The sequence below is a fragment of the Phyllobates terribilis genome, unplaced genomic scaffold, assembly GCF_046119375.1.
Source record: "Phyllobates terribilis strain yellow unplaced genomic scaffold, ASM4611937v1 Scaffold_4__5_contigs__length_816908805, whole genome shotgun sequence".
Classification (NCBI taxonomy): domain Eukaryota; kingdom Metazoa; phylum Chordata; class Amphibia; order Anura; family Dendrobatidae; genus Phyllobates; species Phyllobates terribilis.
The window spans coordinates 360,635,747-361,789,179 of record NW_027362764.1 but is presented as its reverse complement, the minus strand read 5'-3'; the positions used below and the strand labels follow the sequence as shown (position 1 = coordinate 361,789,179).

Sequence of the window (1,153,433 nt, the reverse complement as noted above, 5' to 3'; positions counted from 1 at the left end):
ATTGCTTGAGTATTGTGTCCAGCTGTTAGCCTAGTTTCAGTCTCCAGCTCCTGCTCTTACACAGACTGTTCTCATTCATCTACGGATTGTTTGCTATATCTCCTTTGCTTTATTCAAGAACTTCTACTACCATTTGTTGTTCCTGCTCATGCTCCTTCACCCACTGGTTTCCAGCAGTACTACACCAGTATCGTAACAGAATACTCAAACCTTCATCATGGATGCTGCCGAGGGAAATTTGGTGGTTTGTTAAATAAGATGAACTGTTTGCATATCTGCTTAGATGTTGGTAAGCAAGCAATAAAAACAAAATGCACTGTTTTTGAAACTCAGACATCTCATAACGTTCATATTTTTGGACAAGTTACATAGTATCTACAGAATATTGTGCAATATCTAAGTAATAAGATTGCACTGCAGTCTGAACAGATCCTTCAATTACAAAATCAACATATTTCTCCAGCCCCTCCACTTACCCTTACACTCCCACATTTCAGGTTTCTTGGAGACCGTGACAAATTTTGTGGATTCATCAACCAGTGCAGATTATACTTTGGTGCACACCCTGCTTACTTCCGTACTGACAGATCAAAAGTATAGAAAGGGGCTGGAGGCAGGGCAACCTAGAAGGAAGCCCCACATGACCGGGATGAGCCAGCAGGGTGTAATTTGAATCCCAATAATTGGGATTGGGTAGAGGTCATGAAGGGCGGGCATTGGGATGGGGGTGGAGATGGGGGAAGAGAGGTATAAGAAGGAAAAGTGCGGGAAACGGTTAGTCCAGAGGAGAAGAGCATAGGAAAAAGTAACAGAGGAACATTTATAAAAAAAAAAAAAAAAAAAATCTTACCTTAATTCCAAATCGTTTGGGACGCTTCTCTGGCTGTCATGGAGTCTGTGGAGTCCCTTGTCGCTAGGTTGAGGGAGGCAGCAAGATCCAGGCGAGGAGGATGGCTCGAGGCCCAGCTGTCCGGTCTGCTGGGGAATGCAGGCGAAGAAGAATCCACGTCGGGATCAGGAAGAACCCCCAGGAGGACGCGGCCACCCGAGAGGCTCTCCCCGGAGATGGTGGGTACGGGCAGCAGGCGCAGGCTGCGGAGCCCCTCAGGGGACCCTGCGTCTGGTGACCATGCTGGCGGAACCCCCCGCCAGCGTGCACGCCACGGCAGGACTCCGCCCAGCCGGCCTGCTGGCTCCCCAAGTGTCGGGTTGCAGGCCAGGAAGATGGTGCCCCGCTCCGTTGTGGCCCATGCTGCAGACGCGTCATCCAGGGGGCGGGGCCTCACCGGAAGGGCGGCCCACGTCACTTCCGCCCCAGGAAACAGACGGCAGCAACGACAGGCCTATCAGCGGCGGGCGCGCGGACACGCCCCCCGCTCCAAGATCCCGCGGCAACGTTCGGAGCGGGAAATTCAAAAGTCGGAGCACCAGCGCTACTGCAGAGGCGGATAACGGAGGGAACACTAGCGCGGCAGGCACACCTGGTGAGGTACCTGTCGGGGTGCCTGCCAGACAGACCAGCAGGGGAAGGATGCAGCAGAGGCGCACGGGCAGGCAGCAATTCCAGGACCTCCTGCCTGGCCCAAGTTACACCAGGCAGAGGGATGAGGCGGCAGGCAGCAGCATGGGGTTGCCTGGCAGTTTTTCGCTGTCTGACACGGATCGGGCCAGGGAGTCCGGATCTGTCAATCAAGGCCGTACACGGATGGCGGTGAGGACCGGAGCAGAGATGAGTGGAGGACGAGCGGCTGGGACATCAACTCGGGCTCGGGTCCCCCCTGGTGACGTGGAGGCCAGGGGCGCGGGCCCTGAGCGCATGGAGGCGGGCGGATTGGACTTCGGTGGAGATCAAGGCGAAGCAAGGAATCGTCAGGACTCGGGGCGTACGGCTGGCGGGGACACAGCACCCGTGCAGCTCGGTGAGTATGCATCTATGTATGGTTTGTCGCCCGCAGGGTCTTTAGCGGACGGGGTTGGGGATAGGCAGTTGGCGGGCCCCAGCGGGGAAAATGTTAGAGGAGGTAGTGGGTCGGATGTATGCGGGATTAGGGATATGTTGGTTAACATGTCGTGCATTCTGGCCAGATTAGAAGGCGGTGGGGCTAATCAAGTGGGGTCGTCACCAGCGGGGGCTTGGGTACATAGTCAAGTGGCGCTGTCACAGGAGGGGAGCGAATCGGCCCGGTCAGCGGCGGTGGCAGCCGGGATACCGTCTGGGGTGTCAGTGTGTGTACAGACGGAAAAGGAGAAAGGGGATACCGTAAAACTGGATGATAGGGCGAAAGGGGAAGTATATGTGTGTTTTGAGGGGCCGTTAGGGGCGCATTTAAAAAAAGAGGTTAAGGAAAAAATTTGGCGGGATGAGTATGTGGAAATTTTTTCCCTTCTTCCATTGGAAAAGTTTAACCTGGATAAGGGAAAAAAGGACGACAGTAAGAAAGAGGAGGAAGAAAAGCGCAGGTGGAGGTTGATTCCACAGACGTTTGTTAACTGGTTACAAGCTTTTGCAATAATGGCTAGCGTTATTGGGGAAAAGGCTCCTGATAATTGCTCGGGGCTGTTTTGCTACTTGGACGCCATTGGGGAGGCTCATAGGACTTATGGGGGTCAGGCATGGTTACGGTATGACGAGCAATTTCGTCAGAGGAAAGCAGTTCGCCCAGAGATTAGATGGGATCAAAAGGACATTGGATTGTGGCTGAAGGTTATGGCCCCAGTGAGGTATGGGCAGTCCTTTCACGGGAGCAACAGTGGCGGGAACCAATCAGCAGGACATGGGGGAAACAGTCAGGGGGCACAAAGCAATAAGAAAGAAGCGGGAACTTGCTGGCAATTCAACGATGGCCATTGCAAATATGGGAGCTCCTGTAAATTTAAACATGTGTGCTCCCATTGTAGTGGAGGGTCACACGGAGCAACAAAATGTTTTAAAAAGGGTAAGGGAAAGCCGACAGTGGGTACCGGTCAAGGGGGTGACTCCAGTGAGGGTGCACGCGATGGCCCCCTTTCTAAGTAGGTATCCGGATCAGTTGAAGGCTAAGGTTATTTCGGACGGTTTTTTGGAAGGTTTTAGAATACCTCTTCCTGAGCATGAGGTCCCCGTTTCAGTAAAAAATTTGTTGTCTGCCTCCCTTCATCCTGATGTGGTCAGTGTGAAATTGACTAAGGAAGTGGAGTTGGGCAGGATGGCGGGACCATTTCAGGACTTACCTAGTAGCAAAGTGATTATCTCGCCACTGGGGGTTGTGCCCAAAAAAGAGAGGAATAAGTTTCGGTTAATTCAGCATTTGTCGTACCCCAAGGGGCTCTCGGTGAACGATGGCATTGCACAAGAATTGTGTTCAGTTGAATATACTTCATTTGATGCTGCGGTGCAATGGGTACGGCGATATGGGTCAGGATCGTTGCTAGCAAAAACGGATATCGAGTCGGCTTTTAGGTTGCTGCCAGTTCACCCGGATAGTATCCCGTTGTTAGGTTGTTTTTGGAATGGGGCATATTACGTGGATAGGTGTTTGCCAATGGGTTGTGCAATTTCGTGTTCTTTGTTTGAAACGTTTAGTACATTTTTGGAATGGGTTGTGAAGGACCTGGCATCAGTTAAGTCAGTCATTCATTATTTGGATGATTTCTTGTTTATAGGCCCTCCGCAATCGTTGTTGTGTAGGAATTTATTAGGTACTATGGTGTGGGTGGCAGAGCATTTTGGCGTACCATTGGCTGAAGAAAAGACAGACGGCCCTTGCACAACCATAAGTTTTTTGGGCATTGTAATTGATACAGAAAGGATGGAGTGTCGGTTACCGGAGGACAAATTGATTTTGCTCAAGCAGGAGGTTGATAGAGTCGGGAGGCTGCGCAAGGTGACCCTGAGGGAGTTGCAATCGCTGTTAGGGCGACTGAATTTTGCATGCAGGATTATGCCAATGGGCAGAATATTTTGTCGCAGGTTGTCAGGCGCGACAGCGGGAGTGCGGGCCCCCCATCATTTTATTCGGCTAAATAGGGAACACAAGGAGGATCTAAAGGTTTGGAAGCTGTTTTTGGAAAGTTATAACGGCAGGTCATTAATCCAGCAGGAGTTCTTAAGCAGCTTTGATTGTGAGATATTTACGGATGCGGCAGGAGGTGCTGGTTATGGGGCCTATTGGAAAGGGAGGTGGAGTGTTGGAGTATGGCCGGGCGAGTGGACGGAGAAGGGTCTCACGAAGAATTTGGCTTTTTTGGAATTGTTTCCCATCGTTGTTGCGGTTACTATTTGGGGTGAGTGTTTTGCCAACAGGAGAATTCGGTTTCATTGCGACAACATGGGAGTGGTGTCTGTCATCAACAGCTTGTCTGCCTCATCCCCGCCTGTGATTAGGCTGCTGAGGGAACTAGTTCTTTGTTGCCTTAACTTGAACGCTTGGATTACAGCGGTACATGTTCCAGGTGTGCAAAATACCATAGCAGATGCCTTGTCTCGTTTTCAGTGGGACCGTTTTCGGGCGCTAGCACCAGAGGCCGAGGACGCGGGACAGGAATGCCCTTCGCATTTGTGGCAGCTGGTTATGGAAGAGCAGGACGTTTAATACAGGAGTCCATTACAAGGCAGACTTGGGCATCATACGAGGCATCATGGCGAGTATGGCAAAGCTGGATTTTGCAGTGGGGTGGCGTGGAGAGTGAGGGAGATAGAGAGATGGCGGTGTTGTTTCTTGTGGGAAAGGCAGCGGAGAGCGGATGGTCCGTTTCAAAAGTTAGTAAATTTGTTGCAGGATTGGCATTCGGTTTTAGATTACAGGGGTTAAGAGATGTTACAAAATCGTTTTTAGTGAAATAAGCAATTAAGGGCTTTAGGAGGGGAAGTAAAGTGTTAGATAAACGAAGACCGGTGACTTTTAGTATTTTAGAGCAGTTGGGTTTTGCGTTGGATAAGATCTGTTGTTTGGTTTTTGAAGCCACACTGTTTAGGTTGGCTTTTTCATGGGCGTTTTTCGGCGCACTAAGATTAGGTGAGTTGGTGGCACCAAGTAGGAATAAGGCTGGGGGTTTGTTTGCCGAGGACGTGAGCGGTTGGGACAGGTGCATTGAATTCTGGATCAGGAGGGGGAAGACGGATCAATTGGGAAGAGGCAAGCGAGTGGTATTGGGGGAAGTTGATGGATCGTTTGTGTCCTAGGAGATGTTTAATGGCTTATTGGCAAGTCTGGTCGGGACATAAGGGCACATTATTGTGTCATAAAAATGGTGAGTTTTTGTCTCGTTTTCAATTTATTGCAGTGTTTAAGAAAGGGATCATAGAATTGGGCCTTAGCCCTGAGGTTTACGGGTCGCATTCGTTCAGAATCGGTGCGGCGTCAGAAGTGGACGGTTTGGGTTTAAGCAAGGAGGTGATAAAGCGCATCGGGAGGTGGAGTTCAGATCGTTATCTGTCCTATGTACGGCATTAGGTGTGCAGGCTTATGTTTTATCTGGTCGGAAGTGAATACAATTCTTGGTTGTCTTTTTGCAGGTGGCGTCCCGTTATTAGTCTGGATTCTCGGACACTCTTTCGTTCATTGGGGGGTGCTGCGGGCGGACGTGAGGCCGAACGGTAGGCAATTGGGTTTTAGCAGGGAGCAAGCGGTGGTTCGGTGGCTGGGTTTTCGAGGGATGGTATGGAGAAGGATGCTGTCTGAATTCCATAAGGCGGCTCGTTTGGACCGGGCGCAGGATATTTTGGTAGTGCATTTGGGGGGGAATGATTTGGGGTCTCGGCCGGTTAGGGAATTGATGAGGGATATTCGGATTGATTTTTTAAGGTTGTGGACATCTTTTCCGGGGGTGTTAACGGTTTGGTCTGACATTGTACCGAGAAAAAAATGGAGGGAGGCTAGATCAGTGAAGGGCATTAACAGGGCACGAGTTAAGTTAAATAGGGCCATAGCAGCGTTTGTCGGTAGGAACGGGGGAATAAGTGTTCGGCATTTTGATCTTGAGGCAGGGGTTGGAGAATTTTGGGCAAAGGATGGCGTACATCTGAACGATGTTGGAATTGATTTGTGGACATTGGCTATACAGGAGGGGATTGAGAGGGCCATGGCGGTGTTGGGGCGCTCACAAGCCTGAGGTGGTCAGGGCTGTTCGTTTGTGGCGGGGGGTGGGGTTCTTGGAGTTGGCTCAGAAGTGTCGGTGGAAAATTATTTGAATTTTACAGGCAGTGGTTTGATTAAGCGGGGTGATCTGACATCTGGTTTTTGGGGCTCTGGACGGGGATTTACCCTGGGAGATTTTGGTGCCCTCGAGCTGGTGATGGACGGCTGAGGGTAACACGGTGGTTCGACTTCGGTTTAGTTTTGCCAGATCAATTTTTAACTCCAAGAACCCTCCCTTCTTATTTATTTCATAATAATGTATATATGTTAATGTTGTTTGTTAATAAAATGGCCGCTGTGGCCAAATTTATCCAAAGAAAATTGCAGGTGCAGTGTTTTTATTTGTTAAAGTATGTAAGTGTGGTAAGATGGGGGTGGAGGCATATGAACAGTGGAACCCGGATTGGCCGTATACGGTCATGTGTATGATTATTTTACTGACACATAAAGCATTAGCTTGGGCCAGCCCCCGTATTGAAACTCATGATCGACTTAATGATCTGGAGGCTTCCCTAGCAGCCATGAGCCAAGTGTTTGACCCTAATTGTTGTGCAACAGCTTCAGCTACACTGATGCCACTATGTCAGGGTAAGTGCTCTGTTGCAGAGTACACCACAGAATTCAGTTGGTGGGTGATTGATACCGAATGGAATAATGCTGCAAAATTATCTTTTTTTAAAAATGGACTTTCCAGTGCACTCAAAGATGAGCTAGCCCAGGCCGATACTCCCATAAATTTTGATGACTTCATTCACCATTGTATTCGTATAGACAACTGATTATCAGAGAGAAGATTGGAAAAGTGGAATTCAGACTGGTCCCTTAACAGCAACCATTATCCACCTGCTTCAATCACCAGTCCCAGAGACTTTGAGGTAAAGAGTCCTCACATATCTGAAGTTGAATCCATGCAGGTCGACAGCCTGTTAAAATGTGTAAGTGCTGAGAGAAAAGAACGGAGACTTTTGGAAAATCAGTGCTTTCATTGTGGCAAGACTGACCACTTTCTCATCAATTATCCTGATCGATTACATAAAACAGTGACAGTGGTATTGGATCCTAACTTTTCCGATGAAGCATCAGTCTTGTCTGAACCAGCGCCTCCACAGTGAATGCTTTCATCCATTCAATTTCTTCTATTGCACCCAACATTAAAAAAGAAAACAAGGACTCTCATTGCTTCCTTTCTATCAAGTTTCAAGTTGATTCTCAATGGATTTCCACATCTGCCATGGTTGATTCAGGAACAAATGGAAATTTTATGGACATCTCTTTTGCAAAGGAACATGGGGCAAAAATTCAAAACAGACTTTCATGTATCATAATGGAATCTGTTGACGGATCTCCACTAAATTCGGGACCAGTGAATCAAGAGACTGAACCCCTAGAGATAGTTATGGAACCTAATCACCATGAAGTCTTATCCATCTTACTACTCTCATCTCCACATTTTCCAATAATCCTGGGGTTGCCATGGCTACAGACTCAAAATCCCACTATCAATTGGGAAACCAAAGAAGCGTCTTTTCCATCTATTGTTCACTCCTCCAAAGCTTCACCAAATGAAGAGTTTGTAGAGGAGCCTGAACAATTTCCTAAACTACTGTCTATATATAAGGAATTTGATGTATGTGACAAGAAAAATGCCGACAAACTCCCTCGTCATCGGCCATATGATTGCCCAATTGATCTATTGCCTGGAGCAGTGATACCCTTTGGAAGCATTTACCCACTGGCCGAGCAGTAATTAAAAACACTCAAGGAATACATCAATGAAAATTTAGCTAAAGGGTTTATTGATCCATCTTCAGGTGAACCTATATTTTTTGTTAAAAAGAAAGACGGCTAATTGAGACCCTGCATTGATTACAAAGAACTGAATAAAATTACTGTGAAGAATCGTTACCCTCTGCCTTTTGATCCCTAAATTACTGGACAGAGTTTGTCATGCAAAGTTATTCACAAAACTGGATCTTCAAGGGGCATACAACTTGGTACGTGTTAGACCAGGTCATGAATAGAAAACGGCATTCACATTATGGACAATGAGTACTTAGTCATGTAGTTTGGACTGTGCAATGCTCCTGCAACCTTTCAGCATTGTGTTAATAACATTTTCAAACACTTGCTTGATCAATGTATAGTCATCTTTCTGGATGATATTCTAATCTTTTCTAATTCTGCAGAAGAGCATCAGAATCATGTAAAAACTGTGCTAGAGCATCTAAGAACCCACCATATTATTATTAAGCTGGGAAAATGTGAGTTCCATCAAACAGAGATCCAGTTCTTGGGCTATCTAATCTCTACTCAAGGATTAAAAATGGACTCTAGCAAAATTCAAGCTATCACTGAGTGGCCAATGCCAAAAAACATGAAAAAATCCAACAATTTGTGGACTTTGCTAATTTTTACAGACGTTTCATAAAGAATTTTTCAGGTATAATCCCCGATTAACAAAGAAAGGCATATTGTTTGTTTGGTCTCCTCAAGCACATGATGCTTTTTTTTTGCCCAGAGACTAAGTTTACCACAGTTCCTATACTAATTCATCCCAATCCTGAACACACCTTTATTTTAGAAGTGGATGCTTCAGACGATGCAGTAGGGACCATTCTATCACAGAGAACAGGAACAAAAGATTTGCTACATCCTTATGCCTATTTCTTCAGAAGTTTTACCGTGTCAGAAGAATTATGATGTGGGGAACAAAGAGCTCTTAGCTATCGTTGCTGTTATCAAGGTATGGAGACATCATCTAGAAGGAGCAGCTCAACAAATTGTTGTTCTAACTGACCATTGTAACCTTGAATTTATCAGGTCTGCCAAATGTTTGTCCCCCTGCCAAGCTCGATGGAGTCTATTTCTTAACCAATTCAACTTTATCTCTTACAGACTAGGCTTCCATAACGGTAAGGTTGATGTTTATCTAGGATCTTTTCCATAGATCCTTCTATAGCAGCACCACCAACAACTATTCTGCCTGAGTCCAACTTCCTAGGGGTGATCCATAACAAAGACTTCATGGAAAATATACGGGAAGCATTCAAGACAGACCCAATTCTTCTGCGTCCACCAGATGAAATAACTATTACCTATCAAAATAAAGTATGGAGTCATAATCATTGCTTCTATGTTCCAGAAACTGTGAGACTTAGACGTATTAAAACTAATCCATGACTCTAAGTTAGCAGGACACAAAGGAATTCAAAAAACACAAGAATTTCTATCTCGTTTCTTTTCATACAACAATTCTCAAAATACTTCGACCAAGCAAACACCATTCTTCGCAAATTCTGTGTACCATCCAGGTATCCTTCCTAATTTTCCAAGAGAAACGCCTATCCCTGCTGTCACTGACAAAATACAATCCCTGCAACAGAATCTGGAAATACTAAAAGACACTTTGAGAATTGCCCAGAAGAAATAAAAGGAAGCAGCAGATAAATCTCGCAGACCTTCTCCAAGCTTCCAAGTGGATGATGAAGTATGACTTTCCACCAAGAAGTTGAAACTCCATATACCCTTAGCAAAACTTGGTCAAAAATTTATTGGTGCTTTTAAAATAATTGGACAAGTTATCTCAGTAACTTTTCGCCTTCAACTTCCCAAAACAATGAAGATACATCCAGTGTTCCATATCTTCCTACTAACGCCATTTGTTCCAAATCCTTATCCTGGTCGTCTACATACTCCTGATTAGTGTTGAGCGAACATGCTCGACACTGCTCGGTACTCGCCCGAGCATCACGCTACTCGGGATGTTCGGCGAGCACCGAGCATTTCCGGGATACTCGGGCGGGAGCTCGGGTCTCCGCCCTGCATGTTTGGCGCTCTTTACAGAGCCAATGAACATGCAGGGATTGCCAGCCAGTCACTGTAATGCCACAGCCATGTTGTTTGTGGGCATTACAGTGATTGGCTGGCCGCACAGCGTCACCTCGAGTATTTAAAACCGGGCGCCGCCATCTTGGACACAGTCGCTCTGGATCAGACAGTGTAGGGACAGCGCTGCTGATTTAGGGAGAGATATATCCTGCAAAATAGTTAGTGTAGGGTCTGTAAAGGCTGCCAGATCAAACAAACAGTCCTTCTCAGGACTAATATCCATCCCAGGTATATCAGGCAGGCATGAAGGCTGTATAGGAGACGCAGTGGTTATACCAGCAAACGCTGCATTACAGTCCTGTGTGCTGCTCCTGTTGCTGAAATTGCTGGACTTAGCTCCAGGTCCCGGGGGCCAGGAAAAATCCTTTTTTTTAATCTAAATCCTCTTTTTTTTTTCCTCCTTCACAATGTACAAATACCCATCTTATTAATCTTTTGGTGCCCCCCCAAAAAAAAAAAAAGTGTGCCTCTGATTTTTCAGACACAAATATATCTGTTGAAAATAGTCTGATGTAGGCCAGAGAAATAGAAGTGTGGTTTTGCAGTTCTATGGGCCATTTGTATCTAAAAAAAACAGTTTGAGTGTGTCGCTCACTGTTCAGCCGCAAATATATATATTTAAAAAAGTCTGGTATACACCAGTAAATTATTACTGTGGTTTTGATGTTCCACGGTAAAACATCTCTATTATCCTGTTTTTGGCATTTTTTGCTGTATAAAAATAATAATAGTGTCTCCCTGATTTTTCAGACACAAATATATCTGTTGAAAATAGTCTGGTGTAGGCCAGAGAGACAGAAGTGTGCTTTTGCTGTTCCACGGTAAAAAATCTCTATTATCCTGCTTTTTGCATTTTTTGCTGTAAAACAAAAAAAATAATAGTGTCTCCCTGATTGTTCAGACACAAATATATCTGTTGAAAATAGTCTGATGTAGGCCAGAGAAATAGAAGTGTGGTTTTGCAGTTCTATGGGCCATTTGTATCTAAAAAAAACAGTTTGAGTGTGTCGCTCACTGTTCAGCCGCAAATATATATATATTTTAAAAAGCCTGGTATACACCAGTAAATTATAACTGTGGTTTTGCTGTTCCACGGTAAAAAATCTCTATTATCCTGCTTTTGGCATTTTTTGCCGTAAAAAATAAATAGTGTCTCCTGATTGTTCAGACACAAATATATCTGTTGAAAATAGTCTGGTGTAGGCCCGAGAAATACAAGTGTGGTTTTGCAGTTCCACGGTTCAAACCTCTGTATTATCCACTTTTGGGCCATTTGTATATAAAAAAAACAGTTTGAGTGTGTCGCTCACTGTTCAGCCGCAAATATCTCTATTTAAAAAAGTGTGGTATACCCCAGTAAACAATAACTGTGGTTTTCCTCTTCCACGGTTCTAATCTACTCTTTATTACCCTTTTTCCATTGATAGTGCAAGTGTAAGCTATTTTACTTCATTTACAATGGGCAAGGCGTGAGGCAAGGGACATGGAAGTGGACGTTCTGGTGATGGTTCGTGCAGAGGACGGAGCCGTGGCCAAGGTGAAAATGTGCCACAACCAACAGCCACATCTTCTCGCTCCCACTTCTTGACCGAATTACTAGGGAAGCACAGAACAACACCAGTATTGAGAACTGATCAGTGTGAACAGGTTATTAATTGGATAGCAGACAATACTTCCAGTTACCTGGGCACCACCACCTCCGGTCTGTCTTCCACACGGTCAATTCTTAGTAGCCGTGAGTCTCTACTGCATACTCCTCCTCACCCTGATGCTCCTTCCTCCCACCATGCCGAGTGTCATCAGACAGCAACTGATCCCACACTTGGACACTCTGAAGAGCTGTTCACTGGTCCATTTCCATATTTGGGCCCCTCGCCTGATACGCTTGAAGTGGTGGAAGAGGAGATCCCATGTTGCGATGCCCAAATATTTGAACAGCCACGGCCACAGGAAGTCGACGTTGGCAATCTGTCACAAGAGGTGGACGATGACGAGACACAATTGCCAGGAAGTGAGGAGGAGGATCGTGGTGCGCAAGTGGAAGAGGAGGAGATGGTGGATGATCTAGTAATTGACCCAACGTGGAAGAAGGACATGCAGAGTGAGGCCAGCAGCACACAGGGGGATGGAGGCAGAGTACCCCAACAGGCAGGAAGAAGCAGTTTGGTGGCCGCAGACAGAAGGCGGGCAACCGTTCCCCGTAAAACCAACACGAGGGACGTTGCCAGTACAAGCGGTAGGTCTTCCAGAGTCTGGAATTTTTTTAAAGACTCTGCTGATAACCCCAAAAAGGCCATATGTTCCACCTGCCATGCCAGCATCAGCAGGGGTGACAAAACTACCAGCCTGACCACCACCAGCATGATCAGGCACATAGCAGCAAAGCACCCGACTTTGTGGGGCAAAACCCAGGGTCCATGGCCAGTGTCAGCGGGTGTCACCACTGCTTCTTGCACTGTTGTGTGTGCAATAGAACCCCCTGTTGTGTGTACAAGGCAATCCCCTGTCCATACTGCATGTAAAGATGCCCCCTCCTCTCAGTCTTCACTTGTTATGGCAGTTTCTCAAGAAACAGCATCAACGTCCACGTCCCACCACAGCGTTCAATTGTCCATATCCCAGACCTTTGAACGAAAGCGGAAATTCGCAGCTAACGCCCCACAGGCCACAGTCCTAAATTCGCACATTTCACGACTGCTTGCATTGGAAATGCTGCCTTTTAGGCTGGTGGAGACGGAATCCTTCCGCAATCTTATGGCGGTGGCCGTCCCTCGGTACTCGGTCCCCAGCCGACACTATTTTGCCCGGTGTGCCATCCCCGCACTAAACAAGCACGTGTCCCAAAGCATCTGCCGTGCCCTCAACAACGCAGTTACTGGGAGAGTCCACCTGACAACGGACACGTGGACAAGTGCTTGTGGCCAGGGATGGTACATCTCTCTGACGGCACACTGGGTAAACATAGTGGAAGCCGGGACCCAGTCGGATCTTGGGACGGAACACATCCTCCCCACACCGAGGATTGGGGGCCCTATGTCAGTCAGAGTTGCCCCCACAGTGTACAGCTCCTGCGCATCATCCTCCTCCTCATGCTCAGCCTCCATCTCAGATATCACCACATCAGTTACAAGCTGGAAGCATTGCAGTACTGCCTCCGCCAAGCGGCAACAGGCTGTGATGAAACTCATAAGCTTAGGTGATAAACCTCACACTGCTTGTGAGTTGTGGACAGCTGTGAAAGAGCAGGCAGATCTGTGGCTGAGACCGCTGAACCTACATCCCGGCATGGTCGTGTGTGACAATGGCCGTAACCTGGTGGCGGCTCTGAGGCGAGGTGAGATCACACACGTACCATGCCTGGCTGATGTGCTTAACCTCGTGGTTCAGCGGTTTCTTAAATCGTACCCCGAGTTGCCAGATCTGCTCGTGAAAGTACGCCGCCTGTCAGCTCATTTTCGCAAGTCGGCTACAGCTTCCGCCGCCCTTGCTGTGTTGCAGCAGCATTTGCAGCTTCCGGCACACCGACTGGTGTGTGATGTCCCCACACGTTGGAACTCTACCCTCCACATGTTGCAAAGGATTTGTGAGCAGAAGAGAGCAGTTGTGGAGTACCAGCTGCAACAAGGCCGTCGATATTCAGGTCAGACTCCACACATAAGACCTCAGGAGTGGACCTGGATGTCTGACATATGTACCATCCTGACAAACTTTGAGGAGGCCACCAAGATGGTGAGTGGCGATGACGCCATCATTAGTGTCAGAATCCCACTTGTCTGTCTTTTGCAACGCTCTCTGCAGAGAATTAAAGAGGAGGCATTGCAGCCAGAGTATGTCATACCGTCGGTTCAGCGTGGGTGGCCTGAGGACAGGGGGGAGGAGGAAGAGGAGGAGGAGGAGAGCATGGTCAGTCGTCATCTTGGTGAGGACACGGAAATCTTGCCCGTTACCACTCTGGCACGCATGGCTGACTTTATGTTACGCTGCCTTAACCGTGACCCTCGCGTTGTCAAAATGTTGGGTGACAGTCATTACTGGTTGGTGACACTTGTAGACCCCCGCTACAAGGAGAACTTTCACTCTCTTATTCCTGAGGTGGAGAGGTCTACAAAAATGGGGCAATACCAGAAGGCCCTTGCTGCAGAACTCTTAAAAAAATTCCCATCTGAACACGCTAGCGGCAGAGGTTACAGTTCGTTGCCCAACCAAGGCGTACAGGCGAGAGAGATGCAACTCCAATCCAGCAGAGGCAGGGGAACACTGTCAACGTTCTGGGACAGTTTTCTGACACCCGCCCAGCTTACAGGCCCTGAGGCGCGGGGTACTCTCACAAGGAGTGGAAAGTTTCAAAAGATGGTGAGGGAGTACCTTGCCGATCGTACCAGCGTCCTCCGTGATTCCTCTGTGCCTTTTAATTATTGGGTATCCAAGCTGGACACTTGGAATGAACTCGCTCTGTACGCCTTGGAGGTCCTGGCCTGCCCTGCCGCTAGCGTGTTATCGGAGCGTGTTTTTAGTGCCGCTGGGGGAATTATAACTGATAAGCGCACTCGCCTGTCAACTGACAATGCTGACAAGCTGACCCTTATCAAAATGAACAAGGGCTGGATTGGGCCAGACTTCTCATCACCACCAAATGACAGCAGAGTAACATAAAGTTAAATCCACTGTGTTATTTCGGGAGGTGTATTCACATGCACCGCTTCACACCCACACATGGGTATACGCTTCCTCGTTTCGGCTGTTTAATCTTGTTCTCCTTATCCTCAGCCTCCACCACCACTATACCACCAGGGTGCCAGCATTGCAAGTTCCTCCGTCCTAATTTTTGGCAGCTGTTGCTGGGAAAGCATAAGCAAATACCATGGGACACCCACTCCCCAATAATGGGACTTATGTTTGTAATATGCTGTACTGCATGGCTCTTGTAAGGGGCATTGCAAGTTGCTCCGTCCTAATTTTTGGCAGCTTTTGCTTGCAAGGCATCAGCAAATACTATGGGACACCCACTCCCCAATAATGGGACTTATGTTTGTAATATGCTGTACTGAATGGCTCTTGTAAGGGGCATTGCAAGTTGCTCCATCCTAATTTTTGGCTGCTTTTGCTGGGAAAGCATAAGGAAATACTATGGGAGACCCACTCCTCAATAATGGGACTTATGTTTGTAATATGCTGTACTGCATGGCTCTTGTAAGGGGCATTGCAAGTTGCTCCGTCCTAATTTTTGGCAGCTTTTGCTTGCAAGGCATAAGCAAATACTATGGGACACCCACTTCCCAATAATGGGACTTATGTTTGTAATATGCTGTACTGCATGTGACGCGCCCCCTGGGCCGTGTGTACACGTGTGTGGGATACCCGTTGCCGGGTCTCTGGGGTCTGTAGTCTCCGTGGCGGTGACCCGGTCCTGTGGCTCAGGCTGGTCAAACCAGTGGCAGTCTTTCTTAGGTTTTGAGGTTAATTGTCCGACTGCGCCACCCGTCGATTGCAGTCAGGGAGTACCACCGCTGCGAGGCAGACCGCTGAGGCTGGTGTTGTGTGCTCAGCATAGAATGGGATAACTCCCCTCGGGAGGAGTATAGCCTCAGGGCAGTGAGTGTGGATGATCGGGGTGATGGTGCACGAGCGCAGCAGGAACGACTCAGAAACTTGCAGTGCAGTTCAGGGTCTTTACTGATGATTATAAGGTAGACCCTCCTGGGAGCACTGGCTAGCATAAGAGGCCTGGTCAGTCTGTGAGCAAGCAGGAGTTCCCCTGGCCAGGTGGAGTTGTAGGCCTCCCCGTCTGTCTGCACTCTTCCTGGCTACCTTGCTGTAAGCGGGTAGAAGTAGCCCACGTCCCTGAGTGTACCGTGTAGTGCTCACCCGTATGGCTGGTGACTTGGGGCCTTCTGTTAGCCTCCGCTCCACGACGGCGGTGCTGGTCCCTTGCTTGTGACTGAGCCTCCGGGCTTCTATGGCCAGAGGACCTGAAATCCCCTGCCAGCTGGTTTCTGCTGCTGGATATATAAGTCCTCACAGCTTCGGACTCCTGTGTCCGGTTCCTATTGTCTTCTGCCAGGGCGAGCTCTGCTCAGCTTCCAGCCCCTGGTCTTTAGCTCCTAGCTCCTACAGAGCTCCTTGCTGTTACTTTCCCTTGCTCTCACTCTGACTGTTCTCTGACTCACTCAACCCCGCCCCAGATCCAGTTTATAAGGGCAGAATTCTCCCCTCCCAGGACTGGGGCAGGAGGATGCTGCATGTTTAAGGGATCCTGACCAGGAAACCTCCCACTTGCTCTCCGACGTAATATCTCTATTACTGTGGTGACCAGACCCCTGGGGTACCACACATGGCTCTTGTAAGGGGCATTGCAGTTCCTCATAATTTTTGGAAAGCCTTCCATTCACTGCTTAGGCCAACAGTGCACAGGAGTCCCAGTTGCTATAAATCGAAAAAAAGGTTTAGTTAACGCCCTTTGACCTCCATGTCATTTCCAAGGGGCATTGGAGTGGCTCGAAATTTTTGGTAGGCATTGCACTCACTGTATGCCCTATATCTGTGTAGCCGAACCGCTCCTTTTGTTACAGAAACATATCCTACAAGACATATCTGGTTGACTGGCCTGATATTGATGTGAATGGTCCCTGTTCCTCCTGCTCTTTCTCCTTTGCCACCACCTCATCCATCATTTATCACCTGAAGCTTTCTTTTAACGGGAGTCATAGAACTGGGATAGTAGCAGGAAAACATCCAGCAATCCTCGGAGGAGGTAGGATATGCGCCAAAACGTGGACCACCTCAGGCCTAGCCGCTACTACATACATGCGCTTGCATTCCAAGAAAACAAAGCAGATGCTAACTTCTATCATCATCATCATGCTCCTCACCTAGGCACTCTCAACTCCCCTGATGGAGAAGCCAGGGCCCACCGGAGGAGTCTGGTTCTCTGGTGGGCTCGTCCAATGCTGCCCTAAAGCAGGCCAGGCTAAGAAAAGTGTGGGGGAAGGTGACAGGAGAAATCAGGGCGGCTGGGGACCGAGTATGGACACCTGGCCGCCACCTGGCGGCTGGGGACCGAGCGTGGACACCCGGCCGCCGGGCGGCTGGGGACAGAGTATGGATACCTCGCTGCCGAAGCCGCCATGAGGTAGTGGCCAGCTTCGGCCTCCTCCAAACTAAAAGGCCCCATTTCAAGTGAAAACTAGCAGTATGGTATTGCAGCCTGCGGGTGGGTGGGTGGTTGGCTGCATATTTTCACTTGCATTGAAGGAATGGGGGATGTACAATTGAACACTGCCCTGGGACAAGGACTTGCACGGGTATAGTTGCAAGTCTGCATCTTCTGATGCGGCAAGGATCACTTCTGATGGGCACACTTTTAGACAGTGACCTGGGGGTCAGAGATGCTTCCAGGGGTCTTCCCCATGCTGATCCCTTGTCTTTTCAGCACTGTATGCATGTGTCACACAGCACATGGCCAGATAAGGTTGTAAAATGTTAAAATGACATTTCCCGGTAAACGCATTTGTCACGGTTGAAAGCAATACAAAAGTGCAAAAACGCATGAAAAATGCTACTTGTGAACATAGCCCAAGGTGTGGAGGAGTATTTTTGTTTTTGGTTATTTATTTTACCTTATACACAAGTTTTTACCCTGGAAAGGAAATTCCTTAACATATTTCACAGGAAAACCGTTTCAGTTTCGCTTTTGAACGTTTTATTGTGAGCCCGCAAAAGTAGCTTAATACCTCTGACCATGTTGTTGACAGCAGTGACCTGGGGGTCAGAAATGCTTCCAGGGGCGATCCCCATGCTGCCCCCATGTCTTTTGAGCACTGTCACTATCGTTTTGGGCACTTTTTAGGCTTTCTACAGACTGCCGGGGGTGCTGCCGCAAAAATGCTTGGGTCTCTCATAGACTAACATTGGGCTCGTTGCTCGGGTCGAGCACCCGAGTATCACGGTAAGCTCGGCCCGAGCTTCGAGCACCCGAGCATTTTAGTGATTGCTCAACACTATCAGTCGTCATCTTGGTGAGGACACGGAAGTCTTGCCCGTTACCAGTCTGGCACCCATGGCTGACTATGTTACGCTGCCTTAACCGTGACCCTCGCATTGTGAAAATGTTGGGTGACAGTCATTACTGGTTGATGACACTTTTAGATCCCCTCTACAAGGAGAACTTTCACTCTCTTATTCCTGAGTTGGAGAGGTCTACAAAAATGGGGCAGTACCAGAAGGCCCTTGCTGCAGAACTATTAAAAAAATTCCCATCTGAACACGGTAGCGGCAGAGGTCACAGTTCGCTGCCCAACTAAGGCATACAGGCGAGAGAGACGCAACTCCAATCCAGCAGAGGCAGGGGAACACTGTCAATGTTCTAGGACAGTTTTCTGAGACCTGCCCAGCTTAAAGGCCCTGAGGCGCAGGGTACTCTCACAAGGAGTGGAAAGTTTCAAAAGATGGTGAGGGAGTACGAGCGTCCTCCGTGATTCCTCTGTGCCTTTTAATTATTGGGTATCCAAGCTGGACACTTGGAATTAACTCACTCTGTATGCCTTGGAGGTCCTGGCCTGCCCTGCCGCTAGCATGTTATCGGAGCGTGTTTTTAGTGCCGCTGGGGGAATTATAACTGATAAGCGCACTCGCCTGTCAACTGACAATGCTGACAAGCTGACCCTTATCAAAATGAACAAGGGCTGGATTGGGCCAGACTTCTCATCACCACCAAATGACAGCAGAGTAACATAAAGTCAAATCCACCTTGTTATTTCGGGAGGTGTATTCCCATGCATCGCTTCACACCCACACATGGGTATACGCTTCCTCATTTCGGCTGTTTTTTGCTCTTCTCCTTATCCTCAGCCTCCACGACCACTATACCACCAGGGTGACCGTGGTCCATGTTGCCAGCATTGCAAGTTCCTCTGTCCTAATTTTTGGCAGCTTTTGCTTGGAAGGCATAGGCAAAGACTATGGGAGACCCACTCCCCAATAATGGGAATAATGTTTTTAATATGCTGTACTGCATGGCTCTTGTAAGGGGCATTAAAATCGTCTTGTTAAGCTACTGTGACCTCCACGTCTCTTCCAAGGGTCGTTAATATTGTCTTTTTATTCCACTGCGACCTCCACCACTCTTCCAAGGGGCATTAAAAGCGTCTTGTTAAGCTACTGCGACCTCCACATCTCTTCCAAGGGGCATTAAAACTGTCTTGTTAAACCACTCTGAACTCCACGTCTCTTCTAAGTGGCATTAAAACCGTCTTGTTAAACCACTCTGAACTCCACAGCTCTTCCAAGGGGCATTGACATGTTGTTTTTAATTACCTCTAACCTCCACGACTCTTGCAACGGGCATTGCATTTCCTCCTAATTTTTGTCAGCTTTTGCTTTTCAATGCATAGGCGAACACTAAGGGAGACCCACTCCCCAATAATGGGTAGAAGGTTTTTAATACACTGTAATCCACGTCTGTTTCAAGGGGCATTGCAGTGCCTAATAATTTTTGGAAAGCCTTCCATTCCCTGCTTAGGCCAACAGTGTACAGGAGACCCAGTTGCTATAAATGGAAAAAACAGTTTAGTTAAGGCCCTCTGACCTCCATGTCACTTCCAAGGGGCATTGGAGTGCCTCGAAATTTTTGGTAGGCATTGCATTCACTGTATGCCTTATAACTGTGTAGCTGAACCGCTCCTTTTGGTACAGAAACATATCCTACAAGATATGTGTGGTTGACTGGCCTGATATTGATGTGAATGGTCCCTGTTCCTCCTGCTCTTTCTCCTTTGCCACCACCTCATCCATCATTCATCACCTGAAGCTTTGTTTTAACGGGAGTCATAGAACTGGAATAGTAGCAGGAAAACATCCAGCAATCCTTGAAGGAGGTAGAATATGCGCCAAAACGCTGACCACCTCAGGCCTAGCTGCTACTACATACATTCGCTTGCATTCCAAGGAACAGAAAGCTAAGGAGGTGGATGGCCTCATGATCATGAATAATTTACTCGTTGTGTAGGAGGCCGACCACTGCTGCTGTCTACCTTCTGAACTTTGTGTTGAAGCCTGATTGACCCAGGACCCGCAATCCTCTATGTCTGGAGGACGTGTTGCATCCCAGTGTCCAACTGTGTCCCGGCTTCCACAATATTAACCCAGTGTGAAGGCGTCAGTGAGATGGACCATTCCTGGCCACATTCACTTGTCCACGTGTTTGTGGTTAGGCTGTCCTTCCCACTAAATGCACTGGGGAGGGCACAGGTAATGTTTTGGTATGCGCGCTTGTGTATAAGGCGCACCTGGACAAATAAGGGCGGCTGGGGACCTTTTATGGACACCCGGCCACCCCCACGCGGCTGGGGACTGTGTGTGGGCACCCGGCTGCGGGGCGGCTGGGGACCAAGCGTGGACACCCGGCCGCCGGGCGGCTGGGGACTGAGTATGAATACCAGGCTACCGACGCAGCCATGACGTGGTGGCCAGATTCCACCTCCACATGCCTAAAAGGCCCAATTTCAAGTGCAAGCAAGCTAGCAGTATGGTATTGCAGCCTGGGGGTGGGTGGGTGGCAGGCTGCATACTTGTGCTTGTATTGCAAGTTATGGGGGAGGTACAATTGAACACTGCCCTGGGACAAGGACTTGCACGGGGATAGTTGCAAGTCTGCATATTCTGATGCGGCAAGGATCACTTCTGATGGGCACACTTTTAGGCAGTGACCTGGGTGTCAGAGATGCTTCCAGGGGTCTTCCCCATGCAGTTCCCATGTCTTTTCAGCACTGTATGTGACGCGCCCCCTGGGCCATATTCTTTAGGGGGAATATCCGGAGCCGGATCAGATGGGGGTTGTAGTCTTCCGAGTGGCTGTGACCCGGTCCGTGCCCAGGGTGTCAAACTCAGTTGTATGTGGCAGTCCTACAGATGTTACTAAGTTCTTAATGTCGACTACGCCACCCGTTGTGTTGCGGTCACTGTGGCCGCCGCTGCAGCAGGGTCCGCTGAGGCTGGTGGTGTAGGTGCAGCTTTGGTGATATAACCCCCAACGGGTGGGGTATAGCCTCAGGGGGATCAGGTGCAGAGGATGGGGGTTGTGGTGATGCAGTGTAGACGGCAATCAGAGACAGAGTCGGGTTATGCAGTTTAGGATGTTTACTCACTGCTGATGTTCTGGTCACTCCAGCTTCGAGTGACCTCCCGAGCCGTGCTGCGTCCACCAGGTTCTGGATCCAGCCAACCCCCAAATAAGTCCGGAGCGTGACCCTGAGCTCTCCTTCTGTCCTTTCTCTGGCCGTCCCCACTATTGATCCACCCAGGTCCAGCTCCCTCGGGCCTTCTGTTGGGAGACCCTTGGCCTTGGGTTCCCTGACCCTTCACGTGGTATGCCTTCGTGGTGGATGTGGTGGGTGACCGTGGCAAACGCTGCCCACGGTCTCCGGTCTCTGGCTGGGGTGTGTTTTTGCCCCCACCAGCTTGGGTTCCGGTACCCTGTGCCGACTCTTCACCCGGGGATTTAGTTTGGGGTCTTAGAGTCCTTTTCTTCTGTTTCCCCCTCTGGGTCTCTCTTTCTCCTCTCTCACTCTGGGTCTCTCTTCTCCTCTGCTCGCTGACTTTCTCTCTGCAACTGACCCTGTTCTTAGTTGGTGCCCACCTTATATACACCCTCTATGTGTGAGCTCAGGTGACCAGCACCCAATGAGCTCCTATCTTTACCCAGGCTGCTCCCCCTATCTGCCCCTACACTACTTGGGATGTACCACCCCCCTCCCACTCCAGCCAGGAACAGACTCGGTCGTACCTGCACATTTCTAAGTGGGAGTACCGTCGGTCTGCTCCTCGGAAATGGGATGTGTGTAGTGCATGCAGCCTACCGAGCTCAGTTCCACACTCCTTCCTTACCCGGGAGTGGAATATCACACCTCTGGGTTGAGGTGCAATACCCCTGTAGCAGCCGAATCCTCAGGGTGCTACATTCCCCCCTGGTAAATCACAGCACGTCCTCGGGCTGTAAGACAAAAACATCACAAAACATACAAAATTTTTCATAAACATATAAAACATATAAAAACATTATATATATATAAAACATTCTCGTCGCCTCTGGCTCCTCCTCCGGTCACTGTGCAACGTGTGACCGGGTAAAGTGCGACAGTCTCTCTGGAAAACTGGTTTTCCTGTAAAACCGGTAGGGGGCACTTTAGGACGCGCAACTATATACAGGGATATGGCCGCTCTCAGTCCTCGGCCTGTGGGATTAAGGGTAAACGGGTGAACAGTTCACTCAGCTGGTCCCAACGGGGACTATATTTGCAATAACAGTTTCTTTGTACCCCGATCGGGTAACTATTTACAGCATCTGCTCCGCTGTACTCAACGACGTCTTCCTCCTGCTCTTTCTTTGGGGATCTTAGCTTCAGACCCGTCCGGATCCTCTTGCTCTTCCTCCTCACATCGCAGCTCCTCCTCTGTCAGGCGATGCACATGGAGGGCGTAGGGACCTTTGGCACACTTGTGCCGGGTGAAGGTGACCTCGTCCCCGATGTAAAGGTCACGACCTCTGTGCCCCTCCGGCAGATGGGACTCCACGTCTCTGCGCGTGACAAAGACGTCGCCAGGGGTGTTGTGGTCTCTGATGAAGCCCCACCCACGCTGCATGTTGAACTTGATTACAGTCCCGGTGGTGCGGGGACTGTGCGCTGCACGGGGGTCCCTCCTGGTTCGGCTCTTCTGCTCGGCGCTCCTTATTTGGGCCTGTTGTTCCCGGACCCGCCTCTCTCTCCGCTCCCTCGCAAACTCCTCGAGCTGCTGTCGGCAGCACTCAGCACGCTCCGCTGCAGCTGCCCTGGTTTCTTGAGTGAACCCCATTAGGTCTTCTCCGGTGGGGTCCCACTCAAATTGGGTCTCTTCAAGCGGGGGCGAGATCCTTATCACGGGCTTCGGAGCCGGAATCAGGGGTGCACACATGGCCCCAACCCTCCTCTGGTGCTCCAGTTCATAATATTTCTGGGGCCAGATGAAAGGCTGCCCGTCCGGCCACGTGTGCTGGGCAAACAAGTCCTCTCCCAGACGCGGCACCCTTGGTTTTACGGGTGCGGGCGCGGTGGTGGTGGCGCCCGGGTTGCCCAGGCCTTGCGGCCAGGCCTGGGGCACCTGGAAGGTGAAGGGCACCGTTAAGACGGCGGCGCCCTGGGCTACCTGGCCTTGCGGCCAGGCCGGAGGCTCCGCGGAGGTAGGGGGCGCTGTTGGTGATGCGACGCCCGGGAATTCTAGGCCCTGCGACCAGGCTGGGGTTGCTTCCTGTTTTGCCACGCTCGGGGTCGTTGCGCATGGCGTCACAGGGGTCGCGGCGGCGGCTTCCGGTTGGGGCCTAGTCTGCGTCGATGACATGGCGTTTTCGGGCACAGCAGGGGGACTTTCGGGCTCTGCGACGGGGAGCTGGGGCAGGTAAGCGGTGTTTCGGTTTGGGGTATAGACGTCCCCTTTACCTGCCTCCATGCGTTCGGCTCCCTTTTCGGCGCCGTCTCCGGCCTTGGGTCCTCCCGCGCCATCCTCAGAGGCGGTCTGTCTCCTCATCTTGGCTGGCGTGCTCCGGGTCTTGGTTTGCTGGGCCATCTCTCGGCTCCACTCCGCCAATGTCTCTCGCTGTACCCGGGCCATCCTCCGTGCGAGGCCCTCCAGAGCGGTCTGTGCACACTCCCGGTCTCGGGGGAGCTGTGCAAGGACCTCCACTAGGCCTAGTGGGGTCGTGGTTTCCAGCAGGCTCCTGACCAACGGGTCGGTGCTGCTCTGCTCTTCTTCCAGCAGGCTCCTGGCCAACGGGCCGGTGCTGCTCTGCTCTCTCGCCATCTCCGGGTAAGCTCCTCCGCTGCTCTTCTCCAGGCTTCTTGCCTCCGGGTGCGCTCGCTCTAGACTGCTCCAGGCGGCACCCATCTTCGTTCTTTTCTTTCGTCTCCTCCCCCTTCGAGGGCGGTCCCGGGGCCACTTGGTGACTGTCAGCTCCAGGGGCGGTTCTTTCACGCTGACAGACACCTCTAGCATCACAGTCTCTGTTGGTGGGGGCGGTTTCCACTTTTGGCGCCATTTTCGGTCCTGGCCCACGATGGGAGGTGGCCTCTCGCCACCCTCTGGCACGCCCATAATGGCGTCCGCTCTGGCAAGGCGGGAAATCCTTGGAAATGGCGGGAACCGCTTCCCAGTGGCGGGAAACTCTGCAGATGGCGGGAAAAAGCTGTTAATGGCGGACAACCGGCGGGAATCGACTGGTGATGGGGTCCGATGGCGGGGACCCTCCGGAACCGGCAGGAGACTTCTTTTTGAGGTAAACTTGCACTTTTCTTCAGGCACGCAGTACCCGGGTGTTGCGGGCACGTAATCCTGCCGACTACGCCAAAGTTGACGCGCCCCCTGGGCCATATTCTTTAGGGGGAATATCCGGAGCCGGATCAGATGGGGGTTGTAGTCTTCCGAGTGGCTGTGACCCGGTCCGTGCCCAGGGTGTCAAACTCAGTTGTATGTGGCAGTCCTACAGATGTTACTAAGTTCTTAATGTCGACTACGCCACCCGTTGTGTTGCGGTCACTGTGGCCGCCGCTGCAGCAGGGTCCGCTGAGGCTGGTGGTGTAGGTGCAGCTTTGGTGATATAACCCCCAACGGGTGGGGTATAGCCTCAGGGGGATCAGGTGCAGAGGATGGGGGTTGTGGTGATGCAGTGTAGACGGCAATCAGAGACAGAGTCGGGTTATGCAGTTTAGGATGTTTACTCACTGCTGATGTTCTGGTCACTCCAGCTTCGAGTGACCTCCCGAGCCGTGCTGCGTCCACCAGGTTCTGGATCCAGCCAACCCCCAAATAAGTCCGGAGCGTGACCCTGAGCTCTCCTTCTGTCCTTTCTCTGGCCGTCCCCACTATTGATCCACCCAGGTCCAGCTCCCTCGGGCCTTCTGTTGGGAGACCCTTGGCCTTGGGTTCCCTGACCCTTCACGTGGTATGCCTTCGTGGTGGATGTGGTGGGTGACCGTGGCAAACGCTGCCCACGGTCTCCGGTCTCTGGCTGGGGTGTGTTTTTGCCCCCACCAGCTTGGGTTCCGGTACCCTGTGCCGACTCTTCACCCGGGGATTTAGTTTGGGGTCTTAGAGTCCTTTTCTTCTGTTTCCCCCTCTGGGTCTCTCTTTCTCCTCTCTCACTCTGGGTCTCTCTTCTCCTCTGCTCGCTGACTTTCTCTCTGCAACTGACCCTGTTCTTAGTTGGTGCCCACCTTATATACACCCTCTATGTGTGAGCTCAGGTGACCAGCACCCAATGAGCTCCTATCTTTACCCAGGCTGCTCCCCCTATCTGCCCCTACACTACTTGGGATGTACCACCCCCCTCCCACTCCAGCCAGGAACAGACTCGGTCGTACCTGCACATTTCTAAGTGGGAGTACCGTCGGTCTGCTCCTCGGAAATGGGATGTGTGTAGTGCATGCAGCCTACCGAGCTCAGTTCCACACTCCTTCCTTACCCGGGAGTGGAATATCACACCTCTGGGTTGAGGTGCAATACCCCTGTAGCAGCCGAATCCTCAGGGTGCTACATATGCATGTGTCACACAGCACATGGCCAGATAAGGTTGTAAAATGTTAAAATGACATTTCCCGGTGAATGCATTTGTCACGGTTGAAAGCAATACAAACGTGCAAAAACGCATAAAAAATGCTACTTGTGAATATAGCCCAAGGTGTGGAGGAGTATTTTTGTTTTTGGTTATTTATTTTACCTTATACACAAGTCTTTACCCTGGAAAGGATGTTCCTTAACCCCTTTCCGACCTGGTCAGTAATAGTACGCACCAGGTCGGGAAGGCCGGTTCAGCGGGGGCTCCGGCGATGAGCCCGCACTGAAGCGAGCACATGTCAGCTGATTATTGGAATCGCAATCCACCCGCGGCTGTTAACATGTTAAATCTCTGACAGTGGCATTTAACTCGCGCTTCCGGGAGTCCTAAGCCCCGCCCATCAGTGACCCCGTCACGTGATCGCGGGTCACTAATGGGTGGGCATGACAACTCAGTGTCTGCAGCAGACGCCTGTGGTTGTCATGTCTCAATTGCTATGAGCGCTCATAGCTAGTGAGCATTTCTCCTGCATACAAGTGATCTGCGCATCGCTTGTATGCAGTAGAAGCAATCAGACAACTGCTGCTTCTAGTCTCTTCTGGAGACTATAGAAGCAAGCAGAAAGTGTAAAAAAAAAGTTTTTAAAAAAATAAAAAAAATAAAAAATATCTAAAAGTTTAAGTCACCCCCCTTTCGCCCCATTCAAAATAAAATATATATATAAAAAAAAACCACATACACATATTTGGTATCGCCGCGTTCAGAATCGCCCGATCTATCAATATAAAAGAAGAATTAATACAATCAGTAAACGGCGTAACGAGAAAAAAATTTTAAACGCCAGAATTAAGTTTTTTTGGTCGCTACAACTTTGCAATAAAATGCAATAACGGGCGATCAAAACATCGGATCTACCCCAAAGTGGTATCAATAAAAACGTCAGCCCGGCACGCAAAAAATAAGCCCCACCTGGCCCCAGATCCCGAAAAATGGAGAAGCTAAGGGTCTCGGAAAATGGCGTCATTTTTTTTTGTTTTTTTAGCAAGCTTTGGATTTTTTTTTCACCACTTAAATAAAAAGAACCTATACATGTTTGGTGTCTATGAACTCGTAACGACCTGGAAAATAATGATGGCAGGTCAGTTTTAGCAATCTGTGAACGTGGTAAAAAAAGGACCCAAAAAACAACTGTGGAATTGCATTTTTTTTGCAGTTTCACTGCACTTGGAATTTTTTTCCCTTTTTCCAGCACACGATATGGTAAAACCAGTGATGGTGTTTAAAAGTACAACTCATCCCGCAAAAAATAAGCCCTCACATGGCCATATTGAACGAAAATTAAAAAAGTTCTGGCTCTGGGAAGAAGGGGAGCAAAAAAGGAAAACACAAAAACAGAAAGACCCATGGTCGTTAAGGGGTTAACATATTTCACAGGAAAGCAATTTCACTTTTCTTTTTTGAACGTTTTATTGTGAGCCTGTAAAAGTGGCTTAATACCTCTGACCACGTTGTTGACAGCAGTGACCTGGGGGTCAGAAATGCTTCCAGGGGCGATCCCCATGCTGTTCCCATGTCATTTGAGCACTGTCACTATCGTTTTGGGCACTTTTTAGGCTTTCTACAGACTGCCGGGGGAGCCGCCGCAAAAATGTTCGGGTCTCCCATAGACTAACATTGGGCTCGTTGCTCGGTTCGAGCACCCGAGTATCACAGTGAGCTCGGCCCGAGCTTCGAGCACCCGAGCATTTTAGTGCTCGCTCAACACTACTCCTGATCCTATTGAAGTGGATGGTCAAGAACATTACACAGATGAAAAGGTCCTGGATTCCAGAATATTCAGAAACAAGTTACAGTACTTAATAAAGTGCCAAGGGTACGGCCCTGAAGATAATTCCTTGGAACCTGTAAAAAATATCAATGCTCCTTAACTGCTTAAAGAGTTTCACCAAAAATGCCCACATAAACTAAGCAAAGCATCGTCCGGAGGCCACTGTTGAAAGGGGGAGTAATGTCAGAACTCCTGTTGTTCGTCTACAGTTTGACCACTAGTGGCTGCTATTGTTGTTTTAATAATTGTGCTGCAATTCCACTCCTTACAACTGCAGGCTGCTGTTGTGTTCTGCAATTGCCCTTTACTAATATGGCAGATTCTGAACCTGTGGAATCCATCTTGTTTCCTGTTTTGGCCTACCTAAAGCCACATGGATCTCTCACTCATTGCTTGAGTATTGTGTCTAGCTGTTAGCCTAGTTTCAGTCTCCAGCTCCTGAACATTCTTACCCAGACTGTTCTCACTCTTCTACGTAGTGTTTCCTACAACTCCTTTGCTTTATCCAAGAACTGCTACTACCACTTGCTGTTCCTGCTTGTGCCCCTTCGGACACTGGTTTACAGCAGTACTACGCCAGTATCGTAATACACATATGTGGTCAAAAACTACTTTTGAGGCACAGTGCAAAGCTCAGAAGGTAAGAAGCACCATAATGGAAATCAGATTTTGCTGGACTGGTTTGAAGGGGCCATGTCACACTGGCAGAGCCCCTGAGGTGCCAGAACAGCAGACCCCCCATAAGAGATCCCATTTTACAAGCTACACCTCTCAATTCATTTAGGGGTACAGTGATCATATTGACAGCGCAGATGGGTCACAGAATTTTATACCATTACATTTACCACTAAAATTTAGTTTTAGCTCCAGATTTTACATGTTCACATGGGAAAATGGGTAAGAATGGCATCAAAATGTGTCCCACAATTTCTACTGAATGTAGAAATGCCCCACAGTACTGCTTAGCCACACAGCGAGACTCGGAAGGGACAGAGCACTATTTGACTCCTGGAGTGTAGATTTTTCTAGAATAATTTGCAGACTCCATATATAGAGCCCCTAAGAGATAGAAGAGCCGAATCTCCCCTCAAGTGACCCCATTATGGAAATTATACCCTTTGGGAATTTATCTACAGGTTTAGTGACGATTTTGACTTATGGCCTTTTTCCAGAAACAAGCAGAAGTGGATATTGCGGAGTGAAAATTGCAAACTGCCATTGTAGTGACTAGTACATCATATTGACCAGTACGTTTTGCCTAGCTCATGCTTCTAGAAACATGTTGAATTGAATACAAACACATAGGCCATGCACACGGTGAGCAAGTCTGTAGGACAGTGTTCACACCACCAAAAGACTGAAACACACAAGGACACAGTAAAACAAACATCTAAAATACTCTGTTGTAAAAAAGTAACAGTAAGCAGAAAGTGTAGTAAAAAGGTGATAAAAAACAGGGTATTTAGTTGACACGTTTTTTGCAAAAAATGCATACTAAACCGTTCTACCAACGTCAAGGTAACCCAGATCAGAGCAGTCCCTATCTGATGTATTTAAAAACTGATCATGTGTACGGTACCTATATGAGAAGATCTAACAGGTAATGTCCATGTGGACACGCTGCAGAGGATGGCATTTTATGTGCATGGCCACAAGGGAGGGGTGGAGACCTCCCTAATCTTGCAAAAGCAAGAAACTAATTAAATTGAATACAAACACATGGGCCATGCACACGGTGAACAAGTCTGTAGGACAATGTGCATGGCCCATGTGTCCTACAGACACATGTGTCTAGAGACATGTACCCGTAAATTAGGTGGGCTCTCATCACTACAGAATTGCCAAACATATGGACGCTAACTGCGGCTTAGGCACACTGAGGCTCAGAAGGGAGGGGTGTCATTTGGATTTGGGAGCACAGAATTCGCTGGATTTCTTTTGGGGGGGGTGAGGAGCCATTTTGCTTTTCCAGAGCCTTTGTGCTACCAGTAACATGGTAGTCCCTATATTTCCATTGAGAGATGATGGACCTGAGTGAGGACTTCCTTTCTTGTTGATTAATTTGAAGCTTTTGTTGGGAACATTTTACATAACATTTGGGATCACATTTATCCTGTGCTCTACGCTGAGCACTTGCATCGCTGTTTGCATCTAAATCTCTGAGTGACATGATTCAGATTAAACCCCCAATGTATCCATTCACTATGAGGCAGTATAAATATTATGGACTCCGTCTGACCTTTGTTCAGCGGTGTCCTTTTTTTTTTCAGAGGTGCACAAAACTCTCCGACAGCACTTTTATGCATGCCTAAAAATACGGACACTGCCGGATCACAGGCCAGATGGCGTCCACATTGCCTCCATCTGCTTCATTATAGGGAATCTTTCGCCGAGGGTTCTGGATGAATCACGTATTTCAGAGATTTACATGGAAATCCCGGTGCTAATGCTCAAAGCAGTGCAAAGGATAAACATGAGCTGAGCCTTACTGCAATCTTTGGGAGGCAGAATGAACAAATCAACAGCAAGTAAAGAATTGGTTTAATTATTTAATTTTTACGTTGTTTCTCGTGTGGTATAAGTGATTAGATTACTTTATTCTTTAGGTCAGTACGATTACAGTAATACCACATTTTATATACCGGATTTTTCAGACTATAAGACGCACTTTTTTCCTCCAAAAAATTTTGGAGGAGAATGGGGGGAGCGTCTTATAGTCCGAATGTTGGGGGGTGTATATTTATGTGTGGTGTGGGGTGAGCGGTATCGGTGGAGGAGCGGGGCACAGGAGGCAGCAGCCGCCCGCTGCAGCCTACACTGTCCCCGCTGCTAAAGAAAATGAATATTCACTGCTCCCCATGCCCATGGGGCGTGGGGTGCACTGAATATTCATGCTCCTTAATAGAGGTACACAGTGTAGCCACGCTGCAGCTCCTGCTGCTGCCGGATATCTCCTGTGCCCGCTCATTAAAGGTCATGAATACTCAACCTCTCTCCACGCCCATGGGCATGGGGTCAATATTCATGCCCTTTAATGAGCGGGCACAGGAGATAGCCGGCAGCAGCAGGAGCCGCAGTGTGCCTCCGCTGTGTGCCGGCTATGAAGGAGAGTGAAGTCACAGCTCCCCGCGTACACAGTCCTGGCGTGGGGAGCAGTGACTTCCGGCAGCTGATCTCTCCATGTGAGCCGTGCATGGCAGTGACGTCATGCGCGGCTCACATGGAGAGATCAATGCAGGCAGACAGGGCGTAGCGCTAGAGGAGAGAAGAAAGGTGAGTAGGAGTGTTTATTTTTTTTAATGTGCAGCATGATGGGGATTAGGGGGACCATGCATACCAGGACAGGGATTAGGGGTGCCATACATACCAGGATAGGGATTAGAGGTGCCATGCATACCAGGATAGGGATTAGGGGTGCCATGCATATCAAGATAGGGATGAGGGGTGCCATACATACTGGGATAGGGATGAGGGAAACCATGCATACTAGGACAGGGATGAGGGGTTCCATGCATATCAGGATAGGGATGAGGGGTGCCATGCATACCAGGATGGGGATTGCTGTGCCATGCATACCAGGATGGGGATTGCTGTGCCATGCATACCAGGATAGGAATTAGGGGTGCCATGCATACCAGGATAGGGATGAGGGGTGCCATGCATACCAGGGCAGGGATGAGGGGTGCCATGCCTACCAGGACAGGGATGAGGGGTGCCATGCATACCAGGATAGGGATGAGGGGTGCCATGCATACCAGGATAAGGATGAGGGGTGCCATGCATACCAGGATGAGGATGAGGGGTGCCATGCATACCAGGATGGGGATGGGGACCACATATAAAAGGAAGGGGGCGGGCATATATACCAGGATGGGGTTATTGTCAGAATTGGGGGAAATTACCCCTATACCAGTGTCAGCAGAAGACCCCCTCCCCCTTAAAAGTGCATCATGACCACATTTTTAGCTTACATTTTTTTTTTTTTTCCTCCTCTAAAACCTAAGTGCGTCTTATGGTTCGGTGCGTCTTATAGTCCGAAGAATACGGTAGTTTTTTTATGTTTTGTTTCTTTTACACAATAAAAACTATTTTATAGAAAAAATAATTACTTTTGCAGTTTATTCTGAGAGCTATAACTTTTTTACTTTTCCACTGATGGAGCTGTATGGCAGCTTGTTTTTTGCGGAAGATGATGACGTTTTCAGAGGTATCATGTTTATTTACATTCATCTTTTTGATTGCATTTTATCCCACTTTTTATTTAGCAGTATGTTGATAAAGCATCGTTATTTGCCTTGTTTTTTTTTTTTTTTTTTTTTTTTTACGGTGTTCACTAAAGGGGTTAAAACTAGTGGGACAGTTTTATAGGTCTGGTTGTTCCAGAAGTGGCGATACCAAATTTATACTTTTTTTGCTTATTTTTGGGTACAATATGTATATTTTTGCTATTTTTTTTTTACTTTGTCCCACTATGAGACTTTCACTTTTTTCAGCCTGATCACTTACAGTTATATGAAAAAGTTTGGGCACCCCTATTAATCTTAAGCTTATTGTTTTATAAAAATTGGTGTTTTTGCAACAGCTATTTCAGTTTGATATGTAATAACTGTTGGACACAGTAATGTTTCTGCCTTGAAATGAGGTTTATTGTACTAACAGAAAATGTGCAATCTGCATTCAAACAAAATTTGACAGGTGCATAAGTATGGGCACCCTTATCATTTTCTTGTTTTAAATACTCCTACCTACTTTTTACTGACTTACTAAAGCACTTTTTTTGGTTTTGTAACCTCATTGAGCTTTGAACTTCATAGCCAGGTGTATGCAATCATGAGAAAAGCTACTTAAAGTGGCCACTTGCAAGTTGTTCTCCTGTTTGAATCTCCTCTGAAGAGTGGCATCATGGGCTCCTCAAAACAACTGTCAAATGATCTGAAAACAAAGATTATTCAACATAGTTGTTCAGGGGAAGGATACAAAAAGCTGTCTCAGAGATTTAACCTGTCAGCTTCCACTGTGAGGAACATAGTAAGGAAATGTAAGAACACAGGGACAGTTCTTGTTAAGGCCAGAAGTGGCAGGCCAAGAAAAACATCAGAAAGGCAGAGAAGAAGAATGGTGAGATCAGTCAAGGACAATCCTCAGACTACCTCCAGAGAGCTGCAGCATCAACTTGCTGCAGATGGTGTCACTGTGCATCGGTCAACTATACAACGCACTTTGCACAAGGAGAAGCTGTATGGGAGAGTGATGCGAAAGAAGCCGTTTCTGCAAGCACGCCACAAACAGAGTCGGCTGAGGTATGCAAAAGCACATTTGGAGAAGCCAATTTCTTTTTGGAAGAAGGTCCTGTGGACTAATGAAACCAAGATTGAGTTGTTTGGTCATACAAAAAGGCGTTATGCATGGCGGCAAAAAAACACAGCATTCCAAGAAAAACACTTGCTACCCACAGTAAAATTTGGTGGAGGTTCCATCATGCTTTGGGGCTGTGTGGCCAATGCCGGCACCGGGAATCTTGTTAAAGTTGAGGGACGCATGGATTCCACTCAGTATCAGCAGATTCTTGACAATAATGTTCAAGAATCAGTGATAATGTTGAAGTTAAGCAGGGGATGGATCTTTCAGCAAGACAATGATCCAAAACACCGCTCCAAATCTACTCAGGCATTCATGAAGAGGAACAATTACAATGTTCTGGAATGGCCATCCCAGTCCCCAGACCTGAATATCATTGAACATCTGTGGGATCATTTGAAGAGGGCTGTCCATGCTCGGCGACCATCAAACTTAACTGGAATTGTTTTGTAAAGAGGAATGGTCAAAATACCTTCATCCAGGATCCAGGAACTCATTAAAAGCTACAGGAAGCGACTAGAGGCTGTTATTTTTGCAAAAGGAGGATCTACTAAATATTAACGTCACTTTTCTGGTGAGGTGCCCATACTTATGCACCTGTCAAATTTTGTTTGAATGCAGATTGCACATTTTCTGTTAGTACAATAAACCTAATTTCAAGGCAGAAACATTACTGTGTCCAACAGTTATTACATATATCAAACTGAAATAGCTGTTGCAAAAATACCAATTTTTCTAAAACAATAAGCTTAAGATTAATAGGGATGCCCAAACTTTTTCATATAACTGTATATAGTATAGAAATGCAGCAGCATTCCTATACTATACAAACTGTCAGCGCTGCACTAACAGGCAAAATTGCCAGATCATGCACTAATACATGTAAATGAGATCTCCTCTGAGGCATCTTTTTTCTAAGCTAAACAAGCCCAAGTGTTTGCCCATTCAGTCATGTAATCCAGATAATTTTGAAATATTGTAATGTCAAGGTCAGATTTTAATATCCTACATAGTTTGATGTCATCAGCAAAAATTTACACTTAACTCTTAATCCCATCCACCAGGTCATTAATAAAGAGGTTAAAAAAAATCGGTCCTAGCACAGATTCCAGCGATGCCCCACTGCTGACTATATCCCATTTAGAGAGCGTACCGTTTATGATGACTTGTTTCCTGATATTTAGCCAATTCTTTACCCATCTGCTTAGAGTTTCCCCCAGTCCTTGCTTCTGTAGCTTCTGTATAAGGCTGTTACGTGGTACAGTATAAGATGCCTTTGCAAAGTCCAGATAAATCACATCAGCCGCATTACCAACATCCAGATTTGCACTTCGCTCCCTATAGAAACTAAACATGTTGCTTAGACATGACTTATCCTTCATGAATCCATGCTGGTTGTCATTTATTATATTATTCTCTGCAAAATATCTCTGCAGGTCATCTCTTATAATGCCTTCATAAACTTTGCACACTACTGATGTCAGACTAGTGCCACCTTGCACAGTATCAGGACCCCCCCTCACTGAAAACAGTATCCTCAAAAATAAAATACATCACAGCAGTAATAATATCCTTTTAATTAGCCCCTACAGTAATAATGACCCACATCCTGCTTCCATGTCTCCATCCTGCCCCCATGTCTCCATAATTAGCCCCTACAGTAATAATGTCTCCATCCTGCCCCCATGTCTGCCCCCATTCTGCCTCCATGTCTCCACTTGTCTCCATCATGCCCCCATGTCCCCATTTGTCTCCATACTGCCCCATGTCTCCATTTGTCTCCATCCTGCCCCATGTCTCCATTTGTCTCCATCCTGCCCCCAATGTCTCCATCCTGCCCCCAATGTTTCCATTCTGCCCTCATTGTCTCCATCCAGCCCCCATGTCTCAATTTGTCTCCATTCTTCCCTTTGTCTCCATCCTGCCCCCATTGTCTCCATAATTAGCCCTTACAGTAATAATGTCCCACATCCTGCCCCCATTGTCTCCATCCTGCTCACATTGTCTCCATTTGTCTCCATCCTGGCCCCATTTCTCCATTTATCTCCATCCTGCCTCCATTGTCTCCATAATTAGCCCCTACAGTAATAATGTCTCACATCCTGCCCCAATGTCTCCATCCTGCCCTCATTGTCTCCATCCAGCCCCCATGTCTCTATTCTGCCCGCCATGTTTCTCCATCTTGCCCACCGTGTTTCTCCATTCTGCCCACCATGTTTCTCCATTCTGCCCACCATGTTTCTCCATTCTGCCTGCCATGTTTCTCCATTCTGCCTGCCATGTCTCTTCATTCTGCCTGCCATGTCTCTTCATTCTGCCCCCATAGTGCAACTTTACAAAAAAAGTAAAAAAAAAAAAGTTTCTCCTTACCTTGCAACGCTCCAACGACAACAGTCTCTCCCATCAACTGAAGTACGGTCGCAGGCACATGATAGTGACGTCATACGCCAGGGACATGTGCACTGACGTCAGCTGCCGGCCTGTGATTGGCTGGCAGCTGCTAACTATTGCTGTGCGGGAAGCATCTCGCACGGCAATAGATTTCAAGTGAACGTGCGTCCGAGGACGCATGTTCACAGTAACTGAACTGGCAGAATCCTGCCGCTGGGGGCCCGGTGAGCAGAGGAATGCCCGACTAGGCCCCCTCTGCTCACCGTGCCCCATACCCCAGTAAGGACAGTAATGCTCTGTTGACGGCCCTGCATAAGTGATAATTTTCTGCATTTATTTAGCATTTTTCTTAAAGGAGCTATTTTTTTAAAGGTTAAAGAAGGATCTTAACATTCCAGAAATTGCAATGCAACTGTTTACCTCACAAATAGTGTGATTTTTAACAACAGTTTTACATTTTTTTGTCCAGCCTGTACATGGCAAATATATACTGTATAGTGGCCTGTTGTAAGTGCAAGCGTTTGGGATGTGCACCTAGTTTTTCTTGTAATGTTCTTTTTAGTAAAGAGGGACATTTTTTTTTGAGTCATTGTAAAAAAAAGTAAAATGCATCCTTTTTTTTCAACTTATATTATTTGTCCATTTTACCAACTATAGATGAGTGAACATGTTCGGAAAATGCTCGCCAATTTCAAATTTAGCACGAATATTGCACATTCGGATTCGTGATCGGACATGCGAGCGTTTATACTTAAAATTGGCAAAAATCGGTAAAAGTGCGAGAAATTATTGCGCTTCCACTGCAGTATTTTTATCACGTTGGATAGGATAGTGGTGCTGTATGATTAGATGGGGGGACGTGTTTGATGAGGGGATGGAGTGGGTAGAGGTCAGAGTAGCTGCGTGCTGTTAATCTATTTTTTTTTCCTTAACTTAATGTGTGCAGATTCTAGCAAGCCAATCAGGGCGCAGGAACCATCAACAACGTCCAGACACAAGGGCTTGTGCCACTGGCTGCTGAAATCACATGTCCCTTTTCATATAAAGAGAGGAAATGTTGTTTTAGCGCCATTTTGTTAGTATAACAGCCAGGGCCGTATTTGGAGTTTCTGCTGCCCTAGGCACTGTCAGTGGTCGCCCCCCCCCAGTCACGCCCACCCTCACCCCCATCATGTCCCCCCCACGTCGTGGCCCCCTCGCATCCAATATCTTCCCCCCCTGTTGCGGCCGTTTCCCCAAGTTTCATGTAGCTTCTCCCCCCCCCCCATTCCATGTAGCACATATAAAAGGTTGGGGTGGGGGGGGGAGCGGCCCACACAGACCACAGGGCTGCAGCATTGCATATGGGGGTGGGGGGGTGGGAGCGGCCCACACAGACCACAGGGCTGCAGCATTGCATATGGGGGTGGGGGGGATGGGAGCGGCCCACACAGACCACAGGGATGCAGCATTGCATATGGGGGTGGGGGGGATGGGAGCGGCCCACACGGACCACAGGGCTGCATCATTGTATATGGAGGTGGGGGGGATGGGAGGGGCCCACACAGAACTGGGCTGCAGCAGGCACTGCAGCATTGCATATGGCCCATATGCAATGCTGCAGTGCCTGATGCAGCCCATGTCTGGGATTCAGACCCCACTGTGTCCCTCCCTGCTGCTGCCTGCCATTATGTCTGACCAGTGACAACAGTCACAGACTAGTCAGACTCCTCAGAGTCTGAGACTAGTCAGAGACTCAGACAGTCTGGGGTCTGTCAGGCTGGCACTGCTGCCCGCTGGCTGTACTGTCTGTGCACAGCACAGAACACAGTACCGGCGGCAGCTGCTGACTGCGCGTCTGCGCTTAAACTATGATCCCGCCGTCCGCCTCGCCGCCTGCCACCCGCCATCATCAATTATGCTGCAGAGCAGACTGTCTGCAGAAGCGGCAGTTCCTCAGCCAGCATCATGCACCGGCACCACAGCCCGGGTGGCAGTGTTGGCGAAATGGCACATCACAACAGGACACAATTACTGGCGCTGCCTGCTGAGATGAGCCGCCGCCAGCGATGTGCTGCCCGGGCCTCCGCGGGAACTTCAAGTGCCCGGGCTCCTCCTTCTTTCCAGATCGCAGCAGCAGATCAGACTAGAGAGGTGAGGTGGGTGGGCGTGACCGGAGGGCGAGAGGGCGCGATCAGGGGTGGATTAAGAGTAGCAAGGGCCCCGGGCAGTTTAGAAGGCGCGGCCCCCCCCACACACACCTGATGTATCACATGTCACATGATCCCCTGTGATAGATCATGTGATAGTTCACGTGAAATTAATTTGGCACAATATTAATTATAATCATTTTTTTTTAGGCTGTGTGCCCACTATGCGTTTTTTAAGCAATTCCGCTGCAGAAACGCTTAAAAAACGCTTGGTAGAAGGTCTGCCATGTTCCCCAATGATAATCCGCATGTGCTGTGCACATGCTGCGGAAATTTCCACTGCGGATTATCATTGTGGAAAAATCCACAGCACTACCAATTATTTTGCGGAAGCTCGACTTTTTCGCCGCCATTGACTTGCATTGGAACGCATGTAATCCGCATCACTGCATCTGTACATGCAGAATCCATGCGTTTCAATGTGCGGATGGTACCCGGGTTTGGAGAAGAGGAGACTCTCCTCCAGACCCGAGTACCATAGTACCTGTAAAAAAAAAGAATAAAATTAAAAAAAAATATCTTACTTACCTTCTGATGGCCCCCGGTGTCTTTATCCGATGCGTCCTGGCTTGCTGGCAGCTCATGATGGTCTGAAAAGGATCTGCCGTGACGTCATTTAGTCATGTGACGGGTCACGCGACCGCTGACGTTGGCAGGCCATCAGAAGGTAATTATATATTTATTTTTTACTTTTTACCATTCTTTTACCGTCACACTATATAAATCCATGCCGGTTGCATGGATTTATATAGTGTGATCAAGTTGTCAAGCACTTTCCAAGTGATGCTAAGATCGCTTGTCAACCCACATGCGGAATTGCAAGTGAAGAACGCTTCACATCCGCATGTCCCTGGCAGGAAAAACGCATGTAAAATCCGCATGTGTTTTTTCTGCCAGGGAGATGCAGAAACGCTCAAAAAAAATCCGAAGCATTTCTGCATCGTGGGCACATAGCCTTACATTAATTGTATGACTCAATATTGAGCAAACGTAGCCATCTATACACAGCGGGAGGCCACACAGCGCCATCTATACACAGCGGGAGGCCGCACGGAGCCATATATACACAGCAGGAGGCCGCACGGCGCCATCTACACACAGCAGGAGGCCACATGTAGCCATCTATACACAGCGGGAGGCTGCACGTAGCCATCTACATACAGTGGGAGGCCGCACGTAGCCATCTATACACAGCAGGAGGCCGCACGTAGCCATCTATACACAGCGGGAGGCCGCACGTAGCCATCTATACATAGCGCGAGGCCGCACGGCGCCATCTATACACAGTGGGAGGCGGCACGTAGCCATCTATACACAGCAGGAGGCCACACAGTGCCATCTATACACAGCAGGAGGCCGCACGGCACCATCTATACACAGCAGGAGGCCGCACGGCGCCATCTATACACAGCAGGAGGCCGCACGGCGCCATCTATACACAGCAGGAGGCCGCACGGCGCCATCTATACACAGCAGGAGGCCGCACGGCGCCATCTATACACAGCAGGAGGCCGCACGGCGCCATCTATACACAGCAGGAGGCCGCACGGCGCCATCTATACACAGCAGGAGGCCGCATGTCACCATCTATACACAGCAGGAGGCCGCACGGCGCCATCTATACAAAGCAGGAGGCCGCACGGCGCCCCCCCAGAGACAGCGAGAGGCCGCACGCAGTCATGCACACACAAACATATACAGACATATGCATACACGCATAAACACATTTGAAAAACAAAAATACATATAAACAGACATCACACAATGATATCTGCACACACACACACACACACACATACACACTCTCTCATACATACACACACTCTCTCATACACACACACACACACACAGACTCATCATCCCCCGGCTCGGCTCCAGTCCTCTCTGGTGGTAAGTATCAGTGCAGGGCACGCACCGCGTGACGTCACAGCTAGGAGACACGGCCGCGCACAGGGCCGTGTCTCCTAGCAGTGACACGGCCGGGTCAACACACAGGGAAGTTAACTGCTGCAGTGCTGGCCCGGCCGGAGAAGAAGCAGCAGCCGTGCGCCGCTGGTGGGGGAGCGGTCCGGGGGCCCCCCCGCCACTGTCTGCCAGTATGTGCCACAGCGAGGGGGGGCGAAGCCACCTGGCCTGCTCGGGGTACAAACCAAAAAAAAAAAAACACGCTCAGGCGCCGCCCTCCCCGAATTCCGGCGCCCTAGGCACGTGCCTACAAGTGCCTAAGGGCAAATACGGCCCTGATAACAGCACAGAGAGGATGCTCCTGACACTGGTTTCGATATTGAGAGATTTGCTTCTAAGTCAGATAGTTTAGATAGATAGGGTCCTGTGTGGCTGTGAAATCGACCTTCCAGCAGATCAATAGTTTTTGCTATTAGTATGGTCCAGACAGAGACAGCAGGCCACATTTCAGCATAGAACTCTATTGTGCGGGGTTTATACTGTGCTCCATACATAAGTACAGCTTTGAAACGCTAATGTCTTCTGTTACTAATGTGATACAGCAGCCCACATCTCAGCTTGAAATTTTTGGGGGCTGATATTGTTCTATATCCCGGGGTTCACATGATAACATCTAAATTGGTTATCTTACTACTGTGCTACATGAAGCAGACTACATTTCATTTTTTAACCCCTTAATGAGCACCGTAATGCATTTTCACAGCAGTCATTAAGGGTACTTATTCATCAGCGCAGTGAAAATGCGACTCTGCGGAATAAGAGTATAGCTCAGCCCGGCCCCAATTAACCCCTTAAATACCGCTGTCAATCGTGACAGCTGTATTTAAGTTGTTACAAGGGGGTCTTGCGACCCCCTTAGTAACCATCGGCCCCCGCGATTAGAATCGCGGGTCCTGATAGTTACCATGGTACCCTGAGATCATGTGATGATCCCAGGGTACGGTGGCATGTGTGAGCCAGCAATAATCTGCTTCTCAAAGGCAGAGTCAGTGAGTCAGACATGACTCACTGACAGGTCTCATACACTGCAGTACATGAGATCATACACTGCAGAGTATGAGATCAGCAGTAAAAGTGACAATCACACATGTCCCACAATGGGACTTAGAGAAAAAGTAAAAAAAAGTAAAATAAAATAACAAATCACTAAAATCCGCTTCACTGCTCAAAACGCAGCATTTGTGATAAAACAAAAATAAGCGAAAAAACGTACACATAATTGGTATCGCCCCGTCTGGAACGGCCGGCGCTATAAAGCTGTCTCTTTATTTAGTCCGTTTAGCGAACGCCATAAGAAATAAAAATAAAAAACATGCCGAAAATTACATTTTTTCATCATAGTACAAAAAAGTGAATAAAAGCAATCAAAAAGTCGCACGTAAAAAATAAAATATAAACAAAAACACCAAACCAGCCCGCAAAAAACAAGCCATAATATGGCTCATTCAGCAAAAAAATAAAAAAGTTACAGCTCTCAGAATGTGACAATGCAAAATCAAGTTCTTTTTTGTAAAACATTGTTTTTAGTGTGTAAAAATAGCAAAGCATAAAGAAAAATATAAATCTGGTATCGCTTATCAATTTTACCACACGGCGAACTGGCGCAAAAAATAAAAAATAAAAACAATAACTGAATTGCTGGTTTTTGTTCATTCTGTGGCAGAAAAATCGGAATAAATAGCGATCAAAAATTACTATGTGCCCCAAAATAGTACCAAAAAAATCTGCAACTAGTCCTGCAAAAAATAAGCCCAGCGCTGTTCACCAAAAAATAAAAAAATTACAGATCTCAGAATATGGCGACGGAAAGAACTAGTACTTTTTATTACAAAAAAAGCTTTTTTACTGTGTGACAGAAGCAAAACCTAAAAAACCCATATAAATCTGGTATCGCTGTAATTGCACCGACCTGAAGAATAAATCCGCCTCATCACTTATACCGCACGGTGAACCGCGAAAAAATAAAAATAAGAACTATTGCTACTACTGCTGTTTATTTCTTCATTCTGCCTCCAAAAAAATCGGAATAAGGCTCGGTTCACATTTATCCTGAGCTCTCCGCTGAGCAAATACGTTGGGGTTTCCATGTGAACCGAACCAAAAATTATGTACCCCAAAATGTTGCCACTAAAACCCCTAATTTATCCCACACAAAACCAGCCCCCTCTCAGGTTCTTCATCTGTCACTGGGACTATAGGGGGTCCCACATTACTGGAAGAACAAAGACTCTGGAAAAGTGACATGGCTCTTGCCCCCTCAAATAAAATCCAGAGAATTCTGCGCTCCCAAATCCAAATGCCCCCTCCTTCTGAGCCCCACTGTGCCTGAAACCGCAGTAAGCGGACACATATTTGCATTATTGTAGTGGGGGGAGCACTTAATTTACAGGGTGTGTGTTACTAGGAGAAGTGTATGTGGGCGCTACACTTTATGGGGGCACAATATATGGTCACTAAACTGGCATAAGAATAAAGCCTGGCATGGAAGTTACATAATAGTCACTGCAGCAGTAGATGAATTCACAGAGATGTACAATTTCTACAATGGGGTCACTTTTGGGGAGTTTCTGCTTTTCTGGTACCTTAGAGGCTCCGCAAATGTCACTCTCAAACTATTCTACCAAAATCTATGCTCCAAAATCCAAATAGTGCTCCTTCCTTCTCAGCCCTGACGTGTGGCCTAACAGTAATTTCTGATGACATATGGGGCATCATTGCGTTTGGGAGAAATAGCATAACAAATTATGGGGTCCGTTTTCTTCTATTATCCATAGCAAAAATTACAAATTCGGGGCTAAATCTACATTTTCATGAAAAAAATGAAAATTTTATCAAATTCTGTATAGTACCTTGGGGTTCAAAGTGCTCACTATACCTCTGGATAAAATTCTTGAGGGGTGTAGCTTCCAAAATGGGGCAAATTGTTAGGGTTTGCCACTGTTGAGGCATGTCAGGGACTCTCCAAATGCAACATGACACCCGCAGACCATTCCATCAAAGTCTGCGTTCCAAACATCACTCCTTCCTTTCCAAGCCCTGCCGTGCACCCAAACAATAGTTTTACCCTACATGCAGTACAGACCAAAAGTTTGGACACACCTTCACATTTAAAGACTTTGCTGTATTTTCATGACTATGAAAATTGTACATTCACACTGAAGTCATCAAAACTATGAATTAACACATGTGGAATTATATACTTAACAAAAAAGTGTGAAGCAACTGAAAATATGTCTTATATTCTAGGTTCTTCAATGTAGCCACCTTTTGCTTTGATGACTGTTTTGCACACTCTTGGCATTCTCTTGATGAGCTTCAAGTGGTAGTCACTGGAAATGGTCTTCCAACAATCTTGAAGGAGTTCCCAGAGATGCTTAGCACTTGTTGGCCCTTTTGCCTTCACTCTGCGGTCCAGCTCACCCCAAACCATCTCGATTGGGTTCAGGTCTGGTGACTGTGGAGGCCAGGTCATCTGGCTTAGCACCCCATCACTCTCCTTCTTGGTCAAAAAGCCTTTACACAGCCTGGAGGTGTGTTTGGGGTCCTTGACCTGTTGAAAAATAAATGATGGTCCAACTAATCGCAAACTGGATGGAATAGCATGCCGCTGCAAGATGCTGTGGTAGCCATGCTGGTTTAATATGCCGTCAATTTTGAATAAATCCCCAACAGTGTCACCAGCAAAGCACCCCCACACCATCACACCTCCTCCTCCATGCTTCACAGTGGGAACAGGCATGTACATTCCATCCATTCATCTTTTCTGCGTCGCACAAAGACACGGTGGTTGGAACCAAAGATCTCAAATTTGGACTCATCAGACTAAAGCACAGATTTCCACTGGTCTAATGTCAATTCCTGGTGATCTTTAGCCCAAACAAGTCTCTTCTGCTTGTTGTCTGTCATTAGCAGTGGTTTCCTAGAAGCTATTTTACCATGAAGGCTTGCTGCACAAAGTCTCCTCTTAACAGTTGTTGAAGAGATGCGTCTGCTGCTAGAACTCTGTGTGGCATTGACCTGGTCTAATCTGAGCTGCTGTTAACCTGCGATTTCTGAGGCTGGTGACTCGGATAAACTTATACTCAGAAGCAGAGGTGACTCTTGGACTTCCTTTCCTGGGGCGGTTCTCATGTGAGCCAGTTTCTTTGTAGCGCTTGATGGTTTTTGCAACTGCACTTGGGGATACTTTCAAAGTTTGCCCAATTTTTCGGACTGACTGACCTTCATTTCTTAAAGTAATGATGGCCACTCGTCTTTCTTCACTTACCTGCTTTTTTCTTGCCATAATACAAATTCTAACAGTCTATTCAGTAGGACCACCAGACTTCTGCACAACACAACTGATGGTCCCAACCCCATTTATAAGGCAAGAAATCCCACTTATTTAACCTGACAGGGCACACCTGTGAAGTGAAAACCATTTCCGGTGACTACCTCTTGAAGCTCATCAAGAGAATGCCAAGAGTGTGCAAAGCAGTCATCAAAGCAAAAGGTGGCTACTTTGAAGAACCTAGAATATAAGACATATTTTCAGTTGTTTCACACTTTTTTGTTAAGTATACAATTCCACATGTGTTAATTCATAGTTTTGATGCCTTCAGTGTGAATGTACAATTTTCATAGTCCTGAAAATACAGAAAAATCTTTAAATGAGAAGGTGTGTCCAAACTTTTGGTCTGTACTGTATAGGGCAGTGTTTCTCAACTCCAGTCCTCAGGACCCCCGGCAGGCCATGTTTTCAGGATTTCCTTAGTATTGCACAGGTGATGGAATAATTATCAAGGCATCAAAAATGGCCCAGGTTCTCTCACCTGTTCAATACTAAGGAGATTATGAAAACATGATCTGTTGTGGGGTCCTGAGGACTGGAGTTGAGAAACACTGATATAGGGTATGTCTGTACTCAGTAGTAGAGATGAGCGTTGTTCGACTCGAACTGTTCGCCAATCTCAAATTCGAGCTGTTTTGGGCGATGTTCGAGCCGTTCGGCGAACACGAACGATTTGAAAAAAATTCAGCTGTTCGAGGTTATGTTCGATAACTGTTCGTGCCCTAAAATCATAACTGGATTTTTTCTCAGTAATGCTGAAAATTAATGTTAATACGCAGTTTGAGTGTACAGCGGGGCGGGGGGAGGGGCAGTGGATGGATTTCTGAAGGAATAATGAAGATCTCCATTTTTTTTTCTCTTTCCCTCATTTACAGTGGGGAGGTGCAGTCTGTCAGCCTATCAGCAGCACACACACGGAGCGAAGTGCTTTTTTTCACACAAGCAAGGGCATGTGTCATTGGCAGTGTATGTCACATGTCCTTGCCCTATAAGACCCAGCCATTTTCCCCGTCGCCACCATTTTCTCACTGCTGCAGCTGCGTGTTAGACGGCACCGCTGTTGCTGTGTGCGCTATACCTTGTTAATTTCAAGCCAATTTTCGCACAAATCTACAGATAGCTTGGGAGTAGGGAAGAGTTGTGATTGCAGTCCTTTTAAGGACTAGGTTACAGCATTTCCTACGACTTTTATCAGGCAGGTCTGTGCTCTTAAATAGATAGGTTGGGAGTAAAGACTAATTGTAATTGCAGTCCTTTTCAGGACTAAGTTACATCAGTTCCTATCAGTTTTGCCAGGCAGGTCTGTGCCACTGCTGTGCAAGTTTTTTTCACAGCATTTGGCTGAATCTAGCAAAGCTAATCCTTTTTGGCCTATTGCAGAGTGTGTTAGTCAGTGGAGTAGCCTATCTGTGTTGCAAGCTACACCATCTGTGTATAGAATACCAATTTTTTTACTGCACCTAGTGAAGTAAAACCTTTTGGGCATAGGATCATTCTATTAGTCCATCTATACTGACCTCCATCAGGTTGCAAATTGAATATAATTTTTTGTCTGCATCTAGCTCTGAAAAAATATTTGGCCTTCTAGCAGTGTGTGGGACTTTCTCTATTAGTCCATCTATACTGACCTCCATCAGGTTGCAAACTAAAAATAATTTTTTTCTGCATCTAGCTTTAAAAAAAAATTTGGGCTTCTAGCAGTGTGTGGGACTTGGTCTATTAGTCCATCTATACTGACCTCCATCAGGTTGCAAATTCAATATAATTTTATTCTGCATCTAGCTCTGAAAAAATATTTGGGCTTCTAGCAGTGTGTGGGACTTGTTCTATTAGTCCATCTATACTGACCTCCATCAGGTTGCAAATTGAATATAATTTTTTTCTGCATCTAGCTCTGAAAAAAAATTTGGGCTTCTAGCAGTGTGTGGGACTTGGTCTATTAGTCCATCTATACTGACCTCCATCAGGTTGCAAATTGAATATAATTTTTTTCTGCATCTAGCTCTGAAAAAAAATTTGGGCTTCTAGCAGTGTGTGGGACTTGGTCTATTAGTCCATCTATACTGACCTCCACCAGGTTGAAAATTGAATATAATTTTTTTCTGCATCTAGCTCTGAAAAAATATTTGGGCTTCTAGCAGTGTGTGGAACTTGTTCTATTAGTCCATCTATACTGACCTCCATCAGGTTGCAAATTCAATATCATTTTTATCTGCATCTAACCCAGCCAATACTTTTGGCCTAATACCACAGTTTGGCCACTCAGCTCTGCTCGGTTCCCATCCATTGTTTTTTTGTGCAAACAACTCCAGAGTTGTGAATTAGTTAACCACCAAAATGAGTGGAAAAAGGCCTGCTGCTCTTGGAAAGGGGAATAGGCGTGTTGGGAAGGGGAAAAAAGGTTGTGTCCGTGGGGTAGGTGTTAAAGCAACAGTAACATCTGCAGAAGAAAGACCATCTTCCAGCCAAACTAAAATGTCTACTTCTTTTAGCGGACAATGCGATAAGATCCCTTTCTTACGGCCACGCCAATCGCTACAAATTCCAGATGAGGCACAAAAACAGCAGGTGTTTCAACGGATATCAAGTGCTCCTTTAAGTGGGCTCTCCTCCACATCAACTTCAACATCACAAATACTCCAGTCCTCAGAGGTGTTACCCCAATCGCACTTGCTTCCTCACAGCTCCCAAATCTCCAGCTGCCCATCTGAGTATGGGGTAGAACAGATGGTTGAGTCTGCAGAGCTGTTTACTCATACTATAGCCTGGGAATCAGAGGTCGGTTCCAGAGCTTCTGTGAATCCAGACGAGGAAATGATCTGCACTGATGCCCAGAATCTTTATGAGTCGGATCCAGGACCAGACGCTGAAGGTTCTGACCATAATGTAGACCCTCATTCCCAAACTGTAACTCCTGTTGGTGGAGACAATGAGGAAGACGATGATGAGACTCAAATACCTGATTGGAGCGACAACTGTAGTTTTTTGTCAGGGCTGGAACAGGTTGGCTCTGAGGACGACGGGTGTGATAACACACAGTGGTGATGATGATGAGGTTGGAGATCCCACTTACTGTCAACCCACAGTCAGCCAAGAGATGAGGTCAGCAGAGGAAGTGGAGGAGGATGCTAGTGACGATGAGGTCAGGTTGCGCCTTCCTGGACAGAGACGTAGTACTGGAAGCACGTCAACAACTGCATCCTCAAACACAACTCTGCCTCTGACCACAAGTCGTGGTGGCTCTTCAGGTCGCATGGGTGCTAAGCCTTGCATAGCCTGGGCATTTTTTCAGATCGATAAAGATGACCCAACTCGTGTTATCTGTAACATTTGTCAGCAAAAGCTAAGTAGAAGCCAAAAAATACATAGTTTGAGTACTTCATGCATGAACCGGCACATGGACATGAAGCATAAGTTGCAGTGGGAAGCTCACTGTGCTACAATGCTGCCTAGCCGGCCGGGCCAACCACCGTCTGCCACATCTTGTGCATCCACGGCCTCTTCATCCTCTGTGACTGGGGGGACAGCAGTCACACCTGTTTTGGGACGCAGACCTGCCACTTCTTTACCCGCAACAGCCAGCGTGATTGGCAGGTCATCATTTTCTTTGGAGGTGGTAACACCAGCTGGTGTTGAGCGCTGTCCGACATCGATAGCACCACCTTTGGATCAAGGCAACCTAACATGTCCGCCTGCATCTTCCTCACAGACCGGCAGTTTGCCGGGGACACCCTTATCAACCCCCTCTAAGCACAATAGCCAGCCCTCAGTCCCTCAGATGTGGACAAGTAAAAGACCATTTCCTCCTAGCCATGAGAAAGCTAAGAGGTTGAATTTCACCATCTGCAAGCTCTTCGCTGCAGAAATGCTGCCTTTCCGCCTGGTGGACACAGAGGATTTTCGAGACCTTATGTCCGTCGCAGTGCCCCAGTACCAGATGCCCAGTCGGCACTACTTCTCAAAGAAAGGTGTGCCTGTGCTCCACCAGCATGTCGCACACAACATCACCGCTTCTTTGAGAAACTGTGTGTGTGACAGGGTGCATTTCACCACAGACACTTGGACGAGTAGGCATGGACAGGGGCGTTACATGTCGCTGACTGGGCACTGGGTAACTATGGTGACAGCAGGACAAGGGGCTGCTGTCCAAGTCTTGCCGTCCCCACGAGTTGTGCGTCAATCCTCTTTATCTCAAAGTTCCTCCACTGCTTCTGACTCCTCAACCTCCTCTCGGTCCTCCACCTGCACCCAAAGCCTGTCTGGTCATGCCACAAGCTTTCTAACTGCGCAGAAGGGATCCTGCACACCTCCTTACTATGCTGGCAGTAGGGCTCAATGTCATCAGGCGGTTTTTACTTTGAAATGTCTGGGAAATGAGAGTCACACAGCTGAGGAGTTGTGGTCAGCTCTGGAGAACCAATTTCATGAATGGTTGTCTCCACTGGACCTGAAACCAGGGAAGGCCGTGTGCGACAATGCTGCAAACCTGGGTGCGGCCCTTCGCCGGGGCAATGTCACACATGTGCCTTGTATGGCTCACGTGTTGAACCTGGTTGTCCAGCAATTTTTAGCCCACTATCCCAGACTAGATGGCCTTTTGCAGAGAGCACGGTCGCTGTGTGCTCACTTCCGCCGTTCGCATCCCACAGCTCAGCGACTTACATCTCTACAGAAGTCGTTGGGCCTGCCACTTCACCGGCTAAAATGCGATGTGCCTACCCGGTGGAATTCAACTCTGCACATGTTGCAGCGACTGTGGCAGCACCGACAAGCCCTGGTGCAATACGTTCTGATGTATAGCCTGGGCCAACGAGATCCAGAGGTGGGGCAAATCACGCTGGAGGAGTGGTCTCAGATCAGGGACCTATGCACCCTTCTGCACAGTTTTGAAATGGCGACGAAGATGTTTAGTGCTGACGATGCCATTATCAGCATGATTATTCCGGTAATTTACATGCTGGAGCACATGTTAAACAGAATTCGGAGTCAGGTGGTGGCACAAGAGGAGGTGGAGGAAGTAGAGGAGGAGGAGTTGTATGCGGAAGGGCTAACATCTGCAAGGTCCAGACGGTCGGCAGCACCAAGGCAGCAGGCATGTGAGGGTGGGGGAGATGGTTTTACCAGGGCGCATGGTAGCAGCCAAACTAGTGAGGAAGGTGCAGGAGCCTAGGAAGAAGTGGAGGACGAACTGATGGAAGACTCATCAGATGAGGGAGACCTTGATCACATTTCTGTTGTGCGAGGTTGGGGGGAGAGGACAGAGGAAGGAAGCATGATTGTTACCTCGCCACCAACACAACAGGGACTTGGTGCTCCTGGATGCGCAAGACACATGAGTGCCTTCTTGCTGCACTACCTGCAACATGACCCTCGAATTGTGAGAATTAGAAATAATCCTGACTACTGGGTTGCCACACTGTTAGATCCCCGGTACAAAAGTAAATTTACAGAAATTATTCCTGCCATAGAAAGGGATGCACGCATGCAGGAGTATCAGCAGAGACTGTTGCAGAATTTTACATGTGCTTTTCCACAAAACACCAGTGGTGCACGTAGTGAATCTCACAGTTCCAACTTGCCAACCGTGGGACCGTCGAGTGTTCAGCACTCAAACCGTAACTGAAACACAGTATCTGCTGGTAACATCAATTTTGCGGAATCATTTCACCACTTTTTTAGCCCATCCTTTGCAAGGCCACAGGAGACAAGAAGTCTGACACATAGTCAACGCCTAGAGAAGATGGTACAGGAGTATCTCCAAGTAGACATTGAGGCCATGACTGTGTCACTGGACCCTTGCTCTTTTTGGGCTTCCAATCTGGATAAATGGCCGGAGCTAGCCACTTACGCCTTGGAGATCTTGTCATGCCCCGCAGCCAGCTTTCTGTCTGAACGTGTGTTCAGCGCTGCTGGTGGTGTGCTGACAGATAAGCGCACGCGGCTCTCCACTGATAATGTAGACAGACTCACGTTCATAAAGATGAACAAATCATGGATCCGAAACTACTTTTTTACCCCTGTGTCATCCTGGGGAGAGTAAAAGCTTGATGATTGGTTAAAATCACCTCACCAACCGTTTTAAGCTTTCAAATTACTAATCATGTTTATCTGTATCTTGGCTGGAAAATAATTTGGGCTTTGTAGCAGTGTGCAGTACTGATTCTATTAGGCCATCTATACTAAGCTCCACCAGATTTAAAATTAATAATAATTTTTAGCTGCATCTAGCCCGGAAAATAATTTTGGGGCTCCTAGATGAGCAAGACACATGAGTGCCTTCTTGCTGCACTACCTGCAACATGACCCTCAGATTGTCAGAATTCGAAGTAATCCTGACTACTGGGTTGCCACACTCTTAGATCCCCCACACTCTTCGATCAACCTTTTCATTTTAATAAAGAACAAAAAAATGGTCATTTTTTGAAATTATAAGCATTAGCAGCTTAGTAGAAACTGAAATCAAACCGTTTTCAACTCAAAACTTTATTCTAGGTGATGTTACATTTGCACATAGGACCCCTTGTTCGAAAGGAGCTTCTGAACTCTCTCATCCATTGAATTTGTCAGGTTTTGGATGGTTTCTGCTTCAATTGTTTTGTATGAGGACAGAATACCCTCCCAGAGCTGTTGCTTAGATGTGAACTGCCTCCCGCCATCATAGACACTCCTTTTGATGATGCTCCAGAGGTTCTGAATGGGGTAGAGGTCAGGGGAGCATGGGGGTCACACCATAAGTTTGTCCCCTTTTATGCCCATATCAGCCAGAGATGCAGATGTGTTATGTGCAGCATGAGACGGTGCATTATTATGTATGAAAATGATCTTGCTGTGGAATCACGGTTCTTCTTCTTGAACCATGGCAGTAAGTGCTGTTTGAGAAACTCCACATACATTATGGAGTTCATCTTTACCCCTTCAGGGATCCTAAAGGGGCCGTCAATCTCTCTCCCCATGATTCCAGCCCAAAACATTACTCCATCTCCTCCTTGTTGGCGCTGTAGCCGTGTTTGCGTGGGGTGTCCATTAACCAGCCATCCTCCACTCCATCCATCTGGACCATCGAGCGTTGCACGGCACTCATCCGTGAACAAAACAGTTTTGAAGTCAGTCTTCATGTATTGTTTGGCCCACTGGAGCCGTTTCTGCTTGTGTGCAGTGGATAGAGGAGGTCGACAGGATGGCTTACGCACAGCTGCAAACCTCTGAAGGACCCTGCATCTTGTTGTTCGGGGGACGTTGGAGGCACCAGCAGCTTAAAAAACTTGTCTGCTGCTATGACAAGGCTTTTTTGCCGCTGCTCTTTTAACCTGACGTAATTGCCTGTAGGAAAGAGTCCTCAATTTGCCCTTATCAGCACGCACACGTGTGTACTGTGAATCAGCTACATACTTCTTGATTGTGCGATGATCAGGATGAAGTGTCTTGGCAATGTTGATTGTAGTCATGCCTTGACCTAAACACTCCACAATTTGTTCCTTCTCAGCAGCCGACACATCTTTTTCTTTCCCATTTTGGCAGAAAATGTAGGCTGCTTAATAATGTGGGACAGCCTTCTTAAGTAGTCTTGTCTTTCATTGGACACACCTGCCAAACTAATTAGCACAGGTGTCTGCAATTGCTTACAGTGATATAAAGAGCCCTGACACACATCACCATCAATGAGTTTAACTGACAAACAAATTCTTCCCTTATCACTCCTAAACACTTTTTGCATAATAATTTGGAACACAGTGTACATGTGCTTTTCCACAAAACACCAGTGGTTCACGTAGTGAATCTTGCAGTTCTAACTTGCCAACCGTAGTCTGTATGGAGTTGTTCCATAAAGTGCCCAAAATTAAGATAACATAGACGGGAGAGATCTCTATGAATAGGAATTCCTAAGTATTTGATACCCTGTGAGGGCCAGGCAAGGGGAAAGTTGGACTGGATGGAATCCTGTATGGATTTGGGGAGGCAGACATCGGGGGCCTCAGACTTCGCTGCATTGATTTTAAAATTTGACCATGTAACAAAGTGATCTATTTCAGCCATAACAGCAGGGATGGATATATGTGTATGAGTGATATATACTAGGACATCATCAGCAAATAGAGAGCACTTGTACTCGGTGCCTCCCACCTCAATCCACCTAATATTGGGGTTATGGCGAATTGATGAGAGCAGGTGCTCCGTCACTAGGATGTATAAGAGAGGGGACAGAGGACATCCCTGCCTTGTCCCATTGGTGATTATGAAAGGTGATGAAAATGTTGTGACCCGCCCCCTGGGCCTTGGGACACCCGGAGCCGGACCCTTTTTGGATGCTGGTGGTTGTAGTCTCCGTGGCAGCGACCCGGTTCCGTGGCTCAGGGCGGTCAAACCAGTGGCGGAACTATTTATGTGGTTTTGATGTTTAAATGTCCGACTACGCCACCCGTGGATTGCGGTCAGAGTGAACTGCCGCTGCAGGGCAGACCACTGAGGTTGGTGTTGTGGGTGCAGCAGAGCGTAGTATAACTCCCCACGGGAGGAGTATAGCCTCAGGGCAGTGTACGCGGAGGATGGGGGTGATGGTGCAGGGCAGCAGCAGTAATGACACGGAGTCAGTGATGCAGTCCAGGGCCTTTACTCACAGTTCTTATTATCCAGACCACTTCTGCATGTAACGGCTGCCCACGTCGTACTGTGCTCACCAGGTGAGGGGCTCAGACAACTCCCAGATAACTTTGGAGCGCTTCACAGGACCCCCTTTGTGTGTTCTTTGTCTGGCCTTTCTGACCAACGCTTCTGTCCGGCTGCCTCGGGCCTCCTCTTGGTAAACTTGGCGCCAGTTTCCCTGACCCTATGTGGTTCCTTCCTAGCGGGTGTAGCGAGGGGCTGCGCCACATAAAATGTCACAGCTTCCGGTTTCTAGCTGAGGGTCGTTTCCCGCCTCCACTAGTTTCGGGGATCGGTCTCCCCCTTTGGCCTGACCCCTCCACGCAGGTGGATTCGGGTGTGCGGTGGCGACTCGGCCGTCCGCACCCCTGGGATCCCTTCATTCCTCGCTCCTGGAGCCTTCTCCGCTCCTCTTCCTTCCTTCTCCCTCTTCCAGGCCTGGGCCTCTGTTACTAGGCCCGCCTCCGGAGCAGAGGTCATGCAGAGCCCCTGCTCCCTGTCACTTCTGCTCAGACTTCTCTGCACTGAACTAAGATGGTGCCCACCTTTTATACTCCCTTCTCAATGCACACAGGAACTGCTTCCTCCCTGTTCCTGCACTACAGGGTTCCCCTTCCTCGGTGTTCCCTCCCCCCACTCCAGCCAGGGACAGGGACTGTAGTGCCCATCTCTGGGGCACATTGGTCGCCCTGCCCCACGGCAATGTGGTGTAATGCATGCAGGTGTCGGGGTCCTGATCCACACTCCATCGTTACCTGAGAGTGAGATATCACACCTCTGGGTGAGGTGCAATACCTCTGTAGCAACCGAGCCCTCGGGGTGCTACAGTTCCATTTATCTTCAGCCTAGGTGACGTATTGCGATACAGGGCCGTGATTTTGGCTATAAAAGGGTCCCCTAGACCCCTACCCCAAGCTTTTTAAGAGAATAATATATGGCGTGCCAGGAGACTCTATGGAATGCTTTCTCAGCATCCAACGAGAGTATTTAATTACAAATTTTTAACTGCATCTAGCCCAGGAAATACTTTGTGCCTAGTAGCAGTGTCTGCTAGTCAGCGGATTATCCCAGCTGTTAAGCAAGCTACACCACCTGTAGTTTTTACACTTAATTTTTTCAAAGGAAATGCTTCGGGACCCCGGGATACTCAGTGAAGGGCATCGGGAGGCACCCCAAGGCATAGGGGCTGGGACTGGCGGTAGGAGGCCTTGCGGTGGACCGCCGAGCTCGATCCTTATAAAAGCTTTTTAACTGCAGCAGCTTTAGTGGACGCTACTGGAGCTGGAATTACTCGGCTGCTGGCATGAGACTTGCCCTCCAATAGATCCTTGTAAAAGGATTTAAAGTGTATTCATTCAAATTAGAGAGACAATTTTAAATTAAAAAGCTTAGAGCTGCCTCCACCACAGGGGGGCTCGCTCGACCCACCAGCGGACAGGCACCAGTATTGGGAGAGGGGGGCTGGCCGTCAGGGTCCACCGCGGCTCTGGCACAAACCCGGCGACACGGAGGTGGCACAGGCAGTAACGGACTGGCCGTGTCGGCTTCGCACTTCTTTGCTTTTAGAAGGGCATGGCATGCCTATATCTGTGTCTCCCCCTCCTTTTACTCCTCTACCTCTTTTCTTTTCGCGTGACTATATGTACTTGTAACTTTTCCATGTGTTAGTTGTGTCTTCTGAGCAGTTTGTCAGGTTTTGGACACCTTTGAAGGTGTTTTCTATGTGTTTCTATGTGTTTTTGTTTGCCTGCCATTGGTTTTAATGGTGTTCGAAGGTGTTCGACGAACAGTTCGGTGAACACACGGGTGTAAAACGAACCGAACTGAACTCGAACACTACTGGAGTGGCTCAACACTACTCAGTAGCAATTGCACAACAACTCACTCGGCTGCTTTCAGAAGTAGACTCAGGAGACGGTTTCCTCTGCAGGTTTATTGTATCAGCATAAGCACTGCAGGTTCAGCAAAATAAATATGGCCTTTCCGACATCACGGCAAAATGAAAGATAAATGATAGCACAGTCCATGTGTTGGTGTGTGTGTTTCGCCCGCACAGGTTATAGTACAGCCTTCAGCTCCTCCTGGCTGAGGCTTTTCAGTCTGGAGACCTTGCCTCTCCAGACACACAACACAGAAAAAAAATAGTGACTGAACATTTAACCTAGCTCAGCCACACCCTGAGGGGGGAGAGGGTGAATGACTTCCCACCCATCTCTATGCCATTCACACAAAACCACACCCTTTTTAGGTGAATTAACCCCTGACATATATGCTGAAGAAAAGTTGTAGGTTCAGTTCACACAGGCTAGCCGCCATAGTGACACATACCTCCCCTCGCACATAACACCAGTGACTCTGTCACTATATATATATATATATATATATATATATATATATATATATATCTATATATATATATAGATATGTATATGTAGTTGAAACTAGAAGTTTACATACACTAAATAAAAGGACACATCCATGTTTTTCTCAATATCTGACATGAAATCAGAATAAATCTTTCCCATTTTAGGTCGATTAGGATTACCATAATTTTTTTATATTTGCCAAATGCCAGAATAATGAGAGGGAGAGAGTGTTTTAAGGCACGCCACCACATGGCTTGCCCAGTTAAAATGGGCAAGCCACGTGGTAAGGGACGGGGAAGTGGACGTGATGCTAATGGTGCACGCAGAGGCCGAGGTCATGGGCAAGATGAAACTGTGACTGCTGAGGGAGCACAACAAATACCCACATCATGTCGAACTACCTTCCTGTCCAAATTTCTAGGGGGCCGTGGAACACCACTCTTGAAGCCAGTGCAGTGTGAAAAGGTTATTGGTTGGATAGCAGATGCTACCAGTCAGTTTGCCACAACCCTGTCTTCCACATGGTCCAGTCTCAGTAGCCACGAGTCAGGACCACATATTTCTCATCCTGGTCCTCCTTCCTCCCACCATGCCGAATGCCCGGAGACAAGTGATCCCACATTTCGTCACTCCGAAGAGCTGTTCACTTTTCTATTTATAGTTTCGGACCTCTCGCCCAGCCCGCTTCAAGCGGGGCAAGAGGATATCGCATGTAGCGATGCCCAAATATTTGAGCAACCACGGTCACACGAAGGTGATGGTGGGAAAGTGCAATTACTGTCACAAGAGGTGGTGATGATGAGATACAATTGCTAGCAAGTCTGGAAGAGGCCCAGGGTCACATTTCTAACCTGCTTGCACTTGAAATGTTGCATTTTAGGTTTGTGGAGACTAAATCTTTCTGCAACCTCATGGTGGCGGCTGTCCCTCGGTACTCGGTCCCCAGCCACGACTATTTCTCATGGTGTGCCGTCCCCGCATTGCACAAGCACGTGTCCCAGAACATTACCCGTGCCCTCAACAATGCAGTTATTGGGAAGGTCCACCTAACCATGGACTAGTGTTGAGCGAGTATGTTCTATTAACCCTTTCGCTGAGTATGCTCGGGCCGAGCTCCGAGTATTTACAGCTAGTCGGTGGTATGGTTAAATCGCTCCCGTGTGCATGATTTACAACTGTTTGACAGTTTTATTACATGTGAGGAATGTCTATTTCTTACACATTCCTCACATGTAATAAAACTGTCAAACAGTTGCAAATCATGCACACGGGAGCGATTTAACCTTATCACTGAGCAGCTGTAAATACTCGAAGCTCTGCCCGAGCATACTCGGACAGAACATACTCGCTCAACACTACCATGGACACATGGACAAGTGCTCGTGGCCAGGGACGATACATCTCATTGACAGCACACTGGGTTAATATAGTGGAAGCCGGGACCCAGGGACGGAACATGTCCTCCCGACACCGAGGATTGTGGGCCCTGGGTCAATCTGGGTTGCCCCCATAATATACAGCTCTTGCACCTGCTCTTCAGCCTCCATCTCCGAAATGACCACATCAGTCGAAAGCTGGAAGCACTGCAGCACTGCCTCGGCCAAGCGGCAACAGACTGTGCTGAAGCTAATAAGCTTAAGGAAAAAATTTCACACTGCTGAAGAGTTGTTGACAATGGTAACAGAGCAGGCAGACCTGTGGCTGTCACCATTGAACCTACAGCCAGGCATGGTCGTATATGACAATAGCCGGAACCTGGTGGCGGCTCTGAAGCTAGGCAAGCGCACACGTACCATGCCTGGCTTATGTGCTCAACCTAGTTGTTAGGCAGTTTCTCAAAAGCTACCCGGATCTGCCTGATTTGCTTGTGAAAGTACACTGCGTATGTGCCCATTTTCAAAAGTCACCTACAGATTCCGCCGCCCTCGCCATGCTTCAGCAGCGTTTTCAGGTTCCAGTTCCCCGACTGGTGTGCGATGTCACCACACATTGGAAATCTACACTGCAGATGTTGGGAAGGATTTGTGAGCAGAAGAGGGCAGTTGTTGACTACCAGCATCAACAAGGTCATCGGTATTCAGTTCAGACTCCAAACACAAGACCTCAGGAGTAGACATGGATGCATATGTTGGGAAGGATTTGTGAGCAGTAGAGGGCAGTTGTTGAGTATCAGCTTCAACACGCCTGTCGGTATTCAGATCAGCCTCCACACACAAAAGCTGATGAGTAGGCATGGATGTCAGACATCTGTGCTGTCCTCCAAAACTTTGAGGATTTCACCAAGATGGTGAGCGGCAATGACGCCATAATTAGTGTCACCATCCCGCTTCTCTGTCTACTGAAATGCTCGCTGCTCACAAAGAGGAGGCATTGCAGGCAGAGCACGATGAGATGGAGCAAGGAACCATACAGGGTGATGCCACACAGCCCAGCCTCATCTCATCGCGCATTGGGTGATAATGAGGAGTAGGAACATGAGCTGTTTTCCTGCACTACAGATGGTACTAGCCACACAACAGACATACAGTCTGCTCATTGTGGATGGCCTGAGGAAAGGGGGGATGAGGAGGAGGAGAGCATGGTCACTTGTCCTCTTGGTTAGGACAGAGAAGACTTGGCTGTTGGCAGTCTGGCACACATGGCTGATTTTATGTTCCGCTGCCTTTTCTGCGACCCTCACGTTGTATGCAATTTGACCGACAGCAATTCCTAGTTTGTCACACTTCTAGACCCACGCTACAAGCAGAACTTTCTATCTCTCCTTCCCGTGGCGGAGAGGTCTAATAAAATGTTGCAGTACCAGAAGGCCTTTGTTGAAAAATTATTTTAAAAATTCCCATCTGAAAACGCTGGTGGCAGAGGTCACAGTTCCTTGGACAACAACATAGTACAGGCAAGGGAGACACAAATGTGATACAGCAGAGGCAGGGGAACACTGTCAAAGGTGTAGGACAGTTATCTCAGACTCTCCCAGCACCCAGGCCCTGATGCGCAGGATACTCTGACAAGGAGGGAAAAGTTTTGGAAGGTGCTGAAGGAGTACCTTGCCGACCGTACCAATGTCCTCCGTGATTCCCCTGTGCCCTATAATTATTGGGAATCCAAGCTGGACATGTGTCATGAACTGGCTCTTTATGCCTTGGAGGCCCTGGCCTGCCCTGCCACTAGCATTTTGTCAGAGCGGGTTTTTAGTTTCATATCAAAATGAACAAGGGCTGGATTGGACCAGACTTCTCAACACTACCGGATGATAGCAACAGAACATAAAGTCAAATCCAGTGTTTTTTTTGGGGGGTGGTCTATTCCCATATACGTCTTCACACCCAGACATAGGTATACGCTTCCTGATTTTGTCTATTTTCTGTTGTCCTCCTCCTTCTCCTTCTCCTCATCCTCCACTATCATATCATCAAGGTGACTGTGATGCAACACCCACATATTTTTTTTAAAGGGTGTTTATGATGCCCGTAGGTAATTTTTTTTTTAGAGGCCTACCTCTAACATTCTGTATGTTATAGTACAACAAAATAACAATGACAGATAGGATCTTGGATGTAATAGGGGGCATACCACTAAACATTATATAAACCAGAGAGACCATAGGTATTTTCAAAACCCTAAGATAACATAATTAAAACACCATATGTTGACTAAATGAGATAAATGCTTTATTTATGTATTTTTTAAGAAATAACACATAGCTATAAATAACATGTGTGAAAAGACATAACATGGGCATGTGAGGCAGCAGGGGGTAGATAGAGACACAGCTGGTAACAAATTCACATTGGACCTGTAATAGGTCACATAGTCCAACCCATATAATCCATTAATCACAGTCAATGTGTGCAGAAAAAGTTAAATAACATAAATCAAGTGACCTATAACAAGTCACAGTATAAACAACCAACAGAGGTTTTTTCAGCAACACATAAAAAGTACAAGCATCACATGGAAAGGGTTAAGTAAGACATACTTAGTGAAAGTAAACAAGAGACCAGCAGTGCCAGGGGAGGCCCCGACACGTGCTTCCGTACTTCCTCAGGGGTGGTGGTGGGGTGTGTGGGGATACAGGGTCTCTTATATACATGTGAGTCCCATGTGAAGCAATTACTTTTTCACAGGTGTGTCGCCATGAAGATCGTCGCGACTAGACAGCCTGACTTCTCGCAGCTGAGTTTTTGGTGCTTTGTGTTTTGGTAGTGAGGGAGTTAATTCTCTCCCTCTGTGCTTGACAAGGCTCAGCCTCGCCCAGCTGCAGTTAATGCTGCTGGATTGGGATTCCTTCAAATACCTGCTGGTCTGATAGGGAAGTTGTCGGTGAAAGCATTTCTTGCAGACCTTCAGAGCGGATCGTTGTTTGGTGGAGTTCGGAGCGAAGAGTATACGGTGTGGTTTCTTCCCTTCCTCCCTTTATCATTTATCTCCTAACCTGTTGTTGTTCCCTCTGTAATTGTGGTGTGAGTTTTTGTATGCAAGGTGGTTTTTGGTTTTCCCCTTGTACTGTCTCGTTTGTTTAGTACTGTGTTTGGGCATTTTCTATCCTGTTCCCCATTGTTGTGATCGGGGTCCTTCTCAGGACTAGATTACTGAGGTTCAGGGATATTCAGGAGTTTAGGGTTATGCTGGCGGCCTGGACCTCTGTACCATTAACAGTACCTCCAGCTTGAGGGATTAGTCAGGGCCCCCATTTAGGGTCAGCTCAGGCCCCTGACCTCCTGTACGTTGAGACAGCGTGACATACTTACTGACCAATAGCGGCGCATGTGGCCACATAACAGCAGACATTGGTGACAGCGGCGCGGTCTCAGGCGGCGTCCAAGAAGAGGGGAACTCCCCCACTGACGTCACATGTTCCGGGACGCCGCCCACCCGAGACTGCGTCGCGGCCACATGACTGCAGAATCCGGTGCATGCGCACAAGGTCGGACCACAGGAGTCGATAATGAGCATATAAGGAATAAATATGGAGCAGGACAGACTACTCAATAACGGAGAAAGAGATACATCATATCGGTGGAGTGACAAGTGTCACCCCATTCGCCCTGCACCAAAAGGTCATGCATATAATACATAGCAGATGATGTTGCAATAAATGTCCATACTAAATAGGTGTCCATGTCCACTGCTTATCCTTAAAGGGAAAGAGTTCTATTTAGATTCAACCAATTTGTCATCCAAAAACAATCAGGTTCTCTTCCAATGGTCAGATAGGGTTCCAGATATAGAGAGAGGCCGGGGGAGATAAAAGTGAGCTAAAAATAAAAACACACACTTACTAAAAGACAGACTGAAAAAAGAGTGATACATTGGGCAGAGATAAATTGATAAAAAAAAAAATAATTATTTTTTTTTTTCCTTTTCTTTTCCTTTTCTTCCCTTTCCCTTTTTAAAAAAAATAAAAAAAATATTAAAACAGTATATATAGGGGGTGGGGGGATTTATTGTTACCCCCCTCAAAGTACACCAGGGGGAGGCATCCAGGTAGGAGGACTTATAAAAATCATGTCAAAAACAGTCACAAGAGAAGTCAAAAAACATACTAAATCTAATGGGTGATTCCCATAGATAATAAAGTAGCCAAGAAAGCATGGGTCATGCCCGGAGGGTGGCCGCGTACCAAGGGGGAGGAGACATGGAGGGGACATACGACCACCAATAGCTAGAGAAAAGGTGAAAAACTCAATCGTTCGTTTAGGCCTGCTGGTGACATAGTTCCCAGTCTATAGATCCAATGGCATTCTAATTTGGCCAATGCCTTCTTTGCATCACCTCCTCTTAGGCCCAAATGGACCTGATCAATGCCGCAGATCTGTAGACACTTAGGGTAGCAATGATGATATTGCTTAAAATGTCTTGGCAGGGTCCGAAGTGATGATACATCCTCCACCTCCCCAGCCCCCAAAATATCCAAAACATGCTCCCTCACGCGTCTCCTCAATTCCCTAGATGTGAGCCCCACGTAGATGAGCCCACATCCGCAGGTGGCATGATAAATGACACCAATGCTGCTGCAGGAAATATATTACCTGATGTCAAAAACTCTCGTGCCATCTGCATTGGAAAATGTTTTAGTCCTGACTATGTTTCTGCAGGAGAGGCAAGAGCCACAGGGATAGCAGCCCCATTTAGGATTACTAACATTAAAGGGCAGGGCGCTCTGGCGTACATAATGACTATGCACCAGAGTATCCCTGAGACTCCTGCCCCTCCTTGCCATCATGAGAGGACGATCCGGCAAAAACTCCTGGAGACTTGGGTCAGTTTTTAAGATCCACCAGTGTCTATCAAGGATGCCCATTATAGCGTGCCACTGATTATTAAATGTAGATATGAACCTCACCACGGGTTGGCCGGTAGACCCCGAAGGCGGCTTAGGTGCAAGTAGCTCTAGTCTGGAGGCTCGCTTCGCCCTCTGATAGCCTCTCTTAATGCTACGATTACTGTAGCCTCTCGAGACAAATCTCTCCCGCATGTCCACCGCACACTCATTAAAATCCACATCATCAGAACAGATACGTCTAAGACGTAAAAACTGTCCTGTAGGTACTGCGTTAATTGTGGATCTTGTGTGCGCAGATGAAGCATGCAGGAGAGAGTTGACCGATGTCTCCTTCCTGAATATGGTCGTACCCACCCCACCAGCCTCATGAATTGAAATCCTGATATCCAGGAAATCAATACTCTTCAGATGATGTTTAAAGGTGAGGTTGATATTGTAATCATTCATATTCAGGGAGGAGATAAACCCCTCCAGCTCGGGGACCGATCCATCCCAAATTATAAGAATGTCATCAATGTAATGGAGCCAACACTGCGCATGGGCCGCGGCCGGAGCCCCGCCACCGAAAACCTCCCTCTCCCAGAATCCGAGGAAGAGGTTTGCGTACGATGGAGCACTGGCCGCGCCCATTGCAGTGCCCCTCCTCTGTAAGTAGAACCGGTCCCTGAACAGGAAGAAGTTGTGTTTGAGCACAAACTCTAATAGGGTAAGAATCAGAGAGCAGAGCGATGCCTCCAGGCTACTCATCTCCAAAAAGTACTTTACCGCCCTCAATCCATGATGGTATTCAATACTAGTGTAGAGGGCCTCCATGTCAATGGCAACCAGCGATACCCCACCCTCCAATGTGAGTCCATCCAGCAACCGCAGGACGTCCGAGGTGTCCCTGACATAGGAGGGCAGCATCTCAACAAGTGGATGCAAATAGTATTCAATAAATTTACATGTCATGTCGCACAGCCGGTGGAGTCAGTGGATTTTTGTGAATCTTTGGTAATAAATAGAAGGTGGGGATCACTGGGGCCTTGACAAGGAGGCCCTCCAACACCTTTTTTTGTAATGATACCCCTATCAAGGGCATCCTCAAGGACACAGGCAAGATCCATAGAGAACCGGGCCATGAGGTTGAAGTGGAGTCGTTCATAATATGATTTGTTGCTCAACAGGCGCATCACCTCCTTTTCATACATATCCAACGGCCAAATAACGACGTTTCCCCCCTTGTCGGCCGGTTTAATAACAACCCCCTTTAGATCCCTCAACTCACGAAGAGCCTCCCTTTGTTTAAAGGAGAGGTTAGATCTAGAGCTGCGGGTATTCAATTTTTCAAGGTCTCTAAGGACCAGTGTGTTAAAAATTTCAACTTGGGGACATAACGACAAGGGGGGAAACGTCATTGACCTCGGGCATACATCCTGCGGAAATTTACCTTTAGTAGTGGGATTCGACTCCTCCTTCAATTCCTCCAAGGTCAATAGTGCATCTGTCTCAATCTGGGAAGAAGACGTGGGGGTAGAGGCTGAGATAGTCGGGCATCTAGTATGCAGTTTATGTAGTATAAGTTTCCGAAGGAATAGGCTCAGATCCTTGGCTACAGTAAAAGAGTCAAAGTTAGAGCTGGGGACAAAGGTAAGGCCTAGTTTTAATACCTCAATCTGAGGTTTAGTCAAGGTCAAATTCGACAAATTTATTACCTCCAACTGATTCGACTTTTGTTTAGCTCGAGGCGATAATTGGCCTTTTTTAGGGATATCTCTGGGTCCCTGCTCTTAGTCGACCCAAGGGTCTATTTCCAACTTTTTTTTGTTGTTGTTTTTTATCGATTTATCTCTCCATCTCTGCCCCATATATCACTCTTTTTTCAGTCTGTCTTTTAATAAGTGTGTTTTTATTTTTATTTTCAGCTCACTTTTATCTCCCCCGGCCTCTCTCTATATCTGGAATCCTATGTGACCATTGGAAGAGAACCTGATTGTTTTTGGATGACAAATTGGTTGAATCTAAATAGAACTCTTTCCCTTGAAGGATAAGGAGCGGACATGGACACCTATTTAGTATGGACATTTATTGCAACATCATCTGCTATGTATTATATGCATGACCTTTTGGTGCAGGGCGAATGGGGTGACACTTGTCACTCCACCGATATGATGTATCTCTTTCTCCGTTATTGAGTAGTCTGTCCTGCTCCATATTTATTCCTTATATGCTCATTATCGACTCCTGTGGTCCGACCTTGTGCGCATGCATCGGATGCTGCGGTCATGTGGCCGCGACGAGGTCTCGGGTGGGCGGCGTCCCGGAACATGTGACGTCAATGGGGGAGTTCCCCTCTTCTTGGACGCCGCCTGAGACCGCGCCTCTGTCACCAATGTCTGCTGTTATGCGGCGACATGCGCCGCTATTGGTCAGTAAGTAATTGCTTCACATAGGATCCACATGTATATAAGAGGCCCTGTATCCACACACACCCCACCACGCCCCCTGAGGAAGTACGGAAGCACGTGTCGGGGCCTCCCCTGGCACTGCTGGTCACTTGTTTACTTTCACTAAGTATGTCTTATTTAACCCTTTCCATGTGATGCTTGTACTTTTTATGTGTTGCTGAAAAAACCTCTGTTGGTTGTTTATACTGTGACTTGTTATAGGTCACTTGATTTATGTTATTTAACTTTTTTCTGCACACATTGTCTGTGATTAATGGATTGTATGGGTTGGACTATGTGACCTATTATAGGTCCAATGTGAATTTGTTACCAGCTGTGTCTCTATTTACCCCCTGCTGCCTCACATGCCCATGTTATGTCTTTTCACACATGTTATTTATAGCTATGTGTTATTTCTTAAAAAATACATAAATAAAGCATTTATCTCTTTTAGTAAACATATGGTGTTTTAATTTTATGTTATCTTGGGGTTTTTAAAATACCTATGGTCTCTCTAGTTTATATTCTGTATGTTATACAGTATGTTCATGTATACCCCCCAAGGGGTAAATGTTTTTCAGCCCATGCACTTAGTGCATGAGCATTACCAGTATAGAAGACCCACTCCTTATTGGGAACAAATTTTTTAATGAGGACCTCCTCTACATCTCTTCAAGGGGGTATTGGAGTGCGTCCTAATTTTTGGCAGCTCTTGAACTTGCTGCATACGCAATAACAGTATAGGAGACCCATTCCTTTATAATGGGAACATATTTTTAATGAGGCCCTCCTCAATGTCTCTTCAAAAGGGTATTGTAATGCATCCTAATCTTTGGCAGCCCTTGCAGTCACTGCATACACAAAAGCAGTATAGGAGACCCACTCCTTAATAATAAGAACAACAATGCATAGCTGGCTGATGGCCCTCTAACAATAGTGAGGGGCGACTGCTGACCCTCTAACAATAGTAAGGGCTGCCTGATGGCCTTGTAAAAATAGGCTTTGTGACTTTCACAGTCCCTCTGTCATAAATTAAACAGGATGTGTCTGATCATGTCTCACACACCACATGGCCAGATAAGATAGTAAAATGTTAAAATTACATTTATCAGTGAATGTATTTTTCACCGTTGAAAGCAATGCAAAAACGCATCAAAAATGCTACTTGTGAACATAGGCCAAGTTGTGGAGGAGCCTTTTTTTTTTAATATTTATTTTGCCTTATGTGCAAGTCATTACCATGGAAATATTGTTCCTTAACATTTTTGTCCAGGAAAATCCATTTTGGTTTTGTTTATGTATGTTTTATCATTGGTCCGTAAAACTGGCATAATACTCTGACAACATTTTTAACAGTGAACTGGGAGTCAGATGCTTCCAGGGGTCTTCCCCATGCTGTTCCAATATCATTTTAGCACTGTTCCCATCGATTTGGCCAATTTTTAGGTCCCCTCCAGGGGGGCCGCCGCAATGCTTGAGTTTCCCATTGAATTACATTGGGCTTGTTGCTCGGGTCGAGCATCCGAGCATTACGATTTGCTCAACCCGAGAAATGAGCACCCAAGCATTTTAGTGCTCGCTCATCACTAGTGTTGATATTATTCTACATACATGGGTTCACATGATAAAATCTAAATTTGTTGTCTTTTTACCGTGATACATAAGACAGGCCATGTCTCAGATTCTAATTCTTTTGCGCTGAGATTCTGTTGTATCCAGGGTTCATCCATAGTAAAAAATCAATTTTTTTCTGTAACTAGCTTGCTGCATAAACTAGGCCACATTACAGCTTTTAATTCTTTGGTGCTGATATTCTGCTCCATACAGGGGTTAACATGATAAAATTTTAATTTGTTCTGTTACTACCGTGCTACAGAAATAAAGCCACGTTTCAGCTTTTAATTATTTTGTGCTAGTATTGTGCTACAGCCAGGAGTCCACATTTCATAATCTAAATTAGTTGTGCTAATAGCGTGGTCCTGAAACTATACCACATTTCAGCATTGGACATGGATTGGAGCAGCATTTCTAGCTTAAACTTTGATCAGTAACTGGTGGATGAGTGACAGGTGTAGGCCTGGTGCTCTGTGAGCTCTGCCAAATTCAGGTAACACACATGAAGGAGATCCAACTTGGAGACCAAACATTTCCAAGAAGTATGGGCAGATACCACTAAAGTGGCATCAATTTCTATTTATTTATTTTACTCTCTTATATAGCTCTAATAATTCCAGAGAGCTTTACAGACTTTATCATAGTAAAAATAGTACAATGGGGCTCTGATACCGCTTACACTACAGGCAACCCATCAGATCAGCAGACCCAACTTGGATTCTCCACATTTCAAAATATTTTAGTAACCTCAGCAGCACTAGCAGCAACAGGCACAGAAGTAACGACAAAGGTGTCACAGACTTCAATTACACAAGATGAATGCCGCACACTAAAAAGTATACCATCGCCTAGTCTTACAGGTCTGCGACTGGGGTGCAAAAGTCATTGGAGATCCATGACTTGTTCATCTTGATGAAAGTTAGGCAGTCTAAACTTTCAGGGGACAGCCGGATGCGCTTATCCATGAAGACAGCAGCAGCGCTGAAGAGGCCTTCTGAGAGAACGCTGGCTGCCGCCCATGACAAAACTTCTAAGGCGTGACAGGCGAGCTCAGGCCACTCTTCAATTTTTCAAGGACAATATTCAAAAGGGTCCAAACATCCCCCTGATGGCAGTGATTGAGCTAAAGATATTCCTTCACCATCTTCTCCAGTCGTTCACTAGGTGTCAGACTTGTACTCTGTTCTGCAGGTGCATGGTCTGGTCTAAAAAAAAGAGTGAAATGACTACCACAGCACTTTACAGACATTATGGGCACTGTCCCCATTGGGGTTCACAATCTAAATTTCCAATTAGTATGTCTTTGCAGTGTAGGAAGGAAAATGAGTACCCGGAGGAAACCCTCGCAAACACTGGGAGAACATGCAAACTCTTTGTTGATGTTGGCGGGCTTGGAATGCAGGATCCCAGCACTGCAAAGCTGATAATGTTTTTGCATAGATGACTCAACATTCCCGAGGTTGGAAGTCTATAACTACGATGCACACTGTGTGCCTCACTGCTGTATTGGGGAAAACCACTCTCAAGATTGTCTTCAAGCATGTTTTGATACTCCAGCATGGGCGCGTCCCTTTCCAGGGGAGGAAGCATTTGGCAAAATTTACTCTTGTACCGTGGATCAAACAGAGTGGCAGCCCAGTTGCCAGGACTATTTCTAATCCTAACAATACGGGCAACAATCATGTTGCAGATAGTGCTTCAAGAAGGCGATCATGGGTCGGTCTCTTTCATGAGGTCCAAGTCTATAGTGTGTTGGTGGCAGGATAATACTCAAGCTTGCTTGCTCCATCCCCTTCTGGCAACGACAGACAACATAGAGGGGATTATTATCCTCTAAATCTCCTAATTGTTGCACGTCAATCACCTCTTCCTCCTTGTCCTCCTTCATTTGTTCCTCGGCTCCTGCACCATTACTAACAGTTTGCCTGGTACCATGAGGCCCCCCTGATCACTGTAATCCACACTCCCATGGTAATGGCCCATGCGACGACAGTCCGGAACTTAGAGATATTGTTAGCCTTTCTGCATCCTCCTCTTCTTCCTCCTCCTCCCCTGGGACCACCACCTGTTCCCGCAGACTATTTAAAATGTGCTCCAGCATGTAGATGACCGGAATAGTGATGCTGATGACGGGATCATCAGCGCTAACCATCTTAGTAGTCATTTTGAAAATGTGCAGAAGGGTGCAGACGCCCTTCATCTGTGTCCACTCTGCAAGTGTGATTTGCACCACATCTGTATGGCATTGGGCTAGGCTATGCAAAATTATATACTGCGTTAGGGCTCGTCACTGCTGCCACAGTCACTGCAATATGTGCTGAGTTCAATTACACCATGGCGCAACATCACATGTCAACCGGTAGGCCGAAAAATCTCTATAGCAATGCAAGGCGATGACCCAAAGGTTGTGAATGGCGGAAATGAGCACACAGCGACCGCGGGTTCTGCAGCAGTGCATCCAGGCTGGGATAGTGGCTAACAAACTGCTGTACCCCCAGGTTGAGAATGTGAGCCATGAAAGATGTGTGTGTGAGGTTTCCCCAGCATAGGGCCACCACCAAGTCTGCACTGATATCATACACTGCCTTCCCTGGCTCCAGGTTCAGTGGAGACAGCCATTGCTCAATCTCGGCATGGATAACTGTCCATGACTCTTGGTTTGCATGGCTGCGATCTCCAAGGAATATTAATTTAAAAACTGCCTGATTGCAGAGAGTCCTGGCTGCACTGTACAAAGGTGGTGGGGATCCTCTCTGCACTGTTGGAACGCGTGTCTCGTTAAGGCAGAGGTTGATGGCACAGGTGGAGGAGGAAGAAGCAGTGAAGGAAGTGTTAGATACAAAGGTTTGTCCCACAAGCCCTGGGGATTCCAAGACTTGGTGTCTACTGATGACTTGGTGTCTAGTGGTTTAGTTCTCCATCCCCTGGTGTGTAATAGTTTAGTTCTCCAACCCCTGTTGTCTAATAGTTTAGTTATCCATGTTTTGGTGTGCAGTGGTATACTTCTCCATCCCATACGCCCTGCAAGCCTTGGGGATTCCAAGACTTGTGGAGCAGCCCATTCCCCACCTGCCCCCACAGCCACCAGAGTCACCCAGTGCCCAGTCAGCAAGATGTAACGTTCCTGGCATGTTTGCTTGTCCACGTGTCAGTGGTGAAATGCACCCTGTCAGACCTAGATTTTTTTCAAGGAATGGGTGATGTTGTCTGCAACATGCTGGTGTAGTGCAGGAACATCTTAGAGAAGTAATGGTGACTGGGTAACTGGTACTGGGGGACTGCGATGGCCATCAGCTTTCGGAAACTGTCTGTATCCACCAGGCGAAAAGGCAGCATTTCCGTGGCCAACAGATTGGAGATGGTGAAGTTCAAGCTCTTTGCATTGTCATGTGTAAGAGGAAACAATCTAATATGTGACCATATCTGTGGGATTGAGGGCTGGTTGCTGTGCTGAGAGAGGGTGGAGTAGGATGAACACGACAAGCTGCTGGACTCTGAGAGATGTGGAGGTGGAGATGTTATGGTGGATTGAGAAAGATGGGGTGTACTCGGTGTCTGAGATCGGTCAAAAACAGCAGGAATGTCCACTTCCATAACGGCTGATTGGCTCTCATTCACCCCGACTGTAGTGGGTAAACAAGTAGAGGTTCTGCGACCATAGACCTGTGAGATAACACTTGCCACAGTGATGGAGGAGGAAGAAGCAACAGATGTGACTGATGGGGTGGCCGGTGGTTGGAGCACAGCACATTTTGGCACAGGTAGATTCCTAGATTAACACATGTTGATTGCGGATGTGCCAGTTCATATAGTACTCAAATTATTGCAATTTTTATCTCTACTCTGTCATTTTTAACAAAGTAGGCAGATAACGTGAGTTGTGTTATCCTCTGTGGTCTCCAAAAAGACCCAGGCTAGGCAACCCTTGCCACCCATGTGAACTGAAGACACTTGAATGCTGCTTGCCACCACCAGAGTTGGGACTGAGGATGCAGTGTTTTTTATGGTTGCATCACTCCGTTTCTGTGCAGGAAGCCACAATGTAACCTCCTCGCCTTCCTCCTCCTCCTTTGCTTAGCTACTCAGCTGCATGCCTTTGGGTTCACACCAAGTGGGATCTACAACCTCATCGTCATCCTCTCTGTTCTCCCACTCCTCGCCCTGTGACACCCTCCTCCTTGTCCTGTCCTGACAGCATAGTACAGGCTGTGTGCACCTCAAGTATCTGAGTCTCAGCAGGATCACCTTCACCCCCAGGGTTTAGTGTTTGGTGGCGAGGGTTTGGATTCTGCTCGGACCCTACTTCTTCCAGTCCCTGATCAAGCTGAAAAAGTTTTTGTCCATCACTGCACATGCACATGCTTTCCTCCTCTTGAATCTGTGAATCTTTGGATCAGACCTCTGATGCCCATGGCAAAGAATGTGTGAATGCCCTCCCTTGATGCATCCTCCGTGTCTAGCTATCGCCCCATATCCTTTCTCCCCTATGCCTCAAAACTACTGGAACAACACATCCATTTTGAACTGTCCTCCTACCTCTTCTCCTGCTCTCCCTTTGACCACTTACAATCTGGCTCCCGACAGCACCATTCCACTGAAACTGCCCTGACTAAAGTCCCCAAACGACTTACTAACCTCCAAATCCGAGCGACACGAGTTTGTCCTCTTCCTCCTGGACCTGACATCTAATCTATCTGTCACCCCACTATCCCCTGGCTTCTCCACTCTGTCAATCCCTGTGCTGCCTCCCCGTTGCCCAGAGACTACAGCTGAAAACTCTAACTTTGGCATTCAAAACCATCCAAAAACTGTCTACTCCATACATCTGTGACCTCCAATCCTGACAAGATCTCCTTCTCTACTTCCCTCTTATCTCCTCTTCCCACAATCACATATAAGATTTGTCCTGTGCATCTCCCCTGCTCTGGAATGCTTTACCCCAAGACTTCAGACTCTCGCCTACCATGGATCCCTTCAAAAGTAACCTGAAGACCCACCTCTTCCGACAAGCGTACAACCTGCAGTAACCTTCACTCCACCATACTGCTGCATGATAAGCTCTACCCTCACCCACTGTATCCTCACCCATCCCTTGTAGATTGTTTGTGAGCCCTGGTGGGCAGGGTCCTCTCTCCTTTTGTACCAGTCGGTGACCCCTTTTCGCATGTAAAGCGCCATGGAATAAATGGCACTATAGCAATAAATAATAATAACTATACTATTGTACTGTGGGTTAATTGGGGCGTCTGCCCCTAATTTAAATATGTTTTGGCAGCTTTTGGGTCCCTTTGAAGTCATTGTGTATGCGTTTTTTTTTACCTCCTATTGATTGGAATTCGATTCGATATGAACTGTTTGACGAATTGTTTGGAGAACATCGGGAAGTTCGCCGATCTGAAATGAATCAAACCTTGAGAGGTTCGCTCAACTCTAATCTCAACAATGCTGAATGCTGTTGCTGCATGTGCTTTCTTGGGCACAAACATATGTGTACCTACCTAGCAATGTAGCTTTTTTGGTCCACGGCTGTTTTTTATCAATAGGGAACAATATAAAACAGAAAAAAAACAAAAAGAAAAGTGTACAAAATGCCAAAAAATTGAAGGTTTTGCAAAAATCGTTTTACTAGACCAATTTACCAACTACTGGTGCATCTCACTAAATGAGGATATCATCAAAAAGTTAATTTATTTCAGTTCTTTAATGCAAAAAGTGAAACTCACATATTATATATAGTCATTACAAAAAGAGTGATCTATTTTAAGTGTTTATTTCTGTTAATGTTGATGATTATGGCTTACTGCCAATGAAAACACAAAAGCCATTATCTCAGTAAATTAGAATACTTTATAACAGCTTGAAAAATGTTTTTATAATCTGACATGTTGGACTACTGAAATGTATGTTCAGTAAATGCACTCAATACTTGGTCGGGGCTCCTTTTGCATCAATTACTGCATTAATGCGGCGTGGCATGGAGGTGATCAACCTGTGGTACTGCTGAGGTGTTATGGAAGCCCAGGTTGCTTTTATAGCAGACTTCAGCTTGTCAGCATTATTGGGTCTGGTGTCTTTCATCTTCCTCTTGACAATACCCCATAGATTCTCTATGGGGTTAAGGCCAGGCGAGTTTGCTAACCAATCAAGCACAGTGGTACTGTTGTTTTTAAACCAGGTATTGGTACTTTTTGCGGTGTGGACAAGTGCCAAGTCCTGCTGGAGAATGAAATTTCCATCTCCAAAAAGCTTGTCGGCAGAGGGTAGCATGAAGTGCTCTAAAATTTCCTGGTAGACAGCTGCATGACTTTGGTCTTGATAAAACACAGTGGACCTTCACCAGCAGATGACATGACTCCCCAAACCATCACTGATTGTGGAAACTTCACACTAGACCTCAAGCAGCTTGGATTTTGTGCCTCTCCACTCTTCCTCCAGACTCTGGGACCTTGACTTCCAAATAAAAATTGGAACTCTGGGACCTTGTGGAGTGTGTCAATGACTGCCTTCTGGACTCAAGTCAGCAGTCTTCTCCATGATTGTGGAGCCTACTGAAACAGACTAAGGGACCTTTTTAAATGCTTAGGAAGCTTTTGCAGGTGTTTTTGTTAATTATTTTAATTTACTAAGATAATTACTTTTGTGCTTTCATTGGCTGTAAGCCATAATCATCAACATTAACAGAAATAAACACTTGAAATAGATCACTCTGTAATGACTCTATATAAAATGAGTTTCACTTTTTGTATTGAAGAACTGAAATAAATTAACTTTTTGATGATATTCTAATTTAGTGAGATGCACCTGTATATGTGACTCAAAAATTCTATGTGCAGTTGCTGCATGTTCCTTGCTTGGTGTGTACCTGCCTACCAACATTGCTTTTTAGTGTTACTTAATATTTGTTAAGGGAGGGAGAATTTAAACAAAGAAATAAATCTAAAAAACAATGCAAAAAAAGGTTTAACATTCCATAACTGTCTTATTAGTCCAATTTAACAACAGTGCTCATGCCATAATAATATTGCGGGCCATTGCTGCATCTCCCTTTCCATGCATTCATATACCAACCATCGTAACATTCTAGGCTACTGTTAGGCTACTGCTTTTTATCAGGGATAGAGAATTGTGAAAAGTATTGAGTAGAAAAATGCAATTTTAAAAAAATTATACACACCTTCAATTTTTTGCATACCTGTTTTATTACCTCAGTGTAATGTAATATTTATGCTCTAGCTACAGTGCCTCCTATATTATGTACATGCTTCAGTCCCAGTCTCTCCAATGTGATGTACAGTGGCTTGCGAAAGTATTCACCCCCTTGGCATTTTTCCTGTTTTGCTACATCACAACCTGGAATTTCACCGTTTTTTGTTGTTTTGAGGGTTTACATTAGTTGATATAAAGAACATGCCTACAACTGTGAATATTTGATTTTCTTTTTATTGTGAAGCAAACAACAAATAGGATAAAATAACTGAAAACTTTGTAGAGCCTCTTTCTGCAGCAATTACAGCTGCAAATCGCTTTGGATAAGTCTACATGAGCTTTCCGCATCTGGATATTGGGATTTTTGCCCATTCCTCAAGGCAAAACTGCTCCAGCTCCTTCAAGTTAGATGGTTTCCTCTGGTGAACAGCAATCTTCAAGTCTGATCACAGATTCTCTATTGGATTATAGTCTGGGCTTTGACTAGGCCACTCCAAAACTTTTACATGTTTCCTGTTAAACCACTCAAGTTGGGTCATTGTCTTGTTGGAAGGTGAACCTCCATCCCAGTCTCAAATCACAGACAAACTAAAACATGTTTTGCTCAATAATATCCCTGTATTTCGCAACATCCATCTTCCCCTAGACTTGGACAATTTTCCCTGTCCTTGCTCTGGAAAATTTATCCCCACAGCATCATGCTTCCACCACCAAGTTTCACTGTGGGGATGGTGTTCTTAGGGTGATGAGCTGTGTTGGTTTGGCACCAGACATAGCATTTACCTTGATGGACAAAAAATATGAATTTTGGTCTCATCTGACCACAGCACCTTTGTCCATAGATTTGGGGAGTCTTTTGGCAAACTCAAAATGAGCCTTGCAATTTTTGTGTGTAAGTAAAGGTTTTTTTCTACCCACTCTTCCATAAAGGCCACCTGTTTAGAGTATACGACTTATTGTGGACATATAGACTCTTTCAGGGTTACCTTTGGTCTCTGTGCCGCCTCTGTGATTAATGTCCTCCTTTCCCGGGCTGAGATTTTTGGTGGACAGCCCTCTCTTGACAGGTTTGTTGTGGTACCATGTTCTTTCCGTTTGATGATAATGGATTCGATGGTGCTCCAGGGGATCATCAGAGATTGCGATACTGTACAACAACTTTTGTCCTCGAGTTGTTTGGAGATCTTTTTGATCTTGGTGTTGTTTTGGTTAGTGGTGCCTCTTCCTTAATGGTGTAGTAGCTACTGTGTTAGTTTTTTTCATCAGTTCATGTAAAGAACATGAATACAACTGTGAACATTTGGTTTTCTTTTTATTGTGAAGCAAAAAAAAAATAGGAAAATATTACTGAAAACTGCAGTGTGCATAACTATTAACCCCCCTAATGTCAGTACTTTGTACAGCTTCCTTTTGCTGCAATTACAGCTGTAAGTCACTTTGGATAAGCTTCTTTGAGCTTTCCACATCTTGCCACTGGGATTTTTGTTCATTACTCAGGACAAAACTGCTCCCGCTCCATCAAGTTAGATGATTTCCTCTGGTGAACGGTAATAAAATAGGTAAAAAGCCAAGGCAGGTGAATATTTTCACAAGCCACTGTATCTATCTATCTACAGTAGAAAAAAACAGAAGCAGCACCAGCAATATAATTCAGGTGCCAAGCCTCCCAAGCAAGCACCAGGCATAATATACAGTACAGACCAAAAGTTTGGACACACCTTCTCATTTAAAGATTTTTCTGTATTTTCATGACTATGAAAATTGTCCATTCACACTGAAGGCATCAAAACTATGAATTAACACATGTGGAATTATATACTTAACAAAAAAGTGTGAAAAAACTGAAAATATGTCTTATATTCTAGGTTCTTCAAAGTAGCCACCTTTTGCTCTGATGACTGCTTTGCACACTCTTGGCATTCTCTTGATGACCTTCAAGAGGTAGTCACCGGAAATGGTTTTCACTTCACAGGTGTGCCCTGTCAGGTTTAATAAGTGGAATTTCTTGCCTTATAAATGGGGTTGGGACCATTAGTTGTGTTGTGCAGAAGTCTGGTGGATACACAGCTGATAGTCCTACTGAATAGACTGTTAGAATTTGTATTATGGCAAGAAAAAAGCAGCTAAGTAAAGAAAAACGAGTGGCCATCATTGCTTTAAGAAATGAAGGTCAGTCAGTGCGAAAAATTGGGCAAACTTAGAAAGTGTCCCCAAGTGCAGTTGCAAAAACCATCAAGCGCTACAAAGAAACTGGCTCACATGAGGACCGCCCCAGGAAAGACCAAGAGTCACCTCTGCTTCTGAGGATAAGTTTATCCGAGTCACCAGCCTCAAAAAGCGCAGGTTAACAGCAGCTCAGATTAGAGACCAGGTCAATGCCACACTGAGTTCTAGCAGCAGACACATCTCTTCAACAACTGTTAAGAGGAGACTTTGTGCAGCAGGCCTTCATGGTAAAATAGCTGCTGGGAAACCACTGCTAAGGACAGGCAACAAGCAGAAGAGACTTGTTTTGGCTAAAGAACACAAGGAATGGACATTAGACCAGTGGAAATCTGTGCTTTGGTCTAATGAGTCCAAATTTGTGATCTTTGGTTCCAACCACCATGTCTTTGTGCGATGCAGAAAAGGTGAACGGATGGACTCTACATGCCTGGTTCCCACCATGAAGCATGGAGGAGGAGGTGTGATGGTGTGGGCATGCTTTGCTGGTGACACTGTTGGGGATTTATTCAAAATTGAAGGCATACTGAACCAGCATGGCTACCACAGCATCTTGCAGCGGCATGCTATTCCATCCGGTTTGCGTTTAGTTGGACCATCATTTATTTTTCAACAGGACAATAACCCCAAACACACCTCCAGGCTGTGTAAGGGCTATTTGACCAAGAAGGAGAGTGATGGGGTGCTACGCCTGATGACCTGGCCTCCACAGTCACCAGACCTGAACCCAATCGAGATGGTTTGGGGTGAGCTGGACCGCAGAGTGAAGGCAAAAGGGCCAACAAGTGCTAAGCATCTCTTGGAACTCCTTCAAGATTGTTGGAAGACCATTTCCGGTGACTACCTCTTGAAGCTCATCAAGAGAATGCCAAGAGTGTGCAAAGCAGTCATCAAAGCAAAAGGTAGCTACTTTGAAGAACCTAGAATATAAGACATATTTTCAGTTGTTTCACACTTTTTTGTTAAGTATATAATTCCACATGTGTTAATTCATAGTTTTGATGCCTTCAGTGTGAATGTACAGTTTTCATAGTCATGAAAATACAGAAAAATCTTTAAATGAGAAGGTGTGTCCAAACGTTTGGTCTGCACTGTATATATCTATATATATAATCGTCTTATCCCGTCTGTCTGTCTGTCTATCTGTCTGTCTGTCCTGGAAATCCCGCGTCGCTCATTGGTCCGGCAGCGGCCAATCAGTGCCGCGGGATTTCTGAAAAAAGATGGCGGCCGTTAGCGGCTCATCTGCGGGACGGAGCTCAGCGGTGATGCAGCCGGGAGATGACCGGCTCGAGGCGCTCATCTCCCGGCCAGTAGCAGCGGAAGGACCTCGACCGCCGGACCCATCTGCGGGACGGAGATGCAGCCGAGAGATGAGCGGCGCGGAAGGACCGCCGGCGTCACTGACCTCCATGCGGAAGGGAGGACCGGGGAGCGGCGCTGCGGGTCGGGATACTTCTGCTGCGAGCACCCGCTCATGTCCCGGGTTCTCGCAGTGGAAGTACCCACACAGGCAGCGCCGCTCCCCGGTCCTCACCAAGACGATTCGATGATTGGTCGCGGTCTTCGGACCCGACCAATCACTGATCTTACCGCAAAAGTTAAACACCGCTGTGCTGATTGGTCGCGGATGCTGCCCGCGACCAATCACCGATTTGGGTGCCACATTTAAATATTGGCCGCGACCAATCACCGATCTTGGCTCCACATTTAAACACCGCTGTGCTGATTGGTCGCCGACGCCGGGCGCGACCAATCACCGATTTTGGCGTCACATTTAAATAGCGCCCGCGACCAATCAGCACAGCGGTGTTTAAATGTGGAGCCAAGATCGGTGATTGGTCGCGGACGATATTTAAATTTGGTGCCCAAATCAGTGATTGATCGCGGGCAGCGTCCGCGACCAATCAGCACATTAGTGTTTATCTTTTGCGGCAAGATCAGTGATTGGTCGCAGGCCAAGACCGCAACCAATCACCGATTTGTGCGGCACATTTAAATAGCGGCCGCGACCAATTGGATGTCAGCGCCGCTCCCCGGTCCTCCGTTCACACCCTAGCCGAATGGATGTCAGCGGCGCTACCTGTGCGGATACTTCCGCTGCGAGAACCAGGGACATGAGCGGGCACTCGCAGCAGAAGTATCCCGACCCGCAGCGCCGCTCCCCGGTCCTCCCTTGACACCCTAGCCGCTGATGTCCCCACAGTATCCGCATGGTGTTGCAAAGGTCCGGACACTTGTGTTGAAAATCGCTGATTGGTCGCTGGCGCTGCCTGCGACCAATCACCGATTTGGGCGCCAAATTTAAATATCGGCCGCGACCAATCACCGATCTTGGCTCCACATTTAAACACCGCTGTGCTGATTGGTCGCGGACGCTATTTAAATGTGGCGTCAAAATCAGTGATTGGTCGCGGCCGATATTTAAATTTGGCGCCAAAATTGGCGATTTTTAACACAAATGTCCGGACCTTTGTAACACCATGCGGATACTGTGGGGACATCAGCGGCTAGCGTGTCAAGGGAGGACCGGTGAGCGGCGCTGCGGGTCGGGATACTTCTGCTGCGAGCGCCCGCTCATGTCCCGGCTTCTCGCAGCGGAAGTATCCGCACAGGCAGCGGTGCTCCCCGGTCCTCACCAATACAATTTGCTGAATGGTCGCGCTCTCCGCCTGCGACCAATCAGTGATCTTGGCGCTAAAGTTAAACACCGCTCTGCTGATTGGTCGCGGCTGCTGCCCGCGACCAATCACCGATTTGGGTGCCACATTTAAATAGCGGCCGCGACCAATCACCGATCTTGCCGCCACATTTAAACACTGCTTTGCTGATTGGTCGCGGACGCCAGCCGCGACCAATCAGCGAGCTTGGCGCCAAATTTAAACAACGCTCTGCTGATTGGTCGCGGACTCCAGCCGCGACCAATCAGCGAGATTGGCGCCAAATTTAAACAGCGCTCTGCTGATTGGTGGCGGCTGGCAACCGCGACCAATCAGCGAGATTGCCGCAAAATTTAAACAACGCTTTGCTGATTGGTCGCGGACGGCAGCCGGGACCAATCAGCGAGATTGGCGCCAAATTTAAACAACGCTCTGCTGATTGGTTGCGGCCGCCAGCTGACCGCGACCAATCAGTGAGATTGGCGCCTAATTTAAACAGCGCTATGATCTCCCGACGGCAAGTGTGAACGGAGGACCGAGGAGCAGCGCCACCGGTCGGGATGCTTCTGCTACGAGCAGCCGCTCATCTCCCAGCTGCTTGCAGCGGAAGTACCCGCACAGGCAGCGCCGCTCCCCGGTGCTCACTAATACGACGCTGATTGGTTGCGGCCACCAGCCCCGACCAATCATCGATATGGGCGACAAATTTAAACCCCGCTCTGCTGATTGGTCGCGGTGGCCGGCCCCGACCAATCAGCGATTTTAGTGGCAAATTGAAACACCGCTCTGCTGATTGGTCGCTACCGCCAGCCGCGACCAATCAGCGATTTTGGCGCAAAATTTAAACAACGCTCTGCTGATTGGTCGCGGACGCCAGCAGCGACCAATCAGCGAGATTGGCGCCAAATTTAAACAACGCTCTGCTGATTGGTCGCGGACGGCAGACGCGACCAATCAGCAAGATTGGCGCCAAATTTAAACAATGCTCTGCTAATTGGTCGCGGTCGCCGGCCACGAACAATCAGCAATTTTGGTGCCAAATTTAAACAACGCTCTGCTGATTGGTCGCAACCACTGGCCGTGACCAATCAGCGATATTGGCGCCAAATTTAAACACCGCTTCGCTGATTGGTCGCGGTTACCGGTCACGAATAACCAGCATTATTGGCGACAAATTTAAACACCGCTCTGCTGATTGGTCGTGGCCGTGACCAATCACCATTATTGGCGCCAAATTTAAATACCGCTCTGCTGATTGGTCGCGACCGCCGGCCGCAAACAATCAGCATTATTGCCGCCAAATTTAAACCCCGCTCTGCTAATGGGTCGCGTTCGCTGGCCGCGACAAATCAGCGTTATTGGCGCCAAATTTAAACCCCGCTCTGCTGATTAGTCGCGACCGCCGGCCGTGACCAATCTGCGATATAGGCGCCAAATTTTAACACCACTTTGCTGATTGGTCGCGGTTGCCGGCCTCGACCAATCAGCGATTTTGGCGCCAAATGTAAACACCGCTCTGCTGCTTGCGCCCGGTCGGCCGCATACCTATTCTAGAATACCCGATGTGTTAGAATCGGGCCACCATCTAGTATATATATATATATATATATATATATATATATATATATATATACAGTTAGGTCCATATATATTTGGACAGACAACATTTTTCTAATTTTGGTTCTAGACATTACCACAATGAATTTTAAACAAAACAATTCAGATGCAGTTGAAGTTCAGACTTTCATCTTTCATTTGAGGGTATGCACATTAAAATTGGATGAAGGGTTTAGGAGTTTCAGCTCCTTAACATGTGCCACCCTGTTTTTGAAGGGACCAAAAGTAATTGGACAGATTAAATAATTGTAAATAAAATGTTCATTTCTAGTACTTGGCTGAAAACCCTTTGTTGGCAATGACTGCCTGAAGTTTTGAACTCATGGACATCACCAGACGCTGTGTTTCCTCCTTTTTGATGCTCTGCCAGGCCTTCACTGCCGTGGTTTTCGGTTGCTGTATGTTTGTGGGCCTTTCTGTCTAAAGTTTAGTCTTAACAAGTGAAATGCATGCTCAATTGGGTTGAGATCAGGTGACTGACTTGGCCATTCAAGAATATCCCACTTCTTTGCTTTAATAAACTCCTGGATTGCTTTGGATTTATGTTTTGGGTCATTGTCCATCTGTAGTATGAAACCAATCAGTTTGGCTGCATTTGGCTGGATCTGAGCACACAGTATGGCTCTGAATACATCAGAATTAATTCGGCTGCTTCTGTCCTGTGTCACATCATCAATAAACACTAGTGTCCCAGTGCCACTGGCAGCCATGCATGCCCAAGCCATCACACTGCCTCCGCCGTGTTTTACAGATGATGTGGTATGCTTTGGATCATGAGCTGTACCACGCCTTCGCCATACTTTTCTCTTTCCATCATTCTGGTAGAGGTTGATCTTGGTTTCATCTGTCCAAAGAATGTTCTTCCAGAAGTGTGCTGGCTTTTTTAGATGTTTTTTTAGCAAAGTCCAGTCTAGCCTTTTTATTCTTGATGCTTATGAGTGGCTTGCACCGTGCAGTGAACCCTCTGTATATACTTTCATGCAGTCTTCTCTTTATGGCAGATTTGGATATTGATACCCAAAGCATACTGCTAAAGAAACACTTGAGTGGTTTAAGGGGAAACGTGTAAATGTGTTGGAGTGGCCTAGTCAAACCCCAGACCTTAATCCAGTTGAGAATCTGTGGTCAGACTTGAAGATTGCTGTTCACCAGAGTAAATAATCTAAGTTGAAGGAGCGGGAGCAGTTTTGTCTTGAAGAATGGACAAAAATTCCAGTGACAAGACGTGGAAAGCTCATATACTTATCCAAAGCAGGTGTATTTGCCACAAAAGGAGGCTCTCCAGAGTACTAACTTTAGGGTGTTAATAGTTCTGCACACTGAAGTTTTCAGTTGTTTTGCCATATTTGTTTGCTTCACAATAAAATGAAATCCAAATGTTCACAGTTGTAGACATGTTCTTTCCATGAACTGATCCAAACCCTAAAAAAAATGTTAAATTCCAGGTTGTGAAGTAGCAAAACATGAAAAATGCCAATGGGGGTGAATACTTTCACAAGCCACTGTAAATGGTCACATAGTACTGTGCCTCTGCTATACAGTATATAGTGGCGTTCACCTGTCCCCATATACTGCACTGCTCCCTACTCCTACTTTATTCACTGCTCTGTACACATACTATACTGTTCTCAACATGCCATAAATGTACTATACTGATCTCTACAGTATATGTGCTTCATCTATCTCAATGGTCTCAATACCATTATCAGAATGAGCTGTTCTTGTGGACACCATGTGATGTTGGCTACATAGAATATGATTTAGAGTTTCCAGAAGCTAATTTTATATATATATAAGGATTAGCTTTATCTTTATTAGTTTTTTTTTTGCTTTTCTTTAAATTGAACCGGAGATGTAAAATAATGCTACAGTATCACCTGCAGATATGGGGTTAATCTGCAGGTTAATAGCATTCTGACACAGTGCAGTACCAGCACCGAGACCCACTGCTGGGAGGAAATTAACTTTATTCTTCTCAGCAGCATTCAGCTTCCAGCCATGGGGTTGACGGCGGCACGGTTTTCGTCACCACTCTCTGTATAGTGAGCAGCAGCTGTAATCGCACTCCTGGCTCTGACTGACAGCAGGATCAGTATTAGAGTCAGCTGTCAGTCAGTGCAGGAGTTCGAGTACAGCCACCACTCTCTATACACAGAGCGGTTACTGAAACCGTGCCAGTGCCACTTTTATGACTGGTGCCATATGATGTCAAAACGCTATTAACCTGCAGATTAAAACCGTATCTGCAAGTTAATAGCGTTATTTTACATTTCAAGTTCCCTTTAATATTCATATTTTATTTTGGAATGACATTTTGAGGTTTTGGAACCAATTACTAATTTTCCATAGTTACAATATTTTCAAGTTGCAACATTTTAACTGGAAAAAAAAATATTGAAGCTAGAGAGACAACATAAAATGACATGGAAACTTTTATTTTATGTAGTTAAATTCCCTGTTAGCATCTTTAGAGAGATTGCGTGCTATGAGAACCAGATGCTTTTATCTGCATTGTATTTTGAAATCGGTTGCATCCTGCATGGCAGTTGTTTCTGATATTGGACAGAGATCAAATTCCATTTGAGTTACATTGCAAAAATAATGATTTAAATGATCTAAAAGCAAAGATTATTTCTAATTTGTAATCATAGGACCTTTGTTTACATAAATCATCCAGCATAGATGGGGACATTTCATGTAAAGGATAGAAAAGTGAGGTATTAGGTGAAGGAAAAAAAGAAATAAAGATGATGGAGGCAATAATATAACTTATAACATAGTGACCAAGTTTTAGTGAATTTGCAGTGTTTTCTGTTTTTCAGTTCATATTCCACTTCTTGGAACGAGACGGAGGGCTTTTTCCAAGCTTTAGCAAATGTTTAGTTGCTAAAAAGAGAAAGGATAGAAATTTGAATTGAAAGGATGTAAATTTGGTTATTTTTGAAATGTAAAAGGGCTTCTGAAGAATTATTAGGGAGATGAATATAAAAAGAGAAAAAATTAGACATAAATTTGAGACCAGAATGGAGTCAACTTAGAGCAAGCCTATGAGGTGTGTAGCACTTCCTTCTTAAAAAAGAGGGGGCAATAGTGCAGGAATGTCCTAGTAATTTGGGTAGGTGCTATGATTCAATATGCCATGAAGAAACATAGGACAAAGCCCAATTCCACTACGCCACCTCCTTGGTCCAACCTAGATTCAGGCTTCCATTTTGTAAGAGTTATATAGAGTGTGAGAAGCATTGTTAGTAAGTTAGAAATAAATATGACTCATCACACCTTTTAAAAGAGTGGAGTTTGAACAAAACCAATTGAATCAGGCTAATTTGTACAATGGTCATATTGGAAATAGACAATCTCCAACCAGTGCTTCAATTATAAGTATCTACAGTGGCATGAAAAAGTTTGGGTACCCCTAGTCAAAATTACTGTTATTTTGAACAGTTAAGCAAGTTGAAGATGAAATTATTTCTAAGGGTATGTGCACACGATGCAGAAATGCTCAGGATTTTTTCCTGAGCGTTTCTGCATCTCTCTGGCAGGAAAAAACGCATGCGGATTGTACATGCGGTTTCCTGCCATGGACATGCGGAAATGAAGCGGTCTTCACTTTCATTTCCGCATGCGGGTTGACAAGCGCTTCCCAAGTGATTTTAGCATCACTTGGAAAGTGCTTGTCAACTTCACACTATATAAATCCATGCAACCGGCATGGATTTATATAGTGTGTGATGTCAAAAAATAAAAAATAAATCTATACGTTACCATCTGATGGCCCCCGGTGTCCTGCTTCATCGGTCCCGGCTGCCGGCAGTGAAGACTGTAGGACCTTCCGACGTCAGCGTCACGTGACCCGTCACATGACTCTGACGTCAGCGAAGGTCCTTCATTCAACCGCGAAGTGCGCGGGAAGCCGGCAGGACGCAGCGCGGGCCGTCAGAAGGTGAGAATAAATGTATTTTTTATTTTATTCTTTTTTTTTTAATGGTACCTGGGTCTGGATGAGAGTCCTCTCATCCACACCCGGGTACCATCCGCACATTAGACCGCACGGAATGCGCATCACCATATACAGTGATGCGGATTCCATGCGGTCTAATGCAAGTCAATGGCGGCAAAAGAGCAGCGTTTCCGCAAAATTAATTGACATGCTGCGGAAAAATCCGCATCATGGGCACAGCACATGCGGATTTCCATTGGGGAACATTGCTGCCCTTCTACCATGCGTTTTTCATGCGTTTCCGCGGCGTTTACGCAACTGCAAAAACGCCGCGGAAACGCATGAAAAATGCATCGTGTGAACTCAGCCTAAGAGGCCTGAAGTTAAAGATGACACATTTCCTTTGTATTTTAAGCAAAAAAAATATTGTCATCTTTTACATTTTAAAAATTACAAAAAGGAAAATGAGCGAGTGCAAAAGTGTAGGCAGGTGTCACTTCCCTCTGGAAGACCTGGAGTTAAAAGGTCACAACGAGTAATGAATCGCAGTTCCTCTTTAGAGACGGTGTGATTCATGCCCTATTTTAAATGGATTTCATTTCCATCAGTGTTGAAGGGGATAAGGACACTTTCCTTGCTGGTTGGGAACATTCAACTTTGTGCTCATAGCTGTTGCTGCTGCTAATCATCTCCACTTCTCACATATTTTAGCTCTGGGCATTTCTACTTTGCGGGTGAAAGATTTGTCTTCCTGTGCTAAGTTGTGTAGTTGGAGTAGTAGTTGTAGCGATCTGTAGTGTGCTGTAGTCTGTGAGTGTTTATCTCCTCGTCCTTATTCCTATTTTGGTTTATGTATTCCTACCTTTCCCCATCCTCCTCCCTATTTTTGATGAGTGTCTTTGTATGATAATGGTTTCGGTTATCCCTGTCTGTCTTTTTGTCTGGTTTCCCTTACATTTCTATCCCATACCTCATGGGGTGGGGGCGGGGACAGATTAGGGTGTAGCAGGAGCATAGTAACATCGGAGACCCAAGCCTCCCTACCATCAAGAATACCCCTGGGACAGGGATAGTTAGGGTCCCAGTTCCAGGGACAGTTTTAGGCCCCTCTCCCTTTCTTAAAGGGGTTTTCCCACAAAAGAAAGTTGATTTTAATCAATACAGTGTGCGCAGTCCTAATGCATCCCCAGCCTATTGTTGTGAGTCACTGGTTGCTTAAACCTCCTCCACCCAGTGGGAAGTGCCTGAGCAACACTTTCTTACAGTGTGTTCTGTGCAACTGTGAGTTGCCAGGTCCTGTCCTGAATCTTTCCTGTTTCTGCCACCCTGGAGGCTGAGTACCCAGGCCCGTTACCTGTATCTGTGACTTATTGTCTGTTTCTGCCACCCTGGGGGCTGAGTACCCAGGCCCGTTACCTGTATCTGTGACTTCTAGTCTATTTCCGGCACCCTAGGGGCTGAATGCCCAGGCTCGTTCCTGTATCTCGTTCCTGTGTCAGTTCCTGTCTGAACTTTGTCCTAGCCCGTTACCTGTTTGTCTCTATGTCCGATCCTTCCCTTTTCCTGCAGTGTCTGAACCAGTTCCTAACTCCTACTTGTTGTCTCTGTACTTCTGTTTGTGAGTTTTGTGTCCACTCGCTACTTCATAGCAAGTACCTTGTGGGTATCTGGTTCTGCTTGTCCCATTTTCCTGCCTCCATATCTATCTCCTATGTTCTGGCTATCTTACTGTGTTTCCCGATCCCTGTCTGTTCCATGTGAACAGAGCACTGTCCTGTCTGTCCACACCTGCGGCTCTGCTCTGCCCTGCTCCGCTTGCCCTCCGCACCTGCGGCTCTGCTTTGCTCTGCCCTGCTTTGCTTGCCCTCTGCACCTGTGGATCTACTCTGCTCCGCTTGCCCTCCGCACCTGCGGCTCTGCTCTGCTCCGCTTGCCCTCGACACCTGCGGCTCTGCTCTACCCGGCTCCCCTTGCCCTCCGCACCTGCGGCTCTGCTCTGCCCTGCTCCTCTTTCTCTCTGCACCTGCGGCTCTGCCCTGCTCCGCTTCCCCTCCACACCTGCAGCTCTGCTCTGCCCTGCTCCACTTGCACTCTGCACCTGCGGCTCTGCTCTACCCTGCTCCGCTTGCCCTCCGCACCTGCAGCTCTGCTCTGCCCTGCTTCGCTTGCCCTCCGCACCTGCGGCTCTGCTCTGCCCTGCTCCACTTCCCCTCCGCACCTGCGACTCTGTTCCTGTATCCCAGTCTGTACTGGTTCCTATCCAGCCTGTTTACCTACCTGCCAGTACCCGCCTGTCTGAATACCAGCCATGTTTGCCAGTACCCACCTGTCTGTATACCAGCCAAACCTGCCCGTTCCTGCATTCCCCGGTGTGGGTCAACAGCTGTGACCGGGGTCTGACCTGGAGTAGCACCTGGGCCACCTCCCACGTCACTCCTCGGACCACAGAGTCGATTTAGCCGCCGTGCATCCATGGTCGGATCTGGCAAGGTACCTAGTAACGCCCCTCCAGGCACTCCTCGGTTCGTGGCCCAGTGGGACCACTAACCACGCTCATGCCAAACAGTTCGGCCGTGAGCATAACACTTGTTATGGATCTTGTTGCAGTTATTGTGAAACAATTGCAGGGTCTGTCGCTCGAACTGTCAGACCTGCAATCTAGGGTTTCACAGCAGCAGACTGTTGGTCAGGTGGGTAGTCAGGCTGAACCGTAACCTAAAATGGCTCTCCCAGATAGGTTTTCTGGGAGACGGGATAAATTTGTTGTGTTGCATGAAGCCTGCAAACTTTATTTTAGGCTTTGTCCTCGTTCATCTGAGAGTGAGGAGCAACGGGTTGGGTTTGTTATTTCCCTCCTTCAAGGAGATCATCCATCCTGGACCTTTTCCCTTTCATCAGACTCGCTGTTCCTCCAGTCAGTTGATGGGTTTTTTGCAGCGCTAGGCCTTGTGTACGACAATCCGGATTGTGTCTCCTTTACTGAGTCCAAGCTATGTAAGCTCCAGCAGGGACACCGGCCAGCAGAGGAATTTTGCTCAGAATTCCGTAGATGGGCTACTGACACCCGGAGGATCAATCCTGCTCTTAGGAATCAGTTTTATCAGGGCCTGTCTGAAAGATTAAAGGACGCATTTGTGCTTTATGAAACTCCTGAGTCGTTGGAGGCCACCATGGCTCTGGTCATACGTATTGATAGACACCTCAGGGATAGACTTGTTTGATTCCACCCCCTATGGTACTCCCTAAAATCAAGGTTTTCGCTGTGTGCTCTGTAGAACCGATGTAGCTAGGAGGGGCCTCCCTCAGTGTGGGTCTCTTGCAGTTTGCCATAAAACGGGTTGTATTTTTCTGTGGTCAAAAGGGGCATTTCATTGAAATCTGTCCTTCTTTACCAAGGCACAAAAAGTCGTCTGAAAACTTCTAATTCTAGGTTGTGTGGAGGATAGCAACCTGGGTTATATACCTCCTCCGCATGTGTATCTCAGTATTCCTTACACGCGGAAGTGGTTATAGGTATGAAAACTGAGAAAATGTCTATCCTTTTGGATAGTGATGCGGGAGACAATATGGTGGATGCTCGGTTCGCACGGGACCTTGGTCTTTCCTGTAGTACGCTGGCGAAGTCCATCCCCATATTTGCGATTGACTCTACACCACTCGGCCAGGGAAAGTTTACGCAAGTAGTGCATATTCTGAACCTGCGCATAGGGGCTTTTCACCGGGAGCTCCTTTCTTGTTATATTTTGGAAGGTCTCCCTACTGCTATCATATTTTAATCCGGTTTTTGACTGGCAATCCAGAGAAATAGTCAGGTGGAGTGATTTCTGCAAAAATAATTGCTTGAGTACCATCATTTCTTATGTTTACACTATATCCATACTCTCTTTTGTGTGATTTTGTCGATGTGTTCTCAGAAAAGGGGTGCAAGGAACTGCCTCCCCACCATGTGTATGATTGTCCAGTTAACTTGCTCGCTGGAGTGAAATTACCCAAGACCAGATTATACTTTGTCTGGCCCTGAAAGACAGGCCATGAAAGATTACATCTCTGAGAGTCTTGCTAAGGGACATATTAGACCGTCCTCTTCACCCATAGCAGTGGGGTTTTTCTTTGTTAAAAAGAAAGATGGGGGCCTATGTTCCTGTTTAGATGTTTGTGAGTCTTACGATCTGAGACCCGTATACCCTCCCAATCATTCCCGACTTAGAGAACCATTTTGCCCCATCAATCTGATTAAATAAGCGGGACCCCAGGGGAGCCTATACTCTGATAGGATCAAGGAGTGGGATGAGTGGAAGATGGCTTTTAACACTCCTGAAGGGCATTATGAAAACTTTGTTATGCCCTTTGGGTTGACTAATGCCTCTGCTGTTTTCCAACATTTTGTTAACGACATTTTTCGTCATCTTGTGAGTAGATTTGTAGTGGTGTACCATGACAATATTTTAATATTCTCACCTGATCTCAAGTCACATCACGTACACGTCAGGCAAGTGTTACAGGTTTTGTAGGATAATAAACAGCACGCCAAATTAGAAAAATGTGTAATTGCTATAGTAGAGGTTCAGTTACTGGGTTTCCTAGTGTCTGCTGCATGTTTCCTGATGGATCCTGATAAGGTCCGTGCAGTTCTGGAATGGGATCTACCAGAAAATCTAAAAGTGTTGCAATGCTTTTTGGGGTTTGCTATCTATTATCGAAAGTTTAGCAAAAACTTCTCGTCGATTGTCAAACCCCTCATTGACATGACAAAAAAAGGTATGGGCTTCTTGAGATGGTCCAACTGCGCCCGTCAGGCATTTTCATATTTGAAAAAATGCTTTTCTACTGCTCCCGTACTTATCCAACCCGACGCTTCCCAACCATTTATTGTTGAGGTTGATGCATCTGAGGTGGAGTTCGGGGTAGTGTTGTCTCAACGGTCGTCCCCTGGTAAAGGCATCCTTGTGCCTTTTTCTCTAAAAAAATTATTGTTGGCCGAAAGGATCTATGATATAGGCAATAGAAAACTTTTTGCCATCAAGCTGGCTTTTGAGGAGCGGTGTCGCTTTTTGGAGGGGGCAGTTCATCCTGTCGCTGTCATTACTGATCATAAAAATCTGTTCTACCTCAAATCTGCTAAACGTGTTAATCCTAGACAAGCTAGATAGTCTTTGTTTTTTACCAGGTTTAATTTTATTGTCACGTACCATCCTGGGATTAAGAACGTCAAAGCTGATGCTTTATCTCAGAGTTTCCCTGGGGGTGGTAGTTTGGATGACTCTGTCCCTATTTTACAAGAAGGGGTGGTCCCCTCTGCCGTGTATTCTGAGCTGGAGGGAGAGGTTATTGAAGGCTCAGGGGGATGCTCTTGCTTGTCCTTCAGGGAATTATATGTACCATTGCATCTGCGTCTCAAAGTTTTAGGAGCACACGATAGCTCAGCTCTTGCTGGTCATCCAGTTAGTAAAGTAACCTTGGACCTCTTTTCTCATAATTTTTGATGGCAAAGGTTGCATCGGGATGTAGTCGACTTTGTGGCTTCCTGTAATGTCTGTGCGCATTCTAAGACCCCACTAATTTGTCCGTCTGGGGTTCTTCTAGCATTAACCATACCTGACCGTTCTTGGACATATTTATCCATGGATTTTATTACAGATCATTCTTCCTCATCTGGTAAGACTGTCATCTTAGTTGTGGTGGATAGGTTTAGTAAAAATGCGCACTTCATTGCTTTACCTGCTCTTCCTAACACTAAGACTCTGGCTCTGGTGTCTGTCACTGAGATCGTGATGCTTCACAGGGTTCCCTACGATGTGGTGTCAGATCGGGGGACCTAGTTTTTATCTAAGTTCTGGAAGGCAGTTTGTTCTCGTCTGGGGGTGCGTCTATCTTTTTCTTCGCTTTCCATTCTCAAATTAAGGCCACAGCCCCACTATCAGTATTTGGTCAGTATTTTTTCTCAGGAGTTGGAGCCAAAACCAGGTGAGGAACATTCAGAGAAAAGGTATAATAGAAAAAAGTGCACTAATTCTACATTTATCACCCACTCCTGGTTTTGGCTCCCACTCCTGAGAAAAAAATACTGACCAAATACTGATAGTGGGGCCGTGGCCTAATGGTCAGACTGAATGTCTAAACCAAAGTCTGGAGACATATCTCAGGTGTTTTGTGTCTGATAATCAGGGGGATTGGTCATCTTTTCTACCATTAGCTGAGTTTGCTTTAAAGAATCGTTGCAGTGAGTCCACTGGTAAGTCGCCATTTTTTGGTGCATATGGCTTCCATCCGCACTTCTTTACCTTAAGTAAAGAGAGGTCTTAAGAGGTTCCAGGGGAGGAACGATTCTCTTCATTACTCTCATCTATCTGGCAGAGGGATTAGAACAATTTAAAGATCATGGGGCACAGATACAAACGCATGGCTGATAAGAAACGGTTGTCAAGTCCGGACCTGGGTGTGAATGATTTAGTATGGCTGTCTACCAGAAATGTTAAACTGAAGGTTCCTTCCTGGAAGTTGGGTTCTAGGTTTATTGGTCCTTACAAGGTGGTCACCATAATTAACCCTGTGGCTTTTCATCTTGAGCTGCCTCTAACTCTCAAAATCCACAGCATTTTTCACAAGTCATTGCTCAAAAAATATGTAGCGCCTGCGGAGCCGTCAGCTTTGCCGCCACCGTTATTCTTGATAATAATTTGGAGTTTCAAGTGGCAAGAATTGTGGATTTTCGTATGGTTCACCATTTTTTACAATACTTGGTGCACTGGAAAGGGTATGGTCCTGAGGGAAGGATGTGGGTACCGGCATCAGAGGTTAATGCCAGTAAACTAATTAATTTGGTCCTTTCATGCGGCCCATCCGGATAAACCCAGTCCCAAGGGTCCAGTGGCCCCTTGTAGAAGGGGGGGTACTGTCTTGAGGGTGTCACATCCCCCTGGGAGACCTGGAGTTAGAAGGTCACAACGGGTAATGAATTGCAGGTTCTCTTTAGAGACGGTGTGATTTGTGTCCTATTTTAAATGGATTTCATTTCCATCAGTGCTGACTGGGAACATTCAGCTTTGTACTCACAGCTGTTGCTGCTGCTAATCATCTCCACTCCCTACATATACTAGCTCTGGGCATTTCTACCTTGCCGATGAAAGATTCTTCTTCCTGTGCTAAGTGCTAAGCTGTGTAATTGGAGTAGTAGTTGTAGCGATCTGTAGTGTGCTGTAGTATCTGAGTATTTATCTCCTCGTCTTTATTCCTATTTTGGCTTGTATATTCATACCTTTCCTTATCCCTATTTTTGATGAGTGTCTTTGTATGATAGTGGTTTCAGTTATCCATGTCTGTTTTTGCGTCTGTTTTCCTTACATTTCTGTCCCATACCTCATGGGGTGGGGGAGTGGACAGGTTAAGGTTTAGCAGGAGCATAGTAAGGTTGGAGACACAGGCCTCTCTACCATCAATAGTACCCCTGGGACAGGGATAGTAAATGGTCCCAGTTCCAGGGACAGTTTTAGGCCCCTCTCCCTTACTTAAGTCCGTCACAGTGTGACAGCAGCCTTGGAGATTTGTGTTCTCAGATAACTTTGACCAAGGTTTCTGACCTTAATTAACCTGTTAGGGTTATAGCTTGTTCACTATCATCATTAGGAAAGGCCATGTGATGCAAATTTCCCAGCTTTATAAAAACTCAGCCTCCTCTAACCTTGTGCCGAAAAACAGCAGCCATGGATTTTTCTAAGCAGCTGCCTAGCACTCTAAATATGAAAATGATGGAAGCCCACAAAGCAGGAGAAGCTTATAAGAAGACAGCAAAACTTTTTCAAGTTTCCCTTTCCTCAATTCGAAATGTAATCAAGAAATGGCAGTTAGCAGGAACAGTAGGGGTCAAGATAAGGTCTGGAAGACCAAGCAAAAATTCAGTGAGATGCTGAGGATTGCTAGAGAGGTAAATCAGAATCCTCGGCTTGACTACAAAAGACCTTCAGAAAGATTTAGCAGACTCTGGAGTTGTGGTACATTGTTCTACAGTTCGTAGACCTCTGCAAAAATATGACCTTCATGAAAGAGCCATCAGAAGATAACCTCTCCTGCATCCTCACTATAAAATTCAACGTCAGAAGTATGCAAAAGAACATCTAAACAAGCCTGTTGCATTTTGGAAACAAGTCCTTTGGACCGATAAAGTTAGAATAGAACTCTTTGGCCACAATGATTAAAGGTAGGTGTGGAGAAAAAAGGGCACAGAATTTAAGGAAAATAACATCTCGCCAACCGTTTGTTCTGATCTGCAACAAGAACTAAGGAAAGATAGGGGAAATCTGTCCCTACAGTAAGACTAAGCTGAATCCCTTCGATGTAGCGGGCTGCCTGTTCCTTGTGAACAGACCCGCCTTTGTCCTCGGCTAGTCTGAACAAAGACCTATAGAAATAAGGGAGGGGTCCCTAAAAGTACTAAGGACTGGGACAAAAATGGGACACCTCCTAAACAGAAATTGTTGTAGAACACAAAAGACAAACTGACAAAAAGTACTAGAGGTCCAAGAGGACCAAGCAAACTGACAGAGATAGGCACCGAAGCACCAGGCTAGCAAAACAATCAAACAACACTGAAGTCCAGCAAAGCCAGAAGGGCACAGCTGGAATATATAGGCAGATGGTCACGTGACCGCAAAACACAAGATAGAAAAAACTAACAGGAGGGTTCTAACAGTACCCCCTCTTTTATGAGGGTCCTCCGGATTCTCCAGGCCCAGGCCTATCAGGAAACCTCCTGTGGAAAACTTTAACAAGCCTAGGAGCAGAGACATCATCCATCTTTACCCAGGAGTTGTCTTCGGGACCGAAACCCTTCCAGGAGACAAGACACTGTAATCTCCCTCTATGCCATCTAGAATTCAAGATACGCGAAATTTCATATTCGTCGTCTTCCACCACAGGAGGAACTGTGACAGTGACGTCCCTATCAGATACGTCAGCCTTTTTCAACAAGGAAACATGAAACACAGGATTAATCTTCCAGGAAGTAGGGACATCCAACCTAACAGCAGACTGGTTAACAACCTGAAGCACTTTAAATGGACCCACAAACTTAGGACTCAGTTTTTTAGAGGGAATCCTCAACCGCAGGTTCTTCGAGGACAACCAAACCATGTCACCCACAGTAAACAAAACCTCTTTACGTTTCCTGTCAAAATACTTCTTGGACTTTTTGTTAGCCTCTTGAAGGTTACAACGTACATTAGTCCAAACTCTCTCCAAATCACCGGAAAAATTCTCCTCCTCCGGCACCGCCGACCCAAATTTGGAAAACGAACCAAAAGACAGATGTCTCCCAGTACAACAAAAAAAAGGAGAACACCCAGCAGAGGAGGATGTATGATTGTTAAGAGCAAATTCTGCGAGAGGCAGAAACTCCGACCACACCTCTTGATTGTCTGCCACAAAACAACGCAAAAACTGTTCAACATCCTGGTTCTTTCTTTCAGTCTGTCCATTAGACTCAAGATGATAACCAGACGAAAATGACAAATGGACTTCCATCCTGTCACAAAAAGCACGCCAAAAGCAAGCCACAAACTCAGGTCCTCTATCAGATACAATATCCGTGGGAACGCCATGGAGCTTGACAATCTCCTTAACAAACGCCTTAGCGAGTGTCTTGGCGCAGGGCAGCTTAATGAATGGAACCAAATGACACATCTTACTAAAACGGTCCACGACCACCCAGATGACAGTAAAACCCTCGTACACAGGAAGATCAGTAATAAAATCCATAGTGAGATGTGTCCAAGGCGCACTAGGAACCTCCAGAGGGCAAAGCAACCCCGCAGCAGGAGTATGTGAAGCCTTTGACCTAGCGCACACAGTACACTGACGCACCCACTTGATGACTTCCTTCTGCCATCCAGGCCACCAAAAACTGCGACTGATCAGTCTTAGTCTCCGAAATTCCTGGATGACCTGCCAACAGAGACTCATGACACTCCACAAACAAATCTCTCCTAAAGGCTCTAGGCACGAACAACCTCCCATGGGGAGTGTTAGATGGAGCACCATCTTGAGCTTTCAGATCCCATTCTCCAAAACGGAGTCCAAAGCCGCCACCACAACTCCTTTCTGTAAAATGCTCTCCTCCTCCTCGGCACCGACCGTAGGAGAGAAGCTGCGAGATAAAGCATCGGCTTTAACATTCTTAGTACCAGGGATATAGGTAACAGAAAAATGAAACCGAGAAAAAAAAAGTGCCCACCTAGCTTGACGGGCATTCAAGCGCTTGGCAGCATCCAGATAGATCAAATTCTTATGATCTGTGAAAACCTGAATAGGAAATCTAGTGGCTTACAAAAAATGACACCAATTTTCAAATGCGAGTTTAATAGCCAGCAACTCCCGATTTCCAACATCATAATTCAGTTCGGTTTCCGAAATTTTTTTCGAAAAGAAGGCACAAGGATGTACTCCACCCTTTTTCTCCTGAGACAAAACTGCTCTGACCCCCACCGATGAAGCATCGACCTCGACCAAAAAAGCTTGGTCTCATCAGGCTGCATGAGGATAGGGGCAGAACTGAACCTCTCTTTGAGATACTCAAACGCTTCAATGGCCTTAGTAGTCCACTAGGCCGTATTCGCACCTTTCCTGGTGAGATCGATTAGAGGTTTAACAATTACAGAAAAATTCTTAATGAATTTCCTGTAATAATTGGCAAAACCCAAAAATCTCTGTATAGATTTCAAACCAATAGGCCGAGGCCATTCCTGCACAGCCTGAACCTTCACAGGGTCCATCTCAAAGCCCTCGCTGGAGACAATGTAGCCCAATAAAAACTAATTTTCTGCACAGCGAACTCACATTTCTCCAGCTTAGCAAAGAGTGAATTATCACTCAATAACTGCAAAACTTCACGTACACTCCGCCAATGGGACTCCAGATCTGGTGAATAAATCAAAATATCATCCAAATACACAACCACATTCTTACCAATCAGAGGTCTCAGGATGTCATTAATAGTGTTGAGCCACCCCCGTGGTGTTCGGGTTCGGTTCGTCGAACACCCGTGTGTTCGCCGAACTGTTCGTCGAACACCTTCGAACACCGTTAAAACCAATGGCAGGCAAACAAAAACACATAGAAACACATAGAAAACACCTTCAAAGGTGTCCAAAAGCTGACAAACTGCTCAGAAGACATAACTAACACATGGAAAAGTGACAAGTACATATAGTCATGCGAAAAGAAAAGAGGTGGAGGAGTAAAAGGAGGGGGAGACACAGATATAGGCATGTCATGCCCTTCTAAAATCCAAAAAGTGAGAAGCCGACATGGCCAGTCTGTTCCTGCCCGTGCCACCTCCGTATCGCCGGGTTTGTGCCAGAGCCGCGGTGGACCCTGACGGCCAGCCCCCCTCTCCCAATACTGGTGCCTGTCCGCTGGTGGGTCGAGCGAGCCCCCCTGTGGTGGAGGCAGCTCTAAGCTTTTTAATTTAAATTGTCTCTCTAATTTGAATGAATACACTTTAAATCCTTTTACAAGGATCTATTGGAGGGCAAGTCTCATGCCAGCAGCCGCGTAATTCCAGCTCCAGTAGCGTCCACTAAAGCTGCTGCAGTTAAAAAGCTTTTATAAGGATCGAGCTCGGCTGTCCACCGCAAGGCATCCTACCGCCAGTCCCAGCCTCTATGCCTTGGGGTGCCTCCTGATGCTCTTCACTGAGTATCCCGTGGTCCTGAAGCATTTCCTTTGAAAAAATTAAGTGTCCAAACTACAGGTGGTGTAGCTTGCTTAACAGCCGGGATAATCCGCTGAGTAGAAGACACTGCTGCTAGGCACAAAGTATTTCCTGGGCTAGATGCAGTTAAAAATTTGTAATTAGATACTCTCGTTGGATGCTGAGAAAGCATTCCATAGAGTCTCCTGGCACGCCATATATTATTCTCTTAAAAAGCTTGGGGTAGGGGTCTAGGGGACCCTTTTATAGCCAAAATCACAGCCCTGTATCGCAATACGTCACCTAGGCTGAAGATAAATGGAACTGTAGCACCCTGAGGGCTCGGTTGCTATAGAGGTATTGCACCTCACTCAGAGGTGTGATATCTCACTCTCAGGTAAGGATGGAGTGTGGATCAGGAACGAGGAACGAAGGGATCCCAGGGGTGCGGACGGGCGATTCGCCACCGCACGCCCGAATCCACCTGCGTGGAGGGGTCAGTCCCTCCCTACACCCGCTAGGAAGGCACCACATAGGGTCAGGGAAACTGGCGCCAAGTTTACCAAGAGGAGGCCCGAGGCAGCCGGACAGAAGGGTTGGTAAGAAAGGCCAGACAAAGGACACACAAAGGGGGTCCTGTGAAGCGCTCCAAAGTTATCTGGGAGTTGTCTGAGCCCCTCACCTGGTGAGCACAGTACGACGTGGGCAGCCGTTACCTGCAGAAGTGGTCTGGATAATAAGAACTGTGAGTAAAAGCCCTGGACTGCATCACTGACTCCGTGTCGTTACTGCTGCTGCCCTGCACCATCAACCCCATCCTCCGCATGCACTGCCCTGAGGCAGCCTCAGCGGTCTGCCCTGCAGCGGCGGTTCACTCTGACCGCAATCCACGGGTGGCGTAGTCGGACATTTAAACATCAAAACCACATAAATAGTTCCGCCACTGGTTTGACCGTCCTGAGCCAAGGAACCGGGTCGCCGCCACGGAGACTAAAACCACCAGCATCCACCAAAAAGGGTCCGGCTCTGGGTGTCCCAAGGCCCAGGGGGCGCGTCAGAACATTTTCAAAACCTTTCATAATCACCAATGGGACAAGGCAGGGATGTCCTCTGTCCCCTCTCTTATATATCCTAGTGACGGAGCACCTGCTCTCATCAATTCGCCATAACCCCAATATTAGGTGGATTGAGGTGGGAGGCACCGAGTACAAGTGCTCTCTATTTGCTGATGATGTCCTAGTATATATCACTCAATCACATATATCCATCCCTGCTGTTATGGCTGAAATAGATCACTTTGTTACATGGTCAAATTTTAAAATCAATGCAGCGAAGTCTGAGGCCCTCGATGTCTCCCTCCCCAAATCCATACAGGATTCCATCCAGTCCAACTTTCCCTTTGCCTGGCCCTCACAGGGTATCAAATACTTAGGAATTCCTATTCATAGAGACCTCTCCCGTCTATGTTATCTTAATTTTGGGCCCTTTATTGAACAACTCCATACAGACCACGGTTGGCAAGTTAGAACTGTAAGATTCACTACGTGAACCACTGGTGTTTTGTGGAAAAGCACATGTACACTGTGTTCCAAATTATTATGCAAAAAGTGTTTAGGAGTGATAAGGGAAGAATTTGTTTGTTTGCCAGTTAAACTCATTGATGGTGATATGTGTCAGGGCTCTTTATATCACTGTAAGCAATTGCAGACACCTGTGCTAATTAGTTTGCAGGTGTGTCCAATGAAAGGCAAGACTACTTAAGAAGGCTGTCCCACATTATTAAGCAGCCTACATTTTCTGCCAAAATGGGAAAGAAAAAGGATGCGTCGGCTGCTGAGAAGCAACAAATTGTGGAGTGTTTAGGTCAAGGCATGACTACAATCAACATTGTGCGATGATCAGGATAAAGTGTCTTGGCAATCAAGAAGTATGTAGCGGATTCACAGTACACACGTGTGCGTGCTGATAAGGGCAAATTGAGGACTCTTTCCTACAGGCAATTACGTCAGATTAAAAGAGCAGTGGCAAAAAAGCCTTGTCATAGCAGCAGACAAGTTTTTGAAGCTTCTGGTGCCTCCAACATCCCCAGAACAACAAGATGCAGGGTCCTTCAGAGGTTTGCAGCTGTGCCTACGCCATCCTGTCGACCTCCTCTATCCACTTCACACAAGCAGAAACGGCTCCAGTGGGCCAAACATTACATGAAGACTGATTTCAAAACTGTTTTGTTCACGGATGAGAGCCGTGCAACGCTCGATGGTCCAGATGGATGGAGCAGAGGATGGCTGGTTGATGGACACCCCACACAAACACGGCTACAGCGCCAACAAGGAGGAGGTGGAGTAATGTTTTGGGCTGGAATCATGGGGAGAGAGATTGTTGGCCCCTTTAGGATCCCTGAAGGGGTAAAGATGAACTCCATAGTGTATGTGGAGTTTCTCAAACAGCACTTCCTGCCATGGTTCAAGAAGAAGAACCGTGTATTCCACAGCAAGATCATTTTTATGCATGATAATGCACCGTCTCATGCTGCACATAACACATCTGCATCTCTGGCTGATATGGGCATAAAAGGGGACAAACTTATGGTGTGACACCCATGCTCCCCTGACCTCTACCCCATTCAGAACCTCTGGAGCATCATCAAAAGGAGTGTCTATGATGGCGGGAGGCAGTTCACATCTAAGCAACAGCTCTGGGAGGGTATTCTGTCCTCATGCAAAACAATTGAAGCAGAAACCATCCAAAACCTGACAAATTCAATGGACGAGAGAGTTCAGAAGCTCCTTTCGAACAAGGGGTCCTATGTGCAAATGTAACATCACCTAGAATAAAGTTTTGATTTGAAAACTGTTTGATTTCAGTTTCTAATAACCTGCTAATGCTTATAATTTCGAAAATGACCATTTTTTTGATCTTTATTAAAATGAAAAGGTTGATCGAAGAGTGTGGGGGATCTAAGAGTGTGGCAACCCAGTAGTCAGGATTACTTCGAATTCTGACAATCTGATGGTCATGTTGCAGGTAGTGCAGCAAGAAGGCACTTATGTGTCTTGCGCATCTCAGAGCCCCAAAATTATTTTCCGGGTTAGATGCAGCTAAAAATTATTATTAATTTTAAATCTGATGGAGCTTAGTATAGATGGCCTAATAGAATCAGTACTGCACACTGCTACAAAGCCCAAATTATTTTCCAGCCAAGATACAGATAAACATGATTAGTAATTTTAAATCTGGTGGAGCTTAGTATAGATGGCCTAATAGAATCAGTACTGCACACTGCTACAAAGCCCAAATTATTTTTCAGCCAAGATACAGATAAACATGATTAGTAATTTTAAATTTGGTGGAGCTTAGTATAGATGGCCTATTAGAATTAGTGCTGCACACTTTTGCAAAGCCCAAATTATTTTCCAGCCAAGATACAGATAAACATGATTAGTAATTTGAAAGCTTAAAACGGTTGGTGAGGTGATATTAACCAATCATCAAGCTTTTACTCTCCCCAGGATGACACAGGGGTAGAAAAGTCGTTTCGGATCCATGATTTGTTCATCTTTATGAACGTGAGTCTGTCTACATTATCAGTGGAGAGCCGCGTGCGCTTATCTGCCAGCACACCACCAGCAGCGCTGAACACACGTTCAGACAGAACGCTGGCTGCGGTGCATGACAAGATCTCCAAGGCGTAAGTGGCTAGCTCCGGCCATTTATCCAGATTGGAAGCCCAAAAAGAGCAAGGGACCAGTGACACAGTCATGGCTTCAATGTTTACTTGGAGATACTCCTGTACCATCGTCTCTAGGCGTTGACTATGTGTCAGACTTCTTGTCTCCTGTGGCCTTGCAAAGGATGGGCTAAAAAAGTGGTGAAATGATTCCGCAAAATTGATGTTACCAGCAGATACTGTGTTTCTGTTACGGTTTGAGTGCTGAACACTCGACGGTCCCACGGTTGGCAAGTTGGAACTGTGAGATTCACTACGTGCACCACTGGTGTTTTGTGGAAAAGCACATGTAAGATTCTGCAAAAGTCTCTGCTGATACTCCTGCATGCGTGCATCCCTTTCTATGGCAAGAATAATTTCTGCAAATTTACTTTAGTACCGGGGATCTAACAGTGTGGCAACCCAGTAGTCAGGATTATTTCTAATTCTCACAATTCGAGGGTCATGTTGCAGGTAGTGCAGCAAGAAGGCACTCATGTGTCTTGCGCATCCAGGAGCACCAAGTACCTGTTGTGTTGGTGGCGAGGTAACAATCATGCTTCCTTCTTCTGTCCTCTCCCCCCCAACCTCGCACAACAGAAATGTGATCAAGGTCTCCCTCATCTGATGAGTCTTCCATCAGTTCGTCCTCCACTTCTTCCTGGGCTCCTGCACCTTCCTCACTAGTTTGGCTGCTACCATGCGCCCTGGTAAAACCATCTCCCCCACCCTCACATGCCTACCGCCTTGGTGCTGTCGACCGTCTGGACCTTGCAGATGTGAGCCCTTCCGCATACAACTCCTCCTCCTCTACTTCGTCCACCTCCTCTTGTGCCACCACCTGACTCCGAATTCTGTTTAACATGTGCTCCAGCATGTAAATCACCGGAATAGTCATGCTGATAATGGCATCGTCAGCACTAAACATCTTCGTCGCCATTTCAAAACTGTGCAGAAGGGTGCATAGGTCCCTGATCTGAGACCACTCCTCCAGCGTGATTTGCCCCACCTCTGGATCTCGTTGGCCCAGGCTATACGTCAGAACGTATTGCACCAGGGCTTGTCGGTGCTGCCACAGTCGCTGCAACATGTGCAGAGTTGAATTCCACCGGGTAGGCACATCGCATTTTAGCCAGTGAAGTGGCAGGCCCAACAACTTCTGTAGAGATGTAAGTCGCTGAGCTGTGGGATGTGAACGGCGGAAGTGAGCACACAGCGACCGTGCCCTCTGCAGAAGGCCATCTAGTCCAGGATAGTGGGCTAAAAATTGCTGGACAACCAGGTTCAACACGTGAGCCATACAAGGCACGTGTGTGACATTGCCCCGGCGAAGGGCCGCACCCAGGTTTGCAGCATTGTCGCACACGGCCTTCCCTGGTTTCAGGTCCAGTGGAGACAACCATTCATGAAATTGGTTCTCCAGAGCTGACCACAACTCCTCAGCTGTGTGACTCACATTTCCCAGACATTTCAAAGTAAAAACCGCCTGATGACGATGAGCCCTACTGCCAGCATAGTAAGGAGGTGTGTAGGATCCCTTCTGCTTTGGGTGCAGGTGGAGGACCGAGAGGAGGCAGAAGCAGTGGAGGAACTTTGAGATAAAGAGGATTGACGCACAACTCGTGGGGACGGCAAGACTTGGACAGCAGCCCCTTGTCCTGCTGTCACCTTAGTTACCCAGTGCCCAGTCAGCGACATGTAACGCCCCTGTCCATGCCTACTCGTCCAAGTGTCTGTGGTGAAATGCACCCTGTCACACACACAGTTTCTCAAAGAAGCGGTGATGTTGTGCGCGACATGCTGGTGGAGCACAGGCACACCTTTCTTTGAGAAGTAGTGCCGACTGGGCATCTGGTACTGGGGCACTGCGACGGACATAAGGTCTTGAAAATCCTCTGTGTCCACCAGGCGGAAAGGCAGCATTTCTGTAGCCAAGAGCTTGCAGATGGTGAAATTCAACCTCTTAGCTTTCTCATGGCTAGGAGGAAATGGTCTTTTACTTGTCCACATCTGAGGGACCGAGGACTGGCTATTGTGCTTAGACGGGGTTGATAAGGGTGTCCTCGGCAAACTGCCGGTCTGTGAGGAAGATGCAGGCGGACATGTTAGGTTCCCTTGATCCAAAGGTGGTGCTATCGATGTCGGACAGCGCTCAACACCAGCTGGTGTTACCACCTCCAAAGAAAATGATGACCTGCCAATCACGCTGGCTGTTGCAGGTAAAGAGGTGGCAGGTCTGCGTCCCTAAACAGGTGTGACTGCTGTCCCCCCAGTCACAGAGGATGAAGAGGCCGCGGATGCACAAGATATGGCAGACGGTGGTTGGCCCGGCCGGCTAGGCCGCATTGTAGCACAGTGAGCTTCCCACTGCAACTTATGCTTCATGTCCATGTGACGCTTCATGTTCATGTGCCGGTTCATGCATGAAGTACTCAAACTATGTATTTTTTGGCCTCTACTTAGCTTTTGCTGACAAATGTTGCAGATAACACGAGTTGGGTCATCTTTATCGATCTGAAAAAATGCCCAGGTTATGCAAGGCTTAGCACCCATGTGACCTGAAGAGCCACCGCGACTTGTGGTGAGAGGCAGAGTTGTGTTTGAGGATAGTAACATAGTAACATAGTTTGTAAAGCCGAATAAAGACTTGCGTCCATCAAGTTCGACCTGTTAGTTCTGTAATTGCTAAAGTTGATCCAGAGGAGGGCAAAAACCCCAAATGATTTAGCCAATCTTCACCTGAGGAAAAATTCCCTCCTGACTCTGAAACCAGCAGTCAGAATAAATCCCTGTATCAACCTACTATTATATTTTATTTTTAAGTATACACTGAAATCTGCCTGGTATCTAGAAATGCATTGAAGTGCGATTGGGGTGACACCTTTGACGACTGGAGTATTTGTGATGTTGAAGTTGATGTGGAGGAGAGCCCACTTAAAGGAGCACTTGATATCCGTTGAAGCACCTGCTGTTTTTGTGCCTCATCTGGAATTTATACCGATTGGCGTGGCCGTAAGAAAGGGATCTTATCACATTGTCCGCTAAAAGAAGTAGACATTTTAGTTTGGCTGGAAGATGGTCTTTCTTCTGCAGATGTTACTGTTGCTTTAACACCTACCCCACGGACACAACCTTTTTTCCCCTTCCCAACACGCCTATTCCCCTTTCCATCAGCAGCAGGCCTTTTTCCACTCATTTTGGTGGTTAACTAATTCACAACTCTGGAGTTGTTTGCACAAAAAAACAATGGATGGGAACCGAGCAGAGCTGAGTGGCCAAACTGTGGTATTAGGCCAAAACTATTGGCTGGGTTAGATGCAGAAAATAATTATATTCAATTTGCAACCTGATGGAGGTCAGTATAGATGGACTAATAGAACAAGTCCCACACACTGCTAGAAGCCCAAATATTTTTTCAGAGCTAGATGCAGAAAAAAATTATTTTTAATTTGCAACCTGATGGAGGTCAGTATAGATGGACTAATAGACCAAGTCCCACACACTGCTAGAAGCCCCCATATTTTTTCAGAGCTAGATGCAGAAAAAAATTATATTCAATTTGCAACCTGATGGAGGTCAGTATAGATGGACTAATAGACCAAGTCCCACACACTGCTAGAAGCCCAAATATTTTTTCAGAGCTAGATGCAGAAAATAATTATATTCAATTTGCAACCTGATGGAGGTCAGTATAGATGGACTAATAGAACAAGTCCCACACACTGCTAGAAGCCAAAATATTTTTTCAGAGCTAGATACAGAAAAAAATTATTTTTAATTTGCAACCCGATGGAGGTCAGTATAGATGGACTAATAGACCAAGTCCCACACACTGCTAGAAGCCCAAATATTTTTTCAGAGCTAGATGCAGAAAAAAATTATATTCAATTTGCAACCTGATGGAGGTCAGTATAGATGGACTAATAGAACAAGTCCCACACACTGCTAGAAGCCCAAATATTTTTTTCAGAGCTAGATGCAGAAAAAAATTATTTTTAATTTGCAACCCGATGGAGGTTAGTATAGATGGACTAATAGACCAAGTCCCACACACTGCGAGAAGCCCAAATATTTTTTCAGAGCTAGATGCAGAAAAAAAATATATTCAATTTGCAACCTGATGGAGGTCAGTATAGATGGACTAATAGAACAAGTCCCACACACTGCTAGAAGCCCAAATATTTTTTCAGAGCTAGATGCAGAAAAAAATTATATTCAATTTGCAACCTGATGGAGGTCAGTATAGATGGACTAAAAGAACAAGTCCCACACACTGCTAGAAGCCCAAATATTTTTTCAGAGCTAGATGAAGAAAAAAATTATTTTTAATTTGCAACCTGATGGAGGTCAGTATAGATGGACTAATAGAGCAAGTCCCACACACTGTTAGAAGCCCAAATATTTTTTTCAGAGCTAGATGCAGAAAAAAATTATATTCAATTTGCAACCTGATGGAGGTCAGTATAGATGGACTAATAGAACAAGTCCCACACACTGCTAGAAGCCCAAATATTTTTTCAGAGCTAGATGCAGAAAAAAATTATATTCAATTTGCAACCTGATGGAGGTCAGTATAGATGGACTAATAGAACAAGTCCCACACACTGCTAGAAGCCCAAATATTTTTTCAGAGCTAGATGCAGAAAAAAATTATATTCAATTTGCAACCTGATGGAGGTCAGTATAGATGGACTAATAGAATGATGTTATGCCCAAAAGGTTTTACTTCACTAGGTGCAGTAAAAAAATTGGTATTCTATACACAGGTGGTGTAGCTTGCAACACAGATAGGCTACTCCACTGACTAACACACTCTGCAATAGGCCAAAAAGGATTAGCTTTGCTAGATTTAGCCAAATGCTGTGAAAAAAACTTGCACAGCCCTGGCACAAACCTGCCTGGCAAAAACTGATAGGAACTGATGTAACTTAGTCCTGAAAAGGACTGCAATTACAATTAGTCTTTACTCCCAACCTATCTATTTAAGAGCACAGACCTGCCTGATAAAAGTCGTAGGAAATGCTGTAACCTAGTCCTTAAAAGGACTGCAATCACAACTATTCCCTACTCCCAAGCTATCTGTAGATTTGTGCGAAAATTGGCTTGAAATTAACAAGGTATAGCGCACACAGCAACAGCGGTGCCGTCTAACACGCAGCTGCAGCAGTGAGAAAATGGTGGGGACGGGGAAAATGGCTGGGTCTTATCGGGCAAGGACATGTGACATACAATGCCAATGACACATGCCCTTGCTTGTGTGAAAAAAAGCACTTCGCTCCGTGTGTGCGCTGCTGATAGGCTGACAGATTGCACCTCCCCACTGTAAATGAGGGAAAGAGAAAAAAAAATGGAGATCTTCATTATTCCTGCAGAGATCCATCCCCTGCCCCTCCCCCCGCCCCGCTGTACACTCAAACTGCGTATTAACATTAATTTTCATCATTACTGAGAAAAAATCCAGTTATGATTTTGGTGCACAAACAGTTATCGAACATAACCTCGAACAACCGAATATTTTTCAAATCGTTCGTGTTCGCAGAACGGCTCGAACACCGCCCAAAAAAGCTCGAATTTGAGATTGGCGAACAGTTCGAGTCGAACAACGCTCATCTCTAGTCATTAATAAGGTTCTGAAAAAATGCAGGTGCATTGGTAAGACCAAAAGGCATCACCAGATTCTCAAAATGACCTACCGGAGTATTAAAAGCAGTTTTCCATTCATCACCCTCCTTCACACGTAACAAATTGTATGCCCCCCGGAGATCAATTTTGGAAAACCACTTGACTCCCACTAACTGGTTAAACAAGTCAGGAATTAACGGTAATGGGTAGGAATTGCGTATGGTAATCTTATTAATTTCACGAAAATCCAGACATGGACGTAAACCGCCGTCCTTTTTTTTTAACAAAGAAGAATCCGACTGCCACAGGCGACTTAGAAGGTCTAATGTGACCAGCAGCCAGTCTAGTCTCTATGTTCTCCTCCAAAGCCTTTCTTTCAGGGATAGTCAGATTAAACAAGTGACTTTTGGGAATAGTAGCTCCAGGAACAAACTCAATAGCGCAATCATAATCCCTATGAGGAGGTAAAACTTGCGACTCCTCCTCCGAAAAAACCCTCCAAAAATCTTGAATAGGTACAGGTAATTCCCCTTTTTCCACAGCCGCAATGCGACCATTACAACATTTATCATAGCACTTGGGACTTCAAGACTTAATCACATTAGTAGACCAGTAGACCAAAGGATTGTGCAGTTTTAACCAAGGCAATCCTAGAACAACTGGAGAGGGCAAATTATCCAAAACGACCAAATCCAAAATTTCTTGGTGAACTCCATTGATAGTGAGGGAAAATGCAGCAGTCTTGTGAGTAATACATTTCAAAGGAGTGTTATCAATTGCAACCACAGAAATAGGTGATGACAAAGGTTTGGATTTCAATTTAAGTTTTTCCAAAAACCCTTTATCAATCACATTAAGTGTTGAACCACAATCCACAAATACCTGAAATTCAATCAAATCTCCCTGCAGAGTAGTACTCCCAGAAATAAATACTTCTGCAGAGCGTAAACAAGCTATATGGGCGTAACTGACCTTTTTTTTTTCTTTACTTAAACGATGCTCACAATACTTAATAAAATGATCAGCTTTATCACAATAAAGACATAAACCCTCGGCGAATCTCCGGTCTCTTTCCTGAGAGCAGAGTGACATTGCCCCCACCTCCATTGGTTCTCCGCTGTCAGAGCAGATTTTCTGGGAACTAGGACCTGACGTTACAGGAGTTTTTACATCATTCACCCTGGACCTCAGTCTCCTGTCCACACGAACAGCTAACTGCATAGCTTCCTGCAGAGTCTCAGGTGCAGGGAATGCAATTAGCAAATCCTTAACCCTTTCACTCAGACCAGCAAGAAATAAACATCTCAGCGCAGAATCATTCCATTTAACTAATGATGCCCATCTCCTGAAGTGTGTGCAATAATTTTCAACATCATCAGACCCCTGATTCAAACGTCTAAGTTCTGATTCAACAGATGAGATTCGATCAGGATCGTCATATAATAGCCCCATAGCAGAAAAAAAATCCTCAACAGAACTTAAACACGGATCATTAGGATGGAGAGAAAAAGTCCCACCCTGTGGTTCTTTGCGCAAAAGTGACATAATAAAACCAATGCGCTGTGATTCATTCCCAGAGGATCTTGGTCTCAAATGAAAATATAACAAACAAGCATTTTTAAAGGAAAAAAAATCTTGCTGTTTACCATAAAAAAACATCTGGCAGTCCTACCTTGGGTTCGACAAAATGCTTTCCAGGACAGCTACTCACGTGTTGCTAAAGCTCAGCCACCTCCAGAGACAATCCCTGCAGGCGTTGAGCCAACTCCTGGACGGAAACCATACTGATCCCCGAATTTCTTTCGTTTTTTTGGGCTGGACTTACTGTTATGATCTGCAACAAGAACTAAGGAAAGATAGGGGAAAGCTGTCCCTACAGTAAGACTAAGCTGAATCCCTATGATGTAGCGGGCTGCCTGTTCCTTGTGAACAGACCCGCCTTTGTCCTCAGCTAGTCTGAACAAAGACCTATAGAAATAAGGGAAACTAACAGGAGGGTTCTAACACCATTAGGCTTGGGGGTGGGTCAGTCATGCTTTGGGGTTGTCTTGCTGCCAATAGCACAGTTAATATTTCACAGGTAGAAAGAAGAATAGATTCAATGAAATTTCAACAAATTCTTGATGCAAACATAACACCATCTGTAAAAAAAAGCTGAAATTGAAAAGAGGATGGATAAAGCATATGGATAATGATCCTTAACACACATCAAAATCCACAAAAGGCGTAACCTGAAGGTTTTACAATGCCCCTCACAGTCCCCTGATCTGAACATTGAAAATCTGTCGCTAGGCCTCAAAGTAGCAGTGCATGCAAGACGACCCAGGAATCTCACAGAACAGGAAGAATTTTTCAAGGAAGAATGGATAAAAATCCCTCAAACAAGACTCTTGTCTGGCTACAAAAAGCGTTTACAAGCTGTGATATTGTGCAACAAAAAACAAAGAGTCTGCTCACCATTTAGGGTGTGGAGCACTCCAGCCTCACTCAGATCCAATCAGAGTAGCCATAGTCCATGAATAAAAATCATGGTCTGATCGACCTGAAGGCTGGTGGACGAATATATAGAGTATGCAATTAGCATGTGAAAAGAAATTTATAAAAACAAACACTTATAAATATAACATAAAATTGGACGTACTAAATATAAAATCTAAAATACGAACCATGATTAAGACTTAACGTCGAAACGCGTAGGTCCTGATCCTTGCAGTGCATAATATGTATAACCATAGTGGAGCATTATTTTAAATAGCTCAATAAAAGGTATATTTAATTTAAATATATTAGCATGATAAGCTGGATCATCATTCAATCCTTTTTTTATACAAGCTGTGATAATTTCAAAAGGGGGTGCTCCAAGGTACTAACCATGCAGGTTGCCCAAACTTTTGCTTCAGCCTATTTTTCTTTTGGTAGATTTTAAAATGTAAAAGATGATACTTATTTTTCCCTAAAATGCAAAGGAAATGTGTCATCTTTAACTTTAGGACTTTTAGAGATCATTTCATCTTCAACTTGCTTAACTATTCATAATAAGTCATTTTGACAAGGGGTGCCAAAACTTTTACATGCCACTGTATATATTTAGCTACTTGCAGGGTAATGCTTTGAAACAATATCTGCAAAGGGAATTACCAATGAAGAGGAAAAAGGAGGTTAAACATTGGTGAAACTTGTAAATCGCCACCAGTGGACAAAAACCCAGATGTAGCCATAAGATAAATAGTGGTAGATGAATAGAGATCATTTTATTGGAAAATTTAATGTGGTCCCAGATGGTTAGGGAATGTCATATAAGTGGACTAAAGGAGCGGGGATGATGGTCTGAAGGTATCCACAGAAAAGTGTCTATTGGGAGGGAGAAGCAATTGGGAATCTCCAGAATGACCCATAATGGAATGTCAGACTTTGCATGTAAAAGAGAGAGCTGGGCAATAACAATTGAATAATATTTTGAGATGCTGGGAATACCAAACCTGACCTATTTACTTTGAGTATACATAGCTTTCCTTGCTAAGTGAGGCTTAGATAAAGGCGAATATTCTCCTTTATACGATCTTTAAAATATAGTAAGGTATAGTGTGACAGGTTGGACCCTGAGCAAGTATAATATCTTTGGAAGGAGAGCCATCTTAATTGTTGCTATCTGCCATAGCCACGGTAATGGGACATTTTTCCATTTGGTTAAAAATGAGCTAAGAGCTATAATCAAGGGGGGGTATGTAACGAGGGGCAGGGTGGTAGTCAGTGGCGACGGATACTAGTTTTTCATCACACCGGCCTGCTACAGAAATATGGGGACTTCCATGTCCCTGGGTGTTTGTGGTGTGCTGTACTCTGTGGGAGTCTTTACTCAAACTCATTCTTTAATTAGGCAGATCCAGTTATTTTGGTCCTTTTAATGAGACGACACAGTTCCTAAAAACAAGAGTCCATTTTACTTTTACGCCTTTGGGAAACAGAGGATTGCAGGTACAGATGATTTTTCATACAAAGGCACTTAATGGTGTTCTGGACACAGACACAGTCCCCACACAATGAACTTCCACAGTGTGGCTCGGCCCTAAGGGAAACTATCTCTGGAACTTCGACGCAGGGAGCCCCTGCTTCACTCCACTGTTCTCACTGCCTGACTCTTTCAGGATCCACCTTTCTGATAAGGTTGTCCTTGCCCTGAGTCCCCAATACGCCTGCCCTTACAAGGGCAGTCCACAGCTTTCCCTGTTGGACATATTGTCCTACAGAGAGTACATCAATGGAAAAGTAGTGGACAACCTCTTTGAGAGGATAAAAACTTTGATGGGAGTACTTCTTCAAGGAGATCAGGCCTATGCCAACTTTGATTAACCTTTTATGAGGAGGAATGGAAAAAAAAAACAGTAATTCTGGGACTGTTTTTTTTTAGTTCTACATTTTAGACTATTTACATTGTTGCACAAATAAAGTAATAACATTATTCTGTGGGACAGATTGATAACAGCGCTAAAAAAAATTTTTATGTTTTGTTTTTTTACAATGAATATATACAGTTGAAACTAGAAGTTTACATACACTATATAAAAAGACACATATGCATGTTTTCTCAATATCTGACATGAAATCAGAATAAACTTTTTCCGTTTTAGGTCAATTAGGATTACTATAATTTTTAATATTTGAAAAATACCAGAATAATGAAAGAGAGAGAATGTTTGAAGGCATTTTTATTACTTACTGCAAAGGCAAAAGTTTACATACACTAAGATTACTATGCCGTTAAAAAGTTCTGGACTGCCCATATTATGATGTCATGTGTTTGGAAGCTTCTGATAGTTTTTTTGGCAACATCGGAGTTAATTAGGGACACACCTGTGGATTTATTTTAATGCACACCTGAAACACACTGCTTCTTTGTGTAGCATCATGGGAAAGTCCAAAGAAATCAGCCAAGATATCAGTAACAGAATTGTGGACTTGTACAAGTCTGGCTCATCCTTAGATATAATTTCAAGATACCGGAAGGTGCCTCGTTCATCTTTACAAACAATTATATGCAAGTAAAAACAAGATGGGAATGTCCAGCCACCATACCGCTCAGGAAGGAGACGGGTTCGTCCCAGAGATGAAAGTGCTTTGGTCTGACATGTGCATATCAACCCAAGGAGAATAACAAAAATCCTTGTGAAGATGATGGCGGAAGCTGGTAAGATTGTGTCAATATCCACAGTGAATCGAGTACTGTATCAAAAAGGCCACTCTGCCAGGAAGAAGCCATTACTCCAAAAGAAACATAAAAAAGCCAGATTAATGTTTGCAAATGCACACAGGAACAAATATCTTAATGTTTGGAGACATGTCCTGTGGTCTAATGAAACTAAAATTGAACTTTTTGAGCATAATGACCATCGTTACATTTGGAGGAAAAAGGGAGAAGCTTGGAAGCCTAAGAAAACCATCCCAACTGTGAAACACGGGGGTGGTAGTATCATGTTGTGGGGTTGTTTTGCTGCAGTAGGGACTGGTGCACTTCACAGAATAGATGGCATCATGAGAAAAGAAGATTGTGGCAATACTGAAGCAACATCTCAAGACATCAGCGAGGAAGTTAAAGCTTAGGTAGAAATGGGTCTTCCAAATGGACAATGACCCAAAGCATACTGCCAAAATGGTAACAAAGTGGCTTAAGGATAACAAAGTCAATGTTTTGGAGTGGCCATCACAAAGCCCTGATCTCAATCATATTGAAAATTTATGAGCAAAGCTGAAAAGGCAGGTGTGAGCAAGGGGACCTACAAACCTGGATCAGTTATACCAGTTTTGTCAGGAGGAATGGGCCCAAATTCCGACCAACTTTTGTGAGAAGCTTGTGGAAGGATACCTCAAACGTTTGACCCAAGTCATTCCGTTTAAGGGCAATGGTACCAAATACTAATGAAATGTATGTAAACTTTTGACTTAGCAGTAAGTAATAAAAATGCCTTAAAACATTCTCTCTCTCTCATTATTCTGGCATTTGGCAAATAGTAAAAATTATGGTAATCCTAGTTGACCTAAAACGGGAAAGGTTTATTCTGATTTCATATCAGATATTGAGAAAAACATGCATATGTGTCTTTTTATATAGTGTATGTAAACTTCTGGTTTCAACTGTAGTTTAAATAAATTTGGCTTATTTTGTGTGCCAATATTTGAACATGTTTTCAGAAATAGCGCTATATGAGGGCTTATTTTTTATGTACAGTAGTTTGCACAGGTATCATTTTGTACTACATATGAATTTTTTTTAACAAATTGTGTGCATTTTTTGAAAAGATAATAAACAAAAAGCAGCAATTTTGGATAAACAGTCAGTATAATTGACATGTTGACATCATTCTGTGGGTCGATACGATAATAGAAATACCAAATTTGTATAGTTTCTTACATTATACTAATTGTTCATGCTGTGAAGGGCTGATGGGCTGACATTGGGAGCTCTCTCAAACGTCATGGTTGCTATTGACCACAGCATCTAAGCTAAAGTATGCGCACATTACATCATTTTCAGGTGGACATGCCTAAAAATGAAATGTTTAAAAGAATAAACCTATGCACTTTAATGTAATCACTGTGCATTGGGGAGGTCTGTCCACTAGGGGAACCATTACAGATCATAGGAGTTTAGTTTACATACCATTCAGGGAAGTATATAGTTAACAATTCGTAACAGCTCACAAGTTAGGACGGGCTAGGTCTGTTAAGAGGAAAAAGTGATACTACTGGTGAGTAGTGTGTTCAATGGGCCGTTTGGGAGTCGGTGTGCAGAGAAAGTGGAGACAGGCACAGCGTGTGTGGAACTACAGGACTCAGCATGTAAGAGTCTGATTACAGAGGCAGCAGTAAAGAACAGACATTGGGGGACCCCTGCATCAAGAAAAAGCTTAGACATCCCGGAAAAGTAAGCTCCAGCGGAAAGGGGGACCTTAGGAAGAAGGTAGCGCCCTGCTGTGAGTACTAAAAACAGGAAGCATTGTCTCAATGAGAGGCCCTTGGGACTGTCTTAGCTAAAGGCTCTGGTATCGGGAACAGAAAGTAAGGCATAGACCTGAATAATTCTAAGAAAATGCAGGCAATTAGAACATCTCCCCATGTCCCTTGTGGTATTTGTTGCCGGAAACAAAATGCAGGCTATAATCCAGCCGGTGTATTGTGTGGAAGATGGAGAAAGATAATGTGCAACCTGTTATACCATTTGTAGCATCGGCATCTCTGCCTCCTGCCGGGCAGAGACGCCGTTCCGCTCACCGCCGCGATCCCGGTACGGCGTCTTCCTGCTCCCCTGCTGCTGCTGTGGCGCGCACCGCACGCAGCTTCCCGGGCGCTGTGCTTAGGGCACGCGCGCTCCCTCCCTCTTAAAGAGGCTGCGCGCGCTGTCCTAAAGAGTCCCCTGCCAATGGCCAGAGGACTTCTCCTATGCAAGGCACCTCCTCCAAAATGGAGGTGCCTGTGCAAGGTTGTTGTTTTGTGTGCTAACACTTTCCTCAGCCCTCAGGTCCCACTGCCTGTCAGTCCTGCCCACCAGTCTGTCTAACAGTCCAGCCCGCCAGTCTGTCTAACAGTCTGGCCCGCCAGTCTATCTAACAGTCTTGTCCTCCACCCTGCCTTCCTGGAGCACCTGCCAGTTACCTGCCGTGCCCGCCAGCCTGTCTACCTGGAGCACCTGCCAGTAACCTGCCGTGCCCGCCAGCTTGCCTACCTGGAGCACCTGTCTGGCTATCTGCTGTACCAGCCTGCTTATCTACCCGGACCACCCGTCAGCCTTCCTGCCGTGTTCATCCGCTGTACCGGTCAGCTCCTGTCATCTGACCCGTGGGAGTCACCTGCTCTCTCACAAGGTTGGTCCCAGAGTGGCACCTGGTTCACCTGCCCGGTCCCTCCCTGGTTCACGGAGTCGACTAAGCCGCCATGTGACCTAGGTCGGTTTGAGTAGGCACTTAGTTATGCCCCTCTGGTCCCTCCTTGCACCGAAGCACAGAGGTTCCACCACACGGACCCGTAACATCATTTACTAGTTTGGCTGAATATGAAATGGACATTGTTTTTAAGGACTGGTCTGGCTAATTGGCTACGGTTAATGGGAGCGGGATGGCACTTTGTGCAATGGAATCGACAAAAGAAGCTGCAGATCAAGATACAATGTCGCACCCACCCACCAACAACACAAAATTCTCTGTAGCTGACCCCGATGTGGAAATGTTGGACCACTCGCATGACTATCGCGGGGGCCAGTTTACAAGTGGCGTAATCATCAGGATTCAAACATTTTAAGCGAAGAAATCAGGGAACCTAATGCCTGTGAAGCAGACAAGATGGCAGACAAAGGCACAAGCCTTGCCCAGCCCACCTGTCACAGGTGTGTCAAGTGTGATTGACAGTCGCTCTGGATCCGGCTGTAGAAGGTCACTGCGCTTGGCATTGCAGACACCTTCTTGATCCTCTAATTTATGTAGTGTAGGGACACCCTTCTTCTTTTAGGACCCAGCAGTGACCTCCACCTTCTGCTACTGATTGACACACCCTTGCTAGGTAGTTAAAAACCTGCAGTTTCTCCAGAGACTCGCCGTTGATAATTCTATGTAGCTCTGTGCAGGCTTGGAGCACTATTAGTTGGCTAGTTTCTTCTTCGGTGCCCTTGGAGGACAGTTGGCATTATCTCTCCGGTGTTTTCTCAAGCTAAGTGTATCCCTTTTGTTTACCTTTTCTTTAGTTTGTAGTGGGGCCTGACTAGTGCTCAGCCCGTCCCCTCCCTATCTAGGGCCTAGCTCTAAGGACATTCAGGGATTAGGTTCCTGCTCGGTGATAGGTGTGGAACCTACATATGGACGATAGGGTGGAAAGGGTGATATTAGAGCTGCCTAGGGGTCTCCACTCCCCCTTTCCCCAGTTGTTGGGCTCCCTCCCCCTTCCCGTCTTTGTACACTTGAGCCTTCCATCACCATGCGTGACCCCAACGGACTGATGACATCGAGGAGGAAGTTTGCCAGAGCTAAGGTCCGATCTAGAAGAGGTGAAGCATTGAGGAAGGAAGGCGGCCGATCAGGTGAAGAATGCCGAATGAAGGAAGACAGCCCATCAGGTGAAGAACACAGAGTGAAGGAACACAGCCCATCAGATGAAGAACGCCAAGTGAAGGCAGATGGCCCATCGGGTGAGAAACGCCGAGTGAAAGGGGCGTTTCTGAAGGCAGAGTCACTGGGAGTGATGAAAAAAGTTGCGGTCGCGTCACTAGTACGACCTCCAGAAGAGCGGAGCAAGTCGGGCAGGAAGAGATCGGTGAGTAACAGGCCAGCTCCATTTTGCCCGCAGCTCAGAATTTGAGCAGACGTCCCAGATGGCAGAGCAGCGATGAGCCGAACGTGCAGCGGAATCAGTGTGACAGAAGAAATGTAGGAGGTTGGATTTGAGCGCCTACATCGGCATCGGCACCTCAATCAGTCAGCGGGATCCATGGGCCGGGAGCAGAAGGGAGAAACGCAACCGCATCGCTAGGAAGATGCATGGACTCAGACTCCCGTTCGGGCCAAGGAGAAGGAGCCCTCTGGCACAGAGACACCCTTTGTGGCCAGATCCGGTACTAATGTTTGCCTTTCAGGGAACATGTCAGCACTGGTGTTCGTGTCGGGGACAAGACTGCTTCAGGATGACTACAGGAGGTGGTGGTATCCTGAGCAGCCGTGGAGTTGAGACTGACCTCCATCTCCTGAATCCTGGGCAATCTGGAAAAAGAATGTGTGAAGAAAATGGACATTTCCAGTGCTGTCCTAGGTTTGTCCCTTAAAGCCGTGTTCGTAAGGCCTTATTGGCCTTGCCTCAATGAGCGGTCCCTGGGACTGTCTTAGTCAAAGGCTCCGGGTACCGGGACCCGAACATAACGCGTAGACCCGAATAACCCTACCCTAAGAAAATGCAGGCAATTTTGGTATTTGTTGCCAGAAACAAAACACTGTCTGTAATCCACGGGATGAAGCCGGTGTATTGCATGGAAAATAGAGGAGAATGTACAACCTGTTATCCACTGTTTACTAGTTTGCCCGAAAATAAAATGGACATTGTTTTTAAGGGCTGGTCTGGCTAATTGAAAACAACAGTTAATGGGGGCGGGAGAGCACTAAATGCAATGGAACTGACAAAGGAACCTGCAGATCAAGGTACAATGTCGCACACACCCATCAACAACACAAAATTCTCTGTAGCTGACCCAGACGTGGAAATGGTGGACCACTCACTCACATGACTATCGCCAGGGGCCAGTTTACATATATATTATTTTTGCAATGAGCGGTTAAGAGTACTTTACGTATAAGCTCGGTGGGAATTTTGTTTTGTCAACTTTATTTGTTACCTACAGGAATACATTTAGCAATATTATTAACCAATACAAACTTAAAATTCTTTACTTTAGGGTTAGCTCACCCTGCCATATAACATAGCCGAGTGTTATCTGATGTTTTATCGGATAGCACTCAGTCCAATGTTATACTATGATGCAATGCAGATCTATGATTATTTTCTTATGCTGATTCAGCATGATCGCAGCATGCTGCAAGTGCATCCAATAATAATTGGATTGTGCTCAACCATTCAAGTCTATGGATGCAAAACCAGGGGAGGAGTCCTGAGGAGATAATTTGCATATTCCCACTGCATTTTGGGGTAAGTGAAGAGTCTCCGCGAGCTCAAACAACACTGGATTTTGGCTGTTGGAGCTGAAAAGAGGACATCGGTAAACCAGGGGAGGAGTCCTGAGGAGATAATTTGCATATTCCCACTGCATTTTGGGGTAAGTGAAGAGTCTCCGTGAGCTCAAACAACACTGGATTTTGGCTGTTGGAGCTGAAAAGAGGACATCGGTAAACCGCGCGCCTGCTGGCGCGCTCATTTTGAAGCTTTTTTTTTAAGCTTTTTTCACTGTTTTCAGAACATTAACAGTAAGAACATGGAAGAGTCCAGGAGCCATTTGGTGAGCTGCATATCCTGCTACATGTTCACAGACTTGCCAGTGGAAAAGCCAAACTTCACATGCCAGAAATGCAAGCTTGTGTCCCTGTTGGAGGAAAAGTTGCGAAATCTAGAAGAGAGGTTAACTACCTTGAAAATCATTAAGGAAGGTGAAGAGTTCTTAGACAGAGCAGAATTATCTCTTCATGATTCAGAAAGAGAAGAAATTCGAACTGCACCTGACGAAACAGAGGAATGGAAGCATGTGACCCACAGAAGCAGGAGGATCGAGAGGCAGTCAGCACCCATACTGCTCAGGAACCAGTACCAGGCTCTCACGCAGGAGAACCATGAAGAAATACAGCAAAATAAGACTTTGCCAGCAATTAATAACCTTGTAAGCCCTCAGAATCCTCCTGGATGGAGAAAGAAGAATGTTGTGAAGAAAAAACGGAGAGTGGTGGTCATGGGGGATTCCCTGTTAAGAGGAACAGAGGCCGCTATCTGCAGACCAGACATAACCTCAAGAGAAATGTGCTGTCTTCCAGGAGCAAAAATTAAAGATGTGTCTGACAGGATATCAAGACTCTTCAGACCTACAGATCACTACCCATTCCTGCTAATACATGTGGGGACAAATGACACCGCAAGAAAGGACCTGGAAAACATCTGCAGTGACTTTGAAGACTTAGGCAAGAAAGTGAAAGAATTGGGAGCGCAGGTGGTCTTCTCATCCATCCTCCCAGTGGATGGCCATGGAACAATGAGGTGGAATAAGATTCTACAGGTGAACAACTGGCTACGTGGATGGTGTCGTCAACAAGGATTTGGATTTCTGGATCACGGAATGAATTACCTATATGATGGACTACATGCTAGAGATGGGGTGCACCTTACGAAGACTGGAAAACATGTATTTGGAAGTCGCCTTGCTACACTCATCAGGAGAGCTTTAAACTAGAACAATGTGGGAAGGGAAGCAAAAGGCCAGAAAAAGCCATACAACTGACAAATACTATTGAGATCTCTGCTACTGGAAGTGGAAAGGAAGAACAAAGACAAAACAATTTAAATAATAATAATATGGGAGGAAGAGAAACCAATCACAAACTAAAATGTTTTTATACAAATGCACAAAGCATGGGCAACAAACAAGGAGAATTGGAACTACTAATGCAGGAAAAGAAATATGATGTCATTGGAATCACTGAAACTTGGTGGGACGATACACATGATTGGAATAAAAGGCTAAAAGGCTACAACTTATTTGCAAGAAACAGACTTGATAAACGAGGAGGAGGTGTCGCATTGTATGTTAGAAAAGCGTATATCTGCACAGAGATTGAAGCTTCAGAGACTGGGAGTTCTGTGGAAACTGTTTGGGTAAGAATACAAGGAGAGAACAACGGAAAGGACACCATTGTAGGCATTTACTACAGGCCACCTGGGCAAGCTGAAGATATGGATGAACTCTTTATGTATCAAATGACTAAGTTCTCGAAAAAATATGACGTAGTGGTCATGGGAGATTTCAACTATCCAGACATTTGTTGGGAATCTCTCTCAAGTAAAACTAACAGGTCAAGGAAATTCTTATCCTCTCTTGCTGACAACTTTATCTTCCAAAAGGTAGGGGAGAAAACAAGGGGATCTGCTACTTTGGATCTAATCCTTATAAACAGGGAGGAAATGGTTGAGGAGCTAAAGGTGGCTGGGACCCTAGGAGGCAGCGATCATGCTATTATAGAATTTTGGATAACTAGAGGAGGAAGACATGTGAAGACTCAAACTTCAAGGTTAGATTTTAGAAAGGCAGATTTTAAGAGACTCAGAAAGAGAATAGGAGGGATCCAATGGCTGGATGTCCTTAAGGACAAAAATGTCCAGGAAGGATGGGAAATTTTTAAAAATGAGATTCTCAAAGCACAATTGTTAACAATCCCGAAAAGTAGGAAGAATGGGAAGCATTTAAGGAAACCAGGATGGATGAACACGGAACTTAAACACATGCTAAAAAGAAAGAAAGAAATGTTTATTAAATGGAAAGAGGGAGGCATATCTAAAGAAGATTATAATGCAGTCTGCAGATCCTGTAGGGCACGTATCAGGTTAGTTAAAGCTGACAATGAATTAAGGCTTGCAAGAGATGTCAAAAGCAATAAAAAAGGATTTTGGGGGTATGTCAAAAGTAAAAGAAAAGTCAAAGATGCTATAGGATTTTTACAGGATGAAAATGGAGAAATGGTAAGAGAGGATGTTGAGAAGGCCGAACTTTTTAATTCCTATTTTGCATCTGTTTTCTCTCAGAAAGAAAATGTAACATCAACTGATCTTCACTGTCCTTTTAAAGGAATAGAGGAATCCAAGTTATCTGTAAACAGAAAGATTGTGAGGGAATATTTAGCTAACATAAATGAGTTCAAGTCTCCAGGTCCAGATGAATTACACCCCAGAGTACTGAAGGAGATCGTAGAAGAAATTTTAGAACCACTCTCCATAATCTTTGAAAATTCTTGGAGAACAGGAGAAGTCCCAGAAGACTGGAGAAGAGCAAATGTTGTTCCTATCTTCAAAAAGGTGAAGAAGGTGGACCCAGGGAACTATAGGCCGGTGAGTCTGACTTCTATACCAGGAAAGATCTTTGAACAAATTATTAAACAACATGTATGTAAGTACATGGATAAGAATGAAGTGATTAACCAGAGTCAGCATGGGTTTGTAACTAACAAGTCATGTCAGACTAACCTAATTTCCTTCTATGACAGAATCACTGACTGGATGGATCAGGGAAATGCTGTAGATATAGTATATCTTGACTTCAGCAAAGCTTTTGACAAAGTATCTCACACCATCCTTATTGAAAAAATGACCAAGTATGCAATGGACCAGGCAACTGTTAGGTGGATTCATAACTGGCTTAGTGATCGGACTCAAAGGGTGGTTGTAAATGGCTTCACATCCAGCTGGATGAATGTCTCAAGTGGGGTACCACAGGGCTCCGTCCTGGGACCTGTATTGTTCAACATCTTTATCAATGATTTAGATGAAGGAATTGAGGGTAAACTGATTAAATTTGCTGATGACACAAAGCTAGGAGGGATAGCTAATACTAGAGAAGAGAGAGAGAGGATTCAAAAAGACCTAAATAAACTGGAGCAGTGGGCAGCAACAAACAGAATGGTTTTTAACAGGGAAAAATGCAAAGTTCTACATCTGGGCAATAAAAATGAAAAAAGCATATACAGAATGGGAGGAATAGAGCTAAGCAACAGTACATGTGAAAAAGACTTAGGCATACTAATAGATCATAGACTGAACATGAGTCAACAGTGTGATGCAGCAGCAAAAAAGGCAAATACAATTCTGGGATGTATTAACAGAAGCATACAGTCTAGATCACATGAAGTCATTATCGGTCTTTACTCCTCTTTGGTCAGACCTCATCTGGAATACTGTGTACAGTTTTGGGCACCACATTTTAAAAAAGACATAGACAAACTGGAGCAAGTTCAGAGAAGAGCGACCAGAATGGTGACCGGTCTGCAAATCATGTCCTATGAGGAACGGTTGCAGGATTTGGGAATGTTTAGCTTGCAAAAAAGAAGACTGAGAGGAGACTTAATAGCTGTCTACAAATATGTCAAGGGCTGTCACATTGTAGAAGGATCATCTTTATTCTCATTTGCACAAGGAAAGACTAGAAGCAATGGGATGAAACTAAATGGGAGGAGACACAGATTAGATATTAGAAAAAACTTTTTGACAGTTAGGGTGATTAATGAGTGGAACAGGCTGCCACGAGAGGTGGTGAGTTCCCCTTCAATGGACGTCTTCAAACAGAGGCTGGACAGACATCTGTCTGAGATGATTTAGTGAATCCTGCTTTGAGAAGGGGGTTGGACCAGATGACCCAGGAGGTCCCTTCCAACTCTACCATTCTATGATTCTATGTAAAACATTGGACTGCACTCATTGGCCTGATTGGCTCGCATGAGAGAATATACGGCAGTGTGAGCGTACCCTAAAATTGTAGTATTTGTAGCGCTAAGTGACAAGTCCTTAAATACAGTCCACAACTGCGGTTTCGTTTTTTCCTCCCTTCTTCTAATAACCATAACTTTTTTTTACAAAATGAAATCCTTTTCTTTCATATTTTATTTTATTTTTTTAAAACTCAGACATTTGTAAAAAAAAAAAAAAAATTAGCCTCTGTCACCATTTTTTTAGACATAAAAATGTATATTTTTTCAGCGTTATATGCCATCCAGACTTCAGAATAGAATAGGGCAGAGCAGGAACAGCAATTGACTGTTTAAAACCTGACTGTGCAAAGCTGAGTAGATAAAGGTGCACAGCCCGGGTGAGAGGCCACAACCCCAAATCCATCTCTAAAAAGTTTGGATTCTATCAATCCACAGTCAGACAAATTGTGTAAAAATAGAGGAAATTCAAAAACTATTATCGTCCCCAAGAGCGATTAACCAACAAACATCACTCCAAGAGTAAGGCATATAATAGTACGCAAGATCACAAAGCAACCCAAGGTAAAATCTAAGCAACTAAAAGAATCTTTCACATTAGCTAATGATAAAGGGAACATGTCACCTCAGAAAATAAGCTATTTGCCTGCATATGTAAGATAAATCTTCGGGTAAATAACGTTACAATAAACCTTACTGAAAGTGCAGTTACTGAGAGAGAATTAACTTATTTCATCTCTGGAGCAGCCTGCTTTCAGTCATAGGGGCATGCATAGCTTGGCTACAGTCACCGCTCACTATACTGTGATAGGCAGATGTAATTAAACCACAACACTTTAACAGATTGCCCCCAAGAGCCAGCTGTCAATCTAAGTGCCAAGGAGAGCTTACAGCCACCACTCATATAGTTAACGACTGTAATGACTCCATGCACAACCCCATGACTGAAAGTTAGTGGCTCCTGAGAAGAAATAAGATAATTTTCTACCAGTAGCTGCATTTTCAGTAAGGTGGTATTTTAATGCTATTTACCTGCAGATTAATCCTGCAAGTGCAGGTAAATAGCGTTTTCTGAGGTGAGAGATTCCCTTTAATACTCATGAGTCCACCATCCGGAGGACACTGAACAACAATGATGTACAAGGGCAGAATTGCAAGAAGTAAGTCACTGCTCTCCTGAACATTGCTGCTAATCTGCAGCTTACTAACAATCAGCTGGACAAGCCAGATGGCTATTGAAATAATGTTTTGTGGCTGGATGAGACCAAAACAGAGCTTTAGAGCTTAGAGCTAGTTTAAATGAGAAGCATTATATTTTGAGAAAGAAAAACACTGCATTACAGCATAAAAACCTAATACCATCTGTGAAATATAGTGGTAGTATCATGGTTGGGGCCTATTTTTCTGCATTTAGGCCATGATGTATTACTATTATTGTTGAGCGAGCACTAAAATGCTCGGGTGCTCGAAGCTCGGGCCAAGCTCACCGTGATACTCAGGTGCTCGACCCGAGTAACGAGCCCAATGTTAATCTATGGGAGACCCGAGCATTTTTGCGGCAGCACCCGTCTGTAGAAAGCCTAAAAAGTGGCCAAAACGATAGTGACAGTGATCAAATGACATGGGGACAGCATGGGGATCACCCCAGGAAGCATTTCTGACCCCCAGGTCACAGCTGTCAACAACGTGGTCAGAGGTATTAAGCCACTTTTATGGGCTCACAATAAAACATTCAAAAACGAAACTGAAATTGCTTTCCTGTGAAATATGTTAAGGAACATCATTTCCAGGGTAAAGACTTGTGTATAAGGTAAAATAAATAACCAAAAACAAAAATACTCCTCCACACCTTGGGCTATGTTCACAAGTAGCATTTTTATGCGTTTTTGCACTTTTGTATTGCTTTCAACCGTGACAAATGCATTCACCGGGAAATGTCATTTTAACATTTTACAACCTTATCTGGCCATGTGCTGTGTGACACATGCATACAGTGCTGAAAAGACATGGGAACAGCATGGGGAAGACCCCTGAAAGCATCTCTGACTCCCAGGTCACTGCCTAAAAGTGTGCCCATCAGTAGTGATTCTTGCCGCATCAGACTAGCAAGTCCTTGTCCCAGGGCAGTGCTCAATTGTACCTCCCCCATTCCTTGCAATGCAAGCACAAGTATGCAGCCTGTCACCCACCCACCCACCCCCAGGCTGCAATACTATACTGCTAGCTTGCTTGCACTTGAAATTGTGCCTTTTAGGCATGTGGAGGCAGAATCTGGCCACCACGTCATGGCTGCGTCGGCGGCCTGTTATCCATACTCAGTCCCCAGTCGCCCCTATTTGTCCGGTAATCTTCCCCACACTTTTCTTAGCCTGGCCTGCTTTAGGGCAGCATTGGCCGAGCCCACCAGAGAACCAGACTCCTCCGGTGAGCCCTGGCTTCTCCATCAGGGGAGTTGAGAGTGCCAAGGTGAGGAGCATGATGATGATGATAGAAGTTAGCATCTGCTTTGTTTTCTTGGAATGCAGGCGTAAGTGTGCAGCCTGCCACCCACCCACCCCAGGCTGCAATACCATACTGCTAGCTTGCTTGCACTTGAAATTGGGCCTTTTAGGCATGTGGAGGCGGATTAGGGTGATTAATGAGTGGAACAGGCTGCCACGAGAGGTGGTGAGTTCCCCTTCAATGGACGTCTTCAAACAGAGGCTGGACAGACATCTGTCTGAGATGATCTAGTGAATCCTGCTTTGAGCAGGGGGTTGGACCAGATGACCCAGGAGGTCCCTTCCAACTCTACCATTCTATGATTCTATGATTCTATGATTCTAATCTGGCCAACACGTCATGGCTGCGTCGGCGGCCTGGTATCTATACTCAGTCCCCAGCCGCCCGGCGGCCGGGTGTCCACGCTTGGTCCCCAGCCGCCAGGGGGTAGCCGGGTGTCCATACTCGGTCCCTAGCCGCCCCGCAGCCGGGTGTCCACACTCGGTCCCCAGCCTCCAGGGGGCCGGGTGTCCACGCTTGGTCCCCAGTCACCAGGGGGCGGCCAGGTGTCCATAAACGGTCCCCAGCCGCCCCTATATGAAGGACAGCCTAACAACAAACACGTGGACAAGTGAATGTGGCCAGGGATGGTCCATCTCACTGACGCCTTCACACTGGGTTAATATTGTGGAAGCCGGGACACAGTTGGACACTGGGATGCAACACGTCCTCCAGACATAGAGGATTGCGGGTCCTGGGTCAATCAGGCTTCAACACAAAGTTCAGAAGGTAGACACAACGAGTAAATTATTCATGATCATGAGACCATCCATGTCCTTAGCTTTCTGTTCCTTGGAATGCAAGCGCATGTATTTAGCAGCGGCTAGGCCTGAGGTGGTCAGCGTTTTGGCGCATATCCTACCTCCTCCGAGGATTGCTGGATGTTTTCCTGCTACTATCCCAGTTCTATGACTCCCATTAAAAAAAGCTTCAGGTGATGAATGATGGATGAGGTGGTGGCAAAGGAGAAAGAGCAGGAGGAACAGGGACCATTCACATCAATATCAGGCCAGTCAACCACACATGTCTTGTAGGATAGGTTTCTGTACCAAAAGGAGCTGTTCGGCTACACAGTTATAGGGCATACAGTGAGTGCAATGCCTACCAAAAATTTCGAGGCACTCCAATACCCCTTGGAAGTGACATGGAAGTCAGAGGGCCTTAAATAAACCATTTTTTCCATTTATAGCTACTGGGTCTCCTGTACACTGTTGGCCTAAGCAGTGAATGGAAGGCTTTCCAAAAAATATGAGGAACTGCAATGCCCCTTGAAACAGACGTGGATTACAGTGTACTAAAAACCTTCTACCCATTATTGGGGAGTGGGTCTCCCTTTGTTTTCGCCTATGCATTGAAAAGCAAAAGCTGACTAAAATTAGGCGGAAATGCAATGCCCATTGGAAGAGTCGTGGAGGTTATAGGTAATTAAAAACAACATTTCAATTCCCGTTGGAAGAGCTGTGGGGGAGGTCACAGTAGCTTAAAAAGATAGTTTTAATGCCCCTTGGAAGAGTGGTGGAGGTCGCAGTAGCTTAACAAGACGGTTTTAATGTCCCTTGGAAGAGTGGAGGAGGTCGCAGTAGCTTAACAAGACGGTTTTAATGCCCCTTGGAAAAGTGGTGGAGGTCGCAGTAGCTTAACAAGACGGTTTTAATGCCCCTTGGAAGAGCGGTGGAGGTCGCAGTAGCTTAACAAGACGGTTTTAATGTCCCTTGGAAGAGTGGAGGAGGTCGCAGTAGCTTAACAAGACGGTTTTAATGCCCCTTGGAAAAGTGGTGGAGGTCGCAGTAGCTTAACAAGACAGTTTTAATGCCCCTTGGAAAAGAGGTGGAGGTTGCAGTAGTTTAACAAGACGGTTTTAATGCCCCTTGGAAAAGTGGTGGAGGTCGCAGTGGAATAAAAAGACAATATCAATGCCCCTTGGAAGAGTGGTGGAGGTCGCAGTAGCTTAACAAGACAGTTTTAATGCCCCTTGGAAGAGCGGTGGAGGTCGCAGTAGCTTAACAAGATGGTTTTAATGCCCCTTGGAAAAGTGGTGGAGGTCACAGTAGCTTAACAAGACGGTTTTAATGCCCCTTGGAAGAGACGTGGAGTTCAGAGTAACTTAACAAGATGGTTTTTATGCCCCTTACAAGAGCCATGCAGTACAGCATATTAAAAACATTATTCCCATTATTGGGGAGTGGGTCTTCCATAGTCTTTGCCTATGCCTTCCAAACAAAAGCTGCCAAAAATTAGGACGGAGGAACTTGCAATGCTGGCAAACAAGAGCCATGCAGTACAGCATATTCAAAACATTATTCCCATTATTGGGGAGTGGGTCTCCCATAGTCTTTGCCTATGCCTTCCAAGCAAAAGCTGCCAAAAATTAGGATGGAGGAAGTTGCAATGCTGGCAACACAGACCATGGTCACCTTTGTGGTATAGTGGTGGTGGAGGCTGAGGATTAGGAGAAGAGCAAAATACAGCTGAAATGAGGAATCTTATACCCATGTGTGAGTGTGAAGCGGTGCATGGGAATACACCTCCCGAAATTGCACAGTGGATTTGACTTTGTTACTCTGCTGTCATTTGGTGGTGATGAGAAGTCTGGCCCAATCCAGCCCTTGTTCATTTTGATAAGGGTCAGCTTGTCAGCATTGTCAGTTGACAGGCGAGTGCGCTTATCAGTTATAATTCCCTCAGCGGCACTAAAAACACGTTCCGATAACAAGCTAGCGGCAAGGCAGGCCAGGACCTCCAAGGCGTACAGAGCGAGTTCATTCCTAGTGTCCAGCTTGGATACCCAATAATTAAAAGGCACAGAGGAATCACGGAGGACGCTGGTACGGTCAGCAAGGTACTCCCTCACCATCTTGTGAGAGTACACCGCGCCTCAGGGCCTGTAAGCTGGGTGGGTCTCAGTAAACTGTCCCAGAACGTTGACAGTGTTCCCCTGCCTCTGCTGGATTGGAGTTGCGTCTCTCTTGCCTGTACGCCTTGGTTGGGCAACGAACTGTGACCTCTGCCTCTAGCGTGTTCAGATGGGAATTTTTGTAACAGTTCTGCAGCAAGGGCCTTCTGGTACTGCCACATTTTTGTAGACCTCTCCACCTCAGGAATAAGAGAGTGAAAGTTCTCCTTGTAGCGGGGGTCTAAAAGTGTCACCAACCCGTAATGACTGTCACCCAACATTTTGACAATGGAAGGGTCACGGTTAAGGCAGCGTAACATAAAGTCAGCCATGCGTGCCAGACTGGTAAGGGGCAAGACTTCCGTATCCCCACCAAGATGACGACTGACCATGCTCTCCTCCTCCTCCGCTCCTTCCTCCTCTCCCCTGTCCTCAGGCCAACCACGCTGAAACGACGGTATGACAGTTGTACAGGTACTACCATCTACAGCGCATGATACCAGCTCCTGTTCTTCCTCATCCTCCTCCTCCTCTCCCTCATTGTCCCCCAATGCACGTTGGGATGAGATGAGGCTGGGCTGTGTGTAATCGCCCATTACGGCTTCTTGATCCATCTCATCATACTCTGGCTGCAATGCTTCCTCTTTAATTCTCTGCAGAGAGCGTTGCAAAAGACAGACAAGTGGGATGCTGACGCTAATGATGGCGTCATCGCTACTCACCATCTTGGTGGACAGATCCACTCCTGAGGTCTTATGTGTGGAGTCTGACCTGAATATCGACTGCCTTGTTGCAGCTGGTACTCCACAACTGCTCTCTTCTGATCACAAATCCTTTGCAACATGTGGAGGGTAAAGTTCCAACGTGTGGGGACATCACACACCAGTCTGTGTGCCGGAAGCTGCAAACGCTTCTGCAACACAGCAAGGGTGGCGGAAGCTGTAGCCGACTTCCGAATATGAGCTGACAGGCGGCGTACTTTGACGAGCAGATCTGGCAACTAGGGGTATGATTTAAGAAACCTCTGAACTATGAGGTTAAGCACATGAGCCAGGCATGGTACCTGTGTGATCTCGCCTCGCCTCAGAGCCACCACCAGGTTACGGCCATTGTCACACACGACCATGCCTGGATGTAGGTTCAGCGGTCTCAGCCACAGATCTGCCTGCTCTTTCACAGCTGTCCACAACTCAGAAGCAGTGTGAGGTTTATCACCTAAGCTTATGAGTTTCAGCACAGCCTGTTTCCGCTTGGCTGAGGCAGTACTGCAGTGCTTCCAGCTTGTAACTGATGTGGTGATATCTGAGATGGAAGCTGACCATGAGGAGGAGGAGGATGATGTGCAGGAGCTGTACATTGTGGGGGCAACTCTGACTGACATAGGGCCCGCAATCTTCGGTGTGGGGAGGTTGTGTTTCGTCCCAAGGTCCGACTGGGTCCCAGCTTCCACTATGTTTACCAAGTGTGCCGTTAGGGAGCTGTACCGTCCCTGGCCATAAGCACTTGTCCACGTGTCGGTTGTCAGGTGGACTGCGTTGTTAAGGGCACGGCAGATGTTTTGGGACACGTGCTTGTGTAGTGCAGGGATGGCACACCAGGCAAAATAGTGTCGGCAGGGGACCGAGTACCGAGGGACGGCCACCGCCATAAGGTTGCGGAAGGATTCCGACTCCACCAGCCTAAAAGGCAGCATTTCCAACGCAAGCAGTCGTGAAATGTGCGAATTTAGGACTGTGGCCTGTGGGGCGTTGGCTGCGAATTTGCGCTTTCATTCAAAGGTCTGGGATATGGACAATTGAACGCTGCGGTGGGACGTGGACGTTGATGCTGTTTCTTGAGAAACTGCCATAATAAGTGAAGACTGAGAGGAGGGGGCATCTTTGCATGCAGTATGGACAGGGGATTGCCTTGCACGCATAACAGGGGGTTCTCTTACACGCACAACAGCGGAAGAAGCAGTGGTGACACCCGCTGACACTGGTCCTGGATCCTGGGGTTCGCTCCACAAAGTCGGGTGCTTTGCTAACATGTGCCTGATCATGCTGGTGGTGGTCAGGCTGGTAGTTTTGTCACCCCTGCTGATGCTGGCATGGCAGGTGGTACAAATGACCTTTTTGGGGTTATCAGCAGAGTCTTTAAAAAAAATTCCAGACTCTGGAAGACCTACTGGTTGTACTGGCAACGTCCCTCGTGTTGGTGTTATGGGGAACTGTTGATGCCACCACACTGCTTCTTCCTGCCTGTTGGGGTACTCTGCCTCCCTCCCCCTGTGTGCTGCTGGCCTCGCTCTGCGTGTCGTCCTGCCACGTTGGGTCAGTTACTAGATCATCCACCACCTCCTCCTCTTCCACTTGCGCACCACGATCCTCCTCCTCACTTTGTGGCAATTGTGTCTCATCATCGTCCACCTCTTGTGACAAATTGCCAGCGTCGACTTCCTCTGGCCGTGGCTGTTCAAATATTTGGGCATCGCTACATGGGATCTCCTCTTCCACCACTTCAAGCGGAGCAGGCAAGGGGCACAAATATGGAAATGGACCAGTGAACAGCTCTTCAGAGTGTCCAACTGTGGGATCAGTTGCTGTCTGACGACACTCGGCATGGTGGGAGGAAGGAGCATCAGGGTGAGGAGGAGTATGTGGTCGAGACTCACTGCTACTAAAACTTGACCGAGTGGAAGACAGACCGGAGGTGGTGGTTCCCAGGTGACTGGAAATATTATCTGCTATCCAATTAATAACCTGTTCACACTGATCAGTTCGCAATACTGGTGTTGTAGTGTGCTTCCCTAGTAATTCGGTCGAAAAGTGGGAGCGAGAAGATGTGGCTGTTGGTTGTGGCACATTTTCACCTTGGCCACGGCCCCGTCCTCTACACGCACCATTACCAGAACGTCCAGTTCCATGTCCCTTGCCACACGCCTTGCCCATTGTAAATGAAGTAAAATAGCTTACACTTGCACTATCAATGGAAAAAGGGTAATAAAAAGGCAATTAGAACCGTGGAAGAGGAAAACCACAGTTCTATTTCTGTGGCCTAAACCAGAATATTTTAAACAGATATATTTGTGTCTGAACAGTCAGGGAGACACTATTACTGTTTTTTTTTATGTAAAAAAGGCCAAAAGCTGGATAATACTGAGATTTGAACCGTGGAACTGCGAAACCAAATTTCTAGTTATCTGGCTTACACCAGAATATTTTAAACAGATATATTTGTGTCTGAACTGTCAGGGAGACACTATTACTGTTTTTTTATGTAAAAAAGGCCAAAAGCTGCATAATACAGAGATTTGAACCGTGAACTGCAAAACCAAACTTCTAGTTATCTGGACTACACCAGAATATTTTAAATAGATATATTGGTGTCTGAACAGTCACAGACGCACTCATTTTTTTTTTTGGGGGGGGGGGGGGGAATACCAAAAGGTTAATAAGATGCGTATTTGTGCAGTCTGACTGAGGAAAAAAATTACAGGATTCAGATGAAAAAAAAAGGATTTTTCCTGGCCCCTGATACCGGGGGATAAGTCTAGAAATTTGACCAGCAGGAGCACACAGGACTGTAATGCACTTTTTGTTGGTATAACCACTGCATCTCCTATACAGCCTGCCTCCTGATATCTGGGATGGATATTAGTTCTGAGAAGGACTGTTTGTTTGATTTGGCAGCCTTTAGAGACCCTACAATAACTATTTTGCACTATATATCTCTCCCTAAGTCAGCAGCACTCTCCCTACACTGTCTGATCTCGGGCGACTGTGTCCAAGATGGCGGCGCCCGGTTTTAAATACTCGAGCTGATGCTGTGCGGCCAGCCAATCACTGTAATGCCCACAAACAACATGGCTGCGGCATTACAGTGACTGGCTGGCAATCCCTGCATGTTCATTGGCTCTGTAAAGAGCGCCAAACGTGCAGGGCGGAGACCCGAGCTCCCGCCCAAGTAACCCGGAAATGCTCGGTGCTCGCCGAACATCCCGAGTAGCGAGATGCTCGGGGAGTACCGAGCATTGTCGAGCATGCTCGCTCAACACTAATTACTTTCATTGATGTTAACAATGAGTTCCAAATTATACCAGCAAATCCTTAAGAATCTCAGGCCATCTGTCCATGAGCTAAATCTCAAGAGAATGTGGGTAAGACAGCAAGACCACGGCCCAAAGCACACAAGTCCTTCTACAAAAAAAATGGTTAAAGAAGAATAAAGTTGAAAGTATTGGAATGGCCAAGTCCAAGTCCTCATTAGAGATGGACAAACCCGAACAGTAAAGTTCGAGGTCTGTTCCGAACAACTACTGTTTGGGCACGGACCCCGAACACAGACTTCCTCAGGAAGTCCGTGATACTAGTGATGGGCGAGCACTAAAATGCTCGGGTGGTCGATGCTCGGGTAGAGCAAATTGGAATGCTCGGGTGCTCAACCCGAGCAACGAGCCCAATGTAAGTCTATGGGAAACTCGAGCATTTTTCAGGCAGCTCCCCCCGGCGGTTTGCAGAGGGTCTAAAAATTGCCCAAATCGATGGGAAAAGTGCTCAAATGACATGGGGACAGCATGGGGAAGACCCCTGGAAGCATTTCTGACTCCCAGGTCACTGCTGTCAACAACGCTGTCAGAAGTATTACGCCACTTTTACGGACTCACAATAAAACATACAAAAACTAAACCAAAATGGATTTTCCTGGGAAATATGTTAAGGAACATCCTTTCCAGGGTAATGACTTGTATATAAGGCAAAATAAATATATATGCTTTTTTGCACTTTTGCATTGCTTTCAACCAAGATAAATGCATTCACTGGTAAATGTCATTTTAACATTTTACAACCTTATCTGGCCATGTAGTGTGTGACACATCATCATACACATCCTGTTTCATTTATGATGGAGCGACTCACAAGTAGTGTTGAGCCACCCCCGTAGTGTTCGAGTTCGGTTCGGTTCGTCGAACACCCGTGTGTTCGCCGAACTGTTCGTCGAACTGTTCGTCGAACACCTTCGAACACCGTTAAAACCAATGGCAGGCAAACAAAAACACATAGAAACACATAGAAAACACCTTCAAAGGTGTCCAAAAGCTGACAAACTGCTCAGAAGACACAACTAACACATGGAAAAGTGACAAGTACATATAGTCATGCGAAAAGAAAAGAGGTGGAGGAGTAAAAGGAGGGGGAGACACAGATATAGGCATGTCATGCCCTTCTAAAATCCAAAAAGTGAGAAGCCGAGACGGCCAGTCCGCTCCTGCCCGTGCCACCTCCGTGTCGCCGGGTTTGTGCCAGAGCCGCGGTGAACCCTGACGGCCAGCCCCCCTCTCCCAATACTGGTGCCTGTCCGCTGGTGGGTCGAGAGAGCCCCCCTGTGGTGGAGGCAGCTCTAAGCTTTTTAATTTAAATTGTCCCTCTAATTTGAATGAATACACTTTAAATCCATTTACAAGGATCTATTGGAGGGCAAGTCTCATGCCAGCAGCTGCGTAATTCCAGCTCCAGTAGCGTCCACTAAAGCTGCTGCAGTTAAAAAGCTTTTATAAGGATCGAGCTCGGCTGTCCACCGCAAGGCATCCTAGTGCCAGTCCCAGCCCCTATGCCTTGGGGTGCCTCCTGATGCTCTTCACTAAGTATCCCGTGGTCCCGAAGCATTTCCTTTGAAAAAATTAAGTGTCTAAACTACAGGTGGTGTAGCTTGCTTAACAGCCGGGATAATCCGCTGACTAGCAGACACTGCTACTAGGCACAAAGTATTTCCTGGGCTAGATGCAGTTAAAAATTTGTAAGTAGATACTCTCGTTGGATGCTGAGAAAGCATTCCATAGAGTCTCCTGGCACGCCATATATGATTCTCTTAAAAAGCTTGGGGTAGGGGTCTAGGGGACCCTTTTATAGCCAAAATCACGGCCCTGTATCACAATACGTCACCTAGGCTGAAGATAAATGGAACTGTAGCACCGAGGGCTCGGTTGCTACAGACGTATTGCACCTCACCCAGAGGTGTGATATCTCACTCTCAGATAAGGATGGAGTGTGGATCAGGACCCGACACCTGCATGCATTACACCACATTGCCGTGGGGCAGGGCGACCAATATGCCCCTGAGATGGGCACGACAGTCCCTGTCCCTGGCTGGAGTGGGGGGAGGGAACACTGAGGAAGGGGAACCCTGCAGTGCAGGAGCAGGGAGGAAGCAGTTCCTGGGTGCATTGAGAAGGGAGTATAAAAGGTGGGCACCATCTTAGTTCAGTGCAGAGAAGTCTGAGCAGAAGTGGCAGGGAGCAGGGGCTCTGCATGAGCTCTGCTCCGGAGGCGGGCCTAGTAACAGAGGCCCAGGCCTGCAAGAGGGAGAAGGAAGGAAGAGGAGCGGAGAAGGCTCCAGGAACGAGGAATGAAGGGATCCCAGGGGTGCGGACGGGCGAGTCGCCACCGCACGCCCGAATCCACCTGCGTGGAGGGGTCAGGCCGAAGGGGGAGACCGGTCCCCGAACTAGTGGAGGCAGGAAACGACCCTCATCTAGAAACCGGAGGCTCTGACATTTTATGTGGCGCAGCCCCTTGCTCCACCCGCTAGGAAGGCACCACATAGGGTCAGGGAAACTGGCGCCAAGTTTACCAAGAGGAGGCCCGAGGCAGCCGGACAGAAGTGTTGGTAAGAAAGGCCAGACAAAGGACACACAAAGGGGGTCCTGTGAAGCGCTCCAAAGTTATCTGGGAGTTGTCTGAGCCCCTCACCTGGTGAGCACAGTACGACGTGGGCAGCCGTTACCTGCAGACGTGGTCTGGATAATAAGAACTGTGAGTAAAGGCCCTGAACTGCATCACTGACTCCGTGTCGTTACTGCTGCTGCCCTGCACCATCACCCCCATCCTCAGCATACACTGCCCTGAGGCTATACTCCTCCCGTGGGGAGTTATGCTACGCTCTGCTGCACCCACAACACCAGCCTTAGCGGTCTGCCCTGTAGCGGCGGTTCACTCTGACCGCAATCCACGGGTGGCGTAGTCGGACATTTAAACATCAAAACCACATAAATAGTTCCGCCACTGGTTTGACCGCCCTGAGCCACGGAACCGGATCGCCGCCACGAAGACTACAACCACCAGCATCCACCAAAAAGGGTCCGGCTCCGGGTGTCCCAAGGCCCAGGGGGTGCGTCAGAACATTTTCATCACCTTTCACAATCACCAATGGGACAAGGCAGGGATGTCCTCTGTCCCCTCTCTTATACATCCTAGTGACGGAGCACCTGCTCTCATCAATTCGCCATAACCCCAATATTAGGTGGATTGAGGTGGGAGGCACCGAGTACAAGTGCTCTCTATTTGCTGATGATGTCCTAGTATATATCACTCAATCACATATATCCATCCCTGCTGTTATGGCTGAAATAGATCACTTTGTTACATGGTAAAATTTTAAAATCAATGCAGCGAAGTCTGAGGCCCTCGATGTCTCCCTCCCTAAATCCATATAGGATTCCATCCAGTCCAACTTTCCCTTTGCCTGGCCCTCACAGGGTATCAAATACTTAGGAATTCCTATTCATAGAGACCTCTCCCATCTATGTTATCTTAATTTTGGGCCCTTTATTGAACAATTCCATACAGACCACGGTTGGCAAGTTAGAACTGTAAGATTCACTACGTGAACCACTGGTGTTTTGTGGAAAAGCACATGTACACCGCGTTCCAAATTATTATGCAAAAAGTGTTTAGGAGTGATAAGGGAAGAATTTGTTTGTTTGTCAGTTAAACTCATTGATGGTGATGTGTGTCAGGGCTCTTTATATCACTGTAAGCAATTGCAGACACCTGTGCTAATTAGTTTGGCAGGTGTGTCCAATGAAAGGCAAGACTACTTAAGAAGGCTCTCTCACATTATTAAGCAGCCTACATTTTCTGCCAAAATGGGAAAGAAAAAGGATGTGTCGGCTGCTGAGAAGCAACAAATTGTGGAGTGTTTAGGTCAAGGCATGACTACAATCAACATTGTGCGATGATCAGGATGAAGTGTCTTGGCAATCAAGAAGTATGTAGCTGATTCACAGTACACACGTGTGCGTGCTGATAAGGGCAAATTGAGGACTCTTTCCTACAGGCAATTACGTCAGGTTGAAAGAGCAGCGGCAAAAAAGCCTTGTCATAGCAGCAGACAAGTTTTTGAAGCTGCTTGTGCCTCCAACGTCCCCCGAACAACAAGATGCAGGGTCCTTCAGAGGTTTGCAGCTGTGCATACGCCATCCTGTCGACCTCCTCTATCCACTTCACACAAGCAGAAACGGCTCCAGTGGGCCAAACATTACATGAAGACTGATTTCAAAACTGTTTTGTTCACGGATGAGTGCCGTGCAGCGCTCGATGGTCCAGATGAATGGAGTGGAGGATGGCTGGTTGATGGACACCCCACGCAAACACGGCTACAGCGCCAACAAGGAGGAGGTGGAGTAATGTTTTGGGCTGGAATCATGGGGAGAGAGATTGTCGGCCCCTTTAGGATCCCTGAAGGCGCTAAAGATGAACTCCATAATGTATGTGGATTTTCTCAAACAGCACTTCCTGCCATGGTTCAAGAAGAAGAACCGTGTATTTCACAGCAAGATCATTTTTCTGCATGATAATGCACCATCTCATGCTGCACATAAAACATCTGCATCTCTGGCTGATATGGGCATAAAAGGGGACAAACTTATGGTGTGACCCCCATGCTCCCCTGACCTCTACCCCATTCAGAACCTTTGGAGCATCATTAAAAGGAGTGTCTATGATGGTGGGAGGCAGTTCACATCTAAGCAACAGCTCTGGGAGGGTATTCTGTCCTCATGCAAAACAATTGAAGCAGAAACCATCCAAAACCTGACAAATTCAATGGACGAGAGAGTTCAGAAGCTCCTTTCGAACAAGGGGTCCTATGTGAAAATGTAACATCACCTAGAATAAAGTTTTGAGTTGAAAACTGTTTGATTTCAGTTTCTAACAACCTGCTAATGCTTATAATTTCAAAAATGACCATTTTTTTGGTCTTTATTAAAATGAAAAGGTTGATCGAAAAGTTTGGGGGATCTAAGAGTGTGGCAACCCAGTAGTCATGATTACTTCGAATTCTGACAATATGAGGGTCATGCTGCAGGTAGTGCAGCAAGAAGGCACTTATGTGTCTTGCGCATCTCGGAGCCCCAAAATTATTTTCCGGGCTAGATGCAGCTAAAAATTATTTTTAATTTTAAATCTGGTGAAGCTTATTATAGATGGCCTAATAGGATCAGTGCTGCACACTGCTACAAAGCCCAAATTATTTTCCAGTCAAGATACAGATAAACATGATTAGTAATTTGAAAGCTTAAAACGTTTGGTAGGGTGATTTTAACCAATCATCAAGCTTTTACTCTCCCCAGGATGACACAGGGGTAGAAAAGTCGTTTCGGATCCATGATTTGTTCATCTTCATGAACGTGAGTCTGTCTACATTATCAGTGGAGAGCCGCGTGCGCTTATCTGTCAGCACACCACCAGCAGCGCTGAACACACGTTCAGACAGAACGCTGGCTGCGGGGCATGACAAGATCTCCAAGGCGTAAGTGGCTAGCTCCGGCCATTTATCCAGATTGGAAGCCCAAAAAGAGCAAGGGTCCAGTGACACAGTCGTGGCTTCAATGTTTACTTGGAGATACTCCTGTACCATCGTCTCTAGGCGTTGACTATGTGTCAGACTTCTTGTCTCCTGTGGCCTTGCAAAGGATGGGCTAAAAAAGTGGTGAAATGATTCCGCAAAATTGATGTTACCAGCAGATACTGTGGTTCTGTTACGGTTTGAGTGCTGAACACTTGACGGTCCCACGGTTGGCAAGTTGGAACTGTGAGATTCACTACGTGCACCACTGGTATTTTGTGGAAAAGCACATGTAAGATTCTGCAACAGTCTCTGCTGATACTCCTGCATGCGTGCATCCCTTTCTATGGCAGGAATAATTTCTGCAAATTTACTTTTGTACCGGGGATCTAACAGTGTGGCAACCCAGTAGTCAGGATTATTTCTAATTCTCACAATTCGAGGGTCATGTTGCAGGTAGTGCAGCAAGAAGGCACTCATGTGTGTTGCGCATCCAGGAGCACCAAGTCCCTGTTGTGTTGGTGGCGAGGTAACAATCATGCTTCCTTCCTCTGTCCTCTCCCCCCAACCTCGCACAACAGAAATGTGATCAAGGTCTCCCTCATCTGATGAGTCTTCCATCAGTTCGTCCTCCACTTCTTCCTGGGCTCCTGCACCTTCCTCACTAGTTTGGCTGCTATCATGCGCCCTGGTAAAATCATCTCCCCCACCCTCACATGCCTGCCGCCCTGGTGCTGCCGACCGTCTGGACCTTGCAGATGTTAGCCCTTCCGCATACAACTCCTCCTCCTCTACTTCCTCCACCTCCTCTTGTGCCACCACCTGACTCCGAATTCTGTTTAACATGTGCTCCAGCATGTAAATCACCGGAATAGTCATGCTGATAATGGCATCGTCAGCACTAAACATCTTCGTCGCCATTTCAAAACTGTGCAGAAGGGTGCATAGGTCCCTGATCTGAGACCACTCCTCCAGCGTGATTTGCCCCACCTCTGAATCTCGTTGGCCCAGGCTATACGTCAGAACGTATTGCACCAGGGCTTGTCGGTGCTGCCACAGTCGCTGCAACATGTGCAGAGTTGAATTCCACCGGGTAGGCACATCGCATTTTAGCCGGTGAAGTGGCAGGCCCAACGACTTCTGTAGAGATGTAAGTCGCTGAGCTGCGGGATGCGAACGGCGGAAGTGAGCACACAGCGACCGTGCCCTCTGCAGAAGGCCATCTAGTCTGGGATAGTGGGCTAAAAATTGCTGGACAACCAGGTTCAACACGTGAGCCATACAAGGCACGTGTGTGACATTGCCCCGGCGAAGGGCCACACCCAGGTTTGCAGCATTGTCGCACACGGCCTTCCCTGGTTTCAGGTCCAGTGGAGACAACCATTCATGAAATTGGTTCTCCAGAGCTGACCACAACTCCTCAGCTGTGTGACTCACATTTCCCAGACATTTCAATGTAAAAACCGCCTGATGACGTTGAGCCCTACTGCCAGCATAGTAAGGAGGTGTGCAGGATCCCTTCTGCGCAGTTAGAAAGCTTGTGGCATGACCAGACAGGCTTTGGGTGCAGGTGGAAGACCGAGAGGAGGTTGAGGAGGCAGAAGCAGTGGAGGAACTTTGACATAAAGAGGATTGACGCACAACTCGTGGGGACGGCAAGACTTGGACAGCAGCCCCTTGTCCTGCTGTCACCATAGTTACCCAGTGCCCAGTCAGCGACATGTAACGCCCCTGTCCATGCCTACTCGTCCAAGTGTCTGTGGTGAAATGCACCCTGTCACACACAGAGTTTCTCAAAGAAGCGGTGATGTTGTGTGCGACATGCTGGTGGAGCGCAGGCACACCTTTCTTTGAGAAGTAGTGCCGACTGGGCATCTGGTACTGGGGCACTGCGACGGACATAAGGTCTCGAAAATCCTCTGTGTCCACCAGGCGGAAAGGCAGCATTTCTGTAGCCAAGAGCTTGCAGATGGTGAAATTCAACCTCTTAGCTTTCTCATGGCTAGGAGGAAATGGTCTTTTACTTGTCCACATCTGAGGGACCGAGGGCTGGCTATTGTGCTTAGACGGGGTTGATAAGGGTGTCCCCGGCAAACTGCCGGTCTGTGAGGAAGATGCAGGCGGACATGTTAGGTTGCCTTGATCCAAAGGTGGTGCTATCGATGTCGGACAGCGCTCAAGACCAGCTGGTGTTACCACCTCCAAAGAAAATGATGACCTGCCAATCACGCTGGCTGTTGCGGGTAAAGAGGTGGCAGGTCTGTGCCCCAAAACAGGTGTGACTGCTGTCCCCCCAGTCACAGAGGATGAAGAGGCCGCGGATGCACAAGATATGGCAGACGGTGGTTGGCCCGGCCGGCTAGACCGCATTGTAGCACACTGAGCTTCCCACTGCAACTTATGCTTCATGTCCATGTGCCGGTTCATGCATGAAGTACTCAAACTATGTATTTTTTGGCCTCTACTTAGCTTTTGCTGACAAATGTTACAGATAACACGAGTTGGGTCATCTTTATCGATCTGAAAAAATGCCCAGGCTATGCAAGGCTTAGCACCCATGCGACCTGAAGAGCCACCACGACTTGTGGTGAGAGGCAGAGTTGTGTTTGAGGATGCAGTTGTTGACGTGCTTCCAGTACTACGTCTCTGTCCAGGAAGGCACAACCTGACCTCGTCGTCACTAGCATCTTCCTCCACCTCCTCTGCTGACCTCATCTCTTGGCTGACTGTGGGTTGACAGTAAGTGGGATCTCCGACCTCATTATCATCACCCTGTGCGTTATCACACCCGTCGTCCTCAGAGCCAACCTGTTCCTGCCCTGACAAAAAACTAAAGTTGTCGCTCCAATCAGGTATTTGAGTCTTATCATCGTCTTCCTCATTGTCTCCACCAACAGGAGTTACAGTTTGGGAATGAGGGTCTACATTATGGTCAGAACCTTCTGCGTCTGGTCCTGGATCCGACTCATAAAGATTCTGGGCATCAGTGCAGATCATTTCCTCGTCTGGATTCACAGAAGCGCTGGAGTCGACCTCTGATTCCCAGGCTATAGTATGAGTAAACAGCTCTGCAGACTCAACCATCTGTTCTACCTCATACTCAGACGGGCAGCTGGAGATTTGGGAGCTGTGAGGAAGCAAGTGCGATTTGGGTGACACCTTTGAGGACTGGAGTATTTGTGATGTTGAAGTTGATGTGGAGGAGAGCCCACTTAAAGGAGCACTTGATATCCGTTGAAGCACCTGCTGTTTTTGTGCCTCATCTGGAATTTGTAGCGATTGGCGTGGCCGTAAGAAAGGGATCTTATCACATTGTCCGCTAAAAGAAGTAGACATTTTAGTTTGGCTGGAAGATGGTCTTTCTTCTGCACCTACCCCACGGACACAACCTTTTTTCCCCTTCCCAACACGCCTATTCCCCTTTCCACCAGCAGCAGGCCTTTTTCCACTCATTTTGGTGGTTAACTAATTCACAACTCTGGAGTTGTTTGCACAAAAAAACAATGGATGGTAACCGAGCAGAGCTGAGTGGCCAAACTGTGGTATTAGGCCAAAACTATTGGCTGGGTTAGATGCAGAAAAAAATTATTTTTAATTTGCAACCTGATGGAGGTCAGTATAGATGGACTAATAGACCAAGTCCCACACACTGCTAGAAGCCCAAATATTTTTTCAGAGCTAGATGCAGAAAAAAATTATTTTTAATTTGCAACCTGATGGAGGTCAGTATAGATGGACTAATAGACCAAGTCCCACACACTGCTAGAAGCCCAAATATTTTTTCAGAGCTAGATGCAGAAAAAAATTATTTTTAATTTGCAACCTGATGGAGGTCAGTATAGATGGACTAATAGTCCAAGTGTTAGAACCTTGCTGTTAGGTTTTTTTTCCTTTGCTGGTCACATGACCTTGTTGGCCTATTTAATCCTGCTCCGCCCTTCTGGCTTTGCTGGACTACATTGTATATCTACTTTCTAGCTAGCCTGTGCTCTGTATCTAACTCTGTTAGTTTGCTTGGTCTACGGACCTCTATGTTCTATCTATTTTGTTTGTTCGTCTGTCTGCTACTATTTCTGTTAGGAGGTGTCCCATATTCCTCCCAGTCCTTAGTACTTGTAGGAATTCCCTCCCCACATCTATAGGTCTCCGTACAGACTAGATTAGGACTTTAGCAGGTCTGATCGCAGGATCAGGTTCCCTGTTACATCGTAGGGATTCAGCTGAGTCCTATAGTAGGGACAGATCTCCTCTCTTTCCTTAGCTTTGGTAGCAGAACATAACAGTAAGTCCAGCCTGCAAATTCTCTAAGGAAAGATTTTTTTTTTTTTGTTTTTTTTGTTCCATCATGGTGTCGGTTCAGGATTTGGCTAAACACCTGCAGGGACTCTCTCTGGAAGTGGCCGAGCTCCGTCAGCACGTGAGTAACTGTCCTGGAGCATATTTCTTGGAGCCTAAGGTATGTTTGCCGGATTTATTTTTTGGTGAACATCGAGAATTTTTTTCATTTAAAAATGCTTGCTTATTGTATTTTCGTTTGAGACCCAAGTCCTCTGGGGATGAATCCCAGCGCGTAGGGTTCATAATGTCACTTTTGCGCAAAGAGCCTCAGGAGTGGGCCTTTTCTTTGCAACCTAGTGATACATGCTTCAGATCAGTGGATAGTTTTTTTTCTGCTTTAGGACTATTATATGATGATCCTGACCGTGTGGCATCAGCTGAGACTGAGTTGAGACGTTTAAAACAAGGATCAGGTAATGTCGAAAAATATTGTACTCATTTTCGTCGTTGGTCCACTCAAACAGGGTGGAACGATTCTGCTCTGAAAAGTCTATTTCTTGCTGGGCTCAGTGAAAGGGTTAAAGACCTGCTAATTGCTTATCCTACACCTGAGGATTTGCAACAGGCTATGCAATTAGCTATACGGGTGGATAGAAGACTGCGTGCTAGGGTTAATGAGAGCAAATCCTCTGCTATGTCAGTTTCTGGTTATGATAATGTGTGTACTAACAGTGGTGAACCGATGGAGATTGGATCGGTGGCACCTCGCTCTCAAGAAAAAGACCGTCGTTTTTCGGAAGGCTTGTGTTTCTATTGCGGAAAATCTGGTCATTTGATTAAAGGCTGTGAGCTTCGTATGAAGAAAGAAAAAAAAATGGTCAGTCACGCCCGTATTGCCTGTTTAAATTCCAAGGGTATATTTTTAGCTGCTTCCACGATTGCTCAGGAAAAATTAATGGAATTTCGGGTGTTTGTTGATTGCGGGTCTACACTGAATGTAATTGATGGGGGATTCGTGGAAAAACTCAATTTAAAACCTGAACCTTTATCATCCCCCATTGCTGTGGTTTCTGTGGATGGCTCCCCTTTGAAGAATATTACTCTCAAGGTCAGTGAATTTCCTCTCACTATTAATGGTGTTCACCATGAGAAATTGGATTTGGTAGTGTTGAATAACTTGCCTTCTCCAGTAATATTGGGTTTGCCCTGGTTAAAATTTCACAATCCTGTACTGGATTGGTCTACCAGTGAAATTAAATCCTGGAGCCATAAATGTTATGACAAGTGTTGTAACGGGCGTATTGCAGCTTTGGATAGGGGAGAATTGCCTGTTCCTATTCAGGATTTTTGGAGAGTTTTTTCTGAGAAGGAATCGCAGGTTTTGCCTCCCCATAGAGACTATGATTGTTCTATTGAATTTGTCCCTGGAGCGACTCTTCCTAAAAGTCGTTTATTTAACCTTACTATTCCTGAGAGGAAGGCTTTGGAGGAATACATACAGACAAGTTTGGCCGCCGGTCACATTAGGCCCTCTAAGTCTCCTGTGGCGGTTGGATTTTTTTTTGTAAAAAAAAAGGACGGCGGTTTACGTCCTTGTCTGGATTTTCGTGAGATTAACAAAATTACGGTACGCAATCCTTACCCACTGCCATTGATTCCTGATCTGTTTAACCAGTTATTGGGGGCCAAGTGGTTCTCTAAAATTGACCTTAAGGGGGCATACAATCTGTTGCGCATGAAGGAGGGTGATGAATGGAAGACTGCTTTTAACACTCCTGTGGGTCATTTTGAGAATCTGGTTATGCCTTTTGGTCTTACTAATGCTCCTGCATTTTTTCAGAATCTGATTAATGACATCCTTAGACCTTTGATCGGTAAAAATGTGGTTGTGTATTTGGATGACATTTTGATTTATTCGCCAGATCTGGAGTCTCATTGGCGGAGCGTGCGTGAGGTATTACAGTTATTAATGGACAATTCGCTTTTTGCTAAGCTGGAGAAATGTGAGTTTGCTGTACAGAGAATTAGTTTTTTGGGCTACATTATCTCCAGCAAAGGTTTTGAGATGGATCCGGTTAAGGTTCAGGCTGTGCAGGAATGGCCTAGGCCTATTGGTTTGAAATCGATACAGAGGTTTTTGGGTTTCGCCAATTACTACAGAAAATTCATAAAAAATGTTTCTAGTATTGTCAAACTTCTGACTGATCTCACCAGGAAAGGTGCTGATGCGGTTCAGTGGTCTTCTGAGGCCATTGAAGCTTTTGTGTATCTCAAGGAGAGGTTCACCTCTGCTCCCATCCTTATGCAGCCTGATGTTACTAGGCCGTTTTTGGTTGAGGTTGATGCTTCCTCTGTGGGGGTTGGCGCAGTATTGTCTCAGGATAACGGGGATGGATTACATCCCTGTGCCTTTTTTTCAAAAAAATTTTCGGAGACTGAACTGAATTACGATATTGGTAATCGGGAATTATTGGCTATTAAACTCGCATTTGAACACTGGCGCCACTTCTTGGAAGGTGCGGAATTTCCCGTTCAGGTTCTTACCGATCATAAAAATCTGATATATCTTGATGCTGCCAAGCGCCTGAATGCCCGTCAGGCTAGGTGGGCACTGTTTTTCTCGCGGTTTAATTTCTCCGTTACTTACATCCCTGGTACTAAGAATGTTAAGGCGGATGCCTTGTCTCGCAGTTTTTCTCCCATAGTCGGTGCTGAGAAAGAGGAAAACATTTTACAAGAAGGTGTTGTGATAGCTGCTTTAGACTCCGTTTTGGAAGATGAGATTCTTAAAGCTCAGGAGAATGCCCCATCTAACACTCCTCATGGGAGGTTGTTTGTGCCTGGGACCTTTAGGAGAGATTTGTTTGTTGAGTGTCACGAATCTCAGTTGGCAGGTCATCCCGGAATCTCTGAGACCAAGAGACTGGTGGGTCGCAGTTTTTGGTGGCCTGGATGGCAGAAGGAAGTCATTAAGTGGGTGCGCCAATGTACTATATGTGCTAGATCTAAGTCCTCACATACTCCTGCTGCGGGGTTGCTTTGTCCTTTGGAGGTCCCCAGTGCTCCTTGGACACATTTGGCTATGGACTTTATAACTGACCTTCCCCCCTCTGAGGGTTTTACTGTCATCTGGGTGGTCGTGGACCGTTTTAGCAAGATGTGTCACTTGGTTCCCTTCGTCAAACTGCCCTGCGCTAAAACTCTCGCTAAGGCCTTTGTCAAGGAAATTGTCAGACTTCATGGCGTTCCTACTGACATTGTTTCTGATAGGGGTCCTCAGTTCGTGGCTCGTTTTTGGCGTGCCTTTTGTGACAGGTTGGGAATTCATTTGTCGTTTTCGTCCGGATATCATCCTGAATCTAATGGCCAGACAGAAAGGAAAAACCAGGATGTTGAGCAGTTCTTGCGTTGTTTTGTGGCAGACAATCAAGAGGGGTGGTCTGAGTTTCTGCCACTTGCCGAATTTGCTCTGAACAATCATACATCTTCTTCTGCTGGTTGTTCGCCTTTTTTTTGTTGTTCTGGGAGACATCCGTCGTTTGGGTCGTTCTCCAAGTTGGGATCTGCCGTGCCTGAGGAGGAGAATTTTTCCGGTGATTTGGAAAGAGTTTGGACGGATGTGCGTGGTAATCTTCAGGAGGCCAACAGAAAATCTAAAGACTTCTTTGATAGGAAACGACAGGAGGTTTTGTTCGCTGTTGGTGACATGGTTTGGTTGTCCTCTAGGAATCTGCGGTTGAGGATTCCTTCTAAGAAATTGGGTCCCAAGTTTGTAGGGCCCTTTAAGGTGCTTCAGGTTGTCAACCAATCTGCTGTTAGGTTGGAGGTTCCTACCTCCTGGAGAATTAATCCGGTCTTTCATGTCTCTCTGTTAAAAAAAGCTGTTGTGTCGGATGGTGACGCCTCTGCCTCTGTTCCTCCGGTGGTGGAGGACGGGGAATATGAAATTTCTCGCATCCTTGACTCTAGACGGTATAGAGGTAGTTTGCAGTATCTTGTGGCCTGGAAAGGTTTCGGACCCGAGGATAACTCTTGGGTGAGGTCAGATGATGTTTCCGCGTCCAGACTTATCAGAGCGTTTCACAGGAGATTTCCTGATAAGCCTGGTCCTAGGGGATCCGGAGGATCCTCTTAGAAGGGGGGGTACTGTTAGAACCTTGCTGTTAGGTTTTTTTTCCTTTGCTGGTCACATGACCTTGTTGGCCTATTTAATCCTGCTCCGCCCTTCTGGCTTTGCTGGACTTCATTGTATATCTACTTTCTAGCTAGCCTGTGCTCTGTATCTAACTCTGTTAGTTTGCTTGGTCTACGGACCTCTATGTTCTATCTATTTTGTTTGTTCGTCTGTCTGCTACTATTTCTGTTAGGAGGTGTCCCATATTCCTCCCAGTCCTTAGTACTTGTAGGGATTCCCTCCCCACATCTATAGGTCTCCGTACAGACTAGATTAGGACTTTAGCAGGTCTGATCGCAGGATCAGGTTCCCTGTTACATTGTAGGGATTCAGCTGAGTCCTATAGTAGGGACAGATCTCCTCTCTTTCCTTAGCTTTGGTAGCAGAACATAACACCAAGTCCCACACACCGCTAGAAGCCCAAATATTTTTTCAGAGCTAGATGCAGAAAAAAATTATATTCAATTTGCAACCTGCTGGACGTCAGTATAGAAGGACTAATAGAACAAGTCCCACACACTGCTAGAAGCCCAAATATTTTTTCAGAGCTAAATGAAGAAAAAAATTATTTTTAATTTGCAACCTGATGGAGGTCAGTATAGATGGACTAATAGACCAAGTCCCACACACTGCTAGAAGCCCAAATATTTTTTCAGAGCTAGATGCAGAAAAAAATTATTTTTAATTTGCAACCTGATGGAGGTCAGTATAGATGGACTAATAGACCAAGTCCCACACACCGCTAGAAGCCCAAATATTTTTTCAGAGCTAGATGCAGAAAATTTTTTTATTCAATTTGCAACCTGATGGAGGTCAGTATAGATGGACTAATAGACCAAGTCCCACACACTGCTAGAAGCCCAAATATTTTTTCAGAGCTAGATGCAGAAAAAAATTATTTTTAATTTGCAACCTGATGGAGGTCAGTATAGATGGACTAATAGACCAAGTCCCACACACTGCTAGAAGCCCAAATATTTTTTCAGAGCTAGATGCAGAAAAAAATTATTTTTAATTTGCAACCTGATGGAGGTCAGTATAGATGGACTAATAGAACAAGTCCCACACGCTGCTAGAAGCCCAAATATTTTTTCAGAGATAAATGAAGAAAAAAATTATTTTTAATTTGCAACCTGATGGAGGTCAGTACAGATGGACTAATAGACCAAGTCCCACACACTGCTAGAAGCCCAAATATTTTTTCAGAGCTAGATGCAGAAAAAAATTATTTTTAATTTGCAACCTGATGGAGGTCAGTATAGATGGACTAATAGACCAAGTCCCACACACCGCTAGAAGCCCAAATATTTTTTCAGAGCTAGATGCAGAAAAAAATTATATTCAATTTGCAACCTGCTGGAGGTCAGTATAGAAGGACTAATAGAACAAGTCCCACACACTGCTAGAAGCCCAAATATTTTTTCAGAGCTAAATGAAGAAAAAAATTATTTTTAATTTGCAACCTGATGGAGGTCAGTATAGATGGACTAATAGACCAAGTCCCACACACTGCTAGAAGCCCAAATATTTTTTCAGAGCTAGATGCAGAAAAAAATTATATTCAGTTTGCAACCTGATGGAGGTCAGTATAGATGGACTAATAGAATGATGCTATGCCCAAAAGATTTTACTTCACTAGGTGCAGTAAAAAAATTGGTATTCTATACACAGGTGGTATATCTTGCAACACATATAGGCTACTCCACTGACTAACACACTCTGCAATAGGCCAAAAAGGATTAGCTTTGCTAGATTCAGCCAAATGCTGTGAAAAAAACTTGCACAGCACTGGCACAGACCTGCCTGGCAAAAACTGATAGGAACTGATGTAACCTAGTCCTGAAAAGGACTCCAATTACAATTAGTCTTTACTCCCACAATCTATCTATTTAAGAGCACAGACCTGCCTGATAAAAGTCGTAGGAAATGCTGTAACCTAGTCCTTAAAAGGACTGCAATCACAACTATTCCCTACTCCCAAGCTATCTGTATATTTGTGCGAAAATTGGCTTGAAATTAACAAGGTATAGCGCACACAGCAACAGCGGTGCCGTCTAACACGCAGCTGCAGCAGTGAGAAAATGGTGGCGACGGGGAAAATGGCTTGGTCTTATAGGGCAAGGACATGTGACATACACTGCCAATCACACATGCCCTTGCTTGTGTGAAAAAAAGCAGTTCGCTCCGTGTGTGCGCTGCTGATAGGCTGACAGATTGCACCTCCCCACTGCAAATGCGGGAAAGAGAAAAAAAAATGGAGATCTTCATTGTTCCTGCAGAGATCCATCCCCTGCCCCTCCCCCCGCCCCGCTGTACACTCAAACTGCGTATTAACATTAATTTTCATCATTACTGAGAAAAAATCCAGTTATGATTTTGGTGCACGAACAGTTATCGAACATAACCTCGAACAGCCGAATTTTTCTCAAATTGTTCGTGTTCGCCGACCGGCTCGAACACCGCCCAAAACAGCTCGAATTTGAGATTGGCGAACAGTTCGAGTAGAACAACGCTCATCTCTACTCACAAGTCACAAAGCCTATTTTTATAGGGCCAGCATTTGGTCCTCGCTATTGTTAGAGAGCCATCAGCCAGCTATGCTTTGTTGTTCCCATTATTAACGAATGGGTCTCCTATACTGTTATAGCGTATGCAGTGACTGCAAGGGTTGCCAAAAATTTTGAGGCACTCCAATGCCCCTTGCAAGAGACGTAGAGGTCAGAAAACCTCCTAAAATCAAAGTTCCCATTATTAGGAAGCGGGTCTCCCATGGTGTTTGCCTATGCAGTGAAGTAACGGCTGCCAAAAATTTGGAGGAACTTCAATGCCTCTTGCAAGCGACGTAGAGGTCGAAGAGCCTCCTAAAAACAATATTCCCATTATTAGGAAGTGGGTCTCCCAGAGTGTTTGCCTATGCAGTGAATGCAAAAGCTGCCTAAAATTTGGAGGCATTCCAATGCCCCTTGCAAGACACGTAGAGGAGGTGACATGGTAGATATGGTCGTGAATGAGATGGTGATGGAGGATGAGGAGAAGGAGGAGGACAAGAGCAAATAGACAAAATCAGTAAGCATATATCCATGTGTAGGTGTGAAGAGGTGCATGGGAATACACCTTCCAAAAAAAGACACTGGATTTGAGTTTATGTTACGCTGCTATTGACGCGCCCCCTGGGCCATGTGTACACGTGTGTGGGATACCCGGAGCCGGGTCTCTTGGGGTTGTAGTCTCCGTGGCGACTGAAGACGGCGGGAAACGACTGAAGATGGCGGGAGACGACTGAAGATGGCGGGAAACTTCACTCAGGTAAGTGCAAAGTCTTTTTCAGGCACGCAATACCCGTTTGTGGCGGGTTGGTCACAATCCTGCCGACTACGCCAAAGTTGACGCGCCCCCTGGGCCATGTGTGCACGTGTGTGGGATACCCGGAGCCGGGTCTCTGGGGGTTGTAGTCTCCGTGGCGGCGACCCGGTCCTGTGGCTCAGGGTGGTCAAACCAGTGGCAGTCTTTTATAGGTTTTGGGTTAATTGTCCGACTACGCCACCCGTGGATTGCGGTCAGGGTGTACCGCCGCTGCGAGGCAGACCGCTGAGGCTGGTGTTGTATGCGCAGCAGAGAATGGGATGACTCCCCACGGGAGGAGTATAGCCTCAGGGCAGTGAGTGTGGATGATGGGAGTGATGGTGCACGAGCGCAGCAGGAACGACTCAGAGTCTTTGCAGTGCAGTTCAGGGTCTTTACTGATGATAATAAGGCAGACCCTCCCGGGAGTACTGGCTAGCATAAGAGGCCTGGTCAGTCTGTGAGCAGATAGGAGTTCCCCTGGCCAGGTGGAGTTGTAGGCCTCCTCGTCTGTTTGCACTCTTCCTGGCTACCTTGCTGTAAGCGAGTGGAAGTAGCCCACGACCCTGAGTGTACCGTGTAGTGCTCACCCGTATGGCTGGTGACTTGGGGCCTTCTGATAGCCTCCGCTCCTCGATGGCGGTGCTGGTCCCTTGCTCGTGACTGAGCCTCCGGGCTTCTATGGCCAGAGGACCTGAAATCCCCTGCCGGCTGGTTTCTGATGCTGGTCTTAAAGATCCTTGCAGCCTCGGACTCCGGTGTCCGGTTCTTAGATTCTTCTGCCAGGGCGAGCTCTGCTTAGCTCCAGCCCCTGGTCTTCAGCTCCTGCTCCTACAGAGCTCCTAGCTGTTACTTTCCCTGTGTCTGGAACTAACTCCAGGCTCTGACTGTCTAACCTAATCCCGCCCCAGACCCAGTTTATAAGGGCAGATTCCTCCCCTCCCAGGACTGGGCAGGAGGTGTTGCATGTTTAAGGGCTCCTGACCAGGAAACCTCCCACTTGCTCTCAGACGTAATATTTCTATTACTGTGGTAACCAGACCCCTGGGGTGCCACACTATCATTTTGTGGTGTTGAGAAATCTGGCCCAATCCAGCCCTTGTTCATTTTTATAAGAGTCAGCATTTTCAGTTGACAGGCGGATGTGCTTATCAGTTATAATTCCACTAGCAGCACTAAAAACCCGCTCTGACAAAACGCTAGCGGCAGGGCAGGCCAGGACCGCCAAGGCGTAGAGAGCCAGTTCATGCCACGTGTCCAGCTTGGATAGCCAATAATTATAAGGCACAGAGGAATCACAGAGGACATTGGTACAGTCAGCAAGGTACTCCCTCACCATCTTCCCAAACTTTGCACTGCTTGTGAGAGTACCCCACGACTCAGGGCCTGTAAGATGGGAGGGTCTGAGAAAACTGTCCCAGAACTTTGACAGTGTTCCCCTGTCTCTGCTGGATTGGACTTGTGTCTCTCTTGCCTGTACTCCTTGGTTGTCCAACAAACTGTGACCTCTGCCGCCAGCGTTTTCAGATAGGAATTTTTTTAATAATTCCACAACAAAGGCCTACTGTTACTGCCCCATTTTAGTAGACCTGTCCACCTTGGGAATAAGAGATATGAAGTTCTCCTTGTCGCGTGGGTCTAGAAGTGTCACCAACCAGTAATGACTGTCGCCCAAAATTTGGAGAACACGACGATCACGGGAAAGGCAGCGCAATATAAACTCAGCTGTGCGTACCAGACTGCTAACAGGCAAGACTGCCGTGTCCTCACGAAGAGGACGACTGACCATGCTCTTGTCCTCTTCCTCCCCCTCCCTGTCCTCAGGCCATCCATGCTGAACAGACAGTTGAGCAGGTAGTACCGTCTATAGCGCATAAAACTAGCTCCTCCTCATTGTCACCCAATCCATGGGATGAGATGAGGCTGAGCTGTGTGTAATCACCCTTTATGGTTCCTTTTGTTCCATCTCATTGTGCTCCGCCTGAAATGCATCCTCTTTGATTGTGAGCAGAGAGCATTTCAGAAGACAGAGAAGCGGGATGGTGACGCTAATTATGGAGTCATTGTCGCTCACCATGTTAGTGGAGTTTTCAAAGTTTTCAAAGATGGTACATATGTCTGACATCCATGTCCACTCCTGAGGTCTTATGTGTGGAGTCTGAACTGAATACCGATGGCCTTGTTGATGCTGGTACTCAACATCTGCCCTCTTGTGCTCACAAATCCTTCCCAACATCTGCAATGTAGAGTTCCAACGCGTGGGGACATCACACACCAGTTGGTGAGCCGGAAGCTGCAAACGCTGCCGAAACACGGCAAGGGCGGCGGAAGCTGTAGCTGACTTTCTAAAATGGGCACAAAGGCGGCGTACTTTGAGAAGCAGATCCGGCAGCTACGGGTAGGTTTTGAGAAACCGCTGAACCACGAGTGTAAGCACATGGGCCAGGCATGTTACGTGTGTGAGTTTGCCTCGCCTCAGAACCGCCACCAGGTTCCGGCCATTGTCACACACGACCATGCCTGGCTGTAGGTTCAGTGGTGTCAGCCACAGATCTGCATTCTCTTTCAGAGCTGTCCACAACTTCTCAGCATTGTGTGGTTTGTCACCTAAGCATATTAGCTTCAGCACAGCCTGTTGCTGCTTGGCCGAGGCAGTGCTGCAGTGCTTCCAGCTTGCTACTGATATGGTCATTTTGGAGATGGATGGTGAAGAGGAGGAGGTGCAGGAGCTGTAGAATGTTGAAAAAATCCTGATTGACCCAGGGCCCGCAATCCTTGGCGTTGGGAGGACGTGTTCCATCCCAAAGTCTGATTGGGTCCCTGCTTCCACTATGTTAACCCAGTGTGCCATCAGCGAGATGTACTGTCCCTGCCCACAGGCACTTGTCCACGTGTCCATGGTTAGGTGGACTTTCCCAGTAACTGCATTGTCGAGGGCACGGCTAATGCCGTGGAACACATGATCGTGTAATGTGGGGACGGCAGACCGGAAGAAATAGTGACGGCTGGGGACCGAGTACCGAGGGACGGCTGCAGTCATCAGGTTGCAGAAAGATTCTGTCTCCACGAGACTAAAAGGCAACATTTCTAGTCCAAGCAGCTGTGAAATGTGTGAATTTAGTAGTGTGGCCTGTGGGGCATTGGCTGTGTATTTGCGCTTGCGTTACAAGAACTGGGGTAAGGACAACTGAACGCTGCGCTGGGACAAGGACGTGGACGTGCTTGTTGAAGGTGCTAGTTGAGAGTGTGCATTGACAGGTGCAGGACTGGAGGCATCTTCACATGCGCCATGGACAGAGGATTGGCTTGCATGCACAACAGCGGAAGATGCAATTGTGCCACCCACAGACACTTTTCCTGGACCCTGGAGTTCGGCCCACTTAGTGAAGTGCTTTGATGCCATATGCCTGATCATGCTGGTAGTGGTCAGACAGGTAGTTTTGCTACCCCTGGTGATACTGGCCTGGCAGGTGGTGCAAATGGCCTTTTTTGGGTTATTGGCAGAGTCTTTAAAAACAACCGAACTCAGGAAGACAGTTGTACTTGCAACTTCCGCCGTGTTATTGTGACAGGGAACGGTTGTCTGCCTTCTGTCTGCGGCCACAACACTGCTTCTTCCTGCCTCTTGTGGTGCTACGCCTCCCTCCCCCTGTGTGCTGCTATCCTCGCTCTGTATGTCCCCCTGCCAGGGGTTGGGTCAGTTACTATATAATCCACCACCTCGTCTTCCACTTCCGCACCCTGCTCCTCCTCCTGACTTTCTGGCAATTGTGTCTCATCATTGTCCACCTCTTGTGACCCTTTCTCACCGTCGCCTTTGTTTGACCATGGCTGCTCAAATATTTGGGCATCGCTACATGCAATCTCCTCTTGCCCTGCTTTAAGTGGACCGTGCGAGAAGCCCGAATCTATAAATGGAAAAGTGAACAGCTCTTCGGAGTGTCCAAGTGTGGGATCAAGGTGAGGAATATGAGGTCCAGACTCACGGCTACTGAGACTTGACCATGTGGAAAATAGGGTGGTGGTGGCTAAGTGACTGGAAGAATTATCTGCTATCCAATGAATAATCTTTTCACACTGCTCTGTGTTCAATAGTGGTGTTCTGCGGTCCCCTATTAATTGGGACAGGAAGGTCGAGCGAGAAGATGTGGGTGTTTGTTGTGGCACAATTTCAGCTAGCCCACGGCCTCGTCCTCTGCATGCACCATCATCACCATCACGTCCACTTCCCTTGCCATGCGCCTTGCCCATTTTAAATGGAGGACAATATTTTCCACGTTCACTACAAATGGCTGAATTTAAACCCCAGTGATATGTGATACATGTGACGGACAAACCACAGTTTTAGATAGCTGGCCTGTAAGTAACTATTTTTAACAGCGAACTGGTGTCAAAAAATTGGCTAACACTCTGCAACAAAATTTCAATGGAGATCAGAAATGGCAGAATTTTCAGGGCACTTATATGTGACGGACAAACCACAGTTTTAAATAGACGGACTTTTAGCGCTGCAATATGGAAAGGGTCTGGCTGTATTCTGCAGTGCCAACAAGCAAATGGAGCAGAAAAATGGTGTTCTCTGGTTTGCTTTTTAAGCGAATAATAAGCATTTACATCCAAAAAAAATATTCCTGGCCCCTGATACCTGGGGCTATTTCTAGAAATATCTGTAAAAGCACCAGCAGCAGACAGAACTGGAATGGACCCTCTTGCTATATGCACTGCAGTCTGCCACATAAACTGCCTGCCTAGCACTGATATCTATGCAGCTGGATTAGTCCTCAGAAGGACTGTTAGTTGAGATGGATATGTGTATAATATATGGTGGTATACCTACACTAAGAAACATGCAAATCTCTCCCTAGGTCAGCAGCACCTCTCTCTACACTGCCTGATTCCGGAGTAGACTGTGACAAGTATGGCGGCACCAGGTCTGATATTGGCTGTCTGCACAGCGTCCTCAGGTCTATCACTGTAATGCCACAACCAGCATTGCTGTGGCATTACAGTGTGTGGCAGACAATCTCTGCATGTTCATTGGCTCTCTAAAGAGCGCCAAACATGCAGGGAGGAGACCCGAGCTCCCGCCGAGCAACCCCGGAAATACTCGGCAAGCGCCAAGCATCTCGAGCAGTGAGATGCTCAGGCGAGTACCGAGCAGAATCGAGCATGCTCGCTCATCACTACGTGTTGCTGTTTGGGTCCTGGTTCGGATGTTTCTCACGCTGTCATCTGCGTGACAGCGCAGGAAACGGGCTCTGATCAGCGATAACATTGTTACCGCCGGTCAGAGCGCTGCCGTGTCACGCTATCAGATGTCAGCGTGATCCCACAGCTGTGACTGTGACCTGCAGTAAAAAGCCAGTAAAGAGGGAGCACAGGTACCGCTGATGGGACATATAGTCTTTCACTAGTCGGCGCCTGTGCGTGAAGTTAAAAAAACCTAAATTAAAATTATTAAATAAATATTAAAATAAAAAACACTATATACTCACCTACACCTATTCCCCGATGTCTTTGTTCCCTGTAAAAAATAAAACACCATATACTCACCTTAACACCTAATTCCTGATACCCATGTCTCCTGTAATACAGAAAAAATAATAAAGCACCATACACTCCCCTATCTGCCGTAATCCACATAATCATGAATGTCCCACACAGATTTCATTAATACAACCCCTGGCAAAAATTATGGAATCACCGGGCTCGGAGGATGTTCATTCAGTTGTTTAATGTTGTTGAAAAAAAGCAGATCACAGACATGGCACAAAACTAAAGTCATTTCACATGGCAACTTTAGGGCTAGTGTTGAGCCACCCCCGTAGTGTTCGGGTTCGGTTCGGTTCGTCGAACACCGGGATGTTCGAGGAACTGTTCATCGAACTGTTCGTCGAACACCTTAGAACACCGTCGAACACCGTTAAAACCAAAGGCAGGCAAACAAAAACACATAGAAACACATAGAAAACACCTTCAAAGGTGTCCAAAAGCTGACAAACTGCTCAGAAGACGCTCTTTTTAAAAAAGCCGGCCGGCAATTCAGCAGCGGCATACACCGGCACCCGACAATTTAGACAAGAAGGAATAGAGCATCACACATAGATTAGATAGATAGAAACATGTCAGTCACATATATAAGAAGTACAGTGACAGTGTTGCTTACTGTACTTGTCATTTAGTGTAAAGGATTTATTATAAAAAATATTAGTGTTTTCATGCACCGTCTCTTTAAAAAAGCCGGCCGGCAATTCAGCAGCGGTACCCGACAATTTATAACAGAAAGAATAGAGCATCACACATAGATTAGATAGATAAAAACATGTCAGTCACATATATAAGAAGTACAGTGACAGTGTTGGTTACTGTACTTGTCATTTAGTGTTAAAATAAAGGATTTATTAAAAAAAAAATTGGCGTGGGGTTCCCCGTAATTTTAGTCTCTAGCGGAGGTTAAGCAGACGGCTGGGGCAGATGTTTGAAGCCTGGGAAGGGGATAATACCCATGGAGCTTCCCAGGCTACTAATATCAGCCCCCAGCTGAATACCTAGCCTTTACTAGCTAGTAAAATGGGGGACCCCCCCAAGAAAATGACGTGGGGTCCCCCCTATTTTAATAGCTAGCAAAGGCTAGGCAGACAGCTGGGGGCTGATATTAATAGCCCAGGAAGGGTGCCATGAATATTGGCCCCCTCCCAGGCTAGAAACACCAGACGTCAGACGTCCCAGAAATGGCGCATCCATAGGATGCGCCAATTCTGGCACTTAGCCTCGCTCTTCCCACTGCCCTGTAGCGGTGGCAGTGGGGTAATAGGGCTGGGGTTGATGTCACCTTATAATGCCAGCTGACATCAAGCCCAGGTTAGTAATGGAGAGGCGTCAATAAGACACCCCCATTACTAACCCCATAGTCAAAGTTAAAAAAAACAGAAACACCCAGAATAAAGTCCTTTAATTGAAATAAACACACAATTCTTTATTTTTCTGAATTAAACCATACTTACCATCACGCCCATTCCAGCTGAAGCCAACGATCTCCTGCAATAAAAGAAAAATAATAAAGCAACATCATCCTTACCTTTCCATGGTTCCCAGGACAGCTTCAGCTCTGCTACATCGAGATGACAGGCTGGACCGCAGCAGAACACTGCCATCCAGCCTGTCATCCCGCAGACACTGAGAAGCGCAGGCTTGCTTGCGCTCCTCAGTGTCAGGCTGTGATGGCATCCAGATAAGCTGAGGTCATGTCCAATGAACTCAGCTCACCTCATGCACGTCACTGACAGCGTGGGAAAATTCTCCTGCACTCAGCACTTCAGCGTGAGAGTTTTCCCACGCTGTCAGTGACGTGCATGAGGTGAGCTCATGTCCAATGAACTCAGCTCACCTCATGTACGTCACTGACAGCGTGGGAGCCCTTTTTTTCTTAATTATTTCATGAATTTCATGAAATTATTAAAAAAAAAGAAAAACGTGGGGCTTCGCCCTATTTTTGTGTCCAGCCAGGTACAACTAGGCAGCTGGGGGCTGGAATCCGCAGCGCAGGGAGGCCCAAGCTTTCTGCCCCCCCGCTGCAAATTGCAGTCCGCAGCCACCCCGGAAAATGGCGCGTTCATAGAAGCGCCATCCTCTGGCGCTGTACCCAACTCATCCAGGGCCCTGGTGCGGTGGCTCACTGGGTAATAAAGGGGTTAGGGCCAGCTTGGCATTATCAGCTGGCCCTAAGCCTGAAATTCATGGGGTCACGCCAATATTAGACATGACCACCATGAATTTCTAGTAAAGTATTTAAAAAAAACACAACACCCAGAATAAAGTCCTTTAATTGAAATAAACACACAATTCTTTATTGTTCTAAATTAAACCATACTTACCATCACGCCCATTCCAGCTGAAGCCAACGATCTCCTGCAATAAAAGAAAAATAATAAAGCAACATCATCCTTACCTTTCCATGGTTCCCAGGACAGCTTCAGCTCTGCTACATCGAGAAGACAGGCTGGACCGCAGCAGAACGCTGTCATCCAGCTTGCCTTGCCGCAGACACTGAGAAGCACAGGCATGCTTGCGCTCCTCAGTGTCTCGCTGTGACGGCATCCAGATGAGCCGAGTTCATGTCCAATGAACTCGGCTCACCTCATGCACGTCACTGACAGCGTGGGAAAATTCTCCTGCACTCAGCGCTTCAGCGTGAGAATTCTCCCACGCTGTCAGTGACGTGCATGAGGTGAGCTCATGTCCAATGAACTCAGCTCACTTCATGCACGTCAGTGACAGCGTGGGAAAATTCTCCTGCACTCAGCGCTTCAGCGTGAGAATTCTCCCACGCTGTCAGTGACGTGCATGAGGTGAGCTCATGTCCAATGAACTCAGCTCACTTCATGCACGTCACTGACAGCGTGGGAGAATTCTCACGCTGAAGCGCTGAGTGCAGGAGAATTTTCCCACGCTGTCAGTGACGTGCATGAGGTGAGCCAAGTTCATTGGACATTAACTCGACTCATCTGGATGCCGTCACAGGCAGACACTGAGGAGCGCAAGCATGCCTGCGCTTCTCAGTGTGTGCGGCATGGCAAGCTGGATGGCAGCGTTCTGCTGCGATCCAGCCTGTTATGTGAATGTAGCAGAGCTGAAGCCGTCGTGGGAACCATGGAAAGGTAAGGATGATGTTGCTTTATTATTTTACTTTTATTGCAGGAGATCGTTGGCTTCAGCTGGAATGGGAGTGATGGTAAGTAGAGTTTAATTTAGAACAATAAAGAATTGTGTCTTTATTTCAATTAAAGGACTTTATTCTGGGTGTTTCTGGGTTTTTTTTAACTTTGACTATGGGGTTAGTAATGGGGGTGTCTTATAGACGCCTCTCCATTACTAACTTGGGTTTTATGTCAGCTGGCATTATAAGCTGACATCAACCCCAGCCCTATTACCCCACTGCCACCGCTACAGGGCAGTGGGAAGAGCAAGGCTAAGTGCCAGAATTGGCGCATCCTATGGATGCGCCATTTCTGGGGCGGCTGATGGTTGGTGTTTCTAGCCTGGGAGGGGGCCAATATTCATGGCACCCTTCCTGGGCTATTAATATCAGCCCCCAGCTGTCTTCCTAGCCTCTGCTAGCTATTAAAATAGGGGGGAACCCACGTCATTTTTTGGGGGGGGTCCCCCATTTTAATAGCTAGTAAAGGCTAGGTATTCAGCTGGGGCTGATATTAGTAGCCTGGGAAGCTCCGTGGGTATTACCCCCTTCCCAGGCTTCAAACATCTGCCCCAGCTGTCTGCTTAACCTCCGCTAGAGCCTAAAATTACGGGGAACCCCACGCCAATTTTTTTTTAAATAAATCCTTTATTTTAACACTAAATGACAAGTACAGTAATCAACACTGTCACTGTACTTCATATATATGTGACTGACATGTTTCTATCTATCTAATCTACAGTATGTGTGATTCTCTATTCCTTCTATTCTAAATTGTCGGGTACCGCTGCTGAATTGCCGGCCGGCTTTTTTAAAGAGACAGTGCATGAAAACACTAATATTTTTTTTAATAAATCCTTTACACTAAATGACAAGTACAGTAACCAACACTGTCACTGTACTTCTTATATATGTGACTGACATGTTTCTATCTATCTAATCTATGTGTGATACTCTATTCTTTCGGTTCTAAATTGTCGGGTACCGATGTATGCCGCTGCTGAATTCCCGGCTTTTCATGTTTCACTGTGAGCACTGTTCCCATCGATTTGGGCAATCACTGTAATGCCACAACCACCATGGCTGTGGCATTACAGTGAGTGGCAGACAATCCCTGCATGATTGGTGCTCTAAATAGCGCCAGACATGCAGGACACGCTTTTGGTGCACGAACAGTTATCGAACAGAACCTCGAACAGCCGAATTTTTTGCAAATCGTTCGGGTTCGTCGAACAACTCGAACACCGCCCAAAACAGCTCGAATTTGAGATTGGCGAACAGTTCTAGTCGAACACCGCTCATCTCTATTTAGGACTTCAAGAAACAGTAAAATAAATCAAGATTAAAAATGTGGTACTTAGTAAGGGTCATTTTTTTTCAGACAAAGCAGAGGGAAAAAATTATGGAATCACTAAATTCTGTAGAAAAAATTATGGAATCGCCCTGTAAATTTTCATTTCCAAAACTAACACCTGCATCAAATTAGAACTGCTCGTTAGTCTGCATCTAAAAAGGAGTGATCACACCTTGGAGAGCTGTTGCACCAAGTGGACTGGCATGAATCATGGCTCCAACACGAGAGATGTCAATTGAAACTAAGGAGAGGATTCTCAAACTCTTAAAGAAGGTAAATCATCACACTATGTTGCAAAAGATGTTGGTTGTTCAGTCAGCTGTGTCTAAAATATGGACCAAATACAAACAACATGGGAAGGTTGTTAAAGGCAAACATACTGGTAGACCAAGGAAGACATCAAAGCGTCAAGACCGGAAACTTAAAGCAATATGTCTCCAAAACAAGAAATGCACAACAAAACAAATGAGGAGCGAATGGGAGGAAACTGGAGTCAATGTCTGTGACCGAACTGTAAGAAACCGCCTAAAGGAAATGGGATTTACATACAGAAAAGCTAAACATAGGCCATCATTAACACCTAAACAGAAAAAAACAAGGTTACAATGGACTAAGGAAAAGCAATCGTGGACTGTGGATGACTGGATGAAAGTCATATTCAGTAATGAATCGCAAATCTGCATTGGGCAAGGTGATGATGCTGGAACTTTTGTTTGGTGCCGTTCCAATGAGATTTATAAAGATGACTGCCTGAAGAGAACATGCAAATTTCAATAAATGCCCAAGTTTACATTGATATTTTGTACAGTTTTCTTATCCCATCAATTGAAAGGATGTTTGGGGATGATGACATAATTTTTCAAGATGATAATGCATCCTGCCATAGAGCAAAAACTGTGAAAACATTCCTTGAAAGAATACACATAAGCTCAATGTCATGGCCTGCAAATAGTCTGGATCTCAATCCAATTGAAAATATTTGGTGGAAGTTGAAGAAAATGGTCCATGACCAGGCTCCAACCTGCAAAGGTGATCTAGCAACAGCAATCAGAGAAAGTTGGAGCCAGATTGATGAAAAGTACTGTTTGTCACTCATTAAGTCCATGCCTCAGAGACTGCAAGCTGTTATTAAAGCCAGAGTTGGTGCAACAAAATACTAGTGATGCATTGGAGTGTTCTTTTGTGTGTTTGTTTTTCATGATTCCATAAATTTTTCCTCAGAATTGAGTGATTCCATAATTTTTTCCCTCTGCTTGGTCTGAAAGAAATTACCCTTACTGAGTACCACATTTTTAATCTTGATTTCTTTTAGTGTTTCTTCAAGTTCTAAAGTTGCCATTTGAAATGACTTTAGTTTTGTGCCATGTCTGTGATCTGCTTTTTTTCAACATCAAACAACTCCAAGCCCGGTGATTCCATAATTTTTGCCAGGGGTTGTAGAATAGCCACATCGTGAGATGTGACTATTCTATTCCGCTGCCGGCGACACACTGACAGGAGTATAATCTCTCCTGCAGTGTATCACAATGAGCTGCCGGGAGTGAGGTCACCGGAGTTCAATCAGCTGATGAGCTCCAGAGACCTCACTTACTGCATAGACACTGACTGAGAAAATTCTCACTCAGCATCTGTGCTGTGAGGTCACCGGAGCTCATCAGCTGATTGAACTCCAGTGACCTCACTCACCGCAGCTCAGCACTATACACTGACACAGGAGTGATTACACACCTGTGACACTGTGTTACTTGCTGTCTTGTAGAACAGTCACATCAGTGACTGCTGATGTGACTGTCCTACAAATGATCAGATTGCCATGGGACACTCTGGATTATTTCATCACATCAGACAGGTAAGGTATATGGTTGGTGAGTACAGGTTAGGTGAGTATAATAGTGTTTTTTATTTTTAAGTAAATATGTAAAAAACGGCATGGACTTTTATTTCCAATAAAATATTTTTTTCTTGCTGTATCTTTATTCCTGAACTTTTACTATCGGGTTAGTAATGGGGGCATCCTATAGACTCCTCTCCATTACTAACCTAGGTTTCATGTCAGCTGCCAATACAAGGCTGACATGAACCCCAACCATATTACCCCACTTGCCACCGCACCAGGGCAAAGTGGGAAGAGCGGAGGGTAAGCGCCAGATTTGCCACATGTTATTGATGCTCCATTTCTTGGCCGGCTGAAGACTGATGTTATTAGCCTCAGAATGGGCCATTATCTATGGCCTCTTCCCTGGCTATTAATAACAGCCCAAAGCTGTCTGTTTATCCTTTGCTGGTTAGATTTTTATAGGGGGGCCCTTTGTAATTTTTTTTCTGGGGTCCCCCTGTAAACTATCTATTATTGATCTATTTATGAATCTGTTATCTATCTTTCATATATATATATATATATATATATATATATATATATATATATATATATGTGTATATAAATACAGTACAGACAAAAAGTTTGGACACACCTCATTTAAAGATTTTTCTGTATTTTCATGACTTTGAAAATAGTACATTCACACTGAAGGTATCAAAACTATGAATTAACACATGTGAAATTATATACTTAACAAAAAAGTGTGAAACAACTGAAAATATGTCTTATATTCTAGGTTCTTCAAAGTAGCCACCTTTTGCTTTGACTGCTTTGCACACTCTTGGCATTCTCTTGATGAGCTTCAAGAGGTAGTCACCGGAAATGGTTTTCACTTCACAGGTGTGCCCTGTCAGGTTTAATATGTATGTAAAGAGAGGAGAGAACAAGGCGCAATGGGTGACTCAGTATTGCAATTGTTAGAGGGGTGTGGGGATGGCTACTAACCTTATGAAGTTGAGCACCTCTGCACAACCCCAGTGTAAAGCTCCACAAGCTCCGCTCTGTTGGTGGCTGTCATCTATTTCCAGCGGCGTTCACAGATCCTGATCTCTCGGTGGTGGATCACGTGGTCAGGTTAGTAGCATGTAACGCCGAGATAGACGCCCAGCTTCACCAACACCCCCGGCAGAGTTCCGGAGGGGTTAGGGCAGCGCAGCTTGGAAAGCAAGGGTAGTAATTCTAATTAAATTGCTCCCACAGGTGAAAGAACAATAGATTAAAGGCAGCTCTACCGCACCCCAACAGGGGGAAAAGGACAATCAGTGAATATGAATAGCGGTACCAGAGTGCCAATAACAGGGCAAAAATATTAAAAGGACTGATTTATTAATACACACAACGCTTTTCGGTAGACACAGCCACCTTCATCAGGTGTGACAAGCAGCAAACAATTGATCCTTATATACATTTGACTAGGTATACAATTACTTAAAAGGGGCGGGGCCAGATAGAGTAATACCTCTATATTAACCCCTTGAGTTCATATATGCTCAATAGAGTAAAAAGGATTGTTATAAATTAATGCCTAATGAAGCATATAGGTATAAATTAATGCCTAATGAAGCATATAGGGTTCTTATAAAAAGGATTCGCTGTATAAAAACTTGTGAATCCTATAATCATAATACTTCATAGGATATATTGTCATCTACCACCCTATATTTTATATTATAAAAAAAAATAATAATTGTTTTATGTTGTATGTAAAAAATTATTGTAATTATTATATGTAAAAAAAACCTGATGAAGGTGGCTGTGTCCACCGAAACGCGTTGTGTGTATTAATAAATCAGTCCTTTGAATATTTTTGCCCTGTTATTGGCGCTCTGGTACCGCTATTCATATTCACAGGTTTAATATGTAGGATTTCTTGCCTTATAAATGGGGTTGGGACCATCAGTTGTGTTGTGCGTAAGTCAGGTGGATACACAGCTGATAGTCCTACTGAATAGACTGTTAGAATTTATATTATGGCAAGAAAAAAGCAGATAAGTAAAGAAAAACAAGTGGCCATCATTACTTTAGAAATGAAGGTCAAACTTTGAAAGTGTCCCCAAGTGCAGTTGCAAAAACCATCAAGCGCTACAAAGAAACTGGCTCACATGAGGACCGCCCCAGGAAAGGAAGACCAAGAGTCACCTCGGCTTCTGAGGATACGTTTATCCGAGTCACCAGCCTCAGAAATTGCAGGTTAACAGCAGCTCAGATTAGAGACCAGGTCAATGCCACACAGAGTTCTAGCAGCAGACACATCTCTACAACAACTGTTAAGAGGAGACTTTGTGCAGCAGGCCTTCATGGTAAAATAGCTGCTAGGAAACCACTGCTAAGGACAGGCAACAAGCAGAATAGACTTGTTTGGGCTAAAGAACACAAGGAATGGACATTAGACCAGTGGAAATCTGTGCTTTAGTCTGATGAGTCCAAATTTGAGATCTTTGGTTCCAACCATCGTGTCTTTGTGCGACGCAGAAAAGGTGAACGGATGGACTCTACATGCCTGGTTCCCACCGTGAAGCATGGAGGAGGAGGTGTGATGGTGTGGGGGTGCTTTGCTGGTGACACTGTTGGGGATTTATTCAAAATTGAAGGCATACTGAACCAGCATGGCTACCACAGCATCTTGCAGCAGCATGCTATTCCATCCAGTTTGCGTTTAGTTGGACCATCATTTATTTTTCAACAGGACAATGACCCCAAACACTCCTCCAGGCTGTATAAGGGCTACTTGACCAAGAAGGAGAGTGATGGGGTGCTGCGCCAGATGATCTGGCCTCCACAGTCACCAGACCTGTACCCAATCGAGATGGTTTGGGGTGAGCTTGACCGCAGAGTGAAAGCAAAAGGGCCAACAAGTGCTAAGCATCTCTGGGAACTCCTTCAAGATTATTGGAAGACCATTTCCGGTGACTACTAGTGTTGAGCGAGCATGCTCGACACTGCTCGGTACTCGCCCGAGCATCTCGCTACTCGGGATGTTAGGCGAGCACCGAGCATTTCCTGGTTACTTGGGCGGGAGCTCAGATCTCCACCCTGCATGTTTGGCGCTCTTTACAGAGCCAATGAACATGCAGGGATTGCCAGCCAGTCACTGTAATGCCGCAGCCATGTTGTTTGTGGGCATTACAGTGATTGGCTGGCTGCACAGCGTCACCTCAAGTATTTAAAACCGGGCGCCGCCATCTTGGACACAGTCGCCCGGGATTAGACAGTGTAGGGAGAGTGCTGCTGAGTTAGGGAGAGATATATAATGCGAAATAGTTAGTGTAGGGTCTCTAAAGGCTGCCAAATCAAACAAACAGTCCTTCTGAGGACTAATATCCATCCCAGATATCAGGCAGGCAGGCAGGCAGGCTGTATAGGAGACGCAGTGGTTATACCAACAAACAGTGCATTACAGTCCTGTGTGCTCCTGCTGGTCAAATTGCTAGACTTATCCCCCGGTCTCAGGGGCCAGGAAAAATCCTTTTTTTTTCATCTAAATCATGTATTTTTTTTTCCTCAGTCAGACGGTACAAATACGCGTCTTATTAACCTTTTGGTATTCCCCCCACCCCCAAAAAAAAATTGAGTGTTTGTGACTGTTCAGACACCAATATATCTGTTTAAAATATTCTGGTGTAGGCCAGATAACTAGAAGTTTGCTTTTGCAGTTCCACGGTTCAAATCTCAGTATTATCTAGCTTTTGGCCTTTTTTACATAAAAAAAAACAGTAATAGTGTCTCCCTGACTGTTCAGACACAAATATATCTGTTTAAAATATTCTGATGTAGCCCAGATAACTAGAAGTTTGGTTTTGCAGTTCCATGGTTCAAATCTCAGTATTATCCAGCTTTTGGCCATTTTTACATAAAAAAACAGTAATAGTGTCTCCCTAACTGTTCAGACACAAATATATTTGTTTAAAATATTCTGGTGTAGGCCAGATAAATAGAAGTTTGGTTTTGCAGTTCCACGGTTCAAATCTCTGTATTATCCAACTTTTGGCCTTTTTTACATAAAAAAACAGTAATAGTGTCTCCCTGACTGTTCAGACACAAATATATCTGTTTAAAAGATTCTGGTGTAGGCCAGAGAAATAGAACTATGGTTTTCCTCTTCCACGGTTCTAATCTACTTTTTATTACCCTTTTTCCATTGATAGTGCGAGTGTAAACTATTTTACTTCATTTACAATGGGCAATGCGCGTGGCAAGGGACGTGGAACTGCACGTTCTGGTGATAGTGCGTGTAGAGGACGGGTCCGTGGCCAAGGTGAAAATGTGCCACAACCAACAGCCACATCTTCTCGCTCCCACTTTTCGACCGAATTACTAGGGAAGCACACTACAACACCAGAATTGCGAACTGATCAGGGTGAACAGGTAATTAATTGGATAGCAGATAATACTTCCAGTTACCTGGGCACCACCACCTCCGGTCTGTCTTCCACACGGTCAAGTTTTAGTAGCCATGAGTCTCGACCGCATACTCCTCCTCACCCTGATGCTCCTCCCTCCCACCATGCTGAGTGTCGTCAGACAGCAACTGATCCCACAGTTGGACACTCTGAAGAGCTGTTCACTGGTCCATTTCCATATTTGTGCCCCTCGCCTGCTCCACTTGAAGTGGTGGAAGAGGAGATCCCATATAGCGATGCCCAAGTATTTGAACAGCCATGGCCAGAGGAAGTCGACGCTGGCAATTTGTCACAAGAGGTGGATGATGACGAGACACAATTGCCACGAAGTGAGGAGGAGGATCGTGGTGCGCAAGTGGAAGAGGAGGAGGTGGTGGATGATCTAGGAACTGACCCAACGTGGCAGGAGGACACGCAGAGTGAGGCCAGCAGCACACAGGGGGAAGGGAGAGAGTGTACCCCAACAGGCAGGAAGAAGCAGTGTGGTGGCCACACACAGAAGGCGGGCAACAGTTCCCCGTAACACCAACATGAGGGACGTTGCCAGTACAACCGGTAGGTCTTCCAGAGTCTGGAATTTTTTTAAAGACTCTGCTGATAACCCCAAAAAGGCCATTTGTACCACCTGCCATGCTAGCATCAGCAGGGGTGACAAAACTACCAGCCTGACCACCACCAGCATGATCAGGCACATGTCAGCAAAGCACCCAACTTTGTGGGGTGAACCCCAGGGTCCACGACCAGTGTCAGCGGGTGTCACCACTGCTTCTTCCACTGTTGTGCGTGTAAGAGAACCCACTGTTGTGCGTGCAAGGCAATCCCCTGTCCATACTGCATGCAAAGATGCCCCCTCCTCTCAGTCTTCACTTGTTATGGCAGTTTCTCAAGAAACAGCATCAACGTCCACGTCCCACCGCAGCGTTCAATTGTCCATATCCCAGACCTTTGAATGAAAGTGCAAATTCGCAGCCAACGCCCCACAGGCCACAGTCCTAAATTTGCACTATTCATGACTGCTTGCATTGGAAATGCTGCCTTTTAGGCTGGTGGAGACGGAATCCTTTCGCAACCTTATGGCGGTGGCCGTCCCTCGGTACTCGGTCCCCAGCCGACACTATTTTGCCCGGTGTGCCATCCCCGCACTACACAAGCACGTGTCCCAAAACATCTGCCGTGCCCTCAACAATGCAGTTACTGGGAGAGTCCAACTGACAATGGACACGTGGACAAGTGCTTGTGGCCAAGGATGGTACATCTCCCTGACGGCACACTGGGTAAACATAGTGGAAGCTGGGACCCAGTCAGACCTTGGGACAGAACACATCCTCCCCACACCGAGGATTGCCGGCCCTATGTCAGTCAGAGTTGCCTACACAGTGTACAGCTCCTGCGCATCATCCTCTCCTCCTCATGTTCAGCTTCCATCTCAGATATCACCACATCAGTTACAAGCTGGAAGCACTGCAGTACTGCCTCAGCCAAGCGGCAACAGGCTGTGCTGAAACTCATAAGCTTAGGTGATAAACCTCACACTGCTTGTGAGTTGTGGAAAGCTGTGAAAGAGCGGGCAGATCTGTGGCTGAGACCGCTGAACCTACATCCAGGCATGGTCGTGTGTGACAATGGCCGTAACCTGGTGGCGGCTCTGAGGCGAGGCGAGATCACAAATGTACCATGCCTGGCCCATGTGCTTAACCTCATGGTTCAGCGGTTTCTTAAATTGTACCCCAAGTTGCCAGATCTTCTCATCAAAGTACGCCGCCTGTCAGCTCATTTTCGCAAGTCGGCTACAGCTTCCGCCGCCCTTGCTGTGTTGCTGCAGCGTTTGCAGCTTCTGGCACACAGACTGGTGTGTGATGTCCCCACACATTGGAACTCTACCCTTCACATGTTGCAAAGGATTTGTGAGCAGAAGAGAGCAGTTGTGGAGTACCAGCTACAAGGCCATCGATATTCAGGTCAAACTCCACACATAAGACCTCAGGAGTGGACCTGGATGTCTGACATATGTACCATCCTGACAAACTTTGAGGAGTCCACCAAGATGGTGAGTGGCGATGACGCCATCATTAGCCTCAGCATCCCACTTGTCTGTCTTTTGTAACGCTCTCTGCAGAGAATTAAAGAGGAGGCATTGCAGCCAGAGTATGATGAGATGGATCAAGAAGCCATAATGGGCGATTACACACAGCCCAGCATCATCTCATCCCAACGTGCATTGGGGGACAATGAGGGAGAGGAGGAGGAGGAGGAACAGGAGCTGGTATCATGAGCTGTAGAGCATAGTACCTGTACAACTGTCATACCGTCGGTTCAGCGTGGGTGGCCTGAGGACAGGGGGGGAGGAGGAGGAGGAGAGCATGATCAGTCGTCATCTTGGTGAGGTCACGGAAATCTTGCCCGTTACCAGTCTGGCACGCATGGCTGACTTTATGTTACGCCTTAACCGTGACCCTCGCATTGTCAAAATGTTGGGTGACAGTCATTACTGGTTGGTGACACGTTTAGACCCCCGCTACAAGGAGAACTTACACTCTCTTATTCCTGAGGTGGAGAGGTCTACAAAAATGTGGCAGTACCAGAAGGCCCTTGCTGCAGAACTGTTAAAAAAAATTCCCATCTGAACACGCTAGTGGCAGAGGTCACAGTTCATTGACCAACCAAGGCATAAAGGCGAGAGAGACGCAACTCCAATCCAAAAGAGGCAGGGGAACACCGTCAACATTCTGGGACAGTTTTCTGAGACCCGCCCAGCTTACAGGCCCTGAGGCGCGGGGTACTCTCACAAGGAGTGGAAAGTTTCAAAAGATGGTGAGGGAGTACCTTGCCGACCGTACCAACATCCTCCGTGATTCCTCTGTGCCTTTTAGTTATTGGGTATCCAAGCTGGACACTTGGAATGAACTCGCTCTGTACGCCTTGAAGGTACTGGCCTGCCCTACCGCTAGTGTGTTATCGAGTGTGTTTTTAGTGCCGCTGGGGGAATTATAACTGATAAGCGCACTCGCCTGTCAACTGACAATGCTGACAAACTGACCCTTATCAAAATGAACAAGGGCTGGATTGGGCCAGACTTCTCATCACCATCAAATGACAGTAGAGTAACATAAAGTCAAATCCACTGTGTAATTTCGGGAGGTGTATTCCCACGCACCACTTCACACTCACACATGGGTATACACTTCCTCATTTCGGCTGTTTTTTGCTCTTCTCCTTATCCTCAGCCTCGACTACCACTATACCACCAGGGTGACCATGGTCCGTGTTGCCAGCATTGTTAGTTCCTCCGTCCTAATTTTTGGCAGCTTTTGCTTGGAAGGCAATAGGCAAAGACTATGGGAGACCCACTCCCCAATAATGGGAATGTTTTTAATATGCGGTACTGCTTGGCTCTTGTAAGGGGCATTGCAAGTTCCTCCTTTCTAATTTTTGGCAGCTTTTGCTTCGAAGGCATAGGCAAAGACTATGGGAGACCCACTCCCCAATAATGGGAAAAATGTTTTTAAAATGCTGTACTTCATAGCTCTTGTAAGGGGCATTAAAATCGTCTTGTTAAGTTACTGCGACCTCCACCACTTTTCCAAGGGGCATTAAAACCGTCTTGTTAAGCTACTGTGACCTCCACCGCTCTTCCAAGGGGCATTAAAACTGTCTTGTTAAGCTACTGCGACCTCCACCTCTTTTCCAAGGGGCATTAAAACCGTCTTGTTAAACCACTCTGAACTCCACAGCTCTTCCAACGGGCATTGAAATGTTGCTTTTAATTAACTCTAACCTCCAAGACTCTTCAACGGGCATTGCATTTCCTCCTAATTTTAGTCAGCTTTAGCTTTTCAATGCACAGGCGAACACAATGGGAGACCCACTCCCCAATAATGGGTACAAGGTTTTTAGTATGCTGTAATCCACGTCTGTTTCAAGGGGCATTGCAGTTCCTCATAATTTTTGGAAAGCCTTCCATTCACTGTTTAGGCCAACAGTGTACAGGAGACCCAGTTGCTATAAATGGAAAAAACGGTTTAGTTAAGGCCCTCTGACCTCCATGTCACTTCCAAGGGGCATTGGAGTGCCTCGAAATTTTTGGTAGGCATTCCACTCACTGTATGCCCTATACCTGTGTAGCTGAACCGCTCCTTTTGGTACAGAAACATATCTTACAAGACATGTGTGGTTGACTGGCCTGATATTGATGTGAATGGTCCCTGTTCCTCCTGCTCTTTCTCCTTTGCCACCACCTCATCCATCATTCATCACCTGAAGCTTTGTTTTAACGGGAGTCATAGAACTGGGATAGTAGCAGGAAAACATCCAGCAATCCTCTGAGGAGGTAGGTTATGGGCCAAAACGCTGACCTCCTCAGGCCTAGCCGCTACTACATACATGCGCTTGCATTCCAAGGAACAGAAAGCTAAGGAGATGGATTGTCTCATGATCAGGAATAATTTACTCGTTGTGTAGGAGGTCGACCACTGCTGCTTTCTACCTTCTGAACTTTGTGTTGAAGCCTGATTGACCCAAGACCCGCAATCCTCTATGTCTGGAGGACGTGTTGCATCCCAGTGTCCAACTGTGTCCCAGCTTCCACAAAATTAACCCAGTGTGAAGGCGTCAGTGAGATGGACCATCCATGGCCACATTCACTTGTCCACGTGTTTGTGGTTAGGCTGTCTTTCAAATAGGGGCGGCTGGGGACCATTTATGGACACCCGGCCGCCCCCTGGTGGCTGGGGACCAAGCGTGGACACCCGGCCACCTGACGACTGAGTATGGATACCAGGCCGCCGACGCAGCCATGACGTGGTGGCCAGATTCCGCCTACACATGCCTAAAAGGCCCAATTTCAAGTGCAAGCAAGCTATCAGTATGGTATTGCAGCCTAGGGGTGGGTGGCTGGCAGGCTGCACACTTACACTTGCATTCCAAGAAAAAGCAGATGCTAACTTCTATCATCATCATCATGCTCCTCACCTTGGCACTCTCAACTCCACTGATGGAGAAGCCAGGGCCCACCGGAGGAGTCTGGTCGTCTGGTGGGCTTGGCCAATGCTGCCCTAAAGCAGGCCAGGCTAAGAAAAGTGTGGGGAAGGTTACCGGGACAAATAGGGGCAGCTGGGGATCGTTTATGGACACCCGGCTGCCCCCTGGCGGCTGGGAACCAAGAGTGGACACAAGGCCACCGGGCGGCTGGGGACTAAGTATGGATACCAGGCCACCGATGCAGCCATGACGTGGTGGCCAGATTCTGACTCCACATGCCTAAAAGGCCCAATTTCAAGTGCAAGCAAGCAGTATGGTCTTGTAGCCTGGGGCTGGGTGGGTGTCAGGCTGCATACTTGCGCTTGCATTGCAAGGAATGGGGGAGGTACAATTGAACACTGCCCTGGGACAAGGACTTGCAAGTCTGATGCGGCAAGAATCACTTCTGATGGGCACACTTTTAGGCAGTGACCTGGGTGTCAGAGATGCTTCCAGGGGTCTTCCCCATGCTGTTCCCATGTCTTTTCAGCACTGTATGCATGTGTCACACAGCACATGGACAGATAAGGTTGTAAAATGTTAAAATGACATTTCCCGGTGAATGCATTTGTCACGGTTGAAAGCAATACAAAAGTGCAAAAACGCATAAAAAATGCTACTTGTGAACATAGCCCAAGGTGTGGAGGAGTATTTTTGTTTTTGGTTATTTATTTTACCTTATACACTGGTCTTTACCCTGGAAAGGATGTTCCTTAACATATTTCACAGGAAAGTACTTTCAGTTTCGTTTTTGAACGTTTTATTGTGAGCCCGTAAAAGTGGCTTAATACCTCTGACCACATTGTTGACAGAAGTGACCTGGGGGTCAGAATGGCTTCCTGGGGCGATCGCCATGCTGTCCCCATGTCATTCGAGCACTGTCACTATCGTTTTGGGCACTTTTTAGGCTTTCTACAGACTGCCGGGGGTGCCGCCGCAAAAATGCTCGGGTCTGCCATAGACTAACATTGGGCTCATTGCTCGGGTCGAACACCCGAGTATCACGGTGAGCTCAGCCCGAGCTTCGAGCACCCAAGCATTTTAGTGCTCGCTCAACACTACACTGTGTTCCAAATTATTATGCAAATAATATTTTCTCAGATTTTCCCAAATTACCTATATGAATTGCAGTCATTGTAATTTTCCAGTCAAATAACTATTAGAGTACAATTGAAAGGTTTTTGTACAAACTGCCTATGATAACAGTATATTTTTAAAAAAATAAAAAACTCAAACTGCACTCAAAATGCATGTTCCAAATTATTATGCACTTGTTTCACATCCTCTTTTCAAAAATCTGGTTTACTTAAACGCAGGTTTTTATGGGCATTGAAAATCTTTACTGAGGTGGTTTATGTTTATGACCTTTTGATGGAAACTAACTTATCTACTGTTTTTTGAACAGATGGTCTATTGATTTGAGATGGATTTCAAAGCCAGGGAGACAGCCTGGAGATCCAAAGCTTCTGACATGTTTAAGCAGGGCCTTTCAGGTGCCTCACAGGATCTTATGAGGGAAAATAAAGAAATAATGACACATTATAAGACTGAAATTCAGAGGAAGCTTAGAACTTGGTGGAACAAAATCACGTTAGAACATTACCTTGAACAGAAAATTATCCCTAGAGGATTAAGCGTTCAGGTATACCCATCTTTTGATTTGGAAGATACCGAATTAATAGACAGGTGGAAAAAGGCCGCTAACACTTGTTCTATGGAATTTTTACAAATTATCATTGATAAAATACCATATCTTTGAATACCATAGACAAAAAAATTGATGAACTATACAACAGTTTACGGAGGGAAATCAATTCTGATAGGCTAGACTCTTACCTTAAAACATTGGAAATTGATATTGACAAATGGGAGACAGACATCAGTAAAACTAAACAAAAGAAATATGTACGGGACCTTCAAGACTATGAAAACAATAAAGTCTTCAGGTGGCAACTAACCAAATATAAAACTTCTAACCAATCCAAAACAAGGATGCTGCTAAACAGTGATGCATCTGGCTCTGAAGCCAGCACTTCATGCAGTGAGTCTGAAGAAACCCCCGTATATAACAGACCAAATACAAGATTCCAGCAAAAGAAATATCCAGAAATATTCATTAAAAAACCGAGCAACAAATCGAATGATCGTCTGAAGGTAGTTAATTTGTCTAATTTGATATTAACCAAAACGCAAATCAATGTTTTGGAAAAAGGCCTAACTTTTTCTCCATGCTCCTATTTAGATCCATTCACGGTGGTGAAGGATTTACACCTCTTCGTCAGAAAAGTAATATTACAAAAACTTAATTTCAAAGCTGATCTGGAACTTCTTTTCCCAACTGAATTGGAAAGAAAAGCCCTCAAAGACCTTGAGGACTTAGAAAAAGAAAGTCAACTAAGCATAGGAGGTAGGTTTCCAATGCATCTGATACATAAATCCAAGAACTTTCCTCCTCTTTCCACATGTTCTGCTGCAGATGTTTTTACAAGGTTGGTAAGTAGTGAAATCGAATCACTGCCTCATGCCCCAAAAAATCGTCTAAATTTAGACCAAGAAGAAAGAAAAGCCCTTGCTTCTTTAAAAAAATTACCTAACGTGGTCATCAAGCCAGCCGATAAGGGTGGTAATCTGGTCATCTGGCCACACCACCTTTATGAAAAACAGGCTAACAAAATCCTTGACTTTCCGGACTGTTACCAAAAACTCACATATAACCCATTAAATCAATTTCAATCTCAACTGGTTACAATTTTAGAAAAAGCAGTAGAAGCCAATATTATTCCCAAGAAATTGGTTGAATTAAGCAAAATATTGCGTCCCAAATTACCAACCTTCTATCTCTTACCCAAATTGCACAAAGATCCGATAGATCCTCCCGGGAGACCTATTATTTCTGGCAACGGGAGTTTGTGTGAAAGCTTATGCACTATTGTAGATTTTTATTTACAACCATTAGTTCATACGCTACCTTCATATATAAAAGATTCTACAGAAGCCCTTAAGAGAATAGACTCAATACATCTTGAACCTGGATCTGTGATGGTGACTGCGGATGTGGAGGCTCTTTATTCATCTATTAGACATCATGATGGATTGGAGGCAGTATCTTTGTTTTTACAAGAAAGCAATATTGACAAATTCATGTGTGAGCTGATTATCACCCTTCTCCAGTTCATTCTTGAACACAATACCTTTATTTTTAATAAGAAGATCTATTTGCAGAAACAAGGAACTGCGATGGGGGCCTCTTGTGCCCCCTCATATGCAAATTTGTTCCTAGGAGCATGGGAAAGACAACTTTTCCATGATGGCGTCGATGGCATCCACCTTGTACAAGGGTGGATGAGATACATCGATGACATTTGGTTCATTTGGGAAGGTTCCACCACACAATTGGAAAGATTTTTTGAATGTCTTAATCAGAATCGCCTAAATATCAAATTGACATTCCAATATGGTAGAGAGGTCAACTTTTTGGATTTGCATATTTGGGCCAACTCAAATGGATATTTAATGACTGATGTGTATAGAAAGGATACTGCCACCAATACCATACTTCATGGTTCTTCCTCTCATTCGCCAGCTACCATCAAAGGCATTCCAGTAGGTCAGTTCCTGCGATTAAGAAGAATATGCACTGACAATGAGTCATTCCAACATCAATCACAAGATCTTACAAGACGCTTCAAGGATCGTGGGTACAGCAATAGAACAATTAAAGCTGGATACAAAAGGGCACTTAAGACCAATAGACAACAATTGCTGTATGGTAAGAAAATCATGAATGAAGACACATCAAACCATATCAGATTCATTTCAGATTACAATGTGCAATGGCCGGAACTTGGTGAGATTTTGAAAAAACATTGGGATGTATTATTGACAGATCCGGTATTACGAAAAACTCTACCACAAAAACCAATTCTAGTTGCTAGACGCTCCAAAAATCGGAGAGATTTTTTGGTACATAGTCATTATGATAGAAATCTCACCTCATGTCTAAGTGACAGAAATAAACATGGATTCTACACATGCGGAAAATGTAAAGCATGTAAAAATATGATCAATAGCAAAGAATTCAGTAACTATGACAACAGCAGAACATATGAGATTAGAAAGACCCTATCCTGCAATTCTAAAGGAGTCATCTACTATGCCCAATGCCCCTGTAAAAAAATTTACATTGGTCTCACTACTCGAGAATTAAAAACAAGAACTAGAGAACATGTGCTGGACATTGAGAAAACAATGTCTATGGAAGAAATAACCAAAGTAAGAACTCTACCGAGACACTTTAAGCTCCACCATAACAGTGATTCCAGTGGCTTAAAAATAAGAGGCATTGATCAGATTGACTTGGGTCCTAGAGGTGGTGATTTGGGCCAGGCACTGGCAAGACTGGAAAGTAGGTGGATATTTAGATTGGGCACTATATCGCCCCAAGGCCTAAATGAACAGTTCGGTTTCTCCGCTTTTTTTATAATTGTTTCACCAATTTCTACGTATTTCTCTGATGTTTACATATTTCCCTAAATTATTTAAGCCCTCTCGCCTACCCTTTTGATCCTTTTGAGTCACCTTTTTAAGTATGTTTGTTTTTTTAAATGATTTTAATTGTCTTATTTTTCATACAGTACTTACTTTTGGCTGTTTTTGTGTGATCCCCGGATGCTGTTTCTCGGTTTCCTTTCGAGGCGGATTCTCTGGGGTGCGGAGTCATTTATTCCTGTCCTACTGATATGAAGAAAGAAAAAAGAAAAAGAAAAAAGAAAATTAGCATTATGCTGAATAAAGAACTTTTTTGGTCGCTCCATCCTATGAGCTATGTATATGGGACCATACATGTATTGGGATGTATCCGTAACACATTGGTATTGTGATTCTTAATACATTAGTATTGTGATATCTTAGGCTACTTTATATAACTTGTATGTCATGGTTTACTTACATTTACCTGACATTACATATATTTGCACTACACACATTTTGCACTACTTATATTTTTAAAAAATTATTATATGTATTTGCCATGTCTCATTTTTTCCTTCTTTCATTAATTTCACTCCCACACTGTAATATTATTTTGCTTTTTATATTACCTTTATGAAGTTCTTTGCAATATTATTAATATCATTTTTCATACACTCTCTCTTTCTCGCATTAATTTCACTCCCACACTTCATCATTATTTTCATGCCTTTTACATTATTTCTATGAGGTTTTCTTGCAACATCACTAATATCATATTTCATTTCTCACTTCCCTTGTCACTTTCTTTCACTGTTCACCATTCACCTTTTTTCATTCCCACATTCATTGTTCCTTTCCTATTGACATGCTTCTCTTTCCTTCTTACTCACATTTTTATCTTTTCACCTTTTCTTTCTCTCCACAATTTCGTTTGATTTCCATATTTTCATTTTCTACTTTCACCCATTATTATTATTTTGGTGATGCCAATTATCTGTTTATTGGTCATATGCTCTCAGTTCATCCACATAACTATACTTGCCTTTTTATTGTCCCATTCATGATATTGATGTGCTTCTTTTGAACTCCCCTATTAATATATGAGGATTTCATATTGGAGAAGTGCCCGTAGGAACCCGCGGATCTCCGATTTGTGCCCGCCTATTTACTGTCCCATTCATGGCTTTGACATGCCCCCTTTGAACTACGCTACTAACATATGGGGATTTCATAGTGGAGAAGTGCGCATGTACGCATACAGACCCGTGGACTTCCGGTTTTGCGCACTAGACAATGCATGCGTTCCATCGCATGCGTGTCAGCCGCTATACTCCGGAAGTCACCTTTGGATACACGGAGTTATGTAGCGTGCGCATGCGCCAAGCACACTCCACTATTTACGGGGACTCAAAACAGCTGATCGTTAGCCTATAAATAGCCACTACATACATACATACATACTGCACGCCCCATCGAAGAAGCACACATGCGAAACGGCGGCGTCGGGCGGATCCCTGCGAGATTGTCTCCATATTCTTGAAACATTCATGTAAGTGTATTGTTTGGACTTCATTAATGCTGATTGCTCATGCATGACTCTAATGAGTACCTATCATTTTAAGCGCTGTTTTGATAATTGGAATAGTCTGACTGAATAATTTGACTGATGGAAATCTATTCTTACACTTGTAATTAATTTATTGGTACTTCCATCAGCCATATTCTCATGAACTCTATGAGAATTATGCAATCCATAGCACACTGCTGAATGGAAATTTATTTTTACACTTATAGTTAATACTAGATTTATAGTTTCAATAATTGTATAATCTACAGTACATTGTCTTGATAATAAAATTTTAAAAAATCTCTCATAGGATAAATTCTGCACTTATATATATCCCTAAAAACTGTGGATTATATATCTATAATACTCTCTATGGGGACAATAATTATTTGATTAATACTTGACCTATTTATTTGTATAGCGGTAATTGACACTATAATAGTATATTTATTGGTCTTATGTTTACATCACTCTTCCCCTTTTCTCTTGTGCAATAGTGCAGTGTTTACTATATTATTACTGTGATTCATTAATTGGAAGACTTCTTGCATGGGATCAATAGGCCACTGCTTTTTTATGGTTTTTATTGAAGTTTTTAAATTGATGTAATAAAAATAAATAATTTTTAAATATCATTTGTTTCACATCCTCTTTTCAAAAATCTGGTTTACGTAAACGCAGGTTTTTATGGGCATTGAAAATCTTTATTGAGGTGGTTTATGTTTATGACCTTTTGATGGAAACCATTTTAGTGCTCGCTTAACACTACACTGTGTTCCAAATTATTATGCTAATAATATTTTCTCAGATTTTCCCAAATTACCTATATGAATTGCAGTCATTGTAATTTTCCAGTCAAATAACTATTAGAGTACAATTGAAAGGTTTTTGTACAAACTGCCTATGATAACAGTATATTTTTAAAAAAATAAAAAACTCAAACTGCACTCAAAATGCAGTTACATTTGCACATAGGACCGCTTGTTCGAAAGGAGCTTCTGAACTCTCTCGTCCATTGAATTTGTCAGGTTTCGGATGGTTTCTGCTTCAATTGTTTTGAATGAGGACAGAATACCCTCCCAGAGCTGTTGCTTAGATGTGAACTGCCTCCCGCCATCATAGACACTCCTTTTGATGATGCTCCAGAGGTTCTCAATGGGGTTGAGGTCAGGGGAGCATGGGTGCCACACCATAAGTTTGTCCTCTTTTATGCCCATAGCAGCCAGAGATGCAGATGTGTTATGTGCAGCATGAGATGGGGCATTATCATGCATGAATTGATCTCGATGGTCCAGATGGATGGAGTGGAGGATGGCTGGTTGATGGACACTCCATGCAAACACGGCTACGGCGCTAACAAGGAGGAGGTGGAGTAGTGTTTTGGGCTGGAATCATGGGGAGAGAGATTGTCGGCCCTTTTAGGATCCCTGAAGGGGTAAAGATGAACTCCATAATGTATGTTGAGTTTCTCAAACAGCACTTCCTTCCATGGTTCAAGAAGAAGAACCGTGCATTCCGCAGCAAGATCATTTTGATGCATGATAATGCCCCTTGTCATGCTGCACATAACACATCTGCATCTCTGGCTGCTATGGGCATAAAAGGGGATAAACTTATGGTGTGGCACCCATGCTCCCCTGACCTCAACCCCATTGAGAACCTCTGGAGCATCATCAAAAGGAGTGTCTATAATGGCGGGAGGCAGTTCACATCTAAGCAACTGCTCTGGGAGGGTATTCTGTCCTCATGCAAAACAATTGAAGCAGAAACCATCCAAAACCTGACAAATTCAATGGACGAGAGAGTTCAGAAGGTCCTTTCGAACAAGCGGTCCTATGTGCAAATGTAACATCACCTAGAATAAAGTTTTGAGTTGAAAACTGTTTGATTTCAGTTTGTATAACCTGCTAATGCTTATAATTTCAAAAATGACAATTTTTTTGTTCTTTATTAAAATGAAAAGGTTGAAAACTCTGCTGTGCGTAATAATTTGGAACATGCATTTTGAGTGCAGTTTGAGTTTTTTATTTTTTTAAAAATATACTGTTATCATAGGCAGTTTGTACAAAAACCTTTCAATTGTACTCTAATAGTTATTAGACTGGAAAATTACAATGACTGCAATTCATATAGGTAATTTGGGAAAATCTGAGAAAATATTATTTGCATAATAATTTGGAACACAGTGTAGTGACTACCTCTTGAAGCTCATCAATAGAATGCCAAGAGTGTGCAAAGCAGTCATCAAACAAAGGGTGGCTACTTTGAAGAACCTAGAATATTAGACATATTTTCAGTTGTTTCACACTTTTTTGTTAAGTATATAATTCCACATGTGTTAATTCATAGTTTTGATGCCTTCACTGTGAATGTACAATTTTCATAGTCATGAAAATACAGAAAAATCTTTAAATGAGAAGGTGTGTCCAAACTTTTGATCTGTACTGTATGTGTCACTACATATGTGAGTAAAGCAAAAAATCATGATTTAAACAGATATAATGCATTTGGATAATATAATATGGGACATAAATCCTGTCCAGAAATGTGCAATCAGTGGACACAGTCCTATTCCTGTCACAAAAATGAGACTACTGGAGGAAAAAAGCAGGCATCCCATGCCTCAAATGCCAACTGTCAAAAACTACATAGGGAGAAATGGCAAATAACCAGTCATAAAACCTGTGTGGTTCCTGCAGGAATACCCCTGACGCGTGTTTTTTCCGAGGGGTAATGAGAGAGGGTTCGGTGCCAACCTTTTATATCCCAACCATCCAATCAATGCGGTCACCACCGGTGCGTGTACCGTTAACCCCCAACCCGGAAGTTCCTGTGGTTCGGGGTCTGTCGTCACCCCCGGACACCCACACCAGACGCACCACAGGGTGGGCGGAGAGTGGCAAGGACTCAAAACGCGTCACCATGGAGATCACCCTCAACGTAACCCATGCCTGCCCCCACATGCAAGTGGTGCGGGCAGACATGGGGTAAAGCAGGGGACATCTCATATCTTGATGGTATGGTATATGGGATATAAAGATAGTGAGGCCATTCTTCATTAATGGAAACCTCAATGCCACTGGATATCTGAAATTGCTACATGATGATGTGTTGCCCTCTTTATGCACTGAAGATGGCACGTTCCCTGAGTTTTTCCAACAAGATGGTGCACCACCACATTATGGGTGTCAGGTCCGAGCATTCTTACATGAACAGTTTCCTGGAAAGTGGATTGGTTGTCGTGGGCCAGTTGAATGGCCACCAAGGTCTCCCGATCTGACCCCTTTAGACTTTTATCTTTGGGGTCATCTGAAGGCAATTGTCTATGCTGTGAACATACGAGATGTGCAGCATCTGAAACAACGGATACTGGAAGCCTGTGCTAGCATTTCTTCTGCGGTGTTGCTATCAGTGTGTCAAGCATGGGAGAAGAGGGTTGCATTGACAATCCAACACAATGGGCAGCACTTTGAACACATTTTATAAGTGGTCATAAACTTGTAAAAAACTCATGAAAGAATAAAGTTACGTTAAAACCAAGCACACCATTGTTTTTCTTATGAAATTCTCAATAAGTTTGATGTGTCACATGACCCTCTTCCCATTGAAAAAAATAAAGTAGTATCCAAAATGGCCGACTTCAAAATGGCCACCATGGTCACCACCCATCTGGAAAAGTTTTCCCCCTCCCATATACTAATGTGCCACAAACAGGAAGTTGATATCACCAACCATTCCCATTTAATTTAGGTGTATCTATATAAATGGCCCACCCTGTATATCTATCTATTATCTATCCATTTATCTATGTATCTATTATCTATCTATAATCTATCCATAGATCTATTATCTATCTACTGTAATGCAGCGGCTTGCTGCATTGCTAGAATGTCCAGGGGGTGTGCTCTAGCTGACCATTTACCTCCCCCTCAGGTGACTGATCACGTGACTGTGACATCATCACAGGTCCTGTGTGCACAAAAGGATATATAAACCCTGGTAGTTTTGAAACAGGTAGAGAAAGAGTGGCCTGGTGAGGCCTAAGAAGAGAAACCTGGTGAAGCCTGGAAGGCAGCTGCTGGATCCCCTGTGTTTGAGATACTAGTAGCCTTGGAAAGTACGTGGCCCGGAGGCCCCATCTGGGAAGCCTTAAAGCCACAGCTGTGGCAGAACCAAGCTGACTGAAGCAGCTACGACCTGGCAAAGGTAAAAACGCTGCTTGATGTGGACATTGATACTGTTACCTTGCTGAAGGCTGTATTTGGAGCCAAGTGGGCATGTCTGTCACTAGAAAGGCTCTGGGATATTATGTGTAACATGTCGGCGAGCCACTGAGATGGACGATGTTATGAGCGGTTTATGAGATGTAATAAACTGTTGGACTGTGAATTACCAAAAAACATTGCATGTGTGCTTTAATTGACCCGGTGAAGAGAGTGCCCCCAGCGTGATGAATAGCGCTACCTTACATGTGGTTGGAGAATGTGGACAACTGCAGCCTGGTTGCTAAGGGTAAGGGCACAGGACGACGAGAGTGGATGCAAGCATCTTGCTGTGGCTCGGTGGGGTCACGAAGATTAAAGCATCTGGCTGTAACTCGGCGGGGTTACGAAAATTGTCGTCGCACCCAAACCTGGTTTTGCTGTGGCTCGGCGGGGTCACAAAGATTAAAGCATCTGGCTGTAACTCGGCGGGGTTACGAAAATTGTCATCGCACTCAAACTTGGTTTGCTGTGGCTTGGTGGGGCCACGAAAATTTTCCGGGGAGAGCGGTGTGAAGTGTCTAGTGTGAACAGTGTATCACGATGGCTATGAATGAAGCAGTATCCCCAGACGGAATGGAGAAGTGGTTAGATGACCGGCTGCAAACGCTCTTCAGCAAAATGGAGTTTTCTGAAGAAATGCAGGAGCAGATAATGATGGCTGTGAAGGGAGCAGCAGATGAGACTGAAGCTGCTGAGCGGTTAAGGTACCTGATAAAATTGCAGCAACAGGATATGGTGCAGGAACGGCAGGAGCTGTTGGCACCGTATAGAATGGCGGCAGTGGACCATTCTGTGAATTCTCGGGGGGCACCAGTATTGTCCTCGAGTGCCCGGGGAGGTGGTAAGAGATGTTGTGAACTGGGTCCTAAGACTATCGCGTGTTTTTTTAAAAAAAAAAACCTTTACAGGTGTGGATGTCAAAAAGGGGTGGAGTCTCAAAAGGGGGAGGAGTCTCAAAAGAGCGTGGAGTATAGCAAACCAAAATTGGTTACTGGTTGTGGGTTGGTACCGCCTGAAAATGACAATTTGACAGTGGATAACAGAGCAGCTCCAGTAGAAGGGGTTGACGTCAAAGTGGGAGGTGACTTGTTGGTCCACAACACCATGGGGAGTTACACAGACCCCACAACTGATGGTGACACTACGAAAGTAGAAAGAGAGTTCAGTCAGGAGGAGCTAGACGAGGTGAGAAAGTCCCCCTCTCGTCGTCGACGGCGCAAGGGCCACAAAAAAGTTGCTCCTGTAGCCTTTGCTGAAAGCGCAAATAAAGAAAATGTAATGCTGTGTGCTTTTATTCCGAGTATGGATCCTCCTTTAGAAGCAGAAGAGGAGGTGACGTTGCCAGTAGCAACCTCCGGTACAGTACTGAGACAGAAGGATCAGCGGCTGGATCCCCTGTGTTTGAGATACTAGTAGCCTTGGAAAGTACGTGGCCCGGAGGCCCCATCTGGGAAGCCTTAAAGTCCCAGCTGTGGCAGAACCGAGCTGACTGAAGCAGCTACGACCCGGCAAAGGTAAAAACGCTGCTTGATGTGGACATTGATATTGTTACCTTGCTGAAGGCTGTATCTGGAGCCAAGTGGGCATGTCTGTCACTAGAAAGGCTCTGGGATATTATGTGTAACATGTCGGCGAGCCACTGAGATGGACTATGTTATGAGCGGTTTATGAGATGTAATAAACTGCTGGACTGTGAATAACCGAAAAACATTGCATGTGTGCTTTAATTGACCCGGTGAAGCGAGTGACCCCCAGCGTGATGAATAACGCTACTTTACACTACCTATCTAATTATCTATCTAGCCATATAGCTATCTATACACTGTGTGCAGAATAATGTTGAGCCACCCCCGTAGTGTTCGAGTTCGGTTCGGTTCGTCGAACACCCGTGTGTTCGCCGAACTATTCGTCGAACACCTTCGAACACCGTTAAAACCAATGGCAGGCAAACAAAAACACATAGAAACACATAGAAAACAGGTGTCCAAAAGCTGACAATCTGCTCAGAAGACATAACTAACACATGGAAAAGTGACAAGTACATAGAGTCATGCGAAAAGAAAAGAGGTGGAGGAGTAAAAGGATGGGGAGACACAGATATAGGCATGTCATGCCCTTCTAAAATCCAAAAAGTGAGAAGCCGACACGGCCAGTTCGTTCCTGCCCGTGCCACCTCCGTGTCGCCGGGTTTGTGCCAGAGCCGCGGTGGACCATGACGGCCAGCCCCCCTCTCCCAATACTGGTGCCTGTCCGCTGGTGGGTCGAGCGAGCTCCCCTGTGGTGGAAGCAGCTCTAAGCTTTTTAATTTAAATTGTCTCTCTAATTTGAATGAATACACTTTAAATCCTTTTACAAGGATCTATTGGAGGGCAAGTCTCATGCCAGCAGCCGTGTAATTTCAGCTCCAGTAGCGTCCACTAAAGCTGCTGCAGTTAAAAAGCTTTTATACGGATGGGGCTCAGCTGTCCACCGCAAGGCGTCCTACCGCCAGTCCCAGCCCCTATGCCTTGGGGTGCCTCCTGATGCTCTTCACTGAGTATCCCGTGGTCCCGACGCATTTCCTTTGAAAAAAATAAGTGTCCAAACTACAGGTGGTGTAGCTTGCTTAACAGCCGGGATAATCCGCTGACTAGCAGACACTGCTACTAGGCACAAAGTATTTCCTGGGATAGATGCAGTTAAAAATTTGTAATTAGATACTCTCGTTGGATGCTGAGAAAGCATTCCATAGAGTCTACTGGCACGCCATATATTATTCTCTTAAAAAGCTTGGGGTAGGGGTCTAGGGGACCCTTTTATAGCCAAAATCACGGCCCTGTATCGCAATACGTCACCTAGGCTGAAGAAGAATGGAACTGTAGCACCCTGAGGGCTCGGTTGCTACAGAGGTATTGCACCTCACCCAGAGGTGTGATATCTCACTCTCAGGTAAGGATGGAGTGTGGATCAGGACCCGACACCTGCATGCATTACACCACATTGCCGTGGGGCAGGGCGACCAATATGCCCCTGAGATGGGCACGACAGTCCTTTTCCCTGGCTGGAGTGGGGGGAGGGAACACTGAGGAAGGGGAACCCTGTAGTGCAGGAGCAGGGAGGAAGCAGTTCCTGGGTGCATTGAGAAGGGAGTATAAAAGGTGGGCACCATCTTAGTTCAGTGCAGAGAAGTCTGATCAGAAGTGACAGGGAGCAGGGGCTCTGCATGAGCTCTGCTCCGGAGGCGGGCCTAGTAACAGAGGCACAGGCCTGGAAGACGGAGAAGGAAGGAAGAGGAGCGGAGAAGGCTCCAGGAACGAGGAACGAAGGGATCCCAGGGGTGCGGACGGGCGAGTCGCCACCGCACGCCCGAATCCACTTGCGTGGAGGGGTCAGGCCAAAGGGGGAGACCGGTCCCCGAAACTAGTGGAGGCGGGAAACGACCCTCAGCTAGAAACCGGAGGCTGTGACATTTTATGTGGCGCAGCCCCTCGCTACACCCGCTAGGAAGGCACCACATAGGGTCAGGGAAACTGGCGCCAAGTTTACCAAGAGGAGGCCCGAGGCAGCCGGACAGAAGGGTTGGTAAGAAAGGCCAGTCAAAGGACACACAAAGGGGGTCCTGTGAAGCGCTCCAAAGTTATCTGGGAGTTGTCTGAGCCCCTGAACTGGTGAGCACAGTACGACGTGGGCAGCTGTTACCTGCAGAAGTGGTCTGGATAATAAGAACTGTGAGTAAAGGCCCTGGACTGCATCACTGACTCCGTGTCGTTACTGCTGCTGCCCTGCACCATCACCCCCATCCTCCGCATACACTGCCCTGAGGCTATAATCCTCCCGTGGGGAGTTATGCTACGCTCTGCTGCACCCACAACACCAGCCTCAGCGGTCTGCCCTGGAGCGGCGGTTCACTCTGACCGCAATCCACGGGTGGCGTAGTCGGACATTTAAACATCAAAACCACATAAATAGTTCCTCCACTGGTTTGACCGCCCTGAGCCACGGAACCGGGTCGCCGCCACGGAGACTACAACCACCAGCATCCACCAAAAAGGGTCCGGCTCCGGGAGTCTCAAGGCCCAGGGGGCGCGTCAGAACATTTTCATCACCTTTCATAATCACCAATGGGACAAGGCAGGGATGTCCTCTGTCCCCTCTCTTATACATCCTAGTGACGGAGCACCTGCTCTCATCAATTCGCCATAACCCCAATATTAGGTGGATTGAGGTTGGAGGCACCGAGTACAAGTGCTCTCTATTTGCTGATGATGTCCTAGTATATATCACTCAATCACATATATCCATCCCTGCTGTTATGGCTGAAATAGATCACTTTGTTACATGGTCAAATTTTAAAATCAATGCACCGAAGTCTGAGGCCCTCGATGTCTCCCTCCACAAATCCATACAGGATTCCATCCAGTCCAACTTTCCCTTTGCCTGGCCCTCACAGGGTATCAAATACTTAGGAATTCCTATTCATAGAGACCTCTCCCGTCTATGTTATCTTAATTTTGGGCCCTTTATTGAACAACTCCATACAGACCACGGTTGGCAAGTTAGAACTGTAAGATTCACTACGTGAACCGCTGGTGTTTTGTGGAAAAGCACATGTACACTGTGTTCCAAATTATTATGCAAAAAGTGTTTAGGAGTGATAAGGGAAGAATTTGTTTGTTTGTCACTTAAACTCGTTGATGGTGATATGTGTCAGGGCTCTTTATATCATTGTAAGCAATTGCAGACACCTGTGCTAATTAGTTTGGCAGGTGTGTCCAATGAAATTCAAGACTACTTAAGAAGGCTGTCCCACATTATTAAGCAGCCTACATTTTCTGCCAAAATGGGAAAGAAAAAGGATGTGTCGGCTGCTGAGAAGCAACAAATTGTGGCGTGTTTACTTCAAGGCATGACTACAATCAACATTGTGCGATGATCAGGATGAAGTGTCTTGGCAATCAAGAAGTATGTAGCTGATTCACAGTACACACGTGTGCGTGCTGATAAGGGCAAATTGAGGAAGGACTCTTTCCTACAGGCAATTACGTCAGGTTAAAAGAGCAGCGGCAAAAAAGCCTTGTCATAGCAGCAGACAAGTTTTTGAAGCTGCTGGTGCCTCCAACGTCCGCCGAACAACAAGATGCAGGGTCCTTCAGAGGTTTGCAGCTGTGCGTACGCCATCCTGTCGACCTCCTCTATCCACTGCACACAAGCAGAAACGGCTCCAGTGGGCCAAACAATACATGAAGACTGACTTCAAAACTCTTTTGTTCACGGATGAGTGCTGTGCAACGCTCGATGGTCCAGATGGATGGAGTGGAGGATGGCTGGTTGATGGACACCCCACGCAAACACGGCTACAGTGCCAACAAGGAGGAGGTGGAGTAATGTTTTGGGCTGGAATCATGGGGAGAGAGATTGTCGGCCGCTTTAGGATCCCTGAAGGGGTAATGATGAACTCCATAATGTATGTGGAGTTTCTCAAACAGCACTTCCTGCCATGGTTCAAGAAGAAGAAACGTGTATTCCACATCAACATAATTTTCATGCATGATAATGCACCATCTCATGCTGCACATTACACATCTGCATCTCTGGGCATAAAAGGGGACAAACTTATGGTGTGACCCCCATGCTCCCCTGACCTCTACCCCATTCAGAACCTCTGGAGCATCATCAAAAGGAGTGTCTATGATGGCGGGAGGCAGTTCACATCTAAGCAACAGCTCTGGGAGGGTATTCTGTCCTCATGCAAAACAATTGAAGCAGAAATCATCCAAAACCTGACAAATTCAATGGACGAGAGAGTTCAGAAGCTCCTTTCGAACAAGGGGTCCTATGTGCAAATGTAACATAACCTAGAATAAAGTTTTGAGTTGAAAACTGTTTGATTTCAGTTTCTAATAACCTGCTAATGCTTATAATTAGAGGTGAGCGTTGTTCTACTCGAACTGTTCGCCAATCTCAAATTCGAGCTGTTTTGGGCGGTGTTCGAGCCGTTCGGCGAACACGAACAATTTGAGAAAAATTCGGCTGTTCGAGGTTATGTTCGATAACTGTTCGCGCACCAAAATCATAACTGGATTTTTTCTCAGTAATGATGAAAATTAATGTTAATACGCAGTTTGAGTGTACAGCGGGGTGGGGGGAGGGGCAGGGGATGGATCTCTGCAGGAACAATGAAGATCTCCATTTTTTTTTCTCTTTCCCGCATTTACAGTGGGGAGGTGCAATCTGTCAGCCTATCAGCAGCGCACACACGGAGCGAAGTGCTTTTTTTCACACAAGCAAGGGCATGTGTCATTGGCAGTGTATGTCACATGTCCTTGCCCTATAAGACCAAGCCATTTTCCCCGTCGCCACCATTTTCTCACTGCTGCAGCTGCGTGTTAGACGGCACCGCTGTTGCTGTGTGCGCTATACCTTGTTAATTTCAAGCCAATTTTCGCACAAATCTACAGATAGCTTGGGAGTAGGGAATAGTTGTGATTGCAGTCCTTTTAAGGACTAGGTTACAGCATTTCCTACGACTTTTATCAGGGAGGTCTGTGCTCTTAAATAGATCGGTTGTGGGAGTAAAGACTAATTGTAATTGCAGTCCTTTTCAGGACTAGGTTACATGAGTTCCTATCAGTTTTTGCCAGGCAGGTCTGTGCCAGTGCTGTGCAAGTTTTTTTCACAGCATTTGGCTGAATCTAGCAAAGCTAATCCTTTTTGGCCTATTGCAGAGTGTGTTAGTCAGTGGAGTAGCCTATCTGTGTTGCAAGATATACCACCTGTGTATAGAATACCAATTTTTTTACTGCACCTAGTGAAGTAAAATCTTTTGGGCATAGCATCATTCTATTAGTCCATCTATACTGACCTCCATCAGGTTGCAAATTAAAACTAATTTTTATCTGCATCTACAGTACCTCTGAAAAAATATTTGGGCTTCTAGCAGTGTGTGAGACTTGTTCTATTAGTCCATCTATACTGACCTCCATCAGGTTGCAAACTGAATATATTTTTTTCTGCATCTACCTCTGAAAAAATATTGGGCTTCTAGCTGTGTGTGGGTCTTGTTCTATTAATCCATCTATACTGACCTCCATCAGGTTGCAAACTGAATATATTTTTTTCTGCATCTACCTCTGAAAAAATATTTGGCCTTCTAGTAGTGTGTCGGACTTTCTCTATTAGTCCATCTATACTGACCTCCATCAGGTTGCAAATTAAAACTAATTTTTATCTGCATCTACAGTACCTCTGAAAAAATATTTGGGCTTCTAGCAGTGTGTGGGACTTGTTCTATTAGTCCATCTATACTGACCTCCATCAGGTTGCAAACTGAATATATTTTTTTCTGCATCTACCTCTGAAAAAATATTGGGCTTCTAGCTGTGTGTGGGTCTTGTTCTATTAATCCATCTATACTGACCTCCATCAGGTTGCAAACTGAATATATTTTTTTCTGCATCTACCTCTGAAAAAATATTTGGCCTTCTAGTAGTGTGTCGGACTTTCTCTATTAGTCCATCTATACTGACCTCCATCAGGTTGCAAATTAAAACTAATTTTTATCTGCATCTACAGTACCTCTGAAAAAATATTTGGGCTTCTAGCAGTGTGTGGGACTTGTTCTATTAGTCCATCTATACTGACCTCCATCAGGTTGCAAACTGAATATAGTTTTTTCTGCATCTACCTCTGAAAAAATATTGGGCTTCTAGCTGTGTGTGGGTCTTGTTCTATTAATCCATCTATACTGACCTCCATCAGGTTGCAAACTGAATATATTTTTTTCTGCATCTACCTCTGAAAAAATATTTGGCCTTCTAGTAGTGTGTCGGACTTTCTCTATTAGTCCATCTATACTGACCTCCATCAGGTTGCAAATTAAAACTAATTTTTATCTGCATCTACAGTACCTCTGAAAAAATATTTGGGCTTCTAGCAGTGTGTGCGACTTGTTCTATTAGTCCATCTATACTGACCTCCATCAGGTTGCAAACTGAATATAGTTTTTTCTGCATCTACCTCTGAAAAAATATTGGGCTTCTAGCTGTGTGTGGGTCTTGTTCTATTAATCCATCTATACTGACCTCCATCAGGTTGCAAACTGAATATATTTTTTTATGCATCTACCTCTGAAAAAATATTTGGCCTTCTAGTAGTGTGTCGGACTTTCTCTATTAGTCCATCTATACTGACCTCCATCAGGTTGCAAACTGAATATAATTTTTTTCTGCATCTAGCTCTGAAAAAATATTTGGCCTTCTAGTAGTGTGTCGGACTTTCTCTATTAGTCCATCTATACTGACCTCCATCAGGTTGCAAATTAAAACTAATTTTTATCTGCATCTACAGTACCTCTGAAAAAATATTTGGGCTTCTAGCAGTGTGTGGGACTTGTTCTATTAGTCCATCTATACTGACCTCCATCAGGTTGCAAACTGAATATAGTTTTTTCTGCATCTACCTCTGAAAAAATATTGGGCTTCTAGCTGTGTGTGGGTCTTGTTCTATTAATCCATCTATACTGACCTCCATCAGGTTGCAAACTGAATATATTTTTTTCTGCATCTACCTCTGAAAAAATATTTGGCCTTCTAGTAGTGTGTCGGACTTTCTCTATTAGTCCATCTATACTGACCTCCATCAGGTTGCAAATTAAAACTAATTTTTATCTGCATCTACAGTACCTCTGAAAAAATATTTGGGCTTCTAGCAGTGTGTGGGACTTGTTCTATTAGTCCATCTATACTGACCTCCATCAGGTTGCAAACTGAATATATTTTTTTCTGCATCTACCTCTGAAAAAATATTGGGCTTCTAGCTGTGTGTGGGTCTTGTTCTATTAATCCATCTATACTGACCTCCATCAGGTTGCAAACTGAATATAATTTTTTTCTGCATCTAGCTCTGAAAAAATATTTGGCCTTCTAGTAGTGTGTCGGACTTTCTCTATTAGTCCATCTATACTGACCTCCATCAGGTTGCAAATTAAAACTAATTTTTATCTGCATCTACAGTACCTCTGAAAAAATATTTGGGCTTCTAGCTGTGTGCGGGACTTGTTGTATTAGTCCATCTATACTGACCTCCATCAGGTTGCAAACTGAATATATTTTTTTCTGCATCTACCTCTGAAAAAATATTTGGCCTTCTAGTAGTGTGTGGGACTTTCTCTATTAGTCCATGTATACTGACCTCCATCAGGTTGCAAATTCAAAATAATTTTTTTCTGCATCTAACCCAGCCAATAGTTTTGGCCTAATACCACAGTTTGGCCACTCAGCTCTGCTCGGTTACCATCCATTGTTTTTTTGTGCAAACAACTCCAGAGTTGTGAATTAGTTAACCACCAAAATGAGTGGAAAAAGGCCTGCTGCTGGTGGAAAGGGGAATAGGCGTGTTGGGAAGGGGAAAAAAGGTTGTGTCCGTGGGGTAGTTGTTAAAGCAACAGTAACATCTGCAGAAGAAAGACCATCTTCCAGCCAAACTAAAATGTCTACTTCTTTTAGCGGACAATGTGATAAGATCCCTTTCTTACGGCCACGCCAATCGCTACAAATTCCAGATGAGGCACAAAAACAGCAGGTGCTTCAACGGATATCAAGTGCTCCTTTAAGTGGGCTCTCCTCCACATCAACTTCAACATCACAAATACTCCAGTCCTCAAAGGTGTCACCCAAATCGCACTTGCTTCCTCACAGCTCCCAAATCTCCAGCTGCCCGTCTGAGTATGAGGTAGAACAGATGGTTGAGTCTGCAGAGCTGTTTACTCATACTATAGTCTGGGAATCAGAGGTCGACTCCAGCACTTCTGTGAATCCAGACGAGGAAATGATCTGCACTGATGCCCAGAATCTTTATGAGTCGGATCCAGGACCAGACGCAGAAGGTTCTGACCATAATGTAGACCCTCATTCCCAAACTGTAACTCCTGTTGGTGGAGACAATGAGGAAGACGATGATAAGACTCAAATACCTGATTGGAGCAACAACTTTAGTTTTTTGTCAGGGCAGGAACAGGTTGGCTCTGAGGACGACGGGTGTGATAACGCACAGGGTGATGATGATGAGGTCGGAGATCCCACTTACTGTCAACCCACAGTCAGCCAAGAGATGAGGTCAGCAGAGGAGGTGGAGGAAGATGCTAGTGACGACGAGGTCAGGTTGCGCCTTCCTGGACAGAGACGTAGTACTGGAAGCACGTCAACAACTGCATCCTCAAACACAACTCTGCCTCTCACCACAAGTCGTGGTGGCTCTTCAGGTCGCATGGGTGCTAAGCCTTGCATAGCCTGGGCATTTTTTCAGATCGATAAAGATGACCCAACTCGTGTTATCTGTAACATTTGTCAGCAAAAGCTAAGTAGAGGCCAAAAAATACATAGTTTGAGTACTTCATGTGACGCGCCCCTGGGCCTGTGTCGCGCTGCGTTGCGCACGCGGGAGCTTACCCGGAGCCGGATCTGTTGAGGGTTGCAGTCTCGTGGCGGTGACCCGGTCCGTGCCCAGGGAGTCAAACTGAGCGGCGATGTATCAGCGGTAGATGTTGGACGACTACGCCACCCGTTGAGTACAGCTAAGGAGCTGCTGCTGCAGGGCAGACCGCTGAGGCCGGTGGTAGGATTGTGCAGCGTGATAGTATAACCCCCAACGGGAGGGGTATGGCCTCAGGGCAGCCGACGTGGATGATGGGGGTAGCAGGAACCACTCGGAGACGGTACGGTGTAGTTCAGGGTCTTTACTGGTGACAAAGATAGACCCTCCCGGAGTACTGGCTAGCGATTGGGGCCTGGTCAGTCCTTGAGCAGATGGGATCTCCCCTGGCCAGGCGGAGTTGTAGGCCTCCCAAACTAACTGTACTCTTCTGGCTACCTTGCTAGAGGCGGGTATAAGTAGCCCACGTCCCTGAGTGTACCGTGTGGTGCTCACCCGTATGGCCGGTGACTCGGGGCCTTCTAGTAGCTTCCGCTCCACGACGGCGGTGCTGGTCCCATGCGTGTGACCGTGCCTTTGGGTTTCTTGGCCAGAGGACCTGGAATCCCCTGCCTGACGGATTCTGCTGCTGGGTAGGAGTTAGTCCCCACAGCCTCGGACTCCGGGTCCGGTAAGAAATCTTCTCAGTCAGGGCGAGCTCTGCAGCTGCCAGCCCCTGACTCCTTGTAACACTGCTCCCACAGAGCTCCTGATGTTCTGTTCCTATATTTGCTTCTTTTCTCTGTCTCTACTTCTTCTCTACTCACTAACCCTGCCTCAGCCCTAGGTTTATATAGGGGAAGTTCTTCCCCTCCCAGGACTGGGCAGGAGGTGTGGCATGCATAGGATTCCTGACCAAGAGACCTCCCACCTGCTCTCAGACATAGCATTGCTGTTACTGTGGAAACCAGATCCCTGGGGTGCCACATTCCCCCCTAGTGAAATTTAGTACTCCGGGACTAAACATATTTTAGAAAAACATAACAAGATATAACAATAACAATACAATAAAGAAACACATAAAGGTGGTCACGGCATGTCCGTAACCGGGTGCAGTCTTTGAAGAAAGCAAGGTGTCCATTTCACCAAAACAGGGAGACGTAACCAGGTAGGGGTCTGTCCTGCCCCGAGTCCTTAACAGTCTTTAGTCCGTCCTGGGTTACGCTCCAACTATGTACACAGGATTCCCGGTAAATCCACCAAAGACTCCTATAAACAACTAGAAACACATAATTATACACAAGCAACAAGAAAAACAGGTAACCACAAATAAAACAATTTATACACTTCAAATCCTCCAACGTCCGGGTAACTGGCCTCTAGTGGCCCTAGTGGACCTACGGAGCTGACTGTCTGGCCCTGAACTACAGGGTATAGGAGCTGTTAAGGGTAAACTGGGCAGCGGTCTACGGGCCCTTTGGCTCACTAGGGATATGGCAGGCTCACTGCAAGCAGAGGGTTGATCCTCCTGGTCTGCTGGTGTGGGGTCTTCTGCCTCCTGGACCGGCTGTTCTTCCAGCTCTACCTGTTGCTCCGTAGGTGCTTGGGATGCTGGTTGGAGGAAGGTGAGTACGGGTACCACAACTGCACCATTGACTTGAGTCCAAGACCGAGGGAAGTCTCCGAGCACAGTACTAACCATATCTTCCCTTTCCTCTACGGGTCGATGGTCTTCTTGTTCCTCTTCAGGGTTCCGTAGCTGTTCAGGACACTTCTTCAGGTGATCCCGGGATACAATGGCTGTGGTCTCCCCTCCGTCTTTACTGATGGTACAGACCTTCGGGTTCTCGTGGCTTGAGGGCAGTACGGTGTACGGGTCCTTCTCCCACTGGTCGTCCAACTTGTGGAGCCGTCTTTTCCTCTTCAAGACCTGCTCTCCGGGCACCAGGGGAACAGCGGGAGCATACTGGTTGTAAGTTTTCTCTTGTCTCTCCCTAGCCTGACAGAGACTTCGCTCCACGCTCTCCTGTACTTTCCGGTACTGCTGCTGCCTCTCTGTGTCCCAGTCTGCTTCTGGTGAAGTGTCCTCGGGTGTCAGGACTCCCATTTCCAGGTCAACAGGTAACTTACCAGGTCTCGCCCTCATTAGGTAAGCCGGGGTACAGTTGGTGGAACCTACCGGGATGTGGTTGTATAGGTCCACCAGATCGGGCAGCTTCTCAGGCCACAGACTGCGTTCTTCCAGGGGCAACGTTTTCAGAAGATCCATTACCACCTGGTTCATTTTCTCACAAAGTCCATTAGTTTGCGGATGATAGGGTGTCGTCCTTATCTTCCGGCAGCCATACAGATTGCAGAATTCCTGGAAGACCTCCGCTTCAAAGGCAGGTCCCTGGTCCGTCAGCACTTGGTCCGGGTACCCGTGTGGACGGCAGAAGTGCTGCTGGAAGGCTCTAGCTGCTGTTTGAGCCGTTAAGTCCTTGACGGGGACGACAACCAAGAACCGGGAGTAATGATCCACGATGGTTAACGCGTAGACGTAGCCACTTCTGCTTGGGGTCAGTTTTACATGATCCAAGGCTACCAGTTCCAACGGCTGCCGGGTGACGATGGACTGCAGGGGAGTCTTCTGGCTGGCACGGTCCTTCCTCCTCAGGTTGCACGGGCCACAGACTCTGCACCACCTCTCGATGGTTCCCCTCATGCCTACCCAATGGAACCGCCCGCGCAGCAGGAACTCCAGCTTCTTCCATCCGAAATGCCCAGCTCCATCGTGGTATGCCTCCATCACCATGGCTGCGTCTCGTCGTGGCACCACTACTTGCCAGATTAGTTCATGCGTCCGGGAGTTAACCATCCTGCGGCACAACTTCCCCTTGTAAAGGAACAGTCTACTCTTTTCTGCCCACAGTTGCTTGGCTTCCTCCGGAGCGTCTGGGTCAAGGCGAGCCTCTGGCTGAGTCAGCATCTCCTTCACCAGCCGGACAGCAGGGTCACTGTCTTGCGTTTCCGCCCAGTTGTAGTGAGGTAAGGGGTTAAGCGTAGCGCCTTGCTTACTCCTTACCCGATGGAAATACTGGATAGTCCCATGACGGTGAAACGCGGGGAGTTCGACTTCTTCCAGTCCCTCTGGATCTTCTCCTACGTCCGGTAGGTTTGGCATCCTGGACAGGGCGTCCGCGTTGGTATTGGAGCGTCCTGCCCGGTATTTGATGGTGAACTCGTAGTTGGACAGGCGGGCCATCCATCTCTGCTCTAGGGCACCGAGTCTTGCCGTGTCCAGGTGTGTCAACGGGTTGTTATCCGTGTACACGACGAACCGGGAAGAAGCGAGGTAGTGCTTAAAGCGTTCGGTGACTGCCCACACCACTGCCAGGAACTCTAGCTTAAATGAGCTGTAATTCTCAGGGTTTCTTTCGGTGGGTCGCAGTTTTCGGCTGGCGTAAGCGATTACTCGCTCTTTCCCCTGCTGGATCTGGGACAGCACGGCTCCTAGCCCGATGTTACTTGCGTCGGTGTAGAGGATAAAGGGCTGGCTGTAATCCGGGTACGCCAGGATTTCATCCCCCGTGAGGGCCATCTTCAGCTGGCGGAAGGACTCTTCTTCCAACTTCTCCCATCTGAAGGGCGGCTTCTGGTTCTTGGCCTTCCGGGACTGGCCTATCAGGAGGTCCTGCATAGGAGCTGCCTTTTTGGTGAAACCGGGGATGAACCTGCGGTAGTAGCCTACCAACCCGAGGAACTGCCGCACTTCCTTTACACTGGAGGGACTTGGCCATTCCTTAATTGCGGTGATCTTATCAGGGTCGGGAGCCACTCCGTCAGCGCTCACCACGTGTCCCAGGTACTGCACCTTTGGTTTCAGGAGGTGACACTTGGAGGGTTTCACCTTTAGGCCGTAGCTTGCCAGAGCTTCGAACACTTCCGCCAGGTGTTTCAGGTGGTCCTCATAAGTCTTAGAATATACGATAAAATCGTCCAGGTACAACAGGACCGTCTCGAAGTTTCTGTGGCCCAGACAGCACTCCATTAATCGTTGGAAGGTTCCTGGTGCGTTGCAGAGTCCGAACGGCATGCAGGTAAACTCGCTAAGTCCCATCGGGGTGGTGAATGCGGTCTTCTCCCGGTCCGCCTCTGCTACAGGAACCTGCCAGTACCCACTAGTGAGATCCAAGGTAGAGAAGAAGTTAGCAGATCTTAAAGCAGCCAAAGACTCCTCTATCCTTGGTAAGGGGTACGCATCCTTGTGTGTGATACGGTTGATTTTCCGGTAATCTACACACATCCTCATGGTGTTGTCTTTCTTTTTGACTAAGACTAGTGGAGCTGCCCAGGGGCTACAGCTATCCCTGATCACCCCAGCCTCCTTCATGTCTCTAAGCATCCCCTTGGCGTGTTGGTAGTGTGCAGGGGGTACGGGTCGATACCTCTCTTTTATGGGAGGATGGTCTCCCGTGGGGATGTGGTGTTCTACCCCCTTGACTCGCCCGAAGTCTAACGGGTGTTTACTAAACACTCTCTCGTACTCTTGAACCACCCGATAGACTCCCTGTTTCTGGTGTGAGGGAGTGGAGTCAGTACCCAAATGTAGTTGCTGACACCAGTCCTCCATTGTTTTCTTAGAGCCGTTACCTTCCTCCAGGTGAGATGGAGGCAAGGGTTCCACAGATTGTATAGCATTTTGGTTAATGGTATATAATTTGGCTAGCGTGGCATACCGGGGCAGGTACACTTCCCTCTTCCCGATATTGATTATGCGAACGGGCACCCTCCCATGGCGTACATTAACCACCCCCCGTGCTGTCAAGATGGTGGGCCTACTGTCTGAGTAAACTGGTTCTACCATTGCCTGGTAATCTCTACCTCTCAGACCAATAGCTGCCCGGCACCAAATCATCATTTCACTTTTTGGGGGCATGGCAATAGGGAAAGGGTCACACATTCTCACGCTACCAATCTCACCGCCGGAGAGTTCCACCTGTTGCCGTCGCATCAGTGCCCGGATCTCTTTTTGGAGCACTCGCTGCTCGCCGGAGCTGGCGTTCTTGGCAACCTGCTGTAAAAGGAAAATCACCTCTGCAAGACAATTTTCAATTACATTAGTTCCTAGAGTTATCTTTGGGTGACTCTCGTGTTTGTCAATGTCTACAATGATCAGTCCCTGTGCTGCCAGTTCAACTCTACCAATTTTAATGGTCACCTCTTTAAATCCGATCTGTGGCACGGGCTGACCATTGCTGGCGATGATACTCAAGTCGTCGTCAGGGTAGCGAGTAATATCCGAGTCATTCCAGTACTGCTTGAAGAGCACGTACGGGATGGTGGTGACCTGTGACCCGGTGTCCAGTAGGGCACTCATAGGAATGCCATCCAGTACCACAGGCAAGACTGGACATCCTCCCACATATTTGTCGCGCCAGTTCGATGGGCCTGATGATCTTTTTCCTAGGGGTTGGCCCTCTACCCTAGGTTGTGCCAGTTTAAAGGACAGTACCTTGCCATATGTCCTGGGTGATTACAGCGGCGGCAGATGGGTCGTCCGTCCTCGTTGTATCGGTCGCTGGGTCTTCCTCTGGCCGGTGGGGTCCTCCTTTGGTCGACGCCACGGGATGTCCTCCGGTCCGGATGCCAGCTGGATCTTCCCTGGAGTAGAAACCTGTAAAGACTGCACAGTTCGGGTTAGCGCAGCAACGCTTTTAGCTAGCTCTTGGACCTGATGGTGCAGGTCTGGAGCTGGGTCATTGCTCAAAGCCTGCGCATCAGCTCCCACAGGCCCTGCCGACAAGGGCGCCGCCTCCTGGTGGTAAGTAGTAGTGGGGCGTCTGTGGGTCACAACGCCACCTGGTGCCGGTTCTCGGAGCACCCGGATGGCTCTGTCCTTGAACTGTGCAAATCCCAGATGAGGGTCCTGTAAGGCCATTGCCCGCAACTGGGTTCGGTGGGCATTGCAATATAAACCCTCTATAAATTGTTCAGTCAACAGCCTGTCCTCGTCTCCCACGCCGTCAGGGTCGGTCTGCTTAATGGCTCTCAGGGCCTCTTGTAGGTTCAGGGCATAGTCCCTTATACTCTCATGTGCCCGCTGTTTGCACCCGTAGAATCTAAGCTTGATCTCGGCTGAGGTGCGGGTATCAAAGGTGTCCCTCAGCCGGGTTAGTATCCCTGCGACAGTCCTCCCCCCAGGTGGCCAGGACTTTACCTCCCTTCGGGCTGCCCCAGTTAATTGGGCCACCAGGATGCTCACTTTTTGCTCTTCTGTGAGGGGGTACACCTGGAAGAGGCTATCCAGCTTTTCTCTAAAGTCATGCAGGGTATGTGACTCCCCTGAGTACTGGGGTAGCCAGGCCGCTCCCGGGATATAGGGCATGGTGAAAGGCATGACTGCAGCAGCGATGGCGCTGGCGGGGGTTGAGGCAGTGAAGCTCTCCTCCGTATCCGACATCCTCCTCCCCCCTAGTGGACCGTGGCCTACCTTGCGATGATCCTCTTCCGTAGGCCGCGGCTCCGCAGTAGATCGTCAGGGTTGAGGACCTTCCGCCGCGCTCCTGTGACGTCGGCGTCGGCTGGGCTCCTTCCAGGACCTTAAGCGACGTCCGGACGTGAGGCGGGGCTTCAGTTCTCGCGCGCTTTCGGAGTCCACGCCCCTCTTCTTCCCGCGCGACGTCTTCAAGATGGCGTCCAACGGCGGGAAAACTCCACGTAAGGCGGGAAGAAGGCTGAAAATGGCGCCGGATGGCGGGAATCTTCACCGATGGCGGGAAGAAGGCTGAAGATGGCGCCGGATGGCGGGAATCTTCACCACAGGTAAGTTTGAACAGTCTCTTTCAGGCACGCAGTACCCGGTGGTTGCGGGCACGAAATCCTGCCGACTACGCCAAAAGTTGACGCGCCCCTGGGCCTGTGTCGCGCTGCGTTGCGCACGCGGGAGCTTACCCGGAGCCGGATCTGTTGAGGGTTGTAGTCTCGTGGCGGTGACCCGGTCCGTGCCCAGGGAGTCAAACTGAGCGGCGATGTATCAGCGGTAGATGTTGGACGACTACGCCACCCGTTGAGTACAGCTAAGGAGCTGCTGCTGCAGGGCAGACCGCTGAGGCCGGTGGTAGGATTGTGCAGCGTGATAGTATAACCCCCAACGGGAGGGGTATGGCCTCAGGGCAGCCGACGTGGATGATGGGGGTAGCAGGAACCACTCGGAGACGGTACGGTGTAGTTCAGGGTCTTTACTGGTGACAAAGATAGACCCTCCCGGAGTACTGGTTAGCGATTGGGGCCTGGTCAGTCCTTGAGCAGATGGGATCTCCCCTGGCCAGGCGGAGTTGTAGGCCTCCCAAACTAACTGTACTCTTCTGGCTACCTTGCTAGAGGCGGGTATAAGTAGCCCACGTCCCTGAGTGTACCGTGTGGTGCTCACCCGTATGGCCGGTGACTCGGGGCCTTCTAGTAGCTTCCGCTCCACGACGGCGGTGCTGGTCCCATGCGTGTGACCGTGCCTTCGGGTTTCTTGGCCAGAGGACCTGGAATCCCCTGCCTGACGGATTCTGCTGCTGGGTAGGAGTTAGTCCCCACAGCCTCGGACTCCGGGTCCGGTAAGAAATCTTCTCAGTCAGGGCGAGCTCTGCAGCTGCCAGCCCCTGACTCCTTGTAACACTGCTCCCACAGAGCTCCTGATGTTCTGTTCCTATATTTGCTTCTTTTCTCTGTCTCTACTTCTTCTCTACTCACTAACCCTGCCTCAGCCCTAGGTTTATATAGGGGAAGTTCTTCCCCTCCCAGGACTGGGCAGGAGGTGTGGCATGCATAGGATTCCTGACCAAGAGACCTCCCACCTGCTCTCAGACATAACATTGCTGTTACTGTGGAAACCAGATCCCTGGGGTGCCACACATGCATGAACCGGCACATGGACATGAAGCATAAGTTGCAGTGGGAAGCTCAGTGTGCTACAATGCGGCCTAGCCGGCCGGGCCAGCCACCGTCTGCCATATCTTGTGCATCCGCGGCCTCTTCATCCTCTGTGACTGGGGGGACAGCAGTCACACCTGTTTTGGGGCGCAGACCTGCCACCTCTTTACCCGCAACAGCCAGCGTGATTGGCAGGTCATCATTTTCTTTGGAGGTGGTAACACCAGCTGGTGTTGAGCGCTGTCCGACATCGATAGCACCACCTTTGGATGAAGGCAACCTAACATGTCCGCCTGCATCTTCCTCACAGACCGGCAGTTTGCCGGGGACACCCTTATCAACCCCATCTAAGCACAATAGCCAGCCCTCGGTCCCTCAGATGTGGACAAGTAAAAGACCATTTCCTCCTAGCCATGAGAAAGCTAAGAGGTTGAATTTCACCATCTGCAAGCTCTTGGCTACAGAAATGCTGCCTTTCCGCCTGGTGGACACAGAGGATTTTCGAGACCTTATGTCCGTCGCAGTGCCCCAGTACCAGATGCCCAGTCGGCACTACTTCTCAAAGAAAGGTGTGCCTGCGCTCCACCAGCATGTCGCACACAACATCACCGCTTCTTTGAGAAACTCTGTGTGTGACAGGGTGCATTTCACCACAGACACTTGGACGAGTAGGCATGGACAGGGGCGTTACATGTCGCTGACTGGGCACTGGGTAACTATGGTGACAGCAGGACAAGGGGCTGCTGTCCAAGTCTTGCCGTCCCCACGAGTTGTGCGTCAATCCTCTTTATGTCAAAGTTCCTCCGCTGCTTCTGCCTCCTCAACCTTCTCTCGGTCTTCCACCTGCACCCAAAGCCTGTCTGGTCATGCCACAAGCTTTCTAACTGCGCAGAAGGGATCCTGCACACCTCCTTACTATGCTGCCAGTAGGGCTCAACGTCATCAGGCGTTTTTTACATTGAAATGTCTGGGAAATGTGAGTCACACAGCTGAGGAGTTGTGGTCAGCTCTGGAGAACCAATTTCATGAATGGTTGTCTCCACTGGACCTGAAACCAGGGAAGGCCGTGTGCGACAATGCTGCAAACCTGGGTGCGGCCCTTCGCCGGGGCAATGTCACACACGTGCCTTGTATGGCTCAAGTGTTGAACCTGGTTGTCCAGCAATTTTTAGCCCACTATCCCAGACTAGATGGCCTTCTGCAGAGGGCACGGTCGCTGTGTGCTCACTTCCGCCGTTCGCATCCCGCAGCTCAGCGACTTACATCTCTACAGAAGTCGTTGGGCCTGCCACTTCACCGGCTAAAATGCGATGTGCCTACCCGGTGGAATTCAACTCTGCACATGTTGCAGCGACTGTGGCAGCACCAACAAGCCCTGGTGCAATACGTTCTGACGTATAGCCTGGACCAACGAGATTCAGAGGTGGGGCAAATCACGCTGGAGGAGTGGTCTCAGATCAGGGACCTATGCACCCTTCTGCACAGTTTTGAAATGGCGACGAAGATGTTTAGTGCTGACGATGCCATTATCAGCATGACTATTCCGGTGATTTACATGCTGGAGCACATGTTAAACAGAATTCGGAGTCAGGTGGTGGCACAAGAGGAGGTGGAGGAAGTAGAGGAGGAGGAGTTGTATGCGGAAGGGCTAACATCTGCAAGGTCCAGAAGGTCGGCAGCACCAAGGCGGCAGGCATGTGAGGGTGGGGGAGATGGTTTTACCAGGGCGCATGGTAGCAGCCAAACTAGCGAGGAAGGTGCAGGAGCCCAGGAAGAAGTGGAGGACGAACTGATGGAAGACTCATCAGATGAGGGAGACCTTGATCACATTTCTGTTGTGCGAGGTTGGGGGGAGAGGACAGAGGAAGGAAGCATGATTGTTACCTCGCCACCAACACAACAGGGACTTGGTGCTCCTGGATGCGCAACACACATGAGTGCCTTCTTGCTGCACTACCTGCAACATGACCCTCGAATTGTGAGAATTAGAAATAATCCTGACTACTGGGTTGCCACACTGTTAGATCCCCGGTACAAAAGTAAATTTGCAGAAATTATTCCTGCCATAGAAAGGGATGCACGCATGCAGGAGTATCAGCAGAGACTGTTGCAGAATCTTACATGTGCTTTTCCACAAAATACCAGTGGTGAACGTAGTGAATCTCACAGTTCCAACTTGCCAACCGTGGGACCGTCAAGTGTTCAGCACTCAAACCGTAACAGAACCACAGTATCTGCTGGTAACATCAATTTTGCGGAATCATTTCACCACTTTTTTAGCCCATCCTTTGCAAGGCCACAGGAGACAAGAAGTCTGACACATAGTCAACGCCTAGAGACGATGGTACAGGAGTATCTCCAAGTAAATATTGAAGCCACGACTATGTCACTGGACCCTTGCTCTTTTTGGGCTTCCAATCTGGATAAATGGCCGGAGCTAGCCACTTCCGCCTTGGAGATCTTGTCATGCCCCGCAGCCAGCGTTCTGTCTGAACGTGTGTTCAGCGCTGCTGGTGGTGTGCTGACAGATAAGCGCACGCGGCTCTCCACTGATAATGTAGACAGACTCACGTTCATAAAGATGAACAAATCATGGATCCGAAACGACTTTTCTACCCCTGTGTCATCCTGGGGAGAGTAAAAGCTTGATGATTGGTTAAAATCACCCTACCAAACGTTTTAAGCTTTCAAATTACTAATCATGTTTATCTGTATCTTGACTGGAAAATAATTTGGGCTTTGTAGCAGTGTGCAGCACTGATCCTATTAGGCCATCTATAATAAGCTCCACCAGATTTAAAATTAAAAATAATTTTTAGCTGCATCTAGCCCGGAAAATAATTTTGGGGCTCCGAGATGCGCAAGACACATAATTGCCTTCTTGCTGCACTACCTGCAGCATGACCCTCATATTGTCAGAATTCGAAGTAATCATGACTACTGGGTTGCCACACTCTTAGATCCCCCAAACTTTTCGATCAACCTTTTCATTTTAATAAAGACCAAAAAAATGGTCATTTTTGAAATTATAAGCATTAGCAGGTTGTTAGAAACTGAAATCAAACAGTTTTCAACTCAAAACTTTATTCTAGGTGATGTTACATTTTCACATAGGACCCCTTGTTCGAAAGGAGCTTCTGAACTCTCTCGTCCATTGAATTTGTCAGGTTTTGGATGGTTTCTGCTTCAATTGTTTTGCATGAGGACAGAATACCCTCCCAGAGCTGTTGCTTAGATGTGAACTGCCTCCCGCCATCATAGACACTCCTTTTAATGATGCTCCAAAGGTTCTGAATGGGGTAGAGGTCAGGGGAGCATGGGGGGCACACCATAAGTTTGTCCCCTTTTATGCCCATATCAGCCAGAGATGCAGATGTTTTATGTGCAGCATGAGATGGTGCATTATCATGCAGAAAAATGATCTTGCTGTGAAATACACGGTTCTTCTTCTTGAACCATGGCAAGAAGTGCTGTTTGAGAAAATCCACATACATTATGGAGTTCATCTTTAGCGCCTTCAGGGATCCTAAAGAGGCCGACAATCTCTCTCCCCATGATTCCAGCCCAAAACATTACTCCACCTCCTCCTTGTTGGCGCTGTAGCCGTGTTTGCGTGGGGTGTCCATCAACCAGCCATCCTCCACTCCATCCATCTGGACCATCGAGCGCTGCACGGCACTCATCCGTGAACAAAACAGTTTTGAAATCAGTCTTCATGTAATGTTTGGCCCACTGGAGCCGTTTCTGCTTGTGTGAAGTGGATAGAGGAGGTCGACAGGATGGCGTATGCACAGCTGCAAACCTCTGAAGGACCCTGCATCTTGTTGTTCGGGGGACGTTGGAGGCAGAAGCAGCTTCAAAAACTTGTCTGCTGCTATGACAAGGCTTTTTTGCCGCTGCTCTTTCAACCTGACGTAATTGCCTGTAGGAAAGAGTCCTCAATTTGCCCTTATCAGCACGCACACGTGTGTACTGTGAATCAGCTACATACTTCTTGATTGCCAAGACACTTCATCCTGATCATCGCACAATGTTGATTGTAGTCATGCCTTGACCTAAACACTCCACAATTTGTTGCTTCTCAGCAGCCGACACATCCTTTTTCTTTCCCATTTTGGCAGAAAATGTAGGCTGCTTAATAATGTGAGAGAGCCTTCTTAAGTAGTCTTGCCTTTCATTGGACACACCTGCCAAACTAATTAGCACAGGTGTCTGCAATTGCTTACAGTGATATAAAGAGCCCTGACACACATCACCATCAATGAGTTTAACTGACAAACAAACAAATTCTTCCCTTATCACTCCTAAACACTTTTTGCATAATAATTTGGAACGCGGTGTACATGTGCTTTTCCACAAAACACCAGCGGTTCACGTAGTGAATCTTACAGTTCTAACTTGCCAACCGTGGTCTGTATGGAATTGTTCAATAAAGGGCCCAAAATTAAGATAACATAGATGGGAGAGGTCTCTATGAATAGGAATTCCTAAGTATTTGATACCCTGTGAGGGCCAGGCAAAGGGAAAGTTGGACTGGATGGAATCCTATATGGATTTGGGGAGGGAGACATCGAGGGCCTCAGACTTCGCTGCATTGATTTTAAAATTTTACCATGTAACAAAGTGATCTATTTCAGCCATAACAGCATGGATGGATATATGTGATTGAGTGATATATACTAGGACATCATCAGCAAATAGAGAGCACTGGTACTCGGTGCCTCCCACCTCAATCCACCTAATATTGGGGTTATGGCGAATTGATGAGAGCAGGTGCTCCGTCACTAGGATGTATAAGAGAGGGGACAGAGGACATCCCTGCCTTGTCCCATTGGTGATTGTGAAAGGTGATGAAAATGTTCTGACGCACCCCCTGGGCCTTGGGACACCCGGAGCCGGACCCTTTTTGGTGGATGCTGGTGGTTGTAGTCTTCGTGGCGGCGACCCGGTTCCGTGGCTCAGGGCGGTCAAACCAGTGGCGGAACTATTTATGTGGTTTTGATGTTTAAATGTCCGACTACGCCACCCGTGGATTGCGGTCAGAGTGAACCACCGCTACAGGGCAGACCGCTGAGGCTGGTGTTGTGGGTGCAGCAGAGCGTAGCATAACTCCCCACGGGAGGAGTATAGCCTCAGGGCAGTGTATGCGGAGGATGGGGGTGATGGTGCAGGGCAGCAGCAGTAACGACACGGAGTCAGTGATGCAGTCCAGGGCCTTTACTCACAGTTCTTATTATCCAGACCACGTCTGCAGGTAACGGCTGCCCACGTCGTACTGTGCTCACCAGGTGAGGGGCTCAGACAACTCCCAGATAACTTTGGAGCACTTCACAGGACCCCCTTTGTGTGTCCTTTGTCTGGCCTTTCTTACCAACACTTCTGTCCGGCTTCCTCGGGCCTCCTCTTGGTAAACTTGGCGCCAGTTTCCCTGACCCTATGTGGTGCCTTCCTAGCGGGTGTAGCGAGGGGCTGCGCCACATAAAATGTCAAAGCCTCCGGTTTCTAGCTGAGGGTCGTTTCCTGCCTCCACTAGTTCGGGGACCGGTCTCCCCCTTTGGCCTGACCCCGCCACGCAGGTGGATTCGGGCGTGCGGTGGCGACTCGCCCGTCCGCACCCCTGGGATCCCTTCATTCCTCGTTCCTGGAGCCTTCTCCGCTCCTCTTCCTTCCTTCTCCCTCTTCCAGGCCTGGGCCTCTGTTACTAGGCCCGCCTCCGGAGCAGAGCTCATGCAGAGCCCCTGCTCCCTGCCACTTCTGCTCAGACTTCTCTGCACTGAACTAAGATGGTGCCCACCTTTTATACTCCCTTCTCAATGCACCCAGGAACTGCTTCCTCCCTGCTCCTGCACTACAGGGTTCCCCTTCCTCAGTGTTCCCTCCCCCCACTCCAGCCAGGGACAGGGACTGTCGTGCCCATCTCAGGGGCATATTGGTCGCCCTGCCCCACGGCAATGTGGTGTAATGCATGCAGGTGTCGGGTCCTGATCCACACTCCATCCTTACCTGAGAGTGAGATATCACACCTCTGGGTGAGGTGCAATATGTCTGTAGCAACCGAGCCCTCAGGGTGCTACAGTTCCATTTATCTTCAGCCTAGGTGACGTATTGCGATACAGGGCCGTGATTTTGGCTATAAAAGGGTCCCCTAGACCCCTACCCCAAGCTTTTTAAGAGAATCATATATGGCGTGCCAGGAGACTCTATGGAATGCTTTCTCAGCATCCAACGAGAGTATCTAATTACTAATTTTTAACTGCATCTAGCCCAGGAAATACTTTGTGCCTAGTAGCAGTGTCTGCTAGTCAGCGGATTATCCCGGCTGTTAAGCAAGCTACACCACCTGTAGTTTAGACACTTAATTTTTTCAAAGGAAATGCTTCGGGACCATGGGATACTCAGTGAAGAGCATCAGGAGGCACCCCAAGGCATAGGGGCTGGGACTGGCAGTAGGATGCCTTGCGGTGGACAGCCGAGCTCGATCCTTATAAAAGCTTTTTAACTGCAGCAGCTTTAGTGGACGCTACTGGAGCTGGAATTACGCGGCTGCTGGCATGAGACTTGCCCTCCAATAGATCCTTGTAAATGGATTTAAAGTGTATTCATTCAAATTAGAGAGACAATTTAAATTAAAAAGCTTAGAGCTGCCTCCACCACAGGGGGGCTCGCTCGACCCACCAGCGGACAGGCACCAGTATTGGGAGAGGGGGGCTGGCCATCAGGGTTCACCGCGGCTCTGGCACAAACCCGGCGACACGGAGGTGGCACGGGCAGGAGCGGACTGGCCGTGTCGGCTTCTCACTTTTTGGATTTTAGAAGGGCATGACATGCCTATATCTGTGTCTCCCCCTCCTTTTACTCCTCCACCTCTTTTATTTTCGCATGACTATATGTACTTGTCACTTTTCCATGTGTTAGTTGTGTCTTCTGAGCAGTTTGTCAGCTTTTGGACACCTTTGAAGGTGTTTTCTTTGTGTTTCTATGTGTTTTTGTTTGCCTGCCATTGGTTTTAACGGTGTTCGAAGGTGTTCGACGAACAGTTCGACGAACAGTTCGGCGAACACACGGGTGTTCGACGAACCGAACCGAACTCGAACACTACGGGGGTGGCTCAAAACTACTTATAATTTCAAAAATGACCATTTTTTGGTCTTTATTAAAATGAAAAGGTTGATCGAAGAGTGTGGGGGATCTAAGAGTGTGGCAACCCAGTAGTCAGGATTACTTCGAATTCTGACAATCTGAGGGTCATGTTGCAGGTAGTGCAGCAAGAAGGCACTTATGTGTCTTGCGCATCTCGGAGCCCCAAAATTATTTTCCGGGCTAGATGCAGCTAAAAATTATTATTAATTTTAAATCTGATGGAGCTTAGTATAGATGACCTAATAGAATCAGTACTGCACACTGCTACAAAGCCCAAATTATTTTCCAGCCAAGATACAGATAAACATGATTAGTAATTTTAAATCTGGTGGAGTTTAGTATAGATGGCCTAATATAATCAGTACTGCACACTGCTACAAAGCCCAAATTATTTTCCAGCTAAGATACAGATAAACATGATTAGTAATTTGAAAGCTTAAAACGGTTGGTGAGGTGATTTTAACCAATCATCAAGCTTTTACTCTCCCCAGGATGACACAGGGGTAGAAAATTCGTTTCGGATCCATGATTTGTTCATCTTTATGAACGTGAGTCTGTCTACATTATCAGTGGAGAGCCGCGTGCGCTTATCTGTCAGCACACCACCAGCAGCGCTGAACACACGTTCAGACAGAATGCTGGCTGCGGGGCATGACAAGATCTTCAAGGCGTAAGTGGCGAGCTCCGGCCATTTATCCAGATTGGAAGCCCAAAAAGAGCAAGGGTCAAGTGACACAGTCATGGCTTCAATGTTTACTTGGAGATACTCCTGTACCATCGTCTCTAGGCGTTGACTGTGTGTCAGACTTCTTGTCTCCTGTGGCCTTGCAAAGGATGGGCTAAAAAAGTGGTGAAATGATTCCGCAAAATTGATGTTACCAGCAGATACTGTGTTTCTGTTACGGTTTGAGTGCTGAACACTCGACGGTCCCACGGTTGGCAAGTTGGAACTGTGAGATTCACTACGTGCACCACTGGTGTTTTGTGGAAAAGCACATGTAAGATTCTGCAACAGTCTCTGCTGATACTCCTGCATGCGTGCATCCCTTTCTATGGCAGGAATAATTTCTGCAAATTTACTTTTGTACCGGAGATCTAACAGTGTGGCAACCCAGTAGTCAGGATTATTTCTAATTCTCACAATTCGAGGGTCATGTTGCAGGTAGTGCAGCAAGAAGGCACTCATGTGTCTTGCGCATCCAGGAGTACCAAGTCCCTTTTGTGTTGGTGGCAAGGTAACAATCATGCTTCCTTCCTCTGTCCTCTCCCCCCAACCTCGCACAACAGAAATGTGATCAAGGTCTCCCTCATCTGATGAGTCTTCCATCAGTTCGTCCTCCACTTCTTCCTGGGCTCCTGCACCTTCCTTACTAGTTTGGCTGCTACCACGCGCCCTGGTAAAACCATCTCCCCCACCCTCACATGCCTGCCGCCTTGGTGCTGCCGACCGTCTGGACCTTGCAGATGTTAGCCCTTCCGCATACAACTCCTCCTCCTCTACTTCCTCCACCTCCTCTTGTGCCACCACCTGACTCCGAATTCTGTTTAACATGTGCTCCAGCATGTAAATCACTGGAATAGTCATGCTGATAATGGCATCGTCAGCACTAAACATCTTCGTCGCCATTTCAAAACTGTGCAGAAGGGTGCATAGGTCCCTGATCTGAGACCACTCCTCCAGCATGATTTGCCCCACCTCTGGATCTCGTTGGCCCAGGCTATACGTCAGAACGTATTGCACCAGGGCTTGTCGGTGCTGTCACAGTCGCTGCAACATGTGCAGAGTTGAATTCCACCGGGTAGGCACATCGCATTTTAGCCGGTGAAGTGACAGGCCCAACGACTTCTGTAGAGATGTAAGTCGCTGAGCTGCGGGATGCGAACGGCGGAAGTGAGCACACAGTGACCGTGCCCTCTGCAGAAGGCCATCTAGTCCGGGATAGTGGGCTAAAAATTGCTGGACAACCAGGTTCAACACGTGAGCCATACAAGGCACGTGTGTGACATTGCCCCGGTGAAGGGCTGCAACCAGGTTTGCAGCATTGTCGCACACGGCCTTCCCTGGTTTCAGGTCCAGTGGAGACAACCATTCATGGAATTGGTTCTCCAGAGCTGACCACAATTCCTCAGCTGTGTGACTCACATTTCTCAGACATTTCAAAGTAAAAACTGCCTGATGACGTTGAGCCCTACTGCCAGCATAGTAAGGAGGTGTGCAGGATCCCTTCTGCGCAGTTAGAAAGCTTGTGGCATGACCAGACAGGCTTTGGGTGCAGGTGGAGGACCGAGAGGTGGTTGAGGAGGCAGAAGCAGTGGAGGAACTTTGAGATAAAGAGGATTGACGCACAACTCGTGGGGACGGCAAGACTTGGACAGCAGCCCCTTGTCCTGCTGTCACCATAGTTACCCAGTGCCCAGTCAGCGACATGTAACGCCCCTATTCATGCCTACTCGTCCAAGTGTCTGTGGTAAAATGTACCCTGTCACACACAGAGTTTCTCAAAGAAGCGGTGATGTTGTGTGCGACATGCTGGTGGAGTGCAGGCACACCTTTCTTTGAGAAGTAGTGCCGACTGGGCATCTGGTACTGGGGCACTGCGACGGACATAAGGTCTCGAAAATCCTCTGTGTCCACCAGGCGGAAAGGCAGAATTTCTGTAGCCAAGAGCTTGCAGATGGTGAAATTCAACCTCTTAGCTTTCTCATGGCTAGGGGGAAATGGTCTTTTACTTGTCCACATCTGACGGACCGAGGGCTGGCTGTTGTGATTAGACGGGGTTGATAAGGGTGTCCCCGGCAAACTGCCGGTCTGTGAGGAAGATGCAGGCGGACTTGTTAGGTTGCCTTGATCCAAAGGTGGTGCTATCGATGTCGGACAGCGCTCAACACCAGTTGGTGTTACCACCTCCAAAGAAAATGATGACCTGCCAATCACGCTGGATGTTGCAGGTAAAGAGGTGGCAGGTCTGCGTCCCAAAACAGGTGTGACTGCTGTCCCCCCAGTCACAGAGGATGAAGAGGCCGCAGATGCACAAGATGGGGCAGACGGTGGCTGGCCCGGCCGGCTAGGCCGCATTGTAGCACAGTGAGCTTCCCACTGCAACTTATGCTTCATATCCATGTGCCGGTTCATGCATGAAGTACTCAAACTATGTATTTTTTGGCCTCTACTTAGCTTTTGTTGACAAATGTTACAGATAACACGAGTTGGGTCATCTTTATCGATCTGAAAAAATGCCCAGGCTATGCAAGGCTTAGCACCCATGCTACCTGAAGAGCCACCACGACTTGTGGTCAGAGGCAGAGTTGTGTTTGAGGATGCAGTTGTTGACGTGCTTGCAGTACTACGTCTCTGTCCAGGAAGGCGCAACCTGACCTCGTCGTCACTAGCATCCTCCTCCACCTCCTCTGCTGACCTCATCTCTTGGCTGACTGTGGGTTGACAGTAAGTGGGATCTCCAACCTTATCATCATCACCCTGTGTGTTATCACACCCGTCGCCCTCAGAGCCAACCTGTTCCTGCCCTGACAAAAAACTAAAGTTGTCGCTCCAATCAGGTATTTGAGTCTCATCATCGTCTTCCTCATTGTCTCCACCAACAGGAGTTACAGTTTGGGAATGAGGGTCTACATTATGGTCAGAACATTCTGCGTCTGGTCCTGGATCCGACTCATAAAGATTCAGGGCATCAGTGCAGATCATTTCCTCGTCTGGATTCACAGAAGCGCTGGAGCCGACTTCTGATTCCCAGGCTATAGTATGAGTAAACAGCTCTGCAGACTCAACCATCTGTTCTACCTCATACTCAGATGGGCAGTTGGAGATTTGGGAGCAGTGAGGAAGCAAGTGTGATTGGGGTGACACCTCTGAGGACTGGAGTATTTGTGATGTTGAAGTTGATGTGGAGGAGAGCCCACTTAAAGGAGCACTTGATATCCGTTGAAGCACCTGCTGTTTTTGTGCCTCATCTGGAATTTGTAGCGATTGGCTTGGCCGTAAGAAAGGGATCTTATCACATTGTCCGCTAAAAGAAGTACACATTTTAGTTTGGCTGGAAGATGGTCTTTCTTCTGCAGATGTTACTGTTGCTTTAACACCTACCCCACGGACACAACCTTTTTTCCCCTTCCCAACACGCCTATTCCCCTTTCCAAGAGCAGCAGGCCTTTTTCCACTCATTTTGGTGGTTAACTAATTCACAACTCTGGAGTTGTTTGCACAAAAAAACAATGGATGGGAACCGAGCAGAGCTGAGTGGCCAAACTGTGGTATTAGGCCAAAACTATTGTCTGGGTTAGATGCAGAAAAAAATTATATTCAATTTGCAACCTGATGGAGGTCAGTATAGATGGACTAATAGAACAAGTCCCACACACTGCTAGAAGGCCAAATATTTTTTCAGAGCTAGATGCAGATAAAAATTATTTTTAATTTGCAACCTGATGGAGGTCAGTATAGATGGACTAATAGAACAAGTCCCACACACTGCTAGAAGGCCAAATATTTTTTCAGAGCTTGATGCAGATAAAAATTATTTTTAATTTGCAACCTGATGGATGTCAGTATAAATGGACTAATAGAACAAGTCCCACACACTGCTAGAAGGCCAAATATCTTTTCAGAGCTACATGCAGATAAAAATTATTTTTAATTTGCAACCAGATGGAGGTCAGTATAGATGGAGTAATAGACCAAGTCCCACACACTGCTAGAAGGCCAAATATTTTTTCAGAGCTAGATGCAGATTAAAATTATTTTTAATTTGCAACCTGATGGAGGTCAGTATAGATGGACTAATAGAACAAGTCCCACACACGGCTAGAAGGCCAAATATTTTTTCAGAGCTAGATGCAGAAAAAAATTATATTCAATTTGCAACCTGATGGAGGTCAGTATAGATGGACTAATAGAACAAGTCCCACACACTGCTAGAAGGCCAAATATCTTTTCAGAGCTAGATGCAGATAAAAATTATTTTTAATTTGCAACCTGATGGAGGTCAGTATAGATGGACTAATAGAACAAGTCACACACACTGCTAGAAGCCCAAATATTTTTTCAGAGATGGATGCAGATAAAAATTATTTTTAATTTGCAACCTGATGGAGGTCAGTATAGATGGACTAATAGAACAAGTCCCACACACTGCTAGAAGGCCAAATATTTTTTCAGAGCTAGATGCAGATAAAAATTATTTTTAATTTGCAACCTGATGGAGGTCAGTATAGATGGACTAATAGAACAAGTCACACACACTGCTAGAAGGCCAAATATTTTTTCAGAGATGGATGCAGATAAAAATTATTTTTAATTTGCAACCTGATGGAGGTCACTATAGATGGACTAATAGAACAAGTCCCACACACTGCTAGAAGGCCAAATATTTTTTCAGAGCTAGATGCAGATAAAAATTATTTTTAATTTGCAACCTGATGGAGGTCAGTATAGATGGACTAATAGAACAAGTCCCACACACTGCTAGAAGGCCAAATATTTTTTTCAGAGCTAGATGCAGAAAAAAATTATATTCAATTTGCAACCTGATGGAGGTCAGTATAGATGGACTAATAGAACAAGTCCCACACACTGCTAGGAGGCCAAATATTTTTTCAGAGCTAGATGCAGAAAAAAATTATATTCAATTTGCAACCTGATGGAGGTCAGTATAGATGGACTAATAGAACAAGTCCCACACACTGCTAGAAGGCCAAATATTTTTTCAGAGCTAGATGCAGATAAAAATTATTTTTAATTTGCAACCTGATGGAGGTCAGTATAGATGGACTAATAGAACAAGTCACACACACTGCTAGAAGGCCAAATATTTTTTCAGAGATGGATGCAGATAAAAATTATTTTTAATTTGCAACCTGATGGAGGTCAGTATAGATGGACTAATAGAACAAGTCCCACACACTGCTAGAAGGCCAAATATTTTTTCAGAGCTAGATGCAGATAAAAATTATTTTTAATTTGCAACCTGATGGAGGTCAGTATAGATGGACTAATAGAACAAGTCACACACACTGCTAGAAGGCCAAATATTTTTTCAGAGATGGATGCAGATAAAAATTATTTTTAATTTGCAACCTGATGGAGGTCACTATAGATGGACTAATAGAACAAGTCCCACACACTGCTAGAAGGCCAAATATTTTTTCAGAGCTAGATGCAGATAAAAATTATTTTTAATTTGCAACCTGATGGAGGTCAGTATAGATGGACTAATAGAACAAGTCCCACACACTGCTAGAAGGCCAAATATTTTTTTCAGAGCTAGATGCAGAAAAAAATTATATTCAATTTGCAACCTGATGGAGGTCAGTATAGATGGACTAATAGAACAAGTCCCACACACTGCTAGAAGGCCAAATATTTTTTCAGAGCTAGATGCAGAAAAAAATTATATTCAATTTGCAACCTGATGGAGGTCAGTATAGATGGACTAATAGAACAAGTCCCACACACTGCTAGAAGGCCAAATATTTTTTCAGAGCTAGATGCAGATAAAAATTATTTTTAATTTGCAACCTGATGGAGGTCAGTATAGATGGACTAATAGACCAAGTCCCACACACTGCTAGAAGGCCAAATATTTTTTCAGAGCTTGATGCAGATAAAAATTATTTTTAATTTGCAACCTGATGGATGTCAGTATAGATGGACTAATAGAACAAGTCCCACACACTGCTAGAAGGCCAAATATCTTTTCAGAGCTAGATGCAGATAAAAATTATTTTTAATTTGCAACCTGATGGAGGTCAGTATAGATGGACTAATCGAACAAGTCACACACACTGCTAGAAGGCCAAATATTTTTTCAGAGATGGATGCAGATAAAAATTATTTTTAATTTGCAACCTGATGGAGGTCAGTATAGATGGACTAATAGAACAAGTCCCACACACTGCTGGAAGGCCAAATATTTTTTCAGAGCTAGATGCAGATAAAAATTATTTTTAATTTGCAACCTGATGGAGGTCAGTATAGATTGACTAATAGAACAAGTCCCACACACTGCTAGAAGGCCAAATATTTTTTCAGAGCTAGATGCAGATAAAAATTATTTTTAATTTGCAACCTGATGGAGGTCAGTATAGATGGACTAATAGAACAAGTCCCACACACTGCTAGAAGGCCAAATATTTTTCAGAGCTAGATGCAGATAAAAATTAATTTTAATTTGCAACCTGATGGAGGTCAGTATAGATGGACTAATAGAACAAGTCCCACACACTGCTAGAAGCCCAAATATTTTTTCAGAGCTAGATGCAGAAAAAAATTATATTCAATTTGCAACCTGATGGAGGTCAGTATAGATGGACTAATAGAACAAGTCCCACACACTGCTAGAAGGCCAAATATTTTTTCAGAGCTAGATGCAGAAAAAAATTATATTCAATTTGCAACCTGATGGAGGTCAGTATAGATTGACTAATAGAACAAGTCCCACACACTGCTAGAAGACCAAATATTTTTTCAGAGCTAGATGCAGATAAAAATTATATTCAATTTGCAACCTGATGGAGGTCAGTATAGATGGACTAATAGAACAAGTCCCACACACTACTAGAAGGCCAAATATTTTTTCAGAGCTAGATGCAGATAAAAATTATTTTTAATTTGCAACCTGATGGAGGTCAGTATAGATGGACTAATAGAATGATGCTATGCCCAAAAGGTTTTACTTCACTAGGTGCAGTAAAAAAATTGGTATTCTATACACAGGTGGTGTAGCTTGCAACATAGATAGGCTACTCCACTAACTAACACACTCTGCAATAGGCCAAAAAGAATTAGCTTTGCTAGATTTAGCCAAATGCTGTGAAAAAAACTTGCACAGCACTGGCACAGACCTGCCTGGCAAAAACTGATAGGAACTGATCTAACTTAGTCCTGAAAAGGACTGCAATTACAATTAGTCTTTACTCCCAACCTATCTATTTAAGAGCACAGACCTGCCTGATCAAAGTCGTAGGAAATGCTGTAACCTAGTCCTTAAAAGGACTGCAATCACAACTATTTCCTACTCCCAAGCTATCTGTAGATTTGTGCGAAAATTGGATTTAAATTAATAAGGTATAGCGCACACAGCAACAGCGGTGCCATCTAACACGCAGCTGCAGCAGTGAGAAAATGGTGGCGACGGAGAAAATGGCTGGGTCTTATAGGGCAAGGACATGTGACATACACTGCCAATGACACATGCCCTTGCTTGTGTGAAAAAAAGCAGTTCGCTCCGTGTGTGCGCTGCTGATAGGCTGACAGACTGCACCTCCCCACTGTAAATGCGGGAAAGAGAAAAAAAAATGGAGATCTTCATTATTCCTGCAGAGATCCATCCCCTGCCCCTCCCCCCACCCCGCTGTACACTCAAACTGCGTATTAACATTAATTTTCAGCATTACTGAGAAAAAATCCAGTTATGATTTTGGTGCACGAACAGTTATCGAACATAACCTCAAACAGCTGAATTTTTTTCAAATCGTTTGTGTTCGCCGAACGGCTCGAACACCGCCCAAAACAGCTCGAATTTGAGATTGGCGAACAGTTCGAGTCGAACAACGCTCATCTCTAGTGCAGAATTGTTAGGCAAGTTGAATTTTAGAGGATTATTTTTATTATTGATCAACAACTATGTTCTCAATCAACCCAAAAGACTCAAATATCCAAGCTTAATATTTTTGGAAGTTGGAGTGGGCTTTTTTTCGATTTGGCTATCTTAGGAGGATATCTGTTTGTGTAGGTAACTATTACTGTGCAGAATTATTAGGCAACTTAATAAAAACCAAATATAATCCCATCTCACTTGTTTATTTTCACCAGGTAAACCAATATCAGTGCACAAAATGTAGAAATAAACATTTATGACATACAAAAACAAAAAAAAATAGTGATCAATATAGCCACCTTTCTTTATGATGACACTCAATAGCCTTCCATCCATAGATTCTGTCAGTTGCTTGATCTGTTTTCGATCAACATTGCGTGCAGCAGCCACCACAGCCTCCCAGACACTGTTCCGAGAGGTGTACTGTTTTCCCTCCCTGTAGATCTCACATTTTATGATGGACCACAGGTTCTCTATGGGGTTCAGATCAGGTGAACAAGGGGGCCATGTCATTATTTTTTCTTCTTTTAGACCTTTACTGGCCAGCCACGCTGTGGAGTAGTTGGATGCATGTGATGGAGCATTGTCCTGCATGAAAATCATGTTTTTCTTGAACGATACCGACTTCTTCCTGTACCACTGCTTGAAGAAGTTGTCTTCCAGAAATTGGCAGTAGGTCTGGGAGTTGAGCTTCACTCCATCCTCAACCCGAAAAGGTCCCACAAGTTCATCTTTGATGATACCAGCCCAAAACAGTACCCCACGTCCACCTTGCTGGCGTCTGAGTCGAAGTGGAGCTCTCTGCCCTTTACAGATCCAGCCTCTGGCCCATCCATCTGGCCCATCAAGAGTCACTCTCATTTCATCAGTCCATAAAACCTTTGAAAAATCAGTCTTAAGATATTTCTTGTCCTATTCTTGATGTTTTATCTTATGTTTCTTGTTCAAAGGTGGTTGTTTTTCAGCCTTCCTTACCTTGGTCATGTCCCTGAGTATCGCACACCTTGTGCTTTTTGATACTCCAGTAACGTTGCAGCTCTGAAATATGGCAAAACTGGTGGCGAATGGCAGATTTTCCTCAATTCATGGGCAGTTATTTTGCGCCTTTTTTGGCCAACACGCATCTTGCGACCCTGTTGGCTATTTGCTATGAAACGCTTGATTGTTCGGTGATCACGCTTCAAAAGTTTAGAAATTTCAAGACTGCTGCATCCCTCTGCAAGACATCTCACAATTTTGGACTTTTCAGAGCCCGTCAAATCTCTCTTCTGACCCATTTTGCCCAAGGAAAGGAAGTTGCCTAATAATTAAGCACACCTTATATAGAGTGTTGATGTCATTAGACAACACCCCTCCTCATTACAGAGATGCACATTACCAGATTTACTTAATTGGTAGTTGGCTCTCAAGCCTATGCAGCTTGGAGTAGGACAATATGTATAAAAAGCATCAAAGTGATCAAAATACGCATTTGCCTAATAATTCTGCACGCGGTGTACATATATATAGCTATTATCTATTTGACGCGCCCCCTGGGCCAGTGTTGTTGGGGATACCCGGAGCCGGATCAGATGGGGGTTGTAGTCTCCGAGTGGCTGTGACCCGGTCCGTGCCCAGGGTGTCAAGCTCAGTGTGTGGCAGTCCTTACTGATGTTACTAAAGTTCTTTATGTCGACTACGCCACCCGTTGAATTGCGGTCAATACGGCCGCCGCTGCAGCAGGGTCCGCTGAGGCTGGTGATGTATGTGCAGCTCTGGTGGTATAACCCCCAACGGGAGGGGTATAGCCTCAGGGGGTCAGGTGCAGAGGATGGTGGTTGTGGAAGTGCAGTGAAGATGGTAATGAGAGTCAGAGTCGGGTTGTGCAGTTCAGGGTTTTACTTACTGCTGTTCTTGTACCGGTCACTCCGGCCTTAAGTGACCACCCGAGCCGTGCTGCGTCCACCAGGTCCCGGACTCGGCCAACCCCCAAGTAGTTCTGGAGCGTGGTTCTGAGCTCCCTTTCTGTCCTGTCCTCGTCTCTGGCCTTCCCCACCAGGGATCCACCTAAGTCCGGCTCCCTCGGGCCTCTTGGTGGTAAACCCTTATCTTTGGGTTCCCTGACCCTATTTGTGGTCTGCCTTCCGGGTGGATTTAGTGGGTGATCGTGGCAGATCAATCCTGCCCACGACCTCCGGTTCCCGGCTAAGGTGTGCTGTAGCCTCTGCCAGCTTGGGATCCGGTACCCTGTTGCCAACTCTTCACCCTTTGATTTAATTTGGGCTCTTGGAGTTCCTTCTTTCTCCCCCTCTGGGTCCTTCTTTCTCCTCTCTCACTCTTGGCCTTGGGGCTGCTCTGCTCCTCTGCTTTCCTCCACTGCTCTGCAAAAGACTGACAGACTGACCAGCCTTCTGCAAAAGACTCCTCTGCAAAGACTTACTGACTGACTGACCCTGATCTAAGATGGTGCCCACCTTAAATACTCCCTCTATGTGTGAGCTCAGGTGACCAGCACCCAATGAGCTCCTAGCTTTACCCAGGCTGCTCCCCCTATCTGCCCCTACACTACTGGGATGTTCCACCCCCCTCCCACTCCAGCCAAGGGCAGACTCGGTCGTACCTGCACATTATTAAGTGGGAGTACCATTGGTCCGTCCTCCGGAAATGGGATGTGTGTAGTGCATGCAGCTAACTGAGCTCAGTTCCACACTCCATCCTTACCCGGGAGTGGAATATCACACCTCTGGGTTGAGGTGCAATACCCCTGTAGCAGCCGAATCCTCAGGGTGCTACATTCCCCCCTGGTAAACCACAGCACGTCCTCGGGCTGTAAGATATAAACAACATCCAAAACATACAATTTTTTTCATAAACATAAACATGTAAAACATATAAAACATCATATATTATCAGCATAAACTTTTCATATAAACATTCTTGTCTTCTGGTTCCTCCGGTCACTGTGCAACTTGTGACCGGGTAAAGTGCGACAGTCTCTTGAAGAAACACGGTTTCCTATAAAACCGGTAGGGGGCGCTTTAGGAAGCGCAACTATATACAAGGGGATATGGCCGCTCTCAGTCCTCGGCCAGGTATTAGGAAAGGGATGACCGCTCTCAGTCCTCGGTCAGTGGGGAAATGGGACACACTGGAACAGTTCACACTTGTCCCAACGGGGACCATATTTAAATTAGCAGCATGGCATATACCCTAACGGGTAACTTTATACAGTCTCTTCACTACCGTACTCAACGACGGCGTCCTCCTGCTCTTTCTTTGTGGTCAGTTTCAGTTTCAGACCCATCCGGGTCCTCTTGCTCCTCCTCACACCGCAGCTCCTCCTCCGTCAGGCGATGCACATGGAGGGCGTAGGGTCCTTTGGCACACTTGTGCCGGGTGAAGGTGACCTCGTCTCCTAAATACAAGTCACGACCTCTGTGTCCCTCCGGTAGGTGGGACTCAACGTCTCTCCTGGTCACGAAGACGTCGCCTGGGGTGCGGTGATCCCTGATGAAACCCCACCCATGCTGCAGATTGAACCTTATCACAGTCCCGATGGTACGGGGACCATGCGCTGCACGGGGGTTTCTCCTGGTCCGGCTCTTCTGCTCCGCGCTCCTTATTTGGGCTTGTTGTTCCCGGACCCGCCTCTCTCTCCGCTCCCTCTCAAAGACCTCGAGCTGCTGGCGGCAGCACTCTGCACGCTCCGCTGCGGCTGCCCGAGTCTCCTGAGTGAACCCCATGAGGTCTTCTCCGGTGGGATCCCACTCAAACTGGGTCTCTTCTAGCGGGGGCGAGATCCTCTTTATGGGCTTTGGAGCCGGAATCAGGGGTTCGTCTAGGGGTCTCTCTTTCCGGAGTCTGGGATGGTGAAACTCCGGTGGCCATATGAAGGGCTGCCCATCCGGGCACGTATGCTGGGCGAATAGGTCCTCACCCAGGTGCGGTACTTTAGGTGTTATGGGCGCCGTGGTGGTAGCGGCGCCCGGGTTAACCAGGCCTTGCGACCAGGCCTGGGGCACCTTAAAGGCAAAGGGCACCGTAAGAACGGCGGCGCCCTGGGTTATTCGGCCCTGCGACCAGGCCGGTGGCTCCGCGGAGGTAGGGGGCGCTGTTGGTATTGCGGCGCCCGGGGGTACTAGGCCTTGCGACCAGGCCGGTGGTATTTCCTGCTTGGCCACGCTCGAGGTCGAGGCGTGTGACGTCACAGGGGTCGCGGCTTCCGTTTGAGGCCTAGTCTGCGGCGGTGACGTTGCAGCGACGGGCACGGCAGGGGGTACTTCGGGCTCTGCGACGGGGAGCTGGGGCAGGCACGCGGTTTCCCGGCTCGGGGTAGTGACGTCCCCTTTACCTGCCTCCATTCGTTCGGCTCCCTTCTCGGCGCCGTCTCCGGCCTTCAGTCCTCCTGCGCCATCCTCAGAGGCGGTCTGTCTCCTCGTCTCGGGTGGCGTGCTCCGCTGACGAGTCTCGGTCTGCTGGGCCATCTCTCGGCTCCACCCCGCCAACGCCTCTCGCTGTACCCGGGCCAACCTCTGTGCGAGGCCCTCCAGCGCAGTCTGTGCACACTCCCGATCTCGGGGGAGCTGTGTTAGGATCTCCAGCAGGCCTTCTGGAGTGGCGACCTGCAACAGGCTCCTGACCACTGGGTCGGTGCTGCCTGGAGTGGCGGCCCGCATCAGGCTCCTGACCACTGGGTCGGTGCTGCCTGGCTCTCCCTCCATCTCCGGGGGTGTTTTCTCTGGACTCTCTTCCAGACGTCTTGTCTCCGGGTGCGCTCTCTCCAGACTGCTCCAGGCGACACCCATCTTTGTTCTCTTGTTCTGTCTCCGCCCACATTTAGGGTGGTCCCGGGGCAACTTAGTGATTGTCAGTTCCAGGGGCAGTTCTCTCACGCTGATGGACACTTCCAGCATCACAGTCTCTGTTGGTGGGGGCGGTTTCCGCTTTTGGCGCCATTCTTCGACCTGGCCCATGATGGGAGGTGGCCTTTTGCCACCCTCTGGCACGCCCATAATGGCGTCCGCTCTTCCAAGGAGGGAAATCTTTGGAAATGGCGGGAATCGTCTCCCAGTGGCGGGAAACTCCATGGATGGCGGGAAAAAGCTGCAAATGGCGGACAACCGGCGGGAAACGACCTGTGATGGGGCCCGATGGCGGGGACCCTCCGGAACCGGCGGGAGACTTCTTTTTAAGGTAACGGTGAACTTTTCTTCAGGCACGCAGTACCCGGTTGTTGCGGGCACGTGATCCTGCCGACTACGCCAAAGTTGACGCGCCCCCTGGGCCAGTGTTGTTGGGGATACCCGGAGCCGGATCAGATGGGGGTTGTAGTCTCCGAGTGGCTGTGACCCGGTCCGTGCCCAGGGTGTCAAGCTCAGTGTGTGGCAGTCCTTACTGATGTTACTAAAGTTCTTTATGTCGACTACGCCACCCGTTGAATTGCGGTCAATACGGCCGCCGCTGCAGCAGGGTCCGCTGAGGCTGGTGATGTATGTGCAGCTCTGGTGGTATAACCCCCAACGGGAGGGGTATAGCCTCAGGGGGTCAGGTGCAGAGGATGGTGGTTGTGGAAGTGCAGTGAAGATGGTAATGAGAGTCAGAGTCGGGTTGTGCAGTTCAGGGTTTTACTTACTGCTGTTCTTGTACCGGTCACTCCGGCCTTAAGTGACCACCCGAGCCGTGCTGCGTCCACCAGGTCCTGGACTCGGCCAACCCCCAAGTAGTTCTGGAGCGTGGTTCTGAGCTCCCTTTCTGTCCTGTCCTCGTCTCTGGCCTTCCCCACCAGGGATCCACCTAAGTCCGGCTCCCTCGGGCCTCTTGGTGGTAAACCCTTATCTTTGGGTTCCCTGACCCTATTCGTGGTCTGCCTTCCGGGTGGATTTAGTGGGTGATCGTGGCAGATCAATCCTGCCCACGACCTCCGGTTCCTGGCTAAGGTGTGCTGTAGCCTCTGCCAGCTTGGGATCCGGTACCCTGTTGCCAACTCTTCACCCTTTGATTTAATTTGGGCTCTTGGAGTTCCTTCTTTCTCCCCCTCTGGGTCCTTCTTTCTCCTCTCTCACTCTTGGCCTTGGAGCTGCTCTGCTCCTCTGCTTTCCTCCACTGCTCTGCAAAAGACTGACAGACTGACCAGCCTTCTGCAAAAGACTCCTCTGCAAAGACTTACTGACTGACTGACCCTGATCTAAGATGGTGCCCACCTTAAATACTCCCTCTATGTGTGAGCTCAGGTGACCAGCACCCAATGAGCTCCTAGCTTTACCCAGGCTGCTCCCCCTATCTGCCCCTACACTACTGGGATGTTCCACCCCCCTCCCAATCCAGCCAAGGACAGACTCGGTCGTACCTGCACATTATTAAGTGGGAGTACCATTGGTCCGTCCTCCGGAAATGGGATGTGTGTAGTGCATGCAGCTAACTGAGCTCAGTTCCACACTCCATCCTTACCCGGGAGTGGAATATCACACCTCTGGGTTGAGGTGCAATACCCCTGTAGCAGCCGAATCCTCAGGGTGCTACATATTCATCTATCTATTATCTATCTATCCATATATATATATATATATATATATATATATATATATATATATATATCAGTACAGACCAAAAGTTTGGACACATCTTCTCATTTAAAGACTTTTCTGTATTTTCATGACTATGAAAATTGTACATTCACACTGAAGCCATCAAAACTATGAATTAACACATGTGGAATTATAACATCACCTAGAAAAAAGTTTTGAGTTGAAAACTGTTTGATTTCAGTTTGTAATAACCTGCTAATGCTTATAATTTCAAAAATGACCATTTTTTTGTCCTTTATTAAAATGAAAAGGTTGAAAACTCTGCTGTGCATAATAATTTGGAACATGCATTTTGAGTGCAGTTTGAGTGTTTTATTTTTTTTTTAAATATACTGTTATCATAGGCAGTTTGTACAAAAACCTTTCAATTGTACTATAATAGTTATTTGACTTGAAAATTACAATGACTGCAATTCATATAGGTAATTTGGGAAAATCTGAGAAAATATTATTTGCATAATAATTTGGAACACAGTGTACATATATATATATCTATATTACCAGAGTGATACAGTTATCAACCAAATCAATCAAATAAATCAGCCAGAATTATTTTGTCATCTCTTGCTTTGCATAGCACATCTTTGATTTTATTATAAATAACAAATATAGGAGGATCACCATTCAATTTTTAATATACATCAGTCAGAAAGCTGTCGTCTAATCTCCAAAATATATGCACTTGTAACCATGTCGACAACCGCACCTCCCTTATCGGATGGCTTAATAATAATACTGTCGTCATGGACTAGCTCTTCTAGGGTCATCTGCTCATCTCGTGTTAAATTAGGATGTAAAAAACTTTTTTTGGACATATTTTTAATCGAAGGACATCCTCATTTACCGCTTTCATAAAAGCATCTATTGCTGGAACATTCACAACTGGAACAAAATTACTAGTTTTATCTAAATCAAATTTATGCAAAGTAAGTTCAGAATCAGGTATTTTATCAGGCACTGCATTAACAGAGAACCAATATTTCAACTTAATAGACCTATAAAATCTAAACCGTTCAGTCTCTAGCTTGAACCAATTGATATGGCTACTTTTACTAAAGGATAGTCCTTTACTCAATACTTTATTATCCATGTCAGAAAGAAATGTTGTGATCCTTCCTCCTGGTGCCTTGTCTTTAGGGGAGCACACGATTTTTCAGAGCCTTTCCTTTTAGTGCACCAATGTTTTCTTCTACCCCTTCTCTTTTTCTTATGTCCTGATCTGTGGTTTCCGGTGTTCCTAAAAAAAAGTTGCATCATCAATGGGCATATAGGTGCCATCATATGAAGAAAGAAATATTTTTGAATGATTATAAAATCTGTTCTCTGTTTGTTTTTTCTTTTTGCCAATTATAAACATTGCCAGTATTATAGTCATTGGCGTCCCTGTTCCACTTTTGTCTTTTCACTTCCTCCAACTCATTCCTCATTTTCTTGTTTCTTAAGGTTACTGTCTCTTTAAGGGTCCGTGCCCGCGATGCGTTTTTCAAGCTTTTATGCTGCGGAATTTTTGCAGCTTAAACGCTTGGGAAACGCTTGGTAATCCGCCCCCCATGGTCCCCAATGAAATTCCGCACTTTCAATGCCCATGCTGCGGAATTTTCCGCGGCGTTTTTGATGGGCGGAAAAATCCGTAGCATGTCCATTATTTGTGCGTTTACGCATGTGGAATTGCCATCTACAATGCAGTAGAAAACGCAAGGAAATTCCGCATGTGCAAAACGCTTGAAAAACGCGCAAAAAACGCGTGTCAAATTCCACATCCGTTTTTCCAGGCAAGGACATGCAGAAATGAAGCAGAAATTTTCTGCTTCATATCTGCATCATGAGCACATAGTCTAAATTTCACAAAATCATCCACATTAATTAATTTGGTTTCAGTATCAGCCACAGTCACAGAGACTGATTTAATCTCTTGTTGCAAAAAATCCATGTTTAATAGGAGAACATCCATCACATATTTATTTGAAATAGCAGTAAACTTGTCACAAAAAAGGATTACCACAAAATGAATTAACTTTTTTTTTACTTTGAGCACAGACGCCAGCTGATGAGAGACTACTTCTCCCATCAATGACGCCTGCGCTCGTCTTTACTGTGACAGCAGGCGTCACCTGATTGGGCTAATAGTCCCATCAGCCGACACCTGTGACCCACGGTAAGCTTTTTACCACTGGTCACAGTCACAGCTGCGGGATCACGCTGAAATCTGACAGAGTGATCCCGCAACGCTCTCAGATTGGGGTAACTATGTTACCCCCGATCAGAGCCAGTTTTCCACGCTGTCGCGTATATGACAGCACGGGAAGCCAGGGATGTTTGAGTCCCCCATTCATATGAATGGGGTCCGGGTTTGGATTCGGGTACTGTTCTGGTACTCTAACCCAAACTTTTATTTAAATGTTCGGCATTCGGTTGAACCAGCCCGACCTGAACAGTCAGGGGGTTCACCCATCACTAGTCCTGACCTTAATATTATAGAAATGTTGTGGAAGGACTTGAAGCGGGAAGTTCATGGGAGAAAATCTACCAGTGTTGAAGCTGTTCTGTAGGGAGGAATGGGGTAAAATTCATCCAATTTGATGTGCAAGACCAAGCAAAAATGACTGAAAACATTTAGATGAAGTTATTGCTGCGGAAGGTGTTCACACCAGATATTGAAAACAAAGGTTCACATACTTTTCCTCCTCACAGACATGTCAGATTGAATCATTTTCCGCAATATGAAAATGACAATGTCTAATATTTTAGACTCATTGATTGGATTTGCTTCTCTTTATCTACTTTTAGGACTTGTGTAAAAATCTGATGCAATTTTAGGTAAAATTTATACAGAAATATGAAAAATGTTGAAGGGTGCACAAACTTTCAAGCACTACTGTAGTGAGTAGACATTTTTATATAATTTTTGGAACTTTCCTGCAGCATTTGTGATACACCAAGAATATAGATGTGGTTGAAAAGAAGTAATAGACCTTTCCGAGTAAGGCCTCATTCACGTGTCAATTATTCACCTATGAGTGTTATCCATTTTGTTCATGGATAGCACTCGTACCTATGACCGTCTACAGGGATGTTCACATGTCAGATTTTCACTGTCCAATATTGGTCTGAGTGTTGGATCAAAATTAGCACTGTAAGTCTATGGGTCATTTAAAAAGCATTCGGATGTCATCCACGTACTGTCAGTTTTTCACTGACTAATAGGGGAAGGTGGAAAGACTTTTGGTCTCAGTGAAAAAAATTTAAGAAGCTCTGATGGAAATCTGATAAAAATTATTGCTAAAAGTCGGTCCTTTTTTTATCATACGTCAAAAAACCTGGTGAGGTTTTAAGCTAGTATGTAATATCCAGAACTATTAATGACCAATTAGAATTAATTAGCTTCCTCTTCACAAAGAAAATGGTAAGATAATATGATTGTGAATCACAGTAGATAAACTCATGTGACGCTAGCCACTTTACTTAGCAGAGGACAAGAACTCCCTCGTTTTGTCCACTTGACACATGTCCGAGCGAAAAAAAAATGCACTATTCTGAGTCGAAGATGAAACTCGCCCATTCAAATCTGTGGGTGCGTGAAAAAAATCAGATAACATGCGGATCATCTGTGTAGCATCCAATTTTTACGAACACATTGCCTTTATAAACCCAAGAAACTCTATTTGATCATGTACACTTGAAACTGTAGATGCATAAAATCGGATGCCACATGGATATTGCATGGATGTAAATAACGGACACACGGATGGCTCATGGATGACAATATTTACGAAAATCATCAGAGTTTTCTGGATGAAACTCAGATGATTTTCCATATTCTTGTCTGACCCCAGGGTAATGCTAATAAACCAGGATGGATTAAGAGAGACAGGAACAAGGCAAAATGATATCTAAACGTGGTGTTAGGCCAAATTCACAAGTTGTTTTTTCTGTAAATAGACTCGTCTTTCATTTCTGTGCGTTATCAGATTCTCATGAGTTTTTCTTCCGTGTGTTTGTTTATGCCATCAGTGTATCATCCTTTTTTTGCATATGCATAAAAACGCTGCTTGAATTTACCAAGCTTCATTTACAATCAGTGAAAATAAATAAAGTACGGGGAGAAGCTATAGACCTACCAACCCATCCATTGATGGGTATGCTGATCAGCTTGTGGGTCAACCATCACTCTGGCAGGACGAGGATGATGCAAGAATGGAGCAGGTGAGGCACACACTATATAAATATATGGAAGATATGTATGTAGATTAGAGCTAAATAATTTTGCTAATCATGAGCACTACATATTATTTGTCATTTTGGCAACATTTACTATACATTTAAAAGTGGTAACAATTTGACAGTTTTGCAATTACTTTGCAGTAGAGTTTTTTCTGTATTTACGCAGTCCTGCATTTGCATATTTCGGACTGTAAATCGTGTGGATAAAAGTGATATAGTCCGTTACTTCTACACAGAGGATGATATATACAAGCCAATGTAAAGTCATATCCTCGTGAGTGCTAAGGACAAGGCAGGGCATAGCGAGAGAAGCACCTGGCCTGTGTGTGTCCGGCATTATCGCAGTTTGTCGTTAAGAGTGGGGTTATACATCTAGGAGGAAGGTGGGAAGGAAGGTTGATGCCTGCTAATAAGATGGGGAGTAAGGTTGTAACTTAAGGCGGTGGTCTAAGGAGAAAATCCAAGAGGAGTCAGATTTCAGTGTTGGAGTCCTGATTGCAGTGAGTCACTGGAGAGGCTCAGAGCTGCCTTTGTTTCACTCTGGGAAAGGCAGCAAACTTCAGAAGTAACTTTTTCGTTCTGCGTATTCGTGCTGCGGCGCTCTGTTTTCATGTGTGACCTGTGAGCTGCGTTTCTTGACAGAATGACTTCAAGGTGAGAATGCTGAATTACCATGCTTGTCCTCTTACTAGGCTAACGTCTTATTGTTTCAGCACTGGTCAGTTTTAAAATGATCTTTTTTCTGGCTTACACATAACAGGCAATCCTACCGGCCACTGAAGTTAAGGTGTCTTCTCTTTTCATGTTTATTCCCACTTATCTTGGATGCTCAGAGCTGGGAAGGTAAGAGCAACCAATGAATGATCTTATCAGTTGCCTTTACTTGCAGGTGGCTAAAAGTAGGTGGTTAACCCATTGTACTGGAGAATCTTCTTTACAGAAGAGCATGTGAAATACTTAACAGCCTGGACACTTTAAGGGAGGTTATCATATGGGAATAGTTAAGGTCAGATTGACTTGTGCCTGCATTACCAATATCTTTGCCAATTTTATCAATGTGCCACACAATCACTTTTATTTATTATTTTACAATTTTTCAACACTGGAGTGAGATTTTAAAGTCACAATTCATAACTCAGGCTTAAACCTTCTTGGCATTACTAAGCACGTGTAGATTCCAGCTGCTTTACAAAAGTGTGAAAAGCAGTGTCGAGAAAGCAAAAAAGCCTCCAATTTTTGCATAAAATGCTGTACAATAAAAACTTTACATCTTTTTGGTTAGGAAAAACTGGTGCAAAAGCGTTAGTACATTCCCTTCATAATGTGTATGATGAAGTGATAAATGACAGTGTCTTATGTGAAAGATGTGATGACCTAGGCTGTGGTTCTTGTGCGTGCCCTTACTTTCAGAAATAATGAAGAATGTTGTAAATATGATCCCTTTTTAAAGGGATTTTGAATATTTTATTATTTATAATAATAATAATAATTCTTGGCTAGCAGAAATGTAATTGATGTTTCTACTTGAGCACATTCAATATCCGAACATTAGTATTTCTCATTATCTTACCCAATGAAATTAGTTTTTTGAATGTATATGGTTGCATTAAGTAACTAAGTAGTAGTTTCTGGATGTGTGGTCTGGAAATAGTGCTGCACTGGTGGTTAGCCTACATCAGAGGATACCCTATTCTTATCATTAGTCATCATCTGCTCTGATAGTATCTAATGGATTAGGATGGCTTATTCTACAGTCCTATATAAAACGAGAACTAACACATCACAGTGATTGAGTTTCTGAGCATCAACTCAGTCAGCTCTGCTATATCTATGTATAATATATCTATGTATAAACATACAGTAGAACTTACCAGGCTTTGTTGTTATTACATTTCAGTTATATATTATTAATCTTTGCCAATGGAGGATAGGAAACTGCCAGATCCTACTCCATTCCTCGTGTCTGTGATGTAAACCATATACCTCTGGATATAAACGCTACTGTAAAAATGTCTTTCAAATGCTAAAACCTGACTGTACAAGAAGTGGTTACAACAATTTGGAATAAGCATGTAACTGCTGCAAGCTCTCTGCCAAAAGTCTGGAATAGCCAGCTCTGTATAAATTATACTTTTCACATTGCTCATTCTTTCCATGTGACATCCATTTTTCCTAATAGTATTCTCCAATGTATGGGTTTTGTGGATTTTCGAGTAAAAAGGATGAAGCTGTTCCCCATCTCTACCTTTATCAATATGTCAAAGTGGCTTATGATCTCCAGGAATGCAGAAAGACCGTCAAATTATTTTTATCTTGCTTTTTTGACTATGGGACTGCATGAATACTCCATCATCTCCCTCATAGTTATCAGCCCATATATCTTGCAATAATACTGGAGAATCCTGTGAACTAAACTTCAACCTCCAAACCAAATTAAACTGTGCGAAAGTGCATGGAAGATATAAACATCTTCTGTAGATATAAGACTTAACTGTGTATTTAACTGTTAGGGCCTATTAAAGCATTGCATAAAAGGTAATGTTATTCTGGAAGAATCAGACTTCAGGACCATGCTAATACCAATAAAATGCTCATTTTGCAATTTTCTTATCCTCCGGAAACTGAGAACGTTTCCAAACTGTGAGGCTGATTCTCTCAGCAAGTGACGTGAACATATAACCATTGCAGACCACTCTACATGCCAAAGCATAAAAAGACCTTGTTCATACCTTCCCCTGTGGCTTAGACGTGCGGGAGGAAAGCCTTTATCGGAGTTCATTTTCATTTCTGGCAGAGACATTCAGGAAAAGGTGTAGGATGTACATAAAATAATTTCAGTTAGTAGAAAAATATTCTGTTCATTAGAACATTTTACAAACAGGCATTTTTCTACTTGCATTCCTTTACATGTATAGGGCTCTCTGCTAACAGTAGACTCTTTATAAATTTTGGACCAGGGAAGAAACTGCATGCATACTTTACAATCCAAGTACTAAGAAGTAATAACTCTAGGAATAATGATGTTTGTAAACTGTTAAGATGCCCCAATTGGAGAAGCATTTATCACCTATCCACCGGATTGCTGATAAATGCTAGATCAGTGTCGCTCCAACCACTGGCCTCTCGTCAATCAGAAGAATGGGATACTTCGGTCCCTTATTTCTTCAGTAAATATGTTGGTAGGAGGAGTTTGGGCAGGCTAGGATCTCTGCTGCTTCCCAGCGCCATAAACATTGACTGAAGAAGCATGCAACCTCAACTGGTGATCTGTTCAAAGGCCTTTCTAACTGCGGCCCTGTGGCTGGGGTTAAAGGGGGCAAAAGTCCCCAGCTTTGATGATTTGTGTTCTTAGTGCTTGCTCACTCAATAGAGATGAGCAGATCAATTCACGGATGATCAAATTTAAATTGAATTGCCTGAAATTTGCGGTTTCACGCAAATTTGAACATTTTGAGATTGAATTTGAAGAAAAATAAAAACTTGCAGGGCACCATTTCACACACTGCTGATGCATCAGAGAGCAGGCAAATCTTAATTTGTATTTGCTGTGTGGGCCTCCCCTCTTTATCTCTCTTTTTTTCTCTCTCCTGTAAAGTGTAAGCATTTATGGTAATTCATCTCTCTCTTCCATGTAGAATGTAAGCTCTTATGGTCAGCAGGATCCTCTCTCTCCTGTAGAGTGTACGTTCTTATGATTAGCAGGATCCTCTCTCTTCTGTAGAGTGTACGTTCTTATGATCAGCAGGATCCTCTCTCTCTTGAAGAGTGTACATTCTTATGGTCAGCAGGATCCTCTCTCTTCTGTGTAGAATGCAAGCTCTTATGGTCAGCAGGATCCTCTCTCTTCTGTACAGTGTACGTTCTTATGATCAGCAGGATCCTCTCTCTTCCGTGTAGAATGTAAGCTCTTATGGTCAGCAGGATCCTCTCTCTTCTGTACAGTGTACGTTCTTATGATCAGCAGGATCCTCTCTCTCTTGTAGAATGTAAGCTCTTATGATCAGCAGGATCCTCTCTCTCCTGTAGAGTGTGAGTTCTTATGATTAGCAGGATCCTCTCTCTTCTGTAGAGTGTACATTCTTATGATCAGCAGGATCCTCTCTCTCCTGTAGAGTGTGCGTTCTTATGATTAGCAGGATCCTCTCTCTTCTGTAGAGTGTACATTCTTATGATCAGCAGGATCCTCTCTCTCCTGTAGAGTGTGCGTTCTTATGATCAGCAGGATCCTCTCTCTCCTGTAGAGTGTGCGTTCTTATAATTAGCAGGATCCTCTCTCTTCTGTAGAGTGTACGTTCTTATGATCAGCAGGATCCTCTCTCTCCTGTAGAGTGTACTTTCTTATGATCAGCAGGATCCTCTCTCTCCTGTAGAGTGTGCTTTCTTATGATCAGAAGGATCCTCTCTCTCCTGTAGAGTGTATGTTCTTATGATCAGCAGGATCCTCTCTCTCTTGTAGAGTGTACTTTCTTATGATCAGCAGGATCATCTCTCTCTCTCCTGTAGAGTGTGCGTTCCTATGATCAGCAGGATCCTCTCTCTCCTGTAGAGTGTATGTTCTTATGATCAGCAGGATCCTCTCTTTCCTGTAGAGTGTACGTTCTTATGATTAGCAGGATCCTCTCTCTTCTGTAGAGTGTACGTTCTTATGATCAGCAGGATCCTCTCTCTCTTGTAGAGTGTACATTCTTATGATCAGCAGGATCCTCTCTCTTCCGTGTAGAATGTAAGCTCTTATGATCAGCAGGATCCTCTCTCTCTTGTAGAGTGTACATTCTTATGATCAGCAGGATCCTCTCTCTTCCGTGTAGAATGTAAGCTCTTATGATCAGCAGGATCCTCTCTCTCCTGTAGAGTGTACATTCTAATGATCAGCAGGATCCTCTCTCTCTCTCCTGTAGAGTGTACATTTTTATGATCAGCAGGATCCTCTCTCTCCTGTAGCGTGTATGTTCTTATGATCAGCAGGATCCTCTCTCTCTTGTAGAGTGTATGTTCTTATGATCAGCAGTATCCTCTCTCTTCTGTAGAGTGTACGTTCTTATGATCAGCAGGATCCTCTCTCTTCTGTAGAGTGTACGTTCTTATGATCAGCAGGATCCTCTCTCTCCTGTAGAGTGTACGTTCTTATGATCAGCAGGATCCTCTCTCTCCTGTAGAGTGTACGTTCTTATGATCAGCAGGATCCTCTCTCTCTTGTAGAGTGTACGTTCTTATGATCAGCAGGATTCTCTCTCCTGTAGAGTGTACGTTCTTATGATCAGCAGGATCCTCTCTCTCTCTTGTAGACTGTACATTCTTGTGATCCTCTCTCTCTCTCTCTTTCTCGCATCTGTAGAGTGTAAGCTCTTATGGTCAGCGGGGTCTTCTCGCTCTATCACCTGTAAAGTATAAGCTCTTATGGTCAGTGGATTTCACTCTCTCCTCTGCGCCTGGTGTATTTCATGAGCAATTACAAGCTTTCCAGTATTGAGATTGGCACACATTTATTCACCTTGAATCTATTTTTTTGTGGGAAATTTGGTGAAGTCAGATGAAAATGGTCTTTAAAAGATCAGCTTATCTCAATTTCTCAACAATCTAACAATTATTACCCATGCAGTGCATATGTGATAAATACTTTAGGCTGGAGCACCTCTTTAACCCCTTCACGATCTTTGACGTACATTTATGTCAAAGGTCATGTCCCTTCCTTTGATGCGTGCTCGCACACCGAGCCCACATCTTTCCCCACACATGATGACTGATTAAATCAGCCATCATGCATCTTTAACAGCCACTGGTGGATCAATGCTCCACCCGCGACTGTTAACCAGTTAAATCCCGCCGGCGTTCAAAGGAGATAGTGATTTTTGCAATACATAGCATTACTGATGCACTGCTATATATAGCACAAGCAATCGAACGATCGCAGCTTCAAGTCCTTTAAAAGGACCATTCAAGGCAGTAAAAAGTGAGAACATTTTTGAAATTTATGAAAAGCAAAAAAACACAAGTTCAAATCACTCCCCTTTTGCCGCATTAAAAATTAAACAGTTAAAGAAATACCCATATTCGGTATCGCTGAGTTCATAAAAGTCCAATCTATCAAAGTATTAAAAAAAATTAATCCGATCAGTAAACAGCGCAATGAGAAAAAAAATTACGTTTTTTGGCTGCCGCAACATTGCGATGAAATGCGATAAGAGGCAATCAAAACATTATATCTACCCCAAAATGGTATCAATAACAATGCCAGCTCATGGCACAAAAAATAAGCCATCACACAGCTTCAGATCCTGAAAAAATAATAAATAAATAAAAAATGTTACAGATTTTGGAAAATGGCGTCATATCATAAGCAAAAAATTTTTCTTCTTAAAAATGTCTGAATTTTTTTAACCACTAAAAATAAAAAATATATATAAATATTTGGTATCTTCGTACTCGTACTGACCCGGAGAATCATATTGTCAGTTTTACCATATCATGAACATAGCAAATAAAAGCCCTAAAAACAATTGTTTAATTGCACTTTTTTTGCATTTTCAATGCAATTGTTATAGTAGGTACAGTTTAACTGTGAGAGACAGAATCTTAAAAAAATCCATAAAATCATCATGTTTGATTTTTATATAATTAATTTGCATTTTATTAAATGAAATATGTATTTGATACAATAGAAAAACATAACTTAATATTTAGTACAGAAACATTTGTTTGCGATTACAGAGGTCAGACGTTTCCTGTAGTTCTTGAGTAACTTTGCACACACTGCAGCAAGGAATTTGGCCCATTCCTTCATACAGATCTTCTTCAGAGCTTTCAGGTTTCGGGGCTGTCGCTGGGCAGCATTAAGTTTCCACTCCCTCCAAAGATTTTTTATTGGGTTCAGGTCTAGAGACTTGCTAGGCCACTCCAGAACCTTAAAATGCTTCTTACGGAGCCACTCCTTAGGTGTCCTGGCTGTGTGTCTCAGGTCATTGTCATGCTGGAAGACCCAGCCACAACCCATTTTCAATGCTCTTACTGAGGGAAGGTGGTTGTTGGCCAAAATCTAGCGATATATGACCCTATCCATCCTCCCTTCAACACGGTGCAGTTGTCCTGTCCTCTTTGCAGAAAAGCACCCCCAGAGTAAGATGTTTCCCTCACTATGCTTCACGGTTGGAACAGTGTTCTTGGGGTTTTACGCATCCTCCTTCTTCCTCCAAACATGGCGAGTGGAGCTGATACCAAAAAGTTCTATTTTTGTCGCATTTGACTACATGACCTTCTACCATGCCTCCTCTGGACCATCTAGATGGACATTGGCAAACTTAAAACGGGCCTGGACATGTGCTGGTATGAGCATGAGAACTTGGCATGTCCTGCAGGATTTTAATCCATGACGGCGTAGTGTGTTACTAACTGTAATGTTTGAGACAGGTGGTCCCAGATCTCTTCAGGTCATTGACCATGTCTTCCCATGGGGCACCAGATCCTGAACAGGAATAGGGCCTGAACATCCATGGTCTCCCACGCTGTCATGCAGATGAAGGGGCTCTGATCGGTGGTTACATTGTTACCGCGAGTCAGAGTTTTGCGGGATCACCCTGTCAGATGTCAGCGTGATCCTGCAGCTGTGACAATGCCCCCCGGTAAAAATCTTACCGCGGGTCACAGGTGCCAGCTGATAAGTCTACTACCCCCATCAGCCGGCGCCTGTGCTCACAGTTAAAAAAAAAATTTTCTCACGTAGCGCTGGTGCAGTATATGAGGTCACCGGAGATCATCAGTTGATCATCAGCTCATGAACTCCTGTGACCTCTGTCCCGACAGCTCAGCGCTATACACTGATTATACTCCGTGTCAGTGTACAGCCTGCTGTTCTCTAGAACAGCCACATCAGTGACTGCTGATGTAACTGCTCTAGAAGTGACCTAGATCTTTGTGGGACACTATTGATTATGTCATCAAGTCGGACAGGTGAGGGATAAGAATGTTTTTTACAGGTGACAATGGCTTTAGCGGATTAGGCGTTAGGTGGGTATAACAGTGTTTTTTTTATTTTTAAATAAATGATTAAAATTGTGTGGATTTGTACTTCAAATAAAAGATGTGTTTTTAGGCCCCGTGTTTATTTAAAAACCTTTACTAAGGGGTTAGTAATGGGGGCATCTTATAGACGCCTCTCTATTACTAACCTGGGCTTCATGTCAGCTGCCAATACAAGGCTGACATGAACCCCCAACTCTATAACCCCATACTGCCATTGCACCAGGCAAGAGGGAAGAGAGAGGCTAAAAGTCATATCAGTGAAACTGCGCTCCTGGCTGGGCCGCAATGGACTGCGGTGACCTCAATGAGATCACCGCTTGCGGACCGCTTGGGAACTCAGCCTCAATGACTGGTGATGCACTCTATGACATCACCGCTAGTCACTGAGGCTGAGCTTGCAGCAGCTCATTCCTCAGTGGATTTTAGCCTGGACGGTCGCATCTTGGCACCATCGAGGTTGAAAACTTTTTATCCCAGACTTGGATTACGGCATGGGACAGAACTTTAGACAGGTGAGGAATATGGTTGTTTTTTATTTTTGATTATTTTACAGGAGACACTGGCTTCAGCGGATTAGGTGTTAGGTGAGCATTCATGTTTATTATTTTCTGTCTTTTTACAGTGGACATTGGCTTCAGTGGATTAGGCGTTAGGTAAGTATGTGGTGTTTTTTTATGTTTAAATCATTAAAACCATGTGGATTTTTATTTCAAATAAAGATTTTTTTCAGGCCGTGTGTTTATTTAAAAACCTTTTACTGTGGGATTAGTAATGGGGGTGTCTTATACAGTACAGACCAAAAGTTTGGACACACCTTCTCATTTAAAGATTTTTCTGTATTTTCATGACTTTGAAAATTGTACATTCACACTGAAGGCATCAAAACTATGAAGTAACACATGTGGAATTATATACTTAACAAAAAAGTGTAAAACAACTGAAAATGTGTCTTATATTCTTGGTTCTTCAAAGTAGCCACCTTTTGCTTTGATGACTGCTTTTCCTATGGATGCGCCATTTCTGGGGCGGCAGACGGCTGGTGTTTCTAGCCTGGGAGGGGGCCAATATTCATGGCACCCTTCCTGGGCTATTAATATCAACCCCCAGCTGTCTGCCTAGCCTTTGCTAGCTATTAAAATAGGGGGACCCCATGTCATTTTTTGGGGGGTCCCCCATTTTAATAGCTAGTAAAGGCTAGGTATTCAGTTGGGGGCTGATATTAGTAGCCTGGGAAGCTCCGTGGGTATTACCCCATTCCCAGGCTTCAAACATCTGCCCCAGCCGTCTGCTTAACCTCCGCTAGAGACTAAAATTAAGGGGAACCCCACACCAATTTTTTTTTTAATAAATCCTTTATTTTAACACTAAATGACAAGTACAGTAATCACCACTATCACTGTACTTCTTATATATGTGACTGACATGTTTCTATGTATCTAATCTATGTGTGATGCTCTATTCTTTCTGTTCTAAATTGTCGGGTAGCGATGCTGAATTGCCGGCCGGCTTTTTTAAAGAGACGGTGCATGAAAACACTTATTTTTTTTAATAAACCCTTTAACACTAAATGACAAGTACAGTAATCAACACTGTAACTGTACTTCTTATATATGTGACTGACATGTTTCTATCTATCTAATCTATGTGTGATGCTCTATTCTTTCTGTTCTAAATTGTCGAATACCGGTGTATGCCGCTGCTGAATTGCCGGCTTTTCATGTAATACATTCTACATTATTCTTAGTTGTTTTCCTTCATGTAGAATTAACCTACAAGGATAGAAAGGGTTTATTTTCATTCCGATATTTGTGTCCCATTGACTTGCATTGGTTTCCGGTATTGGAATCGGCGATAGCCGATATTTTTTGGGTATCGGTCCAATCCAATTCGATCCGATATTTCCCGATATCGGAAGGTATCTCTCAACACTAGTAATAAACTGCTGGACTTCAGATTACCGAAAAACGTTGCATGTGTGCTTTAATTGACCCGGTGAAGTGAGTGCCCCTCAACAAAATCCATAGAGCTACCTTACAATTGGTGAAGAATGCGGGCAACTGCAGCCTGGTTGCAAGGGGTAACGGCACAGGACAATGAATGTGGATGCAAGCATCTGGCTGTGGCTCGGTGGGGCCACGAAGATTAAAGCATCTGGCTGCAACTAGGCGGGGGTTACGAAAATTGTCATCGCGCTCAAACCTGGTTTGCTGTGGCTTGGTGGGGCCATGAAAATTTTTCCGGGGAGAGCGGTGTGACGTGTCTAGTGTGAACAGCGTACCGGATGGCTATGAATGGAGCAGTATCCTCAGATGGAATGGAGAAGTGGTTAGATGATCGTCTGCAATCGTCCTTCAGCAAAATAGAGTGTTCTGAAGAAATGCAGGAGCTGATAAAGATGGCTGTGAAGGGAGCAGCAAATGAGACTGAAGCTATTGAGCAATTAAAGTGCCTGTCAAAATCGCAGCAGGTACTTGGGAAACAACAACAGGACATGGTGCAGGAACGGCAGGAGCTGTTGACACATTACAGAATGGTGGCAGCGGACCATTCCTTGAGTTCTCCTGTGGCGCTGGTACTATCCCAGAGGGCCCAGGGAGGTAGTAAGATATGTTGTGAACTGGGTCCTACGACTATTGTGTTTTTTTTTTTTTTTAAAAGTACCCCTACATATTTGTTTGTCAAAAAGGGGCTGAGTCTCAAAAACGGGTGGAGCATACAAAACCAGAATTGGTTACTTGTCATGTGTTGGTACCGCCTAAAAATGACAATTCGACCGTTGATAACTGGGTAGCTACAGTAGAAGGGGTTGACATCAAAGTGGGAGGTGACTTGTTGGTCCACAACACCATGGGGAGTGACACAGACCCCACAGCTGATGGTGACATTACGAAAGTAGAAAGAGTTTGGTCAGGAGGAGCTAAACAAGGTGAGAAAGTCCCCCTCTCGTCGTCGAAGGCTCAAGGGCCACAAAAAGTTGCTCCTCTAGCCTTTGCTGAAAGGGTAAATAAAGAAAAAGCAATGCTGTGTGCCTTTATTCCGATTGTGGATCCTTTAGAAGCAGAGGAGATCAGGAGGGAAAAGGAGGTGATGTTGCCAGTAGCAACATTATCAGCTCAGGGGAAGCATACAGGGTGAAGAAGCTGGAAGTCAGTTGTCCCTGAAACCTGAGCCAGATGATCGTTTGGGGACCACTGGTGAGACAGAAACTTCTCGGTACAAGTGCCTCATAGATGTACCCGAAGATTTGAGAGAAGAATGCACCAGAGAGTCAGTGCATGAAGAGTTTAAGAAGGCCATGGGAGCCTGTAAGGTGTACTCGACCTCAGAAGCTAAACAGCTGGTGGTCCTGTCCACAACCGAAGTCACAGTGAAGAGTGTGGCTGTCCTAAGTGAAATGCACTGGCGATGTGTTCGCACGAAGCAGATTGTCCGGCTGAAGAACGAACAAGCCATTAGACAACTGCAGCTTATGAGAAAAGCTCAAAGTCTGCAGGAAGAAGTCATCCGGGTGCCTCTTGCTCTGGTAAGAAAGCTCATTGGGAGAAATGGCCAAGCCATGCAAATGATGGTAAAAAAGTCTGGTGTGATGAAAGTAAGCAGTCCACATGATCATCAGGAGTGGATACCGGATGAAGACGTCATGGTGTCATTCTCCGCTGTAGGAACGGAAGAAAATCTTACATATATACGAATGCTGATGGAGTACCGAGTGACCTATCTGCGAGAGGTAGAACAGTTGAATCTCGCCAGACTGCGAATGGAAAGACAGCGTAGCCTGAGCAGCAGAAGAGGGCAGCCATCTATAAATTGTGAGACACGACAGAGGAAGGGCCCTCCAAATAATAGAATGGCTACAGCAGAAGTTAGAGATCTTTCAAGATGTCCTGAGGATAGTGGGTGTGGGTTTAGAGGTAGTGAGTCCTCCAGTAACTCAGGTCTTAGAGGCCCATGCAAACGACCCAATAGAGTACGGGACAGTACCGAGTCGGACCTGACCTTAGATACAAGGGCAAGTGAGTCGCACTGCTATATCAACCGCTGGGAGCGGGGGAGGTCTGACAAGGTTACGACTCGGAAATGTGACTTGACAAAGTTAGTGACAATGACGGATGGTAGGTCCCTAAGGAATGGGCTAATGTTGATGACTAATGTTTCAGGGGCTGAGCAGCACAAATGTCAAGTACATGGTCTCTGTGTGAACCGTGAGTTATAATGTGATTGTGTATATCATGTGTTCAATACCATGGGCTTGAACAAGAGGGGGAGGATATGTAATGCAGCGGCTTGCTGCATTGCCAAAATGTCTGAGGGGGTGTGTTCTGGCTGACCACGTACCTCCCCTTCAGGTGACTGATCACATGACTGTGACATCATCATAGGTCCTGTGCGCACAGAGGGATATATATATATATATATCCGGGTGGTTTTGAAACACAGGGAGGTCAAGGGACCTGATCCCTGTGTCTGGAACCATTAGCCCTGGAAGGCACGAGGCCTGGAGGCCATACCTGGTGAGCCTTAAGCCACAGCTTTGGCAGAACAAAGCCGATGGAAGCCGCTAGACCCGGCAAAGGTAAAATTGGTGCTTGAAATGGACATTAATGTTGTTACCTTGCTGAAGGCTGTATCTGAAGCCAAGCGGGCATAGCTGACACTGAAAAGGCTCTAGGATATTACATGTGTAACATGCCTGCGAGCCACTGAGATGGACTATGTTATAAGCAGTTTATGATGTTTAATAAACTGCTGGACTTTAGATTACCGGAAAACGCTGCATGTGTGCTTTAATTGACCTGGTGAAATGAGTGCCCCTCAACATGATGAATAGCGCTACCTTACAGTACTTTTAGGCCTCATTCACATGTCTGTGTTTAAACACATACGTGTAAAATGGCTCCGGTGTCATCAGCGTGCAATCTGTTTGTCATTAGTGTACGGTCCGTGTGTCATCAGCGTCAACCTCTAATGTAAGAAGTAAGAAAAAGCACCACATATAGATGTGCACACCTGTATAATGTAAATTCATACAAAAATGTATTAAGCACAAAAAATGGGACAGGGGATTAAAAACACCAACCAATGGTATTATACATCCCTAATAAACATGTGAAATAGTACAACAATCTCAGCAGCAGCCCTCAGACTGATTAGGAATATACACACATAGAGATGACAAGGAACATGTTAACGGTAAATATGCTAACAAGTAATGTATGAAATCCGTATGCGCATGGAGTAATACAGTATATCTATAAGTGATGGCCATCACAAAACAACCTATCGTATCATAATAGAGGTAGGCATATACGGATAAACACATAATTGCCCAAAGGAGAAAGGGGAAAGAAAGGATATATGTATGTATGTATATACAATACGTTTACTCCGTCTCAGTCGTTCGTCAGAAAAAGTAAAATGTTCCTGCTATAATAATATGCAAAATGCCCAAATATCTCCAGAGACATTGGCCAGTATTGTTGTATAGTCAATGTATTGATGACCAGAAAAAAAAAAAGTCCAGCAAAGGACAAGATGGCAGGCTCAGCTTCCCCCCCCAAAAAAAATGTATGAAGGGGGACTGGTAGGGAGATGTAAGAATACAACCTACTGTGGTGTAGTAAAGGACCCAGGAGGGGAGCTGCAAAATAGGGAAGAGTGGAGAAAAGCCCCACGCGTGTCGCCGTCAGCCAATGGCTTTATCAGGGGAAAGTAGTCCCAGAACAGTGCTATAGAGTTATATACATACCCATATTAATAGGACTAAGTACCCACTGATGGAGGTCGCACACATGAAGTCTGGAACCCAGCAAGTAGGTGGGGTCAAGTGATCTGGGTCACATGAGAATAGGGGCAGGGCTAGGAGGCCACACCAGGGAGGGAGTATGTGTGGTCACGTGATCCAGGTCATGTGAGAATGGGGGCGAAGTTAGCGAGCCATAGCAAGAGGTAGTAGGTATAGTCACGTGATCCGAGGCACATGAGAATGGGAGCGGAACTAGAAAGCCATAACAAGGAGGCAGCCTGGCCAGAATAGAAAGCTCAAGGCCGCAGGCAAGCATTCACAGTCCACAGGAATGAGGTGTTGTTCCCATAGTGGACAGCGCATGCATGGGGGCCAACATGAATATAGGCAGAGGAAAAAACAAAAAAAACACCATATGGGATTGCATATATGGTGTAAGGTGCAGAGGGAACCCCCTCTAGTGGTCAGACCCTTCCATAAGAAAGAGTACATGATAAAATAGGATAAGAGAAGAACTCACAGCAAGGGGTGACAATGACCCAAGATCAAAATGTAGGGGAATAAATGAATAAAACCCTATATATAATACACACACATATGTATACATAGCAATCATGATAGTGTGTGCTATGCAGACGATAAAAAGCACTATGCATTAATAATATAAATAGCACACTATTATGGTGAGAACAAAGGCACCAAGGGTGACGTGGGTTGGATAATTCTATAGCTCAAGAATCAACTTTATTCCATTTGTCCAGTACAAGGGTTTATTGGTAGAAAGAGAAAGGGAAAAGAGAAGAGTCACATCGAGGGCCCCTTGATATGAGGCAAATACATAGTTTGTATTGTAATGCATTTCTTAATGCATCAAGAGGTTACAATAGGGAAGTGTCTATGACGCCGGTCTTTATGCAAAGTCGAGTACCACTAGACACGTTGTAGGCATCAAGAAGAATAGATGAATTGAAACAAGTTTTCTTGTGAGGACCACATACATAATCCTCTAATGGTGCCATATAGGGCCCTGTAGAGGAAGTAAAACATTTGTATAATGTGGTTAGTGGACATGCAAAGATATCCAGGTACGTGCCAATGATATCATGGATCCTATTGTATGCAAGTATCAGTGATCTACTGATAGCCCTAAGGGGAGCAAAGAAGGGCATGTAGATTATGAATTTAGTTTAGTCCACACAGTAACAGAATGTCCTTAATTATGCTGATGCCAAGATGTGAGCAGATGTTTGAAAAGCCGTGGATGGTCTATGGAATATGTCATACGACAGCTCGCATAGAGATGGTCCAGGAGTGTCCCTCTTCTTCATTACAAATAAATAATTCTGGAGGCAATATCCGGGGACAAAGGACCCCTTCTTTGTGAACAGTCCAGATCTTCAATATTAGAGATGAAGCCAGATAGATGTTATGCGTCCCAACCATCTATGCAGAATGAAGTAAAAGAAATGCATAAGTCGGGTGATAGGGACAGTCAAGTAGATATTACCCAAAGAATCCTGTAAAAAGTAATTCATCGTTTAAGCCAAAGGGTGCCATTCAGTGGAGTTCAAAGATCCACCGGGATTCTGTTTGTAGAAGTTTCTTATTTAAATTGCTAGAAGTCCCACAATCCTAGTGTCTTTACAATTGCCATGATGATAATGCAGGAAGTGGGAGGCTACCGAGGTAAGAGACTTACCCTTTTCAATGTCAGAGGCTGCCAGATTGATGGTAGATATGTGTTACTGAATATGTTTTCTAGGTCCCTGGCTCGTCTGACTCGCATATACCTGGTTGCAAGGGCAAATAATGCATAAATTACTGATCTGGTTTTTCAATTAATGTACGCAGTGAGAGGAATTTGCTTGGAATCAAGGGGGTTGATGAACTTATCTCGAGTGTGTTTGAGTGTGTTGCATTCCCCACATGGAAAGGAGCCCCTCAGAGTAATACCCCATGTCAGTCTATATGGGTAGGTCTCTGGAAATGCCTCCTAGTCAGAATGTCCCCAAGGTTGGGTTCCATCCTCGCTGTCAACAATGAACAGTCCTCAACAATGATTGCCAATTGTTTGTCGGTGGTCAGGATACCCCAATGGTTCTGCAAGATCCTACTAACCTGACTCCATTGATCCACATAGTTGATGATGAACCGAAGTTTGGTGTCCCAATGTTTGGGTCTTGGAGTAAGTAGAGTCTTGTGTATGAGCTCTAGCTCTCTGATAAGCTTTAGAGAAGACCCTTTTCAGATAACCCCTCACTTTGAGACGGTTCGTAAGGTTGGCAGCCTGTTTTCTGAAGTCCTTATCCCGAGTGCAGTTGCATCTGGTTCTAAGGAACTGACCAGTTGGAACTCCTTTTCTGGTGTGTAAAGGATGGAAACTTTCAAATTGAAGGAGGCCGTTTGTTGATGTAGATTTCCGGTATAGATCCGTATATAGCCAATTGTCCTGCACAGAAATGGTGAGATCGAGAAATATGGTAGAGGTGGTAGACATGGAGTATGTCAAAAAGATGTTAAGGTTATTGGAGTTGAAGAACTCCAAAAATTCAGTACATTCTTGTGTCGTGCCCAACCATACAAAGAATACATCGTCAATATAGCGGTACCACGACTGCACTTGTTTACCATACCAACGAAACGGGAAGACCACGCAAGTCTCCAACCACCCCAAAAAGAGTTTTTTCAAAAGCAGGAGCACAGCGAGCCCCCATTGCCACACCAGAGATAATATGTACTATCGAAGAGGAAGTAATTGTGGAGGAGATCAATAATAAATGAGTTTTGCATTCGGTCGGAACCTGTCTGTTGGTCCAAGAAATAGGTGACTGCTCTCATACCGTCTGTATGGCTGATGTTGGAGTATAGCGACTCCACGTCGCAGGTGACTAGATGTGTTCCAGACGGGACGGGTACATCTTTGCAGATGCTGACAAAATGTGAAGTGTCCTGTACATAGGAAGGGAGCCTGAGGACAAATGGTTGTAGGAAAAAATCAAAATAGGTCCCAGCCTTCTCACATAAACTGCCAATGCTGGAAGCTATTGGACAACCCGGTGGTTTGGTGATGTTTTTGTGGACCTTGAGTAACATGTAAAAAGTGGAGACAACAGGTGCATCAACCCATATATACTGTTTTTCCTTCTGTGTGATGATACCCAAGTTATAAGCCAAGGTGAGTAAGTTATGAAACTTAGAGGTGAAGATGGAAGTGGGGTCAGAAGGTAACTGTAGGTAAAACCTACGGTCATCCAACTGCCGGTGTGCTTCCTCAAGGTACATATTGGTTGGCCACAGGACCACATTGCCCCCTTTGTCTGCTTCCTTGATAAGGAAGGTGTTATTATTTTTGAGACTATTAAGAGCCCGTCTTTCTGATTTATTCAAGCTATCCTTTCTCCTGACAAGAGGGGGTAGATGAAGAATGTTGTTCTTGACAGCCGGTATTAGAGAAAGAGGGGAGACTGTAGATCTATTTCTGTGTGGAAAAGGTTTCCTACCTGTGCCCATTTCATTTTTGGTGAATAGATCCATAAGGCTTTGGAAGACCTGTCGTTCATTTTCTGCGAGTGACATCAAGACGTCAGGTTTCTTGTACATGGCTCTGAAAAGTAAATTTCTACAAAAATGTCAACCTCTCATCATACATTCGGCCATTGAGACATGATGCTCACTGCAGCAACATCTCCTTCACAAGTACATGAGGTCTCCTGATGAATTCTGGTCTATTTTCCTGGGGAAAATGCGTCGGTGGGCTTGTTTTTTATTTTTAATGGAAATTCTGGATGTCCTATTGAGGTGAAAATCGGACGTATTGAAAATTATAAGCACCTACAGCGCAATACAGGAAAACAATTGATTTAATTATTTTTAAAATATTTTTAATATTTATTAAGTATGAATACAAAAAGTATAAAACAATTACAAAAATACAGAATGAAAAAATAGAAAGTAGGATAATATGGTGATCAATGGTATAGACACACAAGTTTATCCTCAAAAAAACAGCTAACCCCTATGATATATATATATAGTAGAAAGACCATGGTATCTGAATATGTCTATACTACCTTTTGACAAAACAGCAGGAGGTGGTGAAATGCACTTCTAGATGTACTGCTACCACATACACTAATATTGCCAAAGGTAACTTGAGTTGTTTGTGATTTGTCTATATGCGGTTTTGATTACAATTACTGCCTATATGTTTAATGCTCGGCATTATATCCCAAATACATTTACGTGATACTGTTATATACTGTATATACTTTCATGCACTTTGTGGACTATGCAAATTTAATATATATAGTTAAGGCAGGTGCTATCTATTCATTACAGCTTCTTCTATAGACCTACTCGGATACCATAGTCTTTCTATATATATCATAGGGGTTAGCTGTTTTTTTGAGGACATACTTTTGTGTTTATACCACTGATCACCGCATTATCCCATTTTCTGTTCTTTTTTGCGTGAAACAGACTTTAATTGCAATAGCTTAAAGTGCTTTTAATAAGCAGTTATACAATAGCAGTTAGACAGGGCAGGAGACAGGTAAGGTGCATAAGATATTCATACAAACATGCTGCTTCTTGGTCCGTTGTATTGCATTGTGCATTAGTCATTGCAATCTGCTTCTTAATTGTTTTAACTTCTGCTTTCTCACATCTCGCCCACCCTTTAACACATTCTGTGCACTCTCTCCATATCAACCCCTCCCTTCTTCCCTCTCCCATGTTTAACTCTGAGGCTCTACTGACATTTCTCACCCACTCCAAACCATCCACTACCTCCATACAGCACTCAAAACGTTCATACAAATCATTGCACCACCTGCTCTTTCTCTTTTTTCTCCTTCTCCTAATCGCTGGTGACTTCTCCCCCAGCCCTGGACCTCCCTCCACTAGCATACACCACTCTCCTCCAGCTGCATATAGAAACCCTGCTAATCTTATTAACTTTAGTGCATGTCCTCTCCTATTACTTTCCACTGTGCTCTCTGGAACGCACGGTCTGTGTGTAACAAACTAACTTACCTTCATGATTTTTTCCTCTCTTATTCCCTTAACCTTCTGGCTATTACAGAAACCTGGATCCAGCATTCAGACCCCACCGCAGCTGCTGCGCTCTCATTTGGTGGGCTGAAATTTTCACATACCGCCAGCCTGAGAATAGACAGAGTGGGGGTGTTGGTTTGCTCCTTTCACCACAATGTGCTTTCCAGGTCATCCCAGCAGTTCCCTCACTTAATGTTTTCTTCTTTTTGAAGTCCACACCGTCAGACTCTTCAAACCCTTCTCCCTGCGAGTGGCGGTTGTGTATTGCCCTCCAGGCACCTCCCGCCAGTTCCTGGATCACACTTTGCCACCTGGCTTCCTCACTTTCTATCCTGTGACATCCCCACCCTCTCCTAATCTGCCTCTCATCTACTTTATCTAACCTCCTCATTCGGCCTCTCACAATTTGCTAATTCTCCTACGCATGCAGACGGGAATACTCTGGACCTCGTTTTCTCCCGTCTCTGCTCACGCATGACTTTACTTACTCTCCTCTCTCGCTCCACCCGGACCACAACCTTCTTTCCTTCTCTGTTAAGAACTGTCTCCTTACCCGGGACACCCCCACTTACCACACTTATAGGAATACACGTTCCATGTGTGGAGATTGTCTATAAGCGGCTGGGTATTAATGGACAATCTCCACACATCTTTAGCCCCCATCTCCTCCCTCTCCTGTCCAGACTTAGCATTGTCACACTACAATAATACACTGAAGAGCGCCCTAGATGAAGCAGCACCTTCTACAAGCAGAAAGACCCGACACAGACACCGGCAGCCCTGGCACACAATGCAAACATCCTTTCTTCAGGGCTGCTCAAGGTGTGCTGAGAGTCAGTGGATAAAATCTCTTTTAGCAGAGGACTTCATCCACTATAAATTCATGCTCAAAACCTATAACTCTGCTCTTCATCTGGCCAAAAAATCCTACTTCACCACCCTCATCACTTCACTGTCCAACAATCCAAAATGAGTTTTTGAAACATTAAACTCCCTCCTGAAACCTAAAGCACAGGCCCCCATCGCCAACCTCAGCAGTGAGGGTCTAGCCACTTATTTCCTAGAAAAAATCAACCACATCCTTCAGGACATCTCAGCCCAATCTCCTCAGTGCTTGGAGCCCCTTCCCTGCTGCACTTCAAGCTCACTAGCCATCTTTGTTACAGAAGAAGTTACCCAGCTCCTCATTTCTTCTCACCTACAACCTGCAACAGTGACCCCATTCCTTCACATCTCCTGCAGTCTCTCTCACCGGTGGCCACCACTCACCTGACTAAAATATTTAACCTCACTTTTTCTTCAGGTATCTTTCCCTCCTCATTTAAACATGCCATCATAACCCCTTTACTTAAAAAGCCATCCCTGGACCAGAACTGCACTGCTAACTACAGACCTGTCTGTAACCTTTCTTTCATCTCTAAACTCCTGGAACGCTTGGTCCACTCCCCTCTAATCCGCTATCTCTCAGATAACTCTTTTCTCGACCCTCTACAATCTGGTTTCCGCTCCTTACACTCCACTGAAACTGCCCCCACTAAAGTCTCTAATGATCTACTAACAGCTAAATCCAAAGGTCACTACTCCCTGCTGATTTTCCTGGATCTCTCTGCCGCATTTGACGCTGTGGATCACCAGCTCTTCCTCACTATGCCCCACTCTATAGGCCTCAAGGAAACCGTTCTCTCCTGGTTCTCCTCCTACCTCTCTGACCGCTCCTTCACTGTATCTTTTGCCAGCTCCTCTTCCTCTCCTCGTCCCCTTGCTATCGGAGTTCCGCAGGGCTCAGTCCTAGGCCCTCTCCTCTTCTCTCTATACACTGCCCGTATTGGACAAACAATCAGCAGATTTGGGTTCCAGTATCATCTCTATGCTGATGACACCCAACTATACATCTCTTCACCTGACATCACCCCTACTCTAATACAAAATACCAAGGATTGTCTGTCTGCTGTCTCTAACATCATGTCCTCCCTCTATCTTAAACTGAATCTCTCTAAAACTGAACTTCTTGTGTTTCTCCCCTCTACTAACCCAACTCTACCTAACATCGAAATTACCTTGGAGTGTTCAACCATAACTCCCAAGCAGCACGCCCGCTGCCTTGGAGTCATATTCGACACTAACCTTTCCTTTACTCCCTATATCCGATCACTCACTTGCTCTTGTCACCTGCATCTTAAAAACATCTCCAGAATCCGACCTTTTCTCACTTTTGAAACTGCTAAAACTCTGACTGTCGCTCTTATTCACTCTCGTCTGGACTACTGCAACTCTCTTCTGAACGGTCTCCCTCTCACCAAACTTTCTCCTCTCCAGTCCGTCCTGAATGCGGCAGCCAGGGTCGTATTTTTGTCCAGCTGCTTCACCGATGCCTCCTTCATGTGCCATTCATTACACTGGTTGTCCATTGGGTCCAATATAAACTAATTGGGTCCAATATAAACTCATTGCTCTCACCCACAAAGCTCTCCACAGTTCTGCACCGCCTTATATCTCCTCTCTCATCTCTTTCTATCGCCCTACCCGTGCCCTCCGTTCTACAAATGACCTAAGACTAACATCACTCATAATCTGAACCTCGCACCTCCGTCTCCAAGACTTCTCTTGTGCTGCGCCAATTTTCTGGAATGCAGTACCCCAGGCGATCCGACTAGCTCCCATGTCTTCAAGCGTGCTTTAAAAACCCATCTCTTTAAACAAGCCAACCACCTTAACTACTCAGTAAACTAACTTTCCCCTGTTCCCTTCTTCTAAATATTATTCAGAATCTGTTGCCTACTCTTCATTTGTCTCCACACCCTCCTTGCACAAGATAACTGCACTCGATACTTAAATATTGCACTTAAACATACTGGCTGATGACTGGATCATGCAGCTTTATATGAAAATCCCTATTTATTATAATTGCCAGACCTGAAATAACAAGCACTTTTCACCTACTGCGTCATCGTCGTCCCCCATTTCCTTGTAGAATGTAAGCTTGCGAGCTGGGACCTCACTCCTAATTTAACTGTTTAAACTGTCTTAAATTGTATTGAATTTATTGTCTGTACATGTCCCCACTTAATTGTAAAGTGCTGCGGAATATGTTGATGCTATATAAATAAAAATTATTATTATTATTATTTTTCATCCTGTATGTTTGTAATTGTTTTCTACTTTTTGTGTCCATTCTTAATAAATATTAGCAATTTTTAAAAAAAAATATTTAAATAGATTGGATTCCCTCTATTTCGCTGTAGGCATTTATGCTAGTTTTTGGAGGATATCAATATTATTTTAGGAAATTTATGTTTTTTGAATTGAAAACCATACTGATGAAAATCGTCCATTTTCTCCAGAGGGAATACAGATGATATTTTATTCTTTAGCCCACGGCCCCACTATCAGTATTTGGTCAGTATTCGGTCAGTATTCGGTCAGTATTTTCTCTTAGGAGTGGGAGCCAAAACCAGGAGTGGGTGATAAATACAGAATTGGTGACTTATTTCTATTATACCTTTTCTCTGATTGCTCCTCACCTGGTTTTGGCTCCCACTCCTGAGAAAAAATACTGACCGAATACTGACCAAATAGTGATAGTGGGGCCATGGCCTTAGTCTGAATCTGTGAGTCATATCAGTCTCCCCATTCTTGGAGCCCTGTTTGAAGTGTGTCAGTTATATATATTTTTAATGAGAGCCTGCCTTTAATTAATTTTGTCCATGGTCCAGGCTGCTGGAATCACCTGAAAGGTTCCCTTTAACTCATTCCTGACCTATGATGTACAGATACGTTAAATGCCGACTTTTGAGAAACTGAGTTTGCATCTTTGCCGGCAGATGATGACTGTATTATTCAGCCATCATCTGCTTCAAACAACCTGGCTCCACTTGCAACTGTTAACCTGTTAAATGCCCTGGGGGCGTGATGTTATAACCAACCATTGACACTTTCACAATGCGATCAAAGGGTGCTGTTGGGTTGCCGGAACAGTTAGGAGTCTGCTGAAGATCTCCATGTCTGTCACAGTGATAATCCTATGAAAGCCAGCTTGTGGTTGGTGTTCATTAGAGACGGTGATTTTTTTAATATACAGTAACACTGTGGTACTGCTGTATACAGCCCAAGTGAGCAGACGATCACAGCTTCAAGGGATTGATCACAGGACTGATTTTTTTTTTCACCATGTAGAGGAAAAAAAACTACGCATATTTGGTATTGCCATCTGTAATCATACTGATATAGAGGATCATATTTTCATGTGACTTTTACATTATAGCGAATGATGTAAATAAAGAGCCTAAAAAGAAATTGCAGATTTGCGGTGGGTAGGTGAAGAGGGTTTCACTATTTCACCACACTTGGAATATTTCTTCACATAGATATTGTCATTTAAATGTAAAATTCATTCCACAAAGCATAAACCCTAACATGGCTATGTCGACAGAAAAATAAAAAAGTTATGGCTCTTGGAAGAAGAGGAAGTTTAAATTAATTCCCAAAAACTGAAAGTCTCCATGTCAAGGAGAGGTTAAACAACCCCACACATATCCATGAAGCTGTTTCTGATCCTGCAGATGAGCATCATACAAGTTCATAGGGTTGACGCCTGCGAAAGAAGGGTAGGCTAAATGGCATTGGGGTGGGGGGGACACAACACCTTGGTGGCAGCTTAGCAAACAGGTAACTTTACCAATACCAATACTATATTATGTCTTATTAATGCTTTAACCACCTATAGGGTTCATTCCTGTATCTGAACTACTATCACTACCTTTCTGCACCGAGCATTTGCGCTTTACTGGAGATGTAGGGAATTTGTCTGCAACATCTACTATCTGTATTAGGATAATGTTTGATTCCCTGACATTATTGGGTTACGGATTTATGAGCACTATTAAAATAGCATATTGTATGTGTATGTAACAATATGTGATGTACTGCTGACATTTATGGTTTAAAATTTTGTGATCTGTATGGCCTTTTAATGGGGTTAATTTCTTTCCCCTTGTTGTTGTATATTGTGTTCCTCCTTTATAGAGTTTGTTACCCTGTCTTTTTAACTATCATTTTTTAACATTTATTCAATAAAGTATACATCCTTTTAATAATAATTTAGCTGGTATCTCTTCATTATCCGGACTGTCACAGAGATACAGATCTTTTTTTTGGTTGCATGTCACTTGTTGAAGTGTCCAGCAATGGATAGCAATGGATTGCTATAGGACATATTAGTAACTAAGTTAATGGGGCTGTCTGGTCCAAATTTATAAGTCTACAGTTACTCTGTGTGACTGCAGACTTTACTAGCCCCCTAGCGCATGCACTGTGCGTTGTCAAAATTTGCCAGTTTGAGTCGGGACCAGCAGGTACGTTTGCATTTGCTGCGTATACTTATGCCTTATGTTTACTCCCGGGCTGAGGCTTTCTAATGTATAGAGCAAGGCCCTGCCCTCCAGATGCATAAAGTATTCATACCCGCCTTTCCCGGCTCAGAAACCGTCTAATGCTCACAGAGTGACTGCAGACTTATCAATTTAGACCAGACAACCCCATTAACTTGTATGGGGCTCATCTGCAGGATCAGAAACAGCTTCAAGGATAGGTGTGGGGTTGTTTAACCAGAACAGACAGCCCTTTAAGGTTAAGCTGCAGTATCAGACACAGTCACATGGACTGCAATTATTGCTATCTACTAGTCAGTTGAGTAAAAGGTGTCAAACCCCATTAATCCCACATTGACCTTTTAATTAATTAATGGAATATTCAGGAATACCTCTTCTTTCAGGCGTTTCTTTTTATGTAGAATATAAAGTAAACATCCTGCAAAAGACTGCTAGTAATGGATTCCATGCTTATTCTATGTCCATGTGTTATTTTACCCCTACAATGTGAAATGCATAACATGCAAAGCATAATTCAGTATAACAGTCATTTGAATTAAATGAATTAATTTTACTGAATAAATCCTGGTGCAAAACGGGTTAAGCTGAATTAGAGTACCATGTAAATCTCTTGACGCTAAAAGATGTGTGAAGAAAGAAATAGGATATGTAGGATTTCCAGCCTTGAGAAATGTCAGAAAGAGGAGGAAGAATGCAGTCTATTATCCCATCTTCTAACCGATGCCAGTGCTTCAGACTCCGCTAATTGAACAAAAGGGGATTGTGTCGTATGGAATAGCCATTTTTTCCATTATTGAAATATTTCCCTAGTGTAGAATAGGGCACTTTAGGAATCATTGTCCCTTAGGGAAAGTACGTCCAATAGAAACAGCTGTATCTTTTGCAATGGCAGCCATCCATGATCAGGTCAGTTTAGGTCAATGAACATTCCCTGGTGTATGCGGAAAAATAGCATTTCAAGCATTTTACACAACAAATTATAGTGAGTGACTTAAAAATATTTGTTAAGTGATTCTGCTGCCAATGCCCACAGTAACACCACTCACAGGAATTTATTGTATTATCCAAAACTGACAAACAGATGTTCAAAGAAGCCATATACGATAGAAGGTGATTTATTTTTTGCACTAGATTTTTTTCAATGATTTGTGAGTTTCTGGTTAAGAATCAGTGTATATTCGTGTTTGCTGAAAGTAATATTTAAATCCACAGAGTTCACAAACCTTTTTGTTACTAAGCTAGTTTTTATATCAACGTTTTCATATGATCTCTCTGCAAACATTGGAGTAAAATATGGCCAGTGTGAACCTAAAAGACTGGGGTCTAACTAATATTAATTTAAAGGGGTAATCTAGTCATAAGATATTGATGATTATAGATCAGTATCAAATCAGTGGGGGTCTGAGAACTGGCACCCCCACTGATCAGTTGCTTGCAGCTTAGGCAGTGATTGGATATAAAGCACTGTACAGCTCCATTCAATGTGTAGTGCCTGCTGCTGAGCACTGCTCTTATTCAAGAAAATTGAAGCTGTTCTGTGTTACCAGACATCGTCCGCCACACATTTATTAGCACATTAACAGTTGATCGATGGGGGTGCCACCCATATACTGTAATATTGTTGACCTCGTATAGAGACAGGTCATCAATATCCTGTGACCAGACAACTCATTTAAGGTTCCTCTTTTGCAACTTTCTAAGCTTTAACCACTGCACTTCACAAAGGATTTAGGAAAATTACTGTATCTTGAAAATATATTCGCATGCATCCATGTAGGACTGAAGCTCTGCATTTTTTCTATCTGAATTTAAAGCTGCAGAGGAATACAGTTGAAATAAAGTGAAGAAGATTTGAACACCTCTCACCCACATGTTGTGGAGTATTTTCACATGGAAATTGGCCTGCGGTGCAGGTTTTTAAATTTGCTGTGGAAGGAGCTAGAATCTGTTACTGATTTTCCAGTATTAGAGGCTGGTTGGCAGACCAGACAGCATTATCATTGGTCCAGCAGAACAGTGGGTATACTCTGTGTGCATTATGTACTCCATGCCAAGCAGCAGCAGAGAGGCTTGAGAAACAAGTTTCCTGTAGACTGGATGGACACAAATGTTCCTATAAGGGTATGTGCACACGTTCAGGAGTTGAAGCATAAATTTCCTGAGGTTTTTTGCCTCTCCCTGGCAGAAAAAAAACGCATGCAGATTTACATGCATTTTTGACGCGTTTTTACATGCGTTTTTTTTAACTGTTTTTGAGCAGCAGTGATTTTTGGAGCTAAATAAAGTTGGTGGGACATTGCTTAAGCCCTTGGATTACCATAAGAACTGGGGTGAGTATATTGGTTCATTTAAATGATTAAAGAATGGGTCTGTTGAATTTCAAATAAAGTGTTCACACTGTGTCTGTATGTTTCTGTACTTTATTTGGTCATGAATAGGTCTGATTGACACCTTGACATCACCAAACAAATGTTTCTGAACAATGGGCAGCAGGAATGAGAACCCTGTAGTGAGGTGTGAACGGTCTTTGACTGCCTTCTCCATGCCATGATCCCTATGTCTGACTGATTGGTCTCTCCCTATGTACATATATAAGGAAGGGACCTGTAAGTTAGCTAGAAATGAGAGCGGAGAAAAGTCAACCTGGGAGCCGCCTCAAACTAGTCAGACATAAAGTTCCCGACTGGTCTTTGAAAGTATGCTTACTCTGAAACGACTCACTGTTTTAGAATCAAGGATACCTGGCTGCAGTCTTGCTGCCGGTGTCTGATTCATAATGCCATTGGTTTGAGCAGCGTAAATTTGCTGACGCTTTCCTTTTCGAAGGGACCTGTCAGCACAGTTTTACATATGTAAGTAGTGATCTTTTCTTGAGAAGTCAACAAGAGACAATTAATAATAATCAATTCTGAAAAATTGCAGCAACAGAAACTAGAAAATCTTTGATTCAAGGATTGTTCACATTCATCAGACGCATCAGTTGATATACCAGACCCTTCAAGGTGCTAGATCAGAAAATATGATGTTTTTGATCCAACTCATCTGTTTTACAGGAGAAACTGAGAAGCTGGACAACCACAGATGCCATTTAGACATCAGTTGTCATCCATTGAGGCACAAAAAACTAATTTGGATGGTACACACATGATTGGGCTCACTCAATAATTTATGTGATAGTGCTTAGAACTGGCAACCATCTTCTCATTGTATTGTGGGGAACATGAGGAGCTAATTGTATGTATATTTACAAATTACTAGGTCCTCTACCCTATAGTATCACTATTTATCAGATGATAGAAGCCAAAGCATCTTCATATTTGTGGCTTGTGTCCTAGTGATGCCCCATTACATTCCTGACTATATCTGATATAAAATCAATGAACAGTAATGGTATCAGTTTCTCATACTTCAGACAGGTACATTACAAGTGCATTTTTTTGCACGTGTAAAAAGGTTAAGTCAAACGTAAAACCTGATCTATTTTACATTGTGAGAGAAGTGATACTAAGCAGCTGGAATTCTTCCCCACAGAATGGAAACAGAAGTTCTGTTTCTAGAGTCAGTTTGGCAGTGCTAATTACAGAACTATACACTGATGCATTTATAAATAACGCCTACGGAGATGCTTTGAAGTCGTTACAAAAATGTGTTGTTATAAACATCAGCAGTTTTAAGCAAATGTTATTGCGAGGAGCTAATCACGGCCTAAAGACTATTGGGCTAATGGACGTAGAGCGGAGTCCACGGCTCTAAGGGATGCAGACATTTCCAGGTCCGAGCACTGGTTACGTCGATCTTATTGTTGTGTTTTATTAGAGATTTGTTTGCTCGTCAGTTTAAGGTGCACAAATCCTCTCCGGGAAAGTGTTCAGCCTCAGGAATCAATGTTTCCATTCAGTGACAGTAAGCAGAGGAAGACGTTGGGCTGGATCTTATGCATACATAAGGCCAGACACGAGATTTTAGATCAGGTAAAGCAATCTTTCCATTACTCTTGTTATTGTCTCAGGGGCCTCAATTAAGCCATTATTTTCCCAGTCACTACTCCCATTATATGGTATAGTAGACCCAGTGGAGCTTTCACCACAGGGTGTCTCACATGCAGTCCCAGGTGATGGGGCTCGGCCTGAGGAAAATACCTCCACCAATACACAGCTTTCAATGGGGTGGTGTTTCCCGAGAGCCAGGCTCTTTTCCGAGGCGGCCGCTTGGGGTATTTAGGACATTAATGAGGGGGAACTGTTGCTGGCTGGAGCTGGATACATGTGCTACGGTCATGATATCTGCCGTCTGGAGGAGCATGGACTCAGATTACAGACTATGCTGGTGGGAGATACAAAAGGCGTGAGCCAACCAAAAGTTGTGATACAGTGGGTATCGCCTGGTACACTGAAAATGTAACTCGGCCCCAGGATGGGATCTTGTGGACTGGGGACATTGCAATGTGACCCTCTGCCTCAAATTGCTGTAAGACTGTGGACCTAAGGAATAAAAATAGTTACATTGTTAACCTGCCTAGCTGATTATTGCAACCCACAACCTCAGATCTTCACAGTTATTTTCACTACATTTCCCCAAAACATAATTATATGACTTATTTTATTTTCTTAATGGGAACCTGTCACTTGATTTATGCTGCCAGAATTATCAGGATTATGAATCTGAGCCTGACTTCATGATTGTAGCCAAGTAAATTTTGCTCTGAAACAGCGTGACATTCCAGAGAAAAAATAGTTTGCATAACAAGCTGGGGACTAGAGATGAGCAAACTTGTTCGGAAAGCGTTCGCCAATCTCAAAGTCAGCACGAAAATTGCACATTCATGTTCGGATTCCCGAGCAGTTTCCTCCAAATCTGCAAAATTCGGCCAAAGTTCTGTAAATGATCGAGTTTCCACCAATGCTTTTATTAGCACTTTGGCTTGGATAGTGGTACTGTATGATGAGCGGGGGAAACGTGTTTGTTGAGGGGAAGGGGGTGATGAGAGGTCAAAGGAGCGGTGAACGGTTATTCATTTTTTTAACATAATGTGTGGAGATTCTGGCAGTCAATTAGGGTGCAGAACCAATCCCAGACACAAAGGCTTGTCATTGGCTGCCAAAGTCACATGTCCCTCTTGATTTAAAAAGCAGACATGTTGTTTTGGCGCCATTTTGTCAGTGTAACAGCGCAGAGAGGCTGTCCCTGCTGCTGCAAGTAGTCAGATAGTTTCTAGGTGGTTTATTGTCGGCTAGTTCAGATATTTAGGTGAGAAATCGACCTTCCAGCATATCAATCCTTTGTGCTAATAGTGTGGTCCAGACACCAGTCCACATTTCAGAATCTAAATCCTTTGTGCTAATAGTGTGGTCCAGACACACTATTTCAGCAAATAAATACTGATTGTTAATTTACTGACAGGTGACTGATAGGTCTGGGCCTATGGTTGTGAAACAGCTGGTTAAAAGAGGGGAAGGTTATATCCAACATGAGTGGGGGAAAAAGTAAGCTCATGATGGAAGGGGGCATAGGCTTGGTGTTCAAGGTGTATGTGGAGTAGGTAGTAACCAGGTAGAAACCAGGGGAGGAGTCCTGAGGAGATAATTTGCATATTTCCACTGCATTTTGGGGTAAGTGAAGAGTCTCCGCGAGCTCAAAGAACACTGGATTTTGGCTGTTGGAGCTGAAAAGAGGACATCGGTAAACCAGGGGAGGAGTCCTGAGGAGATAATTTGCATATTTCCACTGCATTTTGGGGTAAGTGAAGAGTCTCCGCGAGCTCAAAGAACACTGGATTTTGGCTGTTGGAGCTGAAAAGAGGACATCGGTAAACCAAGCGTTTTTCACTGTTTTCAGAACATTAACAGTAAGAACATGGAAGAGTCCAGGAGCCATTTGGTGAGCTGCATATCCTGCTACATGTTCACAGACTTGCCAGTGGAAAAGCCAAACTTCACATGCCAGAAATGCAAGCTTGTGTCCCTGTTGGAGGAAAAGTTGCGAAATCTAGAAGAGAGGTTAACTACCTTGAAAATCATTAAGGAAGGTGAAGAGTTCTTAGACAGAGCAGAATTATCTCTTCATGATTCAGAAAGAGAAGAAATTCGAACTGCACCTGACGAAACAGAGGAATGGAAGCATGTGACCCACAGAAGCAGGAGGATCGAGAGGCAGTCAGCACCCATACTGCTCAGGAACCAGTACCAGGCTCTCACGCAGGAGAACCTTGAAGAAATACAGCAAGATAAGACTTTGCCAGCAATGAATAACCTTGTAAGTCCTCAGAATCCTCCTGGATGGAGAAAGAAGAATGTTGTGAAGAAAAAATGAAGAGTGGTGGTCATGGGGGATTCCCTGTTAAGAGGAACAGAGGCCGCTATCTGCAGACCAGACATAACCTCAAGAGAAATGTGCTGTCTTCCTGGAGCAAAAATTAAAGATGTGTCTGACAGGATATCAAGACTCTTCAGACCTACAGATCACTACCCATTCCTGCTAATACATGTGGGGACAAATGACACCGCAAGAAAGGACCTGGAAACCATCTGCAGTGACTTTGAAGACTTAGGCAAGAAAGTGAAAGAATTGGGAGCGCAGGTGGTCTTCTCATCCAACCTCCCAGTGGATGACCATGGAACAATGAGGTGGAATAAGATTCTACAGGTGAACAACTGGCTACGTCGATGGTGCCGTCAACAAGGATTTGGATTTCTGGATCACGGGATGAATTACCTATACGATGGACTACTTGCTAGAGATGGGGTGCACCTTACGAAGACTGGAAAACATGTATTTGGAAGTCGCCTTGCTACACTCATCAGGAGAGCTTTAAACTAGAACAATGTGGGAAGGGAAGCAAAAGGCCAGAAAAAGCCATACAGCTGACAAATACTATTGAGATCTCTGCTACTGGAAGTGGAAAGAAAGAACAAAGACAAAAAAATCTAAATAAAAATATGGGAGGAAGAGAAACCAATCACAAACTAAAATGTTTTTATACAAATGCACAAAGCATGGGCAACAAACAAGGAGAATTGGAACTACTAATGCAGGAAAAGAAATATGATGTCATTGGAATCACTGAAACTTGGTGGGACGATACACATGATTGGAATAAAAGGCTAAAAGGATACAACTTATTTGCAAGAAACAGAATTGATAAACGAGGAGGAGGTGTCGCATTGTATGTTAGAAAAGCGTATATCTGCACAGAGATTGAAGCTTCAGAGACTGGGAGTTCTGTGGAAACTGTTTGGGTAAGAATACAAGGAGAGAACAACGGAAAGGACACCATTGTAGGCATTTACTACAGGCCACCTGGGCAAGCTGAAGATATGGATGAACTCTTTATGTATCAAATGACCAAGTTCTCCAAAAAATATGACGTAGTGGTCATGGGAGATTTCAACTATCCAGACATTTGTTGGGAATCTCTCTCAAGTAAAACTAACAGGTCAAGCAAATTCTTATCCTCTCTTGCTGACAACTTTATCTTCCAAAAGGTAGGGGAGAAAACAAGGGGATCTGCTACTTTGGATCTAATCCTTATAAACAGGGAGGAAATGGTTGAGGAGGTAAAGGTGGCTGGGACCCTAGGAGGCAGCGATCATGCTATTATAGAATTTTGGATAACTAGAGGAGGAAGACATGTGAAGACTCAAACTTCAAGGTTAGATTTTAGAAAGGCAGATTTTAAGAGACTCAGAAAGAGAATAGGAGGGATCCAATGGCTGGATGTCCTTAAGGACAAAAATGTCCAGGAAGGATGGGAAATTTTTAAAAATGAGATTCTCAAAGCACAATCGTTAACAATCCCGAAAAGTAGGAAGAATGGGAAGCATTTAAGGAAACCAGGATGGATGAACACAGAACTTAAACACATGCTAAAAAGAAAGAAAGAAATGTTTATTAAATGGAAAGAGGGAGGCATATCTAAAGAAGATTATAATGCAGTCTGCAGATCCTGCAGGGCACGTATCAGGTTAGCTAAAGCTGACAATGAATTAAGGCTTGCAAGAGATGTCAAAAGCAATAAAAAAGGATTTTGGGGGTATGTCAAAAGTAAAAGAAAAGTCAAAGATGCTATAGGATTTTTACAGGATGAAAATGGAGAAATGGTAAGAGAGGATGTTGAGAAGGCCGAACTTTTTAATTCCTATTTTGCATCTGTTTTCTCTCAGAAAGAAAATGTAACATCAACTGATTTTCACTGTCCTTTTAAAGGAATAGAAGAATCCAAGTTATCTGTAAACAGAAAGATTGTGAGGGAATATTTAGCTAACATAAATGAGTTCAAGTCTCCAGGTCCAGATGAATTACACCCCAGAGTACTGAAGGAGATCGTAGAAGAAATTTTAGAACCACTCTCCATAATCTTTGAAAATTCTTGGAGAACAGGAGAAGTCCCAGAAGACTGGAGAAGAGCAAATGTTGTTCCTATCTTCAAAAAGGGGAAGAAGGTGGACCCAGGGAACTATAGGCCGGTGAGTCTGACTTCTATACCAGGAAAGATCTTTGAACAAATTATTAAACATCATGTATGTAAGTACCTGGATAAGAATGAAGTGATTAACCAGAGTCAGCATGGGTTTGTAACTAACAAGTCATGTCAGACTAACTTAATTTCCTTCTATGACAGAATCACTGACTGGGTGGATCAGGGAAATGCTGTAGATATAGTATATCTTGACTTCAGCAAAGCATTTGACAAAGTATCTCACACCATCCTTATTGAAAAAATGACCAAGTATGCAATGGACCAGGCAACTGTTAGGTGGATTCATAACTGGCTTAGTGATCGGACTCAAAGGGTGGTTGTAAATGGCTTCACATCCAGCTGGATGAATGTCTCAAGTGGGATACCACAGGGCTCTGTCCTGGGACCTGTATTGTTCAACATCTTCATCAATGATTTAGATGAAGGAATTGAGGGTAAACTGATTAAATTTGCTGATGACACAAAGCTAGGAGGGATAGCTAATACTAGAGAAGAGAGAGAGAGGATTCAAAAAGACCTAAATAAACTGGAGCAGTGGGCAGCAACCAACAGAATGGTTTTTAACAGGGAAAAATGCAAAGTACTACATCTGGGCAATAAAAATGAAAAAAGCATATACAGAATGGGAGGAATAGAGCTAAGCAACAGTACATGTGAAAAAGACTTAGGTATACTAATAGATCATAGACTGAACATGAGTCAACAGTGTGATGCAGCAGCAAAAAAGGCAAATACAATTCTGGGATGTATTAACAGAAGCATACAGTCTAGATCACGTGAAGTCATTATCGGTCTTTACTCCTCTTTGGTCAGACCTCATCTGGAATACTGTGTACAGTTTTGGGCACCACATTTTAAAAAAGACATAGACAAACTGGAACAAGTTCAGAGAAGAGCGACCAGAATGGTGACTGGTCTGCAAACCATGTCCTATGAGGAACGGTTGCAGGATTTGGGAATGTTTAGCTTGCAAAAAAGAAGACTGAGAGGAGACTTAATAGCTGTCTACAAATATGTCAAGGGCTGTCACATTGTAGAAGGATCATCTTTATTCTCATTTGCACAGGGAAAGACTAGAAGCAACGGGATGAAACTAAATGGGAGGAGACACAGATTAGATATTAGAAAAAACTTTTTGACAGTTAGGGTGATTAATGAGTGGAACAGGCTGCCACGAGAGGTGGTGAGTTCCCCTTCAATGGACGTCTTCAAACAGAGGCTGGACAGACATCTGTCTGAGATGATTTAGTGAATCCTGCTTTGAGCAGGGGGTTGGACCAGATGACCCAGGAGGTCCCTTCCAACTCTACCATTCTATGATTCTATGATTCTAATGTTACTGAAAGCTTTACTAGACAAGCACCTTCTCGTCTTATCCAAAGACAACTGACAACTTCTGTTACTGGATGAGCTACTAGACTCCCTTTCTTTGGCAGCCACAAAGTGGTATACCTTGTAGATGAGGGCCAGAAAGAGGATGTGCTCCAGTGAATGGCAAGCGCTGCATCAAGTGGCCTCTCCTCCTCTTCCTCCACCTCCAGTACAATCCTCGAAGTGGTACCCCAATTACCCTTGTCCCTTGTTTCCCCCTCGTCACAACTACTAACTGACTGTGGGGAACCACCAATGGGTGAGTCTGTATAACTGTTCACACATTCTATTCCATGGGCATCAAAGGGGGCCAAAATTTTTTTCAGTTGGAACCAGAGCCAAACGAAGTAGGGTCCGAGCAGAATCCAGACCCTCATCACAAGATATTAACCTCCTGGGGTGGAGGTTATCCTGATGAGACTCAGATATCTGAGGTGCACGTGGACTGTACTGTGCTGTCAGGGCAGGAAGAGGAGGGGCTGACTCTCAAGGCGACGAGTGGGAAAATAGAGAGGATGGCTATGAGGTTGTACTGTATATCTAACTTGGTGTGAACCCAGAGGCACGCAGCTGAGTAGCTCAGCAAAGGAGGTGGAGGAGGAAGACAAGGAGGTTACGTTGCGACTTACCCCACAGACACTGAGTGATGCAACTACGACAAGTACTGCATCCTCAGCCACAACTCTGGCTGTGGCCAGTAGTAGTCACGGGTCTGCAGTTCGCAGGGGTAGCAAGAGTTGCCTAGTCTGGGCCTTTTTTGAGACGGAAAAGAATGACCCAACTCACGTTATCTGCCAACTTTGTTAAAAAAAAAAAAAAAAAACAACTCCGTAGAGGCAAAAATTGCAACTACTAGCATGAACCAGCACATGCGCGATCAACATATGTTAGTCTGGAAATCTCACTGAGCTAAAATGTGGCCTAGCAGGCCTCGCCAACCACCGGCTTCCCCATCAACCGCATCTGCTTCTTCTTACTCCTTCGTCACTGCGGCAAGTGTTCTCACACTGGTCTCCGGCCTCAGATCCTCCACCTGTTTACCTGCTATGGTCGGGGTGAATGAGAGCCCGTCAGCTGTTTTTGACCGATCTCAGACACCAAGCACACCACATCTTTCTCAGTCCACCATAACATCTCTTTTATATCATGGAAGTGCCCTACACATGAGCGCCTTCTTGCTGCTCTATCTGCAACATGATGACCTTATTGTTAGGGTTAGAAATAGTGCTTATTACTGGGTTGCCACTCTGTTAGATCCCCGGTACAAGAGTGAATTTTGCCAGATGCTTCCCCTCCCTCTGGAAAGGGACGCGTGCATGCTGGAGTATCGAAGCATGCTTGTAGACAATCTTAAGAGTGTTTTTTCTCAAGACAGCAGTGAGCACACAGTGTGTTTCGCAGTTCTAGACTTCCAACCCCAGGAATTTTGAACAGCCAATCACAGCATTTCTCGCTGTTTCCGGCAATCAGATTGCCGAAAACAGTGATGTGCAGCCTAGGATCGGTGCTCCTAAGAGCATCGATCCTAAGCTGTTGCCTAAAAAACCTAGCCCTCTCCTTAACCCGCTCTGGCTGGTGTGATTGCCGATTACATTGATCGCACCAATCAGAGTGCGACCGCACGGTGACCGGGCGGTCACGGGGCGGTGACCGGCCTGTGACTTGCCTGTCACTGCCCCATGACCCCCTGTGATGTCAGCCAAGGCCCCAGCAATCTCTGATTGGAGCGATCGATGATGCAAACGGCATGGATTTACAGTGGTGGCCAAAAGTATTGGCAGCCCTGCAATTCTGTCAGATAATACTCAGTTTCTTCCTGAAAATGATTGCAATCACAAATTCTTTGGTATTATTATCTTCATTTAATTTGTCTTCAATGAAAAAACACAAAAAGAATTGTCCTAAAGCCAAATTGGATACAATTCCACACCAAACCTAAAAAAGGGGGTGGACAAAAGTATTGGCACTGTGATCATGTGATGCTTCTCTAATTCGTGTAATTAACAGCACCTGTAACTTACCTGTGGCACCTAACAGGTGTTGGCAATAACTAAATCACACTTGCAGCCAGTTAACATGGATTAAAGTTGACTCAACATCTGTCCTGTGTCCTTGTGTGTACCACATTGAGCATGGAGAAAAGAAAGAAGACCAAAGAACTGTCTGAGGACTTGAGAAACCAAATTGTGAGGAAGCATGAGCAATCTCAAGGCTACAAGTCCATCTCCAAAGACCTGAATATTTCTGTGTCTTCCGTGCGCTGTGTCTTCAAGAAGTTTAAAGCCCATGGCACTGTGGCTAACCTCCCTAGATGTGGACGGAAAAGAAAAATTGACGAGAGATTTCAACGCAAGATTGTGCGGATGGTGGATAAAGAACCTCAACTAACATCCAAACAAGTTCAAGCTGCCCTGCAGTCCGAGGGTACAACAGTGTCAACCTGTACTATCCGTCGGCGTCTGAATGAAAAGGGACTGTATGGTAGGATACCCAGGAAGACCCCACTTCTTACCCCGAGACATAAAAAAGCCAGGCTGGAGTTTGCCAAAACTTACCTGAGAAAGCCTAAAACGTTTTGGAAGAATGTTCTCTGGTCAGATGAGACAAAAGTAGAGCTTTTTGGGAAAAAGCATCAACAGAGTGTACAGGAAAAAAAAAGAGGCATTCAAAGAAAAGAACACGGTCCCTACAGTCAAACATGGCACTGGACTGCTTGACCGTGTGCATGGCATTATGAAGTCTGAAGACTACCAACAAATTTTGCAGCATAATGTAGGGCCCAGTGTGAGAAAGCTGGGTCTCCCTCAGAGGTAATGGGTCTTCCAGCAGGACAATGACCCAAAACACACTTCCAAAAGCACTATAAAATGGTTTGAGAGAAAGCACTGGAGACTTCTAAGGTGGCCAGCAATGAGTCCAGACCTGAATCCCATAGAACACCTGTGGAGAGATCTCAAAATGGCAGGTTGGAGAAGGCACCCTTCAAATATCAGGGACCTGGAGCAGTTTGCCAAAGAAGAATGGTCTACAATTCCAGCAGAGCATTGTAAGAAACTCATTGATGGTTACCGGAAGCGGTTGTTCGCAGTTATTTTGGCTAAAGGTTGTGCAACCAAGTATTAGGCTGACGGTGCCAATACTTTTGTCTGGCCCATTTTTGGAGTTTTGTGTGAAATGATCAATGATTTGATTTTTGCCTCATTCTCTTTTGTGTTTCTTCCTTGCAAGCAAATTAAATGAAGAGAATAATACCAAATAATTTGTGATTGCAATCATTTTCAGGAAGAAACTGAGTATTATCTGACAGAATTGCAGGGGTGCCAATACTTTTGGCCACCACTGTATATAGTGTGACCTTAAAGAATGGTAAAAAAAATAAATCTATACTTCCGCGTCCGGAACAACCTGACCTATAAAACTGTCCCACTAATTAACCCCTTCAGTGAACACGGTAAAAAAAAAAAAATGACGCAAAAAACAATGCTTTATCACCATACCGCCAAACAAAAAAATGGAATAACACACGATCAAAAAGACGAATATAAATAAAAATGGTACAGTTGAAAACGTCATCTCGTCCCGCAAAAAACAAGCCACCATACAGCTCCATCAGCCGAAAAATAAAAAAGTTATAGCTCTCAGAATAAAGCTATGCTAAAAAATAATTTTTTCTATAAAATTGCTTTTATTATGTAAAAGTGCAAAACATAGAAAAACGATATAAATGTGGTACCGCTGTAAACGTACTGACCCGAAGAATAAAGCTACCTTATCAATTTTACCACACGCGGAACAGAATAAAAAATAAAAAAAAACAATTCCTGAATTGTTGGTTTTTGTTTATTCTGCCTCCCAAAAATCGGAATAGAAAGCGATCAAAAAATGCCACGTGCCTGAAAATGGCACCAATAACAACGTCAACTCATCCCGCAAAAAACGAGCCGTCACATGACTGTCTGCCAAAATCTGGAAAAATTATAGCTCTCAAAATATGACGATGCAAAAACTAGATTTTACAAAAAATGCGTCTTTTAGTGTGTGACAGTTGTCAGTCATAAAAACCCCATATGATTCTGGTATTGCTGTAATCACACCGACCCGAAGAATAAAGTCGTCTAATCACTTATACCGCATGAGGAACGGCGTAAAAAATAAACTCTCAGGTTAGGGTTGGGCTAGGGTTAGGGCTGGGTTTGGGGTTAGGGTTGTGATGGGGTTGGGATTTTTTTCAAAAGTAAGAAAAAAAGATGACGATATGGCGACTAGTGTTGAGCAAGTGGTCGCTACTTGAGTTTTCATCAGGTGCTCTGGTATGCATTGAGTATCGTGGGTATTTGAGTGACATGCTCGAGTCTCCGCCCCATATGCTTCGCGGCCAAAAAAACTTTGCGGGGATTGCCTGCCATGCACGAGCGATCCCCGCATGTTTTTTTTTGGGTGTCTAATAACCGTGAAACATGCGGAGCAGTGACTCAAGCATGTCACTCGAGCACACGCTGTACATGGTGCATACCTGAGTACCCGATGCAAACTCAAGTAGCGAGCACTTGCGCTCAAGACTAATGACAACTTATTCAATATGATGACCTAATGTTATCAAATTCTGTGTCGTACCTCTGGGCTCAAAATGTTCACTATACACCTTAATAAAATCCTTGAGGGGTATAGTTTCCAAAATGGGGTCACTTGTGGGGGAGCTCCACTGTTTAGGCACATCAGGGGCTCTCCAAACGCGACATGGTGTCCGCTAACAAATTGAATGGAAAATCGGCTCAAATTGTTAGCGGATACCATGTTGCATTTGAAGAGTCCCTGTGTGCCCAAACATTGGAGCTCCCCCACAAGTGACCCCATTTTGGAAACTAGACCCCCCAAGGCACCTATCTAGATGCATAGTGAGCACTTGGAACCTCCAGGTGCTTCACAAATTGATTCGTAAAAATGAAAAAGTGAAAAAAACAACACTTTTTCATTTTTACGAATCAATTTGTAAAGCACCTGGGGGTTCCAAGTGCTCACTATGCATCTAAATAGGTGCCTTGGGGGGTCTAGTTTCCAAAATGGGGTCAATTGTGGGGAGATCCAATGTTTGGGCACACAGGGGCTCTCCAAACGCAACATGGTGTCCGCTAACAATTTGAGCCGATTTTCCATTCAATTTGTTAGCGGACACCATGTTGCATTTGGAGAGTCCCTGTGTGCCCAAACATTGGAGCTCCCCCACAAGTGACCCCATTTTGGAAACTAGACCCCCCAAGGCACCTATCTAGATGCATAGTGAGCACTTGGAACCCCTACGTGCTTCACAAATTGATTTGTAAAAATGAAAAAGTGAAAAAAAAACACTTTGTAATTTTTACGAATCAATTTGTGAAGCACCTGGGGGTTCCAAATGCTCACTATGCATCTAGATAGGTGCCTTGGGGAGTCTAGTTTCTTTGGGGTCACTTGTGGGGGAGCTCCAATGTTTGGGCACACAGGGGCTCTCCAAACGCAACATGGCGTCCGCTAATTATTCAAGCAAATTTTACAATCAAAAAGTCAAATGGCGCTTCTTCCCTTCCGAGCCCTGCCGTGCGCCCAAACAGTGTTTTTTCCCCACATATGGGGTATCTGCGTGCCCAGGGGAAATTGCACAACAAATTTGGGGGTCTATTTTTTCTTGTTACCCCTGTGAAAATTAAAAAAATTGAGTCTAAAGTAACATTTTTGTGAAAAAAGTTAAATGTTCATTTTTTTCTTCCACATTCCAAAAATTCCTGTGAAGCACCTGAAGGGTTAATAAAGTTCTTGAATGTGGTTTTGAGCACCTTGAGGGGTGCAGTTTTTAGAATGGTGTCACTTTTGGGTATTTTCTGTCATAAAGACCTCTCAAAGTGACTTCAAATGTGATGTGGTCCCTAAAAAAATGGTTTTGTAAATTTTGTTGGAAAAATGAGAAATCGCTGGTCAACTTTTATCCCTTATAGCTCCCTAACAAAAAAAAATTTTGGTTCCAAAATTGTGCTGATGTAAAGTAGACATGTGGGAAATGTTATTTATTAACTCTTTTGTGTGACATATCTCTCTGATTTAAGGGCATAAAAATTCAAATTTTGAAAATTGCAAAATTTTCAAAATTTTCACCAAATTTCCATTTTTTTCACAAATAAACGCAAGTGATATCGAAGAAATTTTACCACAATCATGAAGTACAATATGTCACGAAAAAACAGTCTCAGAATCAGGGGGATCCGTTGAAGCGTTCCAGAGTAATTACCTCATAAATTGACAGTGGTCAGAATTGTAAAAATTGGCCTGGTCATTAACGTGCAAACCACCCTCGGGGGTTAAGGGGTTAAACAATGTTTTAGTTCAAAGAAAGAATCAGCTGTGATCCCCTGCTGTAATATCTGTATACTGTCTTTTGCATCCTCCCCTGCCCAGGAGCTGTGGTATGATCAGACCATGTTCCTGCACAGTCACACACAGCCATTGATTTAAAATGAACTTTTGTTTGTGGGAAAACCCCCTTTAAGCCCTAATCAGATGAAAGGCAATGGGGGATTCCATATAAAATACCAGGCAGCCAACCCACCTTTCGGGGTGCACATTATAAATGTTTTTTTTTTTTTTTTACGGAGTTTTTCTGTATTATTTAATTTTTGTGTGTATTTTCTGTGAGTTTACCTATTATTTTTATACACTCTCTATACTTGACGATCGGTGAATCTGTGGTATGGCAACATGAATCTAATGAAATGGTCCTATAAAGTGGAGTAGTAGAGTAGGACAATAATCATATTTCATGTTTCTATCAGGTTTCCACAATAATAACTCATTGAAAAAAGTGAAAGAATTTGACGACAAAGCAAATGATCTTATTTGTATTAATCCACACAGCTGTTTGTTTCCAGTGTTGTTCCAATGCCGGGACCACACAGTGTCTCACAGACCACAAACAAATAAAGTATGAGAGGTCATTTAATGGTTTGTCCAAAAAGGCTTGTGCTATTGCAATTACTCTAATTCCGTGATGTCGTTTTTTTTTTTTGGGAAATGTGATCCTTATTTGACAATAGTTTTTTTGAAAAAAGTAAAGAAAAAAAAGGGTCAGGTCTGTGTTGTTTACCCCACTTTCATGTGAAATATGATGTGTACAATATACTCCTTAAACGCTGCTCAGCGGCAGACCAGTATCAGTAAACGTGCCCTTATGTGGACATATACAGTGGTGAAAATAAGTATTTGATACACTGATTTTGTAAGTTTTCCCACCTACAAAGAATGGAGAGGTCTGTAATTTTTATCGTAGGTACACTTCAACTGTGAGAGACAGAATCTAAAAATAAAAAACAGAAAATCACATTGTTTGATTTTTAAATAAATAAATTGTATTTTATTGCATGAAATAAGTATATGATAACCTACCAACCAGCAAGAATTCTGGCTCTCAAAGACCTGTTAGTTTTTCTTTACGAAGCCCTCCTACTCTGCACTCATTACCTGTATTAATTTCACACACTCAATCAATCACACTTCAACCTCTCCACCATGGCTAAGACCAAAGAGCTGTCTAAGGACACCAGGGACAAAATTGTAGACCTGTACAAGGCTGGAATGGGCTACAAGACAATAGGCAAGCAGCTTGGTGAGAAGACAACTGTTGGCACAATTATTAGAAAATGGAAGAAACTCAAGAGGACTGTCAATCTTGCTCAGTCTGGGACTTCATGCAAGATCTCTCTTCGTGGGGTAAGGATGATTCGGAGAAAGGTCGGGAATCAGCCCAGAACTACACGGGAAGCTCTGGTCAATGGTCAATGACCTGAAGAGAGCTGGGACCATAGTCTTAAACATTACCCAATAGTAACACACTACGCCGTCATGGATTAAAATCCTGCAGAGCACCCAAGTTCCCTCTGCTCACGTCAGCACATGTCCAGACCTTTTTAAAGTTTGCCAGTAATCATCTGGATGATCCAGAGGAGGCACGGGAGAAGGTCATGTGGTCAGATGAGACCAAAATAGAATGTTTTGGTATCAACTTCACTTGCCGTGTTTGGAGGAAAAAGAAGGATGAGTACAGCCCCAAGAACACTGCCCCAGCCATGAAGAATGGTCAGTATTTTTTCTCAGGAGTGGGAGCCCAAACCAGGAGTAGGTGATAAATGCAGAATTGGTGCACTGTTTCTATTATACCTTTTTGTCTGATTGTTCCTCCCCTGGTTTTGGCTCCCACTCCTGAGAAATTACTGACCAAATACTGATAGCGGGGCCGTGACCTTTGAGACATAAAATTTGCTTCAAAATAGAGCTTAATTTTTTACAAAACTACTATAAAAATTTATAAGGCTATGTGCACACGTTCAGAATTTGAAGCAGAAATTTCCTGAGCGTTTCTGCATCTCTTTGGCAGGAAAAACGGTGCAGAAAAACCGTGCAGTTTTGCCGCGTTTTTGATGCAGTTTTTGAAGCGTTTTTTGGAGCTAAATAAAGTTATTTGGTGGGACATTACTTAAACCCTTGGATTACTGTCAGGACTGGGGGGAGTATATTGGTTAATTTAAATGATTAAAGAATGTGCCTGTTGTATTTCAAGTAAAGTGTTTGCTCTGTGTCTTATTTAACTCCTTACTTTATTTTAATTAAGTTTGGTGATGAAAGGGTCTGATTGACAACTTGGTATCACCAAACAAAAGAGCTAGGTGTCAGCTGATCCCATACACCCAGTCTCATTAGCATTTCCATTCATGTAATTTCTGGGGCAGCTGTGAGCTTCTATTTTTAGCATAGGAAGGTGCAATTAGGCAAACATGGTCCTTGGCTATTATTAACACCTCACAGCTGTTTAAGTAAAAAAACATCAAAACAACGTATTTTACTCAGCATTTTTCCTGCCAACACATCAGCAGAATTTTCTCCTTTAAATCCTGAGCATGTGTACATATTCTCAGTCCCTGTCCTGTGTCCTCCCTTTCCCCCCATACACATTCATTATAAGACACTGATTACGTCTTCTCCCAACCCATAATTCATTATGACGCTATTAGGGACTTATAATGAAATGGGGGGGCTGGGAAAGGATGCCATCAAGTAATAATCAGGCTTCCAGTAATATTGTCACCCATACTGGGTCCCTTCCTTGGATAATGCCTCCCATCCAGGTCTCCTTTTTGGTATAATGTGCCCTTTTCTGGTATAATGTGTCCCATCCTGGGCCCCTTCCTGGGGTAATATGTCCCATCTTGGGCCCCTTCCTGGGGTAATGTGTCCCATCTTGGTCCCCTTCCTGGGGTAATGTGCCCCACCCTGGTATAATATGCTCCATTCTGGTCCCCTTACTGGGGTAGTGTCCATCTTCCTGGGATAATGCAATTGATCCTAGTAAACCTCCTGGGGGTAGTGTGCCCCTATCTGAGGTAGTGTGCCCCTTCCTGGAATAGTGTGCCCCTTCATGGGGTAGTGTTTCCCATCTTGGGCCCTTTCCTGAAGTAATGTATACCTTCCTTGGGATAATGTGACTCATTCTCGGCCCATTCCTGGGGTAGTGTGCCTCTTCCTGGAATTAGTGTCCCTATTCCTTTGGTGTTGTGCCCGGTTCTGCAACACATTAAAAAAAACGATTCTACTCACCTTTCCCCCCTGTTCCCATACTGCGTGGCATCTAGAGATGAGCGAACCTTTCAAGGTAAGGTTCGGTTCGGCCAACGTCCTGATATTCACCAAACAGTTTGTCGAACATATCTGAACCTCATTGAATTTAACCAAACGCATATACAACACCTTCAGGGGGGCCCAAAAGCTGCCAAAACAGCTCAAATTAGGGGCAGAGACCAGGAAAAGTGTCATCAATTGACCCAGAGTACAAATAATATAATAGTATTGTACACAGCATGGATGCATGGGACTGGGCTTGAACCAGCATTTCTAGCTTAAACATTGATCAGTAACATGTGGATGAGTGACGCAGGCCTGGTGCTCTTACAGCCCTGCCAAATTCAGGCAACACACATAAAGGCGACCCAATTAGGAGTCCAAACATTTCCAAAAATTAGGGGCAGACACCAGGAAAAATGGCATCAATTGACCCACAGTACAAATTTTATAATGGCACAGCAGCAGTCAGGCATAGGCCATGAATGAGGTATCAGGGTCTGGGCCAGCATTTACAGCTTTGAATTTAAGTTCAAATTAAGAGGTGGGTGAGGGACCAGTGTAGGCCTGCTGTGCTGGAAGCCATGGTACCTCATGCAATAACTCAAACTGCTTTTCTGCTCAGCCACACTCAGGTGGCACAAATATCAGCTTCGTAGACTACTATAGTTAGAAAAATTTAAGGATAGTAAAACAGGTAGTTGACTGAAAGTACCGTATTTTTCAGACTATAAGACACACCGGACCATAAGACGCACCTACGTTTTAGAGGAGGAAAATAGAAATAAAAATTAAGCAAAATATGTGGTCACGATGCACTGTTAAGGGGGAGTGGGTCTGCTGCTGACACTGAAATAGGGGTAATGTCCCCCAATTCTGATAATATCCCCCATCCTGGTAGATATGCCCCCCTTCCTATTATACGTGGCTCCCATCCCCATCCTGATATGCATGGCACTCCTCCATCCTGGTATGCATGGCACCCCGCATCCTTATCCTGGTATGCATGGCACCCCGCATCCTTATCCTGGTATGCATGGCACCCCGCATCCCTATCCTGGTATGCATGGCACCCCTCATCCCTATCCTGGTATTCATGGCACCCCTCCCTATCCTGGTATGCATGGCACCCCTCATCCCTATCCTGGTATGCATGGCATCCCTCATCCCTATCCTGGTATGCATGGCACCCCTCATCCCTATCCTGGCATGCATGGCACCCCTCATCCCTATCCTGGCATGCATGATACCCTTCATCCCTATCCTGGCATGCATGGCACCCCTCATCCTTATCCTGGCATGCATGGCACCCTTCATCCTTATCCTGGCATGCATGGCACCCTTCATCCTTATCCTTGTATGCATGGCACCCTTCATCCTTATCCTGGTATGCATGGCACCCCTCATCCTTATCCTGGTATGCATGGCACCCATCATCCTTAACCTGGTATGTATGGCCCCCTCATCCTTATCCTAGTATGCATGGTCCCCTTAATCCCCATCAGGCTGCACATAAAAAAATAAACACTCCTACTCCCCTTTCTTCTCTCCTCTAGCGCTGCATCCTGTCTGCCCGCACTGATCTCTACATGTGAGCCGTGCATGACGTCACTGCCATGAGCGGCTCACAAGGAGAGATCAGCTGCCGGAAGTCACTGCTCCCCATGCCAGGACTGTGTGCGCAGGGAGCAGTGACTTCATGCTCCTTAATAGCGGGCACATAGCATAGCCGCAGCGCGGCTCCTGCTGCTGCCAGGCGATCGCGTGTGCCCGCTGTTAAAAGGCATGAATATTTACCCCCCCCCACACCCATGGGCGTGGAGAGGGGGTGAATATTCATGCCCTTTAATAGCGGGCAGACGCAATCGCCCGGCAGGAGCCGCGCTGCTTATACACTGAGTGCCGCTATTAAGGAGCATGAATATTCAGTGCTCCCCACGCCCATAGGCATGGGGAGCACTGAATATTCATTTTCTTTAGCAGCGGGGACAGTGTAGGCTGCAGCAGGTGGCTGCTGCCTCCCGTGCCCCGCTCCTCTGCCCCAACCGCTCCCCCCAGCACAGTATATATATATATATGTATATATATATATATATGTATATATATATATACCCCCCCAGCAACATTCAGACTATAAGATGCACCTCCCATTTTCTTCCAAAATTTTGTAGGAAAAAAGTGCGTCTTATAGTCTGAAAAATGCGGTAAGTGCAGGCCTGCCAGTCTGGGAGCCCTACTGCTACAGGCAACCCACCAGATGGAGACCGAACTTGGAGTCTCCACATTTCAAAAAATTTAGATTTAGAGGCTGAAATGTGGACTGATATCTGGACCACGCAATTAGCACAAAGGATTTAGATGCTGAAATGTGGACTGATGTCTGGACCACACAATTAGCACAAAGGATTTAGATGCTGAAATATGGACTGCTGGCTGGACCACACAATTAGCACCTAGGATTTAGATGCGAAAATGTGGACTGGTGGCTGGACCACACAATCAGCACATAGGATTTAGATGCTGAAAAGTGGACTGCTGGCTGGACCACACAATTAGCACAAAGGATTTAGATGCTGAAATGTGGACTGGTGTGGGAACCACACAATTAGCACAAAGGATTGATATGCTGGAAGGTCGATTTGACACAGGATCCTATCTATCTGGACTAGCTGACAATAAACCACTTAACTAACAATCTGACTACTTGCAGGAGCAGCCTCACTATGCTATTACACTGACAAAACGGCACCGAAGCCATATGTGCGCTTTTTATATGACTTAAGCAGCCAATGACACAAGCCCTTGTGTCTGGATGTTGTGGAAGGTTTCTGCGCCCTGATTGACTGCCGGAATCTCCACACATTAAGTTAATTTAAAAATATAAATAACAGTCTGCTGCTCCTCTGACCTCCCTCTACCTTCATCAAACACGTCTTCCCCCCTTATCATACAGCACCACTATCCTAGCCAAAGTCCTAATAATAAAAGCATTAATGGAAACTAGGATCATTTGCCAAATTTTGTTGATTTTGAGGCAAATGCTCAGGAATTCGAATATGCAATGTTCGTGCCGACTTTGAGATTGGCCAACGTTTTCTGAACAAGTTCACTGATCTCCTCCTCTTTACCAGGCACATGAGCCGGCAACTGATGCACTGCCATGAGCCGCAGTCACATGCATGCCGACATCAGCTACCGGCCTCTGATTGGTTGGTGGTGTATATTGCAGCACAGGGAGCTGTTGGGGTCCCTGATCCCCAATACATTTCATGTCAGTTGAATGTGTGTCCGAGGATGCACATCCAGCTGAAATAGTCAATGGTGCTGGCAGGACCCCTCCAGTTCTGGGCAGCTGCACAGGCAATATGTCCTCCATCTTTTCTGCCTCATTTTAGCTGAGTACAAATGTTGACTGTTCATCTGATTCAATATATCAACTGGAAGAAGTTGCTGTTGTGAAATATTTTCCTTAGCCCTCAGAGTGCTGTGACTTAAGGACTGAGCCGCAGAAAAGATATAGATGTGATTGACAGGACTGAAAGTCTGCAATGTAAAAAAATTAACTGTAAAGGCAGCTGAGTTGGTGGACTGTGCTGAACATTGACTCAAACTGTTGGTCTCACAGTCAGCCAGATGCAGTGTTATGGTTTTTTTTTTCTTTTACATTTATGTCCATTGCTATTGTCACTTTTTCTTTTTCCTTATAATTTTTACTACAATAAATAAAAAGTAAAAAAAAAAAGTTATACATTGTTATATTATAATGCTATATTACATTACATAAAATACATTTCATTACAATGCAACATACAATTCACAGAGCAAGCTCATACTCTTTTGTGCTCCGATTCAGGCATCGTCAAAGAAGCTACTTTCAAAGGGGAAACTTTATGGAGTTATGGACAATTGGATGAATTTCTACAACAAACCTGCCATTTGTGAATTCACCCTAAGGCTGTGTGCCCACGATGCGTTTTTTAAGCATTTCCACAGCGGCAAAAATGCTGCAGAAACGCTTAAAAACGCATGGTAGAAGGCCTGCCATGTTCCCCAATGATAATCCGCATGTGCTGTGCACATGCTGCGGAAATTTCCGCTGCGGATTATCATTGCGGAAAAATCCGCAGCATGTCCATTAATTTTGCAGACACGCAGCGTAATTGCCGCCATTGACTTGCATTGGAACGCATGGAATCCGCATCACTACATCTGTACATGCGCATTCCATGCGTTTCAATGTGCGGATGGTACCCGGGTGTGGAGGAGAGGAGACTCTCCTCTGGACCCCGGTACCATAGAACCTGTGAAAAAAAGAATAAAATAAAAAATAAATATCATACTTACCTTCTGATGGCCTCCGCTGCGCTCGTCCTCCTTTGCCGGTGTGACACCCCAGGGGTCTGGTTGCCACAGTGATAGAGATATTACGTCTGAGAGCAGGTGAGAGGTCCTTTGGTCAGGGATCCTGTGCATGCCACACCTCCTGCCCAGTCTTGGGAGGGGAAGGACTTCCCCTATATAAACCTGGGGCTGAGGCAGGGTAGGGAGTTCTGAGAGGAGAAGACAGGGAGCAGAGCTGCTCTATTGGCTCTGCTCCACAGGCAGGCCCTGTCCAGGGGCCTGAGCCTGGAGTCAAGGAGAGTAGAGACAAGAAACAGCAGAAGCAATACTACTACGAGTCAGGGGCTGGCAGCTGCAGAGCTCGCCCTGACTGAGAAGCTTTCTTACCGGACCCGGCGTCCGAGGCTGTGGGGACTAACTCTTACCCAGCAGCAGAAGCCGACTGGCAGGGGATTTCAGGTCCTCAGGCCCAGAAACCCGAAGGCACGGTCACACGCGTGGGACCAGCACCGCCATCGTGGAGCGGAAGCCATTAGAAGGCCCCGAGTCACCGGCCATACGGGTGAGCACCATACGGTACACTCAGGGACGTGGGCTACTTATATCCGCTTCTAGCAAGGTAGCCAGAAGAGTACAGTCAGTTTGGGAGGCCTACAACTCCGCCTGGCCAGGGGAGATCCCATCTGCTCAAGGACTGACCAGGCCCCGTTCATTAGCAAGTACTCCGGGAGGGTCTATCGCTGTTACCAGTAAAGACCCTGAATTACACCGCACCGTCTCTGAGTGGTTCCTGCTACCCCCATCATCCACATCTGCTGCCCTGAGGCCATACCCCTCCCGTTGGGGGTTATACCATCTACGCTGCACCATCCATCCACCGGCCTCAGCGGACTGTCCTGCAGCGGCAGCTCCATAGCTGCATTCAACGGGTGGCGTAGTCATCCTACATCTACCGCTGTTACATCGCCGCTCAGTTTGACTCCCTGGGCGCGGACCGGGTCGCCGCCACGAGACTACAACCCTCAAGAGATCCGGCTCCGGGTAAGCTCCCGCGTGCGCAACGCAGCGCGACACAGGCCCAGGGGCGCGTCAACTTTGGCGTAGTCAGCAGGATTTCGTGCCCGCAACCACCGGGTACTGCGTGCCTGAAAAGCAAAGACTGTTCAAACTTACCAGTGGTGAAGATTCCCGCTATCCGTGGAGGTTTCCCGCCATCCGGCGCCATCTTCTACCTTCTTCCCGCCATCCGCGAAGTTTTCCCGCCATCCGGCGCCATCTTCGACCTTCTTCCCGCCATCCGTGGAGTTTTCCCGCCATTGGACGCCATCTTGAGGACGCCGCGCGGGAAGAAGAGGGGCGTGGACTCCGAAAGCGCGCGAGAACTGAAGCCCCGCCTCACGTCCGGACGTTGCGTAAGGTCCTGGAAGGAGCCCAGCAGACGCCGACGTCACAGGAGCGCGACGCCAGGTCCTCTACCCCGACGATTGACTGCGGAGCCGCGGCCTACGGAAGAGGATCTCCGGAAGGTAGGCCACGGTCCACTAGGGGGGAGGAGGACACCAGGAACGGACAGCAAGATGGCGGACCGGCAGCAGACTAAGCTGCCCAGCATCGGCAGTGCCCCAGTCGTCGCCGGCCCCGACCAGCGCCAGGAGAAGACGCGTGACGCAGGAGCGGTCGCGGGAGCAGGTAAGAGGAGTCTCCCTGTCCCGGACGCTGCCAGCGTCAGCCTGCTCCCGGGCCCCCTGGTGGAGCCGCCGATTCCGGGCGCTGCAGACACCGACCTGCTCCAGCCCCCGCAACAAGCCCTGCGGCCAAGCTCTCCAGCCCTGGGCACTACCACCACCAGCCCGCGCCCAGGCCCAAAGTTGCACCCTCTGACCCCGGGCGTCATCAACGGCGACCCTCTCCACGCCTGGTCGCAAGGCCTGAACTCCCCAGGTGCAAAAGGACTGTACGCCCTCCACGTTAACCAAGGAGGAGCTGCAGTACTACCAATACGAGGAAAGCCAAGAGGACCCGGACGGGTCTGAAACCTACACACAAGAAGGAGCAGGAGGATGCCGTTACTGAAGTACGGTAAAGTGGAACTGTACATAGTTACCCGTAGGGGTACTTGTGTTGCTAATTAAAATATGGTCCCCGTTGGGACAAGTGTGAACTGTTCCCGTGTGTCCCCTATCCTTAACCAGGCTGAGGACTGTGAGCAGCCATCCCATCTCCCCACAGGCTGAGGACTGTGAGCAGCCAATCCTTATCCCCACTGGCCGAGGACTGAGAGCGGCCATATCTTGTAAATATTATGTGTTTCCAGTTATTTATAGGAGTCCTTGGTGGATTTACCGGGAATCCTTTGTACAGTTAGTGGAGCGTAACCCAGGATGGACTAAAAGACTGTTAAGGACTCGGGGTAGGACAGACCCCTACCTGGTTACGTCTCCCTGTTTTGGTGAAATGGACACCTTGCTTTCTTCAAAGACTGCACCCGGTTACGGACACACCGTGACCAGCTTTATGCGTTTCCTTATTGTAATGTTATTGTTTATACTTTGTTATGTTACAAAAATATGTTTAGTCCCGGAGTACTAAATTTCACTAGGGGGGAATGTGACACCCCAGGGGTCTGGTTGCCACAGTGATAGAGATATTACGTCTGAGAGCAGGTGGGAGGTCCTTTGGTCAGGGATCCTGTGCATGCCACACCTCCTGCCCAGTCTTGGGAGGGGAAGGACTTCCCCTATATAAACCTGGGGCTGAGGCAGGGTAGGGAGTTCTGAGAGGAGAAGACAGGGAGCAGAGCTGCTCTATTGGCTCTGCTCCACAGGCAGGCCCTGTCCAGGGGCCTGAGCCTGGAGTCAAGGAGAGTAGAGACAAGAAACAGCAGAAGCAATACTACTACGAGTCAGGGGCTGGCAGCTGCAGAGCTCGCCCTGACTGAGAAGCTTTCTTACCGGACCCGGCGTCCGAGGCTGTGGGGACTAACTCTTACCCAGCAGCAGAAGCCGACTGGCAGGGGATTTCAGGTCCTCAGGCCCAGAAACCCGAAGGCACGGTCACAAGCGTGGGACCAGCACCGCCATCGTGGAGCGGAAGCCATTAGAAGGCCCCGAGTCACCGGCCATACGGGTGAGCACCACACGGTACACTCAGGGACGTGGGCTACTTATATCCGCTTCTAGCAAGGTAGCCAGAAGAGTACAGTCAGTTTGGGAGGCCTACAACTCCGCCTGGCCAGGGGAGATCCCATCTGCTCAAGGACTGACCAGGCCCCGTTCATTAGCAAGTACTCCGGGAGGGTCTATCGTTGTTACCAGTAAAGACCCTGAATTACACCGCACCGTCTCTGAGTGGTTCCTGCTACCCCCATCATCCACATCTGCTGCCCTGAGGCCATACCCCTCCCGTTGGGGGTTATACCATCTACGCTGCACCATCCATCCACCGGCCTCAGCGGACTGTCCTGCAGCGGCAGCTCCATAGCTGCATTCAACGGGTGGCGTAGTCGTCCTACATCTACCGCTGTTACATCGCCGCTCAGTTTGACTCCCTGGGCGTGGACCGGGTCGCCGCCACGAGACTACAACCCTCAAGAGATCCGGCTCCGGGTAAGCTCCCGCGTGCGCAACGCAGCGCGACACAGGCCCAGGGGCGCGTCACCGGCAGATTGCGGTGAACTGAAGGACCTGCGCTGATGTCATAGTCATGTGACGGCAGGTCCTTCAGTTCAGTGTACCGCGAGCTGCCGACAAGCCAGCACGGAGGGAAGCAAGACTGCGGGGGCCATCAGAACGTAAGTATAGATTTATTTTTTTATTTTTAAACATTCTTTACGGTCACACTATATAAATCCATGCCGTTTGCATGGATTTATATAGTGTGACCAAGTTGTCAAGCACTTTCCAAGTGACGCTAAAATCGCTTGGAAAGCGCTTGTCAACCCGCATGCGGAAATGCATGTGAAGAAAGCTTCACTTCCGCATGTCCCTGGCAGGAAAACGCATGTACAATCCGCATGTACAATCCACATGTACAATCCGCATGCATTTTTTCTGCCAGGGAGATGCAGAAACGCTTAGGAAAAAATCCGGAGCATTTCTGCATCGTGGGCACATAGCCTAACAATCCTTCAGAAAAGCACATGTTTTGTTGATGACATGGGGATAGTCTATCTGATCAATTCCCATTCACTAATTTAGCACAAAGATGCATGATGGGCCATTAACCAGATAATATGTAAAACTTAACCGTTTTCATTCTTTACTTCTTCATAACGTGAAATAAGTGAAATTAATCCTATTTATCTGCATATTAATTGTAACAAAGACAGGTGTACTAGCTATCAAAAAACAAAAACAAAAAAAAACGTTCTTGACTCACCTTCCCAAGGTGCAGAGCTGAGTCTTCTCCTGGTGTATTTTATTGTCTGCATCACTGCCGTCAAGTCGATAGGACTGCAGTCAATACCTGAGCTAAGCGGCTCCAGCTGAGTTGACGGCTCAAGCTGCTGAGCTCATTCATTAGCTTCTGCCTTATGGATGTGATGTTTGCGATATAGACAATAAAAGACCCTGGGAGAAGTGTTAAGGTGTTAAGCGACCGTACTTGGTTAAGGTGTGCTAACAATGCTCGAATAAGGTGTTATCCAAGCACCCTCGTGTGCTAACCGAGTATCTTCAGCGTGCTCGAATACTATGCTCGAGTCACCACGGTTGCATGTCTCGCGGCTGTACGACAGCATAGTATTCTAGCACACCGAAGATACTGGGTTAGCACACAAGGGTGCTTGGATAACACCTTATTCGAGAACGCTCGCTCAACAATAACTGGGAGAAGTGGTGAAACTCAGAGCTGGACCCTGGGAGGGTGAATAAAAAACAGTTGCTCTATATAAAAAAACAAAACAAATGTAAGCCTGGGAAACCCCTTTTAGCTACAGTAAAGTATTTCCCATGCAGATCTTAGCTCAAATGTTCAAACTTACTATTATAGTAAGAATAACCTATTACTCTGAGACACTTTCCATGTAAATCGGACTAATAACCCAGGAGAACACCTCTAGCAGGGAACTCTTGGCATAACCTCCAGTGAGTAAGTCGAATAAACAGAACCCTGATTCACAGGCAAAACACTCTTCAGAACTCCTGGAAAGTCCTTGTGGCCAGAGTTCAGTGTTTGGTGGTAACCTAGATGCAGATAGTACAGTCAGCCAGGACAATAGCTCAGCACAGAGCAACACATGCAAAACACTAAAAGTGAAAGCATCACAGTTTCCAAAGAAGGAATACTGCCAAAATAGTTTGGCTGTTTAACTATAAAACAGTAATTTTATGTCAATCTCTTGGTTTGTAAATCTCCTTAGAGAATGATGATTTATTTGCTCTATTCTATTTAATACATGGATGCTATTACATGCAACAATGTATACTGTATAATTCATGTCTACAGATTTACAAACAAGATCCCGCTACGAATTTACAAAGTATAACATGAATGAAGTAGAAGTGTAGAGTAAGTGTAGAAGCCAGATTTGTGAGCGCATCATTGACAAAAGCCGTTTCTGAGCTTGCATCAAAGACTGGGACCCAACATATGATGTAATAGAATGTCATCTTTTGGGAAAAGGTGAAAGTGTTTCAAATGGCTCATCCTGAAAATGACACTCGTGTCATTCTGGGTATACTGTTGAATTCTAAATGGCTCTAATTTTTCTCTGAGGTACACAAAGTAGGCGTAGCTAGGGAGAAGCTGGGACACAGCAGGGTGGCAATGGCTGCTAAACAAATTAAGCCAATATGGCAGCATTCCAGTCTCGCACTGGAGCAGCCTTTCTGGCGAGGTGTACGGTGGCAACGCCACTGATAAGCAGTGCCAAATCCATTAAGTGGCGTTGCGCCTCTTAATGAATTTGGCATACCTTCCTCCTTTTGGAATGCTATGTGGGGACCATTATACTCTTTGGAGAGCTGTGCGGGGGACCATTATAGTGTTTGGAAGGCTATTTGGGGACCATTATACTGTTTGGAGAGGTATGTTGGGGCCATTATACTGTGTAGAGGGTTGTGTGGAGTCCATGATACTGTGTGGAAGGGTTGTGTGGGGTCCACCGTATTATGTGGAGGGTTGTGTGGTGGCAATCCTATTGTATGGAGGGCTGTGTGGGAGCCATCCTACTGTATGTGGGGCTATGTGTAGGTCATAATACTGTGTTGGGGTCACTGTGGGGTATCATTCTTTGTGGGGGGTACTGTAGGGGCCTCATACTGTGTGGAGGTTACTGTGGAGGAATTGACTCTGGAGTATCATACTGTGTTTGGGGGGTACTTTGTTGGCATCATACTTTACGGGGGCCATAAAAGGGTTATCTTAGTGTGTGGGAACACTAAGATGCAGACGACATCAGCCACCGAGCTCACTGATTGGCTGCAGCATTGTCGATGTGACGTCAGGGCTGCAGACAATAACAGACATAGGAAGTAGCAGGACAGATTTGGGCTGGACCCGCAGAGGGTGAATAAAGCACAGTTTTGTTTTAGTAAACAAGTTGCTCTAGGGGACAGAGATGTTCTGATATAGTAAAAGAAAAACCCTTTAACCATTTTGTTCTGTTATAGGAAGTGTTACACACAGACTATATAGGAAGCAGAAAGAGAGAAACAAACAAAGCCCTGCTACATCCAATGTATACAAAAACTGAAATACTTGTGTCATGAAGCAGCTGCTGTCGCTCGCTGCAGGTCACAGTAATGGCCGTGGGTAGGAGGAAACAAAACACCGCTGCACTGAAGACCTCTGAACTACAGGCATCGGCTTGAAAGACATGGGGACCCGAACTTTGGTCATTTAAAATGGCTGTAAAATGGTCATTGTAAGGACTAGGTGGGCGCCAAAAGGAAGCTAAATGGGAGTAAGAGCAGGACCATTACCCTGCAAATAAATGTGGATAGGAAAATAACTTAAAATAACATAGAATAAAAAAAGATAAAAAAATAATAATCTTGAACCATGAGGCGAAAGTTCAACTGGATGAGGAGGTGGTGGTGATGGTGGAGAAGGAGGTATCCAACACTTTTTTTTTTTTTTTTTTTTAATATATTTTTTGGGGGGTGCTCTGAAAACAGGTATTCTGCATACAGGCAGTGTAATAATCTGCTGGCCACTCTCTCTTTGTAATCAGGCCGTCTAATACGCTTCACTTTTTTGGGGTGCATAGAATGTGGACAGGCAAATTAATTAAAGGGGTTTTCCCATGAGAACAGTTAATTTTAAAGTAGCTATTAGTCAATACATCTTTGAATGATAATAATAATATCCACAATTGGATGTGTGTAAAAAAAAATGTCCCTGTGCTGAGATAATGTTTTAGGCTGCGTGCCCACTATGCGTTTTTCAAGCGTTTCTGCCGCCGAATTTCGGCAGCGAAAACACTTAAAAAATGTTTGGTAATCCGTCCCCCATGGTCCCCAATGACAAGCCGCACTGTCAATGCCCATGCTGCGGATTTTTCCGCAGCGTTTGTGCTGCGCTCAAAAATCCGCAGCATGTCCATTAATTTTGCGGACATGCAGCATAATCGCCGCCATTGTGCATCTGCACAAGCGGATATCACACGGTTCAATGTGCGGATGGTACCCGGGTGTGGAGGACAGGAGACTCTCCTCCAGACCTGGGTACTATAGAACCTGTAAAAAAAAAGAATTTAAAATAAAAAATAAAGATTATACTTACCTTCCGATGTCCTCCTGCTGTTTTCTCCGCTGCGTCTGGTCTGCTGCATGGGTCGTGGTGTTGTGAAGGACTTGCCATGACGTCATTGAGTCATGTGACCCGTCACATGACTCAATGACGTCACTGCAGGTCCTTCACAACACCGCGAGCCGCCCAAGACACCGGACAGAGCAGCGAAAACACCGGGAGGACATCGGAAGGTAAGTATAATCTTTATTTTTTATTTTTTACCATTCCTATTCTTTTATTTTTAACTAACTTGGTCACACTACTATAAATCCATGCCGGTTGCATGGATTTATATAGTGTGACCTAGTTGTCAAGCACTTTCCAAGTGATGCTAAAATCGCTTGGAAAAGCGCTTGTCAACCCGCATGCAGAAATGCATGAAAAAACGCTTGACAAACGCTTCTACCTGGCGGGAAAAACGCATGTAAAATCTGTATACGTTTTTACCGCCAGGTAGAAGCGGAAAAAATATGCAACATTTCTGCATCGTGGGCACATAGCCATAAGGGTATGTTCACACACATTGTGTTTTGCTGCGTATTTGCTGCAGATTTTTATGTAAATTTTCAGCTGTGTCTGGCAGTATCAGCAAAGTCTATGAGAAACCAGAATTCACTGTTCCCACATGTTGCTTTTTGTTTGCTGCGTATTTTCAGTGATTAGAAAATTGCTGAAAGAAGTGACATGTTACTTTTTTCAGCATTTTTTCACCCATAGGAAGTAATGTGGGGATGAAAAAACGCTACAAATACGCAGCAAAAACACACCTGCGTATTTGCAGCATTTTTGATGGCAAAATAGAATGGGAGTCTTTTTTTTCACAGAACTTTATGTGCATTACTAAATAGAGACAGAAGGACAGTGAAAAAAACGCTGCAAAAAAGCAACAAAAAAATGCAGCTAAACCTGCGTTTTTGATGCAGCTAAGCTCCTGCAAGAGAAAAGTTATCAGCAGATTTTGGTGCAAAAAACGTGCAGAAAAAACACGTGTGTGCACATACCCTAAATGTGCCCCTGCTGAGTACTGTGTAATGGTTGTGTCTTACCACACAGAGACATGATCTGATCATACAACAGCTCCTAGGCAGGGGAGGAAGCAAAAGAGTATACAGCTAGCACAGGAAAAATTGTTTTTAGGAAATGACACAGACACGGGTGCAGAGTATAAAAATTTACGCACAGTGCTCCCCCAGACACGGGTGCAGATTAGAAAAATTTGTTTTTACGCACAGTACTCCCACAGACACGGGTGCAGATTAGAAACATTTTTTAGGCACAGTACTCCCACAGACATGGGTGCAAATTAAAAAAAATAGTTTTTACACACTGTAATCCCATGGGTGCACATTAGAATTTTTTTTAAGCATACTACTCCTACAGATACCGGTACCGAGTACACATATAGGCTCTTTTGCAGAGTGCGCATGCACAGAATCTAACAGTGTCCCTCGCTCCAGTTGCATCCTGTACCTACGCTAATCAGAGCAGAATGGCAGTGGCACCCATGATCTGGCATTTATACAGGCCTGGTCAGTGGTGCACCACACAATCACAGCCATGCCAATACTTTACATGGCTGTGATGGCTCTGGAAGTGCCCATAGCCTAAAAGCTTGTTGATTGGCTGCGCTGATGTGTCTGGTATGAACCCGAATTTTATATCCCTAGATATGAACAATATATTGCTTTGACTTGTCATTGTGGAGAGTGCCAGATCTTACTCTGTTGTTTATTTCAGTGGTGTGCACTAGCACTGTCAGCAAAATGGAATGCACTGCGTAAAAATTCTGATATTGTGTAAGACATTTATGAGCTGATAAGTAAAAAGATATATAAGCCTGTACACAGAATAAAATATTTTCTTACAGTTGTTCATCAGAACAAAACAAACTTGCTCACTCTTTACGCCCATTTCCTACAATATGCAATAAAATTCTTGCTCTCTAGGATCTATATATCTGAGTTGGCTTATAATTTTGTTCTCTTTCTTCTCAAATTGTGAACTGTTAGGGTAAGCTTACACAATTTCTTGTAAAAACTTTGTGATTTTACTGTGATTTAAATAAATTATGGCAAAAAATGCAGTACATTTGCTACATGTGAATACCGTATATCCTAAGGTTATATTCAACAAAAAGTAGATTCTTGCCATATTAGGCGACAGTATTACAAAAACACGTTTTAGTTTCGAATCTGCCCAACTTAGACATTTTGTTTCTACTCTTACCACTCAACCCAACAAGCTGCTCCTCTTTCCCCTTTTGAAATTCCAAGTACAGCTACCTCTAATCCACAACATGCCATCTCAATTATTTACAAGCTTCTGTCAAACACGGACCTGGATGATCTTCCTCCCTTCTGTAAAGGATGGAAGAAAGAGCTTAACCAGACATTCATGAAAGAGCAATGGAGCAAATTTTTTTACCTCTTTCATAGATCCGCTATAGCTACCAAGGCTCATGAAACAAGTTACAAAATAGTTTTGGGATGGTATCATGTTCCTTCGATCTTACATAGGCTGGATACCCCCGGAAACTATTTATGTTGGCAATGTGAAGCCCATCCGGGCACATTCACATACTTGGTGGTCGTGTCCGACTTTGGGTGCCTTCTGGGAGGGTGTTCTCAAAGCGATTTGAGAGATGACGGGTGTATTGATCCGCAAGAAGCCAGAAGCAATCTTACTGTTTATTAGAGATGAGCGTTGTTCTACTCGAACTGTTCGCCAATCTCAAATTCGAGCTGTTTTGGGCGGTGTTCGAGCCGTTCGGCGAACACGAACAATTTGAGAAAAATTCGGCTGTTCGAGGTTATGTTCGATAACTGTTCGTGCACCAAAATCATAACTGGATTTTTTCTCAGTAATGATGAAAATTAATGTTAATACGCAGTTTGAGTGTACAGCGGGGTGGGGGGAGGGGCAGGGGATGGATCTCTGCAGGAACAATGAAGATCTCCATTTTTTTTTCTCTTTCCCGCATTTGCAGTGGGGAGGTGCAATCTGTCAGCCTATCAGCAGCGCACACACGGAGCGAAGTGCTTTTTTTCACACAAGCAAGGGCATGTGTCATTGGCAGTGTATGTCACATGTCCTTGCCCTATAAGACCAAGCCATTTTCCCCGTCGCCACCATTTTCTCACTGCTGTGTGTGGGACTTGTTGTATTAGTCCATCTATACTGACCTCCATCAGGTTGCAAACTGAATATATTTTTTTCTGCATCTACCTCTGAAAAAATATTGGGCTTCTAGCTGTGTGTGGGTCTTGTTCTATTAATCCATCTATACAGACCTCCATCAGGTTGGAAACTGAATATATTTTTTTCTGCATCTACCTCTGAAAAAATATGTGGCCTTCTAGCAGTGTGTGGGACTTTCTCTGTTAGTCCATCTATACTGACCTCCATCAGGTTGCAAACTGAATATAATTTTTTTCTGCATCTAGCTCTGAAAAAATATTTGGCCTTCTAGCAGTGTGTCGGACTTTCTCTATTAGTCCATAAAAATAATATTTATCTGCATCTACAGTACCTCTGAAAAAATATTTGGGCTTCTAGCTGTGTGTGGGACTTGTTCTACTAGTCCATCTATACTGACCTCCATCAGGTTGCAAATTGAATATAATTTTTTTCTGCATCTAACCCAGCCAATAGTTTTGGCCTAATACCACAGTTTGGCCACTCAGCTCTGCTCGGTTCCCATCCATTGTTTTTTTGTGCAAACAACTCCAGAGTTGTGAATTAGTTAACCACCAAAATGAGTGGAAAAAGGCCTGCTGCTGGTGGAAAGGGGAATAGGCGTGTTGGGAAGGGGAAAAAAGGTTGTGTCCGTGGGGTAGGTGTTAAAGCAACAGTAACATCTGCAGAAGAAAGACCATCTTCCAGCCAAACTAAAATGTCTACTTCTTTTAGCGGACAATGTGATAAGATCCCTTTCTTACGGCCACGCCAATCGCTACAAATTCCAGATGAGGCACAAAAACAGCAGGTGCTTCAACGGATATCAAGTGCTCCTTTAAGTGGGCTCTCCTCCACATCAACTTCAACATCACAAATACTCCAGTCCTCAAAGGTGTCACCCCAATCGCACTTGCTTCCTCACAGCTCCCAAATCTCCAGCTGCCCGTCTGAGTATGAGGTAGAACAGATGGTTGAGTCTGCAGAGCTGTTTACTCATACTATAGCCTGGGAATCAGAGGTCGACTCCAGCGCTTCTGTGAATCCAGACGAGGAAATGATCTGCACTGATGCCCAGAATCTTTATGAGTCGGATCCAGGACCAGACGCAGAAGGTTCTGACCATAATGTAGACCCTCATTCCCAAACTGTAACTCCTGTTGGTGGAGACAATGAGGAAGACGATGATAAGACTCAAATACCTGATTGGAGCGACAACTTTAGTTTTTTGTCAGGGCAGGAACAGGTTGGCTCTCAGGACGACGGGTGTGATAACGCACAGGGTGATGATGATGAGGTTGGAGATCCCACTTACTGTCAACCCACAGTCAGCCAAGAGATGAGGTCAGCAGAGGAGGTGGAGGAAGATGCTTGTGACGACGAGGTCAGGTTGCGCCTTCCTGGACAGAGACGTAGTACTGGAAGCACGTCAACAACTGCATCCTCAAACACAACTCTGCCTCTCACCACAAGTCGTGGTGGCTCTTCAGGTCGCATGGGTGCTAAGCCTTGCATGGCCTGGGCATTTTTTCAGATCGATAAAGATGACCCAACTCGTGTTATCTGTAACATTTGTCAGCAAAAGCTAAGTAGAGGCCAAAAAATACATAGTTTGAGTACTTCATGCATGAACCGGCACATGGACATGAAGCATAAGTTGCAGTGGGAAGCTCAGTGTGCTACAATGCGGCCTAGCCGGCCGGGCCAACCACCGTCTGCCATATCTTGTGCATCCGCGGCCTCTTCATCCTCTGTGACTGGGGGGACAGCAGTCACACCTGTTTTGGGGCGCAGACCTGCCACCTCTTTACCCGCAACAACCAGCGTGATTGACAGGTCATCATTTTCTTTGGAGGTGGTAACACCAGCTGGTGTTGAGCGCTGTCCGACATCGATAGCACCACCTTTGGATCAAGGCAACCTAACATGTCCGCCTGCATCTTCCTCACAGACCGGCAGTTTGCCGGGGACACCCTTATCAACCCCGTCTAAGCACAATAGCCAGCCCTCGGTCCCTCAGATGTGGACAAGTAAAAGACCATTTCCTCCTAGCCATGAGAAAGCTAAGAGGTTGAATTTCACCATCTGCAAGCTCTTGGCTACAGAAATGCTGCCTTTCCGCCTGGTGGACACAGAGGATTTTCGAGACCTTATGTCCGCCGCAGTGCCCCAGTACCAGATGCCCAGTCGGCACTACTTCTCAAAGAAAGGTGTGCCTGCGCTCCACCAGCATGTCGCACACAACATCACCGCTTCTTTGAGAAACTCTGTGTGTGACAGGGTGCATTTCACCACAGACACTTGGACGAGTAGGCATGGACAGGGGCGTTACATGTCGCTGACTGGGCACTGGGTAACTATGGTGACAGCAGGACAAGGGGCTGCTGTCCAAGTCTTGCCGTCCCCACGAGTTGTGCGTCAATCCTCTTTATGTCAAAGTTCCTCCACTGCTTCTGCCTCCTCAACCTCCTCTCGGTCTTCCACCTGCACCCAAAGCCTGTCTGGTCATGCCACAAGCTTTCTAACTGCGCAGAAGGGATCCTGCACACCTCCTTACTATGCTGGCAGTAGGGCTCAACGTCATCAGGCGGTTTTTACATTGAAATGTCTGGGAAATGTGAATCACACAGCTGAGGAGTTGTGGTCAGTTCTGGAGAACCAATTTCATGAATGGTTGTCTCCACTGGACCTGAAACCAGGGAAGGCCGTGTGCGACAATGCTGCAAACCTGGGTGCGGCCCTTCGCCGGGGCAATGTCACACACGTGCCTTGTATGGCTCACGTGTTGAACCTGGTTGTCCAGCAATTTTTAGCCCACTATCCCAGACTAGATGGCCTTCTGCAGAGGGCACGGTCACTGTGTGCTCACTTCCGCCGTTCGCATCCCGCAGCTCAGCGACTTACATCTCTACAGAAGTCGTTGGGCCTGCCACTTCACCGGCTAAAATGCGATGTGCCTACCCGGTGGAATTCAACTCTGCACATGTTGCAGCGACTGTGGCAGCACCGACAAGCCCTGGTGCAATACGTTCTGACGTATAGCCTGGGCCAACGAGATTCAGAGGTGGGGCAAATCACGCTGGAGGAGTGGTCTCAGATCAGGGACCTATGCACCCTTCTGCACAGTTTTGAAATGGTGACGAAGATGTTTAGTGCTGACGATGCCATTATCAGCATGACTATTCCGGTGACTTACATGCTGGAGCACATGTTAAACAGAATTCGGAGTCAGGTGGTGACACAAGAGGAGGTGGAGGAAGTAGAGGAGGAGGAGTTGTATGCGGAAGGGCTAACATCTGCAAGGTCCAGACGGTCGGCAGCACCAAGGCGGCAGGCATGTGAGGGTGGGGGAGATGGTTTTACCAGGGCGCATGGTAGCAGCCAAACTAGTGAGGAAGGTGCAGGAGCCCAGGAAGAAGTGGAGGACGAACTGATGGAAGACTCATCAGATGAGGGAGACCTTGATCACATTTCTGTTGTGCGAGGTTGGGGGGAGAGGACAGAGGAAGGAAGCATGATTGTTACCTCGCCACCAACACAACAGGGACTTGGTGCTCCTGGATGCGCAACACACATGAGTGCCTTCTTGCTGCACTACCTGCAACATGACCCTCGAATTGTGAGAATTAGAAATAATCCTGACTACTGGGTTGCCACACTGTTAGATCCCCGGTACAAAAGTAAATTTGCAGAAATTATTCCTGCCATAGAAAGGGATGCACGCATGCAGGAGTATCAGCAGAGACTGTTGCAGAATCTTACATGTGCTTTTCCACAAAATACCAGTGGTGCACGTAGTGAATCTCACAGTTCCAACTTGCCAACCGTGGGACCGTCAAGTGTTCAGCACTCAAACCGTAACAGAACCACAGTATCTGCTGGTAACATCAATTTTGCGGAATCATTTCACCACTTTTTTAGCCCATCCTTTGCAAGGCCACAGGAGACAAGAAGTCTGACACATAGTCAACGCCTAGAGACGATGGTACAGGAGTATCTCCAAGTAAACATTGAAGCCACGACTGTGTCACTGGACCCTTGCTCTTTTTGGGCTTTGAATCTGGATAAATGGCCGCAGCTAGCCACTTACGCCTTGGAGATCTTGTCATGCCCCGCAGCCAGCGTTCTGTCTGAACGTGTGTTCAGCGCTGCTGGTGGTGTGCTGACAGATAAGCGCACGCGGCTCTCCACTGATAATGTAGACAGACTCACGTTCATAAAGATGAACAAATCATGGATCCGAAACGACTTTTCTACCCCTGTGTCATCCTGGGGAGAGTAAAAGCTTGATGATTGGTTAAAATCACCCTACCAACCGTTTTAAGCTTTCAAATTACTAATCATGTTTATCTGTATCTTGACTGGAAAATAATTTGGGCTTTGTAGCAGTGTGCAGCACTGATCCTATTAGGCCATCTATACTAAAGCTTCACCAGATTTAAAATTAAAAATAATTTTTAGCTGCATCTAGCCCGGAAAATAATTTTGGGGCTCCGAGATGCGCAAGACACATAAGTGCCTTCTTGCTGCACTACCTGCAGCATGACCCTCATATTGTCAGAATTCGAAGTAATCATGACTACTGGGTTGCCACACTCTTAGATCCCCCAAACTTTTCGATCAACCTTTTCATTTTAATAAAGACCAAAAAAATGGTCATTTTTGAAATTATAAGCATTAGCAGGTTGTTAGAAACTGAAATCAAACAGTTTTCAACTCAAAACTTTATTCTAGGTGATGTTACATTTTCACATAGGACCCCTTGTTCGAAAGGAGCTTCTGAACTCTCTCGTCCATTGAATTTATCAGGTTTTGGATGGTTTCTGCTTCAATTGTTTTGCATGAGGACAGAATACCCTCCCAGAGCTGTTGCTTAGATGTGAACTGCCTCCCGCCATCATAGACACTCCTTTTAATGATGCTCCAAAGGCTCTGAATGGGGTAGAGGTCAGGGGAGCATGGGGGTCACACCATAAGTTTGTCCCCTTTTATGCCCATATCAGCCAGAGATGCAGATGTTTTATGTGCAGCATGAGATGGTGCATTAACATGCAGAAAAATGATCTTGCTGTGAAATACACGGTTCTTCTTCTTGAACCATGGCAGGAAGTGCTGTTTGAGAAAATCCACATACATTATGGAGTTCATCTTTAGCGCCTTCAGGGATCCTAAAGGGGCCGACAATCTCTCTCCCCATGATTCCAGCCCAAAACATTACTCCACCTCCTCCTTGTTGGCGCTGTAGCCGTGTTTGCGTGGGGTGTCCATCAACCAGCCATCCTCCACTCCATCCATCTGGACCATCGAGCGCTGCACGGCACTCATCCGTGAACAAAACTGTTTTGAAATCAGTCTTCATGTAATGTTTGGCCCACTGGAGCCGTTTCTGCTTGTGTGAAGTGGATAGAGGAGGTCGACAGGATGGCGTATGCACAGCTGCAAACCTCTGAAGGACCCTGCATCTTGTTGTTCGGGGGACGTTGGAAGCACAAGCAGCTTCAAAAACTTGTCTGCTGCTATGACAAGGCTTTTTTGCCGCTGCTCTTTCAACCTGACGTAATTGCCTGTAGGAAAGAGTCCTCAATTTGCCCTTATCAGCACGCACACGTGTGTACTGTGAATCAGCTACATACTTCTTGATTGCCAAGACACTTCATCCTGATCATCGCACAATGTTGATTGTAGTCATGCCTTGACCTAAACACTCCACAATTTGTTGCTTCTCAGCAGCCGACACATCCTTTTTCTTTCCCATTTTGGCAGAAAATGTAGGCTGCTTAATAATGTGAGAGAGCCTTCTTAAGTAGTCTTGCCTTTCATTGGACACACCTGCCAAACTAATTAGCACAGGTGTCTGCAATTGCTTACAGTGATATAAAGAGCCCTGACACACATCACCATCAATGAGTTTAACTGACAAACAAACAAATTCTTCCCTTATCACTCCTAAACACTTTTTGCATAATAATTTGGAACGCGGTGTACATGTGCTTTTCCACAAAACACCAGTGGTTCACGTAGTGAATCTTACAGTTCTAACTTGCCAACCGTGGTCTGTATGGAGTTGTTCAATAAAGGGCCCAAAATTAAGATAACATAGATGGGAGAGGTCTCTATGAATAGGAATTCCTAAGTATTTGATACCCTGTGAGGGCCAGGCAAAGGGAAAGTTGGACTGGATGGAATCCTATATGGATTTGGGGAGGGAGACATCAAGGGCCTCAGACTTCGCTGCATTGATTTTAAAATTTTACCATGTAACAAAGTGATCTATTTCAGCCATAACAGCATGGATGGATATATGTGATTGAGTGATATATACTAGGACATCATCAGCAAATAGAGAGCACTTGTACTCGGTGCCTCCCACCTCAATCCACCTAATATTGGGGTTATGGCGAATTGATGAGAGCAGGTGCTCCGTCACTAGGATGTATAAGAGAGGGGACAGAGGACATCCCTGCCTTGTCCCATTGGTGATTGTGAAAGGTGATGAAAATGTTCTGACGCACCCCCTGGGCCTTGGGACACCCGGAGAAGGACCCTTTTTGGTGGATGCTGGTGGTTGTAGTCTTCGTGGCGGCGACCCGGTTCCGTGGCTCAGGGCGGTCAAACCAGTGGCGGAACTATTTATGTGGTTTTGATGTTTAAATGTCCGACTACGCCATGCGTGGATTGCGGTCAGAGTGAACCGCCGCTACAGGGCAGACCGCTGAGGCTGGTGTTGTGGGTGCAGCAGAGCGTAGCATAACTCCCCACGGGAGGAGTATAGCCTCAGGGCAGTGTATGCGGAGGATGGGGGTGATGGTGCAGGGCAGCAGCAGTAACGACACGGAGTCAGTGATGCAGTTTAGGGCCTTTACTCACAGTTCTTATTATCCAGACCACGTCTGCAGGTAACGGCTGCCCACGTCGTACTGTGCTCACCAGGTGAGGGGCTCAGACAACTCCCAGATAACTTTGGAGCACTTCACAGGACCCCCTTTGTGTGTCCTTTGTCTGGCCTTTCTTACCAACACTTCTGTCCGGCTGCCTCGGGCCTCCTCTTGGTAAACTTGGCGCCAGTTTCCCTGACCCTATGTGGTGCCTTCCTAGCGGGTGTAGCGAGGGGCTGCGCCACATAAAATGTCAGAGCCTCCTGTTTCTAGCTGAGGGTCGTTTCCTGCCTCCACTAGTTCGGGGACCGGTCTCCCCCTTTGGCCTGACCCCTCCACGCAGGTGGATTCGGGCGTGCGGTGGCGACTCGCCCGTCCGCACCCCTGGGATCCCTTCATTCCTCGTTCCTGGAGCCTTCTCCGCTCCTCTTCCTTCCTTCTCCCTCTTCCAGGCCTGGGCCTCTGTTACTAGGCCCGCCTCCGGAGCAGAGCTCATGCAGAGCCCCTGCTCCCTGCCACTTCTGCTCAGACTTCTCTGCACTGAACTAAGATGGTGCCCACCTTTTATACTCCCTTCCCAATGCACCCAGGAACTGCTTCCTCCCTGCTCCTGCACTACAGGGTTCCCCTTCCTCAGTGTTCCCTCCCCCCACTCCAGCCAGGGACAGGGACTGTCGTGCCCATCTCAGGGGCATATTGGTCGCCCTGCCCCACGGCAATGTGGTGTAATGTATGCAGGTGTCGGGTCCTGATCCACACTCCATCCTTACCTGAGAGTAAGATATCACACCTCTGGGTGAGGTGCAATACGTCTGTAGCAACCGAGCCCTCAGGGTGCTACAGTTCCATTTATCTTCAGCCTAGGTGACGTATTGTGATACAGGGCCGTGATTTTGGCTATAAAAGGGTCCCCTAGACCCCTACCCCAAGCTTTTTAAGAGAATCATATATGGCGTGCCAGGAGACTCTATGGAATGCTTTCTCAGCATCCAACGAGAGTATCTAATTACAAATTTTTAACTGCATCTAGCCCAGGAAATACTTTGTGCCTAGTAGCAGTGTCTGCTAGTCAGCGGATTATCCCGGCTGTTAAGCAAGCTACACCACCTGTAGTTTGGACACTTAATTTTTTCAAAGGAAATGCTTCGGGACCACGGGATATTCAGTGAAGAGCATCAGGAGGCACCCCAAGGCATAGGGGCTGGGACTGGCAGTAGGATGCCTTGCGGTGGACAGCCGAGCTCGATCCTTATAAAAGCTTTTTAACTGCAGCAGCTTTAGTGGACGCTACTGGAGCTGGAATTACGCGGCTGCTGGCATGAGACTTGCCCTCCAATAGATCCTTGTAAATGGATTTAAAGTGTATTCATTCAAATTAGAGAGACAATTTAAATTAAAAAGCTTAGAGCTGCCTCCACCACAGGGGGGCTCGCTCGACCCACCAGCGGACAGGCACCAGTATTGGGAGAGGGGGGCTGGCCATCAGGGTTCACCGCGGCTCTGGCACAAACCCGGCGACACGGAGGTGGCACGGGCAGGAGCGGACTGGCCGTGTCGGCTTCTCACTTTTTGGATTTTAGAAGGGCATGACATGCCTATATCTGTGTCTCCCCCTCCTTTTACTCCTCCACCTCTTTTATTTTCGCATGACTATATGTACTTGTCACTTTTCCATGTGTTAGTTATGTCTTCTGAGCAGTTTGTCAGCTTTGGACACCTTTGAAGGTGTTTTCTATGTGTTTCTATGTGTTTTTGTTTGCCTGCCATTGGTTTTAACGGTGTTCAAAGGTGTTCGACGAACAGTTCGGCGAACACACAGGTGTTCGACGAACCGAACCGAACTCGAACACTACGGGGGTGGCTCAACACTACTGTTTATGTTCCCTATGCCTAAAAATGCCTTCAAGAAGTCATTATTGAGACCTCTTCTTCAGACAGCTAAGGTGGTCATTCCGTGCCACTGAAAGTCAATGGACCCTCCATCTCTTGAAGAATGGTTCGTGGAAATAGCTAGAGTTCACTGAATTGAATCCTTAGTAGCCCAAACTCAGGAAGAAATTACTAAAACAGCTACTAAATGGTTCCATGGTTAAGACAGCCTCCAACAAGCCCTCTGGTTTAGGTAGGATGCGATGTTTATATTCTACGTCCTTTGATTTTATTCTACCCCATGGGAGAGATGTTCTGTCTTTCATAACTCCTACAATTTTCTGCCCTGCAAACTTGTCCTTGTGGTCCCTAACTATTTTCCTCTCCCCCATCTCTCTCTTTCTTGTCTCTATTTTTTGTTATTATTCCACAAATTATCTACTTCAAGTTGAAGTTTGTAACTAAATACTTGATGATTTTGAGAGAATGCATCATTGTTCTTCTCTCTTTAAATTTATCTCCGCAATATTTACTTTGTGGATTTCAACAAATCTTGAATTGGAAAAAATAAAAAATAAAATGCATAAACTATTAAAAAAAAAAAAAAAAAAAAAAGTAGTTTCTTGCAAATTTATTGAGTTTTCCCTGAAACCTGACCTAGGACATAAAGGGACATATGCAATGTTTTTTCCAGCATTTTAAGCATTTTATCATTTACGATTTTTTATAAGTTTTGAAATACAGGTAAGTCTCGTAATAACACACATGCCTACTCTTGGTTCTTCAAATCTATCACTATTAAAGCCGTTTTTTCACTGTAGCATATTGAAGCACCAATAATAAATCCAGTGCATTATATTGAACCTTATTAATCTGCAATTTGGTTTTAAAGATAAATACTGTATTTTTTGTCTTACCTCCACTATGGGGAACATATATTCCATTTCCTTTCTGTACTTAGAGCTACAATTTTTGTTTTCATTCTCCTTAATATTCAAGTATAAACATAAAATAAATTTCTGCTCAGAGAGATTAACTCTCTAACTGTCTAAGTATTAAACAATAGCCTATCTTTGCTGCTTAGTTACATGAAAGTAAAAAAAAACTTAGCAAAACCTAACAGGCCATACTTGTAAGGTATTGCAGACTTACTGTATTTGTCATCCTATCCTTTGCCAAAACAATAAGTTTAAAGGGTCTTTCCACTTTCAAGAAAGACCCCAAAGGCTTTAAAATACCCAAAACAACAAACACAGAGGGTACTCAACCCACTGCACCCCTCTCTCTTTCGGTACAGTGCAAGATCTTTTCTTTCCCTACACTGGTCTCGATGTTTTCACTGCAATAGTGATACCACTCACTAAGCTCAGCAACTGTTTTTAGAAAGACGGCACAAGTCTGTGAAATGAATGATTGGCTACAGTGGTGATGTGAGCTGTCGAAGTGACATCACTGATGTAGCCAAGACATCAAGACCAGATCCTGCGCTGGACCCAAGGAGGGTGAGTACCCACTCTGTTTGTTGTTTTAGGTATTTTCAAGCAACAAACAGAAAAGACTTCATGCAAAAGACCTCATTTAGAGACTTCATATAGATTTTTATGACAGGGATATAAAAGACAAATATACTTGTTTTTTTACTGGCCTTTTGATTCAGGTGTGAAATTTATCTATCATGCGCAGTGAGGCTGTGTTGTTCACAGCTTCACTGCGCATGCGCTATGACCTGTGGCTCCCCGCGCGCTCGCAGTGAAGCTGGAAACCACACAGCCTCACTGCGCAAGTGCGGGGAACAGAAGATCATAGCGCATGCGCAGTGAAGCTGCGAACTACACAGCCTCACTACGCATGTGTGGGAACATGTAGAAATGTAGAAATGCTCATGCGCCCCACAATATCAGCGCTTGCCTGGAGCAATATTCAAATACATGGGCAGCGCCAGCAGTGAGTGAATGCTGCCCCGCCCATGACTGAATATTAGAATCACACCCCTATGACTGAATACGAGCAGGTAGGACAAAGTATAGAAAAGTTTATAAAATGATTAGAACACCACCAATTTTAATGAAATAATCTTTTTAGTAATGCACATTGCATCACTAACAAAGCAATGGGGGCAGTGTAGATAGTAGCTAGAACATGACAGGTTACCTTTAACATGAATCTCAATATTTCAAGGCTTTCGAAGTCTCTAATTGCCTAGAATATAACATTCCTAGGTTTCCTATGAGTGTATTAAAGCACTTTTGAGCTCCCTAAAGCAAACACTGCATTAGTAATGTCCAAGTGACCTCAGCCTATCCAACTAAGGAAAAATGGATGGTACTCGGTGATAAAAAACAGCCTATTTAATAATATAATGCAGTATCAGACTTTTTAGTCTACTTAAATTGTAAAAAGCTTCAAAAATGATCCCTATTTGGAGGCAGAGGCCTACCTTGCTAGTGTTTATATAAAAGTGATGCAAATGGAAAAAGGCATGGCCTTTAACCAGGGGTAGTGCAAGAATTATCACTGTTCGGGAAGTATAGAGAGCAGTGTTCTTTGCTAAATGAAGAACCAATAGCTTTGTGAAGACTGTCCAAGAATTATCTATCCAAGAAGTGAAAAAGTAATGGATTGTCAAGTAGGATTGAACAAAAATAATCATTTTTTTTGCAATTCGCAACAGGTTTGCTATTGTCCATTTCCCTTGTTTTGGTCGTTTTCTGAGCATTTTTACAGCATATTTTGCCACCTGTCATTTTTTAGCACTTTATCAGTGTCATTTAAGTTTTCTTTGGGCTTTTTTCCCAGCATTTTCCAAACCTTTTTCTGAACTCCATTAAGCAATAAATAAAATGCCAGTGTTTGTGTCCTGTGGAAATGCTAAATAATGCACAAAAAATGCCTTTTCATTTTCTTCTTTTAAAACTTCCCATTGACTTGTATTGTAAGTATTGAGCATCTTTGTAGTGGAAAATACCTGAACAATTCTCATGTTGCTTCATTTAAATGCTTGTCATCTTTTGAGAGCTCTAAAGCCTGTACATATGAACAGCAAGTAATTTTTGCATAGAAATGAATATGTTCATTCTTTTTGAGCATTTATTTGACCATTTTCTGAAGCATTTTCCACACAAAAATGGCGCATCTGTAGGTTGCTACTCCCTAAATTATACTAGTTTTCTTTGAAGTTCTCAATAACTATTTGTTTTAATTTGCTGCCTCATCTATTTGCTTTATAGGTATTTCTGCCACTTCCATTATACTTGGAGCCTTTTAACAAACCCCTATCACTGTATTATTATTCCATATTGCTCTGTTAATTCATTCTCTCCTTATTCTACATTTTTATTTGCCTCAAATATATCATAATTATAGATTTAGTGAAGATTTTACATATAAGCAAACCCTTCCGCCTTGCTTATTTTTACGGTCAATACTGAACAAACTGTGACACTGTAAATTAACAGTCAATTCATAGCACTGTCCAGCCATGTCTTTGTTATGCCTGCTATATCATAATTCTCTTCCAACATTAATTATTCTAATTTCTCCATCTTCCTGGTGAGGACTGGCATTGGTATTCATGCACTTAATATATTATATATTTTTCTGTACCTCTATTCCTCATATCTGTATTAACTCTTTCAACCCCTCCAATTCCAACCCCACTTTTATTATGTAGGATCAGGTCACTGTATACACTACCTTCACCTCCTGTACAGTAATTACCCTCTCTCCAGTCCCTAGTTTAATAATTCTTCCAACTTTCTAGCCATTCCCCATTGAGGTGCAGTCCATTCTTAACATAAAGCCTACAGTCAAGAGAGAAGTCGACCCAGTTTAACAGGAACATAAAACCCTTCATTCTGCGCCATTTTCTGAGCTACTTATTTACCTCCCAAATCTTCTGTTGCCTCTTTGGTGTGACATTTAAAATCCTAGCCTTAAGTTTATGGCCTATATCCTTGCAATCATTTTTTAAGACCTTCCACCTACGTCTTTCTTTGTCATTGGTACCAATGTGTGTACCTTGATGGTGGCGTCCTCACCATTCCATCCCAGTAATCTATCAACCTTATCCAAAATATATAAAACTCAAGCACCAGGAAGAGTACATAACATTCAACGTTCCCAGTCCTAGTGACAGATTTCCTTATCTGTTCACCTAATAATTCAATACCCCTCTATCAGCACCTGCACTCATATTCCCTTCCTTACTGGAGTAGACAATCCACTGGCTGTTTGAGAAAGTATCTTGTTGCATCAATCCTACTTCTGTATGATCATTCCCCTCATTTAATAAATGAGCGAACTTGTTGAGATGTGGCTGTAGTAGAGGCGAGAGAGCCTTTAAGAGAACTATTACATGATGCTTCAAAGATGGAAAGAGACTGCCATCTGCTGGCCAGACACAGTCAAGCGAAACCAAGATATACAAGAGAAGTTGAAGGGAGAGCAGATTTAGACGCTGGACCCGGTCAGGTGACTTCCAGGAAGGAGTTCCTGGAGATAAGAGGCCAGGAGTTTTTGGTGCCAAGCAGCAGAGAGGAGCAGACATGCTCCCTGCGTGCTGAGAAGCCCCGCGTGGCAGGCCTAAGCCGGAGGCCTGTGAGGTGCTACAGCCGGGCGCCGGTGGAAGAGCTCCAGATCCCTCACAGATGTGACCTGAGTGCTGTGACTGCTAAGGAGAGTCGGAACCTGCTTGCAGTGCTGAGTGAGTTCGCGGAACCCGACGTTGCTCGCCGACAGACGAGGTCTGGACCCCCCTATCCAAGGCTTGAGAGACTGCCTCCAACAGCCAGAAAGAGAGGAGTTGGGAGACGGCTGCGCCAGGAAAGTCACACCAGTGAAAGCAGAGGAGCTGCATACGTGAACAGGGCCGTCACTTACACTGTTCACTCACGGTACCAGGGCCAGCTGGGTTTAGGTACTCAGGTTGGGAGGGAAATGGTTGGGGCGGAAGAAGCTAAACTTGCTTTAATTGATTTTGTCCAGAAAAGACTTTCGGCCTAGTGGGAATAACCGGTGACCCCCGCTAGGGCCATATACAGAGCTAAAGAACTGACGTGGTGACTCCCCTGATTGGGTGTACCACATTACTTTGAGAGACTTCGTACTTTGTTAATATTTCAAATTACCGTTCAATACCCTTTTTGCTATCCCCTTGTTCAGCATACCTGTTATATATATATAAATTGTTTATAATCATCTTCAACTGTCCTTGCCTTGTGTCTCTGTGCGTTGCATTCCGGCACCTGCATTACATTTGGCGTAGTCGGCAGGATGCAACATTCAGATACAGAGATGGCAGATCAGTCTGGGGCTGGGTTTGGCCGGAGCCATATACCCCTGGGGGCTATGCTCAATCATCTTCCCAAGTTCACGGGGGATGGCATGTCACTGTGGGACTGGGTAGAAAGACTGAGAAGTATGCTACGAATGTATCCCATCGATCCCCCAGCCCAGGCGGAACTGGCCCTCCTAACCCTTGATGGAGAGGCCCGGCAAACTGTGATGTATCGCCCACCTGGGGACCGTGAAACCATGGACAAAGTGATAAAAATCCTAGAGGACATGCACGGTGACACCACAGATCTGGGACACATGCGCCTACGGTTGTTTCAGCGGGTCCAAGCGGAAAATGAGACCATAAATCAGTATGTTAATTCATTACAGGAAGTGACGGCCCATTTCACTAAGAAGGCTCGAGATGGGAACCGAGGACTGGGACCATTAGATGAAGTGTTGCATGCCCAACTGATTGCTGGCTTGAAAGACCCTTCCCTGAGGCAGATCTTGAAGGAGCGGCTGCATTTGAGCCCTGATCTGGGCTTCCTGGAGGTAGGGGCTGAAGCTAGAGTCCTGGAGAAAGAAGTTCCTGTTCTCAAAGCCACAGTTAGAAGTCATGAGGCAATTCCCCGTGGATTCACCAACAAAGAGCCTGATTTGGTACGGGAGATACGTCAGGAAATTCGAGATATTCGGGGTGAGCTGAACACTATTAGAAAGGCCCCTGCTGCCTCCTTGCCAATGGATCCTACTGCCCCACGTGGGTGGAGACCAGAGCGAGAAAGACGTTCCTACCAGGCCCCAACACGTCATGTACCCGACCTATCGGTAGAACAAGGACCAGAGTGTTGGACCTGCGGTGGTAGGGGGCATATCTCCAAAGACTGTCCAAACCGAGAAAGGAGGAGGCGGGGGAAGCCGTTAAACTAAGATGCCCCACTGTTGTGGAGCATACCTTGGGGTCTCGAGCTTCAGAGAGTGGAAGAGGGAGCTCTGAAGACATTATCTCTGAGAGGCCCATTATCTGGGCTGAATTTAATGTGCAGCGGATTCGCTGCCTAATGGACACTGGGTCTCAGGTGACCACTATGCCTGAGGCGTATTTCCAAAGCCACTTTCCTGAAGTTGATCGTTATTGGCGGGAACCCACTGTCAAGCTGGTGACTGCTAATCATCTACCTATCCCAGTAGCGGGAGTAGTATGGATGTCTGTCCGGACATGTGGAAAGGACCTCAGTCGGAAAGGGATAGTACTGACCACAGGGGCCGAAGGCGATGGGCCCATTGTAACCCTGGGCATGAATGTGCTGAAGGAGGTCGGACAGTTCCTGGCCGAGGGCTATAACAAAAACAACTGGACCCGCGCCACTCGTGACCCAGCTAACAAGAGAGTATTCCAGCATCTCGTGCGGGTCAGTCAAATTCAAAAATTGCCCGCTACCTCTCAGTACCTTGGTAATGTATCGATACCACCCGAAGCCACAATGACACTGCCAGTGGGACAGACTGTACTCACTTTACCGGTGCTGGCACATGTGTCCTTAGAGGGCGTGGACATTCAAATTGAACCAATGGAGGGAGAGGAAGCGCCCTCTGGACTCCTGGTTGCTCGGATCCTGGCCTCCGTGCGGCAGGGTTGAGTGCCCGTGCGTTGCATCAATCTAAGTGGCATGAGTTTACAGTTGTTGCCCCGACAAGAGGTGGCGCGAGTTTGTATAATGCCAGAGGCCCTTGCCAGAGCTGACGCTATGGGGCTGGCACCTGTGGAAGGAGAGCCATGGACCCTGGAGGTGTTCCTCAACTGCCAAGAGAATGGAAGAGAACCGTTGGCTGGGTGCCACCTCTTGGAGAAAATGGAGGCTAATCTTACTGAGTTTTCTGCTGGACAAGTAAGGCAGATCGAACAACTTCTGCAGCGATATCAGGGAGTGTTTGCACAACATGAAGACGATTTTGGGTGCACTCGGGACATTCAGCATGAAATACCCACCGGAAATATTGCTCCCATTCAAGAGAGATATCGGTAGATCCCGCCTCAAATGTACCAGGAGGTGAAAGAGCTGTTGGCCCACATGTTGCGGAACGGCGTGATCCGCGAAAGTCAGAGTCCTTGGGCGGCTCCTATCTTGCTGGTCCGGAAGAAGGATGGTACCCTGAGATTCTGTGTAGACTATCGTAAGCTGAATGCCTGGACAGTACGGGACTCCTATCCACTCCCCCGAATTGAAGAGTCTCTATCTGCTCTAGGAAGTGCCAAGTTCTTCTCTTCCCTCGACCTGGCCAGTGGCTATTGGCAGGTCCCAGTAGCTGAGAAGGATCGTCCGAAGACAGCTTTTGTTCTCCCTATGGGCCTGTTTGAGTTCAACCGGATGCCGTTCGGGCTAACAAATGCATCGGGAACCTTCCAAAGACTGATGGAGAGATGCTTGGGGGACCTCAACTTTGAAGCCACTTTAATATATCTGGACGATATCATTATCTATTCCGCTACATTTGAAGATCATCTCCGCCGACTGGAACAAGTGTTAGAACGGCTTCGGAGGCACGGCCTGAAGATTAAGCCTCATAAGTGTCGTCTCTTCAAGCGGGAAATTGAATATCTGGGGCACACTGTGTTCAGTGAGGGAGTGCACCCCACTGCGGAGAAAGTAGCTGCCATGCAGAAGTGGCCCACACCCACCAATCTAAGAGAACTGAGGGCATTCCGTGGGCTCGCTGGATACTACTGCAGATTCATTAAAGACTTCGCTAAGATTGCGATCCCGCTTAATGAATTGTTGAGAGGAACGGTTGGGGGAGCCAAGCAGCAGCCCATTCAGTGGGGCCTACGACAAGAAGAGGAGTTCCGAGCATTGAAAATGGCGCTAACGGATGCCCCAACTCTGGCCTACGCTGACTTTTCGCAGCCTTTCGTGTTGTACACTGATGGAAGCTTGCATGGACTGGGAGCAGTGCTGGCTCAAATGCAAGGAGGAAAAGAGAGGGTGATTGCGTATGCCAGCAGGTCGGTCCGCGATAAGGAGAAGAATCCAGACAACTACAGTTCGTTCAAGCTGGAGCTACTGGCACTGGTGTGGGCCATGACCGAGAAATATTCTGAGTACTTGTCGGGGTCAGAAGTGCAAGTGCGGACAGATAACAACCCTTTGACCCACTTGGAGAATGCGAAGCTGGGCGCGTTAGAGCAGCGGTGGGTCACAAGGATGTCCAAATACCAGTATAAGATCGCCTATCGGTCCAAAGCCCTGAATACTCATGCAGATGCCCTGTCCCAGGTTACTCAGATGGGCCCGAAGAGGGATAGAGATGAGGAGCTAGATGGCGATGAGATTCCGGATTTCAGCCAGTTTGCCGCTGCTGTGGTCGACGCCCAGGAGGCCAGAGAGATGCTGAGGCCCACTCAAATTCTGGGCCACTCAAGGGATACATCTGCAACAATCCGACCCAGAGCTGGCAAAGCTGAGAGAATGGGTCACCCTTGGTCAACAACCCGACCAGGATGCCAGGGCCGCTTCCCTTCCAACTACCCTACAAATCCTAGGCCAGTGGGAGAGGCTCTTCCTGAAGGATGGCTTGCTATGCCGAAGAATCCAGCTACCTCGAGAGTTTGATGTTACCTGGCAGGTAGTAGTTCCAGAGGCGCTGGTAATGCAGCTAGCCCAGGAAGCTCATAGAAGAGGTGCTCACTTCGGTGTGGAGAAGACCTTTTGGTGGTGGCAATGGCTGGTGTATTTGCCTCAACTGCGGCAAGAAGTCGAAGGGGTCTGCCGAACATGTCGCCAGTGTGAGTTGAACAAGCCCCGGGAACAAAGGGCTCCCATTCAGACCATCCGAACTTCTGCAACCTTGGAAGTCCTGATGATTGACTATCTGATGATCGGAACTTCATGCAATGGTTAGTGACACTGTTTGGTAATGACTGATCACTTTACCAAGTTCGCAGTAGTGACGCCTACCAAAGACCAGACAGCAGAAGCAGCGGCTAAGGCCATCTGTCAGGATTTCATCCGGATTTATGCGTGTCCGAAGCGAATACATTCTGACCAAGGGGCCTGCTTCCAAGGACGAGTGATGGATGAACTATACCGTATCTATGGGATCGACCGATCCCGAACAACGCCTTACCACCCACAAGGGAACGGCACATGTGAGCGCTTCAACCGAACCCTGTTGCAATTGTTGCGAACGCTGGAAGCGGAAAAAAGATGAAGTGGCCCGAATTTGTGTCCGAGCTGGTGTGGGTGTATAATAATCGAGTTCATGCGACTACTGGCTACACCCCTTACATGTTGCTGTTTGGAAGGAGTGGACGAGAAATTACTGAACTAGAGCTAGACTCTGGCCCGGGCAGTAGCCCGAGTACCTGGATTCGAGAGCACAAGCGCAGGCTTCATACGGTGAGAAGATTGGTCACTCAGAAGTTTCAGGAAGTAGAGCATGCAGATCGGCCCCCAACCTCAGGTGGATCACTCCAGCCAGGAGACCGTGTGCTGGTAAGGGCCAAACGATTTGGGAGTAAACTGGACCATCGTTGGGAGGAAATACCCTATTGGGTGGTGAAGAAGATTCACCCCGACAACCCAGTCTACGAGGTCAGGCCCGAAGGGGGTGACGCCGCGACATCCAGGGTGTTGCACCGTAATATGCTGCTACCTTGCTCTTCTGAAGCAGAGGCCTGTAACGAAGCTGGGCCTTCAGACGAATTGGCTGAGCTACCGCAAACAGGAACCTTGGGGGATGAAGAAGGATGGGTCACAATGCAGTTGGGCCCGTCAGAACCATCGATGCCAACCCCGAGTGGGACCCAGAATGAATCGAGAAGTGACTTGCCCAGTGGTTGATTGATCGGATATCCCGGAGTCCCCTCCGCAGGAGGAGCCCCGCAGAACTGAGCAGGCTAATGCCGGAATTCCTCCTAACCAGTATGCTCAAGAAGAGTTTTATCTGGTCTCAGATCCAACAGAAAACGCAGGAGTGTGCCCAACTCCTGTCTGAGCTTGCACTGCCTAGAAAGAGACATCAATCCTGCAAGAAATCCACTTGCCCAAGGACTGGCGAACAAAAAGGAGGGAGGAATGTAGTAGAGGCAAGAGAGCCTTTAAGAGAACTCTTACATGATGCTTCAAAGATGGAGAGAGACTGCCATCTGCTGGCCAGACACAGTCAAGCGGAACCAAGATATACAAGAGAAGTTGAAGGGAGAGCAGATTTAGATGCTGGACCCGGTCAGGTGACTGCAAGGAAGGAGTTCCTGGAGATAAGAGGCCAGCGCGCCAAGCCTGAGGAGTTTTTGGTGCCAAGCAGCAGAGAGGAGCAGACATGCTCCCTGCGTGCTGAGAAGCCCCGCGTGGCACGCCTAAGCCGGAGGCCTGTGAGGTGCCACAGCTGGGCGCCGGTGGAAGAGCTCCGGATCCCTCACAGATGTGACCCGAGTGCTGTGCCTGCTGAGGAGAGTCGGAACCTGCTTGCAGTGCTGAGTGAGTTCGCGGAACCCGACGTCGCCCGCCGACAGACGAGGTCTGGACCCCCCTATCCAATGCTTGAGAGACTGCCTCCAACAGCCAGAAAGAGAGGAGTTGGGAGATGGCTGTGCCAGGAAAGTCACATCAGTGAAAGCAGAGGAGCTGCATACGTGAACAGGGCCGTCACTTCCACTGTTTACTCACTGTACCAGGACCAGCTGGGTTTAGGTACTCAGCTGAACTTACTTTAATTGATTTTGTCCAGAAAAGACTTTCGGCCTAGCGGGAATAACCGGTGACCCCCGCTAGGGCCATATACAGAGCTAAAGAACTGACGTGGTGACTCCCCTGATTGGGTGTACCACATTACTATGAGAGACTTCGTACTTTGCTAATATTTCAAATTACCGTTCAATACCCTTTTTGCTATCCCCTTGTTCAGAATACCTGTTATATATATATATATATATTGTTTATAATCATCTCCGACTGTCCTTGCCTTGTGTCTCTGTGCGTTGCATTCCGGCACCTGCATTACATGGCAGTTCAAGATTAGCCTCCCTGAGACTCTTCTCTCTGCCCATTCTTCTGTCACCTTGCCAGCTGCCTCATTGTCCTCAACTTCCATGCTACCATCCTCCTTACAAGTACACAGTGAGCAAACACTGAATATGCACACATCTTGCATAGTAGTTGGCACCCTCAAGTGGCTGTTCAAGGATTGCATGAATGCAACAAGATGTACACTGAATGGCATTGTCAAACATGGAGCACAGATGCAGATAAATACAATCAGTGAATTAATACAAGTTACTCCCTTCTAATCTCCCTGGATCCAAAGCCACTGAATCTCAAGTCACACATAAAGATAAAATACACTTTGTAGCCAAACACCTGTAAGTTCACTCGTTTGCTTTTTCAGATGCTTTTAAAAATGCCACAGTGAAAAGAAACATTTAACACAAAAATGCTGAGAAATTAAAAATACTCCTGCCTTATTCACGTTCTATTCTTTGACCCTAATCTCATATCATAATTAAAATTGAGAAATACATGTGAGAAATGTTCTCTATGCATCTCAGATTAGTCGTGTGCCCCTGCCTCTGCTTTATTGTTGTGTGTGCAGCTGTTAGACCCCCAATGCAGCAGAAGCTTGCCTTCTTTTTCCTTGTTTGCAGTAGGACACAAATGTACTGGAATGTAAAAATATAATATTACCTTGGTTATATGGGTCATTAAAATTGTGTGGCACCAAATGAGTTTCTTTTTTGGTGCTTTTTACTAAACATTTTTTTAAAGGGAATCTGTCACAATTGTCTTATATGGGGGGAGGACACTGCCTGGAAGATAATTCTGCCTACAGAGCTTATTTTACATGTAGGGGGAGTTCCCAGTGTGATGTGTAATGGCCGCTTTCTGCTCTCCTGATCTCACTGCAGAGCTGTGTGTGATTCAGCTTCCATCTCCACAGGCAATGAGTAAGAAACAAAAAGGGTCGCAATAATGCTGTTACCCAATGATAACCATAAAAAATGAAAGACACTTATGCTCACCTTAGAGAGTTGTGAAATGCACAACTCATGAAAATAGTATTGAAGGACTGCAGGCAGCACGAATATCCATAGGATATTGATGATATTCTGTGTAAGGATGAAGATGGTGCTGGTAAAATCCACGCTCCGTCCTCAGTAAAGACAAAGTTTGTCAAGGGGAAATTGTACAAACTTTTTTATTGACATAAAACTACAGTACTACGCGTTTCGTGGACGTCCCATCCACTTCCTCAGGTACATAGTAACATAGTTTTTAAGGATGAAGGAAGACTAAGTCCATCTAGTTCAACCCATTGCCTAACATGTTGATCCAGAGAAAGGCAATAAAAAACCATGTGGCAAACACTAAGCCACATTGGGGAAAAAAATTCCTTCCTGACTCCACATACGGCAATCAGACTAGTTCCCTGGATCAACGCCCTATCAAGGAATCTAGTATATATAACCAGTAATATTATACTTTTCAAGAAAGGCATCCAGGCCCTTCTTAAATTTTAGTAGTGAATCACTCATTACAACATCATGCGGCAGAGAGTTCCATAGTCTCACTGCTCTTACAGTAAAGAATCCGCGTCTGTGATTATGATTAAACCTTCTTTCCTCAAGACGTAGACGATGCCCCCTTGTCCTCATCTCAGGCATCAGAGTAAAAAGATCAGTAGAAAGGTCTTTGTACTGTCCCTTCATATACTTGTACATAGTAATAAGATCACCCCTAAGCCTTCGTTTTTCCAAGGTAAATAACCCCAAGTGTAATAACCTGTCTTGGTATTGCAGACCCCGCAGTCCTCTAATAACCTTGGTCGCTCTTCTCTGCACCCTCTCTAGTTCAGCTATGTCTTTCTTATACACCGGAGACCAGAACTGTACACAGTATTTTAAGTGTGGTCCCACTAGTGACTTGTATAGAGGTAAAATTATGTTCTCCTCATGAGCATCTATGCCTCTTTTAATGCATCCCATTATTTTATTTGCCTTTGCAGCAGCTGCCTGACACTGGCCACCAAACGTGAGCTTGTCGTCCACCAATACACCCAGGTCTTTTTTAGTGACCGTTTTGCCCAGTGTTTTACAATTAAGCATATAATTATACATTTTCTTTCCTCTGCCCAAGTGCATTACCTTACATTTATCCCCATTAAAGCTCAACTGCCATTTATCAGCCCAAGCTTCTAGTTTACATAGATCCTCCTGTAATATAAAATTGTCCTCCTCTGTATTGATTACCCTGCAGAGTTTAGTGTCATCTGCAAATATTGAAATACTACTCTGTATGCCCCCTACAAGGTCATTAATAAATATGTTAAAAAGAAGTGGGCCCAATACTGACCCCTGTGGTACCCCACTGTTAACTGAGACCCAGTCTGAGTGTGTTCCATTAATAAGCACCCTTTGTTTCCTATCACTGAGCAAGTTCTTAACCCACATACATATATTTTCCCCTATCCCCATTGTTCTCATTTTATGTATCAACCTTTTGTGTGGAACCGTATCAAAAGCTTTTGAAAAGTCCATATACACAACATCCACTGCATTTCCTTGGTCCAGTCCGGAACTTGCCTCCTCATAAAAGCTGATCAGATTAGTTTGACAGGAACGGTCCCTCGTAAACCCATGTTGATATTGGGTCATGAGGTTATTCTTCTTCACATACTCTAGTATAGCATCTCTTAGGAAACCCTCCAGGATTTTACCCACAGTAGAGGTTAAGCTTACTGGCCTATAATTTCAAACTTCTGTTTTTGTCCCCTTTTTGAATATTGGCACCACATTTGCTATACGCCAGTCCTGTGGTACAGACCCTGTTATTATGGAATCTTTAAAGATGAAAAATAATGGTCTATCTATGATGTTACTTAATTCCTGCAGTACTCGTGGGTGTATCCCATCCGGGCCCGGGGATTTGTCAACTTTAGTGATTTTTAGACTCCGCCATACTTCCTGCTGGGTTAAGCAACTGACATTTAATGGAGAATTTTTGTTATCACTAATCATGTTTTCTGTCATGCGATTTTCTAGTGTAAATACTGTTGAAAAAAAACAACTCACAGCAATTCACACAGGTATTTTCTGCAGGATTCCTAAATACCTCTTCACTGAAAAACAAGTCACACACTTACTTCCGTTTGCACTTACGCTCTGGTCACACTCAGCTCATTCACACTCGCTAAGGAAGAAGATTTAAAGAGTGTTTTTTTCCCTTTTAGCAGCAATTCAACCTACAGCTTAATGCACTTCCATATAACTAATCAAACTTTGTCTTTACGAAAGAGCGTGGATTTTACCAGCACCATCTTCATCCTTAAACAGAATATCTCCACAGGTAGAAAGGACTGTATTAGTGTTACAATACAACAGAGCTCAGAGAGCTGCAAAAGTGTGTTCACCAGACGACAAAGTTCATTTCTCCTGTTGTGTGTTAGTTACTTGTCTCACACTGGTAACTCCCCCTTCATGTACAATAAGCTCTGGAGGCAGAGTTATCTTCCAGGAAACATCCTCCCCAAAGCCTGGAAGAGGTCACTCACATATAAGAAAAATGTGGATTTCTCTGGAAGACATCAGATTGTAGATATCAGGGTATCATTTTATTCAGCTTCCTGTGACCTGCATGCCCATATAGATGGCTTACGAGGATTGATCTTATTGACAAATTCTTTAATATAAAAAAATAAGTTAATTACATTTTTTTTAAATTGATCAATATTTTTATTCTCACTATTCATTTATTTTTATTCTAATTCCTGCGCTATTGGTAAAGGGGCTTTTTAACTTTACTACTCGCTGGTTCAACCAATTTATGGTGTTGCTCAGAACACCAACCACTATTTCTACTTTCAAGTCTATATTACCCCTGTAGCAGCATCAAAAAATGCTACTGTGCAGCGACAATATCCACTCCACCAACAGCAACCAAATATCACAATGCAGTACTCAAAAAATCCTCTAGTAGCAACTACCACATTGCAGCGCTTCATACCACTGCAGGAGAGCAAGTAAAGCAGCACAATGCAACACAACAAACCTCAGTAGTATTGCTAAACCACAGTGCAACAAAACATACCTCCGCAGCCCACATTCCATAAGTGTTTATTTAGTGGTGGTCAGGGTAAGGATCAGTTCACATGGTGAGGTTCTTAGGACCCATCCTCCAATGCAGGACTTCCATTTCCTGGTGTAGTAATCTACTTGATCTATTATTGCTTTTGAAAGTTTACAAATAAACAAATATACTGTAATTATAAATATAAAGCCAACCCTCAAACCCACCCACAAGAATAGTAAGAGAAGTGCCTATCCATTAGCACATATGCATCCAATCTCATTTATCAGACAGACATATGGACATATGACTGCACCTAACATCTCATTACAGCAGTGATACAGGGTAGATTATTCACTGCAACTCTCACATTTATAGTTTTCAGTTAATCTATTGTATGTGATCTATTCAGGAGAAAAAAAATAAATATGGACCCTGACATGCATATGTATAACGCCTGTGTTAGAAGGTTTCCAAACTGATCAGATCCAGACACAGAAATCATCACTATTACACTCTTGGACACATTAGATATTGAAGCTATTTTCACTTATTCAGTGAAAAAAAATGTCAAACAGGTACTTCATTTATTTAGGAACAGAAGAAACAATATACAGTAGGTGCATATATGGGCAATTTTGTCAGGTTTAGTTTCCAGAAGCATGGGGAAGTGATACATGTGCCTCTAAATGGTCTCCTTTATGTGATTACTCACTCCATGATCATTTGAAACTAGTACAAATAAATCACAATAATGTCTGTAAAGCGCTGTAGAATTAATGGTGCTATATAAGTGAGTAAAATAAAAAAGTACAGGTTAGAAAACATTTGATTGAATGCTATGGGCATTTCCACATTTTTGTTCTCACTAGTATTTAGATTAGGCCCATAGTGTTTAGATGTTCTCAATTCCTTTTAATATACTGACTAATTTATGAAAAGTAGTGGAAATAAAAAGTTGCAGTGCGATGGGGCATGGGCAGCTTTGAGCAAGTGAAGACCTGCTGCCTGGAGCTCTTATATAATCACGTACATTCTAACAGGTAAACCACCTCTCATAAAGGGGAAAACAAAAGACCAGATCTAAATAGACCACCCATCCTGTGGCTTCCTAGAGTGATATTGTCAACATCTCTCCAACATCTCTGCCCATGATCCAGGATTGCCACCAGTGACACATCTCTCCTCCTCACGGCTCTCCGGCCCAGCGTAGCTTGTTTTTCCACCCTTGACGGGGCTATCTGTTACCTCAGAGATCTCCACAAACAATTGGGAACATCTCCCATTCTCGATTTACAGCATTTGAAGAGCACATACAGTTAGCAGGCAATATAAATGTACTAGCCCTCATTACGTGAAGTGCCTAGGATAAAGACAAGCAAGCAACATCTGGGGAAAAAATTACATTCAGCTCAACTATGCCTTCTGCTGTCCCCAGCAGACCCAACACCCCCTTTACTCTCTGCTCCACACCAGAATAAGATGCAACTGGCTGTCTCTCTAAACTAATCTACTGTGTTTTCCTGGGATTGCACAGGACACAACCATTTCCTCTCACCCCATAGATCTTACAAATGACATTTAATTTTATCACAGCAGATACTGCATGGTCAATAGCCATATCTCCGAACCTAGAAGGACCACCTTTGATTTTGTGGCTAGAATGGTCTAATGTCCTATCAACCATAGCCCTCAAAAGCCATCCATGTTTCAGTTCCTCTTAGGCTATGTGCACACTGTGCGATTTTGATTCATTTTCGCTGCGTTTTTTCCGCTAGTAAATGCACCAAAAACGCTAGGTAATCCGTCTGGGAGCTAATGCATTGACAACCCTGATGTGCTGTGCACTTGATCCGGAATTTTCCATTATCCTTATCATTGCATTTAAATCCGCAGCATGTCCATTCTTTGTAGCGTTTCCCATCAATTGACTTGAACCGCAGAAAACCCGTGGTATAAATATATTTGCGGATTTACTGTGGTTGTTTGCTACGGATTTGACTGACTCAATTCAAGTAAATGGGTCAAATACGCTACAAATACGCACAAAGAATGGTCCCCTGGCCAAGGAAGAAGACTACTTCTCCCAGCGAGAGTGGCGCGGCTGAGGTGAGAAGTAATCTCCTCAGCCAGAGTCTGTGCACGGTGTAAAAAAAAATAAGTAAAAATAACACTTTATTCGCACCTGTCCGTGGTCCTCCCAATCTTCCTCGGCAACCTGATCACCCCGTCGGCTGGCGATACACTGACGGGAGTGTGCTCGCTCCCGGCAGTGTACATCGCTGTGCTGCCGGTACTGAGTTCACCTGAGATCATCAGCTCGAGATCAGCTGATGAGCTTCGGGACCTCACTTTATGGCATCAGTGTTGCGTGGGAATTTTCCCACGAATTTTCCCACCAACACTGATGGAGTATATGAGGTTACCAGAGCTGATCAGCTAATCTTCAGCTGATGAACTCAGGAGACCTCACGCCAGCAGCACAGTAATGTACAATGACAGGAGTGATTACACTCCTGTCAGTGTATAGTGCCTATTTCTACAGAAGTCACATCAGTGATTGATGTGGCTGCTGTAGAAGTGACCTGGATCGCTGTGGGAGACACTGATTACGTCATGACGGCAGTCAGGTGAGGGATATGGTTGTTTTTTATTTTTGTTTTTTTACAAGAGACGAGGGATTCGGGAATTATGAGAATAATAAAAAATATATATTAAAATCGTGTGTAATTTTATTTCAATAAAAGACTTTATTCTGACAGTGCCTTTATTAAAAAAGCATCAAAGCCCTTTACTACGGGGTTAGTAATGGGGGTGTCTTATAGACGCCTCTCCATTACTAACCTGGGCTTCATGTCAGCCGCCAATACAAGGATGACATGAACCCGACCTTATTACCCCACTCACCACCACTACATGGCAGTGGGAAGAACGGAGGCTAAGCGCCAGACTTGGCGCATCTTATGGTTCGCCATTTCTGGGACTGCTGAGAGCTGAGATTATTAGCCACGGAGGGGGCTAGGATCCATGACCCCTTCCCTGGCTATTAATATCAGCCTGCATTTGTCTGTTTAGCCTTTTCTGGTTAGATTTTATAGGTAGACCCTACTTCAATTTTTTTTCCGTCCCCCTGTAATCTAGCTAGTAAAGGCTAAGCAAACAGCTGTGGGCTGATATTAATAGACAGGGAACATTTTTGGCTATTGGCTCCTTCCCCGGCTACTAATATCAGCTCCCAGCGGTCAGCTTTCCCTCTGCTGGTTATGAAAATAATGCGGGAGCCCACGCCATTTTTTTTAATATTAGGCTATGTGCCCACGATCCAGACGTAGCAGCACTTTGGACACAGCTAGTGATGAGCGAGCACTAAAATGCTCGGGTACTCGTTGCTCGGGTTGAGCAAATTGGAATACTCGGGTGCTCGACCCGAGCAACGAGCCCAATGTAAGTCTATGGGAAACTCGAGCATTTTTCAGGCGGCTCCCCCTGGCGGTCTGTAGAGGGCCTGAAAATTGCCCAAATCGATGGGAACAGTACTCAAATGACATGGAAACAGCATGGGGAAGACTCCTGAGACATCTCTGACTCCCAGATCAGTGCTGTCAACAACGTTGTCAGAATATTACGCCACTTTTACGGACTCACAATAAAACATACAAAAACGAAACCAAAATGGATTTTCCTGGGAAATATGTTAAGGAATATCCTTTCGAGGGTAATGACTTGTATATAAGGCAAAATAAATAACCAAAAACAAAAATACTCCTCCACACCTTGGGCTATGTTCACACGTAGCGTTTTTGATGTGTTTTTGCACTTTTGCATTGTTTCAACCAAGACAAATGCATTCACCAGGAAATGTCATTTTAACATTTTACAACCTTATCTCGCCATGTGGTGTGTGACACATAATCAGACCCATGCATGCAGTGCTGAAAAGACATGGGAACAGCATGGGGAAGACCTCTGGAAGCATCTCTGACTCCCAGGTCACTGCCTAAAAGTGTGCCCATCATAAGTGATCCTTGGCGCATGCGAAGATGCCTCACGCCATGCACCTGTCGTTGTAGACTTGCAACAATCACCATCCATGTCTTTGTCCCAGTGCAGCGTTCAGTTGTCCCTACCCCATTCCTTGGAATGCAAGCGCAGGTATGCAGCCAGCAACCCACCCACCCACAGGCTGCAATACTATACTGCCAAATTTCTGGGCAGCTTTTTGCACTTGAAATATGGCCTTTTAAGCTCATGGAGACGGAAGCTTTTCACAACCTCATGCCGGCGGCGGCTGCGTGTCCATACTCGGTCCCCAGCTGCCACTATATTTCCCAGAATCGCCTCTGCCTTCCACAAGCATGGGTCCCACAACATTATCCGTGCCCTCCCCAGTGCACTTACTGGGAAGGACCGCCTAACCACAAACACGTGGACAGGTGAATGTGGCCAGGGACGGTACAGAACCTGTCCAGAGCTTTTTTTGCTGATTTGTATTTCACCACAGCCATATTCTTTAGCTGCGTCCCAAGCGCTTCTGGTTGTTGGGTTGCCGATAAGGGGTGCGTAGCGGCTAACGAAACAGTTGTGAGCTGTTATTAATAGTCAGGGAACATGTTTGCCTAATGGCGCCATCCTAGGCTAAAAATAGCAGCTCTCAGCTGCCCCAGAAATGACATGAATGGAATTGTATTGACATTGGGTTTATTGGATTAGCTGACACCTAGCCCTTTTGTTTAGTGATGACATGGTGTCAAACAGACCCTTTCATTACTACACTAGTAAACTCAAGTAAAGAGTTAAATAAACACAGAGTAAACACTTTATTTGAAAAACAACAGACATATTATTTAATCATTTAAATTAACCAATATACTCACCCCAGGTCTGACGGTAATCCAAGGGTTATAGCGATGTCCCACGTTTCTGTTTTCAAATATCTTTATTTAGCTCCAAAAAGCATTCATTGATGTACAGAAACATGCATTTTTTTCTGCAGTGTTTTTCCTGCCAAGAGATGCAGAAACTTCTGCAATCAAAGCCTGAACATGCACACATAGCTTTACTTTGGCAATAACATGCCAGTAGCTGTAGATGACCTTTGCTTCTTGAAACAAATGCTGTTAACCTGATCAGGAATATTGCTTCTTGCTAAACAGTTTGTAAAAGAGTATAAATCAGAATTTGAACAAATTCATGCAGAATTTTCTACACTTTCTGGCAGATTTGGTGGGTTGAGTCAATCTCACAAATCCCTGGCTGAGACTGTAACAATTGTACAAGCCACAGTAAAATAGAATTCAACAGAAATCTTTGCTTTTCAACAACAGATGATTTACAATGATACAACAATTTACATGATACTGAAAAAAGAACCAGGCAAACTAAACCTGCATAGTCTTGGTCTTTCCGAAACGGTCACCACTGATCTAATAACATCACTGACCACCATTTTCAATAACATCTTGGGTTGTCTTAGTAATGTAGAACGAGCTAAAAAGCTTGTAACAGAACTTCAACATGACGTTTCAAGGATGGAGCGAGACTGCCATCTACTGGCCAGAGACAGTCAAGCGGAACCAAAATACACAAAGGAAGTTGCAGGCAGGGGAGATTCAGAGGCTGGACCCGATCAGGTGACTTCCAGGAAGGAGTTCAGAGAGATAAGAGGCCAGCGCGCCAAACCTGAGGGGTCTTTGGCACCAAGCAGCAGAGAGGAGCAGACGTGCTCCCTGCGTCCTGAGAAACCCCGTGTGACAGGCCAAATCCAGAGGCCTGAGAGGTGCTCCAGCCGGGCACCGGTAAAAGAGCTCCGGATCCCTCACAGTTGTGACTCGAGTGCTGTGCCTGCTGAGGATACTAGGAACCTGATCGCGGTGCTGAGTGAGTTCGCGGAACCCGACGTCGGCCGCCGACAGACGAGGCCTGGACCCCCCTATCCAAGGCTCGAGAGACTGCCCCCAACAGCCAAGCAGAGAGGAGCTGCATACGTGAGCAGGGCCGTCACTTCCACTGCTCACCCACGGTACCGGGGACAATTGGGTTTAAGTACTCAGGTTGGGAGGGGGACGGTTGGGGCTAAAGTAGCACAACGTGATTTAATTGAATTCATCCGGAAAGAGACTCACGGCCTAGCGGGAATAACCGGTGACCCCCGCTAGGGCCAAATTCACGGTTAAAGAACTTGTGTGGTGCTTCTCATGCTTGAGGGCATCACCTTACTTTAAGAGACTGCGCCTTACTTTAAGAGACTGCGCCTTATTTTAAGAGACTGCGCCTTATTTTGAGAAATTTCGTATTTTTCTGATATTTCAAACCACTGTTCATTACCCTTGTTGCTAATCCCTTGTTTCAGTATACCTGTTGTATAAAACTGTTTACAAACATTTCTGACTGTTCTCGCCTTGTGTCTCTGTGCGTTGCATTCCGGCACCTGCATTACATTTGGCGTAGTCGGCAGGATGCAACATTCAGACGCAGAGATGGCGGATCAGTCTATGGCTGGGTCCGGCCGGAGCCATATACCCCTGGGGGCTATGCTCAGCCATCTTCCCAAGTTTACAGGGGATGGCATGTCACTTTGGGACTGGGCAGAAAGACTGAGAAGTATGCTACGTATGTATCCCCTTGACCCTCTAGCCCAGGCGGAGTTGGCCCTCCTAACCCTTGATGGAGAGGCCCGACAGACTGTGATGTACCGCCCACCTGGGGACCGTGACACCGTGGATAAAGTGATAAAAATTCTAGAGGACATGCACGGTGACACTACAGATTTGGGACACTTGCGCTTACGGTTGTTTCAGCGGGTCCAAGGGGAAAATGAGACAGTAAATCAGTATGTTAATGCATTACAGGAAGTGATGGCCCATATCACTAAGAAAACTCGAGATGGGAACCGAGGACTGGGACCATTGGATGAGGTGTTGCGTGACCAACTGATTGCTGGCTTGAAAGACCCTTCCCTGAGGCAGATCCTGAGGAGCGGCTGCGACTGAGCCCTGATATGGGCTTCCTGGAGGTAGGGGCTGAAGCTAGAGTCCTGGAGAGAGAAGTTCCTGTTCTCAAAGCCACAGTTAGAAGTCATGAGGCAATTGCTCCTGGATTCACCAACCAAGAGCCTGATTGGGTACGGGAAATACGTCAGGAAATTCGAGACATTCGGGGTGAGCTGAATTCTATTAGGAAGACTCCTACTGCCCCCTTGCCGACGGACCGTACTGCTCAACGCGGACGGAGACCAGAACGAGAAAGACGTTCCTATCCGGCCCCAGCACGACATGTACCCGACCTATCGGCAGAACGAGGACCGGAGTGCTGGACCTGCGGAGGTAGGGGGCATATCTCCAAAGACTGTCCCAACCGAGAAAGGAGGAGGAGGGGACAGCCGTTAAACTAAAATGCCCCACGGTTGTGGAGCATACCGTGGGGTCTCGAGCTTCAGAGAGTAGAAGAGGGAGCTCTGAAGACATTGTCTCCGAGAGGCCCATTATCTGGGCTGAATTCAATGGGCAGCGGATCCGTTGTTTGATGGACACCGGGTCTCAAGTGACCACTATGCCTGAGACGTACTTCCAAAGTCACTTTCCTGAAGTCGCTCGTTCCTGCCGTGAACCCACTGTCAAACTGGTGGCGGCTAATCAACTACCTATCCCAGTAGCGGGAGTAGTATGGATGTCTGTGCGGGCATGTGGAAAGGACCTCGGTCGAAAAGGGATTGTACTGACCACTGGGCCCGGAGGCGATGGGCCCATTGTAACCCTGGGCATGAATGTGCTGAAAGAAGTCGGACAGTTCCTGGCTGAGGGCTGTAGCAAAAACAACTGGACCCGCGCCACTCGAGACCCAGCTAACAAGAGAGTGTTCCAGCACCTCGTGCGGGTCAGTCAGATTCAAAAGTTGCCCACTACCTCCCAGTACCTTGGTAAGGTATCGATACCGCCCGAAGCCACAATAACACTGCCGGTGGGACAGACTGTACTCACTTTGCCGGTGCTGGCACATGTGTCCTTAGAGGGCGTGGACATTCAAGTTGAACCAATGGAGGGAGAAGAAGCGCCCTCTGGACTCCTGATTGCTCGAACTCTGGCCACCGTGCGGCACGGTCGAGTACCCGTGCGCTGCATCAATTTAAGTGGCACCAGTTTACAGTTGTTGCCCCGACAAGAGGTGGCGCGAGTGTGCGTAATGCCGGAGGCCCTTACTAGAGCTGACGCTATAGGGCTGGCACCTGTGGAAGGAAAACCATGGACCCTAGAGGTGTCCCTCAATAGCCAGGAACATGGAAGAGAACCGTTGGCTGGACGCCACCTCCTGGAAGAAATGGAAGCTAACCTGACTGAGTTTTCTGCTGGACAAGTGAGGCAGATCGAACAACTTCTACAGCGATATCAGGGAGTGTTTGCACAGCATGAAGATGATTTCGGGTGCACTCGGGACATTCAGCACGAAATACCCACCGGAAATACTGCTCCCATCCGAGAGAGATATCGGCAGATCCCGCCTCAAATGTACCAGGAGGTGAAAGAGCTATTGGCCCACATGTTGCGGAACGGTGTGATCCGTGAAAGCCAGAGCCCCTGGGCGGCTCCGATCGTGCTGGTCCGAAAGAAGGACGGTACCCTGAGATTCTGCGTAGACTATCGGAAGCTGAATACCTGTACAGTACGGGACTCCTATCCACTCCCCCGAATCGAAGAGTCTCTATCTGCACTAGGGAGCGCCAAATTCTTCTCCTCCCTCGACCTGGCCAGTGGCTATTGGCAGGTCCCAGTAGCTGAGAAGGATCGTCCGAAGACAGCTTTTGTTCTCCCTATGGGCCTGTTTGAGTTCAATCGAATGCCGTTCGGACTAACAAATGCGCCAGGAACCTTCCAACGGCTGATGGAGAGATGCTTGGGGGACCTCAACTTTGAAGCCACTTTAATATATCTGGACGATATAATTATCTATTCCGCAACGTTTGAGGATCATCTCCGCCGATTGGAACAAGTGTTAGAACGGCTACAAAGGCACGGCCTGAAAATTAAGCCTCGTAAGTGTCGTCTCTTCAAACGAGAAATTGAATATCTGGGGCACACTGTGTCCAGTGCAGGGGTGCACCCCACTGCGGAGAAAGTAGCTGCCGTGCAGAAGTGGCCCACGCCCGCCAATCTAAGGGAACTAAGGGCATTCCTGGGGCTCGCTGGATACTACCGCAGATTCATTAAAGACTTCGCTAAGATTGCGAACCCGCTCAATGAATTGCTGAGAGGAACAGCCGGGGGAGCCAAGCGGCAGCCCATTCAGTGGGGCCCACGACAAGAAGAGGCATTCCGAGCATTGAAAATGGCGCTAACAGATGCCCCGATTCTGGCCTACGCTGACTTTTCGCAGCCGTTCATGTTGTACACTGATGGAAGCTTGCATGGGCTGGGAGCAGTGCTGGCTCAAGTACAAGGAGGGAAAGAGCGAGTGATCGCGTATGCCAGCAGGTCACTCCGAGATACGGAGAAGAATCCGGACAACTACAGTTCGTTTAAGCTGGAGCTACTAGCACTGGTGTGGGCCATGACCAAGAAGTTTGCTGAGTACCTGTCAGGGTCAGAAGTGCAAGTGCGGATAGATAACAACCCTTTGGCCCACTTGGAGAACGCCAAACTGGGCGCGTTAGAACAGCGGTGGGTCGCAAGGATGTCCAAATTCCAGTATAAAATCACCTATCGGTCCAAGGCCCTGAACACACATGCAGATGCCCTGTCCCGGGTCACTCAGGTGGGGCCGAAGAAGGACAGAGATGAGGAGCTCGAAGGCGACGAGATCCCGGATTTCAGCCAGTTCGCCGCTGCTGTGTTCGACGCCCAAGAGACCAGAGGGGAGCCGAGGCCCACTCAGATTCTGGGACGTTCAAGAGACGAATGGATACATCTGCAGCAATCCGACCCGGAGCTAGCAAAGTTGAGAGAATGGGTCACCCTTAATCAGAGACCCGACCAGGAAACCAGAGCCGCTTCACTTCCAACTATCCTACAAATCCTAGGCCAGTGGGAGAGGCTCCTCCTGAAGGATGGCTTGCTATGCCGAAGAATCCAGCTGCCTCGAGAGTTTGATGTTACCTGGCAAGTGGTAGTTCCAGGAGCACTAGTAACACAGCTAGCCCAAGAAGCTCATAGAAGAGGTGCTCACTTCGGAGTAGAAAAGACCTTCCGGTGGTTGCAACGGCTGGTGTATTGCCCTCAACTGCGACAAGAAGTCGAGGGGGTCTGCCGAACATGTCGCCAGTGTGAGTTGAACAAGCCCCCGGAGCAAAGAGCTCCCATTCAGACCATCCGAACTTCTGCCCCCTTGGAAGTCTTGATGATTGACTACTTGATGGTAGGAACTTCATACAACGGTTATGGACACTGTTTAGTCATGACTGATCACTTCACCAAGTTTGCAGTAGTGACGCCCACTAAAGATCAGACAGCAGAAGCCGCAGCCAAGGCCATCTGTCAAGATTTCATCCGGATTTATGGGTGCCCGAAGCGAATACATTCTGACCAGGGGGCCTGCTTCCAAGGACGAGTGATGGATGAGCTATACCGCATCTATGGGATCGACCGTTCCCGGACAACGCCCTACCACCCGCAAGGGAACGGGGCTTGCGAGCGCTTTAACCGAACCCTGTTGCAAATGTTGCGAACACTGGAAGCGGACAAAAAGATGAAGTGGCCCGAATTCGTGTCCGAGCTGGTGTGGGTGTATAATAATCGAGTTCATGCAACCACCGGCTACACCCCCTACATGTTGCTGTTTGGAAGAAGTGGCCGAGAAATCACCGAACTGGAGCTAGACTCAGAAGACCCCGGTCCGGGCAGTAGCCCAAGTACCTGGATTCGAGAACACCAGCGTCGACTCCATACCGTGAGAAGACTGGTTACTCAGAAGTTTCAGGAAGTAGAGCATGCAGTTCGGCCCCCGACCACAGGTGGATCGCTTCAGCCAGGAGACCGAGTGCTGGTGAGGGCTAAACGATTTGGGAGTAAGCTGGACCATCGTTGGGAGGCAATACCATATCGGGTGGTGAAGAAGGTTCACCCAGACAACTCCGTCTACGAGGTTAGGCCCGAAGGGGATGACACCGCGACATCCAGGGTGTTGCACCGTAATATGTTGCGACCTTGCTCCTCTGAAGCAGAAGTCTGTAACAGGGCTGGGCCCTCAGACGTGTTGGCTGAAGTGCCACATACAGGAACCTTGGGGGATGAAGAAGGGTGGGCCACAATGCAGTTGGGCCCGTCAGAACCGTTGGTGCCACTCCCGAGTGGAAGTCAGAATGAGTCAGGAAATGATTTGCAATCCCCAGTAGTTGATTCCTCGGATCTCCCGGAGTCTCCTCCGCAAGAAGAGCCCCGCAGAACTGAGCGGGCTAATGCTGGAATTCCTCCTAACCGGTATGCTCAGGAAGAGTTTATCTGGTCTCGAATCCAACAGAAAACGCAGGAGTGTGCCCAACTCCTGTCTGAGCTTGCACTGCCTGGAAGGAGACATCAATTCTGCGAGGAGTCCAATCGCCCGAGGACTGGCGAGCAAAAAGGAGGGAGGAATGTAGAACGAACTTCAACATGACGTTTCAAGGATGGAGCGAGACTGCCATCTACTGGCCAGAGACAGTCAAGCGGAACCAAAATACACAAAGGGAGTTGCAGGCAGGGGAGATTCAGAGGCTGGACCCGATCAGGTGACTTCCAGGAAGGAGTTCAGAGAGATAAGAGGCCAGCGCGCCAAACCTGAGGGGTCTTTGGCGCCAAGCAGCAGAGAGGAGCAGACGTGCTCCCTGCGTCCTGAGAAACCCCGTGTGACAGGCCAAATCCAGAGGCCTGAGAGGTGCTCCAGCCGGGCACCGGTAAAAGAGCTCCGGATCCCTCACAGTTGTGACTCGAGTGCTGTGCCTGCTGAGGATACTAGGAACCTGATCACGGTGCTGAGTGAGTTCGCGGAACCCGACGTCGGCCGCCGACAGACGAGGCCTGGACCCCCCTATCCAAGGCTCGAGAGACTGCCCCCAACAGCCAAGCAGAGAGGAGCTGCATACGTGAGCAGGGCCGTCACTTCCACTGCTCACCCACGGTACCGGGGACAATTGGGTTTAAGTACTCAGGTTGGGAGGGGGACGGTTGGGGCTAAAGTAGCACAACGTGATTTAATTGAATTCATCCGGAAAGAGACTCACGGCCTAGCGGGAATAACCGGTGACCCCCGCTAGGGCCAAATTCACGGTTAAAGAACTTGTGTGGTGCTTCTCATGCTTGAGGGCATCACCTTACTTTAAGAGACTGCGCCTTACTTTAAGAGACTGCGCCTTACTTTAAGAGACTGCGCCTTATTTTAAGAGACTGCGCCTTATTTTGAGAAATTTCGTATTTTTCTGATATTTCAAACCACTGTTCATTACCCTTGTTGCTAATCCCTTGTTTCAGTATACCTGTTGTATAAAACTGTTTACAAACATTTCTGACTGTTCTCGCCTTGTGTCTCTGTGCGTTGCATTCCGGCACCTGCATTACAGTAACATCCCAATAAAAATAGATTGAGCCGACTGAAAACTTCACCCTCCAACCACAGACAACCATCATTCGAGAGTTGTAATATGCTGGGTACATTTCTATGCACTGAAAGACTTCATCCTGTCAAAGGTTTGACACAACATCAACCAGACATTCTACATAATGGAGCCTAGTTTTCTATATTACTAGACCTATCATGCCATATACTTGCACAGTGGTCAACCATTAAACCACTACTGCACTTATTCCGAGAACAAAATATGTCTTATTGCTGGAGCTTTTCCTTTGTCATAGTAGTCTGACAAGGAGGCAACTCCTACACATTGAGATCTCAGAATGACCTCCCACAATTCCTAAGGAGTAGAGTTTAAATCTGTCTCTTTTTATCCTGCCACCTTGGCCCATATTAATCTCTCCTGCCATGGCGGCATAGCACTAGCAGCTTTCACCAAACTTTCACTAATTGAACCATGGCTCTCCCCCTGAGAAGCCCAAGGAGAAAAGCATGTTGTAGGTATACTTGCCATCACCGTCTCCAGTGGAAACTGCTTGCTCTACTTGAATTGGAAAGCCCTACGCCATCAGCTTGACATTTCCTCAGATCTTTTTCTTATGTTTGGTCATGCCATTAGCTTAACCCTTGTGTTAATCCAGGATTTTTTCTCATATTTATAACATGCTATACTCATCCTCTGTTTGAAGGGTTGCAAATCATAAGACTTTGCCTACAAAAATACACCTACGGTATATACTTTTTTATACAATATTATTGTGATATACTGAATTATACGATGGCAATTGGCAAATTAAAGACTTGTGTTGTTCGATAAAAACTCCAACAGATTTTAAAATATAAGTTTCTGTATATAGATGATGCAAACTAGTAACCCTAATGTGGTAGGGCATTCTACCAAGTAAAACTAGATGAAAGCCAACTGTATCCCACATTGAAAAGAACTGCATTTATTGTGGGGAAAATTACGTTTACTGGTCCAAATCTGGACCGCAACTGCTTTTGTATGCAAATTATTCCTGCCAAAAGCATGCATAATGATCGGAAATAACAGTTGCTTTCAATTAAACAGAAATTGACATAACTCATAATTTCCTACAAGTTTCTGAATCTAAATACATTGAACAAAAATTTAAACATTCTGGCACACACTTGTGATAGAACCAGAGAGGTTCTAAAACTTTCATCAGCTTAGCCAAATTTATTGTCTGTGTATTAACTCTTTGGTAATTGCTTATCATAAACCTAAATTTATGTCTTAGCTAAACTTCAAAAAGCAGTGTCTTATAATATCATAGTCGTGTTGCAAAAGATTTCACTTTTTAGATTATTCTATATTCTTGTATTAACGTGTGATAATATTTTATGTAAAACATTTCAATGGTGTGCTCTCACCATTTCAATAATCTGTACTATGATGATGGAATGAACAGCTGTCTTGGGTCATTACCTTAGTACCCAACGTCTGACTTGATGGTAGACATTGCAATCTTAAACCATTGTACCACAATGTCACTAAATGCAGCTGAGATGCATTTATATGTGTGTTCTTGGTGTCTGCAATGAGCGTATGAAATTGCATGTTAGATAGCACATATAGCACAGTGGTGGATTGAGCGGCAGCAGGAGAGTGGTGGAAGCCAGAGGAGGAATAGTGTTTGAGACAACTCCAAAAAAGGACAGTGAGAGAGAGTCTGAGATGCTCCTAGAACTTCAAGCTCACATAGGAGTTACTGCAGGGAGAAAGTGAGCTACAGAGGCTGGTTGGTTTGGGAGACTGTCCTAGGGAAATAGAGAAGCTCTCAATTAGGTACAGCATACTAATAAGGACTGGTTGACCAAAGACCTGAAAAACATTAAGCTAGAGACTGATAAGGAAAAAGAGCATGTGCTGTGAGATGAGGAGTAGGTGGATAAGTCTGTAGGGTGGCAGCAAGTAACAGAAGGATGCTGTTACGATAACCATAGTCTCCTACAAAAAATGGCCTTATGAGCAATTAAAGTAAAATATTAAAAGCTTTATTCATAAATTCATAGGTAATAGAAATGTTTCAGATGGACAAGGCACATGCATTACCTGAACAGCTGCCTCATACGCTCAATATATAACAGTCAATGAAATTGGTGCTAGGTTACTGTATTTTTCCTCAAGATTAATTCTGTCATTTAGCCCAATGGATAGTAATCCAAAACAATGTCTAATTTTGTCCTGGTGCTTGATAAAATATACCTGTCATTTCAGGTGGCTTTTCAGAATAAGCTGTCGTATCTGCACATGATGGAGCTCTTACACTTTTTTGTGTTTTCTCTTACAAAAATAATTACTTTGCATATACTATGGGAAAATTTATGTTATGTATTGTTATGTTATGTCATTTGTATATTTCTCTCATTTAAAAGACAAAATATACAATTCTTAAATGTCATTTGTTTTTATTGGCTTGAAGAATATTTTGTTTTTGTTAATAAAAACCCTTCTTTTCATGCAACCTCCATTTATTTGTTTTGCTTAGATCATTATTCTTTCCTATTACACAGTGCTGAATGTTGTGCCCTTTGCTGTCGGTATGTACCGTATATCCTACTCTCTTCAGAGCTTCTCTGGGATGTGCATGTCATCCTGTGAGTGTTAGGTGTACCCTTCTTCCTTGTATCAGAACATTGACACACTTGCTGTTGTACTTCGCAATTGCCAATCCCACATTATTTCCCATGTTGCTCATCCAGTTCGACAATCTCTTACCCTCTGTGTGTGTTAAGAGGTGGCAACTACTTTCCCTTCTGGTTGGAGCGAATTGATCTTGCATTTGATTACTGAGCATTTCAGCTGTTTTTCTTCAGCAAGGGGGAGTTATTACCGCATGAGGCCATCAACCATGATTAAAGAAGATGTCCACTATTATTTAAAATTTCCCCATTGTATTTAAACTGTGCAGATAAGTTTTTTGTAAATACCTTTTGTTGCCAGTGAGCGGCGCTATCGCTCACAGGCATCACGTGACCCAAGGCTGCAGCCGGTTCTGACTTCCGCTGATGTCACGCCAAGTCAGGTGTAACTCAGTAACGTGCTCTCCGCGGTGGATGCTGGGTTGTGGGTGGGGTTACCCTGCGCGTCACATCCAGCATTCACCGCGCACTTTCCCAATGAATGAGGAGAGGGAAAGCGCATGGTGGATGCTGGGTGTGACGCACGGGGTAACCCCGCCCACAGCCCATCAATCAGCGGGGAGCGCGTCACTGAGTCACGCCCGGCTTCAGCTGGAACTTGATGTGACATCAGCAGATGCCAGAGCCGGCTGCAGCCGAGGGTCACGTGATGCCTGTGAGCAGCCAGCGATAGCGCCACTCACTTGCAATAAAGACAACGAAAGGTATTTACAAAAAACTTATCTGCACAGTTTAAATATATTGAGGGAATTTTAAATTCTAGTGGACAACCCCTTTAAGCTTTAGGAAAGCGTACATTGGGGTACTGTCTGCATCTTCAGTTAGTGTCTTACTATAAGTTGTCTTGTTGTTAAGGGATCTTTCTCTGTTTTTTTGGAGTTACCTTATAAGGCCCCTTTCACACGTTTGTGTTTCTGATACGTGTGTTGTACGTTTTCACACTTATAGGAGACATGTGCACACGCACACCTATTATAATCTATGGGGCTGCGCACATATCGGAGTTTTCACACAAACCGTATGAGCCACACATAGACGTGTCCTTTTTTTTTTCGGATGACAATATGTACATCACAAGTGCACATGGATTACATAAGTGTGACATCCATGTGCCGTACGTGTCCATTTGAAAAATTTCTATTGTTAATATTTACAGTGTCAGACTGGAGTTTAGAGAACACAGGGTCCACCAGAGAACATCATTATTGGAGCCAGCCAGCCAGTTTTTTACCCATCTGCATAAAGTGTCCTCTATCGCTTGCTTTTGGAGCTTCAGTATGAGGCTGTTATGTGGCACAGTATCAAATACTTTTCAAAAGTACAAATAAATCACATCAGCCGCATTACCAACATCCAGATTTGCAGTTACCTCCTCATAGAAACCCAACATGTTGGTTAGACACGGCTTTTCTTTCATGAATCCATGCTGGTTGTCAGTTATTATATTATTCTCTGCAATATATTTTTGCAGGTCATCTCTTATAACACCCTAAAAAAGTTTGCACACTACTGATGTCAGAATTAACAGACAGTAGTTGCCTGGATCTACCTTCTTACCTTTATTAAATATCGGTACCACGTCAGCCATCCTCCAATCCTATGACACCGACCCTGTGACAAAAGAGTCTAAGAAGATAAGATCCATCAGTCTGTCAATTACTAAGTTCAATTCCCTCAATATCCATGGATGAATGCCATCTGGCCTGGGGGAGTTGTCAATATTTAATTTGCTCAGATGCAGACGTACTTCTTGTGGTGTTAAACTAGTTATATCAGGTGGTGTAGTTTGTTTTTTGCCTTGTTGAATGATCCCTGGAATGGTCAGTTCATTGGTGAACACTAGTGATCAACGAGCACTAAAATGCTCGCGTGCTCGGGTCGAGCAAATCGTAATGCTCAGGTGCTCAACCCAAGTAACAAGCCCAATGTAAGTCAATGGAAGACTCAATCATTTTTCTGGCGGCTCCCCCAGAGGTCTGGAGGGGACCTAAAAATTGGTCAAATCGATGGAAACAATGCTCAAGTGACATGGGAACACCATGGGGAAGACCCCTGGAAGCATCTCTGTATCTCAGGTCACTGCCTAAAACCGTGGTCATCAGACGTGATCTTATATTACTGCGATAATAATACCGACATTTTTGGCAACGTGACAAATATTACACTCCATTTAAAGTCTGCCAGTTGTGTGCTCAAACCTATTCACACTTGGTCGATGACCAACAGCATATCTATTAGGCTACTGGCTAAAACTGTGGACATCAGACGTGATCCTATATTACTGCGGTAATAATACAGACATTTTTGGCAACATGACAAATATTATACTCCATTTAAAATGGGCAAGGGACGGGGAAGTGGACGTGACGGTGATGGTGCACGCAGAAGCCGAGGCCGTGGGCAAGATATAACTGTGCCTGCTGAAGGAGCACAACAAGTGCCCACATCATGTCGACCTAGCTTCCTGTCCCACTTTTTAGGGGGCCGAGGAATACCACTCTTGAAGCCAGACCAGTGTGAAAAGGTTATTGGTTGGATAGCAGATAAATAGATAATGCTTCCAGTCAGTTTGCAACCACCACCACCCTGTCTTCCACACAGTCCAGTCTCAGTAGCCGTGAGTCTGGACCACATTATTATTATTATTTATTATAGCACCTTACATGTGAAAAAGGGGTATACATAGCAAAAACAATTACAATAATCTTGAACAAAAACCTGACGGCGACTGGTATAGAAGGAGAGAGGACCCTGCCTGCGAGGGCTCACAGTCTACAAGGGATGGGTGAGGATACAGTAGGTGAAGGTAGAGCTGGTCATGCAGCGGTATGGTGGAGCGATGGTTACTGCAGGTTGTGTGCTTGTCAGAAGAGGTAGGTCTTCAGGTTCCTTTTGAAGGTTTCCACGGTAAACGAGAGCCTGATATGTTGGGGTAGAGTGTTCCAGAGTAGGGGGGGTGCACAGGAGAAATCTTGTATGCGATTGTGGGAAGAGGAGATAAGAGGGGAGTAGAGAAGGTGATCTTGTGAGGATCGGAGGTTGCGTGCAGGTAAGTACCAGGAAACTAGTTCAAAGATGTAAGGAGGAGACAGGTTGTGGATGGCTTTGTATGCCAAAAATAAGGTTTTGAACTGGAGTCTCTAGGCAATGGGGAGTCAGTGAAAGGATTGATGGAGAGGAGAGACCGGGGAATAGCGGGGGGGGACAGGTGGATTAGTCGGGCAGCAGAATTTAGGATAGATTGGAGAGGTGCGATAGTGTTAGAAGGGAGGCAACAGAGCAGGACAGCAAAGCGCGAAGCACCCAACTAGTTGGGCCGAACGCCAGGGTCCAGAAACAGTGTCTGTGGGTGACACCACTGCCTGTTCTGCTGTCATGGGTGCATGCCAATCCCCTGTTCATGGCGCAGGCGAAGATGCCTCCCACCCTGCACCTGTCGTTGCACACTTGCAACCACCACCATCAGCAACCACATCCACGTCCTTGTCTCAGTGCAGCGTTTAGTTGTCCCTACCCCAGTCCTTTGAACACAAGTGCTAATACGCAGCCAACCACCCACAAACCAGAATACTAAACTGACACATTTCTTGACTGCTTGCACTGGAAATGTTGCCATTTAGGCTCGTTGAGTTGGAAGCTTTCCGCAACCTCATGGCAGTTGCTGTCCCTCGGTACTCGGTCCCCAGTCGCCACTATTTCTCCCGGTGTGCCGTCCCCACCTTACACGAGCACGTGTCCCAGAACATTACCCGTGCCCTCACTAACACAGTTACTGGGAAGGACCACGTAACCACGGACACATGGACAAGTGCTTATGGCCAGGGATGGTACATATCACTGACGGCACACTGGGTTAGTATTGTGGAAGCAGTGATCCAGTTGGATCCTGGTACGGAACACTTTCTCCCAATGTAGAGAATTTTGGGCCCTGGGTCTATCCGGGTTGCCCCCACATTCAACAGCTCTTGCACCTCCTCCTCTTCAGCCTCCATCTCTGAAATGACCACATCAGTCGCAAGCTGGAAGCACTGCCTCGGCCAAGCGGCAACAGGCTGTGCTGAAGCTAATACAGTGCTGCTCACTGTTAAATCCTCTGAATTTTTCAATTATTGGTCCAAAGTAATACAACAATAAAACATTGTTTTTCAACTTCCATGTTGCAATTTCAAAGAAAAAACAGAATAAACAGCATGTGCAGCAATAAAGCCACCCCTAATTAAAATTTGGTTGCAGACCCTTTGGCATTGCTGACAGCCTTTAAATGTTTCTTGTAGCCATCTATAAGCTTCTTAGACTTCTCAGCTGGAATTTTCTCCCATTCTTCCTTTGCAGTTTGTTGAAGCTATTGAATGATGCAGGGTTCTTTTTCCCAATGGCAGATTTCCATTCACCCCAAACATTTTCAATGGGATCGAGGTCAGGACTCATTGCTGCCCATTTTAAAACAGTCCATTTTTTCTTTTTCAACCATTCCTGTGTACTTTTGGGTCATTGTCTTGCTGGAGGACCATGATCTTCAACTTAAACCAAATTTTCTTACACTGGGTGTTAGGCGTCAGGTGTATGCTGGATCTGAAATTGGGTCATAATCATCAGTGGATTCTGTGGTCTCCCTTTCTGGTCCAGCCGGGGTAGACACTGCTCAGCATCGGCGTCGGTCCAACGCCTAACTAGTGCACAAGATGTACAGGCTGTTTCTCGGGTCTTTGTTCCTAGTAGTGTTGCGGAGGGGAACAGGGCTGCTACAGCCTAAGTCCAGGGTGCACTGCACTGAGCATGCCCTTGACATGGCGGACCGTGATTGGTGGTTTGGATGTCAGCTGATCCGGTGACCTTGCACCGCCTGATTGGTCGCGGGTGACGTCATCAGTAGTGCGATCAATAATGCGACTATGGGCAGGGCTTAGTTTTTAAATAGCCTGCCCACAAGCATGGCGGTGCGGTCTGATAATTTGAGCTTAGGTTGTGTTCCTGTGTGGACACTTGTCTGTTTGGGCTCCACGTGCTCTCTAGCTGCTCTCTGTGACCTGCCGATGCCAGAGTTTGCTCGGCTGATTAGCACAGGTCGGTTAGGCAGGCTTAGCTTCGGACAGGCAGGCTTAGCTGGGGGTAGGCAGACTTCGGGTTCGGTTGCTTTCCATTTTAATAAAGTTGTTTGCAACCGTCCCCATAACAGTATCAGAGCGCGCCGCTATGCTTGTGGGCGGGCTATTTAAAAACGAAGCCCTGCCCATAGTCGCATTATTGAACTACTACTGATGACGTCACCCGCGACCAATCAGGTGGTGCCAGGTCACCTTATCAGCTGACATTAAAACCACCAATCACGGTCCGCCATGTCAAGGGCATGCTCAGTTCAGTGCACCCTGGACTTAGGCTGTAGCAGCCCTGTTCCCCTCCGCAACCTATGCTTAACGCTACTAGGAACAAAGACCCGAGAAACAGCCTGTACATCTTGTGCACTAGTTAGGCGTTGTGACTGATGGTGATGCTGAGCAGTGTCTGCCCCAGCTGGACCAGAATGGGAGACCACAGAATCCACTGATGATTCTGACCCAATTTCAGATCCAGCACACGCCTGACGCCTAACACTGGGTAGGACATTTGACTCTAAAATTTATTGATAGTTCTCTGATTTCATGATTCCTGTGATAAGGTCAAGGCCTCCAGTACCAGATGTAGCAAAGCAATTCCACCCCATTATGGATCCTCTACCATACTTAATTGTTGATAAGGTGTTCTTTTCTTACAAGCTTCATTGCGCCATCTGTAAACAAACTGTTGCTTTCTTTGCATTGCTGTGGAGAGCTTTGTGGGTGAGAGAGATGAGTTTGTATTGTATTCTGTAGTAAATGGGTAACCAGTGCAATGACTGGCATAGGGTAGAGGCGTCGGTGAAGCAGTCTGATATAAATATTACCCTGGCTGCATTCAGAATGGATTGGAGCAGAGAAAGTTTGTTTACAGGGAGATCGATTAGAAGAGAGTTCCAGTAGTCTATACGAGAGTGAATAAGAGCTACAGCAAGAGTTTTTGCAATATCAATGGTGAGAAAAGGTCGTATTCTCGAGATGTTTTTAAGGTGCAGGTAACATGAGCGAGTGAGTGATTGTCTATGGGGAATAAAGGAAAGTTGTATGCGAAATATGACTCCAAGACAGCAGTCGTGCTGCTTGGGAGTTATGGTGGTGCCACCTAAGAAAAATTACAAAGTGAGGTATAGGTAGGTTAGTAGATGGAGGAAACACGAGGAGTTCAGTTTTGGAGAGATTCAGTTTCAGGCCCTTGTTGAAGAGTTATTGAAAAAAAAAATTCCATCTGACAAAGCTGGCGACGGAGGTCACAGTTCGTTGGAAAACCAAGGAGTACAGGCGAGGTAGACACAAGCCAGCTGCGGCAGAGGCAGGGGAACACTGTCAAATGTCTGGGTCAGTTTTCTCAGACTCTCCCAGTGCCCAGGCCCCGATACGCGGGGTACTCTGACAAGGAGCTAAAAGTTTTGGAAGATGCTGAAGGACTACCTTGACGACCATACCAGTGTCCTCCGTGATTCCTCTGTGCCTTACAACTATTGAGTATCCAAACTGGACACGTGGCATGAACTGTCTCTCTACGCCTTAAAGGTCCTGGCCGCTAGCGTTTTGTCAGAAATGGTTTTTAGTGCCACCGGGGGCATTATGACTGAACAAGGGCTGGATTGGGCCAGACTTTTCAACATCACTGGATGATAGCAGCGGATCATAAAGTCAAATCCAGTGTTTATTTTTTGGGGTAGTCTATTCCCATGCACCCCTTCACACCCAGACATGGGTATACGCTTCAGAATTTCTTCTATTTTATGTCACCTTCCTCCTTCTCTTCATCCTCCACCACATTATCACCAGGGTGACCATCATCCAACACCCACATAGTTTTTTTTAAAGGTGTTTATGATCCTCGTAGTAACTATTTATAGAGGCCTACCTTTAACTTTATATATAATATATATGTATACCCCTCCAGGGGTCATTTGTTTTCAGCCCATGCACTTACCAGTCTAGGAGACCCACTCCTTAATAATAGAAAATATTTTTTTTAACTGTGGCCCTCCACTACGTCTATTCAAATTGGTATTGAAGTGCATCCTAATTTTTCAATGCAGAAATACTCGAAGGACAAAGAGCGCAAAATAGGGCTTCAACTGATTCAAATATGTGTAAACTAAAAGAGATTTTGCGCTCACCTTGACAAGTTGCAACCTGCAACTATATGAATGCATATACCAGCTGCTGCTCAACCGTGGATCAATAGACCGAAAAAGGGTATAATGTGGAATTCAAACGGTTTTCGCTGCGCTGCTGATCCGCCACGTGGAAAGGACATCTCAAATCCAAAGCTTCCAATAAAGGATTTTTATTTCTTTTTGTTACAAGTTAAAAATCAACGCGTTTCGAAGTTTTTCCAACTTCTTCATCAGGATGGGATATAACAAATCTGACCATAAATCATGCACCTTCATTTTTATACTCTCAAAGTAAAGCAAAAAAATGTCTAACAAAGGGAGGGGGGTTCAAAGAAGCCACATAGGTAGGGCAAATGTCAGAGTTCAACATTCAAAAATTAGTACATTCAAAGGATCATCTTAAAACAGATATTACGTCAATTCAACATGTATAATATCTGAATATTCTATGAGAATTCGTTGCACCCAAATCTTGTCTAAGTAGAAGTTAATATCCTAATTTGTATACTAATCTATCACACAGGGGTGGTCACAGTTTTTATTATAAATGTGTTGTTTTTTAATTCACTTGTATACTGACTAATAAGGGGCTGTGTCCTTGAAACGCGTCCAGTTGTTCCCCTCCTAGGGAAATGTTGTGATTTTTAATTTTGGAATAACAGGAGGTAAATGTGGCATGAGGCACGTGGCACCGGATTTTACCTTCTTTATACTTATATGAAAGAGTCTTGAGTTTTTACAAAGGATTACTTTTACTGCCCAACAAAGAATCGAACCCACTAAATGGACCACCAGTATATACTGCTGTTGTAATGTAGCAATTTGCGAGAGGAGCCACACACAGACCACGGTAACTCCCTTGAAGAAAATTTTATATCTATATAAGGGCAAAAAAGTATCTGTATATTAGAGATTAAAAGGACATATGAAATAACGGGAATATTGTTACTTGATAATTACAGATATTTGTCCAAATATGAGGCACATCTTACCACTGCTGTGTGCCACCCTAAGAATCCAGTCGGGGACTGGAGCACACATCTGGTGAAATCTAGGCCACTAAAGTGGCGTAAATTGTCATGATTTAGATGGAAGGGCTTAGCGACGCCCTGTCCCACCTATTCTCCAACCATTTTGGCGTAGTTGGCTAAGACTGTTGTGAAAGCACCAAAAGTTGCATTTTTTTGCAACATGTGAAGTCTTTCACAACAGAAAACATGGCCCTGTGACATGCAGGGGAGGGTGGAATATGGTAATTAATCACATAGGCTGGGATTTCTTGACGTCCAGAGGGCGCCAAGCCTGTGGAAAACAGAGTGTATAAAAACACTTTTCTCTGTAATCAGACCTCTGCTATGGGTCATACAGGTAAGTATAGCTTCACATTTCTATACCCTGTATGCCCATAGTAGAGGTCTGATATCTCCCAGGGGGTTGACAGATTCCCTTTAAAGTTCAATAATATGCAGAGTAAGTTACTAGAGAATCTTTATTCAAGATGGCTTCTTAATAAAAACTGAAGTGTTGGTTGCAATACAGTACAGACCAAAAGTTTGTACACACCATATCATTTAAAGATTTTTCTGTATTTTCATGACTATGAAAATTGTACATTCACACTGAAGGCATCAAAACTATGAAATAACACATGTGGAATTATATACTTAACAAAAAGTGTGAAACAACTGAAAATCTGTCTTATATTCTAGGTTCTTCAAAGTAGCCACCTTTTGCTTTGATGACTGCTTTGCACACTCTTGGCATTCTCTTGATGAGCTTCAAGAGGTAGTCACCGGAAATAGTTTTCAGTTCACAGGTGTGCCCTGTCAGGTTTAATAAGTGGGATTTCTTGCCTTATAAATGGGGTTGGGACCATCAGTTGTGTTGTGCAGAAGTCTGGTGGATACACAGCTGATAGTCCTACTGAATAGACTGTTAGAATTTGTATTATGGCAAGAAAAAAGCAGCTAAGTAAAGAAAAACGAGTGGCCATCATTACTTTAAGACATGAAAGTCAGTCAGTGCGAAAAATTGGGAAAACTTTGAAAGTGTCCCCAAGTGCAGTTGCAAAAACCATCAAGCGCTACAAAGAAACTGGCTCACATGAGGACCGTCCCAGGAAAGGAAAACCAAGAGTCACCTCTGCTTCTGAGCATAAGTTTATCCGAGTTACCAGCCTCAGAAATCGCAGGTTAACAGCAGCTCAGATTAGAGACCAGGTCAATGCCACACAGAGTTCTAGCAGCAGACACATCTCTACAACAACTGTTAAGAGGAGACTTTGTGCAGCAGGCCTTCATGGTAAAATAGCTGCTAGGAAACCACTGCTAAGGACAGGCAACAAGCAGAAGAGACTTGTTTGGGCTAAAGAACACAAGGAATGGACATTAGACCAGTGGAAATCTGTGCTTTGGTCTGATGAGTCCAAATTTGAGATCTTTGGTTCCAACCACCGTGTCTTTGTGCGACACAGAAAAGGTGAACGGATGGACTCTACATGCCTGGTTCCCACTGTGAAGCATGGAGGAGGAGGTGTGATGGTGTGGGGGTGCTTTGCTGGTGACACTGTTGGGGATTTATTCAAAATTGAAGGCATACTGAACCAGCATGGCTACCACAGCATCTTGCAGCGGCATGCTATTCCATCCGGTTTGCGTTTAGTTGGACCATCATTTATTTTTCAACAGGACAATGACCCCAAACACACCTCCAGGCTGTGTAAGGGCTATTTGACCAAGAGGGAGAGTGATGGGGTGCTACGCCAGATGACCTGGCCTCCACAGTCACCAGACCTGAACCCAATCAAGATGGTTTGGGGTGAGCTGGACCACAGAGTGAAGGCAAAAGGGCCAACAAGTGCTAAACATCTCTGGGAACTCCTTCAAGATTGTTGGAAAACCATTTCCAGTGACTACCTCTTAAAGCTCATGAAGAGAATGCCAAGAGTGTGCAAAGCAGCCATCAAAGCAAAAGGTGGCTACTTTGAAGAACCTAGAAAATAAGACATATTTTCAGTTGTTTCACACTTTTTTGTTAAGTATATAATTCCACATGTGTTAATTCATAGTTTTGATGCCTCAGCGTGAATGTACAATTTTCATAGTCATGAAAATACAGAAAAATCTTTAAATAAGGTGTGTCCAAACTTTTGGTCTGTACTGTATATCATAAATACATCCACAAGTTTGTTGCATAAATGCAATGATAAGATCAACTTGATTTAAGTATATAATGAAAAATGATTCTAATCGTTTTTTTAAATTTTATTTTAACCTACTAATTTAGGAAGTCATGATACATGTGAGATGTAACACCCCAAACACTTCCTGAGATCAATATGCGGCATCATACTCAACATACAGATCATATGAAAACTGGGCTGTGCACGTACAGTCGTTTCACTGTTCAATGCAAAGTCATTCAATAGGACTATGGTTTATTGGGGCTCTGAGAAGTAAATTTAGCAACTATTTCTTTTAGATCAAAGTATAAGGCTTTTAAAAGGCAGAACTATTCATTATTATTAAAAGAAAACCTGTCATGTCGGGAAACGCTATTTACCTGCATATATACGGTTAATATACAGGTAAATAGCATTAAACTCATGATAGGCTGACTTACTAGAGCAGCAGCTTCAGAGAGAATGAATTGATATCCTCCCTATAGCCGACTGCTTTCAGTCATAGGGGCAGCGCAGGAGGTGCTCCCCTGCACGTCGCTGGACATTCTGCTCTACACATACATGCTGCAATCAAAGTGTCGGGAAGTGGTTACAGCTACAGTATAGTTAGTGGTGACAATAATTTCTCCCTGCTCCACCCTTTGACTAAAGGCGATCATCCACATTGAGTATTTACATTAATTTTCTCTCTGTAGCCACTGCTCCAATAAGGCAGGTAGGCCGAATTTTAAAGCCATTTACCTACAGATTAACCCTGTATCTGCAGGCAAATAGTGTTTCTCAACTTGACAGGTTCCCTGAAAGTATACACCAACAGCCGGCATTGCGAATACATAGTGCGCACAATCCTGATTCCCCTATTTAATGCATTTTAATTTATACTTGGCGTATTGACTGATTGAATATTCATCACATAAGCAAATTGTAGAAAATGAGTTACTTAAACTCAGGCTTTTAATCTGACATGCTTGTGTATGCTGTACACATATGGATAGGATATCCAGTATGGAATGGTGCACATGAATAATCTATTTCACTAAGCTATTCCATTCACATGTTATAATCCAACAAATAAAAACTTGTTCCTCAATCAGAATGTACAGCAACAGCAAGCATTGGGAATACATAGTACACTAATGTACAGAATGCGTTTTTACCACTTTATTCAGGAAATTTGTAGAAATGCTTTCTAAGAGTGATGGCCAGATGTGTGCTTACAAGATCAAGATGGTCAATGCATCTGTTTAATTGTGGGCTGAAAGAAGGTTTTAGTCAAAGAATTGTTTGATTAATGGAAGCAGATACTTTATCTAAATATCATATTTAACAATCAAGTGTATAATTTTTGGTTTATCATTTATAAAAACGAACAATTTAAATGGGTTGTCCCATAATGTATTCTGGAGTAGTTCTCTGCCAGTCCCCAGCTTCCTGCTTTGTTGGGGACAGGTGCGGTCCTGGCGAGTGATGATTTAGACCAGCAGCATTGCTGCCCCTCTGGTCTGAACTGTGCTCCCTTCCGGGGTAGTAGCAGTGGCAGCTTTGCATCCCCCTATGGCAAGGTGTATCCCATCAGCGTGGTCCCTAACTTTAGTATCGCAGTTCGCTGTGTGCCAGCAGTGCTTACTGCATGGTATCTATTCATTGTGTTCATTCTATACTATTATTTTATTTGTCTGTTTATTTTATTATTAGACTTGTCTGTTAATGGCCACAGTGTGAATGTGCACCCAGATTTATACCAACACATGTACTGGACCATGTTTTTGGTTTTGCGATAACAAGATATGTATGGGGACATAGCGATCTATTAGAGATCATTCTGCCCCTATCATTCTTTGTTTAAAGAGGTCAATAAACAAGGGCAAAATGACTTCAATATAGTCAATCGCTTTTGTTTAACAGTCTGAAATCAGCTGTTGTAAATGCAACCTAAATATTTCTGTGTGTGCAATATGGAAGCACACTTTTAACTTTGGCCATGGCCCCACTTTGTCTAAAACCGGCCCTGTACCTGCTACAGCCTCGGATTGCTTGTATCGGTCATAATGGATGCTAGAATGCACCAATACCATATGAAAACACTGCTAGTGATTAGAAAATTGATAGGAAAGGCAAGTGTGATGTTTTGCTTTGTTTTATTCTTTTGTTTATTGGGCTTATGCATTTGGCTGTGGACCTATTGGTGATTCACATCAATGTTCATAAAAATGGTCAAATTTTGACTTAGACCGACTATCAGTATTTGGTCAGTATTCCATCAGTATTTTTTCTCAGGAGTGGGAGCCAAAACCAGGTGAGGAACAATCAGAGAAAAGGTATAACAGAAACAAGTCACCAATTCTGCATTTATCACCCACTCCTGGTTTTGGCTCCCACTCCTGAGAAAAAATACTGACCGAATACTGATAGTGGGGCAGTGGCCTTAGTCCCATCTGCAGCAGAACTGACATCCTGCAATTAAAAAATTTGCTTTGCAAATCAGTTTCTTAATAGAACTTTGCTGCTCTTGTAAGACACTGTTTTTCAAAAAATCTGTATAGAAAATCTGCAGCAATTTCAGTTTGTGTGAAAAAAAAGAATGCATAAACTTCTGCCTCCAAAACTGCTTTCTAAAGTAAAACCAGCCGTGGTACCGCAGAACGGGAATCAGTGGTTCCATAGTTGGACTCTTTTTTTGTTTTTGTGCACCAGAAAATGCAGCAGAAACTTAAATTTGGCTTAAACAGTGGATTGTTTGGGGAATTTTAATTAAAAAAATCACACTTAGAGCATACCGCTATTAAAAATCTACTAAAGAAATAAAATAAAAAGTCAAAAAAAAATTGTGTGAAAAAAAATCTTCAGATTATCATTAGTACGACTGAAAAAAGACACACATCCATCAGGTTCAACCAAGAGATGAGAAAAGATAAAGGAAATGGGGTTTAGGTGTTTCCATAATGAATGAAAAATTATTTTATTGACATGCAGTAAAAAAGTTAAGCTAACATCTAATAACCTATAAATGCAGAAGGAAACCTCTGCGTGATCTTAACTTTAAGGTCTTTTATTTGGTAATTATGAACGCAACCTATTTCTTAGGCCTTTTTAACACAACATTTAGATTCATTTCTCAGAGCATTTTACAGTTTTTTGGAGGGGCTAAATTTATGGCGATATATGGACACACATCATTTCAGTTTTTGGCTTTTTTTTTATACAAATGTCACTTTATTTCTGATGTTTTTTATTCTCTTTAGATTTTTATAATATAAATATTAAAAAAAACACCTCTAAGAATATTTCAAACTGCAGCTGAACTTCTGTAAAAACTGCACATATAGTGATTTGTTATCATTTAGGTAAACTTGGTTGAAATTGTGTCCATTAAGTTTCCTAAAAAGCTGAAAGCCATCATTAAAGTAATGTGTATGATATATCAGCCAGAGCCTATTACTCTGGTTTCCCAGGGAATGGACGGTGTCACTTAATAGGCAGAGAAGAACTCTGGGGTGACCTTTGCTGGGCCTCCGGAATACAAGTAGTTACAAGAAGTCTTCAGTGTAATTATTGGACTCCTGAAGTTTGCCTAGCGGATAAAGCTAAGCGTACGGTAATTATTTCCGCTAATGTTACCTAACATGACATACATGTTGTGAAGGATTGCTTCCTCGTTTGCGATTCTTTCATAGTGCCTGTGTTGTTAACCGAGCAGCATTAACATTATGTCCTGACCAATAATTATTTCCTAAAATATAACTTATTATATTAAAATTTGGCGCAATATTTCTACCAAAATGGCCACAAAGTCCATAAATAGCTGACATTAAATAATGAGATGATAGATCATATAGCAGAGGACTGTACTTAGTGTGGGGGTGCTGAACCCTGCATGTCAGAACAAGACTAAGGGCAAAAAATCCGCTTTTCTTCTCATTTGTGCAGCTTTCTTAATTAGACCTAATATTCTTACTTTCAGCCACACTGTAAGTATTTACAAGTCCTAATACGCTTTAGACCTCTGAACAAAGCTTAGCACTACGATAAAAACGTATTTGTTGCTGCAAGGGGGACAGATTAATGTCTTCTGTTGATTGGTGTACAAAGGCAACTCCTCTTGGTACTGGGCAGCATTCCTTTCATTTACATGAGAAAGGACGTGGGTAGTTAACTGGCGTCACATCCATATCACAGGAGAACTAGAAGGGCATGGAGAATAGCTGATTCCATGCAGATGAGTCTTGATCTTTACCATGAGGTAACTTTCACTGAAATGCAGACAGTGGAGCTGGAAGAAAACATTAAAGATTCTATTCAGACTTGCAACTTTGTGAACTTTCCAGCCACAGCCATTCACACAATATGATGAATTGGATATTGTTATCCTGCTGCATTCTTACAAGATGTCGAAATGTGGAGGCACAATGGTGGTGGTTTTGGGGAGACACAAAAACCACTGTCTCATCGCCAGAGAATCTGTCAATAGGAACCTTGGCTAGTACAATTTTAATCAGCCAGCCAAACAAAGAGACCTTTACTGTCACAACAAATACACTGGAAAGACACCTGCCAACTACTGTGTACCTGCAGAAAGGATCAACATCTGCTGTCCCAAAAATGTCAGGCCCATTGAATCAGGGGAAGAAAAGAAAGTACACCTATAAAAAAACAGGTAACTCAGAAGTCTTTAATAATGGATAATTCAAGTGAGCAACTTTTTGGATTTCGCTGGAATATAATGGAGACTACTAGAAATAATGGATGCATGAGATGTTTGTAATATCATTAGGCTACAGTGGTGCTTGTCAATAAGATGCCCATTGCCCAATCTTACAGGACGTTGAATGATTGCTTTCAGAATGTATTGTACATATTTCTTACCTCTGTTTGATAAATAGCATTCTTTAGAATATTTTATAGATTATTGCACTTCTAGATAATTGCATTTTTGTTTTTGCTTCCTGCGTACATACCATACCAAATGTAAAGATGTGTTAAAGGGTTAAACAATATTGTTGGCATTCAGTAGTGATTCAAAATAATGGTACTATATTATACCATAGGGTACAACTCCCTACTATGAGAAATACTTCATGTGAAGCTGTTTCTGATGATTCATGTGATGTGATGTCTCACCATGCATATCCAGAACTATACGTCCAAAAGGGGAGATGGAGAGTTTGGCTCTAGCATATCTTCTTCAAAAGATTAAACCTTTATATTAAACTGACAAAGAAAAAAAATAGAATAAAAGGGAAAGCTTCATAAATTAAGAAATTAAGTCAGGAAAGAATAATTCTATGTTTCCTAACTTGAGCAGTTGTCTAGTTGTATAGACACAAAGCTATTGAAGGTATAGTCAGCATAAGAAGATGCTCCTGAAGTCCAGATCCCTACCAGTGGTTATCACTGCCTCCCAGGATCAGAGTATACGATAAAAGTTGTGAAGATCCTAGAAATTTTGCCATGAAATTTTGAAAGGAAAAAAATGAAGATCCCACAGTTCAATAAAAAACACATTCTTGACAATTTGTTTCTTTCTAACCTGACTAATAAGACTTTTTCCTAAATAAACTTTTACTTATATTGTTCCACGACATATCTTAGCCGATTAATTGTTGAAAATACAGGAAAACTAAAACAGCTCTCTCCCCTGAATTCTTAGGGTCTGTGCACACCATCCGTACTGTCAGCGCTTTGAATGCTGCATACTTTATGCTGCGTCTAAAGCGCTGCACGCAGGTGAATCTGCATGTGTTCATTGAACCATGCGGATTCACCGCAATCAATACATTGCAGTGATCCAAATTAGTCTAGTCTCCGCAAGAGAAATTGACATGTTGTGGTCTGGAAAGACGCACCGCATGTCTGTGTCTGCAGGTGATCCGCAGGTCCAGAGATGCATAGTGGGCATGGCATTTCTTGAAATCCCATCCAATTTGCTTGCAGTGTAGAACGCTGCCGTTTGCACGCAGTGCAAGTGCGCTGTGTCCAATCTGCAGAGTTTACTGACCTTATGCCGCTTTTCTTTCAGAGAACAAAGTAGAACCCTAGCTTAGCTTTTCTTTACCAGGGAAGAGGCAGTTTGCTGCCCTAACTCTGTATCTGAATGTGATGGATAAGACATCATGGCTTGCTTGAACCCTGCCTAGTATTCAGCATCTGAAGACACGTCCCATTTGCTCCCCAAAGCTATGACTGTGAACAGATTGAATTCCAAAATAACAAGGGGTACTATGCAAGGTTTGTTGGCATAAATATTTAGGGCACTCCGACCATTGTTATTGAGCCTATGTACTGGATATTGACACTATTATTACAGACGACACAGCAGCATTATTTATGTATATTGTATAGTGGTGTTGGTTATGTGTAAAGCATGCCAGTATTAATGGGTTTTCACCATTGGACAGCCCAAACTTAAATGCTAGAGTGCCTCATATAAAATAAGAACAACCCGTACCTTCTGCACTGTGCAATTCCAGCAATGTCAGCACTGTCTCCACAGTCATGTCACCACTGCAGTCAATTAGTGGCTGCTGATTGGCTTCAGCCATCACTTTCCGTCAGATGGAACAGTTTTGTCTGATGGAACTGTGAAGGGTGCTGCCCATCAGCAGCCGCTGAGAGGCTGCAGTGCTCACATAACAATGTCATGTGAGTGTTGGGAGACATAGCACCAACATCTCTGCAGTGGTGCTGGTCTGGTATGTGAGTGTGTGTTATGTTTATTTTATTTTTATATACTGTTTAATATGTCATATTAAGTAGTAGCTAGCTAACGGTATCTGTTTTAAAGTCATAGCCTGGCCCATAACAGAGACAGTTAAAGGGGTTGCCCACTACAGCCCTTTCTCAATCCTTATGTTTCCCCCTTGTAAAATAATAACACTTATACTCACCTCCAGTGCTCATGCTGTTCCAGCGGTGTCAACACTGGCTCTCCCAGGGATCACGTGACATTGTTATGTCATGGGATCCCTGTGGCCAATCAGTGTTGGATTCACTCTTCTTGCATTTGGACAAATCACATACAGCCAGAGGAAGTCAGAGCTGCTTCAATATGAATTGATAAGGGGTTGTGTGAGTAGTGGATTAGTGCACTGTGGCACGCTAAATTCGGGCACCATTTGGCTATAAGGATGGAGGATTGAGAATGTTGGCAGTAGTGTTATATATTGGTTTTGATTTGAATGGTAAAAAATTGACCCTTGATACCCCCAAGTTTAGTGAACCAATCAATACAATCTGAATAGAAATTTTCATATGTGCACACAAATTGATGAAGAGAATAAATTCAGTACAAGCTGCACAAAAGATGAGAACAACAAAGATGTAGCCTTGACATTTTGAAAGACTATTATGCCGTTCTGTTTCTTTTATTGAGTATCTGTCAGTTTTGTTATGTCTCCTTTCTGCCAGTGATTCCTCACTGTCGGCTTCTGCTCTAAATACTCCCTTTACTGAGAGTACAGTAAAATCTGAGTAAAATACAGTAAAATCTGAGTTAATTTACTTTGAAATATTGCACTTTTATAAGGAGATGCCTCACTCTTGCCTGCAATAGTATGTCTTGACAATGACAAAAATAATAACAATTATTTACATGGCTCTTTCTCCCCTTTTCCTGTTTGGATTTTTTTCTTGTGAAAAACTAAACTATTTTAAAATAATTGTAAGCTGATATCTTGTTCTAAAATTGTAAATGACCAGCACTGAGTCTAGGTCTCCAAATTAGATGTGAAAAAACCCCAGCTGAAATAGACCTCATTCAGACGTCTGTTTTTTCACATACATATTCTGTCCATGATTTTCATGATTAGAATACATACCCATTATAGTCTATGGAGTTGTTCACATGTCCGTGCTATTTTGTGGACCACAAGTCTTTGGCTCTGTGAAAAGAACAGCCAATACACAGATGACCTCAGTGTGCCATCTATGTGCTGTCCGTAATTAACATTGCAGTGAATGAGATAGAATTTTGGTAAAAACTGACCCGGACAAAACACTGATAAAACTAGGATTGAAATCACTCGGTACGTACATGAGAAATCACTGATGTATGAACGAGGCCCAAGGCAAACTGATATACTTTATCATATATTGGATGGGTGATGAAGTGTTGGAATTTAATTGGAAATCATAGGTTCATTTGCTGAATTTTCTTAAATTGGTACTTAAAGGGGTTTTCCCACGAACAAAAGTTCATTTTAAATCAATAGATCTTGGAATAATAATAAGTTCCACAATTGGATGTGTTTAAATAAAATGTTCCTGTGCTGAGATAATCTTATAAATGTGCCCCTGCTGTGCACTGTGTAATGGCTGTGTCTCACCGTGCAGGAACATGGTCTGATCATACCACATCTCCTGGGCAGGGGGGAGAAAAAGAGTATACAGACATTACAGCAGGGGATCACAGCGGATTCTTTCTTTGAAGTAAAACATTGTTTAAAAACAGGCAGGGAAATGTTTTACCTCCCAAAAAGAATCAGCTGTGATCCCTGCTGTAATGTCTTTATACTCTTTCTCCCCCTGCACAGGAGATGTGGTATGATCAGACTGTGTTCTGTACACGGTCAGGTACAGCCATTACACCGGAGCACATTTATAAGATTATCTCAGCACAGGGACATTTTATTTAAACACATCCAATTGTGGAAGTTACTATTATTCCAAGATCTATAGACTAAAATCAACTTTCATTCATGGGAAAACCCCTTTAAAGAAAATGTGTAGCAGAAAATGAGCTATTGTTTAAATCAGGTATTTGCATTAAATTTATTTTTATAAAAAATCTTGCAAATTTCCCATTGGCCACTAAAATATTATGAGACTCTTACTGCCTGTTCTTTTTAGCAGTCACAGGGACACAGGCTGCATTACACGAGCTCCGATTTACTAACATTACGCAGGAGAGCTTTCTGAGCATCCTCAAATTTAGGCAAGGGAGTATGTGAGCGATGACTTATCATCTATTAGAAATGATGGATCCTGTGTCATCTATTATATATAGCAATGTTACCTTTTATTGTAATGCTGTCCATGATGATAATGATACTGCTGCAAAGTATACTGTACAGAACAGGAGGCGTGAGTCTTATATTAAGCTTCGAAGGCAGTGTAAAAATTGCAAGTTTTTTTAATTCTCTCTATAATGTAGTGATATTCTCAATTGATAAAAGCACTAGAAAAATGTTTAAAAGATGCATTTAACATACAAATTTAATTTAAAGAATAGGTCATTTTCTTATGACACATTCTCTTTAGTTCTAATTAAAGGATCAGCACAGGCCAGGCTTAATAGGAATCTTTCACCAGGTTTTCACTACCACATCTGAGAGAAGCATTATGGTGGGGCAGAGACCCTGATTACAGTGATGTATCACTTACTGGGCAGCTTGCTGTAGTTTTGATAAAATCACTCTTTTATCCACTGCAGATCTGCTGATTCTCTGATTGCTGAGCTCTGTATATCCTCGCCCACACCAATGATTGGCAGCTTTCTGTTTACACTGTCCATACGCAAGATTGGAGGGGTAGGGTTATACAGAACTTATTAATATGGAGAACTACATGTTAGTAGGTTTAGAAAAACCTACAAGAAGCAAAATGAAAATAAACCCTGCTGTAAATAAATAAAAAGCAAGTGCATTTAAATAAAATAGGGTTCTTAGTAGCACTGTTTTTGATCAAAAATAGTATGAAAGTTATCCCACCAGCGACAAGGTGAACCCATTCGGGATAGAACCTACTCTGTCTAATATTAAAAACCTTACCATGTGTCAAAGTTCACCTCTGTGTGAATAAGGGCAGACTGAGGTTCCGGTCCCAAAGTGGGAACACCAGCCAAGGGAAGCTTTTAAATGTGTTAACCAGCTCTAGGAAGGTGTGGCGCCCCTGAGGGTTCGACCGCCACAGGGATGCTGCACCTCTTTAATGGAGTGTAGTGTTCCTCCTCTGAGGTAAGAACAGTGCGATGGTCAGGACCCCACCTGCACATCCAACACCACACTTCTCCCACCAGAGGGGGCTAGAAGGCACCAGGTGCTGCCCCTACTGGCAGTTGGGAGACTGGGGAACCAAGAGTTAGGGGAACCAATTAGTGGGTGAGGGTGGAGGACTCACATTTTAGTGAAACGTAATATTTCATATTTAATACACTGCCATCTTGGTTCTAGGTTCTTTGACTGTTCTTTGATCGTGACCTTCCTCCCTGAGCGTGGATCCTGTGTGGACCTGCAGAGGATGGAGGCACGGCCCTCGGGTCGAGGGGCAGGTTGCAGATAATGTATGTCTCAGCCCGGTCAAGGACCATGACCAAGAAGGCCCGGAGCTCAGGAGTGTAGCTCCACCGCAAATGGATCCCGGGGAGGATGCAGACGGAGCGGTATACGCCACATGTCCTCGCCTACCTGATCTAGTCAGAGGGATTCTGGTTATAAGAGGGGTACCGGCCCCCGACACCTGACCTTGCAACTCTATGTCCTGGTCAGGGAAGCCCGGTAGGCCCAGAGGATCCCACCGGGTATCAGAAGGAGCGGAGCTACCACCCGTACCCTTTTTCTGAGTGAAGTTCAGAGGGAGACCCGGCCTATCTACACACACAGACAGGAAAGGACTCGGTCTGAAGCCTAGGAACACTCAAGTGCGGGGTCCTGATTGAACACTTGACTTACTCGGAGGTTGTCGGACCCCCGTTGCTGGTGACCGCAGAACTTCGTGAGGAGCAGGGAGAAGCCTTGCAGCTGTAATCTCCACCGTGAGTAAAAACCCTGGAAGTTAACCCCTATGGCCTCTGGACTCTTTATTCTGCATTACACCACACTACGCAGCACCAGACTTCCATAACTACAACCCCCTCCATCCTGTCTCTCTGCCCTGAGGCCCTGCTCCGCCTGTGGGGAGTAGTACCAACGACGGCTGCCATAACACCATGCCTCAGCGGACTGCAGCAGCGCTGGTGGCCTTCACCAGGTGCCACAGGTGGCGTAGTCGAGATCAGCCACTCAACCCGGATAAGCCCATACCATCTCTTTTTAATGTGACGGCCCTGGGCACGGAGCGGGTCCGGGCCACGGCTGCACCCCATCTACAACATCAGGACCCGGCTCCGAGTCCCCTATCTCCCAGGGTAGGGCTTTCCAGCGTCACACAACCTGGCGTCACAAAGGGAGGCCGCACCCAGGTTTGCACAGAATGCAAAATATACAAAGAAAAAACACGAAATTTGAGCTTGGTTTAAGATGGTATACATGCAGCACATAAGTGCATGTTTCACAATGGCCATAAATCAGAAAAACCTACAAGAAGCAAAATGAAAATAAACCCTGCTGTAAATAAATAAAAAGCAAGTGCATTTAAATAAAATAGGGTTCTTAGTAACAATGTTTTTGATCAAAAATAGCATGAAAGCTATCCCACCAGCGACAAGGTGAACCCATTCACCTGGGTGCGGTCTCCCTTCCTAGAGCTGGATAACACATTTAAAAGCTTCCCTTGGCTGGTGTTCCCACTTTGGGACCGGAACCTCAGTCTGCCCTTATTCACACAGAGGTCAACTTTGACACATGGTAAGGTTTTTAATATTAGACATAGTAGGTTCTATCCCAAATTTGTTCACCTTGTCGCTGGTGGGATAGCTTTCATACTATTTTTGATCAAAAACAGTGTTACTAATAGTGTTGAGCCACCCCCGTAGTGTTCGAGTTCGGTTCGTCGAACACCCGTGTGTTCGCCGAACTGTTCGTCGAACTGTTCGTCGAACACCTTCGAACACCATTAAAACCAATGGCAGGCAAACAAAAACACATAGAAACACATAGAAAACACCTTCAAAGGTGTCCAAAAGCTGACAAACTGCTCAGAAGACATAACTAACACATGGAAAAGTGACAAGTACATATAGTCATGCGAAAAGAAAAGAGGTGGAGGAGTAAAAAGAGGGGGAGACACAGATATAGGCATGTCATGCCCTTCTAAAATCCAAAAAGTGAGAAGCCGACACGGCCAGTCCGCTCCTGCCCGTGCCACCTCCGTGTCGCCGGGTTTGTGCCAGAGCCGCGGTGAACCCTGACGGCCAGCCCCCCTCTCCCAATACTGGTGCCTGTCTGCTGGTGGGTCGAGCGAGCCCCCCTGTGGTGGAGGCAGCTCTAAGCTTTTTAATTTAAATTGTCTCTCTAAGTTGAATGAAGACACTTTAAATCAATTTACAAGGATCTAATGGAGGGCAAGTCTCATGCCAGCAGCCGCGTAATTCCAGCTCCAGTAGCGTCCACTAAAGCTGCTGCAGTTAAAAAGCTTTTATAAGGATCGAGCTCGGCTGTCCACCGCAAGGCATCCTACTGCCAGTCCCAGCCCCTATGCCTTGGGGTGCCTCCTGATGCTCTTCACTGAGTATCCCGTGGTCCCGAAGCATTTCCTTTGAAAAAATTAAGTGTCCAAACTACAGGTGGTGTAGCTTGCTTAACAGCCGGGATAATCCGCTGACTAGCAGACACTGCTACTAGGCACAAAGTATTTCCTGGGCTAGATGCAGTTAAAAATTTGTAATTAGATACTCTCGTTGGATGCCGAGAAAGCATTCCATAGAGTCTCCTGGCACGCCATATATTATTCTCTTAAAAAGTTTGGGGTAGGGGTCTAGGGGACCCTTTTATAGCCAAAATAACGGCCCTGTATCGCAATACGTCACCTAGGCTGAAGATAAATGGAACTGTAGCACCCTGAGGGCTCGGTTGCTACAGAGGTATTGCACCTCACCCAGAGGTGTGATATCTCACTCTCAGGTAAGGATGGAGTGTGGATCAGGACCTGACACCTGCATGCATTACACCACATTGCCGTGGGGCAGGGTGACCAATATGCCCCTGAGATGGGCACGACAGTCCTTGTCCCTGGCTGGAGTGGGGGGAGGGAACACTGAGGAAGGGGAACCCTGTAGTGCAGGAGCAGGGAGGAAGCAGTTCCTGGGTGCATTGAGAAGGGGATTATAAAAGGTGGGCACCATCTTAGTTTAGTGCAGAGAAGTCTGAGCAGAAGTGGCAGGGAGCAGGGGCTCTGCATGAGCTCTGCTCCGGAGGCGGGCCTAGTAACAGAGGCCCAGGCCTGGAAGAGGGAGAAGGAAGGAAGAGGAGCGGAGAAGGCTCCAGGAACGAGGAATGAAGGGATCCCAGGGGTGCGGACGGGCGAGTCGCCACCGCACGCCCGAATCCACCTGCGTGGAGGGGTCAGGCCAAAGGGGGAGATCGGTCACCGAAACTAGTGGAGGCAGGAAACGACCCTGAGCTAGAAACCGGAGGCTGTGACACTTTATGTGGCGCAGCCCCTCGCTACACCCGCTAGGAAGGCACCACATAGGGTCAGGGAAACTGGCGCCAAGTTTACCAAGAGGAGGCCCGAGGCAGCCGGACAGAAGGGTTGGTAAGAAAGGCCAGACAAAGGACACACAAAGGGGGTCCTGTGAAGCGCTCCAAAGTTATCTGGGAGTTGTCTGAGCCCCTCACCTGGTGAGCACAGTACGACGTGGGCAGCCGTTACCTGCAGACGTGGTCTGGATAATAAGAACTATGAGTAAAGGCCCTGGACTGCATCACTGACTCCGTGTCGTTACTGCTGCTGCCCTGCACCATCACCCCCATCCTCCGCATACACTGCCCTGAGGCTATACTCCTCCCGTGGGGAGTTATGCTACGCTCTGCTGCACCCACAACACCAGCTTCAGTGGTCTGCCCTGCAGCGGCGGTTCACTCTGACCGCAATCCACGGGTGGCGTAGTCGGACATTTAAACATCAAAACCACATAAATAGTTCCGCCACTGGTTTGACCGCCCTGAGCCACGGAACCGGGTCGCCGCCACGGAGACTACAACCAGCAGCATCCACCAAAAAGGGTCCGGCTCCGGGTGTCCCAAGGCCCAGGGGGCACGTCAGAACATTTTCATCACCTTTCATAATCACCAATGGGACAAGGCAGGGATGTCCTCTGTCCCCTCTCTTATACATCCTAGTGACGGAGCACCTGCTCTCATCAATTCGCCATAACCCCAATATTAGGTGGATTGAGGTGGGAGGCACCGAGTACAAGTGCTCTCTATTTGCTGATGATGTCCTAGTATATATCACTCAATCACATATATCCATCCCTGCTGTTATGGCTGAAATAGATCACTTTGTTACATGGTCAAGTTTTAAAATCAATGCAGCGAAGTCTGAGGCCCTCGATGTCTCCCTCCCCAAATCCATACAGGATTCCATCCAGTCCAACTTTCCCTTTGCCTGGCCCTCACAGGGTATCAAATACTTAGGAATTCCTATTCATAGAGACCTCTCCCATCTATGTTATCTTAATTTTGAGCCCTTTATTGAACAACTCCATACAGACCACGGTTGGCAAGTTAGAACTGTAAGATTCACTACATGAACCACTGGTGTTTTGTGGAAAAGCACATGTACACTGTGTTCCAAATTATTATGTAAAACGTGTTTAGGAATGATAAGGGAAGAATTTGTTTGTTTGTCAGTTAAACTCATTGATGGCGATGTGTGTCAGGGCTCTTTATATCACTGTAAGCAATTGCAGACACCTGTGCTAATTAGTTTGGCAGGTGTGTCCAATGAAAGGCAAGACTACTTAAGAAGGCTGTCCCACATTATTAAGCAGCCTACATTTTCTGCCAAAATGGGAAAGAAAAAGGATGTGTCGGCTGCTGAGAAGCAACAAATTGTGGAGTGTTTAGGTCAAGGCATGACTACAATCAACATTGTGCGATGATCAGGATGAAGTGTCTTGGCAATCAAGAAGTATGTAGCTGATTCACAGTACACACGTGTGCATGCTGATAAGGGCAAATTGAGGACTCTTTCCTACAGGCAATTACGTCAGGTTAAAAGAGCAGCGGCAAAAAAGCCTTGTCATAGCAGCAGACAAGTTTTTGAAGCTGCTGGTGCCTCCAACGTCCCCCGAACAACAAGATGCAGGGTCCTTCAGAGGTTTGCAGCTGTGCATACGCCATCCTGTCGACCTCCTCTATCCACTTCACACAAGCAGAAACGGCTCCAGTGGGCCAAACATTGCATGAAGACTGATTTCAAAACTGTTTTGTTCACGGATGAGTGCCGTGCAACGCTCGATGGTCCAGATGGATGGAGTGGAGGATGGCTGGTTGATGGACACCGGACGCAAACACGGCTACAGCGCCAACAAGGAGGAGGTGGAGTAATGTTTTGGGCTGGAATCATGGGGAGAGAGATTGTCGGCCCCTTTAGGATCCCTGAAGGGGTAAAGATGAACTCCATAATGTATGTGGAGTTTCTCAAACAGCACTTCCTGCCATGGTTCAAGAAGAACCGTGTATTCCACAGCAAGATCATTTTTATGCATGATAATGCACCGTCTCATGCTGCACATAACACATCTGCATCTCTGGCTGATATGGGCATAAAAGGGGACAAACTTATGGTGTGACCCCCATGCTCCCCTGACCTCTACCCCATTCAAAACCTCTGGAGCATCATCAAAAGGAGTGTCTATGATGGCGGGAGGCAGTTCACATCTAAGCAACAGCTCTGGGAGGGTATTCTGTCCTCATGCAAAACAATTGAAGCAGAAACCATCCAAAACCTGACAAATTCAATGGACGAGAGAGTTCAGAAGCTCCTTTCGAACAAGGGGTCCTATGTGCAAATGTAACATCACCTAGAATAAAGTTTTGAGTTGAAAACTGTTTGATTTCAGTTTCTAATAACCTGCTAATGCTTATAATTTCAAAAATGACCATTTTTTTGGTCTTTATTAAAATGAAAAGGTTGATCGAAGAGTGTGGGGGATCTAAGAGTGTGGCAACCCAGTAGTCAGGATTACTTCCAATTCTGACAATCTGAGGGTCATGTTGCAGGTAGTGCAGCAAGAAGGCACTTATGTGTCTTGCGCATCTCGGAGCCCCAAAATTATTTTCCGTGCTAGATGCAGCTAAAAATTATTATTGATTTTAAATCTGGTGGAGCTTAGTATAGATGGCCTAATAGAATCAGTACTGCACACTGCTACAAATCCCAAATTATTTTCCAGCCAAGATACAGATAAACATGATTAGTAATTTTAAATCTGGTGGAGCTTAGTATAGATGGCCTAATAGAATCAGTACTGCACACTGCTACAAAGCCCAAATAATTTTCCAGCCAAGATACAGATAAACATGATTAGTAATTTGAAAGCTTAAAATGGTTGGTGAGGTGATTTTAACCAATCATCAAGCTTTTACTCTCCCCAGGATGACACAGGGGTAGAAAAGTCGTTTCGGATCCATGATTTGTTCATCTTTATAAACGTGAATCTGTCTACATTATCAGTGGAGAGCCGCGTGCGCTTATCTGTCAGCACACCACCAGCAGCGCTGAACACACGTTCAGACAGAACGCTGGCTGCGGGGCATGACAAGATCTCCAAGGCGTAAGTGGCTAGCTCCGGCCATTTATCCAGATTGGAAGCCCAAAAAGAGCAAGGGTCCAGTGACACAGTCATGGCTTCAATGTTTACTTGGAGATACTCCTGTACCATCGTCTCTAGGCGTTGACTATGTGTCAGACTTCTTGTCTCCTGTGGCCTTGCAAAGGATGGGCTAAAAAAGTGGTGAAATGATTCCGCAAAATTGATGTTACCAGCAGATACTGTGTTTCTGTTACGGTTTGAGTGCTGAACACTCGACGGTCCCACGGTTGGCAAGTTGGAACTGTGAGATTCAGTACGTGCACCACTGGTGTTTTGTGGAAAAGCACATGTAAGATTCTGCAACAGTCTCTGCTGATACTCCTACATGCGTGCATCCCTTTCTATGGCAGGAATAATTTCTGAAAATTTACTTTTGTACCGGGGATCTAACAGTGTGGCAACCCAGTAGTCAGCATTATTTCTAATTCTCACAATTCGAGGGTCATGTTGCAGGTAGTGCAGCAAGAAGGCACTCATGTGTGTTTCGCATCCAGGAGCACCAAGTCCCTGTTGTGTTGGTGGCGAGGTAACAATCATGCTTCCTTCCTCTGTCCTCTCCCCCCAAACTCGCACAACAGAAATGTGATCAAGGTCTCCCTCATCTGATGAGTCTTCCATCAGTTTGTCCTCCACTTCTTCCTGGGCTCCTGCACCTTCCTCACTAGTTTGGCTGCTACCATGCGCCCTGGTAAAACCATCTCCCCCACCCTCACATGCCTGCCGCCTTGGTGCTGCCGACCGTCTGGACCTTGCAGATGTTAGCCCTTCTGCATACAACTCCTCCTCCTCTACTTCCTCCACCTCCTCTTGTGCCACCACCTGACTCCGAATTCTGTTTAACATGTGCTCCAGCATGTAAATCACCGGAATAGTCATGCTGATAATGGCATCGTCAGCACTAAACATCTTCGTCGCCATTTCAAAACTGTGCAGAAGGGTGCATAGGTCCCTGATCTGAGACCACTCCTCCAGCGTGATTTGCCCCACCTCTGGATCTCGTTGGCCCATGCTATACGTCAGAACGTATTGCACCAGGGCTTGTCGGTGCTGCCACAGTCGCTGCAACATGTGCAGAGTTGAATTCCACCGGGTAGGCACATCGCATTTTAGCCGGTGAAGTGGCAGGCCCAACGACTTCTGTAGAGATGTAAGTCGCTGAGCTGCGGGATGCGAACGGCGGAAGTGAGCACACAGCGACCGTGCCCTCTGCAGAAGGCCATCTAGTCCGGAATAGTGGGCTAAAAATTGCTGGACAACCAGGTTCAACACGTGAGCCATACAAGGCACGTGTGTGACATTGCCCCGGCGAAGGGCCGCACACAGGTTTGCAGCATTGTCGCACACGGCCTTCCCTGGTTTCAGGTCCAGTGGAGACAACCATTCATGAAATTGGTTCTCCAGAGCTGACCACAACTCCTCAGCTGTGTGACTCATATTTCCCAGACATTTCAAAGTAAAAACCGCCTGATGACGTTGAGCCCTACTGCCAGCATAGTAAGGAGGTGTGCAGGATCCCTTCTGCGCAGTTAGAAAGCTTGTGGCATGACCAGACAGGCTTTGGGTGCAGGTGGAGGACCGACAGGAGGTTGAGGAGGCAGAAGCAGTGGAGGAACTTTGAGATAAAGAGGATTGACGCACAACTCGTGGGGACGGCAAGACTTGGACAGCAGCCCCTTGTCCTGCTGTCACCATAGTTACCCAGTGCCCAGTCAGCGACATGTAACGCTCCTGTCCATGCCTACTTGTCCAAGTGTCTGTGGTGAAATGCACCCTGTCACACACAGAGTTTCTCAAAGAAGCGGTGATGTTGTGTGCGACATGCTGGTGGAGCGCAGGCACACCTTTCTTTGAGAAGTAGTGCCAACTGGGCATCTGGTACTGGGGTACTGCGACGGACATAAGGTCTCGAAAATCCTCTGTGTCCACCAGGCGGAAAGGCAGCATTTCTGTAGCCAAGAGCTTGCAGATGGTGAAATTCAACCTCTTAGCTTTCTCATGGCTAGGAGGAAATGGTCTTTTACTTGTCCACATCTGAGGGACCGAGGGCTGGCTATTGTGCTTAGACGGGGTTGATAAGGGTGTCCCCAGCAAACTGCCGGTCTGTGAGGAAGATGCAGGCGGACATGTTAGGTTGCCTTGATCCAAAGGTGGTGCTATCGATGTCGGACAGCGCTCAACACCAGCTGGTGTTACCACCTCCAAAGAAAATGATGACCTGCCAATCACGCTGGCTGTTGCGGGTAAAGAGGTGGCAGGTCTGCGCCCCAAAACAGGTGTGACTGCTGTCCCCCCAGTCACAGAGGATGAAGAGGCCGCGGATGCACAAGATATGGCAGACGGTGGTTGGCCCGGCCGGTTAGGCCTCATTGTAGCACAGTGAGCTTCCCACTGCAACTTATGCTTCATGTCCATGTGCCGGTTCATGCATGAAGTACTCAAACTATGTATTTTTTGGCCTCTACTTAGCTTTTGCTGACAAATGTTACAGATAACACGAGTTGGGTCATCTTTATCGATCTGAAAAAATGCCCAGGCTATGCAAGGCTTAGCACCCATGCGACCTGAAGAGCCACCACGACTTGTGGTGAGAGGCAGAGTTGTGTTTGAGGATGCAGTTGTTGACGTGCTTCCAGTACTACGTCTCTGTCCAGGAAGGCGCAACCTGACCTCGTCGTCACTAGCATTCTCCTCCACCTCCTCTGCTGACCTCATCTCTTGGCTGACTGTGGGTTGACAGTAAGTGGGATCTCCAACCTCATCATCATCACCCTGTGCGTTATCACACCCGTCGTCCTCAGAGCCAACCTGTTCCTGCCCTGACAAAAAACTAAAGTTGTCGCTCCAATCAGGTATTTGAGTCTCATCATCGTCTTCCTCATTGTCTCCACCAACAGGAGTTACAGTTTGGGAATGAGGGTCTACATTATGGTCAGAACCTTCAGCGTCTGGTCCTGGATCCGACTCATAAAGATTCTGGGCATTAGTGCAGATCATTTCCTCGTCTGGATTCACAGAAGCGCTGGAGCCGACCTCTGATTCCCAGGCTATAGTATGAGTAAACAGCTCTGCAGACTCAACCATCTGTTCTACCTCATACTCAGACAGGCAGCTGGAGATTTGGGAGCTGTGAGGAAGCAGGTGTGATTGGGGTGACACCTTTGAGGACTGGAGTATTAGTGATGTTGAAGTTCATGTGGAGGAGAGCCCACTTAAAGGAACACTTGATATCCGTTGAAGCACCTGCTGTTTTTGTGCCTCATCTGGAATTTGTAGCGATTGGCGTGGCCGTAAGAAAGGGATCTTATCACATTGTCCGCTAAAAGAAGTAGACATTTTAGTTTGGCTGGAAGATGGTCTTTCTTCTGCAGATGTTACTGTTGCTTTAACACCTACCCCACGGACACAACCTTTTTTCCCCTTCCCAACATGCCTATGCCCCTTTCCACCAGCAGCAGGCCTTTTTCCACTAATTTTGGTGGTTAACTAATTCACAACTCTGGAGTTGTTTGCACAAAAAAACAATGGATTGGAACCGAGCAGAGCTGAGTGGCCAAACTGTGGTATTAGGCCAAAACTATTGGCTGGGTTAGACCCAAAAAAAAAAAAAGTATATTCAATTTGCAACCTGATGGAGGTCAGTATAGATGGACTAATAGAACAAGTCCCACACACAGCTAGAAGCCCAAATATTTTTTCAGAGGTAGATGCAGAAAAAAATTATATTCAGTTTGCAACCTGATGGAGGTCAGTATAGATGGACTAATAGAACAAGTCCCACACACTGCTAGAAGCCCAAATATTTTTTCAGAGCTAGATGCAGAAAAATATTATATTCAATTTGCAACCTGATGGAGGTCAGTATAGATGGACTAATAGAACAAGTCCCACACACTGCTAAAAGGCCAAATATTTTTTCAGAGCTAGATGCAGACAAAAAATTATTTTGAATTTGCAACCTGATGGAGGTCAGTATAGATGGACTAGTAGAACAAGTCCCACACACTGCTAGAAGGACAAATATTTTTTCAGAGCTAGATGCATAAAAAAATTATATTCAATTTGCAACCTGATGGAGGTCAGTATAGATGGACTAGTAGACCAAGTCCCACACACTGCTAGAAGGCCAAATATTTTTTCAGAGCTAGATGCAGACAAAAAAATATTTTTAATTTGCAACCTGATGGAGGTCAGTATAGATGGACTAATAGAACAAGTCCCACACACTGCTAGAAGCCCAAATATTTTTTCAGAGGTAGATGCAGAAAAAAATTATATTCAGTTTGCAACTTGATGGAGGTCAGTATAGATGGACTAATAGAACAAGTCCCACACACTGCTAGAAGGCCAAATATTTTTTCAGAGCAAGATGCAGATAAAAATTACTTTTAATTTGCAACCTGATGGATTTCAGTATAGATGGACTAATAAAACAAGTCCCACACACTGCTAGAAGCCCAAATATTTTTTCAGAGGTAGATGCAGAAAAATATTATATTCAGTTTGCAACCTGATGGAGGTCAGTATAGATGGACTAGTAGAACAAGTCCCACACACTGCTAGAAGGACAAATATTTTTTCAGAGCTAGATGCAGATAAAAATTATTTTTAATTTGCAACCTGATGGAGGTCAGTATAGATGGACTAATAGAACAAGTCCCACACACTGCTAGAAGGACAAATATTTTTTCAGAGCTAGATGCAGGCAAAAAATTATTTTGAATATGCAACCTGATGGAGGTCAGTATAGATGGACTAGTAGAACAAGTCCCACACACTGCTAGAAGGACAAATATTTTTTCAGAGCTAGATGCAGAAAAAAATTATATTCAATTTGCAACCTGATGGAGGTCATTATAGATGGACTAATAGACCAAGTCCCACACACTGCTAGAAGGCCAAATATTTTTTCAGAGCTAGATGCAGACAAAAAAATATTTTTAATTTGCAACCTGATGGAGGTCAGTATAGATGGACTAATAGAACAAGTCCCACACACTGCTAGAAGCCCAAATATTTTTTCAGAGGTAGATGCAGAAAAAAATTATATTCAGTTTGCAACCTGATGGAGGTCAGTATAGATGGACTAATAGAACAATTCCCACACACTGCTAGAAGGCCAAATATTTTTTCAGAGCTCGATGCAGATAAAAATTATTTTTAATTTGCAACCTGATGGAGGTCAGTATAGATGGACTAATAAAACAAGTCCCACACACTGCTAGAAGCCCAAATATTTTTTCAGAGGTAGATGCATAAAAAAATTATATTCAGTTTGCAACCTGATGGAGGTCAGTATAGATGGACTAGTAGAACTAGTACCACACACTGCTAGAAGGACAAATATTTTTTCAGAGCTAGATGCAGATAAAAATTATTTTTAATTTGCAACCTGATGGAGGTCAGTATAGATGGACTAATAGAACAAGTCCCACACACTGCTAGAAGGCCAAATATTTTTTCAGAGCTAGATGCAGACAAAAAATTATTTTGAATTTGCAACCTGATGGAGGTCAGTATAGATGGACTAGTAGAACAAGTCCCACACACTGCTAGAAGGACAAATATTTTTTCAGAGCTAGATGCAGAAAAAAATTATATTCAATTTGCAACCTGATGGAGGTCAGTATAGATGGACTAATAGAACAAGTCCCACACACTGCTAGAAGGCCAAATATTTTTTCAGAGCTAGATTCAGACAAAAAATTATTTTTAATTTGCAACCTGATGGAGGTCAGTATAGATGGACTAATAGAACAAGTCCCACACACTGCTAGAAGGCCAAATATTTTTTCAGAGCTAGATGCAGATAAAAATTATTTTTAATTTGCAACCTGATGGAGGTCATTATAGATGGACTAATAGAACAAGTCCCACACACTGCTAGAAGCCCAAATATTTTTTCAGAGCTAGATGCAGATAAAAATTATTTTTAATTTGCAACCTGATGGAGGTCAGTATAGATGGACTAATAGAACAAGTCCCACACACTGCTAGAAGGCCAAATATTTTTTCAGAGCTAGATGCAGACAAAAAATTATTTTGAATTTGCAACCTGATGGAGGTCAGTATAGATGGACAAGTAGAACAAGTCCCACACACTGCTAGAAGGACAAATATTTTTTCAGAGCTAGATGCAGAAAAAAATTATATTCAATTTGCAACCTGATGGAGGTCAGTATAGATGGACTAATAGAACAAGTCCCACACACTGCTAGAAGGCCAAATATTTTTTCAGAGCTAGATGCAGACAAAAAATTATTTTTAATTTGCAACCTGATGAAGGTCAGTATAGATGGACTAATAGAACAAGTCCCACACACTGCTAGAAGCCCAAATATTTTTTCAGAGCTAGATGCAGATAAAAATTATTTTTAATTTGCAACCTGATGGAGGTCATTATAGATGGACTAATAGAACAAGTCCCACACACTGCTAGAAGCCCAAATATTTTTTCAGAGCTAGATGCAGATAAAAATTATTTTTAATTTGCAACCTGATGGAGGTCAGTATAGATGGACTAATAGAACAAGTCCCACACACTGTTAGAAGGCCAAATATTTTTTCAGAGCTAGATGCAGACAAAAAATTATTTTGAATTTGCAACCTGATGGAGGTCAGTATAGATGGACAAGTAGAACAAGTCCCACACACTGCTAGAAGGACAAATATTTTTTCAGAGCTAGATGCAGAAAAAAATTATATTCAATTTGCAACCTGATGGAGGTCAGTATAGATGGACTAATAGAACAAGTCCCACACACTGCTAGAAGGCCAAATATTTTTTCAGAGCTAGATGCAGACAAAAAATTATTTTTAATTTGCAACCTGATGAAGGTCAGTATAGATGGACTAATAGAACAAGTCCCACACACTGCTAGAAGCCCAAATATTTTTTCAGAGCTAGATGCAGATAAAAATTATTTTTAATTTTCAACCTGATGGAGGTCAGTATAGATGGACTAATAGAACAAGTCCCACACACTGCTAGAAGCCCAAATATTTTTTCAGAGCTAGATGCAGATAAAAATTATTTTTAATTTGCAACCTGATGGAGGTCAGTATAGATGGACTAATAGAACAAGTCCCACACACTGCTAGAAGCCCAAATATTTTTTCAGAGCTAGATGCAGATAAAAATAATTTTTAATTTGCAACCTGATGGAGGTCAGTATAGATGGACTAATAGAACAAGTCCCACACACTGCTAGAAGCCCAAATATTTTTTCAGAGCTAGATGCAGACAAATAATATTTTTAATTTGCAACCTGATGGAGGTCAGTATAGATGGACTAATAGACCAAGTCCCACACACTGCTAGAAGGCCAAATATTTTTTCAGAGCTAGATGCAGACAAAAAAATATTTTTAATTTGCAACCTGATGGAGGTCAGTATAGATGGACTAATAGAACAAGTCCCACACACTGCTAGAAGCCCAAATATTTTTTCAGAGCTAGATGCAGACAAAAAATTATTTTGAATTTGCAACCTGATGGAGGTCAGTATAGATGGACTAGTAGAACAAGTCCCACACACTGCTAGAAGGACAAATATTTTTTCAGAGCTAGATGCAGAAAAAAATTATATTCAATTTGCAACCTTATGGAGGTCAGTATAGATGGACTAATAGAATGATGCTAGGCCCAAAAGGTTTTACTTCACTAGGTGCAGTAAAAAAATTGGTATTCTATACACAGGTGGTGTATCTTGCAACACAGATAGGCTACTCCACTGACTAACACACTCTGCAATAGGCCAAAAAGGATTAGCTTTGCTAGATTCAGCCCAATGCTGTGAAAAAAACTTGCACAGCACTGGCACAGACCTGCCTGACAAAAACTGATAGGAACTGATGTAACTTAGTCCTGAAAATGACTGCAATTACAATTAGTCTTTACTCCCACAACCTATCTATTTAAGAGCATAGACCAGCCTGATAAAAGTCATAGGAAATGCTGTAACCTAGTCTTTAAAAGGACTGCAATCACAACTATTCCCTACTCCCAAGCTATCTGTAGATTTGTGCAAAAATTGGCTTGAAATTAACAAGGTATAGCGCACACAGCAACAGCGGTGCCGTCTAACACGCAGCTGCAGCAGTGAGAAAATGGTGGCGATGGGGAAAATGGCTGGGTCTTATAGGGCAAGGACATGTGACATACACTGCCAATGACACATGCCCTTGCTTGTGTGAAAAAAAGCACTTTGCTCCGTGTGTGCGCTGCTGATAGGCTGACAGATTGCACCTTCCCACTGTAAATGCGGGAAAGAGAAAAAAAAATGGAGATCTTCATTATTCCTGCAGAGATCCATCCCCTGCCCCTCCCCCCGCCCCGCTGTACACTCAAACTGCGTATTAACATTAATTTTCATCATTACTGAGAAAAAATCCAGTTATGATTTTGGTGCACGAACAGTTATCGAACATAACCTCGAACAGCCGAATTTTTCTCAAATCGTTCGTGTTCGCCGAACGGCTCGAACACCGCCCAAAACAGCTCAAATTTGAGATTGGCGAACAGTTCGAGTCGAACAACGCTCATCTCTAGTTACTAAGAACCTTATTTTATTTAAATGCACTTGCTTTTTATTTCTTTACAGCAGGGTTTATTTTCATTTTGCTTCTTGTAGGTTTTTCTGATTCATGGCCATTGTGAAACATACATTTATGTGCTGAATGTGTACCAACTTAAACCAAGCTCAAATTTTGTGTTTTTTCTTTGTATATTTTGCATGTTAGTAGGTTTACTAGTCTTCTAATGATAATCTCATGCTGATAAAACAGGGATTTTATAAAATCTACAGCAAGCAGCCCGGTAAGTGACACATCTGTCTCCTATATTATGCTGCGCTCAGATTAAGTGGCAAAACCTGGTGAGATTTCCTTGAAATATATATATCTACCTCTTTATAGCCCAAGTTTTGTAAAGGAAGTAGTGATGAGTGAGCATGCTCCGGTGTTATCCGAGTATCTCGGGCATGTTTGAGTAATATGTTCGAGTCCTCAAGGCTGCATGATTCATGGCTGTTAGAGAGCTGCTACACATGTGGGGATTGCCTGTTTGTTAGGCAATCCCTGCATGTGTTGCAGCTGTCTAAAAGCCGCGAAACATGCAGCCTTGGAGACTCGAACATATTACTCAAGCATCCCCGAGATACTCGGATAACACGATATCCGAGCACGCTCACTCATCACTAAAAGGGAGGTTATGCTCACCATCCCTTCTGCAGCGCATTTATTCTGTCTTCTGCAGAGAGAGGGGCAAAGAGATCGCACATGCATCATGAGAGGTTAACCCCTTTAAAGCCCAAGACGTACTAATACGTATCTGCGCCCCAGGACTTAAGAGCCAGATACGTATTAGTACGTCTTGGCGATCGCGCCCGCACCCGGCCAAGGCCCGATGCTATGTGCTGGGAGTGGTCCCGCACCTCTCCCGGCACATTAACCCCCGCAATGCTACGATCGAAGTCGATCGCAGCATTGCGGTGGCAAGGGGAGATGATCGCGATACTCACCTCTCCTGTCGGCTCCATCCCTATGCTGTGCAGGCGATCAGAATAGAAAAAAGTGAAAGTCCCATAGTGGGACAAAGAATAAAAGTAAAAAGAAAGTGTTAAAAAATGAAAAAAAAATTGAAAAAAAAATAATCCACCAAAAATAAAAATATAATGTACCCATCAATAAATATTATTATGAAAAAAAAACTTTTTTAAAGTACACATATTTGGTATTGCCGCGTCCAGAACGACCTGACCTATAAAACTGTCCCACTAGTTAACCCCTTTAGTGAACACGGTAAAAAATAAAAATAAAAAACGAAGTAAAAAACAATGCTTTATCATCATACCGCCAAACATAAAATGTAATAACACGCAATCAAAAAGACGAATATAAATAAAAATGGTACCCCTGAAAACGTTATCTTGTCCCGCAAAAAACAAGCCACCATACAGCTCCATCAGCAGAAAAATAAAAAAGTTATAGCTCTCAGAATAAAGCGATGCAAAAAAAATATTTTTTCTATAAAATAGCTTTTATTGTGTAAAAGCGCCAAAACATAGAAAAACGATATAAATGTGGTACCGCTGTAAATGTACTGACCTGAAGAATAAAGCTACCTTATCAATTTTACCACACACGGAACAGATTAAAAAAATTTTTTAAAAAACAATACCTGAATTGTTGATTTTTGTTTATTCTGCCTCCCAAAAATTGGAATAGAAAGCGATCAAAAAATGTCACATGCCTGAAAATGGCACCAATAAAAACGTCAACTCATCCTGCAAAAAACAAGCCATTACATGACTCTGTCAGCCAAAATATGGAAAAATTATAGCTCTCAAAATATGGCGATGCAAAAACTAGATTTTACAAAAAAATGCGTCTTTTAGTGTGTGACAGCGGTCAATCATAAAAATCCGATTCTGGTATCGCTGTAATCGCACCGACCCGAAGAATAAAGTAGTTTAATAACTTATACCGCACGAGGAACGGCGTAAAAAATAAACTCTAGGGTTAGGGTTAGGGTTGTGCTAGGGTTAGGGATGGGGTTAGGGTTGGGCTGGGGTTAGGGTTGGCCTAGGATTAGGGCTGGGCTAGGATTAGGGTTGGGGTTAGGGTTGGGGTGAGGGTTAGGGTTGGGCTAGGGTTAGGGTTGGGGTTCAGCTAGGGTTAGGGTTGGGGTTCGGCTGGGGTTGGGCTAGGGTTAAGGATGGGGTCAGGGCTAGGGTTGGAATTGAGGTTAGGGTTAGGGTTGGGCTAGGGTTAGGGTTTGAATTTTTTTCAAAAGTAAAAAAAAAAAAAGATGACGATATGGCGACTAGTGTTGAGCGCAAGTGCTCGCTACTTGAGTTTGCATCGGGTGCTCGGGTATGCACTGAGTATCGTGGGTGCTCAAGTGACATGCTCGAGTCTCCGCCCAATATGCTTCGCGGCCAAAAAAAACTCGCAGGGATTGCCTGCCATGCACAAATGATCCCCGTATGTTTTTTTTGGGGTGTCTAATAACCGTGAAACATGTGGGCGTTGACTCGAGCATGTCACTCGAGCACCCACGATACATGGTGCATATCTGAGTACCCGATGCAAACTCAAGTAGCGAGCACTTACGCTCAAGACTAGTGACAACTTATTCAATATGATGACCCAATGTTATCAAATTCTGTGTCATACCTCTGGGTTCAAAATGTTCACTATACCCCTTGGCAAAATCCTTGAGGGGTCTAGTTTCCAAGATGGTGTCACTTGTGGGGGGTTTCCACTGTTTAGGCACATCAGAGGCTCCCCAAATGCAACATGGCGTCCGCTAATTATTCAAGCAAATTTTACATTCAAAAAGTCAAATGACGCTCCTTCCCTTCCGAACCCTGCCGTGCGCCCAAACAGTGGTTTTTCCCCACATATGGGCTATCTGCATGCTCAGGGGAAATTGCATAATAAATTTTGGGTCTATTTTTTCCTGTTACCCCTGCGAAAATAAAAAAAAACTGGGTCTAAAGTAACATTTTTGTGAAAAAAGTTAAATGTTAATTTTTTTCTTCCACATTCCAAAAATTCCTGTGAAGCACCTGAAGGGTTAATAAAATTCTTGAATGTGGTTTTGAGCACCTTGAGGGGTGCTGCTTTTAGAATGGTGTCATTTTTGGGTATTTTCTGTCATAAAGACCCCTCAAAGTAACTTCAAATGTGATGTGGTCCTTAAAAAAATGGTTTGTAAATTTTGTTGGAAAAATGAGAAATTGCTGGCAACCGGCATGGATTTATATAGTGTGACCAAGTAATAGTTAAAAAAATAAAATAAAAATGGTAAAAAATAAAAAATAAAGATTATACTCACCTTCCGATGGCCCCCGGTGTCCTCAGCGATGCATCCGATCTGTTGTATGGGTCGCGGTGGTGTGAAAGGACCTGCCGTGACGTCATTTAGTCATGTGATAGGTCACGGGACCGCCGATGTCAGTGGTCACGTGACCTGTCACATGACTAAATGACGTCATGGCAGGTCCTTTCACACCACCGCGACCCATACAACAGACCAGACGGAGCGGAGAAAACACCGGGGGCCATCGGAAGGTAAGTATAATCTTTTTTTTTTATTTTAAATTCTTTTTTTAACAGGTTCTATGGTAACCGGGTCTGGATGAGAGTCTCCTCTTCCCCAGACCCGGGTACCATCCACACATTGAATCGCTTAATATCCGTATGTGCAAATGTGCTGACACGAATAATATGCGATTCAATGCAAGTCAAAGGCGGCAATTACGCTGCGTGTCCGCAAAATTAATGGACATGCTGCGTATTTTTCCACAATGATAATCCGCAGCGGAAATTTCCGCAGCATGTGCACAGCACACGCGGATTATCATTGGGGACCATGGGGCATGTATTACCAAGCGTTTTTTAAGCGTTTTCACTGTGGAAATTCCTCAGCAAAAACGCTTGAAAAACGCATAGTGGGCACGCAGCCTTACTATTTTGTGCGAACTATCTCTCTGATTTAAGGGCATAAAAATTCAAATTTAGAAAATTGCAAAATTTTCAAAATTTTTGCAAAATTTCTGTTTTTTTCACAAATATATGCAAGTGATATCGAAGAAATTTTACCACTATCATGAAGTACAATATGTCACAAAAAAGCAGTCTCAGAATCAGGGCAATCCGTTGAAGCGTTCCAGAGTAATTACCTCATAAAGTGACAGTGGTCAGAATTGTAAAAATTGACCTGGTCATTAATATGCAAACCACCCTGGGGGTAAAGGGGTTAAATATCACACTCACACACTTTTCAGCATTATATTAGTATATACGTGCACAGTACTGTGCAAAAGTTTTAGGCAGGCATGGAAAAAATCTACAAAGTAAGAATGCTTTTAAAAATAGAAATGTTAACAGTTTATTTAATTAGTTAACAAAATGCAAAGTGAATGAACAGAAGAGAAATCTAAATCAAATCAATATTTGGTATGATCACTCTTTTCCTTCAAAACAGCATCAATTCTTCTAGGTACACTTGCCCAAAGTCAGGGATCTTGCAGGAATATAGTCAAGTGTATGAGTAACCAATGATACCAAGAGGTGATAATGATCATTTTCATACTTACTGTACTGTTTGCAGATTTAGGAAGTCTTTGGAAGTGTGTCATACCTAACTATAATTTTTGGTACTTTTTCATGAGATATTCTTTAGTACTCTATTTACAAGTGTAAAAGGAATTGTAAACTTTATATGGCACCGAAGGACTGAATGGACAGTGTATTTGATTACACTTTCCTGTGAAGAGGATAACCAACAATAGAGTAAATATTGGTAAAAACTCCACTCCACGTAAATTGGAGGCTGTTTTGTTGGTTGAAAGGAGTGTTCTTGTTAAATCCACTCTAAAAGGGCAATACCCATCTCTATGTAGCCCCCAGAGAAAGTTGGGGCTACAGAAACAAGAGAGTGGGCTGTAATGTTTGCAGAACACTCATAAAAGTAAAGAAAGAAAGAAAGAGTAATAAGCCAAAATAGCACTGTGATACTTATTGATTTGTTGATTGCAATCATATTGAAAGAGGATTTGCCACTGCATTTTTATTGTCATTTAAACTGAGTTCCTCCTCCAATTGCCACTATTCCATGGACTCAGGAACAGTTTTTTTTATTTGCCCCTCCATTCCAAAGTTAAACCTCTCGTAATAAAGGTGCAAAGTTTTCCTTCAACCAACTGGGTGTAAACAACAGAACTTCTTTGTGTCAATGGGCGTGTTTTGATTGGTCAGCATCAAATGATAGAAAGTAAACTCCCATAGAGCAGTTCTGTGGTATACACCCAGTTGGCTAAAGGGAAAATTTGCATCTTTATTTCCATGGGGCATAATTTAGAACAGAGGGTCATAAAATAAACAAAACATCTATTCCAGAACCAGGGGAACTGCAGCAATTGCAGGAGGTACTCAGATTATATTTAAATGTCCAGTGAAAGGTCCTCTGTAAGTCTTTCAAACACTGACTGTCATTTTGTTTTTCTTCTACAGATCGGGGTAACAGAGGACATCTTGATCTCTTAGAGCTGATTGGAGTGCCTCTTCCTCCCTCGGTGTCTTTTATTACTGGATATGAAGGGTTTCCAGCTTACAGCTTTGGACCAGATTCTAACATTGGCCGCCTTACACGCACATTCATCCCACAGCCATTTTTTCGAGATTTTGCCATTATTGCTACTTTAAAGCCCAATAGTAATCACGGAGGTGTTTTATTTGCTATAACTGATGCCTTTCAGAAGATTATTTATTTAGGCCTCAAGCTGTCCGCAGTTGAAGATGGTACACAGAGGATAAATATATACTATACTGAACCAGGTTCACATATTTCCAAAGAGGCTGCTTCTTTTAAGGTGCCTGTAATGACAAATAAATGGAATCGTTTTACAGTGACAGTGCTGGAATATGAAATAGTCCTTTACATGGACTGTGAGGAGTATCAAAGAGCTCCATTCCAACGGTCCGCAGAGCCATTGACATTTGAAGCCAGCTCTGGTATATTTGTTGGAAATGCTGGGGCAACAGGACTAGAAAAGTTCACTGTAAGTACCTAAAATATAACTTGTTATTTAACCCCTTCATTTTCTAGATTTTCCATTTGTGCAATTACATTTTTTCCTCCCCGTCTCCATTGAGCCATCACTTTTTTAACGTTTCAGTTGATGTAGCTGTATGAGGACTTGTTTTCATGCAAAGCAAGTTGAAGACGTGAATTATTATTATTTAATATTGTAGCGCCATTAATTTCATGGTGCTTTACATGTGAAACGGGTATACATAAAAAAAAAATTCAAGTACAATAATGAAACAAAAACTCTTTTGTTTAAATTTTTTTCCTTTTACAGCTTTTACCATATGGGCTAATTAATTTTATATTTTGTTCTGTCTGAATTATTTATTCTGTTTTTATTTCTTTATCTTTAAATGGAGAAGAGATGATTGACATTTATATTTTTTTCTATTTTTAAAATCTTTTTTTTTTTTACTTTATTTTTTGGTCCCTTCAGAGGCACTTTAACCTGTGATTGTCTGATCGATTGATTTATTTACTACAATACCATAATATTGCCGTATATAGCAATATTGTATATTGCAATTAGAGATGAGCGTTGTTCTACTCGAACTGTTCGCCAATCTCAAATTCGAGCTGTTTTGGGCGGTGTTCGAGCCGTTCGGCGAACACGAACAATTTGAGAAAAATTCGGCTGTTCGAGGTTATGTTCGATAACTGTTCGTGCACCAAAATCATAACTGGATTTTTTCTCAGTAATGATGAAAATTAATGTTAATACGCAGTTTGAGTGTACAGCGGGGTGGGGGGAGGGGCAGGGGATGGATCTCTGCAGGAACAATGAAGATCTCCATTTTTTTTTCTCTTTCCCGCATTTACAGTGGGGAGGTGCAATCTGTCAGCCTATCAGCAGCGCACACACGGAGCGAAGTGCTTTTTTTCACACAAGCAAGGGCATGTGTCATTGGCAGTGTATGTCACATGTCCTTGCCCTATAAGACCAAGCCATTTTCCCCGTCGCCACCATTTTCTCACTGCTGCAGCTGCGTGTTAGACGGCACCGCTGTTGCTGTGTGCGCTATACCTTGTTAATTTCAAGCCAATTTTCGCACAAATATACAGATAGCTTGGGAGTAGGGAATAGTTGTGATTGCAGTCCTTTTAAGGACTAGGTTACAGCATTTCCTACGACTTTTATCAGGCAGGTCTGTGCTCTTAAATAGATAGGTTGTGGGAGTAAAGACTAATTGTAATTGGAGTCCTTTTCAGGACTAGGTTACATCAGTTCCTATCAGTTTTTGCCAGGCAGGTCTGTGCCAGTGCTGTGCAAGTTTTTTTCACAGCATTTGGCTGAATCTAGCAAAGCTAATCCTTTTTGGCCTATTGCAGAGTGTGTTAGTCAGTGGAGTAGCCTATCTGTGTTGCAAGATATGCCACCTGTGTATAGAATACCAATTTTTTTACTGCACCTAGTGAAGTAAAATCTTTTGGGCATAGCATCATTCTATTAGTCCATCTATACTGACCTCCATCAGGTTGCAAACTGAATCTAATTTTTTTCTGCATCTAGCTCTGAAAAAATATTGGGCTTCTAGCTGTGTGTGGGTCTTGTTCTATTAATCCATCTATACTGACCTCCATCAGGTTGCAAACTGAATATAATTTTTTTCTGCATCTAGCTCTGAAAAAATATTGGGCTTCTAGCTGTGTGTGGGTCTTGTTCTATTAATCCATCTATACTGACCTCCATCAGGTTGCAAACTGAATATAATTTTTTTCTGCATCTACCTCTGAAAAAATATTGGGCTTCTAGCTGTGTGTGGGTCTTGTTCTATTAATCCATCTATACTGACCTCCATCAGGTTGCAAACTGAATATAATTTTTTTCTGCATCTAGCTCTGAAAAAATATTTGGCCTTCTAGCAGTGTGTGGGACTTGTTCTATTAGTCCACCTATACTGACCTCCATCAGGTTGCAAACTGAATATATTTTTTTCTGCATCTACCTCTGAAAAAATATTGGGCTTCTAGCTGTGTGTGGGACTTGTTGTATTAGTCCATCTATACTGACCTCCATCAGGTTGCAAACTGAATATATTTTTTTCTGCATCTACCTCTGAAAAAATATTGGGCTTCTAGCTGTGTGTGGGTCTTGTTCTATTAATCCATCTATACAGACCTCCATCAGGTTGCAAACTGAATATATTTTTTTTCTGCATCTAGCTCTGAAAAAATATTTGGCCTTCTAGTAGTGTGTGGGACTTTCTCTGTTAGTCCATCTATACAGACCTCCATCAGGTTGCAAACTGAATCTAATTTTTTTCTCCATCTAGCTCTGAAAAAATATTGGGCTTCTAGCTGTGTGTGAGTCTTGTTCTATTAATCCATCTATACTGACCTCCATCAGGTTGCAAACTGAATATATTTTTTTCTGCATCTACCTCTGAAAAAATATTGGGCTTCTAGCTGTGTGTGGGACTTGTTGTATTAGTCCATCTATACTGACCTCCATCAGGTTGCAAACTGAATATATTTTTTTCTGCATCTACCTCTGAAAAAATATTGGGCTTCTAGCTGTGTGTGGGTCTTGTTCTATTAATCCATTTATACAGACCTCCATCAGGTTGCAAACTGAATATAATTTTTTTCTGCATCTAGCTCTGAAAAAATATTTGGCCTTCTAGTAGCGTGTGGGACTTTCTCTGTTAGTCCATCTATACTGACCTCCATCAGGTTGCAAACTGAATATATTTTTTTCTGCATCTACCTCTGAAAAAATATTGGGCTTCTAGCTGTGTGTGGGTCTTGTTCTATTAATCCATCTATACTGACCTCCATCAGGTTGCAAACTGAATATAATTTTTTTCTGCATCTAGCTCTGAAAAAATATTTGGCCTTCTAGTAGTGTGTGGGACTTTCTCTGTTAGTCCATCTATACTGACCTCCATCAGGTTGCAAACTGAATATATTTTTTTCTGCATCTACCTCTGAAAAAATATTGGGCTTCTAGCTGTGTGTGGGTCTTGTTCTATTAATCCATCTATACTGACCTCCATCAGGTTGCAAACTGAATATAATTTTTTTCTGCATCTAGTTCTGAAAAAATATTTGGCCTTCTAGTAGTGTGTCGGACTTTCTCTATTAGTCCATCTATACTGACCTCCAGCAGGTTGCAAATTAAAAATAAATTTTATCTGCATCTACAGTACCTCTGAAAAAATATTTGGGCTTCTAGCTGTGTGTGGGACTTGTATTAGTCCATCTATACTGACCTCCATCAGGTTGCAAACTGAATATATTTTTTTCTGCATCTACCTCTGAAAAAATATTTGGCCTTCTAGTAGTGTGTCGGACTTTCTCTATTAGTCCATCTATACTGACCTCCATCAGGTTGCAAATTAAAAATAATTTTTATCTGCATCTACAGTACCTCTGAAAAAATATTTGGGCTTCTAGCTGTGTGTGGGACTTGTTGTGTTAGTCCATCTATACTGACCTCCATCAGGTTGCAAACTGAATATATTTTTTTCTGCATCTACCTCTGAAAAAATATTGGGCTTCTAGCTGTGTGTGGGACTTGTTGTATTAGTCCATCTATACTGACCTCCATCAGGTTGCAAATTGAATATAATTTTTTTTTGCATCTAACCCAGCCAATAGTTTTGGCCTAATACCACAGTTTGGCCACTCAGCTCTGCTCGGTTACCATCCATTGTTTTTTTGTGCAAACAACTCCAGAGTTGTGAATTAGTTAACCACCAAAATGAGTGGAAAAAGGCCTGCTGCTGGTGGAAAGGGGAATAGGCGTGTTGGGAAGGGGAAAAAAGGTTGTGTCCGTGGGGTAGGTGTTAAAGCACCAGTAACATCTGCAGAAGAAAGACCATCTTCCAGCCAAACTAAAATGTCTACTTCTTTTAGCGGACAATGTGATAAGATCCCTTTCTTACGGCCATGCCAATCGCTACAAATTCCAGATGAGGCACAAAAACAGCAGGTGCTTCAACGGATATCAAGTGCTCCTTTAAGTGGGCTCTCCTCCACATCAACTTCAACATCACAAATACTCCAGTCCTCAAAGGTGTCACCCAAATCGCACTTGCTTCCTCACAGCTCCCAAATCTCCAGCTGCCCGTCTGAGTATGAGGTAGAACAGATGGTTGAGTCTGCAGAGCTGTTTACTCATACTATAGCCTGGGAATCAGAGGTCGACTCCAGCGCTTCTGTGAATCCAGACGAGGAAATGATCTGCACTGATGCCCAGAATCTTTATGAGTCGGATCCAGGACCAGACGCAGAAGGTTCTGACAATAATGTAGACCCTCATTCCCAAACTGTAACTCCTGTTGGTGGAGACAATGAGGAAGACGATGAAAAGACTCAAATACCTGATTGGAGCGACAACTTTAGTTTTTTGTCAGGGCAGGAACAGGTTGGCTCTGAGGACGACGGGTGTGATAACACACAGGGTGATGATGATGAGGTTGGAGATCCCACTTACTGTCAACCCACAGTCAGCCAAGAGATGAGGTCAGCAGAGGAGGTGGAGGAAGATGCTAGTGACGACGAGGTCAGGTTGCGCCTTCCTGGACAGAGACGTAGTACTGGAAGCACGTCAACAACTGCATCCTCAAACACAACTCTGCCTCTCACCACAAGTCGTGGTGGCTCTTCAGGTCGCATGGGTGCTAAGCCTTGCATAGCCTGGGCATTTTTTCAGATCGATAAAGATGACCCAACTCGTGTTATCTGTAACATTTGTCAGCAAAAGCTAAGTAGAGGCCAAAAAATACATAGTTTGAGTACTTCATGCATGAACCGGCACATGGACATGAAGCTTAAGTTGCAGTGGGAAGCTCAGTGTGCTACAATGCGGCCTAGCCGGCCTGGCCAACCACCGTCTGCCATATCTTGTGCATCCGCGGCCTCTTCATCCTCTGTGACTGGGGGGACAGCAGTCACACCTGTTTTGGGGCGCAGACCTGCCACCTCTTTACCCGCAACAGCCAGCGTGATTGGCATGTCATCATTTTCTTTGGAGGTGGTAACACCAGCTGGTGTTGAGCGCTGTCCGACATCGATAGCACCACCTTTGGATCAAGGCAACCTAACATGTCCGCCTGCATCTTCCTCACAGACCGGCAGTTTGCCGGGGACACCCTTATCAACCCCGTCTAAGCACAATAGCCAGCCCTCGGTCCCTCAGATGTGGACAAGTAAAAGACCATTTCCTCCTAGCCATGAGAAAGCTAAGAGGTTGAATTTCACCATCTGCAAGCTCTTGGCTACAGAAATGCTGCCTTTCCGCCTGGTGGACACAGAGGATTTTCGAGACCTTATGTCCGTCGCAGTGCCCCAGTACCAGATGCCCAGTCGGCACTACTTCTCAAAGAAAGGTGTGCCTGCGCTCCACCAGCATGTCGCACACAACATCACCGCTTCTTTGAGAAACTCTGTGTGTGACAGGGTGCATTTCACCACAGACACTTGGACGAGTAGACATGGACAGGGGCGTTACATGTCGCTGACTGGGCACTGGGTAACTATGGTGACAGCAGGACAAGGGGCTGCTGTCCAAGTCTTGCCGTCCCCACGAGTTGTGCGTCAATCCTCTTTATGTCAAAGTTCCTCCACTGCTTCTGCCTCCTCAACCTCCTCTCGGTCTTCCACCTGCACCCAAAGCCTGTCTGGTCATGCCACAAGCTTTCTAACTGCGCAGAAGGGATCCTGCACACCTCCTTACTATGCTGGCAGTAGGGCTCAACGTCATCAGGCGGTTTTTACTTTGAAATGTCTGGGAAATGTGAGTCACACAGCTGAGGAGTTGTGGTCAGCTCTGGAGAACCAATTTCATGAATGGCTGTCTCCACTGGACCTGAAACCAGGGAAGGCCGTGTGTGACAATGCTGCAAACCTGGGTGCGGCCCTTCGCCGGGGCAATGTCACACACGTGCCTTGTATGGCTCACGTGTTGAACCTGGTTGTCCAGCAATTTTTAGCCCACTATCCCAGACTAGATGGCCTTCTGCAGAGGGCACGGTCGCTGTGTGCTCACTTCCGCCGTTCGCATCCCGCAGCTCAGCGACTTACATCTCTACAGAAGTCGTTGGGCCTGCCACTTCACCGGCTAAAATGCGATGTGCCTACCCGGTGGAATTCAACTCTGCACATGTTGCAGCGACTGTGGCAGCACCGACAAGCCCTGGTGCAATACGTTCTGACGTATAGCCTGGGCCAACGAGATCCAGAGGTGGGGCAAATCACGCTGGAGGAGTGGTCTCAGATCAGGGACCTATGCACCCTTCTGCACAGTTTTGAAATGGCGACGAAGATGTTTAGTGCTGATGATGCCATTATCAGCATGACTATTCCGCTGATTTACATGCTGGAGCACATGTTAAACAGAATTCGGAGTCAGGTGGTGGCACAAGAGGAGGTGGAGGAAGTAGAGGAGGAGGAGTTGTATGCGGAAAGGCTAACATCTGCAAGGTCCAGACGGTCGGCAGCACCAAGGCGGCAGGCATGTGAGGGTGGGGGAGATGGTTTTACCAGGGCGCATGGTAGCAGCCAAACTAGTGAGGAAGGTGCAGGAGCCCAGGAAGAAGTGGAGGACGAACTGATGGAAGACTCATCAGATGAGGGAGACCTTGATCACATTTCTGTTGTGCGAGGTTGGGGGGAGAGGACAGATTAAGGAAGCATGATTGTTACCTCGCCACCAACACAACAGGGACTTGGTGCTCCTGGATGCGCAACACACATGAGTGCCTTCTTGCTGCACTACCTGCAACATGACCCTCGAATTGTGAGAATTAGAAATAATCCTGACTACTGGGTTGCCACACTGTTAGATCCCCGGTACAAAAGTAAATTTGCAGAAATTATTCCTGCCATAGAAAGGGATGCACGCATGCAGGAGTATCAGCAGAGACTGTTGCAGAATCTTACATGTGCTTTTCCACAAAATACCAGTGGTGCACGTAGTGAATCTCACAGTTCCAACTTGCCAACCATGGGACCGTCAAGTGTTCAGCACTCAAACCGTAACAGAACCACAGTATCTGCTGGTAACATCAATTTTGCGGAATCATTTCACCACTTTTTTAGCCCATCCTTTGCAAGGCCACAGGAGACAAGAAGTCTGACACATAGTCAACGCCTAGAGACGATGGTACAGGAGTATCTCCAAGTAAACATTGAAGCCACGACTGTGTCACTGGACCCTTGCTCTTTTTGGGCTTCCAATCTGGATAAATGACCGGAGCTAGCCACTTACGCCTTGGAGATCTTGTCATGCCCCGCAGCCAGCGTTCTGTCTGAACGTGTGTTCAGCGCTGCTGGTGGTGTGCTGACAGATAAGCGCACGCGGCTCTCCACTGATAATGTAGACAGACTCACGTTCATAAAGATGAACAAATCATGGATCCGAAACGACTTTTCTACCCCTGTGTCATCCTGGGGAGAGTAAAAGCTTGATGATTGGTTAAAATCACCCTACCAACCGTTTTAAGCTTTCAAATTACTAATCATGTTTATCTGTATCTTGACTGGAAAATAATTTGGGCTTTGTAGCAGTGTGCAGCACTGATCCTATTAGGCCATCTATAATAAGCTCCACCAGATTTAAAATTAAAAATAATTTTTAGCTGCATCTAGCCCGGAAAATAATTTTGGGGCTCCGAGATGCGCAAGACCCATAAGTGCCTTCTTGCTGCACTACCTGCAGCATGACCCTCATATTGTCAGAATTCGAAGTAATCATGACTACTGGGTTGCCACACTCTTAGATCCCCCAAACTTTTCGATCAACCTTTTCATTTTAATAAAGACCAAAAAAATGGTCATTTTTGAAATTATAAGCATTAGTAGGTTGTTAGAAACTGAAATCAAACAGTTTTCAACTCAAAACTTTATTCTAGGTGATGTTACATTTTCACATAGGACCCCTTGTTCGAAAGGAGCTTCTGAACTCTCTCGTCCATTGAATTTGTCAGGTTTTGGATGGTTTCTGCTTCAATTGTTTTGCATGAGGACAGAATACCCTCCCAGAGCTGTTGCTTAGATGTGAACTGCCTCCCGCCATCATAGACACTCCTTTTAATGATGCTCCAAAGGTTCTGAATGGAGTAGAGGTCAGGGGAGCATGGGGGTCACACCATAAGTTTGTCCCCTTTTATGCCCATATCAGCCAGAAATGCAGATGTTTTATGTGCAGCATGAAATGGTGCATTATCATGCAGAAAAATGATCTTGCTGTGAAATACACGGTTCTTCTTCTTGAACCATGGCAGGAAGTGCTGTTTGAGAAAATCCACATACATTATGGAGTTCATCTTTAGCGCCTTCAGTGATCCTAAAGGGGCCGACAATCTCTCTCCCCATGATTCCAGCCCAAAACATTACTCCACCTCCTCCTTGTTGGCGCTGTAGCCGTGTTTGCGTGGGGTGTCCATCAACCAGCCATCCTCCACTCCATCCATCTGGACCATCGAGCGCTGCACGGCACTCATCCATGAACAAAACAGTTTTGAAATCAGTCTTCATGTAATGTTTGGCCCACTGGAGCCGTTTCTGCTTGTGTGAAGTGGATAGAGGAGGTCGACAGGATGGCGTATGCACAGCTGCAAACCTCTGAAGGACCCTGCATCTTGTTGTTTGGGGGACGTTGGAGGCACAAGCAGCTTCAAAAACTTGTCTGCTGCTATGACAAGGCTTTTTTGCCGCTGCTCTTTCAACCTGACGTAATTGCCTGTAGGAAAGAGTCCTCAATTTGCCCTTATCAGCACGCACACGTGTGTACTGTGAATCAGCTACATACTTCTTGATTGCCAAGACACTTCATCCTGATCATCGCACAATGTTGATTGTAGTCATGCCTTGACCTAAACACTCCACAATTTGTTGCTTCTCAGCAGCCGACACATCCTTTTTCTTTCCCATTTTGGCAGAAAATGTAGGCTGCTTAATAATGTGAGAGAGCCTTCTTAAGTAGTCTTGCCTTTCATTGGACACACCTGCCAAACTAATTAGCACAGGTGTCTGCAATTGCTTTCAGTGATATAAAGAGCCCTGACACACATCACCATCAATGAGTTTAACTGACAAACAAACAAATTCTTCCCTTATCACTCCTAAACACTTTTTGCATAATAATTTGGAACGCAGTGTACATGTGCTTTTCCACAAAACACCAGTGGTTCACGTAGTGAATCTTACAGTTCTAACTTGCCAACCGTGGTCTGTATGGAATTGTTCAATAAAGGGCCCAAAATTAAGATAACATAGATGGGAGAGGTCTCTATGAATAGGAATTCCTAAGTATTTGATACCCTGTGAGGGCCAGGCAAAGGGAAAGTTGGACTGGATGGAATCCTATATGGATTTGGGGAGGGAGACATCGAGGGCCTCAGACTTCGCTGCATTGATTTTAAAATTTTACCATGTAACAAAGTGATCTATTTCAGCCATAACAGCAGGGATGGATATATGTGATTGAGTGATATATACTAGGACATCATCAGCAAATAGAGAGCACTTGTACTCGGTGCCTCCCACCTCAATCCACCTAATATTGGGGTTATGGCGAATTGATGAGAGCAGGTGCTCCGTCACTAGGATGTATAAGAGAGGGGACAGAGGACATCCCTGCCTTGTCCCATTGGTGATTGTGAAAGGTGATGAAAATGTTCTGACGCACCCCCTGGGCCTTGGGACACCCGGAGCCGGACCCTTTTTGGTGGATGCTGGTGGTTGTAGTCTTCGTGGCGGCGACCCGGTTCCGTGGCTCAGGGCGGTCAAACCAGTGGCGGAACTATTTATGTGGTTTTGATGTTTAAATGTCCGACTACGCCACCCGTGGATTGCGGTCAGAGTGAACCGCCGCTACAGGGCAGACCGCTGAGGCTGGTGTTGTGGGTGCAGCAGAGCGTAGCATAACTCCCCACGGGAGGAGTATAGCCCCAGGGCAGTGTATGCGGAGGATGGGGGTGATGGTGCAGGGCAGCAGCAGTAACGACACGGAGTCAGTGATGCAGTCCAGGGCCTTTACTCACAGTTCTTATTATCCAGACCACGTCTGCAGGTAACGGCTGCCCACGTCGTACTGTGCTCACCAGGTGAGGGGCTCAGACAACTCCCAGATAACTTTGGAGCACTTCACAGGACCCCCTTTGTGTGTCCTTTGTCTGGCCTTTCTTACCAACACTTCTGTCCGGCTGCCTCAGGCCTCCTCTTGGTAAACTTGGCGCCAGTTTCCCTGACCCTATGTGGTGCCTTCCTAGCGGGTGTAGCGAGGGGCTGCGCCACATAAAATGTCACAGCCTCCGGTTTCTAGCTGAGGGTCGTTTCCTGCCTCCACTAGTTCGGGGACCGGTCTCCCCCTTTGGCCTGACCCCTCCACGCAGGTGGATTCGGGCGTGCGGTGGCGACTCGCCCGTCCGCACCCCTGGGATCCTTTCATTCCTCGTTCCTGGAGCCTTCTCCGCTCCTCTTCCTTCCTTCTCCCTCTTCCAGGCCTGGGCCTCTGTTACTAGGCCCGCCTCCGGAGCAGAGCTCATGCAGAGCCCCTGCTCCCTGCCACTTCTGCTCAGACTTCTCTGCACTGAACTAAGATGGTGCCCACCTTTTATACTCCCTTCTCAATGCACCCAGGAACTGCTTCCTCCCTGCTCCTGCACTACAGGGTTCCCCTTCCTCAGTGTTCCCTCCCCCCACTCCAGCCAGGGACAGGGACTGTCGTGCCCATCTCAGGGGCATATTGGTCGCCCTGCCCCACGGCAATGTGGTGTAATGCATGCAGGTGTCGGGTCCTGATCCACACTCCATCCTTACCTGAGAGTGAGATATCACACCTCTGGGTGAGGTGCAATACGTCTGTAGCAACCGAGCCCTCAGGGTGCTACAGTTCCATTTATCTTCAGCCTAGGTGACGTATTGCAATACAGGGCCGTGATTTTGGCTATAAAAGGGTCCCCTAGACCCCTACCCCAAGTTTTTTAAGAGAATCATATATGGCGTGCCAGGAGACTCTATGGAATGCTTTCTCAGCATCCAACGAGAGTATCTAATTACAAATTTTTAACTGCATCTAGCCCAGGAAATACTTTGTGCCTAGTAGCAGTGTCTGCTAGTCAGCGGATTATCCCGGCTGTTAAGCAAGCTACTCCACCTGTAGTTTAGACACTTAATTTTTTCAAAGGAAATGCTTCGGGACCATGGGATACTTAGTGAAGAGCATCAGGAGGCACCCCAAGGCATAGGGGCTGGGACTGGCAGTAGGATGCCTTGCGGTGGACAGCCGAGCTCGATCCTTATAAAAGCTTTTTAACTGCAGCAGCTTTAGTGGACGCTACTGGAGCTGGAATTACGCGGCTGCTGGCATGAGACTTGCCCTCCATTAGATCCTTGTAAATGGATTTAAAGTGTATTCATTCAAATTAGAGAGACAATTTAAATTAAAAATCTTAGAGCTGCCTCCACCACAGGGGGGCTCGCTCGACCCACCAGCGGACAGGCACCAGTATTGGGAGAGGGGGGCTGGCCGTCAGGGTTCACCGCGGCTCTGGCACAAACCCGGCGACACGAAGGTGGCACGGGCAGGAGCGGACTGGCCGTGTCGGCTTCTCACTTTTTGGATTTTAGAAGGGCATGACATGCCTATATCTGTGTCTCCCCCTCCTTTTACTCCTCCACCTCTTTTATTTTCGCATGACTATATGTACTTGTCACTTTTCCATGTGTTAGTTATGTCTTCTGAGCAGTTTGTCAGCTTTTGGACACCTTTGAAGGTGTTTTCTATGTGTTTCTATGTGTTTTTGTTTGCCTGCCATTGGTTTTAACGGTGTTCGAAGGTGTTCGACGAACAGTTCGACGAACAGTTCGGCGAACACACGGGTGTTCGACGAACCGAACCGAACTCGAACACTACGGGGGTGGCTCAACACTAATTGCAATATGATGTATTGCAGGATGTAGCTAAAATCAGTCATCAACACCACACGGTCACATTGCAGGGGTGCTGATGGCACATGGAACGGAATATGCTCCAGGCTAATAGCTTTACCTGCCATTGTCAAAGATTTAATGCTGTATTTAAGGGGTTTATAGCAGTGAACGGAACTTAGCTCCAATTGTTGCTGCTAGAGGCGGATGCAGTGTATGGTACAGACTCCGCTCCTGAGCAGGTTCAATACGCTAGTATGTCCTATGTCAGGAAGGAGTTAGGGTGACTTTTTTGGATCAGCTGTTATGCGTTTTGTACATAACACTTTCTGACTATTTTATGATTTGTATCCTGCATTTGTCACCAGTTTTCTTTGTTAATTTCTCTAGCTTTTTCCTTCTCCACCATCCATCTTCATACAATTTTATAAGCTGCAACTGTAATCCAAACCCTCAGTGAATTTAAGCAATGAATTCAGAAAAGAGTAGTTTAATAATTAGGGAACGAGGCATTTTTCTTTATCAAGATATATTGCAAAGTAATTGTACAAGCAGTGGAAGGAGAGTTATTTGACTCTTGGAGAACAAATTTTCGTAGAATAGTTTACGGACTCCATATACAGATCCTCTAAGTACCAGAAGAGCAGAATCCACTTCTATTGATCCCAATTTGGAAATTACACCCTTCTGGGAATTTATCTACAGGGGTAGTGATTTTTTTGACTTCATGGGTGTTTTTCAAAAACGAGCAACAATGAATGTTGCTGAGTAGTGATAGGCGAGCACTAAAATGCTTGGGTGCTCGATGCTCGGGTCTAGTAAATTTGAATACTCGGGTGCTCTACCCGAGCAACGAGCCCAATGTAAGTCTATGGGAAACTCGAGCATTTTTCAGGCGGCTCCCCCCAGCAGTCTGCAGAGGGCCTAAAAATTGCCCAAATCGATGGAAACAGCATGGGGAAGACCCTTGGAAGCATTTCTGACTCCCAGGTCACTGCTGTTAACAATGTTGTCAGAGGTATTACGCCACTTTTACAGACTCACAATAAAACATACAATAACGAATCCAAAATTGATTTTCCTGGGAAATATGTTAAGGAATATCCTTTACAGGGTAATGACTTGTATATAAGGCAAAATAAATAACCTAAACCAAAAATACTCCTCCACACCTTGGGCTATGTTCACACGTAGCGTTTTTGATGCGTTTTTGCACTTTTGCATTGCTTTCAACTAAGACAAATGCATTCACTGGGAAATGTCATTTTAACATTTTACAACCTTATCTGGCCATGTGGTGTGAGACACATCATCAGACACATGCATGCAGTGCTGAAAAGACAGGGGAACAGCATGGGGAAGACCCCTGGAAGCATCTCTGACTCCCAGGTCACTGCCTAAAAGTGTGCCCACCATAAGTGATCCTTGGCACATGCAAAGATGCCTTCCCCATGCAGCTGTCATTGTAGACTACCCCATTCCCTGGAATGAAAGTGCAAGTATGCAGCCAGCCACCCACCCACCCACAGGCTGCAATACTATACTGCCAAATTTTTGACAGCTGCTTGCACTTGAAATGTGGCCTTTTAGGCTCGTGGAGGAGGAAGCTGTCCACAATCTTATGACGGCGGCGACCAGGTATCCATACTCGGTCCCCAGCCGTCACTATTTGTCCTGATGATGTCTCCGCCTTCCACAAGCACGGGTCCTACAACATTACCCGTGCCCTCACCAGTGAACTTACTGGGAAGGATCGCCTAAAAACAAACACGTGGACAGGTGAATGTGGCCAGGGACAGTACGGAGCAAGTCCACAGCTTTTTTTGCTGATGGTTGTACTTCACCACAGCCATAGTCTTTAACTCGGTGAAAGGACTTGGGAAACCATATCTACTCCAGCTGTTATTTCTCCAAGGAAGTCCTCTAAAGCTGCTTTCACTTGAAATGTGGCCTTTTAGGCTCGTGGAGGTGAAAGCTTTTCACAACCTCATGCCGGCGGCGGCCGGGTGTCCATACTCGGTCCCCAGCCGCCACTATTTCTCCCGGTATCGTCTCCGCCTTCCACAAGCACGGGTCCCACAACATTACCCATGCCCTCCCCAGTGCACTTACTGGGAAGGACCATCTAACCACAAACACGTGGACAAGTGAATGTGGCCAGGGACGGTACGGAGCCAGTCCACAGCTTTTTTTGCTGAAAGTTGTATTTCACCACAGCCAAATTCTTTAGCTCAGTGAAAGGACTGGCATAGAGGGATACCGTATCTACTCTGGGTGTCAATTCTCACAGGAAGTCCTCTAATGCAGCTTGTTGCAGAAGCAATGGCAGCCCGTCCAACATCAGTTAGCACTTGTCGGTGGTGCTTCAACACAGAAACATCTTTCTTTGCACCTTTAATTTCATGACTACAGAGTTGGGCAATGGCCTGATCTGCAATGCGGTTTGAGAAATAACATGCATAAGCACGTCCAATCCACATTAAAAAAGCAGCCATAGAGTGTCCGGGAACCTTCCCACACACTTTTCTTAGCCAGGGCTGCTTCTCGGCAGGGTTGGACGGGCCATGGCTTCTCCTTCAGGAGAGTTCATAGTGCCGAGGTGAGGCCATGATGATGATAGAGGCCACCATCTGCTTAGTTTTCTGTTACTTGGAATGCAAGCGTAAGTATGCAGCCAGCCACCCACCCATCGACAGGCCGCAATGCTAAACTGCCAGATTTCTCGGCAGCTGCTTGCACTTGAAATGTGGCCTTTTAGGCTCGTGGAGGCGGAAGCTTTTCACAACCTCATGCCGGCGGTGGCCAGGTGTCCATACTCGGTCCCCAGCCGCCACTATTACTCCCGGTATTGTATCCACCTTCTACAAGCGCGGGTGCCTGAACATTACTGCTGGTACTTTTCTGTGGGAATCTGCTTGCCTCCTACCAGCCTGGAATATTTACAGTAAACTATGGTACGATGCCATGCTATTAGCACTGCCCCAGTACCAGTAGCGAAGCCATCCCCAATTTCCTTCTCAGGAATTTTATTTGGTAGACTGAGTGGCTGCCCAAATACATTAGTTTCTCACAAAGGAGCTAAAGCTAGAGTGGCAGTAGGTGCAAGTTTCTCCAGGATGTTAGATATCAGAGGGTGAACAGCAGCACATTGGATCAGTGGTTACCACTGAAGCCTTGCAGCACTGGGATCCTGGGTTCAAATCCCAGCAAGGACAACATCTGCAAGGATTTTGTATGTTCTCCCTGTGTTTGCGTGGGTTTCCACCTCAGTAAAAAAGCAGCCATAGAGTGTCCGGGAACCTTCCCACACATTTTTCTTAGCCAGGACTGCTTCTCGGCTTCTACATCAGAAGCATCAGGAGAGTTCATGATAGCGCTAACTTTGCAGCTGCTATGGGGCTCTTGAGTGGGAGAGAAAGGTGAGCCCTCAGAATCAAATCCTCTGGTGGGCCCAATGTTTTTCAGTCTGAAACAGCTTCTCAGTGGGAGTTGTATTTCATCACAGCCATATTCTTTAGCTCGGTGAAAGGACTGGCATAGAGGGAAACCGTATCTACTCCGGCTGTCATTTCTCTGACACCAGATTCCACCCATTGTCACACACGACCATGCCTGGCTGTATGTTCATCGGTGAGAGCCACCGATCAGGCTGCTGTGTTACAGCTTTCAACAACTCTGCAGCACTGGGCGTTTTGTTATCTAAGCTTTAAGCATGTTATCTTCCGCACAGCCTGTTGCCGCTTGGCCAAGGCAGTGCTGCAGTGCTTTCAGCTTGTGACTGATGTGGTCACTTCAGAAATAGAGGAGGAGGTGCAGGAGCTGAACAATGTGTTAGCATAGAGATTACATTGGCGACTCTGTTTTTTATACTAAAGAAAGATCCTACTGTTTTTTTTTTTTATGTTGTTTGTTAAGACAAATGCATTCACCGGGAAATGTCATTTTAACATTTTACAACCTTATCTGGCAATGTGGTGTGTGACACATCATCAGACACATCCTGTTTCATTTATGATGGAGGGATTCTGAAAGTCACAAAGCCTATTTTTATAGGGCCATCAGGCGGCCCTTACTATACTTGAAAGGCCAGCATTCGGCCCTAGCTATTGTTAGAGAGCCATCAGCCGGCTATGCATTGTTGTTCCCATTATTAACGAGTGTGTCTCCTATACAGTTATTGCATATGCAGTGACTGCAAGGGCTGCCAAAAACTAGGATGCAACCTAACACCCGTTTGAAGAGACATAGAGGAGGGTCTCAGTAAAAAAAAATGTTCCCATTATAAAGGAGCGGGTCTCCTATAGTGGTAATGCCAATGCTGTGACTGCAAGGGCTACCAAAATTTGGGAAAAACCCCACTAACAATTTAAAGACACATAGAGCAGGGTCACAGTAACGAGTACGACATATTCCCATTAGAAAGGAGGGGGTCTGCTATTCAGTTATAGGGTAGGCAGTGAGTCCAACGGCTGCCCAAATTTAGGAAAAACACCACTAACAATTGAAAGACACATAGAGCAGGGCCACAGTAATGACAAATTCCCATTAGAAAGGAGAGGGTCTTCCATAGTGTTGGCCTATGCAGTGAATGCAAGGGCTGCCAAAAATTGGAGGCACTCCAATGCCCCTTGAAAGAGACATAGAGGGCCTCAAGAAAAAATGTTCCCATTAGAAAGGAGCAGGTCTCCTACACATTTACCCCTGGGGGGTATACATGAACATACTGTATAAAAAATTTTTTTACGGGCATCATAAACACCCTTTAAAAAAATTATGTGGGTGTTGCATCATGGACCACGATCACCCTGGTGATATGGTGGTGGAGGATGAGGATGAGGAGAAGGAGGAGGATAAGAGGAAATAGCCAAAATCAGGAAGCGTATACCCATGTGTGGGTGTGAATAGGTGCATGGGAATACATCTCTCAAAAAAAGACACTGGATTTGAGTTTGTTACCCTGCTATCATTCAGTGGTGTTGAGAGCTATCATTCGGTGGTGTTGAGAAGTCTGGCCCAATCCAGCCCTTGTTCATTTTGATAAGAGTCAGCCTGTCAGCATTTTCAGTTGACATGTGGATGCACTTATCAGTTATAATTCCATCAGCCGCACTAAAAACCCGCTCTGATAAAACGCTAGCGGCAGGGCAGGCCAGGACCTCCAAGGCGTAGAGACCCAGTTCATTCCATGTATCCACCTTGTATACCCAATAATTATAAGGCACAGAGGAATCACGAAGGACGTTGGTACGGTCGGCAAGGTACTCCCTCAGCATCTTCCCAAACTTTGCACTCCTTGTGAGAGTAACGCGCACCTCAGGGCTTGTGCGATGGGAGGGACTGAGAAAATTCTCCCAGAACTTTGACAGTGTTCCCCTGCCTCTGCTGGATTGGAGTTGTGGCTCTCTCGCCTGTAGTCCTTGGTTGTCCAACGAACTATGACCTCTGCCGCCAGCGTTTTCAGATGGGAATTTCTTTAATAGTTCTGCAACAAGGGCCTTCTGGTACTGCCCCATTTTTGTAGACCTGTCCGCCTCAGGAATAAGAGATATGAAGTTCTCCTTGTAGCGTGGGTCTTGAAGTGTCACCAACCGGTAATGACTGTCACCCAAAATTTTGAGAACGCGAGGCAGCATAACATAAACTCAGCCATGCGTGCCAGACTGCTAACAGGTAAGACTTCCGTGTCCTCACCAAGAGGACGAGTGACCATGCGCTCCTCCTCCTCCTCTCTGTCCTCAGGCCATCCACGCTGAACAGACGGTATGACACTTGTGCAGATAGTACCATCTATAGCGCATGAAACTAGCTTCTGTTCTTCCTCCTCCTCTTCCTCATTGTCACCCAATCCACATTGGGATGAGATGAGGCTGGGCTGTGTGTAATCACTCTGTATGGTTCCTTGCTCCATATCATCGTGCTCCGCCTGCAATGCATCCTCTTTGATTGTGAGCAGAGAGCGTTTCAGAAGACAGAGAAGCGGGATGGTGATGCTAATTATGGCGTCATCGCCACTCACCATCTTGGTGGAGTCCTCAAAGTTTTGGAGGATGGTACATATGTCTGACATTCATGTCCACTCCTGAGGTCTTATGTGTGTAGTCTGAACTGAATACTGATGGCTTTGTTGATGCTGATACTCAACAACTGCCCTCTTCTGCTCACAAATCCTTCCCAACATCTGCAGTGTAGAATCCCAATGCGTGGGGACATCACACACCAGTCTGTGAGCCAGAAGCTGCAAACACTGCTGAAACATGGCAAGGGCAGCGGAAGCTGTAGGTGACTTTCTAAAATGGGCTCATAGGTGGCGTACTTTAACAAGCAGATCCGGCAGCTCCGAGTAGGATTTGAGAAATCGCTGAACCACGATGTTAAGCACATGGGCCAGGCATGGTACGTGTGTGAGCTCGTCTCGCCTCAGAGCCACCACCAGGTTCTGGCCATTGTCACACACGAACATGCCTGGCTGTAGGCTCAGCGGTGTGAGCCACAGATCTGCCTGCTCTTTCACAGCTGTCCACAACTCTTCAACATTGTGCAGTTTGTCACCTAAGCATATTAGCTTCAGCACAGCCTGTTGCTGCTTGGCCGAGGCAGTGCTGCAGTACTTCCAGCTTGTGACTGATGTGGTCATTTCGGAGATGGAGGCTGAAGAGGAGGAGGAGGAGGCTGAGGAGGATGAGGTGCAGGAGCTGTAGACTATGGGGGCAACCCTGATAGACCTAGGGCCTGTGATCCTTGGCGTCAGAAGGACATGTTCCGTCCCAAGGTCTGACTGGGTCCCGGCTTCCACTATGTCAACCCAGTGTGCCGTCAGCGAGATGTACCGTCCTGCCCACAAGCACTTGTCCATGTGTCCGTGGTTAGGTGGATTTTCCTGGTAACTGCGTTGTTGAGGGCACGGCTAATGTTTTGGGACATGTGCTTGTGTAATGCGGGGACGGCACCCCGGGAGAAAAAGTGGTGGCTGGGGACCGAGTACCGAGGAACGGCCGCCACTATCAGGTGGCGGAATCCTTCTGTCTCCACGAGCCTAAAAGGCAACATTCTATTAACATATTAACATTTCTAGCGCTAGCAGTCACGAAATGTGGAAATTTAGTAGTGTGGCCTGTGGGGCGTTGGCTGCGTATTTGCACTTGCGTTCCAAGGACTGGGCTATGGACAACTGAACGCTGCGCTGGGACAAGGACGTGCTTCCTGATGATGCTACTTGAGAGTGTGCAATGACAGGTGCAGAGAAGGAGGCATCTTCGCATGCACCATGGACAGGGGATTGACTTGCATGCACAACAGTGGAAAAAGCAGTGGTGCCACCCGCAGACACTGTTCCTGGACCCTGGGACTCGGCCCACAAAGTCGGGTACTTTGCTGCCATGTGCCTGATCATGCTGGTGGTGGTCAGGCTGGTCGTTTTGCCACCCCTGCTGGTGGTGCAAATGACCTTTTTGTGGTTATCGGCAGAATATTTAAAAAACAACCAAACTCGGGAAGACCTAATAGTTGTTCTGGCAACTTCCTTCGTGTTGGTGTTACGGGGAACGGTTTCCTGCCTTCTTTCTCCAGCCACCACACTGCTTCTTCCTGCCTGTTGGGGTGCTCTGCCTCCCTCCCCCTGTGTGCTGCTGTCCTCGCTCTGCATGTCCTCCTGCCAGGGTGGGTCAGTTACTATATCATCCACTACCTCGTCTTCCACTTCCGCACTCTTGTCTTACTCCTGACTTTCTGGCAATTGTGTCTCATCATCGTCCATCTCTTGTGACACTTTCCCACTGTCGCCTTCGTGTGACCGCGGCTGCTCAAATATTTGGGCATTGCTACATGCGATCTCCTCTTGCCCCGCTTCAAGTGGACAGGGCGAGAGGCCCGAATCTATAAATGGCAAAGTGAACAGCTCTTCGGAGTGTCCAAGTGTGGGATCAGTTGTCTCTGGGCACTCGGCATGGTGGGAGGAAGGAGGTTCAGGGTGAGGAATATGCGGTCCAGACTCACAGCTACTGAGACTTGACCGTGTGGAAGACAAGGTGGTGGTGGTGGCTAAGTGACTGGAAGCATTATCTGCTATCCAACCAATAACCTTTTCACACTTCTCTATATTCAATAGTGGTGTTCTGCGGTCCCCTATTAATTGGGACAGGAAGGTCGAGCGAGAAGATATGGGTGTTTGTTGTGGCACAATTTCAGCTTGTCCACGGCCTTGGCCTCTGCATGCACCATCAAGTCCAGTTCCCCATCCCTTGCCACGTGCTTTGCCCATTTTAAATGGAGGACAATATCGTCCACGCTCACTACAAATGACTGAATTTGGAGCAAACTTATATGTGATCTGTGTGACGGACAAACCACAGTTTTAAATACCTGGCCTGTAGGTAACTATTTTGAACAGCAAACTGGTGTCAATTGCTTCACTGACACACTGAAATTTTTTTTTAATAGAGGCCAGAAATGGCAGTATTTTCTGAAAACGTATATGTGATCTGTGTGACGGAGAAAACACAGTTTTAAATAGCTGGATTTTTAGCGCTGTAATATGGAAAGGACCTGGCTGTATTCTGCAGTGCCAACAAGCAAATGGCACAGAAAAACGGTGTTCTCTGGATTGTTTTATAAGCAAATAATGAGAATTAAGATCCAAAAAAAAATATTCCTGGCCCCTGAGACCTGGGCCTATTTCTAGAAATATCTAACAGCAGCAGCAGACAAAACTGAAATGGAGCCTCTTGTGCTATGTGCACTGTAGTCTGCTATATACCCTGCCTGCCTGCCTATATACACTGCCTGCCTGATATCTCTGCAGATGGATTGGTTCTCAGATGGACTGTTTGTTGAGATAGATAAGTGTCTCTAATAAAGTTTGGTATACCTACACTAACTAGAAACAAGTAAATCTCTCCCTAGCTCAGCAGCACCTCTCCATACACTGTCTGATTTCGGAGTGACTGTGACGAGCATGGCGGAGCCAGGTGTGATATAGACCTGATGACGCTGTGCAGCCAGCCGATCACTGTAATGCCACAACCAACATGGCTGCGACATTACAGTGAGTGGCAGGCAGTCCCTGCATGTTCATTGGCTCTGTAAAGAGTGCCAAACATGCAGGGAGGAGACACGAGCTCCCGCCAAGCAACCCCGGAAATACTCGGTGAGCGCCGAGCATCTCGAGCAGTGAGATGCTCGGGCGAGCACCGAGCATGCTCGCTCATCACTATTGCTGAGTGAAAATGCAAATATGCCATTGCAGTGCCTGTACATTGCAGTGCCTGTACATTGCAGTGCCCGTACATTGTAGTGCCCGCACATTATGCCCAGCTTGTGCTTCTGGAGACACACACACCGTAAGTGCCAAAAATGTGGATTTTAACTGCAGTTTAGGCACATTGTCGGGCTCAGGAGTTGGGGCATTTGGATTTGAGAGAGAAGATTTCACTGGATTTCTTTTGGTGGGAGTCATATCACTTTTCCAAAGCCTTTCTGCTACCAGTAATGCTACCAGTAAAGGGTTTGGGTTCCTGGAGAACTGGGCCGACTTCTCAGTTGGCTACAGTTTCTACGCTAGGGATGGGCTGCACCTCAATGGGGAGGGTGCAGTTGTGCTGGGGGAGAAAATGGCTAGAAGGTTGGAGGAGTGTTTAAACTAGGGATTGGGGGGCGGGGTATTCATTTTATAGGTGGGGAAGATAGTGCAGATAGTGACCTGGGCACAAATAAAGAAATTGGGGGTGGGGTTAAAACAGTCAATATAGTAAGAAGGAATAGAGGTACAGAGAGATACATAAAATGCATGTACACTAATGACAGAAGCCTCACCAGAATGGTGGAACTAGAATTAATTTTGTTGGAAAATAATTATGACATGGTGGGGATATCTGAGACATGGCTGGATGAGAGCCATGACTGGGCAGTTAATTTGCAGGGCTATAGTCTGTTCAGAAATGACCGTACAAACAAGTGAGGGGGGGGGGGGTGTTTATATGTAAAATCATCCTTAAAACCCATCTTGCGTGAGAATATATGTGAATCTAATGAAAATGTAGAGTTCCTGTGGGTGGAGATAAGGGGAGGGGGAAAAAATAATAAATTACTGATAGGGGTTTGTTATCAATCTCCAAAAATAATGGAAGCAGTGAAGAATATCCTCATAAAGCAAATAGATGAAGCGGCGACTCAAGGAGAAGTCATTATTATGGGGGACTTCAATTACCCTGAAATACATTGGGGAACAGAAACCTGTAGTTCAAGCAAAGGCAATAGTTTTTTTGACAACTATGAGAAACAATTACCTTTCACAACTGGTTCAGGACCCAACACGAAGGGGGACACTGCTAGACCTAATATTAACCAACAGGCCAGACTGCATATCAATATACGAGTTGGGGGGCAATTGGGTAATAGTGATCACAAAATAATAAGTTTTCATGTATCCTTTAATAAGATGGGTAGAGGGGTTACAAGGACACTAAACTTTCCAACGGTTGAGAGATAATCTTAGTACAATAAACTGGGACGATATCCTGAAACCTAAAACTACACAAAGCAAATGGGAGACATTTATTAGCATCCTGAATAGGACCTGTGCACAATATATACCCTATGGGAATAAACATGCTAGAAATAGGAGGAAACCACTATGGCTAAATAGAGCTGTAAGGGGCGCAATAAGTGACAAAAAGAAAGCAAATAGGTAGTGATGAGGCATTAAATAAATATAGAAAATTAAATAAATTCTGTAAAAACCTAATCAAGGCAGCAAAGATTGAGACAGAGAGACTCATTGCCAGAGAAAGTAAAAAAAAATCCCAAAATTCTTTAACTACATCAATAGTAAAAAACTAAAAAATTATAGTGTTGGCCCCCTTAAGAATAGTCTGGGTGAAATGGTGGATGAGGATGAGGAAAAAGTCAATATGCTAAATGATTTTTTTTCAACCGTATTTACACAAGAAAATCGCATGACAGAAAACATGATCAGTGATAACAAAAATCCTCCATTAAAAGTCACTTCCTTAACCCAGCAGGAAGTACTGTGGTGTCTAAAGATCACTAAAGTTGACAAATCCCCGAGCCCGGATGGGATACACCCGCGAGTACTGCAGGAATTAAGTAACGTCGTAGATAGACCATTATTTTTAATCTTTAAAGATTCCATAATAACAGGGTCTGTACCACAGGACTGGCGTATAGCAAATGTGGTGCCAATATTCAAAAAGGGGACAAAAACCGAACTTGGAAATTATAGGCCAGTAAGCTTAACCTCTACTGAGGGTAAAATCCTGGAGGGTTTCCTAAGAGATGCTATACTAGAGTATCTGAAGAAGAGTAACCTCATAACCCAATATCAACATGGGTTTACGAGGGACCATTCCTGTCAAACTAATCTGATAAGCTTTTATGAGGAGGCAAGTTCCGGACTGGACCAAGGAAATGCAGTGGATATTGTGTATATGGACTTTTCAAAAGCTTTTGATACGGTTCCACACAAAAGGTTGATACATAAAATGAGAACAATGTGGATAGGGGAAAATATATGTATGTGGGTTAAGAACTGGCTCAGTGATAGGAAACAAAGGGCGGTTATTAATGGAACACACTCAGACTGGGTCTCAGTTAACAGTGGGGTACCACAGGGGTCAGTATTGGGCCCGCTTTTTTTTAGCATATTTATTAATGACCTTGTAGGGGGCATACAGAGTAGTATTTCAATGTTTGCAGATGACACTAAACTCTGCAGGGTAATCAATACAGAGGAGGACAATTTTATATTACAGGAGGATCTATGTAAACTAGAAGCTTGGGCTGATAAATGGCAGATAATCTTTAATGGGGATAAATGTAAGGTAATGCACTTGGGCAGAGGAAATAAAATGCATAATTATATGCTTAATTGTAAAACACTGGGCAAAACTGTCACTGAAAAAGACCTGGGTATATTGGTGGACGACAAGCTCACGTTTGGTGGCCAGTGTCAGGCAGCTGCTGCAAAGGCAAATAAAACAATGGGATGCATTAAAAGAGGCATAGATGCTCATGAGGAGAACATAATTTTACCTCTATACAAGTCACTAGTGGGACCACACTTAGAATACTGTGTACAGTTCTGGTCTCCGGTGTATAAGAAAGACATAGCTGAACTAGAGCGGGTGCAGAGAACAGCGACCAAGGTTATTAGAGGACTGGGGGATCTGCAATACCAAGACAGGTTATTACACTTGGGGTTATTTACTGTAGAAAAACGAAGGCTGAGGGGTGATCTTATTACTATGTACAAATATATGAGGGGACAGTATAAAGACCTTTCTACTGATCTTTTTACTCTGAGGCCTGAGACTGGGACAAGGGGGCATCTTCTACGTCTGGAGGAAAGAAGTTTAATCATAATCACAGACGCTGATTCTTTACTGTAAGAGCAGTGAGACTATGGAACTCTCTGCCGCATGATGTTGTAATGAGTGATTCACTACTAAAATTTAAGAAGGGCATGGATGCCTTTCTTGAAAAGTATAATATTACAGGTTATATATACTAGATTCATTGATAGGGCGTTGATCCAGGGAACTAGTCTGATTGTCGTTGTAACATACCTGGTGGCGGGCTTGCATGATGCACCATTTCTCACTATGCAAGATCGCAAACTTGGTCTTCAGTCCAGTCTGCTAGCCTGGCTTCTATTCATGCTGTCTGTTTGTCTCTGTTCTGACTGCTTAAGGCGGCGGCCCGGTTACTTCCTGATTCTTGTAGCTGCTGTGGGCACACCCCTAATTCATCCTCAGCCTAATGCTGTCTGTCACTGGATATTTAAACCAGGTCCACCTTGAAGCTGGTGCCTGAGCAACTATTATCTTCAGAGGGCTTCTTGCCTCTGATGTGCCAGGTCCTGTTCTGTTTTTCTTGCCTGTCCGCCCTCCTGGAGGCTGTATTCCCAGTCCTGTCTGAACACGCTCCTAGCCTGTTCGTCCTGCCTTCTGGGGGTCGTGTAGCGCCCTGAGGGTTCGGCCGCTACAGGGGTATTGCACCTCAACCAGAGGTGTGGTATTCCACTCCCGGGTAAGGATGGAGTATGGACCAGGGCTCAGTTAGCTGCACACATATGCACTCCTCATTTCCGGGGGACAGCTCTACGGTGCTCCCATTAGTATGCAGGCACGACTGGCTATGTCCCCGGCTGGAGTGGGGAGGGGGGGGAACCCTAGTGATGTGGGAGCAGATAGGGGCTGGTTTCTGGGCATAGGAATGAGCTCATTGGATGCAGGTCACCTGGGCTCAGACACGGAGGAGGAGGTATAAAAGGTGGGCACCATCTTAGTTCTGAGAGAATTCGAGTCTGTGAGGAGGAAGTGAGAGTGGAGGAGAAGGGGAGCAGAGGCTCCGCTGGGGTTCTGCTCCAGAGCCAGGCCTAGGGACACAGGCAGGGCGAGAGGGAGAAAAGAGAAAGGAACAGAACAGAAAGAGAAGGAACCAACAGAATAGAAAGGCCCAGAAACACAAAGGTAGAAGGGACTCTAAGGACCCAGGAGATTACGGGTGACGGGTCAGGCAAGAAAAGGGTACCGGATCCCAAGTTGGTGGAGGCAAATAATCCTCAGCCAAGAACCGGAGGTCGTGATCATCTATTGATGCGACCCCTCGCTAAACCTACTAGGAAGGCACCACATAGGGCCAGGGAAGCTGGCGCCAAGTTCTCCCAGAGAAGGCCCGAGGCAGCCGGACAGAAGTTTGGTCACTGGTGGGGCACGGCCGAAGGAAGGGAGTTCTGTGCCATACTCCTGAATTGCCTGGGGGTTGACCAAGCCCCTCACCTGGTGGACACAGCACGGCTTGGGCAGTCACTACCTGTACAGCAGTGGCTTGGAGTATACGAACTGTGAGTAAAAGACCCTGGACTGCAACACGTTGTCTTTGTGTTCCTTACCGCACCAGCACTAACGGTACTGGGATGCCCTGCACCACGACCCCCACCATCTACGCTCACTGCCCTGAGGCTGCACTCCTCCCGTGGGGAGTTATACTATTCCCTGCTGCACCCACAACACCAGCCTCAGCGGTCTGCTCTACAGTGGCGGTTCACTCTGACCTCAATCCACGGGTGGCGTAGTCGGACATTACAAAACATATAGAAGACTGGCCCTGGTCTGACCACCCTGAGCCACGGGATCGGGTTGCCACTACTACCCCCATCAGCACCGTACACTAGAAGGCCCGCTTCCGAGTACCCCACGGCCCAGGGGGCGAGTCAGTCGCATACCCAGACCTGTTATCTGTGTCTTCTAGCCTGTTTGTCTGCCATTCTGGGGGCCGTATACCCAGACTCACTCCTGTATCTCGCTGCAGTGTCAGTTCCTGTCTTAACACTCAGTTCCTGTCTGAACACTCTCCTAGCCTGTTACCTGTTTTTCTTTATGTCTGTACCTTTCCTTTTTCTGCAGAGTCTGAACCTGCACCTAACTCCTACTATCTGTACTTCCGTTTGTGAGTTTGGAGTCTACTCGCTACTTCTTTGCAAGTACCTTGTGTGTATCTGGTTCTGCCTTTCCCTTCCAGTCTGTTCCGTGTGAATAGAGCCCTGTCCCCTCTGCTCTGTCTTTGCTCACCGCTTTGGTGGTTTCCCCATTGCTCTGCCTTGCTTACCGCCCCCGCGGTTTATCTCTGCTCTGCCTTACTTACCACTCTGGCGGTTCCTGCCCGCTCAGCCTTGTCTACCGCACCCACGGTTTTGCTCTGCTCAGCCTTGTCCACCGCATCTGCGGTTTTGCTCTGTTCAGCCTTGTCCACCGCATCTGCGGTTTCGCTCTGCTCAGCTTTGTCCACCGCATTTGCGGTTTCGCTCTGCTCCGCTTTGTCCACCGCATCTGCGGTTTTGCTCTGCTCAGCCTTGTTCACCGCATCTACGGTTTCGCTCTGCTCAGCTTTGTCCACCGCATCTGCGGTTTCGCTCTGCTCAGCCCTGTCCACCACACCTGCGGTTTCGCTCTGCTCAGCTTTGTCCACCGTATCTGCGGTTTTGCTCTGCTCAGCTTTGTCCACCTCATCTGCGGTTTCGCTCTGCTCAGCCCTGTCCACCGCACCTGCGGTTTCGCTCTGCTCAGCCGTGTCCACCCCCCCATGCGGTTTCGCTCTGCTCAGCCTTGTCCACCGCACCTGCGGTTTCGCTTTACTCTGCTTGATTATCGCATCTGCGGCTCTGAACCCGTCTCCCAGTCTGTACTGGACCCTACCCAGCCTGTGCTCTAACCTGTCTGTTCCTGTATTCCCCGGTGTAGGTCAACAGCCGTGTCCGGGGTCTGACCTGGAGTCGCACCTGGTCCCCCTGCTCGGTTCCTCCTTGGTGCAAGGCGTCATAGCCATTGTGCGACCTGGGTCGGATCGGTTTGATACTTAGTTACGCCCCTCCAGGCACTCTCCGGTTCATGGCACAGTGGGATCACTAATCACACACACGCCAGTCAGTCCGGGCGTGTGCATAACAGTCATATGGAGTCAGGAAGGAATTTTTTTCCCCAATGTGGAGCTTAGTGTTTGCCACATAGGTTTCTTTGCCTTCCTCTGGATCAACATGTTAGGCTATGGGTTGAACTAGATGGACTTAGTCTTCCTTCAACCTTAAAAAAAACTATGTTACTATAATTCTGTTAACAGATAATTAACCTGAGTACAGAACATTTTGGATCAGTTCAAATAGAATTTGTTCTATTTATTTTTTGTGATGTTCTTCCTGCAGTATAAGTGATTAGATGACTTTAGTCTTCAGGTCAGTATGATTACAGTGATACCCCATTTATCTTTTTTTTATGTTTTCACGCTTCTACACAATAAAAACAATTTTATAGAAAAAATATTGCTTTTGTACTGCTTTATTCTGTGAGCTATAACTTTTTTTATTTTTCCACTGATGGAGCTGTATAGCAGCTTGGTTTTTTTGTGGGACAATATGCTGCTTTCAGCATTTTATTTACATTGGTCTTTTTAATTGCGTTTTATTCCACTTTTTTCCAGCAGTATGATGGCATGCTAGTGACGCGCCCCCTGGGACATATTCCTTTTTGAGGGGAATACCCGGCACCGGATCAGATGGGGGGTTGTAGTCTCCGAGCGGCTGTGACCCGGCCCGTGCCCAGGGCGTCAAGCTCAGTGTTATGTGGCAGTTCTACAGATGTTACCAAAGTTCTTTTGTGTCGACTACGCCACCCGTTGTGATGCGGTCACTGTGGCCGCCGCTGCAGCAGGGTCCGCTGAGGCTGATGGTGGGTGCGCAGCTTGGTGGGATAACCCCCAACGGGAGGGGTATAGCCTCAGAGGGGACAGGCGCAGAGGATGGGGGTTGCGGTGGTGTAGTGCAGACGGCAGTGAAGACAGAGTCGGGTTTTTGCAGTTAAGGGTCTTTACTTACTGCAGATGTTATCCTGGTCACTCCAGCTGCTAGTGACCACCCGAGCCGTGCTGCGTCCACCAGGTCCTGGATCCAGCCAACCCCCAAACAAGTCCGGAGCGTGGCCCTGAGCTCTCCCTCTGTCCTTTCTTCAGCCGTCCCCACCAGTGATTCACCTAGGTCCAGCTCCCTCGGGCCTTCTGTTGGGACACCCTTGGCCCTGGGTTCCCTGACCCTTCGTGTGGTGTGCCTTCGGGGTGAATGTGGTGGGTGACCGTGACAGACACTGCCCACGGTCTCCGGTCTCTGGCTGGGGAATGTCTTTGCCCCCACCAGCTTGGGTTCCGGTACCCTTTTGCTGACTCCTCACCCGGTGCTCTAATTTGGGTTCTTGGGTCCCTTCAGTCTTCCCCCTCTGGGTCTTTCTCTGCTCCACTCTCTCTCTCTCCAGGGCTGCTGTTTCCTTCTCTCTCCTCTCCAACTGACTTGTTCTCAGCGTCTGACCCTGTTCTTGGTTGGTGCCCTCCTTATATATCCCTCTATGTGTGAGCTCAGGTGACCAGCACCCAATGAGCTCCTATCACTACCCAGACTGCTCCCCCTATCTGCCCCTACACTACATGGGATGTACCACCCCCCTCCCACTCCAGCCAGGAACAGGCTCGGTCGTACCTGCACATTTCCAAGTGGGAGTACCGTCGGCCTGCTCCTCTGAAATGGGATGTATGTAGTGCATGCAGTCTATCTGAGCTCAGTTCCACACTCCATCCTTACCCGGGAGTGGAATACCACACCTCTGGGTCGAGGTGCAATACCCCTGTAGCAGCCGAATCCTCAGGGTGCTACATTCCCCCCTGGTAAACCACAGCACGTCCTCGAGCTGTAAGACATAAAACACCAAAAACATACATTTTTTTTTTTTTTATATAAACATAATAAAACATATAAAACATTATATATATAAAACTTTTTATATAAACATTCTCGTAGACTTCTCTTGTCTCTGGTTCCTCCTCCGGACACTGTGCAACGTATGTCCGGGAAAAGTGCGACAGTCTCTTAGAAAAACTGGTTTTTCCTATAAAACCAGTAGGGGGCGCTTTAGGAAGCGCAACTATATACAGGGGTATGGCCGCTCTCAGTCCTCGGCCAGGTAGAGGGAAGGGAATGGCTGTTCACAGTCCTCAGCCTGTAGGATGAAGGGGTTAACGGGTAAACAGTTCACTGGTCCCAACGGGGACTATATATATATAGCAACAGTTTCTTTGGTACCCGATCGGGTAACTATTTACAGTCTCTATTCCCGTCCTCAACGACGGCTGCCTCCTGCTTTCTCTTCTTCAGACCCGTCCGGGTCCTCTGGCTCCTCCTCTCCGTACCGCAACTCCTCCTCCGTCAAGCGGTGTACGTGGAGGGCGTAAGGTCCTTTGGCACACTTGTGCCGGGTGAAAGTGACCTCGTCTCCGACGTAGAGGTCACGGCCTTTGTGACCTTCCGGCAGGTGGGACTCGACGTCTCTGCGGGTCACAAAAACGTCACCGCGGTTGTTACGGTCCCGAATAAAGCCCCACCCATGCTGCGGGTTGAACTTTATCACCGTCCCGATGGTGCGGGGACAGTGCGCTGCTCGGGGGTTCCTCCTAGTCCGGCTCTTCTGCTCCGCGCTCCGGATTTGGGCCTGTTGTTCTCTGACCCGCCTCTCCTCCCGTTCTCTTGTAAACTCTGCTAGCTGCTGACGGCAACACTCTGTACGTTCAGCTGCGGCTGCCCGAGTTTCTCCGGTGAACCCCATCAAATCTTCTCCCGTGGGGTCCCACGCGAATTGGGCTTCTTCTAGAGGAGGCGAGACCCGAGTCACGGGCTTCGGAGCCGGGATCAGGGGCTCACACAAGGGCCCTAGTCTTTGTTGCCGCTCCAGCTCATGGTATCCTTCGGGCCAGATGAAGGGCCGCCCGTCCGGCCATGTGAGCTGGCTGAAGAGGTCCTCCCCCAGGTGTGGCACCCTAGGTATTGCGGGCGCGGGCGCGGTGGTGGTGGCGCCCGGGTTGCCCAGGCCTTGCGGCCAGGCCTGGGGCACCTGGAAGGTGAAGGGTACCGTTAGGACGGCGGCGCCCTGGGCTACCTGGCCTTGCGGCCAGGCCGGAGGCTCCGCGGAGGTAGGGGGCGCTGTTGGTGGTGCGGCGCCCGGGGGTACTAGGCCTTGCGACCAGGCTGGTGGTAATTCCTGCTTTGTCACGCTCCGGGTCGGGGCGCGTGACGTCACAGGGGTCGCTGCGGCGGCTTCCGGTCGGGGCCTAGTCCATGGCGGTGATATGGCGGCTACGGGCACAGCAGGGGGACCTTCGGGCTCTGCGACGGGGAGCTGGGGCAGGTGGGCGGTGTCACGGCTTGGGGTATAGGCGTCCCCTTTACCTGCCTCCATGCGTTCGGCTCCCTTCTCGGCGCCGTCTCCGGCCTTGGGTCCTCCCGCGCCATCCTCAGAGGCGGTCTGCTTCCTCTTCCAGGGTAGCGTGCTCCGTTGACTGGTCTCAGCTTGCTGGGTCATCTCCCGGCTCCACTCCGCCAGTATCTCGCGCTGTACCCGGGCCATCCTCCGTGCGAGGCCCTCCAGGGCGGTTTGTGCACACTCCCGGTCTCGGGGGAGCTGCGCTAAGATCTCCGCTAGACCTAGCGGGGTTGTGGACTCTAGCAGGCTCCTGACCATCGGGTCGGTGCTGCTCTGCTCTGCTTCCGGCAGGCTCCTGGCCAGCGGGCCGGTGCTGCTCTGCCCTCCTTCCTCGGTCTCTAGCAGACTCCTGGCCAGCGGGCCGGTGCTGTTCTGCTTTCTTTCCATCTCCGGGTGAGCTTCTCCGCTACTCCTTATTAGACCTCTTGCCTCCGGGTGCGCTCGCTCCAGACTGCTGCTCCAGGCGACACCCATCTTCTCTCTTCTCTTTCGTCTCCTCCCACTTCGAAGGCGGTCCCGGGGCAACTGGGTGACTGTCAGCTCCAGGGGGAGTTCTTTCACGCTGACAGACACCTCCAGCATCACAGTCTCTGTTGGTGGGGGCGGTTTCCACTTTTGGCGCCATTTTCTGTCCTGGCCCACGATGGGAGGTGGCCTCTTGCCCTCCTTTGGCACGCCCATAATGGCGTCCGCTGCTCTTCCAAGGCGGGAAATCTGCGGTTTTGGCGGGAAGCGTCGCCCAGTGGCGGGAAACTCTGCAGATGGCGGGAACAAGCTGGAAATGGCGGACAATCGGCGGGAAACGACTGGTGATGGAGTCCGATGGCGTGGACCCTCCGGAACCGGCGGGAAACTTCTTTCTGAGGTAAACTTGCACTTTTCTTCAGGCACGCAGTACCCGGGTGTTGCGGGCACGTAATCCTGCCGACTACGCCCAAGTTGACGCGCCCCCTGGGACATATTCCTTTTTGAGGGGAATACCCGGCACCGGATCAGATGGGGGGTTGTAGTCTCCGAGCGGCTGTGACCCGGCCCGTGCCCAGGGCGTCAAGCTCAGTGTTATGTGGCAGTTCTACAGATGTTACCAAAGTTCTTTTGTGTCGACTACGCCACCCGTTGTGATGCGGTCACTGTGGCCGCCGCTGCAGCAGGGTCCGCTGAGGCTGATGGTGGGTGCGCAGCTTGGTGGGATAACCCCCAACGGGAGGGGTATAGCCTCAGAGGGGACAGGCGCAGAGGATGGGGGTTGCGGTGGTGTAGTGCAGACGGCAGTGAAGACAGAGTCGGGTTTTTGCAGTTAAGGGTCTTTACTTACTGCAGATGTTATCCTGGTCACTCCAGCTGCTAGTGACCACCCGAGCCGTGCTGCGTCCACCAGGTCCTGGATCCAGCCAACCCCCAAACAAGTCCGGAGCGTGGCCCTGAGCTCTCCCTCTGTCCTTTCTTCAGCCGTCCCCACCAGTGATTCACCTAGGTCCAGCTCCCTCGGGCCTTCTGTTGGGACACCCTTGGCCCTGGGTTCCCTGACCCTTCGTGTGGTGTGCCTTCGGGGTGAATGTGGTGGGTGACCGTGACAGACACTGCCCACGGTCTCCGGTCTCTGGCTGGGGAATGTCTTTGCCCCCACCAGCTTGGGTTCCGGTACCCTTTTGCTGACTCCTCACCCGGTGCTCTAATTTGGGTTCTTGGGTCCCTTCAGTCTTCCCCCTCTGGGTCTTTCTCTGCTCCACTCTCTCTCTCTCCAGGGCTGCTGTTTCCTTCTCTCTCCTCTCCAACTGACTTGTTCTCAGCGTTTGACCCTGTTCTTGGTTGGTGCCCTCCTTATATATCCCTCTATGTGTGAGCTCAGGTGACCAGCACCCAATGAGCTCCTATCACTACCCAGACTGCTCCCCCTATCTGCCCCTACACTTCATGGGATGTACCACCCCCCTCCCACTCCAGCCAGGAACAGGCTCGGTCGTACCTGCACATTTCCAAGTGGGAGTACCGTCGGCCTGCTCCTCTGAAATGGGATGTATGTAGTGCATGCAGTCTATCTGAGCTCAGTTCCACACTCCATCCTTACCCGGGAGTGGAATACCACACCTCTGGGTCGAGGTGCAATACCCCTGTAGCAGCCGAATCCTCAGGGTGCTACACTAGGTCTGTCATTTGTCGTAAAGGGGTTAAATATATGTAGTATCAATGCAAAGAACTGGCATATGTAGTTGTAAATCATTTAGTGTTGAATGATAACTAAACTATATCACATATATATGCAATTCTTAACATCTTTATTTTATGGAGGTACAGTATGCACATAACTATGGTGGGCATAGAGCAAGCTATCACACCTCGTTCTTGGTGCCAGAATTTTAAATAACACATAGGAGGTAGAGAGCTCTAGAGCCGGACATTGACATCTGAATATAACAATGAAATTTTGTTTTAGCAACAAAAGATAGCTTATAACCACATAGCTAATTCTCATTGCTATTTCCAGTACGCTTTTTCTGCTTCTCATATCCTAAACTACTAAAAAATGTGCACTTACTGGGTGCGGTCATATGGCAGATCATCGCTTTTTATATCTGTACTGTATTTGTATTCCGGAAAGTCAGCTGTGACTCTGTTATTTCTGAAAAGTTCTAGATGTACCTCTCCATTGTAATACAGAATATAAAGATATATGATAGCTGCAAAATACATGCAAAATATATGTCACTGCATTTACCACCCTCCTTCAACCCTATAAGAAGTACAGTCATTTCCAGCTTCCACAGGGTTCGTTTTTATATGAATCCTTTTGGATTACCAGATAGGATGTGCCATTTATAGGTTCTCACCCTACAACAGTACTATAGTATAGTAATACAAAAATATTAGGAGGATACATAAGCAATGTCTGTACTTGTGAATTTTTCTGCAACTAGTGTGCTATAGGAAATGAAAAAAATGAAAAAAAATGTGAATGAAAAAAATGGATGCTAAAACTTTCATACTGTATGAGTGTGTGCCATAGGGGGCTTGGTTTTAAACCTACGCCAATGTAAAATATAGAGAATGGCTGGCAGAGTGACTGGTATACCGAGTGTCATGTGTCTGGCAGGACGTTTGACAGAAGATAAAAGCAGTTTTTCACCTCTTCTAACTAGATGATAATTATTACTGCAACAAGGGTGGGATTTCCCTGTAGCTGGGGCTGCTCTGCAATATTTTGTTGAATAAAGCTACAATGCTCAACTTTAATCACAGCTAAATTAATTTTTAATGCATTTTTTTTTTCATTTTCATCCACTCTTTGGGCATATTTGCCATGCATTTTTTTCCAAATTCATTGTATAGGAAAAATGCTGGCAAATCTGCATAAAGAGTGGACATTCTGCATATTTAAACGCACATGAAATCCTGTCAGGGAAAAATTCCTGTTCATGTGCACAGATCTTCCAAATTCTCAGAGGAAATGCTGGCATAAGGATTAACATGTGTTTTTGGGCCATTTCTGCGCGGGAAAAAAATGGACCAAAAACGCACTGTGTGCAGTTAGCCTTAAGGTTTTCCAAACATCCTGGAGAACTAACTACAGATCTTATGTGGATTTAGATTTACACTTATCCTTCTGTCTCTTCATGAAATCTGAGACACACTCAATGATGTTGAGATCAGGGCTCTGTGTGGACCATATCATCACTTCCAGGACTCTGTATTTCTTTACGCTGAATATAGGTCTTAATGACTTTGGTTGTATGTTTGGGGTCATTATCTGGCTACAGAATAAATTTGGAGGCAGTCAGATGCTTCCCTGATGGTACTGTGTGATGGATAAGTGTAGCACCCTGAGGACTCGGCTGCTACAGGGGTATTGCACCTCAAGCCAGAGGTGTGGTATTCCACTCCCGGGTAAGGATGGAGTGTGGAACTGAGCTTAGTTAGCTGCATGCACTACATACATCCCATTTCCGGGGGACAGATCGACGGTACTCCCACCAGTTTATGTGCAGGTACGACAGTGTCTGTCCCTGGCTGGAGTGGGAGGGGGGTGGAACATCCCAGTAGTGTAGGAGCAGATAGGGGGAGCAGTCTGGGTAAGGCTAGGAGCTCATTGGGTGCTGGTCACCTGAGCTCACACATAGAGGGAGTATATAAGGTGGGCACCATCTTAGATCAGGGTCAGTCTTGTGTAGAGGGTCAGTCAGTCCTGAGAGAAGTCCAGGAGAGCCTGCAGAGAGAAGAGAGAGAGGAGAAGAGAAGGACCCAGAGGGGAAGAAGAAGGAACCCCAAGAACCCAGAATCAGACCAGAAGGGTGAAGGGTTGGCACACAAGGGTACCGGATCCCAAGCTGGCAGAGGCAAAACACACCTTAGCCAGGAACCGGAGGTCGTGGGCAGGATCTGCCACGACCCTCACCAAGTCCACTAGGAAGGCACACCGAGCATAGGGTCAGGGAAGCCAAAGAAGGTTCAACCAACAGGAGACCCGAGGGAGCCGGACATAAGTGGACCCCTGGTGGGAACGGCCGGTAGAAAGGAAAGGCAGAAAGGGAGCTCAGGACCACGCTCCAGAATTGCTTGGGGGTTGGCCGAGTCCAGGACCTGGTGGACGCAGCACGGCTCGGGCGGTCACTCAAGGCCAGAGTGACCAAAAGATCAGCAGTAAGTAAAAACCCTGAACTGCACAGCCCGACTCTGAGTCTTCTTACCATCCACACTGCACCTCTACAACCACCATCCTCTACATCTGACCCCCTGAGGCTATACCCCTCCCGTTGGGGGTTATACTACCACATCTGCACACATACCACCAGCCTCAGCGGACCCTTCTGCAGCGGCGGCCTTTTGACCGCAAATCAACGGGTGGCGTAGTCGACACTAAGAACAACTAACAACATCTGTAAAGACTGCCACACACTGAGCTTGACACCCTGGGCACGGACCGGGTCGCCGCCACTCGGAGACTACAACCCCCATCTGATCCGGTTCCGGGTATTCCCCAAACAGCACTGGCCCAGGGGGCGCGTCAACTTTGGCGTAGTCGGCAGGATTTCGTGCCCGCAACAACCGGGTACTGCGTGCCAGAAGAAAAGTTCACCTTTACCTCAAAAAGAAGTCTCCCGCTGGTTCCGGAGGGTCCCCGCCATCGGACCCCATCACGAGTCGTTTCCCGCCGGTTGCCCGCCATTTGCAGCTTTTTCCCGCCATTTCCAGAAGATTTCCCGCCTTGGAAGAGCGGACGCCATTATGGGCGTGCCAGAGGGTGGCAAGAGGCCACCTCCCATCGTGGGCCAGGTCCAAGAATGGCGCCAAAAGCGGAAACCGCGCCCACCAACAGAGACTGTGATGCTAGAAGTGTCCATCAGCGTGAGAGAACTGCCCCTGGAACTGACAATCACCAAGTTGCCCCGGGACCACCCTCAATGTGGGTGGATACAGAACAAAAGAGCGAAGATGGGTGCAGCCTGGAAGAGTCTGGAGAGAGCGCACCCGGAGACAAGAAGTCTGGAGAGGAGTATGGAGAAAGCACACCCGGAGATGGAAGGAGAGACAGGCAGCACCGACCCAGTGGTCAGGAGCCTGCTGCAAGCAACAACCCCACTAGGCCTAGTGGAGATCCTAGCACAGCTTCCCCAAGACCGGGAGCGTGCACAGACCGCGCTGGAGGGCCTCGCACGGAGGATGGCCCAGGTGCAGCGAGAGACGCTGGCAGAGTGGAGCAAAGAGATGGCCCAGCAGGCTGGAACCCGCCAGCGAAGCACGCCACCCGAGACGAGGAGACAGACCGCCTCTGAGGATGGTGCAGGAGGAGTGAAGGCCGGAGACGGCGCCGAGAAGGGAGCTGAACAGATGGAGGCAGGTGAAGGGGACGTCACTACCCCGAGCCGAGAAACCGCGTGCCTGCCCCAGCTTCCCGTCGCAGAGCCCGAAATTCCCCCTGCGGTGCCCGTCGCTGCACCGTCACCGCTCCAGACTGGGCCTCAAGTAGAAGCCGCGGCCGCGACCCCTGTGACGTCACGCGCCTCAACTCTGAGCGCGGCAAAGCAGGAAACACCACCGGCCTGGTCGCAAGGTCTAGTACCCCCGGGCGCCGCAATTCCAACAGCGCCCCCTACCTCCACGGAGCCACCGGCCTGGTCGCAGGGCCGAGTAAACCCGGGCGCCGCCGTCCTTACGGTGCCCTTTACATTTAGGGTGCCCCAAGCCTGGTCGCAAGGCCTGGTCAACCCGGGCGCCGCTACCACCACCGCGCCCTCAACATCTCGAGTGCCGCACCTGGGTGAAGACTTATTTGCCCAGCATACGTGCCCGGATGGGCAGCCCTTTATATGGCCACCGGAGTACTACCAACTGGAACTCCAAAAAGCAAGGCCCCTGTGCGAGCCCCTGATTCCGGCTCCGAAGCCCGTTGAGAGGACCCCGCTCCCGCTGGAAGAGGCGCAGTTCGAGTGGGACCCCACCGGAGGAGATCTCATGGGGTTCACCCAAGAAACCCGGGCAGCCGCAGCGGAGCGTGTGGAGTGCTGCCGGCAGCAGTTAGAGGTCTTCGACCGGGAGAGGAGAGAGAGGCGGGTCCGTGAGCAGCGGCTGCAGGTACAAAGCGCAGAGCAGAAGAGCCGGACCAAGAGGAACCCCCGTGCAGCTCATGGTCCCCGTACCACCGGGACTGTGATTAAGTTTCAATTGCAGCACGGTTGGAGTTTCATCAGGGATCATCACACCCCCGGCGACGTCTTTGTCACCCGCAGAGATGTAGAAAGCCATCTGCCGGAGGGACACAGAGGTCGTGACCTATATGTAGGGGACGAGGTCACATTCACCCGGCACAAGTGTGCCAAAGGACCCTACGCCCTCCATGTACACCGGCTGACGGAGGAGGAGCTGCGGTGTGAAGAGGAGCAAGAGGACCCGGACGGGTCTGAAGAATACAAAGAAGGAGCAGGAGGACGCCGTCATTAAAGTACGGTAAAGAGACTGTACATAGTTACCCGTAGGGTACAGTGAACTGTTGCTGATTTAAAGATGTTCCCCGTTGGGACAAAGTGTGAACTTTAACCCGTGTGTCCCTATTCCCACTGACCGAGGACTGAGAGCGGTCATTCATTCCTGATACCTGGCCGAGGACTGAGAGCGGCCATTTCCCCTTGTATATAGTTGCGCTTTCTAAGGCGCCCCCTACTGGTTTTATAGGAAACCGTTTTTCAAGAAGAGACTGTTGCACTGTGGCCGGAGGAACAAGAAAGTTTATGAAAAAGTTTTATGCTGCTAAAAGTGTTGATATATATATATATGATGTTTTATATGTTTATGTTTTATGAAAAAAAAAATTGTATGTTTTTGGATGTTTTATTCTCTTACAGCCCGAGGACGTGCTGTGATTTACCAGGGGGGAATGTAGCACCCTGAGGACTCGGCTGCTACAGGGGTATTGCACCTCAAGCCAGAGGTGTGGTATTCCACTCCCGGGTAAGGATGGAGTGTGGAACTGAGCTTAGTTAGCTGCATGCACTACATACATCCCATTTCCGGGGGACAGATCGACGGTACTCCCACCAGTTTATGTGCAGGTACGACAGTGTCTGTCCCTGGCTGGAGTGGGAGGGGGGTGGAACATCCCAGTAGTGTAGGAGCAGATAGGGGGAGCAGTCTGGGTAAGGCTAGGAGCTCATTGGGTGCTGGTCACCTGAGCTCACACATAGAGGGAGTATATAAGGTGGGCACCATCTTAGATCAGGATCAGTCTTGTGTAGAGGGTCAGTCAGTCCTGAGAGAAGTCCAGGAGAGCCTGCAGAGAGAAGAGAGAGAGGAGAAGAGAAGGACCCAGAGGGGAAGAAGAAGGAACCCCAAGAACCCAGAATCAGACCAGAAGGGTGAAGGGTTGGCACACAAGGGTACCGGATCCCAAGCTGGCAGAGGCAAAACACACCTTAGCCAGGAACCGGAGGTCGTGGGCAGGATCTGCCACGACCCTCACCAAGTCCACTAGGAAGGCACACCGAGCATAGGGTCAGGGAAGCCAAAGAAGGTTCAACCAACAGGAGACCCGAGGGAGCCGGACATAAGTGGACCCCTGGTGGGAACGGCCGGTAGAAAGGAAAGGCAGAAAGGGAGCTCAGGACCACGCTCCAGAATTGCTTGGGGGTTGGCCGAGTCCAGGACCTGGTGGACGCAGCACGGCTCGGGCGGTCACTCAAGGCCAGAGTGACCAAAAGATCAGCAGTAAGTAAAAACCCTGAACTGCACAGCCCGACTCTGAGTCTTCTTACCATCCACACTGCACCTCTACAACCACCATCCTCTACATCTGACCCCCTGAGGCTATACCCCTCCCGTTGGGGGTTATACTACCACAGCTGCACACATACCACCAGCCTCAGCGGACCCTTCTGCAGCGGCGGCCTTTTGACCGCAAATCAACGGGTGGCGTAGTCGACACTAAGAACAACTAACAACATCTGTAAAGACTGCCACACACTGAGCTTGACACCCTGGGCACGGACCGGGTCGCCGCCACTCGGAGACTACAACCCCCATCTGATCCGGTTCCGGGTATTCCCCAAACAGCACTGGCCCAGGGGGCGCGTCATAAGCATCTGCCTGTATTTCTTAGTATCGAGGACAACATTATTCCTGACCAAATCTCCAACTTCATTTGCTGAAATGCAGCACCAAACTTGCAAGGAACCTCCCCATTGCTTCATCATTCCCTTGGACACTCATTATTGTACTGCTCTCCAGCCTTTTAGCAAACAAACTGTCTCCTGTTACAGACAAATCTTTCACATTTTGTATCAGTCCAGAGTAGCTGCTGCCATTTTTATGTACCCCAGTTCTTATGTTTTCTTGACATTTTTATGCATCCCAGTTCCTATGTTTTCTTTCCATTTTATGCATCCCAGTTCCTATGTTTTCTTTCCATTTTATGCATCCCAGTTCCTATGTTTTCTTTCCATTTTATGCATCCCAGTTCCTATGTTTTCTTGCCATTTTATGCACTCCAGCTTCTATGTTTCCTGCATGCTGCAGAAACAAGCTTTCTAGCTGAATAGGATAGATTTTTAGGTTTGGGCTACACAGTTACTTGTGGCCACGTAACAAAAGAACAAATGCAACTTAGGCTGTGTGCCCATTATGCGTTTTTTTAAGCGTTTCCGCAGCGGCAATTCCGCCGCAGAAACACTTAAAAAACGCTTGGTAGAAGGTCTGCCATGTTCCCCAATGATAATCCGCATGTGCTGTGCACATGCTGCGGAAATTTCCGCTGAGGATTATCATTGCGGAAAAATCCGCAGCACTACCAATTATTTTGCGTAAGCGCGGCATTGAATCACTTAATATCCGCATGACTACATGTGCACATGCAGATATTAAGCGATTCAATGTGCGGATGGTACTCGGGTCTGGAGAAGAGGAGACTCTCCTCCAGACCCTGGTACCATAGTACCTGTAAAAAAAAAGATTTTAAAATAAAAAATAAACATTATATTCACCTTCTGATGGCCCCCAGTCTCCTTAGCGATGCGTCCTGGCTCCCCGGCAGCTCGCGATGGTCTAAAAGGACCTTCCATTACGTCATTTAGTCATGTGACAGGTCACGCGACCGCTGACGTCGGCGGTCCCGTGACCTGTCACATGACTAAATGACGTCATGGAAGGTCCTTTTACACCACCGCGAGCCGCCCAACACACTGAACACACCGGAGGAGACCAGGGGCCATCGGAAGGTGAGTATAATGTTTATTTTTTATTTTTTACCATTCTTTTACTATTAACTTGGTCACACTATATAAATCCATGCAACCGGCATGGATTTATATAGTGTGACCAAGTTGTCAAGCACTTTTCCAAGTGATGCTAAAATCGCTTGGAAAAGCGCTTGACAACCAGCATGCGAAATTACGCTTGTCCCTGGCAGGAAAAACTCATGTACAATCCGCATGCGTTTTTTCTGCCAGTGAGATGCAGAAACGCTCAGGAAAAATCCAGAGCATTTCTGCATCGTGGGCACATGGCCTAACAATCCAGCAGGATTAGATATCTGCTCACTTTCATGTAACAGTTGAAGTAACTTGTGTGTAACAACACAACCACATTTACTATTATTAATTGTGATATGAGCAGAAAGATTTTGGGATTTAATGTTGCGCATCCAAATGTATTTATATTTTAAAGGGACAGGCCAATAGCAGCAATTGAGTGCTCAGTCTATGATTGTGCACTTGATCTGCCAGATCTTGCCTGAGCAGCAAGGTTCCATGTTTCCTTTTCATTTATGAAGGTGTTTGTTTCCTATTTTAAAAATGACTTTAAAGTTTCCTAATGTGGCTACTATCGGTCTTATCACACTGCAAACCCTGGCGTTAGATTTTTATGACCAAGCTTCTGTTTACTGACTCTGGTACCTCCCTTAAGAATCAGCATCTGCAGGACATCAGCTGTTGCGGTGATGAACCCAATTCATATAAGGAGGATTATAAGGAGGGCAATCTGGGCCACCACCAGGGGCCTGAGGCTTCGGGGGGGCCCAAGGCCAGATTGCCCTCACTATGTATTGTGCACCGCCCGCATGAAAATATAGCAGACACGAACACGCAGCACACTCAGCGTGGCCACGTCTGCTTTACTCACGTCACGCAGAGCCCCTGGTGTTCCCGGCTGTTTTCTTCTCCTGCAGCTCAGGACCTGTGCGGTGCCCGGTACTGGCTCCGCCTCCTTGCTGGTCTTGTGCTGCCTTTCAGTGCTTCCCTTCTGCTGGCACCTCCTGCTGCCTGGTGGTGATGGTAAGATGTGAACAGCATGATAGATTGTGTGCTGTGAGAGAAGGGCATGATGTTACACTGTGGAGATGCAGGCCATGATCTTACCGTGGGGGGGCTGCAGCCATGATGTTATGCTGGGGGTGCTGCAAGGCATGATGTTACCCTGTGGGGGCTGCAGGCCATGATGTTACCCTAAGGGGGGCTGCAGGTCATGATGTTACCCTGGGTGGGCTGCAGGCCATGATGTTACCCTGGGGGGGCTGCAGTCCATGATGTTACCCTGCGGGGGGGCTGCAGGCCTTGATGTTAACCTGGGGGGCTGCAGGCCATGATGTTACCCTGGGGGGGGCTGCAGGCCATGATTTTATGCTGGGGGGCTGCAAGGCATAATGTTATGATGGGGGGCTGCAAAGCTTATTGTCCCCTGGGAGGGCTGCAGGCCCTGAAGTTATCCTGGGAAGGGGGCTGCAGGCCATGATGTTACCTTGGGGGGGCTGCAGGCCATGATATTACCCTGGGAGGGGCTGCAGGCCATCATGTTACCCTGGTGGGACTGGAGGCCATGATGTTACCCTGGGGGGGTTGCAGGCCATGATGTTATGTTGGGGGGGCTGCAAGGTATGATGTTACCCTGGGGGGTTGCAGGACATGATGTTACCTTGGGGGGGCTGCAGGCCATGATATTACCCTGGGGGGGCTGAAGGGCATGATGTTACCCTGGGGGGGCTGCAGGGTATGTTACCATGGAGCTGTATAGTATTTTATCCTGGGGGCAACAGATTAATGTTACCCTGAGGGGTTGGGGGCTGTAGGGAGCTCATACTTTATATAGGGAGCTATGTATGGGCTCATACTGTATATAGGAGGTAAAATGGTGGTTCATACTGTATATAGGGAGCTATGTGGGGGCGCTTACTGTATATAGGGAGTTATGTGTGGGCTCATACTTTATATAGGGAGCTATGTGTGGGCTCATACTTTATATAGGGAGCTATGTGTGGGCTCATACTGTATATAGGGGGCTATGTGTGGGCTCATACTGTATATAGGGTCTATATATAGGATAGTCCATATCCATAGAAACATGACTATGAGGTGTATGGATGGTTTGTGGTTTTTATTGCATTGCTACTTGACCGGCCATTTATGATCTGAAGGGTTAATCTTTGTTTGACAAGGACATCATATACGTTTCTTCCTGGACTTTGTTAGAGTTTTTTTCTGGTTATATTGTTGAAAAATATTGATGATCTATCCCTCAGCCCACAAATATCTATATTGTGTGTATTTATATATGTTCATTACATATTGTCTAATCACCTATTGAGGATGCCTGGTCAGTTAGAGTAGTGGTATGGCTACATAGGGGCAGTCGATGAGGAGCGGGGGCACCATATCGTTTCATCTTCTCCGCCAGATTTCTAAAATTTAACATGGATAAAACAGAATTCATCATCTTTCCAGCTTCTCATTCATCACCCCCATCTGACCTATCTATCAATGTCAATAGCTGTTCACTCTCCCCAGTCCCGCAAGCTCGCTGCCTTGGGGTAACCCTGGACTCTGATCTCTCCTTCAAACCACATATGCAAACCCTTTCCACTTCCTGCCGACTCCAACTCAAAAATATTTCCCGCTTATAGGCGGTTATCTTATAAACATTATATTGTTCAATATACTACCATTTGAATTGTTATTTGAAAAAAGTGACACCATTTCAACTTTGGACATCTTTTTATATGTCTATTTTGTTATATTTTCTTCAAAGTCGAATACAATACAATATATTTTTCTTGATCTGCAAAATGTGAAAGGATTAATAATTAATGCTTAATTGATGTTTAATTGATGTTTAATAAAACAGATTGAATATAAAAATATTTCCTGGATCCGCACATTCCTCAACCACGAATCTGCAAAAACAATAGTGCATGCCCTCATCATCTCCCGCATCGACTACTGCAACCTCCTGCTCTGTGACCTCCCTTCCAATACTCTCGCACCCCTCCAATCTATCCTAAACTCTGCTGCCCGACTAATCCACCTGTGCCCCCACTATTCCCTGGCCTCTCCTCTCTGTCAATCCCTTCACTGGCTCCCCATTGCCCAGAGACTCAAGTTCAAAACCCTAACCACGGCATACAAAGTCATGCACAACCTGTCTCCTCCATATATCTGTGACCTAGTCTCCCAGTACATACCTGCACGCAACCTCCGATCCTCACAAGATCTCCTTATCTACTCCCCTCTTATCTCCTCTTCCCACAATTGCATACAAGATTTCTGCTGTGCATCCCCCCTACTCTGGAACTCTCTACCCTAACATATCAGACTCTCGCCTACCATGGAAACCTTCAAAAGGAACCTGAAGCCTCTTCCAACAAGCCTACAACCTGCAGCAACCACCGCTCCACCATACCGCTGCACGACTAGCTCTACCCCCACCTACTGTATCCTCACCCATCCCTTGTAAACTGTGAGCCCTCGCGGGCAAGGTCCTCGCTACTCCAGTACCAGTCGCCGTCACGTTTTGTTAAAGATCATTGTAATTGTTTTTGTATGTATACCCCTTTTTCACATGTAAAGCGCCATGGAATAAATGGCACTCTAATAATAAATAATAATAATCTTAGGGTGCCAACCTCCGCTGTCAGGATGGGAATTGTCTAGGGCAAAACTAGTCCCTGTCTCTTATTTTAAAATCACTGTTTTTCTGTGTAAATGTTTATGTATTTATGTATTGGGTTTTTAAATTAAAGGGGTTGTCCACTACTTTATAATACCCTCCCCCAATGTATCCCCCCGGGGCACCAGAGACTCTTTGCAAATACATTATGTTGCAGATAATGCCTGTGAGCGGCGCTATCGGTGGCCGCTCACAGGCATCACATGACCCCTGTCTGCCGCCAGATCTGACATCCGCTGATGTCACGACAAGTGTTGGCAGCAGTCGGGGGTCTTTGTCTTCTTGGTTTCACGGTGGATGCCAGGCTGTGGGCGGGGTTACCCCCGCGTCACACGCGGCATCCACCGCGCGCTCTGCCTCTACCCATTCATTGGGAAAGCGCACCCACAACCCAGCAGCCACCGCGGGGACCCCAATGCTGAGTTACGCCTCACTTGTCGTGGCGTCAGTGCGGGGTCACGTGATTCCTGTGAACGGCCACCGACAGTGCCACTCACAGGCATTATCTGCAACATAAGGTATTTGCAAAAAGTCTTAGAGGGAACAATGGGGGGTATTATAAAGTAGTGGACAACTTATTTAACTAAATAAAGAAAGAATTGTTTTGTGTTTTTTGTTGTTATGGTTTACATGTATAAGGGCCCCATAGGTTGATCGCTTTGGTTGTTGATTGAGGGGGCTCATACTGTATATAGGGGAATGTCAGCATATTTAAAGAGAGCCTGTCAGGTCCCCCATGTCCTCCAATCCAGCAGCATTTCAGCTATATGCGATTATACCCCTTCCCTAATCAGCCCTGTGTAACATAATTCAGTTAAATAAATGCTGTAAAAAAACATTTATAACCTCCGCTTTCCCTATGCTAATGAGGGCCTTGACTAGTTGATGGGGTGTTAGTTCCCCAGACTAGTCAGCCCACTTCCATGTTATCATGCCCCTGTTGGCGTGATAACATAATAGGCACGAGCGGCGTCATCATCAGCTAATGCAAATGTGCGCAGGCGCACTGCTCATTCCGGCAGCATCACTGCACCTTTGCAGTCAGGTGTACACTTCCCAGCTTCAGAGGCACATACTGCACATGACCGGAAGCCATCGTCCGAACCTCCGGTCATGCGCAGTGCGCACCTCTGAATCTGGGAAGCGTACACCCGACTGCACAGCTACCGACTTAGAATGGTAACATATCAACACAATCCCAGCCAGGGGTTCTCATTTCAATTTGACAATAAGATTGAAGTATGTAGTCTAAAATAGTTAGACAGAAAAAAAGCAATCATAACTTGTGCCAGCTTTTCCCCTTTCTATATTTGATACGTCATTGGGACAACGTGTGCAGTCGCAGAGGGGACAATAAGGTAAAGGGGCCCACTTTCAATTGAAAGCAGCGAGCAGCTTTTGTCACAGACACTATTTTATTGGACTGCATAGGGCCCATATAGTGATCTTGCATAGTGGCCCTCTTGTCTGTGTCCTCCACTGCTGTGATCTCATGCTTATAAAATCAGGATAATTGTTCCTTCTTTGTACCAAAACCCACCTCATTATTCTGAACTAACAAGTTCATACTTGGAATGCGAAAGATACCAAGACTAGAATATGACTTCCATGCTTCTCATTTTGAACCATTTCTTTATGAAACTTGGCACCACCAGCCAGTGCTTTCTGGTCACACACAGCGTCTGGTGCGAGATAGAAGTGCATGCCTCAGTTACAGTGAGCACATTAAACTTTTAAGACTCTTATCAGCATCATTAAAATGTGCTCCTGCCGAGCTCCATGATATTGAATGAAAGCCAAGCCATCCTTGTAAAGTAATATGCTGCCAGGTCTTACATAGCTTACAGGTTAAAAAAAGTATAATATCATGTTGTTGTAGTCGATGTCTGCATCATGTGTAAACTGAAAAATACTAATTCTGTATTTAAGTGCAAAAGAGTAAAATGACACGTATTGTCTGTTATTTGTACATTAAAAATCAATCTTCAACCGCAGAAGACTATAAAGAGGTCAGTCTGTGAGACTGCCTATTGTTAGCACTGTTATTGTTTAGTGTAGGCAAAAGTGGTATTCTCCCTTTTAATAAGCTATGCAGGCTGTCTCCTGTTACAATGGTGACCTGGCCCCTAGGAGAGCCGGCCTTGATGCCATTCTGCATAAAGCTAGTCTATTAGAGAGGGCTTGCTGTGATGAAAAAAACTGATGTCAAAAGATGCAGCTTGATTTTGGGTCCACCTGAGGAGTTGGGCGCAAACCTTTAAAGCATAACATGACTCAGTTGCTGATGTAACCCAGAGACTGCGTCAGAGCTTCCAGCATGGTGCTGTGAGCTGACTACAGTGGTGTAGAGAAATTAAGATGTATTTGAGACAAACAGGTATTGACCACCCTGTGCTAGAACTTTGGGACAAATCATCTCCTTGCATGCTTATCATGAGTCCTAGTGGGTTGAGAAGTGAATAACCTGTTGTGAGGCAGTGACCGGGATCATATACGAGGGACGTTATATATCCCCAGAATGTGTACAGAGACCTATTAAATCCATTGAAGTGCATTGCAGTCACAAACTCACCTGCGGCTGCAATGCAGGAATGAAGGTGAGCAATGACCTGGTCAGGCTATCTGACTAAGGCAGATTAGTAAAACCTGGCAGGGCCTTAATTTCTCAAAGGTTACAGGAGGCAGTGTGGCGGCCTCCTCCCTCCAACCTGGGTTTTCCAGTGGCTCAAGCCACAGGTCCTTTAAAAACCCTGCATTAAGGATTAGTGTTGTTCAGTGTTGGGACTTGTTAGGAGCATATCAGGAAAGCTCTGCAGGACTGTGTGTAGCTGAACCTACGCCTGGGAAGGCTCTACACCTGTCAGGCTCTGACCGGCTCGGCGCGGCCGTTGCTGACGCACCCAGGGGATGGGGGACGACTCGGCACCCGGGCCTTGTTGTTGACTGACCTTGGGGGATGTCGCGGTGGTCGGCTCCCGGGCCCGTACCCTGGGGTCACTCTTAAAAGGAAAGGGGGGAAGTTATATGGGATAGGGAATGTTCGTGACGCCACCCGTGGTGTCTGGTGAGGATCACCAGCGCTGCGACAGTCCTCTGAGGCCGGTGTTTAGGCAGCTTAGTTGGTACGAATCCCCACAGGAGGAGCGGGGCCTCAGGGCAGCGTAAGTGTAGGGATGCAGAGTAGAGCGTTGGCGGGTGTAGAGCCGCGGAGGAAAGAACAGACAGAGTTGAAGTCATCCAAGCCTTTAGTCACTTCGATGTCCAGTCAGCTCAGAGCTTCTCTCTGCTGTCACACGGCGAGCTGCAGCCGCCAGGGTGGGGTTCAGCACTCTCCAGATTGTTCAGAAGCACTTGACAGGACCCCCGCTCTAGTGTGTTCCTCTCTTGTTCAGCTTCTCCCGCCTTGTGTCCCCCACTGAGTCCCATACGGGTACTGCGATGTCCCTTGTGGGTAACGTGTAGTTCCGGACCGACTGGGTGCCCTTTTTGGTGACTTGTGGTGAGAACGTGGCGTAAGGCCGGGTCCCTCTGGAGAAACTCTGATTAGGGCATACAGGTGGCGACTCTGCTCCGTCCGTATCCCCCTGGGATCCACATAAGCCTCCGGACTTCTCTGACAGGGACGTGAAGTGCAAAGTCGGATAATCGGGGACCGGTACCCCCTCTTGCGGCAGGGTCTGTCTGGTAGGGCCAGAATAAGGTATGCAGGTGGCGACTCCGCTCCGTCCGCACCCCCTGAGATCCTTTCGCCTGTGGAGCCTATCTCCTCTGCTCCCCTCCTGGGCCTTCTTGCTTGGATCCTGACCGGGGACAGAGCCAGTTATAACTCTGCCTCGACCCCCCCCGTCTCGAGGCCTGAGACCGGGGACCATGGACCCTCAGGCGGCTGCAGCTTAGTGCTGACTTGCCGTCCTGAAAACCCACGACCAAAGACCTTGTTATTAAAATGGCCTCCAGTTATATAGAATTCTAATAAAGTGCTTAAGTAAATGCTTCCTCCACCCTCACTCACTACGTGGTTTCCCCTAACTTTGGTTCCCCCCCAACTCCTCCATTCAGGCCCGGGGCAGCACTATGGTGCTTTAGGCCCCCTTCAGAACTGGAGTGGTGTAGTGTTGAGTGTGTGGTTGGTGTCCTGTGTAGTACTCCATCCTTACCTGGGAGAAGAGATACCACACATTGTTCTGAGGTGCAGTACCCGTGTGGCGACTGAACCCTCAGGGGCGCCACATTGCCCCCAGCAACCGTTGTTTATGGACTCATGTTAACCCTGCTGTGAACCGGAGGACTTTCTGTTTACCCGTGAGTTGCTGAATAAAAGCTGTTTATGTTGGACTTGCTTGGGTCACTGCCTCAGTTACTGCACAGTGTGAACACTGCCGCCTTACACTGTGTATAATGTTGAAAGCTCCATATTTTTGCCAGATTTGCCATACCAGACTTTGAACAGTCTATTGGCTTTTATCTGGAACCAGAATTGGGTACTTCTTTGTACTTACTAGTGTTGATCGAGCACTAAAATGCTCGGGTGCTCGAAGCTCGGGCTGAGCTCGCCGTGATATTCGGGTGCTCGACCCGAGCAACGAGCCCAATGTTAGTCTATGGGAGACCCGAGCATTTTTGCGGCGGCACCCCCGGCAGTCTTTTAAAAACCTAACAAGTGCCCAAAACGATAGTGACAGTGCTCAAATGACATGGGGACAGCATAGGGATCGCCCCAGGAAGCATTTCTGACCCCCAGGTCACTGCTGTCAATAACGTGGTCAGAGGTATTAAGCCACTTTTAAGGACTCACAATAAAACGTTCAAAAACGAAACTGAAACTGCTTTCCTGTGAAATATGTTAAGGAACTTCCTTTCCAGGGTAAAGACTTGTGTATAAGGTAAAATAAATAACCCCCCAAAAAAATACTCCTCCACACCTTGGGCTATGTTAACAAGTAGCATTTTTTATGCGTTTTTGCACTTTTGTATTGCTTTCAACCGTGACAAATGCATTCACTGGGAAATGTCATTTTAACATTTTACAACCTTACCTGGCCATGTCCTGTGTGACACATGCATACAGTGCTGAAAAGACATGGGAACAGCATTGGGAAGACCCCTGGAAGCATCTCTGACACCCAGGTCACTGCCTAAAAGTGTGCCCATCAGAAGTCATCCTTGCCGCATCAGAAGATGCAGACTTGCAACTATCCCCGTGCAAGTTCTTGTCCTAGGGCACTGTTCAATTGTACCTCCCCCATTCCTTGCAATGCAAGCTCAAATATGAAGCCAACCAGCCACCCACCCCCAGGCTGCAATACGATACTGCTTGCTTGCACTTGAAATTGGGTCTTTTAGGCATGTGGAGGCAGAATCTGGCCACCACGTCATGGCTGTGTTGGCGGCCTGGAATCCATACTCAGTCCCCAGCCGCTGGGGGCAGCCGGGTGTCCATAAACGGTCCCCAGCCGCCCCTATTTCTCCTGTCAACTTCCCCCCACAAACTTTTCTTAGCCCAGCCTGCTTTAGGGCAGCATTGGACGAGACCACCAGAGAACCAGACTCCTCTGGTGGGCCCTGACTTCTCCATCAGGGGAGTTGAGAGTGCCAAGGTGAGGACCATGATGATGATGATGATGATACAAGTTAGCATCTGCTTTGTTTTCTTGGAATGCAAGCGCATGTATGTAGTAGCGGCTAGGCCTGAGGTGGTCAGCGTTTTGGCGCATATCCTACCTCCTCCGAGGATTGCTGGATGTTTTCCTGCTACTATCCCAGTTCTATGACTCCCGTTAAAACAAAGCTTCAGGTGATAAATGATGGATGAGGTAGTGGCAAAGGAGACAGAGCAGGAGGAACAGGGACCATTCACATCAATATCAGGCCAGTCAACCACATATGTCTTGTAGGATATGTTTCTGTAACAAAAGGAGCGGTTCGGCTATACAGTTATAGGGCATACAGTGAGTGCAATGCCTACCAAAAATTTTGAGGCACTCCAATGCCCCTTGGAAGTGACATGGAGGTCAGAGGGCCTTAACTAAACCATTTTTTCCATTTATAGCAACTGGGTCTCCTGTACACTGTTAGCCTAAGCAGTGAATGGAAGGCTTTCCAAAAATTATGAGGAACTTGCAATACCCCTTACAAGAGCCATGCAGTACAGCATATTGCAAACATTATTCCCATTATTGGGGAGTGGGTCTCCCATAGTATTTGCTTATGCCTTCCAAGCAAAAGCTTCCAAAAATTAGGACGGAGCAAATTGCAATGCCCCTTGCAAGAGCCATGCAGTACAGCATATTACAAACATTATTCCCATTATTGGGGAGTGGGTCTCCCATAGTATTTGCTTATGCCTTCCAAACAAAAACTTCCAAAAATTAGGACAGAGCAACTTGCAATGCCCCTTACAAGAGCCATGCAGTACAGCATATTACAAACATTATTCCCATTATTGGGGAGTGGGTCTCCCATAGTATTTGCTTATGTCTTCCAAGCAAAAGCTTCCAAAAATTAGGACGGAGAAACTTGCAGTGCCCCTTACAAGAGCCATGCAGTACAGCATATTACAAACATTATTCCCATTATTGGGGAGTGGGTCTTCCATAGTATTTGCTTATGCCTTCCAAGCAAAAGCTTCCAAAAATTAGGACGGAGCAACTTGCAATGCCCCTTACAAGAGCCATGCAGTACAGCATATTACAAACATTATTCCCATTATTGGGGAGTGGGTCTCCCATAGTATTTGCTTATGCCTTCCAAGCAAAAGCTTCCAAAAATTAGGATGGAGCAACTTGCAATGCCCCTTACAAGAGCCATGCAGTACAGCATAATACAAACATTATTCCCATTATTGGGGAGTGGGTCTCCCATAGTATTTGCTTATACCTTCCAAGCAAAAGCTTCCAAAAATTAGGACGGAGAAACTTGCAATGCCCCTTACAAGAGCCATGCAGTACAGCATATTACAAACATTATTCCCATAATTGGGGAGTGGGTCTCCCATAGTATTTGCTTATGCCTTCCAAGCAAAAGCTTTCAAAAATTAGAACAGAGCAACTTGCAATGCCCCTTACAAGAGCCATGCAGTACAGCATATTACAAACATTATTCCCATTATTGGGGAGTGGGTCTCCGATAGTATTTGCTTATGCCTTCCTAACAAAAGCTTCAAAAAATTAGGAGGAAATGCTATGCCCGTTTGAAGACTCGTGGAGGTCCCAGTAGCTTAACAAGACTGTTTTAATGCCCCTTACAAGAGACGTGGAGGTCAGAGTGGTATAACAAGACGCTTTTAATGCCCCTCAGAAGAGAAGAGACATGGAGGTCAGAGTGGTATAACAAGACGCTTTTAATGCCCCTCAGAAGAGATGTGGAGGTCAGAGTGGCATAACGAGACATTTTTAATGCCCCTTACAAGAGAAGTGGAGGTCAGAGTGGTATAACAAGATGTTTTTAATGCCTCTCAGAAGAGACGTGGAGGTCAGAGTGGTATAACAAGACGCTTTTAATGCCCCTCTGAAGAGACGTGGAGGTCAGAGTGGTATAACTAGACGCTTTTAATGCCCCTCAGAAGAGACGTGGAGGTCAGAGTAGTATAACAAGATGCTTTTAATGCCCCTCAGAAGAGACGTGGAGGTCAAAGTGGTATAACAAGATGCTTTTAATGCCTCTCAGAAGAGATGTGGAGGTCAGAGTGGTATAACAAGATGCTTTTAATGCCCCTCAGAAGAGACGTGGAGGTCAGAGTGGTATAACAAGACGCTTTTAATGCCCCTCAGAAGAGACGTGGAGGTCAGAGTGGTATAACCAGATGCTTTTAATGCCCTTCAGAAGAGATGTGGAGGTCAGAGGGGTATAACAAGATGCTTTTAATGCCCCTCGGAAGAGACGTGGAGGTCAGAGTGGTATAACAAGACGCTTTTAATGCCCCTTACAAGAGACGTGGAGGTCAGAGTGGTATAACAAGATGCTTTTAATGCCTCTCAGAAGAGACGTGGAGGTCAGAGTGGTATAACAAGACGCTTTTAATGCCCCTCAGAAGAGACGTGGAGGTCAGAGTGGTATAACAAGACGTTTTTAATGCCCTTCAGAAGAGACGTGGAGGTCAGAGTGGTATAACAAGACGCTTTTAATGCCCCTCAGAAGAGATGTGGAGGTCAGAGTGGTATAACAAGACGCTTTTAATGTCCCTCAGAAGAGACGTGGAGGTCAGAGTGGTATAACAAGATGCTTTTAATGCCCCTTACAAGAGACGTGGAGGTCAGAGTGGTATAACAAGAAGCTTTTAATGCCCCTCAGAAGAGACATGGAGGTCAGAGTGGTATAACAAGATGCTTTTAATGCCCCTTACAAGAGACGTGGAGGTCAGAGTGGTATAACAAGACGCTTTTAATGCCCCTTACAAGAGACGTGGAGGTCAGAGTGGTATAACAAGACGCTTTTAATGCCCCTCAGAAGAGACGTGGAGGTCAGAGTGGTATAACAAGACGCTTTTAATGCCCCTCAGAAGAGTCGTGGAGGTCAGAGTGATATAACAAGATGCTTTTAATGCCCCCCAGAAGAGACGTGGAGGTCAGAGTGGTATAACAAGACACTTTTAATGCCCCTCAGAAGAGACGTGGAGGTCAGAGTGGTATAACAAGACGCTTTTAATGTCCCTCAGAAGAGACGTGGAGGTCAGAGTGGTATAACAAGACCCTTTTAATGCCCCTCAGAAGAGACGTGGAGGTCAGAGTGGTATAACAAGACACTTTTAATGCCCCTCAGAAGAGACGTGGAGGTTAGAGTGGTATAACAAGATGCTTTTAATGCCCCTTACAAGAGTCATACAGTACAGCATCTTAAAAATATTATTCCCATTATTGGGGAGTGGGTCTCCCACAGTCTTTGCTTATGCCTTCCAAGCAAAAGCTGACAAAAATAAGGAAGGAGGAACTTTCAATAATGGCAACATGGACCACGGTCACCCTGGTGGTATAGTGGTGGTGGAGGCTGAGGATAAGGAGAAGAGCAAAAAACAGCCGAAATGGGGAAGCGTATACCCATGTGTGGTTGTGAAGCGGTGCATGGGAATACACCTCCCGAAATAACACAGTGGATTTGACTTTATGTTACTCTGCTGTCATTTGGTGGTGATGAGAAGTCTGGCCCAATCCAGCCCTTGTTCATTTTGATAAGGGTCAGCTTGTCAGCATTGTCAGTTGACAGGCGAGTGCGCTTATCAGTTATAATTCCCCCAGCGGCACTAAAAACACGCTCCGATAACACGCTAGCAACAGGGCAGGCCAGGACCTCCAAGGCGTACAGAGCAAGTTCATTCCAAGTGTCCAGCTTGGATACCCAATAATTAAAAGGCACAGAGGAATCACGGAGGACGCTGGTACGGTCGGCAAGGTACTCCCTCACCATCTTTTGAAACTTTCCACTCCTTGTGAGAGTACCCCGCGCCTCAGGGTCTGTCCGAAGGGAGGGTCTGAGAAAACTGTCCCAGAACGTTGACAGTGTTCCCCTGCCTCTGCTGGATTAGAGTTGCCTCTCTCTCGCTTGTACGCTTTGGTTGGTCAACGAACTGTGACCTCTGCTGCTAGCGTGTTCAGATGGGAATTTTTTTAACAGTTCTGCAGCAAGGGCCTTCTGGTACTGCCACATTTTTGTAGACCTCTCCATCTCAGGAATAAGAGAGTGAAAGTTCTCCTTGTAGCGGGGGTCTAAAAGTGTCACCAACCAGTAATGACTGTCACCCAACATTTTGACAACGCGAGGGTCACGGTTAAGGCTGCGTACCATAAAGTCAGCCATGCGTGCCAGACTGGTAACGGGCAAGATTTCCATGTCCTCACCAAGATGACGACTGACCATGCTCTCCTCCTCCTCCTCCTCCTCCCCCGCTGTCCTCAGGCCATCCATGCTGAACCGACAGTATGACACTTGTACAGGTACTACCGTCTACAGCGCATGATAACAGCTCCTGTTCTTCCTCCTCCTCCTCCTCCTCTCCCTCATTGTCCCCCAATGCACGTTGGGATGAGATGAGGCTGGGCTGTGTGTAATCGCCCACTACGACTTCTTGATCCATGTCATCATACTCTGGCTGAAATACCTCCTCTTTAATTCTCTGCAGAGAGCATTGCAAAAGACAGACAAGTGGGATGCTGACACTAATGATGGCGTCATCACCACTCACCATCTTGGTGGCCTCCTCAAAGTTTGTCGGGATGGTACATATGTCGGACATCCAGGTCCACTCATGAGGTCTTGTGTGTGGAGTCTGACCTGAATATCGACCGCCTTGTTGCAGCTCCACAACTGCTCTCTTCTGCTCACAAATCCTTTGCAACATGTGGAGGGTAGAGTTCCAACGTGTGGGGACATCACACACCAGTCGGTTTGCCAGAAGCTGCAAACGCTGCTGCAACACAGCAAGGGCAGCGGAAGCTGTAGCCGACTTTCAAAAATGAGCTGACAGGCGGCGTACTTTCACGAGCAGATCTGGCAACTCGCGGTACGATTTAAGAAACCGCTGAACCACGAGGTTAAGCACATGAGCCAGGCATGGTACGTGTGTGATCTCGCCTCGCCTCAGAGCCGCCACCAGGTTACGGCCATTGTGACACATGACCATGCCTGAATGTAGGTTCAGTGGTCTCAGCCACAGATCTGCCTGCTCTTTCACAGCTGTCCACAACTCACAAGCAGTGTGAGGTTTATCACCTAAGCTTATGAGTTTCAGCACAGCCTGTTGCCGCTTGGCGGAGGCAGTACTGCAGTGCTTCCAGCTTGTAACTGATGTGGTGATATCTGAGATGGACATGAGGAGGAGGAGGAGGATGATGCGCAGGAGCTGTACACTGTGGGGGCAACTCTGACTGACATAAGGCACGCAATCCTCGGTGTGGGGAGGATGTGTTCCGTCCCAAGGTCCGAATGGGTCCCGGCTTCCACTATGTTTACCCAGTGTGCCATCAGGGAGATGTACCGTCCCTGGCCACAAGCACTTGTCCACGTGTCCGTTGTCAGGTGGACTCTCCCAGTAACTGCATTGTTGAGGGCACGGCAGATGTTTTGGGACACGTGCTTGTGTAGTGCGGGGATGGCACACCAGGCAAAATAGTGTCGGCTGGGGACCGAGTACCGAGGGACGGCCACAGCCATAAGGTTGCGGAAGGATTCCGTCTCCACCAGCCTAAAAGGCAGCATTTCCAACGCAAGCAGTCGTGAAATGTGCAAATTTAGGACTGTGGCCTGTGGGGCGTTAGCTGCGAATTTCCGCTTTCATTCAAAGGTCTGGGATATGGACAATTGAACACTGCGGTGGGACGTGGACGTTGATGCTGTTTCTTGAGAAACTGCCATAACAAGTGAAGACTGAGAGGAGGGGGCATCTTTACATGCAGTATGGACAGGGGATTGCCTTGCACACACAACAGGAGGTTCTATTGCACGCACAACAGCGGAAGAAGCAGTGGTGACACCTGCTGACACTGGTCGTGGACCCTGGGGTTCGCCCCACAAAGTCGGGTGCTTTGCTGCCATGTGCCTGATCATGCTGGTGGTAGTCAGGCTGGTAGTTTTGTCACCCCTGCTGATGCTGGCGTGGCAGGTGGTACAAATGGCCTTTTTGGGGTTATCAGCAGAGTCTTTAAAAAAATTCCAGACTCTGGAAGACGTACCACTTGTACTGGCAACGTCCCTCATGTTGGTGTTACGGGGAACGGTTGCCCGCCTTCTGTCTGCGGCCACCACACTGTTTCTTCCTGCCTGTTGGGGTACTCTGCCTCCCTCCCCCTGTGTGCTGCTGGCCTCACTCTGCATGTCCTCCTGCCACATTGGGTCAGTTACTAGATCATCCACCACCTCCTCCACTTCCACTTGCGCACCACGATGCTCCTCCTCACTTCCTGGCAATTGTGTCTCGTCATCGTCCACCTCTTGTGACAAATTGCCAGCGTCGACTTCCTGTGGCCGTGGCTGTTCAAATATTTGGGCATCGCTACATGGGATCTCCTCTTCCACCACTTCAAGCGTAGCAGGCGAGGGGCACAAATATGGAAATGGACCAGTGAACAGCTCTTCAGAGTGTCCAAGTGTGGGATCAATTGCTGTCTGACGACACTCGGCATGGTGGGAGGAAGGAGCATCAGGGTGAGGAGGAGTATGCGGTCGAGATTCACGGCTACTAAGAGTTGACCGTGTGGAAGACAGACCGGAGGTGGTGGTGCCCAGGTAACTGGAAGTATTATCTGTTATCCAATTAATAACCTGTTCAGACTGATCAGTTCACAATACTGGTGTTGTTCTGTGCTTCCCTAGTAATTCGGTCAAGAAGTGGGAGCGAGAAGATGTGGCTGTTGGTTGTGGCACATTTTCACCTTGGCCACGGCCCCGTCCTCTGCACGCACCATCACCAGAACGTTCAGTTCCACGTCCCTTGCCACGCGCCTTGCCCATTGTAAAGGAAGTAAAATAGCTTACACTCGCACTATCAATGGAAAAAGGGTAATAAAAAGTAGATTAGAACCGTGGAAGAGGAAAACCACAGTTCTATTTCTCTGGCCTACACCCGACTCTTTTAAACAATCAGAACAATCAGGGAGAAACTATTACTGTTTTTCTTTACGGAAAAAATACCAAAACCTGAATAATAGAGATTTTTTACTGTAGAATGGCAAAACCACAGTTATTGTTTACTGGTGTATACCAGACTTTTTAAAATTTATAGATTTGCGGCTGAACAGTGAGCGACACACTCAAACTGTTTTTTTTTTTTAGATACCAAAGGCCCAAAAATGGATACTACACAGATTTTACCCGTTGAACTGCAAAACCACACTGGGATTTGTCAGGCGTACACCAGACTATTTTCAACAGATATATTTTTGTGTCCGAACACTCAGGAGACACTACTGTTTTTTTTTTACTGCAAAAAATGCAAAAAGCAGGATAATAGAGATTTTTTACCGTGGAACAGCAAAACCACAGTTTTAATTTACTGCGGTATACCAGACTTTTTAAAAAATATAGATTTGCGGCTGAACAGTGAGCGACACACTCAAACTGTTTTTTTTTAGATAACAAAGGCCCAAAACTGGGTACTACAGAGATTTTACTCCGTGGAACTGCAAAACCACACTTCTGTTTCTGTGGCCTATACCAGACTCTTTTTCAACAGATATATTTGTGTCTGAAATATCAGAGACACACTTTTTTTTTTTTTTTGGGGGGGGGGGGACGGACACCAATAGGTTAATAAGATGGGTATTTGTACAATGTGTAGGAGGAAAAAAAAAAGAGGATTTAGATTAAAAAAAAGGATTTTTACTGGCCCCCGAGACCTGCAGCTAAGTCCAGCATTTTCAGAAACAGGAGCACACAGGACTGTAATGCAGCGTTTGCTGGTATAACCACTGCGTCTCCTATACAGCCTGCCTGCCTCCCTGCCTGATATCTGGGATGGATATTAGTCCTGAGAAGGACTGTTTGTTTGTTCTGGCAGCCTTTACAGACCCTACACTAACTGTTTCGCAGCAAAAATCTCTCCCTAGCTCAGCAGCGCTGTCCCTCCACTGTCTGATCCGGAGCGTCTGTTTCCAAGATGGCGGCACCCGGTTTTAAATACTCGAGGTGGCGCTGTGCGGCCAGTCAATCACTGTAATGCCCACAAACAACATGGCTGCGGCATTACAGTGACTGGCTGGCAATCCCTGCATGTTCATTGGCTCTGTAAAGAACGCCAAACATGCAGGGCGGAGACCCGACCTCCCGCCCGAGTAACCCGGAAATGCTCGGTGCTCGCCGAACATCCCGAGTAGCGTGATGCTCGGGCGAGTACTGAGCAGTGTCGAGCATGCTCGCTCAACACTAGTACTTACGCATCCTTGACTATTCAGATGAAACCCTGCAACTTAAAGGGGTTTTCCCACGAACAAAAGTTAATTTTAATCAATAGATCTTGGAATAATAATAAGTTCCACAATTGAATGTATTTAAATAAAATGTTCTTGTGCTGAGATAATCTTATAAATGTTCCCCTGCTGTGTACTGTGTACTGTGTAATGGCTGTGTCTGACCGTGCAGGAACATGGTCTGATCATACTACAGCTCCCGGGCAGGGGAGGAAGGAAAAGAGTATACAGACATTACAGCAGGGGATCACAGCTGATTGATTCTTTGAGATAAACCATTGTTTAAAAGCAGGCAGGGAAATGTTTTACCTCACAAACTGAATCGGCTTCGATCCCCTGCTGTAATATCTTTACACTCTTTCGCTTCTTTCCCTGCCCAGGAGCTGTGGTATGATCAGACTATGTTCCTGCACAGTCAGACACAGCCATTACACAGGGGAACATATATAAGAATATCTCAGGACAGGAACATTTTATTTAAACATATCCAAGTGTGGAAATTATTATAATTCCAAGATCTATTGATTAAAATGAACTTCCATTCGTGGGAAAACCCCTTTGCGTTAAATTGGACTCAATCTATTTGATATAAAAATCTATTGGACTCAAATCACTTTTTAAGAATTATTTGCAATTTGCATGTATTCTCATTTTCTGGTATTTATTGACACCTAATTCTAGGTGAAACCCCCTGGGATTTTCTTTGGGTTACACAATGCGAACAAAATTTAATATTTTTTCATTATTCTTTCCTATTTTCCATTACTTTTGGCTGGATTTCATCATGCCTATTGATGACATTGTTTGTTGAGTCGTGCCTTAACTGCTTCCCGACCGCCCACTGTATATAAACGTCGGCGCTGCCTGTGTTCTGTGCAGCGCCGACATTTCTAAATGGTCGGTGGTCGCACAGCGCTCACGACCCCCAGGGTCCTGCAAGCGCTGCGGGTGCAGTGCAGAGTGATAGCTCTGACTGGGGACATCATCTGGACCTGATTGGATCAGGTCCCAATGATGTTAACCCTTTGCTGTCTTCTAGATTCCGTGATCCATAGCGATCGTGGTATTTAGGAGATAGTGAGAGGAGAGGGGGTCGTCCACTTACCTTTCTGACAGCCCCTGTGATGCCTGAGAGGACCTGCCGTTGTCATGGCAGCCGGAGGTCACTTGACCACCTCTGGGTCTGCCATGCATGGTGTCCTGCTAGACTCAGCCAGCAGCTGAAGTCTAGCAGGAGACACTGACAGTGTAAAACTGTCAGCTCTCATGCAATGCAATACATGTCTATTGCATTGCAATGAGACCAGTGATTAGAAAAATAAAAGTTGAAGTCACATACAGGGACTAAGTAAAAATGTAAAAAAAAATTCTAAAAATGTTTTCAACTGTAAAAAAAAAAATCACTAAATAAAAAAAAAAAGTAAAAAATATATTAAACCAATAAATTCGTATATTTATGCAAAAGCAAAAAAAGTACACATATTTGGTATCGCCGCGTCCGGAACAACCCGATCTATAAAACTGTCACACTAATTAACCCCTTCTGTGCACATCGTTTAAAAAAAAAAAAAAAAAATAGTAAAACACTATGCCAAACAAAAAGTAGAATAAAATGCGATCAAAAAGCCAAATGGAAATAAAAATAATACCGCTGAAAACGTCATCTTGTCCCGCAAAAAAAAAGCCACCATACAGCTCCATCAGCCGAAACATAAAAAAGTTATAGCTCTCAGAATAAAGCAATGCATAAAAAAAATATTTTTTCTAGAAAATAGTTTTATTGTGTAAAAGCGCCAAAACATAAAAACTATATAAGTGTAGTATCACTGTAAACGTACTGACCCGAAGAATAACGCTGCCTTATCACTTTTACCACACGCAGAATGGGATAAAAAGAAACCTCAAAAAACAAATCCTGAATTGCTGGTTTTTGTTAATTTTACCTGCCAAAAAACAGAATAGAAAGCGATCAAAAAATGGCATGTACCAAAAATGGTACCAATAAAAACGTCAATTCGTCCTGCAAAAAACAAGCCCTTACATGACTCGGTCGGCCGAAATATGCAAAAATTATAGCTCTCAAAATATGACGATGCAAAAACTAGATTTTGCAAAAAAAAAGCGTCTTTTAGTGTGTGACAGCTGTCAGTCATAAAAACCCGATATGAATCTGGTATCACTGTAATCGCACCGACCCAAAGAATAAAGTCGTCTAATCACTTATACCACACGAGGAATGGCGTAGAAAATAAATAAAACGAATTCTTCACCTGCTACTGATTTGTTTATTATGTATCCCACAGATGTCAGTAAGGCTATGCTTACATTTATCCTGTGCTCTGTGCTGAGCGCTTACTCCGGGGTTTCCGTGTAAATCTCTGAAATACGTGATTCAGACAGAACCCCCAACAGAAGATTCCCTATAATGAGGCAGATGGAGGCACTGTGGATGCCATCTGGCCTGTGATCCCATGGTGTCAATTTTTTTAGGCGTGCATAAAAGTGCGGTTGGCCACAGCTTTGTGCACTTCTGAAAAAAAAGTACATCACTAAACAGAGGCCAGACGGAGTCCAGAATAACTCTGCTGCCTCATTACAGTGAATGGATCCCGCAGGGGTTTCATCTGAATTACATCACTTGGAGATTTAGATGGAAACCCAGATGTAAGTGCTCAGCCTAGAGCGCCGGATAATCGTTATGTAAAATGTTCCCAATAAAAACTTCAACTCAGTCCTCAAAAAAAGCAAGTCCCCATTCAGGTCCGTCATCTGTTAAAACTATAAGGTACTTCCAAGTTACTGGTAGAACAAAGGCTCTGGAAAAGCGAAATGGCCTTTGCCTCCCAAAAGAAATTCTGAAAATTTTGTGCTCCCAAATTCAAATGCCTCCTTCCCTTCTGAGACCCACAATGTGCCTAAACTACATTTAGGGTCCATATGTTTGGTATTCCTGTAGCGATGAGAGCTTGCCTAATTTACAGATGCATGTCTCCAGAAGCATGAGCTGGGCACAACGTACTGGTCACTACAGCGTACTGGTCACTTCAACGGCAGTTTGAAATTTTCACTCAGCAACATCCACTGCTGCTTGTTTCTGAAAAAGACCCATGGAGTCAAAATCGTCACAACAACTGTAGGTAAATTCCCAAAGGGGTATAATTTTTAAAATGGGGTCACTTGAGGGGGATTCTGCTCTTCTAGCACTTAGGGGCTGTGTATATGGAGTCCGCAAACTATTCTACAATAATTTGTTCTCCAAGAGTCAATAGTGCTCCGTCCCTCCAGGGTCTCGCCGTATAGCTAAGCAGTACTGTACAGCCACATATGGGGCATTGCCACGTTTAGAAGAAATTGTGTGACACATTTTGGTACCATTTTTACTCATTGCCCTGTGTGATAATGTAAAATCAGAGGCTAAAACAATTTTTTGTGGTAAAAATATAATTATTTTTTCTTCACTGCCCAATTGTATAAATTTAAAAATTAAAAAAATACTCACTACTTCCCTAGATGAATTCCTTGAGATGTGTAGATTACAAAATGGGGTCACTTGTGAGGGTTTCTGCTGTTTCGGCATGTCAGTGACTCTTCAAATGTAACATGGTGTCTGCAACCTATCCCAGCCAACATAGCGCTCATTTCTCTTCCAAGCCCTGCCGTGCGCCCAAACATTGGTTTCCCCCACATATGGGGTATCGACATATTCAGGAGAAATTGCACAACAAATTTCATGGTGCAATTTTTACTGTTACCCTTATGAAAATGCAAAATTAGATGATGAAAAACATTTTTGTGGGAAAAATGTGAAAAAAAATTTTTACGGCTCAATATTATAAACTTATATGAAGCAACTGGGGGTTCAAGGTTCTCACCACACATCTAGATAAGTTCCCTAAGGGGTCTAGTTTCCAAAAATGGTGTCACTTGTGGGGGGTTTCCACTGTTTAGGCACATAGGGGCTCCCCAAATGCGACATGGTGTCTGCTAATTAGTCGAACAAATTTTACATTCAAAAAGTCAAATGACACTCCTTCCCTTCCGAACCCTGCCGTGCACCCAAACACTGGTTTTCCCTCACATATGGGGTATCAGCGTGCTCAAGAGAAATTGCACTACAAATTGTGTAGTCCTTTTTTTCCTGTTACCCTTGTGAAAATAAAAAAATTGGAATCTAAGGCTGTGTGCCCACGATGCGTTTTTGGTGTGTATTTTGGGTCGGATTTGCAGCGCGGAAACGCTCCAGAAACGCATTGCATACCTTATCCCATGACTTCCTATGACATTCTGCAAGTTCTGTGCACATGGTCAGGATTTTTTCTGCGCAGATTTTACTCACAGAAAAAATACAGACATGACCAATTCTTGTGCGTTTCTGCATGCGTATTTGACTATACAGTGCATTGGAAAAACGCATGGCAAGTACGCATGCAAAACCGAATGTAAAAACTGCATGCGTTTTTCTGCCAAGGATATGCAGAAATGCTTAGGAAAATTTCTGCTTCATTTCTGCATCGTGGGCAATAAGCCTTAAGTAACATTTTTGTGAAAAAAGTTAAATGTTCATTGTTTTCTTCCACATTCCAAAAATTCCCGTGATTTACCTAAAGGGTTAATAAACTTCTTGAATGTGGTTTTGAGCACCTTGAGGGGTGAAGTTTTTAGAATGGTGTCACTTTTGGGTATTTTCTGTCATAAAGACCCCTCAAAGTCACTTCAGATAAGATGTGGTCCCTAAAAAAATGGTTTTGTAAATTTTCTGGAAAAATGAGAAATCGCTGGTCAACTTTTAACCCCTATAACTTCCTAGCAAAAAAAAATTTTGGTTCCAAAATTGTGCTGATGTAAAGTAGACATGTGGGAAATGTTATTTATTAACTATTCTGTGTGACATATCTCTCTGATTTAAGGGCATAAAAATTCAAAGTTTGAAAATTTCAAAATTTTCGCCAAATTCCCATTTTTTTCACAAATAAACGCAAGTGATATCGAAGAAATTTTACCACAATCATGAAGTACAATATGTCACGAAAAAACAATCTCAGAATCAGTGGGATCTGCTGAAGCGTTCCAGAGTAATTACCTCATAAAGTGACAGTGATCAGAATAGAAAAAATTGGCCTGGTATGGGAGGCGAAAACAGGCTCTGGCGCGAAAGTGTTAATCAACTTTCATAGGACTACGTACTCAGATGCATATGTAAGAGTCCAGTGCATTTGCAATTGATTTGCTGCTATTATGGACTATTAATGTCCACATTAGTATTGTTTTATTTATACATGGATTCTTACAGACTGCCTACTTTTGCAGCCTTTTCAGTAGCACTTTACTTACCTATATAATTGTGCTGTCTGAGCATGCGCTGAGTGTTCTCTACTTCTGTATGCTACTTTCTGAGTGTACATGCACATGCTGGGCTGTAGACTTAGGCAAGTTTTCTTAACATCGTAATAACATTGCTTTTACTGATGACGACTCATTCATGTATTTCATCTAGGAACACCATGGTAATCACTCGACATGTTTACACCTGGTAAGATTGTATTGCGTTGTATGTCTGAAGGAGAAACATTCAGTCATCTGATTGCTCCCGATGGAGCGGCCTTGCTCCATCGAGAGCTTTTCTTACCTTTTCTCCTACCATAGATACAGATGGTAATATTATTTACTTTTATGCTGCTATGACTTATTATGCCACTTTGAAAGTATCTTTAGCAACTCTACTGCTGTATATGCAGTGCTCAGCATAAATAAGTACACACCATCGGACTTGTCAGAAAACATTTAGTTTATTTTCATGATTAACAATTTCTATGGGATACCATACTATAAAATACTACAGACAAATGTAGGCCATTGATTGCAAACAATAATTGTTATTTTACTCACCCAACAAAAACTAATTTTACTAATACATTCAAGATGATATTGCAAAAATGAGTACACCCCAATGAAAGTCTTAAGAGCAAAGCTAAAGTTTAGATTACAAAATTCTAATCAACAAGTATTGAACCACAGATAAGTCTGATGATTCATTAAACAGATGTCAGATGATAATGGACTATAAAATGGTGTTTCTTAACAAAGAAAACCTCATCTCATTTCATGCTGTCAGTGTCAGCAATGGCCACGCATGGAGGAGAAATGTCACAAGATCCGAGAAAGAAAATTATTTCTTTACACAAGAAAGGTGAAGGCTACAAGAAGAACAGCAAAGCTTTACTTAGCAGTCAGAATATTGTAGAAAAAGTGAAACAAAAATGTAACAAAGATGGGACTACCACCATCTCAGAGACTTCTTGGCCAACCATTGAATTAACATCTAAACATGAACATCTTCTGAGCAGAATGGGCCAAGAAAATTGACATGCAACTTCACTGCAGTTATCTAAAGAAGTAGAAAGCCAAACCAGGGTGAGTATTTCCCATGACACAATACAGAGTACACTGCAGAGTAATGTAATGTATAAGTGTCATCCACGAAGGAAGCCTCTCCTAAAGCCCATGCACAACAAAGCTCACCTATAACATATATTCTGGAATGATGAGACCAAGATAAAGGTTTTAAAACTGATGGCTTCAAAACTTTATGATGTCGAAAGTTTGAGGAGTACAAAGAAAAATGCATGGTGCCTACAGTGAAATATGTTCTATGAAACTCAGTCTTGTCAAAATGTTGTAAATTGTTTTTGTGTTTACTAATTATTGATTAAAATCTAACTTTTCAAAGGGTGTGTACTCATTTATGCTGAGCACTGTATATAATCAATTAATTGATTTACTTACATTGGAATATTTCCTTTCCTCTGTCTATTATTATTGTAGTTTATTTTCTTTTTTTTCTACACTTTATATTATATATCAGAATTACTTATAGGTTTGATTGTTGGGTAAAATTTTCGGTTTATTATATTGATATATTTTTTGCCCTGTGACATTGCTGCTACTTATTCATATTTGACTTAGAACTTTGCTACCTATGAATACATGTTTGAGTGCTGTACATATTGTGGTATGTGTTTTTCACTACTCATTTTGACGTCTCTAAAGAGTGAATAACAGAACCCCCATATGCTGTATCTTAGTCTGTTGTACGAAGGGCACACCTATTGTAGTATTGATTCTGGCTATTTTATATGTAATTGTTTTTAACCTCTTCACGACATATCACATATTTACGTCATGTGTCATGTCCCCGACTTTGATGTGTTCTCTGGCGCTGAGCTCCCATCTGCACAGGGGAGAACAAAACATTGTAGTGTGCAAGCGCCGTCTCTCTTTAGCCTTTCCCTATCAACCAGGTTCTTTACGGATTTGACATAAAACAAGATACACAAACACCCTTTTAAATGTTATTTCCTTTAAAAAAAAAAAATCATCTTAGAATCAAAGGGATTATTCAGGCCTAAATAACATTTCCACCTTCTTTATAAAGAGCCCACACCTGTGTATTGGATGTGTGTGGTATTGTAGTTCACCTCCCGTCACCTTGATGGAATTGAGCTCCAGTACCAGGCATAACCAGTAGACTGGAGTCTATTTCTATTTCTGCAGTAAAGCAGCTAGATTTTCCTAATCCTGTACGACACGTTTAAGCTTTGCTTTTACACAGGGCTTCTTATTTTGTACTAAAATTATATTTTATAAATATTGATTCTTTGTGGGCAGGAAAAGGTACATTTTATTGTTTCACAACATAAGCAAAACATTCTTACTTTAATTTGCATCTTTAATAAACCAATGTAATGATTGTAACGGTGTCTTGCATTAGTAAAAACAAAGTACCACTTGTTCTGCTGAGAAGCTCTCCGCAAAGTTCTCAAACTACCAAAGTGCTAATGAATTTGTCTTAAAATAATGACTGTTGGAGACTTGGAAACAGAATAAAGTTGTCCTTCAGCTGACTTGAAGGAAGATATGAGCTCTTCATTAAATCTATGAGCCATTCGTAAGTCAGATCTTATTTGTCACTTTTGAGCAATGTTACTTCCATCTATCATTGTGCATAACTGCTCTTCTAACTGTAATTTTCTAATTGATGAGGACAGATAATCATTGGATTGAATATAAAACAAAGGACTTCAAAGGCTCCGTCGAAAAGACTAAATTAATTTCTCTCAGTTGAAAGAGACATTTCTTTGGGAGAATGATTTGTCAGAACATTTATTTCATACAGAATTTAAAACATCCACTTTCTAGAACTGTAGGAATTCCAGCCAGTCAGATGATTGTTTCATGACTATTTACTCCACAATTTCAGATATTCTAGTCCCAATTAGCACAGTCATTTGCACTGTTGATAGATTGGGTCATATATGAAAACAATCTGTGGACAAAAAAAGAACATGTGGATTTTAGCAAAGTGTTTACAGTCTAGATTATTTCATAGTTTGATCTCCGAGGGATCGCATTTATTACTATGTACGTAAACCTTTATTTTCCACACAAGCACTGCATAAATGGGAATTAATTTCCACAATCATTCATGAAGGTACAACATGTGTCTTGACCTTTGTAGGGAAAGGTCCAGCAAGACATTGAAAATGTCCCTACCAATACTTCCTACCAGTGGTTCTAAAGGACTATACCAGGCAGAATTACATGCAAGTTCACAACCATAACCAAATCAGGCTCCTTGGAAACTAAATTACTAATAGAAATTAATTCCTATTTGTAATGTTCCCCATATGGCAAATTTAAAGCAGTTGGCCACTTTACCTTGCTAGTGTTCAGGAAATGGCTGGCAAATTTTGGCCTAGGGGGCAAGCATACAGCAGTGGCCCACGAGCAGCGGCATAGCCTCACTGCGCAGGTGCGGGACCAGCGGCCAGACATGTACAAATGCGCATGCGCCCCACAATAATAGCGCTTGCCGGGAGCAATATTCAAATACGTGGGCGGCGCCAGCAGTGAGTGAATATGACTGAATATGAGAATCACACCCCTATGACATTTTAATGATAAAAGCTTGTTAGTGATGCATATTGCATCACTACCAAAGCAATGGGGGCAGTGTAGATAGACAGGGCGTGACAGGTTCCCTTTAAAGCCAGAGATGTCAAATTCAAATACTCAGAGGACCAAAGTTCAAAGCTTGGACAAGGTCGCAGACCAACCTTGATATTTATTAAAAAAGTGTCTACAATTGAGGAAGTTTTTCTTTATCAAATATAATAATTAATTTAAAACTTATAGTGGAATATTATAATATGTTATGTAAAAGCAGTAAAAAGCATATGGCCTTAAGGCCTATTTTAAATATGTAATTTAACAGAGAATAAAAATCCTTGAATGAAACAGATAATAATGTATGATGCAAACAAAAGTGCCCCCAAACACAGTATGATACCCCCACAGTGAATTCCTTCACACTCACAGTATGATGACCCTACTGTACCCCTCTCCCTCAATCCCCCCAACAAAGCATGGTGACCCCCTCACCGTATGATTCTCCAACTGTAATCCCCACACAGACCCCCATACAGAATAACGGGCCCCACCTAGAGTCCCCCATACAGAATAACGGGCCCCACCTCGAGTCCCCCATACAGAATAACGGGCCCCCCCCTCGAGTCCCCCATACAGAATAACGGGCCCCACCTTGAGTCCCCCATACAGAATAACGGGCCCCACCTCGAGTCCCCCATACTGAATAACGGGCCCCACCTCGAGTCCCCCATACTGAATAACGGGCCCCACCTCGAGTCCCCCATACAGAATAACGGGCCCCACCTCGAGTCCCCCATACAGAATAACGGGCCCCACCTCGAGTCCTCCATACAGAATAACGGGCCCCACCTCAAGTCCTCCATACAGAATAACGGGCCCCACATAGGCCTCCATACAGAATAACAGGCCCCACATAGGCCTCCATACAGAATAACGGGCCCACATAGTCCTCGATATAGTACAGGGTGGGCCATTTATATGGATACACCCAGATTAAATGGGAATGGTTGGTAATATCAACTTCTTGTTTGTGGCACATTAGTATATGGGAGGGGGGAAACTTTTCCAAATGGGTGGTGCCCATGGCGGCCATTTTGAAGTTGGCCATTTTGGGTCCAACTTTATTTTTTTCAATGGGAAGAGGGTCATGTGGCACATCAAACTTATTAAGAATTTCATAAGAAAAATAATGGTGTGCTTGGTTTTAACGTAACTTTATTCTTTCATTAGTTTTTTACAAGTTTGAACACATTTTACAAGTGGTCATAAAGTGCTGCCCATTGTGTTGGATTGTCAATGCAACCCTCTTCTCCTACTCTTGACACACTGATAGCAACACCGCAGAAGAAATGCTAGCACAGGCTTCCAGTATCCGTTGTTTCAGATGCTGCACATCTCGTATCTTCACAGCATAGACAATTGCCTTCAGATGACCCCAAAGATAAAAGTCTAAGGGGGTCAGATCGGGAGACCTTGGTGGCCATTCAACTGGCCCACGACGACCAATCCACTTTCCAGGAAACTGTTCATGTAGGAATGCTCGGACCTGACACCCATAATGTGGTGTTGCACAATCTTGTTGGAAAAGCTCAGGGAACGTGCCATCTTCAGTGGATAAAGAGGGCAACACATTATCATGCAGCAATTTCAGATATCCAGTGGCATTGAGGTTTCCATTGATGAAGAATGGCCCCAATATCTTTGTACCCCATATACTACACCATACCATCAAGATACGAGATGTGCAGCATCTGAAACAATGGATACTGGAAGCCTGTGCTAGCATGTCTTCTGCGGTGTTGCTATCAGTGTGTCAAGAGTGTCTTTCATTCTTTGCCGTTAGGGTTACGATTAGGGTTAAGTTTGGGCTTTGGGGTTAGGGTTGGACTTGGGGTTAGGGTTGGACTTGGGGTTAGGAGTAGGGCTGGGCTTAGGGTTAGGGTTGGGGTTAGGGTTTTTTCAAAAGTTAAAAAACAAAATGATGACGATATGACGCCTAGTGTTGAGTGCAAGTGCTCGTTTCTCGAGTTTGAATCGGGTGCTCGGTATGCACCGAGTATCACTAAGGCTCGAGTCCCCATCCCACATCTTTCGCAGCTGTTAGACAGCCAAAAAAAAATGTGGGGAGTGCCTGCCATACACAGGGCTCTGCTAATGTGACATGTCACCTGCAATCTATTTCAGCCAATTTGTGTTTCAAAATTCAAATATTGCTCCTCCAAGCCCTGCTGTTTGTCCAAACAGAACTTTTTGATTACATGTGGGGTATCACCGCACTCGTAAGAAAGTGGGTAACAAACTATGGGGTCTATTTTTTGGTGTTACCGCTTGCAAAAGTGAGATTTTTGTGAAAATAATGAACTTTTTCAATATGTCGATCTAATGTTATTAAATTCTGTGTTGTACCTGTGTGTTTAAAATGCTCACTATACCCCTGGTGTATTTTTTAAAATAGGGTCAGTTGTTGGGTGATCCTTGCTGTTTAAGCACCTTAGGGGCCCTGAAAATGGGACATGGTGCCTGCCATCTTTTAGCCAAATATGTGTTCTAAAATTCAAATATTGCTCCTGTCGTTTTGTCCAAACAGAACTTTTTGACCACATGTGGGGTATCACTGCACTTGTAAAAAAGTGAGTAACAAACTGTGGGTTTTTGGTGTTACCTCTTGCAAAAGTGAGAAATTTGGGGCTATAGAGGTAAAATTTAATTTTTTTTTCATGCCACTTTGCATTAATTTTAACACTGGGTTAAAAAAATTCCTGACAACAGTTTTCAAGTATTTGAGGGTGTGGTTTGTAAAATGGCCTGACTTGTAGGCCCCAAAAGGTCCATTTAAATCTGAATAGGTCCCTATAGATATAGGTTTTGTAAATTTGTTGAAAAAATTAGAAATTGCTGCTAAAGCTAAATCCTAACAAAAAAAAATGTTTAAAAAATGATGCAGATGTAGAGTAGACATATGGGAAATGTTATTTATTAATTATTTTGTGTGGTATAGATATCTGATTTAAACCCATAACGCTAAATGACGGACACTGCACGGCACGAGTGGGTGCTAGTTCCTGCTCATTGCCGTGCAGTGTCCGTCATAGCTTTAAACTGTCACTGTGTGTAAACACGCAGTGCCAGTTAAGTGCTGACAGCTGAGTGGCAGGGGAAGAGGTGCAGGGACCCATGCCGACGGTCCCCGCACCCAGATCGTTGTGATCGGTCTGTGAATCTGACTGACCAATCTCAGCATGATTGTGCAGGAGATGCTGTAATATCAGCGTCTCCTTCCCGATCAGTGCCGGAGGTCAGCGCTGCTGGTGGCTGAGCTCCTGCACAAAACAGAAAGGATCGGTGTCAGTGCCGCCCCTGGCTGTTAACTTCCTGAATGCTGCGATCGAGTGCAATCGCAGCGTTCAGGAGGCAGGCAGAGGGACGGGAGCTCCCTCTGTCTTCAGATCGGCGCACACGCGATATAATCGCGTAGCCCGATCGTTGCCATGGTGACCAGGGATCATCATGATGACCCCCGGGTCACCAAGCTACAGAAAACTGATGAGACCATGCTTACAGCATGATCTCAGGAGCTTTCACTATAGGAATAATGCACTGCAATCTAGTGCATTGCAATGCATTATACCTGTGATCAAAGCAAAAAAAGTGAAAGTCCCATAAAGGGACTAAGTAAAAAAGTGGTGAAAAATGTTGTAAAAATATGTAAAAAAAAAATTACAAAATAATAATAATAATAAAATTATTACACTAATAAATACACATGTTTATGTAAAAAAAAAAGTTATTAAAAAAGTACGCATATTTGGCATCGCCGCGTCCGGAGCGACCTGCCCTATAAAAGTTTCACAGTAGTTAACCCCTTCAGTGAATGACGTAAAAAAAATATCCCCAAAAACGAGGCAAACGATGCTTTATCATCATACCGCTGGAAAAAGTGTAATAAAGCGAGATAAAAAAACTAATGTAAATAAAATTAGCACCGCTGAAAATTTCATCTTGTCGCGCAAAAAAACTGGCCACCATACAGCTCCATTGGCTGAAAAATAAAAAAGTTCTAGTTTTCAGAATACAGCGACGCAAAAACCATTTTTTCTATAAAAGTGTTTGTGTAAAAGCGCCAAAACATACAAAAAAAACCCCTATAAATGTAGTATCGCACCGACTTGAAGAATAAAGCTTCCTTATCAATTTTACCATACGCGGAACGATATGAAAAAAAAAACAAATTCCTGAATTGCCGGATTTGTTCATTCTCCCTCCCCAAAATTTGGAATAGAAAGCGATCAAAAAATGTCATGTGCTTGAAAATGGTACAAAAAAAATGTCAACTCGTCCCGCAAAAAGCAAGCCCTTACATGACTGTCCCAGAGAAAGATTCCCTATAATGAGGCAGATGGAGGCACTGTGGACACTGTCTGACCTGTGATCCGGCAGTGTCCGTCTTTTTATGTGTGCATAAAAGCACGGTCGGCTGCAGTTTTGTGCACCTCTGCAAAGAAGGACAACTCTGAACAGAGGCCAGACTGAGCCCAGAGTAACTCTGCTGCCTCTTTATAATGAATGCATCCTCTGGGGGGTGCCACCTGAATCACGTCACTCAAAGATTTAGATGGAAACCCCAAAGCAATTGCTCAGTGTAGAGCGTTGGATAAATGTGATCACAAATGTTATGTAAAATGCTCCCAATAAAAGCTTCAACTCAATCCACAAAAAACAAAACACTCAGGTCCATCGTCTGTGAATGTAAATATAGGGGGCTTCCACGTTACTGGTAGTACAAAGGCTCTGGAAAAGTGAAATGGCTCCTCGCCCCGAAAAGAAATTCAGCAAATTCTGATCTGCGAAATTCTAATGCCCCCCCGCCCTTCTGAGCTCCAGTGTCTGCCTAAATCACATTTAGCATCCACATGTTTGGCAGGGGTATAATTTCCAAAATGGGGCCACTTGAGGGGGGACTCTGCTCTTCAAGCATTTAGGGTCTCTGTATATGGAGTCTGCAAACTAGTCTAGGAAAATCTGCGCTCCAGGAGGCAAACAGCGATCCGTTCCTCCCGAGTGTCGCCATGTGGCTAAGCAGTACTTGTACAGACACATATGGGGTATTACCACATTCAGCTGAAATTGTGGGACAAATTTTGGTGCCAGTTTTATCCATTATCCCCATTTGGAAAATGTAAAATCTGGGGCTAAAACAACATTTTTGTGGTAAAAATATAATTATTTTTCTTCACTGCTCAATGGTATAAAATTCTGTGACCCACCTGTGGTGTTAATATGATCACTGCACCCCTAGATGTGTTCATTGAGAGGTGTAGTTTGTAAAATGAGGTCACTTATGGGGAATTCTGCTGTTATGGCGGCTCTACGTTATAAACTTCTGTGAAGAACCTGGGGGTTCAAAGTGCTCACCAGACATATAGATAAGTTCATTGAGGGGTCTAGTTTCCAAAATGGGGTCACTTGTGGGGGGTCTCTACTGTTTAGGCACATCAGGGGCTCTCTAAATGTGACATGGTGTCCGCTCTCAATTCCAGACAATTTTGCATTCAAAAAGTCAAATGGTGCTCAAACAGTGGTTTTCACCCACACATGGGGTATCAGTGAACTCAGGAGAAATTGCACAACAACTTTTGGGGTCCATTTTCTCCTGTTACCCTTGTGAAAATAAAAAATTGTGGCTAAAAGTTCATTTTTGTGGGAAAAAAATATTTTTTTATTTTCACGGCTCTACGTTATAAACTTCTGTGAAGCACCTGGGGTTTCAAAGTGCTCACCATACATCTAGATAAGTTTATTGAGGGGCCTAGTTTCCAAAATGGGGTCACTTGTGGGGGAAGTTTCCACTGTTTAGGCACATCAGGGGCTCTCCAAATACGACATGGCGTCCGCTAATTATTCCAGCAAATTTCGAATTAAAAAAAATTATTGGCACTCTGTCCCTTCCGAGCCCTGGCATGTGCCCAAACAGTGGTTTTCCACCACATATTGAGTATCGGCATGCTCAGGAAAAATTTCACAATACATTTTGGGGTCCATTTTTATGTTACCCTTGTGAAAATAAAAAAAATGGGTCTAAATTAAATGTATTGTGAAAAAAAGTTATATGTTAATTTTTTTCTTCCTCGTTGCTTCAGTTCCTGGAGGGTTAATAAACTTCTTGAATGTGGTTTTGAGCTCCTTGAGGGGTGCAGTTTTTAGAATGGTGTCACTTTTGGGTATTTTCTGTCTTAAATGCCCCTCAAAGTCACTTCCAATGTGATGTGGTTCCTAAAAAAATGGTTTTGTAAATTTTGTTGGAAAAATTAGAAATCACTGGTCAACTTTTAACCCTTATAACTTCTTAACAAAAAAAAATTGTTTCCAAAATTGTGCTGATGTAAAGTAGACATGTGGGAAATGTTATTTATTAACTATTTTGTGTGACATATCTCTCTGATTTAAGGGCATAACAATTTTAAGTTTGAAAATTGCAAAATTTTTACAATTTTCCGTTTTTTCATAAACGCAAGTCATATCGAATAAATTTTACCACTATAATGAAGTACAATATGTCATGAAAAAACAGTCTCAGAATCAGTGGGATCCATTGAAGCATTCTAGAGTTATTAACAATGAAGAGAAAAGGAAGGTACATCCAGCACTGGGTCCTCATAAAAAATGCAATGACTAAGGATGTAATCGTCTGAAACGCATATGCGATTACTCTATGTCTGGAGTTTTTATGGATTTGAAATAAAGAAGAATTTTTCATGGGGACCCAGTGCTGGATATACCTTCCTTTTCTCTTCATTGTTCCTTGCAGAGGAGATCCTCGGTCCATGGGTGAGCTGAATACCAGGTTACTGCAAGGTTTCTTATGACTTTCTAGAGTTATTATCTCATAAAGTGACAGTGGTCAGATTTAAAAAATAAGGCCTGGTCATTAACTTACAAAGTGGCTCGGTCCTTAAGGGGTTAAAGGCATAAAAAAAAATGTAAAGTTTGAAAATTTTCAAATTTTGTCACATTTTTGATATTTTCAGAAATATATGCAAATCATATTGAACAAAATTTACCACTAACATGAAGTACAATATGTCATGAAAAAATAATCTCAGAGTAACTGGGATCCATTGAAGGGTTCCAGAGTTATTACCACAAGTGACACTGGTCATATTTCAAAAATTTGGCCTGGTCATTAAGGTCAAAATTAGCTCCGTCAGGGGTTAAAGGCCAAAATGTCATTATAGGCATGTTTTCCACTGAAATCAAAATGAATCACACATATTAATGAATATACAAGTATAATATGTTGTCCTGGTATGTTGTCCCATTGTAAAATCTAGTAGCTTATTATTATTTATTATTTTAGCGCCATTTACTCCATGGCGCTTTACATGTGAAAAGGGATATACATAGCAAAAAACAAGTGCAATAACCTTGAACAAAAATAAGTCACCAACTGGTACAGGAGGAGAGAGGACCCTGCCTGTGAGAGATGGGTGAGGGCAGAGCTGGTTGTGTAGTGGTATGGTGGAAAGAGGTTTACTGCAGGTTGTAGGCTTGTCGGAAGAGGTAGCTCTTCAGGTTCCTTTTGAAGGTTTCTACGGTAGGCGAGCGTCTGATATGTTGGGGTAGAGTTCCAGAGTAGTGGGGATGCACAGGAGAGAAATCTTCCATGTGATTGTGAGAAGAGGAGATAAGAGGGGAGTAGAGAAAGAGATCTTGTCAGGATCAGAGGTTGCGTGCAGCTAAGTACCGGGAAACTAGATCACAGATGTATGGAGGAGACAGGTTGTGGATGGCTGTGTATGCCAAAGTTAGGGTTTTCAACTGGAGTCTCTGGGCCATGGGGAGCCAGTGATGGACTTGACCGGGGAATAGCGAGGGGATAGGTGGATTAGTCAGGCAGCAGAGTTTAGGATAGATTGGAGGGATGCGAGAGTGTTAGAGGGAAGGCCACAAAGCAGGAGGTTGCAGTAGTCAAGACAGGAGATAATAAGGGCATGCACTAGTGTTTTTGCAGATTCTTGGTTGAGGAATGTGCGGATCTGGGAGATATGTTGGAGTCGGCAGGAAGTGGAAAGGGCTTGGATCTGAAGTTTGAAGGAGAGATTAAAATCTATGGTTACCCTGAGGCAGCGAGCTTTCGGGACTGGGGAGAGTGGGTAGCCATTGACTTTGATGGATCGGTCAGTTGGGGGGTTGCATGAGATGGTGGAAAGATGATGAATTCAGTTTTATCCGTATTAACTTTTAGAAATCTAGCAGAGAAGAAAGATGAAATAGTGGACAGACATTGCGGGATAGTAAGACTGGTTAGTAAGGAGGTGATATCAGGTCCAGACAGGTAGATCTGTGTGTCATCAGCATAGAGGTGATATTGAAAGCCGTGAAACTCTATGAGCTGTCCCAGGCCGAAGGTGTAGATGGAGAATAACAGGGGTCCTAGAATTGAGTCTTGAGGGACACAGACAGATAGGGGGCGTGATGAGGAGGTGGTGTGTGAGTGGGAGACGCTGAAGCTAGAAAGAGAGGAAGGGTGTGATCGAGGCATGGTTGAAGCATGAGGGGAAGACACTGTTAACTGACAGGTTGAAGAGGTGAGTTAGGGTTGGGACAAAGACTGTGGTAAGGTTTGGGATGAGGTGATACGGGATGGGTCAAGTTCACAGTTGGCGAGATGTGATTTGGAGATTAAAGAAAAACATTGATCTTCCGTAATAGTGGAGAAGCTCGTTTTGGAGGAGGAGGGTTGAGTAGTTATAAGGAGGGGCTGTGGAGACTTTAGACAAAAGCTTTGCCTGATGATGTCAATCTTCTTCTCGAAGAATGAGACAGTCTTCAGCTGAGAGGAGTGTGAGGAGGCGCTGTGGGATGGAGGAGAGAATTGAAATTACTGACTAGCTGTTTACAATTATGAGACAGGGAGGATATGAGAGATGAGAAGTAGGTTTGTTTTCCTACAGTGAGTGTGGACTTGAAAGTATTGAGGAACTGTTTGAATGCGATGAGGTGCTCATTGGAGTGGGACCTTTTGCATCTCCGCTCAGCAACCCTGGCAGAAAAAGTGTTAGTTGGAAGGAGCAGGAGAGGGCATGAGGTGGCTGTCTGTTTGAAGACAAAGGATTGTATGTTGAGGAACAGATCTGAGGAGAAGGTAAGATGGGTAGGGAGAATGGAGGGAGAGATAACCAGTTTCTTACTAGGTGTAGGGATTAGGGGGTTAGTAGGAAGTTGTCAGGAATGGTAGCTCCATACCTGAATTGGCCCCCCACGCTTCTGGGCAGGCTCCAGCTGTTTGGCGAGTCACCCGTAGCCCTTCATTGGCCATGAGGGGCGGGGTGTCACCTCCGGGGACCAGAGCTTGTGCGGTTGCTCGCTCAGTTCGGATATCACGTTCTTGGAGATACGCTACTAGCATCATTGGCAAGAGGTACGCCACTGCTACCAGCAATTATGCTGGACGGGGACTTCGTGTCCCCTGGTGTTAGCTGCTGCCAGCTGGTGCGGGACGCCGTACCTGCTGGGGCAGTCAGATGGTTGGAGGTTCCCTCCAGTCTTCTCTCTCCTCCTCTGGAGTCTCTGTGGTCTGAGGGTAGAGATTGGGCATTGCCTCAGCATGGTCAGGTGATTGCAGGGAGGCAGATATAAACCTTAGAGATGAGCGTTGTTCTACTCGAACTGTTCGCCAATCTCAAATTCGAGCTGTTTTGGGCGGTGTTCGAGCCGTTCGGCGAACACGAACAATTTGAGAAAAATTCGGCTGTTCGAGGTTATGTTCGATAACTGTTCGTGCACCAAAATCATAACTGGATTTTTTCTCAGTAATGATGAAAATTAATGTTAATACGCAGTTTGAGTGTACAGCGGGTGGGGGGAGGGGCAGCGGATGGATCTCTGCAGGAACAATGAAGATCTCCATTTTTTTTTTCTCTTTCCCGCATTTACAGTGGGGAGGTGCAATCTGTCAGCCTATCAGCAGCGCACACACGGAGCGAAGTGCTTTTTTTCACACAAGTAAGGGCATGTGTCATTGGCAGTGTATGTCACATGTCCTTGCCCTATAAGACCAAGCCATTTTCCCCGTCGCCACCATTTTCTCACTGCTGCAGCTGCGTGTTAGACGGCACCGCTGTTGCTGTGTGCGCTATACCTTGTTAATTTCAAGCCAATTTTCGCACAAATCTACAGATAGCTTGGGAGTAGGGAATAGTTGTGATTGCAGTCCTTTTAAGGACTAGGTTACAGCATTTCCTATGACTTTTATCAGGCAGGTCTGTGCTCTTAAATAGATTGTGGGAGTAAAGACTAATTGTACTTGGAGTCCTTTTCAGGACTAGGTTACATCAGTTCCTATCAGTTTTTGCCAGGCAGGTCTGTGCCAGTGCTGTGCAAGTTTTTTTCACAGCATTTGGCTGAATCTAGCAAAGCTAATCCTTTTTGGCCTATTGCAGAGTGTGTTAGTCAGTGGAGTAGCCTATCTGTGTTGCAAGATATACCACCTGTGTATAGAATACCAATTTTTTTACTGCACCTAGTGAAGTAAAATCTTTTGGGCATAGCATCATTCTATTAGTCCATCTATACTGACCTCCATCAGGTTGCAAATTGAATATAATTTTTTTCCGCATCTAGCTCTGAAAAAATATTGGGCTTCTAGCTGTGTGTGGGACTTGTTGTATTAGTCCATCTATACTGACCTCCATCAGGTTGCAAACTGAATATATTTTTTTCTGCATCTACCTCTGAAAAATTATTGGGCTTCTAGCTGTGTGTGGGACTTGTTCTATTAATCCATCTATACAGACCTCCATCAGGTTGCAAACTGAATATATTTTTTTCTGCATCTACCTCTGAAAAAATATTGGGCTTCTAGCTGTGTGTGGGACTTGTTGTATTAGTCCATCTATACTGACCTCCATCAGGTTGCAAACTGAATATATTTTTTTCTGCATCTACCTCTGAAAAAATATTGGGCTTCTAGCTGTGTGTGGGACTTGTTCTATTAATCCATCTATACAGACCTCCATCAGGTTGCAAACTGAATATATTTTTTTCTGCATCTACCTCTGAAAAAATATGTGGCCTTCTAGCAGTGTGTGGGACTTTCTCTATTAGTCCATCTATACTGACCTCCATCAGGTTGCAAACTGAATATAATTTTTTTCTGCATCTAGCTCTGAAAAAATATTTGGCCTTCTAGCAGTGTGTGGGACTTTCTCTATTAGTCCATCTATACTGACCTCCATCAGGTTGCAAATTAAAAATAATTTTTATCTGCATCTACAGTACCTCTGAAAAAATATTTGGGCTTCTAGCTGTGTGTGGGACTTGTTCTATTAGTCCATCTATACTGACCTCCATCAGGTTGCAAATTGAATATAATTTTTATCTGCATCTAGCTCTGAAAAAATATTTGGCCTTCTAGCAGTGTGTGGGACTTTCTCTATTAGTCCATCTATACTGACCTCCATCAGGTTGCAAATTAAAAATAATTTTTATCTGCATCTACCTCTGAAAAAAAATTTGGGCTTCTAGCTGTGTGTGGGACTTGTTCTATTACTCCATCTATACTGACCTCCATCAGGTTGCAAACTGAATATATTTTTTTCTGCATCTACCTCTGAAAAAATATTGGGCTTCTAGCTGTGTGTGGGACTTGTTGTATTAGTCCATCTATACTGACCTCCATCAGGTTGCAAATTAAAAATAATTTTTATCTGCATCTACAGTACCTCTGAAAAAATATTTGGGCTTCTAGCTGTGTGTGGGACATGCTCTATTAGTCCATCTATACTGACCTCCATCAGGTTGCAAATTGAATATAATTTTTATCTGCATCTAGCTCTGAAAAAATATTTGGCCTTCTAGCAGTGTGTGGGACTTTCTCTATTAGTCCATCTATACTGACCTCCATCAGGTTGCAAATTAAAAATAATTTTTATCTGCATCTAGCTCTGAAAAAATATTTGGCCTTCTAGCAGTGTGTGGGACTTTCTCTATTAGTCCATCTATACTGACCGCCATCAGGTTGCAAATTAAAAATTATTTTTATCTGCATCTACCTCTGAAAAAATATTTGTGCTTCTAGCTGTGTGTGGGACTTGTTCTATTAATCCATCTATACAGACCTCCATCAGGTTGCAAACTGAATATAATTTTTTTCTGCATCTACCTCTGAAAAAATATTTGGCCTTCTAGCAGTGTGTGGGACTTGTTCTATTAGTCCACCTATACTGACCTCCATCAGGTTGCAAATTCAAAATAATTTTTTGTCTGCATCTAGCTCTGAAAAAATATTTGGCCTTCTAGCAGTGTGTGGGACTTTCTCTATTAGTCCATCTATACTGACCTCCATCAGGTTGCAAACTGAATATATTTTTTTTCTGCATCTACCTCTGAAAAAATATTGGGCTTGTAGCTGTGTGTGGGACTTGTTTTATTAATCCATCTATACAGACCTCCATCAGGTTGCAAACTGAATAAAAAAATTTTCTGCATCTACCTCTGAAAAAATATTTGGGCTTCTAGCTGTGTGTGGGACTTGTTCTATTAGTCCATCTATACTGACCTCCATCAGGTTGCAAATTGAATATAATTTTTTTCTGCATCTAACCCAGCCAATAGTTTTGGCCTAATACCACAGTTTGGTCACTCAGCTCTGCTCGGTTCCCATCCATTGTTTTTTTGTGCAAACAACTCCAGAGTTGTGAATTAGTTAACCACCAAAATGAGTGGAAAAAGGCCTGCTGCTGGTGGAAAGGGGAATAGGCGTGTTGGGAAGGGGAAAAAAGGTTGTGTCCGTGGGGTAGGTGTTAAAGCAACAGTAACATCTGCAGAAGAAAGACCATCTTCCAGCCAAACTAAAATGTCTACTTCTTTTAGCGGACAATGTGATAAGATCCCTTTCTTACGGCCACGCCAATTGCTACAAATTCCAGATGAGGCACAAAAACAGCAGGTGCTTCAACGGATATCAAGTGCTCCTTTAAGTGGGCTCTCCTCCCCATCAACTTCAACATCACAAATACTCCAGTCCTCAAAGGTGTCACCCCAATCGCACTTGCTTCCTCACAGCTCCCAAATCTCCAGCTGCCCGTCTGAGTATGAGGTAGAACAGATGGTTGAGTCTGCAGAGCTGTTTACTCATACTATAGCCTGGGATTCAGAGGTCGACTCCAGCGCTTCTGTGAATCCAGACGAGGAAATGATCTGCACTGATGCCCAGAATCTTTATGAGTCGGATCCAGGACCAGACGCAGAAGGTTCTGACCATAATGTAGACCCTCATTCCCAAACTGTAACTCCTGTTGGTGGAGACAATGAGGAAGACGATGATAAGACTCAAATACCTGATTGGAGCGACAACTTTAGTTTTTTGTCAGGGCAGGAACAGGTTGGCTCTGAGGACGACAGGTGTGATAACGCACAGGGTGATGATGATGAGGTTGGAGATCCCACTTACTGTCAACCCACAGTCAGCCAAGAGATGAGGTCAGCAGAGGAGGTGGAGGAAGATGCTAGTGACGACGAGGTCAGGTTGCGCCTTCCTGGACAGAGACGTAGTACTGGAAGCACGTCAACAACTGCATCCTCAAACACAACTCTGCCTCTCACCACAAGTCGTGGTGGCTCTTCAGGTCGCATGGGTGCTAAGCCTTGCATAGCCTGGGCATTTTTTCAGATCGATAAAGATGACCCAACTCGTGTTATCTGTAACATTTGTCAGCAAAAGCTAAGTAGAGGCCAAAAAATACATAGTTTGAGTACTTCATGCATGAACCGGCACATGGACATGAAGCATAAGTTGCAGTGGGAAGCTCAGTGTGCTACAATGCGGCCTAGCCGGCCGGGCCAACTACCGTCTGCCATATCTTGTGCATCCGCGGCCTCTTCATCCTCTGTGACTGGGGGGACAGCAGTCACACCTGTTTTGGGGCGCAGACCTGCCACCTCTTTACCCGCAACAGCCAGCGTGATTGGCAGGTCATCATTTTCTTTGGAGGTGGTAACACCAGCTGGTGTTGAGCGCTGTCCGACATCGATAGCACCACCTTTGGATCAAGGCAACCTAACATGTCCGCCTGCATCTTCCTCTCAGACCGGCAGTTTGCCGGGGACACCCTTATGAACCCCGTCTAAGCACAATAGCCAGCCCTCGGTCCCTCAGATGTGGACAAGTAAAAGACCATTTCCTCCTAGCCATGAGAAAGCTAAGAGGTTGAATTTCACCATCTGCAAGCTCTTGGCTACAGAAATGCTGCCTTTCCGCCTGGTGGACACAGAGGATTTTCGAGACCTTATGTCCGTCGCAGTGCCCCAGTACCAGATGCCCAGTTGGCACTACTTCTCAAAGAAAGGTGTGCCTGCGCTCCACCAGCATGTCGCACACAACATCACCGTTTCTTTGAGAAACTCTGTGTGTGACAGGGTGCATTTCACCACAGACACTTGGACGAGTAGGCATGGACAGGGGCGTTACATGTCGCTGACTGGGCACTGGGTAACTATGGTGACAGCAGGACAAGGGGCTGCTGTCCAAGTCTTGCCGTCCCCACCAGTTGTGCGTCAATCCTCTTTATGTCAAAGTTCCTCCACTGCTTCTGCCTCCTCAACCTCCTCTCGGTCTTCCACCTGCACCCAAAGCCTGTCTGGTCATGCCACAAGCTTTCTAACTGCGCAGAAGGGATCCTGCACACCTCCTTACTATGCTGGCAGTAGGGCTCAACGTCATCAGGCGGTTTTTACTTTGAAATGTCTGGGAAATGTGAGTCACACAGCTGAGGAGTTGTGGTCAGCTCTGGAGAACCAATTTCATGAATGGTTGTCTCCACTGGACCTGAAACCAGGGAAGGCCGTGTGCGACAATGCTGCAAACCTGGGTGCGGCCCTTCGCCGGGGCAATGTCACACACGTGCCTTGTATGGCTCACGTGTTGAACCTGGTTGTCCAGCAATTTTTAGCCCACTATCCCAGACTAGATGGCCTTCTGCAGAGGGCACGGTCGCTGTGTGCTCACTTCCGCCGTTCGCATCCCGCAGCTCAACGACTTACATCTCTACAGAAGTCGTTGGGCCTGCCACTTCACCGGCTAAAATGCGATGTGCCTACCCGGTGGAATTCAACTCTGCACATGTTGCAGCGACTGTGGCAGCACCGACAAGCCCTGGTGCAATACGTTCTGACGTATAGCCTGGGCCAACGAGATCCAGAGGTGGGGCAAATCACGCTGGAGGAGTGGTCTCAGATCAGGGACCTATGCACCCTTCTGCACAGTTTTGAAATGGCGACGAAGATGTTTAGTGCTGACGATGCCATTATCAGCATGACTATTCCGGTGATTTACATGCTGGAGCACATGTTAAACAGAATTCGGAGTCAGGTGGTGGCACAAGAGGAGGTGGAGGAAGTAGAGGAGGAGGAGTTGTATGCGGAAGGGCTAACATCTGCAAGGTCCAGACGGTCGGCAGCACCAAGGCGGCAGGCATGTGAGGGTGGGGGAGATGGTTTTACCAGGGCGCATGGTAGCAGCCAACTAGTGAGGAAGGTGCAGGAGCCCAGGAAGAAGTGGAGGACGAACTGATGGAAGACTCATCAGATGAGGGAGACCTTGATCACATTTCTGTTGTGCGAGTTTGGGGGGAGAGGACAGAGGAAGGAAGCATGATTGTTACCTCGCCACCAACACAACAGGGACTTGGTGCTCCTGGATGCGCAACACACATGAGTGCCTTCTTGCTGCACTACCTGCAACATGACCCTCGAATTGTGAGAATTAGAAATAATCCTGACTACTGGGTTGCCACACTGTTAGATCCCCGGTACAAAAGTAAATTTGCAGAAATTATTCCTGCCATAGAAAGGGATGCACTCATGCAGGAGTATCAGCAGAGACTGTTGCAGAATCTTACATGTGCTTTTCCACAAAATACCAGTGGTGCACGTAGTGAATCTCACAGTTCCAACTTGCCAACCGTGGGACCGTCAAGTGTTCAGCACTCAAACCGTAACAGAACCACAGTATCTGCTGGTAACATCAATTTTGCGGAATCATTTCACCACTTTTTTAGCCCATCCTTTGCAAGGCCACAGGAGACAAGAAGTCTGACACATAGTCAACGCCTAGAGACGATGGTACAGGAGTATCTCCAAGTAAACATTGAAGCCATGACTGTGTCACTGGACCCTTGCTCTTTTTGGGCTTCCAATCTGGATAAATGGCCGGAGCTAGCCACTTACGCCTTGGAGATCTTGTCATGCCCCGCAGCCAGCGTTCTGTCTGAACGTGTGTTCAGCGCTGCTGGTGGTGTGCTGACAGATAAGCGCACGCGGCTCTCCACTGATAATGTAGACAGACTCACGTTCATAAAGATGAACAAATCATGGATCCGAAACGAGTTTTCTACCCCTGTGTCATCCTGGGGAGAGTAAAAGCTTGATGATTGGTTAAAATCACCCTACCAACCGTTTTAAGCTTTCAAATTACTAATCATGTTTATCTGTATCTTGGCTGGAAAATAATTTGGGCTTGGTAGCAGTGTGCAGCACTGATTCTATTAGGCCATCTATAATAAGCTCCACCAGATTTAAAATTACTAATCATGTTTATCTGTATCTTGACTGGAAAATAATTTGGGCTTTGTAGCAGTGTGCAGCACTGATCCTATTAGGCCATCTATACTAAAGCTTCACCAGATTTAAAATTAATAATAATTTTTAGCTGCATCTAGCCCGGAAAATAATTTTGGGGCTCCGAGATGCGCAAGACACATAAGTGCCTTCTTGCTGCACTACCTGCAGCATGACCCTCATATTGTCAGAATTCGAAGTAATCATGACTACTGGGTTGCCACACTCTTAGATCCCCCAAACTTTTCGATCAACCTTTTCATTTTAATAAAGACCAAAAAAATGGTCATTTTTGAAATTATAAGCATTAGCAGGTTGTTAGAAACTGAAATCAAACAGTTTTCAACTCAAAACTTTATTCTAGGTGATGTTACATTTTCACATAGGACCCCTTGTTCGAAAGGAGCTTCTGAACTCTCTCGTCCATTGAATTTGTCAGGTTTTGGATGGTTTCTGCTTCAATTGTTTTGCATGAGGACAGAATACCCTCCCAGAGCTGTTGCTTAGATGTGAACTGCCTCCCGCCATCATAGACACTCCTTTTAATGATGCTCCAAAGGTTCTGAATGGGGTAGAGGTCAGGGGAGCATGGGGGTCACACCATAAGTTTGTCCCCTTTTATGCCCATATCAGCCAGAGATGCAGATGTTTTATGTGCAGCATGAGATGGTGCATTATCATGCAAAAAAATGATCTTGCTGTGAAATACACGGTGGTTCTTCTTGAACCATGGCAGGAAGTGCTGTTTGAGAAAATCCACATACATTATGGAATTCATCTTTAGCGCCTTCAGGGATCCTAAAGGGGCCGACAATCTCTCTCCCCATGATTCCAGCCCAAAACATTACTCCACCTCCTCCTTGTTGGCGCTGTAGCCGTGTTTGCGTGGGGTGTCCATCAACCAGCCATCCTCCACTCCATCCATCTGGACCATCGAGCGCTGCACGGCACTCATCCGTGAACAAAACAGTTTTGAAATCAGTCTTCATGTAATGTTTGGCCCACTGGAGCCGTTTCTGCTTGTGTGAAGTGGATAGAGGAGGTCGACAGGATGGCGTATGCACAGCTGCAAACCTCTGAAGGACCCTGCATCTTGTTGTTCGGGGGACGTTGGAGGCACCAGCAGCTTCAAAAACTTGTCTGCTGCTATGACAAGGCTTTTTTGCCGCTGCTCTTTCAACCTGACGTAATTGCCTGTAGGAAAGAGTCCTCAATTTGCCCTTATCAGAACGCACACGTGTGTACTGTGAATCAGCTACATACTTCTTGATTGCCAAGACACTTCATCCTGATCATCGCACAATGTTGATTGTAGTCATGCCTTGACCTAAACACTCCACAATTTGTTGCTTCTCAGCAGCCGACACATCCCTTTTCTTTCCCATTTTGGCAGAAAATGTAGGCTGCTTAATAATGTGAGACAGCCTTCTTAAGTAGTCTTGCCTTTCATTGGACACACCTGCCAAACTAATTAGCACAGGTGTCTGCAATTGCTTACAGTGATATAAAGAGCCCTGACACACATCACCATCAATGAGTTTAACTGACAAACAAACAAATTCTTCCCTTATCACTCCTAAACACTTTTTGCATAATAATTTGGAACACAGTGTACATGTGCTGTTCCACAAAACACCAGTGGTTCACGTAGTGAATCTTACAGTTCTAACTTGCCAACCGTGGTCTGTATGGAGTTGTTCAATAAAGGGCCCAAAATTAAGATAACATAGATGGGAGAGGTCTCTATGAATAGGAATTCCTAAGTATTTGATACCCTGTGAGGGCCAGGCAAAGGGAAAGTTGGACTGGATGGAATCCTATATGGATTTGGGGAGGGAGGCATCGAGGGCCTCAGACTTCGCTGCATTGATTTTAAAATTTGACCATGTAACAAAGTGATCTATTTCAGCCATAACAGCATGGATGGATATATGTGATTGAGTGATATATACTAGGACATCATCAGCAAATAGAGAGCACTTGTACTCGGTGCCTCCCACCTCAATCCACCTAATATTGGGGTTATGGCGAATTGATGAGAGCAGGTGCTCCGTCACTAGGATGTATAAGAGAGGGGACAGAGAACATCCCTGCCTTGTCCCATTGGTGATTGTGAAAGGTGATGAAAATGTTCTGACGCGCCCCCTGGGCCTTGGGACACCCGGAGCCGGACCCTTTTTGGTGGATGCTGGTGGTTGTAGTCTCCGTGGCGGCGACCCGGTTCCGTGGCTCAGGGCGGTCAAACCAGTGGCGGAACTATTTATGTGGTTTTGATGTTTAAATGTCCGACTACGCCACCCGTGGATTGCGGTCAGAGTGAACCGCCGCTCCAGGGCAGACCGCTGAGGCTGGTGTTGTGGGTGCAGCAGAGCGTAGCATAACTCCCCACGGGAGGAGTATAGCCTCAGGGCAGTGTATGCGGAGGATGGGGGTGATGGTGCAGGGCAGCAGCAGTAACGACACGGAGTCAGTGATGCAGTCCAGGGCCTTTACTCACAGTTCTTATTATCCAGACCACGTCTGCAGGTAACGGCTGCCCACGTCGTACTGTGCTCACCAGGTGAGGGGCTCAGACAACTCCCAGATAACTTTGGAGCGCTTCACAGGACCCCCTTTGTGTGTCCTTTGTCTGGCCTTTCTTACCAACCCTTCTGTCCGGCTGCCTCGGGCCTGCTCTTGGTAAACTTGGCGCCAGTTTCCCTGACCCTATGTGGTGCCTTCCTAGCGGGTGTAGCGAGGGGCTGCGCCACATAAAATGTCACAGCCTCCTGTTTCTAGCTGAGGGTCGTTTTCTGCCTCCACTAGTTTCGGGGACCGGTCTCCCCCTTTGGCCTGACCCCTTCGTTCCTCGTTCCTGGAGCCTTCTCCGCTCCTCTTCCTTCCTTCTCCCTCTTCCAGGCCTGGGCCTCTGTTACTAGGCCCGCCTCCGGAGCAGAGCTCATGCAGAGCCCCTGCTCCCTGCCACTTCTGCTCAGACTTCTCTGCACTGAACTAAGATGGTGCCCACCTTTTATACTCCCTTCTCAATGCACCCAGGAACTGCTTCCTCCCTGCTCCTGCACTACAGGGTTCCCCTTCCTCAGTGTTCCCTCCCCCCACTCCAGCCAGGGACAGGGACTGTCGTGCCCATCTCAGGGGCATATTGGTCGTCCTGCCCCACGGCAATGTGGTGTAATGCATGCAGGTGTCGGGTCCTGATCCACACTACATCCTTACCTGAGAGTGAGATATCACACCTCTGGGTGAGGTGCAATACCTCTGTAGCAACCGAGCCCTCAGGGTGCTACAGTTCCATTTATCTTCAGCCTAGGTGACGTATTGCGATACAGGGCCGTGATTTTGGCTATAAAAGGGTCCCCTAGACCCCTACCCCAAGCTTTTTAAGAGAATCATATATGGCGTGCCAGGAGACTCTATGGAATGCTTTCTCAGCATCCAACGAGAGTATCTAATTACAAATTTTTAACTGCATCTAGCCCAGGAAATACTTTGTGCCTAGTAGCAGTGTCTGCTAGTCAGCGGATTATCCGGGCTGTTAAGCAAGCTACACCACCTGTAGTTTGGACACTTAATTTTTTCAAAGGAAATGCTTCGGGACCACGGGATACTCAGTGAAGAGCATCAGGAGGCACCCCAAGGCATAGGGGCTGGGACTGGCAGTAGGATGCCTTGCGGTGGACAGCCGAGCTCGATCCTTATAAAAGCTTTTTAACTGCAGCAGCTTTAGTGGACGCTACTGGAGCTGGAATTACGCGGCTGCTGGCATGAGACTTGCCCTCCAATAGATCCTTGTAAATGGATTTAAAGTGTATTCATTCAAATTAGAGAGACAATTTAAATTAAAAAGCTTAGAGCTGCCTCCACCACAGGGGGGCTCGCTCGACCCACCAGCGGACAGGCACCAGTATTGGGAGAGGGGGGCTGGCCGTCAGGGTTCACCGCGGCTCTGGCACAAACCCGGCGACGCGGAGGTGGCATGGGCAGGAACGGACTGAACGTGTCGGCTTCTCACTTTTTGGATTTTAGAAGGGCATGACATGCCTATATCTGTGTCTCCCCCTCCTTTTACTCCTCCACCTCTTTTCTTTTCACATGACTATATGTACTTGTCACTTTTCCATGTGTTAGTTGTGTCTTCTGAGCAGTTTGTCAGCTTTTGGACACCTTTGAAGGTGTTTTCTATGTGTTTCTATGTGTTTTTGTTTGCCTGCCATTGGTTTTAACGGTGTTCGAAGGTGTTCGACGAACAGTTCGGCGAACACATGGGTGTTCGACGAACCGAACCGAACTCGAACACTACGGGGGTGGCTCAACACTAATAAACCTGCCACTTCTTCCTTTTGTTGCTGATTATTTTCAGTTCTGATGGGTGGTTAAGATCAGTGGTTCTGTGCTTCTGGGGTAGTTCATGCTTTGGAGCCTGTGCTTGGTTAATCACTGTTCACCTTAGTTTATGGTATTGCACTGCAGTTTTTGGTTCTGGTTTGTTTGCAATGACTGCTGTTTGTGTGTCCGGACACCAGCCGCCGTGCTGCCCTCCGCCTGGGAAGTGCTCTGCTAATATTCCCCCTTGCCAGGAGGCGGGTGAAGAGTATACCCAGCCCTCAAGGGCGTGCGGTAGTATAACCTCTAGCGCCAAGTTTGACCGACACACTGCTCTTTCTGGCTAGCAATGGGTCATTCCACCATCACCCAGCGTTACAGAAGTGATAGGGGTGATAGTGAAAACAAACAGAAACAGGAAATGTTTATGATATCTTATTTTTCTTGCACAGAGAAATATAGCTTAATGGTAATCTGTCAGTAGGATGAACCCTCCTAAGCTGCCTATATTTGCATCTAAATCATAGAAAGTTTAAGAAAATGATACCTTGATATTTGCGATCAAATGTCTTATTCCGTCTCTCACCTACTCACAAAAAAACACTCCCTTTGAACATGGTGATTTAACCCCCGACACATAATATGCTGGAGGAAATGGTAGGTTTAGTTCACTAAGGCTAATAACCATAGTGAAACATATCTCCCCTCACATATTTCACCAGTGACCTATATTTCACCAGTGAGCTGTTAAGATCTATGGAACGGACATAAATCTCCTTGAGAATCTGCTTCCATTGCTTATTTTAAATGAAAGGTGGCGCTACCAGTGTGAAACATGCAATGACTGGCAGACTGCTCTCCTAATTTACATGTCTCACACTAGTAATGCCCCATTTTATTTAAAATAAGCTCTTATGCAGTTTCTTGAGGAGATCTATGTCCAGCCCATAGATCTTAACAGCATATTTACATATGAAAGAAAAAGTGGATTTTTCTGGAATAAGACATCGGATTCCAGATATCAGTTGTATCCTTTTATTCAATTTTCTATACTCTGCTTGCCCATATGCTTAGTAAGCCCATAGCTTACTTAAGGCTACTTACCATGGCTATGAAGCCATGGGCCCATAAGCCCATGGCTTAGTAGGGTTGATCCTACTGACAGATTTCCTTTAAAAATATAAAAGGATGTGATTAAAACCAAAAAAGTCACATATGACATTTGTGTCTCATTTCATATTTCTTTCATAATGATTCTTTTTCAAATGGGTTGTCCTGTCATAAGATATCAGTAATAGATCATTCAGTGCGCATAGGCAGACATTCTTCTCGGAAGCACAAGAACTGTTTACTCAAGCCAAAAATAATGATTTTAAACCGGACAAAAGCTCATTCGTTGGGTGATCGACATCCTGTTCACACTGCACAATTATCAGGAACACTAGGTCCCAAAAATTGTGCGGTGTAAATGCACCTTAAAAATAAAAATTATAGTAACTGAATGTATAGCTAAATATTACTCCTTGGAGATATAAGTTTGTAGAAACAGTGTACATTTTAAGTGTGTGTCAGTAAGGAGGTAGATTTGAATAACAAGTGCGTTTTTAAGGTATTAACATACAGTACTGTTATAATATTTAAATTTATTTACATTTAATTTTCATTATTTTGCAGGGTTCCATTCAGCAATTATCATTGAAGCCAAACCCAAGAGCAGCTGAAGATCAATGTGAAGATGATGATCCCTATGTAAGTTTTTAAATATCTAAAGGATCACGCAAGATCAAATGTGGAAATGGATTTTGTAAAATGCATCATAATTAATAATTTGCATAAAAATAACAGTGCTAGTTTAAGCAATTAAACCACCATCACTCACAGTACTGGAAGAAATCTTTATCAGTTAAATATAATTAGTTTGCAAATAAGCTCTCCTCCATCCTCTCAGATGAGGTAGCAAAAATCTGGTGAATGAATTAGCAAAAATGTTTTACTCTTAGAGTAAAATGTTATACAATGAATATAAAGGCAAGTATCCATAAACACAGTTTCAGGAAAAATGGTTTTAAAGAGAATCTGTTACCAGGTTTTCTCAACTTAATCTGAGAGCGATAGGTCACTTACTCAGCAGCTTTCTTAGTTTTTCTAAACCACTTTTTGATCATCAGAGGATTATCACCAGAGATCTTGTAGACCATGTAGTCCTCCATTTTCACAATGTCTGTATAACACCGCCCCCACCACTGATTAGCAGCTTTACGCCTGTGCATAGTATTCTTATTAAGCTGCCAAACAGTGGTGTAGGTGGGGTTATACAGAGCTTATTATTCAGATAACTGGTAGTCTAAGGTGTCCAGGGTGGTAATCATGGATAATGGGTTGCGTTTCTACGCCCTGGGACCCCACAAGTAAACAGTGTCCCAGTTAATTAATTGTGCTGTGTACAATGCAGTGTACTCACTTTCAGGCCTGAGGCCTCTGCTGTATCCACGTCCTTTGGTCCAGGATCAGCCACACACAAATCAGGGGACACTCTGTTCTTAACAACCAGTTCAACTTTACTTAACATTCTGAGCTTGTCAGGAACAACACCGGCAGGATCATACAATATCCCACTGCGGCCAACAGTTTGTCAGGGATTCAGCACATGCACGATCCTGATTACTCACTACGTAGTTATCAGCAAACAAGCAGTGAGCGTATGGCGTACACACTTCTGAATTCCAAAGCATGGAATATGTGTATATGCCCCTGTATGATCACTGCCAGCTTCATGATAACCCAATTAAGATTATTCGCTGCCACCAGCAATTAGATTTAAATATTCAAATACAAAACAGGCCTAATTGGACGCCTGCTTTCTGGTAGTGTATATGGCTTTGGGGGAGGAACGATTACAAAACAGAAGAAACAGAACTATTCAATTTTATATTTAATACAAAAAGGGAGGCAGTGTTTATGAAAAATATACAAAGATTTTACAAAGGGAGACGAGCTGACGCGCCCCCTGAACCGTGGGGTACTCGGCAGCTGGGCTTATGGATGCCGGTATGGGGGATATCACGGTGGCTGGCACGGTCCGTGACCCAGGGCGGTCAGTAAAAAGGGGAAATTTATATATAGGGGATTTGGAAAGTTCGTGACGCCACCTGTGGAATGCGGCCAAAGGGAGCCGCCGCTGCGGAGCAGTCCTCTGGAGCTGGTGTTACGGCAGCAGGGATGGTGTGGCTCTCCACAGGTAGAGCTAGCTCCAGGGCAGTGTAGGTAGTGTAAGTTGCGCTGGGCGTTGTAGTGCAGGGAGGGAAAGATGGCGCAGATGAAAGAATGGACGGAGGCAGTGCGGTGCAGTCATCCGAGTCTTTACTCACAGTTCTTATGACAGTTCCACTGGTGCACTGTACAGGTGTCAGCCTCCCACGTCGCGCTGCGTTCACCAGGCAGGGGGTTCAGCATTTCCTCAGGCAGATTAGGAGTACCTGACAGAACTCCACTTTCTTGTGTTCCTAGCTAGACCGTCTTTTCGCTGGGTCTTTCTCCCTCCTGCCCTGCGCTTCCCACTCTCAATCCCGCTCGGGTGCTCTGAAGTCCCTCCTGTGCGTCGGAGTTCCTGGACCTGCTTGACCCTCACGGGGATTAGAATGAGGCTTCAGCTACTGACTATATAAGCCAGAAGTCTCCGGTTTTCCCAGCCGAGACCTGGAGCAACACGACTGGACCAGGGGACAGTCCCCTTCTTGCGGCCTACGATCCCTCTGTCTTCTGACAGATTCGGGGCGTACGGATGCCGTCTCGCACTCGTCGTACCCTCTAGGATCCCTTGTGTAGATCGGAGCCTACTCCTCTGCTCCCCTCCTGGGCCTCTAGGACTGGGCCCTACTTGTGGAGCAGAGCTCCTAAAGAGACTCTGCTCCCTGACTGACTTCACTCACTCACTCCTCTTACCGAACTGCCACCCTAAAATGGTTTCCCTTTATATACCTCACTCTATAGTGCTCCCCTAAACTACTTCCTCCACCCACACCCATTACTGGTTCCCCCTACCTCTGGGTTCCCCCCACTCCAGCCAGGGTCAGGGCTCAGCAGGAAAACACATTGCATCTTGCCCTTCCAGCCGGCCTGGAGCAGTGTAGTGTTGGATGCAGGTGTTGGGGTTCCGGGCAACACTCCCTCCTTACCTGAGAGAAGGAGACACCACACCTCTGGGTGAGGTGCAGTACCTCTGTGGCGACTGAGCCCTCAGGGGCGCCACACTCTCCCCTGGTAAAACACAGCACGTCCGCGGGCTGGAACAGAGCAAAAACACGGTATATATTGACATGCAGATTTTTAAGAATGCATTCGCATATAAGATTGTAAAACATAACATTTCTTCACTTTATGGGAGGCACTTCACTTTAACGTTACAGGGTATATTTATCAAACATTATAAACCACTTTTCACAACGTTCTTGCAACAGGGTGTCCTTTTTTTACTGGTAGCCGAGTGCAAATGTAGCAGCATGAGGGACCCGTCCGCAAACCCTCAACGTGGGCCCTGGGCGTGGCTGCAGGGCATAGGTGATACTGGAGTTGGACCACGTCTTCTGCCACGCCAAATGGGTTTTTCTTCTGAGGTCATGGTTACTAATATAAAATCAATAGGAAGCACTTTAAGAAGTGCAGAACTATATACAACATAAGTTTCTGGCTGTTCACAGTCCCCAGCCTGGAGTCTGTATACCCTGACGGGTAATTATGCACACATAAAACAACTGGTGGTACCCTTACGGGTGACTATTTACAGTTAGTACCAACTACTGGCCTAGTAGTGGGGTCCCCGCCTGGGGTACTGCTCGTTCTTACCTGACCCAGCCGGGTCATAAGGTGTGTCCTGCGGGGGTGCGTCCTCAATTATACGGTACACTTGTAGGGCGTACCACCTGCGCTCCCCGTGGTGACGTGTGTAGGTGACCCTGTCACCGGGCTATAGATTCCGGTCGGGATGGCCCTGTTCCAGCTCGGGCTCCACATCCCGCCGGTTCACGAAGATGCCCCTCGCGAAGTCGGGATCCCGTATGAAGCCCCACCCAGCCTTCAGGTCAAACTTCACTACGAGTCCTTCTTCGCAGGGGCTGGGGTGGGCTGACTCCGCCTGACGCACTTGAGCCTTGGCGGCCTTGTTCCGGGCCTCCAGGCGCTCGCAACGTGCCCGCCGAGCGCGCCGCTCCTTCTCCAGCTGCTGGAGCTCCCGCCTGCAGATTTCCTTTCTCTGCAGGCCTTCGGCCTGGGTCTCCCGCGGGAACCCCATCAGGCCCCCCCCCCCGGTTGTCCCAGCAAATCTCTTCTCCACTGGAGTAGGTAACCAGGGGCGCTGGTGTCGGGAGTAGCGGGCACGGCTGCTGGTCCTCGAACCGGGCGGACCAGCCGAAGGCCGGCGCGCTGTACACCCACTCGGGTGCCGGAGGTGGAGGCTCCGGGAGGGAACCAAGCAAAAGGTTCCTGGTTTCAGTGCCTGGGAGTGGTGGTTCCGGGAGGTCACTAAGTGGAAGGTCCTCAGGGTCAGCGCCCGGGGGTGGAGGTTCCGGGCAGAGTAGCTGCTCCAGAGAGGGCATGGCGGAATACAGGGGGTGCTGATGAAAGAGGCCCAGGAGCAGGTCGGCGCTTGCAGTGCCCGGGACAGGGGATTCCTTCCTACCTTCTCCTGTGCTGTATACGGCCTCCTGGTTCTCCACTGGCTCCGCCGGGGCTGAGGTGCCGCTGCTGGCATCCGGTGCTGCTCTCCGCCGTGCTGCCAACTTCTCCAGCAGCTCGCTCCTCCATTTGGTGACCGCTGCTTGCTGGGCCCGTTCCACTTGTTGGCTCAGCTCCAGGACTTCACTCTGGAGGAACTCCGTGTCCTCCGGGGATAGTTTCACAGCTTCTCCCTCCAGGGTGAGGGGGGTCGCTTGCCACTGTAGCAGGCCAGAGACGGAGGCTTGTTCTTGGCGTCCGTCCATGCTGGCTGCCGGGTGCGGTCTGTCTAGACTGGTTAAGACCACACCCTGTCTCCATTCTTTCTCTCCTCCTCCTCTCCTCTTTCGGGGGCGGTCCCATGGCAATCTGCTGTCGGTCACTCCTTGCGACGTCCTCCCTGCCTTGACGGACACATCTAGGCGGACAGTCACTGTTGCAAGGGACAGGGTGTGCTTTTGGTGCCATTCTTGGACCCGGACCACGATGGGAGGTTCCATATTGTTGTCTTTGATCACGCACATAATGGCGCCCATTCTTCTGGGGCGGGCGCCACATTCAGTAACATAACACAGTTCTTTAGGCACACTTCACCCGCCGATAACGGGTTGGTCACATATCCTGTTTGTGATGCCAGAGCTGACGTGCCTACCTGGGCCGTGGGGTACTCGGCAGCCGGGCCTATGGATGCCGGTATGGGGGATATCACGGTGGCTGGCCCGGTCCGTGACCCAGGGCGGTCAGTAAAAAGGGGAAATTTATATATAGGGGATTTGGAAAGTTCGTGACGACACCTGTGGAATGTGGCCAAAGGGAGCCGCCGCTGCGGAGCAGTCCTCTGGAGCTGGTGTTACGGCAGCAGGGATGGTGTGGCTCTCCACAGGTAGAGCTAGCTCCAGGGCAGTGTAGGTAGTGTAAGTTGCGCTGGGCGTTGTAGTGCAGGGAGGGAAAGATGGCGCAGATGAAAGAATGGACGGAGGCAGTGCGGTGCAGTCATCCGAGTCTTTACTCACAGTTCTTATGACAGTTCCACTGGTGCACTGTACAGGTGTCAGCCTCCCACGTCGCGCTGCGTTCACCAGGCAGGGGTTCAGCATTTCCTCAGGCAGATTAGGAGTACCTGACAGAACCCCACTTTCTTGTGTTCCTAGCTAGACCATCTTCACGCTGGGTCTTTCTCCCTCCTGCCCTGTGCTTCCCATTCTCAATCCCGCTCGGGTGCTCTGAAGTCCCTCCTGTGCGTCGGAGTTCCCGGACCTGCTTGACCCCCACGGGGATTAGAATGAGGCTTCGGCAACTGACTATATACAGTAAGCCAGAAGCCTCTGGTTTTCCCAGCCGAGACCTGGAGCAACACGGCTGGACCAGGGGCCGGTTCCCTTCTTGCAGCCTACGATCCCTCTGTCTTCTGACAGATTCGGGGCATACGGGTGCCGTCTCGCACTCACCGTACCCCCTAGGATCCCTTGTGTAGATCGGAGCATACTCCTCTGCTCCCCTCCTGGGCCTCTAGGACTGGGCCCTACTTGTGGAGCAGAGCTCCTTAAAGAGACTCTGCTCCCTGACTGACTTCACTCACTCACTCCTCTTACCGAACTGTCACCCTAAAATGGCTTCCCTTTATATACCTCACTCTATAGTGCTCCCTTAAACTACTTCCTCCACCCACACCCACTACTGGTTCCCCCTACCTCTGGGTTCCCCCCACTCCAGCCAGGGTCAGGGCTCAGCAGGAAAACACATTGCATCTTGCCCTTCCAGCCGGCCTGGAGCAGTGTAGTGTTGGATGCAGGTGTTGGGGTTCCGGGCAGCACTCCCTCCTTACCTGAGAGAAGGAGACACCACACCTCTGGGTGAGGTGCAGTACCTCTGTGGTGACTGAACCCTCAGGGGCACCACAAATACAATACAGAATGAACAGTTACACAAAATAAAAAGGGATTAACAGAAGAAACTTACTAGACAAATCGCAGAGACGATTCAGTTTAGCTGGAGGGGAGGAGCTCGAATGGACCGTTTATCGAACGGGATCCGTGCTTACAAAATATGTATCTCCCGGCATGAGTATAGATCCAGGCTCAGTTGGATCTTTTATTCCAAAGGGGGAGCCCTGCCCACACACTCCACTGTGATGACCTCACGTGGGCTTGTCTCCGCCCTTCATGGTTTAATAAAATCTCTAACTTCTGCGATAACTTCTCGCTGGTTGATCGGAAAAGTTAGCAAGTGATGCCATATTTTTTATTGCAAATTTACCTTTCTTTAGAGACCAGACATGACATAGCTGCTGTCTTTTATTTCCGTACCCCTGTGCCACAGCTCACTGGCAGGGCTCACAGATACGGAAAAATATGCGTATTGTTCCTTAGCTAACACTGCCGCTAAAAATATGTGTCCCATCGCAATCAGAAGTATAGAACTTCCGATATTCCATATTTCATGTCGGTGCCTACGAGACTGCAGATAGCAGACATGTGCAAATGAGAATGTCCTGGCTATTGTGGAGAGTGAGATAGATTTCTTTTGAGGTTTTAACGAACAGTTTCCTCTTTCTTTCAATCTCTGGCCCCTGGGTTCAGGTGTCCATTTATCACAGGTCTTTTCTACTCAATTCTCCATTTGTATGGTAATTAGCCTGGATAATTGAGTTTGCCACCTCTTGTGTGTGTACTGCCATTTGCATAGAAGCAGTTTGTCTAGATTGCTAGCTCTTCTCCTGTGACAAATAGTATAGTGGAGGGATGAAGAGGGGTTTGGAGGGAGAGAGAGAGATCTTCAGCATTTTATATGACAGAGTTCAATAGATGATACAGCACAGTACGTTTCCATGTTCTCCGTTGATTCAGCCTGAGCGATCCTTTCGCTTACTGGCTCCTTCAGCCCCTGAGATACTCTGTCCTGCTCTGCAGTATTAACAATACCCATCCTGTCTCCCTCATGCACTTCCCCGTCTGACTTCCACTTGTTAGCAAGGAGAAGGGCATGCTTCCCAGTGCCTGATTTGGGTCTTAGGCCCCGGACATTACAGGAATGTCTGCTGAAGACCGTAGCTGATGTTCTTATACTGCTTGAACAATGCTTACTTCTCGTGCCCTCCAGCCCTCTGGCCTTGAACCCTTACTAAAACTTTATCTAGCTCTCAATCTAATTTAAACAGGAAGGGCTCCCCTTTTTATACGACCCCTACCCCTCCCAGGTTGGGCTGGTCCCAAACATATTAACCGTATCTAAACCAGTACTCTACTTCCTATAACTAATATGCCCGCTACTGCATATTTTCCCTTTCCTAATCTAAACTATAAGCCTTATACTATACCGTATGTCCTAAACCTATCTCTGTATTTTCGCTGTTCACTATACATTAATAACATTGTACAATAATCACCATACATAAGAAGAATCGCATACATTAGTGCCTATAAGGTTCTATGCACTTTACATTTTACATCACACCATAAACCGCAATGAAGCCACATGTCACAGTACACACTTTATAATTGTTGTCTTCGATGGATTGCTGGAATCAAGATTTCTGCCCCTACATCATCATGCTTCCAGATGGGGTAGCAAAAACCCCATTACAGATTCAATTATACATGAGGTTGTTCAGTTGGAGTTAAAAGATCCACGATACTTATAAAAATACAATAAAATGATTCATCTTAATCCTCTGCAAGAGAAACCACAAAACTAAAATTCCAGAAATCTACAGGTGAATGCACACTCTCTAAAATAGGTTCTGGTCTATGATTTTTAACAGGCCTCTGGAGAAAGCAGTGGGGACGAGAGCATTAGGGAACAAATTGGAGCTTCAGAAACTCATGAATCCCTCCCTCAAACACCAGCACCGGTGAGTAAGTCCCTGTCTGTCAAGGCTCTATGTGTGATTTAGCACAAAATACAACTTTTCTACAGGTTACTTATTATATAATAATAATGACAAGACTAGGTTCTGATTTTTGGTCTTTTTTTCTAATCTAATTAAAGAGAATCTGTCAGTTTCCCCAAGCCTCCCAAACTGCCTACATATTGAACCTGCATAGCAATCATGTCCTTGATAAGCCATACAATAGTTCTTATGTGCAGTAAAACATTGGAATATACAGATTACCTGAGACTAGTCCGGCCGGTTGTCACTTCATCTAGTGTACTTTGGCTTCAGATGCTGTAATCACAACCTCTGTTTGAGATTAATGTCCTCCACAATGGCCATGTCATTTTTGAAACACTCACAACCAGAACTCAGAGTCAATACAAGTCGGCCTTTCTGGGCATGTGCAGCATGCTGATAATGCTGGCGAAGGTACGCCCAGCTTCATTACACATGCTTAGATAAGGACATTGAAAACATGGCATCGAGGAGGATGTCACTCTTATTGTTATAACAGAAAATGTGGCCAGATTGCTCTAGGTGAAGCAATGTCCTCCAGACTAATCCGAGATTCTTGTTTTCGTAATAATACTATTACTATAATGAGCGCAGTTTGGGATGCTTGGGGGACCAGAAAGGTTCCCTTTAAAGATTTCATTACTATACATTATTTTTTGTACATGGCTAATGGAACTGCCAATACTGTTAACAGCATTCAGAAATATGCCTTTCAGCAATCAAATAGATAGTAGGAACCTGTAGTTTAGAGGTAGTCCATTAACTTCTATGAAAAAGGTATGTTTTTGTAACCTGTGCAGAGGTCTTTGTAAATGGAAGCTAATTAGAGTTGAGCGAGTATGTTCTGACCGAGTATGCTCGGGCCGAGCTCCGAGTATTTACAGCTGCTCGGTGATATGGTTGAATCGCTCCCGTGTGCATGATTTGCAACTGTTTGACAGCTTTATTACATGTGAGCAATGTGTAAGAAATAGACATTCCTTACATGTACTAAAGCTGTCAAACAGCGATTTAACCGCATCACCGAGCAGCTGTAAATACTTGGAGCTCGGCCCGAGAGTACTCGGAACAGAGCATACTCGCTCAACACTAAAGCTAATCTGTTCCGCCGCCCTCAGCAGCAGAACACTGCGGACGTCTGGCCCTCCACACTGTCTCTTTTTACCTGAGATCTCAATCTGCGCATGTATCGGCCATTTTCCAGAAGCCCACTGCAGGCATATGTACGGGAGAGGGGACCTCCGCTCACAGTCGCCGACAGCTTCTGAGTGGACGGGGCCCACTGCATCGCTCCACTCCTCCTGTCGCCACCAACGATTATAAGATGCATCCCCTTTTTACTCTCAAATTTGGGGGGTAAAAGTGCGTCTTATAATTCGAAAAATACGATATATCTACAACCTTAAGAAAAGGATATAATTGTATATGGCAGCCAACAGAGCTGCAAGAAGCCATGACACTGTTATAAAATCATAATACTATTTACAAATTGCCCTATTGAACAAACACCACTTTGCTTCCACCAACTGATAAATGATAAATATATAAAAAGTTAATTTTTATTATATCGATTACAACATCTATGTCTCTCTAGAATGTTTAAAGGGAACCTGTCACCAAAAATAATGCTGTTAACCTGCAGATATACGGTTAATCTGCAGGTTAACAGCGTTATTATGTTGCCCGTTGCCTGCATGCAGCCGGATGCAGCAGTGAGAAAATTAACTTTATTCTCCCCAACAGCATTGAGATTCAGTCACGGGAGGTGGGGGCAATGCGTGTTCAGTCATTGCTCTGAGTATACAGAGTGGTTATTGTAACCGCGCCCCCTAGCCGGACTGAGGTCGGCTGCAATGCAGAAGGAGTGTCAGTCAGGTCCAGGGGCACGGATACAGCCACCGCTCGGAGAGCGATGGCTGAACCCATGGCACCCTGCCCCCATGACTGAATCCGAATACTGGCGGGGAGAATAAAGTTCATTTTCTCCCCACTGCATTCGGCTACGTGCTGGCACCGGGCAACATAATAACGCTGTTTACCTGCAAATTAACAGCAGATCTGCAGGATAACAGCATTATTTCTGGTAACAGATTCCCTTTAAAATTAGCAGTCAAAGTAATAGCAAGTATATTGCTAAAAAAAGTCATTATATAGAAAATGCTGACATAAAGTAGTTATCTTCTTATATTAGCGTACACGCTGATATAAGATGTAATGCGGTCCCTAAAGCAATCAGTATTAGGTCTCATTCAGATGTCCTTGGTGCTATTCACATGTCTGGTTTTCCTGACAGCACAAATGAAAAGTGCCAATACAAGTCTAAAGGTCTGTAAAATACACGTACGGCACACGGATGGCATCAGTGTACAATCCGTGTGCTGTACGGATTTAACATTGCTAAGGAAAGGAGACGTTTTGCCATTTATTTATCCATCCGTGAAAACCAGAAAAGGACACACGGACAGTACACTGATGACACAATGATCCCAAACACTGATGACACCAGTACCATTTTTATACATCAGTGTTTAATCACGACGTGTGAATGATGTTTTAGATAGTGTATCTTTTTTTAAATGGCTGCATGTATGTTGGCAGATCAATTTATCTGTATGTTGACGTTTTAGGACATGCTATTTTATTATTCTCATGATGCACAACTGGTACATATCCACTTATTTCTGAGGCTATGTGCCCATGATCTGGACAGGCAGTGCTTTGGACTCAGCATATTTTTGGTGCATCCAAAACGCTGCGTTCTATTGAAAGCAGGTAAATCCGCATGTGCTCACTGAACCATGTGGGTTTACCGCATTCAATACATTCTAGTGGTCAAATTTCTGTTGCCGAGACTAGCGACTCCGCAAGAGAATTTGACATGCTGCGGTCCTGAAAGATGCGCCGCATGTCAGTGTCCATGGGTGATCTCCAGCCTCAGATGCACGCATAGTGGACATGGGATTTCTAGAGATCCCATCCACTATGCTGTAACATCTGGACACTGCGGGTTTGATGCTGCATAAATAAATGATGCTGCATTTCCTGATCATGGGCACATACCCTGAGTATATTAGGGTTGTTTTATAATTAATAAAGGTGCCAATAATGGTGACTACAACTATATGGCCAACAGAGCAACCATAGGTGTAAATTTAAACCTACATATTGAACATACATCAAGGATAAAAATAAAGAAATATGACACCAAAGTGTATAAAGTCCTGTATATTTCACAAGTTCAAATATATTTCCAGATCCATCAATTCATAAATGTCCTACAGTACATTATATATTTTATGATGTGTCACTCCTAGTCCTTGATGAATGATGATCATCATCCAAACTTAAAGATAAAACAATGGTCTTTCAAACTTTGTTTTCTAAGATTTCGAAAACAGTCGTCAGGATGTAATACATGTTTCTAACAGGCATATCTGATTACATTCAGCATAAGGACAGGCAGTGGTATGTTTCTGTGAAATTGCTACTGTGGGGTTTATTTACAGCCTGTGAGGCTAAAGATCAAAGGCTCAGAACAATTTTTACTTCCCTTTCCTGAACATTCAAAGAAATGTGGTTTATGTTCTGATTAGAGGACCATTCAGATAGCAACTATGTGATTTACAGTACATTGGCACCTACCTAATTACAAAACTCAGATTTTGATTCTTTAGTCTCATATCAGCCTTTGAGTGAATGGGCAATGGTCAATGTGTTGTTCTATGCTTTACTGTGATTGCAATGATCAATAAAGAAATAGAGAAAACATAACAACAACATTAAAAGTTAGTATATATCATTATTTAACAATCAGTATTGCAAAATATTATGTGTTGATGTGAAAAAAATGTTACATTCCTGGTCTCTATCGATTCTTATTTCTATTCTCTCATTAGACAAAATAGATGCAGTTTTTTTCTCTATGCTGCAATTGTCAAATGGTGACTGTGAAATGAAGAGGGATCTGTATGTGACTCATTTATTATTAACTTACTAGATGGAGGCCCGATCGCATCGGGAGGGCGGTAATGTCACGATGGGGGCAGGCTTTGCAAATCCCCCCCCCCATGTGCTCACCCACCTATCCACTGTAACGGGTCTGGGAGGCGGAACCTCTGAGCTACTATACAAGGGGGCGGTCCTTGTAAGGGAGCGGGTGGCGACCAGGGTAGACGGGCAGGCAGTCACAGCAGGTGACTGGGACAGTCTCTGAATGAACGGACAGGAGGTCATGGCAAGTGACCGGGGCAGTCTCTGGATGAACGGGCAGGAGGTCACGGCAAGTGACCGGGGCAGTCTCTGGATGAACGGGCAGGAGGTCACGGCAAGTGACCGGGGCAGTCTCTGGATGAACGGGCAGGAGGTCACAGCAAGTGACCGGGGCAGTCTCTGGGTAAAGGATTGCTACGACCTGTGGCGGCAGATGATAGACGTGAGCTCCCAGGTGAGCAGGCGAGAGTCTCTGGATAATTGGGTGGTCACAGCATGTGACGGCGGAGCCTCCAGGAAGACCAACAGACAGGTAGCAGATGAGCGCTCCCAGGTGAGCGGGCAGGAGTCTCTGGACAGGCGGGTGGTCACAGCACGTGACGGCAGAGCCTCCTGGTAGGCTAGCGGACAGGCAGCAGATGAGCGCTCCCAGGTGAGCGGGCAAGCTGGTCCTTAGACAGACTGACAGGAGTTGGAAGGCAGACCGTCAGACCTCAGGCAAGCAGGCAGGTAGAAGATGTGAGCTCCCAGGTGAGCGGGCAGGCTGGTCCTTAGACAGACTGACAGAAGTTGGAAGGCAGACCGTCGGACCTCAGGCTAGCAGGCAGGTAGCAGGATATCAGGCAGGAATTAGACAGCAGACTGGCAGGAATCTGGCAGGTATCTGGCAGGTAACTGGCAACGGGACCTGAGGGCTGAAGCAGAGTAGTGAACAGTGCTACAACATTGCTCGGGCACCTCCATTTTGGAGGAGGTGCCTTTTATATGGGAGGTCCTCCGGCAATTGGCCGGGGACTCCTTAGGACGGCGCGCACGGTCCCTTTAAGAGAGGGGGAGCGCGCGCGCGCGCGCCCTAAGTGCACTGCCGGGGAAGGAGCGCGTGCCGGAAGCAGCGGGGAGAGAAGCGCTGGAGGACGCCGCGCCAGGAGCGGGGAGGTGAGAGGGACGGCGTCTCTGCCTAGAACGGGGCAGAGACGCCGATGCTACAGTACCCCCCCCCTTTAGGCCCCCTCTTTTTTTGGTCAGAAAGAAATTTCTCAAGGAGAAGCGGGGCGTTGATGTTCTCCCTGGGTTCCCAAGTTCTCTCCTCAGGACCAAACCCCTTCCAATCTACCAGAAAAAAGGTTTTTCCTCTTACCCTCTTGGAGGCCAGAATACTCTCTACCTCAAAGATGTCATCAGCGGAAACCGGAGCAGGAGGGGCACCTGGATTTTTGGAAAAAAAGTTAAAGACAACGGGTTTGAGGAGAGATACGTGGAAGGGGTTGGGGATCCGTAGGGTGGCCGGGAGTTTTAATTTGTAGGCCACAGGGTGAATTTGCCTGAGGACTTCGAAGGGGCCGATAAATCGAGGACCCAACTTGTAGGAGGGTACTTTGAGCCGCACATGTTTGGATGAGAGCCAAACCATGTCTCCCGGACGGAATTGGGGCGGATCCAGACGTCTCTTATCAGCATATCTCTTCATCCGCTCAGAGGAGAGAAAAAGAGCGGACCTGGTGCTCTCCCAAATAGTAGAAAATTCGCTGACAAGAGACTCCGCAGCAGGGTTGTCCACAGAAACGGAGACAGGAAGTGGAATCCGGGGATGTTGGCCACCGACTATAAAGAACGGGGATTTGGAAGAGGACTCGCTCTCATGGTTGTTATAAGAGAACTCGGCCCATGGTAGGAGATCCACCCAGTCCGAGTGGTGAGCATCAACGAAGTGCCGGAGGTAGCTGGTCAAGATCTGATTGATCCGCTCCACTTGACCATTGGACTGAGGGTGGTAAGCGGAGGAGAAATCCAGGGTAATGTCCAGCAGCTTACATGTGGCTCTCCAGAAGCGAGAGGTGAACTGAACCCCACGATCCGACACGATGTGGAGGGGCAGACCATGGAGACGGAAGATGTGGCGGATAAAGTCTTTAGCCAGCTCGGGTGCAGACGGAAGACCAGGCAGGGGAATGAAGTGGGCCATCTTAGAAAAACGGTCAGCGACAACCCAAATGACAGTACAACCGGCAGAAACTGGAAGGTCGGTGATAAAGTCCATAGCGATGTGTTGCCAAGGAGCAGCAGGTACGGGAAGGGGCAGGAGATGGCCGGCAGGTAGATGTCGGGGAACTTTGTTACGGGCACAGGATGAACAGGCCGCGACGAAGTCTACCACGTCCTTACGCAGGGTAGGCCACCAGTAATGCCGGGTAATAAGTTGGAAGGTCTTCTTTTGGCCAGCATGGCCAGCTAGTTTAGAAGAATGTCCCCAGCGAAGAACCCTCTCCCGATCTGGCACAGCTACGAACGTCTTACCGGGTGGAAGACGAGTCAGATCCAAGGGGGCCACATTCATCACCTTGGAGGAGTCGATGATGTGCGTAGGTTCCTCCTCTTGATCGGAGGACAGGAAGGACCGGGACAAGGCATCAGCTTTGACGTTCTTGTCCGCCGGACGGAAATGAAGAATGAAGTCGAAGCGGGCAAAAAACAACGACCACCGGGCCTGGCGAGGATTGAGTCTCTGGGCATTTTGGAGATATGCCAGGTTTTTGTGATCCGTGTAGATGATTACCGGGTAGAGAGCCCCTTCAAGCAGATAGCACCACTCTCCCAGTGCCAATTTGATGGCTAGCAATTCCCGGTCTCCAATGGAGTAGTTGCGCTCCGACGAGGAGAAGATTTTGGAGAAGAAGCCGCACGTTACCATTCTCCCGGTAGAAGACTTCTGGGTGAGCACCGCTCCGGCTCCGGAGGAGGAGGCATCAACCTCCAGGTAGAATTGTTTATTACAGTCCGGACGGTGCAGGACGGGAGCAGAGGCGAAGGCTTTCTTTAGGGAAAGGAAGGCCTCCTCGGCTTCAGGCGACCATGTCCTGGGGTTAGCCCCCTTACGGGTAAGTGCAGATATGGGAGCAGTCCGAGACGAGAAATGTGGGATGAAAAGACGATAATAATTAGCGAAGCCCAGGAATCGCTGTATCGCCTTCAAACCTTCAGGACGAGGCCATTTTAGAACGGAAGAGAGCTTCTCGGGATCCATTTGCAGACCTGTTTGGGAGATGACATAGCCCAAGAACGGAAGGGAGGTCTGATCGAAGAGGCACTTCTCATATTTGGCGTAAAGGTGGTTCTGCCGAAGCCTAAGCAGGACCTGACGAACATCCCTCCGGTGTGTGGGGAGATCCGGAGAGAAGACCAAGATATCGTCCAGGTATACCACTACGCAGGAGTACAGGAGGTCACGGAAGATGTCGTTGACTAGTTCCTGAAAGACCGCGGGAGCATTACAGAGACCGAAGGGCATCACAAGGTACTCGTAGTGACCGTCCCGGGTATTGAATGCCGTCTTCCACTCGTCTCCTTGACGGATACGGACCAGATTATATGCTCCTCGTAGATCCAGCTTGGAGAAGATCCTGGCGCCCTTGAGATGGTCAAACAATTCGGAGATGAGTGGCAGGGGATATTTGTTTTTACCGTGATGAGATTGAGTCCTCTGTAGTCAATACAGGGACGTAGCGAGCCGTCTTTCTTTTTGACAAAGAAGAATCCGGCTCCAGCCGGGGAGGTAGATTTTCGGATAAATCCCCTAGCCAGATTCTCTTCAATGTACTCAGACATGGCTCGGGTCTCGGCTGCAGACAACGGGTAGATACGCCCACGGGGAGGAGTGGTGCCAGGTACCAGGTCGATCGGGCAATCGTATGGCCTATGGGGTGGCAACGTCTCAGCTTCCTTCTTACCGAAGACGTCCGCATAGGGCCAGTAGGGAGCCGGGAGACCAGGTAAGTTAGCTGGAGTAGGCTGAGGGCGAAGTGGACGGACCGGGACCAGGCAGGTCCTATGGCAGTCAGGACCCCATCGGAGTACTTCACCGGACCACCAGTTCAATACGGGTTCATGTGTCTGGAGCCAAGGTAGACCTAGCAACAGGGAGTGAGAAAGTCCGGACAGCACATGGAATGAGATCTCCTCAGAGTGCAGCATTCCCACCTGCAGGGTTATGGGTTCGGTGACGAGCAGGATGGTCTCCGGGAGAAGTCTTCCATCCACGGAGGCGACTGACAATGGTTCAGCCAGGGACTTGGTGGGAATATGGTATCTCTCTACCAGAGACTGGGAGATGAGGTTTCCAGCAGCTCCAGAATCCAGATGGGCGAGTTCAAAGAGACGGTTTTCTCCCCAAGCAATAGAGACCGGTAAGGTCAGAGACGGAGAGGGCTTACTTTTGTCTAGGACGACCTCTCCGAGTGGTCCTAGACACTGGCGTTTCCCGGCTTTTCCGGGCAGGAACGGATGAAGTGCTTCATACTGCCACAATAGAAACAGCTTCCCTCGGCTCGGCGAGATTCTTGGCGAGAACCGACCATCTTGGTCTGGTCGACCTGCATAGGCTCAGGAGAGTGTAGCTGAGGAGAGACGGAGGGAGTGACGGGTTTCTGAAAAGTAGGAGCTAGACGTGGAAATCTCCTCTCACGGGTGACCTCTTTGGCACGCTCCTGGAACCGCAGGTCAATCCGGGTGGCAAGAGTTATTAGGTCATCGACAGAGGTAGGAATGTCCCGACCGGCAAGTTCATCTTTAATACGGCCGGACAGACCCTCCCAGAAGACGGAAACCAGAGCGTCATTATCCCAGGCCAGCTCAGAGGCAAGGGTACGGAACCGTATGGCATATTGGCCCACGGTGAGACTTCCCTGACGGAGGCGTAGGAGAGATGATGCGGATGAGGTCTTCCGTCCGGGTTCGTCGAAGACTTTCCGGAAAGCCGTGAGAAAGGCAGGCAAGTCGGACACCAGGGGGTCTCCTCTCTCCCATAGAGGATTTAGCCAGGCCAGGGCCTCTCTGGTGAGATGGGACATGATGAAGGCAATTGTGGCCCGGTCGGAGTTAAACTGGTGAGACAGGAGTTCAAAGTGCAGGGTGCACTGATTTATGAAGCCCCGAGCCTGGGCGGAGTCGCCTCCGAAACGAGGAGGTGCAGAAAGCCGGGGTCCGGGGTAGGATACCATGTTATTAGTGGGCAGTGGAGCTGCCGGATTGCGAGTCATGGCACTGGCGGTGGTTGCAGGCAGAGCAGTCAGAGTGTCCAGGCGAGAATTGACATTCCGCAGGTGACCCAGGATGGACTCCTGTTGGGACCTCTGACGGGACAGTTCATGACACAGGTCCGAGAGCGAGGGAGCTTGGGTGCCACCGGGTTCCATGGCCCGAGCAAACTGTAACGGGTCTGGGAGGCGGAACCTCTGAGCTACTATACAAGGGGGCGGTCCTTGTAAGGGAGCGGGTGGCGACCAGGGTAGACGGGCAGGCAGTCACAGCAGGTGACTGGGACAGTCTCTGAATGAACGGACAGGAGGTCACGGCAAGTGACCGGGGCAGTCTCTGGATGAACGGGCAGGAGGTCACGGCAAGTGACCGGGGCAGTCTCTGGATGAACGGGCAGGAGGTCACGGCAAGTGACCGGGGCAGTCTCTGGATGAACGGGCAGGAGGTCACGGCAAGTGACCGGGGCAGTCTCTGGATGAACGGGCAGGAGGTCACAGCAAGTGACCGGGGCAGTCTCTGGGTAAAGGATTGGTACGACCTGTGGCGGCAGATGATAGACGTGAGCTCCCAGGTGAGCAGGCGAGAGTCTCTGGATAATCGGGTGGTCACAGCATGTGACGGCGGAGCCTCCAGGAAGACCAACAGACAGGTAGCAGATGAGCGCTCCCAGGTGAGCGGGCAGGAGTCTCTGGACAGGCGGGTGGTCACAGCACGTGACGGCAGAGCCTCCTGGTAGGCTAGCGGACAGGCAGCAGATGAGCGCTCCCAGGTGAGCGGGCAAGCTGGTCCTTAGACAGACTGACAGGAGTTGGAAGGCAGACCGTCGGACCTCAGGCAAGCAGGCAGGTAGAAGATGTGCGCTCCCAGGTGAGCGGGCAGGCTGGTCCTTAGACAGACTGACAGAAGTTGGAAGGCAGACCGTCGGACCTCAGGCTAGCAGGCAGGTAGCAGGATATCAGGCAGGAATTAGACAGCAGACTGGCAGGAATCTGGCAGGTATCTGGCAGGTAACTGGCAACGGGACCTGAGGGCTGAAGCAGAGTAGTGAACAGTGCTACAACATTGCTCGGGCACCTCCATTTTGGAGGAGGTGCCTTTTATATGGGAGGTCCTCCGGCAATTGGCCGGGGACTCCTTAGGACGGCGCGCGCGGTCCCTTTAAGAGAGGTACACTGCCGGGGAAGGAGCGCGTGCCGGAAGCAGCGGGGAGAGAAGCGCTGGAGGACGCCGCGCCAGGAGCGGGGAGGTGAGAGGGACGGCGTCTCTGCCTAGAACGGGGCAGAGACGCCGATGCTACATCCACTCTTTCCCCCATGTGCTGACTTGACCTGTCTTCCTCATGTGCTATCCCCCTTGTCTGCTGTCTCTCTCCTTCCTGTGCTGTGCTCTCCCCTCATGTGCTGTCCCGTTTGAGCTGTCTCCCCCCTGTGCTCTGTCTCTCTCCCCCATGTGCACTTTCTCTCTCCCCCATCTGCTGTCTTCTCCTCTCATGTGATCTCTTCTTTGACCTGTGTACCCCATGTGCTCTCCCCCTTGTCTGCTGTCTCTCTCTCCACCCCTGTTCTGTCTTCTTCTCTCATGTGTTCTCTCGTTTGAGCTGTCTCCCCCTTGTGTGTCCTCTCTTTCCTATGTGCACTCACCCCTCCCCGGTGTTAAAATGAAAGCAAAGTAGGTAAAGGTAGCATTTTATTAACATGGAAAAATTTATGACAAAGGTGCTTTAATTTACATTGTATCCTCCACATAAGGACAAAATGTACGGCGTATACAGAGTGTATGTGTGTGTGTGTGTGGTGGTTGTGCGTACGGTGTATACAGTGTGTGTGGTGGTGCGTATGACATATACAGTGCGTGTGGTGCGTACGGCGTATACAGTGTGTGTGGTGCGTACGGCGTATACAATGTGTGTGTGGTGCGTACGGCGTATACAGTGTGTGTGTGGTGCGTACGGCGTGTTCAATGTGTGTGTGGTGCGTACGGCATATACAGTGTGTGTGTGGTGCGTACGGCGTATACAGTCTGACCCCTGGTCATCCTGAAGCTACGATCAAATACAGGACTAGGAACCACGAAGGCCCAGGCGTCCAGGGATAGTGGTTGCCAAAGAAAAGTCCTACTACCAAGCGGTCAGGTGAGAGAGCAACACAACATAGAAGCTAGGCCAAGTTCCAGGCGGGCCAGAAGCTTAGAGAGGGGAAGAAACGGATCAGGAGGCCTTATACCCGCTCACTGGGGAGAGTCCTGAAATGCACCCTTCCTAGCAATTCCCTTGGACCATACCTGCCGTTACTCCAGTAAAGGTACTGAAGCGAATCCCCTGTGTGCGTGTCCGTCATTCCCCCTGACCCGACCATCTTTCACCTGCATCCCTCCCATCAACCCTGCCCCGGGAGGCCCGCTCCATCTGTGGGGAGCAGAAACATCCCAGCTGCCATTCCATCACCCCCCGGAGGTCTGCAGCAGCACTGGTAACCATTACCAGAAACCACAGGTGGCGTCACGAGACAAACTGTTAACAAAACCCCTTTTAAAGAGTAACCCAGAGGACGGGCCCAGGAGTCGACTGCCGTGATATCCTACAAAGAAAGTAAAGGCCCGGGTACCGAGTCTCCCCCATATATCCCCCTGGGCGAGACACTCTCTTCCTGGCGTCACGAACAGGATTTCGTGCCCGTTGCCACCGGGTACTGTGTGCCGTGATTGAACTGTGTTTAAACTGTGAACATCGCCGCCATTACCGCGTCACCGCGCGGGAAGTAGGGGGGCATAACCGCGGGAACCAGAGAGGCATGACTGTTGGTAGCGCGCAAAGCCCAGGCCCCGCCTCGCGCCTCGACGCCGAACCAGGAAGCGTCAGGTCCTGGAAGGAGATCATCGTCAAGCGCACGCTCTGACGTCAGCCGCGAGGGAAACGCAAGGTCCTGGAAAGAGACCGTCACCTGCAGAGCTGCAGCCTACCCGATCAAAAGTAAAGGTGTAGGCTACGGTTCACTAGGGGGGCGCAACCATGGCCGACGACCAGCAAAACGCCGGAGCACCGGTTAACGCTCCTGATGCTCAACTCGCGCCCAGCGCTGCTCAGGCCGGAGCAGCCGCTCCACCAGCAGGGGTCGCGATTCCAGTCATGCCCATGGCCCTGCCGTACATCCCCGGAGCAAAATGGCTTCCCCAGTATGATGGCAAACCAGACACCCTGTCTGGATTCAAGAGAAAGATATGCGGTGTATTGGACATGTATTCAATGACTGGTAAACAGAGAGCCGCTGTTGTGCTGGGACAATTGACTGGTGCCGCCAAGCGGGAAGTTGAAACCTGGCCAGCCGCAGACCAGGAATCAGTATCTATCATATTTAAGAGACTGCAAACTGTCTTTGAAAACCGCACTGAGACAGATCTTCGGATGAGGTTCTACCACTGTACCCAGAAACCTGAGGACGGTATCCGGGACTATGCCTGGCGTTTACAAGAGGCACTGCGGGCCCTGAAACAGGTTAGTCTGGCCAGCATACATGATGAGAACAAAATGCTGATAGAACAATTCATCCGAGGGTTGAGGTCCCAGGAGGAGAGCAGAACCGTACGGTAGTGAGCCTTAGATCATCCAAGTGCCACCTTTGATGCCCTGAAAGACATGGCTATTAAGGGTCTGCAGCCCCTGGAACCATCAGATACTGCTATCCAGCGTTACCAGGGTGGGGCCACCCCAGTGCCCACAGCGCCCACTGCTCCTTCATTAACGGCTGAAACAAAGGTGCAAACAGTGCCCCCTAGCGAGCTGGACAGCCTGCGCTCTGAAGTGCGTCAGCTAAGTAAAACCCTGACCACTGTCCTGAGCGCCCTGCAGCTACAAGCGGAGCCCGAGCCGGAGGGAAGGATCCTACTCGCCGACAGTCCTGAGGATGTCCCCTGGATGAGGAGAAGAAGGAGGACAATGCCACACCGTGGGAGGACCAACGACCAACATCGCCCTCCAAGAGAATTCGTCTGCTACCGTTGCCACAAGGCAGGCCATACCACCCGGACCTGTCCTATAAACGGGCAAAACCTGGGGCCGAGGGCCGACACCCAGGAGTAGATCAACCAGGCCCATCAAGCTGGTACCATCGGTTTGTAGGAGGAAGGCCTTTCCTGTCCATCGTGCTGGACGGGATAGCAACACTTGCACTACTGGACACCGGGTCACAGGTAACTATCATACCTGACATCCTCTACAAAAGGTACTGGTCCCTAGATGAACTCCATCCGCCAGCCCCAAATCTCTCTGTGTATGCATCCAATGGCCTTCCTCTTAACCTAGTAGGGGTTAAGGACGTGACAGTGAAAGGGGGAGAGCGGAACTAAAGGACCAAGGGCTGATTGTAGTGGAGTCTAACCCTGGTGATACAGACTTGTATATGATACTTTGTACAAATGTAGTTGGTAACTGTTTGGGAGAAGTGTTGTTCTTACTCCAACAGATGGCTGACACTGCCAAACCAGGGCAGAGGAAGGTGCTCCAGAAGGAAATTCGAGCCCTCCTGTACCAGCAGCAGGTAAAACTAACAGGTGGTGAGATTGGTAATGTACAGGTGACAGACCCGATATCCATTGTGATTCCCCCAATGAGTGAAATGCTAATTTGGTGTAGGGCAGCAATAGGTCTCAAGGGACAGAACTACCAGGTGGTAGTGGAGCCCACTATCTCAGAACACAGACCTACACTCCTAACTGCTAGAGGGGTAGTTGATGTACGCAATGGGAGGGTACCCGTACGTCTCCTAAATTGTGGGGAGGAGGAAGTCAAATTGCCACGATACGCCAATGTTGCCAGACTGTATACTGTGAATAATGATGCCATAAACACAGTGGAATCCTTGACCCCACCGGATACAGTGGAGGACAATGACTCCGAAGCTCAGCTGGAGGAATGGTGTCAACAGCTCCGTGTTGGGACTGACGCCACTCCTGTCCATCAAAAACACGGTGTCTACAGGGTGGTTCAGGAATACGAACAAGTGTTTAGTAAACACCCACTTGATTTTGGAAGGGTTAAAGGGGTACAACACCACATACCCACCGGTAACCATCCACCCATTAAGGAGCGTTACAGACCCATACCACTAGCACATTACCAAAAATCCAAGGAAATGTTGCATGACATGAAAAAGGTAGGGGTAGTAAGGGATAGCTGTAGCCCCTGGGCAGCTCCCCTGGTCCTGGTCAGAAAGAAGGACGGTAGCATGAGGATGTGTGTAGATTACAGACAAATTAATCGGATAACACATAAAGATGCATACCCTTTGACCCGTATAGAGGATTGGCATTGGATCTCACTAGTGGGTACTGGCAATTCTCTGTTGCTGAAGAAGACCAGGAGAAGACAGCCTTCACCACCCCGATGGGATTATGTGAATTCAACAGCATGCCATTTGGACTCTGCAATGCACCCGGAACGTTCCAGAGGTTGATGGAGTGTTGCTTGGGACACCGGAACTTTGAGACAGTGCTGCTATAACTGGATGACGTTATCGTGTACTCGAGGACGTATGAAGACCATCTAAAGCACCTGGCGGAGATATTTGAGGCATTGTCCCAGTATGGGATGAAACTAAAACCTTCCGAGTGCCACCTGCTCAAACAGAAGGTTCAGTACCTGGGACACGTGGTCAGCTCAGAGGGAGTAGCACCAGACCCGGAGAAGGTCACTGCCATCCAGAAGTGGCCTGAACCGAGAAACATTAAGGAAGTACGTCAGTTTCTGGGACTGGTCGGATACTACAGGAGGTTCATAAAGGATTACACCAAAAAGGCAGCACCTTTACAAGATCTCCTTGTAGGACAGTCCAAGAGAGGTAAAAATCCCCCATTCCAGTGGGGTAAGGAACAGGCTGAATCCTTTGCAGTAATGAAGGAAGTCCTAACTGGTGAAGAAATACTGGCTTACCCTGACTACAGCCCGCCTTTCCTGTTGTACACCGACGCCAGGAACGAGGGACTGGGAGCTGTGTTGTCCCAAAAGCAAAACGGCAGAGAAAAGGTAATTGCGTATGCCAGTAGGAAGCTTTGCCCTACTGAGAGGAACCTGGAGAATTACAGTTCCTTCAAGCTAGAGTTCCTGGCCTTGGTCTGGGCTATCACTGAAAGATTCAAGCATTACCTAGCCTCAACTAAATTAACAGCCTTTACCGACAATAATCCCTTGACGCACCTGGAGACAGCCAGGTTGGGAGCCATGGAACAGCGTTGGGTAGCCAGGTTGTCGAATTATCAGTTCACAATCAAGTACCGGGCAGGTCACAAGAATACCAATGCTGATGCCTTGTCAAGAATGCCCCACCAGTCGGACACCGAGGATGAAGTGGATGATCTCGAAGAAATTGATATACCTGCTTTCCACAGAAATGGAATGGTCCACGAGCAGCACGCCTCCAGAAGATGTCATGGTAGGACGCCAAACCCTCTACCTCATCACAGCTGGAAGGAGACCCAGGACAGTTACCGGGTTGTCAGCCTCATCAAAAGAATGATAACCCAAGAAGGTTCTCACCTGGAGAAGGATGCTCCCCCACAAGCCAAACACCTGTGGAATGAGAGAAGCCGGCTGTTCATCTATGTAGCGTCGGCGTCCCTGCCTCCTGCTAGGCAGGGACGCTGTTCCCCTCACCTCTCCGCTCCGTGCCCAGCGTCTTCCTCCCGCTCTGCTGGCAGCGCGCGCTGCTTCCCGGCCACGGTGCTTAGGGCGCGCGCTCCCCCTCTCTTAAAGGGGCCGCGCGCGTCGTCCTAAGGAGTCCCCGGCCAATGGCCGGAGGACTTCACCATATATAAGGCACCTCCTCCAAAATGGAGGTGCCCGAGCAATGCTGTTGCAAAGCCTTCACTCTGCTTCAGTCCTCAGGTTCCGCTACCAGTTACCTGCCAGTCACCTGCCAGATTCCTGCTTGTTACCTGCCAGTCACCTGCCAGATTCCTGCTTGATACCTGCCTGATATCCGCTTACCTGCTTGCAAGCTTGCGGTCCGACAGTCTGCCTTCCAACACCTGTCAGTCTGTCTATGGACCAGCCTGCCCGCTCACCTGGGAGCGCTCACCTGCTACCTGCCTGCTAGCCTACCTGGAGGCTCTGCCGTCACTTGCCGTGACCACCTGCCTGTCCAGAGACTCTTGCCCGCTCACCTGGGAGCGCTCACCTGCTACCTGCCTGCTAGCCTACCTAGAGGCTCTGCCGTCACTTGCCGTGACCACCTGCCAGTCCAGAGACTCTTGCCCGCTCACCTGGGAGCGTCCACCTGCTACCTGTCTGCTAGCCTACCTGGAGGCTCTGCCGTCACTTGCGGTGACCACCTGCCCATCCAGAGACTCTTGCCCGCTCACCCGGGAGCATCCACCTGCTACCTGTCTGCTAGCCTACCTGGAGGTTCTGCCGTCACTTGCCGTGACCACCTGCCCGTCCAGAGACTCTCGCCCGCTCACCTGGGAGCGCTCACCAGCCACCTGCCTGCTGTGCTTCTACCCAGAGACTGTCCCTGTCACTTGCCGTGACTACCTGCCCTTCTACCCAGAGACTGTCCCTGTCACTTGCCGTGACTACCTGCCCTTCTACCCAGAGACTGTCCCTGTCACTTGCCGTGACTACATGCCCGTCTTCCCTGGGAGCCACCCGCTTCCTTACAAGGACCGCCCCCTTGTATAGTTGCTCAGAGGTTCCACCTCCCAGACCCGTTACAGTTTGCTCGGGCCATGGAATCCGGTGGCACCCAAGCTCCCTCGCTCTCGGACCTATGTCATGAACTGTCCCGTCAGAGGTCCCAACCGGAGTCCATCCTGAGTCACCTGCGGAATGTCAACTCTCGCGTGGACACTCTGACTGCTCCACCAGCAACCACCGCTAGTGTCATGACTCGCAACCCGGCAGCGCCGCTGCCCACCAATACCATGGTATCCTGCCCTGGACCCCGGCTTTCTGCACCTCCTCGCTTCGGAGGTGACCCCGCTCAAGCTCGGGGCTTCATAAACCAGTGCACCCTGCACTTTGAACTCTTGTCCCACCAGTTTATCTCCGAACGGTCCAAAGTAGCCTTTATCATGTCCCACCTCACGGGGGAGGCTCTGGCTTGGCTAAATCCTCTATGGGAGAGAGGAGACCCCCTGGTGTCCGACCTGCCAGCCTTTCTCACGGCTTTCCGGAAAGTCTTCGACGAACCCGGACGGAAGACCTCATCCGCATCGTCTCTGCTACGCCTCCATCAAGGAAATCTCACCATGGGCCAATATGCCATACGGTTCCGTACCCTTGCTTCGGAGCTGGCCTGGGACAACGACGCCCTGGTGTCTGTCTTCTGGGAGGGTCTGTCCGGCCGTATTAAAGATGAACTCGCCGGTCGGGACACTCCTACCACTCTCGACGACTTAATAACACTAGCCACCTGGATTGACATCCGGTTCCAGGAGCGTGCCAAAGAGGTCACCCGTGAGAGGAGGTTTCCACGTCTAGCCCCTATCTTCCAGAAACCCGTCACTCCCTCCGTTACTCCCCAGGCACACTCACCTGAGCCTATGCAGGTCGACCAGACCAAGATGGTCAAAACCCGTCAAGACTTACGCCGTGCCGAGGGGAGCTGCTTCTACTGTGGCAGTAAGGAGCACCGGATCCGTTCCTGCCCAGAGAGGTCGGGAAACGCCTGTGTCTAGGATCGCTCAGAGAGGTCGCCCTAGACAAAAATAAACCCTCTCCATCCCTGATGCTGTCAGTCTCTATCATCTGCGGAGAGAACCGCTCTTTTGAACTGGCTCAACTTGACTCAGGAGCTGCTGGAAATCTCATCTCTCAATCCCTGGTAGAAAAATACCGCATTCCCACCAAACCTCTGGCCGTACCTTTATCTGTCGCTGCCGTGGATGGGGGCCTCTTACCACATCCCATCCAACTCATCACCGAATCTCTAACTCTACAGGTGGGAATGCAGCATTCTGAGAGCATCTCCTTTCATGTTCTGCCTGGACTCTCTCACGCCCTCTTACTAGGCCTACCTTGGCTTCAGAAACATGCACCCGTGCTTGATTGGCAGACCGGAGAAGTCCTTCGCTGGGGACAGGACTGCCATAAGACTTGTTTAGTTCCCGTCCATCCTGTCCATCCTTCTCCTACTCCAGCCAATCTACCTGGTCTTCCGGCTCCTTATTGGTCGTATGCAGACGTCTTTAATAAAAAGGAGGCAGAGACTTTACCCCCTCATAGACCATACGACTGCCCAATCGACCTGATGCCCGGCGCTACTCCTCCCCGTGGGCGCATTTACGCTTTGTCCGCTGCTGAGACCCGATCCATGTCAGAATATATTGAGGAGAATCTGGCCCGGGAATTCATACAGAAACCTACTTCCCCGGCGGGAGCAGGCTTCTTCTTTGTCAAAAAGAAGGACGGCTCACTCCGTCCCTGTATAGACTATAGAGGCCTTAACCAGATCACGGTGAAGAATAAATACCCCCTTCCGCTCATTCCGGAATTATTTGACCATCTAAGGGGGGCTAGAATCTTCACCAAGCTGGACCTCCGTGGGGCGTATAACCTGGTCCGTATCCGTCAGGGGGATGAATGGAAGACGGCATTCAACACCCGGGACGGCCACTATGAATACCTGGTAATGCCCTTCGGTCTCTGTAACGCTCCCGCCGTCTTTCAAGAGTTGGTCAATGACATCTTCCGGGACCATCTCTACTCCTGCGTAGCGGTGTACCTGGACGACATCTTGGTCTTCTCTCCGGATCTCCCCACACACCAGAGGGATGTTCGTCAGGTTCTGCTCAGGCTCAGGCAGAACCATCTCTACGCTAAATATGAGAAGTGCCTCTTTGAGCAGACCTCTCTTCCGTTTCTGGACTACATAATCTCTCAGACCGGCCTACAAATGGACCCTGAGAAACTGTCTGCTATCCAGAAGTGGCCCCGACCAGAGGGGTTGAAAGCTATTCAGCGGTTCCTGGGTTTCGCCAACTACTATCGCCTCTTCATACCGCACTTCTCTTCCCGGACTGCCCCAATCTCTGCGCTCACCCATAAGGGCACTAATCCCAGAAAATGGCCGCCCGAAGCAGAGGAAGCCTTTCTTTCCTTAAAACAGGCTTTCTCTTCCGCCCCGGTGCTGCATCGTCCGGACGGCAACAAACAATTCTTCCTGGAAGTTGACGCCTCCTCCTCTGGAGCCGGAGCGGTTCTTACCCAAAAGTCGCCTTCCGGAAGAATGGTAACTTGCGGCTTCTTCTCCAAACTCTTCTCCTCTTCTGAGCGCAATTATTCTATAGGAGATCGAGAGTTATTGGCCATTAAGCTGGCACTGGAGGAGTGGCGTTACCTGCTCGAGGGGGCTCTTCACCCAGTAATCATTTACACGGACCACAAGAACTTGCCTTACCTCCAGAGCGCCCAGAGACTTAACCCGTGCCAAGCCCGGTGGTCCTTGTTTTTTGCCCGCTTTGATTTCGTTCTTCATTTTCGCCCGGCAGACAAAAACATCAAAGCTGACGCCTTGTCCCGATCCTTCCTGGTGTCTGATCTAGAGGAGGAACCGAAGCACATCATTGATCCCGCCAGAGTAATGCAGGTGGCTCCCGTGAATCTAAATCGTCTCCCTCCCGGTAAGACGTTCGTAACAGTACCTGATCGGAAGAAGGTCCTACTCTGGGGTCACTCGTCTAAACTAGCTGGCCACGCCAGTCAGAAAAAGACCCTCCAGCTTATTACCCGGCATTACTGGTGGCCTACCCTGCACAAGGATGTAATAGACTTTGTTTCAGCCTGTGTGTCCTGCGCCCGCAACAAAGTTCCGAGACACCTGCCAGCCGGTCGCCTCTTTCCTCTTCCAGTACCTGCTGCCCCGTGGCAGCATATAGCTATGGACTTTATAACGGATCTCCCTGTCTCTGCCGGTTGTACGGTCATTTGGGTGGTCGCTGACCGCTTTTCCAAGATGGCGCACTTCATTCCCCTGCCGGGTCTCCCGTCTGCACCCAAACTGGCTAAAGACTTTATCCGCCACATCTTCCGTCTCCATGGCCTGCCCCTCCACATCGTGTCGGAACGTGGGGTTCAGTTCACCTCACGCTTCTGGAGAGCCACAAGTAAGCTGCTTGACGTCACCCTGGACTTCTCCTCCGCTTACCACCCACAGTCCAATGGTCAAGTGGAGTGGATCAATAAGATCCTGACCAGTTACCTCCGGCACTTCGTTAATGCCCAACATTCAGACTGGGTGGATCTCCTACCATGGGCCGAATTCTCTTACAATAATCACGAGAGCGAATCTTCCTCCAAATCCCCGTTTTTTGTAGTCTTCGGTCAGCATCCTCGGATCCCATTTCCCGTCTCCACCTCTGTGGACAATCCGGCTGCGGAATCTCTCATTAGCGAATTCTCCTCCATTTGGGAGAGTACCCGATCCGCACTCCTTCAGTCGTCCGAGCGGATGAAAAAACACGCTGACAAAAAACGCCTGGATCCTCCACAATTCCGTCCAGGAGATAAAGTCTGGCTCTCGTCCAAGTATGTCCGGCTCCAGATTCCCTCCTACAAGTTAGGGCCTCGGTTCATCGGCCCACTGGAAGTTATCAAACAAATCAATCCGGTGGCCTATAAATTGAAACTCCCGGCCAACTTACGGATCCCTAACTCCTTCCATGTATCCCTCCTCAAACCCGTGGTACTTAACTCTTTTTCCAAGTCTACAGGTACGCCCCCTGCTCCGGTTTCCGCTGAGAACGAATCTGAGGTAGAGAACATTCTGGCCACCAAAAGGGTAAGAGGAAAGACCTTTTTTCTGGTAGATTGGAAGGGGTTTGGTCCTGAGGAGAGAACGTGGGAGCCCCGGGAGAACATCCATGCCCCTCTCATCCTTGATAAATTTCTCTCTGGCCTAAAAAAGGGGGGGCCTAAAGGGGGGGGTACTGTAGCGTCAGCGTCCCTGCCTCCTGCTAGGCAGGGACGCTGTTCCCCTCACCTCTCCGCTCCGTGCCCGGCGTCTTCCTCCCGCTCTGCTAGCAGCGCGCGCTGCTTCCCGGCCATGGTGCTTAGGGCGCGCGCGCGCGCTCCCCCTCTCTTAAAGGGGCCGCGCGCGTCGTCCTAAGGAGTCCCCGGCCAATGGCCGGAGGACTTCACCATATATAAGGCACCGCCTCCAAAATGGAGGTGCCCGAGCAATGCTGTTGCAGAGCCTTCACTCTGCTTCAGTCCTCCGGTTCCGCTACCAGTTACCTGCCAGTCACCTGCCAGATTCCTGCTTGATACCTGCCTGATATCCGCTTACCTGCTTGCAAGCCTGCAGTCCGACGGTCTGCCTTCCGACACCTGTCAGTCTGTCTATGGACCAGCCTGCCCGCTCACCTGGGAGCGCTCACCTGCTACCTGCCTGCTAGCCTACCTGGAGGCTCTGCCGTCACTTGTCGTGACCACATGCCTGTCCAGAGACTCTTGCCCGCTCACCTGGGAGCGCTCACCTGCTACCTGCCTGCTAGCCTACCTGGAGGCTCTGCCGTCACTTGCTGTGACCACCTGCCCGTCCAGAGACTCTTGCCCGCTCACCTGGGAGCGTCCACCTGCTACCTGTCTGCTAGCCTACCTGGAGGCTCTGCCGTCACTTGCCGTGACCACCTGCCCGTCCAGAGACTCTTGCCCGCTCACCCTGGAGCGTCCACCTGCTACCTGTCTGCTAGCCTACCTGAAGGTTCTGCCGTCACTTGCCGTGACCACCTGCCTGTCCAGAGACTCTCGCCCGCTCACCTGGGAGCGCTCACCAGCCACCTGCCTGCTGTCCTTCTACCCAGAGACTGTCCCTGTCACTTGCCGTGACTACCTGCCCTTCTACCCAGAGACTGTCCCTGTCACTTGCCGTGACTACCTGCCCTTCTACCCAGAGACTGTCCCTGTCACTTGCCGTGACTACCTGCCCTTCTACCCAGAGACTGTCCCTGTCACTTGCCGTGACTACCTGCCCGTCTTCCCTGGGAGCCACCCGCTTCCTTACAAGGACCGCCCCCTTGTATAGTTGCTCAGAGGTTCCACCTCCCAGACCCGTTACAATCTACAGAGAGAAGCTGTGCCGAAGGTATGTCAACCCCAAGACCCATGAAATGGTGTGGCAGATTGTTGTACCTAGGACAGATATCTAGATGGTGTTAGAGGCCTACCATGACAAAGGAGGTCACATTGGCTGGAAGAATCTGGAAACCTTGCTGAAGTACCGGTTCTATTGGGTTGGAATGCGGAGTTCCATAGAAAGGTGGTGCCGGAATTGTGGACCCTGTAGCCTCAGAAGGAAAGACTACTGCAGCCAGAAAGCACCCTTGCAGTCCATCAAAACAACCCAACCCCTGGAGATTGTCGCTCTGGATCACGTCAAACTGTCACCCAGCAGATCAGGCTACTCCTATGCCCTGACCATGGTGGATCACTATTCCCGGTTCCTGGTGGTAGCCCCTGTCAAGGATCTGACAGCAGAAACTGCAGCAAGAACGTTCCAAGCCTTCTTCTGCAGACCCCATGGGTATCCGGACAAGGTGCTAACAGATCAAGGCCCTGCTTTTGAAGCTGAGCTATTCAAGGAATTCTGTCACCTGTATGGACGCAAGAAGATCCAGACTACGCCATATCATCCACAAACCAACGGTATGTGCGAGAAAATGAATAACATTGTCATAGATCTGTTAAAAACCCTGCCTTTGGAAGGGAGGAACAAGTGGCCAGAAAAGCTACCTGACCTAGTGGACCTGTATAACCACATACTCGTGAGTTCTACAAATTGTACCCCAGCATACCTTATGAGAGCAAGACCTGGAAAATTGCCCATGGACCTGGAGCTCGGAGTGGTAGAACCTACTGCAGATATGTCCACTGAAGATTGGGACATGAGTCGGCAAGAGCAGTACAGGAAAGTACAGGCCTGTGTCGAAGACAGTCTAAACAGAGTAAGGGAAATCCAAGAAGAACATTACAATAAGCATGCACCAGCAGAACCCTTGGCACCAATAGAAATAGTGCTAAAGCGGAAAAGAAGAGGTCACAAGCTCGATGACCAGTGGGAAAGAGAGCCCTACACCGTGTTAAACTCCAGATTTGACAACAGTAAAACCTGCCTGATCAGTAAGGATGGAGGTAAGACGACCGCAACAGTCTCAAGAGACCACTTGAAATTGTGCCCAGGTCTACTGAAGACACCGGAGGAAGAAGCACCTTTTGTAATACCGGAGAAACCCGAGGAAGATGTACTTCATACAGTTCTAGGAGACTTCCCTGCGGACTGGCCTCAACTTGATGGAGCAGTTATCATACCAGTGATACACTTCTATCAGCAACCAGAAGAACCTCTACCACCAGTAGAACCTGTAAGCGCCCTAGAAGAACCTGCTCAGGAACAGGAAGAGTCCCCAGTAAGAGGAGGATCACCCATTGAAGCAGAGCCTGAAGGCCCAGTAATCAGTGCACTTGCCATTCCCATAGAGAGATTGAGGCAGTTTTATAATCTACCAGCACGTACACCTGATAGGTTAGCAGAGTGTGCATGCACAAACACCAGTACCACCCTAGTGCTACGAAGATCCACACGCAGCACACAAGGCCAAATCCCTGCCAGGTTTAGGGATTAAAATGCAAAATGCCTAAAGTATGAATAGTTACCCAGTTGGGTATTACCTACTGTTATGTATGTGTATGAACTGAAAATAATGTGTTCATTTAGTTACCCGTAAGGGTATAAAGACTGTAGGTTTTGGACGGTGAATAGCCGAAAAACTTTCCATTGTAAATAGTTGCACTTACCAAAGTGCCCCTTATTTGTTGCATGTAAGAAGACCACAGAACAAAAACCCGTTTGGCGTGGCCGAAGACGTGGTCCAACACCTGGATCACTTATGCCCTGTAGCCATGCCCAGGGCCTACGTTGAGGGTTTTCAGGCGGGTCCTTCATGTTACCCTTGTTACACCTTCATCAGTGAAATGGACACCTGGTGACAGGACTTATTGTAACATTGTTGTTGTAGTTATTATTGTTACTTTTTATTACCCATTTTAAAAAAAATGCTTCAGTCCAGGAGTACTGAATTGTACTAGGGGGGAATGTGGCACCCTGCTACCACAGGTACCACAGGACCCAAAAGGGTGCATGGACGGACTTCTCCGCAAGAGGCCCTCACTACAAACAAAACACCTCCACCCTTCCACCTCATACCACCAGAGGGAGCCTGTTAGGGATATATATATGGTGGGTGGAGTCAGGCAGTTGAGTTCAGTCAGACAGTGTGCTGGCACTTAGACCAGTGAAGAAGCAGCACGTGAGCTGCTGTGTACTGGGGGCCCGGAGTGTGGCCGAGGTGAGGAGAGAGGAGTTGAGGGGGCAGAGGAGCATCTGAGGCTCACCCCAAGGCACAATCCGGACACCGGGTCCGCGCGTACAGGGTTCTCTACACCCAGTAGGGACAACCGGCATACCAGGAGGCTTCCAGACCCCTGGTCATCCTGGAGCTTCCATCAAATACAGGACTAGGAACCACGAAGGCCCCGGTGTCCAGGGATAGTGGTTGCCAAAGAAAAGTCCTACTACCAAGCGGTCAGGTGAGAGAGCAACACAACATAAAAGCTAGGCCAAGTTCCAGGAGGGCCAGAAGCTTAGAGAGGGGAAGAAACGGATCAGGAGGCCTTATACCCGCTCACTGGAGAGAGTCCTGAAGTGCACCCTTTCTAGCAAGTACCCTGGACCATACCTGCCATTACACCAGTAAAGGTACTGAAGCGAATCCCCTGTGTGCGTGTCCGTCATTCCCCCTGACCCGACCGGGCCATCTCTCACCTGCATCCCTCCCATCAACCCTGCCCCGGGGGGCCCACTCCACCTGTGGGGAGCAGAAACATCCCAGCTGCCATCCCATCACCCCCTGGAGGTCTGCAGCAGCGCTGGTAACCATTACCAGAAACCACAGGTGGTGTCACTAGACAAACTGTTAACAAAACCCCTTTTAAAGAGTGGCCCCACATAATCACAATGAGATAATAGTTGGAGAGATGATAGAATTAATCCACTGTGAATTGACTCAGTCAATTTTTATTAAATTTGCAGGTTCCCGACAAATTTGAATAGTTTTCAAGTCACCCTAAAAATTCCCGATATTATTTTACATATTGCCGAAGATCACATCAGCCAGAGAGAGGGCTTACCTGACGTCAGGCACAGCTGCATGCGATTCCTTATAATGACTTCCAGCTATCGCATCGCTTAATGTATCACATCCAATCAGGAGTACTATCATAGCAACTATAAAAGATAAAGCAGGGTAAGCAGCAGCCATTTAAGAGTTTTACAATCGAGGGAGAGAAGGTCAGAACACACAGCTCATCAATACAGTATGTATGAAAGTGACCTTCATCTTGTTAACAACTCTGCAAAAGACTTAAACAAGTCTTACTATGGCAGCGCCAAAGCACATAGAAAATGGAAGTGGTAGTCTGTGATTAATAATACATAGATTCATGTATAATAATGAATAAACATGAATAATAATACATAGTGTGGGGTTTCTACTCACTTGGGTGCGTCGGTAGGCAAAACAACAAGCGTTGCTATTTAAATGTCCGTGTCGGTTTATCACCTCATAAACCGTCCACAAGCAAAACTAAAACAAATGGCGTTCAGTGCAGGCAAAACATAGTAAACAGTCCTTTAGGCAAAGTCTCTGGTTAGCCAGTCCAGTGGGTACACAGGCTAGATAGCATCCAGTACCCTGGCTCAGTCTGGAGATAACAACACACAAAAGACCTTCTCCCTCCATACACAGACCATGTGCCAAACAACGGTCTCCATTTTAACTAGTTAACCACACCCAGAGGTGAGGTATGTGGGTAGTCTGACCCGCCCATCTCTCAGGTTGCCCGTAAAAGCTGGCCCAGATGCACCAAAACAATCCTCTTAGTGCTTACGTGCACTAGAGCAACATTCCAGGATTACATCACAGACGACAACCATCTCTGTGATACATACCTCCCATCAACTATGTGTCCGAGAGCTATCTTACAATAGATTAGGAGGTGAAGTGTGAAATAAATGCTCTCTGATCAATGATACACTCTATTATGGCACCTTTTCTACCAGTGAGTTTAATTACACCATTACTGCATATGGAGGCGGTGCATAAAGGGGCTAAGGAGCTATGTACTGAATGTGGACGCTGAGTATAGATAGAAGGGGTTGAGGAGGGATGTAGTGCATATGGAGAAAATGTATATGGGGCTGAAGAGTGATGTACTGAATATGGAGGCTGCGTATAGAGGGGCAGAAGAGTGATGCACTACACATAGATGCTGTGTATAGAGGAGCTAAGGATAGATGTACTGCATGTGAAGGCTGTGTATACAGGGGTCGAGTAGTGATGTACAGATTGAGCTGTATGTACAGGGACTGCACAATAGGGAGACCTTTTGGACTTTCAATTTAAATACAAGGGTCACTTTTGTACTAAATCTATTGCATCGGGAGGGCGGTAATGTCACAATGGGGGCAGGCTTTGCAGCATTGAGAATCCCCCCCTCCCATGTGCTCACCCACCTATCCACTCTTTCCCCCATGTGCTGACTTCTCCCGTCTGTGCTCTCTTCTTTGACCTATCTACCCCATGTGCTATACCCCTTGTCTGCTGTCTCTCTCCTTCCTGTGCTGTGTTCTCCCCTCATGTGCTGTCCCGTTTGAGCCGTATCCCCCCTGTGCTATGTCTTCCTCCCCCCCGTGCGCTTTCTCTCTCTCTCATCTGCTGTTTTATCCTCTCATGTGATCTCTTCTTTGACCTGTGTACCCCATGTGCTCTCCCCCTTGTCTGCTCTCTCTCTCCACCCCTGTGCTGTCTTCTTCCCTCATGTGTTCTCTCGTGTGTTCTCTCGTTTGAGCTGTCTCCCCGCGCATTAAATCAGACCGCCGCCATCTTTGTGCAGGCAGATAGCGCCGTCACATTAAAACTGCGCATGCGCTCCTCCTGTACAAAGATGGCGGCGGTCAGTGAATCATTCGGCTGATCCCGGCGGTGGCGTGTACGGCGTGTTCGCGATGGTGTTCCGCTGGTGGTACCGCGCAGGTACCACCAGAGGCTGGTACCACCAGCGGTTTTCATATTGAGACACCCATTACTTGGGTGTCCCAATATGGCGGTCGACGAACTTTCGCCGCTTGGAATTCTGCGATCCGGACACATCTGGATGGAACAGGTTGTGAAGACATTACAAGGTAAGTATATTATAGACTAGATGGTGGCCCGATTCGAACGCATCGGGTATTCTAGAATAGGTATGCGGCCGACGGGGCGCAATTAGCAGAGCGGCGTTTAAATTTGGCGCCCAAATCGCTGATTGGTCGCGTTCAGCAACCGCGACCAATCAGCAAAGCGGTGTTTAAATTTGGCACCAAAATCGCTGATTAGTCGCGACCAATCAGCAGAGCGGTGTTTAAATTTGGCGCCAATACTGCTGATTAGTCGCGGCCGCCGACCGCGCGCAATCAGCAGAGCGATGCAGAGCGGGGTTTAAATTTGGCCCCAAAGTCGCTGATTAGTCGCGTCTGACGGCCGCGACCAATCAGCGATTTTGGCGCAAAATTTAAACAACGCTCTGTTGATTGGTCGCGGCCGTCAGACGCGACTAATCAGCGACTTTGGGGCCAAATTTAAACCCCGCTCTACATCGCTCTGCTGATTGGTCGCGGTCGCCGGCCTCGACCAATCAGCAGAGCGTTGTTTAAATTTGGTGCCAATCTCGCTGATTGGTCGCGGATGGCGGCCGCGACCAATCAGCAGAGCGGTGTTTAAATTTGGCCCCAAAATCGCTGATTGGTCGCGGGCGGCGGCCGCGACCAATCAGCGAACCGTCTTAGTGAGGAATGGAGAGCGTGTTTAAATTTGGCACCAAAATCGCTGATTAGTCGCGACCGCAACCAATCAGCAAAGAGGTGTTTAAATTTGGCGACAATACTGCTGATTGGTCACGGCCGGCGACCGCGACCAATCAGCAGAGCGATGCAGAGCGGTGTTTAAATTTGGCGCCAAAATCGCTGATTAGTCGCGGCTGAAGGCCGCGACCAATCAGCAGAGCGTTGTTTAAATTTTGCGCCAATACTGCTGATTGATCTCGGCCAGCGACCGCGATCAATCAGCAGAGCGTTGTTTAAATTTGGCGCCAATCTCGCTGATTGGACGCGTCTGGCGTCTGCGACCAATCAGCAGAGCATTGTTTAAATTTGGCGCCAAGCTCACTGATTGGTCGCGGCTGGCGTCCGCGCCCAATTAGCACAGCAGTGTTTAAATGTGGCGGCAAGATCGGTGATTGGTCGCGGCCGCTATTTAAACGTGGCGCCCAAATCAGTGATTTTAGTGCCAAGATCACTGATTGGTCGCGTGCGGAGAGCGCGACCAATCAGCGAATCGTATTGGTGAGGAGCGGGGAGCGGAATCGTATTAGTGAGGACCGGGGAGCGCCGCTGCCTGTGCGGCTACTTCCGCTGCGAGAACCTGGGACATGAGCGACTGCTCGCAGCAGTAGTATCCCGACCCGCAGCGCTGCTCCCCGGTCCTCCCTTCACACCCTAGCCGCTGATCTCCCCACAGTATCCGCATGGTGTTACAAAGGTCCGGACATTTGTGTTAAAAATCGCTGATTGGTCGCTGGCGCTGGCCGCGACCAATCACCGATTTGGGCGCCAAATTTAAATATAGGCCGCGACCAATCACCGATCTTGGCTCCACATTTAAACACCGCTGTGCTGATTGGTCGCCGACGCTGGGCGCGACCAATCACCGATTTTGGCGCCACATTTAAATAGCGTCCACAATCAATCAGTACAGCGGTGTTTAAATGTGGAGCCAAGATCGGTGATTGGTCGCGGCCGATATTTCAATTTGGTGCCCAAATCGGTGATTGGTCGCGGCCAGCGCCAGCGACCAATCAGCGATTTTTAACACAAATGTCCGGACCTTTGTAACACCATGCGGATACTGTGGGGACATCAGCGGTTAGGGTGTGAAGGGAGGACCGGGGAGCGGCGCTGCGGGTCGGGATACTTCTGCTGCGAGCGCCCGCTCATGTCCCTGGTTCTCGCAGCAGAAATATCCGCACAGGCAGCGCCGCTCCCCGGTCCTCCCTTCACACACTAGCCGCTGATGTCCCCACAGTCTCCGCATGATGTTACAAAGGTCCGGACATTTGTGTTAAAAATCGCTGATTGGTCGCTGGCGCTGCCCACGACCAATCACCAATTTGGGCGCCAAATTTAAATATCGGACGCGACCAATCACCGATCTTGGCTCCAGATTTAAACACCGCTGTGCTGATTGGTCGCGGCCGATATTTAAATTTGGCGCCCAAATCGGTGATTGGTCGCGGGCAGCGCCAGCGACCAATCAGCGATTTTTAACACAAATGTCCGGATCTTTGTAACACCATGCGGATACTGTGGGGACATCAGCGGCTAGGGTGTGAAGGGAGGACCGGGGAGCGGCGCTGCGGGTCGGGATACTTCTGCTGCGAGCGCCCGCTCATGTCCTGGCTTCTCGCAGCAGAAGTATCCGCACAGGCAGCGCCGCTGACATCCATGCGGCTAGGGTGTGAAGGGAGGACCGGGGAGCGGCGTTGACATCCAATTGGCCGCTATTTAAATGTGCCGCACAAATCGGTGATTGGTCGCGGTCTTGGCCCGCGACCAATCACTGATCTTGCGGCTAAAGTTAACCACTACTGTGCTGATTGGTCGCGGACGCTGCCCGCGACCAATCACCGATTTGGGCGCCAAATTTAAATATCGGCCGCGACCAATCACCGATCTTGGCTCCAGATTTAAACACCGCTGTGCTGATTGGTCGCGGCCGATATTTAAATGTGGCGCCCAAATCGGTGATTGGTCACGGGCAGCGTCGGCGACCAATCAGCACAGCGGTGTTTAACTTTTGCGCTAAGATCAGTGATTGGTCGGGTCCGAAGACCGCGACCAATCATCGAATCGTTTTGGTGAGCACTGGGGAGCGGCGCTGCCTGTGCGGATACTTCCGCTGCGAGAACCCGGGACATGAGCGGCCGCTCGTGTAGCACCCTGAGGACTCGGCTGCTACAGGGGTATTGCACCTCAAACCAGAGGTGTGGTATTCCACTCCCGGGTAAGGATGGAGTGTGGGACTGAGCTCAGTAGGCTGCATGCACTACATACATCCCATTTCCGGGGGACAGAACTACGGTACTCCCACCAAGTAGATGTGCAGGTACGACAGCGTCTGTCCCTGGCTGGAGTGGGAGGGGGGGTGGAACATCCCAGTAGTGTAGGGGCAGATAGGGGAGGGGCTCTGGGCATAGAGATAGGAGCCCATTGGGTGCTGGTCACCTGGGCTCACACATAGAGGGAGTATATATGGTGGGCACCATCTAGAGATAGGGTCAGTCTGTCAGGAGAGTGCTGAGGAGGAGTTCAGCCAGGAGGGCTGACAGGGAGCTGTGGCTCCGGCTGGGCCCAGCTCCAGGGCCAGGCCTGAAGCAGAGAGGAAGAGGAAGAAAGGCCCAGAGGCATAAGACCGAGAGGGAACCCTGAGATCCCACGAGTGAGCTAAAAAGGGTGAAGGGTTGGCAGAAGAGGGCACCGGATCCCAAGCTGGCGGAGGCAAAAGTAACCCTTAACCAGGAACCGGAGGTCGTGGGCAAGCTTTGCCACGACCCTCACCACATCCACCAGGAAGGTACACCAAGAGTAGGGTCAGGAAAGCCAGAGAAGGTTTTACCATAGAAGGCCCAAGGGAACCGGACAAAGGTGGATCCCTGGTGGGGACGGCCAGGAGAAAGAGAGAGAGAGGGAAGCTCAGGACCACGCTCCGGAACTGCCTGGGGGTTGGCCGAGTCCAGCACCTGGTGGATGCAGCACGGCTCGGGTGGTCACTCAAGGCCAGAGTGACTGAAGGAACACCTGTGAGTAAAAACCCTGAAACTGCATCTCACGTCTCTGACTCTCCTTTCTGCACTATCACTACCCCCATCATCCGCACCAGCTGCCCTGAGGCCATACCCCTCCCGTTGGGGGTTATACCACCATCGCTGCACCCATACTACCGGCCTCAGCGGACTGTTCTGCAGCGGCGGCCTTGTGACCGCAAATCAACGGGTGGCGTAGTCGACACAGAAACAACATCTACCAAGACTGCCACACACTTAGTTTGACACCCTGGGCACGGACCGGGTTACCGTCACGAGACTACTACCCCCATCTGATCCGGCTCCGGGTAAGCCCCCGTGCGCGCGATGCCGCACGACACAGCAGGCCCAGGGGCGCGTCAACTTTGGCGTAGTCGGCAGGATTACGTGCCCGCAACCGACGGGTACTGCGTGCCTGAAGAGAAGTTCACATTTACCGTAAAAAGGAGTCTCCCGCCAATTCCAGAGGGTCCCCGCCATCGGACGCCTTCTCGGATCGTTTCCCGCCGTTTGCCCGCCATCTGCAGTCTTTTCCCGCCGTCCACGGAGTTTCCCGCCATTGGGAGACGGTTCCTGCCATCTGAGAAGATTTCCCGCCCTGGCAGAGCGGACGCCATTATGGGCGTGCCAGAGGGTGGTAAGAGACGACCTCCCATCGTGGGCCTGGTCCCAGAAGAGCGCCAAAAGCAAGGACCGCCCCCACCAGCAGAGACTGCAATGATAGAGATGTCCATCAGCGTGGGGGGACTGCCCCTGGAACTGACAATCACCAAGTTGCCCCAGGACCGCCCTCAGGGTGGGCGGATCAAGAACAAAAGAGTGAGGATGGGTGCAGCCAGGAGGAGTCTGGGGAGGTCGCACCCGGAGATGGAGGGAGAGTCAGGCAGCACCGACCCTGTGGTCAGGAGCCTGTTGCAAGCCACCACCCCACAAGACCTGGTGGAGATCTTGGCACAGCTCCCCCGAGACCGGGAGCGTGCACAGACCGCGCTGGAGGGCCTCGCACGGGGGATGGCCCAGGTGCAGCGAGAAACGCTGACTGAGTGGAGTGGGGAGATGGCCCAGCAGGCTGGAACCCGCCAGCGGAGCACGCCACCCGAGACGAGGAGTCTGACCGCCTCTGAGGATGGTGCAGGAGGAATGAAGGCCGGAGACGACGCCGTGGAAGGAGCTGAAGAGACGGAGGCAGGTAAAGGGGACGTCACTACCCCAAGCCTAGAAACCGTGAGCCTGCCCCAGCTCCCCGTCGCAGAGCCCGAAATTCCCCCTACCGTGCCCGTCGCTGCACCGCCACCGCTCCAGACTAGGCCTCAAGCAGGAGCCGCGGCCACGCCCCCTGTGACGTCACGCGCCTCAACCCCGAGAGCGGCCAAGCAGGAGACGCCTCCGGCCTGGTCGCAGGGCCGAGTACCCCCGGGCGCCGCAGTTCCAACAGAGCCCTCTATCTCCACCAAGTCACTGGCCTGGTCGCAAGGTCGAGTGCCCCCGGGCGCCGCCGTCTCCACAGTGCCCTTTACCTTTAGAGTGCCACCGGCCTGGTCGCAAGGCCTGGTGAATCCGGGCGCCGCTACCACCATCGCGCCCTCAACCTCCACCGTGCTACCCTTGGGTGAAGACCTGTTCGCCCAGCACACTTGCCCGGATGGGCAGCCCTTTGAGTGGCAACCGGAGTACCTCCATCCCCGACTCCGGAAGGAAAGGCCTCTGTGTGAGCCCCTGATTCCGGCTCCGGCGCCCGCCAAGATCACCCCACTCCCGTTGGAGGAGGCGCAGTTCGAATGGGACCCCACCGGAGAAAACCTCATTGGGTTCACCCATGAGACTCGGGCGGCCGCAGCCCAGCGAGCAAAGTGCTGCCGGCAACAGCTGGAGGTCTTCGACCGGGAACGGCGAGAGAGGCGGGTCCGCGAGGAGCGGCTGCAAGTACAGAGTGCGGAACAGAAAAGCCGGACCAGACGAAACCCCCGTGCAGCCCATGGTCCCCGCGCCACCGGGACCGTAATCAAGTTTCAACTGCAGCACGGTTGGGGTTTTATCCGGGACCACAGAACCCCCGGCGACGTCTTTGTCACCCGCAGGGACGTCGAGAGCCATCTGCCGGAGGGACACAGAGGACGTGATCTTTCCTTGGGTGATGAGGTCACCTTCACCCGGCATCAATGTGCCAAAGGTCCATATGCTCTCCATGTGCACAGATTGACTGAGGAGGAGCTGCGGTTTGAGGAAGGTCAAGAGGACCCGGACGGGTCTGAAAATTACCTTCAGGAAGGAGCAGGAGGGCATCGTTACCACTGAACGGTAAAGAGAACTGTATAAAGTTACCCGTAAGGGTACAAGAACTGTTACCAGTAAAGTATAGTCCCCGTAGGGACCAGCAAACTGTTACCCGTGTGTCCCTATCCCTAACCAGGCTGAGGACTGTGAGCAGCCATCCCTTATTCCCACTGGCCGAGGACTGAGAGCGGCCATACCCTTGTAAATAGTTGCGCTTCCTAAGGCGCCCCCTACCGGTTTTATAGGAGGATTACTGTTTTCCTCCCAGTGACTGTGGCACTTTACCTGGTCACAAGTGCACAGTGGCCAGAAGCTCAAGAACATTTTATATAAAAGAGTTTTATATGAAAAAGTTTATATTGCTAGAATCTGATAATGTTTATAATGTTTTATATGTTGGTGTATGTTTTAAAAAGTTTGTATGTTTTGGTATGTTTTATTCTTTTACAGCCCGAGGACGTGCTGTGATTTACCAGGGGGGAATGTAGCACCCTGAGGACTCGGCTGCTACAGGGGTATTGCACCTCAAACCAGAGGTGTGGTATTCCACTCCCGGGTAAGGATGGAGTGTGGGACTGAGCTCAGTAGGCTGCATGCACTACATACATCCCATTTCCGGGGGACAGAACTACGGTACTCCCACCAAGTAGATGTGCAGGTACGACAGCGTCTGTCCCTGGCTGGAGTGGGAGGGGGGGTGGAACATCCCAGTAGTGTAGGGGCAGATAGGGGAGGGGCTCTGGGCATAGAGATAGGAGCCCATTGGGTGCTGGTCACCTGGGCTCACACATAGAGGGAGTATATATGGTGGGCACCATCTAGAGATAGGGTCAGTCTGTCAGGAGAGTGCTGAGGAGGAGTTCAGCCAGGAGGGCTGACAGGGAGCTGTGGCTCCGGCTGGGCCCAGCTCCAGGGCCAGGCCTGAAGCAGAGAGGAAGAGGAAGAAAGGCCCAGAGGCATAAGACCGAGAGGGAACCCTGAGATCCCACGAGTGAGCTAAAAAGGGTGAAGGGTTGGCAGAAGAGGGCACCGGATCCCAAGCTGGCGGAGGCAAAAGTAACCCTTAACCAGGAACTGGAGGTCGTGGGCAAGCTTTGCCACGACCCTCACCACATCCACCAGGAAGGTACACCAAGAGTAGGGTCAGGAAAGCCAGAGAAGGTTTTACCATAGAAGGCCCAAGGGAACCGGACAAAGGTGGATCCCTGGTGGGGACGGCCAGGAGAAAGAGAGAGAGAGGGAAGCTCAGGACCACGCTCCGGAACTGCCTGGGGGTTGGCCGAGTCCAGCACCTGGTGGATGCAGCACGGCTCGGGTGGTCACTCAAGGCCAGAGTGACTGAAGGAATACCTGTGAGTAAAAACCCTGAAACTGCATCTCACGTCTCTGACTCTCCTTTCTGCACTATCACTACCCCCATCATCCGCACCAGCTGCCCTGAGGCCATACCCCTCCCGTTGGGGGTTATACCACCATCGCTGCACCCATACTACCGGCCTCAGCGGACTGTTCTGCAGCGGCGGCCTTGTGACCGCAAATCAACGGGTGGCGTAGTCGACACAGAAACAACATCTACCAAGACTGCCACACACTTAGTTTGACACCCTGGGCACGGACCGGGTTACCGCCACGAGACTACTACCCCCATCTGATCCGGCTCCGGGTAAGCCCCCGTGCGCGCGATGCCACACGACACAGCAGGCCCAGGGGCGCGTCACTCGCAGGAGAAGTATCCCGACCTGCTGCGCCGCTCCCCGGTCCTCTCTTCCGCATGGAGGTCAACGACGCCGGGGGTCCATCCGCTGCTACCGGCCGGGAGATGAGCTGCTGGCAACAATGTTGTCAGAGTATTACTCCACTTTTACAGACTGACAATGAAACATACAAATAAAATGGATTTTACAATGTTAGGAAACATTCTTTCCTGTATAATGGCTTGTATATAAGGCAAAATTAAAAAGAGAAAAAAAAACACCTCCTCCACCTCTTAATAGCCGGGCCATGTCTGGTATTTCGCCGTTACCTATGACTACAATAGATAACATAGTAGAGGGGAAAATAAAACTACACCCACTGGTAGTCACCGGTAAATGTAATTTTAACCTTTTACTACCTTATCTGGGCATGTGGTGTGTGACATGGTCAGACACATCCTGTTTAATTTATGAAGGAGGGACTCTGAAACTCACAAAGTCTATGAGGACAATGCAAGAAAGGCCAAAAATTAGAAGGAAGAGGTACTCTGATACACCCTGTATTAGATATAAAGGATGGAGTCGTCCACATTCTGTTAAAATTGTTAGGTAATGGGACTCAAAGACTCATAAAACCTATTCACTAAGTGCAAGGGCTGCCAAAAATTAGGAGGGACTGCAGTACACCCTGGAAGACATGTTAAGGGGAGACTCAGAAAACATTTTTTTTCCCATTTTTAAGGAGTGGGACTCCTAGACTGGTAAAGCCTATGCACTAAGTGCAAGGGTTGACAAAAATTAGGAGGGACTGCAATAAACCGTGAAAGACCCAGAAAAGAGCACCTCAGAAAACATTTTTTTCCCATTTTTAAGGTGTGTGACTCCTGGTGTAAAGCCTATGCACTAAGTTCAAGGGCTGAAAAACATTTACCCCTGGGGAGTATACATATATATATATGAGAATTGTAAACGTAGGCCTCATACACTTCCTGTAAAAATTATGAAGGTACACACGTGGTCAAAATTGTTGGTACCCCTCGTTTAATGACAGAGAAACCCACAATGGACACAGAGATAACTTGAATCTGAAAAAAGTAATAAATTAAAAATCTATGAAAATGAACAAATGAAAGTCAGATATTGCTTTTCAACCCTGCTTCCACAGAATTTAAAAAAAAATTAAACTCATAAAATAGGCCTGGACAGAAATGATGGTACTCTTAACTTAATATTTTGTTGAACAACCTTTTGAGGCAATCACTGCAATCAAAAGATTCCTGTAACTGTCAATGAGACTTCTGCACCTCTCGACAGGTATTTTGGCCCCCTCCTCATGAGCAAACTGCTCCAGTTGTCTCGTGTTTGAAGGTTGCCTTTTCTAGACGGCATGTTTCAGCTCTTTCCAAAGATGCTCAATAGGATTTAGGTCAGGGCTCATAGAAGGCCACTTCAGAATAGTCCAATGTTTTCCTCTTAGCCATTCTTGGGTGTTTTTAGCTGTGTGTCTTGCAACATTATCCTGTTGCAAGACCCTTGACCTGCGACTGAGACCAAGCTTTCTGACACTGGGCAGCACATTTCTCACTAGAATCCCTTGATACTCTTGAGATTTCATTGTACCCTGCACAGATTCAAGACACCTTGTGCCAGATGCAGCAAAGCAGCCCCAGAACATAACAGAGCCTCCTCCATGTTTCACAGTAGGGACAGTGTTCTTATCTTGATATTCTTCATTTTTCCATCTGTGAACATAGAGCTGATGTGCCTTGCCAAAAACTTCCATTTTTGTCTCATCTGTCCATAGAACATTCTCACAGAAGCTTTGTGGCTTGTCAACATGTAGTTTGGCAAATTCCAGTATGGCATTTTTATGATTTTTTTTCAAAAATGGTGTTCTCCTTGGTCATCTCCCATGAAGTTCACTTTGGCTCAAACAACGACGGATGATGCGATCTGACACTGATGTTCCTTCAGCTTGAAGTTCACCTTTAAACGGGTTGTCCGGTACTTTTAAAAAAATACCAGTGTGTTTTAATGATAAATAAAACCTTCTTCCTAATTACCTTGCGCTGCTGATACTACCTGTGAGCAGTGCTATCACTGGCCGCTCAAAGGCAGCATGTGACCCCCGGCTACAGCCCGCCCTGACGTCACGACAAGTTGCGACTGCAGCCAGGGGTCCCTCTTCCGCATTCCACCGGTGGCTGCTGGGTTGTGGGAAAGGTTATTATTATTTCTCATTCATGGGGAAAGCGCGTCGTGGATGCTGGGTGTGACGCAGGGGAATAACCCCGCCCACAACCCAGCAGCCACCGCGGGGACCCCAACGCTGAGTCACGCCTCACTTGTCGTGACGTCAGCGTGGGGTCACGTGCTGCTTGTGAGCGGCCACCGATACTGCCTGTGAGCGGCGCTATCAGCAGCGCAAGGTAATTAGAAAGAAGGTTGTATTTATCATTAAAACACATTGGTATTTTTTTTAAAAGTACCAGACAACCCCTTTATTCTCTTTAGAAGTTATCCTGGGCTCTTTTGTTACCATTCGTATTATCCATCTCTTTGATTTGTCATCAAGTTTCCTCCTGCGGCCACGTCCAGGGAGGTTGGCTACAGTCCCATGGATCTTAAATTTCTGAATAATATGTGCAACTGTAGTCACAGGAACATCAAGCTGCTTGGAGATGATGTTATAACCTTTACCTTTAACATGCTTGCCAATAATTTTCTTTCTAATCTCCTCAGACAACTCTTTCCTTTGCTTCCTCTGGTCCATGTTCAGTGTGGTACACACAATGTCACCAAACAGCACAGTGGGTATCTTCAGCCCTATATACAGGCCCACTGACTGATTACAACATTGTAGACACCTGTGATGCTAATTAGTGGGCACAACTTGATTAAATATGTCCCTTTTGTCACATTATTTTCAGGGGTACCATCATTTCTGTCCAGGCCTATTTCATGAGTTTAATTTTTTTTTAAATTCTGTGGAAGCAGGGTTGAAAAGCAATGACTGACTTTCATTTGTTCATTTTCATCGATTTTTAATTTATTATTACTTTTTCAGATTCAAGTTATTTCTGTGACCATTGTGGGTTTTTCATTCATTAAACGAAGGGTACCAACAATTTTGACCACGTGTGTAGGCATCAAACGCACCCTGTAACAAGAGCCATGATGACCTTCTAAAAATTATGGACAAGGGCCGCCCAATGGCCCTCTAAAAATGATGAGCTAGGGCCGCCTGATGACCCTCTTAAAATTATGAGCAAGGGCCACCTGTCTACCCACTAAAAATTATGAGTGGGGGCCAGAACCAACAAATGGAAATATAAAAAGCTCTTCAGAGTGTCTGAGTGTGGAATCACCATGATGTGTGAATGGTTATGGGGGCCTCTTGTGGAGGAATCCATCAATACACCCTTCTAGGATTTGTGATACCAAGCACAGCTGGGCGTCACACAAGCAATTATGAAGAAGTATATGACAGGAAGGTGTTGGTTCGGTGGCCATCTTGAGAGAGCAAGGTGAAAGCTGGAAGGAGGAGGATGTCTGACATCTCCGTCAAGCGCCATCCCCGGAGCTGCGTGTTCCAGTGGAATAAAGACCACACCAGGTAGCAGAGGATAACATCTTGTTCCAGTTTCAACAGCATGGGAGAAATTTGGAGTGATGACATATACAGGAAGTAGCGGAGCCGAAATCCCCAGGATCCGACATCCGTGATGCACCCCGAGGGCCCTACAGCAATTCAGCTGTGGTACCACACACCGCTAAGAAACTTGTCATTCCTTGGTCAAACAGCCATCGTTCAGGTGAGCTCATCTCTGCAACGACACAGCAACCAGACACAGGTCGGTAAATATAAACCTATAACGATGACACTTAAAAAAGTGAAATCAATCCCAAGCTCAATAAAATACCAAAAAAGCATTCTCTGTTATGTGTATCTTAACTAAAAATGATAAATCATCATAGCATATCATTAAAAGCAGACAGGAAATCAAAAAAAACGGGGGAACGGTTTCATGAACCAATAATATATTTTACTCGATATTATATAAATATACAGGACAGAAAAGGATCATATAAAATGGGGTAAGAAATGCTGCAACAATACTATGGAAAAGATTGTGGAGAATCCACCATAGTGAAAGAAAGGAGGAGACACAGGGTCCCAGGCAGATTACCAATTATTAAGATATCCTAATAGTTATGCTGGACCTTAGAGTGCACTAATAAGCGTGTTACTAGCCTGAAATATAACAATTAGATACTATCACAAATTCATCATGAATAAAGTAGGTGCCGGCTAGTCCTATCTCTAATGTGTCCTGGTCCTGGTCCTAATCCAAGACTTAGACCCGCAATGAAAGATTGTAATTACCTTGTGACATATTGTCAGATGAAGCAAGGTGTACTTGGGACCCGTGCGATGGCCTCGACGCGCATTTCACCTTCCGGCTTTGTCAGGAGGCGTGGCAATTGATAAAAAGCAGGTGCTATTTAAATGAATGGGTCTTAATGGCTAGCGAATCGGCGCGCAGATCATCATGTTGCTCCACAGCATGGCGCAGCCAGCCGGCGTCCACAGTGAATGACGGGAAGGAGGACATACATCATCCCCCCGTCACCCCGGCAACCAGCCCGGCCAGCGACGCCACAGTGGACGAGCAGCGCATGTACGAAGCGCATCTGCGCTGTATGAAGAAAAACAAAAGGTCAAAGTAAGTGTAATAATGTGGGTACGGGGCTAATCAATATAAATCATCGGGGCAGGACTGGACCATGCTCGCTCCCATCCTGGCTTAGTCCCTATCACCCATACCACTATACGGAAGTGGGATTAGGCAAAAGGTGCATATAATGTCCTGCACTGATTACAATATAGACCTAGAGTAATATACATAAATACTGTCCTCAAAAGAGTTTAGCTCTATGACGGGATCGTTAACAATGAGAGGTAGCTAATAAAAGTTATAATGCCAAATGACATCAGAAGCCATTCACTCCCTTGTAAACCACCCTCCTAATTGAAATACATATGGTCACGTTACATAGCGTAATATGTATTTGGTAATATCCTCAAAGAGGTTTTACTATATGACAAGACCATTGTCGATGAAGGGTAATTAATGAAAATTATTATAGTGGCAAATAACATCGGGAGTAGTTCATTCCCTTGTAAACCGCATTCCCAATTATATTACATTATATCAGTACTAAATATAAATATATAGCATCAAATATTCAAAATCTATTAATAATATATCATATCTATCCTTCAAAAGGAATAAATTCAGCTGTTATCAGAACATATTAGAGAATGTAAAATATCAGTTACTTGATAGCGCACATATATCTATGCATGCATAGACTGTGCGCATGCGTGTATGTACACGCATGCACACAATACATTATACAATATACAATGTACAATATACAAAACTCGATGCTAAATATATAGTTGGCCATACTCCAAGTGGTATTACTATACACTAAACAATTAAATTATCATATTAGCAAAATACTATTAAGCCAAATGAGAATATTTCAAGACATATTAATGAATCATCTTCTTTAAAGTGCTTGTCAGATGAAGACGAATCTTGGAGGGTTCCTCAATCAAAGGAGCTAGAACAGACAATTAGACTTGTATTCTCCATACAGCTATAAGATGGAAGATCCCGACAGAAAAGACTCCAAAACTAAGGGGAAATATAGACAAAAGACCAAAATCAGAACTAGTTTAAACATAAAAGACACTCATAATACCTGCGGTTAAAAAGAAAAACAATCAGAAAAAATCAGAGAAAAGACTTGAAACTGATGGCCTCATTGAGGCCATTAGGGACTAGCGTATCCAATGTGATCATCCATCTAGTTTCTTTTTGGAGCAATTTTTGTTTGATGTTGCCACCTCTAATCCCTATGTAAACATGGTCGATGCCACAAACCACAAAGCCCTTAGGGCTTCAGTTGTGGTATTCGAAAGGTGAGCTCATCTCTGCAACGACACAGCAACCAGACACAGGTTGGTAAATATTGAGCTCAGGCCCACCCCGAGGATTATGGTGGGAGCATGTACGTGTAAGGTGCCCCAGCGAGGTAGTCGTGGGCGAGCTGTAGCCCCCTCTCGCTATGGCACCCTACAGACAATACGTCTCCTCCCTCTGAAGTGTGGCTGTGTATGTAGTGCTCTTCACTTACTTCAAGCCATCCGATCGCGGCTGTCTCCAGGCAATTTTCTTCTGGGACCAGGGCAGCAATAATTTCAGAGGACACGAGGTTCTTAACCAGAACTTGGACTTTACTTGGGGAAGAGGAATATATACAATATTTACAGTCAGATATAATGGATAAGGCCCGGCAGGCAATCATCTCTCTCACAGGCGCTGTTAACTGCTTCAGCCCTGGTTCCCTCTTTAAGCGGAGCATCTCTGTGGCTATAATTCCTGGCCCAAGAGACTCCTCTGTATTGACAGTGACCGGATCCGATATCTCTCCCCCACGTCTTAGCTTGGAGTCCTATTTAGCTTCCTCTGCTTCCTGCAGACTAGAAGTGCCCCGTGTCCTCACTACGCTTTGATGAGTTTCTCCGGCGAGCATACAGGACTCGTGCTCTTGTGTGGGGAGACTTGCACGCTGGGATCCCACTGTCTGAGGGTACGGAGCTCCCGTCTACCATAGCAGCCACTATAATCAGGCTGTCTGAACAACTTGAGGTCTCAACTCGTACTACTGAATCACTTCCTGATCCTGGAAATTAAAGCAGAGACTTTCCTAATATGCCCACCCTCAGTGAGCTGTCATCACAGAACTTTAACCCATCACTGTCTATGACTCTGCTGGGAGACTCAACCTGACGTCTGCAACCAGAACAGTGGCATCTTGTGGCTGTTTTCAGATACTACAGCCCAGAAGGAACTATACCAGGAACAAGCTCTATATCCCTCTAGGCTTGATAAGGGCACTAAGTTCCCCCTCTACTCTACTAACTGGATCGCTAAAGCTAACCCCCTTAGCTTGGTCTACCACAGTTAGGGAGGTCTGACCTCAGGGACACTTCCTTTGACTATCTCAGTACACCCTTCCCCACTATTACATTCCCCGACACTTTAATGTTGGTCGTCCCTGACCACACTAAGCAATAAACATCAATCAACAGCTATAAAATTATGTTACATAACTAAATTTTACTAAAACATTTTTAGTAAACGACTGGTCCTGAGGTCATCTTCTTGGATGGAAGACCGGCCCTTCTCGGTTAAGGGCCCTGGAACAGCAATTCAGGACAGTCCATTATCAACTTTTTCAGAGGCACCGGTCCTTCTTGGTAAGGACCCTGGAAACGAAGTGTCCACAGTTTTAAGTCAGGTCAACACCTCAATAGCCCCCAATCCCCTCCTGGGGCTACATTCTGAGGCACACAGTCACAGGTAACACCCTGTGAGTCTCTTTCTTCTTGGCCCTAGCGGGGGTCACCGGTTCTTCCCGCTAGGCCGCAAGTCTTTTTGATTTGGAGGATATCCATCCTCAAGGTGTGCCTCAGCATTTTAAATTCCAGCAGAAAAAGGCGCAACAAGCGCAACAAAAAGAAAACAAAAGTAAAAACAAAAAGAGCGGCTCTCCCGGGCACGCAACTTTTGGGTGCTGCTTAAGGCCTTCCTGGCCTAGGAGGTAGGGGAACAGCCCTCCATTTTTTTTCTCTTTTTAACTTAAGTCAACCTGGGGCACTCCGCCCCCACTGGGTAACAGTCCCAAACTACAGAAAGGACCACCACCGATGGGTCCTAGTAGGAGAAGAAGTGAAAGGTCAACGGACCTTTTAGCCCACTTAGCTTACTTCTTCTGGGCCTCCCTCTGTTCCTTCATGAAGGCGGCCCATGCTGCGGATAAAGGTGGCTTCCTCCACTTCCACGGCTGATCGGGGTATCTTCTAGGCCCGGGGTCCTCGCCCGAGGACGTAGCACTGCCACAGCCGACCTGGGTAGGGCCGTAGCTGGTGACAGAAAAATGATGGACCTCCTGGCTAACACCAGCCAGCCTGAGTCTCTCTGGCAGCCCCCTGCTCAACTGCCTCAGCCCCTCCTGGGTGTTGTGGTGCCGACTCCTTCTCTGGCACCTCACTAAGGAAATCGGCTTCCTTGCTGCTTGCGACATTCTCCTCCTCGTCGCTCACAATATCTCCCCACTGCCGCCTCCCAGGCTCCTCTGTCGGTGGAGTACTGGCCTTAGGTGGGGACAGAAAGCCTTTAGGGGCTTCCCTAGCCCAGCGTTGCTTAGCCTCTCTTTTGGCCCTCCTCTCGAAGACCTGTCGGTCCTTCTCTAGGACGTCTTCCCATTTATATGGGCGGGTGACCGCAGCCGCATACCACCCGTTTTGGCACTCACATTTTACAAAGTGCACGATGTCCCCCACGTGCAGGTTGTGTAAACGGTCAGGCAGATAGTCCCGCTTCACCGCCTCGCGGGACACGAACACCTCGTGCCCGGTCCATTCCTCTTCCAGAAACCCGTACCCCTCACGGATACGGAATTCTATGACCCGCCCCCGGGTCTGAGCTTCCTCCACTGACTCCCTTCTTGCCGCGTTGGACCCTTCCAGCCAGCCTCTCAGGAAGGTATCGGTCCATCGCCGCTGTTCTCGCGCGGTCATCGGGGGGTCCCGGGTAGCCCACTTAGGACTCCCGGGCTCGGCGTACCGCTCTGCCGAGGGAGAATGTAGGGCCTCCAAGGCCAACGACCAGAAATTCTCCCGCGGGGCCTTTCTTTTAGGGGGCTTCCCTTCCGCACCGTCCCCTGAAGGCCTGGGGGCCTCTGTTGCCACAGAAACTACTGGGGCAGGTACCGCAGGCGTGACCGGCCGCTGGGGCATGGACCGCTCACCTTCTGTAAGCTTCGCTGCAGCTATTGCTCCGGCCCCACCTGGATGTTCTCCTCCCTCAGCCGAGGGGGACGTTTCCTCCGGCATCCGGCTCCAGCACCACATGCGAAGCTCATGTACTAGCAGGCCCAGCTCCGGATCAGGCCTAGTGGCCCACTGGACAGCCACTGGGGGTAAGGGCAACGGTTCGCGGGCAGCGCCCGCCGGCGAACGACTTCCAGTCGCGGCCCCTGAGGTGGTGATCTCCAGGGGTTCCTCCTCACCGCTTGTCTCGCGCACGTTGTCAGGCTCTGGGGCTGCCATCCTCTCAGGACGTCCGCTGCCGTACCTCCTTCTCCTTACGTGCCAGACAGAAAATGGCGCCGGTCGCTTACCGGTGACGCGCGTCCTGCGCGTCCAGCTCCGCCTCTACCTCGGCCGGACCTCTGACGCGACCGCCGCGTCACTCGTCACTCTCGGCTGCTCCGCCTTCAGCCGCGCCCCCTCTCTGTGCGCGCTGATACTCACGGTGCCGGGCTTCACCTTACGCCGCACCCTCTTCCTCTCTGGACGTCCCATCCTGGGACGCATCTTCACCGCTGGGCCCCTCCCTCTTCAGGCCGGAACTAGTAGGGGCTGGACATCTTTTCGCGCTCTCCAGCGCCGTCCACTCCCACGATAGGCGGTTCTTCTCCCAGACTTTTCCGCCGTCGTCACCATCTTGGAATCCATGCTTCGGGCCGCCATCTTGGGCCGCATGCCTTCCAACACTTTCTCCTCAGTGTTCTGCGTCGGCTCTTCCCCGCTTTCTTCATGCGAGGAGCTCGCATCCTGCCGACTACGCCAAATGTAAGGTGCCCCAGCGAGGTAGTCGTGGGCGAGCTGTAGCCCCCTCTCGCTATGGCACCCTACAGACAATACGTGTCCTCCCTCTGAAGTGTGGCTGTGTATGTAGTGCTCTTCACTTACTTCAAGCCATCCGATCGCGGCTGTCTCCAGGCAATTTTCTTCTGGGACCAGGGCAGCAATAATTTCAGAGGACACGAGGTTCTTAACCAGAACTTGGACTTTACTTGGGGAAGAGGAATATATACAATATTTACAGTCAGATATAATGGATAAGGCCCGACAGGCAATCATCTCTCTCACAGGCGCTGTTAACTGCTTCAGCCCTGGTTCCCTCTTTAAGCGGAGCATCTCTGTGGCTATAATTCCTGGCCCAAGAGACTCCTCTGTATTGACAGTGACCGGATCCGATATCTCTCCCCCACGTCTTAGCTTGGAGTCCTATTTAGCTTCCTCTGCTTCCTGCAGACTAGAAGTGCCCCGTGTCCTCACTACGCTTTGATGAGTTTCTCCGGCGAGCGGACAGGACTCGTGCTCTTGTGTGGGGAGACTTGCACGCTGGGATCCCACTGTCTGAGGGTACGGAGCTCCCGTCTACCCTAGCAGCCACTATAATCAGGCTGTCTGAACAACTTGAGGTCTCAACTCGTACTACTGAATCACTTCCTGATCCTGGAAATTAAAACAGAGACTTTCCTAATATGCCCACCCTCAGTGAGCTGTCATCACAGAACTTTAACCCATCACTGTCTATGACTCTGCTGGGAGACTCAACCTGACGTCTGTAACCAGAACAGTGGCATCTTGTGGCTGTTTTCAGGTACTACAGCCCAGAAGGAACTATACCAGGAACAAGCTCTATATCCCTCTAGGCTTGATAAGGGCACTAAGTTCCCCCTCTACTCTACTAACTGGATCGCTAAATCTAACCCCCTTAGCTTGGTCTACCACAGTTAGGGAGGTCTGACCTCAGGGACACTTCCTTTGACTATCTCAGTACCAAGGGAAGGCTACACCCTTCCCCACTATTACATACACACACACAGTAACTTTGGAACCATATTCAGAACACGCAGATACAGGCACTTGAATGCATCAGTACCCATCATACTCAGCTTGCTGAACCACAAGTGACAACATTATTAAAGGGAAATCTACCGAAGTATATGGAGGTGTTCCGTGGAGCGACCCATTGCACTCACATGGTCCATAAAGTGAATATGACGGTGTATAATTCAATAACTGGATTCTACCTAGTCAATTTAGAGTTTTGTTAAGTTTGTAAGGTGCGTTGCTGCATCACCAAAAAGCCTTCCCTGACATTCATTTAATTGTTCCAGTGTTTCAGGTAAATGCTCACCAGGCGGGTGCATAACTAGGTAAATTATAGTAACGTAGTCAACATTTCTGTGCCTGCTGAATGACGCAACACAGTGGTCCCAGTCAGTTCTGACCAGGTGTGTGTGAATTAAGTTGTTGCATTTCATTGGTGGAAGAGCACCCAGTCTGAGATTAATAATAAAAGTTAATCTGACCAATTTAGTGTTTTCTGCTTTCCTTGTCCACGGCTTCTCTGTATCCTGGGGAGCCCACCTTGGTCCATGGCTTACAGGAGTTAGCACTGTTCTGGCTTCAAGAGTGGTGTCCTGCACCCCCCCTGCAAAGTGGGATGGGAAGCTAGGTCTCGTGGATGAGTGTTTGATGTTCTCCCTTAATCGACACAGTTTCACATGGCGCACAGCCTCAGCCTCTACATACACAATCAGCTGCATGTCCACTTCCCCGTTACTTACAGCACACCTTGCACATTTTAATTTGGTATATAATATATGCCTGCAAACTTTCCAGTATTGGTAGGGGAAAAGAAAAAATGTAGCCCTGAAAAGGACTTTTTGTTTTTAGGTTGCAGCAGCAGTATACCTATAGAAGGACTGTAAGGCAATAAACCCTGCCTATATGCCTCTAGTCCAAAACTATCCCTCCTCCACCAGCTATCCCTACACTGAATGCAGGTAACAGCTTTTTTACTAGAGAAAGGACAGTATGAGTATGTAGCCCTGAAAAGCATTTCTGTTTTAATGGTACAGCAGTGGTATAAAAGTATTGCAATAGCAATTTGCCACTGCCTATTTTTCTCCTCTAATCTAAGCTCTATCACATAGATAAATTTTCCCTGAACAGCTTCTAGAGAAGAGTGTGCCAAGTATCGCGTCACCGGGTATTTTATAAGACCTCATGACGCAATGCGGCCAGCCAATCACAGTAATGCCAGCAGCCAACATGGCTACGGCATTACCGTGTATGGCAGGCAATCCCCAAATGTTTATTGGCTGTCTAACAACCACAAAACATGAGGGGCAGGGACTTGAGCTTGGCGCTCAACCACCCACGATACTCGATCGAGTAACTAGTGTACCCGAGCACCCTAATGCTCGATGGAGAATCAAGCAGTGGCGAGCACGCTTGCTCATCACTAGTTGCAAGAACTACTACTACTGCCAGTGCTGGACCTACACTGCTCGATATCTCCTTGATAGAGATGAGTGAGCACCAAAATTTTTGGATGCTTGTTACTTGAACCGAGCAATTTCTAATGCTCGGTTGGTCATTTTGAGTAACGACTATAAATGGAGTCAATGGGAAATCCGAACATTTTTCCAGCAGGCCATACAAGGGTGGGCAGTGAAAATTTTAAAATGGATGGGAAGAGTGCTGAATGAAAGGAAAACAGAATGGGGAAGACCCCTGGAAGTATCTCTGACTCCCAGATTGCTGATGAGAACAATGGTATCACACTTTTACTCAACTTTAAGGACTGATAAAACATTCCAAATTGACGAGAAATTGCATTTTACAGGAAAAATATGTTAAGAAACATTGTTTCCCGAATAATGACTTATATATAAGGCAAAATTTAAAAAGGATTTAAAAAAAATAGGAAATTTCAGTGTAATTTATGAATGAAGCAAGAACTGCCAAAAATTAGACACTCAGAGGGACTCAGTTCCACCCTGTATTATACATAAAGGAGGGTCTTATACAGATTCTGATTAAATTGTCATGTAGTGGTAGTCCTAGACTCATAAAGACTATGTACCAAGTGCAAATTCTGCCCAAAATTACAAGCAGGGTCATAAATACACTATTGAAGACACCAACTGTGGTGCCTCATTCAAATATTGTGATCTAAGTGAAGTTGTGGTACTCCTACACTCATAAAGGCTTTGCACAAAAAAAAAACCGCGCTCAGTCAAGATGTTAGCGGCGGGGCAGCACAACACCTCCAAAGCATAGAGGGATAGCTCATGCCAGGTGTCCAGATTTGAGACTCAATGGTTGAGAGTCACAGAGGAATTAGGGAGTATGCTGGTTTGGTCAACTAGGTATTGCTTGACCATCTTATAAAACTTTTCACTCCTTGTCAAAAATACCCGGTCATGAGGACATGGAAACGGAGGGGGTATCATGAAATTGGCCCAGGCCTTTGACAGTGTACCCATGCGTCTGCTGTACCTGATGTGTGTCTCCCTCACCTCTCTTCCTTGGTTGAGCAAGGAATCTTGCCCCCTGCCCCTAGTGTTGTTTGCTGGGATTTTTTTCAACATAATTTCTACAATGGCCATCTACTATAGCACCATTTTAGAAGACCTTTCCGCCTCAGGAAGAAGAGATGCAAAGTTCTCCAACCAGTATTCTTTTTTTTGTTCAATAAGAATGTAATGCAAGAATCTTGGGAAAAGGCAGTGATACATAAAGTAGGCCATATGTGCCAAGCTCCCTACAGCCAACACTTCCCTGTCTCCACTATGACAACTCTCCATTTCTTCCTCCTTATTCCCCTCCTCACCTCATCCATGTAGGAGAGATGGGACAAAGGTTGTGTGGGTACTAGCCTTTGTTGTGTTAGCCACCAGCTCTTGTTCCTTCTCCTCTTCCTCAGCCTACACCTCCACATTGTTACCTAATCTGAACTGAGCAGATGAGATGGGGCTGGCTAGAATCTTTTTGTCTTCTTCCATGTCCACCTGCTCCTTCATGTTTAATTGTGAGCAGCGACTGATTAAGTAGGCATTGAAGCGGTATTGTTGCGCTGATTATAGCATCATCGCCATCTTTGTGGAGTCCTCAAAATCAGGGAGAACCACGCTAATGTCAGACATCCATGCCCACTCTTCAGTTGTTATGTGCGCCAGAATACCGACGAGCGTGTTGAGCTGGTACTCAACAACTGGCCTCTGCTGCTCACAAAGCCTTGCCAGCATGTGCAGTGTGGAGTTCCCGCACGTAGGCAAGTCGCACACAAGTCAGTGAGCTGGCACTTGCATGCACTGCTGCAGCAGTGCCGGAGCTGCAGCAGCTGTATCCAACTTACGAAAATGGGTTCTGACGCGGCGTACCTTGACCAGAAGCTCTGGCAAAATCTGGGTAGATTTTCAGAAACTGCTAAGCTACCAAGTTGAGCACATGTGCCAAGCATGGTAAGTGTGAGCTTGCCAAGCTTCACAGCTGCTACCAGGTTACGCCCATTATTACACACAACCATGCCTGGTTAGAGGTCCAGCGGCGAAAACCACAGATCTGTTTCGTCTGTTATTCCTTTAACCCCTTTAAAGCCCAAGATGTACTAATACGTATCTGTGCCCTGGGCTTTGAGAGCCAGACCTGTATTAGTACGTCATGGCGATCGCGCCCGCACACAGGCTGTGCGGGCGCGATCACCGCTGGGTGTCAGCTGATTGTCACAGCTGACACCCGGTGCTATGTGCTGGGAGCAGTCCCGCACCGCTCCTGGCACAATGCTGCGATCGAAGTAGATCACAGCATTGCGGTGGCAAGGGGAGGTGATCGCATTACTCACCTCCTCTTCCGGCCTCCAGTGCTGTCTGCCGCGGCTTCGCGGATGTTGTCATGATGACCCTATGTCGTCATGACAACATTCGGGTCACCAGACAGCAGGAAGATATTTTGGTCATGCGCAGCGCATGACCAAACTATCTTCTCCCTGTGCAGCGATAACAGCCTGCATAGCACAGGGATGGTGCTCCATTCCTGTGCTATGCAGGCGATCAGAATCCAAAAAGTGAAAGTCCCATAGTGGGACAAAGTATAAAAGTAAAAAAACTGTCAAAGTGAAAAAAAAAAATTGTAAAAATATTTAAAAAAAAATAATCCACCAAAAATAAAAATATACTGTACCCATCAATAAATATTATTATGAAAAAAAACAATAAAAGTACACATATTTGGTATCGCCGCATCCGGAATGACTTGACCTATAAAATTGTCCAAGTAGTTAACCCCTTCAGTGAACACGGTAAAAAAAAAAAAAACGAAGCAGAAAACAATGCTTTATCATTATACCGCCAAACAAAAAATGGAATAACACGCGATCGAAAAAACGAATATAAATAAAAATGGTACCGCTGAAAACATCATCTCGTCCCGCAAAAAACAAGCCACCATACAGCTCCATCAGCCAAAAAATAAAAAAGTTATAGCTCTCAGAATAAAGCATGCAAAAAGAAAAAGTTTTTCTATAAAATTGCTTTTATTATGTAAAAGCACGAAAACATAGAAAAACAATATAAATGTGGTACCGCATTAAAAGTACTGACCCGAAAAATAAGGCTGCCTTATCAATTTTGCCACACGCGGAACAGAATAAAAAAAATAAAAAAAAAACAATTCCTGAATTGTTGGTTTTTGTTTATTCTGCCTCCCAAAAATCGGAATAGAAAGCGATCAAAAAATGTCACGACTCTGTTGGCCCAAATATGGAATAATTATAGCTCCCAAAATATGGCGATGCAAAAACTAGATTTTACAAAAAAATGTGTCTTTTAGTGTGTGACAGCTGTCAATCATAAAAACCTGATATGAATCTGGCATCGGTGTAATTGCACCGACCCGAAGAATAAAGGCGTCTAATCACTTTTACTGCACGAGGAACGGCGTAAAAAATAAACTCTAGGGTTAAGGTTGGGCTAGGGTTGTGCTATGGTTGGGCTAGGGTTGTGCTAGGGTTGGGGTTAGGGTTGTGCTAGGGTTGGGGTTAGGGTTGGGGTTGGGGTTGGGTTCAGGGTTGGGATTTTTTTCACAAGTAAAAAAAAAAAAAAAGACGATATGGCAACTAGTGTTCAGCGCAAGTGCTCTGCTCGCTACTTGAGTTTGCATCGGGTGCTCGGGTATGCATTGAGTATCGCGGGTGCTCGAGTGACATGCTCGAGTCTCCGCCCCATATGCTTCGCGGCCAAAAAAACCTTGCGGGGATTGCTTGCCATGCACGAGCGATTCCGCATGTTTTTTTTTGTTGTTGTCTAATAACCGTGAAACATGCGGGCGAGGACTCGAGCATGTCACTCGATCACCCGTGTTACATGGTGCATACCTGAGTACCCGATGCAAACTCAAGTAGCAAGCACTTGCACTCAAGACTAATGACAACTTATTCAATATGATTACCTAATGTTATCAAATTCTGGGTTTAAAATGTTCACTATACCCCTTGATAAAATCCTTGAGGGGTGTAGTATCCAAAATGAGGTCACTTGTGGGGGTTTTCCACTATTTAGGTACATCAAGGGCTCTCCAAATGGCATCCGCTCTCGATTCCAGCCAACTCTGCCGTGCGCCCAAACACTGTATTTTCCCCACATATGGGGTATTGGCGTACTCAGGAGAAATTGTACAAAAGTTTTTGGGGTCCACTTTCTCCTCTTACCCTTGTGAAAATAAAAAAATTGGGGCTAAAACATAATTTTTGTGGAAAAAGTTAGATTTTTTTATTTTCACGGCTCCATGTTATAAACTTCTGTAAAGGACTTGGGGTTAAGGGTGCTCACCATGCATCTAGATAAGTTCCCTGAGGAGTCTAGTTTCCAAAATGGTGTCACTTGTGGGGGGTTTCCACTGTTTAGGCACATCAGGGGCACATCCGCTAAATATTCAAGCAAATTTTACATTCAAAAAGTCAAATGGTGCTCCTTCCCTTCTGAACCCTGCCGTGCGCCCAAACAGTGGTTTTCCCCCACATATGGGGTATCTGCTTACTCAGGAGAAATTGCACAACAAATTGCATGGTGCAATTTCTCCTATTACCCTTATGAAAATGCAAAACATTTTTGTGGGAAAAATGTGACAATTTTATTTTTATGGCTCAATGTTATAAACTTCTGTGAAGCACCTGGGGGTTCAGAGTGCTCACCACACATCTAGATAAGTTCCCTGAGGGGTCTAGTTTCCAAAATAGTGTCACTTGTGGGGGGTTTCCACTGTTTAGGCACATCAGGGGCTCCCCAAATGCAACATGGCGTCCGCTAATTATTCAAGCAAATTTTACATTCAAAAAGTCAAATGGCGCTCCTTCCCTTCCGAACCCTGCCGTGCACCCAAACAGTGGTTTTACCCCACATATGGGGTATCTGCTTATTCAGGAGAAATTGCACAACAAATTTTGGGGTCCATTTTTTCCTGTTACCCCTGCAAAAATAAAAAAATGGCTCTAAAGTAACATTTTTGTGAAAAAAAGTTAAATGTTAATTTTTTTCTTCCACATTCCAAAAATTCCTGCGAAGCACCTGAAGGGTTAATAAAGTTCTTGAATGTGGTGTTGAGCACCTTAAGGGGTGCAGTTTTTATAATGGTGTCACTTCTGGGTATTTTCTGTCATAAAGACCCCTCAAAGTGACTTCAAATATGATGTGGTCCCTAAAAAAATGGTTTTGCAAATTTTGTTGGAAAAATGAGAAACCGCTGGTCAACTTTTAACCCTTATAGTTCCCTGATAAAAAAAATTTTGGTTCCAAAATTGTGCTGATGTAAAGTAGACATGTGGGAAATGTTATTTATTAACTATTTTGTGTGACATATCTCTCTGATTTAAGGGCATAAAAATTAAAATTTTGAAAATTGCAAAATTTTCTAAATTTTCAACAAATTTCCGTTTTTTTCACAAATAAACGCAAGTGATATCGAAGAAATTTTACCACAATAATGAAGTACAATATGTCACAAAAAAAATTCTCCGAATAAGGGGGATCCGTTGAAGCGTTCCAGAGTAATTACCTCATAAAGTGACAGTGGTCAGAATTGTAAAAATTGGCCTGGTCATTAACGTGCAAACCACCTTGGGTTGTAAAGGGGTTAAGTAACTCTGCAGCGGTGTGCGGTTTGTCTCCTAAACAAGGTGTGACTTGGCCATAGCCTCCACAATGTTCACCCAGTGTACCGTCAGGGAAATGTAGCATCCCTGGCTACAAACACTTGTCCACATGTCGGTCGTTAAGTGGACAATGCCAGTAAGTGCATTGGTAAGGGCATGGGTGATGTTACTGGACATGTGCTGGTACAAGGCGGGGATGCCACACCGAGACAAAAACTGGCAGCTGGGAACCGAGTAATGATGGATGGCTGCCGCCATGAGTCGGTGGAAATCCTCCATATCTACCAGCCTAAATGGCAACAATTCCATGGCAAGTAGCCTGGAAATGTGCACATTTAGCATTTGGGCCCATGGGTGGGTGGCTGGGAACTTTCTTTTTTGTTCCAAGGCCTTGGGTAGGGACAGCTGAATGCTGTGTTGGGATAAGGATTTTGAACTGCCTGATGATGGTGCTCAGAATGTGCAAGGACAGGTGCAGGGCGAGAGGCATCTGCGCCAGTGTCATGGACAGGAGACTGGGAAGCACCTAGTACAGGGGAAGAAGCAGTGGTGTCACCTGCTGGCGCCAATCGTGGACCCAGGCGTTCAGCCCACCGAGTTGGGTGCTTAGATGACATGTGCCTGATTATGCTGTTGGTGGTTAGGCTCTTAGTGGTCAGGCCTCTGCTGATCTTGGCATGGCACAGATTGCAAATGGCCATTTTGTTTGTCTCAGAACTCTCTTTAAAAATGTCCCAGACTGTGAACACCTAACTCTTTGACAGAGAAATTCACCAGCGTCTGTGCTCTGTGGAACAGTTTCCTACCTTCTCTCTCTGGTCACCACACTGCCTCTTCCTGTCTGTTTCAGTGCTGCCAATCTCCCCCCTCAGCACTGCTGGCCTTGCTCTGCATGCCATCTTCCCTGGTTGGGTTGGTGATTTCTTCATCCACCACCTCATCTTCCACCCCTGCACCCTAGTCCTCCTGACTTTGTGACTTTACAACAACAAGATTTAGTGGCACCTGTGTCTCATCTTTATCATCCTCCTTATCTAAAATTTGCAGTTTCCCACTGTCATCTTCTTGTGGCTGTTGCTGCTCTAAGTTTTGTGCCTCACTAAACCGCATATCGTCCTGTCCACCTTGGAGCATACAAGTTGAGAGGACACAATCAAGAAATGATGTTGCAAAGAGCTCCTCGGAGTGTCCTAGTGTGGGATCACTATTTTCCTGGGACTTAACATGGTGTGAGGAAAGAGGATCAGGATGAGGATTAAGTTATACAGACTTTAGGCTGGTGAGACTGGACCGTATGGAAGACTGGGTGGTGCTGCCAAGCCTCCTGGAAGCATTATCTGTTATCCAACCAACCACTTGTTACCACTGCTCTGACTTCAGAAGTGGTGTACCGTATCTCACTGCAAAGTGGGGCTGGAACCTATGTGTTGTGGATGGGCATGTTTCTTGTGCTACAGCAGCAGGCGTAGTTGCACCTGCCCCACATCCTTAGCATCTACGTGCACCATCATCAGCACTTTCACTTCCCCGTCCCTTAACGCACGCCTTACTCATTTTGTAATTGCTAGGTCTCTTGAAACCAAGTTTATTTTTAATAAAAAAATTGTCAATTGCAGCAGTCAAAGCAGTTTCTGGGAGTTTAATACCAATGTAATGTAACACAACGCAAAAGTGTATGGATGACAATCATATTCAATCTAGAAAAATATTTCAACGCTTGTTTGGTGTGTTATATGCCACTGAAATGTACCACAAAGCATATATACTGTATTGGTGAGAAATGTAAGCCAGCAAAATTTTTAAACGCTTTTTTTGGAGTGTTATATATCACAGAAATGTACTCCAGACCACGTAATACTGTATGGCTGAGAAATTTAAGCCTGCAAATTTTTAAACGCTTTTTTGAGGTGTCATAGATCGAAAAAATGTTCCCAGACCACAGAGTAGTTAGTGTATGGGTAAGAAATTTAACCAAGAATTTTTTTTCAATGATTTTTGGGAGTGTTGTATATCAAAAAAATGTACCTCAGAACACAGTATAGTGTATGGGTAAGCCATTTAACCCAGGAAAAATTTTCAACGATTTTTTTGAGTGTTATATAACACAAAAAAGTACCTTGAAGCACGTAATAATTTATGTAATCAAATATATTACATTTTTTCACCCCACCCCACAAAAAAAGGTGCAGCTATCAGCTATATATTTGGCAACAGACTGCACAGCCCTAATCCCTTTCTACAGACTGTATTCTGTCACTCTTGCTGCTCCTTTGACTCTCTCTCCCTCCCTACACTAAATGCAGAATGTATGTGATACAAACAGCAAAGCAAAAGAACTCGCCCAGATGAAGGTTCTTCCAATGATAATTCTGCTTCAGCACCAGTATCAACACTACAGGACTCTGATTCGTTATACTGTGCACACACACACCTGGACAAGCACTCTCTCCCTCCAATGCGAACTGTCACAGAGCTGTGCAATGGCGTAAGTGTGCTGAGCCAGATGACGCCTGTTCTTTTGTAATCCCTGATTATTTCAGACGGCCAGCGAATCACTGTAATGCCACTACCAAGATGGCTACGGCATTACAGTGACTCACAGGCAATTCCTGCATGCTTATTTACTGTGTAACAGGCCCCAAACATTAGAGTTTGAAATTGAGCACCGCCCAATGCTCGCCGAGTAACGAGCACATTCGAGTACACAGATACTCGAGTGATATCCAAGTATAACCGAGCACATTCGATCATCCCTACTCCTTGACTATCCTATCATATTTTTATATCACCCGGCTTCTATCACCGCCTTCAGACAGCCAAGCCAGACACGTCCTGCCTGCTTACTGTGTTTTATAGTGCTATATTATACTGCTGCTTTTGGGACTGAGAAGGTAGCCCTACACTGCTAGACAGATATCTCCTTGACTGCCCCATTCTATTCTAAATTGTCTGGTTTTTGTTGCTGCCGCTGTGGATAAATGCCATCTCCTTTGCTTTTCTTGTGTGTAGTATAGTTATATTGTACTACTGCTGGGAAGTGCACTTCAGTGTAGTGAAACATGAAACGGCTCCAAAAATAGAGATCATTTTTTCATGGCTTATCAAAAAGTTATTGCATCTGTGACGCCCCTGCGGGTTCAGTCGCCACAGAAGTACTGCATCTCACCCAGAGATGTGGTACCCCACTCTCAGGTAAGGAAGGAGTACTACCCGGGACCCACACACCCTCATCCAACACACTCCACTTCAGTGAGGAAGGGCGAGATTGCTCCTAAGGGAGAGCACAGTCCCTGGTCCCTAGCTGGAGGGTGGAACCATGTAGTGGGTGTGGGTGGAGGAAGTAGTTCAGGGGAGCACCGTTAGAAAGAGTATAAGAAGAGGGGGAACCATCTAGAAGCGGCGAGTCCTGCTCAGGAGAGCAGTGTAGGATGGTCCAGGCTCCTGGCCCCAGTGCTTGGAGCAGGAGTTGAGTGGAGAGAGAGAGGAGTCGGGCCTAGTCTGCGAGGCCCAGGAGAGAGAGGACGGGAGCAGAAGGAAGGCTCCAGAATCAGAGGGGATCCCAGTTGCACGGTGAGTGCAGGAAGCCACCCGTGTGCCCGAATCTACACGGACGTAGAGGGATCAGGCCGCAGAGGGGACCGGCCCCTAAACTAGTGGAGAACAACCAGTCTCAGCTAGATAACCGGAGGCTGCTGTACTTGCAAGGTGCAGCGGCCAACCACCACAATTACATCGCCGAAAAGGTGGCCGCATAGGGTCCAGGGGATTGCAAGTCGCCCGACAAGACCCGAGGCTACCGGCTTGGGACACTCATTGTGAGGCGCAGGGCAGGAGGGCGAGAGCCAGCGCAGGGAAGACGACCGAGAAAGGAACATAGAACGGGGTCCCGTTTAAGTACTCCTGAGAGACTTGAGAGTTGCTGAACCCCTTCCCTGGTGAACATCAGCATCACTATATCCTGCACTGGAGCTAAGCTCTGCCTGTGGAGAGCTGAACCAACTCCAGAGGATCTGCAGCGCAGTGGTGACCCCATATAGCCGCATTCCACAGGTGGCGTCACTAACATTATCTCTATTAAAACTTTACTCCCCTTATACTTTTCCCCTTTTATTGACCACCCTGAGTCACAGACCAGGTCACTGCCACCGTGTCATCCCCCAGCATCGACCGGCCCGGCTACTGAGTACCCCACGGCCCAGGGGGCGCGTCACATCTTCATTTTAAAAACAGCTAGCCAGGTCCTGCTCCATAAATAAAGGGATAATTTTTAGATTGCTTAGTAAAAAGCCATTATTGGTTAGTCAATTTGTGAATAGTAAATCAGCTGTGGATTTAAAATAATAGATAATTTTTCACCCCTATTTGAGAAACCGTTGCTTCTTCACTTTCAAAACAGCATACCTGTTTCTGCTACCTAAATATAATTTTTGGAGGGCTTTTGAATAAGAAAAGAACAAAGCTCTTGATATTGCCCAAACAAGGTGTGACACTGAGTCACTTTTCACGGCCAGGCCGTGGGATGGGATAGTCAAGGAGTCCGAAGTCAAAGCCAGGAGAGTACGTCATAAACAGAGGGAAGAGGCAAAGGCGTAGTCAGGTAACGTTTCGTAGATCAGAATACCAGGAGGAAAGCAGATAAGAGCAGAAGGGGTTTAACAGACGGATGGTCAGAACAAGGTCCAAGGTCAGGCAACAGAAGATCAATATTCAGAACTCAAGGCACAGAGAACAAACCTCACACTAGCTGAATATACGTCTGGCAGAGATCTGGGGGAAACAGCTCAGTTGAGTAACCGGGCATTCAACTGGAATAATGAACACCTGAAGATAACCAGTGCCTCCCAGTCTCAGGTTGGACAGCTGAGCTGTCAATCACCACACTGACAGCTATTGCACGCCCCTGTACCAGATTGGATGGTAGAGCTGTCAATCACAGTACTGACAGCTCCAGCACACCCCTGTACAAGATTGGACGGCTGAGCTGTCAGTAACTGCATCCCAGACACAGTGAGAGGTGGAACCATGACACAAGGATATTTTTTTCCAAAAAGGCTACGGCTTCATACTTGTACATGCCTGTATATAAACTCCAGTAACTCCAGCAGGCACCTGCCTCAAGAAACGGTTCATTTCGCACCATTTTGACAACTGAAGAAGCCTAAACAGTCTTTTCGTGCAGAGAATTGTTAGTTACGACTGGTTGCTGTCCATTTTCCCCTAGACAGATATGTTTATATCACTTAAATTTCTGTGTTTACATTAAAGGGGTTATCCAGGACTTTAACATTAATGGCACATCCTTAGCATAGGTGATCATTATCTGATCAGTGGGGCTGCAAAACCTGGAACGCCCACAGATGAGCCCTGCTTCATTACACATGCTTAGATAAGGACATTGAAAACATGGCATCGACTATTTGCTATTCACAGCAAATCAATTTTCTGCAAATAATACGGTTTTGAACAATTTGTGAAACTGATGAATTTGAATTTCAAAATGTTCGATCATTTCTAAATATTGGTCAGTAAGTGTACATGACCCAAAAGGTACATGTTTTGGTCTGTAAATGTAAAGATAGGTGATAAGTTGCGATTGTGGAACCATTCTAGATGATAGGTTTCTAAAATTGAGGGGGAGATCGCACCACAGTTACTAAGAACAATCATGCCATATCCTCTAACAGAATGAGAACAGAAAGAGCAAAATCTAAAGGAATGATAAAAGTACACACCAAATATTCAGATATATTACCACAAATATTGTTTATACAAATGGACAATGTACATAGTTGAAAACAATGAAAACCTCAAAAACTTTGCACTGTAAACAGTGTGTAAAGTAGAACACCACTGTTCTCATCACACTGTGGCCACTCTTGGGGGCTGCTGACGAGCTACTATTCAAATATTATTCCTTTAGGTATTCTGTTTGCATCCAGCTGATCAGTGGTAGTGCCAGGTGTCAGAGCTAAGGATAAATCATCAATGTATTGGAAAACCCTATTTATGAACAAGATGCTCAATGCAATTGACTCGCCCCCTGGGCCGTGGGGCACTCGGATCCGGGCAATAGGGAAACGGTGGGAGTAGTAGTGGCAACCCGGTTCCGTGGCTCAGGGTGGTCAGGCCAGTGGTAGTCCCTTATTTGCTGATGATTATGTCCGACTACGCCACCCGTGGATTTGCGGTCATTAGGAACCGCCGCTGCAAGGCAGACCGCTGGGGCTGATGATGTATGCAGCTGGGATGGTGTGACTCCACACGGGAAGAGTGCGGCCCCAGGGCAGTATAATGGATGTTGGGAGTGATGGTAGTGAGAGTCCCAGTGCTGATAGTGCTGGAGGAGCAAGGAGCACGCAGACAACAGGTTGCAGTCCAGGGTCTTTACTAGAACAGGTAAATTGACCCACAAACATTCCCAGCTAGGAGGGGACCTGGATGTCTGAGAGCAACGGGGAAATTGGCCCTGGTCAGGGTGAGGGTGTAGGCCTACCGTGCTTTCTGCGCTCCTTCTGGCTATCTCCTCGTTATAGGGTAACAGCCCACGTTTCCAAGCTTTCCGTGTATTCTCGCCTGTATGGCCTGCGACGTGGGTTCCTTTCTGCTCCCAGCCTTGTACGGCTTTACTGGTCCCTTCGGTTGTGGCAGGGCCTCCAGGCTTCTTAGGCCAAGGAATATACAGTCCCTTGCGAACTGGTTATCTGCTGGAGGATGTAGAATCCACCCATCCTCAGACACCAAAGTCTGGTAAAGTAAGTCTTTTCTCTGCCAAGACAGGCTCACTGCGCCTCTTGTCTCTGGCTTGTGGCTCTTCTCCTGCCACACTTCCTCTTAGGTTACAATGCAACTGTCCCTCTCTGCTCTGGGACCTGAATCCTCAGATAGGTCGTCCAGTTCTCTCTAACCCTGCCCCCAGTACCAGCTTTTATAGGGGCAGCCAGCTCCCCCTACTGGCCTGAGACAGGAGGCATTGCATACTAATGTTCCCCTTATCAGAGAACCTCCCCCTTGCTCTCAGACACAGCTTTAATTACACTTGTGGCATCCAGGCCAGGGTGACACATTCCCCCCTAGTGAAATTTAGTACTCCGGGACAAAACAGTAAACAAAGACAATATGCATAACAATAAAACATTAATAGACAGATGACGCACAAATTGAGTTCTTTAGGTCACAGTGTGGTCTGTGACCGGGTGTCCATATCACCAGCACAACGGGGAGCCTTAACCAGATGGGGGTCTGTCCTACCCCAAGTCCTTCACAGTCTTAGTTCATTCCTGGGTTAGGCTCCGAACGCAGTCCATACAAGGTCCCGGTTATAAAAGTCCATAACTTTTGAGTCCTTACGGTGGCTGCAAGAAACTGAAACACGCTATTAATAATCACGCAGGTAACTTGGCAAACATTTCAACATTTGGCAACAGGGTTATTTACAATTTTAGTACACTCTATATTCTCCAGCGAGCGGGTATCTGCACCTTTGTGCTCCTGGTTGACCTACGTAGCCCACTGTCTGGTGGTGGACCAACCTGGCTTTCCCCACTAGCGTTAGGGGTACAGCTACCAGCTGGGTGTACAGGTAGGGCAGGCAGCTGTCTGCGGGTCCTTTGGCTTACTGCAGGCATGGCAGGCTCACTGTCAGCAGAGGGTTGACTCTCCTGGGCTGCTGGTACAGGCTCTTCTGCCTCTGGAACTGCTCGCTCCTCTTCACCTTCCGGCTCTGGTGTTGGTTGTTGCTGTGCCGGTTGCAGGAAATGCAGGACGGGTACCACTATGGCATCATTTATGCGAGTCCAGGACTGAGGGAATTCTCCGAGAACGGTGCTGATCATTTCTTCCTTGTCCTCTGCGGGTTCAAGGTCACTCTGATCCTCTTCTGCACTACGGAGTTGCTCGGGGCACCTTTTGAGGTGGTCTCTGGAGACGACACTAGTGGTTTCTCCTCCGTCCTTGGTGATTACGCACACCTTTGGGTTGTCGTGGTCAGACTGCAGTACGGTGTAGGGTTCCCTTTCCCACTGGTCGTCCAACTTATGTAGCCTTCTTTTTCGCTTTAGGACTTGCTCACCAGGTTCTAGGGGACCAGCAGGGGCGTGTTGATTGAAGAGTTTTTCTTGCCTCTCTCTCACCTGGGCCAGGCTCTTCTCCACACTCTCCTGTACCTTCTTGTACTGCAGTTGCCTTTCCGTATCCCAGTCCGCATCCGGGGAGGTGTCCTCAGGTATTAGGACTCCCATCTCCAGGTCTACGGGCAGCTTACCTGGTCTAGCTCGCATCAGGTAAGCCGGGGTGCAGTTTGTAGCATTCACCGGGATATTGTTGTATAGGTCTATCAGGTCAGGCAGTTTTTCTGGCCACAGGCTGTGTTCCTCCAGGGGCAACGTCTTCAGGAGATCAATGACTATATTGTTCATCTTCTCACACATCCCGTTGGTTTGGGGGTGGTAAGGCGTTGTACGAATCTTCTTACAGCCATAGAGGTTGCAGAACTCCTGGAAGATTTCAGCCTCGAACGCTGGACCCTGGTCTGTCAGGACCTGTTCCGGATACCCGTGTGGACGGCAGAAATATTGCTGGAAGGCTCTGGCCGCTGTTTGGGCTGTCAAGTCCTTTACTGGGACCACCACTAGAAAACGGGAATAGTGGTCCACAATTGTCAGGGCATAGATGTATCCTGACCGGCTGGGAGCCAATTTGACATGGTCCAGAGCTAACAGCTCAAGAGGCTGCGTGGTGACGATGGGCCTCAAGGGTGTCTTCTGGCTGGTGCGGTCCTTCCTCCTTAGGTGACAAGGGCCACAGTCTCTGCGCCATTTTTCTACAGCTCCTCTCATGCCGACCCAAAAGAACCTTCCTCTTAGTAGGAACTCCAGTTTCTTCCAACCGAAGTGTCCCGCTCTGTCATGGTAAGCCCCCAGGACCATAGCTGCATCCCGCCTTGGGACCACGACTTGCCAGGTCAGCTCGTGCGTCCGGTGGTTAACAATCCTTCTGCACAACTTGCCTTCGTAGAGGAACAGCTTGCTCTTCTCCTTCCATAGCTGTCTAGCTTCCTCTGGAGCATCCGGATCCATGCGGGCATCTTCCTGGGTCAGCAGATCTTTCACCAGGCGGATTGCAGGGTCACTATCTTGGGTCTCGGCCCAGCTGTGGTGAGGTAGGGGATTGATCATCACAGTTGTTAGATCCTCCTCCTTCACGCGGTGAGAGTATTGAGCGGCTCCATACCGGTGAAACGCGGGGAGTTCTACCTCCTCCAGCTCTTCTGGGTCTTCGTCACCTTCAGGTAAGTGAGGCATCCTTGATAGGGCGTCCGCGTTGGCATTGGTTTTGCCTGCCCGGTACTTGATCACGAAGTCATAGTTGGAGAGACGGGCCATCCACCGCTGCTCCAGGGCACCCAGTCTTGCATTGTCCAGGTGTGTCAACGGGTTGTTGTCCGTGTACACGGTGAACTTTGCGGAGGCCAGGTAATGCTTGAAGCGTTCCGTTACGGCCCACACCACCGCCAAGAATTCTAGCTTGAAGGAGCTGTAATTCTCCGGGTTCCTCTCGGTGGGCCTCAGCTTCCGGCTGGCGTATGCCATCACCCGTTCTCTGCCCTGTTGGTTTTGGGACAGTACGGCTCCCAGTCCCACATTACTGGCGTCTGTGTGGAGAATGAAAGGCTGACCATAATGAGGGTAGGCCAGGATCTCATCCCCCGTGAGGGCCATCTTCAACTGGCGGAAGGACTCCTCTTCCGGCTTATCCCACTTGAAGGGTGGCTTTTGACTTCTGGACTTAGACTGTCCGATCAGGAGGTCCTGCATAGGAGCTGCCATCTTAGTGAACCCGGGGATGAACCTTCGGTAGTAGCCTACCAACCCGAGAAACTGTCTCACCTCTTTGATGTTCGAGGGGCTTGGCCAGCTCTTGATTGCCGTGACCTTGTCAGGGTCGGGGGCCACTCCTTCCGCGCTTACCACGTGCCCTAGATACTGGACCTTTGGTTTCAACAGGTGACACTTCGATGGTTTCACCTTCAGGCCATAGCCTGCCAGGGCTTCGAACACCTCGGCCAGGTGCTTTAGGTGGTCCTCGTAGGTCTTCGAATAGAAAATCACGTCGTCCAGGTAAAGGAGGACCGTCTCGAAGTTTCGGTGCCCTAGACAGCATTCCATCAGCCTCTGGAAGGTCCCTGGTGCGTTGCAGAGCCCGAAGGGCATACAGTTGAACTCACTCAGTCCCATCGGGGTGGTGAAGGCGGTCTTCTCCTTGTCAGCCTCTGCCACAGGAACCTGCCAGTACCCGCTAGTAAGGTCCAAAGTAGAAAAGAAGTTAGCTGATTTTAGTGCGGCTAAAGACTCCTCTATTCTAGGCAGCGGATATGCGTCTTTGTGGGTGATACGGTTGATTTGTCTATAGTCTACGCACATTCTCATGGTGCCGTCTTTCTTTTTGACCAGAACCAAGGGGGCTGCCCAGGGGCTACAGCTGTCTCTAATAACACCAGCTTCTTTCATCTCTCTTAGCATGCCCTTTGCGTTCTGATAATGTGCAGGGGGTACAGGTCTGTGCCTCTCTTTTATTGGTGGGTGGCTCCCGGTGGGGATATGGTGTTCTATCCCCTTTACTCTGCCGAAGTCTAGCGGGTGCTTACTAAAGACTCTCTCGTACTCCTGTACCACCCGGTAGACTCCTTGTTTTTGGTGCAGGGGAGTGGAGTCAGCACCCACATGGAGTTTCTGGCACCAGTCCTCCTTTTGTTTCTGGGAGCCATTACCCTCCGCCTGAGGAGATGGAGGCAAGGGTTCCACGGCCCTGATAGCTTTGTGTTCGACAACAAACAGTTTGGCGAGTGTAGCGTACCTGGGTAAGTGTACTTCCCTCTCCCCAATGTTGAGGATGCGGACGGGCACCCTCCCATGACAGACATCAACCACCCCCCGGGCTGTCAAAATGGTGGGCCTGCTGTCTGAGTACACGGGTTCTACCATGGCTTGGTAGTCTCTACCTCTCAACCCGATTGCAGTCCGACACCAGATCATCATTTCACTTTCGGGAGGCATGGAAATGGGGAATGGGTCACTCAGTCTTACGCTACCGATCTCACCACCAGACAGTTCTACCTGCTGCCGTCTCATCAGGGCTTTTATCTCCTTGTTGAGGACTCTCTGTTGGCTGGAACTAGCATTTACCACCACCTGTTGTAGAATTACAATTTCCTCTGAAAGACAATTTTCAATTACATTAGTACCCACAGTTATTTTAGGGTGACTTTCACGACGGTCAATGTCCACAATAATTACTCCCTGTGCCGGTAGTTCAACTTTACCAATTTTTATGGTCATCTCCTTGAACCCCATCTGCGGCACAGGTAAGCCATTACTGGCGATGATGCTCAAGTTACTGTCTGGATACTGTGTGATATCAGCATCAGTCCAATACTGCTTAAAAAGTACATAAGGGATAGTGGTTACTTGCGACCCAGTATCCAGCAAGGCGCTCATGGGGATACCGTCCAGCACCACGGGTAAAACCGGGCGCCCCCCAACGTACTTATCACGCCAATTATAAGGGCCTGGTGATCTTATGCCTGGGGGTTGGCCCTCTGCCCCAGGTTGGACCCGTTTAAATTACAGTACCTGGAAATGTGTCCGGGCTGATTGCATCGACGGCAAATGGGCTGTCCATCCTCTGCGTAGCGGTCTGTGGGCCTCCCTCGGAACGACGGGATCCTCCTCTGTCGACGCCACGGGACATCCTCCGGACTTGAAGCCAGCTCGATGGGTCTTGACGGGTCCACTTGCAACGCCTGGACGGTCCTGGTCAACGCCGCGACGCTCCTGGTCAGCTCCTGGACTTGGTGGTGCAGGTCTTTCGACGGGGCTTGGTTCAGGGCCTGTGCATCAGCCCCCACGGGGTCCATAGAGGAGGGCGCCGCCTCCTGGTGGTAGGTGAGAGCAGGGCGCCGGGGGTTTATAGCGCCACTAGTTGCAGATTCACGGAGCACCCTTATAGCCCTGTCCTTAAATTGGGCAAAGCTCAGGTCGGGGTTCTGAAAGAACATGAGGCGCAGTTGGGCCCTGTGGGCGCTAGACAGCAGACCTTCTATGAATTGTTCTCTTAGCTGCTTATCCGTTTCCTGCACACTGCCAGGGTCTGTTTGTTGAATAGCCCTCAAGGCTTCCTGCAGATTTAGGGCATAGTCTCTGATGCTGTCCTGTGCCCGCTGCTTACATCCATAGAACCTCATTTTAATCTCAGCGGAGGTACGTGTGTCAAAGGTACCCCGCAGCCGGGCCAGAATACCCTTCACAGTCCTTTTCTCCTCAGTGGGCCATGATTTTACCTCCCTTTGGGCTGCGCCAGTTAACTGCCCCGTTAGTATGCTAACCTTCTGTTCCTCTGTCAGGGGGTAAACGTGGAACAAACTGTATAGCCTTTCCTTGAAGTCAGTTAGGGCATGGGGCTCCCCTGAGTACTTGGGCAGCCAGGCCGCTCCAGGGATGTAGGGCAGGGAAAAGGGCAGCACCGCTGCTGCAGCTGCGTTGGTGGTAGTGGGGGCCTCTGTGTCCGACATCTTCCTCCCCCCTAGTTAAGCGTGGCCTACCTTCCGACGATCCTCTTCTGTAGGCCGCGGCTCCGCTGCTGCTGCTCTGGATGAGGACCTGGCGTCGCGCTCCGATGACGTCAGCGTCGCTCTCTCTCCCTTCCAGGACCTTGCGCAGCGTCGGTGCGTGGGGCGGAGCTTCGGATCTCGCGCGGTTTTGACGTCCACGCCCCTCTTCTTCCCGCGCGGCGTCCTGAAGATGGCGTCCGATGGCGGGAAGCAGCTGCAGATGGCGGGAAGACGGCAGAAGACGGCGGGAAACGGTCCAAGATGGCGTCTGATGGCGGGAATCGGCTCCGGATGGCGGGAAACGACTCCGGACGGCGGGAAACTTCGCCACAGGTAAGTTACAAAAGTCTTTTTCAGGCACGCAGTACCCGGTGGTTGCGGGCACGAAATCCTGCCGACTACGCCAAAGCTGACTCGCCCCCTGGGCTGTGGGGCACTCGGATCCGGGCAATAGGGAAACGGTGGGAGTAGTAGTGGCAACCCGGTTCCGTGGCTCAGGGTGGTCAGGCCAGTGGTAGTCCGTTATTTGCTGATGATTATGTCCGACTACGCCACCCGTGGATTTGCGGTCATTAGGAACCGCCGCTGCAAGGCAGACCGCTGGGGCTGATGATGTATGCAGCTGGGATGGTGTGACTCCCCACGGGAAGAGTGCGGCCCCAGGGCAGTATAATGGATGTTGGGAGTGATGGTAGTGAGAGTCCCAGTGCTGATAGTGCTGGAGGAGCAAGGAGCACGCAGACAACAGGTTGCAGTCCAGGGTCTTTACTAGAACAGGTAAATTGACCCACAAACATTCCCAGCTAGGAGGGGACCTGGATGTCTGAGAGCAACGGGGAAATTGGCCCTGGTCAGGGTGAGGGTGTAGGCCTACCGTGCTTTCTGCGCTCCTTCTGGCTATCTCCTCGTTATAGGGTAACAGCCCACGTTTCCAAGCTTTCCGTGTATTCTCGCCTGTATGGCCTGCGACGTGGGTTCCTTTCTGCTCCCAGACTTGTACGGCTTTACTGGTCCCTTCGGTTGTGGCAGGGCCTCCAGGCTTCTTAGGCCAAGGAATATACAGTCCCTTGCGAACTGGTTATCTGCTGGAGGATGTAGAATCCTCCCAGCCTCAGACACCAAAGTCTGGTAAAGTAAGTCTTTTCTCTGCCAAGACAGGCTCTCTTCGCCTCTTGTCTCTGGCTTGTGGCTCTTCTCCTGCCACACTTCCTCTTAGGTTACAATGCAACTGTCCCTCTCTGCTCTGGGACCTGAATCCTCAGATAGGTCGTCCAGTTCTCTCTAACCCTGCCCCCAGTACCAGCTTTTATAGGGGCAGCCAGCTCCCCCTACTGGCCTGAGACAGGAGGCATTGCATGCTAATGTTCCCCTGACCAGAGAACCTCCCCCTTGCTCTCAGACACAGCTTTAATTACACTTGTGGCATCCAGGCCAGGGTGACACACAATCAATCAGTGCATGTAATAAAATTCAATACATCATTAAGAAGATCCCCTTTAAAATGTAAGCATGACCAAAGCAATATGCATGACCAAAGAAAAAATAATAAACATCATCCTATAGTAAACCTAAGTTAATATACAGTAAGTAAGTGGTCTAATAGCGGAGAGGTCACAAACTTAGGGGGATTGATCAATACCATGCATATTGTCACTGCAGTCAATGACTTCCTCAGCGATATGCATGGTGAAGACATTAAAAAAAAAAAGTAAATAAAAAAAACATTTCCCGATGCATTATTATTCATCCAAATATTTTTTTGTAACCTAAAAAACAGAATTAAAAGTGAACAGAAAGTCATGTGTACCCCAAAATTGTATCAGTGAAGACTTTGGCTTGTTACGCAAAACAAAAAATACACTCAAAATATCACTTTTCATGACTAAGTAAAGTTATGTTTCTCAAAATATGGCGACCAAAAAAAAAGTTATTTTTCAACCAGTTATTTTTTGTACAAAAGTAGAAAAACATAAAACATACACATCTAGTATTTCCATTATCATATCAACCAAATAATAAAATTAACATAACAATTATACCAAATGGTGAGTGCTGTTTAGAAAAAAAAACAGAATTAAAGATTTTTGTTCATTCCACGTCACCTAAAAGTGTATTAAGAAGTGACCAAAAAGTCCTATGTACCACAATATGGTTCCAATGAACATGGCACTTGTCACAGAAAAAAGTAATCCCTTACACAGCTCCATTGACAGAAAAATGTAAAACTTATGGCTCTTAGATTATGACGAGACCAATGCAAATTCTTTTTTTCATACATTTTAATGTGCAAAAGTAATACAACATACACAAACTGTAGAATTTGGTATTGCTATAATCGTATTGAGCTTCTACAGTGTCCTCAATTTTTCCAGTTTACCTTGTTCCCTTGTGTGGATGAAGTGCATGTATGTGACTCGCCCCCTGGGCCGTGGGGTACCTGGAACCGGGCTTCTGTACGATGCTGGGGGTAGTAGTGGCAACCCGATCCCGTGGCTCAGGGTGGTCAGACCAAATTGTGGCAGTCTATCAATCAGTGTTTTGAATATCCGACTACGCCACCCGTGGATTGCGGTCAGAGATAACCGCTGCTGCAAGGCAGACCGCTGAGGCTGGTGTTGGTGTGCAGCACAGGGGTAGGATAACTCCCCACGGGAAGAGTGTAGCCTCAGGGCAGTGTAAGGGGATGCTGGGGGTGATGGTGCTGGCGCAGCAGAAATCACACAGAGTCCAATGATGCAGTCCAGGGTTTTTACTCACAGTTGTTATCCAAGTCACTTCTGTCAGCAATGACTGCCCAAGCCGTGCTGCGTCCACCAGGTGAGGGGCTCGGTCAACCCCCAGGCAATTCAGGAGTATGGCACAGGACCCCCTTCTGTCCTTTCTCTGGCCTCTCGTGCCCCACCAGTGACCAAACTTCTGTCCAGCTACCGCGGACCGTGTCAGGTAAGCGTTGGCCTCTGCTTCCCGCTATCCTATATGGCGCCTTCCTAGCATGTTTGGCGGGGGGTCGCACCAATAAATGATCACGACCTCCGGTTCTTGGCTGAGGCATGATTTACCTCCACCAACTTGGGAATCCGGTACCCTTCCACAGCCTGACCCTTCACCCGATATAATGCGGGTTTGCAACGGTTGCTGTCCGTTCTGCTCTCTTAGGGTCCCTTCTGCCTTCTTGTTTCTGGAGCCCTTCCACTCCTCTGTCTCTGGAGCCCTTCCACTCCTCTGTCTCTTCTCCTTCCTTCCTTCTCCTCCTCTTCTCCTCTCTGGCCCCGGCCTTCTCTCTAGGCCTGCCTCGTAGAGCTGAGCTCAGGCTGAGCCTCGGCTCCCTGTCAGCTCTCTCTCCCTTCTGAACCCCTGACTGGACTTCTTCTCTCTTGACTAAGATGGCTCCCACCTTTTATCTGTTTCTCTGTGTCTGAGCTCAGGTGACCTGCACCCAATGAGCTCCTACTATGCTCCAGAAACTGTCCCCTCTGCTCCTACATCACTGGGTTCTCTCCCCCCTCCCCACTCCAGCCAGGGACATGGTCAGTTGTGCCTGCATAAATGGGAACACCGTCGAGCTGTCCCCCGGAAATGGGGTGAGTGTGTGTATGCAGCTAACTGAGCCCTGGTCCACACTCCATCCTTACCTGGGAGTGGAATATCACACCTCTGGTTGAGGTGCAATACCCCTGTAGCAACCAAACCCTCGGGGCGCTACATATGCATGGTGCCTCTCTATTTAAAGTCCATTGAAGTGGCAGATATAGCCTAAAACAATTAGTCCCATGAACTTTGAATGGAGAATGCAAGTTCTAAGAATACATTCTGTGAACATTCCACAACATAAATTGGTATATCACAAATTAAAGGGAATCTGTCACCCCCCTGGGCGATAGCAGACCTCTTCTATGGCCATACAGGGTATAGAAAAGTAAATCTATGCATACCTGTATGGTCCATAGCAGAGGTCTGATTGCAGAGAAAAGTGTTTTTATCCACTCTGTTTTCCACAGGCTTGGCGTCTGGGGGACGCCAAGAAATCCCCGCCTATGTGCTTATTATTCCACCAAAAATCCCCTCCTCTCTGCTTAATTATCATATCCCCCCTCCCCTGCACGTCACAAAGCGCCTCTCACATAGATCTCACAGAGCGCGCTTTGGCTCATCCTGGCCCCATCTACCTGTGCTCTGCGCAGCAGGTTTCTATTGCGCAGACGCCAGAAAGTGACAGTGACCCCCCCAGCGCTTGCGCAATAGAAACCTGCAGCGCAGAGCACTGGTAGGCGGGGCCAGAATGAAGCAAAGCGCGCTCTGTGAGCGGCCCAGGGCGGTGACAAATTCCCTTTAAATAATCTGTATCACAGTTCAATTACTATGTGGAACTTTTTTGTATGTAGATGAGATTTTATAATCTTTCCTGCTTCTAAATTCTGCTGCAGATTTTCAGTTTAATAATCTGGACAGAAATATATGAATATGAATAGCAACATTGATAATTATGTATAATTGTGTATTATAATACACAAAAAAGATAAGAGTCTGCAGCCTAAGCACCTCCATATACCGAATTTCTGAAACAATTTTTTCAGCAAATTATCGTTTTAAATCGAAAACAGGCGGCAGGTGGCATAAAACCAGTTTAGCCATTCGACATTAGCAGTCCATGTACAAACAGCGATGTCCAGACTGGCCATGGGTCTCCTGACCCAAACTCAACATTCTTGTATATGCCTATGAGGTCAGCTGGTCTAGACATCTTGGTCTGTACTTGGACCATGAATGCCGGACATGTGAAATCGGTCCACGAAAAATAAATATTTTTGTCACATATCTCACTTGGAGCAAATATATTTTATCTGTGGAGAAATTTGCACCTTGCTCAGCAACTTCCTAAATGTATTCTGCAGTACCATTGACAAATCTTCTTATATTTTGCTGCTGTACCCTTTTCTACCTATTGGCACGTTACATAGTTACATAGTTACATAGTTTATAAGGCCGAAAAAAGACAAGCGTCCATCCAGTTCAGCCTATTTCTTGTGCACTGCAGCTATTCCACAGCGTTGATCCAGGGGAAGGCAAAAAAAAACAAAACAAAAAAAAAAAAAACATGCGGTATAGGCCAATTGACATCATTGAGGAAAAAATTCACTTCCCGACACCAATCTGGATTAATTAACTATCACTAAGCATAAGATGTAATTTTATTGTTCTCAAGAAAGGCGTCCAGGCCTCTCTTGAACTCATTAAGTGAGTTGGACATCACCACTTCCTCTCCCAGAGAGTTCCAGAGTCTCACGGCTCTGACCGTAAAGAATCCCCTTCTATGCTGGTGCAGGAACCTCCTTTCCTCCAGACGCATAGTGTGCCCCCTCGTCTTTGTCACCATCCTTGGTATAAACAGGTCATGGGAGAGATCTCTGTACTGCCCCCTGATGTATTTATACATGTTTATGAGGTCTCCCCTAAGCCTTCTCTTTTCCAACGTAAATAGGCCTAATTTTGACAACCTCTCTGGGTATTCTAGTCCCTCCATTCCCTTTATTACCTTAGTCGCCCTCCTTTGTACCCTCTCTAGCTCCAATATGTCTTTCCTGAGCACCGGAGCCCAGAACTGTGCACAATATTCTAAGTGCGGCCTTACCAGCGCTTTATACAGAGGAAGAACAATGTTCTCATCATTGACTACATCTACTTTATTAACAATAGGTTATATAATATATTCACATATAGAACTTGAGTTTTGAACACCCAAATGTGATTTTGTTACGATTTGTAATGTGGTAATTATTTTAAATGGTGAAACAAAAATAGGCAACCAATCACCCGTTTACAAGACCAAAGGAAAGTGATACTGCATGCACTTGATCTGCTCAGCCAGGCAAATGTTTTCTCTTTGGGTAGAGGGGAATGAGCCTCTGAACTAGACCTCTGACAACAATTTATGTTCCATTAGATCAAATGTTTGGGCATTTGCCCATTCAGTTAACAGTTGCGCTGCTACATCTGTAGGCTATGTGCACACGTAACGTTTTTGAAAACGCTTGTTAATAGGTCTGCCATGCATAGCAATGCGTATCCGGATGTGCTGTGCACATGATGCGCGTTTCCGGCGTGAATCTGTGCCCATTTACTTGAATTGAAATGCAGCAAAACCGCAGGTAACCTGTGGATTTGCTGCATTTCAATGAAAGCCAATGAGCGCAAATTTGCGGCGGAAACGTGCTGCGTGTGGTACCCGGGTTGGGAGAGGAGGCTACTACTTATCTCATCCAACTACCGCTCCCGCCGATAACAGTGAGAGCCGCGTGGATGGGAGGAGCAGTAGTCTGCTCTGCGCAGCCCAAGTGGCCGCGGTAGAAAAAAAAAAGTAAAAATGAAAAAAAAAATCCTCATACTCACCTGTCCAGCAGCCACTGGTGTCCTCCTGGTCCCCGGCGGCGATGCACTGCTCCCAGCAGCCAGCGGTATACTGCGGGGTGTGGGCCCCGCAGTATACTGAGCTGCCAGGACCTGCAGTGACATCAGGGATCAGCTGATCAGTCACGTGACCGATCAGCTGATACCTGTGGTGACATCAGGGATCAGCTGATTCAGAAGAAGGTTCCCATGGTGGTGAGCTCGCCGGGGCTGATCAGCTGATCTTCAGCTGATGAACCCCAGTGACCTCCTGCAGCATGTAACATACTTAGCAACATCGTTTTTAAGGTTGAAGGAAGACTAAGTCCATCTAGTTCAACCCATAGTCTAACATGTTGATCCAGAGAAAGGCAAAAAAAAACATGTGGCAAACACTAAGCTCCACATTGGTGAAAAAAATTCCTTCCTGACTCCACATACGACAATCAGACTAGTTCCCTGGATCAACGCCCTATCAAGGAATCTAGTATATATAACCTGTAATATTATACTTTTCAAGAAAGGCATCCAGGCCCTTCTTAAATTTTAGTAGTGAATCACTCATTACAACATCATGCGGCAGAGAGTTCCATAGTCTCACTGCTCTTACAGTAAAGAATCCGCGTCTGTGATTATGATTAAACCTTCTTTCCTCTGGACTTAGAAGATGTCCCCTTGTCCCCGTCTCAGGCCTCAGAGTAAAAAGATCAATAGAAAGGTCTTTGTACTGTCCCCTCATATACTTGTACATAGTAATAAGATCACCCCTAAGCCTTCGTTTTTCCAAACTAAATAACCCCAAGTGTAATAACCTGTCTTGGTATTGCAGACCCCCAGTCCTCTAATAACCTTGGTCGCTCTTCTCTGCACTCGCTCTAGTTCAGCTATGTGGTCGCACTAGTGACTTGTATAGAGTTAAAATTAGGTTCTGCTCATGAGCATCTATGCCTCTTTTAATGCATCCCATTATTTTATTTTCCTTTACAGCAGCTGCCTGACACTGGCCACCAAACCTGAGCTTGTCATCCACCAATACACCCAGGTCTTATTCAGTGACAGTTTTGCCCAGTGTTTTACAATTAAGCATATAATTATACATTTTATTTCCTCTGCCCAAGTGCATTACCTTACATTTATCCCCATTAAAGTTCATTTGCCATTTAGATCCTCCTGTAATATATAATTGTCCTCCTCTGTATTGATTACCCTGCAGAGTTTAGTGTCACTTGCAAATATTGAAATACTATTCTGTATGCCCCCTACAAGGTCATTAAAAAATATGTTAAAAAGAAGTGGGCCCAATACTGACCCCTGTGGTACCCCACTGTTAACTGTGACCCATTCTGAGTGTGTTCCATTAATAACCACCCTTCGTTTCCTATCACTGAGCCAGTTCTTAACCCACTTACATTATATTATGATTTTGCACCCCTGTCAGTATACAGTGCTGTATTCTACAGCTGTGACATCAGTGATTTCTGATGTCACAGCTGTAGAAGTGACCCAGATCGTCGTGGGACACTCGTTGGCGGTACGTGGACTGCGTCTTTGACGGCGGACAGGTGAGGAATATGGTTGTTTGTTATTTTATGTTTTTTTTCAGGAGATCGAGGGCTTCGCGGAGGCGTACAATAAAAAAAAATAAAAACCGTGTGTTTTATTTCATTAAAATACTTTATTCTGGCCGTGTTTGTATTGAAAAGGCGGTGACCATTTTACTACGCGGTTAGTAATGGGGGCGTCTTATAGACGCCCTCCATTACTGACCTAAGCTTCACGTCAGCCGCCAATACAAGGCTGACGTGAACCCCAACCCAATTACCCCACTCGCCACCGCTACAGGGCAATGGGAAGAGCGAGGCTAAGAACCAGATTTGGCGAATCTTATGGATGCGCCATTTCTGAGACTGCTGAGGCGTGATATTAATAGCCACGGAGGGGGCTAGTATCCATGGCCCCTTCCCTGGCTATTAATATGAGCTCCCACATCAATTTTTTTCTGGGGTCCCCTTGTAATCTAGCCAGTAAAGGCTTAACTAACAGCTGTGGGCTGATATTAATAGCCAGGAAACATTGTTGGCTAATGGCCCCTACTGTGGCTACTAACATCAGCCCCCAGTGGTTGGCTTTCCCTCTGCTGGTTATAGAAATGACGCAGAAGCCCCGAACATTTTTTTTTTTAATTTTAGGCTATGTGCCCATAATTCAGACGTAGCAGCGCTTTGGACGCAAATTTTTTCTGCGTCCAAAACGTTGCATTCTATTGAACGCAGGTAAATCCACATGTGTTCATGTCAGTGTCCATGGGTGATTCGCAGCCTCAGATGCACACATAGTGGACATGGGATTTCTAGAGATCCCACCCACTATGCTGTACCATCTGGATGCTGCGGGTTTGACGCTGTATAAACACGCAGTGTCAAACCTGCAGCGGCTCGTGATCGCGGCCACGTACCCAAATTCACCCGCAGCATGTCAGTTTCTGAAGCGGACGCGCCAGTCTCCGCTGCAGATTTTGACCGATTGAAGTGTCATTATATGTGGTGGATTCACATTTACCAACAACAAAAGTGTGGCATTAGAACACAGCGTTTTGGACGCAACAAAAATACGTTGTGCCCAAAGCGCTGCTGAGTGCTCAGGGGGGGGGGGACATAGTGGCTAAAGAACCAGCTGTGAGATGTTAATTATGGCCAGGGAAAATGTTTGCCTAATGGCATCTTCCAAGGCTAAAAATAGCAGCTCACAGCAGCCGCATAAATTACATGAATAGAAATGCTAATGAAGATTGGGTGATTGGAACTAGCTAACATCTAGCTCTTTTGTTTGGTGATGACAAGGTGTTAGTCAGACCTTTTCGTGACCAAACTTAATTAAAGTAGAGCATTAAATAAACACACAGACACAGAGTAAATACTTTTTTTGAAATGCAACAGAAGCATTCTTTAATAATTTAAATGAACCAATACACTGTGTGCAGAATTATTAGGCAAGTTGTATTTTAGAGGATTATTTTTATTATTGATCAACAACTATGTTCTCAATCAACCCAAAATACTCATAACTATCCCAGCTTAATATTTTTGGAAATTGGAGTGGGCTTTTTTTCGATTTGGCTATCTTAGGAGGATATCTGTTTGTGCAGGTAACTATTACTGTGCATAATTATTAGGCAACTTAATAAAAACCAAATATAATTCCATCTCACTTGTTTATTTTCACCAGGTAAACCAATATCAGTGCACAAAATGTAGAAATAAACATTTCTGACATGCAAAAACAAAAACAAAAAAAATTAGTGATCAATATAGCCACCTTTCTTTATGATGACACTCAACAGCCTTCCATCCATAGATTCTGTCAGTTGCTTGATCTGTTTTCGATCAACATTGCATGCAGCAGCCACCACATCCTCCCAGACACTGTTCCTAGAGGTGTGCTGTTTTCCCTCCCTGTAGATCTCACATTTTATGATGGACCACAGGTTCTCTATGGGGTTCAGATCAGGGGAACAAAGGGGCCATGTCATTATTTTTTCTTCTTTTAGACCTTGACTGGCCAGCCACGCTGTGGAGTAGTTGGATGCATGTGATGGAGCATTGTCCTGCATGAAAATCATGTTTTTCCTGAAAGATACTGACTTCTTCCTGTACCACTGCTTGAAGAAGTTGTCTTCCAGAAACTGGCAGTAGGTCTGGGAGTTGAGCTTCACTCCATCCTCAACCCGAAAAGGTCCCACAAGTTAATCTTTGATGATACCAGCCCAAAACAGTACCCCACCTCCACCTTGCTGGCGTCTGAGTCGAAGTGGAGCTCTCTGCCCTTTACAGATCCAGCCTCTGGCCCATCCATCTGGCCCATCAATTGTCACTCTCATTTCATCAGTCCATAAAACCTTTGAAAAATCAGTCTTAAGATATTTCTTGTCCCATTCTTGATGTTTTATCTTATGTTTCTTGTTCAAAGGTGGTCATTTTTCAGCCTTCCTTACCTTGGCCATGTCGCTGAGTATCGCACACCTTGTGCTTTTTGATACTCCAGTAATGTTGCAGCTCTGAAATATGGCAAAACTGGTGGCGAATGGCATCTTGGCAGCTTCACACTTGATTTTCCTCAATTCATTAATGTGTTAATGGATTTAGTCCTGGTGTTTATGCTGACAAGTGTTGAGCGATACCTTCCGATATCGGGAAATATCGGATCGGATTGGATCGGACCGATACCCAAAAAGTTTCGGATATCGCCGATTCCGATACCGGAAACCAATGCAAGTCAATGGGACACAAATATCGGAATAAAAATAAACCCTTTCTTTCCTTGTAGGTTAATTCTACATGAAGGAAAACAACTAAGAATAATGTAGAATGTATTACATGAAAAGCCGGCAATTCAGCAGCGGCATACACCGGTACCTGACAATTTAGAACAGAAAGAATAGAACATCACACATAGATTAGATAGATAGAAACATGTCAGTCACATATATATGAAGTACAGTGACAGTGTTGCTTACTGTACTTGTCATTTAGTGTAAAGGATTTCTTTAAAAAAAATCTATTCTTTCTATTCTAAATTGTCGGGTACCGCTGCTGAATTGCCGGCCGGCTTTTTTAAAGAGATGGTGCATGAAAACACTATTATTTGTTTTAATAAATCCTTTAACACTAAATGACAAGTACAGTAAGCAACACTGTCACTGTACTTCTTATGTATGTGACTGACATGTTTCTATCTATCTAATCTATGTGTGATGCTCTATTCTTTCTGTTATAAATTGTCGGGTACCGATGCTGAATTGCCGGCCGGCTTTTTTAAAGAGACGGTGCATGAAAACACTATTATTTGTTTTAATAAATCCTTTAACACTAAATGACAAGTACAGTAAGCAACACTGTCACTGTACTTCTTATATATGTGACTGACATGTTTCTATCTATCTAATCTATGTGTGATTCGCTATTCTTTCTGTTATAAATTGTCGGGTACCGATGCTGAATTGCCGGCCGGCTTTTTTAAAGAGACGGTGCATGAAACACTATTATTTTTTTTTAATAAATCCTTTAACACTAAATGACAAGTAGAGTAAGCAACACTGTCACTGTACTTCTTATATATGTGACTGACATGTTTCTATCTATCTAATATATGTATGATGCTCTATTCTTTCTGTTGTAAATTGTCGGGTACCGGTGTATGCCGCTGCTGAATTGCCGGCCGGCTTTTTTAAAGAGACGGTGCATGAAAACACTATTATTTTTTTTAATAAATCCTTTAACACTAAATGACAAGTACAGTAAGCTGAGCACTGCCATCCAGCTTGTCATCCTTCAGAGACACTGCAGAGCGCAGGCATTATGGGAACTTCCGATTTCGGTATTCGATATTCTAAAAGTATCGGAACTCAGTATCGGAACTCTGATACCGCGAATATCGGTCGATACCCGATATTTCAGTATCGGAATGCTCAACACTAATGCTGACCAATATGAAAGTACTCAAAATTTAATTTTGAGTACATTTAAGTGGGAATCCCATTGGTTTTTTTATGTCCACAATTTAAATAGGTGAGAAAGTTTCTATTTAACTCTTTGCGGGGAAATTAAATTGTTGCTAAATACTGTTCCCGATTCATCAAAGCAACAAAGCCAGAATTCTAACAGTGCAAAAATGTTGCTTCTTTTTGTGTTGTAATTTGTGGACAGCTTCGTTAAAATGGGCAGAGCTGGGGTGGGACAGAACATGCTACTGCCCACTCATCTAATTCATGGAGAGCTGCGGCTTGCCATACTCCACAAATCTTACTCTAGTCTTTGACTGGAGTGAAATCTCTGGCGAGGTGCATGCCGTTTTTCAGATGTGCCTAATTTATTAAAAGGCGTGCTCTTCTTAACGAACAAGGCATGTCTGACTCCAGCGCGCACCCTTTTCTAGACCACAATGAACAATGCTAGACTTGATGAATCAGGGCCACTGTCTTTTAAAGTACACTGACTTTTTTTTTTTTATTGTTTCTGAATTTATTTGAGTGCATTTACCAAATTCATATTGAATTTGTCTTTTCAGTGTTTTTAAATTTATTATTACTTAATACATTTACTATATAGCTGTAAATTGCAAGTGAACAAAGAAGCTCATAACTTTTGGGTTTCTGTTTTTAATACAATACAAACTTGTTCATATTTATATAAGAAGTAAAATTATGAAAAAAATCTTGAATAAAAGTTATTGTTAAAACATATTACACATGCTTGTGTTGTTGGAATGGTGGCATACATATAGCTTATTGCTAGACCTAATTTTTAGCGTAATGCTTCTTTCCAAGCTTTGATAAGTACAGATGAGACACATCTGCTAAGTGTACTTGAAATTAAATGAAGTTCATATGCACGTCTTTGATTTGGCAGCATGTTGCTTTGCATTGGTGGTTATCCAGGACATTCAGTTCCAGTAAACTTTGTGCTTTTTTAACTCATTATGCTCAGCAATTGTATATCACGTTTTTTATGACTTGGTCCACTTGAACTAAGAAATGAGGCTTAGCAACCCACTGTTTTCCTCAATGGACCTGCTGATATAAACGTAGATTTCTCTACCTAAAATAGACTGAATTTTAACCAACATTTTGTGAAAATCTTTCCATTTCATTCTGTAAATTGCACTTTGAGTCTGTGTATACTGGCCCTTTAAATGTTTGACACAACCTGATCTAATAGTATTTTTAGGATTTGAGGTAGATTGGGTACCTCAATGTCAAGACCAGAGACCATGTAATACAGTAGTAAATAGCCATACTCAAACTGCAGCTGCCAAGATATCTGTTCTTTGCAATGAACCTTTTCAGTGCCAGGATCAAGCATAATACCTGGCTTAGTGCCAGCCTTGAAGACATAATCTGTCCCACCCTTGAGACCCAATTCAACACTTTGGCATCAGATAAATTATTAGTCCTGTGCAGTATAGGATTGGGGTGCCTAGAGCCCACCCGTAACCAACTCCAGGGCCCCACTTTTCAACTACATGCAAATGTAGCTAAAACTTTAATCACAAATTTATATAACAATGAACTGACTAGATTGTTAAATGAATAAGTTGCTGCCTTTGTCTGTACATTGTGATTCAAGTATACAGTGCCAAGTACTGCACAAATAAGAGGGTGGTGGTCCACTCTTGCACAGGGGCCAATTGGAGGATTCTCTTGTGGGCCAGTCCAAGCCTGGTCCTGTGTGCCGATTCCATTCATCGCCCATCTAGTCGGGAATTGATCTCATGTATACAAATTGTATACTTGTGGTCACACGCTCGCCACTCCCAGCGTCAGGGCACACCATGTGAGGAGTCACGAATCTTCAGTCACTCTAAGGAGGGACAACCCCTTTAATGTTGGTTCCACCAGAGCATATCAAACACAGTGGTGCCTGAAAATGTATGAACTCTTCAGAATTTTCCATATTAATATCCAAATTTAAATAAGCACTCATCAAAATATCTTCTCAAAATGAGCAAAATATTGCAATCATCATATTATATGGCACTGTGTACTTATAATTGCTCATTTTCCCTTCTATCCAGCTAATTTTTCTATTTCCTTTAGGTCTGTGACATCACGTGATTAAAAACGGACTAGCTGAATCCTACTAAGCTCTATGTAGAAATAGGAGGCCAGTTTTCCTTCTAATGACTCACCAGTCACTGCAAAATCTAATGGCAGGTGAAAGGAGGGTTCAGCTGGGTCAGGAGTTGAATGGGGGAATGATAAATGCAGGGATAAGAGACTTCCTTTACCATTTTTTGATTTAGAGAAATGATCCGATATCACATGTCTGTGAGGGGTAGAGGTAAAGGAATTGATATGACTCCCTTGTGCTGCAATAGCACCACCTAAAAATGTCCTGTAATTGTTGATTAGCCTTTCACATTGGCTTGGAGGAATTTTATCCATTTTTTCCCTTCAATATAGCTTCAACTCTGTTATGTTGGTGGGTTTTCTCCCATGAATTGCTTCCACACCATTTATATAGGATTAAAGGGAACCAGTCAGCTTTCCTAAGCCTCCCAAACCACCTTCATGTATTTTTTAAACCGTTTATATAGTTCCTATTAAGTTCCTTTTTGTGTCATATAGATTTTTGAATCTTCATAAAATCAGTGTTATAACTAAGCTTACAATATGTTAATTAATGGATGACTAGTTCTGGGGGCATTACATTTCTTGGGCTAATTATCCCACTATTCATGTTATCATGCCCCTGTGAAAGTGCCATAATTTGCAAGAATGGCATCACCGCCAGCTATTTGCAAACTTTTCCTCCCTTGCAATTGGCCGTAAGGTCGGATTTACGCTCCCTGGTTTCATCAGTGCACTGTGTATGCCCAAGGAGGCAACAGTAACACTGGATTAAGCCAGCTATTACTGACGGCTGTTTGAAAATCTTATATCTGGCAGAGTCCTGGGTCACTGCTGTCATGCTGGACACGCACTCTGCGCCAATAAAGCTGACCACCTGGCTTCACTGCACATTGCCATGGAGGCAGAGGTTTGTAAAGATGTAAAGAACAGGCGGTTACACTGCTTTTGCAAATCATGTCCCTCAAGCCCATAGAGCCATGATAACATGATTAGTGCAAAAATGAGTCCAAGGGAAGCATTGCCCCCAAAACTAGTCAACCACTAGTTAGCATAACCAAGTCCAGTTAAAAAAATTATTTTATAGAGATTCAAAAATCTATAAGCCATCAAAAGGGTATCACTAGGAAGTACATAAAGGGTTATGACGCGCCCCCTGGGACATATTCCTTTTTGAGGGGAATACCCGGCACCGGATCAGATGGGGGGTTGTAGTCTCCGAGCGGCTGTGACCCGGCCCCGTGCCCAGGGCGTCAAGCTCAGTGTTATGTGGCAGTCTTTACTGATGTTATTAAAGTTCGTTTTGTCGACTACGCCACCCGTTGTGATGCGGTCACTGTGGCCGCCGCTGCTGCAGGGTCCGCTGAGGCTGATGGTGGGTGCGCAGCTTGGTGGGATAACCCCCAACGGGAGGGGTATAGCCTCAGAGGGGACAGGCGCAGAGGATGGGGGTTGTGGTGGTGCGGTGCAGCCGGTAATGATGACAGACTCGGGTTGTGCAGTTAAGGGTCTTTACTTACTGCAGTTGTTATACGGGTCACTCTAGCTCCAAGTGACCACCCGAGCCGTGCTGCGACCACCAGGTCCTGGATCCGGCCAACCCCCAAACAAGTCCGGAGCGTGGCCCTGAGCTCTCTCTCTCTGTCCTCTCTTCAGCCGTCCCCACCAGTGATTCACCTAAATCCAGCTCCCTCGGGCCTTCTGTTGGGCAACCTTTGGCCTCAGGTTCCCTGACCCTCCGTGTGGTGTGCCTTCAGGGTGAATGTAGTGGGTGACCGTGACAGACACTGCCCACGGTCTCCGGTCTCTGGCTGGGGAATGTCTTTACCCCCACCAGCTTGGGTTCCGGTACCCTTCTGCTGACTCCTCACCCGGTGATCTGATTTGGGTTCTTGGGTCCCTTCTTTGTCCCCCTCTGGGTCTTTCTGTACTCCACTCTCTCACTCTTCAGGCTCAGGTCTGCTCTGCTCCCTTGCTGCAGGCTGACTTCCTCTGCAGAAGACTTGTTCTCTCCTTCTGACTCTCTGCATCTGACTTGTCCTCTGCGTCTGACCCTGATCTTTGATGGTGCCCACCTTATATACACCCTCTATGTGTGAGCTCAGGTGACCAGCACCCAATGAGCTCCTAACACTACCCAGACTGCTCCCCCTTTCTGCCCCTACACTACATGGGATGTTCCTCCCCCCTCCCACTCCAGCCAGGAACAGGCTCGGTCGCACCTGCACATTTCTAAGTGGGAGTGCCGTCGGCCTGCTCCTCTGGAATGGGATGTATGTAGTGCATGCAGTCTATCTGAGCTCAGTTCCACACTCCTTCCTTACCCGGGAGTGGAATATCACACCTCTGGGTTGAGGTGCAATACTCCTGTAGCAGCCGAATCCTCAGGGTGCTACATTCCCCCCTGGTAAATCACAGCACGTCCTCGGGCTGCAAAGACAAAAAACACCAAAACATACAACATTTTTATAAACATGTAAAACATATTAAATATTATACGAAATACTATATAAATATATATATAAACTTTTTCAGGTAAACAACATTCTCGTCGTCTCTTTCTCTCTTCCTCCTCTGGTCACCGTGCAACTCGTGACCAGGTAGAGTGCGACAGTCTTTTGTAAAACAGTTTCCCAAATAAAACCGGTAGGGGGCGCTTTAGCAAGCGCAACTATGTACAGGGAAATTTTGGCCGTTCTCAGTCCCCGGCCAGGTAAAGGGAAAGGGATGGCTGCTCACAGTCCTCAGCCTGGTATGGAAAGGGTTACAGGTAACAGTTCGCTGGTCCCAACGGGGACTATTTTAGCAGCAACAACAGTTCCAGTTTCAGTTTCGATTCACTGTGCCCCGACAGGCAACTATATACAGTCTCCTGCTCTGCCGCACTCAACGGCGTCTGCCTCCTGCTCTTATCTTACGGCTGGTGGTTTCTTCAGACCCGTCCGGGTCCTCTTGCTCCTCCTCCTCGCACCGCAACTCCTCCTCCGTCAAGCGATGCACGTGGAGGGCGTAAGGTCCCTTGGCACACTTGTGCCGGGTGAACGTTACCTCGTCACCGACGTAGAGGTCACGGCCTTTGTGACCCTCTGGCAGGTGGGACTCGACGTCCCGTCGTGTAACGAAGACGTCACCCATGGTGTTCCGGTCCCTTATGAAGCCCCACCCATGCTGCGCATTAAACTTTATTACCGTCCCGATGGTACGGGGACGATCTGCTGCACGGGGGTCCCTTCTGGTCCGGCTCTTTTGCTCCGCGCTGCGGGTCCGGGCCCATTGCTCTCTGGCCCGCCTCTCCTCCCGCTCTCTCTTGAACTCTGCCAGCTGTTGACGGCAACACTCTGTGCGCGCTGCTGCAGCTGCCCGAGTCTCTCCGGTGAACCCCATCAAATCTTCTCCCGTGGGGTCCCACACGAACTGGGCTTCCTCGAGTGGAGGCGAGACCCGAGTCACGGGCTTCGGAGCCGGGATTAGGGGCTCACACAGGGGACCTAGTTGCTTCTGCCGCTCCAGCTCCAAGAATCCTTCGGGCCAGATGAAAGGCCGACCGTCTGGCCACGTTAGCTGGCTGAAGGGGTCCTCTCCCAGATGTGGCACCCTAGGTATTACGGGCGCGGGCGCGGTGGTGGTGGCGCCCGGGTTGCCCAGGCCTTGCGGCCAGGCCTGGGGCACCTGGAAGGTGAAGGGCACCGTTAGGACGGCGGCGCCCTGGGTTACCTGGCCTTGCGACCAGGCCGGAGGCTCCGCGGAGGTAGATGGCTCTGCTTTGGATGCGGCGCCCGGAAATGCTAGGCCCTGTGACCAGGCCGGAGGCTCCTCTTCCGGCGCCACGCTCCGGGTCACGATGCGTGACGTCATCGGGGTCGCGACGGCGGCTTCCGGTCGGGGCCTAGTCGGTGGCGGTGTCATGGCGGTCTCGGGTACGGCCGGGGGACTTTCGGGCTCTGCGACGGGGAGCTGGGGCAGGTGGGTGGTCTTCCGGTATGGGGTATAGGCATCCCCCTTACCTGCTGCCATACGTCTCGCTCCCTCTTCTGCGCCGTCTCCGGCCTTGGGTCCTCCCGCGTCATCCGCAGAGGTAGTCGGTGTCTTCTTCCAAGGGAGCGGGTTAAGTGGACGGGTTCCAGCTTGCTGGGCCATCTCCCGGCCCCACTCCGCCAGGATCTCCCTCTGCACTCGGGCCATCCTTCCCGCGAGGCCCTCCAGGGCACTCCGCGCGCACTCCCGATCTCGGGGAAGCTGCGCCAGGATCTCCGCTAAGCCTAGCGGGGTTGTTGACTCCAGCAGGCTCCTGACCATCGGGTCGGTGCTGCTCTGCTCTGCTTCCGGCAGGCTCCTGGCCAGCGGGCCGGTGCTGCTCTGCTGCCGCTCCATTCCCGGGTCCACTCTTTCTCTCCTCAACTCCGGGTGAGCTTCTCCGCTACTCCTCATTAGACCTCTTGCCTCCGGGTGCGCTCGTTCTACACTGCTCCAGGCGACACCCATCTTCTCTCCTTTCTTTCGTCTCCTCCCACTTCGAGGGCGGTCCCGGGGCAACTCGGTGACTGTCAGCTCCAGGGGGAGTTCTTTCACGCTGACAGACACCTCCAGCATCACAGTCTCTGTTGGTGGGGGCGGTTTCCACTTTTGGCGCCATTTTCTGTCCCGGCCCACGATGGGAGGTGGCCTCTTGCTCTCCTTTGGCACGCCCATAATGGCGTCCGCTGCTCTTCCAAGGCGGGAAATCTGCGGTTTTGGCGGGAATCGCTTCCCAGTGGCGGGAAACTCGGCAGATGGCGGGAACAAGCTGGAAATGGCGGACAATCGGCGGGAAACGACTGGTGATGGAGTCCGATGGCGTGGACCCTCCGGAACCGGCGGGAGACTTCTTTCTGAGGTAAACTTGCACTTTTCTTCAGGCACGCAGTACCCGGGTGTTGCGGGCACGTAATCCTGCCGACTACGCCAAAGTTGACGCGCCCCCTGGGACATATTCCTTTTTGAGGGGAATACCCGGCACCGGATCAGATGGGGGGTTGTAGTCTCCGAGCGGCTGTGACCCGGCCCCGTGCCCAGGGCGTCAAGCTCAGTGTTATGTGGCAGTCTTTACTGATGTTATTAAAGTTCGTTTTGTCGACTACGCCACCCGTTGTGATGCGGTCACTGTGGCCGCCGCTGCTGCAGGGTCCGCTGAGGCTGATGGTGGGTGCGCAGCTTGGTGGGATAACCCCCAACGGGAGGGGTATAGCCTCAGAGGGGACAGGCGCAGAGGATGGGGGTTGTGGTGGTGCGGTGCAGCCGGTAATGATGACAGACTCGGGTTGTGCAGTTAAGGGTCTTTACTTACTGCAGTTGTTATACGGGTCACTCTAGCTCCAAGTGACCACCCGAGCCGTGCTGCGACCACCAGGTCCTGGATCCGGCCAACCCCCAAACAAGTCCGGAGCGTGGCCCTGAGCTCTCTCTCTCTGTCCTCTCTTCAGCCGTCCCCACCAGTGATTCACCTAAATCCAGCTCCCTCGGGCCTTCTGTTGGGCAACCTTTGGCCTCAGGTTCCCTGACCCTCCGTGTGGTGTGCCTTCAGGGTGAATGTAGTGGGTGACCGTGACAGACACTGCCCACGGTCTCCGGTCTCTGGCTGGGGAATGTCTTTACCCCCACCAGCTTGGGTTCCGGTACCCTTCTGCTGACTCCTCACCCGGTGATCTGATTTGGGTTCTTGGGTCCCTTCTTTGTCCCCCTCTGGGTCTTTCTGTACTCCACTCTCTCACTCTTCAGGCTCAGGTCTGCTCTGCTCCCTTGCTGCAGGCTGACTTCCTCTGCAGAAGACTTGTTCTCTCCTTCTGACTCTCTGCATCTGACTTGTCCTCTGCGTCTGACCCTGATCTTTGATGGTGCCCACCTTATATACACCCTCTATGTGTGAGCTCAGGTGACCAGCACCCAATGAGCTCCTAACACTACCCAGACTGCTCCCCCTTTCTGCCCCTACACTACATGGGATGTTCCTCCCCCCTCCCACTCCAGCCAGGAACAGGCTCGGTCGCACCTGCACATTTCTAAGTGGGAGTGCCGTCGGCCTGCTCCTCTGGAATGGGATGTATGTAGTGCATGCAGTCTATCTGAGCTCAGTTCCACACTCCTTCCTTACCCGGGAGTGGAATATCACACCTCTGGGTTGAGGTGCAATACTCCTGTAGCAGCCGAATCCTCAGGGTGCTACAGTTAAATAAAGGCATGATTGTGTTTTGGGGGCTGACACATTCCCTTTAACTTTGATTTGACCTTTCCAAAACTTTATTCTTCTCTTTTGTAGAACAACTTGTGTTCTTTGGGTCGCTGATTTGCTACATGACACATGATCTGTTGAAGTTCTACTCAAGATGTCCTGACCTCTTTAGAATTTGTTAGTCCAATTAAAAATTCATTGTTTTATCAATGATGGACACCCATCCTGTCTCAGATACAGCAAAACAGGCCCGAGCATGAAAACACCACCATGATGTTTCACAGATGGTATGAGGTTTTTATGCTGTAATGCAGTATTTTTCCTTTCTTCAAATCTGATTAAACTTCAGTTTCTACAGGATGGAGGAAGCGATAAAAACAATAAAGGTGCAATTTTTATAGCTGATATTACCCCAACAATGGCAATTGTTATGCACTAACACAGATAGACCCAGGGAGACTGGCACCAAACTGGCAAAGGCACAGCCACAGACGCACTTGGCTCAAGCTTCCTAATCTAAGCGAGCCTTAAAGTGCCAGGATACTCTTTACCCAGCTACCAGTAAGTGAGAGGGGGACTTTGGCAGAGCCCTTCCCAGGCCCGCTATCGCCGGGCAACTGGCGTCTGATGACTCGGTCGCTGCCTAGTTAAGAACCAGGTAGGTACCTCTGTGTGAAACTCTGGGAGTGTAGCATGAAGAGACAAGGAGAAGAATGCTAAGATAAACCCTGAAAAGAGAGCAACCAATACTGCTAGCGCCACTCACCACCCAACACATAGAAACTGCAATAAACAGCAAACTGCAAAGATCTGGGCTGTGAACAGGGTTAAATAGCCTGCCTGATGCTGAAGGAAATGATCACTCCCTGCTAATTTGCACAGCAGAATGGACACAATTCCACCTCTGCCTAGTACCAGACACAGCAGCGTCCTGCATTACCTGGCAACCGTGGAACACAGCGTTCCATGTTCCCCTGGCAGTGAAATCTATGGGAGATACGGCGTCCCACGTTTCCACACATCCTACAACTCCAGAACGCAATGCTCTGTCAGATTGAGACGGTTTCCCTGCGCACTTGGTAGCTACACCTCCAGGGTGAACAAACCCCTTCCTGACCCTGTATCCTCTTGAGGCCAACAGGACAATGGCAGCGCTTGCGACCGGAGTAGCGTAGCACCGGACTCGATCCATTCTCAGGTGGGAGCACAAAACCACAATTCCTAACAGTACCCCCCTCCATAGGAGAGACCTACCTCTACGAGAGTCAGCAACACTTTCTATCTCAAATTCCTCAGTATTATCTACTAGAACAGGAGGAGGATCCTGGGTCACAAGCGGAGTAACCACCTTTTTAATAAGGTCTTGTGAAAACCAGCATAGAAGAAGGCAAACCTATCCAAAATGCCACCTTATTGATGGCCTCGATAATGGGAAATGGTCCTGTAAACCTGGGTGCGAGCTTAGGAGATGGTACCTTAATCTTGAGATTGTTAGTAGACAGCCAAACTCTGTCCCCCCACTCTGAGTTTGCAACTTTGCTGCCCGTGCCTATCGACCTGCTTCATGCTCTCCTCTGCTTTCTTGATATGGATACAGACCTCCTCCCAGACCTTCCAGAGGCACTGGATAGTTGCAAAGTCTGCCGGAAGTACATCGTACCCTACCTCAAAACATGGAGACCTATGATGAAATCCTAGATTACAGAAGAAGGGAGACATTCCCAAGCCCTCGTGGTGTCTATTGCTATGGGCGAACTCTGCCAAGGCTAAGTATGATCCCCAATCATGCTGAGTTTGGGAGCCAAAATATCTTAGATAGAACACAAGGCATTGGTTGGTTCACTCAGTTTGCCCATTAGTTTGAGTATGGTATGCAGATGAAAATGAGAGTTCTGACCCAAGGCGTTTACAGAAAGCCCTCCAGAATCTGGAGAAAAACCGGGATCAATACTCAATGGAACCCAATGCGCAGCCAGGTCTCTGGAGAAGATGAGGATGTCATTGATGCAAACTCTAACACAAATACCCAAAAGATCGCGGAAAATATCATTCACAAGCGTCTGAAACACAACTGGAGCGTTACAGACCCCATAGTGCATAACACAATAGTCATAATGACCCCCTTTTCCACTCATCCCCCTCCTTCATTCAGATTTATAACCCCCCTGTAATCCAGCTTGGTAAACTATCTTGCCACCAGTTGGTTAGAGAGGTCAGGGATGAGTGGGAGACAGTACTGGTTACGTATAGTTATATGATTAAGCTCACGATAGTCATTACACAGTCTCAAACCTCCATTCTTTTTGGCCACAAAAAAGAACCCTGCTCCAACCGGGGATTTAGAAGGACGGATAAACCAATTTTTTTAATTTTCTCTAATATATTCCTTCATGACTTGCCTCTTCAGTTCTGACAGGTTAAAAATTCTGCCATTAGGCAACTTGCCCTCTCAATGAGCTGGATGGTACAGACCCCTTAAATGAATGACATATATTAATATACACATACATATTCATTTATGTCATTCATTTAAGTGGCCTGTATTTTTCCAACCTCCAGAATCTATATTTTAACTAGGCAAAATAAAATATAGGGAATAGCATGAGGGAATTTAGAAATATAAAATTTATGAAAAATGTACATAAAATATATACAAAAAAATAGAAAATAAAAAATAAAAATAATAAAAAATGTAAAATAAAGATTTGATAAACTAAATATTTACAACAGAGGCAAAGAAATATGTTGGAAGATACATAGATGAATTCCCCCATTTTTTTGTATCAGTGTTTAAATCAAACTGTCCACTTAGGAAGCAACACTGACAATCAATTTCACATGCTGTTGTGCAAATGGAATAGATAATAGATGGAAATTATTGGCAATTATCAAGACACCCTCAATAAAGGAGTGGTTCTACAGGTGGGGACCACAGACCACATCTCAGTACCAATGCTTTCTGGCTGATGTTTTGGTCACTTTTGAATGTTGGTTGTGCTTTCACACTCATGGTGGCATGAGACGGACTCTACAACCCACAGAAGTTGCTCAGATAGTGCAGTTCATCCAAGATGGCACATCAATACGAGCTGTGGCAAGAAGGTTTGCTGTGTCTGTCAGCGTAGTGTCCAGAGGCTGGAGGCGCTACCAGGAGACAGGCCAGTACACCAGGAGACGTGAAGGGGGCCGTAGGAGGGCAACAACCAAGCAGCAGGACCGCTACCTCCGTCTTTGTGCAAGGAGGAACAGGAGGAGCACTGCCAGAGCCCTGCAAAATGACCCCCAGCAGGCCAGAAATGTGCATGTGTCTGCACAACCGGTTAGAAACCGACTGCATGAGGGTGGTATGAGGGCCCAACATCCACAGATGGGGGTTGTGCTCACAGCCCAACACCGTGCAGGACGCTTGGCATTTGCCACAGAACACCAGGATTGGCAAAGTCGCCACTGGTGCCCTGTGCTCTTAACAGATGAAAGCAGGTTCACACTGAGCACATGTGATAGACGTGACAGAGTCTGGAGACGCCGTAGAGAGCGATCTGCTGCCTGCAACGTGCTTCAGCATAACCGGTTTGGCAGTGGGTCAGTAATGGTGTGGGGTGGCATTTCTTTGGAGGGCCTCACAGCCCTCCATGTGCTCGCCAGAGGTAGCCTGACTGCCATTAGGTACTGAGATGAGATCCTCAGACCCCTTGTGAGACCATATGCTGGTGCAGTTGGCCCTGGGTTCCTCCTAATGCAGGACAATGCCAGACCTCATGTGGCTGGAGTGTTTCAGCAGTTCCTGCAAGATGAAGGCATTGAAGATATGGACTGGCCCGCCCGTTCCCCAGACCTGAATCCGATTGAGCACATCTGGGACATCTTGTCTCACTCCATCCACCAACGTCACGTTGCACCACAGACTATCCAGGAGTTGGCGGATGCTTTAGTCCAGGTCTGGGAGGAGATCCCACAGGAGACCATCCACAACCTCATCAGGAGCATGCCCAGGCGTTGTAGGGAGGTCATACAGGCACATGGAGGCCGCACACAATGCTGAGCCTCATTTTGACTTGTTTTAAGGACATTGCATCAAAGTTGGATCACCCTGAAGTGTGTTTTTCCACTTTAATTTTGGGTGTGACTCCAAATCCAGGCCTCCATTGGTTAATAAATTTGATTTCCATTGATGATTTTTGTGTGATTTTGTTGTCAGCACATTCAACTTTGTACAGAACAAAGTATTCAATGAGAATATTTCATTCATTCAGATCAACGATGTGTTATTTGAGTGTTCCCTTTATTTTTTTGAGCAGTGTATATTACACTTTTTATATTACATTATTTTATTATTTTATTATGTTATTGTATTAAAATTCATGTGTTTTTCTGTTGTTCCTTTTGCTGTTGTTGAGGATTCCATGTGTAACTTGTTGTTTGGCTGGTGATTCCAGACATCGCATAGCACTTCTGTTGTAACTTGTGTGGAGTGGTTCATTTCCACCTACTGACACAGGCCTAGGGGATGGGAAATGGGAGAAGTGCAATCTGCTTATCCGCCCGCCCTCCTCCAATACTAATGAAAGGTATACCTACACGTTTTGTTCATGTTTTATCAAGTCATTTTAATGTGTTATACATTCTCTTCCTTCTTTGTTAGAGGTTTTTCAAAATTAAAGATTCAATCTAACTAGATCTCTGGATCTTCGCTAATTTTGAGTGGAAGCGCCCCTGAGCCTGGTTATCCGCTCCTCTGTTCTTACCTCAATACAAATGGATTGGCTGTTGGAGGACCACTTAACAATATCTCCCCTTTCCCAGTCAATAATTGGGTTATGGGTGTGAAGACAAGGGAGACCTAACACCAGAGCGGTAGGAAGATCCTGTAAAATAAAAAACCTGCCTCTTCCTTGTGCAGACAACGCGTGGTGATAGCCACTGGTTCGCCAATGCGATATTCAATACTCTGGGCAAGGAGAGAATTATCAAGAGAACATAATCTTATAGATGCATCTAAGGAGATAAGAGCAACTTCCTACTCCTTGGCCACAGCAGAATTCAAAAAACTTATCTCAGCTCAACAAAAGCATAACCCTCCACACTCTTACTGCTAAACGTAACAATAGGTAAAGGTAACTTTTTTGCTAGGGATCCCCGAACCCGGCTAGGCGCAGTTGTTTCCCAGTGGCTCCAGATGTGGACATTCACTAACCAGGTGGCGGGGAGAACCGTATAGAAGACAGTGTCGCAGATGCCATCTTTGCTGCCTTAACTTCTAAGAGGTACCAACTCCTCCAAGCTGTGTGGGTTCTCCCTTAGCCTCAAGACCGGTGAAGGGTATGGATGAATGCCGCCCAAGGGACAATTTCTCCCAACATCTCTCCCGCCTTCTCAAATCAAGTCGCACAGCTAATGTCATGGCGGCCTCCAAAGACCAGGTAGGAGAGTGGTGCACTACCATATTTTTAATATGGTCGTTAAGCCCAGACAGGAAGGTACTACGAAGAGTGGCATAGTTCCACCCAGTCTCTATGGCCCATCTACGAAACTAGGAGCAGTAGAACTCCGCAGTGAGGTCCTGCTGACAAAACGCATTAAGGTTGGATTCAGATAAAGCCACCCGGTTGTTTTGCCATAAATCTGACCCATAGCCTTAAAAAAAATTCATCCACTGATGAGGGTATGGGTGAACCCGAGGGTAATGAAAATGCTCAGGACTGGTGATCCCCTCTAAGAAGGGAAATAACAAGACCAATCCGAGTATCTTCGTTCCCGGAGGAAACAGGGCGAAGTTGGAAATATAATTTGCACCCCTTCTCGAAATTATTAAATTGCTTCTAATCTCCTCCCAAAAATTCAGGAAGGGGTACCTTAGGTTCTATGGGAATGACCCCTCCTGTAGGACTGGGGTTAGAACTTGCCTGTGTTGGGGTAACCTCCTGAGTAGTGTTGAGCCACCCCCGTAGTGTTCGAGTTCGGTTCGGTTCGTCGAACACCCGTGTGTTCGCCGAACTGTTCGTCGAACTGTTCGTCGAACACCTTCGAACACCGTTAAAACCAATGGCAGGCAAACAAAAACACATAGAAACACATAGAAAACACCTTCAAAGGTGTCCAAAAGCTGACAAACTGCTCAGAAGACACAACTAACACATGGAAAAGTGACAAGTACATATAGTCATGTGAAAAGAAAAGAGGTGGAGGAGTAAAAGGAGGGGGAGACACAGATATAGGCATGTCATGCCCTTCTAAAATCCAAAAAGTGAGAAGCCGACACGTTCAGTCCGCTCCTGCCCGTGCCACCTCCGTGTCGCCGGGTTTGTGCCAGAGCCACGGTGAACCCTGACGGCCAGCCCCCCTCTCCCAATACTGGTGCCTGTCCGCTGGTGGGTCGAGCGAGCCCCCCTGTGGTGGAGGCAGCTCTAAGCTTTTTCATTTAAATTGTCTCTCTAATTTGAATGAATACACTTTAAATCCATTTACAAGGATCTATTGGAGGGCAAGTCTCATGCCAGCAGCCGCGTAATTCCAGCTCCAGTAGCGTCCACTAAAGCTGCTGCAGTTAAAAAGCTTTTATAAGGATCGAGCTCGGCTGTCCACCGCAAGGCATCCTACTGCCAGTCCCAGCCCCTATGCCTTGGGGTGCCTCCTGATGCTCTTCACTGAGTATCCCGTGGTCCCGAAGCATTTCCTTTGAAAAAATTAAGTGTCCAAACTACAGGTGGTGTAGCTTGCTTAACAGCCGGGATAATCCGCTGACTAGCAGACACTGCTACTAGGCACAAAGTATTTCCTGGGCTAGATGCAGTTAAAAATTTGTAATTAGATACTCTCGTTGGATGCTGAGAAAGCATTCCATAGAGTCTCCTGGCACGCCATATATGATTCTCTTAAAAAGCTTGGGGTAGGGGTCTAGGGGACCCTTTTATAGCCAAAATCACGGCCCTGTATCACAATACGTCACCTAGGCTGAAGATAAATGGAACTGTAGCACCCTGAGGGCTCGGTTGCTACAGAGGTATTGCACCTCACCCAGAGGTGTGATATCTCACTCTCAGGTAAGGATGGACTGTGGATCAGGACCCGACACCTGCATGCATTACACCACATTGCCGTGGGGCAGGGCGACCAATATGCCTCTGAGATGGGCACGACAGTCCCTGTCCCTGGCTGGAGTGGGGGGAGGGAACACTGAGGAAGGGGAACCCTGTAGTGCAGGAGCAGGGAGGAAGCAGTTCCTGGGTGCATTGAGAAGGGAGTATAAAAGGTGGGCACCATCTTAGTTCAGTGCAGAGAAGTCTGAGCAGAAGTGGCAGGGAGCAGGGGCTCTGCATGAGCTCTACTCCGGAGGCGGGCCTAGTAACAGGGGCCCAGGCCTGGAAGAGGGAGAAGGAAGGAAGAGGAGCGGAGAAGGCTCCAGGAACGAGGAATGAAGGGATCCCAGGGGTGCGGACGGGCGAGTCGCCACCGCACGCCCGAATCCACCTGCGTGGAGGGGTCAGGCCAAAGGGGGAGACCGGTCCCCGAAACTAGTGGAGGCAGGAAACGACCCTCAGCTAGAAACCGGAGGCTGTGACATTTTATGCGGCGCAGCCCCTCGCTACACCCGCTAGGAAGGCACCACATAGGGTCAGGGAAACTGGCGCCAAGTTTACCAAGAGGAGGCCTGAGGCAGCCGGACAGAAGGGTTGGTAAGAAAGGCCAGACAAAGGACACACAAAGGGGGTCCTGTGAAGCGCTCCAAAGTTATCTGGGAGTTGCCTGAGCCCCTCACCTGGTGAGCACAGTACGACGTGGGCAGCCGTTACCTGCAGACGTGGTCTGGATAATAAGAACTGTGAGTAAAGGCCCTGGACTGCATCACTGACTCCGTGTCGTTACTGCTGCTGCCCTGCACCATCACCCCCATCCTCCGCATACACTGCCCTGAGGCTATACTCCTCCCGTGGGGAGTTATGCTACGCTTTGCTGCACCCACAACACCAGCCTCAGCGGTCTGCCCTGCAGCGGCGGTTCACTCTGACCGCAATCCACGGGTGGCGTAGTCGGACATTTAAACATCAAAACCACATAAATAGTTCCGCCACTGGTTTGACCACCCTGAGCCACGGAACCGGGTCGCCGCCACGAAGACTACAACCACCAGCATCCACCAAAAAGGGTCCGGCTCCCGGTGTCCCAAGGCCCAGGGGGTGCATCAGAACATTTTCATCACCTTTCACAATCACCAATGGGACAAGGCAGGGATGTCCTCTGTCCCCTCTCTTATACATCCTAGTGACGGAGCACTTGCTCTCATCAATTCGCCATAACCCCAATATTAGGTGGATTGAGGTGGGAGGCACCGAGTACAAGTGCTCTCTATTTGCTGATGATGTCCTAGTATATATCACTCAATCACATATATCCATCCATGCTGTTATGGCTGAAATAGATCACTTTGTTACATGGTCAAATTTTAAAATCAATGCAGCGAAGTCTGAGGCCCTCGATGTCTCCCTCCCCAAATCCATATAGGATTCCATCCAGTCCAACTTTCCCTTTGCCTGGCCCTCACAGGGTATCAAATACTTAGGAATTCCTATTCATAGAGACCTCTCCCATCTATGTTATCTTAATTTTGGGCCCTTTATTGAACAACTCCATACAGACCACGGTTGGCAAGTTAGAACTGTAAGATTCACTACGTGAACCACTGGTGTTTTGTGGAAAAGCACATGTACACTGTGTTCCAAATTATTATGCAAAAAGTGTTTAGGAGTGATAAGGGAAGAATTTGTTTGTTTGTCAGTTAAACTCATTGATGGTGATGTGTGTCAGGGCTCTTTATATCACTGTAAGCAATTGCAGACACCTATGCTAATTAGTTTGGCAGGTGTGTCCAATGAAAGGCAAGACTACTTAAGAAGGCTGTCTCACATTATTAAGCAGCCTACATTTTCTGCCAAAATGGGAAAGAAAAAGGATGTGTCGGCTGCTGAGAAGCAACAAATTGTGGAGTGTTTAGGTCAAGACATGACTACAATCAACATTGTGCGATGATCAGGATGAAGTGTCTTGGCAATCAAGAAGTATGTAGCTGATTCACAGTACACACGTGTGCATGCTGATAAGGGCAAATTGAGGACTCTTTCCTACAGGCAATTACGTCAGGTTAAAAGAGCAGCGGCAAAAAAGCCTTGTCATAGCAGCAGACAAGTTTTTGAAGCTGCTGGTGCCTCCAACGTCCCCCGAACAACAAGATGCAGGGTCCTTCAGAGGTTTGCAGCTGTGCATACGCCATCCTGTCGACCTCCTCTATCCACTTCACACAAGCAGAAACGGCTCCAGTGGGCTAAACATTACATGAAGACTGATTTCAAAACAGTTTTGTTCACGGATGAGTGCCGTGCAGCGCTCGATGGTCCAGATGGATGGAGTGGAGGATGGCTGGTTGATGGACACCCCACGCAAACACGGCTACAGCGCCAACAAGGAGGAGGTGGAGTAATGTTTTGGGCTGGAATCATGGGGAGAGAGATTGTCGGCCCCTTTAGGATCCCTGAAGGCGCTAAAGATGAACTCCATAATGTATGTGGATTTTCTCAAACAGCACTTCCTGCCATGGTTCAAGAAGAAGAACCGTGTATTTCACAGCAAGATCACTTTTTTGCATGATAATGCACCATCTCATGCTGCACATAAAACATCTGCATCTCTGGCTGATATGGGCATAAAAGGGGACAAACTTATGGTGTGACCCCCATGCTCCCCTGACCTCTACCCCATTCTGGAGCATCATCAAAAGGAGTGTCTATGATGGCGGGAGGCAGTTCACATCTAAGCAACAGCTCTGGGAGGGTATTCTGTCCTCATGCAAAACAATTGAAGCAGAAACCATCCAAAACCTGACAAATTCAATGGACGAGAGAGTTCAGAAGCTCCTTTCGAACAAGGGGTCCTATGTGAAAATGTAACATCACCTAGAATAAAGTTTTGAGTTGAAAACTGTTTGATTTCAGTTTCTAATAACCTGCTAATGCTTATAATTTCAAAAATGACCATTTTTTTTGTCTTTATTAAAATGAAAAGGTTGATCGAAAAGTTTGGGGGATCTAAGAGTGTGGCAACCCAGTAGTCATGATTACTTCGAATTCTGACAATATGAGGGTCATGTTGCAGGTAGTGCAGCAAGAAGGCACTTATGTGTCTTGCGCATCTCGGAGCCCCAAAATTATTTTCCGGGCTAGATGCAGCTAAAAATTATTATTAATTTTAAATCTGGTGGAGCTTAGTATAGATGGCCTAATAGGATCAGTGCTGCACACTGCTACAAAGCCCAAATTATTTTCCAGTCAAGATACAGATAAACATGATTAGTAATTTTAAATCTGGTGGAGCTTATTATAGATGGCCTAATAGAATCAGTGATGCACACTGCTACAAAGCCCAAATTATTTTCCAGCCAAGATACAGATAAACATGATTAGTAATTTGAAAGCTTAAAACGGTTGGTAGGGTGATTTTAACCAATCATCAAGCTTTTACTCTCCCCAGGATGACACAGGGGTAGAAAAGTCATTTCGGATCCATGATTTGTTCATCTTTATGAACGTGAGTCTGTCTACATTATCAGTGGAGAGCCGCGTGCGCTTATCTGTCAGCACACCACCAGCAGCGCTGAACACACGTTCAGACAGAACGCTGGCTGCGGGGCATGACAAGATCTCCAAGGCGTATGTGGCTAGCTCCGGCCATTTATCCAGATTGGAAGCCCAAAAAGAGCAAGGGTCCAGTGACACAGTCATGGCTTCAATGTTTACTTGGAGATACTCCTGTACCATCGTCTCTAGGCGTTGACTATGTGTCAGACTTCTTGTCTCCTGTGGCCTTGCAAAGGATGGGCTAAAAAAGTGGTGAAATGATTCCGCAAAATTGATGTTACCAGCAGATACTGTGGTTCTGTTACGGTTTGAGTGCTGAACACTTGACGGTCCCACGGTTGGCAAGTTGGAACTGTGAGATTCACTACGTGCACCACTGGTGTTTTGTGGAAAAGCACATGTAAGATTCTGCAACAGTCTCTGCTGATACTCCTGCATGCGTGCATTCCTTTCTATGGCAGGAATAATTTCTGCAAATTTACTTTTGTACCGGGGATCTAACAGTGTGGCAACCCAGTAGTCAGGATTATTTCTAATTCTCACAATTCGAGGGTCATGTTGCAGGTAGTGCAGCAAGAAGGCACTCATGTGTGTTGCGCATCCAGGAGCACCAAGTCCCTGTTGTGTTGGTGGCGAGGTAACAATCATGCTTCCTTCCTCTGTCCTCTCCCCCCAACCTCGCACAACAGAAATGTGATCAAGGTCTCCCTCGTCTGATGAGTCTTCCATCAGTTTGTCCTCCATTTCTTCCTGGGCTCCTGCACCTTCCTCACTAGTTTGGCTGCTACCATGCGCCCTGGTAAAATCATCTCCCCCACCCTCACATGCCTGCCGCCTTGGTGCTGCCGACCGTCTGGACCTTGCAGATGTTAGCCCTTCCGCATACAACTCCTCCTCCTCTACTTCCTCCACCTCCTCTTGTGCCACCACCTGACTCCGAATTCTGTTTAACATGTGCTCCAGCATGTAAATCACCGGAATAGTCATGCTGATAATGGCATCGTCAGCACTAAACATCTTCGTCGCCATTTCAAAACTGTGCAGAAGGGTGCATAGGTCCCTGATCTGAGACCACTCCTCCAGCGTGATTTGACCCACCTCTGGATCTCGTTGGCCCAGGCTATACGTCAGAACGTATTGCACCAGGGCTTGTCGGTGCTGCCACAGTCGCTGCAACATGTGCAGAGTTGAATTCCACCGGGTAGGCACATCGCATTTTAGCCGGTGAAGTGGCAGGCCCAACGACTTCTGTAGAGATGTAAGTCGCTGAGCTGCGGGATGCGAACGGCGGAAGTGAGCACACAGCGACCGTGCCCTCTGCAGAAGGCCATCTAGTCTGGGATAGTGGGCTAAAAATTGCTGGACAACCAGGTTCAACACGTGAGCCATACAAGGCACGTGTGTGACATTGCCCCGGCGAAGGGCCGCACCCAGGTTTGCAGCATTGTCGCACACGGCCTTCCCTGGTTTCAGGTCCAGTGGAGACAACCATTCATGAAATTGGTTCTCCAGAGCTGACCACAACTCCTCAGCTGTGTGACTCACATTTCCCAGACATTTCAAAGTAAAAACCGCCTGATGACGTTGAGCCCTACTGCCAGCATAGTAAGGAGGTGTGCAGGATCCCTTCTGCGCAGTTAGAAAGCTTGTGGCATGACCAGACAGGCTTTGGGTGCAGGTGGAAGACCGAGAGGAGGTTGAGGAGGCAGAAGCAGTGGAGGAACTTTGACATAAAGAGGATTGACGCACAACTCGTGGGGACGGCAAGACTTGGACAGCAGCCCCTTGTCCTGCTGTCACCATAGTTACCCAGTGCCCAGTCAGCGACATGTAACGCCCCTGTCCATGCCTACTCGTCCAAGTGTCTGTGGTGAAATGCACCCTGTCACACACAGAGTTTCTCAAAGAAGCGGTGATGTTGTGTGCGACATGCTGGTGGAGCGCAGGCACACCTTTCTTTGAGAAGTAGTGCCGACTGGGCATCTGGTACTGGGGCACTGCGACGGACATAAGGTCTCGAAAATCCTCTGTGTCCACCAGGCGGAAAGGCAGCATTTCTGTAGCCAAGAGCTTGCAGATGGTGAAATTCAACCTCTTAGCTTTCTCATGGCTAGGAGGAAATGGTCTTTTACTTGTCCACATCTGAGGGACCGAGGGCTGGCTATTGTGCTTAGACGGGGTTGATAAGGGTGTCCCCGGCAAACTGCCGGTCTGTGAGGAAGATGCAGGCGGACATGTTAGGTTGCCTTGATCCAAAGGTGGTGCTATCGATGTCGGACAGCGCTCAACACCAGCTGGTGTTACCACCTCCAAAGAAAATGATGACCTGCCAATCACGCTGGCTGTTGCGGGTAAAGAGGTGGCAGGTCTGCGCCCCAAAACAGGTGTGACTGCTGTCCCCCCAGTCACAGAGGATGAAGAGGCCGCGGATGCACAAGATATGGCAGACGGTGGTTGGCCCGGCCAGCTAGGCCGCATTGTAGCACACTGAGCTTCCCACTGCAACTTATGCTTCATGTCCATGTGCCAGTTCATGCATGAAGTACTCAAACTATGTATTTTTTGGTCTCTACTTAGCTTTTGCTGACAAATGTTACAGATAACACGAGTTGGGTCATCTTTATCGATCTGAAAAAATGCCCAGGCTATGCAAGGCTTAGCACCCATGCGACCTGAAGAGCCACCACGACTTGTGGTGAGAGGCAGAGTTGTGTTTGAGGATGCAGTTGTTGACGTGCTTCCAGTACTACGTCTCTGTCCAGGAAGGCGCAACCTGACCTCGTCGTCACTAGCATCTTCCTCCACCTCCTCTGCTGACCTCATCTCTTGGCTGACTGTGGGTTGACAGTAAGTGGGATCTCCAACCTCATCATCATCACCCTGTACGTTATCACACCCGTCGTCCTCAGAGCCAACCTGTTCCTGCCCTGACAAAAAACTAAAGTTGTCGCTCCAATCAGGTATTTGAGTCTCATCATCGTCTTCCTCATTGTCTCCACCAACAGGAGTTACAGTTTGGGAATGAGGGTCTACATTATGGTCAGAACCTTCTGCGTCTGGTCCTGGATCCGACTCATAAAGATTCTGGGCATCAGTGCAGATCATTTCCTCGTCTGGATTCACAGAAGCGCTGGAGTCGACCTCTGATTCCCAGGCTATAGTATGAGTAAACAGCTCTGCAGACTCAACCATCTGTTCTACCTCATACTCAGACGGGCAGCTGGAGATTTGGGAGCTGTGAGGAAGCAAGTGCGATTGGGGTGACACCTTTGAGGACTGGAGTATTTGTGATGTTGAAGTTGATGTGGAGGAGAGCCCACTTAAAGGAGCACTTGATATCCGTTGAAGCACCTGCTGTTTTTGTGCCTCATCTGGAATTTGTAGCGATTGGCGTGGCCGTAAGAAAGGGATCTTATCACATTGTCCGCTAAAAGAAGTAGACATTTTAGTTTGGATGGAAGATGGTCTTTCTTCTGAAGATGTTACTGTTGCTTTAACACCTACCCCACGGACACAACCTTTTTTCCCCTTCCCAACACGCCTATTCCCCTTTCCACCAGCAGCAGGCCTTTTTCCACTCATTTTGGTGGTTAACTAATTCACAACTCTGGAGTTGTTTGCACAAAAAAACAATGGATGGGAACCGAGCAGAGCTGAGTGGCCAAACTGTGGTATTAGGCCAAAACTATTGGCTGGGTTAGATGCAGAAAAAAATTATATTCAGTTTGCAACCTGATGGAGGTCAGTATAGATGGACTAATAGAACAAGTCCCACACACAGCTAGAAGCCCAAATATTTTTTCAGAGGTAGATGCAGATAAAAATTATTTTTAATTTGCAACCTGATGTAGGTCAGTATAGATGGACTAATAGAGAAAGTCCCACACACTGCTAGAAGGCCAAATATTTTTTCAGAGCTAGATGCAGACAAAAAATTATTTTTAATTTGCAACCTGATGGAGGTCAGTATAGATGGACTAATAGAGAAAGTCCCACACACTGCTAGAAGGCCAAATATTTTTTCAGAGGTAGATGCAGAAAAAAATTACATTCAGTTTGCAACCTGATGGAGGTCTGTATAGATGGATTAATAGAACAAGTCCCACACACAGCTAGAAGCCCAATATTTTTTCAGAGGTAGATGCAGAAAAAAAATATATTCAGTTTGCAACCTGATGGAGGTCAGTATAGATGGACTAATAGAGAAAGTCCCACACACTGCTAGAAGGCCAAATATTTTTTCAGAGCTAGATGCAGAAAAAAATTATATTCAGTTTGCAACCTGATGGAGGTCAGTATAGATGGACTAATAGAACAAGTCCCACACACAGCTAGAAGCCCAAATATTTTTTCAGAGGTAGATGCAGAAAAAAATTATATTCAGTTTGCAACCTGATGGAGGTCTGTATAAATGGATTAATAGAACAAGTCCCACACACAGCTAGAAGCCCAATATTTTTTCAGAGGTAGATGTAGAAAAAAAATATATTCAGTTTGCAACCTGATGGAGGTCAGTATAGATGGACTAATAGAGAAAGTCCCACACACTGCTAGAAGGCCAAATATTTTTTCAGAGCTAGATGCAGATAAAAATTATTTTTAATTTGCAACCTGATGGAGGTCAGTATAGATGGACTAATAGAGAAAGTCCCACACACTGCTAGAAGGCCAAATATTTTTTCAGAGCTAGATGCAGAAAAAAATTATATTCAGTTTGCAACCTGATGGAGGTCAGTATAGATGGACTAATAGAACAAGTCCCACACACAGCTAGAAGCCCAAATATTTTTTCAGAGGTAGATGCAGATAAAAATTATTTTTAATTTGCAACCTGATGGAGGTCAGTATAGATGGACTAATAGAGAAAGTCCCACACACTGCTAGAAGGCCAAATATTTTTTCAGAGCTAGATGCAGATAAAAATTATTTTTAATTTGCAACCTGATGGAGGTCAGTATAGATGGACTAATAGAGAAAGTCCCACACACTGCTAGAAGGCCAAATATTTTTTCAGAGCTAGATGCAGAAAAAAATTATATTCAGTTTGCAACCTGATGGAGGTCAGTATAGATGGACTAATAGAACAAGTCCCACACACAGCTAGAAGCCCAAATATTTTTTCAGAGGTAGATGCAGATAAAAATTATTTTTAATTTGCAACCTGATGGAGGTCAGTATAGATGGACTAATAGAGAAAGTCCCACACACTGCTAGAAGGCCAAATATTTTTTCAGAGCTAGATGCAGATAAAAATTATTTTTAATTTGCAACCTGATGGAGGTCAGTATAGATGGACTAATAGAGAAAGTTCCACACACTGCTAGAAGGCCAAATATTTTTTCAGAGCTAGATGCCGAAAAAAATTATATTCAGTTTGCAACCTGATGGAGGTCAGTATAGATGGACTAATAGAACAAGTCCCACACACAGCTAGAAGCCCAAATATTTTTTCAGAGGTAGATGCAGATAAAAATTATTTTTAATTTGCAACCTGATGGAGGTCAGTATAGATAGACTAATAGAGAAAGTCCCACACACTGCTAGAAGGCCAAATATTTTTTCAGAGCTAGATGCAGAAAAAAATTATATTCAGTTTGCAACCTGATGGAGGTCAGTATAGAAGGACTAATAGATTGATGCTATGCCCAAAAGATTTTACTTCACTAGGTGCAGTAAAAAAATTGGTATTCTATACACAGGTGGTATATCTTGCAACACAGATAGGCTACTCCACTGACTAACACACTCTGCAATAGGCCAAAAAGGATTAGCTTTGCTAGATTCAGCCAAATGCTGTGAAAAAAACTTGCACAGCACTGGCACAGACCTGCCTGGCAAAAACTGATAGGAACTGATGTAACCTAGTCCTGAAAAGGACTGCAATTACAATTAGTCTTTACTCCCACAATCTATCTATTTAAGAGCACAGACCTGCCTGATAAAAGTCGTAGGAAATGCTGTAACCTAGTCCTTAAAAGGACTGCAATCACAACTATTCCCTACTCCCAAGCTATCTGTAGATTTGTGCGAAAATTGGCTTGAAATTAACAAGGTATAGCGCACACAGCAACAGCGGTGCCGTCTAACACGCAGCTGCAGCAGTGAGAAAATGGTGGCGACGGGGAAAATGGCTTGGTCTTATAGGGCAAGGACATGTGACATACACTGCCAATGACACATGCCCTTGCTTGTGTGAAAAACAGCAGTTCTCTCCGTGTGTGCGCTGCTGATAGGCTGACAGACTGCACCTCCCCACTGCAAATGCGGGAAAGAGAAAAAAAAATGGAGATCTTCATTATTCCTGCAGAGATCCATCCCCTGCCCCTCCCCCACCCCGCTGTACACTCAAACTGCGTATTAACATTAATTTTCATCATTACTGAGAAAAAATCCAGTTATGATTTTGGTGCACGAACAGTTATCGAACATAACCTCGAACAGCCGAATTTTTCTCAAATCGTTCGTGTTCGCCGAACGGCTCGAACACCGCCCAAAACAGCTCGAATTTGAGATTGGCGAACAGTTTGAGTAGAACAATGCTCATCTCTACTCCTGAGCCAGGGTCTGGCAGTGCTGGTTCACAGTGCCCGCCAAATCCTGGAACATTCCCAGAAGACCCTACATCTGGTAAGTAAGCTGCTTGACCGGATAATTTTTTTTATATATGTATAAATAAATATTAAGTTCTGTTTATTCTGTTGTGCGCTAACGCAGAGAGACCCAGCAAGACAGGCACCAAACCAGCAAATGTGCAGCCACAGACACACTTGGCACAAGCTGCCTCAGCTAAGCGAACCTTAAAGTGTCGGGATACTCTTTACCCAGCTCCCAGTAAATGGCAGAAGGACTTTGGCAGAGCCCTTCCAGACCCGCTGTCACCAGCCAGCTGGCGTCTGGTGATGCGGATAGTGCCTAGTGAAGAACCAGGTAGGTACCTCTGTGAGAAACCCTGGGAGTGTAGCACGAAGAAACAAGGAAAAGAATGCTAAGATAAACCCTGAGAAGAGAGCAACTAATACTGCTAGCACCACTCACCACCTCAAGACATAGGAACTGCAATAAACAGCAAAGACCTGAGCTGGGAACAGGGCTAAATAGCCTGCCTGATGCTGAAGAAAATGATCAGGTGTTGAATACCTCCCAGTCACTCAAAGACAACTACTCCCTGCTAACTTGCACAGACACAATCCCACTACTGCCTAATACGAGACACCGCAGCGTCCTGCGTTGCCTGGCAACCAGGGAACGCAGCGTCCCATGTTTCCCGGGCAGTGAAATCCGTGGGAGATATGGCGTCCCGTATCCCCACACATCCTACAGCTCCAGAACGCGACACTCCATAAGATTGGGACGGTTTCCCTGCGCACATGGCAGCTCCGCTTCCAGGGTGAACGGACCCTTTCCTGATAACCGGGGAATGCAGACAGCATACCCTCTCAGGGCCAGCAGGACAGTGGCGGCGCATTTGACCGGAGTAGCGTAGCACTGGACCCAATCAATTTCCAGGTGGGAGCACAGAACCACAATTGCTAAGAGCAATATGGTTTGGTTATACAGTCAATTTAACAAAGGGAGATGAAAGTATGATCTTACTAGTATTACACAGATAGTCACTGCCTGGCCAAATGCAGACTAGTCCTTTTGTATATGACCATGGCCCCACTATCAGTATTTGGTCAGTATTTTTTCTCAGGAGTGGGAGCCAAAACCAGGTGAGGAACAATCAGAGAAAAGGTATAATAGAAACAAGTCACCAATTCTGCATTTATCACCCACTCCTAGTTTTGGCTCCCACTCCTGAGAAAAAATACTGACCGCATACTGGCCAAATACTGATAGTGGAGCTGTGGGCTAAAGCTAAGACACAGAGGTGCACTCAATAAATATAAAGTACAAAATCTTGAAATCTAATAAAAAACACAATTTAGTATAGTACTAAAGTGGTAATAAGTAATAGTGATAAAAGAGTAATATCATCTGGAATGGTTCTTTATATATATTTTTGTGGACATTTTTACTTTTAAAGGGTTTTCATCAAGAGTATATAAAAAAGCAAAAACTAACATTTTAGTACATTTTTTCTTAGCTAAATTTTTTTAGACCATGTTCTCTTGCTGAGTTTTTTCTGCTCAAAATCTGCTGTCTCTAATAATACGTGCACACGGTAAGTTTTTGGTAACCTAAAACCAGCAGTGGAACAATCACAGGAAAGGTATAATAGAAATAAAAGTGACTTGCCGTGCACATGTTCAGGCTTCTTAACATCTTTTAGAGGCTTCAGGTTTCTAAAAGCACCAAGCAGTTAAAAAATGACCTGACCATTCTTCAGGCATTTTCTGCTTAGAAGATCCTCTATACTTTATTATGCAAGTCAATGGGGAAACCCAAACAATACCTGGAAGATGCCCAGACATATTATGGAACGTTTTGCTCTTGTTTTTTGCTGAAAAAAATGCAAGCTGTTTCCTCATTATTTAATGGAGTGTAAAATTTCCAAAAAACAACAGTAAAATTTTTTTCACAAAAACAAAGGAAAATCACCCAAAAAACACTGGTGGCCAAAACCATTGGAAAAACACTCAGGAAATGTCTGGAAAAGCAACACAAAGGATACTTAAAAAAAATGAAATTCCAGAGTTTAATGAAATGTCCTCTTCTTGAAAAACTTGTCAGGTTCGCATGAGTTTAAAAGACACTGTGTGCACCTACCCTAATAGTTAATTCAAAGTGGGAGTGATTTCAGAAAAAAGCAACCTCTGTACGTTGTGACAAAGTGACTGGTGGAGTGCTGGAGGTTAGATATGTTTCACTGAGGCTATTCGCTTCAGTGAAGTGAAACCTGGAAGTCTTTACCTGCATGGTATGTGCTGAGAGCGTTATTCAGCCATTTTTAATGGGCCATTTTTTTTGTGAACGACTATAGAGCGGGTGGGAGGTCCTTCACCATATCTCAAACACAGGGTGTGGTCTGGGGTTTAAATACTGTGCCTGTTGAGGCATTCAGTGTTCAGTAGGTCTGGAGAGAGTAACTTCAGATCTGCTTGTGTGGAGGTATCCTGAACCACGTGGAGTTGCTGAACTCTGAGCAGGCGAATCCCTGCTACTACAATGACTGTGCTTTGTGTTACCATTTTGTTTTGTTTTTCCTGTTTTGCCCAAAGGGCTGTGTTTACTGGTTTATGCCGCATTTTAATAAACCAACAAGAAATTTAAAGAGACAGCGTACCTGTGTCTACCTCTGTGTGCAGCGGAGTGAACGTGTAAAGACATTGTTGAACTGTGTGAGTTTTTTTCCCAAATGGCCTCTATGGAATGCCTGAACAAACACATGTAAAAATGACTGCTATTGAATAATTTGATGCATTCACCTGCAGAAGATGGCGTTGTAGTCACAAATCTATTTGAAATTCTAGCTAGCCCTTCAAGCTGCAATACTTTACATTACTGTATATTTTAATAATAAGACAATTAATCTTTTAATTATTAAGCCTGATAAACTTTGCCAAATCATATGAAATATCTGTGAACTGTGTCCCATTGTTTCTGAACATTATATTGTTTGTGAGGAAAAGATCCATAACTAATGATTCTCTTTCAGCCAAAAGCAATAAATGGAGCAGTGAAGGCACCTCCTACAGTCTCAAGCCACGTTGAAGAAATGGAATACTCTGGCGCTGCTCAGCTGTTAGAACAAACGAGTCATGCAAGTAATATAGAAAAGAATCAAGGTACAAACACCAACTGATCAACTATCTTCTATTTTTAAAATTTTACATAGCATCCTAGGCGCCAACTCATTACTTTCTTAAATTATTCTAATCTTCATTTTTTGAGCTGTCGGATTTTGCCACATTCATTATAATGGGGTGCAAACAGTGTTTGTTGAATGCTTTTTCTTTTGCTATATTTTCCCCTTTTTAAGTAAAATATCATTATCTATAGATGGAAACATGGTAATATATATATTATTCCTTATTTATTCCCTTAAGTGTAATGTTTTTTTTCCTTAATTTGTATTTTTTGCAATTTCATTAATGTGACCTCAAATACTGTGCAATGAGTACTTCATGTCCCACTACAAAAACTAATTATGGTGACTAATTTATTTAAGAAATTACATATTCTGACTCTATAACTAGGCTGTGAGTGTCGGGCGCTTGAGACACTATTTCTATGGTTGTCTGTATGTACTGTTACTGACACAAAGTGATTTCATCAGATAGCTTGACTCGACTGCAGGAGACATGTATGAAGATTCCAGAAGAAGGTTTATTTTCAAGTTGAATCTTGTAGTTATGAACAATTACAGTAGCAGTAGCTGTAACAACTGCAGTAGGTAAAGACTATTCTGAACCAGAGATGCGAGACTTTAGGTTCTTAAGATGGCTACCATATTAACAATGAGGAAGAAGAAGAGAGGGGTTACTGACATCAGTGCTAAGGGGGCAGATAAGGAGAGAAGGAGGACAAACTTCTAAAAGACAAACCTTAGTGCATAGCAACACAAGAATACAATACTGTATGATTCCCAAGTCGTTGTGACATGACATTACATTACTTATATTTTTTAGAATTAAACAACAAAGAAAACGGGATTGAAACTGCAACAGTAGAACCTCTAGAGCTTATGTCCATAACACCTGACACTGGCATTGGAAGTGGAAAAGGCCGGGTAAATTATGCTGTAACAATCTAACTGTGTTCACACATGACTGAGATCTTGGAGCCTGAATATCCACCCAGTACATCAGAATGGGGTTTGTTTGTATTTGTCCCAGTCCCAGATACTTCTGCAACAAATCTGTTACGTATGAACCCAGTCTAAAATTAAAAATTAAAATTTTTCTGATGTTATTAAAGATATACATCATAATCATTAGAGGTTTATTTTAAAGTCACTTTTCCTTTTTCGACTTGAAGTATTTGTTGACATTTTTTGACAAATTTTTCAAAATCGTACATGTGTATCATGAATTTTGTGCAAAATTAAAAATGGTCTGTGTGGCTGATTCATCATTGCTTTTGTACCTTTCTTCTAGTTTTCTGTGTTTTGCACCTGTTTTTCTGTTTGAAATAGATCCATATTTTTATTGGTGCCTTTTTTAAAGTCATTTTTCTATGTATTTGGCTGTTTTTTTTAGTTCACCATTGTATGAGTGATTTAGACATTCCAGATGTTTTCGCCTGATTCTTCATTTGAGAGTTTTCAAAGAATGGCAACATTTTTGCCCTACTGTACGTACCTCAGTGCCCCTGGAGTAATTTTATGAACGCCAATATTTTTATGCTACTTTTAAACATTTTGCAAATATTTTGACTTTTAATGCAAAAAAAAGGTTAGACATAAATAAAGGTTTATTTTACTTTGTGGAAAGTTCATGAATCGAATGCACCACTTTGAAGAATTTGGCGCCAAAAAAATGGCAACTTAGACCACAACACAAAAAAAGAAAAGTGACTTAAAAAGGCAAGTGAATTGGGGCCCTAGGTTTTTTTTGTGACCTTTTAGCACAAAAAGTCTCATGTTATATAAAAATGCATTAAAATTTGTCCAAAATATCTGGCTTATGTAAAATTACTACAGGATGGGACTGGATGTTTGCACCAAAATTTTGCAACATTTTAAAAAGCTGCGGATGATGAATCATCCAAAAACATGTAGAAAGAACTGCAATGATGGACATAAATAAAAAAAAGTTGAACACATAAAATATACTTTAAAAAAGTCACAAATTACAAGAAAAATAAAGCGCTAAATGAAAAAGAGGAAAAAAAAAGCACCAAAAACTTGACCGAAAAAAGATTCAAATGTAATGATGAATTGGGGCTGTAAATGTGATTAATGCCAAAGTTGGTGTTTTTGAAGTCTGCCAGATTGTAATATAAATTTTGTATTGTTCAGCATTCTGTGTAGGTCAAGAAATCAAATTTTTCTGCCTTTGTTTAGTAATAAAACTGACTTAAAGTAACGATAAGAATATCAATGAAATGCTTAACCCTTCAAGGACTGGAATATGTTGGGTCTTTAGTACAAAGCATTTTTTTTTTCATTGTTGCATTTCAGGAGCCATAGTATTTTTATTTTTTTCAGCGATGTTGCAACATGATGGATTAATTTTTGCTGAATGAGTTGTATTTGTCAGTGGCACCATTTTAGATTGAATATAATTTATTACCTAATTTTTTTAACTCTTTATGGGGAGAGATAGGAAAAAAACAGCAATTTTGCTGCTGTTTTTTGACGATTTAAACTTTATGCTATTCACGTGAGTCAACCTTTATATGATGATACCAAATTCATGTAGGTTTATTTATGTTTTATGATTTTTGTACAATAACTACGCAGATTAAAAGAAAAATCTTTTTTTTGTCACCATATTCTGAGAACTATGGCCCCGATTCATCAAAGTGCTTGCGACAGAAAGCTGGCGTAAAACACTTTAAAAAGTTGTAAAAAGTTTCATGCTCAGCTTTTTAGGCATTGCTCAACCTAATAAATGAAAAAAGTGACATGGAGTCAGCTGTGAGATGATATTATCAGACTGGGAAGATCAATGGTTAATGGTCTCTTCCCAGCCTAAAAATACAAGCCTGCAGTCACCCCAGAATTGGCGCATCACATTCGATGTGCCAATTCTGATGCTTTGCCTTCCCTCTTCCTGATTGCCCTGGTGCATTGGCAATCAAGGTAATGGAGCTTGGGGTTGATGTCAGCTGTGAAATGTCCAAAAACACATCTGGCATCAAGACCTGATATTACTAACCCAGTAATAAAAAACACACACACACAAAAATACTTTATTTGAATAAACACTATATCACACTTTCCCTGGTTCATCAATTTATAAAAAAAAAAACAACAACAAAAAAAAAAACATGCAGGTCTGATGTAGTCCAGCGTATCCGACGTAGTTCACCGAATCCGACATAGTCCACAAATGGAAAGTTGATAAACATAAAAAGAGAGAAAGAAAAACAAGACGCTGTCCCTCGTTCATTAATTTATTAGAAAATAAGGGTCCCATGCAGGTCCAATGTAGTCCAGCGCTTCCCTCGATGTTCCCCAATTCCATTGTTAAAAGGCTATCGAGACTTGTTCTGAGGCTCCATAGGCTTTTAGAAGCAACCACTCCTGGCTCACTCTGCGCTACGCGAGACCCGGTGGCTCTGAACAGCGATGACGTCAGTAATGATAATGCTCATCAGAGTCACCAAGTCAAGTTGCTCTCTGAAATATTCAGCTTTTCTGATTAGCATAATCATTACTGACATCACTGCACTGGGTCAAGTCGGGAATATTGAAGGCAAAGCGCCAGAATTAGGGCACACTTCTGGGGCAGCTGTGGGCTGGGTTTTTTTTAGGCTGGGAAGGGCCCGGTAACCATGGACCTTCCCAGCTTTCTAATATCAGCTCTCAGCTGTCTGATTTACCTTTGCTGGCTTCATAAAATATTGGCGACCCCACATCATTTTTTTCATTTATTTAATAGGTTAAACAAGCCTAAAAAGCTGTAGAATAAACTACACATGAAAGGCTCTAAAGGGTACAAGTTTATAATATGTAGGGGGCTTGTGAAATTATATGTCTACAAGATATCAAGCTATTCTATCTATCTTTCTAATATTTATTTTTTATCTATTATATATCTAACATCTTTCTATCTTCTATCTATCTATATCTTGATATAAGATTGCTTTAATAGTTTGTAAACTAGCTTTATATTACATAGAGCATTATAGTATGTAAAAGATTATGTTAAAAATGTATTGCATAAGAATTGCATATGGATGTCATACGGATGCTAGGCAAGAAAAATATCGCACACTTGCATAGCACTCGCATGACATATGGAATGACATAAGCATTACACTCGTACAACTTTTCAGGATGAACATCGGAGTGATTTTTCATATGCAGATGTGAGCAAACACTAAAGGACATTTATTTCTTCTAAAGAATAGGGTTTTTTTTATTGGAAAAACTCTGATTTTGAGATGAGCATTTTGCCCTTTTTTAAACACTTAAAAACATTTGTTTTAATTTTTTTTTACAATATTTATTACTCCCCCAAGGGGACTTCAACTTGCAATCCTAGAAGGCATAGGTAATCACTACACTACTAGCAGGATTTGATAGGATGTAGTATATGGCATACCTTAAAATTATAGGCAGGCCTCCAGTTACATTAGCATCCCATTAACACCCTTAGACATAACACAATTGTTTTGTCTAAGAAGGCAATCACTATAGAATTAAAATGGCCACCTTCCTACTACACTGATATAAACCAGTCCCAAAATGTTAGGATAGATGCCTGTGAATTCCTGTAGTGACCTGGAGATACCAATTCTATGTCAGTTCATTCAGAATTATCGGGTGAAAAGTGTAAGCAGACTGTTTTTACCTCAGCACCCTGGCATCTCCAGTGTTAGATCAGAGAGACAGGATGGACAGCAGTGTGAGGAGCATCTTCTTACCTCAGCACCCTGGCATCTCCAGTGTTAGATCAGAGAGACAGGATGGACAGCAGTGTGAGCAGCATCTTCTTACCTCAGCACCTCTGGTATCTCCAGTGTTAGATCAGAGAGACAGGATGGACAGCAGTGTGAGCAGCATCTTCTTACCTCAGCACCCTGGTAACTCCAGTGTTAGATCAGAGAGACAGGATGGACAGCAGTGTAAGCAGCATCTTCTTACCTCAGCACCCTGGCATCTCCAGTGTTAGATCAGAGAGACAGGATGGACAGCAGTTTGAGCAGCATCTTCTTACCTCAGCACCCTGGCATCTCCACTGTTAGATCAGAGAGACAGGATCGACAGCAGTGTGAGCAGCATCTTCTTACCTCAGCACCCTGGCATCTCCAGTGTTAGATCAGAGAGACAGGATGGACAGCAGTGTGAGCAGCATCTTCTTACCTCAGCACCCTGGCATCTCCAGTGTTAGATCAGAGAGACAGGATGGACAGCAGTGTGAGCAGCATCTTCTTACCTCAGCACCCTGGCATCTCCAGTGTTAGATCAGAGAGACAGGATGGACAGCAGTGTGAGCAGACTCTTTTTACCTCTGGCACCTGGCATATCCTGTATTAGATCAGAGAGGCATGATGGACAGCTATGTGGATGGTCTTTTTACCTTAGCACCCCTGTTATCTCCAGTGTTAGATCAGACAGAGAGTGGACAGCCATGTGAGAAGCCTCTGCAACCTGGCATCTACAGTATTTGACCAGAAAGAAATAGTGGACAGTAGTGTAAGTTTAGGAATGTATTAGTAATGCGATTTCTTATAGTTATTTCGTTTGTTCTATTCCTAGAGAACCCCTGCAATTAGAAGTGCTCAGTATTACAGTTAAAATGTTCATTTTGGATAAGTTACGGAGAACTTGCTCCCTTGAATTATTAGTTTTCCACTATGCCCCTGCTGTGTCAAATAATTCTCTCTTACACAAACTGCTTCTTCCTACCCTTTTTTTACCTTTGTTGGCTGTAACGTCTCCTCTGTTCTCTCTTTATTCCTTCTGCTGTGGTGCCTCTTCTCAGTCACAGAAGCTAGTGTTGTGCCATTTCAAAGAGGATGCAGCTGCAGGATTCATAGAGGAAAGTCTTAGAGATTAAAAACCGCTTTTGCACAATAAATAAAAATCATGTGAACCCATCGAGTTTGGGGGATTTGCCAGCCATCTAATGTGTATAGGGGTCTCCCGACAGTCTTTGGGGGAGAGAAGTTTCAGCCAGTTTGAATTTAGTTGCCTGATCTTTTTGCTCTGCAGACATATAAGCCGCTGCCAGATGATTCTGGCAGATACTTACCCTGTTCTTCCAATAGAGAATTCAAAAACACCCTGGCTGAGTTGAACTTTGATGTGTATAGGGGACTTGGGAGAGATAGCTGTTAGATGAATGACCATTCAGCTAAAACTTATTTAAGGTGCATGGGAGCCATTAGGGCAGCTTTCTCTGATACATCCTGACTGCAAAATAAGCCAAAATCCACTGTTTACCCACAGTAATCTATGTAGCAATAGAAAATATATCCAGGGATAAAACTGGACTAAAAACAGTTAAATAGGTAGTGAAGATACATTACAAAAGTGCATTATTTCAATTGGTATAAAATACAACTTGTTATTGAGATTTAGGCTATGTTTACACATCATGGTTTATTCAGCGTTTTTTGATGCATTTTTTGTGCAAATTTTCAGCTGCGTTTTGCAGTGCCAGCAAAATCTATAAGATTCCAGAATTCTTAGTTTAAGGTCACACATCATGTTTTTTTTTGTTCAGGATTTTGTGCCTGGGTGGTGAAAAAAATGCTGAAAAAACGCATCAAAAATGCAGATAACTTTTTTTTTCAGCGTTTTTGATGCCAAAATAGAATGTTTGTTTTTTTTACTGAACTTTATGTACATGCATAAAAAGAGACAGCATGACAGTGAAAAAAAATGCTGGAAAAACGCGTCAAAAAAATCACCAAAACTGCAAGAAAAATCCTGAACAAACCTCCCTTGAGAGATCAGGTTTTGCTGCAGAAAATTGACGCCAAAAAAACATGATGTGTGAACATAGCCTTAGGGTATGTGCACACGATGCAGAAATGCTCAGGATTTTTTTCCTGAGCATTTCTGCATCTCCCTGGCAGGAAAAAACGCATGCGGATTATACATGCGGTTTCCTGCCAGGGACATGCGGAAATGAAGCGGTCTTCACTTTCATTTCCGCATGCGGGTTGACAAGCGCTTCCCAAGCGATTTTAGCATCACTTGGAAAGTGCTTGTCAACTTCACACTATATAAATCCATGCAAACAGCATGGATTTATATAGTGTGTGAATGTCAAAAAATAAAAAATATATACTTTACCCTCTGATGGCCCCCGGTGTCTTGCTTCTCTCGGTCCCGGCTACCGGCAGTGAAGACTGAAGGACCTGCCGACGTCAGCGTCACGTGACCCGTCACATGACTCTGACGTCAGCGAAGGTCCTTCTTCATTCAACCGCGAAGTGCCGGGAACCAAGCAGGAGCCCTGCGCCTGCCGTCAGAAGGTGAGTATATATATATTTTTTATTTTATTCTTTTTTTTTTAATGGTACCTGGGTCTGGATGAGAGTCCTCTCCTCCACACTCGGGTACCATCCGCACATTAGACCGCATGAAAAGCGCATCAACATATACAGTGATGCGGATTCCATGCGGTCTAATGCAAGTCAATGGCGCCAAAAAAGCAGCGTTTCCGCAAAATTAATTGACATGCTGCGGATTTTTGAGCGCAGCGTTTACGCTGCGGAAAAATCCGCATCATGGGCACAGCACATGCGGATTTCAATTGGGGAACATTGCTGCCCTTCTACCATGCGTTTTTCATGCGTTTCCGCAGCGTTTACGCAACTACAAAAACACCGTGGAAACGCATGAAAAACGCATCGTGTGAACTCAGCCTTAGGCTGCATTTATTTATTTCATCTTTAGTTTTTCATGATTGTTATATTGTTAGTAATTATAGCATATTATATGTCACTCATAATATGTATAACTATTTGCTTACTTGACAATCTTTAATTTAGGGGCAAAAAGGTGAAAAGGGGGAACCAGGGGAGCCAGGTGCAGTTGGACCACCAGGAATAACCGATCATCTTGCACAAACAGGTCTTCCTGGACCACCAGGTCTAGATGGGAAGAAAGGTGAACCTGTAAGTAACTTAATCATGTGCTATCTTGTTGACCTTCCACACAGAGTAGTAACGCCACACAATATGCTTAAGGCCATGAAGCTATGCTAGTAAGGGCTCTTTCACACGTCAGTATCTCAGGTACGTGTGGTGACAGTTTCCACATACACTGGAGACACTGACACATGCAGACCCATTCAAATCTATGGGTTTGTGCACATGTCAAGCAAACATGTCATAGCAAACAATAAATCCTGTGGTGCTTGTAAGAAATATAAGGATAATAGAAAAAAATAGAAAAGACAAACTCTAGGACCTAAACAGCATACCTAATAATGAGGAAGGGTTAGTTTTATATATATATATATATATATATATATATATATATATATATATATATATATATATATAGAACAGGCTACAAAGAAACTGGCTCACATGAGGACCGCCCCAGGAAAGGAAGACCAAAAGTCACCTCTGCTTCTGAGGATAAGATTATCCGAGTCACCAGCCTCAGAAATTGCAGGTTAACAGCAGCTTAGATTAGAGACCAGGTCAATGCCACACAGAGTTCTAGCAGCAGACACATCTCTACAACAACTGTTAAGAAGAGACTTTGTGCAGCAGGCCTTCATGGTAAAATAGCTGCTAGGAAACCACTGCTAAGGACAGGCAACAAGCAGAAGAGACTTGTTTGGGCTAAAGAACACAAGGAATGGACATTAGACCAGTGGAAATCTGTGCTTTGGTCTGATGAGTCCAAATTTGAGATCTTTGGTCCCAACCACCGTGTCTTTGTGTGAACTGGTGGACTCTACATGCCTGGTTCCCACCGTGAAGCATGGAGGAGGAGGTGTGATGGTGTGGGGGTGCTTTGCTGGTGACACTGTTGGGGATTTATTGAAAATTGAAGGCATACTGAACCAGCATGGCTACCACAGCATCTTGCAGCGGCATTCTATTCCATCCATATATATATAGCACAGGCTTCCAGTATCCGTTGTTTCAGATGCTGCACATCTCGTATCTTGATGGGTTGGTGTGGTATATGGGGTACAAAGATAGTGGGGCTATTCTTCATCAATGGAAACCTCAATACCACTGGATATCTGAAATTGCTACATGATGATTTGTTGCCCTCTTTATGCACTGAAGATCGCACGTTCCCTGAGTTTTTCCAACAAGATGGTGCACCACCACATTATGGGTGTCATGTCTGAGCATTCCTACATGAACAGTTTCCTGGAAAGTGGATTGGTTGTCGTGGGCCAGTTGAATGACCACCAAGGTCTCTCATCTGACCCCCTTAGACTTTTATCTTTGGGGTCATCTGAAGGCAACTGTCTGTGCTGTGAAGATACGAGATGTGCAGCATCTGAAACAATGGATACTGGAAGCCTAGCATTTCTTCTGCGGTGTGGAGAAGAGGGTTGTATTGACAATCCAACACAATGGGGAGCACTTTAAACACATTTTATAAGTGGTCATAAACTTGTAAAAAAACTCATGAAAAAATAAAGTTACGTTAAAACCAAGCACACCATCTTATGAAATTCTCAATAAGTTTGATGTGTCCCATGACCCTCTTCCCATTGAAAAAAATAAAGTTGGATCCAAAATGGCCGACTTCAAAATGGCCACCATGGTCACCATCCATCTGGAAAAGTTTTCCCCCTCCCATATACTAATATGCCACAAACAGGAAGTTGATATCACCAACCATTCCTATTTAATTTAGGTGTATCCATATAAATGGCCCACCATATATATATATATATATATATATATATATAGTACAAACCAAAAGTTTGGACACACCTTCTCATTTAAAGATTTTTCTGTATTTTCATGACTATTAAAATTGTACATTGACACTGAAGGCATCAAAACTATGAATTAACACATGTGGAATTATATACTTAACAAAAAAGTGTGAAACAACTGAAAATATGTCTTATATTCTAGGTTCTTCAAAGTAGCCACCTTTTGCTTTGATGACTGCTTTGCACACTCTTGGCATTCTCTTGATGAGCTTCAAGAGGTAGTCACCGGAAATGGTTTTCACTTCACAGGTCTGCCCTGTCAGGTTTAATAAGTGGGATTTCTTGCCTTATAAATGGGGTTGGGACCATCAGTTGTGATGTGCGGAAGTCTGGTGAATACACAGCTGATAGTCCTACTGAATAGACTGTTAGAATTTGTATTATGGCAAGAAAAAAGCAGCTAAGTAAAGAAAAATTAGTGCCCATCATTACTTTAAGAAATGAAGGTCAGTCAGTGCGAAAAATAGGGAAAACTTTGAAAGTGTCCCCAAGTGCAGTTGCAAAAACCATCAAGCGCTACAAAGAAACTGGCTCACATGAGGACCGCCCCAGGAAAGGAAGTCCAAGAGTCACCTCTGCTTCTGAGGATAAGATTATCCGAGTCACCAGCCTCAGAAATTGCAGGTTAACAGCAGCTCAGATTAGAGACCAGGTCAATGCCACACAGAGTTCTAGCAGTAGACACATCTCTTCAACAACTGTTAAGAAGAGACTTTGTGCAGCAGGCCTTCATGGTAAAATAGCTGCTAGGAAACCACTGCTAAGGACAGGCAACAAGCAGAAGAGACTTGTTTGGGCTAAAGAACACAAGGAATGGACATTAGACCAGTGGAAATCTGTGCTTTAGTCTGATGAGTCCAAATTTGAGATCTTTGGTTCCAGCCACCGTGTCTTTGTGCGACGCAGAAAAGGTGAACGGATGGAGTCTACATGCCTGGTTCCCACCGTGAAGCATGGAGGAGGAGGTGTGATGGTGTGGGGGTGCTTTGCTGGTGACACTGTTGGGGATTTATTCAAAATTGAAGGCATACTGAACCAGCATGGCTACCACAGCATCTTGCAGCGGCATGCTATTCCATCCGCTTTGCGTTTAGTTGGACCATCATTTATTTTTCAACAGGACAGTGACCACAAACACACCTCCAGGCTCTGTAAGGGCTATTTGACCAAGAAGGAGAGTGATGGCGTGCTACGCCAGATGACCTGGCCTCCACAGTCACCAGACCTGAACCCAATCGAGATGGTTTGGGGTGAGCTGGACCACAGAGTGAAGGCAAAAGGGCCAACAAGTGCTATGCATCTCTGGGAACTCCTTCAAGATTGTTGGAAGACCATTTCCGGTGACTACCTCTTGAAGCTCATCAAGAGAATGCCAAGAGTGTGCAAAGCAGTCATCAAAGCAAAGGTGGCTACTTTGAAGAACCTAGAATATAAGACATATTTTCAGTTGTTTCACACTTTTGTGTTAAGTATATAATTCCACATGTGTTAATTCATAGTTTTGATGCCTTCAGTGTGAATGTACAATTTTCATAGTCATTAAAATACAGAAAAATCTTTAAATGAGAAGGTGTGTCCAAACTTTTGGTCTGTACTGTATATATATATATGTATATATATATATACAGTGCCTACAAGTAGTATTCAACCCGCTGCAGATTTAGCTGGTTTGATAAGATGCAAATAAGTTAGAGCCTTCAAACTGCAAACGATAGTAGGTTTTATGAACAGAAGCATAAATCTTACAAACCAAAAAGTTATGTTGCTCAGTTGAATTTTATTAAATTTTAAACATAAAAGTGTGGGTCAATTATTATACAACCCCTATGTTTAATATTTTGTGGAATAACCCTTGTTTGCAATTACAGCTAATATTCATCTTTTATAAGACCTGATCAGACCGGCACAGGTCTGTGGAGTTATCTTGGCCCACTCCTCCATGCAGATCTTCTCCAAGTTATCTAGGTTCTTTGGGTGTCTCATGTGGACTTTATTCTTGAGCTCCTTCCACAAGTTTTCAATTGGGTTAAGGTCAGGAGACTGACTAGGCCACTCCAACACCTTGACTTTTTCCCTCTTGAACCAGGCCTTGGTTTTCTTGGCTGTGTGCTTTGGGTCGTTGTCTTGTTGGAAGATGAAATTACGACCCATCTTAAGATCCTTGATGGAGGAGCGGAGGTTCTTGGCCAAAATCTCCAGGTAGGCCGTGCTATCCATCTTCCCATGGATGCGGACCAGATGGCCAGGCCCCTTGGCAGAGAAACAGCCCCACAGCATGATGCTGCCACCACCATGCTTGACTGTAGGGATGGTATTCTTGGGGTCGTATGCAGTGCCATCCAGTCTCCAAACATCACGTGTGTGGTTGGCACCAAAGATCTCGATCTTGGTCTCATCAGACCATAGAACCTTGAACCAGTCTGTCTCAGAGTCCTCCAAGTGATCATGAGCAAACTGTAGACGAGCCTTGACATGACGCTTTGAAAGTAAAGGTACCTTACGGGCTCGTCTGGAACGGAGACCATTGCGGTGGAGTACATTACTTATGGTATTGACTGAAACCAATGTCCCCACTACCATGAGATCTTCCCGGAGCTCCTTCCTTGTTGTCCTTGAATTAGCCTTGACTCTTCGGACAAGCCTGGCCTCGGCACGGGAGGACACTTTCAAAGGCTGTCCAGGCCGTGGAAGGCTAACAGTAGTTCCATAAGCCTTCCACTTACGGATGATGCTCCCAACAGTGGAGACAGGTAGGCCCAACTCCTTGGAAAGGGTTTTGTACCCCTTGCCAGCCTTGTGACCCTCCACAATCTTGTCTCTGATGGCCTTGGAATGCTCCTTTGTCTGTCCCATGTTGACCATGTCTGAGTGCTGTTCACAAGTTTGGGGAGGGTCTTAAATAGTCAGAAAAGGCTGGCAAAAGAGATCTTTAATCCACACATGTTAAGCTCATTATTCTTGGTGCCTGAACTACTTCTTAATACTTTAGGGGGACCAAACAGAATTCTTGTGGTTTGAGGGGTTGAATAATAAATGACACTCTGAATTAACTTTTAACGTTTTAAAAACAAAAAAAAAACAAAAAAACAAACAAAAGTTGCTGCAGTGCATTTCCCACTTCCAGGCTGATCTACAGTACAAATGTCACAATGCCAAGTTAATTCCGCATGTGTCAACCAGCTAAATCTGCAGGGGGTTGAATACTACTTGTAGGCACTGTATATATATATATATATATATATATATATATATATATATATACAGTGGCATGCAAAAGTTTGGGCACCCCTGATCAAACTTACTGTTATTGTGAACACTTAAGCAAGTTGAAGATGAAATGATCTCTAAAAGGCCTAAAGTTAAAGATGACACATTTTCTTTGTACTTCATGCTAAAAAATATATATATTTTCATCTTTTACATTTTAAAAATTCAAAAAAGGAAAATGGGCCAATGAAAAAGTTTGGGCACCCTGCATGGTTAGCACTAGTGATGAGCGAGCGTGCTCGGTTAACCCTTTCATCGAGCATGCTTGGGTGCTGACCGACTATTTTTGGTGTGCTCGACAACTATGTTCAAGTCGCTGCAGCTGCATGTGTTGCGGCTGATAGACAGCTGTGACACATGCAGGGATTGCTTAGCAAACATTCAATCCCTACATGTGTCGCAGCTGTTTAACAGCTGCGACACGAACATAGTTGTCGAGCACACCAAAAATACTCGGTCAGCACCGGAGCATGCTCGGTGAAAGGGTTAACTGAGCATGCTCACTCATCACTAGTTAGTACCTAGCAGCACCCCCTTTTGAAAGTATCACAACTTGTAAACGCTTTTTGTAACCATCCAAGAGTTTTTCAATTCTTGTTTGAGGGATTTTCATCTATTCTTGTTGGAACATTTTTAGGCATGTGTGGAAAAGATGCTGCAAATTAAAAAAAAATTCAAAGATAGATGTATTAATTAGAGATGAGTGGATTTTTTTTAATTCGAATTTTCCAGCTTCCCTGATTTTTCCCAATTGATTTGTAGCGAATAGATTTGTGTGAATCTCCGTGCTTACTCAGAAAATACACATGGGGGAGTGGAGAGAGAGAACCCCACTGACCATAAGAGTTTACACCCTAAAGAAGAGAGTGAGAAGCCCCATGATCATAAGAACTTACACTTTACAGGAGAGAGAAGACCCCGTTGATCATAAGAGCTCACACTCTACAGGAGAGAAAGTGGACCCCACTGATCATAAGAGCTTACACTTTACAGGAGAGAGAGAGAGAACATGGACCCCACTCATCATAAGAGCTTACATTCTACAAAAGAGAGAGAGAAAGAGGACCCTGCTGATCATAAGATTTTACACTCTACAGGAGAGAGAGGACCCTGCTGAACATAAGAACTTACACATTATAGGACAGGGAGTAGACCCCAATAATCATAAGAGCTTACACCATACAGGATAGAGAGATATATGGCTCTGCTAATCGTAAGAGCTTACACTCTATAGGAGAGAGAGAGAGAACTCCACTGATTATAAGAGCTTTCACTTTACAAAAAATAGAGAGAACCATGTTGACCATAAGAGTTTACACCCTACAGAAGAGAGAGACTTACCCAGTGACTCTAGAGATGTAAAGTTATATTGCAATACAACCTGTGCTCCCCTGAGAACCGCTGATCTCTGATGGCCCAGATACTGACCCCCACTGTCCAAAGTATGATAGTCATAGATGCAGAACATTATAGGGAAGCCCATGCAGCCTCATAAAAGTCATTAGCCCACTCCCTGATGATTTAGTGGTGTTGCAAATGATGCTGGACAAACCAAGAATAGAATTCCAAAAGTGTTTCAATTTACTTAAAAACACGAATCTCAGGAAATTGAACTCAAATTCGATTCTCCGCAGATTGATCTGCTCATCTCTATTGTTAATAGCTTATTGTTATCAATCAACAAAGTAAAGTGAATGAACAAAAGAGTAATTTAATTCAAGTCAATGTTTGTTGTGACCGCCATTTGCCTTCAAAGTACAATCAATTCTAGGTACACTTACACATAGATTTTGAATGAACTTACAATTAGTGTTGAGCCACCCCCGTAGTGTTCGGGTTCGGTTCGGTTCGTCGAACACCGGGATGTTCGAGGAGCTGTTCGTCGAACTGTTCGTCGAACACCTTAGAACACCGTCGAACACCGTTAAAACCAATGGCAGGCAAACAAAAACACATAGGAACACATAGAAAACACCTTCAAAGGTGTCCAAAAGCTGACAAACTGCTCAGAAGACGCTTTCTTTAAAAAAGCCGGCCGGCAATTCAGCAGCGGCATACACCGGTACCCGACAATTTAGACATGAAGGAATAGAGCATCACACATAGATTAGATAGATAGAAACATGTCAGTCACATATATATGAAGTACAGTGACAGTGTTGCTTACTGTACTTGTCATTTAGTGTAAAGGATTTATTAAAAAATATAATAGTGTTTTCATGCACCGTCTCTTTAAAAAAGCCTGCCGGCAATTCAGCAGCGGTACCCGACAATTTACAACAGAAAGAATAGAGCATCACACATAGATTAGATAGATAGAAACATGTCAGTCACATATATATGAAGTACTGTGACAGTGTTGCTTACTGTACTTGTCATTTACTGCAAAGGATTTATTAAAAAAAATAATAGTGTTTTCATGCACCGTCTCTTTAAAAAAGCCGGCCGGCAATTCAGCAGCGGTACCCGACAATTTATAACAGACAGAATAGAGCTTCACACATAGATTAGATAGATAGAAACATGTCAGTCACATATATATGAAGTACAGTGACAGTGTTGGTTACTGTACTTGTCATTTAGTATTAAAATAAAGGATTTATTATTAAAAAAAATTGGCGTGGGGTTCCCCGTAATTTTAGTCTCTAGCGGAGGTTAAGCAGACGGCTGGGGCAGATGTTTGAAGCCTGGGAAGGGGGTAATACCCACGGAGCTTCCCAGGCTACTAATATCAGCCCCCAGCTGAATACCTAGCCTTTACTAGCTATTAAAATGGAGGACGCCCCCAAAAAAAATGACGTGGGGTCCCCCCTAATTTAATAGCTAGCAAAGGCTAGGCAGACAGCTGGGGGCTGATATTAATAGCCCAGGAAGGGAGCCATGAATATTGGCCCCCTCCCAGGCTAGAAACACCAGCCGTCAGCCGCCCCAGAAATGGCGCATCCATAGGATGCGCCAATTCTGGCACTTAGCCTCGCTCTTCCACGCTGCCCTGGTGCGGTGGCAGGGGGTAATAGGGTTGGGGTTGATGTCAGCTTATAATGCCAGCTGACATCAAGCCCAGGTTAGTAATGGAGAGGCGTCTATAAGACACCCCCATTACTAACCCCATAGTCAAAGTTAAAAAAAAAACAAAAACACCCAGAATAAAGTCCTTTAATTGAAATAAAGACACAATTCTTTATTGTTCTAAATTAAACCATACTTACCATCACGCCCATTCCAGCTGAAGCCAACGATCTCCTGCAATAAAAGAAAAATAATAAAGCAACCTCATCCTTACCTTTCCATGGTTCCCAGGACAGCTTCAGCTCTGCTACATCGAGATGACAGGCTGGACCGCAGCAGAACGCTGCCATCCAGATTGCCATCCCGCGGACACTGAGAAGCGCAGGCATGCTTGCGCTCCTCAGTGTCTGACTGTGACGGCATCCAGATGAGCCGAGGTCATGTCCAATGAACTCGGCTCACCTCATGTACGTCACTGACAGCGTGGGAAAATTCTCCTGCACTCAGCGCTTCAGCGTGAGAATTTTCCCACGCTGTCAGTGACGTGCATGAGGTGAGCCGAGTTCATTGGACATGACCTCGGCTCATCTGGATGCCGTCACAGCCAGACACTGAGTAGCGCAAGCATGCCTGCGCTTCTCAGTGTCTGCAGGATGACAGGCTGGATGGCAGCGTTCTGCTGCGGTCCAGCCTGTCATCTCGATGTAGCAGAGCTGAAGCTGTCGTGGGAGCCATGGAAAGGTAAGGATGATGTTGCTTTATTATTTTACTTTTATTGCAGGAGATCATTGGCTTCAGCTGGAATGGGCGTGGCGGTAAGTATGGTTTAATTTAGAACAATAAAGAATTGTGTGTTTATTTCAATTAAAGGACTTTTTTCTGGGTGTTTGTGTTTTTTTTAAATACTTTACTAGAAATTCATAGTGGTCATGTCTAATATTGGCGTGACCCCATGAATTTCGGGCTTAGGGCCAGCTGATAATGCCAAACTGGCCTTAACCCCTTTATTACCCAGTGAGCCACCGCACCAGGGCCCTGGATGAGTTGGGTACAGCGCCAGAAGATGGCGCTTCTATGAACGCGCCATTTTCCGGGGCGGCTGCGGACTGCAATTTGCAGCGGGTGGGGCCCAGAAAGCTTGGGCCTCCCTGCGCTGCAGATTCCAGCCCCCAGCTGCCTAGTTGTACCTGGCTGGACACAAAAATAGGGCGAAGCCCCACGCATTTTTTTTTTAAATTCATGAAATTCATGGAATAATTAAGAAAAAAAGGGCTTCCCTATATTGTTGTGTCCGGCTAGGTACAAATAGGCAGCTGGTGGTTGGGAGCAGCCCGTTCCTGCCTGCTGTACCTGACTGGTAAACAATGGTGCAGCGGTCTCAGGGAGCGCCAAAGGAATACTGGACAATTTAGTAGATGTCAACCGACTTTTATTCTTCCTCCAATACCACTGCCACAACGCGTTTCAACGGTCTAAGCCGTCTTCATCAGGTTCATGAATTTCCTGAAATAATTTAAAAAAAATTGACGTGGGGCTTCGCCCTATATTTGTGTCCAGTCAGGTACAGCAGGCAGGAACGGGCTGCCCCCAACCACCAGCTGCCTATTTGTACCTGGCCAGACACAACAATATAGGGAAGCCCTTTTTTAAAAAAATTATTTCATGAAATAATTAAAAAAAAATTGACGTGGGGCTTCGCACTATATTTGTGTCCAGCCAGGTACAGCAGGCAGGGACGGGCTGCCCCCAACCACCAGCTGCCTATTTGTACCTGGTTGGACACAACAATATAGGGAAGCCCTTTTTTTCTTAATTATTCCATGAATTTCATGAAATAATTTAAAAAAAAAATGCGTGGGGCTTCGCCCTATTTTTGTGCCCAGCCAGGTACAACTAGGCAGCTGGGAGCTGGAATCCGCAGCGCAGGGAGGCCCAAGCTTTCTGGGCCCCACCCGCTGCAAATTGCAGTCCGCAGCCGCCCCAGAAAATGGCGCGTTCATAGAAGCGCCATCTTCTGGCGCTGTACCCAACTCATCCAGGGCCCTGGTGCGGTGGCTCACTGGGTAATAAAGGGGTTAAGGCCAGCTTGGCATTATCAGCTGGCCCTAAGCCCGAAATTCATGGGGTCACGCCAATATTAGACATGACCACCATGAATTTCTAGTAAAGTATTTAAAAAAACACAACACCCAGAATAAAGTCCTTTAATTGAAATAAACACACAATTCTTTATTGTTCTAAATTAAACCATACTTACCATCACGCCCATTCCAGCTGAAGCTAATGTCTTCTGCAATAAAAGTAAAATAATTAAGCAACCTCATCCTTACCTTTCCATGGTTCCCACGACAGCTTCAGCTCTGCTACATCGAGATGACAGGCTGGACCGCAGCAGAACGCTGCCATCCAGCCTGTCATCCCGCAGACACTGAGAAGCGCAGGCATGCTTGCGCTCCACAGTGTCTCTCTGTGACGGCATAAAGATGAGCCGAGGTCATGTCCAATGAACTCGGCTCACCTCAGGCACGTCACTGACAGCGTGGGAAAATTCTCCTGCACTCAGCGCTACAGCGTGAGAATTCTCCCACGCTGTCAGTGACGTGCATGAGGTGAGCTCATTCATGTCCAATGAACTCAGCTGACCTCATGCACGTCACTGACAGCGTGGGAGAATTCTCACGCTGAAGTGCTGAGTGCAGGAGAATTCTCCCACGCTGTCAGTGACGTGCATGAGGTGCGCCGAGTTCATTGGACATGAACTCGTCTCATCTTTATGCCGTCACAGCCAGACACTGCAGAGCGCAAGCATGCCTGCGCTTCTCAGTGTCTGCGGGATGACAGGCTGGATGGCAGCTTTCTGCTGCGGTCCAGCCTGTTATCTCGATGTAGCAGAGCTGGAGCCATCGTGGGAACCATGGAAAGGTAAGGATGAGGTTGCTTTATTATTTTTCTTTTATTGCAGGAGATCGTTGGCTTCAGCTGGAATGGGCGTGATGGTAAGTATGGTTTAATTTAGAACAATAAAGGAATGTGTCTTTATTTCAATTAAAGGACTTTATTCTGGGTGTTTGTGTTTTCTTTTAACTTTGACTATAGGGTTAGTAATGGGGGTGTCTTATAGACGCCTCTCCATTACTAACCTGGGCTTGATGTCAGCTGGCATTATAAGCTGACATCAACCCCAACCCTATTACCCCCTGCCACCGCACCAGGGCAGCGTGGAAGAGCGAGGCTAAGTGCCAGAATTGGCGCATCCTATGGATGCGCCATTTCTGGGGCGGCTGACGGCTGGTGTTTCTAGCCTGGGAGGGGGCCAATATTCATGGCTCCCTTCCTGGGCTATTAATATCAGCCCCCAGCTGTCTGCCTAGCCTTTGCTAGCTATTAAATTAGGGGGGACCCCACGTCATTTTTTTGGGGGGGGTCCTCCATTTTAATAGCTAGTAAAGGCTAGGTATTCAGCTGGGGGCTGATATTAGCAGCCTGGGAAGCTCCGTGGGTATTACCCCCTTCCCAGGCTTCAAACATCTGCCCCAGCTGTCTGCTTAACCTCCGCTAGAGACTAAAATTACTGGGAACCCCACGCCAATTTTTTTTAATAATAAATCCTTTATTTTAACACTAAATGACAAGTACAGTAACCAACACTGTCACTGTACTTCATATATATGTGACTGACATGTTTCTATCTATCTAATCTATGTGTGAAGCTCTATTCTGTCTGTTATAAATTGTCGGGTACCGCTGCTGAATTGCCGGCCGGCTTTTTTAAAGAGACGGTGCATGAAAACACTATTATTTTTTTTAATAAATCCTTTGCAGTAAATGACAAGTACAGTAAGCAACACTGTCACTGTACTTCGTATATATGTGACTGACATGTTTCTATCTACCTAATCTATGTGTGATTCTCTATTCTTTCTGTTATAAATTGTCGGGTACAGATGCTGAATTGCCGGCCGGCTTTTTTAAAGAGACGGTGCACGAAAACACTATTATATTTTTTAATAAATCCTTTACACTAAATGACAAGTACAGTAAGCAGCACTGTCACTGTACTTCGTATATATGTGGCTGACATGTTTCTATCTATCTAATCTATGTGTGATTCTCTATTCCTTCTATTCTAAATTGTCGGATACAGATGCTGAATTGCCGGCCGGCTTTTTTAAAGAGACGGTGCATGAAAACACTATTATTTTTTTTGAAAAATCCTTTACACTAAATGACAAGTACAGTAAGCAACACTGTCACTGTGCTTCTTATATGTGTGACTGACATGTTTCTATCTATCTAATCTATGTGTGAAGCTCTATTCTTTCGGTTCTAAATTGTCGGGTACCGGTATATGCCGCTGCTGAATTGCCGGCTTTTCATGTTTCACTGTGAGCACTGTTCCCATCGATTTGGGCAATCACTCTAATGCCACAACCACCATGGCTGTGGCATTACAGTGAGTGGCAGACAATCCCTGCATGATTGGTGCTCTAAATAGCGCCAGACATGCAGGACACGCTTTTGGTGCACGAACAGTTATCGAACATAACCTCGAACAGCCGAATTTTTTGCAAATCGTTCGGGTTCGTCGAACAACTCGAACACCGCCCAAAACAGCTCGAATTTGAGATTGGCGAACAGTTCTAGTCGAACACCGCTCATCTCTACTTACAATGACGTTGTCCCAAGCATCTTAGAAAACTAACCACAGATATTTTGTGGATGTTGGCTTGAGAAATCCTTCTGTTTCTTCATGTAATCCCAGACATTTGGTGACGGTATTGCCCGATGGATAATGATTTGCCTGCATTTCTGAGCATTGAGAACAACTATAATCCTGACCATATCCCCAATTCCATTACAACTACATTATTGTAGCAAAAAGAAATTAACATGTTAATTATATTATTATATTTCAGGGTGTCCCTGGGAAAAATGGAATTTCGGTAAGTTTGTCTTGCACACATGCATGCTATTTGAAATACATGAAAATAGTTTTATTTATTGCATTTTCAGAATAGTATTTCCCTACTCATTTAAAATGCAGAGAATATCTTTGAAATATCTATGTGCTATAAAAGATTTACAGGGTAAACTGCATATTTTATATTCTTTACCTCTAAAATATGAATAGAATTAAAATTAATGCAATTACTTGAATTAACTGAAATGTATGCATCCATTGAAAACTATGAGTAGCTATTATTCTGCTCCTTATATAAACATAACAAAGGAGAATTAAAGGGATTGTCTCGTGTTTATTCTTCAGGAGCACATCAGACCTAGCATTATTCCAATATTCATTATCTCACTGCTCCACTCCAATTATGAGCTATCAATTTCTTTTAATATAAACTAGACACATACAGACAGCCCATGTTCTAAAATAAGCATCTAAAAAGCCGAGCTGTAAAGTTAACATGGTACAGTTAAGGTGCACTATAATTAATGGCCTAATCTTACCAGGGAAATTGAATGATTTATTTAATTTTATTTTAGGGCGAGAGAGGTATCCCTGGATTACCGGGAAATCCAGGTGCTAAAGGAGAAAAGGTATGTTTTTTGGTAATGGTGTAACTCACAAAAGATTGAAGACAAAAATCAATGCCAAGGTGTTCATACCAACCTTAATATAAGATGTGCCAAGGTGAAGGTATCACCCCCTTGGTAAAGCCCATTTTTTAACTGGTTGCAGGTCTTCTTTAATGTAAGACATACATTACATTTACATATCCATGTGTCACGATCCAAGTACGGGTTGAACACACTGATTACCCACAGGACTCCTGACCCAAACTTTAGGACCTAGTAATTGTATATGAGGCTGTGAAGTTCGGTTCAGGAATCCTGTTGACAGTCTGTACATTATATTCCGTACTCAACTGTGACACACAGATAATTGAATGCGGCATTAATATGGCATTTGCTATTTTTTCTGCTGAAGTGCATTATAAATGATCAGTAGTGCGAGCTGGACTTTCTGTAAATGTAAAAAGTAGTTTAGTTGTTTCCAATCTCTCTGTCACATGTTTTACTTACTTTTTTATATTAAGATATACATTTCTATAGTCTGTTCAGTTGATCTGCCATTTCATATATTAGGCATCGATCCCCCTCACATCAGTACATTGAATAAATAGAATGAACAAATGTTCGTGAGATGAATATACATTTCAGTATTAAAATTGCAACATGCTTATAAAGATGCTTTGAAAATGTAATGTTACATGTATTGAAATTTGATCTTTGCAGGGTGATTCTGGTATTGGACGTCAAGGACCTCCTGGTGTTCCAGGACCACCAGGTCCCCCAGGACCAGTAAACACACTGAAACAATTAGTAAGTTAATGAGTTTCTTCAAGACAGTGCAAGCATTAATATGATTGTTATATATATCATGTGGGTCTATTAGAAATGAATGGATCAATACACTGCAATTTGACTTTGAGTTGAATTTCCTGAAGTTCACAGGTCCCGGTAAATTTGAATTGAAATTCAATAGGAAAGCAAAACAAAAACCTGGTGCCATTTTGCACACAAATACTGCTGAAGATTGATTGCTGTAGACAGAAAGCGGGCTGATGACGTAAAATGGCACCGTGCAGGCGTCCTTGTAATACTTTGGCTGCACTAGACCATGTGATGTGATAGCTGCAAACAAAAGGGCTATCACAGGGACTATAAAGGATGAGGGCAGGGAACACAGCGTTCATAATAGGATTTTATAACCTAAGGATAAGAGTTCAGAGCACATAAATCATTATATTATACATAGATAGATAAAAAAAAAGCCTGATTGTGGTGTCCTACTACAGTACTGAAGCACATTGAAAATTGGATTGGTAGGCTCAGTCTGAGACTAATAATGCAAAGATTCAAGGAGCTGGAGCTGCAGAGTCAGTGGGAGTGAATTGATTGCTCTGTAATATGCTGCTGTACAAAACTTTTGTAGCACATATTTTTATTCTTGACACCCTGCAAATAAGAAGGGCATTTTAACACTCCTTTTGCTTTGTTTTTCCTCTGAAGAAAAATCCTGAAATCAAGGATTATTATCTGAGAAAGTGTCAGGAACGACACCGGCAGGATCACACAATATCCCACCGCTGCCACCAATTTGTCAGGGACGGCACCGGCAGGATCACACAATATTCTATAGACTGTGAGCCCTCGTGGACAGGACCCCCTGCCCTACTGTACCAGTGTGCCTCGTTTGATGTTTCATGTTCGTGTCCCTGTCTGCCCCTACACTTGTAAAGTGCCATGGAACCTAATGGCGCTATATAAATATTTAATAATAATAAAAAAAATAATAATCCCACCGCTGCCACCAATTTGTCAGGGATTTCCAAACACACACGCAGGGGGACGACACCGGGGAGATCACGCAATATCTCACCATGCTGTCACGCTGTCCGTATTTCGTCCGGAGTCGCGAACACGCGATCCAGACTACTCTCTACGTAGGTATCGGTAAGCGACCAGTGAGTGTATGGCGTAACACCCTGGGTTCCACAGCCTGGAAACTGTGTTTAACGCCCTCCGTACAGTCACTGTCAGCTTCACGATAGCCCAATTATTAATACTCTCTGCCACCACCGGCCGAGTTTGAAATATAATACAGGCCTGGCCGGACGCCTGTGTTTTGGTAGCGTATATGGCTTCGGGGAAGGGAACGATTACAGAACAAAAGAAACAGAACTATTAAATTTTATATTTAGTCCAAAAGGGAGGCAGTGTTTAGGAAAAATATATACATAAGGATGTTACAAAGGGGACATTAAAATACATAGGCAGTTACACAAAATAATAAGGATTAAAGAAGAAACTTACTATACGATCGTGGAGACGATTCAATATAGGTGGAGGAGGGGCTCTCCAGATGAAATATGCTGTTATTGAACAGGACCCGTTGCTTATAATTCTTATTCCCCCCTGGCAATGAGTGCTCTTGTCTTTTCCGTGGGTTCTCTTATACCTAAGGGGAGATCTGGCCCCACGCCCCTTGTGGTGACATCATGTGGGCCAGTCTCCAGCCTGTACATTTTTATTAAAAATGCTAACTTCTGCGATAACTCATTGCTCGTTGATCGCAGAAGCTTGTAAACTACGCCATTTTTTCCCTTACGATTTTATCTTTATTTAGATATCACACATCCCATAGCTGCAGTCTGCCATTCTGGTGTTTTTGCGCTACAGCTCCCTGATTTTGGTTACAGCCCTGGAAAACTACCTATACATACCTGGGCAGATTTGGTCACTACACATATGGGTCCCATTTCTGTTGGACCTCTGGAACTCACAAGATTTCATATTTCATATCGGAGTCAGTGCGTCTAGAAAGTTACCTTTGAGGCTCGGGAAGCAGCTTCAACAGCTACACGCAAATTAGTGCAAGCCTGCGTTTTAATTACCTCCTGGTCTTTCAGAGACAAGGTACTTGCTTCCTAATGAAGTTATAACACTCCTTGGCTGGCCGTGTTTGCATAAACTATTTACCAGGTGTGTGTTAATTGGGGCTTTTGTGCTGAGCAGAAGGGGAATAAGGGAGGGGGGTGAACATTTATGTCAGGCAGATACGGACGAACATGTCACACAAATGCAGTCACCTGTTGCAGGTGTTAGCTTTTGGGACATGAACTGCCGTAGTAATGTGGCACCCTGCTGCGCATTGGTGCCACAGATCCCAGAGGGGTGCATGGACGGACTTCTCCACAAGAGGCCCTCATAGCATTCATACACCTCCACCTTCCACCTTAGACCAGCAGAGGGAGCCCGTTAGGGATAAAGAAAAGGAAGGTGGAGCTAGGCAGTTCAGTATGAAGTCCACAGAGAGTGAAGTCGGAGTCTAATTTCATTCTGTGGTCTGTTGAGAGGAGCTTCTGCAGAAGCTAGCCTGCAGTGGAGCTCAGTCAGTTCCGTCCAAACTCAGAGAGCTCGAGTTAGTGAGCCTAGGGCATGCCGGCGCCAAAAGAGCGGTGAAGAGTAGCGAGGCCTACTGCCCGTGTGAAGCCTAGTGAGGGCCCTGAGCGTGGCCGAAGGTGAGTGGAATAAGCAAGCAACATAGGGGGGGCAGAGATGCTTAACCAGCTCACCCAAAAACCATTTACCGGACACCGGGTCCGCGTCTGCAGGGATTCCTTACATCCAGCAGAAACAACCAGATCCCCTGGCGAACTATATGTCCCAGGAACACCAAAAGCTGATTACGTACCAGGGTCAGGAGTCACGGAGGCCCAAGAGACTAGGGAGTGTGATCTCCAACAGAAGGCCCTACCACCAGGTCAGCAGGTGCAAGACAGAGACCAAGTTAGGCCTAGCTCCAGGCAGGTCAGAAACTTATCAAGGAAAGGCAAGGAACAGGAGGCCCTACACCCGCTCACTGGGGAGAGTCCTGATATGCACCCTTCACCCTGAAGTGCCCTGGACCGTGCCAGAAACACCACCAGTAAAGGTACTGAAGTGAACTGTTGTGAGTGTGCCTATTCTTCCTCTGACCCGACTGGGTCCCCTCTGTCCTGCATCCCTACACTTACGCCGCCCTGAAACCCTGCTCCACCTGTGGAGAGCCGCACCAACCAAGCTGCCTGAACACCGGCCTCAGAGGACTGTTGCAGCACTGGTGATCTTCACCAGACAGCACGGGTGGCGTCACGAACATTCCCCTATCCCATATAACTTCCCCCCTTCCTTTAAGAGTGACCCCAGGGTACGGGCCTGGGAGCCAGCCACCGCGACATCCCCCGAGATCAGGTAACAACAAGGCCCGGGCGCCGAGTCGTTCCCCATCCCCTGGGCGCATCAGTGACACGCCCCCTGGGCCGTGGGGTACTCGGCAGCCGGGCCTATGGATGCTGGGGAGATATCACGGTTGCTGGCCCGGTCTGTGACCCAGGGCGGTCAGTAAAAAGGGAAAGGGGAATATTTATAAGGGATTTAAAGTGTTTGTGATGCCACCTGTGGAATACGGCTAAGGGGTGCCGCCGTTGCGGAGCAGTCCTCTGGAGCTGGTGTTACGGCAGCAGGGATGGTGTGGCTCTCCACAGGTAGAGCTAGCTCCAGGGCAGCGTGGGGTGTAATGGATGGTGGGTGCAGGGGAGAGACGGCAGGACGGTCCCGGAGGAAAGACGGACACTCACACGGGGGTAAGCTTCAGTACCTTTACTGGTGATGGTGCAGGCACGGTCCAGGGTACTCCGGACGAAGGGCACACTTTTAAACTCTCCCCAGTGACTGGGTATAGGGCCTCCTGATCCGTGGCTCTACTCGTTAAGCTTCTGGCCTGCCTGGAACTAGGCCTAGCTTGGTTACTGTCTCTCTCTTTGCACCTGCTGACCTGGTGGTAGGGCCTCCTTGACTCCTAGCCCTGGTACTGTAATCAGCGTTTGGTGAACCTGGGACCTGTTGTCCTCCAGGGGTTTCGGTGGTTCCTACTGGGTGTAAAGGGTCCCTGTAGGCGAGGACCCGGTGTCCGGTATATACAGTATAGACCAAAAGTTTGGACACACCTTCTCATTTAAAGATTTTTCTGTATTTTCATGACTTTGAAAATTGTACATTCACACATAAGGCATCAAAACTATGAATTAACACATGTGCAATTATATACTTAACAAAAAAGTGTGAAACAACTGAAAATATGTCTTATATTCTAGGTTCTTCAAAGTAGCCACCTTTTGCTTTGATGACTGATTTGCACACTCTTGTCATTTTCTTGATGAGCTTCAAGAGGTAGTCACCGGAAATGGTTTTCACTTCACAGGTGTGGCCTGTCAGGTTTAATAAGTGGGATTTCTTGCCTTATAAATGGGGTTGGGACCATCAGTTGTGTTGTGCAGAAGTCTGGTGGATACACAGCTAATAGTCCTACTGAATAGACTGTTAGAATTTGTAGCAGCTAAGTAAAGAGAAACGAGTGGCCATCATTACTTTAAGAAATGAAGGTCAGTCAGTCCGAAAAATTGGGCAAACTTTGAATGTGTCCCCAAGTGCAGTTGCAAAAACCATCAAGCGCTACAAAGAAACTGGCTCGCATGAGGACCGCCCCAAGAAAGGAAGACCAAGAGTCACCTCTGCTTCTGAGGATAAGATTATCCGAGTCATCAGCCTCAGAAATCACAGGTTAACAGCAGCTCAGATTAGAGACTAGGTCAATGCCACGCATAGTTCTAGCAGGAGACACATCTCTACAACAACTGTTAAGAGGAGACTTTGTGCAGCAGGCCTTCATGGTAAAATATCTGCTAGGAAACCACTGCTAAGGACAGGCAACAAGCAGAAGAGACTTGTTTGGGCTAAAGAAGACAAGGAATGGACATTAGACCAGTGGAAATCTGTGCTTTGGTCTGATGAGTCCTAATTTGAGATCTTTGGTTCCAACCACCGTGTCTTTGTGTGACGCAGAAAAGGTGAACTGGTGGACTCGACATGCCTGGTTCCCACCGTGAAGCATGGAGGAGGAGGTATGATGGTGTGGGGGTGCTTTTCTGGTGATACTGTTGGGGAATTATTCAAAATTGAAGGTATTCTGAACCAGCATGGCTACCACAGCATCTTGCAGCGGCATGCTATTCCATCCGCTTTGCGTTTAGTTGGACCATCATTTATTTTTCAACAGGACAATGACCCCAAACACACCTCCAGGCTGTGTAAGGGCTATTTGACCAAGAAGGAGAGTGATGGGGTGCTACGCCAGATGACCTGGCCTCCACAGTCACGAAACCTGAACCCAATCGAGACGGTTTGGGGTGAGCTGGACCGCAGAGTGAAGGCAAAAGGGCCAACAAGTGCTAAGCATCTCTGGGAACTCCTTCAAGATTGTTGTTAGACCATTTCCGGTGACTACCTCTTGAAGCTCATCAAGAGAATGCCAAGAGTGTGCAAAGCAGTCATCAAAGCAAAAGGTGGCTACTTTGAAGAACCTAGAATATAAGACATATTTTCAGTTGTTTCACACTTTTTTGTTAAATATATAATTCCACATGTGTTAATTCATAGTTTTGATGCCTTCAGTGTGAATGTACAATTTTCAAAGTCATGAAAATACAGAAAAATCTTTAAATGAGAAGGTGTGTCCAAACTTTTGGTCTGTACTGTATCTCGAGGTGAGCCTGGTATGCTCCTCTGCCCCCTCGCTACTTCTTCCTTCTCCTCTCGCCTTTGGCCACACTCAGGGCCCTCACTAGGCCTTCACACGTGCTGTAGGCCTTGGCTTGCCTAAGCACAGCAGCCAGCGTGCTGCCTCTTCGCTGCTCTCTGAGCATCAGCACTCTCTCAGCTCAACTCTGAGCTCTGTCCCTCTCTGTGTCTGAGTTGGAACTGTCTGCACTCACTTCAGACTAAACACTAAACTGAGCTGCCTGGCTCCACCCTCTCTATATATATCCCTAACGGGCTCCCTCTACTGGTCTGATGTGGTAGGGTGGAGGTGTGTGAATGTGTGAGGGCCTCTTGTGGAGAAGTCCATCCATGCACCCTTCTGGGTTCTGTGGCACCAATGCACAGCAGGACGCCACAGTAGCTTTTCTTGTCCCATCCTTTTTAATAAAAGCCTGGGGGTGGTGTTTTTTTCCAATTTGTAAAATCTTTTAATAATAAAGGATACCTTTTCATTTTTGAACACCTGTTTTAATAATCTAATGTGGCAAACCTAAATCTCAATACTGTATTCTGTTGCTGCATATTTCTTTACAAATGTGAACTCTCATGTAGCTACATAGCAATAACCAAGAGACCTGAACTAAAATGTAAATTGGAGTGCATGCAGCATGTAAGAATATGTTCACACGTGGCCACGAAACAGAAAAAAAACAAAGCCAGAAATACAGTACACAAAGACTGTACAGTAAATAAATAAATCGCAATAGTGCATGAAAATAATAAAGGGTACTTAGTTAATCCGGGTACTTAGTTGATCAAAATAATGCGAAAGCCATCCTGCCTCGTCACGGCGACCCTTATGGGACAGTCCTAACTCTAATATTTAAAACCTTACCGTTTGTCAAGTGACGTACAGATTTTTTCAGTCTAATGGCTTTCGCATTATTTTGATCAAAATTATGTTAACTAAGTACTCTTTATTATTTTCATGCACTTTTGCAATTTACTGCAGAGTATTTGTGTATTGTATTTCCGTCTTTGTTTTTTTTCAGCTACATAGCAATGTAGTATTTTAAGTTTTTTTAACTGTTTTACTACTCAAATTTAAATTTACTAGTCAAATTTAACGAGCATGCATGTCACAACAATACTACTGGCTGTTGAGACCATTGATGAACATGGTAGCATGAGAGAGAGATAAAAAACATACTGCAGTAAACAATGTGTGAGCCACGTGCACCAGTACCACGTGCACTACTGGCAGCAACCGTAATAGTACCAAACGCAGGTCATACTTGACCTCCTTTGCCTCTAGCGAGCATATTAGTGAGGAGGAAGGGTTAGATGAAATGTATGTCACATCACTTGTGTCAGTCACAGAAGAATGATGTAGCCTCTGACAGCAACACCATCAGTCAGTGATTTGCTCAATCCATCTCTGCAGCCATAAGACTTAATGTTGTGCATAGCAAAATTTCAGCTATGTCAATAACACCTTTTTCTGTTTTGCCCCTTGGTCCCCTAACCCACAGCACCCTGGGGGATAAGAAAAATACTTCAACAAAAAAACTTCCTCCAGAGATGAACAGTCAGCCTTTGTACTCTGACATGGTGCCAAAGAAAATGAGGGAGATGGTTCTAACATGGAAGGGGTGTTGCTGGCTCTGCCAACTTTGAGTCAGAGCAGCAGATTGAGATAGGAATCAGGTGAAGGGCAGTGAACTCAGGACATTTCCCACACTTCGACAACTGTGAGCTAACTAAAAAATAATGCTGATGATTGAAAAATGTAGAAAAAAGATATGCAAAATATGGGGATCTCACAATAAATATAGCAACAAAATATCAATCTTTAATGACAACATAATAAATACAGACAATATGGACAATTATAAACAGTTAAAAAAACCAAAACAATTTGCTGCACCTGACCAATGATAAGGCACAGGTCTTACCCAAACCAACCAACAGGTGTAGAGATGAAACATGAGCGGCCTATAGACAAAGTCCTAACAGATAATGCCTGAAAAGTACAGACAAGTGAAAACCCAGTTTAGGTACAAAATAATCAACCTAGACCCTCACAGGATTATAATGTGTACCATGTACAAGGTGCAAGTGCATGTCAAACATAAAGTGCAAATGCATAGAGAATAGGTGAAAACACACCCGCAAAGTTAAATCACCCCACAGCCACAAAGGACACAACCCTAGTACACATATGAAGGGATTTTTTTTAAATGATGCCAGGCTGCATATTGCTCATATTATTGTATGCAGCCTGCATGGCCAAAAAGGTGCTACCATAATCTTCAGAATTTCCAAATTTGACTTTCATCGAGCACATCTGGTATGCTATTGGTCTTCAATTGTTAATGGAACTGCCAGCATCAGATTTTGATGTTTTGCATAAATTCTCAGCGATACACATGTATGCCATACTCCAGCTTTTTGTATAAACATGCACCAATGACTATAATATTTTTATGGCTTTTACAAGCAAAATGTAAAAAACCAAGAGAAACATCCAAACACTTAACATAAAGTAATGTATATTTATTATTCCCGTACACATTACAGTAGGAATATGAATGTAAAGTTCTCAGGACCTGAGCCCAGGTTAGAACCGGACAGGTGGTTCTTATTGATACAGCACATTTATCCTGATATTCTAAAGAACACTACAAAAATGTGCCTAGGCTAATGAAGGAGTACTTAAGTTCTAAAGTCACTCACCAGATGCAGTCCTGCTTTGTTGTATGCATGTCTTGCCATCTATCAAAACGCAGGTGCAGCTCATATCCAATTACTGGGTGCACTGGGCATACTTAAAGGGGTATTCCCATCTACAGGATCCTATCCCAATATGTAGTAGGTGTAGTAATAATACACTGCTCAAAACATAAAGGGAACACTTAAACAACACAATGTAACTCCAAGTCAATAACACTTCTGTGAAATCTACCTGTCCAGTTATGAAGCAACACTGATTGTGAATCAATTTCTCCTGCTGTTGTGCAAATGGAACAGACAACTGGTAGAAATGATAGGCAATTAGCAAGATACCCCCTATAAACGAGTGGTTCTGCAGGTGGTGACCACAGACCATTTCTCTGTTCTCATCCTTTTTGGCTGTTGTTTTGGTCACTTTTTCATTTTGCCATTGCTCTCACCCCTAGAGGTACAGTAGCATGAGGCGGTGTCTACAGTACAACCCACAGAAGTTGCTCAGGTAGTGCAGTTCATCCAGGATGGCACATCAGTGCGAGCTGTGGCAAGAGGGGTAGCTGTGTCTGTCAGCACAGTGTCCAGAGCATGGAGCAGATACCAGGAGATGTGGAGGGAGCCATAGGAGGGCAACAACCCAGCAGCAGGACCGTTACCTCCTCCTTTGTGCAAGGAGGAACAAGAGGAGCACTGCCAGAGCCCTGCAAAATGACCTCCAGCAGGCCACAAATGTCATTTTCCATGAGGGTGGTATGAGGGCCCGACGTCCACAGATGGGGGTTGTGCTCACAGCCCAAGACCGTGCAGGACGCTTGGTATTTGCCACAGAACACCAGGATTGGCTTCACAGATGAAAGCAGGTTCACACTGAGCACATGTGACAGACGTGACAGAGTCTGGAGCCACCGTGGAGAGCAATCTGCTGCCTGAAACATCCTTCAGCATGACCGGTTTGGCAGTGGGACAGTAATGGTGTGGGGTGGCATTTCTTTGGAGGGCCGCACAGCTCTCCATATGCTCACCAGAGGTAGCCTGACTGCCATTAGGTACAGAGATGAGATCCTCAGACCCTTTGTGAGACCATATGCTGGTGCGGTTGGCCCTGGGTTCCTCCTAATGCAGGACAATGCCAGACCTCATGTGGCTGGAGTGTGTCAGCAGTTCCTGCTAGATGAAGGTGTAGCACCCTGAGGATTCGGCTGCTACAGGGGTATTACACCTCAAGCCAGAGGTGTGGTATTCCACTCCCGGGTAAGGATGGAGTGTGGAACTGAGCTCAGTAGGCTGCATGCACTACATACATCCCATTTCCGGGGGACAGACCAATGGTACTCCCACTAGAGAAATGTGCAGGTACGACAGCGTCTGTCCCTGGCTGGAGTGGGAGGGGGGTGGAACATCCCAGTAGTGTAGGGGCAGATAGGGGGAGCAGTCTGGGTAATGCTAGGAGCTCATTGGGTGCTGGTCACCTGAGCTCACACATAGAGGGAGTATATAAGGTGGGAACCATCTTAGAACAGGGTCTTTTGTAGAGGTTTGGTCAGACAAGCAGAGCAGCTCAGCCAGCTCCAAGGCCAAGAGAGTGAGAGAGAGGAGAAAAGAAGGACCCAGAGGGGGAGAAGAGGGAACTCCAAGAACCCAAAATTAGACCAGAGGGTGAAGAGTTGGCACAAGGGTACCGGATCCCAAGCTGGTGGAGGGCACTAATCCTTAGCCAGAGACCGGAGGTCGTGGGCAGGATCTGCCACGACCACCCACTAAATCCACCCGGAAGGCAAACCAAGAATAGGGTCAGGGAACCCAGAGACAAGGGTTTTACCAACAAGAGGCCCGAGGGAGCCGGACTTAGGTGGATCCCTGGTGGGGAAGGCCAGAGAGAAGGACAAGTCAGAAAGGGAGCTCAGGAACACGCTCCAGAATCACCTGGGGGTTGGCCGAGTCCAGGACCTGGTGGACGCAGCACGGCTCGGGTGGTCACTCAAGGCCGGAGTGACCAACACAAAAGCAGTAAGTAAAAACCCTGAACTGCACAGCCCGACTCTGAGTTTCATTACCATCCTCACTGCACCTCCACAACCACCATCCTCTGCAACTGACCCCCTGAGGCTATACCCCTCCCGTTGGGGGTTATACTACCAGAAGCTGCACACACACCACCAGCCTCAGCGGACCCTGCTGCAGCGGCGGCCGTAGTGACCGCAAATCAACGGGTGGCGTAGTCGACACTAAAGAACATCCAGTAACATCTGTAGGACTGCCACACACTGAGCTTGACACCCTGGGCACGGACCGGGTCACCGCCACTCGGAGACTACAACCCCCATCTGATCCGGCTCCGGGTATCCCCCAAACAACACTGGCCCAGGGGGCGCGTCAACTTTGGCGTAGTCGGCAGGATTACGTGCCCGCAACAACCGGGTACTGCGTGCCTGAAGAAAAGTTCACCGTTACCTTAAAAAGAAGTCTCCCGCCGGTTCCGGAGGGTCCCCGCCAACGGACCCCATCACAGGTCGTTTCCCGCCGGTTGTCCGCCATTTGCAGCTTTTTCCCGCCATTTCCAAAGATTTCCCGCCTTGGAAGAGCGGACGCCATTATGGGCGTGCCAGAGGGTGGCAAGAGGTCACCTCCCATCGTGGGCCAGGTCGAAGAATGGCGCCAAAAGCGGAAACCGCGCCCACCAACAGAGACTGTGATGCTGGAAGTGTCCATCAGCGTGAGAGAACTGCCCCTGGAACTGACAATCACTAAGTTGCCCCGGGACCACCCTCAATGTGGGCGGAGACAGAACAAGAGAACGAAGATGGGTGTCGCCTGGAGCAGTCTGGAGAGAGCGCACCCGGAGACAAGAAGTCTGGAGAGGAGTCCAGAGAAAGCCTACCCGGAGATGGAGGGAGAGTCAGGCAGCACCGACCCAGTGGTCAGGAGCCTGCTACAAGCCACAACCCCACTAGGCTTAGTGGAGGTCCTGGCACAGCTCCCCCGAGACCGGGAGTGTGCACAGACTGCGCTGGAGGGCCTCGCACGGAGGATGGCCCGGGTGCAGCGAGAGACGTTGGCGGAGTGGAGCCGTGAGATGGCCCAGCAGACCGGAACCCGTCAGCGGAGCACGCCACCCGAGACGAGGAGACAGACCGCCTCTGAGGATGGTGCAGGAGGAGTGAAGGCCGGAGACGGCGCCGAGAAGGGAGCTGAACGGACGGAGGCAGGTAAAGGGGACGTCTTTACCCCGAGCCGAGAAACTGCGTACCTGTCCCAGCTCCCCGTCGCAGAGCCCGAAATTCCCCCTGCCGTGCCCGTCGCTGCATCGTCACCGCCGCAGACTAGGCCTCAACCGGAAACCGCGGCCGCGACCCCTGTGACGTCACGCGCTTCGACCCTGAGCGCGGCAAAGCAGGAAATACCATCGGCCTGGTCGCAAGGCCTAGTACACCCGGGCGCCGCCATTCCAACAGCGCCCCCTACCTCCGCGGAGCCACCAGCCTGGTCGCAGGGCCGAGTAACCACGGGCGCCGCCGTTCTTACGGTGCCCTTTTCCTCTAGCGTGCCTCAAGCCTGGTCGCAAGGCCTGGTCAACCCGGGCGCCGCTACCACCACAGCGCCCATAACACCTAAAGTACCGCACCTGGGTGAGGACCTGTTCGCCCAGCATACGTGCCCGGATGGGCAGCCCTTCATATGGCCCCAGGAGTACTACCAACTGGAACTCCAAAGGGCGAGGCCCCTGTGTGAGCCCCTGATTCCGGCTCCGAAGCCCGTCAGGAGGACCCAGCCCCCGCTAGAGGAGGCACAGTTTGAGTGGGACCCCACCGGAGGAGACCTCATGGGGTTCACTCAGGAGACTCGGGCGGCCGCAGCGGAGCGTGCAGAGTGCTGCCGCCAGCAGCTCGAGGTCTTCGAGAAGGAGCGGAGAGAGAGGCGGGTCCGGGAACAGCAAGCACAGATAAGGAGCGCGGAGCAGAAGAGCCGGACCAGGAGGAACCCCCGTGCAGCTCATGGTCCCCGTACCACCGGGACTGTGATTAAATTCAACCTGCAGCATGGGTGGGGCTTCATAAAAGACCATCATACCCCCGGCGACGTCTTTGTCACACGCAGAGACGTAGAAAGCCATCTGCCGGAGGGACACAGAGGTCGTGACCTGTATGTAGGGGACGAGGTCACCTTCACCCGGCACAAGTGTGCCAAAGGACCCTACGCCCTCCATGTACATCGCCTGACGGAGGAGGAGCTGCGGTGTGAGGAGGAGCAGGAGGACCCGGACGGGTCTGAATCCAAAGAAGGAGCAGGAGGACGCCGTCGTTAAAGTACGGTAAAGAGACTGTAAATAGTTACCCATCGGGGTACAGTGAACTGTTGCTGCTTTAAATATGTCCCCGTTGGGACAAGAGTGAACTGTTAACCCGTGTGTCCCTATTCCCATTACCTGGCCGAGGACTGAGAGCGGCCATATCCCCCCTGTATATAGTTGCGCTTTCTAAGGCGCCCTCTACAGGTTTTATAGGAAAACCGTGTTTCTAAAGGAGACTGTCGCACTTTTCCCGGTCACAAGTTGCACCGTGGCCGGAGGAGCAAGAGTGTTTACAAGGATGTTATTTATGAAAAGTTTTATATGAAAAGTTTTATTGCTGATAATATATGTGATGTTTTATATGTTTATGTTTATGAAAAAAATTGTATGTTTTAGATGTTTTTTATATCTTACAGCCCGAGGACGTGCTGTGGTTTACCAGGGGGGAATGTAGCACCCTGAGGATTCGGCTGCTACAGGGGTATTACACCTCAAGCCAGAGGTGTGGTATTCCACTCCCGGGTAAGGATGGAGTGTGGAACTGAGCTCAGTAGGCTGCATGCACTACATACATCCCATTTCCGGGGGACAGACCAATGGTACTCCCACTAGAGAAATGTGCAGGTACGACAGCGTCTGTCCCTGGCTGGAGTGGGAGGGGGGTGGAACATCCCAGTAGTGTAGGGGCAGATAGGGGGAGCAGTCTGGGTAATGCTAGGAGCTCATTGGGTGCTGGTCACCTGAGCTCACACATAGAGGGAGTATATAAGGTGGGAACCATCTTAGAACAGGGTCTTTTGTAGAGGTTTGGTCAGACAAGCAGAGCAGCTCAGCCAGCTCCAAGGCCAAGAGAGTGAGAGAGAGGAGAAAAGAAGGACCCAGAGGGGGAGAAGAGGGAACTCCAAGAACCCAAAATTAGACCAGAGGGTGAAGAGTTGGCACAAGGGTACCGGATCCCAAGCTGGTGGAGGGCACTAATCCTTAGCCAGAGACCGGAGGTCGTGGGCAGGATCTGCCACGACCACCCACTAAATCCACCCGGAAGGCAAACCAAGAATAGGGTCAGGGAACCCAGAGACAAGGGTTTTACCAACAAGAGGCCCGAGGGAGCCGGACTTAGGTGGATCCCTGGTGGGGAAGGCCAGAGAGAAGGACAAGTCAGAAAGGGAGCTCAGGAACACGCTCCAGAATCACCTGGGGGTTGGCCGAGTCCAGGACCTGGTGGACGCAGCACGGCTCGGGTGGTCACTCAAGGCCGGAGTGACCAACACAAAAGCAGTAAGTAAAAACCCTGAACTGCACAGCCCGACTCTGAGTTTCATTACCATCCTCACTGCACCTCCACAACCACCATCCTCTGCAACTGACCCCCTGAGGCTATACCCCTCCCGTTGGGGGTTATACTACCAGAAGCTGCACACACACCACCAGCCTCAGCGGACCCTGCTGCAGCGGCGGCCGTAGTGACCGCAAATCAACGGGTGGCGTAGTCGACACTAAAGAACATCCAGTAACATCTGTAGGACTGCCACACACTGAGCTTGACACCCTGGGCACGGACCGGGTCACCGCCACTCGGAGACTACAACCCCCATCTGATCCGGCTCCGGGTATCCCCCAAACAACACTGGCCCAGGGGGCGCGTCAAAGGCATTGAAGCTATGGACTGGCCCGCCCGTTCCCTAGACCTGAATCCGATTGAGCACATCTGGGACATCATGTCTCGCTCCATCCACCAACGTCACGTTGCACCACATACTGTCCAGGAGTTGGCAGATGCTTTAGTCCAGGTCTGGGAGGAGATCCCACAGGAGACCATCCGCAACCTCATCAGGAGCATGCCCAGGCATTGTAGGGAGGTCATACAGGCACGTGGAGGCCACACACAATACTGAGCCTCATTTTGACTTGCTTTAAGGACTTTACATCAAAGTTGGATCAGCCTGTAGTGTGTTTTTCCACTTTAATTTTTGGGGTGACTCCAAATATAATCCTCCATTGGTTAATAAATGTGTTTTCCATTGATGATTTTTGTGTGATTTTGTTGTCAGCACATTCAACTTTGTACAGAACAAAGTATTCAATGAGAATATTTCATTCATTCAGATCTAGGATGTGTTATTTGAGTGTTCCCTTTATTTTTTTGAGCAGGGTATTATAAAATACCTCCAATTATAAATGTAGTCTAGTTTTTCTGATTCACTAATATAGGGACAGTTAGCTAGTTTGCTAGTGGTCGTAACCATGGATACCTAATATACATTTCTAATTGGAGGTATTTTATAATATTACTATTATTGGGATAGGATCTTGAAGATGGGAATACCCCTTTAAGGTCTGCTTATGTAGTATCCACTACATAATTGGTATTGGGGCTCTCTGGTTGTACTGGTTCAGGGTATGATTCCTGAAGCCCACACGCACTGCCGGTTTACGTATATTACCAAACATTACATTTAAAAATTACAAACACACTAATACATTCACATTACACACTGTTGGAAAGCTAGCTAGGACCAGGTTAAATCCTAGCAATAGAGGTACTAATTAGGAGCGGATAGAGTCCAGCTCACCCGCATGCACTATTTGAAGATCCGGAGCAGAGGAAGCATTCGTGATTTGGATGTGAATGATTGCAAAGAAAAAAAAACTTTTCTTTATTGGTGTGAATGGAAACACTCCAGTTGGTGAATTTAAAATGCTATGGTAGTAGATAAAACAACTAGTTTCAGGTAGTGAAACCATTAATCATGTTACCATACGATGGGAAGGGTTGGAACATATATAGAGCAGAATCCTGTTTTCACATTTGATGCCTATTTAACAATTAATCAGATTAACCCCTTCATATGCATAGAAAACAAAACCCATGATGATACTGACAAGAACAAGTGACATGTAATGTACAAAATATACAATGTGTATTATGCACCTACAATAAGACAGATAAATATACAAAACACAATACAAAAGATGTATCATATATACAGCATTGTGCAATAACTGTACAAAAAAACAAAACATATGGAAATGGATTGTATATACAATATACAGGATATATGTGTAACGGGTCTGGGAGGTGGAACCTCTGAGCAAATATACAAAGGGGCAGTCCTTGTAAGGAAGCGGGTGGCTCCCAGGGAAGGCTGGCAGGTAGTCACAGCAAGTGACAGGGACAGTCTCTGGGTAGAAGGGCAGGAGGTCACGGCAAGTGACGGGAACAGTCTCTTGACAGGCAGGTGGTCACGGCAAGTGACAGCAGGGTAAGAGTCTCTAGACAGGCAGGTGGTCACGGCAAGTGACAGCAGGATAAGAGTCTCTAGACAGGCAGGTGGTCACGGCAAGTGACAGCAGGATAAGAGTCTCTAGACAGGCAGGTGGTCACGGCAAGTGACGGCTAAGCCTCCAGGTAGGCTAGCAGGCAGGTAGCAGGTGAGCGCTCCCAGGTGAGCGAGTAAGAGTCTCTGGACAAGCAGGTGGTCACAGCAAGTGACGGCTGAGCCTCCAGGTAGGCTAGCAGGCAGGTAGCAGGTGAGCGCTCCCAGGTGAGCAAGTAAGAGTCTCTGGACAGGCAGGTGGTCACAGCAAGTGACGGCTGAGCCTCCAGGTAGGCTAGCAGGCAGGTAGCAGGTGAGCGCTCCCAGGTGAGCGAGTAAGAGTCTCTGGACAGGCAGGTGGTCACAGCAAGTGACGGCTGAGCCTCCAGGTAGACTAGCAGGCAGGCCGCAGGTGAGCGCTCCCAGGTGAGGGAGTAAGAGTCTCTGGACAAGCAGGCAGGTATCAGGTAGGTATCTGGCAGGTACTTCCTGGTCCGCAGGCAGACTGATCCATAGACAGACTGGCAGGTGCTGGTAGGCAGACTGTCGGACCACAGGATAGCAAGCAGGTAGGCAGATATCAGGCAGGTATCAGGCAGGAATCTGGCAGGTGACTGGCAGGTAACTGGCAACGGGACCTGAGGGCTGAAGCAGAGTTGATAGGCTTTGCAACAACATTGCTCGGGCACCTCCATTTTGGAGGAGGTGCCTTATATATGGTGAGATCCTCCGGCCATTGGCCGGGGACTCCTTAGGGCGGCACGCGCGGCCCCTTTAAGAGAGGGGGGGCGCGCGCGCGCCCTAAGCACAGTGGGCGGGAAGCAGCACGCGCTGCCAGCAGAGCGGGAGGAAGACGCCGGGCACGGAGCGGAGAGGTGAGGGGAACGGCGTCCCTGCCTAGCAGGAGGCAGGTACGCCGACGCTACAGTACCCCCCCCTTTAGGCCCCCCCTTTTTTAGACCAGAGAGAAATTTATCAAGGATAAGAGGGGCATGGATGTTCTCCTGGGGCTCCCACGTTCTCTTCTCAGGACCAAACCCCTTCCAATCTACTAGAAAAAAGGTCTTTCCTCTTACCCTTTTGGTGGCCAGAATGTTCTCTACCTCAAACTCGTTTTCAGCGGAAACCGGAGCAGGAGGCGTACCTGTAGACTTGGAAAAAGAGTTAAGTACCACGGGTTTGAGTAGAGATACATGGAAGGAGTTAGGAATCCGCAAGTTGGCCGGGAGTTTCAATTTATAGGCCACCGGGTTGACTTGTTTGATAACTTCCAGTGGGCCGATGAACCGAGGCCCTAACTTGTAGGAAGGAATCTTGAGCCGGACATATTTGGACGAGAGCCAGACTTTATCTCCAGGACGGAATTGTGGTGGATCCAGACGTCTTTTGTCAGCCTGTTTTTTCATCCGCTCGGATGACCGAAGAAGTGCGGATCGGGTACTCTCCCAAATGGAGGAAAATTCACTAACGAGAGATTCTGCAGCCGGATTGTCCACCGAGGTGGAGACGGGAAACGGGATCCGAGGATGCTGACCGAAGACTACAAAAAACGGGGATTTGGTGGAAGATTCGCTCTCGTGATTATTGTAGGAAAATTCGGCCCACGGTAAAAGATCCACCCAGTCAGAATGGTGAGCATTAACAAAGTGCCGGAGGTAACTGGTTAAAATTTGGTTGATCCGCTGTACTTGGCCATTGGACTGTGGGTGATAGGCAGAAGAAAAGTCCAAGGTGACCCCCAGCAATTTACACATGGCTCGCCAAAAGCGAGAGGTGAATTGAACCCCTTGGTCGGATACAATGTGGAGAGGTAGACCATGAAGACGGAAAACATGATGGATAAAGTCTTTAGCTAACTCAGATGCAGACGGGAGACCCGGCAGGGGAATGAAGTGAGCCATCTTGGAAAAGCGGTCAGCGACCACCCAAATGACTGTACAACCAGCAGAGACAGGGAGATCTGTTATAAAGTCCATAGCTATATGCTGCCACGGGGCAGCAGGTACAGGAAGAGGAAGGAGGCGACCGGCTGGCAGGTGTCTCGGAACCTTGTTGCGGGCGCAGGACACACAGGCTGAAACAAAGTCTATTACGTCCTTGTGCAGGGTAGGCCACCAGTAATGCCGGGTAATAAGCTGGAGGGTCTTTTTCTGACCAGCGTGGCCAGCTAGCTTAGACAAGTGACCCCAGTGTAGGACCCTCTCACGGTCAGGTACTGTTACGAACGTCTTACCGGGAGGAAGACGATTTAGATTCACGGGGGCCACCTGCATTACTCTGGTGGGGTCAATGATGTGCTTAGGCTCCTCCTCTAGATCAGAGACCAGAAAGGATCGGGACAAGGCATCGGCTTTGATGTTTTTGTCTGCCGGGCGAAAATGAGGAATGAAATCAAAGCGGGCAAAAAACAAGGACCACCGGGCTTGGCGCGGGTTAAGTCTCTGGGCGCTCTGGAGGTAAGCCAAGTTCTTGTGGTCCGTGTAAATTATTACCGGGTGAAGAGCCCCCTCGAGCAGGTACCGCCACTCCTCCAGTGCCAGCTTAATAGCCAATAATTCTCGGTCTCCTATAGAATAATTGCGCTCAGAAGAAGAGAAAAGTTTTGAGAAGAAGCCGCAGGTTACCATTCTTCCGGAAGACGACTTTTGGGTAAGTACCACTCCGGCTCCGGAGGAGGAAGCGTCAACTTCTAGGAAGAATTGTTTGTTGCCGTCCGGACGATGCAGCACCGGAGCGGAGGAGAAAGCTTGTTTTAAGGAAAGGAAGGCTTCTTCTGCTTCGGGCGGCCATTCTCTGGGATGAGCGCCCTTACGGGTGAGCGCAGAGATAGGGGCAGTCCGGGTAGAGAAGTGCGGTATGAAGAGGCGGTAGTAATTGGCGAAGCCCAGGAACCGCTGAATAGCCTTCAACCCCTCTGGTCGGGGCCACTTCTGGATGGCAGACAGTTTCTCAGGATCCATTCGTAGGCCGGTCTGAGAGATTATGTAGCCCAGAAACGGAAGTGAGGTCTGCTCAAAGAGGCACTTCTCATATTTAGCGTAGAGGTGGTTCTGCCTGAGCCTTAGCAGGACCTGACGAACGTCCCTCCGGTGAGTGGGAAGATCCGGAGAGAAGACCAAGATGTCGTCCAGGTACACCACCACGCAGGAGTAGAGAAGGTCACGGAAGATGTCATTGACCAACTCTTGAAAGACGGCGGGAGCGTTACAGAGACCGAAGGGCATTACAAGGTATTCATAGTGGCCATCCCGGGTGTTGAATGCCGTCTTCCACTTATCCCCCTGACGGATACGGACCAGGTTATACGCCCCACGGAGGTCCAGCTTGGTGAAGATTCTAGCCCCCCTCAGGCGGTCAAATAATTCAGGAATGAGCGGAAGGGGGTATTTATTCTTCACTGTGATCTGGTTAAGGCCTCTATAGTCTATACACGGACGGAGTGAGCCGTCCTTCTTTTTGATGAAGAAGAAGCCTGCTCCTGCTGGGGAGGTAGATTTCCGGATAAATCCCCGGGCCAGATTCTCCTTAATATATTCAGACATGGACCGGGTCTCAGCAGCGGACAAAGGGTAGATACGCCCACGGGGAGGAGTAGCGCCGGGTATCATGTCGATTGGGCAGTCATATGGTCTATGAGGGGGTAATGTCTCTGCTTCTTTTTTATTAAAGATGTCCGCATAAGACCAATAGGGAACCGGTAGACCGGGTAGATTGGCCGGGGTAGGAGAAGGACGGGCAGGATGAACGGGAACTAAACAAGTCTTATGGCAGTCCTGTCCCCAGCGAAGGATCTCTCCGGTCTGCCAATCAAGCACGGGTGCATGTTTCTGAAGCCAAGGTAGGCCTAGCAAGAGGGCGTGAGAGAGTCCAGGCAGAACATGGAAGAAGATGCTCTCAGAGTGCAGCATTCCCACCTGCAGAGTTATGGATTCGGTGATGAGTTGGGTGGGATGTGGTAAGAGGCCCCCATCCACGGCGGATAAGGGTACAGCCAGAGGCTTGGTGGGAATGCGGTATTTTTCTACCAGGGACTGAGAAATTAGATTTCCAGCAGCTCCAGAGTCAAGTTGAGCCAGTTCAAAATAACGGTTCTCTCCGCAGATGATAGAGACCGACAGCATCAGGGATGGAGAGGGTTTACTTTTGTCTAGGGCGACCACTCTGAGCGATCCTAGACACAGGCGTTTCCCGACCTCTCTGGGCAGGAACGGATCCGGTGCTCCTTACTGCCACAGTAGAAGCAGCTCCCCTCGGCACGGCGTAATTCTTGACGGGTTTTGACCATCTTGGTCTGGTCGACCTGCATAGGCTTGGGTGAGTGCACCTGGGGAGTAACGGAGGAAGTGACGGGTTTCTGGAAGGTAGGGGCAAGGCGTGGAAACCTCCTCTCACGGGTGACCTCTTTGGTGCGCTCTTGGAACCGGATGTCAATCCGGGTGGCAAGCATTATTAAGTCGTCGAGAGTGGTAGGGATGTCCCGACCGGCGAGTTCATCTTTAATACGACCGGACAGACCCTCCCAGAAGACGGACACCAGGGCATCATTATCCCAGGCAAGCTCTGAAGCAAGGGTACGGAACCGTATGGCATATTGGCCCACGGTGAGACCCCTTGACGGAGGCGTAGCAGAGATGAGGCGGATGAAGTCTCCCGTCCTGGTTCGTCGAAGATTTTCCGGAAAGCCGTGAGAAAGGCTGGCAGGTTGGACACCAGGGGGTCTCCTCTCTCCCATAGAGGATTTAGCCAAGCCAGCGCCTCCCCCGTGAGATGGGACATGATGAAGGCTACTTTGGCTCGATCGGTGAAAAACTGGTGTGCCAACAGTTCGAAATGCAGAGTGCACTGATTAATGAAGCCCCGTGCGTGGACGGGATCTCCGCCAAAACGAGGTGGGGCGGAGAGGCGGGGACCGGGAAGAGATGCCATGGTATTGATGGGCAGCGGTGGTGCCAGGGTAGTAAGTGTGCGAGTGGAGGCAGCTCCCGATGAGGCAGTAAATATGTCCAGGCGGGAGTTAACACTACGCAGGTGACTCAGGATGGACTCCTGTTGGGACCTCTGACGGGAAAGTTCATGACATAGGTCCGGGAGCGAGGGAGCTTGGGTGCCACCGGATTCCATGGCCCGAGCAAACTGTAACGGGTCTGGGAGGTGGAACCTCTGAGCAACTATACAAGGGGGCGGTCCTTGTAAGGAAGCGGGTGGCTCCCAGGGAAGACGGGCATGTAGTCACGGCAAGTGACAGGGACAGTCTCTGGGTAGAAGGGCAGGAGGTCACGGCAAGTGACGGGGACAGTCTCTTGACAGGCGGGTGGTCACGGCAAGTGACAGCAGGGTAAGAGTCTCTAGACAGGCAGGTGGTCACGGCAAGTGACAGCAGGATAAGAGTCTCTAGACAGGCAGGTGGTCACGGCAAGTGACAGCAGGATAAGAGTCTCTAGACAGGCAGGTGGTCACGGCAAGTGACGGCTAAGCCTCCAGGTAGGCTAGCAGGCAGGTAGCAGGTGAGCGCTCCCAGGTGAGCAAGTAAGAGTCTCTGGACAGGCAGGTGGTCACAGCAAGTGACGGCTGAGCCTCCAGGTAGGCTAGCAGGCAGGTAGCAGGTGAGCGCTCCCAGGTGAGCGAGTAAGAGTCTCTGGACAGGCAGGTGGTCACAGCAAGTGACGGCTGAGCCTCCAGGTAGGCTAGCAGGCAGGTAGCACGTACATTTAGATTACATATACTTACTTTACCCTCCGCTCTGCCACAATCCAGAAGTAGAGAGGGAGTCATAGAGAGCACAGGACAAAGCCTGCAATCCCCCTCCTACTGACAGTGCTGCTGACTGAATCAAGTTACAGCACTGAACTAGCAGGAATAAGCTACACTGCATTTTCTTTTAGCACCAGTTTATTTTAAATAGAGTAAATACATTTACGAAAACACCCCACAGACTGGGAGACAATACAAAGCTACATTCTGACAAAATGTAGACATGTGATGTCACCAGGAAAGCATAACCTTCTACTGGCTGCATCCTGATGACCTTCCTGCCTAATGACCTCACACACAGGTTTGAAGCCCAAAGTGCCTTCTAGTAGGAGCGAGATTAGGCAGAAATTTGCTGTTGTGCATGTTCAGAAAGGATTAATAGTACAAATACAGCCATAGCTGTGGTGGATCACAGCTAAGGAAAGAAGCTCTCAGGAATATCGGGGGTTCTTGTACCATGGTTCCTGACTAGTCTTTTACGCATATAGCAAAACCACCCAAGAAGCAGCATGGAGGAAACAACACCTCACTTGTATAATGAACAATCGGAATTAACTTGTTGTAGACTATGATAGCAGTCAGAGCAGAGCTGGGGGTGAGGTCGTGCTTCCTTGGTGGTTCTGCGATATGTGCAAGCTGAGCAAAGGGTGCATTTTGAAGCCATTGCCTTGAGTGCCAGTAGAGCTAATCCCACCCTTAGCGAACTATAACTTACTGATTTTTATAGAAGGTTGTAAACAGTAAACTACTAAATTTTAATACATTTTCACAGTTGTGCTCTGAAGACCATTTGACTTGTCATAAATTGTACCTGAAGCAGCATGTGATTAAAGAGGATTTAAACATTTTTGTAAAATTTTTTATTATTTTTGCAAGTATTTAGAAGTTTTTGTACATAGAGGCAGAATAACTAGAAGGAGAGAAAACTACTACGAAGAACACAATCGTCTTTCCAAAGCCTCACAACCTAATCAGTGTTAGCACTCACAAAATGCTACTGCAAATCAGAAATAAATTTAAAGGGTATATCCGGGACTTAAAAGAAAAAAAAAATCCAAGTAGTTGCTAACAGAGGCAACTATCTGTCTGTTGTACTTGGCACCTGTCATTGACCGCTCCTGCCGGAGATTCAGCTGCTACCTGTCAACAGAGCAGCAGTTTCCCTTCGTGTTGACAAGGCGGGACTACTGGCATCATGCTGATTGACAGCTGGCTTCCCTAATTAGTCAGTGGAGAGCTGACTGTCAATCAGCATGACACCTGCCCTGTCAACAGGAAGAGAAACTGATGCTCTCTTGACGTGACATTAGCGCAAGTCTGTGAGCGCTCTGTGCTGGCGGAGAACTGCGCTGGTCAAACAGGCAGGTAGGTAGCAACTTACCTGCCTGTTAGTGCTTAGGCACTTTTTTTTTTCTGAGCAGGCAGAAGAGTATGCTTTGACTAAGCTTTCACTGGAGCATTAAAATAGGGATGCTAGTGGTACTATGGATTCTAATTCTGGACAGCCCTAATTGTGGACACATTTGTTAGTACATTTATGTCAATGCGAGATAGTACTAATGAACATACTATAGCTTTTCTGTAAGGTAACATTGCATCTGCAAATCATAGAAGACAAGCAATATTGCTGACATTTATTGAATGCATTTTGGCAAATTGGACATGTTGGAAAAACTTGTGGCTCACACTAATAGGAATTGTGTCTAGCAGTCTAGAGGAAACTATGTGTCAGTGTTATGGTGATGCTGCAGGGTTGCTGTTATGGTAGACAAAAGACAGGAAATATCAGCTGACAGAGAAAAACTGGGATAATATGCCTTTAGGTGAAACTATACATTTCAATTATTTTATCTTATCCACAGTATTGACGCAATGTGGGTTCTATTTCATTTTCTTTGCCTAATTTGATATATTTTCTTTTCTTTAGCGAACTGATGACACTGAAGGTTCTGCAAGCGGAGATATTCCTGGATCAGGTCAAACTGTAAGAAACAATATAACACTGTTTTTTGTAGATTTTTTTTTATGTGAAACAAAATAAGGATCATCATTTTGGCTACATTAAAAGATAGTATATTTTAAATTATTGATGAAAAGATAAGCAGCAAATTGAAAAGTGAACACTTCGTTTTTTAATTACGGTAGTTCCGCCATTACCTATGTATACATCCATATGGCTTTGGAAGAACACAGCCTGATAGATCGAACCCTGAATGTTCAAGTGGGATCAAGTGTTACCAGCCTAAACACCCAGTGTAAATGATTACTGCTTGGTTAGTTGGGAGAGTGATGCCTTCTAAGGACAGCCAACAAAAGGAAGCGTTTCCAATTACATAACAAGTATAGTATAAGAAGTTCAAACATTACAAAGTCCTGTGGCTATGGGTAGTAGATGTACAAAATATATCTGTTTTTAATATATTTCAATTCAATATAAATATAGTGCTTGTTGCAACAAAAAATGTTTTCTTCTTTAAAAGTGCTTACCTGGACTACCAGGGCCAGTTGGGCCACAAGGACCACCAGGGTTGCCTGGAAGGCCAGGTTCTGGCTCCGGAATTGACGGTCCTCCAGGGAAGGATGGTAAAGATGGAGAACCTGGCTTGCCCGGGCCACCAGTGAGTAATGAGAATCTAACTATAGATGTCAGTATAATAATATGCCTAAAACATGGAATGTACAACTTGGAGGACCAGGAATGCCAATTAGAACTTCATGTGTTATTCATAACTGGTATTACTTTTTAGCATTTAATGACAGGATTTTGTGTTACAAAAGTGGAAGATACCTATGACAAAATAGACTTGGTACAGACACTACTAGAGCCTTTTATCAAGAACGTTTCCTGAAATTAATAGTAAGAATGAATACTATGTAATGAATCTTATTAGACAAAAGGACTTCTTTGTCCACTTATGGGGCACTTCTCCTCTTAATTTTCCACCAAGAAACAATTCCAAGCAATGAACAAAACAAAACAAAAGAAAAAAAGCATCCTACAGCAAACAGCGTGGCTGTCGCCATCTTTTGTTTCTTGGAATTTACAGTGCCTTGATAAAGTATTCATACCATGTGAACTGTTCCACGTGTTTTCACATTACACCCACAAACTTAAATGTATTTTATTGGGATTTTATGTGATATGCCAACACTAAGTAGCAAGTATGTGTGAAGTGTAAAGGAAATTATACATGAGTTTCTAAATATTTTAAAAATATTAATCTAAAAATTGTGACGTGCATTTGTATTCAGCCCCCTGAGTCAACACTTTGTAGGACCTCATTGCACTGCAATTACTGCTGCAAGTTTTTCGGGGTATGTCTCTTCCAGCTTTGCACATGTAGAGTTCCTGGAAAACTAAGAAAAATAAGGTTTTATTTAAGTATTATTACAAGTGAAGAAGGTATAAGATGATAAGGTGACATCTAGTGTTGAGCAAACGTGTTCGGATAAGGTGTTATCCGAGGACGCTCGAGTCCTAACCGAGTGTCTTCAGCATGCTCGTCAAATATTTTCACGTCGCCACGGCTGCATGTCTCACGGCTGTTAGAAAGCTGCAACACATGCAGGGATTGCCTAACAAACAAGCGATCCCAGCATGTGTTGCCGTGAGACATGCAGCCGCAGCGACACGAACATATTTTCCGGGCACAGCGAAGACACTCGGTTAGGACTTGTGCATGCTCGGATAACTCCTTATCCGTGCACGTTCGTTCAACACTAGTGACATCCTCTGTGACAATGTAATAAAGTCCCATGAGAGCACCTTTCCTCCAACCTTTTGTCAACTCAGTTCTCTCAAGTTCACAATAATCATCAGATTAGGTCTTGAGGACATGACCATCTAACGAGTCCAAGTTTTGAACTCCCAAGTTTTATTATGACACCACAAAAACTGTGAAGCCATTTTCCACCACTAATTTAATGTAAACACACATGGCCTTTTTTCTATTTTTCTGTTGAATCCATGTTAGTTACTGGCATGATCTATAGTGTTATACATAAACTTCAAAGCCATTGATAAATTCCCCAAAAACTTTGTGTGGTGTTGTACAGACCCCATGCACATGGTTCTATAATATGCAAGAATTATGTTCCTGCATGGTGTGGCATCATACTATAACAAATATGTATTTTAAAGGTAATGAAAAATAGTTTGCATTTTGATTGTTCAGGTATGGGATAAAGACATGATATTTTCCTAGTTATTGATCTTTAAAAGCCTCATGGTTAAACAGTATATCAAGAAAAAATCTAACATGAATCTTTTTAAAATAAATTAAAAAATGTTAAAAATGTAAAAAATATTAGCTTCATTTTCCTATACACTGAGCCTGGGCAATATTATTAAATATTGTTTCCTATCCCACTATGTAGTTGGTAGTAGTAATAATAATAATATTAGCAAATACCTTCAATCAGAAATGTAGTGTAATTCTTCTGAATTGCTATGTTGCTTACCCCATGAGCAGGGCATAACTGCTTCTACAGGTTATTCCTTTTCTGACCCTTAATGAGAGTGTCTATAATAAGCACATCATATTATAGCCCTAATAGAAATTGTACAGTGTGCTCTGTGCACCTTTGGCTTAGCTGAACTGTTCAGCATATATGTACACTTTACAGGTGCCAGTATGGTCAATCAAGGTATAGTGGGTAGGATGGTGCACTGAACCACGTCAATAGAGTACCATGCATCTTTTAATCAAGTAAATACAATTTCAGGCAAATATAGTAATGGATTCGAACACTAAAAATAGGGAGTGAAATTGAGCATTCCCTATAAGGTGCTGTACTTAGTTTGCACATTAATTTTGTGCTGACGGACTCACTTTAATAAATATATCAATGCTATATTTACTATTCTAAATTAAAATTCCCCATAATGCTATAAGAAGAAGGCACAACTATTAGTAGTGCAGATTCAACCATAGGATGTATTGTCAAGATACAGCTTTACAGTTAGTGTTTCAATGTCAAATACCTATGCTTAATTACTTGCTAAAAGTTAAAGGGGTTGTCCACTTTCATAAAGTCACACCCATACAATATAAAATATCTAAAATAGCAACCTAATCAGGTGCTCAACCTCCCTGGGTCCACTGCTGGCTCCCCACCACTGCCAATATCTCAGTATTTTGGCGGTAACAGCAAGCGTCATCACTCTAGATAGTCACTTACTCTTCGGCTCACCCACTAGTTTAGCAGCTGTACAGAGGTTGATGGCATGTGACACTGAGCTTAGGGACTGGCTAGAGTGATCAAGCTTGCTGTTGATGTGACTTTACTGCTACACTAAAAACTGAGACCTGGGCAGCTGTGGGGAGCTGTCACTGGAACTAGGGAGGGTGAATAGCTGCTGATAGCTGCCGGGTTTTATTTTGGGAATTCTACACAGTTTGGGGCCCATTTTTCTAAAAACAGACAACTCCCTTAATTGATTGGCTGTTAGTTTGCATCAAGGAATAAATTAATTTGTATCCACTGTGTAGAGAAAGATAGGGGAAAAATTGCTGATCACTATAGGTTCAAATGGAGGTGCACATGCTCTCCTGGTAGTAGGGAGAATCCCAAGAACAGCTCTCTCCAGCAGTCCCATTGACAATGAATGAAAGAGAGGTCAAGCATGCACACCTCTACTCCATTCAAGATAAGGCTGCAGAGCCCGTTCTCGGTACGACTTAGGGTCTCAGCGGTCTGATGCTTAGTGACCAACAACTTGATCTGTCTTCAGTTTGTTTTTTTTGGTGAATAACCCTTTAAATTAGTATTAACCTTTATTAACATTGTATCTCCATGTTACTTGCAATGCTCTGCAGATAATCACTGGTATATATATCATTCATCTACGTTGTTTAATCCATGATACTTTAAGTCATCACACTTACTTTAACAGTTTATGATCCATGTTGAGATTAGAGATGAGCGTTGTTCTACTCGAACTGTTCGCCAATCTCAAATTCGAGCTGTTTTGGGCGGTGTTCGAGCCGTTCGGCGAACACGAACAATTTGAGAAAAATTCGGCTGTTCGAGGTTATGTTCGATAACTGTTCATGCACCAAAATCATAACTGGATTTTTTCTCAGTAATGATGAAAATTAATGTTAATACGCAGTTTGAGTGTACAGCGGGGCGGGGGGAGGGGCAGGGGATGGATCTCTGCAGGAATAATGAAGATCTCCATTTTTTTTTTCTCTTTCCCGCATTTACAGTGGGGAGGTGCAATCTGTCAGCCTATCAGCAGCGCACACACGGAGCGAAGTGCTTTTTTTCACACAAGCAAGGGCATGTGTCATTGGCAGTGTATGTCACATGTCCTTGCCCTATAAGACCCAGCCATTTTCCCCGTCACCACCATTTTCTCACTGCTGCAGCTGCGTGTTAGACGGCACCGCTGTTGCTGTGTGCGCTATACCTTGTTAATTTCAAGCCAATTTTCGCACAAATCTACAGATAGCTTGGGAGTAGGGAATAGTTGTGATTGCAGTCCTTTTAAGGACTAGGTTACAGCATTTCCTACGACTTTTATCAGGCAGGTCTGTGCTCTTAAATAGATAGATTGTGGGAGTAAAGACTAATTGTAATTGGAGTCCTTTTCAGGACTAGGTTACATCAGTTCCTATCAGTTTTTGCCAGGCAGGTCTGTGCCAGTGCTGTGCAAGTTTTTTTCACAGCATTTGGCTGAATCTAGCAAAGCTAATCCTTTTTGGCCTATTGCAGAGTGTGTCAGTCAGTGGAGTAGCCTATCTGTGTTGCAAGATATACCACCTGTGTATAGAATACCAATTTTTTTACTGCACCTAGTGAAGTAAAATCTTTTGGGCATAGCATCATTCTATTAGTCCATCTATACTGACCTCCATCAGGTTGCAAATTGAATATAATTTTTTTCTGCATCTAGCTCTGAAAAAATATAGGGCTTCTAGCTGTGTGTGGGACTTGTTGTATTAGTCCATCTATACTGACCTCCATCAGGTTGCAAACTGAATATATTTTTTTCTGCATCTACCTCTGAAAAAATATTGGGCTTCTAGCTGTGTGTGGGACTTGTTCTATTAATCCATCTATACAGACCTCCATCAGGTTGCAAACTGAATATATTTTTTTCTGCATCTACCTCTGAAAAAATATTGGGCTTCTAGCTGTGTGTGGGACTTGTTGTATTAGTCCATCTATACTGACCTCCATCAGGTTGCAAACTGAATATATTTTTTTCTGCATCTACCTCTGAAAAAATATTGGGCTTCTAGCTGTGTGTGGGACTTGTTCTATTAATCCATCTATACAGACCTCCATTAGGTTGCAAACTGAATATATTTTTTTCTGCATCTATCTCTGAAAAAATATTGGGCTTCTAGCTGTGTGTGGGACTTGTTGTATTAGTCCATCTATACAGACCTCCATCAGGTTGCAAATTGAATATAATTTTTATCTGCATCTAGCTCTGAAAAAATATTTGGCCTTCTAGCAGTGTGTGGGACTTTCTCTATTAGTCCATCTATACTGACCTCCATCAGGTTGCAAACTGAATATATTTTTTTCTGCATCTACCTCTGAAAAAATATTGGGCTTCTAGCTGTGTGTGGGACTTGTTCTATTAATCCATCTATACAGACCTCCATCAGGTTGCAAACTGAATATATTTTTTTCTGCATCTACCTCTGAAAAAATATTGGGCTTCTAGCTGTGTGTGGGACTTGTTGTATTAGTCCATCTATACTGACCTCCATCAGGTTGCAAACTGAATATATTTTTTTCTGCATCTACCTCTGAAAAAATATTGGGCTTCTAGCTGTGTGTGGGACTTGTTCTATTAATCCATCTATACAGACCTCCATCAGGTTGCAAACTGAATATATTTTTTTCTGCATCTACCTCTGAAAAAATATGTGGCCTTCTAGCAGTGTGTGGGACTTTCTCTATTAGTCCATCTATACTGACCTCCATCAGGTTGCAAACTGAATATAATTTTTTTCTGCATCTAGCTCTGAAAAAATATTTGGCCTTCTAGCAGTGTGTGGGACTTTCTCTATTAGTCCATCTATACTGACCTCCATCAGGTTGCAAATTAAAAATAATTTTTATCTGCATCTACAGTACCTCTGAAAAAATATTTGGGCTTCTAGCTGTGTGTGGGACTTGTTCTATTAGTCCATCTATACTGACCTCCATCAGGTTGCAAATTGAATATAATTTTTATCTGCATCTAGCTCTGAAAAAATATTTGGCCTTCTAGCAGTGTGTGGGACTTTCTCTATTAGTCCATCTATACTGACCTCCATCAGGTTGCAAACTGAATATATTTTTTTCTGCATCTACCTCTGAAAAAATATTGGGCTTCTAGCTGTGTGTGGGACTTGTTCTATTAATCCATCTATACAGACCTCCATCAGGTTGCAAACTGAATATATTTTTTTCTGCATCTACCTCTGAAAAAATATTGGGCTTCTAGCTGTGTGTGGGACTTGTTGTATTAGTCCATCTATACTGACCTCCATCAGGTTGCAAACTGAATATATTTTTTTCTGCATCTACCTCTGAAAAAATATTGGGCTTCTAGCTGTGTGTGGGACTTGTTCTATTAATCCATCTATACAGACCTCCATCAGGTTGCAAACTGAATATATTTTTTTCTGCATCTACCTCTGAAAAAATATGTGGCCTTCTAGCAGTGTGTGGGACTTTCTCTATTAGTCCATCTATACTGACCTCCATCAGGTTGCAAACTGAATATAATTTTTTTCTGCATCTAGCTCTGAAAAAATATTTGGCCTTCTAGCAGTGTGTGGGACTTTCTCTATTAGTCCATCTATACTGACCTCCATCAGGTTGCAAATTAAAAATAATTTTTATCTGCATCTACAGTACCTCTGAAAAAATATTTGGGCTTCTAGCTGTGTGTGGGACTTGTTCTATTAGTCCATCTATACTGACCTCCATCAGGTTGCAAATTGAATATAATTTTTATCTGCATCTAGCTCTGAAAAAATATTTGGCCTTCTAGCAGTGTGTGGGACTTTCTCTATTAGTCCATCTATACTGACCTCCATCAGGTTGCAAATTGAATATAATTTTTATCTGCATCTAGCTCTGAAAAAATATTTGGCCTTCTAGCAGTGTGTGGGACTTTCTCTATTAGTCCATCTATACTGACCTCCATCAGGTTGCAAATTAAAAATAATTTTTATCTGCATCTACCTCTGAAAAAATATTTGGGCTTCTAGCTGTGTGTGGGACTTGTTCTATTACTCCATCTATACTGACCTCCATCAGGTTGCAAATTAAAAATAATTTTTATCTGCATCTAGCTCTGAAAAAATATTTGGCCTTCTAGCAGTGTGTGGGACTTTCTCTATTAGTCCATCTATACTGACCTCCATCAGGTTGCAAATTAAAAATAATTTTTATCTGCATCTACCTCTGAAAAAATATTTGGGCTTCTAGCTGTGTGTGGGACTTGTTCTATTAATCCATCTATACAGACCTCCATCAGGTTGCAAACTGAATATAATTTTTTTCTGCATCTAGCTCTGAAAAAAATATTTGGCCTTCTAGCAGTTTGTGGGACTTGTTCTATTAGTCCACCTATACTGACCTCCATCAGGTTGCAAATTCAAAATAATTTTTTGTCTGCATCTAGCTCTGAAAAAATATTTGGCCTTCTAGCAGTGTTTGGGACTTTCTCTATTAGTCCATCTATACTGACCTCCATCAGGTTGCAAACTGAATATATTTTTTTTCTGCATCTACCTCTGAAAAAATATTGGGCTTGTAGCTGTGTGTGGGACTTGTTCTATTAATCTATCTATACAGACCTCCATCAGTTGCAAACTGAATAAAAATTTTTTCTGCATCTACCTCTGAAAAAATATTTGGGCTTCTAGCTGTGTGTGGGACTTGTTCTATTAGTCCATCTATACTGACCTCTATCAGGTTGCAAATTGAATATAATTTTTTTCTACATCTAACCCAGCCAATAGTTTTGGCCTAATACCACAGTTTGGCCACTCAGCTCTGCTCGGTTCCCATCCATTGTTTTTTTGTACAAACAACTCCAGAGTTGTGAATTAGTTAACCACCAAAATGAGTGGAAAAAGGCCTGCTGCTGGTGGAAAGGGGAATAGGCGTGTTGGGAAGGGGAAAAAAGGTTGTGTCTGTGGGGTAGGTGTTAAAGCAACAGTAACATCTGCAGAAGAAAGACCATCTTCCAGCCAAACTAAAATGTCTACTTCTTTTAGCGGACAATGTGATAAGATCCCTTTCTTACGGCCACGCCAATCGCTACAAATTCCAGATGAGGCACAAAAACAGCAGGTGCTTCAACGGATATCAAGTGCTCCTTTAAGTGGGCTCTCCTCCACATCAACTTCAACATCACAAATACTCCAGTCCTCAAAGGTGTCACCCCAATCGCACTTGCTTCCTCACAGCTCCCAAATCTCCAGCTGCCCGTCTGAGTATGAGGTAGAACAGATGGTTGAGTCTGCAGAGCTGTTTACTCATACTATAGCCTGGGAATCAGAGGTCGACTCCAGCGCTTCTGTGAATCCAGACGAGGAAATGATCTGCACTGATGCCCAGAATCTTTATGAGTCGGATCCAGGACCAGACGCAGAAGGTTCTGACCATAATGTAGACCCTCATTCCCAAACTGTAACTCCTGTTGGTGGAGACAATGAGGAAGTCGATGATGAGACTCAAATACCTGATTGGAGCGACAACTTTAGTTTTTTGTCAGGGCAGGAACAGGTTGGCTCTGAGGACGACGGGTGTGATAACGCACAGGGTGATGATGATGAGGTTGGAGATCCCACTTACTGTCAACCCACAGTCAGCCAAGAGATGAGGTCAGCAGAGGAGGTGGAGGAAGATGCTAGTGACGACAAGGTCAGGTTGCGCCTTCCTGGACAGAGACGTAGTACTGGAAGCACGTCAACAACTGCATTCTCAAACACAACTCTGCCTCTCACCACAAGTCGTGGTGGCTCTTCAGGTCGCATGGGTGCTAAGCCTTGCATAGCCTGGGCATTTTTTCAGATCGATAAAGATGACCCAACTTGTGTTATCTGTAACATTTGTCAGCAAAAGCTAAGTAGAGGCCAAAAAATACATAGTTTGAGTACTTCATGCATGAACCGGCACATGGACATGAAGCATAAGTTGCAGTGGGAAGCTCAGTGTGCTACAATGCGGCCTAGCCGGCCGGGCCAACCACCGTCTGCCATATCTTGTGCATCCGCGGCCTCTTCATCCTCTGTGACTGGGGGGACAGCAGTCACACCTGTTTTGGGGCGCAGACCTGCCACCTCTTTCCCCGCAACAGCCAGCGTGATTGGCAGGTCATCATTTTCTTTGGAGGTGGTAACACCAGCTGGTGTTGAGCGCTGTCCGACATCGATAGCACCACCTTTGGATCAAGGCAACCTAACATGTCCGCCTGCATCTTCCTCACAGACCGGCAGTTTGCCGGGGACACCCTTATCAACCCCGTCTAAGCACAATAGCCAGCCCTCGGTCCCTCAGATGTGGACAAGTAAAACACTATTTCCTCCTAGCCATGAGAAAGCTAAGAGGTTGAATTTCACCATCTGCAAGCTCTTGGCTACAGAAATGCTGCCTTTCCGCCTGGTGGACACAGAGGATTTTCGAGACCTTATGTCCGTCGCAGTGCCCCAGTACCAGGTGCCCAGTCGGCACTACTTCTCAAAGAAAGGTGTGCCTGCGCTCCACCAGCATGTCGCACACAACATCACCGCTTCTTTGAGAAACTCTGTGTGTGACAGGGTGCATTTCACCACAGACACTTGGACGAGTAGGCATGGACAGGGGCGTTACATGTCGCTGACTGGGCACTGGGTAACTATGGTGACAGCAGGACAAGGGGCTGCTGTCCAAGTCTTGCCGTCCCCACGAGTTGTGCGTCAATCCTCTTTATGTCAAAGTTCCTCCACTGCTTCTGCCTCCTCAACCTCCTCTCGGTCTTCCACCTGCACCCAAAGCCTGTCTGGTCATGCCACAAGCTTTCTAACTGCGCAGAAGGGATCCTGCACACCTCCTTACTATGCTGGCAGTAGGGCTCAACGTCATCAGGCAGTTTTTACATTGAAATGTCTGGGAAATGTGAGTCACACAGCTGAGGAGTTGTGGTCAGCTCTGGAGAACCAATTTCATGAATGGTTGTCTCCACTGGACCTGAAACCATGGAAGGCCGTGTGCGACAATGCTGCAAACCTGGGTGCGGCCCTTCGCCGGGGCAATGTCACACACGTGCCTTGTATGGCTCACGTGTTGAACCTGGTTGTCCAGCAATTTTTAGCCCACTATCCCAGACTAGATGGCCTTCTGCAGAGGGCACGGTCGCTGTGTGCTCACTTCCGCCGTTCGCATCCCGCAGCTCAGCGACTTACATCTCTACAGAAGTCGCTGGGACTGCCACTTCACCGGCTAAAATGCAATGTGCCTACCCGGTGGAATTCAACTCTGCACATGTTGCAGCGACTGTGGCAGCACCGACAAGCCCTGGTGCAATACGTTCTGACGTATAGCCTGGGCCAACGAGATCCAGAGGTGGGGCAAATCACGCTGGAGGAGTGGTCTCAGATCAGGGACCTATGCACCCTTCTGCACAGTTTTGAAATGGCGACGAAGATGTTTAGTGCTGACGATGCCATTATCAGCATGACTATTCCGGTGATTTACATGCTGGAGCACATGTTAAACAGAATTCGGAGTCAGGTGGTGGCACAAGAGGAGGTGGAGGAAGTAGAGGAGGAGGAGTTGTATGCGGAAGGGCTAACATCTGCAAGGTCCAGACGGTCGGCAGCACCAAGGCGGCAGGCATGTGAGGGTGGGGGAGATGGTTTTACCAGGGCGCATGGTAGCAGCCAAACTAGTGAGGAAGGTGCAGGAAAGCAGGAAGAAGTGGAGGACGAACTGATGGAAGACTCATCAGATGAGGGAGACCTTGATCACATTTCTGTTGTGCGAGGTTGGGGGGAGAGGACAGAGGAAGGAAGCATGATTGTTACCTCGCCACCAACACAACAGGGACTTGGTGCTCCTGGATGCGCAACACACATGAGTGCCTTCTTGCTGCACTACCTGCAACATGACCCTCGAATTGTGAGAATTAGAAATAATCCTGACTACTGGGTTGCCACACTGTTAGATCCCCGGTACAAAAGTAAATTTGCAGAAATTATTCCTGCCATAGAAAGGGATGCACGCATGCAGGAGTATCAGCAGAGACTGTTGCAGAATCTTACATGTGCTTTTCCACAAAACACCAGTGGTGCACGTAGTGAATCTCACAGTTCCAACTTGCCAACCGTGGGACCGTCAAGTGTTCAGCACTCAAACCGTAACAGAACCACAGTATCTGCTGGTAACATCAATTTTGCGGAATCATTTCACCACTTTTTTAGCCCATTATTTGCAAGGCCACAGGAGACAAGAAGTCTGACACATAGTCAACGCCTAGAGACGATGGTACAGGAGTATCTCCAAGTAAACATTGAAGCCATGACTGTGTCACTGGACCCTTGCTCTTTTTGGGCTTCCAATTTGGATAAATGGCCGGAGCTAGCCACTTACGCCTTGGAGATCTTGTCATGCCCCGCAGCCAGCGTTCTGTCTGAACGTGTGTTTAGCGCTGCTGGTGGTGTGCTGACAGATAAGCGCACGCGGCTCTCCACTGATAATGTAGACAGACTCACGTTCATAAAGATGAACAAATCATGGATCCAAAACGACTTTTCTACCCCTGTGTCATCCTGGGGAGAGTAAAAGCTTGATGATTGGTTAAAATCACCCTACCAACCGTTTTAAGCTTTCAAATTACTAATCATGTTTATCTGTATCTTGGCTGGAAAATAATTTGGGCTTTGTAGCAGTGTGCAGCACTGATTCTATTAGGCCATCTATAATAAGCTCCACCAGATTTAAAATTACTAATCATGTTTATCTGTATCTTGACTGGAAAATAATTTGGGCTTTGTAGCAGTGTGCAGCACTGATCCTATTAGGCCATCTATACTAAGCTCCACCAGATTTAAAATTAATAATAATTTTTAGCTGCATCTAGCCCGGAAAATAATTTTGGGGCTCCGAGATGCGCAAGACACATAAGTGCCTTCTTGCTGCACTACCTGCAGCATGACCCTCATATTGTCAGAATTCTAAGTAATCATGACTACTGGGTTGCCACACTCTTAGATCCCCCAAACTTTTCGATCAACCTTTTCATTTTAATAAAGACCAAAAAAATGGTCATTTTTGAAATTATAAGCATTAGCAGGTTGTTAGAAACTGAAATCAAACAGTTTTCAACTCAAAACTTTATTCTAGGTGATGTTACATTTTCACATAGGACCCCTTGTTCGAAAGGAGCTTCTGAACTCTCTCGTCCATTGAATTTGTCAGGTTTTGGATGGTTTCTGCTTCAATTGTTTTGCATGAGGACAGAATACCCTCCCAGAGCTGTTGCTTAGATGTGAACTGCCTCCCGCCATCATAGACACTCCTTTTAATGATGCTCCAAAGGTTCTGAATGGGGTAGAGGTCAGGGGAGCATGGGGGTCACACCATAAGTTTGTCCCCTTTTATGCCCATATCAGCCAGAGATGCAGATGTTTTATGTGCAGCATGAGATGGTGCATTATCATGCAAAAAAATGATCTTGCTGTGAAATACACGGTTCTTCTTCTTGAACCATGGCAGGAAGTGCTGTTTGAGAAAATCCACATACATTATGGAGTTCATCTTTAGCGCCTTCAGGGATCCTAAAGGGGCCGACAATCTCTCTCCCCATGATTCCAGCCCAAAACATTACTCCACCTCCTCCTTGTTGGCGCTGTAGCCGTGTTTGCGTGGGGTGTCCATCAACCAGCCATCCTCCACTCCATCCATCTGGACCATCGAGCGCTGCACGGCACTCATCCGTGAACAAAACAGTTTTGAAATCAGTCTTCATGTAATGTTTGGCCCACTGGAGCCGTTTCTGCTTGTGTGAAGTGGATAGAGGAGGTCGACAGGATGGCGTATGCACAGCTGCAAACCTCTGAAGGACCCTGCATCTTGTTGTTCGGGGGACGTTGGAGGCACCAGCAGCTTCAAAAACTTGTCTGCTGCTATGACAAGGCTTTTTTGCCGCTGCTCTTTCAACCTGACGTAATTGCCTGTAGGAAAGAGTCCTCAATTTGCCCTTATCAGCACGCACACGTGTGTACTGTGAATCAGCTACATACTTCTTGATTGCCAAGACACTTCATCCTGATCATCGCACAATGTTGATTGTAGTCATGCCTTGACCTAAACACTCCACAATTTGTTGCTTCTCAGCAGCCGACACATCCTTTTTCTTTCCCATTTTGGCAGAAAATGTAGGCTGCTTAATAATGTGAGACAGCCTTCTTAAGTAGTCTTGCCTTTCATTGGACACACCTGCCAAACTAATTAGCACAGGTGTCTGCAATTGCTTACAGTGATATAAAGAGCCCTGACACACATCACCATCAATGAGTTTAACTGACAAACAAACAAATTCTTCCCTTATCACTCCTAAACACTTTTTGCATAATAATTTGGAACACAGTGTACATGTGCTTTTCCACAAAACACCAGTGGTTCACGTAGTGAATCTTACAGTTCTAACTTGCCAACCGTGGTCTGTATGGAGTTGTTCAATAAAGGGCCCAAAATTAAGATAACATAGATGGGAGAGGTCTCTATGAATAGGAATTCCTAAGTATTTGATACCCTGTGAGGGCCAGGCAAAGGGAAAGTTGGACTGGATGGAATCCTATATGGATTTGGGGAGGGAGACATCGAGGGCCTCAGACTTCGCTGCATTGATTTTAAAATTTTACCATGTAACAAAGTGATCTATTTCAGCCATAACAGCATGGATGGATATATGTGATTGAGTGATATATACTAGGACATCATCAGCAAATAGAGAGCACTTGTACTCGGTGCCTCCCACCTCAATCCACCTAATATTGGGGTTATGGCGAATTGATGAGAGCAGGTGCTCCGTCACTAGGATGTATAAGAGAGGGGACAGAGAACATCCCTGCCTTGTCCCATTGGTGATTGTGAAAGGTGATGAAAATGTTCTGACGCGCCCCCTGGGCCTTGGGACACCCGGAGCCGGACCCTTTTTGGTGGATGCTGGTGGTTGTAGTCTCCGTGGCGGCGACCCGGTTCCGTGGCTCAGGGCGGTCAAACCAGTGGCGGAACTATTTATGTGGTTTTGATGTTTAAATGTCCGACTACGCCACCCGTGGATTGCGGTCAGAGTGAACCGCCGCTCCAGGGCAGACCGCTGAGGCTGGTGTTGTGGGTGCAGCAGAGCGTAGCATAACTCCCCACGGGAGGAGTATAGCCTCAGGGCAGTGTATGCGGAGGATGGGGGTGATGGTGCAGGGCAGCAGCAGTAACGACATGGAGTCAGTGATGCAGTCCAGGGCCTTTACTCACAGTTCTTATTATCCAGACCACGTCTGCAGGTAACGGCTGCCCACGTCGTACTGTGCTCACCAGGTGAGGGGCTCAGACAACTCCCAGATAACTTTGGAGCGCTTCACAGGACCCCCTTTGTGTGTCCTTTGTCTGGCCTTTCTTACCAACCCTTCTGTCCGGCTGCCTCGGGCCTCCTCTTGGTAAACTTGGCGCCAGTTTCCCTGACCCTATGTGGTGCCTTCCTAGCGGGTGTAGCGAGGGGCTGCGCCACATAAAATGTCACAGCCTCCTGTTTCTAGCTGAGGGTCGTTTCCTGCCTCCACTAGTTTCGGGGACCGGTCTCCCCCTTTGGCCTGACCCCTCCACGCAGGTGGATTCGGGCGTGCGGTGGCGACTCGCCCGTCCGCACCCCTGGGATCCCTTCGTTCCTCGTTCCTGGAGCCTTCTCCGCTCCTCTTCCTTCCTTCTCCCTCTTCCAGGCCTGGGCCTCTGTTACTAGGCCCGCCTCCGGAGCAGAGCTCATGCAGAGCCCCTGCTCCCTGCCACTTCTGCTCAGACTTCTCTGCACTGAACTAAGATGGTGCCCACCTTTTATACTCCCTTCTCAATGCACCCAGGAACTGCTTCCTCCCTGCTCCTGCACTACAGGGTTCCCCTTCCTCAGTGTTCCCTCCCCCCACTCCAGCCAGGGACAGGGGCTGTCGTGCCCATCTCAGGGGCATATTGGTCGCCCTGCCCCACGGCAATGTGGTGTAATGCATGCAGGTGTCGGGTCCTGATCCACACTACATCCTTACCTGAGAGTGAGATATCACACCTCTGGGTGAGGTGCAATACCTCTGTAGCAACCGAGCCCTCAGGGTGCTACAGTTCCATTTATCTTCAGCCTAGGTGACGTATTGCGATACAGGGCCGTGATTTTGGCTATAAAAGGGTCCCCTAGACCCCTACCCCAAGCTTTTTAAGAGAATCATATATGGCGTGCCAGGAGACTCTATGGAATGCTTTCTCAGCATCCAACGAGAGTATCTAATTACAAATTTTTAACTGCATCTAGCCCAGGAAATACTTTCTGCCTAGTAGCAGTGTCTGCTAGTCAGCGGATTATCCCGGCTGTTAAGCAAGTTACACCACCTGTAGTTTGGACACTTAATTTTTTCAAAGGAAATGCTTCGGGACCACGGGATACTCAGTGAAGAGCATCAGGAGGCACCCCAAGGCATAGGGGCTGGGACTGGCAGTAGGATGCCTTGCGGTGGACAGCCGAGCTCGATCCTTATAAAAGCTTTTTAACTGCAGCAGCTTTAGTGGACGCTACTGGAGCTGGAATTACGCGGCTGCTGGCATGAGACTTGCCCTCCAATAGATCCTTGTAAATGGATTTAAAGTGTATTCATTCAAATTAGAGAGACAATTTAAATTAAAAAGCTTAGAGCTGCCTCCACCACAGGGGGGCTCGCTCGACCCACCAGCAGACAGGCACCAGTATTGGGAGAGGGGGGCTGGCCGTCAGGGTTCACCGCGGCTCTGGCACAAACCCAGCGACGCGGAGGAGGCACGGGCAGGAGCGGACTGAACGTGTCGGCTTCTCACTTTTTGGATTTTAGAAGGGCATGACATGCCTATATCTGTGTCTCCCCCTCCTTTTACTCCTCCACCTCTTTTCTTTTCGCATGACTATATGTACTTGTCACTTTTCCATGTGTTAGTTGTGTCTTCTGAGCAGTTTGTCAGCTTTTGGACACCTTTGAAGGTGTTTTCTATGTGTTTCTATGTGTTTTTGTTTGCCTGCCATTGGTTTTAACGGTGTTCGAAGGTGTTCGACGAACAGTTCGACGAACAGTTCGGCGAACACACGGGTGTTCGACGAACCGAACCGAACTCGAACACTACGGGGGTGGCTCAACACTAGTTGAGATGCCAGTCTGTTTTTTTTTTCTGCAGTTTTATTGTCTCCTGTTGTCTTAAGCTAGTTGATTGATTGCTGACGAGTTAAATCTGTGTAGATCTATGCAGATATGTCCCTATATATTGAGACATAGTCAAGGGGCAGCATTTATGCGAGGGCATTTATGCATATAGCATTTATGCATAATTTATCAAAGTGTCTCGGCAGTTAGATATGGCAGTTGGACAGGGCAGGAGACAGGTAAGACATGCAAGACAATTAAACAAACTTGCTTCCAGGTCATCTGTTTTGCAGACAGTATTCACCATTTGTATTTGTGCCATTTACATTCTGGCTGCTACAATCATCCACATTCACCGTTCTCCCACAAATTCTGCACACTTCATTCATATTAACCCCTCTCTCCTCTCTTCTCCTATGTACAGCTGTCATGCTCTCTTCACAATGTTATACCACACAGATCCATTCATTCCCACCATACAACACATGAAACACTCCCACAAATCACTCAACCATCTGCTCACTCTCTGTATCTTCCTTCTCTTAGTCGCATGTGATATTTCTCCTAATCCAGGACCCTACAGTAATAACACCAACTCTTTCCCTGTTACATTCAGAACCCTGCTAATCTCATTAATATTCCCTGCATATCTTCTGTCTCATTCAACTGTGCCCTTTGGAATGCGCACTCAGCATGTAATAAACTCTCTTACATCCATGACTTTTTCCTCTCTAATTCCCTCAACCTTCTGGCTCTCACTGAAACCTAGATCCAGCAGTCGGACACCACCGCTGCTGCAGCTCTCTCCTATGGTGGCCTACACTTTTCTCATACTCCGAGACCTGACAACAGATCAGGTGGAGGTGTTGGTCTGATTCTTTCAACAAAATGTACTTTTCAGGTTATCCCCCCAGTACCCTCCCTTGTCTTCCCTTCTTTTGAGGCCCCCACAGTCAGACTCTACCGGCCCTTCTCCCTGCAAGTGGCCGTTGTCTATCACCCTCCAGGTCCCTCCCGTCAGTTTCTGGATCACTTTGCTGCCTGGCTTCCAAATTTTCTATCCTGCGACATCCCCACGATAATCATGGGAGATTTTAATATCCCAATTGGCGATCCTCTTTCCCCATCTGCCGCTCACCTTTTATCACTAACCTCCTCCTTCGGTCTTTCACAGCTTGCTAATTCTCCTACACATGAGGACGGGAACACATTGGACCTGATCTTCTCCCGGCTTTGCTCAGTACATGACTTTACTAACTCTCCCCTTCCACTGTCTGACCATAATCTTCTTTCATTCTCTGTCAAGAACTGTGACTCTACTCAAGACCCCCCCACTTTCCACACTTATAGAAATATACGCGCCATTAACACCCAGAAATTTATGAAAAAGTTGCAATCATCATTGGCCCCAATCTCCTCCCTCTCATGTCCTGACTCTGCACTGAAGCTTTATAACGAAACATTGCAATGTGCCCTGGATGAAGCCACATCTCCTACACAGAGAACAATTCAGCATAGACAGCGACAACCTCACACCTCAAACACATCTTCTCCAGCGGTGCTCCAGGTGCGCTGAAAGGCTGTGGAAAAAATCTAATCTGCCCGAAGATTTCCTCCATTATAAATTTATGCTGAAAACATATAACTCTGCGCTTCACCTCTCCAAACAAACCTACTTTAACAACCTCATCATCTCACTTTCCAATAATCCTAAATGACTTTGCCACGTTTCATTCTCTCCTCAATCAAACAGCACAGGCCCCGATCACCAACCTCAGTGCTGACGATCTGGCCAATTATTTCAAAGAAAAAATTGACCATATCCGACAGGAAATTTTCTCCCAATCACCAAACGTTATGCATGCTCTCCCCCACCACATTGTATCTTGCTCACTTTCTGACTTCGAACCAGTCATGGAAGATGAAGTGATCAGGCTCCTTGCATCTTCTCGCCCTACCACCTGCACCAGTGACCCTATTCCCTCACATCTCCTTCAGTCCCTTGCTACAGCTGTCACCATTCACCTAACTAAAATTTTCAACCTCTCCCTCTCATCCGGTATCTTTCCCTCTTCTTTTAAACATGCCAGCATACATCCATTACTTAAAAAAAACATCCCTTGACCAGAACTGCACGGCCAACTACAGACCTGTTTCCAATCTTCCCTTTATCTCTAAACTCCTGGAATGCCTGGTCCATTCCCGTCTAATCCGCTATCTCTCAGACAACTCTCTTCTTGACCCTTTACAATATGGTTTCCGCTCTTTACATTCTACTGAAACTTCCCTCACTAAAGTCTCTAATGATCTACTAACAGCTAAATCTAATGGTGACTACTCCCTGCTGATTCTCCTGGATCTCTCTGCAATATTCAACACTGTGGATCACCAGCTCCTCCTCACTATGCTCCGCACTATTGGCCTCAAGGACACTGTTCTCTCCTGGTTCTCCTCCTATCTCTCTGACCTCTCCTTCTCTGTGTCTTTCGCCGGCTCCTCCTCCTCTCTCTTTCCCCTTACTGTTGGGGTTCCTTAAGGATCAGTCCTAGGCCCCCCTCTTTTCTCCTTATACACTGCTCCCATTGGAAAAACAATCAACAGATTCGGTTTTCAGTACCATCTCTATGCTGACGACACCCAATTATACACCTCTGCTCCGGACATCACCCCTGCATTATTACAAAAGACCAGTGATTGTCTTTCTGATGTCCTCCCTCTGTCTAAAACTGAATCTGTCAAAAACTGAACTACTCGTATTTCCTCCCTCTACTAACCTACCTGTGCCCGATATTGCCATTTCCGTTTGTGGCTCAACCATTACTCCCCAGCAACAAGCCCGCTGTATTGGGGTCATTCCTTCACTCCTCACATCAAATCACTCGCTCGTTTATGTCATCTACACCTCAAAAACATCTCAAGAATCAGGACTTTTCTCACCTTTGACTCGGCAAAAACTCTTACTGTAGCTCTTATTCATTCCTGTCTGGACTACTGCAACTCTCTACTTATAGGGCTCCCTCTTACTAAACTCTCCCCTCTCCAATCCGTCCTTAACGCAGCAGCCAGGATCATATTCCTCGCCAACCGCTACACCGATGCCTCTTCCCTGTGCCAGTCATTGCATTGGTTACCCATCCAATATAGAGTTCAATTTAAACTTATCACGCTTACCCACAAAGCGCTCCATGCTTCAGTACCCCCCATACATCTCCTCCCTTGTCTCAGTCTACCACCCTACACGTGCCCTCAGTTCTGCCAGTGACTTAAAATGAAAATCCTCCATAATCCGAATTTCCCACTCCCGTCTCCAAGATTTCTCGTGTTCTGCGCCAATTCTTTGGAATGCACTACCCAGGACGGTTCGATTAATTCCCAATACCCACAGTTTCAAGCGGACCCTAAAAACCAATTTCTTTAGACTGGCGTATCGCCTCCACACACTATATGTCCATCCCAGTTTTCCCCCATATTAAAATCTTCTTCAATTTCAGGTTCATACCAACCATGCACATAATAGCCTCGGTCAGGACTGCACACATACTGGCAGGCGACCAGTCCATGTATTATTTATCCTATTTAGTATATCAAGGCTGCATTATACAATATATGTTCATTCTACCTTCTGTGTCTCCCCCATTTCCTCATAGACTGTAAGCTTACGAGCAGGGCCCTCACTCCTTTCTATATGAAATATGCTTATTCTGTATTGTCTGTATAAGTCCCCCCTAAAATTTGTAAAGTGCTGCGGAATATGTTGGCGCTATAAAAATAAAAATTATTATTATTATTTAGTAATTGTATGTTAATCATAGATTATATAGATTATAGCAAACCAGGCTAACACTTTCCTGGGTACCATGCTTTCTCAAAGTACATTATAAAATCTGACACTTGAGCACAGAAAATGCTTATACTAATATATAAACATTGAAGCTTTTTTTTAGTATTTTTTTTATTCTTTCTTTGCAGCAAATGCAGTAAGTACAAGATTTAGTCATATGTGTATATACGGTTAGGTCCATATATATTTGGACAGAGACAACATTTTTCCAATTTTGGTTCTAGACATTACCACAATGAATTTTAAACAAAACAATTCAGATGCAGTTGAAGTTCAGACTTTCAGCTTTCATTTGAGGGTATCCACATTAAAATTGGATGAAGAGTTTAGGAGTTTCAGCTCCTTAACATGTGCCACCCTGTTTTTAAAGGGACCAAAAGTAATTGGACAGATTAAATAATTGTAAATAAAATGTCCATTTCTAGTACTTGGTTGAAAACCCTTTGTTGGCAATGACTGCCTGAAGTCTTGAACTCATGGACATCACCAGACGCTGTGTTTCCTCCTTTTTGATGCTCTGCCAGGCCTTCACTGCGGTGGTTGTCAGTTGCTGTTTGTTTGTGGGCCTTTCTGTCTGAAGTTTAGTCTTTAACAAGTGAAATGCATGCTCAATTGGGTTGAGATCAGGTGACTGACTTGGCCATTCAAGAATATTCCACGTCTTTGCTTTAATAAACTCCTGGGTTGCTTTGGCTTTATGTTTTGGGTCATTGTCCATCTGTAGTATGAAACGACGACCAATCAGTTTGGCTGCATTTGGCTGGATCTGAGCTCACAGTATGACTCTGAATACATCAGAATTCATTCAGCTGCTTCTGTCCTGTGTCACATCATCAATAAACACTAGTGACCCAGTGCCACTGGCAGCCATGCATGCCCAAGCCATCACACTGCCTCCGCCGTGTTTTACAGATAATGTGGTATGCTTTGGATCATGAGCTGTACCACGCCTTCGCCATACTTTTCTCTTTCCATCATTCTGGTAGAGGTTGATATTGGTTTCATCTGTCCAAAGAATGTTCTTCCAGAACTGTGCTGGCTTTTTTAGATGTTTTTAAGCAAAGTCCAGTCTAGCCTTTTTATTCTTGATGCTTATGAGTGGCTTGCACCGTGCAGTGAACCCTCTGTATTTACTTTCATGCAGTCTTCTCTTTATGGTAGATTTGGATATTGATACGCCTACCTCCTGGAGAGTGTTGTTCACTTGGTTGGCTGTTGTGAAGGGGTTTCTCTTCACTATGGAGATTATTCTGCGATCATCCACCACTTCCATCAAAGAGTTTTGTCTCAATGTGCACAAAATATAGCTGGAGACTCAACTTAATTCAGCAAGGTATAAAGTTTATTATTTAAAATATACATGAAGACTTACATATAAAAACAGCACCTCCAAACTGTGAGGGGATCTCGTATAGCACCTAACTTAAATTGCATATGTATATGTATAAATATACTGATTCCCTTAGGTACAATGAGAATAATATATATTGCTCTCTAATACAAATTATGAGGCATCAAATCAATATTGCAGATCATATAGTGTGCAAATATATACATCAGGTAACATACCAAAACAGGAATTCAATGCTGTAGCTGGAGTGGTGCAGAGCCCCTCGACCCCTACGCACGTTTCATTCAATGACTTCCTCAGGGGTTATTGAACATACTCGCGCATCACTAGCCGTGACTTATGATGAGTGAGTGTATTCGTTACTATTCGCATGGATAGTACGGTATTCGGGTTACTCCGTTATATTGCGAGTATTTGTGTACTCGCCTCGCTGTATTCGGATGTCCCGCCCTGCAGTTTTGGTGCCTCCTTTGCAGCCACTCTTAACCAATCATAGTAATGCCGCAGACATCTTGGATATGGCATTACTGTGATTGGCTGGCCTCCCAGCGTCATACGGTCGATTTAAGCCATTTTGTGCACATTGCGTCTGGAGCCTGCATTCTGTAAGCATAGGGATAGATTGCTGAGCTGCTAGGGAGAGTGTTTAGGCCTCTTGATAAAACAAAAGCCCTTTTAAGGACTAGCTGCAGTGTGTACTAGTTCAGTGTTTAAAGGAGCCGCTCACTAGCTCCATAATACCACCAAAAAATATCTCTTTTCAGAGCTGAAAACACACAACAAAGTCAGTGTACAGGGAGGGAGAGGTTAAATTGTTCTTCCAGCGTCCATCTTAAAACAGCTCTTGTCAGAGGCAGAGCAATATTTTTCCAGCACACAGTAGTAGCATTTTGTGCTGCCTTTTTTTTTTTTTTTGAAAAGCATCTGTCTATTTTCCCCTCTGGTTTAGGGGTCAGAGCCTGTCTTTTGCTGTCCACATTAGTCCACATAAAAAGGCGTTTAGTGCCCTACACAAAGCAGTAGTCCAAACATTTCCTACTGCCTGCTACCAAGCACGCACCAGGCCATTTTCCCCGCTGTTTTGGGGTGACAGCCTGCCTTCTGTCCACATTAGTCCACTTAAAAAAGCATTTAGTGCCCAACACAAAGCAGTAGTCCAAACATTTCCTCCTACCTGCTACCAAGCACGCACCAGGCCATTTTCCCCGCTGTTTTTGGGGTGATAGCCTGCCTTCTGTCCACATTAGTCCACTTAAAAAAGCATTTAGTGCACTACACAAAGCAGTAGTCCAAACATTTCCTACTGCCTGCTACCAAACACTCACCAGGCCATTTTACCCACTATTTTGGCTGTGACAGCTAGCTTGGCTTGTGCCATCAACATCTGAAAATCTGTCAACAAAACCCAGAAGGCCAAAAAAGCCTGCTGTTAAGGGACGTGGTGTTATCAGTGTTGCGCGAGAAGGCACTCAGTCTGTGTCATGTCAGGAGAAGCTTGATACATCCACTATATTCCTGGAAAAATTTCCTGGTCTGGAACGTTAACGTGTGTGGAAACCAGAAGAGCGAGAGCAGATTCTGTCTTGGATAGCAGACAAGGCCTCTACGCATTTGCCAAGCAGCAACAAATCTTCCATGACCACAGTCTACTGTAGATACACAGAAGGCTGGCCCATCCAATCCTGAAGCTGGTTCTCCTTCCTCCCGCTATTATCAGTCACAGGAGACATATGACCCCAAGCTTGGCCCTCAGAGGATCTGTTTGGTACATATCCTTTGGTTGGCTCTGGCCTATCACCATGCAGCATTGAAGTGGGACAAGAGGAGGTGGCGTTCGTTGATACTCAAGTATTTGAGGACCTACGGCCAGATGAAAGCCACTTGGAGGAACGTTATTTACTGTCTCCAGAGGTGGAGGCTGATGATGATGAGACACAGTTGCCATCAGGTCAGCCTGCAATGTCAACTGGGAAGGAGGATGAGATGGAAGACGAGGTGGTCGATGATGAGTCCACTGATCCGACCTGGACTGTTGGCATGCATAGCCATGACAGCAACACAGAGGAAGATGGATATGTAGCACTAACACAGGCACCAAGGGGTCATGGTTTTCCCAGAGTGAGAACTGGGTGATCTTTTCCCAAGAGCACCCCTGCTGTGTGCCTAGTTGGGGCAAGGGGGCGTTCAACTGCTGTGTGTAATTTTTTTTCTGAAAGCCCTTCAGAGAAAAACATTGTAGTCTGTAGCATCTGCCATACCAAGTTGAGCAGAGGCCAGGGCAAAGGCAACCTGAGCACCACCAAGTATGCGAAACCACATGGCAGCCAAGCACCCCAGTAGGTGGGCAGAACACCAGGGTACCAATCTGCGTCTGCGGGTCAAACCAATGCCATTTCGCCTGGGCTATGTCCTTCAGAATCTGCTGTTCAGGAAGCAGGCACTCATACCTCCTGCCCACAAGCTGCGGTTGCTCACACACAACAAACATCAACCACATCCACTTCCTTGTCCCAGTGAAGCATCCAGTTGTCCGAGAGCTTGGAAAGAAAGCATAAATACCCAGCCATGCATCCACAGGCACAAATACTAAACTCGCACATTGTCAAATTGCTAGCTGTGGAGATGTTGCCGTTTAGGCTTGTGGGAACACAGTCTTTCTGTGATCTCTTGGCTGTGGCTGCCCCACGATACAGTGTTCCTAGCCGCCACTATATTGCCCGGTGTGCCGTCCCTGTGTTACACAAGCATGTGCTAAACAATCTGAACCGTGCTCTCACCAACATCATAACCGGGAAGGTCCACCTAACAGACACCTGGACAAGTTATTGTGGACAGGGATGATACATTTCTGTCACGGCACACTGGGTGAACCTGGTGGAGGGTGGGACAAAGGCGCAAACTGGATCATCACACATCCTACCCACGCCAAGAATAGCGGGCCCAAATTCTGTCAGGGTTTCCCCGTCTTCATATTCCACTTCCTCTCTCCCCTCCTCCTGCTCCTCATCCTCTGCTGAATTACCCTCCCCATCACTGCCAAGCTGGGACCTGTGCAGCAGCGCATCAGCAAAGCGACAACACGCTCTGCTGAAGCTGATCTGTTTATGTCAGAAAGCACACACTGCAGTAGAGCTGTGGCAAGCTTTAAAACAACAGACCAATCAGTGGCTCTCCCCGCTTCACCTCCAACCCGGTCTGGTCATCTGCGATAATGGGTGTAACCTGGTGGTGGTTTTAAAGGTCGGCAAGCTGGCCCTCATGGCACAGTTCATGTGTAAATGTCTGTGGCAAGACCCTCGCGTGATACACATTTTATCCAACAACCTATACTGGTTGGCCACCTTTCTCGATCCACGGTACAAGGAGAAATTTCCTTCTCTCCTTTTGGAGTCACCAAAGAGTTTTACAATGGAATTGTTCAAGAGGGCCGTTGTAGATCAGTTGCTGAAAACATCACCCTCAGACAATGCCGGTGGCAGAGGTACTGGCTCTTTTCAACACCAAGGGATAATGGGGAGAGACACGAACACCAGCTCCAACAGAGGTGCGGGGAAAATGGGCGCAAATTGGGCAATTTTCAATTAACCAGCACAACAGCAAGGGCTATCTGTGCCTATAACAATGTCAATGAGGGATATGTTGCAGAACATGGTCAAGGGGTACTTAAGTGACCATACGTGCATCCTTTCTGACGCTTCAGTTCCCTTTAATTATTGGGTGTCTAAGCTAAACACTTGGCCCGACCTCTCCTTATATGCCTTGGAGGTGCTGGCCTGCCCGGCTGCTAGTGTGGTGTCAGAGCGTGTTTTCAGTTCAGCAGGGGCAATCATCGCTGATAACCGCATATGCCTCTCCACCGAAAATGCAGACAGACTTACTCTGATTAAATTCAACAAGGACTGGATATCTCCACAGTTTGTAATCCCTCCAGATGACAGCAAACCAACCTAAATTCACCAAAAATGCAGATTCATGCTACTGCTGTTAACGTCACCCCCTTCCCTTAAAAACCCGTTTCCTTCCTTCATCAACCATGACTCAGCCCATAAGGCTAATTTTTACAAACTCTATGCACATTATGCAGTGGACAAATCTGGAATGTACAGTGGTCTTACCGAACTAATATTTGTCATTGGAGGCCCTTGTCACAGGTTGTGCCACATTGTGACTGAGATAGGGGATACATATTCAATAGAAATTTACACTGACTGTTGATGATCGACTGATGGCCCTCTGAGAACTTGAATTGAGGGCCACATCTACTACAGTCCTCCATCGTAGATAATGTTTGTCAAGGGAGGCCCAGTCATGGAATCTTCCTGCACCTAAGACACAGCCCCTAGGAGTAATTTTTGGAAATATGATGCACATTCTGCACTGGACCAAGTAGTACAGTATCAAGAAGTATCAACTGATATATTTGAGCTCGTCATCCAGTTGACTAGTGCAGCTTTATTTTTCCGGTTCACAGAGTTCAGCCATACCTGAGGATCGCAGGCTGCACTCACTGCTACCTTCTAGTGCTTAATGTCTCTTCATCTTTTTCTCTGTAGTCTCTGCCCTTAAATGAGTTAAATAATAGAGTGAGGGCCCTACAATATAAATAAGTGAGAGCACTCTCAAATGTTCACAAGAGGGACCTCCAAAATTTCTAGAGGAGGGCACTTCAAAATGTATGTTACAGGGCCATACGAGGGCTCTCACAAAACTCCGCTTCTTGCCTACTGCAGGCCGTCTGAACATTTGAATTTAGGGCCGCAGTATCACATAGTGGTGGAGAAGGAGGAGGGACAAGCCCAACGCTACAATGGGCACATTGTTCATTGCTATGGAATATGTATTCCAGTATCTGAGTGTCAATGATGGAGGGACCGCCCAAATGTCTAAGTAACAGCTGTCCCTCTAAAACGCATGTTACAGAGCCACCTGAGGCCTCTCAGGTCAAAGATCAACATTCCTACTAGTACGTTCTAGCTGTGCTTGTAAAGTGCTGGGGAATAGTGAACTAAAAATGATGTATGACAGAGGGACCTACAAAATGTATAAGTCAGGGCCCTCCCAATTGTAAAAGGCGAAAAAAAGTCACAACAGTATGTGTGAACAAACGCTAAAAGGGATATTTTTTTTGTTTCTCTGGTTTATTTAGTCTTATATACAAGTGATTGTGCAGGAAAACTGTTTCTTAACCCTTTTGGCCTGTTAAATGCAATTTAGGTTAGGTTTGGTAGTTGTTCTTGTGTGTCTGTAAAAGTGGTGTCACACTGCGACAAACTTATTCCCAGAAACCATATGTGAGTCAGAAATGCATGCAGGCACATTCTTCAGGCTCTTCCCATTCTGTGTCATCACTTTCCCATCCATTTCAGCCTTTTCCTCAGGCCCCCAGACTCCTTTGTAGGGTCCAGCAGAAAGCGATGATATATATATATATATATATATATATATATATATATATATATATACAGTGTATATATGTATATATATATATTTTTTTATTTATTTAACTTTTTCCCTTTGATGGCTATTTTAATATGTGTACAGTAAACCCAAGTGATGTTATGAAACATGATAGCTCCTGGTTCATTATTCAGTTCTTCACGTGTCATCAGAATAAACCTAAAGCGTATTATAGCATTGGCTTTGTTGTGCTCATTCCAAATAACCTAATCTTTTCTAGCTTTTATAGTGGTATGTTAGTTGTATTGGAATACAACATATTAGGTTAGGTGTAGCAGTCATCCTTTGTCTTACAGACATAGATCTGCACTCATGGTTAATTATGACTGTACTCCTGGGATCTCACAGGTTTCAATAGTTCACTACTGCAGGGAATGTGTAGGTAACAATGTAGCTAGACAAAATACATATCCCACTACCATATATAATAATGATTGTGATTTAAATTCACCTTATGTCATTTTTTTCTGCTATTTAATAGGGGTTACCTGGATCACTGGGAACAGATGGTGTAATTGGCCTTCCTGGTCAAAAGGGAGCTAAGGTAAGTGTAGGGAGGGTTCTTGAAACTTCTGATTTGTGAAATTGTTATGATAAAATTGTGACATTGTTACAAATTAACCTACCCTGATCAATTATAGACATTTCATTATTATTTACTGGTATGTTACAGGACATTTTGGGGGGTTTTGGTATATTATTGGGTTTGAGCTAGATCTATTGAGAAATCCGTTTGAAATCAATGTCAATTTGAGCCTTCTCAAACCTTTTATACTCAGGCCTCCCTGGCCACTTTATGGTGGTGCAAGAACCTCACCAGAGAGCTCTAAACAAAGACCCAAGTGCAATGCCAAATTTACTCTCAGCAGTATCAACCAGCTGTAGTGAACGTGTGCAACTGCCGCTGTTTCAGTGAATAGAGCAGTGCCTGCACATGCTCACTACCATTACATTCACAAAGGGGACTGGGGAAGCCCTATTTGTGATCAGGTGGAGTCCAGTGGTTGGGTACCACCATATGTACAATATGCTGCTTAGCAGTCAGCAGCAGAGCATTGACATTGATGATGGTGTCACCATAGTGCTCCCTCACTGGCTACGGGGTGTCCTTGCTGTACATTCTCCCACAGCCTGTCTAGAAGAAGCTGCCATAATGGCGTGTTTGAAACCTCCACTGATTAGCAGTATTTATTATCTGTTTCTACTTACTTTGAAAGATGGAGAAAAGCCGGTATTCTTGTATATTATCATGGAAAAATATACTTATTTGATGGAAATACAGATCTTTCAGCAGTTATGTATAGATAAGCTAGACTAGAAAAGTGTCTACGTGAATATTCCTAAAAAGAGAATCTATTTTAAAAACATACATCAGTAATGAAATTATTTAAGATGTCATAGGCCTCAAAGTTATAGAATGTAAAGTAAGACCTGAAAATAACACTGAGACAAATTGCAAATTGTAATAGTTACAGTGCCTACAAGTGGTATTCAACCCCCTGCAGATTTAGCTGGTTTGATAAGATGCAAATAAGTTAGAGCCTTCAAACTGCAAACGAGAGTAGGATTTATGAACAGAAGCATAAATCTTACAAACCAAAAAGTTATGTTGCTCAGTTGAATTTTATTACATTTTAAACATAAAAGTGTGGGTCAATTATTATACAACCCCTATGTTTAATATTTTGTGGAATAACCCTTGTTTGCAATTACAGCTAATAATCGTCTTTTATAAGACCTGATCAGGCCGGCACAGGTCTGTGGAGTTATCTTGGCCCACTCCTCCATGCAGATCTTCTCCAAGTTATCTAGGTTCTTTGGGTGTCTCATGTGGACTTTATTCTTGAGCTCCTTCCACAAGTTTTCAATTGGGTTAAGGTCAGGAGACTGACTAGGCCACTCCAACACCTTGACTTTTTCCCTCTTGAACCAGGCCTTGGTTTTCTTGGCTGTGTGCTTTGGGTCGTTGTCTTGTTGGAAGATGAAATTATGACCCATCTTAAGATCCTTGATGGAGGAGTGGAGGTTCTTGGCCAAAATCTCAAGGTAGGCCGTGCTATCCATCTTCCCATGGATGCGGACCAGATGGCCAGGCCCCTTGGCTGAGAAACAGCCCCACAGCATGATGCTGCCACCACCATGCTTGACTGTAGGGATGGTATTCTTGGGGTCGTATGCAGTGCCATCCAGTCTCCAAACGTCACGTGTGTGGTTGGCACCAAAGATCTCGATCTTGGTCTCATCAGACCATAGAACCTTGAACCAGTCTGTCTCAGAGTCCTCCAAGTGATCATGAGCAAACTGTAGACGAGCCTTGACATGACGCTTTGAAAGTAAAGGTACCTTACGGGCTCGTCTGGAACGGAGACCATTGCGGTGGAGTACGTTACTTATGGTATTGACTGAAACCAATGTCCCCATTGCCATGAGATCTTCCCGGAGCTCCTTCCTTGTTGTCCTTGGGTTAGCCTTGACTCTTCGGACAAGCCTGGCCTCGGCACGGGAGGACACTTTCAAAGGCTGTCCAGGCCGTGGAAGGCTAACAGTAGTTCCATAAGCCTTCCACTTACGGATGATGCTCCCAACAGTGGAGACAGGTAGGCCCAACTCCTTGGAAAGGGTTTTGTACCCCTTGCCAGCCTTGTGACCCTCCACGATCTTGTCTCTGATGGCCTTGGAATGCTCCTTTGTCTTTCCCATGTTGACCATGTCTGAGTGCTGTTCACAAGTTTGGGGAGGGTCTTAAATAGTCAGAAAAGGCTGGCAAAAGAGATCTTTAATCCACACATGTGAAGCTCATTATTCTTGGTGCCTGAACTACTTCTTAATACTTTAGGGGGACCAAACAGAATTCTTGTGGTTTGAGGGGTTGAATAATAAATGACACTCTGAATTAACTTTTAACGTTTTAAAAAAAAAAAAAAAACAACAAAAAAAAAAAACAATATTTGCTGCAGTGCATTTCCCACTTCCAGGCTGATCTACAGTACAAATGTCACAATGCCAAGTTAATTCCGCATGTGTCAACCAGCTAAATCTGCAGGGGGTTGAATACTACTTGTAGGCACTGTATATGCTAGTAGGTGCCATAAAATCACCAACACAATTGTTAAACTAAGGTAAAAATTTCAACCCCTTTAAGGACCTGAAGACTTGAGATTGTCCGTTTACTGAACTATAATGTTTGAAAATGTATGTATTTATTTATTTGAATCGCTTATATAGCGCCATTAATTCCACAGCGCTTTACAGACATTATCTGACTGTCCCCATTGGTGCTCGCAATCTAAATTCCCTATCATAAACCTACTTAGCAGGCACTTTAAATATAAACAGCACTTCCCTGTAATTAACAAAAACCTACAGAGTTAATAGAAGCAGAAAGCCAAATATATTAAAGTAATAATCTTTATTAACAAGCAAAAAAAACACATTAAAAAAGGGAAATAACTAGCTGAAAAAATTCCAAACACTGGTCATATCAAAGTGCAACACTAGAGGGAGCCCATGCTCCAAGATAGTAGTAATTCACACTAGAAACCAAGGCTAACCTCAATTCATCAATGGAACATGCATAGACCAATATTTAAAGGTAATTCCAAGTGGTATGAAGGTCTCTACATATAAGAGCTAGCAAGTCACTCCACGAAAGGCATTATTTAGATTCAGCTAGAAGCAGATATATTAAAGGTGCTTAAGCATTAAATAGATAAAGTGCTTTGTGCAAAAGCATGTGAATAGTAAGTAAGAACTCAAGATAAAGTATCCAAAACAGTCATATTACAAGTGATATAGTGCACAAAGTTATAAATCTAATAGCAGGACATAGAGTGCAATTTGTGGAGCAGAAGGAGCAGCAGACAGGACCAGAGTTAAGGGAATTAGATGGCCATCTTTGTGCACTATATTACTTGTAATATGACTGTTTTGGATACTTTACCTTGAGTTTTTACTTACCATTCACAAGCTTTTGCACAAAGCACTTTATCTATTTAATGCTTAAGCTCTAGTGATGAGCGAGCACTAAAATGCTCGAAGCTCGGGTCGAGCACATAGGAATACTCGGGTGATCGACCCTAGCAACGAGCCCAATGTAAGTCTATGGGAAACTCGAGCATTTTTCTGGCGGTCCCCCCCGGTGGTCTGCAGAAGGTCAAAAATTGCCCAAATCGATGGGAACAGTGCTCAATTAAACGTCAGGCAGGCAGGGTATATAAATTAAATTCCTGAGTTATAACAGCATCAGTGAATGATCACTTTGTTCTGTTTTGCTATGGTGGGCACAATACCATTAATACTTTGTGCCAGAGACAGGCTACCATCAATATCCAAATACTTTTGATAGGGTGCCAAGCCTTTTACGGAAAATGTTTGTTAAATAGTTAGAAGTATGCCAATATTTCCAGACGATATCAGAGCGTCTGCCAACGGTGCTTAGAACCAGAGAATGGCACTCTCTTGCAGCAAATAGTAGCTTAGCTGAAATGTCCTAACATACAACAAGTTTCAGGGTTCTCAGACCCTTTTATTAAAAGGCACCTTTATTCTTCTCTATACGCAAGTGTCATTCTATGGATCAGAGTCTCGGAGTGGAGCTGTCCTGATATCATGTGAAAGTTCTAACATATTTTTTAATAACTGATGAAAGTGTTTATGAAATAGTTCCCTAAATAACCTAAATTCGAAACATTACAACAAACTCTTCAAATGTAGGAATTTAAGAAATTGTCATTGATTTTAAAGTTCCATAAATATCAATAATGGAATTACTTAAATATTTCTTAATAATAACAATCTGTAATAGGGTCTTTTGTTTAATAATTACAGTTGAAATACTGTAAATAAAAAATACTTTGTTTTGCAGGGTGATGAGGGGGCTGCAGGACCCGCTGGACCCAAGGTAAGACTCCATGAATGCCTAAGTAAGTGAAGATGTTATCAATCTCTGTCATAGATGAGCCATTTCTTAAAATGTATTTTATAACTATCTAGAATCAACATTTTCTAGACACGAGTAAATATTGGCTTTATCATTTTAAGAGTTACCTTCTAGTGACGATTGTATCGTTTCCACAAAATAATTTTCCAGTGACGAATAAGTACATAAGTTAATTTTTGTTTTATTTTAAAGAATGATAGCCATACAGTATAATGACCTCCACTAGCACTCAAAACAGTAAAATGGCCCCCACACAGCCCTCCAAACAGTATAATGGCCCCACATTGAGATGCAAATTGTATAATGGCCTGCATATAGGCCTTTAAACTGTATAATGGCCCCCACACAGCCCTTCAAATAGTATAATGCTTCCAACATAGCCCTTCCAACAGTATAATGACCCTCACATAGCCTTGAAACAGTATAATGACCCCCACATAGCCCTGCAAACTATATATTGAATAGCACCCCATATAGCCTTGAAAACTGTATAATGGCCCCACACAGCCCTCCATATAGTATAATGACCTCCACATAGCCATGCAAACAGTAAAATGGACCCATATAGCCCTGCAAACTGTATAATGGCCCCAACATAGTCCTGCAAACTTTGTAACTGGGCCCCACACAGCCCTCCAAACAGCATAATGGCCTTCATTGATTTAAACAAAAAAAACATTCAACCCTCCATGTTCCTTCACTGCTCTGGTCTTGGCAGCATGTGTTCTGAAGGTCTGCACTGCTCAGCAGAGTGGCCGTGATGTAGTGAGATCATTGCATCCGCTGCGCTGAGACGTCAGAGCTCAGACGCACAGGGAGAATGATGGAGGAGGGAGAGGACATTCAGGATGCCAATGCAGTTGACAGTGCAATGCCAGGGAGGAGAGGGGCAGCGCCTATTCTGGCACTGGCCTCCTGATTCACGAACCCATAGCAGCTGCGTGGTCTGCCGCTTTTAGCGGTACGCCACTGGTGATATTACAGACTGATCATGCCGCCAAGACAATACTGTTTAGCTATGTGAAATCAAATATCATAAATTGATTGGCAGATTGATGGTGACATAAAGGCTATTGAAAATTCAGTGGAATAACAATGAGGTTATACCTGTTGTAGAGCTAAAAGGGTACGTTCACAAGGCGCAGATTTGTTGTTGTTTTTTAAGCTACAAAAATCCGTTTAAGGGCTCGTTCAGATGAACGTATTGTGTTACATATATGATAAAATGCAGCATGCACTATTCTGTTCCACATACCGAATGAGACTCAGAAACGGATCCTATACTGAACATCAGCATTTCATCTGATTTTTACAGATTTAGTGCAATTATTAACATAGAAAACAGTATTTAATTATGTACATTTTTTAAAACTTGATGTATGGCATGGATAGCAGAGAAGTTTTCTGGATGCAAACTGTCTGACCCTGGCCTGTCAAGCGTGTTTTATCTGCTGTAGATAGCACTCTTTGCATTCACATAATTACATCTGTCAGTTTCCACACAGATTTGAAACATATGTGGATGAGATTTGGTAACAGTTTCCACCCACAAATCCAGTCAAAGAATCTGCACCGGATTTGCCCCAAGTATAATGATCATATAAGCAGACCTCTAACATATACCTTCATATATTATATACACAATGTCCTATTCCTTTAACAGATACCCTGCACATTCATAATACTGCTGGTACTCAGGAAAGGAAAGTATAGAAAGGAGGGAGAAAATTACTTAAACAATTGAAAGTGGATTTGTGACACAAGCTTCCTAAGAGGCAGACCGAGATGCTTAATTTGCAGGCAGAGCATCCTCATCATTCTCAGTGTGCAGGAAAAGGCTGCTAACTGAAATACCACCAACCAGCGCTAGCACATCAGCGGAGAGAGAGGAACTTCCTCTCTCTGCAGTGCGGTCTACTGTCCTCTATGCTTCCCATCCTCCAACTCCCTGCAAATTGACGCAAATACAGACATGCTCTTACACCTAATGAGGCTGGGGTACTTACTTTGAAAATCCATGTCAGAATGGCTGTGTAATCCTGATATTAGGATGATATAGCAACTAGAGTTGGATTCATAACATGCTAGTTATAAGAGCAGACAAGAAAATTTTCAAGAAAGAGTATATGGCCATTCTGACATGAATTTACAAAGCAAGTACACCAGCATCAACAAGTCTAAGAGATCTGTTTAGTAATACATACAGCGAGTATTGTGAAATCTGGTGACAGATTTAATTTTAGGAGGGTAACCTGCAGCTGCTTCTGTCCCTCATGTAGTTGCAGAAGTAACAGTTGCAACTTGTATTTCTTCACAGGGAGAAGTTGGCCCTCAAGGTTCTCCTGGAGCAGATGGAATGCAAGGAAAAGAGGGAAATCCTGGAAATAGAGGACCTCCTGGTCCTCCAGGCCCACCTGGGCCTGCATATGGACTTGGATTTGAGGTGAGATGTTTCTGCAGAAGCAAAAAAAATCATTTTTTGCCTAATCTCCCCAGAGCTTGGATCCCCTTTCCTCCTGCACCTCAAGTTCACTTTCTACCTTTAAACCTGCCACAGATGAGGAAGTTACCAGGCTCCTCGCTTCTTCTCGCCCTACAACCTGCATTGGTGACCCTATTCCCTCACATCTCCTTCAGTCTTTCTCCCTGGTTGTCATTACCCACCTAACCAAAATATTTAACCTCTCTCTTTCTCCAGGTATCTTTCTCTCCTCGTTTAAATTTGCTGTCAAAATCCCTCTATTAGAAAAACATCCCTGGACCAGAACTATTCTGCTAACTACAGACCTGTTTCTTATCTCCCCTCCATCTCTTAAATACACTATTGGCTAATCCGCTATCTCTCATATAACTCTCTTCTTGACTCTTTAAAATCCAATTTCCGCTCTTTACACTCACTGAAACTGCCCTCACTAAAGTCTCTAACGATCTATTAACAGCTAAATCTATTGGTCACAGCTCTCTGCTGATTCTCCTGGATCTCTCTGCAGCATTTGACACAGTGGACCACTAGCTCCTTCTCACTATGCTCTGCACTACAGGCCTTGAACCCTTCTTGGTTCTCCTCTTACCTCTTTGACCGCTCCTTCACTGTATCTTTTGCTGGCTCCTCTTCTTCTCCTCTTCCCTTTACTGTCGGGTTTCCTCAAGGCTCAGTACTCCTTTCCCTATGTACTGCCTCTATTAGACAAACCATCAGCAGATTTGGTTTCCAGTACCATCTATATGCTGATGAAACTCAATTATTAACATCTTCTCCTGACATCACCTTTACCCTAATATAAATTACCAGGGATTGCCTGTCTGCTGTCTCTAACATCATGTCCTCTCTCTATCTGAAACTGAATCTAGTAATAATAATTTATATTTCTATAGCGCCAGCATATTCTGCAGCACTTTACATTACACAGGGTACTTGTACAGACAATAAAGACATTACAGAGTAACACATACTGTAATTAAACAGATACCAAGAGGAGTGAGTGCCCAACTCGAATGCTTACAATCTATGAAGAAATAGGGATCTTTCCAAGACTGTGCTTCTTTTATTTCTGCCCTCTGGTAAACTACCTATACCCGATATTGAAATTTTCTTGGCGGTTCAAACATAACTCCCAAGCAACACGTTCGTTGTCTTGGGGTCAAATTTGACACAGACCTTTCCTTTATTCTCTCTATCCGATCACTCACTTGATCATGCCACCAGCATCTATAAAACATCTCCAGAATTCAACCTTTTCTTGCTTTTGAAATTGCAAAAACTCTTACTGTCACTCTTATTCATTCTCGTCTGGACTACTGCAACTCTCTACTGATTGGTCTCCCTCTTGCAAAACTTTCTCCTCTCCAAACTACCCTGAATGCGGCAGCCAGGATTGTATTTCTGCCAAGCAGCTACACCAATGCATCCACCTTGTGGCAGTCATTGCACCGGTTACCCATCTGCTACAGAGTACATTATAAACTCATCACTCTCACCAACAAAGCTCTCCACAGTTCTGCACCACCATACATCTCCTCCCTCATCTCTGTCTACCACCCTACCTGTACCCTCCATTCTACAACTGATCTAAAGCCCCCGTCTCACATAGCGAGATCGCTAGCGAGATCGCTGCTGTGTCATGGTTTTGGTGACGCAACAGCGACCTCACCAGCGATGTCGCTATGTGTGACACTTTGCAGCGATCAGGCCCCTGCTGTGAGGTCGCTGATCGCTGCAAAGTGTCCTGGACCATTTTTTGGTCGTTGCCCTCCCGCTGGTCAGCACACATCGCTGTGTGTGACCAACGGGAGCAGCGATCAGGCTGGTAACCATGATAAACATCGGGTTACTAGGAGCACACGCGCACCTAGTAACCCGTTGTTTATCATGGTTACAAGCCTGCTAAAGTGAGCGGTAACCTCCCGCTCACCGTAGCAGAGTGGTAACCATGATAAACAATCGGGTTACTAGGTGCGCGTGTGCCCCTAGTAACCCGATGTTTATCATGGTTACCAGCCTGCTCCTGCTTCAGCAGGCTGGTAACAGGAGCAGGACATCGTGGAAAGATTCTTTCCACGATGTTGCTGCTCCCCTGATCGTTGGTGAGCCTGCCTGTTTGACAGCTCACCAGCGACCCCATAGCGACGCAGCAACGATCCCTGACAGGTCGTATTGTTGTCGGGATCGTTGCAGCATCGCTAAGTGTGACGGGGCCTTAAGACAAACATCCTCCATAATCTGGACCTCCCACTTCCGTCTACAAGACCTTACTTGTGCTGCATTAGCTTTATGGAATGCACTACCCTAGACGGTCCGATTAATGCCTAGCCCCCACATTTTTAAACAGATGTATCACCTCACTTCACTAATCTAACTCTCGTCTGTTTCCCTTCTAATTTTTCCTCAGAATCTGGTCCCTCTTATTCATCTGTTTCCACATGCTTCATGCACCCAATAGCACTGGGTAACTGGACTTAGACAGATACTGGTTGATGACCAGATCATGCAGCCTTATATCATAAACCCTATTTATTATAATGATAGCTGGACCATACATGATAAATTTATTCTACCTATTTTCTCCACCATCTCCTTATAGATTGTAAGCTTGCGAGCAGCAGGATCCTCACTCCTCCTGTAACTGTTGAACTATGTGTTACTTTGTAATGTCTTTATTATCTGTACATGTCCTGCTCAATTGTAAAGTGCTGCGGAATTTGATGGCACTATAGAAATACAATTATTATTATGTGGGCTTCAATTTAGGGGGTTGAGCAATTCTGAGACTGTAGTAGTCATTAAAATTGTCAATTTGTGTAAAATTTAGAAAAACAAATGTAATTGTCTTTTGGTATTGAAATTGCTTTTTTGATTGGTTTATTGCAAATATCAGAAAGTTTGTAAATGTTACTATTAAACCTAATTTGTAAAGAGAGTTGATGAATAGTTTTGATTGTAACTGTACATGCATAATGTTTCTTATCATACCTATTATATATATATGGATTTATTTTTTTAGGATATGGAAGGATCTGGAGACATAAGATTAGGAGCTGTAAGGAGACAAGCTCTTAATGTAAGTTTAAACATCAGTCATGAAAATAGTCCATTTCCATAGGTATTGATTATCACACTTTCAAGAAGATATTCACTTTCATTGCAATAAAGTGAGGCATAGGTTTAAAGAAGTTAATTGCAACCTTTCTCTGACAAAGATGTATTTCATCCATCTGTGCAGGGTGGTCAGTGATACCAGGCCACTAAATGGGAGGCCAAAGAGTCTCTTACCTTTTGTGGTATCCCAGCACGGCTTTTGATCAGCCAGGAATGGCGTGACATCATCTGTGCGTCACATTGCACAGATAACGTCGTGCCAGCCCGACAAATCAAATGCCGCGCTGGGGACGCGCCGGAAAGTAAGAAATTTGCAGGTATCCCATTTAGTGCACAAGTGTCACTGATCAGGACGCTGGCCCAGAGTCCTATGAATCGATCCTATCATCTCTACTCAGTACTTAAGGTATTAATACCACATCTCAGTGACTGGAGAGACTGCAGACTTGTAGTTTAAGACCGGACAACCCCTTTAATATACTCTACTTTGAATACTATTAGGGGAGAATTTTTTAACATGGTGTGATTTGTGGCAGCTGGGGGAAGTATAATATTTAAGCCCCTCAAAGACATTTGAGAACTGATGACTTATGACATACTATGACCATCATAAGTCATCTCTCGGCCTTTCATGCGGGCTTGCAAGCCGAGCCCGCAGCTTTCCTGGCAGATAATGCCTGCCACGAGTGGATCAGAGCTCGGTGGATCGGAGCAATCAGTGACACCGGCAGGAGGGTACACCATGACAGCCCGTGGCCGGCATTCATAGAAGACCACATACCAAACAGGCATAGTTTTTGTTTTATTTAAGTAGTGAAAAAAAATCCAGAAATTTGTAAAAAAAAATGTTTTGCTTGTGTCGCCATTTTCCAAGAGCTGAAACATTTTCAATTTTTGGAATATATGGCTGTATGTTGGCATATTTTTTGGACCCTATGCCAATGTTTTTATTGATACCATTTTAGGGTATATAAGATGTTTTGATCGACTGATTTTATATTTTTTTCTGTTGTTGCTGCGGCCAAAAACCCACAATTCTGGCATTATGATTTTATTTCTCATTACTTCGTTCACCGATCAGATTAATTTATTTTATATTTTGATAGATCGGACTTTTACGAACATAGCAATACCAAATGTGTGTATTTTTTACATTTTTGTATTTGTTAGTTCTTAATGGGGCAAAAGGGGGGTAATTTGAACTTGTATTTATTTATTTTATTTTTTTCATTATTTTAAACAAAATGTCTTACTTTTTACTGTATTTGCTGGTTCTCTTAGAGGACTTGCAGCTGCGATAATCTGATCACTTCTGCTATAGATAGCAGTGCAGGCCTATTTCATGAGTTTAATTTTTTTTTTAATTCTGTGGAAGCAGGGTTGAAAAGCAATGTCTGACTTTCATCTGTTCATTTTCATAGATTTTTAATTTATTATTACTTTTGTCAGATTCAAGTTATTTCTGTGACCATTGTGTGTTTTTCTTTCATTAAACAAGGGGTACCAACAATTTTGACCACGTGTGCATATATTGTGACAGAGTCACTGGTGTGATATACGAGGGGAGGTGTGTCACTCAGGTTGTTAGCCTGTGTGAACTAAAACCTGCAAAATTTCTGCCAGCATGTTATATGCTGGGGGTTAACTCACTAAAGGTGTTTTATCTGAATGGCAAAGAGGGTGGGAAGCCATTCACACTACCTCCCCTGGCTGAGAAAGGTTTAAATGCTCATTCACCATTTTTTTTCTGTTGGTGAGTTTCACGTAGCAATGTTAGAACCCTCCTGTTAGTTCTTTTTCTATTTTGCTGGTCACATGACTTTCTGCCTATATAATCCAGCTCCACCCTTCTGGCCTTGCTGGACTTCAGTGTTACATTTACTCTTAAGCTAGCCAGGTGCCTTGCACCTAACTCTGTAGTTTGCTTGGTCTTTTGACCACTAGTACTTTTTGTTTGTTTGTCTTTGCTCTGCTACAATTTCTGCTAGGAGGTGTCCAACTATATCCCAGTCCTCAGTTCTTGTAGGGACCCCTTCCTTATATCTATAGATCTGCGTTCAGACTAGCCGAGGACTTAGGCGGGTCTGTTCACAAGGAACAGGTCCCCCGCTGCATCGTAGGGAATCAGCTTAGTCCTATTGTAGGGACAGTTTTCCTTTCTTTCCTTAGTGCTTGTAGCAGTTCATAACAGTAAGTCCAGCCCAAAATAAAACACTCTAAGGAAAGTAATCCAGATATCAGCATGGTGTCGGTTCAGGAGTTGGCTCAACGCCTGCAGGGACTGTCTTTGGAGGTGGCCGAGCTCCAGCAACACGTGAGTAGCTGTCCTGGAGCGCATTTTGTCGAACCGAAGGTAGGACTGCCAGATTTTTTTTATGGTAAACGGCAAGATTTTTTTTCCTTTAAAAACGCTTGTTTATTATATTTTCATTTAAGACCCAGATCCTCGGGGAATGAATCACAGCGCATTGGGTTTATAATGTCACTTTTGCATAAAGAACCACAGGGATGGGCCTTTTCTCTACAACCTAATGATCCGTGTTTTAGATCTGTGGAAGATTTTTTTTCTGCTATGGGGTTGTTGTATGATGATCCTGATCGAGTCTCATCTGCTGAAACGGAATTAAGACGTTTGAAGCAGAGATCAGGTGATGTGGAAAATTATTGTACATATTTCAGAAGATGGTCGGCCGAAGTGGAATGGAATGACTCAGCATTAAAATGTCTGTTTCTTGCTGGTCTAGGTGAAAGGGTTAAGGATCTGCTGATTGCCTTCCCAAAACCTGGAACCTTGCAGGAGGCAATGCAATTAGCTATACGTGTGGACAGGAGACTGCGTGCTAGGATTAATGAGGAGAAATCTACTGCTATGGCAGCTCCTAGTTTTCAGAGGGTCTGCTCGGAAGGTGAAGAACCGATGGAGATTGGGGTGATGTCACCCCACTCTCAGGAAAAAGACCGCAGGTTTGCTAAGGGATTGTGTTTTTATTGCGGTAAATCTGACCACTTTATTGAGAACTGTGTGCTTCGTTTGAACAAAGAAAAAAAAAAAGAGGTCAGTTACGCCCGTATAGCTTGTTTAAACTCAAAAGGAGTATTTCCTTCTGGAAGCACCTCATTCCAGGAGGAGTTGATTGAATTTCGGGTATTTGTGGATTGTGGTTCTACACTCAATGTGATTGATAAGGGATTTTTGGAAAAATTTAAATTAGAATCCAAACTTTTGTCATCTCCTATTTCTGTGGTTGCTGTTGATGGCTCTCCCTTGAAATGTATTACTCACAAGGTTTTTGATTTTCCCCTCACCATTAATGGTATTTACCAAGAGAATTTGGATTTGGCGGTATTAAATAATTTGCCTTCTCCAGTGGTTTTGGGGTTACCTTGGTTAAAATTGCACAATCCTGTATTGGAGTGGTCTACCCATGAAATTAAGTCTTGGAGTCCTAAGTGTCATGATAAATATTGTAACGGTCGCATTGCTGCTGTAGCAAGAGGGGAATTACCTGTACCTATTCAGGATTTTTGGAAGTCTTTTTCTGAAGAGGAGTCGCAAGTTTTGCCTCCTTATAGGGACTATGATTGCACCATTGAGTTTGTTCCTGGAGCTACTCTTCCCAAGAGTCGCTTATTTAATCTGACTATCCCTGAGAGAAAGGCCTTGGAGGAATACATACAGACAAGCTTGGCTGCCGGTCACATTAGACCTTCTAAGTCTCCTGTGGCTGTTGGATTTTTTTTTTGTAAAAAAAAAAAGGACGGCGGTTTACGTCCATGTCTGGACTTTCGCGAAATTAATAAAATTACCGTATGCAATTCCTACCCACTGCCATTAATTCCTGACTTGTTCAACCAGTTAGTGGGGGCCAAGTGGTTCTCTAAAATTGATCTCCGGGGGGCATACAATTTGTTACGTATGAAGGAAGGTGATGAATGGAAAACTGCTTTTAACACTCCGGTGGGTCATTTTGAGAATCTGGTTATGCCTTTTGGTCTTACCAATGCACCAGCGTTTTTTCAGAACCTTATTAATGACATCCTAAGACCGTTGATTGGTAAGAATGTGGTGGTGTATTTGGATGACATTTTGATTTATTCGCCGGATCTGGAGTCTCATTGGCAGAGCATACGTGAGGTATTGCAGTTGTTAAGTGACAATTCGCTTTTTGCTAAGCTGGAGAAATGTGAGTTCGCTGTGCAGAGAATTAGTTTTTTGGGCTACATTATCTCCAGCGAGGGCATTGAGATCGACCCGGTGAAGGTTCAGGCGGAGCAGGAGTGGCCTAGGCCTATTGGTTTGAAATCGATACAGAGATTTTTGGGTTTCGCCAATTATTACAGAAAATTCATTAAGATTTTTTCTGTAATTGTTAAGCCGCTGACTGATCTCACCAGGAAAGGTGCGAATACGGTTCAGTGGACTACGGAGCCATTGAAGCTTTTGTGTATCTCAAGGAGAGGTTCAGTTCTGCCCCCATCCTTATGCAGCCTGATGAGACCAAGCCTTTTTTGGTCGAGGTTGATGCTTCTTCGGTGGGGGTCGGGGCTGTTTTGTCTCAGGAAAACAAGGATGGAGTACATCCCTGTGCCTTTTTTTCAAAAAAAATTTCTGAGACCGAACTTAATTACGATGTTGCTTATCGGGAATTGCTGGCTATTAAACTCGCATTTGAACATTGGCGTCATCTCTTGGAAGGTGCTAAATTTCCCATTCAGGTTTTCACTGATCATAAGAATCTGATCTATCTTGATGCTGCTAAGCGCTTGAATGGCCGTCAGGCTAGGTGGGCACTTTTTTTTTGCGGTTTAATTTTTCTGTTACTTACATCCCGGGTACCAAGAATGTAAAAGCTGATGCTTTATCTCGCAGCTTTTCTCCCATGGTTGGTACCGAGGAGGAGGAGAGCATTTTACAGGAAGGTGTTGTGATAGCAGCATTGGACTCCGTTTTGGAAGATGGGATTCTGAAAGCCCAGGAGGATGCCCCGTCTAACACTCCCCATGGGAGGTTGTTTGTGCCTAGGAACTTTAGGAGAGATTTGTTTGTGGAGTGTCATGAGTCTCGGTTGGCAGGTCATCCAGGAATTTCTGAGACTAAGAGACTTGTAGGTCGCAGTTTGTGGTGGCCTGGGTGGCAGAAGGAAGTCATTAAGTGGGTGCGTCAATGTACTGTGTGTGCTAGAACTAAGTCTTCACATGCTCCTGCTGCGGGGTTGCTTTGCCCTCTGGAGGTTCCTAGTGCACCTTGGACGCATCTTGCTATGGATTTTATTACTGACCTTCCTGCCTCTGAGGGTTTCACTGTCATCTGGGTGGTCGTGGACCATTTTAGAAAGCTGTGTCACTTGGTTCCTTTCATCAAACTGCCCTGCGCTAAGACACTCGCTAAGGCTTTTGTTAAGGAAATTGTCAGACTCCATGGCGTTCCTACTGACATTGTTTCCGATAGGGGACCTCAGTTCGTGGCTCGTTTTTGGCGTGCCTTTTGTGACAGGTTGGGAGTTCATTTGTCATTTTCATCTGGATATCATCCTGAGTCTAATGGACAAACAGAAAGAAAGAACCAGGCTGTTGAGCAGTTTTTGCGTTGTTTTGTGGCAGACAATCAAGAGGGGTGGTCTGAGTTTGTGCCACTTGCTGAATTTGTTCTTAACAACCATACATCCTCTTATGCTGGGTGTTCTCCTTTTTTTTGTTGTACTGGGAGACATCCGTCGTTTGGGTTATTCTCCAAATTGGTATCGGCTGTGCCGGAGGAGGAGAATTTTTCCGGTGATTTGGAGAGAGTTTGGACTGATGTACGTTGTAACCTTCAAGAGGCTAACGAAAAATCTAAGAGGTACTTTGACAGGAACCGTCAAGAGGTTTTGTTTACCGTTGGTGACATGGTTTGGTTGTCCTCTAAGAATCTGCAGTTGAGGATTCCTTCTAAGAAATTGGGCCCGAAATTTGTAGGGCCCTTTAAGGTACTTCAGGTAGTTAACCAATCTGCTGTTAGGTTGGAGGTTCCGACCTCCTGGAAGATTAATCCGGTGTTTCATGTTTCCTTATTGAAAAAAGCTGAGGTTTCGGATAGGGACGCCACTGTCTCTGTTCCTCCGGTGGTGGAAGACGCTGAATATGAAATTTCTCGCATTCTTAATTCTAGATGGCATAGAGGGAGATTGCAGTATCTCGTCGCTTGGAATGGTTTCGGTCCCGAGGGTAACTCCTGGGTAAAGGCGGATGATGTCTCTGCTCCTAGACTTATCAGAGCGTTTCACAGGAGGTTTCCTGATAGACCTGGGCCTGGAGGATCTGAAGGATCCTCATAGAAGAGGGGGTACTGTTAGAACCCTCCTGTTAGTTCTTTTTCTATTTTGTTGGTCACATGGCTTTCTGCCTATATAATCCAGCTCCGCCCTTCTGGCCTTGCTGGACTTCAGTGTTACATTTACTCTTAAGCTACCCAGGTGCCTTGTACCTAACTCTGCAGTTTGCTTGGTCTTTTGACCACTAGTACTTTTTGTTTGTTTGTCTTTGCTCTACTACAATTTCTGCTAGGAGGTGTCCAACTATATCCCAGTCCTTAGTTCTTGTAGGGACCCCTTCCTTATATCTATAGGTCTGCGTTCAGACTAGCCGAGGACTTAGGCGGGTCTGTTCACAAGGAACAGGTCCCCCGCTGCATCGTAGGGAATCAGCTTAGTCCTATTGTAGGGACAGTTTTCCTTTCTTTCCTTAGTGCTTGTAGCAGTTCATAACAGGCAAAGACTCTAGACTGGAAGGCCACAGCTCAGAGAGGAGCTGAAAGCTGGGACTACAACCTGTGTGGGCAAACTCCACACTGTTATGGACTGTGCTATCGTTTATCTTTTTTTGTTGTTTTGCCAGTAAGGCTGTGTTTATTTTTGCTGGAGCTGCAGGGCTTTATGCCACATAATAAAGCCTGCAGAGAAAACACGGTTCCAGAGTCTACTTCCAGAAGTGGCCGAGTCTTACCGCAGTATGCATATGTATATGTATATATATATATATATATATATATATATATTATATACACATACATACATATATATATATATATATATATATATATATATATACATATACAGTATATACACACACACACACACCCAGTGGGTACGGAAAGTATTCAGACCCCTTTAAATTGTTCACTCTTTGATTCATTGCAGCCATTTGGTAAATTATAAAAAGTTCTTTTTTTTCTCATTAAAGTACACTCTGCACCCCATCTTGACTGAAAAAAAAAACAGAAATGTAGGAATTTTTGCAAATTTATTAAAAAACAAAAACTGAAATATCACATGGTCATAAGTATTCAGCCCATTTGCTCAGTATTGTGTAGAAGCATCCTTTTGAGCTAGTAAAGCCATGAGTCTTCTTGGTAATGATGCAACAGGTTTTTTCACACCTGGATTTGGAGACCTTCTGCTATTCTTCCTTGCAGATCTTCTCCAGTTCCGTCAGGTTGGATGGTGAACGTTGGTGGACAGCCATATTCAGGTCTCCCCAGAGATGCTCAATTGGGTTTAGGTCAGGGCTCTGGCTGGGCCAGTCAAGAAGGGTCACAGAGTCAAGAAGACTCATGGCTGCACTAGCTCAAAAGGGTGCTTCTACTCAATACTGAGCAAAGGGTCTGAATACTTACGACCATGTGATATTTCAAATTAGTAGAGGAGGCGCTGGTAGGCTATTCACTTACAGTAGCTGCAAATTTATAGACAGAGAACCACTATGTGTCCGTAAGTGAGTGTAACAGTAGTGAGGCGGACTCAGGATCTGAAGGTAAAAGAAGGTTAATTTTTATTTGAGATCATAAAAAGTTATGGTTATTGGTTAAAAATATTTCGTTCTTTTAAAATGCACAGTTTAAAATCAACAGTTTTGCAAATCACCGTTATGAAGATAAAAAAATAAATAAATATATATATATATACAGTACAGACCAAAAGTTTGGACACACCTTCTCATTTAAAGATTTTTCTGTATTTTCATGACTATGAAAACTGTACATTCACACTGAAGGCATCAAAACTATGAATTAACACATGTGGAATTATATACTTAACAAAAAAGTATGAAACAACTGAAAATATGTCTTATATTCTAGGTTCTTCAAAGTAGCCACCTTTTGCTTTGATGACTGCTTTGCACATTCTTGGCATTCTCTTGATGAGCTTCAAGAGGTAGTCACCCGAAATGGTCTTCCAACAATCTTGAAGGAGTTCCCAGAGATGCTTAGCACTTGTTGGCCCTTTTGCCTTCACTCTGCGGTCCAGCTCACCCCAAACCATCTCGATTGGGTTCAGGTCTGGTGACTGTGGAGGCCAGGTCACCTGGCTTAGCACCCCATCATTTTCCTTCTTGGTCAAATAGCCCTTACACAGCCTGGAGGTGTGTTTGGGGTCATTGTCCTGTTGAAAAATAAATGATGGTCCAACTAAACGCAAACCGGATGGAATAGCATGCCGCTGCAAGATGCTGTGGTAGCCATGCTGGTTCAGTATGCCTTCAATTTTGAATAAATCCCCAACAATGTCACCAGCAAAGCACCCCCACACCATCACACCTCCTCCTCCATGCTTCACGGTGGGAACCAGGCATGGAGAGTCCATCCGTTCACCTTTTCTGTGTCGCACAAAGACACGGTGGTTGGAACCAAAGATCTCAAATTTGGACTCATCAGACCAAAGCACAGATTTCCACTGGTCTAATATCCATTCCTTGTGTTCTTTAGCCCAAACAAGTCTCTTCTGCTTGTTGCCTGTCCTTAGCAGTGGTTTCCTAGCAGCTATTTTACCATGAAGGCCTGCTGCACAAAGTCTCCTCTTAACAGTTGTTGAAGAGATGTGTCTGCTGCTAGAACTCTGTGTGGCATTGACCTGGTCTCTAATCTGAGCTGCTGTTAACCTGCGATTTCTGAGGCTGGTTACTCGGATAAACTTATCCTCAGAAGCAGAGGTGACTCTTGGTCTTCCTTTCCTGGGGCGGTCCTCATGTGCGCCAGTTTCTTTGTAGCGCTTGATGGTTTTTGCAACTGCACTTGGGGACACTTTCAAAGTTTGCCCAATTTTTCGCACTGACTGACCTTCATTTCTTAAAGTAATGATGGCCACTCGGTTTTCTTTACTTAGCTGCTTTTTTCTTGCCATAATACAAATTCTAACAGTCTATTCAGTAGGACTATCAGCTGTGTATCCACCAGACTTCTGCACAACACACCTGATGGTCCCAACACCATTTATAAGGCAAGAAATCCCACTTATTAAACCTGACAGGGCACACCTGTGAAGTGAAAACCATTTCCGGTGACTACCTCTTGAAGCTCATCAAGAGAATGCCAAGAGTGTGCAAAGCAGTCATCAAAGTAAAAGGTGGCTACTTTGAAGAACCTAGAATATAAGACATATTTTCAGTTGTTTCACACTTTTTTGTTAAGTATATAATTCCACATGTGTTAATTCATAGTTTTGATGCCTTCAGTGTGAATGTACAATTTTCATAGTCATGAAAATACAGAAAAATCTTTAAATGAGAAGGTGTGTCCAAACTTTTGGTCTGTATATATATATATATATATATATATATATATATATATATATATATATATATATATATATATATATATATATATATATATATATATATATGGTTATTCACAGGAAATGGTCATTTGTTTGGTTGATTCAGAGGTGGAGGACCTGTAGGAAGAGAGAATAAATTACTTAGGTCTTAATTTGGAGGGAGGGGGGGGTGTTCTTTTTTAGGTACCTGGTTTGATGGTTTGGTAGGTTGTTGATTGTTGAGGCAGTGCTTTGTCCAGGGGTTCCTGTAGTAGGCTCTGTAGTGAATTGTAGAGGTTAGTACCTCAAAGGCTAGCACTTGTTAGGAAATCTGGTAAATAGTAGGATATGTACCTGTATGGACTGGTAGTAGGTGTTTGATGGGGTCCAAGACTGAGGTTACTTGGTTTGAGGTTGACGAGTTTTCAGGAGCTTGCTGCTCGGGTAACTTGTACAAGGATGCTTGTTCCTTTGGAAGATAATATAGTAGGGATTAGATGGAGTGAGGGACTAGGTTCCTAGGTTTAAAAAGGGGGGGGGGTTACCTTACCTATTGAAGTTCTTAGGTGGAGTTTGGTTAAGTTATTGTTTAAGGTACTCTTTTGTTTGCAAGGGTGTCCAGGAGGGTCCTGGGTAGTCCTCAGGTGGACCTGCTAGTTAGAAATGCAGGGTACGTCCCTAGGTAAAGGTCAGGTTGTTAGTATTATGGTCAGTAGGGAGCTAGTACTGCTCCGTGCGTAGTGCTGCTGTACTTAGGTTAGTGATACCTGAAAGTAGCCTGGTGGGGGGTTTGGTGGCACAGGGTTTGTGCTTTAAAGTCTTGAGGTTTGTTCCGGTGCCTTGTTGAGCTCCGTAGGTGGTGAGGGGGATCGTGGGTTCTGGCAGTGGTGCCTGGTGGGGGGAGATCGTAGGTTCTGGCGGCGCTGCCTAGTGCGTTCAGGCAGCGGTGCCTGATACGGTGGTCCAGGAAGGCGGTGCAGAGCCCAGATCGTAGTCACCGTTCTAGAGAGGCAAGTGTATCTGGTGAGAGTGATTCCTGGTTGCGGTGCCTGGTACAATGGTCCAGGGAGGCGGTGCAGAGCTCAGGTGGTACTCACGGTTCTTGCGGTGGCGGGCGCGTTCATGCTGAGGGCCGAAGCCCTGGAATTACTCAAAGTCTGGGAGGCGGGCGGGTTTTCCAGGGGCCGGAGCGAGAGCGGACACTTTGTGTCTCTAATCCAGCTCAGTTAGCGCAAACAAGCCTCCGTACCACGTGTGTCATGTGCCGCCACGTCACACAGGTCCTCGCGCGCTTTTCTACAGGAAGCGCGAACTCACCTCTACCCAGAACTACGCGAGACAGCGGCAGTCACCGGCCGGGACTCCGCTCTCGCTCCGGCCCCTGGAAAACCCGCCCGCCTCCCAGACTGTGAGTAATTCCAGGGCTTCGGCCCTCAGCATGAACACGCCCGCCACCGCAAGAACCGTGAGTACCACCTGAGCTCTGCGCCGCCTCCCTGGACCATTGTACCAGGCACCGCAACCAGTAATCACTCTCACCAGATACACTTGCCTCTCTAGAATGGTGACTACGATCTGGGCTCTGCACCACCTTCCTGGACCACCGTATCAGGCACCGCTGTCTGAACGCACTAGGCAGCGCCGCCAGAACCTACGGTCTCCCCCACCAGGCACCAATGTCAGAACCCACGATCCCTCTCACCACCTACGGAGCCCAACAAGGCACTGGAACAAACCTCAAGACTTTAAAGCACAAACCCTGTGCCACCAAACTCCCCACCAGGCTACTTTCAGGTATCGCTAACCTAAGTACAGCAGCACTACGCACGGAGCAGTACTAGCTCCCTACTGACCATAATACTAACAACCTGACCTTTACCTAGGGACGGACCATGTGATATTTCAGTTTTTCTTTTTTAATAAATTTGCAAAAATTCCTACATTTCTGTTTTTTTTCAGTCAAGATGGGGTGCAGAGTGTACTTTAATGAGAAAAAAATGAACTTTTTTATAATTTACCAAATGGCTGCAATGAAACGAAGAGTGAAAAATTTAAAGGGGTCTGAATACTTTCCGTACCCACTGTATGTATATACACAGAAATATGGCAGCTATTTATAATGCCAGGTACATACTAGTAGTCACTAGATGACAATGCATTAGTTTGTACACATATAACTAAATAAATAAATCAATGTTACCATACCCAGGCACAAGACCACAGGATACAGGAGCTCACAGAGGGGCTGTGGGGGGGGGTGGACGCATGGCCCCTCTGTGAGCTCCTGTATCCTGTGGTCTTGTGCCTGGGTATGGTAACATTGATTTATTTATTTAGTTATATGTGTACAAACTAATGCATTGTCATCTAGTGACTACTAGCATGTACCTGGCATTATAAATAGCTGCCATATTTCTGACACATAAATTCTAAGATCTATACTAGTGAGACCACAGTGAATACTTGTTGAGTACTCAGTGTTTAGTACACATGGATACATAGCCTCATGTGGGTCTCACAGAATGGGTTTTTTGCATGTCCCATATGTTGATGCATTTTTATATATTGTATGCTTTTTGCACCACCTGTGTATCATTTGTCTGCATTCCAATCTTTTAATATATTGATTCAATAAAATTATTTTTTATACAGTAGAAAGATTTGGGCGTTGGATCGTTGTTTTTTCTCTATGGTTAGGTACTAACCATGCAGGATGCCCAAACTTATGCATCAGCTATATATACACTGCTCAAAAAAATAAAGGGAACACTTAAACAACAGAATATAACTGCAAGTAAATCAAACTTCTGTGAAATCAAACTGTCCACTTAGGAAGCAACACTGATTGACCATCAATTTCACATGCTGTTGTGCAAATGGAATAGACAATAGATGGAAATTATTGGCAGCTATCAAGACACCCTCAATAAAGGAGTGGTTCTGCAGGTGGGGACCACAGACCACATCTCAGTACCATTGCTTTCTGGCTGATGTTTTGGTCACTTTTGAGTGTTGGTTGTACTTTCACACTCATGGTAGCATGAGACGGACTCTACCACCCACAGCAGTTGCTCAGGTAGTGCAGCTCATCCAGGATGGCACATCAATGTGAGCTGTGGCAAGAAGGTTTGCTGTGTCTGTCAGCGTAGTGTCCAGAGGCTGGAGGCGCTACCAGGAGACAGGCCAGTACATCAGGAGATGTGGAAGGGGCCGTAGAAGGGCAACAACCCAACAGCAGGACCGCTACCTCCGCTTTTGTGCAAGGAGGAACAGGAGGAGCACTGCCAGAGCCCTGCAAAATGACCTCCAGCAGGCCATAAATGTGCATGTGTCTGCACAAACGGTTAGAAACCGACTCCCTGAGGGTGGTATGAGGGCCCAACGTCCACAGATGGGGGTTGTGCTCACAGCCCAACACTGTGCAGGACGCTTGGCATTTGCCACAGAACACCAGGATTGGCAAAGTAGCCACTGGCGCACTGTGCTCTTCACAGATGAAAGCAGGTTCACACTGAGCACATGTGACAGACGTGACAGAGTCTGGAGACGCCGTGGAGAGCGATCTGCTGCCTGCAACATCCTTCTGCATGACCGGTTTGGCAATGGGTCAGTAATGGTGTGGGGTGGCATTTCTTTGGAGGGCCTCACAGCCCTCCATGTGCTCGCCAGAGGTAGCCTGACTGCCATTAGGTACTGAGGTGAGATCCTCAGACCCCTTGTGAGACCATATGCTGGTGCGGTTGGCCCTGGGTTCCTCCTAATGCAGGACAATGCAAGACCTCATGTGGCTGGAGTGTGTCAGCAGCTCCTGCTAGATGAAGGCATTGAAGCTATGGACTGGCCCGCCCATTCCCCAGACCTGAATCCGATTGAGCACATCTGGGACATCATGTCTCGCTCCATCCATCACAGACTGTCCAGAAGTTGGCGGATGTTTTAGTCCAGATCTGGGAGCAGATCCCACAGGAGACCATCTGCAACCACATCAGGAGAATGCCCAGGCGTTGTAAGGAGGTCATACAGGCACGTGGAGGCCACACACAATACTGAGCCTCATTTTAACTTGTTTTAAGGACATTACATCAAAGTTGGATCAGCCTGTAGTTTATTTTTCCACTTTAATTTTGGGGGTGACCCCAAATCCAGGCCTCCATTGGTTAATAAATTTGATTTCCATTGATGATTTTTATGTGATTTTGTTGTCAGCACATTCAACTTTATACAGAACAAAGTATTCAATGAGAATATTTCATTCATTCAGATCTAGGATGTGTTATTTGAGTGTTCCCTTTATTTTTTTGAGCAGTATATATATATATATATATATATATATATATATACATATATACATATACATATATATATATGTATATGTATATGTATATATATATTATATATACTATATATATATTATATATATAATATTTATTTTGCCTAAAATACAAAGGAAATGTGTCATCTTTAACTTTAGGCCTTTTAGAGATCATTTCATCTTCAACTTGCTTAACTGTTCACAATAACAGTAATTTTGACCAGGGGTGCCCAAACTTTTACATGGCACTATGTGTGCTAGACAAAAGGTTTTTAAAAGTGCATGATTTTGGATATTTGGTTATTTTTTGACAGAAGTACTTTGGCTGTTTTCTTTGCTTTAACAACAATAAAACAACAAAACAAGCACATACCCAATATGCCATCTCATTTTCAATGATGAAACAGCCATAGGCAAGTCTGGAGCTACATAAAAATATACCTATATATATGTGTTCTGACTCAAGCAATGAAATGTTGATGCAATCTTGCTGTGACAAAGGTGGACTTCATCAGATTAGCAAAAGAATTGCTCATTTTCTCATTGATATGTATTATACCTACAATGACCGTTGTGAGTAAAATAACTATTTCCATATGCTTCTATATACACCTCGTACGTGACCCAGCTTTTCCATGCTGATCTCTCTCTTTCTCTGCTTCTATATACACCTGGTACGTGACCCAGCTTTCCCATGCTGATCTCTCCCTTCCTCTGCTTCTATATACACCTGGTACGTGACCCAGCTTTCCCATGCTGATCTCTCCCTTCCTCTGCTTCTATATACACCTGGTACGTGACCCAGCTTTCCCATGCTGATCACTCGCTTCCTCTGCTTCTATATACACCTGGTACATTTGTCAACTAACTACTACCCCCCACTCTTTTTTATGACCTTGTTTACTTGGCCCTTGAATACCCTGCATCTGGCTTAGCCTTAATCATCTGATAAAGATGAGCACAGACCACTCCCCTCTGGTTTCCACCTGAATGCACTCTGTAGCAAATATATTGTGAGCTAATTATCTGCAATGACTTTAGTCTGCGTCCATCACCTTAAGTGCCCATTGCTTAAGTGTGAGAAATATGAATTATACCCGAATTGAACCTGAAGGGAACTGAAAGTAACTGGATACTTAAACACTGTAAACAATGTTTGTTTGTAAAAAGTGAAGGATTTAGGTGGGTGAAAGTGAAAACAACCACCCCTAATCCCTACACCTAGTAAGGAACTGGTCATCTCCCCCTCCATCATCCCCTTCACCTCCCCTCCTCAGAACTATTCCTCAACATTCAATCCTGTGTCTCTAAGCTCAGACAGCCACCTCATGGTCTCTCCGTCTCCCACCTACTAACACTTTCTCTGCTCCTCCTCACTGCCCGCGATATATCTCCAAATCCTGGCACTCCTCACCACATCCCCACATTCTCTTCCACCTCCTATCCACTATCTATCACAAACTCTCACAACCCTTCTAACCTCATACACATCCGCCCAGCCCCACTAACAGGAGCTTTATGGAAGGCTCGCTCTGTCTGCAACAAACTTTCCTACATCCATGATCTTTTCATTACTATAAACTTTCCTTCCTCGCCATCACAGAAACCTGGCTCACCCCCTCTGACCCTGCCTCTCCAGCTGCACTTTCATATGGTGGATTCCACCTTTCTCCCACACCCCCCGCCCCAATGGCAAGCATGGTGGAGGAGTAGGTTTTCTCCTGTCAGACAACTGCTCCTTCACCCAAATAACACTGCCACCCTCCGTTACTCTCCCCTCTTCTGAGGTGCACTGTGTGCGCATCTACTCCCCCTCCAACCTCCAACTGGCTGTCATCTACCATCCACCAGAACCAGCCACCACCTTCTTAGACCATTTCACCACCTGGCTACTTCATTTCCTTTCCGCTGACATCCCCACCATCATCATGGGTGACTTCAACATCCCCATTGACACTTCCCTCTCAGCTGCCTCTAAGCTTCTATTCCTCACTTCCTCCTTCGGCCTTGCTCAATGGTCTTCCGCAGCCACTCACAAAGATGGCCACACTCTGGACCTCATTTTCACCCGCCTCTGTTCCCTATCTAACCTCTCTAACTTGCCCCTCCCTCTTTCTGACCACAACCTACTTACATTCTCTACCCTCTCCTCTCCAGGGCAACAATCCCCACTCCACAAACTTGCATACCCTCGCAGAAATCTTAAACACCTTGACCTACACTCACTCTCTGAATCCCTCCTCCCTCTTACAGACATCAGTTCCTTACATGACGCAATTGTTGCTGCTGCTTTATATAACACCACAACAGCTGCAGTCCTCAATTTGGTCGCCCCCCTCACACATACCAAAGCTCGCAGAATCAACAGGCAACCCTGGCACACCAGCCTAACCAAAGAGCTGCAACGCACCTCCAGGGTTGCTGAGCGAAGATGGAAAAGGTCCCACTCAAATGAGCACTTCATCGCATTCAAACAGTCCCTCACTACTTTCAAGTCCACACTCACTACAGCAAAACAAACATACTTCTCATCTCTCATATCCTCTCTGTCACACAACCCTAAACAGCTATTTAACACTTTCAATTCTCTCATCCCTCCCCCAGTGCCCCCTCCCTCTCCTCTCATCTCAGCCGAAGACTTTGCCTCATTCTTCAAGCAGAAGATAAGACACCATCAGGCTGTGTGCCCACGTAGCGTTTTTCAAGCATATATGCTGCGGAATTTCCGCAGCGTAAACGCTTGAAAAACGCATGTAGATCCGCACCCCATGGTCCCCAATGGCATTCCGCAATGTCAATGCCCATGCTGCGGATTTTTCCGCAGCATATATGCTGCAGTCAAAAATCCGCAGCATGTTCATTAATTTTGCGGAAGCGCAGCGGAATCAATGTGCGGATGGTACCCAAGTCTGGAGGAGAGGAGACTCTCATCCAGACCTGGGTACCAAAGAACCTGTAAAAAAAAGAAAAAATAAAGTTTATACTTATCTTATGATGTTTTCCCTCCGTCGCGCTGTTGTCTGAAGGACCTGCCACGTCATTGAGTCATGTGACCCACCACATGACTCAATGACGTCACCGCAGGTCCTGCACACAACAGCGTGAGCCGCTCAAGACTCCGGACGGGGCAGAGAATGCATCGGAAGGTGAGTATAAAGTTTATTTTTTTATTTTTTACCATTCTGAACAAGTTGTCAAGCACTTTTCCAAGTGATGCTTGGAGAAGTGCTTGATAACCCGCATGGAGAAATGCATGCAAAGACGCCTCACAAACGCTTCTACCTGGCGGGAAAACCGCATGTAATATCCGCATGCGATTTTCCCGCCAGGGAGAAGCGTAAAAAATATGCTTCAGGTCCGCAACGTGGGCACATAGCCTCAGACAAAGCTTTCGCCTAAAGTCCCCCCCAGGCCCTCCTCACACCTACTCAATCCTCCTCCTCCAAAACCAGCTACTCCACCATTATGGAAGATCAACTTTCCTCTCTACTCTCCAAATCACACCTCACCACATGTGAACTTGACCCAACCCGTCCCACCTCATCCTCAACCTTACCACTATCTTCATTCCAACCCTAACCCACCTTTTCAACCTGTCACTAACAACTGGTGTCTTCCCCTTATGCTCCAAACATGCCTCGATCAAACCCATTCTCAAAAAGTCATCCCTTGACCCATCCTCTCTGACTAGCTATCACCCCATATCACTCCTCCCCTACGCCTCAAAACTACTGGAACAACATGTCCATTTTGAACTGTCCTCCCACCTCTCCTCCTGCTCTCTCTTTGACCGCCTGCAATCTGGCTTCCGACCGCACCATTCTACTGAAACTGTCCTGACTAAAGTCACGAACAACCTACTAACCACCAAATCCAAGCGACACTACTCTGTCCTCCTCCTCCTTGACCTGTCATCTGCCTTTGACACAGTGGACCATTCCCTCTTACTATAGATTCTCTCATCTCTTGGCATCAAAGACTTGGCCCTATCTTGGATCTCCTCATATTTAACAGACAGGACATTCCGTGTCTCCCACTCACACACTAACTCCTCATCTCACCCCCTATCTGTCGGTGTCCCCCAAGGTTCAGTCCTAGGACCCCTGCTCTTCTCCATCTACACCTTTGGCCTGGGACAACTCAGAGTCTCACGGCTTTCAGTACCATCTCTATGCTGACGACACACAGCTCTACCTCTCTGGACCCGATATCTCCTCCCTACTAATCAAAATCCCACAATGTCTGTCCGCTATCTCATCCTTCTTCTCTGCTAGATTTCTAAAACTTAACATGGATAAAACAAAATTCATCATCTTTTCACCATCTCATTCATCCCCCTCACCTGACCTATCTATCAATTTCAATGGCTGTTCACTCTCCCCAGTCCCTCAAGCTCGCTGCCTCGGGGTAACCCTGGACTCTGATCTCTCCTTCAAACCACATATCCAAGCCCTTTCCACTTCCTGCTGACTTCAACTGAAAAATATCTCCCGCATATTCCTCAACCACGAATCTACAAAAACAATAGTGCACGCCCTCATCATCTCCCCGCGCTATTCCTCGGCCTCTCCTCTCTGTCAATCCCTTCACTGGCTCCCCATTGCCCAGAGACTCCAGTTCAAAACCCTAACCACGGCATACAAAGCCATCCACAACCTCTCCTTCTTATATCTGTGACCTAGTCTCCCGGTACATACCTGCATGCAACCTTCGATCCTCACAAGATCTCCTGCTCTACTAACCCTGTTATCTCCTCTTCTCACAATCGCATACAAGATTTCTCCCATGCGTCCCCCCTACTCTGGAACTCTCTACACCAACATATCAGTCTCTCGCCTACCATGGAAACGTTCAAAAGGAACCTGAAGACTCACCTCTTCCGACAAGCATACAACCTGCAGTAACCATTGCTCCACCATACCGCTGCATGACTAGCTCTACCCCCACCTACTGTATCCTCACCCATCCCTTGTAGACTGTGATCCCTCGCGGGCAGGGTCCTCGCTCCTCCTGTACGAGTCGCCGTCACGTTTTGTTAAAAATTATTGTAATTGTTTTTGTATGTATACCCCTTTTTTCACATGTAAAGCGCCATGGAATAAATGGGGCTATAATAATAAATAATAATAATATATGTCGTCTTTCACACACAATCTTTCTGTGTTGCAGGTTGAAAATGGAGAAGCAAGCCTTGCTGGTCCTCCAGGAGAAAAGGTTTTGACCATGATTTAAAAACTACAGTATATTTCAGTGGGAAATAATATACTGGACCCAGTATGGGAAAAAAATTTAAACCACGTTTAAAGGTTCAGTATTTGATCAGTATCTTACTGGAACAATCAGAGGAAAAGTATAATAGAAATGCGTGCACCACCTCTGCATGTATCACCCACTCTTGGTTTTGGTTTACAAATACTAAGGTAAAATACTGACCAAATACTGAACGTGAGAACGTGGCCTAAAGGTTAGAGTGACTTAAAGGGGTATTCTGGTAGAAGAGGTTATCACTTCTAAATAGGAAGGATAGGTCTTAATTGTAAAGTGCTGCAGAATATGTTGGCGCTATAGACATAATTTTCACCTATCAATAATAATTTTTCTAGATTGTGGGGACCTGCATTATAAATGCCTCTATACTGTGCACGCAGGACGCACCTTTGGTGTCCCGCATTGTTATACACTATAGGACAGGGTCAGGTGATAAATACAGCCTGAAATGTGCTGCATAATGCTGCTAGCAGGGATCAGTCTTCATTATGTTACAGCACTCGAGGCAATGTGTTAGGAAGGTGAATTGATGCATGCTCAATGATCTAAGCTAGAGAGGGGCATGGGTTGCTAAGACATGGCAAGCTGGCTTTACCAAGTAATTTGCATTAGTGGATTATACTGACAGGGTGTCCATGAATATACTGACACTAAGGGATTTGTGCAATAAATGAACAATATGCTAGGAGTATGAATTAATGCAGGCTCTGTGATTTGATGCTAGGTAGTGGCGTACGATAAAGATATTAAGGCATGCCATAACTGGCTCTATCATTATCATTTGTGCTGATGATATAGCCTGACAGGGTTTATTATTAATATAATGATTCTAAAGGATTTGTGCAATAAATGAGGAAGGAGAGCTATTTGAAGCTCCCAATAGGATATTCAATCTTAACAGTGCAGTTAATAGAGGGATATGTATCATCTTGATACAAACACAAATCCCCAGTTAAATTTAGGCGTGTCATTTATGTTCCATCTCTACGGGATATTATATTAAATGTGCATTGATAATATGGTGGCCATTGTTTTCATAGGGTAATTCCATGAGCGTCTGCCATTATTATTATTACAGTAGGTGCCCTCTCCCTTATAGGAGTACATTGTTTTTTGGTTTTAATAAATTGCTGGGTCTCAAATTCAAATAATATTGGATAAGAGAGACGCCTGATGAGACGCTTTTATTGATGCCGATGAAACGCGTAGAGACGTGAGACATATCATTATGGTACCTTTTTGTGGACCACAATATTTAGAGACCTTGTGTTCTTTGTTTTTTTACTTACCTCCTGGAGTTACACATTGGTGCACTTTAGGCAGTAGTATTTATTGTTATGGTCATTTAATGATTTAATAAAGGGTACATTTTATGGAATTATCCCTTGTTCACTGAACCTGGTTTCAATCAAGCAGCCATTGTCTTATTCATACTGCCTTTTGGTTTGAGCAGCATGAATCTGATGACAGGTTCTCTTTAACAAATTCTTGCACATGACAGTAATTAAGTTCAATTTCTTCCATTATATAGGGTGAGCAAGGTTTACCTGGTAAAGATGGACAAGAAGGATCTCCTGGACATGTGGTTTGTTTGTTTTATTCTTAATACTTCAGATTGTGTGTGAATGGGTACTCAAATCTTGGTTCAGAGCCCCATATTAATTTGATAGACTGTCTTTTCAGCCTGATACATTATTTTACTATGTACTTCCAAAAAAATAAAATCACATTACATGTTTCAGTGTTCATCATTATTTTTCTCTTTTGACTCTGGCACTTATGTGTAAAGGCCTTCATACACATTAGACAAAAGCCGGCTATGTCCAATGACCAGCAGCTACTGTCCAATCACATCATTTAGAAGAGCATCTGATAATTATGTCCCACATAAACTTCCCCTTTTTGAGGCAACTAACCAAAATTTCATTGAAAAAGACAGCATCATTGGGTCAAACTTAACTAGGCTTAAAATATCTTAATAGTAAGCCCTATGTACATCGATGTTACAATTTATTAATATACTGCTGCCTGGTCCACTATTTACATATCTGTGGAAAAATATGTAGATGTGAATAGCAAAATAAACTATAATGTGTATGCCTTTTATCCGTGAAAAACATGGATAAAACACATATATGAAAAATGGACGTCTGGATGAGCGCTAGGTTAATGACATCTATTGGCACTGATAGAGTCCATGGCGTGAAGGCTCTAGTGCTACATCCTGGTTTTCATTATCACTGGAAAACACGGCACAGATATGAAGAGTCTACGGTTATGTGAACATCACGTACTTTAGACGTCAGCAAACCTGCATCATTGTTGAAGTAGACATAACATATGCACAACAATGTCAAAACGACTTCATTCTTTTTGGTGTTATTTTTTTAGCACTTTTTCAAGCCTTTTTCAGAATCTGCCTGAAAAAGATGTTTTTCAAGTGGAAACTGCTCAAGGAAGCGCTCCTTCTATGTGGAGTTTTCTAGACTTTTTTTTGTCCTATAGAGTTTTTACTAACATTTTTTCCTGAACTGTTTTCTGTAAACATTTTTTAATTAGTTACGTTTTTTTTTTCGTGGGCAATTTTGCCATGTTTTTTACATCTATTTAAAAATTAATAAAATGCTGAAATGCCTATAAAAAGGCACCTAGGTATCTTTGTGACATTTTAGTAGCCTTCCTATTTACTTCTACTGTAAAGTAAGGAGCAGCTTTGTAGTGGGAAAACGCCTAAAGAATTACCAGGTCACTTCTTCAAAAAGGTTGGTGTTTTTGAAAACTGGAAGTTAATTAAAAACTATCCAAAAATTGGATGTATGAACAGCAAGTAATTTTTCAATGGAAATGAATAGGAAGAGTTTCAAGTGTTTTTTGAGCAATTTTTCAAGCTTTTTTGGAGTGGACCCACTCAAAAAAAAATTCCATGTAGACATATATTTAAGGTATGTTCACACTGCGCCTCTTTTCAACAGTAAAAAACATCAATTTTTCAAGTAGAAGATGCATCAGGAAACTCTCTTTTCTCTGGAGTTTTGTAATCGCTAAGCGTTTTTTTTTTTGCTTCCTTTGATCATTTTCTGAGCATTTCAAACTATCGTTTACCTGACTTTTTTAAAAACAAAAATTGCTAAACCAATGAAAGAATGCAAACAAAATGCTAAAAAAAAAATGACCAGGTGTCTTCAGTCATTTTTTAGTCTTCCCGTTGACTTGCATTGTAAAATACGAGAGTCTTCGTAGCGGAAAACACCTGTAGAGCGAAAGCCCAATGCATTTAAAACAAACTCAAAAGCCAGAACATATGAACAGAAAGTTGGTTTTGCATATAACAAATAGAAAATGCATAGTACAATGGCATCTTTAGACGTACAGTGGTTGAGTTTTCATGAAATCACGTCCATTTTGTTTGGACAGTAAATACAGCTGAATTCTCACACAAAAAAAACACGGTGTAATAAATGCAGTATTTAAATTAGTGGGTACATAGTGTTAGGGTTATTAATCTTTTTGATTAATGATCCCTAATCAGTGGCTCTCCACTTGCAGTAGAACTACCACTCTCACACATGGATAGCCACAGACTGGAGAGTATTGATGCAGGAGATCAAGACAATGAAATTAATTTTTTTAACATTTTCTTTGTTTCTTTTTCAGAGTTGTTTTAGTTTTTAGTACAGAATTCCAAAAACATAGGGGAGTAATCCCCATTTCTACATGCATATAGGCAATGAACATACACCAGTACCTGAATTGTGTGAATTAATTTTAGAAATTGTGAATAGCTGGTATTTCCTTGAATTTGTCTTTACATAAAATTTCAAGTTTTGAGTGATGGCATGCTTCAGAAATAGAAAATCAATTTATGTGTTCTCTCTAACTAAATGTCATAAACACAATTTGTTTGTTTTTCACACTATTTAGGGACTAAAAGGTGAAAAGGGTGACCATGGTCAAAAGGTATGTTACTTGCCATTTTTTTATGACTCAATTTTAAATAAATAAGATTACCGTATTTTTCGGACTGTAAGATGCACTGGGCCATAAGACGCACCTAGGTTTTAGAGGAGGAAAATAGAAAAAAAAATTTAAGCAAAAAATGTGGTCATGATTCACTGTTATGGGGTTATGGGGGGGGGGGTCTGCTGCTGATACTGGTATTGGGGTAATGTCCCCCAATTCTGTTTAATATCCTCCATCCTGGTATGTATGGCCCCTCCTTCCTGGTTTACGTGGCCCTCATCCCCATCCTGGTATACGTGGCCCTCATCCTCATCCTGGTATACGTGGTCCTCATCCCCATCCTGCTATACGTGGCCCTCATTCCCATCCTGGCATGCATAGCACTCCTTCATCCCCCATCCTGCCATGCATGGCACTCCTTGATCCCCCATCCTGGTATGCATAGCACCCCTTGATCGCCCATCCTGGCATGCATGGTACCCCTTGATCCTGGTATGCATGGTACCCCTTGATCCTGGTATGCATGGCACCCCTTGATCCACCATCCTGGTATGCATGGCACCACTTGATCCCCCATCCTGGTGTGCATGGCACCCCTTGATCCCCTATCCTGGTATGCATGGCAACCCTTGATCTCCCATCCTGGTATGCATGGCACCCCTTGATTCCTCATCCTGGTATGCATGACACCCCTTGATTCCCCCATCCTGGTATGCATGTCACGCCTTGATTCCCCCATCCTGGTATACATGGCACCCCAATCCACCATCCTGGTATGCATGACACCCCTTAATCCTAGTATGCATGGCACCCCTTGATTCCCCCATCCTGGTATGCATGGAACCCCTTGATTTCCCCCATCCTGGTATGCATGGCCCCTCCTTTATGGTATACGTGGCCCTCATCCCCATCCTGGTATACGTGGCCCTCATCCCCATCCTGGTATACGTTGCCCTCATTCCCATCCTGGCATGCATGGCACCCCTTCAGCCCCCATCCTGACATGCATGACACCCCTTCATCCCCCATCCTGGTATGCATAGCACCCCTTGATCCCCCATCCTAGTATGCATGACACCCCTTGATCCTAGTATGCATGGCACCCCTTGATTCCCCCATCTTGGTATGCATGGCACCCCTTGATTCCCCCATCCTGGTATGCATGGCCCCTCCTTCCTGGTATACATGGCCCTCATCCCCATCCTCGTATACGTGGCCCTCATCCCCATCCTGGTATACGTGGCCCTCATTCCCATCCTGGCATGCATAGCACCCCTTGATCCCCCATCCTGGCATGCATGGCACCCCTTGATCCCCCATCCTGGTATGCATAGCACCCCTTGATCCCCCATCCTGATATGCATGGCACCCCTTGATCCTGGTATGCATGGCACCCCTTGATCCACCATCCTGGTATGCATGACACCCCTTGAGCCCCATCCTGGTATGCATGACATCACTTTATCCCCCATTCTGGTATGCATGGCACTCCTTGATTCCCCCATCCTGGTATGCATGGCACCCCTTGATTCCCCCATCCTGATATACATGGCACCCCAATCCCCCATCCTGGTATGCATGACACCCATTGATCCTGGTATGCATGTCACCCCTTGATTTCCCCATACTGACATGCATGACACCCCTTCATCCCCCATCCTGGCATGCATGGCACTCCTTGATCCCCCATCCTCGTATGCATGGCACCCCTTGATCCCCCATCCTGGTATGCATGGCACCTCTTGATCCTGGTATGCATGGCACCCCTTGATCCTGGTATGCATGGCACCCCTTGATCCCCTATCCTGGTATGCATGACACCCCTTGATCCCCCATCCTGGTGTGCATGGCAACCCTTGAACCTCCATCCTGGTATGCATGGCACCCCTTGATCCCCCATCCTAGTATGCATGGCAACCCTTGATCCTCCATCCTGGTATGCATGGCACCCCAATCCCCCATCCTGGTATGCATGACACCCATTGATCCTGGTATGCATGTCACCCCTTGATTTCCCCATACTGACATGCATGACACCCCTTCATCCCCCATCCTGGCATGCATGGCACTCCTTGATCCCCCATCCTCGTATGCATGGCACCCCTTGATCCCCTATCCTGGTATGCATGGCACCTCTTGATCCTGGTATGCATGGCACCCCTTGATCCCCTATCCTGGTATGCATGACACCCCTTGATCCCCCATCCTGGTGTGCATGGCAACCCTTGATCCTCCATCCTGGTATGCATGACACCCCTTGATCCCCCATCCTGGTGTGCATGGCAACCCTTGATCCTCCATCCTGGTATGCATGGCACCCCTTGATCCTGGTATGCATGGCACCCCTTGATCCCCTATCCTGGTATGCATGACACCCCTTGATCCCCCATCCTGGTGTGCATGGCAACCCTTGATCCTCCATCCTGGTATGCATGGCACCCCTTGATCCCCCATCCTAGTATGCATGGCAACCCTTGATCCTCCATCCTGGTATGCATGGCACCCCTTGATCCTGGTATGCATGGCACCCCTTGATTCCCCATCCTGGTATGCATGGCACCCCTTGATTCCCCCATCCTGGTATACATGGAACCCCAATCCCCCATCCTGGTATACATGGCACCCCAATCCCCCATCCTGGTATGCATGACACCCCATGATCCTAGTATGCATGGCACCCCTTGATTCCCCCATCCTGGTATGCATGGCACCCCTTGATTCCCCCATCCTGGTATGCATGGCCCCTCCTTCCTGGTATACATGGCCCTCATCCCCATCCTCGTATACGTGGCCCTCATCCCCATCCTGGTATACGTGGCCCTCATTCCCATCCTGGCATGCATAGCACCCCTTGATCCCCCATCCTGGCATGCATGGCACCCCTTGATCCTGCATCCTGGTATGCATAGCACCCCTTGATCCCCCATCCTGATATGCATGGCACCCCTTGATCCTGGTATGCATGGCACCCCTTGATCCACCATCCTGGTATGCATGGCACCCTTTGATCCCCCATCCTGGTATGCATGACACCCCTTGAGCCCCATCCTGGTATGCATGACATCACTTTATCCCCCATCCTGGTATGCATGGCACTCCTTGATTCCCCCATCCTGGTATGCATGGCACCCCTTGATTCCCCCATCCTGATATACATGGTACCCCAATCCCCCATCCTGGTATGCATGACACCCATTGATCCTGGTATGCATGTCACCCCTTGATTCCCCCATCCTGATATGCATGGCACCCCTTGATCCTGGTATGCATGGCACCCCTTGATACCCCCATCCTCGTATGCATGGCATCCCTTTATCTTGGTATGCATGGCACCCCTTGATCCTGGTATGCATGGCACCCCTTGATTCCCTCATCCTGGTATGCTTGGCACCCCTTGATCCTGGTATGCATGGCACCCCTTCATTATGGTATGCATGGCACCCCTTTATTCACCTATCCTGGTATACATGGCACCCTCTGAACCCCATCACGTTGCCCCACCAAAAAATAAACAATTATACTCACCGCCTCTCTCCTCCATCGCTGCATCCCGCTCTGCTGCCGACACTCTCACTGTGTAGTGCTGTGCCAGAATAGTCACTGCTCACCGCGCCGGGACTGTGTGCCTGGGGAGCAGTGACCATTCAGTCTCTTCAATAGTACGCACACTGTACCCGCTGCGTGGCTCCTCCTGCCACTCTGCAGTCAGTGTGCCCGCTATTAAAGACCATGAATATTCACTACAACCCATGTCTCTTTTGGATATAGTCAATCAAGTTTCGTTGAGCCTCCCACACACCAACCGGCCCCCTCCCAACCTGAAGTCCTAATTCCAACTATCCCCGTTACAGTAGGTGACAGTGACGGCCCTACTCACTCACGCTGTTCCTCCGCTACCGCTGGCACGCCTCTCCTGTCACAGTCTTCTCTCAGCTCTTCACGGCTTGATCATCAATGGTAGTCGCTCAGACTTGGGGCAGGGGGGCCCAGAAGGAGCGTCTTTCCCGCTCTGACCTCCTTTCACATGGAGCCGTGCTACTAACCAGAGGGATGGCAGCAGAGGTCCACTTAATACTTCACAGCTCACCTCGAATGTCCCAGATCTCTTGATGTATCTCCTGCACCCAGTCGGGCTCATTGCAGGTTGATTCAGGCATGACCACTTTATGGCTTCGGACTGTGGTGGTGAGAACAGGGATCTCTCTCTCCAGGACTCTAGCTTCAGCCACGACCTCAAAGAAGTCCAGAGCAGGGCTCAAGCACAGTTCGTCCTTTAAGATCTGTTTCAGGGAGGAATCCGTCAGGCCAGCAATTAATTGATCATGCAGCACTTCATCTAATGGTCCTATATCTCGGCACTTTTCTCACGTCTTCTTGACAATATGGGCCGTCACTTCCATACTAAGTTATGGTCTCATTTTCCCCTTGGATCCAGTGGAACAACCACAGGCGAAGAAGCCCTAGGTCTGTTAATATTGTAGAATAAAAGGGCAGTGTCCCTGGCAAAGTTGCCAAATATAGCTGTCAATCAGTAAGGAATCATAGCAAGATGAAGGGCAAATCAAAAAGACACAAAATAGAGGAATGAAGCAATACAACCTGTGTCACTGATGGGTGACAGTTACCTGGTCCCATCAGTGACACAGGTTGTATTGCTTCATTCCTCTATTTTGTGTCTTTTTGATTTGCCCTTCATCTTGCTATGATTCCTTACTGATTGACAGCTATATTTGGCAACTTTGCCAGGGACACTGCCCTTTTATTCTACAATATTGAGGGCTTTCTGATCCTTTTTGAAGCTTTACATCTTGGACCCTATATATACCCTATCTAGGTAGTTTACATCTGATAAGCAACAGTGCCTCTTTCATGTATGCTCTCTTTTCAGCTTTAGAAATCGGTGTCTTTTCTAATTGGTCTTACTTGCACATACTTAGCCCGATTTATTGACACATTTATATGCACTAAGCACAAGTCACTTTATTTATTTTGCTGCTTTGTTATAGCATACATGACTGGGGTTGCAATAATGCCTATATGATTATATATACTACTTGTCACTGTGGGTTTCTTCATTTTTACTTCTCCTATATGCATTTTTTAATATGATGTCTTTTTAAACTTTTTTGAATAAAATTTGTATTTTATTGCATTTATACTTCTTTGTTTTGATTGGATTATATTTCAAATGAAGTATTGCGTCTTATAGGCCTCTGTTCTTTGGATTTATATGCTCTTTATATCTGCAGTCTGGTGCCCTGCTCCTGTCTGTGGCTGCACTTAGTTGCCCCGGTCTGCTCTCTGTCGCCCTCACCTTCTCTAATACCCCCGCCTGCTCTCTGTTGCCCCCACCTTCTCTAATGCCCTGCCTGCTCTGTCGCCCCACCTTCTCTAATGCCCCCGCCTGCTCTTTGTCGACCCCACTTGCTCTCTGTCGCCCCTCCTCCTCTAATGCCCCCGCATGCTCTCTGTCGCCCCCGCCTTCTCTAATGCCCCGCCTGCTCTGTGTCGCCCCATCTGTTCTCTGTTGCCTGTCTGCTCTGTTGCCCCTGCCTGCTCTCTTTCACCCCATCTGTTCTCAGTTGCCTCTGCCTGTTCTCTGTCGCCCTGCCTGCTGTCGTGCCGCCTGCTCTGTTGCCCCCGCCTGCTCTGTTATATCTGTTCTCTGTTGCCCTTGCCTGCTCTCTTATATGCCTGCCTACTCTGTTGCCCTTGCCTGTTCTCTGATATGCCTGCTCTCTGTTGCCCCTGCCTGCTCTCTGATATGCCTGCTCTCTGTTGCCCCTGCCTGCTCTCTGATATGCCTGCTCTCTGTTGCCCCTGCCTGCTCTCTGATATGCCTGCTCTCTGTTGCCCCTGCCTGCTCTCTGATATGCCTGCTCTCTGATATGCCTGCTCTCTGTTGCCCTTGCCCATTCTGATATGCCTGCTCTCTGTTGCCCTTGCCCGCTCTCTGATATGCCTGCTCTCTGTTGCCCTTGCCCATTCTGATATGCCTGCTCTCTGTTGCCCTTGCCCGCTCTCTGATATGCCTGCTCTCTGTTGCCCTTGCCCGCTCTCTGATATGCCTGCTCTCTGTTGCACTTGCCCGTTCTGATATGCCTGCTCTCTGTTGCCCTTGCCCGCTCTCTGATATGCCTGCTCTCTGTTGCCCTTGCCCGCTCTCTGATATGCCTGCTCTCTGTTGCCCCTGCCCACTCTGATATGCCTGCTCTCTGTTGCCCCTGCCTGCTCTCTCATATGCCTGCTCTCTGTTGCCCTTGCCCGCTCTGATATGCCTGCTCTTTGTTGCCCCTGCCTGCTCTTTGATATGCCTGTTCTCTGTTGCCCCTGCCTGCTCTGATATGCATGCTCTCTGTTGCCCCTGCCTGCTCTCTGATATGCCTGCTCTCTATTGCCCCTGCCTGCTCTCTGATATGCCTGTTCTGTTGCCCTTGCCTGCTCTTTGATATGCCTGCTCTCTGTTGCCCCTGCCTGCTGTCTGATATGCCTGCTCTCTGTTGCCCTTGCCCGCTCTCTGATATGCCTGCTCTCTGTTGCCCTTGCCTGCTCTGATATGCCTGCTTTCTGTTGCCCCTGCCTGCTCTCTGATATGCCTCTCTGTTGCCCCTGCCTGCTCTCTGATATGCCTGCTCTCTATTACCCCTGCCTGCTCTCTGATATGCCTGCTCTCTGTTGCCCTTGCCCGCTCTCTGATATGCCTGCTCTCTGTTGCCCTTGCCCATTCTGATATGCCTGCTCTCTGTTGCCTTTGCCCGCTCTGATATGCCTGCTCTCTGTTGCCCTTGCCCGCTCTCTAATATGCCTGCTCTCTGTTGCCCCTGCCTGCTCTCTGATATGCCTGTTCTCTGTTGCTCCTGCCTGCTCTCTGATATGCCTGTTCTCTGTTGCCCCTGCCTGCTCTCTGATATGCCTGCTCTCTGTTGCCCCTGCCTGCTCTCTGATATGCTTGCTCTCTGTTGCCCATGCCTGTTCTCTGATATGCCTGCTCTCTGTTGCCCTTGTCTGCTCTGATATGCCTGCTCTCTGTTGCCCCTGCCTGCTCTCTGATATGCGTGCTTTCTGTTGCCCCTGCCTGCTCTGATATGCCTGCTCTCTGTTGCCCCTGCCTGCTCTCTGATATGCCTGCTCTCTGTTGCCCTGCCTGCTCTCTGATATGCCTGCTCTGTTGCACCTCTCTGGTCTCTGATATGCCTGATCTCTGTTGCCCCTGCCTGCTCTTTGATATGCCTGCTCTCTGTTGCCACTGCCTGCTCTCTGATATGCCTGCTCTCTGTTGCCCTGCCTGCTCTCTGATATGCCTGCTCTGTTGCCCCTCTCTGGTCTCTGATATGCCTGCTCTCTGTTGCCCCTGCCTGCTCTGATATGCCTGATCTCTGTTGCCCCTGCCTGCTCTTTGATATGCCTGCTCTCTGTTGCCACTGCCTGCTCTCTGATATGCCTGCTCTCTGTTGCCCTGCCTGCTCTCTGATATGCCTGCTCTGTTGCCCCTCTCTGGGCTCTGATATGCCTGCTCTCTGTTGCCCCTGCCTGCTCTGATATGCCTGCTCTCTGTTGCCCCTGCCTGCTCTCTGATATGCCTGCTCTCTGATGCTCTGCCTGCTCTCTGATATGCCTGCTCTGTTGCCCCTGCCTGCTCTCTGATATGCCTGTTCTCTGTTGCCCCTGTCTGCTCTCTGATATGCCTGCTCTGTTGCCCCTGCCTGCTCTCTGATATGCCTGTTCTCTGTTGCCCCTGCCTGCTCTGATATGCCTGCTCTCTGTTGCCCCTTCCTGCTCTGATATGCTTGCTCTCTGTTGCCCCTGCCTGCTCTCTGATATGCCTGCTCTCTGTTGCCCCTGCCTGCTCTGATATGCTTGCTCTCTGTTGCCCCTGCCTGCTCTCTGATATGCCTGCTCTCTGTTGCCCCTGCCTGCTCTGATATGCTTGCTCTCTGTTGCCCCTGACTGCTCTCTGATATGCCTGCTCTCTGTTGCCCCTGCCTGCTCTCTGATATGCCTGTTCTCTGTTGCCCCTGCCTGCTCTCTGATATGCTTGCTCTCTGTTGCCCCTGCCTGCTCTCTGTATGAGTTGTTTGTTCTAAACTAAAACCTCAGTATTCACGTTAAATTGCTGTGTTGGCACTTTGCAATAAATAAGTGGGTTTTGGGTTGCAGTTTGGGCACTCGGCCTCTAAAAGGTTCGCCATCACTGCTATAGGAGATGCTTTTGTGAGGACATAGTATTGCGTTTGAAGCTTTTGATCATGATACAATGGCTGAATTATAAGAGTTGTATAATTTATAATCTTAACAAAATCAGTAAATTAGATTGTTTTGGTTAGCTGATGCTGAAAAAAATGCATGTTACAATAATCCTTATTGTAAAATGTATTAGCAGTAGCAACTAGTCAACATACTTAAATGTGCTAAATATTTTATGTGATAAACATAATATATAAAACAATAATAAGCAGAGTTAAACAGGTATTCGCATCTCCAAGATCCTATCCAAATATATAGTAGGTGTAATAATAATAATATTAGCAAATACCTCCAATTAGAAATGTAATATAGTTCTTCCAATGAATCAAATACTGAATGGAGTTCCGAACTCTATGAGAATCCACAATACTTTCTATCTCAAATTCTTCAGTATTATCTACTAGAATAGGATGGAGGAGGATCCAGGGTCACAAGCGGAGTAACCACCTTTTTTAATAAGGTCTTGTGAAAAATATTTCGAACCAGCATAGAAGAAGGGAGACCTACCCGAAAAGCCACCTTATTGATGGCCTCGGTAATGAGAAATGGTCCTATAAACTTAGGTGCAAGTTTAGGAGATGGTACCTTAAACTTGAGATTCTTAGTAGACACCTAAACTCTGTGCCCCAACTCTGAGTTTGCAAACTTGCTGACGGCGCATATCGGCCTGCCTCTTCATTCTCTACTCTGCTTTCTTGAGATGAATACGGGCCTCCCCCCAGACCTTCCGGAGGTGGTGGATAGTTGCAGATTCAGCTGGAAGTACATCGTACCCTCCCTCAAAACAAAGAGACCTATAATGGAATCCTAGATTACAGAAGAAGGAAGACATTCCCACGCCCTCATAGTGTCTATTGTTTAGGGCGAACTCTGCCAAGGCTAAGTATGATCCCAATCATGCTGAGTATGGAAGCAAAAACATCTTAGTTATGAATCAAGACACTGGTTGATTTGCTCAGTTTGCCCATTAGTTTGAGAATGGTACGAAGATGAAAACCAGAGTTCTGATGCGAGGTGTTTACAGGAAGCCCTCCAGAATCTCGAGATAAACTGTGACCCTCGGTCAGAGACCATATTCATTGGAAGCCCATGTTAATCTTATCACCTGAACAAGGAACAAATCTACTAAATCCTGCACACTGGGCAACTGAGCCAAAGGAACCAAATGACATTGTTTAGAAAATTGGTCCACAATAACCCACACCGTAGTCACACTCTTGGAGTCAGGGAGATCCGTAATGAAGTCCATGGATATGTGGGACCAAGGACATACAGGAATGGGCAAGGGGAGAAGTTTCCCTGCCAGGGCGATTCAAGTCACCTTGTTTCTGGCACAGATCTTGCATGTCTTAACATAAACTTCAACATCCTTACCCAAGGACGGACACCAATAGTTTCTGCTCAACAGATGACAAGTCCCCTTAATGCCAGATGTCCCGCAGTGACTGAGTCAGGACACTCTTTGAATAAGCCCAACCATAACTGCAGCAGAACAAATAATTTATCATGAGGTGGGCTAGATGGAGCCATTCCCTGAGCATTAACCACCTCCCAAGCTAAATTAACAGAAGAGACTACAATGCCCTTTGGAAAAATGAAATCAGGTTCTGGAATTTCAGTCTCACTAGGACAAAGAGTCTGAGAGCATCAGCCCGAACATTCTTGGTCCCAGGGAGGTAAGAGATCGAAAAATTGAATGTGTTAAAGAACAAGGCCTATCTCTTAGCATTTGCTAAAAAAAGATTCTTATGGTCAGTAAGCACCATGAATGGGTGCTTAGCTCCCTCAAGGAGATGCCTCCACTCCTCCAGAGGTAACTTAATGGCAAGATGTTCACAATTGGTGATGTCATAATTAAGCTTTGGAGGAGAGAATTTTCAAGAAGAAAAGGCGCAAGGCTTCAAACGCATTAGAGTGGTGGAACCCTGGGAAAGCACCACTCTCACCTCAGAGGCATCCACTTCCACCACAAAAGGCTTATTGATATCAAGCTTGATCAAAACTGGAGCGAAGGAAAAAGCCTTCTTAAGTGTATTAAAGGCCTTAATAGCCTCTAGTCCCCAATTAGACATGTCTGCCTCCTTATGGGTAAGATCAGTGAGAGGTTTCACCACCCTTAGTAAACCTATGGGAATAATTGGAAAATCACAAAAAATGCAGCAATGCCTTGAAGGTAACAGGTTGTGCCCATTCTAATTCCGCACTCTCCTTCCCAGATCCATCCAAAATGCCGTGGGGGAAAGAATGACTCCCAAGAACCCCAACTCCTACACTTCAAATATACATTTTTCTTTTTTGACGTAAAGATAAAGATCCTCTAATCTTTTCAGGACGGTGCGCACATGGACCCTATGTGCAGCCAGGAATCTGGAGAAGATGAGGATATCATCGATGTAAACTATAACACAAATACCCAAAAGATCACGGAAAATAGACAAGCGTCTGAAACATAGCTGGAGAGTTACAGAGCCCATAGGACATAAAACATTACTCATAATGACCCTTGGGGATATTGAAGGCTGTTTTCCACTCATCCCCCTCCTTAATTCGAACAAGATTTTAAGCACCCCCTGAGATGCAGCTTGGTAAACCAACTTGCCCCCACCAGTTGATTAAAGAGGTTATGGATGAATGGGAGAGGGTACTGGTTACGTACAGTTATACGATTGAGCTCACGGTAGTCTATACACGGTCTCAAACCTCCATCCTTTTTGCCACAAAAAAGAACCCTGCTCCAACCAGGGACTTAGGAGGATAGATAAACCCATTTTTTAAATTTTACCGAATATATTCCCTCATGGCTTGCCTCTCGGGTTCGGACAGGTTAAAAATTCTGCCCTTAGGAAACTTTGCCCCCTAAATCAGCTGGATGGAACATTCCTAAATTCTAGTTGGAGGTAATTTCTGGGGGCCTCTTCGGAGAACACCTGTGGGAACTCTGCCCCATACCTGTAAGGAGATGGACAAGCTGCAATGTTTCCCCTGAAGACATCAATGCAGCTGTGGTATAGAATGTGAATAATGTTTTGTTCCTGATATGTTAACTTGTGGGCTGTAGTATTAACTGACGGTCACAAGATGTCACTGTCTAGAATGTAGATGAAAGGTGAAGTTTGCCCAGTAACACAGCCTGCATAGAGACAGTGTGAAAGTTAATTAAGTGTGAGGACAGGCCATAATGGGTGGACACTTTGGGAATCTCTGGTTAGTGTGAGGAACAGAAAGTGGAGTTCAGTGAGTGTTGTGCAGTACAGCAAAAAGCAGCAGACTCTCAGTAAGGGCTGCAAGGGCAGACGTTGGCCTAGAATCCCAGAGATTGCCGGAGAAACCCCCCTCATGAGTACCCTTTGCCGGCCTGGGAACCTCGAGGTAGACATCGGGGCCTGGGAGCACATTCTGTCTGTGAGACTGCAGAAGATTTAGGACTCAAACTCTCAGAGGCGGAGTGAAATGGGATCTAGAAAAACTGTGATTGGTGAGGAGGAATCTCTAGGGCTAGAGAAGAAAGCAGCAGAGATGCTTCACCTAGATCGGGAACTAGGGCATAAGTTGTATCCTTACCTGTGGGAAAGATGACAACCCGTTGGGCCTTATCCTTTATACCTGCCTGAAAATACTGCCAGTTACCAAGTAAAGTTCTGATTGTTTTTATGAACTGTGTCCCTTGAATTGATTGCTGCCCTGGCTCCAGAAGATGGATTCCTGAAGTCAGAAGAGGCCTGCAGGCCAGAAGCAAGTGGGAGACACCACATACACAGCAGCACGCCAGGACAGGGGCACACTTTGTCTGTAGGGTGCCAAAGTGAGTGGATGTGACAGCTAGCCCATGAATGCCATGCTTGGGCACCCTACATACCACCAGTGCTTGCCACCAGAGTAGCTTAGCATCAGATCTGATCCATTCCCAGGTGGGAGCACAGAACCACAATTCCTAACAAAGTTCCCTTTAACTGATGAATTCAGACCATCCACATTTCAAGTTAACAATTTAAGGGATGTTGTGTTAAATAGAAATATTAAAAGGTATAAAGATTCAATAAAGGGAAAAGTCAATTTCCAAGGAAAAAAATTACTTTTATGTTAATCATCCAGTTCAGGTAATCAGTGATGAGGCCTCAAAAAGGGCTTGAAGTTTAGCCTGCGCAGTAGTTGGATTTTCAAAGAAGTGGAATTTCTCATTTAGTAATACTAAAAAAGAGTTTTGCTAATTAGGGAATAGGCTTTCAGCCTTGCAGAAAAATTGTGAAAGATTAGAAGACGATGTCCATTGTATTGAATATGTGAACTTTTTCTGTAAGCATCTAGAATTTTGATCTTGTCTTGGGCAGTTAAGTAGTTTAAAAATGATTGATCTTGCACATCCTGTGAAATTTTGCTTGTCTTGTCCTAGAAGGTGGACTCTTTAAGTAGTTCGAAAGCCTGAGATTTTTAGCCATGATGAGGTGAATTGTAATAACCTTTTACTGATTCAGCGAATCCTATTTCTTTGGCTGCGGTTTTCAAGGTCATCCAGTTTTTCTGTTAAAGCAGCACTCCAGCGGTTTTTTTTATTGCACCGCTGGAGTGCTGCTTTAAATGAAAGTCCCCTGCTCCCTGTCTGATACTCACCTTCTGGCGTTTTCATCAGGTTTCGCTGCTGCTCCCTTCAGTCTTCGGTGGGAAGTGATCGGCCTGCAGCTGTTTCATGGAGCTGCATGAAGGCCACTTTTCAATACAAGTCTATAAGAGCCTTGTTCTGGCTCTCATAGACTTGTAGTGAGAGCATGTGACGTAGCTTGTGACTTCCGGCCTGTCAGAAGCTACTGTCTCTAGATGTCGCAGCGGGACTGGAGTGGCGCAAAAAAACAGGGAAGATGCCGGTGGGTGAGGATATGACTGGGGGTAGGGGGTTTACATTTAAAGCACCACTCCAACTCTGAAAATAAAAACAACTCAGTGGTGCTTTAAGTGACAAAGTTGTTGTTCTTTGTCTGTTATATTGGATCTTAAGGATAGCAAGGGGTCCTTCATGTCCGATGCCCTCTGGTCCATTGTTGTGATTCTTTTTTTATGTTCTATTACTTGTGACACAATAAGGCCACAATAAGGCTTGGATAGGTTATAGTACTGTATATTGTCAATTGCAAACATCAAAATGTCTGAGATTGCTTTAACCATATTTTGAAGAGAATAATATGAAGGTGACGGTTCTTCTTGGTCTGAAGGCTACGAGGATTGTGGTCCTTTTGGTCTCCTTGCATCTTTCTTTGTAACCCTAGGTTGTGGAGTATGAATGAATGTGTCCATGTTATTATTGAAGAGCTAATAATTCCAATTTGAGGATGCAAGTGCACTAATTTCGGTTTTGTTCACATTAAGAGTATTAAATTGTGATTCACATCAGATTCAGATTAAGCAAATGAGGTTTTTGAACATGGCCTAATCCAAAGCAAAAGTCAGAAGAGGAGATGCTGTAATTTATCCAGGGACTAGATGGCACTATTGCTGTACAAGTGAATATCGCAAGGCAAAGGGGTCTGAACGGCAGAGGCATAGTAATATTATAGAATGATGTTCTGAATATTAATTGTAGTATATTACGTCTATTAAGGGCTTTTTCAAGTGCTGCACCTCCAGTAGGTAATTAGGTAAGAGAACTAAAGTGAATTACAGTTCATACCAAAATCCCACAATGTCTGTCCGCTATCTCATCCTTCTTCTCTGCCAGATTTCTAAAACTTAACATGGATAAAACAGAATTCATCATCTTTCCACCATCCCATTCACCCCCTCCCCATCTGACCTATCTATCAACATCAATGGCTGTTCACTCTCCCCAGTCCCGCAAGCTCGCTGCCTTGGGGTAACCCTGGACTCTGATCTCTCCTTCAAACCACATATGCAAACCCTTTCCACTTCCTGCTGACTCCAACTCAAAAATATCTCCCGGATCTGCACATTTCTCAACCACTAATCTGCAAAAACACTAGGTCACGCCCTCATCATCTCCCGCCTCGACTAGTGTAACCTCCTGCTCTGTGGCCTCCCTTCCAATACTCTCGCACCCCTCCAATCTATCCTAAACTCTGCTGCCCGACTAATCAACCTGTCCCCCCGCTATTCCCCAGCCTCTCCTCTCTGTCAATCTCTTTATTGGCTCTCCATTGCCTAGAGACTCCAGTTCAAAACCCTAACCCTGGCATACAAAGCCATCCACAACCTGTCTCCTCCATATATCTGTGACCTAGTCTCCAGGTACATACCTGCACGCAACCTCCGATCCTCACAAGATCTCCTGCTCTACTCCCCTCTTATCTCCTCTTCCCACTTCGCATGCAAGATTTCTCTCGTGCATCCCCCCTACTCTGGAACTCTCTACCCCAACATATCAGACTCTCGCCTACCTTGGAAACCTTCAAAAGGAACCTGAAGACCCACCTCTTCCGACAAGCCTACAACCTGCAGTAACTATCACTTCACCATACCGCTGCACGACTAGCTCTACCCCTACCTACTGTATTCTCACCCATCCCTTGTAGACTGTGATCCCTCGCGGGCAGGGTCCTCGCTCCTCCTGTACGAGTCGCCGTCACGTTTTGTTAAAAATTATTGTAATTGTTTTTGTATGTATACCCCTTTTTCACATGTAAAGCCCAATGGAATAAATGGCGCTATAATAATAAATAATAATAATACCTCCACTAGGTAATTAGGTATGAATACTGAAGTAGGTTACAACTTGTACCTCCAGTAGCTAATGAGAAATAGGAATATGTCAGGATTTATACCTACACTAGGTAATGCTAGGATATGCAGAACTGTTGTTTTATTAACAGAATGAGAATAATAGTATTGCATAGTCTTCAGATCGCAGTATATCAGTTGGTATGCTGGAAGTCAAGAAGACAATCTACCGCATGATGGATGTTTTCACTCCTTTTTTTAATAAGGCGCCTTATATTTCACTATCCAGACAACCTCTATCCAGAGACATACAGTAGCGACCAAAAGTTTTGCAATTTTTTTAAAGTGTGATTACGCCTGTCTGGTTGTTGTGATGCCATTTCCCTGGTGATGAATTGAAAGTGCATGAAGTTGTCATCATGCAAGACCTTAAATTTAACCAAAATGCTTTTGAATATAGGTAAGGTCATTTAATTAAAGAAAACTGACTGCCAAAAGTTTTGCATATACTATTTATTGATCACAACATAGAGAATTCATTGATTACAATGCCATAACCTAGTATTTTGTAGCATAACCGCTTGCTTTAATTACTGCACCACACAGACGGGGTATTGAAGCCACTAGGGTATTCAAGACATCTTAAGGGATCTTGCTCCATTCCATTTGCAAATCTGCAAACAATTCATCTTTATTGCTATGGGTAAGGGTGACGAGTTGGGGCCTAATTTCATCCCAAAGGGGCTCTGTAGGGTGTAAATCGGGTGATTGGCTTGGCCATTGCAACAGGCAAATATTTTTCTTTGCGAACCAATTTTTGACTAAATTTGATGTGTGCTTAGGATCATTGTCTTGCTGGAATTTCCATCCCCTGCTTACTTTGATTTTACCATGTGGCAGTATTACATTCTCCAGTATTTCTTTGTACATGGTAGCATTCATATTTACATCAATTTGATGCAGAGGGCCAATGGCAGATGCAGAAAAGCAGCCCCTAACCATGACATTGCCACCACCATGTTTCACTGTAGGTGTTTGGCACCTAACATCATTACGTTTTCCAATTGGGTGGTATATATAGTGCTTGCCATCACTACCAAACTGATTGAACTTGGATTCATCCGACCACAACACCTTAGATCAATCTGTCTCTTTCCATTGGCTGTGTTCTTTGGCAGATTCAAGTCGAAACTTCTCTTTGCAGAGATAAAAGGCTTCTTGACTGGAACTCATGCATTCAACCCTACTGCTCTTAGCCCTCGCACCACAGTTTGGCGACTCACTTTCACCCCATATTCTTCGTTCATTTTGTGCAAAATCTGTACAGAACTTTTATGGACATCAGATACAGACATTTTCTTAATAATGTGATCAACTCTGGAGGAAGTTTTCCATGTTCGACCACTTCTAGGTTTGTCAGCTATTCCATAACCTTCTTTTTCTTTCTTTAATATATGTGACACTTGACGATGAGAACAGTTGAATTCTATAGCTATCTCTTTTGTCTGGCTTAACTTTCAGAAGTCCTGGCATCTGGTGATAAATTTGCCTTTGTCTTTGCCATGATTTAACCTCAAAACACACACACAAAAGAAAAAAATTAGGCAAAATTTGACTACCCTTGACAAAACATGCAAAATATTTGGCCCAGTAAATGTTGAAAACTAACACATAAAGGGATAAAACAATGTCAAACACAATTTTCCTCCTCATAGCTGACAACCATTTGCTTCCCGTGTACTAAAATCACCAGGAAAATGGCATCACAACAACCAGACAGAAATAATCACACCTTAAAAAAAAAGCAAAACTTTTGGTCACTACTAGTGATGAGCGAGTATGCTCGTTACTCAAGATTTACGAGCATGCTTGGGTGAACACCGAGTATCTTCAGCATGCTCGATGATATGTTTGAATCACTCCCGTGTGCATGATTTACGACTGTTTGATAGCTTTAATACAGGTGAGGAATGCATGTTTCTTTGGCAATTCTCACATGTACTAAAGCTGTTAAACAGTCGCAAATCATGCACACGGGAGTGATTGAAACATAACACCGGGCACGCTGAAGATACTCTGTGTTCGCCCGAGCATGCTCGCCGAAAGGGTTATCAGAACATACTCACTCATCACTAGTCGTTACTGTATACTGTAGTTCTATCCCCAGTGGATAATCAGATGTGAAACAGCCAACTAACAAGTATGTAGGCAGTAGTTATGAGAATTAGACCCCAAGATGAGTGATTTACTGCTGTTTCTGTAAAGAGCACTCTTCACCCCAGGTTTACCATCCACACGGTTGCCACACATGTTACACACACGGACACGGATATCTCTGATATCTGTTTTTCCGGTACTGGAAACAACCGGACGTGTGAAACCGGCCTAAATAGGTGGAAATCCTTTCAACTGCATGCTGCTCATCAGAGGACCATGAAATAAGTGCTTTCCAAGCACAAAGAAACTCCTCCATGTGAACGTCTGGCAAAAGAAAGGTTATGTGCACACGATCAGGATTTGCTTGCAGAAAATCCGCAACGTTTTTAATGCGTTTTCATGCTTTTTTTCCAATGCATTGTATAAGAAAAACGCAGGCAAAAATGCACAAAGAATGGACATGCTTCTTCTTTTAACACATATGAAATTCTGTTAGGAAAAATCCTGATCATGTGCACAGATCTTGCAAAATCACATAGAATATGCTGGGATAAGGTTTGCAATGCGTTTTTGGGGCCAAATCTGCGTGGATTTACCTAATCAAAAACGCATAAAAAACGCACCGTGTGCACATACCCAAAGGGATCCGAAGTGACTTCCGTTTGTGGGGGGGGGATTCCAATCCACAATTAAGGCCATGGCCCCATTATCCATATTTGATCAGTATTCGGTCAGTATTTTTTCTCAGGAGTGGGAGCCAAAACCAGGTGATAAATGCAGAATTGGTGACTTGTTTCTATTATACCTTTTCTCTGATTGTTCCTCACCTGGTTTTGGCCCCCACTCCTGAGAAAAAATACTGACCAAATACTGGCCTTAGGCCCACTATCAGTATTTGGTCAGTATTCGGTCAGTATCTTTTCTCTGGAGTTAAACGGCCACATATCAAGACGTTACCACAGTGGCTGAGATTTTGTGCACCTTGCTATCTTAAATATTTATCTTTCTTAGTGTATGTGAACTCTGAAATTTATTGCGCTTAAAAACAAGTTTTATAGTGGAAACTACTTCAAGAAAATTTTCTTTGGGAAGTTTTTGTGGGAGTTTTTTTCCCTGTAGTGTTTCCTGAAGCAGTTTTGAAAAGTTTGGGTATGTGCACTTGACTGGAATCCACCTGAAAAGTGCAGCAGAGTCATCGCAGAAAATTATTATAATGCATACCTATGTAGAAATGTCATTGCTGTGCACATAGTCAGTCTTTTGTCACTTCTTTTAACTGCTTTAGGGGTCGGAAGCCACGAAGTTTTTATTTTTTTCGGTAGCTGCTTGCTTATAGTTTATATCACAGAAATAAGATGCAAACAGCCAATAACAGAGCTTCCGTAAAAACTACAGCAAAGCCGCTTCAAGAAAATTACCGCCAGTGCTTCCCTTAAGTGGCTTTGCCTAGAAAAACTCAATGGTTCTGCCGCTTAAATGAAGACCTCATGTGCAGATACTTTTTTGATGAATTTTGGAAGAGTTTTTTTCTCTTGCAGCATTTTTTTGAAAACCTAAAGCAGTTAAAAGAAGCTCAAAAGACTGGACATATGCACAGCAAGTCGTTTTTACATTGCAATATTTAGGTTCATTCTTGTTAATATTTAGCGCTTTTTGAGGCGGGTTACATAGCATACCTGCCTGGAAAACACTTCATATACCACCTCTTGGTTGGCATAACAAAAAATATCTAGTTGATCTCAAATAATGCCAAACACACATAACGTGGCTTAAAGCATGTACAGTTAGGTCCAGAAATATTTGGGCAGTGACCGAATCTTCGTGATTTGGGCTCTGCATACCTGTATTTTTTTATTTAAAATGAAACAACTGAGATGCAATTGAAGTGTAGACTTTCAGGTTTAATTAAAGGGGTGGAACAAAAATATACAGTGAAACATTTAGGAATCCCAACCATTTTTCTACAAAGCCTACTGATTTCAATGGCTCAAAAGTAATTGGACAAATTAGCTTTACCATAAGTAAAATAAGTAAAATGTTAATTTTTAATACTTTGTAGACAATGCTTTGCAAGCAATTACTGCACGAAGTCTGGAAGCAATGGACCTCATCAAACGATGGGTTTCCTTCTTTGTGATGCTTTGCCAGGCCTTTACTATAGCTGACTTTAGTTATTTCTTGTTTATGAGTCTTTCTGCCTTAAGTTTTGTCTTAACTATGTGCAAATTGTCTCTCCAGAGAGGAAGAGAACTAGAACTCTAGTGCCATCCAAAGGAAGTAGCAATCCTAAAAGTCAATATTGACTCTCCAACGAGCCTGGTCACAGCCTGGTCAAAGCCAATACCAAAATCTCAGTTTGCAGACACTGTGTTTCGGGGTGCTGCCCCTCGTCTTCTCAACACCCCGAAATAGTGTCTGCAAATTGCAATTTTGGTTTTGGCTATTATCTTAAGTCATGTGACCATTCTCATTGGAGAGTCAATATTGACTTTTAGGATTGCTACTTCCTATAGGTGGCACTAGCATTGTAGTTCTCTTCCTCTCTGAAGAGACAATTTGCATATTTCCCAGAGGAACATTGCACCTTAAAAGTTTCCTCACCTTGACATGCTTAAGATGTCACTCTCCGCAAGGAGAAATGTTATCCCTTGGATACTAGTCTTAACCATGTGAAACTCATGCTCAATGGGGTTGAGATCTGGGGATTGACACTGTCATTGCAGAATAATACACTTCTTTGCTTTAAATAACTCCTGAATTGCTTTCACAGTATGTATTGGGTTAATGTCTATCTGTACTATGAAGTGCCATCTAAATCAACCTTTCTGTATTTAGTTGATTTGAGCAGAAAGTATAGCCTGTATACTCCAGAACCCATGCAGCTGCTTCTGTCTTCAGTCACATCATCAATAAACAATAGTAACCCAGTGTCATTGGAAGCTATGCATGCCCTTGCCTTCACACTACCTCCACCATGTTTTCCAGAGGATGTGGTGTGCTTTGGATCATGAGCCATTCCAAGCCTTCTTCATACTTTTTTCTTCCCATCATTCTGGTGCTGATTGATCTTAATTTCACCTGTCCAAAGAATGTTTTTCCAGAACTGTGTTTGCTCTCATGCAGTCCTCACTTTATGGTAGTCTTAGATACTGATTCTCTTATTATTTAGATTTTTTTTGGTAAAGTGTAATCTTGCCTTTCTATTTCTAAGGCTGACTAATGGTTTGCACCTTGTGGTGAACCTTCTGTGTTTGCTCTCATGCAGTCCTCACTTTATGGTAGTCTTAGATACTGATACTCTTATTTCCTGTAGAGTGTTCTTCACTTGGGTGGATGTTGTGAAGGGGTTTTTCTTCATCATAGAAAGGATTCTGTGATCATCCATCACTGTTGTCTTCTGTGGATGTCCAGGTCTTTTTGAGTTCCCTAGCTCACAGTGCACTCTTTTTTTTTTGCAGAATGTGCCAAACTATTAATTTGGCTACTCCTAACATTTCTGCTATCTCTCTGATGGACTTCTTTTTTCAGCCTAATGATGTTCTTTTTCTTTTTAATTGAGAGCTCCTTTGACCGCATTTTGTGGGCTCAGGAGTCACAACCACAGCTTGCAAATGACACACCTGGAATCAGCTCCAGACCTTTTACCTGCTTAATTGATTGATTAATGAAGGAATAGCTCATGCAGCCCATTAAAGAGCTTTTGAGATAATTGTCAAAATACTTTTGATCCCTTTAAAAAGAGGCAGCTACATATTAAAGAGCCTTAAATTAATTTCTAAACCCTTACTACAATTAGAAGTTGAATACCCTCAAATTAAAGCTGAGAGTCTATTCACTTTAAGCCCATATTGGTTATATAACTGTATCTTGAATATGTTTTGGTAAACATCTAAAATGCCCATATTTGTGTTAGTGTCCAAATATTTTTGGACCTAATTGTATGTCATTTTTTGGTGCAATTTGAGCCATAATTTGGTTCATACTTAAAGCTTCCCCACTGTGTTCAGCAAATGTAAAGTACTAATAATATTAAGAGATATTTCTAGATAATTTAAAGTCTAACTATGTTGTACAATAAGCTAACTCTTTAATATTCTCATAATACAAACCTGAAATCGTGACATTTTAAGCATACTCTTACTACAAATATAATTGCTCAAAGACCTGCTCAAGTCAATTAACTAATTAACTATAAATAGTTTACACATTTATTCTCATTCTATTTGTATTTTACTCTGTCATGCATTGGGTATTTTTATAGGATATATCAGATTTTCTTCATAGCTCTAGATTTGATGTCAAGTATAAAAGGGAAATAACTTTATTGCTCCATTTTAGAGTGCTCAAATGTAAAGGAAGATTTGACATCGGAACTACATATTAATAATTTCTTTATTCCATGTAGGGTGAGAGAGGACAAAATGGAAAAAGCATTATTGGACCACCTGGACCTCCTGGGCCTTTAGTGACCATTCAAGAAGTAAGAAAATTTGGTAGATTATCTGCATGTAATATTGTACATGACACACAAGGTTAAAAGGAACCTAACAATGTGCACAAATGATAAAAGAACAGGCACCATCCGTGACTCTCGCAACATGGGAGGATATCCGCACACACTTTCTGATTTTTCGACATGGGAGGATATCCGCACACACTTTCTGATTTTTCGGGAACTCCCGGTGCTTCACCACATGGAAGACTTTCATGATGTTGCAACGAAAGAAGAAGGCGGCACTCTCTGTCCCGCAAAATACTTGTTTATTTAACACTTCTTAAAAGATCGATGCAGGAGGGTGCATGTGCGGGACAGAGAATGCCACATTCTTCTTTTTTTGAAATTTCAAAAAGGGAACCTATCAGCAAGTTTTTGCTATGGAATCTTAGAGTTGCATGATGTAGAGGCAGAGAGACCAATTCCAGCAGTGTATCACTTATTGGCCTGCTTGGAGTAGTTATGATAGAATTCCTGTTTCCCTGCTGTAGATGTATCTGTGGTCAGAATGCTGAGCTGTGTATAAACCCATCCATACCCCTGATTGTCAGCAGGCTACCAATAAGTGATGGGGACTTTAGTACACACATTAGCAGTTCTAGTTTGCACGTGACACCTAGTCCAGCAGCAATAATCTCCTGCTGATAAAACACTGATTATATTACACATCCCTGGAGCCTATATTATGGTGCTCTCAGATTAAATAGCAACATATAAATGTGTGTGTGTGTGTGTGTGTGTGTATATATATATACACACACACACACACACACACGCACACACATACACTGTGTTCCGAATTATTAGGCAAATGAGTATTTTGATCACATGATACTTTTTATACATGTTGTCCTACTCCAAGCTGCATAGGCTTGAGAGCCAACTACCAATTAAGTAAATCTGGTGATGTGCATCTCTGTAATGAGGAGGGGTGTGTTGACTAATGACATCAACACCCTATATAAGGTGTGCTTAATTATTAGGCAACTTCCTTTCCTTTGGCAAAATGGGTCAGAAGAGAGTTTTGACGGGCTCTGAAAAGTCCAAAATTGTGAGATGTCTTGCAGAGAAATTTCCAAACTTTTGAAGCGTGATCACCGAACAATCAAGCGTTTCATGGAAAATAGCCAACAAGGTCGCAAGAAGCGTGTTGGCCAAAAAAGGCACAAAATAACTGCCCATGAATTGAGGAAAATCAAGCGTGAAGCTGCCAAGATGCCATTCGCCACCAGTTTTGCCATATTTCAGAGCTGCAACGTTACTGGAGTATCAAAAAGCACAAGGTGTGCGATACTCAGGGACATGGCCAAGGTAAGGAAGGCTGAAAAATGACCACCTTTGAACAAGAAACATAAGATAAAACATCAAGAATGGTTCAAGAAATATCTTAAGACTGATTTTTCAAAGGTTTTATGGACTGATGAAATGAGAGTGACAATTGATGGGCCAGATGGATGGGCCAGAGGCTGGATCTGTAAAGGGCAGAGAGCTCCACTTCGACTCAGACGCCAGCAAGGTGGAGGTGGGGTACTGGTATGAGCTGGTATCATCAAAGATGAACTTGTGGGACCTTTTCGGGTTGAGGATGGAGTGAAGCTCAACTCCCAGACCTACTGCCAGTTTCTGGAAGACAACTTCTTCAAGCAGTGATACAGGAAGAAGTCAGTATCGTTCAAGAAAAACATGATTTTCATGCAGGACAATGCGCCATCACATGCATCCAACTACTCCACAGCGTGGCTGGCCAGTAAAGGTCTAAAAGAAGAAAAAATAATGACATGGGCCCCTTGTTCACCTGATCTGAACCCCATAGAGAACCTATGGTCCATCATAAAATGTGAGATCTACAGGGAGGGAAAACAGTACACCTCTCGGAACAGTGTCTGGGAGGATGTGGTGGCTGCTGCACGCAATGTTGATCGAAAACAGATCAAGCAACTGACTGAATCTATGGATGGAAGGCTGTTGAGTGTCATCATAAAGAAAGGTGGCTATATTGATCACTAATTATTTTGGTTTTTGTTTTTGCATGTCAGAAATGTTTATTTCTAAATTTTGTGCACGGATATTGGTTTACCTGGTGAAAATAAGCAAGTGAGATGGGATTATATTTGTTTTTTATTAAGTTGCCTAATAATTCGGGACAGTAATAGTTACCTGCACAAACAGATATCCTCCTAAGATAGCCAAATCTAAAAAAAAACCCACTCCAACTTCCAAAAATATTAAGCTTGGATATTTATGAGTCTTTTGGGTTGATTGAGAACATAGTTGTTGATCAATAATAAAAATAATCCTCTAAAATACAACTTGCCTAATAATTCGGCACACAGTATATATATATTATATATATGCATTGTGAGGCAGTGACCGGGATCGTATACGAGGGACGTTATATATCCCCCAGAATATGTACAGAGACCTATTAAATCCATTGGAGTGCATTGCAGTCACAAACTCACCTGCGGCTGCAATGCAGGAATGAAGGTGAGCAATGACCTGGTCAGGCTAGCTGGCTAAGGTAGATTAAGTAAAACCCGGCAGGGCCTTCATTTCTTGGGGGAGGATACAGGAAGGCAGTGGGGCGGCCTCCTCCCTCCAACCCGGGTTTTCCAGTGGCTCAAGCAACAGGTCCTTTAAAAACCCTGCACTACGGATTAGTGTGGTCTCTATGTTGAAACCTGCTAGGAGCATAGCAGGGAAGCTTGGTGGGCCTGTGAGCAGCTGAACCCACGCCTGGGAAGGCTCTGCACCTGTCAGGCTCTGAGCGGCCCGGCACGGCCGTTGCCCTTGGCAACCGTTGTTTAAGGACTCGTGTTAACCCGGCTGCGAACCGGAGGACTTTTCTGTTACCCGTGAGTTGCTGAATAAAGCTGTTTATGTTGGACTTGCTTGGGTCACTGCCTCAGTTACTGCACGGTGTGAACACCGCCGCCTTACAGCTTGGTGGAGAACTCGGGCATAGTGACTGAGGCATACCCCACCGGCCACTGCATGACCACAATCCGGCCGGCCACCTTTCAGCCCCACACCATGGACAAAATGGAGGAGATGTGTAAGCAGCTGGTACTTACCCAGAAGCAGCAGCTGCAGTTTCAGCGGCAGCAGCAGGAGCGGGAACAGCAGCGTAATCAGCAGCAGCAGCTTTTGTACCAGCAGCAGCAAAAAACAAACGAACTGTTGCTGCAACAGATTGCTGCCCTGCGGGAGACGCCGACGGCACCAGTCCCGGAACGTCGCGAGGCCCAGGACAAGGTTCGCTCAGCATTGAGGAAGATGGGACCGGAGGGCGATGTGGAAGCCTTCCTGACCATTTATGAGCGCACAGCGGAGCGGGAAAACCTACCGGCCGGCCAGTGAACAGAAGTGGTGGCTCCGTTTCTGGTTGGCGATGCCCAAAAGGCCTATTTCGACCTCAGTCGGGAGGACGCCCAGGACTACCAGAGGCTCAAAGGTGAGATCCTTGCCCGACTGGGGGTCAATACGTACGTGAGGGCTCAGCGTGTATTTTCATGGGCCTATGTGGAGACCCGACCCGCCCGATCTCAGGCTTATGACCTCCTGCAGCTGGTAAAGATGTGGCTCCAGCCAGAGACTTTGTCTCCAGCGCAGATGGTGGAGAGGGTGGTGGTTGACCAGCTGGTGAGGACTCTGCCAGCCTCTATCCAATGTTGGTTGGGGCAAGGGGACCCCGGCACACTCAACCAGGTGGTCAGCCTGATCGAGCGCTACTCGGCCACTCAGGACTTTATCCGGGACTCTGCCCCCTCGCAACTGTCACACCGATCCCTGCCAACCCAGGAACGTCCCTCTGCTGAGGAAAGTCAGCACCGTACCCGTGCTGAAGGGGTACCCTGGAATGAGAGTGGCAGGAGACCTGTTCCCTCCCAAACAGTCATAAGACCTAACGGCACCTCTACCATTAGGTGCTGGCGGTGTCAGGGGCCGGGACATGTGATTGCTAACTGTCCCCTGACTACGGAGCCCATATACTGCGGGTATAACTGCCAGGTCTCAATGTATGCCCAGACTGTCTGCACTGCGAGCGCCGACCCCCCGGACAGTGAACCCCAACTGTGCCAGGTACTGGTTAATGGGTACCCCACGGAGGCCCTCCTAGACTCGGGGAGCCTAGTGACTTTGGTACATCGGTCGCTGGTGGCAGGAGACAGCCCCAGTGGACAGACAGTCGGGGTGGTGTGTATCCATGGGAACCTCTGAGAGTACCCAACCGCGGAGGTAGTTTTGTCCACGCCATGTGGAGACATAAAACATGTGGTGGGGGTGGTAAAAACTCTTCCCTATGGGACTGTGTTGGGAAGAGACTTGCCCCTGTTCTGGACTCTGTGGAAAAACAAAATCCACTCTCCCCCGGTAAAATGAATTACAGGCGCTGTACCCGACGAACCCGAGTCAGGGGTACCTGCCGTAGGGGTGTCCAACCTAGGTACAGAGTGTGACCCCTATAGGTTTCCCCTAGAGGTTCTAGCAGGAGAGGTCGAGGAGACCCCGTCGATCCCTGAGCTGGAAGTGTCCCGGGGCACGTTTGGGACAGCTCAGCTACAGGATCCCACTCTGACTCGGGCGCAGGAAAGGGTGTTAGAGGTAAATGGCATAGCTCAACAGCCTGGTGCAGATACTGTATTTCCACGCATGGTAGTCAATGGTGAGTTGCTCTATAGGGTAGATAAAATCAGGGACAAAGTCGTGGAACAGTTAGTGGTACCTCAGTCGTACCGTCTGGCAGTTCTGTAGTTGGCACACACACCTGCTGGGTGGACACTTAGGGGTTAAAAAGACGCAAGAGCGTATCTTGTGGCGGTTCTTTTGGCCGGGGGTTTACGCGGAGGTCCAAAAGTACTGCGAATCCTGCCGCGAATGTCAGTTGACCACACCCACCGCAAGTTTCCGTAACCCATTGGTACCCCTGCCAGTGATAGAGGTACCTTTTGAACGGATTGCAATGGACTTGGTAGGGCCCATTGTAAAATCCGCTCGTGGCCACCAACATATACTGGTGGTCGAAGACTATGCCACCCGGTACCCGTAGGCTATACCGCTACGCGACATTTCGGCAAAACTGATTGCACGGGAGCTGTTTGCCATATTCTGTCGCCTTGGACTACCTAAGGAGATCCTGACAGATCAAGGGACCCCTTTTATGTCCAAGGTGACAAGGGAACTGTGCAAACTACTAAAAATTAAACAATTGCGCACCTCGGTGTACCACCATCAAACCGACGGGCTAGTAGAACGGTTCAATAAAACCCTCAAGTACATGTTAAAAAAGGTGGTTTCTAAGGACGGAAGGGATTGGGACATGTTGCTACCCTATTTAATGTTCGCCGTCCATGAGGTACCCCAGGCTTCCACAGGGTTCTCTCCCTTTGAGTTATTGTACGGCAGACACCCTAGGGGTCTGTTGGGCGTAGCCAAAGAGACGTGGGAACAAGAGCCGACTCCACATAGGAGTATAATTGAATACGTGGCTAGTATGCAGGACCGGATCGTGGCGGTCATGCCCATCGTGAAAGAACATCTGTTAGATGCCCAGGCAGCCCAGAGGCGCACATATAATAAAAGAGCCACGGTCAGGCCTTTTAACAAGGGCGATCGGGTGTTAGTACTGGTTCCCACAGCCGAGAGTAAGCTCATGGCCAAGTGGCAAGGGCCATATGAGGTTCGAGAAAAGGTGGGGGAGGTAAATTACCGGGTGTATCAGCCCGGAAGGAGGAAACCTGAGCAGCTTTATCATGTAAACCTGCTAAAACCTTGGAAAGATCGAGAGTGTTTAATTACAGACGTCACTCCGGGCATATCACCAGAGAGTTCTCTACCTTCAGCCAGGGATGTGTCCGGGGGAGAGGTCAGGACAAGTGATGCTCTCACTAAACAACAGTGACGGGAGGCTCGCTCACTGGTGCAGCAGAATACCGACGTGTTCTCAGAGCTTCCGGGTAGGACTACAGTTCTCCAACATGACATTGTCACCGAATCTGGGGTAAGGGTGCGAATTAGACCGTACTGGGTACCCGAAGCCCGGAGGCAAGCCATCACAGCTGAGGTAAAACAGATGCTCCAGTTAGGCGTCATCGAGGAATCACGGAGTGAGTGGGCTAGCCCCATCGTACTGATTCCAAAACCAGATGGATCATTACGATTCTGTAACGATTTCCGAAAACAAAATGAAGTGTCGAAGTTTGACCTTTATCCAATGCCCAGGGTGGATGAGCTGATTGAGAGACTGGGGCAGGCCCAGTACTTTACCACGCTCGATCTCACCAAGGGTTACTGGCAGGTACCTCTGACGAAATTGGCAAAGGAAAAGACCGCCTTCATAACTCCGGAGGGTCTATATCACTATGTGGTCTTACCTTTTGGGTTACATGGGGCCACGGCTACATTCCAGAGGTTGATGGACATAGTGCTCAAGCCCCATTAGGGGTACACGTCCGCGTATCTAGATTATATCATCTTTAGCACCGACTGGCATACGCACCTATCCCAGGAACAAGCATTGCTGAATTCTCTCAGAGCTGCGGGGTTAACGGCAAACCCCAAAAAATGTGCGATAGGGCTAGAGGAAGCCCGATATTTGGGGTATGTGATTGGCCAAGGAGTTATCAAGCCCCAAATCAATAAAGTTGAAGCCATAAAAAATTGGCCTAAAAAGTCAAATACAAAGCAGGTGAGGGCGTTCCTTGGCATCCTTGGGTATTACTGCCAGTTTATACCTAATTTTGCTGGGAGAACGGTGGCCCTAACCGATCTTTTGAAAGGGAAAAAATCGGTAATGGTTCGGTGGCCTTTCAGTCCATGAAGTTGGCCCTGTGTGGACAGCCGGTCCTCATTAGTCCCAACTTCAAGGAAACCTTCATTGTACAGACAGATGATTTGGAGGTAGGCTTAGGAGCGGTATTGTCACAAAAAGTGAATGGTGAAGAGCACCCGGTCACCTACTTGAGTAGAAAACTTGTCCCGGCAGAGAAAAATTATAGCGTGGTAGAGAAAGAGTGTTTTTCTATTAAGTGGGCCTTGGGATCACTACGTTATTATTTACTCGGGCGTCAGTTCCGCTTGGTGACGGACCACTCACCCTTGGTATGGGTGAGAAATGCCAAGGAAAGGAATGCGCGAGTCACCAGGTGGTTCCTGTCACTGCAAAATTTCAGTTTCTCTGTAGAACATCGCCCTGGGAAGTTGCAGGCAAACGCGGATGCCCTGTCCCGGGCACCCTGTATGGTGTCAAATGTTCAACCTCACAAGTTTGAACAGAGGGGGGGATATGTGAGGCAGTGACCGGGATCGTATAAGAGGAACGTTATATATCCCCCAGAATGTGTACAGAGACCTATTAAATCCATTGGAGTGCATTGCAGTCTCAAACTCACCTGCGGCTGCAATGCAGGAATGAAGGTGAGCATTGACCTGGTCAGGCTTTCTGGCTAAGGCAGATTAAGTAAAACCCGGCAGGGCCTTCATTTCTTGGGGGAGGTTACAGGAAGGCAGTGGGGCGGCCTCCTCCCTCCAACCCGGGTTTTCCAGTGGCTCAAGCTACAGGTCCTTTAAAAACCCTGCACTACGGATTAGTGTGGTCTCTATGTTGAAACCTGCTAGGAGTATAGCAGGGAAGCTTGGCGGGCCTGTGAGCAGCTGAACCTACGCCTGGGAAGGCTCTGCACCTGTCAGGCTCTGAGCGGCCCGGCACGGCCGTTGCCCCTGGCAACCGTTGTTTAAGGACTCGTGTTAACCCAGCTGCCAACCGGAGGACTTTTCTGGTACCCGTGAGTTGCTGAATAAAGCTGTTTATGTTGGGCTTGCTTGGGTCACTGCCTCAGTTACTGCACGGTGTGAACACCGCCGCTTTATAATATATATACGTGTGTGTGTATGTATGTGTATATATATCTATATATATATATATCTATATATATATATATATATATATATATATATATATACAGTATATATATATATATATATATATATATATATATATATATATATATATATATATATATATATAAAATCCGTTGTTTAGCTGCAGCAAATCTGAGCTCAATTAAACTAATATTTTGTTGAAGCATCTCATTTGTACAGCCTTCTTCAGGTCAACGCACAGATTTTCAGTTGGATTCAGGTCTGGGCTTTGGGTTGGGTAATTTTTAAAATTTGATCTTCTTCTTGTGAAGCCATTCTTCTGTTGATTTGGAGGTATGCTTAGGGTCGCTATGATACTCAAAAGTGAGATTCATCTTCAGCTTTTTAGCAGAGGCCTAACTAGGGGTTTTGCTCACAGGGGCCAAAACTTTTGAGTGGGTTTAGGAGAACATCAGCAGATGGCCATGGTGTAACTGAAAATAAATCACTATACAAAAACCAACACTGATATTGCCTCTATATGGTGACCATATAGTGGTAGATACCAGTCCTGCAGAACATTTAAGAATTTACAGTACAGTTATTCATAGTAATTACAGCTGACGTTTTTTCTGATGGAGTCGTTCACTTTCCCTTCTTGCCCATACCACGATACAGGCATGAATCATCTGCAGAGTTTACAACACACACACATTGAACTTCTCACATTTCCAGCACTATCCCCATCTATACACAACAAGCATAAACGCCTCAACCTGTTGACACCACAATGGCTCCATATCTCACCATCCACCACTGCTTTGAATGTGAGACTATTATCATTTTATAGATAATCATCTTGGCTATCTCATACATGAATTTGACTTGCAAATATTTAGCATATGATTAGTTATGCAGATTTTTGTCATGTCACTGCATTGTTCACGTTTTTTTTACTAAAAAGTAAAATTTTAATTTTTATTATTTAGCTAATATTTTGTAAATCCACCTTTGGTTTTCAACATTGCCTGAATACTTCTAGGCATGCTCTTGATAATATTCAACGTCTGTGGCTGTGAAACAACCCCATATCATCAGGCTTCCTCCACCAAACTTGGCAGTTTCTTCAATTTCTCCATCCGTTAGCCCCTTTTTCCCTTATTTCTTCCAGAGCCATTTGCACCCACCAGAGCCTAGTCTATGAACTTTTGCCTCATCGCTCCATATCACCCATTTTCAATCTTCTACTGTTCACTTTTCATATTTTTTTATAAATTCGAGTCAACACTTCTTATGACGATATTGAAGTTGAATCCAGTTGGATAAACACGTAGTTGGGCTGCGCTGCTGAAGTAAATCAATTCTTCAGAGATGATGATGATGATGATGATGATGATGATGAAAAGGCTTTTTATTAACAACTCGTTTCAACGCCGTACCGGCGTCTTTTTCAAGTAAAAAAAACGAATGTGTACAGCATGAGAATGGATGGGTTTTTAAAGGCCCAAAATGGATGCCAGTTACATAGGGAACGCCCACAGGAACACTTAAACCAATGGGAAAATTAGGAAGGGGAGAGACGTTCAACTTGCAATTTCAAATAAATTAAAGTTGGGGGAAAAAAAAAAAAAAAAGGACTTCAAGGATATTGAAGTTGAGGTTTCTTCACCTTTTTTTTGGGCCATAATTCCAGACTTGTGTAATGTGCATTGCATGGTGCTTGCATGGATGTGTTTGATCTCACTATTGCGATGCATACGATCCACCCCCGCTGCCGTGTTTGTCCCGCCGGAACTGATAGACCTTGGGATGAGCCGACTTGTTGGCTCCCATATTTGGCCTGGATGTCCACCTCTTGGCTTTTGAATGGATGGACAGACTTCATTTTGTATTCTTCTAACTGTCATGGCACTCACATGATGCAGTTTGGCAATTTTTTTGGCCGAGAGACTGCTATTCATGAGCTGGATGATGCTGTTTCTCTTTTCTTGAGAAATCTTCATGACGGCTCCTGAAGTTTTGCTTGGGATTCAACGCAATAACACACTGAGCTATTAGGGAATGTGAGAACAGGTTGTATTTTGTACTATACAGGAAGAAAAAGATTTTTCCACCATCAGGAGCAAAACAGTAACAATGCGGTGATATGACAAGAATCTGCGTAACTAATCTTATGCTAAATAGTTGCAAGTCAAATTTATGTATGAGATAGCTGAGATGATTGTCTATAAAATTCATATCGCTCCAACACTTTACGTGAAAATTGTGTCCCGATCCCAATGTGCTGCCCAGTGTGGGGTGCATCACACTCATATGTAGGCCACAGACCTCCGCTGCTTCCAGGCCTCTAACTTCCTGAGCCGCTGCACATCATTCAGGGGACACGCAGTTCATATTAACCAACAAAAGCTTACTGGACGGTTCAAGTTCATCAGATTGTAACACACAGTATCGGGCAGAACACTTCTCATTCCTTGCTTCCTTAACAAGGCCCGTTTCCAGCATTACTATCCATTCCTCCTGGACTATCCCTATGTTGGCTAGTCCTGTCTGCCACAGGGATTTCCAGTCCAGTCTCACAATGCGCCCAGGGTTCGTTACCTTCCTTTCTCGCAGTTCCGCGTTTATCGTACCCTATACGCCAGAGAATAAGGTACTCCTTCTAGTACCTATACAAAGCCCTGAGCTCCAGATGTTGCTGGAATGTCCACAATGGATTCTAGTAAGGCCTCCCACTGCCATGAACGATAGCTCCTCGCTTCAGGGGTAGGAACGCGTTAGTACAGTCCACCACTCTTACAGATGATTTTCGAAGTTAAACATTTGGCACGTCCGATTTTGGACTGCAGATCCATTTGTCTGGCATAGAGAACACAGGAGTGCTCGGCCAAGCAATTGCTTTTGTTATGAGAGAATCGGCTGAGATAGCTGCCAGCTGAATGATTGGACAAACCATCATTCAGCTGAACGCAAACTAAGGTGTATGGGAGGCTTTACTAGAAGGCTTTACTATAGAGTGTGTGTGTGTGTGTGTGTGTGTGTTAAAGAGGTGGGTGGTGAATGCTTCTGTTGCTCTATTTTCTTCTCTATTATTAGTAAGTATTTATTAAAATTGCAATATAAAATTAATCATCTGATCTTTCCTAACAGTTACTGCTAAACGACACAGAAGGATTGTTAAACCTTTCAGATATTGTGATACGCCCAGGGGCACAAGTGAGTATAATGTGACTAGAAATATTATCCATTATCTCCTGACCTGAACTAGACAACCTCATAGGTATTTATGAGGCTGTTGAGTTAGGTTTGGGAGACCCACAGCCAGTCGATGCATTGCGATCCAAACTCAGATAGATACATAGATGTCTGAATTCAGCCTAAATATGTTTAAAATTGCTTTTTTTGTGGTATCTTGAGGACTCTACATATATTAGTGTGCAATAACAAAACTGTATTACAGTTTATCTTTCAATATTTTACAGTGACAAATATTTTTTGCAAATATAGTAAAAATCCACACTCAGGGGCGTACATAGAAATCATGGTCCCATAGTAGAAGTCCTTATTGGGCCCCACCTAAAAAAAAATTATAATATTTGGCGGGGTCACAGAAGAGCATATCCCACAACTTTGCAGCCCTAGCAAAGTAATTTTGCCCCTATTGAAGTCCTTAGTGTTCCCACACACTAAAATACCCCTTTCATGGCACAGTATGATGGCCCTACAGTATCCCCCCGGAAAGTATGATATCCCCACAGTGACCCCAACACAATATGATGGCCTCCATAGTCCCTCACAGACAGTATGATGGCCTGACACATCCCTCTACACAATATGATGGCCCCCACACAGATCTCCATACAGGATAGCAGCCCCCACAAAACCCTCCTACATTGTATAATTAAATAACCACATTATAATGGTCCCCAATTGGCCTCTACATAGCCTTCCCAAAAGTATAATTGGCCCCCACACAGCCCTCTAAAAAGTATAATGGCTACCACACAGTCCTCTAAACAATATAATGGCACTCACATAGTCCTTCAAATAGTATAATGTCCCACGAATAGTATAATGGGTTCCACATAGCACTCCATATAGTATAATGGCCCCTCTTATAGCCCTGCAAATAGTATGATGGCCACCCAAGTAGCACGATGGCCTCAACACAGCACTCCAAATAGTATGATGACCCCCAAATAGCCCTCCAAATAATATGATGGTCCCTCAAATAGCCCTCCAAATAGTTTGATGGCTCCACAAATAGCCCTCCAAATTGTATGATGGCCCCACAAATAGCATGATGACCCCCCAAAGTAGCATAATGGCCCCATATAGCTCTCCAAATATTATGATGGCCCCACAAATAGCAATAATAATCTAAATATTATGATGGCCCCACAAATAGCAATAATCCAAATAGTATTATGGCCACTCATATAGCAAATAGTCCTCCAAATAGTATGATGGCCACCCAAGTAGCATGATGGCCCCAACATAGCACTCCAAATAGTATGATGACCCCCAAATAGCATGATGGTTCCCCAAATAGCTCTCCAAATATTGTGATACCCCACAAATAGCAATCGAAATAGTATTATGGCCCCCCATATAGCAAGTAGACCTCCAATTAGTATGATAGTCCCCACATAGCGCTCCAAATAATATGATAACCCCACAAACAGCCCTCCAAATAGTATGATGGCACCAACAAAGTTCTCTATTAAAAATAACAAATACTCACCTCTCCCCATTCCCCTGCTGCTCTGGTCTCCAGGCCCCATAGCAGCAGCGTGGTCTGCCATTATTAGCGGTATACCACTATCCACACAAAACCTTAGGCACCATGCACTGTGCAAGCTTTTCTTTAGGCCACAATCTGGTGCACTGAGCATATTCTACTAAAGAGCCATCCAAGTGGCAACAATTTACAAATCGCTTTACATAGAATGTTTAATAGTGGTCAGTGAGTTGCATCATGTAATGTGATAATCTCTACTGGCAGCATGAAACAAGCAATGGAAGACAGACCTGAGAGATGTCAGAAACAGAAAATAAGGTTTCCTTTTTATGATAAGACAGCACAAAGTTGCATTTGTTTTCAGAATTGATTAAAATATGATTTGCTAGATTAGCATAGCTCCCAACCGACCTGGATTCAGCGAGACTGTCCCAGGGCTTTGTTCCTACTTCCTCTCACTCCCTTTACCGGCTCTGTGGTTCCTTCTCCCTGTGGGTGGAGCCGACATCTCTGCTCACACATTCATAAATTAAATAAACTATTCCCTTCTCTGGTTTCCCCGCCAACTTGCAACCTTCTTCTTTGTAGGCAGAAGCAGTTTATTTCTATGCCCTGTATTCTAGAGGTGAAGAAGTCAGATTTTTTTTTCTATAAAACTACTAAAAAATAATAAAAAACCATGACAAAAATGTTGTAATTTTTTGTGAGTCTTCCTGTGACTTGAACCCACAATCTCTATAATTGCAGACAACAGGACTTTTTGTATACTTGAAGCTGCTTTGCAATTGTAGGCCCTGACTCCACAGGCAGATTATACTGGTACATAAACCTACATCTGTACATAGCAGTGTGCTTCTATGCTCCTGTAGTCTAGAGGAAGAGCAAAAGACACATTTGTTTTCTTCCTATAAAATTACTAAAAAATAATAAAAAAAAGTATTACAATAATGTAATTTTTACTGTGCTTTTTAAAAAAAATAATAAAACATCACAAATCTGCAAATAACAGACATATTTGGTGTCCCTGTAATCAGAACAACACAGCAATCAGATTATTTATGGTGCTCAGTAAATGGCTTAAAAAAAATGGAGCACTCGTTTTTTCCTCCATTAAAATCATAAAAATAAAACACTTTAATTAACGCTTAATTTTTCTGCACGTTTTCTGCAGGTGTCCACACCACATGACACAATAACAATCTTCTCTGATTATTGCATGTCTTCTGTGTTTATTTTATGTGTTTCCCCCTTATTTGACGCAGATGTGAAGCCGTGTTTTAATGCTTTTTTAGTTTTTTTCAGACTCCCTATTGAAGTTTATAGACAAAAAAAAAGCATCAAAACCGTACAGTTTAGAAGTGCCAAGGGCAGAAATTTCATGAAATCACATTACTTGGCCATGCTCACATGTAACATAAATGCAGTGTTTTTTCAGCTGATTTTTTGCACAGAAATTCTGATGCATTTAACTGTTCAACAAAGTGGATGTCATTTTATGAAAACTGCGCTCTCGGTGCGCTAAAGATGCTGCTGAGCTGTACGGTTTTGCTGCTTTTTTTTCTATATGCTTCTATGTGAAGCCTAAGGCTATGTGCCCACGCTGCGGAAATGAAGCAGAAATTTTCTGCTTCATTTCTGCATGTCCTCTCCCGGATAAACTCATGCGGAATTCCGCACGCGTTTATCGTGCGTTTACCGCGTGATTTCCACATGCGGAATTGCCTTGCGTTTTTAATGGCACTGCAAAGGCAATTCCGCTTGCGGAAACGCAAAATTAATGAACATGCTGCGGATTTTTCCCCGCAGCAAAAACACTGCGGAAAAATTCGCAGCATGGGCATTGAACTTGCGGAATCCCCTTGGGGACCATGGGGGGCGGATAACATAGCGTTTCACAAGCGTTTACGCTGCGGAAATTCCGCAGCATATCCGCTTGAAAAACGCTACGTGGGCACATACCCTAACACACACATGTAAAAACTGCAGATACTTTTTTAAGTGTAGAATCAAAGCTTTTCTGTATTATAAAAAAACACTTAAAAATGTGGCTTAAAATTTGCACCATAAATGTATTGCAAAGATGCAATACTCAGAAAAGATTGTTATTATGTAGTTTGGTATGGGTACCTGCAGAAAACAAAAACACAGTATTCATGCAACGTGTGAACAAGGCCTTACAGACAAAAGCCAGATGTCATATAGTGAAGATACATCAAGATGAGAAAGTTCTGGCTGCTACAACTGTGAATGAAGGAACAAACAATAATCTACAACTAGAGATGAGCAGGAGGCACCGATGACATGACGCCAGGTCTGGCTAATCAAAAGCCATGCCGGGGAGAGTAAGAGATTTGCGGGCCTCCCGTCCAGTCACCAGGTACCACTGACCTGCATGCCGGACCAGAGACCCGAGAATCAATCCTCTCATCTCTAGTCCCAACTGTCTGGAAACAGTAGACAGTCCTGGATTTGGGTCTGCGCCCTGCAGTCTCGGGCATCTGCTGAATTTGTCTGACTGCCCATCTGACAGAAAGAAATGGTAAATGGGGTGTAAAAGGGCGTGATCAAATCACTCTGCATAATTTGTCCCTTTTTCTGTTTTTCAAAAGTTGTGAGGCATGGATCAGTCTTTAATGTTGATGTGCCTAATTTAATATTAATCTTTCAGGGACCAAGAGGTGATACTGGTGTCCCTGGATTGCATGGAAAAAAGGTAGTGACAAAATGTAGTAATGTTTAAATTTACCAGTATGCAAGTTTGGTATCACTGTACTCAAACAACAGAACCTAAAAAACCATGGCAGAATATTTTTGTTTTTGCTGTTTTCCAGTACAGTGAATGTTAAAAATGCATGGTGTCATTCAAAACTAGAACTTGCCCCATAAGGAACAAGACCTGATACAGCTATGTCCACAGAAAATCAGAGTTACAGACTTCGGAGAAAGTTCTTTATGGGATTAAATGTTATCTAATTATGGAATGGGGAAGTGTGTGCAGTCATTCAGGTTGAGAGGAGCTGATCTGCACTACCCGGGAGCAATCTAGTGTATGGAGCAGTAGTGTTCCACGCTGTACGCTGTTTACGACCAGCTGCCGAAACCATCTTATCGGTGTAGGTGCCAAGTGTCGGACACCCACCAATTACTCATCAATATCATAGGAGTGGACAACCTTTTTGACTGTTTTTTCAAAAAAAAAGTAAGGGCTTGATTCTTCACTTTGCACCAGCAATCTTGTACAAACCTGTTGCAAAATGTTTTCACATGTAGTCATTTTTATTTTTTACACCAGCTCAGCCAACTTTTAAAAAGTTGACACAAGCTAGCAGGAGGTACGTAGTTTGTTCTTTCCTGAGAAGTTCACTATAATCTACACCATAACAGTGGTAGAAATTATAGCGTAAAATACATTTTTGTCTCTGGGGCGCAGCTGAAAGATATGTCACATTAACTCAGAGGCACGTGCCTCTTAACCCATTAGTGGCCAAGTTAATTTTGACCTTAATGATCAGACCAATTTTACAATTCTGATCAGTGTCACTTTATGTGATAATTACTCTGGAACGCTTCATCGTATCCCAGTGATTCTGAGAATTTTTTTGTGATATATTGTACTTCATGATAGTAGTAAAGTTTGTTGATATGACTTGAATTTATTTGTTAAAATATTGCAATTTTGGCGAAAAATGTGAAAAAAAAAAAATTGCAATTTTCAAACTTCCTATCTGCCATCCAGCTTGCCATGCCGCAGACACTGAGAAGCGCAGGCATGCTTGCGCTCCTCAGTGTCTGGCTGTGACGGCATAAAGATGAGCCGAGGTCATGTCCAATGAACTCCGCTCACCTCATGCACGTCACTGACAGCGTGGGAAAATTCTCCTGCGCTTGCAGTGAGCGTGAGAGAATTCTCCTGCTGAAGCGCTGAGCGCAGGAGAATTTTCCCACGCTGTCAGTGACGTGCATGAGGTGAGCTCATGTCCAATGAACTCAGCTCACCTCATGCACGTCACTGACAGCGTGGGAGAATTCTCTTGCGCTCAGCGCTTGAGCAGGAGAATTCTCCCACGCTGGGATGGCATTGAGATGACAGGCTGGATCGCAGCTGAACACTGCCATCCAGCTTGTCATCCTTCAGAGATACTGCAGAGCGCAAGCATGCCTGCGCTCTGCAGTGTCTATGAAGGATGGCATGCTTCTCAGTGTCTGCGGCATGGCAAGCTGGATGGCAGCTTTCGGCTGCGATCCAGCCTGTCATGTGAATGTAGCAGAGCTGGAGCCGTCGTGGGAACCATGGAAAGGTAAGGATGATGTTGGTTTATTATTTTACTTTTATTGCAGAAGACATTGGCTTCAGCTGGAATGGGCGTGATGGTAAGTATGGTTTAATTTAGAACAATAAAGAATTGTGTGTTTATTTCAATTAAAGGACTTTATTCTGGGAGTTTGTGTTTTTTTTTAACTTTGACTATGGGGTTAGTAATGGGGGTGTCTTATAGACGCCTCTCCATTACTAACCTGGGCTTGATGTCAGCTGGCATTATAAGCTGACATCAACCCCAGTCCTATTACCCCACTGCCACCGCTACAGGGCAGTGGGAAGAGCGAGGCTAAGTGCCAGAATTGGCGCATCCTATGGATGCGCCATTTCTGGGGCGGCTGACGGCTGGTGTTTCTAGCCTGGGAGGGGGCCAATATTCATGGCACCCTTCCTGGGCTATTAATATCAGCCCCCAGCTGTCTGCCTAGCCTTTGCTAGCTATTAAAATAGGGGGGACCCCACATCATTTTTTTTGGGGTCCCCCATTTTAATAGCTAGTAAAGGCTAAGTATTCAGCTGGGGGCTGATATTAGTAGCCTGAGAAGCTCCGTGGGTATTACCCCCTTCCCAGGCTTCAAACATCTGCCCCAGCCGTCTGCTTAACCTCCACTAGAGACTAAAATTACGGGGAACCACACGCCAATTTTTTTTTTAATAAATCCTTTATTTTAACACTAAATGACAAGTACAGTAATCAACACTATCACTGTACTTCTTATATATGTGACTGACATGTTTCTATGTATCTAATCTATGTGTGATGCTCTATTCTTTCTATTCTAAATTGTCGGGTACCGATGGTGAATTGCCGGCCGGCTTTTTTAAAGAGACGGTGCATCAAAACACTATTATTTTTTTTAATAAATCCTTTAACACTAAATGACAAGTACAGTAAGCAACACTGTCACTGTGCTTCTTATATATGTGACTGACATGTTTCTATCTATCTAATCTATGTGTGATGCTCTATTCTTTCTGTTCTAAATTGTCGGGTACCGGTGTATGCCGCTGCTGAATTCCCGGACGGCTTTTTTAAAGAGAGTGTCTTCTGAGCAGTTTGTAAGCTTTTGGACACATTTGAAGGTGTTTTCTATGTGTTTTCTATGTGTTTCTATGTGTTTTTGTTTGCCTGCCATTGGTTTTAACGGTGTTCGACGGTGTTCTAAGGTGTTCGACGAACAGTTCCACGAACATCCCGGTGTTCGGCGAACCGAACCCGAACACTACGGGGGTGGCTCAACACTAATTATAACACACACTGGTTTATTAAAAAAAACAACAACATTTTTTACTATTCTTCTCCCCAAAATTTGGGGTGCGTCTTTTAAACCAGTGCATCTTATAATCAGCAAAATATGGATATTTGTGAAATATTATGATATTTGTTATATCTTTTCAGGCTGCTAACTTGCATGTTTATTGTTATTTCAGGGTGAAAAGGGGGAATCAGGTGCTATCATAGCAGCTGATGGTTCTTTAATATCTAAATTATCGGGAGCACTTGGAGAAAAGGTGAAATTGTGCTAATTTTTATTAGATATTTACAGTATAAGGTATATGCACATTTATATACTGTACATATTTACAAATCCTTCTCATTGCTACACAGAGAGATACCTGGGTGTAGGGAGCTCGTTCACATGTAATGTTTCCCCTTGTGATTTTTCAGTAAGTGAGAATTGGGGTTCATACCCATATGTGTGAAAAAAACATTCTGATATCTGGACTGAAAAATCAGACGAGTGTCATGCAAGTGTCATGCGATTTTCATGAGAGGACAATGCGATTTTTCACACCTAGCATCCTTATGACATCTGTATGCAATGCGTTTTTTTTCTGTGCAACTATCATTCTGCAATCATTTACATGACCATTTACAGTCTTCTATGCTACAAAATGGTAATGTATTCATGAAAATCAGATGGCATACGGATGGTCCGTATTTTTTCTAGGATCCCATAGACTTGTATTGGCGAGGCTCGTCCAATACACGCAGCAAATTGCAGCATGCTGCGATATTTTTTCTCAGTCCGATTTCTGCTGATAAAAAAAAATCGCAGATGAGCTATAACTCATAGATTTACATTGGTCAGAGTGCAATCCGATTTTTTATCGGATTGCACTCGTCCATTTTGCTCTCAAATGAGTATGAGCCCTTAATCCCAAAATGGGAAGACGGAAAGCTTAAAGGGTTTTCCCAAGAACAAAGTTAATTTTAATCAACATTTTAATCAATAGATCTTTGAATAATAAGAATTTCCACAATTGGATGTGTTTAAAATTTTTTTTCCTGTGCTGAGATAATCTTATACATGTGCCCCTCTTGTGTACTGTGTAATGGCTGTGTCTGACCGTGTTGTGCTCATACAACAGCTCAAGGGCAGGTGAGTATTTTTTTTCTGAAATCTCTTGCACATGTTGCTTATTTTTTCCTTGCAGATTCGAAGCAGATTCAAATCTGCAGCATGTCAATTCGGCAGCATTTTTGTATCGTTTTTATCAGTCTGAACCCCAGCGATCAGCAAGTTGATAGATAACTTGAAATTTTGGGAAAATCCCTTTAATTATTGATTTTTTTTATGTATTCATTTTCTGTCTCCTAAAATTATATTGCTGTTATTTTAAATTATTTATTATTTTTAAACATATTCAGTGTTTATTGGCTTTTTCATTTCAAGGGTGATCCTGGAATGATGGGCCCCCCCGGACCAATGGTAATCAAATGTTTTTATGATACTACTGTTTGTTTGAAAGTTTTTTTTTGCTTTTGATTAAGTGGGTTATTTTGTTGCCATTGAGTTTCTCATCAGGGGATAAGCAGTGCCGATGATGCAGGGTCCTTACAAATCTGCTGGGACACTGGACTTGTGCACAATCACAAGGTGTTGTGTCCTGTTCATTAGATACAGTATGTGGGGATGCAAAGTCATCAGTGCTGCTTACCTCCCAATATAGAAATAAGCAGCGCATCAATTAAAGGATCATAAAAAACACATTCAAAGGCCAGAAATAGGCAATTAAAAATACACATGCATATCTTATCTTTATTTTGTTCATACATAGTTCCTCAGGTGGCACTTTGTATGCACATGGTGATGCTAAGTAGAAGTGGCATAATCAATTTTCAGAACTCTGGTCCACATGCCAGGTCGGTCAGTAATCGGTGACCATTGGACAGGAGATCTACACATCTTTGTACCACCTGACATTCTCATCTATTCTTTGATTAGCCGGGCTAGTGAGACATTGTGTGTCATGGTGCAATCATATGAGATTTCAGTGGTGACATATCTATTCTTCATGATACTGTGAAACAAATGCTATACTGATAAGAATATAAGGGCTTAAAGCGGTTTCCCCATGAACAATTTTAATCAACATTTAAATCAATAGATCTTTGTTGGATGTGTAATCTGTTTAAAAAAATGTTCCTGGGTTGAGATAATCATATAAATGTGCCCCTGCTGGGTACTCTGTGATGGCTGTGTCTCAACGTGCAGGAACATGGTCTGATCATACCACAGTTTCTGGGCAGGGGGAGGAATCAAAAGAGTATACAGACATTACAGCATGGGCTCAGTGTTATGTGCAGGAATAGCTACTCCGTAGCGACTCGCATCAGAACTGCAAAAGCGCAGTCACAGACACACTTTACACAAGCCACCACTGCTAGGCAAGTCTTTAAGGGCTGGATACTCTTCACCCACTCCTGAAAGGGAGGGTGGGCGCTACAGAGCCCTTCCCAGACTGCTGTCGCAGGATAGCTGGAGTCTGGTGATGTGGACGATGTAGAGTCAGGTAACAAGAGTAAATCCAAAGCTAGCAGCATAAAACCCAATTGAAAACCAAGGGAAAACCCAGAGGCAGTAGCTAATGAAGAAGAACCAGTAAAGACCATTAGCAACAGATGAGAAGCAAACAGAGCCCAACCAGGAAGCACTCACCATTCCATTACACAAGGTAACTTAATGAATCACACTGTACTGGATTAGGAGCAGGCCTTAAATAGCCAGCCCAAATCTAAAGATAACAATCAGGTGATGCATTCCTCTGAATCATGTCCAGAGAGTCCTGCATTGTTTGGCAACCGAGAGACACAGCATCCCATATATCCCGGGCCGCAAAACAAGTGGCAAGCATGACGTCCCGTGTTCCCACATCACTCGCCACTTACACACACAAGAGGCACCACAATATGTAGTCGAACCCAGTGCGGACAGACCGACGGTGCAGTCTGAAAACTGAAGAAGGATGATACTTTCCACGGCAGCTATTTCTAACAGTACGCCCCTGTCTAAGAGAGACCTCCGGACTCTCACAACCCACCTCTTATGGAATTCAGTGATAAGGCGATCGACATGAATTCTGTTCCTCAGGACCTAGGACCTCTCTCTAGACCAGGGGTCTCAAACTCAATTTACCTGGGGGCCGCTGGAGGTAGATTCTGGGTAAGGCTGGGCCGCATCAAGTTTTCCACAAAAAATGCGCTTACAAAATATCATTATTCAGATTCAAATGTCTTTATTAACAGTTCTTTAACATTTAACTTTTAGAACATGAATGGACATAAACTGTTTGAACATGGCTTTATCTGCCTACTTCTTGCTGCTAGAGATCTGACAGCGCTTACTCTTGCATAGCCGAGCCACATTTGGCGTAAGTGAGGAAGCAGTTGAGACCCTCAGCACAGCTTGAAGATGAGCATCAGTAATTCTAGACCTGTACTTTGACTTATTGAAGTTCAAGGTAGAGAAGAGCTTTTCGCACAAGTATGTGCTCCCAAATAGACACATGGTCTGCTTGAACATTCGGGAAAGCTCAGGGAAGCTGGGGGGCAATTCTCTTAAAAATTGCCCAAGTTTGTCTGCTTTTCCACTCACATCCCTAAACTTGGCTTTGAGTTCAGAGTTACACTGCAAGTCAATGAGCTCTATTTGAAACACTGGAGGGGCATCTTGCACATCAAAGGAGAAGGGGTCTGCAAAAATTTGAAATGTGGCTCTGTGTCTCTTGAAGTCTGCAAATCTATGATCAAATTCCTCCTGTAGCCTCAAAATGACATCCACATACTCCTCATGACTGAATAGTGTGCCTGAATCAATGAGTGACTTGCATGCTGGGAAATGGCAAAGGTTTGTTTGAGAAAGCTGGTCTTTCCACAATATAAGTTTTGTAGAGAACGCTCTCACGCTGTCATAGGCAGCACTGACAAGTTGCCCCTGGCCTTGTAACCTCTTATTCAGTACATTAAGCTCATGTGCGATATCAACCAAAAAAGCTAAGTCCATGAGCCATTTTGGATCACTTAGCAAAGGAACAGAAGCCCCATCTTTCTCCATAAAAGCTTTCACTTCCGCTCTCAACTCAAAAAATCTCTTCAATACGTTTCCCCTGCTGAGCCAACGCACCTCGGTAAAGTAGAGCACATCCCCATATTCTGACTCTATTTCCTCTAAAAAAGCACGAAACATTCTGTGTTTTAAGCCCCTGGATCTGATTTGGTTGATGCATTTCACAACGAAAGACATCACGTTGTCAAACTTCAGGCATTTGCTGCAAAGGGCCTGCTGATGGATAATGCAGTGCAGAGCAATGACCTCCTCTAAACCTTCCTCTTCCTTTTTTTTATTAACAAGTGCCACCAGTCCTTTTTTCCTCCCGATCATTGATGGCGCTCCATCAGTTGTTATTCCGACAAACTTCCTCCAAGGCAAACCAGCATTCTGAAAAGCATCACACAGCTGGTGAAATATCTCTTGGGCGGTGGTCTGGCCATGCATTGGAACTAGTGAGAGCAACTCCTCTGTGACTTCAAAATTGTCATCAACACCCCGGACATAGATTGCAAGCTGGGCAGTGTCGGTGATGTCTGTGGTCTCATCAAGAGCGACTGAGTATACACTGAAACATTTTATTTTCTCACACAGTTGATCATAAATGTCACTTGAAAGGTCAGAAATGCGCTCTGCCACGGTGTTGGAAGAAAGGCTGACGTTGCTAAACTGACCTTTCTTTTCTGGAGAGATAATACTTGCAGCCTGTAACATGCACTTTTTTATAAATTCCCCTTCTTTAAATGACTTTCCTGCTTTAGCAATCATCATACTAACTACGTAGCTGGCTTCGACTGCTGCATCATTCTCTTTGGTTGCTTTCTTAAAGAAATCTTGTTGCCTCAGCAGACATGTCTTAAGTTTAGCAACCTGGTTGGCTCTCTCATCTTCCTGGTACTTTGCATACTCCTCAGCATGTCTAGTTGTGTAATGACGCTTCAAATTGTATTCTTTGGGCACTGCAACTTTCTCTGTGCAAATAAGACAAGTTGGGATGCCCTTGTGCTCAATAAAGAAATATTGCTTTTCCCACTTTTCCTGAAATTGTCTGTGCTCATCATCAACCTTTCTCTTCACTGCAGGCTTTGAGCAAGACATATTTGGGGCTGCGTAGCAAAAACTTAGGCCTATGGTGCCTTGAGATACCCACTTCAGCACAAGGTGCTCTGGATGAGCGGAAATAGAGTTTCCCAGTCCCCCTAGCTGCCTAGCATGACCTTCGGCAACATTAAAGAGGACCTGATTTTTACTCACAGGAGTAGCCAAATACCTTTAGGGTGGGCACGCACCTGGTCTGGTTTATAAAAATAGCACTCCTCCACTCTGCTGTGCCCCCCTGTATATTTCTTGCCCTGTATGCTAATACTGAGCATCAAGGAGGAAGAGACGCCGGGGTTTCTCAATGGGCGTCTCCTTCTCCATGTGCCTCAATCCAATCACAGTGAGAGTCACAGCCAGGAAGAAAAAAACTCCTTGTCTGTGACACTCTTTGATGTGATTGGATCACAACACAGCCAGGGAGAAGGAGACGCCCATTGAGAAACCCCTGCGTCTCCTCCTCCCATGCAGGGCCTCCAATGGCAGAACGTCCTGTCGCCTGACTGGGAAGAAGAAGAAAAAAAGTGGGGCGTGGAGAGCGTGACTGACAGGCTGGAGAGCCTGTCAGTCACGCTCTCCACGCCCCACTTTTTTTTTCTTCCAAGCCTGCACTAGATTGAAAACAAAAGAAGAAGCTGCTGTCATGGCGTCTCCCAGCGCAAGGGAAGCCCCGAGCTGGGAGACGTGTCTTCTCTATGAACGCGCCCTGTGCACCGAGGGGTCCCAAGCTCCTACCCCCCCCCCCCGGTACTTGCCTCTCCGTGTCCCTCCCATCGAAGAAGATGAAGTCGCCGCTCTGAACGCACTTGGTGCAGGTCAGCCTCCGGCGGTGTTACACAGCGGGCAGCGCTCCACCGCCACTTACTCCCCCTGGTGAGACGCCGAGGTACTGTACTTGGCGGTGGAGCGCTGCCCGCTGTGTAACGCCGCCGGAGGCTGACCTGCACCAAGTGCGTTCAGAGCGGCGACTTCATCTTCTTCAAGTACCGGAGGGAAGGGGACTAAGGTGGCTAAGTGCTTTTCCAGGCGGGGGGCCGCAAAATATTGTCCCGCGGGCCGCAGTTGGCCCGCGGGCCGCGAGTTTGAGACCCCTGCTCTAGACCGTACCCCTTCCAGTGAATTAAATATTAGACAGAATTCTGAATCTTCCCAGAGTCCTCAATACTCTCCACCTCATACTCTTTGGCGTTGTCTACCACAATAGGACAAGGAGGGTCCTGAGTCACCAACAGAATTACTTCCTTCTTAAGCAACTCCCTATGAAACACATTGGGAATATGTATGGCGGTAGGAAGATCGACCCTAAAGGTCACGTCATTGGTTATTTCAGTAATGGGGGAAAAGTCTGATAAATCTGGGTGCCAGCTTGTGGGAAGGCACCTTAAGGTTCTTCATCGATACCCAAACCCTATCCGCAACCCTGAGTTCGAGCCCTTGTTGACAGTGTTTATCGGCCTGCCTCTTCATGCTCTCCTCTGATTTTCTAAGATACCGCCAAGCCTCCACCCAGCCCTTCCTGAGATGGTGTAGTGTATCAGAGACTGACGGCTCACACCCCCTCAAAGCATGGGGACCTATGATGGAAACCTAAATTTACAAAATAAAGGGCACGTACCAAGGGCCTCATGGTGCCTATTGTTTAAAGCGAATTCAGCCAAGGCCAGGTAAGCCCCACATTCTCACTGGTTATGGGATCCAAAAGACCTTAAATATGACTCCAAACAGTGGTTGGTTCGCTTAGTCTGCCCATTAGTCTGAGGGTGGTGTGCAGATGAAAATGACAGCTCCATTCCGAGGCGCATACAGAAAGCTCTCCAAAACCTGGAAATAAATTGGGAGACTCGTTTGGAGACAATATTCATTCAAGGACGTACAGGGATAGGCAGAGGCAAGAGTTTCCCTGCCAGGCAGGTGCGAGGGGCTTTGTTTCTGGCGCAAATTTCACATGCCCTAACATAGGCTTCTACATCCTTGCCCTGGTGACCAGCAGTGATAGTTATGGCTCTCCCTGAGCAACCCCAACCTCAGGTGTACAGGAACAAACAACTAGTCATGGAGCATACAAGAAGGAGCTAATCCCTGTGCCTTAACAACCACCTATGCCACAGTGACTGAGGACACCACAACCTCCTTGGGAAGAACGATTTCAGGTTCAATGACCTCAGACTGGGTGGGATAAAGACTCCTAGAGAGAATATCCGTCCGTACATTCTTGTTCCCAGGAAGGAAAGAAATAGAAAAATGAAATCTGGTAAAGAAGAAGGCACATTCTGCCTGTCTAGAATTTAATCTCTTGTAGCTTTCTAAATAAATCACGTTCTTATCATCTGTAAGTACAGTAAACGGATGTTTAGCCCCCTCAAGGAAATGTCTCCACTCCTCCAAAGCTAACTTAATGGCGGGTTCTCGGGTTGTCGACGTCATAGATCAGCACTGGGGAAGAAAATTTAAGCGAGAAAAAAGGTGCATAGCCTCAAACTAGTTAGGGTATGGGATCCCTGCAAAAGCACTTCCCCCACCCCTACCTTAGAGGTGTCCACCTCCACCACTACAGCCCTTTTAGCATCTGGCTGAGCCAGAACGGGAACAGAGGAAAAGGCTTTCTTGAGAGTGTTAAATGCCTTAACAGCAGAATCCCAGTTAGAGACTTCTGCCCCTTTATGAGTAAGATCTGTATGGGGTTTCACCACCTTGGAGAACCCCCTGATAAACCTCCTGTAGTAATTATCAAAAACCAAGAAACACTGTAAAGCTTTGGGATTGCATGGTTGGGACCAATTAAGCACTGCTTTTACTTTCACAGGGTTAATCTTAAACCCCCTGGGGGAGATGATAACTCCCAGGAACCCCAACTCCTACACTTCAAATACACATTTCTCTAGTTTGACATACAAGTGATGATCCTCTAATCTTTTCAGAACGGTACGCAAATGGGTCCTATGTGTTGCAAGGTCCTTGGAAAAGATGTAGATATCATCAATGTAAACGATGACACAGATACCTAGGAGGTCCAGAAAAACATCATTGACCAGTGCCTGAAATACAGCTGGGGCATTAAAAAGCCCAATGAGCATGACACGATATTCATAGTGGCCTTCCAGGGTATTGAAGGCCGTTTTCCACTCATCTCCCCTTTTGATGTGGACAAGGTTATAGGCTCCCCTGAGATCCAGCTTGGTGAACCAATTAGCTCCAATAAGTGGGTTAAAGAGATCAAGAATGATTTGAAGAAGGTACTGGTTACGTACAGTAATACGACTAAGCTCCCGATAATCAATATAAGGTCGCAAATCCCCATCCTTTTTGGAAATGAAAAAAAACCCCCACAGTGGATTTGGAAGTGGAATAAACCCATTAGCGAAATTCTCATTAATATAATCTCTCATGGAGAGTCTCTCAGGTTCTGACAAATTAAAAATGTGACCTTTAGGCAATTTCATCACATTATTAAGTTGGATGGAGCAATCATAAGTTCTATGTGGCAGCAGCTTCCGTATGGCCTCCTCAGAAAACACATGTGGAAATTCAGCCAAGGAACCCACAAGGCGGAGCCCACCACCCGGGATGGCATGCGCATACATCTAGATGACCAGCTGACAATATCCCATCCCAGTCAATAATAGGATTGTGAAGACACGGAAGACCCAAAGCCACTGCAACAGAGAGGTCCTGTAGGATGAAAAATGATACCTCCTCCCTGTGAATATAAGTGGAATACACAGGCTCCACAGTACAGACCCCAACAATCCGATTAAGAGGAGAATCATCCATGGATGATAGCTTCATATAAGCATTCAAGGAGATTAGGGGGAACACGCAGTTTCTTAGCTACAGTGGCATCCAAAAAACGTATCTCAGCCCCACAATCCACAAAAGCATTATCCTCAAGATTTTTATCAGAAAAGTAAACAACAATTGGCAAAGGTATTTTTTTCATATCTAGGGGGACCAGGTGGTGTGGGGAGCTACAGAGAAGACATTGATGCTGACTCCATCTTTGTTGTTTCAACTTTGGAGAGGTACCCACTCCACTAATCTGCATAAGTTCACTGATGACCTCTTGGTATACAGAGCGAGAGGGTACGTCCCGTCCAGAGGATAATTTTTCCCTAAGCAGTTCTCATCTTTTTCTGTCCAGACGGACCGCTAAAGTCATGGCGGCATCAAGAGACCTTGCGGGAGGGTTATGGACCAGCATATCCTTAACCTAATCATTCTAACCAGTCAGGAATGTACTGCGGAGAGAGGCATCATTCCACCCCGTTTCTATAGACCATCTTTGAAATTGGGAGCAATAATCCTTCGCAGTGAGGTCTCCCTGGGATATAGAGCCCTGAGGTTAGACTCCGCTAAAGCTGCACCATCTGGTTCATCATATATCTGCATGGCCTCAAAAAATTAATTAACCAATGAACGAGTGAGTGAGTCTGGTGGTAATGAAAAGGCCCATGACTGAGGGTCCCCTCTGAGGAGAATAATTAAGAGGCCAACCTGAGTTTTTTCGTCCCCAGAGGACATTGGACAGAGTTCAAAACAGAGTTTACAATTCTCCTTAAAAATAAGTGAATTGCTTCCGATCAGTGCAATAAAATCAGGAAGGGGAACCTTAGGTTCTACAGGGATCCTCCTTATGGTAGAAATAGAATCAGGAAACTGCTGCGCCGTGGGAAACCCGTGAGCAGCTCTCTGACTATGCGGTATTGGCCAGATCTTGGACCATTCCCAAGAGACCATGCAATTGGTTAGAAAGCTGCTTGACCGGTCCATTTTTTATTTCTTTACAGGCTGCTGATTATGTTATGCGCAGGAATAACTACTCTGTAGCGAGTCGCATCAGACCAGCAGAAGCTCAGTCATATATGCACTTACACAAGCCACCACTGTTAGGCAAGTTCTTATGGGCCGGGATACTTTCCACCCACTTTCGAAATGGAGGTGGGCTTTATAGAGCCCTTCCCAGACTGCTGTCGTAGGATAGCTGACGTCTGGTGACATGGACGATGTAGAGTCAGGTAACAAGAGTACCTTATTTTTCGGACTCTGGGCAGGAAAAAGACTGGGACAGAAAGGGAGGGCTACCTGAGCGCAATAAATAGATTCAAATGTAGGAAAAAAATAAAACATGTACAGTATATGCTCACCTGAGCTGGTTGTGCTAGACAAGGCCCAACTCTGGTATAATGATGGTATGCAGCTCATCCAGGAACCGTGGTAATTCCCTTGCTCTTGCCCGACAATGGACTCCACGTGTAAGGAGAAAATAGTAATCCTGGAGGCGCTCCCATGTGGATATATGGAGATCCCCGTACTGAAACTTGATTAAATCCGTGGGTATGTGCTAGTACCACAAATCCCAGTCGATTTTTAAAAAAAAAAGTTTTTTATAAAGAAAAAAACAAGCACTAACACATACCTATGAATTTAATCAGATTTCAGTACAGGGATCTCCATATATCCACATGGGAGCGCCTCCAGGATTACTATTTTCTCCTTATTTTTCAGACTATAAGGCACACTTTTTTCTTACAAAATTTGAGGAAAGTGGGGAGTGCGTCTTATAGTCTGGATAATACATTTCGGCTGTGGATGGTGGGGTGGGGTGGGCGGCAGAGGAGCAGGGCACAGGCAGTAACCGTAGCTGTCTGCTGCAGCTATCACTCTGTGCCCGCTACTAAAGTGAATGAATATTCACTCCTCTCCACGCCCATGAGAGTGCACTATTAAAGAAAATGAATAATTCACTCCTCTCCACTCCCATAGTCCCGGCGTGGAGAGGAGTGAATATCCCGGCAGCTGATATCAGAGTGTGAAACTTGATTAAATCCGTGGGTATGTGCTAGTACCACAAATCCCAGTAGATTATTTTTTTTAAAAAAAAAAGTTTTTTATAAAAAAAAAAAAACAAGCACTAACACATACCTATGGATTTAAACAGATTTCAGTACAGTGATCTCCATATATCCACATGGGAGCACCTCCAGGATTACTATTTTCTCCTTATTTTTCAGACTATAAGGCACACTTTTTTCTTCCAAAATTTGAGGAAAGTGGGGAGTGCGTCTTATAGTCTGGATAATACATTTCGGTTGTGGATGGTGGGGTGGGGTGGGCGGTGGCGGCAGAGGAGCAGGGCACAGGCAGTAACCATAGCCGTCTGCTGCAGCTATCACTCTGTGCCCGCTACTAAAGTGAATGAATATTCACTCCTCTCCACGCCCATGGGAGTGCACTATTAAAGAAAATGAATATTCACTCCTCTCCACTCCCATAGTCCCGGCGTGGAGAGGAGTGAATATCCCGGCAGCTTATATCAGAGTGTGAGGGCGCATGGCAGGGACGTCATGCGCTGCTCACATGCTGAGAGCAGCTGCTGGTGGAACAGGACGCAGCCCTGGAGCAGAGGAAAGGAAGGTGGGTAGAATTGTTTATTTTTTTCATGTGTGCAGTGATGGAGGGCCATGCATACCAGGACGGGGATGGGGGTCAATGGATACCAGGATGGAGAGGGGCATGGATACTAGGATGGGGACTGGGGGCAATGCTAACCAGAATGAGGATGGAGGGCCATGCATACTAGGATGAGGAAGAAGGGACCATATATACCAGGATGGGGATGAGGGGACCATGGATACCAGGATGGGGATGAGGGGGCCATATATACCAGGATGGGGATGAGGGGGCCATAGATACCAAGATGGGGATGGGGGGCCATATATATACCAGGATGGGGATGGGGGGGGCATATATATACCAGGATGGTGATGGGGGCTATGCATACCAGGATGGGGATTGAGGACCATGCGTACCAGAATGGGGATGAGGGGTGCCATGCATACCAGAATGGGGATGAGGGGTGCCATGCATACCAGGATGGGGATTAGGGGACCATGCATACAAAGATTAGGATGGGGGCCATATATACCAGGATGGGGCCATTAGTACAGAATTCAGGGACATTACCCCTATAACAGTGTCAGCAGCAGACCTCACCCCCATAACAATGAGTCATGACCACATTTTTTGCTTACATTTTTTTCCTGTTTTCCTCCTGTGAAACCTAGGTGCGTTTTATGCTCCGGTGCGTCTTATAGTCCGAAAAATATGGTACCCAACCAGAAATCACTCACCACTACACAAGGGAACTAAATAAATTTAAATGCAATATTTCAGATACACAATAATGTGGAATGTAAATTAATTTTAACCTCTTGCTATACTATGTGAAACTACACTTCTAAGTACACCTTTAACAATGGCCATAATATGTTGAGAGTTTTTGTTTTTTAAATAAGACTACCACCCATCATAGAACATATAAGTGACTACAGAGCTGATTGGACAAAATCACTGGCAGAATGAACAAAGACATTCAGTTATTTATATGTATTGTTGTCTTTGATTGTCGTTTTCGCTCCTTTTGTTCTCTATCTAGTCAAAACATGGCAACTTCACCTGGTCTGGACTCCTCTTTAGGCCGTGTTCAAACATTCAGTATTTGGTCAGTATTTTACATCAGTACTTGTAAGCCAAAACCAGGAGTGGGTGATAAATACAGAAGTGGGGACTTGTTTCTATTATACTTTTCCTCCGACTGTTCCACTCCTGGTTTTGTCTTACAAATACTGAGGTAGAATACTGAGCAAAATTCTGAACATATGAACATGGCCTTGAAGTGCATAAATCCCATTTGTCGTCAACTTCTTGTAGTTGTAGCACATTCCCTAAACTGTGACACTAAATATAATAACCCCATCATCTATGCCCTTGGATTACACTGGATCCCATACTGTGCCCCTCATTAAACTGTGCTGCCTGATTTAACTGTGCCACACACTACATGCCCTCTGATTAAACTTAGTCCAATTACACTGTGCCCCCTAATTACTCTATAGCCACACACCATGATGGCTGTTTATGTTCTGTCTCCACATAAGGAGAATAAAGGTGTGCCTGGGTGATAAGGGGCTGTGAGAGTTCCTACCTTTGTATCCTTGAAGTGAAGCAGACAGGACCATTACATCTATGCTCAGTGGCTGTAGACTTGAATGTAAACCACGGCGTTGTTTCAATCCAAATCTTGGTTTATTAGAGCCCGGATACAGCACTATACTTGTGGGTACAATGTAGTAACTTTCTCTGAAGTCGTTGACACAGTTTGATGTGTGTTTTGGTGGTCAGTAATTGATGCTTTCACAAGCCAGTAAGTGTGTGTCTTTCTCACAGCATGAGTAAAGGAAAAAAAAAGATGGCTGCTGAGAGGAAGTGACCCATGAACTGCAGTGAAAACACACCCATTATGAATAATTAAAATTACAGCTACAATAAGTAACACATATTGGCCAGCAGGTGGCAGCATAGCAATATGACTAACAATAATAATGCAACTAGCTAAAGTCAAGCAATGCAAACTTATACTATCAATTATACAAACTGAACTGCTGAATAGAAATTATATCTGGGGGACAGCACACTCCCCGTCTAAAATTTCGTAATGGATTTCACTATAGAACTAATGTCCTTTGAAAAGACAGTCCAAAAACCTGTAACAATAGAGGCATGTTAGCATGTGACGACGACACTTAACAATATTGTCTCAAATTTTCCATTCTTGGAATAGGGAAGATCTTCAAAGCAGGATCCGGTGCTATTCATCCTACCGGGACATTCTCGATTGGCAGTATCAGAACAAGTTCGTTAATGGGCCTCGCAGATGTCTTAGGCTCACCTTTTCCAAGGATTCTCAGCTCCACCTTCCGGACCTTACCGTCTTTACTAGGAAGAGGCTTTGTAACCATTCCCATAGGCCAGTCAATCCTTTCGGTTTGTTGTTCCTTCATCAACACAATGTCTCCTTCTTTCAAGTTTAGTTTACTGTGTTGCCATTTTCTTCTTCCTTGGAGAACCACGAGAAATTCCTTTCGCCACCGGTACCAGAAGTAATCCGCAAAGCACTATACACGTTTCCACTGTTTCTGGTAGATGTTTGCGTGAGTAAACTCTCCGCTGACTGTTAGTGGATTCCTGATCTTTTGGGTAAGGAGAGTAGCTGGATTAAGAATAGTTGGCATTTCGGAATCCATTGATACTGGGACAAGGGGTCTTAAATTACTTATGGTGGAAACTTTGGCCAGAAGAGTAACCAAGGTCTCGTGCGTGAGTCTTGAAGAGTTTACGTCCATAAGCATAGAATTCAAGATACTGCGTGAGATCCCGATCATCTTTTCCCAGGGACTTCCCATGTGGGAACTATGCGGAGGATTGAAAATCCAGGTGCACCCCATTTCTGCCAATTGATTTTGAATTGGTTTAATGTTAATATCCAGCTCTCGACATGCACCAATGAAATTGCTTCCATGGTCGGACCTCAACTGTTTCACCGGTCCTCTGATCACTAGGAACTGTCTTAAAGCGTTGATCAGGCTGGATGTGTCCATGTATTCTATCTATGTGAACAGCACGGACACTCATGCAGGTGAATAGTATGGCCCAATGTTTGTTGTTCGCATGACTGCCGCAAGTCGTACGCGCAGACACCATCAATGGCCCAAAGACATCTAGGTCCACGTAGGTGAAAGGTGGCTCGGTACTCAGTCTGTCTGCAGGTAGGTCGGCCATCAGATGATGTACCTGTTTTCCCCTTGTTTTCCGACACTGCACACAGTGATGCAGTAACCTTGCTATACTTTTTTCATGCCTATAATCCAAAGTCCTGCTGACCTTAGCTTGGCCTCGGTGATTTGCCTGCCTTGGTGTTCAGTCTTTTCATGAAAATATCGGATCAGTAAGTCGGTGATGTGATGTTTACTGGGGATGATGAGGGTATTTTGCTCTGAAACTCCTAACTCGGCTTGATTTAATCGACCACTGAACCTTAGCAAACCAAAGCTGTCCATAACTGGATTCAAATTGGCAATAGGATTTTTCAGAGGAATCTGCTGTTTGTGGTGCAAGCACTCCCATTCGGTATTAAATTCGCTCTGCTGGATATAACTTATTAGAAGAGACTCACAGCAGAGAGCAGTTTAGTGCAGACATGCCAACTGTGACAATCTTTGTCTCCATGTGATTTAGGATAACATCTCGCGATGTGCACTAACCTTGCGATAGTTTTGACGAGTTTCCTCCAACTTAAGAAGAGTTCGAAGCGCTGGCAACCAAGTCTGGAGGTACGTTTAGTGTTCGTGACTAGTGATGAGCGAGCATGCTTGCTACTGCTCGGTGCTCGCCCGAGCATCTCACTGCTCGAGATGCTCGGTGCTCGCTATTTCCGGAGTTGCTTGGCGGGAGCTCGGGTCCTCGTCCCTGCATGTTTGGCTCTCTTTACAGAGCCAATGAACATGCAGGGATTGTCTGCCACTCACTGTAATGCCGCAGCCATGTTGGTTGTGGCATTACAGTGATTGGTTGGTCGCACAGCGTCATCAGGTCTATATCAGACCTGGTGCCGCCGTGCGCGTCACATCCACTCCGGAATCAGACATTGTAGGAAGAGGTGCTGCTGAGCTTGGTTGAGAGTTGCTTGTTTCTAGTTAGTGTAGGTATACCAAACTATATTAAAGACACATATCCATCTAAACAAACAGTCCTTCTGAGGACTAATCCATCTGCAGAGATATCAGGCAGGCAGTGTATATAGCAGACTGCAGTGCATATAGCACAAGAGGCTCCATTCCAGTTTTGTCTGCTACTGCTGCTGCTGTTAGATATTTCTAGAAATAGGCCCAGGAATAATTTTTTTTGGATCTTAATCCTCATTATTTGCTTAAAAAGCAATCCAAAGAACACCCTTTCTCTGAGCCATTTGCTTGTTGGCACTGCAGAATACAGCCAGGTCCTTTCCATATTACAGCGCTAAAAATCCAGCTATTTAAAACTGTGTTTTCTCCATCATACGGATCACATATACGTTTTCAGAAAATACTGCCATTTCTGGCCACCATTAAACATTTGTTTCAGTGTGTCAGTGAAGCTATTGACACCAGTTTGCTGTTCAAAATAGTTACCTACAGGCCAGCTATTTAAAACTGTGGTTTGTCCGTCACTCGGATCACATATAAGTTCGCTCCAAATTCAGCCATTTGTAGTGAGCGTGGAAGATATTGTCCTCCATTTAAAATGGGCAAGGCACGTGGCAAGGGACGGGGAACTGGACTTGATGGTGATAGTGCATACAGAGGCCGAGACCGTGGGCAAGCTGAAATGGTGCCACAACAAACACCCACATCTTCTCGCTCGACCTTCCTGTCCCAATTAATAGGGGACCGCAGAACACCACTATTGAACACAGAGCAGTGTGAAAAGGTTATTGGTTGGATAGCAGATAATGCTTCCAGTCACTTAGCCACCACCCTGTCTTCCACACTGTCAAGTCTCAGTAGCCATGAGTCTGGACCGCATATTCCTCACCCTGAACCTCCTTCCTCCCACCATGCTGAGGGCCCAGAGACAACTGATCCCACACTTGGACACTCTGAAGAGCTGTTCACTTTTCCATTTATAGATTCGGGCCTCTCGCCCAGTCCACTTGAAGCGGGGCAAGAGGAGATCGCATGTAGCGATGCCCAAATATTTGAGCAGCCACGGTCACACGAAGGAGACGGTGGGAAAGTGTCACAAGAGGTAGACGATGATGAGACACAATTGGCAGAAAGTCAGGAGGCGGACCAGGGTGCAGAAGTGGAAGACGAGGTGGTGGATGATATAGTAACTGACCCAACCTGGCAGGAGGACATGCAGAGCGAGAACAGCAGCACACAGGGGGAGGGAGGCAGAGCACCCCAACAGGCAGGAAGAAGCAGTGTGGTGGCCACAGACAGAAGGCAGGCAACCGTTCCCCGTAACACCAACACGAAGGAAGTTGCCAGTACAACTGTTAGGTCTTCCCGAATCTGGTTGATTTTTAAAGACTCTGTCAATAACCCCAAAAAGGCCATTTGCACCACCTGTCAGGCCAGCATCAGCAGGGGTGGCAAAACGACCAGCCTGACCACCACCAGCATGATCAGGCACATGGCAGCAAAGCACCCGACTTTGTGGGCCGAACCCCAGGGTCCAGGAACAGTGTCTGCGGGTGAAACCACTGCTTCTTCCGCTGTTGTGCATGCAAGCCAATCCTCTGTCCATGGTGCATGCAAAGATGCCTCCCGCCCTGCACCTGTCATTGAACACTCTCAAGTAGCAGCATCAGGAAGCAAATCCACATCCTTGTCCCAGCGCAGCGTTCAGATGTCCATACCCCAGTCCTTGGAAAGCAAGCGCAAATACGTAGCCAACGCCACACTGGCCACACTACTAAATTCCCATATTTCGCGACTGCTTGCGCTTGAAATGTTGCCTTTTAGTCTCGTGGAGACGGAAGCATTCCGCAACCTAATGGTGGCGACCGTTCCTTGGTACTCGGTCCCCAGCTGCCACTATTTCTCCCGGTGTGCCGTCACCGCATTACACAAGCACGTGTCCAAAAACATTAGCCCTCAACAACGCAGTTACCGGGAAAGTCCTCCTAACCATGGACACATGGACAAGTGCTTGTGGGCAGGGACGGTACATCTCGCTGATGGCACACTGGGTTAACATAGTGGAAGCCGGGACCCAGTCGGACCTTGGGACGGAACACGTCCTCCTGACGCCAAGGATTGCAGGCCATAGGTCAATCAGGGTTGCCCCCACAGTCTACAGCTCCTGCACCTCCTCCTCCTCCTCCTGTTCAGCCTCCATCTCTGAAGTGACCACATCAGTCACAAGCTGGAAGCACTGCCTCGGCCAAGCGGCAACAGGCTGTGCTGAAGCTAATATGCTTAGGTGACAAACTGCACAATGCTGAAGAGTTATGGACAGCTCTGAAAGAGCAGGCAGATCTGTGGCTCACACCGCTGAACCTACAGCCAGGCGTAGTCGTGTGTGACAATGGCCAGAACCTGGTGGTGGCTCTGAGGCGAGGCGAGCTTACACACGTACCATGCCTGGCCCATGTGCTTAACCTCGTGGTTCAGCGGTTTCTCAAATCCTACTTGGAGCTGCCGGATCTGCTTGTTAAAAGTACGACGCCTGTGTGCCAATTTTAGAAAGTCACCTACAGCTTCCGCCGCCCTTGCTGTGTTTCAACAGCATTTCCAGCTTCCGACTCACAGAATGGTGTGTGATGTCCTCACGCATTGGAACTCTACACTGCAGATGTTGGGAAGGATTTGTGAGCAGAAGAGGGCAGTTGTCGAGTACCAGCATCAACAAGGCCATCGGTATTCAGTTCAGACTCCACACATAAGACCTCAGGAGTGGACATGGATGTCAGGCATATGTACCATCCTCCAAAACTTTGAGGACTCCACCAAGATGGTGAGCGGCGATGTTGCCATAATTAGCGTCACCATCCCACTTCTTTGTCTTCTGAAACGCTCTCTGCTCACAATCAAAGAGGATGCATTGCAGGCGGAGCACGATGAGATGGAGCAAGGAACCATACAGGGTGATTACACACAGCCCAGCCTCATCTCATCCCAACGTGGATTGGGTGACAATAAGGAAGAGGAGGAGAAGGAACAGGAGCTAGTTTCATGCGCTATAGATGGTACTACCTGCACAACTGTCATACCGTCAGTTCAGTGTGGATGGCCTGAGGACAGAGAGGAGGAAGAGGAGAGCATGGTCACTCATCCTCTTGGTGAGGACAGGGAAGTCTTGCCTGTTAGCAGTTTGGCACGCATGACTGAGTTATGCTACGCTGCCTTTCCCATGACCCTTGCGTTCTCAAAATTTTGGGTGACAGTCATCACAGGTTGGTGACACTTCTAGACCCATGCTACAAGGAGAACTTTATATCTCTTATTCCTGTGGCGGACAGGTCTACAAAAATGGGGCAGTACCAGAAGGCCCTTGTTGCGGAACTATTAAAAAAATTCCCATCTGAAAACGCTGGCGGCGAGGGGAGTGGCCTAGCAGGGCATGTGAGAGGACGTGTGTTGGAGCTCTCCCGCTGCACATACCGAATACAGGGCTGAACGGAGGCGCCGCCGAACGCCTGAGATAGCTGCTCTTTTGCCCGAGATTGCGGTGAGCGTGAGGAACCCACCGGAGGCTACATCCAAAGTCCAGATGACTCACAGGAGGCAGAAAGAGCTGGGGACAGAGGGGAGTACCCGGACCCAAGATGGAGCTGGATCAGCAGTGGAGGAGGCGGCCAAGTGCTGCATACAGGAGGAAGATGGAGGTGATCTCCAGGCTGGAGAAGTTTGCCAGAGTGGAGTGGGCAGACAGGCAGCAGCAGGGAGCTGGAGGTGAGGAGGACACAGGGGAGTTGAACAGAGAGCAATCCCAGGCACAGTACAGCCCTATTACTCAGCAGATCCCCATGCATGCTGATAAATCACAGAATAAGTGTGGCACATCCCCCACTGCAGCAACCTCACAAGCCCCTGCACTCAGTGAACAGCCTGTAGACTTATATGAAGCAGCTGTGAATGAACCAACACTGAAGGATGTATTCTCAGTAGTGGCATTTTGCAAATCTGCACTCACAGACCTGACCCTGCAGGTTGATGGCTTAAAGGGTGAAATGGCTAATTTCCATACTGCCATGCAGAAAGCTGAGGTTAGGATGGAGGCGGTGGAGGAGCGTGTAGGCAGTGCTGAAGATCAGATTGCTGATCTGTTAAAAAGGGAGAAAAAATATGTCCAGCGCATTTCGGAGCTGGAATTTAAAACAGACGATCTTGAAAACCGTTCCCGTAGGAACAATCTAATAATGATTGGAGTGCCTGAAAAGGTAGAAGGGAACAACCCCACAGATTATATTGAATCATGGCTGAAACCCATAGTGGGAGGAGACAGCCTTACAAAATTGTTCGCAATGGAGAGGGCTCATCGAGTACCATCAAGACCTTTACCCCCAGGGTCGGCCCTGAGATCTATCCTGGCAAAAATCCTAAACTACCGGGACCGCAATCTCCTACTTAGAAGGGCCAGAGACATGGTAGACTTAACTATTGATGGCAACCGGATATCTATATACCCGGACTATTCCGCTGCAGTTCAAAAGCTCAGAATGAAATTTGGAGAGGTCAAGAGGAGTCTACGGGGACTGGGTTTGGCTTACTCAATGCTATATCCGGCCAAATTAAGGGTGGTGGCTCTGGGAGGGGTACACTTTTTTCAGACACCTGAGGAGGCGACACCTTCGCCATTCTCTCCTGTAACTGGGCGACATGTTCGATGATGCTCCGGTGGGGCGTGACCTCGGCCTCCCAGGTTTCCTTGGCGATGTCTAGGAGATCTCTTGGATGCCGTCCATACAGAAGCTCAAATGGAGAGAAGCCAGTGGAGGCTTGAGGAACTTCTCTGACAGAGAAAAGCAGAAATGGTAGCGGGTAGTCCCAGTCTCGCCCATCTTTTTCAACGACCTTCCTGAGCATCGCCTTTAAGGTCTTATTGAAGCGTTCCACTAAGCTGTCCGTCTGTGGATGATAAACTGAGGTCTGAATATGGGCACTCTGAAGGTCTCTGCATAGCTCCTTCATCACCTTGCTCATGAAGGGGGTTCCTTGGTCTGTCAGAATCTCTTTTGGCAGACCTGTCTGAGCAAAAATATGAACTAGCTCTCGGGCTATACTTTTACTGGACAAGTTCCTTAGGAGTACCGCTTCGGGGTACCGGGTCGCATAATCCATGACCACCAGGATGTATTGGTGGCCCTGGGCCGATTTAACTAAGGGACCCACAAAGTCCATGGCAATCCTCTCAAAGGGAACCTCTATGACAGGTAGTGGAACTAAGGGACTACGGAAGTGGGAGGTGGGCGCGGTTATCTGGCAGGTGGGGCAGGACCTACAATAGCTTAAGATATCCCAAAAACATCCTGGCCAATAAAACCTCCTTATTATTCTCTCCTGTGTTTTCTCAACCCCTAGGTGTCCCCCCAGAATATGTGAGTGTGCCATGTTTAATATCCTCTGACGGTATGAACCTGGAACTAGCAGCAAGGTCAAGTCCTGAACCTGTGCTGACCCAAAGTTCTCTCCAGGCACCTCTAATTCAGGGGCATGATCTGATACCAACTTAAACTTCTGGCCTAGTAGGTAGTATCTTAGTGTATCTACGGCCCATTTTATGGATAGACACTCTTTTTCTACTATTACGTAGTTTTTTTCGCAGGACGAAAGCTTCTGGCTCAGATAGAGAATGGGATGTTCTTCTCCATTTATCTCTTGAGAGAGTACGGCTTCTAGACCAACCTCTGAAGCGTCTGTCTGGACCACAAACTCTTTCTTGAAGTCTGGTGCGACCAGTACCGGCTGTTTACACAGTGCTGACTTCAACAGTTGAAACGCAGTCTCTGTTTCCTCCGTCCAATTCACCATGGTTGATCTGGTGCCTTTTAGGAGATCCGTCAGTGGCGCGGCCATAATGGCAAAATTTGGGATAAACCGCCGGTAATATCCTACCATTCGCAGGAATGATCTCACTTGCTTCTTGGAGAGCTGTTTCGGCCAGGTTTGGATTGCCTCCACTTTATTAACTTGCGGCTTTATTTTGCCTCTCCCGACGACATAGCCCAAGTACTTGGCCGCCTCCTTTCCAACGGCGCATTTTTTTGGATTTATTGTAAATCCCGCTTTCCTTAGAGCATCTAGAACAGCCCGTAGTTTAGGTAGATGACTTTCCCAGTCTGGGCTAAAACTACAATGTCGTCAAGGTAGGCTGCGGCATACTTCTTATGTGGGGCTAGGATCCGATCCATAGCCCTCTGGAAGGTGGCTGGGGCCCCCTGTAGTCCGATCGGCATCCGAGTGTATTGGAAGCACCCATCAGGAGTTGAGAAAGCCGTCTTCTCCTTGGCCGTCTGGGACATGGGGATCTGCCAGTAGCCCTTCGTCAGGTCCAGAGTGGTGATGTACCTCGCCGGTCCAAGCCTCTCGATGAGTTCATTGACGCGGGGCATCGGGTACTCGTCACACTTGGACACCTCATTCAGCTGGCCGTAATCGTTACAAAACCTCCACTCTCTGTTGGGTTTTGGCACGAGGACAATGGGGCTTGATCATCCACTCTTTGACTCCTCTATTACACCGACGTCTAACATCCTCTTCACCTCGGCCGAGATCACCTCCCGGCGTGCTTCAGGAATCCTGTATGGCTTCAGGTTCACCCTTTATATGCGGCTCTGTTAGCACATCATGCTCTACCACCTGCGTCTGCCCCGGCAACTCTGAGAACAGGTCCCGATTCTGCTGGAGCAGTTCTCGACACTGTTGCTTCTGGGCTGGCGAAAGGGTCTCCACTATCGTGACATCTTCCACCTGGCCTCCGGGAGTGGCTCCCAGGCAAGGAGTTCCCACGGGTTCCCGATCTCGCCACGGATTGAGCAGGTTTACATGGTACACCTGGTGTGGTTTTCTTCGGCCAGGCTGGTGGACTCTGTAGTTCACTTCACTAAGCTTCTCCATCACCTCATATGGGCCTTGCCACTTGGCCAGAAACTTACTTTCAACAGTGGGAATAAGAACCAGGACGCGATCCCCAGGTTGGAACTGTCTCAGCCTTGCCGACCGGTTATACACCCTCGCCTGGGCTTCCTGCGCCTGGAGGAGATGTTCCTTCACGATGGGCAACACCTTCACCATTCTCTCCTGTAACTGGGCGACATGTTCGATGATGCTCCGGTGGGGCGTGACCTCGGCCTCCCAGGTTTCCTTGGCGATGTCTAGGAGATCTCTTGGATGCCGTCCATACAGAAGCTCAAATGGAGAGAAGCCAGTGGAGGCTTGAGGAACTTCTCTGACAGAGAAAAGCAGAAATGGTAGCAGGTAGTCCCAGTCTCGCCCATCTTTTTCAACAACCTTCCTGAGCATCGCCTTTAAGGTCTTATTGAAGCGTTCCACTAAGCTGTCCGTCTGTGGATGATAAACTGAGGTCTGAATATGGGCACTCTGAAGGTCTCTGCATAGTTCCTTCATCACCTTGCTCATGAAGGGGGTTCCTTGGTCTGTCAGAATCTCTTTTGGCAGACCTGTCTGAGCAAAAATATGAACTAGCTCTCGGGCTATACTTTTACTGGACGAGTTCCTTAGGAGTACCGCTTCGGGGTACCGGGTCGCATAATCCATGACCACCAGGATGTATTGGTGGCCCCGGGCCGATTTAACTAAGGGACCCACAAAGTCCATGGCAATCCTCTCAAAGGGAACCTCTATGACAGGTAGTGGAACTAAGGGACTACGGAAGTGGGAGGTGGGCGCGGTTATCTGGCAGGTGGGGCAGGACCTACAATAGCTTAAGATATCCCAAAAACATCCTGGCCAATAAAACCTCCTTATTATTCTCTCCTGTGTTTTCTCAACCCCTAGGTGTCCCCCCAGAATATGTGAGTGTGCCATGTTTAATATCCTCTGACGGTATGAACCTGGAACTAGCAGCTGTTCCACTACCTCTTCACTTTTTAGCTTGGTCACCCGGTATAATAGCTCCCCCTGAACTGCAAAATGTGGGTACCTGGTGTCCGCCCCCGGCTCTTGAGCAACACCATTACAAACAGTAACATTATCCCACGCCCCTTTCAAGGTCAAGTCCTGAACCTGTGCTGACCCAAAGTTCTCTCCAGGCACCTCTAATTCAGGGAGGTTGACCACCTCAGATACAGTCTCATCCTCGTCGCCGACAAGGACACATAGTGGGAACTCCTCCACTTCCGATGTCGACCGGGGTATTTCTCTAGGGTCCTGGCTTTTTTCCACGGGACTCGGTCTGGATCCCTTCCCCCACAAGTCCCAGAACAAGGGAAAATCGCACCCCAATATGACGGGATGTATCAGGTCCCTGACTACCCCGACCTCTTGGGGTTGGTCGCCACAATCTGTTCCATCTGTTCTGATTGTCACGCTGGCCACCGGGTAGTTCTTGGCGTCCTCATGTATGCAGTGGACGCCCACAGATTTGGCAGGGATCAGCTGGTGGGGAAGGGTGGCACTGATTAAGGTTACCAGGCTCCCAGAGTCCAACAGCCCCAGGACCATCACTCCGTTAACGGATATGGCGCACGCCTGTGGGCCCTTGCTGGGTTGACAGTCCACACTGCAGGCTGGGTAAGCATAATATGAACATCGTCTGCCTAGGCTGCAGTCTATTGGCTCAGCAGATGTATGACACTGGGCAGCTACGTGTCCCAGATTGCGACACCGCCAACAGATCACATCCTTAACAACAGTCCTTGCGGCACCTTCAGTGGAAGTGGGACGCCCCCCAGTTGTGGCTCTGAACCCCTTCCGTGGTGAACCCGCCCCCTTTTGGGCACTCCAGTAGGGGGAGGTGATTATGTCGGGTTTCCCTAGGGATTTTTCAACCACTTGGTACCTCTCTACCAGGCAAACAAGGTCGTCCGCATTCCGAGGGTCGCCCTGGGCAACCCAGGTCTGCACCGGCCTGGGTAGGAAATGGATGAACCTGTCCATCACCACACGCTCAACCATCTGGGCAGGAGTGTAAGACTCTGGCTGCAGCCACTTCTGGACTAGATGTAACAAGTCGAACATCTGTGAGCGTGGAGGTTTGTCGCCAGCATACGCCCAGTGGTGGACCCTTTGTGCTCTGATAGACATTGTCACTCCTGAGCGTGCCAATATATCGGTTTTTAATTTTGCGTACTCCTTTGAGTCTTGTAAAGTCAGATCATAATAGGCCTTCTGCGGCTCCCCGGTCAGATATGGCGCCAGAACCTCTGCCCACTGCTCCTGAGGTAATCTCTCCCGTTCCGCCACCCTTTCAAAAACAGTCAGGAAGGCCTCAATGTCATCCCCCGGGGTCATCTTCTGTAAGGTTCTCCTTACCGTTTTCCTGACGTGTGCGCCCTCACCTGGATCTGGGGGTGGAGCGAATGTCCTGCCACGGATCTCCGCTGCTAGGAGCTCCATCTGTCATTGCTGCTGCTGGATTTGCTGTATCAGGAGTTTATTTGTCTCCTGCTGCTGCTGTAGCTGCTCCCGTTGCTGCAGTAGCTGCTCTCGGTGCTGCTGCTGCATGCTCTGCTGGGTCTGCTGTATGCTCTGCTGGGTCTGCAAGTGCAGTTGCTGCATGCTCTGCTGGCTTTGGGCCAGGTGCTTAATGAGCTCCTCCATGCTGCTGGACTTCTCTGGCTGGCGGCCTTCACCCAAGACATCCACTGGTCTCTGTGGCAGGTACACATGTTCCTGGAATCTTGCACGCACTCTCGCACCAACTGTGGTAGGACGACTCGCTCGGCCACTTCCGGAAGTAGACTCAGGAACCCGGGTTTTCTTTGCAGGCTTTATTAGCAGCATAAAGCTCTGCACTCCAGCAAAATAAATACAGCCTTACTTGGCAAAACAACAAAACAAAAGATAAACTATAGCACAGTCCAAATATGTGTGTGCGGTTCGCACACACAGGTTATGTCCAACCTTCAGCTCCCTCCTGAGCTATGGCTGTCCAGTCTGGAGACCTTCCCTCTCCTAACACAACTCACAGAAAAAAAAACAGGACAGAACATTTAAACGTTGCTCAGCCACACCTGAAGGTGGAGGTATAGGGAATGACGTCCCTCCCATCTCTATGTCATTCCCCTGAAACCACGCCCTTTAAGTGAGTTAACCCACCAGCATATAACATGCTGGCAGAAAATCCATTGGTTTCAGTTCACACAGGCTAGTAACCTGTGCGACACATACCTCCCCTCATATACCATACCAGTGACTCTGTCACAAGACGTAGCCGTGGGAAATGAACGGATGGATAATTTAGTACATGAGGTGGATTATTTACCAAGAGTGGTGTCAGACCACAGTCTGCTAGTGGTGCTACTACAAATTGAGGACCAGGGGAGTAAATCAGGGTTGGGATGGAAGATTCATCCTTTTTGGCTGCAACTCCTAGACATGGGGAAGATTGGTGATGAGGTCGCTTAATTTTTTAGGCTTAACGAGGGTAGTGGGACACTGTGAAGGCATATTTAAGGGGTATTTTGTTCATTGACATATCAAGACATAAGACTAAATCCAGAAACAAGGATATAGCGGTAATGGAAGAATTGAGGGCAGCGGAGGGAGCGCTGAGTAACCAGAATTCACAGAACATGCAAAACTGCATGAAGGCTGCTCAGGAAGAGGTAAATAAACTACATTTGCACAAGGCAGAAAGGTTGAAGGCATTTCAAAAAGAACCTTTCTATGCAGAGGGTGAAAAAGTAGGACATCTGCTCTCAGCGGTGGCTTCCGCGCAGCGGGACTCGGCACATGTATATGCATTAAAAGAGAATGGAAGTGTAGTTACACAGAGGGAGCAAATTTTAGAATTCTTTAGGGGATTTTACAGGAAGTTATACTCCTCGAAGGTGGAAGGGGAGATTGATGCTTTCCTAGGGGAGGCTCACCTACCTAAGTTAAGCAACGAAGGCAGAAAACAGCTAGACGAACCGCTTTCAGCGGAGGAATTGGGACAGGCTTTGGCATCCATGGCACGGGACAGGGCACCGGGGGCAGACGGCATCCCAGCTGAAGTATACAAAAACCTCAATGAGAAATAACTAAATTGTTACGGGTATTTGATGAAGCATTGGACAGGGGAGTGTTACCCGCATCTATGAGGGAGGCCATTGTTGTGGTCATTCCCAAAGCTGAAAAAGATCCACAGCTTCCAGAGTCATATAGACCAATATCATTTTTGACGACAGATATCAAAATATTGGCCATGGCTCTGTTGAACAGACTAATCCGGGTAATAGACGAGATAGCTTTATATGCCGACGATATTCTACTGTTTTTGGAAAATCCTGGGGAATCCTTGAGAAAGGTAGTGACACTAATTGAGGGATTTGGACAGATATCGGGACTACTCATTAACTGGGATAAGTCGTGTGTTCTGCCAATAGATGGAAAGGGTGACTGTACCGGGGAGGTGGAACTATTCACCAAATTAAAGGTGGTCCAACAATTTAAGTACTTAGGGATTCATATAGCTCTTCCATTGATGACATGCAAAATATTGGATTAGAGAGGAGCCCCCATCCAGACGCGAATTCATTGCCCAAACGAACTATATAATTCAACTTGAAAAAAGTATTTACACCAAGAGGAATAAGCAGGAATACTTCCATAAATTATGACAGCCATGGTTGGATAGGATTAATTAGAGTAACACCTATATATACTACTGTAGAGTAAAACTCTTGGTAAACTGTATGGCGGAGTGGAGAGGGAAGAAGGAAAGAAGAAAAGGGGAAGAGAAGGAAAGGGAGTAGGGGAAGGGAAGAAAAGGAGTAAAGTAGGGAAGAAAAGGAAAGGAAAGAGGGATGGGGAATAAAGTAAAAATAAAAAAATTAAAAAAAAGAAAGAGAAAGAAAGGTCTCCATGGGGGACAACCAAGGGCTACAGGCGAGAGAGACACAACTCCAATCCAGCAGAGGCAGGGGAACACTGTCAAAGTGCTGGCCCTTTAAGAATAGTAAGGGCCGCCTGATGGCTTAATAAAAATAGGCTTTGTGACTTTGAGTCCCTCCATCATAAATGAAACAGGATGTGTCTGATGATGTGTCACACACCACATGGCCAGATAAGGTTGTAAAATGTTAAAATTACATTTCTCAGTGAATGCATTTGTCTTAAAAAATAATGTAAAAAAACACAAAACAGTAGGATCTTTCTTTAGTATTAAAAACAGAGTCGCCAATGTAACCTCAATGTAATCACATTGTTCAGCTCCTGCGCCTCCTCCTCCATCTCCGAAATGACCACATCAGTCACAAGCTGAAAGTACTGCAGCACTGCCTTAGCCAAGCGGCAACAGGCTGTGCTGAAGATAACATTCTTAATGCTTAGGTGACAAACCGCCCAGCGCTGCAGAGTTGTTGAAAGCTGTAACACAGCAGCTTGATCTGTGGCTCTCACCGCTGAACATATAGCCAGGCATGGTCGTGTGTGACAATGGGCGGAACCTGGTGATGGAGAAATGACAGCCGGAGTAGATATGGTTTCCCGCTATGCCAGTCCTTTCACCGAGCTAAAGAATATGGCTGTGGTGAAATACAACTCCCACTGAGAAGCTGTTTCAGATTGAAAAACATTGCGCCCACCAGAGGATTTGATTCTGAGGGCTCCCCTTTCCTCCCGCTCAAGAGCCCCATAACAGCTGCAACGTTTGTGCTATCATGAACTCTCCTGATGTAGAAGCCAAAGCGCACCAGAGGATTCTCTGGTGGGACCGTCCAACCCTGCAGAGAAGCAGTCCTGACTAAGAAAAATGTGTGCGAAGGTTCCCAGATACCCTATGGCTGCTTTTTTACTGAGGTGGAAACCCACGCAAACACGGGGAGAACATACAAAATCCTTGTAGATGTTGTCCTTGCTGGAATTTGAACCCAGGATCCCACTGCTGCAAGGCTTCAGTGCTAACTACTGATCCAATGTGCTGCTGGTCACCCTCTGATATCTAACAGGCTGGAGAAACTTGCACCTACTGCCACTATCTTCAGCTCCTTTGTGAGAAACTAATGTATTTGGGCAGCCACTCAGTCTACCAAATAAAATTACTGAGAAGGAAATTGGGGATGGCTTCACTACTGGTACTGGGGGCAGTGCTAATACCATGGCGTCGTACCATAGTTTACTGGAAATATTCCCAGCTGGTAGGAGGCAAGCAGATTCCCACAGAAACGTATCAGCAATAATGTTCAGGGACCCGCGCTTGTAGAAGGCGGAGACAATACTGGGAGAAATAGTGGCGGCTGGGGACCGAGTATGGACACCCGGCCGGCTCCATGAGGTTGTGGACAGCTTCCATCTCCACGACCCTAAAAGGCCACATTTCAAGTGCAAGCAGCTTTAGAGGACTTCCTGGGAGAAATGACAGCTGGAGTAGATACGGTTTCCCAAAAGTCAGTCCTTTCACAGAGCTAAAAAATATGGCTGTGGTGAAATACAACTCACCGACAAGCTGTGGACTGGCTCCGTACCGTCCCTGGCCACATTCCCTTGTCCACGTGTTTGTTGTTAGGCTGTCATTCCCAGTATGTAAACAGGAGAGGGCCCAGGTAGTGTTGTAGTACCCATGCATGTGGAAGGCAGAGACGACACCGGGACAAATAGTGGCGGCTGGGGACCGAGTATGGAAACCCGGTCGCCGCGCGACATTAGGTTGTGGACAGCTTCCGCCTCCACGAGCCTCAAAGGCCACATTTCAAGTGCAAGCAGCTGTCAAAAATTTGGCAGCATAGTATTGCAGCCTGTGGGTGGGTGTCTGGCTGCATACTTGCGCTTGCATTCCAAGGAATGGGGTAGGGACAACTGAACGCTGCACTGGGACAAGGACATGGGCGGTGATTGTTGCAAGTCTGCAATGACAGGTGCATGGCGGGAGGCATCTTCGCATGTGCCAAGGATCACTTATGATGGGCACACTTTTACGCAGTGTCCTGGGAGTCAGAGATGCTTCCAGGGGTCTTCCCCATGCTGTTCCCATGTCTTTTCAGCACTGTATGCATGTGTCTGATGATGTGTCACACACCACATGGCCAGATAAGGTTGTAAAATGTTAAAATGATATTTCCCAGTGAATGCATTTGTCTTGGTTGAAAGCAATGCAAAAGTGCAAAAAACAATCAAAAACGCTACATGTGAGCACAGCCAAGGTGTGGAGGAGAATTTTTGTTTTTGTATATTTATTTTGCCTTATATACAAGTCATTACCCTGGAATGGATGTTCATTAACATATTTCCCAGGAAAATCCATTTTGGTTTCATTTTTGTATGTTTTATTGTGAGTCTGTAAAAGTGGCGTAATAACGTTGTTGACAGCAGTGACCTGGGAGTCAGAAATGCTTCCAGGGGTCTTCCCAATGCTGTTCCCATGTCATTTGAGCAGTGTTCCCATCGATTTGGGCAATTTTTAGGCCCTCTGCAGACCGCTGGGGGGAGCCACCTGAAAAATGCTCGAGTTTCCCATAGACTTACATTGGGCTCGTTGCTTGGGACAAGCACCCGAGTATTCCAATTTGCTCAACCCGAGCATCAAGCACCCGAGCATTTAAGTGCTCGCCCATCACTATTCGTGACCAGTGCACTGACCTCGGAGCAGATTTCTGTATCATTATCTGGATCCTGGATTGTGAAGGCTTCCTGAACACGTTGGCTCCCCTTTTACCCCAGCAGAAACTTCGGACCTGAAAGCCAAGAAGAGTTAGCAAAGGAACCTATGGACATAGGCCTAGTGGCATGATCACCTGGATTAAGATTAGATGGGACATAATGTTCAGGTTTGGAAGACCTCCTGACTCTCTCGATGTGGTTACTGACTGTAACGTCGGCGTCTCTGCCTCCTGCCCGGCAGAGACGCCGATTCCCTTAATGCTGCGACCCGGTCCGGCGTCCTCCTTTTTATTGGCTGTGCGTGCCCGGGGTGTGCGCACCGCGCACAGATCACTGGGCATTGTGCTTAGGGCGCGCGCGCTCCCTGCTTCTTAAAGGGGCCGTGCGTGCCGTCCTAATATGTCCCTGGCCAATGGCCAGAGGACAGCTGATATTTAAGGCACCTCCTCCAAAATGGAGGTGCCTGTGTAATGGTGTTGTTTGCTTGCATTAAACTGCCTCTCCAGTTCTCAGGTCCCCGTGCTGCCCGCCAGCCTGTCTACCAGCCGCGCCTGCCAGCCTGTCTACCAGCCGCACCCGTCAGTCTGACGTTTGACTACCAGCCGTGCCCACTTGCCAGACTACAAGCTGTTACCGCCTGTCTGTCTTCCTGCGCTGCTAGTCCTCCGCCATGCCTGTCCGCTTCGGCTGTCAGCTCCGTGGGAGTCACCTGCTCACTCACGAGGTCGGACCCAGAGTAGCCCCTGGTCCACCGTCTCGGTCCCTCCTTGGTTCATGGAGTCTACTAAGCCACCGTGTAGCCAGGGTCGGTCCAGGTCGGCACTTAGTTATGCCCCCCTGGTCCCTCCTTGTACCACGGAACAGTGGTTCCACCATCCGGACCCGTAACACTGACATATACATAAAAGCGTCTTCTCTTATTGTAAATGTAACCCAAGACGACTTTACTGTCTGTGTAGTATTGTACATCATCTATGTCGGAGTTCAGCTCATGCTGAAAGAAGTCTGCAATTTCCACTGCAAGCACAGATCCACAAAGTTCAAGCCTGGGAATAGTGTGATCAGGCTTGGGAGCCAGCTTAGCTTTGCCGAAAACGAACCCAATATGATCTTGATTGTCGTATCCCGTCACCCTCAGGTAGGCAACAGCTGCTATGGCTTCTGTGGATACATCTGAGAACACATGGAGTTCTGTCCTAGTGCTAGCAGAAAGTGAGGTTCTCTTAAAGTGAGGTGAGACATAACATCTCGGTATGTGGATTTCATCCGAAGCTCACGAAGACTGCTTCCAGTTTTCCATCTTGGCTCCTTATTGGGAGGAAGTGGAGCGCCCCAGTCTTTGACGGTTTCGGAAAGCTGTCTCAGTAGGGATTTACCTTGTATGGTAATAGGTGCTACGAACCCCAGTGGATCATATAAGCTGATCAACACTGACAGGACACCACGTTTAGTGAATGGTTTGTCTGCACAGTTAATTTGGAAACCAAAAGAGTCGGCTGACAAGTCCCACCTCAGGCCTAAGCTTCTTTGCACAGGCGGACAGTCTGGTCCCAGATTTATGTCCTTGAATCCTGGTGCGTGATCACTTGACTCGAAGGCTCTCATGACACCTGGGCTGTTTGAAGCAATTTTGTGCAGTCTAAGGTTAGCTTGGTGCAGCATTCCTTGGATCCTCTTAAATAGGTCGATCGCTACTTCTTCAATAGGTAGAGATTTGAGTCCATCGTCTACACAGAAGTCTTTCTCTACAAAGCCTCTGGCATCTGTTCCATATTCAGACACTCCTTCTAATGCAGTTCTACGTAGGCCATAGTTTGCCACAGCGGGTGAAGGGCTGTTCCTGAATACATGCACCCTCATGCGATACTCCACCATCTCCTTGTTAGTGTTGTTGTCTTTATGCCACAGAAACCTGAGGAAGTTCCTGTGGTCCTCTCTGACTATGAAGCAGTGGAATATCTGTTCAATGTCGGCAGTGATGGAAACGGGCTCTTTCCTGAACCTCATCAACACTCCTACTAGGTTGTTTGTCAGATTGGGACCTGTGAGGAGGACATCATTGAGAGATATAACTTGAATCAAAGACGACTCTAATTTGCTTAGGTTTTCGCGGGTGATATACTCCGAATGAAGGTAGGTACCAGGACTCCTCATTTTTCTTTAAGGGAGGAGCTGGTTCTGCATGGCCGTTATGGATTGTTTTTCTCATAAAGGTGACTGTGCTCTTTCATATCTGGTTTGTTGCTTAGTGTGCGCTGGAGAGAGTTGAATCTGGACAAGGCTTGTTCTCGATTGTTTGGGAGCCTTAGTCTGGTAACTCGGAAGGGTAAGAGAAAAACCCAGTGATTAGTTTCGTCTTTAAGAAACTCATTGTCCATTATCATGACAAATTCTTTATCTTCCACTGACAAGGCTACTTTATTGTCATCCTTAGTTGTGTGAAATACTGATCTTCCCAAGTCGTCGGCATAGGGGGAAGGAATGGCATCAGGCAGTTGTGTGGAGTCTGGAGACTTTTCTGTCACCTCATAGTGATGAGGGCATGGCTTGCAGAAAGATGTGCGTCCGTCCCCGCGCACGTAAGTCTTAAAGGATTCAACTCCTGGACTACCCACCCCAAGTCCAGTCTCTGGACGTATGGGGTGTAGTCAAGGCCATTACACTGTTGACGCACCTTGTGTATCTTTAAGTTGTCTCTGCCGAGCAGGAGAAGAATCTCGGCGTCCATATCTATAGGTGGGATAACGCAAGCTAGGTGCCTTAAGTGTGGTTGGTGAAATGCAGCTTCAGGAGTGGGGATCTCATCCCTTTGTTTGGGTATTTGATCACATTCGATCAGTGTTGGTAAAGGTATTTCTCACCTCCATTGATAGGAAAAGCGATGAATCCTGGTGTCCTTCTGCCGCTAGTCACTATGGGATCTGAGCAAGTGTTCAGGGTGTAGGGTGTTTCTGGTCCCTCAATTCCAAAAGCTTCAAAGAACGTAGGTCTGGCCAGGGATCAATTACTTTGATAGTCGATGATAGCATACATTTTCACTGCATTTTCTGGTTGTCCTTCTGGGTAGACTCTGACTAGGCATATCCTGGCACAACTTTTAACACTCTGGTTCTCCCCACATACCTCTATGCATGAGCAGGACACAGCCGCGGTAGACTTTGCGTGATTCTGTGGCTCCCCACCATGGCTTGTCGTGGGACTAGAGGTAACTGTGGCAGGTGAATCGCTGGTGGCTGAGGTTGGATGCATAGCTGAAACGTGCTTGTCGCTAGCTCACTATTCGCACTTAATGACAGATTTACACTCTTTGGCCATTTGTTCTAATGAGGCACAGCACTTGAAACATACCCCAAGTTTGCTCAGGATTTTCTTGCGCTTCTGTATGGTTTTGGACCTGAAACCTTTGCACTTGTTCAGTGAGTGTGGTTTTTTATGAATGGAACATTCACGAGTGAAAGACTTGTCTCCCGACGAGGTAGTGTACTGTTTATTAGTAGGTACTGTGAGAGGTGGCAGGTTAGTCTTTCTAACGCTTATGCTGTTCTTAAAGTCTCTGCATTTATGTGTGACATTTTTATACCTTGATGACGATGTTGCTGGAACTGCAGTGTTAGACTCCATGAAGGCGAGGCTAGGGTCGTTCCTCATCTGGACCTCTTTGTCAATGAACTTGCAGAAATAAATAAATGGAGAAAAGGTGACATTGTGTGCTTTTGTATCTAGAGACGCGTGTCGCCCACTTCTCTCGCAGACTGTGTGGCATTTTTATGACGATTGGGTTCACTCCATGAGCGGTGTCCAGATAGCACAGTCCAGACAGACGGAGGTGTCTTCTTGCAAGTTTCAGTTCCATGAGGAGATTACTTAGGTCCAGAAGCTTGTGGACTTCCTTAAGGTCGATCTTTGGAATATTTTGCAGTCTCTTGAATAGGGCTTTTTCAATGGCTTCAGCACTGCCGTAGGTTCTTTCAAGTCTCTGCCAGGCAGCAGCGAGACCAGCTTCTGCTTGTCCCACATAGACAGTCCTAAGACTCTTGATACGATTTGTGGATTCTGGGCCCAACCAATTGACCATGAGATCGAGCTCCTGCTCCGCAGATAGGTTGAGGCCAGCGATGACGGCCTTGAAGGTTGCATTTCAGACTCTGTAGTTCTCTGCATGGTCGTCGAATTTTGAAAGACTGGTATTGATTAGCTCCCTGCTCACCATGAACCTACAAACTCAGATATGTCGGATTTTTCACTCCTTGTTACCGTATCAACTTGTGGTGCCTCTTGGGCGTATATGCTGTCTAGCGTGAAGGGGTGAGCTGTTCCTGGGTAGAAGGATTTTGCTGCAGGGTTGAGCTGTGGTTTAGTCTCTGGAGAGTCTGATGACTGCTGTCTTAACTGTGGAAGCGGGATGGATAGGACCTTGTGGACATCTTGCGGTAATGACTGTCTTTGAGAGGGCAAGTCGTGGTGTTCATCTTGGGTTTTTGCAGATACTGCAGGCAACTCCGGCAACGTGGGCTGAGCTGACTTGGAAGTTTTTGCGTTGTCGGGTTGAACATTACTCAAAATAGTGGGCGCTGCAGGAATCTATTTCAGCACGTTGTCGCTGGTACGATCAGCTGGGTTGTCTTCTTCCTGTGGTGGTAGGCAAATTGGGTCGAGACTTTGCTTCAGTGCTTTTATCTCGGCTAAAGCGATTTCTTCTTCCATCTCTGTTTGAAGAATCTTTATCCGAGCTTCTGCTTCTGCTCTCTCCTTTTTCTCTCAAGCTTCTGCTTTCTTGACTTCTGCATCTGCTTTCTTGAATTCTGCATCTACCTCTGATTCTGCTTTCTTTTTTGTGAAGGAACGTCTCACTTTGGATCGCTCTGCATTTATGCGGGCCTCTAGAATTCTGTCGCTCAGCGCTGAACTTCTTGAACAAGATGATCTGTACGATGAGCAGACTTTTTAGATGAGTTTGACCTATGCGATTTGGTTTCTTGCAGATAAGCGATGCGGCGTTCCGCTTTATCTTTGGCGTCCTGCACCATGGCGTCTCTTTCTCTGTCTAGTGATTCTGCCTTGCTTAGCTCTGACAAGGCTTCCTCGATATTAGAGTCTTTTAGAAAGGTAGCATACCTTGTAAACAGCCTCTTGTATCTTTCGTGAGCCGTGTCCAGCCGTTTAATAGTGTCCTGTAGACTCACCGCATAATTTTTGTAGCGTTGGACGCTTGATATAAGGGAGGCGACTCGTTCCCATAGTTCTTCCAGGTTATCGCTGAGCTCATCTTTTGTGGTATGGAAGTTCTCAATGGCCTTTAGTGTTGGTTTGAGAGAGCGTATTGGTTGTGCGGTTTGGTCTGTTGCAGGTGCGGACTCTGCTTCCTGCTCTTCATAATGTTCAGAGTCAGGTTGCGCTTGCTGTGTTTCAGCACCACGGAATTGCGCAGGATGTTTGTTGGCCATTTTGATTTTTGATGCTGAAGGTTACTTTACAACTCCTGTCACTCCAGTAATATCTTGAGTGAATTGCAGGGTTTCTGGTCTAGGTGACCGTTGATATATGGAAAATGTTATAGCAGTCTATGGTGATCTTCGGACTGGCCTCCGGGGATCTCCAACTTCAGCTGACTCATTTTGGTGATTTTAGGAGCAGAGCCTTTCTTTAACTTCTGTTCGCTCTCTGACTCCAAACTAGTGGCCTCGTTCATTTTTTTCAATTAGGACTCCGTCCAAAATGCCAGGATCTTCTATGTGGTACTGTTTCAGCTGCAACTTGTTATCTTTGCTGATTAATCCCATTCCCAATGATCTCAAGAACTACTTGTGGACTAGTCCAGCATCAAACTTCTCTTCCGCTTCTACGTCTCTGGATGCAAACAACAGTAGTTCAATTGCTCTGAACAAGAAACTTTGGGATGATTCATTATTTTTCTGTGAGAGGTTAATGACTTGGTGGAACAATTCTGAAGTACTCTCTCCTTTATAGTGCCCTTTTAAAATCATCTTCAGCTGTGGCAAGGTCAATTGACTCTTCATTTCTAGCATACTACGGAGGTTCATTCCTGGGCTGATCACTTTCACCACCCCCCTCAACAATCTCATCTGGCTAGTAGCCTTTCTGTAATCCAGCATCGATCTGGTGCAACAAGTTCATATAAGACAGTTTTTCTTTCTGTTCACACTCTCCAATCTGTCCCAGGAGCTTGAATTCTTTCCTTATGGTGATTTGTGGTGTTAGAGTGGACTGTCTCCCTGATTTATCTAACCCGACCAGGTTAAAGGTCCTGTATGAGTCTGTCACCCGTTCAGAGGTTTTGGTTGACTCCTGCAGGGCTGTTGTTAGGGTTTTGAATTGTTCCTTCAATTCCTGTAGTTCTGTCTGTGGACAGATATTCCCGCTTTTGGTAATTGGTGCTGCCCCTCCATCCTCTAACTTCAACCTGGTTAGAAACCTGTGTTAGATCCTGGAGGAATGTCCCCATGACATCTTCAGCTTCTCTCTCCCCCAGTTCATCCATTTTTGCATTAATGGCAGCTAACAGTTGCCTGCGGTTGTGTGCTTTGGAAATCTGTTCTACTTACATCTTTATACAGTACAGACCAAAAGTTTGGACACACCTTCTCATTTAAAGATTTTTCTGTAAGAGGTAGTCACCGGAAATGGTCTTCCAACAATCTTGAAGGAGTTCCCAGAGATGCTTCACTTCACAGGTGTGCCCTGTCAGGTTTAATAAGTGGGATTTCTTGCCTTATAAATGGGGTTGGGACCATCAGTTGTGTTGTGCAGAAGTCCGGTGGATATACAGCTGATAGTCCTACTGAATAGACTGTTAGAATTTGTATTATGGCAAGAAAAAAGCAGCTAAGTAAAGAAAAACGAGTGGCCATCATTACTTTAAGAAATGAAGGTCAGTCAGTGTGAAAAATTGGGCAAACTTTGAAAGTGTCCCCAAGTGCAGTTGCAAAAACCATCAAGTGCTACAAAGAAACTGGCTCACATGAGGACCGCCCCAGGAAAGGAAGACCAAGAGTCACCTCTGCTTCTGAGGATAAGTTTAGCTGAGTCACCAGCCTCAGAAATTGCAAGTTAACAGCAGCTCAGATTAGAGACCAGGTCAATGCCACACAGAGTTCTAGCAGCAGACACATCTCTACAACAACTGTTAAGAGGAGACTTTGTGCAGCAGGCCTACATGGTAAAATAGCTGCTAGGAAACCACTGCTAAGGACAGGCAACAAGCAGAAGAGACAAGTTTGGGCTAAAGAACACAAGGAATGGACATTAGACCAGTGGAAATCTGTGCTTTGGTCTGATGAGTCCAAATTTGAGATCTTTGGTTCCAACCACCGTGTCTTTGTGCGACGCAGAAAAGGTGAACGGATGGACTCTACATGCCTGGTTCCCACCGTGAAGCATGGAGGAGGAGGTGTGATGGTGTGGGGGTGCTTTGATGGTGACACTGTTGGGGATTTATTCAAAATTGAAGGCATACTGAACCAGCATGGCTACCACAGCATCTTGCAGCGTCATGCTATTCCATCCGGTTTTCGTTTAGTTGGACAATCATTTATTTTTCAACAGGACAATGACTCCAAACACACCTCCAGGCTGTGTAAGGGCTATTTGACCAAGAAGCAGAGTGATGGGGTGCTACGCCAGATGACCTGGCCTCCACAGTCACCAGACCTGAACCCAATCGAGATGGTTTGGGGTGAGCTGGACTGCAGAGTGAAGGCAAAAGGGCCAACAAGTGCTAAGCATCTCTGGGAACTCCTTCAGGATTGTTGGAAGACCATTTCCGGTGACTACTTCTTGAAGCTCATCAAGAGAATGCAAAGCAGTCATCAAAGCAAAAGGTGGCTACTTTGAAGAACCTAGAATATAAGACATATTTTCAGTTGTTTCACACTTTTTTGTTAAGTATATAATTCCACATGTGTTAATTCATAGTTTTGATGCCTTCAGTGTGAATGTACAATTTTCATAGTCATGAAAATACAGAAAAATCTTTAAATGAGAAGGTGTGTCCAAACTTTTGGTCTGTACTGTATGTTCTGCTACTCTTCTCAATTCTTCACAGATTAATTGAAGCAGCTCACTAATTCTGTCCATTTGTATTTCCACATCCATTGCTGCTAGTGAGTTTTTCTTTAGGGCTGATCCCCTTTAACTGCAGAGTTGAGTTGAGGTGCTGTGCTGCTGTTTTTTTCCAGACACTTTTCCTCTTCTTTCTTTAAACACTAAATCCCGCTCAGGACTCCCCGTACGGGCCACCAATGTTACACGCACGCCGCTAGGTTCAGATAGGGGTGAGACAGGTTACATGAATTCTTTGGAATCCTGGGGGAACCGTTACTCAGGGTGACCATAGACCATGTGCTGCAGCTTCTCTCAGGCACACAGGGGTATTGACCCTTAGGCACAGACACGTAGGTTGTTTCACTTGCTGACCAGACACACTTGATATGAGTCCTCCTAAACGGTAGTGTTAGAACTCTCCTGTTAGGTTTTTTTGAGTTTGCTGGTCACATGACCATTTTTGCCTATTTAATCCGGCTCCGCCCTCCTTGCCTTGCTGGACTTCATTGTATTTACTACTCTTGAGCTAGCTTGGTGCTCTGTTGCCGTTCTCTGTTAGTTTTGCTAGGTCTTCTGACCTCTATGCTTTTTGTTGTGTGTTTGTCTTTGACTGCTACTATTTCTGCTAGGAGGTGTCCAACTTATCCCAGTCCCTAGTTCTTGTAGTGATACCTCCCTCACATCTATAGGTCTTCGTACAGACTAGCCGAGGACTTTAGCGGGTCTGATCGCAGGATCAGGTTCCCCGTTACATCGTAGGGATCTAGTTTAGTTCTATTGTAGGGACAGATCTCCTGTCTTTCCTTAGTCTCTGTAGCAGACCATAACAGTAAGTCCAGCCCTAAAAGAAAAAAAAAAATAAATTTTCTCTAAGGAAAGACCTCCAGTTTTCCATCATGGTCTCGGTTCAAGATTTGGCTCAACGCTTGCAGGGACTCTCTCTGGAGGTGGTCAAGCTCCAACAACACGTGAGTAGCTGTCCTGGAGCACATTTTGTTGAACCAAAGGTACGTCTGCCTGATTTATTTTTTGGCGAACAACAAGATTTTTTTTCTTTTAAAAATGCTTGTTTATTGTATTTTCGTTTGAGACCCGGATCCTCTGGTGATGAATCACAGCGCATAGGGTTCATAATGTCACTTTTGCGCAAAGATCCTCAGGGATGGGCCTTCTCTCTCCAACCTAGTGATCCGTGCTTTAGATCAGTGGATAGTTTTTTTTCTGCTTTGGGTTTGTTGTACGATGATCCTGATCGTGTCTCATCTGCTGAGTCTGAATTAAGACGTTTGAGGCAGGGATCGGGTAATGTGGAAAAATATTGTTCTCACTTCCGTCGGTGGTCTGCCCAGGTGGGGTGGAACGATTCAGCTTTGAAAAGCTTGTTTCTTGCAGGGCTAGGTGAAAGGGTTAAGGATTTACTGATTGCTTATCCCACACCTGGAAACTTGCAGGAGGCAATGCAATTAGCTATACGGGTGGACAGGAGACTGCGTGCAAGGATTAATGAGAGCAAATCCTCTGCTATGTCAGCTCCGAGTCTTGAGAGGGTCTGTGCTGACAATGGAGAGCCGATGGAGATTGGGGCGATGGCACCCCGCTCTCAGGAAAAAGACCGCAGGCTTTCTGAAGGCTTGTGCTTCTATTGCGGAAATTCTGGTCATTTTATTAAGAGCTGTGTGCTTCGTATGAAGAAAGAAAAAAAAATGGTCAGTCATGCCCGTATTGCCTGTTTAAATTCTAAGGGAGTATTCCTATCTGCCACTACTGCTGCTCAGGATGAATTAATTGAATTTCGGGTATTTTTGGATTGTGGTTCTACTCTGAATGTGATTGATGGGGGATTCTTGGAAAAACTTAGATTAGAACCTAAAACTTTGTCATCCCCTATTTCTGTGGTTTCTGTTGATGGCTCTCCCTTGAAGAGTGTTACTCACAAGGTCTGTGAATTTCCCCTCACTATTAATGGTATTCATCAAGAGAATTTGGATTTGGTGGTATTGGATAATTTGCCTTCTCCAGTAATATTGGGGTTACCCTGGTTAAAATTGCACAATCCTGTATTGGATTGGTCTACCAATGAAATTAAGTCCTGGAGCCCTAAGTGTTATCACAAGTGTTGTAACGGGTGCATTGCTGCTGTGGAAAAAGGGGAATTACCTGTACCTATTCAGGATTTTTGGAGAGTTTTTTCTGAGGAGGAGTCGCAAATTTTGCCTCCCCATAGAGACTATGATTGTACCATTGAATTTGTCCCTGGAGCGACTCTTCCTAAAAGTCGTTTATTTCATCTGACTATTCCTGAGAGAAAGGCTTTGGAGGATTCGGCTGCTACAGGAGTATTGCACCTCAACCCAGAGGTGTGATATTCCACTCCCGGGTAAGGATGGAGTGTGGAACTGAGCTCGGTAGGCTGCATGCACTACACACATCCCATTTCCGAGGAACAGGCCGACGGTACTCCCACTTAGAAATGTGCAGGTACGACCGAGTCTGTTCCTGGCTGGAGTGGGAGGGGGGTGGTACATCCCAAGTAGTGTAGGGGCAGATAGGGGGAGCAGCCTGGGTAAAGATAGGAGCTCATTGGGTGCTGGTCACCTGAGCTCACACATAGAGGGTGTATATAAGGTGGGCACCAACTAGGATCAGGGTCAGATGCAGAGGATCAGATGCAGAGAGTCAGCTGCAGAGAACAAGTCAGGAGCAGAGGAGAGAAGAAAGACCAAGACCCAGAGTGAGAGAGGAGAAAAGAGAGAGACCCAGAGCACAGAAGAGAAGGACTCTGAGATCCCAACTAAAAGCACCGGGTGAAGAGTCGGCATCAGGGTACCGGAACCCAAGCTGGTGGGGGTAAAAACATTCCCCAGCCAGAGACCGGAGACCGTGGGCAGCGTTTGCCACGGTCACCCATCACATCCACCCCGAAGGCACACCACATGAAGGGTCAGGGAACCCAGGGCCAAGGGTGTCCCAACAGAAGGCCCGAGGGAGCTGGACCTAGGTGGATTACTGGTGGGGACGGCCAGAGAACGGGACAGAAAGAGAGCTCAGGGCCACGCTCCGGACTTGTTTGGGGGTTGGCTGGATCCAGGACCTGGTGGACGCAGCACGGCTCGGGTGGTCACTAGCAGCTGGAGTGACCAGTACAACATCTGCAGTAAGTAAACACCCTTAACTGCACAACCCGACTCTGTCTTCACTGCCGTCTGCACTACACCACCACAACCCCCATCCTCTGCGCCTGTCCCCTCTGAGGCTATACCCCTCCCGTTGGGGGTTATCCCACCAAGCTGCGCACCCACCATCAGCCTCAGCGGACCCTGCTGCAGCGGCGGCCACAGTGACCGCATCCCAACGGGTGGCGTAGTCGACACAAAAGAACTCTTAATAACATCTGTAGGACTGCCACATAACACTGAGCTTGACGCCCTGGGCACGGGCCGGGTCACAGCCGCTCGGAGACTACAACCCCCCATCTGATCCGGTGCCGGGTATTCCCCTCAAAAAGGAATATGTCCCAGGGGGCGCGTCACAATCCTTACCCACTGCCATTGATTCCTGATTTATTTAACCAGTTTGTGGGGGCCAAGTGGTTCTCTAAAATTGATCTCCGGGGGGCATACAATTTGTTGCGCATGAAGGAGGGTGATGAATGGAAGACTGCTTTTAACACTCCTGTGGGTCATTTTGAGAATCTGGTGATGCCTTTTGGTCTTACCAATGCTCCAGCATTTTTTCAGAATCTTATTATTGACATCCTTAGACCTTTAATCGGCAAAAATATGGTTGTGTATTTGGATGACATTCTGATTTATTCGCCTGATCTGGAGTCTCATTGGCGGAGCGTACGTGAAGTATTACAATTATTAATGGACAATTCGCTTTTTGCTAAGCTGGAGAAATGTGAGTTCGCTGTACAGAGAATTAGTTTTTTGGGCTACATTATCTCCAGTGAAGGTTTTGAGATGGACCCGGTTAAAGTTCAAGCTGTGCAGGAATGGCCTAGGCCTATTGGTTTGAAATCGATACAGAGGTTTTTGGGTTTCGCCAATTATTACAGAAAATTCATAAAAAAATTTTCTATTATTGTCAAACCGCTGACCGATCTCACCAGGAAAGGTGCTAATGCGGTTCAGTGGACTTCTGAGGCCATTGAAGCTGTTGTGTTTCTAAAGGAGAGGTTCACCTCTGCTCCCATCCTTATGCAGCCTGATGTGACTAAGCCGTTTTTGGTTGAGGTTGATGCTTCTTCGGTGGGGGTCGGTGCGGTGTTGTCTCAGGAAAACAAGGATGGAGTACATCCCTGTGCCTTTTTTTCAAAGAAATTTTCTGAGACTGAACTTAATTACGATATTGGTAATCGGGAATTGCTGGCGATTATACTCGCATTTGAACACTGGCGTCACCTCTTGGAAGGTGCTGAATTTCCCATTCAGGTTTTCACTGATCATAAAAATCTGATCTATCTTGATGCTGCCAAGCGCTTGAATGCCCGTCAGGCTAGGTGGGCACTTTTTTTCTCGCGGTTTAATTTTTCCGTTACTTACATCCCGGGTACCAAGAATGTTAAAGCGGATGCTTTGTCTCGCAGCTTTTCTCCCATGGTCGGTGTTGAGGAGGAAGAGGAGACCATTTTACAAGAAGGTGTTGTGATTGCTGCTTTGGACTCCGTTTTGGAGGATGAGATTCTTAAAGCTCAGGAGAATGCCCCATCTAACACTCCCCATGGGAGGTTGTTTGTGCCTAGGACCTTTAGGAGAGATTTGTTTGTTGAGTGTCATGAGTCTCGGTTGGCAGGTCCTCCAGGGATTTCTGAGACCAAGAGACTTGTGGGTCGCAGTTTTTGGTGGCCTGGATGGCAGAAGGAAGTCATTAAGTGGGTGCGCCAATGTACTGTGTGTGCAAGATCCAAGTCTTCGCATGCTCCTGCTGCGGGGTTGCTTTGCCCTCTGGAGGTTCCTAGTGCACCTTGGACACATCTGGCTATGGACTTTATTACTGACCTTCCCCCCTCTGAAGGTTTCACGGTCATCTGGGTGGTCGTGGACCGTTTTAGCAAGATGTGTCACTTGGTTCCCTTGATCAAACTGCCCTGCGCTAAGACATTCGCTAAGGCCTTTGTCAAGGAAATTGTCAGACTACATGGTGTTCCTACTGACATTGTTTCTGATAGGGGACCTCAGTTCGTGGCTCGTTTTTGGCGTGCCTTTTGTGACAGGTTGGGAGTTCATTTGTCGTTTTCATCCGGATATCATCCTGAGTCTAATGGCCAGACAGAAAGGAAGAACCAGGATGTTGAGCAGTTCTTGCGTTGTTTTGTGGCAGACAATCAAGAGGGGTGGTCTGAGTTTCTGCCACTTGCTGAATTTGCTCTTAACAACCATACATCCTCTTCTGCTGGGTGTTCGCCTTTTTTTTGTTGTTCTGGGAGACATCCGTCTTTTGGGTCATTCTCCAAATTGGTTTCGGCTGTGCCTGAGGAGGAGAGTTTTTCCGGTGATTTGGAGAGAGTTTGGACGGATGTGCGTGGTAATCTTCAGGAGGCTAACAAAAAATCTAAGAGGTACTTTGATAGGAAACGGCAAGAGGTTTTGTTTGCTGTTGGTGACATGGTTTGGTTGTCCTCTAAGAATCTGCGATTGAGGATTCCTTCTAAAAAATTGGGTCCCAAGTTCGTAGGGCCCTTTAAGGTGCTTCAGATAGTTAACCAATCTGCTGTTAGGTTGGAGGTTCCTACGTCCTGGAAGATTAACCCGGTGTTTCATGTTTCTCTATTGAAAAAAGCTGATGTGTCGGATGGTGACGCCTCTGCCACTGTTCCTCCGGTGGTGGAGGACGGGGAATATGAAATTTCCCGCATCCTAAATTCTAGACGGTATAGAGGGAGTTTGCAGTATCTCGTCGCTTGGAAGGGTTTCGGACCTGAGGATAACTCATGGGTGAGGGCGGATGATGTTTCTGCTTCCAGACTTGTCAGAGCATTTCACAGGAGGTTTCCTGGTAAGCCTGGGCCTAGGGGATCCGGAGGATCCTCTTAGAAGAGTTAGAAGAGGGGGTACTGTTAGAACTCTTCTGTTAGGTTTTTTTGAGTTTGCTGGTCACATGACCATTTTTGCCTATTTAATCCGGCTCCGCCCTCCTTGCCTTGCTGGACTTCATTGTATTTACTACTCTTGAGCTAGCTTGGTGCTCTGTTGCCGTTCTCTGTTAGTTTTGCTAGGTCTTCTGACCTCTATGCTTTTTGTTGTGTGTTTGTCTTTGACTGCTACTATTTCTGCTAGGAGGTGTCCAACTTATCCCAGTCCCTAGTTCTTGTAGGGATGCCTCCCTCACATCTATAGGTCTTCGTACAGACTAGCCGAGGACTTTAGCGGGTCTGATCGCAGGATCAGGTTCCCCGTTACATCGTAGGGATCTAGTTTAGTTCTATTGTAGGGACAGATCTCCTGTCTTTCCTTAGTCTCTGTAGCAGACCATAACAGGTAGAACAGTAGCATTTAATAAGAAGCTGCACAGTCAGTGCAAGTTAAGTCTTATGAGCAACCTGCTCCAGTGACAAACAGTACAGTTTCCTTAGCAGCACAGCAGTTCACAGTCTTCCCAGTAGTACAGGACAGCCCAGTTCTAATGTAAAGGCACATTAATGAACACAGCATTCTTTACAGCACAGTGAGATTTAGGAGGGGGAGGGATTTGCTGAGGGAGATGATCCCTGTGACACCATTTCTTCCAGTCCTTATCTTTATGCCTGACAATACTCTGCACTGCTAGTTCAGCAACTCTACCTGTCCTATGCTTAGCTTCACTCCTGACTTGAATCCTTTTCACTTGCAGGGGCGCTTCTGTGAAATACAGAACACACACACCACCTTTCTCTTTGGCTCCAGCCAAACAGTAAACAACTTCCCCACAATCCCCCTGGGGCTCTGCTAAAACACTCCCCTTCTCTTGTGACTGTGTTAACCCCTCTAGTTGCTGGATGCTTTTAAAGCACCAGCACTACTTCTGCAAGTCACACTCTGCAAAAGCACTACTTCTGCATGTCACATAAAATATGCAGAAAGTCTCTTTACACAGTGTGATCTGGAGTGAAGCTGCTCATACATAAACTGTTCTTTCTTGTGCAAGGAAAGAGTTAATTCACAACTGAGGATGGCTTGGTGAAGTCTGCAGGAAACTTCTAGGAGAGTGAAGATGACTGCAGACACGCTGTGCCTTTCCTCAGACTTGACTGTTGCTTGAGAGATTCCTGTGTGTGCAGCTGCAGTCCGGTCTGCAGGCACAGGGGAACACAGTGACTGGACACTGGGGCAACCTGTGACTGGACTTCAAAACCGTTTGACTGTTCTGTCTCCACATAAGGCGAATGAAGGTGAAGGTGATAAGGGGCGGTGAGAGTTCCTACCTTTGTATCCTTGAAGTGAAGCCGACAAGACCATTACCTCTATGCTCAGCGTCCGTAGACTTGAATGTAAACCACGGCGTTGTTTCAATCCAAATCTTGGTTTATTAGAGCCCGGATACAGCACTATACTTGTGGGTACAATGTAGTAACGTTCTCTGAAGTCGCTGACACAGGTTGATGTGTGTTTTGGTGGTCAGAAATTGATGCTTTCACAAGCCAGTAAGTGTGTGTCTTTCTCACAGCATGAGTAAAGGAAAAAAAAGATGGCTGCTGAGAGGAAGTGACCCATGAACTGCAGTGAAAACACACCCATTATGAATAATTAAAATTACATTAAGTAACAGATATTGGCCAGCAGGTGGCAGCACAGCAATATGACTAACAATAATAATACAACTAACTAAAGACAAGCAATGCAAACTTATACTATCAATTATACAAACTGAACTGCCAAATAGCAATTATATGTTGAGGACAGCAGAGTGCACCTGATTACACAATGTCTCACACATTATGCCCCACAATAAGCCTCATACATGCAAAAACCTCTGCAATGCCTCAAGTGAAAAATATTCTATTTGATAAGCCAGCTGCTGACCAGGCTCCTGTGAAATAATAATTGAGGTTGTGTGATGATGTCATTAAATTGCCTTACTTTTTTATTGTATATTTTTATATTATACCTTTTCTACATGATTATAGGGGTAGCCATCTTTCCAAAGCTTGTTTTAACAGTATTTATGATATGTTTTAAATATGCTGTTAACAGATATGTATACAGCAGCAGCATGAACAAGTCCCAATAAACTGGAAATGTTCATTGACGTTGATGAGATAGTTTTCAATACATTCTCTGTGACCTGTACAGGGGTTATTGTGCAGGGAGGGGGTAGATCCTATGCTCTCTATATACGCATATTATTTTCCATTGTTATCTGCCCTAAGAAGAGCACTCTAAAGTTTTATCTACTAAATGGTTTGTGCCAGTCCACTATTGTAGAAGTACTTCCAGTATTTTCTCCCATAACTTCACCCTACACTTGGCTGTCACACTCTGCATTTCTTTTATATACAGTGTACTTATTTCCTTGTAGCTTATCAATAGGGAGGATTGAACCCAATCCGTAATGTTCGTGGTTCGTACCGGACACTTAATGTCTGGTACTGAACCCCGAACACAGACTTCTAAACGGAAATCCGTGTTACTGTTCAGGTTTGCCAGCCAAATAAAGCTTGTTGAAAGGCTGCAGTTCAGCCAGTCAACAAGCTTTAAGGCTTTGGGCACCTCCAGCTCCATTACAGCCATGCCAAGTATTGGCATTGCTGTGATTTGCTGGTGCACCACGTGACACTGCCTGTATAACTGTATTAAAAAAAATAAACAAATAATTAAAAAAAAAAAACGATGTGCAGTCCCTCTATTTTTTTTATAACCTGCTAAGGGAAAGCAGACAGCTGTGAGCTGGTCTTATAATGCTGGAAAGGGGCCAATATCCATGGACCTTCCCAGCCAATTAATATCAGACTGCAGCTGTCTGCTTAGCCCTTGCTGGTTATTAAAAATGGTGGGACCAAAGTGTAAATAATCAGCAAAGGCAAAGCTGACAGCTGCGGGCTGATATTAATAGGCTGGGAAAGTCCATGGACATTGGCCACTTCCCAGCCTAATAAGACTAGCCTTCAGCCTGCCCAGAAATGGTGCATCCAATTCTAGCTTGCCTCCGCTCTTCCCGATTTCCCTGATGCGTTGGCAATCGGGGTAATGGTTTTGGGGTTGATGTCAAAAGCTGGCGCTAACATCAAGCCCAGGGGTTAGTAATGGAGAGGTGTCTGTCAGACACCCCCATTACTAACCCAGTAGTCAAAAGAAATAAACAAACACACACACAAAAGTCCTTTATTTGAAAAAAAAAACTCGGTCCGCCATAGTCCAAAGTAATTTTTATCTATTTAATGCCATAACTTAAACTATTTTCTCTTATACTTGAAATAAACTTTCCCTATTCTTCCCTAACTGCACTATCTAACTGCTTTACTATTTTCTTTCACTTATTTTTGATAAGGCTTTGTTTGAGAATCCCAGTGCATGCTAGGATACTCAAATGAAGCAACATCAGGAGGCAGAGGCTGTGGTCACTGCCACAGCCCCTGCCCCCTCCCTGAAACAAAGCAACATCAGTGATGCTCGTTTCAGGGGCTGTGCTAGTCCCTGTGTGCTGTGCACTGTGTGACGTGCAAATTGAAAGCGTACTCTCTGTTACCGGCTCAGATCAGCAGTAATGAGCCGACAACAGAGCACGTTGTCAGAATATCCAACGTGCAGAGACCATTGACACCATTTGTGGGGGTGGCAGTGGTCTCTGCACACCGGGTATTCTGATAACGCGCTCTATTGCTGACTCGTTACTGCTGATCTGAGCCACCTGATGTCGCTTCATTTGAGTATCCCAGCATGCCTTGGGATTCTTAAAAGAAGCATCATTAAAAGGGAAATGGAAAAAAAATAGAAAAGCAGTTAGATAGTGTAGTTATGTAAGAATACAGAATTTTTAATTCATGTTAGAAAATAGTTTAGTAAACAACCCTTTGACAACTAGATATAAAATGCTTAAATCTGTACATTACAAGCCTAAATATGTTAATTACAACACTGCTATAAATTATTTCTAACTATCTCACTATTAGCTTATTGTTTTTTATTCATTTTAGGGCCAAGTAGGACAACCAGGCATAAAAGGAGAATTTGGCTTTCCAGGAAGACCTGTAAGTAACATAATTTAGTTATCCAGTCTTTTACAAAATATACTGTCTATGTATACTCTGTTAAATAATATGGATATATTTTAACAAGATCAATTGGAGCCATATTATATGGGCATCACGGTGGCTCAGTGGTTAGCACTGCAGCCTTGCAGCACTGGGGTCCTGGGTTCAAATCCCACCAAGGACAAAATCTGCAAGGAGTTTCCGTGGGTTTCCTCCGGGTTCTCTGGTTTCCTCCCACACTCCAAAGACATACTGATAAGGAATGTGAGCCCCAATGGGGACAGTGCCCATAATGTCTGTAAAGAGCTGTGGAATTAATGGTGCTATACAAGTGAGTAAAATAAATAATAAATATAATAAAGCTTAAGACTACTTAAATCAATCACTGGGCATGCACTTGGCTACAGCAGTAACACAGAGTGACTGCAGACTTATCGATTTGGACCAGACAACCCCTGTAAGCAGTTATTTATTTTATACATTTATCTTTTCAAGTTAGGGGCGGTCATATCATTGGTGCAACCTGTGCGGCCGCACAGAGGCCCAAGAGGTAAGGGGGCTCATTCCCACCTCCATAGCAGATGCAATTTTGCATTTTTCGGAGCTCTTGGGCTACAAAGGGCCCATGTATTGTTCTTGCACAGGGGCTCTTTTCTGTCTTTGTCCGCCAGTGTTTCAAGTGTACCACAGTTCAGATTGTGGCCTCTTTCCTTGACATGCCACTTTTAAGTGATGTAGCCAAGTGCAGGCCCAGTGATTGATTTGCTTACAAGTATCAGTGCTGTAGCCAGTGATTTGTTGTAGAAATTGCATGCCAGGATGGCACATAATTGCTGCTGCGGCAGCAAGGGGAGCACCTGTGCTGGTGCTGTTTGCAACAGGTGGTATTTTGTTTTATGCTTATTGTTATTTTAACCATAGGGTCGACCAGGACTAAATGCTGTAAGAGGTCAAAAAGGTGAACCAGGTGTTCCAATGATGGTAAGTACACAAATTTCAGGTGATATATTTTGCCATTTGTACAATGGGATCCTTTAAACCCCTAAGCCATTATGTCGAATAGCACAAAATATATTGCGTGGATTGTTTTCTTGTATGCTATTGTGGAGTGGAGAAGACTCTATGAATACCATTTAGCCATGAGGAGAAACTGTCCACAACCCCCGCCACCTTCTCAGAATTACACATAACACTTTGTGTAATGAGTCACGTGAATTTTAAAACAAACGGCATACTTTATATCCTCTTTCACATACTATCTCAGTAGATGTGCCTTAATTAGCGTATTTAAAACATTGGCATTAAAGGAAATGTCAGGCCTCTCCCTCCCCGCACAGCTAACAGTTAACACTCAGTGACAGTTAAGTGCCGACAGCTGTCAGTGACAGCTGAGCGGCAGGGGCAGAGGTGCAGGGACCCATGCTGGCGGTCCCCACACCAAGATCGCTGTGATCAGTCAGTCAATCTGACTGACCGATCTCAGCATGATCACGCAGGAGAAGCTGAAATATCAGTGTCTCTTTCCCGATCAGTGCTGGAGCTCAGCGCTGCCCCTGACTGTTAACCCCCTAAATCTGCAATCGAGCACAATCGCAGCGTTCAGGAGTAGTGTTACGTGACAGTGTGGCAAATCAGGGATGTTCAGGGGCGGAGCCGATTTTTTTGTGCGAACAAGCCGGAACCACGAACCTGAATTTGAAATGCCGAACAAATTCGTTCAACACTATTCAGGAGGCAGGCAGAGGGACAGGAGCTCCCTCTGCCTTCAGATCGGTGCCCCCACAATGTCATCGCGGGTGCCTGACCGTTTCTATGGTGGCCCAGGGTCATCAAGCTATGGAAAGCTCCTGAGACCAATGCACAGCATGGTCTCGGCAGCTTTCACTGTAGGTATAATGTACTGCAATACTAGTGCATCATTGCAGTACATTATACCTACAGTGAAAAAAGTGAAAGTCCCAAAGTGGGACTAAGTAAAAAAAAAATTCAAAAAAATTGGAAAAATCAAAAAAAAAAAAAGTTAAAAATAATAGAATATATTACACTAATAAATACACATTTTTTTGTAAAAAAAAAAGTACACATATTTGGTATTGCCGCGCCCGAAACGACCCTATCTATAAACATGTCAACTAGTTAACCCCTTCAGTGAACAGCTTAAACAAAAAAAAAACACATGAGAAACTATGCCTTTTCATCATACCGCTGGAAAAAAGTGGAATAAAACACAATCAAAAAGACAGATGTAAATAAAAATGGTACCGCTGAAAACGTCATCTTGTCCCCCAAAAATCAAGCAGCCATACAGCTCCATCAGCAAAAAAATTAAAAAGTTACAGCTCTCCGCATACAGTGATGCAAAGATACAGTAATATTTTTTATATAACAGTTTTTATTATATAAAAGCGGCAAAACATAAAAAAATTACATAAATGTGGTACAGCTGTAAACGTACTGACCTAAAGAATAAAGCTGCCTTATCAATTTTACCACACAAGTAACAAAAAAAAATTCCTGAATTGCTGGTTTTTGTTCATTCTGCCTCTCAAAAATCAGAATAGAAAGTGATCAAAAAAATGTAATTTGCCCGAAAATGGTACCAATAGAAACATCAACTTGTCCCACAAAAAACAAGCCATCTCATGATTCTGTCGGCTGAAATATGGAAAAATTATAGCTATCATAATATGGCGATGCAAACATTAGTTTTTGCAAAAAAAAAAGCGTCTTTTAGTGTGTGACAGCTGCCAAACATAAAAACCCGATATGAATCTGGTATCACTGTAATCGCACCGACCCGAAGAATAAAGTAGTCTAATCACTTATACCCCACGAGGAACGGCGTTAAAAATAAATAAAACCAATTCTTCACCTGCTGCTGAGTTGTTCATTCTGCCTCCCAAAAATGGCAGTAAGGCTCAGCACACATTTATCCTGCTCTCTGTGCTGAGCGCTTACACCGAGGTTTCCGTGTACATCTCTGAAATACGTGATTCAGACAGAAACCCTGGCGGAAGATTCCCAATAATGAGGCAAATGGAGGCACTGTGGACGCCATCTGACCTATGATTTGGCGGTGTCAATCTTTTTAGGCATAAATAAAAGCGCGGTCGGCCACAGTTTTGTGCACCTCTGAAAAGAAGGACAACGCTGAACAGAGGTCAGATGGAGTCCAGAGTAACTCTGCTGCCTCATCTCATTATAGTGAATGGATCCCTCGGGGGGTTCATCTGAATCACGTCATTCAGAGATTTAGATGGAAACCCCAAAGTAAGTGTCAGCGTAGGGCGCTGGATAAATGTGATCCCAAATGTTATGTAAAATGTTCCCAATAAAAGCTTCACATAAAAGCCCCCACTCAGGTCTGTCATGTGTTAATGGAAATATAGGGGGCTTCCACGATACTGGTAGTACAAAGGCTCTGGAAAAGCTAAATGGCTTCTCGCCCCCCAAAAGAAATTCAGCAAATTCTGCGCTCCCAAATCCAAATGCCCCCTCCCTTCTGAGCCCCACAGTGTGTCTAAACCACATTTAGCGTCCACATGTTTGGCAGGGGTATAATTTCCAAAATAGGGTCACTTGAGGGGGGATTCTGCTCTTCTAGCACTTATGGGTTCTGTATGTGGAGTCGGCAAACTATTCTAGCAAAATCTGCCCTCCAGGAGGCAAATAGCGCTCTGTCACTCCTGAGTCTCATCATGTGGCTAAGCAGTACTGTACGGCCACCTTCAGCAGAAATTGTGAGACAAATTTTGGTGCCATTTTTTATCCATTATCCCAGTGTAAAAATGTAAAATCTGGGGCTAAAGCAAAATGTTTGCGGTAAAAATGTAATTATTTTTTCCTCACTGCCCAATGGTATAAAATTATAAAATTCTGTGACACACCCTTGGTGTCAGTATGATCAATTCACCCCTAGAGGTGTTCATTGAGAGGTGTCCCACTTATGGGGAATTCTGCTGTTATGGCACCTCAGGGGCTCTTCCAGTGGGTCATGTCACCTGCAAACCACAACAATAAAATCTGCACTATATTATGGTGCTCCTTCCCTTCTGACCTTTGCACTGTGCCTCAAAAGTAGTTCCCAATTACATGTAGGGTATTGGCGTACTCAGGAGAAATTGCACAACAAAATTTGGGGCTAAAAGAAAATTTTTGTGATTTTTTTATTTTCACAGCTCTATGTTATAATATAAACTTCTGTGAAGCACCTGGGGGTTCAAAGTGCTCACCACACATCTAGATAAGTTCATTGAGGGGTCTAGTTTCCAAAATGGGGCCACTTGTGGGGGGTTTCCGCTGTTTAGGAACATCAGGAGCTCTCCAAATGCGACATGGCGTCCGCTCTAAATTCCAGCCAATTTTGCGTTCAAAAAGTCAAATGGCGCTCTGTCCTTTCCGAGCCCTGCCGTGCGCTCAAACAGTGGTTTTCATCCACATATAGGGTATCGGCGTGCTCAGGAGAAATCACACAACAACTTTTTGGGTCCATTTTCTCCTGTTACCCTTGTGAAAATGAAAAAAAATTGGGGCTAAAAGAAAATTTTTGTGATTTTTTTTTTTATTTTCACGGCTCTATGTTATAAACTTCTGTGAAGCACCTGTGGGTTCAAAGAACTCCCCACACATCTAGACAAGTTCATTGAGGGGTCTAGTTTACAAAATGGGGTCACTTGTGGGAGGAATTCCACTGTTTAGGCACATCAGGGCTCTCCAAATGCGACATGGCGTCCGCTAATTATTCCAGCAAATTTTGAAGTCAAAAGTCAAATGGCGCTCCTTCCCTATTTGAGCCCTCCCATGTGGCTAAACATTGGTTTTCCGCCACATATTGGCTATCAGCATGCTCAGGAGAAATTGCACAATACATTTTGGGGTCAATTTTTATCTGTTACCCTTGTGAAAATGAAAAAAAATGGGTCTAAATTAATTTTTTGGTGAAAAAAAGTTAAAGGTTAATTTTTTTTCTTCCTCATTGCGTCTGTTCCTGTGAAGCACCTGAAGGGTTAATAAACTTCTTGAATGTGGTTTTGAGCACCTTGAGGGGTGCAGTTTTTGGAATGGTGTCACTTTTGGGTATTTTCTGTCATGTAGACCCCTCAAAGTCACTTCAAATGTGATGTGGTCCCTAAAAAAAGTGGTTTTGCAAATTTTCTTGGAAAAATGAGAAATCACTGGTCAACTTTTAACCCTTATAACTTCCTAAGAATTTTTTTTTTCCCAAAATTGTGCTGATGAAAAGTAGATATGTGGGAAATGTTGTTTATTAACTATTTTGCATGACATCTCTCTGATTTCAGGGCATAACAATTCAAATTCTGAAAATTGCTAAACTTTTCAAATTTTTTTGCAAAATTTCCGTTTATAAAAATAAATGCAATTGACAAAAATTGGCCTGGTCATTAACCTACAAAGTGGCTTGGTCCTTATGGGGTTAAACAATAAAATGACTAATAGTACTCTTAACAATATTTAATAATTGACAGGGTCCTCAAGGATTACCAGGGCTACCAGGCCCTCCAGGCCCACCAGGTCCTCTTTTAAGCATCAAAGGAGTAAGTACAAGCTTGGAAACAATAAATTGTAAAGTTAAAAGTGTTAGTTTAACTTAAATGTCTGCCTTTTTCATTTTTACTTAGAATGTCTTTCCAGTACCTCCAAGACCAAACTGCAAAGTACCGGTAAGTTATACAAGGGATGTTCATGAATAAAAGAAATCTAGTAAAATAGCTTATGTATATTTAAAGGGGCTGTCCAATTCCCGCTGTCTGGATTTCTTCCAGTCTCCTTGCTACTTCTTCTGGTGGGGACAGCACATGACCACTGCAGTTAATGGACAACCCCTTTAAAAACCATGATGTAAAGCCCAAAAAATTGAAAAAATTGATTATTATTATTATTATTATTTACTTTTAGAGCACCATGGATTCCATGGTGCTGTACATGACAAAAGGGGCTTACATATAAAATACGAATATAGATTACAATAAACATGCTAAAAATGACAGACTGGAACAGAGGGGTAGAGGAGTCTGCCCCTGCGGGCTTACAGTCTACAGGATAGGGTATAACTTGCTGATTGCTAGGGATTTGACTGCTGGGACAACTAGCGATCCTGAGCTTGTAGCTTTGGAACCCTAAGGCCACGGTCTCACTATAAGTATTTGGTCAGTATTTTTTCTCAGGCGTGGGAGTGGGTGATAAATACAGAATTGGTGACTTGTTTCTATTATACCTTTTCTCTGATTGTTCCTCACCTGGTTTTGGCTCCCACTCCTGAGAAGAAATACTGACCGAATACTGATAGTGGGGCCGTGGCCTTAGAATGGGGCTATGCAATTTTGTACTGAATGGAGCATAGGGGCACATGTGGACCTCTGCTCCATTCATTGTATATGGGACTGCAGGAAATAGCAGAGGGGTGTACCTGATAGAACCATATGCAATGAATGGATTTCTCTGATAAAATACATTACAAAGTTGCTTTTTTCATGTGTACCATTGAATTATAAAATAAAAATTAAAATAACGGTTAAACATTAATAGCAGGGAATTATAAGAAATATTTACCTGTTAAGTGTTATCCTGCTCCAGAAACACAACTACAGTGGTCCTAGCTGGTCAATGTGACTTTGTTGTACTGATCATGTACCATAGAGTTGAACAAAAAGATTGTCAGGACCCTGATTTAGCAGCTATGTTGGTAGTCTGACTGCCAGACTAAAGGCTGTGAACCTCATACTATCTACCGGCATCCCCAGTAGTTAGTAGGCCTACTGCACTTTCATGTGTGTGTTGTGCCACAAAAATTATGTTGTGTGCCATTATAAATCAAAAGAAGTGCCCTGAGTGCTGGCAGGTAGGAGGAGGATCATAGGGCTCTTGTCCTTTGGCCATGGATCATTGATGTTGCCACTCGATTAGAGTGCTGCAAGTCATTTCAATCAGCTCTAACATGGCATATATCCACATGACCACTGAAACCCACAATTTTCATCTGATGGTTTTAGAAGACAACTCCACGTGTGCAACATGTGTATAATATTCTGAATATTAAAGGAATTGGCCACTTTATCTTTATTTTAACACATATGTTGAGGACATAATTTTGTATACATTTCCTATTACATGACAGTATGACAGGTTCTCCTTTTTGTACTTATTAGCGTAGCTTTTCTTGCAGACTGCACAGGCTTCCATACAGCAGAGCTCTCCTGTCCATAAAATGACCGCTAATGAAGGAGCATGTGACCAGACCTGTCAATCAACTTCCTCCAATTGAAAAACACCTTACATGGGAAAGCTGCTTTTCAGTTGGTTGAGACTGATGTACTGATCTACTCACATTCTCTTGCATCAGCAGCCATTCTATGGACAGGAGAGCTTTGTTACTACAAAGTAGCATTAACAAGTGCAGGAGAAAAACCTGCCTTAGGCCACGGCCCCATTATCAGTATTTGATGAGAGAAAAAGGTATAATAGACACCAATAACAAGTGCACCAAATTCTGCGTTTATCACCCACTCCTGGTTTTGTCTCCCATACCTGAGAAAAAATACTGACCGAATATTGATAGTGAGGCCGTGGCCTTACCTATATAATAGTAAGGCTATGTGCACACGGTGCATTTTTGGTGCGTTTTCGCTGCGTTTTTTTCTGCTCAGAAATGTGCCAAAAACGCTAGGGAATCCATGTGCCAGCTAATGCAATGACAATCCTGGAGTGCTGTGCACATGATCAGGAATTTTCCCGTCAGGATTGTCATTGCATTTAAATGTGCAGCATGTTAATACTTTGTGCGTTTTTGCTGCTTTTTTCACCCATTGACTTCAGTTGAGTCAGTCAAATCCGCAGCAAAAACGCAGGTATAAAAATAAATTCGGATTTGTTGCGGATTTTTGCTGCGGATTTGACTTACCCAATTGAAGTTAATGGGTCAAAAATGTGTCAAAAACGCACAAAGAATAGACTGCGGGTAAGAAGCGTCAGCTGATGAGAGACTACTCCTCCCATCATCCTACGGCTGCTGTACCTCACAATAGCGAGAGCAGGCGCCGCTGATGGGAGCTGTCATCAGCCAGCGTCTGTGCTCACTGTGAAAAAAAAAAGTTAAAATAAATGAATGTTAAAATGAAAACACCTTGTACCTACCTGTTCACCATAATCCCGATATCCCACGGCGACCCGATCACCCGGCAGCATTCTATACACTGACAGGAGCACGATCGCTCCTGGCAGTATATAGCGCTGAACTGCCAGGACTGAGGTCATATGAGGTCATGATGATCAGCTGATGAGCTCCGGTGACTTCATTTACTGCACCGATGCTGCGTGAGAATTTTAACTCCTTCCTAGGCTAAAAATAGCAGCCCTCAGCTGCCCCAGAAATGGCACTTCATATTTGAATAGGATTATGGTGTATGGGATTAGGTGTCGCTGACACCAAGCCCTTTGTTTAGTGATGAAGAGGTGTCAACCTGACACCCTCATTACTAAACCTGTATGTGAAGAGTAAAATAAACACACACAGAGAATAAAATACTTTATTTGAAATACAACAGACACATTCTTTAATTATTTAAATTAACCAATATACTTACCCCTGGTCCGACTGCAATCCAAGAGTTAAAGTGATGTCCCACATTTCTTTTTTTAAATATCTTTCTTTAGCTCCAAAAAGCATTCATTGCTGTACAAAAACACATGCAAAACGCACAAAAACGCCACAAATTGCGGCACAAACACATTTTTTTGCAGCGTTTTTGCTGCCAAAAGATCCAGAAACTTTGCAGAATTTTCTGCAACCAAATACTCAACGTGCGCACATAGCCTAAGTGTACACAAAATAATGTCCTCAAAACATTTTTTCAAATAAAGATAAAGTACCAACCCCTTTAAATCTACTTAAGGTTAAACATATCTGCAGATACTTTGTTTCTTTACTGACATGATGTTGTATTCTTCATTTAGATAGCATGCAATATTAAAAATGCTGACACATTCCTGTTACAAGAAAAAATAGCATTGTAAGAGCTCAAATGACTTAAAGGGATATTACAGTAATAACAAGTTATCACCAAAAGATCGGTGGGAAAATTGGTGCACCCTTTTAAATTTAATTCATTTGATCTTTAAGGGGTTGTCAGAGATCACCAAACACTCTATTTGGCTATCTCTGACAGTCACATATGGATTAATTAGTGTGGCCACCACTGTTCTACTTAAGGGACAAAGAAGTCCCTGTTCAATAACAAAACAATGAAGGAGACAGACACAACCATAACAAACATATGGCTTGCCAGTCCAGTATGCACAAAGCAGTATACTGCAATAATCAAAAAGTTACATGCATAAAAAAAAAGATTGCACATCCAAATCAGAAAAATTATCACTCTATTTATGGGACTTTATTAATTGTGGTTTTCTTTCAAATCTGTTGATCTGTCTACATGATAACTTGTTACAACTGGACAACTGTTATAGCTGGAACTAGCTATTGAACCTGTTCTACGCCCGGGTGGCGAGCATTTTTATTAGTACATTTCCGGTGCAATATATATATATATTTTTTTAAGACACTGCGTCTGCAAATTCGCACATTCAGTGCCCTCAATAAAATGGCGCCGGAGATCGCGGTATGTGTACTACAACATCAACATAGCTGTTCGCTGTCCATACAGATAATAGCGATTGGCTGTGAGTGTACACTGCTATGTTGACGTTGCAGTACATTACTTCAATAAAATGGCGCCAGAGTCAGCGCCTGCGCATGCCGTGCTATCCGACGCAATTTTTCCAATTTATTTAAGACACTGTATATGCAAATTCGCAGACACAGGGTCTTCAAAAAAATGGCACTGGATATCATGGTATACTACAAAATTAAAGGGAACCTGTCACCAAAAATGATGTTGTTAACCTGCAGATATGCTGTTAATCTGCAGGTTAATAGCACTATTCTGTTGCCTGGTGCCTGCATGCAGCAGGGAGAAAATGAACTTTATTCTCCCTGCCAGCATTCGGTTTCAGTCATGGTGCGGGGGCGTTGCGGGTTCAGTCATTGCTCTGAGAATACAGAGCGTCCACTGTAACCCTGCCTCCGACCCTGAGTGACACTCCGTCTGCATCATGGCTGGATGGATGGATGGGTCTCCCAGCTTGGTATATGCTCCCCCATCCTGCCTGCACACCTGCTCCATCCATCCATGCTGCTCATCCATCCTGCTCATCCATCCATGCTGCTTATCCATCCATGCTGCTCATCCATCTATGCTGCTCATCCATCCATGCTGCTCATCCATCCATCCTGCTCATCCATCCATGCTGCTCATCCATCCATGCTGCTCATCCATCCATGCTGCTCATCCATCCACAAACACTCCTACTCACCTTTTCCCAGCTCCCCTGCAGCGCATCGTCTGAGTCAGAGGTGGGCAATTCATCTTCCCGAGGGGCCACATGAGAGACATTTACTGTTGTGGAGGGCCGAATCATAAGGCTGAAATGAATTCTGCTCAATATTAATATCAAGTGAACATATAAATCTTTTAAAACCAATAATTTTATTAGATTTCTAAAAAACACCAATACCCATGTGTTTTAAAATGAGATAAAGCTAACCATAAATGCTATATAACACATCCCAAAAGCGGATTATTGATATGAAGGACGGACTTAAAATAACCCTGATAAGCCCTTTAAAGATCCTGCCTATCGCGGGGGTTTGGCACCCTAATAAGCGAATTAGGCGCCCCCACTCCACGGTGGCTGTCCTACCATAGGTATAATGAAGTATTACAATAAACCCAGATATATGCAGAGTAAATTGATAGGACTTATCCCTGCAACATGTATCTGGAGTGATCCCCTGTACAGCTTTTTGTATCAGCCTCCTGATGAACCTGATTCCGAGGAAACGCTTCGAGGCGATTGCATAATCAGAGATAAGTCCTATCAATTTATTCCGTATATATCTGGGTTTATTGTAATACTTTATTATACCTATGCCAGGAAAATCATTGTATTAGATTAGGCAGTCACCTTATTCTTCTGCTATCGCTCACTTACGTAGGGCATTACAGGGATAGTTAAGGACAGCCACCGTGGAGTGGGGGCGCCAAATTCACTTATTAGGGTGCCAAACCCCGCGATAGGCAGGATCTTTAAAGGGCTTATCAGGGTTATTTTAAGTCCGTCCTTCATATCAATAATCCGCTTTTGGCATGTGTTATATAGCATTTATGGTTAACTTTATCTCATTTTAAAACACATGGGTATTGGTGTTTTTTAGAAATCTAATACAATTATTGGTTTTAAAGGATTTATATGTTCACTCAATAATTCTACTCCTTTGGGTTTATCACCTATGTTATTCCTATCAATATTAATATCAATATATTAATGATAATTATTGTGTGATTAATAATTATATTAATATGACTTGTATGACTTAATATTCAGCAGAATTAAGTGTGCTGACATTCCCCTATATACCATTTGAACTCAAATACACAAAAAACAGAGCCTTCTATATATTGTAAGAGCCCCCACACAGCCTCCCCATGCCCAGCACAAGAGCCCCCCACACAGCTTCCCCATGTCCAGCACAAGAGCCCTCACACAGCCTCCCCATGCCCAGCACAAGAGCCCCCCACACAGCCTCCCCATGTCCAGCACGAGAGCCCCCACACAGCTTCCCCATGTCCAGCACAAGAGCCCTCACATAGCCTCCCCATGTCCAGCACGAGAGCCCCCACACAGCCTCCCCATGTCCAGCATGAGAGTCAGTGCGTTCGCATACCTCGATATCTCACTGCATTTTGTTGAAGACACTGCAAATTTGTCTTCAACAGAATGGCGCCGGAGATCACACTGACTCCGGCCCCACACTCCTCCTCCATACTTACTCTCCGGTATCTCCTCATTGTGCCGGAGATCGCAGTATGCAGTCAGCACCTGTGCATACTACTATCTCCGGCACAACACTCCTCTCGGTCTGGATGTGTTCTTCCTTCTTCGGCCACAGTGCGCAGGTGCAGTGCACATCCACAATCTGTATAGGATTCGGACAGAAGGACACATCCTTGGTTATATTATAGATACCCCTGGCCAACGTCTATCCACTATGATAGAGCAAAAAGTGACTCAAGTGCTTGTTAGTTTTAATTAGTTAGCACTGGTCAAAATGAGGGTTTTCTTTGAACTGCAATTGAAGGCTAAGATATACTAGGTATGACAATTGGTATACATTTTATGTTTATAGACCACAGATTTTTCTAACAATATGCATTCAAAGCTTATCACTGGATTTTATGCATGGGAAGCTATTTGGGCTATCTTATATACTCTTCATTAGATCTGGAAAACAAGAGGAACAAAAAGTATATTTTATTAATTGTTATAAGAAAAAAGATGAATAACAGACACAGGGATGGCTAAAAACATAACGGTAGAGGGGCACCAAAAAAAGTATGTGGTATGTAGTAATAATCAACCAGTAATAAGAATATACAACATCAAATATCTACGACTCTCAGCTGTTATACAGTAATTGTATCAAATAATTTACTATATAAAAATGAATGTCCAGAGAGAGCATGTCCACCTAACACTATACAATATCCATTTCCAACTCTATAATATTGCCAATGGCTAAATCACATAGAATAATTGTGGATTCAAATGGACCATGCAGTTTGTGGATAGTATATAAGGTAAGCAATTACAATGGCATCGTAAGATTAAGTAACCCCATCATAAATGACAGATAACAAAAGGAGAACCGAAGTAGCAGCTGAGACATAGGTATATGTAGCACCTAATAGATACTTACATCCACTGTGGATTATAACACACTCTTCAATGGCGCACACCCCGACGTGCATTTCGGCACAGCTGCCTTTGACCCCCTGACGAATGCAGCTGTGCCGAAATGCACGTCGGGGTGTGCGCCATTGAAGAGTGTGTTATAATCCACAGTGGATGTAAGTATCTATTAGATCCTACATATACAGTACCTATGTCTTAGCTGCTACTTCGGTTCTCCTTTTGTTATCTGTTATTTATGACAGGATTACTTAAAAGGGTTGTCCAGTACTTTTATAAATATGCCAATGTGTTTTAATGATAAATAGAAGCTTCTTTCTAATTACCTCCTGGTGCTGTTTCTGCCTGTATGCGGCACTATTGGTGGCCGCTCACAGGCAGCACGTGACCCCCCGCTAACATCAAGTGAGGCGTGACTCAGCGCTGGGGTCCCTGCGGTGGCTGCTGGGTTGTGGGCGGGGTTATTCCCCACGTCACACCCAGCATCCACCGCACGCTTTCCCAATGAATGGGGACTGGGAGAGTGTGCGGTGAATGCCAGATGTGATGCGCGGGGTAACCCCGCCCACAACCCAGCAGCCACCTGTGGAACGCGGAAGAGGGACCTTCGGCTGCAGCCTGGACTTGTCGTGATGTCAGCGGATGTCAGAGGCTGCAGCGGGGGCTCACGTGCAGCCTGTGAGTGGCCACCGATAGCGCTGCTCACAGGCAGAAACAGCACCAGGAGGTAATTAGAAAGAAGCTTCTATTTATCATTATAACACATTGGCATATTTATAAAAGTACTGGACAACCCCTTTAATCTTACGATGCCATTATAATTGCTTACCTTATATACTATCCACCAACTGCATGGTCCATTTGAATCCACAATTATTCTATGTGATTTAGCCATTGGCAATATTATAGAGTTGGGAATGGATATTGTATAGTGTTAGGTGGACATGCTCTCTCTGGACATTCATTTTTATATAGTAAATTATTTGATACAATTACTGTATAACAGCTGAGATTCGTAGATATTTGATGTTGTATATTTTTATTATTGGTTGATTATTACTACATGCCACATACTTTTTTTTGGTGCCCCTCTACCGTTATGTTTTTAGCCACCCCTGTGTCTGTTAATCATTTTTTTTTGTTATAACAGTTAATTAAATATACTTTTTAAATGATTCTTTGGACTTTGTTGCGAAGTTTGTTCCTCTTGTTTTCCATTTTTGATTATTTCGTTGGTCCACAGCACTACTATTCTAATATGGGTCCTTTACTTTTGGGTTAAGAATTAAACTAAATTTCTACACATAATACCCATTTATTCCTTCTTTTTGTACTATATCTTCATTAGATCTTACTAACATGCAATTTAGCTGTTTATTGTTGGATGAATATACATATTATATTTGCAAAGTGGCAAAAACACATCTTAAGTTTTGTAGACGTTTTGCCTTACTAATATTGGTAAGTTATGCCCCCGTCTCACATAGCGAGATCGCTAGCGAGATCGCTGCTGTGTCACGGTTTTGGTGACGCAACAGCGACCTCACCAGCGATGTCGCTATGTGTGACACTTTGCAGCGATCAGGCCCCTGCTGTGAGGTCGCTGATCGCTGCAAAGTGTCCTGGACCATTTTTTGGTTGTTGCTCTCCCGCTGGTCAGCACACATCGCTATGTGTGACCAGCGGGAGCAGCGATCAGTCTGGTAACTATGGTAAACATCGGGTTACTAGGGGCACACGCGCACCTAGTAACCCATTGTTTATCATGGTTACGAGCCTGCTAAAGTGAGCGGTAACCTCCCGCTCACTGTAGCAGAGTGGTAATCATGATAAACAACGGGTTACTAGATGCGCGTGTGCCCCTAATAACCTGATGTTTACCATAGTTACCAGCCTGCTCCTGCTTCAGCAGGCTCATAACCAGGAGCAGGACATCGTGGAAAGATTCTTTCCACGATGTCGCTGCTCCCCTGATCGTTGGTGAGCCTGCCTGTTTGACAGCTCACCAGCAACCACATAGCGACGCAGCAACGATCCCTGACAGGTCGTATCGTTGTCGGGATTGTTGCAGCGTCGCTAAGTGTGACGGGGCCTTTAGACTCTATTTAATGGGGTTTTTCGAGCTCAAGCTAAATTTCACAGCAAATTGCTAAATCATGATAGTGTGTAATCTTCACATCTCAGGATTCCACTCTATTTTCAGCTTGAGTGAGCAGTCACATAAGAGAACAATGAGAAAAGCAGATGAGAATCTAGTTGATCCATTACTGCAAGTATGCAAATTGCATACTTGTGGTTAACATGATCGCCCATTTGCACTGGAAATAGAGGGGAACGTTGACATTTCTTAATCATGATAGTATGCAATGTGCAGTCACATAGAGTGAGAACCAACATTTATTTTGAGCTTGAAAGACCCCTTTTTAAAGGGCTTTTAAAACCTATATTTTTTTTTATAAAACAGCTCACTATGGTATAAAATATTGAAAATCGGTATCAAGTATACCATGACTAAGGCTATACCGAAACGCATATGTTTCTAGTTTCTTTGTGGCTTGTATGTCCAGCTAAACAGCGTTTTAGTTTTCCTAATATACTGTACATGAAGTTTTATACTTGCCCCTCATCACTGGAGGACTCCTTCTCTCATGATCATCTTGCTGCAGCCCTGTCCAGTTCCTGAAAGGAAAGGCAACACCAGATATAGGAGAACAACAACATTTACCCCAAGCAAAAATACAGATGGCAAATACAGATTCGAAAGGGAATCTGCTTTACTAATGAAATATGTGGTATGGCTGTATAAGAACTAAAACAATATTAAAAGTTATAATGAGTTATATTCACACCCTAACAAAGCACTTCCAGGCTAGTTTGAATGTGGCTTCAAAGCTTGATTTTCCGCATTGGCACATCGAATTACTACAAAACAGGCACCATTTTCATCATTGGTCATAGACTTATACACCATACCACTGGTTTCTTTAGTAATGTCTTTGACAGGTTCTTTTTGGACATAAAAAGTGATTGTAATAGATCAGTGCCCCGATTGCTGTAGCTTATTTATATCATAAGACCATATAGAACTAGTCTGAGTATTATTACTACTACTACTACAAACAATCTAAAATGAATCTTGTTTCACGCAGGTTCATACATCTGGAGAGGGGTCTCAAATATGTGGTACGTCAATTGATTATTACCTGAAAAATCAAAGAACATACAGTCTCCGGGAAATTGTACAGTACAGTCTTAGAGACCGGTAACAGGGAAGATGCATTTAGCGGCTTGTGTATAGTGTACAGTGTTACTATCCTGCCTTATCTACACTGTGCACCATTATTAGGAAATTATTTGTCTTCATGAGTAATTTTATTATTGAACAACTACAGTGCGGTCTGTCAATTCAAAGGGTTAATAAACATGAACCCTGAATATATAAGAAAGTAAAAGCGAGGTTTTTTTCTTTCTTAGGAGAATATATATGTGTGCAGAATAATTATGCAACTAAATGAAAGACGTAAATTTCCCCATTTCAAATGCTTAGTTTCAGCTGTTAAAGTAAGAATAATAACCAAACAACTCAAAATGTCCAAAAATACATTTATGACATTTTATAAAAAATCTCATTGACCAGTATAGCCACCATTATGTCAGTTTCTTAATTTGTGAGATGATCACATCTTTGGGCAGCACCAACCGCACCCTCCCAGACACTGTTTGGAGAGGTGTACTGTTTTCCTTCACCGTAAATTTCCCTTTTAAAAAGGACCCACAAGTTCTCAATTTAGTTTAGGGTGTCCCAATATCTTATTAATTTGAAGAGTGTTACATCCGTCTCTAAGACGTTTAGCAATTTTTTACTTTTTAGAGTCAGTTAAATCTCTTTTTTGGCCCATTTTGCCTGAGAAAAACAAGCTGCCTAATAATCCTGTACACCTTGATAAAAGTTACTGGTATCCTTAAGTCTCATCCTCCCTCATGACAAATACCCATCACCTGATCTTTTTCATCCAATAACCATTCAAGTTTATGCAGCTTGGGGTTGAAAACATGCATAAAAGTAATGATGTGGTCAAAATTGTCACTTGCCTAATGATTCTGCACACAGTGTAGTTATTATTTTGCTTGCCTTTTAATAATGGCTTTACTGCTTGTGCTTTCTTAATTTATTCAGACCAAGAGACTGTATACCAAAAGTTTAAAGGGAACCTGTCAGCTAAAAAAAAAAAACAAGCCATGTGTATCTGCAGACATAGTGGTAAATAGCATTTTAAACATGTCTGAATGGCTTACTAGATGGATGACTGCACAGATAAAATGAAGTTCTATTCTCCCTCCAGCTTCTCACTTCCAGTCATTTGGGCGGCACAGGGGACAATGAACTCACACCACATACTGCATAGTGAGCACACTAGCGCATTGTACCCACTCCTCCTGCATTGACTGACTGCTCTGCAGCATTTCTGCAGGTAAATAGCATTCTTTAGTTGACAGTTTCCCTTTAAATATTTTAGGACATTAAGAAAAATATATGGATATATTTGTTCTACCACCACTAATGTATTCAATATTCTGCTTATAAGGGTATGGCCACACTTTTAGTATTTAATCAGTATTTTACCTCAGCATTTGTGAGACAAAGCCAGGAGTGGATCAATCAGAGAAAAAGTATAATAGAAACACATCACCACTCTGTATTTATCACCCACTCCTGGTTTTGACTTACAAATACTGATGTAAAATACTGACCTAATACTTAATGTGTGAACGTGGTCTAATATGGACTTACAGAACCAGTACTCTAGTATCAGTGAAAAGTTTAGACACACCTGTTCATGCATGATGTCCTTTTTTATGATACATTAGGAATTTCCATGAGTTAGCTCCGTTATGAAGTATTAATATGCTTTAATATTGAAATTGAACCTAGCTATTGTGCAAGGATAATTATAATATACAGTAACAGTCAAAAGTTTGTACAAGCTTGCCTGTTCTTGCAGTGATTTACCTTGTTCTTACTGGAAAGTGCACATTAAACATTGAGACAAAAGAGAGCACAGCCATGAAGAACACCTATGGAAATAATGAGTAAAGAAGCACATGTGAAACAAAACAAAATGTGTTAACTCTTATATTTCTTAATATATTCCCCTTTTACTCTGCTGACTGCGTTACATACCCTTGGTATTTTCTTAAGCCGCTTCATCCGGTAGTCCCATGGAATGGCTGTTGTGCCTTGAATTTGGAATAAATTACCAACAATGTCAGCAGCAAGGCACCTCCACACCATCACACCTCACCCTCCATGCACTCATATAGAAACCATATTCTCACCTTTTCTGCCTCTCACAAACACATGGCAATTGGTACCAAAAATCTCAAATTTCTCTTTTTTGCATCAATTTGACCATAAGAGCCTGCTTCTGGCAGTCTCCTCTGGACAGTTGATGTTGAGACGCATCTACTACTTGATGTCTGTGCATCAATTATGAGGGCTGTTATCTGAGGTGCGGTTCATTTATGGTTCCTTATCCTTTGTATTAGAGGTAATTCTTGGTCTTCCTTTCCCAGGGCAATCCTCATGATAAGCAGTTTCATTATAGTGATTGTTTTTATGACTGTACTACAGGATGCCTTTCAAGTTCTAGCAATTTTCTGGTTCGACTTACCATTGTGTCTTAAAGTAAAGATGGTCTGTTGTTTCTCTATAGCTAGTTGAGTAATTGTTGCCATATTCTGGTTAAGAACAGCTGTAGAATATGGCTCAACACTGTATGGAACTGTGTACCAACACTGACTCAAAACACACCTGATGGTCGCATACACTTTCTGAAGGCCGAAGATTCGATACCACAAATTAACTTTTGAAGAGGTATATCTGTTCATTGGAAGATATTCCATGTGACTACCTAATGAAGCTGCTTGAGAGATAGCAAGTGCGTATAAAGTTGTGACCATTGTAAACGGGGTGTTCTTAGAGAAATCTGGAATCCGGTTTCTATTCTGGCTTGCTTTACATGTGTTTTTTACTCCTTGTTTCAATATGTGTCAATTTGTTATTTTGCTGCCTTTACCTACATCTACAATGTGCACATTCCAATAAGAACAAGGAAAACCAATGCATTAACAGACGTGTCCAAACTTTTGACCCTTGCTGTATATTTGGTTGTAAGTTTGCAAGCACGTCCCCTTCTCCTGTTAATTGTAGAATATTGTGTTATTCTGTAATATCGTATATTGCTTGTCCATGTCCCCTCTGAATTGTAATGTTCTGCAAAATATGCCGGCACTATAGAATTAAAAGTATTATTGTTAGAACTGTCATTGAACAATACCTAGGTTACGTTTTTAAATTGAAAACATAATATTATGTAATGTGGCTAACTCATGCAATTTACAAATGTATCGTAAAAAAACTAAAAATTTATACGGACACTCGTGTAGTTACGTAATTCTTATGTAATCGGAGCCTATGATCATGCATGCCCATTGAGCTCAGTTTTAGACACAGCACAATATTGTAAACATCTCAACGATAGCTCTATCCTTTGTTTGAAATCCTTCTTGGCCAGGTAGTAAAATCATATGATAAAGGACCAAAAAAAGATATTTACTGTAGATTACTGAGATCTGTCATCAAGAGAAATTCCTTGTATTTTTTTGATGAGTCTTATTTATTTTTCCCCAAAATGTTTACAGTGTTAAAAACAAATGCATTTGATGCAGATTTTAACTTTAATCAAAACACAATTGTTTTTAACGCTTTGTAAACTATTTTTTAAAAAGTAAAAAAGCTCATCATAAAGTATTTGTGTAAAGGAAATTTCTGTTGATGACATCTTGCATAAACATACTCCTTTTCTAGTTTATTGTGTGATCACACAGTTCACATACAGGTTATTTGAAAAATTCCAGAGTGTCTAATCTAATGAAGAACTTAATAAATGTAAAGAATTTACTTTGATCTAGTTTGGGGAATTAACAGACATCATATGCTTTATTTGTACACAGATTTTAAAGGAGAAAAAGGGTCATTTGGTCTCCCAGGGTCTAAAGGCGATAAAGGAGATGTTGGCCCCCCCGGACCTCCAGGTGTGTAGATGTTAATAACTTGCAAAACCCTATACAATATATGAATTTTACATGGGTCATGTCAATCAATTGTCTATAGAAAGGGAGTCTGTCAGTCGGATCAACCCTCCTAAGCTATCTATATGGATATATAAATCATAGAAAGTAGAATAAAATGATACCTTGATATTTGCAATCTGATGTCTTATTCCAAAGAAATCCATGGTTTTTTTTAATATGTAAATAGATATCTCTGAGAATCTGCCCCTATGGCTTATTGTAAATGAAAGGCGGAGTTACTAGTGTGAAACATGTACATTTGGAGAGCATATTGTCCATCATTACATATCTCATACTGGTAACTAAAGTTTAATTTGTTTTTATTAAAAATTCCATAAAACATCCAAAATAGTCCAAAAGCAAAACACCTGTACACACATGTACTAAGGGTACTACATGCGACAGAAACGCGTGGGTGATGGTGTTTCGCTTTTGGACTGTTATGGAATTTTTGTGGAATCTTTAATATGAATGAATAAGGCTTCAGGTGATTTTATCCATGTAACTAGATCCATCTCTATTTCATTTACTTGTCTTCCCACCTGAGCAGTGGTGTTGACCCAAGTTCTGGATAATTACAGACTGTGGTGAGCTGGCTATTCATTTCTTTTACAATAAGATCTGAAGGCAGATTCCCAGAAAGATCTATGCCCGGCCCATAGCTCTTAGCAGCTCATTTACATATTAAGACAAAATATGGACTTCTCTGGAATAAGACATCGTATTGCAGATAGATATACTCCGGGTGGGTTTATGGCACATAATAAGTGTTGGCTGTTATCGTAATGGCCTCCCATTACGATAACGATGGCCTCCCATAGAGCAGAATGACCCCTCACTACTTGTCAGCACTTTTGATGATAATGTAGGATCTATTTTTTAGTCCTGAAAGTGCTAGCCTTCCTTTATTGTTAAGAATGTGTTGGATCTTTATCTTCAGTTATTTATGGTTATGAATTACTTGACAACCACAGAAGAAAATGTATCAATATCACTGCCCCTATGGTGGGTCGGGTTAAAATTAGCTTTGCGTTTTAAAGTAGAATCAATAGCTAGATGGGATGAGTTTTTGTTTTTCCCTGGGACTCAAAGTGTCTGTGGATTCTGTTTGACCCAAACGGAAATATATTTTACATAGAGGTAAGCCGATTGAATCATGAATGTTCTAATTGGAGTCAAATTTCCTGCAACCTTGGTTCCACACAAATTCTAACAATCTGTGATTCGTTTGGATCTGCAAAAAAAAATACCTCTCGCCAATTCACACTTGCTGTTGACTCAGTGATCAGGCTAAAAGAATTATGTGTGGCAGAATGTGCTTTCCTATCTGTCAGATCACATGATGTAGCACAGCCAGTGCTATAGGTAGTATAAGGGTCCATGCCCACGAAGCATTTTTCAAGCGTTTTTGCTGGGGAATTTTTGCAGCGGAAACACTTGGGAAACGCTTGGTAAGTCTTTGCCCATGGTCCCCTATGTAATTCCACAATTGCAATGCCCATGCTGCGGAATTTTCCGCAGCGTTTTTGATGTGTGGAAAATTCCGCAGCATGTCCATTATTTGTGCGTTTACGCATGCGGAATTGCCATCTACAATGCAGTAGAAAACGCAAGGAAATTCCGCATGGGCAAAACACGCGAAAAACGCATGTCAAATTCCGCACGCGTTTTTCCGGGCAAGGACATGCAGAAATGAAGCGGAAATTTTCTGCTTCATTTCTGCATCGTGGGCACATAGCCTAAAACATAGGGGCCAGCCAAGGAATGCCATTTTATGCCTGTGATGTGTAGGGATAGGAGCGCTCAGAGCAGACATAATAGGGATAGAAAAAGGCCTAATGTAATTGTGGTTTACTACTTCATTGCTGATGTACCTGATGTCAGCAATAGCCTATATTTGTGAATAGAAATCCAAGATTCAAGTGATATACAGTGAACTTTTCTTGCAGTCTCATAATCACTACTTATTGTGCGACTGTGAATTAATACATACTCTAAATACCGCACATCCAGGGGCGGACATACTGCCGGTGCAGCTGCACAGGGGCCCCGGAGGAGAGGGGGCTCGATCAGCTGCTGCAATGTCTGGCTCTCTCATAGAGCCAGCAGCTGCATCTATACTAAGAAGAGCGGAAGGGGGCCTGTACCTGAGACAGGGGCCTGCACTCTTCAGAATATGTTAGAAGGGTCCCCTTCCTCTCCTCTTAGATGACGCTGCCTCTACTCTATAATGCAGTAGCATGGGATTCCTGGACACGCCCCGGCCTCTCAGCGTCGTTCAGGCACAGGCAGGATGAAGCAGGCCTGGTAAGTATGGCTGCTGTTCTCAGCCAATCCTGTCTGCCTCCTCTTAACAGCCTCTGAGTAGTCAGTGTATCTGACAACTCTCCTTCCTTTTGAACAGTTCTGACTACTGAACTGCCTGCCCAATATTCACATGAGCTATTACACCAATCCCTCTGCCCCCATGTAGCTACCTCTACCCCCTGCACTGAGGAGGCTTTAGTGGAAAACCGCTGCACTTACCCATTCACAAGCAGTAGCTGCAGTGTGAATGCTGCCTGAATGGCCAGTTTCCCAATAACCCCCCCTCCAGTACAGGGGGTGGTAAGTTGCTACAGGGGGGGAAGTTGATGTGATGGCCGATGTTCACATGGGTCAGGAAGCTCAGAACTTCTCAGGAGGAAGGAGGGAAGTGTCAGATTCACTGACTGCTCGGAGGCTGCTCCCTGCAGCTATCAGAGGTAGTGAGGAGGCCGGAGACAGGACTGACAGCTGCAGATCTGGCCTGTAGTGATGATGGATGAACAGAAGACCACCATGATGGAGCAAAGCACCTGCCCGAGGGCTATCATATGTAAGTATGTGTACTGTATATACCTGTGCAGTGTTTATATGTATCAATGTGTATAGTATATGTATGTGTGTATACACACACTGATAACAGCAGTACATTATATATATATATATATATATATATATATATACACACACACACAGTACAGACCAAAAGTTTGGACACACCTTCTCATTTAAAGATTTTTCTGTATTTTCATGACTTTGAAAATTGTACATTCACACTGAAGGCATCAAAACTATGAATTAACACATGTGGGATTATATACTTAACAAAAAAGTGTGAAACAACTGAAAATATGTCTTATATTCTAGGTTCTTCAAAGTAGCCACCTTTTGCTTTGATGACTGCTTTGCACACTCTTGGCATTCTCTTGATGAGCTTCAAGAGGTAGTCACTGGAAATGGTCTTCCAACAATCTTGAAGGAGTTCCCAGAGATGCTTAGCGCTTGTTGGCCCTTTTGCCTTCACTCTGCGGTCCAGCTCACCCCAAACCATCTCGATTGGGTTCAGGTCTGGTGACTGTGGAGGCCAGGTCATCTGGCGTAGCACCCCATCACTCTCCCTCTTGGTCAAATAGCCCTTACAGAGCCTGGAGGTGTGTTTGGGGTCATTTTCCTGTTGAAAAATAAATGATGATCCAACTAAACGCAAACCGGATGGAATAGCATGCCGCTGCAAGATGCTGTGGTAGCCATGCTGGTTCAGTATGCCTTCAATTTTGAATAAATCCCCAACAGTGTCACCAGTAAAGCACCCCCACACCATCACACCTCCTCCTCCATGCTTCACGGTGGGAACCAGGCATGTAGAGTCCATCCGTTCACCTTTTCTGCGTCGCACAAAGACACGGTGGTTGGAACCAAAGATCTCAAATTTGGACTCATCAGACCAAAGCACAGATTTCTACTGGTCTAATGTCCAATCCTTGTGTTCTTTAGCCCAAACAAGTCTCTTCTGCTTGTTACCTGTCCTTAGCAGTGGTTTCCTACCAGCTATTTTACCATGAAGACCTGCTGCACAAAGTCTCCTCTTAACAGTTGTTGAAGAGATGTGTCTGCTGCTAGAACTCTGTGTGGCATTGACCTGGTCTCTAATCTGAGCTGCTGTTAACCTGCGATTTCTGAGGCTGGTGACTCAGATAAACTTATCCTCAGAAGCAGAGGTGACTCTTGGTCTTCCTTTCCTGGGGCGGTCCTCGTGTGAGCCAGTTTCTTTGTAGCGCTTGATGGTTTTTGCAACTACACTTGGGGACACTTTCAAAGTTTGCCCAATTTTTCGGACTGACTGACTTTCATTTCTTAAAGTAATGATGGCCACTCGTTTTTCTTTACTTAGCTGCTTTTTTCTTGCCATAATACAAATTCTAACAGTCTATTCAGTAGGACTATCAGCTGTGTATCCACCTGACTTCTGCACAACACAACTGATGGTCCCAACCCCATTCATAAGGCAAGAAATCCCACTTATTAAACCTGACAGGGCACACCTGTGAAGTGAAAACCATTTCCGGTGACTACCTCTTGAAGCTCATCAAGAGAATGCCAAGAGTGTGCAAAGCAGTCATCAAAACAAAAGGTGGCTACTTTGAAGAACCCAGAATATAAGACATATTTTCAGTTGTTTCACACTTTTTTGTTAAGTATATAATTCCACATGTGTTAATTCATAGTTTTGATGCCTTCAGTGTGAATGTGCAATTTTCAAAGTCATGAAAATACAGAAAAATCTTTAAATGAGAAGGTGTGTCCAAACTTTTGGTCTGTACTGTGTGTATATATATATATCTATATCTATATCTATCTCTATATCTCTATATACACATATACATATACATACATACATACAGTACATACACACACACACACACACACCTACATACATACATACACATATACACACACCTGGGTGTACAGTAGTTTTGTGTGTGTATAATATACATATGTCTAAGGGGTAAATATCGCTTAAGGGTTTTTTTCCGGGGGTAGACAAATTGCCAGTGCAGCTGCATCAGGCAGGGAGGTGGAGAGGGGCCCACTGATGACAGGGAACATTTCAGCTAGATGTGCATCCTCCTGCAATGCACTCCAATTTGCGGCCATGACTGGGGGCAGTGACGTCATGCGCGATGGTGGAGACACCAAAGTCAGATGGCGGCTCCAGCTCCTGGTCAGCTTGGTCACCATAAAAGGAAGGGGGCCCAAAAACATTTCTTGCACAGGGGCCCCAAGCTGTCTGTGTCCGTCCCTGCGTACATCCCATGACCATACTGTCCTTGTTGCCAGATGTTCACTACAGGTCTACTGCTACTTCGCAATCTAGTATTTTAGGTTTCATCAAATTCTTTCATTTTATTTGAACGCCATAATTAAAAAAATAATAAGAATAAGAGGTTAAGGTTTTGCAACTGTTTGACTAGTCGCATTTAACAATTGTAGGTGCAACAACAATACTGCTGGCTGTTGCCACAAATTACTGTATTTTTGGACCATAGGACTCACTTTTTTTCCCCTCAAATTTGGGAGGAAATGGGGAGTGTGTCTTATGGTCCCTACGTAGCCTACCAAGGAGTTGCGGTGGTGGTGGAGCAGGATCGCAGGAAGCAGGGTGCCTCCATTGCCTCCCATAGGAACCCGGCGGCGGCAGCAGAAACGGTGAGATACTGCGGGGCGATGTCAGCAGTCAGGCAGAGCGGCATGCGCTGTTTTTCCAGTGCCCGTGGCCATCTTCCTGAAGATGTGATCTACAGGGATATGGCCGCCCAAGCCAGCGAATGTGCAGACTGGGAACTCAACGGCCATCATATTCTAGAAATAGAGCTGGAAGCAGTGGTTGTCCATTGCCTTGGTCCATGGAAAGGCCCAGGAAAAAATTATCTTCAGCAGATTCAAGACCAACTGGCATATCATTGACTTGACTACCTTCCAGACACCACTATCAGACCAGATCATTGTCAACAGCAGTTTCCCACATTGCAGCTGAAATCATAGCCTTTGCTTCAGTACCAACCCTGCGAGGACTACTGAGAATTATTGGAGTTAACAATCATCCATCTAGAAGAATTTCATTCAGAGCTCCAGCTGAACTGCACTGAGCCAGATGGATGGCAAAGGCCATCTATGTGCTAAAAATGTGGAGTCCGTTCGTGCTGACAAATGAGGAAGAAAAGGCTATCACAGACATCTGTCAGTTCACTATTTTGATCTATGTGAAGACGTGGTTCCTGGTGCCGTCAGCTCCATGCATTGCTCTACATGTGCTCAAGGACATCTATCTGAACAAGGAACAGAACAACTCAGTATCAGAAGTAGTGATGAAGAAGATGAAAAGACACTTATGGTACTTGTCCGAGGAACTGATCGCTCTATCCTTCTTTGATGATGCTGTGTCAAATGACACAAAATGTCTGATGGTGATAGCCCTACAAACACTAGCTGCAGAACATCCTCCCAAGAAGATAATTGCCGATTCATCATCAGGTGTAACAAAGAACCTGAAAGACTTTGCCGCTCAGAAAACCTACAGGTTCTTTAGCATCACCGGCATGTCATCTCGGTTCCTCTCCAAAGATGTAGATCTATGGTCGGCATATGAAGGCTACCAGGCTGCCAAGAAAACAGTCAGTGGTATGAGAGTGACTAATGATACTGCAGAACGAGAAGTAGCACTGATGCAAGAATATAACAAGTTGCACACAACAAATGAAGAACAGAAACAATTTCTCCTGTTCGTAGTCAAATAATATTGAGAATGATATGGAGATAGAATGAAAAAGACACTCATGGACAGCAAACAATAAGTGACGCTATCAAACAAGTATTTAACTGTCAGGTAACAAAAGTAACCGTTTTTGTTGAGAAATAAAAATGATTTGTAATGTAATCATACTGGTTAATTTTTACCAAGATATGTTCAAACGACTACATATCTTGATTGGTAGGGATCTGTAAAATTTGAATAGATTTTTAAAATGTTTGTAGACTATTTATTATTTTACCCAAATGAATCATTTCAGAGCATGCCCCATCAAAAAATTGAAAATTTTAATTTTTGCTTTGCATTAAGGACCACCCTAGTTGTCATGCTGCCCCAGCTGCCCAGTAAAAGAGGGAGCAAGGCGCTAAAGCACCATGGGTGGTCCCAAGCCAGTATGATGGCTACTACTGGCCACCGCGCCGACGAACTGAGCACACCAAAGCCAGCTCAAAGGAGCTCCCTGACAATACACGGGTGGTTTGCTCACTGTACCATTAGAGACTGAAGCGATGTATAAATGTTCTTAACCTGAGCACCACCTGCATGATGAGGTATTTGAATGCAAAGCACAAGTTGCAGTGGAGTACACACGTGAAAAAACAGGAAAAATCGGAGCCTCCTCCTGCTCCCTTTTCTGCTACGGTCTAGGCCTTTTCATCCCTCTCCTGAGTAACAGGGCCACCTGGCTCCCCGCAAAGAGAAGACGTGACAGCACCACCACCAGCAGTGTCACCAAGCATCTCCACACCATCCCATTGAAGCGTACAGCCCCCAAACACACAATACGTTGGGATCATGGGAACCACAGTACATGGTTTCCAGTTGCCACTACTTTTCCAGGAGGGCCATCCCTACACTGCACGAACATGCTGCGGACAAAATCAGGTGTGCACTGTGAAGCGCCATCAGTGGAAAGGTCATAACTAGTGTTGAGCGAGCACTAAAATGCTCGGGTGCTCGAAGTTCGGGCCGAGCTCACCGTGATACTCGGGTGCTCGACCCGAGCAACGAGCCCAATGTTAGTCTATGGGAGACCAGAGCATTTTTGCGGCGGCACCCCTGGCAGTCTGTAGAAAGCCTAAAAAGTGCCCAAAACGATAGGGACAGTGCTCAAAAGACATGAGAACAGCATGTGCATCGCCCCAGGAAGCATTTCTGACCCCCAGGTCACTGCTGTCAACAACGTGGTCAGAGGTATTAAGCCACTTTAACGGGCTCACAATAAAACGTTCAAAAACGAAAATGAAACGGTTTTCCTGTGAAATATGTTAAGGAACTTTCTTTCCAGGGTAAAGACTTGTGTATAAGGTAAAATAAATGACCAAAAACAAAAATACTCCTCCACACCTTGGGCTATGTTCACAAGTAGCATTTTTTATGCGTTTTTGCACTTTTGTATTGCTTTCAACCGTGACAAATGCATTCACCGGGATGTGACACATGCATACAGTGCTGAAAAGACATGGGAACAGCATGGGGAAGACCCCTGGAAGCATCTCTGACACCCAGGTCACTGCCTAAAAGTGTGCCCATCAGAAGTGATCCTTTCCGCATCAGAAGATGTAGACTTGCAACTATCCCCGTGCAAGTCCATGTCCCAGGGCAGTGTTCAAATATACCTCCCCCATTCCTTGCAATAAGTATGCTGCCTGCCACCCACCCACCCCCAGGCTGCAATACCATACTGCTAGCTTGCTTGCACTTGAAATGGGGCCTTTTAGTTTAGAGGAGGCCGAAGCTGGCCACTACCTCATGGCTGCTTCGGCAGCGAGGTATCCATACTCAGTCCCCAGCCGCCCAGCGGCCGGGTGTCCATACTCGGTCCCCAGCCGCCCCGCGGCCGGGTGTCCACACATGGTCCCCAGCCGCCTAGGGGCGGCCGGGTGTCCATAAACGGTCCCCAGCCGCCCCTATTTCTCCTTGAAACTTCCCCGACACTTTACTTAGCCTGGCCTGCTTTAGGGCAGCATTGGACGGCCCACCAGAGAACCAGACTCCTCTGGTGGGCCCTGGCTTCTCCATCAGGGGAGTTGAGAGTGCCAAGGTGAGGAGCATGATGATGATGATAGAAGTTAGCGTCTGCTTTGTTTTCTTGGAATGCAAGTACATTGTATGTAGTAGCGGCTAGGCCTGAGGTGGTCAGCGTTTTGGCGCATATCCTACCTCCTCCGAGGATTGCTGGATGTTTTCCTGCTACTATCCCAGTTCTATGACTCCCGTTAAAACAAAGCTTCAGGTGATGAATGATGGATGAGGTGGTGGCAAAGGAGAAAGAGCAGGAGGAACAGGGACCATTCACATCAATATCAGGCCAGTCAACCACACATGTCTTGTAGGATATGTTTCTGTACCAAAAGGAGCGGTTCGGTTACACAGTTATAGGGCATGCAGTGAATGCAATGCCTAACAAAAATGTTGAGGCACTCCAATGCCCCTTGGAAGTGACATGGAGGTCAGAGGGCCTTAACTAAACCGTTTTTTACATTTATAGCAACTGGGTCTCCTGTGCACTGTTGGCCTAATCAGTGAATGGAAGGCTTTCCAAAAATTATGAGGAACTGCAATGCTCCCAGACGTGGATTACAGCATACTAAAAACCTTCTACCCATTATTGGGGAGTGCGTCTCCCTTAGTGTTCGCCTATGCATTGAAAAGCAAAAGCTGACTAAAATTAGGAGGAAATGCAATGCCCGTTGGAAGAATGGTGGAGGTCACAGTGGAATAAAAAGACAATATCAATGCCCCTTGGAAAAGTGGTGGAGGTCGCAGTAGCTTAACAAGACGGTTTTAATGCCCCTTGGAAGAGACTTGGAGGTTGCAGTAGCTTAACAAGATGGTTTTAATGCCCCTTGGAAGAGACGTGGAGGTTGCAGTGGAATAAAAAGACAATATCAATGCCCCTGGGAAAAGTGGTGGAGGTTGCAGTAGCTTAACAAGATTGTTTTAATGCCCCTTGGAAGAGGTGTGGAGGTTGCAGTAGCTTAACAAGATGCTTTTAATGCCCCTTGGAAGAATGGTGGAGGTCGCAGTAGCTTAACAAGACCGTTTTAATGCCCCTTGGAAGAGACGTGGAGGTTGCAGTAGCTTAACAAGACGGTTTTAATGCCCCTTGGAAGAATGGTGGAGGTCGCAGTGGAATAAAAAGACAATATCAATGCCCCTGGGAAAAGTGGTGGAGGTTGCAGTAGCTTAACAAGACGGTTTTAATGCTCCTTGGAAGAGACTTGGAGGTTGCAGTAGCTTAACAAGATGGTTTTAATGCCCCTTGGAAGAGACGTGGAGGTTGCAGTAGCTTAACAAGATGGTTTTAATGCCCCTTGGAAGAGACGTGGATGTCGCAGTGGAATAAAAAGACAATATCAATGCCCCTGGGAAAAGTGGTGGAGGTCGCAGTAGCTTAACAAGACGGTTTTAATGCCCCTTGGAAGAATGGTGGAGGTCGCAGTGGAATAAAAAGACAATATCAATGCCCCAGGGAAAAGTGGTGGAGGTCGCAGTAGCTTAACAAGACGGTTTTAATGCCCCTTGGAAGAGACGTGGAGGTTGCAGTAGCTTAACAAGATGCTTTTAATGCCCCTTGGAAGAGACGTGGAGGTTGCAGTAGCTTAACAAGACGCTTTTAATGCCCCTTGGAAGAGACGTGGAGGTTGCAGTAGCTTAACAAGACGGTTTTAATGCCCCTTGGAAGAGACATGGAGGTCGCAGTGGAATAAAAAGACAATATCAATGCCCCTGGGAAAAGTGGTGGAGGTCGCAGTAGCTTAACAAGATGGTTTTAATGCCCCTTGGAAGAGACGTGGAGGTTGCAGTAGCTTAACAAGACGGTTTAAATGCCCATTGGAAGAGCCATGCAGTACAGCATCTTAAAAACATTATTCCCATTATTGAGGAGTGGGTCTCCCATAGTCTTTGCCTATGCCTTCCAAGAAAAAGCTGCCAAAAATTAGGACGGAGGAACTTGCAATGCTGGCAACACGGACCAAGGTCACCCTGGTGGTATAGTGGTGTTGGAGGCTGAGGATAAGGAGAAGAGCAATATTCAGCCGAAATGAGGAAGCGTATACCCATGTGTGGGTGTGAAGCGGTGCATGGGAATACACCTCCCGAAATAGCACAGTGGATTTGACTTTGTTACTCTGCTGTCATTTGGTGGTGATGAGAAGTCTGGCCCAATCCAGCCCTTGTTCATTTTGATAAGGGTCAGCTTGTCAGCATTATCAGTTGACAGGCGAGTGCGCTTATCTGTTATAATTCCCCCAGCGGCACTAAAAACACACTCCAATAACACGCTAGCGGCAGGGTAGGCCAGGACATCCAAGGCGTACAGACCGAGTTCATTCCAAGTGTCCAGCTTGGATACCCATTAATTAAAAGGCACAGAGGAATCACGGAGGACGCTGGTATGGTCGGCTAGGTACTCCCTCACCATCTTTTGAAACTTTCCACTCCTTGTGAGAGTACCCCGCGCCTCAGGACCTGTAAGCTGGGCGGGTCTCAGAAAACTGTCCCAGAATGTTGACAGTGTTCCCCTGCCTCTGCTGGATTGGAGTTGCTTCTCTCTCGCCTGTACACCTTGGTTGGCCAACGAACTGTGACCTCTGCCGCTAGCGTGTTCAGATGGGAATTTTTTTAATAGTTCTGTAGCAAGGGCCTTCTGGTACTGCCCCATTTTTGTAGACCTCTCCACCTCAGGAATAAGAGAGTGTAAGTTCTCCTTGTAGCGGGGGTCTAAAAGTGTCACCAACCAGTAATGACTGTCACCCAACATTTTGACAACGCGAGGGTCACGGTTAAGGCAGCGTAACATAAAGTCAGCCATGCGTGCCAGACTGGTAACGGGCAAGACTTCCGTGTCCTCACCAAGATGACGACTGACCATGCTCTCCTCCTCCTCTCCCCTGTCCTCAGGCCACCCACGCTGAAAAGACGGTATGACAGTTGTACAGGTACTACCGTCTACAGCGCATGATACCAGCTCCTGTTCTTCCTCCTCCTCCTCCTCTCCCTCATTGTCCCCCAATGCACGTTGGGATGAGATGAGGCTGGGCTGTGTGTAATCGCCCGCTATGCCTTCTTGATCCATCTCATCATACTCTGGCTGCAATGCCTCCTCTTTAATTCTCTGCAGAGAGCGTTGAAAAAGACAGACAAGTGGGATGCTGACGCTAATGATGGCGTCATCGCCACTCACCATCTTGGTGGACTCCTCAAAGTTTGTCAGGATGGTACATATGTCAGACATCCAGGTCCACTCCTGAGGTCTTATGTGTGGAGTCTGACCTGAATATCGACGGCCTTGTTGCAGCTGGTACTCCACAACTGCTCTCTTCTGCTCACAAATCCCTTGCAACATGTGGAGGGTAGAGTTCCAATGTGTGGGGACATCACACACCAGTCGGTGTGCCGGAAGCTGCAAACGCTGCTGCAACACAGCAAGGGCGGCGGAAGCTGTAGCCGACTTTCGAAAATGAGCTGACAGGTGGCGTACTTTGACGAGCAGATCTGGCAACTCGGAGTACGATTTAAGAAACTGCTGAACCACAAGGCTAAGTACATGAGCCAGGCATGGTACGTGTGTGATCTCGCCTCGCCTCAGAGCCGGCACCAGGTTACGGCCATTGTCACACACGACCATACCTAGATGTAGGTTCAGCGGTCTCAGCCACAGATCTGCCTGCTCTTTCAGAGCTGTCCACAACTCACAAGCAGTGTGAGGTTTCTCACCTAAGCTTATGAGTTTCAGCACAGCCTGTTGCTGCTTGGCTGAGGCAGTACTGCAGTGCTTCCAGCTTGCAACTGATGTGGTGATATCTGAGATGGAGGCTGAACATGAGGAGGAGGAGGAGGAGGAGGATGATGCGCAGGAGCTGTACACTGTGGGGGCAACTCTGACTGACATAGGTCCCGCAATCCTCGGTGTGGGGAGGATGTGTTACGTCCCAAGGTCCGACTGGGTCCCGGCTTCCACTATGTTTACCCAGTGTGCCGTCAGGGAGATGTACCGTCCCTGGCCACAAGCACTTGTCCACGTGTCCGTTGTCAGGTGGACTCTCCCAGTAACTGCGTTGTTGAGGGCACGGCAGATGCTTTGGGACACGTGCTTGTGTAGTGCGGGGATGGCACACCGGGCAAAATAGTGTCGGCTGGGGACCGAGTACCGAGGGACGGCCACCGCCATAAGGTTGCAGAAGGATTCGGTCTCCACCAGCCTAAAAGGCAGCATTTCCCACGCAAGCAGTCGTGAAATGTGCGAATTTAGGACTGTGGCCTGTGGGGCGTTGGCTGCGAATTTGCGCTTTCGTTCAAAGCCCTGGGATATGGACAATTGAACGCTGTGATGGGACGTGGACGTTGATGCTGTTTCTTGAGAAACTTCCATAACAAGTGAAGACTGAGAGGAGGGGGCATCTTCGCATGCAGTATGGACAGGGGATTGCCTTGCACGCACAACAGTGGGTTCTATCACACACACAACAGTGGAAGAAGCAGTGGTGACACCCGCTGACACTGGTCGTGGACCCTGGGGTTCGCCGCACAAAGTCAGGTGCTTTGCTGCCATGTGCCTGATCATGCTGGTGGTGGTCAGGCTGGTAGGTTTGTCACCCCTGCTGATGCTGGCATGGCAGGTGGTACAAATGGCCTTTTTGGGGTTATCAGCAGAGTCTTTAAAAAAATTCCAGACTCTGGAAGACCTACCGGTTGTACTGGCAACGTCCCTCGTGTTGGTGTTACGGGGAACTGTTGCCCGCCTTCTGTGTGCGGCCCCACACTTCTTCCTGCCTGTTGAGGTACTCTGCCTCCCTCCCCCTGTGTGCTGCTGGCCTCGCTCTGCGTGTCCTCCTGCCACGTTGGGTCAGTTACTAGATCATCCACCACCTCCTCCTCTTCCACTTGCACACCACGATCCTCCTCCTCACTTCGTGGCAATTGTGTTTCATCATCGTCCACCTCTTGTGACAAATTGCCAGCGTCGACTTCCTGTGGCCGTGGCTGTTCAAATATTTGGGCATCGCTACATGGGATCTCCTCTTCCACCACTTCAAGCGGAGCAGGCGAGGGGCACAAATATGGAAATGGACCAGTGAACAGCTCTTCAGAGTGTCCAAGTGTGGGATCAGTTGCTGTCTGACGACACTCGGCATGGTGGGAGGAAGGAGCATCAGGGTGAGGAGGAGTATGCGGTCGAGACTCATGGCTACTAAAACTTGACTGTGTGGAAGACAGACCGGAGGTGGTGGTGCCCAGGTAACTGGAAGTATTATCTGCTATCCAATTAATACCCTGTTCACACTGATCAGTTCACAATACTGGTGGTGTAGTGTGCTTCCCTAGTAATTCGGTCAAGAAGTGGGAGCGAGAAGATATGGCTGTAGGTTGTGGCACATTTTCACCTTGGCCACGGCCCCGTCCTCTACACGCACCATCACCAGAACGTCCAGTTCCACGTCCCTTGCCACGCACCTTGCTCATTGTAAATGAAGTAAAATAGCTTACACTCGCACTATCAATGGAAAAAGGGTAATAAAAAGGAGATTTGAACCGTGGAAGAGGAAAACAACAGTTCTATTTGTCTGGCCTATACCAGAATCTTTTGAACAGATATATTTGTGACTGAACAGTCACGGAGACACTATTACTGTTTTTTTTTACGGCAAAAAATGCCAAAAGCAGGATAATACAGAGATTTTACCTGTGGAACTGCAAAACCACAGTTCTATTTTTCTGGCCTACAGCAGACTCTTTTAAACAGATATATTGGTGTCTGACCAGTCAGCGAGACACTGTTACAGGTTTTTTTACGGCAAAAAATGCCAAAAACAGGATAATACGGAGATTTGACCCATGGAACTGCAAAACCACAGTTCTATTTTTCTGGCCTACATCAGAAAGAGCGCCAAGCATGCAGGGCGGAGACCCGAGCTCCCGCCCGAGTACCCGGAAATGCTCGGTGCTCGCCGAACATCCCGAGTAGCGTGATGCTCGGGCGAGTAACGAGCAGTGTTGAGCATGCTCGCTCAACACTAGTCATAACCACCAATACATGGACCAGTAAGTACGGGTAGGAACTTTATATCTCTCTAACTCTCCCTTGGGTAAATGTTGTGGCAGCTGGGCCTGAGGCCGAAAGCTTTTTGTTGCATGTCCTACCTCCACAGAGGATTACTCAATGTTTTATGGATGTTTCTCTGTCTATGTTTCCTTCGCCTCCTACTCCGCTTCCTACAATGCCTCCTCATCCGGTCAGTGTAACACCTGCACCACAAACTTCAGCACAGCATGTGGTAAACTACATCAGGCTGTTTGAAACTCATCTGTTTGTGGGAAAAATCCCACACCGCGCAGGAGCTGTGGACTGGGATCAAAGAACAGACAGATGTGTGGTTGGTGCCAATAAACCTCAAACCCAGCCTGGTGGCATGCGATAATGGGCGAAATCTCATAGCAACTCTGGGCTTAGCCGGTTTGATGCACAACCCTTGCCTGGTGCATGTGCTGATTTTGGTGGTGTAGCGCTTCCTTAATTACACAGAAATGTCAGAACTGCTGCTGAAAGTGCAGGCTTTCTGTGCACGCTTTCAGTGTTTTCACCCTGCCGCTGCTCGCCTGTCTGCGCTGCAGCGTCACTTCCACCCTCCCGCTCACATGTGACTTACCCACAAGGTGGAACTCCTCATTGCATATGCTGGAGAGACTGTTTTAGACTGGTACAGAGAAAGATTTGTACATATCAATCCATTGTAGTTAATACAAGTGGAAATGATTCATATGTTTCATGAGTCCTATTGGGTAATTGCTATATCTATTACACATAAATTGGAGGTATTAAAATGGGTACTGTCCAATCTCTGCAAGACTTGTGCTGTAAGTTAGTCTTGCAGAGGATAAATCAGATAAGTTATCAAATTATTTGATAAAGGGAGGCAATATTTCCTTAACTGCCCTCTGGGTAAAAGTAGTGGTGGCTGGGTCTGAGGCGGAAAGCATTTTGGCGCATGTCCTACCACCACCGAGGCGAAGATTGCTGGATGTTTCTCTGTCCATGTTGCCTCCTCTTCCTCCACCACCTCCTTATCTTGTCATTGTAACACTTGCACAACCAACTTCAGCACAGCCAGGGGGAAACAGCAGGCTGTTTTGAAAATCATATGTTTGTTGGAAATATCCCACACTATGCAGAAGCCGTGGATGGGGATCAAAATAACAGACATATGTGTGGTTGGTGCCGACAAACCTTAAGCCCCGTCTGGAGGTGTGCAATAATGAGCGAAATCACGTAGCAGCTCTGGACCTAGCTGGATTGAAGCACATCTCTTGCCTGGCGCATGTGCTGAATTTGGTGGTGCAGAGCTTCCTTAAAGTACACCTGTCAGCAGGATTGTGCTCAGTAAACTCCATACTCTGTAAGGTGGGTGACATTAAACTGATTATGATATGATAACTTGGTTGATGACATCCATCCTGTGGTTGTGGAATCTTTACTTTCAGTTAGGAGATAATGATATGCCCGTGATTTGGGGCAGCCAGTAGGGGGCACTCTATCTGGTGCTCTGTTTAAATATTCATCTGTATGCTCGTATGACAGCTCACTGTGCCTTCACTGACCTGTCTCCTATTTTACCTAGCCACAGACTTCTAGATGCATTATGTAGGCATCAAATTAATCAGTGTAACGGCGCCCACTTGGCAGTGTATGTAGCCGAGTTGCCCAGATTGTTACAAGTTCTGATTACTGCGTGGCCACCCTGCTTGATCCCTGCTAAAAGTACAACGTGCCATCCTTACTCCCGTCACTAGAGCGTGACCTGAAAATGCAGGAATACAAGCGCACGCTGGTAGACGCACTACTGACTGCATCCTCACCTGACAACATGGGCTCAGTGGAAGCACAAGGCAGAGGAGGATGAAGTCGCCAAAGCAGGTGGGGCATCGGAACCACCTTGGAAGGAGGGTTAGCATGGCAGAAATGTGTTAAACCTAATGAGCACACTGCAACATCCAGCACCACAATCTGATACGGTCCCTATTAGCATGAGGCAGCATTTTGGTTATGCCTCTGTAGCAATTTACTCGAGATTAATCGGATAGACACTAAAAAAGGTATAGGTAGACAATTTAAAACACCTGTGTTAAGCTAGACAGACTGCAGCCAGAAAACAGAACCCAAACACCCAGAGAAAAGGGGTGTCTCCTGTGGCTCGGCAGAAAGATAAGTAGAACACAAAACACAAGCTAAAGGGATCAAATCCATGAGCATGACAGTTACAACGACATGGTGGAAGAGTATGTGTACACATGTCTCCATATACTGAGTGATTGGTCTGGCCCATTTAACTTCTTTGTCTCCGAATTGGACACATGACCTGAGCTTTCCCTTTATGCCTTGGAGGTGCTGGTCTGCCCTGCGGAAAGTATACTATCAGAACATGTGTTTAGCATGGCAGGAGGTGTGATCACAGACAGCGCCTGTCCACAGCCAACATGGGCAAGCTTACATTCATTAAAATGAACCAGCCGTGGATCCCACAGGACTTGTCTGTACCTTTTGGCTGAATACAGAAGTATACTAGTCGCAACCAGCCATTGATAGAGCAAACAAACTGCGGTTGATTCTGTTTTCCATTCACAATGTTTTGGGGCCTACCCAAATTAAAATAAAAAAAGAGGAAGTTTAACAGAGTACACCCACACAGCCTGCTTTGCAGAGTATCTCCACAGAGGCTTTTTTCAGAGTACTTCCACAGGTTTTTTGGCACAGGATTCCCACAGACACGGTTGCAGAGTAGAAAATTTTGTTTTTATGCAAAAGTACTCTCACAAATATGGGTGCAGAATATAGCTATTTTTTAGGCCCACAACTTGTACAGACACAGCAGCAGAGTATAATTATTTTTAGGCACATTACTTGTACAGGCACTGTTGCAGTGTACACACAAGGCTTTTTGGCACTGTATTCCCACTGAGACACGTGCAGAGTACACAGAAGTTTTTTTTGCAGAATGCACAGTCTAATTCTGTCCCACACCCCAGCTGCGTCCTGTCCCTATGCTAATGAGAACAGAATGGTGGTGGCACTCGTGATCCGGCATTTATACAGGCCGGGACACGTGGTGCGCCAGATAATCAAAGCCATGGCAATATTTGGCATGGCTTTGATGGCTCAAGAAGTGCCCACAGCCTAAAAGTTTGTTGAATGGCTGCACTGCAGCCTTTCCCCAAACTTTATTAGGCATCTGAACCCGAACAATAAAACGGGCATCTGGTAAAAAGTCCGTGTTTGAGGTTCAGTACCGGACTTTAGGTGTCCAGTACGAACCCTGAAATTTACAGTTTGTTTTGCTCATCCCTATAAATAAGTAGATAGTAATAGTACATATAAATAACATAATTATTTAACACTAGTTAACAATAGTTAACACTATTTTGATAAAAAAAACTTTAAAGCTATCCCACCGAGACAAGGTGTACCCAATAGGGATGATCCTATACTGTCTCTAGCATTAAAACCTCACCTTATGTCAGCCGACTTCAATATAGATAAATGCAGAGCAGGACAGTGGTCCGACTTTTCACATATCTGCCATGGGAAGCTACAGTATATATATATATAAAACATACCTGTCTCAAAAAGGGGGGATGGGTGGGTCGTTAATCTGTTTGCACAAAGTACAATAAACTACAGCAAAGGAAAGGAAATGAGACAGAGCATATATTGGTATACGTGCAATGTGTAAGAGCACATTCACATTATCTCAATTTCAAAGAAAAAAAAACAAGAAAAAAACAAAATTTGCATATACCCTGTAGCAAAGTAAATAGTGTGATGGCTTGGTTCCAGGATTCCATCTGGTGACCTTTAACTGTGTGGTGGGTTTCCCTCTCTGCTGGGCTACAGTCATTTTTGTCTTTGTCCAAGTGCTGATGGTTTCTTTTGTCTCGGTTTTCCTTTCTCGGTTGGCTTCTCTCCAGGTGTTTTCCATTTTCCCTTTTGACTCTGTCCTATCAGATTTTGGGATGGGCTTTAAATGTTCACCCTTCACTTACCTCACTCGCTGGCTATGCTTCCATGTAGATTGGTGTTTGGAGTTCGCTAGGGGTTTACCTTGTCCGTTAAGCCAAAGTTGTTCTTCCTGCTGCGAATCTGTGAGTTTTCCTCCCCAGCACGTTTGGGGTCTGGGAGGTTTCACTTATTCTGGTTGTTTTGGTTCTCCATATTTATCCCTGTCTATCCTTTGTAAACGTGCTTTAGTTTCTCACCCTGGGTTCTCATATCTCCCTGGACGCTTTCCTCTACTTTTGTAGGATTTGTGTTGCTTCCACCCCTCTGGTTCCTCAGGATGTATAAGAAACTGCTCGACAGCCTTTTGGGGAGCCAGGTCCGAGGAGGTGTATTTAGTTGTGCGGCTAGGGCCTTTTCTAGTCTGCACAGGGACCAGTTGGATACAGGTGTGGCTTCTCTCTTTCCCTCTTCTGTTATCTATGTGAGAGAGATGTAAATAAACATAGGGTACTTATTGAACACTATTTTGATAAAAAAAAACAAAAAAAAACCCATAAAAGTCATCCCACTGCAACAAGGTGTACAAAATTGTGATGGTTCTATCCTGTCTCTAGTATTAAAACCTCACCTTGTGTAAGTCAACTTCAATATAGATAAGTGCCGTGTGGGACAGAGGCCCTACTATTCAGATTCAGACACCTGCCCATGGGAAGCTACAGTATATAGATAAAATGCCTAGCTCAAAAGAGGGGCTATGCCACTGTTTTTATACAGTACAAGAAACTATAGAAAAACCAAAGAAATGAGCAGGAGCATAAGTTTTTATACGTGCAATATGTAAGAGCATTTTCACAGTGTGGTCATTCCCGAATGAGTACATCTTGTCACGGTAGGATGGCTTGTACGTTTTTTTGATCAAAACAGCGTTAACTAACTACCCTATGTTATTTACTTGTACTACTCCTTACTACAAGGTATATGCTCATTTGTTTCTTTGTTTGTATTTATGTTATCAGCATTAAAAGGTATTGTCCAAGTTTCAATGAAAGTCTGCAGTCACTCATGCATGCTGGCTGTCAGGATTCTCCATTGCCGGTGGAAAGAGTGGGAGCTCACATAACTGCAAGTAGGTTCACAATTCTCTTGTATTGATCACGTTCGCATATCTAGCCGGACTGTGGCCGGAATTATGCAGATCACATTCTTGCGGTCACATGACTGCCCCCTCCTGGCACTGGAGAATCCTAACAGCGTACAGTGCACAAGATGTAAGGATTTAGAAGTCTGCAGTCACATGGAGTGACTACAGACTTTCTTCACAAACCTGGACAACCTCTTGATTATAAAATTCAGCACTGTAGCATGCCCAATCCTCGCAGCATGTAAAAGCCTCACTGTTGGAATTTGACTCTTCTTGCCAGTTCCAGCAGTCATCACGTGACCACCCATAAGTGTGTTTCATACTTATGGTCACATGCCGACTAGCTTCTCTTCCTGCTTCTTTCAATGAAGTAGGAGCTGTAGTATTTCACTGAACATTGAGAGAATTATGAAGTTTTATTCTGTTTCATAGAATTATGAAGCAGGAAGTTGGTACGCTAATGTAAGTGTGCAAATTGCATTTGAGTGGTCACATCGTGACTTCTCAAACCGCTTAAGCTGTGTATAGGAGGAGGCTCAAAAATGAATTGTTGCTCCGTGTGCCGGAAAACCCTGATCTCTTAAATCTGAGGTAACGTTGGGAAAGATAAATTAGCATCTATGCTTCTTCGATCACCATGAGCTAAGAATCTTTTTTTCTGATATTTTGCTTTCTAAACATGAAGAGTGGAATTGCTCAGTGTGTCTCATAACCCGAAAAATACAGTATACTGCAATTAAGATTTAAATTAAACAGTGGCATGTTAACGTTTGTAATTTTGACCAGTGGTGCCCAGTTATTGTGAACAATTAAGCAATTGAAGATGAAAAGATCTCTAAAAGGGCTAAAGTTAAAGATGACACATTTCCTTTATATTATAGGCAGAAATATATACAGTATATATTGTCATTTTTTACATTTTAAAAATTATAAAAAGGAGAATGGGACAGTGCAAAAGTTTGGGCACCCTGAAAGATTTGTGTGCTCAGATAACTTTTACCAAGGTTTCAGACCTTAATTAGCCTGTTAAGCCCCCATCTCACATAGCGAGATCGCTAGCGAGTTCGCTGCTGAGTCACGGTTTTGGTGACGCAACAGCGACCTCACCAGCGATGTCGCTATGTGTGACACTTTGCAGCGATCAGGCCCCTGCTGTGAGGTTGCTGATCGCTGCAAAATGTCCTGGACCATTTTTTGGTCTTTGCCCTCCCGCTGGTCAGCACACATCGCTGTGTGTGACCAGCGGGACCAGCGATTAGGCTGGTAACCATGATAAACAGCGGGTTACTAGGGGCCCACGCGCACTTAGTAACCCGCTGTTTATCATGGTTACCACTCTGCTACGGTGAGTGGTAACCTCCCGCTCATCGTAGCAGAGTGGTAACCATGATAAACAGCGGGTTACTAGGTGCGCGTGTGCCCCTAGTAACCCGCTGTTTATCATGGTTACCAGCCTGCTCCCGCTTCAGCAGGCTGGTAACCAGAAGCAGGACATCGTGGAAAGATTCTTTCCACGATGTCGCTGCTCCCCTGATCGCTGGTGAGCCTGCCTGTTTGACAGCTCACCAGCGATTACATAGCGACGCAGCAACGATCCCTGACAGGTCGTATCGTTTTAGGGTTATGACTTATTCACTATCATCATTTTGAAAGACAAGGTGATGTAAATTTCCCAGATGTATTAAAACCCAGCCTCCTCTAACCTTGTGCCAAAAAAACAGCAGTTCTTCTAAGCAGCTGCCTAGCACTCTGAAAATTAAAATGGTGGAGGTCCACAAAGCAGAAGAAGGCTATCAGAAGATAGCAAAGTGTTTTCAAGTTGCCCTTTCTTCAGTTCGAAATGTAATTAAGGAATGGTAGTTAACAGGAACAGTGGAGGTCAAAATATGGTCTGGAAGACCAAGCAAAACTTTAGTGAGAGCTGCTCGTAGGATTGCTAGATAAGGCAAATCAGAATCCCCTCTTGACTGCGAAGGACCTTCAAGAAAGATTTAGCAGACTCTGGAGATGTGGTACATTGTTCTACTGTTCTGAGACACCTGCACAAATATGGCCTTAATGGAAGAGTCAACAGAAGAAAACCTCTCCTGCATCCTAACAATAAAATCCAGTGTCAGAAGTATGCAAAGGAACATCTAAACAAGCCTGATGCAGTTTGGAAACAAGTCCTATGGACCAATGAGGTTAAAATAGAACTCTTTGGCCACAATGATCAAAGGTAGGTGTGGAGAAAAAAAGGGCACAGAATTTCAGGAACAGAATATTTCGCCACAATTAAGCATGGGGGTGGATCAATCCCGTTTTAGGGTTGTGTTGCAGCCAATGGCACGGGGAACATTTCACGGGTAGAGGGATGAATGGATTCAATGAAATTTCAACAAATTCTTGATGCAAATATAACACTATCTGTAAAAAAGCTGAAGTTGAAAAGAGGATGGATTCTACAAATGGATAATGATCCTGAACACACGACAAAATCTGCAGCAATCTACCTCAAAAGGCGCAAGCTGAAGGTTTTACAATGACCCTCACAGTCTCCTGATCTGAACATCATTGAAAATCTGTAGCTAGACCTCAAAATAGCAGTTCAATAGTAAAGAGGGTCGGCACATGGTATTATGGGAAGGGATTGTAAATAGTATATCAAAAGTTTTAAAAAAATACAGCACTCTCATATGTTCTATGTTTAAATCAAATCAAGATAATTTCCAGAGAAAATGAAAAAGTATCCAGAGAATATGCCAGAGAATTGTAGAAACAAAATAAATTTTATATACATGTATCACCAAAGGAATAAATTGTATGTAGAAATACTCCACTGTAAATTTTCAGTATAGTTGACAGTAAATATTGTATATCAATTGTAGCATATCAACCGTGACCATCAAATATAACGTTTCGGCTCTCCCAGAGCCTTGTTCACATATAGTCACTAGAAAAAATAATAAATTCAAATTAATTTAGATATAAATCCTCAAAAAAACATATACTGTGCATGTTAGAGATTAAGATGAATAAGGTAAATAAAAAGTAAGAGTATTCTAATGGATTACAATAGATAATGTACAAACAGCAAGTTCAGAGTTCATAGAAATACAGTATTGAAACGCATCAAGAGGAAGCACATGTATAACCTAAAACCTGGTGAAATATTGAAATAATACTCACCAGTAACCCATAGAGAATGGAATGCCAAGGAATAACACCAAAGCTGTGGACATACGGAAAGCTAAAAGAAACCTGTATGGGAGTCATGGCCGCTCAGTTTGGAATAGTGGGTGGGCTTAAACCAAGGTTGTAAATAGTCCATATGGGACAGAGGAAGCTAGACCTAATTAGCATATTAGAGAATGTGGACAACCATATAGAGATAATATTAAAATCATAGTTGTTAAATAAAGACAGCATAAAGCAGGGGATCAAAAGAGTGAAAAGAGTTTGTAAAATAAAGAAAAATATGGAAAGAACCCAGTCCTGTCATAGAGGGGGCGTGGGGTATGTGCTAAGCGATGTGAGGCTAATGTTACGCTCCTATAGTGAGTTGTGTAGGCGAGGTCACATGATGTGCCTCATGTGACTATGGGGCGGAGCAATGAATGATGTGGTGTGAGTAATCATGTGATCTCTCCTACACAACTCATTCATTACTCACACCACATCATTCATTGCTCCGCCCCATAGTCACATGAGGCACATCATGTGACCTCGCCTACACAACTCACTATAGGAGCGTAACATTATCTCTAAATAGGCCTCTCAGGTACGCCTTCATGGTATCCCATACCACCTGACTCGTGGCGCTGCCTTCGTTATTTTAGAAAACCTCCACTACCTCACTTTTAATCCCTTCCATATCAATACTTTTTAACCATGTTGAATGTATCTTCCACCCCCCTTCATGTCCTCTCCTGCCATCATTCCAGCACATATTCACCCCCAGGGGATTATGATCTGAGACTACTCTCAGGAGGTACTCTACACTGCAGATTATTTTAGTCATTAGGTCATTTCCCAGGGCCAGATCAATCCGGGACAGAGAGCCATGTGCCGGGGAGTAACAAGAGTAGCAAACCTTATCTTCATTTCTCACCCTCCACAGGTCCATCAATCCAATCTCCTTCAAATAATTTCCAAAGGGGGTCAATTTCTTATCCCTCCTCTGTCCTCTCTGTTTGTATCTGTCCCATTGCTCGTCCAACACATTATTAAAGTCCCCAATTATCAATAATGGTAATCCCGAACCTTTTCTTGACAGTTCTATTATTTCCTGGAGGGCGGAATATACACAGCAGCTATACACATCAATATTCCATATACCTTACTAATCACAAATACAAATTGCCCTTCTTCTCATACGGTGTGGATGCACCTATTCATACGGAGACTCCTCTAGCATATGAGGAGTATGTAGAATGATACGCTTTCCTTATCCATTTTCTTCAAATACCTCCACTTTCTCCTTAATTAGATGTGTCTACTGTAAGCACATTATGTCAAGTTTCCGCTTTCTAATATGTTCCATAATTGCGGCCTTTCTAGTTCCCTCAGACAAGTCTCGTACATTCCAGCTGAATATCTTGATGCTACTCCCCATAGTGCTTCCTTGTGCCCCGTATCTCCCTCCTCCTCTCTTCTCTGTGCTGTTCTGTATGTAGTTTCCCCAACCCCCTTTTACCTTCCCCTTGAACATCATATTTTCCCTTCCCTCCCTCCTCCCCGCTAATAGTAACTAAACACAACATTTAACAACTTTCCCTTTTCTTTTCTCCTCTCTACCCTAGAGAGTGGGTAAGATTATTCCTAGCTAAACTCAACCTAGTACAGTAGTACAACAGCTATATGCGAATTTCCCAGCTATCCTGCCGCCTGTTGAAAAACATGAGTCCGTAATATAGTCACATATACAGTACAGGCCAAAAGTTTGGACACACCTTCTCATTTAAAGATTTTTCTATATTTTCATGACTATGAAAATTGTACATTCACACTGAAGGCATCAAAACTATGAATTAACACATGTGGAATTATATACTTCACAAAAAAGTGTGAAACAACTGAAAATATGTCTTATATTCTAGGTCCTTCAAAGTAGCCACCTTTTGCTTTGATGACTGCTTTGCACACTCTTGGCATTCTCTTGATGAGCTTCAAGAGGTAGTCACCGGAAATGGTCTTCCAACAATCTTGAAGGAGTTCCAAGAGATGCTTAGCACTTGTTGGCCCTTTTGTCTTCACTCTGCGGTCCAACTCACCCCAAACCATCTCGATTGGGTTCAGGTCTGGTGACTGTGGAGGCCAGGTCATCTGGCGTAGCACCCCATCACTCTCCTTCTTGGTCAAATAGCCCTTACACAGCCTAGAGGTGTGTTTGGGGTCATTGTCCTGTTGAAAAAGAAATGATGGTCCAACTAAACGCAAAGCGGATGGAATAGCATGCCGCTGCAAGATGCTATGGTAGCCATGCTGGTTTAGTATGCCTTCAATTTTGAATAAATCCGCAACAGTGTCACCAGCAAAGCACCCCCACACCACCACACCTCCTCCTCCATGCTTCACGGTGGCAGGCATGTAGAGTTCATCCGTTCACCTTTTCTGCGTCGCACAAAGACACGGTGGTTGAAACCAAAGATCTCAAATTTGGACTCATCAGACCAAAGCACAGATTTCCACTGGTCTAATGTGCATTCCTTGTGTTCTTTAGCCCAAATAAGTCTCTTCTGCTTGTTGCCTGTCCTTAGCAGTGGTTTCCTAGCAGCTATTTTACCATGAAGGCCTGCTGCACAAAGTCTCCTCTTAACAGTTGTTGAAGAGATGTGTCTGCTGCTAGAACTCTGTGTGGCATTGACCTGGTCTCTAATCTGAGCTGCTGTTAACCTACGATTTCTGAGGCTGGTGACTCGGATAAACTTATCCTCAGAAGCAGAGGTGACTCTTGATCTTCCTTTCCTGGGGCGGTCCTCATGTGAGCCAGTTTCTTTGTAGCTCTTGATGGTTTTTGCAACTGCACTTGGGGACACTTTCAAAATTTGCCCAATTTTTCAGACTGACTAACCTTCATTTCTTAAAGTAATGATGGCCACTCGTTTTTCTTTACTTAGCTGCTTTTTTCTTGCCATAATACAAATTCCAACAGTCTATTCAGTAGGACTATCAGCTGTGTATCCACCTGACTTCTGCACAACACAACTGATGGCCCCAACCCCATTTATAAGGCAAGAAATCCCACTTATTAAACCTGACAGAGAACACCTGTGAAGTGAAAACTATTTCCGGTGACTACCTCTTGAAGCTCATCAAGAGAATGCCAAGAGTGTGCAAAGCAGTCATCAAAGCAAAAGGTGGCTACTTTGAAGAACCTAGAATATAAGACATATTTTCAGCTGTTTCACACTTTTTTGTTAAATATATAATTCCACATGTGTTAATTCATAGTTTTGATGCCTTCAGTGTGAATGTACAATTTTCAAAGTCATGAAAATACAGAAAAATCTTTAAATGAGAAGGTGTGTCCAAACTTTTGGTCTGTACTGTACATGTCCCTCAGAATGTCCCAAAAACAAAATTTCTCCTCCTCTATACCATCTTCTTTGGTTGAAACTCCATCCAGCACCATAGTTCTGTTCACTTTCCTCTGGCCTGTTCAGACCTGATCCTCTTGCCATTTAGATCCAGCCATTTAGTAGCCTCCTCTGGATTTGGGAAGAAATGGACACTCCCCATAGCTACTACTCTGAGCTTTGCAGGACATAGTGTCGAATAGGCCAGACCTAAGTCTCTCAATCTTCTTTTCACCTCTCCGTAGCACATCCTAAGTCTCTGGACCTCGGCCGAGTAATCAGAATATAGGGAGATTTTCTGTCCATTTATATTCAGCTCCTTCGTCTGCCTTGCTCTCCTCAGTATAATATCCCTGTCTCTGTAGTTTAAGATCCTGGCAAGGAAAGTGCGAGGGGGGGCACCAGGTGAGAGAGGTCTCATTGGGACACGGTGCGCTCTTTCCACAGCAAATACCTTTGACAAGTTTTCAGCTCCAATAGTTTTACGCTACCAGTCCTCGATAAACGCCGTGGGTTTATTTCCTTTAGATTTTTCGGGTATGCCCACCAATCTATCATTATTCCGCCGAGAGCGGTTTTCCAAATCATCTGCCTTATCTGCCAGAGCTGCACATTTCTGTAAGCACTGAGTCTGGGCTTTCTGCTGCTTTGCAAGATCATCCTCCACTGTGCTCACTCTTTCCTCAATAGCTCCTGCTCTGGCATCAGCTTTGTTCATGGCTTCTTTCATGCTGCCTATTTCCTCCTTTAATCCATCCAACCTCTGTGTTAGGGTGGTTAGGGCAGTTTTACTGAAGACAACAATATTGTAGATGTCTCTCATTGTGGTCTCCCCTCCTTCTTGCTCTCCTGTGATCTCCTGCACTGCTCCTTCATTCAGGCTGTCGCTGTCCTCCTCCTCTTCAGCTTCCTCTTCTCCCCAGTTAGCCACTTGCTTCATTCCTCCTTCCACCTTTGAAAACTTCTCTAACTTTGCAGCAATCTCCAACCTTTTAGCATATGCAGCATTCAGCTTCTCAGAACCCTCCATGTACTCAGTGCCATCTTGGGTCTGTATCCCTGCTCCAGCTCCTGCATCTTGCTGGTGTCTCCTCACCATTCTCAATGTCAACGGTGCTGCTGCTGGTCTGTGCTGCTTCCCGGGACTTTCCCCTGCAGGTACAGGGGCTTAACTGTTCACTGGCCGGACTCTATCCGGGATAACCGGAGGATTCTGCAGAGGATCTCCAGGTCCCAACTGCTCACATCTGGTGCTAGGCCACACCACCCCAAATGTGTCATCTTTAACCCTTTTAGAGATCATTTCATCTTCAACTTGCATAACTGTTCACAATAACAGTAATTTTGACCAGAGGTGCCCAAACTTTTATATACCACTGAAAGAAATCAGTGGTGGAATTGTTGTTTTTCACCCCCTCAAGTTAATAAAACTTATACAGTGGCATGTAAAAGTTTGGGCACCCCTGGTCAAAGTTAGTGTTATTGTGAACAGTTAAGCAAGTTGAAGATGAAATGATCTCTAAAAGGCCTGAAGTTAAAGATAACAGATTTCCTTTGTATTTTAGGCAAAAAATATATATTTTTTAATCTTTTACATTTTAAAAAAGACGAAAAAAGGAAAATGTACCAATGCAAAAGTTTGGGCATCCTGCATGGTTAGTACCTAGTAGCACCCCCTTTTGAAAGTATCACAGCTTGTAAAAGCTTTTTGTAGCAAGACAAGAGTCTTTCAATTCTTGTTTGAGGGATTTTCATCCATTCTTCCTTGGAAAATCCTTCCAGTTCTGTGAGATTCCTTGGTCATCTTGCATGCACTGCTATTTTGAGGTCTAGCCACAGATTTTCATTGATGTTCAGAAGAGGGGACTGTGAGGGCCATTGTAAAACCTTCAGCTTGCACATTTTGAGGTAGCCTATTGTGTATTTTGATGTTTGTTTAGGATCATTAACCATTTGTAGAAGCCATCCTCTTTTCAACTTCAGCTTTTTTACAGATGGTGGTATGTTTGCATCAAGAATTTGCAACACAACCCCAAAGCATGACTGATCCACCCCCATGCTTAATAGTTGGCGAGATGTTTTTTTCCTGAAATTTGGTGGCCTTTTTTCTCCACACATACCTTTGATCATTGTGGCCAAAGACTTCTATTTTAACCTTTTCGGTCGACAGAACTTGTTTCCAAAATGTATCAGGCTTGTTTAGATGTTCTTTTGCATACTTCTGATGCTGAATTTTATGGTGAGGCTGCAGGAGAGGTTTTCTTCTGATGACTCTTCCATGAAGGTCATATTTGTGCAGGTGTCTCTGAACAGTAGAACAATGAACCACAAAGCTAGAGTCTGTTAAATCTTTCTGTAGGTCTTTTGAGGTCAAGCGGGGGTTCTGATTTGCCTCTCTAGCAATCGTACGAACAGCTCTCACTGAAATTTTGCTTGGTCTTCCAGACCTTATCTTGACCTTCACTGTTCCTGTTAACTGCCATTTCTTAATTACATTTCAAACTGAGGAAAGGGCAACTAGAAAACACTTTGCTATCTTCTTATAGCCTTCTCCTGTTTTATGGGCCTCCACCATTTTCATTTTCAGAGTGCTAGGCAGCTGCTTAGAAGAACCCATGGCTGCTGTTTTTTGGCATAAAGTTAGAGGAGGCTTGGTTTTTATAAAGCTGGGAAATTTTCATCACCTGGCATTTCCTAAGGATGGTAGTGAACAAGCCATAACCCTAACAGGCTAATTAAGGTCAGAAACCTTGGTCAAAATTATCAAAGCACACAAATCTCCAAGGGTGCCCAAACTTTTGCATAGGCCCATTTCCCTTATTGTAATTTTTTAAAATGAAAAAAAAGACCATCTATATACTTATTTGCCTAAAATACAACTGAAATATGTCATCTTTAACAATATGCCTTTTAGAGATCATTTCATCTTCAACTTGCTTAACTGTTCACAATAACAGTGATTTTGACCAGGGGTTCCCAAACTTTTACATGCCACTGTATGTACTGCAAAATGGTGGCATTGTAAATTACACTTTATCAAGAAAAAAAACAAACCCTTATGCAGCTGTGTTGATGGAAAAAAATATCTAACTTTTAGAGTGCAGTAATAAAAAAGGGAAAAAATTGCTGCGTCCTGAAGTCCAAAATAGATTTTTTTTTTGTAGTTTCAGTTAATCAAAATAACATTGTTGAGGTCTTGCAACTTTACAAGTCATATAGAAAAATGTACAGGCATATGAATTTACTGCAGTATTGTAGCATTGTGCATACTAGGCTAGGACTACCCTGCGTCTTTGACTGCAACAGCCATCAGTGCAACTGCAACATCGCAGCACTATCCAAGTGAATGGGATCACATTGTGACATGTACACTACTGCAGCAAGCAAGTCACAGTAAATCCAACCAAATCTGATTTTTGAGGCTTGCTTACGTAGTCGTAGCAGTGTCAGTGTTGCAACGTGACCCCATTCACATGTATAACAATGTAGCAGCCGCACTGAATGAACTTCAACAAAGTCATCATGTAGCCCTAGCCTTAAACTGACATACTTTAATTGGTACTTGATTTCTTTCAGGCTATCAACTGAATTCCCAGCACTTGAACCATTATTTTATTAAGGTATGTTGAAAAAGTAGCAACTATCTCACCTGCCATTGTAAACCAATGCTTGAATCTACACCCACCTTCATTATTCACCCCTTGGATACTCCTTGATTCCATTGCTGCCACTTTATTTTTCCACAACCTTTAAAGAGGACCCATCACCTCCACACATATTATTGTATATTACAGTAAGGAGACTATAGATATAAATTAACATGAAATACATTACCTTTGGAAGAATTACTCGCGTTATGAAATAAGAGAATCACAGTTTATTGGAGCGGCCATCTTGGGATTGGCAGCTCAGCGTGCTGTGTTCTGAGACACGCACCCAGAGGCTGGTTGCTAGGCAGCGCCTCTCTCAGCAGCAGTGTAGTGACCCTAAGAGCTCACTTATCAAATGGTCATAATAGAAAGGGGGGCAATCTATATAAAGGGGTCTCCTGTCTGTCTATATATACTATGTGTAGAGCCAGAGAGAAGACTAAAGAGTAACCACAACATGCGTCACCCATATCTGCTAATAAAAATCCACATTTACATCTCCTGGCTAAAAATGGAGCAAGTTGAATAATAGAGTTGAAGCAGCGCTGCAGTGGAAATAAGTGAAAAAGGCCGAATGTGACGCGAGTCACTACAGAAATAACAGTCCCAGAAGAGGAGAGAAGAGACTAATATTACTGAAAGAAATATTATATAAGTACTACTCACTGGATAAATAGAGGGAGGTCAAACTATCCAAAGTCAAGTCCAGGGAAATGGCGCAGTACAACAAGGAGAAGTCAGAGACGTAATCCACAACACAAGCCGGGGTCAGGAAAGCCAGAAAGACAAGGCAGTACACAGGGAGCAGACAAAAGAATAGTCAGATAACAGGCAAATGGTCAAAATCCAGGTAAGGGAAAACAGTCAGGCTGGGTCAGGCACAGGGCACAGAGAGATCAGTCCTACACAGGCAACAGCAAGAGTACAATTGACACTGGGTGAAGGAGCTAGCATGCTTAAGTAGAAGACTAATCAAGGAAAGTGAACACAGATGATTGCAGCACCGACCCAGCAAAACCAAAACAGATTGACAGCTCTACACAATAGTAACATAGCAGACAAGGAAAGGGTGGAGACTGTGACACCAACTTTATCCATCCAGATCAGATGGGGGAATAAAGTCTATCTGTATCACTTATTTTCCGTAAAGTGCTGTTTCCATTCTATTTTTTCCTAATTTGAAGGTTTTTGGCTGGTTGCTGATATTTTTCCATATATCTCTCTATATCTATAGCAAAAAAATGACTGGCAGCACTCCAAAAGGTGTTTAAAAAAATATGGACTTTATTAGCCCGGTGTGGCGACGTTTCAGTTGCGGACAACCTTCATCCCTGCTTGATCACTGCACCGCAACCGAAAAGTCGCCACGCCGGGCTAATAAAGTCCATATTTTTTTAAAGACCTTTTGGAGTGCTGCCTACCATTTTTTTGCTATACTGTCTATACTTATGGATATCTGTTTGGAGGCCTTGCATATATATATATACACACATGCATATATTAAATATATATACATACACACACACATATATATATATACATATATAAACATATATATGTGTGTGTATATACAGTACAGACCAAAAGTTTGGACACACCTTCTCATTTAAAGATGTTTCTGTATATTCATGACTATGAAAATTGTACATTCACACCGAAGGCATCAAAACTATGAATTAACACATGTGGAATTATATACTTAACAAAAAAGTGTGAAGCATCTGGAGAGAAGGATTGATTGCCTCTCCAGTTCCCCTGATGAACCCTGGAGAGTACCAGGGAGAAACGCGTTGGGACGAGATATGAGGGATCATCAATGATAAGTGTTGCTCCCTGTCTATTTATATAATATCAGACTGTCTTTGCATTTAGGACATGATATAAGGGACTATCTATGATAAGTGCTAAATCCCTGTATTTTCTGACATAGGATATTAGGAATCACTAATGATTTGTGTTATTTCTTTGATATCTATGAGATGTGACATAATGCATTACCAATGATAAATGCTATTCCTTACTAAATGATATTGAGATTGTTATAATGCATTTAGAATTGGTCATTTGTTTTGCTTGTATGTGTTACAGTCTCTATCACATTCTGGCTCTGACAATTTAGAACGACATAGAGCAGGATGCACATGTGATACCGGTCTGTGGGCATTACTTCTGGGGATTAGTCTCATATATAACAGAACCTGCTTTATTAGCTTTGGTTATTTAGTATATGCTGGCTTGTGTATGAATGTAATAAACCAGCTATCTTGAGACAAATTTTACCTTCTAAAAAATTCCCAGGGCTATTATTATTGTCGCAATATACAGACTTGGGTCTCCTTAAATGCATATCTATGATGAATTGTCGGCTTCTTAATCTGTACGTTCACTTTTCTCTATCTTTTATTCACGATTGTGGTTTTTTAAATATAAAGATAGAGATTTACCAGGGATATTAGGGATCACCAACGTTGAGCGGGGGCGCCACGGAGCAAAAATTAGGGTGCCAACCTCCGCTGTCAGAAAGGGAGAGAATTTAGGGACAAAATAGGGACAGATAGAGCCCGTAATCCTTCCTGACTGATGTGTGACTTATCCCTGTTCCCTGGCATTTTGTCTTGTTTTTGTGTTTGTTGTTATGGTGACTACTGAGTCCTTTTTAGCATATTCGAATAAAAGTTATATTTTAGGGGTCTAATCTTCTGTTGGTTGTCTAGTTTTGCAATTGGGCCCCGCTTATACATTCCTTGTTCAGGTGTTTAATTTTATTCATTTCTACTCATGAAGGCTTAGCAATAGCAGTACTTCGTCCTCTCTGGAGCTTGAGGCCATGTGCACATTTGGAGTCGCCTAAAGCTAAGCAATTTTTCCCTTTTTGTCTACCCTTGTTGTCTATAGAGTTTAGTGGAGATCAACTTGTGCTCATCTCCTTCCATCCCTAGCCTTAGCCATACGCCAGGGAAAGATAGGGCGATGCATACATGCGGATATTATGCAGTTCAATGCAAGTCAATGGGCGCGATTTTGCCGCGAGATTGCGCCCAAATTGGTTGTGCTGCGGATTTTTCCGCAATGATAATCCACAGCAGAAATTTCCGCAGCATGTGCACAGCACATGCGGATTATCATTGGGATACATCCCAGACCTCTTAACAAGCAATTTTAATGCATTTCCGTGGCGAAAATGCCGCCACGGAAACGCATTAAATCCGCATCGTGGGCACTCAGCCTTACAGCTAAAACCAATTGTCTAAGGGGGCTGAACTGAGGGAGGGAGAAAAGATCAGCCACATATTTAGTCAAGGAGTTGTGTAGAAGGTCATTGAAGGACTAAGATCGATATGGGACCTAGAAGGATGGATAAACATGCTACCATTGTGGGATCTGTCGTTTGGATGTAAACTTTCTTAAAGGATTGCTGCTACTGGATACCTGTGCTTCCATTGTTTTACTTGTCATCTGGTGGATCGGGGACAGTGACTACAGGCTATTTTGGCACAAAGGCAGTGGAACTACTATCCCTGGAAGGGAATCTTGTGGAATGAGACAATTATATTTTGGACATTTACCTGGAATTGCTGGATATGAGGAATAAAATATTGTTGCATCATTACCCTTCATAGGTGATTGTGGGTTTTAATAATCTCAGATCTTTACAAGTGCCCTCTCAAAATCCACGCCATTAAATGAAGGTTGGCTACTTGCGGATGGTGCATTGGCCTTTAGTGAGGAGATTCGGAACCTCCAGCAGGACCCACGTGTCGGTGACTGATATTGTCATCAACAGGAGAACCATGGTCTTCTTGGCCAAAAGGGAGCGCTTAAAACAACCCTCGCTCTGTCTTCCTTGATTTTCCTTACTACCAACGGGATTAGGGCTATTGGTGGAAATGCATATGCCAGGTCAAATCTCCATGGAATTGAGAAGGCATCTACCCCATGGGGACTTTCTCTGGGATTTATAGAACAGAAACCCTCTACCTTTCTGTTCAATCTGGTGGCAAAGAGATCTATGTCTGGTCGGCTCCACAGCTGCACTATTTGGTTTTGCTTCAGTTGATTGAGGCTTAGAAAGTTCGCTCTGGTGTTCTCTTTTCCTCTTATGTGAAAAGCCATCAAAGACAGGAGATGCCCTTCCGCTAGTTGGAATAAGCGATCTGTCACCTTCATTGAGGGTCTGGATTGGATTCCCCCCCGGTGGTTTATGTAGGCCACTGCCACCTGATTGTCGGAGAGGATTCTGACATGATGACCCTGTAGGGATACAAGGAGTCTTCATATTGCCAACTCAACTGCAAGTATTTCCTTCAAGTTTGAGGAAAATGCTATTTCATCCCCTGTCCAACCCTCCTGGTTTTGAGGAAAATGCCATTTCATTCCCTGTCCAACCCTCCTGGATTATTACATCCTCTATATGAGTCCCCCACCCTTTGGCACTCGCATCCTTGATGATCACCCATGTAATTTTAATCACCCAGGGAACTCCCCTGGACAAATTAACGACATCCAGCTAATAAAGAACGGACTGCATTGACTTCGGGGATAACGTCATCTTCCCTTCCAAGTGTCCTTTACATGTATGGGCATATGGTAGTAAGCATCCTTCAGATCTAAAACTGCCATGAAGCTATCTGGGAAGAGCAACTTTATTGTTGACCTTTCAGATTCCATAGGATTCTCACAAATTTATTTAGGCCCTTCAAATTTATTTATTATTGTCCTAAAAGAACCATCTTCTTTTTGGCTAGAAAGAGAGAGGATTAAAACCCCTTCCCTCCTTCCGATGCGGGAACTTCTAATAGGTCAGCCCTCTGTACCAGATCTGAGACTCCGGCCTTTAGGGCCCATTGCTCTGCTGATGGAGAGGAAGCTATTACAAACTTTTCATTTGGGATTGAGTGGCTTTAGACCAGATTTTAGCAGGCAGGGAAGAAGGATGAGAGCCCCCCTACCCGGGCTGGAAGTCATTGGCCTGGCTTTTTGGAATCCTGGGAAAAGCTTCTGAACATGAAGCCTCTCCTTTCCTTCTCCTTCTTTCCATCTGTCTTGCTCTCTGGAGGGCTTTTTATGGTGAACCCTCCCTTTCAGAAGGATTGCTTGTAGGTTGGGATGGACAAGTTAGGAAATCCTTTTTTGGCATCTCCAGCCTTCTCTAAAAGTTCCTCCAAACCTGGGCCAAACAGTTATTCTCCTTCACACGGAATGGCACGCAGCTTTGTTCTAGCCTGAATAACCGCTGGCCAGCATTTTAACTGTAAGGCCCAATTTGAAAGGCCGCTAATCTTGCTGCTAAATGAACCGAATCAGCCGAAGCGTCCGACAAAAAAGCTGTTGGCCCTCGCATAAGACGGATATTGGCCAAGATATTGTCTCTTGACATCTTGTCTTCCAACTGGGTTTCCAGACTATCCAACCAGATCATTTAAGCATCTGGCTGTACATGTAGCAGCCACTGCTGGTTTTAGGGCTCCGGATGACATCTCCCAAGTTCCTCTAAGGAAAGTGTCCGCTCTTTTATATAGGGAATCCTTCAAATTTCCCATATCCTCTAAGGGAAGTGAGGTTTGTCTAGAAGCTCTTGCTATGGCCACATCAAGTTTTGGGCCTTGTCCCAGGTAGACGAGGAAGGCTCATCAAAGGGATATCTCCTCTTAAATGATGGGGGAAGGGATCCTCTATTTTTGGGTCTTCTCCGTTCACTCTGAATTAGGGCGACGATTTTTTAATTCAGAGGAAATGACCTATGCCTCTTTTGGTCCAATCCTCCATACATAATGTCCTGAATCGATGTCTCGGGTTTGGACTCCACTATCCCCGTTGTGATCCTAACCGCTTTTATGAGTTTGTCCATCTCCTGTATAGGGAAACAGAGAATGCCAGTGTTACCATCTGAGGAGGCTGATGAGAAGCAATCAGAGGAGTTGTCAACATCTAAAATGCTAGACACGTTCGACCCCGGGGACGGCTGGCTAAACCTTTTACCTTGACAGGGCTGAGCAGAGCGAAACCGCAGACGCGGTGGACAGGGCTGAGATAAATCGCCGAAGAGGTAAACAAAGACAAAGCAAAGGGGACAGGGCTCTGTTCACACGGAACAGAAAGAAAGGCAGAACCAGATACACACTAGATACTTGCAAAGAAGTAGCGAGAGGACTCCAACTCACAAACGGAAGTACAGCGACAACGAGAAGGAGTTAGGTGCAGGTTCAGACACTACAGAAAAAGGGAGCAAACGGACATAAAGACAAAACAGGTAAGAAGCTAGGAGACAGTTCAGACAAGAACAGTTACTGCAACAAAATGCAGGAACGAGCATAGGTAAAGCCAAGGGCTGGTTCAGACACTGCAGAAAAAAGGAGCAAGCGGACATAAAGACAAAACAGGTAAGAAACTAGGAGACAGTTCAGACAAGAACAGTTAATGCAACAAAATGCAGGAACGAGCCTAGGTAAAGCCAAGTGCTGGTTCAGACACTGCAGAAAAAGGGAGCAAACGGACATAAAGACAAAACAGGTAAGAAACTAGGAGACAGTTCAGACAGGAACTGTACTGCAACAAATACAGGAGCGAGTCTGGGTATGCGGCCCCCAGAGGGCGAGACGAACAGGCTAAGAGCGTGTTCAGACAGGCCTGGAAATACAGCCTCCAGGAAGGCAGAGAGACGGCTGGCTAGAGTGCACAGACAGGACACAGTTCAGACACGGGAACTGATACCAAAAGGCAGCAAACATAGACAGGACCTGGCATGTCAGCGACCAAAAGCCAACTGACAGAACAAGATGCTCAGGCAAGGATTCCAAGGAGGAGCTGGGTTAAATACCAGGTGACAGACAGCAGTAGGCTGAGGACGCATCAGGGGAGTGTCAGCAGCAGCTACAAGAAACAGGAAGTTCAGCGGGCGTCGCCCTAAACAGCAAGAGCAAAGCAGACAACATGGAAAGAAGCCAGAGTGGCTGTCTGGACTGGAGATCAAGTGCGCGCTCTTGCACAGTGGGAGATGGACCACTATGCAAGGACGCCGCCAGGTATGTTACATGGGTCTTCCCATCAGGCTGCTGCTGCACATGCTGCTTTTGCTCGGTGACATCCATTATCCTGGAGGGGACAATGAGCAAGGAAGCACCGAACCCATGCTCCTGCCACACTTAAGTGATGGAGCAGCGCTATTGCCCGACCCTCCAGGCCTCTCCGGTACCCTCGGAAGTTCCGGGTCATCAGGCTCCTGCACACTTACGGTCATGCTCCATGGCGCATGCGTCATCTGACACACACACCCTGCTCGCGTCACCTGACCTGCTTCCCGAATGCATCAGGCAGATGCGCCTCCGGACACAAACACACCAGCCGGCGTGCCTACACCTCGCTCTCGTCAAGTGCTAGCGCCTGATGAGTCATGCCAGAGAAGGCCACCTGCACCCGCACACAACCGTGAAAGTCCTCCTGGACCCAATTGTGGTACTTCCAGGGACCCCCCTCCGGCTGAGGCAGTGAAGATACCGCTACCTGAGGCGACTGGCCGGACCTAGGAAAGACTATCTTCGGTTCTTCAGGTATGCCTTTAAGAGGTTCGCCCTCCAAGGTCAGGAAACCAACTGATGCGAGGGAGAGGTGCCGCCCTTTTTAGCCTGTAAGTTTCCTTTCCTTGAAGGACAGCCCCCCCTCTCTCGCCGTGCTGTCATGGCTGATCGATAAAACGTCATTTATGAAGTTCTAAAAATCCGCCAGGGCATTCATTAACCTGAACAGCATCATCAAGTTCTCAAAGTGGTCCTCTAGTGTATTGAACGTGGTTTTCCACTCATCACCCTGCGAAACGCATATGTGGTTATATGCTCCCCTGAGATTAAGCTTAGAAAACCATTTCGCTCCCGCTTGATATAACAGGCAAAGGATAAGGATTACGAATTGTGATCCTATTGATCTCCATAAATTCCAGTCAAGGATACAAACCTCCATCTTTTTTCTTGAGAAACCCCACAGCAACTGGAGAGGTGGATGGACATACATGCCACATGGCCAGACTCTTTTGAATATACTATTTCAATGCATCCCTTCCAGGAAGAGAGAGGTTAAACAGGTGAGACTTAGGCATTTTGGCACCAGGTATGAATTTGATCGTACAATGATACGGTCTATGCGGAGCAAGGACTTCACACTCTGTCTCAGAAAAGACATCCTCAAAATCCTCAGCGAACCCTGGAAGATGAGATCTCACAGACGCCAAGGACATCGACAAGTAGATTAGCAAAAACTTCCCCAAGACCTAATCTCACGAGTCTCCCAACCAATGGTAGGGTTGTGTTTCACCAACCAGGGCATACCTAAAACTAGTTTAACAGGTAAGTAAGGAAAAACCATTAATGAAATGAATTCTGTGTGTAATGTTCCTACTCTCATGTATACTTTCTTGACCTTAGAGGTAACATAACTTTTATGAAAGGGGAGAGTTGTCAATTGCTAATACTAGGATGGGATAACCAAGTGTAGAAATACTGTAACCACATTCATTAGCAAAATCAGTTGATGAAATCTAAGGTAGAACCAGAATCTATAAATGTGGAAGTAACAATAAACCCAGTTTCACTCTCCAAAAATACTTATAGGGAAAAAAACTGTTGTATGCATGAGAGATAATTTCAGACTCTTAGAACCTGTGTCTTTACTCTTTTTCTTTTCAAGAAACTCTTTGTTATATATGAAGCACTTAATCATAACGTGGCCACAATGATCACAGTACAAATAAAAACAAGAAGATGCTCCCAGTTCAGTTCCCTCCTTGGGACCACGGCAAGCACCAATTTGCACAGGTTCACCCGTATCTTCCAAAGAGGAGGAAAAAGTAACTGGTACAGCCTTAAATGTGTCTTTCTTTATCCCTCAGACGTCTGTCTAAATGGACAGCCAGTGACATTACCTCCTCCAGCGACATTGGGGAAGGGCTGTAAACCCTCATGTCTCTAACCTGATTAGAAAGTCGCTGGCAAATCTTGGAGAGCCAGGTCATTCCAAGATGTCTCCACTACAGATGAGCGTACATGTTAGGAAAACGTTCGCCAATCTCAAAGTCGGCACAAACATTGCACATTTGGATTCATGTTTGGATTCCCGAGCATTTCCCTCAAAATCAGCAACATCTGTAGTTTCCCACGATGTCATCTGAGTGACAGCGCAGGAAACAGAGGCTCTGATCGGTGGTAACGTTGTTACCGTGGACAGAGCGCTTCTGGATCACGCTGACAGCTGTGACTGTGACTTGCGGTAAAAAGCTTATTGAGGGTCACAGGCGTTAGTTGATGAGACTACTACCCCCATCTGTTGACTCCTGCTGTCACTGTAAACAGCGGCTGATGGGAGGAGTAGTCTCTTATCAGCCGGCGCCTGTACTCCAAGTAAAAATAAATGTGCATTCATATTTATTCCCTGGCTAAGATGCGCCAAATCTGACACTTAGCCTCGCTCTTTTCACTTGACCTGATACGGAAGCAAGTGGGGTAATAGGGGTGGGGTTCATGTCAGCCTTGTATTGGCAGCTGACATGAAGCCCAGGTTGGTAATGGAGAGGCGTCTATAAAACACTCCCATTACTAACCCAATAGTAAAATTTGTGAAATAAAGACACAGGCAGAAAAAAATCCTGTATTTGAAATAAAAACACAGACTCCTTTATTAAATCTACATAGATAGATATGGATAGATAGATATATGGATGGATAGATAGATAGTTATACTCATCTAACATCCATTCCACTGAAGCTATCATCTCCTGTAAAAAAAATAAAATATTAAAGCAACATAATCCTTACCTGTCCCCGACGTGAAGATAATAATCCATTTGTCCCACAACGAGTCTAGCTCTGCTACATCTGGATGGCAGGCTGCATTGTTGCATGATGCAACTATATAGCCTGTCATTCAGCAGAGACACTGAGCTGCGCATGCTTGTGCATCTCAGTGGCTCATGGTCACGTCATCAAGGTAAGCGGGTGTAGCGTCGGCGTCCCTGCCTCCTGCTAGGCAGGGACGCTGTTCCCCTCACCTCTCCGCTCTGTGCCCAGCGTCTTCCTCCCGCTCTGCTGGCAGCACGCGCTGCTTCCCGGCCACGGTGCTTAGGGCGCGCGCGCTCCCCCTCTCTTACAGGGGCCGCGCGCGTCGTCCTAAGGAGTCCCCGGCCAATGGCCGGAGGACTTCACCATATATAAGGCACCTCCTCCAAACTGGAGGTGCCCGAGCAATGTTGTTGCAAAGCCTTCACTCTGCTTCAGCCCTCAGGTCCCGCTACCAGTTACCTGCCAGTCACCTGCCAGATTCCTGCCTGTTACCTGCCAGTCACCTGCCAGATTCCTGCTTGATACCTGCCTGATATCCGCTTACCTGCTTGCAAACCTGCGGTCCGACGGTCTGCCTTCCGACATCTGTCAGTCTGTCTATGGACCAGCCTGCCCGCTCACCTGGGAGCGCTCACCTGCTACCTGCCTGCTAGCCTACTTGGAGGCTCTGCCGTCACTTGCCGTGACCACCTGCCTGTCCAGAGACTCTTGCCCGCTCACCTGGGAGCGCTCACCTGCTACCTGCCTGCTAGCCTACCTGGAGGCTCTGCCGTCACTTACCGTGACCACCTGCCTGTCCAGAGACTCTTGCCCGCTCACCTGGGAGCGTCCACCTGCTACCTGTCTGCTAGTCTACCTGGAGGTTCTGCCGTCACTTGCCGTGACCACCTGCCTGTCCAGAGACTCTCGCCCGCTCACCTGGGAGCGCTCACCAGCCACCTGCCTGCTGTCCTTCTACCCAGAGACTGTCCCTGTCACTTGCCGTGACTACCTGCCCTTCTACCCAGAGACTGTCCCTGTCACTTGCCGTGACTACCTGCCCTTCTACCCAGAGACTGTCCCTGTCACTTGCCGTGACTACCTGCCCGTCTTCCCTGGGAGCCACCCGCTTCCTTACAAGGACCGCCCCCTTGTATAGTTGCTCAGAGGTTCCACCTCCCAGACCCGTTACAGTTTGCTCGGGCCATGGAACCCGGTGGCACCCAAGCTCCCTCGCTCTCGGACCTATGTCATGAACTTTCCCGTCAGAGGTCCCAACAGGAGTCCATCCTGAGTCACCTGCGTGGTGTTAACTCCCGCCTGGACACATTGACTACCTCTTCAGGAGCTGCCTCCACTCGCACACTTACTACCCCGGCACCGCCGCAGCCCATCAACACCATGGCATCTCTTCCCGGTCCCCGCCTCTCCGCCCCTCCTCGTTTTGGCAGAGATCCCAGCCAGGCACGGGGCTTCATTAACCAGTGCACTCTGCACTTCGAACTGTTGACACACCAGTTTTCCAGCGACCGAGCCAGGGTAGCCTTCATCATGTCCCATCTCACGGGAGAGGCACTGGCTTGGCTAAATCCTCTATGGGAGAGAGGAGACCCCCTGGTGTCCAACCTGCCAGCCTTTCTCACGGCCTTCCGGAAAGTCTTCGACGAACCAGGACGGAAGACCTCATCCGCATCATCTCTGCTACGCCTCCGTCAAGGAAATCTCTCCGTGGGCCAATACGCCATACGGTTCCGTACCCTTGCTTCGGAGCTGGCCTGGGATAACGACGCCCTGGTGTCTGTCTTTTGGGAGGGTCTGTCCGGCCGTATTAAAGATGAACTCGCCGGTCGGGACATTCCTACCACTCTCGACGACTTAATAACACTTGCCACCCGGATTGACATCCGGTTCCAGGAGCGCGCCAAAGAGGTCACCCGTGAGAGGAGGTTTCCACGTCTAGCCCCTACCTTCCAGAAACCTGTCACTTCTCCCGTTACTACCCAGGCGCACTCACCCGAGCCTATGCAGGTCGACCAGACCAAGATGGTCAAAACCCGTCAAGAGTTACGCCGTGCCGAGGGGAGCTGCTTCTACTGTGGCAGTAAGGAGCACCGGATCCGTTCCTGCCCGGAGAGGTCGGGAAACGCCTGTGTCTAGGATCGCTCAGAAAGGTCGTCCTAGACAAGAGTAAACCCTCTCCATCTCTGTTGCTGTCGGTCTCTATCATCTGCGGGGAGAACCGTTATTTTGAACTAGCCCAACTTGACTCTGGAGCTGCCGGAAATCTCATTTCACAGTCTCTGGTAGAGAAATACCACATTCCCACCAAACCTCTAGCTGTACCCTTATCTGTCGCTGCCGTGGATGGGGGCCTCTTACCACATCCCATCCAACTCATCACCGAATCCATAACCCTGCAGGTGGGAATGCTGCACTCTGAGAGCATCTTCTTTCATGTTCTGCCTGGACTCTCTCACGCCCTCTTACTAGGCCTACCTTGGCTTCAGAGACATGCACCCGTGCTTGATTGGCAGACCGGAGAAGTCCTTCGCTGGGGACAGGACTGCCATAAGACTTGTTTAGTTCCCGTCCATCCTGTCCGTCCTTCTCCTACTCCAGCCAATCTACCTGGTCTTCCGGCTCCTTATTGGTTGTATGCGGACGTCTTTAATAAAAAGGAGGCTGAGACCCGATCCATGTCAGAATATATTGAGGAGAATCTGGCCCGGGGATTCATCCGGAAATCTACTTCCCCGGCGGGAGCAGGCTTCTTCTTCGTCAAAAAGAAGGACGGCTCACTCCGTCCCTGTATAGACTATAGAGGCCTTAACCAGATCACGGTGAAGAATAAATACCCCCTTGCGCTCATTCCGGAATTATTTGACCGTCTGAGGGGGGCTAGAATCTTCACCAAGTTGGACCTCTGTGGGGCGTATAACCTGGTCCGTATCCGTCAGGGGGATGAATGGAAGACGGCATTCAACACCCGGGACGGCCACTATGAATACCTTGTAATGCCCTTCGGTCTCTGTAACGCTCCCGCCGTCTTTCAAGAGGACGCTGTTCCCCTCACCTCTCCTCTCCGTGCCCGGCGTCTTCCTCCCGCTCTGCTGGCAGCGCGCGCTGCTTCCCGGCCACGGTGCTTAGGGCGCGCGTGCGCGCTCCCCCTTTCTTAAAGGGGCCGCGCGCGTCATCCTAAGGAGTCCCCGGCCAATGGCCGGAGGACTTCACCATATATAAGGCACCTCCTCCAAAATGGAGGTGCCCGAGCAATGTTGTTGCAAAGCCTTCAATCTGCTTCAGCCCTCATGTCCCGCTACCAGTTACCTGCCAGTCACCTGCCAGATTCCTGCCTGTTACCTGCCAGTCACCTGCCAGATTCTTGCTTGATACCTGCCTGATATCCGCTTACCTGCTTGCAAACCTGCGGTCCGACGGTCTGCCTTCCGACATCTGTCAGTCTGTCTATGGACCAGCCTGCCCGCTCACCTGGGAGCGCTCACCTGCTATTTGCCTGCTAGCCTACCTGGAGGCTCTGCCGTCACTTGCCGTGACCACCTGCCTGTCCAGAGACTCTTGCCCGCTCACCTGGGAGCGCTCACCTGCTACCTGCCTGCGAGCCTACCTGGAGGCTCTGCCGTCACTTGCCGTGACCACCTGCCTGTCCAGAGACTCTTGCCCGCTCACCTGGGAGCGTCCACCTGCTACCTGTCTGCTAGTCTACCTGGAGGTTCTGCCGTCACTTGCCGTGACCACCTGCCTGTCCAGAGACCCTCGCCCGCTCACCTGAGAGCGCTCACCAGCCACCTGCCTGCTGTCCTTCTACCCAGAGACTGTCCCTGTCACTTGCCGTGACTACCTGCCCTTCTACCCAGAGACTGTCCCTGTCACTTGCCGTGACTACCTGCCCTTCTACCCAGAGACTGTCCCTGTCACTTGCCGTGACTACCTGCCCGTCTTCCCTGGGAGCCACCCGCTTCCTTACAAGGACCGCCCCCTTGTATAGTTGCTCAGAGGTTCCACCTCCCAGACCCGTTACAGCGGGGTTCATATCCAATGAACTCTGTTCACCTCACTAACGTCACCGCGAGCATGTGAAAGTTTGCACGCTCGGGGTGCTGTCAGAAAGGTGAGCAGAATTCAGAGACAATGAACTTCTTTCACCTCAATGTTGTCAGCGCAAGTGCCATGGGAGAGTTCTCATGGGGCTCACGCTGACGTCAGTGAGGTGAAAGGTGTTCATTGGATAGCCACAGCTGGGAACGCAGCCTCGGTGACCTGCGGTAACCTCGATGAGGTCACCTCTAGTCACTGATGCTGCACTCACAGCTGCTCATTGTGTCCTGGTTTACAGCCTGGACAATAGCCTCATGCCACTGTTCAGGTTGTAAACCAAATATCGCAGAGATGGATTACGGCATGGGACAGTATGTCAGACAGGTGAGTGATATTGTTGTTTTTTATTTTTTACAGGAGACTAGGGCTTCAATTGAATGGGCGTTAGGCGAGTATAACTATTTATCTATATCTATCTATTGTGGGATTTCTAGTCACTTGAGTGCATCGGGGTGCAAGACAGGAATTGTTTCCATTTAAAGGTCCATTCTGGTTTATTGCGGTGTCAATAACCAGCCAGAAGCAAAGGAAAATAAACGGCTGGCAGTTCAGGAAAACAAAGGAAACGGTTCTTTTTGCAAAGTCACTTGATAGCCAGTCCTGGTCACACAGACTGGATTGCATCCAATACACCGACTCAGATTGGAGATAACATACAGGCGACCTCTTCTTCCTCACGCAGAGACCATATACCAAACAACGGCCTCCATTTTAACTCGTTAACCATACCCAGAGATGAGGTATGTGGACAGCCAGACCCGCCCATCTCTCTGGCTACCTGTGAAACCTGGCCCAGATGCACCAAACAATCCTCTTAGTGCTTATGTGCACTAGAGCAATATTCCAGGATTACATCACAGATAGCAACCATCTCTGTGATACATACCTCCTATCAACTATGTGTCCGTGAGCTACTTACATACGTCCTTCTCTGCCTAAAGCCGTGGAACTTGGCATCTTCTACTACTAGACAAGGGATTCTCGAGAGGGCATCAGCGTTACCATGTAGCTTCTCGGCTCTATGTTCCACATGGAAGCGGAAATCCTGTAAGGCTAAAAACCAGCGGGTGCCCTAGTATTTTCCCCTTTTTCTCCCTCATCCATCTAAGTGAGGCATGGTCTGATACCAATTTAAATTTTCGTCCTAACAGATAGTACCGTAACGTGTCCACTGCCCACTTTGTGGCCAAGCACTCCTTTTCTATGATGGAATAACTCTTCTCACATGAAGATAGCTTCCTACTCAGGTAGAGAACAGGGTGCTCCCCCCGTGTATCTTCTCAGAAAGGACTGCTCCTAAACTGACATTTGAGGCATGTGTCTGGAGTATAAATTCCCTCTTAAAGTCGCGGGCAACCAGAACTGGTTGCTTACACAGAGCCACTTTGAGTTTTTGAAAGGCCATCTCTGCCTCTGCAGACCATTTAGCCATTGCTGATTTTGTCCCCTTAAAGAGCACCTGTCAGCAGGATTGTGCTCAGTAAACTACATACACTGTCAGGTGGGCGCCATTACACTGATTAAAATTATACCGGCCCAATCTCTCGATCAGCTCATCGACGCGCGGCATCGGATACACGTTGAACTTGGAGACATCATTTAACTTCCTATAATTGTTGCAGAATCTCCACTCGCCATTTGGTTTTGGAACCAGGACAATCGGGCTAGACCTTCCGCTCTTAGATTCCTCAATGACTCCGAGTTTCAACATATGACCTGGGAGATCATGTGCTTATTTTTGAGATCCTTTGTTGCCTTGGCTGTATGTTTTGGGTCATTGTCTTGCTGGAAGACCCAGCCACGACCCATTTTTAATGTCCTGGAGGAGAAAAGGAGGTTGTCACTCAGGATTTTACAGTACATGGCTCCGTCCATTCTCCCATTGATGCGGTGAAGTAGTCATAGCAGAGAAACATCCCCAAAGCATAATGTTTCCACCTCCATGCTTGACAGTGGGGACGGTGTTCTTTGGGTTATAGGCAGCATTTCTCTTCCTCCAAACACGGCCAGTTGAGTTAATGCCAAAGAGCTCAATTTTTGTCTCATCTGACCACAACACCTTCTTCCAATAACTCACAGAGTCATCCAGGTGATCACTGGCAAACGTCAGACGGGCCTGCACATGTGCCTTCTTGAGCAGGGGGACCTTGCAGGCACTGCAGGATATTAAACCTTTAAAGCGTAATGTGTTACCAATGGTTTTCTTGGTGATTGTGGTCCCTGCTGCCTTGAGATCATTAACAAGATCCCTCCATGTAGTTTTAGGCTGATCTTTCACCTTCCTCATCATCAAGGATACCACACGAGGTGAGATTTTGCATGGTGCCCCAGATTGATGCCGATTCACAGTCATTTTGTATTTCTTCCATTTTCTTACTATTGCACCAACAGTTGTCTCCTTCTCACCCAACGTCTTACTTATGGTTTTGTAGCCCATTCCAGATTTGTGCAGGTCTATGATCTTAGATCTTACATCCTTAGAAAGCTCTTTGGTCTTGCCCATGTTGTAGAGGTTAGCATCTGACTGATTAATTGAGTCTGTGGACAGGAGTCTTTTATACAGATGACTATGTAAGACAGCTGTCTTTAATGTAGGTAGCGAGTTGATTAGGAGCGTCTTCTGGAGGAGCCAGAACTCATAATGGTTTGTAGGGGATCAAATACTTATTTCTCACTGCAAAATGCAAATAAATTTATCTAATTTATACAATGTGATTTTCTTGATTTTTTTTATGATATTCTATCTCTTAACATTAAAATTAACCTACCCTTAAAATTATAGACTGTTCATGTCTTTGTCAATGGGCAAACTTACAAAAACAGCAAGGGATCAAATACTAATTTCCTCCACTGTATATATTCAACTAACAACAGGTCCTGGAGAGTCCGCAGCACAATTATCATTTCAACGCAGGTTGAGCAATGTAGGGACATTTTCGAGCAATTTGTGTGATATCCCTGACATTCTGTGCCTACTCCTGCCGTTCTGTAGGCAGGGAAACCATTGCTCTGTGCTCCACTGCAGAGTTGAACTATATTAATATGAGATGCACGCTGATACAGGTAAGAGTGTAGGTTGCTCCTGGTGAATACTGTAACATACCTGGCGGCATCCTTGCATAGTGGTCCATCTCCCACTGTGCAAGAGCTCGCACTTGAATTCCAGTCCAGACTATCACTTTGGCTTCTTTCCATATGGTCTGCTTTGCTCTGCTCTGTCTGCTTAGGGCGACGCCCGCTGAACTTCCTGTTTCTTATAGCTACTGCAGACACACCCCTGATGCTTCCTCAGCCTATTGCTGTCTGTCACCTGGTATTTAACCCAGCTCCTCCCTGGAATCCTGGCCTGAGCATCTTGTACTGTCAGTTGGCTTCTTGTCACTGATGTGCCAGGTCCTGTCTATGTTTCCTGCCTTGCGGTATCAGTTCCCGTGTCTGAACTGAGTCCTGTCTGTGTTCTCTTGCCAGCTGCCTTTCCTGGAGGCTGTATTTCCAGGCCCATGTGAACACGCTCTTAGCCTGTTCCTTCTGCCCTCTAGGGGCCGTATACCTAGATCTGTTGTCTGTGTCTTTTCCCAGTGTCTGTTCCTGCCCTAACCATATTCCAGCCTGTTTCCCGTTTCTCTCTACGCCCATATCTTCCCTTTTTCTGCAGAGCCTGAACTCGTACCTAACTCCTGCTCGTTGTCACTGTACTTCCGTTTGTGAGTTTGTGGTCCACTCGCTACTTCACTGCAAGTACCCTGTGGGTATCTGGTTCTGCCTTTCCCTTCCTGTCTGTTCCGTGTGAACAGAGCCCTGTCCCCTCTTCCCTGCTTTGCTCGCCGCTCCAGTGGTTTCTGCCTGCTCTGCCTTGCTCGCTGCTCCGTCAGTCTCGCTCCGCTCTGACCCTTTGCTCGCTGCTCCGGCAGTCTCGCTCCGCTCTGACCCTTTGCTCGCTGCTCCGGCAGTCTCGCTCTGCTCTGACCCTTTGCTCGCTGCTCCGGCAGTCTCGCTCTGCTCTGACCCTTTGCTCACTGCTCCAGGCGGCCTCGTCCTGCTCTACTCTCGCTCACCGCTCCAGGCGGTCTCGTCTTGCTCTGCTCTTGCTCGCCGCTCCGGGCGGCCTCACTCTGCTGTGTTTGTCCACCGCATCTGCGGTTCTGTTCCTGAGTCCCAGTCTGTACTGGGTCCTATCCACTCTGTGCTCCAACCTGTCGTACCTGCCAGTACCCCCCTGCCTGCATACCAGTCGTGCTTACCAACATCCACCTGCCTGCATACCGGCCGTACCTGCCAGTACCTCCCTGCCTGCATACCAGTCGTGCTTACCAACATCCACCTGCCTGCATACCGGCCGTACCTGCCAGTACCTCCCTGTTTGCATACCAGTCGTGCTTGCCAGCATCCACCCGTCTGCATACCTGCCGTGTCTGCCTGTACCCACCAGTCTGTGTGCCAGCCTAACCTGCCTGTTCCCCGGTGTGGGTCAACAGCCGTGTCCGGGGTCTGACCTGGAGTAGCACCTGGTCCCTCTGCTCGGTCCCTCCTTGGTGCACTGGCATCGTATGCCGTCGTGCGACCTTGGTCGGATCGGGTGGATACTTAGTTACGCCCCTCCAGGCATTCACTCTCCGGTACGGTCCAGTGGAATCAGTACATATACACGCACACGCCAGTCAGTCCGGGCGTGTGCATTACAAATACCACCATGTCATAGAGGATTTGAGGCTGGTTTTGGTGTGGATTTTGAAGCAAATCTACTGCAAAATGCATATTAAAATCTCTGTGTTAACATACTCTTAGAGTAGTTTTATAAGGTAAGCCCGCAATTTAATTTATTTAGTAAAATGTAACTTATTATGTTGGACATAATGGCCCTTCTAGGTGTATTTTACTCTGTGTGTCTTTTGCCATTTGTTATATCTTAATTATTCTATAGTGCTTCCACCACACTCACAGATGCCATATATGTCAATAAGAAGCTAGTCTGATCAAATCTTATTCATCTTCATTGCAAAATATGTGGAAGCAAGTATCATATTCCCCTGTATTCAATATTTATTTTACATCCACCTTTGAAACATTCATAAAATGTCTTTTGCATTTACTAGGGGGAGAAAGGTGAAAAAGGTTATTTCAACGGGGGTTATTTCATGCAATCACCCCCAGGACCACCAGGGATACCTGGAGAAAGGGTAAGCATTTTTCTCTTAATATACCATAGAGATCTGTGCATAGAAATGTATCAAGGCTCCATGAAGGATTTAGCCACATTTTTAAAACTGACAGCACAATGTCTGATAGAGTTCAATGAGACAATTCAAATATTCTTTTTATTGTTTCCATTTGTCTGTTTCATTAAAGACAGTGCATGTCATATTCTCAGTTTTTGAAACTTGACCATTCAAATTTTTGGGGATCCATCCACAATGGAGGAAAACTGAAGGACAGTTTTACATTGTTATTTATCTGATCTATTGCTAAGTGTCTATAGAAGAAAAATACCGTATATTCCGGCGTATAAGACGACCTGGTGTATAAGACGACCCCCCTACTTTCCTGTTAAAATATAGAGTTTAGGATATATTCACCGTATAAGACTACCCCTTTTCCAACGCATACCAAACACCGGTAAAAATTAAAAAAAAACAGATTTGAATTTAACATGGTCCTTTTTTAATTTAAATTCTTATGACATGCAGGTATATAGCAGGAAAACTGTCACTCATAAACATATTAAAATAGGGGGGACCCCACGTCATTTTTTGGGGGGGTCCCCCATTCTAATAGCTAGTAAAGGCTAGGTATTCAGCTGGGGGCTGATATTAGTAGCCTGGGAAGCTCCGTGGGTATTACCCCCTTCCCAGGCTTCAAACATCTGCCCCAGCCGTCTGCTTAACCTCCGCTAGAGACTATAATGATGGTGGATCCCACGCCAATTTTCTTTTTAAAAAATCCTTTATTTTAACACTAAATGACAATTGAGGGGTTAATAAAGATGCAGTCCCTAAATTATTAATTTTGTAATTAATTTTTCCCAAAAATGTTGACGTGGGGCTTCGCCATATTTTTGTGTCCAGCCAGGTACAGCAGGCAGGAACGGGCTGCCCCCAACCACCAGCTGCCTATTTGTACCTGGCCGGACACAACAATATAGGGAAGCCCTTTTTTTTTTAATTATTTCATGAAATAATTAAAAAAAAAAATACGTGGGGCTTCGCCCTATTTTTGTGTCCAGCCAGGTACAACTAGGCAGCTGGGGACTGGAATCTGCAGCGCAGGGAGGCCCAAGCTTTCTGGGCCCCACCCGCTGCAAATTGCAGTCCGCAGCCACCCCGGAAAATGGCGCGTTCATAGAAGCGCCATCTTCTGGCGCTGTACCCAACTCATCCAGGGCCCTGGTGCGGTGGCTCACTGGGTAATAAAGGGGTTAAGGCCAGCTTGGCATTATCAGCTGGCCCTAAGCCCGAAATTCATGGGGTCACGCCAATATTAGACATGAACACCATGAATTTCTAGTAAAGTAATTAAAAAAAACACAACACCCAGAATAAAGTCCTTTAATTGAAATAAAGACACAATTTTTTAATGTTCTAAATTAAACCATACTTACCATCACGCCCATTCCAGCTGAAGCCAACGATCTCCTGCAATAAAAGTAAAATAATAAAGCAACCTCATCCTTACCTCTCCATGGTTCCCAGGACCGGTTCAGCTCTGCTACATTCACATGACAGGCTTCACCGCAGCAGAACGCTGCCGTTCAGCTTGCCATGCGGCAGACACTGAGAAGCGCAGGCATGCTTGTGCTCCTCAGTGTCTGACTGTGACGGCATCCAGATGAGCCGAGATCATGTCCAATGAACTCGGCTCACCTCATGCACGTCACTGACAGCGTGGGAAAATTCTCCTGCTCCCCGCATGCGCAGTAGAAGTTTCCCACGCTGTCAGTGACGGACGTCCAGGAGGTGAGCTGAGTTCATTGTCGGCTCATCTGGATGCCGTCACAGCCAGACACTGAGGAGCGCAAGCATGCCTGCGCTTCTCAGTGTCTGCGGGATGACAGGCTGGATGGCAGCGTTCTGCTGCGGTCCAGCCTGTCATCTCGATGTAGCAGAGCTGGAGCCGTCGTGGGAACCATGGAAAGGTAAGGATGATGTTGCTTTATTATTTTTCTTTTATTGCAGGAGATCGTTGGCTTCAGCTGGAATGGGCGTGATGGTAAGTATGGTTTAATTTAGAACAATAAAGGAATGTGTCTTTATTTCAATTAAAGGACTTTATTCTGGGTGTTTGTGTTTTTTTTAACTTTGACTATGGGGTTAGTAATGGGGGTGTCTTATAGACGCCTCTCCATTACTAACCTGGGCTTGATGTCAGCTGGCATTATAAGCTGACATCAACCCCAGCCCTATTACCCCACTGCCACCGCTACAGGGCAGTGGGAAGAGCGAGGCTAAGTGCCAGAATTGGCGCATCCTATGGATGCGCCATTCCTGGGGCGGCTGACGGCTGGTGTTTCTAGCCTGGGAGGGGGCCAATATTCATGGCTCCCTTCCTGGGCTATTAATATCAGCCTCCAGCTGTCTGCCTAGCCTTTGCTAGCTATTAAAATAGGGGGGACCCCACGTCATTTTTTTGGGATCCCCCATTTTAATAGCTAGTAAAGGCTAGGTATTCAGCTGGGGGCTGATATTAGTAGCCTGGGAAGCTCCGTGGGTATTACCCCCTTCCCAGGCTTCAAACATTTGCCCCAGCTGTCTGCTTAACCTCCGCTAGAGACTAAAATTAAGGGGAACCCCACGCCAATTTTTTTTTTTAATAAATCCGTTATTTTAACACTAGATGACAAGTACAGTAACCAACACTATCACTGTACTTCATATATATGTGACTGACATGTTTCTATCTATCTAATCTATGTGTGAAGCTCTATTCTGTCTGTTATAAATTGTCGGGTACAGATGCTGAATTGCCGGCCGGCTTTTTTAAAGAGACGGTGCATGAAAACACTATTATTTGTTTTAATAAATCCTTTACACTAAATGACAAGTACAGTAAGCAACACTGTCACTGTACTTCATATATATGTGACTGACATGTTTCTATCTATCTAATCTATGTGTGAAGCTCTATTCTTTCTATTCTAAATTGTCGGGTGCCGGCTTATGCCGCTGCTGAATTGCCGGCTTTTCATATATTGTCACAGAAGCGATGCGAACTTCCCAGCTCCGGACACAGCGCAGCGCTTCTGTGACAAGTGAAAGCTGTCGGCACAGAAGCCCTGCGCTGTGTCCGGAGCTGGGAATACGCAGCGATGTGTCCGTTTCAGCACAGAAGCGCTGACCGTCTGGACCTACCGCCACCGTATTTTAACTCCCTCCACCTTATATTAACTCCGACATGGCAGGGATACGGCCACGGCAGCTTATTAACACCCCCAGAGTATCCCCGCATGTCAATTTCTGAAAGTTCAAAAGCATTACCGGCGTATAAGACGACCCCAGACTAGACAGAAGATTTTTCAGTCTTCAAAAGTCGTCTTATACGCCGGAATATACGGTAGATCAGACGGTTTACCTCTTTCTATTAAAACCATATGAGAAACAATGGATGCAAAATGGCTGTAAAATGGAGCCAAAACAAATGGCATATGGGAGAAATACAGTCCTTTTGACTGATGTACTTATTTCTAAAGATCATTGGGTGTGATGACACAGCTTTTCTTCTTAATTATGCCATACAAATTCAGTAAGCCAAGAGCCATATGCTTTTATCTTCATATTGACTTTTGCATAGGTGTTCTACTCTGGTTGATTAACACAGGCTATTGTTTGAATAATCCTGAATGTTGACACTTGAGTGAGATGTTCTGTATCCTATTGTCTGCAAATCTTGCAAGATAGAGACATGTGATAATATGCTGATTGCGTATTATACCAAACCATGCAAAAGTTGATAAAATGCTTAAACAGTTAAGCCCCCATCTCACATAGTGAGATCGCTAGCGAGATCGCTGCTGTGTCACGGTTTTGGTGATGCAACAGCGACCTCACCAGCGATGTCGCTATGTGTGACACTTTGCAGCGATCAGGCCCCTGCTGTGAGGTCGCTGATTGCTGCAAAGTGTCCTGGACCATTTTCTGGTCGTTGCCCTCCCGCTGGTCAGCACACATCGCTGTGTGTGACCAGCGGGAGCAGCAATCAGTCTGGTAACCATGATAAACATCGGGTTACTAGGGGCACACGCGCACCTAGTAACCCGTTGTTTATCATGGTTACGAGCCTGCTAAAATGAGCGGTAACCTCCCGCTCACCGTAGCAGAGTGGTAACCATGATAAACAACGGGTTACTAGGTGCGCGTGTGCCCCTAGTAACCCAATGTTTATCATGGTTACGAGCCTGCTAAAGTGAGCGGTAACCTCCCGCTCACCGTAGCAGAGTGGTAACAATGATAAACAACGGGTTACTAGGTGCGCGTGTGCCCCTAGTAACCCAATGTTTATCATGGTTACCAGCCTGCTCCTGCTTCAGCAGGCTGGTAACCGGAGCAGGACATCGTGGAAAGATTCTTTCCACGATGTCGCTGCTCCCCTGATCGTTGGTGAGCCTGCCTGTTTGACAGCTCACCAGCGACCACATAGCGACGCAGCAACGATCCCTGACAGGTCGTATCGTTGTCGGGATCGTTGCAGCCTCGCTAAGTGTGACGGGGCCTTTAGTCAGGGGCCCCTTCCACCTTGAACTCTGACCCTTGACCTGTCAATGATGGCTGGAAGGACAACTGTGACCTACAAAAAAAGGCTATCTGCCTTTATTCTGAATCATTCTACAGCATGTCAGCTTAGGGGTTTCGGCCCCAACTGAAGGACTACAGATCGGCTCCATTGACCATTGCTGAACCCTCAGAGACATCTTGAAGAATCCAGGTTGGGACAATCAGGCCACCTGGCCCCAGATTTCACTGCTCTTGGCTAGTTTCCTAAGCTTGTTGTTATCTTCTGTCTTTGGGGGCCCGCCAAAAGTGGGGTTCCACTGGTGGGGGTAGTGAGCCCTGGAAGCCCTGAAATCGCAGCTACTCTATTCTCGGCATGCCAGTAGAAGAGTAAGGACTGTGTAATGCTGCACCATCTTGGGTACTTGCTAGGACTGTTCTATTTGTTTATTGTCCGCTTTGTGGTTCAATAAAGTATTGCCACACTGTTTTACCCGCACTCTGTGTTGTCTGAGTAGTGTTACACCCACGGAAGACCCTGTGCCTTCACAGCTAGTTTTAGTTTTGCAAATTATAGCTGAGTAAGTGAGTTACATTTTAAAAATAAAAAAAAAACATGAAAACCAACAGTCCTAGATTACTCCTCCCTTGACTCTTTATTTATTTTACTCAGTTATATAGTGCCATTATTTACACAGCGCTTTACAGACATTATCGGCACTGTCCCCATTGGGGCTCACAATCTACATCCCCTATTAGTATGTCTGTGGAGTGTGGGAGGAAACTGGAGAACCCAGAGGAAACGCACACAAACACGGGTGAACATACAAACTCCTTGCAGATGTTGTTCTTGGTGGGATTTGACCCCAGCTCTGCAAAGCTGCAGTGCTAACTACTGAGCCACCGTGCTGCCCTGACATCTCCACTTTTACAGCCACATTCACCTCCTCCTCCACTTGGACCTGTTCCTGCTGGTTCAAGAATCGTATTTTTTATTTATACTCTTAAGGCCCCGTCACACTAAGCGATATCGCTAGCGAGATCGCTGCTGTGTCACGGTTTTGGTGACTCACCAGCGACCTCACCAGCGATGTCGCTATGTGTGACACTTTGCAACGATCAGGCCCCTGCTGTGAGGTCGCTGATCGTTGCAAAGTGTCCTGGACCATTTTTTGGTCGTTGGCCTCCCGCTGGCCAGCACACATCGCTGTGTGTGACCAGCGGGACCAACGATCTGGCTGGTAACCATGGTAAATATCGGGTTACTAGGGGCACGCGCGCACTTAGTAACCCGCTGTTTACCATGGATACCACTCTGCTACAGTGAGCGGAGGCTCCAGCGCACCGTAGCAGAGTGGTATCCATGGTAAACAGCGGGTTACTAGGGGCACACGCGCACTTAGTAACCCGATATTTACCATAGTTACCAGCCTGCTCCTGCTTAAGCAGCAGGCTGGTAACGGGAGCAGGACATCGTGGAACGATTCTTTCCACGATATCGCTGCTCCCCTGATCGCTGGTGAGCCTGCCTGTTTGACAGCTCACCAGCGATGTATTAGCGATGCAGCAACGATCCCTGACAGGTCGTATCGTTGTCGGGATCGCTGCTGCATCGCTTAGTGTGACGGGGCCTTTAGCGTAGGTACAGGATGCAGCTGTAGTGAGGGGCAGCATTAGGTTTTGTGTATGCGCAGTTTTACAAAAACACTAACTATGTGTACTCTAAATTTTCAAGGAAGGCTATTCTGTTTCACAATATCAGCTGCTGACTCAGTTGAGAAGAGGTTAATTTGCTTGATTGCTGCCTTCCTTAGAAGTGGTACACGTCTATCAGGTTGCCTCTCCGGAATAGAAACCTACACGTGTGTACTCTACAACCCTGCCTGTGGGTGGTTTGAGTTTGGATGGCTGAGAGCGCATCCAGTTCCTTCACTTTGTGTTCCACAAGGTCCTATCTGAAGTATTCAGGCATAGTTGCCTGCTTTGAACACTAATTTTTTAAAGGAAAACACTTTAGGCCCCCAGGACCCTAAGGCAAGAGCATTGGGGAGGTGTCCCAAGGCAATGGGGCAAGGACAGGTACTATCAAGCCTCATGGTGGATCACCAGCTGTATCCAGATTCAAACTATGAGCTTTTCATCTGCGGCTGCTTGTACGCTACTGGAGGTAAAATTTTGGAACTGTGGGGGTAATGTGTAAACATGTTATGTGGGTGAAATTTTTAACTGGACTGCCGGTAGCAAGCCTCACTGCAGAGAGCTAGCTCAATCCAAGATTATTCTACCAGCTTTTCATCTGCGGCATTTGTAACATACAATACTGGAGCAGACATTTTTGAGCCGTGGCGGTACTGTGGCTCATTGTCTGGGTGTGAAGTTTTTAATCCGCTTTCTCAGGGAAATGTGAAAACATGCTCTGTGGGTAAAATTTGTTATCATCTTTTGTGGGATAAATGTGGAAACACGCTATGTGGGTGAAATTTGTTATCATCTTTTGTGGGATAAATGTGGAAACACGCTATGTGGGTGAAATTTGTTATCATCTTTTGTGGGATAAATGTGAAAACATGCTCTGTAGGTGAAATTTGTTATCAGCTTCTGTGGGATAAACGTGGAAACATGCTCTGTGGGTGAAATTTGTAAGTGCTAATGTAGGGGTACTCTGCCCATACTCTGTGGGTGAAATTTGTAAGCTGATAATGTAGGTTTACTGTGCCCCATGCTATGTGGGTGAAATTTGTAAGCTGCTAATGTAGGGGTACTGTGCCCAATGTTCTGTGGGTGAAAATTTTAACTGGACTGGAAGTAACAAGACTCAGTCTCTGTGAGGCTGGGTGCCCACGATGCGTTTTTCAAGCGTTTATGCTGCTTAATTTCCGCAGCGTAAACGCTTCAAAAACGCTTGGTAATTCGCCCCCCATGGTCCCCAATGACAAGCCGCACTGTCAATGCCCATGCTGCGGATTTTTCCGCAGCGTTTATGCTGCGCTCAAAAATCCGCAGCATGTCCATTAATTTTGCGGAAGCGCGGCGTAATCGCCGCCATTGACTTGCATTGAGATGCATATAATCCGTGTCAGTACATTTGTACTCACGGATTATATGCATTTCAATGTGCGGATGATACCCAAGTCTGGAGGAGAGAAGACTCTCATCCAGACCTGGGTACCATTGTACCTGTGAAAAAAAGAATAAAATAAAGAATAAAGATTATATTCACCTTCCGACGGCCCCCGGTCTCCTTCCCTGTGCTTGTGGGCAGGACTGAAGGACCTGCGGTGACGTCACAGTCATGTGACCGCAGGCCCTTCAGTGCAGTGTCCCACGATATCCCGGCAGCCAGGAACGAGCGCAGCTACATTCCCCGGGCCATCAGAAGGTAAGTATAGGTTTATTTTTTTATTTTTTAAACATTCTTTCGGTCACACTATATAAATCCATGCTGTTTGCATGGATTTATATAGTGTGACCTAGTTGTCAAGCACTTTCCAAGTGATGCTAAAATCGCCTGGAAAGCGCTTGTCAATCCGCATGCGGAAATGCATGTGAATAACGCTTCAAATCCGCATGTATTCCGCAGGAAAAACACATGCACAATCTGCATGCGTTTTTTCTGCCAGGGAGATGCAGAAATGCTGCAGAAATTTTCTGCTTCATTTCTGCATCGTGGGCACATACATAGCCTGAGGGCACTGTTTTTTATTATGTTATTCATTTGCTTCCTATTTTACCATGATTGCTATGGTGAAAGAACCCCTTTAAGTCATCTTCTTATCTTGTTTGGAGGACAATTGTACTACTCTTAAGGCCCCGTCACACTAAGCGATGCAGCAGCGATCCCGACAACGATACGACCTGTCAGGGATCGTTGCTGCATCGCTAATACATCGCTGGTGAGCTGTCAAACAGGCAGGCTCACCAGCGATCAGGGGAGCAGCGATATCGTGGAAAGAATCGTTCCACGATGTCCTGCTCCCGTTACCAGCCTGCTGCTTAAGCAGGAGCAGGCTGGTAACTATGGTAAACATCGGGTTACTAAGTGCGCGTGTGCCCCTAGTAACCCGCTGTTTACCATGGATACCACTCTGCTACGGTGCGCGGGAGCTTACCGCTCACCTTAGCAGAGTCGTATCCATGATAAACATCGGGTTACTAGGGGCATACGTGCACTTAGTAACCCGATGTTTATCATGGATACGACTCTGCTAAGGTGAACGGTAGCCTCCGCGCACCGTAGCAGAGTGGTATCCATGGTAAACAGCGGGTTACTAGGGGCACACGCGCACTTAGTAACCCGATGTTTACCATGGATACCAGCCTGATCGTTGGTCCCGCTGGTCACACACAGCGATGTGTGCTGGCCAGAGGGAGGCCAACGACCAAAAAATGGTCCAGGACACTTTGCAGCGATCAGCGACCTCACAGCAGGGGCCTGATCGTTGCAAAGTGTCACACATAGCGACATCGCTGGTGAGGTCGCTGGTAAGTCACCAAAACCGTGACTCAGCAGCGATCTCGCTAGCGATATCGCTATGTGAGACGGGGCCTTTACCCCCATTTAGCTTCCTTTTCCAGTCCCCTAGCCCTGACTATTACCATTTTACATCCATTTTAAAGCACCAAAGTTCGGGTCCCTGTTGACTTCTATTGGGTTCGGGTCAAGTTTGAGTTCAAGTTCGGACTTGAACCAAGCCGTTTACAGTATGTTCGTTGAACCTAAAATTTTTGTTTATTGGTATCATTAAAAGTTCAAATATTACTGACCCTCAAAAAAGCAAACAAAAAACACCAAAAATGATTAAAAAGGCCAGAGAATACTCTCAGTCCAAAAAGAGATTATCATAAAGTGGGGAAGGGGCAATGCCCTAAACTGACCCCTAATATGTCCCTACCTCACAGAGGAGGTTGGCACCCTCTTGAACGCAAATGGCGCCACCGCTCCTCGTCGGCTCACCCTAAGGGTCCCTATAAGTCCCTAATTAGGTGAGAGTGATGGGAGTCAATTATCAATGTAAGGGGACGAAAGAGAGTAATCAGCATTCAATCCCTGGGACAAATGGGCCACCACCACTGTATCTGAAGTGTACAGGTGTGGTAAATCAAAACATAGGAAATTAAAGGGTATAGTCACCTACTCATTTCCTAGCAGTCAATAATATTAATGGCCCAGATACCCAAGAGGATATCAATCATCAAACAACCAATAACACTATATATAAATCTCCATCTGGCTGTAGATACAGAAAATATATATGTATTCGTCACACAAGTAATCACAGGGGATATTCTTGCATCCGTCCACCAAACCAGAAAGTACATGTCACTTTTTAATAATATATATAATAAACCAATCTTCAAGCACAATAAGCATAAAAAGATTCACTAGTCAGCCAAAAAGTCAAGAAATATAGTATGGAGATGTCTTTGGACCCTACTATTCATAGAGACAAGATCAGTAATGCAAATAGACCGACCCCACAGCAACACCGCTAAGTTCAAATACAGATGCAAGTATGCAGGGCCGGCTCCAGGTTTTTGTGGGCCCTGAGCAAAAGAGTCTCAGTGGGCCCCTTTAACACATATCACGATTCATGATGCACAGATACCGCAATACCGAAATATATATATACTAGATGGTGGCCCGATTCTAACGCATCGGGTATTCTAGAATATGTATGCGGCCGATATTTAAATTTGGCGCCTAAATCGGTGATTGGTCGCGGGCAGCGCCAGCGACCAATCAACGATTTTTAACACAAATGTCCGGACCTTTGTAACACCATGCGGATACTGTGGGGACATCAGTGGCTAGGGTGTGAAGGGAGGACCGGGGAGCGGCGCTGAGGGTCCGGATACTTCTGCTGCGAGCGCCCGCTCATGTCCCGGGTTCTCGGAGCGGAAGTATCCGCACAGGCAGCGCCGCAGACATCCAATTGGTCGCGGCCGCTATTTCAATCTGCCACACAAATCGGTGATTGGTCGCTATCTTGGCTCGCGACCAATCGCTGATTTTGGCGCCAAAGTTAAACACTATTGTGCTGATTGGTCGCGGACGCTGACCGCGACCAATCACCGATTTGGGCGCCAAATTTAAATATCGGCCGCGACCAATCACCGATCTTGGCTCCACATTTAAACACCGCTGTTCTGATTGGTCGCGGCCGATATTTAAATTTGGCGCCCAAATCGGTGATTGGTCGCGGGCAGCGCCAGCGACCAATCAACGATTTTTAACACAAATGTCCGGACCTTTGTAACACCATGCGGATACTGTGGGGACATCAGCGGCTAGGGTGTGAAGGAAGGACCGGGGAGCGGCGCTGCGGGGCGGGATACTTCTGCTCCGAGCGCTCGCTCATGTCCCCGGTTCTCGGAGCGGAAGTACCCGCACAGGCAGCGCCGCAGACATCCAATTGGTCGCGGCCGCTATTTCAATCTGCCGCACAAATCGGTGATTGGTCGCTATCTTGGCCCGCGACCAATCTCTGATTTTGGCGCCAAAGTTAAACACTATTGTGCTGATTGGTCGCTGGCGCTGCCCGCGACCAATCACCGATTTTGGCACCACATTTAAATAGCGTCCGCGACCAATCAGTACAGCAGTGTTTAAATGTGGAGCCAAGATCGGTGATTGGTCGCGGCCGATATTTGAATGTGGCACCCAAATCGGTGATTGGTCGCGGGCAGCGTCCGCGACCAATCAGCACCGTAGTGTTTAACTTTTGCGGCAAGATCCGTGATTGGTCGCGGGCCAAGACCGTGACCAATCACCGATTTGTGCGGCACTTTTAAATAGCGGCCGCGAGCAATTGGATGTCAGCGCCACTCCCCGGTCCTCCCTTCACACCCTAGCCGCATGGATGTCAGCGGCGCTGCCTGTGTGGATACTTCCGCTCCGAGAACCCGGGACATGAGCTATTGTGCTGATTGGTCGCGGACGCTGACCGCGACCAATCACCGATTTGGGCGCCAAATTTAAATATCGGCCACGACCAATCACCGATCTTGGCTCCACATTTAAACACCACTGTGCTGATTGGTCACGGCCGATATTTAAATTTGGCGCCCAAATCGGTGATTGGTCGCGGGCAGCGTCGGCGACCAATCAGCACAGCGGTGTTTAAGTTTTGCGCTAAGATCAGTGATTGGTCGGGTCCGAAGACCGCGACCAATCATTGAATCGTCTTGGTGAGGACCGGGGAACGGCGCTGCCTGTGCGGCTACTTCCGCTGCGAGAACCCGGGACATGAGCGGGTGCTCGCAGCGGAAGTATCCCGACCCACAGCGCCGCTCCCCGGTCCTCCCTTCCGCATGGAGGTCAGCGGCGTCGGCGTTCCATCCGCTGCTACCGGCCGGGAGATGGGCGCATCGCGCCGCTCATCTCCCGGCTGCATCTCCGTCCCGCAGATGGGTCCAGCGGTCCCGGTTCCTTCTGCTGGTACCGGCCGGGAGATGAGTGCCTCGCGCCGGTCATCTCCCGGCTGCATCGCCGCTGATCTCCGTCCCGCAAATGAGCCGCTAACGGCCGCCATCTTTTTTCAGAAATCCCGCGGCGCTGATTGGCCGCTGGCGGACCAATGAGCGACGCGGGATTTCCTGGACAGACAGATTGACACACAGACAGACACACAGACAGACAGACGGGATAAGACGATTATATATATAGATAGTACAATGCCAAAGATTTCACTTCTTACATTACATGAGGAATATCTATTGTAAATTCCACAATAGCTCAGAAACTGGCGAATCGCTCCATACAGAATACTGGCCCCCATAAAATGCTCCATACAGAATACTGGCCCCCATAAAATGCTCCATACAGGATACTGTCCCCCATATAATGCTCCATACAGGATACTGGTCCCCATATAACACTCCATGCAGGCTGTTCTCCCCACATAATACCTCATGCAGGCTGTTCCCCCCCACATAATGCCCCATTAAGGCTGCCCCCCCCCTTATAATGCCCCATGCAGGCATGCCCCCCCCTTATAATGCCCCATGCATTATGTTACCCTCCATTATTATGCCCCATGCATTATGTCACCCCCCCTTCTAATGCCCCATGCAGGATATCACCCCCCTTATAATGCCCCATGCATTATGTCACCCCCTTATAATGCCCCATGCAGGATGTCACCCCCTCATAATACCCCATGCAGGATGTGAGACGCTCCCCTCCCTTATAATGCCCCACGCAGGATGTTACTCCCCTCCCCATATAATGCCCTAAGCAGATTCACTCCCCTCCCCCATATAATGCCCCATGCAGGATGTCACCCTCCCCCTTTTAATGCCCCATGCAGGATGTCACTCTCCCCCCTTTTAATGCCCCCTGCAGGATGTCACCCTCCCCCTTTTAATGCCCCATGCAGATGTCACCCCCCTTTTTAATGCCCCATGCAGGATGTCACACCCCTCCCCCCTTATAATGCCCCATGCAGGATGTCACCCACCTTATAATACCTCATGCAGGATGTGAGACGCTCCCCTCCCTTATAATGCCCCACGCAGGATGTTACTCCCCCCCCATATAATTCCCTAAGCAGATTCACTCCCCTCCCCCATATAATGCCCCATGCAGGATGTCACTTCCCACCCTTTTAATGCCCCAAGCAGGGTCACTTCCTCCCCCATATAATGCCCCATGCAGGATGTCACTTCCCACCCTTTTAATGCCCCAAGCAGGGTCACTTCCTCCCCCATATAATGCCCCATGCAGGATGTCACTCCCCCCCTTTTAATGCCCCATGCAGGATGTCACACCCCCCCTCCCTTATAATGCCCCATGCAGGATGTCACCCTCCCCCTTTTAATGCCCCATGCAGATGTCACCCCCCTTTTTAATGCCCCATGCAGGATGTCACACCCCTCCCCCCTTATAATGCCCCATGCAGGATGTCACCCACCTTATAATACCCTCATTCAGGATGTGAGATGCTCCCCCTCCCTTAAAATGTCCCATGCAGGATGTCACTTCCCCCCATATAATGCCTTAAGCAGGGTCACTCCCCCCCCATATAATGCCCCATGCAGGATTTCACTCCCCCCCTTTTAATGCCCCACGCAGTATGTCACTTCCCCCCTTTTTAATGCCCCATGCAAGATATCACCCCCCCTTTTAATTCCCCATGCAGGATGTCACCCCCCTTTTTAATGCCCCATGCAGGATGTCACACCCCTCCCCCCTTTTAATGCCCCATGCAGAATGTCACACCCCCCTTTTAATGCCCCATGCAGGATGTCACTCCCCACCCTTATAATGCCCCATGCAGGATGTCACCTCCCCTCCTTTATAATGCCCCATGCAGGATGTCACTCCCCACCCTTATAATGCCCCATGCAGGATGTCACCTCCCCTCCTTTATAATGCCCCATGCTGTATGTCACTCTCTCCCCCTTTAATGCCCCATGCATGATGTCACACACACCCTTTTAATGCCCCATTCAGGATGTCACTTCCCCCTTTCTTATAATGCCCCATGCAGGATATCACACATAATGCCCCATGCAGGATACTGGCCCCCATATAACGCTTCATACAGAATACTGGCCCCCATATAACGCTCCATGCAGGCTTTTCCCCCCACATAATGCCTCATACAGGCTGTTCCCCCCTTATAATGCCCCATGCATTATGTCACCCCCCCTTATAATGCCCCATGCATTATGTCACCCCCCTTATAATGCCCCATGCATTATGTCACCCCCCTTATAATGCCCCATGCAGGATGTCACCCCCCTTATAATGCCCCATGCAGGATGTCACCCCCCTTATAATGCCCCATGCAGGATGTCACCCCCCCTTATAATGCCCCATGAAGGATGTGAGACACTCCCCTCCCTTATAACGCCCCATGCAGGATGTCACACCCCCATCCCTTATAATGCCTCATGCAGGATGTCACACTCCCTCCCTTATAATGCCTCATGCAGGATGTCACTTCCCCCCCTTATAATGCCCCATGTAGGATGTTACTTCCCCCCCTTTTAATGCCCCATGCAGGATGTCACTTCTCCCCCTTTTAATGCCCCATGCAGGATGTCACTTCTCCCCCTTTTAATGCTCCATGCAGGGTGTCTCTTCCCCCCTTTTAATGCCCCATGCAGGATGTCACCCCTCTCCCTTATAATGCCTCATGCAGTATGTCACTCCCCCCCTTTTAATGTGCCATGCAGGATGTCACCCCCCCCTTTTAATGCTCCATGCAGGATGTGAGACACTCCCCTCCCTTATAATTCCCCATGCAGGATGTCACTTTTCCCCCTTTTAATGCCCCATTCAGGATGTCACCCCCCCTCCCTTATAATGACCCATGCAGTATGTCACTCCTCCCCCTTTTAATTCCCCATGCATGATGTCACCCCCCCTTATAATGCCCCATGCAGGATGTCACTCCCCCCCTTTTAATGCCCATGCAGGATGTCACCCCCCCACACCCTTTTAATGCCCCATGCAGGATGTCACCCCCCTTCCTCCCTTATAATGCCCCATGCGGGATGTCACACACTCCCTCCCTTATAATGCGGCATGCAGGATGTCACACACCCTCCCTCTCATATAATGCCACATGCCTCCATACATTAAAAAAAAAAAAATCAAATACTCACCTCACATCTCCTTAACTGCTGCCGCTGCTCTGGGCTCCAGCGTCGCCGGCATCTTCCTGCTCTGCGTTACCTGTGATGGCTCAGGAGAGAGCGCGGTGTAAAGACGTCACCGCGCCCTCTGACCTGAGACGTCACAGAGGATGCGGAAGAGACCGGAGCTGCTGCAGAGGCACAGGGAGGGGTAAATATTGTGCCGGCTGCCGGGGCCCTGAGCAAGCGGGGGGGAGCGGGCGCAGACACCGCTCTCCTCCACTCACGGGTCCCATAGCGCGGCAGGGTGCCTGACCGTGAGTAGGCCCCCCCCCCCGCCTGATTAGGGCCCCGGCACTTGTCCGGGTGCGCCGGGTGCTGACGCCAGCCCTGCAAGTATGTATCACTCGACGCGGGCGTGTTTCTCCTGCTAATCGGCTCATCAGAAGCCACATACCCTATAAATTCAGATAATACAATATGAATGCTTAATAAGGGAGACTTAGCTTAGATGAATCATGTTGGTATTCTCAGTAAGTTGCCTTGTGCAAGTTACTCCGCAGATGTGGCAGTGAGGATAGTGATAAAGTGCTCAGTGCAAGCAGGGGGAATAATGCCCCATTCCCATGAGATTTGAGGGTCAGTGCGAGTGGTTGCCATTTGGCGGGTGGGGGTCAGCTTGGGGCATTGCCCATTCCCCACTTTATGATAATCTTTTTTTGGACTGAGAGTATTCTCTGGCCTTTTTAATTATTTTTGGTGTTTTTTTTTTTTTTTTTGAGAGTCAGTAATATTTGAACTTTTAATGATACCAATAAACATAAATGTTAGGTGTATTTTTTAGGTGAAATTGTTTAAATACCATACACTTCTATTATAATCTGTGATTTTATTTTCGTTGAACCCAGTGAGCCTGAACATCCACGGGTTCGCTCATCACTACCAGAAAGTGTTGATAAAGAAGATCTCTATACTTGAACTAGGTCTTTGACTAAATATCAGCATATTCAGTATAGGGTGAAATTCAAAGAATCAGCAAAATCAATAACCAAAGATCAGCAGAATAAGGCTCTTTGTAGGAATTTAGCCTTATTGACAAAAATCTGTGATGTATTAGGCTAAGTTCCCATCATGAGGATTTGGTGAGTTTTTTTCTGTTGTATTCTGCTTCATTGCGTATTACATTCCCAGCAAAATGTATGGGATTTCTCAATCTCACTCCCACTGTGTGTAAACTCTCCGGTACACTTTTGAAATCTGCAACATGTCAATTTCTCTTTCTGTAAATATGCATTTTATTTGTGGATTTTTCCCATAAAATTGAATGAAATGAGAAATATCTGCAAATAAAATCTGCATATGCTAAGTCAATAATTGGTGAGTTTTTGAGGTTTCAGATTTTCTGCAACATTTCTGTACCTATTAGCTATTTTTTTTTATAATCAAATGTTTTTATTGATTTTTATAAAGATTTTCACAAAGGTAAAAAAATATATATATAGCAACCAGACAAACATTAGAAAAACACAATTCTCAACCCCCCAACTTTAAGAAGCATTAAACAAGAGTTATTTATACATCCTGGCTCCTCTAAACCAGCATAATTAGATGAACATATATTTGAACATAGTAGCAGTAGTCAATCCAATTACATGTAACTTGTGGAAGTACTAATAACATTTTTATTAATTGTTAAAGAAGTTTAATTTGAGGCATCATATAAACGTAACTCAAAGCAAGCCGAGCTGAATTCTCCTCAGTTCTCTATATGTCAAACCAGAGCCATCAATCCATAGACCCCATATCTTGTCAAATTTAGAGATAACATCTCTTTTTAGGTATATACTTTTTTCCAAATTTAATAGCAGACTAGTTATTAGCTAACTTTATCAATAAATTCTGATATCATAGGCTCCTGGTCTGCTATTCATTTTTGGGCTCTCAATTTTCTTGCCATATATAACATTTTGCCGTACTCATCAATAGCCAAATCTTCAACATATCCCAGCATACATACCAATGGTGAAAGCTCTATGTCAATTGAATAAACCCTGTTAATCATTGCTACAACACTCTTCCAAAAGGACACCAAGTTAGAACAGTTCCACATCATATGAAGCGTATCTGCTATGTTAGTTTTGCATCTAGTACAGTGAGGACTTGAACTAAATCCTATGTTAAGTAACAATTGAGGTGTCCTGTTGTATCACATATACACTGCTCAAAAAAATAAAGGGAACACTCAAATAACATCCTAGATCTGAATGAATGAAATATTCTCATTGAATACTTTGTTCTGTACAAAGTTGAATGTGCTGACAACAAAATCACACAAAAATCATCAATGGAAATCAAATTTATTAACCAATGGAGACCTGAATTTGGAGTCACCCCCAAAATTAAAGTGGAAAAACACACTACAGGCTGATCCAACTTTGATGTAATGTTCTTAAAACAATTCAAAATGAGGCTCAGTATTGTGTGTGGCCTCCACGTGCCTGTATGACCTCCCTATAACGCCTGGGCATTCTCCTGATGAAGTTGCGGATGGTCTCCTGTGGGATCTCCTCCCAGACCTGGACTAAAGCATCCGCCAACTCCTGGACAGTCTGTGGTGCAACGTGACGTTGGTGGATGGAGCGAGACATGATGTCCCAGATGTGCTCAATCGGATTCAGGTCTGGGGAATGGGCGGGCCAGTCCATAGCTTCAATGCCTTCATCTTGCAGGAACTGCTGACACTCCAGCCACATGAGGTCTGGCATTGTCCTGCATTAGGAGGAACCGTGGGTCAACCGCACCAGCATATTGTCTCACAAGGGGTCTGAGGATCTCATCTCGGTACCTAATGGCAGTCAGGCTACCTCTGGCGAGCACATGGAGGGCTGTGCGGCCCTCCAAAGAAATGCCACGCCACACCATTCCTGACCCACTGCCAAACCGGTCATGCTGAAGGATGTTGCAGGCAGCAGATTGCTCTCCACGGCGTCTCCAGACTCTGTCACGTCTGTCACATGTGCTCAGTGTGAACCTGCTTTCATCTGTGAAGAGCACAGGGCGCCAGTGGCGACTTTGCCAATCCTGGTGTGCTGTGGCAAATGCCAAGCGTCCTGCACGGTGTTGGGCTGTGAGCACAACCCCCATCTGTGGACGTCGGGCCCTCATACCACACTCATGAAGTCGGTTTCTAACCATTTGTGCAGACACATGCACATTTGTGGAGGTATTATTAAATTCACAGAATACCACATGTTGGTGGGGACTAAATAATTAGTCACAATCATCTCCCACCTTTTACCCCAATCGGGACATGATATTTATGGAAAACACACTCCATAATAAATATAATACCTACAAGCACCAATCGGAGTCGTACGCTTAATAAAATGAAAAAGCTTTATTAAATAGACATAGATACAATTACCACAAAGATGATTAAAAATAAAAATAGAGGTGTAGTTGGAGAGGCTCAATTTTTAGTCTCTGTAGGGTGGGCAGTAACACATATGGTGCAGTAGGTCATCCAAATACAATCATATATTACAGCAATGGTATCATATATATGCAAACATGCTGTTAGTATAACCACACATAGGAATGGTCCCTGCCTTAAGCATAGGAAAAAAAATAGAAAGCTATGTAGCTAAACGGCTATGCAGATGTGCGACTTTTACATACTGAAGTTTCCATTAAGGTGACTTACCCATTATATTAGTGATACTCACACCCAGCAGACACCCTTGGATGCGCGTTTCGCGTTAGTACTTCCTTGCTGATAAAGCTAACGCATATATATGATACCATTGCTGTAATATATGATTGTATTTGGATGACCTACTGCACCATATGTGTTACTGGACCTCTATTTTTATTTTTTATTTTTAATCATCTTTGTGGTAATTGTATCTATGTCTATTTAATAAAGCCTTTTCATTTTATTAAGCGTACGACTCCGATTGGTATTACATTTGTGGAGATAGTAAGTGAGCTTGAAAATCCACCATCTACGACTATACCTAATGTCTACAGGTAATATACCTTTTCAATTATATATTTGAGACACTTTTAGAACAAACTATACATATCCCTATTATCAATTATCTAAATCAGACTATATTGACTATAAGGTAGCCTCCTATATCTATTTTATTGTTGGTTATTTTAAACCTTAGACTTAGGGGAAAAGCAATACTATAGTCAAGCTCGCTGGTCTCCTATAATCCTTTGCACTAAGTTATGTCCTACTTCTGTGTATATGTAAAATCTATGATATCATTCTTTTAAAACTTTTTTGATATAATAAATTTCTGATATATAAACTATTTTGATCTATTGCTCCCTCCTCTTTTTTCGTGATTGGTGATGTTTTGATTGGAGGGCATCCCCCCATCATTTAAGGCTGTCTCTTTAGTATATACATGCACATTTGTGGCCTGTTGGAGGTCATTTTGAAGAGCTCTGGCAGTGCTCCTCCTGTTCCTCCTTGCACAAAGGCGGAGGTAGCGCTCTTGCTGCTGGGTTGTTGCCCTCCTACTGCCCCCTCCACATCTCCTGGTATACTGGCCTGTCTCCTGGTAGCGCCTCCAGCCTCTGGACACTACGCTGACAGACACAGCAAACCTTCTTGCCACAGCTCGCATTGATGTGCCATCCTGGGTGAGTTGCACTACCTGAGCAACTTCTGTGGGTTGTAGAGTCCGTCTCATGCTACCACAAGTGTGAAAGCACAACCAACACTCCAAAGTGACCAAAACATCAGCCAGAAAGCATTGGTACTGAGATGTGGTCTGTGGTCCCCACCTGCAGAACCACTCCTTTATTGAGGGTGTCTTGATAATTGCCAATAATTTCCATCTATTGTCTATTCCATTTGCACAACAGCATGTGAAATTGATTGTCAATCAGTGTTGCTTCCTAAGTGGACAGTTTCATTTCACAGAAGTTTGATTTACTTGGAGTTATATTCTGTTGTTTAAGTATTCCCTTTTTTTGAGCAGTGTACAGTATATGGGACAGTCTATGGGATTCACTTAAAGTCAGCTGTGGAACTCTTTCCAGTATATCTGACCAGTGATTTTCCTCTATAGGTCCCATTACACGCTCCCATTTCTCTTTTGATCGCATTGTCAATATAATGTTTAAGAGAATGTTCTAAATTAATGAGATCAGTCCACGAGAACTGTGTAGATTAGCTATTCTCTGTATTATTGAGTTTCGGGGTACCCCTCCTTTCAGAACAATGCCTTCCGCCCAGGGCCAGCTCCAGGTTTTCGTGGGCCCCGGGCGAAAGAGTCTCAGTGGGCCCCTTTAGCACATACCACCATTCATGATGCACAGATACGGTGGAGAAATATAGGTATACAACACAGGGCCCAGCCTGTCCCCTCATCCTGCACATATGCAAACATGCACGCACACACACACAGTACGCAGACATGCACGCACGCACACACACACACAGTACGCATGCACGCACACACAAACACACAGTACGTAGATACGCAGACACGCGCACACACACAGTACGCAGACACGCATGCACACACACAGTACGCAGACACGCATGCACACACAGTACGCAGACACGCATGCACACACACACAGTACGCAGACACGCACACACACACAGTACGCAGACACGCATGCACACACACAGTACGCAGACACACACACAGTACGCAGACACACACACAGTACGCAGACCACCACACACACAGTACGCAGACACGTGCACACACACAGTACGCACGCACACACACAGTACGCACACACACTAGGCAGACACGCACGCACATACACACGCAGTACGCACACACACACACAGTACGCAAACATGCACACACACACAGTATGCAGACACGCACGCAGACACTCAGTACGCAGACACGCACACACAGCAGGCAGACACGTGCACACACACACAGTACGCACACACACACAGTACGCAGACATGCGCACGCAGACACGCACGCACACACAGTACGCAGACACGCACGCACACACAGTACGCAGACACGCACGCACACACAGTACGCAGACACGCACGCACACACAGTACGCAGACACGCACACACAGTACGCAGACACGCACACACAGTACGCAGACACACACACAGTACGCAGACACGCACGCACACCCACACATTATGCAAGCACACACACACAGTAGGCAGACACGCACACACACAATATGCAGACACGCACACATACAATACGCAGACATGCACACAATACGCAGACACGCACACACAGTACACAGACATGTGCATGCACACACATACACACATGAACATGGTACACAGATATACACACACAATACGCAGACACGCACAGATATATACACATACATATTTGAACACATTCTTAAAAACACATATAAAACAGACATAAATATATATACACAGTCATACACACTGACATACACAGACATTCACATCATACATGCACACACACATTAGAAATATTTTTTAGATGGGGATTGGGGAAGCTTGCTCACCTGACCCCGGCCTGTGTCCCATCCAGCTCCTCAGTCATGTGGCAGTGCAGAGCCTCAGGCGTGTCACATGGCCCTGGACCATCAGGGGGGCCCACTCGCCGTCAGGGCCCTTGCCGCTTCCCCGGCATCTGTGCAGGGCCGCCGGTGCTGTCAAAGCCCTGCTCTGCTTCATGCAGCAGCGGTCACTGTGCGGTCAGTGTGCTGCTGCTCCACAAATCAGGCCCAGTGCTGTCACTTTGCAGACATGGCCGCGCGCTGTGCGCTGTGCGGCTGTGTCTGGTAGTAATGACGCGGCAGGTGCGACACACAAGCACAATTAAAGGCTCAGTGTCATTACTACCAGACACAGCCGCACAGCGCACAGCGCGCGGCCATGTCTGGAAAGTGACAGCACTTGGGCCTGATTGGTGGAGCAGCAGCACACAGCTGCTTCTGCATGAAGCAGAGCAGGGCTCGGACAGCACCAGTGGCCCTGCACAGATGCCGGGGAAGCGGCCCGGGCCCTGATAACGAGTTGGCCCCCTGATGGTCCATGGCCCCGGCACTTGCCCGGGTATGCCGGGTGCTGACGCCGGCCCTGCTTACGTCCGATATGCGTGCCTAAATTGTAAATATTTGTAGAATTCAGAGTGAGGTAACCCATATTCGTTTTACAGCTGTGAGATTTCCTTAATCACATCATCTATCATTACTTGATAAAGTCTGTTTAAACCCTTGGAGCTACTGGAGTTAAATCCCACCAGCTGGTATAGATTTGGAAGTCATGGAGTGTTTCATAATGAAGTAAATTGCGAAACACCTTCTATTCCTTGTAATTTTTTCACCGCCCCCCAAAGTTTGTGACATAACAGCATAGTTGGTATTTTGCCTCCAAGTGTCCCAAACTTATACGCCTCCAATACCTCAGAGTTTATCTGATTGGAAATAATGCTGTAACAACATACGCTGAGCTCCCCCTCCCCCAGGGTCATTCCATCCCCAAATATGTTGAAGTTGAGATGCCACATAATATACCCATGGGTTAGGAACCGCAAGCCCTCCCATTGTTTTGTTTCTTTGTAATGTTTCCAGTTTAATTCTCAGTGTCTGTTTGCCCCATATTCATTTTCTAAACTCCTGACTGACTTTAAAGAAAAACCTCCAATTCATCCATATTGGTGAGTTGTGTAGCTCATACAGCAATTATGGCATCCAGATCATTTTGACCAGGTTAGCACGGCCCACAACCGACAACGGTAACTTAGACCAGGCACCCAGTTTACCTCTAAATTTAATTAAGACTGGATCAAGATTCAGCCTCTCATAATCATTTATTTTTGCCGATATATTGATGACTAAATATTTAAACTCTGATACTACTTGTAAACCCGAATTAATGTAGTGGGAAGCATTCTCATCTCTATTATCCAATGGAAGTATAAGTGATTTGCTCCTGTTTATCTTCAGACCAGAGTATTTTCCAAATATTTCTATAGCTGCCATTGCTATAGGAAGGAAATAATAGTGTAGTCAGCGTATAAAGTGACCTTCTCTTCATAAAACCCAGCTATTCCTGGATGCTCCCTGATAACCGATTCCAGGGGTTCAATGGTTAGTGCAAAGAGCAGGGGGACAATGGGCACCCCTGCCAAATACCTCTACTCAGTCCAAAGGCCAGAGAGAGGTGTCCATTTACCCGTATTCTGGCCACCGGCCTCCCATACAGCAATTTAACCCATAAAATAAAACTAGGTCCTATACCAAACTTTTCCAACACCGCCCATAAATATTCCCACTCAACAGAATCGAATGCCTTAGCGGCATGCAGAGAACATACAGTTTCATCATCATCATCATCATCATCATCATCCACCGGCAATTGAAGATTAAGAAACAATCTCCGAAGCTGTGGATCTAGCAGGCATGAAGCCTGACTGGTCAGTATGGATAACTGTAGAAATTACTGTATTCAATCAAGACGCCAGAACCTTTGCAATAATTTTAACATCCGTTGACAATAAAGATATGGGCCTGTATGAGTCAGGGATTAAAAGGTCTTTACATGGCTTAGGTATGACTACTATCACCGCCTCTTGCATTGAATCGGGTAGGGTTTCCCCCCTCACCGCCTCCTCAAAGGTGGCCAGTAAGTGCAGAAGTAGAATATTTCCAAATTTCTTATATATTTCTGTGGGAAGCCCGTCTAATCCTGGCGATTTGTTATTAGCCATAGAGGCTACTGCCATTTGTAACTCCTCCAGCTGTAATGGTCTATTTAATAATTCTTGATCTTTACCGCTGAATGTTGGTAGTTTGATTTCCCTCAAGTAGGATAATATTTGTTCTCTATTACATTGCAGTTTGGATGTATATAGATCTTTATAAAATTCTAGCAGAGTGTTTGAGATCTGGTCAGTCTGGTTTACTTCCACTCCTTCCCTGTCCTTCAAAGCACCAATAAAAGAACTCCCCATCTGGACTCTTGCTATCACAGCCAGTAAGTGTCCTGCCTTCTCCCCATCTTCAAAGAAGTGTGTCTGGACAAACAGTTTATTTTAGCTTTTTCCTTGATATGTGTGGTGTACGCTTCTTGTGCCTCTCCCCACTCCAGCAGGTCCTCTTTTACACCAGTCAATACAAATTTCTCTTCTGTAAATCTAACTCTATCCCGTAAAAACTCCTCAAACTGTTTTGTTTTGGTTTTAGATCTATTAATGGCCGGTATTAAGACTCCTCGTAAGCACGCTTTCATGGCATCCCATAATGTGTTCTTTGACACTCGTTTGTCGTTTTCCTTAAAATAATGTTCTAAAGTAGATGTGATCAGTGTAATATCTATAATTTGAAGCCAGAAGGGATTCATGGCCCACATAGTCACATAGTCAGAGAATCTAGTGGCCTGGGTAAAAAACAAAGAGTAGTCAGCAAGGGTGAATGATCTGATAGCGCTCTGGGCAAATATTCCACTGTTCTTACCAAGGGGGAAATATGTTCTGTGCCCAATACCATATCTATACGTTATAATGTTTTATGTGTCTTAGAATAGCAAGAAAATTGTCTTGTGTTAGGATACTTGAGACGTCATATGTCCACTAATGATAGTTCTGATAGTATTTCTCCAAACTTAATTATGGGGGCAGTTTTTGTAGCAGTGCCTAATTTATATCTATCCCAAAAGGGATGAACAACATTCTTGAAATCTCCCATGCAAAGGACTGAAACTCCCGGTATCTTATTCATTAGTGAAGCAATATTTTTCAAAGTAATGTTGTTATATGGAGGAAGAACATGGACTGCCACAAGTAGAATTTCTTTTGTGAATATTTTACAGTGGATGCCCACAAATCTGCCTTCTCCATCGATCTTGGAATCAATTAATTCAAAAGGGATAGTCCTATGTACTAAGATGCTAACCCCCCTACAATATGTGGAGAAGGTAGAGTGGAAGCTGTGGGTTTCCTGCAGACACACCACTGCAGGCAGGTGATCCCGAATATGTTCCATGACCGCTGCTCTCTTTAAGGAGTCCGCCAGACCTCTGACATTCCATGAAAGGAATTTTACTTTATCAGCCATTATGTCTAGTTATATAGGGTTTGAAAAATACAGGAGACTTGTAAGGTATCTCGCCTTTCTCCTCCCTTTTATAATCCTTTTTACAGTATTTCCACTTAGTTGGCTTGACCGCTAGTATTTGCAGAACCAGACAATAAGTTATAGAAACAAAAAACCCACAATCACATTTAAACAAGTAAACATTAATCCATTCATTCTATCTGGATGAAGAAAGGTACCAGTCCATCCTGTAGCTGTATGCAAGGCAAGCGAACAATCAACGTAGAACGAAAAGGGTTAAACATTTCCTGGGGGCCTGCAATGTTCGGATATAGCTCAGGATAGTTGTGTCCACTGGGCCGTGGGCTAGGGATTAAAAGATATGACCCCAATATTCCATTGGGAAACCTATTAGCTAAATTAGGTTTTTTGCATTTTTTTTTTTAGTGCGTTTTTTTACATGCGTTTTTAACTTGTTTTTTCATCTGCGATTTATGTCTCTTTTTGTTATGTCATGTTTTAAATAGAACTACTCTGTTTTGGATATTTCCTGTTAGGCCTTCTTCACAAGTCTGTGTTTTTAGTACGTGTGGTATCCATTTTTTTCATGGATACAACACGTACCTATTATAACCTATGGTGCTATACACAAGTCTGTGATTTTACATGGACCGTGTGTCTGCGCAAAGTAAACGGAGACATGTCCGCTTTTTTCGGCAGCACAGATGACAAGTGCCAATACAACAATATGGGTCCGTGAAAAACACATACAGCACACTGGTGGCGTCCGTGTACAATCCGAGTGCTGTTCGTGCTTAACATCACGAAGTATAGGAGAAGCTTTGTCATTTATTTATCCATACCGCAAAAACACTATTGGCACACTGATGGTAAAAATGGACACACTGATGAAACACTGATGACACAGATACTGGTTTTTCACGTACGTGTTTTATACGGGCTTTGTGAAGGAGACCTTACCTTGATTGATAAAACTTTAGTGATAAGGTCAAGTGTAGATTACATGCATTTTTAATGTGAAAATGCACTAAAAATGCATATTCATTTTTTACCTGTGGATTTTCCTAATTTCATGGCATGAGATTTCTATAAATCCCATTCAGTTTGCTGGAACTGCAATACGCTTTTTGCACAGCAAAAATACACAGCATCAAAACGTACCAGATACTCATTGTGGAAACTTGGCCTAATAGTCTGCAAAAAAGACAAATCCATAAACAGAGGGTCGGCAAAATAATCCATTTAATTATTTAAGTCCACATATAAACCAGTCCATAAAAAAAGCTCTACCACACGTGTTAAATTTATTTTATTGTTAGATTCCTGTTTTCTTATTGCACTTAAAGGGGTTGTCTGTGCTTGGTATGGAAGTCTGTAGTTACTCTCTGTAACTGCAGACGTTTGAATCCATACAGCATGCACCCCGCATGCAGTCAGGATTCTCCAGTGCCGGCGGCAAGACTGGTCAGTCACGTGACCACATGTATTCGATTTGCATACTTCTAACCACATTTCGACTAGACATGCGCTGCCTTGCTCAGTACAAGTGAATTGAGTGAGGCCGTGCACATGTAGCCGGGACATGACTGCATATATAAATCGCATTCTTATGTTCACCTGAATGCTCACTGTCGCCACCATCAACGGAGAATCCTGACAGCATGTCCTGAGCATGCTGTGAGGATTCCAAAGTCTGCAGTCACATACAGTCACTGCAGATATTCACCCCAAACTTGGACAACCCCGTTTAATAAATATTTTAAAGTACAGAAATTAGATTGCTTCACAGTATGTGGGAAAAGTTATTACCAATGTGACTATTTCTAGGTATGGTTCAAGGGGTTGTACAGGTACAGTTTTAAAATAAGTACTCCCCTTTGGAAAATAAAAATAAGACCTTTTACACTTGCGTCATTCCAGTGATGTTGTTGCTGGGTCTCCTGGGGCTAACTTGAAAATGTATCCCACTTGTCAAGTCAATCAGCGACCGCTGTTGGGCTGCTGTGCACTCACTTCTCTCTGAAGAGCAGAAGTAGTAAGTGTGCAGCAGCTCAATAGTCTCAGGCCCAGGAGACCCAATGCCATCATTACTGGAATGGCGCAGATGTAGGAGGTAAGTATATATCATTTTTATTTTACCTTTGGGAGAACTTATTTTAAAAAGTGGTTATCCAGGTAGTGGACAGCTCCTTTGAGCACAAGGTTTTAGCATAACACTTTTGCTACATTTATACAAATATATTTATATGTTATTTTCTTAACATTGTATATATTACCACTTGTATTTTCCTATAGGGTTCAAAAGGAGATACTGTTATTGGTCCTCCAGGTCATCCTGGAGTGCCAGGACTTCCTGGACCTCCTGGATATGGTTTAATGGGTCCAGCTGGAAATCCAGGTCCTCCTGGGCCACCAGGTCCATCATCAATATATGGTTCAGGTTGGTAAACTACATTATAATTTATGCTGATTATTACTTTTATATATTTTTTTGCCCAAAAGTAATTTAACTTAAAGTGTAGAGATAAATATCTATGTTTCAAAAATACACTAACATTCTTTAAGACAGTTTTCCTTTTGAGATAGTTTTGCTTTATGTCCAGTGCATCAAAACATAAAATTTTGTTCAATTTGGCAATAGCCTTTCATTTAAAAAAATCTATTTTATTTTTCTAGATTTTTATACCTACTACTCAGACTTTACATTTCAATGGTGACAACAACAAAAAATTCCATATAATGAAACACTACCATCTATCAGTCTTTTTTTTTCTATTTGTCACCTACATTGAGCTAATGTACAGTTGGTAGTTTAGCCAGAAGAAAAGGACAGATAGAAGAGAATTTGACTGCAGGATCATACTACATAGTTGATTCATAATGACTGTGAATAAGCCTGTAAGTTAACAAGTATAAGCAACAAAAATTAAACTTCACTTGGCTTACGCCTACAGTTAGCAAGGATGTTTATGACAAAAAAGAGCATTTAGAAGATATAAATCTGATAGGTCAGCTGTAGCATTTAAAAAGTACAAAGAGCTGAATAGGTTTTGTGAAAAAAGTAATTAAATCAGCTAGAGTACAAAATGAATGGCAAATAGCCAAGGAAAGCAAGACAGGTCCAAAGACATTCTTTAAATATATAATTATATATTAATAAAAATAAATAAGATCTACACATGTGGGTTCCCTAAATAATGGCTAGCAACTCTGCTGAAGTTCAAGCAAACGCAGAATTATTAAGAATTGCTAAATTAATTTTTTAGCGTTATGTGTTGTAAGAAGTAAATGAGGCCGATGTACTTGATGCCAGTGCTCTTAATAGGTCATCTAATAATACTCAGTTGGGTAAATGTAGATATGGCTCAAACAAAGGTAAATAAAACTGAAATGAACAAGGCTTTGGGTCCAGATGGGCCGCATGCAGTAATTCTTAAAGAACCCAATAATTGCTGCTTCTCTGTACATAATTTTAAGAGATTTCATGTTTTCTGGCTCCTGGCTGTGGGGCAGATTTCTGTTGGGCCGAGGTGCTTTGGTCACCAGCCTTGGTTTTTTTTGACTGCTGGCCCTTTTTTCTCTAATTTAATGTGATATGCTGTGTATGCAGAAGAGTCTTAGTGTATCGTATGTCATGTATATACAGCAGTCTCAGTGTATCCTATGTGTTATATATACAACAATCTCGGTGCATCCTATATGATGTATACAGAAGCTTCAGTGTATCCTATGTGATCTATGTACAACAGTCTCAGTTTATCCTATGTGATGTATACTATAATGTCTCAGTGTCTCCTATGTGAAGTATACACCAGTGTTGGGGTATCCAATGGGATGTACCCTGCAGAGCCTCAGTGTCTCCTATGTGATATATCCAGTCCCAGTTTATCTGTGTATCCTATGTGATGACTACTACAGAGTCTCAATGTTTCTTATGTGATGTGCACTGCAGAGTCAAACTGTATCCTATGTGATGTATATTGCAGTCTCAGTGTATCCGATGTGATGTATATTCCAGTCTCAGTGTACCCGATGTGATGTATACTTCAGTCTCAGTATATCCGATGTGATGTGCTTTGCAGTCTCAGTATATCCTATGTGATGTATACTGCAGAATCTCAGTGCCCTATAAAATGTATACAGCATGTGTGATGTATACTGCAGAGTCTCAGGTTATCCGTTGTGTCCTGTGTGTCTGTCACGCCAGGTGTTAGTGCAACACAGAGGCAAAATTGCTTAGCTTTTAGAAGACTCCAAATATGCACACAGCCTCAAGCTCCAGAGAGGACAAAGTACTAGAAATGAGTATAGCCGGCGAGTCCCTCTCAGACACACCAGGTATATATACACCCAGACCAGAGAGCTAATTAGCAATAGGGAGGAGCCACTCGGTCCTAAAGACAGCCTCTTATCTAAGAAGCTGTCTGCAATGCCAAACGTAGAGATCTCCTGCAACCAACTGCAGGGCGACTGTCTGTAACCTCTGACACACCTGTGACAGTATCCTATGTGATATAAATACAGCAGTCTCAGTCTATCCTATGTGATGTATACTGCAGTCTCATTGTCTTCTATGTGATTTAGATACAGCAGTCTCATTTTCTCTTATGTGATGTTGATACAGCCATCTCAGTGTATCATGTGTGGTAAATACAGCACACCACTCACTGTTTGAGTTCTATAAACAATATGCACTATGTGATTACACTTTTTTTTTACATTGATGGCTGACCATACAATACAAGCAATTGCTACCATCCACCTTTTCATGTCTCCCCTATTTCCTCATAGATTGTAAGCACCTGTGTTCGGAACAACTTACTGCTCCAAGCAGTTGTTTTCAAATCTTATGATTGAAAAAAGTTGACTATGCTCCAGACTGCTTGAAATAAACCTGGAAGAGCAGTTGCGAGTTGCAACATCATTAACTCCTTTACCCCGTAGGGTGGTTTGCATGTTAATGACTAGTGTTGAGCCACCCCCGTAGTGTTCGAGTTCGGTTCGGTTCGTCGAACACCCGTGTGTTCGCCGAACTGTTCGTCGAACTGTTCGTCGAACACCTTCGAACACCGTTAAAACCAATGGCAGGCAAACAAAAACACATAGAAACACATAGAAAACACCTTCAAAGGTGTCCAAAAGCTGACAAACTGCTCAGAAGACATAACTAACACATGGAAAAGTGACAAGTACATATAGTCATGCGAAAATAAAAGAGGTGGAGGAGTAAAAGGAGGGGGAGACACAGATATAGGCATGTCATGCCCTTCTAAAATCCAAAAAGTGAGAAGCCGACACGGCCAGTCCGCTCCTGCCCGTGCCACCTCCGTGTCGCCGGGTTTGTGCCAGAGCCGCGGTGAACCCTGACGGCCAGCCCCCCTCTCCCAATACTGGTGCCTGTCCGCTGGTGGGTCGAGCGAGCCCCCCTGTGGTGGAGGCAGCTCTAAGCTTTTTAATTTAAATTGTCTCTCTAATTTGAATGAATACACTTTAAATCCATTTACAAGGATCTATTGGAGGGCAAGTCTCATGCCAGCAGCCGCGGTAATTCCAGCTCCAGTAGCGTCCACTAAAGCTGCTGCAGTTAAAAAGCTTTTATAAGGATCGAGCTCGGCTGTCCACCGCAAGGCATCCTACTGCCAGTCCCAGCCCCTATGCCTTGGGGTGCCTCCTGATGCTCTTCACTAAGTATCCCATGGCCCCGAAGCATTTCCTTTGAAAAAATTAAGTGTCTAAACTACAGGTGGTGCAGCTTGCTTAACAGCCGGGATAATCCGCTCACTAGCAGACACTGCTACTAGGCACAAAGTATTTCCTGGGCTAGATGCAGTTAAAAATTTGTAATTAGATACTCTCGTTGGATGCTGAGAAAGCATTCCATAGAGTCTCCTGGCACGCCATATATGATTCTCTTAAAAAGCTTGGGGTAGGGGTCTAGGGGACCCTTTTATAGCCAAAATCACGGCCCTGTATCGCAATACGTCACCTAGGCTGAAGATAAATGGAACTGTAGCACCCTGAGGGCTCGGTTGCTACAGACGTATTGCACCTCACCCAGAGGTGTGATATCTCACTCTCAGGTAAGGATGGAGTGTGGATCAGGACCCGACACCTGCATGCATTACACCACATTGCCGTGGGGCAGGGCGACCAATATGCCCCTGAGATGGGCACGACAGTCCCTGTCCCTGGCTGGAGTGGGGGGAGGGAACACTGAGGAAGGGGAACCCTGTAGTGCAGGAGCAGGGAGGAAGCAGTTCCTGGGTGCATTGAGAAGGGAGTATAAAAGGTGGGCACCATCTTAGTTCAGTGCAGAGAAGTCTGAGCAGAAGTGGCAGGGAGCAGGGGCTCTGCATGAGCTCTGCTCCGGAGGCGGGCCTAGTAACAGAGGCCCAGGCCTGGAAGAGGGAGAAGGAAGGAAGAGGAGCGGAGAAGGCTCCAGGAACGAGGAATGAAGGGATCCCAGGGGTGCGGACGGGCGAGTCGCCACCGCACGCCCGAATCCACCTGCGTGGAGGGGTCAGGCCAAAGGGGGAGACCGGTCCCCGAACTAGTGGAGGCAGGAAACGACCCTCAGCTAGAAACCGGAGGCTCTGACATTTTATGTGGCGCAGCCCCTCGCTACACCCGCTAGGAAGGCACCACATAGGGTCAGGGAAACTGGCGCCAAGTTTACCAAGAGGAGGCCCGAGGCAGCCGGACAGAAGTGTTGGTAAGAAAGGCCAGACAAAGGACACACAAAGGGGGTCCTGTGAAGTGCTCCAAAGTTATCTGGGAGTTGTCTGAGCCCCTCACCTGGTGAGCACAGTACGACGTGGGCAGCCGTTACCTGCAGACGTGGTCTGGATAATAAGAACTGTGAGTAAAGGCCCTGAACTGCATCACTGACTCCGTGTCGTTACTGCTGCTGCCCTGCACCATCACCCCCATCCTCCGCATACACTGCCCTGAGGCTATACTCCTCCCGTGGGGAGTTATGCTACGCTCTGCTGCACCCACAACACCAGCCTCAGTGGTCTGCCCTGTAGCGGCGGTTCACTCTGACCGCAATCCACGGGTGGCGTAGTCGGACATTTAAACATGAAAACCACATAAATAGTTCCGCCACTGGTTTGACCGCCCTGAGCCACGGAACTGGGTCGCCGCCACGAAGACTACAACCACCAGCATCCACCAAAAAGGGTCCGGCTCCGGGTGTCCCAAGGCCCAGGGGGTGCGTCAGAACATTTTCATCACCTTTCACAATCACCAATGGGACAAGGCAGTGATGTCCTCTGTCCCCTCTCTTATACATCCTAGTGACGGAGCACCTGCTCTCATCCATTCGCCATAACCCCAATATTAGGTGGATTGAGGTGGGAGGAACCGAGTACAAGTGCTCTCTATTTGCTGATGATGTCCTAGTATATATCACTCAATCACATATATCCATCCATGCTGTTATGACTGAAATAGATCACTTTGTTACATGGTAAAATTTTAAAATCAATGCAGCGAAGTCTGAGGCCCTCGATGTCTCCCTCCCCAAATCCATATAGGATTCCATCCAGTCCAACTTTCCCTTTGCCTGGCCCTCACAGGGTATCAAATACTTAGGAATTCCTATTCATAGAGACCTCTCCCATCTATGTTATCTTAATTTTGGGCCCTTTATTGAACAACTCCAAACAGACCACGGTTGGCAAGTTAGAACTGTAAGATTCACTACGTGAACCACTGGTGTTTTGTGGAAAAGCACATGTACACCGCGTTCCAAATTATTATACAAAAAGTGTTTAGGAGTGATAAGGGAAGAATTTGTTTGTTTGTCAGTTAAACTCATTGATGGTGATGTGTGTCAGGGCTCTTTATATCACTGTAAGCAATTGCAGACACCTGTGCTAATTAGTTTGGCAGGTGTGTCCAATGAAAGGCAAGACTACTTAAGAAGGCTCTCTCACATTATTAAGCAGCCTACATTTTCTGCCAAAATGGGAAAGAAAAAGGATGTGTCGGCTGCTGAGAAGCAACAAATTGTGGAGTGTTTAGGTCAAGGCATGACTACAATCAACATTGTGCGATGATCAGGATGAAGTGTCTTGGCAATCAAGAAGTATGTAGCTGATTCACAGTACACACGTGTGCGTGCTGATAAGGGCAAATTGAGGACTCTTTCCTACAGGCAATTACGTCAGGTTGAAAGAGCAGCGGCAAAAAAGCCTTGTCATAGCAGCAGACAAGTTTTTGAAGCTGCTTGTGCCTCCAACGTCCCCCGAACAACAAGATGCAGGGTCCTTCAGAGGTTTGCAGCTGTGCATGCGCCATCCTGTCGACCTCCTCTATCCACTTCACACAAGCAGAAACGGCTCCAGTGGGCCAAACATTACATGAAGACTGATTTCAAAACTGTTTTGTTCACGGATGAGTGCCGTGCAGCGCTCGATGGTCCAGATGGATGGAGTGGAGGATGGCTGGTTGATGGACACCCCACGCAAACACGGCTACAGCGCCAACAAGGAGGAGGTGGAGTAATGTTTTGGGCTGGAATCATGGGGAGAGAGATTGTCGGCCCCTTTAGGATCCCTGAAGGCGCTAAAGATGAACTCCATAATGTATGTGGATTTTCTCAAACAGCACTTCCTGCCATGGTTCAAGAAGAAGAACCGTGTATTTCACAGCAAGATCATTTTTCTGCATGATAATGCACCATCTCATGCTGCACATAAAACATCTGCATCTCTGGCTGATATGGGCATAAAAGGGGACAAACTTATGGTGTGACCCCCATGCTCCCCTGACCTCTACCCCATTCAGAACCTTTGGAGCATCATTAAAAGGAGTGTCTATGATGGCGGGAGGCAGTTCACATCTAAGCAACAGCTCTGGGAGGGTATTCTGTCCTCATGCAAAACAGTTGAAGCAGAAACCATCCAAAACCTGACAAATTCAATGGACGAGAGAGTTCAGAAGCTCCTTTCGAACAAGGGGTCCTATGTGAAAATGTAACATCACCTAGAATAAAGTTTTGAGTTGAAAACTGTTTGATTTCAGTTTCTAACAACCTGCTAATGCTTATAATTTCAAAAATGACCATTTTTTTGGTCTTTATTAAAATGAAAAGGTTGATCGAAAAGTTTGGGGGATCTAAGAGTGTGGCAACCCAGTAGTCATGATTACTTCGAATTCTGACAATATGAGGGTCATGCTGCAGGTAGTGCAGCAAGAAGGCACTTATGTGCCTTGCGCATCTCGGAGCCCCAAAATTATTTTCCGGGCTAGATGCAGCTAAAAATTATTTTTAATTTTAAATCTGGTGAAGCTTTAGTATAGATGGCCTAATACGATCAGTGCTGCACACTGCTACAAAGCCCAAATTATTTTCCAGTCAAGATACAGATAAACATGATTAGTAATTTGAAAGCTTAAAACGGTTGGTAGGGTGATTTTAACCAATCATCAAGCTTTTACTCTCCCCAGGATGACACAGGGGTAGAAAAGTCGTTTCGGATCCATGATTTGTTCATCTTTATGAACGTGAGTCTGTCTACATTATCAGTGGAGAGCCGCGTGCGCTTATCTGTCAGCACACCACCAGCAGCGCTGAACACACGTTCAGACAGAACGCTGGCTGCGGGGCATGACAAGATCTCCAAGGCGTAAGTGGCTAGCTCCGGCCATTTATCCAGATTGGAAGCCCAAAAAGAGCAAGGGTCCAGTGACACAGTCGTGGCTTCAATGTTTACTTGGAGATACTCCTGTACCATCGTCTCTAGGCGTTGACTATATGTCAGACTTCTTGTCTCCTGTGGCCTTGCAAAGGATGGGCTAAAAAAGTGGTGAAATGATTCCGCAAAATTGATGTTACCAGCAGATACTGTGGTTCTGTTACGGTTTGAGTGCTGATCACTTGACGGTCCCACGGTTGGCAAGTTGGAACTGTGAGATTCACTACGTGCACCACACCACTGGTATTTTGTGGAAAAGCACATGTAAGATTCTGCAACAGTCTCTGCTGATACTCCTGCATGCGTGCATCCCTTTCTATGGCAGGAATAATTTCTGCAAATTTACTTTTGTACCGGGGATCTAACAGTGTGGCAACCCAGTAGTCAGGATTATTTCTAATTCTCACAATTCGAGGGTCATGTTGCAGGTAGTGCAGCAAGAAGGCACTCATGTGTGTTGCGCATCCAGGAGCACCAAGTCCCTGTTGTGTTGGTGGCGAGGTAACAATCATGCTTCCTTCCTCTGTCCTCTCCCCCCAACCTCGCACAACAGAAATGTGATCAAGGTCTCCCTCATCTGATGAGTCTTCCATCAGTTCGTCCTCCACTTCTTCCTGGGCTCCTGCACCTTCCTCACTAGTTTGGCTGCTACCATGCGCCCTGGTAAAACCATCTCCCCCACCCTCACATGCCTGCCGCCTTGGTGCTGCCGACCGTCTGGACCTTGCAGATGTTAGCCCTTCCGCATACAACTCCTCCTCCTCTACTTCCTCCACCTCCTCTTGTGCCACCACCTTACTCCGAATTCTGTTTAACATGTGCTCCAGCATGTAAATCACCGGAATAGTCATGCTGATAATGGCATCGTCAGCACTAAACATCTTCGTCGCCATTTCAAAACTGTGCAGAAGGGTGCATAGGTCCCTGATCTGAGACCACTCCTCCAGCGTGATTTGCCCCACCTCTGAATCTCGTTGGCCCAGGCTATACGTCAGAACGTATTGCACCAGGGCTTGTCGGTGCTGCCACAGTCGCTGCAACATGTGCAGAGTTGAATTCCACCGGGTAGGCACATCGCATTTTAGCCGGTGAAGTGGCAGGCCCAACGACTTCTGTAGAGATGTAAGTCGCTGAGCTGCGGGATGCGAACGGCGGAAGTGAGCACACAGCGACCGTGCCCTCTGCAGAAGGCCATCTAGTCTGGGATAGTGGGCTAAAAATTGCTGGACAACCAGGTTCAACACGTGAGCCATACAAGGCACGTGTGTGACATTGCCCCGGCGAAGGGCCGCACCCAGGTTTGCAGCATTGTCGCACACGGCCTTCCCTGGTTTCAGGTCCAGTGGAGACAACCATTCATGAAATTGGTTCTCCAGAGCTGACCACAACTCCTCAGCTGTGTGACTCACATTTCCCAGACATTTCAATGTAAAAACCGCCTGAAGACGTTGAGCCCTACTGCCAGCATAGTAAGGAGGTGTGCAGGATCCCTTCTGCGCAGTTAGAAAGCTTGTGGCATGACCAGACAGGCTTTGGGTGCAGGTGGAAGACCGAGAGGAGGTTGAGGAGGCAGAAGCAGTGGAGGAACTTTGACATAAAGAGGATTGACGCACAACTCGTGGGGACGGCAAGACTTGGACAGCAGCCCCTTGTCCTGCTGTCACCATAGTTACCCAGTGCCCAGTCAGCGACATGTAACGCCCCTGTCCATGCCTACTCGTCCAAGTGTCTGTGGTGAAATGCACCCTGTCACACACAGAGTTTCTCAAAGAAGCGGTGATGTTGTGTGCGACATGCTGGTGGAGCGCAGGCACACCTTTCTTTGAGAAGTAGTGCCGACTGGGCATCTGGTACTGGGGCACTGCGACGGACATAAGGTCTCGAAAATCCTCTGTGTCCACCAGGCGGAAAGGCAGCATTTCTGTAGCCAAGAGCTTGCAGATGGTGAAATTCAACCTCTTAGCTTTCTCATGGCTAGGAGGAAATGGTCTTTTACTTGTCCACATCTGAGGGACCGAGGGCTGGCTATTGTGCTTAGACGGGGTTGATAAGGGTGTCCCCGGCAAACTGCCGGTCTGTGAGGAAGATGCAGGCGGACATGTTAGGTTGCCTTGATCCAAAGGTGGTGCTATCGATGTCGGACAGCGCTCAACACCAGCTGGTGTTACCACCTCCAAAGAAAATGATGACCTGCCAATCACGCTGGCTGTTGCGGGTAAAGAGGTGGCAGGTCTGCGCCCCAAAACAGGTGTGACTGCTGTCCCCCCAGTCACAGAGGATGAAGAGGCCGCGGATGCACAAGATATGGCAGACGGTGATTGGCCCGGCCGGCTAGGCCGCATTGTAGCACACTGAGCTTCCCACTGCAACTTATGCTTCATGTCCATGTGCCGGTTCATGCATGAAGTACTCAAACTATGTATTTTTTGGCCTCTACTTAGCTTTTGCTGACAAATGTTACAGATAACACGAGTTGGGTCATCTTTATCGATCTGAAAAAATGCCCAGGCTATGCAAGGCTTAGCACCCATGCGACCTGAAGAGCCACCACGACTTGTGGTGAGAGGCAGAGTTGTGTTTGAGGATGCAGTTGTTGACGTGCTTCCAGTACTACGTCTCTGTCCAGGAAGGCGCAACCTGACCTCGTCGTCACTAGCATCTTCCTCCACCTCCTCTGCTGACCTCATCTCTTGGCTGACTGTGGGTTGACAGTAAGTGGGATCTCCGACCTCATCATCATCACCCTGTGCGTTATCACACCCGTCGTCCTCAGAGCCAACCTGTTCCTGCCCTGACAAAAAACTAAAGTTGTCGCTCCAATCAGGTATTTGAGTCTTATCATCGTCTTCCTCATTGTCTCCACCAACAGGAGTTACAGTTTGGGAATGAGGGTCTACATTATGGTCAGAACCTTCTGCGTCTGGTCCTGGATCCGACTCATAAAGATTCTGGGTATCAGTGCAGATCATTTCCTCGTCTGGATTCACAGAAGCGCTGGAGTCGACCTCTGATTCCCAGGCTATAGTATGAGTAAACAGCTCTGCAGACTAAACCATCTGTTCTACCTCATACTCAGACGGGCAGCTGGAGATTTGGGAGCTGTGAGGAAGCAAGTGCGATTGGGGTGACACCTTTGAGGACTGGAGTATTTGTGATGTTGAAGTTGATGTGGAGGAGAGCCCACTTAAAGGAGCACTTGATATCCGTTGAAGCACCTGCTGTTTTTGTGCCTCATCTGGAATTTGTAGCGATTGGCGTGGCCGTAAGAAAGGGATCTTATCACATTGTCCGCTAAAAGAAGTAGACATTTTAGTTTGGCTGGAAGATGGTCTTTCTTCTGCAGATGTTACTGTTGCTTTAACACCTACCCCACGGACACAACCTTTTTTCCCCTTCCCAACACGCCTATTCCCCTTTCCACCAGCAGCAGGCCTTTTTCCACTCATTTTGGTGGTTAACTAATTCACAACTCTGGAGTTGTTTGCACAAAAAAACAATGGATGGTAACCGAGCAGAGCTGAGTGGCCAAACTGTGGTATTAGGCCAAAACTATTGGCTGGGTTAGATGCAGAAAAAAATTATTTTGAATTTGCAACCTGATGGAGGTCAGTATAGATGGACTAATACAAATAGTCCCACACACTGCTAGAAGCCCAAATATTTTTTCAGAGGTACTGTAGATGCAGATAAAAATTATTTTTAATTTGCAACCTGATGGAGGTCAGTATAGATGGACTAATAGACCAAGTCCCACACACTGCTAGAAGCCCAAATATTTTTTCAGAGCTAGATGCAGAAAAAAATTATTTTTAATTTGCAACCTGATGGAGGTCAGTATAGATGGACTAATAGACCAAGTCCCACACACCGCTAGAAGCCCAACTATTTTTTCAGAGCTAGATGCAGAAAAAAATTATATTCAATTTGCAACCTGCTGGAGGTCAGTATAGAAGGACTAATAGAACAAGTCCCACACACTGCTAGAAGCCCAAATATTTTTTCAGAGCTAAATGAAGAAAAAAATTATTTTTAATTTGCAACCTGATGGAGGTCAGTATAGATGGACTAATAGACCAAGTCCCACACACTGCTAGAAGCCCAAATATTTTTTCAGAGCTAGATGCAGAAAAAAATTATTTTTAATTTGCAACCTGATGGAGGTCAGTATAGATGGACTAATAGACCAAGTCCCACACACTGCTAGAAGCCCAAATATTTTTTCAGAGCTAGATGCAGAAAAAAATTATTTTTAATTTGCAACCTGATGGAGGTCAGTATAGATGGACTAATAGACCAAGTCCCACACACTGCTAGAAGCCCAAATATTTTTTCAGAGCTAGATGCAGAAAAAAATTATTTTTAATTTGCAACCTGATGGAGGTCAGTATAGATGGACTAATAGACCAAGTCCCACACACCGCTAGAAGCCCAAATATTTTTTCAGAGCTAGATGCAGAAAAAAAATATTTTTAATTTGCAACCTGATGGAGGTCAGTATAGATGGACTAATAGACCAAGTCCCACACACTGCTAGAAGCCCAAATATTTTTTCAGAGCTAGATGCAGAAAAAAATTATTTTTAATTTGCAACCTGATGGAGGTCAGTATAGATGGACTAATAGACCAAGTCCCACACACCGCTAGAAGCCCAACTATTTTTTCAGAGCTAGATGCAGAAAAAAATTATATTCAATTTGCAACCTGCTGGAGGTCAGTATAGAAGGACTAATAGAACAAGTCCCACACACTGCTAGAAGCCCAAATATTTTTTCAGAGCTAAATGAAGAAAAAAATTATTTTTAATTTGCAACCTGATGGAGGTCAGTATAGATGGACTAATAGACCAAGTCCCACACACTGCTAGAAGCCCAAATATTTTTTCAGAGCTAGATGCAGAAAAAAATTATTTTTAATTTGCAACCTGATGGAGGTCAGTATAGATGGACTAATAGACCAAGTCCCACACACCGCTAGAAGCCCAACTATTTTTTCAGAGCTAGATGCAGAAAAAAATTATATTCAATTTGCAACCTGCTGGAGGTCAGTATAGAAGGACTAATAGAACAAGTCCCACACACTGCTAGAAGCCCAAATATTTTTTCAGAGCTAAATGAAGAAAAAAATTATTTTTAATTTGCAACCTGATGGAGGTCAGTATAGATGGACTAATAGACCAAGTCCCACACACTGCTAGAAGGCCAAATATTTTTTCAGAGCTAGATGCAGAAAAAAATTATATTCAGTTTGCAACCTGATGGAGGTCAGTATAGATGGACTAATAGAATGATGCTATGCCCAAAAGATTTTACTTCACTAGGTGCAGTAAAAAAATTGGTATTCTGTACACAGGTGTTATATCTTGCAACACAGATAGGCTACTCCACTGACTAACACACTCTGCAATAGGCCAAAAAGGATTAGCTTTGCTAGATTCAGCCAAATGCTGTGAAAAAAACTTGCACAGCACTGGCACAGACCTGCCTGGCAAAAACTGATAGGAACTCATGTAACCTAGTCCTGAAAAGGACTCCAATTACAATTAGTCTTTACTCCCACAATCTATCTATTTAAGAGCACAGACCTCCCTGATAAAAGTCGTAGGAAATGCTGTAACCTAGTCCTTAAAAGGACTGCAATCACAACTATTCCCTACTCCCAAGCTATCTGTATATTTGTGCGAAAATTGGCTTGAAATTAACAAGGTATAGCGCACACAGCAACAGCGGTGCCGTCTAACACGCAGCTGCAGCAGTGAGAAAATGGTGGCGACGGGGAAAATGGCTTGGTCTTATAGGGCAAGGACATGTGACATACACTGCCAATGACACATGCCCTTGCTTGTGTGAAAAAAAGCACTTCGCTCCGTGTGTGCACTGCTGATAGGCTGACAGATTGCACCTCCCCACTGCAAATGCGGGAAAGAGAAAAAAAAATGGAGATCTTCATTGTTCCTGCAGAGATCCATCCCCTGCCCCTCCCCCCACCCCGCTGTACACTCAAACTGCGTATTAACATTAATTTTCATCATTACTGAGAAAAAATCCAGTTATGATTTTGGTGCACGAACAGTTATCGAACATAACCTCGAACAGCCGAATTTTTCTCAAATTGTTCGTGTTCGCCGAACGGCTCGAACACCGCCCAAAACAGCTCGAATTTGAGATTGGCGAACAGTTCGAGTAGAACAACGCTCATCTCTATTAATGACCAGGCCAATTTTTACAATTCTGACCACTGTCACTTGATGAGGTAATTACTCTGGAACGGTTAAACGGATCCCATTAATTCTGTTTTTTTGTGACATATTGTACTTCATGATTGTGGTAAAATTTCTTCGATATCACTTGCGTTTATTTGTGAAAAAAATGGAAATTTGGCGAAAATTTTGCAATTTTCAAAATTTGAATTGTTATGTCCTTAAATCAGAGAGATATGTCACACAAAATAGTTAATAAATAGCATTTCCCACATGTCTACTTTACATCAGCACACTTTTGGAACCAATTTTTTTTTTTTTATTAGGGAGCTATAAGGGTTAAAAGTTGACCAGCAATTTCTCATTTTTCCAACAAAATTTACAAAACCATTTTTTTTTAGGGACCACATCACATTTGAAGTCACTTTGAGGGGTATATATGACAAAAAATACCCAAAAGTGACACCATTCTAAAAACTGCACCCCTCAAGGTGCTCAAAACCACATTCAAGAAGTTTATTAACCCTTCATGTGCCTCACACCAATTAATTGAACGTGAAAGGAAAAAATGAACATTTAACTTTATTCACTAAAATTTTACTTTAGACCCCAATTTTTTTATTTTCACAAGGGTAACAGATGAAATTGGATGCCAAAAGTTGTTGTGCAATTTCTTCTGAGTACGCTGATACACCATATGTGGGGGAAAGCCATTGTTTGGGCTCATGGCAGGGCTCGGAAGGGAAGGAGTGACACTTTGGAATGCTGACTTTGATGGAATGGTCTGTGGGCGTCATATCGCGTTTGCAGAGTCCCTGATGTGCCTAAACAGTGGAAATGCCCAACAAGTGCCCTCTTTTTGAAACTAGACCTCCCATTGAATTTATCTAGATGTGTTGTGAGCACCTTGAACCCCAAGGTGCTTCACAGAAAATTATAATGTTGACTTGTGAAAATAAAAAAACAAAACATTTTTTCCACAAAAATGTTAAAAAAAAATATTTTCACAAGGGTAACAGGAGAAAGTGGACCTCAAAATCTGTGACGATTTGGAATGCAGACTTTGATGGAATGGTCTGTGGGCGTCATGTCACGTTCTCAGAGCCCCTGATGGGCCTAAACAGTGGAAATTCCCAACAAGTGCCCCCCTTTTTGGAACCGATACCTGAATTGTGAATCTTATAATGTAGTGTCATACGTCAGTTGTATAGGACAACCTGACGAACACTACACAACTGACGTAGGACAACCTGATGAACACTACGTCAGTTGTGTAGTGTTCGTCAGGTTATCATACGTCAGAAATTAATTTAGTAGTGCATGGAAGTATGGTACCTTCTGAAGCATTCTTTCATGCACAGGCCAGGTTTGTCAGGGCAGGTGTCGCATTGGTAAGTGGTGTCCTTGCGTATTCCCCTTTTGGAGCACACTGGTCACCTCTTTTGTGACTTGCCTTTTTTTCCTGTTTGAGGGACCTCCCCTGGGAAATGCTGGCCTGGTACAATTTGAGGTCCTTCAGTTACGGAAGTACTGAGGCCCGCTCTGTCACCACTGCCAAATATCAGGGCCTTGATAACTACCTCCTGGAAATGAAGATATGACGTAGAAGACTGGCCTGCACATTGTGACAGAAGGAAAGCGTTGTGCATTGCCATCTGTACAATGTGCACGGCCAACTTCTTGTACCACACCTTGGCCTTTCTCAAAGCACTGTACGGCTGGAGGACTTGATCAGAGAGATCAACTCCCCCCATGTACTTGTTGTACCACACTACACAGTCTGGTTTGACGACCTGTGTAGTGGAACCTCGTACAGTGCCGAGGGTGCTGCCATGTAAGGAGGTCAAGAAAAGGACATCCCTCTTGTCCTTGTACTTAACCACCAAAATGTGGTTGCTACATTGGGCTTTGCTCTCACCCCTTCTGAACAGCTGCCCAATTAGCATCTTTGGGAGGCCTCTCTGATTTTTGCAGACCGTACTGTAGGCTGCGGTACCTCGCGCAGAAAGGAACTTGAAGAGAGGGACACTTTTATAAAAGTTATCCACGTACAGGTGATAACCTTTATCCAGCAGTAGGTGCACCAAATCCCACACAATTTTCCCACTCGCTCCCAGAATGGGGGGGGGGGCATTGAGGGGGTTCAATCCAGGAATCCTTCCCTTTGTAAACTCTAAACTTGTGAGTGTACCCTGAGGTATTCTCACAAAGTTTATACAGCTTGATTCTGTACCTGGCCCTTTTACTGAGCAGGTACTGCCAGAATCCAAGCCACCTTTTAAAATGGATTAAGTAATCATCCACGGAGATGTCCCTTTGGGGCACGTACACTTCAGCAAACTTGTTGTTAAAGTGCTCGATGACCGGCCAAACTTTGAAAAGACGATCAAAGTTCGGGTCATCGCGTGCAGGATACCTTGCATTATTGTTGTAATGCAACAACTTGTGGATGGCCTCAAAACATGTCCGGGACATGACCATTCGGAACACTGGAGTGTTATACAAAATGTCAACACTCCAGTATTACCAAACTTCTGGCTTCTTCAGGATCCCCATATGAAGGACCAAGCCCCAAAACTTCAGCATTTCTACTGCGTCTACAGGAGACCAGTTAGGAAATGATGAAGAGGGGTTTTGTTCCAAAAATTGATAAGCATACAAATTAGTCCGCCACGAAATTGAGAATCAGTGGCTCATAATTTTCGGGGGGCGAGGTCCATATGGGGTCAGTAGTGGGGGGCGCCGGTTCATATTCTTTCCTGGGACGACTGCATGGCGGTCCAGCAGCACCTGCGGAGGAAGATGAGGAGGAGGAAGACGACAAGGAGTCGGTAAAATAAAGAAATGTGGGATCTTCTCCCTCGCTGTCAATGTCGGAGGCAAGGAAAGCATATGCCTCCTCCGCTGAATGGCGAGTTTGGGATGAGCGGGACATTTTTTTGTTATGTATGTGGTGCGTGTGTGTTTTCTGAAAAAAAAGTAAAAACCATAAGTTGTGCAAACAGCGAGCACGAGTGCGGATCGGTGAACTATGTCACCGATCAACACTCGGCGGCTGCTGGGTGTGCACGTGGATGTGGTGTAAAGGACGAAGCTGTGTAAAACAGCGAGCACGAGTGCGGATCAGTGATCTGTTGTCACTGATAAGCGCTTGGCCGATCAAGTAATGATCAGCACTTGGTGGCTGAAAGGGGGATGGGAATGGGGAGAGGGGGATTGGGGTGGATGAGGAGGGATAAAAAAATCCTACTTACAGTTGTCGTCTTTCAGATGCCGTCTTTCAAATGCCATCTTTCAGTTGTCTTCTGTAAGATGACTTCTGTAGCAAGGCCCAGCACGGCGCACAATCGGACAGCGCGACCACCCTATAGAAAAGAAAAAAGGTTAGTGAAAAAAAAAAGTGACGAGTGCTGATCGGTGTTTTGCGTCACCGATCAATACTCGGCGGCTGTTGGATGCACGCACGGAGGTGGTGCAAAATGGGGGGGGGGGGGGAATTGACAGGGACAAAATAAAGTCCTGAAAAGCAGCGAACATGGACGTTGATCAGTGACGTAGTCACTGGTCAGCGCTCAGCTGCTGCAGGACGCACAAAAATAAAAAAAACTGGGGGGATTGGGGTGGGGAGAGGGGTAAAAAGAGGGAAGGTGGTAGAGGGGGATTGGGGTGGATGAGGGCAGATCAGAGATGGACTTACCAAAGTCTTATCTGTTCTTCTTTCAGCAGCAGTAGGATCAGCAGCAGGAGCAAGCTCTGGAGCAGGATCAGCAGCAGACCTGAGCAGGAGCTGCAGACCCGAGCAAGAGCCTGGAGACCGGAGCCTGGAGCAGGTAAGAGAAGGTCTTGTGGTGTCACAGGTGCTGTGACACCACAAGGCCCAGCACAGAGAGATCAGCAGTGTGACCGTTCTGCAGAAATCCTCACCAAGTGTGAGGAGCTGCAGGGCTATCACAGGGGGTTGATAAGGTGGTGACAGCCATGTCACAGGCCGGTCACCACCCGGTCACCTCCCGGTCAGGTACTCTGATTGGTGCGATCGATGATGACATTGATTGCACCAAGCAGAGATGACTGGGGCCTGGGCTGCATCACAGGGGGTCACAGGGAGGTGACATGCTGGTCACAAGCCGGTCACTGCCCTGTGACCCCCCTGTCACCTGTGTTCAGGTACTCTGATTGGAGCGATCAATGTCATCATCGATCGCTCCAATCAGAGCAGTCTGGGGCCTCTGCACACATCACAGGAAGTCATGGGGCGGTAACAGGCAGGTCACAAGCCGGTCACCACCCCTGACACCGCGTGGTCATGCTACGATCGGCGCGATTGATGTGATTGGCGATCGCACCGATCATAGCGGGTTGGCGAGAGGGCTGGGGTCACTTAGCAACAGCCTAGGATCGGTGCTTGTGTTTTTCAAGCGTTTTTGCCACGGAATTTCTGCAGCAAAAATGCTTTGTAATACGTGCCCCATGGTCCCCAATGATAATCCGCATGTGCTGTGCGGATAATCCACTGCGGATTATCATTGCGGAAAAATCTGCAGCATGTCCATTAATTTTCCAGACACGCAGTGTAATTGACGCCATTGACTTGCATTGAATCACTTAATATCCGCATGACTATATGTGCACATGTGGATACCATGCGGTTCAATGTGCGGATGGTACCCGGGTCTGGAGAAGATGACTCTCCTCCAGACCTGGATACCATAGTACCTGTTAAAAAAAAGAATTTAAAATAAAAAATATACATTATACTTACCCTCTGATGGCCCCCGGTCTCCTCTATTGTGCGTCCTGGCTCCCCGGTGGCTCGCGATGGTGTAAAAGGACCTTCCTTGACATAATTTAGTCATGTGACAGGTCACTTCACATGACTAAAGGACGTCATGGAAGGTCCTTTTACACCACCGCGAGCCATACAAGAGACCCGACGCACGGGAGAGAAGACCGCGGGCCATCAGAAGGTGAGTATAATTTTTATTTTATTTTTTTTACCTTTTTTTTAACTATTAACTTGGTCACACTATATAAATCCAAGCCGGTTGCATGGATTTATATAGTTTGACCAAGTTGTCAAGTAATTTTCCAAGTGATGCTAAAATCGCTTGGAAAAGCGCTTGATAACCCGCATGCAGAAATGCATGTGTAGCACCCTGAGGATTCGGCTGCTACAGGGGTATTGCACCTCAGCCAGAGGTGTGGTATTCCACTCCCGGGTAAGGATGGAGTGTGGAACTGAGCTCAGAAAGCTGCATGCACTACATACATCCCATTTCCGGGGGACAGATCGACGGTACTCCCACTAGGTATATGTGCAGGTACGACAGTGTCTGTCCCTGGCTGGAGTGGGAGGGGGGTGGAACATCCCAGTAGTGTAGGGGCAGATAGGGGGAGCAGTCTGGGTAAGGCTAGGAGCTCATTGGGTGCTGGTCACCTGAGCTCACACATAGAGGGAGTATATAAGGTGGGCACCATCTAAGATCAGGGTCAGTCTTTTGTAGAGGGAAGGTCAGTCTTGTGAAGAGGGTCAGCCTTCTGTAGAGGATCAGTGAGTCCTGAGAGAGAAGAGAGAGAGAAGAAGAGAAGGACCCAGAGGGGGAGAAGAAGGAACCCCAAGAATCCAAAATCAGACCAGAGGGTGAAGGGTTGGCACACGGGTACCGGATCCCAAGCTGGCAGAGGAAAAACACACCTTAGCCAGGAACCGGAGGTCGTGGGCAGGATCTGCCACGACCCTCACCAAGTTCACTGGGAAGGCATACCAAGGATAGGGTCAGGGAACCCAGAGGAGGTGCACCCACCAAGAGGCCCAAGGGAGCCGGACTTAAGTGGACCCCTGGTGAGAACGGCCGGTAGAAAGGACAGTCAGAAAGGGAGCTCAGGACCACGCTCCAGAATTACTTGGGGGTTGGCCGAGTCCAGGACCTGGTGGACGCAGCACGGCTCGGGCGGTCACTCAAGGCCAGAGTGACCACAAGAACAGCAGTAAGTAAAGACCCTGAACTGCACAGCCCGACTCTGAGTCTTCTTACCATCCACACTGCACCACCACAACCACCATCCTCTACACCTGACCCCCTGAGGCTATACCCCTCCCGTTGGGGGTTATACTACCAGAGCTGCACACACACCACCAGCCTCAGCGGACCCTTCTGCAGCGGCGGCCGTATTGACCACAAATCAACGGGTGGCGTAGTCGACACAAAGAACATCCAGCAACATCTGTAAGGACTGCCACACACTGAGCTTGATACCCTGGGCACGGACCGGGTCACCGCCACTCGGAGACTACAACCCCCATCTGATCCGGCTCCGGGTATCCCCCAAACAACACTGGCCCAGGGGGCGCGTCAACTTTGGCGTAGTCGGCAGGATAACGTGCCCGCAACAACCGGGTACAGCGCGCCTGAAGAAAAGTTCACATTTACCTCAAAAAGAAGTCTCCCGCCGGTTCCGGAGGGTCCCCGCCATCGGACCCCATCACAAGTCGTTTCCCGCCGGTTGCCCGCCATTTGCAGCTTTTTCCCGCCATCCATGGAGTTTCCCGCCACTGGGAGACGATTCCCGCCATTTCCAAAGATTTCCCGCCTTGGAAGAGCGGACGCCATTATGGGCGTTCCAGAGGGTGGCAAGAGGCCACCTCCCATCGTGGGCCAGGTCGAAGAATGGCGCCAAAAGCGGAAACCGCGCCCACCAACAGAGACTGTGATGCTAGAAGTGTCCATCAGCGTGAGAGAACTGCCCCTGGAACTGACAATCACCAAGTTGCCCCGGGACCACCCTCGATGGGGGCGGAGACAGAACAAAAGAGCGAAGATGGGTGCAGCCTGGAGGAGTCTGGAGAGAGCGCACCCGGAGACAAGAAGTCTGGAGAGGAGTGTGGAGAGAACACACCCGGAGATGGAAGGAGAGTCAGGCAGCACCGACCCAGTGGTCAGGAGCCTGCTGCAAGCAACAACCCCACTAGGCTTAGTGGAGATCCTAGCACAGCTACCCCAAGACCGGGAGTGTGCACAGACCGCGCTGGAGGGCCTCGCACGGAGGATGGCCCAGGTGCAGCGGGACACGCTGACGGAGTGGAGCCGAGAGATGGCCCTGCAGGCAAGAACCCGCCAGCGAAGCACGCCACCCGAGACGAGGAGACAGACCGCCTCTGAGGATGGTGCAGGAGGAATGAAGGCCGGAGACGGCGCCGAGAAGGGAGCTGAACAGACGGAGGCAGGTAAAGGGGACGTCACTACCCCGAGACGAGAAACCGTGAGCCTGCCCCAGCTCCCCGTCGCAGAGCCCGAAATTCCCCCTGCCGTGCCCGTCGCTGCACCGTCACCGCGCCAGACTAGGCCTCAAGTAGAAGCCGCGGCCGCGACCCCTGTGACGTCACGCGCCTCAACCCGGAGCGCGGCAAAACAGGAAACACCACCGGCCTGGTCGCAAGGTCTAGTACCTCCGGGCGCCGCAATTCCAACAGCGCCCCCTACCTCCACGGAGCCACCGGCCTGGTCGCTGGGCCAAGTTACCCCGGGCGCCGCCGTCTTCACGGTGCCCTTTACCTTCAGGGTGCCCCAGGCCTGGTCGCAAGGCCTGGTGAACCCGGGCGCCGCAATTCCAACAGCGCCCCCTACCTCCGCGGAGCCACCGGCCTGGTCGCTGGGCCAAGTTACCCCGGGCGCCGCCGTCTTCACGGTGCCCTTTACCTTCAGGGTGCCCCAGGCCTGGTCGCAAGGCCTGGTGAACCCGGGCGCCGCTACCACCACAGCGCCCTCAACGTCCACAGCGCCACACCTGGGTGAAGACCTGTTTGCCCAACACACGTGCCCGGATGGGCAGCCCTCTGTGTGGCCACCGGAGTACCACCATCCCCGACTCCGGAAAGAGAGACCCCTGGACGAGCCCCTGATTCCGGCTCCGGCGCCTGTCAAGATCACCCCGCTCTCGCTGGAGGAGGCGCAGTTTGCGTGGGACCCCACCGGAGGAGACCTCATGGGGTTCACCCAAGAAACTCGGGCGGCCGCAGCTGAATGTGCGGAGTGCTGCCGGCAGCAGTTGGAGGTCTTCGACCGGGAGAGGAGAGAGAGGAGGGTCCGTGAGCAGCGGCTGCAAATCCAGAGCGCAGAGCAGAAGAGCCGGACCCGGAGGAACCCCCGTGCAGCTCATGGTCCCCGTGCCACCGGGACTGTGATTAAATTCCAACTGCAGCACGGTTGGGGTTTCATCAGGGATCACCACACCCCCGGCGACGTCTTTGTCACCCGCAGAGACGTAGAAAGCCATCTGCCGGAGGGACACAGAGGTCGTGACCTGTACGTAGGGGACGAGGTTACGTTCACCCGGCACAAGTGTGCCAAGGGACCCTACGCCCTCCATGTACATCGCCTGACGGAGGAGGAGCTGCGGTGTGAGGAGGAGCAAGAGGACCCGGACGGGTCTGAAGAATCTAAAGAAGGAGCAGGAGGACGCCGTCATTAAAGTACGGTAAAGAGACTGTATATAGTTACCCGTCGGGGTACCAGAACTGTTACCATTATATGTTCCCCGTTGGGACAAGTGTGAACTTTAACCTGTGTGTCCCTAATTCCACTGACCGAGGACTGAGAGCGGTCATTCATTCCTTATACCTGGCCGAGGACTGAGAGCGGCCAATTCCCCCTTGTACATAGTTGCGCTTTCTAAGGCGCCCCCTACTGGTTTTATAGGAAACCATTTTTCTTCAAGAGACTGTCGCACTTTACCCGGTCACAAGTTGCACCGTGGCCGGAGGAACAAGAAAGTTTACAAGAAAGTTTATGAAAAAATTTTATATATATGTATGATGTTTTATATGTTTATGTTTTATGAAAAAAAATTGTATGTTTTGATGTTTTATTCTCTTACAGCCCGAGGACGTGCTGTGATTTACCAGGGGGGAATGTAGCACCCTGAGGATTCGGCTGCTACAGGGGTATTGCACCTCAGCCAGAGGTGTGGTATTCCACTCCCGGGTAAGGATGGAGTGTGGAACTGAGCTCAGAAAGCTGCATGCACTACATACATCCCATTTCCGGGGGACAGATCGACGGTACTCCCACTAGGTATATGTGCAGGTACGACAGTGTCTGTCCCTGGCTGGAGTGGGAGGGGGGTGGAACATCCCAGTAGTGTAGGGGCAGATAGGGGGAGCAGTCTGGGTAAGGCTAGGAGCTCATTGGGTGCTGGTCACCTGAGCTCACACATAGAGGGAGTATATAAGGTGGGCACCATCTAAGATCAGGGTCAGTCTTTTGTAGAGGGAAGGTCAGTCTTGTGAAGAGGGTCAGCCTTCTGTAGAGGATCAGTGAGTCCTGAGAGAGAAGAGAGAGAGAAGAAGAGAAGGACCCAGAGGGGGAGAAGAAGGAACCCCAAGAACCCAAAATCAGACCAGAGGGTGAAGGGTTGGCACACGGGTACCGGATCCCAAGCTGGCAGAGGAAAAACACACCTTAGCCAGGAATCGGAGGTCGTGGGCAGGATCTGCCACGACCCTCACCAAGTTCACTGGGAAGGCATACCAAGGATAGGGTCAGGGAACCCAGAGGAGGTGCACCCACCAAGAGGCCCAAGGGAGCCGGACTTAAGTGGACCCCTGGTGAGAACGGCCGGTAGAAAGGACAGTCAGAAAGGGAGCTCAGGACCACGCTCCAGAATTACTTGGGGGTTGGCCGAGTCCAGGACCTGGTGGACGCAGCACGGCTCGGGCGGTCACTCAAGGCCAGAGTGACCACAAGAACAGCAGTAAGTAAAGACCCTGAACTGCACAGCCCGACTCTGAGTCTTCTTACCATCCACACTGCACCACCACAACCACCATCCTCTACACCTGACCCCCTGAGGCTATACCCCTCCCGTTGGGGATTATACTACCAGAGCTGCACACACACCACCAGCCTCAGCGGACCCTTCTGCAGCGGCGGCCGTATTGACCGCAAATCAACGGGTGGCGTAGTCGACACAAAGAACATCCAGCAACATCTGTAAGGACTGCCACACACTGAGCTTGACACCCTGGGCACGGACCGGGTCACCGCCACTCGGAGACTACAACCCCCATCTGATCCGGCTCCGGGTATCCCCCAAACAACACTGGCCCAGGGGGCGCGTCACATGCAAAAACCCTTGACAAACGCTTCTACCTGGCAGGAAAAACGCATGTAAAATCCGCATGCGTTTTTCCTGCCAGGGAGATGCTGAAAAAATCTGCAGTATTTCTGCATTGTGGGCACTTAGCCTCATAGTTAGTATAGGTATTCCACAACATATATTTATATCCATCTCAACTAACAGTCCTTCTGAGGACTAATCCAGCTGCATATATTCAGTGGTGATAGCAGGAATTAGGCAGGCAGTGTATGTGGCAGACTCAGGGGTGGATTAAGAGTAGCAAGGGCCCCGGGCAGTTTAGAAGGCGTGCGCCCCCCCCCCCCCCACACACACATGATTTATCACGTGACATGTCACATGATCCCCTGTGATAGATCATGTGATAGTTCACGGGAAATTAATTTGGCACAATATTAATTGTGCTGCCTCATCTGAGAGCAGCACAATATTGGGGCAGATACCCTGATTCCAGCGATGTGTCACTTTTTCAGCTGCTTGTTGTCATTTTGAGAAAATCACCGTTTTATCTGCTGCAGATCTAGCAGCTCTCTGATTGCTGCGCTCTGTATAGCCCCACCCACACCACTGATTGGCAGCTTTCTGCCCATGCTCAGTGTACACAGAAATCTACTGATCAGTGATGGGGGTGGGGTCCTACAGAACTTACTAGTCATCTAGTGATAATTACCTTCTGACAAATCAATGATTTTATCAAAACAACACTAAGCAGCCCAGTAAGTGACACATTACTGGAATCAGTGCCTCTAACCCTACATTATGCTGCTCTCAGATTAGGTGGCAAAAACCTGATAACAGATTCCCTTTAAAGGAGCTGTAAAGACAAAAAAGTTTGTATTAAAAAAAATACAAGCCATTTGTGAAATTAACTTTTTTTCATTGTTAATTCACATTAGACTGTATCTTCAACACTTTTGTCAGCAGGTCTTATTACAGACTCTGAATAGGGCAGCTCTCTCCCTCTCCCTCAGCAGAAAGTCACAACATGGTTAAAAAACGGGATCTTTTAGGATTTTCTCATAATAAATAAAAAAGGACATGCAAGTCCTCCAAACTATTTTCCGTTTCTCTATAGGGGAGGTCCTAAATCTTTCTTGTTCTTTAGTTGATCACATGTCAAAAAGGCAAAGCATTTACTATGAACTCGCCTAAAAAATATACACTTGGAGAGTAATATCATCATTTGCATTTAAATATTCCTTGACTCTAAGGGCTCGCTCACACTGTCGTATAACACGGCCGAATGCTATGTGATGTTTTATCGGATAGGACTCAGCCCTATGTTATACTATGGGATAGTGCAGATCTGCGATTATTGGCATGAAAAAATAATCTCATTCGATATTCGGACCATGTGCACCCATACAAGTCTATGGGTGCATGTAAAACATTGGACTGCACTCGGATGTCATCCAAGTGCAGTCCGATGAACACTCACAGAGACTATGGAGAAGATGGAGAAATTAAGTTCTCCATCTTCTCCATATCTGTGCTGCGAGAGAATCGGATCACACTCAGTTGAAGCTCTGACAGAGTTTGAGCCGAGTGTCATTAGCATAATTGGCCCTATTCTCTTGCATGAGAGAATATATGGCTTAGTGAGTGGACCCTAAAACTGAATAGTAGTGACGGACAGGCACCTCACAAGCGGGATCCATGTAGCTCTCAGATGTCATGTAGGTAGGGCTTCATTCCATGGGGTAGGGCTTAATTTCAAGGTACCGTATATAAAAAAAATGGACTTCAAATAAAAATTAAATGAACACAAAAAGCACTAATTGAATTATTTTTTTCGTATTTATGTTTGCAGCCCCTTTAAAAACCCTTTGAGGACCAAGGCACATATATGTCCCATAGTTTTAAACTGGAAAAAAATTTGATTGAATAAAATTTTAAGGTCCTCAAAGGTTTAAGTAGGTCATAAATTCATATGAATACATGCTCATACAATTGCACATGCCAAAAGATGAAGAAGAACAGAATCAAAAATATGACATTAAGTGGAGCACTTACAGGTATTCAAGGGGAAAGAGACCAGCAAAGGCATCGTCTCGAATGACAGTAAATGAGCTAGAATTCAGCAAGCTGAAAATGAAGACAGCAGGTTAGAAGCGAACCAGACTTTATGGTGCTCAGAATTAGTCAAGCAGAATTTATTGACTGCTCTTGTAAAGCACTGAGACTCCCGCTGTGTATAGATGGCGCCGTGCGGCCTCCCGCTGTGTATAGATGGCGCCGTGCGGCCTCCCGCTGTGTATAGATGCCGCACGGCACTCCCCCCAGAGACAGCAGGAGGCCGCACAGCGCCATCTATACTCAGCGGGAGACCGCACGTAGCCATCTATACACAGCAGGAGGCTGCACGGCGACATCTATACTCAGCGGGGGGCCGCACGTAGCCATCTATACACAGCGGGGGGCGCACGTAGCCATCTATACACAGCAGGAGGCCACACGTAGCCATCTATACACAGCGGGGGGCGCACGTAGCCATCTATACACAGCAGGGGGCCGCACGGCGCCGTCTATACACAGCGGGGGGGCGCACGTAGCCATCTATACACAGCGGGGGGCCGCACGTAGCCTTCTATACACAGCGGGAGGCCGCACGGTGCCCCCCCCAGAGACATCAGGAGGCCGCACGGCGCCAACTATACTCAGCAGGAGGCCGCCTGCAGTCATACACACACACACAAACATATACAGACACGCATAAACACATTTGAAACACAAAAATACATACAAACAGACATCACACAATGACATCTGCCCACACACTCACACACACAGACAGATATCACACACACACACCTGCCCACACACACACACCTGCCCACACACACACACCTGCCCACACACACACACACATACACACACCTGCCCACACACACACACCTGCCCACAGACACCTGCCCGCACAGACACCTGCCCACAAACACACACACACACACACACACACACACATACACCTGCCCACACACACACCTGCCCACACACACACACACACCTGCCCACACACACACACACCTGCCCACACACACATACACACACACACACCTGCCCACACACACACACACACCTGCCCACACACACACACACCTACACACACTCACTCACTCACCATCCCCCGGCTCCATTCCTCCTGCCTGCTCTCTCTCTTTTCCGGTGCAGCACTGCAGGCCGGGGCGCACTGCGTGACGTCACAGCTAGGAGACACAGCCACGCACAGGGCCGTGTCTCCTAGCAGTGACGCGGCCAGGCCAGCACAGGGAAGTTAACTGCTGCAGTGCTGGCCCGGCCGATGAAGAAGTAGCGGCGGCCGCTGCTGGGGGAGCGGTCCGGGCCCCCCCCTCCCACCACTGCTACCGCTATGTGCCGCGGCGGCCCGCACATATAATGAGGGCAATCCGGCATTAGACACCCCGCCTGGAGCCGCGGGCCCCCTGCAGGCTCGGGGCCCCGGGCGGTCGCCCGGATTGCCCTCATTATAATCCGCCTATGGGCAGACTGCAGTGCATATAGTGAAAGAGGGTCCATTGAACGTCCCTGCTGCTGCTGTTCTTACAGATATTTGTAGACATAGCCCCAGATATCAGGGGCCAGGGGGAAAAAAATTTTGATCTTAATCCTGGTTATTTGCTTAAAAAGCAATCCAGAGTACACCATTTTTCTGCTCCTTTTGCTTGTTGGCACTGCAGAATACAGCCAGATCTTTTCCATATTACAGCGATAAAAATCCAGAAATTTGTAGTGAACATGGAAAATATTGGCCTCTATTTAAATTTTGTTGCAGTGTGTCAGTGAAGTTGTTGACACGAAGTCGCTGTGAAAAATAGTAACCTACAGACCAGCTATTTAAAACTGTGGTTTTCCATCACACGTATCACATATCACTGCAGTTCAAATCCAGCCATTTGTAGTGAACGTGGAAAATATTGTCCTCCATTTAAAATGGGCAAGGCGCATGGCAAGGGACGGGGAAGTGGGCGTGATGGTGATGGTGCATTCAGAGGCCGAGGCCGTGGGCAAGCTGAAATTGTGCCACGACAAACACCCACATCTTGTCGCTCGACCTTCCTGTCCCAATTAGTAGGGGACCGCAGAACACCACTATTGAACCCAGAGCAGTGTCAAAAGGTTATTGGTTAGATAGCAGATAATGCTTCCAGCCACTTAGCCGCCACTTAGCCACCACCACCACCCTGTCTTCCACATGGTCAAGTCTCAGTAGCCGTGAGTCTGGACTGCATATTCCTCACCCTGATCCTCCTTCCTCCCACCATGCCGAGTGCCCAGAGACAACTGATCCCACACATGGACACTCCGAAGAGCTGTTCACTTTGCCATTTATAGATTCGGGCCTCTCGCTCTGTCCACTTGAAGCGGGGCAAGAGGAGATCGCATGTAGCAATGCCCAAATATTTGAGCAGTCACGGTCACACGAAGGCGACGGTGGGAAACTGTCACAAGAGGTGGATGATGATGAGACACAATTGCCAGAAAGTCAGGAGGAGGACCAGGGTGCGGAAGTGGAAGATTAGGTGGAGGACGATGAAGTCACTGACCTAACCTGGCATGGTGACATGCAGAGCGAGGGCAGCAGCACACAGGGGGAGGGAGGCATAGCACCACAACAGGCAAGAACAAGCAGTGTGGTGGCCGTAGACAGAAGGCGGGCAACAGTTCCCCATAACATCAACATGACTGAAGTTGCCAACTGTTAGGTCTTCCCGAGTCTGGTTATTTTTTAAAGACTCTGCCGATAACCCCAAAAAGGCCATTTGCACCACCTGCCAGGCCAGCATCAGCAGGGGTAGCAAAACTAGCAGCCCGACCACCACCAGCATGATCAGGCACATGGCAGAAAAGCACCCGACTAAGTGGGCTGAACCCCAGGGTCCAGCAATAGTGTCTGCAGTTGACACCACTGCTTGTTCCGCTGTTTTGCGTGCACACCAATCCCCTGTCCATGGCACATGCCAAAATGCCTCCCGCCCTGCACCTGTCGTTGAACACTCTCAATTAGCACCATCAGCCAGCACATCCACGTCCTTGTCCCAGCGCAACGTTCATTTGTCCCTACCCCAGTCCTTGGAACACAAGCGCAAATACGCAGCTAACACCTCACAGGCCACACTACTAAATTCACACATTTCGCGAATGCTTGCGCTCGAAATGTTGCCTTTTAGGCTCATGGAGACAGAAGCTTTCCGCAATCTGATGGCGGTAGCTGTCCCTCGGTACTCGGACCCCAGCCGCCACAATTTCTCCCGGTGTGGCCGTCCCCGCATTACACAAGCATGTGTCCCACAACATTAGCCGTGCCCTCAACAATGCAGTTACTGGGAAAGTCCACCTAACCCTGGACACGTGGACAAGAGCTTGTGACGCGCCCCCAGGGCAGTGGGGTACTCGGTTTCTGGGCCTATGGATGCTGGGGGGAATATGTCACAGTGGCTGGCCCGGTCCATGGCCCAGGGCGGTCAACAAAAAGGAGATAGTTTATATGGGATTTGTAGTTTGATTGTGACGCCACCTGTGGTTTCTGGTAATTTGTACCAGCGCTGCTGCAGACCTCTGAGGCAGTTGATAGGGCAGCTAGGATGGAACAGCTCCCCACAGGTGGAGCGGGCCTCAGGGCAGTGTAGAGTTTGATGGTAGGTGGTGATGCTGGGGCTTGTAGTGCAGTCGGGATGGCGCAGCAGGAGTAACTGACAGAGACAGCGGATTCGCTTCAATACCTGTACTGGTGCGGATGTTAGGTACGGTCCAGGGTACTCGGTAGGAAGAGTGCACTTCAGGACTTCTCCCCAGTGAGCGGGTATAAGGCCTCCTGGTCCATGTTTCCCTCTCTCTAAGCTCCTGGCCAGCCTGCAATTGGGCCTAGCTTCTGTGTCTTGTTGCTCTCTTCACCTGTCACTTGGTAGTAGGACCTTCCGCTGGCAACCACTATCCCTGGGCGCCGGGGCCTTAGTGGTTCCTGGTCCTGTAATGGGTTTAGCTTCAGGTCGGCCAGGGACTTGTAGTCCTCCTGGTATGCCGGTGATCCCTACTGGGTATAAAGGGACCCTGTAGGCGCGGACCCGGTGTCCGGTTTGTATACTCGCGGTGAGCCTATGATGCTCCTCTGCCCCCTCAACCCCTCTCTCCTCTCCTCTTTGCCTCCCGGCCACACTCGGGGCCCTCAATACAGCAGCAGACGTGCTGCGTCTTCACTGCTCTCAGCGTCAGCATGCTCTCAGACTCTCTGACTATGTCTCACTGAACTGCCTGGCCCCACCCTCCATATATATATATATCGCTAACGGGCTCCCTCTGGTGGTATGAGGTGGAAGGGTGAAGGTGTCTGTATGTAATGAGGGCCTCTTGTGGAGAAGTCCATCCATGCACCCTTTTGGGTCCTGTGGTACCTGTGAACAGCAGGGTGCCACATTCCCCCCTAGTACAATTCAGTACTCCTGGACTGAAGCATTTTTAAAACAGGTAACAAAAATAACAATAATAACTACAACAAGAATGTTACAATAAGTCCCATCACCAGGTGTCCATTCCACGGGTGAAGGTGTAACAACAGGAACATGAGGGACCCGCCTGAAAACCCTCAACGTAGGCCCTGGGCGTGGCTACAGGGCTTAAGTGATCCAGGTGTTGGACCACGTCTTCGGCCACGCCAAACGGGTTTTTGTTCAGTGGTCAAATAAGGGGGGCACTTTTGATGAGTGCAACTATTTATAAGGACAGTTTTTGGCTGCTCACAGTCCTCAGCCTACAAGTCTTTATACCCTTACGGGTAACTAAATGCACACATTATTTTCAGTTTATACAATAAACAATAGTAAGAAATACCCAACTGGGTAACTATTTATAATGTAGGCACTTCGTGCTTATTCCCTAAACCTGGCAGGGATTTGTCCTTGTGTGCTGCGTGTGGACCTTCGTAGCACTGGGGTGTTACTAGTGTCTGTGCATGCACTTTCTGTTAATCTAGCAGGTGTACGTGCTGGTAGATTATAAAACTGCCTTAATCTCTCTATAGGACTGGCAAGTGCACTGATTACTGGGCCGTCAGGCTCTGCTTCAGCGGGTGATCCTCCTCTTACTGGGGACTCTTCCTGTTCCTGAGTAGGTTCTTCCAGAGCGCTCACAGGTTCTTCTTGTGGTTGATAGAAGTGTATTACTGGTATAATAACTGCTCCATCAAGCTGAGGCCAGTCTGCAGGGAAATCTCCTACAACTTTGTGAAGCACATCTTCCTTGGGTTCTTCCGGTGCTATAAGAGGTACTTCTTCCTCCGTTGTCTTCAGTAGACCTGGGCACACTTTCAAGTGGTCTCTTGAGACTGTTGCGGTTGTCTTACCTACATCCTTACTAATCAAATTTGGAGTTCAACACTGTGTAGGGCTCTCTTTCCCACTGGTCATCAAGTTTGTGACCTCTCCTCTTACGTTTCAGCACTATCTCTCCAGGTGCCAAGGGTTCTGCTGGTGCATGTTTATTGTACTGTTCTTCTTGTTTTTCCCTTACTCTGTTTAGACTGTCTTCGACACAGGCCTGTACTCTCCTGTACTGCTCTTGCCGATTTTGTATCCCAGTCTTCAGTGGACATATCTGCTTCAGGTTCTACCACTCCGAGTTCCAGGTCCATGGGCAACTTCCCGGGTCTTGCTGTCATGAGGTACACTGGGGTACAATTAGTATAACTCACAGGTATGTGATTGTATAGATCTACCAGGTCAGGTAGTTTGTCTGGCCACTGGTTCCTTTCTTCCAAGGGTAAAGTTTTCAGCAGGTCTATGACGATGGTTTTCATTTTCTCACACAAACCATTGGTCTGAGGGTGATACGGCGTAATCCGGATATTCTTGCACCTATACAGATGACAGAATTCTTTAAACAGCTCGGCTTCAAAGGCAGGGCCTTGATCCGTCAGCACTTTGTCCGGGTATCCATGGGGCCTGCAGAAGTATGCTTGGAACGTTCTTGCTGCAGTTTCTGCTGTCAGGTCCTTGACAGGGGCTACCACCAGGAACCGAGAATAATGATCCACCATGGTCAGTGCATAGGAATAGCCTGACCTGCTGGGTGACAGCTTGACGTGATCCAGAGCGACAATCTCCAGGGGCTGGGCTGTTTTGATGGACTGCAAGGGTGCTTTCTGGCTGCTGTAGTCTTTCCTTCTGAGGCTACAGGGCCCACAATTCCGGCACCACCTCTCTATGGAACTCCGCATTCCAACCCAGTAGAACCGGTCCTTCAGCAGGGTTTCCAGCTTCTTACAGCAAAAGTGACCTGCTTGATCGAGATAGGCCTCTAACACCATCTGGATATCTGTCCTGGGTACAACAATCTGCCTGTTATGATCTGCTACAAGCACTAAGGAAAGACAGGAGATCTGTCCCTACAATAGAACTAAGCTAGATCCCTACGATGTAACGGGGAACCTGATCCTGCGATCAGACCCGCTAAAGTCCTCAGCTAGTCTGAACGAAGACCTATAGATGTGAGGGAGGGATCCCTACAAGAACTAGGGACTGGGAGAAAGATGGACTCCTCCTAGCAGAAATTGTAGCAGTAAAAAGACAAACAAACAACATAGAACATAGAGGTCAAAAGACCTAGCTAAACTGACTGAGAAAGGTAACCAAGCACCTGGCTAGCTTAAGAGTATAAATTACAATGAAGTCCAGCAAGGCCAGAAGGGCGGAGCAGGATTAAATAGGCAAAAACAGTCATGTGACCAGCATAATAGAAAAAACCTAACAGGAGAGTTCTAACAGTACCCCCTCTTCTATGAGGATCCTCCGGATCCCCTAGGCCCAGGCTTATCAGGAAACCTCTTGTGAAACGCTCTGACAAGTCTGGAAGCAGAAACATCATCTGCCCTCACCCATGAGTTATCCTCGGGACCGAAACCCTTTAAAGCGACGAGATACTGCAAACTCCTTCTATACCGTCTAGAATTAAGGATGCGGGAAATTTCATATTCCCTGTCCTCCACCACCGGAGGAACAGTGGCAGTGGCGTCTCTATCTGATACATGATCTTTTTTCAATAGAGAAACATGAAACACCGGATTAATCTTCCAGGAGGTAGGAACCTCCAACCTAACAGCAGATTGGTTAACTACCTGAAGCACCTTAAAGGGCCCTACAAACTTGGGACCCAATTTTTTAGAAGGAATCCTCAACCGCAGATTCTTAGAGGACAACCAAACCATGTCACCAACCGTAAACAAAACCTCTTGACGTTTCCTGTCAAAGTACCTCTTAGATTTTTTGTTAGCCTCCTGAAGATTACCACGCACATCCGTCCAAACTCTTTCCAAATCACCGGAAAAACTCTCCTCCTCAGGCACAGCCGATACCAATTTGGAGAATGACCCAAAAGACGGATGTCTCCCAGAACAACAAAAAAAAGGCGAACACCCAGCAGAAGAGGATGTATGGTTGTTAAGAGCAAATTCAGCAAGCGGCAGAAACTCAGACCACCCCTCTTGATTGTCTGCCACAAAACAACGCAAGAACTGCTCAACATCCTGGTTCTTCCTTTCTGTCTGGCCATTAGACTCAGGATGATATCCAGATGAAAATGACAAATGAACTCCCAACCTGTCACAAAAGGCACGCCAAAAACGAGCCACGAACTGAGGTCCCCTATCAGAAACAATGTCAGTAGGAACACCATGGAGTCTGACAATCTCCTTGACAAAGGCCTTAGCGAGTGTCTTAGAGCAGGGCAGTTTGATGAAGGGAACCAAGTGACACATCTTGCTAAAACGGTCCACGACCACCCAGATGACCGTGAAACCCTCAGAGGGGGGAAGGTCAGTAATAAAGTCCATAGCCAGATGTGTCCAAGGTGCACTAGGAACCTCCAGAGGGCAAAGCAACCCCGCAGCAGGAGTATGTGAAGACTTAGATCTAGCACACACAGTACATTGACGCACCCACTTAATGACCTCCTTCTGCCATCCAGGCCACCAAAAACTGCGACCCACAAGTCTCTTGGTCTCAGAAATTCCAGGATGACCTGCCAACTGAGACTCATGACACTCAACAAACAAATCTCTTCTAAAGGTCCTAGGCACAAACAACCTCCCATGGGGAGTGTTAGATGGGGCATTCTCCTGTGCTTTAAGAATCTCATCTTCCAAAACGGAGTCCAATGCAGCAATCACAACACCTTCTTGTAAAATGCTCTCCTCCTCCTCAGCACCGACCATGGGAGAAAAGCTGCGAGACAAAGCATCAGCCTTAACATTCTTGGTACCCGGGATGTAAGTAACGGAAAAATTAAACCGCAAAAAAAAAAGTGCCCACCTAGCCTGACGGGCATTCAAGCGCTTGGCAGCATCAAGATAGATCAGATTTTTATGATCAGTGAAAACCTGAATGGGAAAATCAGCACCTTCCAAGAGATGACGCCAGTGTTCAAATGCGAGTTTAATAGCCAGCAATTCCCGATTACCAATATCGTAATTAAGTTCAGTCTCAGAAAATTTTTTTGAAAGAAAGGCACAGGGATGTACTCCATCCTTGTTTTCCTGAGACAACACCGCACCGACCCCCACAGAAGAAGCATCAACCTCAACCAAAAACGGCTTAGTCACATCAGGCTGCATAAGGATGGGGGCAGAGCTGAACCTCTCCTTTAGAAACACAAAAGCTTCAATGGCCTCAGTAGTCCACTGAACCGTATTAGAACCTTTCCTGGTGAGATCGGTCAGTGGTTTAACAATAATAGAAAATTTTTTAATGAATTTTCTGTAATAATTGGCGAAACCCAAAAACCTCTGTATCGATTTCAAACCAATAGGCCTAGGCCATTCCTGCACAGCTTGAACTTTCACCGGGTCCATCTCAAAGCCCTCGCTTGAGATAATGTAGCCCAAAAAACTAATTCTCTGTACAGCGAACTCACATTTCTCCAGCTTAGCAAAAAGCGAATTGTCAATCAATAACTGCAATACCTCACGTACGCTCCGCCAATGAGACTCCAGGTCAGGCGAATAAATCAAAATGTCATCCAAATACACAACCACATTTTTGCCGATCAAAGGTCTAAGGATGTCATTAATAAAATTCTGAAAAAATGCTGGTGCATTGGTAAAACCAAAAGGCATAACCAAATTCTGAAAATGACCCACAGGAGTGTTAAAAGCAGTCTTCCATTCATCACCCTCCTTCATGCGCAACAAATTGTATGCCCCCCGGAGATCAATTTTAGAGAACCACTTGGCCCCCACTAACTGGTTAAACAAGTCAGGAATCAATGGCAGTGGGTAGGGATTACGTACAGTAATTTTATTAATCTCGCGAAAGTCCAAACAAGGACATAAACCGCCGTCCTTTTTTTTAACCAAAAAAAATCCAACAGCCACAGGTGACTTAGAGGGTCTGATATGACCGGCGGCCAATCTCGTCTGTATGTATTCCTCCAAAGCCTTTCTCTCAGGAATAGTCAGATGAAATAAACGACTTTTAGGAAGAGTCGCTCCAGGGACAAATTCAATCGTACAATCGTAGTCTCTATGGGGAGGCAAAATTTGCGACTCCTCCTCAGAAAAAATCTTTCCAAAAATCCTCAATAGGTACAGGTAATTCCCCTTTATCCACAGCAGCAATGCGCCCGTTACAACACTTGTCATAACACTTAGGGCTCCAGGACTTAATTTCATTGGTAGACCAATCCAGTACAGGATTGTGCAATTTTAACCAGGGCAACCCCAAAACTACTGGAGAAGGCAAATTATTTAATACCACCAAATCCAAATTTTCTTGGTGAATACCATTAATAGTGAGGGGAAATTCATAAACCTTGTGAGTAACACATTTCAAGGGAGAGCCATCGACAGAAACCAAGGCAATAGGGGATGACAAAGGTTTGGGTTTTAAATTAAGTTTTTCCAAGAATCCCCCATCAATCACATTCAGAGTTGAACCACAATCCACAAATACCCGAAATTCAATTAATTCTTCCTGAGCTGCGGTAGTAGCAGAAAGAAATACACCCTTAGTGTTTAAACAGGCTATATGGGCGTAACTGCCCTTTTTTTTTTCTTTGTTCATACGAAGCACACAGTTCTTAATGAAATGGTCAGATTTGCCGCAATAAAAGCACAAACCTTCAGAAAACCTGCAGTCTTTTTCCTGAGAGCGGGGTGACATCGCCCCAATCTCCATCGGCTCTCCAGTGTCAGTACAGACCCTCTCAAGACTCGGAGCTGACATGTCAGAGGATTTACTCTCATTAACCCTTGCACGCAGTCTTCTGTCCACCCATATAGCTAATTGCATTGCCTCCTGCAAGTTTCCAGGTGTAGGATAAGCAATCAGCAGATCCTTAACCCTTTCACCTAGCCCAGCAAGAAACAAACTTTTTAGAGCTGAATCGTTCCACCCCACCTGAGCAGACCACCGACGGAAGTGAGTACAATAATTTTCCACATTACCTGATCCCTGCCTCAAATGTCTCAATTCCGTCTCAGCTGATGAGACACGATCAGGATCATCATACAACAACCCCAAAGCAGAAAAAAAACTGTCCACTGATCTAAAGCACGGATCACTAGGTTGGAGAGAAAAGGCCCATCCCTGAGGTTCCTTGCGCAAAAGTGACATTATGAACCCTATGCACTGTGATTCATCACCAGAGGATCTGGGTCTCAAACGAAAATACAATAAACAAGCATTTTTAAAGGAAAAAAAATCTTGTTGTTCACCAAAAAATAAATCAGGCAATCGTACCTTTGGCTCCACAAAATGTGCTCCAGAACAGCTACTCACGTGTTGTTGGAGCTCGGCCACCTCCAGAGAGAGTCCCTGCAGGCGTTGAGCCAAATCCTGAACCGACACCATGATGGAAACTGGAGGTCTTTCCTTAGAGAAATTTTTTGGGCTGGACTTACTGTTATGATCTGCTACAAGCACTAAGGAAAGACAGGAGATCTGTCCCTACAATAGAACTAAGCTAGATCCCTACGATGTAACGGGGAACCTGATCCTGCGATCAGACCCGCTAAAGTCCTCAGCTAGTCTGAACGAAGACCTATAGATGTGAGGGAGGGATCCCTACAAGAACTAGGGACTGGGAGAAAGATGGACACCTCCTAGCAGAAATTGTAGCAGTAAAAAGACAAACAAACAACATAGAACATAGAGGTCAAAAAACCTAGCTAAACTGACTGAGAAAGGTAACCAAGCACATGGCTAGCTTAAGAGTAGAAATTACAATGAAGTCCAGCAAGGCCAGAAGGGCGGAGCAGGATTAAATAGGCAAAAACGGTCATGTGACCAGCATAATAGAAAAAACCTAACAGGAGGAGTTCTAACACTGCCACACCATTTCATGGGACTTGGGGTTGACATATCTTCTGCACAGCTTCTCTCTGTAGATGAACAGCCGGCTTCTCTCATTCCACAGGTGTTTAGCTTGTGGGGGAGCATACTTCTCCAGGTGAGAACCTTTTTGGGTTATCAGTCTTTTGATGAGGCTGACAACCGGGTCACTGTCCTGGGTCTCCTTCCAGCTGTGATGAGGTAGAGGGTTCAGCGTCCTTCCAAGACGTCTTCTGGTGGCGTGTTGCTCGTGGACCAGTCCGCTTCAGTGGAAAGCAGGTTATTCAATTTTCTCTAAATCATCCACTTCATCCTCGGTGTCTGACTGGTGAGGCGTCCTTGACAGGGCATCAGCATTGGTGTTCTTGTGACCTGCCCGATACTTGATGGTGAACTGATAATTCGACAGTCTGGCCACCCAACGCTGTTCCATGGCTCCCAACCTGGCTGTCTCCAGGTGTGTCAAGGGATTATTGTCAGTAAAGGCTGTGAATTTCGTTGAGGCTAGGTAATGCTTGAACCTTTCAGTGATAGCCCAGACCAAGGCCAGGAACTCCAGCTTGAAGGAACTGTAATTCTCTGGGTTCCTCTCAGTAGGACGAAGCTTCCTACTGGCATACGCATTTACCTTTTCCCTGCCATTTTGCTTCTGGGACAACACAGCTCCCAGTCCCTCGATGCTGGCATCGGTGTACAGCAGAAAAGGCTGGCTGTAGTCAGGGTAAGCCAGGATTTCTTCACCAGTTAGGACTTCCTTCATTGATGCAAAGGACTCAGTCTGCTCTTTGCCCCACTGGAATGGGGGACTCTTTCCTCTTTTGGACTGTCCTACCAGGAGGTCTTGTAGAGGTGCTACCTTTTTGGTATAGTCCTTTATGAACCTCCTGTAGTACCCGACCAGTCCCAGGAATTGCCGTACTTCTTTGATGCTTCTCGGTTCAGGCCACTTCTGGATGGCAGTGACCTTCTCCGGGTCTGGTGCTACTACTCCCTCAGAGCTGACTACGTGTCCCAGGTACTGAACCTTCTGCTTGAGCAGGTGGCACTTAGAAGGTTTTAGTTTCATCCCATACCGGGACAATGCTACAAATACCTCCGCCAGGTGCTTCAGATGGTCTTCATACGTCCTCGAGTACACAATAACGTCATCCAGGTACAGCAGCACTGTCTCAAAGTTCTGGTGTCCTAAGCAACACTCCATCAGCCTCTGGAACGTTCCGGGTGCGTTGCAGAGTCCAAACGGCATACTGTTGAATTCGCACAGTCCCATCGGGGTGGTGAAGGCTGTCTTCTCCCGGTCTTCCTCAGCAACAGAGACTTGCAAGTACCTGCTAGTGAGATCCAATGTAGAGAAGTAATTGGCAGATTTTAGTGCAGCCAGGGATTCCTCTATACGGGACAAAGGGTATGCATCTTTATGTGTTATTCGATTAATTTGTCTATAATCTACACACATTCTCATGCTACCGTCCTTTTTCCTGACCAGGACCAGGGGAGCTGCCCAGGGGCTACAGCTATCCCTTACTACCCCTGCATTTTTCATATCATGCAACATTTCCTTGGCTTTTTGGTAATGTGCTGGTGGTACGGGTCTGTAACGCTCCTTAATGGTTGGATGGTTACCGGTGGGTATGTGCTGTTGTACCCCTTTAACCCTTCCAAAATCAAGTGGGTGTTTACTAAACACTTATTCATATTCCTGAACCACTCTGTAGACACCGTTTTTTGATGGACAGGAGTGGCGTCAGTTCCAACATGGACCTGTTGACACCAATCCTCCAGCTGAGCTTCGGACTCATTGTCCTCCACTGTATCTGGTGGGGTCAAGGATTCCACTGTGTGTATGGCATCATCATTCACAGTATACAGTCGGGCAATTTAACTTCCTCCTCCCCACAATTTAGGAGACGTACTGGTACCCTCCCATTGCGTACGTCAACTACCCCTCTAGCAGTTAGGAGTGTAGGTCTGTGTTCTGAACTGATGGGCTCTACTACCGCCTGGTAGTTCTGTCCCTTGAGACCTATTGCTGCCCTACACCAGATCAGTATTTCACTCATTGGGGGGGAATCACAATGGGTATCGGGTCTGTCACCCGTACATTACCAATCTCACCACCTGATAGCTTTACCTGTTGCTGGTACAGGAGGGCTCAAATCTCTCTCTCTGGAGCACCTTCCTCTGCCCTGGTTTGGCAGTGTCAGCAATCTGTTGGAGTAAAAACAACACTTCTCCCAAACAGTTACCAACAATATTTGTACCAAGTATCATATACGGATTGGTATCACCAGGGTTAGATTCTATAACAATTAGTCCTTGGTCGTTTAGTTCCACTCTCCCCACCTTCACTGTCACGTCCTTAACCCCTACTAGGTTAAGAGGAAGGCCGTTAGAGGCATACACAGAGAGGTTCGGGGCTGGTGGGTGGAGTTCATCTATGGACCCGTACCTTTTGTAGAGGACATCAGGTATGATGGTTACCTGAGATCCAGTGTCCAGCAGGGCAGGTGTCGCGATGCCATCCAGCACAATGGACAGGAAAGGTCTTCCTCCCACGAACAGATGGTACCAGCTTGATGGGCCTGCTTGATTTACTCCTGGGTGTCGGCCCTCGGCCCCAGGGTTTGCCCGTTTAAAGGACAGTTCCGCGCGGTGTGGCCTGCCTTGTGGCAACGGTAGCAGATGAAGTCTCCTGGAGGGCGACGTTGATTGTTGGTCCTCCCACGGGGTGGTGTTGTCCTCCTACGGGGTGGCGTTGTCCTCCTCCTTCTCCTCATCCAGGGGACATCCTCAGGACTGTCGGTGAGTAGGATCCTTCCTTCTGGCTCAGGCTCCGTCTGTAGCTGCAGGGTGCTCAGGACAGTGGCCAGGGTTTTACTTAGCTGACACACTTCAGAGCGCAGGCTGTCCAGCTCACTAGGGGGCACTGTTTGCATCTTTGTTTCAGCCGTTAATGAAGGAGCAGTAGGTGCTGTGGGCACTGGGATGGCCCCACCCTGGTAACGCTGGATAGCAGTATAGCAGTATCTGACGATTCCAGGAGCTGCAGACCCTTAATAGCCATGTCCTTCAGGGTGTCAAAGGTGGCATTTGGATGATCTAAGGCCCACCACCGTACGGTTCTGCTCTCCTCCTGGGACCTCAACCCCCGGATGATTCGTTCTGTCAGCATTTTATTCTCATCTTGTATGCAGGTGGACTAACCTGTTTCAGGGCCCGCAAGGCTTCCTGTAAGCACCAGGCATAGTCCCGAATACTGTCCTCATGTTTCTGGGTACAGTGGTAGAACCTCATCCGGAGATCTGTCTCAGTGCGGTTTTCAAACACAGTTTGCAGTCTCTTAAAGATAATGGATACTGATTCCTGGTCTGCGGCTGGCCAGGTTTCAACTTCCCGCTCTGCGGCACCAGTCAATTGTCCCAGCACAACAGCGGCTCTCTGTTTACCAGTCATTGAATACATATCCAGTACACCGCATATTTTCCTTTTGAATCCAGACAGGGTATCTGGTTTTCCATCATACTGGGGAAGCCATTTTGCACGAGGGATATACGACAGGGCCATGGGTATTAATAGAGTCATGACCCCTGCTGGTGGGGCGGCCGCACCGGCCTGAGCAGCGCCGGGCGCAAGTTGAGCATCAGGAGCGTTATCCGGTGCTCCATCGTCTCGCTGGTTGTCGGCCATGGTTGCGCCCCCCTAGTGAACCGTAGCCTACCTCCTTTACTTTAATCGGGTAGGCCGCAGCTCCGCAGACGACGGTCTCTTTCCAGGACCTGACGCTTCCTGGTGCTGCGTCAGAGCGCGAGGTGGTGCTTGAGCTTCGCGCACTTCTAGCAGTCACGCCTCTCCGATTCCCGCGGTTACGCCCCTCTTCTTCCCGCGCGGTGACGCGGTAATGGCAGCGATGTTCACCACAGTTAAAATACAGTTCAAAACGGCACACAGTACCCGGTGGCTACGGGCATGAAATCCTGTTCGTGACGCCAGAGATGTTGCGCCCCCAGGGCAGTGGGGTACTCGGTGTCCGGGCCTATGGATGCTGGGGGGAATATGTCACAGTGGCTGGCCCGGTCCATGGCCCAGGGCGGTCAACAAAAAGGGAATGGTTTATATGGGAATTGTAGTTTGATCGTGACGCCACCTGTGGTTTCTGGTAATTTGTACCAGCGCTGCTGCAGACCTCTGAGGCAGTTGATAGGGCAGCTAGGATGGAATAGCTCCCCACAGGTGGAGCGGGCCTCAGGGCAGTGTAGAGTTTGATGGTGGGTGGTGATGCTGGGGCTTGTAGTGCAGTCGGGATGGCACAGCAGGAGTAACTGACAGAGACAGGGGATTCGCTTCAATACCTTTACTGATACGGATGTCAGGTATGGTCCAGGGTACTCGGTAGGAAGGGTGCACTTCAGGACTTCTCCCCAGTGAGCGGGTATAAGGCCTCCTGGTCCATGTTTCCCTCTCTCTAAGCTCCTGGCCAGCCTGCAACTGGGCCTAGCTTCTGTGTAGTGTTGCTCTCTTCACCTGTCGCTTGGTAGTAGGACCTTCTGCTGGCAACCACTATCCCTGGGCGCCGGGGCCTTCGTGGTTCCTGGTCCTGTAATGGGTTTAGCTTCAGGTCGGCCAGGGACTTGTAGTCCTCCTGGTATGCCGGTGATCCCTACTGGGTATAAAGGGACCCTGTAGGCGCGGACCCGGTGTCCGGTTTGTATACTCGCGGTGAGCCTATGATGCTCCTCTGCCCCCTCAACTCCTCTCTCCTCTCCTCTTTGCCTCCCGGCCACACTCGGGGCCCTCAATACAGCAGCAGACGTGCTGCGTCTTCACTGCTCTCAGCGTCAGCACGCTCTCAGACTCGCTCCCTCTGGTGGTATGAGGTGGAAGGGTGGAGGTGTCTGTATGTAATGAGGGCCTCTTGTGGAGAAGTCCATCCATGCACCCTTTTGAGTCCTGTGGTACCTGTGAACAGCAGGGTGCCACACTTGTGGGCAAGGACGGTACATCTCACTGACGGCACACTGGGTTAACATAGTGAAAGCCGGGACCCATTCGGACCTTGGGACGGAACACGTCCTCTCGACGCCGAGAATTACAGGCCCTAGGTCAATCAGGGTTGCCCCCACATTCTAAAGCTCCTACACCTCATCCTCCTTCTCCTCTTCAGCCTCCATCTCCGAAATGACCACATCAGTCACAAGCTGGAAGCACTGCAGCACTGCCTCAGCTGAGCAGCAACAGCCTGTGCTGAAGCTAATATGCTTAGGTAACAAACCGCACAATGCTGAAGAGTTGTGGACAGCTCTGAAAGAGCAGGCAGATCTGTGGCTGACACCGCTGAACTTACAGCCAGGCATGGTCGTGTGTGACAATGACCGGAACCTGGTGGCGGCTCTGAGGCAAGGCAAGCTCACACTCATACCATGCCTGGCCCATGTGCTTAACCTCGTGCTTCAGCGGTTTCTCAAAACCTACCCGGATCAGCTGGATCTGCTTGTCAAAGTACGCCGCCTGTGTGCCCATTTTAGAAAGTCAGCTATAGCTTCCGCTGCCCTTGCCGTACTTCAGCAGCATTTGCAGCTTCCGGCTCACTGACTGGTGTGTGATGTCCCCACGCGTTGGAACTCTACATTGCAGATGTTGGGAAGGATTTGTTAACAGAAGAGGGCAGTTGTTGACTACCATCATCAACAAGGCCGTCAGTATTCAGTTCAGACTCCACACATAAGACCTCAGGAGAGGACACGGATGTTAGACATATGTACCATCCTCCAAAATTTTGAAGACTCCACCAAGATGGTGAGCGGTGATGTCGCCATAATTAGTGTCACCATCCCACTTCTCTTGTCTTCTGAAACGCTCTCTGCTCACAATCAAAGAGGATGCATTGCCGGCGGAGCACGATGAGATCGAGCAAGGAACCATACAGGGTGATTACTCACAGCCCAGCCTCATTTCATCCCACGTGGATTGGGTGAAAATGAGGAAGAGGAGGAGGAGGAAGAACAGGAGCTAGTTTCATGCGCTATAGACGGTACTACCTGCACAACTGTCATACTGTCTGTTCAGCATGGATGACCTGAGGACAGGGAGGAGGAGGAAGAGGAGAAGGATCAGGAGAGCATGGTCAGTCTTCCTCTTGATGAGGACACAGAAGTCTTGCCTCTTTGCAGTCTGGCACACATGGCTGAGTTTGTTACGCTGCCTTTCCCATGACCCTCGCGTTGTCCAAATTTTCTGTGACAGTCATAATTGGTTGGTGACACTTCTAGACCCATTCTACACGGAGAACTTTCTGTCTCTTATTCCCACGCAGCACAGGTCTAATAAAATGGGGCAGTACGAGAAGGCCCTTGTTGCGGAATTATTAAAAAATTTCCATCTGAAAACCCTGGCGGCAGAGGTCACAGTTTGTTGGACAACCAAGGAGTACAGGCGAGAGAGACACAAATGCAATCCAGCAGAGGCAGAGGAACACTGTCAAAGTTCTGGGACAGTTTTCTCAGACCCTCCCATCGCACAAGCCCTGATGCGCGGGGTACTCTCCTAAGGAGGGAAACGTTGCGGAAGATGCTGAGGGAGTACCTTGTCGACCGTAGCAACGCCCTCCGTGATTCCTCTGTGTCTTATAATTATTGGGTATCCAAGTTGGACATGTGGCATGAACTGGCTCTCTACACCTTGGAGGTCCTGGCCTGCCCTGCCGCTAACGTTTTGTCAGAGCATGTTTTTAGTGCCGCTGGTGGAATTATAACTGATAGGCGCACCTGCCTGTCAACTGAAAATGCTGACAGGCTGACTCTTATAAAAATGAACAAGGGCTGGATTGGGCCAGACTTCTCAACACCACCGAATGATAGCAGCGTAACATAAACTCAAATACAGTGTCTTCACTCCCAGACATGGGTATGGGCTTCCTGATTTTGTCTATTTGCTCTTGTCTTCCTCCTTCTCCACATCCTCATCCTCCACCACCATATCACCACTATATGTACCATATCAACATATCTACGTCTCTTGCAAGGGGCATTGGAGTTCCTCCAAATTTTTGGCAGCCGTTGCTTCACTGCATAGGCAAACAGTATGGGAGACACACATCCTAATAATGTGAGCATTTTTTGCAGGAGGCCCTCCGACCTCTACGTCTCTTGAAAGGGGCATTGGAGTTCCTCCAAATTTTGCCAGCTGTTGCAGTCACTGCATACACAATAACAGTATAGGAGACACACTCGTTAATAATGGGAACAACAAAGCATTGCCGGTTGATGGCTCTCTAACAATAGCGAGGGCCGACTGCTGGCCCTTTAAGAATAGTAAGGGCCGCCTGATGAGGCTATAAAAATAGTCTTTGTGACTTTCAGAGTCCCTCCATCATAAATGAAACAGGATGTGTCTGATGATGTGTCACACACCACATGGCCAGATAAGGTAGTAAAATGTTAAAATTACATTTCCTGGTGAATGCATTTGTCTTGGTTGAAAGCAATGCAAAAGTGCATCAGAAACACTACATGTGAACATAGCCCAAGGTGTGGAGGAGCATTTTTGTTTTTGGTTATTTATTTTGCCTTATATACAAGTCATTACCCTGGAAAGGATGTTCCTTAACATATTGCCCAAGAAAATCCATTTTGGCTTAATTTTTGTCTGTTTTATTGTGAGTCCGTAAAAGTGGCGTAATACCTCTGACAACGTTGTTGACAGCAGTGACCTGGGAGTCAGAAATGCTTCCAGGGGTCTTCCCCATGTTCCCATCGATTTGGGCAATTTTTAGGCTCTCTGCATACCACTGGGGAAAGGCGCCGGAAAAATGCTCGAGTTTCCCATAGACTTACATTGGGCTCGTTACTCGGACCGAGCACTCGAGCATTCCAATTTGCTCGACTCGAACAATGAGTACTCGAGCATTTTAGTGCTCGCTCATCACTAGTGAAGATCATTGTCAAAAATGGCTCCAGATCTTTTCCAGGTAATTATAGACCAGGAAGCTTTACATTCAGGAAGAATGTTTAATTATATTAAAACTCCAAACAGTTTGACTGCTGTGAAGAAGGCTTAAGGGTGCCCATGAAAGTCCAGCCAGTGTTAAAACCATCTCCTAAAGCGCATTCAGCTAAGGTATTGGTTTAATACCAGTGCAGAGTTTGCTCAGGAATGGCAGCAGCTAGATGTCAGTGCATCTGCACACACAAGTGAGGCGATGGCTTTTGGGGTCTGGCCTGGTATAAAGAATAGCTGCAAACAAGCCACTTCTAAGTAAGTAAAACATCAAGGACAGACTAACAGGAAGTACAGGGTTTGGCATACAGTGGATTGGGGTAAAGTTATTTTCTCTAATAAAGCCTCCTTAAGAATGATTGTCATAATAAGTGAGCCATACCACGAGTACTGTGTCATGTCAACAGTGAAGCATCCTGAGACTATTCACGTATTCACGTGTGGAGTTGCTTTTCATTCAAGGAAGTGGGCTCACTCACAATTTTGTCTAAGAACTCTGCTCTGACTAAAGTATGAACTTCTTTCAAGAATAAACATCCTACAAGAACATCTTCTCTGAACAATCCAAGAGCTATTTGATTATGATTAATGCTTTTTCCAGCATGATGAAGAACCAAGTCACAAGGTAAAAGTGATAACTAAGTGACTCAGTGAAAAAAAAACATTGAAATTTTGGGTCGATGGCCAGGAAACTTCTTGGATCTCAATCCCATTGAGAATCTGTGGTCAATCCTCAAAAAGCGGGTGAACAAACGCACACAAAAAAATGTGATAAACTCCAAGCACTGATTAGGTAAGAATGGATTTCATTTTCACAGCCCAATCTTATAAAATTTCATGAAACACCTGTGGGTTAAAAATGCTCACAACACCTTTGTGTGCCCAGACATTAGTTTTCTATTACATATACAGTACAGACCAAAAGTTTGGACACACCTTCTCATTTAAAGATTTTTCTGTATTTTCAGGACTATGAAAATTGTACATTCACACTGAAGGCATCAAAACTATGAATTAACGCATGTGGAATTATATACTTAACAAAAAAGTGTGAAACAACTGAAAATATGTCTTATAGTCTAGGTTCTTCAAAGTAGCCACCTTTTGCTTTGATGACTGCTTTGCACACTCTTTGCAATTCTCTTGATGAGCTTCAAAAGGTAGTCACCGGAAATGGTCTTCCAACAATCTTGAAGGAGTTCCCAGAGATGCTTAGCACTTGTTGGCCCTTTTGCCTTCACTCTGCGGTCCAGCTCACCCCAAACCATCTTGATTGGGTTCAGGTCTGGTGACTGTGGAGGCCAGGTCATCTGGCGTAGCATCCCATCACTCTCCTTCTTGGTCAAATAGCCCTTACACAGCCAGGAGGTATGTTTGGGGTCATTGTCCTGTTGAAAAATAAATGATGGTCCAACTAAACGCAAACCGGATGGAATAGCATGCCGCTGCAAGATGCTGTGGTAGCCATGCTGGTTCAGTATGCCTTCAATTTTGAATAAATCCCCAACAGTGTCACCAGCAAAGCACCCCCACACCATCACACCTCCTCCTCCATGCTTCACGGTGGGAACCAGGCATGTAGAGTTCATCAGTTCACCTTTTCTGCGTCGCACAAAGACACAGTGGTTGGAACCAAAGATCTCAAATTTGGACTCATCAGACCAAAGCACAGATTTCCACTGGTCTAATGTCCATTCCTTGTGTTCTTTAGCCCAAACAAGTCTCTTCTGCTTGTTGCCTGTCCTTAGCAGTGGTTTCCTAGCAGCTATTTTACCATGAAGGCCTGCTGCACAAAGTCTCCTCTTAACAGTTGTTGAAGAGATGCGTCTGCTGCTAGAACTCTGTGTGGCATTGACCTGATCTCTAATCTGAGCTTCTGTTAACCTGCGATTTCTGAGGCTGGTGACTCGGATAAACTTCTCCTCAGAAGCAGAGGTGACTCTTGGTCTTCTTTTCCTGGGGCGGTCCTCATGTGAGCCAGTTTCTTTGTAGCGCTTGATGGTTTTTGCAACTACACTTGGGGACACTTTCAAAGTTTTCCCAATTTTTCAGAATGACTGACCTTCATTTCTTAAAGTAATGATGGCCACTCGTTTTTCTTTACTTAGCTGCTTTTTTCTTGCCATAATACAAATTCTAACAATCTATTCAGTAGGACTATCAGCTGTGTATCCACCTGACTTCTGCACAACACAACTGATGGTCCCAACCCCATTTATAAGGCAAGAAATCCCACTTATTAAACCTGACAGGGCACACCTGTGAAGTGAAAACCATTTCCGGTGACTACCTGTTGAAGCTCATCAAGAGAATGCCAAGAGTGTGCAAAGCAGTCATCAAAGCAAAAGGTGGCTACTTTGAAGAACCTAGAATATAACACATATTTTCAGTTGTTTCACACTTTTTTGTTACGTATATAATTCCACATGTGTTAATTCATTGTTTTGATGCATTCAGTGTGAATGTACAATTTTCATAGTCCTGAAAATACAGAAAAATCTTTAAATGAGAAGGTGTGTCCAAACTTTTGGTCTGTACTGTAGGTATCAGTGCATTCAGAAGAAATAGCACAACAAATAGTAATTACTATTGTTTCCTGTTACTGCTTGTGTAAATCACAAATTTGAGGCTAAAGCAACATTTTACTAGAAAGAAATTATATTTTCGTTTTCATGTCCTTATGTAATACTTTTCTGTGAAGAATCTGCAGCTTCAAAATGCTCACCATACCCCTTGATAACGTTCTTCAGTGGTTTAACTTCCAAAATAACAGCACCTCAGGGTCTCTACAAATGTGACATGGTGTCTGGAATCTATACGAGCCAAATTTGCGCACCAAAAATCAAGCGGCGCTTCTTCCCTTCATGTGCAAAAACACCTGTTTTCTACCATATGTGGGATATTGGCACATATTTGGGAAAAAATTAGAAAAAAATCCATTTTCTCCTATTCCTGCTTGTGAAAATGAAAAGTTTGGGGTTAAATTAATACTTTAGTGAAAAAAATAAAAATTTTCATTTCACTTCGCGTAAATTCCTGTGAAGTACCTAAAACAGGGATGTAAAACTCAAACACACAAAGGGCCAAAATGAGAAACTTGGAGAAAATCTCAGGCAAACCATTATACAGTATAATGGGCCCCCACAAAGTCCTTCATACAGAATAATGGGCCCCACACAGTCTTCCAAACAGAATAATGGCCCCATATAGGGGTGGTAGTTTTGGTGTCGTGGGCCAAATAAAACCACCCTGCGGGCCAGATTTGGCCCATAGGCCAGAGTTTGACATGTATGGCCTAAAAAGTTAAAGGGAATCACCAGGCTTTTGATGCTTCATCTGAGAGTAACATGATGTAGGGGCAGAGACCCTGATTCCAGCAATATTTCACTTACTTGGCTGCCTGAGCACTTTGAAGGGCCAATATGACAGAAAATACCCAAAAGTGACACCATTTTAAACACAGCACCCCTAAAAGTGCTCAAAACCATAACCAAGAAGCTTATTAACCCTTCAAGTTTTTTCACATGAATTAAAGCAATGTGGAAGGCTGAAATGAAAATTTTACTTTTTCCCACAAAAATGTTGATTTAGCCTCAACTTTCGGATTTTCACAAGGATAACAGGAAAAAATTGACCATTTAATTTGTTGTGCAATTTTTCCTGAGCACGCCAATGGCCATTATGTGTTGGAAAACTATTGTTTGGGGGCACAACAGGCTTTGGAAGGGAAGGAGCACAATTTGACTTTTGGAACACAAAATTGGCTTGCATAGATAACCGACGCCATGTCATTTTCGCAGAGCCCTGATATACCTGAACAGTGGAAACCCCCCACAAGTGACCCCATTTTGGAAACTACACCCCTCTAGGAACTTATCTAGAGGTGTGGTGACCACCCTGAACCCCCAGGTGCTTCATGGAATTTTATAAAGTTGAGTTGTGAAAATGTAAAAATACATTATTCCCGCATTGTCCCAAATTTTTCAATTTCATAAAGGTAACAGAAGAAAATAGAGCATAAAATTTGTTGTGCAATTTCTCCTGAGTACAAAGACACCACATATGTGTTAGAAAACTACTATTTGGGCATATGGCAGGGCTCAGAAGGGAATGAGCACCATTTGATTTTTGGAGTGCAAAACTGGCTGGAATAGATAGCGGACACCATGTCGTGTTTGCAGAGCCTCTGATGTGCCTAAAAAGTGGAAAAACACCACAAGATACCCCATTTTGGAAAAAAAACACCCCTCAATGAACTTATCTAGAGCTGCAGTGAGCACCACATTTTATATCGTTGAGCCGTGAAAATGAAAAAATGCATTTTTACTTCATAAATGTTGGTTTTGGGCCAAAGTTTACATTGTTAGAAGGTTAACTGTAGAACATGGATCATACAATTTGTTTTGCAATTTTTCCTTAGTACACCAATACCCCATATGTGGTGCAAAGCTACTGTTTGGACACGGCAAGGCTTGGAAGGGAAGGAGCGCCAATTGAATTCTGAAGCGCAATTTAGATTGCGGATGCCATGTCACATTTTAAGAGCCACTGACATGCTAAAAAAGCAAAAAACCCCACAAGTGACCCCATTTTGGAAGCAACACCTCTGAAGGAATTAATCTAGGTGTGTAGTGACCATTTTTAACCTTCAGGTGATTCATAGAATTGTATAACATTAGGCTGAGTAAATGGCAAATTAGCATTTTTTCCATTAAAATGTTGCTTTGGCCCCAAGTTTTTAATTTTCGAAAATGATAATAGGAAAAATGACGGGTACATTTTGTTACGCAAGTTCTCCTGAGTATGCTATATGTGGTCAAAAACTACTTTTGAGCTACAGTGCAAAGCTCAGAAGGGAATAAGTGCCATATTGGAGTTCAGATTTTGCTGCAATGGCTGGAGGGTGCAATGTCACATTGGCAGAGCCCCTGAGGTGTCAGAACAGCAGAACCCCTCAATAAGTGACCCCATTTTATAAATGACTCCCATCAATGAATTAATATAGGGGTGTAGTGAGTATGTTGACACCACATGTGCTTCACTGAATTTTATTTTGTTGGGTGGCGAAGAAAGAACAATTACATTGTTACCACTAAAATGTTGTTTTAGTCTCAAGTTTTTATTTTTTATAAGGGCTAATAGGAGAAAATGGACCTCATAGTTTGTTGTCAATTTCTCCTGAGTGCACCAATACCCTATATGTAATCAGGAAATACTTTTCAGGTACATTTGAAGCTCAGAAAGGAAGGAGCACCATATTATAGAGCAGATTTTGTTGTTATGGTTTGGGGTGTGCCATCAGCCACTGGAAGAGCCCCTGAGGTGCCAGAACAGCAGAATCCCCCCATAAGTACCCCATTTTACAAACTACACCTCTCAATGAATTCATCTAAGGCTGCAGTGACCATATTGACACAATGAGAGTGTCACAGAATTTTATTCCATTGGGCAGTGAAGACAAAATAAATACATTTTTACCACACAAAAAAATTGGTTTTAGCCCCAAAGTTAAAATTTTCACATGGAGAAATCCATAAAAATTGCACCAAAGTTTGGCACACAATTTCTGTTGACTGTTGCAATACCGCATATGTGGCTGTGCAGTACTGCTGTAATGTTCTGGTACCAGAGCTAAGGAAAGAGAGGAGATCTGTCCCTACGATAGAACTCAGCTAAATCCCTACGATGTAACAGGGAACCTGATCCTGCGATCAGACCTCCTAAAGTCCTCAGCTAGTCTGTACGGAGACCTATAGATGTGGGGAAGGAATCCCTACAAGTACTAGGGACTGGGAGCAAAATGGACACCTCCTAACAGAAATAGTAGCAGACAGACGAACAAACAAAATATATAGAGCATAGAGGTCCGTAGACCAAGCAAACTAACAGAGTAGATACAGAGCACAGGCTAGCTAGAAAGTAGTTATACAATGAAGTCCAGCAAAGCCAGAAGGGCGGAGCAGGATTAAATAGACCAACAAGGTCATGTGACCAGCAAAGGAAAAAACCTAAGAGCAAGGTTCTAACAGTACCCCCCCTTCTAAGAGGATCCTCCGGATCCCCTAGGACCAGGCTTATCAGGAAATCTCCTGTGAAACGCTCTGATAAGTCTGGACGCGGAAACATCATCCGACCTCACCCAAGAGTTATCCTCGGGTCCGAAACCTTTCCAGGCCACAAGATACTGCAAACTACCTCTATACCGTCTAGAGTTAAGGATGCAAGAAATTTCATATTCCCCGTCCTCCACCACCGGAGGAACAGAGGCAGAGGCGTCACAATCCGATACAACAGCTTTTTTCAACAGAGAGACATGAAATACCGGATTAATTCTCCAGGAGGTAGGAACCTCCAACCTAACAGCAGATTGCTTGACAACCTGAAGCACCTTAAAGGGCCCTACAAACTTGGGACCCAATTTCTTAGAAGGAATCCTCAACCGCAGATTCCTAGAGGACAACCAAACCATGTCACCAACAGCGAACAAAACCTCCTGTCGTTTCCTATCAAAGTAGTCTTTAGATTTTCTGTTGGCCTCCTGAAGATTACCACGCACATCCGTCCAAACTCTCTCCAAATCACCGGAAAAATTCTCCTCCTCAGGCACGGCAGATCCCAACTTGGAGAACGACCCAAACGACGGATGTCTCCCAGAACAACAAAAAAAAAGGCGAACAACCAGCAGAAGAAGATGTATGATTGTTCAGAGCAAATTCAGCAAGTGGCAGAAACTCAGACCACCCCTCTTGATTGTCTGCCACAAAACAACGCAAGAACTGCTCAACATCCTGGTTTTTCCTTTCTGTCTGGCCATTAGATTCAGGATGATATCCGGACAAGAACGACAAATGAACTCCCAACCTGTCACAAAAGGCACGCCTAAAACGAGCCACGAACTGAGGACCCCTATCAGAAACAATGTCAGTAGGAACGCCATGAAGTCTGACAATTTCCTTGACAAAGGCCTTAGCGAGAGTTTTAGCGCAGGGCAGTTTGATGAAGGGAACCAAGTGACACATCTTGCTAAAATGGTCCACGACCACCCAGATGACAGTAAAACCCTCAGAGGGGGGAAGGTCAGTTATAAAGTCCATAGCCAAATATGTCCAAGGAGCACTGGGAACCTCCAAAGGACAAAGCAACCCCGCAGCAGGAGTATGTGAGGACTTAGATCTAGCACATATAGTACATTGACGCACCCACTTAATGACTTCCTTCTGCCATCCAGGCCACTAAAAACTGCGACCCACCAGTCTCTTGGTCTCAGAGATTCCGGGATGACCTGCCAACCGAGATTCGTGACACTCAACAAACAAATCTCTCCTAAAGGTCCCAGGCACAAACAACCTCCCATGAGGAGTGTTAGATGGGGCATTCTCCTGTGCTTTAAGAATCTCATCTTCCAAAACGGAGTCCAAAGCAGCTATCACAACACCTTCTTGTAAAATGTTCTCCTCTTTCTCAGCACCGACTATGGGAGAAAAACTGCGAGACAAGGCATCCGCCTTAACATTCTTAGTACCAGGGATGTAAGTAACGGAGAAATTAAACCGCGAGAAAAACAGTGCCCACCTAGCCTGACGGGCATTCAGGCGCTTGGCAGCATCAAGATATATCAGATTTTTATGATCCGTAAGAACCTGAACGGGAAATTCCGCACCTTCCAAGAAGTGGCGCCAGTGTTCAAATGCGAGTTTAATAGCCAATAATTCCCGATTACCAATATCGTAATTCAGTTCAGTCTCCGAAAAAATTTTTGAAAAAAAGGCACAGGGATGTAATCCATCCCCGTTATCCTGAGACAATACTGCGCCAACCCCCACAGAGGAAGCATCAACCTCAACCAAAAACGGCTTAGTCACATCAGGCTGCATAAGGATGGGAGCAGAGGTGAACCTCTCCTTGAGATACACAAAAGCTTCAATGGCCTCAGAAGACCACTGAACCGCATCAGCACCTTTCCTGGTGAGATCGGTCAGAGGTTTGACAATACTAGAAAATTTTTTTATGAATTTTCTGTAATAATTGGCGAAACCTAAAAACCTCTGTATCGATTTCAAACCAATAGGCCTAGGCCATTCCTGTACAGCTTGAACTTTAACCGGGTCCATCTCAAAACCTTCGCTGGAGATAATGTAACCCAAAAAACTAATTCTCTGTACAGCGAACTCACATTTCTCCAGCTTAGCAAAAAGCGAATTGTCCATTAATAACTGTAATACCTCACGTACGCTCCGCCAATGAGACTCCAGATCCGGCGAATAAATCAAAATGTCATCCAAATACACAACCACATTTTTGCCGATCAAAGGTCTAAGGATGTCATTAATAAGATTCTGAAAAAATGCAGGAGCATTAGTAAGACCAAAAGGCATAACCAGATTCTCAAAATGACCCACAGGAGTGTTAAAAGCAGTCTTCCATTCGTCACCCTCCTTCATGCGCAACAGATTGTATGCCCCCTTAAGGTCAATTTTAGAGAACCACTTGGCCCCCATTAACTGGTTAAACAGATCAGGAATCAATGGCAGTGGGTAAGGATTGCGTACAGTAATTTTGTTAATCTCCTGAAAATCCAAACAAGGACGTAAACCGCCGTCCTTTTTTTTTACAAAAAAAAATCCAACCGCCACAGGAGACTTAGAAGGCCTAATGTGACCGGCGGCCAAACTTGTATGTATGTATTCCTCCAAAGCCTTCCTCTCAGGAATAGTAAGGTTAAATAAACGACTTTTAGGAAGAGTCGCTCCAGGGACAAATTCAATAGAACAATCATAGTCTCTATGGGGAGGCAAAACCTGCGATTCCTTCTCAGAAAAAACTCTCCAAAAATCCTGAATAGGAACAGGCAATTCTCCCCTATCCAAAGCTGCAATACGCCCGTTACAACACTTGTCATAACATTTATGGCTCCAGGATTTAATTTCACTGGTAGACCAATCCAGTACAGGATTGTGAAATTTTAACCAGGGCAATCCCAATATTACTGGAGAAGGCAAATTATTCAAAACTACCAAATCCAATTTCTCATGGTGAACACCATTAATAGTGAGAGGAAATTCACAGACCTTGAGAGTAATATTCTTCAAAGGGGAACCATCCACAGAAACCACAGCAATGGGGGATGATAAAGGTTCGGGTTTTAAATTGAGTCTTTCCAAGAATCCCCCATCAATTACATTCAGAGTAGACCCACAATCAACAAACACCCGAAATTCCATTAATTTTTCCTGAGCAATCGTGGAAGCAGCTAAAAATACACCCTTGGAATTTAAACAGGCAATACGGGCATGACTGACCATTTTTTTTTCTTTCTTCATACGAAGCTCACAGCCTTTAATCAAATGACCAGATTTTCCGCAATAGAAACACAAGCCTTCAGAAAATCTACGGTCTTTTTCTTGAGAGCGAGGTGCCACCGATCCAATCTCCATCGGTTCACCACTGTTAGTACACACATTCTCATAACCAGAAACTGACATAGCAGAGGATTTGCGCTCATTAACCCTTGCACGCAGTCTCCTATCCACCCGTATAGCTAATTGCATAGCCTGTTGCAAATCTTCAGGTGTAGGATAAGCAATTAGCAGGTCTTTAACCCTTTCATTGAGCCCAGCAAGAAATAGACTTTTCAGAGCAGAATCGTTCCACCCTGTTTGAGTAGACCAACGACGGAAATGAGTACAATATTTTTCCACATTACCTGATCCCTGTTTCAAATGTCTCAACTCAGTCTTGGCTGATGAGACACGGTCAGGATCATCATATAATAGTCCCAAAGCAGAAAAAAAACTATCCACTGATCTGAAGCATATATCACTAGGTTGCAAAGAAAAGGCCCACTCCTGAGGCTCTTTGCGCAAAAGTGACATTATGAACCCTATGCGCTGGGATTCATCCCCAGAGGACTTGGGTCTCAAACGAAAATACAATAAGCAAGCATTTTTAAATGAAAAAAATTCTCGGTGTTCACCAAAAAATAAATCCGGCAAACATACCTTAGGCTCCAAGAAATGTGCTCCAGGACAGTTACTCACGTGCTGACGGAGCTCGGCCACCTCCAGAGAGAGTCCCTGCAGGCGATGAGCCAAATCCTGAACCGACACCATGATGGAACAGAAAAATCTTTCCTTAGAGAATTTGCTGGCTGGACTTACTGTAATGTTCTGCTACCAGAGCTAAGGAAAGAGAGGAGATCTGTCCCTATGATAGAACTCAGCTAAATCCCTACGATGTAACAGGGAACCTGATCCTGCGATCAGACCTGCTAAAGTCCTAAGCTAGTCTGTACGGAGACCTATAGATATGGGGAAGGAATCCCTACAAGTACTAAGGACTGGGAGGAAAATGGGACACCTCCTAACAGAAATACACAGTGTCTCCATCTGCTAATTATAGGAAATCTTCTGCAGGGGTTCCATCTGAATCATGTATTTCAGAGATTTACATGGAAACCCCAGTGTAAGCACTAAGTGTAGAGCGTAGGATAAATGTGAGAGGAACCTTACTGTGATTATTGGAAGACAGAATGAACAGATAAACAGCAGGTCAAGAATTGTTTTTATCTATTTTTGATGCCATTCCTTGTGAGGTATTAGAAGTGATTAGACGACTTTGTTCTTCGGGTCGTTGCGATTACAGCGATACCAGATTTATATTGAGTTTTTTAAGTTTGCCTGCTGTCACACATTAAAAGACGCTTTTTTTTGCAAAATAACATTTTTGCATCTCCATATTCTGAGAGCTATAATTTTTTTATATTTCTGCCAACAGAGTCATGTGTGGGCTTTTTTTTTCAGGTTGAGTTGACGCTTTTATTGATACCGTTTTTGGGCACATAACATGTTTGGTTCCTTTTGGGTCCAATTTTTGGGAGGCAGAATGAACAAAAAACAGCAATTCAGGAATATACTGTATATATATTTTTTTATGCTATTCACTAAATGGTAAAAGTGATAAGGCAGCTTTATTCTTTGGGTCAGTACGATTTCACCGATACCACAGTTATTTAATTTTTTAATGTTTTGCTGGTTTTACACAATGAAAACAATTTTACAGAAAAAAAGAATTGTTTTTGCATCACTATATTCTGAGCGCTATAACTTTTTTACTTCTCCACTGACAGAGCTGTACGGCAGCTTGTTTTTTGACAAGATGATATTTCTAGCTATACCATTTTTATTTACATTCAACTTTTTTATTACATTTTATTCCACTTTTTTTGGCAGTATGATGAAAAAGCATTGTTTTTTTGCCATGTTTTTTTTTCTACGGTTTTTACTGAAGGGGTTATCTAGTGTGAGAGTTTTATAGATTAGGTAGTTCCGGACTTGCCAGTGCCAAATGTGATTTTTTTTTTTACATAAATAAAACTTTTTATTGGCTAAATATTGTTCATGTTTTTTGTCTATTTATTTTATGATTTTTTGTTAAATATTTTTTTTACATTTTTTTTACTTAGTCCGTCAATGATAATTTAAATTTTATTAGCATCGCAATGCTTTATACCTGTCAGAGCTGCACTGACATAAGCTTCTTAGACCATGTTCTCAGCATGGCCTAACAGGCTTGCCATAGCTGTCAGAGCCGGTGGTCCTCATGACGTCCTCGGGTTGCCACAGCAACGATTGGGCCCTGACGATAACAGCCCCCTCCCACTCTTCTAAATGCTGCGATCGATATCAATCACGGTATTTAGTGGGTTAAATTCTCCTGGCAGTGACAACTGGAGCTTGGCTATAATTTACGCTGAGCTCCCGACGGCGATCGAGCTGGCACAGCACATGTGCCCTCATGATCGCCATGACATAAATTTACATCATTTTGCGGGAACACTTTACAGATCATGACAAACCTAAGTCAAATGACGGGGAGGGGTTAAAATGAACCTGTCATGTAAAAAAAATTACTATTAACCTGCGGGAATCTTGTTAATCTTCAGGTTAATAGTGTTCTGAAGTTGCCTGGCACCCACACTTAAACCCCCTGCCGGGAGGAAATGAGCTTTATTCGTCCTGGCAGGCTCAGGCTTTAAGCCATAGGAAAATGGGCTACCGCAGCTTCAGTCACCGCTCAGTGCATAGTGAGTGACGTAACTGCATCCCCAGCACTGACTGACAGCGAGTTCAGCCATAAACCCTATATCTGCAGGTAAATAGCCTTTTTTACACAATAGGTTCCCTTAACATATTTCCTGACAACAGTTTTGAACAATTTGAGGGGTGCAGTTTTTAAAATGCTATCACTTTTGGGTGATTTCCAATATATTGGCCCTCAAATTCACTTCAGCACTAAATAACTCCGGTAAGGTTGCAGTTGGACAGGTCGTGGACGGGAGGCATGTGTCCCCAAGGTGCCAAGCCTTGATGATGTAGGAGTCGGAAAAGCAGGCTCCAGCACACATTGTGCTGAGAGGTGTTTAATGGGCCCGGATTATAGGGCCGGGTTTTACGAGCAGCTGAAAGAGCTGGGGGGGGAATCAGCTGCTCGCTTACCTCCAGTCCAGGTCTTGGAAGGCCTGATTTAAGGCTGCTGCGCTTGCATGTGTTGCTCAGACCTTGCTGAAGGCAAAAAAAAGGCATCTGCATTTAACTGGCTGAGGCCATGCTATGTATGGACTTGTTATTTTGTGGTTTGTTCTGTTGTACCTTTTTGGAACCTGAAAGGGGCTGTGATATTTTTGTTTCCTGCCTGGTTTATGGACATTTAATAAACCACCAGTTTGTTTGAATCTACGGACTGCATCCCTGTGTGAACCAGTACTTACCACAGAGCTGACCCCTCACAGTCCATTATTAAAAATCTCAAAATATATCAACCTAAATTTACCACTTGCATGAAGATCAACGTGTCATGAAAAACAATCTCTGAATCGCTGTTATATATTTAAGTTTTTATACTTATTGCTACATAAAATGACACATGTCAAATTTGAAAAAGGAGGCTTGGTCATTAAAGGGGTGGTCTGATATCTATTTTTACACAATTTTGTAATTAGCTTTATTATAAAATACCCTACACATCTCTCAATCCTGCTAATTCCTTAATGTGTTTACTTCACTTCGAGTGACATTGTTTGAGCCTCCTCTCAAATAAAAAGTGTCATCAGGTGCCTAGGGCTGCACTGGATTTTTTGCAGCTTATAGAAGCTGTAGGAGAAGTGACTTAGGCACTGATACTCTGCTTCTTTCTCTGCCACCATAGCTTCTTACTGTGAAAGATGTCATCAAAGGGTGGAGATAGAAATGTGGAACGTCACTCCTGTTACTCACTGCTTCTATCACCACCTCAAACGAATCGTCATTAGGGGTCAGTGATAGAAGTAGGTTGCCGGCGCCTAGGTCACTTCCTATATATGGAAGTGACTATATGGTAGAAGAGTTACTGCTGTGAATCAAGAGGCAAGTTGCCCACTGGCTGGCTCCTGATGAACTGCAACCTGAAATTGTGGTAAATGATAATGCTTGAAACACTTTGGCTGCATTACGGTCAGGCAAAATAATCCACGTTCCATGCAAGGTCCCTGAATTTGGCTCCGTGCATGGCTCTGTGTGGAATCATCAATGTAATCTCGTTAATATTTATCCTTGAAAAAAAATAATCAAAAGCATGCAAGAGGGGATAGAGAAAGAACGCAAATTTGCACCTGTTCAGCACTGCCCTGCATCTGTTGGGGACCCTCAAGGTCCATGTCACTGACGCGCCCCTGGGCCTGTGTCGCGCTGCGTTGCGCACGCGGGAGCTTACCCGGAGCCGGATCTGTTGAGGGTTGTAGTCTCGTGGCGGTGACCCGGTCCGTGCCCAGGGAGTCAGACTAAGTGGCGCTGTATTAGCGGTAGATGTTGGACGACTACGCCACCCGTTGAGTACAGCTAAGGAGCTGCTGCTGCAGGGCAGACCGCTGAGGCCGGTGGTAGAATTGTGCAGCGTGGTAGTATAACCCCCAACGGGAGGGGTATGGCCTCAGGGCAGCCGACGTGGAGGATGGGGGTAGCAGGAACCACTCGGAGACGGTACGGTGTAGTTCAGGGTCTTTACTGGTGACAAAGATAGACCCTCCCGGAGTACTGGCTAGCGATTGGGGCCTGGTCAGTCCTTGAGCAGATGGGATCTCCCCTGGCCAGGCGGAGTTGTAGGCCTCCCAAACTAACGATACTCTTCTGGCTACCTTGCTAGAGGCGGGTATAAGTAGCCCACGTCCCTGAGTGTACCGTGTGGTGCTCACCCGTATGGCCGGTGACTCGGGGCCTTCTAGTAGCTTCCGCTCCACGACGGCGGTGCTGGTCCCACGCGTGTGACCGTGCCTTCGGGTTTCTGGGCCAGAGGACCTGCAATCCCCTGCCGGTCGGTTTCTGCTGCTGGGTAGAGATTAGCCCCCACAGCCTCGGACTCCGGGTCCGGTGATACTTCTCAGTCAGGGCGAGCTCTGCAGCTGCCAGCCCCTGACTCCTTGTAACACTGCTCCCAAAGAGCTCCTGATGTGCTTTTCCTATAGCTGCTTCTCTGTCTCTACTTCTTCTCTACTCACTAACCCTGCCTCAGCCCCAGGTTTATATAGGGGAAGTTCTTCCCCTCCCAGGACTGGGCAGGAGGTGTGGCATGCATTGGATTCCTGACCAAGAGACCTCCCACCTGCTCTCAGACATAATATTGCATTACTGTGGAAACCAGACCCCTGGGGTGCCACATTCCCCCCTAGTGAAATTTAGTACTCCGGGACTAAACATATTTTTGTAACATAACAAGGTATAACAATAACAATACAATAAGAAAAACACATAAAGATGGTTACGGAGTGTCCGCAACCGGGTGCAGTCTTTGAAGAGAAGCAAGGTGTCCATTTCACCAAAACAGGGAGACGTAACCAGGTAGGGGTCTGTCCTGCCCCGAGTCCTTAACAGTCTTTAGTCCGTCCTGGGTTACGCTCCAACTATGTACAAAGGATTCCCGGTAAATCCACCAAGGACTCCTAAAAATAACTAGAAACACATAATTATTTACAAGTAACAGACAGGTGACCACTAATAAAACAATTTATACACTTCAAATCCTCCAACGTGCGGGTAACTGGCCTCTGGTGGCCCTAGTGGACCTACGGAGCTGACTGTCTGGCCCTGAACTACAGGGTGTAGGAGCTGTCAAGGGTAAACTGAGCAGCTGTCTACCGGCTCTTTGGCTCACTAGGTGTACGGCAGGCTCACTATAAGCAGAGGGTTGATCCTCCTGTTCTGCTTGTGTGGAGTCTTCTGCCTCCTGGACCGGCCGTTCTTCCAGCTCTACCTGTTGCTCCGTAGGTGCTTGGGATGATGGTTGGAAGAAGGTGAGTACGGGTACCACAACTGCACCATTGACTTGAGTCCAAGACCGAGGGAAGTCTCCGAGCACAGTACTAACCATATCTTCCCTTTCCTCTACGGGTCGATGGTCTTCTTGTTCCTCTTCAGGGTTCCGTAGCTGTTCAGGACACTTTTTCAGGTGATCCCGGGATACAATGGCTATGGTCTCCCCTCCGTCTTTACTGATGGTACAGACCTTCGGGTTTTCGTGGCTTGAGGGCAGTACGGTGTACGGGTCCTTCTCCCACTGGTCATCCAACTTGTGGAGCCGTCTTTTTCTCTTCAAGACCTGCTCTCCGGGTACCAGGGGAACAGCGGGAGCATACTGGTTGTAAGTTTTCTCTTGTCTTTCCCTAGCTTGACAGAGACTTCGCTCCACACTCTCCTGTACTTTCCGGTACTGTTGCTGCCTCTCTGTGTCCCAGTCTGCTTCTGGTGAAGTGTCCTCGGGTGTCAGGACTCCCATTTCCAGGTCAACAGGTAACTTACCAGGTCTCGCCCTCATTAGGTAAGCCGGGGTACAGTTGGTGGAACCTACCGGGATGTGGTTGTATAGGTCCACCAGATCGGGCAGCTTCTCAGGCCACAGACTGCGTTCCTCCAGGGGCAACGTTTTCAGAAGATCCATTACCACCTGGTTCATTTTCTCACAAAGTCCATTAGTTTGCGGATGATAGGGTGTCGTCCTTATCTTCCGGCAGCCATACAGATTGCAGAATTCCTGGAAGATCTCTGCTTCAAAGGCAGGTCCCTGGTCCGTCAGCACTTGGTCCGGGTACCCGTGTGGACAGCAGAAGTGCTTCTGGAAGGCTCTAGCTGCTGTTTGAGCCGTTAAATCCTTGACGGGGACGACAACCAAGAACCGGGAGTAATGATCCACGATGGTTAGCGCGTAGACGTAGCCACTTCTGCTTGGGGTCAGTTTTACATGATCCAAGGCTACCAGTTCCAACGGCTGCCGGGTGACGATGGACTGCAGGGGAGTCTTCTGGCTGGCACGGTCCTTCCTTCTTAGGTTGCACGGGCCACAGTCTCTGCACCACCTCTCGATGGTTCCCCTCATGCCTACCCAGTGGAACCGCCCGCGCAGCAGGAACTCCAGCTTCTTCCATCCGAAGTGTCCAGCCCCGTCGTGGTATGCCTCCATCACCATGGCTGCGTCTCTTCGTGGCACCACTACTTGCCAGATTAGTTCATGCGTCCGAGAGTTAACCATTCGGCGGCACAACTTCCCCTTATAAAGGAACAGTCGACTCTTCTCAGCCCACAGTTGCTTGGCTTCCTCCGGAGCGTCTGGGTCAAGGCGAGCCTCTGGTCGAGTCAGCATCTCCTTTACCAGCCGGACGGCAGGGTCACTGTCTTGCGTTTCCGCCCAGTTGTAGTGAGGCAAGGGGTTAAACGTAGCGGCTTGCTTACTCCCTACCCTGTGGGAACACTGGATAGTCCCATGACGGTGGAACGCGGGGAGTTCAACCTCTTCCAGTCCTTCTGGATCTTCTCCTACGTCCGGTAGATTTGGCATTCTGGACAGGGCGTCCGCGTTGGTATTGGAGCGTCCTGCCCGGTATTTGATTGTGAACTCGTAGTTGGACAGACGGGCCATCCATCTCTGCTCTAGGGCACCGAGTCTTGCTGTGTCCAGGTGTGTCAACGGGTTGTTATCCGTGTACACGATGAACCGGGAAGAAGCGAGGTAGTGCTTAAAGCGTTCGGTGACTGCCCACACCACTGCCAGGAACTCTAGCTTAAATGAGCTGTAATTCTCAGGGTTTCTCTCGGTGGGTCGCAGTTTTCGGCTGGCGTAAGCGATTACTCGTTCTTTCCCCTGCTGGATCTGGGACAGCACAGCTCCTAGCCCGATGTTACTTGCGTCGGTGTAGAGGATAAAGGGCTGGCTGTAATCAGGGTACGCCAGGATTTCATCCCCCGTGAGGGCCATCTTCAGCTGGCGGAAGGACTCTTCTTCTAACTTCTCCCATCTGAAGGGCGGCTTCTGGCTCTTGGCCTTCCGGGACTGGCCTATCAGGAGGTCCTGCATAGGAGCTGCCTTTTTGGTGAAACCGGGGATGAATCTGCGGTAATAGCCTACCAACCCGAGGAACTGCCGCACTTCCTTTACACTGGAGGGACTTGGCCATTCCTTAATTGAGGTGATCTTATCAGGGTCGGGAGCCACTCCGTCAGCGCTCACCACGTGTCCCAGGTACTGCACCTTTGGCTTCAGGAGGTGACACTTAGAGGGTTTCACCTTCAGGCCGTAACTTGCCAGGGCTTCGAACACTTCCGCCAGATGTTTCAGGTGGTCCTCATAAGTCTTGGAATATATGATGACATCGTCCAGGTACAACAGGACCGTCTCGAAGTTTTTGTGTCCCAGACAGCACTCCATTAATCGTTGGAAGGTTCCTGGTGCGTTACAAAGTCCAAACGGCATGCAAGTAAACTCGCTAAGTCCCATCGGGGTGGTGAATGCGGTCTTCTCCCGGTCCGCCTCTGCTACAGGAACCTGCCAGTACCCGCTAGTGAGATCCAAGGTAGAGAAGAAGTTAGCAGATCTTAAAGCAGCCAAAGACTCCTCTATCCTTGGTAAAGGGTACGCATCCTTGTGTGTGATACGGTTGATTTTCCGGTAATCTACACACATCCTCATAGTGTTGTCTTTCTTTTTGACTAAAACTAATGGGGCTGCCCAGGGGCTACAGCTATCCCGGATTACCCCAGCCTCCTTCATGTCTCTAAGCATCCCCTTGGCGTGTTGGTAATGTGCAGGGGGTACGGGTCGATACCTCTCTTTTATGGGAGGATGATCTCCCGTGGGGATGTGGTGTTCTACCCCCTTGACTCGCCCGAAGTCTAACGGGTGTTTACTAAACACTCTCTCATACTCTTGAACCACCCGGTAGACTCCCTGCTTCTGGTGGGAGGGAGTGGAGTCAGTTCCCAAGTGTAGTTGCTGACACCAATCCTCCATTACTTTCTTAGAGCCGTTACCTTCCTCCGGGTGAGATGGAGGCAAGGGTTCCACAGACTGTATAGAGTTTTGGTTGATGGTATATAATTTGGCTAGCGTAGCATACCGGGGTAGGTATACTTCCCTCTTCCCGATATTTATTAGGCGAACGGGCACCCTCCCATGGCGTACATTAACCACCCCCCGTGCTGTCAAAATGGTGGGCCTACTGTCTGAGTAAACTGGTTCTACCATTGCCTGGTAATCTCTACCTCTCGGACCAATAGCTGCCCGGCACCAAATCATCATTTCACTTTTTGGGGGCATGGCAATAGGGAAAGGGTCACACATTCTTACGCTACCAATCTCACCACCGGAGAGTTCTAGCTGTTGCCGTCGCATCAGTGCCCGGATCTCTTTCTGGAGCACTCGCTGCTGGCCGGAGCTGGCGTTCTTGGCAACCTGCTGTAAAAGGAAAATCACCTCTGCAAGACAATTTTCAATTACATTAGTTCCTAGAGTTATCTTTGGGTGACTCTCGTGTTTGTCAATGTCTACAATGATCAGTCCCTGTGCTGCCAGTTCGACTCTACCGATTTTGATGGTCATCTCTTTAAATCCGATCTGCGGCACGGGTTGACCATTGCTGGCGATAATACTCAAGTCGTCGTCAGGGTAGCGGGTTATATCCGAGTCATTCCAGTACTGCTTGAAGAGCACGTACGGGATGGTGGTGACCTGTGACCCGGTGTCCAGTAGGGCACTCATAGGGATGCCATCCAGTACCACAGGCAAGACTGGACGTCCTCCCACATATTTGTCGCGCCAGTTCGATGGGCCTGGTGATCTTTTTCCTGGGGGTTGGCCCTCTACCCCCAGGTTGTGCCAGTTTAAAGGACAGTACCTTGCCATATGTCCGGGTTGATTGCAGCGGCGGCAGATGGGTCGTCCGTCCTCGTTGTATCGGTCACTGGGTCTTCCTCTGGCCGGTGGGGTCCTCCTTGGTCGACGCCACGGGATGTCCTCCGGTCCGGATGCCAGCTGGATCTTCCCTGGAGTGGAAACCTGTAAAGACTGCACAGTTCGGGTTAGCGCAGCAACGCTTTTAGCTAGCTCTTGGACCTGATGGTGCAGGTCTGGAGCCGGGTCATTGTTCAAAGCCTGCGCATCAGCCCCCACAGGCCCTGCCGACAAGGGCGCCGCCTCCTGGTGGTAAGTGATAGCTGGGCGCCTGTGGGTCACAACGCCACCCGGTGCCGGTTCTTGGAGCACCCGGATGGCTCTGTCCTTGAACTGTGCAAATCCCAGATGAGGGTCCTGTAAAGCCATTGCCCGCAACTGGGTTCGGTGGGCATTGCAATATAAACCCTCTATAAATTGTTCAGTCAACAGCCTGTCCTCGTCTCCCACGCCGTCAGGGTCGGTCTGCTTAACGGCTCTCAGGGCCTCTTGTAGGTTCAGGGCATAGTCCCTTATACTCTCATGTGCCCGCTGTTTGCACCCGTAGAATCTAAGCTTGATCTCGGCTGAGGTGCGGGTATCAAAGGCGTCCCTCAGCCGGGTTAGTACCCCTGCGACAGTCCTCCCCCCAGGTGGCCAGGACTTTACCTCCCTTCGGGCTGCCCCAGTTAATTGGGCCACCAGGATGCTCACTTTTTGCTCTTCGGTGAGGGGGTACACCTGGAAGAGGCTATCCAGCTTTTCTCTAAAGTCCTGCAGGGTATGTGACTCCCCTGAGTACTGGGGTAGCCAGGCTGCCCCCGGGATATAGGGCATGGTGAAAGGCATGACCGCAACAGCGGTGGCGCTGACGGGGGTTGGAGCGGTGAAGCTCTCCTCCATATCCGACATCCTTCTCCCCCCTAGTGGACCGTGGCCTACCTTGCGATGATCCTCTTCCGTAGGCCGCGGCTCCGCAGTGGATCGTCAGGGTTGAGGACCTTCCGTCGCGCTCCTGTGACGTCGGCGTCTGCTGGGCTCCTTCCAGGACCTTACGCAACGTCCGGACGTGAGGTGGGGCTTCAGTTCTCGCGCGCTTTCGGAGTCCACGCCCCTCTTCTTCCCGCGCGGCGTCCTCAAGATGGCGTCCAATGGCGGGAAAACTCCACGGATGGCGGGAAGAAGGCTGAAGATGGCGCCGGATGGCGGGAATCTTCACCGATGGCGGAAAGAAGGGAATCTTCACCACAGGTAAATTTTAAAAGTCTCTTTTTCAGGCACGCAGTACCCGGTGGTTGCGGGCACGAAATCCTGCCGACTACGCCAAAAGTTGACGCGCCCCTGGGCCTGTGTCGCGCTGCGTTGCGCACGCAGGAGCTTACCCGGAGCCGGATCTGTTGAGGGTTGTAGTCTCGTGGCGGTGACCCGGTCCATGCCCAGGGAGTCAGACTAAGTGGCGCTGTATTAGCGGTAGATGTTGGACGACTACGCCACCCGTTGAGTACAGCTAAGGAGCTGCTGCTGCAGGGCAGACCGCTGAGGCCGGTGGTAGAATTGTGCAGCGTGGTAGTATAACCCCCAACGGGAGGGGTATGGCCTTAGGGCAGCCGACGTGGAGGATGGGGGTAGCAGGAACCACTCGGAGACGGTACGGTGTAGTTCAGGGTCTTTACTGGTGACAAAAATAGACCCTCCCGGAGTACTGGCTAGCGATTGGGGCCTGGTCAGTCCTTGAGCAGATGGGATCTCCCCTGGCCAGGCGGAGTTGTAGGCCTCCCAAACTAACGATACTCTTCTGGCTACCTTGCTAGAGGCGGGTATAAGTAGCCCACGTCCCTGAGTGTACCGTGTGGTGCTCACCCGTATGGCCGGTGACTCGGGGCCTTCTAGTAGCTTCCGCTCCACGACGGCGGTGCTGGTCCCACGCGTGTGACCGTGCCATCGGGTTTCTGGGCCAGAGGACCTGCAATCCCCTGCCGGTCGGTTTCTGCTGCTGGGTAGAGATTAGCCCCCACAGCCTCGGACTCCGGGTCCGGTGATACTTCTCAGTCAGGGCGAGCTCTGCAGCTGCCAGCCCCTGACTCCTTGTAACACTGCTCCCAAAGAGCTCCTGATGTGCTTTTCCTATAGCTGCTTCTCTGTCTCTACTTCTTCTCTACTCACTAACCCTGCCTCAGCCCCAGGTTTATATAGGGGAAGTTCTTCCCCTCCCAGGACTGGGCAGGAGGTGTGGCATGCATTGGATTCCTGACCAAGAGACCTCCCACCTGCTCTCAGACATAATATTGCATTACTGTGGAAACCAGACCCCTGGGGTGCCACATCACATGCAGTGGGATTTGGAAGAAGAGGAGCAGTAGAAGCGAAGGAGGGGGGACAAGGCAGATAAAGCAAATATGATGATGGCTATGAAGCTGGCCATGGCAACCAACTGTCGCAGTGAGGCTACTACAGTGGCAAGCTGTACGCTGCTATGCTTGTGGGAAGATAGGCTTATTGTTAACATGAAGCAAAGTGATTACTATTGGACAGCCAGGCTTTTAGACACTCAGTGTAAGAGCAAAATGGGGAAATTTTTAAACAGCTTCTGAAAGGGAATACAAATTGGCTTACTACCAAGATAAGCTCTGCTACCTGTTCTGTGAAGCTTTTGGTAAGCAAACGCCTGCTGCCCACATGGCTGTCCAGCAGACCTCTCTGATTCATGCAGACACAAAGGTTACCTGCCTGTGACAGAGTTAGGGCTACACATAGGCGAGGCTGCTGCCTGTGACAGCGTTAGGGCTACACGTAGCCGAGGCAGCAGCAGCAACACCTACACCTATTTCACATGATGGACCAGATGTTTTTTCTGCCAATGAGACAACCTGACAAACGTCAGTCAACAAAAATGCACCATCTAAACATCCAGGTGCAGTTGTACCAAGACTATGTTCTTTCTTATGATTCTTTTCAAATCAAGTGGCAAGAACTGGCCCAGTTTGCTATGGGAGTGCTGTCATATCCAGCCTCCAGTGTCATGTCAGAGAGCGTATTCAGTGTGGCCACTAAATTTGTCACACTACCGCAGACCAGCTTATCTGCCACAAGTGTGGAAAATCAAACATTTGTCAAAATGAATCAGGTGTGGATAAGTGCGGTCTTTCATGCACTGATGGCTGATGCCTATAATTAAATTGGTCGTACCATCTGTCTTCCTAACTGTCCTTTGACACTGTTCTGCTGCCACCAGTGCTAATAGACCACAGTTTGCCGAGCATATACTCCTTGTTAATCATGTCATCTATACAATAGATGCCAAGCATCTCCTTGCCTGCCCTGTCATGCCTCTCTCAAGGCTGCTAGAAATAAAAATATAGAATTAGAACTAAACAGTAAAAATAAAATATAAAATATGACTGCACACTAATGAGGCTTAGTATAACCCTAAAAAAGGGCTGAAAATTATTTGACAAAAGAGAGCTACAAATGAGATAAATAGCTTTCCTAAATCACTATAGAGTTCAACATCTGTCACTATAAATCAACAAGGGCCAACTGGCTCCAACCAATTCTAGTTAGACAATATTAGTGTGCAGCCATTCTACCTATTTTATTTGTAGTGAATTATAAATATTTTTAATTTAAACATAAAAATAAAGATCACATTTTAATAATATTCTTTTAACTAATGTCAGTGATTTGGTCCTAGTAGTTTTGGTGGACTACTATCTAACTTCTATATTTGCATATTCAGTGACTTCTAAAGAGGGGTCTAAAAGAATTGTCCACCTTTTGAGAACATTTTTTTTGCTTTAATGTATGTATTTGTGACTAAAAAAATCATTTTTGCAATTGGAATGAATTATAAATATTGCACCATTTGAACATTCAACTTGGATGTGCTCTGTTGCCATAAATCAGCTGAGAGGAGCCCAGAAAGAGATAAATAAGCAACCTGACTGATGGATTCTAAGCTATCTCTAATTCTGCAACCAGCCATGGACAGTTCAACATGGAGGTTATAGGAGGCAAATGGTGCACATTTTTTCATGAAAACCAAAAGAAAAATTATTTTTAACTCCAATTACATGAATTAAAGTAATAAAAGGAAAAATAAGTTCACAAAGGGGACATCTCCTTTAAGTAAAGTCAGACAGTTCTTCTTAGGAGGGGAATGAAAAGGTTTAGAGACTCTTAACACCTTTCTGCTGCAACCAGTTTGTTTTTCCGATTTTTTTTTTTTCTCCTCTCCTTCAAAGAGCCCAAATTTTTTTTTTATAGCCATAAGAAGGTTTGTTTTTGCAGGATGAGTTGTAGTGTTAATTCACACAATTTTACCATACAATGTACAGGCAAATGGGAAAAAAATATCAAGTGAGGTAAAATTGACAAATAATTGCAATTCTACCATTGTGTTTTGGGTTTTGTATTTTACAACGTTCATTGTGTGATAAAAATAAACTACTACCATGATTCTATAGCTTTTATGATTACAGTGATATTTACTTAGAAAATTAATGATGTGTTGAATGCTTATTTTTACCCACTATATATGGCTTTTTTTAATTTTCATTTTAATGGCAGAAAAATCCCAAATTTGTAAAAACAAAAAAATAAATAACTGCTTTATTGCTATTAAGACCCGTAACACTTTTATTTTTTTGTCCATTGACCTGTATGATGGTTTGTTTTCTTTTTTTTTTTTTCAGAAAATGTTTGTTTTCATTGATACCATTTTGGAGTGAATACAACATTTTGATCACTATTTATTGCATTTTTTGCAGAGGTGACCAAACCTTCTAGCTTTTCAATATTTTTCTTGTTGATACCATTTACTGTATGGGTTAAATAACTTCTATTTTGATAGATCTGACTATTACAGACACGTTGATATGAAGTATGTTTATTTTGTAAAGATCTTTATTTTTAAAGGTGGGTGATTTGAATGTTTATTTTTATTTTTTCATTTAACATTTAAAAAACTTTATTTTCAACGTTTTACTCGTTGTTTTCTAGTTCCCTTATGGGACTTCAACCTGCAACAATTTCATCTCTTGTTCTACAGTATATGCAGAAACACAACTAAAATGCTGTATATATTGAAAATCACATTCTCAGACTGCTCTTTACTGGAGTACAGTCATAGAAGACAAGGGGGCCTTCAGCAAGCCTCTGGCTGTCATAGCAACCCATCTGCGATTGCGTCTCAGGGAACCAATAGGCAAACAGATCATGCGTCTTAAATGCCACTGGCAGAAACTGACAGTGGCATTTAAGGGGTTTACGGCAGCGATCTGAGCTCAACTCCAACCATCTACTGGGTATAATGCAGGCTCAGCTTGTACACATGTTGGTTTCATACACGTGGAATCGAAGTATTATGAAAGGACTAAATGAGAAGAGGCAAAATTTGCCCAGTCAGGTACTTACAGTTGAGGTATGCGATTATTGCAACACAAGATAGGAGTAGATTGGCAATTAAGCTCCACATTCATATAAGACTAACATTGTCCAAATCCAAACCCTTGATATCGGTGGATTCTGACAACAGTCTAACGTGTACAGGGGTCGTGTACAGGTGATTGTCGGGATAGTTAAGGATCCAGCATGTCTACCAATCCTTTTGTTCTCCTTGAGATAAGCCGATGGCAGAGATGTCTGACAGCAGCTGTCTCATAGAGAACACAGGATCCTGTATATGGGAGAGTTGAGGGAGACAGTCTTATCTGTTGGCCACCAGCTATCTCAATTAATTGATATTGAAGTGTTATAAAAAAAAAAACTAAAAAAAAACACCAATATAATAATTTTTGGGAAGAAATATGGGTAAATACAGCTAAATATATCACTTGTTCATTTGCAAAAAAAGAGGGCTGAGAGAACAAAAAGTGTAAGAGATGTATGTGAAATGGAGAATGCAGTTTTTGATGGAGGTGTGGAAAAATGCAAAAGTTTGCAGTTGAGTTACATCAAAAGTTGAGAGACATTACAGGTAGATATCGTTGAATTGACATGTGGATTTCTCGAGGATTTGAAGGTAATATGCTATTAAAGAATTACACTTAGAGTAACCCTCATTTTAATTGTCATTTCATACATCAATTGTACACATGAAAATAAGCAACTTTGTAATATATCTTATCAGAAGAATCTGCTGCTTTCTCCTGTGAGATTGATCTTTCTATCTCTATTCATGGGTAAAATCTGTGTTCAGTGAAGACTCTCTGCAGTGACAGTTACAGTTCTGCATAGAACTTTTTGAGCATTAACTTTCATCTCCTATCTCAGTAATGGGAAAATCTGTATTTATTGAAGACAGATTTTACCCTTGAATTGAGCGTTTTGAGAATGAATGATTAGTCCAGAAAGAGAATGAAGCGGATTTCTCTAGTAAGATATTTCAAAGTTTGTTATTTTCAGGTGTACTATTGATTCCTGAAAAAAAATTAAAAACAACTTACTTTTTAAGGGAGCTAGTAAAGATATGAAAAGATGGGAGTATTGGGAGAAATGGCCTAAAATATTTTACTAAGTAATATGGAGAGTTTTATTCCTTTATTTTTAGAATGGATTGTCTTTACTGTTTCTATTGCTCTTCATAAAGATATTTGTTTGCATATTATTTCTTACTGAGATACAGTCTGCGCCTCCCCCTCCTAGATAAAGTGGAGTTTAGCTGTCCAATAGTTCATTTTTACAGATGCAGTGAAATCAGGCTCTATCTTACTACCAGACTTATGTCTGTTTTCTAACTATTTTTAGATGTAAAACTGATTGTCCAAATTTGTGTACAGAATCTTGTATAATATCTAAATGTCATGCCTCATATATATTTTTGCTAAGTCTTGTAGTCAGTAAATTCTGTAAACAAATAGAAGCGGTATAAAAGTAACTTATTAAATTACTTATTACACTTTCAGAAAATCTCAGTCTCAGCCACTGATTCTCAGGTGCTGCTCCCTGTGTAAGTTATTGGTTTCAGTGCCGACGTCATGTTGGTGAGCTCAGTGACTCTGCCTGCGTAGACAGAGCGCCTCGCTCAGAGCTTCTGAGCTCTCCGGCTGTCGATGTGACATCAGCGCTGCAGCCAATAACAGGCAGTAAGTGATGGAACCAGGGAGGGTGAGGCACTGTTTGTTTTACATATCAATCAGCATCCAGGTTTTTATGAAAGGGGACAACCTTACAGAAAAAACATGTAAATATTTGAGTTCTATTGTTTTCACAGTAGCCATTCCTGGACCCCCAGGACCACCTGGTCAACCAGGAGTTCCAGGATCCAGAAATTTGGTATGTTTACTGTTATATTTGATTAAATACAATTAATGAAAATGCATAAATAGAAAACAAGTAAATAGATGTGTTTGACTAATTTACATAAAAATAAAAATTGTTTCCCTATGTTAGAGTATGTATGGGACCATATTTAGTACAGTATTTAATCCCCTTGACTATTTGTCATGCACAAGGCATCTGCCACAGATTTATCAACTCTCATAAAATATTAAATCAGATAATTGCTCATACACAAAAATGTAAAGAAACAAATTAGGAAAACAATTAAACAATTGCCAACCTGGGCATTTATGGAAATGTGTAAATGTGTGATAGATGGGAGTCCCATCACTTGGACCCAGACCTGTGTGAGGAATGGGGGACTAACCGCTATTAGACATTTATTACATAGCCTATAGAGATGCCATAATTGTTCATGTTGGGAATACTCCTTAAGGACACATGACATCTGTATTACATTTGATAGACAATACTTATTAACTATAGCAGTAAAAAAATAACAGTTAATTTTAAAGTAATTTCTAGGATTTGATTAAGAGCTTTTGCACTTTCAATGCCTTTATAGAAGCTGTCCATTACTGTGTATATTTCTGCTGTTGATATGGAGTTCAGCAAGTCATGATTTTTTTGTGCTAGGAATATTGTAGATACAGTAGAAAGTCTGGCACTATGCACAATAGGGTCACATGCATGAGTTTTACAAACACTTAAACATTTATTTTACATATACAGTATATATAATATATATATATATATATATATATATATATATATACACTGCTAAAAAAAATAAAGGGAACACTCAAATAACACATCCTAGATCTGAATGAATGAAATATTCTCATTGAATACTTTGTTCTGTACAAAGTTGAATGTGCTGACAACAAAATCACACAAAAATAATCAATGGAAATCAAATTTATTAATGTAAATTGATGTAATGTCCTTAAAACAAGTCAAAATGAGGCTCAGTATTGTGTGTGGCCTCCACGTGCCTGTATGACCTCCCTACAATTACAATACCTGGGCATGCTCCTGAGGTTGCGGATGGTCTCGCGGATGGTCTCCTGTGGGATCTCCTCCCAGACCTGGACTAAAGTATCTGCCAACTCCTGGACAGTCTGTGGTGCAACGTGACGTTGGTGAATGGAGTGAGACATGATGTCCCAAATGTGCTCAATCGGATTCAGGTCTGGGGAATGGGCGGGCCAGTCCATAGCTTCAATGCCTTCATCTTGCAGGAACTGCTGACACACTCCAGCCACATGAGGTCTGGCATTGTCCTGCATTAGGAGGAACCCAGGGCCAACCGCACCAGCATATGGTCTCACAAGGGATCTGAGGATCTCATCTCGGTACCTAATGGCAGTCAGGCTACCTCTGGTGAGCACATGGAGGGCTGTGCGGCCCTCCAAAGAAATGCTACCCCACACCATTGCTGACCCACTGCCAAACCGGTCATACTGAAGTATGTTGCAGGCAGCAGATCGCTCTCCACGGCGTCTCCAGACTCTGTCACGTCTGTCACATGTGCTCAGTGTGAACCGACTTTCATCTGTGAAGAGCACAGGGCGCCAGTGGCGACTTTGCCAATCCTGGTGTTCTGTGGCAAATGCCAAGTGTCCTGCACGGTGTTGGGCTGTGAGCACAACCCCCATCTGTGGACGTCAGGCTCTCATACCACGGTCATGGAGTCGGTTTCTAACCGTTTGTGCAGACACATGCACATTTGTGGCCTGCTGGAGGTCATTTTGCAGGGCTCTGGCAGTTCTCCTCCTGTTCCTCCTTGCACAAAGGCGGAGGTAGCGCTCCTGCTGCTGGGTTGTTTCCCTCCTATGGCCTCCTCCACGTCTCCTAGTGTACTGGCCTGTCTCTTGGTAACGCCTCCAGCCTCTGGACACTACGCTGACAGACACAGCAAACCTTGTGCCATCCTGGATGAGCTGTACTAGCTGAGCAACTTCTGTGGGTTGTAGAGTTTGTCTCATGCTACCACAAGTGTGAAAGTACAACCAACATTCAAAAGTGACCAAAACATCAGCCAGAAAGCATTGGTACTGAGATGTGGTCTGTGGTCCCCACCTGCAGAACCACTCCTTTATTGAGGGTGTCTTGATAATTGCCAATAATTTCCATCTATTGTCTATTCCATTTGCACAACAGCATGTGAAATTGATTGTCAATCAATGTTGCTTCCTAAATGGACAGTTTGATTTCACAGAAGTTTGATGTACTTGGAGTTATATTCTGTTGTTTAAGTGCTCCCTTTGTACATTCACACTGAAGGCATCAAAACTATGAATTAACACATGTGGAATTATATACTTAACAAAAAAGTGTGAAACAACTGAAAATATGTCTTATATTCTTGGTTCTTCAAAGTAGCCACCTTTTGCTTTGATGACTGCTTTGCACACTCTTGGCATTCTCTTGATGAGCTTCAAGAGGTAGTCACCGGAAATGGTTTTCACTTCACAGGTGTGCCCTGTCAGGTTTAATAAGTGGGATTTCTTGCCTTATAAATGGGGTTGGGACCATCAGTTGTGTTGTGCAGAAGTCTGGTGGATACACAGCTGATAGTCCTACTGAATAGACAGTTAGAATTTGTATTATGGCAAGAAAAAAGCAGCTAAGTAAAGAAAAACGAGTGGCCATCATTACTTTAAGAAATGAAGGTCAGTCAGTGCAAAAAATTGGGCAAACTTTGAAAGTGTCCCCAAGTGCAGTTGCAAAAACCATCAAGCGCTACAAAGAAACTGGCTCACATGAGGACCGCCCCAGGAAAGGAAGACCAAGAGTCACCTCTGCTTCTGAGGATAAGTTTATCCGAGTCACCAGCCTCAGAAATCGCAGGTTAACAGCAGCTCAGATTAGAGACCAGGTCAATGCCACACAGAGTTCTAGCAGCAGACACATCTCTTCAACAACTGTTAAGAGGAGACTTTGTGCAGCAGGCCTTCATGGTAAAATAGCTGCTAGAAAACCACTGCTAAGGACAGGCAACAAGCAGAAGAGACTTGTTTGGGCTAAAGAACACAAGGAATGGACATTAGACCAGTGGAAATCTGTGCTTTGGTCTGATGAGTCCAAATTTGAGATCTTTGGTTCCAACCACTGTGTCTTTGTGCGACGCAGAAAAGGTGAACGGATGGACTCTACATGCCTGGTTCCCACCGTGAAGCATGGAGGAGGAGGTGTGATGGTGTGGGGGTGCTTTGCTGGTGACACTGTTGGGGATTTATTCAAAATTGAAGGCATACTGAACCAGCATGGCTACCACAGCATCTTTCAGCGGCATGCTATTCCATCCGGTTTGCGTTTAGTTGGACCATCATTTATTTTTCAACAGGACAATGACCCCAAACACACCTCCAGGCTGTGTAAGGGCTATTTGACCAAGAAGGAGAGTGATGGGGTGCTACGCCAGATGACCTGGCCTCCACGGTCACCAGACCTGAACCCAATCGAGATGGTTTGGGGTGAGCTGGACCGCAGAGTGAAGGCAAAAGGGCCAACAAGTGCTAAGCATCTCTGGGAACTCCTTCAAGATTGTTGGAAGACCATTTCCGGTGACTACCTCTTTAAGCTCATCAAGAGAATGCCAAGAGTGTGCAAAGCAGTCATCAAAGCAAAAGGTGGCTACTTTGAAGAACCTAGAATATAAGACATATTTTCAGTTGTTTCACACTTTTTTGTTAAGTATATAATCCCCATGCGTTAATTCATAGTTTTGATGCCTTCAGTGTGAATGCACAATTTTCAAAGTCATGAAAATACAGAAAAATCTTTAAATGAGAAGGTGTGTCCAAACTTTTGGTCTGTACTGTATATAGATAGACAGATAGGTTAACAGATAGATAGACAAATAGATATACATACTGTATATCTATATATACAGCTGGTAAAATAAGTATTGAAAACCACCAAGTTTTTGAGTAAATATATTTCTAAAGGTGCTATTGTATCTCACATAAAATAAAACATAAAAAATAACCTTTACTAGATATCATTAAAATATTGCCTTAAGGCACACAAACAAATACTGTATAACATAGAAATAGACATAAAATTTGTGAAAAGATGATCAAATGCTGTTAGCTGAGATGGATATATAGAAAGACATCAAGCTATAGGCTATAACGTCTAACAAGACGACATGTAGTCTAGAGAGACCCAACCATTCAGAGTCTCTCACAAAAGCCTATTCTTATATAACAGTCATAGATCATAATAGCAAGATTAGCCACTAAGAGTACCGCTAGAATATATTACTCATTTATTTTGATTCAAAAAAGATCCCCGGTGGAGGCGACATCAGTACAATATAAGATGATTACTGAATCCTCTAATTCATCTCAGCATATCACCTGTTAATGTGAATATGCTTAATAACTAGCCGCAGTTAGCAGTATAATCACCAGGTGATAGTAGTACTCCAAAATTACAAACATATATAGATAAATAACTTCCCCTAGCTGGGATATAACAGCAGGTTCCCTTGCAAACAAAAAAAAAAGGTTCATATAGTATGAAGTATGCACAGATGAAGCAATACCTCCCACTATAGTTGTAGATATTTCAGATAAAGTGCATATAGAGTTAAAGTGCATAAATAATTACTCATCTTAATATGCAGGGACACTGCCTTCCCAGTATAGTATAGGGGTTCCACATTCCTCGACGCGTTTCCCCGTGTAAATCAAGGTTCATCAGGAGAAAAAAATGGGATGATAATGTAATTAGGTATCCTGCTGATGGTTTGCAGTCTATCTTATGCTGCCACGAGCCCTCTAAATATACCCCATCTGATTTAATTAATCAACCCCTCCTTCCTTTATCTGGAGGAAAAAACCTCCATTGATACCATCAGAAGAAGTTGTCCCCTCCCTGTGCAGCAACGCATGTCTAACATACCTTCATCCACTAGAGGTCTGAGGCACATACTGTTCAAAACCAAGATACAGTATGTGTTCCTTAATCGTGGCAGCTCACTGAGGCCAGTAGTGTGAATGTATATGAGGGATCACACTCTACAGTTATAGATCAAACATATGATACATAAATATTGAAGTCCAGGATACAGATAGATAACACCTCAATAAGTAAAGAATGCATTAAAAGTTGGGGGGGGGGAGGGGGTTTGAGGGAGACGCACATAGAGCATTTGAGTGTTATCGATGCTTGTGATAGACAGGATGATATGCAAGAAAAACTTATATATGATAATTACAGAAAATTATTAAATAACCACGCTGGCTGATCATAGTGGTCCCTATTAATTAGATGAAACAACAATAATTTTGTTGTTCGTTGAGACCATTCGGAGTCAAGGTACATAACCTGAAAATCCACTGACATTCCTTTTGGAGTAAAAGCTTATTCCAATCACCCCCTCTCTCATTTTTCCGGACCACCTCTAATACACAAAAGGAAACTGCGTTTGGGTTATCAGAATGATATTCCCTAATGTGGCGGGCAAGAGGGGTATCCCTCTTGTGTCGCACATCCCCAAGATGTTCTCCAATTCTTCTCCGCAGTTCCCTTTTGGTCTTCCCAATGTAATTCTTGGGGCAGGGGCCAAGTTGCCATGTATATTACTCCTTCCGTCTTGCAATTTGCAAAATCCCTCATGAAGAAGGCCCCCCCCCCCCATACTCCCAGTAAAGCTTTTACATGGTCTTAACCACGGACAAAATTTACAATTTCCGCATCTAAAGGTACTGCACGTTCTACGTTCAAGCCAGGACCCCTGTTTAATAGGCCGTTTATAGAGACTGTGGACCAAACAGTCCCGAATGGATCGTCCTTTCCTATAGGTATTGCTAGGATAGTCCGAAACAAACCCCTTGAGATCTGGGTCCATCTTAAGGATACTCCAGTATTTACAGACAATTGTAGACACCTCATTTGCCCTGCTGTCGAACGTACCAATAATTCTGGGTGGACTATTTCTGTAATCTAAAGGTGCTATTGACATGAAATTCTCACCAGATGTCAGTAACAACACATACAGTCCACACAGGCGAAGAAATCAAACCATAGATGTCTATAAATTAAGTTGCAAAATAATGAGAAATGACCCAGGGAAAAAGTATTGAACGCAATAAGAAAGAGAGGTGCAAAAATCTATGAAAAGTCATCACACCAGCTGAATTCTATCAGTAATTAGAAAGCAATCGTGCCACTTAGTGAAAAATATTATCAGCTGGTTCAACTGATGGCCAATAAAAAGGTGTCTCAGTCAGCTGTCTCAAGACCTTATTGGTTGCAAAACATACTGATGGCATAGTTTACAGAAGAATTTCTACTGAAGGTTCCAATGAGCACTGTTAGGTGCACTATGTGCTCTCCGCAAGATTTCAGAAGTTGAAAGAATTATCAGAAGAGTTGTCCAAGAGCTAAGGACAGCCTGTGGGGAGCTACAGAAAGACATGGAATCAGCAGGTTCAATTGTTAAAAAAATGTATAAGTAATGCACTCAACCTTCATGGCCTGCATGCACATTCACCAAGCAAGACTTCATAGCTCAATAAAAAGCATGTTCAAGTGCATTTAAATTTTGTTTAACAATACTTAGACAAACCTGTGAAATATAGGGGAAATATACAGTGGGGAAAAAAAGTATTTAGTCAGCCACCAATTGTGCAAGTTCTCCCACTTAAAAAGATGAGAGAGGCCCGTAATTGACATCATAGGTAGACCTCAACTATGAGAGACAAAATGAGAAAACAAATCCTGAAAATCACAAATATTTTTTTCAAATTTTGGTGGAAAATAAGTATTTGGACACCTACAAACAAGCAAGATTTCTGTCTCTCACAGATCTGTAACTTCTTCTTTAACAGGCTCCTCTGTCCTCCACTCATTACCTGTAGTAGTGGCACCTGTTTGAACTTGTTATCAGTATAAAAGACACCTGTCCGCAACCTCAGTCACACTCCAAACTCCACTATGGTGAAGATCAAAGAGCTGTCGAAGGACACCAGAAACAAAATTGTAGCTCTGCACCAGCATGGGAAGACTGAATCTGCAATAGGCAAGCAGCTTGGTGTGACAAAATCAACTGTGGGAGAAATAATTAGAAAATGGAAGACATACAAGACCACTGATAATCTCCCTCGATCTGGGGCTCCACACAAAATCTCACCCCGTGGGGTCAAAATGATCTCAAGAACGGTGAGCAAAAATCCAAGAACCCCACATGGGTGGACATAGTGAATGACCTGCAGAGAGCTGGGACCAACGTTACACAGGGTACCATCAGTAACACACTACTCCGCCACGGACTCAGATCCTGCAGTGCCAGACGTGTTCCCCTGCTTAAGCCATTACATGTCCGGGCCCGTCTGAAGTTTGCTAGAGAGCATTTGGATGATCCAGAAGAGTATTGTGAGAATGTCATATGGTCAGATGAAACCAAAGTAGAACTGTTTGGTAGAAACACAACTTGTCGTGTTTGGAGGAGAAAGAACGCTGAGTTGCATCCAAAGAACACCATACCTACTGTGAAGCACAGGGGTGGCAACATCATGCTTTGGAGCAGTTTCTCTGCCAAGGGACCAGGTCGACTGATCCGTGTACATGAAAGAATGAATGGGGCCATGTATCGTGAGATTTTCAGTGCAAACCTCCTTCCATCAGCAAGGGCATTGAATATGAAACGTGGCTGGGTCTTTCAGCATGACAATGATCCCAAGCACACCGCCAGGGCAACGAAGGAGTGGCTTCGTAAGAAGCATTTCTAAGGCCTGGAGTGGCCTAGCCAGTCTCCAGATCTAAACCCTGTAGAAAACCTTTGGAGGGAGTTGAAAATCTGTGTTGCCCAGCGACAGCCCCAAAACATCGCTGCTCTAGAGGATATCTGCATGGAGGAATGGGCCAACATACCAGCAACAGTGTGTGCCAACCTTGTGAAGAATTACAGAAAACATTTCACCTCTGTCATTGCCAACAAAGGATATATAACAAAGTATTCATATGAACTTTTGTAGGTGACCAGATACTTATTTTCCACCAAAATGTGAAAAAAAATTCTTTCCAAATGAGACAATGTGATTTTCAGGATTTGTTTTCTCATTTTGTCTCTCATAGTTGAAGTCTACCTATGATGCCAATTATAGGCCTCTCTCATCTTTTTAAGTGGGAGAACTTGCACAATTGGTGGCTGACTAAATACTTTTTTCCCCACTGTAGTTTGGTCAGATGAGACCAAAATTTGAATTTTTGGATGGCATAATACACACCATATCTGGAGGCCAAAAGGCACTGCAAATCACCCTAAAAACACCATACCAGCAGTGAAGTTTGGAGGTGGGAATATCATGGTGTAGGGCCGATCTATGGCATTCAGCACTGGCAAACTTCATATAATTGAAGGAAGGATGAATGGACAAATGTACTGAGATATTCTTGATAAAAATCTGCTGCCATCTACCAGGATAATGAAGATGAAATGAGGGTGAACATTTCAGCAAGACAATGATCCAAACCAAACACTTTCAAGGAAACTCTCAATTGGTTTCAAAGAAATAAAACAAAGCTGATAGAATGGCCCAGCCAATAACCTAACCTGAATCCAATTGAAAATTTATGGAAGGAACTAAAGCTTAGAGTTCATAGAAGGAGCTCATGAAACCTACAGGACTTGAATAGTGTTTGTGTGGAAGAATGTCCCAAAATCACATCTGAACAATGCAAGCGACTAGATTCTCCATAGAGGAGAAGTCTTGAAGCCGTCATCACCAACAAAGGATTTTGTACGAAGTATAAAATAAATTTCAGTAAGCGTATTCCATCCTTTTTCCCTGTGTCATTTATCATTAGTACACAAATTAATTTATGGACATCTGAGGTTTGATATCTTTGCCTGGGTGGATTGGATGGATTGTTAGAAAATTGGTGACGTGTTTAGTACCTATTTCACCTACTGTGTGTGTGTATACAGGTGAGACCAGAAGTTTACATACACTATATAAAAAGACACATATGCATGTTTTTCTCAATATCTGACTTGAAATCAGAATAAACCTTTCCCTTTTTAGGTCACTTAGGATTAGCATAATTTTTAATATTTGCAAAATTCCAGAATAATGAGAGAGAGAGAGAGAGAGAATGTTTTAAGGCATTTTTATTACTTACTTACTACAAAGTAATTGACCTAAAACGGGAAAGGTTTATTCTGATTTCATGTCAGATATTGAGAAAAAATGTGTTGTGGTAGATCGACTCACTTGCTTGCACATAGAGGTACACAGGAACACTGTGTGGCGCCCCTGAGGGTTCAGTCGCCACAGAGTTATTGCATCTCATCCAGAGATGTGGTACCTCACTCTCAGGTAAGGAAGGAGTATGGCTCAGGACCCTAACACTACATCCACTACACCACATTTCCGGGGGACAGGGCGAGATTGCTCCTACGGGAGAGCACAGTCCCTGATCCCTGGCTGGAGTGGGGAGGAACCACTTAGAGAGGGTGAACTATGTAGTGGATGGGTGGAGGACGTAGATCCTGGGAGCACGTGTAGAAGGAGGTATAAGAGGGAGGAACCATCTTAGATCAGTGTTCAGTTCCAGTCAGCCAGTCTGAGGAGAAGTGACAGGAGCAGAGGCTCTGCATGAGCTCTGCTCCAGAGATGGGCCTAGTCAGGAGGCCTGTGCCTGGAAGGAGAAGAGAGGAGAGGGAGCAGGAAGGATCCAGGAACCGAAGGGACCCTAGGAGTACGGGCTGTGCAGCAAGCCACCCGTACGCCCGCCGCTACTAGGAGGTAGGGGGGTCAGGCCAGAAAAGGGGAACCGGTCCCTCAACTAGCACAGAGCTACAAGGCCCAACTAGGAAACCGGAGGCTGCAGCATTTCAAGTACTGCAGGCCACAAGTCCACACCAGTACACTAAGAAGGTAGCCGCATAGGACCCAGGGGACGGAACACACGTCGCCCGCCAAGGCCCAAGGATACCGGATAGAAGTGCTACTGGGTGTGAGGTGCAGGGAGCAGGCCAGAGAGAGGACACACAGAAGGGGGTCCTGTAATATACTCCGGAGTTACCTGAGGGTCGACTGAGCCCCTCACTGCGTGAACACAGGACGCCGTGGGCTCCTACACTGGCCCTGTATCTGGAACTGCTACAATCGTGAGTAAAAGACCTGGGACTGCACTATCTGACTCCGTGTCATTACTGACTACTCGCACCATAACCACCATCATCCATACACGCTGCCCTGAAGCTCCACTCTTCCTGTGGGGAGTTACATCACCTTGCTGCGCATACCACCAGCTTCAGCAGACTGCTCCGCAGCAGCAGTTCCCAATAACCGCATTCCACAGGTGGCGTAGTCGGACTATATATAACAGACACACATAGACTACCCTGGTTTGACCGCCCTGGGTCACGGACCGGGTCACAGCCACGGTGACTACAACCCCCAGCGTCTACAGGCCCAGCTCCGGGTACCCCACGGCCCAGGGGGCGCGTCAACTGTCTATTTAAATCTCCTGCTGAGTTTATTAAGAGAACTGTATAAACTACAGCAATGTTAGCAAAACCAAACACTGACTTCCTGGTCTAACAGGAAAAAGAAAAACATAACCATAACGTATGGCACAGTCCTTGTTGCTACGGGTAGCCACCCGCTTCAGGAACAAAACAACCCAAGGTTTAGCTTTCCTTAACATGAAACCCCACAGCTCCAGAGCTTCCACTTTCAGGCCCACCCCACTCTAAATGCTCTCAAAGGCTGTGATTTTATACTCTTGAGTTACTCCCTTTCTACAGGTGTTTAATGACCCTAGCACTAAAATGGCTGATTAATCCCTTTCTATACTTTGAGTGCTGGAACACTTTTTCTATGTTTATATCACTGGAGCTAACAATCTTAGTGTTACACATCTTCTCTCCAGTACTTTGCCAGTGACCTTGTCACATATCCCCCCCCCCCCGCCCAAAGCTGTAGGTTTTGCCAACTTCAGTCACCAAACAGGGATGTCTAAACAGGGCATCTATGTTGCCATGGAGCTTCCCAGGTCTGTGTTCCACATGAAAGTTGAAGTTCTGTAGCCCAGAGTTTCAACTCTGGGTATGCCATCTCTGCTTCAAGAGACCATTTGGCCATCACAGTCTTCGTGCTCTTAAGAAGGTTGGTCAGGGATGCGGCTATCATGGCGAAATTCGGGATACACCGCTGATAGTATCCCACCATTCCCAGAAATGCCTGAAATTGTTCCTTGGAGACCGGTTTCGGCCAATTTTGGACTGCCTCCACATTATTCATTTGCAGCTTTACTTTGTTTCTTCCAATGATGTAGCTCAGGTATTTTCCCTTCTTTTTCCTGATGGTACACTTCTTTGGGTTTATGGTAAATCCCACTTTTCTCAGCGCATCCAGCACGGCCTGGACTTTCTGCAGATGACTTCCCCAATACAGGCTAAATATCACAATATTATCAAGGTAAGCTGCAGCGTATTTTTTGTGAGGGGTTAATGTCTGGTCTATGGCCCTCCAGAATGTAGCTGGGACTCCATGCAGCCCGAAAGGAATTCTGGTATACTGGAAGCAACCATTAGGTGTAGAAAAGGCCGTCTTCTCCTTTGAACTTTGAGAGAGAAGGATTTGGGAGTAATCTTTCGTTAGGTCCAGGGTGATGTTGTATCTGGCTAACCTTAGCTTCTCTACGAGATCATCAATGCGGGGCATTGAATACACATCACATTTCGACATCACATTTAGTTTCTTGTGGTTGTTGAGAAACGCAACTCTCCCACAGGCATCCGCACATGTGTTTCCATAAGGATTTCATGTTCAACCACCTGCGTACGCCCTGGCAACTCCGAGACCCGGTCCAGGTTCCGCTGAAGTAGTTCTCGGCACGGTAGTTTATGGGCCGGTGACAGTGTCTCTGCCACTGAGACATCCTCAGTGTCCTCTTCTAGCTTGTCCAGCCCACATGGAGGTTCAACGGGATCCGTCTGTTGCCCTGCTTTAATGGATATTGGCATGAGAGGATTTTGGAAGAGAGAAGTGGTAGAAGTTAACTGTCAGGTGGGACAGAACTTGCAATGTCTTAGGATTTCTCTGTGACATATGGGCCAGTAGAGCCTCTGCATGACTCGTTCTTGAGTTTTGTCCATCCCCAGATGGTCACCTAAGACATGTAAATGGGCTCTATCCAACACCTTTGTCTATAGGGTGCTGGTACCAACTACTGCTCCACTATCTCCTCTCTCACTTTATTAACTCGGTACAATAAGTTCCCACTCAACATAAAATAGGGAAACCTAGTGTCAGCCCCCGACTCCTGTGCTATGCCGTTTATGACAGTTACCTTATTGAATTCTTCTTTTAGCGATAGGTCTCTATGTTGGTTGAATCCCAAATTTTCTCTGGTCACCTCTATCTCAGGAATGTCTGCCTCAGGGAATACTATTTTCTTCTCTTTTCCCATTAGACAGAAAGGAAACCCATCAGACTCTGGAGTTGGTGAGACTTTTTTAGGGCCATCCCGTTTCTTACCTGAGTAATCCAGGGTCCCCCCTCCCCCAAAAGTCCCAAAACAACACAAAGTCCCGGCCTATGATGATTGGGTGCAACAAATCCGGGACCATGCAGACCTCATGGGACTCAGTACCTCGGTGCATTTCAATGACCACTCTGGCCACTGAATAGTCTTTAACATCCCAGTGAATGCAGTGGACGTCAGACTTCTTCCCAGGGATCAATTGGAGAGGGAGTGTGGCCCTCACAAGGTTCACCAAACTTCCTGAGTCTAGTAGTCCAGTCATTTGCAGGTCATTCACTGTTACAGTACAAGTTTTGGGCCCCTTGCCGGGCAGACAGTCCACACTGCAAGCTTGATATGTGTGGAGGGAACACCAGCATCCCATGCTACAGTCCATTTGCTCAGTGGTCAGAGGAAAATGGGCTGCTATGTGACCTGGACCGTGACATCTCCAGCAAATTAAAACCCCTGATGAGGAGCTTGGCATGACCGATGCCGCACCCCCTTTTTAACCTCCACCCCCGAGTATGGAATGGGTTGCCTCCCCATGGACCCGTCGATTTCCTGATACCTTTCAACCAGTCCGACCAAGTCATCGGCGTTCCAGAGATCTCCCCAGGCAACTGAAGTCTGCATCGGGCTCGGAAGGGAGTGCATGAACCGGTCCATTACAACTCACTCCACCATCTGCACTGGGGTAGAGGACTCCGTCTGTAACCACTTTTGGAAAAGATGCAGCAGATCAAACATTTGGGAGCGAGAGGGTTTGTCACGGTGATATGCCCAGCGGTGGACCCGTTCTGCCCTGACAGACATTGTCACACCAGAGCATGCCAAAATTTCTGTTTTCAAATCTTCATATTTTTTGGCGTCCTGTAATGCCAAATCATAGTAGGCCGTTTGTGGCTCCCCTGTTAAGTATGGTGACAGGACTTCCGCCCACTGCTCTGGCGGGAGTTTCTCTATATCGGCGACCCTTTCAAAAACTGTTAAAAAGGCCTCTGTCACCACCCGGGGTAATTTTCTGTAAGGGTCTCCTCACCGCCTTCCGGACAGAGAAATCATCAGCTGACATTGGAGTCGGAACCGCCTGTGTGAGTAAATCAATCTGCTGCTGTTGTTGACTCTGTTGCTGGTACTGTTGGAGCTACTGCTGGTGCTGTTGCTGCTTCAGCTGTTGCTGTTGGAGCTGCTGCTGCAGCTGTTGCATAAGCAGCTTACTTGTTTCCTGTTGTGCCAGGTGTTGCTATTGCTCCCGATGCTGCTGCAGCTGTTGCAGGTGCTGTTGGTGCTGGCTTTGGACCATGTGCTTGATCAGCGCCTCCATTTTGTCTGACCGCTGTTCCATTATCACAGCCGCCTTCACCCAGGACATGCAGTCTGTCCACAGCCGTCACACTTGCTTCCTGGGGATCTTGCCCGCACTTCTAACACCAATTAAGAGCACTGCATAAACTACAGCAATTGTTACACGCATGCCGCTAGGTTCAGATAGGGGTGAGACGGGTTTCATGAATTTGTTGGAATCCTGGGGGAACCATTACTCAGGGTGACCATAGGCTGCAGCTTCTCTCAGGCACACAATAGATTCAGGTGCTGACCAGACACATTTGACAAGCGTCTATTTCAACAGTTTAACAGTGGAATTTAATCTAAAGCACGGCCAGTGCAATTCAGGGATATTACAGCAACAATCTTCATTACAGTACAATTTAATAAAGCAGGCACAGTAACGTCAGTCTCTTCAGTTGCATATTTCAGCACAGATTAGATCTCTCAGCAGCACACTTCTATATGCATACACAACCACAGGCTGTTCCTTCACAAGGACTCAATAGTACACAGCATTCTTTATCCTGCATGGAGATGGAGGGGGGGAGGGTTTGATGAGGGAGATGATCCCTTTGACACGATTCCTTCCAGTTCTTATCTTTTTGCCTGATAATACTCCACATTGTTAGCTCAGGGAGTCTATCTGACCTGTGTTTAGCTTCCCTCCTGACTTGAATTCTGTTCCCTTCTGTAAGATACAGATCACACACCACCTTTCTCTTCGGCTCCAGACAGACAGTAAACAACTTCCCCACAATCCCCCTGGGGTTCTGCTAAACACTCCGTCTCCTGTGACTGTGTTAACCCCTCTAGTTGCTGGATGCTTCTGGAGCACAACACTTCCTGTCTCCTGTGCTTGTATTACTTCTAATAGTTGCTGGATCCTTTGAAGCAACAGCACTACTTCTGCATGTCATACAATGTTAGCAAACACAAACACGGCCTTCCTGGCCTAACAGGAAAAACAAAACATAACCATAACGTATGGCACAGTCATTGTTGCTACTGGTAACCGCCCGCTTCAGGAACAAAACAACCCAAGGTTTAGCTTTCTTTAACATGAAACTCCACAGCTCCAGAGCTTCCACCTCCAGGCCCACTAAAAGGCTGTGATTTTTTTCCTCTGAGTTCCTCCCTTTCTACAGGTGTTTAATCACCCTAGTTACTAAGATGGCTGATTAACCCCTTTCTATACTTTGTGTGCTGGAACACTTTTTCTATGTTTATATCACTGGAGCTAACAATATTAGTGTTACACATATTCTTTCCAGTACTTTGCCAGTGACCTTGTCACAGTGACTTTTTATATAGTGTATGTAAACTTCTGGTTTCAACTGTACATATGTGTATACAGTATATATATATATGTATATATATATATATGTGTGTGTGTATGTATATATATATATACAGTACAGACCAAAAGTTTGGACACACCTTCTCATTTAAAGATTTTTCTATATTTTCATGACTATGAAAATTGTACATTCACACTGAAGGCATCAAAACTATGAATTAACACATGTGGAATTATATACTTCACAAAAAAGTGTGAAACAACTGAAAATATGTCTTATATTCTAGGTTCTTCAAAGTAGCCACCTTTTGCTTTGATGACTGCTTTGCACACTCTTGGCATTCTCTTGATGAGCTTCAAGAAGTAGTCACCGGAAATGGTCTTCCAACAATCTTAAAGGAGTTCCCAGAGATGCTTAGCACTTGTTGGCCCTTTTGCCTTCACTCTGCGGTCCAGCTCACCCCAAACCATCTCGATTGGGTTCAGGTCTGGTGACCGTGGAGGCCAGGTCATCTGGCGTAGCACCCCATCACTCTCCTTCTTGGTCAAATAGCCCTTACACAGCCTGGAGGTGTGTTTGGGGTCATTGTCCTGTTGAAAAATAAATGATGGTCCAACTAAACGCAAACCGGATGGAATAGCATGCCCCTGCAAGATGCTGTGGTAGCCATGCTGGTTCAGTATGCCTTCAATTTTGAATAAATCCCCAACAGTGTCACCAGCAAAGCACCCCCACACCATCACAACTCCTCCTCCATGCTTCACGGTGGCAACCAGGCATGTAGAGTCCATCCGTTCACCTTTTCTGCGTCGCACAAAGACACAGTGGTTGGAACCAAAGATCTCAAATTTGGACTCCTCAGACCAAAGCACAGATTTCCACTGGTCTAATGTCCATTCCTTGTGTTCTTTAGCCCAAACAAGTCTCTTCTGCTTGCTGCCTGTCCTTAGCAGTGGTTTTCTAGCAGCTATTTTACCATGAAGGCCTGCTGCACAAAGTCTCCTCTTAACAGTTGTTGAAGAGATGTGTCTGCTGCTAGAACTCTGTGTGGCACTGACCTGGTCTCTAATCTGAGCTGCTGTTAACCTGCGATTTCTGAGGCTGGTGACTGGGATAAACTTATCCTCAGAAGCAGAGGTGACTCTTGGTCTTCCTTTCCTGAGGCGGTCCTCATGTGAGCCAGTTTCTTTGTAGCGCTTGATGGTTTTTGCAACTGCACTTGGGGACACTTTCAAAGTTTTCCCAATTTTTCAGACTGACTGACCTTCATTTCTTAAAGTAATAATGGCCACTCGTTTTTCTTTACTTAGCTGCTTTTTTCTTCCCATAATACTAATTCTAACAGTCTATTCAGTAGGACTATCAGCTGTGTGTCCACCAGACTTCTACACAACACAACTGATGGTCCCAACCCCATTTATAAGGCAAGAAATCCCACTTATTAAACCTGACAGGGCACACCTGTGAAGTGAAAACCATTTCTGGTGACCACCTCTTGAAGCTAATCAAGAGAATGCCAAGAGTGTGCAAAGCAGTCATCAAAGCAAAAGGTGGCTACTTTGAAGAACCAAGAATATAAGACATATTTTCAGTTGTTTCACACTTTTTTAAGTATATAATTCCACATGTGTTAATTCATAGTTTTGATGCCTTCAGTGTGAATGTACAATTTTCATAGTCATGAAAATACAGAAAAATCTTTAAATGAGAAGGTGTGTCCAAACTTTTGGTCTGTACTGTATATATACACATACATATAAACACACATACAGTATATACAGTGTGAGTGTACATATTTATATATATGTTAGAGTTACTTACCTGTTGCCTTGAATTTATTACCTTATTTATATATTTTTCCCTAGGCAACTGCAACAAAGAACATTGATGAAATGCTACAGAGAACACATTTAGTACCAGAAGGCACCTTGATTTACCTGACAGAGACCAGTGAGGTGTATGTTCGTGTTCGAGCTGGATGGAGAAAAGTTCAGGTGCATATGCATTTAATTTTTCTATTAACCTGTATTTAAATAAACATAACTCTATTTTCACATAGTCCTCATGCATATATCAAGCTGTGTAAATAGAGCCCCCACAGTCTCTACAGTCCAGTTTGCCATGGAAAATCAAGTGCTGTTTACAATGCACCATTATCAGCTATGCATTAAAACCAAAGCACTATCCCTGTGTGTTAGGCTATGTTCCCAGATGTTGTGTTTTTTTTCAGTCAGAAATCTACAGCAAAACTGATCACTGGCAGGACATCAGCTGCGTTTTGAAGGGTCCGTGCCCACGATGCGTTTTTCAAGCGTTTATGCTGCGGAAATTTTGCAGCGCAAACGCTTGGGAAATGCTTGGTAATCCTTCCCCCATGGTCCCCAATGAAATTCAGCACTTTCAATGCCCATGCTGCGGAATTTTCCGCAGCGTTTTTGATGCGCTGAAAAATCCACAGCATGTCCATTATTTGTGCGTTTCCGCATGCGGAATTGCCATCTACAATGCATTAGAAAACGCAAGGCAATTCCGCATGTGCAAAACGCTTGAAAAACGCATGTCAAATTCTGCACGTGTTTTTCCAGGCAAGGAGATGCAGAAATTAAGCGGAAATTTTCTGCTTCATTTCTACATCGTGGGCACATAGCCTTATGCGTTTTTTTCGCGTTTTTTTTTTTCACTGTCCTTCTGTCTCTATTTATGCATGTACATAAAGTTCTGTGGAAAAAAAAAAATCTCATTCTGGTTTTGGCATAGTGGGGGAGGTGAATTGTTCAGGAATAGTTTAGACAATGGCAATGCATTGAGTTTGTATGACACTACTTACTTTCACACTATGGGGTCTGCCATTCAGTTTGCACATGCATTGTTCAATTTCACACCTCACTGGGCCACTTGTATTGTTCAATCTCACATGTATCTCAGCTAATGTTTACATTCTTACATTCTCCCTAATTTAATTAAACTCTCCCAAAACAAAGAACCATCTCAGTGACCAAAACAAGATGGTTAATCACAAAATACCCCATTCTATTTTGCCATCGAAAACGCTGAAAAAATTTACCTGCGTTTTTTGGTGCGTTTTTTCAGCATTTTTTTCACCATCCATTACTTCCTATGGGTGAAAAAACGCTGAAAGAAGTGTCTTGCTCTATTTTCCTAAAAACCCAACCAAGTCACAAAATGCGCAGCAAAAAAAACACAAGATGTGGGAACAGAGAATTCTGGTTACTCATTGACTTTGCTGGTACTGCAAAATGCAGATGAAAATTTGCATAAAAATCTGCAGCAAAATACGCTGAAAAACACAACATATGGGAACATAGCCTTACAGTGTATTTGATCCACTGTAGCAGAAATTTAACCCCTGTGTATCCTGAAGTTTAACTTCCCTGTCCTATCCCCTGGGATATATTAGGCAGCTCCGCCCTCCACACAGTGCCTGAACTTAGATTCCTAGTGCAGTTCCTCTCCTAGTATCCTGTCAAGGTGTATTATATAGTGATGAGCGAGCGCTAAAATGTTCTAGCGCTCCTTGCTCGGTTCGAGCAAATCGTAATGCTCAGGTGTTTGACCCGACAAATGAGCCCAATGTAAGTCAATAGGAAACTCAAGCATCTTTCCGGCGCCCCCCATGAAGGTCTGGAGGGGGCCTAAAAATTGGCCAAAATCGATGGGAACAGTGCTAAAATTATATGGGAACAGCATGGGGAACACCCCTGTAAGCATCTCTGATCTCAGGTCACTACTGTGAACAATATTGTCAGAGTATTACGCAACTTTTACGGACTCACAATAAAACATACAAAAACAAAACCAAAATGGATTTTCCTGGAAAAAATGTTAAGGAACATTCTTTCCAGGGTAATGACTTGTATATATGGCGAAATAAATAACGAAAAACAAAAATGCTCCTCCACACCTTGGGCTATGTTCACAAGTAGCGCTTTTGATGCGTTTTTGCACTTTTGCATTGCATTCAACTGTGAAAAATACATTCACCAGTAAATGTAATTTTAACATTTTACTACCTTATCTGGTCATGTGGTGTGTGAGACATGACCAGACACATTCATAAAGTGCTGAAATGACATGGAAACAGCATGGGGAAGACCCCTGGAAGCATCTCTGCATCCCAGGTCTCTGCCTAAAACCGTGGTCATCAGACGTGATCCTATATTAATGCGGTAATAATACCGACATTTTTGGCAACATGACAAATATTAACCTCCATTTAAAATGGGCAAGTCGCGTGGCAGGGGACGGGGACGTGAACGTGATGGTGACATGCACGCAGAGGCCATGGGCAAGATGAAACTGTGCCTGCTGAGGGAGCACAACAAGGACCCACATCATGTCGACCTAGCTTCCTGTCCCAATTTCTGGGGGGCTGCGGAATACCACTCTTGAAGCCAGACCAGTGTGAAAAGATTGTTGGTTGGATAGCCGATAAATAGATAATGCTTTCAGTCACCACCACTGCCACCCTGTCTTCTACACGGTCCAGTCTCAGTAGCCATGAGTCTATGTGAAAAATGGGTATACATAGCAAAAACAATTACAATAATCTTGAACAAAAACGTGACGGCGACTGGTACAGGAGGAGAGAGGACCCTGCCCGTGAGGGCTCACAGTCTACAAGGAATGTGTGATGATACAGTAGGTGTGGGTAGAGCTGGTCGTGCAGCGGTATGGTTGAGCAGTGGTTACTGCAGGTTGTATGCTTGTTGGAAGAGGTAGGTCTTCAGGTTCCTTTTGAAAGTTTCCACGGTAGACAAGAGCCTGATATATTGGTGTAGAGAGTTCTAGAGTAGGGGGATGCACAGGAGAAATCTTGTATGCGATTGTGAGAGGAGGTGATAAGAGGGGAGTAGAGAAGGAGATCTTGTGAGGATCGGAGGTTGCGTGCAGGTACGTACCAGGAGACTAGGTCACAGATGTATGGAGGAGACAAGTTGTGGATGGCTTTGCATGCTAAGGCTAGGGTTTTGAACTGGAGTCTCTGGGCAATGGAGCGCCAGTGAAGGGATTGACAGAGAGGAGAGGCCGGGGAATAGGGGGGGACAGGTGGATTAGTCGGGCAGCAGAGTTTAGGATAGATTGGAGGGGTGTGAGAGTGTTAGAAGGGAGGCCACAGAGCAGGAGGTTGCAGTAGTCAAGGCGGGAGATGATGAGGGCATGCACAATTGTTTTTGCAGATTCTTGTTTGAGGAACATGCGGATCCAGGAGATTTTTTTTTACCTGGAGTCGGCATATTCCTCACCCTGATCCTCCTTACTCCCACCATGCCAAGTGCCCGGAGACAACTGATCCCACACTTAGACACTCCGAAGAGCTATTTTGTTCATCTTTCCATTCATAGATTCTGGCCTCTCACTCGGTCCGCTTCAACCAGGGCAACAGGAGATCACATGTAGCAATGCCCAAATATTTCAGCAGCTATAATCACACGAAGGTGACGGTCGGAAAGTGCAATTAGTGTCGTAAAAGGTGGATGATGATGAGACATGATGGACAGAAAGTCAGGAAGAGGACCAGGGTGTGGAAGTGTAAGACTAGGTGGTGGAAGATGAAGTCACTGACCAAACCTGTTAAGTTGACATGCATGGCGATGACAGCAGCGCAGAGTGGGAGGGAGGCAGAGCACCACAATAGGCAGGAAGAAGCAGTTGGCCACAGACACGAGGCGGGCAACTGTTCCCCAAAACACCAATACCAGGGAAGTTGCCAGTCCAACTGCTAGGTCTTCCTGAGTCTGGCTCTTTTTTAACACTAGAACTACCGCATGTTTCATAATACCTATAACTACCATTAGAGGTAATTTTGACCCCCATTCAAAAGTACTGACTCTGGAGTAAAAATAACTTTTTTTTTGCCAACAAATTAAAGAACATTTATTTTAACTTAGTAGGAACAGTGTTAAGATCAAGTACAGCAGTTTAAATGCATTTTCCTTTTACGTGGTCATAGCATGCGGTGTCCAACAGTTAACACAAACAGTACTTTCTTCCACTTTCCCAGTGCATTTTCCACAAACTGGTTTGTTACAGCTTGCGCAAGTTTTAATTGTTTTGTTTTCGTTGCATCTTCCAACTCCACATTTTCGACGCTTGCGGATTTCTTTTCCTTTTGTTTGTAGTTCAGACATTGCGGATGATGGGCCACTTCTTGATTCCAAATAATTCTTGTGAAGGTCTAATGCCAGCTGAAGAATGAACTCCCGTCTGCTAATTTGACTCCCAGTTGCTGTTTTATAGAGTATTGTTGCGTTTATAGCTGCTAAATCAAGTACATTACAAAACACCTGAACAGGCCATCGGCGGCTTCCAGATTTTGTGGTGTACTTTCGAGCCATCTGGTCTACTGTGTCCACTCCAACCTTTGTTTTATTGTAAAATGTTACCGTTTCCGTTTTTTTTTTCTTGTCGTTTCCAACTGCTACATCTGGGTGAAGACTACTGAGCAAAATGACATTCTTATTTGGTTTACCTTGGTAAACTGTAAGAGTGATGTCACCATTCTTCATCAGAGTAGTCTCATATGTATTTGTTTGTAGGTTTTTTGCCAAAGATGGAATCTCTTTTCTTGCACGGTTCATCGTTCCCACAATGCTTGTTCTCTTGGCTTTCAGTGTATTGGCAAGTTTCAATGAAGTGAAAAAATTATCTGTAGTAACATTTCTTCCCTTGTTCAAAAATGGATCCATTAGTTTGAGAACAATGTGTTGTGCAAGAGACCGGTCGTTGTTCATCTTTTCCCAAATATGGAAACCTGTTGCAGAGGTATTTGGATTCTACGTCAGCTACCAGCCAGAATTTTATTCCAAATTTGTCCGGCTTATTGGCTATATATTGGGTGAAAGGACATCTTGATTTAGTTGGAAAAAGCTGTTCATCAACTGTCAGGTTTTGTCCAGGTTTGTAACACCGTATACAATTTCCAATGACGCGATTCCACACTTCAGAAAATAAAGCAAACTTGTCATTCTTCAATGTATCAGATCGGGTGGATTTGATGTCAGATTGTACAAATTGCATCAATTCTTCGAACCTACTTCTCGGCATAGTGTCTTGAAAGAAGCGAGGACCCCAAGTACTTGACCACAAGGTTTTTACAGAAAGACCATTTGCATTATATGCGCCCCTCGCATATAATATTGCAGTAAATGCATCAAGCTCGATTAGAGAAACTGTCCATTTATCATCTTCAAGTTTCTGATGAGCCTCCATTTCTGCACACTTTTTTATGTGGCGAAGTATAGGTTCATCAATTAGCAACCTCCATGCACTTGATACATTCCCATTGATGATCTCCCGTTTGGCATAAGGGGTGGGTCCAGCTGTTTCTCATAGAATGTTTTGTTGGGACAGTCGGCCAGTAGATGCAGAAGCAATTGGGACAACTTCCCACACAGTTCCATCGCGACAAGTCTCTTTATGACCCACAGCAGGTGGAATGTCCACTGTACCTTTCTTTCTCCCTCCGTATCCAAAATATTGTGGTTGGGTCCCTCTTCCTCTACCTCTCCGCAATTGTGGTGTGGCCGTACATCTTGTTGACGTAGTAGGACGTCCATCATCCTCTCCAGAATCTTTGGTATCGTCAATTATGTCACTGTTACTGCTTGAATCTGATTCTTCGGAAATATCATGAGGAAAATATTCTTCATCAGACTCTGAGTCTATTTGTTCCTGATTTTCTTCTTCTGACTCATTTTCAGATAAATTCTGAAGACATTTCAAAATTTCATCACTTGTCAGACCCCTCTGCTTACTCATGCTTCAAATATACGTCGCAAAAAGGGACTTGTAAGATCGTAGAAGTAATAAAACGACACTGTACAAACATGCAGAGTTGTAGCTTCAACTGTAATGTTTGCTACTGAAGTACAGACAGAAATCGCTAGAAGAGACATGGATCAAACATGTTCAGACAAGTTTAGACAAAACAAAATGCTGAATCATCCCTGATATGCAAAGACACAATTACACTCTACAACTAGGGAGAAGCACTGTGATTTTCTGTACTCTGTAATATTAGGTGACTTGCCTACTACTACTTTTATGTATGGGGTCAAATTGACCCCTTCAGTACTTATAGGTATGAATTGTAAAATCCGGGCCCCTGAAAAAATTACAATTCATTTTTGTGTCCTAAAATATACACTACCATGAATAAATAAAAGTCACAAAAACTCAGAACTCATTTGTTAAAATTTTAGAAATTATAGGAAAAATAAATAGCAAAAGGGTCAGAATGACCCCTCCAGTAGTTCTAGTGTTAAAGACTGTCCAGTTAACCCCAAAAAGGCCACTTGCAACATCTGCTATGCCAGCATCAGCAGGGGCAGCAAAACTACCAGCCTAACCACCACCAGCATGCTCAGGCACATGACAGCAAAGCATCCGACTAGTTTGGCCGAATTCCAGGGTCTAGAAAAAGTGTCTGCGGGTAACACCACTGCCTCTTCCCCTCTTGTATGTGCACACCAAGCCTCCGTCCATGATGCAGGCGAAGATGCCTCCCACCCTGCACCTGTCGTTGAACACTTGCAACTATCACAGTCAACAACCTTGTCCACGTCCTTGTCCCAGTGCCGCGTTCAGTTGTCCCTACCCCAGTCCTTGAAACGCAAGCGCAAATACGCAGCCACCCACAGGCCACAATACTAAACTACCACATTTCTTGACTGCTTGCACTAGAAATTTTGACTTTTAGGTTCGTGGAGGTGGAAGCTTTCCGCAACCTCATGGCTCCTCAAAGTGTAGCGTTCACTGCTTAATGAATCCCTGAAATAGAGCAGGGTCCAAAGCCGGGTACAAACCTGGCAGACTGTTGAGGCACATCCGAAGTTGTTGCCGCTTTGGTAGATGCGTATGCTGCCAAAGTAGTCATCGTGTGTAGACGGGTCTTTACTATCCGCAGGAAGGATAGGATCTTGTCCTGTTGGTCTTTCTGGTGAAAGACCACCTGGTACAGGTCAGACAAAGAGAGCCTGACAGCCAATGGATTCTATGGCCTGTGCAAACTGTAATGGACTGGGTGGTGGAACCACTGTGCCTTGATCCGAGGAGAGCCTGGAGGGGCGTGACTAGGTGCCTCACCAAGTCAGACCTCGGATGCACAGCGGCTTTTGATACCGCGATCCGACTAGAGATGAAGGAGGCGGGACCAGGTGCTACACCAGGACTGACCTCGGGTGGATGGCAGCTGACCTTCAAGGGACAGGAGGCAGGAACGGTAGAGTTGTCAAGCACTGGCTGGCACAGCTGGTACAGTGCCCGGCATAACAGACAGGCAGGCAGGTACTGGTGGACATGACTGGTATCCTGGTAGGCAGGTGCAGGCGGACACGGCTGATATACCGGCAGGCGGGCATGGATGATTACCAGACAGGCAAACTGGCATGGCTGATATAGAGGAAGGCAGGCAGGCATGGCTGATGCACAGTATATAAGAATATGAGCACTGGGACCTGAAAACTAACAAGCGTGATACAAACAGACTTACAACGTTGCACAGGCATCTTCCATCAGGTGGAGGTGCCTTAAACAATAAGTATCTCCCAGCCAGAAGGCTGGACCACGCATGCACTCTAAGCACAGTGCCCATGGTTCTGCGAGCTGTGCATAGACCCTGGGCAGCAGCAGCCGAGGAGGAAGGAAGATGCTTGGCCGCGGCGGTGAGTCTGCATCTCTGCTGGGAGAGGGAGGCAGAAGGCCGAAACACCGGCGTTAGTTATTCCATAATCCCTTCTAAATATGTCTGTAGTGTAGTGCCAGTGCCTTAAAATACTTACCAATCAGCAACTTCTCCAGTTTCCAGGGGGCTCTGGTCCTCTTCTGGCACTCTGAAAAAAAGACTCGCCGGATCACACAAAGATTTCACAATATTAACCCAGTGTGTCGTCAGTGAGCTGTACTGTCACTAGCCACAAGCACTTGTCCACGTGTCCCTGTCTGTGGTTAGGTGGTCCTTCCCAGTAACTGCGTTGGTGAGGGTACGGGTAATGTTCTGGGACCCATGCTCCTATAAGGCAGGGACAGCACACCAGGAGAAATAGTGGCGGCTGGGGACCGAGTGCCGAGGGACAGCTGCTGCCATCAAGAACTACGGGAAACATCTGACCTCTGTAATTGCAAACAATGGTTTCAATAGCAAATATTAAGTCCTGTTTTTCTATTGTATCAAATACTTATTTTGTGCAATAAAATGCAAATTAATTATGTAAAAATCATACAATGTGATTTTATGATTTTTACTTTTAGATTCTGTCTCTCAGAGTTGAAGTGTACCTACGATAAAAATTACAGACCTCTCCATTCTTTGTAAGTGGGAAAACTTGCAAAATCGTCAGTGCATCAAATACTTTCCCCACTGTGTGTGTGTGTATATATATATATATATATATATATGTATATATATATATATATATATGTATATATATATATATATGTATATATATATATATATATATATATATATATATATATATATATATATATATACACATATACATATATGAAAGAAATAAGGAGAATTTACTACCGCGTTTGCACTAACTAGATGTATTAAGCTATGTCATAAAATTGACCAATTGCACACATGGATCTATGTATGCAGATAAAGGTAAATTTGATTAATTAAATGCCCGGTTTGCTGGACCTTAGACCTTTGTGGCACCTGTAGTGCTTCCCACCAGTGGATCCTGCCTGTAGAGTACAGATTATACACATGTATGGGTAAATCCCTTAGTGGTGGCTTAAACAACAGTGGTAAGTCATAAGTTAATTGTCCAAATGTAACCTGCACTGGGCTGAGGTGTATCTAGGTCTTCTAGCACCCGGGGCAAGAATTCAGTCCTTCCCCAGCACATATGCGATTTACACACTAAGGCCATGTCCCCATTATCAGTATTTGGTCAGTATTCGGTCAGTATTTTTTCTCAGGAGTGAGACCCAAAACCAGGAGTGGGTTATAAATGCAGAATTGGTGACTTGTTTCTATTATACCTTTTCTCTGATTGTTCCTCACCTGGTTTTTCTCCCACTCCTGAGAAACAATACTGATTGAATACTGATCAAATACTGATAATAGGACCGTGGCCTTAGTCACGTGCCGACGAGCTGCTATTCCTAATTCTCTCTGAGAGAAGCAGGAAGAAAAGCTCGTTGTCACTTGACCGTAAGTCTGAAAATCGCATGTGAGTGAAGTGGTCATGTGATGACTGATGGAACCTGCAAGCAGAGCTGAATCCTGACAGTGAGGATATTAAAAGCTGTCAGGATTGGCTACAGGGCTTCATTTTATAATTAATGGGCTCGTCCAGATTTGAGATGAAAGTCTGCAATCACTGTGTGTGACTGCAGGCTTCTGAATTCTCACAGCGCATGCACTGCACACATTTAGGATTCTCCCTTGCCGTGGCAACAGTGGACGGTCATGTCACTACAAGTATGAGATTTGTATACTTCTGGCCACATTCCGACTAGACGTGTCCTGCCTCCCTCAATTAATTTTCATTGAGTGAGGCCACGCATGTCTAGTCAGCATGTGACTGCATGTAGACAAATCGCCGGCACGAGAGAATCTGGACAGTGTGCAGTGTGCACTGTGAAAATTCAGAAGTCTGCAGTCACATAGAATGACTGCAGACTCATCATAAACGTGGACAACATCTTTAATGCTCCTAACATAAATAAAAATAAAAAAATGTCAGCATCATAAAAGACATTTACATCCAGGTACCTTATAGATGACGTTGTCTCTGGAGTCATTCTCTTTCTTTTCTTCCTCTTGCCGAGACGCCGTGATGAGTTTTCTCATCCACAGCCGTCTCTGCAGACTTCCATCTTCTCCGGTCTTCTGCAGAACATCCCCACACGATGCCTTGAAAGATAGCAGAGTCATTATAATGCTCCTGAATACAAATATCTGCCTTATGCTGAGCCCCTGAATAAATAATTGCCCCTCACTATATTCCCTGCACAAAATATGACCCACACACTGTCCCTCTTATGGTACCTGCTCTCCACACTGCCCCCTCCTTTCCATACTTGGTCCCCTCTTCACACTATCCTCACACTGTGTCCCCCCTATAGGGCTCAGTCTCTATACTGTGCCCCCTCATCACACTCCCCAATTAGCATACTGTTCCCTCCTGGCTGTGGCCTTACACTGTCCCCCCATGCTATCCCCCACCCACTACTAAGTCTCTATTCTGTGCCTACTCACACTTTTCTTCCCCCATACTGTCTCCTCACACTGTTCCCCTCAATAGTCTCCTTACACATTTCCCCTACCTCCTAATATTTCCTCCTCACACATCCCCCCCAACTCCCCATACTGTGTCCGCACACATCCCATCACCCTCGCTTCCCATACTGTCTCCGCACACATTTTCTCCCTCGCTACCAATAATGTGTCTGCACCCACTCCCCACTCGTTCCCAACAGATTAAATCTCCCCTCCACACTGAATAAATCTTCCCTCCACACTGAATAAATATGGACCCTGCACAATAAATAAATAGCCCCCTGAGCAATGAATAAATATGCCCCCTTGCACAATTAATAAATATGCCCCCCTGAACAATTTATAGCCCCCTGCACAATAAATATGCCACCTTGCACAATTAATACCCCTCCTGCACAATTAACCGCTTCCCGATCGCCCACTGTACATAAACGTCGGCGCTGCCTGGGCTCTGTGCAGCGCCGACGTTTATGAACGGGTCCTGCAAGTGCTGCGGTTGCGGTTCAGAGCGACAGCTCTGACAGGGGACATCATCGGGACCTGATTGGATCAGGTCCCAATGATGTTAACCCTTTGCTATCTTCTATATGCCGCCATCTATAGTGATCGCGGCATATAGAAGATAGTGAGAGGAGAGGGGGTCGTCCACTTACCTCTCCAACGGACCCCTGATGCCTTCCAGGACCTGCCATTGTTATGGCAGCTGGAGGTCACATGACCGCCTCCAGATCTGCCATATATGGTGTCCTGCTGAGCTCAGCCTGCAGCTGAAGTCCAGCAGGAGACAGACAGTGTGAAACTGTCAGCAAAGTTCTCATGCAATGTAATACATGTCTATTACATTGCATGAGAACAGTGATTAGAAAAATAAAAATTAATGTCCCATACAGGGACTAAGTAAAAATGTAAAAAAAAAGTCTAAAAAATGTTTTCAAACTGTTAAAAAAAATCACAAAATAACTAAATAAAATATTAAACCAATAAATCCGTATATTTATGCAAAAACAAAAAGAGTACACATATTTGGTATCGCTACTCACAGCGTGCTCCGGCTGGAAGTTGCGCTGCTAGCCGACACCGTGCACAGGGGGTGAAGAGGATGTGACGTCACAGGTATGCAATTGGTCAATTTTATGAAATAGCTTAATACATCTAGTTAGTGCAAGTGCGGTAGTACATTCTCAGTATTTTTTTTTTTTCGTTTTTAGGACAGGTTTACACACAGAGCCTGCATCACTACCAGCAGCTGCACACAGTTTACTTAGTGTAGCGCAAGTGTGTATCAACTTGTTCTCAATAAGTACTTTTTTGTTGATTTGTGTGTTTGTATATATCATTCTAGGCCGTGAACAAGTTCTATGGACTGAAACGTTGGCCTTACCACTTGTACAGAATTTTTGCTGCACTTTTTCTTCAATTAAACTACATATCAATTAATTTTAATGCAGTAGTATTCTATGATTTATTGCAAAATGCGGACACAAGTCAGCTTATTCTGAAAAGTCACCTGAAACAACACATAGGCCCCAATTAATTTGCGTTTTTAAACCACTTTTCTCTTTTGTCTTGTGGTATTAGTTGCAGCTTTTGGAACTATGTTAATCAGAATGGTGCAAAGTTAAAAATGTACTTTCTTTCTATCTTGTCCTGCTTTTGCAATTCAAAAATATACCAGGGGGAAAATTGCACCAAGTTCTGAATCTATCTTAAACATCTGGAATTACAAGACTCCACCCACAAAGCAGAAAAAAACGGCGTGCATATATAAAAAGACTTAAAAAAAGGCACAAATAAAATAATGAACTGAGTATAAACATACAAAAAGTCAAAAAATACACAAAACTAGACAAAAAACATACCTATAGGAAATTATGAATTGGGGCCTGAGTTTTAGGACATTTATTTTGAGCATGTTGTAACTTTCTATCTGTTATATTTCAGCTTGGTGACTTGATTTCCCTTCCTGCTGACAACCCGCCACCACCCGCAATCTCTGGCCACGTAAGTGTTGAGTTTAACCCAATGTTATTAAGACACTTAGACTTGAGTCACATGAGCATATAAAAAATATTTTTGAAAGAAATAGCAACATGCTGCAATTATTTTCACAGACAGATTCTGTCAATGAAAAAAATGAGTAATCAGCACTGCCCCACTGAATAACATCGGTCCGAGTGCTATCCGATAAAAAATCAAATAGCACTCGTACGATTTATACGGTGGTGTGAGCGAGCCCTTAGAATTTGTGTAAAGCCTCTTACAATTTGTCTGATTTATATAAGGGATAAGCCTTTATGTTATATGCAGAGAAACAAAAAGTTAACATAATTTTCATAATTTGAAAAATTCTTGTTCTGCCATACACTAAAAATTTTAGTGTTGATCTGTTCAAATTCATTGTTATCAAAGGTATGTATTGACGGGGTGAGATTCATTCCAAAACGCTCTGGAGCAAGATGTTGCAAAGACTACAATGGGGCCGGTCAGTTAATGAGATATACTCCAGTCACCACATACTATGTGTGTGTAGTGGTAAGGGAGACTAACTGGGGGGAAATTCTGTATTGCTGCCATGGCGACCAAGTCCGGTGGAAATGGGTTAAATTGTGGTGTGTGAGGGCGGTTAATTCTTCAATGTGATAGAGCTGGTCTATTTTGAGGAGCAGTTGTTTCTGTGCTCCAACAATTTTGAGTGTTGGTTGTGCGCCACAATGAGGGTATTAGAAGTTTGCTGGCTGCTAGTATAAATGAGGTTAACTTAGATAAGAATTTATTGTTGGCATTAACTGGGATGTTTAGGAAGACTTGTTCTGGAGTCAGGGTTGTGCGAGAATGGAGTAGTTCTGTTAGGATTTGGGAGACACCTCTCCAGAAGTCCCGAATGTTCGGGAAGGACCACCATATGTATAGATAAGATCCTTTGTCTCTACTGCATCTCCAAAATTGGTCGGGTGTGGTTGGGAACTACTTGTGAATCTGGAGAGGGGTTGGGTAACACAATGTGAGGGTCCATGAGAAAAGTTGTAGATGCGTGTGGTCTGGGCTTCCGTGAATGATATTTATAAGTCTTTCTCCCATTTTAAAATGAAGGCTCTTTTCAGTGGTGTGTCCCATGTGAACAGTAGGTTATAAAGAAATGAAAGGATTTTTTTGTGGGGTCATGTTTGTGAACAGAGAGATTCGTATGCAGTGAGTGACCTGAATGGGTCGCCATGTGTCATGGCAAGAAGCACCAAGTTTTTTAGAGATTCATAGTGGAGAACGGTGAGGTTGGACCGTGTGTACAATGCCTTCATTTCCTGGTAGGTTATAAAGGTGCCATCTTTTAATAGGTAGTCTATTAGAGGGAAGGGGTATGGCCCACCACGATTGTTGTATGTGATAGATGCCTCCAAGTTTGGTTCCATCAGATCCGACACTTGAGTTAGAGGGAGAGGGGAGGGGAGAGGATGTCTACGAATTACTTCCAGCATTTAATAGTGGCGCAGGTCAGTAGGTTATGGAATGTTATTTTGTATAGTGTAGTGAGGGAAGAAAATAGTATTGCGTGTAGTGGGATGGGGGACATGTGTTCTACTAGGGAGAGCTAAGACTTCCCTTCTGGCCTTCTAGCCCAGTTGACAATTCTAGTAAGTAGCGCGGCCTGATAACATGTGTGTATATTGGGGGCTCTCACCCCCCCTGTCTTTGGAGAGTGAAAGGGTATGTGAATTAAGCCTCGATCTGTGTTTATTCCAAATGTAATGAAAAAAGAAGGAATTGACCTTAGATAGGTATGTTTTTGGTATTGGGATGGGAACCATATGGAATAAATAAATAAACTTAGGTAGAAGTATACTTTTTATTAAGTTTTTCCTGCCAATCCAGGAGAGGTAAGGGGTCCTCCATAATTTGACGTGCTCCACTACTGTAGGTAGAAGGGGTTTATAGTTTAGGTTAAAAAGATCTCTGGGGGACTTGCCAGCCTTAATACCTAAATATAAGATATGGCTGAGGGGCCATCTAAACCGGAATTGAGTTTTATAATGGTCAGTGGTTTGGGGATGTTTATACCCAGGATCCCCGATTTGGACAAGTTTATTTTAAAATTGGACAGGGAGCCATACCATTCTATAATCTGCATGAGGGCGGGTATGCCTCTGTCTGGTTGTGTCATTATGACTAGAAGGTCGTCGGCGAAGGCTGCAGCTGTATGGGGTGTTCCTTGTAGATTTACGTCCACTATGTTATGACACCGCCTACTTGATTGTATTAGAGGCTCCATTACCATCACAAATAGAAGGGGAGAGCGCGGGCAGCCCTGTCTTGTTCCATTAAAAATGGAAAGTGGTTTGGTGAGAGTCATTGAGTTTAATTTTAGCTATGGGTTGTGTGTACATTTGGAGTATCGCAAGAAGACCAACGGGAGTTTATGCAAATTAGAGTACTGCATTAGGTGAAGAATACGTAAGGCGTTGTCTTTGTCCTCTTTTCCTTTAATAAAGTTTGTTTGATCTGGTGATATAAGGATTGGCAAGTAATCCGCAATGCGTTTTGCCAGCATGCTAGAATATATTTGAGCTCCACATCTAAGAGAGATATTGGTCTATAATTGCCGCAACATTCCGGATCTTTACCCTTTTTCTGGATGAGAGAGATATGGGCCTCTAGGGTTTGTGGTGGGAAAGAGATATCCCATTGGATGGCATTGCACATGTTGAGGAGGTAGGGTTCCAATGTCTTGGAGAAGGCTTTGTAATACTTAATTGGTAGACCATCTGGGCCTGCTGTATTTTAATTAGGGATACCATCAACTTGGAAGCCCTAATGCCGTGCCCAAACATGCGATTTTTCCAATTAAGATAAAGCTTAGCAGAGTGTTTGTTAAATATGTCTTTTAATTGTTGACGCTTGGCGGTAAGGGTCTCCAGAGTCTGATGGGCCAGGGATTTCTTATGTTGTAATTGTAGTGCGGATATGTCTTCGTAAAGGTTTTGGATGTTTTTTTTTTGCTCTGTTTGTTAATGTGGGATGCTATAAAAATCAATTCCTTTCTGACCACCGGCTTGTGTGCTTCCCAGAGAATTGGGTAGCTGACCTCAGACGTTTAATTAGTTTGAGAGTAATTGGTTAGTGTGGTGGTGACACATTCTCTATCATCGTCAACGGTGAGAATCGATTAATTTAACCTCCATGTGCGATAAATTGAGTATGGTTTGAGAAGCAAAAAACTGTCAGATGCTATCGAGTGATCTGAGTGTATCATCGGGATAGCAGGGACCTTTGGATGAAAATATAATCTATCCTGTGGTAGGTGTTGTGGGGCTGAGAATAAAATGTATAGTCTAGGTAAGTGGGGTGAAGGCTTCACCAGATATCTACGAGTGTCAAGAGAGTTCAGTGAGCTTTTAACTCGGGATAAGTCACAAAGGGATATATGGGTCTTTGTGGATGTGGAATCCAACATGGGGTCTATAGTAAGAGTATGAGGTCTCCTTCCAATATTGGTGAGCCCTCCATGAAGGATCAGAATCTATTTAGTGTAGATAGTATCCATCTGATTTGTTTCTTCTAAGGGTATATAGGTTGCCAAGTGATACCAGGGAACCCGCCAGGAAGCCTTTTACAAATATGTAGCGTCCTTCTGGACCAACAAAAGTCACAGAGTAAGAAGGGGGTATCTTTAGCAAAGGCAATAGATACCCCTCTAGAACCTTTTTGGGGAGACGTAGCATGTTATCACTGGTTATAGTAGGCTTTTTCGAAGAGAGGAGTTTGTCAGCCTGAAAGTGGGTTTCTTCAAGCAATAATATGTCAAAACCTTCTTTCCGGAATCGGGCTAGCGTCTGGGATCTCGGGATGAGGGAGTTAAGGCCCTGTGTGTTGAAGTTAGCAAGCTTGAATAATTTTTGTTTAGCTTCCATGACTAATGGATTGGTGTGGAAGTTGTCTGCCGTCGAAGGTGACTATTTCGGGCCAAGATGGAAGTGGGGTACAGAGGGGGGAAAAATGTAACATTTAGAACATGTAAAACATATTTCATTTGTAGTATCATATAACACCATATTATAGGGGAATTATTAAACATTTCAACAGTCAAACATAGGGGAAACGGAGTTGGTGCCAGAGATGAGAGCACTTCTGTGTGGAGATTGTTTCAGTCATATATAAAACAATCTCCATAGGGACAACTATATAACAGGCGAGGAAGGCCGGCCCCCCATCACGAGAGAACACAAGCCTAGCAAGACCGCAACACAACCCCGTAGGGGATTCAAAGACAGGAGATTTTACCATCCCTAGATTTCTCGAGGGTGGGTCCAGAAAGTTCCGTGTTGCGGTCAGACCAGTATCCTGCCCAGAGATGGGAACCTGCCCTTCGTCAAAGGCCCTGCAAGAAAAGATAAGTTGAAGAAAAATAGTAGATTCTCACAGGGCAAGTCAGTCCCAATTAGACAATGTTTCAGAAGTCTGGTAAATCAAGTTCTTTAAACAAACTGGTCTTAGCTCAACCAGGGTCACGCTCCTGAATAGCAGTAGGCTGCTTTGGTATCTTGCGTTTAGAGCGTTGGGCCTTGAGGGAAAGTTTACAGTTCAGATGGGCAGTTCAAAATTGACGCTGTGTGGGGATGCTTCTCCTGGGTAATCCCCAGGTCCCTGCAAGTGTCTTGAATTTTGGCTGATGTTCTGGCTTGGATTTGTTTGTTTTTGGTAGATATCGCTATGACAAAAGGTATTGATACTGCTTCTGGCGTAGTGCCTCTGTGAAGAATCTCAACAAGTGCCTTTTGTTGAGGGTAGTGGAAGCCAAGTCTTGGAAGATCAGGATTGTTGTATCTTTATAGGTTTATAGGTGATAGTGTCCGCTTCCCTTGCTCTTTTTAGTATTAGGTCCTTTACACGGAAATCCAGGAGGCGGCAGATGACAAAAAACGTGATCACTGTAAACTAAATTAAACTAAAGATGATGACAACTTTTTAATTTAACCCCTTACTGACATTTCACATACAGTTATGTGATATGTTGGGCCCCTCACTTTAATGCAGACTCAGGAACAGAGCACATATTTTTGCCAACAGATGATGGCTGCGTTATTTAGCCATCATCATCTAACTGCCGCATGTGGAGCGTAGTTCTGTCTTGTATTTTCACTCAAATGACCCGTATAGTGGATCAGCTCTTTGCAATCCTCTGGTCTGCAGCACAAATGCGGGAACTATGTCAGCCCTGGTATAAGGCTTGCATGTTGGATATTGTAGTAGAGAGAAGATTTCCCTTTTTCGGCGCTTCCAGAGGATAAGGATCGTTACAGATTAATTCTTTTTCTCAAAATCAGATTTATTCAGACACTATATTAAGAACAAACAACGCGTATCTGCCAGCAACGGCCTTCATCAGGTATAATATGCACTTGTAGGACTTTAAGAGAAGACAATCTTTATAGACTGGTTACTCTTAAGATGTCGTGTTTTTTTTTTTTTTCTCCTTTCCTTGATTTGGTTGAATTGATTAGGATTGACACCACGCCCCAATTAAGTTAGGAGAGTAGGTAGTTGTTCAGCATTACATTCTATCACCATTCTGTGTACTAGAATTGTATATTTTATGATATTAGAATGAACATATATATAATAAAATATAATAAAATTCCTTTCTCTTATCATTTCCTTCACTTTCCCCTCCTTATATATATATAGAAAGAGAAAGGGATATATAATAGTAATTTTAGAATACATAGTTGTGATTAAAATATACCTGGTGATGATTATATATATATATATATATATATATATATAAAAATAATAATAAATAAATTACATAGTACTGATCATAAAAATACATAATTGTTAGTCTAGTATATAAAAAAATTCATAAAATATAACAGTTATTTTTACAGAAATGAGATCTTACAATAAAACAAATATTTTTTTTTACAGTATTGGTAAATAGGGCTGTGCATTATTAAATATACACTTTTTTTTTTTTTTTTTTTCCTTTTTTCCTCTTCTTTTTCCCCCTCACACATTTTCCACTATATCATTAAGACCATCTGGATATAGGGTTTTCAATCTAAAGATCCAATAAGACTCTTTTCTGTTTAGTTTCTGGATCCTATTTATGTCATTCTGTGGTATTTGTTCAACAGGAGTTACCTTTATGTCAAATTGCTTGTGGTGTTTAACTAAAAGGTGTCTGGACAAACTGTGTTTTAAAAAACCTTTTTTGGTGTTGTGTCTGTGGCCATTCATACGCGACCGCAGTGTCTGTGTAGTGCGGCCCACGTATTGAAGACCACAGGCACAAATGATCACGTAGATAACGTGATCACTCTCACAAGTAAGGTGCTGGTTTATATTTATTGTCTCTCCTGTGCTTCTTGATGTGATACATTTTTGTTTGTGACTAATGATATTGCAGCAATGACATTTTTTTGATCCACATCTAAAAACTCCAAGGGGATTTTGTATAGGAGTCTTTTTTGGTCTTAAAGGAGAGAGGGGTTTCCCTAAGACACTAGGCGCAATAATGTTCCCAATAGTAACCCCCCTCCGGAATGTGATACCAGGATTCTCCGGTAGCCACTTTTTGAGAAAGGAATCCCTTCTTAGAATGTACCAATACTTTTTTAAAATCTGTCTTACTTTCACACTTCCCTGATTAAAAGCAGTAATAAAATTATATTGCCATCTTGTATTATTTTCTTTATCTCTCTTTTTGTACATATTTGTTTGTTCATTGTCTATAACAGAGCACTGTTGTTTTTCTGTGAGTTTTTCATACAGACATTCATTTTGAGTTTTTTTCAGGTTGGTTTCATAGGCTTCTGCTATCAATTTTTTGGGGTATTTTTTATCCAAGAATTTTTTAGTCAGAATTTTGGATTGCTCCACATAATCTTGGTCTTTCGTATTGTTCTTTCGGATGCGCAGGTATTGGCTGAACGGTATGTTCTGCTTCCATTTTGGATAATGTGCGCTCCGAAAGTCCAAAAATCCATTAGAATCTGTTTTTTTAAAAAAAGGTTTTAGTTATAATTTTATTATTAGAGTGACTGATTTCCAGGTCCAGATAATGGATTTTTTCTTTATCCATGTTATATGTGAATGAAATACCCCAACTATTTTTGTTAAGTTCCTCTATAAGAGAAATAGCTTGTTTTTCTGTGCCCTTCCAGAAGATGATTAAATCATCTATATAGCGCCTGTATAGCAATATGTGTTCCTTATATGGTGTTTGGCTGATGGGCGATGAGGACTCGAAATGCACATATTCATCTACACTTAGACTCTGCGCCCCTTGTCTCCTCTTTTATTCTTTTTTTTATATCACTGTGAAATCTTGACTGAGAGGAGCCTCCAGCTCATCAGTTACAGAGGAGACACTCCGGCTCTAGGAGAGGGAGCAGCGAGATCTAAGAACACTTCAGTAACCATGTCACAAGACGAAAGGAGATACTATCTACAATTATCCCATCTGAATCCACACAGGTTGGAAACAAACATTTTAATACAAACATGGATAATGAGACTAAAGGAAATATCTCTAGACTTTTTGCGAGTTTTGAGAAAAACATGAAAAATGAGATAAGACACCAGTTGGATGCTGACTTTTTAGATATCTGTATTCAACAAAAGATTATACCAGCTGGTCTCCGGATTCACTTTAACAGCACCTTTCCAGACGACAAAGTTTTTTCGAATGATTGGTATGATATCATAGACACCTGTTCCTATGAATTAATGAAATTATTAATTAAAAAAAGAACGAATCTAGCTCACAAATTTGTCCACCTTTGTGAGACAGATTTAAATGAATTACTACAGTACAATGAGTCTGCTCTATATAATGCTCTTAATAGAGACATTAATAGAAATCTACTAACCTTTGAGAACAACCTCATTGAAGTAAAAACTAAAAAAGTACGCAGAGATTTTTTTGAGTTAAAAAACTCAAAAAATCCAAAGCTAACAGGAGAAAAGGTTTTAAACCAAAAACCCATTTTAGACAAGAATGCCATTGAAAATATAGAACAGGCTAACAATCCTCGACTACCAGTTCATCTGGAATTATCCAAAAAACAAAACGAGGTTATAGATGGGTTACGTACTTTCTATAATTCTAAAACGCAACAAAATGAGAATTCTGACTCAAATAAATTTAGAAAGTGTTTTTCTGCAATAGAAGCAGGAGCTATCCCAAAAATACTAATGTAATTAAAACTGTTGCTAAAACTACGAGAAAAAATCATGATAAAAACAAAAAATTTCATGATATAATCTCCACTGGGCAGAATTCTTCCACACCAGATATCACACTTATCAAAAATCCCAAGGGTATTAATGATTTCAAAAAACCTGTGGAGATTAACCCTTCCTTGCTTCCTTTGCTGGATAGAGATATCTCTCCCATATGCATCAACTCCACACCCTCTATTATTCCGGCCATTAACTCTGAATTACCTCCTGTATATATCACCACAAAACTTCCACCCAGTAATGAAACCCCAAATGTATTTTTTAACACAAGTGATTTCACAGTACATGATACTACAGAATCTTCATTAGTTTTCCCTACTGTGTTACAAGCGACCACCCCATCCCCTTCACCTGTCAGCTCACATATATCTTTTTTAGAGATATGTCCCAATCTTCCTCCTCCAATATCGGAAGTTCTTTTACCCAGACTAGAGAGCCGGTCTCTCACATCAACACCGCTACAATCCCTGGTAAAAAATCCGATCACAAATTATTTCCCGCGGACCCCTTCACAGTCGGCAAAAAGAAAAAGAGGTCCAGAGGCACTAGGGGAAAAGGAACCAAAAAAAACATCGATGGAAATAGAACTGGTAAATTTATAAAAATCAAGACAAAAACAATTCTATCAGATTGTTTTAAAAATATCAAAGATAGTGAAAAATCTGATAAAAACAATACAATAAAAATATTTAATTTATCTAGACATACTCTCACTACAATGGAACAAAAAATCCTATCCAAGGGTTTAAATTATTGCCCCACACAAAAAGTTAAGGAGTTCGATTAGTTTCTGGATCTAAATGAATTTGTATGAAAACTCACCCTAAAACGCCATTTCGAAATTCAGGAGCGAACAGCAGAAATAAAACAACCTCCAGATAAAGAATTCACAGTTCCAAACAATAATTGCATTCATAAAGAACTCCAACCAAAATCCAATTTTATCCCTTTACACCACAGGGGGAGCAATTTGAACACATTCTACACATTAGTAGCCGATGAATTTCGCAATTTAAATTCATTGAAAAATTTTAAAAAAAACAGAGATTCTAAACAAAAATCTAAAGCCAACAAAGAGGAAAAAAACGTTCTAAATAAATACAAAAGTACTGAAAAAATATCATTCAATACCAAAGACAATATTTCAAAATCAGAGAAGTTAACTCTCAAACAATTGAAAAATAATAAAAAAAATAGTCATCAGACTAGCTGATAAAGGAGGTGGAGTGGTCATTCAGGACAGGGAAACATATCTGCAGGAAGCTCACAATATCCTAGCAGATAAAAAATACTATAAAAAATTAGATACAGATCCTGCAAAAACATTTAAATCAGAATACCACATGTTCATAAATGTAGCATATTCACAAAATATTATCAATAAAAAAGAAAAACGTTTCCTGACAAACAAAAACCCAAACACAGCAATTTTTTATCATTTACCAAAGGTCCACAAAAACCCTGTAGTACCACCAGGTAGACCGATTATTTCCGGTATTGGATCTCTAACTAGTCAGTTATCTCACTATATAGACTTACATCTTCAGGACCTTGTAAAAAAACTACCGTCTTTCCTCCATGATTCTAACCAACTTATAAAGGAATGTAGTTCTTTAAACTGGGAAAATGATTATCTTTTCATTACACTGGACGTGAATGCTCTGTACTCCAATATAGAACATAATATGGGAGTTGAAGCAGTATCACACTATTTATCTGAGATTCCAAATATGCCGTCGGCCCAGAGAGATTTCCTTCTAACAGGCTTAAAGTTTATATTGGAGCATAATGTTTTTGAATTCCAGGGTGAATTGTTCCTGCAGCAGTTTGGCACCGCGATGGGGACTCGGGTCGCGCCAAGTTTCGCTAATCTTTTTATGGGGCGATTCGAGTCCTCATCGCCCATCAGCCAAACACCATATAAGGAACACATATTGCTATACAGGCGCTATATAGATGATTTAATCATCTTCTGGAAGGGCACAGAAAAACAAGCTATTTCTCTTATAGAGGAACTTAACAAAAATAGTTGGGGTATTTCATTCACATATAACATGGATAAAGAAAAAATCCATTATCTGGACCTGGAAATCAGTCACTCTAATAATAAAATTATAACTAAAACCTTTTTTAAAAAAACGGATTCTAATGGATTTTTGGACTTTCGGAGCGCACATTATCCAAAATGGAAGCAGAACATACCGTTCAGCCAATACCTGCGCATCCGAAAGAACAATACGAAAGACCAAGATTATGTGGAACAATCCAAAATTCTGACTAAAAGATTCTTGGATAAAAAATACCCCAAAAAATTGATAGCAGAAGCCTATGAAACCAACCTGAAAAAAACTCAAAATGAATGTCTGTATGAAAAACTCACAGAAAAACAACAGTGCTCTGTTATAGACAATGAACAAACAAATATGTACAAAAAGAGAGATAAAGAAAATAATACAAGATGGCAATATAATTTTATTACTGCTTTTAATCAGGGAAGTATGAAAGCAAGACAGATTTTAAAAAAGTATTGGTACATTCTAAGAAGGGATTCCTTTCTCAAAAAGTGGCTACCGGAGAATCCTGGTATCACATTCCGGAGGGGGGTTACTATTGGGAACATTATTGCGCCTAGTGTCTTAGGGAAACCCCTCTCTCCTTTAAGACCAAAAAAGACTCCTATACAAAATCCCCTTGGAGTTTTTAGATGTGGATCAAAAAAATGTCATTGCTGCTATATCATTAGTCACAAACAAAAATGTATCACATCAAGAAGCACAGGAGAGACAATAAATATAAACCAGCACCTTACTTGTGAGAGTGATCACGTTATCTACGTGATCATTTGTGCCTGTGGTCTTCAATACGTGGGCCGCACTACACAGACACTGCGGTCGCGTATGAATGGCCACAGACACAACACCAAAAAAGGTTTTTTAAAACACAGTTTGTCCAGACACCTTTTAGTTAAACACCACAAGCAATTTGACATAAAGGTAACTCCTGTTGAACAAATACCACAGAATGACATAAATAGGATCCAGAAACTAAACAGAAAAGAGTCTTATTGGATCTTTAGATTGAAAACCCTATATCCAGATGGTCTTAATGATATAGTGGAAAATGTGTGAGGGGGAAAAAGAAGAGGAAAAAAGGAAAAAAAAAAAAGTGTATATTTAATAATGCACAGCCATATTTACCAATACTGTAAAAAAAAAAATATTTGTTTTATTGTAAGATCTAATTTCTGTAAAAATAACTGTTATATTTTATGAATTTTTTTATATACTAGACTAACAATTATGTATTTTTATGATCAGTACTATGTAATTTATTTATTATTATTATTATTATTATTATTTTTTTATATATATATATAACCATCACCAGGTATATTTTAATCACAACTATGTATTCTAAAATTACTATTATATATCCCTTTCTCTTTCTATATATATAAGGAGGGGAAAGTGAAGGAAATGATAAGAGAAAGGAATTTTATTATATTTTATTATATATATGTTCACTCTAATATCAAAAAATATACCATTCTAGTACACAGAATGGTGATAGAATGTAATGCTGATCAACTACCTACTCTCCTAACTTAATTGGGGTGTGGTGTCAATCCTAATCAATTCAACCAAGTCAAGGAAAGGAGAAAAAAAAAAAAAAAACACGACATCTTAAGAGTAACCAGTCTATAAAGATTGTCTTCCCTTAAAGTCCTACAAGTGCATATTATACCTGATGAAGGCCGTTGCTGGCAGAAACGCGTTGTTTGTTCTTAATATAGTGTCCGAATAAATCTGATTTTGAGAAAAAGAATTAATCTGTAATGATCCTTATCCTCTGGAAGCGCCGAAAAAGGGAAATCTTCTCTCTACTACAAATTCATAGGAGACTGTGATTTTTGTTGTATGCAATCAGAAGATCTCAGGTCAAGTCACCTAAGGGAACTAACAAATACAGTGAAAAGTTTAAAAAAAGTGTTTTAATAACTGAAAAAAAATATAAAGGTTCAAATCACTCCCTTTTCCCCCATTAAAAAGTAAGAAAGTAAAAAAAAATCAAAAATATGTGGTATCGCTATGGCTATAAAGTCCAATCTATCAAAATATAAAATTAATATACCTGATCAGTAAATGGCGCAACAAGAAAAAAAAATTGAAACTCCAGAATTGTTTTTTCTGTCTGCTCAACTGCACAAAAATGCAATTAGAGGCGATAAAAGCATTTTATGTACCCCCCATAATGCTATCAGTAACATCAGAATCAATAGCATCAGTTTTCCTCGCAAAAAACAAAGCCTCAGGCAGCCCCATCAACAAGGCTTCAAAAGGCATCCCACGTGTACAGTACAGACCAAAAGTTTGGACACACCTTCTCATTTTAAGATTTTTCTGTATTTTCATGACTTTGAAAATTGTACATTCACACTGAAGGCATCAGAACTATGAATTAACACATGTGGAATTATATACTTAACAAAAAAGTGTGAAACAACTGAAAATATGTCTTATATTCTAGGTTCTTCAAAGTAGCCACCTTTTGCTTTGATGAGTGCTTTGCACACTCTTGGCATTCTCTTGATGAGCTTCAAGAGGTAGTCACCGGAAATGGTTTTCACTTCACAGGTGTGCCCTGTCAGGTTTAATAAGTGGGATTTCTTGCCTTATAAATGGGGTTGGGACCATCAGTTGTGTTGTGCAGAAGTCAGGTGGATACACAGCTGATAGTCCTACTGAATAGACTGTTAGAATTTGTATTATGGCAAGAAAAAAGCAGCTAAGTAAAGAAAAACGAGTGGTCATCATTACTTTAAGAAATGAAGGTCAGTCAGTGCGAAAAATTGGGCAAACTTTGAAAGTGTCCCCAAGTGCAGTTGCAAAAACCATCAAGCGCTACAAAGAAACTGGCTCACATGAGGACCACCCCAGGAAAGGAAGACCAAGAGTCACCTCTGCTTCTGAAGATAAGTTTATCCGAGTCACCAGCCTCAGAAATCGCAGGTTAACAGCAGCTCAGATTAGAGACCAGGTCAATGCCACACAGAGTTCTAGCAGCAGACACATCTCTTCAACAACTGTTAAGAGGAGACTTTGTGCAGCAGGCCTTCATGGTAAAATAGCTGCTAGGAAACCACTGCTAAGGACAGGCAGCAAGCAGAAGAGACTTGTTTGGGCTAAAGAACACAAGGAATGGACATTAGACCAGTGGAAATCTGTGCTTTGGTCTGAGGAGTCCAAATTTGAGATCTTTGGTTCCAACCACCGTGTCTTTGTGCGACGCAGAAAAGGTGAACGGATGGACTCTACATGCCTGGTTCCCACCATGAAGCATGGAGGAGGAGGTGTGATGGTGTGGGTGTGCTTTGCTGGTGACACTGTTGGCGATTTATTCAAAATTGAAGGCATACTGAACCAGCATGGCTACCACAGCATCTTGCAGCGGCATGCTATTCCATCCGGTATGCGTTTAGTTGGACCATCATTTATTTTTCAACAGGACAATGACCCCAAACACACCTCCAGGCTGTGTAAGGACTATTTGACCAAGAAGGAGAGTGATGGGGTGCTACGCCAGATGACCTGGCCTCCACAGTCACCAGACCTGAACCCAATCGAGATGGTTTGGGGTGAGCTGGACCGCAGAGTGAAGGCAAAAGGGCCAACAAGTGCTAAGCATCTCTGGGAACTCCTTCAAGATTGTTGGAAGACCATTTCCGGTGACTACCTCTTGAAGCTCATCAAGAGAATGCCAAGAGTGTGCAAAGCAGTCATCAAAGCAAAAGGTGGCTACCTTGAAGAACCTAGAATATAAGACATATTTTCAGTTGTTTCACACTTTTTTGTTACGTATATAATTCCACATGTGTTAATTCATAGTTTTGATGCCTTCAGTGTGAATGTACAATTTTCAAAGTCATGAAAATACCGAAAAATCTTTAAATGAGAAGGTGTGTCCAAACTTTTGGTCTGTACTGTATTTCAACATGGACAGGTAAACAAAGTGCTGATGATGCAAAACTGACAAAAGTAGTTTTAAACTATTATAGTAATGACATGTCTCAAACATTGGAAAAAGAGATCAGGACATAATAACCAACCTTATGTTGCAAAGGTGCAGACCCACATGTGCTGAGCCCTGATGTGCTTTTCACCTTGCTTCCTTTGGGGTGTAAGAGGGAAGACCGGGGTGTAAGTACTTTCAGAGCAAGGGATCCGGAACTGCCGGGGCCATGCCTCTGGTTGCAGGGGAATGACAGACTGCGAGCACAGGAGTCAGGTGACTGGGAAACTGGGGGCGTGTCCAGAGGGAGAGCTGGGAGGTCAGGTGACCGGGGAACTCCTGGTGTGGCTAGAGAGAGGAAGAGACGAGGACGTTTGGGCGGGAAAGCGGAGCTGGGTCCTGCTCAGCAGAGCAGTGTGAGAGGGTCCAGGCTCCTGGCTCCAGGACTGGGAGCAAGAGCCGAGTGCCGTGGACCGGAGGAGTCAAGCCGACTAGAGGGAGAAGAGACGCAGGGTCCGTGGAGCCGAGCATGTGAGGTGCTCGGCTGTTATGGACTAGGGGCTCAGCGGGTAAAACCAGAGACCGCCCGTTGCCGCCAGAAGACGGAGCATTGTTTGGGCGGGAAAGCTTGAAGAAATCAACACCGGCGTCAGCTGGCAACTGCCTTGTGAGGAGCAAGAGTCAGCTAAGTGAAAAAAGTGTTGATTACAACCGGTTCGACTCTGCTATATCTAGTTAAACTGTGAACTGTCAGTTAAAGACTTTTACCTGCTATTTCCCTTGCTTTTACCCCATATTTTACCCTGTTACTCCCTGCGTGGAGATTGACCCTGTTACTGTAAATCCCCTTGTTTATTAACCCTGTATTGGCTGCTCTGTTTTTCTGTGTCACTGCATCTAAAGTTCCCGTGTTACAGGGGGACCAGGACTGGGAAGCATATACCAGGATAAAGGACCATATACCACTAAAAATGCTTGCCACCCGGGCATAGAACGGGTTCAATGGCTAGTGTATTATACTATTTATTATACTATGACTACAGACATCACATATTATACCTGCCACCTATTATCCTGTATATAACATCGGATGTCTGTGCACATATTATACCACATACAGGATATACACTCCCTGACAGAAGTTATGTCGCTTATCCATGTTATGTAAATAAAAGCTTATAACCTGATGTTAAATTCATCCATTGGTTTTATAAATTACTCTTTTGAAAGCTGAAACCCTCCCAAATTTGGTTTAGGTTAAGAAAATAAATTGGCATCAATGCTGAAATATTGATCAATGCTGAAATATTGATCATTTAATGAACACAGAATAGTCAGATTTTGGCAAGACAAAAGTTTTGTCGCCCACAGAAAGTAATGTGATATTCAAACAAATAATTATCTTAAAATACAAATACAGTGCATTGTGAAAGTATTTGGGCCCCTTAAACTTTTCTACCTTTTGCTACATTTCTGGTTTCAAACATAAAGATATAAAATTCTAATTTTTGGGGGGAAGAATCAACAACAAGTGGGACACAATCGTGAAGTGGAACGAAATTTATTGGATATTTTAAACTTTTTTAACAAATTATAAACTGAAAAGTGGGGCTTGCAATATTATTCGGCCCCTTTACTTTCAGGGCAGCAAACTCACTCCAGAAGTTCAGTGAGGATCTCTGAATGATCCAATGTTGTCCTAAATGACTGGTAATTATAAATAGAATCCACCAGTGTGTAATCAAGTCTCCGTATAAATGCACCTGCTCTGTGATAGTCTCAGGGTTCTGTTCCAAGTGCAGAGAGCATCATGAAGACCAAGGAACACACCAGGCAGGTCCGAGATACTGTTGTGGCGAAGTTTAAAGCTGGATTTGGATACAAAAAGAAGTTTTAAACATCTCAAGGAGCACTGTGCAAGCGATCAAATTGAAATGGAAGGAGTATCAGGCCACTGAAAATCTACCAAGACCCGGCCGTCCCTCTAAACTTTCATCTCGAACAAGGAGAAGACTGATCAGAGATGCAGCCAAAAGGCCCATGATCACTCTGGATGAACTGCAGAGATCTACAGCTGAGGTGGAAGAGTCTGTCCATAGGACAACAATCAGTCGAACACTGCACAAATCTGGCCTTTATGGAAGAATGGCAAGAAGAAAGCCATTTCTCAAAGATATCCATAAAAAGTCTCGTTTGAAGTTTGCCACAAGTCACCTGGGAGACACGCCAAACATGTGGAATAAGGTGCTCTGGTCAGATGAAACCAAAATCGAACGTTTTGGCCACAATGCAAAACGATATGTTTGGCATAAAAGCAACACAGCTCATCACCCTCAAAACACCATCCCCACTGTCAAACATGGTGGTGGCCACATCATGGTTTGGGCCTGCTTTTCTTCATCAGGGACTGGGAAGATGGTTAAAATTGATGGGAAGATGGACGGAGCCAAATACAGGACCATTCTGGAAGAAAACCTGTTGGAGTTTGCAAAAGACCTGAGACTGGGACGGAGATTTATCTTCCAACAAGACAATGATCCCAAACATAAAGCAAAATCAACATTGGAATGGTTAAAAAATAAAGTATCCAGGTGTTAGAATGGCCAAGTCAAAGTCCAGACCTGAATCCAATCGAGAATCTGTGGAAAGAGCTGAAAACTGCTGTTGACAAACGCCCTCCATCCAACCTCAATGAGCTCAAGCTGTTTTGCAAGGAAGAATGGGCAAGAATTTCAGCCTCTCGATGTGCAAAACTGATAGAGACATACCCCAAGCAACTTGCAGCTGTAATCACAGCAAAAGGTGGCATTACAAAGTATTAACTGAAGGAGGCCGAATAATATTGCACACCCCACTTTTCAGTTTTTAATTTGTTAAAAAAGTTTAAAATATCTCATAAATTTCGTTCCACTTCACGATTGTGTCCCACTTGTTGTTGATTCTTCCCAAAAAAATTTGAATTTTACATCTTTATGTTTGAAGCCAGAAATGTAGCAAAAGTTCAAGGGGGCCAAATACTTTCACAATGCACTGTATATGTTGCATAACATTGGTGAATGAAGTTGTGGTGCTATTAGAGTCATATTTAATATTTTGTGTGACTTCCATGAGCTTGAAGGACTGCATCCATGCGGTTCAACAATGATTCATACAATTTATTAATGAAGTCATCAGGAATAGCAAAGAATGCAGTCTTACATGCCTCCCAGAGTTCATCTAGATTCTTTGGTTTTGTCTTCCAAGCTTCCTCTTCCATCCTACCCCAAACATGCTCAATGATGTTCATGTCTGGTGACTGGGCTGGCCAGTCCTTGAGCACCTTGATCTTTTTTGCATGGAGGAACTTTGTTGTAGAGATGGATGGATGAGATGGAGCACCATCCTGCTGCAGAATTTGACCCCTTTTATGATTTGGAATGTAAGAGGTAGCTAATACTTCTTGATATTTTAGGCTATTGATATTGCCTTCTACCTTGCAAATGTTTCACACACCCCCATACTGAATGTAACCCCAGACCATGATCTTTCCACCACCAAATTTAACTGTTTTCTGGGTGTATTTTAGATCCATACGGGCTCCAGTAGGTCTCCTGCAGTATTTGCGGCGGCTGTGGTGTAATTCTACTGAAGATTCATCAGAGAAACCCACCTTCTTCCACTTTTCCAGCATCCATCTGTTTAGCAGGCTGTGGGACTTTGCAAATGCCACACGGTTTTTTAGTTGCCTTTTGTTTAGTGCTGGCTTCTGGGCACTGATTCAACCATGGAGGCCATTTTGAGACAGAATTCTACAAACTGTTCTAGTTGACACAGGGACTTGAGGTGACCAGGCTTGTTGGAGCTCTGATGCAGTGGAAGAGGGGCTTGCTTTGGATTTTCTAACCAACAAACGTTCCTCCTGAGCAGTTGTCTTGCAGGGCCTGCCAAACCTGGGCTTGTCAAACACATCTCCAGTCTCTTCAAATCTTTTTTTAATTCTTTGTACTTGACGCTGAGACACATTAAAGGTGCCAGCCACCTCTGCAGTGGATCTGGTCTTCAGCCTCTTGATAATCAAGGCTTTGGTTGCAGGGTGGATTTTTGGCATGTTGTCAGAGCTCAAGTTGCACTTCAAGTGAAGGTCTGGGGTGCTGGGTTTCTTTTTATACACACCCACTAATTAACCGATCATTTACTGAGCATTGGTGAGGATGTAAACTAGGATTGGGTGCATTATATGACCAGGCGACAAAACTTTTTTCTTGCCAAAATCTGACCATTCTGTGTTCATAAAATGATCAATATTTCAGCATTGATTGATGCCAATTTATTTTCTTAACCTAAACCAAATTTGGGAGGGTTTCAGCTTTCAAAAGAGTAATTTATAAAACCAATGGATGAATTTAACGTTAGGTTATAAGCTTTTATTTACATAACATGGATAAGTGACATAACTTCTGTCAGGGAGTGTAGGAGAATACATGATTGGTACATATAGAAGAGTGAATTAATTCACAGGACCCTGGTTAGGGGCTAGGTCCGTATTCTGTGGCTGCTGGATGGGAGTCGTGCAAACTTCCTACTACCTGCTGAAATAGTTGCCTCTTTGCCTGGTGCAGCGTTATGTATGCGTCGCCCTGCAAAAGTGACTTTGTGCCAGGGCTGCAAATTAAAAGAGGAGATGCTGGCAGGTAGGAGGAGGTCCGCAGAGCTCCCGTCTGGTGGCCATGGACTACCGACATGGCTGCTGAACCAGATCTGCTCATCTGTATTGGTATACGATATGCTGTGACTACAGATATCAGATGTCATATACAAGATATGTGGCTGGTATATATTATACTATGAGTACAGAACATCAGATATTATACCGGCCCTTATTATCCTATATATAACATCTGTAGGGGCGTAAAGATTATGGTCGTAGAGGGTGTGACTGTGACCAGGCCCAGTAAGTCAGGGGTCCGCCGACGCCTGCCCTGCTTGAAGTTGATTGTGCGTCCGCAGATGCACATTCAGCTCAAATGTATGGGGTCGCAAAAATGCACCAGCTCCCCGCACTGCAATAGCTACTGTATAGTGGCCGCCGGCATGCCCGTCACAGATGGCACACGATGTCACTGCCATATGCTATTCGCCCCCCTGCACCAGCTAGGAGAAGGGAGAGGACACTGCTCACTATGGGAGTGAGGACAGGGGAGAGGAATCTTTTATTTTCTTGTATTTAAGGCTAAGTGCCCACGATGCAGAAATGCTCCGGATTTTTCCTGAGCTTTTCTGCATCTCCCTGGCAGAGAAAACGCATGCGGAATTTACATGCGTTTTTCCTGCCAGGGACAAGCGGATGTGAAGCGTTCTTTACATGCATTTCCGCATGCGGGTTGACAAGCGCTTTCCAAGCGATTTTAGCATCACTTGGAAAGTGCTTGACCACTTGGTCACACTATATAAATCCATGCAACCGGCATGGATTTTATATGGTGTGACCAAGTTAGTTAAAAAAAAAGAATTAAAAATGGTAAAAAATAAAAAAAAAAACATTATACTTACCTTCCGATGGCCCCCTGTCTCCTTATCCGATGCGTCCAGTCTTCCTCGTGTCTCGCGGTTGTGTAAAAGGACCTGCCATGACGTCATTTAGTCAGGTGACGGGTCACGCGACCGCCGGCTAAATTACATCATGGCAGGTCCTTTTAGACCATCGCGAGCTGCCGGGAAGCCAGGACGCACCATAGAGGAGACCGGGGGCCATCAGAAGGTAAGTATAATGTATATTTTTTATTTTAATTCTTTTTTTTACAGCTACTATGGTAACCGGGTCTGGATGACAGTCTCCTCTTCTACAGACCCGGGTACCATCTGCACATTGAATCGCTTAATATCCGCATGTGCACATGTAGTTGACGCGCCCCCTGGGCCAGTGCTGTTAGGGATACCCGGAGCCGGATCAGATGGGGGTTGTAGTCTCCGAGTGGCTGTGACCCGGTCCGTGCCCAGGGTGTCAAGCTCAGTGTGTGGCAGTCCTTATGATGTTACTAGATGTTCTTTTGTGTCGACTACGCCACCCGTTGATTTGCGGTCAATACGGCCGCCGCTGCAGCAGGGTCCGCTGAGGCTGGTGATGTATGTGCAGCTCAGGTAGTATAACCCCCAACGGGAGGGGTATAGCCTCAGGGGGTCAGTTGCAGAGGATGGGGGTTGTGGTGGTGCAGCGGGGATGGAAATGAGACTCAGAGTCGGGCTGTGCAGTTCAGGGTTTGTTTACTTACTGCAGTTGTTCTGGTCACTCCGGCCTTAAGTGACCACCCGAGCCGTGCTGCGTCCACCAGGTCCTGGACTCGGCCAACCCCCAGGTGATTCTGGAGCGTGGTCCTGAGCTCCCTTTCTGTCCTGTCCTCTTCTCTGGCCTTCCCCACCAGGGATCCACCTATGTCCGGCTCCCTCGGGCCTCTTGGTGGTAAACCCTTGTTTCTGGGTTCCCTGACCCTATTCCTGGTCTGCCTTCCGGGTGGATTTAGTGGGTGATCGTGGCAGATCCTGCCCACGACCTCCGGTTCCTGGCTAAGGTGTGCTGTAGCCTCTGCCAGCTTGGGATCCGGTACCCTGTTGCCAACTCTTCACCCTCTGGTCTAATTTGGGCTCTTGGAGTTCCTTCTTTCTCCCCCTCTGGGTCTTTCTTTCTCCTCTCTCTCTCTCTTGGCCTTGGAGCTGCTCTTCTCCTCTGCTCTCTTCCTCTACAAAGACTGACCCTGATCTAAGATGGTTCCCACCTTATATACTCCCTCTATGTGTGAGCTCAGGTGACCAGCACCCAATGAGCTCCTAACTTTACCCAGACTGCTCCCCCTATCTGCCCCTACACTACTGGGATGTTCCACCCCCCTCCCACTCCAGCCAGGAACAGACTCTGTCGTACCTGCACATTTCTCTAGTGGGAGTACCATCGGTCTGTTCCCCGGAAATGGGATGTGTGTAGTGCATGCAGCTAACTAACTCAGTTCCACACTCCATCCTTACCCGGGAGTGGAATACCACACCTCTGGCTTGAGGTGTAATACCCCTGTAGCAGCCGAATCCTCAGGGTGCTACATTCCCCCCTGGTAAACCACAGCACGTCCTCGGGCTGTAAAATATAAACATCCAAAACATACAATTTTTTTCATAACATAAACATAGAAAACATCATATATATATATCAGCAATAAACTTTTCATATAAATAACATTCTTGTTTCTGGTTCCTCCGGTCACTGTGCAACTTGTGACCGGGTAAAGTGCGACAGTCTCTCTTGGAATAAAACAGTTCCCTATAAAACCGGTAGGGGGCGCTTTAGGAAGCGCAACTATATACAAGGGGATATGGCCGCTCTCAGTCCTCGGCCAGGTATTAGGAAAGGAATGACCGCTCTCAGTCCTCGGTCAGTGGGAATAGGGACACACGGGTTTCAGTTCAATTGGCTGGTCCCAACGGGGACTATATTTTAACTAGAACAGTTCTCATACCCTGACGGGTAACTATGTACAGTCTCTCTCTACCGTACTTCAACGACGGCGTCCTCCTGCTCCTTCTTTAGATTCTTCAGACCCGTCCGGGTCCTCTTGCTCCTCCTCACACCGCAGCTCCTCCTCCGTCAGGCGATGCACATGGAGGGCGTAGGGTCCTTTGGCACACTTGTGCCGGGTGAAGGTGACCTCGTCCCCTACATACAGGTCACGACCTCTGTGTCCCTCCGGCAGATGGCTTTCTACGTCTCTGCGAGTTACAAAGACGTCGCCGGGGGTCTGATGGTCTCTGATAAAGCCCCATCCGTGCTGCATGTTGAATTTTATCACAGTCCCGGTGGAAGGGGGACCATGAGCTGCACGGGGATTCCTCCTGGTCCGGCTCTTCTGCTCCGCGCTCCTTATCTTCGCTTGCTGTTCCCGGACCCGCCTCTCTCTCCGCTCCCTCTCGAAGACTTCGAGCTGCTGCCGGCAGCACTCTGCATGCTCTGCTGCGGCCGCCCGAGTCTCCTGAGTGAACCCCATGAGGTCTTCTCCGGTGGGGTCCCACTCGAACTGGATCTCCTCTAGTGGGGGCGAGGTCCTCCTTACGGGCTTCGGAGCCGGAATCAGGGGCTCGCACATGGGCCTTGCTCTCTGGAGTTCCAGCTGAATATACTCCTGGGGCCATATGAAGGGCTGCCCATCCGGGCATGTATGCTGGGCGAACAGGTCTTCACCCAGGTGCGGCACTCTAGATGTTGAGGGCGCGTTGATGGTAGTGGCGCCCGGGTTAACCAGGCCTTGCGACCAGGCCTGGGGCACCTTAAAGGCAAAGGGCACCGTAAGAACGGCGGCGCCCTGGGTTATTCGGCCCTGCGGCCAGGCCGGTGGGGGCGCTGTTGGAATAGCGGCGCCCGGGGGTACTAGGCCTTGCGACCAGGCCGGTGGTATTTCCTGCTTGGCCACGCTCGAGGTCGAGGCGTGTGACGTCACAGGGGTCGCGGCCGCGGTTTCCGGTTGAGGCCTAGTCGGCGGCGGTGACGATGCAGCGACGGGCATGGCAGGGGGAATTTCGGGCTCTGCGACGGGGAGCTGGGGCAGGCACGCGGTTTCCCGGCTCGGGGTAGAGACGTCCCCTTTACCTGCCTCCGTCCGTTCAGCTCCCTTCTCGGCGCCGTCTCCTGCTTTCATTCCTCCTGCGCCATCCTCAGAGGCGGTCTGTCTCCTCGTCTCGGGTGGCGTGCTCCGCTGACGGGTTTCGGTCTGCTGGGCCATCTCTCGGCTCCACTCCGCCAACGTCTCTCGCTGCACCCGGGCCATTCTCCGTGCGAGGCCCTCCAGCGCGGTCTGTGCACACTCCCGGTCTCGGGGGAGCTGTTCTAGGATCTCCAGCAGGCCTTCTGGAGTGGCGACCTGCAACAGGCTCCTGACCACTGGGTCGGTGCTGCCTGACTCCCTCCATCTCCGGGTAGGCTCTCTCTGGACTCTCTTCCAGACGTCTTGTCTCCGGGTGCGCTCTCTCCAGACTGCTCCAGGCGACACCCATCTTTGTTCTCTCCTTCTGTCTCCGCCCACATCGAGGGTGGTCCCGGGGCAACTTCAGTTCCAGGGGCAGTTCTCTTACGCTGATGGACACTTCCAGCATCACAGTCTCTGTTGGTGGGCGCGGTTTCCGCTTTTGGCGCCATTCTTCGACCTGGCCCACGATGGGAGGTGGCCTCTTGCCACCCTCTGGCACGCCCATAATGGCGTCCGCTCTTCCAAGGCGGGAAATCTTCGGAAATGGCGGGAATCGTCTCCCAGTGGCGGGAAACTCCATGGATGGCGGGAAAAAGCTGCAAATGGCGGACAACCGGCGGGAAACGACCTGTGATGGGGCCCGATGGCGGGGACCCTCCGGAACCGGCAGGAGACTTCTTTTTGAGGTAACGGTGAACTTTTCTTCAGGCACGCAGTACCCGGTGGTTGCGGGCACGTAATCCTGCCGACTACGCCAAAGTTGACGCGCCCCCTGGGCCAGTGTTGTTGGGGATACCCGGAGCCGGATCAGATGGGGGTTGTAGTCTCCGAGTGGCTGTGACCCGGCCCGTGCCCAGGGTGTCAAGCTCAGTGTGTGGCAGTCCTTATGATGTTACTAGATGTTCTTTTGTGTCGACTACGCCACCCGTTGATTTGCGGTCAATACGGCCGCCGCTGCAGCAGGGTCCGCTGAGGCTGGTGATGTATGTGCAGCTCAGGTAGTATAACCCCCAACGGGAGGGGTATAGCCTCAGGGGGTCAGTTGCAGAGGATGGGGGTTGTGGTGGTGCAGCGGGGATGGAAATGAGACTCAGAGTCGGGCTGTGCAGTTCAGGGTTTGTTTACTTACTGCAGTTGTTCTGGTCACTCCGGCCTTAAGTGACCACCCGAGCCGTGCTGCGTCCACCAGGTCCTGGACTCGGCCAACCCCCAGGTGATTCTGGAGCGTGGTCCTGAGCTCCCTTTCTGTCCTGTCCTCTTCTCTGGCCTTCCCCACCAGGGATCCACCTATGTCCGGCTCCCTCGGGCCTCTTGGTGGTAAACCCTTGTTTCTGGGTTCCCTGACCCTATTCCTGGTCTGCCTTCCGGGTGGATTTAGTGGGTGATCGTGGCAGATCCTGCCCACGACCTCCGGTTCCTGGCTAAGGTGTGCTGTAGCCTCTGCCAGCTTGGGATCCAGTACCCTGTTGCCAACTCTTCACCCTCTGGTCTAATTTGGGCTCTTGGAGTTCCTTCTTTCTCCCCCTCTGGGTCTTTCTTTCTCCTCTCTCTCTCTCTTGGCCTTGGAGCTGCTCTTCTCCTCTGCTCTCTTCCTCTACAAAGACTGACCCTGATCTAAGATGGTTCCCACCTTATATACTCCCTCTATGTGTGAGCTCAGGTGACCAGCACCCAATGAGCTCCTAACTTTACCCAGACTGCTCCCCCTATCTGCCCCTACACTACTGGGATGTTCCACCCCCCTCCCACTCCAGCCAGGAACAGACTCTGTCGTACCTGCACATTTCTCTAGTGGGAGTACCATCGGTCTGTTCCCCGGAAATGGGATGTGTGTAGTGCATGCAGCTAACTAACTCAGTTCCACACTCCATCCTTACCCGGGAGTGGAATACCACACCTCTGGCTTGAGGTGTAATACCCCTGTAGCAGCCGAATCCTCAGGGTGCTACATAGTCATGCGGATATTAAGAGATTCAATGCAAGTCAATGGCGGTGAAAACGCCGCGATGGCACAAAATAATTGGTAGTGCTGCGGATTTTTCCGCAGTGATAATCCGCAGCGGAAATTTCCCACATGCGGATAATCATTGGGGAACATAGCAGACCTTCTACCAAGCGATTTTTAAGTGTTTCTACAGCGGAATTGCCGCTGCGGAAACGCTTAAAAAACACATAGTGGGCACACAGCCTAAATGTGTTTAAGGTGAGCACCAGGTGGTGGGGCCATTATTACAGGACAGGGGAAGTTATTGCAGGACATGGAACATTATTACAGGATGGGGACATTATTACAGGACGGGGGACGTTATTACAGGACGGGGGGGGATCATTACAGGACGGGGGACGTTATTACAAGACAGGGGACATTATTGCAGGACTTTGGATGTTATTGCAGGACGGCAGGGAGATTATTACAGGACAAGGGATGTTATTACAGGATATGGAACATTATTCCAGGATGGAGACATTATTGCAGGACTGGCAACGTTACTACAGGATGGGGGGAGATTATTACAGGACAGGGGACGTTATTACAGGACACAGGACCTTATTACAGGACGGGGGACTTTATTACAGGACAGGGGGACATTATTACAGGACGGGAGATGTTATTACAGGGCGGGAGACATGACCTGTTATGGCCCAGTGTGGTTTTACTACCTGACCTTCACTCTGCCCAACATACCCAGCGATCCCATGATCCCGTCCCCTGAAATAAAAACTCCACAACAAGTTATTTGTTGGATAAATTGTGGCCACAGCGGCCGTTTATTAACAAACAACAAATAGCAATGAAAAAAAATATCAGTATACCAATATATATATATATATATATATATATATATATATATATATATATATATATATATATATAAGGAGGGAGGGTTCTTGGAGCTAATAGATCTGGCTTTAAATTCACTATAACATTGCACCGCCATGTTACCCCCAGCCGTTCATCACCAGCTCGAGGGCACCAAAAGACCTCCACTTTCCGTGGCAGGCCAGCCAACTACCAAAATGCTCCCGAGGTAAAACCCCATCCAGAGCCTATAACCGACTGCCAGATCACCTCCCCACTCAATTTAGCCAACTCCAAGAACCCCACCCCCCGCCAACCAAGCCACTGTGACAAAGAAAAACAGAAAAGAATCATTACATATAATTTAACAAAATTCAGCAAAAAAGGGGAGGGAGGGTGGGTGATTGCCTCTGCTGTTCCAATGGGAATGTCCGTTTTCCCTCACTTTTCCCTTATATATCCCCCTTCCAGCTACCCGCCCCCATCTTCCCATTACCCAATCCCAGAATCCCACTATTGAAAACAAAACAAAAAGGGGGGTGGGGTAAAACCTCCAGGCCAACCCCCGGTCATGGGTGGCTTCCCCCTAGCCTTGCTGTCTCCAGCCCCCTCCTTGACCTGTTATGGCCCAGTGTGGTTTTACTACCTGACCTTCACTCTGCCCAACATACCCAGCGATCCCATGATTCCGTCCCCTGAAATAAAAACTCCACAACATGTTATTTGTTGGATAAATTGTGGCTACAGCGGCCGTTTATTAACAAACAACAAATAACAATGAAATAAAATATCAGTATACCAATATATATATATATATATATATATATATATATATATATATATATATATATATATATATATATATATATACAGTACAGACCAAAAGTTTGGACACACCTTCTCATTTAAAGATTTTTCTGTATTTTCATGACTATGAAAATTGTACATTCAAAGGCATCAAAACTATGAATTAACACATGTGGAATTATATACTTAACAAAAAAGTGTGAAACAACTGAAAATATGTCTTATATTCTAGGTTCTTCAAAGTAGCCACCTTTTGCTTTGATGACTGCTTTGCACACTCTTGGCATTCTCTTGATGAGCTTCAAGAGGTAGTCACCGGTAATGGTTTTCACTTCACAGGTGTGCCCTGTCAGGTTTAATAAGTGGGATTTCTTGCCTTATAAATGGGGTTGGGACCATCAGTTGTGTTGTGCAGAAGTCTGGTAGATATACAGCTGATAGTCCTACTGAATAGACTGTTAGAATTTGGATTATGGCAAGAAAAAAGCAGCTAAGTAAAGAAAAACGAGTGGCCATCATTACTTTAAGAAATGAAGGTCAGTCAGTCCGAAAAATTGGGAAAACTTTGAAAGTGTCCCCAAGTGCAGTTGCAAAAACCATCAAGCGCTACAAAGAAACTGTCTCACATGAGGACCGCCCCAGGAAAGGAAGACCAAGAGTCACCTCTGCTTCTGAGGATAAGTTTATCTGAGTCACCAGCCTCAGAAATCGCAGGTTAACAGCAGCTCAGATTAGAGATCAGGTCAATGCCACACAGAGTTCTAGGAGCAGACACATCTCTTCAACAACTGTTAAGAGGAGACTTTGTGAAGCAGGCCTTCATGGTAAAATAGCTGCTAGGAAACCACTGCTAAGGACAGGCAACAAGCAGAAGAGACTTGTTTGGGCTAAAGAACACAATGAATGGACATTATACCAGTGGAAATCTGTGCTTTGGTCTGATGAGTCCAAATTTGAGATCTTTGGTTCCAACCACCGTGTCTTTGTGCGACGCAGAAAAGGTGAACGGATGGACTCTACATGCCTGGTTCCCACCGTGAAGCATGGAGGAGGAGGTATGATGGTGTGGGGGTGCTTTGCTGGTGACACTGTTGGGGATTTATTCAAAATTGAAGGCATACTGAACCATCATGGCTACCACAACATCTTGCAGCGGCATGCTATTCCATCCGGTTTGCGTTTAGTTAGACCATCATTTATTTTTCAACAGGACAATGACCCCAAACACACCTCCAGGCTGTGTAAGGGCTATTTGACCAAGAAGGAGAGTGATGGGGTGCTACGCCAGATGACCTGTCCTCCACAGTCACCAGACCTGAACCCAATTGAGATGGTTTGGGATGAGCTGGACCGCAGAGTGAAGGCAAAAGGGCCAACAAGTGCTAAGCATCTCTGGGAACTCCTTCAAGATTGTTGGAAGACCATTTCCGGTGACTACCTCTTGAAGCTCATCAAGAGAATGCCAAGAGTGTGCAAAGCAGTCATCAAAGCAAAAGGTGGCTACTTTGAAGAAACTAGAATATAAGACATATTTTCAGTTGTTTCATACTTTTTTGTTAAGTATATAATTCCACATGTGTTAATTCATAGTTTTGATGTCTTCAGTGTGAATGTACAATTTTAATGGTCATGAAAATACAGAAAAATCATTAAATGAGAAGGTGTGTCCAAACTTTTGGTCTGTACTGTATATATAAAAGGAGGGAGGGTTCTTGGAGCTAATAGATCTGGCTTTAAATTCACTATAACATTGCACCGCCATGTTACCCCCAGCCGTTCATCACCAGCTCGAGGGCACCAAAAGACCTCCACGTTCCGTGGCAGGCCAACCAACTACCAAAATGCTCCAGAGGTAAAACCCCGTCCAGAGCCCATAACCGACTGCCAGATCACCTCCCCACTCAATTTAACCAACTCCAAGTACCCCACCCCCCGCCAACCACGAACAGCCCTGAAACCTCAGGCTCGTGCGTGCCCCAAAGCCACCAATGCCCTCTCAATCCCCTCTTGAATTGAAAGAGCCCAAAGATCCATGCCAATATCGTTGAGATGTACCCCGTCCTCCAACCACAAATTTCCGACTCCGGATTCCAACTCCAAATGCCTAACACTTATGCCCCCATTTCTGGACACAAAGCTAGACACCGCCCTATTTAATTTTATCCGTGCCCTGTTTATGCCCTTTTCCGATCTGACCTCCCGCCATATTTTCCTGGGGACTATATCCGACCACTCTGTTATAACCCCCGGAAACGAAGTCCACAATCTCAAGAAATCTAAACAGATATCCCGAATCAACTCCCTTACCGGCCTTCCCCCTAAATCGTTCCCCCCCAGATGCACAACTAAAATATCCGGTACTCTGTCCAATATCGCAGCCTTATGAACTTCCCACAAAAACCGGTTCCACCTAAAAACCTAGCCACCTAATAACCAGTTGTGCCCTCGGAAAGCCCAATTTCCTACCGTCACGCCTGACATCGGCCCGCCGTGCCCCCCAATGCACGTATGAGTGTCCAAGAATCCAAGTTAAGGTGGGAACTTCACCTAAAAGAATGATAAACAAGCATATTCAACGACTGTTATACAACTAACAAAGTACTGTATCAACTAGCGGCGAACATATGTCATATAATGGTCTGAACTCCATCTTCCGATCCGTTTTATCACCTCCGCCCCCCTAAAGGAATGCGAACCATAAACCTCTGGGTTAAGGCCCAACTCCTGCACCCCTTTTTTTTAAGGCCGCTATAAATTGGAAACGGGAAAGAAATGACCCGTCACAATGACGTAAGAGTGGGCCGGATCTCCCTGTCCACAACTGCCAATAAGCCTCCAAACACCTTCTTGGACACATCAGAGCCCCTTCTACTCTTCCTAAAACGACCCTCTTACCTCTACCAATCTGATCAGTTTTAGACCATCTAATCCAAAAATCAATGCCCCAGGCCCAAGAACTCATGTCTTCGGCCAATAGCCCTCCTTCCCTATTTTTGCTGGGGGCAACCAACTCCCCTACTCTCATCGCCCCGAAAAATGCTAAGGCAAAGTCTAACTTAAACAGCGTCGCCTCAAAAACAGAACAACAAATGCTCTCCAAAACCAGACCTAACCTTTCTAACATGCCAAACGTTACGGATCTCCGCTTATCACAAATCTTGTTACCCTTTTGAAAACCTCTGAGTGTCTGCCTGACCAAAAATGATCTAGTGACATCAGTCCAACCCTGCAACTTAAAACCAAAAGCCAGCCCGGCTATAAATTTGCTAATTCTGGATGACGACCACTCTAAATCCGCAGCCTTACCTACAAAAAACAAAACCGCCAAAGTCCTATCCTCATCACTCTCTAATGCCCTCCACTGCGACACCCAGCTTTGCCATACTCGCCACGATGTCTCATAAGCCGCCCAGGTTGAACTTGCCACCGACTCCTGAATCAATCTTCCAGCTCTTCCAAAACCATCTGCCACAACTGCAAAGGGCATTCCACTCCTGCGACTTCTGCCTCTGGTGCTAGCGAACGGAAACGCTCCCACTGGAAACGAGACAAAGCATCCGCTATAGGGTTTTGAACACCGGGCACATGTACCGCCAAGACCCATGCATTCAGTTCCAAACACCATAGCACCAGTTCCCTAACCAGCTTGATAACCGGAGGAGACGAGGCCAATAAGCTGTTAATCACTGCTACTACGCCCATGTTATCACAATGGAACCTGACCCTCCAATTCAAAAAGAACTCACCCCAAATCGAGACCGCAACTACAATTGGGAATAATTCCAAAAGAGCGAGATTCTTTGTAAGACCCCTCTCCTTCCAAGCATCGGGCCATTTACCGACGCTCCACTTTCCCCTACAAAAAGCTCCATATCCAACTCCACCTGCCGCATCCGTGTAAATCTTGCAATCAAAGCTGTTCAGAAACTCCTGCTGAATCAACGACCTGCCGTTGTAAGTGTCCAAAAAGTGCTTCCACACCCCCAAGTCCTCTCTGTGCTCTCTATTCAAGCGAATAAAGTGATGCGCTGCCCGCACACCCGCCGTTGCCCTTGACAACCTACGACAGAATATTCTTCCCATCGGCATGATCCTACAGGCAAAATTCAATCTCACTAGCAGCGACTGGAGCTCCTTCAATGTCACCTTACCCAGTTTTTCAATTCGCTCAACCTCCTGCCTGAGTAACAACAATTTTTCTTCTGGCAATCGACACTCCATGTGCTCTGTATCAATTAGAATCCCTAAAAAACTTAAAACCGTACAAGGCCCCTCTGTCTTTTCTTTTGCCAAAGGGACCCCAAAGCGTTCAGCAACCCACTTCATGGCTGCTAACAAATTACCACATACCAAAGAATCTGGGGGACCCAAAAACAAAAAATCATCAAGATAGTGGATAACAGACTGCACTCCTGCAACATCCCTAACCACCCATTCTAAAAAAGTACTGGAGGTTTCAAACAATGAACATGAAATAGAACAACCCATAGGCAAACACCTATCCAAGTAATAATTTTTGTTCCAAAAACAACCCAAAAGTGGAATGCTAGCCGGGTGAACAGGAAGGAGCCGAAACGCTGACTCAATGTCGGTTTTTGCCATCAATGACCCAGGCCCGTACCTCCGAACCCATGACACAGCCGCATCAAATGATGTGTATTCAACCGAACATAAATCCTGGGCTATACCGTCATTAACCGAACAACCTTTTGGGTATGACAAATGCTGAATCAAGCGAAATTTGTTCGGCTCCTTCTTAGGCACTACCCCCAGAGGAGAAATGACCTCACCTTCAACCGGCAAGCTATGAAACGGCCCCGCCATACGACCTAACTCCACCTCCTTTGCCAACTTAACCTCCACAACTTCTGGATGCAACAAAGCAGACCTTAAATTCTTAACTGAAAAAGGAACTTTATGGTCGGGTGACGGGATCTTGAAACCCTCTGAAAAACCATCCCTAATAATCCTGGCCTTCAATTGATCAGAATATCTACTTAGAAAGGGGGCCATCTTTTCCAGATTCACTGGAGTCACCCCCTTGACCGGGACCCACAGACATTCTCCCCTTTCCTTTTTTGTAACATTTTGCCGCCCCATGGGAGCTCCCGTTGCAATGGGAACAAACGTGCTTAAACTTACAGCCTGCCCCGTATTTGCACTGGCCGTCGTTAAATTGCCAGCACGTTCCTGATTTTTCTTTACTTCCCTGCGCTCCCTGACTACCTCCACTTGTTCCTGCCGATTGACTCCCACTTCCTCCGCTCCCGTGAAAGGACTGCCCGTATCTAGCGGGAGCCATCACCTTTAACCAAAGGCCAATATCTTTCTGGTCCCACTTAATCTCGGGCCGTACCGCCTTCCTCTGCCTAAATTGCTCATCGTACCTCAGCCAAGTTTGTCCCCCATAAGTACGATGTGCTTCCCCGATGTCATCCAAATAACAAAATAAGCTGAGCAATTTTCAGGAAACTTTTCCCCTATGACCCCGGCCAAAATCGCAAATGCTTGAAGCCAATTCGCCACCTCCGCTTCTCCTCCTCCTCCTTTTTGCTATCGTCTTTTTTCCCCCTGTCCAAATTAAACTTCTCCAGGGGAAGGAGGGAGAAAATTTCCACGTATTCATCACACCAAATTTTCTCCTTCACCTCTTTTTTTAAATGTGCTCCTAATGGCCCCTCGAAGCACACATACACCTCCCCCTTTGCCCTGTCATCCAACTTCACCGTATCGCCCTTGTCCTTCTCCGTCTGAACCGATACAGAAACCCCGGCAACTGCCCCTTCTGCACCAACTGCAGACCCTACCACCACACCACTGGGTTGAAGCGACACCTCTTGGCCTGGTAACCAGGCTTCTGTTGGAGATGCCCTTGACCCACCCGCTGCTGCGCTCTCCATTCTCAGTAGAACCTGCGACATACTATTTAAGATTTCCCTAATTCCCGATACCTCCGTCCCTCCCGGACCGGCTAGACACCTCCCCTCTGAGGCAACAAAAGGACCGCTAACTCTCCCCAGTGAAGCTGCCCCTGCGGGCGACTAACAAGACATGGAGTTATACTCACGCCGCTGCGCAGGTGCTGTGTCCCTGCCAGCCGTAAATCCTGAGTCCTGACGATCGGTTCTTCCGCCCCTGTCGCTGCTGGAATCGGTTCCGTCTGTTTCCATTCGCCGCTCAAGGCCCGCGCCCCTGGCCTCCCCGTCACCAGGGGGGACCTGAACGGTCATGGATGCTGCCGGGTGTTGTCTCCTCGGTGACCGCCTCCCGCCGGACCGACTTGCAATCCTGGGTGTTGAACCGGGCCTCCTTCTGTTACCAGACCCAGGCGCACTGGCCTGGTCCGTGCTGCCATAACCGACGCAGCCCGGTGGCTCAATGTTGCTGCCCGCCTCTCCCTCTCTTCTGCGCCTTCCCTGTGAGCCAAGCAGCCGTGGATGCCCGGATTGCTGCCTGCCCGTCGATGCTCGCCTCCTTGGTGTCCCCATGGCCTTCCCAGCAGGCACCCCGACAGGAACATCGCCAGTGGTGCCTGCCGTTCCCGTCTCCGCTCCCACGATAGTCCTGGGTCCTCTCCATTCATTCAGGCCCCCGACGTTGATAGCAGCTGCGTTTCCCTTCACAGCTGCGTCGTCTCTTGCAGCTGCGTTGCGCGTCACAGCTGTGCGTCGCAGTCGCATTGCGTGTCGCAGGTGCGCTGCGCCTGCGTCGCTCGTCTGGGGCCGGAACCTCTGTGTCCCGCGTCGCTCCTACGTCGTGCCGAACATCCGGTGCGGCCCTCACTTCTGACGCGGCCCTGACTTCCGGTTTAGACCGCGCTCCACATCGAACAACGGCAACAGGCCGGCTGGATGGATTCCTGCCGGGGCGAGAGCGGCAGGCAGGAACCGCGCCATCTTGCTCTCCCCCCGCAGGGTCCCCTGAGGGGCTCCGGGGCCTACGCCTGTTCTGTGCTGATACCTCTGGGGATAGTCTCTCCGGGGGCCGGGTTCTCCTGCTTCTTCTACCGACTCCATCCTGCGCCTCCGAAACTCCTGCTGCTCCCAGCAATGCGGACAGCTGGGCCTCCAGCGATCCACCTCTTCTTGACCGTGCGACATCCTCAAGCTGGCTCACCAGGGATTCCACGGACGCCATGACAAGTGATTGCCACTGCTGTTCCAATGGGAATGGCCGTTTTCCCGCACTTTTCCCTTATATATCCCCCTTCCAGCTACCCGCCCCCATCTTCCCATTACCCAATCCCAGAATCCCACTATTCAAAACCAAACAAAAAGGGGGGTGGGGTAAAACCTCCAGGCCAACCCCCGGTCATGGGTGGCTTCCCCCTAGCCTTGCTGTCTCCAGCCCCCTCCTTTATTACAGGAGGGATGACATTATTACAGAACGGCGGATGTTATTACAGAGCAGGGAATGTTATTACATTATAGGGGACATTATTACAGGACAGGGTACATTATTGCAGAACAGGGGATATTATTACAGTGGTCTATAGATCTGACCAACATACTGTCTGGGGCCTTGGTCCAAATTTTGCATAGAGGCCCGTACGACTCTAGTTATGCCTCTGTCCATCTGATGTCTGTGCACACAGTACAGCACAGCCCGTATACAGATTAGTATATGCTATACTGTGGCTAACGACATTAGATGACATAACAATATTGGGTCTGCACAGATATACAATACAATATGCATTGACTGATCCTCTGCCTACAGGGCTTCGCACTCTATAATATATGGTCCTGTATATACTATATGGTGTTCTGTAGGCTGATGATCAGTCAGTGCAGGGTCGTGTAATGGCCCCTGTCCTGTAGACTGATGATCAGTCAGTGCAGGGTCCTGTAATGGCCCCTGTCCTGTAGGCTGATGATCAGTCAGTGCAGGGTCCTGTAATGGCCCCTGTCCTGTAGGCTGATGATCAGTCAGTGCAGGGTCCTGTAATGGCCCCTGTCCTGTAGGCTGATGATCAGTCAGTGCAGGGTCGTGTAATGGCCCCTGTCCTGTAGACTGATGATCAGTCAGTGCAGGGTCCTGTAATGGCCCCTGTCCTGTAGGCTGATGATCAGTCAGTGCAGGGTCCTGTAATGGCCCCTGTCCTGTAGGCTGATGGATCAGTCAGTTCAGGGTCCTGTATACAATGCCTGCATCTGTAGCTGACAGTAACTGAGTTATTGCTGCAGACTAAACTTCACTTGAGCCGATGACCCCACTGACCTGATCTGTGTGAGGGTTTAGGCTGCTGCAATAAATCAGCCTGAGCCACAGACAGAGAGCCTAATGCCATCATACTGTCCCCTCCTCATTCTTCATTCCTGCCTCGGCCCCATGCTGACCTCCATCTAGCTCCCCTGCTCCTCTCTGGCCAGAAGAAGCACCCTAACGCTGGTGAGGTGAGGTCAGCAATGGAGATGTATTGGCTGTGTATCGGGTGTGTGCAATGCTGGAATGCGGCTGCCGGCTGTTGCGCACATTATTTAAATGTGTAGTGCCGGCACCCAGCTTCTAAAGCAGCAAAGGGCCAGAGGCATAGACTCCTCCTGCTCAGTGCCCACTTACTTCACCTACAAAGCACCTTACTGAGACTCCTATTCAAGATGAATAAATTGCTGCACACACAGTTTCTTCTTCCTAACATTCGGCCACTTCACCTTGTATGTACCACAAAAAAGTCTAGAGCGGCATGTAACCAGCAGACAAGAAGAGATTCTGACACAATAAATAAAATTTACATAATTTTATTCAAGTAAAGGATAAAAAGTACATTAAAATAGACAAGGAAATGAACCTCCAAAAATAGGGGGGATGGAATACACAATGTGGTCTGCTGCATATACTGTACAAGATGTCAATAATGGCACCCACAGGATTATACACCTAAACCAGGTATAGTACTGAACCCTAACAACTACACGGCATGTGAAACAGGGGATTACTACACCCTAGTATAGCGCAAGTGTGACAAGGAGAGTATATCCACTGTATGTATCTATGAAATTAACCAGGAAGACTGAAGGATATGGGATGGCAAAATAACAGCTGCTCAGTGGAATCCTAATGAAGGAAAGGGAATGTGTGCGTAATGCCTGAGAAGAAGTGAATGAAAATACCTTGTGGTGAAGTGGATCCTGGTGTGCTAGAGACCAGATGTGTCCCCCCCCACACCCGACGGACGCCGTTTCGCTAAATTGCTTCTTCCGGGGCGTGTCATACCAGGGGAGGGTCTATGATAGGTATAAATACAGAATCTAGCCAATGGGAGTCTGGAAGAGCCTGAATGCCTGGCTAGGGGATCATTCAAGTGGCGGGTACAGAGTCACGTTGCCCGGCGTCATAAATAACGTCATGCGTCTAGATCCATCCTCCTGGTGAAAGAGACTTCCGGAATCACGCTCCGTGAACCGCAAGTGGAACGCACCGCGGTCACGTGATTGAGCACTTCCACAAGTCAGAGAGGATGCCGATCAAGCGCATGCGTGCTGACGTCAAGCAAGGCAGGTGGATACGGAATGCAAGAGGGGTGGGTACTGAACGTGATGTGAACAAATGAAAATGAAGGGGTAAATGATCCCTGTATGCTGCTGATTTAATAAGCCCCAAGATAATGGAACATATTTATAAATGCCCGAAAGCATACTAAAACCCTATATACTAAGAGGGACCTATAATTAATAAAATCACGAGTAAATAGTAAATGTGAATAAAAAATACATACACTTAAACCGAGCCAATAAATAATCCCAAAACAATAATAAATCCCCCAGGAGAGTTATTTGGTGGTATAAACAATTATAAAGTGTGTGCATGCTGCTAATTTTATATGCCCCAAGATGATGGGGCATATTTCTAAATGCCCGAAAGCATACTAAAACCCTATTTACAAAATAGTGAATGTGAATAATCCAAAATACATACACTCAAAGCAGGCCAATAAATAATCCTAAAACAATAATAAATCCCACAGGAGAGTTATTTAGCGGTATAAATAATTATAAAGTGTCCTGCATGCTATAAGGCCCAAGATAATGGGACATATTTCTACATGCCCGAAAGCTTACTAAAACCCTATATACTAAAGGGGACCTATAAATAATAAAATAACAAATAAATAGTGAATGTGAATAATCCAAAATACATACGGTACACTCAAAGCGGGCCAATAAATAATTCTGAAACAATAATAAACCCCACAGGAGAGTTATTTAGCGGTATAAACAATTATAAAGTGTATCTGAAATTAAAAAAAAAAAGGGGGAGTGTGGGTCGAGTGTAAGTGACTGAGGTGCTAAGGTGCCTACTGGAAAGAAGAAGGCAGGAAAAGGAAGTGCCAGATGGAATACATTTATTCATGGAAAATATTTAAATATAGAAAGTGCAAAGTGCATAATACTGTGCAAATTATCCAAAAATAGTAAAAAGGGAGATCCTAACAAAGGATCGCCTACAGAAAAAGATCCGAAAAAACGGTAGGAGTGCTTATGCACAAAGTGCATAGTGATGGCCTGCTACAAAAATGTGCAGACGTGCACAATGAGGCCCATATTGGGTTGAAAAAAAGGAGGGGGGGAGGGGGAGGGAAAGGGGGGGGGACGGGGAAGGTGAATAGGGGAGAAGCGGGGGAGAAGGGAAAAACAAAGCCAATCACGAGTCCATCCCACTGATGTCTTCAAACAGAAGAAGTACTGAGGCCATTCATCCATCCGGAAAGTCTTGTGTTCATCACAACGGCAAAATAGATCTTCCATATTAAAAGTTCAGACCAAAATATTAACCCCCAGATTAGGCAAGCCAGATCTCCACATGTACGGCATCTGCTTCAATTATACCAGCCGGTATGTGTACTATAAATAGAGAAATAAAAATTATACTCACAAACATATTAAAAAGTATATACATACCATATTGAAAGAAACCCTCTGGGTAGCTACAAAAAGGACCCAAAACCAAGGTTTTCATTGAGACCTTGTGGGGTCAGGGTGCCAAGACGATAAATCCATCGGCTCTCATATTGGGCCAAAGGTTTATCCAGATCACTCCCTCTTATCCCCATGGTGACCTGGTCAATACACTTAATCTTTAGGCCAACAGGATTACATTCTTTGTACGTTTTGAAATGGCGTGGTAACGTTTTTAGCAGGTTCCAATCATCTATAGTGTTAGCCTTTTCAATGTCTCTGACATGTTCTCTGACTCTTATTTTCAACTCTCGTGTGGTAAGGCCTATATGGATTAAATTACATGGACACTTGGCATAATAAATTACCCCTTTCGAAGAGCATGTGAGATGTTTTCTGATCTGAAAATGCTTAGTTCCAAGTTTTCAAAACTAACTGACTTGTTTAAATTTAGGCAGGCTTTACAAAGGCCACATGGAAAAAATCCCATTCTTAAGTCCTGTTTTTTAGGATCGTTCAAACCTCTGTATTATCCATTTTGGGCCATTTGTATCTAAAAAAAAAAACAGTTTGAGTGTGTCGCTCACTGTTCAGCCGCAAAAATCTCTATTTAAAAAAGTGTGGTATACCCCAGTAAACAATAACTGTGGTTTTGCCATCCCACGGTAAAAAATCTCTATTATTCAGGTTTTGGTAGTTTTTTCCGTAAAGAAGAACAGTAGTGTCTCCTGACTGTTGTGACACAAAAATATATCTGTTGAAAATAGTCTTGTGTAGGCCCGACATCCCAGTGTGGTTTCGCAGTTCCACGGGTCAAATCGCTGTACTATCCAGTTTTGGGCCTTTGGTATCTAAAAAAAAAGCAGTTTGAGTGTGTCGCTCACTGTTCAGCCGCAAATATCTCTATTTAAAAAAGTGTGGCATACCCCAGTAAACAATAACTGTGGTTTTCCTCTTCCACGGTTCTAATCTACTCTTTATTACCCTTTTTCCATTGATAGTGCAAGTGTAAGCTATTTTACTTCATTTACAATGGGCAAGGCGCGTGGCAAGGGACGTGGAAGTGGACGTTCTGGTGATGGTTCGTGCAGAGGACGGGGCCGTGGCCAAGGTGAAAATGTGCCACAACCAACAGCCACATCTTCTCGCTCCCACTTCTTGACCGAATTACTAGGGAAGCACAGAACAACACCAGTATTGAGAACTGATCAGTGTGAACAGATTATTAATTGGATAGCAGACAATACTTCCAGTTACCTGGGCACCACCACCTCCGGTCTGTCTTCCACACGGTCAACTCTTAGTAGCCGTGAGTCTCGACCGCATACTCCTTCTCACCCTGATGCTCCTTCCTCCCACCATGCCGAGTGTCGTCAGACAGCAAGTGATCCCACACTTGGACACTCTGAAGAACTGTTCACTGGTCCATTTCCATATTTGGGCCCCTCGCCTGATACGCTTGAAGTGGTGGAAGAGGAGATCCCATGTTGCGATGCCCAAATATTTGAACAGCCACGGCCACAGGAAGTCGACGTTGGCAATCTGTCACAAGAGGTGGACGATGACGAGACACAATTGCCAGGAAGTGAGGAGGAGGATCGTGGTGCGCAAGTGGAAGAGGAGGAGGTGGTGGATGATCTAGTAACTGACCCAACGTGAAAGGAGAACATGCAGAGTGAGGCCAGCAGCACACAGGGGGAGGGAGGCAGAGTACCCCAACAGGCAGGAAGAAGCAGTGTGGTGGCCGCAGACAGAAGGCAGGCAACCGTTCCCCGTAACACCAACACGAGGGACGTTGCCAGTACAAGCGGTAGGTCTTCCAGAGTCTGGAATTTTTTTAAAGACTCTGCTGATAACCCCAAAAAGGCCATATGTTCCACCTGCCATGCCAGCATCAGCAGGGGTGACAAAACTACCAGCCTGACCACCACCAGCATGATCAGGCACATGGCAGCAAAGCACCCGACTTTGTGGGGCGAAACCCAGGGTCCACGACCAGTGTCAGCGGGTGTCACCACTGCTTCTTCCACTGTTGTGCATGCAATAGAACCCCCTGTTGTGTGTGCAAGGCAATGCCCTGTCCATACTGCATGTAAAGATGCCCCCTCCTCTCAGTCTTCACTTGTTATGGCAGTTTCTCAAGAAACAGCATCAACGTCCACGTTCCACCGCAGCGTTCAATTGTCCATATCCCAGACCTTTGAACGAAAGCGGAAATTCGCAGCTAACGCCCCACAGGCCACAGTCCTAAATTCGCACATTTCACGACTGCTTGCATTGGAAATGCTGCCTTTTAGGCTGGTGGAGACGGAATCCTTCCGCAATCTTATGGCGGTGGCCGTCCCTCGGTACTCGGTCCCCAGCCGACACTATTTTGCCCGGTGTGCCATCCCCGCACTACACAAGCACGTGTCCCAAAGCATCTGCAGTGCCCTCAACAACGCAGTTACTGGGAGAGTCCACCTGACAACGGACACGTGGACAAGTGCTTGTGGCCAGGGACGGTACATCTCTCTGACGGCACACTGGGTAAACATAGTGGAAGCCGGGACCCAGTCGGACCTTGGGACGTAACACATCCTCCCCACACCGAGGATTGCGGGCCCTATGTCAGTCAGAGTTGCCCCCACAGTGTTCAGCTCCTGCGCATCCTCCTCCTCCTCCTCCTCATGTTCAGCCTCCATCTCAGATATCACCACATCAGTTACAAGCTGGAAGCATTGCAGTACTGCCTCCGCCAAGCGGCAACAGGCTGTGCTGAAACTCATAAGCTTAGGTGATAAACCTCACACTGCTTGTGAGTTGTGGACAGCTGTGAAAGAGCAGGCAGATCTGTGGCTGAGACCGCTGAACCTACATCCCGGCATGGTCGTGTGTGACAATGGCCGTAACCTGGTGGCGGCTCTGAGGCGAGGTGAGATCACACACGTACCATGCCTGGCTCATGTGCTTAACCTCGTGGTTCAGCGGTTTCTTAAATCGTACCCCGAGTTGCCAGATCTGCTCGTGAAAGTACGCCGCCTGTCAGCTCATTTTCGCAAGTCGGCTACAGCTTCTGCCGCCCTTGCTGTGTTGCAGCAGCGTTTGCAGCTTCCGGCACACCGACTGGTGTGTGATGTCCCCACACGTTGGAACTCTACCCTCCACATGTTGCAAAGGATTTGTGAGCAGAAGAGAGCAGTTGTGGAGTACCAGCTGCAACAAGGCCGTCGATATTCAGGTCAGACTCCACACATAAGACCTCAGGAGTGGACCTGGATGTCTGACATATGTACCATCCTGACAAACTTTGAGGAGGCCACCAAGATGGTGAGTGGCGATGACGCCATCATTAGTGTCAGCATCCCACTTGTCTGTCTTTTGCAACGCTCTCTGCAGAGAATTAAAGAGGAGGCATTGCAGCCAGAGTATGATGAGATGGATCAAGAAGCTGTAGCGGGCGATTACACACAGCCCAGCCTCATCTCATCCCAACGTGCATTGGGGGACAATGAGGGAGAGGAGGAGGAGGAGGAGGAAGAACAGGAGCTGCTATCATGCGTTGTAGACGGTAGTACCTGTACAAGTGTCATACCGTCGGTTCAGGTGGGTGGCCTGAGGACAGGGGGGAGGAGGAAGAGGAGGAGGAGGAGGAGAGCATGGTCAGTCGTCATTCTTGGTGAGGACACGGAAATCTTGCCCGTTACCAGTCTGGCATGCATGGCTGACTTTATGTTACGCTGCCTTAACCGTGACCCTCGTGTTGTCAAAATGTTGGGTGACAGTCATTACTGGTTGGTGACACTTGTAGACCCCCGCTACAAGGAGAACTTTCACTCTCTTATTCCTGAGGTGGAGAGGTCTACAAAAATGGGGCAATACCAGAAGGCCCTTGCTGCAGAACTCTTAAAAAAATTCCCATCTGAACACGCTAGCGGCAGAGGTCACAGTTCGTTGCCCAACCAAGGCGTACAGGCGAGAGAGATGCAACTCCAATCCAGCAGAGGCAGGGGAACTCTGTCAACGTTCTGGGACAGTTTTCTGACACCCGCCCAGCTTACAGGCCCTGAGGCGCGGGGTACTCTCACAAGGAGTGGAAAGTTTCAAAAGATGGTGAGGGAGTACCTTGCCGATCGTACCAGCGTCCTCCGTGATTCCTCTGTGCCTTTTAATTATTGGGTATCCAAGCTGGACACTTGGAATGAACTCGCTCTGTACGCCTTGGAGGTCCTGGCCTGCCCTGCCGCTAGCGTGTTATCGGAGCGTGTTTTTAGTGGCGCTGGGGGAATTATAACTGATAAGTGCACTCGCCTGTCAACTGACAATGCTGACAAGCTGACTCTTATCAAAATGAACAAGGGCTGGATTGGGCCAGACTTCTCATCACCACCAAATGACAGCAGAGTAACATAAAGTCAAATCCACTGTGTTATTTCGGGAGGTGTATTCCCATGCACCGCTTCACACCCACACATGGGTATACGCTTCCTCGTTTCGGCTGTTTAATCTTCTTCTCCTTATCCTCAGCCTCCACCACCACTATACCACCAGGGTGCCAGCATTGCAAGTTCCTCCGTCCTTATTTTTGGCAGCTTTTGCTTGCAAGGCATAAGCAAATACTATGGGACACCCACTCCCCAATAATGGGACTTATGTTTGTAATATGCTGTACTGCATGGCTCTTGTAAGGGGCATTGCAAGTTGCTCCATCCTAATTTTTGGCAGCTTTTGCTGGGAAAGCATAAGCAAATACTATGGGAGACCCACTCCCCAATAATGGGACTTATGTTTGTAATATGCTGTACTGCATGGCTCTTGTAAGGGGCATTGCAAGTTGCTCCGTCCTAATTTTTGGCAGCTTTTGCTTGCAAGGCATAAGCAAATACTATAGGACACCCACTCCCCAATAATGGGACTTATGTTTGTAATATGCTGTACTGCATGTGACGCGCCCCCTGGGCCGTGTGTACACGTGTGTGGGATACCCGGTGCCGGGTCTCTGGGGTCTGTAGTCTCCGTGGCGGTGACCCGGTCCCGTGGCTCAGGCTGGTCAAACCAGTGGCAGTCTTTCTTAGGTTTTGAGGTTAATTGTCCGACTGCGCCACCCGTGGATTGCGGTCAGGGAGTACCTCCGCTGCGAGGCAGACCGCTGAGGCTGGTGTTGTGTGCGCAGCATAGAATGGGATAACTCCCCTCGGGAGGAGTATAGCCTCAGGGCAGTGAGTGTGGATGATGGGGGTGATGGTGCATGAGCGCAGCAGGAACGACTCAGAGTCTTTGCAGTGCAGTTCAGGGTCTTTACTGATGATTATAAGGTAGACCCTCCCGGGAGTACTGGCTAGCATAAGAGGCCTGGTCAGTCTGTGAGCAAGCAGGAGTTCCCCTGGCCAGGTGGAGTTGTAGGCCTCCCCGCCTGTCTGCACTCTTCCTGGCTATCTTGCGGTAAGCGGGTAGAAGTAGCCCACGTCCCTGAGTGTACCGTGTAGTGCTCACCCGTATGGCTGGTGACTTGGGGCCTTCTGTTAGCCTCCACTCCACGACGGCGGTGCTGGTCCCTTGCTTGTGACTGAGCCTCCGGGCTTCTATGGCCAGAGGACCTGAAATCCCCTGCCGGCTGGTTTCTGCTGCTGGATATATAAGTCCTCACAGCTTCGGACTCCTGTGTCCAGTTCCTATTTTCTTCTGCCAGGGCGAGCTCTGCTCAGCTTCCAGCCCCTGGTCTTTAGCTCCTAGCTCCTACAGAGCTCCTTGCTGTTACTTTCCCTTGCTCTCACTCTGACTGTTCTCTGACTCACTCAACCCCGCCCCAGATCCAGTTTATAAGGGCAGAATTCTCCCCTCCCAGGACTGGGGCAGGAGGATGTTGCATGTTTAAGGGATCCTGACCAGGAAACCTCCCACTTGCTCTCAGACGTAATATCTCTATTACTGTGGTGACCAGACCCCTGGGGTGCCACACATGGCTCTTGTAAGGGGCATTGCAGTTCCTCATAATTTTTGGAAAGCCTTCAATTCACTGCTTAGGCCAACAGTGCACGGGAGACCCAGTTGCTATAAATCGAAAAAAAGGTTTAGTTAACGCCCTCTGACCTCCATGTCATTTCCAAGGGGCATTGGAGTGGCTCGAAATTTTTGGTAGGCATTGCACTCACTGTATGCCCTATAACTGTGTAGCCGAACCGCTCCTTTTGTTACAGAAACATATCCTACAAGACATATCTGGTTGACTGGCCTGATATTGATGTGAATGGTCCCTGTTCCTCCTGCTCTTTCTCCTTTGCCACCACCTCATCCATCATTTATCACCTGAAGCTTTGTTTTAACGGGAGTCATAGAACTGGGATAGTAGCAGGAAAACATCCAGCAATCCTCGGAGGAGGTAGGATATGCGCCAAAACGCGGACCACCTCAGGCCTAGCCGCTACTACATACATGCGCTTGCATTCCAAGAAAACAAAGCAGATGCTAACTTCTATCATCATCATCATGCTCCTCACCTAGGCACTCTCAACTCCCCTGATGGAGAAGCCAGGGCCCACCGGAGGAGTCTGGTTCTCTGGTGGTATCGTCCAATGCTGCCCTAAAGCAGGCCAGGCTAAGAAAAGTGTGGGGGAAGGTGACAGGAGAAATCAGGGCGGCTGGGGACCGAGTATGGACACCTGGCCGCCACCTGGCGGCTGGGGACCGAGCGTGGACACCCGGCCGCCGGGCGGCTGGGGACAGAGTATGGATACCTCGCTGCCGAAGCGGCCATGAGGTAGTGGCCAGCTTCGGCCTCCTCCAAACTAAAAGGCCCCATTTCAAGTGAAAGCTAGCAGTATGGTATTGCAGCCTGCGGGTGGGTGGGTGGTTGGCTGCATATTTTCGCTTGCATTGCAAGGAATGGGGGAGGTACAATTGAACACTGCCCTGGGACAAGGACTTGCACGAGGATAGTTGCAAGTCTGCATCTTCTGATGCGGCAAGGATCACTTCTGATGGGCACACTTTTAGACAGTGACCTGGGGGTCAGAGATGCTTCCAGGGGTCTTCCCCATGCTGATCCCTTGTCTTTTCAGCACTGTATGCATGTGTCACACAGCACATGGCCAGATAAGGTTGTAAAATGTTAAAATGACATTTCCCGGTGAACGCATTTGTCACGGTTGAAAGCAATACAAAAGTGCAAAAACGCATGAAAAATGCTACTTGTGAACATAGCCCAAGGTGTGGAGGAGTATTTTTGTTTTTGGTTATTTATTTTACCTTATACACAAGTTTTTACCCTGGAAAGGAAATTCCTTAAGATATTTCACAGGAAAACCGTTTCAGTTTCGTTTTTGAACGTTTTATTGTGAGCCCGCAAAAGTGGCTTAATACCTCTGACCACGTTGTTGACAGCAGTGACCTGGGGGTCAGAAATGCTTCCAGGGGCGATCCCCATGCTGCCCCCATGTCTTTTGAGCACTGTCACTATCATTTTGGGCACTTTTTAGGCTTTCTAGTCTGCCGGGGGTGCTGCCGCAAAAATGCTCGAGTCTCTCATAGACTAACATTGGGCTCGTTGCTCGGGTCGAGCACCCGAGTATCACGGCGAGCTCGGCCCGAGCTTCGAGCACCCGAGCATTTTAGTGCTCGCTCAACACTAATGTAGATCTTTTACCGTCGTGAACGGATCTAAATGAGACGTGGGGGAGAAAGTTAGTCCTTTTTGTAATACTTTAAGTTGACAGGATGTCAATACATGCTCCGACAAATTGATTACCTTCTGGCGGTCCTCATTTGTCACCTGACCTCTGGATCTCGTAAAGATACCCGGAAGACGTTTAGCAGGTCTGCTACTTGCGCCTGATGTTTCTGTGCTAGTACCCTCATTGTCGCTTGATGACACATCCGTTTGAGATGCATATGAGCTTTCCGAGGGGCTTTTGGAAAATCCCTTCGCCTTTTTTAAATTACTGTTACTACTTTTGTTGTCTTTCTTATTTTGCCAGCGGAAAATGTTGCCACTTTCATAGTCCCTGCTGTCTCTCTGATATTTTTTTAATTTGTTGAGACTTATTTCATGTTCCCACTTGTCTACCTCTTTATTAATCTCTACAATCATTTTATCAAAGTTATCCACTGGGATATCTTTTAATAGGGATTTTTCTAGCTCCTCAATTTCCTCATCAATTTCTTTTAAAGACATAGAGTTGTCAATGATGATTTGGATGAACTCTAAGGAACAAGTGGTAGCTGCTGAAATCCATCTTTTAAGTAAAGGTTCCTCCTCTAATTCAAATGAAGGAAAAAGATGTATATGTAAACCTCTCGGTATAATTTGTTTGTCCATGTAATTTTCTAGAGAAGACCTATTCCACCATAACCGTGTCTTCTTGTATAGTACCTTCTTGTAATTTTTAATAAGGTCCTTATGATTAATAGCTACATCCGGAGTGACACCGGAGGCCCCTTGTCTAAATAAGTCTGAGGCTTTAGATCGCCAGGAATTCTCTCTGGCTTTAAAGTCCATAGTACCGATATGTCGGACCGTCTGTTTACAAAAAACAGAAAACATAATTAAATCAAACCTAAGTCCAGAAACATAAGGTCAGACAACTTCAAAACTGTAATACCACAAAAAAGTCTAGAGCGGCATGTAACCGCCAGACAAGAAGAGATTCTGACACAATAAATAAAATTTACATAATTTTATTCAAGTAAAGGATAAAAAGTACATTAAAATAGACAAGGAATGAACCTCCAAAAATAGGGGGGATGGAATACACAATGTGGTCTGCTGCATACAGTGGTGACCAAAAGTATTGGCACCCCTGCAATTCTGTCAGATAATACTCAGTTTCTTCCTGAAAATGATTGCAATCACAAATTCTTTGGTATTATTATCTTCATTTAATTTGTCTTCAATGAAAAAACACAAAAAGAATTGTCCTAAAGCCAAATTGGATATAATTCCACACCAAACCTAAAAAAGGGGGTGGACAAAAGTATTGGCACTGTTTGAAAAATCATGTGATGCTTCTCTAATTCGTGTAATTAACAGCACCTGTAATTTACATGTGGCACCTAACAGGTGTTGGCAATAACTAAATCACACTTGCAGCCAGTTAACATGGATTAAAGTTGACTCAACCTCTGTCCTGTATCCTTGTGTGTACCACATTGAGCATGGAGAAAAGAAAGAAGACCAAAGAACTGTCTGAGGACTTGAGAAACCAAATTGTGAGGAAGCATGAGCAATCTCAAGGCTACAAGTTCATCTCCAAAGACCTGAATGTTCCTGTGTCTTCCGTGCGCAGTGTCATCAAGAAGTTTAAAGCCCATGGCACTGTGTCTAACCTCCCTAGATGTGGATGGAAAAGAAAAATTGACGAGAGATTTCAACGCAAGATTGTGCGGATGGTGGATAAAGAACCTCGACTAACATCCAAACAAGTTCAAGCTGCCCTGCAGTCCGAGGGTACAACAGTGTCAACCCGTACTATCCGTCGGCGTCTGAATGAAAAGGGACTGTATGGTAGGATACCCAGGAAGACCCCACTTCTTACCCCGAGACATAAAAAAGCCAGGCTGGAGTTTGCCAAAACTTACCTGAGAAAGCCTAAAACGTTTTGGAAGAATGTTCTCTGATCAGATGAGACAAAAGTAGAGCTTTTTGGCAAAAAGCATCACCATAGAGTGTACAGGAAAAAAAAAGAGGCATTCAAAGAAAAGAACACGGTCCCTACAGTCAAACATGGAGGAGGTTCCCTGATGTTTTGGGGTTGCTTTGCTGCCTCTGGCACTGGACTGCTTGACCGTGTGCATGGCATTATGAAGTCTGAAGACTACCAACAAATTTTGCAGCATAATGTAGGGCCCAGTGTGAGAAAGCTGGGTCTCCCTCAGAGGTCATGGGTCTTCCAGCAGGACAATGACCCAAAACACACTTCCAAAAGCACTATAAAATGGTTTGAGAGAAAGCACTGGAAACTTCTAAGGTGGCCAGCAATGAGTCCAGACCTGAATCCCATAGAACACCTGTGGAGAGATCTCAAAATTAGAGATGAGCGTTGTTCTACTCGAACTGTTCGCCAATCTCAAATTCGAGCTGTTTTGGGCGGTGTTCGAGCCGGTCGGCGAACACGAACAATTTGAGAAAAATTCGGCTGTTCGAGGTTATGTTCGATAACTGTTCGTGCACCAAAATCATAACTGAATTTTTTCTCAGTAATGATGAAAATTAATGTTAATACGCAGTTTGAGTGTACAGCGGGGCGGGGGGAGGGGCAGGGGATGGATCTCTGCAGGAACAATGAAGATCTCCATTTTTTTTTCTCTTTCCCGCATTTGCAGTGGGGAGGTGCAATCTGTCAGCCTATCAGCAGCGCACACACGGAGCGAAGTGCTTTTTTTCACACAAGCAAGGGCATGTGTGATTGGCAGTGTATGTCACATGTCCTTGCCCTATAAGACCAAGCCATTTTCCCCGTCGCCACCATTTTCTCACTGCTGCAGCTGCGTGTTAGACGGCACCGCTGTTGCTGTGTGCGCTATACCTTGTTAATTTCAAGCCAATTTTCGCACAAATATACAGATAGCTTGGGAGTAGGGAATAGTTGTGATTGCAGTCCTTTTAAGGACTAGGTTACAGCATTTCCTACGACTTTTATCAGGCAGGTCTGTGCTCTTAAATAGATAGATTGTGGGAGTAAAGACTAATTGTAATTGGAGTCCTTTTCAGGACTAGGTTACATCAGTTCCTATCAGTTTTTGCCAGGCAGGTCTGTGCCAGTGCTGTGCAAGTTTTTTTCACAGCATTTGGCTGAATCTAGCAAAGCTAATCCTTTTTGGCCTATTGCAGAGTGTGTTAGTCAGTGGAGTAGCCTATCTGTGTTGCAAGATATACCACCTGTGTATAGAATACCAATTTTTTTACTGCACCTAGTGAAGTAAAATCTTTTGGGCATAGCATCATTCTATTAGTCCATCTATACTGACCTCCATCAGGTTGCAAACTGAATATAATTTTTTTCTGCATCTAGCTCTGAAAAAATATTTGGGCTTCTAGCGGTGTGTGGGACTTGGTCTATTAGTCCATCTATACTGACCTCCATCAGGTTGCAAATTAAAAATAATTTTTTTCTGCATCTAGCTCTGAAAAAATATTTGGGCTTCTAGCAGTGTGTGGGACTTGGTCTATTAGTCCATCTATACTGACCTCCATCAGGTTGCAAATTAAAAATATTTTTTTTCTGCATCTAGCTCTGAAAAAATATTTGGGCTTCTAGCAGTGTGTGGGACTTGGTCTATTAGTCCATCTATACTGACCTCCATCAGGTTGCAAATTAAAAATAATTTTTTTCTTCATTTATCTCTGAAAAAATATTTGGGCTTCTAGCAGCGTGTGGGACTTGTTCTATTAGTCCATCTATACTGACCTCCATCAGGTTGCAAATTAAAAATAATTTTTTTCTGCATCTAGCTCTGAAAAAATATTTGGGCTTCTAGCAGTGTGTGGGACTTGGTCTATTAGTCCATCTATACTGACCTCCATCAGGTTGCAAATTAAAAATAATTTTTTTCTGCATCTAGCTCTGAAAAAATATTTGGGCTTCTAGCAGTGTGTGGGACTTGGTCTATTAGTCCATCTATACTGACCTCCATCAGGTTGCAAATTAAAAATAATTTTTTTCTTCATTTATCTCTGAAAAAATATTTGGGCTTCTAGCAGCGTGTGGGACTTGTTCTATTAGTCCATCTATACTGACCTCCATCAGGTTGCAAATTAAAAATAATTTTTTTCTGCATGTAGCTGTGAAAAAATATTTGGGCTTCTAGCAGTGTGTGTGACTTGGTCTATTAGTCCATCTATACTGACCTCCATCAGGTTGCAAATTAAAAATAATTTTTTTCTGCATCTAGCTCTGAAAAAATATTTGGGCTTCTAGCAGTGTGTGGGACTTGGTCTATTAGTCCATCTATACTGACCTCCATCAGGTTGCAAATTGAATAAAAAAAATTTCTGCATCTAGCTCTGAAAAAATATTTGGGCTTCTAGCAGTGTGTGGGACTTGGTCTATTAGTCCATCTATACTGACCTCCATCAGGTTGCAAATTGAATAAAAAAAATTTCTGCATCTAGCTCTGAAAAAATATTTGGGCTTCTAGCGGTGTGTGGGACTTGGTCTATTAGTCCATCTATACTGACCTCCATCAGGTTGCAAATTAAAAATAATTTTTTTCTGCATCTAGCTCTGAAAAAATATTTGGGCTTCTAGCAGTGTGTGGGACTTGGTTTATTAGTCCATCTATACTGACCTCCATCAGGTTGCAAATTAAAAATAATTTTTTTCTGCATCTAGCTCTGAAAAAATATTTGGGCTTCTAGCAGTGTGTGGGACTTGGTCTATTAGTCCATCTATACTGACCTCCATCAGGTTGCAAATTAAAAATAATTTTTTTCTTCATTTATCTCTGAAAAAATATTTGGGCTTCTAGCAGCGTGTGGGACTTGTTCTATTAGTCCATCTATACTGACCTCCATCAGGTTGCAAATTAAAAATAATTTTTTTCTGCATCTAGCTCTGAAAAAATATTTGGGCTTCTAGCAGTGTGTGGGACTTGGTCTATTAGTCCATCTATACTGACCTCCATCAGGTTGCAAATTAAAAATAATTTTTTTCTTCATTTATCTCTGAAAAAATATTTGGGCTTCTAGCAGCGTGTGGGACTTGTTCTATTAGTCCATCTATACTGACCTCCATCAGGTTGCAAATTAAAAATAATTTTTTTCTGCATCTAGCCCAGCCAATAGTTTTGGCCTAATACCACAGTTTAGCCACTCAGCTCTGCTCGGTTACCATCCATTGTTTTTTTGTGCAAACAACTCCAGAATTGTGAATTAGTTAACCACCAAAATGAGTGGAAAAAGGCCTGCTGCTGGTGGAAAGGGGAATAGGCGTGTTGGGAAGGGGAAAAAAGGTTGTGTCCGTGGGGTAGGTGCAGAAGAAAGACCATCTTCCAGCCAAACTAAAATGTCTACTTCTTTTAGCGGACAATGTGATAAGATCCCTTTCTTACGGCCACGCCAATCGCTACAAATTCCAGATGAGGCACAAAAACAGCAGGTGCTTCAACGGATATCAAGTGCTCCTTTAAGTGGGCTCTCCTCCACATCAACTTCAACATCACAAATACTCCAGTCCTCAAAGGTGTCACCCAAATCGCACTTGCTTCCTCACAGCTCCCAAATCTCCAGCTGCCCGTCTGAGTATGAGGTAGAACAGATGGTTGAGTCTGCAGAGCTGTTTACTCATACTATAGCCTGGGAATCAGAGGTCGACTCCAGCGCTTCTGTGAATCCAGACGAGGAAATGATCTGCACTGATGCCCAGAATCTTTATGAGTCGGATCCAGGACCAGACGCAGAAGGTTCTGACCATAATGTAGACCCTCATTCCCAAACTGTAACTCCTGTTGGTGGAGACAATGAGGAAGACGATGATAAGACTCAAATACCTGATTGGAGCGACAACTTTAGTTTTTTGTCAGGGCAGGAACAGGTTGGCTCTGAGGACGACGGGTGTGATAACGCACAGGGTGATGATGATGAGGTCGGAGATCCCACTTACTGTCAACCCACAGTCAGCCAAGAGATGAGGTCAGCAGAGGAGGTGGAGGAAGATGCTAGTGACGACGAGGTCAGGTTGCGCCTTCCTGGACAGAGACGTAGTACTGGAAGCACGTCAACAACTGCATCCTCAAACACAACTCTGCCTCTCACCACAAGTCGTGGTGGCTCTTCAGGTCGCATGGGTGCTAAGCCTTGCATAGCCTGGGCATTTTTTCAGATCGATAAAGATGACCCAACTCGTGTTATCTGTAACATTTATCAGCAAAAGCTAAGTAGAGGCCAAAAAATACATAGTTTGAGTACTTCATGCATGAACCGGCACATGGACATGAAGCATAAGTTGCAGTGGGAAGCTCAGTGTGCTACAATGCGGCCTAGCCGGCCGGGCCAATCACCGTCTGCCATATCTTGTGCATCCGCGGCCTCTTCATCCTCTGTGACTGGGGGGACAGCAGTCACACCTGTTTTGGGGCGCAGACCTGCCACCTCTTTACCCGCAACAGCCAGCGTGATTGGCAGGTCATCATTTTCTTTGGAGGTGGTAACACCAGCTGGTGTTGAGCGCTGTCCGACATCGATAGCACCACCTTTGGATCAAGGCAACCTAACATGTCCGCCTGCATCTTCCTCACAGACCGGCAGTTTGCCGGGGACACCCTTATCAACCCCGTCTAAGCACAATAGCCAGCCCTCGGTCCCTCAGATGTGGACAAGTAAAAGACCATTTCCTCCTAGCCATGAGAAAGCTAAGAGGTTGAATTTCACCATCTGCAAGCTCTTGGCTACAGAAATGCTGCCTTTCCGCCTGGTGGACACAGAGGATTTTGGAGACCTTATGTCCGTCGCAGTGCCCCAGTACCAGATGCCCAGTCGGCACTACTTCTCAAAGAAAGGTGTGCCTGCGCTCCACCAGCATGTCGCACACAACATCACCGCTTCTTTGAGAAACTCTGTGTGTGACAGGGTGCATTTCACCACAGACACTTGGACGAGTAGGCATGGACAGGGGCGTTACATGTCGCTGACTGGGCACTGGGTAACTATGGTGACAGCAGGACAAGGGGCTGCTGTCCAAGTCTTGCCGTCCCCACGAGTTGTGCGTCAATCCTCTTTATGTCAAAGTTCCTCCACTGCTTCTGCCTCCTCAACCTCCTCTCGGTCTTCCACCTGCACCCAAAGCCTGTCTGGTCATGCCACAAGCTTTCTAACTGCGCAGAAGGGATCCTGCACACCTCCTTACTATGCTGGCAGTAGGGCTCAACGTCATCAGGCGGTTTTTACATTGAAATGTCTGGGAAATGTGAGTCACACAGCTGAGGAGTTGTGGTCAGCTCTGGAGAACCAATTTCATGAATGGTTTTCTCCACTGGACCTGAAACCAGGGAAGGCCGTGTGCGACAATGCTGCAAACCTGGGTGCGGCCCTTCGCCGGGGCAATGTCACACACGTGCCTTGTATGGCTCACGTGTTGAACCTGGTTGTCCAGCAATTTTTAGCCCACTATCCCAGACTAGATGGCCTTCTGCAGAGGGCACGGTCGCTGTGTGCTCACTTCCGCCGTTCGCATCCCGCAGCTCAGCGACTTACATCTCTACAAAAGTCGTTGGGCCTGCCACTTCACCGGCTAAAATGCGATGTGCCTACCCGGTGGAATTCAACTCTGTACATGTTGCAGCGACTGTGGCAGCACCGACAAGCCCTGGTGCAATACGTTCTGACGTATAGCCTGGGCCAACGAGATTCAGAGGTGGGGCAAATCACGCTGGAGGAGTGGTCTCAGATCAGGAACCTATGCACCCTTCTGCACAGTTTTGAAATGGCGACGAAGATGTTTAGTGCTGACGATGCCATTATCAGCATGACTATTCCGGTGATTTACATGCTGGAGCACATGTTAAACAGAATTCGGAGTCAGGTGGTGGCACAAGAGGAGGTGGAGGAAGTAGAGGAGGAGGAGTTGTATGCGGAAGGGCTAACATCTGCAAGGTCCAGACGGTCGGCAGCACCAAGGCGGCAGGCATGTGAGGGTGGGGGAGATGGTTTTACCAGGGCGCATGGTAGCAGCCAAACTAGTGAGGAAGGTGCAGGAGCCCAGGAAGAAGTGGAGGACGAACTGATGGAAGACTCATCAGATGAGGGAGACCTTGATCACATTTCTGTTGTGCGAGGTTGGGGGGAGAGGACAGAGGAAGGAAGCATGATTGTTACCTCGCCACCAACACAACAGGGACTTGGTGCTCCTGGATGCGCAACACACATGAGTGCCTTCTTGCTGCACTACCTGCAACATGACCCTCGAATTGTGAGAATTAGAAATAATCCTGACTACTGGGTTGCCACACTGTTAGATCCCCGGTACAAAAGTAAATTTGCAGAAATTATTCCTGCCATAGAAAGGGATGCACGCATGCAGGAGTATCAGCAGAGACTGTTGCAGAATCTTACATGTGCTTTTCCACAAAATACCAGTGGTGCACGTAGTGAATCTCACAGTTCCAACTTGCCAACTGTGGGACCGTCAAGTGTTCAGCACTCAAACCGTAACAGAACCACAGTATCTGCTGGTAACATCAATTTTGCGGAATCATTTCACCACTTTTTTAGCCCATCCTTTGCAAGGCCACAGGAGACAAGAAGTCTGACACATAGTCAACGCCTAGAGACGATGGTACAGGAGTATCTCCAAGTAAACATTGAAGCCACGACTGTGTCACTGGACCCTTGCTCTTTTTGGGCTTCCAATCTGGATAAATGGCCGGAGCTAGCCACTTACGCCTTGGAGATCTTGTCATGCCCCGCAGCCAGCGTTCTGTCTGAACGTGTGTTCAGCGCTGCTGGTGGTGTGCTGACAGATAAGCGCACGCGGCTCTCCACTGATAATGTAGACAGACTCACGTTCATAAAGATGAACAAATCATGGATCCGAAACGACTTTTCTACCCCTGTGTCATCCTGGGGAGAGTAAAAGCTTGATGATTGGTTAAAATCACCCTACCATCCGTTTTAAGCTTTCAAATTACTAATCATGTTTATCTGTATCTTGACTGGAAAATAATTTGGGCTTTGTAGCAGTGTGCAGCACTGATCCTATTAGGCCATCTATAATAAGCTTCACCAGATTTAAAATTAAAAATAATTTTTAGCTGCATCTAGCCCGGAAAATAATTTTGGGGCTCCGAGATGCGCAAGACACATAAGTGCCTTCTTGCTGCACTACCTGCAGCATGACCCTCATATTGTCAGAATTCGAAGTAATCATGACTACTGGGTTGCCACACTCTTAGATCCCCCAAACTTTTCGATCAACCTTTTCATTTTAATAAAGACCAAAAAAATGGTCATTTTTGAAATTATAAGCATTAGCAGGTTGTTAGAAACTGAAATCAAACAGTTTTCAACTCAAAACTTTATTCTAGGTGATGTTACATTTTCACATAGGACCCCTTGTTCGAAAGGAGCTTCTGAACTCTCTCGTCCATTGAATTTGTCAGGTTTTGGATGGTTTCTGCTTCAATTGTTTTGCATGAGGACAGAATACCCTCCCAGAGCTGTTGCTTAGATGTGAACTGCATCCCGCCATCATAGACACTCCTTTTAATGATGCTCCAAAGGTTCTGAATGGGGTAGAGGTCAGGGGAGCATGGGGGTCACACCATAAGTTTGTCCCCTTTTATGCCCATATCAGCCAGAGATGCAGATGTTTTATGTGCAGCATGAGATGGTGCATTATCATGCAGAAAAATGATCTTGCTGTGAAATACACGGTTCTTCTTCTTGAACCATGGCAGGAAGTGCTGTTTGAGAAAATCCACATACATTATGGAGTTCATCTTTAGCGCCTTCAGGGATCCTAAAGGGGCCGACAATCTCTCTCCCCATGATTCCAGCCCAAAACATTACTCCACCTCCTCCTTGTTGGCGCTGTAGCCGTGTTTGCGTGGGGTGTCCATCAACCAGCCATCCTCCACTCCATTCATCTGGACCATCGAGCGCTGCACGGCACTCATCCGTGAACAAAACAGTTTTGAAATCAGTCTTCATGTAATGTTTGGCCCACTGGAGCCGTTTCTGCTTGTGTGAAGTGGATAGAGGAGGTCGACAGGATGGCATATGCACAGCTGCAAACCTCTGAAGGACCCTGCATCTTGTTGTTCGGGGGACGTTGGAGGCACAAGCAGCTTCAAAAACTTGTCTGCTGCTATGACAAGGCTTTTTTGCCGCTGCTGTTTCAACCTGACGTAATTGCCTGTAGGAAAGAGTCCTCAATTTGCCCTTATCAGCACGCACACGTGTGTACTGTGAATCAGCTACATACTTCTTGATTGCCAAGACACTTCATCCTGATCATCGCACAATGTTGATTGTAGTCATGCCTTGACCTAAACACTCCACAATTTGTTGCTTCTCAGCAGCCGACACATCCTTTTTCTTTCCCATTTTGGCAGAAAATGTAGGCTGCTTAATAATGTGAGAGAGCCTTCTTAAGTAGTCTTGCCTTTCATTGGACACACCTGCCAAACTAATTAGCACAGGTGTCTGCAATTGCTTACAGTGATATAAAGAGCCCTGACACACATCACCATCAATGAGTTTAACTGACAAACAAACAAATTCTTCCCTTATCACTCCTAAACACTTTTTGCATAATAATTTGGAACGCGGTGTACATGTGCTTTTCCACAAAACACCAGTGGTTCACGTAGTGAATCTTACAGTTCTAACTTGCCAACCGTGGTCTGTATGGAATTGTTCAATAAAGGGCCCAAAATTAAGATAACATAGATGGGAGAGGTCTCTATGAATAGGAATTCCTAAGTATTTGATACCCTGTGAGGGCCAGGCAAAGGGAAAGTTGGACTGGATGGAATCCTATATGGATTTAGGGAGGGAGACATCGAGGGCCTCAGACTTCGCTGCATTGATTTTAAAATTTTACCATGTAACAAAGTGATCTATTTCAGCCATAACAGCAGGGATGGATATATGTGATTGAGTGATATATACTAGGACATCATCAGCAAATAGAGAGCACTTGTACTCGGTGCCTCCCACCTCAATCCACCTAATATTGGGGTTATGGCGAATTGATGAGAGCAGGTGCTCCGTCACTAGGATGTATAAGAGAGGGGACAGAGCACATCCCTGCCTTGTCCCATTGGTGATTGTGAAAGGTGATGAAAATGTTCTGACGCACCCCCTGGGCCTTGGGACACCCGGAGCCGGACACTTTTTGGTGGATGCTGGTGGTTGTAGTCTTCGTGGCGGCGATCCGGTTCCGTGGCTCAGGGCGGTCAAACCAGTGGCGGAACTATTTATGTGGTTTTGATGTTTAAATGTCCGACTACGCCACCCGTGGATTGCGGTCAGAGTGAACCGCTGCTACAGGGCAGACCGCTAAGGCTGGTGTTGTGGGTGCAGCAGAGCGTAGCATAACTCCCCACGGGAGGAGTATAGCCTCAGGGCAGTGTATGCGGAGGATGGAGGTGATGGTGCAGGGCAGCAGCAGTAACGACACGGAGTCAGTGATGCAGTTCAGGGCCTTTACTCACAGTTCTTATTATCCAGACCACGTCTGCAGGTAACGGCTGCCCACGTCGTACTGTGCTCACCAGGTGAGGGGCTCAGACAACTCCCAGATAACTTTGGAGCGCTTCACAGGACCCCCTTTGTGTGTCCTTTGTCTGGCCTTTCTTACCAACACTTCTGTCCGGCTGCCTCGGGCCTCCTCTTGGTAAACTTGGCGCCAGTTTCCCTGACCCTATGTGGTGCCTTCCTAGCGGGTGTAGCGAGGGGCTGCGCCACATAAAATGTCAGAGCCTCCGGTTTCTAGCTGAGGGTCGTTTCCTGCCTCCACTAGTTCGGGGACCGGTCTCCCCCTTTGGCCTGACCCCTCCACGCAGGTGGATTCGGGCGTGCGGTGGCGACTCGCCCGTCCGCACCCCTGGGATCCCTTCATTCCTCGTTCCTGGAGCCTTCTCCGCTCCTCTTCCTTCCTTCTCCCTCTTGCAGGCCTGGGCCTCTGTTACTAGGCCCGCCTCCGGAGCAGAGCTCATGCAGAGCCCCTGCTCCCTGCCACTTCTGCTCAGACTTCTCTGCACTGAACTAAGATGGTGCCCACCTTTTATACTCCCTTCTCAATGCACCCAGGAACTGCTTCCTCCCTGCTCCTGCACTGCAGGGTTCCCCTTCCTCAGTGTTCCCTCCCCCCACTCCAGCCAGGGACAGGGACTGTCGTGCCCATCTCAGGGGCATATTGGTCGCCCTGCCCCACGGCAATGTGGTGTAATGCATGCAGGTGTCGGGTCCTGATCCACACTCCATCCTTATCTGAGAGTGAGATATCACACCTCTGGGTGAGGTGCAATACGTCTGTAGCAACCGAGCCCTCGGTGCTACAGTTCCATTTATCTTCAGCCTAGGTGACGTATTGTGATACAGGGCCGTGATTTTGGCTATAAAAGGGTCCTCTAGACCCCTACCCCAAGCTTTTTAAGAGAATCATATATGGCGTGCCAGGAGACTCTATGGAATGCTTTCTCAGCATCCAACGAGAGTATCTACTTACAAATTTTTAACTGCATCTAGCCCAGGAAATACTTTGTGCCTAGTAGCAGTGTCTGCTAGTCAGCGGATTATCCCGGCTGTTAAGCAAGCTACACCACCTGTAGTTTGGACACTTAATTTTTTCAAAGGAAATGCTTCGGGACCACGGGATACTTAGTGAAGAGCATCAGGAGGCACCCCAAGGCATAGGGGCTGGGACTGGCACTAGGATGCCTTGCGGTGGACAGCCGAGCTCGATCCTTATAAAAGCTTTTTAACTGCAGCAGCTTTAGTGGACGCTACTGGAGCTGGAATTACGCGGCTGCTGGCATGAGACTTGCCCTCCAATAGATCCTTGTAAATGGATTTAAAGTGTATTCATTCAAATTAGAGGGACAATTTAAATTAAAAAGCTTAGAGCTGCCTCCACCACAGGGGGGCTCTCTCGACCCACCAGCGGACAGGCACCAGTATTGGGAGAGGGGGGCTGGCAGTCAGGGTTCACCGCGGCTCTGGCACAAACCCGGCGACACGGAGGTGGCACGGGCAGGAGCGGACTGGCCGTCTCGGCTTCTCACTTTTTGGATTTTAGAAGGGCATGACATGCCTATATCTGTGTCTCCCCCTCCTTTTACTCCTCCACCTCTTTTCTTTTCGCATGACTATATGTACTTGTCACTTTTCCATGTGTTAGTTGTGTCTTCTGAGCAGTTTGTCAGCTTTTGGACACCTTTGAAGGTGTTTTCTATGTGTTTCTATGTGTTTTTGTTTGCCTGCCATTGTTTTTAACGGTGTTCGAAGGTGTTCGACGAACAGTTCGACGAACAGTTCGGCGAACACACGGGTGTTCGACGAACCGAACCGAACTCGAACACTACGGGGGTGGCTCAACACTACTCAAAATGGCAGTTTGGAGAAGGCACCCTTCAAATATCAGGGACCTGGAGCAGTTTGCAAAAGAAGAATGGTCTACAATTCCAGCAGAGCATTGTAAGAAACTCATTGATGGTTACCGGAAGCGGTTGTTCGCAGTTATTTTGGCTAAAGGTTGTGCAACCAAGTATTAGGCTGAGGGTGCCAATACTTTTGTCTGGCCCATTTTTGGAGTTTTGTGTGAAATGGTCAATGATTTGATTTTTGCTTCATTCTCTTTTGTGTTTTTTCCTTGCAAGCAAATTAAATGAAGATAATAATACCAAAGAATTTGTGATTGCAATCATTTTCAGGAAGAAACTGAGTATTATCTGACAGAATTGCAGGGGTGCCAATACTTTTGGCCACCACTGTATACAAGATGTCAATAATGGCACCCACAGGATTATACACCTAAACCAGGTATAGTACTGAACCCTAACAACTACATGGCATGTGAAACAGGAGACTACTACACCCTAGTATAGCGCAAGTGCGACAAGGAGAGTATATCCACTGTATGTATCTATGAAATTAACCAGGAAGACTGAAGGATATGGGATGGCAAAATAACAGCTGCTCAGTGGAATCCTAATGAAGGAAAGGGAATGTGTGCGTAATGCCTGAGAAGGAGGGAATGAAAATACCTTGTGGTGATACACTCATGTAGGCAATAATGTTATATGTGGTGACTGAGACAGGCTCAGTGTGCTGTAGAGGAGCAATGAGTCATATAATATATACATTTATTATAATGTACACATTTTCTATAATGTAATCTAGCAAACTGGAAGCCCAGCATTATCCCTTCTGCTCAGTAGTTCATTATTAGTCTCTTTGAGTATATACTGTTTATGTGGCTCCTTCTCTCCCTTTGTGTATACATCACTAGTCACAACTTGCAAGGATCACAGGTAGTGTTGAGCGATACCTTCCGATATCAGGAAATATCGTATCGGATTGGATCGGGCCGATACCCAAAAAGTATCGGATATCGCTGATTCCGATACCGGAAACCAATGCAAGTCAATGGGACACAAATATCGGAATGAAAATAAACCCTTTCTTTCCTTGTAGGTTAATTCTACATGAAGTAAAACAACTAAGAATAATGTAGAATGACATGAAAAGCCGGCAATTCATCAGCGGCATTCACCGGTACCCGACAATTTATAACAGACAGAATAGAGCTTCACACATAGATTAGGTAGATAGAACCATGTCAGTCACATATATATGAAGTACTGTGACAGTGTTGCTTACTGTACTTGTCATTTAGTGTAAAGGATTTATTTTAAAAAATATTAGTGTTTTCGTGCACCGTCTCTTTAAGAAAGCCGGCCGGCAATTCAGCATCTGTACCCGACAATTTATAATAGACAGAATAGAGCTTCACACATAGATTAGATAGATAGAAACATGTCAGTCACATATATATGAAGTACTGTGACAGTGTTGCTTACTGTACTTGTCATTTAGTGTAAAGGATTTATTTAAAAAAATATTAGTGTTTTCATGCACCGTCTCTTTAAGAAAGCCGGCCGGCAATTCAGCAGCGGTACCCGACAATTTAGAACAGACAGAATAGAGCTTCACACATAGATTAGATAGATAGAAACATGTCAGTCACATATATATGAAGTACTGTGACAGTGTTGCTTACTGTACTTGTCATTTAGTGTAAAGGATTTATTTAAAAAAATATTAGTGTTTTCATGCACCGTCTCTTTAAGAAAGCCGGCCGGCAATTCAGCATCTGTACCCGACAATTTATAACAGACAGAATAGAGCTTCACACATAGATTAGATAGATAGAAACATGTCAGTCACATATATATGAAGTACAGTAATAGTGTTGATTACTGTACTTGTCATTTAGTGTTAAAATAAAGGATTTATTTAAAAAAAAAAAATGGCGTGGGGTTCCCCTTAATTTTAGGCTCTAGCGGAGGTTAAGCAGACAGCTGGGGCAAATGTTTGAAGCCTGGGAAGGGGGTAATACCCACGGAGCTTCCCAGGCTACTAATATCAGCCCCCAGCTGAATACCTAGCCTTTACTAGCTATTAAAATGGGGGAACCCCCCCAAAAAAATAACGTGGGGTCCCCCCTAATTTAATAGCTAGCACAGGCTAGGCAGACAGCTGGGGGCTGATATTAATAGCCCAAGAAGGGTGCCATGAATATTGGCCCCCTCCCAGGCTAGAAACACCAGCCGTCAGCCGCCCCAGAAATGGCGCATCCATAGGATGCGCCAATTCTGGCACTTAGCCTCGCTCTTCCCACTGCCCTGTAGCGGTGGCAGGGGGTAATAGGGCTGGGGTTGATGTCAGCTTATAATGCCAGCTGACATCAAGCCCAGGTTAGTAATGGAGAGGCGTCTATAAGACACCCCCATTACTAACCCCATAGTCAAAGTTAAAGAAAAACACAAACACCCAGAATAAAGTCCTTTAATTGAAATAAACACACAATTCTTTATTGTTCTAAATTAAACCATACTTACCATCACGCCCATTCCAGCTGAAGCCAACGATCTCCTGCAATAAAAGAAAAATAATAAAGCAACATCATCCTTACCTTTCAATGGTTCCCAGGACAGCTCCAGCTCTGCTACATCGAGATGACAGGCTGGACCGCAGCAGAACGCTGCCATCCAGCCTGTCATCCCGCAGACACTGAGAAGCGCAGGCATGCTTGCGCTCCTCAGTGTCTCTCTGTGACGTCATCCAGATGAGCCGAGTTCATGTCCAATGAACTCAGCTCACCTCATGCACGTCACTGACAGCGTGGGAAAATTCTCCTGCACTCAGCACTTCAGCGTGAGAATTCTCCCACGCTGTCAGTGACATACATGAGGTGAGGTCATGTCCAATGAACTCAGCTCACCTCATGCACGTCACTGACAGCGTGGGAAAATTCTCACGCTGAAGTGCTGAGTGCAGGAGAATTTTCCCACGCTGTCAGTGACGTACATGAGGTGAGCTGAGTTCATTGGACATGACCTCGGCTCATCTGGATGCCGTCACAGCCAGACACTGAGGAGTGGAAGTATGCCTGCGCTTCTCAGTGTCTGCGGGATGACAGGATGGATGGCAGCGTTCTGCTGCGGTCCAGCCTGTCATCTCGATGTAGCAGAGCTGAAGCTGTCGTGGGAGCCATGGAAAGGTAAGGATGAGGTTGCTTTATTATTTTACTTTTATTGCAGGAGATCGTTGGCTTTAGCTGGAATGGGCGTGATGGTAAGTATGGTTTAATTTAGAACAATAAAGAATTGTGTGTTTATTTCAATTAAAGGACTTTATTCTGGGTGTTGTGTTTTTTTAAATACTTTACTAGAAATTCATGGTGGTCATGTCTAATATTGGCGTGACCCCATGAATTTCGGGCTTAGGGCCAGCTGATAATGCCAAGCTGGCCTTAACCCCTTTATTACCCAGTGAGCCACCGCACCAGGGCCCTGGATGAGTTGGGTACAGCGCCAGAAGATGGCGCTTCTATGAACGCGCCATTTTCTGGGGCGGCTGCGGACTGCAATTTGCAGCGGGGGTGGCCCAGAAAGCTTGGGTCTCCCTGCGCTGCGGATTCCAGCCCCCAGCTGCCTAGTTGTATCTGGCTGGGCACAAAAATAGGGCGAAGCCCCACGCATTTTTTTTTTAAATTATTTCATGAAATTCATGGAATAATTAAGAAAAAAAGGGCTTCCCTATATTGTTGTGTCCGGCTAGGTACAAATAGGCAGCTGGTGGTTGGGGGCAGCCCGTTCCTGCCTGCTGTACCTGACTGGACACAAATATAGGGCGAAGCCCCACATAATTTTTTTTTAATTATTTCATGAATTTCCTGAAATAATTTAAAAAAAATTGACGTGGGGCTTTGCACTATATTTGTGTCCAGCCAGGTACAGCAGGCAGGAACGGGCTGCCCCCAACCACCAGCTGCCTATTTGTACCTGGTTGGACACAACAATATAGGGAAGCCCTTTTTTTCTTAATTATTCCATGAATTTCATGAAATAATTAAAAAAAACAAAACGTGGAGCTTCTCCCTATTTTTGTGTCCAGCCAGGTACAACTAGACAGCTGGGGGATGGAATCTGCAGCGCAGGGAGGCCCAAGCTTTCTGCCCCCCCGCTGAAAATTGCAGTCTGCAGCTGCCCCGGAAAATGGCGCGTTCATAGAAGCTGGATGCTGTACCTGGCTGGCATACAAAAATATGGCGAAGCCCACGTCAAAAGTTTTGGGAAAAATTAATTAAAAAATAAATAATAATTTAGGGACTGCATCTTTATTAACTCCTCAAATGTCATTTAGTGTTAAAATAAAGGATTTATTTAAAAAAAAAATGGCGTGGGATCCCCCATAATTTTAGTCTCTAGCGGAGGTTAAGCAGACGGCTGGGGCAGATGTTTGAAGCCTGGGAAGGGGGTAAAACCCACGGAGCTTCCCAGGCTACTAATATCAGCCCCCAGCTGAATACCTAGCCTTTACTAGCTATTAAAATGGGGGACCCCCCCCAAAAAAATGACGTGGGGTCCCCCCTATTTTAATAGCTAGCAAAGGCTAGGCAGACAGCTGGGGGCTGATATTAATAGCCCAGGAAGGGTGCCATGAATAATGGCCCCCTCCCAGGCTAGAAACACCAGCCGTCAGCCGCCCCAGAAATGGCGCATCCATAGGATGCGCCAATTCTGGCACTTAGCCTCGCTCTTCCACGCTGCCCTGGTGCGGTGGCAGGGGGTAATAGTGGTGGGGTTCATGTCAGCGCCAGCTGCCATGAAGCCCAGGTTAGTAATGATGGGCGTCTATAAGACACCCCCATTACTAACCTACAAAGTGTTAAAAAGAAAAAACACACACTACACCCAGAAAAAAATAATTTATTTGAAATAAAACACACAATTTTATTTAATTCTTAGTTTACTAAAAATAATAGTTACCTGTCCACGTTCCTGCGCTGATCTCCCATGCACAGCTGTCACATCTGGAGATGGTGACAGCTGTCATGGCTGCTGTAAGCTCACGCTGCCGGGAACACGTCCGCTCCCGGCAGCGGGAGCCACTGACTGAGGTCACCGGAGTGCATTCAGGCAGCGCAGCTCCGGAGACCTCCTTTACGGCACTGCTGTACCGTGGGAATTTCTCACGATACAGCAGGGCCGTAAAGGAGCTAACCGGAGCAGCGCTGCCTGAACTCCGGTGAACCCTTACGGCCCCGTCATTCTAGCGGCGGCAGCGGTTCAGAGCGGTCACATTCTATGTGGCTGCTCTGAACTGGAGATCTTCGTGGGACACTCGTGGACTACTACGGAGGGGTAAGGATAAGGTTGTGGTTTATTATTTTATATTTTATTACAGGAGATCGATGGCTTCGGGGAATTAGGTGTCTAGGTGAGTAAAGGTGTAGTTTTTTATTTTTTACTTTATTTTAGGTGGCGATCGGCGGGGACAGGTAATGTATGAACTAATTTCTTTTAGGTAACCACTGGCCACCAATGACATGTATTTAACATTTATTGGGGACACAGAAGGGCAATTTAAATAGCAGGATCAGGCTGATGGGAACTACTGCTCCCATCGAGCTGATCCTGCTGGCACGAGTGGACGGGGGACAGACATAGGCCGATGGGAGTAGTAGTGTCACATCGGCCTATGTCTGCCTGCACGCACAGACACCGCGCACACCCGCACAAACATCGCACACACACCCCGCACACACACCCCGCACACACACCCCGCACACATCGCACAGACACCGCACACACCCGCACAAACATCGCACACACACCCCGCACACACACCCCGCACACACACCCCGCACACACACCCCGCACACACACTAATCATGACCGGTCTGATGGTCTGGGAGGTGAGGCTGACCTGTGCGGCCGTGGGAAAGTTCATGTGAGTTCATGCAGTCAAGCATGAACTCACATGAACCCTCTGAGGGCACCGCGGCGACTTCAAATGAACAGCTGATCGGCATCACCTGATACCTCAGCTGTTCATTTGAAATAACCGGCGGGAAAGCGCAGCACAGAACGGGAAAGCCGGCGGTGAAGTCTTTTCACTGCCGGCTTCCCCGCCCGGGTCCTTCGCTCCTTGGTGCTGCGCTCCCCGCCCGGTCCTAATTTACGATTGGGATTGGAGGTGGCGAGGGGAGCGGAGGATCGGGGTGGGAGGCTGCGGGGAAGCAGTATGGGGCTGTGTGATTGTTTAAAAGCCGGCGGCTTTTTACCGCGCGCCGGCTTTTAAACAATCAGGAGAATTCTCCCCCGCTGGGATGGCATTCTGATGACAGGCTGGATCGCGCTGCCATCCAACTTGTCATCCTTCACAGACACTGCAGAGCGCAGGCATTATGGGATCTTCCGATTCCGGTATCCGATATTGTAAAAGTATCGGAATTAAGTATCGGAATTCCGATACCGCGAATATCGGCCGATACCCGATATTACAGTATCGGAATGCTCAACACTAATCACAGGCCATGCCCCCATTACATCACTGTTCAGAGCACGCTACTCTGAGAGCTACTGGCTGAGCCCCACCTCCAACATGCAAAGCTGTGAAGGACTAACAGGCTGTATTGCATTCAAAGCACAGATTGAAAATTTCTGTACTGTGTGCTTTGAATGGACTGTAACAGGAAGTAGGAAGATGGAAATGAGACAGGTCAGAAACAGAGTAGAATTTTAACAGAAATAAATTTAGTACGTTTCTTCATTTCTCATAGGCTTTAAAACACTTTAATAAGAGAACCTCTTTAATGTAGCCGTAACAAGTTAGTCTTACTAGCTTTTTATGGTTTCCAGCAATGCATTTTACTGCACATCACCGACTAAAAAAGTTTGTTTTTGCTTTCTACATGCAAGTTTCTAATGGGCTAAAGTACTAAGGTCAATTAATTCAGATGATCAGCAGTGGTCAAGTTGTTTACTAGCCGATACATCTCCATTGTTGTTGTGGGGATTTTTGTGTCTGTTTTGAATGCAAAATAATTGCCTTTAATAAATCTAGATTCATCTGATTGCCAGTGCAATGATTAATGAAATTACAAAGTACATTATTCACGCAAAATGAGTTTTCAGCCCGAAAATAATTCAATCCAGAGTGCAGGCCACTAGGAGTGTCCCCATCTGCCAAGCTTGCTATATAATGTCTGTTGTTAAACCTAATCTAGCAGCGCAGATATTAAGACAATTTATAGGAAGTGCAGATGGGTCTTTCTCTCTCTGCCCCTCCTCTCCTGTCTGTCAAACTGCATAAAAGCTTTCAGTTTGGGGCAGGAATACCTTTGGACATTGGCTGCAGAAGTGCATTGTTGGATGTAGTAGACAGAAAGTTGTAAATCTATAGTTCTAGGAGAATGCTAAGAGAAACCATCCACTCTAAAAAAGATTGCAGGTTATAAAACATGATATGATAATTGGGACAGTTTCTTGACATTCGATTGGTATGTGTACCAGTTTTAACTTATTGTAGGGAAAAAGTGCATACTTTTACTAATTTTGGTGAAATTGCAAGTAATCTTTATACACTGTCAGGGATTCCAGACAGCGACGACACTGGGAAGATCACGCGATATCTCATCGTGCCATCACGCTGTCAGTATTTTGTCCGGAATCGCGAGCACGCGATCCAGACTACTCGCTACGTGGATATCGGCAAGCGACCAGTGAGAGTGTGGTGTCACACGTCTGGGTTCCAAGGCCTGGAATCCGTGTTTTTACCCACTGTACTGTCACTGTCAGGTTCACGATAGACCAATTATTATTATTCTCTGCCACCACCGGCCGAGTTTGAAATATAATACAGGCTTGGCCGGACGCCTGTGTTTTGGTAGCGTCTATGGCTTCAGGGAAGGAAACAATTACAGAACAAAAGAAACAGGACTATTACATTTTATAGTTAATCCAAAAGGGAGGCAGTGTTTAAGAAAAATATATACAAGTATGTTATAAAGGAGACATTAAAAACACATAAGCAGTTACATAAAATAAACAGGATGAAAGAAGAAAAACTTACACTATACAATCGCGGAGATGACTCAATATAGGTGGAGGAGGGGCTCCCCCATTTGATTATGCTGTTATCGAACAGGACCCTTTGCTTATAATCCTTATACCCCCCTGGCAATGAGTGCTCCTCTAATGTCCATGGGTTCTCTTATACCTAAGGGGAGATCTGGCCACACGCCCCCTGTGATGACATCATGTGGGCTTCGCTCCAGCCTGTACATTTTTATTAAAAACGCTAACTTCTGCAATAACTCATTGCTCGAGGATCGCAGAAGCTTGCAAACAATGCCATTTTTTGCTTTATGTTTTTATCTTCATTTAGAGACCACACAGCGCATAGCTGCAGTCTGCTATTCTGGGGTTTTTGCGTTACAGCTCTAGGTAGCGTTTTCAGTGCCAGAAAAATATCCCTATCATTCCCTAGTTGATTCTATCTCTAAAGATATAGGTCCGGTTATTGTCGGACGGATGGACCTTACAATACTTCATATTTTGTTTCGGAGTCAGCGTGTCAGCAAATTCTCCTTTGAGGCTCGGGAAGCAGCCTCACGGTTACACGCCAATTTGTGCAAGCCTGCGATTTAATTACCTCCTGCGTCTTTCAGGGACAAAATTTTTGCTTCCTAACAAAGTTATAACGCTCCTTGGCTGGCGTTTGTTTGTGTAAGTTATTTCTCAGGCGTGTGTTAATTGGGGCTTTTGTGCTGAGTAAAAGGGGAAGAATGGTTAATATCTGGGTCAGGGAAATATGGAAGAACATTTTCAATATTCCTTAATACTTCCCTGACATCTCCCCCTCTTTGAGGTGGCGTAATGGTTGATTTACTGATCATCCCTTTAAGCCCACCTCCTGGCCCACCCTTCCTGCTGATCCGTCAAGCTGGGGATCCAGCTTTCCGATCACCCTGACAGGTTCAGGATACATTTTCCCCACACCTCTGACAGGCTATGGCTGGCTTCTTCCCATTCTCCTGACAGACAGGGGGACACACCTTCCTCCTACCTCTGCCGTTTGCAGGGCCTACCCTTCCACCCCTCATGGCTATCTGGGGGGCCAGGCTAGCTATGGGGCAGCTATGACTGGCCATGTTACAGTCGGTTGTAGCACTGGTCAGCGGCACGGGACCACTTTCCTTATGACCCCCATGTTACTCTTCATCCTTCTTCATTACCTCTGGAGCCGTGCTAGTCATGGGGCAACTACCATTGACCATGCCACTATTTAGCGTGACACTGGTTACCTGTACGGGACGACCTGCTTCCTGGTGTCCGTGCCTGCTCCCCTTGCCCATAGCACTTATACTAGCTCGCTTTAGGGGATCCTCAGCATCATCATCCTGCGGGGTGAGGTTGCTGAGTTTCCCTTTACCACAAAACACACTTTTATTATTCATCACACAGACATTTTTGACAGCGGCATTACATGACATACCAGATCTGGGAGGGTTGTCAGGAATGTATCAGGCAACCAACCATCCCAGATTAGTTCCCAATAGCACATTAGTGGGGAGATTCTCCGACACCCCCACTTCCCTTAACCCCCTCCCCGCACCCCAGTCCAGGAAAACTCGGGCCATCTGTGTGGGACGGCAAACACCCCCAAACCCGGTGACAGTCAGGGTCTTCCCAGGAATGAGTTCCTCTGGCAATACAAAATCAGGATGGTTGAGGTTACGTTCTGGGCAAGTGTCCTTAAGACCGACAGTGACTGTGTTGCCCACAGTAACGGGTTGTAAGTTCTCCTGGTCCCTGCCAACCGTCCCACCCACAAAAAGAATGGCTGCAATAGGCCCTGGGGCCTCAGGTGTGGTGTCCATCTTCTGCCTCTCCGGGCAGACAAGTCTGATGTGACCTGTTTGGTCACAAGTATAGCACTTACGGGAGTCAAATGCAGTCCAGGTGCTGGAAGATGGGGCAGAACCCTCTGAGGGCTGGCTGGCTGGAACACTAGGGATAGTTGTAGACTTACCCCCTCTCCAGCTGGCGGCAGCTGCGTTCTGCACCTCTGGTGTGCGGTGGGCCTCATAGGCATCTGCGATCTGGGCTGCTTTGGCGGCTTCCTTTGGCTCCCGGTCCAGCACAAACTGTCTCACCTCCACAGGGCAAAGATGAAGAAACTGGTCCTTTACCATCAGATCCTTCATGTCCTCAAAGGTGGTGACTGACAGTCCTCGGATCCACTGCTCAAAGTTGGTTCTGAGCTCATCCACCACGTCACTGTAGGTGTCATGTGGTCCACGTTGGAGGACTCTGAACTTCTTCCAGTAAACCTCCAGAGTCAGCTGGTACTTTCTTATCAAGACCTACTTGATGGCCTCATAGTCTCTATCTTGTTCTCGAGGGAGAGAAGCAAACACCTCCAGAGCTTTTCCTCTGAGCCCTGGAGTTAAGTACCTTGTCCACTGGTCCGTGGGCAGCTGATACTGCCTGCAGGCCTTTTCAAAGCCTCTCAGAAATGTGTCCAAGTCCCCATTCGTTTCCATCACAGGGAGATGCACAGGATGAGGTTTAAAACAGTTGTGTCACGGGTGTGTCAGAAGTGACAGACAGTCACCCTGTAGTGGTATGCAGGAGATTTCTACGTTTGGCAATGCAGACAGCTGCCTAGATAGGAGGCTGTTTTTAGGACCCAGCAACTACCTGTAACATCCCTGGCGGCGTGCTTGCATAGTGCACCACCTCCCACTATGCAAGACCGCAATCTTACCTGTAAGTCCAGCCTGCAAATCTTGCTCCAGTTCATGCTGTGTGCATGTCTCTTGACTGACTGCTTAGGGCGGCGGCCCGGTTACTTCCTGATTCTTATAGCTGCTGTGGGCACACCCCTAATGCGTCTCCAGCCTATTGCTGTTAGTCACTGGATATTTAAACCCCCTCCACCCAGTAGGAGGTGCCTGAGCAACACTAACATTCAGTGTGCTCCTTGACTCTGAAGTTGCCAGGTCCAGTTCTGCTTCTTGTCTGTTTCCACCATCTCTGGGGGCTGCATACCCAGACCTGTTATCTGTGACTTCTGTCTGTTTCCGCCATCTCTGGGGGCTGTGTACCCAGGCTCCTTCTTGTATCTCATTGTAGTAGTAGTTCCTGTCTGAACTGTATCCTAGCCTGTTACCTGTTTGTCTCTATGTCCTTACCTTCCCTTTTACTGCAGTATCTGAACCTGCACCTAACTCCAACTCGTTGTCTCTGTACTTCTGTTTGTGAGTTTTGTGTCCACTCGCTACGTCATAGTAAGTACCTTGTGTGTATCTGGTTCTGCTTGTCCCTTTTCCCTTCCTCCGTATCTTCCTGTATTTTCCAGTTTGTTCCATGTGAACAGAGCCCTGTCCTCTCTGCCTTGTCCACCGCACCTGCGGTTTCGCTCATCTCTGTCTTGCCCACCGCTCCGGCGGTTTCTCTCTGCTCTGACTTTCCCACCGCTCCGGCGGTTTCCCTCTGCTCTGCCTTACCCACCGCTCCAGCGTTTTCTCTCTGCTCTGACTTGCCCACCGCTCCGGCGCTTCCCTCTGATCTGCCTTACCCACCGCTCCGGCGACTTCTCTCTGCTCTGCCTTGCCCATCGCTCCGGCGGCTTCTCTCTGCTCGGCCTTGCTCACCACACCAGCGGTTTCTCTCTGCTCTGACTTGCCCACCGCTCCAGCGGCTTCTCTCTGCTCTGCCTTGCCCACCGCTCCGGCGGCTTCTCTCTGCTCGGCCTTGCTCACCGCACCAGCGGTTTTTCTCTGCTCTGACTTGCCCACCGCTCCGGCGGCTTCTCTCTGCTCTGCCTTGCCCACCGCTCCGGCGGTTTCTCTCTGCTCTGCCTTGTCCACCGCACCTGCGGTTTCTCTCTGCTCTGCCTTGTCTACCGCTCCGGCGGTTCCACTCTGCTCTGCCTTGCCCACCGCACCTGCAGTTTTTGCTCCGCTCTGCTTGCTCACCGCACCAGCAGTTCCTCTCTGCTCTGCCCTGTCCTCCGCTCCGGCGGTTTCGCTTTACTCTGCTTGTCTACCGCATCTGCGACTCTGTACCTGTCTCCCAGTCTGTATTGGACCCTATCCAGCCTGCGCTCCAACCTGCTAGTACCTCCCGGTTTGCACTCCAGCCGTGCTTGCCAGTATCTCCCTGTCTGCATACCAGCCGTGCTTGCCAGTGCCCACCTGTCTGCATACCAGCCGTGCTTGCCAGTGCCTTCCTATCTGCATACCAGCTGTACTTGCCAGTACCCACCTGTCTGCATACCAGCCGTGCTTGCCATTACCCACCTGCCTGTATGCCAGTCTAACCTGCCTGTTCCTGCATTCGCTTGTGTGGGTCAACAACTCTGACCGGGGTCTGACCTGGAGTTGCACCTGGTCCCTCTGCTCGGTTCCTCCTTGGTCCATGGAGTCGACTAGCCGCCGTGTGACCTTGGTCGGATTGGGTTGATACTTAGTTACATCCCTCCAGGCACTCCTCTGTTCATGGTACAGTGGGATCACTAATCACGCTTACGCCAGTCAGTCCGGGCGCGAGCGTAACACTACCTCCCTTTAGTTTGGGTGTATATAAACCTGGTGTGTCTAGGTGGGAGTCGCCGGTTATACTCATTTCTACTTGGAACTTGGCTGAAGCAGCATCACGTCCTCTCTGGAGTCTTGAGGCCATGTTCCCTGTTGGAGTTTCTTCTAAAGCTGAGTTGTTGTTCCCCTCTGTTGTCTTCCCCTTTTGTCTTTAGAGTGCTAGCGGAGGTTAACTAGTGCTCCTTCCACCCCCAGCTATAGCCTTACGCCAGGGATAGTAGGGCGAGTCACGTGATCGGCGACAGCTGCGGAGGCTGTACAGGGATGTTAGGGGGAGACAGGGTGACGCTAGTCCAGATTAGGAGGTCACCTCTTCCCCCTTTCCCTAGTATCTGGAATCCCTTTCCCTTTCCCCTCTGTGTTGCACTCACACCTGGCTTGACAAGTTGGCACTGTTGGACTCACGGGTCTGTGTGATGGATGGCTCCTTCTGAATCCAGGCTAGCTCCAGCTGGTACTGTCGCTGCTGCTCAGCAGCCTGTCTGGCAGCTTGGCGCTCCTCTTGGTCAGCTTGGGCCTGGCGCTCCTCTCGGTCAGCTTGGGCCTGGAACTCCTCTCTGTCAGCTTGGGCCTGGCGCTCAGCTTGCTCCTGGAACTTCAGGATCAACTGCAGTCGTCCGTCACGATCATCTGCGGCAAGCTGCTCCAGGGCCATCTGCAGGTGGGGGTCCACAGTACCCTGGCTGTGGATATGGCTGGCATTCACAGGTGAGACCCCTGCAGCAGCACCATCCGGGCCTTGGCTGGCCGCCCCATCATCAGGGCTCTGCTGTTGGATGGACTCTGCAGCACCTTGCAACAGTTGAGCAATCATTTGGGCCTTGGTTTTGCCCGTGGGGTCAATCTGTCTCAGCTCACAAAGAGCAGTGATAGTGTCCCCTGACTGCTGGTGACACCAGGGCTCTTCACGTGTAACCATCATTGCCAAATAAAAGATAGGACAGAAAATCAAGAGAAGGGAGGGGATGCAACTGCTATATGTACAGTAATGTCCCTGATAAAAAAAAATATTAAAACACTGACTCTTGATTTCTTAAAACTGCACAGAATTTTCACAAGAACCGTGCACGTTTTCAGTGACAGGAATGATTGCTCAATCCAGCCACTGATGTTCTGTAATATCCCACCGCTGCCACCAATTTGTCAGGGATTCCAGGCAGCGATGACATCTGGGAGATCACACAATATCTCACCGTCCGTTACGCTTTCAGTATTTCGTCCAGAATCGTGAGCACGCGATCCAGACTACTCGCTACATGGATATCGGCAAGCGACCAGTGAGAGTATGGTGTCACACCTCTGGGTTCCAAAGCCTGGAATCCGTGTTTACACCCTCCGTACTGTCACTGTCAGCTTCACGATAGACCAATTATTATTATTCTCTGCCACCACCAGCTGAATTTGACATATAATACAGGCCTGGCCAGACGCCTGCTTTTTGGTAGCGTCTATGGCTTCAGGGAAGGAAACGATTACAGAACAAAAGAATCAGGACTATTAAATTTTATATTTAATCCAAAAGACAGGCAGTGTTTAAGAAAAATATATACAAGTATGTTACAAAGGAGACATTAAAAATACGTAAGCAGTTACATAAAATAAACAGGATAAAAGAAGAAAAATGTACACTATACGATCGTGGAGACGATTCAATATAGGTGGAGGAGGGGCTCCCCAGTTTGATTATGCTGTTATCGAACAGGACCTGTTCCTTATAATCCTTATGCCCCCCTGACAATGAATGCTCCTCTAATGTCCATGGGTTCTCTTATACCTAAGGGGAGATCTGGCCACACGCCCCCTGTGATGACATCCAGCAGACCTGTGGATGTTCAGGTTCGGTCGAACTGTAATCCAAAGTTCAGTTCGGGCACCAGAATTTGACCCGAACTTGACCTCAAACCCAAGCCTCATTGCAGCCAAGGGGGACCCGAACTTTGTAAATTGGCTGTAAAATGGTCGTAGTAAGGGCTATGTGGCTAAAAAACTACTTAAAATAACAGAATAACAAAAAAAATAATAATAATAATCTTGAACCAGGAGCTGGAGGTCCAAGTGGAGGAGGAGGTGGACGTGGTATTGTAGGTGGAAAAGGCAGAGGAGAAGGTAGTAAACACTGTTTTTGTTTTTTATTTGTTTGCTTTAAATTTGGGGAGGCACCAAAACATTGGGAATGGCAAATAGAACAAACAAACTGCGGTGGAGTATAAAAATGGGTGGGTGTGACTGATCTACTTCTCCAGTCAGCCAAAGGTACAGACAAGTTATGTGGGATCCACGCCTGATTCATTTTAGTGAATGCGAGCTTGCCCACATTGGCTATAGACAGGCAGATGAGCCTGTCTGTGATCACACCCCCTACCGTGCTAAACACATTCCGACAGTACACTTGCCACAGGGCAGACCAGCACCTCCATGGCGTAAAGTGCAAGTTCTGGCCATGTGTCTAATTTGGAGACCCAGAAGTTAAATGGAGAAGACCCAACACTCAGTACGTGGAGACGTGTGGACACATACTTGTGACTGTAGCATCGGCGTCTCTGCCCCGTACTAGGCAGAGACGCCGTCCTTCTCACCTCCCCGCTCCTGGCGCGGCGTCCTCCAGCGCTTCTCTCCCCGCTGCTTCTGGCACGCGCTCCTTCCCCGGCAGTGTGCTTAGGGCGCGCGCGCGCTCCCCCTCTCTTAAAGGGACCGCGCGCGCCGTCCTAAGGAGTCCCCGGCCAATTGCCGGAGGACCTCCCATATATAAGGCACCTCCTCCAAAATGGAGGTGCCCGAGCAATGTTGTAGCATAGTTCATCACTCTGCTTCAGCCCTCAGGTCCCGTTACCAGTTACCTGCCAGTTACCTGCCTGTTACCTGCCAGTTTCCTGTCTGATACCTGCCTGACTCGTGTCTATCTGCTGTTATTCCTGCGCTCCGACAGTCTGCCTACCAGCCCTGCCAGTCTGTCTATGGATCCGTCTGCCCGCTCACCTGGGAGCGCTCACCTGCTACCTGCCTGCTAGCCTACCTGGAGGCTCTGCCGTCACGTGCTGTGACCACCCGCCTGTCCAGAGACTCTTGCCCGCTCACCTGGGAGCACTCACCTGCTACCTGCCTGCTAGCCTACCTGGAGGCTCTGCCGTCACGTACCGTGACCACCTGCCTGTCCAGAGACTCTTGCCCGCTCACCTGGGAGCGCTCACCTGCTACCTGCCTGCTAGCCTACCTGGAGGCTCTGCCGTCACGTGCCGTGACCACCTGCCTGTCCAGAGACTCTTGCCTGCTCATCTGGGAGCGCCTCTCTGCTACCTGCCTGCTAGCCTACCTGGAGGCTCTGCCGTCACTTGCCGTGGCCACCCGCCTGTCAAGAGACTGTCCCCGTCACTTGCCGTGACCTCCTGCCTTTCTACCCAGAGACTGTCCCCGTCACCTGCCGTGTCCTCCTGCCCTTCTACCCAGAGACTGTCCCCGTCACTAGCCGTGACTACCTGCCCGCCTTCCCTGGGAGCCACCCGCTTCCTTACAAGGACTGCCCCCTTGTATAGTTGCTCAGAGGTTCCACCTCCCAGACCCGTTACAGTTTGCTCGGGCCATGGAACCCGGTGGGCCCCAGATCTCCGATCTGCACCAGGAAGTCTTACATCAGAAGACTCAGCAGGAGGTGGTACTGTCCTATCTACGGTCTGTTAACTCTCGTCTAGGCGCATTGTGTGACTCGTCTTTGTCTACCTCTGGTCCAGCCGTGCCCATTCCTGTGGTACCGCAATCCAGTCCCTTCATGGTACCCGACTATGGACCTCGGCTTCTGGCACCTCCACGCTTTGCCGGCGAACCTACTTTAGCTCGGGGTTTCATAAACCAGTGCACCCTGCACTTTGAGCTATTGGCATACCAGTTCATCTCCGACCTGGCCAAGGTGGCCTTCATCATGTCCCATCTCACTGGGGAGGCACTGGCATGGCTAAATCCCCTGTGGGAGAGAGGGGATCCCCTGGTGTCCGACCTGCCGTCTTTCCTCACTGCTTTCCGGAAAGTCTTCGATGAACCTGGACGGAAAACCTCTTCTGCCTCCTCTCTGCTACGTCTCCGCCAAGGGAGTCTCACCGTGGGCCAATATGCCATACGGTTCCGCACCCTCGCTTCTGAGCTTGCCTGGGAAAATGAGGCTCTGGTGTCAGTCTTCTGGGAGGGTCTTTCCGGTCGGATTAAGGACGAGTTAGCTGGTCGGGACATTCCTACCACTCTGGATGACCTGGTGTCACTAGCTACCCGGATTGGCATCCGGTTCCAAGAACGTGCCAAAGAGACTGCCTGGGAGAAAGACTTTTCTTGCTCTGCTCCTACTTCCCTGAGACCTGCCTCTCAACCAGTCACTCCGCGGGCGCACTCGCCTGAACCTATGCAGATCGACCAGACCAAGATGGTCAGATCTCGCCAAGAATCTCGCCGAGCCGAGGGAAGCTGTTTCTATTGTGGCAGTATGGAGCACTTCATCCGTTCCTGCCCGGAAAAGCCGGGAAACGCCAGTGTCTAGGACCGCTCGGAGAGGTCGTCCTAGACAAAAGTAAGCCCTCTCCGTCTCTGACTTTACCGGTCTCTATTGCTTGGGGAGAAAACCGTCACTTTGAACTCGCCCACCTGGATTCTGGAGCTGCTGGAAACCTCATCTCCCAGTCTCTGGTAGAGAGATACTGTATTCCCACCAAGTCCCTGGCTGAACCATTGTCAGTCGCCTCCGTGGATGGAAGACTTCTCTCGGAGACCATTCTGATCGTCACTGAACCCATAACCCTGCAGATGGGAATGCTGCACTCTGAGGAAATCTCATTCCATGTGCTGTCCGGACTTTCTCACTCCCTGTTGCTAGGTCTACCTTGGCTCCAGACACACGAACCCGTATTGAACTGGCGATCCGGTGAAGTTCTCCGATGGGGTCCAGACTGCCATAGGACCTGCCTGCTTCCGGTCCGCCCAGCTCGCCCTCCGCCTACTCCAGCTAATTTACCAGGTCTCCCGGCTCCTTACTGGCCCTATGCGGACGTCTTCGGTAAGAAGGAAGCAGAGACGTTGCCACCCCATAGGCCATATGACTGCCCGATCGACCTGGTACCTGGCACCACTCCTCCCCGTGGGCGTATCTACCCGTTGTCTGCAGCCGAGACCCGGGCCATGTCTGAGTACATTGAAGAGAATCTGGCTAGGGGATTTATCCGAAAATCTACCTCCCCGGCTGGAGCCGGATTCTTCTTTGTCAAAAAGAAAGACGGCTCGCTACGTCCCTGTATTGACTACAGAGGACTCAATCTCATCACAGTAAAAAACAAATACCCCCTGCCGCTCATCTCCGAATTGTTTGACCGTCTCAAGGGCGCCAGGATCTTCTCCAATCTGGATCTACGAGGAGCATATAACCTGGTCCGTATCCGTCAAGGAGACGAGTGGAAGACGGCATTCAATACCCGGGACGGTCACTATGAGTACCTTGTGATGCCCTTCGGTCTCTGTAATGCTCCCGCTGTCTTCCAAGAACTAGTCAACGACATCTTCTGTGACCTCCTGTACTCCTGCGTAGTGGTATACCTGGACGATATCTTGGTCTTCTCTCCGGATCTCCCTACACACCGAAGTGATGTTCGTCAGGTCCTGCTTAGGCTTTGGCAAAACCACCTCTATGCCAAATACGAGAAGTGCCTCTTCGACCAGACCTCCCTACCTTTCTTGGGCTATGTCATCTCCCAGACAGGTCTGCAAATGGATCCCGAGAAGCTATCTTCCATTCTAAAATGGCCTCGTCCTGAAGGTTTGAAGGCGATACAGCGATTCCTGGGCTTCGCTAATTACTATCGTCTTTTCATCCCACACTTCTCGTCTCGGACTGCTCCCATATCTGCGCTTACCCGTAAGGGGGCAAATCCCAGGACATGGTCGCCTGAAGCCGAGGAGGCCTTCCTTTCCTTAAAGAAAGCCTTCGCCTCTGCTCCCGTCCTGCACCGTCCGGACTGTAATAAACAATTCTACCTGGAGGTCGATGCCTCCTCCTCCGGAGCCGGAGCGGTACTCACCCAAAAATCTTCTACCGGGAGAATGGTAACCTGCGGCTTCTTCTCCAAAATCTTCTCCTCGTCTGAGCGCAACTACTCCATAGGAGACCGTGAATTGCTAGCCATCAAATTGGCACTTGGGGAGTGGCGCTATCTGCTTGAAGGGGCTCTCTACCCGGTAATTCTCTACACGGATCACAAAAACCTGGCATATCTCCAAAATGCCCAGAGACTCAATCCTCGCCAGGCCCGGTGGTCGTTGTTTTTTGCCCGCTTCGACTTCATTCTTCATTTCCGTCCGGCGGACAAGAACGTCAAAGCTGATGCCTTGTCCCGGTCCTTCCTGTCCTCCGATCAAGAGGAGGAGCCTGCGCACATCATCGACTCCTCCAAGGTGATGAATGTGGCCCCCTTGGATCTGACTCGTCTCCCACCCGGTAAGACGTTTGTAGCTGTACCAGATCGGGAGAGGGTTCTTCGCTGGGGACATTCTTCTAAACTAGCTGGCCATGCTGGCCAAAAGAAGACCTTCCAACTCATTACCCGGCATTACTGGTGCCTACCCTGCGTAAGGACGTGGTAGACTTCGTCGCGGCCTGCTCATCCTGTGCCCGTAACAAAGTTCCCAGACATCTACCAGCCGGCCATCTCCTGCCCCTTCCCGTACCTGCTGCTCCTTGGCAGCACATTGCTATGGACTTTATCACCGATCTTCCTATTTCTGCTGGTTGTACAGTCATTTGGGTTGTCGCTGACCGCTTTTCTAAGATGGCCCACTTCATTCCCCTGCCTGGTCTCCCATCTGCACCCGAGCTGGCTAAAGACTTTATCCGCCACATCTTCGGTCTCCATGGCCTGCCCCTCCACATCGTGTCAGATCGTGGGGTTCAGTTCACCTCACGCTTCTGGATAGCCACATGTAAGCTGCTAGACATCACCCTGGACTTCTCCTCCGCTTACCACCCACAGTCCAATGGTCAAATGGAGCGGATCAATCAGATCCTGACCAGTTACCTCCGGCACTTCGTTAATGCACACCATTCGGACTGGGTGGATCTCCTACCATGGGCCGAGTTCTCTTACAATAACCATGAGAGCGAATCCTCTTCCAAATCCCCGTTCTTTATAGTCGGTGGCCAACATCCCCGGATTCCACTTCCTGTCTCCGTTTCTGTGGACAATCCTGCTGCGGAGTCTCTTGTCAGCGAATTTTCTACTATTTGGGAGAGTACCAGGTCCGCTCTTCTTCTGTCCTCTGAGCGGATGAAGAGATATGCTGATAAGAGACGTCTGGATCCGCCTCAATTCCGTCCGGGAGACAAGGTTTGGCTCTCGTCCAAACATGTGCGGCTCAAAGTACCCTCCTTCAAGTTGGGCCCTCGATTCATCGGTCCCTTCGAAGTCCTCAGGCAAATTAACCCTGTGGCCTACAAATTAAAACTCCCGGCCACCCTACGGATTCCCAACTCCTTCCACGTATCTCTCCTCAAACCCGTTGTCTTTAACTCTTTTTCCAATAATCCAGGTGCCCCTCCTGCTCCGGTTTCCGCTGATGACGTCTTTGAGGTAGAGAGTATTCTGGCCTCCAAGAGGGTAAGAGGAAAGACCTCTTTTCTGGTAGATTGGAAGGGGTTTGGTCCTGAGGAGAGAACTTGGGAACCCAGGGAGAACATCAACGCCCTGCTTCTCCTTGAAAAATTTCTTTCTGGCCAAAAAAAGAGGGGGCCTAAAGGGGGGGTACTGTAGCATCGGCGTCTCTGCCCCATACTAGGCAGAGACGCCGTCCTTCTCACCTCCCCGCTCCTGGCGCGGCGTCTTCCAGCGCTTCTCTCCCCGCTGCTTCCGGCACACGCTCCTTCCCCGGCAGTGTGCTTAGGGCGCGCGCGCTCCCCCTCTCTTAAAGGGACCGCGCGCGCCGTCCTAAGGAGTCCCCGGCCAATTGCCGGAGGACCTCCCATATATAAGGCACCTCCTCCAAAATGGAGGTGCCCGAGCAATGTTGTAGCATAGTTCATCACTCTGCTTCAGCCCTCAGGTCCCGTTACCAGTTACCTGCCAGTTACCTGCCTGTTACCTGCCAGTTTCCTGTCTGATACCTGCCTGACTCGTGTCTATCTGCTGTTATTCCTGCGCTCCGACAGTCTGCTTACCAGCCCTGCCAGTCTGTCTATGGATCCGTCTGCCCTCTCACCTGGGAGCGCTCACCTGCTACCTGCCTGCTAGCCTACCTGGAGGATCTGCCGTCACGTGCTGTGACCACCTGCCTGTCCAGAGACTCTTGCCCGCTCACCTGGGAGCGCTCACCTGCTACCTGCCTGCTAGCCTACCTGGAGGCTCTGCCGTCACGTGCCGTGACCACCTGCCTGTCCAGAGACTCTTGCCCGCTCACCTGGGAGCGCTCACCTGCTACCTGCCTGCTAGCCTACCTGCAGGCTCTGCCGTCACGTGCCGTGACCACCTGCCCATCCAGAGACTCTTGCCCGCTCACCTGGGAGCGCCTCTCTGCTACCTGCCTGCTAGCCTACCTGGAGGCTCTGCCGTCACTTGCCGTGACCACACGCCTGTCAAGAGACTGTCCCCATCACTTGCCGTGACCTCCTGCCCTTCTACCCAGAGACTGTCCCCATCACCTGCCGTGTCCTCCTGCCCTTCTACCCAGAGACTGTCCCCGTCACTAGCCGTGACTACCTGCCCGCCTTCCCTGGGAGCCACCCGCTTCCTTACAAGGACTGCCCCCTTGTATAGTTGCTCAGAGGTTCCACCTCCCAGACCTGTTACAGTGACGACACCTTGTTTATTCTTAATTGTGCCAAACACATTATTCAGTAGTCCTAGGGACATGAGCTCTTGTTCACATGAGACTTAACATTGACTCTTGTTGTAGGTTGAATTGATGTTTGTTGATTTGTTGAATGGTTGCTGACTACCTATTATATCAGTCATTACCGCTTATTGTTCTGCTATCCTTGGGGAACAAAGGCACTGTTTAATTTAACAATCAATGTTTGTTAATTTGGTGACTGCCTGCTGAATACCTATTGTATCAGTCCATGCAGCTTGTTGTTCTGCAAACATCAAAGGACAAAATATGCAGGTTCATGGATAATGTCATGAAGGACGACTGTGGGTATAAAATGGATCTCACTCCTTCTACAGTGAGAGTCTAGAGGACAGCAGCCAAGGCACCGTTGCTCCAACCAGAGAAATGCAGATTTGATCCACTGCCCATTACTGAACCCATGGAGATGTTTCTGGGACTGTACTGTATGTTATTGACTGCTTGTGATCCAAAGAAGTATCACCCTAGTTACCCTCATTGTGTTGTCTGAGTAGTAGTATGCTCACAGAGAAGGAGAACGGGTGTTTAGTGGGATGAGCCCTGGTCCATGCGGTCTTTGTAAAGACAGCCAGGCCATAGAATGAGAGCACCCACTGACCCTTATATCTCCACACTTGGTGGCAGCGTTGGGATACTACTCAGCTCGGCTGTTTTGGGCGAGCTTCAAGGGACTGATGTTCGTAAACACCATCCAAGGACAACCTCCACAACCAGGGAGGCAGATAGACAGACCCAGCAGACCATAGGTGAGGCATACACAGCAGGTTTTGGACTCCACCATGTGCAACGCCACAAGCTCGGCCTTGGGAAAAGGATTTAAAGGAATATACAGATGCAACAAGAAACAGCGACTACAGGAGCTGTGCCAGCTCTGACTGATCGAATACCGGACAACCAACACTCGGTTGGATTTGTATCCAGGAGCTGGTTCATTGGGATGCACAGAACATCATGGAGGATGATGAAAACTCTGCTGAGATGGACACAGAGAAATTTAACTGCTTGCCAAATTAAGGATCCAGTGGTAGTCTGGATTCAAATACCCAGTCCCAAGCTGCCTGAATCCAGGAATTGTTGATTATATTGGGACCCAGAGCCTCAATCAGGAGAAAGAGCTAGAGGAGTTGTTCCAATAGTATGGGCAGATCCGTACGATCGAGCTGAAGAATCGCGAAGGAAGCGCTGCCACATTGTTCGCCTTCATCAACTTCCAGGATCCAGGGGATGTGGAGGACGCCATGTGTGCATGTAATGGATATGAGTTCGGTTCTCATTAATTACATGTGGAGCTTCCCAGGTGAAGCCATGGATCAAGGAGAGGATATGGAGGACCCCGCAGGAGGAATGGACTCCTTTCCGGGCGAACTGAATACAGAGTCATCGTCTCAGGGCTTCCCTCATCAGGGAGTTGGTAGGATCTGAAAGATCATATAAGAGACGCTGGAGATGTCTGCTATGCTGATGCACCCAAGCATGGAATGGGGATTGTGGAGTTTATTTGCAAGGAAGACATGGAATATGCTTTGAGGAAACTGGATAATACAAAGTTTTGTTCTCATGAAGGTGAAACCTTACATTCATGTCTGTGCTGAAAGAAATGCTGGTGGACTGTCCCCGACAAGTGGAGAAGGATGATCGGAAGCCTATCACATCTGGCTAATTAAGAAGGCTGAGGAATGTGACACCACCGTGTTTATTCTTAATTATGCCAAACGTATTATTCAGTAGTCCCAAGGACATGAGCTATTGTTCATATGAGACTGTACATTGACTCTTGTTGTAGGTTTAATTGATGTTTGTTGATTTGTTGAATGGTTGTATCAGTCCTTGCAGCTGGTTATTCTGCAAACATTGAAGGACAAAATATGCAGGTTAATTGAACACTCAAACAATGAGAGATTACCTCCTTTCACCTTCCACCAAACCTGTGGATAATGCACTGAAGGACAGGTGTGGGTATAAAGGGGACCTCTCTTCTTCTACAGTGAGACTGTAGAGGACAGCAGCCAAGGTACCATGGCTCCAACCAGAGGAATACAGATTTGATACACTGCCCATAACTGAATCCATGTAGACATTTGGAGAATCCAGGTTGGGACAATCAGGTCACCTGGCCACATATCGCAATGGACTCTGTCAACTTCCTAAGCTTGCTGCTTTCTCCTCTCTGTGGGTGTTCACCAAAAGCGGGGTTCCACTGGTTGGGGTAGTTGGCCCTGAAAGCCCCAAAGTCATAGATGTTCTAGTTCCCAGTGAGTCAGTGGAAGGGTGAGACTGTCATTTGCACTATCTTATGTGCTATATATACTATATGTCATTGACTGTTGGTGATCCAATAAATTATCAATCCATTGTGTTACCCTTACCTTGTGTTGTCTGCGTAGCATTGTGTTCACATTGAAGAAGAACTGGCATTCAGTAGGATGAGCCTTGGTCCATGCAGTCTTTATAAAGAAAGTCAGGCCAGCGGATGAGAAAACCCACTGAACATCGTGTCTCTACAGTACTCTTCCACCATGTTATGAAAGGCTGCCTCATGCTAATACAGACCTTATCAGATGGTATTGCCGAATGTTGTGGCGTGCTGAGGAAGGTTTTCCACATTTCGCCAGGCTAACCCTCCTTTCTGAGGTGGTACCGGTGCCCCAACTGCGCTGGAGACTTCCAGCTCCTCTGCCTTGTTCTTCCATTGAGCCCCCACTGTCAAGTTAGAACAAACACAGTCAGTAATGTGTCTACCAGCGTGCACTTGTATTCCCGCATTTTCTGATCCTGCTCCAGTGGCGAAAGTAAGGATGGTATGTTGTTCTTATAGCGAAGATTGAACAGTGTGGCCACCCTGTAATTAGCACTGATAACAATCCGGGCAACTGAGTAGTCATTACCCAGGCACAGAAGAATGTATTGAATCATGTGTGCCAGGCCACAAAGGCAACATCAAGCTGTACTCGGTAGGAGGTGTATCGACTGGGTCCTCTGTATCCCCTCAGCCACACATGTCCCGCATGGAAGTCCACTCGTTGGTCGTGAAGTGGTGATGTTCCAAGAGTGACTCACCCGTGCATGCTGCAGATGAATCTCCACAATTGCCCACTGCTGCTCGCCCAGTCTCTCCAGCAAGTGCAAGGTGGAGTTCCACTTTGTGAGTACGTTGCACGTGACACGGTGAGAGGAAAGGCAGAAGTGACACTGCAGCGCAGACAGGTGAGCGGCAGTAGGGTGAGAACACTGAAACCTGCACATTCGGCCTGCACTTTCAACAGCAGCTCTGACATATCGGGGTAAATTTTAAGGAAACTGCACCACCAAATTCAGCATATATACCAGGCAAGGGATGTGCATCAAACCGGCTAGGCCCAGAGCTGCTACGAGATTTCGTCCATTATCGCATACCACCAGGCCAGGGTTGAGGTTCAGCAGCACCAACCACTCACCAGTCTATTGTTTGATCCCTGTCCACAGCTTCTGCGCGGTGTGGGATCTTTAACCCTAACAGATGAGTTTCAGAACAGCCTGGTGTCATTTTCCCCTGGCTGTGCTGAAGTTGGTGGTGCAGGTGTTACATTGACCGGATGAGAAGGCAGTGGAGTAAGCGGAGTAGGAGAAGGAGACAATATGGACAGAGAAACATCCAGCAATCCTTGGTGATGGTAGGACATGCGCCAGAACGCCTTCTGCCTCAGGCCCAGCTGCCACAACATTTACCCAACGGGCAGTTAGGGTGATGTAATATCCCTGGCCGTGCTTACTGGTCCACATATCAGTGGTTATATAGACGTTGCCTCTGATGGAGTTGTGCAGTGCAAACCTGATTTTATCTGCAACATTTGTGTACAAGGCAGGGATGGCCCGCCTGGAAAAGTAGTGATGGCTGGGAACCACAGATTGTGGTATAGCCACCATCATTAGTTTTTTTAAAACAGTCCATCTCCACCAGCTGGAATGACATTATTTTAAAAGGTCAGGAATTTTGAAATGCTGTCAATCAGGACCAGGGCTCATGGGTGAGAGGGTATGGGGTACTTTTACTTTCTCTCCAGTGTTTGGGGGATGGAATGCTTCCATGGGACGGTATGGAGATACTCGGTGACACTGCTGATCGTGGATGAGCTGTCACATCCTCTCTCTGCGGTGAGCCAGATGGCCCTCTTGATTGGGGGCAGAAGGAAAAGGCAGAGGCCGCAGCAGGGGGAGCCTCAGCTCTTCCCTGGTTTTTCAGGTGTGTACTCCACTGAAGCTTGTGCTTTGAATTCAGATGCCTCATCGTGCAGGTGGTATGCAGGTTCAGAACATTTATGCCTCGCTTCAGGCCCTGACTGCACAGCATGCAAACCACCCATCTCTTGTCATCAGCACATTGCCACGCCAGGGAGCTCCTTTGAACTGGCTTTGGTGTGCTCTCTTCGTCAGTATGGATGGCAGTAACAGATGACGTACTAGTTAGGTGCTGGTCGCTGTGCTTTTGCACTCTTCTCCCTCTTTAACTGTGCAGCTGAGGCAGCGTGGCCACCCCTTCTTCTTCTGAACTTTGCACATCGCACAGATTGCCTTTACTCCATGTATGATCGAGGACCTCATCATCCCCTCCATCATATTCCACCCATTCCTCACCCCTGCCTTTCTTGCTGGTCTGCACACTGCAGAAAAATGCAGCAGTTGGCACCTGTGCTTTCTCATCATCAGATTTGTGCTATGTTGTTCTGCTGACCATGTGCACTAACCCTTCCACGTACTCATCCTCCAGGTGAACAAATAGTTGGGCATCAATGCACTCAATCCCTTCTACTTGTAAGGCAGGGCCAGGTGGATGGTTAACGGAGCCCCAGCCAGAAGACTCATGACTTGGGGCTCAGACTGGTTGGCTGATTGACAAGGGCGTGAGGTGGAAGCCTGATGACCATGGTCCGCCTGTGCCAACTCTGCACTTTCAGCAGTGGATCGGGTGGAAGATAATGCGAAGGAACTGGAAGAACTCTCACCCATCCAATCTAAAATTGCCTCAAAATGTTCGAGACTCACCATTCGTCCAGCGGTACTTGGGCCTATGAAATTACGCAGAACATCCTATCACTTCCATGCAGCAGAGGAAGGTGTTTCATTTGGACATGTAGCAGGCACAGGACGATCAATTCCTCTCCCTGCAGCAGCAACACCACCACCAGCAGCAGCACCACGGCCACGTCCACGTTCCCTATTTGATGGTCTCCTCATTTTTTTTTACAAAAAAGTGCACAGTAGAGATGAAAAAGTGCCCAGCAGATTATTACACTCTAAGGGCACTCTGCACCAGGCTGTTAGGGCATGCTGCATCAGGTTCAGAATAAAATGACAGTGCAACCCGTGATCCAGCATTTATACAGGCCGGTTCATGTGTTGCACAGGCTAATCACAGCCATGCCAATGCTTGGCATGATTGTGATGGCTCAGTAAGTGCCCACAGCCTAAAAGTTTGTTGATAGGCTGCCCTGCAGCCTTTCAACAAACTTTATTCGGCACTGAACCCGAACAGTAAAACGGACTTTCAGGGAAAAGTCTGTGTCCAAAGTTCAGCACCGGACCCTAGATGTACTGTATGAAACCCAAACTTTACAGTTCGGGTTCGCTCATCCCCAATAACTACATTTCTGCTGGCACACATGCAGACAAAATCTTATTCTAGATAAGTTCCTTAGTTTAAATTACCCAATCTTTATTGTGCTTGTAGCTGGGATGACTTTGTCCAGAAAAACTCCTTTTAATTGAACGAATTGAAAGATCATCAAGTGTTAGCATATAGCAATTTTATAATCCTACAATCAAAATTAGTACAAAATTTAAAGAAAAACGATTATCAAATTTATGCTGCCCAAACCAGGTATGTTTTACTCTGAAACTTTACAGCATTTTATACTACCCAGATGTATGAAAAACAAAACAATATACTACATGAATCTCTGTTTGGGAAGACAAAAAAGAGGAAAGCTCTGTAATGTACAAGTATTTCAAAGCATAAACCTAAACTATAGCCTTTCTTCTTTACAGGGATATCAACCTTTTCCTGCCTTATCACCAGGATTAAACGCAGACTATGAGGCACCAAATGTGAGTATCGGAATTGTTTTGCTAGTGTAATGATTCAACAAATGTGACAACATTGTGTGTCTTAAAATTTTGTTCTCTATTTTTGAGGACAGAAGTATGCATGTATAGTATATGCTTATTACATTTAATAACTGTGAGTGGTATTATTTTATGTGTTAAAGAGAATCTGTCACCAGATTTTTCTTGCCATATCTAAAAGAAGCATAAAGGAGGGACATATACCTTGGTTCTAATGCTGGGTCACTTATTCCACTTCTAGCTGTAGTTTTGATAAAACACTGTTTTATCTTCTTCAGTTCTGCTAGCCATTGATGGGCTTCTACCATGTAGTCCTCTGTATTCATAAGCACTAGCTATACCAGCTACACTATAAGTAGAAAGCTTACAGTCAATTGTATGGTGTGGGTTTAGACTGAATTCACCATTGAGAGGACTAGCAGTGCTGCAACAGATAAAACAGTAATTTTATCAGAACAATAGCAAGAAGCCAAATAAGTGACACTTTACAGAAATTATCATATCTATCTTTAATTTATGCTGCCCTTCGATTGGCAGGTATAAACCTGGTCACAGATTCCCTTTAGTCAGCTTTTTTCTAAATGTTTAAGCCATAAACCTGTAATATAAATTATTATGTTGCAAAATCTTCTCTTTAACCCTTGTAAGATGGCCGCAGCACAGGTCCTCGAGGGGAGATATACATTATCGAGGCTGGTAGCCTCATTGATGTAATCCCAGAAAAGCAGGTTCCAGCACATATAGTGCTGAGAGAGTTAATAGGGCGTGTCAAGGGCCGGGTTTACGAGCAGTCAGAGAGATAGTTCTGTTTTACCTGTTGTACCCAGAAAAGGCTGTTTTGTTAAGCTGGATGGTTTATGGACATTTAACCCCTTTCTGACATGTTGCCTAATAATACGTTCCTGTGCCCTAGTACTTATTAGTGTTGAGCCACCACCGTAGTGTTCGAGTTCGGTTCGGTTCGTCAAACACCCGTGACCAATGGCAGGCAAACAAAAACACATAGAAACACATAGAAAACACCTTCAAAGGTGTCCAAAAGCTGACAAACTGCTCAGAAGACACAACTAACACATGGAAAAGTGACAAGTACATATAGTCATGCGAAAAGAAAAGAGGTGGAGGAGTAAAAGGAGGGGGAGACACAGATATAGGCATGTCATGCCCTTCTAAAATCCAAAAAGTGAGAAGCCGACACGTTCAGTCCGCTCCTGCCCGTGCCTCCTCCGCGTCGCCGGCTTTGTGCCAGAGCCGCGGTGAACCCTGACGGCCAGCCCCCCTCTCCCAATACTGGTGCCTGTCCGCTGGTGGGTCGAGCGAGCCCCCCTGTGGTGGAGGCAGCTCTAAGCTTTTTAATTTAAATTGTCTCTCTAATTTGAATGAATACACTTTAAATCCATTTACAAGGATCTATTGGAGGGCAAGTCTCATGCCAGCAGCCGCGTAATTCCAGCTCCAGTAGCGTCCACTAAAGCTGCTGCAGTTAAAAAGCTTTTATAAGGATCGAGCTCGGCTGTCCACCGCAAGGCATCCTACTGCCAGTCCCAGCCCCTATGCCTTGGGGTGCCTCCTGATGCTCTTCACTGAGTATCCCGTGGTCCCGAAGCATTTCCTTTGAAAAAATTAAGTGTCCAAACTACAGGTGGTGTAGCTTGCTTAACAGCCGGGATAATCCGCTGACTAGCAGACACTGCTACTAGGCACAAAGTATTTCCTAGGCTAGATGCAGTTAAAAATTTGTAATTAGATACTCTCGTTGGATGCTGAGAAAGCATTCCATAGAGTCTCCTGGCACGCCATATATGATTCTCTTAAAAAGCTTGGGGTAGGGGTCTAGGGGACCCTTTTATAGCCATAATCACGGCCCTGTATCGCAATACGTCACCTAGGCTGAAGATAAATGGAACTGTAGCACCCTGAGGGCTCGGTTGCTACAGAGGTATTGCACCTCACCCAGAGGTGTGATATCTCACTCTCAGGTAAGGATGTAGTGTGGATCAGGACCCGACACCTGCATGCATTACACCACATTGCCGTGGGGCAGGGCGACCAATATGCCCCTGAGATGGGCACGACAGTCCCTGTCCCTGGCTGGAGTGGGTGGGAGGGAACACTGAGGAAGGGGAACCCTGTAGTGCAGGAGCAGGGAGGAAGCAGTTCCTGGGTGCATTGAGAAGGGAGTATAAAAGGTGGGCACCATCTTAGTTCAGTGCAGAGAAGTCTGAGCAGAAGTGGCAGGGAGCAGGGGCTCTGCATGAGCTCTGCTCCGGAGGCGGGCCTAGTAACAGAGGCCCAGGCCTGGAAGAGGGAGAAGGAAGGAAGAGGAGCGGAGAAGGCTCCAGGAACGAGGAACGAAGGGATCCCAGGGGTGCGGACGGGCGAGTCGCCACCGCACGCCCGAATCCACCTGCGTGGAGGGGTCAGGCCAAAGGGGGAGACCGGTCCCCGAAACTAGTGGAGGCAGGAAACGACCCTCAGCTAGAAACAGGAGGCTGTGACATTTTATGTGGCGCAGTCCCTCGCTACACCCGCTAGGAAGGCACCACATAGGGTCAGGGAAACTGGCGCCAAGTTTACCAAGAGGAGGCCCGAGGCAGCCGGACAGAAGGGTTGGTAAGAAAGGCCAGACAAAGGACACACAAAGGGGGTCCTATGAAGCGCTCCAAAGTTATCTGGGAGTTGTCTGAGCCCCTCACCTGGTGAGCACAGTACGACGTGGGCAGCCGTTACCTGCAGACGTGGTCTGGATAATAAGAACTGTGAGTAAAGGCCCTGGACTGCATCACTGACTCCGTGTCGTTACTGCTGCTGCCCTGCACCATCACCCCCATCCTCCGCATACACTGCCCTGAGGCTATACTCCTCCCGTGGGGAGTATAAACAGAACTAAAACGGAAAATAAACAGTCCATATAACACAGCCTCAACCTTTTAAACGTCAGATGTTCACTCAGCCTCTAGCAGACACTGAGCCACACAAGCAAGGTCTTTTCACCTTGCACACACCTCTCTAATGACACAGCTGGACTTCCTTATATCAGCCATGAGAGTAGCCAAGTCCACCTATCTCTCTGACTATGTGTCAGACTTCTTGTCTCCTGTGGCCTTGCAAAGGATGGGCTAAAAAAGTGGTGAAGTGATTCCGCAAAATTGATGTTACCAGCAGATACTGTGGTTCTGTTACGGTTTGAGTGCTGAACACTTGACGGTCCCACGGTTGGCAAGTTGGAACTGTGAGATTCACTACGTGCACCACTGGTATTTTGTGGAAAAGCACATGTAAGATTCTGCAACAGTCTCTGCTGATACTCCTGCATGCGTGCATCCCTTTCTATGGCAGGAATAATTTCTGCAAATTTACTTTTGTACCGGGGATCTAACAGTGTAGCAACCCAGTAGTCAGGATTATTTCTAATTCTCACAATTCGAGGGTCATGTTGCAGGTAGTGCAGCAAGAAGGCACTCATGTGTGTTGCGCATCCAGGAGCACCAAGTCCCTGTTGTGTTGGTGGCGAGGTAACAATCATGCTTCCTTCCTCTGTCCTCTCCCCCCAACCTCGCACAACAGAAATGTGATCAAGGTCTCCCTCATCTGATGAGTCTTCCATCAGTTCGTCCTCCACTTCTTCCTGGGCTCCTGCACCTTCTTCACTAGTTTGGCTGCTACCATGCGCCCTGGTAAAACCATCTCCCCCACCCTCACATGCCTGCCGCCTTGGTGCTGCCGACCGTCTGGACCTTGCAGATGTTAGCCCTTCCGCATACAACTCCTCCTCCTCTACTTCCTCCACCTCCTCTTGTGCCACCACCTGACTCCGAATTCTGTTTAACATGTGCTCCAGCATGTAAATCACCGGAATAGTCATGCTGATAATGGCATCGTCAGCACTAAACATCTTCGTCGCCATTTCAAAACTGTGCAGAAGGGTGCATAGGTCCCTGATCTGAGACCACTCCTCCAGCGTGATTTGCCCCACCTCTGGATCTCGTTGGCCCAGGCTATACGTCAGAACGTATTGCACCAGGGCTTGTCGGTGCTGCCACAGTCGCTGCAACATGTGCAGAGTTGAATTCCACTGGGTAGGCACATCGCATTTTAGCCGGTGAAGTGGCAGGCCCAACGACTTCTGTAGAGAGGTAAGTCGCTGAGCTGCGGGATGCGAACGGCGGAAGTGAGCACACAGCGACCGTGCCCTCTGCAGAAGGCCATCTAGTCTGGGATAGTGGGCTAAAAATTGCTGGACAACCAGGTTCAACACGTGAGCCATACAAGGCACGTGTGTGACATTGCCCCGGCGAAGGGCCACACCCAGGTTTGCAGCATTGTCGCACACGGCCTTCCCTGGTTTCAGGTCCAGTGGAGACAACCATTCATGAAATTGGTTCTCCAGAGCTGACCACAACTCCTCAGCTGTGTGACTCACATTTCCCAGACATTTCAATGTAAAAACCGCCTGATGACGTTGAGCCCTACTGCCAGCATAGTAAGGAGGTGTGCAGGATCCCTTCTGCGCAGTTAGAAAGCTTGTGGCATGACCAGACAGGCTTTGGGTGCAGGTGGAAGACCGAGAGGAGGTTGAGGAGGCAGAAGCAGTGGAGGAACTTTGACATAAAGAGGATTGACGCACAACTCGTGGGGACGGCAAGACTAGGACAGCAGCCCCTTGTCCTGCTGTCACCATAGTTACCCAGTGCCCAGTCAGCGACATGTAACGCCCCTGTCCATGCCTACTCGTCCAAGTGTCTGTGGTGAAATGCACCCTGTCACACACAGAGTTTCTCAAAGAAGCGGTGATGTTGTGTGCGACATGCTGGTGGAGCGCAGGCACACCTTTCTTTGAGAAGTAGTGCCGACTGGGCATCTGGTACTGGGGCACTGCGACGGACATAAGGTCTCGAAAATCCTCTGTGTCCACCAGGCGGAAAGGCAGCATTTCTGTAGCCAAGAGCTTGCAGATGGTGAAATTCAACCTCTTAGCTTTCTCATGGCTAGGAGGAAATGGTCTTTTACTTGTCCACATCTGAGGGACCGAGGGCTGGCTATTGTGCTTAGACGGGGTTGATAAGGGTGTCCCCGGCAAACTGCCGGTCTGTGAGGAAGATGCAGGCGGACATGTTAGGTTGCCTTGATCCAAAGGTGGTGCTATCGATGTCGGACAGCGCTCAACACCAGCTGGTGTTACCACCTCCAAAGAAAATGATGACCTGCCAATCACGCTGGCTGTTGCGGGTAAAGAGGTGGCAGGTCTGCGCCCCAAAACAGGTGTGACTGCTGTCCCCCCAGTCACAGAGGATGAAGAGGCCGCGGATGCACAAGATATGGCAGACGGTGGTTGGCCCGGCCGGCTAGGCCGCATTGTAGCACACTGAGCTTCCCACTGCAACTTATGCTTCATGTCCATGTGCCGGTTCATGCATGAAGTACTCTAACTATGTATTTTTTGGCCTCTACTTAGCTTTTGCTGACAAATGTTACAGATAACACGAGTTGGGTCATCTTTATCGATCTGAAAAAATGCCCAGGCTATGCAAGGTTTAGCACCCATGCGACCTGAAGAGCCACCACGACTTGTGGTGAGAGGCAGAGTTGTGTTTGAGGATGCAGTTGTTGACGTGCTTCCAGTACTACGTCTCTGTCCAGGAAGGCGCAACCTGACCTCGTCGTCACTAGCATCTTCCTCCACCTCCTCTGCTGACCTCATCTCTTGGCTGACTGTGGGTTGACAGTAAGTGGGATCTCCAACCTCATCATCATCACCCTGTGCGTTATCACACCCGTCGTCCTCAGAGCCAACCTGTTCCTGCCCTGACAAAAAACTAAAGTTGTCGCTCCAATCAGGTATTTGAGTCTTATCATCGTCTTCCTCATTGTCTCCACCAACAGGAGTTACAGTTTGGGAATGAGGGTCTACATTATGGTCAGAACCTTCTGCGTCTGGTCCTGGATCCGACTCATAAAGATTCTGGGCATCAGTGCAGATCATTTCCTCGTCTGGATTCACAGAAGCGCTGGAGTCGACCTCTGATTCCCAGGCTATAGTATGAGTAAACAGCTCTGCAGACTCAACCATCTGTTCTACCTCATACTCAGACGGGCAGCTGGAGATTTGGGAGCTGTGAGGAAGCAAGTGCGATTGGGGTGAGACCTTTGAGGACTGGAGTATTTGTGATGTTGAAGTTGATGTGGAGGAGAGCCCACTTAAAGGAGCACTTGATATCCGTTGAAGCACCTGCTGTTTTTGTGCCTCATCTGGAATTTGTAGCGATTGGCGTGGCCGTAAGAAAGGGATCTTATCACATTGTCCGCTAAAAGAAGTAGACATTTTAGTTTGGCTGGAAGATGGTCTTTCTTCTGCAGATGTTACTGTTGCTTTAACACCTACCCCACGGACACAACCTTTTTTCCCCTTCCCAACACGCCTATTCCCCTTTCCACCAGCAGCAGGCCTTTTTCCACTCATTTTGGTGGTTAACTAATTCACAACTCTGGAGTTGTTTGCACAAAAAAACAATGGATGGGAACCGAGCAGAGCTGAGTGGCCAAACTGTGGTATTAGGCCAAAACTATTGGCTGGGTTAGATGCAGAAAAAAATTATATTCAATTTGCAACCTGATGGAGGTCAGTATAGATGGACTAATAGAACAAGTCCCACACACAGCTAGAAGCCCAAATATTTTTTCAGAGGTAGATGCAGATAAAAATTATTTTTAATTTGCAACCTGATGGAGGTCAGTATAGATGGACTAATAGAGAAAGTCCCACACACTGCTAGAAGGCCAAATATTTTTTCAGAGCTAGATGCAGATAAAAATTATATTCAATTTGCAACCTGATGGAGGTCAGTATAGATGGACTAATAGAGAAAGTCCCACACACTGCTAGAAGGCCAAATATTTTTTCAGAGCTAGATGCAGATGAAAATTATTTTCAATTTGCAACCTGATGGAGGTCAGTATAGATGGACTAATAGACCAAGTCCCACACACAGCTAGAAGCCCAAATATTTTTTCAGAGGTACTGTAGATGCAGATAAAAATTATTTTTAATTTGCAACCTGATGGAGGTCAGTATAGATGGACTAATAGAGAAAGTCCCACACACTGCTAGAAGGCCAAATATTTTTTCAGAGCTAGATGCAGAAAAAAATTATATTCAGTTTGCAACCTGATGGAGGTCAGTATAGATGGACTAATAGAGAAAGTCCCACACACTGCTAGAAGGCCACATATTTTTTCAGAGGTAGATGCAGAAAAAAATATATTCAGTTTGCAACCTGATGGAGGTCTGTATAGATGGATTAATAGAACAAGTCCCACACACAGCTAGAAGCCCAATATTTTTTCAGAGGTAGATGCAGAAAAATATATATTCAGTTTGCAACCTGATGGAGGTCAGTATAGATGGACTAATACAACAAGTCCCACACACAGCTAGAAGCCCAATATTTTTTCAGAGGTAGATGCAGAAAAAAATATATTCAGTTTGCAACCTGATGGAGGTCTGTATAGATGGATTAATAGAACAAGTCCCACACACAGCTAGAAGCCCAATATTTTTTCAGAGGTAGATGCAGAAAAAAATATATTCAGTTTGCAACCTGATGGAGGTCAGTATAGATGGACTAATACAACAAGTCCCACACACAGCTAGAAGCCCAATATTTTTTCAGAGGTAGATGCAGAAAAAAATATATTCAGTTTGCAACCTGATGGAGGTCTGTATAGATGGATTAATAAAACAAGTCCCACACACAGCTAGAAGCCCAATATTTTTTCAGAGGTAGATGCAGAAAAAAATATATTCAGTTTGCAACCTGATGGAGGTCAGTATAGATGGACTAATACAACAAGTCCCACACACAGCTAGAAGCCCAATATTTTTTCAGAGCTAGATGCAGAAAAAAATTATATTCAATTTGCAACCTGATGGAGGTCAGTATAGATGGACTAATAGAATGATGCTATGCCCAAAAGATTTTACTTCACTAGGTGCAGTAAAAAAATTGGTATTCTATACACAGGTGATATATCTTGCAACACAGATAGGCTACTCCACTGACTAACACACTCTGCAATAGGCCAAAAGGGATTAGCTTTGCTAGATTCAGCCAAATGCTGTGAAAAAAACTTGCACAGCACTGGCACAGACCTGCCTGGCAAAAACTGATAGGAACTGATGTAACCTAGTCCTGAAAAGGACTCCAATTACAATTAGTCTTTACTCCCACAATCTATCTATTTAAGAGCACAGACCTGCCTGATAAAAGTCGTAGGAAATGCTGTAACCTAGTCCTTAAAAGGACTGCAATCACAACTATTCCCTACTCCCAAGCTATCTGTAGATTTGTGCGAAAATTGGCTTGAAATTAACAAGGTATAGCGCACACAGCAACAGCGGTGCCGTCTAACACGCAGCTGCAGCAGTGAGAAAATGGTGGCGACGGGGAAAATGGCTTGGTCTTATAATGCAAGGACATGTGACATACACTGCCAATGACACATGCCCTTGCTTGTGTGAAAAAAAGCACTTCGCTCCGTGTGTGCGCTGCTGATAGGCTGACAGATTGCACCTCCCCACTGTAAATGTGGGAAAGAGAAAAAAAAAATGGAGATCTTCATTGTTCCTGCAGAGATCCATCCCCTGCCCCTCCCCCCACCCCGCTGTACACTCAAACTGCGTATTAACATTAATTTTCATCATTACTGAGAAAAAATCCAGTTATGATTTTGGTGCACGAACAGTTATCGAACATAACCTCGAACAGCCGAATTTTTCTCAAATTGTTCGTGTTCGCCGAACGGCTCGAACACCGCCCAAAACAGCTAGAATTTGAGATTGGCGAACAGTTCGAGTAGAACAACGCTCATCTCTAGTACTTATGAACCAAGGTACGTATTATTACGACACTGCGATCATGCCCACGCACAGGCTGTGTGGGCGCGATCGACGCTGGGTGTCAGCTAATTCCCGACACTCGGCACTTTAACACCCTAACTGCTGCGATCTGCTCTTGGATAGGAGACCCCGCGAGGTCCCGATCGTTGCCATGGTGATATATATATATATCCACAGGTGCATCTCACTAAATTAGAATATCATCAAAAAGTTAATTTACTTCAATACAAAAAGTGAAACTCATATATTATATGATCTATTTCAAGTGTTTATGTCTGTTAATGTTGATGATTATGGCTTACAGCCAATGAAAACACAAAATTCATTATCTCAGTAAATTTGAATAATCAACAAAAAACACCTGCAAAGGCTTCCTAAGCGTTTAGAAAGGTCCCTTAGTCTGTTTCAGTAGGCTCCACAATCATGGGAAAGACTGCTGACTTGACAGATGTTCAGAAGGCACACTAAGTAAATGCAAAGTAAATTTTGCATTTCATTTGGAAATCAAGGTCCCAGAGTCTGGAGGAAGAGTTGAGATGCACAAAATCCAAGCTGCTTGAGGTCTAGTGTGAAGTTTCCACAATCAGTGATGGTTTGGGGAGCCATGTCATCTGCTGGTGTAGGTCCACTGTGTTTTATCAAGACCAAAGTCAGCACAGCTGTCTACCAGGAAATTTTAGAGCACTTCATGCTTCCCTTTGCCAACAAAGCTTTCTGGAGATGGAAATTTCCTTCTCCAGCAGGACTTGGCACCTGTCCACACTGCCCAAAGGACCAATACCTGGTTTAAAAACAACAGTATCACTGTGCTTGATTGGCCAGCAAATTCGCCTGACCTTAACCCCATAGAGAATCTATGGGGTATTGTCAAGAGGAAGATGAGAGACACCAGACCCATCAATGCAGACGAGCTGAAGGCTGCTATCAAAGCAACCTGGGCTTCTGTAACGGGTCTGGGAGGCGGAACCTCTGAGCAACTTATACAAGGGGGCGGTCCTTGTAAAGAAGCGGGTGGCGACCAGGGAAAACAGGCAGGTAGTCACAGGAGGTGACCGGGACAGTCTCTGGGTAAGCGGGCAGGAGGTCACAGCAAGTGACCGGGGCAGTCTCTGGGTGGACGGGCAGGGGGTCACGGCAAGTGACCGGGACAGTCTCTGGGTTAAACGGGCAGGAGGTCACAGCAAGTGACCGGGACAGTCTCTGGGTGAACGGGCAGGAGGTCACGGCAAGTGACCTGGACAGTCTCTGGGTAAAGGGTAGGTACGACCTGTGACGGCTGAGCCTCCAGGTAGGCTAGCAGGCAGATGGCAGATGTGTGCTTCCAGATGAGCAGGCGAGAGTCTCTGGACTAGCAGGTGGTCACAGCACGTGACGGCGGAGCCTCCAGGTAGGCTAACAGGTAGGTAGCAGATGAGCGCTCCCAGGTGAGCGGGCAAGAGTCTCTGGACTGGCAGGTGGTCACAGCTCGTGACGGCGGAGCCTCCAGGTAGGCTAACAGGTAGGTAGCAGATGAGCGCTCCCAGGTAAGCGGGCAAGAGTCTCTGGACTGGCAGGTGGTCACAGCTCGTGACGGCGGAGCCTCCAGGTAGGCTAGCAGACAGGTAGCAGGTGAGCGCTCCCAGGTGAGCGGGCAAGAGTCTCTGGACTGGCAGGTGGTCACAGCACGTGACGGCGGAGCCTCCAGGTAGGCTAACAGGCAGGTAGCAGATGAGCGCTCCCAGGTGAGCGGGCAAGCTGGTCCATAGACAGACTGACTGGTGTCGGAAGGCAGACCGTCGGACCTCAGGCTAGCAAGCAGGTAAGCGGATAACAGGCAGAAATCAAACAGCAAACTGGCAGGAAACTGGCAGGTAACTGGCAGGTAACTGGAAACGGGACCTGAGGGCTGAAGCAGAGTAGTGAACAGTGCAACAACATTGCTCGGGCACCTCCATTTTGGAGGAGGTGCCTTATATATGGTGAAGTCCTCCGGCCATTGGCCGGGGACTCCTTAGGACGGCGCGCGCGGCCCCTTTAAGAGAGGGGGAGCGCGCGCGCGCCCTAAGCACCGTGGCTGGGAAGGGGTGCGCGCTGCTAGCAGAGCGGGAGGAAGACGACGGGCACGGAGCGGAGAGGTGAGGGGAACAGCGTCCCTGCCTAGCAGGAGGCAGGGACGCCGACGCTACAGCTTCCATAACACCTCAGCAGTGCCACAGGCTGATCGCCTCCATGCCACGCCGCATTGGTGCAGTAATTGATGCAAAAGGAGCCCCGACTAAGTGTGCATTTCAGTAGGCCAACATTTCGGATTTTAAAAACATTTTTTCAATCTGTTGTTATAAAGTATTCTAATTTACTGAGATAATGACTTTTGTGTTTTCATTGGCTGTAAGCCATAATCATCAACATTAACAGAAGTAAACACTTGAAATAGATCACTCTGGACTCTATATACACACGTGGTCAAAATTGTTGGTACCCCTCGTTTAATGAAAGAAAAACCCACAATGGTCACAGAAATAACTTGAATCTGACAAAATTAATAAATTAAAAATCTATGAAAATGAACAAATGAAAGTCAGACATTGCTTTTCAACCCTGCTTCCACAGAATTTAAAAAAAAATTAAACTCCTGAAATAGGCCTGGACAGAAATGATGGTACCCCTGAAAATAATGTGACAAAAGGGACATGTTTAATCAAGTTGTGTCCACTAATTAGCATCACAGGTGTCTACAATGTTGTAATCAGTCAGTGGGCCTGTATATAGGGCTACAGATATTCACTGTGCTGTTTGGTGACATGGTGTGTACCACACTGAACATGGACCAGAGGAAGCAAAGGAAAGAGTTGTCTCAGGAGATTAGAAAGAAAATTATAGACAAGCATCTTAACCCCTTCCCGACCCGTGTCACAGCGTCTGTGACATGGAAACTGGTGCGTTCCCAACCCATGTCACAGCGTCTGTGACATGGCGAGATCGCGCCCCTACAGCGTGTGCGAGCGGGGTCACTCAGGTGTCACAGTTGCTGATGCAACTGGACAACCTGTAGTTGACCCCACAGGGGGTGGATTAACCCCCCCGTGCCTAGGACCCCTCCGATTGGCAGTTTCACTTTCATGTTAGTGAAACTGCCAATCGGAATGAATTAAATATTTCACCAATGGAAATTGGTGAAATATTTACGATCTGGGCATGGCCTGATGCATATAGCATCAGCCATTGGCTGGAGGGAGTGTCACCTCTGTCCCCCCTTCCAGATCTGATTGGGGCTAGTGTCCATGTGACGCTAGCCCTCCAATCAGATGTGGAGGGGGTTGTTTTTACAATGGCTGACCAAGCTCTCCAGCTTCATCCCGTCTGTGGAAGCTGATGAGCTTGGTCACCCACCAATCTGCTCCCGCCGCCACCAATCCGCCGCCGCCCCCCATTGCCGCCGCCGTCACCGATCCGCCGCTGGTAATATTTCCCCCCTTGTCCGACTCCAGCCCCCACTTAGCCCCCGACCCCCCCCCCTCCACCCCAGTCCAATTTCATACCGCTGCCTCCGCTCCATCTCCCACGTCTTCATCCACCGGCTTGTGCTCTCCTTCTGCCAGCCGGTGTAAGGTGATCACAGGCAGCAGCAGGCTCACTGTAAATCCCCTGCGCCTGTGATCACCCACCATCTCTCCCAGTGATCATCCCCCTGTCCCAGTGATCACCCCCCCATCCCAGTGATCACCCCCCCGTCCCCAGTGATCATCCCCCCCCCAACCCAGTAATCACCCCCACTGCTGCTGCCGGCCTCCTACCCCCCTTGCTGCTGCCGGCTCCTGCCCCCCTTTCTGCCCCCTTCTGCCCCAGTGATCACCCCCCCCTGCTGCTGCTACTGCCAGCTTCCTGCCCCCCTTTCTGCCCCTCCTACGCCTGACCACCCCCTCCTGCACCCCGTGTGCCTGAGCGTGCCCTGTGTGCCTGAGCGTGCCCCCTCCTGCGCCCCCTCTGCCTGAGCGCACGCCGTGTGCCTGAGTGTGCCCCCTCCTGCGCCCCAGTGCCTGAGCGCACCCCGTATGCCTGAGTGCACCCCCTCCTGCGCCCCGTGTGCCTGAGCGCGCCCCGTATGCCTGGGTGCGCCCCCTCCTGCGTTCCGTGTGCCTGAGCGTGCCCCGTGTGCCTGAGCTTGCCCCCTCCTGCGCCCCCTCTGCCTGAGCGCGCCCCATGTGCCTGAGCACGCCCCGTGTGCCTGAGTGCGCCCTCTCCTGCGCCCCGTGTGCCTGACCGCGCCCTATGTGCCTGAGTGCGCCCCCTCCTGCACCCCGTGTGCCTGAGCGTGCCGCGTGCCTGAGCGTGCCCCCTCCTGCGCCCTCTGCCTGAGCGCACCCCGTGTGCCTGAGTGTGCCCCCTCCTGCGCTCCGTGTGCCTGAGCGTGCCCCTTGTGCCTGAGCGCGCCCCCTCCTGCACCCCCTCTGCCTGACCGTGTCCCGTGTGCCTGAGCGCTCCCCCTCCTGCGCCCCCTCTGCCTGAGCGCGCCCCGTGTGCCTGAGTACGCCCCGTGTGCCTGAGTGCGCCCCCTCCTGCGCCCCGTGTGCCTGAGCGCGCCCCGTGTGCCTGAGTGCGCCCCCTCTGCCTGAGCGCTCCCCATGTGCCTGAGCGTGCCCCCTACGCCTTACCGTCCCCTACACCTGACCGTCCCCTACACCTGACCATCCCCTACACCTGATCGTCCCCACACGTGACTGCAGAAGGTTACACCAAGCACTCACACATACACACACACGTACACTCACACTATAATAAAGTTTTGATTTTTTTACTCACACACACACAGCACACAAAATGTCCCGCCCGTCCCGCTCATCCCAGTCTAGGGCGTACACAGCTGAGGAGGCATTTTCCATTATTGCCTCTGAAGCTGATAGTGAGGGAGAGGACCCCACGTTCCTCTATTCCTCCCATTCTTCCTCCTCCAGTGACACCGACTCGGCACCAAGACGACGTCACAGGTCAAGACATCGTCCGGAGGCCGTGGAAGAAGACCTACAGCCATCTGTGAGTAACACTCAACCTGGTGCTAGTCACGCCCAACCTAGCACCAGGGCCCCCATGTGTACCCCGGTCCCTGAAAATTACACTCCACGGATTCCTGATTTCCTTCCCCAATCAGGAATCCAGGTTGAGACAGCAAACCTCAGGGAAATAGACTTTTTCAAAGTCTATTTCTCTGAGGCCATTGTCAGTCTCATGGTGGAGCAGACCCATATCTACGCCCAACAGTTTTTGGCTGCAAACCCAAATTCAATGTTTTCTACTTGGAGTCCCATTGACTCAGTAGAAATGTTGAAATATTGGGGACTGGTACTTCACATGGGGATTGTGAAGAAACCAGAAATCCGCCAATACTGGAGTACCGATATTTTATATCAAACTCCAGTGTTCGGAATGGTGATGACCCGCAAAAGATTTGATGTCATTCACAAATTCTTACATTTCAGGGATAACGCTGACAGCCTTCCCCGCGATGACCCAAATTTTGACAGACTGTTCAAAATTCGTCCGGTCATCGAACACTTCAGCAACTAGTTTGCTGAAGTGTACGTTCCCCAAAGGGAAATTTCTGTGGATGAATCCCTCATCCACTTCAAAGGGAGGCTTCAATTCCGACAATACCTGCCCAGTAAGAGGGCCAGGTACGGAATAAAACTCTGCAAGCTGTGCTAGAATGCCTCAGGGTACACTCACAGCTTTAGAGTGTACGAAGGAAAAGATTCGAGGATCCAGCCCCCAGAATGTCCACCTGCTCTGAAGGTGAGTGGGAAAATAGTGTGGGATTTGATCCGCCCACTGCTTCATAAAGGTTACCATCTATACGTTGATAACTTTTACACAAGCATTCCACTATTTCAGTCCCTCTCTGCCAGAACTACCACCGCTTGAGGTACTGTGCGCAGAACCCAGAGGGTCTCCCTTTGATGCTAATTGAGCAGCCTCTCCCAAAGGGTGAGAGCCGAGCCCAATGTAGCGGCAATATGGTTGTGGTGAAGTTCAAAGACAAAAGGGACGTCTTTTTCTTGACCACAATCCATGTTCCCGCACCACGGCCACCACAGTTAGAGGTACCCCAGCACTGGTCCACAAACCGGACTGTGCCCTGGGGTACAACAAGCACATGGGGGAGTTGATCTTTCTGATCAAGTCCTCCAGCCCTACAGAGCCATGTGGAAGGCGAAGGTTTGGTACAAAAAACTGGCCGTGCACATCGTTCAAATGGCACTGTATAACGCATATGTGCTATCACGATGTGCAGGCCAGACCACCAACACCTTCCTCAACTTCCAGGAGGCGGTGATAAAGGACCTGATTTTTAGAGGTGAAGTAGAAGCGGGCCCTAGCACCCCTGGAACTCGAGTCTCCCGTGCGGTACCAGGGCAACATTTTCCCGGTGAGGTCACAGTAAGAAAAAGGTGCCGGGTCTGCCATAAAAGGGGGATAAGAAAGGTCACCCGTTTCCAATGAGAAACGTGTCCTGACAAACTGGGACTGGGGGTTCAAAATGCTCACCACCCATCTAGATAAGTTCCCTGGGGGATCTAGTTTCCAAAATGGGGTCACTTGTGGGGGAGCTCCAATGTTTAGGCACACAGGGGCTCTCCAAATGCGACATGGTGTCCGCTAACAAATTGAATGGAAAATCGGCTCAAATTGTTAGCGGACACCATGTCGCGTTTGGAGAGCCCCTGTGTGCCTAAACATTGGAGCTCCCTCACAAGTGACCCCATTTTGGAAACTATACCCCCCAGGAAACTTATCTAGATGGGTGGTGAGCATTTTGAACCCCCAGGTGCTTCACAAATTAATCCGGAGAAATGAAAAAAGAAAATTTTTGTGGAATTTTTTTTTTTTCACTTTTACGAATCAATTCGTGAAGCACCTGGGGGTTCAAAATGCTCACCCCCCATCTAGATAAGTTCCCTGGGGGGTCTAGTTTCCAAAATGGGGTCACTTGTGGGGGAGCTCCAATGTTTAGGCACACAGGGGCTCTCCAAACGCGACATGGTGTCCGCTAACAATTTGAGCCGATTTTCCATTCAGTTTGTTAGCGGACACCATGTCGCGTTTGGAGAGCCCCTGTGTGCCTAAACATTGGAGGGCACAAAGAGAAGATATACATATTTAGACATGACCTATTTTTATCCAAGTTTCAGTCCACAATCGGATGCCATCTGTGTGCGATCCGTTTTTCACACACTGTTTGATGTGAGAAGCTCGAGAAGTCTACATTAGGTTTTTTTTTTTCATTCTAGAAAAACTGACTAAACTCTAATGGTAAACACTGACACTGAGCAAGCTCGGATGAAACTCTGAATAACAATGGGGGTGTTTTTTGCGTACAAGAAAAATCACTGACATCTTCATGAGACCTAAGGCTGCTTTCCAACAATGAGTTTTTGTTGAGTCTTCGATGTTGCAGAATTTCTGCACCTATTATTTAAATTAGTTTACTCGCGTTTTTTTATTGTATTTTTGTGTGTGTAATTTTAACATGCGTTTCTATCATGTTTTTGATGCTGCAAAAAAAAATAATGGGGCCCATTATTCTGTATGGAGCATTATATGGGGCCCATTATTCTATAAGGAGCATTAAATGAGCCCCATTATTCTATATGGAGCAATAAATGGGGTTCTTTATTCTGTATGGAGCATTATACGGGGCACAATATTTTGTATGGAGCATTATATGAGGCCCATTATTCTGTATGGAGCAATATATGGGGTCCATTATTCTGTATGGAGCATTATATGGGGTCCATTGTACTGTATGGGGAATAATGTGGGGCCCATTATTCGATATGGAGCATTAAATGGGTTCCATTATTCTGTATGGAGATTTATATTGGGCCCATTATGTTGTATGAAGCAATATATGGGTCCATTATTCTGTTTGGAGCATTATATGGGGCCCATTATTCTATATGGAGCATTATTAAAGACCCATTATTCTGTATGGAGCAATATATGGCGTTCTTTATTCTGTATGGAGCATTATAAGGGGCCCATTATTCTATATGGAGCATTATATGAGGCCCATTATTCTGTATGGAGCATTATATGGGGTCCATTATACTTTACAGGGCATTATATGAGGCTCATTATTCGGTATGGAGCATTATATGGGTTCCATTATTCTGTATGGAGCATTATATTGGGCCCATTATTCTGTATGGAGCATTGTATGTTTTTTTTACTCTGTATGGAGCATTATATTGGGCCCATTATTATATATGGAGCATTACTTGAGCCCCATTATTGTGTATCGAGCAATATATGGGGTACTTTGTACTGTATGGAGCATTAAAAAAGGCACAATATTCTGTATGGAGCATTATATGAGGCCCATTATTCTGTATGAAACATTATATGGGTCCATTATTCTGTGTGGAGCATTATATGGGGCCCATTATTCTATATGAAGCATTATATGAGGCCCATTATTCTATATGGAGCATTATATGAGGCCCATTATTCTATATGAAGCAATAAATGGGGTTCTTTATTCTGTATGGAGCATTATACGGGGCCCATCATTCTATATGGAGCATTATATAAGGCACATTAATCTGTATGGAGCACTATATGGGGTCCATTGTACTGTATGGGGCATTATATTGGGCCCATTATTCGGTATGAAGCATTATATGGGTTCCAATATTCTGTATGGAGCATTATATAGGGCCCATTATTCCGTATGGAGCATTATATGGGTCCCATTATTCTGTTTGGAGCATTATATGGGGCCCATTTTTCTATATGGAGTATTATATTAGGTCCATTATTCTGTATTGAGCAATATATGGGTTTCTTTATTCTGTATGGAGCATTATACATCGCCCATTATTCTATATGGAGCATTATTTGAGGCCCATTATTCAGTATGGGGCAATATATGGGGTTCTGTATTCTGTATGGAGCATTATATGGGTTCCATTATTCTGTATGGCGCATTATATGAGGTCCATTATTCAGTATGGAGCAATATATGGGGTCCATTGTACTGTATGGGGCATTATATGGGGCCCATTATTCGGTAGGGAGCATTATATGGGTTCCATTTTTCTCTATGGAGCATTATATTGGGCTCATTATTCCATATGGAGCATTATATGGGTCCCATTATTCTGTTTGGAGCATTATATGGGGCCCATTATTCTATATAAAGAATTCTATGAGGCCCATTATTCTGTATGGAGCAATATATGGGCTTCTTTATTCTGTTTGGAGTATTATATGGGGCCCATTATTCTATATGGAGCATTATATGAGGCACATTATTCTATATGGAGCAATATATGGGGTACTTTATTCAGTATGGAGTATTATACGGGGCCCATTATTCTATAGGGAGAATTATATAAGGCCCATTATTCTACATGGAGCAATATATAGGGTTCTTTATTCTGTATGGAGCGTTATACAGTGCCCATTATTCTATATGGAGCATTATATGAGGCACATTATTCTGTGTGGAGCAATATATTGGGTCCATTTTTTTTGTGGGGCATTATATGGGGCCCATTGTACTGTGTGGTGCATTATATGGGGCCCATTATTCAGTATGGAGCATTATATGGGTTCCATTATTCTGTATGGAGCATTATATTGGGCCCATTATTCTGTATGGAGCATTATATGGGGCCCATTATTCTGTATGGAGCATTATATGGGGCCCATTATTCTATGTGGATCATTAAATGTGCTTCATTATTCTGTATGGAGCAATATATGGGGTTCTTTATTCTGTATGGAGCATTATACGGGGCACATTATTCTGTATGGAGCATTATTTGAGGCCCATTATTCTGTATGGAGCAATATATGGTGTCCATTATTCTGTATGGAGCATTATATGGGGTCCATTGTACAGTATGGGGCATTATATGGGGCCCATTATTCGGTATGGAGCATTTTATGGGTTCCATTATTCTGTATGGAGCATTATATTGGGCCCAATATTCCGTATGGGGCATTATATGGGTCCCATTATTCTGTTTGGATCATTTTATGGGGCCCATTATTCTATATGGAGCATTATAGGAGGCCCATTATTCTGTATGGGGCAATATATGGTGTTCTTTATTCTGTATGGAGCATTTTATGGGGTCCATTATTCTGTATGGAGTATTATATGAGGTCCATTATTCAGTATGGAGCAATATATGGGGTCCATTGTACTGTATGGGGCATTATATTAGTCCCATTATTCGGTATGGAGCATTATATTGGTTCCATTATTCGTTATGGAGCATTATTTTGGGCCCATTATTCCGTATCGAGCATTATATGGGTACCATTATTTTGTTTGGAGCATTACATGAGGCCCATTATTCTGTATGAAGCAATATATTGGGTTCTTTATTCTGTATGGAGCATTATACGGGGTCCATTATTCTATATGGAGCATTGTATGAGGCCCATTATTTTGTATGGAGCAATATATGGGGTCCATTGTACTTTACGGTGCATTATATGGGGACCATTATTCGGTATAAAGCATTATATGGGTTCCATTACTCTGTATGGAACATTATATTGGGCCCATTATGCTGTATGGAGCAATATATGTGGTTCTTTATTCTGTTTGGAGTATTATACGGGGCCCATTATTCTATATGGAGCATTATCTCAGGCCCAATATTCCGTATGGGGCAATATATGGGGTTCTTTATTCTGTATGGAGCATTATATGGGGTTCATTATTCTGTATGGGGTAATATATGGGGCCCATTATTCTATATGGAGCATTATATGAGGCCGATTGTTCTGTATGGGGCAATATATAGGATCCATTGTACTGTATGGGGCATTATATGGGGCCCATTATTCGGTATGGAACATTATATGGGTTCCATTTTTCTGTATGTAGCATTATATTGGGTTCATTATTCCGTATGGAACTTTATATGGGTCCCATTATTCTGTTTGGAGCATTATATGGGGCCCATTATTCTATATGGAGCATTATATTAAGCCCATTATTCTATATGGAGCAATATATGGGGTTCTTTATTCTGTTTGGAGTATTATACGGGCCCATTATTCTATATGGAGCATTATATGTGGCCCATTATTCTATATGGAGCAATATATGGGGTTCTTTATTCTGTATGGAGCATTATACGGGGCCCATTATTCTATATAGAGCATTATATGAGGCACATTATTCTGTATGGAGCAATATATGGGGTCCGTTGTACTTTACGCGGCATTATATGTGGCCCATTATTCGGTATGGAGCATTATATGGGATCCATTACTCTGTAAGGAGCATTATACTAGCCCATTATTCTGTATGGAGCATTATATGGGGCCCATTATTCTGTTTGGAGCATTATATTGGGCCCAATATTCTATATGGAGCATTTTATGAGGCCCATTATTCTTTATGGAGCACGATATAGGGGATTATGTGGGGCCCATTATTCGACATGGAGCATTAAATGTGTCCCATTATTCTGTATGGAGCTTTATATTGGGCCCATTATTCTGTATGAAGCATTATATGAGGCCCATTATTCTGTATAGAGCAATATATGGGGTTCATTGTACTTTAAGGGGCAATATATGGGGCCCATTATTCGTTATGGAGCATTATATGGCTTCCATTATTCTGTATGGAACATTATATATGGCCCATTATGCTGTATGGGGCAATCTATGGGGTTCTTTATTCTTTATGGAGCATTACATGGGTTCTTTATTCTGTATGGAGCATTATAAGGGGCCCATTATTCTATATGGAGCATTATATGAGGCCCATTATTCGGTATGGGGCAATATATGGGGTTCTTTATTCTGTATGGAGCATTTTATGGTGCCCATTATTCTATATGGAGCATTATATGAGGCCCATTATTCTATATGGAGCAATATATGGTGTTCTTTATTCTGTTTGGAGTATTATATGGGGCCCATTATTCTATATGAAGCATTATATGAGGCCCATTATTCTATATAGAGCACTATATGGGCTTTCTTATTCTGTATGGAGTATTATACAGGGCCCATTATTCAATATGGAGCTATATATGTTTTTTTTTATTCTGTATGGAGCATTATGCGAGGCCCATTATTTTATATAGAGCATTATATGAGGCACATTATTCTGTATGGAGCAATAAATGGGGTCCATTGTACTTTACGGGGCATTATATGGGGCCCATTATTCTGTATGGAGCATTATATGGTTTCCATTATTCTGTATTGAAGATTATATTGGGCTATTATTCTGTATGGAGCATTATATGGGGCCCATTATTTTGTATGGAGCATTATATGGGGCCCATTATTTTATATGGAGCATTAAATGAGCCGCATTATTCTGTATGGAGCAATATATGGGGTTCTTTATTCTGTGTGGAGCATTATATGGGGCACATTATTCTGTATGGAGCATTATTTGAGGCCCATTATTCTGTATGGAGCAATATATGGGGTCCATTATTCTGTATGGAGCATTATATGGGGTTCTTTGTACTGTATGGGGCATTATATGGGGCCCATTATTCTATATGGAGCATTAAATGAGCCCCATTATTCTGTATGGAGCAATATAATTGGCAATATGTCGGACCTATTATTCGGTATGGAGCATTAAATGAGTTCCATCATTCTGTATGGAGCTTTATATTGGGCCCATTATTCTGTGTGAAACATTATATGAGACGCATTATTTTGTATGGAGCAATATATGGGGTTCATTGTACTTTACGGGGCAATATATGGGGTTCTTTATTCTGTATGGGGCATTATATGGGGTCCATTATTCTGCATGGGGCAATATATGGGGTTCTTTATTCTTTATGGAGCATTATATGGGGCCCATTATTCTATATGGAGCATTATATGAGGCCCATTATTCTGTATGGAGCAATATATGGTGTTCTTTATTCTGTTTGGAGTATTATACTGGGCCTATTATTCTATATGAAGCATTATATGAGACCCATTATTCTATATGGAGCAATATATGGGGTTCCTTATTCTGTATGGAGTATTATACAGGGCCCATTATTCAATATGGAGCATTATATGAGGCCCATTATTGTATATGGAGCAATATATGGGGTTTTTTGTTCTGTATGGAGCATTATACGGGGCCTATTATGCTATATAGAACATTATATGGGGCACATTATTCTGTATGGAGCAATATATTGGGTCCCTTGTTCTTTACAGTGCATTATATGGGGCCCTTTATTCTGTATGGAGCATTACATGGGTTCCATTATTCTGTGTGGAAGATTATATTGGGCCAATTATTCTGTATGGAGCATTATATGGGGACCATTATTCTGTATGGAGCATTATATGGGGCCCATTATTCTATATGGAGCATTAAATGAGCCCCATTATTCTGAATGGAGCAATATATGAGGTTCTTTATTCTGTATGGAGCATTATACGGGGCACATTATTCTGTATGGAGCATTATATGAGGCCCATTGTTCTGTATGGAGCATTATATGGGGTCCATTGTACTGTATGGGGCATTATATGGGGCCCATTATTCGGTATCCAGCATTAAATGGGGTTCCATTATTCTGTATGGAGCATTATATTGGGCCCATTATTCTGTATGAAGCATTATATGGGTCCATTATTCTGTTTGGAGCATTATATGGGTCCCATTTTTCTGTATGGAGCATTATATGAAGCTCATTATTCTGTATGGGGCAATATAATGGGGTTCTTTATTCTGTAGGAGCATTATATGTGGTCCTTTATTCTGTATGGGGGAATATATGGGGTTCTTTATTTTATATAGAGCATTATATGGGTTCTTTATTCTGTATGGAGCATTATATGGGGTCCATTGTACTTTACGGGGCATTATATGGGGCCCAATATTTGGTATGCAGCATTATATGGGTTCCATTATTCTGTATGGAACATTATATTGGGCCCATTATTCTGTATGGAGCATTATATGTGGTTCTTTATTCTGTTTGGTATATTGTAGTTGGCCCATTTTTATATATGGAGCATTATATGAGGCCCTATATTCTGTATGGGGCAATATATGGGGTTCTTTATTCTGTATGGAGCATTATATGGGGTCCATTATTCTGTATGGAGCATTATATGAGGTCCATTATTCAGTATGGAGCAATATATGTTGTCCATTGTACTGTATGGGGCATTATATTGGGCCCATTATTCGGTATGGAGCATTATATGGGTTCCATTATTCTGTATGGAGCATTATATTGGGCCCAATATTCCGTATGGGGCATTGTATGGGTCCCATTATTCAGTTTGGATCATTTTATGGGGCCCATTATTCTATATGGAGCATGAAGCATTATATGAGGCCCATTTTTCTGTATGGAGCAATATATGGGGTTCTTTATTCTGTTTGGAGTATTATAGGGGGCCCATTATTCTATATGGAGCATTATATGAGGCCCATTAGTCTGTATGGGGCAATATATGGGGTTCTTTATTCTGTATGGAGCATTATATGGGGTCCATTATTCTGTATGGAGTATTTTATGAGGTCCATTATTCAGTATGGAGCAATATATGGGGTCCATTGTACTGTATGGGGCATTATATTGGGCCCATTATTCGGTATGGAGCATTATATGAGGCCCATTATTCTGTATGGAACATTAGATTGGGCACATTATTCTGTATCGAGCATTATATGTGTCCCATTATTCTGTTTGAAGCATTATATGGGGCCCATTATTGTATATGGAGCATTATATGAGGCCCATTGTTCTGTATGGAAAAATTTATGGGGTTCTTTATTCTGTATGGAGCATTATATAGGGCTCATTATTCTATATGGAGCATTATATGAGGCCCTTTATTCTTTATGGGGCAATATATGGGGTCCATTGTACTTTTCGAGGCATTTTATGCGGCCCATTATTTGGTATGGAGCATTATATGGGTTCCATTATTCTGCATGGAGCATTATATTGGGCCCATTAGTCTGTATGGAGCATTATATGGGGTCCATTAATCTGTATGGAGCATTATATGGGGCCCAATATTCTGTATGGAGCATTATATGGACCCATTATTCTATATGGAGCATTACATGAGCCCCAAAAGTTGTTCCAATAGTATGGGCAGATCCGTACGATCGAGCTGAAGAATCGCGAAGGAAGCGCTGCCACATCGTTCGCCTTCATCAGCTTCCAGGATCCAGGGGATGTGGAGGACGCCATGTGTGCACGCAATGGATATGAGTTCGGTTCTCATTAATTACGTGTGGAGCTTCCCAGGTGTAGCCATGGATCAAGGAGAGGATATGGAGGACCCCGCAGGAGGAATGGACTCCTTTCCGGGCAAACTGAATACAGAGTCATCGTCTCAGGGCTTCCCCCATCAGGGAGTTGGTAGGATCTGAAAGATCATATAAGAGAAGCTGGAGATGTCTGCTATGCTGATGCACCCAAGCTTGGAATGGGGATTGTGGAGTTTATTCGCAAGGAAGACATGGAATATGCTTTGAGGAAACTGGATAATACAAAGTTTTGTTCTCATGAAGGTGAAACCTTACATTCATGTCTGTGCTGAAAGACATGCTGATGGACTGTCCCCGACAAGTGGAGAAGGATGATCGGAAGCCTATCACATCTGGCTAATTAAGAAGGCGGAGGAATGTGACACCACCGTGTTTATTCTTAATTATGCCAGGCATATTATTCAGTAGTCCCAAAGACATGAGCTATTTTTCATATGAGAGTGTACATTGACTCTTGTTGTAGGTTTAATTGATGTTTGTTGATTTGTTGAATGGTTGTATCAGTCCTTGCAGCTGATTATTCTGCAAACATTGAAGGACAAAATATGCAGGTTAATTGAACACTCAAACAATGAGAGATTACCTCCTTTCACCGTCCCCCAAACCTGTGGATAATGCACTGAAGGACAGGTGTGGGTATAAAGGGGACCTCTCTCCTTCTACAGTGAGACTCTAGAGGACAGCAGCCAAGGCACCATGGCTCCAACCAGAGGAATACAGATTTGATACACTGCCCATAACTGAATCCATGGAGACATTTGGAGAATCCAGGTTGGGACAATCAGGTTACCTGGCCACATACCGCAATGGACTCTGTCAGCTTCCTAAGCTTGCTGTTACCTCCTCTCTGTGGGTGTTCACCAAAAGCAGGGTTCCACTGATTGGTGTAGATGGCCCTGAAAGCCCCGAAGTCATAGATGTTCTAGTTCCCAATGAGTCAGTGGAAGGGTGAGACTGTCATTTGCACTATCTTATATGCTATATATACTATATGTCATTTGACTGTTGGTGATCCAATAAATTATCAAGCCATTTTGTTACCCTTACCTTGTGTTGTCTGAGTAGCATTGTGTCCACAGGGAAGAAGAACTGGCATTCAGTAGGATGAGCCTTGGTCCATGCAGTCTTTCTAAAGACAGTCAGGCCTGCGGATGAGAGAACCCACTGAACCTCGTGTCTTTACAGTACTCTTCCACTATGTTATGAAAGGCTGCCTCATGCTAATACAGACCTTATCAGATGGTAGTGCCGAATGTTGTGGCATGCTGAGGAAGGTTTTCCACATTTCGCCAGGCTAACCCTCCTTTCTGAGGTGGTACCGGTGCCCCAGCTGCGTTGGAGACTTCCTCCTCCTCTGCCTTGTTGTTCCATTGAGCCCCCACTGTCAAGTTAGAACAAACACAGTCAGTAATGTGTCTACCAGAGTGCACTTCTATTCCCGCATTTTCTGATCCCGCTCCAGTGACGAAAGTAAGGATGATACTTTGTTCTTATAGCGGGGATTGAACAGTGTGGCCACCCTGTAATTAGCACTGATAACAATCCGGGCAACTCAGTAGTCATTGCCCAGGCACAGCAGAATGTATTGAATCATGTGTGACGGCCACAAAGGCAACGTCAAACTGTACTCGGTAGGAGGTGTATCGACTGGGTCCTCTGTATCCCCTCAGCCACACATGTCCCACACGAAGTCCACTCGTTGGTCGTGAAGTGGTGATGTTCCGAGAGTGACTCACCCGTGCATGCTGAAGCTGAAACTTCACAATTGCCCACTGCTGCTCTCCCAGTCTCTCCAGCAAGTGCAAGGTGGAGTTCCACTTTGTCGGTACATTGCACGTGAGGCAGTGAGAGGAAAAGCAGAAGTGACACTGCAGCGCAGACAGGTGAGCAGCAGTAGGGCAACAATAGGGTGAGAACACTGAAAGCCTGCACAGTTGGCACGCACTTTCAACAGCAGCTCTGACATATCGGGGTAAATTTTAAAGAAACTCTGCACCACCAAATTCAGCATATGTACCAGGCAAGGGATGTGCGTCAAACCGGCTAGGCCCAGAGCTGCTACGAGATTTCGTCCATTATTGCACACCACCAGGCCAGGGTTGAGGTTCAGCAGCACCAACCACTCACCAGTCTGTTGTTTGTTCCCCATCCACAGCATCTGCGCGGTGTGGGATCTTTAGCCCTAACAGATGAGTTTCAGAACAGCCTGGTGTCGTTTTCCCCTGGCTGTGCTGAAGTTGGTGGTGCAGGTGTTACGTTGACCGGATGAGAAGGCAGTGGAGTAAGCGGAGTAGGAGAAGGAGACAATATGGATAGAGAAACATCCAGCAATCCTTGGTGATGGTAGGACATGTGCCAGAACGCCTTCTGCCTCAGGCCCAGCTGCCACAACATTTACCCAACGGGCAGTTAGGGTGATGTAATATCCCTGGCCATGCTTACTGGTCCACAGATCAGTGGTTATATGGACCTTGCCTCTGATGGAGTTGTGCAGTGCAAACCTGATTTTGTTTGCAACATGTGCGTACAAGGCAGGGATGGCCCGCCTGGAAAAGTAGTGATAGCTGGGAACCACAGATTGTGGTATAGCCACCACCATTAGTTTTTTTAAAACAGTCCATCTCCACCAGCTGGAATGACATTATTTTAAAAGGCCAGGAATTTTGAAATGCTGTCAATCAGGACCAGGGCTCGTGGGTAAGAGGGTAGGGGGGTACTTTTACTTTCTCTCCAGTGTTTGGGGGATGAAATGCTTCCATGGGACGGTATGGAGATGCTCGGTAACACTGCTGATCGTGGAGGCGCTGTCACATCCTCTCTCTGCGGTGAGCCAGAAGGAAAAGGCAGAGACCGCAGCAGGGGGAGCCTCAGCTCTTCCCTGTTTTTTCAGGTGTGTACTCCACTGAAGCTTGTGCTTTGAATTCAGATGCCTCATCGTCCAGGTGGTATGCAGGTTCAGAACATTTATGCCTCGCTTCATGCTCTGACTGCACAGCATGCAAACCACCCATCTCTTGTCATCAGCACATTGCCACGCCAGGGAGCTCCTTTGTACTGGCTTTGGTGTGCTCTCTTCGTCAGTATGGATGGCAGTAACAGATGACGTATTGGCTAGGGGCCGGCCGCTGTGCTTTTGCCCTCTGCTCACTCTTTAACTGTGCAGCTGAGGCAGCGTGGCCACCCCTTCTTCTTCTGAACTTTGCACATCACACAGATTGCCTTTACTCCATGTGTGATCTAGGACCTCATCATCCCCTCCATCATATTCCACCCGTTCCTCACCCCTGCCTTTCTTGCTGGTCTGCACACTGCAGAAAAATGCAGCAGTTGGCACCTGTGCTTTCTCATCATCAGATATGTGCTATGTTGTTCTGCTGACCATGTGCACTAACCCTTCCACGTACTCATCCTCCAGCTGAACAAATAGTTGGGCATCAATGCACTCAATCCCTTCTACTTGTAAGGCGGGGCCAGGTGGATGGTTAACGGAGCCCCAGCCAGAAGACTCATGAGTTGGGGCTCAGACTGGTTGGCTGATTTGCAAGGGCCTGAGGTGGAAGCCTGATGACCATGGTCCGCCTGTGCCAACTCTGCACTTTCAGCAGGGGACCGGGTGGAAGATAATGCGAAGGAACTGGAGGCACTCATCCATCCAATCTAAAATTGCCTCAAAATGTTCGAGACTCACCATTCGTACAGCGGTACTTGGGCCTATGAAATTACGCAGAACGTCCTATCACTTCCATGCAGCAGAGGAAGGTGTTTCATTTGGACATGTAGCAGGCACAGGACGATCAATTCCTCTCCCTGCAGCAGCAACACCACCACCAGCAGCAGCACCACGGCCACGTCCACGTTCCCTATTTGATGGTCTCCTCATTTTTTTTTAACCCAAAAAAGTGCACAGTAGAGAAGAAAAAGTGCCCAGCAGATTATTACACTCTTAGGGCACTCTGCACCAGGCTGTTAGGGCATGCTGCATCAGGTTCAGAATAAAATGACAGTGCAACCCGTAATCCAGCATTTATACAGGCCGGTTCATGTGTTGCACAGGCTAATCACAGCCATGCCAATGCTTGGCATGACTGTGATGGCTCAGGAAGTGCCCACAGCCTAAAAGTTTGTTGATAGGCTGCCCTGCAGCCTTTCAACAAACTTTATTCGGCACTGAACCCGAACAGTAAAACGGACTTTCAGGGAAAAGTCTGTGTCCAAAGTTCAGCACCGGACCCTAGATGTCCTGTATGAAACCCAAACTTTACAGTTCGGGTTCGCTCATCCCCAATAACTACATTTCTGCTGGCACACATGCAGACAAAATCTTATTCTAGATAAGTTCCTTAGTTTAAATTACCCAATCTTTATTGTGCTTGTAGCTGGGATGACTTTGTCCAGAAAAACTCCTTTTAATTGAACGAATTGAAAGATCATCAAGTGTTAGCATATAGCAATTTTATAATCCTACAATCAAAATTAGTACAAAATTTAAAGAAAAACGATTATCAAATTTATGCTGCCCAAACCAGGTATGTTTTACTCTGAAACTTTACAGCATTTTATACTACCCAGATGTATGAAAAACAAAACAATATACTACATGAATCTCTGTTTGGGAAGACAAAAAAGAGGAAAGCTCTGTAATGTACAAGTATTTCAAAGCATAAACCTAAACTATAGCCTTTCTTCTTTACAGGGATATCAACCTTTTCCTGCCTTATCACCAGGATTAAACGCAGACTATGAGGCACCAAATGTGAGTATCGGAATTGTTTTGCTAGTGTAATGATTCAACAAATGTGACAACATTGTGTGTCTTAAAATTTTGTTCTCTATTTTTGAGGACAGAAGTATGCATGTATAGTATATGCTTATTACATTTAATAACTGTGAGTGGTATTATTTTATGTGCTAAGAGAATCTGTCACCAGATTTTTCTTGCCATATCTAAAAGCAGCATAAAGGAGGGACATATACCTTGGTTCTAATGCTGGGTCACTTATTCCACTTCTAGCTGTAGTTTTGATAAAACACTGTTTTATCTTCTTCAGTTCTGCTAGCCATTGATGGGCTTCTACCATGTAGTCCTCTGTATTCATAAGCACTAGCTATACCAGCTACACTATAAGTAGAAAGCTTACAGTCAATTGTATGGTGTGGGTTTAGACTGAATTCACCATTGAGAGGACTAGCAGTGCTGCAACAGATAAAACAGTAATTTTATCAGAACAATAGCAAGAAGCCAAATAAGTGACACTTTACATAAATTATCATATCTATCTTTAATTTATGCTGCCCTTCGATTGGCAGGTATAAACCTGGTCACAGATTCCCTTTAGTCAGCTTTTTTCTAAATGTTTAAGCCATAAACCTGTAATATAAATTATTATGTTGCGAAATCTTCTCTTTAACTCTTGTAAGATGGCCGCAGGACAGGTCCTCGAGGGGAGATATACATCATCGAGGCTGGTAGCCTCAGTGATGTAATCCCAGAAAAGCAGGTTCCAGCACATATAGTGCTGAGAGAGTTAATAGGGCGTGTCAAGGGCCGGGTTTACGAGCAGTCAGAGAGATGGGTGGACTTGGCTACTCTCATGGCAGATATAAGAAAGTCCAGCTGTGTCATTAGAGAGGTGTGTGCAAGGTGAAAAGACCTTGCTTGTGTGGCTCAGTGTCTGCTAGAGGCTGAGTGAAGGTCTGACGTTTAAAAGGTTGAGGCTGTGTTATATGGACTGTTTATTTTCTGTTTTACCTGTTGTACCCAGAAAAGGCTGTTTTGTTAAGCTGGATGGTTTTTGGACATTTACCCCCTTTCTGACATGTTGCCTAATAATACGTCCCTGTGCCCTAGTACTTATGAACCAGGTACGTATTATTACGACACTGCGATCATGCCCACGCACAGGCTGTGCGGGCGCGATCAACGCTGGGTGTCAGCTAATTCCCGACACTCGGTGCCGGGAGTGGTGCTAGCACCACTCCCGGCACTTTAACACCCTAACTGCTGCGATCTGCTCTTGGATAGGAGACCCTGCGAGGTCCCGATCATTGCCATGGTGATATATATATATATCCACAGGTGCATCTCACTAAATTAGAATATCATCAAAAAGTTAATTTACTTCAATACAAAAAGTGAAACTCATATATTATAAGATCTATTTCAAGTGTTTATTTCTGTTAATGTTGATGATTACGGCTTACAGCCAATGAAAACACAAAATTCATTATCTCAGTAAATTTGAATAATTAACAAAAAACACCTGCAAAGGCTTCCTAAGCGTTTAAAAAGGTCCCTTAGTCTGTTTCAGTAGGCTCCACAATCATGGGAAAGACTGTTGACTTGACAGATGTTCAGAAGGCACACTAAGTAAATGCAAAGTAAATTTTGCATTTCATTTGGAAATCAAGGTCCCAGAGTCTGGAGGAAGAGTGGAGATGCACAAAATCCAAGCTGCTTGAGGTCTAGTGTGAAGTTTCCACAATCAGTGATGGTTTGGGGAGCCATGTCATCTGCTGGTGTAGGTCCACTGTGTTTTATCAAGACCAAAGTCAGCACAGCCGTCTACCAGGAAATTTTAGAGCACTTCATGCTTCCCTTTGCCAACAAAGCTTTCTGGAGATGGAAATTTCATTCTCCAGCAGGACTTGGCACCTGTCCACACTGCCCAAAGGACCAATACCTGGTTTGAAAACAACAGTATCACTGTGCTTGATTGGCCAGCAAACTCGCCTGACCTTAACCCCACAGAGAATCTATGGGGTATTGTCAAGAGGAAGATGAGAGACACCAGACCCAACAATGCAGACGACCTGAAGGCTGCTATCAAAGCAACCTGGGCTTCCATAACACCTCAGCAGTGCCACAGGCTGATCGCCTCCATGCCACGCCGCATTGGTGCAGTAATTGATGCAAAAGGAGCCCCGACCAAGTATTGAGTGCATTTCAGTAGGCCAACATTTCGGATTTTAAAAACATTTTCAAGCTGTTGTTATAAAGTATTCTAATTTACTGAGATAATGTCTTTTGTGTTTTCATTGGCTGTAAGCCATAATCATCAACATTAACAGAAGTAAACACTTGAAATAGATCACTCTGGACTCTATATACACACGTGGTCAAAATTGTTGGTACCCCTCGTTTAATGAAAGAAAAACCCACAATGGTCACAGAAATAACATGAATCTGACAAAAGTAATAAATTAAAAATCTATGAAAATGAACAAATGAAAGTCAGACATTGCTTTTCAACCCTGCTTCCACAGAATTTAAAAAAAAATTAAACTCCTGAAATAGGCCTGGACAGAAATGATGGTACCCCTGAAAATAATGTGACAAAAGGGACATGTTTGATCAAGTTGTGTCCACTAATTAGAATCACAGGTGTCTACAATGTTGTAATCAGTCAGTGGGCCTGTATATAGGGCTACAGATATTCACTGTGCTGTTTGGTGACATGGTGTGTACCACACACAACATGGACCAGAGGAAGCAAAGGAAAGAGTTGTCTCAGGAGATTAGAAAAAAAATTATAGACAAGCATGTTAAAGGTAAAGGTTATAAAACCATCTCCAAGCAGCTTGATGTTCCTGTGACTACAGTTGCACATACTTTTCAGAAATTTAAGATCCATCGGACTGTAGCCAACCTCCCTGGACGTGACTGCAGGAGGAAAATTGATGACAAATCAAAGAGACTGATAATACGAATGGTAACAAAAGAGCCCAGGATAACTTCTAAAGAGATTAAAGGTGAACTTCAAGCTCAAGGAACATCAGTGTCAGATCGCATCATTTGTCGTTGTTTGATCCAAAGTGGACTTCATGGGAGACAACCAAGAAGAACACCATAGTTGAAAAAAAATCATAAAAAAGCCAGACTGGAATTTGCCAAACTATATGTTGACAAGCCACAAAGCTTCTGGGAGAATGTCCTATGGACAGGTGAGACAAAAATGGAAGTTTTTGGCAAGGCACATCACCTCTATGTTCACAGACGGAAAAATTAAGCATATCAAGAAAAGAACACTGCCCCTACTGTGAAACATGGAGGAGGCTCTGTTATGTTCTGGGGCTGCTTTGCTGCATCTGGCACAGGGTGTCTTGAATCTGTGCAGGGTACAATGAAATCTCAAGACTATCAAGGAATTCTAGAGAGAAATTTGCTGCCCAGTGTCAGAAAGCTTGGTCTCAGTCGCAGGTCATAGGTCTTGCAACAGGATAATGACCCAAAACACACAGCTAAAAACACCTAAGAATGGCTAAGAGGAAAACATTGAACTATTTCTGAAGTGGCTTCTATGAGCCCTGACCTAAATCCTACTGAGCATCTTTGGAAAGAGCTGAAACATGCCGTCTGGAAAAGGCAACCTTCAAACACGAGACAACTGGAGCAGAAGTCTCATTGACAGTTACAGGAATCGTTTGAATGCAGTGATTGCCTCAAAAGTTTGTTCAACAAAATATTAAGTTAAGAGTACCATCATTTCTGTCCAAGCCTATTTCATGAGTTTAATTTTTTTAAAAATTCTGTGGAAGCAGGGTTGAAAAGCAATGTCTGACTTTCATTTGTTCATTTTCATAGATTTATAATTTATTATTACTTTTGACAGATTCAAGTGTGTAATATATGAGTTTCACTTTTTGTATGGCAGAACTGAAATAAGTTAACTTTTTGATGATATTCTAATCTAGTGAGATGCACCTGTATATATTACCCATAAATAAATATTATTATGAAAGCAACCTGACCTATAAAACTGTCCTACTAGTTAACCCCTTTAGTGAACACAGTAAAAAAAAAAAACAAAGCAAAAATTGGTGCTTTATCATCATACCGCCAAACAAAAAGTGGAATAAAACGCGATCAAAAAGACAAATGTAAATAAAAATGGCACTGCTGAAAATGTCATATTGTCCCGCAAAAAAGAAGCTGCCATACTGCACCATCAGCTGAAAAATAAAAAAGTTATAGCTCTCAGAATAAATCGATACAATTTTTTTTTTCTATAAAATAGTTTTTATTGTGTAAAAGTGCCAAAACACAAAAAAACTATAGAAATGTAGTATCTTTGTAAATGTACTGAGCCGAAGAATGAAGCTGCCTTATCAATATTTCCACACCCAGAATGTGTGTTGTTTATTTTGCCTTCCAAAAATCGGAATAGAAAGCGATCAAAAAATGCCACGTGTCCGAAAAGGGTACCAATATAAATTTCAACTTGTCCCGCAAAAAACAAGCCCTTTTATGACTCGGTCTGCAGAAATATGGAAAAATTCTAGCTCTCAAAATATGGCGCTGCAAAAACTAATCTTTGTAAAAAAAAAGTTTTTTAGTTTGTGACTGCAGTCAAACATAAAAACCCAATATAAATCTGGTATCGCTTTTATCTCACCGACCCGAAAAATAAAGTCATCTAATCACTTATACCACACGAGGAATGGCATAAAAAATAAGTAAAACCAATTCTTCACCTGCTGCTGATTTGTTCATTCTGCCTCCCAAAGATCGCAGTATGGCTCGGCTCACATTTATCCTGCGCTCTGCACTGAGCACTTACACCGGGGTTTCCGTGCTAATCTTTGAAATACGTGATTCAGACGGAACCCCTGGTGGAAGATTCCTGTAATGAGGCAGATGGAGGCACCGTGGACGCCGTATGACCTGTGATCCCACGTTGTCCATCTTTTTATTAGGCGTGCATAAAAGTGCTGTCGGACACAGTATTGTGAACCTCTGAAAAAAAGGACAGTGTTCCCAAGCACCAGGTACTGAACGCTGCCCTCATCATTGTCCCCGGCACTGCGATCAGCGTGAGCAAAGGACATTGTTGAAAGTAGTATTCTGCTCCCGCTGTGTCCTGGCGTAAAAATAAGAATAAAATAGAAAAATCCTCATACTCACCTGTCCGAAGATGTCCGCCTCTGTGACCCATCTGACTGCTCACGCCAAGGAGTCGGTCCATAATGAGTCAGTTCAGTGAGCAGGCCCCAGAGCTGCACTCAGCGAGCAGTGTCCTGTCACTCAGTGAACTCAACTGAGCTCCGGCGCCCGTTCGCTAATAAACTTCTTGAATATGGTTTTGAGCTGCTTGAGGGGTGCAGTTTTTAGAATGGTGTCACTTTTGGGTGTTTTCTGTTATAAAGACCCCTCAAAGTCACTTCAAATGTGTTGTGGTCCCTAAAAAAATGGTTTTGTAAATTTTGTTGGAAAAATGAGAAATTGCTGGTCAACTTTTAAACCTTATAACTTTCTAACAAAAAAAAGTTAGGCTGTAAAGTAGACATGTAGGAAATGTTATTTATTAACTATTTTGTGTGACATATCTCTCTGATTTCAGGGCATGAAAATTCAAATTTTGAAAATTGTGAAATTTTTGCCAAATTTTCAATTTTTTCACAAATAAACACAAGTCATAACAAATAAATGTTACCACAATCATGAAGTACAATATGTCACGAAAAAACAGTCTCAGAATCAGTGGGATCCGTTGAAGCGTTCCAGAGTTATTACCTCCTAAAGTGAAACTGGTCAGAATTGTAAAAATTGGCCTGGTCATTAATGTGCAAACAATCTTTGGGTGTAAAGGGTTAATAAACTGCATGTTTGTTTTGAAGCAAAAAACTGCATCCTTTAGTGTGCACAAGTGTCCACCAGACAGCTGATCCCTTACACCTCTTAACGCATTATATCAGATATATCTGTCATGGAGCAGGTCAGAGTGTGTGGAGCAGGCTCAGGAGCTATGTTAAAAAGCCAGCATCTGACACCTTCTCCACACATGGAAGATGTTGGCTAAATTGAACAGCTGGCATCTGATGCCTGCTCAATACTGACTGCTGACTACTTAACATAGCCGGCATCTACCGCATATGGAGCTGGCGTGGCTGCTGGCTGTTTACAATAACTGGCATCTTCCGCATGTGGAGTAGGCTGCCTCTAATGGCTGAGCACCAACTGCTGCTGTTAGCAATTTAGATGTCATTGTCGATCTCTGACAGTGGCATTTAATTGAAGCGTTTGGGGGCTTCCATCTTGGTGTTGTATTCCTCTGAAGCCCAGCCACAGGCTAACCTTCATAGTAGACCAATGGTTTATATTAACTATTGCAATACATTCGTATTGTATAAGTGATCAGTTGACTGCTGGTTAAAATCCCTTGACTTTAGAAAGTAAAAAAAAAAATTATATACACACACATTATATGTAGATATTAGTGTTGAGCGAGTATGTTCTGTTAACCCTTTCGCCGAGTATGCTCGGGCCGAGCTTCGAGTATTTACAGCTGCTCGGTGATATGGTTGAATCGCTCCCGTGTGCATGATTTGCAACTGTTTGACAGTTTTATTACATATGAGGAATGTCTATTTCTTACACATTCCTCACATGTAATAACGCTGTCACACAGTTGCAAATCATGCACACGGGAGCGATTTAACCATATCACCGAGCAGCTGTAAATACTCGAAGCTCGGCCCGAGCATACTCGGACAGAACATACTCGCTCAACCCTAGTAAATATAGATATATATAAAAACAAAATAAATAATTTATATTAACACATCAATAAGGATTCAGTCTATCAAAATATAGAAGTAATTGACCCATATTGCAAATTAATTGACCCATATTGCAAATGCCATAGAAAGAAAAAAATCAAAATGACCACACATGAAAAAATGCAATAAAAAAGGTATCAAAATGATGTATGCACCTTGACATGGTAAAAATAAAAGCATTAGCTTGCCATGAAAAAAAAACAGTCATTACAGCTCTATTGACAGAAAACTAAAAATGTTTTCAGTCTCAGAAACCAAAACATTTTTTAGACAAACTTCAGATTTTTTTTCAACATAAAAAAATCTTTATGCACGATTGGCATTGTCGTCATTGTAATTACCTGAAAAATCATGTTTCAGGTCATTTTTACCATATAATTAAAAAACAAAACCCCAAAAGCAACGGCAGAATCTTGTTTCTTTTTACCATTTCATCCCATTTGGAATGTTTCACTTTTTTCTGTACATTATATGGCAAAATGAATGGTATCATTCAAAACCACAAAAATGTATAGCTCTTGGAAGAAGGGGAGAAATAAAACTCCAGAAATCTAAATTCGCCCAAATCTGTAAGGAATGAAATATTACTAAAGAAACAGTTAATGTAACAGTTTGTTGTTATGGCATGGCTTGAGATTCATACAGTTTTGTATGGAGAGAAAGAGGGTTATTTAGTGGTACAAAATAAATATCCAAATGTATTTCAGTCTGAAATGTGGATATGATAGTGAACACCAAAGTTCTAGTTCTAGACGGGTGTGTGATTAGCGAATAAACATAAATTAGAATTACTTTTTTGTTTGTTAGGAGAGATTGGGCAGATTTCTTGTAGCACCATCATTGGTAACCTCTTTCCAAAATGATTGGAATATTTTAAAAACAGAACAGGATGTTACCTGTCTTGAGAGGGCACAAAGAGAAGATATACATATTTAGACATGACCTATTTTTATCCAAGTTTCAGTCCACAATCGGATGCCATCTGTGTGCGATCCGTTTTTCACACACTGTTTGATGTGAGAAGCTCGAGAAGTCTACATTAGGTTTTTTTTTTTCATTCTAGATAAACTGACTAAACTCTACCGCACTCAAGTGGCACAAACATCAGTTTCGTAGACTACTATTGGTATAAAAATGTAAGGATAGTAACAAAGGTAGTTGACTGAAAGTAAGTGCACCCCTGCCGGTCTGGGAGCCCACGAGTCTCCACATTTCAAAAATGTATTACCACACACCACTAAAGTGGCATCAAGTAGTATGAGTAGAAATAGTATAATCGGGCTCTGACACCCCTTCCACTACAGCCAACCCACCAGATGTAGATCCAAGTCGGAGTCTGACTGGGGTGCAGAAGGCATTGGAGATCCATGACTTGTTGATCTTGATGAAAGTTAGGCGGTCTACACTTTCAGGGGACAGCTGGATGTGCTTATCTAATGGTAAACACTGACACTGACCAAGCTTGGATGAAACTCTGAATAACAATGGGGGTGTTTTTTGCGTACAAGAAAAATCACTGACATCTTCATGAAACCTAAGGCTGCTTTCCAACAATGAGCTTTTGTTCAGTCTTCGATGTTGCAGAATTTCTGCACCTATTATTTAAATTAGTTTACTCGCGTTTTTTTATTTCATTTTTGTGGGTGTAATTTTAACATGCGTTTGTATCATGTTTTTGATGCTGCAATTTTTGTCTGTTGTTGTTGTGTTATGTTAAATAAATCTGCTTTGTTTTTGATACTTCCTGGTATTTGGCTGTGACAAAACTTTATTGACACACTTAGGTGCTTATTACATCATACAGCAGAAAAGTACTTAAAACGCATGTGCATTTTTTACTGGCGGAATTTCCACACCCAATGCAGGCCTATGGGGAATTTCTGCACAGAAAATTCAGCGTACCCACAAGAGAAAATGACATGCAGCGGATTTGAAACATGCACCACGGGTCAGTTTATGCAGCGTTAAAAAGAAGCACAGTGGGCGTGAGATTTCTATAATTCCCATCCACTTTGTTGGAACTGTAAGACTCTGCATTTTTTACGTAGCAAACATATGCAGCATCAAAAATGCTCCAAAAGCTCATCATGGGAATGTAGTCTTAGGCTGCGTTCACACATTGTGTATTTTCGCGCTCTGTTTTGCGCGCACTTTTTCAAAATACGCAATGTGCCTTGTGTCTGCCAGCAAAGTGAATGGGAAATTCACTTTGCCGTTCAGACACTGTGTTACTTTACGCAGCACGAAAGCGCAGCTGTGTAAAGAATTGACATGTCAATTCTTTACACAGCTGCGTCCTGCGCTTTCTCCTATTGTGCCCATTATAAGCGATGGAATTACGCAGCGGTGTTCACACACTGCGTAATTCCAGCGCTTTTTTATGGAGGCGCAGGAGAAACTATGGATACTCACCTATCCGATGGATGGGAGAGCCGTCCGCTCGGGTCCCGCCGCTTCCAGCATCTGCCGGAGAACCGTTCAGCTGACTGTAGCTTACCGCCTTCCGGTCAGCTGATTTACAAGCCGGTCACCTGACAGTCAGCTGATCGCTTCACGGCAGATGCTGGAAGCCGCGGGACCGGACCGGACGCCTCTCCCATCCATCGGGTAGGTGAGTATCCATAGTTTTTTTTTCTTTTAAAGCAGTGTATGTACTGCAGCCAGAAGCTGTCTGTACATACACTGCTAGGGGGACACTCACACACACGACACATAGACACAGACAGTACACACAGGACACACAGACACATAGACACAGACAGTACACACACGACACACAGAAACATACATTACATTACATACATACACATACAGACTCATACATTACATTACATACAGGTGTCCATGCTCCTCACACTTCATTTCTCCTGCACCTGCGTAAAAAAACGCAGGAAAAAACGCAGTGTGTGAATGGAGGTGCAGTTTTTACCTGCGTAAAAAAAACGCAGGTAAAAACTGCAGGAAAATACGCGCGCGTAAAAAATACGCAATGTGTGAACGCAGCCTTAGTGTCATCTGGTTGAGCAGTGTTTCTATGAGCTTTCTGGTGTTGCAGGCCCTTTTGTAAGCTTCATGCAACATTAGCACCATTTGTCTATTAAAAGGCGCAAGAAAAACGGCCGTATATATTGGACCAAGATCAGAACCCAATGCACAGACTGGCCAGCAGTGAGACAGCTTCATGTATTTCTATGCCAGCTGCTACACTCGGGTCAGGAGAGTCGCAGGCCAGTCCGTGCATTGTGTTCTGATCTCGGTCCAATTTATCCGGCTGCCTGACTGCAACCTTACAGTGCAAGGCCCCCTTCACATGTCATTGTTTCCAGTATGTGTGGTGACAGTTTTCACACGTACTGTAAACCCACATGCACACCTATTATAATCTATGGGGCTGAGCAAATGTCTGTGTATTCACAGGGACCATGTGTCTGTGTGACCCACACATGGTCCTGCAGCACGGACATCAATACGTCCCACACACGTGCCCATGGATGACAAAGTGTGACATCCATGCGCACCATCCATGTGACACGTACCAGAATAGAAATGATATATGTTTAGATGTTATTTCTACAACAGTAGAGATAGATAGATAGATATACAGTACAGACCAAAAGTTTGGACACACCTTCTCATTTAAAGATTTTTCTGTATTTTCATGACTATGAAAATTGTACATTCACACTGAAGGCATCAAAACTATGAATTAACACATGTGGAATTATATAGTTAACAAAAAAGTGTGAAACAACTGAAAATATGTCTTATATTCTAGGTTCTTCAAAGTAGCCACCTTTTGCTTTGATGACTGTGTAGCACCCTGAGGATTCGGCTGCTACAGGGGTATTGCACCTCAACCCAGAGGTGTGGTATTCCACTCCCGGGTAAGGATGGAGTGTGGAACTGAGCTAGTAGGCTGCATGCACTACATACATCCCATTTCCGGGGGACAGAACTACGGTACTCCCACCAGTATATGTGCAGGTACGACAGCGTCTGTCCCTGGCTGGAGTGGGAGGGGGGTGGAACATCCCAGTAGTGTAGGGGCAGATAGGGGGAGCAGTCTGGGTAAAGCTAGGAGCTCATTGGGTGCTGGTCACCTGGGCTCACACATAGAGGGAGTATATAAGGTGGGCACCATCTTAGATCAGTGTGAGTTCAGCCTGAGGAGAAGCAGAGCAGAGGAGCTCAGCCAGGAGGGCTGACAGGGAGCTGTGGCTCCGGCTGGGCCCAGCTCCAGAACAGAGCCTGCTGAGAGAGAGAGAGAGAGGAGTAAGAAGGACCCAGAGAGGAAACAAGAAGAGAACCCCAAGATCCCAGAATAAGGACAGAAGGGTGAAGGGTTGGCGGACAAGGGTACCGGATCCCAAGCTGGCAGAGGCCAAAACAAACCTTAGCCAGGAACCGGAGGTCGTGGTCTGGATCTGCCACGACCCTCACCAAATCCACCAGAAAGGCATACCAAGTATAGGGTCAGGGAGCCCAGAGGAGGCTTGACCACCAAGAGACCCGACGGAGCCGGCCAAAAGTGGATCCCTGGTGGGAACGGTCAGAAGAAGGGAGAGTCAGAAAGGAGCTCAGGACCACGCTCCGGAATTGCCTGGGGGTTGGCCGAGTCCAGGACCTGGTGGACGCAGCACGGCTCGGGTGGTCACTCAAGGCCAGAGTGACTAAAAGGACACCAGTAAGTAAAAACCCTGAACTGCATCTCCCGACTCTGAGTCTTCTTACTGCACCATCACAACCCCCATCATCCACACCTGCTGCCCTGAGGCCATACCCCTCCCGTTGGGGGTTATACCATCACTGCTGCACATATACCACCGGCCTCAGCGGACTGCTCTGCAGCGGCGGCTTCAAAGCCGCACTCAACGGGTGGCGTAGTCGACACTTAACAACATCTACTGCCATAGACTGCCACTTAGTTTGACACCCTGGGCACGGACCGGGTCACCGCCACAAGGACTACTACCCCCATACAGATCCGGCTCCGGGTATCCCCTTGAACATGGCCCAGGGGGCGCGTCAACTTTTGGCGTAGTCGGCAGGATCACGTGCCCGCAACCACCGGGTACTGCGTGCCTGAAGAAAAGTTCGCATTTACCTCAAAAAGAAGTCTCCCGCCGATTCCGGAGGGTCCCCGCCATCGGACGCCATCTCGGATCGGTTCCCGCCATTTGCCCGTCATCTGCAGTCTTTTCCCGCCATCCACAGAGTTTCCCGCCATTGGGAAGCGATTCCCGCCATCTAAGAAGATTTCCCGCCCTGGCAGAGCGGACGCCATTATGGGCGTGCCAGAGGGTGGCAAGAGGCCACCTCCCATCGTGGGCCGGGACCAAGAATGGCGCCAAAAACGAAGACCGCCCCCACCAGCAGAGACTGTGATGCTTGAGATGTCCATCAGCGTGAGGGGACTGCCCCTGGGACTGACAATCACCAAGTTGCCCCGGGACCACCCTCAGTGTGGGCGGACCGAGAACAAAAGAGTGAAGATGGGAGCAGCTTGGAGGAGTCTGGAGGAGCCGTACCCGGAGATGGAGGGAGAGTCAGGCAGCACCGACCCAGTGGTCAGGAGCCTGTTGCAAGCGACAACCCCAGAAGGCCTGGTGGAGATCCTGGCGCAGCTCCCCAGAGATCGGGAGCATGCACGGACCGCACTGGAGGGCTTGGCTCAGAGGATGGCCCGAGTGCCGCGAGACGTACTGGCCGCATGGAGCAGAGAGATGGCCCAGCAGGCTGGAGCCCGCCAGCGAAGCACACCACCCGCAACGAGGAGCACGCCTGCCCCTGAAGAGGATGCAGAAGGGACTGAGGCCGGAGACGACGCCACAGAGGGAGCTGAAGATACGGAGGCAAGTAAAGGGGACGTCACTACCCCAAGCCCGGCCACCGTAAGCCTACCCCCGCTCCCCGTCGCAGAGCCCGAAATCCCACCGATCGTGCCCGTTGCCGCTCCGCTACCGCTCCAGACTAGGCCTCAAGCAGGGGCCGCGGCCACGCCTCTTGTGACGTCACGCGCCTCAATCCTGAGCGCGGCCAAGCAGGAGACGCCACCGGCCTGGTCGCAAGGCCGAGTGCCCCCGGGCGCCGCAGTACCAACAGCGCCCTCTACCTCTGCCGAGCCACCGGCCTGGTCGCAAAGTCAGGAACACCCGGGCGCCGCCGTCTTCACGGTGCCCTTCACGTTCAGGGTACCCCAAGCCTGGTCGCAAGGCCTGTTAAACCTGGGCGCCGCTACCACCACCGCGCCCTCAACGTCCACAGCGCCACACCTGGGTTAAGACCTATTTGCCCAGCACACTTGCCCGGATGGGCAGCCCTTTGTGTGGCCACCGGAGTACCACCATCCCCGACTCCGGAAAGAAAGACCCCTGTGCGAACCACTGATCCCGGCTCCGGCGCCCGCCAAGATCACCCCACTCTCGTTGGAGGAGGCGCAGTTCGAGTGGGACCCCGCAGGAGGAGACCTCATCGGGTTCACTCAGGAGACCCGGGCGGCCGCAGCTGAGCGTGCGGAGTGCTGCCGCCAGCAGTTGGACGTCTTTGACCGAGAACGAAGAGAGAGGCGGGTCCGCGAGCAGCGGCTGCAAATAAAAAGTGCAGAACAAAAGAGCCGGACCCGACGGAACCCCCGTGCAGCCCACGGTTCCCGTGCCACCGGGACTGTAATTAAATTCCAGTTGCAGCACGGTTGGGGCTTCATCAGAGACCATCACACCCCCGGCGACGTCTTCGTGACCAGAAGAGATGTCGAGTCCCACCTACCGGAGGGACACAGAGGTCGTGACCTTTACCTGGGTGATGAGGTCACCTTTACCCGGCACCAATATGCCAAAGGACCCTATGCCCTTCATGTACACCGGCTGACAGAGAAAGAGCTGAGGTGTCAGGAGGAGCAAGAGGACCCGGACGGGTCTGAAGGGTACACGGAGGAAGTATAGGACGCCGCTACTAGAGTACGGTAAAAAGAACTGTGCATAGTTACCCGTATGTTCCTTCTTCCCACTGACCGAGGACTGAGAGCAGTCATTCTTTCCTTAATCCCACTGGTCGAGGACTGAGAGCGGCCATACCTCCCCTTGTATATAGTTGCGCTTTCTAAAGCGCCCCCTACCGGTTTTATAGGAAACTGTGTTTTTTTCCAGAAGAGACTGTTGCACTTTACCCGGTCACAAGTTGCACCGTGGCCGGAGGAACAAGAATGTTTACTATGAAAAGTTTTATATGAAAAGTTTTATGCTGATGATATATATAGTGTTTTATATGTTTATGATGTTTTTGAAAGAAAATTTGTATGTTTGTGGATGTTTTTATTCTTTTACAGCCCGAGGACGTGCTGTGATTTACCAGGGGGGAATGTAGCACCCTGAGGATTCGGCTGCTACAGGGGTATTGCACCTCAACCCAGAGGTGTGGTATTCCACTCCCGGGTAAGGATGGAGTGTGGAACTGAGCTAGTAGGCTGCATGCACTACATACATCCCATTTCCGGGGGACAGAACTACGGTACTCCCACCAGTATATGTGCAGGTACGACAGCGTCTGTCCCTGGCTGGAGTGGGAGGGGGGTGGAACATCCCAGTAGTGTAGGGGCAGATAGGGGGAGCAGTCTGGGTAAAGCTAGGAGCTCATTGGGTGCTGGTCACCTGGGCTCACCCATAGAGGGAGTATATAAGGTGGGCACCATCTTAGATCAGTGTGAGTTCAGCCTGAGGAGAAGCAGAGCAGAGGAGCTCAGCCAGGAGGGCTGACAGGGAGCTGTGGCTCCGGCTGGGCCCAGCTCCAGAACAGAGCCTGCTGAGAGAGAGAGAGAGAGGAGTAAGAAGGACCCAGAGAGGAAACAAGAAGAGAACCCCAAGATCCCAGAATAAGGACAGAAGGGTGAAGGGTTGGCGGACAAGGGTACCGGATCCCAAGCTGGCAGAGGCCAAAACAAACCTTAGCCAGGAACCGGAGGTCGTGGTCTGGATCTGCCACGACCCTCACCAAATCCACCAGAAAGGCATACCAAGTATAGGGTCAGGGAGCCCAGAGGAGGCTTGACCACCAAGAGACCCGAGGGAGCCGGCCAAAAGTGGATCCCTGGTGGGAACGGTCAGAAGAAGGGAGAGTCAGAAAGGAGCTCAGGACCACGCTCCGGAATTGCCTGGGGGTTGGCCGAGTCCAGGACCTGGTGGACGCAGCACGGCTCGGGTGGTCACTCAAGGCCAGAGTGACTAAAAGGACACCAGTAAGTAAAAACCCTGAACTGCATCTCCCGACTCTGAGTCTTCTTACTGCACCATCACAACCCCCATCATCCACACCTGCTGCCCTGAGGCCATACCCCTCCCGTTGGGGGTTATACCATCACTGCTGCACATATACCACCGGCCTCAGAGGACTGCTCTGCAGCGGCGGCTTCAAAGCCGCACTCAACGGGTGGCGTAGTCGACACTTAACAACATCTACTGCCATAGACTGCCACTTAGTTTGACACCCTGGGCACGGACCGGGTCACCACCACAAGGACTACTACCCCCATACAGATCCGGCTCCGGGTATCCCCTTGAACATGGCCCAGGGGGGCATCAACTGCTTTGCACACTCTTGGCATTCTATTGATGAGCTTCAAGAGGTAGTCACCGGAAATGGTCTTCCAACAATCTTGAAGGAGTTCCCAGAGATGCTTAGCACTTGTTGGCCCTTTTGCCTTCACTCTGCGGTCCAGCTCACCCCAAACCATCTCGATTGGGTTCAGGTCTGGTGACTGTGGAGGCCAGGTCATCTGGCGTAGCACCCCATCACTCTCCTTCTTGGTCAAATAGCCCTTACACAGCCTGGAGGTGTGTTTGGGGTCATTGTCCTGTTGAAACATAAATGATGGTCCAACTAAACGCAAACCGGATGGAATAACATGCCGCTGCAAGATGCTGTGGTAGCCATGCTGCTTCAGTATGCATTCAATTTTGAATAAATCCCCAACAGTGTCACCAGCAAAGCACCCCCACACCATCACACCTCCTCCATGCTTCACGGTGGTAACTAGGCATGTAGAGTTCATCCGTTCACCTTTTCTGCGTCGCACAAAGACACGGTGGTTGGAACCAAAGATCTCAAATTTGGACTCATCAGACCAAAGCACAGATTTCCACTGGTCTAATGTCCATTCCTTGTGTTCTTTAGCCCAAACAAGTCTCTTCTGCATGTTGACTGTCCTTAGCAGTTGTTTCCTAGCAGCTATTTTACCATGAAGGCCTACTGCACAAAATCTCCTCTTAACAGTTGTTGAAGAGATGTGTCTGCTGCTAGAACTCTGTGTGGCATTGACCTGGTCTCTAATCTGAGCTGCTATTAACCTGTGATTTCTGGGGCTGGTGACTCGAATTAACTTATCCTCAGAAGCAGAGGTGACTCTTGGTCTTCCTTTCCTGGGGCAGTCCTCATGTGAGCCAGTTTCTTTGTAGCGTTTGATGGTTTTTGCAACTGCACTTGGGGACACTTTCAAAGTTTTCCCAATTTTTCGCACTGACTGACCTTCATTTCTTAAAGTAATGATGGACACTCATTTTTCTTTACTTAACTGCTTTTTTCTTGCCATAATACAAATTCTAACAGTCTATTCAGTAGGACTATCAGCTGTGTAGCCACCAGACTTCTGCACAACACAACTGATGGTCCCAACCCCATGTATAAGGCAAGAAATCCCACTTGTTAAACCTGACAGGGCACACCTGTGAAGTGAAAACCATTTCCGGTGACTACCTCTTGAAGCTCATCAAGAGAATGCCAAGAGTGTGTGTAGCGCCCCTGAGGGTTCGACAGCCACAGGGATGCTGCACTTCTCTAATGGAGTGTAGTGTTCCTCCTCTGAGGTAAGAACAGGGTGATGGTCGGGACCCAACCTCTGCATCCAACACCACATTCCTCCACCAGAGGGGGCTAGAATGCACTCGGTGCTGCCCTCCTGGTTACAGGGAGACTGGGGAACCAAGAGTTAGGGGAACCAGTTAGTGGGTGAGGGTGGAGGACTTACAATTTAGTTACACTTTAAATTTCATATTTAATTAAAAGCCATCTTTGGTTTTGGGTCTTTGTGCTGTCAATTACTGTGTGGTACTGTGATCTCCCACCCTGAACGTGGATCCTGTGTGGACCTGCAGTGGATGGAGTCACAGCCCTCGTACCCTGGCCTTGGGACGAGGGGCAGGTTGCAGACAAGGAATGTCTCAACCCGGTCAAAGACCACGACCAAGAAGGCCCGGAGCTTAAGAGTGTGGCTCCACAGCAAATGGATCCCAGGCAGGATGCAGACGGAGCGGTGTACGTCACCTGTCCTCGCCATGCTGATATATTCAGAGGGAGTCCGGCTGCAAGAGGGGTACCGGCCCCCAACACCCGACCTTGCTACTCCATGTCCTGGTCGGGAAAGCCCGGTAGGCCCTGAGGATCCCACCGGACGGAGCGGAGCTGCCAACCGTACCCTTGTTCTGAGAGGAGCTCAGAGGGAGACCCGGCCTATCCACACACACGGACAGGAAAGGATTCGGTCTGTAGTTCAGGAACACTCTGGTGCAGGGTCCCGATTGAACGCTGGACCTGCTCGGAGGTTGTCGGACCCCCATCCCTGGTGACGTCAGGACTCCGCGGGGATCAGGGAGTCGCCTTCCATCTGCCATCTCTAATGTGAGTAAAGCCTTGGAAGTTCACCCCTATGGCCTCCGGACTGTTTATTCTGCGCTACACTGCACGACGCGGCGCCCGTCCTCCTCTACTACTACCCCCTCCATCCTGTCCCTCTGCCCTGAGGCCTTGCTCCGCCTGTGGGGAGTAGTAATATCTTTGGCCGCCATAACACCATGCCTCAGCGGACTGCAGCGGCGCTGGTGGCCTTCACCAGGTGCCACAGGTGGCGTAGTCGTAAATCAGCCACTCAACCTGGATAAGCCCACACCATCCTTTTTAATGTGACGGCCCTGAGCACGGGTCGGGTCCGGGCCACGGCTGCACCCCATCTCTCCATCATAGGACCTGAAGCTGCAGAGGCGTCCACCGGCTCCAACCCGGACTGATCCGCGCTTGCAGAGGACCCGCAGCAGCCCTTTATGACACCGCTACCCGCACAAGCAGTAACCTGGCCGAAGGCTGAGGAGTGGGCCTGGGACAACCAGGGGGGGGACCTGATGGGTTTCCCCCGGGAGACCCCGGGCTGAAGCGCAGAGGAGGAGTCAGCGGTGCAGTGAGCAGATACTCCAACTCGCTCGGGAGCAAAGTCAACGGGAGCTCCGCTGCGAACGCCTCGAGGTACGGGCCAAAGCTACTAATCCCGGGCTCGTCAGGAAGAGGCTACTCGTCCCAGTCCCCGAGTGGAAGGGCAAGTCGTTCGCTTCCACCATGAGGCAGGGTGGGGGTTCACCAGAAGTTCCCAGTACGAGGACGATGTGTTTGTCAGCCGGCGGGACGTCGAACCGTGTCTGAAGAAGGGACACCCTGGCCGGAACCTCTTCCCGGGCGATATAGTGACCTACTCTCGCCACCAGGGGGTGCGGGGGTGGTACGCCCTGGATGTGCATAAAGTGTCCGGGAGCGACGCCCCCTCGCTCCCAGCCTCAGGGGACCGGTCAGCCTCCGTCGGGAGGAACGAGCCTTTTCCCAGGAGGGAACCCGAGGTTTAAGCAGCCCCGGCAATTTGTTTAAAAGTTAATGTGTTGACATTTGTATTCTTTTGTTTTATAATCCCGGTTTCTTGAGACATGTGTCCCTGCGGACTTGCAGCAGACAGACTCTTTACTTGTATATAGTTTGCATCTCTTTAGGTGCTCCATATTGGTTTTATACAAAACCATGGACATTTCTACCTCAAGAACTCAGAAGGAAAACCTGTCAGGGTGGCTCTCTGGGAGGTCCAACTCGGGATCTTCATGCCCTGCAGCCACCCCAGGGCCCACGTTGAGGGTTTGGGACAGGTCCCTCGCACTTCTGAACTGACTCTGCGCCTTTGCTCCTTAACCTGTCTGTCTGCACAGGATGTCTCTCGAAAATGCTAGCACTTTTATAGTTTTATATTTTTGTATTTTTGTACTGTGTATTCTGCTTTGCAACGTTTAAGAAGATGTGCCTCCCATAAAGGGAAGATAGTTCATGTTTATATAAAAAGAAAATTTCCTCGGTGTTACTCTTTTGCAGCCCGCGGACGTGCTGTGTTTCACCAGGGGGGAATGTGGCGCCCCTGAGGGTTCGACCGCCACAGGGATGCTGCACTTCTCTAATGGAGTGTAGTGTTCCTCCTCTGAGGTAAGAACAGCGTGATGGTCGGGACCCAACCTTTGCATCCAACACCACATTTCTCCACCAGAGGGGGCTAGAATGCACTCGGTGCTGCCCTCCTGGTTACAGGGAGACTGGGGAACCAAGAGTTAGGGGAACCAGTTAGTGGGTGAGGGTGGAGGACTTACAATTTAGTTACACTTTAAATTTCATATTTAATTAAAAGCCATCTTTGGTTTTGGGTCTTTGTGCTGTCAATTACTATGTGGTATTGTGATCTCCCACCCTGAACGTGGATCCTGTGTGGACCTGCAGTGGATGGAGTCACAGCCCTCGTACCCCGGCCTTGGGACGAGAGACAGGTTGCAGACAAGGAATGTCTCAACCCAGTCAAAAACCACGACCAAGAAGGCCCAGAGCTTAAGAGTGTGGCTCCACAGCAAATGGATCCCAGGCAGGATGCAGACGGAGCGGTGTACGCCACCTGTCCTTGCCATGCTGATATATTCAGAGGGAGTCCGGCTGCAAGAGGGGTACCGGCACCCGACCTTGCTACTCCATGTCCTGGTCAGGAAAGCCCGGTAGGCCCTGAGGATCCCACCGGGTATCGGACGGAGCGGAGGTGCCAACCGTACCCTTGTTCTGAGAGGAGCTCAGAGGGAGACCCGGCCTATCCACACACACGGACAGGAAAGGATTCGGTCTGTAGTTCAGGAACACTCTGGTGCAGGGTCCCGATTGAACGCTGGACCTGCTCGGAGGTTGTCGGACACCCGTCCCTGGTGACCGCAGGACTCCGCGGGGAGCAGGGAGTCGCCTTCCTTCTGCCATCTCTAATGTGAGTAAAGCCTTGGAAGTTCACCCCTATGGCCTCCGGACTGTTTATTCTGCGCTACACCGCACGACACGGCGCCCGTCCTCCTCTACTACTACCCCCTCCATCCTGTCCCTCTGCCCTGAGGCCTTGCTCCGCCTGTGGGGAGTAGTAATAACTTTGGCCACAATAACACCATGCCTCAGCGGACTGCAGCGGCGCTGGTGGCCTTCACCAGGTGCCACAGGTGGCATAGTCGTAAATCAGCCACTCAACCCGAATAAGCCCACACCATCCTTTTTCATGTGACGGCCCTGAGCACGGGTCAGGTCCGGGCCACGGCTGCACCCCATCTCGCCATCATAGGACCCGACTCCGAGTCCCCCATCTCCCAGGGTAAAGACAAGGGCTTCCGAGAAGAGGCGTCACATGTGCAAAGCAGTCATCAAAGCAAAAGGTGGCTACTTTGAAGAACCTAGAATATAAGACATATTTTCAGTTGTTTCACACTTTTTTGTTAACTATATAATTCCACATGTGTTATTTCATAGTTTTGATGCCTTCAGTGTGAATGTACTCATGAAAATACAGCAAAATCTTTAAATGAGAAGGTGTGTCCAAACTTTTGCTCTGTACTGTATATGGGGTAGGTAGAGAGAGATAAATAGATGGATAGATGTCCGTAAGATATATAATTAGCGCCATGCGTGTGTAGTTTATTGTACATATATTTAGCTAATAAATAAATGAAAAAAAATTATGTAGGGTCCCCCCTATTTTTGATAACCAGCCTAGGTAAAATAAAACCCTTGAAAAAAATGCATTCAATTCATTGCATTGTTTAACCCCTTTACCCCCGAAGTCTGTTTGCACGTTAATGACCAGGCCAATTTTTACTATTCTGACCATTGTCACCTTATGAGGTAATTACTCTGGAACACTTAGATGGATTCCACCGATTCTGAGATTGTTTTTTCGTGACATATTGTACTTCATAATGGTGGTAAAATTTATTTGATATGACTTGCATTTATTTGTGAAAAAATCGGAAATTTAGTGAAAATTTCGCAATTTTCAAAATTTTAATTTTCATGCCCTTAAATCAGAGAGATATGTGACGCAAAATAGTTAATAAATAACATTTCCCACATGTCTACTTTACATCAGTCCAATTTTGTTAGGAAGTTATAAGGGTTAAAAGTCAACAAGCGATTTCTAATTTTTCCAACAAAATTTACAAAACCATTTTTTTAGGGACCACAACACATTTGAAGTGACTTTGAGGGGCCTTTATGACAGAAAATACCTAAAAGTGACACCTTTCTAAAAACTGCGCCCCTTTAGGTGATCAAAACCACATTCAAGAAGTTTATTAACCATTCAGATGCGTCACAGGAACTTTTGGAAGGTGAAAGAAAACTATGAACATTTAACTTTTTTCACAAAAATGTTACTTTAGACACAAATTTTTTTATTTTCAGAAGGGTAACAGGAAAAAATGGATCCCAGAAGTTGTTGTGCAATTTCTCCTGAGCATGTTGACACCCAATATGTGGGGGGAAAACACTGTTTGGGCGCACAGCAGGGCTTAGAAGGGAAGGAGCGCTATTTTACTTTTTGAATGCAAAATTTCCTGTAATAATTACCGGGCGCCATGTCGCCAAGAGCGAGCCCCAGAGCTGCACTGAGCTCACTGAACGCAGCTCCAGGGCCCACTCGCTGGAGTGACTCATTCTCCCCGGCTCCTCGGCGTGAGTGGTCAGGTAGATTACAGCGGGGGATATCTTCAGACAGGTGAGTATAAGCATTTTTCTATTTTATTCTTATTTTTACATCAGGACACAGCGGGAGCAGAATACTACTCTCAACATTGTCCCTTGCTCGCGTTGATCGTAGCGCCGGCAGGGGACAATGATGAGGTCAGCGTTCAGCACCTGGCTCTTGTGAACAGCGCTAAATGTACACTGATTCCCAGGCGCTGGTACATGTGCTCCTGATGCGGCACACGGTTGCCACACGTATGCCACATAGGTGCACATGGACATCTCCGGCACTGGCTTTTCCGGTACCGGAAATATCAGGACGTGTGAAATCGGCCTTACTCTGGACTCCATCTGGCCTCTGTTTAGCGGTGTCCTTTTCTTCAGAGGTTCACAAAACTGTGGCCGACAGTAATTTTATGCACGGACACCGTCAAGGATTCGATGGGAGTAGAGCTCTGCTCTCCCCCGGATATACTTGGGGTGTTTAGAGATTTTTATGCTTCATTGTATGCCTCAAAGGTACAACCCAAGATGGAAGACCTAGAGGACTTCCTTTCCCCTCTCTCTCTCCCTACACTGACAAACACAGAATCCCAACTCTTAGACAAACCACTTTCACTTGGGGAATTAGAAGAAGCCTTGGGCTCCTTATCAAATAATAAGGCACCAGGAGAGGATGGTATCCCGGTAGAGGTTTACAAAAAGAATAGCAAATATATTCTTCCACAATTGATGGAGGTTTACAATGAGGCATTACAGAGTGGGAGACTTCCACCGTCCATGAACGAGGCCATAATTGTAGTGATTCCAAAGGAGGGAAGGGATATGCTGCTCCCAGAATTTTATCGCCCTATTTCATTACTTACGGTGGACATTAAGATACTGGCAAAGTTACTAGCCAATAGGCTTAACAAAGTAATAACGTCCATAATCCACCAAGACCTGGCAGGCTTTATGCCAAACATGTCAACAGTGATTAATATATGTAGACTGTACTTAAACCTTCAGCTTCACAACAATTCTAGGTCATTTCCTAATCAAAATAACAGCTACAGGGCATCTTTGGATGCAGCCAAAGTCTTTGACAGTATAGAGTGGGCCTTTCTGTGGCGTACACTGTCACACATGGGATTTGGAAATACATTTATCTCCTGGATTAAGCTTCTTTATTCTGCCCCCCAAGCCAAAATTCAGGTTAACAGCCTTAAAACAGATATGTTTTCCTTGCAAAGGGGCACAAGACAGGGATGCCCACTTTCTCCACTGTTGTTCGCCATTGCTATAGAGCCATTGGCTGCAGCAATTTGCCTCTCCCCAAGGGTTCAGGGGTTCCCTTATGGGGACCATCAAGAAAAAAATCGCATTATATGCAGACGATATACTTCTTTTTCTGGATAAGTGGCCAGAATCATTGAGGGAAGCCATGGCAATTATTAACAACTACGGCTCTTTGTCAGGCCTGGGGTAAATCAGCGCTTATGACGGTGGGAACTAAACTCTCAAATGAAGCGATGGAAGTGGGACAACTTAAAATTGTCCACTTATTTAAGTATCTTGGGATTAAAATAAACAAGAATATGGAGAAGTATGTATCTCTAAATATTGACCCCTTTTTAAGTAAAATTCCAAAACAAAATTGCAGGTTAGTGTAAGTTGCCCCTGTCGGTGATAGGGAGAACCAATCTAATTAAGATGATCCTCATGCCACAGTTAATGTACCTGCTGCATAATGCACCAATATGGCTTCTTTCAGTTTTTTATAAAGTTAATAGAATTTTTAGAGACTTAATATGGAAAAAAAGGTGCCAATGATAAAACTTGAGACCTTGCAGAGACCAAAGGGGTATGGAGGACTTACGGTTCCTGAACCACTGGTGTATTATCTTTCCTCACAATTACAGCATTTGAGGGGGTGGGAGAGCCCAGAACTCCCATCCTTATCGGCTAGAATGATTAGGCATGTACTAGGAAAAAGGAACCTAGTGGAGGCTCTGGAAGGAGGAAGATTAAGGAATTACGAGCTAGTGGGAGGAACAATCAGACGTATTCATAAAATATGGTCTAAAGTTAAAAAGATGATGGGCATGGTGGGATTCTCAAAATACTCACCCATATGGAATAATTCTAACTATCCAGAATTCGATAGACTGGATGGGTTTGGTCAATAGCAAAGGCTGGGACTTTATAGGATCGTACAGTTAGTCAAGGATGGTAGGTTTAAGTCTTTCCAGGAGTTCCAGGATGAGTTTGGGGACTCCAGCAAGGGATTTTATAAATACCTGCAGTTGAGGCACGCCTTCATGACACAAAATGGTCGGGAGCCTATTATTTAAAGTAGAGGAACAGCTTTCTTGGACACAGTGGTGGGGAAGGGGTCCACGAGAGGGGTAATCTTGCTCCATTATAAATGTCTAATGGAACAAGTCCTCAAAAAATGAGGTAGTAATCTTATAACTAAATGGGAGCAAGACCTGGGCCCAATAGAGGAAGTCACATGGGAAGATATTTTACAGTCCATACCGCTAGTGTCGACAAGCGAGGGGCAAAAACTTTCGCAATACTATCTGATTCATAGAGTATATAATACCCCTTTGAGCTTACACAATTTTGGTTACAAAAATGACTCAAACTGTTATAGGTGTGGTAATCCTGATGCAGATCTGTCAGGTAATGTGGAATTTACCTAAGCTTAGGGGATTCTGGAGAGAGATTCTAGATCTTGTGTCCAAGGTGTTTGAATGTGAGATTCCCCATAATCCTATTGTGTGTCTATTGGGATATGTAAATGGCTTACCAACTGAAGAGGCCCATCATATAGCTATCCTCCATCTACTAAACCAGGCCAGGAAGCTGATAGCTTTGCACTAGAAAGACAATGAACCTCCAAACATAAAAGAATATATCCCTAAAATCAACAATATACTAAAGCCCCCGTCTCACATAGCGAGATCGCTAGCGAGATCGCTGCTGTGTCACAGTTTTGGTGACGCAACAGCGACCTCACCAGCGATGTCGCTATGTGTGACACTTTGCAGCGATCAGGCCCCTGCTGTGAGGTCGCTGATCGCTGCAAAGTGTCCTGGACCATTTTTTGGTCGTTGCCCTCCCGCTGGTCAGCACACATCGCTGTGTGTGACCAGCGGGAGCAGCGATCAGGCTGGTAACCATGATAAACATCGGGTTACTAGGGGCACACGCGCACCTAGTAACCCGTTGTTTATCATGGTTACCACTCTGCTACAGTGAGCGGGAGGTTACCGCTCACTTTAGCATGCTCGTAACCATGATAAACAATGGGTTACTAGGTGTGCGTGTGCCCCTAGTAACCCGATGTTTATCATGGTTACGAGCCTGCTAAAGTGAGCGGTAACCTCCCGCTCACTGTAGCAGAGTGGTAACCATGATAAACAACGGGTTACTTGGTGCGCGTGTGCCCCTAGTAACCCGATGTTTACCATGGTTACCAGCCTGCTCCTGCTTCAGCAGGCTGGTAACCAGGAGCAGGACATTGTGGAAAGATTCTTTCCACGATGTCGCTGCTCCCCTGATCGTTGGTGAGCCTGCCTGTTTGACAGCTCACCAGCGACCACATAGCGACGCAGCAACGATCCCTGACAGGTCGTATCGTTGTCGGAATCGTTGCAGCGTTGCTAAGTGTGACGGGGCCTTTAGACTAGAGAGATATGTACACCAGAGAAGGGGGAACCCTCTTAAATTTGAAAAATTGTGGGCACCTTGGCTGGATTCTCCGGGCCTGGCCCCTATAACATTAACATGGTCAAGAATGTTAGCGACTGCATTGATTAGATAAATCAGTTTTGATTGTAATATAAATGTAATGACTCCAGCTAAGTGATAATTAGCAGATTGATAACAAGTAGGTAAATGAACTGTGCATATTAATAAATAAGGGAGAGATAGAAAGTGACCAACACATCTGATACGTAATAAAATAAATCCTTTTATTGCATGAGAAACAAGTCTTACAATGTGAAGAAATTGGCAATGTCTATAAACTGTTTCTCCCCTTTAAGGTCGAAAGAGGGGGTGGGAAGGGGTGGGACTTGGGGGGAAATTTGAAAGGATGTGATTGTTAACTTACCTGTTCATATTGAAAATGTTTAAATAAAAATTATTTGATTTAAAAAAAAAAAAAGACGGACACCGTGGGATCACAGGTCAGACGGCATCCATGGTGCCTCCATCTGCCTCATTACAGGGAATCTTCTGCCGGGGGTTCCATCTGAATCACGTATTTCAGAGATTTACATGGAAACACCAGTGTAAGCGCTCAGCGCAGAGCGCAGGATAAATGTGAGCCGAGCCATACTGCGATCTTTGGGAGGCAGAATGAAAAAATCAGCCGCAGGTGAAGAATTGGTTTTATTTATTTTTTACGCCGTTCCTCATGCGTAGTGATGAGCGAGTACCGTAATATTGGTAATCGCTATACTCGTAACGAGTACTTTGTAATAATCGCGTATTCGTTCCGAATAGCGAGTACAATGTAAGTCAATGGGAAATGCGAGTAATTTTCTGCTGGACCCTACAAAGAGGTCTGGGGGGCCTGAGGAAAATTCTGAAATGGATGGGAAAGTGATGAAACAGAATGGGAAGAGCCTGGAAAATGTGCCTGCATGCATTTCTGACTCACATATGGTTTCTGGGAATAAGTTTGTTGCAGTATTACACCACTTTTACAGACACACCAGAACAACTACCAAACCTAAGCTAAATTGCATTTAACAGGCCAAAAAGGCTAAGAAACCGTTTTTCCTGCATAATCACTTGTATAGAAGGCTAAATAAATCAGTGAAACCCCAAAAAGAAATATCCCTTTTAGCGTTTGTTCACACATACTGTTGTGGCCTTTTTTTTGCCTTTTACAATTGGGAGGGCCCTGACTTATACATTTTGTAGGTCTCTCTGTCATACATAATTTTTAGTTCGCTATTCCCCAGCACTTTACAAGCACAGCTAGAACGCACCAGTAGGTATGTTGATCTTTGACCTGAGAGGCCTCAGGTGGCTCTGTAACATGCGTTTTGGAGTGACAGCTGTTACTTAGACATTTGGGCGGTCCCTCCATCATTCACACTCAGATAGTGGAATACATATTCCATAGCAGTTTACAATGTGCCCATTGTAGTGTTGGGATTGTCCCTCCTCCTCCTGCTCCTCCTACTCCTCCACCTCCATGTGATACTGCGGCCCTAAATTCAAATGTTCAGAGGCCATGCAGTAGGCAGGAAAGCTGAGTTTTGTGAGAGCCCTCGTGTGGCCCTGTAACATACATTTTGAAGTGCCCTCCTCTAGAAATTTTGGAGGTGCCTCTTGTGTACATTTGAGAGTGCTGTCACTTATTCATATTTCAGGGCCCTCACTTTATTATTTAACTCATTTAAGGGCAGAGGCTACAGAGAAAAAGGCTAAGAGACATGGAGTAATAGAAGGTAGCAGTGCTTGCATCCTGTGATCCTCAGGTATGGCTGAACTCTGTGAACCAGAAAAATAAAGTTGCACTAGTCAACTGGATGACGAGCTCAAATATATCACTTGTTCAAGTCAATGGTCAAAGGATATATGGTGCCCCCTCCTCCAGGATGGGTTGGAGAAGCTTCTCCAAATGGCTCAGAGATTTTGATTGTCAATATTCCCCAGATTATATAGGAAGAGAAGACTTCTTGATACTGTACTACTTGGTCCAGTGCAGAATGTGCATCGTATTTCCAAAAATTACTCCTGGGGGCTGTGTCTTAGGGCCTCCCTTGACAAACATTATCTATGATGGAGTACTGTAGTAGATGTGGCTCTCAATTCAAGTTTTCAGAGGGACATCAGTCGGTCATCAACAGTCAGTGTAAATTTCTATTGAATATGTATCCCCTATCTCAGTCACAATGTGGCACAAGCCAGGCATGTTTTTTTGCCTAATAGGGTGACTGACAGTACATTTCTATTGAATATGTATCCCCTATCGCAGTCACAATGTGGCACAACCAGTGACAAGGGCCTCCAATGACAAGTATTAGTTTGGTAGGACAACTGTACATTCCAGATTTGTCCACTGCACAATATGCATAGGGTTTGTAAAAATTTGCCATATGGGCTGAGTCATGGTTGACGCAGGAAGCCACCATCCCAAGGGCCTCCAATCACAAATAGTTGATAGGCTGGAGTAGGAATCCTGTCCTGGTTTGTCCATTGCACAATGTGCATAGAGTTTGTAAAAATTATCCCTATGGGCTGAGTCATGGTTGACGCAGGAAGCCACCATCCCAAGGGCCTCCAATCACAAATAGTAGTTAAGCTGGAGTACAAATACTGTCCTGGTTTGTCCACTGCACATTGTGCATAGGGTTTGTAAAAATTAGCCCTATGGGTTGAGTTGACGAAGGAAGGAAACGGGTTTTTATGAGAAGGGGGTGACGTTAACAGCAGTAGCATGAATCTGCATTTTTCGTGAATTTAGGTTGGCTTGCTGTCATCTGGAGGGATTACAAACTGTGGAGATATCCAGTTCTTGTTGAATTTAATCAGAGTAAGTCTGTCTGCATTTTCGGTGGAGAGGCGTGTGCGCCTATCAGTAATGATTGCCCCAGCGGAACTGAAAACACTCTCTGACACAACACTAGCAGCCGGGCAGGCCAGCACCTCCAAGGCATAAAAGGAGAGGTTGGGCCAAGTGTTCAGCTTAGACAATAATTAAAGGGAACTGAAGCTTCAAAAAGGACGCATGTATGGTCACTTAAGTACCCCTTGATCATGTTCTGCAACTTATCCCTCCTTGGCATTGTTATAGGCACAGATAGCCCTTGCTATTGTGCTGGTTTATTGAAAATTGCCCAATTTTTGCACATTTTCCCCCCACCTCTGTTGGAGCTGGTGTTTTTGTCTCTCCCCATTATCCCTTGGTGTTGAAAAGAGCTGGTACCTCTGCCACCAGCATTGTCTGAGGGTGATGTTTTCAGCAACTGATCTACAACGGCCCTCTTGAACGATTCCATTGTAAAACTCTTTGATGACTCCAAAAGGAGAGAAGGAAATTTCTCCTTGTACCGTGGATCGAGAAAGGTGGCCAACCAGTATAGGTTGTTGGATAAAATGTGTATCACGAGAGGGTCTTGCCACAGACACTTACACATGAACTGTGCCATATGGGCCAAGCTGCAAAAAAGCAAATGTTCTGTGTCCCTAATAGTAGAAACAGTACCCATCCTCTCCTCACGCTGACTTGCATCCTCCTCCACCTCCTTCTCTCCAGCCCATCCAGGCTGGACAGACATGAAGCTTCGGTTGGGTCTCCCCTCTGTAGCATTAAGAGTCCCCTCGGCAGCACAGAAAAATAAGACCTCTCCCTCCTCATCCTCCTCATCTTCCTCCTCATCACCTAATGTTGCCTCAGAATATTGACTGTGCTGGGTAGTATCACCCATTGGGAAATCTGGCTCCATCACAACATGCTGGGCACTCAAAGCTTCCTCTTTGTAATTATGCAGTGATTGTTTCAAGAGACACAGCAGTGGGATGGTTACTCTGATAATAGCCTGATCACCGCTCACGAGGTTGGTGCAGTACTCAAAGTTCTCAAGAACCTCACAAATGTCAGCGATCCATACCCACTCAACAGTTGTTATGTGTGGTGGCTGACTCTCAGTCTGACGGGCATGTTGAAGCTGGTATTAATCTACTGCCCTCTGCTGTTCACTAATCCTCGCCAACATATGATAGGTTGAGTTCCACCGCGTGGGCAGGTCGCAAATGATTCAGTGACTTGGCAAATTCAAGCGCTTTTGCAGCGCTGTAAGAGCAGCAAAGCGGTAGAGGAATGGCGGAAATGGGCGCTAATACGGCACACCTTCTCAAGTAGGTACAGCAAGTCACGGTAAGTTTTCAGAAATTTCTGAACAGCTAGGTTCAGCACGTGAGCCATGCATGGCACATGTACCAGCTTGCCGACCTTTAAAGTCGCCACCAGGTTACGCCCATTATCGCAGACGACCCGACCGGGTTGGAGGTGCTGCGGGGAGAGCCACTGATTGGTCTGTTGTTTTAAAGCTTGCCACAGCTCTGCTGCAGTGTTTGCTTTCTGACCTAAACAGATCAGCTTCAGCAGAGCGTGTTGCTGCTTTGCAGATGCGCTCCTGCACAGGTCCCAGCTTGGCAGTGATGGGGAGGGTAATTCAGCAGAGGATGAGGCGCAGGAGGAGGGGAGAGAGGAAGTGGAATATGAAGAGGCGGAAACCCTAACAGAATTTGGGCCCGCTATTCTTGGCGTGGGTAGGATGTGTGATGTTCCAGTTTGCGCCTTTGTCCCACCCTCCACCAGGTTCACCCAGTGTGCCGTGACAGAAATGTATCGTCCCTGTCCACAACAACTTGTCCAGGTGTCTGTTGTTACGTGGACCTTCCCGGTTATGGCGTTGGTGAGAGCACGGTTCAGATTGGCTAACACGTGCTTGTGTAACGCAGGGACTGCCCACCGGGCAAAATAGTGGCGGCTGGGAACACTGTATCGTGGGGAAGCCACAGCCAAGAGATCATGGAAAGACTGTGTTCCCACAAGCCTAAACGGCAACATCTCCACAGCTAGCAATTTGGCAATGTGCGAGTTTAGTATTTGTGCCTGTTGGTGCGTGGCTGGGTATTTACGCTTTCTTTCCAAGCTCTCAGGCACGGACAATTGGACGCTTTACTGGGACAAGGAAGTGGATGTGGTTGATGTTTGTTGTGTGTGAGCAACCGCAGCTTGTGGGCAGGAGGCATGAGCGCCTGCTTCCTGAACAGCAGATTCTGAAGGACATAGCCCAGGCGACATGGCATTGGTTTGACCCGCAGATGCAGATTTGGTACCCTGGTGTTCCGCCCACCTACTGGGGTGCTTGGCTGCCATGTGGTTTCGCATACTGGTGGTGCTCAGGTTGCCTTTGCCCTGGCCCCTGCTCAACTTGGTAGGGCTGATGCTACCAACTACAATGTTTTTCTCTGAAGGACTTTCCGAAAAAAAATTCTACACAGCAGCTGACTTGGCCCTTACTTGGCTCACAGCGGGGGTGCTCTTGGGAAAAGTTGACCCAGTTCTCACTCTGGGCAAACCACGACCCCTTGGTGCCTGTGTTGGTGCTACATATACATCTTCCTCTGTGTTGCTGTCATGGCTATGCATGCCAATGGTCCAGGTCAGATCAGTGGACTCATCATCAACCACCTCGTCTTCCATCTCATCCTCCTTCTCAGTTGACATTGTAGGCTGACCTGATGGCAACTGTGTCTCATCATCACCAGCCTCCACCTCTGGAGACAGTAAATGATGTTCCTCCAAGTGGCTTTCTTCTGATCCTCAAATACTTGAGCATCAACGCATGCCACCTCCTCTTGTCCCTCTTCAATGTTGCACGGATGTTAGGCCAGAGCCAACCAAAGGATAAGTAGAAACAGATCCTCGGAGTGACCAAGCTTGGGGTCATATGTCTCCTGTGACTGATAATGGCGGGAGGAAGGAGAACCAGCTTCAGGATTGAATGGGCCAGCCTTCTGTGTATCTACAGTAGACTGTGGTCGTGAAAGATTTGTTGCTGCTTGGCAAATGCGTAGAGGCCTTGTCTGCTATCCAAGAAAGAATCTGCTCTCGCTCTTCTGGCTTCTACACACGTTTACGTTCCAGACCGGGAAATTTTTCCAGGAACATAGTGGATGCATCAAGCTTCTTCTGACCTGACACAGATTGAGTGCCTTCTCGCACACCATTGACAGCACCACGTCCACGTTCCTTAACAACAGGCTTTTTTGGCATATTGGGTTTTGTTGACAGATTTTCAGATGTTGATGGCACAAGCCAAGCTAGCTGTCACCCCAAAAACAGCGGGGAGAATGGGCTGGTGGGTGCTTTGTAGCGGGCAGTAGGAAATGTTTGGACTACTGCTTTACATAGTGCACTAAACGCCTTTTTAAGTGGACTAATGTGGACAGAAGGCAGGCTGTTACCCCAAAAACAGCGGGGAAAATGGGCTGGTGCATGCTTTGTAGCAGGCAGTAGGAAATGTTTGGACTACTGCTTTGCGTAGTGTACTAAACGCCTTTTTAAGTGGACTAATGTGGACAGAAGGCAGGCTATCACCCCAAAAACAGCAGGGAAAAATGGCCTGGTGTGTGCTTTGTAGCAGGCAGTAGGAAATGTTTTGACTACTGCTTTGTGTAGGGCACTAAACGCCTTTTTAATTGCACTAATGTGGACAGAAGGCAGGCTGTCACTCCAAAAACAGCGGGGAAAATGGGCTGGTGCTGCTTTGTAGCAGGCAGTAGGAAATGTTTGGACTACTGCTTTGCGTTGGGCACTAACTGCCTTTTTAAGTGGACTAGTGTGCACAGCAGGAGCCAAGCTCTGACCCCTAAAACAGCGGGGAAAATAGACCGGTGCTTTTTAAAAAAAAAAGGCAGCACAAAATGTTACTACTCTGTGTGCTGGAAAAATATTGCTTTGCCTCTGACAAGAGCTGTTTTAAGATGGACACTGGAAGAACACTTTAACCTCTCCTACCTAATACACAATCTCTCCCTCCCTGTACTCTGACTTTGTTGTGTGTCTTCAGCTCTGAAAAGAGCTATTTTTTGGTGGTATTATGGAGCTATTGAGCGGCTCCTTTAAACTGTCCCTGCTCAAGTATCTCTCCCTCCCTACTCTACACTGAACGAGTGTACACTGCAGGTAGCCCTTAAAAGGGCTTTTGTTTTATCAAGAGACCTAAACACTCTCCCTAGCAGCTCCGAACGCAGGCTCCAGACGCAATGTACACAAAATGGCGGCAGCAGGGCTTAAATAGACCTTATGACGCTGGGCGGCCAGCCAATCACAGTAATGCCACAACCATGATGTCTGCAGCATTAATGTGATTGGTTAAGAAGCCCAGCATGTTTAGTGGCTGCAAAGGAGGCGCCAAAACTGCAGGGACATCCGAATATAGCAACGCGAGTACACAAATTCTCGCAATATAACGAGTAACCCGAACACCGTACTATCCGTGCAAATTATTAACAAATATACTCACTCATCACTACTCATGCAGTATAAGTGATTAGACAACTTTATTCTTTGGGTCGGTGCGACTACAGCGGTACCAGATTTATATCGGGTTTTTATGTTTAGCAGCTGTCACACACTAAAAAATTTTTTATTTTTTTTGCAAAGACTAGTTTTTGCATCGCCATATTTTGAGAACAATAATTTTTCCAGATTTTGAACGACAGTCATGTAAGGGCTTGCTTTTTTGCGGGACAGGTTGATGTTTTTATTGGTACCATTTTCGGGCATGTGACATTTTTAATTACTTTCTATTCCTATTTTTGGGAGGCAGAATGAACAAAAACCAACCATTCAGGAATTGTTTTTTTAGGTCTTTTTATGACGTTCAGCATGTGGTAAAATTTATCAGGCAGCTTCATTCTTCGGGTCAGTACGTTTACAGCGATACCACATTTATATTTTTTTTATGTTTTGGCGCTTTTACACAAAAACTATTTCATATAAAAAATAAACATTTTTTACATCGGTTTATTCTGGGAGCTATAACTGTTTTAGTTTTTGGCAGATGGAGCTGTATTGTGGCTTGTTTTTTGCGGGGCAAGATGATGTTTTCAGCAGTACCATTTTTATTTCTATTCGTCTTTTTGATTGCGTTTTATTCCAATTTTTGTTCAGTGGTATGATGATAAAAAATGAAGGAAAAACAGTGCTTTTATTTTTTTTACCATGTTCATTAAAGAGGTTAACTAGTGGGACGCGGCAATACCAAATATGTGTACTTTTATTGTTTGTTTGTTTTTTTCATAATAATATTTCTTTATTGGATATATATATATTTATTATTATTTTTTATATATATTTTTACAACTTTTTTTTATTCACTTTTTTACTTAGTTCCACTATGGGACTTTCACTTTCTGCAGTCTGATCGTAGTTATAAGGTATAGCAGTGCAGAATCATTGCTATACCATATGACCTGTCAGAGCTGCAGACACAAGTTAGTTTGATCATGCACTGCGCATGATCAAACTAGCTTGCTAGTGCCTGGTGACCGGATGTCATCATGACGACATCTGGTCACCATGGCAACGATCGGGACTTCGAGATGACACTACAGGGTCTCCGATCCAATAGCAGAGGGACTTCTGTCCCTCTGCTCGCTAGTTAAATGCTGCAATTGCAGCGATCGAAGCACTTAGGGGGTTAAAATGCCGGGAGCTGTGCAGGAATCAATTGACACCCTGTGGAAATCGCGCCTGTACATCAGCTGTGCGGGCACAATCGCACAGACGTAATAATACGTACCTGGTCCATAAGGCCCAGGGCACAGGGACATATTATAACATACTATGTCAGAAAGAGGTTAAAGAAGCTCCCCGATGAAGATTTTTTAAAATGTGTTTATATGTGTATGTAATGTAATGTGCGTTAATATACTCATCTATTACACTGCCTTCTTTGGAATCTGTTCCTCTTCTGAGCGATGTCACCACTCAGTAGACTCTCCGGGTCACACCACGCTCTGCCTGATGGGAAAGTGCCTTTTTTCAATGTAAGCCTATGGAGAGTCAGACTCATATTGTAAGGGCTCATGCAAATAACTCTCCTATCTATGGTTTTCACTGATAGCACTCGAACCTGTGATATTCTATGGGGCTGAGCACGTCTGAGTGGTCCGTGGAAAAAATTGGAGACATGTCCGATTTTGATCACGGACTGACAGAATGGAGAAGGTGGAGAAACTTTTCCTCTCCATGTCTGAGAAAAACTAATGCCACTCTGATCAAAGTCTGATCAGAATAATCAGACTGTTTTTCACAGATGCGGAGAAAATCAGTCGTGTGACCCTAGCCTAAGGCTATGTGCCCACGATGCAGAAATGAAGCAGAAAATTTCTGCAGCATTTCTGCATCTCCCTGGCAGAAAAAACGCATGCAGATTGTGCATGCGTTTTTCCTGCAAAATACATGCGGATTCACATGCGTTTCCGCATGCAGATTGACAAGCGCTTTCCAGGCGATAGCATCACTTGGAAAGTGCTTGACAACTAGGTCACACTGTATAAATCCATGCAAACAGCATGGATTTATACAGTGTGAACCGTAAAAATAAAATAAAATAAAGCTATACTCACCCCCGAGGCCCCGGCGTGGCTGCAGCGCTGCTTCCTGGCTGTTTCCCGGCTGCCGGCATATCGCGAGACAGAGCGGTGAAGGGCCTGCGGTCACATGACTGTGACGTCACCGCAGGTCCTCAAGCGATGCCGGCATTCAGAGAGAAGCCACCGGACAGGTGAATATAAACTTTATTTGTTATTTTATTCTTTTTTTACAGGTACAATGGTACCCAGGTCTGGATGAGAGTCTCCTCTCCTCCAGAACTGGGTACCATCCGCACATAGAGACGCATAGAAGCCGCTTGTAAAAAATGTACAGTCGCGGTTTCTATGCCTCTCAATGCAAGTCAATGGCGGAGTTCCGCTGCGCTTCCGCAAAATTAAATGACATGCTGCGGATTTTTGTACGCAGCATAAACGCTGCGGAAAAATCCGCAGCATGTGCATAGAACATGCGGAATCCCCTTGGGGACCATGGGGTGCGGATTACCTAGCGTTTCACAAGCGTTTACGCTGCGGAAATTCCGCAGAATAAACGCTTGAAAAACGCTACGTGGGCACTCAGCCTAAGAGAGACTTCTTGCTCATACAGAGGGAGCCAGCTAATCTGAATTGCCATGACGTCACTGAGAAGAGGAGAAAGGCACCGTATCCTGGAGAAGGCAGCAGTAGGTTAGTATATTAACAGAGATGCATGCAAAATTACATACATTCAGTCATGGCCGAAAGTGTTGGAACCCTTGAAATTGTTCCAGAAAATGGAAGTCTTTCTCCCAGAAAATTATTGCAATTACACATGTTTATTTCCTTTGTGTGTATTGGAACAACACACAAAAAAAAGAGTCAAATTGAACATATTTTTACACAAAACCTCAAAAATGGTCCAGACTAAATTGTTGGTGACGCGCCCCCTTTGTCCCAACGGGGAACATATTTTAAATAAGTAACAGTTCTTGGTACCCCGACGGGCAACTTTATACAGTCTCTCTCTACCGTACTTCAACGACGGCGTCCTCCTGCTCTTTCTTGTTGGTTGGTTTCAGTTTCAGACCCGTCCGGGTCCTCTTGCTCCTCCTCACACCGCAGCTCCTCCTCCGTCAGGCGATGCACATGGAGGGCGTAGGGTCCTTTGGCACACTTGTGCCGGGTGAAGGTGACCTCGTCCCCTACATACAGGTCACGACCTCTGTGTCCCTCCGGCAGATGGCTTTCTACGTCTCTGCGTGTGACAAAGACGTCGCCGGGGGTATGATGGTCTTTTATAAAGCCCCATCCATGCTGCAGGTTGAATTTAATCACAGTCCCGGTGGTACGGGGACCATGAGCTGCACGGGGGTTCCTCCTGGTCCGGCTCTTCTGCTCCGCGCTCCTTATCTGTGCTTGCTGTTCCCGGACCCGCCTCTCTCTCCGCTCCTTCTCGAAGACCTCGAGCTGCTGGCGGCAGCACTCTGCACGCTCCGCTGCGGCCGCCCGAGTCTCCTGAGTGAACCCCATGAGGTCTTCTCCAGTGGGGTCCCACTCAAACTGTGCCTCCTCCAGCGGGGGCGAGGTCCTCTTTACGGGCTTCGGAACCGGAATCAGGGGTTCATCTAGGGCTGCCCATCCGGGCACGTATGCTGGGCGAACAGGTCCTCACCCAGGTGCGGTACTTTAGGTGTTATGGGCGCTGTGGTGGTAGCGGCACCCGGGTTGACCAGGCCTTGCGACCAGGCTTGGGGCACGCTAAAGGAAAAGGGCACCGTAAGAACGGCGGCGCCCGTGGTTACTCGGCCCTGCGACCAGGCTGGTGGCTCCGCGGAGGTAGGGGGCGCTGTTGGAATTGCGGCGCCCGGGGGTACTAGGCCTTGCGACCAGGCTGATGGTATTTCCTGCTTGGCCACGCTCGAGGTCGAGGCGTGTGACGTCACAGGGGTCGCGGCCGCGGTTTCCGGTTGAGGCCTAGTCGGCGGCGGTGACGATGCAGCGACGGGCACGGCAGGGGGAACTTCGGGCTCTGCGACGGGGAGCTGGGGCAGGCACGCGGTTTCCCGGCTCGGGGTAGAGACGTCCCCTTTACCTGCCTCCGTCCGTTCAGCTCCCTTCTCGGCGCCGTCTCCGGCCTTCAGTCCTCCTGCACCATCCTCAGAGGCGGTCTGTCTCCTCGTCTCGGGTGGCGTGCTCCGCTGTCGGGTTTCGGTCTGCTGGGCCATCTCTCGGCTCCACTCCGCCAACGTCTCTCGCTGTACCCGGGCCATCCTCCGTGCGAGGCTCTCCAGCGCAGTCTGTGCACACTCCCGGTCTCGGGGGAGCTGTGCCAGGACCTCCACTAAGCCTAGTGGGGTTGTTGCTTGCAGCAGGCTCCTGACCACTGGGTCGGTGCTGCCTGACTCTCCCTCCATCTCCGGGTAGGCTCTCTCTGGACTCCTCTCCAGACTTCTTGTCTCCGGGTGCGCTCTCTCCAGACTGCTCCAGGCGACACCCATCTTTGCTCTCTTGTTCTGTCTCCGCCCACATTGAGGGTGGTCCCGGGGCAACTTTGTGATTGTCAGTTCCAGGGGCAGTTCTCTTACGCTGATGGACACTTCCAGCATCACAGTCTCTGTTGGTGGGCGCGGTTTCCGCTTTTGGCGCCATTCTTCGACCTGGCCCACGATGGGAGGTGGCCTTTTGCCACCCTCTGGCACGCCCATAATGGCGTCCGCTCTTCCAAGGCGGGAAATCTTTGGAAATGGCGGGAATCGTCTCCCAGTGGCGGGAAACTCCATGGATGGCGGGAAAAAGCTGCAAATGGCGGACAACCGGCGGGAAACGACCTGTGATGGGGTCCGTTGGCGGGGACCCTCCGGAACCGGCGGGAGACTTCTTTTTAAGGTAACGGTGAACTTTTCTTCAGGCACGCAGTACCCGGTTGTTGCGGGCACGTAATCCTGCCGACTACGCCAAAGTTGACGCGCCCCCTGGGCCAGTGTTGTTTGGGGGATACCCGGAGCCGGATCAGATGGGGGTTGTAGTCTCCGAGTGGCGGTGACCCGGTCCGTGCCCAGGGTGTCAAGCTCAGTGTGTGGCAGTCCTTATAGATGTTACTAGATGTTCTTTTATGTCGACTACGCCACCCGTTGATTTGCGGTCAATACGGCCGCCGCTGCAGCAGGGTCCGCTGAGGCTGGTGGTGTTTGTGCAGCTCTGATAGTATAACCCCCAACGGGAGGGGTATAGCCTCAGGGGGTCAGGTGTAGAGGATGGTGGTTGTGGAGGTGCAGTGAGGATGGTAATGAGACTCAGAGTCGGGCTGTGCAGTTCAGGGTCTTTACTTACTGCTGTTATGCTGGTCACTCCGGCCTTGAGTGACCACCCGAGCCGTGCTGCGTCCACCAGGTCCTGGACTCGGCCAACTCCCAAGTAATTCTGGAGCATGATCCTGAGCTCCCTTTCTGACGTTCCTTCTCTCTGGCCTTCCCCACCAGTGATCCACCTAAGTCCGGCTCCCTCGGGCCTCTTGCTGGTAAACCCTTGTCTCTGGGTTCCCTGACCCTATTCTTGGTCTGCCTTCCGGGTGGATTTAGTGGGTGGTCGTGGCAGATCCTGCCCACGACCTCCGGTCTCTGGCTGAGGATTAGTGCCCTCCACCAGCTTGGGATCCGGTACCCTTGTGCCAACTCTTCACCCTCTGATCTAATCTTGGGATCTTGGAGTTCCCTCTTCTCCCCCTCTGGGTCCTTCTTTCTCCTCTCTCTCTTTGGGCCTTGGAGCTGCTCTTCTCCTCTGCTCTCTTCCTCTGACTCTACTCTGACAAAAGACTGACAGACTGACTGACTGTCCCTCTACAGAAGACTGACTGACCCTGATCTAAGATGGTTCCCACCTTATATACTCCCTCTATGTGTGAGCTCAGGTGACCAGCACCCAATGAGCTCCTAGCTTTACCCAGACTGCTCCCCCTATCTGCCCCTACACTACTGGGATGTTCCACCCCCCTCCCACTCCAGCCAGGGACAGACACTGTCGTACCTGCACATTTCTCTAGTGGGAGTACCATTGATCTGTCCCCCGGAAATGGGATGTATGTAGTGCATGCAGCCTACTGAGCTCAGTTCCACACTCCATCCTTACCCGGGAGTGGAATACCACACCTCTGGCTTGAGGTGTAATACCCCTGTAGCAGCCGAATCCTCAGGGTGCTACATTGGCACCCTCAACTTAATATTTGGTTGCACACTCTTTGAAATAAATAACTGCAATCAAGCATTTCCTATAACTATCAGCACACTTCTTACGCCTCTCAACTGAGATTTTAAATCACTCTTCTTTTGCAAACTGCTCCAGGTCTCTCATATTTGAAGGGTGCCTTCTCCCAACAGCAATTTTAAGATCTCTACACAGGTGTTCAATGGGATATAGGTCCAAACCCATTGTTGGCCACTTCAGGACTTTCCAGCGCGTTGCTTCCATTTATTTCTGGGGGCTTCTTGAAATATGTTTGGGGTCATTGTCCTGCTGGAAGACCTATGACCCTGGACACAAACTCAGCTTTTTGACACTGAGCACTACATTGCGACCCAAAATCCTTTAGTAATCTTCAGATTTCATGATGTCTTGCACACAGTCAAGGCACCCAGTGACAAGAGGCAGCAAAACATCTTTGAACCGCCAATATATTTGACTGTATGTACTGTGTTCTTTTCTTTGTAGGCCTCATTCCATTTTTGGTGAACAGTAGAATGATGTGCTTTACCAAAAAGCTCTATATTGGTCTCATCTGTCTACAAGACGCTTTCCTAGAAGGATTTTGGCTTACTCATGTACATTTTGGCAAACTGCAGTCTAGCTTTTTTATGTCTCTGTGTCAGCAGTGGGGTCTTTCTTCGTCTCCATTCATAGTGTTTAATTTCATTCAAATGTTGACAAATAGTTTGCTCTGACCCTGATGCACCCTGACCCTGCAGGACAGCTTGATTTTTTTTGGAACTTGATTATGACTGCTAATCAATCATCCAGACTATCCTACATTGAAACCTTTCAGCAATTTTTCTCTGCTATCCACGTCCAGGGAGATAAGCTACTGTTCCATGAGTTGTAAACTGCTTTATTATGTTAAATAATCCCCCAAAAAATTTTTAGCCCAAAAATTTCAAGAGCACTTCCATATAAAGCATTATAAGCCTATAAACGACTTGGAAGATTAGCTCCAGTATAATGAAACATGAAGTTTTTATTGACATACTTAAAATACAACATAAAATACATAAAAAGTGGGAAGGAAACTAGAACAGAAAAGAACTACACAAGCCAGTTATAACATGATATATCCACCATATAGAGCAAGTGCTCAAAATCACATAAATCACTGAACCATAATTATGTTGATTAAATATATCGAATAATAAGAATTGAGAAATGTATTAAAATCAAATCACATAAAGTGCCATTAGCTATAGTGCAAATCAGCTACCATTTAAATAAAGTGCAAATTAATAGTGCAAAGAAAATAAGCACCACCTTGAGGCCACAAATAACTGCAAGTGCAGAAAATAAAACACATAAAATGCATATGCATTCTTCATTTTCTGGAACAATTTCAAGGGTGCCAACACTTTCAGCCATGACTGGATATACTCAAATTTATTTAACCCCTTTACGACCTTTGACGTATAGGTACGTCATAGGTCACCTCGTCTTTGATGTGGGTTCTGGCGCTGAGCCTGCATCTTTTCAGGCACATAACAACTTTCAGGCACATCTTTTCATGTGCCCCTAACAGCCGCCGGTGGAATCGCCATCCACCTGTGGCTGATAACATGTTAAATGCTGCTGTCAATCTCTGACAGGGGCATTTAACATGCACACAGGAAGCGCGTCATAAGACCCACCCATCGATGCCCCTGTCACATGATCGCGAGTCTCCGATGGGTTGGCATGACAACCCGGGGTCTGCAGGAGAGAGACCCTTGTGGTTTTTCATTGCCAATGTGCTGTGATCGCCGCTCCATGGCCGATGGTCACAGCAGATGATAATTTTTGCTGCAGCACTGCTATGTGTAGCACAAGCGATGAGATGATCGCAGCTTTAAGTGTCCTAAGGAGACTTTTGAAGCATATAAAAAGTAAAAAAATAGTCTTTAAAAATAAAAAAAAATGTAAAAATATAACATTTCAAATTACCCTCTTTTGCTCCATTCAAAATAAAACAAAAAAATAAAAAATTAACATATTTGGTATTGCCATGTTCAGAAAGGCCCGATCTATCAAAATATAAAAAGAATTAATACAATCCGTGAACGGCATAATGAGAAAAAATATAAAAAATGCAGAATTACATTTTTTGGTCGCGGCAATATTGCAATAACAAGCGATAAAAATATCTTATCTATCCCAAAATGGTATCAATAAAAACGTCAGATTGGTGCTCAAAAAATAAGCCCTCACCCGGCCCCAGATAATGAAAAATGGGGACGCTACGGGTCTTGGAAAATGGCGCAGTTTTTTGTTTTTGCAAACGTTGGATTTTTTTTTTACCACTTAAATAAAAAAAAACTATACATGTTTGGCATGTACAAACTTGTATTGACCTTGAGAATCATAATGGCATGTCAGTTTTAGCATTTAGTGAACATAGTAAAAAAAAACAAAAAAAAGCAATTGTGGATTTGTGCATTTTTTTTGCAATTTCATCACACTTGGAATTTTTTTCCCATTTTCCAGTACACTATATGGTAAAATCAACAGTGTTGTTTAAAATTAAAACTCGTCCTGCAAAAAACAAGCCCTAACATGGCCATGTTAACGGAAAAATAAAAAAGTTATGGCTCTGGGAAGACAGAGCAAAAAAATTCAAAAATGGAAAATCCCAAGGTGGTGAAGGAGTTAAAAATAGTCTCTGTGGGAGTGCTTCTTTAAGCTTAAAAACTGTTAAAAACCTGCATGTTAAGGAAGCCTTAGGCTATGTGCGCACGATCAGGATTTGAAGCAGAAATTTCCTGAGTGTTTCTGCATCTCCTTGGCAGGAAAAATGCTGCTGAAATTCCACGCAGTTTTGATGCGGTTTTTGAAGCGTTTTTGTACATCAATGAATGCTTTTTGGAGCTAAATAAAGTTATTTGGTGGGACATTGCTTAAACCCTTGGATTACCTTCAGGACTGGGGTGTATATATTGGTTAATTTAAATGATTAAACAATGTGTCTGTTGTATTTCAAATGAAGTGTTTACTCTGTGTCTGTGTTTTTATTTAACTCTTTACTTTAATTAGGTTTGGTCATAAAAAAGTCTGATTGACACCTTGTCATCACCAAACAAAAGAGCTAGGTGTCAGCTAATCACATTCACCCAATCTTCATTAGCATTTCTATCTATGTAATTTATGCGGCTGCTGCTTTTAGCATGGGAAGGTACCATTTGCATATATGGTCCCTGGCTATAATTAACAGCTCACAGCTGGTTCGTTAGCAGCTATGTCCCCCTGATCAGCACTCAGCAGCGTTTTGGACGCAGCGTATTTTTGTTGCATCCAAAACGCGGTGTTGTAATGCCTCACTTTTGATGTCGGCACATATGAATCCACCGCATATGATGACACTTCAATCGGTCAAAATCTGCAGCGGAGACTAGTGTGTCTGCTACAGAAGTTGACACTCTGCGGGTGAGTTTGGGTACACGGCCACAGTCAGGAGCCGTGGCAGGTTTGACGCTGCAGGTTTATACAGCGTCAAACTTGCGGCGTCCAGATGTTACAGCATAGTGGATGGGATCTCTAGAAATCCCATGTCCACTATGTGTGCATCAGAGGCTGTGAATCACCGGTGGACACTGACATGCGGCGTGTCTTTCAGGACCGCAGCATGTAAACTTCTCTTGCAGAGTCGCTAGTCTCCGCAACAGAAATTTGATCGCTAGAACCTGAAGAATGCGGTAAATACGCATGGTTCAGTGAACACATGAGGATTTTCCTGTGTTCAATAGAATGCAACGTTTTGGATGCAGCAAAAATATGTGTCCAAAGCGTTGCTAAGTCTGAATTGTGGGCACACAGCCTAAAATAAAAAAAAATAAAAAATGGTGTGGGCTCCCGCATCATTTTTATAACCCGCAGAGGAAAAGCCGACTGCTGAGGGCTGATATTAGTAGCCTGGGCCATTAGCCAAAAATGTTCCATGGCTATTAATCTCAGCCCAAAGCTGTTTGTTTAGCCTTTACTGGCTAGATTACAGGGGGACCCCAGAAAAAAATATTGACGTGGGTCCCCCTATAAAATCTAACCAAAAAAGGCTAAATAGACGGGCTGATATTAATAGCCAGGGAAGGGGCCATGAATACTAGTCTCCTATTAATATCACCCCTCAGCAGTCCCAGAAATGGCGCATCCATAAGATGCTCCAAATCTGCCGCTTAGCCTCCGCTCTTCCCAGTGCCCTGTAAGCGGTGGCGAGTGGGGTAATGGGGTTGGGGTTCACATCAGCCTTGTATTGGTGGATGACGTGAAGCCCAGGTTAGTAATGGTGGGTGTCTATAAGAAGCCACCATTACTAACCACGTAGTAAAATGCTCACCGCTTTTTCAATAAAAGACACGGCCAGAATAAAATATTTTAATGAAATAAAAAACACACGGTTCTACAATTTTTTTTATTACCCTCTCAGTTCCCGAATCCCTCGATCTCATGAAAAAGACGTAAAATAACAAAACAACCATGATGTCACTGCTGTAGAAGACAGCAATGTATGCTGACAGGGGTGTAAAATCACCCCTGTCAGTATACATGCTGCTGCAGGAGGTCACTGGGGTTCATCAGCTGAAGATCAGCTGATGAGTCCCGGTAAACTTACCATCATGGGAATGTTTTTGAGAATGTTCCCATGGTGAGGTCACGTGAGCAATCAGCTGATCGCTCACGTGACCACAGGTCCTGGAAGCACAATATACTGCGGGGAGTGAGGTGTGCCAAACAGGTGAGTATAAGGTTTTAAGGTTTTTGTTTGTTTGTTTTTTTACTTTTTTCACTGCCGGTGGTTCCCTACTCTGCTGAGGAGAACTACTGCTCCCCTCCGCAGCGCCGCTCTCACTGTTATCACCTGCGGATTTGCTGTGTTTCAATTAAAGTTAATGGGCGGGAAACGCTCCGTAAACACTTGGCATAATGGTCAATGCTAATCCTGAGTGTAAATTTCCAGATCATGTGCACAGCACATCAAGATTAGCATTGCTATAGCTGGCAGACCTATTAACAAGCGTTTTTTATGAGTTTCCGCGGCGGAAAAACCACCGCGAAAACGCATTAAAAATGCTTCATGTGCACATAGCCTTAGTAGAGTAAAACAAAAAAACACAGAAATCACATTTATTTATGTAAAACTACATTTGTTCAAAGTTTATACATTTTCAGTGCAAAATGATGCTTGTTTATTTAATGTAGATATTACGTTTTATTGTACACATCACAGTGTCAACAATGTTTCATTTTCTTTTTAGCTGCACCTTGTAGCGTTGAACGCTCCGTTTGCTGGTGACGCTCGGGCCGATTTACTATGCTTTCAGCAAGCTCGCGCAGTTGGTTTAACATCTACCTTCCGAGCTTTTCTCTCATCACATCTGCAAGATCTTCACAGTATAGTGAGAAGAGCAGATAGGTTTAACCTGCCTGTTGTCAATCTGAAGGTAAGAATGTAAGCGGGAAATTTGGTTGACCACTATTTCCGTGCCCCTAAACACCTTACATAGGGGTCCCTGGGTGTGTGCATGTGGTTGTGGTTCTGTTACGGACACCTTTAGGATATATTCTATATCCATATATTCAAGGTGTAACAGGAACAATGCTTGACTTTCTCTTCTGCACAATACACAGGCACATTTGTAGTGGTTATGGACAGTGGCACATTACTTGTGAATAATGTTACATATGCACAACAGGGTACGATGGGGGCGTCCATCTTCACAGTACAGGGTCACAGGGTCACATGAGTCAATGTGGGATGCTGTACGCACTGCACCCTAACTGCACTCTGTGAACAGTGTAAGGGAGCTTTCACTACCACCTTACAGCCGTGCCCCAGGCCTGGCTGATCTCATATTCTTTCACTAAGACCTTCAGGTCTGGCTATCACTGATACTTGCTTTAAATCTTCTTGCATAGGTGCCCCAACTTGCCTGCTATGAACAAAACTGCTGCCACTGGAGATTTCATTCTTTAACCTGCTCCCTTACAGGTCTGATTCTTCATGTACACTCAATGATGACAGATCTCTATGACAGTATCCCTTCTTTCTCTCCAGACTAGCTTTTTAAAAAGCTGTAATTAACCACTAGTGCCTATCTACTCCTCTCCAACTGTGAGCTGGCCCTACAGTTAACCCTGTCACACCTGACTAATAGGACACTGCAGCCTACATGAGGGTGAAACACACAATAAAATACTATTCACACATGATATAACGACAGGGGTCTTTAAAGGGGGTGTTAGCCGTCTTCTCCACCTTACAAGAAGAATGTCTTTGTCTCCACTGTTATACCAAATGCATAAAATGACATCAAGGGTTTATCTGTGAAGCTGTCTGAACTACATTTCCCACAATTCAATGGGCCAATCTTACGATCAGTGTGGTAACTGCACAGCAGACGGTCACAGGTAATGTCCATGTCATGGCTGTGTTCCCTATCACAGCACAAGCACAGCCTGAATACCATACATGCGCTGTGATAACCCTGGCTTCAGCTACCCCATCCCCATGTATGTGATATCAATACTGATAAGATATGCATGGGCAGTGAATACAAGGCCAGCAAAATCACTTGCATTATGTACATCACATTATGGTACCCCAAATCAGAACTGAGGAAATCGGGACACATGACCCATGTCAGAATTGGGGGTGTGGTGTAGAAAAATCAATGTGAATAAATAGCAAATACTTTCTGAACCTAAAATTTCATAGGATTCACAAATATAAAAAACTTAAAAACCTTTTTAAAATTAAAGGTCTTTAGAATGTCATCACTTTAATAAGCTGCATAAATTCATTTGATGAGGGTGAGGCATAGGACAACCCTCAACCACTCAAAAAAATACTCTCATGTGTTAAGTTATAAATTTAGGTGAAATGCAATAATGACTCCAAAAAACTATGGGCACAGTCAAAGGTGTATCTAAGCTTTCTGGCACCCGGGTCAAGAATTCAGTTTTTCGCCACCCCTCACCCAGCACATATGCGATTTGCACTCATAGTCACGTGCCGACAAGCTGCTCTTCCTAATTCTCAAAATGTTCAGTAAAAAACTGAGAGAAGCTCGTTGTCACATGACCTTAAGCATGAAAATCGCATATGAGTGAAGTGGCCTTGTGATGACTGATGGAACCAGCAAGCAGAGCAGATCCTGGCAATGAGTATATTACACACTGTTAGAATTGGCTACAGGGCTTCATTTTAGAATTAAAGGGCTCGTCCAGGTTTGAGATGAAAGCCTGCAGTCACTCTATGTGACTGCAGGCTTCTGAATTCTCACAGCGCCTGCACTGCGCACTTTTAGGTTTCTCCCGTGCATGAGTACACTGCTCAAAAATTAAAGGGAACACTCAAATAACACATCCTAGATCTGAATGAATGAAATATTCTCATTGAATACTTTGTTCTGTACAAAGTTGAATGTGCTGACAACAAAATCACACAAAAATCATCAATGGAAATCAAATTTATTAACCAATGGAGGCCTGGATTTGGAGTCACCCCCAAAATTAAAGTGGAAAAACACACTGCAGGCTGATCCAACTTTGTTGTAATGTCCTTAAAACAAGTCAAAATGAGGCTCAGTATTGTGTGTGGCCTCTATGTGCCTGTATGACCTCCCTACAATGCCTGGGCATGCTCCTGATGAGGTTGCGGATGGTCTCCTGTGGGATCTCCTCCCAAACCTGGACTAAAGCATCCACCAACTCCTGAACAGTCTGTGGTGCAACATGACGTTGGTGGATGGAGCGAGACATGATGTCCCAGATGTGCTCAATCTGATTCAGGTCTGAGGAACGGGCGGACCAGTCCATAGCTTCAATGCCTTCATTTTGCAGGAACTGCTGACACACTCCAGCCACATGAGGTCTGGCATTGTCCTGCATTAGGAGGAACCCAGGGCCAACCGCACCAGCATATGGTCTCACAAGGGGTTTGAGGATCTCATCTCGGTACCTAATGGCAGTCAGGCTACCTCTGGAGAGCACATGGAGGGCTGTGCGGCCCTCCAAAGAAATGCCACCCCACACCATTACTGACCCGCTGCCAAATCGGTCAGGCTGAAGGATGTTGCAGGCAGCAGATCGCTCTCCACGGCGTCTCCAGACTCTGTCCCGTTTGTCACATGTGCTCAGTGTGAACCTGCTTTCATCTGTGAAGAGCACAGGGTGCCAGTGGCGACTTTGCCAATCCTGGTGTTCTGTGGCAAATGCCAAGCGTCCTGCACGGTGTTGGGCTGTGAGCACAACTCCCATCTGTGGACGTCGGGCCCTCACACCACCCTCATGGAGTCGGTTTCTAACCATCCATTTGTGCAGACACATGCACATTTGTGGCCTGCTGGAGGCCATTTTTTCCGGCCTTCTGCAGCACATCCAGACATGATGCCCTTAAAGATAGCAGTGTCATTATAATGCTCCTGATTAAAAATATCTGCCTTACGCAGTGCACCTGAATAAATAATTGACCCTCACTAAATTCCCTGCACGAAATATGACCCCCACACTGTTACTTTTATGGTACATGCACTCCACACTGCTCTCTCCTTTCCATATTGGGCCCCCTCTTCACACTGTCGTCTCACACTGTGTCCCCCCTACGGGGCCCAGTCTCTATACTGTGTTTCCTCACCACACTCCCACTCCTTGGCATACTGTCCCCTCCAGGCTCTGCCCTTACTCTGTCCTCCCATACTAACACTCCCCCCACACACACACTACTCAGTCTCCATTCTGTGCCCACTCACACCCCCCATACTGTCTCCTCACACTATTCCCATCAATAGTCTCCTCACACGTTTCCCACTCCCACTTTCTGTACTGCCTCCTCACACATCCCCCCGACTCCCCATACTGTATCCACACCCACCCGCCCCACTCACTATACTGTGTCTGCACTGATCCCCCCCATGCATGCCCCCCATCTCACCACTTGCTCCTCATATTGTCTTCAAATTTCTCCTGCTCCCCATATTGTGTCTGCAGCGACCCCTTCCTTGCTCCCCAAACTTATGTCCTCAAATCATCCACACCCCCATTAAACTAAATCTCCCCCACACAGTAAATCTCCCACAGCTCTGTTGCACTAAATCATCCCCAAACAGTAAATACCCCCCACACACAGTAAATACCCCCCAGCCTCATTACACTAAATCTCCCACACACAGCAAATACTCCCCACAGTAAATACACCCTCTCGCACAGTAAATATCCCCCTCACAGTGTATTTACCCCCCACGCTGTATTTATCCCCCACACCGTAACTATCCCCCACACACACATTATAAACACTGCAACATTAAATATCCCCCAGGCCCCCGTTACGCTTAATCCTTGGTGTCTTCGCCACCGATGTTCTTCGTTCTGGGCGCCGGCGAATGACGTCAGCAGCGTGATCACCTGAACTGAGCACGCTGCTGGTGTCACTGACCCAGAGGTCAGAGCTTCAACTGTACTCCCGTCTGGAAGAACTGCGGAATCTCAGTGTGGGGGGCGGCAGAATGCAGCTGCCGGGGGAGACACCTCCGACCGCCACATTAGGCGGCTCAATTGCGCACACCTGCTGTTTTCTCCCCTAGATACGCCTCTGGGCACAGTGAGTATATAAAAAGAAAGAAAAAAATTGTTACATATCATTCATACAAAATACAGTGTTTTTTGCATCTTTGCACCTGTTTTTTAATTAAATATAAAATAAAGACCTAAGCAGGAGATATGAGGGGAAAGCATTATCTGAGCGTAATAAGTAGTGGTGTACTCAATATGAAAAAAAACAAGATGAAAATCTGCTCATCTCAGCTGGTTGTGCGATGCAGGCACAACACTATGAATCACTTTAAGCAGGTGGAAATCCTTTCAACGGCATGCTGTTTATCAGAGGACCGTGGAATAAAAGCTTTCCAAGCCCAAAGAAACTCCTCCATGTGAACGTCAGGTAAAAGAAAGGAGTATGAAGGGACTTCTGTTGGTGGGGGGTATTCCAATCCACAATTAAATCCACGGCCCCACTATCAGTATTTGGTCAGTATTTTTTCTCAGGAGTGGGAGCCTAAACCAGGAGTGGGTGATAAATGCAGAATTGGTGACTTGTTTCTATTATACCTTTTCTCTGATTGTTCCTCACCTGGTTTTGGCTCCCACTCCTGTGAAAAAATACTGACTGAATACTGACCAAATACTGATAGTGGGGCCGTGGCCTAAGGTGAAGAAAAGCAGCAAACTTGAAAAATTCTAGTATTTATTTGCTGCAATAATGATCCGACAATCAAAGTGCAAACAAAGTATACACAACCTTTGAACCATTTAAAAAAACCTTTGCAAAGGTATACTTCATTTACATTTTGATTGTCGGATCATTATTGCAGCAAATAAATACTAGAATCTTTCAAGTTTGCTGCTTTTCTTCACCTTAAGGCTATGTGCACACGATGTGTATTTGAAGCAGAAATTTCCTGAGCGTTTCTGCATCTCCTTCTCCATCTCCTCTTTACTTTACTTTAATTAAGTTTGGTCATGAGAAGGTCTAATTGACACCTTGTCATAACCAAACAAAAGAGCTAGGTGTCAGCTAGTCCCATTCACCCAATCTTCATTAGGATTTCTATTCACGTAATTTATGCAGCTGCTGTGAGCTGCTATTTTTAGCCTGGGAAGGTGCCATTTGTAAACATGATCCCTGGCCATAATTAACATCTCACAGCTGGTTCCTTAGCTGCTAAGTCCCCCTGATCAGCACTCAGCAGCGATTTGGACACAGCGTATTTTTGTTGCGTCCAAAAGATAATGAGATAATGGCTTTTGTGTTTTCATTGGCTGTAAGCCATAATCATCAACATTAACAGAAATAAACACTTGAAATAGATCACTCTGTTTGTAATGACTCTATATAATATATGAGTTTCACTTTTTGTATTGAAGAACTGAAATAAATTAACTTTTTGATGATATTCTAATTTTGTGCAATGCACCTGTATGTATTACTTGTATATACTGTGCAGTTTTCTATTTTATTTGTAATGAATATTTTTTTCTGTTAGGGTGAAGTTCTTTTTGACAACTGGGAATCTATATTTTCTGGAAATGGAGGGCGCTTCAATGCTCAAATTCCAATTTATTCCTTTGATGGAAGAAATGTATTGACTGATTCAGCTTGGTAGGTTTGGCGGTTTACTATCATTTTACATAAAATAAAAAATGTTCATGTACAGGAAAAAAAATATTTTACTTTGTAAAAAAAGATGCACAAGCAGAAAGATAAATTGACAGGAATATTCTGTATAAACAACTTATATTTATATATTTTTTTTTTGGTTAACCATTTAATGATATATACTTGGCTTTTTTCTGCAGTCTCACTTTTTCACGGCAGTGCTACAAATTAACATCACACTGCATGGGTATGGAGGAAGACTATGATAGGCCTATCCTAGTGTTTGCATCCAAGCCAACAGGAATAAGCTAGGTTTGGCTCTATTGCAGCTCAATTTATTTATTTATTTTACTCACTTATATAGCGCCATTAATTCCACAGCGCTTTATAGACATTATCATCACTGTCCCCACTGTCTTTGGAATGTGGGAGGAAACTGGAGAACCCAGAGGAAACCCATGCAAACACGGGGAGAATATATAAACTCCTTACAGATGTTGTCCTTGGTGGATTTAAAGCCAAGGACCCCATCACTGCAAGGCTGCAGTGCTAACCACTGAGCCACCGTGCTGCACCACCTATTCTATAACTTGTAATTTTATGAGAAGAGATAAGGACCTGATGGAAAAAGTAAACAAGTGGCCACTGTAAAAACAAAACCCATAAAAACACAGATATAAAAGGTTACACTGTTTTTCCAACTCTAATTAGGGTTAGGATAATAAAATGATTAATTAAAAACCAGAAAAAGGGATAACAATATTATATAACTTTCTGATTTTTTTTTAAATGCTATGTTGGATTTCAATAAAAAAAACACAACTAGAGGATCTGTCTGGAACAGAGCTTCTACTGTGAATAATGATAACAGGGAAAGGGGCAAAGCCTCCTTCATAAAAGTGCAGAGAGCTCATAACAAAAACCAGATATTTACTGATGTGTTAACTGAGAGAAGCAATATACTGCAGGACTGGCTGTATTCTAGGGGGCTGAGATGAGGGATATACTGCAGTATGGGCTGTATACATGGTCTGAGAAGAAAGATATACTGCAGGTTGGGCTGCATACAGGGGAACTGAAAGGAGTTATGTACTGCAGGAAGGGATAAATACAGGGGGCTGAGAGGAGTGACATACTGCAGGAGGGAGCTCTATATACAGGGGGCTGAGAGGGGAGATATACTACAGTATTAGCTGTATTGATGGGCTGTATACAGGAAGCTGCGAAGAGGTATGTACTGCAGAATAGGCCTTATACAGGGGACTGAGGAGCAATGTACTGCAGGAGGGGCTCTGTATATAAGAGGCTAAGAGGAGAGATATACTGCGGAATGGGCTGTTTACAGGGAGCTGAGAGATTTCCTGCAGGATGAGTGTATACAGGGTTCTTAAAGGAGAAACATACTGCAGGATGGGTTGTATACAGTGGGATGATAGGAATGATAGACTGCTGGATACGTGTACACAAGGGGCTGAGAGAACTGATGGAATTCAGGAGGGGGCTTTGTAAGAAAGGAGGATATACTATAAGATGGGGATGTGTAGAGATGAGCTGACACTAATTTAGCTGTGTTTGTTGCGTGGTGCTGAGACCAGTGATGTGAAACTGCAAATGTTGCTGTATTAATCCATATGACAGAGGATTATCTCCTGCAACACATCTCTGCACTACCATTGTAAAGGATTGCATGAGAGTTTCAAGCTTATTTCCCCTGCGAACAAAAGAAACGACTGTTGAAAATAAAATATAAAGAATCCTTCATTCATAGATATTATCTGCCTAGGAAGAGTCAAGAGGCCCCTATACAAATAAAGTAGTCCACTAGTCCTGCTAATTTCACTGTATCTGGAGGCCTTAATATGTAAATAGATACAATTTGTTTTAATGGTAGATAGCACTACACCTGCTCATTGATAGTGACTGACAGCCAGGGTCCCACTGCAACATTTAAGGTTTCCTCCAAATCTGCCATGAATGGATGCCTAATAGGCCTAATAAACTGCCCGTCTGTAGAATACTGTAAAATAAATACATTTTTAGTGAATAATAAACAAAAATGTGAAAAACACAAATCTAAAAAGACTAAAAATAATTTCAATAATCGTTGTTTTTTGTTTATTCTGACTGCAAAAACTGAAATAAAAGTGATCACAGACTTGTGTTCCCCATAAAGCTCAGTCAAAACAAATGATTGCTTTTTCGTGCAAAAGTAGTAAAAAATAACTTTTAACTCATCCAGAAAAACAAGAAAACAAAAAACAGAAAATAATGCAGTGCTACATACATTCCGATGGTCGAAATAGGTCATATTCTTTTTTTTTTAATCAGATACATTTTTATTAAACATAAAACTTAGAACAGATATTACATGACAATACTCGTTTTACAATATTACAGTAAGTCCCCCCCCCCTTTCCCTTACCGCCCTCCCTCCATGGAGACCTTTCTTTCTCTTTCTTTTTTTTTTTCCTCTTCTTTCCTTTTCTTTCTTACTTTACTTCTTTTCTTTCCTTCCCCTACTCCCTTTCCTTCTCTTCCCCTTTTCTTCTTTCCTTCTTCCCTCTCCACTCCGCCATACAGTTTACCAAGAGTTTTACGCTACAGTAGTATATATAGGTGTTACTCTAATTAATCCTATCCAACCATAATTTATGGAAGTATTCCTGCTTATTCCTCTTGGCGTAAATACTTTTTTCAAGTTGAATTATATAGTTTGTTTGGGCAATGAATGAAATAGGCCGTGTTCTTAAATGGTCACTGTCACTTTCCCAAACTTTGGATAAATCAATAGTGCAAGTGAAGAATCTTTGTAATATATCTCAGAGGAATTTGCAGCTTTCTCCAATTATGAACTACTTGTCCTCTGCTCCCTGAACTCACCATTCACTGTTAAAAAATCCCCTAAAATCCCTCTACTTCAAAGCAAGACAGGCTGCTAGCATAGTGAGGTGTCAGGTTTGATGTTCTATTATACTCAATGGAGAGTAAAAGGGTGAAGAAGAAGTGAGAAAACGAGCGGAGGAAGACAAGGCAGGAAAATTGTGTTGAAATTAATGAGAGATTTAGCTTATCCTAGGGTTGGATTCACAGCTACACAGTCCAGTATTGCTTTATAATCTCCTTCATGCTGTTACTTCTTCTCAACATGTGCTAAACAAAAGAAAACCAGGAATCCCTCTGTTTCTGTTTGAAAGGATTATTTTTTACTTTTATTTACTTCATAAAAATATAAGAAAAAGTTTTAGGTATTAAAGATTATGATTACAAAAATGATGATCTTCCACGCTCTTTTCATTGTTAACATCATTACGCTTTATACACATTATTAACCATGATTATGTCTACTAATCTGTACAAAACCCTTCAAAATAAAATTTTAGATATTTCATTTTTTTTATGTTTTAATATTTACAGGCCTCAAAAAATTCTGTGGCATGGTTCAAGTCAGAATGGCATCAGAATGGTCCATAATTACTGTGAGGCGTGGAGAACAGCAGACATGGCAGTCAGTGGACAGGCATCCTTACTTCGGAGTGGAAGGCTGTTAGATCAGAAATCATACAGTTGCTCTAATAAATTTATTGTTTTATGTATTGAGAACAGCCATAATGTGGATAACAGGAAAAAATAAATTCAAATAGAAGGAAACAAGTTAAGAAGACACTGAAATTCATAATGTATATATTGAACTTCTAACAGATTGCACACTTTTATAGCCAAAGAAAACATACCTCATTTATTGCATACAGAAATGTGTTGGAAAGTTGATTTCATTCTGCAATTTGGTGCTACATTTATGAATGAAGGTTGGATTGATATCGGATCAGGTAATGTTTTTATTTTGCCATGGGCTGGAAAACTATATAGCCCAATAAACTGCAATTTATTTTCTAAGTATTCAAGTGAAGCTGAAATTTTCTTCTAAACGTAATGTTTGAATGTACAATTGAAAAAAGTGCATAAGAGAGGACAAAACAATTCTTCACATACACTCAATAGCATGTCGTTATATTTTATACCAGGTCACAATATATAAAACGGGATAGTTCTACAGTAAAACCTATGGCTTGACAGACAAGCTTTTGGGCATTCCCAATGTTGCTATAAAACAAATCAGCATGAAGTCCACAAGAATATACATGACAGCTATATTAATACAGTTTCTTGTACACATTTGTGTTATAATTTATTGTGAGTACCTTTAAGTCTTGATCCACATTATTGTGTTTCCTTTTCCATTAGGGGTTCCTGTATTTTGGGAAGCATGACTAGTGTAGTTTAATAATTATGTCATAAATACTGAAACGAGGACAGGAACATGACAAAAATAGAAGTTAACAGGATCAGTTAAAAATTGACTTTAACTTGTAACATAACTAAACTATGATAGGCCTGTAGACTCCATGAAGTTAGCTAGTGTTACCAAAATATTTCAAACAATCCCATAACTTATACATATAAAGGCATGTGATGTACATTTTTATTATAATATACACCAGACGATGAATGAAGCATATCTGAGCAATAATTTTCTCACTGTATCAATATACACACACAAAACAAGCAGATAAACATATACTGTGCACCTGCGTAAGTACTTTAAAAGTTTGTGACATAGAAAAAATTCAACTAATTAATCATTTTAATGTTTTATCAGTGATTCAGCTTTATAGACAACTATTTGTTAAAACCCTAAATGGTAAATTTGTATATTACAACAAGATGCTGAACCTATAATGTATGTTCATTTGTTACATGAGTAACCAAGAAAACTAAAATATAGAAATCACTAATATAAACATTTGCTGCTTCCACTACTAAACTTCTTACGTTATAAAACTTAATACATACTATATTTTTGGACCAAGTGAACAACCGTTTCACCTATTTAATAATTTGTCGTATTTTTCTCATACACACGTTTTCATATGGAAATAATATATAGCAAATATAGCAGAGATTGTTGTAAATGTAATCTTTTTCCTTAAGGAACAATGAGGTTGTTTATGTGGTAAAAATGAGATTTAGTCACAGTGGGACATAACAGCCTATGCTCAATAAAAACTCAAAAATAAGCAAAATGATAACATGGTGCTTTGGAGCTCTGGTCTGCTGCTGTAAATGAAAGCTGTACCGTACAGTGCTATTCATATACAGTGGGGAAAATAAGTATTTGATACACTGACAATTTTGCAAGTTTTCCCACCTATAGAGGTGGGAGAGGTCTGTAATTTTTATCATAGGTACACTTCATCTGTGAGAGTCAGAATCTAAAAATAAAATCCAGAAAATCACATTGCATGATTTTTACATAATTTGCATTTTATTGCATGAAATAAGTATTTGATGCAATAGAAAAACAGAACTTAATATTTGGTACAGAAACCTTTGTTTGCAATTACAGAGGTCAGACATTTCCTGTAGTTCTTGACCAAGTTTGCACACACGGTAGCAGGGATTTTGGCCCACTCCTCCATATAGATCTTCTCCAGATCTTTCAGGTTTTGGGGCTGTAGCTGAGCTACATTGAGTTTCAGCTCCCTCCAAAGATTTTCTATTGGGTTCAGGTCTGGAGACTGGCTAGGACCTTGAAATCCTTCTTACGGAGCCACTCCTTAGTTGCTGGCTGTGTATTTTGGGTCGTTGGCATGCTGGAAGACCCAGCTATGATCCATCTTCAAGGATCTTACTGAGGGAAGGGGGTTGTTGGCCAAAATCTCATGATACATGACCCTATCCATCCTCCCTTCAATACTGTGCAGACGTCCTGTCCCCATTGCATAAAAGCACCCCCAAAGTATGATGCCCCCCCACCATGCTTGACGGTTGTGACGGTGTTCTTGGGATTGTACTCATCTTTCTTCTTCCTCCAAACACCGAGAGTGGAGTGGATACCAAAAAGTTCTAATTTGGTCTCATCTGATCACATGACCTTCTCCCATGCCTCCTCTGGATCATCCAGATTGTCATTGGCGAACTTCAAGTGGGCCTGGACATGTGCTAGCATGAGAAGGGGGACCTTGCATGCCCTGCAGGATTTTAATCCATGACGGCGTAGTGTGTTACTAATGGTAATGTTTGAGACTGTGATCTCAGCTCTCTTCAGGTCATTGACCAGGTCCTCCCATGTAGTTCTGAGCTGATTCCTGACCTTTCTCTGAATCATCCTTACCCCACGAGGTGAGATCTTGCATGGAGCACCAGACCGAGGAAGTTTGACAGTTCTCTTGTGTTTCTTCCATTTTCTAATAATTGTGCCAACAGTTGTTGCCTTCTCACCAAGCTGCTTGCCTATTGTCCTCTAGCCCATTCCAGCATTGTGCAGGTCTACAATTTTGTCTCCTACATCCTTAGACAGCTCTTTTCTGTTTTTTACAGTTGAAGTGTAACTACAATAAAAATTACAGACTTCTCCATTCTTTGTAGGTGGGAAAACTTCTGCAATATCGACAGTGTATGAAATACTTATTTTTCCCACTGTAAAAGAATCTGGTACTTATCTATTTATGATAAGTATATGAAAGTCAACAGAAAATAAGGAAGTGGTTGTCCAGCCACTGAATATAAAACATTTTGGTAAAAGAAAAAAAACAGAATACTCATTATACATATTATACATATTCCCTGCCTCTCACAATCCAAGAGTGCCAAGGTCTTCACTGGTCTCTGTACTTCTTGCTCAATCCTGGTGGATATGGGACGGCTACAACTGATCACTGACAGTAGCGATGATGTAATAGTCAACATTGGAGCCAGTGATTAACTGTAGTTTCATTTATTATTTTTTTTTACATTTTAAAAAGGGCCAGACAACTCCTTTAAGATGTACGGTTTATTGTAAACAATAAATTGTCTTAGTGTAAGTATTTATTTATGGATACAGTAGCTTGCAAAAGTGTTCACCTCCCTTGGCATTTTTTGTGTTTTGCTCAACTGGAAATTTCACTGTTTTTTGAGGGTTTGCATCAGTTCATATAAAGAACATGCCTACAACTGTGAATATTTGTTTTGGGGTTTTTTTGCGAAGCAAATCAGAAAAAGGACAAATAACTGAAAACTTCAGTGTGCATAACTATTCACCCCCCTAAAGTCAGTACTTTGTAGACCCTGTTTTGCGGCAATTACAGTTGCACAGTTGCAAGTTGCTTTGAATAAGACTCTATGAGCTTTCCTTCTTACCACTGGGATTTTTGCCCATTCCTCAAGGCAAAACAGCCCAAGCTCATTCAAGTTAGATGTTTTCCTCTAGTGAACAGCAATCTTCGAGTCTGACTACAGATTCTCAATTGGATTAAGGTCTGGGCTTTGACTAGGACACTCCAAAACATTTACACATTTCCCCTAAAACCACCTGAGTGTTGCTTTAGCAGTATGCTTTGGGTCATTGTCTTGTTGGAAGGTGAACCTCCGTCCCAGTCTCAAATCACTGACAGACTGAAACAGGAATATCATAAATATCCTTGTATTTCACACCATCCATCTTCCACTCGACTCGGACAATTTTCCCTATCCCTGCTGCCGAAAATCATCCCACAGCATGATGCTGCCACCACCATGTTTCACTGTGGCAATGGTGTTCTTAAGGCGGTGAGTTGTTGGTTTGACGACAGACACAGCATTTACTATGGTGGACAAAAAGTTCAATTTTGGTCTCATCTGACCACAGCACTTTCCTCCATACATTTTAGGAGTTCCCCACGTGTCTTTTGGCAAACTGAAAATGAGCCTTACAGTTTTTGTGTGCAAGTAATAGCTTTTCTCTGCCCACTCTTCCATACAGGCCACCTTTATGGAGTGTAAGGCTTATTGTAGTCGTATGGACAGATACTCCAGTCTCTGCTTGGGAACTCTGCAGCTTCTTCAGTGTTACCTTTGGTCTTTGTGCTGCCTCTTTGATTAATGCCCTCCTTGCCCGGGCTGAGAGTTTTCATGGTTGGCCCTCTCTTGGCAAGTTTGTTGTGGTACCATGTTCTTTCCATTTGATAATGTATTTGATGGTGCTAAAGATGAACTCCATAATGTATGTGGATTTTCTCAAACAGCACTTCCTGCCATGGTTCAAGAAGAAGAACCGTGTATTTCACAGCAAGATCATTTTTCTGCATGATAATGCACCATCTCATGCTGCACATAAAACATCTGCATCTCTGGCTGATATGGGCATAAAAGGGGACAAACTTATGGTGTGACCCCCATGCTCCCCTGACCTGTACCCCATTCAGAACCTTTGGAGCATCATTAAAAGGAGTGTCTATGATGGCGGGAGGCAGTTCACATCTAAGCAACAGCTCTGGGAGGGTATTCTGTCCTCATGCAAAACAATTGAAGCAGAAACCATCCAAAACCTGACAAATTCAATGGACGAGAGAGTTCAGAAGCTCCTTTCGAACAAGGGGTCCTATGTGAAAATGTAACATCACCTAGAATAAAGTTTTGAGTTGAAAACTGTTTGATTTCAGTTTCTAACAACCTGCTAATGCTTATAATTTCAAAAATGACCATTTTTTTGGTCTTTATTAAAATGAAAAGGTTGATCGAAAAGTTTGGGGGATCTAAGAGTGTGGCAACCCAGTAGTCATGATTACTTCGAATTCTGACAATATGAGGGTCATGCTGCAGGTAGTGCAGCAAGAAGGCACTTATGTGTCTTGCGCATCTCGGAGCCCCAAAATTATTTTCCGGGCTAGATGCAGCTAAAAATTATTATTAATTTTAAATCTGGTGAAGCTTTAGTATAGATGGCCTAATAGGATCAGTGCTGCACACTGCTACAAAGCCCAAATTATTTTCCAGCCAAGATACAGATAAACATGATTAGTAATTTGAAAGCTTAAAACGGTTGGTAGGGTGATTTTAACCAATCATCAAGCTTTTACTCTCCCCAGGATGACACAGGGGTAGAAAAGTCGTTTCGGATCCATGATTTGTTCATCTTTATGAACGTGAGTCTGTCTACATTATCAGTGGAGAGCCGCGTGCGCTTATCTGTCAGCACACCACCAGCAGCGCTGAACACACGTTCAGACAGAACGCTGGCTGCGGGGCATGACAAGATCTCCAAGGCGTAAGTGGCTAGCTCCGGCCATTTATCCAGATTGGAAGCCCAAAAAGAGCAAGGGTCCAGTGACACAGTCGTGGCTTCAATGTTTACTTGGAGATACTCCTGTACCATCGTCTCTAGGCGTTGACTATGTGTCAGACTTCTTGTCTCCTGTGGCCTTGCAAAGGATGGGCTAAAAAAGTGGTGAAATGATTCCGCAAAATTGATGTTACCAGCAGATACTGTGGTTCTGTTACGGTTTGAGTGCTGAACACTTGACGGTCCCACGGTTGGCAAGTTGGAACTGTGAGATTCACTACGTGCACCACTGGTATTTTGTGGAAAAGCACATGTAAGATTCTGCAACAGTCTCTGCTGATACTCCTGCATGCGTGCATCCCTTTCTATGGCAGGAATAATTTCTGCAAATTTACTTTTGTACCGGGGATCTAACAGTGTGGCAACCCAGTAGTCAGGATTATTTCTAATTCTCACAATTTGAGGGTCATGTTGCAGGTAGTGCAGCAAGAAGGCACTCATGTGTGTTGCGCATCCAGGAGCACCAAGTCCCTGTTGTGTTGGTGGCGAGGTAACAATCATGCTTCCTTCCTCTGTCCTCTCCCCCCAACCTTGCACAACAGAAATGTGATCAAGGTCTCCCTCATCTGATGAGTCTTCCATCAGTTCGTCCTCCACTTCTTCCTGGGCTCCTGCACCTTCCTCACTAGTTTGGCTGCTACCATGCGCCCTGGTAAAACCATCTCCCCCACCCTCACATGCCTGCCGCCTTGGTGCTGCCGACCGTCTGGACCTTGCAGATGATAGCCCTTCCGCATACAACTCCTCCTCCTCTACTTCCTCCACCTCCTCTTGTGCCACCACCTGACTCCGAATTCTGTTTAACATGTGCTCCAGCATGTAAATCACCGGAATAGTCATGCTGATAATGGCATCGTCAGCACTAAACATCTTCGTCGCCATTTCAAAACTGTGCAGAAGGGTGCATAGGTCCCTGATCTGAGACCACTCCTGCAGCGTGATTTGCCCCACCTCTGAATCTCGTTGGCCCAGGCTATACGTCAGAACGTATTGCACCAGGGCTTGTCGGTGCTGCCACAGTCGCTGCAACATGTGCAGAGTTGAATTCCACCGGGTAGGCACATCGCATTTTAGCCGGTGAAGTGGCAGGCCCAACGACTTCTGTAGAGATGTAAGTCGCTGAGCTGCAGGATGCGAACGGCGGAAGTGAGCACACAGCGACCGTGCCCTCTGCAGAAGGCCATCTAGTCTGGGATAGTGGGCTAAAAATTGCTGGACAACCAGGTTCAACACGTGAGCCATACAAGGCACGTGTGTGACATTGCCCCGGCGAAGGGCCGCACCCAGGTTTGCAGCATTGTCGCACACGGCCTTCCCTGGTTTCAGGTCCAGTGGAGACAACCATTCATGAAATTGGTTCTCCAGAGCTGACCACAACACCTCAGCTGTGTGACTCACATTTCCCAGACATTTCAATGTAAAAACCGCCTGATGACGTTGAGCCCTACTGCCAGCATAGTAAGGAGGTGTGCAGGATCCCTTCTGCGCAGTTAGAAAGCTTGTGGCATGACCAGACAGGCTTTGGGTGCAGGTGGAAGACCGAGAAGAGGTTGAGGAGGCAGAAGCAGTGGAGGAACTTTGACATAAAGAGGAGTGACGCACAACTCGTGGGGACGGCAAGACTTGGACAGCAGCCCCTTGTCCTGCTGTCACCATAGTTACCCAGTGCCCAGTCAGCGACATGTAACGCCCCTGTCCATGCCTATTCGTCCAAGTGTCTGTGGTGAAATGCACCCTGTCACACACACAGTTTCTCAAAGAAGCGGTGATGTTGTGTGCAACATGCTGGTGGAGCGCAGGCACACCTTTCTTTGAGAAGTAGTGCCGACTGGGCATCTGGTACTGGGGCACTGCGACGGACATAAGGTCTCGAAAATCCTCTGTGTCCACCAGGCGGAAAGGCAGCATTTCTGTAGCCAAGAGCTTGCAGATGGTGAAATTCAACCTCTTAGCTTTCTCATGGCTAGGAGGAAATGGTCTTTTACTTGTCCACATCTGAGGGACCGAGGGCTGGCTATTGTGCTTAGACGGGGTTGATAAGGGTGTCCCCGGCAAACTGCCGGTCTGTGAGGAAGATGCAGGCGGACATGTTAGGTTGCCTTGATCCAAAGGTGGTGCTATCGATGTCGGACAGCGCTCAACACCAGCTGGTGTTACCACCTCCAAAGAAAATGATGACCTGCCAATCACGCTGGCTGTTGCGGGTAAAGAGGTGGCAGGTCTGCGCCCCAAAACAGGTGTGACTGCTGTCCCCCCAGTCACAGAGGATGAAGAGGCCGCGGATGCACAAGATATGGCAGACGGTGGTTGGCCCGGCCGGCTAGGCCGCATTGTAGCACACTGAGCTTCCCACTGCAACTTATGCTTCATGTCCATGTGCCGGTTCATGCATGAAGTACTCAAACTATGTATTTTTTGGCCTCTACTTAGCTTTTGCTGACAAATGTTACAGATAACACGAGTTGGGTCATCTTTATCGATCTGAAAAAATGCCCAGGCTATGCAAGGCTTAGCACCCATGCGACCTGAAGAGCCACCACGACTTGTGGTGAGAGGCAGAGTTGTGTTTGAGGATGCAGTTGTTGACGTGCTTCCAGTACTACGTCTCTGTCCAGGAAGGCGCAACCTGACCTCGTCGTCACTAGCATCTTCCTCCACCTCCTCTGCTGACCTCATCTCTTGGCTGACTGTGGGTTGACAGTAAGTGGGATCTCCAACCTCATCATCATCACCCTGTGCGTTATCACACCCGTCGTCCTCAGAGCCAACCTGTTCCTGCCCTGACAAAAAACTAAAGTTGTCGCTCCAATCAGGTATTTGAGTCTTATCATCGTCTTCCTCATTGTCTCCACCAACAGGAGTTACAGTTTGGGAATGAGGGTCTACATTATGGTCAGAACCTTCTGCGTCTGGTCCTGGATCCGACTCATAAAGATTCTGGGCATCAGTGCAGATCATTTCCTCGTCTGGATTCACAGAAGCGCTGGAGTCGACCTCTGATTCCCAGGCTATAGTATGAGTAAACAGCTCTGCAGACTCAACCATCTGTTCTACCTCATACTCAGACGGGCAGCTGGAGATTTGGGAGCTGTGAGGAAGCAAGTGCGATTGGGGTGACACCTTTGAGGACTGGAGTATTTGTGATGTTGAAGTTGATGTGGAGAAGAGCCCACTTAAAGGAGCACTTGATATCCGTTGAAGCACCTGCTGTTTTTGTGCCTCATCTGGAATTTGTAGCGATTGGCGTGGCCGTAAGAAAGGGATCTTATCACATTGTCCGCTAAAAGAAGTAGACATTTTAGTTTGGCTGGAAGATGGTCTTTCTTCTGCAGATGTTACTGTTGCTTTAACACCTACCCCACGGACACAACCTTTTTTCCCCTTCCCAACACGCCTATTCCCCTTTCCACCAGCAGCAGGCCTTTTTCCACTCATTTTGGTGGTTAACTAATTCACAACTCTGGAGTTGTTTGCACAAAAAAACAATGGATGGGAACCGAGCAGAGCTGAGTGGCCAAACTGTGGTATTAGGCCAAAACTATTGGCTGGGTTAGATGCAGAAAAAAATTATATTCAATTTGCAACCTGATGGAGGTCTGTATAGATGGATTAATAGAACAAGTCCCACACACAGCTAGAAGCCAAATATTTTTTCAGAGGTAGATGCAGAAAAAAATATATTCAGTTTGCAACCTGATGGAGGTCAGTATAGATGGACTAATACAACAAGTCCCACACACAGCTAGAAGCCGAATATTTTTTCAGAGGTAGATACAGAAAAAAATATATTCAGTTTGCAACCTGATGGAGGTCTGTATAGATGGATTAATAGAACAAGTCCCACACACAGCTAGAAGCCCAATATTTTTTCAGAGGTAGATGCAGAAAAAAATATATTCAGTTTGCAACCTGATGGAGGTCTGTATAGATGGATTAATAGAACAAGTCCCACACACAGCTAGAAGCCCAATATTTTTTCAGAGGTAGATGCAGAAAAAAATATATTCAGTTTGCAACCTGATGGAGGTCTGTATAGATGGATTAATAGAACAAGTCCCACACACAGCTAGAAGCCCAATATTTTTTCAGAGGTAGATGCAGAAAAAAATATATTCAGTTTGCAACCTGATGGAGGTCAGTATAGATGGACTAATACAACAAGTCCCACACACAGCTAGAAGCCCAATATTTTTTCAGAGGTAGATGCAGAAAAAAATATATTCAGTTTGCAACCTGATGGAGGTCTGTATAGATGGATTAATAGAACAAGTCCCACACACAGCTAGAAGCCCAATATTTTTTCAGAGGTAGATGCAGAAAACAATATATTCAGTTTGCAACCTGATGGAGGTCAGTATAGATGGACTAATACAACAAGTCCCACACACAGCTAGAAGCCCAATATTTTTTCAGAGGTAGATGCAGAAAAAAATATATTCAGTTTGCAACCTGATGGAGGTCTGTATAGATGGACTAATACAACAAGTCCCACACACAGCTAGAAGCCCAATATTTTTTCAGAGGTAGATGCAGAAAAAAATATATTCAGTTTGCAACCTGATGGAGGTCTGTATAGATGGATTAATAGAACAAGTCCCACACACAGCTAGAAGCCCAATATTTTTTCAGAGGTAGATGCAGAAAAAAATATATTCAGTTTGCAACCTGATGGAGGTCTGTATAGATGGATTAATAGAACAAGTCCCACACACAGCTAGAAGCCCAATATTTTTTCAGAGGTAGATGCAGAAAAAAATATATTCAGTTTGCAACCTGATGGAGGTCTGTATAGATGGATTAATAGAACAAGTCCCACACACAGCTAGAAGCCCAATATTTTTTCAGAGGTAGATGCAGAAAAAAATATATTCAGTTTGCAACCTGATGGAGGTCTGTATAGATGGATTAATAGAACAAGTCCCACACACAGCTAGAAGCCCAATATTTTTTCAGAGGTAGATGCAGAAAAAAATATATTCAGTTTGCAACCTGATGGAGGTCAGTATAGATGGACTAATACAACAAGTCCCACACACAGCTAGAAGCCCAATATTTTTTCAGAGGTAGATGCAGAAAAAAATATATTCAGTTTGCAACCTGATGGAGGTCAGTATAGATGGATTAATAGAACAAGTCCCACACACAGCTAGAAGCCCAATATTTTTTCAGAGGTAGATGCAGAAAAAAATATATTCAGTTTGCAACCTGATGGAGGTCTGTATAGATGGATTAATAGAACAAGTCCCACACACAGCTAGAAGCCCAATATTTTTTCAGAGCTAGATGCAGAAAAAAATTATATTCAATTTGCAACCTGATGGAGGTCAGTATAGATGGACTAATAGAATGATGCTATGCCCAAAAGATTTTACTTCACTAGGTGCAGTAAAAAAATTGGTATTCTATACACAGGTGGTATATCTTGCAACACAGATAGGCTACTCCACTGACTAACACACTCTGCAATAGGCCAAAAAGGATTAGCTTTGCTAGATTCAGCCAAATGCTGTGAAAAAAACTTGCACAGCACTGGCACAGACCTGCCTGGCAAAAACTGATAGGAACTGATGTAACCTAGTCCTGAAAAGGACTCCAATTACAATTAGTCTTTACTCCCACAATCTATCTATTTAAGAGCACAGACCTGCCTGATAAAAGTCGTAGGAAATGCTGTAACCTAGTCCTTAAAAGGACTGCAATCACAACTATTCCCTACTCCCAAGCTATCTGTATATTTGTGCGAAAATTGGCTTGAAATTAACAAGGTATAGCGCACACAGCAACAGCGGTGCCGTCTAACACGCAGCTGCAGCAGTGAGAAAATGGTGGCGACGGGGAAAATGGCTTGGTCTTATAGGGCAAGGACATGTGACATACACTGCCAATGACACATGCCCTTGCTTGTGTGAAAAAAAGCACTTCGCTCCGTGTGTGCGCTGCTGATAGGCTGACAGATTGCACCTCCCCACTGCAAATGCTGGAAAGAGAAAAAAAAATGGAGATCTTCATTGTTCCTGCAGAGATCCATCCCCTGCCCCTCCCCCCACCCCGCTGTACACTCAAACTGCGTATTAACAATAATTTTCATCATTACTGAGAAAAGATCCAGTTATGATTTTGGTGCACGAACAGTTATCGAACATAACCTCGAACAGCCGAATTCTTCTCAAATTGTTCGTGTTCGCCGAATGGCTCGAACACCGCCCAAAACAGCTCGAATTTGAGATTGGCGAACAGTTCGAGTAGAACAACGCTCATCTCTAATTCTAATAGACCATATGACACTTAAATTGCACACAGGTGGATTTCCTTTGCCTAAGCATGTGACTTATGAAGGTAATTGCTTGCACCAGAAATCTTTAGGGGATTCATAGCAAAAGGGTTGAATAGATATACACATGCCAATTTTTAGTTATTTGATCCCATAAATTGAATTTATGCCTATATTTTTCATACTTCACTTCACCAATTTAGACTATTTAGTACTGATGGATCACACACTAATCTTATTGCAAATATATTTAAACACAGATTAGAATGTAACAAAATAGGTAAAAAGCTGAGCGGGGGGGATACTTTCGCAAGCCAATGTACGTAATGGATTATGCAGGAATTATAACTGAAGACATAAAAGATGAAAGTAAAAAGGAGATAAACTTGTCTTTTCTGTTTGTTAGTCTGGAGGATGTTCTGCATGCCCCTCAAATAAACAAGCGAGCAGTACTGTACAAATACTTCTACACCCAGTTAAGGTACAGATGGACATAGGGTTGAAAGAGGTGGTGGTTGGTCTCTTGAGCCAAATGTAAATTATTTATTTACGAATATTAAGACTCTGTTCACATATACATTGTGGTTTCCATCAGAAAGGTAATACGCAACACAATGCCAGATCTATTGGTTTTCGTTGCAGTGTCTATGGTCATAATAACATTTGTGAATCCCAATCAACCGACGTATGCCCATTCCCTCCAATAAGGAATTTATATTACCAGAAGCGGCTTCACTATTGGTCTACTGTGTCTGGTATTGTGACTGCATCATTGATGTTGACCTTATGTTTGTAATTCAGAACTTAAAGTGTTTTGTTTTACTTAGCAAATAGTTATATTCCTATTCAGTAGACAGCAGTTTCCATATTGATGACAACAGGAAGTTCCATGAACTAACACATGGCATTTGTGGGTGAAAATGCTGTTTATGGAATGAATAATGCATTACAAATAAAATAAACAGCGGAGTAGTGTTTTATGCCAGACGTAGCTTTAGTTTCCCAATATATCTAATCTAGTGGGTGTTACTAGCAAAAAATGTTTAGGTAACTAAATAAGAAAATGTATGTAACATGTGTCCTACGCAAGGGTGGACATACCATTGGTGCAACAGGGGCCCAAGAGGTAAGGTGGCCCATTTCTACATACAAAGCAGATGTAAGCGTGCATTATGATGATGTATTGGACTACAAAGGGCCCATATATTTTTCTTGCAAAGTGGCACTCTTCTGTCTGTCCGCTATTGCTCCCACTTACCAAACTTCAGCTGCTTGTTTCTTAGATGTGCCTCATTTTGGTAAATTGTGAACAGATTATTTTTTTCTCTTTGCATATCAGCATTGTACTGTATTACCGATATTGATATAAACGAAATATCTTTTCAATAGATAACGAAGAAAAGCAGAGTTATATCATATGATATAATAGATTTGTACGGAAGGAAGGTCATTCTTTTCAGCTTTGTATTGAAACTAAAGTATGTCACAGCATTAATAAAGCACCAATTATCAAAAAGCCTGTATAGTATGCAAATGAATATGTTATAGTCAGGGCAGGAGTCCATATTGGGCACCCCCCTTTGCAAAAAAAATGTTTGGTGGCACAGAGGAGTCAGGGCACATAAGTGCAGTTACAGAAGGGAAAACACCTTCCAATTTTTAAACACAAGGAGAGTGCAGCATCTAAACAGAAATAGTGTCTAGTGAAGCCTCTTACTGTTCTCACCCACTACAATACCTTTTTCATAGCTCCCATAGAGGATGATGACCCCAAAAATGCTCCCCACACAGTATTATACTTCACAGTAAATCCACCCATATAATTTGCCACAGTACCCACCATGCACAGTATGATGACCCTACCACGAGCCCCACTGTTATGATGACCCACACACACACAGATAGTTGATGGCCAACACAGTTCCCTAACACAGTATGATGGCCCCCACAGCTCCTTTTCACAGTATGAAGGACCCAAACCTCCCCCTACCAATATGATGGCCACCACAGTGACCCAAAACTTCCTCCTACCATTATGATAGCCACCACAGCTCCCCCACACAGTATGATGGCCCCCACAGTTCTGTAACACAGTATGATGGTCCTCAAAGCTCCCCCTACCAGTATGATGGTCACTACAACTCCCCCACACAGTAAGCTGGACCTCCACCGCCCTTATATACAGTATGATGGACCCACACAGCCCCTATATACAGTATGAAGGGCCCCCACAGCACCTAAACACAGTATAATGGACCCCCACAGACACTTGTATACAGTATGATGTAACTGTTTTCATTGTTATCTGCATCCTAAGGATGCAGATACCGTTGAGGTCAGAATTCATGGGGTAAGAGGGTAGAGGGTAGTGCTTGGCATCGGCCTTTCCCATCTCATGGGGTCCTGGTGACGTAGTCTAATGCTATAAGCAGTACGCCCCTGGTTACAGTACAGATGAAAATGTCCACTCCTATGTTTGTATGTTTTCTTATGTAAATGTCAACCATATTTTTCATTAAAATTAAACTAGTTTTACATGATTTCCACTTCTGTGTCAGATTATTTTTCTATTATAAAAATCATATATAAAAAGTCTGCCCGTTAGAATGACTATTTGCTGAGCAATGATCCTTCATATTCAGTGAAGTATGTAAAGCCCATTTTTTTGTCTGTATTAAATATAAAAAAATATAAAACTCTTGCATGGCCAGTAAGCCTCATAACATGTCGACATTTTACTGTTTTTAAGAGATCATTTTTTAGCAGTCATCTTATTTTCATTACATACGTAACAGTGTCAGAATGAAAGTAACATATCTATTAAAAATCTATAAGAAGATAACATTGGATCACACTACTGACAATCTGTGCTGGACATTGTTCACCCTATCCCTTTCCAACAGGGGCATAATTAGGGGGGCAGGCATTTTCCCCCGGGTGTAGTCAGCATTGGGGCACTGTTGGGTCACATAATGCAATGATCTGAGGTGCCTCCCTGACAGCAGCATTTTCCATCCCTCTCGGGAATGGGATTCAGCCATTCTCCAAGCTGATTGTTACACTGACAGCCAACTCAGAGAACATGTATAATACTAGCGCCCTCCATTCAATTGTACTCACGAGTTTCAAGCACAATTGAAACTCTGAACTTTGGGACTTCTGAGGTCCAGACGACATCAGCAACTTGATCAGTTCACTTTTTCATGCTGCTGACATCACTCTTACACCTCCGAGAAGGAGGACAGTAAATGTTCCAATGGAGCTAAAGACATCAAAGGGTTTTAGTGGGGACAGCTGGGGGTGCTGGTGTGAGAGGGAAAAGTTTGAGGGGAGAAAAGTATGAGAGGACAGTATGAGGGGTAGTGGGGAGACAGTATCAGGGGTGGGGGTAAGTGTGAGGATACAGTATCGGGGTGAAGGGAAGAGTGAGAGGACAGTATTGGGATGGGGAATTGTTAGAAGACAGTATTGGGGAAGTGTGAAGAGAAAGTATAGGTGGGGAGTGTAATGTGACAGTATTAGGGATGTGTGAGGGTACAGTATGAATGGGAGAGTGTGAGGAGACAGCATGGAGAAAGGTATGAAGAGGTAGTATGGAGGAATGTGATGAGACAAGTATTGGGGTGAGGGTAAGTGAGGAGACTGTATCGGGGTGGGGAAGTGTTAGGAAACAGTATAGGAGGAAGTGTGAGGAGACAGTATGGAGGTTTGTGAGGTAACAGTGTGGGGGAAGCAGAAGTGTAAGGGCGAGCTTCATAGGAGATGATGATTTGTCTTCTGTATGGCGATAATGTGGTATTGCAGTATTACCATAATCAAAGGTCCCCCAAGGAGACTAAATAATCAAATACAACATAAAAAAGGTCTACAAATATTTACATATCTCCCCTTCCCCAAAATAAAAAAATGATCATGGTAAAGAGAAAATAAATCTAGACACCAGAATTGTGTGTGGGGGGTGTTTTGGCACCCCAACTCTCTTAAAAAATGCAATTGAAAGCAATGCCTTGTATGTATTTTTAAATTGTTATTAATAAAAACATCTGCTCACCTCGCAAAAACCAAGCCTTCATGCAGCTACAGTTGAAACCAGAGTTTACATACAGTGTGGAAAAAAAGTATTTAGACAGCCACCAATTGTGAAAGTTCTCCCACTTAAAAAGATGAGAGAGGCCTGTAATTGACTTCATAGGTAGACCTCAACTATGAGAGACAAAATGAGAAAACAAATCCTGAAAATCATTGTCTGATTTGGAAATAAATTTTTTTTTAAATTTTGGTGGAAAATAAGTATTTGGTCGATTACAAAAGTTCATCTCAATACTTTGTTATACATCCTTTGTTGACAATGACAGAGGTCAAACGTTTTCTGTAAGTCTTCACAAGGTTGGCACACACTGTTTCTGGTATGTTGGCCCATTTCTCCATGCAGATCTCTAGAGCAGTGATGTTTTGGGGTTGTCGCTGGGCAACACGGACTTTCAACTCCCTCCAAAGGTTTTCTATAGGGTTTAGATCTGGAGACTGGCTAGGCCACTCCAGGACCTTGAAATGCTTCTTACAAAGCCACTCCTTTGTTGCCCTGGCGGTGTGCTTGGGATCATTGTCATGCTGAAAGACCCAGCCACGTTTCATCTTCAATGCCCTTGCTGACGGAAGGAGGTTTGCACTCAAAATCTCACGATACATGGCCCCATTCATTCTTTCATGTACACGGATCAGTCGTCCTGGTCCCTTGGCAGAGAAACTGCTCCAAAGCATGATGTTGCCACCCTCATGTTTCACAGTAGTTAAGGTGTTCTTTTGATGTAACTCAGCATTCTTTCTCCTCCAAACATGACGAGTTGTGTTTCTACCAAAGAGTTCTACTTTGGTTTCATCTGACCATATGACATTCTCCCAATACTCTTCTGGATCATCCAAATGCTCTATAGCAAACTTCAGACGGGCCCGGACATGTAATGGCTTAAGCAGGGGGACATGTCTGGCACTGCAGGATCTGTGTTTCTGGCGGCGTAGTGTGTTACTGATGGTAGCCTGTGTAACGTTGGTCCCAGCTCTCTGCAGGTCATTCACTAGATCCCCTCATGTGGTTCTGGGATTTTTGCTCACTGTTCTTGAGATCATTTTGACCCCACGGGGTGAGATCTTGTGTGGGACCCCAGATTGAGGGAGATTATCAGTGGTCTTGTATGTCTTCCATTTTCTAATTATTGCTCCCACAGTTGATTTCTTCACACCAAGCTGCTTGCCTATTGCATATTCAGTCTTCCCAGCCTGGTGCAGGGCTACAATTTTGTTTCTGGTGTCCTTCGACAGCTCTTTGGTCTTCACCATAGTGGAGTTTGGAGTGTGACTGTTTAAGGTTGCAGGCAGGTGTCTTTTATACTGATAACAAGTTCAAACAGATGCCAGTACTACCTACAAGTAATGAGTGGAGGACAGAGGAGCCTCTTAAAAAAACAAGTTACAGGTCTGTGAGAACCAAAAATCTTGCTTGTTTGTAATTGACCAAATATTTTCCACCAAAATTTGAAAAAAATATTTCTTTCCAAATCAGACAATGTGATTTTCAGGATTTGTTTTCTCATTTTGTCTCTCATAGTTGAGGTCTACCTATGATGTCAATTACAGGCCTCTCTCTTTTTCCCCCCACTGTACACTATATAAAAAGACACATGGATGTTTTTCTCAATATCTGACATGAAATCAGAATAAACCTTTCACATTTTAGGTCAATTAGCATTACCATAATTTTTAATATTTGCCAAATGCCAGAATAATGAGAGAGAGAATGTTTTAAGGTATTTTTATTTCTTACTGCACAGTCAAAAGTTTACATACATTTCATTAGCATTTGGTACCATTGCCCTTAAACTGAATGACTTTGGTCAAACGTTTGGGATATTCTTCCACAAGCTTCTCACAATAGTTGGTCGGAATTTGGGCCCATTACTCCTGACAAAACTGGTGTAACTAATCCATGTTTGTAGGTCGCCTTGCTCGCACCTGCCTTTTCAGCTTTGCCCATAAATTTTCAATAGGCTTTGTGATGGCCACTCCAAAACATTGACTTTGTTATCCTTAAGCCACTTTGTTACCATTTTGGCAGTATGCTTCTGGTCATTGACCATTTGGAAGACCCATTTCCGCCCAAGCTTTAACTTCCTGGCTGATGTCTTGAGATGTTGCTTCAGTATTGCCACATAATCTTCTTTTCTCATGATGCCATCTATTTTGTGAAGTGCACCAGTCCCTCCTGCAGCAAAATAACCCCACAACATGATGCTGCCACCCCTGTGTTTCACAGTTGGGATTGTGTTCTTAGGCATCCAAGCATCTCCCTTTTTCCTCCAAACGAAACGATGGTCATTATGCCCAAAAAGTTAAATTTTAGTTTCATCAGACCACAGGACATGTCTCCAAAAATTAAGGTCTTTGTTCCTGCGTGCATTTGCAAACATTAATCTGGCTTTTTTGTGTTTCTTTTGGAGTAATGGCTTCTTCCTGGCAGAGTGGCCTTTTAGCCCATGTTGTTACAGTACTCGTTTCACTGTGGATATTGACATAATTTTACCCGCTTCCACCATCATCTTCACAAGGTCTTTTGCTTTTGTCCTTGGGTTGATATGCACATGTCAGAACAAAGCACGTTCATTTCTGAGACACCGAACCCATCTCCTTCCTGAGCGGTATGATGGCTGGACATTCCCATCTTGTTTGTACTTGCGTATAATTGTATAGATGAACGAGGCACCTTCAGGTATCTTGAAATTGTACCCAAAGATGAGCCAGACTTGTGCAAGTCAACAATTCTCATCCTGATATCTTGGCTGATTTCTTTAGACTTTCTTATGGTGCTACACAAAGAAGCAGTGTGTTTCAGGTGTGCATTAAAATACATCCACATGTGTATCTGTAATTAACTCAGATGTTGCCAAAAAACACTATTAGAAGCTTCCAAACACATGACATCATCATATGGGCAGTCCAGAATTGTTTAAAGGCATAGTAATTTTAGTGTATGTAAACTTTTGACTTTGCAGTAAGTAATAAAAGTGCCTTAAAACATTCTCTCTCTCATTATTCTGGTATTTGGTAAACATTAAAAATTATGGTAAACTTCTGGTTTCAGCTGTAGGTCTCATTCTTGTCGTGACCTTAATGAATCTTTCAATCCATGGATGACCTGCTAGAGGATAGTCCATGAAGGCGCTTAAGGCTGCAATTTGCACCTTTAGGGTGCTGGGTCTTAAACCCTTATTACCCCTTAACAACATCTGACGTACTAATACGCGTCTGTGCCCTGGGACTTAAGAGCCAGACCCGTATTAGTACGTCATCGCGATCGCGCGCGCACACAGGCTGTGCGGGCGCGATCGCCGCCGGGTGTCAGCTGATTGTCACAGCTGACACCCGGTACTATGTGCAGGGAGCGGTCCTGCACCACTCCCAGCACATTAATCCCTGCGATGCTGCGATCGAAGTCGATCGAAGTCGATCGCGGCATTGCGGGGGCAAGGGGAGGTGATCGCCGATACTCACCTCCTCTTCCGGCTTCCAGCGCAGTCTGCAAAGGCTTCCCGGGTGTTGCCATGACGACCCGATGTCGTCATGACAACATCCGGGTCACCAGACAGCAGGAAGATTGTTTGGACATGCGCAGTGCATCTCCAAACAATCTTCACACTGTGCACCGCTGACAGCCTGCATGGCATAGGGATGGTGCTGCATTCCTGTGCCATGCAGGCGATCAGAGAAAAAAAAGTGAAAGTCCCAGAGTGGGACAAAGTAATAAAGTGTATAAACTGTCTGAAAGTGGAAAAAAAAAAAAATTTGCAAAAATATAAAAAAAAAATAAAAAAAATAATCCACCAAAAATAAAAATATAATGTACCCATCAATAAATATTATTATAAAAATAAAAAAATAAAAACAATAAAAGTACACATATTTGGTATCGCCGCGTCCGTAACAACCTGACCTATAAAACTGTCCCACTAGTTAACCCCTTCAGTGAACACGGTAAAAAAAAAAAACGAAGCAAAAAACAATGCTTTATCACCATACCGCCAAACAAAAAGTGGAATAACACGCGATCAAAAAGACGCATATAAATAAAAATGGTACCGCTGAAAACGTCATCTCGTCCCGCAAAAAACAAGCCACCATACATCTCCATCAGCCGAAAAATAAAAAAGTTATAGCTCTCAGAATAAAGCGATGCTAAAAAATATTTTTTTCTATAAAATAGCTTTTATTGTGTATAAGCGCCAAAACATAGAAAAATGATACAAATGTGGTACCGCTGTAAACGTACTGACCCGAAGAGTAAAGCTGCCTCATCAATTTTACCACACGCGGAACAGAATAAAAAAAATAAAAAAAAGCAATTCCTGAATTGTTGGTTTTTGTTTATTCTGCCTCCCAAAAATCGGAATAGAAAGCGATCAAAACATGTCACGTGCCTGAAAATGGCACCAATAGCAACGTCAAGTCATCCCGCAAAAAACGAGCTGTCACATGACTGTCTGCCAAAATCTGGAAAAATTATAGCTCTCAAAATATGGCGATGCAAAAACTAGATTTTACAAAAAATGCGTCTTTTAGTGTGTGACAGCTGTCAGTCATCAAAACCCCATATGATTCTGGCATTGCTGTAATCACACCGACCTGAAGAATAAAGTCGTCTAATCACTTATACCGCACAAGGAACGGCGTCAAAAATAAACTCTTGGGTTAGGATTGGGCTAGGGTTAGGGCTGGGTTTGGGGCTAGGGTTGTGCTGGGGCTAGGGTTGTGCTGGGGCTAGGGTTGTGCTGGGGCTAGGGTTGTGCTGGGGCTAGGGTTGTGCTGGGGCTAGGGTTGTGCTAGGGTTAGGGTTGTGCTAGGGTTAGGGTTGTGCTAGGGTTAGGGCTGGGGTTGGGATTTTTTTCAAAAGTAAGAAAAAAAGATGACGATATGGCGACTAGTGTTGAGCGCAAGTGCTCGCTACTTGAGTTTGCATCTGGTGCTCTGGTATGCATTGAGTATCGTGGGTATTTGAGTGACATGCTCGAGTCTCTGCCCCATATGCTTCGCGGCCAAAAAAACTTTACGGGGATTGCCTGCCATGCACGAGCGATCCCCGCATGTTTTCTTTTGGGTGTCTAATAACCGTGAAACATGCGGAGCAGGGACTCGAGCATGTCACTCGAGCACACGCTGTACATGGTGCATACCTGAGTACCCGATGCAAACTCAAGTAGCGAGCACTTGCGCTCAAGAATAATGACAACTTATTCAATATGATGACCTAATGTAAACAAATTCTGTGCCGTACCTCTGGGTTCAAAATGTTCACTATACACCTTAATAAAATCCTTGAGGGGTATAGTTTCCAAAATGGGGACACTTGTGGGGGAGCTCCACTGTTTAGGCACATCACTTGCTCTCCAAACGCGACATGGTGTCCGCTAACGAATTAAATGGAAAATCGGCTTAAATTGTTAGCGGACACCATGTTGCGTTTGGAGAGCTCACTATGCATCTAGATAGGTGCCTTGGGGGGGTCTAGTTTCCAAAATGGGGTCACTTGTGGGGGAGCTCCAATGTTTGGGCACACAGGGACTCTCCAAATGCAACATGATATCCGCTAACAAATTGTCGGCTCAAATTGTTAGCGGACACCATGTTGCGTTTGGAGAGCCCCTGTGTGCCCAAACTTTGGAGCTCCCCCACAAGTGACCCCATTTTGGAAACTAGACCCCCCAAGGCACCTATCTAGATGCATAGTGAGCACTTGGAACCCCCAGGTGCTTCACAAATTGATTCATAAAAATGAAAAAAGTGAAAAAAAAAACCACTTTTTCATTTTTATGAATCAATTTGTGAAGCACCTGGGGTTCCAAGTGCTCACTATGCATCTAGATAGGTGTCTTGGGGGGGTCTAGTTTCCAAAATGGGGTCACTTGTGGGGGAGCTCCAATGTTTGGGCACACAGGGACTCTCCAAATGCAACATGATATCCGCTAACATTATCGGCTCAAATTGTTAGCGGACACCATGTTGCGTTTGGAGAGCCCCTGTGTGCCCAAACTTTGGAGCTCCCCCACAAGTGACCCCATTTTGGAAACTAGACCCCCCAAGGCACCTATCTAGATTCATAGTGAGCACTTGGAACCCCAGGTGCTTCACAAATTGATTCGTAAAAATGAAAAAGTGTTTTTTTTTCACTTTTTCATTTTTACGAATCAATTTGTGAAGCACCTGGGGGTTCCAAGTGCTCACTATGCATCTAGAAAGGTGCCTTGGGGGATCTAGTTTCCAAAATGGGGTCACTTGTGGGGGAGCTCCAAAGTTTGGGCACAGAGGGGCTCTCCAAAGGCAACGTGGTGTCCGCTAACAATTTGAGCCGATTTTCCATTCAATTTGTTAGCGGATACCATGTTGCATTTGGAGAGTCCCTGCGTGCCCAAACATTGGAGCTCCCCCACAAGTGACCCCATTTTGGAAACTAGACCCCCCCAAGGCACCTATCTAGATGCATAGTGGGCACTTGGAACCCCAGGTGCTTCACAAATTGATTCATAAAAATGAAAAAGTGTTTTTTTTTTCACTTTTTCATTTTTACGAATCAATTTGTGAAGCACCTGGGGGTTCCAAGTGCTCACTATGCATCTAGAAAGGTGCCTTGGGGGGTCTAGTTTCCAAAATGGGGTCACTTGTGGAGGAGCTCCAAAGTTTGGGCACAGAGGGGCTCTCCAAACGCAACGTGGTGTTCGCTAACAATTTGAGCCGATTTTCCATTCAATTTGTTAGTGGATACCATGTTGCATTTGGAGAGTCCCTGTGTGCCCAAACATTGGAGCTCCCCCACAAGTGACCCCATTTTGGAAACTAGACCCCCCAAGGCACCTATCTAGATGCATAGTGAGCACTTGGAACCCCCAGGTGCTTCACAAATTGATTCATAAAAATGAAAAAGTGTTTTTTTTTTCACTTTTTCATTTTTACGAATCAATTTGTGAAGCACCTGGGGGTTCCAATTGCTCACTATGCATCTAGAAAGGTGCCTTGGGGGGTCTAGTTTCCAAAATGGGGTCACTTGTGGGGGAGCTCCAAAGTTTGGGCACACAGGGGCTCTCCAAACACAACATGGCGTCCGCTAATTATTCAAGCAAATTTTACAATCAAAAAGTCAAATGGCGCTCCTTCCCTTCCGAGCCCTGCCGTGCGCCCAAACAGTGTTTTTTCCCAAAATATTGGGTATCTGCGTGCCCAGGGGAAATTGCACAACAAATTTTGGGGTCCATTTTTTCTTGTTACCCCTGTGAAAATAAAAAAAATTGGGTCTAAAGTAACATTTTTGTGAAAAAAGTTAACTGTTCATTTTTTTCTTCCACATTCAAAAAATTCCTGTGAAGCACCTGAAGGGTTAATAAAGTTCTTGAATGTGGTTTTGAGCACCTTGAGGAGTGCAGTTTTTAGAATGGTGTCACTTTTGGGTATTTTCTGTCATAAAGACCTCTCAAAGTGACTTCAAATGTGATGTGGTCCCTAAAAAAATGGTTTTGTAAATTTTGTTGGAAAAATGAGAAATCGCTGGTCAACTTTTAACCCTTGTAGCTCCCTAACAAAAAAAAATTTGGTTCCAAAATTGTGCTGATGTAAAGTAGACATGTGGGAAATGTTATTAACTCTTTTGTGTGACATATCTCTCTGATTTCAGGGCTTAAAAATTCAAATTTTGAAAATTGCAAAATTTTCTAAATTTTCGCCAAATTTCCGTTTTTTTCACAAATAAACGCAAGTGATATCGAAGAAATTTTTCCACAATCATGAAGTACAATATGTCACGAAAAAACATCTCAGAATCAGGGGGATCCGTTGAAGCGTTCCAGAGTAATTATCTCATAAAGTGACAGTGGTCAGAATTGTAAAAATTGGCCTGGTCATTAACGTGCAAACCACCCTCGGAGCTTAAGGGGTTAAATCCTATCTGTAGAAACTCTAGTATTTTTAGAATGTTAGGACTAGAAACCTCTGTCATGGTTTCTTGATATTGTGCACAAAATCTTTTCCAAATGTTTGTGCATATTGCTGATACTGACTTTCTACTATTTTGCATTGTTGATAAGATGGAATCTGAAAACCCTTTAGATGTCAAGATCTGCCTCTCAGGATCCAGGCAGACAGTTGAAGGAATTTTACATTGGGATGGTATATTGGCCCCTGGATCAGTAAATCCTGTCTCTCTGGAAGACTGAGTAGTTAGGTGGAATCTTCCCTGAGAGATCAGCACAAACTCTATTCTGTATCCCAGAATCTGCTATTGATTGGAATATCCATGAATTATTGAATACTTCTGTCCATGCTCTGAAAAAGTTTTGGAGTCTCCCTCCCACTTTCATGGCTATATTGCCTATGCGTGCCATTCCCTTTGAGTAGCTCCATCTACCTAACTTCCCTTTCCTAGTATATTCTGGTCTTTTATGGGAATGCGACCTTCCGAAAGGTTGTTACTTTTTTTAGGTTTTTCCTCTGGAAATCCCTTTTTTCATCTGGGGCCTTCTCTAACATTTCGTCCAGTACTGGACCGAATACTCGAAGGGCAGAAAAGGGGATGGAACACAATTTGTTTTTGGAGTGGCTATTCCCTGATGAGGTTTTACTATAATCTCTTTTTATTGAAATACAAATTACCATATGTAAAATACATTAACAAATGCAAATGTCCAGTCATATTGATAAAAAATAAACAATCTCCAAAACGTCTCTGATAAGACTTCAATACCTCTTAATCATGAATGAAAACATTACATTTTAATATAACAAAATAAGCAAACCACTGTGTGATTCATTAATACAGCAGCAAAAAAAGGAAGAAAAAGAAAGAGAAGGAAAAGAAGGGAAAGAAGAGAGAAAGCAAAAAAAAAGGGGGAAAGAAAAGAAGAGGGGAGGGGTTAGGGGAAGGAGGGGGGCAAGGGGAACAAAGAATGAAGCTCACTTTGATTCCTTAATTATTCTTCAGCATCAATTCGGGTCCAATCCAACAAGTCATCAATCTCTCATTCAAATAGCTTATTAAAATCCAATGAGTCCTGAAACAAAATCCAGACACTCCAAATTTTCCTGAATTCATCAGCAGAGCCACTATAATCAGCAGAACGTTCTTCCATTCTGTAGATATTAACCATTTCATTGTACCATTCCGAAATTTTGGGAGTCCGAGGCGATTTCCAATAGCGTGGGATCACTATACGAGAGGCTGTGAAACAAAAGCATAAAATATCCTTTTTTTTGGGACCCAATTGATGAAGGCAGGATGGAAAGTAGAGCTATCTCAGGGCAATTTTCAACCCTACTTCCAGTAACTAAATTATAATTTGAGAATATTTTTTCCCAAAAGGGTTTGAACTTACTACACTCCCACCATTGGCGTACCGCCAATGGCGGCAGGCCACGCGACTGCTATGGGGCCCGTGAGCCGGGGGGGCCCCATAGCAGTCCAGGAGCGGACATACCGCCGCTGGTGCGGCTGCGCCTGGGGGGTCCGCCGGTGCAGCTTCTCCTTGCTCGCAGCGGGCAGGGAGCGATCCCTGCAGCTCCGCTGCTGACAGGAGAGAATTGCAGTGGAGCTGGAGGGATCCGTCTTGTGCTTCCTGCCCGCCGCTTCCTCCCTCACACAGGCCGGCGTTGCTTGATGACATCATCATGCAGTGCGGGCCTGTGTGATGGAGGAAGTTGCAGACAACAAGGATGGCCTGCGGGGGAACGGGCAGAGAGGTAAGTGTTTTTTTTTTTACTGAAATGCTGGGGAGGGGAGGTGCGGGAGAGCAATAATGGGGCTGATGGGGCTGGGGAGAGCAATGGTGGGGCTGGGGAGAGCAATAATGGGGCTGGGGAGAGCAATAAGGGGGCTGATGAGAGCAATGATGGGGCTGGGGAGAGCAATGATGCGGCTGAGGAGAGCAATGGTGGGGCTGGGGAGAGCAATGGTGGGGCTGATGGGGCTGGGGAGAGCAATAATGGGGCTGGTGAGAGCAATGATGGGGCTGGGGAGAGCAATAATTGGGCTGATGGGGCTGGGGAGAGCAATGGTGGGGTTGGGGAGAGCAGTGATGTGGCTGGAGAGAGCAATGGTGGGGATGGAGAGACAAATGACGGGGGTGGTGGGGGTGGGGAGAGCAATGACGAGTTGCTGAGAGAGAGCAATGATGGGGGTGCTGGGAGAGAGAAATGATAGTGGTGCTGGGAGAGAGCAATGATGGGGGTGCTGGGAGAGAGCAATGATGGGGGTGCTGTGAGAGAGCAATGATGGGGGTGCTGGGAGAGAGCAATGATGGGGTACTGGGAGAGCAATGACGGGGTGCAGGGAGAGAGCAATGATGGGGGTGCTGGGAGAGAGCAATGATGGGGGTGCTGTGAGAGAGCAATGATGGGGGTGCTGGGAGAGAGCAATGATGGAGGTGCTGGGACAGAGCAATAATGGGGGTGAGCAATGATGTAAGGTGCTGGGACAGAGCAATGATGGAGGTGCTGGGACAGAGCAATGATGGGGGTGCTTGTATATTTTCCGTGTGCACATAGCCTTACAGTTAATTGGGGAGAGTCACAGAGACTGAATAATTTATATTATTGGCCGGTGGAGATTATAGTTAATGGGGGGCACAGTGCTGCTTATCACTTTATATTTTGATTACTAAGTGGCTAATAGTATATTAATGGGGGTTACATAGCTGTATTCTTTTATTATGTATAACACCCTCCCTTATTACCTACCATCCTCTCTAGCTCTAGGGGGTCACAGTTGAGGCATCATACTGTGTTGGGGGTCAGCATATTTTGCCCTGGGAGTTGAGGTGGGGTACAGTAGGGTCATTATACTGTGCATGTGGAGGAATTCACCATGGGGGTGTTTGGGGGACACTTTTGTTGGCATCAAACTTGATGGGGCAATGAAAGAGGGACCTAGGACGTCAGCAGGAGGAAAACTACTATGTAAATGCTGGAAGGTTGTGAGATCTGCTCTTCTGTGACCCCGACAATTATTTAAATTTTTTTGGGGTGGGGGGTATAGGGGGGCCCAATTGGAACTTCTGCTATGGGGCCCCATGATTCCTCCCACCATATGTGAAGCATAGATCTTTTTTTCCATTTCACATCGACAACATGTGTCTGGTGCCGACGGAAATATGTTGTGTAGTTTCACAAGATACTGATACCACCTCGTCATAATTTTATAATTTTTCTCCTGCGCATAACAGGAGACCAACATTTTGTGTGTGA

The 1,153,433-nt window shown here is 45.9% G+C and overlaps 1 protein-coding gene and 1 long non-coding RNA gene across 3 annotated transcripts; one reads left to right on the top strand and one right to left on the bottom strand.

Moving 5' to 3' along the window:
- Window positions 1-222,184: 222,184 nt before the first annotated feature.
- On the top strand, window positions 222,185-1,126,650 carry COL15A1 (collagen type XV alpha 1 chain). Of its 2 annotated transcripts, XM_073678441.1 has the most exons (42): window positions 222,185-222,522; window positions 222,629-222,711; window positions 360,974-361,521; window positions 451,102-451,176; window positions 458,897-458,986; window positions 565,087-565,216; window positions 566,060-566,160; window positions 573,048-573,173; window positions 586,168-586,194; window positions 586,748-586,801; window positions 587,501-587,587; window positions 611,358-611,414; window positions 611,911-612,048; window positions 638,932-638,994; window positions 643,315-643,350; window positions 645,707-645,832; window positions 648,891-648,947; window positions 668,033-668,077; window positions 669,663-669,716; window positions 672,053-672,088; window positions 693,561-693,635; window positions 704,661-704,726; window positions 708,920-708,964; window positions 712,001-712,081; window positions 713,248-713,283; window positions 760,255-760,308; window positions 761,233-761,292; window positions 765,798-765,866; window positions 765,951-765,992; window positions 776,286-776,319; window positions 780,151-780,231; window positions 810,156-810,199; window positions 829,242-829,325; window positions 856,777-856,921; window positions 928,279-928,340; window positions 945,334-945,462; window positions 957,666-957,725; window positions 1,043,653-1,043,712; window positions 1,072,594-1,072,653; window positions 1,116,857-1,117,042; window positions 1,122,641-1,122,756; window positions 1,126,168-1,126,650. In XM_073678441.1, exons 1-42 carry the CDS (start codon window positions 222,512-222,514, stop codon window positions 1,126,382-1,126,384), a joined length of 3,750 nt encoding a protein of 1,249 aa, XP_073534542.1. In that variant the 5' UTR covers window positions 222,185-222,511; the 3' UTR covers window positions 1,126,385-1,126,650. The 2 variants fall into 2 exon arrangements, with proteins under 2 accessions (XP_073534542.1, XP_073534543.1); XM_073678442.1 differs by lacking the exon at window positions 1,072,594-1,072,653.
- LOC141265402 (uncharacterized) lies at window positions 612,583-725,231 on the bottom strand. The gene is made up of 4 exons (XR_012320089.1): window positions 724,982-725,231; window positions 658,906-659,020; window positions 658,760-658,829; window positions 612,583-612,787 (listed from the first exon to the last, which is right to left on the bottom strand). It is a non-coding gene; the product is annotated as an uncharacterized lncRNA (long non-coding RNA).
- Window positions 1,126,651-1,153,433: the final 26,783 nt, after the last annotated feature.

Coding starts and splice junctions, on each gene's coding strand:
- COL15A1 (XM_073678441.1), top strand. Junction 704,727..708,919: donor TGATACGCCCAGGGGCACAA/GTGAGTATAATG, acceptor TTAATCTTTCAG/GGACCAAGAGGTGATACTGG. Junction 1,043,713..1,072,593: donor CAGACTATGAGGCACCAAAT/GTGAGTATCGGA, acceptor TCTTCTTTACAG/GGATATCAACCTTTTCCTGC.